At 40.0% G+C, this 843,984-nt stretch overlaps 1 protein-coding gene across 4 annotated transcripts; it reads right to left on the bottom strand.

The window, feature by feature from the left end:
- Positions 1-20,292: 20,292 nt before the first annotated feature.
- Positions 20,293-836,583, bottom strand: LOC134213570 (putative uncharacterized protein DDB_G0288537). Of its 4 annotated transcripts, none has more exons than XM_062692739.1 (10): positions 836,152-836,583; positions 835,375-835,983; positions 769,796-771,036; positions 278,633-278,785; positions 45,407-46,054; positions 32,992-33,502; positions 32,806-32,930; positions 32,078-32,744; positions 31,871-32,019; positions 20,293-31,737 (listed from the first exon to the last, which is right to left on the bottom strand). In XM_062692739.1, exons 3-10 carry the CDS (start codon positions 770,273-770,275, stop codon positions 31,546-31,548), a joined length of 2,925 nt encoding a protein of 974 aa, XP_062548723.1. In that variant the 5' UTR covers positions 770,276-771,036; positions 835,375-835,983; positions 836,152-836,583; the 3' UTR covers positions 20,293-31,545. The 4 variants fall into 4 exon arrangements, with proteins under 4 accessions (XP_062548723.1, XP_062548724.1, XP_062548725.1 ...); XM_062692740.1 differs by having other exon boundaries at positions 836,359-836,583; XM_062692741.1 differs by lacking the exons at positions 835,375-835,983; positions 836,152-836,583 and adding an exon at positions 779,760-779,960.
- Positions 836,584-843,984: the final 7,401 nt, after the last annotated feature.

The raw sequence follows: 843,984 nt of genomic DNA, 5'->3' as shown, positions 1-843,984 counted from the left end.
CTCCACTTCGTAACACTGACTTCAAAGCATCTAATGCGGTGTCGAACATTAGCCACCGCCACCGACACTGGAGTTTACAGTTTTTGGTGCCGTGCTCGTTCAAAGTACCGAAGCAGAGTGGTTAACAGAAAACACTCAGTGGCGTGCATGATGATTAATTTGCCACCAGTGCACAACGGTTCGGTGTTTCGCCCATGTCTGGCTGAAGTTGACTGGTTTCGAGACTAAACCCGCACTGTTCGAACGAATCATGTACATTTACATCAAATATCATGCACATTATTGGAGCATGATAAACGATAGAAATTGACATTTCGTTTTATTTTTACATCACTTATCATCTCAAATTTTTGTGTTGTTTTAAATTTACATGTTCTATTTTATGCTATATAAATAAAAAACGGTTAACATGAGAATCGAACTCAGGTCCGCAGAGTGATAGCCCGTTCTGATACCACTGTACCGTCTTCACTTCTTGAAACTAATGTTGCCCAAAGAGTAACAGGTTCTGAGTTATGGCGACTTGAATATGCATTATCGAACCCGTCGTGATTAGGGATCCTACATTCAGAGATATGCGAAAGCGGCCATCTTGAGCCAATCGAGCATTGAGAGCTGTCAGAATCTGAGCCAAATGAACATTGTTATTGTTGCGGATTGAAAGGTATTGCGATTGTAGTGAAAAAGATTTTACGAAAAGTTTTGTCGAATAAACAATTTGTTTCACATTGGCAACATGAAGTAGTCTAGTTTATGCATGGTACTGTATGTTCATTTGTATTGCACTTTTATTTTAGTGATAATGCACTGTTGGACGTAAGATAAAGAAATCTGAAAATGCCATTATATGCATAGTCATGTTCGAGCTCCAACATTTTGCGACACGGCAAGTGCTGGCAGCGTTTGTTTAAGAAAGTAACAGCGTTGCTAAATCGTCTGGAAAAGTATTCGCACATCTCTTAATATAGGATCCCTAGTTTGAACGTTTGTGAATAAGTTGTTCGACCTAGCAACCCTATAACCGGAGACCAGCGGAGTGAAAAACTCTCGAAATGGCAACGTATGAAAAGGTGTGATATCGTGGAAATAATACTGGCATCACTTGAACTTTTAGTTGACTTTTTTTTTTGTATCATTATTAAGGAGACTTTCAGCCCGAGGCTGGCTCGTCTCCGGTTTTTGCTTGACTCTTATGGGTGAAAAAAGTAAACAAGTCGATTTGGAACCGCTTTTGACGGTTCGATTGGAAACAAGATGGCGTCTTTGCCGATCTCTTATTCTAGTATTTCTAGTTCGACCAACCATTTGACAGTTGGCGGCTCGGTTGGAAAAAATTCAAACAGTTTGATTTTGGTTTGAGTTGTCGGGGGTGGAGTCAAGGTTCGCCGAACATGTTTAAGCATTTGTAGTGAAGTTGCTCAAACTCCCATATATTTTTTGATGGCTGGTGCTCAAGTTGGCGCTTCGGTCGTTCGTGTGTGATATTGTTGGTCGAATAAATTGATTGTTCGTGCCGCTGTTGGCAAAACTTGATGGATGTTTGAACAAACGAGAGGTGGAGTCAATGTTGGTCAAACTACTTGACCATTGTACAAATAGTTGTCCTTAGTCTTCAAACTTTGACTAATGAATATTAGCATATGGTCAGTGGTACGCCGTGCGGCGCAGCTTAGTCTTGCTGGTATGACATGACCGCTATACGGATCTGCCATTTCGATTTCCAGTTTTCTGCTTCTGATCCTGCTTATGAGCTAGGATAGGATGTGACAAGTAGTCATTAAAAATCGTACCGATTTTCTGTCACAATCGTACCGGTTGCTGATTGGATGAAAATGACAATCGATTACTTCGATCGGCGGCGGCGTGTTTTCCGTAGGGCAGTTTGTTGGTAGTTTGGCCGTGTTGCTGGTTTAATAAATTGATATTTTCCAACAAATCTAAATGTTCGTATTCAAGTTTATTGGTACAAAATCAATTTATATTGAACTAAAGACGTCATATAAATTATGTTCAAGAGTTATGAATATTAATAACTGTTGATTGTGAGCATGGTTATTCTTTTTATGGTCATTTTTGATCTAGATGTCATGGTTCGTTTGGCAAAAACTTATCTCTATTAGCGCTTCGATAAAAGAATCATAAATAATGCATAAACGGAAGAGAAAATATCAAGTTTAGATACACAATATTTGGAAGATTTCTCACCAAATAAATTTGGAAGCCCTGGCGACCACCTCGTCAGAGCAACCAACAAGAAAAACAACAAGGCAGTCACATTTGAATTGTCACATCCTATCCTAGCTTATGAGTTGCTTCGTGTCTTTGGCCTTACAATCACTTTTGTATATGTACAAGGAAGCTGAGTAGACCTAATAATGCTATGACAGTTTTCGAACATTTTCACGCTTAAAATGTTCGACCGTGTACTTTTCCCATGATCATTGTTTCCTCGTAAAATTTACAATGCGCGCCGCAGTACTTCTTGTTTTAACGGCATGTTGTAAGCTGAGACGAGACCTGCAAAGACGCTGCTTCTTTTCTCTTGTTTTGACACTTGTTCTTCTTTTCATCACAGTTGACCATCGAGTTTCAACTGTTTACTTGACTGTTTCACCTAAGCCCCAGGTGGACCCTTCTGAGCACAATAAAAGTGTATCCAATTCACGAAATAGTTAATTCATTTTCATAAGGATTTTTATACCGGGAACAAAACACAGGTTTACTACTGATTATTAACAAGCTAAACGGAAGGTTTGAAATACTCGTTAAAGTAAAAAAGTCTTAGTGAAACAAAAATGATGTGGAATATTTTATTTGGGATACCAATACTTTCCCTCAAAAAGCTGCTGGTTGCACCTGACAGTTCGTGACAGCAGTTGACTGGCAGCAGCTGAAGTTACATTTTTTCCTCTTTGCAGGTCTCGTCTCAGGTTGTAAGCAATGTTGGAGTGAAATTGTGTGTGCGACAATTCTAAGGATTCATTCACATAATGTAATATTTCTGTGAAAACATTATTATTCTGATAGAAAAGTATTGAAGTCATTCCAATTTTTTAGTTGCAACCCGTTAGTCAATGTGTTAATTATATATGAATAGTTCATAGGCCACCTCACGGAACGGTATTTCACAAAAGGGTCGATTTTCACAGTAATTTCCATACAAACTTTAAATGACGTGTGCACAATTAAATTACATCCAAATTTGCTAAAAAATTAGGAGGATTATTAAAAAGGAAAATGCGATCGTTTAAGCATCGGGGGTAAAAAAGTCAAAATTTGAATCACTCTATTGCCCAGGGAGTCGAGAATGTTTCCAACCCGAAAACATCCTAGACCGGACCGAGAATCGAACTCGCCATCTCCGAATTGACAATCCTACGCCTTCGCTCGCAAGGATACTGGAAACCCACACTAGTACTATGTAGTCGTTTTAAATTTTGAGGTAAATCATAAAAATAGTTTTTTTTGCAATTATAATACAACATCCGCCATTACGCATCTTTTTCTCAGGTACCCTTAGGGACCAGCAAAGGTACCCCAGGTTGAGAATCGCTGCTGTAGACAATAAATTAATTATAATTGAACTTTTAGTTTGATAGTTGTCCAGGTTTGTAAAATATCATCTGCATGTCATTTAACTAATTTGTTCATAACTTTTATCAGAAGCCAACTGTACTTCATAATTTTAGATGTACTCATAACGCTTGAGTAGGGCTATATTTTTGTCTAAGGGTACATTGCTCTAAATATAACATCTGAGGCTGGAGAGTGAAATCTCTCCAAAAAGTCACGTGTCATTTGACATAATGTCATTTGAATGACATTTTGCCTCCCACGCTCCAGATTACATATTTACAGCAATGTCTTGTTAGACAAAGTTGTAGGCACATTTCATCGCTATAAGTTCGCCATACCTCATGAGTTCCCAACTAACAATTTTGGTGCTAAAAGCTTCAACTTCTAGTCTTTGGCTGTATAATATTTCTAGACCAACATTTGAAAAGGGCGTAACAGCCACAATTTATTCCTTTCCTCAGTAGAAATAAATTTTGGCTGTTACGCCCTTTTCAAATGTTGGTCTTGATTTGAATTAAAGCAGCCAATGCTGAATAAAAGAAAAACCTCCGCAAATAATCCCTTAAACTTCAACTCGACTATTACCCAAATATCTATCAGCTAGTCAGTTTGTGCCGAATATATTTCATCTTTTATCGTTTATGCAGCTTTCATATAGTCATAAAACAGCTCTGTCTGAATTAGCAACAAAGCTTATCGGTTAAGAGCTCATGTATGTAATAAAGTTGCTTGTTAGTAACTTCCCATATTACGGTGAGCATTCATAATGAAAACGTTTTCGCTGTTGTTATAGCACTAACAGTATAGCGTAATGGCGCTATAAATGAACTAACGAAGCTTTTAGGCAACTTCTGTAGCTTTGAAGATTACACAACGTTTAAGTAAACCTTATACGGCTTCTTCTAATAGCTTATCAGTATGGAACGTCAAAACCGCAATGTTTACATTTGATTTTTGTTGCCGGAGCTGTGTATGAGCTATTGATTTCTGTAATGCAGCTACAAAGGTATTCACCTGCTCTTATAGTAACTGACAAAGCGCTGTCATTAATGCTAGCAGATAGTGTAAGAAAGCAAGCCATTTAGAAGCCATATTGCTGCTGACGGCTACTGTTAAACGATTAGCAGCAGAGTAGCATCTATACAGATCGAGAAAATGTTGCCTAAAAACAATTTCAGCGATTGATGATGCATAAAAGTTAGCCCACAAAACATGCTGACAGATGTTTGTATAATGGTTGAAATAATGCTGAATGCATAATTTTTAAGCTTCTGTGCTGAAAGCAGCATGTAGGCCTCTTTCTAACGTTTATACAGCATGAATCTGAAAATTGCGTTAGTAAAACAACCTGTAGGGTATGCGAAGAAGCACATCCATATTTTTCTTTGTGATTTACATATGTCAAAGTGACGGTGATGACAGAGCAGCGGCCATTGAATCAGGAGATCAGGAGTTCGAATCTAGGTAGCAACAAAATTGATATTTGAGTTTTCACAAAAAAAAACATTAAATACACTCCGAAATTTACTCTCCTCTCAAACAATATTTAATCAAATTGAATTCAGTGGCTGTATAAAACTTATTTAACAGATTTAAAAAATCTGAATAAGCGCCATTGAAGCGAATTATATTACTAAATGGTTTAGGGTAACCGTACCCTTAGTGGAGGTAGCACCAATAATGGAGGTAGTGGGGTTTTAATGAGATTTATCATATTTATAGACTTTACAATGGTTTCAGTTTATGCGACGTGCTTTAAATATCCTGTTAAATGCAACTTACCTTAAGATTTCGCTTGTAAAACTATTGAAAACAATGATTTTCCTTAACAAAATTGACTCCCTTGCACCTATAGTGGTGCAACTGTACCAATAGTGGTGAGTCTCATAAGAAACCAATGGATAGCACCACTACAGGAACCAAAATTATTTTTTACCGCCACTAAAGGAACAGTGTACCCATAGTGGTGCAAGCAATATTTGGTAATTGTTGATGTTGAATGACATCTATCTCATTTTTGTTAGCAAATTAATTAGTTTATCTATTGACTAAGATAATAAAGCAGTAAATTTCCCATAATTATCAATTTTTTAAAAATATTTTCTTTTGTGGATCTACTAATACCTCCACTATTGGTACCGTTAACCTAATAAAGATTGAGAAAAAATTGTGTAACATGCTGTAAAGTAGTTGTGCAGGCACGTCAAAAACAGCTGAATAGATTCGCCAGATTTGCTGGTAAAAGCATTGAATAGAAGTTCTTGATCATATGTATAGCACACATATTCAGCTTGAAGCCGTATAGACGAGTTGAAATAACATTTACATTGACATTAAATGTTAGTTGGGTTGATAGCTAACTTCTGGAAAAAGTTCTATGAAAATTATACAAACGAATGCAAATGACATTTTACAACACTAGCTGTATCTCAGAAACGGTAGCACTAAAAAAAATACTGTATACCTTGTACGTTGGAAATTTAACGCACTTTTATAAAATCGGGTCGATTAAAACGTAAAAAAATTATTTCGACCATTTTTGAAAAACCAACTAATTAAAAAAAAATACTGCTTTTTTGTCCATCATTTCTCTATTATGACTCAAATAGTGCAAAAAATACATATATTATCTGCTATAGCATATCAAAAAAAAATATTGAAAAACTCGTTTTTGAGAAAATCGATTTTTAAGTTTTATTTTCAATGTTAGAACATTTTTTTTCGGGCAAGTGAAGTGTGAGCATGCTTAAGGCTCTTCTTCTTCTTCTTCGTTGGCATTACGTCCCCACACTGGAACAGAGCCGCCTCGCAGCTTAGTGTTCTTTAAGCACTTCCACAGTTATTAACTACGAGGTTTATAAGCCAGGTTACCATTTTTGCATTCGTATATCATGAGGCTAACACGATGATACTTTTATGCCCAGGGAAGTCGAGACAATTTCCAATCCGAGAATTGCCTAGACCGGCACCGGAAATCGAACCCACACGGCTAAGGAGGGCCCCTAAGGATCTATAAACCGTAATCAATCCGTTTTTCCTAGGCCGACACTAACTCCGAACGTTCGGAGCAAACACATACGAACGCATTTGATTTTTCACTTGATCTTTTCCCACTGTTTCCTTGATTTTATCACTCCTAAAATATATTCACGAACAGAGTTTCACATTTTTCTTCAACCTTGACTACCAATTAATTCACTTCACGCCCAAAAACTATCGAAAAGTGCTTTCCAAAAATCGAAGTGAGAGACAAATTTGACGACCGTATTGTGAATGCAATAAGTGAAATGATGAGTACAAAATCTACGCGATGCAACTTCATTCAATCCGAACAATACAACGTATACGCCAGCCAACACGCAAACAAAGGTGTGCATTCACAAGAAAATAATCATCTCTTCATCGTTGCCACATTTATTTATTGGAAAAAATCATTGCTGTTCGTTGGGTTGAACAAATAAACCAGAAATAAATATTTAAACATGTCATGTAAGCTTCTGTTACATTCCAAGTGGTGTATAAAAAAATTTAAACCGATAAATACCCAAATATTTGATACATCGTGAACATGTGTTATGAAATAAAATGAACATTTCGTCACGTCTGGCAACATTATATTTTTAACATACCATTTCCACCCACTCCAGCTGTAAATAAAATTTATTTATCGCTGCTGCACTTTTCCGTACCAATTGCATCACTATTACAAACAAGCGATACAGTCATTAATTTTCAAAACATTGTGATGGAGTCTTGAGCTTTCACAAAGTTGATGTGCACAAATTTGAAATTCAATCGCAGTAGGTTGCGATGAGATGTCAGCATCGTATGTTACGTAGACAAAATAAAATTCAGTATTCGTTTCTGGAAGCGTATGCACGCTTCTCAATTTTCGGGTTCCAATGCGAGTATTTGTATGGCTACGACAACAGGGTCTTCTATTATATTATATTATATTATATTATATTGTGAATAGAATATCCGTATGTTTTGGTGTTCACCAGTATACGCTAATAGAAGCTGCAGATAATGACACTAGTTAGGTACTAGCTATCAGCATCGTAAAAAGCGATTAATAATAAGAAAAGATGTAATGGTTCGTCGATTCACGGCATTTAAGTCTCTTCACAGTTCACTACGCAATCACTTAGTTCGATGGAGACGCAAGGTCAATGTTGTAGTAGTAGCTTGCTATTAGGTGCGCATTGATCCTTATGTTCACTGTAACGTTGCATTCGGTCACGGTTCGTGTTGGCGGAAGTCGTAACAGGTTTATTATAGGTTTATTCACTACCCGTGTGGCTTTACTTGGATGTGGCGAAAAAGAACAACCTTCCAGGAGCAGAGAGCTAAGCTTTACGACTGATGATAATCTCAGATGGTTTGCATGAACTGTTTTGAAAGTTAAAAATTTGTTGATGGCGAACTAAAATATGGAATCTTCGGGGAAGTTGACTTTAAGCATTGGGAGAAAGTGATTAATTTAGGAAAAGTCAATAACATTATAGACTACGTATTGATTTAGCTAGTGGAATCGGTTTTAGTTGTGCGATATATAATATAAATGCGAATTATAAATAGTTTCTCGCCCTGTGTGTGGGTTCAGTAATTGAATTGAAGACGAAATGGTGATTCCTCTAAAAATTGATTCTTTGTTAGGACATTTCAAAGATCTCTAGCTCAAAACGGTGATTCTGTCTTCGAAAAGCCCATACAAAATAATGATTAATTTATGTGAGTGATATTATTCATCGACAAATGGTTAATAAGGAATGCTAATTTTTGAGAGCTTTTATTCTTAAAAAAATATTAGTAAGTTCTACTTTTAGCAAATATATACCTTTAATATATAATAATATTTCCCATTCTTATATCACTATCCCTATAAGGTTGATTTTTTCGCGTTAGTGAGTTTTGCTTCTTTTCATAATGGTATCGATCTCAGATAAGTTTTTTCTTCAATTTTAATCCTCATCTGTCACGCATTTTACATCCTAACCGATGATTTGCCATGTTTTATTTCTTGTAGCAAAAGTAGATTACTTGATCACATCAAGAACCTAAGTAAAATCAAATACGTTTGTGTTTTCAGCCCAATTCGATTGTGTTTTGTTTGTGTGTGTGTAATCAGAATTCACAGTTCAGAGCTCTAATCTAGGTTACGATACCTAATTTTCAATCCGGCAAAACCATTTCTTGTTCGTTTCCTTGTACTTGCGAGTATTATCATCAACAACAGTTTTTGTTTGTGGTTTCTACATCTGAACAGAAGCGACCCTAGTATTAATGCATTTAGTAACTTGTTTCTTGTTTTTTTTTGTCATTCAACCTGGCTATGATATAGAACGGCTATTATTGGGTAAACTGCTTGCTGTGAAATTCAAAAGCCTGAATAAAACTATAATTGAGAGTTTAATTTCCTTACATTTCTTCATCTATTGCTTTGGTGTTTTTTTCTCTTTTCCGGTTAAGATATAATTTGTTCATTCTATTTTTAAAATAGTTCCAACGTTCGAGTTTGCTTACCAGTTTTAAACTTTACTCTCTTACATCATCTCTGTTACAGTTCGGTTTTTGAATGATTTTTAAATTTTGTCACTATTTACATAAGGCATTCGTGCAAATTGAAGCAAATTTTCAAACGTTCCCTAAGGAAAGGTAGGGTTTTCCTTTTTTTTATTCGGTAGCAGTCACTAATTTCTATGATTTAATACTCTTAATGTGAGTGGATGTGTATAATAGAGTGGTAAATCTATGAACGCGTTATTTAATTCTCTTCGTAGAATAATAATATTTAAATGTGTTGAGTTGTTCAGTTTTCATACTGGATTATTACTTTCAGTTGGATTTTTTTCTCGTTAAATCTATTTATGTTTTAAAATATTGGGTATATACTATTTATGCGCTTTTACATCATTTTTCGATTTCATAATTACTAGTTGATTATTAAGTCGTTTCGCTTTCGTCGTTATAAGTAAGCGAATCACATTCTGGATGTCATGTTTTTTATTTTATTTATCATTGAGGCGAAATACTGTCGCGTTCTGTTGATTGATGATAACGTCCAAGGGCACCCTAGACAGGATGACATCGATTTTTTATATTGTTTCTCTTGGGAACTTTTTGAATGCAATCTTCACTTTCATTTTCTCAACTTATCTTGTTTTAATCATAGTAAAACCCTGATCTCGTTAACTAATGACGAACTGAAAAACTATCAAAATGATAACGGGATAATCATCAACATGCATAACAGCCTATTCAGACTACGATATTGAGGGAAAGGTGAGGAGACTGGGAGACTTGACGGGTAATTTTGTTCTAGCGTATTTTTTTTGTATAGATCTTCTAAGCAAATGATCATTATGTAGTGACTTAGTTTTCGGATTGACAACCGTACTAATTTTACAGGACGGTTTGGTTTGCATTTCTAAACTCTCCTTGAGACTTTTTTAGTTGCCACGCCAAATTTGAATAACTTCTCATACATTGACCAAATGCTGGAAATGTATTAAAGCCATAAATACAAAATGATCTGTCCTGATAAACATTCTTTCTCAATTTTAGGGTATTTATATTTCAAGTTTTTAACTCAACATGGGGACATTTGATCCCTCATTAGCGGGGATCGTACTTTTCGTTTCGGTGAGATGAAAACAAGCAATTTTCGAGTCGAAGAAGAATCTTTCTTCGAAGTCTGTGGCGAGAAACATTTTTCACTAGCTACTTTTTTCTCTAGAACAAGCCTGAAAGGATAAACGAAACTCCTGCCTACTTGATGAAATTCTTTTTTCGTTTCATCATTTTTACGCCTCAATCATTTTTCGCGAAAATTTTCAGCATGGATTTATAAAAAATTGGTTATTTGTTCCATAAAGGCTACTCTTGTTGGCATTGGTGAAGACACAAAAAAGATTAAAAAAGTGATAAAACGAGCAAATCAACTTTTCGCGGCAAAAAACAATTATCTCTCAGGGAAAAACAGTTATCTCTCATCAGACCTTTATTCTTTCCTGCAAAACGATTTCTCGACGAAAATCTACGTGAATGAGCATCCTCTGATCGTGAGAATGAGTGAGCATTACGATCTCTGAATTGCTCATTAGTCGCCCATACAAAAATTTGGCGAACAAATTAAAAAACAACATGTGATAGATTTAGTTCGGAAAAGGTATTGGAGGGTAACCGCCCCTTCGGTGGGGTTTGATCCCACGACCCCAGTTCGCATGACAGGTGCTTTCCCTACTAAGCTACGAAGGACCTCCGTCGTCCACCGCAGCTTAGCGGGTACTGAGTTAGTTCTGAAAATGTATTGCGAGAGATCGGCTGGTACCTGGTGCTGGGAATTTGGTTTCATCAGTACCCGCTAAGCTGCGGTGGACGACGGAGGTCCTTCGTAGCTTAGTAGGGAAAGCACCTGTCATGCGAACTGGGGTCGTGGGATCAAACCCCACCGAAGGGGCGGTTACCCTCCAATACCTTTTCCGAACTAAATCTATCACATGTTGTACATATGCATAATCAAGTTTCAGACATAGTAATAAAAAAAATGTTTTCAGGTCAGGTAAAAGTCGTATTTTGATCTTAACTTTTAATCCCTTAGTTCGATCTGGCCTATTTTCGATAGGAAACAATTCACCGACAAATGCAACTTATTGCAAGCAAATTCAAGAAAAGTGCCTAAAAATTAGTGAGCTGTGAGCTTGAGCTTGTTGAGTTAAGTGTACATACAAATAGCCTTTTCGTTACACCTTGATCAAGTCTCTCCAAATAATAAGAGTAATGCTCTGTCGAATTACATAACAAAAATCGTTCGTGAATACGCATAGCAAGTAGGAAATTCTAAAAAAATATTTGAAAAATCAGAGAGCGTTTATCAAACTATGTTCTTGGAGTGGAATCTAATATGGAATTCTAATATTCTGAAATTTGATATTTAACATACTGTCGCACATCAGAAAAGTTAAATTAAATGTTTTTCAGAGAGCTTGTACAAACACCGAGTAAATGTATTTATTTTTGGCTGTGATACATCGGAAAGGAGAAAAGGGGATCGAGTCTACCCAGTCTTCACTCTCACCTGAATATCTGGATATGGAACAACATATACATTATTCTCTGTAAGAATCAAATGTGTGATCTTTGACATCAAAAAAATCTATATCAATTGATTAAAGTCGTAATATAAATAGGCTATAACATGCAAAACCTACACATTTAGTTTTCATTCTATGTGTAGATCAATAAGAACAAAACCGTAGCGGACTGCTATCAATATTACGTCTGCAGATGGTTGCAGACGCCTTTTAAGGATAATCAAAGATAGAATATGAAATATTATCAATACTGCGGATGATCTAGCTTCTATAGGCTAATTATTGAGGTCGAAATATGTATCTATAAAGCTACAGTTAGCTTGGGCAGCAGGGACTATGTCCAAGGGCTTGACGATCCCTCCCCGGGCCATCTGCGAGTTGTGGGGCTTGCCTAGGATGTGGTGGGGTTTGACAGTGGGCCTTGTTAAACCTCTATAAAAAGCTGCATGTATCCGCAAGTAGGCCCCACCAAAGCGACCGTGTGCCGCTCAAAGCGCACAAGCCCAAGTCCTGGTGTTAGGTGGGACGCTAAACAGCCCTGACACGACGACCCTCCGACGAGACAGGAGCTTTACGCAGGTCCAATAAGCCGCCTGGAAAACCAATAATTACGAACAATATAAGAGACAATGCGACTCGATATAATCGGCAAAGACCTAGGCGACGAATACAGGACCACGATTGGAAGCTTGGAACATGGAACTGCAAGTCGCTAGGCTTCGCAGGTTGCGACAGGATAATATACGATGAATTACATCCCCACAACTTCGACGTCGTGGCGCTGCAGGAGATTTGCTGGCAGGACAGAAAGTGTGGAAGAGCGGGCATCGAGTGGCTACCTTCTACCAAAGCTGTGGCACCACCAATGAGCTGGGAACCGGCTTCATAGTGCTGGGAAAGATGCGCCAAAGCGTGATTTGGTGGCAGCCAATCAACGCAAGGATGTGCAAGCTGAGGATTAAAGGCCGTTTCTTTACCTATAGCATCATCAACGTGCACTGCCCACACGAAGGGAGACCCGACGACGAGAAAGAAGCGTTCTACGCACAGCTGGAGCAGACATACGATGGATGCCCACTGCGGGACGTCAAAATCGTCATCGGTGACATGAACGCACAGGTAGGAAGAGAGGAAATGTATAGACCGGTCATCGGACCGGATAGTCTGCACACCGTATCGAATGACGACGGCCAACGACGCATACACTTCGCAGCCTACCGCGGAATGGTAGTCCGAAGAACCTTCTTTCCCCGCAAAAATATCCACAAGGCCACATGGAGATCACCTAACCAAGAAATGGAAAACCAAATCGACCACGTTCTAATCGACGGTAAATTCTTCTCCGACATCACGAACGTCCGCATTTATCGCAGTGCGAATATTGCGCGGCTTAACATTGGGCGGGGGGTAGACTAGCCCAAGAATATGCGCAGCAGCTGGAAGTGGCACTCCCAACGGAAGAGCAGCTAGGCGCAGCGTCTCTTGAAGATGGCTGGAGAGATATTCGATCCGCCATTGGAAGCAACGCAACCGCTGCACTTGGCACGGTGCCCCCGGATCAGAGAAACGACTGGTATGACAGCGAATGTGAGCAGTTAGTAGAAGAGAATAATGCAGCATGGGCGAGATTGCTGCAGCACCGCACGAGGGTGAACGAGGCACGATATAAACGGGCGCGGAACAGACAAAACTCGATTTTCCGGAGGAAAAAGCGCCAGCACGAAGATCGAGACCGTGAAGAGACGGAGCAACTGTACCGCGCTAATAACACACGGAAGTTCTATGAGAAGTTAAACGGTTCACGTAAGGGCCACGTACCACAGCCTGATATGTGTAAGGACATAAACGGGAACCTTCTTACGATCGAGCGTGAGGTGATCCAAAGGTGGCGGCAGCACTACGAAGAGCACCTCAATGGCGATGTGGCAGACGAAGATGGCGGTATGGTGATGGACCTGGGGGAACGCGCGCAGGACATAATTCTACCGGCTCCGGATCTCCAGGAAATCCAGGAGGAAATTGGCCGGCTGAAGAACAACAAAGCCCCTGGGGTTGACCAACTACCAGGAAAGCTGTTTAAACACGGTGGTGGCTAGAGCTAGGGTCATTACCAAGATTTGGGAGGAGGAAGTTTTACCGCAGGAGTGAATGGAAGGTGTCGTGTGTCCCATCTACAAATGGGCGATAAGCTGGATTGTAGCAACTACCACGCAATCACATTGCTGAATGCCGCCTACAAGGTACTCTCCCAAATTTTATGCCGTCGACTAGCACCAATTGCAAGAGAGTTCGTGGGACAGTACCAGGCGGGATTTATGGGTGAACGCTCTACCACAGACCAGGTGTTCGCCATACGTCAGGTATTGCAGAAATGCCGCGAATACAACGTGCCCACACATCATCTATTTATCGACTTCAAAGCCGAATATGATACAATCGATCGGGACCAGCTATGGCAGCTTATGCACGAAAACGGATTTCTGGATAAACTGATACGGTTGATCAAGACGACGATGGATCGGGTGATGTGCGTAGTTCGAGTTTCAGGGGCATTCTCGAGTCCCTTCGAAACGCGTAGAGGGTTACGGCAAGGTGATGGTCTTTCGTGTCTGCTATTCAACATTACTTTGAAGAGAGTAATACGATGGGCAGGGATTGACACAAGTGGTACGATGTTCACGAAGTCCGTCCAGTTATTTGGTTTCGCCGACGACATTGATATCATGGCACGTAACTTTGAGAGGATGGAGGAAGCCTACATCAGACTGAAAAGCGAAGCTAAACGGATTGGACTAGTCATCAACACGTCGAAGACGAAGTACATGATAGGAAGAGGCTCAAGAGAGGTCAATGTGAGCCACCCACCACGAGTTTCTATCGGTGGTGACGAAATCGAGGTGGTTGAAGAATTCGTGTACTTGGGCTCACTGGTGACCGCCGATAACGATACCAGCAGAGAAATTCGGAGACGCATAGTGGCTGGAAATCGTACGTACTTTGGACTCCACAAGACGCTTCGATCGAATAGAGTTCGCCTCGTACCAAACTGACTATCTACAAAACGCTTATTAGACCGGTAGTTCTCTACGGACACGAGACCTGGACGATGCTCGTGGAGGACCAACGCGCACTGGGAGTTTTCGAAAGCAAAGTGTTGCGTATCATCTATGGTGGGGTGCAGATGGCGGACGGTACGTGAAGGAGGCGAATGAACCACGAGTTGCAACAGCTGTTGGGAGAACCATCCATCGTTCACACCGCGAAAATCGGACGACTGCGGTAGGCCGGGCACGTAGCCAGAATGTCGGACAGTAATCCGGTGAAAATGGTTCTCCATAACGATCCGACGGGAACAAGAAGGCGAGGTGCACAGCGGGCAAGGTGGATCGATCAGGTGGAGGACGATTTACGGACCCTCCGCAGACTGCGTGATTGGCAAAGTGCAGCCATGGACCGAGCTGAATGGAGAAGACTTTTATGTGCAGCACAGGCCACTCCGGCCTTAGTCTGATGATAATAACGTTCTTCAAGTAACAATTCAAAACCGCAATATGAACATTTGGATTGAAGACAAGCTTTCAAAATATTTATATCACACGCGGCAAGAACTTTCGCTGTTTCTCAACAATCTTCCGGGTGGCGCAACCCGAGCCACCGCTAACCGAAATGGTTTTAAGACGAGGTAAGAAACTCGCGTGAAAAAATCTACTCGTCATTATTCGCGCGCGGTCCTCAGAATCATCAGAATAAATTTCAGCATAATAATAATCACTAGGTAGTGATAAAATATAGTTAAGAACATAAAAAAAAGCAATGGGTAATTTTTTCAACATAACCGCGAGTAGACGTAGGACTTGTATAAACGCAACGTGTTTACACTTAACTTTTGGATGTATGGAGTTTGATTATAGTCATTGTTATTGGAAATGACAACTTCCATGCTGTGTAGAATTATTAGCAATTTGTTTATTCAAAACTTCTGGAAATAAAACTTATAATCGGCCTCTAGCCGTGAACTCCGAGCAATGCGATGGGCGATTGTATCCATCGCAACCTAAATTACTGCATCTGACCATCATCAAACACAGAATGACAAAACAATGCGCCCACTTCTTTCATGCATATTCGCAAACCCACCTGCAGTTCTACCGCTGGTGACTGCATGCTGTCGCTGTGTAGGTAAACACAGCGAACCATTGAACGAAACGAAAAATGTTCGAGCAAAAAGCACGTCAGTACGCGCTGCTGTCACAAATTGTAATGACTCGCACACTGCAGGCACTGCTTCTTTTATACACAAAGAAAATCTTCCGGTAGACCCGAAGGCCCGTAACATACCGCATTCTGATGTCCGTGTTAGGAATGCACGGGATTGGTTACATATGAAATTTTTACTGGCTTTGACAAGAATTGAAATTTTCAATAGCTTATTGTTAATAATCTTAAGTTTCAATGAAATAGGCAAAATGGTGGAGAGTGTCCAAGTCGATTGATATATAAATCTTAAAAATCCATCGAAAGATAAAGGCGCTAGTAACGTTCAAAATCTTCCCTTCCAGCGTAACGCTCTCGATTTCCAAAAATCTAAATGACACCCAGTATAGTAAAGAAAGACGTAAGTCCTACGTCAAAAGATCACAAAGTGATAGCTTGAAATTAGGGATCCTACACTCCAAATAATCTGAACGTTATTTCCACCTGAATTTTCAGGTACATTTTACGTGCACACGTAGCTGAAAATGCTTCAGAAAATTCAGGTGAAACTTACGTGTCCGGTGAATTCTATCCAAAACTCAGGTAGAACTTACCTGATTTTCACGTAGAATGAAATTTTTATCGGAAAATCAGGTAAAAGTTACGTGAATTTCAGGTGGAAAAAATCTACGTATTTTTTCAGGTGGAAAGAACGTGCAGATTTTTTTGGGTGTATAATGAGAGATATGCAAATACTTTTCCAGACGATTTAGCAACGCTGTTACTTTTGTTAGCAAACGCTTCCAGCACTTGCCGCAGCGCAAAATGTTGAAGCTTGTATATAACTTTGCATTTGATAACAATTTGGAATATGTTTGTCTGTCCACTAACAATGTTTAAGTAAGCATTATCACTAAAATAAAAGTGCAATGCAAATAGGCGAAACACGATACATAAACTAGATTACTTCTACTCGCGAAAGTAAAACAATTTGTTTATACGATGAAATTTTACTTAAAATCTATCTCAATACCTTTCAACCTCGTCTCAATCTCCAACAATAACAATGTTCATTTGGCTCACGTTTTGACAGTTCTCAATGCTCGATTGGCTTACAATGGCCGCTTTCGCATTTCTCTCATTATAGGATCCCTACTTGAAATTATTTTGGCAATGTTGTGAAAACAAGCCTCGGATAACAAGTCGATTTTTCAAGTGATCTTTATACCCTTCTTAAGGTGTAAGATGGGTAAAAAGTGATTTTTTACGAGAAAAGATGAATTCGGTAACTTGGGCTTGAAAAAAGAGACTTTTTATTGACAGACCCGAAAAGTCATTAAAATGTGACCCGCTAAAGGCGTGCCGGGACGGCAGTAGTGGGTATTTTAGAGATTCTGTTTTATGAAATAAAACATTTTTCCATTCAGAAAAATATATTAAGCTCGTTTAGTGGAATGTATTAAACCGTCTAAGACGAATTAAGTACTGTCCATTTAATTCCAACAGTTAATTTTCGTTATCTTTGCAGATACGTATTTCGACCAAGAGTCTCTCATGGAAACTCGATGTAGCTGAGAGTTTGGAAATCCACCGACAGGTACAAACAGCGCTGTTGAATAAGGATCAGGGAAATGGCAGCTCTTGGCTCTTCAAGTTTCTACCTAAACAATAAAGTAATTTACTGTATAGGTAAATAAAGTAGGCAAATAAGATTAGATTAGGTACCTAGCGTAGTATAAATAGTGTAAGTTGCGATTGTTTTCTTCAAGTCGAGTCAAGTACAAGACACTGAAGACGACCACACAGTTGTGGTCGAAATACGTATCTGCAAAGATAACGAAAATTAACTGGTGGAATTAAATGGACAGTACTTAATTCGTCTTAGACGATTTTTCCATTGTTGCTGTGGCTACTTGAACAGACTCCCTTCCGGTCAAACCCAAGAGACCAGATTTATTTCTCTATCGATAATCAGAGAGTATCAAATATGTAATAAAATTTACTGTGTTGAATGTACGATCGGAGAACGAAATAAAATAGTTATTTCCTAACCATGGAGCCGATTAGAATTGTTTTTTACTTTGTACCAGAAAAACATATCCCTTTTTCTATTGCCTATTTAACAAGTTTTCTCAAGATGTTACACCCATAGGAACAGTGCAATTACTTACACAAGGTTGGACAAGGACTTGCACTTGCTCGCTGACCAAAAATTAATTAAAAATTGAAGTAATTTCTTGAAGGAGGCTCTCACTTTTGAGCAAATTTCGTGAATAGCATTGGTTTTCATCATACTTCCACATAATGTTATAAAAAATGATAATTTGTTCGGAAATAAATGTAAAAAAAATACAAACCTAACCTTGGGGTCTCCAATAGTGAGCAAAGGCGTATGATTGCCAATCCGAAGATGGCGAGTTCGATTCACGGTCCAGTCTAGGACTTAGGTCTGGTTGGCAACATTCTCCATTGTACTTGTCACACAAGATACGAAAGCTTTCAATTAATAACTGAGGAAATGCTTATAGAATTCTAATTCGAAAAGCAGGCCAAGTTCCAGTGGGAATGTAGAGCCATTGAAGAAGAAGAACCTTGTCCCATACTGAAACAGTCCCACCAAAATTTGATTATTTTTTCATTGATCTAAATCCTATAACGTTAACTTATTAAATAAGGACCCACTTTGAAAAATTTCAACAAGATCGCAGAATGTTCTATTTTTTTATATTTTAGAAAGTTTTGTATGGAAAATGCAAATTGGAACTTCATCGTCTGTAATCTAAATTAGTATGCGAGAAAACAACATGGGATTGATATGCTGTGCACGTGCATTGATGGTTTTAAAAGGGAACATTCCACTCAACTAAGTTACCGTTAAAAAGCACTAAAGTTAGTACAGTGTTGAATCAGCGAACGTCAACAATTAATGGGTTCGTGATTCTTAAAGAGAAGTTGTTTTTCAAAAACGATAAAAAGGGTAGGTATGCGGTGTAATAAAGTTTTTTCGCTCACTTTCGATACCTTTGAGCTAACCGATGATGTACCTCGCGTCTCCATACGTCTTAACGCATTGTCTATACAAGAACGAGAAAAACGAACGTGGAACGTGTTATCAATCTGAAACAGGCTACAAAGGGGTCCTGGTCCTCATTACCATGGTTATCGATAGGACACTAATATTTTTCTTTAAAAAATTATGTATTAACAAAAATAAACATTATTAAATTAAATAAACTTGAGTAACGCTACACCAGGGCATGTTGCGTAGGATATCAGGGAAAGTCACAATTCACCTCGAGTTAGTAACGCGATCATGGTAGATCTTATATCTTACTCCGTGACACACCCCGTAAAGGTGTCTATCCAATTTTACGGGCGTATGGCGCTGGTTCTCCTGTCATTCGACAAATAGGCAATGATGCGGATCGACACAAAAGAATAAACATTGGCATTAGGTGGAAGATATTGATTTGAAAAATGTATTGGAGGTAACCACTTTCCCTTCGATGGGACTCGAACCCATGACCCTACAGTACGCTAGACTGGTGCTTTAACCAACTAAGCTACGAAGGACCTCCGTCGGCCTTCGCAACCTAGCGGCTACTGAACGAGCTGGAGATTCCCAAATTGGACGCATAGTCAAATCACTCGCAATCCATTTCTCAAGCCAATACTTCCACATGTGTATTGTACACGTCCACATTAGAGGAGCGTGAGTATTTAGAATGTCTGGCGGCTATACACATTCTTCATCAGCAACGGTACTGATCAAGTGAGGTTGTGTAAGCATTTGCCAGTCGGTCGTCAAGCTCAGACCCGACCGCATTGCGTAGGCAAGAGCACGCAACTCAGGTTCAGTTAAATCAAAGTTAATTGCCTATTCCCGGGGATTAAACCACCCGACTTGGACGTTAATTTACAATGTTATGGAAACTCATATGTGAATATGTACGTTATGTGGAAGATATTGATTTGAAAAATGTATTGGAGGTAACCACTTTCCTTTCGATGGGACTCGAACCCATGACCCTACAGTACGCTAGACTGGTGCTTTAACCAACTAAGCTACGAAGGACCTCCGTCGGCCTTCGCAACCTAGCGGCTTGCCGACGGAAGTCCAGCACCAGTCTAGCGTACTGTAGGGTCATGGGTTCGAGTCCCATCGAAGGGAAAGTGGTTACCTCCAATACATTTTTCAAATCAATATCTTCCACATAACGTACATATTCACATATGAGTTTCCATAACATTGTAAATTAACGTCAAAGTCGGGTGGTTTAATCCCCGGGAATAGGCAATTAACTTTGATTGAATTGGCATTAGGAGCAAATAGACTGAGTGGTAATACAGGATCAATACAAAACATACATAAATATAAATCAGGGAAACAGTGATAACAAAACAAAATAAACACAAGTAAGCGATATTTGGAGTATTTCAATTAAAAACATGTTTATATTTTGAAAAAAATACGGTTCCTTAATAAAAAAATTAATAAAATAATCATAATAGGGTATTGTTTTATCTTGTTACAATAATAATAATAATAATAATCGAATTTGTGTGTAGCGTGGTGTGGGTATCTCATCGTCACACGATCATTGTGAATGACCGTGGGTTTCTTTGTTCGCATTTTTTTGTTTTTGCTTCATGGATTTCACCAATAACTAATTCATTTTTGTAGAACAATTCAAATTCTACACACACAATAAAACGGTATGAGTATGATAGTAAATTGTCATATTTGCTTCTTTCAATAACGATTCTTCTTTTCATTTTAGTTTGAGTGTAAAGCTCTCTTCTTATTTCTTGGTCGCGCATTAAAACGCATTTCTCAATTAATTTAGAGGAATTGTGGCAAAGGAGATGGATAGAGAAAGGGTAGCGAATTCCTATACACAAATTACAATTGGTGAGAGATGGGTGGTGAATTTTCTTCACCACAACAGAAATGCCTACAAACTAACAAAGCTGCATTGTCCTTAGTTCTTTGTTTAAATAAGTTTCAGTGTAAAAAAGTTATTCGTTCTCATTTAAAATCTAGGCTAAATGGGGACATTGGGACGCATCTGGGGGAAGGATGTAGAAATCTTATTTGGTAATACAAAGGAAACGCCAATTATCGCGTGGATAAATCTTACAAAAGTCGCACTAGGATCAAGAGCTTGTCGAATCTCGCGCAATTGAAAATATCAATTTATATATTAAAAGAGAACGATCGCTTCCTCTAGCAAATATTTTAAAAACAACCATATACATATTCCTAAAATAGCTAAGCCTAAGTTTGCGATTTATTTAGATTTAAAAACCCTGTCGTAAAGTACTGGTATAACATTTCACATTCTTTTTTAAGTGCTTGTTTCACTACAACTTAGAGGAGGGGCGCGGGGTGAAGAAACATACATTTCCAAATAAGGGGGGGAAAGGGATGCAATAAATTAGTGTCGAGATGATTGTGAGAGCATACAAATAAAAGGAGATAAAGGGTCCGATCAAATGCGTTTTTGTGTTCCTAAAAACTAGTGTACATGTTTCGTGTGTTAAGTATAGTAGTGCTCGTTAGTGTGTGTGAGTGAGTTAATGCCGCCGTTCGTTCTCTTGTTAAGGGAGACACATGGTGATTCTTCCTTCCTAAGTAAGCCTAATTCAAAATGGTAGGTGGTAAAGCCTTAACGATTAAGTAGCTACACGAGATTTCAAGGGTGTTAGGTAGTTCCACTCCTAGTGAAGAGTACATTGGATGTATGTGTGCGTGCGCAAATGAGTGTGAGTTTCCTCCTATTTTTGTTAGGTTAGAAACCAAAAATGAAATAAATACAGAGATGCGTGCAGAAGTTTGGGTTTATGTATATGCGAAAAAAAAACTATAGAATCTAATCGTATAAATGTATAGTTAGGTTCCTAAACAATAAAAATCACGTTTTTCATTTTTGCTAACGAAATGAGCTTGCTATAAGTAAGGTCGTTAGTTGCGCACTTAAACTATTAGCTAAAACTTACGATTAGGTTTTTTGTTCTCGTTTATGTGTATGTAGAGTTTTTGTATAACGGTGTTTCAATCTGCTCTTCATGGGATTGACGAGAACAAAACATATACCTCTCTCACTCTGTCCATACAGACAAAGAAAAGTGTCGTTAAATGTAATTGGTAATAAAATGTGGTGAATTGACTAACATTCCGTGTGGGGGATTTGTTTCCTTCGTTTTTTCCTCTCTTTGCTATAAGCTCACAAAAATACTGCATTGTTTCGAATTATCTTATTTTGTTTTCATTGTTGCTTTGATTTGCGTGTAGGTGTGTGTGCTATGGGATTTCCAATATCTAATACATATACCCATTTTAAAATCGATAAATTTGATTAGTAGAGATCGCTTGTTTTTTTTTAATCCACTGCCTTTCGTTCAAATTGCTTCCAAAGAGTTCCCGAAGAGTTGCATCTGCGACGACGGGGGAATAAACTTGCTTTGCAATCCATCCGTTTCTGTTGTTTTTGAGTTTCATTTTGATTTTTGGACGTTTTTAACGTAAATTTAATTCCGAATATCAAGAAAATTGCGCACCAAAAGTTTGTTAAAATTTAATTAGCGGGGATTTTAAAACTTAACCGTGTAGAGATTTTTCTTCCATCTTGCAAATTAAAACTGATGGAATTTCTGCTGCTACGACTTTTTACACGTAGAACACTACGAACTAGATTCAGATGTTCCGGATACTTTGAATCAATTGAAACATTTCGGGAGTACATCGTGACCCTACGCCGGCATACGTTTGTTCGACGGCTTTCACTTAACTTACTTAACCTAGGTTAGGAATCAAAAATGGGAGCGGGAAGAGCCATACACGCGTACATTGCAGTTGCAATATGATTTTTTTGGGTCCGTCGAGTGTGAAACTAACTCTTTTCTATAATACAAATACTCAGCTCAGTTGGTGGAGTACAGGAATATTGGGGGAACATGCTTAAAAGTATCAATTGATTAGGGTTAGCGGGGTTCGGGAAGAACGGTGAGGAACTTAATTACTGATATTATGCTAGGAAAATAAAAACAGACAGAAAGGAAATTGGTATTTCATCTGATCTACAACTAAACTGGTAAACAACTGGTATACAATGCATTTTAGCTGCTGCTGTGCTTATCTTAGTCTGAAGTAGTAGGAGAAGAGTTGGACAAATATTAGGCAAGGGGAAAAGAAAAGAAATAGATTCGTTGTGTAATACACCCGATTCTGTTTTTACACGGATTTTTTTTTTTACACGGCCTTGTAAAAAAAAATCCCATACAAAATTTTTGCAAAGTTGCTCCATTTTGCATGATTCGTCGAGAAACCATAAAACTTTTTTTTATGCGGATTTTCAAATTTTGAAATGAAAACTTTTTTTACACGGAACGCATCCCCCGTGTAAAAAAAGAATCGGGTGTAGTAGAATATGTTGTAACATCGATAAAAACGTTTGCGGTAATGATGAAATAGTTTTTGAACAATTAATGCCAATAAATTAGCGAAATACTTAGTTGTATGCGAATGCGAGTGGGTTTTTTGCGCACATCCCCAGACCTGCATCACCTCAGCTCGTCGAGTCGATTGGTATAGAACACTATAAGGTTCCAAGCATAGATCAAATATTCTTTTTGAAGTGAACATACAGTCCTTTTGCTACACCTCGATGTACGAGAAACGCAAAACGGTTGGACTCAGTTATCATGGATCAACAATTAATAAAATTAATAAATAAAATCCACAATTACTGAAATCAGTAACACTCTGAATGTATTTGAATTCAAGGGCCTGAATCAGCAAAGTATTTTGTGGCTTGTAGCATGAATCACAACTTTTGTTATCGTTTTTCAAAGGCTCTCATAGATGTGTAAAATTTATCCGCAGTACAAAAAGCACGTGCTATCCAAGCATTCAGCACCTCAATCCACCACGTGGCTGCCAAATTTTCAATATTATCAAAGTAGCTTTTTTCTGAAGGTATGTTTTTCTTACTGACAAACTTTAAATATCCCAAAACGTACCTTGAAAAGTGGTCCATGATATTCTTTTACCGTTCTTCCGCATTCATCACTTTTGATCATAGCCTTTTTATTCTACCCAAAAATGATAACGTCGACAAATGGCACTGACAATTTGTTGCTTGATAGTTGAGGATTCCTCTTCGATTTTTGTTGTTTCAATTTCAAGGCCTACTTTACATATCAATGTTTAAGAGCGAGCCGGTGACAAGAGCGGTGCCATCATCAATAGACATAGCCCGCTGTCATCATTGAAACGCAGTATGAAAAAAAATTATGGCCTAGGACATCCTGGCTACGATCTGGCGATGGGCTAAACAATAGGATGTCAATAGCCTGTTTAAGAGCATTACATTAACGAGCCTGGATTAAAAACAAAGAGACGACCTTGTGCTCTATTGGATCAACCGATTTGACAGCAAATGCGCTGTTCCAATTTTGACACTTAATCTCTTTGTTATAAGTGCAGCCTCTTTACATTTCATCTAATAATATATTCTAGTAATATATTCATGAAATATGAATTGATGATCTTATTTATTAATTTACAAAATACGGGAAACCCCCAAATGTTAAACAGCGTGTCTCATCACCCTTTTCCGACCATGGTGTCTGTAGAGCACCTTCTAACCTTCATCGAATTATTAACGCATTTGCCCAAAAGTACACGCGGCGTTCCCCACAGGAAACGACGCACCGCGGTTTTTGCTGCCCGTATACTCGATTCTTATGGGAAGATAACATTGCGGCGTTTCCTAAGGTGCGGTTGTTCCTTTCGAATGTGGAACGCCGCGTGGAATCTTGTGCAAATGCGCTTTTGGAAACATTACAACAGCCGCGCGGTGTATCGTATTGACAGCACCCTACAATATTTCAACACCAAAAAGCAATATTAGGCCCGTCTTTAAAGTTAAACTATTGAAAACAATCATATAACTATTGATTTGCAATGAAAAACTTTTTTTTTCCTTTTTACACTAATTTGAGCAATGCCAAATAACTTTTGTTCTAGCATTTTTCTCAAAAACGATTCCTTCCTATTGAAATCTTTGAAAAAGTCTCCGAACAACTTAAGATCAGCGAGGACCTCTAGGACCGTGCCTTAGCGACGATTTGTCTGAGTATCGAAAGGTACAATCATAGTCTGGTCTAGAACGCCCGAACAGCCAAACAAGTTTGGACAAGTCTTCGGACCGTATTCCAGAACGACGTGAAGTACAGAAATAATAACCTACTGCGGAAGCTGATCAGATTGGAGCTTGAAGACTGTTCATTCGTTAAGGTGGTTATACAACAAAGCCACAAATCGGCCATCTTGGAAACCACGTGTTTTTTCTAGTGATTTTTCAAGAGCACGAATTGAGAGAACCACAACGCCCATGGGGATGAAACATTCGTTTGATCGTTTGCTTACTTATGCTAAACAATCGACTTTAATTTCAGCATTGTACGAAAATTATTACGCTAGATTTGAACTTTTTACAACAGGAGTAGAAAACCGTGTGGTGAATTAGAAATTCACCACATGGCTTAATTGTATAATCACCTTAAAAAGTATGTGGACAAAATTTTGATGAGAGGAGATTGGTTTTCTACTCGACAACGAGTGAATGTCATTGACCCTCATGATGGAGCTGCCGAACAGATACGAGCCAATGGTTATGGGAATGAACGCATCGGAAGTCAAGGGGACGGCAGGCTGATTTGGTCAAATCGAAGATTATTCAGGAAGCGACGATCGAGCATGGTTCCAAGTGGGGCACTGGCAAACAGTGGCAAACCATCAAGAAGCCAAACCATTCATGTTCGAGAAGCCACTACCCACAGAAACCGAGTTTCAAGAACAAACAAAATTTAGAAGCGTGAAGAAGAAGGCACTTCTGGCTTGTAAGAAGCAGAATGTACCAGAAGAAAGATGGATTAGATACTAGATGCTGGAGTGCCACAGTCAATTTATGTAGCAAACGCATCTGGGGTGGTGGCCGAAGACAACGTCAAGCTAGCCGTGTTCCAAAGCTGTTAGGGAACTTTCCTTTCGTGTGTCGTTTCAACCAGAAAAGCTATTGCATGAATTTCTGCAAGGATGCGTGTTAGGACAAGCACAAGTCTACAGGAGAAGTTATCGCTATGGGACACTAGAAGGATGGCTTATTCAGGCCTCTACCAACTGAATCAGGTTGGTCAACCGAGTGCATGTGTGTTGGCGCCTTCCACCAACAGATCTGTTGTGCCGCAAGGTAGCAATCTTTGACCGTTCTTTTTTTCTACTATGCTGCTTTGGGTCTTGGTGAATTTTCCAAACTAAAACATCGTTATTGGACGTGAGAAGGATGAATCAGGTTGGCCAACCGAGTGCATGCCTCCGATCTTCTATTCATGATGAGCTTCCGTGTACCGAAAAGATCACTGCGGAATACTTTACTACAACCACGCTACCATCGAACGGTGTTTGGATACAATGAACCGATCTCGGCATGTATTCGCGCATTTACGGTTGTCGAAGATTAGTTCAACGAGCTAAGAATACGTTATGTAAATCGGATTAAATGTTTGTTAAACCAATAAAAAATAAGTTTTTATTTCAATTAAGACTACTTGTAAGATAGACCATCAAAAAATATACAAATATCCAGCCAACAATTCTATACTATAGAATCTATAGCTTTGGCATCGACGGTTGGGCCACTCACACGTAACCAGCGTGAAGCATTGTCGGTTACCACTCAATTTCATCAACTCGAGGAGGGCGAGAGAGGTCCTCGACTCGGACTTGTGTGGAGCGATGGAGAAGCATCCACTTGATGGAAACAGATATATCGTCACCTTCATCGATGATGCCAGTCGAGTGATTTTCGGCTACTTCCTGAAGTCCAAGAAGCATGTATTTGAAGCGTTCAAGGAGTTCAAGATCTATTCCGAGCCCGGATCAGTAGAAAATTAAAGTACCTACGGACTGACAACGGCGGAGAATATGTCGATAAGCATTTCGTCACATTCTTCAAGGCTTACGGCATTCGTCACAACAGACAACAGTGCCGCACAATTCGGAACAAAGCGGGCTAGCTGAATGCATTAACTGGACCGGATGTTTCCTGTTCGACGGGCAAGTTTGGCAAATGGTTTTGGACAGAAGGACTGTCGTCAGTGGTCTATCTAATCAATCTATCGCCCTCGAAGGGTATTCCGATTCCCCCCTTTGAGAAATTCATCGGTATCGAATCTAAGTGTCCTCGGAGCAAGAGCAATGTCGTATTTTCCGAAGGTCAAGCGTGCGAATTGGCCTATCGAATGTACAACCCACAGGACAAGCAAGTCTTTGGGAGCCGATATGCAGTGATTCTCGATGAGCGTAGGAAAGCAACTAGACTCGGAACAGCTTACTTCGCAATTTATTCTACAACATACGATCAGGCTCAGCGAACAAGAGTGCAGATTGCCAGGAAAGTATGATGCTTTTAACGTTACGTTTACGTACAGTGTTTTGCCTCAAGAATTTGCAACTTCACAGCCACGAGGAAGATGATCGGAAGCTTGAGAGCTTGGACGGCATCGCGCTCTTGTTACACTCGAAAAAAGTAAGCTTATGGGAGATCCAAACCAAGGCTAGTTGATTTTTTCCATTGATAGCAGCAACCAACTCCCATTCCACATGTGACCAAGGGTTTGGAAAACCAAGCTGGACCAGAAACAATAAGCAATTGCAGCGTTCAAAGTTCGTCACATCATGGCTAATGGAAAAATCATCATCGTAGCGTAGTCGAAGTTGACGAGTTTTTTTTTTGTTCACCTACGACCAAAAGTTGGTCTATGATGTAAACCGGTAGTTGTGTGCCGAACTCCAGATTTTTTTATCATTGCAAAATTATGTACTTAGGGCAAACCAAGTCGATTCTGGAGCTGCGAGAAACCATAGCGCAATTTGGATCGATCACGAACGGTACATCATTAAGCTACACGAGGAGTATAACATGAGCGAATTCAACCCGGTATCGACTCCAATGCGAACCAGCGATTAATGAAGACGACGAGTTCTTGAAATGATGGCGATTGAGAAGATTAAGCAGATGCCATTTCATGAGCTGATTGGAGATCATCAACACATCGCACAGTGCACGAAGCCTTCCGTAATACGATACCGGGGTACCAAACAGGGCAAACTAACGTACATACGGAAGGCATATTCGGCGTTTTCCAGATACAGTGATGCTGAATGGGCAAATGATCCCGAAACGAGACGGCCTGTAATCGGATATGCCTTTCTCCAGATTGTCGGAGTTGTTTCAGGAGACAAGCCACGGTGGATCTATTGACCATTGCCGCAGAGTACTTGGCTTCTTCAACGATTATTCAAGAAGCCGTCTGATAAGTTTTCCTTCGTGAGCTATAGTACAACATCGACGATTCCTTGGTCATAAAGTGTAACAACAAAAGCTCGATCTGTCTTGTCGAGAAGGTAATGAATTGCTCGGTGAGAACGAATTACATTCATGTCACACATCATTTGAAAATGTTGAGATAAGGTAATTTATTGCTCAATGGATCCCGTAGTGAATTTCATATTCACCACATGTTTTCAACTCCCATATCTAAAAGCCCAAATCTGTCTTAATAATATTCGCATAGTGCTGAAATTCAAGTTGATTGTTCAGTATAAGTAAGCAAATGATCTACAAATTTCTTCAGCATGATGCGTGTTACGGTTCTCCCTGCTCGTACTCTTGAAAAATCACTGGAAAACGCACGTGTTTTCAAAGATGGCCGATTTCTGGATTTGTTGTACTAGAACATGTCAAATTAGAACATGTTGCTTTCAATCTCCAAACAGTGAATATCCTGACGAAAGCGTTACCAGGACCGGAGCTAAACAAAGACCAGTAAAGATTAGGTGTAATACAAATACCCTCCCTAAGAGGAGATATTAGCATTGTAAACGTTGCATTTGTATGCAATCAAATAAATTTGTTCGTTGCTCTGTACCTTTTTAGATCCTTCTTTTTCTATCAATTTCTTCACCTTTTAGTATGGGCTCATTTTACGAGTCGATTGAGATATGTAAAAAAATATTCAAAAGTTGTTCAAGCAACTTCCCCGTTTATAGATATTAATGCTGTCCATCGAGCAGCTCGAAGTTATTCCCATGCCTCTCATGCCCGTTTGTTGACAAAAAAGAACGAGCAGGGTGGGAACAACTTCGATCTACTTCGAGCTGCTAATTGGGCCTATATTGATATTGAAGGGCCTATCGCGATGATGAGAGATTGAGGAATGGGAGACATATTCCAATGGGTACTAGATCGAAAAAAGCTCGTTGCTATGAAAAATTCCATCAAAACAAATGCTATTGCTTGTTTTTGATGAGTTTCTTATTGCTCAAAGTTTATCTCGATTGAAATATGATCAGAATACATCGAAATGGGAAAAATATTGAGATGCAGAAAACAAAATTTTATGTAGATTGAACGGACCAAGAAAACCATCGACTTAGGGATATATAAAAAAATATCAAAATAAGATTTAAAAACAGACAGTCATCACCTCAAAAAATTACCCTTTCGGGCATCCTATCGAAAATTAATTTTTTGAAGTGAACATACAGACTTTTCGTTACACCTTGGTGTACGAAAAAGGCAAAAATGTTCAAAACCTCTCCCCTTAAAAGTTATTACAAACGCTTCATTCGATGTTACAATAAATGGTTCCGATTTGTTATTTGTTTAGGGTTGTTTAGTATGCTGTGCCGAAAACTTGTAAGAGGCAGTGCTTAAGCTAATTAAGGGATTTCAATTTTGAGAACTGGGATTGAAATGTACCATGGACATGCTGAATGGGAAACGGTAAACTGATTGCGATATTTCTTTTAGTTTTGAAATGACTAGACACTTTGATGAAAGAAATAAGAAAAAAAAGGTCCATCCTATCCGGATGGAGTCTGATGACGAATGGTGACTGTTTCTTTTTTTTTTTGGTTGTTGAACATTCCTTTTTCCTCCATTGTTTGATCGGTGAGATTCATCAGTTTTTCTCTTTTCCATTTTAAAATGAAATCTTGTTAAGTAGATAGGTAGAGCAGGAAATTTGCTGACAGGACGGACAAAAGGCATTTCATTTTGTTTCGGGCGATTTCAGCATTCTAATACTGTACAAATTGTATGTGTTTTTTTGGGATTCTAATATTACGAATCGAGCACTAAGTGTCTTGGGGGAGTTGGATGGATTTTGGTTCGGCTAGTAAGAGAGCGCTGAATTGGTTCGTACAAGTCTAAAACTTAAGTTCGGAAAATACTTACAAAAGAACGGGACTTATTAAATTAGTATCACTACCAGCGTGTCAATTAAGTATCGCGTTATAGTTTTTGCTGCTAAGCATGTGCCAATGGGATCACGTTTAACTGGGATTCGGAAACACAGGGAAGAAGGGTTTTCGAGTGACCGTGGGGTTAGATGTTAGAAACTAGTTATTAAAAGAAAAGCTTACCTTATGTACTTCCCAATATGAGTATTTAACAGTGTTTTACGTTACTTTTTTTCTGTTCGTGCGCACCTCTACCAATTAATTTTGATTTGTCTTTCTATATAAGTAACCATATATCTGCGGGACCAGTGGCCTCGGTAAAAATTTCAACTGTTCATTCGTCCTTGAAAGTTGCTTTCGCTACTTTCAACTATCACATTTTATTTTTTCGCTTGCCGGTTGCTGTATGTAATAAAATTGTTCGATTAAAATCAGATATCAGGCTGAGCTTCTCTTTGCAACGAACGTAAATTTAAAACAAACAAAAAATTGAAACCCTATGGCGTCCGGAACAAATCCTTGGCTAGCTTCTGAGAAGCGAACTCGTTTTTTTGCGTGAAAAATTCTGAGTAATACGCGTCGAGTGTTCAATATCTAATTAGTCAAATTTAATCAATTTTTCTTCCAGTCGTTTGCGTGATTTGTATTGCTTGTTTGTTCTCTTCTTGTGTGCTGTTTACTGATAATGTTTGTTCTCGCTTTCTAATAAAAATATCTTTCGATCTCAGATCTTTTTTTTAGTTGCATTAAGAGTATTTACTTTTCCGATTCGATTGAAACATTTGCTTCCTTTCCTGTTGTGAGTATTATCTTTCATTCCTAGACTACCTTTCTAAACTTTAGAATTTTAAAGATTTGTGTGCTTTTCTTCCGGTTGGTGATTGTTTGTGTCGTAGAGGTGCTTGCTGCCTCATCTGCCTAAACTGTCATGCATCTTACTATTCAGCGAAAAATTGATTGAGATTGCTAGAACTGCTCAAGTCTTCTTAAGTAGGGTAGTAGCGTAAAGCTAGTTGCTGCCCTTGGTCAGCACTTTTCTGTAGTTGTAGTTGTATTGGTAGTATTTGAAGAAGTTACAGTAATAGTTATGATAGTAGTAGCAGTAGTAGTAATAGTATTCAAAAGATTCGTAACCATCTGGCTCTCCTATTTCTTCTTAGCTTATCATCCTAGCTTACCAAAATCAGTGTCACAAAACACTCGTCAATTCCACCTGACCACCGGCGACGACGACGACGATTGTCGCGACTAGCGAGATCCTTGCGGCTTCCGCTTCTTACGACGACGACGACGCTTCTTGCGCTTTGGCGCAGGCGTCGTCACCTGTCGGCGCCGGCCCTAGCTGGTTTTGACGGGCTTCCGACGCAGTCAGTGTTGCGAGTTGTCACTACCACCGAGCTGGGTGGCAACCAGATTCAGCGGCAGGTTGCACGAGTCTATATCGTTTTCTGGTCCGCTGTCATCGCCACCGTCGAGGTCACCGCCACCGACGATGACCCCGCCGCTGGTAGCACCGCTAGGATCGAAGTTCTGCGTCACACGAAGATAGTGCTGGAAGGCCTGTCGAAACGTTAAATGTAAGAAAATGCATAACGCGGAATATACGTATGGAATCCGTTACACAGAATGTCAACATTCGGTGGAACGTATCATAATCTGGGTATAAAAAACTAAAGTGAAACATGAAACTTACAGGTGATATTGGGAAGTTGGGTGGCGTTGCACGGGCCGCATCCCGCAACGCAATCAGCAGATTGTGGTTCTGCAGGGCATGCAGGTCCGCAGCACCCTCCACAACGCCATTATCGACGACCTCCGCTCCTCCTTCCTGTTTGATGGATTCTGAAATTAAATCACAATTAAGCATCCTGTTCCCACATGCTCCCAACGGATAACTCACTCCTCCGGGTGGCCTTATCGCCCTTGGGACGACGTCGCCGCGTGTGGATCGTATCCCGCCGCATGGTGTGCGGTCGGTTGACACCGTGCAGCTTGAAGTACAGTCCACACGCGTTGCACACCATCTCGCCGCGGATGTTCCTCCGCCAGATGGTGGTCGTCGTCGTTCCGCAGTTCGTACACGACATATCCTTCTGCGATGAGTTGTTCTGCTGTTGATTCTGGCCTTGCGGTTGCTGCTGTTGTGGCGATGATTGCTGACTTTGTTGCTGCTGGGCTTGCGATTGCTGCGCCAGCTGCTGTGCAGCCAACTGGGCAGCAGCGTTCTTCACAGCCTGCAACTGAGGACTGACGGCACCGCTGTTCTGCTGTTCGATGACCCCGGGCAGCAGCACTCCCGGTGGGGAGCCGTCGGTTTTCGTTCGGAACAAGATATTGGATGAGTTGGCACGGTTCAGTTGACTGGCAGCTTCCAGAAGGTGAACAGGGCTGCTACTACTTCTATTGTTATTGGTAACTATCGTCGTTACTCCACTGGCTTTGTTCGAGGTGGTCAGCTTAAGTGCTTCCATCGTGGTGTTGGGCGAGTTGCCCTCTACTGGCGTTCTACTGGGACATGATTGTTTCCGGCGACCACTCTGGCCACTGTTGCGGTGCGAGTCGGGTTGCTAAATAGACGAATGGCATTGAAAATAAAATTGGGATTTGATGGATGCGTTTCGAACCTACCTTGATAAGTGACACTCCTGGTGTGAGCTGAATGGACGGTGAAAATTGAAGGCCTAATGTTCGAGCGTTGATCATCTTTCGGAGAAGCTGTGTAGCTTCGTTACCATTACCGTTGACAATAAGATCTACAATAATAGTAAAAAAAAATATTTTCACGCCTCAAAACGGTTAATAGAAGATTCGTACTTGTATTTTGCGCCAGAGCTTGCCACAGCTGTGTGGTAGCAGGATCCGCGCCATCGGCCAGCGCTCCAAACTGCTGACTCAGATGAATTTGCGCCTGCTGCAGGTGTTGCTGCTCTTCCAGCGAATTTAAGCTGTCCGGCGTTTCCCGCCCGATGTGGTGGTCCACCTGGTGCTGGTGATGATGATGGTGGTGGTGATTGTTGTTATTATTATTGTTGTTGGATCGTTTCAGCTCGTCCGTGGTGCACTCGGAGCCGGCGTCCTGCGAGGAGATGTCCATCTGAAGCCGTCCCGAGTCGCTGCTGTCGGCCGAGTCGCTGTGCTGGCTGGCCTGATCGTCCACGGCCATGTCGTCCATGTGTTCCCGCTTGATGACGTTCTTCTTGACCAGGGTGGTGGCCGGCAGGGTCGGCGACAGGATGTTTGGTTCGACTTTGACGCGTTTCATGGTAAGATCCATCTCTTCGCTGCTGGGTGATCGCTTTAGGCTGTTCAGGAGATACTCGTGAGGCTGGAAATGGGGTAGACGTTGAAAAGAGAACCTTATTGAGGTGGAAGGGGATTTTTAGGGATATATATTATTTAAATATGAATGATTTCTTCGAATTCTTCTTTCAATGTTTTGTGAATAAATGTGCTCAAATTATACCACTGGTCGATAGTAAATTTGTATTCGCGATGGAGATGAGCTGCATTTATAGTTCTCGATCTCTGAAATTCGCCGCTTCAACAGCGTTGAAGTTATCTTCATGTTTGCATCATCACATGTTCATATGAGTTATAATACTAAGTTATTATTATATTAATCTGTACACCACCATGAGTCTTTTTCAGGCAAAAATGGGCCTCGCAGGGGGAACGGTAGGTAGGGATATTGAAAACCAACTTAGCAGCATATTTAAGCATAACATCATATGGAGACGCATGATACATTTGTGCAATGAATCATCTTGTGACTAAGCTTTTTATGCGAATTTCATTGCATCCGTTTGATTAAATAGAGGGAAGAGGCCTCAAAACACGTAGTACATTGGAGACGCGTATTACATTGTAGGTTAGTCCCACTAGGGCGTTTTGCCTCGCCGAAATGATAGATGCACACTTAAAATAAATCGCAGATGTCTGTGAAATTTCATCGAAATCTCAACAGCAGAACTGTTCGGTAAACATTTTACAGATTTTTTGGTGGTTTTGACAGTTGAACAAAGGAAAATACCGCAGAAAATCGGTGAAACAATTACCGAACAAATCTGCTATTGAGATTTCGGTGAATTGAAGCAAAATTCACCGAAATCTGTGAAATGATTTAAGTGTGTGCTTCATCAAAATGTGAAAAATTTCGGTTTTCCCTACATTCCTATTTATTATGTTTAACTTTTTTTTCGCCTAACCTACATAATCTTAAAACGGTAAATATGAGTGAATACCCAAAAAGCGTTTTGCCTCAGGGCAGGGGCATTTTGGGGCCTCTTCCTCTACCAGATTCAATATAAATAAAATCTTCAGATTCAGAAGAACTCCATAACGCAAATCAACCTAGCATGTCCTTACAAGTACATAGATCCCTTGTGTATCAAATATATGTAGTTTAAATTAGATTGATGCAAATGTTCTAGGTTCTAGGTTCTCCAAATTGTTCTGAAGTTCAGATCAGGTCAACTACTCTTGGTTTCAAACCAAAATCAATCATCGTAATACATGTGTCGCTTTGTAAACTCTTTAGCTGGGTATCGGTCGCACATGGAAACTGCGTATACAATTTCCGATAAGAAATCGGTTTTTATTTAGTTTAAAACCGATGATGCTATGAAATATTTCTTAAAGAATAACAGCGAGATGCTTCTTCGCCAGTTAACCCATGGGAAGAAAGTTCTGGTGCGTATGTCTGCCGATCTGGAAATATCTAATTGGGATGTCTCTTCCATGCTAAGTTCGGAAGGGTTAAACGAACCGTACGCGAACGATTTCCAGCAGAGTAACAACTGGAAATGTTGACTGGAGTATCGTCGTCGGGGGCGACGAATGGGTGTGGAGGGTGAGAATGGTCCAGCGTCAGCGTCCTAACCGAAAATCTGGAGGTCGCATAACAAAATCGTTCAAAAAACGCGTCTTATAATTCGGTTGTCTTGTCCTCAGATACACTAAATACACTAGTCAACAATTTTATCCCAGAGATACTTTATTTTCATCATCGTAAGGAAAGTATGAATTGTTATAGAATGAAGATAAAATGTTTTGCTTGCAAATCAGGAACCTACGCCAAAAGGTTTGCCCAATGCTGCAAGAAAAACGCAGTATGAAGCAGAAGAAACCAATAACGGAGGTTGTACACGAATTTTTAACGAGAGTCAAACGCTCAGGTTGGCCAAAAGGTCAGGTTGGATGGCACTTGTCCGAAACAGTGACGGGAAATATCATTGGACTGTTGAACAAGGATGTTGTCGATCATTTAGTAGTTTCTCAATAGCACATTCCAGAGGCTAAATTTTAAAATGTGTTGTTAGGTGAAATTCTAGTAAGAAGGTTTTTCTACAACTCTAACAGTTCGTTCTTTGAATTTCACTAATAACGGAGCTGTAGCGCTAGTAGCAGTAACTTATATTAAATGATTGAAATTTTGCTATCATTTAGTTTGAGTTCCTGCAACTGGCTCCTCAACTCCGTTAATAGTGGAATTCAAACATCGACCTGTTAGGCAGAGTAGTAGAAAAATCTTCGCACTTGAATTTCTCCATACATCATCATTTAAAAATTTAGCCTCTGGAATGAATTATTGACGAACTACTAAATGATCGAACGCAGATTACTAAATGATCGATAACATCCTTGATGTTGAATTTTCTTAAAAGTTATGTTCAAACAAGTAGCCCTTAAAGGATCCATTTTTTTTTCTAATAGGTCTGGAATCAGCGGCGTGAGAGCCGAATTAGTGTTATATGACATTAATGTCATGACATTCCGTGATATTTTTTCAATTTCGTTCTCGTGCCTCACACTTTATATTTAGAACAATGACATGTTTGACAAAGTTCTAGGATACTTTTGGCATTTGGGGTTAATCAAAAAATTCGAATTGTAAATAACTTATGAAAAAAGTTATTAGCAAATAAGTAACAGCAATCCCATGAATTTGTTTTTCACATTTCCCATCACTGCTCCGACATTTTCGACGTCAGGACATATCGTGGCGTCAACATCGACTCTGACCACTGATGGTTAAACTGCGCCCAAAACTATCCATCATCAACTGGAGTTCTACAGGATTTTTTTTGCAAACTCCACAGGAATTTCTTCAGAAATTATTTCGGAATTTCCACAAAAAACTCCTTTGAAAAGTTAATAGAATATTTAATCTCATAAACAAATTCGCTGTAAATCTTCTCGGACATCCCAAGGAAGCGTTCGAAAATTCTGTTTTTAATTTCCTCTAGAATTATTTTTACGTAAATGTGTTCCGTATTTCGGATCGACACTAATGTGCTAAAATTAAATCCGACCACGACCTCGATAACAAAAGTTGGAAGTTGGTATGCTTAGCTATACTAAACGAATAATAATTAGTTATGCATTTGATATTGTAATAACCCAGTATTTTATACCTGAAGTATTTTGCATAATTATTTTTGGTATAACTCCTTTGATATTTTACCTCTTATACAAGGCAAGTTCATAACAGAGTAAGGTATCAATAACAGAATAAGTTATTATTCTAAGTCCTGCTCAGGAAGACACTTTATGCCGGAAGACACATTATAAGAATTAGCCACAACCGAATTCATTATTAAATGTAAAATTTTGAAACAGAATGTGTACCAGATCATAATTTTAAGTTTCTGTGATGTAAATGCTTTTAAAATCATTGATATTTGAATTCAATATGCTTGTTGAATTTTACAAAAAGTTGGTGTGCCAAAATTTTAAAAAAACAAACCACATTCCATTTTATGCAAAATGCAGCAATTTTATTCATATAAAGATTGGATTGGTATATAAAGATATGAAGATTGGAACGCGCAAAAATTGGTCGATTTAAATTAAGTGTACTTTTATCAATCGTGCACTTAAGAATCTTGAACACCTTTTATTTTGTAGGCGTCTGTGTACGGAATGTTGGCAGTATTTTGTTATTGCCATTTTCTAATCAGTTGTCAAAATAGCGTCACAACGACAGGAAGCGGGTGTCGAAGTTTTGTTCACGCATCATAAGCAAAATTCCTATCTAATTGCCCCAGCAAACTTGACAAAATTTCTGGAAGTAGCGTCATAATAACCCATGAAACCAATGGTAAGGTGCAGCCCCCGGCAAAAGATTTACATGGCTATTGCTGAATGGCCTGTTTGACAAAGATTAAGCAAAGGAAGTTGTTTGAAGTTCCCCAATTGGGTTTTTAGGGGTATTGATTTTATTACATATCCTAAATCTATAATAGAAACGTAGCCTAAATCCAAAATCTCATGAATTTTGGAGCACGGGAACTGGTTTAAATCAATTTAGAAAACTTAATAAATTCCGAACACCCCTTGATTTTACTATGCACCGAGCTGTCGACCTGTGAGCTAACTGATTTCCAAAATCTTAAAAAAATGAATTTTAAACCTCAAGTTTAGGGTCTACGAGAGTGGATTTCTTCCCTTATTGTGACACTGTCTGTTGGGTCAGTTGGGAAGGTTTTTGATAGCTGCCTAAAACATTTTCGAGGCCGTTGTAGCGTAGGTCTTACGAACTTCAGAACATTTCGCGCATTCTAGAATGTCATTACGGGGCACGCAGAAAAATTTCCAATAAGTCATTTGATTTCTTTGAACTGGGCAGGATGACTTGAGCTTGATTTGAAACAAGCATTGCGCTTCTACTTGATTGTAGATCTGACGACCTGAACTCAAGAACGCTTTGGATGACCTGCAGTGTACTGAAGTGCAGAATGATCGGTATAACGTTTCTTGGCAGGTATCCAAGGATCTGTTGGGAAGGGTTTTGATAACTGCCGAAAACATTTTCGAGGTAATTGTAGCGTAGGTCTTACGAGCTGAACTTCAGAACATTTCGCGCATTCTAGAATGCCATTATAGAGCACGCAGCAAAATTCCCAATAAGTTATTTGATTTCTTTGAACTGAGTAGGATGTACTTTGAGTATTCTTATGTGCACATTACCTTTCCCTTCTATGGTAGAATTCAAGACCTGAACTCACGGATATTTTGGATAAACTGGAATGTTTCAAAATAGTATCCTCAATACATAAAATTTATTACACATATGTCTACAGTTTTTTTGTGATATTTGATTTTTTTTACAGTTTTTTTTATTGTGATCGGTAATTACAGTAATCAGATAACTTGGAAACGTTCAAAATCACTTCTACTTGATATATTTCATGTATCTACTTTATTTTATGATGCCAGATCTTTATGGAACTAGATTATTGAAGAAATTTGGCCATCATAGCAAAAAATAAGGAAAAAACACAGACGCTCTAGCGGAGCGGAAAAGAAAGCGCTACTAATCCCTTTTGATAAAAGTCCGGGGTCATGAAATTTGCTCAACGCTTTACTGAGAACGAGCACTTTGAAGGATGTGACTGTCGTCCCGGCCTTTTAAGGGTTAATCCAAAATTCTTAATTTTGTTTCCTATTATAGCAAATCCCATTGTTTGCTTATGAGCAAGGATGTTATCGATCGTTTAGTGGTTTGCGTTCGATCATTTAGTGGTTTGTCAATAACTCATTCCAGAGGCTGAATTTCAAAATGTATGGTGGAATGTTGTATGGTGGACTTCTGGTAAGAAGGTTTTTCTACAACTCTGCCTAATGGTTCATTGTTATAATTTAGCTAATAACGGAGTTATAGCTATAGTTTCAGTAATTTAATCTAAAAGATAACAAAATTCTAATCATTTAAGCAAAGGAAGTTGTTTGAAGTTCCCCATTTGGAATTTTAGGGGTATTGATTTTATTACAAATCTTAAATCTAGAATAGAAACGTAGTTTAAATCCAAAATGTCATGAATTATGGTGCACGGGAAATGGTTTAAATCAATTTGGAAAACTTTAATAATTACGAAGACCCCTAACTTGATTTTACTATGAGCCGAGCTGTCGACCTGTGAGCTAACTGCCAAACAGTCGCATGAAGTAGTAATTCTGGCCATGCCCATCTTCACCATAACTAGGAAGAGGAAAGAATTGTTGATGTTAACAAGTTAACGAGAGGCCACTAACTTAGCGACACCCTCATAAGTACCACGGAGTTTGATATTGGGGAGGGTATTGTTGGATCAGGATTTGCCTGGAGCTAGCAATGCACAGTGGGCCACGTCGTGGAATTAGGAGGAAAAAAATATTTTCACCATAATGATAATTTTTAGGATCAAAGTGTCTTCAGCAAAGTCAAAGCTTATTATTTAAGCTTTATTTTGAAGTTTGTTGCAATAGGGTGGCCCACTACATTTTGAGATAAAATTTTTAACTTCTATATTTCTAATTTTAGCATTGTACGATGTTCTAGAAAGTTGTTCCTTATTTAATTTTGAGGCACTTTGCTGAAGAAACCATTTTTGTACGTCATTTGTATCATTTGTTATGATAATTTCAAATAATAATGTTAGGGTGACCCTAAAATATCAATATTTTGATTGTAACTTTTTAGTTTTACTTGTTATCTAAGAGACGTCTTCCACAAAATTCTAGAGCATAAAAAATGCACGTTTTGGTTACATAACTGAGTAAATACATTGGTGGATTGCATTTTTTTCGAAAAAATCTGGCATTTTCAAATGCCTGTATTTTTAAATGGGGGAAAAAGGGGGATCCATTTCTCCCTGGGTTAGACAGAGGAAAGGCTAAGGATTGCTTTGCAAATTTTGAAACTGAGGAATTTGAGGTTTTCCATCATTTTGAAAAATGGCTTTTTGTACGAGGAAATGAAAATGATCAGTTCTAGAAGTGTTGTAAAACCGAAAATTCCGCACAATTCATTAAAAACAAAATGTTTATAGTAACCATAACTTCCTTATATATTTCCAGCGCATCTTCACTCAATATACCGATTGGTAGGATAACATGTTCAATAATATCAACGCTTATCAACGTGACAACTTCACTGAACAGACCGTAATCGTAGGTTGTATACATCACTCGTTCAATCGATTTTACTTTTAAATCGCTAGGGTGGTACGGAAAATTAGGTTTTTTTAGTGTATTTTTTATTTATTTTTATCTAGATATATATATTAGGGTAGTTCAAAAATTCTATTTTTCTCCACACCGATCACTCAGTTCTGTCCCATGTTCTTAGTGTCCTCCGGGAATTGATTTAGCACGAGCCGTTTAAATTTGCTTGGGAATTAGTATGGGCAAAGTGAACTTTTCATCATACTGATTATGGCACTTTCCAATTAGGCACTGGCGAAAACAGAACCAATATAGCCAAAAGGAGCCCTAAAGAATTATCACTTGGATAATCGTTCGAATATTTAGTAATCGATTTTAATTTATGTTGTAGTTCTTTGGAGCTTATCGCGAAACTACTTCACAGGCAACATTGCTGCTCTTGGCGCGAAAGATAGCACTGACAAAAGAAGAAGTTCAATAATCATAACCAAAGATTCGCAAGCTGGATTAAACCGATAATTAATTATTGTGACGATTAATCAACATGCGATTTTGGCCATGTGGGTTCTTTTTTCGCTGTATGGGGAAGCGCCATAATCTTTATATTATATTATATATTTATATTATATATTTATACTTTCATGTTGTTATAATTTAATTTGCATATTTATATATTTCTATATTTTCAGGTTTCCGTTTTCATATTTTTGTATTTTTATATTTTTATGATTTAATTTTTTATACTTCCATATTTCCATATATATTTTTGTGTTTTAATATTTTTATATTATCTTATTTTCAGATCTTCTTATTGTCATATCTTCAAAGTTTTATGCTTTAACATCAATTACAAGATACAAAAATATGAGTGCATGGAAGCATGGAGGCGTGCGATTGTGGAAGTATTGAAAACTTTAAAATATAAAATTTTCAATATTTTCATATTCTCATGCTTTTATGTTTTTGTGTACTCATATTTTTGTATCTTCATTTTTTAATTTCATGTTTTCCTATTTTTATTTTTATATAGCAATTTTCATTCTTTTATTATATTATATTTTTATGTTTCTTATTTTCATATTATAAAATTTTCATAATTTCATGCTTTTTATTTTTATATTATAATATTATGTACCTTCATATTTTTATGATTTAACATTTTCATAGCCCACTACAAAATATCCCAGAAATGAAAGCTGCACAACCTGACATGTAACATTTATGCAGACGACGTCCTGGCACATAACCTATCTGATACTCATAACTAAAAAAATCTATATAATTTCCAGCTTCTTCTACAAGAGATGTACATCCTGAGTTAACTCCGGCTCCTAGTTGTTGTTATATTCTACAAATATATATAAAATTTGATATAACTTCTGATCTAAATGTTATTCATTTCACTACATATTTATATACAACTACCAAAATAAGAACTTAAAAAGAACGCGGTGCGTATGGTACGGTATGTCCACGCATCCTTCAACCCCTGTAGATTCGAGATATGTATCATGTTGAAGTGAATACTTGAACACGATACAACTCTAAGAATCATCTCTGCGGCAAACACAACGCAGTGGGCCTGGCCGCTTTGAAGTTTATGTCATACCACTGGTATGCTGTGAGCCTCAATATTGACAAGAAAAATTATTGGGCGTCATCTAACTCAATGATTTTCCAGGATGCTTTCTTTGAACTGGCTGCGTTTGTGTTCGATTAGATTAGATTAGATTGTATGGGGAAGCGCCATAATCAGTAGGATGAAAAATCCACTTCCCCATACTAATTCCCATGCACACTTGAAACGGCTCGTGCTAAATCAGTTGTTATCAAATTTCACTCAAATTCGCGGAGGACACTAAGAACATGGGACAGAATTGAGTGATCGTTGTGGAGAAAAATCGAATTTTTGAACCACCCTAATAATAGATAAATGTAAAATAAAAAAACTACGCTCGAAAAACCTAATTTTCCATACCACCCTAACGATTTTAAAGTAAAATCGATTGAACAAGTGATGTAAACAACTTACGATTACGGTCTGTACAGTGAAGTTGTCACGTTTATAAGCGTTGATATTATTGAACATGTTATTCTACCAATCGGTATATTGAGTGAAGATGCGCTGGAAATATATAAGGAAGCTATGATTACTATAAACATTTTGTTTTTGACGAATTGGGCGGAATTTTCGGTTTTATAAGACTTCTAGAACTGATGATTTTGATTTCCTCGTACATAAAGCCATTTTTTAAATGATGCAAAAACCTCAAATTCCCTCAAATTCCCCAATATCAAAATATGCAGAGCAATCCTTAGCCCTTCCTCTGTCTAACCCAGGAAAAATTGATCCCCTTTTTCCCCCAAAATACAAGCATTTGAAAACAACGTATTTTTTTCAAGTAAAACAGTGATATCTCTGCAATCCACCAAATTTACTTGGTTATGTAACCAAAACGTGCATTTTTTATGTTCTAAATTTTTGTAGAAGACATCACTTCGATAAAAATTAAAACTAAAAAGTTATGATCAAAATATTGATTTTTCAGGGTCACCCTAACATAATTATTTAAAATTATCATAACAAATGATACAAACGACAACATTAATGTTTTCTTCAGCAAAGTGCCTCAAAATTAAATAAGGAACAGCTTTTTAGAACATCGTACAATGCTAAAATTAGAAATATAGAAGTTAAAAAATTTATCTTAAAATGTAGTGGGGCCACCCTATTGCAACAAACTTCAAAATAAAGCTTAAATAATAAGCTTTGACTTTGCTGAAGACACTTTGATCCTAAAATATTATCATTATGGTGAAAATAGTTTTTTCCTCCTAATTTTACGACGTGGCCCAATGTGCAATGTGATCATAGTAAATCTTACTTCGTAACACATCACGTAAAAATATCTACCGGACGATACGGGTAATTTTTTTTTCGTAAATAACCACTACAATATTTTTTTTCCATTAGGGACTTTGGAGAATTTGAGATTAAATTTCAAAGAGAGTGCTGGTTTTCACAATGGATTTAACCCGAGTAAGACACAATTCAGAAAGATTTGGTTGTAGCAACTCAAATAAAGATTGTCCATGTTAACACTGTAACACTTTTCAACCAATGCGTTTTTTTATTTTCGAAAACCACTGAGATTTATTTATTTATGGTCATTACATTCAACTGACCTGCTGGTCTTATAGAACTACTTAAATTATATTACAATCATCAGTACATTCAATGCAACGATAATTGGATACACGACATGGACAAACGGACACAATGGACTCACGATAAGATGGACTGGCAACGACAACAATAAATGAGTAATGGAATATCTAAAAATAGATTCTGTGTGGATTCTGTACAGCAGAATACCACAGTAGATATCGGCACAGTAGCGGTTAAGTAACACAGAGTGCCTATCAAATAAATAAAGGAATAAAAAAAAGTACATTCAAGTTAGCACAGTAAAACTTTAAATTGAACAAAACGTTTTCACAAAGTACACAACACATTCTCAATTCTACAAATACAATACTAAAATACATAGAAAACAATATCTCATCAAAGCGGCACAAACATTTTCCTACAAATTATTCATTTATATGAGAGATGAATATCTACGATATATAAGATGATTTTAGCATGTTTAACTCTCGATCAAATTGATGAAATGGTGATAAATCCTATGGACAGTTTCTATGTGTTCGAAATTTACTATGTACAGGCTTTATGTAAGACTTGATTTGGGCGTATATAGCGCACCCGTCTATGACAAGTATGCTACACAAGAAAATTTATTGCTCAATTCCGTTAACAGTTTCATCAATCCTGCTTTCAAAATTCTGAAACTTTAGAATAATTTCTATATACGAACAGAAAATTATTAAAAGCTCGTTGTCGAGTCAAGTACGAGATTCTGAAGACGACCTTACTGTTGAAGTTGAAATACCTATCTGTAAAATCACAATCAAATGGTGGAACAAAATGCGAAAGTACATACATGAAAAGATACAAAGTAGAAGGAATGGAACGGGCCTGGGAGTGAACCCACGACCTCCTTCATATAAGACAGAGGCGGTTGCCATATGACCACCAAGCCCGTTTTCCGCTTCTTTTGGTTAAAGTTGCGAAAAAAAATCTTGAAAGACAAAAAAGTTACAACCAAAACTATTTTTATTTTCGCTTTCAATGACAATTGTCTTGTTGTCGTTTTTCAATCTAACGAACTTTTTTTCGATCTGGTACGAATTTCGTCAATTTCTCCCTGTCCGTACTTTCCCCATCTCGATGGTTTCCTCAATATCGAGCTGTGGAGATGCATCTCTGTCATAGTCCTCTATAAAAAAATGTCTCATTCGATTCTTTCACTTGATTAAAGCAAACTTCCCATACAACACCCATATTTGCCGATGCTTCTAATTATTTTCAAAACGAAAAGTGTGAAAGGTACCTAGCTTTAAATATGCGGAAAGATCGATTGAGACAATATGACGAAATAAAAATTTTGACAGGAAATGTTGATTCTGCAAATTCGGATTATGTAGATGCCAGAGTACATGCTGAAATCATATTGATAGCAAAAAGAAAACATGTTCTGAAGTTGCCATCCGGAATAGGAATAGCTATCATCATTATTGTCTTTGTTAAAAAGGCTTTCAGCTCAAGGCTGGCTTACCTCTAGCAGGAATAGTTTACAATGCGATGTCATAGATTTTTTTTCTTCTACTATACGTTTTGTTATTTTAACCGTGGTTGTTTTATCGAGAGGATAGTTCGGTAATCAAAGTCGACGACTACACAGCATCAGAGAAAATTTTCCAAACTCTCAAACTTGACCGTTGTTTGGCCGTTAAGAAAATTCCCAAAAAAAAAATCTTTAGGTTATTTTCTGAAAAATGCGGATTTTAGTCAATGTGCTACTCCTGCTGCAAAAAATCATTTTTTGGGGTCTGTTTCATAAATAACTATTTTGCTTTAATGTGATTTAGCAGTACTCGAAAACGTACACTGCCCATGATCGCATATTTGTAACATTTGCATTTTGGTTGATTTTGTAAATCGTTTGTCAATCCTCCCCACAAATTCAATTTTTTTCAGCTTACCATTTTGATGTTGGGGAATTAGATACAGTAAATTGAGCTTTTTGAACGATTCACAGGCTTTTTACAAAATGAACAAAAATGCGAGTACAGCTCGGGCTGGAGAAACGGATTGTGTTAACTATGTTAGTGAGCGGATTTTTTACAATAATTTAACGGAAAATGGAAGAAAACAATTGCTTTTTATAAGCGTCGAACTTACCTTTATCACAGAAGACTTAATACTTTGCAGTTGTGGTTGATTGTTGTTGTTATTAATAGTATGTTGATACTGTTGTTGCGATTGCTGTTGTTTCTGCTGTTGCTGCTGCTGCTGCTCGGCAATCAAACTGGGCGACTGTGGGTTCGAACTGGGTGGCGAGATTATCACTTTTTTACTAATGTCCATTAATACCGCTGCGGTTTCGAGATGTTCTTGCTGCAGCTGGGTCAAATTTTTGACCTGTATCAGCTGCTGCTGCTGTTGGTGCTGTTGCTGGTGGTGTTGGTGCTGTTTTGGTAGTTGCTGTATTTGCTGCTGTTGAGGCACCTGCTGCTGTTGCTGGGGATGGTGCAGGTGTATCGTTTGATGGATTATCGACGGATGCTGCTGCTGCTGATGTTGTTGATTGGAGGACGACGTAATTTTCATACTCTCAATCGGGATCACAGATACGGAATTCGCTTCCAGGTTTTGTAGATGCGTTTTACTAAGTACTGAGGTAACTGACTTTGCTGTATGATTGTTGTTGTTGCGTAGCGCTTGGAGGGCGGCTATCGCGTCCTGCTCGGCGGACGCTTTCGCTGCTAACGAGGCAGGTGAGGAGGCGATCAGGTGTTCCAGCTTCTCGGACGACTGCGAGAGGATTTCCTGCGAAGAAGGAGGAGAAAAAAGAAGTTTCCAAATTAGATTTCAATTTGATAGCGGCAGTGCAAGATGTTTCTTTTTCCCTTAACGAAGAGAACAAGTTCACAGTATGGGTATGATAATTCCTCAATCCTCCATATTATACCTAATGACTAAGCCAATTTCCTTTCCGAGCAACGGACGGATCGACTCATCCGTATCATTGCGTTTAGAAATACGACTTCTCCTTTCATCAATCTCATCAGAAATTCATTTCTGAGTTCCTTTTTTATCTCCGCTTCCAGGAATGGTTTTTATCATTCAACTTTTCCAATTGGTGCCTACCCGCCATGGCTGCACGATGGATGGGCCCCACTGAGAGTGATTCTTCATCCCATCAAAGCAAGACCCGTGCAGAAGCGTAGCACTGTGGGTAACCGATCGAAATTGTTCGACAAAAGTAGAACACTAAGAATATATTGAATATAAACAAATTAAAAATTTTCTCAGGATAATATTCTTGAAAAGGTGGTCCGAATTCATAATAACAGAATGTGAACATTTGTATTTCACAAATGTTATAGATTGAATACAACATTTGTTTTGTCAACTAAACTGAATTAAGCTGATTCATTCAATTACATCTTACTTATCTGGTGGCGTGTTGCGATTATTAATTTTCAATTGAAGAAAGTTCATTAAAATTCCAATTTGTGGCCCATAGCGGAAACATCATTGAAATAAACATTAATTTTCGGGATTCGAACAAAAGTGGTACGACAATAAGAAGAAGATCTCCGAAATCGGATTCAAAACCAAAACTGCTCTTCAAGCACACTCTAAAACCCATTCGACGATCAATATCATCAACATCGTCATGATCTCGATGCTCGTCGTTCAGAATGGGAAAAGGATGAGGCGGAAAAGACAAGAGAGCAATGAAATAATCGAGTGCCATTCGTCTTTTAACTATCTCACCCACACGCATTTCCATCCCGCACCACATGTAAAGAATGGGACTGGAGGTGGAAACATAGCTGACGAAAAAAAAATCGGCTCAGTTCTGACTCAGGCAAGGAGAGGAGCGGAGGAACATAATCGGTAATCATTGAGGCGGATAATTCAATACTTCACCCCGCATCATCCGTCGAAAAACGTCCCAGAAATGCTATCAGAGAGTCCCCCCCCCCCTCATCATATCCGCCCCTTGACAGAGCTCAGTTGATCTGCATACAGACAAAAAAAGACATCCTGTTCTGGCTGCCGGTTCTCCCCATCACCGACAGTCAGTGTTGTGGCTCTGATGATTCCGAACCGGAACAGATTGCACGCCTTGCTCGAGTTCGATTGGGGCGTTGTGTGCTCTGTGGTTTTGTTTCCCCGGAAAAAAAGCATTTCGTGATTGGATTAACTCCAGTGTGCTTTGGTATTTATGCTATTTCAATGGCTTTTGACTTTACATATTTATTGTTTCATGATGATTCGAAGGATATTTGGCGTAAGGGAGATATATTCAAAACGCCTTGTTGATCAAAACCGAAATAAAGAAAAACACATTAGAAAATGATTTTGCTTCGGTGAAATATTGAAGCTTCCTTAGCATAAATAAGACGCGAGGTTTGAAAGCAAAACTTTGTAAAAGCTCAATATGTACAGAATATTTTCAAATTTTTAATTCTCTTGGCGTCTTGATTCTGATTATAGAGAAAACGGATGTTCTTTTATTAGAAAAGGAAGATAATAATTTGCGAGTTTGTGCAGGTAGTTTTTAAGGATTGATTACTCACTGTAAGGGTAATGCCCGCTCAAGAGTTAAACAGAAGAGAAGAAATGGGCTCTAAGATTAGTGTACCAGATGATAACTACGAGCATTGTCATAAATTAGAATAAATCATTCAACATTTTCATATTTTTTTATATATATAGCCGAGCTGTCTTTTGTCTAATTATTTCACGTAACATTCGGGAGATGATCTCTGCCGAAACATACCTGCAACAATAAAAAATGTATAACAAAATAAAAAATGTATAAAGTATCATTTCGAACTTTCCCCTCAATTTTTAATTAAAATAAGGTGGAATTGAATTGAATTCAAACTAATTGAATTAAAAGAGGTTCTTACAATTTAGAAATATCGACTATGTCATATATACGCAAGCAGATTTGTATCCTAAATTACAATGTAAAGAATCATTTATAAAGCTCAGCACCAACCATAAATTCCACTACACTCATCGCAGCAATTATATTACAATTTTCGGCTTACCGACCATCACTTCATACATCAACGAATGATTAATTTGATATTTCTTCCCCTTTCGGTACTAAAATCGTAATCACCTTACTCATGACCGCAAGGCAGCCCAGAACCACAGAAAAGATAATACCCAAACCTCCACAACGAAATCCATCGCACTTTACCCCCTTCTTCCTCCATGTGTACGCGGGGAACGATACATTTGATGACCGCAATTCGTCATAATATTTTTATCATTTTGCCTTCTACGAATTCCGAGTTCTATGGCGACCGGCGGCGCGGCGGTGGAGGTTCGATTCGAACCGGGACCGGGCATTAATAACTCTCCGGCGAGTCGGGTTCCATAATCTGTTTCCATTTCCTCACTGGCTGGATGGCGACGCGACGACTTCCATCTTCCATCGAAACCCCCGAAACGTCGAACGATCCTTCTGCGTATTATCATCATTATCATCTCTGGGGCCGGCCGGACGATTGAAGATGCGGTTGTTTTCCTCGGGTATGAATATTGCTGTGGTCGGTCGGTATTCTGATGAAGCCGCGGAACCAACTGCTGCTCAAATTGAAGTCAACTCCAAAATAATGAAGAACGGAAAATTGAAACGAGGGGAGTAAACGGCAAATCTCGTAAAAAAAATGCTTTGTGGAGATTTGATTTCTTCTTAATTTCTGAGTCGTCATCGTTTCACCTTTTCGGTGGGATGGATGGATGGATGACTGTGCTGCTGGGATATACACACTCGCATTATGGGTCGAACCAGAGTGTGGGAGCACTCCGCGGTCTTCCTACACTGCACTGACTGATCGGGTCGGGAGGCAACATTTTTACATTCTCTTCGGAAATGGATTTGATTTTCGACGTTCGTGATGAATTATCAACGGTTCGAGCTATATGTATCTGTGGTTTTAACGTTCTTTAGCCGGAAAGCATTAAATCAAGGGCATTGTAGTTAGTCGAAGAAATGCCGAAGGGAGGAGTAGATTTCATGTTGTCGAATGATTACATTGTGGCATTTGGGTTCGTGCACGTGTTGCTTCGTAGTTGAAGGACTAAACGTGGGGTATTTATGAACTAAGTCATGCAGTGCGTGGTATTGTGAATGACGTGTTTTGCAATAATAAAATATATTTCAAAAATTCACTATCTTGTATCAATGAGATAAATTTAATGTTGCCTTACATTGTAACGCAACAATCAACATAATTAGTGAGTAAAAAATATATAATGATTGTACTGCATGTGGATAACATTATTTACATACATAAGGTCTAAATTGACAGATTAAAATAATTATTAACGTATATGTTCATAAGCTCGACGTAAGAATCGGAGGACACCCAACTGGAGAAAATTTGAACGCATTGTGGCAACAAATCCGGTCCATTCAATAGCCACATAGGTGATTGTTACCACAGATGGAAACCAAGGCTGGTTAGTGGTTTGATGTGGAATGCCAAAGCGCAGATAGAAGCAGAGAATTTTTTTTTTTAAACATGTAAAATTAGTGACTTTCGTAAAATAAAGAATATTAAAAACAGATATATAAATAAACGAATCGAATAGTTTCTAGTTGGTGAATAACAGGAAACTAACATTATTATAAAAAAAAGCATTCATGAACGAATATGACGAATTGATCGCATTGGGCACGATGTATACAAATTGTATGTATATAATGTATGCAAATTTAAACGGACATGATAATTGAAAATGGGTGGATTGCAGTAGGCGGTGAATATTTGAAAATTGTGTGAATTAACGGGTATAGAAAAGAAAAAGCAACTCGAATCGCAGCAGGCGTAGGATATTTTGTAAAATGGGATTTGAATAGGAATGGGCATGGTTTCAGAAAAATTGGTTTATCGCAGCAGGCGCGGAGATTTGAATCAGTTTGTTGGAAAATTTCAAGTGAAATAAACGTGTTTTCTAAGTAGTGCAAAAAAGTGTAATTTTATTTGAAAATCCCACAGAAGAAAATGGCGAGTCACGACACTAAGGACAGCTGAGAAAAAAAATACTCCACCGACATAAGAAACGGGGGCACGACGAAAAGGGATATACGAAAGATATGCAAGAAAAGCGAACCGGCGCCAGTCATGATCAATGGCAGCTCCGGATATCTGTTGACCGAGCGAGCAGGGTGGAAGGAGAACTTTGAGTTATTGTTGAATGGACAATCGGACAGAGAGGACACAAACAGAATCAGGATTAAGGATGATGGATAATCAATGGAGACACCAACGCTAGACGAAGTGAGAAAAGCTGTTCGAGAGCTGAAGAACGGCAATATGCCACCAAATGATTGAAATAATTTGGGAGGGTGAAGAAATGCCTTCGAACTGGCTTGATAGCCTCATATGTCCTATCTACAAGAAAGGGTACAGACTCGATTGTGATAACTATCGAGGTATAACACTCCTCAATACCGCAGACTACGTCCGTTTACGAAGACCTTTGTCGACGAATACCAAAGCGGTTTTCAAAAAGTACGACCAACAAAGGCTCAGGCCCTGCGACAAATCCTTGAAAATTCCGGGAATACAACTCGCTGACTCATCATCTGTTTTTGGATTTTAAGGCATTGTACGACTCAGTGAACCGGAACGAACTGTGGAATTTAATGCTAGAATATGGCTCTCCGGCAAAGCTTATTAGGCTGATTCGTGTGACGCTGCATAGATCCAAATGAAGCGTCAAAATATCCGATTCGTTCGTGACGTTAGATGGATTGAAGCACGGCAATGCGCTCTACAATATATGCAAATAGGTTTTTCAAAGGTTTTCGTAGCCAGCTAAAGTTTCACAGCCTACAGACACGAACCATGTACCTTATTATACGATCAGTCGAGAGGATGGCACAACAATAAATTTGCGAGTTGTGTTTTATGCGCCATGCAAGTCTGCCACGGGACCATTTCTGAACGTTTGTCAAATGGTCGGTCTTTATCATCCAAAAATACCTGAGATCAATTATTATCCTGCGTTTACAAAAACATGCCATTTTGCACGTCATCGTCGACATTCCACAAATTTATTGGCAGGTTTTGGAGGACACTGGATAGTATGTCGATCCTCCAATGATGCGCACTAATATGGCACCTTCATTTTTCGCTAAACGGGTTGGCTAAGGATAAAATACATAACTTTCGGGAGCCTGCACGAATTCTCTGCAAGGATTTCTATGTTGATGATTTGTTTTTCCGACAGATTTAGCGTTGCTGGAGCTGTACAACTACGTGAGAAATTAAATTAATTACTGGCGATGGGCAGATTTCGGTTGTGCCAATTAGTATCGAACGATGAAGTCGTTCTTGAATGTGGTGCTCTATAAAATCGCGCAATTTAGTCGTCTTCATCGGAATCACTCCTTCGTTGTAATTCACCCAAATACTGGGATCCTGATAGCTTAGTTTTAAACGTAATAATAGCAAAATAAACATACAGTATTCAGTACTTGATAGTTGATAAATATCCCGTTATTGATCAGAACGATTCGAAGTTGCACAAGGAATCGAAAGATAGATAGATCTAACTACTGAAGAGTCATTGAGCAAGGAAAGGAAGAGTTGTATGACATCCGTTGTTACTTAAGAACGAGTATACCTTTCCGTTTACGAACAAAGCATCACAAATATGTCGAAAAGGCGTTTGGTTCGGTTTCGCAGAACAAAAATGAAAAAAAAAAAATCAAAATAAGGAAGTTATCTCTAAACTATCAAACAATCTATGGGTAGATATCTAGTCTAAAAAAGTTAAAAATGAATATTTCGAACATATGTCGTAGATGTGACCATGTGAGAGTTCCGACAAAGGAGGTTGTTGGTCTCGGTAGCTTAGATTGGTTATCATTTAGATTGGGAATAGAGAGATATATTAACTGGCAGAACATTTGTGTGTAAGTATGACCCATAAAAAAAAATAAGACATTGTTTTCAACTTATTTTTGGGTAGAATTTTCACTAGTGTTATGATGTGTGAACTCGTTGGAATCTCTACTGTCAATTGACGTAAACAAAACAGTGAGTTTCTTTAAAAAAGTTCAAAAATGTTCGCAAAAGATTTAGTCACAAGTTTGCTTGTAGCCCAAAAGCCAATAAAAGAGGGTTGCCACCGGCCACTGTTCATTGGATTAAACGATTTCTGCTTGATGGACCACATCCACGGAAGCCAGGAAGTGGTCGTCCGCGCTTGACACGCACTCCAGGGGTCATTAAATCGGTCAAGAAGAAAATTGCAATGAATTCTTTTAGATCGATCCGGAAATTGGCAAAAGCAGCAAATATCTCCAAAACCTCGATGCAACGGTTGGTAAAAGATGACTTGAAGGCTTCGTCTAGGGCTAGGGTGAAGCGCTACCTACAAGAAGGTCGAGGAAGTTCCTGAGCACATAAAGGTTAAGTTTACCACCAAACAACCTGCAGGAGTTATGGTGTTCGGTTCCACTGGATTATCCAATATGGGCTAATATTCAGGCTAAGGCATGTGAAACCTCTCATCCCAGTGTGGATTCACTCAAATCATCCATTCGCAAGCCATGGGCCTCAATGTCAGCTTCGTATATTACGACCGTGTGTTCTAGATTCAAACCCCGCTTGGAGCAGGTTATTGAAAATCAGGGTGGACACATTGAATAAATGTATTCAAAACATGTCAAATAAACTTGGGAAATCATAAAACATATTTGCTTTCATAGTTATTTTTGCAGGAATCACACTTATTAAAAAACTGCCACATGTGGCATTTTTATTGGGTCTTAAAAAGATGTTAGTGGGTCGACCGAAAAATTGTGGAAAAGAAAGATTCTCATGGCAGAAGCCATCAACAGAAGAACAAAACATGATATGGAACAAGCAACAATATCATAAATTTGCACCAAAATATCATTTAAATATCAATTAATGCTATGAATAATAACAAACCAATAGCCTCATACGCAGGGGGTCGTAGGTGCCAGCCCAGTCCCGTTCCATTGTCCTACTTCATATCTTTCCTTGTACTTCTCATGTTCTAAGTAGCAATCGCTAGAACTGAAAATCTGGAGTTCATTCCGTTTCTTATATGCTATCCTATACCTTCTACTTAACTATTCCAGCCTTCTGTTAAAAATGGAAATGAACGGATATATCTTCTTCCTTGCATCAAACATGTAATCTTCCCTATCACATTGGCAACCCGTTAACCAAGTCGAATCTCTGCCATAAAGTCTATACCCATTTCCAGGCTCGTCCCTTTCCTACTTTGTATTTCTATCTTAGTTATTTCTGTTTTTCACGTTCTACCAAAAACGATTCCTACTGTTATAACCTTCCACACAAACCCAAAACCTCCCGTGGCATCTATGAGAGGTCGTAGAGTTCTCTACATCTTTCTTAAGTAGGTGTCCAACAAACCATCCTTCCCCTTCCTCAGCATTCGCAAGGACGTGGCCAGGACAGATCTCGACTATTGGAAAGTGCATTGCTTCCATCTAAGAGATAATGGTTAGTCCCAAATCAATATCTGTGTTAACGGATGAAAGTGATGCTACTCTCATACAATAGTCTTGGCTTGTACCACCTACGAATTTGTGCGAATTGCTCAATGCTAATGCTTCAGTAAGATGATTACGGGGGAGGATCGTTCGGCCTAAAGTCATTTGGCCGGAAAGTTTTGACCGCATATACCATATAACCGAACGAACCGTTAGGCCGAAATCCATGTGGTCAAAAGTGGTCGAAACGAAAAAAAAAACGTTTGACCGAATTGGTCATTTGGCCGAAAAAGTCGTTTTGCGATCAAATCTCGGGTACTTATTCAAAAGAATGTATGTGATTTTGTAAACAGATTCAAACGTCGATTTGTTTAATCTGATAGCCCTCTCATGCAAACCATCACAATAGACAGAAAGGGGAAGGCTTCGGCTAGCTGTTGGTGGTGTTGGTTTGCGTGGGACTGCCATCAGATTGGACAAATCGACGTTTGAAACTTTGTTTACAAAATCACATACGTCCTTTTGAATAAGTATCCGAGAAATAGATCATTATGTCGAAAATGTCGTTTGACCGAAATGATCATTTGACTTAAAAGGCCATTTGACCGAAAATGCCATGTAGTCATACGGGTGGTCAATGGTAATATACCCGAAAATGTTGTTTGGCCGAACAGATCATTTGGCCGAAAAAAATGTTTGGCCGAAATAATTATTTGACAGAAAGGTCTATGGGACCGAAAAAGTCCAATGGTCGGAAATGTCATTTTGCTGAAAAAGTGGTTAGGTCATTTGGCCGAAAATGCAGTTTGACAGAAATGGTCGCTTGGCAGAAAGCCCAAGCAGCACCATCTAAGCGAATTTGCTTGCTGCGACTTATTTGTGACTGAATCTGAAACATGTGTGCTACTATATGGTCTGTCGTACCCTAGCAAATCCGTCTTCCGATTTGCCTTTTACCAACGAAAACAAGCGCAGAACACCGAAGGATAATTCGCATGTTCACGCCTCAAAAAATAGAACACTGAATGATTATCATTTATTATCACCGTTCGAATAATCTAGAATTCCCTGTCAGCCTACTGAGATTGAATTTCAAATTTCTTCTCATTAGCTTCTTAGTATGCTGGCATTTCAAATGCCGACTACGATTGAATTTCAAGTTCGTTATCATTTTTTCTATTATTGTCATTTTTAAATATTTTAGTTTATTTCATTATTTTTATCACGAAATAAGAAATACTTTCCACTTTATCCATCAATGTAATTATCAAATGCAAATGTTTTTTTTCAGCCTCACTTTTCCTGGATTTACTGAGAATTCTTTAGAACCTCAAAATTAGTTTAAATTCCTAAAAATAAACATAGCAGATAAAAGAAGTTTCATAAACCGAAAAGCTTAAAAATATTCATCGAGAACCAAGTTCTGTCTGATTTAGGTACAAGTCGAAACGTTGCATGCAAAAGTTTTAAATAAGCTGCGCTTCAACTTTGTATGTCAATATTCGGAAAACAGATATAAAAAAATCCTGATTTTTCTTATAGAAAAATTATTTACTCCATGATGAAGACCTCAGTATTCAAAACAGCTGCTTATAGTAAAAAAATATATTCTTGGCAAAAAATGCATCTTCCTTTGATCCTGATCGTTGATTTAGCACCTTTGATGCTTTGGTTGACAACGGAAACAACGTGTTTTAGTCATTTTCGCAAAACCCTTGAGAACCAAATGAATTTTAACTGCTTTCAGAGATTGCTCCGCTGGATGGACGCTGTTCGATCACATTCAACTGCCTCAATGTTGAGGAGAAAGTGATTGCACTCCGAAACATGCTAATAACTGCTGCTTATGATATCAGCACCAACAATTGTTTTTCTAATAGAAAGAATGATACCGTGGGGCATCGAAATCCGTACACTTAAGTACTTCAGCATATGTTAATGCCTGTAGAAAATACTCATTGAATGCAAACGAAACCTTAACCGGTTCACAAGGGCCTCTATTTTTGAAGTGTTCCACTTTTACGCATTAAAAACTAGGAAAAACTTGATAAATAAATGAACAATCACCTCCTGAATTATGTTCACGTGGACGGATTTCGAATCAAAGGATCAAAATCTGTACAGCCTTTTTTCTGGATAAATATTCAAACTATAGCAGACCACTGCAAATAGTTCAATATTTCACTGATTCAACTATTTTTATTGTAAATTGGGTTTAAACACAGTCAATTTTAGTACGTGTTTACCATAAACGCGAGTAAATTGCGCCTTACAGCCGCGTTTGCCTTGAAGCAATGTGTTTTTGATTATTGTAGTGTTAATACCAAAGCCTACTTCCCATTCCAATGCTCGAAAAGCTTAGTGTGAAGAATAAGGACAGGATGAGATAAATTAATTACCTTAAGGACACTCCTCACGGAATCCAAGTTTCAAAGTGCTCGCGTTTTCGGGGACACACCACTCGATACGGAGGAGGCGCACAACTGTCATTTTTGTTGATTTAGCTTTGCTGCGTCGCAGCATGCGTGAAATAACAAAAATGACAGTTATGTGTTGCTTCCGTATCGAGGGGTGTGCCCCCGAAAACGCTAGCACTTTTAAACTTAGATTCCGTAAGGAGTGACCTTGATACCCCTTAAATTTATTGATATCTCATAAGGGCGAAGGATTTCGGTCCCCCACGGTACTTACTTTTATAAAAAGAGCGATTGGTAACTTAGATTAATGGACAATTTTACTTACGAATGCATAAATTATTAATTCAGATACGAGGCACTAAAGATCACCTTACTTTTGTGGTTTAAATATAATGAGAAAAAAAAATAAGAAAAAAGACGACATTGCACTGTGGGCCGTTTACTTAGAGCGGGTGCCAGAATAAAATAAAAATCAATTACAAGGAATAGTAGATGATTATTGCAATTACTTAAAAAGTTCGTTATTTACGGTAACATTGCTACAAACCTAGCTTCTCCAAGTTTGGTTTTGTCAAATTAATTTAGAGCTGGTTTTCTACAGGATGCATTAATAAAAAAGAATATTTCAGAATCGGATGAACAATCAACTCGTAATCTTCAATATAAAATCTAATAGCTAGGATTTTTGTCAACATGTTGATTTAATTTTCAGTGATTTGGAAATTAGCAATTCTCAACACTTACGGATAAACATTTTTTACGGCAATTGATAGACCGGTCTGGAAATAGTGATGACGCGGAAGAATTTAGATCGGTGATATTTACTTTTCGCTGATATTTGATTTTCGTTTCAAACGAAATCATAATGAAGTGATAATTTTGCTCCCGGATTACGGTACTTGCTGTCCACATCAATGAAGCTTATCGCCCATATGGCGGGTAACACCAAACAATCCAATCGATATCCGCTTCTATCATTGCGACAATATCAACGTTATCCAACGAGCGCTTTTACGTAAATCAATTTCCCGGAAATTACTCATCTCGCATCAGAACTACAGTTTGTTTGCAAAGCAATCTCCCGAGTTTCTCACACCTCGGCGACTCCGTCCGTGTGCCTAGCTCGCCAACTAGTGTGAATATGCAAATCAGCTCCAAGTCAGGGGTGATTTTCCTACCCTGTTATCCGTTTCAATTAACAGAGCCGCCGATTGCGTTATTGATCACCAGAACCATTCATCTCGCTGGCTGTGCAGTCACCGTCCAAACGCCCACCTGGTAATCGTCAGCCTCCCTTCTCCAAAAGCGCACTCTCGAGTGCGTGATCGACCTCCGAGGCCTAGTTAAACTACAGTTAAGTACGGGAAGTCTCTCCGGTACCCCGCATTAGATCTCTACCTCCGATCTAATATGTGGGTAGAGGGTAGATATGTTAGTTGAGGCTTAGTCATCACACAACGACCGACAGCGGGCGCACCGCTCTCAACTGGATCAACTGGATCGAGATACGGTAGGACCCCGTCGTCGTCGTCGTCGATCGTGTACTTCCCAGCGTGAGATCTTTTCTTCGACGACGACGACGATGACAGCGATTACAAGGAACGGTGCGGCAATTAAGCATTTAATTAATGCAAATATGATTGCCAATAAATATGTTTTCATTAATACTGCGAAACTGGGGGTATTGGTTGGTTCGCCCGTCCGGGAATTAGCGGGTAAGGTGGTATGGGAACGAGCAGGCATATAATAGAGTCGATTTCGAAACGGTAACGAAGACAGACCTGGAGCTGGAAATTGTTCGAACATTACACGTTTATTATTGGACATCAATAAGCACTGTCCGGACGGCATTCGCTCGTGGGATATACTTATCTACAAACAGTCGCATTTCACTTCGAGCTCAAATTCCGAATAGATTATCGCAACTAGCAGTGGAGGAACTTTGGGAAGAAGCTGAACAGAAGCTGCGAAGATGTTTTTGAATAGCAGGCCTACTATATTTAAAAATATTTGGAGACATCTCTTATATTTTTTTTTTCACAAAATTTCTATAACTTTTACTGATGTTCAAGGTATTTGAGCGAATAGGACCAATTAAAAGGTCACCGATCTCCAGGAGGTCTTCTGATGACTTAGAACAACTCCAACAGAGTAAGCTCTCCAGTATTAGGCAACAGATTAGATATTATCCGATTTTCTGTCAAACATACGCCACTGTACGCAAGGGGTTCCATGTTTTTGCGCACTCGCAATCGGAATCGAACTAACAATATCTATACTTTGAAACCAAGCTGTCTTTATTCAACTAATGATTTTAAATAGATTGTACAAACGCGCAGTGCTCAAACGAGTGAGGATTGATTTGCGCTTATTTTTTATTACATCTTCGACGACGACGATAGGAACGACGACAACGACGATGGGAAGCAATGGAGTATATGGGCAGCCTGTTGTTGGCGGCCATAATTTTGTTTTATGTGCAGAATTTTATATTCGCTTCGACGCAGCAGCAGAATTATACACGGACCGGCAAACCCGAAAGGGTTTGTGTTTATTTTATTGGAGTGATAGTAAAATATTAAATAAATGCTAACGCCTGGTTTTATTCCCTTTAATCGGAAACATGCAAGCTTGTTAGTCGAACCGGGCGGAACGGGTGGTTTAATTGGGAAATTTTTTTGCCGTATCGGTTCGGTCGATTTCAACGGCCGAGTGCTTCGCTAATGAAGGTATGACGTGAAACAATGTAATATGTGAATTATGGAGTCGATAAAAGTGTAACTAAGTATAGTATGCACCTGAAATAGTGTTTTGGGTTTGAAATATTTTGTAATTAAGCTTAGTAAGTGAGTTATGCACTGGCTACTAATGATCGGAATTGTTGCATGGTACTCATTGGTAATTATGAAATAAAGTTCAACAACGCATAAAGCGCTGAATTGGCATTGGATTATGCACAGCAAATAATTTTGAAAATTCAACGACGTGTAAAACTGCAGGTTACCCCATCAATCGAATTAACATTCGATATTCAATTAAATTTGATTGAATTTTACAAGCAAGCACCGTTTAAATTTATTTCGATTTAAACGAATAGTGAGATCGATTGAATGTTACGTTTATTTGCATGCTCCAAATATGTGCATGAAAATACACTTAAAATCACAACATATTTTTATCTGTGTGGAACATCTATTTAACGAATTGCAAATGCGACGAATTAATCTCGGGTAACTGCAAAATGAATTGAAGCCATTATTTCGCGCTTTGAATCAATTAGAATTTTTCTAAACAATCGTAATTCCGCTTCCCCGAAAATGTCATTTCCACGAGAATCATAATGCTTCGACATTAACGTTAGCCCGACAATAAAATTTTCCCAAATAATTGAAATTTTGCTGAAAAAACATTTCCTCGAAAATATAATTTCCCCCGAAAGAAGGGACTTCATGTCTTATGTCTTACACCGGGTAAGCTCTCAAATCAACTCTTGACTGCGACTAACATGCCACTAATATTTGCTATTCGGGGAATTATAATTGTCGGGGAAATGGTTTCCGGGGTTTGAACAATCTTTCTTTGGTTAATTTTACGCATAACGCCCGATCGAAAAACTTTGAAAGGCAATAAAAGGAGCCATATTTATTTAATGGATCTACTGAGTTATTTACCGAACAAAAGTACAACATTCAAGACTTTCAAGAGATTGTCTGAAGTAGTCCGAAGTATTTGAGGTCCATTCCGACTAGAATTCGAAGTGGAGTCCGAATGAAAATCAAAATGCATTCCGACTAGAATCCGGACTGCAAACCAGAGTAGATTCCGACTGGAATCCTGATTGAATTCCGTCTTCAGTCCGAAGTGGATTTCGCCTGCAATCCGAAATGCATTCCGACTGGGATTCGAAATGGTTTCTGACTAGAATCCAAAGTGTATTTCGACTGGAATCTGAAGTGTTATGCGACTGCTTTCCGACTCTTATTCGACTGGAACTCGGCTAAAATCCGAAGAGGAAGCCGAATGGAATCCGAAGAGAATTCTAACTGGAATCACAAGTGGATTCCGACAGAAATCCAAAGTGGATTTCGACTGGAATTCGAAGTGGATTCCGACTAGAATCCAAAGACGATTCCGACTGGAATCCAAAGTCGATTCCAACTAGAATCCAAAATCTATTCCGACTGGAATCCAAGGTGTATTTCGACTGGAAATCAGCTACAAGACTACAATTCGAAGAGGAATCCAAATGGAATTCGAAGTCAATTCTTAAGTGAATCCTGACTGGAATCCCAAGAGGATTCGGACAGAAATCTGAAGTGCATTCCGACAGAAACCTAAAGTAGATTCCGACTGAAATCAATGAGAATAGATAGAAGGTGAGGAAGAAGACCAAATGCAAGTGTATTAGTGGATGATGGAAAATCTAAACAGCAAATGGTGACGTACATATTTGCACGGCTTCTTATGGGAGCTCGTTCGAATGTAGAAAGCTTTTTCTTCATACACGAAAGGCACGCACACAGCATATGGATTCCCATACCTTAGTATTTATTTTCATTGGACTGAAATCCAAAGTTCGAAGATGAATCCGAATGGAATTCGAAATAAATTCCAACTGGAATACAAAGTAAATTCCGACAAAAATCTTAAGTGGATTTCGACAGAAATCTGAGATGGATTCCGTATAGAAAGTGGATTCCGACTGAAATCCAATGTGGATTGTTAAAATGAATTCCAACTGGACTCCAAAGTGGATTTCGACTGGACTCCAATATGGATTGTTACCGGAAACCAAAGTGGGTTCTGACTGGAATCCAAAATGGATTCCGACTGGATTCCAAAATGAGTTACGACTAGAATCCAAAGTCGATACCAACTGGAATCCTAGTTTATTTGGCTGGAATACAAAGTCGATTCCGAATGGAATCCAAAGTGGATTCCGTCTGGAATTCGAAATGAATTCCGACTGGAATCCAAATTGGGTTCTGACTGGAATCCAAAATATATTCATTTTGGAATCTTGGATGGATTCCAAATGGATTCCAAAAGGGATTCCGACTGCAAAGCAAAGTGGATTTTGACTGGAATCCGAAGCGGATACCGACTGGAATCCAAAATGGATTCCGAATGGAATCTGAAGTGGATTCGGACTGGAATCGAAAATAGATTCCAATTGGGTTCCAAAATGGATTACGACTAGAATCCAAAGTCGATACCAACTGGAATCCAAAGTCGAGTCCGACTGGAATTCAAAGTCGATTCCGAAAGGAATCCAAAGTGGATTTCGACTGGAATTCGAAATGAATTCCAACTGGAATTAAAATTGGATTCTGACTGGAATCCAAAATAGATTCCTTTTGGAATTTGAGATGGATTCCGACTGGAATCAAAAAAAGGGGTTGCGACTGGAGTCCAAAATGGATTCTGACTGCAATCCTAAGTGGATTTCGACTGGAATCCGAAGTGGATTCCGACTGGAATCTAAAGTGGATTCCAACTGGATTCCAAAATGGGTTACGACTAGAATGCAAAGTCGATACCAACTGGAATCCAAGTTTATTCGGCTGGAATCCAAAGTCGATTCCGAATGGAATCCAAAGTGGATTCTGACTGGAATCCAAAATAGATTCCTTTTGGAATCCGACTGGAATCGAAAATGGATTTCGACTGGAATCCAAAGTGGGTTTCGACTAAGTGGATTCCGACTGGAATCTAATGGATTTCAAAATGGGTTACGACTAGAATCCAAAAACGATACCAACTGGAGTCCAAGTTTATTCGACTGGAATCCAAAGTCGATTCCAAATGGAATCCAAAGTGGATTTCGACTGGAATTCGAAATGAATTCCGACTGGAATCCAAATTGGATTCTGACTGGAATCCAAAATAGATTCCTTTTGGAATCTTAGATGGATTCCAAATGGAATCCAAAATGGATTCCGACTGGTATTCAAAACGGATTCCGACTGGAATCTAAAATGGATTTAGACTAGAATCCAAAATGGATTTAGACTAAAATTTAAAATGGATTTAGACTAGAATCCAAAATGGATTCCGACTGCAATCCAAAGTGGATTTCGACTGGAATCCGAAGTGGATTCCGACTGGAATTTAAAGTGGATTCCAACTGGATTCCAAAATGGGTTACGACTAGAATCCAAAGTCGATACCAACTGGAATCCAAGTTTATTCGGCTGGAATTCAAAGTCGATTCCGAATGGAATCCAAAGTAGATTTCGACTGGACTCTAAAGTGGATTGTTACCGGAAACCAAAGTGGATTCTGACTGGAATCCAAAATGGATAAAATGAATTCCGACTGGATTCCAAAATGGGTTACGACTAGAATCCAAAGTCGATACCAACTGGAATCCAAGTTTATTCGGCTGGAATCCGAATTCGATTCCGACTGGAATCCAAAATAGATTTCTTTTGGAATCCTTTGGAGTCCGACTGTAATCCAAAATGGATTCCGACTGGAATCTAAAATGGATTTCGACTAAGTGGATTCCTACTGGATTCCAAAATGGGTTACGACTAGAATCCAAAGTCGATACCAACTGGACTCCAAGTTTATTCGACTGGAATCCAAAGTGGATTTCGACTGGAATTCGAAATGAATTCCGACTGGAATCCAAATTGGATTCTGACTGGAATCCAAAATAGATTCCTTTTGGAATCTTAGATGGATACCAAATGGAATCCAAAATGGATTCCGACTAGTATTCAAAAAGGGATTCCGACTGGAATCTAAAATGGATGTAGACTAGAATCCAAAATGGATTAAGACTACAATTTAAAATAAACTGCAATCCAAAGTGGATTTCGACTGGAATGCGAAGTGGATTCCGACTGGAATCTAAAATGGCTTCCGATTGGAATCTAAAATGGCTTCCGACTGGAATCCAAAATGGATTCGGACTGGAATCCAAAATGGAATCCGACTGGAATCCAAAGTCGATTCCAAATGGAATCCAAAGTGAATTCCTACTGGAATTTGAAGTCGAATCCGACTGGATTCCAAAATGGATTCCGACTAGAGCTCAGAATGGATTCCGTCTGGAATCAAAAATGGATTCCGACTGGATTCCAAAATGGGTTACGACTAGAATCCAAAATGGATTTCGACTGGAATTCAAAATGGTTGTAGGGCATTTGGCATAAAGTCGTTTGGTATAACGCCATTTGGCATAATATTTGTAATCATCAATTTCAGAGCGTATGCATAATATATTCAATTATTTATAATTATTATCGCTTGAACATTATCAGAGAAATGCTTTGAATTAAAAAATATATCAAATCACTGATCGTAGGATCATTGGTAGACTTCATGAAATCTTGATTAACTGCCTTTTCTACTTAACACCTTTTTAAATCTGGGTCTGGGATGACTAAGACTAACTACAAAAGACGTAAACTCGAATAGCAAAATTGTAAGTGCTTAAGAGCAAAAACTATTTTATTAGTTCTTTCTGCTGGAGATATAATCATCTCTAAAAAAGCACACTTTGCCGTGCACAACTCTAAAAAATATGCGCTTCCTTCTTCGAAGTATGAATTTTCCAGGCATATGACAAAGGAAGATACGATTCTTTTTTTCATGCATTTTCTCGGAATAACACAAGGGAGAATAAACATAGACATTTCTTCAGTACAAGGCAAAGGAAGATTTTATTCCTTCTTTCAAAGGATGCATTTGCCTGGCAGAAGGCAAGAGAGGATATGATTAATTTGTTCAAGTAAGGAAATCGCTCGGTTTAAGGCAAGGCTTTTTCTTCAAGGATGCATTTGACCGTCAGAAGGCAAAATACGATATGGTCAATTGCTCGGTTCAAGGCAAAGGAATATAATATGATCCCTTCTTTCAAAGGATGCTTTTTCCCGGCAGAAGGCAAGGGAACATATGAGTCCTTCTTTCAAATCAGGCATTTGATTTGATTAAGGCATAGAAAATATGATATGATTCCTTCTTGCAAAGGATACATTTGCCCGGCAGACGGCAAGAAACGATATGATTCATTTTGAGCATTTGTTCGGTTTAAGAAAAGGGAAGTAATGATCCCTTCTTTTGAGGAATGCATTTGTCCAGCAGAAGCCAGAGAGGCTACAACTCCTTCTCTCAAATAAATTTTTTTGCTCAATTCAATGCAAGAAGAGATATGATCCCTTTTTTAAAAGATGCATTTGCTACGTTTAAGGCAAGCAAAAATATAATCCATTTTTCAATATAAATCCTTTTCAAAAAATCATGCAATTTTCCTCTTTTTGATTTTTTATGTTAAAGCATGCGTCAATCCTGTCGAGGAAGAGAACATATGACATGATAGAAGGCCTGGGGTTCCATAATGCTATGCACCAATAGACTCAGCTTGGCAAATAGAAGTGATGTCTGTATGTATGAGCGTTTTGTGAGAGCGCGAAAATATGATTTCTTAAAAAAAAAACTTTTCATACGAATTCCTTTCAATTATGTACAATTATCATGAATTGCCCATATGGTGGAAACAACGTAACTGAATGGTTAGACAAATCTTACTTGATAAGAAAATTATTTTGAGCTTTTTAGTGGAATGTTTTCACCTGTCATAAGACGAGTTTATACCATCCCATTGAATTCCACCACTTAATTGTATCTTGACAGATACGTATTTCGACCTCAACAGTAAGGCCGTCTTCAGTGTCTCGTACTGTTGAGGTCGAAATACGTATCTGTCAAGGTACAATTAAGTGGTGGAATTCAATGGGATGGTATAAACTCGTCTTATGACAAATCTTACTTATTGATAACACGGCTCAAATAATAATTATGCCTAGTGACCTTATGTCAAACGACCATTAGGTCAAATAACCGTTATGCTAAACGGCCATTATGTCAAACTGGGTACAATCTCCAAAATGTATTCCGACTGGAATCTAAAATGGATCCAGCGGTTTCCCACTTGAATGCAAAGTGGATTCTGACTGGATTTCAAAGTGGATTCCGAGTGTTTTTTTATGTTATCGAGCAGCGATAGGTACAAATTACTGAAAGCGATTGAGGCAGAAATTTGCTGCTAGAAATTTTATAAAACCGTTGTTATAGTACTATTCTTTGGTTATAAATAGTTAACATAAAACCGTATACTAGAATATTTTTTTATTTCGTTATCTCAACTTTTGAGTATTGAAAAAAAATCATAATTAGCGGATTCTCAACAGTCGTAAATGATCGATTGCCAAATACTAGCTCGTCTTCGCGTGATCGCTACCAAATCGTCAACAACCAGAAACAACTCACCAGAATCGTGACCAACACGTGCCACAAACTACAGCAGCGACCACCCCTTCACTTTGCGCCACATTCCCCCCTCCCCTTCCCCGGGGAAAACGTCTTCAGCCGGCGCGGGGCGAAACATTGCATTCATTTTTCTGCACACGCTACTTCTTGGGAAGCTCCCACCGTGCACAGTCCGTCCGTTTTCGTTGCTTCTTCTTCGGGCTCGCTGATCAGAGTTATGGTGATCCCTCAAGCAGCAATTGCTCAACACCCGGTCCCGCCCGGTCGGGTGCGGCGGCGCCCGCCAATGAGCGGAAGATCCAACCATTGGAAGCTCTAATTCAATAAACGTTTTTTGCCACGTTCCACCTCGTCTTGGGTCGCTTCTGCTCGCCGCCCCCCGTTCACCATCATGCGGAGAATCATTTTCACACCGCCCGGCCGGGTTCTGCTGCAATGCAAGTGAAACAAACGAAACACCGCACCGGCAACTTAAAAACCGCCCCACGACAGTCAGTCCGCTTGGCGTGTGGAGCGGCGTTTGTGGAGAAAAATGTGCATCATGCACACGGTTTTCCTTCCCCGCCATTCTTCTTCTCGATCCACATTGTAGAGTATTTTGTTTTATAATCGTTGTCGTGGTCCTTTTTTTCGCCGCTCCGCCAAGAGGTGGTCTGCGGTGATGATGAGTGTTGATCCGAGTTCCCCATCGTGTATTGCTTTGATATGACGGACCGGACGGGCGGGAGCCAGAATCAGCTGATGACGTGACCTGACGCGAGAGTTTAAAAGTTGACTACCGATATGCCGCCCTGTCTTGTGGTTTCTTAATCGACCGAGTGATGATCCTTTCGCTCTTTGGGTGGAGCAGAATGGAAAGCTCTGAGCCTCACTTTGTATGCAACTGCTCGGTTCGGTACTTGCATAGCATTGAGTCAGTCTGCACCGCGAGAAAGCATAAGCATGATCCAGGAAGCCGGCGCTTGTCGCTTTGATCTTTCCTGCTGAGTGGGGCGTGTGTCTCGTGTGGCACGATGGTTTCGGAACTTTTTCCTGTGCGGCAGATCAGTGTTTCGGGTTTTGAGGTAACAATTCGAACAGAATGAAGTTCGCTGCAGTCCGATCACGTTTGTGAGAAACTCAAACCCAGAATGAAGGCGTTTTATGTTCACGGGATGCTTGTTAGTGCAACAAGTTTATTTTGTACATTTACATCAGAAACCGTAGGAAAAGCAGTTGCTGGTAACAACATTGATATTGAACAAATACATTCTGAGATGTTCTTCATTTGACAAAGGATCAATTGCAACGTAAAATGCTATGCGTTTAGTAACTTTAATTAAAAAATTCGTTTGTTAACTGAATTCCGGAATTCATCAACGAAATGTCACGTTTACTAAAAAAAAATAAACGAAAAATGTTTTCTATGCGAATCTCGATAAGCTACTTTATGGCATTCTCCAGAGCTTCACCCCAATCTGATACAAGAATGTTCAATGCCTACATTTCGCTCCGACCGTCACGCAACCCCGGCCCAACGGAAACCGCATATGCCCACCAAACCTTCGTCAAAGATCCTATCGCATTGGACTTTGATTGCGCCTAATCGCCTGTCTCCGCCAACGACGTCTTCTTCCACCCACAAAACTACACCGCATTTCACACATCTCCACCCGCAAAAAAGGCACATTCCAGTGCTAAGTCAGTCTCAATGTTTCGCATGCTTTTGACTGGGCTGTCGTTCTTCGGTTGGCTGCTGCCGGTTGATGCCCATTTGAATACTTCCAATGCAATTTCCACCCATCGAAACCACCGCGCTGAATAATGGTGTGTGTGGTGAACCGTTATCGTTCTCGACTTGATCCGTCGCTCGTCGTCGTAGTCCGTCGCTCGTCATCGCAGCCACATATGCACCTCTAAACCACGATATGGGGTGCATTACGCGGCGTAGCATCGCAATGCCGGTGCTACTGCAGCAGTTGCCGTCATTCAATGTGAGCGAGCAATGAATGCCGAGGTGTCACGCAGTCCTACCAGCTCTCTCTGATCATTATCACTTCGGTCGGTATTACGACTCTGGTGGGTGATCGAAAGAATGGTTGCTATTTTGACTTGCGACTGTCGCTTCAACCCCTCTCCCGTGGCAGCTTTCTCATCATCATCGGTACCCAACAAGAAGCTTGTTCAGGATAAGGTACCGATATATCTGCATAGGCAGCGTTTACATGCAGAACGGTGAGTTGGGCATTCGTTCGATTCGACTCGGTTAAATTGCCAACTGCACAAAGCTCTTTTCATTCGTTTTATGCACATGCGGATGAAATGCAGAATAAGGCTTCCCATGCCCCATGTTGCGATGATGTTGGTGCGTTGCTGCGCCGAGGGGAAAGGCGAAGCGGCGAACCGTACCCCCGTGGTGGTGCTCCTATCTGGTAATGAGTGGAAATGGGCTTTTACTATTCTGCGAGCGTAAGCCATTTGACATCTATATCTTGATGGCGTGGCAGGATTCCGGTAAATTACTGCAAAAATAGCTGATTTAGTGATATGGGAGGGAGGGACGAACATCAGCCAATTAGGGCTTTTTATAATCCAATAAAGAAATTGTAATTAGGATTTCTCGTGATAGTAACGGCACGCAATCCGTTATAGGAAATAAAAAAAGGTGTTTAGAGTTTTATTGAATTGAATAAAATGACGATGGCTGTATTATAAATTTTATTTTACGTATTGAGAAACTTTTTCCATTTAGAGAAGTACTATAATTGATACTAATGAAAGAAAACCGAGCTTTGTCTGTGATACATAAAACTTATTTGAACCCGTAAATCCAATTTTGTTTTTCGAAATGCTATGAACTATGGTGAAGAACCAGAATTCCCCTAGAAAGTCTCGAAATATCCAGGGAATTCGGTTTTTCGAGTGATATGAATTTCAAGCTTCGAAGCTTTGAAAGATTTCTCATAGAAATAAAGACCAATTTTGAAGAATTTTCCGAAGAACTTTCAAACAATTTATCGGAATTTCTTCTAAAAATTCTTCAAAATTTTCCAGAATTTCCTCGGAAAATTCTTCGCAATTTCCTCAGGAAATCCTTTTTAGATCTTTTCGGAAAACTCTCGGAATTTCTTCGGGAAGTTCTTCAGAATTTTCTAGGGAAATTCTTCGGAATTTCTTTGAAATTTCCTTTGGGAATTCTTCGGAATTTTATCGGAAAATTTTTCAGTACTTTCTCGGGAAGTTCTTCGGAACTTTTTCGGGAAATTCTTCGGATTTTCCTCCAGATGTTCTTCTGAATTTCCACTTAAAGTTAGTTCTTATAGAGAGTCCTCTGGAGATTTACAGCACCTTCCATCCGCGTCGGAAACCTAAAACCATGAAAAATATTACGATTCCGCTAGACGACTTTGATTTCTATAGGCTTAAGAAACTTCCCCTATTAGAGACGATAGACAAGCCATTTAAAAAAGGCCACTTCCAGCTAAGGCTCGGTTCCAGGACTTGATAAATAAAACATGGCGTGAAGTACCTTCTTGAAAGAATAGAGACAGAGTAACGGCCCCTCACGTGACGCTTCGAATATGCCCTGATCTCCTGTTCCGGCAAGGTCATGGAGAGATTGGTGATTCGCCGTCTACGGGAAAAGTAGTAAACTGACAAAATACTGGGCACCCGACAGCATGCGTTTCGGCCAGAATATGAAAAACGTACGTACTTTACGGGACGTGGGGATGTCCTTCAGGAATCCTGAACCAGGATGCCTTCGAGCATACCAAATTAGTCTCCCTAGACATCTCGAAGGCGTTCAATCCTCTAGTACTCAACCCTCTCGTCGAATGGAGACTTGCATGTAATAACCATGCATTTATATGCAATTTTCACACAGGGTGCATCTTCCGAGTTCTTATCGAGAATGAAGCCTCCTGCTGTCCTTCCGAGGAGAAACTGGCGTACACTTCTTGATCGCCATCAACGGGGTCTTCCGCTGCATCTACCTCTTCGTCTTCGAAGATATAGATATGACTCGAATAAGAACACAATCGGCAGTCAGTGCCGTATTCCGTTTGGTCGCCTCAATTAGGTTTACGATAACAGCCAGTAAGGGATTTCGTAAAGCTGTACTGCTGTTCTACGCATAATTATCCCATGTTACCTTTGATGAAAAATCTCAAACTCGAGTCAATTTGTCCTACTGAAAAAAAATAAGTTGTTGTTTGATTACAAAAGAGACTGAAAACCGTTTGAATAAGTAGTGATTCGTTTTATTCGTAAAAAATTAAACCTTCCATACAGAATGTGTCACGAGAATGAGGATGTGGCTCCAAAATCGCCATATTTAGGATTACATAAAGCCTGTCCACGTTAAATTTCGGACAGTTAGATAATGTTCAATTCATTTGTCGCCATTTCATCAATTTAAACGAGATCTAAAACATGCTGTCATGTAAATAGTTCATCTCAGTGGTTGGTAATTTTTTTTTAAAAATTGCGTTGGATGATGGCTGTCCGAAATTTAACGTGGACAGGCTTTAATTTGTGACGCCTGTTGAAGTCAAGTATTAAACTAGTCGACTGTACTATTCCCAACCGTAAGATGGTTCCGGTTCTAAGAGTGTCCATCGACAGGGAAAACTCTCAAAGCTTCACAGGACCAGCAACAGTAGTATCCGTTTTCCAGTCGGTCAAGCAATCATCGACAGCAGAATACTGTGTTCCCTGAGCTTACCTGTCTTGCCTACATGGAGGCTCTTGGAAGTTTGGTGGAAGAACTTTACAGGAATCTCAAACATCGCTTCACTGATAGGTCGTGTAGGATGTTTTTGCCAAAAACTAATGCAGTAGCCCTTGCTTTGGCCGCCACAAAGCGTTGCTCCAAACTAATCCTAGTCCTGACTGACTCTGCTAGTGCGATCATGGCTCTCCAAAGCGATCAATCGAAAGACCCCTGGATTTAGGCTATCCTCGCCAACGCATCAGTCGACAATATTCTGTCGATTATCCTTCTGAGTGGAGTTCCCATGCTTGACACCAAAACCTATTTAAATAAACCTATCACGAAAGATCCTAACCTAAAACTTATCAAAACCTTATCTTACCTTATCTTATCAAAACCTATCACGGAATAATTTGTAATGGAATTTCTATAGGAGTTTTTGGAGAAATTCTTGATTAGTGGGTTAGAAGTAGGATCAGATTAGAGGAATTTCTTGTGAATTTCGGATGGAAATGAGAGTGAATTTCTGGAGAAATCTCGAAGTAATTTGGGGAAAGTTTCAGGGGACATTTCTGAAGAAAGTCCAAAGAAAATATTAGGCGAATTTTTTAGAAACTACTGTTGGAATTTCTGAAGAGATACCGTAATAATTTCTGAAAAAATCCAAGGTAAATTTTGTAAAAAAAAATTCGAAGGGATTTCTTGAAAAAATCTGTGGTAATTTAAAGACATTTTAGGAGTGAGTTCCCGAAAAAGAAGAACCTCTGTAAGAAATAATGAAAGTACTCCTGGAGAAGTTTTCGAGAGAACTTCGGAGGAACTTCTTGAGGAATTTCTGGAGAAACTTTCGAATGTACTTCCGAAAGAACTTTCGGAGGAGCTTTCGACAGAATTCCTGGAGTAAATTTCCTGAAGGAACATTTGGCGGAATTCCCGGAGGGTACATATTTCACGAATTTACCCTGTTATTTTATGCTTCCAAGTGCATTGGAATTCATTTCGACCCAATCACACCAAGAACAACGTTGTACCTCTGTTACGATACGCGATAGCAATCTGAAAAATGGTGACTTTTCCTAATTTTGGGGAACCAATAATCCCTGAGAGAATCAGCTTCCAGCGAAGTGACATATTGTGCATTGGGGTCCATTTGGACCCAATATGTCATCACGATCACAAAAACAGAATTCAAATTTCAACCGATTTTCGATATTTAGTAGATTAAAAAATTGTCGGCGGCGGCGTGATAGATCATTTTCAGCCAGCGGCGGTGGCACGCCGTTGGTGATCGGCGGCGGCGGCGGGTAACGACGTGAGCTTATTTTATGCATTAAAATTATTCTGATTTTTGCAGGAGCTCTTCCAGGAAGACGAGCTTCGTCGGAAGATTTTCATAATGTTCCTCTAGGAATTCCTCCGGAAGTTTTTCCAGGAATTCCTCCGGAAGCTTCTTCAGAAATTCCTCCGGAGGTTCCTTCAAGCATTCCTCCGGAAGTTTCTCCAGGAATTCCTTCGGAAATTCCTCATTAAATTTCTTTGGTAGTTCCATCAGGCATTCCTCCGGAAGTTCCTTCAGGAATTCCTTGGAAAGTTTCTTCTGGAATTTCTCCGGCAGTTTCTCTAGGAATTCCTCCGAAAGTTCCTCAGCGAATTTCTCCGGTAGTACCATCAGGCATTCCTCCGGAAGTTCCTTCAGGAATTCCTCCGGAAGTTCAATTAAAATTTCCTCTGGAAGTTCCATCAGGAATATCTCCGGAAGTTTCTTCAGAAATTCTTCTGGAAGTTCCTTCAGGAATTCTTTTGGAAGTTCCTTCAGGAATTCTTTTGGAAGTTCCTTCAGGAATTCTTTTGGAAGTTCCTTTAGGAATTCCTTTGGAAGTTCCTTCAGGAATTCCTCCGCAAGTTCCTCCATGAATTTTCTCCGGGAGTTCCTCCAGGAATTCCCCCGGAAGTTCTTTCAGGAATACATCCGGAAGTTCCTCCAGTAATTCATCCGGAAGTTCCTCAAGAAATTCCTCCGGAAGTTCCTCCAGGAATTCCTCCGGAAGTTCTTCCAGGAATTCCTCCGGAAGATCCTCCAGGAACTCTTCCGGAAGTTCCTCCACGAATTCCTCATGAAGTTCCTCCAGGAATTCCTCCTGAAGCTCGTACAGGAATTCATCCGAAAGTTCCTCCAGGAATTTCTTCGAATAGAATCACGTCGCGATAGTTTCGTCGCATGTGTTTGTGGGAACCTTATTATGATGTGTGACAGTATGGTTTTGGCCTTCTCAACAAAATTGTAGAAGACGGCAGCTTTCTAAATCTTACGGATTCCGAAATATTTGAACCAACGAGTATTCTCATATACACTAGCGCCGCCAAGCGGACGAGTTCCGAAATAATATGATCTGTGACAGTATGGTGTTGGCCTCCTGAACAAAATTGTAGAAGACGCCAGCTTTCTAAATCTTACGGATTCCGAAATATCTTACTAATATTAGCATGAACATCAAGCTGGTGAGCACCAACCACGCAATTTGTATGAAAATCACGACTTTCTCCGACGTTTGGAGGTCCACAGAGGTAATTTTTGTTCCGATCAGAGGTCTCAACATCTCAGACAAATCTTGATGGGCGGGAAAATTTGTCAGTCCCAAAATCGTACAAATCGGTTCACCAACGGCTGAGATATAGCGATTTGAAAATAGCGTTCCGACTGTTTGGGAGGCACGGTTGGAGGAGTGTTAAGAGAATCGTCAGCCAGGATTGGGAAAACCAGTGCATTGGCTTCCAACTCAGCACAACTTCGCAGAGCAAACAAGTATAACAGCAACCTGGAATGAATGTCCAACTACAGTAATCAACAGATCGTTTCCCGTCTCCGTATCGGGCACAACCGTTTTTATTCACAATTTTAGCGGTGGTTCAACCCGGATCGTTTGTGAAATATGCGAGGTGTTGAACTCTGTAGAACACGTGATCTGTTTATGTCTGAAATACGACGTTCTTTGGTCAAACTATGAGACTGGAAGCGATCGAACAATGTATCATGGTCCCACTCCAGTCCCATGGTCAGCTGGAAAGGAAGTCGCAGTTTTCTGAAGGTCTGAAGTTCTGATTGTTCTACTGAACCACATGCAAGCGAAAGTTCATCCGAAGTATTTAGAACATCTCGATTACTCAATATGAGGGCTTCTAACACAAGGCAATTGAAGGTCAAGTTCCACCTAAATAGGTGTTACTCAAACCTCCGGAGAACAGCACACGAATAGCCGTCAGAGTCAATATAAATGTCACTGTTTGTAAGATTGCATGAAAAAATATCGAAATTTATATGCAAAAAAAAACGTTCTGTCGCAAATTTTTTTTCCTCGGAAAACCGCTGTTTTGCTCAGGCATAACATCCTATACAAAAAGTTTTAACAATGTTTCGCACAATGGATCTGGTCGTACAATCAACCGAATACAAGTACATCCTTCTGGTAAGGATCCGTCTTCTCGTTATAGATGGGAAGAGTTGTGTTTAACAAAGAAGAAACATGATGCGCTGAAGGAACTCACAGACAACGACGACGAGTTCGCATCCTATCTTCCAACGCTGCAGATGGCACCGAAGCATCATACCAACCGTCATATGCCAACCATCAGACGAACTATACAGTGAGGAATAGCTTCAATTGCATCTCCGAAGAACAATGCTTCGCTTGCACTGGACATCATCCTCTATTCCAGTGCGAAGTTTTTCAATGGATGCCAGTAAAACTTAAAAACTTGCTATACTTCAGACAAGGACACTTAGCGAAGACTCTCAGCCCAAGTATTCTTGAAAAACAATGTGGGACAATGAGGGACTTCATTGCACGTTGATCTGTTTCAAATTGGAAGGGAAAACCAAATCTAAGGTTCCAACAAGAAGCAGAGACGTGATCGAGCAAGCTCCAGAATCCAGACATACGCACATTAATCAACCTGCAAAAATTCTAGCTCCTCCTGGTAGCTATGAGGTTCCCATTATCATTCCAAATGCCAAGAAGAATTCCATCGATTTTCGGATGCGTCGGAAAGGGTGTAAGTCCAAAGACAAAACTGGAGCGGAACAGTCAAGATTCGAATACTATCTTTGATATCCAAGGTCGCACCTATCAAAACTCAATTCATACCTTAGGCTTAGAACTCAGCAGTGCGTTGGTTGCTGCTCAACTCTTCGAGCAGGAGCGTCAAGCAACTAACCTCAAGGTTCACACAGCATCAAGGCTCTTCCTTTAACTTGGTCAGTACTTGTCGCAAACAGGCGATCAAGGAAGGCTGCAACTGAAGACATGTAGCAGGAACTGACAATCCGGTTGATCTGATTCCGAGAGGTATAGGTCCAGGAGAGACCATCAACAATAGCTTTTGTGGTTTGCCATGGAATCAAGTTGGTAAAATCTTCTCTTCCCTGGTATCAGTGAGGGTGAATTCCCGAAAATTGGTGAACGTTATTTTCGTTTGCTTCATCGAATTTTCGTTTGCTTCATGCCGATCCACAAACAGATCTCACTTTGGAGGACTATGGGAAGTTGGGGTACGGTCAGCCAAACATCATATTTTTCGAGTTATTGCTTTCAATATTTACAGCCACGAACGAGGATATGTTAACGTTGTTAGTTCGAGTAAGCTTAAATTCCAGATCACTGACATAATTATCAGCGACCCCAACGCCAACGATCTTGAGGGACAGACTCACGCGTGATTTTAAATTGTCAGATTTTTACAATCGATTTCAGAACCGGACCTTCGTATGATCACTACACATCATTCAAAACACTACCAAGTGCATTGGAAATCTCCTGTCCTTTGATGGGAAATGTCATGGCATTGATATTACTAATTTCCTAATAACATTTTTGATTAACATGTAGTACTTAAAGGGTACTAAAATATTGTCGAACAGACCATTGTTCTAAATATAAAGTGCGAGCCATGAGAGCGAAAATAAAAATTTCACTGAATGTCATAACACTAATGTCATTTGACACTAATTCGGCTCTCACGCCGCCAGTATCATATTTAGAGAAATTACCCGTTAGAAAAAGTTGTCGGGTCCCTTAATGGTTACATGTTTATATGGAAAACATAATTTTAAATTACTTGTCAAATAGTTATTAGCAAATTAGTCCCATGACATCGAAATGACATTTCCCGGCAATGCTTCTGTCCCATATTAAATATTAACCCGTTTCGGTCTGACCCAGAAATGAAAATTGAATTAACCCGTGTAGACTCATTTTACGTCCGATTGCCATGGAATTTTAAGGGAAGAAGCGCTATCATGTCTATTTTTGGTACATAACTTGATTTGACCATGGTGCCAATCCGGATTTATTAAGGGGGGTCCTAGGTCAGGTGCGGGCAAAAACGGGTCATTTTTTTTTAAAAAACATTGATAAATGAACGAAAGTGCCTAGAATGTTGATGCAAACGTGGTCAATCATCATTGACCAGCATCAGAAGTTAGTTTTGATACAATTGATTCACCAGGACATGGTTCCGGATGTTCTGGAAACCTGGTTCACTGGGGTAGTGGACTGGACACTTTTCAAGTGGTTAAAACCCAGTCTTGCGACATATCAAATTTAATTTTTTTGGAAGACAGTCTCAATAGATGGGTTTTTGAGAGGTTTTGGACACATTGGCCCCATCCGGAAGTGTTCCCGAGAACCTGGTTCCCTCAAGGAAGTGGATAAATTTCGATTAGCACCGAAACCCATCTTGCGACACATCAAACTCCATGATTTTGAAAGACAAACTCAATAGATGAGTTTTTGAAAGGTTTTGGACACATTGCCCACGTCCGGAAGTGTTCCCAGCTGCCTGATTCCCTCAGGGAAACGGACAAATTACGATTGGCACCGAAAACCATCTTGCGACGGGCTAGTGACAAAAGGTCGAAAGGACAAAAGGTCGAAAGACAAAAGGTCGAAGGGACAAATGGTCGAAAAGCACAAAAGGTCGAAAGGGACAAAAGGTCGAAATGACAAAACGTCGAAGGTGACAAAAGGTCGAAAGAAACAAAAGGTCGAAAAGAACAAAAGGTCGAAAAGAACAAAAGGTTGAAAGGGACAAAACGTTGATCGTGACAAAAGGTCGAAGGAGACAAAACGTCGAAAAGAACAGAAGGTCGAAAGGGTCAAAAGGTTGAAATAGACAAGAAACTGAGACAGAGAGAATCAATCTAGCACAATACAAGTTTAATTTATTTCTTAAATCAATAATATTTTTATCTCTAACAGAACTATCGAGATATTCATAATATTGTTTATTTGTATTAATTACTCCTTCTTTGAAAATTGCTCATTCTTCAACTTTAATTGTTGAGATAAGTGTATTACTTCCGCTTGAAGTTGAAATGCATAAAAAATTCCTTTGGAATACACTCAACTAGTTATCAACTTGTTCTTGATCGATCTTTTGTACTTTTCGACCTTTTGTCCTTTTCGACCTTTTGTCCCTTTCGACCTTTTGTCTCTTTCGATCTTTTGTCCCTTTCGACCTTTTGTCCTTTCGACCTTCTGTCCCTTTCGACATTTTGTCTTTTCAACCTTTTGTCCTTTCGACCTTTTGTCATTTCGACCTTTTGTCATAAATTCTCTTGCGACATATCAAACTCCATCATTTTGAAAGACAAACTCAACAAATGAGTTTTTGAAAGGTTTTGGACACATTGGCCACGTCCGGAAGTGTTCCCAGCAGCCTGATTCCCTCAGGGAAACGGACAAATTTCGATTAGCACCGAAACCCATCTTGCGTCATATCAAACTCCATGATTTTGAAAGACAAGCTCAATAGATGAGTTTTTGAGAGGTTTTGGACATTTTTTCCTGGATGACAACCAGTCTTCCCAATTTGAATGGGACAGAAGCATTGCCGGGAAATGTTATTTCGATGTTATGGGACTAATTGGCTAACAACACATTATTGAGGTACGTCCAGGAAACGATGGAGTTGTAAGAGTAGCAACTTTAAAAATCTCAACTAGGGAGATGAAGCGAGCAGTAGAATATCTCTGCCCGTTATCTATTCCTGAATCAGACAAAAACGTTGCTTAAGTCGTTAAAAGTTATCAAAGCTTCAATATTTATCGATATATTGGAAAACATTCTAACATATAGGGGAACTGTTCCTGGACTTCATCTCATGGCTCCGATGTTCAAAAACAAAGCAATGGAAAGGAATTTGTTTTGTTTCTTATTTTTGTGATTTTTTCAGCAGTGAACGACAAAAAAAGCGACGAAATTGGTGCCGTATTTATTTGTTTAGCGATGAGATGAATATATATTCAGTGAGATGGAGAACGGGACATTTCCCCTACCATATAGAAGTCAATTTCCGCCACCAGAAAGTCACACCATGGCCACTATTTGATAACCATCTCACCAAGCATGTGATACCATGATTGTAAACCTAATAACAAAGCTCAAGCACTATCGGCTGATTTCTTGACTTAGCATTTAGATATGCTCAGCACACCCCCATCAAAGTAAAACGTGTCAGAAATCAGTACAAATCGCAACAAATATGAACCAAACAACTACCAATACATTGTTTCATCCAGCATGCACAAACATATGATTGTCGATTGTTTTTATCGATTAATTATTGTGATTGTGACTTATATCATCAACAATAGGCCTTTTCACGAGACGTTTAAAATCAGCTGATTTTATCGGTAATTGACATTCCTTCTATGAAAGTGACAGCTTCGGGTTTGCGCGGCCTGTTCAGCGGTCGTAAACAAGCTCAGTCTCGGCAGTGTCACATGAAAAGGCCTATACGACTTATGGAAGCGGAAATGAGAAAATGAGAAATAATACTTTGTTCGCCATATTTTAAAATATTCAGGTTTATTCTATTTTATATATCTATGTTTTCAATAATATTCAGCTTGAAAAAAAAGTAAAAAGTGAAGTATGAAAATATGAACGAACAAAAATTCAATCCACTAGCATAGTTTAACGCGAACTTTGAGTTCTATTATTAGCTCAACTCGGGAGCGATTTGACAAAACATTATTTACCATAAAGGTAACATGGCATAAGGGACATTTGGATTTCATGCATGATTTCAAGCTTGGGCCGATTGGCATAATTTTTAATTTTTTAATGCAATTTGCTGATACAGTCGTTTGGCAGAACGGGCCTTTTGGCTGAAAATGTTTGTTTTGTCAAATGAATTTATAATTAAAGTTTGCCACATTTTGCGTTTAATCAAAATTTCTTCTCATTTCTCACTTCTCACTTTTTCCTTTTTCAGACGACATATTCGGCCATACTTCTATTTCCGCCAAATGGCATTTTCGGCTAAAGAATTTTCGGTCAGATGGGTTTCTGCCTAATTGTTTGTTCGGCTTTTGACCTTTTGACGGCTTTGTAAGAGGTAAGCAAAATAAGATTTGCTTAGCGTTAAATGTTTATCGATTTGAATTTTATATCTTGTTTGTCTTGTACAAAAAAAAACAATATCAAGCTACTTATATCAAAATACAGAAAAAGGTGGAAATTTTAAAAATATTTATTAAATGGGCACCCTACATAGTGAACCACCTGCACCATGTCCCGGCTCACCGCATTGCTTACCAAGGACCCAACTAGCACTTTCCATACCTGAATTCCAACACTCTACAGAATGAGGTGCTGTTACTATTACTGCCCGACACCCAACACTTTTTTCCCGCCCGCCAAGAGCCTGCGGCTGCTTGCGGTGGAAAGCGTTTTTCCCTTGCATATTCTCACATGGTTCCAGCCAGTTTAGCGGTAAGGCACGGAAGGTGTTTCCCCGTGTAAAGTACCAAGTTAAAATGCGGATGGTTTTTGTCCCGGGTAATATGTGGCTCCCATCGCCACTGCACCGGGCGACTGTGCTTCAGCAGTTTCAGCCCGTGACATAGCACCTAATAAGACCACGAATGCGACGAAGACGACGACATTACAACAGTTGGAAGGCATTCAGCCTCGTCGCGTCGGTGGGTGGTATATGGTGATGATGGTTGTTTGTAATTAAGACTCCAAGTCCCCAACCTGCGGCACGGTGAAGTGACTTCTGTGTGTATGCTCTGACTGCCGTAGTGGAGCATTAAGCCTTCCGAGAGAAGGTGTTTTGTTGTGCCTATAAATGGGCCCCGTTTTTGCCGGTCGTAAACGGTTATCAATAAGGATCTTTTTGCACCGTCAGCGATATCCAGCTGAAAAGTGAGCCAAGCTAGTTGGTTAGGCACCAATGAAGACGGTTTTTCTTGCATTACTGACGGGTTCCATTGCTGCTAAACAGAATCGATTCGGTCGTACCTTGCTGCTCGCCGATTAATGAATTCTCTGTTGCGGATTTTATCGCAGAGCGTGGCAATTTAGGTCCCCCCTGTAATACAATCGGTACACATGGTAACTAATTGAACGATTTTAACGAACCAAAAGCTCAATCGCTGGTTGGTTGGTTTGTTGGATGATTGCATCACATTACAACTTCTGCGCTGCTGTTGCCCATAATGCCTTCCAATCGTGTATCATTTCGTTGATGCCGGGCATAAAAATGGATGAAAGGCACAAGTGAATAGGAGCATGATTTAATCTGCGCCCAGCCAAGGTAGCCGACCAGCGGCAGCTGATTGAGGATTGCCTGCCGCTGATGGAAAATTTGCCTGCGTAATTCATGGTGGTTTGAAGAGGTTCGAAATTTGTGTTGAATTTCAAATGACTCCGGCGGTGATGGAACGGGCCTGATTTTGTCCGTAATTACCGGGAGAATAGAAAAAATGGTAAATCTTGTTACAAGCTTAATATGCAGATTAATTTACAATTTTGATTTGATTTGATGCGATTCATGGTGAGTAATAAAAATACAAAGTAGCGGATTTGTTTTGAACAGAAATGTTTTAATCATATTGATTTGCATTCGACAAGTTAAATGAGAGGAATAATTATTGTCTCCACAAATTGATACTTTATACGAAAAAACCTTATGAGATACATAATAAATAAAGCTGTATCGGTTTTGTGATAAATTAGCATACGAAAACCCCCATGAAACAAAATAACTTTTCAAACTGAGTAATTATCACTCAATATCACACTTAAGCCCAATAATAAAATTGAAATTGTTCGGGTTGTTCAAAGTTTCGCTACCAAGCTTAAAATAGCACAACTAGGTGTCTAAATACATGTTATCAGACCAGAACACTACTTTCAAGTTAACCGCAAGACCAACTACCGCTAGAATCATAAAATCTCCATGGAGTAATGATCATATAATACCCCAAGAACAAACATTTTCTCCGAACAAAAGGCTGACAAATGGGATTTAATTTTCTACTTTTACGAGCTTTTGATAGGAGCCACACAAAAGCTCAGCAACACCGAACACAAAACCGTCGCACTGTTCCGCCTTTTCGGTCCTCGTCAGCCTTTTCCTTTTCCACCACGATTCACGCCAAGGCAACAGGAAGTGATGAATGACTACTACACTAGTCCCCTCGAACATTTTCCTAAAGGATCCACCGAGTGGCAAATTGGGAAATGAACTGATTGCTATACTCTACATTGTGTACCACACCAACCACCCGAAGTGGTGGTGCAAAGTGCGACGGTGAAGGGCCAGTTATTGTCGCTTACATCGCAAATAACGCGCCAACCATTAGATTGTTGTCAACTGTGCTTGGCTTCGAGACACCGCACAGTTCGGAAAGCGTTGCTGTTGCCAACAGGAAACGGCAGCCAGCCAACGCGAGATGTAATGCTTTGCGATATTAAAATTATCCATTCGGAAAACTTCTTGCAGTGGCTCGTTTAGTGCGTCGAGTGTAATACCGTTTTACGCTTAGGGGAGAATGATCCAATATTTACTTCTAGAAGTTTTAGTTAATTAAAATTTCACGTTAAAAAAAATGACAACAAAATGCAGGATTTAGTAAGCGCGCTGTATCTGAAAACCTTTTAATTTGTTTTTCATAAAGATCCAATTGGGCGTTGGGCGCCACATTTTGACTCCCCGGTGCATCTTAGACCGCCCTCATCTATAATGTTTTACTACTCACATTTGCTACGCTCGCTTTCGCTCCCCCCGGGGGATGAAATGTTGCAAAATTATTAACAACCATTTAAGATAAAGAGTCCGAACAATTTATGGAGTTCAAATGCCATAAACGATGTCATAAACAAACCGAATTTCGCTTATCATAAATCAAACAATCTCAACTCGACTAACCCGCACGCCATCGCAGACGTTTCTTGGCCCGCAAATGTAGTATCCGAAGCTCCGCTTCTCCATTATAATGGCAATATAATAAAGGCGCAAGTTTGTCGCAGCCAGCAGACAAATACAAGCACCAGATTGTATGTGCTATTTGCTGATGTAAATATTTGTGCCGAAAAAGCAGCGCATACACCATTAAGTCCGCCGAAGCCGCAGCAAAGAATAGGCGGTGGTAGTGCTCAAATATCTTTGTCATCAAAGTCGACGCAAAGTTGGGATTCCGACTGATAAGAATCCTTCTTTTCCCACGGTTCTGTTTGACTTTTGATAAACTCTTTCTGACTCTTTTTTTTCCCTGCTGTCTCCCCGCACTGGGAAGTCGGTTGATGTGATTTTTCCCTTCCTCATGCTGTCGTCATCGTCATTCATCCACTGACTGACTGTCTGCACTGTTTGCGTTCGGTCGGTGCTCTCTTATTGCAAGTTTGTGGTGGGGATCGAGATATTCGAGATTTGAATGAGTGGTTGCTCGCTTCCTTCGAGTCATTCGATGTCAATTTTCTTGGGAATGTTTATATTTGCCAATCGACGAGTTGAAGATATTTATTTTACAATGTCTTCCGAGTAAAATGGGGGAAATGATTCGTTTGAGCACAGGAAAAAATCGTGCAGAAATGCTACTATGATATGACGATATTGTGGAGAAATATTCAAATTGACTGCAAATTATGTTTTTTTCGATAGTACGATATCAGTTATTTTACGAACGCCCATGATCGCATATATATTATATTTAGATTTTTTGTTGGTTTTGTAAAGCGTCTGTAATCGTTCTAATTAGTGACATTTTTCCAATTAGTGACATTTGTGAATTCTTTTCCACGATCTCAGTTCTATGGATCCACAATTTCTCTAACATCGGATTTTCGAACATTGAAACATGTTTGAAAAATGATTTTTGTCGTATTTTGTTTGCATTTGCATTTGTCAGTAATTAGCTCAAGTGACGACGACGCATGATTTATCACATGCGGTGCTTATGACGAGTTGCCTCTTGCCATTCCACAGCATCTACTCTACAGTCTACCGAATTAAACTGTAATAACTGTAATAACTACCAGCTCATGAATAGCCCACAATCGAGCTACACTAACCTAAGCATTAGAGGTATCGAACGCCACATTGACAACGTCAAAACTATTTTAAAGCAGATACCTTACCACTTCTTCGCAACTACTGAGATAAAACTGAAAGCATCGTCCCCAATTGGGCAATCCGTATTCCAGGATACAATCTTTTAAAACACCTTTTATCTAGTGTTAGAGGACGCGGAGCACGAACTTATGGAGGAGTTGGACTCTACATACAAAAGGTGTAAAGTATAACGCAATAATTGAATCCACGCTTGATCCTGATGCCCCAATAGCTACTAGACTGGAATACAGCGTAATTCAAGTTGATGAGAACGATCTTTGTATTGGTTTCTTTGCTATTTACAATCCATCTTGCTCCAACCCACTGGCACTGTTTTCACATGTTAGATTCGAGACAGATTGTTTATCAACGGCAATTTTTACATCAACGTACGAGCTACATAGCTGTGCAATAATATTGCATTACTTTCAACTTATTCAATCTAACAGTTTTTCTAACTTCACCGCCACGGATAACCCAAACCAGTGCAGTGCTACAACGATCGATCTTCTCAGTTGCTCCACAGACTGTTATTGCGCCTAAAACATGTTCCAACAGTCTGTTAGACCACGAAATCATGTTTCTTATCAAGTGGTGGAATTAAATGGGATAGTACGAACTCGTCTTATGATAAGTGATCTCGCAACTGTTGATTTACTTTACGCAACTGCAAATTTACTGTCTCCCCTTTTTCCCAACCCCAAGAAAACTAAGGCGATAGAATTCCCTAAAAACAACATTATTCCTGTTTTGGGTGAACCGTTTGCACTCTCTGACTCGCTCACCAACCTAGGATTACGAATGGACATAAATTTGAGCTGGACTGGACAAGTGAATGACGTGACGATGAAAGTCTTCAGCACCTTTCGATCATTCAGACAGTTTGGATCAGTGCTGTCCAACACTACGCGCAAGAAGCTTGTAGAATAAGCCATCATACCATTCCTGACGTACTGTGACGCCGTCTATTACAACGGACTAACAGCATCGCTGAAGGAACAATTACATTGCTGTTTTAAGGCTTCATTAAGGTTTGTACAGAAGCTACATCGAAGGGAATCTACAGCAGCCTCACGCGAAATTATTATTGGACACAATCTCAGTTCGTCGTATGACGTTTAGTCGAATGACATTTAATCGAAAGTACACTTGGTCGAAGGGACATTTAGTCGAATGGACATTTGGTCGAAAGGAAATTTAGTCAAATGGACATTTAGTCGAGTGGACATTTATTCGAATGGATGTTTGGTCGAATGGACATTGAGTCGAAAGGTTATTTAGTCAAATGTAAAATTAGTCGAATGTTGAAAGTGTTTAGTCTAACCACCATTATCCATTTATCTAATTACCAAAAATGGTAATAGGTAATTAGTTAAAAGGATAACTCGACAATAGATTTTTGGTTAAATTTGAATAAATAATCCACAAGATACATGGATAAACTGATTAGAGGAATTCAGTGAAAGTTGAGAAGTTCAATTAGCAGCAGAAGAAATGAATACAGAAGCCAATGAGAATTTTCACTTGAGCTAACAGTAACTTCTGGAGACCCTGGACGGTTATAGAAAAATACAGAAATAGCAAAATATTAGGTGCTAATGGTCAAATATCATCTATTCTATTTTTCGGCACATGTTCAAAAACCAATGATATCAATGTTATTTTGCCAATACTTCATCGTAGTCGGCTTTGGAGCATTTAGTCTAATGACATTTGGTTAAATGACATTTTGGCGAAAGGACGTTTAGTCGAAGGGATATTTGGTCGAATGGAAATGGTTTTCTTATTCTTTTTATTGAAACTCTTTCTTTCACTCAATATTTATACAATAATTAGTTCAAAATAAAATTGTCTTCCAACCATAATTCGTCAATTATTGGACGAAAATTGATTTCATAGTCATAGGTCATCAATCAATTCGACGTCATGTCTAATGACAAAAATCATTCGACTGAATATCTTTTGACCAGGTGGTATAGATTCATCGTATCCAAAGTCAATAACCAGTCGGGAATATTTTCGAATTATTTATTCTTTTTATGAACCCATCATTCTTTGGGCGATATTGGAGCAATCATTAGGTGACTTTTAAAAACACCACAATAAATCATTTATTTTTTAATTGTTATTAACTAAAGTTCTTTTCTTTCAAATAGCCATTCGGCGGAACGTTATTCGACCAAATTTACGAAGATTCTAAACTATGATTTCGACTAAATGTCCATTCGACGTAATGTCCTTTCGACCAAATGTCATTCGACGATATGTTTTTCGACGACATGGTATAGATTCCTACAGGATATGTTACTTTATGAGAAACTGTTATTACGATGTACTGCTTGATTACATGCTTCAAGAATTTCAGAAAGTACAACAAGAACGGTCCCGAAGTTTCATCGTCCAAAATGTGTTTTAATAGCCGGAATGTTGACCTGTAATGAATTGCCATTAGCCTTAAAACAACTACCAACACTAGGACTTTTTAAGCACTCCCTAAATGCCACTTTTTAGTATCAAGAGTTAGAGATAGATAACTAAAATAAAACCCGAAGTTTTACTGGTATTAAGTAGTATTATACAAAACTGGAACCTTGTACCTTCCTCGACCTGACTAAAAGTTCTGTACTACAGATTAAGGTATCTCTTTATATAAAAATGAATTTGCTTTTTCTTTGAGGCACTATAACTCATGAACGGATGGACCAATTTGCATCAGCTGTGTTGGTACATACTAAGAGTTCTAATCAATTTGACGGGAATAGTAGAAAAATTGTCAAAATGCAATGAAACCGTTCATAAGTTCTGAAGAAAACAATCAAGCTCGAACTGAAATCGATCGAAATGATCAACTAAATGATTGACAGATCGTAAATAAAACTCAAGCGAGATCGGGCAGGTTCGCCTAGTTCTTTAATAAATATAAATATTTACAATTTCTTTATTAGAAGAGAAGTAAAATTTTGAAATAATGAAAGAAACTGTTCAAAGCAGTCAAGTACGAGACACTGAAGACGACCTTACTGTTGAGGTTGAAATACGTATCTGTCAAACTACAATTATGTGGTGGAATTAAATGGGATTGCACAAGCTCCTCTTTTGACAAGTACATGATGATGATTATTATTCATCTCTCAAGATAAGCACCCACACATGGATAAAATCCCAAATTACGGTCATGGGCAAAACATTTGAAACTAATATCCAATTCAAATGAAAATCTCTAAAAAACATTAGAAAAAACTATACAGACTCATCCTTACCAGAAGCCGGATTAGGTGTCTAGTAATATGTAACATGCACCCATGAGCAATAATTTGTCAAATACCTACAGACTGCATTCGATTTAGGTAACGAAACCATTAGATTTTGACAACAAAACCACTTGATTTTGGCACAGAAAAAAAAATTGTTCAGTTTTTCGAAATTCTTTTTGCACTGGGTTTACGTGATAATTATTGTAAAAATTGCTTAAATCCAAAAACAACTTAAACATCACCTAGAAACCGCGTAGCAGAGAAAAAAGAAAATCGGCTTTGGAACACTTCGTTGCATGACGTTTGGTCGAATACCTTTTTGCCTTTCTCGTACAACTAAGTTGTACCGAAAGGCTATCATTTCACTCCGAAAACTCTCCGAAAACTCTCTGAGATCCATAGTATTATATACCAATCGACTCAGCTCGACGAGCTGAGCACATGTCTGTATGTCCGTGTGTATGTATGTGTGTATGTGTGTGCATAAAAGCAATAAAAAAACATTAGACAAAAACATCGTATAGTAATCCTTAACCGATTTTCTCGCAACAAGATTCATTCGTCAGGGGACAAAGCCTTGACGATCGGTCATTGCGTTTAAAAGTATGAAGAAAATGGTACATCGAACTATAGAAGCGCTTTATAAGGTTGGTGTCTTAACTAAATGCGAGAAAGGCACCAACAACGCTAGGTGGATTAATTTGGGTTTTTTTTTAAAGTACGTTTAGTCGAAGAGACATTCAGTCAAATGGACATTTAGTCGAAAGTGAATTGCAGCAGAGCAAATCATGAATCAAACGTCAAACGTCACTTGGTCAATTATTGGAACATTATAGCGGATAGCTTTAAGGTCACTCCTCACGGAATCCAAGTTTCAAAGTGCTCGCGTTTTCGAGGGCACACAACTCGATACGGAAGCAACGCAGAATTGTATTTTTTTTTAATATTTCACGCATGCTGCGACGCAGCAAAGCTAAATCAACAAAAAAGACAGTTGTGCGTCGCCTCCGTATCGAGTCGTGTGCCCCCGAAAAGGCGAGGACTTTGAAACTTGGATTCCGCGAGGAGTGTCCTTAATTGAATTGGATAATGAACATTAGCTCGCTGAATAGCTTTTCTTATACTTTTTCTTGATACTCTTTGTTTTTCTTAACATGAACGCAATCCGGCATTTCGTTTCCGGTAATGGCGGCTTCTGTGGGTTTCAAAATGTGTCTGTCACTGTACTTCATTTTTGACACCTCGCTTGGGTTTGACATCCCGTTTTCCTTCCAGTCAACAAGATGTTGCATGCGAAAAGCTGGATGTGCACCGTAAAAGAGTTAGTTTTTTTTTGTAATAATCATTCAACACGAGTGAGGCCCCACTTCGTTTCGCTTCATATTCAATATTCTTCCCTCTCGACCATTTTCACGACCACTACCACATCCTTGATGTGACCCTTGATGACGCTTGGGATTTTTCGTCAAATGATGATTTGTAGAATTTATTATTAAGAAAATATTAACACAATAAGTAATAAGTAATATAAATTTGATTGAAAAATCACTTTCAATTAAAATTCGTTAATGGTTAACCGAAAACTTAATTTCAACCAAATGGCCATTCGACCACACACACAATTCGGTGTTCCGGAGATCCAGAATTTCAATTTGATCAGTCTGTTTAACGGAATATTACTTCGAAATACTTTCTAGATGCAGGAGAATAAGATAATTTTTGATGAAATTCGTGAAGGAATTTCTGAAAGAATTCGTGCATGAAGTTTTGAAGAAAACCTGAATACAAAAGATTATTACAAAAGATTTTTTTATGGAAATTTCGAATGGAATTCCTACAATAATTATCGAAGTAATTTCTAATTACCGAAGGAGTTCGATAAGGAATTCCCTAATGACAGGGCTTGGATGAGTGAAGCAATGAAGATGATGACCGATGCTTCAGCACCAGATATATTCCCGAGGAAGGTAGCTTCATGAGAGAGCAGTTTCAAAGTGCTTAGTGAAGAATGCTTCCTCGCTACATATGGAACTGCTGTACGAAACAGTTAGAGAGTCAAACCAAGCCCCAGCTAGTGCAGAGAATATTTAACTCTCTTGCCTCCTTTATACTGAGTTGCGCATTTCTGTTGGAATGAATGTGTAAAAGAGAGGTATATAAAGCAGGCTTCTCTTTCTCGCTAATATGGTTTTGTATTTACACAACACTCACTCGCATCTGAAACACTGCCGATGAACGAAGGAAGCATCCTCATTTCACGCTGCCTACTGAACGATGCCTCTTCGGCACTACCCGCTTTGTGAAGATGGCACGTTCAAAACTCCCCACTTTCAATGTATAACACGAATGCTTTGTATTTGCCTCTTCCCTGGTTCGTGCAGCAAGCAGCACGTCATAGAGCGAACATCAATCGGTGCACCGAAATTAAAACCTCGCTGTGGGCTAAAAACGAAGCATTCATTCGTTTTTGAACGAATTTTCCAAGGCCTGCTAATGAATTTCTTATTAGAATCCCGAAGGAATTCAGAGGGAAATTTCTGAAAGACTTCCCGAGCAGATTCTGAGCGAAATTCCAAAAAAAAGGAAAATTATTTCTAGAAATTTTGATGGAATACTGAAAGAAATATGCAAAAGAATACCTGGAGGAATCTCCTTTAGGATTTCATGAAATAATTTCTGAAGGTATCGCAGAAGGAATATTTGAAAAAATTGCCAAAGGAATTCCTAAATAAAATCCCAAAGGATTTTCAAAAGAAAATTTCGCTTATATTACTAAAGAAATTTCCGAAGGAATTCCCAAATAAATTTTCGAAGGAATTTCTAAAAGAATCTCCGAAGTAGTCTCTGAAGTAATTGGCAAAGGGACTTCCGAAGCAATTACTGCAGAAATTTGTGAGTAAAAGGGATTTCCAATGGAACTCGTTAGGGAATTCCCAAAGGCAGGATTTCTTGGAGGAATTTCATTGTGGAATTCATTCTTGAATAATTTCCATAATTCGATCGGAACTTCCTAATTCCAGATGGAAGTGCATAAATCCGCAATTTTTGCGACAGCATTTTAACGAACCGCGATAATCTGCGAAATCTGCGAAATTCGCGAAAAACGTTAGAATTGCGAAATCCGCGACTGTTGTAACAGCCCTGTAAATGAATTTCAACCAAAGATTCGAATCACGCTATGAGCTACACAAAAATTCAAATTCAACCAAATGTCCATTTGACTAAAAGTACCTTCGACGTATTGTTCTTTCGACCGTATGTCTTTCGACAAAACGTCATTCGCCTGATTGTCTTTCGGCCAAACAGTAGATTCTAAATAATCGCATATATCCCAATATTCGAGTAAATAAAAAACAGTGCAAATTCCAAAATTGTGGAGTATTGAGCTTGATTGACTGCTCGTAGTTGCTACTCCATTATGACCAGATCAGCTGTTCTTGCACAGGGAACCAACAGATGTTTGCTTGGGACTAGCACACATCTTCAATGTACAAGTACTGGTGATCTCATTTGTTAGGTCATACTGGCGCCTGCCACGTCAGAATGCAAGTCAATGTAGGGAAGGGAGATGAAATGATGATGCAATCACTCGCCCACTGCAAGCCGAATATACCTCTGCACTTGCCACGAGTTCATGCGGAATTTGTTGGAATTTTTGGGTTAGGTTTGAGAGGCAGAGGTCCGTCTTGGTAAACGAGCTGCCAATGTGATAGATAGGAGAAAGCAACTGATGGAATTTCTAATTGGATGTAGGAAACGAGCTTTATAGTTCATTTCCAATTCTAGCAGATTACTGTTAGAATACTCAAGTTGAGGTATAGGAATAGTAATGGAAACGGTATGGAAGTCCATTTCCAGTTCTAGCGATTGCTAGAACATGAGAAATATAGAGAAAGATACAAAGTAGGAAAATGGAACGGACCTGGGATTGAACCCACGACCTCCTGCGTATGAGGCAGAAGCAGTAGCCATATGACTACCAAGCCCGCTACAAATTCCAAAATTGTGGAGTATTATGAAAAAACAAAAATAATCGATTTTCAAAACATAAAAGTTTTAAATGTATTGCAAAATTGGAATGGGATCTGTAACAATTCACGGACATCTTTTTTTGTTGTTGACAAGCATTGGTCGAAATTAATGCATCTACGCGGTTTCTTTTTTTATGCATAAAGTTTTGAAAGTCAAAGCCACGAATTCGTCATTTTACATCAATAGTATTATATTTAAGTCATCTCCTGCCATTGAACGATAAACATTTAACCATTTATTCTAAATGTCATAATTCTGCTTGTTTTGTTCAACAATTAGATGAACTACTCTGAAATCGTTCACGACAGTCTTGAATTTGAAATCCGAGCAAATTTCACAAGAACGGTTGTAACAAAAACACATTTTGTGTCAAATATTAAATATCGAATCGAAACGACGAATCAAAAAAAATTGTGCCAAATTTTGTTTACAGGAAAGATTGTAATAAATCACAGAGGTGAGAAGAAACCAAGTACAACTACCGCTTACCTAAGTTAAATAAACTCGACCTAAATTTGAGTAAAGGGCTTGAACGATGCTTAAAGTAAATTACTTAGTGCTGAAAATGTCAGATTGTCAGATTGTGTTGGATGGGAGATAAGAGGTCTAATCTACTCTGCAGCAATGTAATCATTTTTTCTCAAGTTTGTTTTTTGATAGGATCAGGCGTGTATAATACTTTACGAAGCCACGATTCTTTGTGATGTTTACAGTCGATATAATCATATTATTATCATTGAGGTAAGATACAATCGTTGGCAAGAATATCACACGATCCAACTACAGACAGACCAACCAATCAACAAGACAGGTGTATTTGGCCTGCTCCCAAGAACGGTTGGTACTGGAACTAATACGCTCGCACTATCTTACCAATTTTATTCATATATTTTTTTTAAATATTATTTATTTACGACATATCGAAGAACCCTCGATACTGTACCCTTTAGGGCCAAAGTAAGGTTTTAGATACATACATACAAGATCCTCCGTGTGATCTTGAATCAAAGAATATAAAGTCAGAAACATTTGACTATTTGACTTGAACAAATCCAATAGAATTGGGAAATGACTCAAGACACCATCAATAACAATCTGAGTGAGAATCCTCAGACAATTACTTTGAACCGTAGTCAATGATAAGTGCCAGACAATTTCCTATAAAATACTCATGAGCAGATAAATCAACTAGTAACTGTCGTTTGATGAATTGCTGGGTGAATTCCGAGATAATTTGGTCACAACCAGTGTTAGTAGAATCATGCTCAAATCGGAATCATCAAAACCTCATGCGCGAGCTAATTTGCTTGCGATTCTCCAGGGACAGCACCGCTCTCGAGTTTTCACGCAGAATCACATCGTTTCGCTTATTCGCCGAAAAATGATTTCGCTGCAAAAAGCGTCTAAACCTAATCGGGGCATATTTCATGTTTACGTATGGATTTATTATCCATTGTTTTGAGCAAAGGAAGTTAATTCGATGAATTTAAAGAAAAAGAACACGTAGAAATCATGCAATGATGACAATCGTGAGTTGAATCATGAATGATTCTCTGGGCCATGTGAGTTGTACTCGCGTTGAGTTTGACTCGCGCTTGTATTGAATCGTGGATGAGATTTGAGAATTTGATTTTTCCCAACCACAACATAGGAATTTTTTGATCTGTGATTTGTGATTCTACTATGTATTTCGTGTTTTTGTCAACAAGACCAGTAGGATCAGTATCAGTATAAATAATATCCACATCTTATAAAAATACAAACATATGGAGACGCATGGTACATCGACTTTTTATTACGAAACTTCGTACCGTAAACGTTAAATCAAGGATGTTTTCGATCATATAGTGATCTGGGTTCGATCATTTGGAGGTCTGTCAATAACTTATTCCTGAGGCAGAATTTCTAAATGTATTGTATGGAGGGCTTCTACTGCCGTTCCACGCATAATTGTACCAAGTTACCTTTGCTAAAAAAAACAAACTCGAGTCGATTTGTTCCACTAATTTTAGAGTCGATTGGATTTTGAAATTTAATAAATATTTTTGGGGTGTTATAAGCGTAGGCAATACTATTCCAGGACACAAAACGAATCACTACTTAATTAAACGGTTTTCAGTCTCAAATATCATCAAAGAACAGCCTAATTTTTTCAGAACAAATTGACTCGAGTTTGAGATTTTTCATCAAAGGTAACAAGGTACAATTATTCGTAGAACAACAGTCTAGTTCGAAGGAGTTGTAGTGCTAGTTGTGGTGACTGGAACTACATGATTGACATTCATCATCATTTAGTATAAGTTGCTACAACTAGCACTATAGCTCCGTTGTTGGTGGAATTCAAGCAAACCAGTGTTAGATAGAGTTGAAGAAAATCCTTCACACTTCAAGTCCACCATGGAACATATTTTGAAATTCAGCCTCTAGAATGAGTTATTGACAATCTACTAAATGATCGAACCCAGATTGATAATTATATCAAAATGTTCAATAAAAACATAAATTTTGTCCTTCCAGTAAACCACACATCGTATATCTAAGTGCAAACAAAAAGGCACATGTCCAAAGAACAACTTTTTCATTACTGTTCGTGTATACCATCATGCCAGATAGCAATACTGTAAAACAAATTTTTCATATAAAGGTTCCCCCAAACACACGCGACGCGACAATCGCGTCGCGATTCTATCGCTTGGCGACTGCGATTTTGTCGCCATTGGTACGAAAGAGTAAATGAAACATTGTCTGCAGCGACCCAGCGATAGAATCGCGGCGACAAGTTGTCGCTGTCGCGGCGATGGAATCGCTTAGGTCTGGGGGAGCCTTAACCCTTTTTTTTCGCGCACACTTATACACATATAGTACTAGGTATCGTACTTAATGTACATTTAGTGTATATGCTTGCCGTAATCTGCCAAAGTGACTCATACGTCAATGATAGTGTTGATGTCAATATTTTGAAAGGAAACACTCTAATCGGATGTGCTGAAATTTGGCGCATCCTTCGCTCTCCAAGATATCGCCAGTTTAATCGGACAATCCAATAACTCATTCCAACTCAAATCCCCATTTACCATATGCGTACTTACTAGAATCCTATAGTGCTGTATCCATAATTTCCAATAGCAGTATAAACACATTGAAGTATCTCCGCCCGGAGCTAATCCTTCCCGCTACGCAAAACCGACTGTCGTCTGTTGGGTTCGATTCGATTCTGCGGCATCCGGCCACGGCAAGCCGCACAAATCCTTTCGCAAATCCTCGCATGCACAACGACGCACTCGCTACCGCTACGGAACCGAGCAGACCGCAACCATCGTAGATAACCGGAGATAACTGACGGCGACAGTAAAAACCTGAATCAGAACAAGACACAACAATATTCTCAATTCGACATCCTCGTCGTCGCCAGAAGCTTAGGGATGCGTTGGCGTTGGCTGCATACACTTCTCTAGGCAGTGCACTACACTTGCATTTCTTACACACACCCCCCCTTGCCGCACGCACCGTTCGATTGCCGGACTGACTTGTACCGTGGGGGTTTGGTTATTATTGGGATGCAGCGGCACCCATGTGCATCGTCGTCGTCGTCGTCTTCGCTCTCTTGCTCTCGATTGCAGTTAGGGAGGTCCTCCCCCGCACGCCGTCTCACACTTCCGTCACTTTACTACCACCACACGTAGATCGGCACACTACCGTAGCCCGCCGAACGGCGGACGGCGTTTGCTTTACGGCTTTTCCCCGGTAATCGTAATCACACTCGACACTACTCGCCGCCGAGAAAGACGACTCCCGGCCAATTCATATTTCTTGTATATCACACACAAAGAGGGTGCAGCAGTGCAATGATGCAGCTGCAGAGATCGTAAAACTGGCCTCTGTTTGTCTGCCTTCTGCTCCTCACACCAACCAACGCGGAGACAGCTTATCGGGGTGGAAAAGTCGAGGCCTTCGTCGGCACCGCGCGCACAACCGTCTGCAGGCACTCACTGTTGTTTATTTTTACTGCATCATCTACACGGTGCAATATCTACGGAAATGCACTCACACGCAAATCTCGAATGCGCTACTCCGGGAGAAAGATCTCCGATTCCCCGCCCCCTTCTCAAGTTTCCCGCGGCGGCTCCGGCACACACCTTCGCGCACTCTCACCCTCCCACACACGGGTCTTCGTTCTTTGGTCGGTTGGTTTGTTCGTTTCCAATTCGCTTTGTTTCCACCGATTTCTGCAATCTTTCACGGAAAGCACAATAACAAACAACACTCCACATTCGACGAATGCAACTCTGCTGATAATTGCATTTTATTGCACGATTAAGATTTTGCTCCGATTACCGGTCGGTAAACGTACGGCAGCAGGATCCACTTGAGCACGTACGAGAACTCTCAAACAACAAACAATCCGTGGATTAGATAGACGCTGTTCTTTACTGCACCGAACATCGAAGATATCGCATCACAGAACGTTGGACCGTACGAGAACACCGAGAAAGGATCAACGAACGATCTATCGATCGATCACATCACATGTGCAGAGAGGTGGTACGCTCTCGACAACGCGCGCGTCCGTTTCGGAGTCTAAAGTTTAACTGAGGGGTTTAAAGAGATCATACACACAAAACACATGGACGAGGACGGATTGGAACCAAATGCGAACGACGACACGAATGCGCGTTAGGCACCGCGTCTACCGAGACTGTGGTTCGAAGCGCACAGAGCGCAGATCGAAGCGAAGGTGGAGGCGCGGGTAACTCAAGCTCAACTGAAGCTGCTGCTAGCACGACTGGAACAGCTAGCAGATCATTTGGAGATCAAAACCTCCTAAAAACATAACAACACCATTCATCCATCTATCCATCCATCCATCCATAGGTAAACCATACCAACATACAGTCAAATTCACATAAAAAACCGACCGAAAACGAGAGTTTGTTGTCAGAGCATGGCAAACCGTACCATTACAGCATAGCATAGCCTGGCAGCGCATAGGTGGTGAGAAAATTTTGGGACCACCGCCGCCAGCCAGCTCAAGTCCAACATGCGCAGCGCATAGGAATAGAAAGAGTCGGAGAGAGAATCGATCGGCTCGGATGTGTGTCGGTTGATGGGACTGATAGTGCGCAACTGATGTGGTGGTGCGATGGAGGAGGAGGAGGGCGAGAATGAATATGATCGAGTTGCGCACGCTTGGTATTTTTCAGACAAAGTAACGATTTTTTCATTGAAGCAAAATGGCACTTGACTGAGATTGCGGTCGATAGTTTTCTAATTAAAATTTTAGATGATCGGTTAGTGCATTCCAGAATAATAGTGGGACAACTGATATTGTTAATGTTGCTTAAATTTATAACAATTACAATAACAGTGGGAGCTTTACGGGAAACTATATCGTTCAATTTATAGAAGCAGAGATCTTGTTTTGGCTTCCTTTTGCTGGCCAGTAGAAAAACAGTACGCAGAAAGAAAAATAATGAAAATTAACAGACACATAAAAAATAAACTGATATGATGTAATTTTCAACTATCCTGTGAATTTAAATAAATTATATAAATCAATATTCAATTAAAATTGCTTAATTTTTGCACAATCTTGTAATTTTTAATTTATTTTGTTCTTTACTCTCAGGGCGTTTATTTATTCTCGGGTTTACTTTTATGCTTCAAATATGTGCATCAAAGTGAACGAAAATTTACATAGAGAGAAATTTAGGGAAATTCTTCCTTCTAGAATTGCATATGAGAGAAGCCTTCTCATTCATGATTAGCATTGTTACGGTGTACTTCGTATAACGTTTGCATTTGAAAAAAAAAAAGATTTTTGAATTTTTCATGGGTTTACCATCACCCTGACTGACGAAACTACCCATGCAGCATCAATCATAGTAACCCATGACAGATTTGAAAGATTTGAGACAAAATTTGACAGCTCTATCAGTCGAACTCTAACCGAGATGGTAAAAACAGTGAAGCAACTCCGTTCAGAAGTGTACGCGTTCAAAGAACGGCACCATGCCGCCGCGTCGAAAACGGACATTGTGGACGCCGGATACACCCGTTCTGGCATCTACAACATCTTGGCATTATTAAACAACAATCAGAGCATCGGAAGAAAGCCCGGTTCCGGATGGCCGACTACCCTGAGCAGCAATAAGCTCCAAAGGAAGCTGAAGAGGAAGACCGATGGAAAAGTGGCTACATCGCTGAGTGAGCTTGGCCGGGAGGTAAAAAAAAAGTGGCAACCGACATGGGAAATTTATCAAAAGTAATTACCTTTCTTAGCTTTTTTTTATCACCATCCGAAAAAAGTCCAATTTTTTAATGTAATCGTTATTATTTATGTTATTTTATTATTTTATTTGAGTGATTTTTTAATGTAGATTAGGTACATGACTATAATTGCTTACTTCGTAGATTGGGAATTAGTGATACTAATGTCATTCTTTTGAAATTCCTATCTAGAAACCTTTAGATATTTAGAAAAAATATTTTAGGCTATTTTAGTGGAATGTATTCAACCGTCTGAGACGAGTTTAGTTCTTTCCATTTGATTCCACTAGGTTTTGTTATCTTTGCAGATACGTATTTCGACCTCAACTGTGAGGCGAGTCAAGTACGAGACGCTGAAGACGGCCTCACAGTTGAGGTCGAAATACGTATCTGCAAAGATAACAAAACGTAGTGGAATTAAATGGAAAGTACTAAACTCGTCTTAGATAGTTTAGATATTTGTTGGTGTGATACCTTCTTATGTATGATCTATCGACAGTATCACGGAGTTAAAAATTGAGGTAGGTAATTGTTGGTTCAAGATTTGCGACGCTGACAATATAATGGGTATAGCAAATGAAGAGTCAAACACGTTCTAACATACGAAAATGCTCTTCTAGCTTTTGGCAATTCCTTCTACAGAATTTCGTTCCTTCTTCAGAAATTTCGATGAATTCTCTTTTTTCTGAAATTTCAGGAAATTTCATCTCCCAGCATTTTAAGAATTGTGCAATAAGATAACACCAGAACTATTATATGGAGAGCTTCTGAAAGGAATTCATGAAGAAAATTCTTTAAAGAAATCATAAAGAAATGCCTGGACTTATTTCTGAAGAAATTTTACAAGTAGTTCTCCAAGGCTTCCCGGGCAAATGTTTAAAGAATTCCTGAAGAAGTTCCTAGATAAATCCGTGGAAAAGTTCGTGTACATGTTTTGGCGAAAGTCCTCTTCGATCTTTTCTATTAATAATAATCAGGTCTTCATAAAAAAAACTTCTTGTGAAATATAAAAAACCATCGGAGGTTTTTCATTAGTGCATTGGTGGGTGTCGGAGTAAGAAATTCTAATTGAATTTTCAAGGATACAAAGAGCAAATTTCTGATGAAGAAGTTTCTTTTACACGGAAACAAATGCATTCATGGTACTGTGGAATCCCCACCAGTCGACAAAATGCATAACCGGTTATACTTCCAACACTTCGTTCCCAAAAAGAAAGAACAGTTGAGAAGTAGCACGCCGGATTCTTAATTTTTTTCTTCTTTATCAAAGAGGCTTTCAGCCCTTAGCTGGTTCACCTCTGGAGGCTCTTAATCAATATACTCGAGTTCAAGGCTTGTGTTAATCTTGTTTTTTATTTTTTCTATCTCAACAACCAAATCGTAACGGATTGGATGTGTTACGCGAAAATAAATCATGAAACCATGAATTATATTCATGGTGTATTTTCATAACTTAAGAACACGATGGATTCACGAAATCTTTAATTACTTTATCATTTTGGGGAACGGATTTCTACCCGTGTATTAATGTAGAAGCATGTAGAAGTTCCTTTTATAAATTTTAGTGAATTTCTAGACAAATGTTTGAAATAAAAAACTTTGGAAAAAAGTTTGGGTAGCTTTTTAAAGATTTGTTTCAGCTTTTCTTGGTATCACACAGTTTTTCATAGGATTTTATTGTGCAAAAAGTTCTTATTTACTTCTAATAAAATGTGAAACTAACAATAATTCAGACATTCTCTTAAAAATGCTAGTGGCGGGATGTTGTCATTATAAAAACAGTTAACTTCTAAGTGCCAGTTTCTGGAATATTCATTAAATAATTTTATTGTTGAACGTTCAAGTTGTTTTAATTTAAAATATAAGCATTGAATTGTTTTACAATAAAAGTGCAATTCAAACTATTGTATTTTAAACATTTTAGTCTGTCATGTCTATAATATATTTATCTTATATTGTATCGTTCAAAGAAAAAAAATCTCAAATTCTATATTGTTACGATACTTAACAACTCGTATATTGTATTGCGGAAACTTAATTTACAGTTCAGTAAATAGTTCATAACAATACATTCTAATGCACCTACAATATATTATGTAGCAATATTGTTTTAAATGGAAGTGTTACAATAAAATGTATTGTTTTAGGTACCATATTTTTTATTCGGGAAGTCCTTAGGCTGGGTGCTCTCACAACCCAAAATCTAATGAGTTATCGATCTAACCACGAGTTCTAGGGACGGCTCCGAAAAAATGATCCATAAACCTGTAGCCAAGGTTCAACACAGGCCAACAGAAATTCACGTCGAGTCGGTCGGCTGTCGGTATTAAGTGAACTGAATCCCGCGCTGAAAGAAAGGTTCCACATTGAAAACCACAGCTGGTATGAGCCAAAACTTGAAGGCATATTACAGAGAAAGAAAGCTCCCTTACCATGCTACAAATCCGAAATTATTAGCACCAAAAGAACATATATAGATAAAGTTTGTTCGAAAAGTTTTAGCCTACGACAGTTTAGTTCATAGCCAACTTTCAAGGGGGTTTGCACAGTTTATTGAAAACTCAAACTAATTACGGAAGGGATTTTTCTGGGGCTTCTTCATGCAACAATTTTTCAAACACATAATTTTTTTCAAAGAAATATACAAAACATCCACTTCGTTCTCCTACATAAGGAACGGATAAGATAGGAAAAATTTGGGATTCCGACTCATCTACATCTTCACAAGAAATTGCTGGAATGTCGGATATAAGAGGTGGGGTGTAGAAGGGTTCATTTTGGTTAAGCAAAAGAATCAATTACGCATACAGCAGAACAAAATATTCCGGATGATCATGTAATCTTTCTGCGTGGCAATCGAAAACACAATAGAAGGCGTACTCGTAGTGTGAAACACGAGCAATTTGAATTTAAAAACTGGGACATATTATTTCTCGGAATATGAAGAACTCCTTTACATATGGATCGCGATCTTCTTTGAGGGCGAAGCATTCCATCCGGACAAAAGATTCTTTTCAAAACTTGAACAAGCTTGGATCATTTGAATTTCAGAATTTGGATGGTTTGCTTTTCGGTACTTGGACCGATTTTCTAGTCGGACAATTTTCATCTCGGAACATGGACAAATCATTTTTTCGAATTCAAAAAATGCCTTTTCATATCGTGGTCTACTCCCAACGCGTAGAATTATAATTCTCAAGCGTGGAGGAAATTCTTTTGAGCCTCATAACTCGGAGTATTTGTATTTTGGATAATTTGCATTGTGGAACGCGGCGAGTTTTTTTTTATCTACACCGACTATTTATATTGTGAAACACGAACAATTTGCAACTCGAAACCCATACAGTTAGCTTCTCATAACGCGAAGAGTTTCTAATCGGAGCGCGGAGAAAATTCTTCTCTCTTGAATAACATCACACTAGGATTTAGCCTCGGTTTATATTTCTTTGAAGTTCTTCTTGTGTAAAATAGCAATTGCTATTTGAAAATCATGACACATGACACAGTGAATGCAATTTTCTCCCATCTCTCATGTGCATTGGGATTACCTAATTAATCAAACGTTTGTTTAGCTTCAGTTTGCCCTTACAGTCCTACTTGCTCGTCGAAGTAACAAAAACAAAGTTTAGCGTCGTGGCCAAATAAGATGTGCAAGGACTTTGGAATTCTAGAAATATTCTATTCGGAATGACAAAAGGATTTCGTTCAGAAGCCCAAGACCCACGGTTCAGAAGTCAAAAGGATTCCGTACAGAAGTTCAAATAAAATCCATTCGAAAGCCCATACAGATTTCGCTCAAAAGCACAAAAGTATTCCATTCGAAAACCCAACATGATATCGTTCGGAAGCTCAAAAGTCTTAAAAAATTTCCTTCGGTAGCCTAAATAATTCTGTTCAGCCTAAAAGAATTCCATTCAAAGCACCAAAAGATTCCGTTTCAAAGCCCAAAGAGATCACGCCTGGAAGCTCAAAAGGATTCCGCTCGGAAGCCCAAATGATTCCGTTTGGAAACCCAAAGGATTCCGTTCGGAAGTTAAAAATAAATTCCCTCGGAAGCACAACAATATTCAACAAGAATTCCGTTCGAAAGCTCAAAATTATTCCATACGATAGGTTCAAATAATTTCATTTGGAAGCCCAAAAGTCCAAACGAATTCCGAAAGGAAGCCTAAATGATTCATTTCGGAAGCATAAAAATATCCCATTCGAAAGCCCGAAAAATTTTGCTCGGGAACCCAAAAAGAATTCCGTCCGTAAGTTCAAAATAATACCGTTTGGAGGTCTTTTTGGGTTTCTGAAACGAATCCTTCTGTAACTCCGAATTAAATTATTTCCGCTTCCTTCCGGCTTCCGAACATAATCCTTTTGGACCTCTGAACAGAACTAGTTTGGGCTTCTCAACGGAATTCTCTTGACATTCAGAAAGATTTTGTGCTAGGAATCCGAAAGTACCTAATTGGAAGAATTATGTTCGGAATCCAACCAGATTTTTTCCAGAACATAATAAGAAATCTAATCAATTTTGGACAATTGCTTAAGAATTTTGTCTGGATTTGTATGATTCAGGTTTCTGACATATAAAATTTTTGATAATTTTAATTCGGCTTGATTTTTTGTTAAATACCTTTCAGTGAATAATAATATCATAATTATTGTTTTAGTGGGTGGACTTCGACACACTTTCAAGCATGTTTAACGAAAATTCACATTGCTTCTTATCAAAATTACAAGTTGACTTTTTTTTTAAACTAGAAAGAAGACTGCGATTATCAATTTGTTTTATAGATGATCAAATATTACAAAAACTTGTCTGACTTCTCACAGTCTTAAGGCAAAGTACTTTAATGAAAAAATAATAATACTAAAACACTGACTGCAGGAATATGTTTTCCCAATATACCTATGCGATGGCAATTGAAGAAAGTTTTATCTTGAGTCATTTTCTCATACATTTTTAAAAAAATCCTTTTGTCTACTTTTTGAGATTTGTATTAAGTTTGCACTAAAATTACTGAAGGAGATGTTCGTTCAACCGTGACATGAAAGAAGAGAGTAAAAAAAGGCTTGGTGCTGAGAAACTGATTTAAAAAAAAATATTATTTTTCTATAAAACTCTGGGTTCTTATCTAAAATGTCATTTACGCGAGTACGAATAGAATAAAACAGAAGAATTAAAAGTTGCATGTCGAAATATTTGCGCCACAGCACCTAAGCGTGGATCGGGTACGAGAGACAACCAGTGCGCGCTGATTTGACTGCGAGAGGCAGAGAGAGTGCTTGAACGATTAAGATCAAACTATTAGTTTAGTGTTGGTGTATAATCAACATATAGTACACAGGCAGCGACTGACATTTGGATGACGAATGGGGTGCGAGACGGAACGCAGAATGAGATCGATGACTGTGATCGTATTTTTTCCTCTCTACATTACATCGGGACGGCCGGCGAAGGGGAGGAGCAGGATAAAAAATAGCATAGTAATAATAATAAGCATGGGGAAAAATCGAGTCATAGTGATCGGATCGGTTGCCAACTTGGCTACTAACTAATTGCAATAGGAGCTGGTTAGGGAATCCTCAGTTATTCATTTTTTATGGTAATAGTTATTTCGATTTTCTGCCTATTAATATATTACGGATCATTCTCAGATTCAATCTACATATGGCACTGTTGCTCAAAAGTCGACACAATTGTCTTGAAGGAAGGTCCTCTGATTCCTCTGAATCGAACTCATCATCTGCGAATTTATGCTGACTAAGCTTTTACTCAGGGTATAAGCAGCAGTTATACATTTCGTAGGGATAAAACCATAGATTTATGTAAAGCTAATTTACAAAAACTTTAGTACTAAAACTTGTGTACACAAACTCATAAAATTCTCAAATATATTTCTCATTCATCTTTGAAAATAGTAGTTCCAAGAAATTAATTCAAAAACTCAGCATCACTGCCCTGAGAAGAGATAGAAGGAAGGAGGGCCCACAAAGCGAGCAAACGATCAACCAGAAAACGCACGGCTAGCGTAAGAGCCGACGAAGAAGACGACGAACGCTAAGCCTTTACAACCAAAATCACTTTTGGTCGTTTCATTCATCCATTCATTGATCACGTTTCTTTGGTCGTCGTTACTTTGTTTGTGTTGTTCCTACATCCACTACATGCAGCCATCCGTCTTCTTTGGCTCCTTCTCCGAATTTAAATCGAATCTTATCATCTCGGTTCCAGAAGAAGAACATTTGGCGTTGCTTTGGTTGTTAAGACTTCCCGAAACGCTGCTGGCTGATGTAAGAAGACTCGTTGGGATGGCATCTGTTGCTTATGCTCCCACTCATCCATGGTTTGAGAAGAAGAAACAGCTGCTCCGAAACTTAGTCATGGAACACGCTGAATCAAGCATATTACTATAGCTGATTCAGACTTATTTCTTGATAATCCTTATCGAAACGAAATCAATCAGCCTCGGAGCGGAAGGCGTGGTCGAATATCCGGAAAGGCTCCTCACGAGTGGGAGTTTCCGATCGAGCTACGTAATCACTGTGGGAAGCATTTATAAAAACAGTTTTGGAAGAATGATAGGATAAGTCATTCGGCGTGGGGATAACTGCTCCCAAATGAGACACAAGATTGGAAAGATGAAGAAATGCATTTTTATGTTCGAATTTGATAATGTGACCGATAGAGTTTTGAAACTAATCGACCCAAATTGTCATGTCCCTCTATAAGGCATCTCCCTCGCGGAGAGAATCGACAAAATCAATCCATTATTGGGTAAACCAGCCTCTATAACAGGAAATCCGCCTGGTTCGCTCGCATCTGTTTGGGCTTCTGGATCTGGGTCACTTCCGCCAACGCCATTGCGGCACTACCGAGAGGCGATGTGGAAAGCTCATAAAGTTCGAGCCCTGCGGGGCTAAACGATCTCGTTGATCTTTTTCTCATCGCGTTTTCAAGCAGGGTGAGCGATTCTCACTCTGATGGGTGCGAACCATATTTTATTGGGTTTGTTGAGTTCCAGTTTATTTTGAAAAACTTATTTTTAACGCGTTGAAAATTTTATGGTGGAATATGTTCACACTAGGTTATTTAATTTTGTTGCATTATTGTATCCTGCCTGACAGGATCCCATTTTTGACCTCAACTGTGAAGTCGTGTTCAGTACATTGTACTTGAGTTGACTAAGTCGAGTAAAATAAACAACGAGACACTAGAGCTCGCATTTTGCGTTTCGTATTTGTATAGATTTTCAAATAGAGAAACACAGATTGGGAGCCTCTGCTCTATCGCACTCGCCCAGCCTGACTCTCGCCCAGTACACAGAAACGAAATTAATGCTTTCATGTTTCCAAACTCAATAATTACTATTTGCATGCACAGGCGGCCCTGATTAAACCATATTGTTTTCCCATAAAATCAAAGCCGGAGGAAAGCAAATCGGGCTAATCGCTTCCAAGTCTTAATGCAACTTTGTTCCCTCCAACCCAACCGCACCTATCCCACAGGTTGTTGACGATGCCTCTTTCTCCTGTGCAGCTTTCTTCGGTTGGTTGGCTGGCTGCCGCTGCTGTTGCAGGATGATTCGTCTAAAACGCTTAAGCCAACCTCCTCCAGTGTGGCAGGCAAGAAGTAATATCTAAGAGGATTATATCGCACCATGCGTTGTTCGGTTTGCTGTTCACGAGGTACTTACAGTTTTAAATTGAAATTTTCCAGAATCCCATAAAGAAGTGGTTATTTTACGATCATGTCCGATCGTTCCGCATGAATGGATGACTGAAAGTTTTCTCCCCAGCAATCCCCACTAGTGGCAGAAAGGATTATCGGTCCAGGTGGATAACGGGGGTTTGCGACTCGCAGATGCAGAGAGACATTACCGTTCATTTGTACGATTTCGAAACCATTCGGATGGGCACTTTATGCTCCACTGTTGTAAGTATGTTAATATCTTCTTCGACCATCAAATTCGTCCCAAGTTACGAACCTCAGCGTGTGTGGCTTTCCTGCATTAGGTCGCACCAAAAAACCGTACAAACGGGGATGGGATTTCATTCATAACCGGAGCAGCTAAGTGCCGACCCTCTTGATCGATCCGTACTACTATAGGCCTCTCGGTCAGTTCGATAGCCCTCTTCGCTGCAAAATGGAAACTAAATGAAACCATTATTGTAGCCGGCGGCGTCCGCTTCCCCGATGTAACCAAAAAACCCAATCTATGGAGCACTTCATGTCCGACGAGATACCCTCATGCATGATAATAGTTTTCAATTACTTTAATCGCTCGTTTTGTGTGTGTTTAGAGCGATATTAAAAATTATGAGCACTTTAAAAGGCTCGCAACTGGATTTCGAAAGGGTCCCGGTTGTGGTCGTTGCGAACTCGATCGATCGCAGACATCCTCGTGGGCTCGTGATGGATATCGATCGATCGGAAAAAGGTGATTGATATTTTTAGGTCCGATGATGATACTGTCGAGGAGCACTTAGCAGGGCTGTAGTTTAGGGTCATTGTTTAAGGATAATATTGGACAAAATGACGTCTAAAATTGATAATCGAAGTTCCTTTGACAAACAATCGTCCGAGTAAAAACATGCAACATTCATGGCGGAAAAGAATGCTGAACTGTCCTAATTTTTATCAACGACCTTATATTAGAAAATTGCAATACTCCTCATGCATACTTCCACTTCTTAAGAAAAGTCAAAATTCCATTGATCGCGGTCGGCGATCCTCACACACGTGAGACAATGTGGCTGCTAGTTCGGTCGCTCATCCCAAAACGGGGCATATCTTCCGGTCCTCTTCTGCAACACACCAATAACCGAAGGGCGAAACGACGACGACGACGACGATGACGGAGGTGATCGAAATCGGAATAGCTTTTCGATCGCACCCAAAGAGAAGGGTCGATTACGCGTCCGATTGATGATGTTTATATATGTATAGCAGCTAAGCACTCGTCCGAAAATGACCCCGGCCCGGCCGGGGACCAGCGGCGGTACACGAATGAACCGGCCACTACTACCCGGCTAATGCGATGATGCTTGTGATCGATGGCCGTAACGAGGAATATCCGGAGCACATTTTTGGGGTCCGATTGGGCGGATCGCATCATGCCCGGGCAGCTTTTTGGGAGACTTTTTATTGTTGGGGCTTTCGTGTGATCGATGAAGCGTTCGTTGCTGCGGCTGATGGAACCGACAAACTGTCGATTGGAAACACTGCAATTATCGACTGTGCTAAAATTGCATACGCGCGCATATCGACCAAGGGATTTTGCGCCAATGGGAAACCGATCGTTGTTTCACTTAGGCGATGAGAGGTTTTTTAGCTAAATGCTTCCGGTGTCTGGGTGGACTATGTTGCTGTTTTGAAAGAGGAAAGATGACCTTTTAATCTCGGGTAAGTTGAGGGATTTCGATCGTCTCACTTCCAATGAGGTGGGCGTAGGAGAAGTTCGGCACGTGTAGGAGAAATTTCTATCCGGTCATAATTGAAAGAAAATCTATGCTTTTTTTACCGCACAGTGGAGATTTAATGAGACATGGAAAATATCATCGAAATTTGAAACAGCATATAAGAGTATGTATTCGTAAACGTTTTTTTTGCTTTGTTTCGGAGGCTTAAGATCCGACTAACTTATTCCTCTCCAAATCGGTCTTACAGTTGAGATCGAAATACGTAGCTGTTAAAATAACAATCTGGTGGAATTAAATGGAATAGTATTAAACTTCTGTATTATTGTATTCCCTAACCTCGACCAAACCGCGAGTCGTTCGGTTCCCCAAAACTAACACTATGTATAAGAATCAAGAAAAGTATTGTAAAACTTGATTTCGGCTCCGTAACGCTTCACGGCAAATGAGCCTTTCAAATAAACGAAAGATAAAAAAAAGTATTAAACTTGCCTTATGACAGGTGAAAACATTCCACTGAAAGAGCTTGATAATTTTCTCATAATAATTTGATACCAAATCCATTCTAATCAATTCTTGTTTTCATCGTACATAAAAAGTCAGCATATTAAAAAATTGAGTGCAACAAGATCATGGCGATTGAAAAAGTCTGCATGAAAACTTCCACCGGTGAGCAGTTATTAGGGTTGTAGGACAAAGGGTCGAAAATCAAAAGGTCGAAGATCAAACGGTCGAAAGGTCGAAACAAAAAATTTTAGTCAAAAGGTCGAAGGACAAAATATCGAAAGAACGGTTGTAGGACAAAAGGTCGAGGGTCAAAAGGTTGAAGGACAAAATATCGAAGGTCAAAAGGTCAAAAGGACAAAAAGTTAAGGGTCAAATGGTCGTAGGGGCAAAAGGTCGAAACAAAAAAAATTAGCCAAAAGGTCGAAGGGTCAGAAGGTCGAAACAAAAAAATTGAGTCAAAAGGTCGAAAGGATGAAAGGTCGAAATAACGGTTGTAGGACAAATGTTCGAAGGTCAAAAGGTTGAAAGGACAAAATGCCGAAGGGTTAAAAGGTCGAAGGACAAAAGGTCGAAAGTCAAAGGTTAAATTGAGTGCAACAAGATCAAGGCGATTAAAAAAGTCTGCATGAAAACTTCCACCAGTGAGCAGTTATTAGGGTTGTAGGACAAAGGGTCGAAGGACAAAAGGTCGAAGGTCAAACGGTCGAAAGGTCAAAACAAAAAAATTGAGTCAAAAGGTCGAAGGACAAAAGGTCGGAAGAACGGTTGTAGGACAAAAGGTCGAGGGTCAAAATGTTGAAGGACAAAATGTCGAAGGTCAAAAGGTCGAAAGGACAAAAAGTTAAGGGTCAAATGGTCGTATGGACAAAAGGTCGAAACAAAAAATCTTAGTCAAAAAGTCGGAGGGTCAGAAGGTCGAAACAAAAAAATGAGTCAAAAGGTCGAAGGACAAAAGGTCGAAAAAACGGTTGAACGACAAATGTTCGAAGGTCAAAAGGTTGAAAGGACAAAAGGCCGAAGGGTTAAAAGGTCGAAAGTGAAAGGTCAGAGGGTCAAAAGGTTGAAAGATCGAAAAAACAAAAGATAGAAATAACGGTTGTACGACAAAAGGTCGAAAGTGAAACGGTTGCAAATCAAATGGTCGAAAGTCATAAGATCTAAGGTCAAAAGGTGAGATGGGATAAAGGGCCGTACACTAATTACGTAAGCATTTTCCTGGGTTTTTCAACCCCCCTACCCCCATGTAAGATTTTTCCCATACAAATCATTTTTTATTTATATGGAACGTAAGAAAATGGCAGACCAACCCTCCCCCCATAAGTGCTTACGTAATTAGTGTACGACCCCTAAGAGGCTGAAATTACAAAACATTAGGCAAAACGTCGAATGTTAACCAACCATTCTTCTGCACAATTATGTTTATTGGGCTTCATCTGATAATATTTCATTGTAGATTTTTTAATTCTTCTTTTTTTCGTACATTTATATTTATTTGTGTTTAACCTGATTTTCATTGTTGAATTTTTCCCTCTTTAAAGCAAAAGAGAAGAAAGCGATTTTAATCCATTGAAAAAGGATCAATTAAGGTACCGAAACGTCGGATCAGAATTAATATAGCGTTTTAGCTGGTCATCAGACTGCATAGCCGATAAACACTTCAACATCTTGTAATGATAATAATTTTATTTTAATGTTCAAGACGATACATTTGAACGAGAGTAAAATTTGTGTTGAAATATATATAAACAAATAGTGTAAGTTCATTTTTATTATTAGAAACCGTTACGTTACGCTGTAAAGCAGGGAGGGATACAGAATTGCCCAAATTTGCGTTACATAATTTGTGAACGGACCCTTATGAAGTATGAGTCAGCTAGTTACCCTCTAACGCTCAACAGAACCTTTAGACGGCGTACTTTGATATTTTTTTGGAATTTTTAATTGTCCAGATTTCAAAAAGTGTTTGATGTCGATTAATTCTAAACTACCCGAGCATCACACTTATGGTATAGAGGTTTCCGTAACCCATATACAACTGAATTCTATTACATTTAAGTTGTAAAAACCAAGTCGGCCTGATTTGTTTGATCGGTTTTAGAAAGCAAAATAGTGATTTTGAAGGAAAACAAAAATTTGGGTGTTTGAATTAACTCCAAGGAATGTAATTGTCGCTGAAAAATGCAGAAAACAAGCGACAAAAGAGAATAGTGATAACTCTTTGTCCCCATCTGCAGAGGATAAAGACATTGTTGCGTTCCATTTTATTTGCAACAAACATGGAGAGGTAATTGTTGTGAACTTTTCAAACTGCGATAACTTGTATATTTCAGAATTAAAAAGCAAATCATGTCAACAGATGGTTAAGTTTATGTCTAATCTATGATAACTGATACTAATTTAACCAAAAACATCATCGGAAACCGACTACTTCTCAAAATGCGTGGCAGGCGATCATTGTCCTATTCTGTTGCAGTTTGGGACAAACGCTTATTGCGAGTTGAGTTTGTCCCAACATTTACAACAGAGGATAATGTTGTTGTCATTGGCAATGTTGTTATTTTACATTCCTTGATTAACTCATAAGAACAGCCTATGGTTAATGGAACGAAACCTCCAATATCTGTCTAGGGTAAAACGACCTATTATGGAGAGCTTAAGCACCGCATCGAAACAAAATTAATTTCGAAAATTCTTTAAAAAATAACTATTTATCTTTTTTTTTATATTGCAGTAGTCGAATAGGATGCTGGTTAACTCTAGTTTCGTAAATATTACGTCAATTGTGCTAAACTTATGTTGTTTTTATTTTATCACAATAAAAACAAAATACTGCAATAATAGGACGCAGTTGCCTATTGTTGCAGTATTTTTTGGAGGTCAGTCCTATTGTTGCGGTATTGCCTGTATTTCTTATGGAGAGCGATACCACAACAATAGGACCTTAGCACTACCGCAATAATATGCTCAAAGGAAGCAATTTTTTAATGGAAAACGTTGATTTTACATCATTTTGAACGGAATTTTGTCAAACAAAAGGTGTTCTAGAGGTTGATTCGAAGAGTTTGAGCGGATCCATAATTGTTTTTGATGCTATTATATCCAGGATGGACTATTTAAACACTACCGCAACCCTATTCGATTTTTTTTGCGACCTTTTGTTTCTTCTAGCTTTCGTCCTTTCGACCTTCTTTTCCTCTGACCTTTTGTCCTTTCGACCTTTTGAACTTCGACCATTCATCCTTTCGACCTTTTGTCCTTCAACACTTTGACCTTCGACCTTTCGACCTTTTGTCCTTTCGACCTTTGTCCCTTCGACCTTTTGTCCTTTCGACCTTTTCTCCCTTAGACCAGCGGTTCTCAGCCTGGGGTACATGTACCCCTAGGGGTACATTCGCCGGGCTCAGGGGGTACCTCGGACAAAAATGCGCAATGGCGGATGAATTATTACAGGTCATTAAAACAAGTTTATCAAAAAAATATATTAAGCTCTTTTAGTGGAATGTATTCAACCATCTTTTTCAAGTCGAGTCAAGTACGAGACACTGAAGACGACCACACAGTTGTGGTCGAAATACGTATCTGCAAAGATAACGAAAATTAACTGGTGGAATTAAATGGACAGTATTTAATTCGTCTTAGACGGTTGAAGTTCATCAAACTGGTTTACAAGTGCGAATATAGGGGGAATGACGGCTTTGGCAGGTTTTGTTCTATTATTGGAAGGGGGTTTTTTATGACTGACTAGGCTCAAATTGGGCCTAAACATTCTTTGCATATCAAAGCCAAATGTGGCCAAATTTCATAAAATTTGGTCGACAAAAACCCCCCTGCCAATAATAGAACAAAACCTGCCAAAGCCGTCTTTCCCCCTACCAAAAATACCACCGAGAAGTGATGATAAAACGCTTTGTTCTCGCTCATTTTGTGTTGGGGACCGCACAGCTTTTTTTCAAGAGGCCCGAACGTCTTCTTTCAAGAGAGCCTTTTTTCAAGTTTTTTTCAAATTTTCTTCCTTTTTTTCTTTTCTTCTTCTTTTGAAAAGCTGGGAAGGCTAATTTCAAAAGGCTCGGAAGGCTCCTTTGAAGAGGCTCGGTGGCCTCATTTCAAGAGGCTCGAAAGCCTCCCTCTAACATGCTTGGAATTCTTCTTTTAAGAGGCTTGGAAGCGTACTTTCAAGAGACTTTGAAAAGCTGCCAACCAAGAGGCTCGTACACCTTCTTTCAAGAGCCCTGAAGCCTTATTTCAAGAGGCTTGGGAGCCTCTTTTCAAGAGATTCGAAAACAGCTCTCTCTTCAAGGGGCTCGGGATTCTTTTTTCAAGAGGCTTGGAAGCCTACTTTCAAGAGGCTCAAGACGACCTTTCAAGATGCTCTGAAGTCTCCTTTTAAGTAGCTTGAAAACCGCCTTTGAAGAGGCTCAGAGGCTTTAAATAGTCAAAAAGTCCTGTTGGGAGCTCGATGTATAAACTTAATTTGACTTGAGAAGTTTCATGGATTTTTGAAAATTTCAGCCAACTTTATGGAAAGCCATTCATCAGGTCCATCTTATGTTATGAGTTACGCTTATTTTCATTTACAGCAAAAAAAAACATAGGGGGTACCTCTCAAGAAAAAGGTTGAGAACCGCTGCCTTAGACCTTTTGTCCTTTCGACCTTTTGCCCTTCGACCTTTTGACACAGATTCGTTATTAGAGGTCTCAGTTGACTAACTAGACTACATTTGAGTATACATGGAAATTGATGCACCAGATTTCGATAACATTTTTAGCTTGAAAGAAAATCAAAAGCTAGAGTGGCCAGTCCTTCTATGCCTTTGCGATGAACGTCAATCATCGTCTCCAGCTTAACTACTTTGTTTTTTCCTAGAGCTCGGAGATACTCGTCCCTATTACGGAATTTTTGGAAGGAGCCTCCTGTCAACCTCCTTAAGGATTACCAAAGGAGCTCGAGGAACGACTTTAATTTCGTAGCAGTTGTTCAACCATTATCGACTTACTAATACATAGATTTGCTTGGCGTCGAGAATGCTCTCGGCCACAAAAAATCACCCAGTACCGCGTTATCATGACATCGTTATGAGTGGAGGAGTAGAAAGAATGCTGACTCAGTTATGTACATCGCTTATCATGACCGCTTATTAACTAAGATTTCTTCCAGTGTCTTTTATGGGGACTTATAGGTCATCTTAAATTCACTATATTCGAAAATACATTTTTTTTCTTTGTCTGCCATTGAGCTCGGACCTAGTTGATCCATCTCGCTACATTCGAAAATACATTACACATTTAGTAGTGTGTGCATGTGCGGGCGACAGTCATTTGGCCGAATAATACGTTAGGCCATAACGGTAATTAGGCCAATTGTTGTGTACCAGAGCGGATGGATCATTTGGCCGAAAATGCCATTTGCTAGAAATGGTCATTTCCCCGAAAATGTCATTTACTTGGCCGAACCGGTCATTTGACCGAATAAGTCACTTGGCCTAAAATCTTATTTGGAAAAAAGGGCCATTAGACCGAAAAAGTCATTTAGCAAAACGGGTTTTACGGCCGAAAATGTCGTTTAACTGAATAGACTTTTGGCCTGAAAATGCCATTTGACAGAAAGGACCATTTGACCGAAAAGGTCATTTAGCCGAATAGGTCTTATGGCTGAAAATGTCTTGGTTGAACAGGTTATATGGCCAACCGTGTGAAAGGCACATGTTTGCCAGATACTGTTGTCATGCGTAGATGACTTTTGCAGAAGCATGGGAATGCCCTTCCTCTACGTTTATTCGAAACAAAGTGCAGGTGAAGGTTGTATGTCATATCCCGGAAATCCGATCTCCAGAATGGCATTTACCAGCATTCCTTTATCCACAGTAACACATTCTAAAGAATGACACTTCCGAAAACGATCCATTCCCCACAATGACATTTTCCAGAATTCTACCATTCCCCTGAAAATAATCCACAATTTTCTACATTCTACATAGACTGTCCCTCTTTAAAAGCATGTGGACGTGCTAAAAGAAATTAGGAAAAGAAGCTAATATCACTTCTATAAAAACTTTTTTCTTTGAAGTAAGTCAATCTCTACAAGGCAAATGAATTCTACTAATGCATACATTTACCGGGTTTAGGGCAAAAGATAGTATGATTTTTGCCCGGAGTAACACAAAAGAGTGTATGATCTCTTCTTTGAAAGCACGCATTTGCTTTCATCGCATAAGGTACTGAACCGAAGCGATAAGCAAAATTCTTGGCCTGGACTAAAAGTGGCATACGAAACGAAGGTGCGCTGGCATCGACTACTTGCATGAAATAGAACATAAGGTAGGATCACAATAATTAGTTGCATCAATGTACAGTACTGCAGTCAATATAAACTAAGCCAAGCAAAGCTAAGAATAAAAATAGCTCTTTGAATCAACGAAAATAATGTTTATCCATACATTATTAGGGCTTGCAAAATATAGTTTTCTTCCTACTAATGTGTTATGAAATGCATTCCATTAATTCGGATACTTTCACAACTCAACTTACTTCATTTATTGGTTCAACTTGACTGCAAAGCTCAAACATCGCAATTACGGAAATCAAACACACAAAAAATCATATAAACAAATGAGAAACTCTTAGCCCGTAACCGTGGCCATTTAACTAGTCATATAACGAACAAAACAGGCTGCATGCAACCCATCGCCATACAACTATATCACTTTTTTGTAGTTTAATTAAAACTTTAATAGCACGTCGTTCACCTGATTTTCTCAATCTAAACTCAAATCAAACCAGTCTCGTTGCGCCGGCTACAATTGTTTAGTGAGCTTCTGTGGCGCTGGGTATGTGTGCTCGGTTGCGGTTTGGAAAATCTACGCGATTACTCGCTGACATAAACAGCTCATAAATGACCCTACAGCGCAGCGCAGGGGGGGGCTCAGTTGACTGGAAAGTGTGTGTATGTGCTCCGAGGTGGTTTCTAAATTTTTGGCTATTATTACCACCGTACCCGTAGCATACCGCTACTGATCTAGCTACCGAAATATGTACGGCGGTAATTTACGGGCCTGTCCTCGCCATCGCTGTCGTCGTCGTTGTTTCTACACTTTTTTTGTTGAATGGATTAATTCTCTTAAGTGTGATGTTTATTGAACGAACGAGCGAACGCATTTCACCAGTTTGATCCGGGGCGATTGCGCGATGTACCGAGTATGAGCATAATTTACACCAAACTCCGAGTACCGTTAATGGAAAACTAAATTCGTTTTCTAGGGGAGTCGCTTTCACTTTAGATTAAATTTTTAAGCATCCAATTTCGGTTGTAATGATCGGACATGAATGGGCATTTGTGCGTTGGGCAACTTTAGGGGCGAACAGTTTTAATGCAATCGAAAGTTTCCTTGTGTTTCAAATCACCACCGAATTGGCTTACCTCGATTTTGTTCCCATGGAGATCGCCTAACTGATTAGTTACTAACCTGGAAAGAAAAGAGAGAAAATGGAGACGTTAATACCATTCAGAAGCGAAAATATGGTTTTACCGGAGGGCAGAGCCGACCAGCAGCAGCGCGAGAAGCTTAACATTTAGGTTGACATTTTGTTCACTAAAACTTCCTACATCCATAAATCCCCTCCCCAGCCAGCGCGACGACGAGAACAATGCGACGACTGCCCTTATTTCTGTTGTCGCGTAACAAAATTAATGATGCTGCTACCATTTTGCATACGACTGAATGGACTGAACGAACAAACGTACCAAAGTCGGAAGACACCGTGAAAAAGGATTACACGTGAAAAAGGTTGTCGACGATCATCACTTTGCTAGGTGAGGAAAAATATACGACTTCGATTTTAGAGGATTTTTCTTTAAAAAATGTTACAAATCTGATGACGATGACTTCCAGTGAAAAGTTGTATAAAACTTTGCGAATTGTGATTTTTGTAAACAATTTGTATAAAAACCTTGAACAAGCGGTTTTTTTTCAATATTATTTCTCTGTTAACAAGAAGTTGGAAGGCCTGAAGAAACTACGCACGATTTCGATTTTTTTCTTCTTGAAAATTGTTATGTTAATTGCTATTATTTGATTGACAAAATTTCAAAAATAAATTCACTTTTTCAATGGTGTCGGTTATCCATCTGCCTCACGCTCAACCCTGTGTGTCTACCCAGTAGACCTACGATGCGTCGTTGTTGTCGCCTCCAAGCGGCGAGCACTTATCGATGATATTGCCTAATCCGGACTTGGAAGCGCTTCCAGCCCAAGAGCAAGTGTGCGCAGCCAACGAGCTCGAGCGGGCGCGCGTAGTATCGAGAAGAGCTTTGAATGAAACATGCGGGCATAATCGTGGGAAAAACAACTTTTTTTGCGCTCCAGGCACCTGGTTCGGCGTGAGCTTCGACATTGCTTCGATACAGCCGCAGCACATTGGGGTGCAAGTCGGGAGCTACCGGGCAGCTTCATGGTTCACTGGGTGATCGCGTGCAAAGCCCGTTGACAGCAAGGCACGAATGGAAATCTTCGCCGCTTGATCTATATATATTTCGAAAAGGCGACAGGTCTCTTTTGTTGGTCAATATAGGGGAGCAACCATCATGAGTATCAATGATGGAAGATAATTGGAAGTATTATGGAGACGCATGGTGCTTGCTTTCATATTTCAAAATTCGTTTATCTAAACGGCAATTCTGTAGGAAATCAAATTAACAAAAAGCAATTTTTTAATTTCTGATACAGACTGCGTGCATCTTAAAAGTCTTCGTTTTATAGTAATTCGCGACAATTAGGAGAAGCTGAGCTTTCTGAGAGAAAATAAAATTCTCCAGAAATCATTCAATTATTAATATTCATAGAACATAACCTTACTCGCAAAATTTTTGGAGATTATTATTCTGGAATGAGTTCTGAAGCAAACATCACACGAAGCTGTTGATCCGATAGTGTGTTTTTAAAGTAAGCATCAACTGGCGACGTGCATGAGACTCTTCGCTAGGACGCACCATAGATATGCGGGGCTCTTTACTCAGTCGCGTCTACGTTCATCGCTGTCGTCCTGGCCCTGAGTATAGAAACGGACTAAAGACCTCTCAACTTGGTATTCAAGGCAAGTACAATTTTCATCGTCAAAAGTCGTCGCCTGATGCAGATTCAATTTTCAACATTGTTGATCTACTCTCAAGCCCCGCTAGTTGAGCGCCATTGATTAACCAAAGCTATCGACTCGCGACAAGCCAACCGCAACTTCCAGCTCCAGCTGTTTAGCCACTGTTTAGTTGTCCATATACCACTTGGACAGGTTTTGATAATTTTCAGATACCCCCATCCTCCACCGTGGACAATTCTTCATATAAATTTTCAAACATTTGTAGTGCCCGTGGACAGTCGGCATACCATTATTCATCCACCAGGTCGCATATTTGACACCAGCTGTGGGGAGGCCACTCATCACAGTTGAGTCAATCCTGTCAACGATCAGCAGTCGTCCCGGCCCAGCGTTTGAGCTGAGAAACGGTGCCTCCCGACCTCCAACGTTTGGCAAGTATCCCTACTGCTTCGCATAAGTCGTAAATTCCAGTGTACAACTGTGTCGCGATGTGAACGCAACAGACATCATAATCTATTATCCAAACAAAGGTGGTCTGAGAACGAGCATCGACGACGGAGATATGGCTCGACTCCAGAACACTTTCCAGCCAAATGTTTAGCTACGATAACGAAGTATTTAGTTGCAATGGGATTCAATACAACAGAAGGAAATCTACCGGTGGCGATGTCTTGATGTGCATTCTGTGCTGTGCATTCCGGAATTAAAGCAAAACTAGTTAACTACTCCAGCGATTTTTGGAGTATCGGACAGGTCTGGGTATTAATCAAATGGGTGCCCGAAGGCTGATCCTGTTGTATATTTCTGGGCGATTTCAATCTAGCCGGTATCTCTTGGAAGCAGTGTTCCACAGCAGTTTCGTTTGTCCTGATTCAGAATATTCGATCCTGTATGTCTTTTCTACAGCACAGCTACATTCATCCAAATCAACAACATAGTGAACAGAACTGTCGTACTTTGAACCTATGTTTTTCAAGCAGACGGGACAATGCTCCACTCATCTTGCCAGCACCTTGCGTATTGGTCAAACACGCTGTTCATCACCCACCACTGCATGACACCTTTAAATGCAGTCACGTTAAGGACACAGTTGAAGGAGTACCACGATGACAGTCAGTATGGCACCCGTCGGCTAACGAGTCTCCCCCACTCCTCCCGCAGCCCTCGCACGCCAACATCCGAATGCCACGAATAGCATCGAACAAATGTTCAATATTCAAATTACTAACATGCCATTTGGCCGAGTTCCATTGGACCGAATGCCATTTAACCGAAAGCCGATTGATCGAATAATTCAAATTTGTTTTAAAACATTTCAATAAAATTTAAATTGTTTCCTTAGTAACTGTGTAAAGTGAGACATGTGAAGAGCTAAATGAGAAGTGGGAACTGAAAGGTAAGGAGTGAGAAATGAGAAGGGCGTAAAAAAAACTGGGAATAAATAGTGAGAAGTAAGTAGCAATAAGTGAGAAGTGAGTAGGGAGTGAGTAGTAAGTGCAGAGTAGTGAGAGGTGGGATCAATCATCTGAAGTGAAGAAGAATGGAAATGGAATAAGAAAGAAGAAAGAAAAAAGAAGAAAGAAGAAAGAAGAAAAAAAAGAAGAAATAAAAAGGAATGTTTGTTTGTTTGTTTGTTTGTTTATTATTGACATTTTACACCAGAAAGGTGCATTCGTGTCAGGCAGTGGGGTTTTGAAATACAATTTAGTTTCCAATGGCATTACGATCACATTTGTTCTTCTTTTTCTTTTTCTTCTCTCTTTCTCTCTCTCTCTCTCTCTCTCTCTTTCCACTTATGTTTATTATTTTGTTCACTTCGAAATGTCGGAGCGAGCCGGTGCGATGATGACGATGTGCTCTTCATCCAGGATTTGCTGTGGAAATAGTGTATCGCGGTAGTATCCGTATAGGAATGTTTAGGTGAAACTTGCCTGTGAGGTACTTTGCCCCACAGTACCGGCTGCTGTCGAAACCATCACACTAGTTATACCAATACCGACAACAGCCGGCACTGGGGATGCGCTTTGTGTGATATTTCTCCGGTGGGACGTCCGTTTTCCGGTCGGAGGATGGTTGAAGTTTGGTGGTGACCTGGAATTTTAAGCGAGACAGTATCTGCTTCCGGTTGGAGAATTCAAGTACTGACCTGTGGGGTGCCAGTGCCCCACAGTGCCAGCCGTTGTCGAAACTACTACACGATTCTTTCCAGATACACCGACAACAGCCGGCACTGGGGAAAGGCTTTGTGTAGTGTCGATGTCTTCGTTGCTTTCTCTTTACAGTTGCCTGAACAGCCCAGTTTGGTGCAGGAATGCCAGCAGCTTCGTCGAACTTTCTTCATCGTTTCCCAGGGCATCGGTCAGGCTGGTAGTGCTGATATTGTTTCTTTGTCGCTCTTGCTCGTATTTCCGGCAATGCAGGATGATGTGTCGTACGTTCACTTCAGAACCGCAGCATTCGCAAGTGGGCGGCGGGTCTTTTTTTAGTAAAAATGTGTGGGTAAGCCGAGTGTGGCCGATCCTAAGTCGCGTAAGCGCACGTTGGTCAGCTACATTACCTCGGTCTACCCATCTTTTTGTGTCGTACTTCACTTCCCTCAGTTTCGAGTCCCTTGTTTCGTGCCACTGGTGATCCCATCGGAGTCGAATTGCCTGCTTTACCGCTCTTAACGCGTCTTCACCCGGAATGGGCATATCTATGGCCGGTTGTCTCCTCGCCTCGTTCGCTAATCGATCAGCCTCGGTATTTCCATTCACGCCGGCATGTCCAGGGATCCAACAGAATCGAACACGTTTGTTGCGGATCTTCTCTTCGACTTCCTGGATCCATGGGTGTTTTGATTTCCCGGACTCTAGTGCCAACAGGCAACTGGCCGAGTCCGTGAGAACCACGATCTCACTACCGACGTTGGGGATTGATACCGCTTTCTTCAAGGCATACGCCTCCGCAGAGAAAATGCTGCATGCCTCTGGAAGGCTGAATATTCCTGCGAGGCCGGTCGAGTAAAATGCGGCTCCAACAGTATCTTCACATTTCGAGCCGTCGGTGTAGACTACTGACGACCTATGGAACCGGGTCGAAAGCAGCTGTTGAACAACTGGTCGGACTTTATCCGGCGGATCACCAGCTCGCACACTTCTCTTCACATCCCACACAATCGACGGTTTTCGTGCGTGCCACGCACGGTCGCTCTGCCTCACTAGTTGGCCGATAGCGGGAAATGGTGTTCTCGTAAGTTCGTGTGCCCGGTCCGACGCTCGTCGGATTAACGGTAGAGTGCTGTTGTTGCTGTTTTTAGATAAAATCCGGATGGCCATCCTAGCGATGATTTGAACTGCCAGTAGTTCGAATGGAAGGGTTCCAGCTTCGACCATGACCGAGATGATCGGGCTGGTCACGAACGCTCCGGAAGCGTAACGAACCATTTTATTGTATACAGGAGCGAGTGTCTGCAGTGTGTCTGGCCCTCCTCGGCTCACTAGTCCCACTCCGTACGTCAGCTTCGAAGTGACTAGCGCCGAGCCGACCTGCAGTAATTTTGAACGATTGCCGCGCGGCAGTTTTGTTCCGATCATCTGGAGAATCCGTAACCGGGAGTCGCATGCTTTCTTCACCGCTGTACAGTGCGGCTTGAAGGTTAATGTTCGGTCAAGGGTGACGCCCAGGATTCGCAGACGGTTGGTTTTCGGAATGGCAGTTCGATCAATGGTGATCTGCTTCTCTGGCTCTCGACGCGCGTTGGGGCTACAGTAAAACGTCTGCGATTTCGTCGCCGATATGGAGAAACCAACGCTCTTCGCCCACTTATCCACAGCTTTAACCGCAGTTTGCAGTTTTCGGTATAAGCCTTGTCCTTTTGGCCCTCGTACCACGAGGAGGATGTCGTCTGCGTACACAAGGATTTCAACGCCCACCGGAAGAACTCGAAAAATAGGCTGCATCGCAACGAGGAATAGTGTCACGGAAAGAACGGAACCCTGTGGTACTCCGTTCTCCAGCGGATATTCTCCGGACATGTGTTCTCCTATAGACACCTGGAAGGTGCGCTCCGAGAGGAAGCTCTGTAGTAGGTTAAGCATCCGACCACGTATCCGCCAAGACTTTAAGGTTCGCAGGATGCCGTGTCGCCAGGTGGTGTCGTAGGCCTTAGATAGGTCCAGGGAGGCTATCAGACAGTGCTCGTCGGTGGTAGGCAGCGACCTTTCAAGCTCGGCGAAATATGTGTCGGTGCCGCGTCCTGCCCGGAAAGCGTGCTGGCGCTTGTCGAGTCGTCCACTCGACTCGAGTTCGGTGATCAGTCGCCGGTTAATGATTCGCTCAAGAAGTTTCGCCATGCAGCTGGTGAGCGAGATAGGCCGAAAAGCATTCGGACCGGTATCGTGGCAGTTCGGCTTCCGGATGGGAACGACGATGGCATTCCGCCAGCTGGCGGGAAACTCGCCACTGCGCCAGGTGTCATTCAGCAGATCGAGGAGTGTCGTTTTCACGGAAATAGGAAGTCGTTGAAGCAGAGGGTACCCAATCGAATCTGGGCCTGTTGAGGTACCTCGCCCTTTGTCGAGGGCCCACAGAAGTTCGCTCAGGGTGATATCTATGTTATATACATCATCGTTGTTGTGCGAAACGTCTATGGACCTTCGTTCAGCTGCCGCTTTCGCCATCTGGAACGATGGAGGGTAGCTGGAAGTCGCCGATCTTTCGCAATAGACCTTTGCCAGTTCTTCTGCCACTTCTTCGGGGTCGTCCGTAAACCCGTCCGCTTGCTTGAGCACTACCGGACGCTGTTGTCGGTTGCCACGCAGGGTATTCACCGTCCGCCATAGTTCGGTCGCCGTGCTGCTTGGTGATATTTTCGCCACAAAATTTTCCCACGACTGCTCCTTCGCCTCACTAATCGCTTTTCGTGCCGCTGCTCGTGCCTCCTGGAATTTCGCCAACGCATCGGGTTGGTTCGGATCACCTTGCTGTAGGCGTCGGAGAGATCGAAGGCACTTTCGCCGCTGTCGGATCGCCGCTTTTGCTTCGGGGCACCACCACGGTACCGCTTTCGGTCCAATCCTCCCGCTGGTACGTGGAATAGCCTTCGTCGCTGCTGCTATAATACTCTCTGTGAAGCTCTGAATATCCCATTCGGTATCTGATCGGATGGCTTCTGCCGTAAGTCGCTCGTATAGCGACCAATCCGCGTGATCGTAGAGCCATTTGCGTCGTATCGTTCGTTGATTCGACCACCCGGGAATGGACACCGTGATCGGGAAGTGATCGCTGTTGTGCGTGTCCGACATAGTTCGCCAAATGAACCTGCGGGCCAGATTCTCTGAGCAGATGGTCACATCGATAGCCGAGGTATTCCCGGTGGCCGGGTCGATGCGGGTGTGTGAACCGTCATTTAATATGACTAGGTTGTGCGTCAATGTGTTTTCGGCGATGAATCGGCCGAGCGCGTTCGATTGGTGAGACCCCCACGCGAGATGGTGTGCGTTGAAGTCTCCCAGAAACAGCACTGGACCTTCCAGCTGTTCAAATAACTGACCCAATGCGGCCTGAATATGCGTAGAATTCGGCGGGATGTAGACAGACACTACCGTTACTTGGATCGGCGCGTGGATGCGTGCAGCGATGAGGTGCAGGGTGGTGTCAATCTGCACACGCTCGAACGGTATGCCTTCTCGGATGGCAAGGCCAACCCCGTGTTGCCAGTAATGTACACTGTTCCATTCCAGAAGCAACGTGTAGTGCCTGCCGACGAAATCTGGTGGGACGACCGTTTGGTTAACTTTCGTCTCCTGCAGTGCCACGACGCATGGCTCGAGATCGGCGATGAGGAGCTTCAATTCACTGATGTTGGCCCTGAGGCCACGCAGGTTCCACTGTAGGGCGAAAACGCCGCCAGAGCGGCTGTCTGTGACGGAACAAGTGACGGACGACGAAGTGGATGTTCTTCTTGTCGGCGGGTTGACTGTGGGAGAAAAGGATGGTGCGATAACCTCGGCAGAAACCTGAGCGATGCAGGAACTTGCCTGTGGGACGATTTGCCCCACAGTGCCAGCAGCTGTCGAAACCATTACACTAGTTCTACCAATACCGACAACTGCCGGCACTGGGGATGCGCTTTGTGTAATATTTCTTCGACGTGACGGGCCTTCTCCGGGTGAGGTAACTGCTGTGATGTGTTGTTGACCTGAAAGGGTTTTCGGGAGAGTATATGCACACGGGTGGGAAAAGCGAGTACTGACCTGTGGGACGTCTTGCCCCACAGTGCCAGCCGTTGCCGAAACTACTACACGATTGCTTCCAGATCTACCGGCAACAGCCGGCACTGGGGAAAGGCTTTGTGTAGTTATGTCTACTGCTTCGTTGTTGGGTATGCCGCTTTCATCGGATGTAGGTGCTGGATGCTCTATATTTGCTGGTGTAGGGCGGCGGCCAGGGCATAGGAGGGCTACCCCTCCTCCCTGCCGTCTATCCCGGAATGTCGATGTCGTGATGCTGTTTGTGGTTTCAGTTCTTGTGCTCGCTATGGTCGTTAGTGTAGGGCGGCGGCCAGGGCAAAGAAGGGCTACCCCTTCTCCCTGCCGTCTATCCCAAGTTTCCGGTATCGTGGTGTAATCAGTGTGTCCATCGGCTACGGAGGTAAATTTGCCATCAACGGGTTGGGGTAAGACGTCCCGGATGACTCCTTCAACCTGCCGTACTTGCGTCGGAAAAGGTACTACACTTTCCCTACTTCCGAACCGATTAGTCTCGTTGTCCGTGTTCGTGCCTTGGTCATCATTGGAGTTCATGCGATGTTGGGGAGTGGAGCTATCGAATACCTTGGCTAGGACAGGTCTCCGGTATCTCCGACTCCTCACTGGAGAAATCCATTTCCGTGGGGTTGTGAGTGATGGCGGTCTTTTTCGGCGGCGGACTCAGGTCTGGGGAAATGACCGGTTTGTTGAAATTATATTTCACAGGACGCCCGCGCTTGGATTCTTGAGCGGCTGGAGAATTGTTTCTCGATCGGGTGAAAGGGCCTGTTGTCGTGGGGACTGGTCGTTGCTGGTCACGTGATTTTTCCTGGCTGACGGTTGTTTCGCTAGTGTGGCTCTGTTTGGGTTGACTGGCTTGCTGCTTCGTTTGTTTAATGAATGCCATCATTTGGGCGATCTTTTCATCCTTCCGCTTGCTTTCTTCCAGCAGTCTGGCGATCTCCTTGTCCTTTTTAATCATGGCCATTTCTAGCTCCTTCAGCTTTTGTTCGATGGCGTTCTGTTGTGCTGCTGCCTGTGCGTAGCTTCCACTAGCTTGCTGGTTGACGCGCTTTCGGGCTTCCGGAAAAGTGATGTTGTCTCGCACTTTGATTTTTACCACCTCGATTTCTTTTTTATACACGGGACATTGGCGGTTGGTTGTTCGGTGTTCACCTTTGCAACTCAGGCAAGATGATGCCTTGTTACATTCTTCTCCGTGATACTCGTCGGAGCAGTTGAAGCAGCGTCGTTCGTAGGGGCATCGTAGGCGAGTATGACCGTAGCTGAAACATCCGTAGCAGAGCATCGGGTTTGGAAAGTACGGACGGGTGGCAACACGTAGAAGGCCAACTTTGATGTGCTCCGGGTACGTAGTTTTGGCAAAGGTAAGTATAAGGGCGGGAGTATTAACTTTCTGGCCGTTCTGGTTTTGGTGATCCGCTGAACACGGACAACTTTGTCATTTACCAGCTCCACCAGGATGTCCTTTTCCTCCATATCGATCAATTCGAAGCACGAGATGACACAACGGCTAACGTTCAAGTTTGGATGCGATACCACTTCTACCTCGGTTCCGTCGATGAGCTTTGTCAGTTTAAGTAACTTTTGTACTTGGGCCGGGTCACGGACACTCAGGGAGTATTTGGTTCCTTGCGCCTCAGTTTTCGCGTTCTCGATCGGTCCAGCACATGCCTCTACGGACTTTGAAATAATAAACGGGTTCTTTGGGAGTGGGGTTTCGCCTTTACCGATCAGCTGCAGGTACGTTAATTCACCGAATTTGTTCGTCGGGTCCATAAATATCGGAAGTCTACGTTTTGCTGATCCTCCCGGGTCGCCGCTACTAGCGGCCGCCATGTTGCTTACGTCGGTATTCCCAAGATTGGCAACGGTCACCCGTTACCTACCCCAAATAAACGGAAGAAAGATAAAAATGACGATCTTACCTTCTTCGTTCCTTCGACGTTATTTCTTAAGCGTACGCAAAATTTTGTGAACCACTGTGTTCACACACTTTCGGAAGACACTGTATAACTCCCAGTTTCCGATTGGGCACTTCTCAAATTTTCCCAAAACTTTTCGCCAAAATTTTTTTTTCTTCTTCGATAGTATTTCCTGCTCGGGTCACCCGACCGACAGCAGCAGAAAACGGAGCAATCAAACACACGAGCTGGGCGTAAACAATACGATGGCGGCTTATTGTAACCACGCGGTGGGATCACTTTTCACCACTTTTTCACTAATATAACGCACCGATATCAACCGAAATTGATTGCTAATTAGCAATTAGTGCCGGACACTATCCGGCGGGACACTTTTAGCGTATTTACGGTCGCAAAAACCACTGATACGAGGGTGTTTATTCGAGCGCGCACTCGACTGCAACAACGTACAGTGGTATCCCGAGCAAAAACTGATAAAAAGGAATATAGATCGAAGAAAGAAGAAAGAATGATAAAGGAAAAAATAGGAAGAAATAGAAGAAAAAGGAGGAATCGTCCGAAACGTTCCATTAAGCTCTTCATGGACATCTCAATACTGTTAGTCGGTTGTTGGTGTGTTGGTTTTTACGCGGCTCACTTGATTGGTTGTTTATTTCACAGTAACCATCTCGACCAATGACAGCCATTCGTCTTAAATGTGGAGGCTGTTTCATCTTGAACGAGATTGTTCCGATGCAAAAAATAACCAATCAAGTTAGCTGTTTTTTTAATTTTTTACGTAACAGTTGTACTGAAAAACGTACATTAAGGACTATTTAAAATTAATTCAAACTTATAGTGGAACAATGCGGAACATAACAAAACATTGTGCATTAGCTAGCTTAAAACCTTTCAGATGGTCGCTGTTTGGCTTGCTGCTTTTCATGGTGTGTTGATGTGAAAATTGACTATTTTTTCTAAAGATTCCATAATAACTTCGACAAGTGTTAAGAAAGATCAAAGCAGTCTTATAGACAAACATGTTTTTTGTCATTATGATCAAATTTCAAGAATAAACCATACGGCTAAAGTCATTTTCAAAAAAGTTATGCTCAAAATATGATTTTTGAGGGTCATTCATACTAAATGTGCTCTAACTCGTTACCAAACTGTTAATCGACTATCATGTCTACAGAAAAGATGTTCCAATTCACATTCTCTATAACATTGCAGAGGACTGGTTTTATACATCTGCGTAAAACTTTTATTCCATACCGCCCTTCAAGATGGATAGATCATTGATATGTTCTTATCAAAAGGCAGCTCAAGAAATATCCTTCAACTCTTCTTAAGACACCATGTCTTTAAAATGTGGTTTTCAGGTCGAACACTAAAGAAACGCACGTTTTGGGGACTTTTGAACAACTATGCAGTCCAAGCTACAAAATTGTCAGCATTGGAAAGATTGGAATTTCCTTAATAAGCTCTTTTCACGCATCATCAAGCATTTTTTTTTTGTTAATCATAATAATCAGCGTTTTGAACGCCTAAGCTCACATAAATTATGTTTCGCTTCCAAAGAAGAGTGAGACTTTGATGAACACGTGATCCTAGGGCAGTCCAAATTTCAAAAATGTTCGAAAATTCCAACTCCCATGTGTCCATTAGCATAATTTTGGTAATATAGGAGTCCTGGCAAATTTCAGGCAATTCGGTGGCCATTTAGGGGTGGCGCGAAGTCAATTTATGTTTATATGGAAATTTGTATGGGAAAAACTTAAAATTTATGTTATGAAAACTCATATGTGAATATGTACGTTATGTGGAAGATATTGATTTGGAAAATGTATTGGAGGTAACCACTTTCCCTTCGATGGGACTCGAACCCATGACCCTACAGTACGCTAGACTGGTGCTTTAACCAACTAAGCTACGAAGGACCTCCGTCGGCCTTCACTGGCAACTACTGAACGAGCTCGAGATTCCCAAATTGAACGCATAGTCAAATCACTCGCAATCCATTTCTCAAGCCAATGCTTCCACATGTGTATTGTACACGTCCACATTAGAGGAGCGTGATACACATGTGGAAGTATTGGCTTGAGAAATGGATTGCGAGTGATTTGACTATGCGTCCAATTTGGGAATCTCGAGCTCGTTCAGTAGCCGCTAGGTTGCGAAGGCCGACGCACATAGGGGTATTTCACCATTCTAGCCGGAATAAAGTTAAATTTTCAAAATTGTCCTAGAGCAGTCCAAATATGCCTCAAACTTCTCTGAATAGTAGACGAGCGACTCCTAGTACTAGGTTTTCTATTTAGATTTAAAGTTTTACCACTACACTTCTAGAAAGTTAGAGGTTTTTCGTTGAGGAAATTAATGATTTTCTCTGTTGAATTTGATTACGTTCGGTATGTTCTATTGTGGTCAAATATTTGTCACAGCAATCCACAGATCAGTACATACCATGAAAAAGTAGACAAAATAGTATCATGTAAACATATTTTTGACAAGAATGAATGGTTCTGTACAGAAATACAGAAGAGTAATTCGAAGTCCATTTTCGAGCTGAAACTAGATAATGTTACTCATATTTTCAATAAGCATAAAACACTTATTCGATGATATTCGGTAATATTTCAGTATAGAGAGGACGCATTTATGTCTATATTTTAGGATCCTGAAGAAAAATCTTGCGCAAATTTGCGCCATTTTGAAAGCGGATGTTTTTAGTTTGGTACTGTATTTAAGGCATTTATGGCCTATATCATACATTCAACCTCCCTATGAAAAGAGGAAGAGTCATAGAGCACTTTCCATGACACCATCTTTTAGCTCTATGTTTCTCCTTGCAAACACATAGAGTTGAGCTGATTTCGGTAAAAGCGTTGATGAGAATGAATTAAATGAAATTACCATTGTTTTTCAAGGTTTTAAAGGGTAAAGCACATGGGTCAAAAAGTGAAAATTAAGAAAACTGATATTTCAGCCAAATTATCATCACAGTATCATAAAATAAGGTGAAATATAGCAGTTTGAGAGATAAAATAATTTATTCCGGCTAGATTGCGAAAATACCCCTATGTGCGACGGAGGTCCTTCGTAGCTTAGTTGGTTAAAGCACCAGTCTAGCGTACTGTAGGGTCATGGGTTCGAGTCCCATCGAAGGGAAAGTGGTTACCTCCAATACATTTTCCAAATCAATATTATCCACATAACGTACATATTCACATATGAGTTTTCATAACATTGTAAATTAACGTCTAAGTCGGGTGGTTTAATCCCCGGAAATAGGCAATTACCTTTGATTGAACTTAAAATTTATTCAAGTCTCCCTACAACTGTCTATTTGTGATGAATTCAAATAAACCTCCATTTTTGGAATCTCAACCAATGGATAACTCATTAATTTTAATTTATATTTCCACTGCTACGTTGAGGCTAATTACACCATTCTAGCCATTTATATCATATTCACACTGTCAATAGAGCAGTTCAATCCACTCATAACTAATGTGTTATCTGGAGGTCACATTTATATAGATTCTAAAAAGGGATGTTGGGGATGTTTATTTGAATTCATCACAAATAGACAGTTGTAGGGAGACTTCAATAAATTTTAAGTTTTTCCCATGCGAATTTCCATATAAACATAAATTGACTTGGCGCCACTCCTAAATGGCCACCGAATTGCCTGAAATTTTGCCAGGACTCCTATATTACCAAAATTATGCTAATAGACACATGGGAGCTGGAATTTTCGAACATTTTTGAAATTTGAACTTCCCTAGTGATCCATAAAACCGCACGCATTTTTCGGATGTGAAAGGTTATTAACAAACAAAGCTATTGATTTGTATTTTGTATTCATTAGAACTGCTCAATTTGATATTACAAGACATTATCCGATGACATATTTTTATAGTCGAAGTAAACAAACGATGTTCATCTTTTCGGAAAATTCAGTAAGAAATAATCGCAGAATGAAAATAAACAGCGTTCTTGCCACAAGTGGTGCTCTATCAAATAACAATAACTGACGCCGCCAGTGGTCCTACTTTACTGCTAGATGAAAGTAAAGAGCATAACAAAACAAGCAAACAAAAAAATACACTTTGTTGTTTATATTGAACGCATTTACAAACGACAAAATGATATAGTTTTTATATTGCAAGGAGTACGCTCGGTTTAAAATTTTGGACCCTCTTACAGATCTTTTGAGCGGCTACGCAAAATTTAAATAACTTCTCATAACACTGACCAAACGCTACAACCAAAAAACAAATCTTCCAATTATTGTTTAAAATCTTGGCATATACTATTCGGCAAGGTTTCAATGTAAGCTTTTTATACAGGCACTGTATGAAAATAATGTCAAGTTGTAAGATTTAAATACAATGGTAGTATTAAAATTTACCGCACTTGTATACGCCAAAATTGTTATACAGTTTCTGTAAGGTTCTTATGCAGAACTGTATTAAAGTCTTCCATTCGCTGGTTGGGTGTATCATTGACAAGAGAGTGTGACTAGTGAAAAGTGAGTAAGAATAAGTGAGAGAGTGAATAGTCAGTAGTGAGTGAGTTGCTTGAAGTGAGCGGTGAAGTGAGTAGTGGAAAGCGAGAATTGAGTTATGGGAAATAAGAAGCAAGTGGCGAGAAGTCAGGCAGTAGGAAAAAAGAAAAAGAATGAAGGAATGTGGAAGAAGAATGGTCGAATGCCATTTGGAGAAGTCAGGCAGTAGGAAAAAAGAAAAAGAATGAAGGAATGTGGAAGAAGAATGGTCGAATGCCATTTGGCCGAATGTCGATTGTCCGAATAATTGAAGTTTTTTACCCTAGTAAGTCTGTGAAGTGAACCATTAAAAGGGCGAAATGAGAAGTGCGGAAAGAGAAATAAGAAGTGTGAATGAACGGTGGGAATTGAGTAACAACAAGTGAGAAGTGAGAAGTAAGTAGTGAGTAGTAAAAAGGAAAGTAGGGAGTAGGAAGACGGAAGCAGGAATAAGAGATAAGGAAAAAGAAATGAGGAAGAATGAAGAAAAGATACTGAAGAAGTAAGAAGGAATAAGAAAAAAGGACAAAGCACGATGGACGAAAAAATAAATAAAGACGGAGGACATAGGAAAAAAGACTGAAGAAATAAAAAGGATGAAGAAAGAAAACAGAACGGATGATGGAGGAAGCAAAAAAATGAATAAATAATTTAAAAAAAGATTAAAGTATAAATAATGTGAACTATGCGAAAAATGAGAAGAAAAGTGAGACATAATGAAAGAACTGGGAAAAAAGAAAGGATAAAAAAGAGAAGAAAAGTAAAAGAGTAGAAGGAAGAAAAAGGGATTATTTTCATACTTTTCATGAATTGGTTTCTCACTTCTCGTTTTTATTCCTCACTTTTTACTGACTACTCACACCCCGCTTTTCACTGCTCACTTATCACTTCTCTCTTCTCATTTATGTATTTTCAGTTTACACTATTCATTCTACACTACATTCTTCACCAGGGCTGGTAGCTCAACGGCAATATGGGGAAGAACGTTTAGTATAAAGACCGATTTTTTCCTTAAACTGTTTCTAGAAAACTTGGAAAGCCTAAATTCATTTTTGACTTTGGACAACGTCTCATCCGAAGGTACTGGGTGTGAAATCAGAATCTGAAATTGAGGACCGTCACGGAATCAAGTAAAATTTTAAGCATCAATAGCGCCTTTATTTTTCAATAAATTTAGGAGATTTTCATATCAATCGACTAGGAAACTATCGATAGTAAAATTTTAATTTTATGCTGGTTTTATAACACTCTTGAAGAGTACTTATGGTCTTCTAGAGCGTTATAAAACTTAAAATGTTACTTGAGTCCAATCATTTGTCAAATTAATTGAAACTCAAAGTTATTTACGATAAGCTATTGAAAATATCAATTCTTCTGGATCCCAGTAAAAAAATCAGAACCAATCAATCCCGTTTATGCATTCCCAACACGGACTTAAAAATAATGTAAGCCAACCGCTCTATTCTCTTTGGGCATAAAACGACCCGTGTTTCACGCTCGCGCTTCATATTTGTTCGATAATCCACGGTGAGTAGACACGGAGAGCGTGAACAACTGTGGCATCGGTAGCGGTCCCAGCATCGATGACGGTGGATCCTGCATTTGTAGCATTTCAACAGCAAACTATCGAGTGGCTGTCGTCGGCGTCATTGGCTTCCTAGTAACATTTTCTCGCATAGATCGCCAGCAGACAGTTGCCTTTGGCAGCTGAACAAGAAGCGCGCGACGCTGCAGGGATGGCGTCAGTAGCAGCCAAGTGAAATTTTCTGATTTGGTTTTGTTGTTCCTATACAAAAGAAAGCTGCTCCGAGATGAAATTTCTTCAAAGTACAAAACACAATCGCTTACTAGATCAAACGCAATGATAGCCTACGTTGCGCAACACAATCCTTCTGATTTTTAAATTCCTATTCCAGGACGATTTACCGATTTACCTGGGAATAGTGACTTTTTACGGAAAAAGTGACTTGAGCTCGAATTTTTAAGTGACTGGCACAAAAAAGTGACCAAGTCACGAAAAAATGACCCGCTACCAGGCCTGTTCATAGAGTATACTACGATAGGATAAAGCTAAAATGTTTTACTTGCATGTCGGACCAACACTTGAAAAGCTGTTGTCCTGTTGCTCGAACGCAGAATGAAAAGAACAAAACAGCGAACAACTTTTGTGCTTGATAGGGAAACCCTCCAGGAAATGGCAGAAGAAGGCGCTAGCGCGGTAGCAGAAATAAATATGAGAAAAACCAACCGAAAAAGAAGAGTAGGTGGATGCGAAACGACAACGATCAATGACCAACCAGATACGAACCATTTTCATAAGGATTTTTATACCGGGAATAAAACACAAGTTTATAACTAATTATTAATAAGTTAAACGGATGATTTGGAATACTCGTTTAAGTGAAAAAGTCTTCGTAAAACAAAATTCATGCGGAATATTTTATTTGGGATACCAATACTTTCACACAAAAAGCTGCTGGCTGCACCTGACAGTTCGTGACAGCAGTTGACTGGCAGCAGCTGAAGTTACATTTTTTCCTCTTTGCAAGTCCCGTCCCAGATATCTCGTTCACCCTCAGACTTGTTTATGTTGCATTCGCAGTGTACTTGTATTGTTGACTCGGAAAGGATGTGACAAAGATGGAGTAGCTTGTCATCCCCTTGCACGACGTGGCAGATTTTGAATAGCGGTGATCTAGTTCAACTTTAATACCTAAATACATCTCCATATTGTGTGTATACAAAAAGGGTCACTTTTTGAGGTGAATTTTCCGTAGAAGATTAAAAACCCTCTGGTGTCAAAAACAACCCCGCCCGACGCTACAAAAATATCAGAGACCTATGACCTAAGCGGAAAGTTTAATGAAAAATAAGGCATTAATGTTTTTATGGATTTTAATTTAATTTAAGCAAAATACAAAAATGTAGATAAACTGGGTAGTAATCATTGGGATATGGCGCGAAAGGTACTCTTTCAAATGCTTTACTAACGGCTGTTGCCAACAACAAAAGAGTTTGAATGGCAGTAGTAGTAACTTCCTTCAAGCTCCAATAACAGAGCTAATGCCTTTGAAATGCTTTGCACAATATCCAACAATGGTTGTTCTATCCACTTTTCTATTTAGCATTTATATTTCGAATGCATCAGTGTCCCCGGCGCTGACTGGTCCCAATCGGACCAGATCAAAGCACAAACAGAAGCGATATGCCTCTCCCTGACAATAATAACTTTCTCCTCCCCGCGCCCGTTACTCTGAATATTGAACCCATCGTCGTCGATGGAACATAAAAGTTGTTATTGCCGTGCTTAGTTTGTGCCTAGTTGACATTAAACTTCTTCGCGGAGCTTTCCCCTGGCGGTAGGTAGGGGGAAACTTCTTCCCACGTGCTGCTTTTGCTGAGTCTGTTTGGGGAATCATTGGCTGCTTTGCAGATCGCGAGGATCACGAGAAAGTTTATTAATTTCGAATCCGCGCTAGCGTCGCGGGGTGGTCATCCGAGCAAAGATCAAACACGGCAAGATGTTGGAAATGTTGGAAATTTTATACCCTACCATAGTTAACTATCCTATGTTTGGCGACTGCGAAATCGAGATCGAATTTACTGTGTGAGAGTTTTGCTGCGAGTAAGTGTCTTTTCGATCGAGATGGTCCTGATTCGGTGGGAGAACCTGGGCCACTGCTCACTCATAGGAACAGATGCTTCCAAGTGGGGAGAAAACTGATGAGGCGATAATTAATGGAATAACACCAGTTTTAATTTGAGTAAATGGATGGGATACGAGGCAACTCAACTGCTATGGAACAGTAGCTTTCGAAGAAAACTATGTCGGATTCATTCGCTCCTACCGATGACGAAGGTACAACAACTGATGTAATCGGATAAATGTGGTGATTGGATTAGTTTTGATTGGACGAGGTTTATTATTGCATTAGGAAGATTTTAGATATGTTAACCAATTGACGGACAGTTGGAAAAGCCGATGGAGTGCCAACGGTTGTGAAAGTATGAAACTTCTGCAACCAAACTTAAGCTGCTGGCAGTGGTAATTGTCGGATTGAGTAAAATATTAAGCTGGAACTGTGATGCTTCAATTTAATAATTAGGCATAGTTATCAGATTTTAAAGTGGCTTTGCCTTTCTCGTTCACTAAATGTACGATCTCTACAAAACCGAACCTTTTGATACAAGGTCCGTGAACCCATTTTGTTACAAACCAATTGGCTCAACTCGACAAATTGTTGTACATTTTTGAACTGACAAAAAATAATCTAAAAATAAAAAAATAATAATATTAGGTGGATGGATTACGGTCCCTCACGGTATTAAGTAATTATATTCATCATAAATCGATTACAAATTGTAAGCTTGATGCAATTCTTCGGAATTGGCTCGGATCTGGGCAAACAAGCATCGTTGCGGTAAAGCCATTTCGAGCTCGATTTCACATCACCATTTCACCATGCCAACAGAGGCACATGCAATAGTACATTCAGGCACATATCGAAAATAGCTGATAATATAATAAACATTTGAATGATATTGGATCTCGGTCTGGACCAATAATACGAGGAGGCGATGTGGCGCGGGAAAATTTCACACAAACCGATGTCCATATTCTTTCGCAAAGTGCACCCAAACTGGAGTGAAACCGGTGTTGCTCTGTTTCCCATAATGCAATTTAAATATATAGTTTATGTTACGGTATCTGGGCAGCAAAGTAAGCTCCCCCAAAAATCCCAGAGTCGGAGACGACCACCGCCGCAGCAGCAGCAAGCTGCTGCATCAACGTGTAACCCGAGTGCAACACTGCTGCTGGTGCTGCTACCGGAGGAGACGATATGCATATAGGAAAAACAGAAGCAGCATCAGCGTCAGAGTCAGCGCCGTCGTCAGCCAAAACAAAATCTACTCTAATGAAACCTTTTCCCACAGTTTGGGCCCACTCCGATCGCACAGGATTGAGGATATGGATATCTAACCAGAGCGGTTCTGTGCGATTCGTTCGTGTTGTTGCTGCTGCAGCCATGTATGATTTATGCGATGGACCAGTCACTATTGGACCAGATCGGCACCGAAGCCATCGGCTGTTAGACAGAAAGCTATCTTTTCTCGCTCGCCCGGTGAAATATTCAGATCTGGTCCAAAAATCTGTGCTTACTTCCACAGTTCACCCATCTCCTGGCCAGCAACTGGGTCCTTGCGTTTGCATTTGGTTCGGGCACCTGTCCAGCGGCCTATTGACTGCATGTGAAGTTGCTCAGCTCTGGGTGAGTGATTGGAAAACAATTACTTCGATTGAGTACGGTCTGGTGCCTAATCCGATTCGCTCGCTTCGTTACTCTCACCCTTCGCACAGGCACCTAATTCAATGCCGTTGTTCAATGAGGCAAACAAAACTCAAACATTATCTGGACCGACCTCATGCCTTCCCTGACTGGCATCTTCGATGCATGCATTAGCCGTATTACACAACAGAGCGCCCCTCAGCCTCCCAGGACCAATCGGCACGATGATTGTTGGAAAAGCTCATGAAAACTATCCAGATTTCCATCTAATAAATGGAATTGATTTAAAATCTCATTACGCTGTAATAAACAATCGATCATGAATTGCTCCGGGTGCGGCGCAGGCCGTCTGTGTTCGTCCGAATCAGATTATAGTTTCGTGGTGCTGCTGCTCTGTGGCTGATGCTGATGGGGCGAGGAAAGGGTATTCAAATTTCGGCCACCGCAAGCCGGCGATGCGATGTGAGGCAGGTGCGCGGTGGCTTGCCGGGCCCCGTCGAGGGTGAGAGTAGGTTGTTAAGTAATTGGTGCAATGTGAGTGAGTAAGTGAACGAAACTGCCCCGGTACCCGCAAGGTGAAGCGCGCGCGGACCAGGTCGGGGCAAAGCATGTACGGTGTGCACATATGCGTTGGCTTAATCCGATTGGGAATGATTTGCAGAAGTGTAATTACACTTTGTTATATAATCGAGATGATACGATTGCCACCGGACCGGTCGAGACGGGGCGCTGCAATTTGATCTGGTTAGGAAAGAATTGCGCTTATTGATTAATAGGAAGGTGAGAGAAGGCAATTTTGTAAATTGGCCGTAGAAAGGTTTTGGATTGCTTATTTTTTCTACACCGATTTCACGATGGCGCTATCTTCAAAGTATTGGATTCTCCAATGATTTACTGATTTGAATGGGACAGTTTCATTCAATATTTAACTTTCACTAGCAAATCTATAGTTTGATAATATCGATTAGGTATATCGAATATTTCATCAAACAAGTTTAAAAAAATGATGTTTTTTCTCTAGATGTGAGCCAGCATAGGGCTGAAAACCTCTAAAGTAAAGACAAAAAAAAGATCTTTTTCATACTACCCAAACTAACTTTAGAAAATAGAATCACAAAAATTGTAAAATAAATTGCACAAAAAAAAACAAAATACACTGGCCGGCAAAATAAAGTGCCCACTTGCCGTTTTTCATATAAAATGGTCAACTTTGAAGCTCTAGAGCTCGGTTTCCCGTGAACCGATTTGGCTGAAATTTTGACCAGAGCTCAGATATAACTTGAATTTTAACATATCTAAGTTTCGACCATATTGATTCACAGGTTAAAAAATTATTGCGGTATTACCAAAGTGAATTTTTTGGCAAAATTTATTTTTAAATATCTTGAATTCTATAGGTTGTAGACTGATGACATATTCAGCAAAAACGCGTATTTTGCCAATACAAAAAAGTTTGCTATATATATACCTGTACACTTAGAGATGTAGTTTTCGAGGTATTTGAAAAACAATTTTTGCCAAAAATTCACGTTGGTATTACTGCAATAATTTTAACCCTGTGAGTCAATATGCTCGAAACATAGATATGTTAAAATTCAAGTTATATCTGAGCTCTGGTAAAATTTTCAGCCAAATCGGTTCACGGGAACCCAAGATCTAGAGCTCCAAAGTTGACCATTTTGTATGAAAAACGGCAAGTGGGCACTTTATTATGCCGGCCAGTGTATATATATGTAGCTCCGTAGCCCCAAATCTATATACATAAAATGAATTTCTGTCTGTCTGAATCTTATAGGCTCCGAAGGTACTGAACCGATCGGCGTGAAAATTTGTATGCAGAGGTTTTTGGAGCCGGGGAGGGTTCTTAAGATGGTTCGAGACCCTTCCCTCCTTTGAAAAGGGGGACTCCCATACACATGAAACAGAAATTTTTGCATAACTCGAGAACTAAGCAGAGAAGAAATCAATTTTATGCGAAACGAAGTTCGTCGGGTATGCTAGTGGCAAATAAAAATAAACGATAGATAAAAAAAGACAATTATAATAATAAATTATACTTAGGGGCCGTACACATATTACGTAAGCACTTATGGGGGGAGGGGGGGTCGGTCAATATTTTACGGTCCATATAAATAAAAATTCATTTGTATGGAAAAAATCTTACATGGGGGGAGGGGGGGTCGAAAAACCCAGAAAAATTGCTTACGTAATAAGTGTACAACCCCTACATCTATTTTCTTATAGGCGAATTCTAATAATGCTTATCGATCATTTCCACATCTGATGGCCATCACAAGAACTACTAAAAAAGAGTCGTTGACGAAAAAAGTGCATGAACAGCATAGGGCAGTACGATTTTCATGTTTTCGCAAAATGCTAGACATTTTTTTTTTGGAATAGGTTATCATCCAGTAAGTGCTTATATAAGATTTTCCTGACTAAATTGCACATCTCTTGCAGTGTCACCACAGCATTATCTTAGGCTGACTGGATTATTTCGGTGAAAAACGGGGACATGACAACCTTGTGACAAAATGTTGGAGCCATGGAAATTTTAAAATTCTAGAACCTCATTTTCGTTTTCCGTGAACAAGGTAGAAAAATATATTAGAGTGAATCGTTCTCCACCATAACCTTTTATAGTTGTGGAAAAATACAATACTTCTAGTATTTCACTCTACTAATAAGTACACTACACAGAAAAAAACCCGAAGAAACATAAAATTACGCATTTTTCTATATTGAAAATAATGTTTGAAATTTCATTTTAATCAACTCTTAAACAATTTAGGGTGCCAATGAAATGTATGGGAAAAAATTTGACATTTCAAAAAACGACATTGCTCACAAGTTTTATTACCGTCATCGGGGTTGACAATTGGTCAAATGGGGGTGAGAAAAGGTCACTGGTAGAATAGATTGAATGTATCGGAGGGCAAGAAGACTAAAACATAAGAGACCTTTTTGAACGATTTTGTTTTACGACCTCCATAATGCCCGTGGGAGCGATGACCCATTCTCACCCCCCGGACCCATTGTCACCCCCGATGGCGGTACTCCAAAATATGACCCCATGATCTTAACGTTTCATGCATTTTACGATTTTTGACGTTTCCTTTGGTCTCTCCTTGGTAAAACTTTCATGGGTAAAAATTTCAAAACTTTGATGAATTTTAGGCACCCCTAAATCATGCCCGAATGAGCTCAAATTTTGCATGGGGTCATATTTTGGGGTAATGAAACTTGTGAGCAATGTCGTTTTTTGAAATTCAAAAATGTCATTTTCATTGGCACCCTATTAAACATGCATTAAAGAATAGAATCTTTCGAAAACTTATTCAATTCTGGAGTTCTAACTCCTAAAATCTAATTTTAGGAGTTTGTTCTCCTAAGACAAATAACAACAAACAAATAAGACAAATGCGAAACGAGTTACAGGGTGTGATTATTGATATCCCGTGCCAAAACTCTTTTCTTTGAATATAAGTGGGAAAAAATCTGTGGATAAGAATAACAAGAATCTGAAAAAGGAAAAAAAAATATTGAAAGCCATTTTATTTTTTTTCCGTGAATATTGTTGGGACATGAGAATAAACGTCAAATCTTATTAATTTACAGTCCATTTTATCAAAACTGATTTGATTTCTTTCACTTTCCGCGATGGCTCAGAAGTTTACAGCTTTACCGGATTTTAGTAATAATTTTACTAAACTTAAATTTTGTAAAATAAATTTGTTTTTTCCGCTTTTTGATAAAATTTAAGCTTCCGTTCCCTTCGAACTTTTACATTAATTGAGGTACCCCCTATTCTTCGCTCTAAACGAAAAAAAAGCGTAACTCATAATATGAAAAAATGGACCTAAAACCCAACGGGATTTATGTTGGCTGAAATTTTCATCACTCCGTAAGTTTATATATCAAGCTTCCTACAGAATTTTCATGACTATTGGAGCCTTCCGAGCCTCTTGAATGGAGGCTTCCGATCCTCTTAAATGGCGGCTTTCGAGCCACTTAAAAGAAGGCCTCTGAGCATCTTGATAGGTCACTTCAAAGCCTCTTGTAAGAAGAAATCCAAGCCATTTGAAGGGAGGCTTCCGGGCCTCTTGAAAGGAGCTTTTTGAGCATCTTAAAAGGGGGCATCCAAGCCTTTTGAAAGAAGGCTACCGAGCCTCTTGAAAGAACTTTCCGAGCATGTGGAAAGGAGGCTTTCGAACCTTTTGAAAGTAGGCTTACAAGGGTTTTGTAAGGAGGCTTCCGGGCCTCTTGAAAGGAGGCTTCCGGGCCTCTTGAGTAGGCTTCCGGGACTCTTGAAATGAGGCTTTCGGGCCTCTTGAAAGGAGGCTTCCGGGCCTCTTGAAAGGAGGCTTCCGGGCCTCTTGAAAGGAGGCTTCCGGGCCCCTCGAAAGGAGGCTTCCGGGCCTCTTGAAAGGAGGCTTCCGGGCCTCTTGAAAGGAGGCTTCCGGGCCTCTTGAAAGGAGGCTTCCGAGCTTCTTGAAAGGAGGCTTCCGAGCCTCTTGAAAGGAGGGTTCCGAGCCTCTTGAAAGAAGGCTTCCGAGCCTCTTGAAAGGAGGCCTCCTAGCCGCTTGAAAGGAGGCTTCCGAGCCTCTTGAAAGGAGGCTTCCGCGCCTCTTGAAAGGAGGCTTCCGAGCCTCTTGAAAAGAGGCTTCCGAGCCTCTTGAAAGGAGGCTTTCGAGCCTCTTGAAAGGAGGCTTCCGAGCCTCTTGAAAGGAGGCTTCCTAGCCTCTTGAAAGGAGGCTTCCGAGCCTCTTGAAAGGAGGCTTCCTAGCCTCTTGGAAGGAGGCTTCCTAGCCTCTTGAAAGGAGGCTTTCTAGCCTCTTGAAAGGAGGTTTCCGAGCCTCTTGAAAGGAGGCTTCCGAGCCTCTTGAAAGGAGGCTTTCTAGCCTCTTGAAAGGAGGCTTTCTAGCCTCTTGAAAGGAGGCTTCCGAGCCTATTGAAAGGAGGCTTCCGAGCCTATTGAAAGGAGGCTTCCGAGCCTCTTGAAAGGAGGCTTCCGAGCCTCTTGAAAGGAGGCTTCCGAGCCTCTTGAAAGGAGGCTTCCGAGCCACTTGAAAGGAGGCTTCCTAGCCGCTTGAAAGGAGGCTTCCTAGCCGCTTGAAAGGAGGCTTCCTAGCCGCTTGAAAGGAGGCTTCCGAGCCTTTTGGGAAAAGCTTCCGAGCCTCTTGAAAGGAGGCTTCCGAGCCTTATGGAAAAAGGCTTCCGAGCCTCTTGAAAAGAGGAGCTTTTCGAAGAAAAGCCTTCATGTCCCTCAAATACAGCTTTCCGAACCTTTAGATCCAAAATTTTAGTTCAGAAGCATATTCTTACCATATTATTCAATATGGTACATTTTTAAATTCATTTGACTTTTCGACCTTCTGACCTTCTGACCTTTTGTCCCATACATTGTGCCACCCCTTCATGTGGTGGTAGTGGTGGGCAGGATTTAGAAGTCTTTGCTTTACTAATCGCCATGCACATTATGCACAATATAATGTTAAAGAATAAAAATAATGAAAACTTTACCAATAAGTTTTGAATAAAACTGTAATACATCCGCCATTACGCATTTTTGTCCGTGGTACCCCTTGGGAACAGCGAAGGTACCCTCAGGGGTACATGTACCCCAGGTTGAGAACCGCTGCACTAGATAAAAACATTTTTTTAATAATCTTTGCACATGTCTGGAAAAACAAATTAGTAAAGATTGTACCAAGTTACTAAAAAGTTACTACCTTTTTCATAGAAAAACACACATTTTATTAAACCCTCTGCATGCAGGATAAAACGCGCCCATCTGATGTGCTTGACTATGGATCTAGGATAGGATGTGATAAGTAGTCATTAAAAATCGTACCGATTTTTTGTCACATACACATACACATTTTCTGCAAACGTCATATTAATTATGCTCAAGGGTTGTAAACGTTTAAAACGGTCGATTTTAAGCATTATCATTCATTTTTCTGTCATTTTCGATATCAAAGTCATTTTTTCATTAGCGAAAACGTCTCTCTGTTAATCTTCCGCTTCTCTTACACAAATATTGGATAAAACGGAAAGAAAAACATCAAGTTTTGATACATGATATTTGGAAGATTTTGTATCAAATTAATTTGGCTACCACCTCGTCAGAGCAACCGACTAGAAAACAACAAGGCAGTCTGAATTGAATTGTCACATCCTATCCTAGCTATGGATGTCACAGTTTGAGAAGGGCGTGTGCCAATAATAATTTATTTTCAAATATTATTATCAATTAAAAAGTAAAAAAGTAAGAATTGAAAAGTGAGAAAATAAAAGTGAAAAGTGATGAGTGAGATGTTATGAGTGATAAGAAGTGAGAAGCCCTCAATAGTTTTATAATCAATCGTGAATTGTTAGCTGAGATTTAGGGTATGAAAACTGAGGAGTAAGATGGAAGAAGCAATATAAAATAATGAGAATTGAAAAGTGAGAAGCGATAGGCAAGCAGTAAAAAGTGCGAAATAAGATGTGATCAGTGAAAAGCGAGAAGCAAGTAGTAGAAGGTGAGAAGTAATAAGCGAGATACTTTGTGTGAGAAATGAGCAGTAAAAAAGCATGAAGAGGAATATGACAATTGGTAAATGGGATGTGAGAAGTGAGAAACGAGACGTGAGAGGTGAACAAGCGTCGCTAAAGATCAATCGGACTGGCACATGTCCTTCTGGATGTGTAGAATAGAATGAGCCAACGTAAGAGATTCGAGGTCATTCAAGAAATTCCTGGAGTTGAGCCTTAAGATTTACACGCGTGAATAAAGATGTATCGAACTGTTTTAAATGTGGTACATGCCCTTTTGGATGTGTAGAATAGAATAAGTCAGCGAGAGAGGTTATCGGTTATCCGAAAAATCACTGGAGTTAGGTCCTCAGATCTACACGCGTAATCAAAGATCAATCGTACTGTTTTAAATGTGGTAAGAGCCCTTTTGTATGTGAAGAATAGAATAAGTCAACGGCAGATGTTTTCGGTCATCCAAGAAATCCCTGGAGTTAATCGGACTGTTTAAATTATGGCACATGTCTTTTTGGGTGGTTAGAATAAAATGAGCCATCGTAAGAGGTTTTGGGTCATTCAAGAAACCCTTGGAGTTAGGCCTTAAGACCTACACGCGTCACTAAAGATTTCTCGTACTGTTTTAAATGTGGTACATGCCCTTTTGGATGTGTAGAATAGAATAAATCAGCAAGAGAGGTTCTCGGTCATCCAAGAAATCCCTGGAGTTAGGTCCTAGATCTACACGCGTAACTAAAGATCAATCGTACTGTTTTCAATGTAGTACATGCCCTTTTGGATGTGAAGAATAGAATTAGTCAACGGCAGAGGTTTTCGGCCATCCAAGAAATCCCTGGAGTTAGGTCCTCAGATCTACACGCGTAACTAAAGTTCAGTCGGACTGTTTAAATTATGATACATGTCCTTTTGGATGGTTAAAATAGAAAGATCCATCGTAAGAGATTCTGGGTCATTCAAGAAACCCATGAAGTTAGGCCTTAAGATCTACACGCGTTAATTTAAGATTTATCGGACTATTTTAAATCTGGTACATGCCCTTTTGGATGTGTAGAATAGAATAAGTCAGCGGCAGAGCTTCATGATCATCCAAGAAATCCTTTGAGATTGGCACACAGGTCTGCACGAGTTAACGAAGATAAATCGATCGATTTTAAATGTGGTACATGCCCATTTTTGATTATTGAATATGTATCTACGGCAGAGGTTGTCGGTTATCCAAGACATACCTAGAGCAAGGCCTTAAGGTCTACTACAAAACAAAAGAGATCTGCCTTTTGTGGTGCATAGGCACAGGGCATGTATCATATTTGAAATAATCCAATTGCTCTATGGATACGCATGTAGACCTAAAGGGCTTATTCCAGGTTTTTTTTTTTGGAAAACCAAGAATACATACTTTGACACATTCTATTCTATGCATCACAAAGGGCATGTTCCATATTTGAAACAATCCAAGTTACCTTTGGTTACGCATGTAGACTTAAGGCCTTATTCCAGGAATTTATTAGTCGACCAAAACCTATGCTGGAACGCGTTATATTCTATGTATCATAAAGGGCATGTGTTAGTTTGAAACAATCCTTTTGATCTATGGTTACGCATGTAGACCTGAGGGATTATTTCAGGGATTTCTTGGACGGCAAAGAACATATTATGGGAACACTCTATTCTATGCATCACAAAGGGCATGCTCCATACTTGAAACAAGTAACCGTTGGTTACGCATTTCCAGGAATTTCTTGGCCGACTAAAAACCTATGCTGGGAACGCGTTCTATTCTTTGCATCATAAAGGGCATGTCCCAGTTTTGGAACAATTCATTTGATCTATAGTTACACATGTAGACTTAAAGGCTTATTCCAGGAATTTCTTGGGCGACCAAGAACCTATGCTTGGAACGCGTTCTATTCTATGCATCACAAAAGGCATGTACCATATTTGAATCAATCCAATTGATCTATGGTTACACATGTAGATCGAAAGGCCTTATCCCATAGATTTCTTGGACGGCCAAGAATCCATACTGTGAACACATTCCATTCTATGCATCACAAAGGGCATAAACCATATTTGAAAGAATCCAAGTAATCTTTGGTTCCACGTGTAGACCCAAAGGCCTATTCCAGGGATTTCTTGGATGACCAAGAACCTATGCTGGGTACGCATTCTATTATATGTGTTATAAAGGACATGTACCATGTTTAAAACCGTCCGATCAATTTTTTGTTGCTCCTGTAGACCTTATGGCCTTAATCCTGAGATTTCTTGGACTATCAAGAACCTATGATGTGAACACATTCTATTCTACGTATCACAAAGGGCATATATCACATTCGAAGCAGTCCGATAGATCGTTGGTTACTCATGTAGACCTTAAGGTCTCACCCCTTGGAAGCGTGATACATGTACCGTGCACAGAAAATCGTGATTTGGCTCCGTAATGCGCCCACCAAATAAATTAAAGAATAAACATATCTTGTATGACGTTTCATAAGCTTTCATTGCAGTGGGAACGAGAAGAGGACTTTTAATAAGTTGATACTTGATTCTTCTGTCAGTTCACTGTTGTTTGTTTACATTTTTAGGCTGGCGCGTTTTAGCGTCGGGGTGGCGCGTTTAAACCCGCATGGTTTGGATTTGCACGAAAATGTGCTTCAAAATAAAATCGTTTGCTCGGAATATAATTGGTTTTTCGTCCAAATTTTTATTCCGTATTATAGATGATAAGTTAAATTAGTGGTTAACACATTGGAAGTATATACTTTCGATTGTTATCATCGTTAAATTCGAAGATTCGCTTGTAGGGCGCATACTGACCGTGCTTCCCCTACTATTATTCGGAAAGGTGACATTTCTCTCAGACTGAATCAGCTGTCAAATTTACTTTGGTAATTTGATCGAATATTCCGTGAACCCTTTCCGTATGAGCAGCATACTAGGGTTTATTTAGAAAGACTTTGAATGATTCCTAATGTTTCGAAAAGAATGAAATGATTCAAAAATACTTGTTACTCAATTTTCCCTACTTGTTAGCTCCGTACTGCACACGAAATTTCAGTAGCGGAATCTTTCCGTGACCATTCCGTATCCTATCAATTTGCGCAGTACTTTTCAGAAGCGTACTAGCCTTTAAGAAATACTTGCCTACCAGTTCCGTTTAATCAACTGATGAAATTGGTCAAATATTAATTGGAATAAGCAGAAAAAAAAATCATTAAAATGAAACTGTATGCAATCTCCCGAAGAAACACCTGTTGTCATCAACTGTTAAAGATACTAAGAAAACTCGGAGAATTGAAAATATATAACGGCATAGATAGCATAGATATTTTAAGGGCACTGTAGTGGATAAGATTGGCATTAGATGTTATGATAAAATTATAATAGCAAAATGCCATTACCATCAATCCCTTGAAATCTGCATTTGACATATGTTCTAATGATATGCACTCATTTATTGAGTAACTCGAATCAACGTGTATTGAGCTAATTTGAGCTCCATGGTAACGCACAAATGTTTTTGGTTTTCTCGAGTTCGTGTCAGAACGAATCGACGACGGAAATCAGTTTGCTGAGTATTGTTGCGGCGAACGGTCGAGCTTAGAAACCTCGTCCGGTCACGACAGGCACTACTAATAACATAACCCAGTTTATAACATCTCACATTTTATTATGGGTTTCGTTTTCTTTGCTTTCCTATTCCTGCCTAAAACATTGAGTTATTTTGAATAACCCATTTTATGAGACAGATTCGATCACCTGATCGAAATTTTGAGTGGAAATTTGCATGCAAACAATCATCATTTCGTCATCGTCATCGTCATCATTTCATTCCATTTTCCCAAATGTTCCTTGTAAAATGTTAATATTAGTGTTAGGTCTCCTGTCATTTGAGCTTTCTATAAAATGGCTTATTAAATTTGTGTCATAATTCGTTCTGTATCCAAGCCATTACTGTACGAGTGTGGCCCCAAATAACTGGAGCGAAATGTGATGATAGCAGCCCTCTGTCGGTGTGTGTCATGCCACGGAGATCTGACAAGAAGAGGCCGAGTCATGGCTTGCTGCTCACGGAGGTTGAGTGTTAATATCCCAAGCAGCACAGCTCGACCAAAAATTATTGCAGTAACTTGAATCTGACTGGATCTGATCACATAAAAGTTACAGCAATCTTTGTGGAACATCTGTAGTCCTACGTCAACTTTGCGCGTTGTATTTTTTTTAAACTTACATTGAATGGCATGGAATGATTTTAAGGTCTTCTAAGTATTTCTCGCACTTTGGGTGAGACTGGGCGAAACTGCTTTGATCAATGCGATTTGATGTGACAAAAAATGGTTGCATCATACATTAGGTACAATAATCACTGTTGTACCGTTTAATCCTGTTAAGCTATTACCGAAAGAAAAAAATGACGAAGAGAAATTAATCAATGCATTATTATTCTTATGATTCTAAGCGCGAGATATCTGTCCTTGATTACGTTCATCGTACTAAAGAATGGAAGCATTTTTTCTCATAAAAAATTGCTGACATTTTTAGCTGCATAAAACACAAAGGCCAAAATTTATCACAGCTAAGAAATTCAAAATGAATTCAATATGTCACTTCTCATTCACCAGACCTACTTCTGTGACCGCTTGGCAGTCGGACGACAGCAGGCAAGTGAACATCAGAGCAAAAACAACCGTATCACATTATGCACAGCTGGTGTCCGCTGAACGCTGTCTGCTGCTGCCTCGCCGTTCTGCCTTGTTATCCTGTGTCCCACCCATCTCCCCAAGCTCCCCAACCGAAAACAAACTTACACGTGACTAATCATCTTTCCCCAGTTCAACTCGGGTGGTGCCGAAGCAGGTGCCACCCCTTCCTCTGCGTTTGAGAGCATTTTCTTGTGTTCATGTCCGTTTCCCAAAACATCGTCGCCGTCATCGCCATCGTCATCCCATAGTTAGCTCCAATGGTGCTGGCTCCAATTGTGTGCCGCTGTTGGTCTCGTTCGGCCAAGCGGTAGGTATCTGATTTCCGCGCTGTTTCCTTTTGTTTTTACAACTGCTCAACGACGACGACCGTGCACCGATTTCCACTCCGTCCTATTAGTGCGAACCGGGGGGACCATTCGCGTTTCGGGAAGAAATTGATCACAGAACAAAACAAAACGAAATCCGACCAGGTTGACTTGGGATAATCGGTGCTGTGATGATGTAGCGGAGCGGAGTGGTTACAAGGGATCGCTTGTAGGTCCCGAGGCGTAGAATATGCTTCACAATCGGCTATAGATTTGAGAATATCAGTTTCCTCATTATTTTGTTTAGCAGCGCACTGAAGAACAAGTCGTAGGCAAATATCAATCGAAATTTGCATTGGTAAAGCACATTAGAAAAAAAATGTGGATCGTCGATATCGTGAGTATTGTTTGACCAACTCGTAAACGTGTTCTACCATACGGGACACTAGGAAACAGCCCATCGCACAAGGTGCCGGACGTCCCACTGGAGCGAGCAGCACCCAAATAGAGACGGGAACAAAGCGATTCGATTGGCTCTCGGTCGGTCGTCAGCACAGCAGATGATAAACATTGTAGCGTACAAGCTCTTGCAACGTCGGCCATGTGCTTATACGCGTTCGCCTTGGCTGATTTATTCAAATGTGTTGTTGATGCTCAATTTTTTCAAATAACAAGCTTTTTTGCGATTTCCAAATAAAGTACGAAACTTACAATTAAGTTTTCGATTGAAACTAGTTAATCGTAAAGCATCATTTTACTGTAAAGCAGTATTGACTATACAGCTTGATTTATTTTAAATCGCCGAGGACATTCAATATCAATATCGATTTCAGGCGTTGAAAGATCATAATCCATTTATGAAATTACTTTGCCAAAGCTTTGTTCAAATTCTCCTGATAAGAAATCGACCATTTACGTCACAAACCCCTACATGGAAACACGTGTATGCAAAGGAAACACTGAGCAATATGCAGCAACAAAATATGCACTTAAAGAAAAAATCACTGAATCGTTTCACCCTGCCTTCTACCTCAGATGAATTCGGAACGATACATCCAAACAACGTTCTGGAGTTGGTGAGATTTGTAACCATTACCTCCGCCGCATACAACCCATCCCACACTGTGGCCGACTAACTGCATCGATGTTTGCTGGAAACATGCCCGCATTGCCCGAAGCAGCGAAAAACATGGATACAAGGGGGAGGCAGTCAGAATGCAACGTGCACCTTAACATAGCGGTTTGTCGGAATTCGAAGATGTGAACGGACCAAAACGGGGGGTTACTCCTCTGAAGGAACACCATTCGAACAGCTGTTCGATTTGCTCGAGGTCTAAATGCCCATTTGTACTGGACAAGAACAAGCGCAATTGAATCGGTTATAAGATCCGCAAGAGTTGAATGTTATGCGTTGAAAAAAGTGTGACGCGAGACTGGAAAGGTTTTTTTCGATTGAGCAGCATTAAATCATAAACTGATCCACAAAAAGGTAAACTATAGACATCTACTATTGATAACACTGATCGGCAGTTTAAAAATGTCGGGATGTTTATGTGCCGCACCGGTAGTTCACGACCACAGAAATCGACTGTTGACTGTTTTGACCCTTCCTTCGGAAGTGTCTATAATTTCACTTTGTATGCGTTACGCAGGCGTGTTATGTAGTAATCTATCAATAAACCTCTTAAATTATGAAATAAAATGTATGGCAATTGAAACAAATTCACTTTAATATTGAAAATATAATTACAACAAGTGATATTATATGAAAATATGCTTATTTTTCGGATTTGTTTCGAAGAAACAATTGATTTTAATTGAGGAACAGATAGAAGCATGTACCGCAAAACCTTCTCAGAAAAGCAAAAACGTAAAAATTTGAAGGAATTTCAAAAATTTCTTTAGTGAAAGCTAGATAACAAATGTGAGCATGTTTTGAGATACTAATAAACCACTTATATGCATGTATGTGTGCGTATGTGTGCAAATTCTAAAATTTACTACCATATAAATCTAGCTTATTTTTAAGGTATTAAACATCATTAGACAGCCATAAGGCAAAATATATGTTATTATTGAACGCTATTGAGTTTCGTTCAGATCAATGACTGATTAAGTTAGTTCTGGATTAATTAATATCAAGGTCTCTGGAAATTACGAGTATACATGCTGCCAGTGTTACGATAGTTTCTTACCAACCATGTTACCACATGTTACAATAGCTATTCAATCCGACGAGCGCCTGATAGATAGACAACCTGACGTACAGTGCAAAATCATTCATTTTGTTGTCACTCAACCCATGGAATCCGCCTTTTGGTAGGCAATTAATTTGTCATTTACACTTTCAATCGCCGTGGGAGGTTGAGTAGTTTTATCTCGTTTTAAATACTGGAGTCTGAAAATATTTCCCTTTATTAAGGAAAGGTCAAAATCTCACTGTAGGTGGATTAATCTGGGTTTTTAGTTGAATGATTGGAAAAAATCGATATTTTTGGACAAAAAAGGGATACTTCGATTGGGGAGTTGTCAAACCCCTTTCAGGCTTACGGGGTCATATATTTCCCCAACAGAAAAATGGATGTATAAAATTGTACGATGGATAAAAGGGTGGTAGGTCATTTGGCATAAAGGTAATTTGACATAAAGTTGTTTGGCATAATAATTGTATAATCATCATTTTCGGCATTAATGCAACATATGTTCAATTTTTTATAATTATTGTTGCTTTTACATCATAAGGGAGATGCTGTTTTTAAATAATTTTTGTATTAAAGAATGTATATGAAAATCACTTCTTGAAGATCGATCTTGGATGCCACAAAAGACAAATACTCAAGCAACAAAATTGTAAGAGTTTAAAAACAACAACAAAATTCAACGCAAAAAAGGCAATGAAAATAATTCTACAGGATTTATAATCATCTTTTTTAAAAGCACACTTTGTACTGTAAAAGTCAAAAAAATCTACGCTTCCTTCTTCAATATGATTCCATATATGATTCAAAAATGTTTCCTTTTTCAGTTAATGCATTTGTTCGGTTTAAAGCAAGAGAAGGTATGATTCCTTCTTTGAAGAGATGCACTTGCTCGATAGAAGGCAGGGAAGAATGTGATGCCTTCTTTCAATTTGGGCATTTGCATAGTTTAAGCTAAGGGAAGATAGATGTGATCCCACAGCTTAAGGCAAGTGAAGATATGACCCCTGCTTCAAAAGCATGCGTTGAGATGCCATCTTTCAGTTTGGGCATTTTCTTGGTTTAAGGCAATAATGGCAGATCTGACCCTTTTTTTGAAAGGATGCATTTACTCAGCAAAAGGCAAGAGGAGATATGATTCCTTCTTTCAATTCAGGCATTTGATCGATTTAAGGCAATCCAAGATATTTTCCTCTTTTCAAAATGGTTCTTTTGCTCGGTTTAAGGAAAGGGAAGATAAGATATATTTTTTTCAAGTCAGATTTGCTCGGTTGAGGGCGGGGAGGATATGATCCTTTATTTTACAAAATCTATTTGCCCGGCAGAAGACAAGAAAGAGGATATGATTCCTTCTTTCAGTTTGGGCATTTGCTCGATTTAAGAACACTCCTCACGGAATCCAAATTTCACGCATGCTGCGACGCAGCACCGCTGAAATAATCGAAATGACAGTTGTGCGTTGCTTCCGTATTGAGTGGTGTGACCTTGAAAACGCGAGTACTTAGAAATTAGGATTCCGTGTGAAGTGTCCTTAAGAAAAGGGCAGATATGATCCTATCTTTAAAAGAATGCATTTGTAAGGCAAAAGGCAAGAGGGAAATATGATTCCTTATTCATTTCGGGCAATTGCTCGGTTTAAGGCAAGGAAGATATGATTCCTTCTTTTAAATCAGAGATTTCTTCGGCTTAAGGCAAGGGAAGATATGATCCCTTCTTCAAAAGGATGAATTTGCCCGGTAGAAAGCAAGAGAGAATATGATGCCTTCTTCTAATTTGAGCATTTGCTTGGTTTAAGGCAAGGTGATCATTTCTTTAAAAGGATGCATTAATTCGGCAGAAGGCAAGAAGCAAATCATATCATTCTTTCATTTTGGCCATTGGCTCGATTTAAGGCAAGCGAAGATATTTTCCTTTTTCAAAATGGTTCATTTTCCTAGCAGCAGGAAAGGTGAGGATATAAATCCTCCTTTTAATTAAGACATTTATTCAGGAAGATATGTCCCTTCTTTGAAAGGACGCATTTACCCGGCAAGAAGGTAGTACAGGCATGATCCCTTCTTCAAGTCAGATATTTGCTCAGCTTAAGGCAGATATGATCCTTCATTTCAAATAATACATTCACCCGGCAGAAGGATTTCTGTATGTTTGACTATTTTAGAAGAGCGCTACAATGTAATTTTTCTTTAAAAAAAACCTTTCATAACGCATGTGAGAATAGGAATCCTTAAACCTAATAAAATGGGGAAACGCACGTGGGGAAAGTTTTCTTGCACACTCTTACATGATAAACAAAAAAAAATGCCAATAGGTTTGTCAACATTTGAAATGATTCCGTTTTCATTTTCTATCTTTATTTTACTACGTCGTACAATTATGTGTACAATTACCACGTATGCCCATACCATAGGAACAACGTAGCTGAATGGCTCGACAAATCTTATTAATCAATCACACAGCTCTTAAAAGAATTATGCCAAACGGGGTCAACCAGATAAAAGTGAGTGCGCGTTTTTTCATGTTACGAACAGCAGAACGATCATGCGATCTTCCGAAATATTGTGTTTTGCATAGTGCGGCCTGTATTAAAGTTAATCAGTGCGCGTTTTTTCATGTCGCTTACCAAGTTGGACTAATTTTCCTCCCCTAATCCTAAATTGACTGTGAGGACGTGGCAGGCACCATTATTGGTCTTGAATTATTGAAACTCCAAATTATGTACAGTGAGAATGGTTTTCTTATCCCAGGAAAGCTATTCATTTGGTGAGCTGTGCAAATTTGTTGTTTCTCGGCCAATCACGACTAGCAACTACGATGTGTACAGTCAATCACGCTAAGCTATGCTAACGGGATACAACCAGATAAAAGTGAACACTGTCTTCAGCAATACTACTTGAAATTAACTCCCTGATAGGGAGGCATGGGCGATCAAGGCCGTAAGAACACGGTGCAGTTAGGAAAAAGAATATATATTTAAAAAGATATATTGGCAGATTGTCCTGTTTTTATTCAAACGTATCCGTAGAGTTATATACAATAAACTATTTTTAATATTTCTTGGACGTAGGGTTTTCCAAACTATTCTTGAGTTTGGGACATGAGATCTACATCTGCGTAGAAGCTTTTCTCGGTACTCAAAGCTTCGATATGCATTCAATTGTATCCAATTGTATTTTAGAGGTCAACATATAGACGAATTTCGCGCCAACTCGACTCGACCAGCGGTTAGCAGCACCACCTCAGAATCGAATGAAACTTGGTGGGCATAAAGATGTGGTATTTCTAAGCCACTCTGCATACTTAGTTTTTCGAAAATTGTCAAGAGTAACATTTGATGAGGGCCAAATTTTTTTTCATTGATTTAAAAAAAATCGATGTAACTCTTAAATGACAAGACCTACAAAAAAGTGTTGTATGGCGGACTGTCGTGAAATTCCCGAAAGTTTTTTTGGAAAAATATCCAAAAAATAAAAAACCGATTTCTACACTGAAAAAAATTAGTTTTAAAAATTAAAATCGATATTACAAAAAAACCTCATCTCAGAAATCGATGAAATTTTTTCTGCGGATAGGTATTTCAATTATCTAACTTTTCTGGGAATAATGTTCCTGTGACATATTTAAGGAAAAAAAGTTTTTCTAACAAAAACTTTTTTCATGTCCATATTGAGTGAAAATTTATCAGCGTGTTTTATGCATACAGCGCCAAATATAGGTTCAGCAGCCTATCATCAACCAACGACATATTTTGAATGTTTAAAAAATTTGTTTAGGAAGCAATTTTCATGACATTAATGTAGACCAACATTTGAAAAGGGCGTATATTTTCCTAGATTTCTTATATCAATGTTACACACAAATTACCAAATTTACAAAATTGTGATGTTTGATGGACTATTGCAAATTTGTCTGAACTGTAAAATCTGAAACATAAAAGAGCGTTTCGTTCACCGAGAAAATAAATCAATGAATGTAAAGATTAAAATTGGTTTAGCAAAAAAAAACTCATTAATTTGTAAATTTACTCGAACAATTTGAAGACATTTGGGTCTTCATCTGAGTTGGAACATTTTTAGCCAGGATTTTATCATGAGCGATTAGTATTAAATAATGAAACTTTTGTGTGCCAGTTATAGTTTTTACTTTTTTGAATAGTTCATCAAACTCTTCTGCCATTGTTGAGTATTGCTCATTCGAGATATAACAGAAGTGTAATTTATAGAGATATTTTTGTCTGATTGTGTTACTGCCCATTCGTACAGCTCCCGAGGAGTCTTAATAGCATTTCCATAATCTTTGGTAAGACTTGCTCGTTTTGCCATTCGTTTGAGAGAGCCACCAATAGCTTCGCAAGGGCCTTTTCCGTGCGATGTTGCAAAAAAGTGCCATTCTGCTTCTAAGCCATGTTTTGAATTGAAATTACACACTAATTTCCATTTTCAACCCTATCCTTCAACCCTCCTTCAATCTTTTTATATCAATCATTTTAAAATTGTGTATTGATTGTCACACTTATGTAATTCATGGATGTTCATTTAAGTAAGCAGAGTTTAGATTTAGTTAACAACTTCAGCAAAACCAAATTGTTAGTAGTGACCATGGTGTTCTAGCTTTCAGAGGAAATCTCCCAAATTATCTTTAAATTTTTAACATTCAGATAATTTTAAATTTTTAACATTTTTAACATTATTGTAGATGGTTCGGAGATCCATAGTATTACATACCAACCGTCTATGATCGGCGAATTGAGATGATGTCTGTGTTTTTGAGTGCACAAAATCTAACCCATTTTGCGGTACTTATCCTTATCCTTATTTGCTTCCAACTAGTTGCATTTAGTGGGAAATCCTGATTCCTATTGAAGCATATTGTTTTGTACTGATAATTTCATTTATCGGACAATGGACTCAAAAATAGGCAAACATACTATTTCACATAAAAAATTTAAATAGTCTAGCTATTTTATTGGCACCTATTCTCAACCATCAAGTTGGAATGCATCAAGACTGAATCGGACTAAAGACTCAAAAGTTTTGGCAAAAATACTATTTTTCCATATTACACCAGAAAGTCACCGATACCGCTAGATGGATTAATCAATGTTTTTCTCCAATAAATTCTAACTACACCACTGAAAATAAAATAAAACATAAGTTTTTTGTTATTTGATTTTTTTTGTGCTGGTGATTCGATTATCCGGAGTGAAAATAAAATCGATACTCCAGATAATCGAGTCCGACCTGTATTACAATTAAATATCACTTCAATTTCGTTTCGGCAACATTTGCCCGTTTTCAAAGCAATTATTTGTTTTTTTGTAAACTCTATTGTTTTTAAGTTACTTCGATACAAAAAGTCAAAGAAAATATAAACCCTTTTCAAATGTTGGTCCACAAATATGTTAGATTATGCTAAATTGCTCCCTAAACAAATTTTTATACGTCCAAAATGTGTCGTTGGTTTATGATAGGCTGCTGAACCTATATTTGGCGCTGTAGGCATAAAACACGCTGATAAATTTTTACTCAATATGGACACGGAAAAAGTTTTTGTTAGAAAAACTTTTTTTCCTTAAATATGTCACAGGAACATTATTCCCAGAAAAGTTAGATAATTGAAATACCTATCTGCAGAAAAAATTTCATCGATTTCTGAGATGAGGTTTTTTTGTAATATCGATTTTAATTTTTAAAACTAATTTTTTTCAGTGTAGAAATCGGTTTATTATTTTTTGGATATTTTTCCAAAAAACTTCAGGGAATTTCACGACAGTCCGCCATACAACACTTTTTTGTAGGTCTTGTCATTTTAGAGTTACATCGATTTTTTCAAAATCAATGAAAAAAATTAGGCCCTTATCAAATGTTACTCTTGACAATTTTTGAAAAACTAAGTATGCAGAGTGGCTTAAAAATACCATATCTTTATGCCTACCAAGTTTCATTCTATTCTGAGATGGTGCTGCCAGCCCCATAGAAGAGTTGGCGCGAAATTCGTCTATATCGTAAGACCATTTTGGGCCATTCTGCGTCATCCAACCTGTCCTTGAGTTCGGGACTTGAGATCCACAGCTACAAGACAATTTTTTTAGTACTCAAAGCTTCAATGTGCTTTCATTTATATCCATCACACCTCCTGGGAGACCAACGCATATCATAAGATAGTTTTGAGATATTCTGGTTCATCCAAACTATCCCTGAGTTCTGGACTTAAGATCTACAGCTGCAAGAATATTTTTTCAATACTTAAAGCTTCAATATGCATGTTCTTGAGTTAATGACTTGCGATGAACAGTTGACAGGCTGCGAGGCGGCAATATCTCAATAGGGAATGTAATGCCAATAATACACTGTGACAGCGTTATATTTTTTTCAATGCTTTCTTGATCTTCAGGAACTGTGGATATGGTTGAATCCATATCCGAGCTTCTAGTGACGAAAAAAGCAAGTGTCGTGGCTGTAGTATCAAATTCTCAAAACTATAGTTTTTGTGAAAAATCCATTACTTTTACTGATACTTAGTTATGAGAATCTGCAGATGAAATCGACAGTTCTTTTAAATTTATAGTTTTTGCTGGGAAGTAATGGAAAGTTATGTAATTTATTATGTAATTTATATATATTTATACCAAATATCGTAAAGATAAATCACCTAGCTCAAACCTTTGTAGGAGTATCGTCATCATCATCATCACCATTAATTAACAAATTAACAAAATAATCTAAGACGACTAAATAATTATAAGAATTAAATTATTGACAAATTTAAAAAAAACAAATTTGAATTCGATAAAATTTACAAAATACATTATGTACGAATTGACGAATTGAACACTCAGCGAATCAACAAATTAACGAACCACCAAAATACCGAATTTCCGAAGTACATAATTTTTGGTATTTTTTTTTGGTATTTTACCTCTTATGCAAGGCTGATTCTTAACAGAGTTTGGTTTCAAGAACAGAATGAAGTATTATTGAGTTTATTTCTCCTACTCATACATACCTCAGGAAATGCTTGTATTATAGCAGGAGTTAGCCTTCCAATAATGTTTGTTTACAAAATAAGTTACGCCCAAATGGCGAATCAGTCCCAAAATATTTTTAGTCAATGACGGCGCCGGCCACGTCCTTACGGTCATATAGGAAGGGAAGGATTGTTGGTCCTACTCTCGTTGCTACTAGAGACCGAGTATACCTCTGCATCTCCACGATTGTCTTGGGATCGGATATCGTGTTAGCTATAAAGAATAATCTATCGGAATTCACTTCGATGCGATCTATGGGATGGAATATAAATACGCTTATTGAAAATACTCTACTCACGTTTCTACTTATCAAACGATTATACGCGCATTTATGGATTACACTCAGCCCTCTTTTTACGTCACTTATTGGGGGAAGTAAACCAAATGTGACGTAAAAAGAATTTTGGCTAAAATTTCTAGTATTTCACTTATTTTTTGGTCGTTGAATACTTTTAAATACATTCATTTGCGTCTTACATGAGGTATTGTAAGATCTATCCAAACCAGGCATATGAGATGTTATAGGATCTCCAAATTGTCCTGGAGTCTGAATCAAATGGTCTACCGAATCAACCAAGGCTTCTATAAAGTCCCCAGCCTCGGTGTCAAACCAATTTTGTCCTCCGAGTATTTGTCTTTCACTTGAGTCTTCAATTCTTCCATGTATGAAGTTGTAAGATCTCCAAATTGTCCTGGAGTTTGAATCAAATGGTCTACCGAACATACTGAGACTTGCAAGATGTCCTCAGCCGCGGTATCATCCCAATCATGATCTCCAAATTGACCTGGAGTTGATATCAAATGGTCTAAATGGCCGTGGTATCTACTCAATTATGTTCTCTGAGTATTTGTCTTTCACTTGCGTCTCAAAACAAGACATATGAGATGTTGCAAGATCTCCAAATTGTCCTGGAGTTTGAATCAAATGGTCTAATGAATCAACCATGGCTTCCATGATGTCCTCGGCCGCGGTATCATTGACATCATGCCCTTCGAGTATTTTTCTTTCACTTACGTCTCAAATCCAGGCATATGAGATGTTTCAAGATCTCTAAATTGCCCTGGAGTTTGAATCAAATGGTTTACCGAATCAAACAAGGCTTTCATAATGTCCCCAGCCGCGGTGTCAACCCAATTTTGTTTTCTAAGTATTAGTCTTTCATTTGCGTCTCAAATTTTGAGATGTTGATGTTGTAAAATCTCCAAATTGTCCTGGAGTTTGAATCAAATGGTCCACCAAATCAACCAAGGCTTCCATGATGTCTTCAGTCGCGGTATCAGCTCAATTATATTCCCCGAGCATTTGTCTTTCACTTGTCTCAAATCAAGGCATATGAAGTGTTGTAAGATCTGAAAGTTGTCCTGGAGTTTGGATAGCTTGCGAGTTGCGTCTCAAATTGTGGCATGTAGGATGTTGTAAAATCTCCCATTTTTTCTAGAAATTGAATCAAAGGGTCTACCGAATCAACTAAGGCTTCCATTATATCCTCAGCCACGATATCAACGAGACTATTTGATTCAAATTCCAGGACAATTTGGAGATCTTAGAACAACTCATATGCCTAAATTTGAGACGCAAGTGAAAGACAAATACTCGCGGCTGTGGAGTCTAAGGAAGTCTTGGGTGACCTGGAGAGAAACGGCTGCTTAAGGCATATTGATTTTGGTTTAATAGATCATATATGGCATGAACCATTTTTAAAAAGAAATAACAGCCCTTCGGTTTCGCGGGTAGACCTCAAGACCTATACTCCAGGGAATTCTTGGATGACCTGGAACGGAATTTGGTTTAATATTGGGATGAGTGTAATTCCATGGCCGCCATCGGAGCGTTACTGTCGGCAGCTATGTTTGCTCTTTCGCTGTCTTGACTGCTTTTCGTTTAATCCTTTGTCTCTCGTCGCGTAACCTGAATATTTCGTTATCCTACGGATTCTTTCAACACTTCTAGCTTTTTTCTGAAAGTCGTCTGGTTGTGCTGTTACTTTAGCATATTCACCTCCTGCGAGTACGGAAATATCTCATTCTTATTTAAAGTAACTCTATCTTATTTTTAGACAGGGCATTGACAGCTGGTAGGTGATTGCCAGCAAAAGTGATGCTTCATCGCCTTTCCACTCGCTCAACAGAAAAAAACAGATATTAGATAAAAATGAGAAGATTATTGCAGCCCATAATCATTTGATTCGCAGAATACTTTTCATTCTAGCCATTTACGGAACGGCTGTATACCGGAGATTTGTTTATTCCGATGAATCATAATTCAAGCATTCATCTGATGACAAAAGTAACAATTTTAAAATTTGGGAATCATTCCCGCTAACTTCGTCGTCAACCTAAAAGGCTGAATAAAAACCCGCGACAACGCAGCCAAAAGTCCCAAAGCAAACAGCTTCCGCTGGCAGCGAGGCTTCCATTTTCGCGGAATGGCTGAATATATGGCAAGGAATTAGGCCCAAATAAGAAAGCTTATCTCGGCACGTGACTGTGTTTCTCCCAAAAATACATTGACGCTAACTAACTCCGTTCCACGGGGAAACCTTCCCGGGGATAAGTTCATTAGCTACTAATTGAAATGGCGGTGCCGGTTGGATTTGACAACGACGACGACGACGACGATGATGATGATGATTACTGGCGTTTCCCATTTTGATAATACAAAGTAGCGAACAGGAGTTAGCTGCACAAGCCTGACTAACGGAAAGCAATGGGAGTGTTTGCTTTTGAGATTTGATGATATTAGGCTTGATAATGGCACTTGAAGTGGCATATTTATGAACGTGCTATTCGGTAGGTAGTATTTTATTATGATTTGGTTCGAGGGATACGAAAGATATTATTGGCGAATTGTTTAAAACATATTCTCTAATGTTTTGGCATTGTACAGATTTAAAATTATCCCGAAAAGATCATATCAGCTTCAATGTGTGTACAAAACAAAGGACAAAAAATATTAAGCTCTACCCGGTAAGGCGCATTGTCGCTTCAATAACGAAACCATGCGAAACATGTCGCCCGATTCCTCGCTCCGTTACCCGCCTGAGCAAATTTGTACTTTATCTGCAATGTAAGAAAGCTGTTGAATCAGTTTCGAATGAACATCACTTGGCACCTCCTCCTGGGACCGTAGTCGTGAGTTCGCGAACCTACGCGTGTCGTTGACTCGATCCGAGCGAGGCCACCATGTCACCAGCAGTCAGTAGCACGTCGGTCGACTACATTTAGGTACGATATTGTTCGTCGAAAAGTTATGAAATATGGAGAAGTACAACAATAAACGTCACCGTAATATCACACGGTCCGTGAAACAAAATTTCATCGCATTATTACGGCGAATGAACGCACTCTCCGCGTCTGCTCCTAATGAGCAGTGTGTTACTTTTAAAGTCAAACCCAGCTCCTTGGCATAGAGGACCACCGTCTCCGCAGTCATAGTGCGGTGAATTAATAATTTGTGGTCGGTTTTGCACTGCCACTATGGTAGTGAGTTGGTAGTTCGTTAATCATAATTTTACGTGGTCAGTTGACAAGTTTTAACAGATCGTTAAAACGCCCATAGCTCGGTGGATTACTGCAATCGGGTCGTCGCCACGAGAAGGTTCGCCATTTCGCGGTGCATCCATTTATCAAGCTATTAATTCGCATTGCACCTTCCGAGCGGTTTCCTCGGGTTCGACTGAGGAAATTTGGAGGGAAAATTATTGTTACGCTCTGATTGATATTTCCTTTGGTCGGTTGGGAGCATTTGGCCACGGTTTCGCCGTTTGGCCGGTCGGTGACGGGATCAACAGAATGCGGAATGTTAATCAGAAGCACATGTCCCGCCGACCGATCGTCCCCCTTTGATGACATTTGGCTTCGATTTGCTTGACAAGCTCGGTGCTTTTCCCACCCAAATGCGATAAAATCTAGCCAACGAACGAACGGCCGGCTCTATTTACAACCTGTATAATCAACGGTGGTTTTCGTCACCTTCTCCTGCATGGATCGGTGAAACCAACCGAGAGAACCAGTAAAATTGGTCATAAAAACTAGCCGGCGATGTGGTGCTAAAAATAACCGCAGAAAACGAGGTAAAAATTTTAAATTATCTCCTCCGCAACTCGACCGGGAGATGACCAGATAGGAGCCACATACATGTCTACATATCAGCGGGTGCAACAAGGTACGACACAGTTTGGCACGCAGAGATGCTCACCTGGGCAGAATCCAAGGCACAGGAATATCTCATCCATCGTCAGCTGACGGCGAATTTTGCTGATTGCGCGATTTCGAACGATTATGAAATGCGTTGTTCAGGGGAATGGCTTCACAAGTGTGGAAAACGAGATCACTGTTTTTTTTAGATAAAATCTTGCGACGAAACTTAACTGTCGAACTCCTTAATTTTAACCAAAATTCAATTGAATCGCTGTACCGATTTCTCACAACTCACAGTTACATGACTTTACATGAAAAGAGATAATCTGGAAGCATAATTTTGGAATTTTGAATTTTTGGATAAATAATTCATAACTATAAATCTTCCAGAAATTATATCATTTTGAGCTAGTTTTGAGCATTCTTTAGAGAAACAAACAACAGACCATCTGCAAAATAGAAATAAATTTGATCCCGAGACAAGTTAAATTCGATAACCTTTTTCCATCGCTGCTGTGGCGTGGGTGCTGATTTAAGCCAGATGTCACACCAGTCCGAAGCGAAGCTCACTGCAATCACGGCAGGAAGACGAGAAAAAAAATCTGGCAAAGTATTAAAGGATATCGAATGTTTCGCTCGCGGGGGACGACGTTCATTAAAATTGATTATTTTTTATCGCTGGCATCACGGATGGATGGCCTCCGCTGAGCTGAACTGGCCCCGAAACCGGTCACGTGATACTTCGGCTTCCGCAATTTCAAATAAAATGCCGTCACCTTGACATGGGACAGATCTCTTTTCGTAGCTGAATCGTGAATGATGTACGAGCGTAATTTATTATTGATAGATCTAATTGCCATGTACGAATTCAATCTTGTGGCCATCTGAAATTTATCAACGCTCATCTGGGTTTACTCGTGCGGCTCAAGCAACGAGATAGTTGGTAATTATGAAGAGTTACCTTTTTGCGGTAAACGCACACCTCTCCACCGGTACCGATCGAGTTGAACCAAAGTGCGAGGGCAGACACCATCCTCAGCAGTTGCATTGCTGCACCAGCGAAATGTCATAAAATTTATTGTCCCTGCAACGCCTCAGTTGACGGAGTCGCCATTGTCATTATTTTCCAGCTCAATTGTAAATGAAGTGCGTTGTATTTATCTCCAACTGGTGCTTAAAAATGCATTCGCGCTCTTGCATTGTATGTTTGATTTATTGCTACTTTTCTTGTATCCAAGATCAAATTAAAAATCAATGGTTTTATTATACGTATGTCATTAGTCTTTCTCTGGCATTTATGGTAATTCAACAATTTCTAAGCCGAAAATAATTATCTGACAATATTTTGTACTTAGATATTGATATCGTACCTATGGTCATTGCATTAATATAAATTTTATAGTGGAAGAACAGATGAGATCATAGTGAGATTCCATTGACAAGTTATTTATTAACCGTGGTGATGCAGTTATCTTATTTTCCAGTGTGTGTCATTTTTTAGGATCGCTGCGTGCTTGCAGAACCAGACCCAACAGCCGATGGACAACCATGACCGTGACGTCGTCGCCGGGTGATCACACAATCCTTTTATCGCCTGGCATGTTTGTTTGACTCCAACCAAACACAAACACCACAACTCCAGACAAACACAAACACCACACTGGCTGTGGGTGGTGTGTAGGGATTATTGCGGCGGGGAAAGTGCAAGAGCAAAGCTGAATCCGCGGCTTCAACTGCCGCAGAATTGCTGATGGATTTCTCGCTCATTTCGTTTGTGAAGTCAAACCGGGTTTGTTTGTTCTGTTGCATATGAAATGAGCGTTGGTTCCAGACCGGACAGGGGAGGGGGAGCTTTTTTTTTGGTGCGAAAAGCATTACTCAATCAGCGGCGCTAAATGTTGTTTATGTTTTCGAGTGTAGCGAATCGAAACAAAGGAGGTGATTAATTCAGGAATTGGTCATTCATTTGATGTAGATGCATTAACGAAATTTATTTTGCAAGGGTGGATTACCTCTCGAAGTTGTCAATCATAGACCCGTACTCCTTCTCAGAATGCATTTTAACAGCTAATTGGGATTAATTTAAAAGTTTGGATGTATTTTTAGAAGAATTCGAAAGAACTCCCTCTGTGAAATTCGAAGGAATTTCTTCTGTGAAATTGGAAGGAATTTCCTCAGGAAATTCGAAAGAATTTTCTCTGGGAAATTCGAATGAATTTTGTCTGGAAAATTCGAATGAATTTTGTCTGGAAAATTCGAATGGATTTACTCTGGGAAATTCGAATGAATTTCCTCTGGGAACTTCGACAAAATTTCCTTTGGCAATTTCGAACAAATTTCCTCTGAGAAGTTCGAATGAATTCCGCCTAAAAAATTCGAATGAACTTGCTCTAAGAAGGATTTCCTTTGGAAAATTCGAATTAACTTTCTTTGGGAATTAAAAATGAATATCCCCTGGATATTCTAATGAATATCCCCTGGAAATTCGAATGAATTTCCCCTGGATATTCGAATGAATTTTCTCTGTAAATTCGAATAAATTTCCTCTGGAAAATAAGAATGAATTTCCCCTGGGAATTCGAATGAATGCCCCCTGAAAATTCGAATGAATTTACCCTGTAAATTCGAATGAATTTCCTCTGGAAATTCGAAAGAATTTTGTCTGGAAAATTCGAATTGAGTTGCTTTGGGAAATTCGAATGAACTTCCGCTGGAAAATTCGAATAAATTTCCCCAGGAAATTCGAATGAATCTCCCTGGAAATTCGAATGAATTCCTCCTGGAAATTCGAATGAATTTCTCCTGGAAATTCGAATGAATTTCCTCTGGAAATAAGAATGAATTTCCCCTGGGAATTCGAATGAATGTCCCCTGGAAATTCGAATGAATGTCCCTTGCAAATTCGAATGAATTTTCCCTGGAAATTCGAATGAATTTCCTCTGGAAATTCGAATGAATTTCCTCTGGAAATTCGAATGAATTTCCTCTGGAAATTCGAATGAATTTCCTCTGGAAATTCGAATGAATTTCCTTTGGAAATTCGAATGAATTTCCTCTGGAAATTCGAATGCATATCCTCTGGAAATTCGAATGAATTTCCTCTGCATATTCGAATGAATTTTCTCTGGAAATTCGAATGAATTTCACAGATACAAATTTCATCCATTTGCTTCAAAAATATACATGTTTACTTCCAAAATGGTAAAATGTTTGAATCAAACATATTTATTTTTAAAACCAAATTAAATCCCTGTTTGTTTTATACGTACACTAGTGGGCAGCCCCTCGCTCGCTCTTGCAAAAGTAAACAAAAACTCGAGTTCGGATCGGATCCGATCGGAGGTCAACAGAGGAGCAGGAGCAAGCGTGAAATAATATGTTTTCATGCTTCCGAATTGATGATAAGGATGTTTTTCAGGTTCAGAAAGGTAAGAAAATGAAATATGAACGATTGGAATTGTGAAATCTGGTAGTCAAATGCTACCAGAATATGAAAATTGGTAGAGTTGATAAGAAAATATTATGAATGGCCGAACCAAAACAATAATATCCATGTTTGCTTCAAACATTTAGCTGGTTGAAACAACTTGAAACGCACATTTGATTCAAAAGAAAGTTTTCGTTCGCTTCAAATGCAACAATATGTTTGATCCAAACATATTTATTTTTGATGCCAGAACAAACTGAATTATTGTTTGGATTTACCTAGAATATGTTTGTTTTGAAAGTAGTTTTTTCTGCGTGTTCCTCTGGAAATGAATTTCATCTGGGAAGTTCGAATGAATTTCCTCTGGGAAATTCGAATGAATTTTCTCTGGCAAATTCGAATCAATTTTCGCTGGTAAATTCGAACGAATTTCCTCTGGGAAATTCGAATGAATTTCCTCTGGGAAATTCGAATGAATTTCCTCTGGGAAATTCGAATGAATTTTCTTTGGGAAATTCGAATGATTTTTTTCTGGTAAATTCGAATAAATTTTCGCTGGTAAATTCGAATGAATTTCCTCTGGGAAAATCGATCGAATTTTCTCTGGGAAATTCGAACGAATTTCCTCTGGGAAATTTGAATGAATTTTCTCTGGGAAATTTGAATGAATTTCCTCTGGGAAATTTGAATGAATTTCCTCTGGGAAATTTGAATGAATTTCCTCTGGGAAATTTGAATGAATTTCCTCTGGGAAATTTGAATGAATTTTTTCTGGGAAATTCGATTGAATTTCCTCTGGGAAATTTGATTGAATTTTCTTCGGGAATTTCGAATGAAATGAAGTTCGAATGAATTTCCTTCGGGAATTTCGAATGAAATGAAGTTCGAATGAATTTCCTTTAGAAAATGAATTTCCTTTGGGAAATTCGAATGAATTTCCTCTGGGATATTCGAATAAATTTCCTCTGGGAAATTCGAATGAATTTTCTCTGGGAAATTTGAATGAAATTCCTCTGGGAAATTTGAATGAATTTCCTCTGGGAAATTTGAATGAATTTTTTCTGGGAAATTCGATTGAATTTCCTCTGGGAAATTCGATTGAATTTTCTTCGGGAATTTCGAATGAATTTCCTTTAGGAAATGAATTTCCTCTGGGAAATTCGAATGAATTTCCTCTGGGAAATTCGAATGAATTTCCTCTGGGAAATTCGAATGAATTTCCTCTGGGAAATTCGAATGAATTTCCTCTGGGAAATTCGAATGAATTTCCTCTGGGAAATTCGAATGAATTTCCTCTGGGAAATTCGAATGAATTTCCTCTGGGAAATTCGAATGAATTTCCTCTGGAAATTCGAATGAATTTCCTCTGGAAATTCGAATGAATTTCCTCTGGAAATTCAGAATGAATTTCCTCTGAATTGGAATGAATTTCCTCTGAATTCGAATGAATTTCCTCTGGAATTCGAATGAATTTCCTCTGGAAATTCAGATGAATTTCCTCTGGAAATTGAATGAATTTCCTCTGGAATTGAATGAATTTCCTCTGGAAATTGAAATGAATTTCCTCTGGAAATTGGAATGAATTTCCTCTGGAAATTGAGATGAATTTCCTCTGGAAATTGACTGAATTTCCTCTGAAATTCGAATGAATTTCCTCTGAATTCGAATGAATTTCCTCTGGAAATTCGAATGAATTTCCTTCGAAATTCGAATGAATGTCCTCTGGAAATTCGAAAGAATTTCCTCTGAATTCGAATGAATTTCCTCTGAAATTGAATGAATTTCCTCTGAATTGAATGAATTTCCTCTGGAAATTCGAATGAATTTCCTCTGGAAATTCGAATGAATTTCCTCTGAATTGGAATGAATTTCCTCTGAATTGAATGAATTTCCTCTGGAATTCAAATGAATTTCCTCTGGAAATTCAAATGAATTTCCTCTGAATTCGAATGAATTTCCTCTGAATTGAATGAATTTCCTCTGGAAATTGAATGAATTTCCTCTGAAATTCGAATGAATTTCCTCTGAAATTCGAATGAATTTCCTCTGAATTCGAATGAATTTCCTCTGAATTCGAATGAATTTCCTCTGGAAATTGAATGAATTTTCTCTGGGAAATCGAATGAATTTCCTCTGGGAAATTGAATGAATTTTCTCTGGGAAATTGAATGAATTTTCTCTGGGAAATCGAATTGATTTTCTCTGGAAATTCGAATGGAATTTCTCTTGGAATTTGAATGAATTTCCTCTGGGAAATCGAATGAAATTTCTCTGGCAAATTGAAAGAATTTCCTCTGGGAAATCGAATGAATTTTCTCCTGGAAATTGAATGAATTTCCTCTGGGAAATTCAGAATGAATTTCCTCTGAATTGAATGAATTTCCTCTGGGAAGTCAGATGAATTTCCTCTGGGAAATTCGAATGAATTTCCTCTGGGAAATTCGAATGAATTTCCTCTGGGAAATTCGAATGAATTTTCTCTGGGAAATTCGAATGAATTTTCTCTGGGAAATTCGAATGAATTTTCTCTGGGAAATTCGAATGAATTTTCTCTGGGAAATTCGAATGAATTTTCTCTGGGAAATTCGAATAATTTTTTTCTGGGAAATTCTAATGAATTTTCTCTGGGAAATTCAAATGAATTTCCTCTGGGAAATTAGAATGAATTTCCTCTGGAAGATCAGAAAAAAAATCCTCTGGGAGATTCGCAAGAATTTCCTCCTCGAATGAATTTCCTCTGGAAATTCGAATGGATTTCCTATGGAAATGTATTTCATCTGGGAAATTCGAATGAATTTCCTCTGGGAAATTCGAATGAATTTTCTCTTTGAAAATCGAGTGAATTTCCTCTGGGAAATGCGAATGAATTTCCTCTGGGAAAGTCGAATGAATTTTCTTTGGGAAATTCGAATTAATTTTCTCTGGTAAATTCGAATAAATTTTCGCTGGGAAATTCGAATGAATTTTCTCTGGGAAAATCAATCGAATTTTCTCTGGGAAATTCGAATGAATTTTCTCTGGGAAATTTGAATGAATTTCCTCTGGGAAATTCGAATGAATTTTCTCTGCTAAATTCGAATGAATTTTCTCTGGGAATTTAGAATGAATTTCCTCTGGGAAATTCGAATGAATTTCCTCTGGGAAATTCGAATGAAATGAAGTTCGAATGAATTACCTTTAGGAAATAAATTTCCTCTGGGAAATTCGAATGAATTTCCTCTGGGAAATTCGAATGAATTTCCTCTGGGAAATTCGAATGAATTTCCTCTGAGAAATTCCAATGAATTTCCTCTGGAAATTCGAATGAATTTCCCCTGGAAATTCGAATTAATTTCCCCTGGAAATTCGAATAAATTTCCTCTGGGAAATTCGAATGAATTTCCTCTGGGAAATTCGAATGAATTTTCTCTGGGAAATTCGAATGAATTTTCTCTGGGAAATTCGAATGAATTTTCTCTGGGAAATTCGAATGAATTTTCTTTGGGAAATTCGAATGAATTTTTTCTGGGAAATTCTAATGAATTTTCTCTGGGAAATTCAAATGAATTTCCTCTGGGAAATTAGAATGAATTTCCTCTGGAAGATCAGAAAAAATTTCCTCTGGGAGATTCGCAAGAATTTCCTCTGGGAAATTCGAATGAGTTTTCTCTGCGAAATTCGAAAGAATTTTCTCTGGGAAATTCGAATGAATGTCTTTGGGAAATTGAGATGAATTTCCCCTGGAAAATTGGAATGAATTTCCCCTGGGAAATTCGGGCGCAGAGAAATTAGAATTATTTCCTCATAGAAGTCGAAGCGACGAATCCATTTTTTCAAAAAAGTGTCAAAAGTTTCAGTATGTTGAAAAACTCCGTGATTAAATTCGGTTTCAGGTTCCATACGATGTGATTAAAGACAATATTTCTCTATTTCGCGTTATGGGCCGAACCCAAAGTCTTCCCTCCAAGTGCAAAACCCTTCCATCACTCAGTGAGTGACAGCCAACTTCCATTAGCGCACACCGAAAACACATCCCCACAGGAAACGATTTATATTTCTCTCTCCTACGCCCCTGCCCGGGGACGCCACCTGGGTTGCATTGGTTAAGGCACGGTGCTGGGCGCCTCCGGAAAACCGCACAAGTTCATCGACTTGCCTGCTGCACCATAACTGCTACTGCCTTTGGGTGGCCAATTGTGCGATTCGATCCGGACTCCCAGATTCGCACAAACAAAGAAACCTTTTCCGGTTGGATCCGCGCGAACAGGAGGTGGGCCGTTCGTTGCGAGGAAATTATTTCAAACAATCCATCACTCATTGCAGATCGAGGATCATGGTTCGAATCGGAGATGCAGCTACATTAGGTAGATTGTGATCGTTTGGAAACAGAACCACAAACCTCGCTGCGGCGCTCTATTAGAGTCGAGATTTCTCCGCTGATTGATGCTAATTATAAATTCCCTATCCAAACACATGGTGGTGGCAACGACGACGACGACGGTGGTGGCAAACTGACGTTCCATCCAAGATTCCAAGTGTGCGATAGCGATCGGCTGGCGCGCGGAGATCAACCGGCAGGAGCGGAAAAGGTGGAAAAACATGCACTTTATTAAGGAAATTATTTCCAATTTGATTGATCCTAATCAATTAGCAATTTCTTGGAAGTTTTTCGATATTAATTAAATTTTTCGAAATTGCTCGACCGCCATCGGTGAGGCCAATGCCGGGCCGATGGGGAGAGATAAACAGATCGGAAAATGGGATGAGTGGAGGCCCCCCATCGTACTGATCTGATATCATCACGTAATGGCCGAGATGAGTCGGATAAAATGCTCCGCCAAATTGCGATAATTGAAAAATTGTTTATCAAATTCGAACAGCAGCAGCAACCGAGCAGTAGCCTCAAGAAAAAATCTCCTTCGGAGATTTGAAAGTGTTATTAACAAATCGTACCGCGAGCACGGGTATGGATTTCTTAACTTTTCTCCACGAATCGGAGAGAAAAATTGGATTACACCATATCGAGCATCTCGGCGGCCGTCGCAATCCGCGGAGGAGCATCTCTTGGTCAGATGTTTTTCTTTTTATTTTGTGGCGTTTCGTTGTCTAGGCCAATGATTCACATAGGAATAACTCAGTCGTATTCTTGGCCGAAAAGAATTAATTTAACTAAAAGTTAATCTAAAGAAAGAATATTTATAAAATTTCCCAAAAACGGGAGATTGTTCAAAAGTCTTTCATGTAGCCAAGCTTCCATCCTATGCAATCTTATAATCCAATGTTTCTGAATTTTCAAAAATAACTTTAAACTCTTCATAATAACAGTATTGGTGATATTTTGAAAATCTTGCAAAAATTCTATCAAACTTTACTTAAAGTTACCAAATTTTCAATCTTTGTGAAAATGAGGATTCTCTAAAAAGAAAAATTCAAGGATTATTGAAAACATGTGAAACAGTTTCAATAATCGCACTATGAATTCGTTCGTGCGTCGTAATGAGACGGGACGACATTATTACATTATCACCGAAAGGTCTTTTTTTCTGCTTCCTATTTGACAATTTAAGGTATTAAACAATTTCATCCACGGATTCGGGCAAGCAACCCATACGTGCGTTTCCTTGCCGGCGCGGGACGGTGAATTTCGATTGTTAATCGGAAAATTATTTTGGTCCAAATAATTATAAAGATATTTTTCTGATTGCCCTCCGCGTCTGCTGCGGGGCCTTATGCCCAACCACGCGCAACACCATTGACCGTGAGCAGCGCCACGGTTTAATCAAAAATCAATCTAATTTGGCCCAAGTGTTTGCATAACTCTCGAATTGAACACCTTCCTTGCCACCCCTTCCCCTACTTCCCGCATTCGGCATCGCAAAACCGCAGATGATTTTCGAACATTTTTTTTTCGGTTCATTATTGCCGTGATTTGCCTTCAATGCAATTATTTGCATCGGTGGTTTTCTTCTCGCGGTGCCACTGATTGTGTGCGCATTTTCGTCTGACAACACCTTCACGGCCTTGAAGTCCGTGGCGCGGCAGCACTACTGCGCTCATTGCCGTAATCGACGATGCGAAATTCCGATCCAGGCCATTCGAATTGGATACAGAAGTTCAATTGGTCAATATCAAAGAGATGATAATGATTTTTTTTTTCATTGCTGCGGCGTACGCAACTCATTACGTCTTGGAGTGCGAAGTTTTTGCCAGTTGTAACCGGTTCACTATTCACTATTGATTAAAACCGCCGTAATATGGAAAGGTTACGTATTCCACAACATTATGAAGGAAAAAAATGGTATGATGTATATTGTATATTAGCGATCATATTAGTTTTCCGGATTTCAGGATTCTACATTTTGATATTTTGAACAAAAACAATCATTATCATAAATTGTTCGTAACACAATATACTTTTTGTTGTGATTTCCATTTTTATCGTTTCGGCCTTTGTATTACTATTCCCAATAATCATTTAATGATAATTAGACCTCAAGATTCAGCCTCATGGTTTCAAGCACCGGAAAAAAAATTTCACGTCTACGCCTAGATCACCGGTCCTATAATTCCCAGTGAATCTGAGCATCGGACCAAACCAACATTAATCACAATTTGCTTTCAACAGTTCTTGTCAACGATTTCCTGGTGTAGCAACATTTGCCATATGAAATGGCTAAGGTTTCAGCATTTGTTCCTTCGCTTTCCACCTCATTCATCGCTTCCATTTATTGCAAATTTTTCATCCATGCCAAGGTGTAGTTTTTCGTCGTATGTTCTTCCGACTAAAACAGCGAGAACATATCCAGCAACAGCAACAACAACATCAACTTGTATGTTTCCATGCATAACATTATGCTTTGGCTGTTCTCCGGTCGTTCCGATGGCGGTTCCAGTGAGTCTGGAAGCATCAGCACTGGGAAAAAAGGGGCGCGGACATGACGTGTGTAACTAGTGTAATTAATTACTAATTAACACCTTATTTCCATTAAGGTACATAAATCTTGCACCTGGTTGAATCTTCATTCGCTGCGTCGTCGTCGTCGTCAGCGCAAAGACAACGGCGATGGTCGTCGTTCAACCGTCCACTACGGTGGCTACTGGTTGCTGCTGCTGCTGGCTGGTTTATGTTTATTGGAAAGGCGAAAAAGGGAGGACTAATTGATGACAAAAAGCTCCCGGGGTCTCTCGCGCACAGGAACAGGTTCCGCTTGGCTGTGCTTCGCTGATCCGAGTCGATGCGCTTCTTGGCAGGATTCATGCCTGAATCAGGTCTGAAGTTGAGTGTTGTTGATTGTTTTTCTGATGTTCTTCCATACTGATTGTTGCCCTTATCGTTCTTCGTCTGCATGGAGTCATATAACTTATGGGGGTTGAACTGTCTTTAACAAGTGGTCGGTGTTGAACACTGACTGAATTATTTTGTCATAAAGAAATGGCTGTTTTTTGGATTACAAGTTCTTCACAGTTACAGTCAGGATTACAGTGAGAACAGCCGCGCAAACAAATGTTTGATAGGACGCGATCAAATTCATGGACACAAATCCCAAGCTGCTTAGAAATTTGGGAGTTTTAAATATTATTTTCCGGAAAGAGAATTTTGAAGGTTCGTCACCGTTTCAATTTCTATCATATACCTTCAACTTGAGTATTCTAGCAGTACCTGTTATAATTGGAAATGAACGACAACAGATTGTGGGTCCGAGGTCTTTATTGAGGCTTTTCATCTACGTCGTCACTGGTACGGATCTGGTTTAAGTGGGTTAATATTTTTCATATTGAAGGTGAACACCAGTTGTTTTGACCAGTAGGTGGAAATTCCTCCAGTACTATTTTTTTTCGAAATTGTTTAAAGTAATTCTTGTGCAATTTTTCCAGAAATTCCTTGATAAGAAAATTATTTTGAGCTTTTTAGTGGAATGTCTTCACTTGTCATAAGACGAGTTTATACCATCCCATTGAATTCCACCACTTAATTGTATCTTGACAGATACGTATTTCGACCTCAACAGTAAGGCCGTCTTCAGTGTCTCGTACTTGACTCGACTTAACTTAAGTCGAGTCAAGTACGAGACACTGAAGACGGCCTTACTGTTGAGGTCGAAATACGTATCTGTCAAGATACAATTAAGTGGTGGAATTCAATGGGATGGTATAAACTCGTCTTATGACAAGAGAAATTCCTTCATAACCGTGTAGTTATAACACAAGGCCTTATAAAAGTAATACAGAATCCTAAAGATTCTGTATTACTGAGGAAGGACAGAAACGACTGTAAGATTGTAGACAAAATTGGGCATACTGACGTACTAGCCACGATGGAAAGAATGGTGTCAGCATTTGTCTCCAGTTAGCCTTGCCAGCAGAGGCGTAGGGTTGTCAAATCGGAGATGCTGAGTTCGATAATCGGCCTGGCCTAGGATGTTTTTGGATGGGAAACATTATCCCTACAAAATTTCAGTGAATAAATCAATATGGCAAATATAAAATTATAAAATAATATTTTTTACCACAAAAAAAAACAAAACTTTCCACAAATCCATAAACATCTATATACATAAAAAATAATTTATGTCTGTCTGAACCTTATAGACTAGGAAACTCCTGAGCAGATCAACAAAAAAAATGGTTAGTTTGGGGCCGGAGAAGATTTAAGGTATTCTTATAATAGTTTGAAACCCTTCCCCCCTCTGGAAGAGGAGGAGGGGCTCTCATACAAATGAAACTCAAATTTCTGCATAACTCAAGAACTAACCAAACAAATGGAACCAAATTTTGCAACAGCCCGCTTGCTGTCACGAAAACGAAAGGCTCTTCACCTCAATCCAACAACCAGAGGATGGAAACATCAACACTGCCGTGTCATCCACCAGCGGTCTTACTCCGCGAACCAACAACCAGAAGAGAAGCTTCATCGAACCATCCGTAAGCGATCTGGCAGGTAGTGTCATTACCGAAGCCTCTGCGGAAAATCAAAGCTATCTCGACGGGTTCGGCAACGATGGTCTGTCTGATGACTCTCTTGATTCTAATGCCAACCAGGACCCCACCCCTAGTGGTGAAAAATATCCCGCCCGATCGGCTTAAACAGGACACCAAGGCGATCGGAATCGATGCCCAGTTCAAGCTCACTCGAATTGGCATCAGAATCGTGGTCCACACCATGACAGCATTGGTAACAACCAAAGCGTACCTCAAACGCAAGAAAGCCAACAAACCATTCAGGGCTGTGGTCCGCGGTCTTCCAATCAAGGAAAAGGATGACATTAAAACTGAGCTCATCCAGCGGTACAACCTACAACCGGTGGCAATCCATGTCCATATCATCGCAAGTCGAGTCAAGTACAAGACACTGAAGACGGCCTTACTGTTGAGGTCGAAATACGTATCTGTCAGGATACAATTAAGTGGTGGAATTCAATGGGATTGTTTAAACTCGTCTTATGACAGGTGAAAACATTCCACTAAAAAGCTCAAAATAATTTTCTTATCGCAAGGAAGTTTAGCGAAGGGGACCATCGAGGCTGTCTGTACCTATAACAGTTCCGTAAGAGACACACCACGCTGCTGCACTAAAAGCAGTTTTTTCACTCAACGACATGATATGATCGTGACATGGGAAGCTTACCGAGGATTACTCCTAACTCAATGTATGCGCTGTTAGAACTTAGGCCTCGGAACCCGTAACATCTAACACACATCTGGACGGAATGCACCCACAGCGTTCAAGTGCGTAAACTTGGTGGTGCACACTAGGCATCGAATTAAATCTATCCCAAGCGCGAAGAATACGAATGGATGCAGCCATGAGGAACTCCCCGGAGGAAGATTCTGATGACAATCATCTGCTCATCGACACCAGCAGCAGTCAGCCCTTTCTGGCATGGGCCCCGAAGAGCAAGTGCCCCTCGGGATCCATCTTTCCAGCCAGTTGACCTACAGGTGAGTGAAGGTGATGAAAACGACAAACCCACCCCGCAAAATGCTCCGCTGTATTCGGAACATTTTGTTAGGATCTTCCTGGACAAGTCGGACAGGCTCAAACGTTGCCGTTCCCGGCATAAGCAAGTTGAAACGTTGGGATTTTTTTTTATCCAATATGGACACTAGTTCTACCCAAATTATCACCTGGAATGCTAGGTCTCTCCGATCTAAAGCGATTGAATTTGGACAATTCCTCACCAATCGGAATGTCCATGTGGCTTTAATTACGGAAACTCACTTGGCTCCTAACATCCAGCTGACTATTCCCAACTTCACTATAGTTCGTTGTGATCGTGAAAATTGCAAAGGCGGCGGAGTAGCCATTGCGATCAATAATTCCTTAAAATCTAGATCATTGCCCCACTTTGGCACTAAAATTATTGAAGCAATTCCATTGGAGTAGAAATTGAAACCAGTGTTGGAAATCATCCTTCTAGTCAGTGCATATTTTGGTCGACAAGCTAGAGGAACGGATGGCAGCAGACTTTTGTTCAGTCAGGCAGGATCTTAAAAAGTTAATAGTTGTAAATACATCATCGGCACTGATCTGAATGCTCGGCATCCCAGTTGGGGCAACCAGAGGTCTAACAGTAACGGAAAAATCCTATTCGACTATCTTCAACTTGGGCTCTACAGTATGCACCATTCACCTTTCACAACCTTCGTTCCCCCTATAGATGTCTTTCTATCCAATTTGTCTTCCGGAATCGGTGAACCAGAAGTAGTCAGGGATTTGGATTCTGATCACTTACCAGTAGTTGTTACAGTAGGAGTCACTGGTACGTCGCGACCAAAAACAACAGGAAGAAATTATCATCGCGTTGTGTGGAATCGTTTGCGTAGACGATTTGATAGCCAGAAAGATTCGAATGAGGTTATAAATACTAGCTTAGCTTAGACTGACTGTACATATCAATGGTTGCTACTCCATGATTGATCAGAGCTGGTGCAAATTGCACTACGATCCAAGTGAATAGTGGTTGGGAATTCGAATGAGGTTATAAATACTAGAAAGAAACAAAACAAATCGATGGGAATCCCCACCTACGATTTACTAATGGAATGCATTTCATACAACAATCTTATGAAAAATTTCAAGTTCGTTTAAAAAAAAGTATAACCTGGTTTCGAACCATGGACGTCGTGATTAGGAGGCATGTGATCACACCAGAAACTTTTTACGAGAAACTTTTTTCGATGATTCTGATTCGGGATGTTATACCCCATGATAAATTTCTTTTAGAAAGCTCCAAATGTGGAGAGCACTGGCTCTGATGATGCATTTCAACTTGTTCTACACAACTGTGCAGTAACCAACACGAAAGGAGCGAAAACAAAGCGAGAATCACCATTTTTCTGTGGGGGCTGCCTATCCGATTCTGTTTTTTCGCACTTGTATACAAGTTTGATAAATTTATTATCATGGCTTGTTATGATTCGGAACAATTTTTGCCTCTCTTTTATCGTTGATCGTTATCTATTGAGAGCAATTTCTGCAAACCCTGATTTAGATACACATTTTTCTTATATTTATGTTGTAAAAATATCTGAATTTTTCTCAAAATTGGGGCAAAAAATTTCGAAATAAAAAGTGGAACGGAACCCAATTTTAATCATCTTTGAGATGCATTGATGACATTTTGGCTAAAAAATCTTGTTTTATTTTTAAAAATCAAAATGTTTACTCAAGTGCATCGGCCAGTTTGGGTTCACCTTAAATTTAGGAAAAATATTTTGCCTATATTTTTCGAGGGTGAACCCAAACTTTTGACCGGGAGTGTATGTCATCAATGCACACTGGAAGTGGATTACCCGATTTGTATTATATCTCATCCTCACATTCCCCTTCTAGAAAAAGAAAAAAGGCTTGGGATTTTTAAAAACTATTTTTATAGATTTTATTATTCAAACTATATGGTCAAGCCTAATTTTATAATCCAATATCCGTACTTAATTTCCAAGTTCAAATTCTTTTTAATTCAAAGTTTAAATCAAATATTTTAGTCAAACATTTGATACAATTTCCAGATATATTCCATCTTTTTTGCAAATATATTCAGCATTGCAATCCAAGATAGCCAATACAATTCGATGGTATTCGAATGAGAAAGTCAAAACCATTTCGGTGGCTCTCCAAACATATTGGCTCTTCAAGCTTATGCGAAACTATCAGGCACTTTTCCACCGCACTTTTGCGATTCAAATTTGAATCGTTGCATTATGCTGGTTAACGTTTCCCCGACGCAAACAATTCGCCCTCTTCTACTGGATCTTCAACATCAAAAGCTGCAACAATTCAATACTCTCCCAGCGCACTTTCGACATTTTAAGTAGACATCGATAGGAACAACAAATCATTCAATCCGGCGCTCTTCCAGAACCCAGAAGTGTGCAACTCCGTTGGTTGCCCGACGAAGAAGAAGGCATAGTCATGGCCAGTTTCAGAAGAACTTTCCGTGAAAATTCTGCAAATTCTCTCTTTAGGATTAAAAAAATCATTGGAAATGAATCAATTTAGCATGAACGAAAATTCGGGAAGATACAGAAAAAATGACCGAAGAAAATCAGAAAGAGGTGGATGCGAATAAAAAAAAATTAATTCGCCACGCCGGTTCACAATAATATCTTTTTAGCCAAAAAGATCCCTATTTTTGTTCGGCAGATTTTTTAAATGGCGATTCTTTTTTTATTTTTTGTATTTTTGATTTGCGCTCTTTGTGACCAATTCGCATCATCGCAGACAATTCGCATCATAGAATCGATTTTAACACTCTCGCAAAAAAAATAAAATTCCCGATATAATTTTGAGGACTCAAGTTAAAAAAAAGATCATATTTTATTCTAAAAGTACTTTTAATTAAGGTTCACTGTCAAAATTTGTATCTACGTAGTTTTATTGTCTCAGTCAATTCATTGACTAATTTAAGTACATTTTTTTGAGGATTCTATGAGTAGAATCAGCAATGATTCCGTTTAGTAGAATAGAACAAACTCGCTTGTTTCCCCAGCAGTGTTCTATTCATGTTTGAAAAATTCTGAAAAGCGCCAAAATTGCAAAGTGCATTGATCTGGCAATCAAATGACGCATCTGAAACAATTGGAAAATATTTGAATCTCGTGATTTATTCGTAGTTCGAATCCGCAAAAAAAAGAACTGAGCGGTATTACAGTTTAAGCTTTTGAAAGTTAACTGTTATAAAAGATTAATCTAGAACTCAGCTGCTAGGAAAATAGATTTTTCAGAATCAAAATGACAGCCCCGAACAATTTGAATCATTGCCGATTTTGCTCTGACTAAAATTTATTCTTTCCAGTTCTTTGTTTATGTATGTAGACGAGGTACCGGGAAAACATTGTTTTGGCTGTTACACCCTTTTCAATTATTGGTCTTAAGTTTTTTGCTTCTGCCAATATTTAGGCATCCATCTTCTCCAACACACTTTCATGATTCAGATATGAGTCAGCCTAGGACTGCAAATCTCTTTGATTTAGATAATAATAACAATAATAACCTTTATTTTTTCCATTGCTTGTTTCCTATCTTTAATTTTTTCCTCAATCTATTTTCAGTTCTTGAGACTTGTTTTACATTGATCAGTAAATTATTATTGATTTGATTATTTCTACTATTGTTACGAATCCTGAACTTATTATGACATCATACTTTATTTTTTATACCAGTCTTTCCTTCATCCTTTTGCTGGTTTACGACCAAATATTGTTTATTAATCTAAAGCACTTCTCCTGTACAGCGTTACCATGTAACAACAAATGACCAGAGATTGTAGAGATGTTTGTCTGGAATCGAACATAATTGGATATACTCGACTTCGCCGACAAGTCTCCAAACAAAACTCGAGTCACTTTCGAGAGAATGTCGATTAAGCATCTTCTTCAGGAATTCACAAGCTGAAACGAAATGCTAATTAGCTTCTTCTAGGACTATCGAAGATATCCTTGGTCTCAAAAACCTTCGGAAGCGTAGGTGGCATGTTGATTTCCATTATCACAACCGAGATGAGATGTAGACTTGTCATTAAAGAAACCTGGTTTCATTATCATTTTCATTATACTTCTGACAAAGCCCAAAAACCAGAGGAGCCAAAGTCTTAGCCCGTCAACGATACTCGGCTCTTGAGAAGGAAGTAAAACGCTCATGTCGACGGGACAAGCGAGCGTGGGCAGACTCTCTGGCCGACGAAGGAGAGAGAGCTGCCGCAACCGGGGACATTCGCCTCCTCTACGATATCTCACGACGCTTAAGCGGAGCGAAGATGAATGCAACGATGCCTGTGAAAGACGCGAATGATCAGTTATTGACCGACCCAACTGACCAGCTGAAACGCTGGTTCGAGCACTTCGAACAACTTTTTCAAGTGCCAGCCAGGCAACCATCACCTTGGCATGGTCTGTCTAAAATCCGACGTATAACATGCGTCAATACCGACGCTCCATCACTGCTAGAGATTCAAACAGCCATTCAAAGCACGAATAAAGCCCCAAGGGTCGAACGCATATCAGCAGAGATGCTCAAAGCTGACCCCATGACATCCGCTCAACTACTGCATCGTTTATTTCGTAATATCTGGGACACCGCAACTTTCCCGGTCGACTGGATGCAAGGTATCTTAGTGAAGGTGCCCAAAAAGGGTGACCTTACTGTATGCGATAACTGGCGAGGCATTATGTTGCTGTGTACCGTTCTCAAAGTTCTGTGCAAAATTATCCTAGCCCGGATTCAGGAGAAGATCGATGCGACTCTCCGGCGGCAGCAAGCCGGATTCCGTGCCGGAAGATCCTGTGTGGACCATATTGTCACGCTCCGCATTTTGGAGCAGGTTAACGAATTCCAAGAGTCCCTTTACTTGGTATTCATTGACTACGAAAAAGCTTTCGACCGTCTCAATCACGAGAATATGTGGGGCGCCCTGAGACGCAAGGGGGTTCCTGAGAAAATCATCGGCCTCATCGAAGCACAGTACGAGGCCTTTTCGTGTAGAGTGCTGCACAATGGGGTCCTGTCCGACCCTATCCGGGTCGTAGCTGGTGTGAGGCAAGGATGTATTCTATCACCGTTACTGTTCCTCATCGTAATCGATGAGACTCTGGTAGATGCGATTGACCGTGAACCAAACCGCGGGCTGTTATGGCAGCCTATAACCATGGAGCACCTAAACGACTTCGAATTGGCGGATGACGTTGCACTCCTCGCGCAACGGCGCTCTGATATGCAGAGTAAGCTCAACGACCTTGCCGATCGCTCCTCCTCGGCAGGTTTAGTCATCAACGTCAACAAAACCAAATCGTTGGATGTAAACACGGTGACTCCTTCCAGTTTCACAGTAGCCGGGCAACCAGTGGAGAATGTTGAAAGCTTCCAATATCTTGGTAGCCAAATGGCGTCAGACGGCGGTACCAAGATCGACATAGGCGCACGGATCAAGAAAGCAAGGGCTCCCTTTGCGAGTTTAAGAAATATCTGGAAAAACAGGCAGATAAGTGAACGCACCAAAATACGAATTTTCAACTCTAACGTGAAATCTGTGCTGTTATACGCTAGCGAAACATGGTGTGTATCAGTGGAGAACACTCAACGGCTGCAGGTGTTCATTAACAGATGCCTGCGGTATCGATCTCAAACAACGAGCTCCATCGTCGTTGTCACCAGAGGCCGATAACAACAGAAATTCGGGATCGGAAGTGGGGCTGGGTCGGCCACACTCTACGTAGGGGCGGAAACGAAATCTGTAAGCAAGCATTAGACTGGAACCCAGCGGGACATCGCAGCAGAGGCAGACCCAGAGGCTCATGGCGGCGAAGCCTCAATAAAGAAATAAAAGAAGTCGACCGAAATCTAACCTGGCAACAGGTTAAAGCGATAGCCGGGCATCGCTCAGGATGGAGATCTTTCAAGTCGGCCCTTTGCACCACCGGAGGTGTACAGGATCCATAAGTTTAAGTCTGACAAAGCCGGATAGGTCCTCAAATAGTTTCAAACAGTACGTGGAAAAGCCTACGCATTTAACCCTTTCAGGACGGATGGGTCATATATATCCAGCGTTTTGAATTGGCTGTGTAAAATCCCACAAAAGAGATAGGTCACTACTTTTTTCAGCAAAATTGTTCAGCAGGATGTTGGCTTTGCAGAAAAATATCAGCGGTCAAGTTTGACTATACCCTGAAGAACCAGATATCCGAAACCTTGAGAAGATTTCGCATCTGAGAGCATGCAAATAAATCTGGCATGTGTGAATACTAAATCACATTGTTTGATAGTTCTGAATACTCAGACAAGTTCAGACATCCTGAACGTTATGCCTGTGATTAATTTTCAGGAAAACGAAATACGAGATGCTCAAGGTACTCTAAAACGTTCTGAAATTCAGCACATGGTATCTACCCGACCAACCAAGGTTTTTGGAATGTCCTTTTCGCCGATATACACTCAATCCGGTTCAATGGGCATATACGCATCATGCAAACTCAATTTTCTTAAATAGGAGATGCTCAAGGGGTACCGTTCAACGTTCGACCAACGGTCAACGTTCTGGAGTTACGACCACGGTATCTATCAGATCAATCAAGGCTTTTGCAATGTCGTCTAACGTCCATTATGCCTATCGTCCATTCTGCCTAACGTCCATTATGCCTAACGTACTTATGCCTAACGTCCTCATGCCTAACGTACCTAACGGACCCTAAGCATATGATTCTAATTTCCATGAACAAGAGATCCAATGTCCAAGGAGCTCCAAAATAATATTGAGTTAAGATGCACAATGACAATAAGGTTTACCTGCGATTTGATCTGTGTACACGGACTTGGATGATCAAGTACAGTCAAACCTCCATGAGTCGATGTTCTATGAGTCGATATCGACTCATGGAAGCAAATTATGCCATATTAAAAAATATGTTCTGGATTGCTGTGATGGTCCCTTCAAACAGCTCTCCAAGAATTTTCTCTTCCATATCTCGATATTTCCATCTTCCATGAGTCGATGGTCTCCTTCAAGGAGGTTTGACTGTAGTAGCTTGTATGAATAATGATTGAAGTCATACCAACTTAATGAACCTACTGGGATATCATATCATACACCATTCATAAGTTAATTCATTGGATAGATCACATAATCCGAGCTCTGAAAAGGGTCTATAATATAACCGATCCTCTATGAGTCGCTAACACGGATTGAATCCTAAAGAGAAAGAACCAGACTCTCACTTATCATCTCTGGATACATATACGATATGTAGGATACCGCGAGAGACTTTTTTCGCAAGCTGTCATGATAGAGAACTGATTCGGGAGGCTATACCTCATGATAAATTTCTTTTAGAAAGCTCCAAATGTGGGGAGCACTGGCTCTAATGATGCATTTCAACTTATTCTACACAGCTGTGCAGTAACCAACACGAAATGAGCGAAGACAGAGCGAGAATCACTATTTTTCTGTTTATTCACACTTGTATACAAGTTTGATAAATTTGTTACCATGGCTTGTTATGATTCGGAACAATTTTTGTCTCTCTTTTATCATTGTTCGTTATCTATTGAGAGCGATTTCTGCAAACCCTGGTCGCTAATGAAAGGACCATTGACTCAAGCATACATTGAGATGTGGAATAGAAGTTCCTTGGAAAATTGTTCGAAAGAACCATCAGAGTAACCGAGAAAATAATTTTAGTATGGCAATTTTAGTTAGTCGATATCGAGTCGAAGAACATCGAATCATGGAGGGCCTATTGTAGCTTGTGAAAATAATGAATGAAATCGTAAGACTGCGCTAAACAGATACGTCGTTAAGTACTTGGTTGATCGGGTAGATCGCAAGTTTTGAACTTCAGGACATTTTGGAGAACCATAAAGGCCTGTAGTAGCTTGTAAACATAATGAGTGAAATCTTATCGGCTCAATGGACCTACTAGAACGTTTAGCGATGCACGAATACTTCGTTCAGGCACTTTGGAGATACTGAAATATGTTAGGTTAATCCAAAACTCGTTAATTTCATGTGTTATGATCACATAGATGTTTTTGGGCATATTCTCAGTTTTGGACATTTTGTTTCTAGAGATATTTTCTGATGCATTCGAGGATATATACTCTAAAACAGTTTGGGCGGCCTGAGACAACCGAAAAAATATGTCAACACCTTTTTAGTTCTTTCTATACTAGTTTTGACAGGATCGAGTGGAAAAACTTAAATCGGTACGTTAAATCCGTGTAAAAAAAAGTCGCCTTGAAAAAGTTAAAATAGTAAACGATGTTTTTTTAAGACTATCATCTTACTCTGAAAGCGAACTTTTTATAGAAGGCTCGTAGACCTTTTATCGCAAAAAGTGGTAAAATCTTGTTGATCGCTATTGAATTTGATAACGATCGGTCACTGCGTTCAAAAGTTATAAAGAAAATGGTGACCAAACCGAAAAGGTTGGTGTATTGGATAAATGCGAGAAAGGCAGTACCACTACTAGGTGGTTTGATTTGAGTTTTGTTTTTTTTCTTCTAAATTATGCAGGCTCTGTTGCTTAGAAAGTTGGTCTAGAATCAAAACAGCAAACCAAAACAAAAAAATATGGAAAAATAAATCTCCAAATAGAATGGATTACAAACCATCGAAACAGTGGAAATTTTTAGTAGATTTGATTTTTTTCAATTGTACGTGTAAGAGCTGATTTTTCGCTTCAACTCAATTTTTGGTTTTATACTTTTATACAACTAATTGGAAAAATAAGAAAACAATTACAGTATCACAGAAATATTTACAGCAATTCAAGAACAGGTTATTAATAACAGAACCGTTGAGCACGAAAGTAAGATGCGAACCACCCGATAAATTAATACCACCTGACAAGCTGATGTTCTTAGGCAATATTAAAAAACGTAAAAAGTCTGAATCTCCTCAAAGGCGTTACATTCCCAAAAACATTTTAGTTTTATGCTGGTTTTATAGAAGTCATGTAGAGCAAATAATGATTTTCATGACCGTTATAAAGCTAAAAAGGTTACTTGTCATATTGTTCCAATAAGTAATTTGATTAATTTAAAGTAAATTTTTTTAAATAATTTCAGAAAGTCATTTTGTTAAGAAAATTATTTTGAGCTTTTTTGAAGTTCAGAAAGTCAACAAGGCAATATTTATAAGTATGTGCAACCTTATTACAGTTTGAAAGTCTTGGTTGGTCAAAATGAAGTTTTTTTTGTTAAATAAAATTTGGAAAATTTGGTTTACTTGGCTTATTTGGTTGTACTGTACTTACGAATAAGAGCTCATTTGATGCATGCGAAATTGATAAATACCTGTAAAAAGATAAGAAATAAGACTGCTGTAGATATGTTCATTATTAAAAAAATTAAGAAAATATTTGATGAATATATGTTAAGAATACAAAACGTCTCTGGTATTTTAAAAATCAAACGTCAAATCAAAAATCAAATTCATTAAAATTCCAGAAACAGTTATGAGTTTCCGCTTTGACAACTGCACCCATTTGTAGTTCCTTGCTTCGCGACAATCGCCCACGCATGCTACTAACTACGCAACCCGCGGCTGTGTCACCAATGATGGCGGGTAGTGCATTTTATTTATCACCAAGAGTGTAATAATAAAAAAAATCCAGGGTGAAGCGCAGATGCATCCGTCCTCGAATGTTGCACTGTCTGTGCCGTGCAGCTACAGAACCGTCGACGACAGCCATGCGTGAGTTGGTTGGTCCTCCCTCGTTTGTCGAGGTTATCAGTTTTCGTTATGGAAATATGGAAACCTGGCATTGTTCGGTATGTGGGAGACGCTCCGGTATCAGATTCGCTATATGGCTACGGCTACGTTTGCCTGGTCGGAGCGATTATCAACGGAGCCGTAACTTTATCTCAACGGTACAGAAAATGTGCAGACTGCAGCAAAAATGCATCACGTTGCCTTCGAATCCTGAATAACCTCACCAGGCACCATCATCCGAAGCAGAGTATGAGTGTTGGTGATGGTGGAAAAATTTGCATTTCACAACATGATTTCCCTCTTCGGTGGTGAGGTGGCCTGACGACGATGATGATAGCCAACCAAAGACGAAGACGACGACAACGACATGTGGAGGCGTATCCGGACGATCTCGGAGGAACGCTTGCTGCCTGTAGGGCTCGGTCGCGATGGGTACACAATGATGATGATGGTGATTGCATCTCACACTCTCGGTCTTGGTTTCCTCGGTTGGTGCATTCGTCGTCGGCGTCAGTTGAGCGAAATGCATTACGGACGCCTTATCTGATTTCTAGAACACATTTGTATAGTTTCAACATTTTGAGGTGTGCGCTGTCAGTTTCTATGGATGTTTGTTGTTTCTCATTTTCTCCCGGGCACTTGAGATTCCCCTGGATGAACTTTCGAGGAGATAAGTGCCCCCGTGTGGGTCCTCATATGTGAGATCGGATGATACGGTTGAGAATTGGCTTCTCGGTTGGTGGCAGAAATAGACGAACCCATTCAAATGGGCCCATATCGGTGCTCGGGTGACGATGGTGTCACCGCGTTGGGCGTGCGAATCTTCGAGCGAATGGGTGACTGAGGGTGCGGATAGCATTTTCGTTCTACATGGCACCACCTCCGCCGACACCACCATCGAACGGCGAAAGAGACATAAATATTCATTAATTTGCCTGGAAAAAAGACGATTATCATCATTTTCTCGGAACTTGTAGCGTCGATTTGTTTGCTTTGCACACTCCGAACTTCTCGACCGCCCCGAAGCCGTCAGTGGGAGAATCTCTACTCGGACCCAACGGCGACGATCGACGATGTGTGCGGTTCGAGGGTTGACCGAGAACCCGGGACGATAATTGCCCTCTGATATCATTTGCCGCGCGTCGGTGACTGGCACTGCCGGATTGCTGGCGGTGGCCGTCGTTGCTAGCGAGAATCGTAATCGCTGCCGTTAATTAAAATCGTAACTGCGCACACTCTTGGCGCGGGTTGTGGAGTTGATAGAAATGTGGCGATGACGAAAACCGTGCACTTTTGCTGGGGTTTAATATTGAAGGAAAATGATAACACTAGTTAGAAGCGATGATGTTTCAATCGAGCAATTGGTCATTTTCATTTTAAATATTTTTATTTAGATTCAATAGGTTTTTGTATTATTTTATTTACTTTAAAATTTCAGATTTTCTCTTTTTTTGCTAATTGTTTCGCGTTTAGTTAGCTTTTATCCGAAAACTGGTTCGCCTGTAGCAGTAACCCATGTAGTCCAGGTTGTTGAAACAGCGACCCTTTCTCAAAACCAAATAACCTGATGACGGTTCCGAACGAAATAATGATGTTGTGTCATCCACCAATTTGTTTTCTCAGCAATTGGAAAAAATCTTTCTTTGACCTACTCGCTTACAGAAAAAGCTAATCAAAGTAACTTCATGATTCCATCAAAAAAGTCTTTGGGCCGCAGGAATGGGAGTGGAAATGGCAAAAGTTTTCCGAAGGATCCATTTGTGCGCGAGCGGAAAATTGCCCGAAGGCCTGCTGGCGTGAAGAATGCTGCGTAATTAAGCGATAATGAAGCCGTTGAAGGTCGTTTTGCGAAATGAAGCGGTTCAGTGAGTCATTTAGAAAAATGTTGCAATGTTTCGCTTGAATGTCTTGGAGGTAACGTTTGAATACGGTTCAAAATTAGTTTCAATGAAGTTTACTTTTCCAAACAACTTTCCTAATTGATATTGATGAGTTGTGTTCATGCACATGAACCAAACTGAATTTGGCCGAATCATCCTCCATCAATGTCTACCATTAACCCAACACATTGATGCAGATAACTCAATTAATGGGAGCTGTGCGAGATAATGAAACCATTTAGCCGAACAGTCTCTGGCAAACTTTGCCCATCCTTTTTGATCACACGCACGAGAACACGCACTCCCGCCGCCGTAACGCTTCATTCATTATGTGCCACTTCTCGCACTTCATAAAAGTCCGGACAAGTTTTCCTTCGATCACCGCAGAAGCATCAGCACCGCCTGGCAAGACACATCATTATTCTTCACGGGACTGAAGTTACAGCATCGGAACCCCAAGGATCACCAGCCACAACCGGCCCAATCGGAGCAGAAAACAGGAGCATCGATTTTTCATTATGAGCACACGCCACAAGTCAGAGTCGCATGTGCGGTCTTTGCTCAGTTTTACTCAGTTTTTTATTCCACATCTGCCGGTGCCCGTGTAATATCCACCAAATGTCGACATGTGAGTTAATGTGCATGATTACCGCTAATAATTTGCATAATTAAAGCATGAAAATTATTGACGCATTTATGATAATTACATAATCTGTTCCACCTCTTCATTCGGTGGGCTGGTTTTTCTAAGCACCGCATCGCTCGCAGTGAACAAACATCGCATCAGTAACAATAACTGTGCCACACGGCGAAGACGATGACGACGACGACGTTGGATGATGAGCTTGAGAGCACTCTTCTGCACCGCGAACGACCTGTATTTACTTCGGCACTTTTGCTGTTTTTGCTTTTTATGCTTGCTTTTAAGATAAGACACACACCATCCTCGCCGTTGCCGTGATTGTCTACATGATGATCCTATATCGGGAAGCTACAAAGCAAGGAAGGTGAATCTTAAAAAAAAAACGCTTACCATAAAAAAGATCTTCTGACGATACGGATGTTTAATCGTGTTGAGATTAAAAGTTTTAACTGCAAAAAGGATTGCTCAAAATCAGATAATATTTCATGAAATTTCGAAATAAAATATAAACAAATACATAAATGAATTGAAAATTTAAAAAAGTTGGAAACAAAACTTTGGAAATATTTGTTAAAAATTGTACAAAATATGCAAAAATAGTGAAATTGCTTCTAATTAGCAAGCCACAAAACTACAAGAAAAATGTACAACTTTGTCCTATGAGAAAAACATAAAGTGCGGATTGGACAATAATGTATGCATGAAGAGAAGGCTTCTTAAATCTGCCCTCTTTGTGTTTGCTCTGTTCCTTGCCACAATCTAAGAGGAAATAAAGTTTGTTCTCCAGTTCGTTGTTACCGTCGATAAACATACGAACCATGTTTTGGGGCCGGACCTCTGGAAAGCACACCAAAGAGTCAGTTCGACTTCCAGGGAGTCACTACCCGAAAAAAACCTCCATCTACCGCAACCTCTTCCGCGCTTCCCTCGGACGCAACAGACGGAGATGTAAAACCCCGGAAAGCGTCCTCCCGTTCGTACATTCCTTTTACGACGTCTAGACGGTTTAAATTTTAGTTTGCCGATCTGTCTCTCCTCGAAGCAATCTGCCGCGCCGCCGGTAGCCGGGGAATCTGTTATTCCTGATGCAGCCAAAAATGGCTCTGTGGCTGCGAGGGTGGACCACGCGAAAGGTTTGTCGCCTCCAGTGTTGGCGTCGCCGTCGTCGTCCTCTCCTAGCGCACTTTTTCTTCTGCTTACCAATGCGGAAAAACAGAATCAGAACTTTTCGTGGCATCATGGAATTGCAATGGTGTGGGTGGGACGCCCGCCGGAGCTTGAAAAGCGCCGGGGGCAAAAACCGCGGACGACCGAACCCAATTGAAATGTATATTTTTGAGCGGCGGTCGCGCGGGGGCTGTCAACCAACTGTCGAGAGCAAGCTCCGATTCGAGAGAGAGAAAGAGTGAGTCCGCGGTTGGAAAAAAGTTAACATTTGTATTATAAAAGATAGCGTCATGAATTATTGATAAGACGTTTGTGGTGTGACGACGGCTGTGGAGCCGAACCCTTGCTTGCTTGCGTCGTGGATTCTAAAGTGCTCGGTGAAGCGAACTTATCGTCTCCGTGATCGTAAAATGACAATTTAATGATTATTGAATTATTGATCGGGCGTTTCCCGATGACGCGAGGGTGGTGAATATTTGCTGTTTGTCGACGTTTCAGAATAAATTCGATGCGTACATTCTCGTATCTGAGTGGCTGATGTCAATTGCAATTGGCTACAAAACTAAAAATAAAGAGATCAGTTCGTTCTACTTTTTATCCCATTGAGGTTTTCAGAGAACACTCTAGTTCCATTTTAGTATAAAGCATGTCTTTCTAGTTTCTCTTTAATCTCTTTAATTTAAAGGTACTTAAATTTATACAAACAATCAGTTTTTAACAAAAACCCTTTGATTTTTTCAAAGAATTTAGCATTGAGCAATTTGCACAAGTCGATCGAATCTGATTGCTTAGCTTTAGCTTGATTGACTGTACCCATCGTAATTGCTAGTCGTGATTGGCCGAGAAACAACAAATAATGCACAGCTCACCAATTGAATAGTTTTCTCGGGACTAGAAAGCTATTCTCACTGTACATGCTTCGGAGTTTCTTTAAATCAAGACCAATAAAGACGCCGCCCACGTCCTTACCGCCAATTAGGATAAGGGGAGGAAAATTAGTTGGACACCCATTGCTACAAGAGACCGAGGAATCCTCTGTATCTCCATGAGCGCACTGGAAAGGAATAGCATGTTAGTTGGGAAGGAAATATATTGGAAATCGCCTTGGTAAGCGACTAATTATTTCATTTGAACGACGCCATATTCATAATGATACAAAAACGGTACAATGTCTTACGTATTTTCCCGAAGACTGATTCGATATCTTAACTACTTCGCGACGACTGAAACACGCACTGCACAACGCTTGCTCGATAGCTACTCCGAAAAAACACGCACTGAACTGATTAACTTTATTACCGGCCGCACAATGCAGAACACAATATTTCGGCAGATCGCGCGATCGTTCTGCTGTCCGAAACAAGAGAAAACACGCACCGAACTCACAAGTCGAGCGAATCTGATTGCAGCAACTTAATTGTGACTGAATCTGGTCTTATATAAGTATCTGTGATCTGTGTGTGTAACATGTGTGCTGCTCGGGTAGACTATTGTAAGCATCATTTTCTTCTGTTATCACAGATATAGATTTTAGGACTAAACCCTATCTCTTAGATGGAGGCAGGCGAGGCACTTGGTTAGGACCTGTAATTTCTTAGAGAATGCCAATAACACTGACTGGCAATCAAGGCTCGCCCTAATGAGACGCTGGCACACTTAACAGTTAATCATCAGCGCTGTCGGAACTGGCTCGTACCCACAGCCTTGTTGTTATTTAGCTTGTCAAAGGCTTTTCTAATCTAGTGTTGTGTTGGTTGGCAGAAGGCAATCTAGGTCGTTCAACATGACGGCACTGTTTTTCTTCGCACGCCATTGACAGTCTCTTAAATCCTTCACGTATCCTTTTTCCATACTTTCTTGCACCTTGATAATCACTTTTTCTTTACCTGTTTCTTCCGCTTCCACCGTACATGATCTCTCTCCTTGCCGATGCTGATCGGATCCAGCGAAACGTGGCACGGGTCCACTGGCACAGAGCGAGAAGCTGACTGATATCTCCCGCCAGCATCGACAAAACCATTGTCACCCGTTTCAGAAGAGACGAATTGAGAAGGTGGGTTTTCTCTGGAACGTACCGCAACGCGCTTCTGGAACCATGAGATTCGATACACCGATGGCACCGTTTCCGACCGAGGTGTCGACTTTGGAGTTGTTTGAAAATTTATATGAGCAGTTGTCCACGCTGGGGGAGAGGGGTATCTTAAACCGACCAAAACCTGTCCACGTGGTATATGGACAGCCCCCAACACGTTCGCCTGGATCCCTAGCCACTGCGGCATCAGGGAAAACGCTGCTGCTAATGCGCTCGCTAGTGGCGAACATCAAGGGCTATGTTATGTCAACTCTGTCCCGATGGCCGGCGTGAAAAGCTGGATAACAAGTGTCGTTGGTACGAAATGAGCATTGCTGTGGAATACCGGTCCTTGCAGTGACCAAATTACAAAACAGGAACAAACAGTAACCTTTAGACTCCGGAACGGTCACACACAAGGGTCTCCCACAACTTAGGTGGAGGCCTTTCCCGGTCTGATTGCAATATATGTGGTATCGCGAACAGCGTAGAGCATTTCGTTTTCTTAAATTGAAGGATGCATGCAAATTCAAGCAGGTTTAGTTCCCTCACCTTGTCCAGTCAACACAAAATCGTATATAATGCAACATAAGATGCTAAAGTGGAGGCGATATACGTACATATTGTATGCAGAAGTACCTATACGACCTCCACTTTAGCATCTTATGTGACATAATCTTGTGTTGACTGCGTGTTCCCTCAATTAGTTTGAGCTTTTAGTGGAATGTCTTCACTTGTCATGAGACGGGCTCGTACTATTCCATTTAATTCCACCACTTAATTGTAACTTTAACAGATACGCATTTCGACTTCAACAGTAAGGCGTCTCGTACTTGACTGAGTCGATCCTGGTGAATACGTTGAGTTTTCTGGCCCCGAGAACGCCTTGGTTAAGTAATTCTCGAACTAAAACGTGACATTTTTCTTTCACTCGAATGAAGTGCAAAAAAAAATTTGTTTTACTTTTTAGGTGAGCATTAGAGTGATTCAAATTTTGACTTTTTTGCTCCCCTATGCTTAAACGATGGCATTTGCCATTTTAATAATCGTCGTAAATTTTTAGCTAATTTGGATGTAATTTGACTGAGCACAAGCAGTTTGAAGCTTGTATGAAAATTACTATAAAAACAGTAACTTTTGTGAAAAACCGTTCCCCATCATTGCCCATTAAACTCTAAAAATGTATGAATACGTTAGCAACATAGGAAATTTAACAAGGGAAAATATCGTCGTTGTTGCTAAACGATTTGATGCTGACAACAAAAGCTGGCAAATTCAATTTAACACGTAAAAGAATAACATCAATATCAATAATGAGCCTTTCTGTTTTCTTTATAATTTTGCTCACAAAAATCAGATTGCTTCGCAACAACAACTGGCTTTCGGCTTAGGATCTATTCTATGATTGCGATGCGTTAAATATATTCAAATAGATTCTGGGCTGCTTCAAGAAACGCTCCTTTACATAAGTGGCAATTCTCATAGTAATTTTCATATAACCTTCAAACGGCACGTGCACAACCAAATTATATCCAAATCAGCTAAAAATTTGGGAGGACTATTAAACTAACAAAAACAATCGTTTAAGCACAGGGGAGCGAAAAAGTCAAAATTTGAATCACTCTAGTGAGCATACTGAGCGAATCTTTTTTACACAGCCAATAGCTGGCGGAACACTATAAAACATCCCTTTTAGAAGTATGTGTTGAATACAACTTTTCTCGAACAAAAATTGTTATAAACAAAAATGACTGAAAAAGCTGAACCATACATATGACAAGATAGACTCGAAAGTAACACACAGTTTCAATTTTTAGGACAAGACGCCAGTTTCTAGAGCGAAGAAAATGATTCCTAATCATGAAATTTCAATCTGTAGAAACTATTGAATGACGATGACAGGAGAGTCAGGATAGTGATAGTGAATCAGTTAGGTCCCAAACCCGATGCGTCGAAGGGTGAAATACAGAAGCAGAAGAAGAATTCTGAGCGAAATTATCCGTTTTTCTAAAAACAGTGGATAGTGGCAGATAAAGAAATAGCGGGGAATCGGACAAATTTTCATATTTTTGTTTGTTTGGTGAGAAAGACGGTCACACAATAAAATGCTATCGGTTGAGAAGGAAAAGTCCGAAAAGAAGCGTGAAGTTCTACTTTGTAGGGCGTAAATCATGACATTTTCTGTAGATTTTTTGTCGATTATTCAAAAGGTATGCAGTTCAAAGACAATACATGTTCAATGCTTCCAGATCGCGTTTCGCTATTTAAAGGAATCACATTCTTTTAAAGAAAAAAGTAGAAGCCCTTGTATCCGAGACACGACTGCCAATAGTATAACGTAGATGTAGAGTATTCAATTTTGAAAAATTTCATGTGTTTACTAAAGATGATGGTAAGCAGGAGCGACCGATCCGATGCCATTAATACGATGAACTGCCGTTATCAGGTATTTTGGTTTCGAAAATAACCGCTTAATTTTCAATAATGCGTTTATCCAATCACTAACATCAACAAAACAAGAATCTGAATCTTAAGAGAAAAAGACGATGGACGCCATTTTTCAGCTTCTCCCAACGACAAATGCTTGCGTTGCTACGGACAGAAAATTTCTTCTATCAGCAGTCAATTATGATGTGATCTTTGAAAAACATTTGTCTCGGCTCAACCTTCTCTTGTGCTAAATGATGGATCTGATAAGAATTGATTTGTTTTCAATAATACGCCTTTCCAATCATAAACAGCAACAAACCTCAAATCAAAATCTTAAGAAAATTTCACTTCATTAACACTGACGCCAACGCCAACCACTCGGATGGTTTCGCAGAGTTTCCCTCCCCTCCGACGAGCGCTTGCGCTGCTACCATTTATGATTTGCATGCGCTGGCATCGAACTAATGAAAGGCGGAGCCATCGACTCTACACCAATGAGCCGAGGTGCGATTTTCATGACTAATCGGCAGAACGACCAGAACGAAGCAACGAACCACGTCGAAAGTAATGTGCATCATGATGAGCCCTCCCTGGCAGGGAACAAAGCTCCACGCGTCGGCGAATCAGCATTCTGGTATGGATAGTGGGTGGAGACGCGTTACTAGAGGCGCTAGCGAAGCTCGACGCAGTGCTAGTCAATGATGGTTCCGCTAGCACGTTCAGAAGGAACGGGGTCGAGTCATGGATTGACGTAACGTTTGTCAGTCCTGGTCTGGCACCAGACTTGGACTGGAGGGTGGACGAGGGTTACACCCATAGTGATCATCTAGCAATTCGCTTTAAGATCAACTATGGCGTGCAACATTCGAGGTCCGGGGATCCCTGTCAGGTCCGGGGGTGGAGAACCAATCACTTCGACAGCGAAGTTTTCACCGCGGCCCTGGGACTGGAAGCCAACGCTGAAGGTCTAAGCGAGGATGCGTTGGTTGCTGTCCTATCACGTGTGAGTGACGCCACCATGCCGAGGAAAGCCCTGCCGAAAAATGGCAGACGGCATGTATACTGGTGGAATACCGAGATTGCGGCCCTTCGATCAGCCTACCTCGAGGTTAGACGAAGTATGCAACGTGCGAAACTGGCCTTTAACAAGGCCATCAAGAGCAGTAAGTGAGCGTGTTTCGACAACCTATGCGAAGGAGCCAACGCGAATTCGTGAGGTGACGCCTGCAGGATAGTGATGGCCAAGAACCCCCTGAACGGTCCCCGGATAGGTTGGCGAGGATTATCGAGGTACTATTCCAGTCTCGAGTCACAAGTCCCTGGCCTCCTGCACCACAAGGCAATATGGGTGCGGCCGAAATGGTGGCTCCGGTGACGAACGAAGAGTTACTCGCGGTGCCCAAATCCCTAGTAACGAACAAAGCTCCAGGGCCTGATAGAGTTCCGAACTGCGCTCTCAAGGCAGCAATCATAGCGAACCCGTACATGTTCAGGCTAGCTATGCAAAGATGCCTAGATGAGTGTAGATTCCCCGAAAGATGGAAAAGACAGAAACTGGTGTTGTTGCCGAAGGCCGGGAAGCCGCCGGGCGACCCATCGGCGCATAGCCCAATCTGCCTTATAGACACGACGGGCAAGTTGCTAGAAAGGATCATACTCAACAGGCTAGACGAGGAGTGTTTCGAGCTACGTGGCACCAGGGGAGCCCGCGAACGTATCAGGGTGACTTCGGTTGCCAGATGGCAGCGCGAGTGGAATAACTCTTCTAAAGGTAGGTGGACCCACCGGCTGATACCTAACATATCGAGCTGGGTGGAGAGACCCCATGGGGAAGTTCACTTCCATCTGACACAATTCCTGTCAGGCCATGGCTGCTTCCTGCAGTACCTCCACAATGACGTGTGCACAGTCAAATTACATCCAAATTAGCTAAAAATTTAGGAGGACCATTAAAAAGGCAAATGCAATCGTTTAAGCATCGGGGGGCAAAAAAGTCAAAATTTGAATCACTCTAGTGAGCACTCAAGTCAGACTCGCATGGCATGTCAGAAGTGAGAACCTAAGTAAGTCCCAAATGGTGTGTCAGAGCGTGTGTCAGGAGGAGTGGCAGGGTGTGCTAGAGTGAGCACCCAAATAAGTCTCAGATTTGTATGCTAGAGCGTGAATCAGGTGGTAGGGTGAGCACCCAAGTTAGACTCATATGGTGCGTCAGAAATAGAGATGGGCAAAACGGATCACTTTGATGAACGGATCAGATCTGGATCATTCAGTCTATGGATCCGGATCATTCAACCGGATCGGATCCCTAGAACATAATGCAAGGAGAATGTGAAATAATGAAGCGTTAGTCATTCAGGCTAACACTTTTGAACCGTATTGAAAATATCTTCACCCTTTCTTGTTTACAAGCGTATGGAATACAAACAATGAACTTTTCATTTTGTCATTTACATATTGTACGTGGATTTCCCTATTGGAACCGACCGTTCGAAATAGTCGCTCCTTGAACAGTCGTTGAAATCGCCGTTTTCACCTTCACACCCGTTTTCATAGCAAAATCTGTCAAAAGTCACCAGTCTGCCACGTGCTTTTTGCTGTTTCCCTCGGACTTCTCTTTCTTTTTCCGATGTTTTGACATCGAGCAAAAAACAAGGTAATCTACCAAACATTTATTGAGATTGGCAAACCTTGCTGCAAAAGGGAACGTTTGAAACAGGCAAGTGAACCGACCTTCGAATCCATTGGTCAAGTAAATCCACTATACAAATGGTCAAATAATTTGCTGAACTGGTGAACCGGATCTTTAAAAAAATTATCCACGAATCATTCACTCACTTCAGAGATCCGGATCTTTTTAACGGTTCCAGATCTGAACGCCCATCTCTAGTCCAGAAAGAGTGTTAGGGTGTGTCAGAGGGTGTGTTAGAGAGAGCACCCAAGTAAGTCTCATACGGGATGAGTACCTGTGTGAGCGTGAATGAGCGAGTACATTAAGTATTGCCTATCCCCCAGAAGTAATGCTGTTTCTTCAAAATGTGCGTTTTGGGGCCTCTTCACCTATCGGCCTTATCCTGATAAGAATAATTTTAGTAGAGCCTCAAAACGCCCCCCGGGGCATGGGTATTCCATCATATTTACCGTATTTGTCATGGCCGTAATAAAACTAGACCAAAAATTATGAAGGTTTGGCAAAAAAAGTGTCAAAATAAAAGATAAGAAGGTTAGAAAAACCGAAATTTTTCACATTTTGATGAATCATCTAACATTTTGGCGAGATTTTTTACAATTTTAAAATGCCATCAGCTAGCTATATTATTTAACTGTTGCATGAGGTACAATACCTATGAAAATCGTTATATCTAAGACATTAAAGCAGTCTTTGCTTAGCTAGGGCATATTGCCCTTCCTTCCCCAAAAATTGCAAAAATGGGGGATAACATCCATAGATGGCGGCCCGTCGACGGCAATTAGTCCTGCTGGTGGTAGTCCCATCGTCCATAAAAATGTATAGAATTCGAAAATGTTTTGTGATTTTTCGAGTGATATTTTTTATTGAATAATAAAGCAGAACAAGAATTTCATCAGTTGGCATGGTTTTCGTTCATTTTCCAGATTCATTCTAGTGTTGTGGTGTGGTGTGTGAAAAATGCGGAAAAAGATTTTCTTTCGACTCGAAAACTGCATGTTTTCGTCTCATCGAAAGGAAAGGTACAAACCCTGTTGTATTTACAGAAAATAAACTGACATCGTTATCAGTTGATTTGCAGTTATAGCAGAACAATCAAGTTACTGCGCTCGATGAACTGTTCGTACTGCAAACTCCGCTCCGAAGCGAAGGAGTAGGATTTCGTTAAGCTAATGTGACCAGACGTCCGTTCAACTTCGTTTTACAAATTTATTACAATTCATACAGCTTTACAAACATTTTTCCAATTTTTTTGGGCCATGCACTTTTGAAGGATCCATTCATGAGCCAGAGGCGCAATCCAGATAGGCGTCCCGCGTTTCGCAGGACGCTTGCTGGTCACATTACGTTAGGCGCTTCATATCTCCCGAATATAGCCGATGCGGCATTAACCATATCCAGCCCCTTGGGCAGGGGGTCGGAAGAACCAGCCAAATGGCATGAAAAAACTTGGACAAGATGGATATTGGACCGCCTACCGAATGCAACTGGGATAGAATTTTGGGCCAGGAGCGTTTTCTGGGCTTTTGGTACACCTGTTCCACTACCCAGCTAAAATCATATGCATCAAGCTGAGTAGTTTCAAATGAAAGTTGTTTGGTAAAAAACCAGATTAATCCACCAAGCGGCAATGATGCCTTTCTCGTGCATCATAAAATGTATTGAAAAAAACCCATTAGAAAAGTTAAAAAAAACACTTTAGGAGAAGAGATCGATTTTTATCTATCATTTTGTATATTTTAGCATTAATTAAAATGCATTGCCACCATACTTATTTTATTTTTTTTTTAATTTGAATAATACCGAAGTGCAATGTCCGATCGGGCCAATTTTCAATTGCAAACAAATGGAACCGTATTCCCCGTCGAATACAATTTGTTGCGAGTAAATCGGGTAATGCAAAGTTTCAATAAGTGCGTCTACAAAATTTGTACACATACACACACACATACAGACATCACCTCAGTTTGTCTAGCTGAGTTCTTTTTTGGAGCTTTTCGGTACAACTTTGTTGCACTAGAAAATCAAAAACAATTTAAATAGAAAGGATTTACAAAACAATAAACAGCCAACTGATCTTTTTTGTTCAAAAATGTTTTGAATTGAGATGCATTTAAAATTAAAATTAAACCGTTTGTTTGAATCATCTTTTGTACTTTTTATCATCATCATCCATTATTTTCATGCATACCAAGCGCAAAAACAATTTGAAAATTCGATTGAATTTTACACATATTTTCATTAGTATGATGTGCAATAGGGTGGCTCAAATTAGTATGGGAAAAACTTTTTCAATTTTTTTGATGGGCCGCCCTCTTATTCGGTTCTATTTGATGCTCTGGACAAAATTTCAGCCAAATCGGTCAACGTTTGGGTTTAGCACCGCTCAAACGTTGACCGATTTGGCTGAAATTTTGTCCAGAGCATCAGGGTATTAAATAGAACCGAACAAGAGGGCGGCTCATCAAAAAACTCAAAAAACGTAAGAGCCACCCTAATGTGCAATGATTATAATCATGCTAAACCTACTTTTAGCTCTGCCAATGTCTGACCCCACTGAGTGTCCCTGAAAACAATGAATTGCGGCCACGTTTTTTTTCTTCAATTAATGAGTCAAAAAGATGATTTAAACAGGAAAATTAAAATGCAGATACCGAGATGAGTCAACAACTCAGCAACAATAGTCAAGTAACATTAAATAACGGTACCGTCGTGCGGGGCTACTTTGTACACTTAAGTTTTTCAATATTTTGAAACATAAATTCTGTTCATGAGCATATCATGACATTTTGCAACATAAAATATATAATTAGATTACCACTGTTTATCAAAACGAGAAAAACCTTCACGGGCCAATCTTAAACTTTTTTTTTTCAACTGCTGAAACTTTTACTTAGTAAAATGTTGTTTTCGATATCTATAAATCAAGGTCAGCCTTTGTTTTGCGGAGTTCAGTGCGTGATCTCTCATGTTTCGGACAGCAGAACGATCGCGCGGTCGGCCGAATTATTGTGTTCTGCATTGCGCGGCCGGTAATAAAATTAATCAGTTCAGTGCGTGGTCTCTCTTGTTTCGAAGCGGGCTTGGTAGTCATATGGCTACTGCTTCTGCCTCATACGCAGGAGGTCGTGAATTCAATCCCAGGTCCATTCTCCTACTTTGTATCTTTCTCTTTATTTCTCATGTTCTAGCAATCGCTAGAACTGGAAATGGACTTCCATACCGTTTCCATTACTATTCCTATACCTTCAATTTGAGTATTCTAACAGTAATCTGCTAGAATTGGAAATGAACTTATAGAGCTCGTTTCCTACATCCAATTAGAAATTCCATCAGTTACCTTCTCCTATCTATCACATTATTGGCAGCTCGTTAACCAAGACGGACCTCTGCCTATCCAACCTAACCCAGAAATTCAAACAAATTCCGCATGAACTCGTGGCAAGTGCAGAGGTATATTCGGCTTGCAGTGGGCGAGTGATTGCATCATCATTTCCTCCCCCTTCCCTACATTGACTTGCATTCTGACGTGGCAGGCGCCAGTATGACCTAACAAATGAGATCATCAGTACTTGTACATTGAAGATGTGTGCTAGTCCCAAGCAAACATCTGTTGGTTCCCTGTGCAAGAACAGCTGATCTGGTCATAATGGAGTAGCAACTACGAGCAGTCAATCAAGCTCAAGCTCAAGCTCAAGCTCTGTAAATCAAGGTCAGCCTTTGTTTTGCGCATGTATTTGCTTTGCTCTATCATCTGTGTAAGCCTCCAAAATTGGGAATTGGGTGAATGAAATGCAAACTTTGCAAAAGTAATTCATTGAATGAATATTTGTATAAAGTGTGTAAAACGTAGCAACTTATTTTAACCCGATATATGGAAAATATTTTTATTTTTCATTCAATCGCGGTAGTTTTTTGTACAAACCTTTTTTACATGTCCATATTCGACATATTCAATAATTACTGAAATCGGTAACCCTTACAGCTGTTACAGTCACTCAAAGTTGAAGAATCCGTCAAAAAAAAGTGTCAAAAGAAGCCCTGAACGACGCGACAGTATTCGTTTTTTTATTTCTGCATTTCTGCATTTTTGTGATTAAATTAATATTAAAATCTCTTTTATTACAATTTACTAAGCAGAAATCTACAGAAATCGGGCACCTTTTGGACGTATCCTTTATAACGACAGGTTGTTCAACGCTGCGTGCAAGTGACACTACGTGAGCATCGACCCCAAGGTGGTAGAGGGCAATTGCTCAGGATGGAAATATTTCAAAACGGTTCTAAGCACCACTCGAGGTCTGCATGACCGCTAAGTAAGTTGGCACCGATGGGGCTTGAATTTCGGAACTAGTCATGCTACCGTCAATATAAAATTATTAATATGACAAGACAAGGCATCTTGTCGCCGCAGTGATAAATCAGACAATAACAATAGTGTTTCGATATTCATTTCGTCCTAAAGAAAATAATTTGTCTATAACTGAATCTAGAAGCAAAGATCAAACAGGACGAAAAATTAGCACATAGTTCTAGAGCCATTCCACAATTTTGCCTATATTGGAGAATTTCAATATCAGTCATCTAATAAAAATTTGTCTTTCTTAACATTTTGTTTGTATTATGCTCCCAAATGCACTCTCTCTTATTAAATTTAAAGAATGCCCTCATTTCTTTGATTAAGCTCTTGTATCAGAATTTCCCCCGTGTTGTACCACATGCATTCTTAACAACGCTTCAGCATCGTCACCAGCACGGTTGTATCGAAATAAAATGAAATCCATTTATCTGACTTCAACAGAACTACGAAAAAACAGAAATATTCACTCATCGCCTCACTTTTTATCTTAATTATAATTAATGTTCGCTGAATGTTCCGTTCGTTGCTCCCACTCCCGCTCCCTGGCCACTTATCCAAGTCTGTGCAAAATATAGGCTAGTAAATTGGTATAATCCCGCTGTTGCTGCTGCTGCTGGTGGTGCTGCTGTCTTGCCGACTGACGTTATCAGCAGCGATCCCTACGTCGCCATTCCCTAGACAGCGTCTCGGCGCAAAAAAAGGAGATCACGCCGCGCCGCTGCCGCCGTCTCCGTCGTCGCCAGCGTGTCGTTGTCGGGTGTTTTTCTATAATTATCCACTCCCGACTCGTTAGTCATTTTTCGCCATATGACGGTGATGGGTGGTTGCGGTTGGGCCGCCTAGTCGGAGGGTTGCCGGGGCGATACAGTTTTTCGTATTTTTATCACATGACTTTCATTTAGTTTATGATGGGGCTCCGTGCCCTCCGTGCTCCTTGCTGTGGCTTTTTTGTTTCTGACTGGTTGCGCCGTGTGTTTCAATTTCAACGCTAGAGATTGGTACAATTAAGTACGGTGAACCTTTAACGATGGGCCGAATTTGAAGGGGTATATCAGGGCAGTGTTAGCGGAAATAGGCTCGCAAAATTTTACGACTGTTAAAAGGCAGTCGTTTACGTACGCTTAGGAATGGGCTTTTGTGAGTTGCTCACACGTGTAGCGGCAGTTTTTGATTTCTAATTCACTTTTACTTTGCTCTGAATAAATTTGGATGTCGGTTTCATTTCTTTTATTAGATTTTGTAAGCTTATGAATATTTTTGTTCACTTCTTAATTATCAAAGATTCTTCATGGAAATCAAGAAGTTGATTTCCGATAATTAAATTACAAATTTTCACGTTTTTGTCAATGGTTATTATGCACATCACCATCATTTGCAAAAAAAACTGAGGGCCAAATATCCAGACAAAGATTCATCTAATATTATAATATTGTGAAAACTGCGATATTTCACGCATCACATTTTGTACCGCTTCTAATTAAAACGCATGTGCAAGAGTGTCATTAACCGGAGTTTACGAAAGGTGCTACGACACTTCTGTTTGAGGTTGGTAATTAAGGCATCCTTGTCCGCGTTAGCACAAAGACCTTGTATGTGTGGTATGCTCCATTCCATCACGTTGTGCATGAAGAGGAAAAAATGATCTCACTGTAGGTATATGAGTGAGGGAATCACAAAGGCTCCATTTATCGACATGGCAAGTGTTTAGAACACATTCCTTTCACACCAGATAAAACTTACGAAAATTTTCCGGGGGGTAAACAGTCATATAAATCAAGACGCTTTTCCTCACGATGTCCTCCCAGTAAGGGCTACGTCCTTCTCGGCTACATTACATATGTGTCTAGCAACGGAGCAGTGATGAAAGAGCCAATGGATAGAGAAGACTGCAAACGATGTAGATAGAACACAATGATATGATGCCAACGATAACAGCATTATGGGATGAGTATGTAATATCACTTCGATTCAGTTTGGATGCAACCAAGCAAGGACAACGCTGCCGATGATTGTGATGTCGCTGGCTACGACGACAACAAGTAGACATATACAAAATGGTTTGCAGTTTGTTTATTCTGCTGTTGTTTGTGTACCAACGCGTCGACCCATGTCTGGTCGAATGGGTGAACAAGTACCAGCCGGGATATTATTTATACTGGACTATTTTCCTTCACCAAAACATACCGAAGAGCTTTAAGGTCACTCAAAAATTATCGGGTCGAATAACATGTACCAATTATCTCAGTAAGACGAACTTACATCGTAGGCGCACAAAAAGTATTGGAGACTCGCTATCTTAGACTTACATTCAGCCTATTTACTCGTAAAAACAATACTTTTTAACATGCAGTTGTTTTTTATCTGTACTTATTTATAACCCAGTCACGCTTATCGATTTTAAAGATAAAAAGGATACACAATACCAAACATATTAAGACATTCAACTTTATATTATATCTTTGCAACAACTATAAGTGCAAAATAAAAACATCATACTTTGATGAGGTTCTTATTCTTAATCTCGTTGCTTTCATATTTATCTTATCAAGAACAAAGGAATGAAAAGTTTTGAGCTTGTATTTTTTGTTATCCAGATTTTTATTTTATTTATATGAGTTTGATGGGAAAAAAGGCTTATATGAGAAACAAATGGTAAACTGATTTGCCGAATTTTCGAAGACATTTGGAAACCATTTTGCATAGACAGTTAGAGGCTTAATTTGATTGGAATAAGGCAACAAGTATTTATAAAAGCACTTTGTGACCAGTATCCAGAAAATTTAATCAAATAGAGCAGTCGTACCAATAATTAAAATCAATCTATTGGATCCGTCAGACTATTTTTCCAGAATAGCATCCTTTTCAATAAACTCTATGAAGCAATGAACAACTATATACAACACTTGAGCATTCCAATCTAGTAAGACATACGAAGATTATGTATTCAGAGACAACTCCGGTGCTCTTGTCTATCCGGATAAGGGACAATCCCCTCTGGAAATCATTATTGGAGCTTTAGCCTTTCACGCCCCTCGGCGTACAACAGACTCAAGCATCCTCAAACGCCCCGGGGAGCATCCCCAACCCTTCAAAAAATGGCGAAAATGGTCCGGATTACATCCCGGTAAAGTAATGGATAAAATATGAGAGACAAAAACTCTTCCTTGTAGAACGCCTACGACGACGCCAGTTCGTTTCCCATCCTTCTGCAGCGATAGAAACCATTCGAAGGCTCAGACAGCAACAGCCAATATGTTCCTCGCATGGCCTGTGTCTTGGGGCAACCTTTACTTCCTTCCTATTCCTCATCGGGACTCGGGAGACAGACACGCACGCACACACGCTAATACGACGGATGTCAGGCACCCTTTTTCATTGCGAAGCAGGAGCGCTCTTATCACCGTCACCGTCGTCGTCGTCGGGATCGTCGTCTGGGGGAATCATTTCTAGGAAAGGCGTGGAAACTCGGCGCTGCTGGCTGGTACAATCCGGCACTAAAAGCAGCAATCGAGGGAATTTCGCCTGGTTGTCTGAAGGTCGGATGGAAAGATGATATCATCGCTATTTTTAGAATCCTGTTGGTATGTTGAGGGACTTTTTGGGCTGAATCGTAAATGGTACGTGGAAACTGAAGTTGAAATTTATTTTCGGATAAATGCATTGATTAAGCGAATCGGAGTATTTTACATTGCATTCTCATGTAAAATAATAAATATATCCATTTGACAAGCGGCTACTATAAGACACCTCATAAATTTTATGTCGCTGTAAGTTCTAATATCGGATGGGTATTACATACTACACATCAAATAAAATAAATACTGTCGGTAGGCAACAAGAAAAAATAATCTTGAGATGAAGAGAAATTTTGCTGAAACTTTTGGGTATTTTGATGAAAATAATATTTTTTTCAAAAAAGTCTTTTTTTGTCTTTACTAGCGAGACTTTCAGCCCAAGGCAGGCTCTTCTCGTTTTTAAAAAGTTATAAAACATGCAAATTTTCTAACTAGGAAAAAGCTACAAAATGAATTTCATTTTCATGAATGAAGTAAAAACTTTTCCTATTACTGATTTAAAGTTCGACAAAATTTTGAATAATTTTACCAGATAAAAGTTCAGAAACTCGGCTTATGTGTAAAATGTGTAAAAAAGCCGCGTTAGGCCGTTTGGGGCCCTCCTTAGCCGTGCGGTAAGATGCGCGGCTACAAAGCAAGACCATGCTGAGGGTGGCTGTGTTAGATTCCCGGTGCCAGTCAAGACAATTTTCGGATTGGAAATTGCCTCGACTTCCCTGGGCATAAAAGTATCATCGTGTTAGCCTCATGATATACGAATGCAGAAATGGAAACTTGGCTTAAACACCTCGCAGTTAATAACTGTGGAAGTGCTTAATGAACACTAAGCTGCGAGGCGCAATATTCCAGTGGGGAATGTAATGCCAATGAATAAGAAGCCGCGTTAAGGAAAAATATATTTAATTCTAGTAGCTAATAATTATAAAAAAACGATAATATCTTCAAATTCACGGAAATCCACGTGTATTAAAAATATATATTTTCCAACACAACTTTTTAGACATTTATGACGTAGAACTATGTCTTTCGGGAAGATTCCGCAGATTTAAATTTGAGACCGCACAGAAAAAAAATAATGAAAAGTAAACAGCGCATAAAACTTGAGATGCGGAAATTTACATTATTCTACGCGAAAATGGACCTCTTCCTAACAAGTTTGCTTACAACTTGTAAGCAATATTAACGATTCACATCAAGTATTATATACATTTAGGCTATACCACGCGTGGAATTAAGCTAACAATGGCGTTCCATTTATGTGCATGATCTTTAGCGTAAATTTCATTGGATTCTTCTATCTGTGCGTCTCAAAAACTGGTCAGAAAGTAATAGATAATGTATCGGAGATTTTGGTATCAATCGATCGACGAACTCTTCAAGATTGTGCCCAACTATTAAAAACTAAGAGTTAAAAGCGCTAAAATGTAGCAAAATTGAATTTTGTCAGGCCCTGGTCGGAAAATCAGTAAACCTACCAATCCCGTATGTGCATCGCAAGCACAGACATCAAAATCGTGCAATAATACGGGCTGGCCTCTTACCCTTTAGTTCAATCAAGATTTCTCAGAGAGTGAACACTAGGGCCGCACAGTACTGTTGCAACGATGTCGCCTCTAGAAGCAGTCGGATCATAGAGAGGCCATCAACAACAGCGGCAGCACTCAAGAGAAATTTCCACGCAATGTTTGGAGCCACGTTTGGTTGCTGTTAGTGGCGCATTGTGAAAAGAAAATTTAACCATTTCAAAATCAACATTTTATTAGAAGCCGGTTGCGGTCCCGGGACATCAGTGGCTGTACTGAAAATGTATTCTAGATAGTGGCGACTCAGCAGAAAATCATGGAGTGACTGTCGGGCAGCAGCAGTCAAGGTTCGGACTAACGTTTGGTTGTTATGCATTGGCGTAAATAAGGGGGGGCCGGGGGGGCCTGGCCCCCTCCAGACCTACTTGTGCCCCCCCCCCAGAAAATTTTGAAAAGTAATTCCAACTTAGTCAGTTTTTATTTCATTTACATATTTCCTACATATTTCTTAATTTTGATTATGAATTCTATAAACATGTTTTTTGTTGCGTTATCACATCTATGACCATTTGTTCAACAAAGCATCGAAATATTTAAGTTGGACCCCCGGGAACATTTTCTCGATTTTTAAGCTAAAATCAATGCCGCTTCTAATTCAGTTGCTAGCTTAAAATAAATAAAAATTGTTCTGCATTTGTTTGACTAGTATCCTGGTCGCAGAAACATAAAAACATAATTGTATTAAGATATAAATATTTCTGTTCTATTAAACTACTACCATCCGCTTCAAAAAAGACTGAAGCAACTACATCAAAATGAGCACATGTACACAAATCCGGTCAATGAAATTTCGAACGACCATTCTTTCGAAAATCTTCGAGTTAATCGCAAGGTATGCCGCAAAACAGTTGATCAAATTCCTATGGAGCTTTTTGCTCTCGCTATATAATTCTGGCACAGAAAGATATAAAATTATAAAACTTAAGAATCTTTGTTACAATGACAGGAAAATCAACAACGGATTCCATTGAAAGTATTAGGACAAAACTTAGGCAACCTTCGCACTCACAACAGAGATTGCATTAAAGAAATATTTTTATAATCCTCAAAAGATCTTGTTCCATTTATTTTTTTGGCGATTTCATAAGGATCATCGGAAAACTCTTTTGTGCCTGCTTTAGTTAGAATTTGTTTTTAGGATAAAAAAAAATAGATTTAGAAACCAGTTCGTATCAGAAAACATTTCTTTTGCAGCACAATTCAGATCGATTTGGTTGCTTCTCAAGTCTCTTTGATTTTTGCAGAGAAATCTCTCACCTATTCAGAAAACCATAATAAATCCTTTTCCTGACGTCAGCAACAACAAAAACCCTATGATATTCTGGAATTGGATTTATGACTCATAATTTTATGACTCATGGAATTTATGACTAATAAAAATACTTTAGAATTCAAAATTTGTGTTCATCGGTACTTAACTATTTCAGCACATAGCATAGCATTTCATGGAATTTATTCCACATCTAAAGAGTTTCAAAAATTTCAAGTTTCAAAAAAATCGAGATATTTATGCATTAAGTAATCATGGAAATGCTTGAAAACTTTCAGAAATATACTCATATCGAATTTCATTTATAGATAGTTAGAAGAAGATTCTTGAATCTTAGATTACCCACTTATCCACATTTAGTAACATGGAGAAGGCAAGTTGACACAGACACAGCGTTTTGAAGCAATCACAGCATCATTGGAAATCAATTGTATTATTCGCGATTTTTTTATGTTAGTTCTAGGACGAATGAGCGATAAACTTAGTCAAACAATTTCTATTGCAATCCATGCGCACAGTGCTTTAAATCGCCTTTGAAAATTACATCCCAACAGCTGGTGCCATGGCCCCCCCTAGACCGAGACTCTAGTTACGCCTATGTTGTTATGAGTGATTGAAAAACCGATTCTTTTCAGATCTACCATTTTACACGAAAGAAGGTAGAGCCGAAACATTTTCTTCAAAGTGCAAATCATAACCGCTTTTCTCCAATGCTTTATTAAAGTGAGTCATTTTATAATAAAGATTTTATCACTGAACTCATAACCACTTAGTGGCGGCAGAAAGTTAGAGTTAGTAGTTGGCGCTCGTCGGAGAGAGACGCTCCAAAAATGTATTCGTATGGATGACGTCTCAAATTATCGAGTGACTAGCGTTGGCGTTAGTAGTTAGTAGCAAAATTGTGATTTTCTGCGTGCGCGGTACGAAAACCCATCTCTTCTGTGAGCGCGGCTAGAACTGGGCGCGGCGATATACATACTTCCCCATACAACTTGTACGTATATGGCCTCCACTTTAGCATCTTATGTGGCATCATATACGACTTTGTGTTGACTGGGGCATCCATTGTACTGTCACTTTGTTTACTTTCTTCCAATGAATACGTTTGATCGGTATGATGAACGCATCTGCCTGGTTTAAGCAAAGGGAAAAGATAAGGTTTTTTTTAAAAAAAACGCGTCTGCCCGGTATAAGGCGAAGTGAGGAGATTATGCATTCTTTAGATGACAGCATCGCCCGGTATTAGGGGAAAGGAAGTGATAATGCCTTCTTCAAATGAACATATTTGCCCGGCTTAAGGCAAAGAGGACATATGCCGCCTGAAATAAGTATAAAGACAAGCATGATTTTCATACATTTTCATCTTGATTGAGGATCGAAACCTCAATTCGTAGCGATTCAATTTGACTGAAATTTTACTAGGCACCTGTTTTTTACTTGAACTTTCGATTTTTGAGTAAATTATATACACCTCTGTTGGTTTTGTCCTCAAAATCTGGAAATAATTATAAAGGCACCACTTTTTTATATGGGGCTCCATACAACGGAACAGTCTTTATAATTATTACCAACAGAAACGCGTATAAGCAGAATATTTGCATAGTTGTAACCACCATTTATAAATAAAAATGAAATAATGAATCAACGTTTGTATACTATTTCGCAAAAAAACATTTCGCGGATTTTTTTTCGCGGCACGACATTCCGCTGAATGTGTCAACTCTCCGAAACACATTTCCGAAAAACATTTCGCGGAATGTACCTTTTCACCGAAAATCATTCCACAGAATGCCATTTGGCGGAATTAAGATAGAATAATAATTACTGAAATATTTCCCGATTTCTTTTGGATTGCGAATCAAATAATGAAAGAAGGTAATGCTTTCTTTGAATGGCCGCATCAGTCGGTATAACGCAAAGTGAGAAAACAATGCCTTCTTGAAATGGACACGTTTGCTCCCCTCTATGAATTAACGCATCTGCCCGGTAAAAGGAAAAGATAATGCCTACTTTGAATGGATTCGTCTACCCTAGAGATGGTCGGTTTTCACATTTTACAAACCTGAACCCGACCCGAACTCGATTTGTAAATTTCCTTCAAACCCGGACCCGACCTGAACACGGAATGATTTTTTTTATCAAACCCGAACCTGAACCGTACCCGTGAATTTTTGCATTCGTAAACCTGTACTCTCCCCAAACACGACATAATTTAATTATGTAAGCCCGCATTAAAGTTATGCCCGTTTTTTTTTATCGAAAAGAAAATTAAGCCCACATAACGAACTAGCCTCACAATTTACAAAGCTGAATAAAATAATATTCAGTATTTTATTTCGCAAGTTGGTGCCCGACCCGGACCCTATTTTTTTATCTCACAATCCCGTATTAGACCCGAACCCGATATTGTTCTAATTTTTCAAACCCGAATTCGTCGGGTTTAGGGTTTCAAAACCCGAAACCCGACCATCTCTAGTCTGCCCGGTAAAAGGCGAAAGGAGTGGATAATGTCTTTATTGAAAGACGGCGTATAACGGCGGTATAAAGCGAAGGGAGGAGTAACGCTTTCTTTCAATGCATCTGCCCGGTATAAGGCGTAAGGAGTTCATAATGCCTTCTTTAAAAGAAAGCGTCTTCCCGGTATAAGGCGAAGGAAGGAATAACGCCTTCTTTAAATGGATGCATCTGCCCGGAATAAGGCGAAAGGTGTTGATAAAACCTTCTTTTAAAAAACGAATATGCCTGGTATGAAGCCTTCTTTAGATGGTATCGTCTGCTCGGTACAAAGTGAAGGGATGATGTAATGCCATATTTAAATAAATATGATTTTTCGTATGAAGAAATAAAGGATTATTCATAAAAACGCTAATAACGCACGAAAGTTCTATGAGAAGTTGAACCTATCACGTAAGGGGCACGTGCCACAGCCTGATATGCGTAAGGACATAAACGGGAACCTTCTTACGAACGAGCGTGAGGTGATCCAAAGCTGGCGGCAGCACTACGAAGAACACCTGAATGGCGATGTGGCAGACTAAGATGGCGGTATGGTGATAGACCTGGGAGAACGCGCGCAGGACATAATTTTACCGGCTCCGGATCTCCAGGAAATCCAGGAGGAGATTGGCCAGCTGAAGAACAACAAAGCCCCTAGGGTTGACCAACTACCAGGAGAGCTGTTTAAACACGGTGGTGAGGCACTGACTAGAGCGCTGCACTGGGTCATTACCAAGATTTGGGAGGAGGAAGTTTTGCCGCAGGAGTGGATGGAAGGTGTCGTGACCCATCTACAAAAAGGGCGATAAGCTGGATTGTAGCAACTACCGCGCAATCACATTGCTGAACGTCGCCTACAAGGTACTCTCCCAAATTCTATGCCGTCGACTAGCACCAATTGCAAGGGAGTTCGGTGGGTAATACCAGGCGGGTTTTATGGGCGAACGCTCCACCATGGACTAGGTTTTCGCCATTCGCCAAGTACTGCAGAAATGTCGTGAATACAACGTGCCCACACATCATTTATTCGTCGACTTCAAAGCCGCATATGATACAATCGATCGAGACCAGCTATGGCAGCTAATGCACGAAAACGGATTTCCGAATAAACTGACACGGTTGTTCAAAGCGACGATGGATCGGGTGATGGGCGTAGTTCGAGTTTCAGGGGCATTCTCGAGTCCCTTCGAAACCCGCAGAGGGTTACGGCAAGGTGATGGCCTTTCGTGTCTGCTATCCAACATCGCTTTGGAAGGGGTAATACGAAGAGCAGGGATTAACACGAGTGGTACAATTTTCAATAAGCCCGTCCAGCTATTTGGCTTCGCCGACGACATAGATATTATGGCACGTAACTTTGAGAAGATGGAGGAAGCCTACATCAGACTGAAGAGGGAAGCTAAGCGGATCGGACTAGTCATCAACACATCGAAGACGAAGTACATGATAGGAAGGGGTCCAAGAGAAGACAATGTGAGCCACCCACCTCGAGTTTGCATCGGTGGTGACGAAATCGAGGTGGTAGAAGAATTTGTGTACTTGGGCTCACTAGTGACTGTCGAAAATGATACCAGCAGAGAAATTCGGAGACGCATAGTTGCGGGAAATCTTGGCGAAAATCGGACGACTGCGTAATCTGGGCCGGGCACGTAGCCAGAATGTCGGACAGTAACTCGGTGAAAATGGTTCTCGACAACGATCCGACGGGCACAAGAAGGCTAGGCGCGCAGCGGGCAAGGTGGATCCATCAGGTGGAAGATGACTGGCGGACCCTTCGCAGACTACGTGTTTGGCGACGTGCAGCCATGGACCGAGCCGAATGGAGAAGACTCTTATATACCGCACAGGCCACTTCGGCCTAAGTCTGAATAAATAATAATATTTTAAAGTTTTGTTTAGATTTTATCGACTTTCTTTTTTTAAATTATTGATGTTTTTTTAATTTGAACTAAGCTAGATGTACCAGTTGTGGCTATAGCACCAGTTGTCCCACTAGTGCTTTGTATGCCAAATGGCCAATCAACCCACTGCAAACCAAGTTCATATCGATAAAGCATATTCGTATGACACGATAACACCTTTGATCTCCTTCAAAACAAGCAAAGCATAATTGTAAAAATTGATTTTGCTTAGTTTTTGACGTCCTGTGCACCAGTTGTCGCACTAGTGGTCCCTATTTGGCCAATCCCATAAGAAAACAATGGGATTTGCCAAATAAAGAATTAAAATTAAGAATAGTGTCACAACTGGTGCATGCGTTCCTATTATGGATTAATTAATTTTGAGGATAATAACAAATTTTATTGTGGTTTTCACAGCTGTTCTAAGGGGCAGGAAGTAAAACCTTTCCCTTGATATATAAAGTTCACCCACATGCCTTTTACTTATTTAAAAAAAATAGTTGTTCTTATGTATGGCGACAATTGGTACACCCACCCTATTCATATTTTTTAGCTTTTTTAATATGTTGTTTCCAATGTGTTTCAACAATTTGTATTACGTATACGCAGGGCCCTCCTTAGCCGTGCGGTAAGATGCGCGGCTATAAAGCAAGACCATGCTGAGGGTGGCTGGGTTCGATTCCCGGTGGCGGTCTAGACAATTTTCGGATTGGAAATTGCCTCGACTTGCCTGGACATAAAAGTATCATCGTGTTAGCCTCATGATATACGAATGCAGAAATGGTAACTTGGCTTAGAAACCTCGCAGGTAATAACTGTGGAAGTGCTTAATGAACACTAAGCTGCGAGGCGGCAATGTCCCAGTGGGGGATGTAATGCCAATGAAGAAGAAGAATATGCAGAAGAATATATCAAATTCTAGTTAATGATTTAGGGGGGCGTTGGGCAGTAACTAATTTTGCAATGTGTTATTTTTAGTAATTTTCCCTTGAAAAAGGCAGAATACATCCTGCCGAAACGTCGGGCAATTCAAAATATAGCTGTTTTGATCAACCCAAAGACTGAGATAGCCAGATCCTTGATGCATTAATTTTTAATTTTATTAATAACTTGCACGCACCCAACTTTGCGCAGCTCCTAACTTTGCGTATTTTGCGGTTATTTTTGTAATAGAATGCGTTCAAATTAATTTTTGAAATATAATTATAACTTGTCAGCACAATATACATGTTATCATATCAGTGCATGCATTTTACCGCTGTTAAATGACACATTTTTCATTTTAATAGTCGAAACTTGTACTGAAAACAGTGAAAATTACCAAAATGGCGTGTTCTTAGCACAAATGACAAGTGACGGTCTACCCGAAAAACTGTATTTTTTTTGTAAATTTTTACATTCGATGACAACTGATTACACATGGATCCAATAATTATAATATTGTTGAAGCCATCTCATGATAATTTGGTTTGTTATTTATATTTTTCGTTGAAATATATTATGCGCAATGTTAGGAACCATTTTTCAATACAGTGTACCTAATTTTGCGCACAACTCGTATTTCTTCGATATTTTCAACATTTATGATATACCTCGTCGGAATAGGGTTTGCGCAAGAAAGAACTTTTGTTAGCTGTGGCCAATGTACATAAATGAGACTGTACATACACCAACAGTCGTGAAAGCATACTTCAAGACAAAATTTTCAAAACGACTTATCTGGTTTTGTAAACGAAGATTCAAACGACGATTTGACGAATCTCATAGCTCTCCCACGCAAATCAACAACATCAACAGTTAGCGGAAACCTTCACCTACCTATTGATGGTGTTAGTTTGCGTGGTAGAGCTATCAGATTCGTCAAATCGCTGTTCGAATCTTTGTTTACAAAAGCAGATAAGTCGTTTTGAAAATTTTGTCTTGACTTAGTATGTCGAATCATAAGAAAATAATAACGGGCATCCTCATATTCTCAAATATGCTCATATATGCCTACAAATGGAATGAACATGAATTGTAATAGTAGTATTAGCTGAAAAAATAAATTTTGGATGAAAAATTGTATGATAGACGCTTGCTTCGTGTTAGAAATTTTCCAAGTTATGTGCGCAAAATTAGGCATATCATAAGGGGTCTGCTTTGAAGTTCAATTTACTATATATTTCAAATTGTTGTATCAAAATTAGTTCTCAAACAATAACATGATAATAATACTACAGCATGGAAACTATTACAGGCAGATAGCTACTTTCTGTATGTTGTATGAGTTGATTCAATTTTGCATTTCCTTAACTGCGCAAAGTATGGTGCGTGCACGGTAATCTTCTCTCTACAAGATTTTGCGTACCACATTTTTGAATTTTTTTCTCAAATTCACACCGTGAGTGACCTGAAAGTAGCATAGCAGTGCCAAAACAAAACAATGGAGATGGCAATTTGCCAGACACATTTGCCCATTTTGAGCATTACCGCATGAGTGATTGGACAATTCGAGCACGTGGTGATGAGTTCTCTTGTTCACTTCTCCCCCGCTTCGAGAAGGTAAATTATATTGTAGGGATAAAAATTAGAAAAAAAATCATGGCAGCAACATATGGTGCCGGATAGTAACAAACCTGGCAATCAGCAGAGAATTTCTTGGAAATTTTCAAAATGTTTTCAAGTTTCATTGTTTTGAGAATATTATTTTACGATTATTCATCAATTATTTTTTTACATTTTTGTTGGATTTTCCAAACTCTCTCGTCGAAGTTTTTTCCTTGTTCGTTAATATCACAATAAAACTTTCATAAAAATTTGTAAATGTTTATAAAATATATTTAAAAAAAAATCTAATAACTTATGATGTAAAAAAGTTGTTAAAATTATGAAAATTTAAAAAAAACTTGAAACTTTCGTAAATTATTTCTCTGGGTTATTTCAAAAATTTAAATTAGCTTTCTTCGATCTTTAAAAATTTAAAAATTCAACAATTGTATCTCTTCCTAATATCTTGCTGCTCTGCACTCTTATAATTTTCATCTGACTCTCTAGTCATATTTTCAGCAAGTATATTATTTTCTACCTGTTCGTCTTATCTCGTTCTGATCTACAAAACTTGAACATTTTTGTGTCCTCTGAAATATTAAATAGTTTCTAGTGATTTGATTACATAACGATCTAATTAATCAAGCTATTTGGCGGAGTAATGAAAGTTGGCAACGAGAGTAGGAAGTGCTGGTCTTTCTCCAACTTCTATTATCAACATAAATATAACACTTCCTAAAAAAGAAACGCTTTGTGTTCAGGCTTTCAGACATTCAAGATAATTGTATTCGGGACCGTATTCTCCGAGTTTTCCTTTCGCACAAAATTGCTTCCACCATATTTCTAGCCCTTCAATACAACTCCTTGATCGAACCTAACCGCTATTACAGTTATGGGCGGCGGCAAGAAGCAAACACCGCCCAGACGGAGCGGAAATATGTGGCGTCGCCATGATTTCGGAGCTCCGCTATAGCTCCAACTCATAGCCCGAAAAAGCAACAGCGGAAGAAGACGATGCGTGCCGGAAGTGGTGTGATATCAACTTGATTGCGATCTCATTCCTTCTGCCGCGCGAAAAGACTCGAATCAAGTCGATATAACTCGAGGCTTTCACGGCCAACAAAAAGCTGCCACTTGGTTCGACTGGAGACGTTCGTTCTTTTTTTCTCGTGCGAATTGCCTAATAAAAAAAAGAATCTTGTTGGAGCAGGGTGGAGCGGGGGTTAAACGTACCGATTTTTTCCCCTTTTGTTGCGTCTGTAGTCAACCAGATGTTAAGTGGATTTATGTTTTGGAAGATTTTCTTACCTGCAAAGAAAGAGAAAAATGGAAAATTTTAATACGATTAGCGACTTGGAAAGAAACTGATTTTAATAAGACGATAAAAAAAAAGTATGACGAATGCACCTGCCGTCGAAACTTTGAGATTTTTTGCGGCCCCCGATGCACAAACTGAAAAACCGAAAATTCAAACGGATCAGAAGTCAATGATCTGGAAAATCCACACAAAGTGAGCCCCTGTTCGGAGGCAAACGTCTCCCCCACCGAAAACTTCTTTGTCGCAGACTGAGCACCATAAAATTAACCTTTGCGGGCTTATGAATAAGGCAACATTTGACTTGTTTTGCGTTGGATCATCGGGGAAGCGCGCGGTGAGACCTGGCGGGACGAAACGAGGTAGCTGTTTTGACAGTACGTGAGCTCCCCCTCTGGATCCGACGACAGAACGTTTCTCCTATCGCGGTCGGTGTCGGGGTGGGGGACAAGAATAACGTACAGTAGTTAGGTAAGATGTGAAAGGTAAATTTGCTCCAATACATTATTTATTGATGTAGCGCGATGGTATCGAGCACTTTCAGAACACATCTGCGTCGTTAGCTTCCGTATCGTTGCCGTGGTCGTCGTTTGGTTGTCGCGTTGCGGTAGGGTAGCATGTCTCGGAATTTGTTTTGCTGGAGGGTGGCTGCAGTGTTGGAAAAGTGGAAAACCGTGACAGCTTGAAAGCGACAATGATCGGGAGCATTTTCGATGTTATCCCGACTCAATTTGTAAAACGTCACTGTACTGAAGTTGAAAAGTCGCTTTCGATACACGAAACTTAATCCGAAAAGAACATTATCGAAGACAAGAGTTCGTCAGGATTAAACTACGTAAAGTGAGAAATGGTTGAATGGTATTGGTGAATCAAATACGAAATGTTATGTTTGGCTTGGTTTGAACCCTTGACATTTGGAAAAGATTTTTTTTTAATTCTACTCATTTTTGAAAATTCAAGCCAACTCAAGGATTTCGTTACAGGGTTGCGTGATTCAACCACAAGATATGTAGGTGACTCGAATGCATTCTTCCCACACAGATAGCACTCGCTGACTCGCATGTCTTAACTCAGATCTCATCATCATCATCCCAACGGTAGCGTCCCGTAGTATCGCCCTCCGCACGTTAATAAACGTTGTTACAGATAAACGCGATGGAACGGCGATGGAATATATAAAATGTTCTTTAAATAGATTTAAACCATCTGGATTGCAATTTATCAGTCGCCGCCGCCGCCGCCCGTGTGTTCCCATTTCGAGCCGAGCAGGGCCGTGTAGTGTCTTGTCTTGAGAGAAGCGTATCTATCTGTAGATACGCGTTCTTGGTTTATAACGAGATATATTCAACGGTAGCATCTTTCTTTGTCAGTGATTTAGTGGGCATATCGCTTTCGGTGGATATTCTAAAAGGAACGATGGGAAATGGGGGCGGCACACAACTGCATCTATCAACATGGCAGCTATCGCCGCCATCTTCGTTGGCTGATGAAAACAGTGAGAAGGTGTTGAATACGCAGATATTAGAAGCCATGAACGGTCTCTTTACATGCGTGTAGGATTTTGTGATGACGAAGTCGAAGAAAACTAGCGACAACATTCGCTTCGACGACGAGTTGGAGGATTTAGTAAATGCGCATTTCTTATCGCGCCACACTACTAACTTATTGCGAAGCTGCGCATAAGTGGCACCGCGCCGCCAGCAGAGTGACATTTGCAGCTCCCGCAAAGCCATTTATCAATTTTTGTCGCGGTTGGCCGATTTCTGCAACGGCTTTCTCACCCGGATTTGGTTGATTTTTTTTTGCATTTGCCACGGCGTTTCTTGCTGCCGGAGATTGTGTGGGATTGTTTCTTCTGCATGCCGGGGTTGCTATTGCACTGGTGACTTGGTGAGCCATTTCCAGCTGCAGCGCTTGGCCTCTTCGAATGTTCTACGAGTGAGCTGGCGAGCGTACATATGATTTACGACGTTTCTTAATCTTCATATCGTATGAGTAGGTATATGTTTGTGCAGACGCAGAATACTGCACTTTTGCACTGCTGGCAGGCTGACGCCGTAACCAACGCCGTATCCGTTGGATGGTTGGTTGCTTGACTGCGCCTTTGTACGCTGCGGGAGGATATGGGAACCATCATTTCAAAGTGCTCGTCTTTGCTTCTCCATTTAAGCGATTTCCAACTTTAGATTTCAGGGTCAGACATAGTCATTGAGTTAGGATAATGTCTTGAAACGATTTTATTTCAAACAATTCTACATTCAACGTAAATGAACGAAGCTCAACTTGGACTTTCCAAATTAAGTAACTTTTTGCTTGTTTTGCCATGTTCAGGTTCTGAAGATTTTCTCATAGAAATTTTCGTTAAATTTTCGTAGAATATCCAGAAGGGATTCTGAAGAATGTCCCGACGAAATTCCCAACAATTGCTAAAGGCATTTCAGAGCAATTAACCCATTAAACTCCAAACAACTTCCCGAACAAATGCCAAAGAATTTCATAAGGAATTTTCAAACAATAATGAAATATTAAATAATTCGAAAAAATTCTCGTAGAATTCCGAAGAGTTTCCTGTAGAAAAACATCCCCGTAGAGTAGCCTGTGGAAGTTCCAATTATTTTTTTTAGAAAATTCTTATGGACATTTAAAACAATTCCCTGTTCATATTTTAGAAAAGAAACTCTAAGGAACTTTGTTTGAATTTTCGATCGAAGTTATATGCATTTTCTAATAAAATTCAGAGGAATTTTTTTTTAAAATTCAGAAAAATATTCAGAAAAATTCAGAAATTCAGAAAATTCTCCTAGAAACCTTTTTAGAAGCTCCCTTGGGAACTTCTAAATTCCTCCGGAAAGTTATCCACAAATTCCTCTGAAAATCAAATCCTTCTCCTGTAATTGTAATTTGTCCTTATCTAGAAACCCCCAACTAATTTTTTTAGGAAATTCATGTGGAAGTTTCTTGAAGATTTCTTTTCTTCCCTTCAAGTTTTACTTCTAGACATTTCTTCGGCTATTCTTCCAGGAAAATCTGCGACATTTCCTTCAGGAATGCATTCTAGAGTTCCTCCAAGAATACATACGGAATTTCCTCCCAAAATTCCACTAGAAGATTCTTCAGTAATTTATGACGGAAATCCTCCATAATTTCACCTGCTAATCTATAAGAAACTGCTTCGGGCATTCCTCCAGGAACTCTTCCTTAAATTCCTCCGGGATAACTTCCAGGACTTCTATAAATTCAATAGCGAAATCCTCTAGAATTACATTTTGAAATTCTTTCCGCAATTATTTCAGAATATCCTTCAAGAATTCCTCTAGAAATTTCTTTAGGAATTTCTCCAAGAATTCGTCCAAGTATTTCCCCGAAAATTCTTCTCTTACTTCAGGAATTTCTCCGTGATTTTTTCCGCGAAATTGTCCTAGAATTCTTTCCGGCCTTCAGTCGGAATTTACTCCAGAATTTCATTCGGAAATTAATGTTAGAGTTCCTCCAGGATATGGAAGATATCCTCCAAGAGTTCTTCCAGGAATTCCTTCAGAACAAACAAAGAACAGCAATTCATGTGGGAATACTTTCTGGATTTCATCTGGTAATTTCTGCATTAATTCTTCCTGGTATTTTTTCGGGAATTCCTTCTGGTATTTCGCCAGAAATTCCTTCATGAACTTCTCCAATAATTATTTCAGTACTACCTTGTGAGAATTCCTCTGGAAGTGCTTGTGGGAGTGCCTCCGGGAGCTCCCCCAGGAGTTTTTCCAAAAGTTCCTCCAGGAACTTGACATGGGATTCTTTGAGGATATTTTGCAGGAACTTCAAGGGAAATGGGATTTCGGAAGTTCCTCTAGAAATTCAACTCCGGGAATTCCATCAGCTGTTCCTCTGAAAATTTCTCCGGGAGTTCCACTAGTAGTTCCTCCGGAAATTCATTCAGACTTTCTTTCAGGAGTTCATTAAGGCTTTCTTTGGGGGTTTATCTACAAATTCCTTCAGAAGTTCCTCGGAAAATTTCTCTGGGAGCTCCTCCGGGAGGTCCTTTAAGAATTCTTCCAGGAGTTTGCAGAGGCGACTCGTCCATACGTTCTACCTGTTCATGGAACACGAACAGGTAACCATTTTTAGGTCAGAAGTAGGAAATTAATGTCTTGACTCTTGGTAATTAATTATTAGGGCAAATAATTTACTCAGTAAATTTTTTAAACAAAGTTTCACGTAATATTTCCAATGATTTTAACATCTAAACATCTAAAGAAACAAAATATTTCGTAGGCAGATCAAGTTAACGCCACATGCTTGGCGTACAGTCAATTTGCAGCTAAATGTGTGTTTCCCCGACACACCACACCCCATCACAAAGAAAGCTTTTGCCAGTCGTACGATCCATAATGAAGAACCAACAGCAGCGCTGCCAAAAGACAAATTTTATGTTTTGCGCCATGACAAATGATTTGAAATAATTTCCTCCTTGGTATGCTCACTCGTTCTCCGCGCGCAGAGAACCAGCGTGAGCGTTACCCGCTTTCTCCGTTTCCTCACATCATTCGCTTTCGCATGCGAAGCAAGCATGTTTAGATGCAAGTTCTGCTATGCGCGCAGCAGGAGTCGAACCCGTTCGACGCGCTGCGAGAACAATCAACGACGCGACGCACCTTCGGTTAGACTCGATCGTAGTGTCGACTGTGCTGTGCTTTGCCGAAAGGCGCACCCAGGGCTGACAATAGTCATTCTCGTCGTATGAAGAAAGCGAAAAAAAATAGTCTTCGTCATAACATTGCACGACGCAACACCTACTCGTTTTCTTCGCGCCGCATGCGTACCACGACGATAGTCGCGCAGCCAAAAGTTATGACGATTTTCGTCGTCACTTCTTCACACAATTGATTGCACGTCATTATAGACGGACTGGTTAAAAACATAATAGCGTCTCAAATAAACAAATAGTAGGAAATTTGGTAACATAAATGTATCGATAACATTCATAACGCTTTCATACGTTGCTTCAAATTCATTATTACAAAGAATTAGTAAAAATCTTCGCATGGCAGCTGCCGCTTGAAGAATAACGGTATGAAGTCTTCGTTCTTCGATGTCGTCAGGACGATTTGGTTACACGACGAAAGCTAACGTCGTGCGCGTCATTGACGATGTGTAGAGTAGCAATGAAGACAATGCAACTCGTCGCTACTGTGGCATTTCGTGCTATGACGATGACGATTGTCAGCCCTGGGCGCACCGCCGTACGCTTTCGTTCATACTTCGATGATTAGAAAAAGTTTGTTTTTCTTTTTTTCTCCTGATGAATATGCAATGCATCAAGAACAATATTAAATTAATGTTTGCGTTTTCAAAAGAGACATTAAATAATGGTTTTTTAAGAATACTTAAAATCAATCAACATAGAGAAAAAGGTATAGTTTTCACTAAATTTGAAGAATTAAATAACTGGAACACATTTCAGCTTCTAAATATGACTAATTGGTCGTCACAATCTGGGGTCGCATCAAACAATAATTGTATACTAATTATATACTATAATTATTATACTAATAATAATTAATCACAAAATATGTGAGAGTTTAAATATTAGCGGCGATGGGACCCGTGTACCCCGATTGTGGAATGAGCCGATTTGAAAGATCTCTATTCTGAGCAATATCCAGTTATTGCCAACTGTTACTAAGTTAGATTTAAGACGATTTGTGAGAGTTAAAAATTTTAAGTGCATCTAAATTTAAAACATTTTTGTAACAAAAGAGATAAATAAGCTATTTACTGTTTTGTAAATCCTTTCTATTTAAATTTTTTTTCTAATATTTGGTTAAGTTGTACAAGAAAAGGTTGTAATATTAGATTAAATGCACAACTTTCATTCGAAACCACTCAGCTTGTTGAATATTTCTTATCAACATGGTAGGTGTAGCAAAAGTCCACGAGACGCCCCTGGGAGTTTGTCCTGGAATTCATCCAGAAGTTCTTACGAGAGTTCCTCCTGGATTTCCTCTGGAAATTCTTCCTGTAATTCTTCAATAAATTCATCTAGAAGTTCCTCTGGCAGTTCTTCCGAAAATTCCTCTGATACTTTCTCCGGGAAATCCTACAGAAATTCTTCTGGGAGTTCCTCCGGAAATTACTCCGGGAGTTCTCAAAGGAACTGCCAGTGAAACTCCCGGAGAAATGCTCATAAAAACTGCTGGTGGATCTCCCAGAGGAATTCACGTAGGAACTGCCGGAGGAGCTCCCATAAGAACTCCCGGAGGAATTTCAGGAGAAACTCCTAGAAGAATTCCTAGAGGACCTCCCGGAGGAACTCTCAGAAAAACTATCGGAAGAACTTCGGGAGGAATTTCTAGCTAATTTTCTGAAGAAAACCTCAATGTTTTCCTGATAAAAGCCTGAATGATCTCCTGGAAGAGCTACTGGTGGAACACCCGGAGGAATTTCTAAAGAAACTCCCGGGAGAATTTTCAAATGAACCTCCGGAGGAACTGCCAGTGAATCTACTAGAAGACTTCTCGGAAAAAATCTTGGAGAATTCATCTTATAGATAGACAAATCTCATCTAGCTGAAACCTTTTTAGGGGTATGTAGCAGGACCATCATCATCATCAGAGGATCTCCCGGAGAATCCCTTGAAGAGCTCCCAGAGGAATTCTCGGAGGAGCTTCTGGAGGAATTTCTGTATAATTCCCGGAGGAAATTCTGGAGAAATTCCCGGAAGAATTTTCAGAGAGCCCCCATAGGAGCTGCCGATAGAACTACCGGAATAATTCTCGGAGGAAATCCGGGAGGAATTCTTGGACGATCTGCCGGTTGAACTCCTGGAAGAATTCCCGGAGGAACTCTCGGAGGAATTTTCGAAGAAACTCCTGCAGGATGTCCAGTGGAAATCTTGATGTTTCCCACCGGAATTCTTTCTGGATTTCTTTGGGAATTAATCTAGGAACTCCTCCAAAATTTCCATTGTTGATTTTATTTTCGGTATAATTTCTGTATAAATTTTCGGTGGAATTCCTGGAGAAATTCTTTGAAATTTTCACAAGAAATTATTCGAAACTTTCACGGAAAAAAATATGGAATTTACACAGGAAGTTCGAAGATTTTTCGCGAAATTCTCAGGAATGTTTATTGGCAATTCTGCGGAATTTCCACGGAATATTCTTAGGAATTCCACGCTGCAATTTTTCAGATTTTTTTATGAAAATTATCTGAAGAATTCCCTGCAGAACTGGAGGATTTCTTGGAGTAAATAAAGGGTGGAATTTTCGGTCGATTCCCGGCGAAATTGATGGTGGAATTCCTGAAGACATTGCCGAAGAAATTGCTGGAGGCATTTCTGAAGAATCCGGGCGTGAATGCGTCACGTTTATTAGCATTACGTTTTAGTACAAAACGCTGACTTCAACGCTGACGCGCAACGCGCTGTTGAGATTCAGCCTTTACTGTTGGTTGTGGATTTGGTTTCAAAGTGTTTGGAGCTTAGAAGGAAAAAGTACCAAGCACTAATATTCATGTGTTTTTATAAAACTACTATAAAACTACGATTCAAAAGACCTAAAAAATTTGGTCCCCCCCTAATCGAAATCCTGGCTACGCCCATGCTCCCGCTTGCCTATCATCATCATAAACGCCACATTTGGAGATCCTGCTGGATTTTTTTCACATATTTAAAATAACTTTTTATAAAGCATGCAAGTATCCATGGTTGAATCGTATTGTTTTTCATTGATGATTATTACGCGAGTGAAAGTGAAGTGCAACTGAATAAAAATTTTATTGTGGAGTGCAAATTATCACATCATTAAGGTACAGTAAAACAAAAAAAAACTTTGTAACGTCAAGAAATGTTGATTTAGAATCCGATATCCGAATATATAGATCCGAAATTTTAGGGATCCAGAATTTGTGATAATATGCTTATAATATGTTTAGTGATGTTTTATGCAAGTTTTCTCCAAGAAACCATTTAAAAGCACGCCAAAACGTTGTGCCGGAATGTGTGTCCAGATGCAGATGTGGATCCAGATGCAGCTTTCTTTTCTATCGCTAAAGAGGAAGAGTTAGAATGTTTCCTACTAATGGGTGGAAAGCTTTAATTTATGTTTTTAAGCTCCTTTTTATGTGAAATATACATTTTTTATCAATTCAAAAAGTTTTTTTTTTAACTTTAATCATTGACCAGCTTCAATACGTGTATATCAGTCCGTAATCTTTTAGTGTTCATTCGATAAGGAACCCCTCAATATTCGACGTTCCTTTAATTTTGTAATAAGTGCTCAGTGCGACATAGTGTTGCTTAATTTTGTAACGAACGCGAGTGGTGCTCACACAAAGTGTCCAGCGGGGCTCAGTGCTGCTGAACCTTTGAATGATCTTTAACTACCTATGTTTAGTGCAGTTGAACCCATGATCTCCGGCTTATAAGGCAGAAGCAGTAGCCACTAGAACACCATCATCGTCCTTAATTACAAAACTTGGTTTGCTTCACAAAAAATGTAACAAAAAACTTGACGAAAGGGGGAATGTGTGGTAGTGGAATAGGACTTGGAAGAATTATGCAAAGACAATATACAATTGATTTGAATCTATCAAAGTAGGCCTTGTGTGGACCTCAACGGAGAGCCATCCCATTTGAATAGTAGTCGAAGCAAACGAAGCAAGTAGTCGTCAGTCATACGAGGTAAGTTATCGTAGCCAGGAGACTCCCGCTTGTCTTCAATCATTATAAACTCTACAAGTTCCACCAACTGTTTTTTCTGGTTCGATTTTACCACCTTAATCTCTGTGGCTCCAAGCATTCCCAGCACGTTGAAAAACGTCCGCAGCAAATCGCGTGAGTCAAATCGAAGCGACCACTACGAAAGGTAGAGCCATGTGTACTAGGAGAGGATTTTTTATTAAATACTTTATTAAAGTGTTTTTTCAACAGCTATAGCAAGTTCATCACTACCTGTGTAAAGGATGCTAACAACCCTGTTGACGATTTTTTTCAGTGGAATGGATACATTCGAACTTCTCAATAAAAAAACGGTTGTGGAATGGCCCGTCGTGTCAAAAACTTTCTGTAGATCAGTGGCCTGCCGGCTGATACCATCGGAAGCGACAAAGTTTATATTGTTGTCATGACCTCTGTACAACTATAGTTTAACACATTTAACATTATGGCTACGCAGTCTTGTTCAACGTTTCGATATGGGGATTATGTCTTCCTCAGGTAATTATTTGGTATTTCCCCCTATTAATAAAGACCCCCTAGCCTTAAAGTTATGCCTATATAAAATTTAAGTCGATCTTGCATGAATACTAGGGGAGGAGGTTCGGTTGTGGGTACCCTTTTGTGTTTGGTCCATAACTTTGGCCCTGGTTGATCTTATGTCGACATTCGCATAGCAATCGAAAGCTAAACTTATAACCTTACTACTAGCAAAGAAATTAATATGATTTCATCGATTTAGAAAAAAATATTGACAATTTAGAAAATTTGACACTTTTGGACATTTTCATTTCGTGGTTCGGTTGTGGGCACCCTTGAAAACTTAGCTAAAAATAAAGAAGCATGAATAAAAACCACCCAGATTTAAAGACAAGGAATAGTTTATTCTTTCTAAAAGCCAGGAGACGCTAAAAAACTCAAATTAATTCACCTAGCAGTGATGATGCACTCCCCGGTGCATTAAGGAGGATGTTGAAAAAAATCACATAAAAAGGTCTAAATAGCACTTTAGGTAAATGGGTTTTAATTTTTCATTGATTTACGTTTTATTGGTATGCATCACAGTCAAAAAATCCTGATTAATCACCCTAGCGGCAATAGTGCCTTTCTCGTTCATTTCAAAAAATAATATTTTGGCCATAAATTTTGATCCCATAGTCCGATCTGACCAATTTTCAATAGGAAACAATGGGAAAGCATTCCCCGTCGAATGCAACTTGTTGCTGCAAGCAAATCGGTCAACGCTTTGTTCCAAAAAGTGTGTGTATGATGACTAGACATGCCCAATAAACAAAAATATTAAATAAACTCATTATTTCGAACAATTATGTCAAACTAATTATAAAAACTGCCTTAAAACGTTATTAAAAATAAGTTAAAGGACAAGTAAAACGATATTGAATGATTTATCAATAAAATGAGGGTGCCCATAACCGAACCAATAAAGGTGCCCACAACCGAATTTCGCAGCCTTTTGGAACGAGAAGAAAAAAATTCACGCTAAAATTTTGTTGTCAATCGACATTTGGCCTCAAAATAGATTAAATTTACTGTGTAAATACGCATTAGAACTCACTTTTGAATTAAATCCTTTAATTTATGACACTTTGAAAAAGGCCAAAAAAACTTTCGTGTTGTTTTTCTTGTACGAAAAAATTTATATGTTTCTAGTTCAAAGTAGAGATGCCCATCCGGTTTGATATTGAGCACAAAACATCATGCTATTATAGCAAACAAATGACGGTTGTCAGAATGACAGCATCTCTTATCTGTCAAAAAAGATACATAGGTGTCCATAACCGAACCTCCTCCCCTATCGTTAAACGATGAGTTGATTTCCAGATACTCAAGTTTTTCGATACTTCGCCGTACTGTCGAATGGTCGCTGCGCTATTTCCAAGCCCTGTGTGACCACGCAATCGTTCACAGCTGTCATCTTGTGAAAATAAATAAACCTGCAATCTGCATCTGCTTGTACACCACTCAACTTCGACGAACTCCAATCCATTAATTTGTCGATTGGCACAGCAGGAGAGATTCATTGAAGAGCACAATGATCTCTCTTTTGGTAGACTTGCTTTCAAATCTAGTCCATTTAAGCGGCTGAAAGCTTACGTAGACGTAGACGAATTCAGGTTGATCTGCGTCGGTAGAATCCTCCTTAATGCTGATTTTTCAGTAGAGACGGTAAACTCTATTGTCCTTTGTGTCAAACATCAATCATCCAGTATCCTAATACACCCGATTCTTTTTTTACACGGGGGATGCGTGCCGTGTGAAAAAAATCCGTGTAAAAATAATCCGTGTTATTTCGAGAAACCGTGTAAAAATAATCCGTGTTATTTGGAGAATCCGTGCAAAAAAAATCCGTGTAAAAAAAGCCGTGTAAAAAAAATCCGTGTGAAAATAATCCGTGTAAAAAAAGAATCGGGTGTACGCTACTTCACGTTAGACCACAGTCAATGTTGGCAAGGCTACGTAAAAAAAACAGTATTCTGGGCGTCAAAAAAGTGCATAACTGCAACTTGGTAACGGATCGACAGGTTGCAGAGGCAGGTAAATGACGAATCAATGTGCCCGATAAGAGGACGCGAATCATGGTGATAGGTTAAGTGCGCGTTTGGATGTGTTTTCGTAAAGCAAGCAGAATGTTTGCGGAAGCCAGATTGCTTTTGTTCTGCCTTGTGCAATCAGTTGGAAACTGAATTAATTAGTGCGCACTAGAGTGTGCTTTCGTAAAGCAAGCAAAATAATCGCGGAAGCAGGATTGTTCTGTTCTACTTTGTAAAGTTAGCTGAAAAAAGGGAAACAGAAAGAATTAAATTACATTTTTGAAACAGCTAGACTAAACGGATACTCAACTAGAGCTATTCAAGCTATTATAAACAAACATAGAAAAACCCAGTACAGAAAATCATTAACTACATTATCACCAATAACAAATGAATTGCGACGAGTATCCGTTAATTTTGACCATAATATAACCAGACCATTACGCTCTAAATTTAGAAAAATTGGTATCGAATTAGTTTTCAGTAGCAGGAACAACCATCTGAAGACGCTACTTGGAAGCACAAAAGACCCCGTTGACGCATTAGGAAAATCTGGAGTTTATGAAATATCATGCCCACACTGTGACAAAATCTACATAGGACAGACAAAACGAACACTAGACACGAGGTTCAAAGAACATTTGGCAGAAGTAACTCAAGCAAACAAAGACACTGAAAAAGGTATACATTATCATTTCAAATCTAAAGTAGCCGAACATATATTTAACGAAGATCATCAATTAACCAAAGACAACATATCACTTCTCAGACAAATACAAAATCCTTGGAAACTTGACCTAGCGAAAAGCTTAGAAATTTACAAACAAAAACAAATAAACTTACTTAACAAAGATCAAGGAAACGGATATACCTGGCTGTTTAGATTACTACCCACGGGACGACGACGAATCGGTCATGCCCTAATTTTTACCTACAGCTCTACCTATACACCATATTTAAAGTTAATGTGCAATGTTTCTTTCAGTCGATAACAAACACTGAAGAAGTTTCCATGTAGGAAACGAAATACGTATCTGCTTGTTGATACATAAAAAAGTTAATAGTGGAAGTAAATGGAAGAATAATAGTCTTTTAACCTTGAAAAAAAAAGATGCGCGTTGGAAAGTTTAAATAAATTAATTTGTGCACACTTGAGTGTTTCGTAAAGCACGCAGAATTTTCGAGGAGTACGGATCGTTTTGTTTTGCTTTGTACAGTCGGACGGAAAATAAATTAGTTAGTGCGCGTTTGATCGTGTTTAGTGCACGTAGAACAGTGTTTCCCAACCGATGGTCCGCGACTCCCTGGGGGGCCGTGAAACCTTTGCAACTCTTTTTTTTGTGATTTGGAGTATCATGGACACGTTTTTTATGTAATTATATTATTTATCAAATTGATTTGAAAACCTGTCCACGCTAGTATATTTTTTTTGTCTATTTTATATCTTGTGTACATGTAACAATTTATGAGATTTGCTCAAAATCAGGATATTTTAAAAAAGAGTTTTTTTTTCTGTAGTGATTAAATAACTACAACCAAAAGCGACGATACGGCCACAATATGTGAATACATTTAATAAATACATTTTGGCTTGCAGTTTTGTTGCGTTTGTACTGTTAATGCACCAGCAATGCTTGGGAAAAAATCAGTATTTCATTGAAGAACAAAAGTGTTTATTGCATGTTTCAGCGATATGCCGTTACTTGTAAGACCCAAACCAAATTTGGAGCTCTCAACAGATGTTTGATCAAAGAACTCTGCAAAGAAATGCATGTAGATCACGAGGTCTTTCTCTTTTGCACATCCGTACGCTGGATAACAAAAGGCAATGTTTGACCCGTGTTTTTGAATTGAAATCAAGATTTTCTTGAACAGTCAGGGTAAAAATGATTTGCTAGCCAACCTCATTGTAGAAGGATGGCAGAAATGTCTCGCTCACCAATCAGACATTTTTGGCCAACTAAACTCGCTAAACTAGAAGGTACAGGGCAAGTAAACCAATCTAATTCAATTCGTAGCCTGGTGAAAAACTGACGACGCAAAGTAACAGTGGAAAATATTACAATGTTTGATAAACTGTGCAGTTTGATTGATGAAGTATCAACTGAATAAGATGCAGATATCTAGTTGGAACTCATGGCTCACCTTGATTCAGTTGAGCAACAGTTAGATCGCGGAATGGTTCATCATCTCGTAACATATTTGGTGAAACAAAACAAATTTAATATTGGAAAGAGTAGCACGTCTCCGGAAAAGACCAAAGCAAGAAATAGATTTAGCATTGTGGACGATTTGAGATTGGCTTTATCACACACGCAGTTTCGTGTGTCGATAGTGTTTTTTTATGCTTCGCTCAATCTGCCACACTTCCTACGTGTCAACTAAATCTCGTGAGCTTGCGTGAGCGTGAGTGAGTATTAGAATTAGGGAGTAAGAATAATTTATTTGTCAAGGAATTAATCTGTGCGACGTTGTCGAAGATGGAGTACTAATAATTAGATAAATTATATTGGAAAACTTCTAGCATTTCTCGGAACAGACAGCTGTCCATGATAACGGCAATTTTCGACATAAAATATCAAAATTGCCGTTAAATAATTTTTGTCTATCCCCGATTTTGGCAACACCCGTTTTTGGCAACATTTTCTTCCCGATTTTGGCAACAACCTCAAAAACATATTTTTTACTACTTTTTAGAGCTAAAACCTTGTTTTTAATATGTAATAGGATAAACAAAACCAAAAGTGGAACCATTAAGGTTCGTATGCGTATTATGGGCTTTGTACGAATAGTGGGCACTTTCACTGAAGTAATAAATCACCACTCGTATCACCACTAATTGTAAACAATTTCTTTTGAAACTTTATTGCTCTTTTTATTCACGTTTTCCATGCCCCTATTCACACTACCCTAATCTAACCAGCCCACCGTAGAATGTCGTATGTTTGGCATTCTCACTGATTTTGTCGTCGACAAGCTGACATAGTACAACACCTATTAAGCGAAGCCCGCTGTTTACATCACAATGCAACCGATGCTGCATAAGTGATCCAGGAGCAAGCAAGCCCCAGTAGATTTAATTGCTACTGCTATTTTCTAAATGCGCTATATAGCCATCAAGTCGTAATGCTCATTATGCGCCTCTTTTCTTATATCAGCCGAGATACTGTCATTTTATCATTTTACCCGTCTTTCTGTTGCATTCCCGTATAGACAATAAGCAATCATGTTATTTCAAAGAGTCTTATTGTTTTAAATTGATGCAAATTTGTCTAGCGATTAATATCAAAATACTATGAGCTTTTCCAGTTTCCTGATGTGTCAATTGCATAACGAGCCTTTTGATTCCAGCATGTTTGCCAACAGTTTAACAGTAATGGTAAGAGTTTGGTAACATATAACCGTAAGGCTCTCGACCAGGCATTGGAAACAATCAGATCATGCGAAAAAATCGGGTTAATCTGAGCTTGATGCTCTGCTGTGCGGCAAGTTATGAGCAGGTATTGAAAAAAAAAAAAATAGAAAAAAATATTTTAGGCTCTTTTTAGTGGAATGTATTTAACCGTCTAAGACGAGTTTAGTACTCTCCATTTAATTCCCCTACATTTTGTTGACCTCAACTGTGAGGCCGAAATACGTATCTGCAATTGAGGGTACTAAACTCGTCTTAGATGGTTGAAAAAAATTAGTTCATGATTTAAAATCGATAGCCTCTGCGTACATAACAGTCGTCTCCGTCCACTGCTGTACGTTACCAGTCACGCAGTCTACAGAGGGTCCGTAAATCGTCTTCCACCTGATCGATCCACCTTGGTCGCTGCACACCTCGCCTTATTGTGCCTGTCGGATCGTTGTAGAGAACCATTTTAACTCCAAGTGCGCGTTGGTCCTCCACAAGTATTGTCCAGATCTCGTATCCACGGAGGGCTATCGCCACCGGTTTAATAAGGGAGTCTGTTTGGTAAGGCACGGTACGTACGGTACGGTACGTCCAAAGTATGCACACTTTCCTGCCACGTAGCGTCTCCGAATTTGTCTGCTGGTAGCGTTATCGGAGGTCAAGTGAGCCCAAGTACACGAATTCTTCAACCACTTTGATTTTGTTGCCATTGATACAAGCTCGTAGTGAATGTCCGTTGTCTTCTCTTGAGCCTACTTCGTCTTCAACGATTTAATGACTAGTCCGATCTGCTTTGCTTCCCTCTTCGGTCTGATGTAGGATTCTTCCATCTTTTCAAAGTTATAATTAAAGTAGTGCATGGAGAACTGGAGTGCGATGACCTGCAGCGAGTACCAGTTTGTCCGTAGGTTGACTGCTGTCGAGTGTCAGAGGTGGCATGCCGCAAATGGTCTTCCAGCTTCCATTTGGCCACACTGTCACTCGTAGTGCGAGGTGCACATTGTGCTCATGGATCAATCATTGCCGCCTGAAATATTCCTGGGTTGAGTGCTAGGAAACCGACTAGTGCAAAGGGATTTGGTTTTAGTGAGTCGAGTGTAGTTAACCCATACTCACACTACATTGGATACTCTTGACCAATGTGCAGAATGCAGATTTCTATAACCATTTTCTAAAACAAAGGAATGTCTTATGCCTTGCGTTCATTTTTTCCATAATGTCAGCGAAAGTTGTGAAAGAACTTTACTCTTAATCACACCGACTACAAGAAAGTTTTCCTTCATCAAAATCTATTATATAAGAATTCGAAATTTGTAGCACATTTAGTCATCTTGTATCCGTCGTTGATTTATATAGTGGATTATGATAAAAACAAGCATTTTTGGTGGACTAAAATTTATATGAGATGTCAGATTGAAGTCAGCACTTCAATGAACTACAATAGAAACGCTTTTAAATCGCCACAATTTTTAGTAAGGACGTGGCCGACGCTATTGTTAATTTCTAATATTATTTATTATTAAATTTGTATTATGAAATTGGCTAATTAGTTACAGAGTTCAGTGCGAGATTTCTCTTGTTTCGGACTGCAGAACGATCGCGCGATCGGCCGAAATATTTGTTCTGCATTGCGCGGCCGGTAATAAGAGTAGTCGTCGGGAAAGAAATAAAATATGTATCTTGTGTTCAGTCAGGCTCATGCGCATGTCGCGCGCGGTCGAAAAAAGCGAGTTCTTCAATAGTTTGCTGTAGGCATCGAGCAAGTGAGTACAGAGTGCTGCGCTTCCCCGCGGTCGTCCAAAACGCGAATCTCCTTAGCTTTCATATACCACCGGGCGTGCATGTTTTTTAACTTTTAACTCGTATTAGTGATATTTCCCATCCCATAGATCGCATCGCTTACCAAAGTGAATCCAGATAAATTATCCTTTGTAACTAAAACGATATCCTATCCCAAGACAATCGTGGAGATGCAAAGGTATACTCGGTCTCTAGTAGCAACGAGAGTCGGACTAACAATCCTTCCATTCCTATATGACCGTAAGGACGTGGCCTGCGCCGTTATTGACTTTAAATATTTGAGCTCCCGAAACGTGTACATTGAGAATGGGTAGCTAATCCCAAGCCCCATTCATTGTGTTCTCTGTACAATTTCGCAAGTTCAGTCAATCACGGAGTAGCAACTACGAATTGTGCGGTCATAATGCTCATGCTCATGCTCATGAAATTGGCTAAATAGTTACATTATCGTTTGATTATCATTCTTGAATTTTTTTCAAATCTGTTTGAACTACATTCTACGAGTTATGGATAATATCGCAAAAATGTCGATTATGATGCACGTTCATCAGTTAAACACACTCCACATACTTTGTAGTACATATTCCAAGTATTTAAAATCAACCATGAAATAAAAAAAAAAATGAAATTTTGTATGAAATTTTTTTCCCGTTTTTGGCAACATCCCCATTTTGGCAACATTAAAATCCGGTCGTGTTGCCAAAATCGGGAAGGGACTGTAGAATACTAAATTGAAAAGCAGGCCAAGTTCTAGTTGGAATGCAGAGCCATTGAAGATGAAGAAGAAGCGAGATACATTAGCATTAGCATGTTAGGATTACTACTCCTGGCCACGCCCATCTTCATCGTAACTAGGGAGAGGAAGGAAGTGTTGATGTAGTACTTACTTAACGAGAGGCCACCGACTTAGCGACACCCTCATAAGTACCACGGAGTTGGATAATGAGGAAGGTATTCGTTGGGTCAGGATTTGCCTGTAGCTGGCAATGTAACCGTGGTCGATCTTACCCCGTAACACACCACGTAAAGGTGTCTACCCAGCATTACGGGTAGATGAAGAAGAAGCGAGATACATTGACAGAAAATTAAACTGATTACATATAACAAATACCCGATGACCCAGCCACCGGGGAGCACAGCAGAGAAGCAAGTAACGAGGGGAATATCCTCGACTTTCTTAGCTTAGCTTAGACGGACTGCACATGGCAATGGTTGCTACTGGTGTAAATTGCACTACGAACGTGAACAGAGTTTGAGATTTACCATCTATTCTCGGAGTACACGTTTCACCAACTCACAAATGTAGGCCAAGTCCTTGCAGTCAGTTAAAAAAGGGATGGAAATTTAGTGTGTGGTTATTGTGGCTACTAGAGACCGAGAATACCTCTGCATATCAACAATAACCACGGGAAGGGAATTTTGTTTATTATGTAGGGTAGATAAACTGAAGCGAAGATCGAGGATTCACCAAGGACAGTGATGTAGTCCCATGCCACATTTTTTAAATAAGAACGAGCCTGGGATTGAACCTACGACCTCCTGCTTGTAAGGCAAAAGCGGTAGTCATTTGGAGCGATTTCCTCGACATTCTGGTGATGAAAAAAATACAGGAACACCGTTTTCGATCGGAGGTCGTATGAACACTTAACGCCTAGCATGAGACAATGGACAGGACACATAACACCTAGTGGACCAGAAATGGAAATGGAAATAATCAGAATTATTTGAGGCTTTGTCAGAATCAGGAGCAGAAGTTCGAGAAACCCTGCCTCATATCACACAGCACAACTTAGATACCATCCTCAAGGCAACTGGTCCAAAAGATCCATCCAATGCTGTATCCTAGGACCTAATCATCCATTACCAAGGAAACCTAACTGCACCGCTGTACTCGAAGTACTCAGAATGACGACTACTGAAGACCCGAGCCTCGGAAAGTCAGTGGAACTGTGTGGTGTGCTGACGGGAAGCGCCACAAGCGTTGGAACGAACCGAAAAAGGGTTTCTCCAGTTTTTTCGTCTTTCGTCTTTGCTCTGCGCCGTATGCTGCTGCATCAGAGCCAAAAGCATCGCCGGCTGACTGCCTAGTGCCTGTTGTCGAGTTCAGTTTGCGGGGGTAATAAATGTGAAATTAGTCAATCTTATATTTATTTTTATTACCCCGAACAGAATCGAGGGCCCGGCCGGCCTGTGCAGAAATCCGATCCTATGTGGATGAAGCTGTTGCCTTTTTGGCTGGCATTACTAAGAGGATTGGATTATTGGATTGAATCTTTGTTTCGGAGTAGAAATGCAGCACAGTTCGTGTTCATTTTGAGATATATGGAGATCAAATTGTTTGATAGTGGATGTCGCTTTGGATGTACTTCAATTGAAGCTATTTTGGTTTTTCGAGGAAGGAGGTTTCATATCGTTTATGGAAGACACATTAAATTTAATATCATTCACAACTGTAATAAGCTGGTAACTATACACATTACTGAATGAAATAATGCAATGTTACTATAAACAAATTTGACTACAATTGTGTTTGTAAAATTTCAGATTTCCTTGGTTATCGGTGAATAACAGAAAAATTATAATATATACTACAGTACTCCTCTATGTCAGAAAAACGCGTTCATGAAACTGGAAATATTCGGTCCCTTTTCTTTCATCTACCAGATTAATTCAGCAAGACCGGTAGCATTCGTTCGCGCTCTTAGTACAACCACTAACCTCAAACGATGACACGGGCAGCAGTCAGTGGGAGCAGCAGCTGGCAAATGATCCAAACTTATGATGCTAATCCGCAGCACAACTTCATACCGCCTCCTCCGCAAGTGGAGAGATGGTCGTGGGGAAGATCGTTATGCTGCAATGGGTGTTTATTTTTCCTAAATACACTCTTCCGAGCAGTCAGTAGTGGGTCCATCGGTCATTCGCAGCCAGCATCCAGAGGAGGAAAAGGCCAGTTATCTGCGCGGTCAGCGCGCTGGTTCGGTCCCTTCCTTTGACCCGTTTTGTTGATGCTCATTGCGTGTGTATGCGCGGACGATGCCTACGTAGAAGGCAAGCGATTCGCCATTCAGCCGCCAAATGTTAAATGCATGTTGCTTTACTGCCCCCACATTCACTCGCTGACTCACGTGAATAGATTAGGGGGTAGTGGGCAATACTTGGACAGTGAATAACAGTGAGCCAAAAGTAGTTTCATGGTAAAACATAACGTCAGAATGAAGCTTAGTTTACCGCTATTTTTTGTCTTTTTAAGGAGACATTCAAACAGAAACGAGTCGTTTTCTTATATTTTTCTAACTGAATTATGAACAATTTGTAGTCAATCAGACAAACTTAAAAAAAAATCAGTTTAAAATGAAAGAAATCAAAAGGTAAGGTAAATATTAATTGGTCACATAAATCAAATATCTAAAACACATTGGTTGCTTAAAAAAAGTCGAAAGAATTATTGTTGATTAATTCAATTGTGCGGTGGCACAATTGACCGCGGTCCCCTATCTGCCCCATGTTTCGTCCGCGCGACCATCAGTCTTCGTCTCCATCCACCCGTGTGAATGTGTTTGTGCCTCTATATCTAATAATATATTCACATACGCTATAATCAATGATTTATGGGATCCGCTTCTGATTTAAATATAGATTAACTGTTAATGACGATATAGCCGAACGCTTTTTTTCTGCCCTCTCTCTCGTCTCGTCAGCCAGCCAGTGATGATGATGGGGAGGGCCTTCCTGTTTTACATTCCTTTCGACCGGCGGGTGCCTTTCAGGGCGAAGGCAAAAAACAAACCTTTGCTGTTTGGATTCGGACCGCCGATAAGGTTGTGAGCTGCTGGTGTAATATTATGCAAAAATATAGAGAGACGATATCGGTCTGTCGGGGGTACCTGTGATTCGGACCGAGTCGATGTTCGATATGAGGAAGATTTATGAATATGGAGCGATTCGATTGAATGCAGTGGCACTCAAGCGAAAATATTGAATAATGAAGTCCCACTCGTTTCAGATCAACTTTATTGGCAACAACGGTATGGGCCTTTTCCTAGGATCCTACAATTCTACAATTCTGTATACAATCTTGGCATATACAGATTTTGCCAAATATCATAACTTTTCAGCAAATGCGCCTTTGGCGTTAAAAAGGTTTGAATTTGATAGAATAAAATCTTCAATTTCATCGTTGAAAAAGGTGATGCAGCAAGGCAAAGGCAAGTTATTAATTTTTCATTTAAATTTTTTGTAGGTAATTCAATCGCATATTCTCGAAAAAAAGCAGCTTCAAACTTTTCCACAATTGTTATAAGTTCCACCAATGATTCTTAATTTTGGTGAGCGAATTATTCGGGATATCGTTGAAAGTATTTCTAAAGGATGGACAGTTGGCGTATAAGGCAAAACATGGCAAACAGGTAAAACAATCTACGAATACATGACAAACAACTTTTTCGGTTGGCAACTGAATGAGTGTTAGACAGATTTTCCAGTCAGGGATAGAATCCAAAAGAGAATGAAAAAATCTCTCACTTATCATCTCTGTATACAATTACGCACTTCCCCACCCAAAACAAAACTTGTATGCAAGAACTGCAAGGGCCTATATTATACAATCTCTGCATAAGAACTATACAATAAATGTCATCTTACCACCGCCAGCCCACTGTATCACGACCATCTGTAACGTGTGCGAGAGAACCGCCGGCGCATCGTGTCAAACACTGAATAATAATTATTAACGAGTGATAAACTCCAACTCTTTTATCTTGCTAGATTTTCTGAACAACAGTTTGAAAGATTTTTGGTATGGTCCCCTTAAAGAGCCTTCCAATTTTTGAAAGCTCATCAAGGGTAAAGCTTCCTACTGGGCACCCGACAAAGGTAGACGCATTAGAAAACTACTAGAGAAAAACTATTAGTCCCGAACGGTCACCCCAGACGCCAAAAGGAAGAAATTTCGAATTGATCCAAAGAAAGTTATCCTCCTGCACTCCATTAACACGGCGCAATCCGCCGCGGGACTGTAGGGGAAAATACGCTAAGTGGAACTTCAGAGTCCCGCCGGACTTGCTAGGTTCATCAATACACCAGCCCTTTCCGTCCGCAGAGCTTTCCTTCGTTCTTGCCAGAAGAAACGGGAAGTCTTATGACCCGGATGGAATAGGGTATTCTTGGCTGAAAAACGTTCCCCTACTGCAAAAATAGTATTCCCAGATCTGGTAAGTCTCAGTCAATCAAACTTTTCCTGACGATCATTTCGAACACGTCGATTTAGTTTCTCTATATATTTTGAAGGCGTTTAACCACACTTAGACCCGACTAGTCCCAAAGCAGCTGTTGGACCCCTTCACTGGTAACATTCTTGCTTTTTTCACAGCTTCCTCTCCCGCCGATCCTTTTGGGTATTTATCAGCAAGCCTCCTTTCAGAGTGGTCAAAGCCGGTCAGATCGAGGATTAACCTAGTTAAAACCGTATCAAGGCCTTATAGGACAAATAGCAGGGCCACTCGGTATCGTATCGGCCAAGCGTTCGCTGATTGACAATAGGCTGCGGTACGGACTGGAACTGACTTGCCTAGGTCGTCAGGAGCATGTTTTGGCGGGAGCAGCAGGACTATGTCCAAGGGCTTGACGATCTCTCCCCAGGCCATCTGCGAGTTGTGGGACTTGCCTAGGATGTGGTGGGGCTTGACAGTGGGCCCTGTTAAATTCCTATAAAAAGCTGCATGTATCCGCAAGTAGGCCCCACCAAAGCGACCGGCACTCAAAGCGCACAAGCCCAAGTCCTGGTGTCAGATGGAACACAAAACAGACCTGGCACGATGGCCCTCCGACAAGGCAGGAGGTTTGTGCAGGCCCAATTAGCCGCCTTTAAAACAACCATTACGAACGACATAGAAGATAATACGACTCGATATAATCGGCAAAGACCTAGGCGACGAATAAAGGATCACGATTGGAAGTTTGGAACATGGAACTGCAAGTCGCTATGTTTCGTAGGTTGCGACAGGATGATCTACGATGAATTACATTCAAGTAACTTCAACGCAAGGATGTGCAAGCTGAGGATAAAAGGCCGTTTCTTCAACTATAGCATCATCAACGTGCACAGCCCACACGAAAGGAGACCCGACAACGAGAAAGAAGCGTTGTACGCACAGCTGGAACAGACATACGATGTATTCCCACTGCGGGACGTCAAAATCGTCATCGTCAACATGAACGCTCGGGTAGGAAGGGAGGAAATGTATAGACCGGTCATCGGACCGGATAGTCTGCATACCATTTCGAATGACAACGGCCAAAGATGCATAAACTTTGCAGCCTCCCGCGGAATGGTAGTCCGAAGCACTTTCTTTTTCCGCAAGAATATCCACAAGGCCACATGGAAATCACCTAATCAAGTAACGGAAAACCAAATCGACCACGTTCTAATCGACGGTAAATTCTTCTCCGACATCACGAACGTCCGCACTTACCGCAGTGCGAATATTGAATCCGACCACTACCTCGTTGCAGTATGCTGTCGCTCAGATCTCTTGACGGTGTACAACACGCGTCGAAGTCGAACGCCGCGGCTTAACATTGGGCGGCTACAAGACGGTATACTAACCTAAGGATAAGCGGAGCAGCTGGAAGTGGCACTCCCAACGGAAGAGCAGCTAGGCGCAGCGTTAATTCTTGAAGATGGCTGGAGAGATATTCGATCCGCCATTGGAAGCACCGCAACCACTGCACTAGGCACGGTGCTCCCGGATCAGAGAAACGACTGGTATGACGGCGAATGTGAGCAGTTAGTGGAAGAGAAGAATGCAGCATGGGCGAGGTTTCTGCAACACCGCACGAGGGCGAACGAGGCACGATATAAACGGGCGCGGAACAAACAAAACTCGATTTTCCGGAGGAAAACGCGCCAGCAGGATCGAGACCGTGAAGAGACGGAGCAACTGTATCGCGCTTATATCACACGAAAGTTCTATGAGAGTTGAACCGTTCACGTAAGGGCTACGTGCCACAGCCTGATATTTGTAAGGACATAAACGGGAACCTTTTTACGAACGAGCGAGAGGTGATCCAAAGGTGGCGACAGGACTACGAAGAACACCTGAATAGCGATGTGGCAGACGAAAATTGACGACGAGGAGACGAGGAGATTGGCCGGTTGAAGAACAACAAAGCCCTTGTGGTTGACCAGAGAGCTGTTTAAAAACGGTGGTGAGGCACTGGCTAGAACGCTGCACTGGGCAATTACCAATATTTGACAGGAGGAGGTTCTGCCGCACGAGTGTATGGAATGTGTCGTGACCCATCTACAAAAAGGGCGATAAGCAATCACTTTGCTGAACGTCGCCTACAAGGTACTCTCCCAAATTATATGCCGTCAACTAGCACCAATTGCAAGGGAGTTCGTGGGGCAGTACCAAGCGGGTTTTGTGGGCAAACGCTCCACCACGGACCAGGTGTTCGCCATTCGCCAAGTACTGCAGAAATGCCGCGAATATAACGTGCCCACACATCATCTAGTCATCGACTTCAAAGCCGCATATGATACAATCGATCGGGACCAGCTATGGCTACTGCACGAACACGGATCTCCGGATAAACTGATACGGTTGATCAAGGCGACGATGGATCGGGTGATGTGCGTAGTTCGAGTTTCAGGGGCATTCCCGAGTCCCTTCGAAACCCGTAGATGGTTACGGCAAGGTGATGGTCTTTCGTGTGAGCTTTTCAACATGGCTTTGGAAGGGGAAATACGAAGAGCAGGGATTAACACGAGTGGTTCAATTTTCAATAAGTCCGTCCAACTATTTGGCTTCGCCGATGACATAGATATTATGGCACGTAACTTTGAGAAGATGGAGGAAGCCTACATCAGACTGAAGAGGAAAGCTAAGCAGATCGGACTAGTCATCAACACGTCGAAGACGAAGCACAAGATAGGAAGAGGTTCAACAAAAGACAATGTGAGCCGCCCACCTCGAGTTTGCATCGGTGGTGACGAAATCGAGGTGGTAGAAGAATTTGTGTACTTGGACTCACTGGTGACTACCGAAAATGATACCAGCAGAGAAATTTGGAGACGCATAGTAGCTGGAAATCGTACGTACTTTAGACTCCGCAAGACGCTCCGATCGAATAGAGTTCGCCGTCGTACCAAACTGACAATCTACTAAACGCTCATTAGACCGGTCGTCCTCTACGGACACGAGACCTGGACGATGCTCGTGGAGGACCAACGCGCACATTTATGGTATGGTTCAGATGGCGGTACGTGGAGGAGGCGAATGAACCACGAGTTGCATGAGCTGCTGGGAGAACCATCCATCGTTCACACCGCGCAAATCGGACGACTGCGGTGTGCCGTGCACGTAGCAAGAATGTCGGACTGTAACCCGGTGAAAATGGTTCTTGACAACGACCCGACGGGAACAAGAAGGCGAGGTGCACAGCGGGGAAGGTGGATCGATCAAGTGGAGGACGATTTGCGGACCCTCCGCAGACTGCGTGGTTGGCGAAGTGCAGTAATGGACCGAGCTGAATGGAGAATACTTTTATGTGCACTGTGCAGCACAGGCCACTCTGGCCTTAGTCTGGTAATAAATAAATAAATAGAAACTCGGAGACGCATAGTGACTGGAAATCGTACGTACTTTGGACTCCGCAAGACGCTCCGATCGAATAGAGTTCGCCGTCGTACCAAACTGACAATCTACTAAACGCTCATTAGACCGGTCGTCCTCTACGGACACGAGACCTGGACGATGCTCATGGAGGACCAACGCGCACATCTATGGTAAGGTGCAGATGGCGGAAGGTACGAACCACGATTTACATGAGTTGCAAGGTGGACCAGGACCAGGTGGAGGACGATTTGCGGACCCTCCGCAGATTGCGTGGTTGGCGAAGTGCAGCTATGAACCGAGCTGAATGGAGAAGACTTTTATGTATTGCACAGGCCACTCCGGCGCTAGCCTGGTAATAAATAATAAACATTGTTTGACTTAAATTACTTAATATTATAGAATATATCTTAATGGCCTATGCTAATGTGTGTTACTGTTGGAAGCTGAGAAGAGTGTAGTAAACCATTTCCGAAGAACACCCCGCGAAAGGTGAAAATCAAATGCGGTGGAACAGCCATTGAAGATGCGACACATACTAGTGAATGGCTCATTTTGCGCATAATTTGTGCGAGCACCTCTTTAGAAAATGAAAGATGTTGACCGAAGTGGACGAAAGGAGATGATAAAGTTCAATTGAGATACCAAGGCCGGGCAATCAATTCTAGATTGCAGAAGATCTGCAATGAAAAGCACCTTGGAAGTGTCACGACGCTCACTTAACAGATATAAACCAATAAGTTGGCAGCGTGCTTCATAAGTCGGTAAGTTATTTGGATCATTCCAAGGAAGACAGCGTAGAGCAAAACGAACGAATTTTCGCTGAATTGCTTCGATTCGTATTGTGCTGTTTTGTTGGAAAGGAGCCCATACAACTAATGAATATTCTAGTAATGACCTCACTAACGCGCACTAGAGCGATTTAAGACATTGAATATAATCGAAGTGCTTCGCTATGCGAAACATAAATCGAAGTGTTTTCGATGTGATAAAGGTGATGTGGTCTTTGAAAGTCAGCTTAGAGTCTATTAAAACGCCTAGATCCTTAACAGTAGATTCTCGTCTAATAGCTGTAGATCTGATTTTGTAACAAAAGTCAATAGTAGAGCACTTGCGGGAAAATGAAATTACAGAGCATTTATTGGCGTTGAGAACCATGCGATTAATCTCGCAATCAAACTTGGCAATTGTAATCCTGTGATTGATCTTATCGAAGGCAGCCGAAAAATCAGTGTAGATGGAGTCCACTTGATATCTTTTCTGCAAAGATTGGGCGATGAACGACGTGTAGAGAGTCAGATTCGTATTCGTTGAACGCCTTGGCATAAAACCATGTTGATGCTCGGAGATGAAATCTTGGCAATTGTGATCAAAGTGATTATACATTTTAACAAAAAATATGGCTACCACACTTCTGCAACAACATTTGATTTTCCGTTAGCATTCGACTAAATTTAATCGATTAATCGATTCACAAAATGATCAGCAGCCCATAGCCCGATCGGATCAATTTTCATTAGGAAACAATATGGCAAGATTTCGCGTCGAATGCAACCTGTTGCGAAAAAATTGGTTGTGAATTAGTGCAAAAAAGTGACCTAAAGTTTTTGCGCACTCATACACACACACAGACATCACATCAATTCGACGAACTGGGTCGATTTGTATTCTCAATCCAGTTGAAAACCGGAATTGGAGGATAGCGAAGTTGAATTTTTCTCACAATCCGTACGTTAACCTAACTTCGGAAGTGGTGCGCTGTTTTCATATCGCTATTCAGCGCAGCTTCCAAAGTTAGGTTCATCGTACGGATTGTGAGAAAAATCCAACTTCGCTATCCCCCGATTTCGGGTTTCCACTGGATTGATTATATATAACGCCATGGGTTTCCTCGGGCTTCCTATAAAAAGTTTGGTTTTGGAGCGAAAGCTTTTCGTATACTTTGTACAAGAGAAAGGCAAAAGGGGGATGTAGAGTGCGAGTTTATGCAAAAGTATGTTAAGCATGATAACGTTAGGTATAATTTAAAGTCTCCATTCTTTAGTTCATGCGAGGTTCTTTGAGATTGTGCCTGGATTACTCCAATTGCCAAAATTTTCCAAAAATAGCAAATACTCGACAATACTATTTTCCTGAAAATAACATTTCCCCGATTATGATATTTACCCGAAAATGACTATTTTTCTGAAAATAGCATTTACCGAAGATAAAATTTCCGAGAAACATTTTTTTTGAATATATTTTTTAAATGTCTATAAGAATTTGTTACGTGGAGTTATTTTTTTCAAGTATATAATTGACAAACCACAATTGCCCTGTTGATCCCATTTCCCGATTGTTGATAAACTGTTAATTCTGGGAAAGACCGAACACATACAGCTAGTTTAGTTATGAAATAAATAAGTACATTATTTCTTTTGCCAGATTATAACTGCTTGGTATAAATATCTTGGCTGTGCATATGCACAGCGAAGATATTTAACAAAAAAATGATTTTCGTGCGGCCGAGTTGCCGAATAATATGCAATTAATTGTGCTTGGTATAAGTTGATTCAATGAAGAAAATCTGTGAGCTTACCCTACAAAATGAGAAAAGGCCAATCGAAATGCTCGCAAACAGCTTTATACGAGATTTCTCTACAAATATTATGCACAAACATCGAAAAATATCCATGAAAATTTAACGACTTTCAAAACAAAATTAAACGGCTGTGAAATATGTTTCCCACGTTTCGTGCAAAAATAAATTTGCTTATTGTTATTGCGCCTATCAGAGTGAAATGGATCCTGTTTGGTGGACGAAGACGCCAATAAAACTCGCAACCGCAGGGCTGGTAGCGACCGAAGCCACTCAAAATAGTGACTTTAGTGACCAAAGCTGACGAAAAAAGGGACCAAATAGTGACATTCAGTTGCAGAAAAAGTGACCAAATAGTGACTTGCAAGTTCGATGAGACGAAATCCAGCGTTTTTGGGTCGAAGGAGAATCATTTTTCCGTAATTTGTGGCGAAAAACATCTTTCACTCACCACTATTTTCTCTTACAACAAACTCAGAATAGAAAAGAAAATCGTACACGCTAACTTTTATCTACTCAGTGATACTAAGTAAAATTGTATTTCCCTCTCTTTTAACCCCACAGAAATTTTACTCAATATCAGCCCAAAACAGGACTACTCAAAACTATGAGTAGTCTTGCAAGCAAATAATTTTTTAAGCCACTGGAAGTGAACGAAATATGGCTATCACTCATAACACCTGTTTTTCTTTCCCGAAAATTATTTTTCGGCGAAAATCTGCGTGAATGAGCACTCTTTTCTCTTGAGAATGAGTGAAAATTACGATCATTGGATTAACTGAACACCTACTTTAGAAAAACTGCAGAGAATTCTACGATTTGTCACTGGTGCCACGGAAGTTTTTGGAATTTTTGGTGCGACAGGAATAACAGTACGGATCGTTTTGGTAGAAAACGAAACAAAAATTATAAAGATTCATGCACAACGAGCCTGGGATTGAACGCTCGACCTCCTGCTTGTGAACCATGCTCTCTGAACTTCTAATTATTTTTCCTACAAAAAACGCAGATTTTCCGACTTGCTGTGCGTATTCATGACCGATTTTTGCTATGGAATTCGACAGCGCATGCAATCTTCAGAGACTTGATCTCCTTTCTATGATATCTACTCAATAAATATTTGTTTAGAGCAAACCCTTCATTACATCTGTCCAATTACAAAAAAATGAGAACAAATTATATTTTCTTGAATTGTTGAGACAAGTTTTTATATGGACGACTAATGAGGGATCAAGTCTCCTCAAATTGAGGCAACAACTCAAAATCCAAAAATCCTGAAATTGTGGTGGAATGTTGGCATTTTTATCAATGAAGATCATTCAGCATATTTATGGATTTGTGCTGTGAAATGATAGCATATGGTCATTATTGGGAGAAGTTGTTCAAATTTTGCGTGGCCAATAAAAACATCTTTAGGAGGAACAAAACACAGTAAATACCCAAGTAACCAACAGTTCCTTTAAGAGTACGTTTTTCGCTTAAGCAGCTCTGTGAAGCTGATTAAGCGAAAAGCGTACTCTTAAAGGAACTTTTGGTTACTTGGGTAAGGTTGTCACTTGTCAATCAAAAAATAACTTGCCATAAAACGAGCATCTGCCTAGAGGAGCTATTATAAACATACGGTATAACAATACTCAGGGTGTCTACTCATCTGTAAAAACAAAATTGAAAACTGATTTTTCCAGGTGTTTTACATTAATTTCCAGGTAAAAACAAACGTGCCATATATAGATTTTAGCAGCAAAATAATTAACTCAAAAAAGTAAATATTGCAAAAAATAGTTTTTTAAAGAATTTTTTGGCGGCCTCACAAAAACAATGTTGTAATTTACTTAAGAAATTTCTCCAGCAGTTCCTTTGCAAGTTTACTCAGAAATTGCTTCAGCCATTCAATCAAAATTCCTTCAGGAATCCCATAGGAAATTCCTCCAGGTATTCCTTTGAAAATTTCTCCATAGATTCCATCGGAAAATCCTCCGGATTTTGAGAATTGCTTCAGAACTTCCTCCGGGATTTAATTTCTTTGTTAAAACTCAAGATAACATCTCAAGGAATTGTTCCCGAAATTCCTGTAGAGATGCATTTGGCGATTCCTTTACATTTTTTTTATGAATTACTTTAGGTGTTTGGTAGGGTGGCTCAAATTAGTATGGGAAAAACTTTTTTCAATTTTTTAGATGGGCCGCCCTCTTATTCGGTTCTTTTTGATGCCCTGATGCTCTGGACAAAATTTCAGCCAAATCGGCCAACGTTTGGGCGGTGCTAAACTCGTTGGAAGTTTATATGGAAAAATGTATGCAGAAACATCCAAAAACAGTAAATTGCAGTTGGACGGCACAACTTACGATGAAGAACTATGATACTCATTCAGATCTTGAAGAATTTAATACAGAATGTTATGCAGAAAACCGCGAGAAGATTAAAGTTTGCCCGGCTAAGTTATTAGCATTTCTCTGAAGTGGGGTTTGAGCAAATTTCGTTTCTTTTACCTTTGAAAAGAAATAAATTCACCCCTACAACACTCCAGTAAAATGCTAATATCTTTGCCTAATAAACTCTAATCTTCTCGCGGTTTTCAGCATAACATTCTGTATTTAATTCTACAAGAACTGAATGAGTATCATGGTTCTTGATCGGAAATAGTGTCGTCTAACTGCAAATCACTGTTTTTGGATGTTTCTGCATACATTTTCCCATATTAAATTCCAACGAGTTTAGCACCGCCCAAACGTTGGCCGATTTGGCTGAAATTTTGTCCAGAGCATCAGGGCATCAAAAAGAACCGAATAAGAGGACGGCGCATCAAAAAATTTGAAAAAGTGTTTTTTGAGCCACCCTAAGTGTTTGGTCAAAAATGTCTTGTGAAAATCCCTCGGAAATGGGATTAACCCCACGGAAATTTTACTCAATATCAGTCCAAAACAGGACTACTCAAAACTGTGAATAGTCTTGCAAGCAAATAGTTTTTAAAGACACTGGAAGTGAACGAAATATGGCTATCACCCATATAATATATAAATACCTTTATAAAATACTTTGCAGATTTCTTCAGATATTCTTCTGAATTTTTTTTAGGAATTTCATTGGAAATTTGGTTAAGTTTTCTTTCGGAAATTTCTTAGAATTTTATTTCAGCTGTTTTTTTTTATAAAGAAACTTAAGAAAACTTCTTAAGGAAATGTTCCGGAAATATGTTTGGGAATTTCTTCAGGAAATCCTTCAGAACTTCTTATGAAAACTGCTTCAAGAAATGTGTTGATGCAAAAATATGAGATTGCTGGATCCTCAGGAACTCATTCAGAAGTACCTTTAGAAAAATGTAGTTTTTTTTTGATATTTTGCTTTTAAGAATTTTTTGGAAATCCTTCGAGAATACCTTTAGAAACTCCTTTGAAAATCCAATCGGGATTCCTTCGGCTATTCTTTCAAGAATTTCCTTTAAGCAAAAATCCTAATGTATACCAATTTATAAATTGTGACGTAAAACACCTTCAATTAGCTACTGGTGAAATGCCAATAAGAGCAGCGAGTTAAATGGCTGGAGAAGTTTCAGAACGATCATTTTTCCAAGATCTGTAATTTCATTTCTGCCATGAACAAAGCATCATCAGATGGTTACATAAAGCTTTATAAAAAAAATCTTGGTTTCAATAGTTTCAAAATAGTTGAAAATAGTGACTTTTTGCGAGAAAAAGTGACTTTAGTGACTTGAGGTCGAAAAAAGAGACTTTTTAGTGACTAGCCCGAAAAAAGTCACTAAAAAGTGACCCGCTACCAGGCCTGCAACCGTGATGGTTGGTCGGAAACAAAACACAGTCATGCATACATGCAATGCACCATATATGTTTGTATGTTCTTTTTGTTTGCTCTACCACTTACTCGCGAACAATGCACTCATGTTGCGAATATTTTCATCCCTGATTATGCCAAACAAGCGATCGTGTCACAATCAATTATACAGCAAATGTAATCAACAAACTTGTTCCGAGCATGTTCGTCACTCACTCGGTATCGAACCGACCATGGCATAAAAATATAACTTTTATTGACTTGCAAAAACGAAATTTCAATTAATATCAGCTGAAAAAATATCACCACTTGTTAACTACGGTAAGGTCAGAAAAAACATTACTCATCACTTCGCCTGCTTGCATGCCCATGTGAGAACGGTCATGGTACCAACACCGTGCCACGGATGAACCGGCTGGACATTGAGCAAACTTTGGCGACCCAGTTTCGCAGTTCCGCCACCGGGCTTTTCGCTTATTTGTAATTCGGGACGAAAACAACACGAGAATTAAGGGCCTTGCCCGGGTCTCGGCCGTTGTTGGTCGAATTGGCAAATTTTATAGCATTTTACAATTTTAATATTTTCCGAGCGTCATATCATGGTCGAGCGGGCGAGCGCGCACCGGCAAAAGTGCTCGTAAAATTCATTCGAACCGACGACGACCGGACCGGACCGGCCGGCGACCATATTTCATATTTTCCTACCGATAAAGTACCCTTGCGAGCTGAACAACAAGTTCAAGCGGCTGTAGTAGCGGGGATGTGGAGGATTGTGTTTGTTTGTGTGTTCTTTTTTGAATGACCGGGATGTTTATCGGAAGCCTGTGTCCAACCCTATCCAATTTTGTAAATATTCGTTACTGCTCTTTTCCGACCAGCAGCGCCAGCGGCATTAAGACGTGATTTGGCAAACTCAGCCCTCGGATGCTCGAAGCGGGTTCTCGCTCTGGCCAATAGTAAGGTGAGAAAAGTCCGCGCTTTGATATAAATAGCATTTTCATAAAAAGCAACCATAGCCGCTGCTGCTGATACCGACCGAGATTTTACTGTACTGATACTGTGGCTATGGCTTTCATGTGAGTTGTCACCATTTTACCGCAAACGGTTACACCGAACAGAATGCTCATGGAAATTTTGTGGATTGCAATTTATTACAGATAAAATATATGACAAAAAAAAACTTTACTAAATAGAAAGATGCAAAAATATTTACCAAATTATTTATTTCTTCTGACTTCAGTTGTAAACATTTCTGTTGCGTTTTGAGGCCAATGTATGTCAAATGTAATCAACCTCTAGGCGTGAGCAATTTCAATGATCAACAAGAATTGGTTGCACCCGACTCACTTTTATATGAAGCTGGTAAATATTTTTCTAAACTCTCATGAACACACATACGTCAGTGTTATTAACTCAATTCGTCGGAAATTTCTGCACAACAACTTTCGGTTAAACATCATACATCTTTTAAGTGCACAGGGCTCTGATACTAGCACGAGCCAGCAGCACTACTATAGTCAGAATGTATCAACACCGTGCATTGGGATGAGCAAATCCAATGATGAAGGTATAAATAAACTCTTTCTCTATGGCTTCAGTTAAGGCGGTACGTTGATAAATGTGATGCGATATAGCCAAACCAGGGCGGCAGTGATGCTGCTAGTGTTGTTTGCTGTTATCGATAAGCAAACGAGATGATCCGCCACAACTAGGGCAAACGATAAAAATAGTTGTACAGAGGAGATTTATTACCGCCAGGCAATAACAACCATACGAAAACACACACACGGGAAGCGTTTGCAGTTTGATCATTTATTTCATAGTCTATTAAACTTAGCCCGGATGAATGTTATCGATGGTATGACCTCATTCGATCTCCATGATCTATAGCCACGAAGCTATAAACGGTTCCTCACGCAACTGTTTCTTTGATCAGATTCACCTCGTTTTTTTTTCTTTCTTGGTGATCATAATCGATCGGATGCGCCATTTATCCATCAAGAAAAATGACGAAAACGGATGGCCAGCTGTGTCATCAGACCGGCTCATCAAACATCAAACGGTCCCCAAAACGGTCCAAGAATCGCTAATCTCCTGTAACGATAAAAAACCTTCGCAAATGTCGAACGGGGACGCGTCAGTCTGGCCCCGGTCGGAAATCTCCAAATCAGCTAAAAATAAATCCCACACGACACGGCACTTTGGCACGGGGGGGTTACCGTACAGCCAGCGACAGCATTATGGTCCATTCTCGGAGGACATGCAAGCACGCTCTTCGCTAATTAATCGATTTTTGAAATACTGTATTTATCACGCATCGCCGTGGACCCAAGTTTGGCATAGCAGCCGTCAATCAGTCTGTCTGGCAGAGCGTTCCACAACGGGCGTTTGTGTACGGTTCCAACATTTTCGGTCACACGCAGAACGTCAAACCGAAAAAGAGACCGACCGCCCAGTCCTTGACACCCACAGCATTTCGGGGCGCCAAAACAACGCACGTACAATGGAACGGGGGAGGGCCGTCTGCCGTCCAGCCGACAGCACTCACGCGCACTATTCGCAGATTACTTCAATTGCACGCTCGTTGCCGACTCTTCCAAGGTGCGTGGGTGGCGTTGTTCGATTGTGATTTGTGATTGTAGCACACTCGCCCAAGTCCAAGATTTGGTTGGGCGACATAAGTGTTACGAAAGAAGATGAAGAAGAGCCAAGAGAATAAGTTGGATTTCTATTATTAATCAATCATTTATATGGGATGGGAAGCATGCGAGAAGCCGGAGGAGGTGGCCTCTGGCAATGCACACGAATTCAAAGTATGTGATTTATTATAGAGTGCGCGTGAATTGTCTCGCACATTGCCTTGGATTAAGATGCGAGAGGATCACAAACTGAACGTTTCAACCGTATGTAGGTCAATTATATGCATGAAGAAGAATATTAATGGAAATACATCACAATTTTGAGATAAATTAATTTTTTCATCCAACTAGCGGATGTCAGATTTTATTACAGTTCTGTATAAGCATCTTGAAAAATCTGGGACGCTAATTTTTTTTTTTTATCTTGGTGGAATTACGAATGACAAGTGAAGACATTTCACTAAAAAGCTCTAAACCATTTTCGAGTTAAACTTAGCTGTCGAGAATAGTTGCCGCCGCATCTTTCGAACACTTGTTGATAGGAGATTTGATCAATTGATCAGCCTCAAAGTTGTAATTTGAAAACCCAACCAACGGATGGTGGATTTTAATATAGTTCTACATAAGATCCTTACTGAAACTGTACAATGATTTGACATATACAATTTCCGAAGATTTTAATAGAATCGTGGTATTGAAATTTTACAGATATGTACTATTTTAATAAAGTATATGTATAAGAAGCTTACATTTATTGTAATAAAACCATGCAGAATTGCATATGCCAAGATTTTATACAATAAATATAAGATTTGTTTTTTGGATAAATATTTATTTACTTCACAACTATTATCAATCATTTATGCATTAAATCTTTCATTCTAGACTCTGATGCCGAACGAACTATTCTCCCAACGAATTCACTGACTACCTTCCACTGGCGGAATTAGCTGGGACACGATGGGGACGTGACCCACCAAATCGAAAACTTTCCCTGAACTACGCAAAAATTGGTCTGAGAAAAAAAACTGATTCCCGCGTTTTTTTTATGGGAGTGGGTCATTTGGCATAACGATCATTTAGCATAACGGACATTTGGCATAATTATGAGCAGCGTCAAAAGTAAGGGTCATTTGGCATAACGAACATTTGGCATACATTTTTTTGGTGTTCATTTAATTAGTTGCTAGAATAAGTGGATGAGCTAAGTGGCTAAGTGGCTAAGTGGCTACCGCTTCCCGGGTAGACGATAATGACTCATTAACAGTAAAACGTGATATTGATAACAAAACATGCTATTAACTTATTTGAAATAAGAGTAAAAATAAGCGAAAATAACAAAAAACCGAAACTGCACCGAAATATCATAAAAATATCAGGTTTTGCCATTAACAATTGAGCTATTAGTTTGTTCTTCTTAATAGAAAACCCCGATATTTTTATGATATTTCGGTGCATTTTTTTGTTATTTTCGCTAGTTATTTTTACTCTTATTTCAAACAAGTTAATAACATGTTTTGTTATCAATATCAAGGTTTCTACTCGAGTTCTGCCTTATAAGCAGGGGGTCGTGGGTTCAATATAGGTTCTTTCCCTACCTACTTTGTATTTTTATCTTAGTTCTTCTTAGTTTAACCTTCTACCAAAACGATTCCTACTGTTAGAGCCATCCACACTAAAAATTCCAAAAAAAAATCTCCCGTGGCACCTATGAGATGTCGTAGAGTTCTCTGCATCTTTCTTAAGTAGGTGTCCAACTAACCATCCTTACACTTCCTAAACATTCATAAGGACGTGGCCAGGATAGATCTTGACTATTGGAGAGTACAGTGCTTCCATCTAAGAGATAATGATTAGTGCGAATTTGTGCGAATTGCTCAATGCTAATGCTAATTTAATTAGTTGCTTGAATAAGTGGCGCTGGAGAAAAAACGGAATGGTGAATATAACACCGGTCGATAATAGTATTAAAAAGACATAATCATTTCGTAGAAAGCTTGCATTGAACGAGTATAAAGCAATGATAGGAAGGATACTATTGGATTCATGGTTTGCCCAGTGAAAAGCAATGTTTATTAATCAAGACAATGGTGGATGTGATACCTTTTTTAAAGGTAGGCTCTTGCTCGGATTAAGGCAATGGCGGTTGTGAAGCTTTTTTTTTAAGTAGTGGATGTGGATGGTGGATGTGATCCCATCTTGAAAACAAGTTCTTTGTCCGGATTAAGGAAATGGCGGATGTGATACCTTTTCTAAAAGAAGGCGCTTGTCGGGTTAAGGCAATGGTTGATGTGATCTGTTCTTTAAAAAATGGCGTTTGCCCGGAAGGAAATGGCATTTAAGGCAATGGTGGATGTGATTTCTTCTTTAAAAGAAGGCACTTGCCGCATTAAGGCAATGGTAGATGTAATCCTTTCTTTAAAATTAGGAGTTTTCCCAAAATAAAACAATGGTGGATGTGATCAGTCCTGTAGTAAAGCTAATGGAGAATTTAATCGGAATAAGTCAAAGGTGGATGTAACTTCTTATTTGAAAGTTGGAGTTTACCCGGGTTGAGGCAATGGTGATCCCTTCTTCAATAAAATATGTTTGTCCGGCATCAAGCAACGGAAATTAAGATTATTGTTTACGGAAGGGGCCATTTGCTTGTAATAAGGCAATAATTAATGTGATCTCTTCCTCGGAATTAGTTTATCCGTCCTATCGAGAAATGTCTTCCATCAGTCAAAATTTATTAGAACGTATTCTCGATCTACTTATCTATATGAAAAAAAAACTTCGAATATCCCTTTCACAGTTCCAAATTATGCCAAATGTCCATTATGTCAAATGACCCACACTTTTCTTACAGTTCAAAATTATGCCAAATGACCGTTTTGCCAAAAAGTTTTTATGTCAAATCACCTTATGACAAATGGCGGAGATCAAGTGTGCATTTGCTAAAAACGGACGTGTTTTGTTTTTTGATCCGTCATATTTTCTACTTCTAGTTTTCAATACTTTTCTAGTCTGTTTTCTATTTTAATATTGAAGAGAAAGCAGTTTTATTTACGATGCCTGTGATGATGATCAGTGTTCATATTCTTCAACCCAAACCCAACGTTCACCCGACCTCTGCTGATACTGTTCCAGTGAAGCAAAATCTGAAAACTACCGACGATGCTCAAGTGTTTTGCGAAGATGACTCAAACAGTCAAACCTGCCCAATGATTGAAACGTTCTTCTTCCAAACGATGCATCCACGGTGCTCAAGAGTCATTCTAACGGAAGCAAAGCGAAACGGAAGCTGTGCAGCGAGGAGTCTAACGGAACTTCGGTGAGCTCTTTCCGATTTGTTTGATTCATGTTCGTTTTACATTTTACACACCCGCTTTTTTTTCAACTCCTCTGTTCCGAGCACTCATTAGATGATAGTTCTATTACAATTCAAAAGCATTCCCAAGGATGTGGCCAGGTGGGCAGAAAAAATTGTATTATTGTAAAATCTCCATTTGCGCCCAAAACGGGGAAACGCAAACCAAATCTAAGCGTTAAAAGAGAGAGCGTTACTTAGTTTACGCTTCATCTGGCTTCTGCAAAGTATAATATAAAGAAATCATGCTTGATATTTCCCATTTGATTTAATTGAACTTTCGGGAGTTTTCACGAATTTTTCTTGTTTGCCCAAAATTTCCGAAATAGATACCATTCTGTCTTATAAATCTTAAGGGAAAAAGTTTGTAGATATTGGTTAACCAAAGAAAATTATATAAACCAGCAAGTCGAGTTGTTATAAATAAGTTTCTGGGCAATAAAATTCAGAATTTTTCTGATTCGTGGTTGTTGTCAGATGATACAAAAAAAAGTGTATTTTTGGAATAGGTGTGGTGTGCAGTTTTCTTGTTTTTGTTTTGATAGATTGCAGATCGAGAAAATACGCAGCTGAGGTAAGTAAGTGTGATATGTTTTTATCATCTCACAGGTTTTTTTTTATCGTTTTAGATACCAGCTAGAGCTCCAAACAAGCATGGTCCAACCTCCTTCGGATCATCGAAAGGAAGCGGACCCGTCACCATCACCTCTCAAGTTTATAGGCGGTGAAGATAGCGGACGGTCTTTTTCTTTTTGAAATGCACACTTTTATTTTGTCAAAATCCTTTAATTTCGAACCATTTTTTGTCAAATCAAAATTACACTTTAAATATAAATTGAAAATATGAAGAATAAATATAAAATACGAGGGTTGATAATATAAAATAATATATAATAAATATAAAAAATAAATATTAGGTAGAGTTAAAATTAAAAATTTACATGAAAATTAAAAAAAAAACTAAGTAAAATGTGAAAAATATTCATTATCTTTATAATACATGTTAAGGTTTGTGTAGTCGACGACCCTAGAGGGATTATTTTGTGAGTGCAAGTTTTTTCGTGTTTTGTGTTGGACGCAGAACGATCGCGCGGTTATCGGAATGTCCGGTTCTGCTGTGCGGGCGATTAAATTAATTAGAAAGTGAAACAATCAGTGCTAGTTTGTTCGTGTATTGAATTGGACGTAGAAAGATCGGAGATCGCGTTCAGACATATTTTCTTCAGAAAGCAGAACGATCGGCTGGTCATCAAAATTTAATTTGGCTTTGTGCGGTAAGCGGAACGATCGGCCGGTTACCCGAATTTTGTTCTGCTTTGAACGGCCTTTGAATAAATTGATGAGTTTTATTTCCAAGTTTAAGTAAAATTTTAGATCACGTCCAGACATGTTTTCTTCGGTAAGCAGAACAATCGGCCGGTCCTCGAAATTTTGTTCTGCTTAGTGCGGTAAGCAGAACGATCGGCCGGTTACCGGAATTTTGTTCTGCTTTGTGCGGCCTTTAAATAAATTGATGAGTCTTATTTCCATCGACCAAACTACACGTTATACACGGCATACCGTTTACCAAAACGAACCCTGCCACACTCCCTACCCCATATATCCAACATCCCAGTGATTTCTCGTGGAAGTGCAGATGACTCGTCGGCTTCTATCAAAGCGAGAATCATGTCAACATTTTCCTACCCATTCCTTAATTGACCTGCATTCGGACACGGCCGGCGCTGGTATTGCTTATTTTTGGGTCACCAGTTCTTACACATTGAAGATGATGTTAGTCCCAAACATCATCTGTTGGTTCTCTGTGTAATTACAGCTGACCTGGCAATAACGGAGTAGCAACCGTGGGCGGTCAATCATGCTCATGCTCATGCTCATGCTCATGCTCATGCTCATGCTCATGCTCATGCTCAAATCACCTTATGACAAATGGCGTTATGCCAAATGACCCAGGCTCAATTTTTATAATCACTGTAATATCTATAAGAATATGCGAAGGTCTTAAGAAATTTCTTATTAAATTTCCGGACGAATGTCCGAAGGAATTCCTAAAGGATGATGCAGTTCTGAAGAAATTTTTCCAAGGGAAATTTTGTACGATTTGCAAGTATTTCTTCCTAGAGTTTTGGAAGGGATTTCTTAAGGTAAGGTATAACTGAAGGAATTTCTTTGAGCAAATCCCAAAATGCTGAAGAAATTCCTTGAAAATGGAAAGAGCTCTTAATTCAATTTCCTCAGCAATTTCCAAAGGCATTCATGAAAAAAAATACAAAAGGAATTTCTAAAAGTTTGTCAGAAACAATTTTCCGCAGTAATTCAAAACAAATTTCTAAAGGAACTTACAAAAAAGAATTCCTAAAGGATTTACCAATGGAATATCTAAAAAAAATCCTTGAATAATTCGTAAGAAAATTCTCAAAGGAATCCCTAGAGGAATCTCCGAAAAAATAGACTTTCCAAAGTAATTTTCTAAAGAATTTCTGCTAAAGGAATGTTCGAAGGCATTCCAAAAAAAATCCTTATGTACTCCTGAAAGAATTTCCAAAGAATTTTCCAAGAATTTTCCGAAGAAACTTCCAAAGGAATTTCTCGAAAAATGCGAAAAGGAATTTCCGAACGAATTTCCAAATAAAACACAGAAGAAATTTCCAACATTTTAAATTTCTGCAAGAATTTCTCTGGATATTCTTCCAAACATTTGTTTGGAATTTCCTCCAGGGATTAATTAAAAAAATCCCCCGGAAATTACTTCGGACATATATCCAGAAATTCCTCAAGATATTGCTTCGGAAATTCCTTAACGAATTCGTTTAGAAATTTCTTTACAAATTCTTTTAAAAAATCCTTCAGAAATTCCTTCATTAGGGATACCTTCGGAGATTCCATTAAGATAAATCCTTTTGGAATTTCTGTAGGCATTTCTTTGGAAAATGATTTGGTGATTCTTTCGAAATATAGTTTAGAAATTCTTTCAGTAATTTTTTAAGAAATCCCCTCAAATTTGGAATTTCTTCGGAATTACAATATTTCTACAGAAATTCCTTCGGAAATCACATAAGAAACTCCTGCAAAAATTACTTCAAGAACTTCTGAAGGAATTCCTTCGGGAATTTAAAAAAAAATCCCTGGGAGTTCCTTCAAAAATCCGGATCGGGATTCAGAACTCTGTTTTGAATGTGGAATTATGAGATCATGCCAAAAATACCTGAAAAAAATCTACATTACTGTTACTCGCAGTCAATCATCATTGTACTTCTGCTCAAGAATAACTAATTTTATTGAAGAGTTGCTTCGGTAATTTCTCCAGGAAGTTCTTAGTTTATTCATCCAGATGATGTTTCATGAATTTATCCAAAAGTTCGCTCCGAAAATCCTCCAAACATTTTTTCGAAAAAAATAATTTCAGGGATTAATTCAGTTAGTCATCCAGAAATTATTTTAGGCATACCTTCAAAAATTCCTTCAGGAATACCATCGTAAAATTCTCTAAGTAATCCATCGGAAATTACTCCAGTGATTCACTACAAAAAACCGCCGCAAATAAATCTAGAAATACCTTAAGAAATTGTTTCGAATATTCCTTCAATTTCCTTAATTTGTACAAGTTCATTTAAAAACCCCTCAGGAATTTCCTTCTGGAATTCCGTAAGCAATACTTTCAAAAATTCCTTCAGGTATTCCATCAGAAATTTCATTCCCTCGGCTCCCGTCCCGAGCAAAGTTTGAGATTGATGTTGAGGAATTGATATTGATTGCTTAGGTTGATATTTTTTGATCGTTTTAACGGCTAAAGTAACAAAATCTACAGCAGAAAAATCTTAAATACTGTGCCATCAAACATTTTGAAAACTAGTTCTGCTGTCAATGTAAGCAAATTGAAAACTGATTTTGATAACGGTTTTCGATAACGAAATAAGCAATTAGTTTAATACCCCGAGCAAAGTCTGACAACATAAACATATTTTGATATCAACATCAAATTGAAATCATAATCTGTTTCCAAATTTTGGTCTCTGTAATCAAAGTCAATTGATATCAGTTTGCTATTGATTATTAAATTATATGAACTGATATTAAACTAATTACTGAATTCGTTACCAAAAACCAACATCAAAATCAGTTTTCAATTCACATTCATATTCACAATTCATCGACAGCAGAAACAATTTTCAAGATTTTCCTACAGTGGATTTTGTTATTTTAACAGTTAAAACAACTAATAGGATTTCAACGTAAGTACATAATCACAATCAGCGATTCAACAACATCAAAACAAGTTATAGATTTGATTTCAAACAATGTTGTTGATCAGTTTTTATAATTTAGAAATCATCAGCAAACTGAAAACCAAAGAAGTAATCAATCATGGAGATCAAAATTTGTAAACAAATTATGAGTTCAATTTGATGTCGATATCAAAATATGTTTTCTATTTGCCCTTATTATGATGTCAGACTTTGCTCGGGGTAATTCCTCCAAACATTTGTCTAAAAAAAATTTGAAAAAATTTCTAAAATAATTCGTAAAGGAATTTCCAAAGAAATTTTCAAAATTTCTTATGTTCCATTTTTGAATTTTCAAAGACATGTCTTGATAAATTTCCAAAGGAATTTCTGGATTTTGTGGAGAAATTCTTGGAAGAAATTTCGGAAAAAAAATCAAAATTTCACCTTGAAATTGGCTTGTTCGATTTCATACACTTCGATATTTGATCGTTGTCACATAACATATGTGTAACTCGGGTAGCAAAAGTTGTACCCTTATAACACTTTTTATTTGTTATACGGAACATCGAAACGTCAGAAGATAGTATAATAGTATTTGATCTAACAAGGGGTCACGCGACTTATATTGTATATCTAAATACGATTCGCGTTGGAATTATACAAAAGATTTTCCCTAGTGGCGTTGGGTGTTTAGGAGCTGAAATTGTTTTTTTTTTAATTAATTGGAGATTGGGGTAAATAATATTAAAGTAGAAAAGAAAGGTGTTTAAGGTATGTAACTGATTTAATATTGTAATGATATTGATTCGACAAACTCGAACAAAATCCATTGGTGTGCCGCGCACGGCTGTTGACCAGTGAACGATAAATTTGTTTGGTGTTCGGTGGAAATATTATGTTTTTATTCGAAAAGCATATCAAATGCTCATTCATTTCCATGAGCTAAATATAACCGCATTTCTCAAACAATTCCTATATATTACGTCTCTCCCAGTGGTGTTGCATCGCATTCGAATTTGTCTTTTTATCTAACATGTATGTAACCGACTTTTTGCCTTTCAAAAGTCTTCTTCACTATGTTTCCTTAAACTATCAATAACAACAAGTAGAGTTTCATTTATCGGAATATTTTGAAGAAATGTCGATTTTTAAAAAGGTGGATTTACCCTCAGTTAAATGTTCAATGCACATTTTTGATGTTTTCTGTTTCCTTTTTACATGTCGTTGAAATTGCTCTACTTTTGGTAAAGAGTATTCGGAATACTCAACCCAAAAGCAATGTTCTAGTAATGAAAAGAATGCCATGAAAAGAGATAACATTAATATCGTACATCGTAAAATAACCTATTCAGATTACGTGCTTCATGGCATGATAAAGATTATCTTGATTTCAACGTTGAATCATCACATTTTCATTTTGTAATGATCTCCGAATTGGAAACACCTCACAGTTGCGATGCTCTCCTGCCAGGGTTTGCAGAAGTCGCTCTCAATAGATAACGAACAACGATAAAAGAGAGGCGAAAACTGTTCCGAATCATAACAAGCCATGATAATAAATTTATCAAACTTGTATACAAGTGCGAAAAAACAGAATCGGATAGGCAGCCCCCACAGAAAAATGGTGATTTTCGCTTTGTTTTCGCTCCTTTCGTGTTGGTTACTGCATAGCTGTGTAGAACAAGGTGAAATGCATCATCAGAGCCAGTGCTCCCCACATTTGGAGCTTTCTAAAAGAAATTTATCATGGGGTATAACATCCCGAATCAGTTCTCTATCATGACAGCTTGCGAAAAAAGTTTCTCGCGGTATGTTACATATCGTATATGTATACAGAGATGATAAGTGAGAGACTTGCTTTTTCTCTTTAGGATTCAATCCCTGTCTCCTGCATTATGATAAGCGAGTTTGCTTTCGTACGATTGTTAATTTATAATGTTGCATCCAATCTATCTATTTTGTGATTGTTGCACATCGTAGACAAACATTGGTGTATCCCTCGTCATCCTTTCGAAAAAAACGAAGACTGCGTATATAAAGATTCGTTCCCAATGTAGAACAGTTCTAAGGGATATACTTTTCTACATATGTTGAATAAAATCTAGATTTTTACCATGCTGACTCAAAAATATTATATCAATTTTAGAGGAATTTTAATCTCGTATGATAAATAAGTTAAAATGGATAAAAGACGAACATTTCATCAAAAACCGCCTGAAAATAGAAGTTTACCCTACAAATAAATCAAATTAGATTTCATATAATACCATTTGGTTAGTAACAGCATAGGAGAGACCTTCTTTTGGATGCAATCCGTCATTTTTAAAAACAATGCAAAAAATTGATGATAGAAAAATAAATATCATTATACTTCGGCTACAGATCTTGCTCTTTGTAGTCTTGGAAAAAAGTGTTATAATTTTCTGATCATATGGTATTTGTTTACACTTGAAAATGACAGAACGATGTTCCCGTTCCCAATTATAACAGTTTCGGCTCATCAAAAGGGGGTCAACTTTTGGATTGGATTTTGTTCGAAGATCCACTTATGTTATGTGCCGTTGTCGTTGGACCTTTAACTGCTGGGATAAACGATCTGTCATAAAACTGCATTCGGATCTGGAATCCATAAGAGCCCTATCTGGAATACAAACTCCATCTCCGCGTTCTACTAGAACTATGGCCGTTGCGAGAAGTACGATTCCCAGAAGCATTCGTTGACACCTGGTTTGTCATGGGGAGATCTTGTGCTTTCGTACTGAGAACAAGTACCCATTGCAGAAGTTCAAGCGCTCGGATATCCATATTCGTTTGAAGGTGTTTGGAAGCAAACCAATGTGTGGTGCTTGTCTTTGCAGAATCGAGAGGGGCATACCATCGCTCGATGTCCACGTTTGAAGCAGTTGCGGCTTCGTAACAACCTGTCACGATCGAAAACGGACATCTCTTGGAAGATCAGACACTGGCAAAGAGATGGTTCTCTCGACATGCTGCACAATCTCCACTTGACCTCTCAACGGTACCCGAGCAAAGTCGGATAACAAAATGAGAGCAAATTGATATTAAGCTCTGCTGTTAAGATTACATTAAAAACAAAATTTGATGTCAATTGTTAGTTAATACAAATTGATATCGCAACATGTTTTCAATGTGCATTTCTCAGTTATCATAATGATAGCAGTTTCACATCAAATTATGCTGTCGATTATCTAAAGTGTGTTTCATGGAAAATTAAAAGCAATCTGCAAACAAAATATGCTGTTGTTGTTATGAATGCTCATAAAAATAATATTTTTTTTTGTGTCTTTATTAAGGAGACTTTCAGCCCGAGGCTGGCTCGTCTCCGATAAAAATAATCTAATTGAATACTCATTTTGATATCAAATTAAAATTTTTATGATATCAAATTTAGTAATCATGTTGATTTCATTGACAGCAAAATTTGTTTTCAGAATGATTTCACAGTGTAAAAATATGCTCTCGTTTCTGCTGTGTTAACCGTTAATCCATACAAAACGAGATGAACTGGAGTAATCAAATAACTGACATCATAAAAGCAAATTCTGATTTCAAATTGATTTCAAAATTTGTTCGGGTATTGTAGCTTGAACGAGGATTTGGCGATCTCTTCTTAGTTTGAGAATATTCCACCTTGGAATCGGAGAGCTTGAATAGTAGGGAAGCCAACACTTTAACCTTTCGCTGCAGGAATTCGGTCAGGTCTTTTATAGAGTCTTGCTCCTTGATCGACGATAATTCTTCCCAACTTCTCTGTCTCGCTGGGTCTAAACGAGCGCACAAGATTTCCAGAAGCAGCAGATCTTTATAATCCGCAGGCAGAACTAGCTGGAATGCCTCCAGTAGGGGCTGCAAATCAGCCGCTGACTTCCTAGTCAGCTTTGGGAGTTTAAAGAGCCCCTGAACCTGGTGACGCTTCAGCTGCTTACTGTCAAAGTGCTTCATCAAAGTGTCCCAAGCAATTTGGTAGTTAGATCTAGTTGTTATTAACGGATCCATAAAGGCGTAGGTCTCGCCTGCCAAGCACCGTTTGAGGTAGTGAAACTTTTGAAACTTTTCTGCATGATGGCACTTCTTCCTTCCACACTTCTGTAGGGTTGAGCTCAGCTGTAAAGCCAGGGTTAGCTTGGTCCGAACCCTGTCTAAGCCCTAGCCCGGCCTCTCCCTATTGATGAGCATCGAAATAAGAGCACAATGGCTGGCGCCGGTCCGCAGTGGCTCAAGTCCTCTGGCATAGTAGCGAATATAGAAACCATGAACACAAGTTTACGGTTCGGTTTCAAGCCGCGGAGTTGGAATAGAGGTCACCGCTTCCAATTTCACCAACTCGAACAGCCTTCCCATCATTTGCAACATATTCTGTTGGTTTCATCGCTGCCACGTACCCACTGAAGATGCCGCATTTGGTTATGAGTTCTGACCGATTCAGCCCGTGTCATCTCGCGCAGCCCATGCTAGCAATTAAAGTACGCCTAGGTCCAGAGCATTTTCGCCAACCAGTGCCAGTGCACAATGTTTGCGGAGTTCCCGGTAAAACCACCTCCGAATTCCTTGTGTCACAGCTACGAACAATCAAAAGTTCCACCATCCTTAAAGACCCGCAGGTTATGCACAGAGCATACTCGGATATCCAATAGTTTTAGGGGGAGCCTCATACGCACAATTTTGCGATATTTGTGGAACCTTCAACACCGTCAAACATTTCCTTTGTCGATGCGTCAAGTACCAGGCCCTCAGAGTAGCTCACGAGATACAAACCAGCATCCCGGATGCCTTTAACTTTTTCCTCAACATTTCTCTGTCTTCCTCATAAACATTATACTAAGCATGCACTAAGATGCACTCACAACTAAATAATTTTATGACGTTTTCATAAACAGATGTTAGGCGCTCTAAGGATAGACAGATGTTATTTCACGATGTTTATAAATGAATGTTGTTCTAATGAAGTCCTGCCCCTTAATCTAGGAGGAAAATAGTGACACCACCGAAAAAGTTAATGAATATGCGGCAGAATGCCACGCTTATGCAACGAAAAAGAACCGGATTTGATCCAGAAAGTTTTAAAATTCGCTGAAGTAACGATTGCAAGCTATTTATATTTTAAATAACCTTTTCATTGTATTTTCCTGAACATCAAACATAAGCTCCGCTATTGTCTCATTACAGCATCTAAACATTACTGTCAAGAATACTCATTTGCGCCGCAACATACTTTCATCACATTCAAGTCGTCACGGTCACCCCGTCGCCATTATTAAAAATTACTCTGTTTACCGTGCTGAAATAGGACAATCTCGGCACAAACCAACCCGGGACAATGTTACAAACGATTGTTTACAATGAAGCACAAAGTAAACCTCCCGCAGCAGCACACAGTCAGTCAGGAGGAGTCGTCCCTTTTCCGTTTGATGTGTGTCGTCGTAGTTGGTAATCTTGCAACACGATAGCTGCTGACTAGCTTTTACTGCATTCGTCGACGAGCAGCAAGATTGAATCCTTCGTTTGGACCGGCCTTTGTAGAACGATAGCTAGGGAGCACATCCATTTGACATTAACGTAAACAGAGGAGTTATAAATTTAATACATTGCGCGTTACACAGGAAGTAATGTGCAGTGCACTCTTTGAATATTTATCGCATGACTCAGACCGAAGAACGAACCGATCTGCCCGATGCCGGAGTTGGATCCCCTTTTGCAAACGAAGCTGTGGTGTTTGCTGAGCTAGTGGATGTAAAGGTGCCGGCAATCAATTGGCCCTTTCTCCTGGACTTGGTTCGCTATGCCTGGGCGCTCCCCCGAAGGGCTTGCACACGAATAGATGATGGCGCTTTGATATAAATTTAAATTGACTCTAAAATGACGGTAATCAAAATCACTGACGATGCGACGGTGTGCTGTACGGGTTGATTCCCAAACCTTTCGAACACACTCATTCGCGCGCTCGCCTCGACATCTCAACAACCGTTGGTGCAGATCCAGCGAAAGAAATATCAGCTGGAATTATTTATTCAGTACACGAACCATTTATGGCGGAACAAGCGCACCTCGACGAACACGTTTTTGCGCGTGGGAACACGACGTAAAGTATATGAGTTATTGGTTATAAATTTTGCTCGACTCTGGCTGGTTCTTCGGCGCGATGTTGTCGATATCTTCAGACTCAAGAAGTTGGACTTTGGCCGCTTCAAATACGTTCCGAAGCTAGTTGGTCACAAAAGGCCTCCCATCTGCCCCGAGTTGGTGACGCATCTCAATCGGCTTTATTCAAACAAACCCGTGGAAATTTCACATTTTATCACGCAATCACCACTTATCACATCCTTCGCTTCGGTGTGCGGTGATGTGCTCATTAAAATAATTCCTAGCCCGGAGTGACTGCCGATAATGACGCAGGCGGCCCAGCACGGACCTTTCCAGCCGAAGCTTCTCGATAAGTGTTCAAGAAGAATGTATATGGATGGTTGGTGGTTCAATTCAACTAAGTGCGCGGGAGTCATTCACCGCGACGTCGACGATGGTCTATCCCGGACGGAGAAGAATAATAAGTTTGTGCTAATGCAATCGTAGAATAAAGTTCTATCAGTTATACATACAAGTCAAAGGTAAATTATGGAAATATTACAACAGTACAAGCATACCAATGTCGAATCGAGTCTATATTTTTGAGATATTGACTTAAAAATGAGCAACAAGAATTCTGCCTCATGGTCTATGATAAACAATATTGGAATTCGAACGAATTTTGATATCCCCAAGTTATTTTCCCTTGTTAGGGTCACCATCATATTTATAAACCCGGTGGAAGAACCCGCCACAGCTGTATCACGCGGCACACAATAACTCGCTACACACATGCACAGAATGAATGACAAGATGGATTTTTATTTGCGGTGATTGACCGATGGTATGCAAATCATGAGCCTACCACCCGTCCAGCCGCCCGCTCAAAGCTCCCGGTCAGGTCTCGAGGAAACGGTGCTTTAACAACAACTTTATATTTACAAATCATTAAAAGCGCGTCGTCGTCGCCTTCGTCATTGCTGTTGCGGTAGAGCATCGATTCGAAGGAAAATCTCCTGGAGTCGATCGAGGAGTGCACTCCTCCGCTGCGTTTTATGTGCATTTCGAAGCGAGTTGGAACAGCACGTCGCGTTGCGCCGCATCGGTTCTGATACGATGCCAGCCCGCCAGCCAGCCAGCGTCTAATTTTGTTTGTCGATTGGTGGTTTATTGGTGTGGGATTAGTTTTCTCGCACCCAGGTGCGAATGCTCGGTCATACCGGTGCGGTGCAGAGGAGTGAGTGCACTTTTAATTGAACGAATCCGATTGAACTCCGTCCAATCTAGGTGGACATTTGGTTATGCAGAATTAGAATCAATATGTGCACAGTTTAAGTGAATATGTAGGAGGGGAGCCTCTAATGAAGTTATTCCGATACAATGAATAATTGACAGAACGATTATTAGATCCAGTTTAGAATACCGATTGGGTCATGTCAACGTGATATTAGCGCAGTATGTTATGCTGATTCGAATGCTGATCGTATGGTTTATAAACCCAGCCAGCGGATTTCAGTTCCAGCGGTTGTGTGTATCACAACCTACCAAAATCTGAATAAGAACTGAGCAAATGCAAAAACTGTTGCTCTATTGTATTGCTATAGGTCTAATACAATATTTGTATGAGAATCAAGCAATTTCACATATGCCCAGATCTTATTCAGATATTACGTAGGTTCTTATACATAATCGTAGAAGAAAGCAAAAAATGGTGATTGTGGCTGACCTGAGAGATGCGAACATTTTACAGCATAAATAATAAATTAATTACTAAAATATTTCAATGTAAAACTTTCAGAATTCATTCATAATGAGCTCGTAAGTTATAGCCAAAATACTATATTTACAGAAAAAAAACGCGTGAAAAAGAGTCATTTATTCCTTGAAACTCATCCTAAACTGATTTGCTCATTCGACGCAGAACTCTGTCCCATTGTTTCTTATTTAAAATTGGTCAGATTGGTATGTTCGTGTATGTCTTAAACCTTAACCGATTTGCTTGAGACAGATTGGAATCCTGGGATATTGGGATAAAAAGTAGCCAGATATGACTATTGACTCAGAAGCTATGGCCAAAACGTAATTTTTATACGCTTTTACGCGCTTCTCAATACTTTTGAACGAACGAGAAAGGCATCATCTATGTGGCTTAATTAGGGGATTTAAAAATATGTTTGGAAAGAAATGTTTTTATTTGTTTTTCAACAAATAATGGTCAGCCCTCTTAATTTTTGTGAAAACTTGCTTCAAGAGGCTTCGGCAGATTTTGTTTTATTATTGTCAGGGGGTTTTTGTTGACCAAATTTTATGAAATTTGGCCACAATATTCTTTGATATGCAAAGAATGTTTAGGCCAAATTTGAGCATGATTTAATTAGTTATAGAAAACCCCCTGACAATAATTGAACAAAACCTGCCGAAGCCGTCATTTCCCCTATATATTTTTTAACAAAAAAATATGCAGTAATTGCTTTGTTTATATGATCGAATTCTTGCAAAAAATCATGCAGAAATTTATCACTCGGAATCTGTGTCAAAAGGTCGAAAGGTCAAAAGGTCGAAAGGACAAAAGGTCGAAAGACATAGGAAAAATGGTCAAGGGAACAAAATAAGAAAGGACAAACGGTCGAATTGAAAGAAAGTCGAAAAATTATAAAAGGTTGAAGGAAGAGAGGATTGAAAAAATAACTGGATCAAAAGGTCGAAAGGATAAAATATCGAAAAGACAAAAGGTTGACAGAGCAAAAAATAGTCGAATAGACAGATATTGGAGGTTTGATTCTATGTGGGCTGTTCTTACGAGTAATGCCTTATGTTTTAAATAGACGCTATTCTTTAGGGTTCACTTAACTCTCTAACATAAATTTTTTTGTTTTTGCTCAAAATCACTACTTTGCTTTCCATAACCGATTTGAACACTTATTAGGCAAAAAATTAAAATTCGCGGTGCATAGGTTTTTAAAATGATATATTCCAAATGATCATTTTAATGAAAATGAGTGAAGGACTAGTTTCAGGAATTAAAATTTAAGTACATAAAGCCTAGCAACACTGAAAATATTGATTTGACAATATACCTCTTAATAATACCCTATGTTTGAACAAGATGAAAATTCAACAACGAAATATTATCAGGTGAAATACAAATAAACATAAATGTTCAAAAGAATGGTTGATTAACACCTTGCAATTCGCTTCATTTTTGCAATTTCTTCCTTTTATCCCATCCCTTTTGACCGTTCCACCTTTTGACACTTCTAACTTTTGACCTTCGATTTGTTGACCTTCAAGCATTTGTCTTACAACCGTAATTTCTATCTTTTGTTCTTTGGACCTTTCGTCCTTTCGACCTTTTGTCCTTCAACCTTTTACCTAAGATTATTTGTTTCATCCTTTTGTCCCTTAGACCTTTTGACCTTCGACCTTTTATGCTGCAACCATCATTCTCTAACAAATTTTATATAGAAAATGGTACATCGAACTATATTCACCATATAAGGTTGGTGTCTTGGCTTAATGCGAGAAAGGCAGTATCACTACTCGGTGAATTAAGTTGGGTTTTAATCTTCATTTAAGAGATTTGGAGGTGGGCCTCATTGCCGTGCGATTAGCGACGTCAATCGTCTAGACCAGTGTTTCTCAACCTGGGGTACATGTACACCTGGGGATACCTACCTGATCTAAACAAAATGTTGAATAATATGTTTGGAATATGCTTTTGAACTGATATCTAGAATCAAAAGCCTTTTTTCAGAGAAGACTCCTTTCAAGAAAGTCGGAGCCTTCTTTCAAGAGGCTCAGAAGGTTCTTTTCAAAATACTCGGAAAGCTCCCTTCAAGAGGCTCGGAAGCCTACTTTCAAGAGGCTCGGAAGGTTCTTTTCAAAAGGCTCGGAAAGCTCCTTTCAAGAGCCTCGGAAGCCTACTTTCAATAGGCTCGAAAGACTACTTTCAAGAGGCTCAGCAGCCTCCTTTTAAGAGGCTCGGCAGCCTCCTTTCAAGAGGCTTGGAAGCCTCTTTTCAAGAAGTTCGGAAGCCTACTTGCAAGAGGCTTGAAAGCCTCTTATCAAGAAGCACGGAGCCTTCTTTCAAGAGCCTCGGAAGCCTCCTTCCAAGATGCTCGGAAGCCTCTTTTAAGAGGGTCGGAAGTCTTATTTTAAAACGCTCGGAAGGCTCCTTTCAAGAAAGTCGGAAGCCTTCTTACAAAAAGCTCGGAAGCCTCCTTTCAAGAAACTCGGAAGGTTCTTTTCAAAAAGCTCGGAAAACTCCTTTCAAGAGGCTCGGAAGCCTCCTTGCAAGAGGCTCGGAAGTTTCGTTTTAAGAGGCCCGGAAGCCTACTTTCAAGAGGCTTGGAAGCTCATTTGAAGAAGGCCGGAAACCTTCTTTCAAAAAGCCCGGTAGGCTCCTTGAGGCCTCCCTCCAAGAAGCTTGGAATTCTTCCTTCATAAGGCTCAGAGGTTTACATTCAAGAGGCTAAGAAGCGTGCTTTTAAGATGCAAAAGAAGCCTCCTTTTAAGGGGCTCGAAAGCCGCCATCCGAGAGGCTTGAAAGCCTCTCTACAAGACGCTCAGAAGTATTTTATCAAGAGGTGAGGAACCCTACTTTCAAGAGGTCCAGAAGCTCCTTTCAAGAGCCTCAACCTTCTTTTAAGAGGTACCGGAAGCCTACTTGCATAAAGCTCGAAAGGCTCCTTTTAAGAGGCTCGAAAACCTACTTTCAAGTGGAACGGAAGCCTCTTTTCAAAAGGCTCGGAAACCTCTCTTCAAGAAGCTCAGAATTCTTCTTTCAAGAGGCGTGGATGCAAAGGAAGCCTCCTTTTAGGTGGCTCGAAAACCGCTATTCAAGAGGCTCGGAAGCCTCTTGTCAAGATGTGCGGAAGCCTGCTTTCAAGAGTTTCAGAAGCTTCTTTCAAGAGGCTCGGAAGGCTCCATTCAAAGGGCTCGGAATTATTCTTTCAAAGGCTTGGAAGCCTATTTTCAGGAGGGGGTACCTCAATTCATGCGAAAGTTTGGAGGGGTACCTCTCAAGTACCTCGAAAGTTTGGAGGGGTACCGCATGTGCTGTGGTGTGTGGTTTCGATTCCCGCTTAAATAAGAAAAAAAAACTTTTCGTAAGGCGAAAAATACTCCACTGGTCCACTGGGTGTTGTGTAAATGTCCCATCTGTTGTTCCATGCTAGATGTTAAGTGTTCAGTCTGTGCGACCTCTGGTTGAAGACGGTGTTTCTGTCTTTAGATTTGCAGCTCGAGGCTCATCTCTGAATAGCAATTCGGGATCTTTTTCCGTAAACTCGAGTAAATTCCAGAAATTATTTGTGGAATATCTACAGATAATCTGCAATTCCATCTGCAACTATCTCCGGTTTACGAAAAAATGACGAGATAAAAAAAGGGAAAAGATGCCTTTCAATAGGAAATGTTTTTTATGTGCCAAGTTTCAATAGCAACAATAAGAACTTGGAAAAATCGGAAGTTATAAAAACATATTTATACTTCAAATATATACCAACAGCAGTTGGTATAGAAAATGTCAAACCAATTTCCACACAAAAATCCATGCCAGATATTGCGAAATTCGCATAGTCGAAACAACTCGGCTTTTTTCGATTATGATAGAAATTCTGTAGAAAAATCTTTCATTTGAGGAAAAGAAATTTAAATCACTTTCTTAAGAAAGGCAAAAAATCATTAGATTTTGACAAATTTATGAATATGAAACATACTTCGAACTATGGAGAAGTTCTTGGTCTTTTGAAGCTTTTCGTGAAGTTTATGAACTCTCATGCCAACAAAATCAAATTTTGTCATTTCTTCTCACATCTTCAAAATCAAATTTTGACATTTCTTATAACATTGTTTTTTAATTTTTTCACACATTTCTTCTCACAAAACACAATAATACAGTAGATAGGTTTAAGGCAGGCATTTTCGTCTTTTCGTTATAGTCTCGAAAACCAATAAAAGAGACACTTTTTTGCCATACTCATACGTATTAAATGGTAAACTCAGGCGAAACGTTCTGCTAAAGTGGAGTTCTAACAAATCTTCTTCTTCTTCTTCAATGGCTCTACATTCCAACTGGAACTTGGCCTAGCTTTTCAACTTAGTATTCTATTAGCATTTCCTCAGTTATTAATTGAAAGCTTTTCTATGCCCGCCATTGCATGAGTATGTATCTTGTGTGGCAAGTACAATGGATACACTATGCCCAGGGTGTCGAGAATGTTTCCAACCCGAAAACATTCTAGACCGGACCGAGAATCGAACTCGCCATCTCCGGATCCCACGCCTTTGCTCGCTAGGCTACTGGAGACCCCGACTTCTAACAAATGGACGTTGCTTTCTTTAGTTTTGGCCTTAGTTATTGCATACTTTCATTCCCTGCCATCGAATTGTGGCGTTTCTATAGAGAATGGAGGGGCAGATATGTAAATATCTCATGACATCTCACATTAAAATTGAGAAGTTTAGTCATACAAAGTTGATGCACCAATGCACAAATGTACCATGCATCTCCATTAGGGTGCCAATGGAATGTATGGGAAAAAAATTGTCATCGAATTTCAAAAAAACGACATTGCTCACAAGTTTCATTACCCCAAAATATGACCCCATGCAAAATTTGAGCTCAATCGGACATGATTTAGGGGTGCTCAAAATTAATCAAAATTTTATTTTTTTTCCATTCTAGGTTTTTCCATTTTCATTTCCAGTATTTATTTAAACTTTAGAAGTGAAAGCAGTCACACTTTTTATTATTATTATCTATATACATAATCTTCTATATATCTTCTTCTTCTATATACATAAAAATGAATTTCTGTCTGTCTGAAACTTATAGACTCGGAAACTACTGAACCAATTAGTGTGAAAATTTGTATACAGAAGATTTTTGGGGCCGGGGAAGGTTCCTAAGATGATTCGAGACCCCTCCCTCATTTGGAAAAGGGGGCTCCCATACAAATAATACATAAATTTCTTCATAACTCGAGAATTAATCAAGCAAATGGAACCAAATCTGGCAAGCGGAGGTTTTGGAAGGGAAGATATGTTTTTAGGGTGGTACACAACCCCCCCCCCCCTTCTGGAAAGGCGGCCTCCCATACAAATGTAACAGAAATTTCGACATAACTAAATAACTAATCAGAGTGTAAATCGATTTCAGGCGAAACGAAGTTCGTCGGGTCTGTTAGTTTTTCATACAATTCTGACGACTGAACTTCATTTCTGATTCGATGGGAGATTTATTCGACATCTGCAAGAAGTATAAACCAAAGAACCAGTTGGAGTCCTTTGGCATCAAAAAACAAAAAAAATATTTCCCCCTTGTGAGAAAAAAAAACTATCATGTCCGATTCAGCTCAAATGTTGCATAGAGGAATATTTTTAGCTACGAAAACGTTTGTGTATCTTACGGTGGTAAAATACGATTAAAAAAAACTTCATCATCTGAAAAAAAGTTCCAAAAATGTTCTAAGAGAAAAAATCGATTTTTTTTTTAATTTTTTTTTAAGTCACTTCAGATCTAGAAGTTTTATGCAATTTTAAGTCATTAGGCATCTAAAACAAAAATTCGTTTTTCGACTTTTCCTTTGGTCTCCCCTTGGGAAAACTTTCATTTGTAAAAATTTCAAAAATGTGATGAATTTTAGGCACCCCTAAATCATGTCCGATTTTACTAAAATTTTGCATAGGGGGATATTTTTGGTTACGAAAACGTTTGCGTATCGCCCGGTGTTAAAATTCGATGAAAACAATTTTCATCATCTGAAAAAAATTCAAAAGGTCCCAAAAATATTCTAAGAGAAAAAACCGATTTTATCAAAAAAAAAAAAAATTTTTTTTTAAATGACATCAGATCTTGACGTTTCATGCATTTTTAAGTCATTTGGCATCAAAAACAAAAATTCGATTTTCGACTTTTCCTTGGGAAAATTTTCATGGGTAAAAATTTCAAAACTTTGATGAATTTTAGGCACCCCTAAATCTTGTCCGATTGAGCGACTTCAACGTCCAAAAACCGACGAACAACCTCTATTTTGTGACCAAATAATCTCGGGCATTTTCCAATCAATCAACTATCGCCAGTCAATTTCCATAGTCCAAAGCAACTAATGCAATATATGAGCATCATGAATGCATTTTTTCTTCTCATTCTGCCATCCAATGTTATAAAAAACGGGATTTATTTTATCACAATATTCCACTAGAACAATTAATTGCATACTATTCGGCAACTCCGGTCGTAGGAAAATCATTTTAGTTTTGTTAAATGTCTTGGCTGGGCCCCAAGCAACTGTACATAATTTGGACCCGATTGATTACTTCCTCGCTTTCCGCATCGTGTTTGAAGTTTGTGTGGAAATTAGTATGAGTAAACGTATATTTTAGCATTTTTATTTCTAGAGGTTTCAGTTCATCGTAAACCGAGTGGCACATTGGGTTATATAACCCAAAAGATGCCGAAAAACTTTGCTGAAGAATGTTCATTGCTGAAACGTCCACGAAAAAAGTTATAATGCTAAGATTGGTTGTTCAAACCATACGCAAAAAACCGTTTATTCTGCCAGCACTGTCGAACAACGTAGACTAGTAATTTAACTGAGTGTTATTTTATTTTTTTTTTCTGACTTTCATTGATATTTTTTTACGATTTTCGTTGGGAAATTATTCCTTGGAAACTTTATCCGAATGTCCTAAGGAAATTCTTCCAATTTTTTTTCGGAATATACTTCCAATTTATTCCCAGAAATACTTTCAGAAACTCCATTGGAAATTCTTCTTCATTTCTTCGAGAAATTCACCGGAAATTCGAGAAATTTTTCCCCAATTCTTTCAAAAAAAATTCTAATTAATTTCCACGGGAAATTCTAATACATTTTCTTGAAATATTGTTCGGAATTTCCTAAGCAAAATGTTTCGAATTTTCCCGGGAAATGATTATGATTTTTATTCTCTGGAGATTTTTGCTTCACTTGTTTTCGGAAACCCCTCCGAGTGTCCTTTCCGAATTTTCGAGGGACATTATTTTGAATTTCCTCGGAAAACTTTTCCAAATTTTCTCGGAGCTCTAATCCCAATTTCAACGGAAAGTTCTTTTTATCTTTCTCGAGAAAATCTTTCGATCTTTTTCGAGAAAATCTTTTGATTTTCATAAAAGGGGATTCTTCCACTTTTTTACGGGGATAAACTTCGACTTTTACCGAAACATTCGCCCGATTTTCCGCAGAGATATTTTCCGAGTTTTCACGGAAAATTCTTCTGATTTTTTTTCCAAATTTCCTCGTGAAAATCTTCTAAATTTTCCAAGAATTATTATTCCTTATTTTCTGGGGGAATTCTTCCAAATTTCCTCGAGAAATTCTTCCAAATATTCTCAAAAAACTTGTCCAAATTTCCAAGGGGATATACTCCGAATTTTTTTCAAAACTTCCAGTGGAAATTCTTTGAAATTTCCTCGAGTTTTTTTTTTCAAAATTTCATTAAAAAATTCATCCAAATTTCCCCAAGAAATTCCTTTGATTTTGTTCTGATATATCTTCCGAATTTCCTCGAAAAAATCCAAATTTTCTAGGGAAATTCTTTTAAATTTCTTAGGAAAATTCTTCCAAATTTCTTCCAAGAAAAATATTCAATTTCTCATGGGAAATACTCCTGCAGAATTTTCACACCAAGCTATTTCATGGTTCAACACAACAACCACCTCTCACCAAGGGGGAAAAGACGGTAAAACCCCATACGCTCGGTAACGTGTCATATTCGAATGTCTGATTAGAATTACAAATAGGAAATTCCATAAACCAGTCAGTAAGGTAGGTGGAGGAGTATTTTTCCGCTTGGTTTGCTACCAGCTAATGAAATCAGACAGTCCGCAAGCCACATCCATTAGAAATTAAATTCTTCGGGTGGTTTGTGGTGGCGAACCAGAAATATTCTCTGGTGATTAGACGGTTCAAAAATATTCCATTATTCTTCACACAACAATTACGGTTGGCAAGGTATGCCGAGTATGGTTTAACGCTGGCTGATAGACTCTTACGAAGTAGATGAATGCCCTCCCACACAGAACGTTATCCCACACTGTCACCGCAAAGCATTCACAAACTAATTTTTCACAATTGAAAAAGTCCATTCACAGTGACTCAAAACGAACAGTTCATGGCACAGAGCACACCTGTATAGCATCACCGTCTAGCTGCTTTCTTTCAAAGCTCATTCTTTCCCCGCCTCGTGCCACCAACGGAACGACTTATGTTACCCTGCTGTACGGCAGCGAGACACGGTCGGATAGAATCAGCTCATCAGCTCCATCATTCCGCATTTAGGCATTACTCGTCGTCAGTTTTGCTCATTCAGAAATCAGAAAGAAGTGACTCCCGCACCGAGACTCTGCCCGGCTTGAACCACGTGAATACAAAAAAAAACTCAAAAAACCACAACAAACGACACAGCCACGGTAAGAACTCGGCATCATAGTCGAGTGAAATAATAATCCTTACCATGCACAACACAAGGTCCCACCATGACGATGAATGCTACTCCCGCCTGTGAACTGTTCTGGTTTTCTTGTGTGTATTTTCGGTTTCGACTCCGGGTTTTCTTCAACTCCCCCGTTGCAACACGTATACCAGAACCGCACCGCTCGAGCTCTGGGACGCGCGATATGTGTGGGTGGTGATGCAGCCTCGGAGGAAGCTCCCCCCCACACCATTTTGTAACCTCATGCAGCGAGCGAAATGACATTTTAACGTACGACTGATAATAAAAACACAACACGTCTTTCCTCATGTTTGTTTGGCTTTCGGTGAAGAAATGAGTTTGCCTGCAGGCGGGTTGTGTGAGCCGCCGAGAGTGCGAAATTGTGCTGGCGAAGAACGAAACGGTGCAGATGTGTGCGAGCAGCCAGCGAATGGTGATTTGTGGATTGTCATTTCTTGTTTCAGATTGTGTCACGAATGGAACATCATTTTTGTGAAGCTAAGTTTCTTTTTTTGTTTCGGGAAAATTGAAAGAACTTTAACCCTCTAGAGCGGTACTGTTTGATAGTTTAAAAAAACTCGAACGAGCTTCGAACGAAAAGTTTACACTTTGAGGAATAGCTTTATTTGAAAGAGACAATATAAATACAAAAAGACTAGAACTGACAAATTTGTGAAAGTTGTGCAAAGATGCCATGCGATAGAGTATATACTTAACAAAAATCCACAATAAAATAAATGCTAATACGAAGAGATTGTTGTAATGGTGAGCAAACTCCCAGTGTCACGTATAATAAAAGCCGCATCTGCACGAACCCCATAACTTTTATGATTTTCTTTATTATCGAGCCCACATCACTTACTTCAAAGTACGCCACATTTTTTTGGTTTTATCTCAATTTATTGACACTCTAATTGACATTAATTCATTTAGTTTTATCACTCGTTCAATTTGCCCGACTCACAAACCGGCAATTCAACGTTATGATATGAGTCGACGGAAACAATTCCCCCCTTGTTTATCTTAGCCACTTTCCTGTCACCTCTAACTTAGCAGATCGGCTATCATATTCGTTCAGCGCCTCAGACTGTGCAACCAAGCGCTAGATTTGCGGAATCATTCTGCAATGAAGGCATTAAGCCAGCACGCGTGGGTGATCCACTTCAAGTGCAACGAACGATCCCCCCGATCCATCGCAGCCTCTGCTCCTCCGTTGCCAATTCCCTTCCATATTGGATCTATTTTATCGCGTTATCATCGACTCAATTTAAAAAACCATATTTATGTTTCTCCTTACTGTTGGTGCTCGTTAAGAAGCCTACCACTACTGCGGATGGGGACCGGTCGGCGCAGTGGTCAGCGTGGGCGTCCTGTCTCTACTTGGTGGACGACCCATAGTCGTTAGTTTTAAGCTTCTCAGACAAACGGCGCACAGTACGGTGGTTGAGAGGCAAAAATCAAACGCATTTCTATAAATGCGTTTTGAAACTTTTAATAAGAATAAGTTTATTAAAAAATTAAAAAATAGAGCTTCGATTAGTTATTAGAATGAAATTTATCTCGTCAAACATGGAACAAATTTAAGACACTCCAGAAGAATTTTCTAAAGGAATTCGGAAAAAAAAATCTACAAAAATTCGGAAGAATTTTCCAAGAAAACTCAGAAAAGTTTTCCAACGAAATTCAGAAAAATATCTCAAGAAAATCCAAAAGAATTTCCTAAAGAATAATTTACCAAGGAAATTCGGAATAATTTCCAGAAGAATTCGGAAAAATTTCCCAATAAAATTCGAAATAATTTCAAAAAGAAGTTTCCAAGGATATTCGGAAAAAAATCCCAAGAAAATTCGAAAAAAAATTCCAAAGAAAATTCAGAAGAATTTCTCAAGGAAATTCGGAATAAGAATTTTCCAACTGAAGTCAAGAAAATTCAAAAGAATTTCCCAAGAAAATTCAGAAGAATTTTCCAAAAAATAATTTCCCAAGGAAATTTGGAAAAAGATTTCATGGAATATTTTCCAAGGAAATTCGGAAAAGTTTCCCAATAAAAGTCGAAACAATCTCCGAAAAGAATTTCCCAAGGAAATTCGGAATAATTTCCCAAGGAAAATCAGAATAATTTTCCAAGGATAATCAGAACATTTTTTTTTAATTTCCCAAGGAAATTTGGAATGAAATTCGAAATAATTTTCAAAAGAATTTTCCAAGAAAATTCGGAACAATTTTCCAACAAAATTCGAAACAATTTCCCAAGAAAATTCTGAAGAATTTCTCAAAGGAATTCGGAAGAATTTCCCAAGGAAATTCAGAATAATTTTCCAAAAATAAATCGGAATAATTTTCCAAGGAAATTCGAAATAATTTCCAAAAAAAATTTCTCAAGAAAATTCGAAAGAACTTCCCAAGGAAATTCGGAAGGATTTCCCAAGGAAATTTGGTAGCATTTTCCAAGCCGTTTCGGAAGAATTTCCCAAGGAAATTCTGAGGACTTTCCCAAGGAAATTCTGAGGACTTTCCCAAGGAAATTCGGAGGAATTTCCCAAGGAAATTCGGAGGAATTTCCCAAGGAAATTCGGAGGAATTTCCCAAGGAAATTCGGAGGAATTTCCCAAGGAAATTCGAAGGAATTTCTCAAGGAAATTCGAAGGAATTTCTCAAGGAAATTCGGAGGAATTTCCCAAGGAAATTCGGAGGAATTTCCCAAGGAAAATCGGAGGAATTTCCCAAGGAAAATCGGAGGAATTTCCCAAGGAAAATCGGAGGAATTTCCCAAGGAAAATCGGAGGAATTTCCCAAGGAAAATCGGAGGAATTTCCCAAGGAAAATCGGAGGAATTTCCCAAGGAAATTCGGAGGAATTTCCCAAGGAAATTCGGAGGAATTTCCCAAGGAAATTCGGAGGAATTTCCCAAGGAAATTCGGAGGAATTTCCCAAGGAAATTCGGAGGAATTTCCCAAGGAAATTCGAAGGAATTTCCCAAGGAAATTCGAAGGAATTTCCCAAGGAAATTCGAAGGAATTTCCCAAGGAAATTCGAAGGAATTTCCCAAGGAAATTCGAAGGAATTTCCCAAGGAAATTCGAAGGAATTTCCCAAGGAAATTCGAAGGAATTTCCCAAGGAAATTCGAAGGAATTTCCCAAGGAAATTTGAAGGAATTTCCCAAGGAAATTTGAAGGAATTTCCCAAGGAAATTCGAAGCAATTTCGAAGGCAATTCGAAGGAATTTCCCAAGGAAATTCGGAGGAATTTCCAAAGGGAAATTCAAGGAATTTCCAAAGGGAAATTCAAGGAATTTCCAAAGGGAAATTCAAGGAATTTCCAAAGGGAAATTCAAGGAATTTCCAAAGGGAAATTCAAGGAATTTCCAAAGGGAAATTCAAGGAATTTCCAAAGGGAAATTCAAGGAATTTCCAAAGGGAAATTCGACGGAATTTCCCAAGGAAATTCGAAGGAATTTTCAAGGAAATTCGAAGGAATTTTCAAGGAAATTCGAAGAATTTCCCGAAATTCGGAAGAATTTCCCAAGGAAATTCGAAGGAATTTCCCAAGGAATTCGAAGGAATTTCCCAAGGAAATTCGAAGGAATTTCCAAGGAAATTCGAAGGAATTTCCCAAGGAAATTCGAAGGAATTTCCCAAGGAAATTCGAAGAATTTCCCAAGGAAATTCGAAGGAATTTCCCAAGGAAATTCGAAGGAATTTCCCAAGAAAATTCGAAGAATTTCCCAAGGAAATTCGAAGGAATTTCCCAAGGAATTCGAAGGAATTTCCCAAGGAAATTCGAAGGAATTTCCCAAAGGAAATTCGAAGAATTTCCCAAGGAAATTCGAAGGAATTTCCCAAGGAAATTCGAAGAATTTCCCAAGGAAATTCGAAGGAATTTCCCGAAAAAAATCGATAGAATTTCCCAGGGAAATTCGAAGGAATTTTCCAAGGAAATTCGAAGGAATTTCCCAAGGAAATTCGAAGGAATATCCCAAGGAAATTCGAAGGAATTTCCCAAGGAAATTCGAAGAAAATTCGAAGGAATTTCCCAAGGAAATTCGAAGAAAATTCGAAGAAAATTCGAAGGAATTTCCCAAGGAAATTCGAAGAAAATTCGAAGGAATTTCCCGAGGAAATTCGAAGGAATTTCCCGAGGAAATTCGAAGGAATTTCCCGAGGAAATTCGAAGGAATTTCCCGAGGAAATTCGAAGGAATTTCCCAAGGAAATTCGAAGGAATTTCCCAAGGAAATTCGAAGGAATTTCCCAAGGAAATTCGAAGGAATTTCCCAAGGAAATTCGAAGGAATTTCCCAAGGAAATTCGAAGGAATTTCCCAAGGAAATTCGAAGCAATTTCCCAAGGAAATTCGAAGCAATTTCCCAAGGAAATTCGAAGCAATTTCCCAAGGAAATTCGAAGGAATTTCCCAAGGAAATTCGAAGGAATTTCCCAAGGAAATTCGAAGGAATTTCCCAAGGAAATTCGAAGGAATTTCCCAAGGAAATTCGAAGGAATTTCCCAAGGAAATTCGAAGGAATTTCCCAAGGAAATTCGAAGGAATTTCCCAAGGAAATTCGAAAGAATTTCTCAAGGAAATTCAAAGGAATTTCCCAAGGAAATTCGGAGGAATTTCCCAAGGAAATTCGGGGGAATTTCCCAAGGAAATTCGGGGGAATTTCCCAAGGAAATTCGGGGGAATTTCCCAAGGAAATTCGGGGGAATTTCCCAAGGAAATTCGGGGGAATTTCCCAAGGAAATTCGGGGGAATTTCCCAAGGAAATTCGGGGGAATTTCCCAAGGAAATTCGGGGGAATTTCCCAAGGAAATTCGGAGGAATTTCCCAAGGAAATTCGGAGGAATTTCCCAAGGAAATTCGGAGGAATTTCCCAAGGAAATTTGGAGGAATTTCCCAAGGAAATTCGGAGGAATTTTCCAAGGAAATTCGGAGAAATTTCCCAAGGAAATTCGGAGGAATTTCCCAAGGAAATTCGAAGGAATTTCCCAAGGAAATTCGGAGGAAATTCGGAGTAAACATGAATCGTGATTAAAACCAAATTAAAACCTTTTTATTAATCTCTACCGAAAATCAAATCATATTGATATATATGAATCATATGTACAGTTATTTGTTTTTCGTTGCATTCATAATTCAACATCCAACATTAGACATTTCTGTCACAGGTACCGCCTGATACAAATGGAGATACACCCAGGGGTACATGGACCCCAGGTTGAGAACCGTAGTGGATTCTGCCTTGACGGTGAGTTCGACTTTTACAGATACGAAACAGAGTATGACATTATATACATCAGTGTCCATTTTGAAGTGTAGTAAGTGGCAGACCTAATAAGTGTGTAACATAAAAATAGCATTTGTCCACCAACGCAACCGAATAAATGTTACGGTAATGTGTCAGCAGGTAGACTCAAGCTATATCAAAACTAATGTCAATGTTCTACATAGATACTTTGGAAGACAAAAATCGATAAACGACAAAAAATGCATGGCTTGTTGCACTTGCACTCCACGAAAGGCGGTACTCTCTTAAGTGAGGTTTAATGGAAAAATGGTAACTAGGAAGTTTCTATAAAAACATGTTTTTTTTTTAAATAAATTGTAGCTCCCTGAAGAAGGCCAAGACCACAGGCCGAAACGTTGGAAATTAAAAAAAAACTTAACGTCTCAATTCTTTCGCCAGACTGAAAAGACGTTAGTTCAAGAAAAACTGTGAAAAATGAGAAGTGAGACGTCTTGCACTACTCACTTTTCACAGTGAGAAGTGAGAAATGAGGAGTGAGAAGTGTTGTCTTACATTTCACACCCTATTTCTCACTTTTCAAATGTCCTAGTCGGCTAAATGTCCTAGTCGGCCAAATGTCCTATTCGGCCGGATGACTTTTTCGGTCAAATGACGTTCGACCGGATAGGCTTCAACCAAATGTCATATTCTGCCAAATGTCTTATTCGCCCAAATGTCCTATTCGGCCAGATGTCCTATTCGGCCAAATGCCCCAATCGGCCAAATGTACTTTTCGGCCAAATCTCCTATTCGGTCAAATGACTTATTCGGCCAAATGTCTTATTCGGTCAAATGTCCTACTCGGCCAAATGTTTTATTCGGCTAAATGACTTATTCGGCCAAATGTCTTATTCGGCCAAATGTCCTATTCGGCCAAATGTCCAAGTCGGCTAAATGTTATAAGCGGCCAAATGTCCTATTCGGCCGGATGACTTTTTCGGCCATGTGACGTTCGGTCGGATGGGCTTCAACCAGATGTCATATTCTGCCAAATGACTTATTCGGCCAAATGTCCTATTCGGCCAGATGTCCTATTTGGCCAAATGCCCTAATCGGCCAAATCTCCTATTCGGTCAAATAACTTATTCGGCCAAATTCTTATTCGGCCAAAAGTCCTATTCAACCAGATGTCCTATTCTGCCAAATGCCCTATTCGGTCAAATGTCCTATTCGGCCGGATGACTCTTTCGGCCAGATGGGTTTCGGCCTAATGGTTTGCTCGGCCTAGTGGCATTCTTCCAAATGGCTTTCGGCCAAACAACCCTGCCCCGAGAATAGGCTGCCTTGGTCTAGAGCTCATCATTTGTCTTCTGCCGAAATTTAAATAATTGATGCTGGCAAGATGATTCTCCATTTACTCTTCCGATCAACTGGAAAATGGTTAAAAATCAATCATTTTTATTATCTCTTCTCGGTATGGCCTTATGACGAATCCACATTTGCTTATTGAAACTAGACCATTTTTCAAACAGATATCAGATAAGAACAGGATTCATCACGTTCTCTTGCTGGACCAACTTTACAGCCTTATAAAAATGTAAAAAAGAGAAAATATTCAATGTTGCCTTTTTTACGTTATCTAGATTTGCCAGCATGTCTAATCTGTTGGCAACTATCTATTCAGTTCATCCCTAATTTGATTTAAACATTCTCAATAATTGGTCTACGTTTTCGGGTGCAGTCAATACACAGCCTTACGAACCTTTCCTCATAAAGCTTTGGTGAGTCTTATCAATTTATCTACATTGTCTTATTTCAGTTTTTTGTGGAAATTAAAGTTTTGTTGGCAAAGATTGGCCAGTCCATAACGTTTCCAGAAAACGGAGGTATTTTGGATTGACATTTCTGCTAGCACTCGGTAAATTTGGTTAGTTTTTAACCCAGAAATTCTACGAATAAAGTTTTAAAAAATTAGGCTCGGGTATTAATGCGTCTATACTTCATAGATTTTTTAACCTTTTGTACCGTAATCCGGTTTGTTACAGGAATACATCGCGATCGCGTTTTTTCGTGTAAAATCTCATCGTTTCACTCATTTAATGAATACTAATTTTATTTCGAAAGTCGTCTCCAATCAATTCATGCTTGACTATAGGAACTTGTTTTGCATCTCTGTAATTATCTAAAATAACTCGACACACAAATGAGTTAAAATCACAGGGGAACAATTTTGGTAGGCTTTTGCCATAAAAATTAACGCACTGTGCGTTGTCGTGTAGCGCTTCGGACAAGCACTGGGGTGACGGGATTAGATCCACAATTTGTCACAGCACACAAAACAAGCGCCCAGTCCGCAGCGGTACAGTTGGTCTGGCACAAAGTCAACAGTAGCGCGCCAAAACAAAGGGAATTTTGCCAACTCCCCCTTCCAATGCCGATTGTGCGACTGTGACTGACCAGGGGTGAATGGTACTAAGGGCCACACGCTAATAGGATGTTCATTAAATCAATACAAAAAAACAATTTAATGCTTTTTAAAATCCGCATTTTCACAGCAGTTTTAAAGAAGAAAATTCGTAAATCAATCCCAACATTTCACTTTCACCTCCATTATAACGCTCATCCGTTGATTTTTTTACGCAATCGTATGAAAGCATTATACATTTTTTATGATTTTTTACCAAATTGTATGTAAAACAAAAAATAATATAGTTCTGAGCCCAATATGTACAAAAATTCAAACATTCATATTAGTCCATCTTCCTTTAACTCGGAGCCGTGGTTCCAGTCGAATCAAATTCCCGCGGACAGAGCTGGACGGTCCGCCCGCGATTCCGCCTCTGTCTGTAGTCGGTGGACGCGCTTGACTGATTTGCGTTGCAAGTGGCACGCCGTTATCACCGTGGACATATCAAAGGCAGTGAATTTTTAATTAAAATGCAAATCAGCTTTTGTCACACACAAACACAGAACGCACTAACGGCGGCGGACGGACGGACGCACGGCTGGACAGTCGGTCGGTGGCGGCACGGTTGATAATCTTTCCAGCTGGACGGTTCTCCCTAACTCCGTGGGCTGGCGTAATTCCAGCTTAGCACTGGCGATGGCGATGGCGACGCTGCTGTGCAATAGAAGCGGCAAAGCGGAATCAGACTGGAACTATCTCCCAGTCAATGTTCTTTCCCCGTTGGCGATGGATTGCGTGGACAATTGAGTTGGAGAGAATCGTTTCTAAGAATCTATGCGCAATTTGTGGTGTGATGTTGATATGAAAATGAGCTTCGCAGTCCAATAGACGTCGAAGAGTATCCGCTAATAGCGTTCGTCCAAGAATGCAACCACAATAAAATTGATGTATGAGGAATGAGCAAGTGCAATATTTGCAAATTAGTATATCGGTATTTATTTACCGTTCACTATTCAAGTCTCATTATTCATAATATGAAATGAATCTGTGGGTTAACCAATCTTGAATCTCCAAATTGTCAAAATATGGAGAAATAATTGTAGAACAGCTCCCTACTTAGATGAAAACAATCTCGCATCTGAGAATTGCATTCACGTGGAACATGATATGCTTGTGAAATTGAAACCCCAACCAATTGACATTTTTATCAACCCCACTTGATCGAAATTGTTCGCCAAAAACCATACTGGGACACACCAGAGTCCCGTAATCTATCGCAAAATCGCCACATTCCAACCGTCAACTTCCAGTTAGCAAACTTATTACGGGTTTGATTCATGGGAAAACTGACAGCCGGACAGCGCGTGAATCCACCGAAATCGGTACTAATTCCGTCAATTATCGAATAATTTCCCTGCAGCATCCGTAGATCTGCCGTCTTCAATTTGCACCACCTGAATCCGAAAAGGTGTAAATTAGCCCACATCTGCCTGACGTCAGTTCGGCTAGTCGGTATATTATGGTACCGAGCGCCACCACCGGACCCGCCAGCTGGTAATGTGTGGCCTTCCTGCTAATTTTTCATCCAATTTGCACTGGAAATCGAGTAAAATTTCATTATCACCCACCACCAATCTATAAATGGTTGGCTCGGTCCGATCCGCTCGGGGAACTGAGTTCACTGCTCTCTCGTCTTATCACGCGAATGTGATCTCCCTGTTTGCTTCTACATACGGCGGCCATGAGGTTTCGATTGGACTTACCTGTGGACTTCCGCTCAGTTTGGCAGCGTAGCTGAGGAAGCTCTGCAGTGACTTTTGCGTTTTGTGCGCCACCCGTCGGAACCGGTGGCACGTTTCCAGCTGATCGCGGCAGGAACTACACACCACTGTTGGGAGACCATCTTTCGGTGTGATCTGTAAATGGAGCAGAAGAATGAGGAGAAAACCGTGAAGGAAGACTGCTATTAGAAGGGTGGTCGGTTGGAAAAGTATTGATAATTGATTCTGGAGTAGCGGCATGGGGGGCACATGAACAGGTGCGATTAACTACGCAGGGGGGAGCACATGGTGGTGCTCATTGTTCGGATCGTCGAAACGAGATATCGCTAAACTGTGGTAGAATTGGTTGAAAATCATTTTTTAACACACGCGTTGACCTTAAAATGATTCAACATTAGCTTAAAACGAAAAAAAAGCTGAATATGTCTAAAACACGATTTATAATTAGTTGCAGCTTGGATGATGAACAAAAATCGTGTCTGCTCATTTCAGATCTGTTTTCAGATCTATTATTTTTCGAGAAAATGATTTTTCTCAAACAAGTTTCATCAAGAAACTGTTATTTTGGGTGCCAAATTGACAGATGACGTTGAGCTGGTCAGCTCCATAACTATAAACGGGAACAAAGAGAGAATTATCTATAAGGGAATCGTGTATGTTGAAAAGTCCATAACTTGATGGAATGTAAATCGGTCAAACAAAAGTGTTGGGGAATCCTTGAATTTTGCTGCGGCCATTACTGCCCATGATCGCATATTTGTAACATTTGCATTTTGGTTGATTTTGTAAATCGTTTGTCAATCCTCCCGACAAACTTAATCATTTCAGGCTCACCACAGATAAGCAAGATAGTAAAGCCTATTTTACTGTTGTGGTATTAGATGCAGTAAATTGAGCTTTCTGAACGATTCACAGGCTTTTTACAAAATGAACAAAAATGCGAGTGTTACAAATAAGCGATCATGGGCAGATTACAACTTGAATAGCCTACCAAATTGGGATGTATCATGCGAAGCTATCATCAAGTATCGACGATGAAAGTAATTTAGGGGAGTATGGGAGAAATGCCACTTTTCCTTGCGTATTAATGGGAACTAATATTTCTACGCGGCTGATTGATATGAAGTAGCCATTCAAATAACAAAATCCAGTTATAAGGCGAAGGGATGGCAGAAGCATCCGGAATTCTGGGATGAAAAGATTATCGGAGAACGTAATCTGTTTTGAAGGACTTATTTCCATATCTCAAGAAAAACAGCGGTTTTGGGCTCAAATATTATTATTCAGCTCATTGCGTAGATGGTTCACAAGGTAAGTCTGTCTCTCTTTTAGATGAAGGCGTTAGCCCGAAATAAGGCAACGGTGGATGTGATTCCTTCTTCAAAATAGACCTGTGCGCCACCGCGCCACGCTGCCGCCGCCGTCAAAAATGAATCGGTACTGCCTCGGGCTGAAAGTCTCCCTAATAAAGACAAAAAAATGGAAATTTTCCACGCCGATGGAAACATATTTTCAGTCAAGTTCATATTGTATTTATCTACTTCCAAGTATGCAGAAATTATTGAATATCGAGCTACTCACAACTATTTATTATTATTTAATCAGACTAAGGCCGAAGTGGCCTGTGCGGTATATAAGAGTCTTCTCCATTCGGCTTGGTCCATGGCTACACGTCGCCAACCACGCAGTCTACGGAGGGTCCGCAAGTCATCTTCCACCTGATCGATCCACCTTGCCCGCTGCGCACCTCGCCTTCTTGTGCCCGTCGGATCGTTGTCGAGAACCATTTTCACCGGGTTACTGTCCGACATTCTGGCTACGTGCCCGGCCCATCGCAGTCGTCCGATTTTCGCGGTGTGAACGATGGATGGTTCTCCCAACAGCTGATGCAACTCGTGGTTCATTCGCCTCCTCCACGTACCGTCCGCCATCTGCACCCCACCATAGATGGTACGCAGCACTTTCCTTTCGAAAACTCCAAGTGCGCGTTGGTCCTCCACGAGCATCGTCCAGGTCTCGTGTCCGTAGAGGACTACCGGTCTAATTAGCGTTTTGTAGATTGTCAGTTTGGTACGGCGGCGAACTCTATTCGATTCGTTTCGAGTACGTACGATTTCCAGCCACTATGCGTCTCCGAATTTCTCTGCTGGTGTCATTTTCGGCAGTCACCAGTGAGCCCAAGTACACAAATTCTTCTACCATCTCGATTTCGTCACCACCGATGCAAACTCGCGGTGGGTGGCTCACATTGTCTTCTCTTGAACCTCTTCCTATCATGTACTTCGTCTTCGACGTGTTGATGACTAGTCCGATCCGCTTAGCTTCCCTCTTCAGTCTGATGTAGGATTCCTCCATCTTCTCAAATTTACGTGCCATAATATCTATGTCGTCGGCGAAACCAAATAGCTGGACGGACTTATTGAAAATTGTACCACTCGTGTTAATCCCTGCTCTTCGTATTACCCCTTCCAAAGCGATGTTGAATAGCAAACACGAAAGACCATCACCTTGCCGTAGCCCTCTGCGGGTTTCGAAGGGACTCGAGAATGCCCCTGAAACTCGAACTACGCACATCACCCGATCCATCGTCGCTTTGATCAACCGTGTCAGTTTATCCGGAAAACCGTGTTCGTGCATTAGCTGCCATAGCTGGTCCCGATCGATTGTATCATATGCGGCTTTGAAGTCGATGAATAGATGATGTGTGGGCACGTTGTATTCGCGGCATTTCTGCAGTACTTGGCGAATGGCGAACACCTGGTCCGTGGTGGAGCGTTCGCCCATAAAACCCGCCTGGTACTGCCCCACGAACTCCCTTGCAGTTGGTGCTAGTCGACGGCATAAAATTTGGGAGAGTACCTTGTAGGCGGCGTTCAGCAATGTGATTGCGCGGTAGTTGCTACAATCTAGCTTATCGCCCTTTTGTAGATGGGACACACGACACCTTCCATCCACTCCTGCGGCAAAACTTCCTCCTCCCAAATCTTGGTAATGACCCAGTGCAGCGCTCTAGCCAGTGCCTCACCACCGTGTTTAAATAGCTCTCCTGGTAGTTGGTCAACCCCAGGGGCTTTGTTGTTCTTCAGCCGGCCAATCTCCTCCTGGATTTCCTGGAGATCCGGAGCCGGTAGAATTATGTCCTGCGCGCGTTCTCCCAGGTCCATCACCATACCGCCATCTTCGTCTGCCACATCGCCATTCAGGTGTTCTTCGTAGTGCTGCCGCCACCTTTGGATCACCTCACGCTCGTTCGTAAGAAGGTTCCCGTTTATGTCCTTACACATATCAGGCTGTGGCACGTGGCCCTTACGTGAACGGTTTAACTTCTCATAGAACTTTCGTGTGTTATTAGCGCGGTACAGTTGCTCCGTCTCTTCACGGTCTCGAACTTCCTGCTGGTGCTTTTTCTCCGGAACATCGAGATTTGTCTGTTCCGCGCCCGTTTATATCGTTCGCCCTCGTGCGGTGTTGCAGCAATCTCGCCCATGCTGCATTCTTCTCTTCCACTAACTGCTCACATTCGCCGTCATACCAGTCGTTTCTCTGATCCGGGGGCACCGTGCCAAGTGCAGCGGTTGCGGTGCTACCAATGGCGGATCGAATATCTCTCCAGCCATCTTCAAGAGACGCTGCGCCTAGCTGCTCTTCCGTTGGAAGTGCCACTTCCAGCTGCTGCGCGTATTCTTGGGCTAGTCTACCATCTTGTAGCCGCCCAATGTTAAGCCGCGGCGTCCGACTTCGACGCGTGTTGTACACCGTCGAGAGTTTTGAGCGCAGGCATACTGCAACGAGGAAGTGGTCGGATTCAATATTCGCACTGCGGTAAGTGCGGATGTTCGTGATGTCGGAGAAGAATTTACCGTCGATTAGAACGTGGTCGATTTGGTTTTCCGTTTCTTGGTTAGGTGATCTCCATGTGGCCTTGTGGATATTTTTGCGGGGAAAGAAGCTTCGGACTACCATTCCGCGGGAGGCTGCGAAGTTTATGCATCGTTGGCCGTTGTCATTCGATACGGTGTGCAGACTATCCGGTCCGATGACCGGTCTATACATTTCCTCCCTTCCTACCTGTGCGTTCATGTCACCGATGACGATTTTAACGTCCCGCAGTGGGCATCCATCGTATGTCTGCTCCAGCTGTGCGTAGAACGCTTCTTTCTCGTCGTCAGGTCTCCCTTCGTGTGGGCAGTGCACGTTGATGATGCTATAGTTGAAGAAACGGCCTTTAATCCTCAGCTTGCACATCCTTGCGTTGATTGGCTGCCACCCAATCACGCGTTGTCGCATCTTACCCAGCACTATGAAGCCGGTTCCCAGCTCGTTGGTGGTGCCACAGCTTTGGTAGAAGGTAGCCGACCGATGCCCGCTTTTTCACACTTTCTGTCCTGTCCAGCAAATCTCCTGCAGCGCCACGACGTCGAAGTTGCGGGGATGTAATTCATCGTAGATCATCCTGTCGCAACCTGCGAAACCTAGCGACTTGCAATTCCATGTTCCAAGCTTCCAATCGTGATCCTGTATTCGTCGCCTAGGTCTTTGCCGATTATATCGAGTCGCATTATCTCTTATATTGTTCGTAATGATTGGTTTTCTAGGCGGCTTATTGGGCCAGCGCAAACCTCCTGTCTCGTCGGAGGGCCGTCGTGTCAGGGCTGTTTAGCGTCCCACCTAACACCAGGACTTGGGCTTGTGCGCTTTGAGCGGCACACGGTCGCTTTGGTGGGGCCTACTTGCGGATACATGCAGCTTTTTATAGAGGTTTAACAGGGCCCACTGTCAAACCCCACCACATCCTAGGCAAGCCCCACAACTCGCAGATGGCCTGGGGAGGGATCGTCAAGCCCTTGGACATAGTCCCTGCTGCCCCCGAGCTACTCACAACTGTAACTAGCATTAAGTTGATTTTGCTCAAGTATGCTCGGGCAAACATGAAAATATTTTTTCTAAGGGTGCATCTCATTTCCCGAATTAAACTCAAATCAAAATTTAAAAGTGACAGTTGAATAAATTCCGAATAACGCTGCTGTCGCAACAAGATTACTTTTGACAGATATCTATGATTTTCGAACTGTCACTTTCAAGTTTAATTTAATTTCAATGGAAGAGATAAAGAATGTGCACAGCAAAAAGTGGTCACCGTAATCATAATGTTACAGGAAGGAATTTAAAGAAAAATCAGCAACATAACGTTTATTTCATAGAGAATCAAAGTACAATTGTAATACTTAATTAATTCAGTGCATTTGATGCTTTGTATGCAAATACCCGTACCTTTCTCTTGAAACCATTCATGTGCTTTTGCACGGTAACACCCGACACTAATTTGGCAGCCTTTTGCCAGTTACGTCTGAAGGGTTTCCCATAATTTGTTAAGTTACTTGGTAGGGTTTGGGTCACCGTGAACTTTTATATCGTTAATTTGTTGATATTTTTCGGTGAAAACTAAACACACACTTTGCATAATTTTGCATAACGTTTCGGCCTACTGCTTTTCAGCCATCATCAGATCTAAAATTTATTGAAACATGGTTAACAATTTTCATTTAAAAATACAAAGTACAATTTTCTTCACCCACTTGCAATTGATCAAACGTTCACCACCAGTGTGGTTTTCAATCTAAAACCCCTTCTTAATGCCTGCATCCCACTCGATGGTATGCGTGACGTCACCCCTCTCCTCGTCGTGTTGTATGTGTTCTGAGTGATCGCATTTTGCACACTAGGCCATTGTGTGCAGAAACAATAACACCAAATTCACGCTGCATGTTGACGGTGCTCTTTCGTCGCCAATGAGCTTGATATGGAAAGCCTCTGCTATTAGTCTGCTCTCCTGGTTTTCGATCCTCTCTAGAATTTCGGTTTTGTTGAAGTTAAAGTTATGTCCTTCTTCCAGGAAATGTTGTGTTAGGCCCTTTTTCTTCATGTTGTTCTGGTGTTCGTTGCGTCTTGTGTCCAGCATTCTACCTGTCTGTCCCACATAGATTTTCCCATCATCGGTACCGCACGGAATGCCACACACAATATTTTTGGTTTTTCCTTTGGGGATAGGGTCCTTCAGACGGGAAAAAACGGTGTCTTTGATTTTGTTTCGTGGTTTGTGTGCTAGTGTTATGTTCTGTTTGTTGAGTATTTTTGCGAGTTTTTCACTCAAGCATGGTATGTAGGGTGTTGACAAAAATTTTGTTTCCTTTACTGTGTTATTGATTGTTTGTAGGGAGTTGTAATGTTGATGTGTTCGTTGTTTAAGCAATTGGTTAATAAACCATATTGGATAATGATTAATTAACAAAATGTGCTTTACAATGGTGATAGTGTTGTGTCTTTCATCGGCATCGGTGAGTTTAATTGCTCGATCGATTAATGCGATCGCCGTGTTGCGTTTATGCTGGAATGGGCTCTCTGAGTTGAAATCAAGATACCTTCCATTGGATTGTTTCGGTGTCCATGTTTTGTGAATTTTGTCTGTACTCGGTGTAGTGTCATATCGAGAAATTTCAGTTTGTGGTTCTCTTCTTTTCTACCGTGAATTTTAACTTTTCATGGAAGTCATTGAAGGTAGCCACAATCGTCTCTATGTGTCCTTCACTAGCAACACAGAAACAGTCGTCTACGTAACGGCGGTATATCTTCATGGGTATGCGTTCCTCCTCCAGTTTGTGTATGGTCTCCTGTTCCAGACGTTCCATAACTAGATTTGCAACTACTGGTGATAGAGCCCCATTGGGACTCCGAAGGTCTGCTTGTAGAAGATTCCCTTATACGTGAAGAAAGTGGAGTCTAATACTAGTTTGACTGCTGCTACGAAACTATCTTGGTCGATCGGTGTGTGTTTGTCGATCTCGTCCCAGCGTTGGTGTATACACTCTATTGCGTAGTCCACCGGTACGTTGGTATACAGCGATGTGACGTCAAGAGAGAACATTATTTCATCTTCATTTATCTGTGCTCCTGATATTTCCGTTGCAAAAGTGAAGCTGTTTCGTCCGTTTTTCCAACAATTTTCCCAAGGATGTTCGACAGAAATTGGGCCAATTTGTATGTTGTGGATCCTATAGTTGACCTTGTTATTTGCATATTTAAACGTTATGCAAAATTATGCAAAGTGTGTGTTTAGTTTTCACCGAAAAATATCAACAAATTAACGATATAAAAGTTCACGGTGACCCAAACCCTACCAAGTGAAAACGTTTGATCAAGGAAGGGAAATGAATCTAGAAAGGGAGATTCTAATGAAGTATGGCCGACACGTGAGAGAAGTGTTTCGACAGTTCCTAAAAACGTCCATCAAGTTGGCCAAAACTAGCAATCGCATCAAATTCCTTCTAAACTGCCGGAAGTGCAAAGTTATTCCAATGTGCTTGAATTACCAAGTGAAAGTGAACATGGAAAATGAAGAGTCTTTTCGCCAGCTTGATAAGATTCTGTTCAAACAAAAGATCAGAATAATCAGTGTCATGATAGCGGACGCCAAAAGGACGTTAGCAAGGATGAAGAAAACGAAAACCATTCTGAGAAACAAAATGGAATGTCTTTTAGAGCGAGAAGACTTCGAACAGGTGAGAGAAGCTGTGGAAGACAAAACTGCGAGAGTGTATATGACTACGAAGGTGAAAGAAATAAAGAAAATTGAGAACCTGAAGAAACGGAGAATAGCCGCCATTAGTCCCGAAGTGAGTTGGGTGGAAAATACAACCAATGTACCTATACCTGACTTTCTGGAACGGACACTAATGCTAGGACCGAACTACAACGTTCCACTGCGAGAGAAATTTCCCTACGTCGAAACAATTGCCGACATCGACAAATCGATCAGGTCCAAAGATAACGCTGATGAAATTCGAGCTGAAGTTGCAACCGCAATTTCAAACTTCATCAACTTCAACAATCAACCTCGCCATCACCAACAGGAGTGGATCGTGAAAGATGTAGGAAAGAGTAAGAAATTTCTCAAAGATCACCCCAACCTTCTGATTACCAAAGCCGACAAAGGTAACAAGACGGTCATTTTGTCATCCGATGAATACGTCGAAAAAATGGAGGAAATGCTACGAGACGCTAACACCTATGAGACAATTAGGTTTGACCCAACAGCGAGAGTGTCCAGAAAAATCAAGACAATCCTTGATGAATGGAAGAACAACAAATACATCGATTTTCGAACGCATAAGAAGCTAAACATGTCGAACTGCAACCCACCTCGGATATATGGACTTCCCAAAATCCATAAACAAGGTTGAGACCGGTTGTGTCAACTATAGGATCCACAACATACAAATTGGCCCAATTTCTGTCGAACATCCTTGGGAAAATTGTTGGAAAAACGGACGAAACAGCTTCACTTTTGCAACGGAAATATCAGGAGCACAGATAAATGAAGATGAAATAATGTTCTCTCTTGACGTCACATCGCTGTATACCAACGTACCGGTGGACTACGCAATAGAGTGTATACACCAACGCTGGGACGAGATCGACAAACACACACCGCTCGACCAAGATAGTTTCGTAGCAGCAGTCAAACTAGTATTAGACTCCACTTTCTTCACGTATAAGGGAATCTTCTACAAGCAGACCTTCGGAGTCCCAATGGGTTCCCCTCTATCACCAGTAGTTGCAAATCTAGTTATGGAACGTCTGGAACAGGAGACCATACACAAACTGGAGGAGGAACACATACCTATGAAGATATACCGCCGTTACGTAGACGACTGTTTCTGTGTTGCTAGTGAAGGACACATAGAGACGATTGTGGCTACCTTCAATGACTTCCATGAAAAGTTAAAATTCACGGTAGAAAAAGAAGAGAACCACAAACTGAAATTTCTCGATATGACACTACACCGAGTACAGACAAAAATTCACAAAACATGGACACCGAAACAATCCAATGGAAGGTATCTGGATTTCAACTCAGAGAGCCCATTCCAGCATAAACGCAACACGGCGATCGCATTAATCGATCGAGCAATTAAACTCACCGATGCCGATGAAAGACACAACACTATCACCATTGTAAAGCACATTTTGTTAATTAATCATTATCCAATGTGGTTTATTAACCAATTGCTTAAACAACGAACACATCAACATTACAACTCCCTACAAACAATCGATAACATGGGAAAGGAAACAAAATTTTTGTCACCACCCTACATACCATGCTTGAGTGAAAAACTCGCAAAAATACTCAACAAACAGAACATAACACTAGCACACAAACCACGAAACAAAATCAAAGACACCGTTTTTTCCCGTCTGAAGGACCCTATCCCCAAAGGAAAAACCAAAAATGTTGTGTATGGCATTCCGTGCGGTACCGATGATGGGAAAATCTATGTGGGACAGACAGGCAGAATGCTGGACACAAGACTCAACGAACACCAGAACAACATGAAGAAAAAAGAGGCAAAAACGGGTCTAACACAACATTTCATGGAAGAAGGACATAACATAACTTTAACTTCAACAAAACCGAAATTCTAGAGAGGATCGAAAACCAGGAGAGCAGACTAATAGCAGAGGCTTTCCATATCAAGCTAATTGGTGACGACAGAACCGTCAACATGCAGCGTGAATGTGGTGGAATTAATTCTGCATACAATGGCCTAGTGTGCAAAATACGATCACTCAGAACACATACAACACGAAGAGAAGATGGGTGACGTCACGCAGAACATCGTGTGGGATGCAGACATTTAGGGGGGTTTTTAGTTTGAAAACCACACTGGTGGTGAACGTTTGATCAATTGCAAGTGGGTGAAGAAAATTGTACTTTGTATTTTTTAAATGAAAATTGTTAACCATGTTTCAATAAATTTTAGATCTGATGATGGCTGAAAAGCAGTAGGCCGAAACGTTATGCAAAATTATGCAAAGTGTGTGTTTAGTTTTCACCGCAAAAATATCAACAAATTAACGATATATATTTGTTAAGTTAATCGTTTCTTAGAGATTCCTTTTAACCAATGAGCGGGCTTGGTAGTCATATGGCTACTGCTTCTGCCTCATACGCAGGAGGTCGTGGGTTCAATCCCAGGTCCGTTACATTCTCCTACTTTGTATCTTTCTCTTTATTTCTCATGTTCTAGCAATCGCTAGAAATGGAAATGAACTTCCATACCGTTTCCATTACTATTCCTATACCTTCAACTTGAGTATTCTAACAGTAATCTGCTAGAATTGGAAATGAACTATAGAGCTCGTTTCCTACATCCAATTAGAAATTCCATCAGTTACCTTCTCCTATCTATCACATTGGCAGCTCGTTAACCAAGACGGACCTCTGCCTCTCGACCCTAACCAAAAATTCCAACAAATTCCGCATGAACTCGTGGCAAGTGCAGAGGTATATTCGGCTTGCAGTGGGCGAGTGATTGCATCATCATTTCCTCCCCCTTCCCTACATTGACTTGCATTCTGACGTGGCAGGCGCCAGTGTGACCTAACAAATGAGATCACCAGTACTTGTACATTGAAGATGTGTGCTAATCCCAAGCAAACATCTGTTGGTTCCCTGTGCAAGAACAGCTGATCTGGTCATAATGGAGTAGCAACTACGAGCAGTCAATCAAGCTCAAGCTCTCAAGCTCAAGCTCAAGCTTAGAGATTCCTTTTAACCAGGGCCCAGTACTTTGCGATCGGATGTAGCTCCAGCGATTTTGGGGGGTTGGACTTCTTCGGGTCAATATTAACGCTATTAGCAGCGTACCTGTTTTGAGCCAGTTTTCCGTAGTGACAAGATGCTAGACCTGGCCAGAACAGCACTGTACCTTAATGTTTCCGAATAAATGGCAAGAGTCGTTTATTCAGACATTCATCAACGTACATTTGTGAATTTATTGTACCGATTGTGACGAAAATGTCGCTTCTGAGACCGCAGTCACATATTGCTTCCCATACGAGAATTTTTTTGGAGCTGCGACAGTTTTTTTCTGCCTAAAATGTTCTGCGAATCTTCCCCTTTGCATCGAGGTATAAAACAGTTATCCCGGATTTAACGATATTCAACGACTTTACAATTTCGCCGTGTGACATATCCGGATTTTCCACCTTCTGTGCAAAATGAGTTCGCGCATGTGTTATTGATTCGACGCCATTTTTCAGAACAACAAAGGCATGTTGGGATAGACATTTTTACCTTTTAACACAAACATTTATCTTCATATTGTGGTGTTGGTATTACCATTGTATGCACTCTCAAAACCAAGGATGTTAACGATCATTCAGTAATTTGCGTTCGATCATTTAGTAGTTTGTCAATAACACATTCCAGAAGCTGAATTTCAAAATATGTTGTATGGTGGACTTCTAGTGCGAAGGTTTTTCTACAACTTTGCCTAATGGTTCGTTATTAGAATTCAACTAATAACGGAGTTAGAGCGCTAGTTGCAGTAACTTAAACTAAACGATTGGAATTTTGTTATCATTTAGTCTAAGTAACTGAAACTAAAGCTATAACTCCGTTACTAGTGGAATTCAAACAACGAACCATTAGGCAGAGTTGTAGAAAAACCTTCGCACTAGAAGTCCACCATACAACATATTTTGAAATTCAGCTTCTGGAATGTGTTATTGGCAAACTACTAAATGATCGAACCCAAATTACTGAATGATCGTTAACATCCTTGCTCAAAACTGTGTTGAGCAATTTTCGGTGACTACTTTCTACTGTGCACATTCTTTAATACCCACCCTAAGAAGTTTTTTGATATTCGAAGTTCCTAAGAAGTTCGTTGTCATCGAAAATTCCCCCATGATTTTTTTCTTAAGTTTTCAAAATTTATAGGGATTTGAACCAGAAATTCCTTCCCGAATTTCTTCAGGTACTTCTTCAAGAAACCCTTTAGGACGGACTTGCTTCATGATATCTTTAAAGAACTCTTTCGAATGATCCCACTAAAAATCATCGTGAATTCCGTCTGAAGGAAAATACTTAAAAATAAATTTTCGAAGCATTTTTTTGGAGAATTTTTAGAAGTATTTTTGAAGTTATTCCCGCGGAAAATTCAGGGAGGAAAAGGCAGGAGTAGGGTAAATAATGTATTTTGGACATCTGAATATATTTTGGACTTTTGGCTATATTTTGCGTGTTTTTCTACGTATCTTCCTTTTAGTAAATAGGAATCATGTGTCTCTTAAATCTCTTTCATAATCACATTTCTGACCATATTTTCGTATTAAATAAGAGAAAATATCGTCAAAAGTCCAAAATATATTCAGATGTCCAAAATACCATCGTTACCCTATTTGTGGAAGAATTTACAGGGGGAAAGTTTGGGTGAAACGTTCGGAAGGAATTTCTGTAAATGTTTGAGTGGGGATTGCCGGGAGAACATCAAATATATAATTTCGTTTTTAAGAACCTTAAGTGTTGTGTCTAGTCTCGCGTCGCGTTTTGTGTGTGTGTGTGTGTGTGTGTGTGTGTGTGTGTGTGTGTGTGTGTGTGTGTGTGTGTGTGTGTGTGTGTGTGTGTGTGTGTGTGTGTGTGTGTGTGTGTGTGTGTGTGTGTGTGTGTGTGTGTGTGTGTGTGTGTGTGTGTGTGTGTGTGTGTGATACAGTTCTTACGTTAGCACAAATCTAAAAAAAAATGAGTGAATTTCTGAAGAATTTCATAACTATTCTCCTGGGGCTTCTTGAGAAACACCTGGAGGGATTTCCGGATTTATCTTTAGTCTTTATTAACGAGCGTTCATTCCGACTTATCACTAGATGGCAGTATCACTTTGTTTACGTAGTGTAAGCCAATGCAATCGCTTGATGAGATTGAGTTTGTCTGTCGGGCAGTCTGCGTTGGCGGCGCTTTACAAACGTTTTCAACAAAATTTTATATGAGCCTCCACGTCTGTTCTTTGTGATATAGTTGCCACTGCCTTACAAGCGCAGTTTCATCAACAAAAATTTAAAGTGACAGATTTAAAAAAAAAATAGGTTTTACGTCAAGGAAACAAAAACGAAATGCGTTGCACTTTTTAGTAGAGAGTCTTAGGGATTTATAAGGAACTACTTCAGTAACTTCCGGTAGAATACCTGCAAAAATCTATGGAGGAATTATCTGAGGGGCTTCCGGATGAACCTCCTGAAGAATTTTTGAAGGAATTTCGAAGAATATGAAGAATTTTTGGAGAAAATTCCGAGAAAGTTCTTAAAGGAGCTTTCTAGGGAAATATTTTTGGAAATTTTTGTAAGAATTCCGGAAAGAATTCTTAGAGGAACTTCCGGATGAATTTTCAGGGAAATTCCTGGAGGAACTTCCAGATGAGCTTTTGGACACAAGGTAAACCGGCCCAGGGCCGAAAACCTTACAAATAAAGATAATAATAACTTTCGGACACAATTTTGGAGGAACTTCCGGAAGAATTTCAGGAGGAACTTTCGGAACAAAACTTCGGGAGAAAATCTTGGAGGAACTTCCGGACGAAATCATAGAGAAACTAGTGGTGGAAATCCTAGCATAGCATAGTTACGGTGTACTTCGTAGATTGGACACTAGTGATACTCATGTTTTTCTTTTGAAATCCTTATCCAGATTGCTATCAGAAATCAAGGTGGGAGTGGTCCTTGATTTCAATCTAGGATAAAAATCACAAAAGCATGAGGATTACTACTCCTGGCTACGCCCATCTTCGCCGTAACTTGGGAGGGGAAGGAAGTGTTGATGTAGTACTTACTTAAGGTCACTCCTGACGGAATCCAAGATTAAAAGTGCTCGCGTTTTCGGGGGTACACCACTCGATACGGAAGCAACGCACAACTGTCATTTTTATTATTTCACGCATGCGACGCAGCAAAGCTAAATCAACAAAAATAACAGTTGTGCGCCGCCTCTGAATCGAGTGGTGTGCTCCCGAAAACGCGAGCACTTTTAATCTTGGATTCTGTCAGGAGTGACCTTAACGAGAGGCCCCCGACTCAGCGACACCCTCATAAGTACCACGGAGTTGGATATTGGGGAAGGTATTCGTTTAATTCGCAACTCCGATTGCGATATATTTGCACTCTGTGAAACATGGCTTTCTTCTGAAGATGAAATCAACTTCCACGATTTTAACATTATTCGCCAAGATCGGAATGATCATTATGGTGGCGTTCTTTTGGGAATCAAAATGTCACACTTTCTACAAAATTCCCATTCCGACTGTTAATGGTTTAGAAATCGTCGCTTGCCAAGTAAATGTAAAGAATAAAGACCTTTGCATAGCTTTAGTATACATTCCTCCAAATGCCTCACTTAATTGTTGACATATTTGGAGCGCAATCTTTCTTTTATCATCCCAATTTTAATACTGGGTGATATGAATGCACATGGTATTGCATGGGCGCCTATTTTCTGTGATTTGTGCGACGATTTCAACTTGAATATTTTGAACACAGGCGAAGTAACTCGAATAGGACCTCAAGGTCAACAAAGTCGAATAGATCTGTCTATATGCTCTAATTCACTATCATTAGAATGCACGTGGAAGGTAATCCAAGATCCCCATGGTAGTGATCACATGCCGATAGTCACCACAATCAAAAGCGGCTATCAACGATCAGTGCCAGTTAATGTTCCTTTCGACCTCACGAAAAACATTGACTGGCAAAATCATCGGCGGTAAACATTGGTATTGAATCAACTGATATTCTTCCTCCACTGGATGAGTATCGATTCCTTACCGAATTGATTCATAAAAGCGCACTAGAAGCTCAGAAACGACGCGTTCCAAGTACATCTGTCATAAGAAGACCAGCCACTCCTGGATGGGATGATGAATGTACTAAGTTGTATTCCGAGAAATCTGATGCCTTCAAGGCTTTCCGTAAACACGGAAGGTCTGAGCTTTTCGAAGAGTATTTGAGGCTTGAAAGAAAGCTCAAAAATCTTCTCAAGACTAAAAAACGTAGCTACTGGCGACGTTTTGTCGAGGACTATCACGAGAAACCTCAATGATAACACTTTGGAAAACGGCTCGCAACATGCGGAACCGCATTTCCACCAACGAGAGTGAAGAATACTCCAATCGATGGATATTCAACTTCGCAAAAAGGTCTGTCCAGATTCCGTACCAGCTGAACCGCTATTTCGAGAATCTACGCTTGATCCCGGTTCTTTGGGTGGACCATTCTCAATGCTGGAACTATCTATGTCTCTTCTTTCATCAAACAATTCTTCTCCGGGATGCGATAATATCAAATTCAATCTTCTAAAAACCTCCCAGATATCGCTAAAGACGATTACTTGACCTGTACAACTGTTTCATGGAGTACAACATCGTACCACCAGAATGGCGCCAGGTCAAAGTAATAGCTATTCAAAAGCCTGGGAAACCAGCGTCTAATCACAATTCACCACCGACCGATTGCCATGCTATCATGCATGAGAAAATTATTGGAGAAAATGATCCTTTCAAGAATTGACCATTGGGTCGAGCAAAATGCATTACTGTCAAATACTCAATTCGGGTTTCGAAAAGGTAAAGGAACAAATGACTGTCTAGCGTTGCTCTCTTCAGATATACAGCTGGCCTATGCGCACAAGGAGCAACTGGCTTCAGTTTTCTTGGATATTAAGGGCGCTTTTGATTCTGTTTCCATAGAAGTACTGTCGGAAAATCTGCACAGTAGTGGATTACCCGTTATTTTGAATAATTTCTTGTACAATTTGTTGTCAGTAAAACACATGAACTTTACTCTCGGCACTCTGACAACTTCCAGAAATAGCTACATGGGCCTTCCCCAAGGTTCATGTTTAAGTCCTGTGCTTTACAATTTCTATGTTAAAGATATTGACAATTGTTTGGAAGGACAATGCACGCTTAGACAACTTGCAGATGATGCCGTGATCTCCCTAAGAGGTTCATGTGCAGAAGTCCTGCAAAGACCATTGCAAAATTCCCTAAATAACCTGACTGTTTGGGCCAGACATTTAGGGATCGAGTTCTCTCCGCAAAAACTCAATTGGTTGTGTTTACTAAGAAGCGGTACCCTGCTCAACTGAAACTAAAGCTGTTGAAAGATGACATAAACCAATCTTTATCTTCTAAATACCTTGGTGTCTGGTTTGATTCTAAGTGTACCTGGAAGACCCATATTGATTATTTGTTAGAGAAATGCCGATCGAGATCCATTTTCTCCGTTCTATCTCCGGAACATGGTGGGGCGCTCACCCGGAAGACCTCATCAAACTATATAAAACGACTATTCTCTCTGTTTTAGAGTATGGCTCTTTCTGCTTCCTCTCAGCAGCTGAGTGCCACCTAATCAAATTGGAACGAATTCAATATCGTTGTTTGCGTATTGCCCTTGGCTGTATGCATTCAACGCATAACATGAGCCTGGAGGTGCTTGCTGGAGTCACTCCTTTAAAGCACCGTTACTGGGAGCTCTCACTTAGAATACTGATCAAATGTGGAACAAGTAACACACTTGTATTAGAAAACTTCGATAATATGCTTGAACTGGCTCATCATTCAAGATACCTGCGAGTCTATCTCAACTACATATCGACAGATCTCTGTCTTCCATGTTATAATCCACCTCGAGTTCACTTCGTCAACGACAGTTCCTCAATTGAATACGATCTGTCCATGAAACACGCTATTCAAGGAATACCAGATCATCTTCGACAAATATCTATCCCTTCCTTCTGGTTCTGACAAATATGAACATGTCAATTGCAATAACAGATATTTCACTGATGGTTCTCGCATTAACGGATCCACTGGCTTCGGTGTTTTCAACGTAAATTCAACCACCTTCCGAAAACTTCAAGAACCGTGTTCGGTTTATGTTGCTGAGCTGGCAGCAATTAATTTCGCTTTGGGGATAATTTCCGATCAGCCCGTAGACCATTATTTCATCTTCTCGGATAGTCTTAGTTCTATCGAGGCACTCCGGTCGATGAAACCTGTTAAGCACGCATCTTACTTTCTTACAACTGTAAGAGAGCAGATGCGTGATTTGATCGAAAGATCATTTAAGATTACCTTTGTATGGGTCCCATCCCATTGCCTAATCTATGGCAATGAGAAGGCGGACTCGCTAGCAAAGGTGGGCGCACAGGAAGGTGAAGTTTATGATAGACAAATCTCGAACAACGAGTTTTTCCCATTAGTCCGTCAGAGTACTCTTCAAAATTGGCAAATGATTTGGTCACACAATGAACTTGGACGGTGGCTCTTTTCCATAGTTCCTAAAGTTTCTGCGCGAGCGTGGTTCAGAGGTGAGGACTTAAGCCGAGGCTTCATTCGCACGATGTCGAGACTTATGTCCAATCACTATTCACTAAACGCACACCTCTATAGAATAAACCTGGTTGATAGCAACCTATGTAGGTGTGGAGCCGGTTACGATGACATCGATCACGTAGTTTGGTATTGCTCGGAAAACGACGCCTCCAGAGAGCAACTATTGGATACCCTTGTGGCCCGAGGTAAACAACCCTACAGGGAAGTAAGAGGTGTTTTGGGGGATCGCGATGTGGTTTATATACAGGCCATCTACGCCTTCATTTGCTCGTCTGACATAAAAGTCTAATTCCCCTATCTTTTTTCTTTCTCGTTTTGTTTATGTCTTATTGTTCTGTGTAATACGAAGCTATGGCCATCCGGAAGATGCTCCCTGACGAAACACAACTCGAGCCCGACGCTACGCTATACCGTTATTGACGTCAAATACCCGGATGAGCAGCTGAAATACCTCAAACCTAAATCCCAACCTAGTCCGTCCTGAAATTACGCAATCTAACCTTGAGTCGCCACGAGTATCTTGGTCTATACCCTTTCCCCTTACTAACTGTTGATAATAAGATGATATCGATTGTAAATATCATAAAGTCTCGGCTCCGTTAAGTGTTATACACGCCTGAGCCTGTCAAATAAACACAATAGATAAAAAAAAAAAAAAAGGTATTCGTTTGGTCAGGATTTGCCTGTAGCTGACAATATGACCGTGGTAGATCTTACACCGTAACACACCACGCAAAGGTGTCTACCCAGCGCTACGGGGCATAGAGAAACTAGTGGTCGAAATCCTGCACACTTAGTTTTTGTTTCTACAGCTCGGCAAAAATCCGCACAGCCGTGCGCCTGCAAAATAAAAAAAAACTGATATTCCGGCAAAAATGATGTTTATTAGCTGATTTTCGGCAAATTATTTGCTGATTTTCAGCAATTTTGACAGACTTCTCGGCAAAAACCATGTTTGCTGGGGTACGGCTGTGCGAATCTCGGTAAAAGTTGACCATTATGCTGAGATCCCGGTAAAAATTATTAAGTGTGTGGAGAAACTACTGGACGAAATCATGGAGAAACTACTGGACGACATTTTGGAGGAACTGCCGGACGACATCCTAGAGGAACTCTCGGGAGAAATCCTGGAGGAGCTTCCTGACGAAATCCTGGAAGATCTTCCGCATGAACGGACGAAATCTTGGAGGAACTTGCGGACGGAATCCGGGAGGAACCTCCGGACGAAATCCTGGAAGAAGCGCCGACCTAAATCCTGGAGGACGAGATCTTCGAGGGACTTCTGGATGAAATCCTGGAGGATCTTCCGGCCAAAATCCTGGTGGAACTTCCGGAAGACATCATGGAGAAACTTCCGCACGAAATCCTGCAGAAACATCTGGGAAAATTCCTGGAGAAACTACAAGAGGAGTTCTTGGAGAATCTTCCGGAAGAAATACTGGAAGATTTTCCGGATGTCATCCTGAAGGAACTTCCGGACAAAATCCTGGAGGAGTTTCTGGACGAAATCCTGGAGAAACTTCCGGTAGACATCCTGGAGGAACTTCCGGACGAAATTCTGGAGAAACTCCCAGATGAAATTTTGGAGAAATTTCCGAACGAAATCCTGAAGAGACTTTCGGAGGAATTCCTGGATGAACTTCCGGACGAAATCCTGAAGAACCTTCGGACGAAATCCTGGAGGAACTTCCAGACGACATCCTGGAGAAACTTTTGGAGAAATCCTAGAGCAACTTCTAGACGGAATCCTGGAGGAACTTCCGGACGACATCCTGAATGTACTTTCGGAAGAATTCCTGGAGATACTTCCGAAGAACTATCTGAAGGAATGTCCAGAGGAATTTTTTGATGAACTTCCCATCGAACTCGTGGAAAAAAAAGTAATTCTGAAGAAATTCCGCAGAACTTTTGGCGCTTGAAATTAGTCCACGCCGACACACGCCGCCACCGCAAATCATCAACGGCGTGACGCCGTCATGCCGCTGGGCTGCAAATTATCTATCACGCCGTCACCGGTAAAATTTCAATCGGCGCACAGGTGTACTTTAAAATAATAAATTTGTCCCCCCAAAACCGTGAGACGAGGGCAGTCATTGCGACAGCCATTTTTGTCCTAACCAGTCATTGCGGCGGTCGTCCCGAAACAACAATGCCCCAGCCCAGAACAAGACAATGGTGGATATGATTCTTTCTTTAGAAGTAGGTATTTATTGTTGACCTCTTCCTTCAAAGTAGTTTTGTCGATCGCAAATATCATTTAGCCAAATTCGAATTGGCCGATTTTAACTGTTTGGCCGAAACGTTATTGGGCCGAAAGGCACATTAGGTCGAAAATATTATTCAGTCTTTTTCGGTTCATTGCATAATGCAGAATGGCCAAGATGATCGTTTGGCAGAAAGGATCATTTGGGCGAAAATTCCGTTTGTCCGAACGGGTCTTACGAGACGACTCAGTTTTCACTTCTCCAACGATATTTTCGGTCAAATGGTCCTTCCGACCAAACAACCATTTCAGCCAAACGGCATTATCGGCCAAATGACCTATCCGGCATAACGGCTTCTTCGGCGAAACTACTTGTTCGGCCAAACAGCATCTTCGGCAAAATGACATTTTCCGCCAAATGACTTGATCAACCAAAAAGAAAAATGTAAATTATTCAGAACGCGATTGATCGTGTTTCTGCTCTATGTGCAAAAATGCTGTATTCAAAATAGCAAATACCACCTACTAATATTCCTTCTTTCTTCCTAACTGACTCATTTATCATTTGAGTCACTGAAACTTGCATACCGAGGATGCTTGAACAGTTAATCATTCAGTAATTTAGTTGATTCGTCGTGCAATTTTACTGGTTCTGATCAATTACGAAATAACAAACAGACCAGTACTCAGACAAAGCTAAGCTAGTAAATGACTTATTTAGCCAAACGAAGTTTTCAGCAAAATGACCTGTTCAGTCGAGCGATATTGTCGGCCGTATGTTAATTTCGGCTAAATGACTTTCGGTCAGATGGGTTTCGGTAAACATTCTTATGTTAAACGGCCTTTTGCCCGATCTGGGCAAACGTTAATAATAAAGTTAAGAAGAAAGAATTAAAAATAGTGAAAACAAAATAAATCCAATGAAATCATTGTTCTAAAAATCTATCATTGCAAACAACTTTATATGTAAGTCATATCCGAATCCCTCGACGATTTTTCCTGTCCTTCTGAACCATGTCAGGTCTTATCTTTCTGAGTCATGTAAAAAAAACTAAAGGAATATTAAAAAACTCTAAAACTAAAAAACTAATAAATAAAATCAAATTCTGAAGGTATCAAGTCGTCGGCGTCGAACGTATCAGACAAATCCAGCTTAAAATCTGATTGGTTCCTTCACTGAAAACCACCTAGCGGTGTTTGTGCCTTTCTCGTTGTTCAGATTACTAAAAAAAATTGAGTGAGAATTTCTTAGCGTGTTTTTTTTTTTTGTATATAAATCGTGTTTTGGCCATAACCATTTGGTCCCATAGTCCGATATGGTCAATTTTGAAATGGAAACAATGGGACAGGATTTCCCGACGAATGCAAACAAATCGGATCAAGATAAGTGCCTAACAGATGAGTGAGTTTTATTTTGCGCTCATACGCGCTCACACGCACACACATACACACAGACAGACATCATCTCAATTTGTCGAGCTGAGTCGATTGGTATATAACACTATGGGTCTCCGGACCTTCTATCACAAAATCGTCTTGGAAGTGAATGTATAGCCTTCTCGTTAAACTTTGGTGTACGAGAAAGGCACAAACGATTGAAAACTTTGGAAAAGAACAAAAAGCCAAGGAACTGGAAATCATGGATGAGCAACTACTAAGGATCGATTACTGAAAGAGAAAAAAATGCCTGTAGAGAGGGATCGAATCTATCCGATTTATATGGAAAATCATGTCTCAGCCAGCTACTAGCGCTGAAGCAAAATATAGAAGGGTAAACATCGAGTGCAGAAGAAGGTTGCTTATTGCAGCTCAGGAAAAAGTTGAATGTAGTGTTGCGCAATCAAGGAGTTCCAATTCGTATGGTTCAACCGAAAGCTTGTGCAAAAATTATTGCTTGATAAATCGGAAGGTGAGTATGGTTCTATCGACGAGATTAGCGATACGGGGAGTATTATTAGCAGCGACTCGATGCTTTTAGGGATGGAGATGTAACCAATGCAGTGAAATAGTAATTTGTAAAATTGTATTTATCTGGGGAAAAGCAACAACGGAAGCATGCTAAACCAGTTCCATTCGGGATGAAACAACAAAGCCGATATAAGCTCAATTGACAGCGTGAAATGATCTTTTTAAACGCTTTCTGCTTATTATTTATTATTATATATTATCGGCAGCTTCAAAGCCTGTGGATTCAACAGCGTGAAAAAAAAAACATCTTCGGGAGAGCCTGAAGGGGCTTGCTTTGGAGAGCGTTCGCGGACTGTTAATGCTAGTCAATGTCGAAAGGCATTAGTAAACTCCGTCAGCTCTATATACATCCAGAACAATTACTGCATTGTGATCTACTCTCAATCAGCGGATGGCAGATTTTCATACAGTTCTGCATAATAACTTTACACAAACTGTATAAAATTTTGGCATATACAATCTCGGAAAATTTCAACCTTACAAGTTTGTATTACTTTAATACAGTCTGTATAAGACGCTTACATATGTTGTATTAAAGTCTTGCACAATTGCATATGCCAAGATTTTAGTACGTTTAGTACGATAGTACGTACACCTCCGTAAATGAAAAGTTTTAAGGTTGTCCTGAACTGTCACTGTCGTTGCGATTCTATTGGCTCCATTGACGCTTCCTTACCAAAGCGATTTTAATTTTCTCATCTGTAGAACCGTTTATGCCTTTCTCGTACAACAATATGTAACGAAAAGGCTATAAGCTGCAAAAACGATTGTTTGATAGGAGGCCTGGAGGGCCGATTTTTATATACTTGATCGGTATCAGTTTGAAGAATTGAGGTACCACTGGTGTTTGTCGACAAAGTCTTTAAATCTAAATCTTTGGATGGCAATCTACGCACAAACTGCAACTAGCGTGGATCTCTGGCCAAAAAGTGCGGCGTGGGATGATTTTTTGCAACATGGTCACTATTCAACACATTCTCGGTCAAACATAAATATATTTTATTTCTAAAATGTGGGTTTGTTCTTCAGGAAACTAAGGAATTAATCTAAGAACACCTTCTGAAAATCTATTAGAATTTTCTTCGTATTTTAATTTGAAATTATTTCAAAACATTGTTTGAAATTTGTTTTGGCATTCATAAATATTTTCCTCTGAAAATTCCTTAGGAAATTCATTAAAAAACTTCTTATTTTCAATTTTTTCCTAGATTTGTTTCAGATATTCTTCTTTTTTTCCGAGATTTTTTGAAACTCAAACTCAAACCAAGAAATCTAACGTGATTTCTTTTTTCAAAAATTACTTCAGGAAATTCTTCAGAGAAAAGAGCTTCCCGGAGCAGTTCTTGAAGGAATTTTCTGCAGAATAATTTGAGAAAATTCTGTGGGAATTCCGAAACGAATTCCCGGATAATTCTTGAAGAACTTTTCGGGGGAACTTTAAAAGAGATTTCTGAAGAAGTTCTTCAAGTAATTTCCGGGGAAATTATTGGCGGATTTTTTGGGGAATACATGGAGGAATTTCTGGAATAAAAAGTGAGAGAGTTTCTCGAAGAATTTTCGGGGTTATTGTTTTAAGATATTGCTGCGAATTCCTGGAAAAAATTCTCGGAAAATACTGAAGGGCATTTTGGATGATTTTTTATAGAAATTTTAAGCAAAGTACCGTAGAAATTTTGAGAATGGCTGCAGGATCTTCCGGGAGAATCCCTTAAATAATTTCCAGAGGAATTTCTTGGGGAATTTTTGTAGGTAATAAAAAGTTTAGACCAGTGGTGGAAATCTGTGAACCTTGTTCATAAAACAAGAAGTAGGCCATGCAACATACTCGACAACACTTGTTTTGCTTTTTCTTGCCTACCTACCTACTACTACGCAGAGAAAACAGAAAAGCGAACAACGAAAAATGTTCGTGGAGCTTCGCGAGTCATTCGGGTTAATTTGCAAAATGTCATAAACCAACCAATTGTTAATTGTTTTTGTGTTTATGTTGAGTGAAATTCATCCATTTTAAGTAACCTCAAATACTCGCGATCGTGATTTTTACTCGTGAAAAAAATACTGCCCTGCTTTTTGTCTTTGCTCTGCCCGTACACGCGAACAAATCAAGCGCTAGAAAAAATGCAGGCAGTAGGTTCGCGCGAGTATGGCATTTCTGGTAAATTACACTCTTTTCTTACTTCAATTCTTAATTTAATTTTTGTAGCCAGATGAATTAAAATAGGGGCCCTCCTTAGCCGTGCGGTAAGACACGCGGCTACAAAACAAGACCATGCTGAGGGTGGCTGGGTTCGATTCCCGATGCATCGGATTGAAAATTGTATCGACTTCCCTTGGTATTTGTATTTGTATTTGTATTTGTTTTTTATTCATCGGACTGTGTTGTCTACATGAAATTCTCAAATCTAATGGTGGTCAAACAATAAAAACATTAAAGACGGCTCAGCAAGCGGCAGCGAAATCTGGATGTAGAGATGTTGAAATCAAATTCATCGGACACTTCGTTGAAGCGATGGATCATGGCGACAATGGAACTGTTTGCAGCATAGTTAGTAGCTTGTGGCTCCTCGTGTAGCAGCGCTCGCGCTCGAAGCGTCCGGGCGAGTGCGTATAAACTGATCCTCGACAGCAACTCAGGAGCATCGTATTCAGATAATAAAAGCTTGGCAATGAAGACACACTGAGCCACATTCCTCCGCTTGGCTAGAGTATCCAACCCGAGTAGACGACAGCGATCAGCGTAAGCAGGCAAGTTCAACGGGTCATTCCATGGAAGGTGGCGCAAGGCATATCTGACAAATCTTCTTTGGACAGCTTCGAACCGGTCACTCCATACAGCCTGGTAGGGATTCCAAACAACAGATGCAAACTCTAGTATTGAGCGTACCAGAGAGCAGTACAGTGCTTTGAAACACAACGGATCTTGGAACTCATTGGAGATTTTAAACATGAACCCAAGCTGGCGATTGGCTCTATCGATGGTATTTGAGAAGTGGCGGCTATAGGTAAGCTTTTCATCCAAAACAACTCCTAGGTCTTTAACGTGATCAACCCGTTGAAGTTGAGAACCAGCAATACTGTAGTCAAACTGGATGAAATTAGTCGTTCGTCGGAAACTTATGACACAGCACTTCGGAATGCTCAGAACCATCATATTCCGAGTACACCAGTCATGGAAGATTCCGCGAAAGCTCTGTTGCTCATAGCAGTCAGTGAGGTCTCGGACAACGACGTTTAAAACTAATGGCTTACATTTTAAGGTCATCGGCAAACAACAGCAGCATACCTCCACGTCGCAGAATAAGGGTTACATCGTTTATGAAAAGCGAGAATAGAAATGGTCCAAGGTTGCTACCATGAGGAACTCCAGAAAGGTTCGAGAAACAGTCGGACGAATTGTTTCCAATACTGACCGACATTTGGCGTCCAACCAGATATGATCTGAGCCAGGTGCATAAAGCAAAAGAACAGCCCTTTTTTCTAGTTTTGCAAGCAGCAAGTCATGACTAACTTTGTCGACGGCAGATTTTAGATCGGTGTAAACGACATCTATTTGGAATTTTTACCACATGTTCTCCATGCAAAACGAAGTAAAACTGGTAAGATTCGTTTCCACAGAGCGGCCGGGAAAGAAACCATGCTGATAGGGGCTGATGTAATTTTTGCAGGAAGCGAACATTCTATCGTTCATCAGCGACTCGAACACTTTCGACTCCACTCCGAGTGATGTAATGCCACGGTAGTTTTTCACATCACGTTTGTCGCCTTTCTTGAAAACTGGGAACATAGTAGAGCATTTCCACTGCACAGGAAATTTACTCTGCTGGAGTGATAGGTTGAATAGTAGACAAAGTGGAACAGCTAGAATATCAGAGCATTTCTTCAGCACGGCCGATGGAAGAACGCTAGGTCCAGGAGAAAAGGATGATTTGGTCTGACGTATCGCAGACAGAACCATTTGAACGTCTATATCAATTTAATATTATCACAGACATCCACATCCACTACATTGCTAGGTACTCCACTCACAGCTCTATCATACTGATTCAGTATCATCCTGAGAAGGCGAATAGCCGAGAATACACTTCAGAAGTGTTTAGCGAAAAGGCTGCATTTCTCCTCAGTATTCAGCCCAATGTCGTCCAGTTTCCTTCCTTTTAGAATTCACGAAAGACCAAAACTTCTTAGGGTGTCTTCGGAGATTTTGTTGCGTGAGATGAACATAATGTTTGTAACGAAGTTTATTATGACGTCGATAATCATTGTTGGCAATGTTGAAGTTCCGTTTAGTGAAGGCACACCGTCGATAGGTATAAGCGCGAAGAGCTCAAGCGCGTACTTTTTCAGGTTGCGTAATAGAGCATTAGTCCACGGTGGTTTCCTCAGAGGCTTTCGCTTCGGTACAGTGGCTGAAACGGAGTCACGTAGCAGACAGTTGAAGCGGTCTACAGCTGATTCGATGTCCAGGCGGTCTAAAACATTCCAGTCAATACGGGACAAGCATTGTCGGAGCTGTTGAAAATCGGTTTTGCGAAAATTGAGTCGGTCGTCACTCACAGGTCCATCGAAACGTAGATTAAATCCGTTGTCAATAGATATATCCAACGCAGGATGATAGTTGTCAAGTGGCACAACGGCGTCCGGAGCCTCAAGGACAGTGCATTCATGCAGTGAATAATCATTGATAAACACCAAGTCGAGCATGTTTGATTGAAAGTTGGAAATCCTATTGATTTGGCTGAGTCCAAGAAAAGCAATTCCATCGACTAGTTGGCGACTAGCAGGTGTAGTTGTAGACGAAAGCGGATCAGGAAACGTATATCCATGGTGCGAGAGAGACCAGACAAGTCCGGGTTGATTGAAGTCTCCAAGCAGAAGAACCACATCCGATGATAAGGCCAAAGCAGAGGCAAATTCTGTAGCACCAAGATGAAGTTGTATTACACTGCAATCATGTCGTCGGTCGGGAGGAATGTACGCGGCACCGATGAAAACGCTGCGTCTAGAGACTTATTTTGGCCCAAACAGTCTCAATTGAATTGAATTGTCCGACGGCGATCTGGCAGGAAATAAGCTCATTGGAAACAGCAACTAGAACACCGCCACCACGCACGCGAGAGCTATTAGATATACTGCGATCCACTCTATAAACGACGAAGTTGTCACCGAAAAGTTGGAGTGAGTTGATTCTCCCATCAAGCCAGGTTTCGGTGAACACATAAACATCATACTCGCCATCAAGCACAGCCAGATAAACGTCGTCCAATTTGGTAGAAAGTCCTCTAGTATTTTGGTAATACACTCGTAGACTCCTAGTGGGAGCGGTGTCCATGCCGGAAGTTGAAACCGAACTGAAAAGCGGTGAATTTTCAGGCAGCGACAGATCATTAACGTGATTATACTCGCCTAGTGAAGCAGATCGGAAGTCCCGTACACCATCACCGACCACAGGACCGGGACGACGACGATGGCGGGTGGCATTGGAAGGCACGACTGGGTCAGAAGGCTCAGGGACTTCCCTAGTACTTGTTATAGGGTGTCCCGGATCCAAAGTTGCAGTAAATGATGATAGAATGCTTGTTTCCGATGCAGGAGCACTAATAATACACTCGAATGGTATGGAGTAGCTGGAAGCCGGAGAAGCATCAGGTACCGAAAGTATATAATTATGAGGATACTCGCCTGAGGTTGGAGTGCGGAAACCCCCTACGCCACCTCCGACCACACGACCGGGACGATGATGAACGATGCTGCAGAGCTCGAATGGGTAAGGGGGGGGGGGGTTGTAGGAGGAATCCTCAATACTTGTCGAAGGTTGTCCCGGATCAACAACAGTAGATTGTATGTTTTTTTCAAAATCCAAAATTAGTTTTTTGAGAAATCAACAAACTCTCTTAGCCGGATTCCGGTGGGCCAAGACGATGGTTCGAGCGCCAATTCTTTGAGATCAGGATCCAATCCGATTTTGGTGTCAGGCCATTTGGCCGAATGCCGTCTGGCCGAATGCCGTTTGGCCGAACGCCATTTGGCCGAATGCCATTTGGCCGAACGGGTCGTTTGGCCGAATGCCGTTTGGCCGAATAGTTAAAAAATTTACCTCAAATTATTAAGATTGAGAAATGAAACGTGAGTAATGAGAAGTAAGAAGTGAGAAGTGAAATGTAAAAAGTAGGAAGAGAAAAGTGAACAGAGAACTTCTTCCTTCTTCCTTGTTTTTTCTTTCTTCTTCCTTCTTCCTTCTTCCTTCTTCCATCTTCCATCTTCCAACTTCCTTCTTCCATCTTCCATCTTCCATCTTCCTTCTTCCTCCTTCCTTCTTCCTTCTTCCTTCTTCCTTCTTCTTTCTTCCTTCTTCCTTCTTCCTTCTCCCTTCTTCCCTCTTCCTTCTTACTTCTTCCTTCTTCCTTCTTACTTCTTCCTTCTTCCTTCTTCCTTCTTCCTTCTTCATTCTTCCTTCTTCCTTCTTCCTTCTTCCTTCTACCTTCTTCCTTCTTCCTTCTTCCTTCTTCCTTCTTCCTTCTTCCTTCTTCCTTCTTCCTTCTTCCTTCTTCCTTCTTCCTTCTTCCTTCTACCTTCTTCCTTCTTGCTTCTTCCTTCTTCCTTCTTCCCTCTTCTTTCTTCCTTCTTCCTTCTTCCTTCTTCTTTCTTCATTCTTCTTACTACCTTCTTCCTTCTTCCTTCTTCCTTCTTCCTTCTTCCTTCTTCCTTCTTCCTTCTTCCTTCTTTCTTCTTCCTTCTTCCTTCTTCATTCTTCCTTCTTCCTTCTTCCTTCTTCCTTCTTCCTTCTTCCTTCTTCCTTCTTCCTTCTTCCTTCTTCCTTCTTCCTTCTTCCTTCTTCCTTCTTCCTTCTTCCTTCTTCCTTCTTCCTTCTTCCTTCTTCCTTCTTCTTCTTCCTTCTTCCTTCTTCCTTCTTCTTCTTCTTCCTTATTCCTTCTTCCTTTATTCTTATTCCTTCTTCCTTTATTCTTATTCCTTCTTCCTTCTTCGTTCTTCCTTCTTCCTTCTACCTTCTTCCTTCTTGCTTCTTCCTTCCTCCTCCTTCCTTCTTCCTTCTTCATTCTTCCTTCTTCCTTTTTCCTTTCTCCTTCTTCTTTCTTCCTTCTTCCTTCTTCCTTCTTCCTTCTTCCTTCTTCTTTCTTCCTTCATCCTTCTTCCTTCTTCCTTCTTCCTTCTTCCTTCTACCTTCTTCCTTCTTCCCTCTTCTTTCTTCCTTCTTCCTTCTTCCTCCTTCCTTCTTCCTTCTTCCTTCTTCCTTCTTCCGTCTTCCTTCTTCCTTCTTCCTTCTTCCTTCTTCCTTCTTCCTTCTTCCTTCTTCCTTCTTCCTTCTTCCTTCTTCCTTCTTCCTTCTTCCTTCTTCCTTCTTCCTTCTTCTGCTTCTTTTATCCTTCTTCCTTCTTCCTTCTTCCGTCTTCCATTTTCCTTCTTCCTTCTTCCTTCTTCATTCTTCCTTCTTCTGCTTCTTTTATCCTTCTTCCTTCTTCCTTCTACCGTCTTCCATTTTCCTTCTTCCTTCTTCCTTCTTCATTTTCCTTCTTCCTTCTTCCTTCTTTCCTCTTCCTTCTACCTTCTTCCTTCTTCCTTCTACCTTCTTCCTTCTTGCTTCTTCCGTCTTCCATTTTCCTTCTTCCTTCTTCCTTCTTCATTCTTCTTTCTTCCTTCTTCCTTCTTCCCTCTTCCTTCTACCTTCTTCCTTCTTCCTTCTTCCTTCTTCCTTCTTGCTTCTTCCTTCTTCCCTCTTCCCTCTTCTTTCTTCCTTCTTCCTTCTTCTTTCTTCCTTCTTCTTTCTTCATTCTTCCTACTACCTTCTTCCTTCTTCCTTCTTCCTTCATCCTTCTTCCTTCTTCCTTCTTCCTTCTCCGTTCTTCCTTTTTCCTTCTTCCTTCTTCCGTCTTCTATCTTCCTTCTTCCTTCTTTCTTCTTTATTCTTCCTACTTCTTTTGTCTTTCTTTTTTCCTTCTTCATTCTTTCTTCTTCTATGGTTTTTCTTCTTTCTCTTTCCTTCTTCTTCATTTATTCTTCATTTGGAGAATTTCAACTATTCGGCCAAACGGCATTCGGCCAGATGGCGTTCGGCCAAATGACCCTTTCGGCCAAATGGCATTCGGCCAAACGACATTCGGCCAAACGGCATTCGGCCAAATGACCCTAAACCCCGATTTTGTAGGATACGAAAGTCAAGGTGGTCACATCTGTGCCTCTGGGAACAAGACGAAACACCTCAGCAGCATCCGTAATATTCAAACAACGTGAGACTATTTTCTGCACGTCGCTATCATTAATTAGCGGATTCAATTCTGTCATGTACAGCCAAAACTTATCCGGTTTGGCGGGTTGCATAATAGACGGCACGAAAAGTTGAAATTCGATACTTTTTGTTCCGCTCATAGCAGCAGTGCATTCATCCAGCCTACGGTCATCTCGGCGGCGTTTAATACCAAACCTCGGCCATGCCGACGGCGAGGAAACATGAATTGATTTGAACGGTCTAATTGATTGCCGAGCAAAATTATCTATTTACTGGCTCAATTTTTCAACCACTGTGAACAGCTCCTGCACTTGCTTCGGTATTTCAGCAGGCTGTGGCATTTCATTGGGTTGGCTCCTGGGGTTGTCCGCCAGATATGCGCGAATGGAACGGCCGTTCAATTCAGTTCGACAAGGAGGACAAATAAACATTGCCTTCCCTGATGCGAATGCTTCTTTGATGGAGCGAGAATTAAAACCACAGCACTGCTGGTTGATGTGGAAAGAAGCCTCACAGAAGCCACAACAAATTGGCTCGAGATCGTTTATCTCCTGTTTGCACTCGCCGCATTGTTTTTTTGCCATATTGCACACGTACCCGCTTTCAACACAGCAGCAAACCAAAAGTTTTGACGACGTTGAAACAGTGGTAAATTATCGTTCTTCGCTATTCCACAATATACACGCACAATGAGCACAAATTTTTACAACTTAAAACACAAAAACTACGGTTTAAAAAGCTAATTAGCGTTCAAAATAACTGCTAGACAAAATAAACAACTTGCATCGGCATGGTATAAGTATCATCGTGTTAGTCTCATGATATACAAATGCAAAAATGGTAACCTGGCTAAGAAACCTCGCAGTTAATAACTGTGGAAGTGCTTAATGAACACTAAGCTGCGAGGTGATGAAAGTTCTTAGAAAGGGGATGTGGAAATTTCTAAGAGAATTCCTAAGTGAATTTCTGAAAAAAATACCGAGAAAATAATGGAATTTGGAGGGTATATTTGGAAGGATTAACGGAGAAATATTTGGCTATAATTTAAGATGGTTGTTCGGAGGAATTTCGTAAAAATTCGCGGAGAAATTCCTAGAGGAACTTCCGGAAGAATTTCTAAAGGAACTAAAAAAAGGAGAAGGAGAAAAAGGAAAAGGAGAAATTCCTGGAGGAACTAACTTTCAGAGAAATATCTGGAAAAACTCCCGTAGGAATTCCTGGAGAAACTTTCGGAGGAATTCCTAGAGGAACATCCAGATAAATTCCGGAAAACTTGTAATACACGAAATTGATTCACGCTGACTCACGCCGCCGCAAATCACCACCACGCCACTGCCACTAGGTGAAAATGATCTATCACGCCTCACCGTCGATAAAATTTCAATCGGCGCGCAGGTCTAGATAGAATATTGAGTTAAATCATGTATGGAATTTTCGACCAAACCATCAAGGTATCCCAGGGAGAACCATTGGGAGGAACTACTGTTCCAGGATAAACTTCTTCGGAAATCCCAGTAAGACGTCTCAGAGGAAATTTTCGACCCAAAACTTTCATAAGACGAGTTTGTACAATCCCATTTAGTTCCACCACTGAATTGTACCTTGACAGATACGTATTTCGACCTCAACCGTAAGGTCGTCTTCAGTGTCTCGTACTTGACTCGACTCGACTCGAGTATAGGAAAGACTTTGTTTTTTGGCGCAGAGAAGGGAGAGCGACTGGTTCTATAAAAAGTAAATAAATTGAAAACATTATTTGCCATTTGATTATTCCGCTTCACATCCAGGTGTACAAACGGTACTAACACTCGACAAACGATAATAGGTTTGGTATCGAAGTGTGAAACTGTTAGGTTAAGGACATTTTTAGCATCCTGGAATTCTCATTGGCTTGAATAACCTCCACACAAATGTTCCAATTGAGTCCAAGGTATGGATTATTGGAGAACCGATAGGCGTACGATTCAAACATGACTGGTCGGTTACCGGATCAATATCAACTCGAACTGGGGCAAAACGTGTGCTATCAGCACGGAGCAATGAAGATTTCCACAATCTAAAAGGAACAATTATCCCATTGAAGTATTCGTAGTGGCCGTAGTTAAGGATACAAAAGCGGAGATGCGAGCACGCAAAATTTTCAAGCAAACAACCAGTAGGTAATCGATTTGAAACCGGTTTGTTGTGGAGAACATAAACGTTCAGATGAAAACCGACAGCTCAATAACATTTTTCTCCTGAAAAGCTCCACCTCGGCTACTATTTACCTCACTCCCGCAGCGGAAATTTCCCGTGTTGTGGAAATGCTGTACTATGTTTTCAGTTTTCATTGAATGTGACAAACGAGATGTAAGAAACTACCGTGAAATTACTTCACTCGGAATAGAAACATGATAAACGATCAAATATTCGCTCCCTGCAATAATTACATCATCAGCTGTGAATATAATTTGATTCCCGGTCGCTCTTTGGAAACGAATTTCGGTTGTTTTGCATTGAAAACATTTTAAATGAAATTCTAAAGAAAATTATTTAGTCTTTTTTTTAGTGGAATGTTTTCACTGTCATAGGACGAGTTTAGCTAAATTCCCTCAGAATGGTCTTGCTTTGTAGCCGCGTATCTTACCGCACGGCTAAGGAGGGCCCTTGAAGACTGGCATGAACTACAAAAGAACCTTCTACAATTGACATATGAATAATGTTGTCCAGCTGGTTCTCTACTTAAACGGGTTGATCACTTCGAGGACCTCTGAGTTGTTTTGGACAATAAGCTAACCTAAAATCAGCACTTCTCCAATACCATCAATTGAGCCAATTGTCAGCGTGGCCTTAGGTTCAAAATATCCAAAGGGTACCTCGTTGTGTTTCAAACCACTAATGTTCTTGGATACTACTTCGTTTATTTAATACTTTATTAATTGCAATTAAATTTGGAAATGAAACAACTTTTGCAGGAATGTCCTAACAATTATAATAACTCAATCATTCTTTCCTTCAAGCTCCATAATTTCATCGCATACTCAATTATCGACGATTAGCCCAATATCATTATTTCACGACAGTGGCGTACTTCTAGAAATCAAAGACAAGGCAAAACTCTCAATTTGCAACGCAAACATGGCACATCGTGCCGCATCGATTTGTCTATTCCCAACAAAAGAGTGTGTCTTCAACCGCTTTTTCGATTAGCCTATTCGCGCGTCATCCGCGCCAAATGCCAATCACGACCACCACACCGACTGGCTGAAGCTGACGATAAGCACGGCTGCAGCAGATGATCATCATGATCGGTTTCTTGCGCAGTCCACGAAAGTCCACGCAGCAACATTCGAACTGCGCAATCGAATTTTTCGATTGCCAGTATGTCTAGGCCAAAATCGCAACAATCGAGATGGGAGTGATATCGAATCAAATTTCAATATCAGTTGGTCGTACGAATTACATACAGAAAACGGCATTCATTCTTTTGGCCAACGCGAGAGACAAAAAGAGGCCAATTGCAACGTATGATACCCGAGCGAACGTGTATAGACGTCAAGCGAAGTTCAATTGAATCTTGAGTTTCGAGAAAAACCTCGAAGCTAATTCGTCATCTTTCTTCTTCTTCGCGATCGTTCGTCATCAGATCAGGGGGGTTTCGTTGCAGTTTTGCCGGTCGTGATTTTGTTTTTCCTTGTAATCATATTTCAATTGTTTGTTTGTTTCGAAATGAGTTCGGGTGAGTACCAGCAGTGGATCACGAGTTGTGTGTTTATTTCGATTTTTTCGTCTTCGTTCGTTTCGTTTGATAGGAAAGCGCAGAGAAGCCGGTTGGCGGCGGGGAAATTGAAACAAGCAAAGCCAAATAAACTTGATAATATCTCTAATCGTGGATGATTGTATGATGAGTTAGTGGTTTTTTCGTTCAACGGGTTACGTCATGTCTGCGCGGTTCGAGAGCTTTTACAACAACGGATGGAAAATTATGATTTTGTTTTGATAAAAAGGTACAGAGATTTAGGTTACTTGGCTGAAAGCAAATTACGTCAGTTTGAATAATGTATTGGAAACAATCTGATTTAGTTCCAATCCACAATTTTCCATTGAAAATTGAGCATTTTTCTTGAAAACCGAAAGCATTTAACAACAACGCGTAATTGTGAGATATGGTTAATAGAAGGAATGACGTATGAGTGTATATGTTGCTATACTCATGCCATAGAGTGTGCAAATGTTACACAAGTGGTCTAGCTTTCAATTCCATATAAAATTATAGGTGCGATAAACGAGACCGATGTTGTTCTGAGCGATTCGATTCGAAATTTTGTATCTCTATTTCAAGTTAATATTCAGCTTTGGATAGCTAAAATAAACCGTATTTAGTTTTACTCAGTTGATTTTGAAACTTATTTCCAAATACCGCCATATGATGTTCGGAACAGAATCACCAATCACGACTTAGCCACGGTCATAATCATTTCCGGTAAGTGCTGAACAAAATTTGCTTTTCCAGTTCGTGTAACATCAGCGTAATTTCAACTTCCCAGCTTCAAATTTGCGATTATCGCTCAAACTAAACAAGAAGGAAAAAACATTTCGTAGTACAAAGCACCAACCAGCACAGAGTTTTACGAAAAACCTGGAAACGAAACTGAGCTCCGGAATCTGCTTGGAGCGAAGCATCAACCAACGGCCAACGACGACGACAGACGGTGGGGTCGGTGGTGGCTGCATTGTGGTCAACCAACGGAGCGAGTCCCCGTTCCGAAAAGCGAAGGAAACCAGGCGACGTCGACGACGTTGGGATGCCCGCAATTAACGATAAAAATGATAAAAATAAAGCAGAATTTACAGTCGGTAGCATCCTCATTTGAATGTGAGCATGGTTCTGGGTAACGTTTCTTGTCTTGCGACTGAAAGGGTGTACGATGTGGTGAAAATGGAAATTATGTTTTTGAAACTTTTTTAAAATAAAAAAAACAGTAAATTGAACGGAAATAGAACTGACATTTCCAATTATTTTTAAATTTTGTTTATTCATGAAGACAAGAAGACAGGAAGGCAAGATAACAAGGAGACAAGAAGACAATCATTTTGATTTCTTCTCAAATGAAATTTTTATTCAATAACATTTCTTTCAATCTGGTCGAGTATTCTATGTAACTTTTCGGTTTTTTTTTGTTTTTAATTTTAACAGTAAGGCCGATACAAATATTTAAAATCTATTTTGTCCCCCCCCCCCTCGGATTTTTTTGCCAAAAAATAATATTTTGAGGGGGCTACAAAATAAAATACGGATATTTTTAAGGATTTTCAAAACATTCTTCAACAAATCCGAGGAGTTTTTCGATTTTTTTCATTTAAATATTTATTTTTTATTATCCCCCCCCTCGGTGTTGAACTTAATCTAGAATTAAAAAAATACCTAAATAAAGATTAAAAAAAAATATATATTATCCCACCCCCCCTTGACCTTTCGGAGACAAGTAGGACAAAAAGTAAATTAAATATTTGTAACAGTCTAATCAAGTACTTCCAACAAATTTTTCAAGTGCCAGTCAGGCCACCAACACCTCGGCATGATCCGGCCTAGGATCCGACGTATAACACCCGTCAATACCGAAGCTCCATCACTGCTAAAGATTCAAACAGCCATCCAAAGCATGAAATTGAAAGCTCCAGGGGTCGATCGCATATCAGCCGAGATACTCAAAACTGACCCCATGACATCCGCTCAATTACTGCATCGTTTATTTTGTAATATCTGGGACACCGCAACTTTCCCGGTCGACTGGATACAAGGTATCTTAGTGAAGGTGCCCAAAAAGGGTGACTGCATGCGATAACTGAAGCGGCATTATGTTTCTGTGTTACCGTTCTCAAAGTTCTGTGCAAAGTTATCCTAGCCCAGATTCAGGAGAAGATCGACGCGACTCTCCGACTGCAGCAGGACGGATTTTGACTTTGCGGAGAAATTAAAAAAACATCTGATGAAATTCAGAAGAATTTTCCAACAATATTATAAAAAATCTTCCAAAGAACAGTAAAAATCATGTGAAAAAATCAAAGCAATTCGAAATAATTTTTTGAAGAAAATCAAACGAATTTCCCGAAGATGTCTCAGGAAATTCGAAAAAAAAATCGTGGAAATTTGGAAAAAATTCTTGTGGAAATGCGAAAGAACTTCACGTTAAATGTTGAAAGCATTTTCTGTAAAAACTCAAAAGAAATTTTTGCGAAAAATTTAATAGAATTTTCCGAGAATATTCAAAACTATCGATTCTAATAATAGCTACGTAGTCTTGAAGATTAAAACAAGATTATATTTGTCCGACGTTTCTATGGGTATGGTATCGAAACGTCGAACAAATATAAATCAAATATCTTCAAGACTGCGTAGCCGTTCTTAAAATCGAATTAAAAATATACAGTCGGTTTCTCAATAGTTCATCCAAAGAATTTCACGTTCAAAGTTCTTTTTTGCGAAAATTCCAAAGATTTTGTAATCATTTTAATATGGAAAACTTAGGAAGAGTTGAATGATTTATTCATAAAAGAACATGTCTGCCATTAATAAGGCATGAAATGATTTAATAATAATAAAAAGGGGTTGTATACAACTTCACCTACATTTCACGGAATGCACCTTTTCACCGAAAGTCATTCCGCGGAATGCTATTTGGCGGTTTACCCATGCTATTTGGAACATTCCCCAGAAAGTCATTCGCCCAGTCTTCTCCATTTTTTTTCGGCGATAGATCACTTAGAATACAGTTTGCCATAATATCGTTCTGAGTAATTTAGTGTGAAGGGTTGTATGATATTTAGAGGCAATTTATTCAAGATTTTTTTTAATCTTTAGTTTATTTTGGAGGCTCATATGCCGTGAAGCGTTACGGAGCCGAAATCAAATTTAACAATTCATTTCTTAAAGCTTAGTTTTGGTAGAACCGAAGTTTTGGTAGAACCGAAGTTTTGGTAGAACCGAAGTTTTGGTGAACCGAAAGACTCGCGGTTTAGTCGAGGTTAGGGAATACAATAATATAGTAGGGAAGGAAGGAATTTAGGGTGCTTAAGTAATTACGATGTTCATATAGTTGACATTCTTGGCGACAACGATTTCACATTTCATTTTTTCTTTGGGAGACAACAATGAGAGGAAGACATACGAAAGGGGTTAATGACAGACATTGGAATGGACAACAAGAGGAAGACATTCGATATGGGATATGACCGACAAGGGGATTGGCAGACTAAGATCACAATCTTACATCAGCAACTTTCACAAATTGGTGGACGAGGGACAGGTATTCAAAATCATGGCCCGCCAACACTTCTCTAATAGGCTTTGGTTGTTTTCCTCTGACCCGGAGATGTTCAGGCCGCGATTCTCCTCGCACGCTTACATGACATGATCAATGTCCTGATAATTCTCACCGCAAACACTGAGATTGGATTCCGAGAGCCTCACCCTGAAAAGATGTGCGTTTAAAGTGTAATGATTGGACATTAGACGACACATGGTTCGAATGAAGTCTCGTCCTATATTCAATTTTTGAACCATGGACGCTTCGACATCTGCGGGCGAATTGAATACAGCCATCTACCCAACTCCCGTATCCCGGTTAGAAGATACGCTGAGTGCTTTACAGGTTTAATTGACCGAACAGCCTCCAGGGTACGACTGTCAGTGAAAATAAAGAAGCGGACTGGACATAGAAACTACCGTATTCGAGGACCGACAAATAGATTGTTCGGTACAACGTGATAAGATCTTCGGGGAAATTCAACAATTTCGCGGTATTCCATTTCGCACTGTGTAAAAATTGGCGGTAATTCATTCCGTGGTTGGTAACATTCATCGGTACTTAACACACTCCCACCGCTTTTCTTCTCAATGCGCTCTCTACCTCTCGTTCCTTTTTAATCTTTCCCTCTCCCTCTTGCTATTTGCTTCATCTCTCTTGCTTCTTCTTTTTCTTCCTTTTCCTCTAGGTTTTGCTTCCTGGAAATGCACACATTTTCCCGGTGCAAGGCAAAGTACTGGCTTTTGCCTTCTTTGAATTGACACATTGGCCTGAACAATAAGAAAAAAATCTAGATTTTGCCTTCTTAGAACCTATTTATTTGCTCGACATAAAACAAAATACATAGCTTTGCCTTCTTTAAACTTACGCATTAACCATAACATAAAAGTGTGCAACAACCGCCAGTAGCGGTTGGTGTACAGAGTCAGAGTCATGCGAAAGTCTCATAATTTTTTTCGAATACTTAACTTTTGTTCAATATGATGATAGATGGACTGTAATTTCGATATTTTATGATTTTTTCTTGGCAAGCAGTCTTAATTTTACAGTCAAAACAGGGTTTTACTACTGTCCGACGTTTCGGTAATTGTATTTTGTCTTCTTCAATGGAAGAATAGTGGTCTGTTGTCAAAATTGTCTGTCTTTGGGTTTTCGGTTTCCTATCAGTGTCATTTAGGTAATTTAAAACCTGGAACTTCAGGAGGGTCGTCTCATGACCTTTGCGACTGAACCAAACCTTGCCAGATTGAATAAGTCGATGGTAGTAATACTTGATGGCACTTTTTCATCTACGCCGAGTGGATTTCGTCAAAATTTCACAATGCACGGGTTCCATTGGGAATGGACCTTCCAGTTTGTACCACTTATTCAGGTACATCTTCCATCGAAACGAGCGGTAGTTTACAAAAAAGCATTGAGCGCTACCAAAACAAACAATCCTCCTTTGATTCTTACTGACTTAGAACCGACAGAAATTAATGCAGTTAAGGCGTTTTTCCCTTAGGCCTAGGAAACAAGGAAAGGATGTTCATTTTGCCTAGCCAAAACTAGTGGAAAAAATTCAAAATTTGCGAAATTATCAAGAACTTAAACCTTCAAAAGCCTTTCCGACAAACAGAAGCGTTGGCTTTCTTGCCTCCCAAAGAGATACCAAAGGCATTCAGATTGGTCAGAAATTCAACTCCCAAGTCTATGCGTTCTTTCTTCGCATATTTGGCAACGAATTACGATTTATGCTTAAAGGAGAATAAGAGTGGACCTCGTTTCCGAGCTGATTTTTGGTATGTTCGGAAATCAACCATTGTTAATTTACCAGCACTACAAACTCGATTGAAGGATTTCATAATAGGTTCAATGCACTTTTCAAAAGTAGGTAACAATATAATTAGGAATAATTATAAGAAATTTAAAATAGAAATTTATGGGGCATGGTCTGTTCTGGTAAATTGCTTTCTGGCGAATGGTCCATTCTGGGAAATTACTTTCTGGCATTCGGTCCATTTTAACGGGGAAGGGTCGTTTGGCCGAAACCGATTCGAACGAAAGCCATTGGGCCGAATGCCACTAGGCCGAACAAACCATTAAGCCGCAACCCATCCGGCAGAAAGAGTCATTTGGCCGAAAAGTGAAAAGTGAGAAATGAGGAGTGGAAAATGAGACGTCTCACTACTCACTCCTCATTTCTCACTTCTCACTTTAAAAGACGTCTCACTACTCACTTCACACTTTTCATTTTTTGCAGTAAAAAGTGAGAAATGAGGACTGAGAAGTGACACGTTTCACTTCTCACTCCTTATTTCTCACTTCTCATTGTAAAAAGTGAGTAGTGCTAAGTGGGTAATGAGACGCCTCACTACTAACTTCGCGCTTCTCACTTTTAACAGCGAGAAGCGAAAAATGAGGAGTGAGAAGCGAGACGTCTCACTCCTCATTCCTCATTTCTCACTTCCCACTGTGTAAAGTTAGTGCAAAGTGGGTAGTGAGGCGTTTCACTACTCACTTCGCGCTACTCACTTTTAACAGTGAGAATTGAGAAATAAGGAGTGAGAATAGAGACGTCTCACTTCTCACTCCTAACTTCTTACTCCTCACTCTGAAAAATTAAAAGTGATAAGTGAGTAGTGATACGTAACACTTCTCACTTCACACTACTCACTTTTCACAGTGAGAAGTGGGAAATAAGTAATGAGACGTCTCACTTTTCACACCCTATTTCTCACTTTTCAAATGACCGATTCGGTCAAATGACCTTTTCGGCCAAATTTCCTAATCGGCCGAATGACCCTTCGGGCCAAATGATCCTTTCGGCCAAATGACCTATTCGGCTAAATGACCCTTTCGGCCAAATCACCCTTCTGGCCAAATGGCTTTCGGCCAAATGACTCTTTCGGTCAAATGACCCTTTCGGACTAATGGTCTGTTCTGCCAAATGGTATATTCGGCCAAACGGCATTCGGCCTAGTGGTCTTCGGCGAAATGGCATTCAGCCGAACGGTATTCGGTCAAACGGCCCTTTCCCCATTTTGGCAAGTGGGTTTCTGGCAAATGTCATACAATCCCCAAATCTATGAAAATGTTTTGGGTTGTATGACATTCGCCAGAAAGTCATTTGCCAGTAGGCTTTTTGCCAGAATCAATTTGCCAGAATAGACCATTGCCCAGAAAGCCGTTTGCCAGAATGCACGTTTGCCAGAATTGGTTATCTCCTATTTGCCATGCACGCGTTTGCTCGATTCGCGCAATAATTCATAACGTAATGAACTTTTGGCATAACTGTGAACAGCGTCAAAAGGGAAGGGAGTCATTCAGCAAGGGACATTTTCTATATTTTGTTGTTGTTTTGAAGATGTTTTCTAGTGAGGAATATAATATCGCGCCGGTCGATAATAGAATTGAAGAGACGTAATTCTTTCGAAGACAGCATGCCCGGATAAAGGCAATGGCGGGTGTGATTCTTTTCTTTCAAATAGGTGTTTGCCCGGATTAAAGCAATGGTGGATGTGATCTCTTTTTAAAAATAGGTTTTTGCCAGGATTAAAGCAATGGTGGATATAATTCCTTGCTCAAAAGAAGGCGCTTGCTCGGATTAAGGCAATGGTGGATGTTTTTTTTAAGTAGGTGCTTGCCCGGATTAAGGCAATGGTAGATGTGATCACATCTTTAAAAGAAGGCGCTTGCCTGGATTAAGGCAATGGTGGATGTGATCCCTTCTTCAAAAGTAGGCACTTGTCTGAATTAAAGCAATGGTGTATGTGATTCCTTCTTTAAAAATAGGCGTCAACCACGATTACATCAATGGTGGATATGATGCCTTCTTCAAAAGAAGGCGCTTGCCCAGATGAAGCCAATGCAATGGTGGATGTGATCCCTTCTTTGAAAATATGGTGAATAAGACCCATTTTTTAATAGAAGGCGATTGCTCCGATCAAGGCAAGAGTAGATGTTATTCCTTTTCTAGAAGTAGGTGTTTGCCCGCCTCCTTGTTCGTATATGGCAATTGTGGATATGATTCCTTCTATAACTTCTTCAATGAAAGCAAATAGCTGTTTAATATGACTTAAAGTGCTATTGTCGAATCGTAAAAATGATTCAATTTTTGAAATGAAGTCTGCGTCTGGCTTGAGGCAAAGAAATATGATATCCATTCTAAACAGTTTGTTTGGTATTAGGCAAATATGAATATATTTTTTGATTATGGAGTATTTGGCGCGCAAGTGACGCTGCAAAAGAAGTGTAGGAGGTAATTTTATATTTTTGAAATTTGAACTCGAAAAGACCGCCAACGCAAAACGGATTGGCATCACCGGTGACATTGACGAACGATTATGCTGAGGGCATTGATCAAACGAGGGAACGGAGTGTTTTCTATCCTTTGAAAAAGGCGCAATAAATGTGGCCGAAACGTCAGGTTTAGAAAGGATATCCTTTTATGATCCTATTAAGACTGAAAGCCGAGAACTGTCTACATCAGCGGTTCTCAACCTTTTTAATGAGAGGTACCCCTCCGAATTTGCGCATTAATTGAGGTACCCGCTATGTTTTGCTGTAAATGAAAATAAACGTAACTGAAAATGGACCTGAAAACTAACGGAATATAGCCCATAGTTAACTAACAGTGTATATCCCTAACGACTCTTCATTAATTGGCCTGAAATAAAAGAAAGAAAAAAGACAGAATCACCGTCTTCGACCAGAGGTCGGACAGACTGAACACTTAACGTCTAGCATGAGACAACGGACAGGACATTCACACAACTGCACACGCATCTAGACGATTGACGTTGCTAATCGCACGGCCACGAAGCCCACAGAAATGTTTATTATTCCGTGCAACTATCCAATTCACATAAAGTTTAACCATCAAGCTTCCTACAGGACTATTGGAGGCTTCTGAGCCCCGAACCACTTGAAAGTAGGCCTCTTGAAGGTAAGTTTCCAAGCCTCTTGAAATGAGGCTTGCGAACCACTTGAAAGAAGAATTCCGAGTTTCTGAAAAGGACGCTTCCGAGACTCTTGGAAGGAGGCTTCCGAGCCTTTTGAAAGGAGGCTTGAGAGCCTCTTGAATGGAGGCTTCCGAGCCCCTTAGAAGGAGGTTTCAGAGTCTCTTAAATGGAACCTCCAGAACCTCTTGAAAAGAGCCTTCTGAGGATTTTGTAAAATGGCTTTCAACCTCTTAAAAGAAGGCTTCCAAGCTTCTTGAAAGAAGGCGGCCATGCCACTTAAAACGAGGCTTTCGAGCCTCTCGATAAAAAGACTTCCGGGTTTCTGAAAGAAGGCATCCAGGTCACTTGAAGATCGCTTCCGAACCTCTTGAAGGGAGGATCCCAAGCCTCTTGAAGGAAGCCTTCCGAGCATCTTGAAAGGAGGCTTCTTCCGAACCTCTTGAAAAGCGGCTTCCAAGCCTCTTGAAAGGAGGCTTCCAAGCTTCTTGATAGGAGGCTTCCAAACCTCTTGATAGGAAGCTTCCAAGCCTCTTGATAGGAGGCGTCCTTGTCCCTTAAAACGAGGCTTCCGGACCTTTTTGAAAGAGGCGTCCGAAAGGAGGCTTCCTGTCCTCTTGAAAGGAGGCTCCCTGGCCTCTTGAAAGGAGGCTTCCTGGCCTCTTGAAAGGAGGCTTCCTGGCCTCTTGAAAGGAGGCTTCCTGGCCTCTTGAAAGGAGGCTTCCTGGCCTCTTGAAAGGAGGCTTTCTGGCCTCTTGAAAGGAGGCTTCCTGGCCTCTTGAAAGGAGGAGGGAATGGTACATTCTGGCAAACTGCTTTCTAACGAATGGTTTTCTGGCGATTGTCATTCTGACGGTTGGTTTTCTGGCGATTATAATACAATCAACAATCAACATTTTGAATGAAAATTCCAAACGAGAATATTTTTTGTGGGAAAATTTTTCGTGGAAATTCTAAAGTAATTTTTTCGAGAAAAAGACTTTGAATTTCAAAGAATTCCCCGAACAAAATCTGAAGAAAATTTTGAAATTTGAAAGAGATTCTTGTGAAAATAAAAAAAAAATGAAAGAATTTTTCGTGGAAAATCGAGTCACCGTCCCGTTAAAAATCGGAAAATGTCCCGTGGGAAATCAAAAGAATTTCCCGTGAAAAAAAAACCGTGTAAATTATAGAGAAATTACCAAAGGAATTCGAAACATTTGTTCGTGGAAATTCAAAGGAATTTCCCGTAGACAATTGAAAGAATTTTCCAAAGAAATCTAAAAGCATTTCCTGTGGTAAATCAAAGTGATTTTTTGTGGAAAATTTGAAAGGATAATCGGAATAATTTTCCTTAAAAAATAAAATAATGTCCATTGGGAAATCAAATTTTGGAAGATTCGCCATGAAAAATAGGACGAAAATTCGTAAAATTTCCCGTGCATCAAAAGACTTTGGAAAATTGTAAGAAAAAAACGTGGAAAATTGAAAGAGCTTCTTGTTGAAAATCGGGTAATTCACCCGTGGAAATGTTATAGAATTTTCGGTGGAAATTTGTCACAAATATTTGATTGGCTATATGCAAATAGAGTTGAATGAAATTTAGAGGGATCGAAAGATTGAAAGAAATGAGTTTAATCAGAAGAAATCGAATCTAATGAAATGAATCCAGTGACAACGAATAAAAACCAGTACAAGGATGAAATTAGGCCGAAGAGAATCGAAAAAAATATGAATACAATCAACTTGACCGTATGTTATGAAAAATGCAATAGTTTGAATTCAAGCGGAATCAAATAGAATCAATCGAGTGCAACCTAATCCATATGAATAAGAATTATTACGGGAAATCAAATGTCCAGTACCACACGTAATCGAATCCAATAGGAAGGACACATTTCGATGCAATTGAACGGAATCAAAGGGAATAGGATAGCCTAAAAAGAATGTATTTGTTTATATAAGAACGTTCACATAAGAAAGAAACAATCTCAATTAGGCGAATCCGTTCTTTTCTTACCAAGATACCAGCCCCACATGTGCGGAGATGCGAGCACAAAGGAACCCCGCTCAACTGACAACGGCAGCTCGTTCCATTCCAGCCGTGTGTACCCGTGTGTACAAGGTTGCCGAGATGCAGGAAGAGATCCCCCGATAGGAGACCATTCTTTCGGGAAGCAGGAAATTGAAGCGAAAGAGTTGTGTACGTGTACGCTTGTTATTTTCACAAACAGCCAACCAGCCAGCCAGTCCGTTGTATGTTGATCGGAGCAAAGGAAGAAAAAGGGAATGCCAAGGAAACGGTATCATCGAATGAGCTTTTGATAGCGACTGCTAACCTTGAATCTGGGGGAGATTGGAATTTCCTTCATCCGTTCGGGGATGACGTCGCCCGTACCGTAAGAGAAAGTGCGTCCGGGTTTCGGAAAGAAATATTTCGTAACGGTATGAAATGCTTCGCTGCCGCCTAAGTTCAATAGAAATCGTTCGGATTGCTCGAATTGCAACATGTTTCCTCGCTCGGAGGCATGATCCACGAGATGATATCGCGCCGCGCCCTAATCAATCTCCCCGACGGCGATGGTGCAAGCCGTGACTTATGGCATTCCGAAAAAGCATCAATTTACGTCATTCCGCCGGAGATATTGTTTTTGTATCATCGTTTGTGTGGCAAGAAAATTTGCTGATTCATATGTCTATGCTAGCTCACACAGATAAAGAGCATAAAATGGATACAAATTGGGCACATAATGGTTGAAGATCGATGTTGGAAACAAACGCGCGCTTTAATCATAGGACTATTTGAATCAATAGTGTCGCTTTAGAAGGGTCCGACGGTTGGATGAACCACGGTCGCGGAAATTAGAGAGAACAATGTTATCGTCTCAAAATCAGTTTCACTTTTTATTTTCGTGGTCGACGTCTTCGTCGTGCTCGAAAATTTCTTACATAACCATGAAATTGCAGCCCATAATGCTGAACATGAGTACGTTTTTCAAGCGCGCGGTAATTTCATGCCTAAACACACCTCAGCGCGCGTCATACGACGGAGCTGGAACCAGTAATCATATGAAACTGATTGTCGGCCCACGATGAAACCTTGGAAACATTGCGCTATCTACCTGTGATGCAGTGATCGATTGACAAGCCATATTTCAAACACTGAATCTAAATATGATGTTTAGAGTGAAAACAATAATTGAAAGCAGAACATACATCACATCTCGTAGCAATGGAAAAAAGAGCAGTCTTCAGCAAAAGATTTTATGAGCAGTCAACAATTTTCCTGCATTGCATTTTTAATCAGCAAAACGATTAAACGAGTATTAGAGAATGCATATTTGCAAACAAATCCGGTACGTAAGTTTCTCCTAAACGGTTCAGAGGAAATAATTTCTGGCACTGCTTCAAATATTACTGGAATTCGAAACCGCAATTCAAAGTGCCAATCAATTTCGTGTTTCCATAGCTAATCACTTCGGACAATTACCTTTGGAGCCTCCCACATATGCAACTATGCACGCTCACATTGAGTCGATTTTCGCAGCCATCAGCCTTTGATAGCGGAGCGGCGAGTGGCGGTATGGTGGTCAAAAGCGATTACTATAATATTGTGATTTGCTGATATTATTATAAAACACGCAGAAATGCCCCCGAAACTGGGTCACCCCTCGGCAAATGGGTCGGACGGCTGCTGAGCCGTTGGTGTCAATATCGATTCCCATTGTGCAGCGAAGCTGAAAGCCCTGCCCAACCGCGCCGGGCTGCGAACCGGTGCGGTCAGCAGTGAATGACGTCCGTCCGCATGAACAAGCATTCGTTTGCAATTGCAAATTCTGCACTAAATCGATTGACCTGAAACAGCAGCAGCTTTACCAAAGCGAGTGCTGTTAATCACCCATTCCACCCTGCCGCCTCCCCACCCACACCGCACGAACAAAAGAAGTGAAATCCATAAATATTGGGATCGGATGTGAACATTTATATGCCTTTTCGCCACCTTCTGCTAGCTGTGGAGCGGCCATCCGGTCCCCGGATGCTGGAAAGTTGGAGCGCAAAAAGGGCTAATCGAAAACCAGGCAATGATGTTGTTGTTGTTTGTTCCTGGCATCGGAAAATGTGTTTTCTTTACGTGCCTTCAATACCGGTACACCACCCTCACATTCACTCGGATGAATTAGTTTGTTTGTGCACGGGGTCTTCGAATTACCGCTGACCCTAATCTCAGCCCACCGACGACGGAGGGGTTGGGAAAGGTTGGTTGGATTAGCGGCGACGCGACGGGGCACTCAAGCACCATGTTGTGAAATGTTCCCACACGAGGAACAACACATGAACTGCCCTGCTACTGGAGAGTGTACATAAATTCGGCGGTTGAGCTGGGGGTTCAATTTTTATTGACCTCTCAACTTCCGCCCTGTGCGGCGATGGTCTGTCTGTGTACGTCCAACGAATAAAAATGATGATATTGCTACTGCGTCAGATTGCGAACGATAAAGAGGTTTTGCTTTTGGCACCGATTAGGCTCGTACGGCTCTGGGAAAGTGCAAAGGAGGAGAAAATCGATACGAAATAACAAAGCCCAGGCTATGGTTATGGGGTGGAAAACTCAAAAGGTCAAGATGATTCCTTGAGTGACGCTCTTGAATCGATTCCGAGAAAAGAAAGAAGTGGGATACGAATACTTTCGGATAAGTGTTATCACAATGTTTATGAGAGAGGTGATTAAAAGCTGTTCCATAGAATTCTTGATTCAGAGAAGGATTTGATGGAAGAAAAATATCGTGAGGAATGTTTATTCAGCAAAATTCAATGTATTGAAGAATTAAGTACACAGTATTCACGAAAGCTTATCAATCAAATGGTTAAAGTTGTAATATGCAATAACGAGAATTATTTTTTGAATTTTCAATAGACTATGTTAGAGTTCATTGAGGATTATATTCGGCAATCGGTTCGAAATTCGTGCTCAAAAGCTGTGCTCAGCATACTCCGAGGACTTTGTTCAGCATCCTCGAATCATTCTGGTGAGAAGCCTCCAAACATATTGTTCAATATCCTAATAGATTACATTTAGGTTTAGTAATTATTTGGTTCTTAATTTCTCAAGGTTTTTGCTCAGACTCTTCTATGATTCTGCATGAAATCACTTGATTCTGCCCAGAATCTACTCAAATTCTTCCAAGGATTCTCCTCAGAACTGTCAAAAAAATATTATGAGATCCCTTAAGGATTCCGCTCAGAATCCTCAATAGATTCTGCTGAGAACCCTTCAAGGAACCTGCTGACAATCCTTCAAGGATTCTGCTGAGAATGCTTTTAGGATTATGCTGAGAATTTACCTGGATTTCTGTAGAAAATCCTTCAGGGGTATTTTCAGGGGTTCTCCTAAAATCTTCCGAAAACTCTATTGAGCATCCTTCAAGAAATCTGCTGAGAGTGCTTCGCAAAAATCCTTCAAAGATTCAGCTCCGAATACGTTAAAAGTTCTCCGAGAATCCTCCAAGGATTCTTCCAAGAATCCTCCAAGGATTCTGCTGAGAATACTTCAATGATTCTGCTGAGAATCCTCCAAGGATTCTGCTGAGAATCCTCCAAGGATTCTGCTGAGAATCCTCCAAGGATTCTGCTGAGAATCCTCCAAGGATTCTGCTGAGAATCCTCCAAGGATTCTGCTGATAATCCTCCAAGGATTCTGTTGAGAAGCCTCCAAGGATTCTGCTGAGGATCCGCCAAGGATTCTGCTGAGCATCCTTCAAAGATTCTGCTGAGAATTCTCCAAGGATTCCGCTGAGAATCTTCCAAGGATTTCGCTGAGAATCCTCCAAGGATTCTGCTGAGAATCCTCCAAGGATTCTGCTGAGAATCCTCCAAGGATTTTGCTGAGAATCCTCCAAGGATTCTGCTGAGAATCCTCCAAGGATTCTGCTGAGAATCCTCCAAGGATTATGCTGAGAATCCTCCAAGGATTCTGCTGAGAATCCTCCAAGGATTCTGCTGAGAATCCTTCAAGGATTCTGCTGAGAATCCTTCAAGGATTCTGCTGAGAATCCTTCAAGGATTCTGCTGAGAATCCTTCAAGGATTCTGCTGAGAATCCTTCAAGGATTCTGCTGAGAATCCTTCAAGGATTCTGCTGAGAATCCTTCGAGGATTCTGCTGAGAATCCTTCGAGGATTCTGCTGAGAATCCTCCAAGGATTCTGCTGAGAATCCTCCAAGGATTCTGCTGAGAATCCTCCAAGGATTCTGCTGAGAATCCTCCAAGGATTCTGCTGAGAATCCTCCAAGGATTCTGCTGAGAATCCTCCAAGGATTCTGCTGAGAATCCTCCAAGGATTCTGCTGAGAATCCTCCAAGGATTCTGCTGAGAATCCTCCAAGGATTCTGCTGAGAATCCTCCAAGGATTCTGCTGAGAATCCCGCAAGGATTCTGCTGAGAATCCCGCAAGGATTCTGCTGAGAATCCCGCAAGGATTCTGCTGAGAATCCCGCAAGGATTCTGCTGAGAATCCCGCAAGGATTCTGCTGAGAATCCCGCAAGGATTCTGCTGAGAATCCCGCAAGGATTCTGCTTAGAATCCCGCAAGGATTCTGCTGAGAATCCCGCAAGGATTCTGCTGAGAATCCCTCAAAGATTCTGCTGAGAATCCCGCAAGGATCCTGCAAGGATTCTGCTGAGAATCCCGCAAGGATTCTGCTGAGAATCCCGCAAGGATTCTGCTGAGAATCCCGCAAGGATTCTGACGAGAATCCCGCAAGGATTCTGACGAGAATCCCGAAAGGATTCTGACGAGAATCCCGAAAGGATTCTGACGAGAATCCCGAAAGGATTCTGACGAGAATCCCGAAAGGATTCTGACGAGAATCCCGAAAGGATTCTGACGAGAATCCCGAAAGGATTCTGACGAGAATCCCGAAAGGATTCTGACGAGAATCCCGCAAGGATTCTGACGAGAATCCCGCAAGGATTCTGCCGAGAATCCCGCAAGGATTCTGCCGAGAATCCCGCAAGGATTCTGCCGAGAATCCCGCAAGGATCCTGCCGAGCATCCCGCAAAGATTCTGCCGAGAATCCCGATTCTGCCGAGAATCCCGCAAGGATTCTGCCGAGAATCCCGCAAGGATTCTGCCGAGAATCCCGCAAGGATTCTGCCGAGAATCCCGCAAGGATTCTGCCGAGAATCCCGCAAGGATTCTGCCGAGAATCCCGCAAGGATTCTGCCGAGAATCCCGCAAGGATTCTGCCGAGAATCCCGCAAGGTTCTGCGGAGAATCCCGCAAGGACTCTGCCGAGCATCCCGCAAGGATTCTGCCGAGAATCCCCCAACGATTCTGCCGAGAATCCCGCAAGGATTCTGCCGAGAATCCCGCAAGGATTCTGCCGAGAATCCCGCAAGGATTCTGCCGAGAATCCCAAGGATTCTGCCGAGAATCCCGCAAGGATTCTGCCGAGAATCCCGCAAGGATTCTGCCAAGAATCCCGAAAGGATTCTGCCAAGAATCCCGAAAGGATTCTGCCAAGAATCCCGAAAGGATTCTGCCAAGAATCCCGAAAGGATTCTGCCAAGAATCCCGAAAGGATTCTGCCAAGAATCCCGAAAGGATTCTGCCAAGAATCCCGCAAGGATTCTGCCGAGAATCCCGCAAGGATTCTGCCGAGAATCCCGCAAGGATTCTGCCGAGAATCCTTCAAGAGTTCTGCCGAGAATCCTTCAAGAATTCTGCCTTCTGCCTTGAAAGGAGGCTTCCGAGCCTCTTGAAAGGAGGCTTCCGAGCCTCTTGAAAGGAGGCTTCCGAGCCTCTTGAAAGGAGGCTTCCGAGCCTCTTGAAAGGAGGCTTCCGAGCCTCTTGAAAGGAGGCTTGAGCCTCTTGAAGGAGGCTTCTGAGCCTCTTGAAAGGAAGCTTCCGAGCCTCTTGAAAGGCTTCCTGAGCCTCTTGAAAGGAGGCTTCTGGAGCCTCTTGAAAGAAAGGAGGCTTCCAGGCCTCTTGAAAGAAAGGAGGCTTCTGAGCCTCTTGAAAGAAAGGAGGCTTCCAGCCTCTTGAAAGGAGGCTTCAGCCTCTTGAAAGGAGGCTTCAGGCCTCTTAAAAGGAGGCTTCCAGCCTCTTGAAAGGAGGCTTCTGAACCTCTTGAAAGGAGGCTTTCAGCCTCTTGAAAGGAGGCTTCGAGGCCTCTTGAAAGGAGGCTTCCAGAGCTCTTGAAGGAGGCCTGAGCCTCTTGAAAGGAGGCTTCTGAGCCTCTTGAAAGGAGGCTTCCGAGCCTCTTGAAAGGAGGCTTGAGCCTCTTGAAAGGAGGCTTCCAGGCCTCTTGAAAGGAGGCTTGAGCCTCTTGAAAGGAGGCTTCTGAGCCTCTTGAAAGGAGGCTTCCAGGCCTCTTGAAAGGAGGCTTCTGGGCCTCTTGAAAGAAAGGAGGCTTCGAGCCTCTTGAAAGAAAGGAGGCTTCTGAGCCTCTTGAAAGAAAGGAGGCTTCTGAGCCTCTTGAAGAAAGGAGGCTTGAGCCTCTTGAAAGGAGGCTTCCAGGCCTCTTGAAAGGAGGCTTCCTGAGCCTCTTGAAAGGAGGCTTCCGAGCCTCTTGAAAGGAGGCTCTGAGCCTCTTGAAAGGAGGCTTCCAAGCCTCTTGAAAGGAGGCTTGAGCCTCTTGAAAGGAGGCTTCCGAGCCTCTTGAAAGGAGGCTTCCGAGCCTCTTGAAAGGAGGCTTCCAGAGCCTCTTGAAAGGAGGCTTCCTGAGCCTCTTAAAAGGAGGCTTCCAGAGCCTCTTAAAAGGAGGCTTCCAGAGCCTCTTAAAAGGAGGCTTCCGAGCCTCTTGAAAGGAGGCTTCCGAGCCTCTTGAAAGGAGGCTTCCGAGCCTCTTGAAAGGAGGCTTCCGAGCCTCTTGAAAGGAGGCTTCCGAGCCTCTTGAAAGGAGGCTTCCGAGCCTCTTGGAAGGAGTGCGGGTGACATAATTCAGTACAAAATAATTATTCCGTCGCTCACCAAAGCGACTTCCTATAGATTACCTTCTAATACTAATTATCCCTTTCCAGTGGCACTCACGGTGATGCAGAGGATTTCTCGGTCCTTTGTAGTAATGACCGTCGAACTAAGGACGTGGCCGACATCTTTATCGGTCAATGTACAATGAGAATAGTTGTCTAATCCCAAGAGGCTGTCCAATTGGTGAGCTGTGCATATTTGTTGTTTCCCGACCAATCACGACTACCAACTATGAAGTGTACAGTCAATCAAGCTAAGCTAAGCTTATTGTTATTAACTAGTTGTTTAAACAGAAATTAGTAGAACTTTTTTTTGTCGCATTTGAAAAAATAACTATCGTAGTTTCGAGGAAGTTTGTCTCGAAATTGATTACTGAACATTTTTATAATAGACTCACAAAATAGTGATCTTCTCACGCCATGATAGCAACAGTAACCTGTGCTGGACCCGTTGTTTAATTACTACGATTAAATGCAAATGATAAACCATCGCAACTCCACCACCACAGCCTGTTCCACGATAATGGCAGCAGCAAGCAACGAGGGGAGACTTCTTTCTTTCAAACGACCCGTGTGAAATTGAATTAAATTGGTATCCTCTCACCAACAAAGTTATCGAGCTACCTATACTAAGCAGCGCGATACCCATCGTACCTCCCATCAAGGAGCGGTTCTCGTAACGACGACGACGACGACGACCAATGATCTTGTGAAAGGATCACAAGCGTATAATTGCAAAATAAAAGCACCCTACCCCTAACACATCGGTCCTACGCTTCGTCGCCACCCACGTCGCACCGTTGCCCGTCCCTCCCCACGCCACAACGTCACATATCACCCATATTAGCTCGTGATGTGTGATTATTAATTTAATATTTATTAACTTAATGACTACCTTCGGCATCATCATCATCGTCGTCGTCGTCGTCGGCGCGGTCCGTCTACTCTCATGTTGTGAGACCGCCGCGCAACATGACTGGACTGCGTCCCAGCGGACGGCGAAGAGGCGAATCGATAAAAAAACAGACGCAATCCCAAATCAATGAAGGCTCGCGCGCTGTCGTCGGACTTGTCCCATTGCTGCCGCTGCTGCTGCTGCTGCTGTCGCGAGGTCTGGAACGAACCAAAATAAGGAAGAAACGCGAACAGCAGCAGCACGATGATGGAGAGGTGAGGATCTTCCCGTGCAGGGAGGTCACACTGTTCTGTTCACACATAATAAGTGCTCGCAACAACGGCGGCTGCCGGCTGCTGGTTGAAGTGCAAGGCAGGGAGGGGTTTATGCTTTCGTTTTCGTTTGTCAAGTATGTTGGGGAAGGAGAGGTGCTTAGCGGATGATGCGCTGCTAAGGATCCGTGATGGAATTTCTCATTTTCATTCGGATGTGTGAACAAATTCTTCATAGATTTTAATGTCATGTTACTAAGCATTAAAGTAATGTAAGCAAAACGGTATCTGCTTAAATATTTCTGAATTACTTCTTAAAACATAAGAATTGTAAAATATGGATATTTTGTCGACTACATAGCCGTCGTTGTTTGCTCAATTTAGTTTTATTTAGTCCTATGGAGTATTTGCAAAACAATTTGTCTCGAATCACGAAACTGCCTTACTACATGATACATATTATGTAAATCATAAGTAAAACAGGCTTCAGAATGTAGCACACCTAACAAGTTCAGTAGTAATGTAACATGCGTTGGGGTCAACACAGTTTGTTTGGAAACCGGTAGGACGGAGTTCCTCGGAATTCCACAAACTGATAAGATGATTAAACTGTCCGTCGGAGAGGAGTTAAACCGCGGAAACTGTACGACTGAAAGGCAGTGCAATAGATGCATATCTTTACCGTGGATGCTAACACACGAAACCAGGCGCGTGTAATCTGAGGAAATGGGAGTGCGCGCACGAGCGACCACAAGCCAACAGATATGCAAAATACGCGAACTAACTAAACTATCCAACGAGCCGAACAACTATGGCTGAAGAGGGTTTTCAGCTCTCAGTTGGCGCTTATAAGGCCAAATAAAAAGATTAGATTTATCACGAAAATTGCATTTGCACAAAATGCGAATAAATACCATGCGGTGCCACCGACTCGGCAAGCAGTGGTGACGAGCACCACGGATTTGTGCAACCTTTAGATCTTAAGAGTGCTCACAAGTGGAGTGGGTGCATATGCAATTTGCGTTGTGCATCGAGACGTGAGCTTTGGTGTTGCTCCGTGTCCATGATCGGATTTATATTCATGGAGAAGAGAAGTGGTTTCGTTTAGATAGGATTGAAAGATTTAATTGCAATTGTGTTGAGATTGCCGTCACCAGGAAATAACTGTCGCACTTCCACAACTTTATATGGATTTTATTGAAAATCATTTATCCATACGATTTTCCAAACTCTCTTATGAGCTAATGAGATCAATTCGGGGCAATACGTGAACATGTCACTATGCACTATGGGGAAAGTGGTGGCCAAAAATCGAAAAATTGACTTGCTTTGAATGACGTGTCTTGTATACCATTTGAAAGAAGGATAATTCAAACACATGCATGTCTTGATTATCCCAAATAAATAATTTGCCACGTCAACATGTGTGTCAGTTTCAAGTGAAAACCTGATGGAATCAATTTTTTATTTGGTTTTCGGATAGTCATTTGGCCGAACGCAATTTGGACGACTTGGTGACTTTGGTGACAGGAGTAATATGAAGTGCAATACGAGAAAGAAAATCTGAATGTTTTGAGCGATCGAACAATCCTTTCAATAGGCGATCCGTGTTGAACTTAATGATACGTTACAAAAACACTAAAATAAAGTTTAAAAAAAACTTTCAAGAGGCCCGGAAGCCTCCTTTCAAGAGGCTCGGAAGCCTCCTTTCAAGAGGCTCGGAAGCCTCCTTTCAAGAGGCTCGGAAGCCTCCTTTCAAGAGGCCCGGAAGCCTCCTTTCAAGAGGCCCGGAAACCTCCTTTCAAGAGGCCCGGAAACCTCCTTTCCAGAGGCCCGGAAACCTCATTTCAAGAGGCCCGGAAACCTCCTTTCAAGAAGCTCTGAAGCCTCCTTTCAAGAGGCTCGGAAGCTTCCTTTCAAGAGGCTCGGAAGCCTCCTTTCAAGAGGCTCGGAAGCCTCCTTTCTAGAGGCCTCCTTTCAAGAGGCTTGGAAGCCTCCTTTCAAGCAGCTCGGAAGCCTCCTTTCAAAAGGCTCGGAAGCCTCCTTCAAAAGGCTCGGAAGCCTCCTTTAAGAGGCTCGGAAGCCTCCTTTCAAAAGGCTCGGAAGCCTCCTTTCAAAAGGCTCAAGCCTCCTTTCAAGAGGCCTGGAAGCTCAGGCCTCCTTTCAAGAGGCTCAGAAGCCTCCTTTCAAGAGGCTCAGAAGCCTCCTTTCAAGAGGCTCGGAAGCCTCCTTTCAAGAGGCTCAGAGCCTCCTTCAAGAGCTCAGAAGCCTCCTTTCAAGAGGCTCAGAAGCCTCCTTTCAAGAGGCTCAGAGCCTCCTTTCAAGAAGAGGCTCCAGAAGCCTCCTTTCAAGAGGCCCGGAAGCCTCCCTTCAAGAGGCTCAGGAAGCCTCCTTTCAAGAGGCTCAGCCTCCTTTCAAGAGGCTCCAGAGCCTCCTTTCAAGAGGCCTCGGAAGCCTCCTTTCAAGAGGCCTCAGGCCTCCTTTCAAGAGGCTCAGAAGCCTCCTTTCAAGAGGCTCAGGCCTCCTTTCAAGAGGCTCAGAGCCTCCTTTCAAGAGGCCTCAGAGCCTCCTTTCAAGAGGCTCAGGAAGCCTCCTTTCAAGAGGCTCAGGCCTCCCTTTCAAGAGGCTCAGAAGCCTCCTTCAAGAGGCTCAGAAGCCTCCCCTTCAAGAGGCTCAGAGCCTCCTTTCAAGAGGCTCAGAGCCTCCTTTCAAGAGGCTCAGAAGCCTCCTTTCAAGAGGCTCAGAAGCCTCCTTTCAAGAGGCTCAGAAGCCTCCTTTCAAGAGGCTCAAGCCTCCTTTCAAGAGGCCTCAGAAGCCTCCTTTCCAAGAGGCTCAAGCCTCCTTTCAAGAGCTCAGAAGCCTCCTTTCAAGAGGCTCAGAGCCTCCTTTCAAGAGGGCTCAGAAGCCTCCTTTCAAGAGGCTCAGAAGCCTCCTTTCAAGAGCTCAAGCCTCCTTCAAGAGGCCTCAGAAGCCTCCTTTCAAGAGGCCTCAAGCCTCCTTTCAAGAGGCTCAGCCTCCTTTCAAGAGGCCTGGAAGCCTCCTTTCAAGAGGCTCAAGCCTCCTTTCAAGAGGCTCCCAGCCTCCCTTTCAAGAGGCTCAGAAGCCTCCTTTCAAGAGGCCTCAAAGGCCTCCTTTCAAGAGGCTCCAGCCTCCTTCAAGAGGCCTCAGCCTCCCTTTCAAGAGGCTCAGAAGCCTCCTTCAAGAGGCCTGGAAGCCTCCCTTTCAAGAGGCTCAGAAGCCTCCTTTCAAGAGGCTCAGAAGCCTCCTTTCAAGAGCTCAGAGCCTCCTTTCAAGAGGCTCAGCCTCCCTTCAAGAGGCTCGGAAGCCTCCTTCAAGAGGCTCGGAAGCCTCCTTTCAAGAGGCCTCAGGCCTCCTTTCAAGAGGCTCAAGCCTCCTTTCAAGAGGCTCAGAGCCTCCCTTTCAAGAGGCTCAAGCCTCCTTTCAAGAGGCTCAAGCCTCCTTTCAAGAGGCCTCAAGCCTCTCCTTTCAAGAGCCCAGCCTCCCTTTCAAGAGGCTCAGAGCCTCCTTTCAAGAGGCTCAGCCTCCTTTCAAGAGGCCTCAAGCCTCCTTTCAAGAGGCTCAGAAGCCTCCTTCAAGAGGCTCAGCCTCCTTTCAAGAGGCCCGGAAGCCTCCTTTCAAGAGGCTCAGAAGCCTACTTTCAAGAGGCTCAGAAGCCTACTTTCAAGAGGGCTCAAGCCTCCTTTCAAGAGGCTCAAGCCTCCTTTCAAGAGGCTCAGAAGCCTCCTTTCAAGAGGCTCAAGCCTCCTTTCAAGAGGCTCAAGCCTCCTTTCAAGAGGCTCAAAGCCTCCTTCAAGAGGCTCAGAAGCCTCCTTTCAAGAGGCTCAGAAGCCTCCTTTCAAGAGGCCTCAAGCCTCCTTTCAAGAGGCCTCAGCCTCCTTTCAGAGGCTCAAAGCCTCCTTCAAGAGGCTCAGAAGCCTCCCTTTCAAGAGGCTCAGAGCCTCCTTTCAAGAGGCTCAAGCCTCCTTTCAAGAGGCTCAGAAGCCTGCTTTCAAGAGGCTCAGGCCTCCTTCCAAGAGGCTCAGAGCCTCCTTTCAAGAGGCCTCAGGCCTCCTTTCAAGAGGCCCAGAGCCTCCCTTTCAAGAGGCTCAAGTCTCCTTTTAAAGGATCAGGAAGCCTCCTTTCAAGAGGCTCAGCCTCCTTCAAGAGGCTCAGAAGCCTCCTTTCAAGAGGCTCGGAAGCCTCCTTTCAAGAGGCTCAGGAAGCCTCCTTTCAAGAGGCTCAGAAGCCTCCTTTCAAGAGGCTCAGAAGCCTCCTTTCAAGAGGCTCAGAAGCCTCCTTTCAAGAGGCTCAAGCCTCCTTTCAAGAGGCTCAGAAGCCTCCTTTCAAGAGGCTCAGAAGCCTCCTTTCAAGAGGCTCAGAAGCCTCCTTTCAAGAGGCTCCAGAAGCCTCCTTTCAAGAGGCTCAAGCCTCCTTTCAAGAGGCCTCAGAAGCCTCCTTTCAAGAGGCTCAGAGCCTCCTTTCAAGAGGCCCGGAAGCCTGCTTTCAAGAGGCTCAGGCCTCCTTCAAGAGGCTCAGGCCTCCTTTCAAGAGGCTCAGAAGCCTCCTTCAAGAGGCTCAGAAGCCTCCTTTCAAGAGGCTCGGAAGTCCCCTTGTTAAAGGATCGGAAGCCTCCTTTCAAGAGGCTCGAAGCCTCCTTTCAAGAGGCTCAGAGCCTCCATTCAAGAGAGGCTCAGAGCCTCCTTTCAAGAGGCTCAGAGCCTCCTTTCAAGAGGCTCAGAAGCCTCCTTTCAAGAGGCTCAGAGCCTCCTTTCAAGAGGCTCAGAAGCCTCCTTTCAAGAGGCTCAGAGCCTCCTTTCAAGAGGCCTCAGAAGCCTCCTTTCAAGAGGCTCAGAAGCCTCCTTCAAGAGGCTCAGAAGCCTCCTTTCAAGAGGCTCAGAAGCCTCCTTTCAAGAGGCTCAGAAGCCTCCTTTCAAGAGGCTCAAGCCTCCTTTCAAGAGGCTCAGAAGCCTCCTTTCAAGAGGCTCAGAAGCCTCCTTTCAAGAGGCTCAGAAGCCTCCTTTCAAGAGGCCTCAGAAGCCTCCTTTCAAGAGGCTCAGAAGCCTCCTTTCAAGAGGCTCAAGCCTCCTTTCAAGAGGCTCAGAAGCCTCCTTTCAAGAGGCCTCAGCCTCCTTTCAAGAGGCTCAAGCCTCCTTCAAGAGGCTCAAGCCTCCTTTCAAGAGGCTCAGAAGCCTCCTTTCAAGAGGCTCAAGAAGCCTCCTTTCAAGAGGCTCAGAAGCCTCCTTTCAAGAGGCTCGAAGCCTCCTTTCAAGAGGCTCGGAAGCCTCCTTTCAAGAGGCTCGGAAGCCTCCTTTCAAGAGGCTCGGAAGCCTGCTTTCAAGAGGCTCGGAAGCCTCCTTCCAAGAGGCTCGGAAGCCTCCTTTCAAGAGGCTCGGAAGCCTCCTTTCAAGAGGCTCGGAAGCCTCTTTTCATTTCAAGATGATCCGGTGTATGTTAAAGTCAATTATTTTCAATCACTAACAACAATGAAAACAAAGTCGGAATCTTGGGGGAATATTATTATCATTATGATTTACCGCTCAATTGCTACAGACGCCATTCCTGCGAATAAATTTACTGAACTCTACAGTCAACATAAGATGGTGCTTTGTACTGTGGAGAAAATTCTTCTCAATCTGAGTATCTTCTGCACAAATATAAGTGGTCCTCAAAAGGATCAATTAACTTCTCTATCCTTTCGTCAGCATTTTTTTTCGCCCAGGATCGATTAACATTTAATCATGCGTCTATACAATTAGTAACTTAACGATGATTTACCGTTAAACCGGATCAGACGTCATCGTTGATATTAAGTTCGGCGCGCTGCTGACGTTTACAGCAGAAATTAGTTTTCCGCAAGAACCATGGCGACTACCACCACCAATACTGATGCTAAGATGGCTCTTCGACCGCGATGGTAGGATCACAATCTCGAATAAAATGGTTCGCACGCACTCTAAACCAGTTATCCTGTATCGAATCTGTGTCAAAAGGTTGAAAATCAAATGGTCGAAGGACAAAAGGTCGAAGGGAAAAGGTCGAAAGGACAAAAGGTCGAAAGAACGAAAGGACAAAAGGTCAAAAGGACAAAAGGTTGAAAAGACAAAAGGTCGAAAGGACAGAAAGTCGAAGGAACAAAAAGTCAAAAGGACGATGGTTAAAAGGTCCAAGACAAAACGTCGAATGAACAAAATGTCGAAATGACAAGAGGTCGAAAGAAAAGAAGGTAGAAAAAATGACAGAAGGTTGAAGGAAAAGAAGGTTGGAAGAAATTACTGGGTCAAAAAGTCGTAAGGACGAAATGTTGAAGGTCAAAAGGTCGAAGACAAAACGTCGAAAGAACAAAAGGTCGAAATGACAAGAGGTCGAAAGAAAAGAAGGTAGAAAAAATGACAGAAGGATGAAAGAAAAGAAGGTTGGAAGAAATTACTGGGTCAAAAGGTCGAAAGTACGAAAGATCGAAGAGACAAAAGTTTGACAGAACAAATAGTCGACTAAACAGAGATTGGAGGTTTCATTCTATTAATCATTGACTTGTCATTCGACCTTTTGTCCTTCAACCTTTTGACTCAGATTTTTTGTTTCAGCCTATCCTCTTTTCGTCCTTTCAACCTTATCACTCAGATTTTTTGTTCCAACCTTTTGTCCCGTAGACCTTTGACCCTTCGACCTTTTGTCCTTTCGACGTTTTGTCTTTCGACCTTTTGACCTCCGACCTTTTGTCCTACAACCCTTGTATCCTATAAAGTAAGCCCGTTACCCTAGCAGCACATGTGTTCCATATAAACTTTTCCCTATTCGCAGTGTGAGGAAAAAATTCAACTCTACGACCAAACGGCATTCGGCAAAATGTCCCCATCGGTCAAATGATCTGACCCTCCCTTGATAATCAACTAAGAAGGAAGCCAAAAGAGGAAATAACTTCGCTTCCAAGCTTTCCTATTTTACCAATGGAAGCAAAGGAGAGTCAATTTTGTATCACAACATTCAATCCAGGATCACGAGACTTCGAGCGATTATTTTGGGATAATTAAAACAGTGATTGAATACATCCAACGTTGCGCTTTTTCAGGGCTTTTATTATGTTACATTATTGTGTCCTGTTTTAAAAAGTTTCAAATTTGTGAATCGTCAAGTTGTATACATCGACTTCAAATCCGCATATGATGCAGTCCATCAAGACCAATTGCGGTAGTTAATGCATGAACACGGATTTCCGGATATACGATATGTCAGGCGAGGATGGATCAGATAATGTGCGTTGTTTGAGTTTCAGGGTCGTTCTGGAATCCTCTTGCGTCGCGCAGATGATGGTTTTTTGTGCCTGCTATTAAATATTGTTTTAGAGGGGTATTACGAAAGGCAAGTTGACACGGGTGATACAATTTTCACGAAGTACATTCAGTTACTTTGGCTTTAGCTACTTTGGAATGAAACATATATTTAAATAATGTTTGACAGTGTGTGTGTGTGTGTGTCATCCTCTATCCCTCACCCAGCTAGGGGTGTTGGTCAAGTAGTACTACGAATAATTTGATCAGATCTCATGCTCCGTAATGGTGCCCTTTCTGTTACAAAGACTAGTACTACAAAAAGGATTCACTTCTGAAGTAAGAAAGGTTTTTTTTCAGAAAGTGTAGGGAATAGGATGTACTAGTTGTTCGTAACAGGTACAGCAAAACTTCACAAGGACGCCCTTATTCGTACTAACTACTCAGGGAGTAGAAGGTCGAGAAGAGCCACCGTTGCTAACTAAAGCGTGAACCGAATACCTGGGACTCCCACAATATCCGCGGCAATAGCAGCAAACGATGCCCTGTACGTATTTAGTGGTATATTTGAGAATTTAAAAGTTTATAAAGCAATTAAACAAATTAAGTAAAAAGTAATTAATTGGAACGTGCTCACCGGTTTAGTTCCTCCACTATCGAAAGAAAACTTCTGTTTTGAACAAGGGATATCCAAGAAGATTCATGCGTTTCACACTTCTCATTTTACTTTGTTTCCACCGGAATTGGGGCCGCAATGTTCAACTGTGGCCGAATCAGCGACTGCGAAGATGCTCGTAAGTTTCGTAGGTGTGGAAGATCGAGTCTATCAATTATTTCGCTCTTTGGTAAAAAAATCACCACCTTGAATAACGCTCTCTACAAGTGAATAAATTTTCAATAAGTCCGTCCAGCTATTTGGTTTCGCTGAACACATAGATATTATGGCACGTAACTTTGAGAAGATGGAGGAAGCCTACATCAGACTGAAGAGGGAAGCTAAGCGGATCGGACTAGTCATCAACACGTCGAAGACGAAGTACATGATAGGAAGAGGTTCAAGAGAAGACAATGTGAGCCACCCACCGCGAGTTTGCATCGGTGGTGACGAAATCGAGGTGGTAGAAGAATTTGTGTACTTGGGCTCACTGGTGACTGCCGAAAATGACACCAGCAGAGAAATTCGGAGACGCATAGTGGCTGGAAACCGTACGTACTTTGACTCCGCAAGACGCTCCGATCGAATAGAGTTCGCCGCCGTACCAAACTGACAATCTACAAAACGCTAATTAGACCGGTAGTCCTCTACGGACACGAGACCTGGACGATGCTCGTGGAGGACCAACGCGCACTTGGAGTTTTCGAAAGGAAAGTGCTGCGTACCATCTATGGGTGCAGATGGCGGACGGTACGTGGAGGAGGCGAATGAACCACGAGTTGCATCAGCTGTTGGGAGAACCATCCATCGTTCACACCGCGAAAATCGGACGACTGCGATGGGCCGGGCACGTAGCCAGAATGTCGGACAGTAACCCGGTGAAAATGGTTCTCGACAACGATCCGACGGGCACAAGAAGGCGAGGTGCGCAGCGGGCAAGGTGGATCGATCAGGTGGAAGATGACTTGCGGACCCTCCGTAGACTGCGTGGTTGGCGACGTGTAGCCATGGACCGAGCCGAATGGAGAAGACTCTTATATACCGCACAGGCCACTTCGGCCTTAGTCTGAATAAATAATAAATACAAGTGAATAAAATCATGTTACACTTTTTTGGCAGTAAAAGCAAAATTGAAAATAGAGCTTGGTACCAGTCTCGATTATGGAGTTCAACAGAGAATGTTCTAATTATACGATGCATGCAACGAAATCAGATAAAAGCATATTAGATTTATAGGAAAATTTATCAATTTATCGAAGAAATCACGTCGTTTTCTCAAACCTCTATTATTGATGCAGAAATAAAAATACAAACGACAAAATGGTACGATATCTGGCAATTTTGTTCTAAAAACGGGTTAATCCGCCTAGTTGATAACTGTTGCAGAAAATCTCATCGATACTTCTTCTAAATATATAACAGACAAAAAAGGGGGAATGTATACCGCAAATATAACTGTTGCATATTGGAATGGAATTCATATCAATGTGGGAGAGGTATCCTGGCGGATGCAGAATAAGTGATAATAGAACTTTACTAATAATTCAAATTCCATAAAGTTAGAGAGTATGTTGGTAGTTTGGGAATGATTGCTAAGAAATAACGATTGGAAACATCTCACGAAATTCTGGATCTGGCGTTTTAGGCACTGTTGCTTTAACACATCGTTTGGTTGTTTCGTTTCGGAACACAAGCTGCGGGGCCCCAACATTGTGTCGCTTGTCAGCAATAGCAGTCCGAGATATGATGTCCAGTCCATGCTCAGTGTCTTCTGATTGAAATTTCTTATAACATTTTTGGCACTTCACTAAGAACATTTTTGTTAGTCATCTAAAGTGTTGTATTCTAAAAGGCGGGTTATTGCTGAAAAAATCACCAGAAAAAAAATTGACACCTTTAATCACTCGCGGCACACTCTGATCAGTTCTGCGTACATAATCATTTAAATAATGTTTGACAGTCAGGTTAAAATATTTTAGGAGTATTTTTTCTGACAATTAGGGGAAATGTTCCGATCTCCATCTCAATGTACATATATCCATCTCATCGCTAAACAAAGAAATACGGCACCAAATTCGTCGCTTCTTTTTGTCAACATGCGTGCTCACTGCTAAAAAAAATCACAAAAATAATAAACAAACCAAATTCCTTTCCGTTGCTATGAGATGAACTGGCGAACCGTTCCCCTATATAAAAAAATAGTTAAATGCTGGACAAAACATTTCACAGGTTTCAGACACAAAATCAATGCCAATCTCCGACATGATTTGATGCAATAATTGCAAAAAAAAACCTTAGGAGATAACTAAATTTGTGGAAGTGTACTCCACCTATAACTTAAGGTCACTTTCACAACACCTTCTTACCACATTTTATCACACTACCACAATTCGAATAAAGATCAAAACATTGGTTCATGACAATTTACACTTGCTTTCGTGTGCCTACGGAAAACAAAAAAAAGGATGACCCCATTTTATCACGGCGTCATGAGTCATAATGGGGTGATGATGGCCACCATATAACTTCCCACGACCCAACTACGCCACATTTCTGTCCCCAGCGCCCCTCTGTGCCGTCATTATGACCCGCAACGGTCAGCCCAAAGCGTAACTTTTTTTTTATTACAACAATAACAATCTCGGTGGTCATTGTTCGGTCGTTTGCAAGAGGTAGGCAGCTAGCCGATAAGTGAGGTTCCGTTTCGAATTTTCGCCTTTCGGACTCGGCGAGCCTAAAATGGACTGCGGGGGCGTTTTGCTTTGTGAATTAAATGCACACACAGATGGTGATGGCATTGAGATAACCACGACGGTGAATAAAAAAATATATAAAAGTAAGTTGAGCTACTGCCAGTTTTATCAACTTTGGTATGTTTGGTTTAATAGATCCGGAGGTGTGCTTCTTTTGTTACTTTCGACTTATTGCTTTAGTAGGAAGAAATAGAAACAAATCTTATTGAACTGAATGTCCTATTAAATGTAAATATGAAAAACATTCTTGCACTCTTAAGCATACTTTTTATTGGCACGATGGCACACGCTCTATTTTCATCTCAATTACATTCCTCTTACGGAACCTTAATTGCTGCTAAAAGCTCTTTGTATGAAGTAAAACCACCTCCTGCCCCCTAAATCCCACCAAAAGCGTCTGTTTTACTTTAATTAACCACTTTTTCCCCATCTCCAAACAATCAATTTTATTTCGACATAACATGGAAACATTTCGCCTACAAAGCGAATGAAATGAAATCCAAGGCATCATCAATTTACCCTTTATCCCCTTTAATTCTCCTCTGGGAAGGCGCGGGGGAGGCAAACATCATCACGCGCCATCAATTCCACTAAACGTGAATACATTATCGATCATAATCTCTTCATCTCTCACACTCGAGTTTCGCTGCGATGGGATGAGCGAGCTGCGCTCAAATCAAAGTCTCCGTCGGCTTGGCAGCCAGTCAACTTTTCCCCCGGCTTTTGCTCTGGGCTATCAAACAACCCCGGGTTTCAGGGCAGAAAAAAGCTCCCTATCGTAAAGAGCCCAGCCGGTCGAGACTCATTAGAGGAGATCACTCTCCTACTTCATGACCCGCGATCATCCAGCCGTCAGAAAAAAATATAGGTTAAAAGCCTTGGTGCTCCGCACGCCCGCGCAGGCAAGGAGCAAAAACTTACCCAAGCGAGTAAATTTTAGTTAATAAAACTAATAATAAACCTTTTAAGATCAAATTAATCGATGTATGTTTATCGTCTGATGGTCGTGTTTTCCCCCTGACGACGCGCCGTACTTTCTCACCAGCTCCGAACCCCGCCGCTTCATCGAAGCCTTATTTGCAGAGAGAATAAACGGGTTTCCCAGTTTCTTGGGAGGCCTTTTGCAACCCATCTAGATCAAGATTCCTTCCGAACAACTGCCCATTACCCGTTTCGCTGTGTGGCAGAGACTTATATTGACATGGAGGTGGAGGCGGATCGTTTCAAACCGTTTACCCTCACAACACTGAACTGACTGGTGGATGGTAACAGAAGCAACAGCGCCCCACTTGGGGCCATGATCTGGTTTTTTGAACCTCACTGACGAGACGAGAGCACCACCTTCGCAATCCTTGCTCTGCTGTCCAACGCCGATGCTGTTGAACGATTCAATTTCGACCGTATCATCGTGTTGGGGGAGGGGGGAGAAGGGCTTAGGATACTTATCGATTTTTACGTGTACGCATCCCCTCTTTGAAGAGATAGAGCGATAGGCGGGAAGCTTTTACGGTAAACAATATCCATTCCGTATCGATAGTTTCACCTATATTGTGTAATGTGCCCTTTCGTTATCCGCCCGAAGCGAAGGTTTACCTAGTGCAGATACAATTGAAATGGGATGGAGCCCCCATATTTGATTTTATCACAAAGATAGATGCTGTATGGGCAGTTGGAAGGAAAGGGAATTATATATTTACGTTTGTTTAGACATCTCTGGGGCTTCGTAGGTTGAATTGAAATATTTACTTTGGTTTATTGAAAATATTTTTGAGTAATAGATTTTGATATTTAATTAATATTTACGAATGCTGCAGTCACATATCCCGATTGCTTTGCAATTCAAAATTTATGGAAATTTATAGAAATGCATTTCAAAGCTATCATTTATTCATTTCTGGTCTGTTTTATTTTTCACCAACAAAAATCTTTGTTCGTTCTCAAGTTATTGAAAATTAAAAGCTAACCCGTAGGAGATTCATTAGAACTGGGCGATCATTTTTTTTCATCCTTATACAGAAATAACTGATTTTTTAAGCATTTATATCGTGTATCATAATTACTTAAACTTTCTTTCTTTACTTTTGCATTATTATATTTAATGTAATACAAATTCATTTCTTTCAGGATGAAAAAACCCAATTCGATTTTCAAATTCAATTCAAACACGAACCATAATCAATCCACTTTTTTCTCAAAACTTGTTCATTTTGTTAGCCAAAATACAAATTCAAGATGTGCCGAGTAAGATTCACCTAGAATCTCGCCAATAAAGACATAAAAAAAGTTTAGATTCAAGAGCTTTATCATTGGCATATAGGTTTCGAAGTTATATTTGCCGCAGAAAAAGAGCATACTTTTACCTTATTCAAAGTCAAAAAACCTAACTTTTACCCACTGTAAACAGAATTAATTGATGCCTCGGGGTCCTACTCATTAGGGAAATATCGAAAATGTACCGGAGACTACGCTGATGATCAGATCTACCTTCTGTAGTAATAACAAAGCAATTTTGAAGATGAAAATCCATAAAATTCCGCGGGAGTTCACTAGCTGCAGCAAAAAAGTCTCGAAGCCTTTCTCACTTCGGACCAACTAAAATGGCTCGGAATTCTCAGCCTGGGTTTTTTAAAAAAGTTATAAAATTGCCATAGTCTTCTCTCGCTTTATCATGAGCTGCACATGTATCCAATGAGGCTTGTCGAATTAGATAAAAACTACGATAGCTGAAAAAAAGTTTTGCAGTGACTTGCACGCACTATTTTTTGAGAAGATGAATCGTTTGCCCGAAAGTCGTTTGGCCGATAGCCATTTGGTCCAAAAGTCATTTAGAGCCGAACAGGCTTTATGTCTGAACAAGTCTGACGGCCAAAAATGACGTTATGCCGAATGAGTCATTTTCCAGAGAAGGCATTTGGACGAAAGGGGCATATGGCATACAGGTCATTTGGCCAAAAATGTTTTTACTTAGGTTTTGCAACGAGTTGTAGACACTATTCCCTGCGGAAATAAGCCGTTTGGCCAAAAGTGATTCGGCCTGAAAGCCGTTTGGCCAATAATCACTCGACCGAAAGCCATTTGATCGAAGGACCACTATGCCAAAAGCTGTTTGGCCAAATATGTAATTTGGCATTTGAATTTTTTTTCACTTTGACCGAACCGACTTTATGGCTTGAAATGACGTTAAGCCGCACGGTTCATTGTCCCAAAAATGTTGGTTGGCCAGAAAGGACATATGGCCTAAAACTTCATCTAACAGAACAGGTCAATCGGCTAAAAATGAAGTTTGACCGAATATCGCAATGTCGTTTGACCGAAATGGTCGTGTGGTAGAATGGTTCATTTGGCCGAACGAGTCATAAATCTGATCGGCCATGCTGCCGAGATGTTCGGGGTAAATACTGAGTAGTGAGAAATGAGAAATAAGTAGTGAAAAGTGAAATGTGATAGTCGAAAGAAAAATGAGGGGTGAGAACTGAGAAATGAGTAGTGAGAAATAAGAAGCGAGTGGTGATAAGTGTGACTTAATAATTGAGAAGTGAGCAGCGATACTCGAGGACTATGATGTGAGTAACGAGAAATCAGACAGAAGGAAGAAACAAGAAAACAGGAAGGAAGTGAGAAATCAGTAGAAGGAAGAAATAAGTGGAAGCAGTAAGAAGAAAAAAAGAAGGGAAAAAAACAAGAGTTGATTTCAATTGTTTTAATTCTCACTATTCACTATTCATTTGTCACTCCTATTTTTCCCCTAATCTATTCTAACTTGCACGGTTAGAAAAAAGTACCTAATTTTAGGTACTTTTTTCTCTTGCAACTCCCTCCTTCTTCCCTTTGTTGTCATAAAAACCACTCAACAAGGGCAGTAAAGTGTGGGAACCCAACGTTAAATAATCTCATGTTCACAAAAGTTAAGTAAAATTTATCAAAATTTCATCAAAAATTTACTTAATTTTAGGTTCCTACACTAAACCTCCGATTTGAATGAAAAATACCTAATACTTATTATAGTACTTTTTTCCAACCGTGTATCACTTCTTAATTCTGATTTCTCATTTCTCACTTCTCACTCCCTAATTTTTATTTCTCGTTTCTCACTTCCATTTTTCACCCATCTCTCATGTTTTACACCTTATTTGTTACTTTCCACTTGTAACTTCTTTTTTCGTATGTGAAGTTAGAAGTAATGAATGCCTCGTTTCTCATTACTCACTTCTCATTTTTTACTTTTTACTACTAATAATCTAAGAAAAATGTTTCAACTATTCGGCCAAATGGCGTTCGAGGAAACAGCATTCGGAAAAGAAGAAATTTTAGGTTAGGTTTAATATGCCGGTGAAGAGTCATCCGGGTGAAAGACCTTCGGCCGATAGCCATTTGGTCGAAGATCAGGTAAAGATCGATAACATCGTTTAGCGAAACAGGCTGAGAATGAAGTTTGACTGAATAGGTCATTTAGCTGAAAATGTCGTTTAGCTAGAACGGGCGTTCAGTAGAACGGGCTCCGACAGCTGCAAATTAAATTGAAAAAAAAAAAAATTTGACAGAAAAGGCCAGATAGAGCCGAACATGTTTGGTTGAAAAAATAATTTAATCGATTAGATCCGACTAGAATAAAAACTCCCCCTAAAAAAAATGGAAATTGCAATAAATAGATATAAAATTCCCACAAAAAATTAGGAATTTTCCACAAGACAAAAATAAACCAGCAGTAGCAAAAATTGCAATCATAGAAGAAGAATTCTCCATCAAGAAATCAAAATGCTCCACGGAAAAAATATGAATATTATAAACAGAGATGCATCCTGAACAGAACATGAGCCAAGAGCGTGCCTTGGTGCTCTTAGTTTTGAACTCTGAACACAGTTCAGTGTGCACTGCCTTGGTACGCAAGCAAAACGATCATGGTAACTAAAATTTCTTAGATTTGGAACTATGCAAACACATAAGATTTCTATCCGTTAGATGCCCACGTGTTGCATTACTCGCCGAACAATGTGTAGCATGCCGACGATTGAATTTGTTTTTCTAGGATACAAGTTGCTAAATTAGGTCAGTTCTTTTGAACAGTGTGCAGTTTTCAGAACGTTTTGAACACGAACACGCGTGCTCGTGTTCAGATGCATCTCTGATTATAAATCAAAATCAATATTAGCAATAAAAAATACAAAAATTTTCCTCAAAATAATTTGGCTTGAAAGCTTAAAAGATCATGGAAAATTTGATCAATATTCTTGCTTCTTTGATTTTTTTATGGATATTTTCTTATTTTTATGAGGTATTGATTACTTGGTGGAGAATCGCAATTGCAATTTTCGCTTTCAAAAGTGCTAATTTTTTTTTATTTTGTGGAAAATTCTAAATTGTTTATGGAAATTTTGCATTATTTGTTGAAATTTTATATTTTTTATTGCTCATACCCTGATTTATTTATTGGCAATTTTCTTAATTTTTGGTTCTTCAGGGATATTTAATTTTGCTGCCATTAGATCCAGACCAGATAAAACAAACACATTGCAAAATACCAAAACAAATGATCCAAAAATCATGCTGCGTTTGATCAAATTACTTCTTTTTTCTCACTTCTTTACTTTTTCACTTTTTTCACAACTTAGAATGAGAAGTGCGAAGTGATTAGTGAGACGCCCTGCCTCTCATTTTCACTTCTCATTCTAACTTCTCAATGTGAGATGTTTGATATGAGAAGTGAGACTTCTGAGAAAATTAAAAGAGAGAAGTGTAACGTCAGAAATCGGAAATGTAGAATGAAAATGGATTCCTTTCTTGCAATGATAAGTATGAAAATTGAGAAGTGAAACACTTAATTCCCATCCTTCATTTCTCACCTCTTATTTCACGTTTCATCTCTCACTGTTGCTTTTTCATTCCTCGTTCCCTGCCCCCCTTTTGCATAATTTGTTTTGTAATGCGTTGGTTTTAATCTGGTCTGGTCTTATTCGGCCGAACAACCGAATCAGAAATAGTCTAATCTGGCTAACGACCTTTTTGGTCGAATGTTTATTCCTGATCATGCAATTTACTGTCCGGAACCAGGGGTGGCTCGACCCATAATAGAAATTTTTTAAGCATCTTCGCTACAGAAGTTTTATGAAAAAGAATAAACAATCTGCTTCGGAGTTCTACACGATCCAGCTATAAACAAAAGTATCGGAGTTCTTGTGAAATTGAGGGAAGGGTTTTTTGGCCGAAACCCATTCGGCCGAAAGCCATTTGGCTGAATGTCACTAGGCCGAACAAGCCATTAGGCCGAAACCCATCCGGCCGAAACGGTCATTTGGTCGAAAGGGTCGTTTGGCCGAATGGGTCATTTGGCCGAAAGGGTCATTAGGCCAAAAGGGTCGTTTGACTGAATTATCAAATCCATTTTTCCATTAGGCCGAAACCCATCTGGCCGAAAGGATCATTTGGCCGTCATTTGACTGAAAGGGTCGTTTGGCCGAATGGGTCATTTGGCCGAATGGGTCACTTAGCCGACAGGGTCGTTTGTTCGAAAGGGTCGTTCGGCTGAAAGGGGCATTTGGCCGAATAGGACATTTGGCCTAATAGGTCATTTAGCCGAATAGTTTATTAAAAAGTGACTCACTTTGCGCTCCTCTTTTTCAACAGTGAGAAGTGAGAAATTAGGAGTGAGTAGTGAGACGTCTCACTACTCATTTTTCACAGTGAGATGTGAGAAATGAGGAAAGAGAAATGAGACGTCTCACTTCTCACTCCTAATTTCTCACTTTTGACAGCGAGAAGTGAGAAATTAGAAGTGAGAATTGAGACGTCTTATTTCTCTTTCTTCATTTCTCACTTCTTACTGTGAAAAGCGAATAGTGCGGAGTAAGTAGTGAGACGTCTCACAACTCACTTCGCGCTTCTCTTCGTAAATTATAAATATTACAATGTGTTAAAATTGTGTTTAGTTTTTGTTACGCTCTTCTAGACAAGAATGCCTCCCATTTGATCCGGAAGGTAACAAATATGCTCTACCGTCTTTCTCGCTCCAGATAATCCGAACAAAATAGAAAAAAATCCTCAAAGTTTTACTTTGGCGTAACTTTTGCAAAAACCATACTGCATCGGTCCTGTGTGTGTGTATCTTCAATCTAACCCCCACTGTCCGGCAGTGGTATTATGGAAGAAAGCTGTCTTTAATAAAGTCAGCTTTAGCCCAGGGAGTTAGAAGGTGTTAGCTCTACTGCAGCTCCAGTAACCCTTTTTAGACTGCTTGGTAACTCACATCCAGTCCGAGGTTACTTTCACTTGCAATAAGCCTCGCCTGTTTATGCTACCATTATCAGTTGGATAAAGGATCCATAAACAAATTGCCTGATTTTTAAATCCAGCGCGTATTTAGTTTTGGAATCATATAAAAACATATTGAAACAATCTCACCAAATTGATCCAATTCCGTATAAATCAACTGAGGAACATAAGACCACTACTAGTGTCCACGAAAAAGTCACTACTCTTCCAGCGCTATTCCGAGCAATTCGTTATTGATCCATATTTTCCTGGTATTATTACACATTCAAACATATTTTCACCAAATACATCCGCGTACACAAACTACACAAACGTGCGCTCTAATAAGAATACACTTGAGTAAATGTCGCCAAACTCGTAAATCTCAAACTTCAGATAACTTAAACTTTTTTCTTCTAGTACATATGCAAAAAATATATATCAGCCGAATCTATTTCTTGCAGAAATGAACAAAAACGTGACAGCAAATTTAAAAGCCACCATCCGCGCGCCAAAACCATACTGCATCGGTACTACCGAGAAAAAAATTTCTGGATCTAATATAAATCAATAATACATCGGGTTTCTACTCGCTTTAACTTTAACAGTCGGAGTCCTTCTCACTCCAATAAATACATTAAAAAAACATATTCCACATGGTTTTACTTTCATTGGAATAAACTATCTGCTGCAGAACTATTAAAAAGTTGTGGCGGAGTTCTTTTTGTCATTGATTGTATAAACAAAAATCCTCAGAGGCCGACTCCCTTCTGGTCAAACAAAAGTACCAGCACGAGTCCTTCCGTCACGGGACATTCAAAACTGTATGAAAGATGCAACGGAGTTCTACTCACGATTGAAATTTGAAACAAATTTAGAACAAATGCTTCGGAGTTCTACTGGCTCTGAAATAAACAAAACCGCCTCGAAGTCGTACTCACGCTAGCATTAACTCTTTATAAGACAGTGGCAACTACATTTTTTGTTGTTGACGAAATTGCGCTTGCACGGCAGTGACAAATATATTGCCACCAATGTTGTCTCGCCTGCCAGGCTTTTGCAACTATATTGCCACCAATTTTTCAGTGTTTTTGAACTGTTTATAACTGAAATATTGAAAAATTGGTGGCAATATAGTTGCAAATGCATGGCAGGGGTTACATACAAACATACATTAGAGTGCGATACAATGTAAACAATGTGTCTTATTGTTATTTTTGTAAATTTATTGTTTAGACTCATCTTCCTAAAAAAGGGTTAACTTCGGGAGATGGAAAAAAAAATTATGGATTTTGTCGCCAAAATGTTATCCCCGAGTTGATTTTTAAATAGTATGTTTTTTGTAGTCCGTAGAGACTGTTATGAAGTGATGCAATTGAGTTGTCCCGCCCGAGTACCATCGCAGATCATAAGTTCCGAATATCTGAAGTATGGTAACAACAATCGCTTAACTGTTCAACAAGCCAACAAGAAAGCGATGATGACGCCGACTGCTGTGGAATTTGTCTAACAATAGCTGGATCTCAAATCATTATTCCAAAAGGTGAAAAAAGTCGGCATTCTGTAGCTCAACCAGAGTGCATAGCGTCGCAGATGAGTGCCGATGTTTTCGGACCCGGAATCACACCCGGCAATGCCTGCGAATCCCTTCTAGTTGATGTGGGTGGGTTGAAATCAGAAATGGAGGAAATGTGAAATTCAAGTATCACTTCTCTATTTATCCCGTGGATTCGCATAAGTGTCGTTGCTTATGGAACCACCCCTCCATTTTTGGCCCTTCATACAGGAGTACATACAATAGTATAATCATGATCATGATCAAATCGTTTGTTAGATATGGCCAGTGCTATCGGTGCCTTGCTACAATAGATGGTAGTATCATCATCATCATCAACAAAAAAAAAACTTCGGAATCCTGTCCTGACTCGAGAATAAACATAAATATGTTGCAGTTTCAGCAACAGTGCCAAAATCAAATTTCGAAGCTCTTCTTTCTCAAAAATAAACAAAAATGCGTCAGAAACACGCGCTCCAGAATAAACCAAATGTCTTGTAGACTTATTCACTCCAGCAATAAAAAGTTTTCCCCGTCCAGAAAGTATCATAAAAAAAGTTCCAGGGAGTCTAACTCGTTTCTGGACAGATTGTTTACAGTATTGTAGATTTCCTCGTTCAAGAATAAACAAAAATGCTTCAAAGGCCTGCTTAATCCTGAAAAAACAGGATGTCTTGAAGTTCTACTCTGTTTAATTTTTGGCTCAATTTTTTGCATTCCGAATAGGTCAATAACATTTCAAGATACTTTACAGGTCTTTTCAATTTAATCACCCATATTCTTGTTTGCGTACGAACGCGGTTTCGAACGAAAGTTGGTTCACATTCTCGTTTACGCCAGCGAAATCAAATAAAATAAAAATTCGTTATTTAAAAGTTTCGTTCGTCCGCAATTAAGGGTGAAATTTATAATCAATTATGTAAGCATTCATTTTTTCTATCTCAAAATGTTAAGTAAACTCGACGGTTTATCGTATGTTTAATTCGTGTCCATTTTAGATCTTTTTCACATACGTCAACTTCTAGTTAATTTTGATTCAAAATTTTGGGGATGTACTTGCATTTTGCCAGGGGTGAAGGGTTTCGAGAAGTGTGACAATCCACATGAAATTTATAGATGCCTTATTAAAAAAGTGGTGCAGCAGGGGCAGCAGGGACTATGTCCAAGGGCTTGACGATCCCTCCCCAGGCCATCTGCGAGTTGTGGCGCCTGCCTAGGATGTGGTGGGGTTTGACAGTGGGCCCTGTTAAACCTCTATAAAAAGCTGCATGAATCCGCAAGTAGGCTCCGCCAAAGCGACCGTGTGCCGCTCAAAGCGCACAAGCCCAAGTCCTGGTGTTAGGTGGGACGCTAAACAGCCCTGACACGACGGCCCTCCGACGAGACAGGAGGTTTGCAGGCCCAATAAGCCGCCTTTAAAAACAACCATTACGAACAACATAGAAGATAATACGACTCGATACAATCGGCAAACGACCTGGGCGACGAATAAAGGATCACGATTGGAAGCTTGGAACATGGAACTGCAAGTCAGCTTGGCTTCGCAGGTTGCGACAGGATAATCTACGATGAATTACATCCCCGCAACTTCGATGTCGTAGCGCTGCAGGAAATCTGCTGGACAGGACAGAAAGTGTGGAAAAGCGGGCATCGAGCGGCTACCTTCTACCAAAGCTGTGGCACCACCAACGAGCTGGGAACCGGCTTCATAGTGCTGGGAAAGATGCGCCAACGCGTGATTGGGTGGCAGCCAATCAACGCAAGGATGTACAAGCTGAGGATAAAAGGCCGTTTCTTCAACTATAGCATCATCAACGTGCACTGCCCACACGAAGAGAGATCCGACGACGAGAAAGAAGCGTTCTATGCGCAGCTGGAGCAGACATACGATGGATGCCCACTGCGGGACGTCAAAATCGTTATCGGTGACATGAACGCTCAGGTAGGAAGGGAGGAAATGTATAGACCGGTCATCGGACCGGATAGTCTGCATACCGTATCGAACGACAACGGCCAACGATGCATAAACTTTGCAGCCTCCGCGGAATGGTAGTCCGAAGCACTTTCTTCCCCGTAAGAATATCCACAAGGCCACATGGAAATCACCTAATCAAGTAACGGAAAACCAAATCGACCACGTTCTAATCGACGGTAAATTCTTCTCCGACATCACGAACGTACGCACTTACCGCAGTGCGAATATTGAATCCGACCACTCCCTCGTTGCAGTATGTCTGCGCTCATAACTCTCGACGGTGATCAACACGCGTCGGAGTCGTCCGCCGCAGCTAAACATTGGGCGGCTACAAGACGGTAGACTAGCCCAAGGATACGCGCAGCAGCTGAAAGTGGCACTCCCAACGTAAGAGCAGCTAGGCGCAGCATCTCTTGAAGATGGCTGGAGAGCTATTCGACCGGCCTTGGAAGCACCGCAACCGCTGCACTAGGCACGGTGGCTCCGGATCAGAGGAACGACTGGTATGACGGCGAATGTGAGCAGTTAGTTGAGGAGAAGAATGCAGCATGGGCGAGATTGCTGCAACACCGCACGAGGGCGAACGAGGCACGATACAAACGGGCGCGGAACAGACAAAACTCGATTTTCCGGAGGAAAAAGCGCCAGCAGGAAGATCGAGACCGTGAAGAGACGGAGGAACTGTACCGCGCTAATAACGCACGAAAGTTTTATGAGAAGTTGAACCGTTCACGTAAGGGCCACGTGCCACAGCCCGATATGTAAGGACATAAACGGGAACCTTCTTACGAACGAGCGTGAGGTGATCCAAAGGTGGCGGCAGCACTACGAAGAGCACCTGAATGGCGATATGGCAGACAACGGTGGCGGTATGGTAATGAACCTAGGAGCACGCGCGCAGGACATGCGACTTCCGGCTCCGAATCTCCAGGAAATCCAGGAGGAGATCGGCCGGCTGAAAAACAACAAAGCCGCTGGAGTTGACCAACTACCAGGAGAGCTGTTTTAACACGGTGGTGAGGCACTGGCTAGAGCGCTGCACTGGGTAATTACCAAGGATTGGGAAGATGAGGCTCTGCCGCAGGAGTGGATGGAAGGTGTCGTGTGTCCCATCTACAAAAAGGGCGATAAGCTGGATTGTAGCAACTACCGCGCAATCACATTGCTGAACGCCTCCTACAAGGTACTCTCCCAAATTTTATCCCTCTGACTAACACCAATTGTAAGAGAGTTCGTGAGGCAGTACCAGGCGGGATTTATGGGTGAATGCCTTACCACAGACACAGGTGTTCGCCGTACGTCAGGTATTGCAGAAATGCCGCGAATACAACGTGCCCACACATCATCTATTTATCGACTTCAAAGCCACATATGATACAATCGATCGGGACCAACTATGGCAGCTAATGCACGAAAAGGTATTTTCTGATAAACTGATACAGTTGATCAAGGCGACGATGGATCGGGTGATGAGCGTAGTTCGAGCTTTAAAGGCATTCTCGAGTCCCTTTGAAACCCGCAGAGGGTTACGGCAAGGTGATAGTCTTTCGTTCCTGCTATTCGACATCGCTTTGAAGAGAGTAATACGAAGGGCAGGGATTGACACGAGTGGTACGATTTTCACGAAGTCCGTCCAGTTATTTGGCTTCGCCGACGACATTGATATCATGGCACGTAACTTTGAGAGGATGGAGGAAGCCTACATCAGACTGAAAAGCGAAGCTAAACGGATTGGACTAGTCATCAACACGTCGAAGACGAAGTACATGATAGGAAGAGGCTCAAGAGAGGTCAATGTGAGCCACCCACCACGAGTTTCTATCGGTGGTGACGAAATCGAGGTGGTTGAAGAATTCGTGTACTTGGGCTCACTGGTGACCGCCGATAACGATACCAGCAGAGAAATTCGGAGACGCATAGTGGCTGGAAATCGTACGTACTTTGGACTCCGCAAGACGCTCCGATCGAATAGAGTTCGCCGCCGTACCAAACTGACTATCTACAAAACGCTTATAAGACCGGTAGTTCTCTACGGACACGAGACCTGGACGATGCTCGTGGAGGACCAACGCGCACTGGGAGTTTTCGAAAGGAAAGTGTTGCGTACCATCTATGGTGGGGTGCAGATGGCGGACGGTACGTGGAGGAGGCGAATGAACCACGAGTTGCATCAGCTGTTGGGAGAACCATCCATCGTTCACACCGCAAAAATCGGACGACTGCGGTGGGCCGGGCACGTAGCCAGAATATCGGACAGTAATCCGGTGAAAATGGTTCTCGACAACGATCCGACGGGAACAAGAAGGCGAGGTGCACAGCGGGCAAGGTGGATCGATCAGGTGGAGGACGACTTGCGGACCCTCCGCAGACTGCGTGGTTGGCGAAGTGCAGCCTTGAACCGAGCTGAATGGAGAAGTCTTTTATGTGCAGCACAGGCCACTCCGGCCTTAGTCTGATGATAAATAAATAAATAAATTATTAAAAAAGTGAGACATAGGAGATGTGGGAGAAAGTTTTCGAAAATATATTTCCGCGTTTGTCAATGGATGGAATCTTGACTCGAAAACAAACTCGAGTCAAGTCGAGTCAAGTACGAGACACTGAAGACGGCCCTACAGCTAAGGTCGAATTACGAATTGTCCCTCCAAGACACGTGGATTCTTTTTCGCAAATTTCATATCAATTTGTCCATTTCGAAACATATGCTGTGTTTATGCACAGCCAAGATATCTAACCAAAAATAAAATATTTTCGTACGGCTGAGTTGCCGAATAATATGCAATTAATTGTAGAAAAACATCCTTTCTATGTTGATTTTATGAAAAGTTGCCATACTAGCTTTACAATTAAGAAAAAACAGAACTTGATTCGTTCAAAGCTTATTCTACTACCTAGTTTAACTGTCTTTCCTTTTCCAACTAAATATGTACATAGCTATCTATATCGAAACCTCAAGTATTTATAAAGCTTCTTAAGAAGATTAAATTGATCTTTGAAAAACTGCTCACTTGGCTGATTAGAAACGAGCCACAATCTATACATTGATGCCCTTTCCCAAGCACTTATCAGTCTCCACTTCAATATCTCATCCCATTTCCTTCACTTAGTCTTATCTTCTCCACCCAATCAAACCACAAGAAGATATGCCAAATCTTTAGCCCCCTCACTGAACGATGGAGAGCTGTTCAATCTCAAGTACCGCCGAAGAACCGACTCACATCCCCTTTCGCATTTGCTCACCACCACAGCACCCGTCCAACCGATCACTATCCAAGCCTGGCGCTGCCAATCCAATCGACCGGCGGAGAGGTGATTTTGCAATTTAAATTTAATTAATACATTTCTCATCGTAAATTACAAAAATTAATTAATATCCATAACAACTCAACTGGCCATTTAACTACGGGCTGGCCGCAGCGCCACTTAAAGCTCTCCGTTTCGAATCAATCCGTACGTACTCACCCTAGCCGATACATGCGTCGTCGTCGTCGAAGATTAGGGGGAATGGAAACGTTCGGGGGTTGCCCTCAAACTGGATCCTTCCCCGATCCAAAGTGGACCCATTACTCAATTTCTGCATATACACAAACGCACATGGAGGTACCCAGCAGAGCACGGCGCTTGGACATCGATGGTGTGTATGAGCGCGTTTGTGTGCATGCTTAAAATTTGTGTATCTACATAAATGGTGAGAACTTAACGATATAATATGTCGTGGCGCTGCTGTGGCGGCGCTTTGGCGATCGACAACAACATCGACCATCCCGGGCGCGTGCAGCGCCATCGTCGGGCTCGTGGATTGTGAATGATCCACATGCGTTTGGATGGTGACGATTTAACTGAGGAATCAGATCGGTTGTCAACTGTAGAAGCACGTAGTACCAACTTCCGGTGGCTTTGCTTGTTGAGATTGAGCTAGCTTTAGATCTGTGTAACAACATCTGTTGTATTATTGAAGAGGTGTTCAAAATTTTCAAGATATTTTTTGGTTTTCTAATCATTTACAGAAGCGTTCATTTTATTTGGATCAAATTGCATATACCATTAAATATAAAATGATATTTATCATTGCATGAGGTAAATGTTCGATTGGATTTGAAACGGAATTTCCCAACAAGAGAATATACAGCAAATGCTTACCATTGAATGTTTCATGTTTTATCCCAATAAATGACCGAATAGTAAATGGTACGCAAGAATTATCTAACGACGAAGCATCGGTTATGTAAGAAAGCATCCGGCGTGTCGAAAGATAACCTAATTACACATCATATCGAGATCTATTTTTACGCGTATGATGTAAAAGTGTTTTACACACGCAGCAGGTGATTATTAGCGTTTTTACTTTCTAAGTTCAACAAACGCACTTGGTGCGCACTTCACTCATATGATTTATTGCGTACCTTCCAAACGATATTGATGAGTAACAACTATTTTTCCATTTCAATTTTAGGAGAAATTTCACATTATTTTATTTTGAACACATATTTTAAATCAAGTGCGTTAATTAGAGCACTTTGAAAAAAATGGCTACATTGCAAAAACAATGATTTTTTTTGTAGTAACATAGATTTAAAAATCGTGTTTGAGTAAATAAAAAAACGAGGATAACGAACCTACCAATTAGATCAGCCGTTCGTTGCTCGACTGCGTAACATAATTAGATACCACCACTACGGAAAACGCATTCAAAAACCATCAGGTTAACCAGCGCCGAACGGGCGGTGATGATGATTAGAGTGTAATCTGCTGGCCACCACCACCGCGTCACTCCGGGCGCAGTTGCTGGAGGTCGTTTTATTGGATTGTGTTTTGTTAGCGCACGCACGGACTGGGCTCTGCTGCTGGTATCAATTGCTAGCGTTGATGATTGGAACTGATTTGGGTGCAGTTGGTTATTTAGCACCATAGACCAACCTTGTACGGTTGATAATTTTCGTGAGTAATGTTCCGAGTGATATGTGATTAGGGCAACAAAGGGTGATTTAACTTTTTAGCGTGTGATTGGGATATGTTTTTTAAGGGTTTTGGGTTATGAGATTTATAAACAAGCAAATTACACGTCAATTGAAAAAAAAAATAATGACTACCGCATACATGAAATTATTTAACCAACCCAACAATTGAGTCTAGTAAAAGTTGGGATAAGAACCAAAATGACATAAACAATTTTTTTCATGATTCTGTAACAGTTTTTTTTTATGAAACTGCTTTTGATACGGTTGAAAAATCGAAACGAATCCAAAGCAATCTCAAGAATGATTTTTCAGAATAGACTATCATTTTTGCCTTTCTCGTACAACGAAGTTGTACCGAAAGGCTATCATTTCACTCCGAAAACGAGCTTTTTATAGAAGCCTCTGAGACCCATAGTGTTATATACCAATCGACTCAGCTCGACAAACTGAGCACATGTCTGTCTGTCCGTGTGTATGTGTGTATGTGTGTGTGTATGTGTGTGCACAAAAGTAAAACATTAGACAACTTTCGTGCCAGTAATCCTTAACTGATTTTCTCGCAACAAGTTTTATTCGACAGGGGACAAAGCCTTGTTGATCACTATTGAATTTGATAACGATCGGTCATTGCGTTTAAAAGTTATGAAGAAAATGGTACATCGGACCATATAAACCCTATATAAGGTTGGTGTCTTTTTTAAATGCGAGAAAGGCACCATCAACGCTAGGTGGATTAATCTGGGTTTTTTAAATGTAATTATATTTCTCAAAGATCCGACAGAATCTGATGAAATATGAAAAAAAAAACAAAAAATTAGAAATTCGTTAATAAAAAATTAAAAAAAACAAATAGATTCCCATGACAATTTCAAAAAATGAAACTTTAAGGACATAGAAATATTTTTTTCTAATTTCTAAAATGTAGAGATTTACAAATTAAAAGACTTGCAAATTGAAAAATTAAAAAGAAATAAATTCTAAAATCTCCAAGGATTTAAAATTTAAAAATAAAAAAAGAACACGCAAATTAAAAAAAAATAGTTTGAAAAAAAATTAAAAATTTGGGTATTCTTCAAAGATTTGCAAAGTTTAAAAATATATGAATTTAAAAATTCAATGAAGATTTAAAAATTTTATCAAATTAAATGACTAAAAATTTGCTAAAAATCAGGAATTTTAAAATTTAAAGATTCAGAAAATAGAAGAATTAGAAACGTAATTTATAAATTTTAAAACGCAAAAATTAGGAAAATTGGAATACTTAAAATTGAAAAATTCAAAAGTTTTTAAAACTGGACATTTGAAAATTTAAAATTACAAATAAAGAATAAAAATATTGAACAAAATTGAAAATTTAAAGGCCGCTACAAATATTTAATCAAATTTATGTCCTACTGGTTTTCTTGCACCCCAAAACAATTACTTTTGGGCAAAAAAAATGAGCAGAGGAGTAGACATAATATTTCTTTTTAATATTTGTATCGGACAAATAAGAAAAAAAAAATAAGTTTTTTCGAATTTGAATTTTTGTATTGAAAAATCTTTTAATTTCAAAATCTCTGGATAAAAAATTGTCAAATTTGAATTTGCTAATTTAAAAATTTATATACTAAAAATTTGAAGCTCCATAAATTAGTAATATAAAATTTACAGTACGTAAAATTTCCCAAAGTTTAAAAAATTAAAAATTTAGAAATTTAATTTTTAAAGTCTTGAAAAACTTCAAAAAAACTAGAGTGCCTAAAAACTAAAAATTCAAATATGTATAAGCCCAAAATTGTAAAGTTTGGAGATTTAAAAAATTTATAGCCTAAAGCATTTAAAAAAAGGAAATTTCTATTTTTTTTAGAAAAGAAATAATGAAAAAATTAAAAGTTCAAAACCTTACAAAATAGAAAAAAATCAGAAATTTCGGATTGAAGGAATAAAAAATTAGATTTGTTTTTAAATTTTAAGACTGGTTAAAAAATAATTTGCGATGCATAACAAGCTCAAAAAAAAATGTTTGAAAATAATACAGTGAACTCTCCCTAGCTTGATATTTTCGCTTACTTGATGAAATTCCCTTGAATCGAAGTAATTTTCCAATGTATTTTTACTTCGCTAACTTCGAAACAGTTACATACACGATATAATAAGAAGTTTGAAGTTAAAAGTGATAAGCGAAGAAATGAGAATAAGAAGTGGGAAGTGAGAAATAAGAAGTTAAAAGTGAGAAATGAGAAGTGAGATGTGAAAAGTGAGAAATGAGGAGTGAGAAGTGCGAAGTAAGAAGTGATTAGTGGCAATTGAAAAATGAAAAGGGAAAAGTTTAGAGAAAAGTGAGAAGTGAAAAGTAGAAAGGAAAACGTTAGAAGTTAGGAGTGAAAAGTGGTAAGTGAGAAATGAGAAGTCAGAAGTGAGATATAAGAATGTATAAGCGTGAAGTGAGAAATGAAAAGGTAAAAATGAGAAGTACGATGCGAGAAGTGAGATGTGTGAAGTGGGAAGCGAGAAATGAAAAGCGAGAAGTAAAAAGTTTATAGTGAAATTTTCCACATTTTGATGAAACATCTAACATTTCGGCGAGGCAAAACGCCCTAGTGGAACTATCCTACAATGTACTCGCGTCTCCACGCACTGTTCATACCAGAATGCTGATGTGCCGACGCATGGTAGGTTGTTCTCTAAGAGCTGCCTGCTAAAAGGCGTTTTGCCTCATGAGTTTTCCGGCAACGAAATATCACCACTTTTTTGAAATGTGAATATTATCAATATGATTGAGATTTTTTCTAATTTGAATATGGCATCAGCTAGCTATATTGTTTAACTGTTGCGTGAGGTAGAAACACCCATGAAAATCGTTATAGCTAAGACATATAAGCAGTCTATGCTTAGCTAGGGCATATTGCCCCTCCTTCCCCTACGTGAGAAATAAGGAGTGACAAGTGAAAAGCAAGAAGGGAAAATTATATGTTAGAAGAAAAAGTAATAAGTGAGAAATGAGAAGTCAGAAGTAGATATAAAGAGGTATAAATGAGAAGTGAGATGTGTGAAGTGAGAAGTGAGAAGTTAAAAATGAACAGTGAGAAATTCGAGATGAGAAATGTGTAGTGGTTAATTAATAGTGGGAAGTGAGAAGCGATAAGTTAGAAGTGCGACATATGTAGTGCGAAGTAGTACTGAAAAGTGAGATGTGCGAAGTGAGGAATGAATAGTGAAAAGAACGAAATGAGAAGTGAATAGTGGGAACAGGGAGGTGAGAAGAGAGAGGTAAGAAGTGAGTAATTGGAAATGAGGTGTGAGAAGGGAGCAGTAAGAAGTGAAAACTGAGAGCCTAGGAACGAGAAGTGAGAAACATTTTTTATGTTTCTTTCTTTTTATCATCTTCCTTCTTGTGTCTTCCTTCTTCTTTATGTCTTATGTCCCTCCACTCATTTCTCACTACTCAACTTCTCACTTCTCACTACCCAATTATCATCTTTCATTGCTCACCATTTGCTTCTGTTTAACTAACTACTCATATCACACTATCCTCACTTTGCAACTATAACTTCTCATTTCTCACTCCTCACGTCTCACTTCCTACTACTCACATGGTACTGCACAGATCACACTACTTAATACTCACTTCCGGTTCTCAGTCTTGACTTCTCACTAGTCTGTACTCATTTCGAACATCTCATTTCTCACTTCCCTATTCACTCTGAACAACTCACTTCTCAATTCACTTTATAATGAAACAACGTCCAATCTTGCACTCCCGCGCGATAGTTCTGCGCTGATTGCTACACTTTCTTATTAATTTAATGAAACTATATTAAAATGGAACAGTTTTTCTATAAAAATTAAAGAATTTGAAATTTTAAGAGTTTAAGAATCGAAAAAATGTAAAGAATAAAAAAATACAAAACGTTTTTTGAACGGTTATTTCTTTAAATCTAAATATATCTTTAAAATTTAATAAATTGAAAATTAAAAAAAAAATTAGAAACTAAAAAATTTAAATTTTAAAAATTCATTAGTTTTCAAAATAAAAAGATTAAACTATTTTAAATTTTAAAATTTAGGGCTGGGTAACGGTATCAATAGTGGAACTATTAGTAGATCCATAAAAAAATAAAAAAGGATTTTTGAGGGAGTTAGAATCAGAGGGATGTAAGTGACATTTTGGTCAAAACTGAATTGACCACAGCAAAAAATGCATTGGTTTAATAGTTTTGCGGCAATATGTTCATATAGTTTGTACGTTGCTAAAAAAATGTGAAAATTTACATAAAATTAGTAATTTGTCCAACCTCTATACAATTAGCATGAAACGAAAAAATATTGAAAAATGTTATACCTCTCAGTTATTCACAACTCCAATTTATGAATCAATAGACAAGCAAGTAAATTTGATAACGAAAATGAGAATAATGATAATTAACATCAACAACTGCCTAAAAACATAAAAATAAAAAAATACTTTAGAATATGAAAATTAATAATTCAAAAAATCAACTTTGCAATCCTTAAATGTCAATATTTTAAATAATTTATAAATTTAAAAACTAAGAATTTGAAGGTTTATCCGCTCAATAAACTCAGGCAGATACAAATATGTTAAAACTATTTTGTCTCCCCCTCCCTCGGATTTTTTTGCCAAAAAATAATTTTCTGAGGGGGCAACAAAATAAAATTCGGATAATTTAAAACATTGACAATTAAATATTAATATTTAAGATCTTAGAAAGTTGAAAATATAAAAATTTAAAAATTTAAAATAGTCTTTTGTAAAAAAAAATAAAAATAAAAAAAAACTGTTTAAAAAATGTAGAGATAAAAAAGTTCGAAGATTAAACAAAATGAGAAGTTTGGGAAACTTTTTAGATTTGAAAACTAAAAATAAAAACAAAATAAATTTAAAAAAATTAAGCAATAGATAAAGTATAAGGATTTAGAAACTGGGTGAATTTGAGAATATAAAGATTTTTTTTTGTGTTTTTATTGACGAGCCCTATGCTGGCTCATCTCGTATAATCAATTTTGAAATATATAATATTTAAGAGTGCAACATTGCAACATTTGCTTTGATCTACTTATTTTTCAAATCTTGAAAAGGCTATTTTTTATAAATTTTCAAATCTAATCTAAATTAAAAAATTCCATGTTAAAATTAGAAATTTAATAATTAAAAGAAAAGATGTTAAAAATTATCATTTTGTATATTTAAAATTGAATATTTTCTAAAACTAATTTCAACCTTAAGATATTCCAATATTTAAGAATTTAAAATTTTATGGGCTTAAAATAAAAATCAAATTTCAAGGTTTAAAAAGCTCGAACGCTTCATTTCAGAAGCCTCCTGTCAAGAGGCTCGGAAGCCTCCTGTCAAGAGGCTCGGAAGCCTCCTGTCAAGAGGCTCGGAAGCCTCCTGTCAAGAGGCTCGGAAGCCTCCTGTCAAGAGGCTCGGAAGCCTCCTGTCAAGAGGCTCGGAGCCTCCTGTCAAGAGGCTCAGAGCCTCCTGTCAAGAGGCTCAGAGCCTCCTGTCAAGAGGCTCAGAAGCCTCCTGTCAAGTGGCTCAGAAGCCTCCTGTCAAGAGGCTCAGAAGCCTCCTTTCAAGAGGCTCAGAGCCTCCTTTCAAGAGGCTTGGAAGCCTCCTTTCAAGAGCTCCAGAGCCTCCTTTCAAGAGAGCTCAAGCCTCCTTTCAAGAGGCTCAGAAGCCTCCTTTCAAGAGGCTCAGAAGCCTCCTTTCAAGAGGCTCAGGAAGCCTCCTGTCAAGAGGCTCAGAAGCCTCCTGTCAAGAGGCTCAGAGCCTCCTGTCAAGAAGGCTCAGAGCCTCCTGTCAAGAGGCTCAGAGCCTCCTGTCAAGAGGCTCAGAAGCCTCTTTTCAAGAGGCTCAGAAGCCTCCTTTCAAGAGGCTCAGAAGCCTCCTTTCAAGAGGCCTCAGAAGCCTCCTTTCAAGAGGCTCAGGAAGCCTCCTTTCAAGAGGCTCAGAGCCTCCTTTCAAGAGGCTCAGGAAGCCTCCTTTCAAGAGGCTCAAGCCTCCTTTCAAGAGGCCTCAAGCCTCCTTTCAAGAGGCTCAGAAGCCTCCTTTCAAGAGGCTCAGAAGCCTCCTTTCAAGAGCTCAGAGCCTCCTTTCAAGAGAGCTCAGAAGCCTCCTTTCAAGAGGCTCAGAAGCCTCCTTTCAAGAGTGGCTCAAAGCCTCCTTTCAAGAGGCTCAGGCCTCCTTTCAAGAGGCTCAGAGCCTCCTTTCAAGAGGCTCAGAAGCCTCCTTTCAAGAGGGCTCAGGCCTCCTTTCAAGAGGCTCAGAGCCTCCTTTCAAGAGGCTCAGGAAGCCTCCTTTCAAGAGGCTCAGAAGCCTCCTTTCCAAGAGGCTCAGAAGCCTCCTTTCAAGAGGCTCAGAGCCTCCCTTTCAAGAGGCTCAGAAGCCTCCTTTCAAGAGGCTCAGAAGCCTCCTTTCAAGAGGCCTCAGAAGCCTCCTTTCAAGAGAGCTCAGAAGCCTCCTTTCAAGAGGCTCAGGAAGCCTCCTTTCAAGAGCTCAAGCCTCCTTTCAAGAGGCTCGGAAGCCTCCTTTCAAGAGGCTCAGCCTCCCTTCAAGAGGCCTCGAAGCCTCCTTTCAAGAGGCTCAAGCCTCCTTTCAAGAGGCTCAGGAAGCCTCCTCCTTTCAAGAGGCTCCAGAAGCCTCCTTTCAAGAGCTCAGGCCTCCTTTGAAGAGGCTCGGAAGCCTCCTTCAAGAGGCCCCGAAGCCTCCCTTCAAGAGCAAGGCCTCAGGCCCAGCCTCCTTTCAAGAGGCTCAGAGCCTCCTTTCAAGAGGCTCAGAGCCTCCTTTCAAGAGGCCGGAAGCCTCCTTTCAAGAGGCCAGAAGCCTCCTTTCAAGAGGCCCAGGCCTCCTTTCAAGAGGCCAGAGCCTCCTTTCAAGAGGCTCAGGCCTCCTTTCAAGAGGCCCAGAAGCCTCCCTTTCAAGAGGCCAGAAGCCTCCTTTCAAGAGGCCAGGCCTCCTTTCAAGAGGCCGGAAGCCTCCTTTCAAGAGGCCAGAAGCCTCCTTTCAAGAGGCCAGAAGCCTCCTTTCAAGAGGCCAGAAGCCTCCTTTCAAGAGGCCCGGAAGCCTCCTTTCAAGAGGCCTGAAGCCTCCTTTCAAGAGGCCCAGAGCCTCCTTTCAAGAGGGCCCAGAAGCCTCCTTTCAAGAGGCCCGGAAGCCTCCTTTCAAGAGGCCAGAGCCTCCTTTCAAGAGGCCCAAGCCTCCTTTCAAGAGGCCAGAAGCCTCCTTTCAAGAGGCCCAGAAGCCTCCTTTCAAGAGGCTCAGGCCTCCTTTCAAGAGGCCAGAAGCCTCCTTTCAAGAGGCCCGAAGCCTCCTTTCAAGAGGCCCAGGCCTCCTTTCAAGAGGCCCGGAAGCCTCCTTTCAAGAGGCCCAGAAGCCTCCTTTCAAGAGGCCCAGAGCCTCCTTTCAAGAGGCCCGGAAGCCTCCTTTCAAGAGGCCCGAAAGCCTCCTTTCAAGAGGCCCGGAAGCCTCCTTTCAAGAGGCCCGGAAGCCTCCTTTCAAGAGGCCCGGAAGCCTCCTTTCAAGAGGCTCGGAAGCGCCTCCTTTCAAGAGGCCCGGAAGCCTCCTTTCAAGATACTCGGAAGCCTCCTTTCAAAACGCTCGGAAGCCTTCTTTCATGAGGCCCGGAAACCTCCTTTCAAGAGGCTCGGAAGCCTCCTTTCAAGAGGCTCGGAAGCCTCCTTTCATTCATCATATTGAAAATACTTTAGATACTTTCTACCTATCGAACCGGCGTGTAACCTAAAATACGACCATACGCGCACTAGTTATTTAATTTTACGCACAAAGCAGATTAAATTACATATTCAAGTTACATAATCGCGCAATCGCTCTGCGTATTTCTTGACAACACAAATACGCACTCTTTATTAATTAAGCAACGCACATAGCACAGCCCTGAATTTTTCGATTTTTCTGTGTCCTTACACAAACGCGTCCAATCTTGCACTCCCGCGCGATCGTTCTGCACTGATTGCTACACTTTTTTATTAATTTACTCGCCCACACAGCAAAAATGGACATTTCGATAACCACGCGATCGTTCTGCGGCCAACACAAAACACGAACAAACTTGCACTCACTAATAAAAATTTAATGAAATTACGAAGAATATACATTTTCAAAACTTAAAATATAAAAATTTAAAAATATAAGAATTCAAATAATTAAGAAATACCAAAACAAAATAATTTATAAATATAAAACAATTTGTCAATTCTTCAAAATTCAAAATTACAATGTTTCAGAATATAAAAATTGGAAAACTAAAAATTTAATTTGGAAAATTGAAGGGATATTCCGTGAAAATTTGAGAAAAAAATTCTGGTCGAAATTCATAAGGATTTTTCCCGAAGGTTTGTAAAAATTTTCCATGAAAATCCAAAGAAATTTCAAGTGAAAAACAGAAGGAATTTCCCGTGGAAAATCGAATGAATATCTCGTGGAAATTCGAAAAAAAAATGTACCGTGTAAACTTCAAGGAATTTCCTGTGGAAATTTCTAAAGAATTTTCCATGGAAATTCGGAAGGATTCACCTTGAAAATTCGGAGGTTTTTTTTATGTAAACTCGAAGGATATTCTTGTGGAAACTCAAAGAATTTTTCAAAGGAAATTCAAAAAAGTTTTTTTTTGTGATAGAGGATTGTCAGGGGGGTTTTTGTTGACCAAATTTTATGAAATTTGGCCACAATATTCTTTGATATGCAAAGAATGTTTAGGCCAAATTTGAGTATAATTACTTATAGAAAACACCCCCTGACAATAATAGAACAAAACCTGCAAAGCCGTCATCCCCCCTAATTTGAATTAATTTTCAATGATAATTGGCAGGAGTTTCTGAATAATTTTCCGTGGAAATTCGATGGAATTCGTCATGTAAACTATAAGTAAGTTTGCGTATTAGTTTCCCGTGGGAATGCGAAATAAATGGTCATGAAAATCCGAAGGATTCGAACAGAATTTCACAATAGATTTTTTTTCTCGATATTCCCAAAGGCAGTTCACACTTGCTTATGAGGATAGATCTCACGAGATCCCTAGAAATGGATTCAGAAAAAGAAAATTATGCTCATCTTCAACGCGTTCATACACCTTTCAAGTGACGACGAACAGGTGCGAACATCACTCCCGTCCCTTCGTCGTTTTTTTTTACCACGGGTCCCCGGAACATGAATGAAACAAAACAAGTCGGACTAGGTACATGCCCGCTTCATATCTAGGTCCCCGTGGATGTGTTAGCACGGCTGCTGCCCCCATGTCCGATGAGCAACATCGCGTGAGGCGGAAAGCAGAGAGAACGCAAAACTATTACAGCAGCAGTCGAGAGCTGTACAAATTGAATAATAGCAATCATTTTAATCAACTTAGAGAGCGAAATGAAACGAATCTTCACACTCCTTTTAGAAGTTTCTTTTCGCACCTCGCCCCGCGCACGGTAATGGATCGTGCGCTTGTGTTGTGTGTCCAGTTCCAGAGCATGGAAGCGTGCGCGGAGCATAACACGGCTCTTATGTTGATATTTCGCAGGCACGTTAGAATAAGTCTGATTGAGAGGAAAAAGAAGATGAACAATGTGCAGTGCGCAAGGTACAGAATGTGTGGAACGAGGAAAAAACACGGTGTCTGATAATTGCGTAATTTGTTGCAGCATGTAAAAAAGCGATGAATAATTCAACTAATGCAGGAAAGTAAATTTCTTATCTGATGATCAACTGGCTCTTGTAGGAAACATATCCACATGTACATATATCGTTCACTTGGTAAATCAAGCCCATTCGACAGGAAAAAACGTTAGAACATCATACAGAGGTATCCGGAGAGATGCATATAATGATGATGAAGATGATGATATGATTGGCGGTATGAAGATGTTGTCAGCCCAGATGAGATTACTGCCGATGACGGCCGGCCGGCAATTGGTAATAATTACACTGTGCGTAACAGCCTTACTCCTGTCACTCACTTACGGACTCCCGGTGGTCATAATTTGACAGCCAACTCATGTGTCGGATGGTTTATTCGTTCCTTGGCGATAAAAAGGGTAGTAAGCAATAAAATTCAATTTAGAACTGCCCGGATCCATAATTTTGTCCGAATTTACATTTCCCCTATCGGCGTGACAAAAAAAAACGTACCGTAATTGATCCAGTTTGGAGTTTTGATTGGGGGTTGTAATTTATATTGAACGACCGCCGCCGCCGGTCCGGTTTTTGCGGAGCTCAACGGAGTTCGTGAGACGGTGGAGGACACTCCGATTGGCTATCTACCAAGCAGCATCGAGAGACACGTCGGCAGGCGGCTCGGTTTCGCTTAATGATAGGACAACTGCGCTGCGGCAGTGTGGAGGCTGTGCCGTGTGCATGTGATAATAATTATGTGTGCACGCGGATAATTATTTACACTCGAGAGGTGCTATATGTAGTGCAATTTGTTTGGAGAGCAAGTTCGGTTTGGTGAAGGCAGAGCGAGAAATATTGCTACCCGTTGATTGCGATCATTTGTTGGATGGCTGTTGGGAAATGGTGGAAGCCTTGGAGGGACACCGCGCCGTGGAGGCTGTTTGCAATAAATCATGGTTCGCCGGTAGATGTGAGCGCTAGATAGAGTGCAGATGCGGTATCTATGGAGGAAAAATGTAACAGTAACAAAGATTGGTGACTGCTAGAGAAAAACCTTCATAAATAGTGACTATGGGACTGGATGGAACAGATATGATGAAGTGTTGAGCACTTGAAAATCGTGATGCTCACCAGGTGCCAGCAAATACGTGACGAACGAAGTTTTGAGAATACTTTTTCAAATACGGTGAATTTGAATTATAAATGACAAAGGGTTCTACGCAATCGGGAGATGAATTCAAATCCCGAGAAGGATTGAACAAAGCAGATAGATGGAATATCTTTGCAGCGTAGTACACGAAATAAATAGTCTGAATGAAAAAAGTGAAGAAAAATCATAATCCCGAAATGATTTCTACGGGATCTTTGGGAAAAAGTGATAAAGCATATTGTAAATCAACAAATGTCAATGAGATTCAAAAAACTATTCGTTTGGCCGAAAGTCCTTCGGCTAAAAGCCATTTGACCTAATGTCATGGCGAAACGGTTATCAGGACGAAAAAGTCATTCGACCGAAAGCAACATAGAGGCAAAAGGAACATATGGCCAAAAATAAATTATTCTACATATCTCCTTCTACATCAGTTCTCAAACTGGAAGAGCCTTTGCTGGCCCCAAGAATGCGTATTGGCGGATGTTTTACAGTTCCAATAAAAGCTTATTGATAAATTAATTCTGATTTTAAATTTGATTATTGTACATGATATGCATGACGATCAGAGAATAGTTGAATAATTTGTTTAGAATATGCTTTCTAACTAATATCTAGAGTCTGAAGGTTCTGAATCCCCCGTTTGAGAGGCATAAAGACTATGTTTTGCCGAAAAGCTAAGTAGCTCAGTTGAAAGGGGCTTGGAAAAACCTCTTCAAAGCGGCTCTTTATCCTCTTTTCAAGCGAATCCGAAGCCTCCTTTCAAGAGGCTCGAAAACCTTCTTTTAAAAGGCTTTAAAGATCAGATTCCTTTTTTAAAGAAGCTTGGAAGCCTTTTTTAGAGGCTTGGATACCTCCTCGTAAGCCTCCTTCCAAGAGGCCTGGAAGCCTCCTTCCAAGAGGCCTGGAAGCCTGTCAAAAGGCTCGGAAGCCTCCTTTCAAGAGGCTCGGAAGCCTCCTTTCAAGAGGCTCGGAAGCCTCCTTTCAAGAGGCTCGGAAGCCTCTTCTCAAGAGGCTCGGAAACCTCCTGTCAAGAGGCTCAGAAGCGTCCTTTCAAGAGGCTCAGAGCCTCCTGTCAAGAGGCCTGGAAGCCTCCTGTCAAGAGGCTCAGAAGCCTCCTGTCAAGAGGCTCAAGCCTCCTGTCAAGAGGCCTCAGGAAGCCTCCTGTCAAGAGGCCTCAGAAGCCTCCTTTAAAGAGGCTCGAAAGCCTCCCGTCAAGAGGCTCGAAAGCCTACTGTCAAGAGGCTCGGAAGCCTCCTGTCAAGAGGCTCGGAAACCTCCTGTCAAGAGGCTCGGAAGCCTCCTGTCAAGAGGCTCGGAAGCCTCCTGTCAAGAGGCTCGGAAGCCTCCTGTCAAGTGGCTCGGAAGCCTCCTGTCAAGTGGCTCGGAAGCCTCCTGTCAAGTGGCTCGGAAGCCTCCTGTCAAGAGGCTCGGAAGCCTCCTGTCAAGAGGCTCGGAAGCCTCCTGTCAAGAGGCTCGGAAGCCTCCTGTCAAGAGGCTCGGAAGCCTCCTGTCAAGAGGCTCGGAAGCCTCCTGTCAAGAGGCTCGGAAGCCTCCTTTCAAAAGGCTCGGAAGCCTCCTTTCAAAAGGCTCGGAAGCCTTCTTTTAAGAAGCTCGGAAGGCCTTCATTTGAGAGTCATAAGGTTCGTTTTTTTTAATACTGGGGAGCTCCGTTGACGAAGGCTTGGTATCATTCTTTGAAGCGGCTCGTAAGCATTCTTTGAGAGTCTTGGAACTCTTTTGTTCAAGAGACTTCGTATTCCTTTTATCAAAAGGCATTTATGGGGTTTGGATTCCTCCTTTCAAGAGGCTTGGAAGCCGCCTTTAAAGAGGCTTGACAGGCTCCCTTCAAGAGGCTCGTAAGTCTGCTTTCAAGATGCTCGGAAGCCTTCAAAAATCCTCAATGTATTGTATGGCCCTCCTTAACCGCGCGGTAAGATATGCGCGGCTGCGAAGCAAGACCATGCTGAGGGAGGCTGGGTTCGATTCCTGGTGCTGCCTGTACTGTCGTTGCGAAATTTCCATTCGAATTTGAATTTTAATTGTAATTTTTCACAATTCACTCAATTTTACTCGTGATTTTTGACCTGAACAACTATCTTATTGAAATCATACCAAAATATTTACATACCATTTATAAAAAAGAATTCAGACGAAGCATTTGATAATCACATACCTGGAAAGAGAAGAAAATATATTAGATTGACTGCCAACGTTTATGTTATTTAATTTGAGAATATAAAAATAATTAACCTCACTGTGAACCAAAACGCAGCCTATTTTAAATCCTCATTGACATTGCAAATATGCTTATCATGATCGCCATTCAGATACAGTACCTCAATAGCTCCTTCATGCATCCTATCGCTACTGTAATGACTATTCGCGACCAAGACCCTCCAAAAATGGACAGCCTATCGCAAAACCCTTGGCAAGATGATTCATAGAAACACGACTCCCGGTTTGGGCCCCGTGTCTCGAAAATCGTGCCCCATTGAAATTTATCATCCCAAAAGGCCCCCCCACTACCCTGGCTTGTCATTCTCCGCGGCGCGCTGATGGCAGTCCAATTGAAATCGACTCTACATCAAACATTTGCCAGCGGTTTCTCTGCCCGCCAGGTGCACAGCCCTACATCTACGAACGGCGATCGGGGGATCCTAATCAGTCAGTCCGGCACAATGAGCTCATTAGGTTCTGCGCTTTGTGGATCTGGTTTTGCGCGAAAAATTTGAATATGAGTGGAAAAATGAACGGCGCAAAGGCTCCGACTTCGAGGCGGCTCGCCAAGTCAGGAATAATTAAAGCCATATACGTAAGTCCCGGTACATGACGTCGGCAACGACGACGACGACGACGGTTCCCAATTTCCATAAATTTGCTCATAATCGAAATCGCCCGTGCCGCGCGCCGGTGAGTTCTGCCAGCGCAGCGCGCGCGCGGAATCGTGATAAAACTTCGCCGGAAAGCGTATAGAATCGCTGGAGGGAGATCTCATGCCGACTCGAGTTGCGGGGTCTCTAGATGATCATTAGCGATGTGAGCGCGTTGACCTTTTACGGTTGCGGACAATATGAAAAGTGGAATTGGAGCGAAAGGTCCGACCGCGGTGACACTGAACAACACCAGAGTTCGGCAAATTAAGCGTCGGTGCAGGTCGGTCGGTGGCGGGTTCTTTGAACCTGGTGTCGGTTGTTTCGAGTGACGACTGTTTCGGTCCAGAACTCGAGTAGTAGTGGCAATTAGCGGGAATCTTAGAACTCGGGTGAGAGGTCGTTAGATTTATGTTTGAGGTTCATTAGAACGATCCTTCTGGGGGTGGATTGGAACCTTGGAGCCAATTTGTAACGCTATTTTGGGAAATGAAGTGATTGTTCATAGTTGATTGATATAATGTGATTTGCCGATTTAGTTATCTACTGAGTTTCAAGTTTGGGATTTTTTTCTATTCTATTGGGTTGTTCCGATGATCGATTTCGATTTTCAAAAGATTAATCACCCATTTCAACATTTTAGACACTGCCCGCCATTCAAAATACAAGACAAATCGATTCATATCAATTCACATAGCATTGAATAGACTTTAACAACTCCTACACATCGACCGAATAGCTTCATCTATTTGCAACGACGACTATATCTCAAATTCAAAGCGAGACAAATCCTGTTGCTTCGTGTCAAAACTCGTTCGGCGAACGCATTATTATCTATGAACTCATGGGCCTTTGCTCTTGGCAATGTTCCATACCCGGGAGCAAAAGAGTCATACAACTATAATAATAACAACTCTCGTCATCATCGTTTCCATATCGATCATATCGCCCGAAATGGAACAACAACAACGCATCCCACACACATGGGCGTCCGTCCGCCCTCCCCCCCCCCATGTTGCTTATTGTGGCTGTACTTAGGCAATAGACAATACGGACCTCTCCGCGAACGAACGCGCCCGCAGTTGATCGACTCGATCTGACAAACATTGATAATGAATGTCTGCCTGATATTCTTCGCTCGCTGCGAAGTTGCGATCGCACGACGCATTTACAACGAGATCGCCTCCTACTCGATTATGTCGTCGTCGTCGTGGCATGAACGACAATGCGGAGAGGACCAACGAACCAAGCCTAAGCCTGCGAGTTTCTGATTGAGTAATCTTGCAACATTCCACCCGCCCCGGCACTCCGCTAAGAACCGCTCGCTCGCGTGTCCTACTGTTAAGGCTGATTGATTGTTATGAGCGATCTACCGGGTACAGAATCAAAGTGATGGTATGCGATACCTAAATTTCGTGAATTTCTTGACAGATCTGTTCAACATCCAAATGAAATGAAAAATTGAGCTTATTTTAAGGTCGGTGTTCTGCCACAGCATTGCTAATCATACTAAAGTTTCAATTACACGCTTATATGTCAACATACAAAAAAGGGGTAGTATTCAATGGAAATAGGGAGGATATGAAGTAAGTGAGATTCGAATTTTCAATTTCGTGGCGGTGGCGTGAATAGACGTGGCGATTTTTTATTGCGTTCGATATTGTATTATTTTTATCTAGATTATTTTTAGATATTTTAAAGACATTTACGGGAAAATCTTTTGAATTTCGCCATTTTTCGGGTCCCCAGAAAATTATTTGAGGGCTTTCCCAAAATATTCACTAAGAAGTTTTTTTTTATTTTCCACAGGAGATTACCGCGGGAAGTTCTTTGGAATTGCCAAGGGTTTTTTTTTGTAATTTTAGCGGAAAATTTTAAGGAATTTTGAGTTTTTTTTAGCAATTTTCAATGGACATGCTTCGGAATTTTTATAAGATAGTTCGAAAATTCCACAGAGTTCTCGGAGTTTCCTCGAGAATTTGTTCAAAAAGTGGATTTAAACAAGAATTTGGATTTCAAGAAAAAAAATTTCAGTTTTTTATGCAGTTTTTTCGGAAATAGCAAAGAAATTGTTTGGAAATTGCACGGCATTTGTTTAATTTCTTGAAAAAGTGCTCTGGAATTTCCACACTGAATTTTTGTGTCCGGGTGTTTAGTTCTATTGGAAAGAAAATCAATTGGAGAGAGATTGAACATTTTTCGTATCGGAACCGGATTCGGGTGTTTAGTTCTGTTTTGTACGGTCGGAAAGAAATTTAATTAGTTCGCGTTAGTACATATTTCTACTTGGCGTATACATTCAAAATCGATTTTCGGATTCTCGGTTTGCCCCGTTTGGAGGAACTGATACTTAAAACACCAGGAGGCTCGTAGATCGTTTAAGTACGAGTCAATCCCATTTTTGTCACAATTAGAATCAAAAAATTTAGAATCTACAAGAAGTTATTTCAATGGACCACCTTTGACAGGATTAATCTCAAATAATCTTCTAGAAATAACTTTTTAATCTATTGGAATTACTTCAGACATTTATTTGTAGGGGAAACTGGACACACATGATCCCCGGGGACACATGATCCCCCCATGTTTTCTCGAAAACTAATCACATTTTTATACCACTGATATGTGCAAACGGATCCGTTAGATAGATTATTGAATCTGAGTAACATTTGATATTAGTTACTTTATGTATATGGATTTTAGATAGGTTTTATTATTTAAGCATTCTCAATCCTTTTTTTCTTCAAAGAAGAAAAGTTTAATAACTTTGAATATGTCCAACCAAAACGTGTCAAATTTTTACTGGACAAAGTTTTATTATTGTAGAATTGAATAAATTCATTCAATTAAGTATTGCTTATTTTCTATTGAATACAAAAAACAAAAGAAGATAAATAATCAACATGGTCACACTTGATCCCTTACAGTTTGGACACACTTGATCCTGATATTGCATATATTCAGGCGTTTGTTGTATACCATCGCATATTATTGTATTGTATGTAACTAATTGATCCGTTAAAATTCTTTTCTAGTTAAAATGTAAAAATAAATTTAATTTCTCTTTAATTTTGTCAATCAGGCGATCACTTGGCTTGAAATTAGTATTGTTCGATCTAGTATTCAATTCTTTCCGTTTTAACTAGGAGAAGTTTGCTTACAATCACCATTACCATCACCATCACCATACAAATTGATGTATGAAATCATCATCCTGGTAAGATCACGGTTGTGGTATTGGTAGTAGTCTGGCGATCTCGATTTACCTTATGCGGGGTTCCTTTGACTCCGGGGGCTACTTTGGATTTTTGGTTTTCTAAAACAAACTAAAAGAAAAAAATACCAAATTTTAAACAAAAAGTCGCTATCCAACTATCAACAAGACACCCGAATGGTGATAATTGCAATTTAAGAGTAGTTATCTTTGTAATTCTTGTTTCAAAATGTCCAAAGTAGCCCCCGGTTTGTCAAAAGAAGCCCCGCACAACGGTATCACATACTTTTTTTCTTGGCCCCAAAACAAAGATATTTACCATTGACTTATGCAGGGGTTCATCGAATTCACTCACTCGATGAATTTTGACATTTGAGCGGGTCGTCTTCTCGAACAAAAATTCATTTTGCGTTCATTATGCGACCCGCTCAAACGTCATAATTTCTTGGGGGAGTTCATTTTGCGTTAGTCTATTGGCCATAGCATTTGCAGTGGGGCCAATTTTCAGAGATTTAATAGAATAATTAGATTTTAAAATTACAAAGATATATTTATGTATCGATTAACCATTTTTGGGAACATCATGGTTGTCGTGATATGACCACTGTTTTTTGGTGGAGTGAATGGTTTGCAGATAAATCTAGACCAACATTTGAAAAGGGCGTAACAGCCTAAATTTATTCTTTCTGATTCTTCGTCTACTTATAAAGCTATACATGTGGACGAAGAATCAGAAGGAATAAATTTTGGCTGTTACGCCCTTTTCAAATGTTGGTCTAGAAATCATCATCACCATGCCAACTTTGTTGCTATAGCAGACATTCTATCTGCCACAATTACTCTATTCGAGAACCAAAATACTTGCCTTGCTTAATACCAACAATATTTCATTTTTACACGACCTGCTATTACGACAGACTATGAAGAATTGTTAGGATATGAGAATAGACCAATTTTACCTTTTATTAGACTAGGAAGAACCTAAACATGTTCAGCTCATAAAGGGATCAATTTCCCCCTATATGGGGATCAAGTCTCCCACAAGTTTTGAAAATGCCAAATTTTCTATCTTTTGGCAAAATCGATTTTTTGGTAACTTTCATGAACAAATACTTGCTTCCAATGACGTTTTTGAATAACTAATTAAATTCTATATCAAGTCCATCAAAAAGCGTGCAAATCTGTGCATGTTACATCGAGAAATATCCTAAACAAAAAGTGGGGATCATGTGTGTCCAGTTTCCCCTAATGATCTTTAACCCTCTAAGACCCAAATTTTTGTTTCTACTTGCTTAAAAATGCTTTCGATCTTAGTATGTTTTGTATAAATAAATAACTTTTTGCACCTATTCATCACTGTTTATTTTTCACAATATTGAAACTTCAAAATCTCCACACAATATTGCATTATTAGAATTTCAAAGTTTTGGAGCTTGTTTTTCTATTTTCCATGTAAAAAGTTAGATTAATATTTTAGATATTTTTTTTTTTAATTTTCTCCTGATCATGCATCAAAAATTCTTTCGAAGCTCCAGATATCTTTGTTTAAGTTTTAGTTTGAAAGCTGTTCAAGTTCAACCACATTTTGTTATAAATACTTCTATTTATTCTTAGATTAATTGGGTTCCATTATGAACTCTTGAGAACTCCTTGCTTTTTGAGTTCCTCGAGAAATTTCCTCATTATTTCTAGCAACTGGATGGAGATCTTACATTTGATGGTGTTCACTTGTGTATGAGGGATTGAGCGTAGGGGTGGCGGCGGCGTTTGTCAGAATTTTGGTAGGTGGTGGCGGCGTGAATCAGCGTGGCATTTTTTCATTACGTTTCTTTAAGATTTTCTTTTGCTTTTTTTCGGGATATTTTCAAGACGGAAGAATCTTTTGAATTTCACCTGAAAAATCTGACTGAAACTACACTTTGATGTTTCGAGAATACTTTCGAATTACCAACAGAAACTCTTTTAAATTAAAAAAAAAATTCGGAATGTTAGCAGGCAATTCGTCAGAATTTACATGAGAAATTCTTCTGAAATCTCACAAGAAATTGTTCCAAATTTCCACAGAAAAATATTCGCGTTCGGAATATCCACGAAAAGTTCCTGTTGAGTATTTTTCTATATTTACATAGAAAAATTCTTCAAAAATGAAGAACAGTGCGGCTGGCAGAATGGGTGTTTTAATGTTGGCTTGCTTAGTCTAGAATAATTAGGACGGCTAGTTTGACCGTTTGACCGTCAGCTCGAGAATGCCGTTTGGCCGAAATGGTGGTTTGGCCCAATGGTCAAATGTCGGTTACTGAACGGATAATACGGTCAAAAATGTCCACCCGTTTGACCAAATGACATTTACGGCGGCCTTGTCAAACGACCATTGAACGAACTTTGGTAACCTCTCTACTTTTTAAGACGATACTGCCCTTTAAGCCAAAAGTCATCTAACCAAATCCTATTAAGCCTAATTGAACGCATATCCGAAACTGTTATCAGGTCGAAAATAGTTTGTCCGAAAATGTATTTGGGCCAAAAGCGACAAATAGCCGAAAGGGACGCTCGGCCAAACTGCCGGAAAGATCATTTAACCATAAATGCCGTTTGGCAGAAAGAACCATTTGGCCCGAAAATGTCCTTTCTGCAAAACAACCCTTTCGTCCAAACTGGCCAAATGATCAATTCAGTTGGTTGAAAATGGTTGTTTTTCAGAAAGGACATTTTTGGGCCAAGTGGCTCTTTCTGCCAAATGATCATTTTTACTAAATAGCATTTTTGGTCAAATAATCTATCTAGTCAAACGACTTTTTCAGCCGAACGTCATTTTCAGTCAAATGACCTGTTAAGGCAAACCAATGTTTCGATCAAATTGTTCCGAATGTTCCTTTTGGCTGTATATCGCTTTCGGCCAAACTACATTTTCGGACAAACCATTGTCGACCTGATAACAGTTTCAGATAAACGTTCAGTTCGGCTCGGCTATATGGAATTTGGCTAGATGACTTTTGGTTTAAAGGCCAGTATCGACTTAAAAAGTAAAGGTTACGGAATTTTGTTTAATTTTCATTTGCCAAAAAGGCCATTTCGCCAAACGAGTGGCCAGTTTTGACCATATGATCCGTTCAGTAAATTGGCCGTATACCAAATGACATTTTCGTCAAAATAACAAAATGGCATTTAGGGCCTAATGACTTCTTGACCAAACAATCGATTCGGCCAAACGACCTGTTAGGGCAAACCGCTTTTTCGTCCAAATTACTAGTTCGGCCGTCTGTCGCTTTCGACCAATATAATTTTCCAAGTATTTCTTATGGACAATACAAAGAACTTTCTGTAAAAAATCCAAAGAAATTCCCTAAAAACTCCGAGCATTTTCCGTAAAGAAATCAAGATTTCTTGGTTGAAATCTACATTTTGAACAATCTTCCGCTGTAAAGCTGAAACTTTGTAGAATTTTCTGTGGAAATTCCGAAAAAATTCTCATGGAAATTCCAAAGTCTCCCGCTGATATTCCGAAGAATTTTTTGTTTTAACGTTGACTCTAGTCTAGTCGTTTTAATTAATCTAGATTGAGAAAGTCAACGTTGAAGCATTCCTTCTACCAGCCAAATTCCAAACAATTTGCTTCAGGAAATCCAAATCTCCTCTTCGTTATTTCAAAGAATTCTCAAAACTTCAAAGTAGTTCCCGTGGAAAATCAGATTTTCAAATGAATATTCTAGAAAAACTTAAAGAATTTTCTGGAGAAGTTGATCAGATTTTTCCGGCAAAATTCAAAATATTCTTCCCTTGATGTCTTGAAAATAAACAAAATGACTCATTCAGCCGAACGACACTTTCGGCCGAATGTCCATTTCGGCCGAAGGGAATTTTCGGCCAATTGAGCTATTCGATCAACCGATTTTTCGACCAAATTACTGAAGCGGGCTTGGTAGTCATACGGCTACTGCTTCTGCCTCATACGCAGGAGGTCGTGGGTTGATTCCCAGGTCCGTTCCATTCTCCTACTTTGTATCTTTCTCTTTATTTCTCATGTTCTAGCAAACGCTAGAACTGGAAATGGACTTCCATACTCTTTCCATTACTATTCCTATACCTTCAATTTGAGTATTCTAACAGTAATCTGCTAGAATTGGAAATGAACTTATAGAACTCGTTTCCTACATCCAATTAGAAATTCCATCAGTTACCTTCTCCTATCTATTGGCAGCTCGTTACCCAGATGGACCTCTGCCTCTCCAACCTAACCCAGAAATTCCAACAAATTACGCGTGAACTCGTGGCAAGTGCAGAGGTATATTCGGCTTGCAGTGGGCGAGTGATTGCATCATCATTTCCTTCCCCTTCCCTATATTGACTTGCATTCTGACGTGGCAGGCGCCAGTATGACCTAACAAATGAGATCACCAGTACTTGTACATTGAAGATGTGTGCTAATCCCAAGCAAACATCTGTTGGTTCCCTGTGAAAGAACAGCTGATCTGGTCATAATGGAGTAGCAACTACGAGCAGTCAATCAAGCTCAGTTCAGATGAGCTGTTCGACCAAATTACAATGGCCAAATAAATTTAGGCTAGATAGTCCTTTACCAAATTGTCTATTCGGTCAAGCGACATATACGATCAAACAACTATCAGCCTTGTGGTCTTCGGCCAAAATGCTTACTGCCAAACGATCCTTTTCCGCAAAGTAAATATGGGAGGTAACTCTTTGGTCTTCAAACTTATTCAGTAATTCAATAATCTATATGTTGTAAACTAATATCATTGTTAATTAACTTTAAAAAAAACCTAAAGTGGGCTATTTTTTTTATATCCGTCAAAAATATTCTTGAACTTATAAGTTAGGAGTACTATCGTACCTCTTTAGTTCAGTTCACGAAAAAATGCAGAGCCTTTTAATTCTGAAGCTTTTAGAAATGCGATAAGGAAATCAAGTAAAGAGAATAGATTTCAAATATAACTAAATCATAATAAGTTTGTAACAACTTCAGAAACCATTTGATACGCATGATGCCCAAATAATTCTATACTATTGAATACAATTTTTGAAATTGCTAATTTTAGTAATCCGATTGTATCATATTTCCCGAATTTGAAAAAAATCATTAAAATGAATAATTCATTTTCCCAATTGGTTGCTTATTTTCCCGTTTTCATTTCCGGTTGGGTCCAATACCCGGTTTTTCCGGTTTTCCCGACTGGACCCTGGGACACATATCCGAGAGTTTATTTGCGGTTTGTGAAGTCGGAAAGAAAATAAATTAGTTCGCAATAGATCGTGTTTCGTATCGGACACGGTTCCGGGTGTTTATTTCTGTTTTGTACGATCAGAAAGAAAATCTATCAGAGAGTGACTGAACGTGTTTCGTATCGGAAGTGCAACCGAGTGTTTATTTCTGGTTTGTGCTGTTAAAAGAAAATCAATTAGTTCTCGATTGAATGTGCCTCGCATCTACCGCGGATCCGAGTGTTTAGTTCTGTTTTGTGCGGTCGAAAAGAAAATCAATTAGTGAGGGATTGAACATGCTTCGTATCGGACGCGTATCCAGGTGTTTATTTACAGTGCTGCCCAATGAGAGCTTGAAGTAGCTCGAAGTTTCTCCCTGTCCTGCTCATGCCCATTTGTTGACAAAAAAGCAGGACGGGAACAACTTCGAGCTACTTGGAGCTGCTCATTGAACAGCACTTACGTTTTGTGCGGTTGGTGAGAAAATCATTCAAAGAGTTTTGAACGTTTTCGTATCGGACTCGGATCCGAGTATTTAGTTCTGTTTAGTGCGGTCGGAAAGAAAATCAATCAGTTCGCATTAGAACACGGATCCGGATATTTATTTCTGGTGTGTGAAGTCAGAAAGAAAATCAATTAGTTCGCGATCGTGTTTCCTATCGGAGGCAAATTCGAGTGTTTATTTCTGTTCCGTGCAGTCGAAAAGAAAATATTGTTTTTTATTTAACCAACTATCATTTCCCTGTGGCGCCCACAGAGATGCAGAGGATTCCTTGGTCTCTTGTCGTAATTAGTGTTGAACTGTTGAACTAATGCTTATTCCTAATCCTTAATTGACTGTGAGGACGTGGCCGGCATCGTTATTGCTCTTGTTTTAATGAAACTCCAAAGCATGTACACTGTACAGTGAGGATTTTGTCTAATGCCAAGAAGGCTATTCATTTGATGAACTGTGCATATTTGTAGTTTTTGGGCCAATCACGACTTGCAACTACCAAGTGTTTAAATTTCCGGAATTTTGACGATTTTTTTTGGATTTTTATTTTTACGGGAAATGCTTTGTGTTGTGCTTAAGAATTTCTTCGGAAATTCCTCGGGAAATTATTCAAAAAGTGGTAGGGTCTAGGACATTTTTACAATGGTAATTTGGTCGAGAAAACCGTTCGCTCTAACTAGTTGTTTGGCCGAATATGTCATTTGAACTAAAATTCCATTTGACCGAAATGGTCGCTCTGCAGAAAGAGCTATCGAGCTCAGGCCAAAAATCTCGTTTGCTGATATTTTCAAAAATGTCGAACCTTCTGGCCAAATAGCCCTTTTTGCCGAACGCCCATTTCGACTTTTTTGGCCAAAGGACCAGTTCGACTGAGTGCGTTGGTATTATGACGCAGAATAGCCGCGAAATTCGGGTTAAACAGTCGCGAAATCCAGTTTTGTGCTTTGTGCGACCAGTGAGTGGATAAAGAGTGCGTTTTCATGTTTTCGAGAGGAAATCTAGTTTGTGTGGGACACGTATATTCACCCTGCGGCTCACTACCGGATATAAAAAAAAATCGTATTACATTATCAACAATTCCTCATCTCTTATTCTCGATTTGCGGGAACATGAACGCGCAGCATCCATCCTGGGGCGGTTCTAGATGGGCCCCCGAGGCATTGCCTTACTGGAACCGTTCGAGACGGCAAACCCGGTGCCTCTCAATAATGGTTCTCAAGCAAAACACACCGTCAACACTCCGCACTTCGTTGGTGGTCGAACGAAACGCTTCACTTTTGGGTGTCTAAGACTACAAAGAAGTCAGTGAAACGACGGCTACGTGAGAAACTAGAAACATGCGGCCTTCGAGGACGACAAATATGCGAACCTTGTGTCCCTGGACAAATCGTAAGCGTTCAACAGGACATGGACGGTTATCTGCCGCAAAGCTGGGACCACATCCGGTAATCGAAAGAGCCCTCTCCTTGTTCAATGAGACCGGATACCGCGAACTTACGGACGGGTCGGTTTAAGGTGATTATACAATCAAGCCAAGTGGTGAATTTCAAATTCACCACACGGCTTTCTACTCCTATTATCAAAAGATCAAATTTAGTGTAGTAATGTTTGCACAATGCTGAAATTAAAGTCGATTGTTCAGCATAAGTAACCAAACGATCTACGGATGTTTCATCCCCATGGGCGTTGTGGTTTTCTCAATTCGTGCTCTTGAAAAATCACTAGAAAAAAGCACGTGGTTTCCAAGATGGCCGATTTGTGGCTTTGTTGTATAACCACCTTAAGCCCGTGGAATTAGTTACTAGGAAAAACTCAATGATATCCAACAGCCTCCCAAATATTTACAAAATTTTCTCTGCAGCCTTTATCACCGCTATGTAACTATCCAGTGAACCAATCCGTATCCTGACTGTTTCTGCCAGCATTATTTTCTTCCTACAGAAGGAGCAGCACGCTTCGATCAAAAGTATTCTAGCAAGCAAGCGCTTGGCAACACCACAGTGGGCTTTCTAGGTGGCGTCGGATATTAGGGCTGACGCTTCCCTCTGATGGATACTAAAACGCGGATTAAGAAATCTTGTGTAAAGACTGGAACAGAATCTGATGAGCACCCACCGCCACGCATCACCGCCTTAAAATCAAGTGGATTAGATTCGATTGGGCTAACTCCGACCCGAGAATAAACCGCTTTGGCGCAATTCACCTTTTCCGTCAAAAATTTTTATTCGCTCAATCGATTCTTTGGCCTTTTTAAGGTCAACTTTCCCAAGGAATTCATATTTTTTACGCCTTAAGGTATTTTTAAAATTTAAAACAAAAATCGAAAAAGTGCTGTTTTTTTCAAATTGGTCCGATTTTGAACGAACATCGGTAGATTTTTTCAGGCCGGTTTACACGTGCAGCACTATTTCGGTTTTTGTTTTTGATTTTTAAAATAGTTAGAGGCTTAAAAAATGTGGATTCTTTGGGAAAGTTGACCTTAAATAAGCCAAACAATCGACTGAAACAATAAAACGAGATACAATTTTTGACGGAAAAGATCAATTTCGGTGAAAGCCCCTTTTAAAAACCGGCGAAGTCTGTAGTGTGCCCAATTCTGTTGAACAAATTTTGGAATCAATCGATAAACAACACAAAATTATCAATAAAATAAATCCTCATCAATTTCAGTTAAATGTAGAGAGGGTTCGTTTAATGTTCTGTGAATTGAGGAAAAAACAAATTCAATATGTGACGTCATTGTTTTAAATCGAGATACGAATATTAAATCAAACGATTCTTACTTTACTTACTTACTCACGTTTTTTTTTTTCAAATTGATAATTTAAGTTTGATGTCCCACTCCTGTTCCAGGAAAGTTTAATCTTCAAGAAAATAAATATATATATAGACTGCAAACGGATGTCCAACACATTTTCAAAACTTATCCATTTTAATGTGAAGGATCAATTTCAAATGTCTTTTTGATTTCAAAGCCTTTCAGCTCCTTGATTTGGAACTGTACAAAAAATCAATAGCGAGCCTTTTCGTAAACAACACCTTTTCGCCACGACGAAATTTTTTAGGAAGTTTCGTTGGAAATTCCCTGGAAATTCATTGGAAGATCCATCGGGTTTGCGATGGGAAATTCTACGAAGTTTCCGTGAATTTTACTCGGAAATGCAAAGCTTTAATATTGACGTGGCCAGATGACGGTTTTCTTACAATGAATTTCACTGTTTCAATTTTAGCATAACGTTTTGAGTTTGGTGCCTTATCAATCAGTTCAAATTACAAATCAATATCATCAATAACCCAACATCGCATACCCCGAGACAACTCGGTTCTTCGATGGAATGATGGTTTGAGGGGGCTCCCACGCGTATTTTTTTTTAGTAAACACTGAGCAACCAACGGGGCGTGCGCTCGCGATCACGGAAATCGAACCATTAGTCATGCCGCCTTATCCTCTGCTGCTGCTGTTGCTCGACTTGGCTCGGTTGGAGTGTCTCACGCGAGACAGGGACTGCATTATTATTGCCCGGTGCCCGCTGCTCGTGGCCTGGCGATGAGACGCGGCGCGACGCGGCGACGACGGTTCAGATATCGCCAAAGTAAAATGTGACTGACCCGTTTTTGTCCCGGTCGTCGTCCCCGCGCCGCCGAGAGTTGTGCAAAAACCTTGTACTCGGAGAAGTGCTGTCTTGGGAGTTATTATTTGGGTCGTTATCATTTGGCTGGGGCTTTTTTTTATCAAGAGCCCCATATTAATGCCCGCCAGTTTAAGCGGTGATTTATTTCCCGGGTGAAAGTCGAGAAGTGGAAGACCTTTTTCTGTGTGCTTAAGACTTTAATCTCGGCATAAGTGATGATTAGGTTGACGTCGCACTATTCGTCCCTTCAGCCGGTCACAAAGTTCCCGTATCTTTCCATGACGTCAATACGTGGAAGAGTCAAAATCACGTTAACGAGAATTCCTCCGGGACGGGGTTCTTACCTTATGCAACCGGACGGACGACAATCGTTCATAAATGTCAGATTTGAAGGAAATTTTCCACACTTTGTGTGGAGGATTTTCTCTCCCACGCCACCCACCAACGCAACCGTCGTCGCCGAGTACAAATTGGGAGTCTGAAGAAGTCCGATACCGTACCGACCACAGAATAGACCGAAACCCGCAAGAGGGGGGAAGGGTCGTATCTGCACAGATGGTCGTCCCACGTGACTTCCGATCTTTGTGCAGTATTTTCTTTGGAATTCCATGGGGCATGATTTTGTTGAGGAACGTTCTCGTAACATAGTGGCAGAAAGGACAGTAAGTTGAGTGAAATGTATTCCTAGGAAACGATTCAAATGGTATGATGCTTTTGAAGTACATACTGAGGTTGACCTCGAATGCAGCATGTCATTGAATTGAGTTGAGTACACTGCTAATGTACCGTGTAACGTGACTGATTTGCCGTAAACATTTAATTACGCTGCATTAAAGACAATCCTTTCAGAATACAAAACGTTGACTATATTAGTGTTTTCGATGGCTCTTCATTCTATTAATCGATAACTAATGAACCTGATTTTTTATTCAATTTGTACATTCTGCATTTGTACATTCTGCATTGCAATTTTGACATGAGTGGGAAAGCAAGAAGTGATTTAGCTTTCTATTCAAGCCAACTTTGCAAGATACCTTACAGACGATTTTTAACTTAGACGTCTAGATAAAATTTCATAGTCTTTCCTTGCCTTTAGAGAGCTTTCCTTGCCAATATAATTGAAATCAATCATTAGAAAAGGAATCGTTATACCATTCAGCCCGTGCACGATCCTTGGTCACGCATGATATTAGTGTTGCACAAAATAGTTAGAGTAAGTATCGTGCCGCCGGAGTATAAATTAATCCTTAATAGATGTTTCTATTAGACGGATGACGAAATTCCACAGAGAAATAGAGCCAAATGTATAGAGCTTGGGATTAGCTATCCATTCGCAATGTACACGTTTCGGAAGCTCAAATATTTTAAGTCAATAACGGCGCCAGCCACTCCATGGTTGTCTTGGGATAGGATATTGTGTTATAGTTACAAAGGATATTTTATTTGGATTTACTTCGTTAAGCGATGAGATCTATAGAATGGGATATAATTGCAAATATTCCACTCACCATCCTCCATATATAGAACCGGCGTGCTAACCTAACCAACCTGACCTAACCAAACGTGCACTAAATTAATTATTTACCGGCCACGCGATCGTTCTGCGTACTTCTCGAGAACACGAAAAAACAAGCACTTTTAGCGCCATAACAAGTGTTTCAGTATGTGTATTTATTGCTAAATGTAAATGTATAACAACTTTAGCCAAATAGACAATAGTTGACCTTAGGCAAGATGAATACAATACTAGGTGTCCCAATCTGCCAAATTTATGGAAGAGAAGATGGCCGGGGTGAAAAATTCAGAGCAAAACGTAAACAAACCCGCTGGCTGAATCAAACAAACAAACTAAAATCCAAGATGGTTGAATCGTGAATTTGGCAGATTGGAACACCTAGTAGTCATATTGGCCTTAGGTTTCGGAAACCAAGATTTTCCTGTGCAAATGGCCAACATAGAAGAACGAAATAAATCGGTTTTTGAAATCTTAAACATCTCAGAACCGCACGAGGAATCTAGAAAAGGCCACAGTTTCTTTATAGGGTAGCACTGATTATGGAATGACCACGGAGCAGGTAACCAGGTAACCGGTAACCTGGAAATATCGGTAGAAATAGCCAACAAAGAACCACGAAATCATGATCAATCTAGATTTTCATCCATTGTTCTATGAACTCCTCCGAATGACAAACTTGTCATACAACCAAAATCAGTCGTATTTGAGTTGGTGCAACCAAACCGGTATGAAATATATTGCTCGAATCTGTTTCCAGCTGTTCTTAACAATAGTAAACAAACAAAAATCCTGCAATAATTCAAACGGATGATCCAAGGAACTAAAAGATGAAACCTAAAAACTGATTTCTCATCATCAATGCACACAATGCGAGAATTTTATTCTTTGAAGGTTAAAACCCAAGCAGCACGCGCAACATCTTCCAAAAAGCAAGCAGCATTCAGTTTCATTATAGGCAGAGACAGAATATCACAGCACGAGAAAGTGTCTTCAAGATGTCAAAAATGTTCAAATTGTGACCATTACCATTGCAACGCAGCACGTGTTTGGCATTTGAAAACAAAAAACAGACAAAAGATACCTTGCATGTCGCATACATGAAACAAAACCGTAATAGCCTGTTCAGATTACGCCATTAATGACATAATAATTGGCGTTTCAGGGTAAATACGCTTTATGATGTCATTATTTACGTAATATTCCATACATTTTGCGCTGTCAAAAGATAACCGCTAAAAGAGTCATGGAGAATTTATTACGAACAATTATTACGAGAGAGCTTTCGTTCTAACTGGGATGCAGGAGAAATTCAACAAAACAAAACTGACAAGCGTCACGCTCTCTTTGCCAGAGAGAAAATTCTCTCTGTTTTCATTTCGTTTCAGTAGTTGACAGTTATGCTCTTTCTGTCGCAGCAGGGTCGAATGCATGTTAGATGGAAATCTTCTGAGCGCTGAAGAATAACTCGGATTGTGATGGTTTTGTGGAAAGCATTTTATATGATGAAAAATAATGATGATAATTATTTATTCTCCACTTATTCAACATGAATTGCTAATTTTAAAAAACAGATGCTCTCTAGAATTAACATGAAGTATTTAAGTTAAACCTAGATTTCGAATAAATTTTCAAAGTATAAATAAATAATAAATTTTCAAAGTTCAAGGGCTAATGCGGAAGACAATTTAAAACGTAGGAATGGTTGTAAAACGAATATATTTGATGAATAAACATGATTTCATAAATTGTATCAATTCTGCTCCTTGAATGGCTTAATATACTTTGGATTTCAACATTTTACATGTGGGACAACTGTACGATTTGAATGGGATGTATATATGAAGTAGAATAACCTTAAATAAAACATGGCATTAATTCATCCAAAATCCAGTTTAAATTATATCACATTCACACGATTCGATTTTGTTAGAAGCTGTATCATTGATTGTCGAGTAGAACGCAATGGTTCAGTTTCCATTTTTGAAAAAAAATTAAATTGCTGAGTTGCCCTTCATACATGGAGATACTGGTGGAAATACATTTTAGTTCGATAATATTTCTTGAAAATTGGTCCAATCGTCATTTTTTTATTTATTTGTGAGAATTCCCAAAAGTATCTAAATTTTTCTATCAAATCTCCGTTCGATCATAGTACAGAATCAAAATACTTTTTAAACTTAAAAATAAATTGAGGAATAGTCTGATTCCCCGAAGAACGGCGCACCCAACTAATGAATTATCATTATCCTTAATGAGAGCTTCAAATATTCTTCGAAAATCCCTTTTCATATTTTTTTTACATTTTTTTTTCGTAGAAACATTGTTCAGAAAAAAATGTTCGATTGTCGCCACACAAATGCTTGATTTCGCAAATTAAATTTTAAAACTCTCCTTGAATTCAACCCTGTATTAGCGTGCAAATGAGCAAACATGGAAACGTCAAGATATATTATCTTGCTGCAGTCTGAACACTTCGTAATAATTGGATACCCTCTCACTTAACAAAGTCATAAATAGCCCAATCTGAATAGGCTATAAGGTTGCATATTATTTACCATGTAACATCAATGCTTCTTCTTCAAAAATATGTTTGTTTCAATTAAGTTACAGATAAGTTGAGAGAATCTTTTTGTTTAATTCAACATCATTCGTTATCACATTTTTCTTGTTTAACTTTTTTCCGCTGTAGTATTTTGCAACAGTATTGCAATTTTATTACAAGGGAAGATCCATTAATTACGTAACGCAAAAATTTGACATTTTCAACCCTCCCTCCCCCCTATGTCACACTTTTTAGATGAAACGTCTGAAAATTTTGTATGGATCGTCATACTTAGGCCAACCCCCCTTCTCCCTCAAAGCGTTACGTAATTTGTGGACGCTCCCCAATTGAAGGATGTTTCCATAGGCTCCACCCCTTGCGCTTTTTAGATTGCAGAGAAATGTTCAGTAGTGAAACAAGTTGTGCTGCTTGGGAAACGGCGGTGGCCATGCCCTGACGGTTATATGGAAAGCGATGGATCAACTGTGTTACATTCGTATATTGATTATTATTATTATGCATCAACACGTTGGCAGCATTTTTTTTAATATGTCATGGTTATAGACTACCTGGTTTCAACAATCCAGCTCAAAACATCCAAAACAACTTGAACACGTGCATTTGATTTAAGAAAAAATGCGTCAAGCGGGTATAAGTGCTGTTTTTTTTTTGTTCTATACTTTCCTTTGAACCTATTTCATCGATATGGAATAACTTGTTAAAGCTGAACGATTTAAAGTTCATTATCACATGTGATATTCAGATTATAAACCTGATACGTTATAGGAATATTTGGGCCTATTATTTACAAAATCCCTTTCTTAAATACCGAGACCTTACGGTGCAAATCGGCGTTGTTAGGACCGTTTGAAACATCTGTGATAATTGCGGCCACATTTTTCATTCTCCTTTGGTCTCAAACTCTGATGGTTCGGCACCAACATTTCAAAAGGGCGAAACTGCTTTTGTAACTAAAGCTCACCCACGCAATCCAACACTACGAATGGAAGTAGCAAATTCTCTTCTTTCAATCAATGGCGCTGGTTTGCGTTGGTGGGCACAAATTAGACCACTAGCGATGGGAGAAGCTTTTGTTTACAAAAGCATTTACACCCTTTTGAAATGTTGGAGCCTAGTTGTGCATTGCGTCCGTATTGAGTGGTGTGCCTTTGAAAACGTCACATAGGAAAGATATATCGTATGCGTGATCATGTTTGCGCCATTGTGCAATAAATGGTCCTTTTTCACCTGTGCCTTGGATTTCTTTTCATGTCGTAAACTTTAATTCATATCATAACAGGCGAGTATAAGAAGCTGATTTCTAGATATTTTGACGTTGGCTTTCTCAGTCTAATTTAATTAGGACAGCTAGTTTGGCATAGCCCGACGTTTCGGTCCCGTGTATAGGACCTTTTTCAAGGGATAAGCTGTCGGGTCCGCAATACACTGGACCGAAACGTCGGGCTATGCCAAACTAGCCGTCTTAATTAAATTAGACTGAGAAAGCCAACGTCAAAATACTCATTCTATCAGTCACAATTTCCTACAATTGTCCAGCTGATTTCTAGTTTGACAGAAGCACCATGACAAAGAGGCAGCGTATTTGTGATTTGTCCCAGGAGGGAATGTCACAAGAAGACATTTCTAGCGTGGGAGTGTCCCGGTGGACCTTAAAAAGGGTCTTAGATCGAGAAAAGGAAAAAAATAACTATCCGCTAAGCTGGCTGGAGGAAAGCTTGGATTTCGAGAGTTATATGGACAAAGGACATGTGGCCGCCATCAAGCTCCGCTCTTAGTCCGCTGGATTACTCAGTATGGTGCGTCATCAAAGCCAATGTCTATTCTAAACGCCACCAGAAGAAATAATGGATCTAGGCTACATCATTAGGATCTGCCGTGCGTTTCTGAAACTTGTGCAGACCGTAATTGCAGCAAGTGGAAACTCGATCGACGATAAATATAGTTCACGGCTCTATGAAACATCTCCCATTTAAATATGTGAAAAAAAAAACAAAACTCTAATTTTTCAGATAGGGTTTCTTACCCCATTCCCGGCCTAACATGCATACGACTGCATTATTTAATTGATATTTATGACAGGAAGCAACTTTTCCTAAATTTCGTGTGCCGTGCAATACTGCAATGGGGTTCACTTCTGCTTAAAAATAGCTTTTCTTGGTAAACATCATTTGAAAAAGCTTTTATTTGATTTAAATTAAATAATTTCAGTCATAGAGATTTTATTTTCGGTCCACTTCCAAACCGGTTCCCGGCCTAAGCAAAATTTCGCTCAATCTCTCAACATCTTACTCTCATTCTCTCTCGCGACGGTACACGCTTAAAATGACTTACATATTTTTGTGTTCCGTTCACACAAAACGGGCCTCTCCTGGGACAACTCATATTATAAGTAACTACGATGTTACTCATTTTTGTGTAACCGATGGCCGATGATTTTCGGTGAGTTCATTTTACACAGCGAGAGAGCAGTCGGAAATCGAACCTAACCTCAATTGTATGTTTTCAAATTAATGTTTAAGTAAGCCAACTTTTCCATACTTATTCGGAGGCTTCTCCAATCGTTTCGATCAACAAAACAAAGTGCGATGATTGTATTCGCACTTTTTTTTGTTTCGCCATCAAAACAAAATGAAAAACCTCCGAAAAAGTACGATTACTTGCAGCACATTCTGCACACGTTCGCCATCATAGCGACCCGAAGGGACTTTGACAGTTCGAGGCAAACTCACTTACACATATCATGCACATGTGAGACAGTACACAGCGACTGCTTATGTTTCACACAAAATTTTCACTCATAGTGAGAGTTGGCCAAGGCGTCGCCATGATGTGTGAAAGCTATTCATGCGATGTGTACTTGACTTTAAGCGTGTAGAAAATGCGACGTAAACAAAAATATGCACGCCGACATGATGCCAGATGGTATTATTTATAATAATTTTTATTTGGTTGAAAAGATATATTCACTCATCCAAATTACTTCCAAACGCTTAAAAACTATATTTTTTTCACTTTTTGAAATCGAGAGAATTATAAATAACATGATAGCGTCAACGTATTAGATAGTTTTCCTATGAACGATGAAGGATTTTTTTCATACTAAAAAAGACTCCTGGCCTTTTGGCAGCACGGTGCGGCTAGAAGTTCTTATGCCGAGGTGAATTTTTGTTCGGTTTGAGGATACATTTTTAAATGTATTCTAATATGTTTATATTAGTTCTAGTGAAACGAACAAATAGAAAAGATTAAAGTGCGTGAGTTTAGAATTATTGTGTGGTGATTAACAGCTTCAAGCAATGATTGTATCGAGAACTGTGGCGATTTTCAGGTAGGTGTTTATATGAAAATACCGTTTTGTAAAAGTGGAAAGATTCACTCCGGCTCAGTTGTGTAGCAACGGAGAGCGATTGTTTGGAAAGTACATTTTTATTTTCCATAATTTGACCAATTAGAAGTAAAATAAATGGTTGAAAAATATTGAGTATTGTGCGAAATAAATGGGAGACTTTTTAAAAATTATCAATCATAAACCTACGGCTTCCAAAAAGTATAAATCCTTAGTTTATGTACAGTGAGCCGGGAATCGGGTCAATAGACCCAAGAAGTGATTTTCCCTAGGTATATTTTATTTAACTTGGAAACATTTACGGTAGTTTTTTTTTTCGCTGGCGTATAAATATTTTGTCTCGTTGACGACACTCTAGAAGTTAAGAAATATCCATTTGACGAAATATTTGATTGCTTTTTTTCGATATATTGCAGCAAAAGGGCGAAACTCTCGTCAATAACGGAATTTCCGGAAAAATATATAGAGCTCTTTTAGTGGAATGTATTCAACCGTCTAAGACGAATTAAGTACTGTCCATTTAATTCCACCAGTTAATTTTCGTTATCTTTGCAGATACGTATTTCAGCCACAACTGTGTGGTCGTCTTCAGTGTCTCGTACTTGACTCGACTTATTTCCGATTGAACATGTTTCGTATTGGACACTGATCCGGGTGTTTAGTTCTGCTATATGCGGTAGGAAAGTAAAACGTGTGCGTTTGCTCATGTTTTAATCGGACGCAGAACGCTCGCGCGATCATCGAAAAGCTTAGGTTTGAGTAAATAATTTTAAAATAAAAACGTACAAAATAATTATTTAGTCGCTTACCAAGATTTCCTATAGAGAACCTTCTCATCTAACCAACTATTTCTTTATCGTAGTGCTCACGGAGATGCAGAGGATTCTTCGGTTCCTTGTAGCAATGAATGTCGAACTCATTTTCCTCTTCTAACCTAAATTGACTTTGAGGACAGTGCCGGTTATTGGTCTCCAAAAGCATGTACCAAGAGAATAGTTTTTAATCCTAAAAGGCTATTCAATTGGTAAGCTGTACATATTTTTTGTTTCTCGGCCAATCACGACTAGCAACTACGAAGTGTAGTAGTTTGCCGGGATGATCACCATTCGGATTTAATTAACACCAATTGGCGACGGCGTCTAGTTGACATTAGAGAACAACGCAATCTGTGAATGAGCGAAAGATTTTGAGGTCGTCTGAATAGGACAACCGTGGACCTTCAATAGCACAATTCAATCTAGGTGACTGCCCTACAGAATGCTGGAGGTGCCAATTAATTTGGCCTAATAACATTCTTCTTAAGAAACCGTATGCTGCCGATCCGTAAAATAAATAGATCGCCGTAAATTCCAATCCTGTCAAGCTTAGCAATTGCAACCATATGGTTTACTTTTTCGAGAGCTGCGAAAAGATCGGCGTAAACAGGGGAAGAGCTGTTTGACCGACATTTGGCCGAAGGCCACTAGGCCGAAAGTTGTTTGGCCGAATATACCAGACTATTAGACCGAAAGTCATTTGGCTGAAAGGGTCACACCACCAAATAGTTAATTTGGCCGAAATGATCATATGGCCGAATAGATCGATCGGCCGAATATGTCATTTTATCAATTAGGTCATTTGACATCTCACTTCTCAATCATCATTTCTCACTTTTCACTGCGAAAAGTGAGAAATAAGAAGTTAGAAATGATGAGTGTGATGAGAGGCGTTTCTCTTCATACTTCGCTCTTCCCACTTTTCCCAGTGAGACATGATAAGAGAAAAATGAGGAGTGAAGAGTAAGACGCCTCACTTTTCACTGTGAAAAGCGAGTAGTGCGAAAAGCGAGTAGTGAGTTGTCTCACGACTAACAGTGAAAAATGAGAAATGAGTAGTACGAAGTGAGAAAAAAAACTTTTAACATCTCACTCCTCATTTCTCTTAACTTCTCACTCCTCACGTCACTTTTCTCATTTCGCATTACTCACTTTCACAGTGAGAAGTGAGACGTCTCACTTCTCACTTCTCATCCCTCATTTTTAACTTCTCACTGAAAAGTGAGTAGTGCGAAGAAAGAAGGAAGACGCCTCTCTTCTAACTCATCATTTCTAACTTCTCATTTCTCACTTATCGCAGTAAGAAATCAGAAATGCTCATTGAGAAGTGAGACGTGAGTCGTCAAATGTCTTATTTGGCCAAATGACATATTCGGCAGAATGTCTTGATTAGAAAAAAATACTTGTACACCCAAAAGACCTGTTCGGCCAAATGACCTATTCGGCAGTATGACCCATTCGGCCAATTGACTTTCGGCCAGATGGCTTTCGGCCTAGTGGCATTCGGCCAAATGTCTTTGGGCCAAACAACCCTTCCTCGCATAAATTACATCCGTTTGAGTTCGTTTTAATAACCTGTCGGTAACATACGAAGTTAGACACAACAAATTTGTCGTAGTGGATACTCAAACGTTTAACCGACTATTATGTACCATTTGGTCGAAAGACATTTAGTCGAATGAAATTTGGTCAAAAGGAAATTATGTTGAAAGGACATTAAATCGAACAGTTATTTGGTCGTAATCAAAATTTCTGTTAATCGTTAACGAATTATAATTGAAAGTGAAGTTCATACTGAACTGATTTCTTATTGTGTGAATTTGAATAGTATTAAGTAGAAAGAAAACAATATTAGGTTAAAGAAAAAGTTTCGATGAAAATAATAAGAAAACCTATTTTACAATTCACTTTCGATGAAATGTCATTTGATCAAACGTCATTCAACGAAATGTCCCAGCGCCTTTACGAATTTATGCCATTTTGTCAAAAAAACGTTTCGTCGAATGAAGTTTGGTCAAAGGGACATTACGCCGAAAAGACATTAGGTCTAATGACCATTTGGTCGAAATTAAGTTTTCGGTTAACTCATTTTTTTACTTATCTTGTGAATATTAAGTGAAGGAGAGAGTATCCACACACTCAGTTCAGCTCGGCATATTTTGATTCTTTTGCCGAGATCCGCACAGCCGAGCGCTCGGTTCGTGACTTACTGCCGATAACTCAACTGAAAAATTAGTTTGTTTACTGCGGCACCCAAAGGAGCCACCGTAAACATACGTTCATTCAGCCGATATTCCAGCAAACGAGCTTAAACCGAGATTTGCACAGCCGAGATCGGTGGAAAAATTTAAGTGTGCATGAGAATAAGGACTGTTCAGTTTATCGAGAGGACACTTTTACATAACGATATTAGGCAGATAAATTGGTCAATTTCGATGGAGTTTGCTTTATCGTATATTTTAATACACTGTCAATCAACTGTACTTTTTGAAAAGAGATAAAACATTTCAAATCCAACAAAATGGGGCCAAAAAGCTTCTCGAATTTCTCGTAAACATAAGCTTCCCAACAGATTTTTTTATAAGCAAAATTGACAGTTTGAAAGAAAATTGTAGATCGACATGTCAACAAAATCATCAAGAAGATCGGAAATAAACACACTGTCAATGATTTGTCGATATCTAAAAACAGTAGAGCCCGAAAACGGGATAAACGGTTGAAGCTGTTGAAAATCCAACAAATTTAGATTGTTATGAATATCCCAAATTTCTGAGTTAGAATTGTTTCGTTGATAATTGGATTTCATTTCTAGAAGGCCAGACAATATATTCAACGAAGAGAAAACAGATTTCGAAAAAGATTGATGGTTTAAAAGCATCGACAATACAAAGTGTCCTCTTTATAAACTGAACAGTCCTTAATAAGAAAATCTATGCTGAAATTCACTTTTGGCGAGATAACTCCTCGACAAAATATCCCTAAACGTCCTTTCGACGAAATGTCATTCGACTAAATAATGTCATTCAAAAAAATGTTCCAAATCCAGGGTAACGATTGAATGCAGGTTGTAATTGCCGATATTTAGACCGAGTTCGGAAGACCTCATCTTTCAACTCAGACACAGGACCGGGACAGCTGCTCGTCGCTGAGAGTTCGAGGCTTCCTTAGAGCTAGCGGCAAAATTGCTTCCCGGTGTCCGATTTGTAGTATCCAAGTCAGCTAGCTGAACTGAACAACTGAAACGAGTCAGAAAGCGGATTGCTCTGTGGTTCTGTGTAGTTGCCTGTACACGGAGATCGGAAGCCCTCAGCTCTAATGCAGGATCGGGACGACTGTTGTTTGCTGGCGAAATTGACTACTGTAGACTGCGATGCATGGAATAGAGGATTTCTCAGACCTGATGGTAATTATCGCAACCCGGAGTAGAAGTAGATCGAGAAAATTCTCAGGACCTCGTTCCCAGAGCTGAATGATGATAGAATTAAAGCGAGTTGAATGTTTGGGACAACTCCAGGCAGTCCAACGGCTGAATTTAGTGGCGCATCGGCAGTACTGAAGTTTGAACCGGTTTCAAGCGTTGAACATTGACGATAAAAATTTTACTGGCCTTGGTTAGCAAGTTGGGAGCGGAAACGGTCAACAAACTTTTTTACGGTAAATTCTGGTGAAGAGAACTTGAAAGTTGGTATGATTTGCATATTGGATCCGATGTGCAGGTGTTGCAATATAGGCGACTTCTCGTAGTCTATATTGCAACTTTGTAGGAGATAAAACTTATGCTGATTTGAGCTAAAGATTGAACCTTAAACAAACATCCGAATATGCACATAAAAATAAATCTAAATAGTTGGTTGTGATTATATCAGGTAAATCCTATTTATAAAGTAAACTGATAGAATACGCTTGAGTTTTAGTTTTGAATTTAATTTCCAATTGCAAATATTTGATGCATGATAGAATACCTTCGAGAATAATGTGAAAACATGGCCTCACTACATCATTTTACACGATACGTGATGACGAGGACGGCGGCGACGGCAACATTGTTTCATGTTAAGCTGCATCAGAGCCATGCCAGCTCTGTGAGACAGACAGGTACGATAGGACACCCATCTCCTGTAACAGATAGCGACAGCTGCTTTGACTGCTAGGGCTTATTCGTTAACGCGAAGATTAAGTAATCTCGTTACGAGTGGTATACAGTTTTCAATTTGCTCGGCTGTCGTTCTCGGCAGTTGTCCCCGCGGCCATCATCATCGCATTCCCACTGAGCTTGGGGAATATGTGACACATTCTGTTACCGTGACAGCGAAATGCTGCGAGAAGAGAGTTGTCTAATTTTGGGACCCCGTCGATTGACTGATGACATTTGTCTTGGGTAGGTTTTTTTTCTTGTGTGGGCAATTGATTATGCTTGGTATGTTGCTAAAAATCTGAGCACTATTGGATTCTCTTGATGGACAAGCTATCAATAACTGTGATGGAGATATGTCATCTGTTAGTGACAAAGTTCAAGATGATCATTGGTTTCATTATAGATTGTTCTCCTCCATAAAGTACTCGTGGTCCGTACAGTAAGCTTTATCCTCCACTAAAAACAGACTGAAATAAAGCTCTTTACATACTGCAAACCATCATATTGTATTCGAACTAATAGATGAAAAAAGATGTGTGAAAGACAGTTTTGGATTAATGAATTATGTGATCTGAAGGTTGTCTTTGGAAAAAAGTCTCACCAATAAATTTACGCACTGTTCCCTTTATGGAAACGAACAACGACAAAATTACGCAACTGTGCCAAAAGTGCGAAAATGAGCAACTACTTGCCAATCGGAAGGGTGCGAAACCGACCAGCGCCATGAATCGAAATATTTTTAAACGCAATTAATATTTATTGCCATACACAAAAGCAAATATAGCAGCCGTGTGGGCGCCCGGTCGGATGAAATTAAGCGAGTTATTAACATAAATAGCGGCCTTGGCACCCATCATTACCGTAGAGGCCGATTCTCGAATCGAACAATTTTATTGATGCCCGAATTCGAATCCGATCCAATTGGAATATTGTGTATCCTTGTGCAGTTCTAGCGGTGTGGTGGTTGAGAGAGAGAAAAAAACCGCAACACCCTCGCCCATGATAAATGAACTGCGTACAGCCCGCAATCCAATCACTCATTTTGACCATTATATAACTTGTGAATTGACTGGTTGGTTATTTGATCGGTTTCATTTTTCTCGCCCAATCAATTCGACAAAAAGCATCATATTGATGTGCGTTACCAACTTCAACGCAATTTATTATTAGTGAAACTGAGCGTAGTCGAATCGAGTGGGACAGGGTTTGTAAATTTCTCGGAAAAATATTTATAACCGTGATAAAAGCGTTTCCAGAAAATTTAATTGCCTATCGTTGAATTCATGGAATTACCTATCAATTATGCACAATCAAAATCAGAAGGACTTTTATCGACAAAATTGACGAAATATTATTTTTATCTTCATTTCGTATTCGTTTATGATTCCGAAAGTAAAAACTAATAAAGTTGTTGTTATTACAATCGCTTCCCAGGACCAAGCTTTTATACACTCATCCACCTGATGGCTTCAGCGTGAGTGAGCATAATGGGCTCCAGCCAGGCTCTCATTTACACCATTCAGTTCATCGATCGCCACATGGTTAAACAAAAAAAAAAAGACGGCAGTCTGGAGTCGTCGGGTAGGAGTAGGATCAAAGTACGATAAGTATAGTGTGCAATGTGATACACATTCGGGATGTGGCGGAAAGCAAAAGCTGGACGCGAAATAAGTGGATCGGGGTCAACCGCAACAACAGCATCGGAACCCAAACTCGGATGACGACGGTGGCGAGCAGCAAAACAAATGACATTCTACCGAACGCAGGCAGTCCCCCAGTCCCAACGCGGTCATTTGAGTGTACACATTTGTTATGTTTCGACAAATTGGTGCTGTTGCTGCTTCTGCTGCGGTTGCTGCTGGAGTGGGGGAGAAGGATCTGGCGTTAATGTTTCGGTTAGTTTTTCGCCTACATGGTACGACGGAACCGGAACTGTGACAAATTAATTTCTTTGAATTAGTAGTGGTATGGTACCTACTATGGAAATAAACTGGTATTAAACGTTTTGGATTAAATGAAATGTAACTGATGATATTGAATAAAATTGCCGGATATTTGTGCAATAAAAATATCAGATATATTATTTAGTGCCCATGTATTTGAGAATAAAGTTTCAATAAGGCCAATACAAATCTAGGGCGGAGTCGATTATTCGGAATGTTGGAAATAATTTTACTCCGGATAATCGAGCCTTTTTTAGGAAATATTCCGTTGGCTCGTGCATGGGTTATGAAGGTGACTTCCATTAGAGATGTGTGCCGATCCGAAATGCGTCGGCGGCGTTTTCGGCGTCAAACCGAATACCATTCAGCCAACGGCACAATGGTCGGATTCGTCGAATTTCCCCACATAATTCGGTAACTCGAAAACAATCAGCACTAGAGTTTTGACGTCTTCAGAAGAAATGGTCTACAAGAATAGATCTATTTTTGACAAGTTGACATTGGGGTGGTCCTTTTGTGACGAATTTTGTGAAATGTATTTTATTTAACTTTCAAATTAGAAAGTCGTACTGTTCTACAAAGTTGTAGAGATTTTAATTCTCAACATTTTTACTAAAAAATATTAATTTTTTTTCATATAGGGGTAATGACGGCTTTGGCAGGTTTTGTTCTATTATTGGCAGGGGTTTTTTTATGACTGATTATGCTCAAATTTGGCCCAAACATTCTTTGCATATCAAAGAATATTGTGGCCAAATTTCATAAAATTCGGTCGACAAAAACCCCCCTGCCAATAATAGAACAAAACCTGCCAAAGCCGTCTGTTCCCCTAAATAATGTTTTATGATAAAATTACTATATTTAGATAGGTTGGTCCCGAAAAAAATGGCTTCTACTTTTAGGGTGACCAATTTCGATATAGGGTGGCCGAAAAAATCAACGTTTTTGAAAAATTACTTTTTTTTTCAATGATAAATTTTGAACAACTGGACTGATTTTCAATGTTTATTGAGATTCATGGATACTCCATGATGTATGATGAATCGGATACTTTATATTTGAATGAAATGTATCTTTGGAACAGGTTGTCCAACATCTCTAACGTTTTCATATATTATGTAAAATGAAAAGAATAATTAAAAAAAAAATAAGCAAGGAGTCGTGAAAGACCCTCACTTAGAAATTTCGAAAATCATTTAGCCATATGAAATAAAATTCGATGCGTTCGTTTTTTCTCCACTAAAGTAGCGCTCGTAACACTTTATTTCGTAAGGATTTTTTCGATCATTCTATATTTATCTAGGTCATAACAATGGCAAAATAATTACACGGTTTTATTTATTTTAAGAAAGGAACGATTCTACCAAGTGTTGCAAAAATCCGAGGGGTAGTAGATGTGTTATGCAAGGAGTTGTGGAGTTTTTCATACAAAAATTAATACGGTCATCAAACAAAAGTGGACAAAGATGGACAAATGAGATATCATGGATTTGATGGGCCTGAATGTATAGTTTCAAAATATGATTGAATGTTTTGCTAATATTTGCTACTAACCGCAGTAGAATGATCACAAAAATAACAATTTTATAAAAAAAAAGCTTTCAAATGAAGCTAGCAACGACAACGTAAAGCGATGCTACGACAGTGTTTAAAAATAATTTGAATTGAAAAAAGTAGAAGCTAAAAATTGTTGGAACCACCCTATCAATTTAGTAATTTTGTCATATATTACCTATCTTTCTTTCTTTTATATATAAAAATGAGTTTGCATTTCGTTTGAGGCAATATAACTCACGAACGGGTGAACCGATTTGCAAGATTACCGCACTAATCGATTCGTCTTAGGATCTGCTGTGTTTACATGTACAAAAAGTCGATGCATTTTATGGGGAAAGTTAAAAAATAAAAAAATACAAGGTTTCATGAGTTCTGAAGAAGTTTATCCGCTCGAATTGAAATCGATCTAGAGTGCCACGCTCCAATCAAACTAACGATTAAAAGTTTTTTTTGTATCTTTATTAAGGAGACTTTCAGCCCTAGGCTGCACAGTGGTTCGCTCCAGAACAAAGGTTGGCCAAAACCTCAAAATGTCCCTAAAAATATCCCTTATGTTTGTATTATGGTATTTTGATGGTTTTTGCCACATACAGACTTGAACGTGAGTGTTGGAAGCACTACTTTGGCAATATACAGCCGTTTTAGGCATCTCTGTGAATAGTAAATACTTTCATTTTACTGCTAAATTCGGATTTTGAAAACAGATTGTTTCGCAACAAAGATGATCTCACTTGCCATAAAACTAGTTAATACTATTCCATTTAATTCCATTACCTGATTGCTACTTCACAGTTATGTATTTCGACTTCAACAGAAAGGCCGTTATTGGTTTTCTTACTTGACCTAAGTGGTGGGGTTAAATGGGATAGTACAAACTCGTCTTTTGAAAAGTGAAAAAAGCTATAAATAATGTGCGTATCAAAAGACTTGCTTGCTAAATACTGGCTGTGCTTGTGCTAAGGCAAATAATTTTATTAGGAACATCCACAATTATGGAATATTTTTGAAAAAAGTTGTATTTGGAAATAATCAATTAATTTGAATGACAAACGAACAACTTTTATTACAACTGTATACTTACATTTGTATTCTTCATAATCTTGACTTGCAACAGGCTTTTCCTTTTCCTTCCTTGAAGAAAGTTTTGAAAATAAGAAACCTTGTGTGTGATATCTTCTAGTCGCTTGGGAAGAAAACTATCCAATTATTTCCCTTAAAACAGCAATAAAAATATTCAAATAAATATAATAAATGATTACGTCATTGAATAATTATGCTACGAGATTATTTCATTTTTCAGCTTCATTTAATGCTTTAATTACATGTTTTAAATATTAAATAATTATATCGAACGTTTCAGCTTCAATCTAATAATTTAAAAAAGTGCATTTTTAAGGTTCTTGTGAACAAAAAATACGCATTTGTAAGGTTTCAGTTAGAAACAGATCAAAAATACTATGCACATTTCAAACTAAAACGTTTAAAAAAACAGCTTATCGCAACTTTTCGCAAAACAAAATAGTGATGAATAGAAACCTATTGCTTTAAGTTTTGTAATGAGCATAGAATTATTACGGGCACTCAACGGCGCCTATACTTTTGGAGCAGTTCAATCTAAAAATTGTGAGTATTTAAACTAATTTTGTATTAAAAGTTAACTAAAATTGAGTTCTGTCACCAATATTTGACATAGACATATTATTTAAGGTCCCGACAATGCAGCCTTGAAATAATATTGGGGTTAGCGATGTAACTGAAGCCGTACGATGCTGATCAAAACACCTTGTCAAACAGCGTTTTTATTCGAAAATCTACATTTATGTTCAACTAGCTTTATGTACCCGGCCTTGCTCGGAATTGCCAGTTTGATTCGCAGTTTTTTTTTCACAATCGGAAAATGAATAAACCAATTGGTCAACAGGATAATTGCGTTTTCTTATCGATACTTCATCATTTGATCAGAAGAAGGCAGATTTCATTTGAAAACATTGACTGGTTTTGAAGAAGGGAGCAAACCCATAATCGCCATATTCCGGGCAAACGTTTATTTCTAAAGAAGGAAAAACATCCACCGATGCCTTATTCCGGGCAAACGTCTATTTTTAAAGAAGGGATCACATTCACCATCCAGAAGGAAACACATTAATCATTGCTTGTCACTGGGCAACCATAATTTCGATAAATGGTTAAATTGATCGATAACTAAACAATACAATAATGGGTTCAGAAGTTAGGCTGGAGCATACACACAAACATACAAACATTGAGTTTTATATATCTCGGGTACTTATTCAAAAGGACGTATGTGATTTTGTAAACAAAGATGCATACGTCGATTTGTCAAATATGATGGCACTCCTACGCAAACCAACACAACGAACATGTAGCCGAAACCTCCCCCTACCTGTATGTGGCGATGGTTTGCGTGGGAGTGCTATCAGATTGCAGAAATCAACGTTTAAATTTTTGTTTACAAAATCACATACGTCACATACGTTGAATAAGTATCCGAGATATATAGATAATAATAACTATATGTATTCGGCTTTGCTAGGGACTGAAAAGTAAATTATTCAATTAAAATGTCCAATGCTGTAGCACAAAACCCACAGAGGTAGATCTACCGCTCATAGAATTGTTCCTTTGTATCAATCTATTTTTATATATTTGTTTGGCCCTTCTACCTTTTCAATAAACATCTTCCAAAAATAGAGAATAAGTGTACCAAATCTGGTTGTAATTTATCCTGGGAGTTACACTGAATTGCTCATTTTTTTTAAAGACAACCCCTTCCCCCATAACTTCCCTTTTTCCCCAATGACCCTCCACCTCCTTTGTTATCTTCTCCTTGGGATAGAAAATGTGTACACCAATTTTGGTTGAAATCGGTCCTGGGAGTTAGGTGTTACACTGAATTGCTCTTTTTCTAAATACAACCCTTCCCCCTTACCATCCCTTTTTCCCAATGATCATACCACCCTTTGTTATTTTCTCCTTAGGATAGAGAATGTGTGTACCAAATTTGGTTCAAATCGGTCCAGGGTTCAAAAGATACACTGAATTGCTTGTTTTCTGAACAATACCCCTCCCCAGCCCCCTCCCTCTTTACCAAATTACACTTCCATATGATCGACTACTCTTAGTGAATATGTGTACAAAATTTGGTTGATATGGGTACTGGGGTTGGGAGTTACACTGAATTGCTCGTTTTATAAAGACAACCCCTCCCCATACCTCCCTTTTTTACAATGACCGCCCCACCTGCTTTGTTATCTTTTGTTTAGGGTAGAGAATGTTTGTATCAAATTTGGTTGAAATCGGTGCAGGGGTTCAGAATTTACTCCTGAATTACCCTTTTTCTGTACCATACCCCTCCTCAGACCCCTCCCCTTTCAAAGATTACACTCTCATATGGTTGTCTCCTTATATTGAATATGTGTACAAAATTTGATTGAAATCGGCCCTAGGAGATGCAAGTTACACATAATTGTTCGTTTTCTAAACAAAACCCCTCCCCCTTTTCTAAATGACCCTCCCACCCCCTTTGTCAACTTCCCCTGAGGATAGAGAACGTGTGTACCAAATTTGGTTGAATTCGGCCAAGTGGTTCAGAAGTAGTTAGCGAACATACATACATAGATTGATTTTTATATATAAGAAGAAGAAGATTCAAAATGATGTAACAAAGTCAAAACTCAACAGAACTACTTCAAATTTTGAATTTGAATCACGTAAGTATTCTATAAAATGAGAGTCTGACGGAAACACGAATTTCGATTTTTGAGGTTTTGGCTGCTCTCGAACCATTGTGGGCTGGCTCGTCTCCCGGATTAACAGTTGTATAATAAAGTCACGAGCAAGATCGGGCCGGTTCACCTAGTACGAGATAAATTCGATATTTTTTAGCAAAAAGGCTTAGAATTAAATTCTTCACAACTTTGTAGAATAGTACGATCCTTCATTAAAAACCCAGATTAATCCACCTAGCGGTGATGATGCCTTTCTCGTGCGGTAAAAAAATAGTATTTTGGGCATTATTTCTGAGCCCATTGTCCAATTGAGCCAATTTTCAATAAGAAATAATGAGACAAGATTCTGCGTCGAATGCAACCTGTTGCGAGGGAATCCGTTTAGGGTAAGTGCATTAAAAGTGAGCTAGACTTTCTTATGCGTTTTTTTATGAGAAAAAAGTATTTTGGCCTTAACTTACAAGCCCATAGTCCGATCCGGTCAATTTTCAATAGGAAACAATGGGGCAGTATACTGCATCGAATGCAAGTAAATGCGAGTAAATTGGTTGAGGGTAAGTGTAAAAAAATTGAGCTAAACTGTTTGCTCTTTTGGTGCGCACATACACACACACACATTTTTGGAGCGAACATATAGCCTTTACGTATACTTAGAGACTACTAGATACTTAGAAATACTACGAGAAAGGCAAAAAATACTAAATTTGCCACAAAAGGGCCACCCTAATGACAATCTACACCAAAAACAGATTTTTTCACAACTCACAACTCTAGCGCTCCGAAATATCCGCAAAAAAGAAGTATTCTCAAGAAATTCTTTAAAAAATTTTACCAGAAATTCTTTAGAACTTCAAAGAAAAATCTATGAGAGCTCCAGAGGTATTGGCGACCTACCCACAACTGTAACTAGCACTGAGCTGATTTTGCTATACAAGTAAGATCGGGCAAACACTTACATACACACTTCGAAAAAGCCATGTAATTTTAGATGCTTCGAGACCGACACCCACGAGCATCATTATTGATGCGCAATTGCGTTATGATAAATGTGAAAAAACTAGGTCCACTTTTAAATTTACACGGCTGTATTATTGAAATAAAAATGATAAAGTACCAGACGGGAATCGAACATTGGTTCGCTGCCTGAGCGCCCCTCACGTTGCCACCCAGCCATCACCGCTTCATGAGTAAACAGAGATCAAAGCGAAACAAGTTTTACATTCTTCCGCGTACCGTTTTGCTTCGAATTGCCGGACGCTTCGAAAGCCGGACACTTCAATTGTTATTTGACTTTATTCACCATCTCAACAAGTATTTCTTGGGTTATTAATGCAGGGAACGATTCTTAGACTTGAAACCATTTTAACAAATGTAAGTATTCCGTGATCTGTGATAAAAACTTGAAAATTAGAGGTAAAAGTTGAAAGCATGTCATAATAAACGGTGAATTTCGTTTTTCTTAGAATGCAGCTTAAGTCTCAACATTAGAAAAACTAAGCTCATATTTTCTATATTCTATCATTTGCAAGGGGTTTTGGTAATTCATTAACATAGTATGATAGCACTCTTTGCCATGAATTAGAGTAATTGCTTGGGAATTCATAGCTTTATAATTTTTATTACATTTTCTGTATGTCCGGACTTCGAGGCAAGTTTTTACAATTGCTTCGATTTCCGGACATGCTGAGAAGATGTTAAATAACTGTTTATCAGTTAAGTTAATTGAAATCAAATGGTTCGTAATGATCAATCATAGTAACAATTTCATTAGATTTCAGTTGCTACACTCCAAAACGAACATTGCCTGCTCTCAGCTCGATATATACTTATACACATATTGTAAATAATATCACTTTATTAATCGTACACAAGTAGCAAAACTTGCCTCCAGTTTCTAGTAAAAGGTTGTCTTCAAATGTATTTTTTTCACCATTCACATTTTTTGTAGAAAAAAAACAAGTTCGTGAAACTAGCTTTTTAACAGAATTCTATAAAAAGACACGTTGTGAACGACTCCCGTAAAATAAAAAAAACTCAACATTTCTCGGACACGCCCGGATTTATCAATCCGCATGAATTCATTATTTCAATTGCTCCTTGCAATCCTTGATTTCTAAAAAGAAACTGAGACGGTTTTCAAAAGACACATAAATACCACTAATTGCAGCTTACCCTAGTTAAATTTGAGTGGTAGTATTGAAGAAAATATTTCATTACCCACAGACACGTCAAATGTCAAAAAAGCGTTCTACCTTGAAAAGGGAGAGGGGGAGATTGTATGAAATTATTAGATTCCGAATGTTGTATATTGCAGTTAAATGCTCCTGCTTGGTTTCTAATGCTGTTTTTTGGTAGTCCTGGTCAATCTCGGAGCAGAAACTTCGGATGGTACACACAACCGGGGGATGCCAGATTTCCATACAAATGTGTATAGAAACCTTACCTTACGGATTTATATTAATCGAGAAATATGAATGCTATATCCTAGTTGTCTTTGAACGGATTAAATTGGCTATTTGAGAATCAATATAGCCAAACTCGAAGTGTCCGGAAATTCGAAGCAAAATTGTCCGGTATTTGAAGCATCCCTTATACTGTGTCCGGATTTCGAAGCAAGCGATGTTCAATGTTTTCGATTATATTAGTTATTTCGTGCATACAAAATGTCATTTTCAGTACAGTACAGCAAATTTGATAAGTTAATCTTGACATGGTGTGTCACCCAGGTCACCCAGTGTCAAGTACTTATTCCGTTTGAAATATTGAACTAAAAATTCAGCAGTGCTTAGGTGTCCGGACTTCGAGTCAAAACGGTACGCTATGTTCATTGCATCAACCCGTCGGCTGCTTGGGTGTTGGGTGCGTGTATTGTCATTTCATACGTTCATCGCACCGGTTACTGAGCTTTGGGTTCGATGGATGTACCGTGCGGGACCGAAATCCGTACAGCACCGAAATCCTTCCACCTCATGAGATAACAATAAATTAATGGGAGTTAAAGGTAATTAATATAGACATAATTGATCTAATCCTGTGCAGATACTTGGCAGTAAGCTTTTAGGGCATAAAAATGGAAACAAGGCTACGAAATATAAACAACAAAAATAAAAAACAAATCGCCACCCACCGAACGCGAAGTTTTTGCCGCCATTTTGTTTTCGTGTAGAGCATAATTGCAACAAAAGTAACTGTGTTTTAATTGCTAATTGCGAATCATTACATAAGATAAGCGGAATACAAATCGAAGGAATCGCTTCTCAAGGTGCGTATCGAACTATTTACAGTGGTAGTTTAGTCAATAAGACTGCTTCAATTCAAATATTTAGCTACAAAATAGCTGTACGGATTTTGATTCTTTGATTCGAAATCCGCTCACGGTGGACGGATTTCGAGTCAGGAGTAGTTGATTTAATTCATTAGTTTATCATGTATTCCGTAATTTTTAATGAGTAAATGTGAAACACTTCAAAAGTACATGCCTTCATGCTTCTGTGTCAATGACAAACGTTTTATTTATATTCGATTCCTATTTTCTAATTACTTTTTCATATACTAAGGTGCTTAAGTGTACGGATTTCGATGCGCCACGGTAGTTTTCAGTTTGTTTTTCATTGAAACTCTGGCGATTGGGCTGAAACTTTCGTGTGTATCCAAATTGACTGAGAAATACATCTTAATTCATATTACGTCTTGCGTTATTGTGTCAGTTTTTTCAATCACGTCACCTGTAACTTTAATAATTTTTTGGTGTGTATTTCTAAAACTGTGTCTCATTTCCCGAATTAAACTCAAGTTAAATTTTATAGTGATATAGGGTAAAATGCCCAATAGTGGACCCCCTAGTAGCGAAATTTTGCTCTTCCTGTCATAAGGAGTAGAAATTTTCAACATATTAATTCTGCTTCATATCTAACAACAAGCTCTGTATCCCCTCTTCACGATACATACATAAAACACCCAAATACACGACGTTATTCGTTGAAATTAACATTTTAAAATCTAACTGAATTCGCCCTATAGTAGACCCCTTGAGGGGAGTCCATAATAGAAATTGCTTCCCTATAGTCGACACTTCATTTGATTTTCATGTCCCGTTTCAGGACGTTCTTCTTCCTATTATGGACCCCCAAAATATTCCTATAATGGACACTCTGGTGTTTATTTTTATAGAATTGTAAAACATCATCTAATTTTACTTTCCCTAGCATTTCCAATGCATGTAATCAAACCATAGGCCTGTAAGGTAGGTTCTCCCGATAGAATTTCATAGCAACATGTTGACATTGTGCTGTAATAATGCAAAAATGGCGGGAGGGTCCACTATTGGTTGGGGGTCCACTATTGGGCACTTTACCCTAGTTGAATAATTTTTGAATAATGTTCCCTTCACAACGAGACTGCTTTTTACAGACATTGAATTGTTGTTATCGGTCTTATTGGTGTCTTTGATAATTTGGTCTGAAATTATTGCAGAATTTCATTTAAAGTTTCAATTGATATAATTTGGAAACACAAATACTTTTTTAATTTCTCATATACTTCCTTTGAAAATACTTGAACTTTTAGTATTCCTCTTGAAATTTCTACAGAAATTATTTTATTAATTCCTTCGAGAACATCTTCTGGAAATCCACCCGAAATTATTTCATTTATTATATTCAAACTAGTTATTTATATTCGAACCTGGAATTCCTTAACGAACTTCTCTAGTAATTTCTTCAACAACTCTTTCCGGATTTTTTCGGAAGTTCCTCCAGGAAGTACATTAGAAAATGAATCAGAAATTTCATCAAAAACTCACACATCCAATTATCCTAAAATTTCTATAAGAAGGATTTCAACCAGAAATACTTCCCCAAATTTCTTCAGCAACTTCTTCAAGAAATCCGGTAGGTTTTGTTTCATGGTACATTTTAAAAATGGAGAAATTGCTTAACGAAATTGCGAAAAAAAAATCCTGCAGGAATTACCTGAGGAACTTCCGGACGAACTTCCTGAAGAACTTTCAATAGGAACCCCTGGAAAAAAAATTGAAGCAATTCACTTCCTGACGATTTGCGGAGTAATTTTGATTGAACTTTTGCAAGATTACAGGGAAGAATTCTTGAAGAAACTTTCCGAGGAAATCCTGGAGAAAATTCCCGAAGAATGTCTGGAGGAACTTCCCAACTAATTTCTGGTGGAACCTGCTGAAGAATTTCTGGAAAAACGTCCGGAATAGTTATTGCCGGAACCTGCTGAAGAAAAGCAAGTAGGAAACTTCTTGAGAAATTTGTGGAAAAATTTCCTGCGGAATTCATAATAAAACCAGAAAGCAAGAATCTCTGGAAGAACCTACAGAGTAATTCACGATGAATTCTTGGAGAAACTTTCGGAGGAATTCCTGGTGAAGCTTCCGTAGAAATTCCTGGAAGAACTTCCTGAGGAATTCCTGGAGGAACTTCCGGAGGAATTCCTGGAGGGAATTTTAGAGGAATTTCTGGAGGAACTTATGGAGGTGTTCTTGGAGGAACTTCCGGAGGAATTCTTGAAAGAACTTCCGGAGAAAATCCTGGACGAATTTCCGGATGAATTCCTGGATGAATTTCCGGAGAAATTCCTGGAGATACTTTTGAAGGAATTCCTGGAAAAACTTATGGAGTAATTCCTGAAGAAACTTTTGGAAGTATTCCTTGAGGAACTTCCGGAGGATTTCCTGGAGGAACTTGCGGAGGAATTCCTGGAAAACTGGCGGAGAAATTCGTGGATGAACTTTCGGAGAAATTCCTGTAGAAACTTGCGAAGGAATTCCTGGAGGAACTTGCGGAGGAATTCGCGGAGGAACTTGCGAAGGAATTCCTGGAGGAACTTATGTAGGTGTTCCTGGCGGAACTTTCAGACAAATTGTTGAAAGCACTTTCGGAGAAATTCCTCGACGAATTTCCGGAGGAATTCCTGAAAATCTGCTGAGGAATTCCTGGAGGAACTTCATGAAGGTACTTCCGAGGGAATATCTGATCGAATGTCCAGAAGAATTTCTTGATGAACTTCCCGACAAACTCGTTGAGGAACTTCCGAAGAAATTCCGGATAATTTTTGACGCTTGAAATCAGTTCACGCAGACCCACGCCGCCGCGAAAATCTTTGGGTTTCATCGGAAAATGTTCAGAATTTCCTTAAGAAACTTTTTCGGGAGTTTCACAGGAATCTCTTCGTAATTTTACAGATTTTTTTTTAATTTTTATGGGAAATTGCTCAGAATTTCAGCGAAGAGTTTTTCGCAAATTTTATCATAATTTCTTCGTGAAATGTTTAAGTTTCACGAAATCTGTTTCCAACGGAATTTCAACTGGATTTTTGTTTTGGAATTTTTATGGATTTTTTTTTATTTCTACGGAAAGTTCTTTTTAGTCTATAGGCCATTCATCAGAAATTCCACTATTTTTTTTAAAGACGAAGGAACGTTAAGCCGAAAGCCATCTAGCCGAACTACATTTGGCCGAAACTGTTTTTTTTTTGTTGAAAATGGTTTGGCAGTACGACTGAACTGGTAATATGGCTGGAGAAGATGTATGCCCTATCAGGTTGTTTGGACAAAAAAATCGTTTGGCCGATAGGTCGGTGATCGAAAATTTCATTTGGCTGAAATGTTAGTTTGACAGGAAGGGTTATTTGGCAGAAAATGTCATTTGCCAAATACGGCCAAAAATGTCGGCCTGATTGGGTTTGTGGCCATTCGGTTCATCTCGTCGTTTGACGAAAGTCAGTCGGTGGAAAGCTTTTTTTCAAATGCCACTTGGCCAAATAACATGTTAAGGCAAGAATTATCTAGCCGACTTCCATTTGGACGAAACGGTTATAAGGTTGAAAACGATTTGGCCGAATATGTCATTTGGCTGAAAGTGACATACGGGCGAAGTGGTCATACGATCAAACTGATAATTTGGCCGAAAAAGTTGTTTCATTTGTCCGAAAATTGCGTTTGGCCGAACGGTTGAAATGTCATTTGCTAAATAGGTCATATGGCCAAAAATGTCTCCTGTAAAATGGCCCAAAAATGTTCGGATAAATGGCCCTTCCTGCCAGACGAGCATTTTGTCCTTACGACATTTTCGGCTAAATGATCTTTTACACCAGACTACTTTTTCGGCCAACCCAATAAACAGTTTAGGCTGAATAAGCTAGTTTTTTTGGCTGTAGAAGACTGTTTTTGGTTGAATATGCTCACTATCAGTTTCCAATGTTGGTCTGTTCGGCCGAACAACACTATAGGGCGTATGGCTACTTCACCCACATGATTTGTTCGACCAAATGATATATTCGGACGCACAGCTTTGGGCTCTGTGACTAGAGGTGTGCGCCGCCGCGCCACGCCGCCGCCGCTGACTGTTTTTGGCACGACGCCGCCGCCGACATTTTTGCATCGGCGCGCCGCCGTTTAAAATTTGTCACGCCGCTGATCTATAATTTTCACGCCGATTCAAATTTGAAGAAGTCCACAAAATTTTGAGATTCGAAGATTCAGTGGAACTTCCGTATAATCCGTATAATCCTGATAGATCTTTACAACATCACGTTGAAACTAAGAATGTTTCGTGAAGATACCAATGATCTCCATGAAAATTCCATACAATTTCTTGTTAAAATTTCGAAAAGCTCTTAACTTTATTAAAGAATTTTTTTTTCAATCTACAGATTAAGTTCAACACCGCGAATAAGCTAGTTTTTTTTTGCTGAAGAAGACTGTTTTTGGTTGAATATGCTCACTATCAGTTTCCAATGTTTGAATAATATCTGATCCGCCGAACAACACTATTGGGCGTATGGCTATTCCACCCAAATGATTTGTTTGGCCAAATGATATATTCGGACGCACAGCTTTGGGCTCTGTGACCTTCGATCAAACGGCCCTTCCCAGTCAAAAATCTGAATTCAAAGTAAAATTCTTTGGATTTCAGTGGGAAATGTCTACTCGAAATCCGGGTTAAAAATTTCTGAGATTTGCAATAGTCGAGATCTGTCCTGGCCACGTCCTTGCGAATGCTGAGGAAGGGGAAGGATGGTTAGTTGGACACATACTTAAGAAAGATGCAGAGAACTCAACGACCTCTCATAGGTGCCACGGAAGGTTTTGGGATTGTGTGGAAGGTTATAACAGTAGGAATCGTTTTGGTAGAACGTGATAGAACTAAGATAGAAATACAAAGTAGGAAAGGGACGAGCCTGGAATTGAACCCATGATCTCCTGCTTAAAAGGCAGAAGCGGTAGCCAATAGACCACCGTGCTCGTTTTTTCCAGGTTCTAAAATCATATCCAATAATCGGTTTTGGCAAGTCAGAATATTACTTCCAATTTTTGTAATACTTGTTAGAATACAGAAAACTTAAAATAATTTTGATTGTTTCCGACTCTAACTAAGTTCATGCTTTTGCTCGATTCACTTAACATCTGATCACAAAATATCAGCTTTATCTCCGGATTGCTCGGTTAAGTTAAGTTAAACAGTCAAATTTGAGGTCTTTTGTTACACTTTCAGGAACAATATACTCCATGATAAATTCCTTTTCAAAAAGCTCCATTGCGAGGGCACTGCTGCTGATGATGCATTTTGACTTTTTTTACACAGGCTTTGCGAAACAATCTTTCTCTCCAACAACTAAACAAATGAGCTTATCTTTGTGGGCTGCTCCTCCGATTCTCTTTTCATCGTACTTGTATCAGGTCCTGATGAGCTTGTTTTCGTGGCTTGTAACAATTGTAAGAGAATGTTGTCTCCCTTATCGTCTATCGTCTTATTATATTATTTTCAACTGTAATTAGAACTAATGCTTCAAACAATGCGTTTACTTCTTTGGTTTTATGAGATGAGAAGTTTTTCGGCCATTGAGCGGCCATTTAATTTCACCATTTCTTGACCTCTACATCACCCGAATCACTTTTCAAGACTTTCTTTGTTTCGGATTAAGATTGGTCAAAATGTCTCGATAAGAGGAATATGCAGGCGATTCGATGGATAGAGGCCTTTTCAATTAAATTCACCCTGTTGTCAAGGTATCACTAAAGTGTCTCTCGATTTTAGTGGCGACTAGCCAAATTTAGTCAAAACTTTACAGAACCATTGTACGATGGGCAACGCCGGGAAATTATAAGGAAAAAGGAAAGGAAAAAAATCACCTTGAAGATGATATTTTAGGAACAAAGTGTCTTCCGCAAAGTCAAAGCTGATTATTGAAGCTTTATTTTGAAGTTTGATCCAATAGGTCCCACTGCATTTTGAGATAAATTTTTAACTTCTACATTTCTAATGTTAGCATTGTGCGGTGTTCTAGAAAGTTGTTCCTTATTCAGTTTTGAAGCATTTTGCTGAAAAAAAAACAAGTGTTGTACGTCGTTTGTATCATTTGTTATGATGATTTCAAATAATAATGTTAAAAAATCTATATTTTGATTTAACTTTCCTTGTTTTATTTGGAAATATCAGTCTGGCTAGTGTTCTGTTGTGCCAATCACGGCTAATATTTTTATCTTTGTGTTAATCAAGCCTTCGAATAATCGAGTCCGCCCTGTGTATATAAAAATGAAAAGGTATGTGTTTTTATCCGGATAACTCGAAAACGGCTGGATAGATTTTCTTCATTCCTTCAGCAATTATGTTCATTATCGTTTCCGATGGGTCAATGATATTTTCTCATGCGAAAATCATGAGTAAGGTTGAGTAACCCGTGGAAAACTAAAATTTTGCATGGACAGTTCATAACGCGCATTTTTGCCTTCTATGCAAGCAAACTTCTGCCGGGTCACCTAGTAGCTTAGCTTACCTTCGTGATTAATCAGAATCAGTGGAATTGCACAAAGAATCAACTGAATGATTGGCTGAGATTGTTCAAGCATTTTCAGTATGCAAGTTTTAGTGACTCAAATATTCCAATGATCAATAAAGGCACCAGCCACATCCTTTTACCGTTATGGCTCAAATCCCGAACATGACTCTAAAACTGAAAATTTCCTCAGTTTTCAGTTCTGAGGATCGAGATTACAAATGAATACAAAATCCTATGAGAAAAATTACACTAATAAAGCTAAAATAGCCATTTAAAAGCGTGTGTTCAAAATATGCGTCATATTCGGAATTAGAGTCAAAACTGTATTCAGTATGAAATAGGAAAGGAATATTAGTAGCTTATTTCTGGTATTTGAAGACTGTGTTTACCTCTGCGTCTCTGCAAAAAAACACAGGAAGGATTATCAGTTAGTCGGTAGGCATCGTTCACTCTGATACGCGATAAAATTAATGTCATCCCTATTTTAATTCTCGGAGATTTATTTTTGTCAAGGCGAAATCCAGGGGGGAGCCCTATTAGCTTCGACAACTTATTTCTACTACTACTTGGCTGGGCCATTCTAATAAATACTTATCAGGGATCCATTTTATACACAAATACTCAAAGTTGGATTACATCGGCTTCCATATCTGACTACAATTGTAGCGGGACTTTACTATGAAAGAACATATTTTCTACATTGGCATTCCCATCTTCTAGGCGATAATCTCCGTCTGCTTGATTATGCCCTCATTTATCCGAGAATCGCAGCACCGAAAAGAAGGAGAAAAATCCCTGCGTAAATCCTCGAATCACTCCAGTATGAAGGCGAGAATAATCGGATTATAACTACACGAACAATTCCCATCTTCGGTTGAATTGGAGACGCGCTGCCATCGTTGCCTGTTTCCGGGGGTTCCTTCATGTGTACTGTGATATAATATAGTGAAATAAATTACCTACTGTAGTATGACCAGTTCTCTTATCCGACAGACGGAATTGTGGCAGTAAGTTTGCTTCGAAATTCAGATACCACAGTGCGTCAAGAAAGTATCCAAACATAATTGTTTAATGTAACAATTATTTCGTTCAGTTTGAAATTAAATTACCCAGACTATCTACGTTTGAGATGCAGCCAGTTATCGCCTTCGACTTCATCGTTACTTACAGAGATTCTGCATTACTGACTCACCTTATACACACCTTCGAAATGTACAAACAATTCATATACCCCCTGTCCATATCCCCAAAGCGGTGTTGCTAAGCGGTTGGCCGGCTAGTGTCGGATAAAGTTGTGTTGATACCGCAAAAACCAGACCACCTAAAACTCGCTTAAAATCGGGTGCAACAGCAGCAACACTCTACTGACTGACTGACTGACTGGTCACCACCGGCACCGCGCCACGCCGCCACCGTTCGCCTCCGTGACCTGTTATTTGCGGAAAGTGGACTCCGGAAAAGCGAGGCCCCGGTCGGTCGGTCCGTCGGGAGAATGAATATCACTTCATTTAATTTCGAATTTCAGCGGCGATGTTGCTTAGTGGTTGACGCAGCAGCGCAGCGGCAACCAGACAGATAGTCGGACAGGGGCCAAAGAGCACACCGCAGTACCGACCGTCGCACACACATATCAACACTTGCTCATCTCGAGCTCTGGTTGGGTGGTTGCCTGTTTTGCAATCCGAGTTACTCGGTAGAGTATGGCGATATTCAACCGTTGAGTTCCGTCGCCACCCAATCCAACCCAGTCAGGTACCTTCCAGCTATTGTTGATGTTGTTGTTGTCTGGATGAAAAGCACGCCCTGTGGTCCCAATGCAAAACTTATGCACTAACACACTCCGAGACACCAGAGATGGAGAGTATGAGAGGTGCCATATCAGATTATTGCTGACACTTTACCTGTGTGTGCCTCGCCGTCAAGAAAGTGCAACTGCTGCTAGATTGCGGGGAAGTGATAGCACTGCCAGTTAACTTGATAATGGAGTTCGGGGGATTGTTGGCTTGGTTGGTGAATGGTGTGCGATATTTGTTGGTAGTACGGTTTTCAGAGGAGTTCAGAATATAGAGCAACGCATTTCCGCTCTCTGGGTTGGGTTGAGGTGGTATGAAATAACTGGAATTAGATTCCATTTCTGAGATGTTTTGCTATGTTGTACACAGCATTGCTGAGATGATATGCAAATAACTGCAAAATACTTATGGGGAAATATGTATCATTTTCCAATTACTGATTAGTTGTGAGTAGCAATAATTTTACTATTTGACTGACGTACATTGTGATTCAAGATTCAATTGTATCAATGTGAGTAAGCAATTACTTCTTCAATTGTTTCAGGTTTTGTTTATATACAGCTTGTACGTATACTTCAAGTTTGGATTGCTTAGAAATGATTTAGGGTATATAATCAAGTCTTCCATTCAGAAATAATGTGGTTGAATTCTAGAGAGTATTCAGAGGCAGAGGATCTTATATGTTGATTATAAGTACTTTTAAAACAAATTTTCTAGTGTTTAATATTTGATTAATATCTGACAACTTTGAGAAGGGTCAACGTTTTTTCAAAGCTTCTGAATTTATCGAACAACGTGTTTACAATATCGGGACTGCATTCAGAATCCTTAAAATTCTTCTGTGAATAACTTCAATCCAAGATTTACGGATTCCTCATATGATTCTTCTATTTAGAGTGTCCTCGACATTTCCATTTTTATTCTCTTTGAAATCTAAGCAAATTCTGCTTCTGCTTCTTATGTTTTTCAGTTACATTTGTCCAGAAAAAGATCTAAAAATTCAAAGTAAAGTAAGCACGCTATATTTAAAATAAGAGTAAACCGATTGATACTGATAGATACTGAATCCGAAATCACACGCTTGGTTGGGTGTCCTGCACTACAATGTACAATGTATAGGTATTTAGATATATTTCTTCGACACGTTACTTTTGTTGCATAAATCGATTCTACATCAGCAAACGCACTGGTCGTCTTCCTAAAAGCTGTGCTTTCTTCATTTGTAGTTCCGCCGGAAAATCACGTGTCTATCGTACTGGCATGGTGAGTTCAAATCCAGCTGATGGAAGAAGTTTATTCCAGTACAATTTTCGAATTAAATGTTTTATATGAGGGCAAACTTGTCGAATCGGTATATATACGAAACGATTACTTTTCAGTTTGATAGCCGCAGTAGAAAAAAAAACAAAAGTAGTACAATGGTCTACCCTCTTGCAACTGACAATCACGGAGATCTGTAAACGGTTCGTCCACCGACGAATCCTCCATATTTTCAAACATCATTTCTATCGAATGCTCTAATAAATCTAATAACAACTAAGCAACAACACAATGAGGCAAACCATCAGCAATCATCTCTGCATCGGATATTTGAATTCCCGAGTAATTGAACAACACATCAGCGATTCTCCACATAAAGTTCCAGAAGCTCACAGAAGCCTCATTTGAAGAGGCTCGGAAGCCTCCTTTCAAGAGGCTCGGAAGCCTCCTTTCAAGAGAAACGGAAGCCTCCTTTCAAGAGGCTCGGAAGCCTTCTTTCGAGAGGCTCGGAAGCCTTCTTTCGAGAGGCTCGGAAGCCTTCTTTCAAGAGGAACGGAAGCCTCCTTTCAAAAGGCCCGGAGGCCTTCTTTCAAAAGGCTCGGAAGCCTCCTTTCAAGAGGCTCGGAAGCCTCCTTTCAAGAGACTCGAGAGCCATCTTTCAAAACGCTCGGAAGCCTTATTTTAAGAAGCTCGGAAGTTTGCTTTGAAGAGGCTCGGAAGCCTCCTTTCAAGAGGCTCAAGCCTCCTTTCAAGAGGCTCAGAAGCCTCCTTTCAAGAGGCTCAGAAGCCTCCTTTCAAGAGGCTCAGAAGCCTCCTTTCAAGAGGCTCAGAAGCCTCCTTTCAAGAGGCTCAGAAGCCTCCTTTCAAGAGGCTCAGAAGCCTCCTTTCAAGAGGCTCAAGCCTCCTTTCAAGAGGCTCAGAAGCCTCCTTTCAAGAGGCTCCAGAAGCCTCCTTTCAAGAGGCTCAAGCCTCCTTTCAGGAGCTCAGAGTCTCCCTTTCAAGAGGCTCAGAGTCTCCTTTCAAGAGGCTCAGAAGTCTCCTTTCAAGAGGCTCAAGCCTCCTTCAAGAGGCCTGCCTCCTTTCAAGAGGCCTCAGAAGCCTCCTTTCAAGAGGCTCAGAGCCTCCCTTTCAAGAGGCTCCAGCCTCCTTTCAAGAGGCTCAAGCCTCCTTTCAAGAGGCCTCAGAGCCTCCTTTCAAGAGGCTCAAGCCTCCTTTCAAGAGGCTCAGAGCCTCCTTTCAAGAGGCTCAGAAGCCTCCTTTCAAGAGGCTCAGGAAGCCTCTTTTCAAGAGGCTCAGGCCTCCTTTCAAGAGGCTCAGAAGCCTCCTTTCAAGAGGCTCAGGCCTCCTTTCAAGAGGCTCAGAAGCCTCCTTTCAAGAGGCTCAGAAGCCTCCTTTCAAGAGGCTCAGAAGCCTCTTTCAAGAGACTCAGAAGCCTCCTTTCAAGAACTCAGAAGCCTCTTTCAAGAAGTTCGGAAGCCTCTCTTTAAAAGGCTCGGAAGCCTCCTTTCAAGAGGCTCGGAAGCCTCCTTTCAAGTGGCTCGTAAGCCTCCTTTCAAGAGGCTCGGAAGCCTCCTTTCAAGAGGCTCGGAAGCCACCTTTCAAGGGTCTCGGAAGCCACCTTTCAAGAGGCTCGGAAGCCTCCTTTCAAGAGGCTCTGAAGTCTCCTTTTCTTGGGAAATTCTTCGGAATTTCCTTGGGAAATTCTTCGGAATTTTCTTGGGAAATTCTTCGGAATTTCCTTGCGAAATTCTTCGGAATTTCCTTGGGAAATTCTTCGGAATTTCCTTGGGAAATTCTTCGGAATTTCCTTGGGAAATTCTTCGGAATTTCATTGGAAAATTCTTCGGAATTTCCTTGAGAAATTCTTCGGAATTTCCTTGAGAAATTCTTTTGAATTTTCTTAAGAATTTTTTTTCGGAATTTTTTGGGAAATTTTTCGGATTTTTTTTGGGAAATTCTTCGGAATTTCCTTGGAAAATTCTTCCGAATTTCCTTGGAAAATTCTTCCTAATTTCCTTGGTAATTTCTCCCGAATTTCCTTGGAAATTCTTCTGAATTTCCTTGGGAAATTCTTCTGAATTTCCTTGGGAAATTTTTCTGAATTTCCTTGGAAATTTTTTCTTTCAAGAGGCTCGTAAGCCTCCTTTCAAGTGGCTCGTAAGCCTCCTTTCAAGAGGCTCGGAAGCCACCTTTCAAGAGGCTCGGAAGCCTCCCTTCAAGAGGCTCTGAAGTCTCCTTTCCTTGGAAAATTCTTCAGAGTTTCCTTGGGAAATTCTTCGGAATTTCTGTGGGAAATTCTTCGGAATTTCCTTGGGAAATTCTTCGGAATTTCGTTGAGAAATTCTTCGGAATTTCCTTGGGAAATTCTTCGAAATTTCCTTGGGAAATTCTTCGGAATTTCCTTGGGAAATTCTTCGGAATTTCCTTGGGAAATTCTTCGGAATTTCCTTGGGAAATTCTTCGGAATTTCCTTGCGAAATTCTTCGGAATTTCCTTGGGAAATTCTTCGGAATTTCCTTGGGAAATTCTTCGGAATTTCCTTGGGAAATTCTTCGGAATTTCCTTGGGAAATTCTTCGGAATTTCCTTGAGAAATTCTTCGGAATTTCCTTGACAAATTCTTTTGAATTTTCTTAAGAAATTTTTTTCGGAATTTTTTAAGAAATTCTTCGGATTTTTTTTGGGAATTTCTTCGGTATTTCCTTGGGAAATTCTTAGGAATTTCCTTGGGAAATTCTTCGGAATTTCCTTGGAAATTTCTTCCGAATTTCCTTGGGAAATTCTTCCGAATTTCCTTGGAAATTCTTCTGAATTTCCTTGGGAAATTCTTCTGAATTTCCTTAGGAAACTTTTCTGAATTTCCTTGGAAAATTCTTCGGAGTTTCTTCGGAAAATTCTTCGGAATTTCTTCGAGAAATTCTTCGGAATTGCTTCGAGAAATTCTTCGGAATTTCTTCGGAATTTCCATGGAAATTTTTTTTTTGGAATTTCGTTCGGCTTTTCTTCGGAATTTTCTTGGGAAATTGTTCGGAATTTCCTTGGAAACATTTTCGGAATTTTCTGGGAATAATATCCTTCGGCATTTCCATGGGAAATTCTTCTGATTTTTTTAAAGAATTCTTCGGAATTTCATCGAAAAAAAAGGGATTTCTCAAGATTTTTTTTTATTTAACATGAGACACTACATAAGAACAACATAAATACAAGAAAAATGGCAGAACCTAAAAAATGTTTGAGTTTCGTTTTGGTTTTGTACCATTCTTAAAGATCAAATCATTGCCTTCAGAATCGACATTAAAGTAAAATTGCTCTTTCTTCTGCAACAAAAATCATGAAAAGAACATTTCGACGGATAATTTGGAACAGTTTGAAACGCTTGAATCAGATAAATCTGCCAATTGATGTGGAAAACAAGTGGAAACTCTTCTACCAGCGCCTGCGACGAACGGTAGACGGGAGGGAGAGCAGCCGATTGATAAATGAAGCATCGCCAGTGTCAAAGATCTTGACACGATTATTCTTCCCTTTTTCCGAACGTGCTAGACCCTTCGTCGTTGTTCGCCAACAGAAGCAGCAGAAGGAGGTCAAATATCGAGTTGACAGCCAGTGCGATGAAATTGATGACAACAGTGACGCGTGACGGGGGTGGAGAAGTGTCATTTGTTCCAATTTCGGAAGATTTGCTGCCCCAATGGGCTTCCCCATCCAAGTGTTTAATAAAGTTTTACTTGTTTTGCAGTAGGCTCAGCGTACTGAAAGGTCTTACAGTTAATCCAAATGTTGGTATTATTTAGTGCGAATCTAAGAAGATTTCCAAAAGTGTAACCAAAGTTCACAAGACCTAAAAATGATCAGTCTGAGTTACATTAAATTCTAACTAATCGCAATAGGTGGATTAATCCCAGACTTTTTCATTCGCTTTAACACAACTTTCTGTTCAGAAGCCGGAGGCTTGTTGACGCAAAATGTCGTAAATGTCTGTACAATCACTCGTCGTGAATCACCCTGAATCGTGTGCTGGGCCTAATAATGGCGGCACAAAGTGTTCCTAAAAACTGGAGTGATGACCATCAGACACTCTTCGATGACTGAATGCGATTACCCCGAGGATTCGAAACCAGCCTACAATCACCATTGAGTAGCACCACCTTGGCTCTAATGATGATTACCTACCATCTGAAGTCAATCTTAAGAGAGATGCTCCATGCTTACGGTTGTCGTCAACTCAAAGAAAGCGTCAGCTGGGTCCTCGCCAGTCGGTGATTAACCAATTCGGGAAGTATCTTAACGACAGCACTTCGGCATCGATGGACAACGCGTGGATTATCCATGCTTTTAGGGAAGAAATTGCCCATTTCTGTTTTCGGAACGACAGCAGGTGTTCACTGTGCTACGGTTTACTACAGACCACATCAAAAGGTACAAGACGGAAAGGTGTGCAGCAATAAACGTCAGGATTTATTTTTACTGAGGGACGACGCGACCACCCAGGTGTATGATAGTCGTTATCGATCAAACATTTTGCCGAGGACGATGAAGGTTGATTACTTCTTTGAGGAGGTACTGTCTTGTTTCTTTTATTTATCATACGGGAGAAATCATTTGTTTTGTGAGGTTCATTAACTCCATGTTCATGTTTACTAGAGAAATTATATGTTCCTTGCAAATATACAATTAATCATCATCCTTTTCCGGATAAATAAATTCATTTGTCAGTACAAACATACACCAAGGCAATTAATAATAAAAAACACTGCTTTTTGTTAGAATTGTTCGAGGGAACACTTATTGTTTAATTTGAATCGAACCAAACAACTACGTAACAAGTCTCGTTCTTTCCTATAACCTTTCTTTTTATGACAAGTCACCATCATAGTCTGCCTATGTTTTAAATGCTGTAGGTAAGATATTTTTAATTATACTTTTCAAATAAACTAATGAAAAAGGATTTTCTCAGTCACAAAATGTAGAACGATGATGCTACGCAAATCAGACCACACTCTGCATCGCAACACTGACTGTGTAAGTAGGTGGCACTAATCGTTTCACAATTCTGTTTACATTTTCCATTACCCATTCCATTTTGCGACAAATCATAAAAATCTCAAAATGTAACCTCGTTGTCGTCTAGCAAAAAAAACGACGAAGGCTTGCCCCTTGGCTTTATCAACGTTCAAACAACCGCAGTATTTTTTTGTCTCCTCCTATGAAGAAAGATAGGATTCGCCTGCCGTTGCGCCATTAGCGCAGCTCGGAGGACCCCGAGTAGGCAAATGGATGTTTCCCAGCGCCACTTGAGTCGTTTGATGTGGCCAGGCTGATGACTAGCGGCACATTTAGCAGCGCGCCGTCGTCGTCCTACCCCCGTTTCATGCCGTGCCGTGGGTGGAAACTATCAGAAAAAACGAAAACCTAACGAAGAGAGCACTTGGCCAACCCACCCACACTCCGGCGATGACGGAACGACAAGAAGAAGCAAGAATAGTGCGCGATCGAGTGCGACGTGATAGAGAATCCCATTAATGCTTATGTAAATGTGCGCTAATAAGCAGCGAAATCGAACTTTTGCCGCAATAGCTCCTCACCGCGCGCGCCAGGTCTCGTGAGTCACTCGGCGGATGATTGCAGCTCAGCAGCAGCAGCAACCACACGGCAATCGAAAAGCTCTAAATGACTTATTTTCCCCTAACGGAGCGTTCAGTATTGCTTGTATCGAGACACGAGAGCCTTCGACTCTATCTCCAAACCGAACAGTGGGTGGCGTTTGTGTTGCTGCAGAACAAGATGGGGAGGAACACTGGCGTAGTCGTCGCAGACGCTAACCGCCTCAGCAGCAGCAGCAACAGCTACAGAAAAATCAATTTAAATGGCAAAAGATTGAATGTCATGCAATTGGCGGTGACTTGACTCCCATCATTCCTTCCCAACTAGCCATGCAACCAACAACAGCCCAACCAGCCGTCTGGCTGTGAGTCAGAGCCAGCGTTTATTACCGCAGTCGTGAAGCCCTCCCCCAGAGCGTTTTGCCGCATCGAACGGTGATAAATTTTCCGTCGATTAATTGATAAATATGAGGTAAGATTTTCCCTCCAGATCATGCATCGTGTGCGCGAGTCTCACGGACCAGCCAGCTAGTCGATTGGGTCGATTGGGTCGCGCTGATAAGAAACTCTCCCCCCAAATAGACTCCGTCACGCCACACCGATGTTCAGGGATCGCTTGCGATATCTTGGGGAGCTCTTGGGGGTTGATCCCAGCGGGATAAGACTGTGCTTCGCTTGTTAGTGTCGTGCCCATCTGCTGGGGGAGAAAAAAAAAGTCGCAAAATGCTGAGACGACGCGGCAATAAATGAAGAAATTAAATCGAACAAACTACAAATGATCAATAAAAACGCAATCGATCGCTGATGGTGAAAGTCTAGTACATATAACTAGGGAGAGGCGATATCGTAGCCAGTAGTAGGGCGAGATGATGGATGCTGCTGGGAGGTCGCGTGATTGTGCGCCATGCTCCACCACACTCCTCGGAATAGGGAAGCTGTGGTTGTCGTGGCGATGATTAGCAGGCAAGGAACATGAGCAAATGCGTGGACTAATTACTGGGGAATCGGCAGGGGAGAATGTGGGCACGTGAGTTTTTTTTATAGGTTTGAGAGGAAAATGTCATTTATGGATAGCACTCGATAAAGTGGCTGTATGTGATATTCTGCAGGGGAAAGACGATTGAGTGGTATTCAGTGGAATTGATTGGAAGTTAATCGATAATTATTTTTTAATCATACGGATGAAAAAAAAGAACGTGTCACTGCCATTATAATGGATCGTCCCACGTACACGATACATGTAGATGGAACAAAGTTGTGGGCGGTTTCTAGCTACAGGCCATGATATGATGGGGCAACAATATTTAATTTACTGTCGACACAATCGCGCGAGCCATTATTTTTAAAATATTCTCGAGTATATCAGCTGGTATGGCTATTTTGACACAGAGAATCGATGCTTGATGCACTTTTATAATATGACTAAGCCCTAATACGGAAAAGAACAAAACAGATCAGCAAACCTACAATACTATTTTTTAAGATGTTTTTCGATTGAGCAAAAGGGTTAGATCTGTAATTGATTCTCAAAAAATTTAAAAAAAATTACCATCTAGAAATTATGTCGAAAATTGTTCACTAAAACACTCTTAGACTCCCTGAAAATAATACTCTGGAAAATTTCTCCTCGAACTACTGCGAAAACTACTCGAGGATTTTTTTCTGAAAATACTTTCAAAAATTCATCAAGAGCTCCCCCAAAATATAATTCGATAATTGCTGCAAAAATTCCCGCGGTAGTTTATTTCCGTGTTCATCTTGTCACAGAAAAAAATTTGGTCAATTAATCAGAAAATTTGTTTTGTATTGCTTCTTCCGGATACTTCTTCGTAACTTTTGCTGGGAATAAATTCAGTAAATGCTGCAATATATTATTAAGAAATTCTTTCAGAAAGTTCGTAAAAATTTTACCGGCATTCATGAGAAATTTCATTTGTTGTCCGAAGAAATACCGAGAGGATTTTCCGAGAGAATACCCGAAAAAATAATTCGGAGGAATTCCTAAACGAGTTGCCGGAGAAGCTTCCGGTGAAATTACTTTCCGAGACATTTATAAAGAATTTCCGGAGGAACTCCCATAGAGAATTGCATAAGAATTTCACGATGTATTTTAGGAGAAATTGCTGTTGGAACTTCCGGAAGAATTGCAGTTGGAACTTCCAGAAGAAATCCTGTTAGAACTTCTTGAAAAAAAAATCCCGAAGAAACTTTCGGAGGGATTTCCAAAGGAACTTTCGGAGAAATTTCCAAAGGAACTTCAGGGGGAATTTCCAAAGGAAAAACTTCCTGGGGAGTTCCCGGAGAAACTTCCGGAGGAACTCCCGGAAGAACTTCCGGAGGAATTCCCGGAGGAATTTCCGGTGGAACTTCCGAAGGAACTTCCGGAGGAACTTCTGCAGGAATTCCTGGAGCAACTTCCGGAGGAATTCCCGGAGGAACTTCCGGAGGAATTCACGGAGGAACTTCCGGAGGAATTCCCGGAGGAACTTTCGGAGGAATTTCCAAACGAACTTCCGGAGGAATTTCCAAACGAACTTCCGGAGAAATTTCCAAAGGAACTTCCGAAAGAATTTCCAAATGAACTTCCGGAGGAATTTCCAAACGAACTTCCGGAGGAATTTCCAAAGGAACTTCAGGAGGAATTTCCAAAGGAACTTCCAGAGGAATTCCCAAAGGAACTTCCGGAGAAATTCTCAAAGGAACTTCCGGAGGAATTCCCAAAGGAACTTCCGGAGGAATTCCCAAAGGAAATTCCGGAGGAATTCCCTAAGGAACTTCCGGAGGAATTCCCAAAGGAACTTCCGGAGGAATTCCCAAAGGAACTTCCGGAGGAATTCCCAAAAAAAAACTTTAGGAGGAATTCCCAAAGGACCTTCCGAAGGAATTCCTAAAGGAACTTCCGGAGGAATTCCTAAAAGAACTTCCGGAGGAATTCCAAAAGGAACTTTTGGAGGAATTCCTAAAGGAACTTCCGGAGGAATTCCTAAAAGGAACTTCCGGAAGAATTTCAAAGGAATTTCCGGAGGAATTCCCAAAGGAACTTCCGGAGGAATTCATCAAAGGAACTTCCGGAAGAATTTCCAAAGGAACTTCCGGAGGAATTCCCAAAGGAACTTCCGAGGAATTCCAAAGAACTTCCGGAGGAATTCCCAAAAGAAACTCCCGGAGAATTCCCAAAGGAAACTTCCGGGGAATTCCCAAAAGGAACTCCCGGAGAATTCCCAAAAACTTAAGGAGGAATTCCCAAAGGACCTTCCGAAGGAATTCCTAAAGGAACTTCCGGAGGAATTTCCAAAGGAACTTCCGGAGGAATTTCCAAAGGAACTTCCAGAGAAATTTTCAAAGGAACTTCCGGAGGAATTTCCAAAGGAACTTCCGGAGGAATTTCCAAAGGAACTTACGGAGGAATTTCCAGAGGAACTTCCGGAGGAATTTCCAAAGGAACTTACGGAGGAATTTCTAAAGGAACTTCCGGGAGAATTTCCAAAGGAATTTCCGGAAGAATTACCAAAGGAACTTCCGGAGGAATTTCCAAAGGAACTTCCAAAGGAATTTCCAAAGGAACTTCCGGAGGAGTTTCCAATGGAACTTCCGGAGGAATTTAGAAAGGAACTTCCGGAGGAATTTCCAAAGGAACTTCCGGAAGAATTTCCAAAAGGACTTCCGGAGGAATTTCCAAAGGAACTTCGGGGGGAATTTACAAAGGAACTTCCGGAGGAATACCCAAAGGAACTTCTGGAGGAATTCCCAAAGGATCTTCCGGAGGAATTCCAAAAGGAACTTCCAGAGGAATTCCTAAAGGAACTTCCAGAGGAATTCCTAAAGGAACTTCCGGATGAATTCCCAAAGGAACTTTTGGAGGAGTTCCAAAAGGAACTTCTGGAGAAGTTCCAAAAGGAACTTCCGGAGGAATTCCCAAAGGAACTTTCGGAGGAATTCCCAAAGTAACTTCCGGTGGCATTCCCAAAGGAACTTCCGGAAGAATTCTCAAAGGAACTTCCGGAGGAATTCTCAAAGGAACTTCCAGAGGAATTCTCAAAGGAACTTCCGGAGGAATTCTCAAAGGAACTTCCAGAGGAATTCTCAAAGGAACTTCCGGAGGAACTCCCAAAGGAACTTCCGGAAGAATTTCCAATGGAACTTCCTTAGGAATTTCCAAAGGAACTTCCGGAGGAATTTCCAAAGGAACTTCCGGAGGAATTTCCAAAGGAACTTCCGGAGGAATTTCCAAAGGAACTTCCGGAGGAATTTCTAAAGGAACTTCCGGAGGAATTTCCAAAGGAACTACCGGAGGAATTTCAAAGGAACTACCGGAGGAATTTCAAAGGAACTTCCGAAAGAATTTCCAAAGGAACTTCCGGAGGAATTTCCAAAGGAACTTCCGGAGGAATTTCCAAAGGAACTTCCGGAGGAATTCCCAAAGGAACTATCGGAGAAATTCCCAAAGCAACTTTCGGAGGAATCCCCAAAGGAACTTCCGGAGGCATTCCCAAAGGAACTTCCGGAGGAATTCCTAAAGGAACTTCCGGAGGAATTTTCAAACGAACTACCGGAGGAATTTCCTAACGAACTTCCGGAGGAATGTCCAAAGGAACTTCCGGAGGAATTCCCAAGGGAACTTCCGGAGGAATTCCCAAGGGAACTTCCGGAGGAAATCCTCAAGGGAACTTCCGGAGGAATTCCCAAGGGAACTTCCGGAGGAATTCCCAAGGGAACTTCCGGAGGAATTCCCAAGGGAACTTCCGGAGGAATTCCCAAGGGAACTTCCGGAGGAATTCCCAAGGAACTTCGGAGGAGAATTCCCAAGGAACTTCCGGAGGAATTCCCAAGGAACTTCCGGAGGAATTCCCAAGGAACTTCGGAGGAATTCTGAGGAACTTCCGGAGGAATTCCCAAGGAACTTCCGGAGAATTCCAGAGACTTCGGAGGAATTCCCAAGGGAACTTCGGAGGAATTCCCAAGGAACTTCGGAGGAATTCCCAAGGAACTTCAGGAGGAATTCCCAAGGAACTTCCGGAGGAATTCCCAAGGAACTTCCGGAGGAATTCCCAAGGAACTTCCGGAGGAATTCTGGAACTTGAACTTCGGAAGAATTCCCAAGGAACTTCCGGAGGAATTCTGGAACTTCCGGAGGAATTCAAGGGAACTTCGGAGGAATTCCCAAGGAACTTCGGAGGAATTCAAGGAACTTCGGAGGAATTCCCAAGGAACTTCCGGAGGAATTCCCAAGGGAACTTCGGAGGAATTCAAGGAACTTCGGAGGAATTCCCAAGGAACTTTCGGAGGAATTCCCAAGGAACTTCGGAGGAATTCCCAAGGAACTTCCGGAGGAATTCCCAAGGAACTTCGGAGGAATTCTGAGGAACTTCCGGAGGTTCCCAAGGAACTTCGGAGGAATTCCGGAACTTCCGGAGGAATTCCCAAGGAACTTCGGAGAGATTCCCAAGGAACTTCCGGAGGAATTCCCAAGGAACTTCCGGAGGAATTCCCAAGGGAACTTCCGATTCCAAGGAACTTGGGAATTCCCAAGGAACTTCGGAGGAATTCCCAAGGGAACTTCCGGAGGAATACCAAAGGGAACTTCCCGGCGAATTCCCAAGGGAACTTCCCGACGAATTCCTGAAGCAACTTCCGGAGGAATTCCCGGAGGAACTTCCGGAGGAATTCCCAAGGGAACTTCCGGAGGAATTCCCAAGGGAACTTCCGGAGGAATTCCCAAGGGAACTTCCGGAGGAATTCCCAAGGGAACTTCCGGAGGAATTCCCAAGGGAACTTCCGGAGGAATTCCCAAGGGAACTTCCGGAGGAATTCCCAAGGGAACTTCCGGAGGAATTCCCAAGGGAACTTCCGGAGGAATTCCCAAGGGAACTTCCGGAGGAATTCCCAAGGAACTTCCGGAGGAATTCCCAAGGAACTTCGGAGGAATTCCCAAGGGAACTTCCGGAGGAATTCCCAAGGGAACTTCCGGAGGAATTCCCAAGGGAACTTCCGGAGGAATTCCCAAGGGAACTTCCGGAGGAATTCCCAAGGGAACTTCCGGAGGAATTCCCAAGGGAACTTCCCGACGAATTCCCAAGGGAACTTCCCGACGAATTCCCAAGGGAACTTCCCGACGAATTCCTGAAGCAACTTCCGGAGGAATTCCCGGAGGAAGTTCCAGAGGCATTCCCGGAGGAATTCCCAAAGGAACTTTCGGAGGAATTCCCAAAGGAACTTTCGGAGGAATTCCCAAAGGAACTTCCGGAGGAATTCCCAAAGGAACTTCCGGAGGAATTCCCAAAGGAACTTCCGGAGGAATTCCCAAAGGAACTTCCGGAGGAATTCCCAGAAGAACTTCCGGAGGTATTCTCAAAGGAACTTCCGGAGGAATTCCCAAAGGAACTTCCAGAGGAATTCCCGGAGGAAGTTCCAGAGGCATTCCCGGAGGAACTTCCGGAGGAATTCCCGGAGGAACTTACAGATGAATTGCCGAAGGAACTTCCCCAGAAATTGTTTAAGGAAGTTTCGGGGTAATTTCATAAGAAATTACAAAAGGAACTTGCCACGCAAGTCTCGGAGGAATTCCAGAAGAAACTTTCGGAGAAATTGCTTCCCCTTCCGGAAGAATTTCCGCAGGAACTTTCAGAGGCAATCCCGAAGGAACTTCTATATGAATTCCTGATGAAGCTTCTGGAAGAATTCCCGAATGAACTTTCGGAGGAATACTTGAATTAACTTCCAGATGAATTCTCGGAGGAACTTTCGGAGGAATTCCAACAGGAGGAATTGGTCATGGAACTTTCGGAGGTATTGCTGAAGGAACTGGTGGATAAATTTCCGTAGGATCAATTTCCGAAGGACCTTTCGGGAAAATACCCAAAGTAACTTCCGAAGAATTCCCCGAAAAAAATTTCTAAAGGAATTACCGAATGAACTTCTGGATTTCCCACTGCGAACCTAAGCCTTGAGTTTGAATTATTTCCAATCATTTTACATTGTATCGATTGATCCTGTTCGCCATCAGCATGAGGCGAATAAGTCTTTGTTCTTGTGTGTTGGATGCCGTACTGATGGCAGTAATTCTGGAGCTCACTGCAAAAAATTGGGGACCATTATAAGATTTTATAGACTTGCTTCGGAGATGGCTTTTCAGTCTTGACAAAATCAAAACACTGTTATTTAATCTTGTCCAATGTTTTGGTCCGTTAGACTTTCCTCAGGGACTCAATTCTTACAGGTTTATTCTCAACTGTGGTTCTGCTGAACCACTGATTGTCACGAGGTCAATAGAAAGCAATGGTTATCGATCTTGTGGCAGTCACTGAATTCCAACGATAAGCGGAAAGGGTTTTACCATAAACGCGATGCTCGCACCGTTCTCGTTTATGTGGGAAAATCCTGACCTCGTGACAATCAATGGTTCAGCAGAACCACAGTTGAGGATAAACCTGTAAGAATTGAGTCCCTGAGGAAGGTCCCAAACGGACCGAAACGTTGAACAAGATTAAATAACAGTGTTTTGATTTTGTCAAGACTGAAAAGTCATCTCCGAAGCTTTAAACTACAGTCGAAATTAATAGTTTATAGACTTGGGCATTCCGAAACGGCAAAACGTCCCATGTGGTGCCTTCACGATGAATTGCGCTGTAATTTACTTCATAATTCTGTTTCTGAAATACGTTGGACGGCTTATAGATCAACTGCTTTCTCTGTCTCTTCAACTGATACGATACGAAGAAATCTATACAAGTCCAACTGTAGTACACAATGTTCATGCGAAAATTTGTAAGCCACCGGGTCACTGATGATCCCCATATAACAAATTTGGTTTCATGACGCTCTTGGAATCGGTGATTTACTTTTCTTGTTTGCTATAAAACCATAATAAATTCATCGATGTTCAGCTGTTTCAGTTCATATTCCAATTCAAAGTTGTACGTCTGGGCATAAATTGCTCTTTGGATAGAAACATTAGTGGCTTGCAAATTGCAATCAGATATCAGTTTAAGATTTTCCCCCTATTAGGTATAAACTGACTTCCGATTTAAAAATACCTTTTTTCAATTTCTGATACAGACTTGCTTGCAAAAAATATAATCCTCCGCTTCCATTCTGGGTCATTCTGGAGAAAAAATACTCAAACTTGCATGGGCTATTACAATATAGGGGTTCTTAGAATCTCAATTACCGAGAAAGTTCATTCACTTACGGCCATCTTTTATGAGAATCTTGGGAGTACTTTGATCGCCAATTTTTTTGTAGAACGAAGCTAGCTTCGGAGTGGTTGTGTTGTATTTCCCAAGGATTGTGGAAATCATCAAACATTTGTAATCAGCCTGAGGTAGCTGCGTAGCTGTAATACATTTTTTGTGTATCAAAATTCTACTTCCTTTAGACTGGATACCTGAGCCGGACTATTCGTGACATAGAAATATCAGCCTCAGCAACACCATACACACAAATCTCTTTATTCAGTAGAATTCATTCTTCTTGGAAACAGGTCAGGAGTGCCTTATCATGTTTTTTATTCTTTACTAGCAGACCCGACGAACTTCGTTTCGCCTAAAAAAATACGAGTTATGAAGAAACTGGTGTTTCATTTGTATAGAAGCCCCCCTTTCCAAAGGTGGGAGGGGTCTCGAACTATCATAAAAACCTTCCCCGGGCCCAAAACCCTTTGCATAAAAATTATGTATATATATTTTCTTGATTTTTTATCAATTATATATAAGTTCATCACGTACAGGCCTTATCATGGCTAAGATCATGTTATTCAGGACTTTGTCCCCTAATCAGATGATTGTCCACGTAGACGATCACATCATCTAACCAACAAACAATGACTCAATCTTCTTCTGAATAGATTCAGGAGCAAAGCTTATCCCGAACATCAGCCTTTTATATAAGTACAGAAATTTGTAAAAACACTCAATAAAACTCATTATAACTGTTTTTAGCGTTTTTTTCTGTTTCCGATGGAACATTAATAGTTCGTAGCCAGAGACCGGTGAACCACGAAAATACACGAAAACAACACTGACATCACCTACCTGCTCAGCTCTCTTCCCATGCATAATAAATGCTAACATTGTCGGACTGGAGTCGGCGTTGACGGTTTGATAAGAAACAGTTCTATTATTCCTAGATAATAACGTACTCTGAGAAAAATCGTCCATAACATCATCATGGCAACATACCAATTTGAATTCCCCAGTCGAATATGCTACTTCAATTGAATACACTTGCATCTCCGTATCTATTGATAAATAATTCAAATTTGGGATCAATAGCCCGTCTTGGAATGTCTTCCAACTACGACGCAGTTGCGTAAAAAGACGACAATGTCAACGATAGGGCGTACGTATTGACCCATTTGAAATTCTGAAAGAGGATCTTCTTCAAATCACTCAATGGATAAAAACAAATTTTCATTAGAAGCGTATCGTTAGAATTTCAAATAATCGAGTATTAAAATTCCAAGCCAACAACCTATCGCCCCCTGACAGAATGGAACCAGGATAACCCACCGCCTGTAAGTAAACAAGCAAACAACTCATGTCCCCTCCCCCTTCCCCATCCTCCGCCATCCTAATAAAATCTAAGCCCATCTCGCTCTATCTCGCTCTTCAATGGGGTCCATCACCTTGTGTCGATCCACAGTACATGTCCTCGAACTCTTCAACGACTGACTGTAAGGCAGCGCTGTCCCGCCACACCGCACCATCATCATCGTCACCCTATACAAAGCCAAGTAGTAGTGATGCATATGAGATAAATACTCGAATAAATATAGCTGAAATGCGTAGGTCGTCGCGCGTTCTGTACTCATGTACTTTTGTGCCCATTCGAGGTTTTTCCTCGCATTAATATCTCACTGAGTGGTGCTCCCCGCCCCGCCCGGCCCTTATCCTTCAACACAGCCCGGACTGCTATCTTCCCCAACTGGTTTCCAAAGTACCGTGTCTCAACATTACCATACGGTTTTGCAAGATTTTATTATTCACTCATTACACACTCAAAAACACTTCCCTCCGGCGTTGACGATGACGACGACGATGCTACGCTGCGTTGACGATATGACGACGGTGAGTTCAGAAGGATTGCGGTGGAGCGTCCCGCCCCGTACTCATCCTCATCCTCGTGTCGTACACCTCTAGTCGGCGGTCGACCGAACTAACCGAGCAGGGAAGCGCGAAAAGACATCAGAAAACGTTGCATACATTTATTGGAGAACAATAATCTCGGCTGAACTCTGTGCTTTGCATTATCCGAGCTGGCAAGGGGTTAATTGATTTCCATTTTCCTCAGTTTTGCTCGGATGCAGGATAATAAGGAATCGTGGAAATCTTTTGGATTGGGTTAATAGAGCTCTTAACAGGGAGACCTAACCCCTTCCTTGCCACGCCTATGCCCGGTTGATGCGGGTTTGCTCACTGGTTCAGCAACTCACTGTCTCGTTGTTGTCGTCGGGTTTAATACAGTCAGTTGGTAAGAATCTCAATGAAACGCGCTTTCGTTTCAATTTGCTGTTTACGTTTTTGCCCCCCGGAATCGTTCGTCGCCATCATATCGCCCCGGCTCCCCGGTAGGTTTGGTATGATCTCATTCTTCGCTCCGAAAACGGAACGGTTCGGAGACATTTGTGATAAATCTTCGCCCGGGTCGCTGGTGCCTTCTCACTATCAGATTAAATCCTGGAGGTACGCCGGCACGCGGAGTAAAGGATTGCGATCTACTTTGCATGAAATGCGAGTATATATGGCTACATAATCTCGGAGTCTGCACACTGACTGGAGGGGGTTTCCATTCCGGCCATGGTGTGTGGATGGAAGGAAACGCGACACAATGTTCAAGTGTGGATATTGCCTGTAAGGTAAAGTGATGCAGATTTGAAGGGCGCTCGCCCGTTGAGGGGTGGTAGGTATGGGAGGTAGGAGGCAATGAAAGATTGTCATCACGTAAACTTTTCAATTCAAATTGAGAAACTTTTGTTTGTTTGCACTTCTGAGGTTGAGTCAGATGACGTGCAATTTATCTGGAACCCCCTTCTAGACGGGATACGGGTGGACACACGTGCAAGTGACACGTTTATACGCTTGACTTCAGAATAGAGTTGGTCGAGAGTAATCTTGAGCCGTACCATTCTGGGGCTAGGGCTGGCTGAAGGCATCTGTCTTAGTTGTTTTTTGTTGAGAAATGGTGGGCAGTAGTAAGCTGCGGAATCGTTGAATATTTTTACCTTGTTTCGCAATCTTTAATCTCAGTCAGAGATTCTCAACCTGATTTGAATTTACGGAGAATTGAGAACAAATCTGCTTTTGAACAGGTAATAAACTGCCGTGGTGCTAATGAATTGCTTTGCAAGCCCCGTTAGCCATTTTTGTCGACAAAAAAGCGTTTGTCGCTTCGGGTATTTCAAAGACAGTCATAAGGCGAACTCATTTCATTGATTGTAAACTAAACATCCAACACCCAGATTTACTTGTCTTGTCTTAGAACATGCACAGTCCATATTACTGAATATTACGTTCCCGATAATTTTCTAGTCAACATTAAAATTTACAGCATATTCACGAAAGGTAGTCGACAGTCGTACAAACCGTTTCACATTCAAGAGATTATGAAAAATAATGTTATGAGAGTGACATTGCTAAGAAGATTAGTGTCCATCCTTGCTGAATCAACATTCACGGATGGAACTCAAATATTTTCCCAAAATTTCCAGGACTTTCATCAGCCATGGCCAAAGCGCGATTACTCGCTCTCTAAAATAAGATGAATCGCATTGAAATAAATCACACGAAATTTTACTAATTCCACTGAACTGAGAGTCCACGTCGATGCCTTAGTGGTTTGTTTTTTTATTCTTTCGAAAAAACAATCACAACTGCTCGTTCATGTTTTTTTGTCGCTTTTGCCACCCCTCTTCTCTTCTCCACTTCCGACGTCCTTTCTCTGCTTTTGTCGCCTTCTCACTGATGATTGAACATTTATTTATAAAACAACCGAATTTCACTTGAACTCGCTTTATTTTATATTATTTTTTAAAGGTTCAATTTAAATTGCGACAAGAGTTTTTTTTTTTCAACATCTTTCAAACACAGTCAATTATTCTTAGGTCAAACATATAACAAAAATATTGACTCTTCTGACTTTCAAAACAAAGCATTATATTTGCTTTCAGTGTTATCCTTAACAAAATGTTTCAGAGCTGTCTTCTTAATTAATAATACAATAGTTTAATTTACCACGAGTGTAGAAGACGCATTCTTTTTTTTGGAACTAGCTGTAGTGATACTGCAAATGAATTTTGGGTGAAAGTGTTTATTTTCCATGTAAAATGTTTTGCATGACCTTTATTCAACGAGGACTCTTTGGGGAGTATTCCAATATAGCAGGATAGGTTTCGATAATTGGAAACACTTTTATATCGCCTAGAAGAGACTACCTGAAATAGTTGAAAATTGATGTTCAACTGTGATGAGAAGAAGAATAAGATTCTAATAGAGAAAAAGATAAATCGTCTTTGCAAGCAGTTGTGGATGGATCACAATTCTAGTAAGTGGGACACCCACATTCAAGAGCTGCGTCCTCTGTATTGCTGGGACGCCCGCAAGAAGAATACTCGCTTAATTTTTCAAAGGGACCTAAGTAACATTTTTTTCATGAATTAATTTGAGTACTGCAATTAAAAGCTTTCATGTTTTTCTGTTGATTGCGCTATTCAAATTAATTCATGAAAAAATGTTACTTAGGTCCTTTTGAAAAGTTAAGCGAGAATAGTGTTATTGTGGATTGGACGGATCACAATTCTATGCGTTGGTACACCTGCATTCAGGAGTTTCTGCTTCTGCGTTGATGGCACGACTGCAAGATGCATTGTTTTATTGTAGATCGAAATAACCACAATTTTGCGTGCTGGGACACCCGGATGTAAAAATGTTTACGAGATTTTTTATAAATTCTCATGCACTATTTTTCGAACATTCTGAAAAATTATGCTGAAAGAAGAGATTTTTTTTCGAAATTTTTTTCTGGGCTTTCACAGAGAATTTCCATGACAGATTCTTAAGAATTCATTAGAAATCCCACGGAAATTTCTCCAGAATTCTTACATGGTTAATTTAGCTATTCTCTTTACAACATTGTTACCCAGATCTTGCAAAGAAACACACAAAACCCGTCCAACATCTGTCCGAGACTGGAAGTTTTCTACTCTCCGCAACTCAAGACATCCCGAAAAATATTTCCAATACTGGACCTAATCTAAGAGTTTCTAATGCTCTGAAAAAGAGCCTCACCGGCTGCTGGTCTAAGAGACAACAAGAACTCAATAAGAGTGGCGGATCTTCCACCAAGCCATAACTTAGTCTTCAATCCACACATTTGCCGAAAACGTGACAGAAAAAGCCACACTAATGACTCCACTGGGTTGCTTGATCCAGACAATCGGGTCGGAAGCTACAAATAAATCCGAACCTTCGGATCGACCAAGGCGGCTGGTGATAGTCGAAAATGAATATCTTATAAATTCCCTGAAATTTGAATAAATAAACCTACTTGTCCAGAATGCTTGAAAGATTAGTCATGTTCTATAATGTTTACCTTCACAATGTGTAGTCGTTTAACACATTTTTTCTCAAAATGACTTCAAAATATCCCTCAATATTTGTACTTTAACCTACATACCTTTAATTCTATCTAGTGTTTGTACTCATTTAACAAGCATTATAGATTTTGGAACTCATATAATTGCAAACGGACGAGGATCAGAACCATTTCAATTTCATAGCGGTTAGCTCCGAAAAACATAAAAAATGATTTCCAGCTCTCGTTTTTACTATCACGACCAGTTTATTGTTTATTTGAGCAAGGTGGCCTTTGTCATTAGTGTCCCGATCAAACACCAAGTTATATGGAAATTGTCTGCTTCTGAAGCCACTCACGTAGTGATGATGATTAAACATTTTTCGAAATAATCTTTAAGCTTAATATGAATTTTCTGGTCATTAAATTTGTTTTTAAACCAGACAAACATGTTTATGCGTTTGCATTGAAAATTATATTGATTCAACGGCTTTGGGACAGTTCGTCGAATGACATTTCGTCGAATGACGTTTAGTCGAAAGTACATTTGGTCGAAGGGACATTTAGTCGAATGGACATTTAGTCGAATGGAAATTTAGTCAAATAGACATTTAGTCGAATGGACATTTGATCGAATGGACATTTAGTCGAATGGAAAATAAGTCGAATGTTGAAAATGTTTAGTCGGTAATAAGGGTAATTAGTTAAATGGATAATTCGTCAATAGATTTGAATAAATAATCCACAAGATACATGAATAAACTGATTAGAGGAATTTAGTGGACGTGAGGAAGTTCAGTCAACAGCGGAAGAAATGAATACGGATGCCAATGAGGATTTTTCACCTAAGCTAAAAGAAACTTCTGGAGACCCTCGTGTATTATAGAAAAAACCTACTGAAATAGCAAACTAATAAGGACTGATGGTGAAATACCCTCTATTCTATTTTCCGGTACATGGTCAAAAACCAATACTTCATCGTAGTCGGCGTTGGAACACTTCGTTGATTGACATTTAGTCTAATGACGTTTCGTTGAAAGGAACATTTGGTCGAATAAAAATGGATTTCTTATTCTTTTCATTTATATTCTTTCTTTCACTCAATATTTATAAAAAAAATTAGCTCAGTATAAAATTGTCTGCCAACCATAATTCGTTACCCAGTTAACACAAGATCGTATATGATGCCATATATGATGCTAAAGAGGAGGCGATATAGGCAATTCCCCATACAACATGTACGTGTATCGCATCTTATGTTGCATCATATACGGTTTTGTGTTGACTGGGTAATTAATTCCAACCAAATAGTCATATAACATCATTCGACTAAAGTTATTTTGTCCAGGTGGTATAGATTCATTGTAGTCGATTAGAGGAGTTCACCAAAGTCAATATTCAGTCGGGAATATTCTCGGAATTATTCATTCTTTTTTATATTATTCATTATTTTAATGGACAATGGACAATGTTGGAGTAATAATTATGTGACTTATAGAAACACCGCAATAAACCATTTATTTTTTATTGTTATTGACTAAAGTTCTTTTTTTTTCAAATAGCCATTCGACTGAACATTATTAGACTAAATGTACCAAGATTTTTAATTGTTAACTCTAAAATCTGAGTTCGACTAAATGTCCATTCGACGTAGTGTCCTTTCGACTAAATGTCATTCGACCAAATGTCCTGCGTCTCTAAAGGATTATATAAAAACATTTTCGACTAAATAACCATTCGACCATATGTCCATTCGACGTAATGTCCTTTCGACCAGATGTCATTCGACTAAATGTCATTCGACGAAATGTCTTTCGACAAAATGGTATAGATTCGATTCAACAGTTACATGTTATTTTTATTAAAATTTTCCAAAACTTCCTTGGGCAGTTACTCCAGAAATCTTTTTGAAAATTTCTTTAGTAACACCATACACAGTACCGTAAAGAATTTATTCCATTTTGTTGCAGGAGTTCGCTCGAAATTTTATCAAAGAATAAAACAGTTTCCGATGAAATTCTTAAAGGACTTTCCTCAGGATATCTTGAAGAAATTTCCGAAGAAATCTCTGAAGGCACTCAGAAAGAACTCATGAAAGCATTTCCAATGGGATTCCTGAAAGAATTTTTCAAAGAAATATCCTTTAAGAATTCCTGAAATAATTTCCCAATAACCCCTGAAAAAATAATAATTTTCGAAAAAATTGCAGAAAAAAACTTCCGAAGAAATTTCCATAGGATCAAGTAAAGGAATTTCCAAAGGCACCCAAAGAAATTTTCAGAAGAATTCAATAAGGAATTTTCGAAAAAACCCCTAAAGCAATTGCTGAAGGAACTCTTGGATGAATGTCCGAAAACATTTTTGGAGAAATTTAAGAATTTCGGAATTTTAAGAGGTTCTTTGGAAATTCCTTGGAAAGATTTTTAAAGTTTCGTTCTAGAGTTTTGAATTTCCGAATTTCTTTTCGAATTTCTGAAATAATTCCTAAAGAAATTTCCAATGGAATTCATAACATAATTCCCGGAAGTATTTCTAATAGAATTCCTGAAAGAAATTCTGAAGAATTTCTTAAGGAAGTTCCGAAGAGATTATGAAAAAAGTTTCTAAAGATTTTCTAGGATTCCTAGATTTTTTAAAGAAATTTTCGCTTGAGTTTCTGGTTTTTCTGGAATTTCTGGTGGAGTTTTGGATGGAGCTCTTGAAGGAAATTTCCTGGAATTGCTAAGAATACCAAAAGAAGTATGACGATGGATCGACTGTAACTCCAATAAGTTTTTAGAGAAATATTTCGAGAAATTCTTAAAGACTGTTCCAATGAATTACGAAATAATTTACTTAATAAAATACAATTGACATTTCGTAACATTCGCAACTCCTGGCACAGGAATAATGGGCCAAATACACCTACACGGACCATTAGAAGAAGATGAAAGAGGAAGAGGAGAAAACGGAATTAGCGCAAGCGACGAGTCAGCGATGAGAAAGTTTTACTACCAAAGAAGACATCCTGCAGAGAAACTTCTGATACTTCTTCGGAAAAATTTGTAATATTATATCCAATGTTTTCGGCTCCGTAGAGTTTTTTGTTAAACAATTGAGCTAAATGAATAAACGAACTGGTAATAATAAGTCCTGGCACTCCAACCTGGGAAGTAAGTCCCGACAGTTTCCCAACTCTTCTTTTCTTCTTCATTCCGAACATCGAAGACATCCAGTTCCAGCGCCCAGTGGATTATCAACGGTTTCATGGGACTTCAAGCTCTCCGCCGAATCTTCTTCCAACATCCAACGCAGCTAACAGCAGTAGGTTCATCCCATCGTCTCACCAAATTTCCAACCAAGTTATCATCCCTGAAATTCAAGATTGAACAGAGAAGACTACCAGCTGTCACCTGAAGAACAAGCTTTGCCAACGATGGAATCCAGGGTCATAATGGTCCATGACTCCATCTGCATGTTGAGTAAATTATAAAAAGGCAACTCAACAAACCTTAGTCTGGTTTTTGATCTGACGAAAGAAATATCCAACCTGCAGAGCACTCATTAATTAGGAATGAGGCGAATACGAATATGGCAGATCCACTGAACACTTTGACTGAGCTTAAATAAAGCCTTCGAGCATGGACACTTTTTGATGACGATGGTTCTGCTACTTTCTTCAACAGGCTTCTCCCAATTTTGAAGTGGAAAGCAAATACTGACCTTCATGGGAGCAATCACGACCCATCCTTGCTTCCAATTATACCTCCCCTCCCACTTTCACCAAGCGTCCACGATGGCGCAATGACGGTTTTTGTTTGAAACTAACGTCCCGGCATCTTTTCCCGAGTTTTTCAACGATTTCACAAACCAGCTGCCTACCAATCCAAAGGCCTGGTGGTCTGAGTAGACTCGAAGAGCGGTTAAATCTAGGAGAAAGACTTCTCCCTAGCGCTCATGAGGCTTCTTCCTACTTATCCGTATCAATCCGTTTAAGATAAGTGCTTTGAACATTTACAGTAGGAAGTAGTTCCCCGCTTCGGTGAATTCCTCACAGACAGTTGTAGGACTGTGAGAGGAAGGTAAACTTACTTAGCAGGAATAGGAGTTTCTTCTCCATTCACCTCGACGTGGATAGTCGGACATTTTCGGATCCATTGGACGTCACCGACGCTCTCGGTGGATATTTTTCCACACTAGTCTCCCCACACGGACATTACCCGAAATTTAGAAGGCTTATCGATCGAGAAGCTTTATCTAAGGGAACTGCCGAATTCCCCAGCTCTTCTAAATCAGCCTTTTATAATAGATAGAATTAGGCACCCACTGCTTAAAGAGCTTTTCCGGGAGATTGAAGAAGGATTATGATCCTAAAAATCTATGATCCCGATCAGCATCTCTGCAGCTTCATACCGATTTCCCTAACATCGTGTGTGTCTATAAAGTGATTAAGCGGCTTGTTATCTATCGGCTATGGGAGAAACTGCTGGAGAACGGGAGGTTTGGATTCTTACAGTACGCATTTCGACCAAGGTGGGCAGCTAGTGGAATTGGATTTCTCTATGAACTTTTTGGCTTACGAACGGAGCATTCTTAAGAAGTACTGGACCCCATATAACGCTTTATTGATCATACAGAACAAGCTCTGAGCTCATGTATAGTTTTGAGTACCGTAGAAATACTAGAAATTCTATTACATGTTTAAAAATGTGAAGTAGAACGCTTTGATGACCATGCAGACCTTCAATATCTGAACTCAACAATAATCTGCTGTACGATATACATCTTGAGAATAATGCGGCAAGTTTATAACAACGAAAAGATGTCCCATGGTGTTATTCCAACTCAAAAGTAAGGCCAATATCTTGTAGATTGATTTGTTGATAAAACAAAACTTCAAGATATGAAGAATAGTTTGGAGTCCTGTTGATGTTTTGGGAATACTGTGACATGCTGACAATAGCTATATGATTACCAACGCAAAAATAAATCATTACCCAGTAGATCGCTTAATTGACCATACAGAACTTCAAAATATGAGCTCTTGAATATTTAGGAGTACCGTAGATGCTAAGACGAACGTTATTGGATCCTCTAAGGATTATTCCGGATTAACCGGACATTTTGTATTTGTCTATTAAGAACGCCATATGCCCATGAGTTTTTTTTTTTGACGTGGGAGCGGTGGTGCAATTTATCAACAATGCCTGCTGAGTGTGATTCTTTTGTTTTGTATTTTTCTCTGCTCCTCTTTGCCTATGACGGTGCCTTTCAATCAGAAAGACAAAGCAGGAGTAGCTTAGCCAACTCGGTTTGCCAACAGCGGGCTGAAGCTGATGATCATTCGGCTAAAATTTCCTGTCGTTTTCTTTCAAATGATAGTATTCAACCATGCATTTATATAGAGCCGTCACTATCACGAACCAGCGAGTGAACCGAATGGACTGTCACTGCGGGTTGCGTTTGCGATGAGGAAAGGGGTATTTTGTTTATTTTATCTTTGATTGTTGCTGCTAACCATTTTCAGTTTTCACTGCTACAAAGTGAGTGTGAACAAGCAATGGTATCAACATCCTACAAATCTTAGTCACTGATACTGAGAATTCGCACCACTGCGTGGGAGTACGTCTGTCTTGTCTATATAGGGGAACACTTTGCGATTGCGGAAATCGGAGACCGTCATGAAAATATGATAGACTTAGAATGTTAATATCTCAGTCGTTTCTCGATGGATTTCCAATTATTTTGGACCATTAGATCAAAGAAGAGTAAACGCTTCTTTGTATTGATCTGAAAATAGTGATTTTTAATTATTTATTGCCGATAATTGGTAAAAAGTTTAGAAATAGGTAAGTAAACCAATCACGTACATGCATCGCAAGCACAGACATCAAAATCAAGGAACTTGGGTTTAAACAAGATTTTACGCAAAGCGGACACAGCAGCATGAAGGCGCTGGAAGCATTCTCAACGGAAAACCATCGCATTGGCGGTGGTCGTAGGCGTGGTGGCTGCTGATCACTCAACCTCAACGAACTAGCATTGTATATAAACTACTTTTTCATTCAGGATATTTTTAGAACAACCGTTTAAGACCGTTTCGGCAAGTTTTTGTTGGCTTCATCAGAGGAACTGAGAGGACTAGCAGGACACCATCCACAAATGAAGAAATTGAAAGCATATCTACAGAATGGAACAATCAACGACATTAAAATCAGTGATCTAGGAGATAAAACTGCTTTATTGGAACACAGCATAGATTTCAAACATACATTCGACTTGGACAAAACTAAAATGGTTGATAGTATTAACAACACCAAAACATTACCCTTTCTAGAGATGTGTTGTACGTTTGTACGTTTTCAAACAATTTAAATATAAATTTCTCTCAGTTCCCCTGATGAAGGCAACACAAACTTGCCGAAACGTTGGGACAGATCTTAAACAGTTGTTTTAAAAATATCCTGACCGAAAAGCCGAAACCTCGCAAATAGTTTAACATAAACAGTCGAACTCTCAATCTATTGTATGTAAAGAAAAGGTTGATTACAAAAATGGCGTCTGTTGCGATCCCGCGCCACCAGTGGCGTCTTAGCGAAAAGTCATCCAGTGGCCGTCGACAATAACAGCACGAAGTGAAATTTCAACGCAAGGTTCCGACAAGCGTTTGGTTGCAGTTGGTTATTGGAAATGCGCATTGAAGAAAAAAATGGTTCTAAATGTACGTAAAATATTTCAGGTGCTATAAAAAAAGTCCTAAAGCAAAAACCTTTCTATCAACTCGAGCAACCTAGTTATTCGTGGATTGCAAAATATCTCAAGAGGTCCATTGAGCTGAAATATTTTTATTCATAACTTTTACGAGCTTTCGCAGACCTTCAAGGTTCTCCAAAACGTCCTAGAGTTTAGAACATTGAATCTAACCGATCAAAAAAATTCAAAACAATGAATCTGAGCATCGCTAAATATTTCAGCAGGTCCATTCAGATGATATGAATACACTCATGGAAGCAGGGCCAAATTAGAAAATATTTCGTTGTTTACTGTGATGGTAGCAGCTTTTCAAGGAATTTCCGTACCATATCTCGATTTATCTCTGAGTAAATGTTCCGTTCAAAATCGACTCGTGGAGGGCTGACTGCACTAGGGGTCTTCTTGGTTCTCCAAAATTCTCTGGAGCTCAAAGTATTCAGAACACACATCTACCAAATTAACCAAGTTCTGAATGATGTAACCGTCACTCAATACCCCAAGCCATTTGAGTTGAGTTGATAAGACTTCATTAATTACTTTACAAGCTCCTACAAACCTATTGACTTAGATCTGGTAAATACCATGGACTGAACTTGAGAGCATTTTGGAGATCTTTGAACATCTAATATTCGTGGAAATTGGGTTTGCACGATGCATATATACAAACAAATTGATCACGCACAGAATGGCTAAACTTAATTTTTAAATGCTCAGAATTATCAAACAATATGGTAAAGAATTCAAGCATTTCAGATTCATTTCCATGCTCTCAGTCACGGCATCTCCCCTAGGTCTTGGATATCTTGGTCTTTGGGTCAGACCTTCGATGTTTTCCCCGTAAAACGATGGCGTGGCGCGCCGCTACACATCTCTAGACACCTTTAGCTATTCCAAAGGTTAAGAATTTCAAAGAAGAACAATATGGAACATGCTTAGATTCGGTTCCTGATTTGGTAAAAGTTTTTAAATCAGAGAATTCGATGCCAGTAATGGTAAAAAAGCTAAATTCAATTTAATGACACCTTTTTGATTTATGGCGAAGGCTTCAACTTATTACCAACATATCGCTATGTTACATAACTTCCACACCAAAATGGCTCATATCTATTACATGCCCAGAAAGTCAAACCTTGCGTAACACCAATCCGCACCTAATCTTTCTTCTCCATCATCGACCCTAAAACAATCGACGATAATCGTCGCAGTTGTGTAATTTTACCAAGAAATCTGCTCATTTCTTCACCCTAGCAGACGCGATCAGCGGTTCCATTTCTAGATTTCCGACTTTACCTATGCATACTGGTAGGACGAACGTACCCACAGCTACAATTGTCATTCAAATTCCATTTTCCGCCTTCATCGGGGGCTTAATCAGTAGGTGCGCATGCGCGCCCGCGAGTACATTTGGTGCGCCGATCTGCAAGAAATGATAAATGAGTCAGTCGTTGCGCTCCGAGCACCAACAAACGCCAAATATCTGCCACGACGCGATCACTCAGTCAGCGCCCAATGGCAGTGGAGCTTAATCTTTGGGGAACGAACGCACCCGACCGCTTCAGCACACAGTGGCGTTAGGAGGGCAAAAGTTTGGAATTATGTTTGGTTTAGGGTACTTTTTTCGGGTAATTTCAAAACTGATCGATGGGTGATTGTTGACTGCTTTGCATCACCTATGAATCGCGTTTTATTAACCGGAAATTTAGCATGGACCCCTTTTTCGTAATGAGTAATGACAGATATGTACGTAATCGAATTTAAAATTGAAAGAAAAAATCATTTTTAACTGACACCGGCCTGTGCTATCACCATTGTGCATCATCACCTCCATCATGCGTCGCAAAGTGAACGTCTTTGGACGGAAATGTCGCCGTCAGCGAAATGGAAATTTATAATAATCATTCTTTTCGTCGAGTGCCATTCGATGGCGTGGAGTCAACCATGCGCGAGTCCCACGACCAGCGTAACCGTAGGTAAGAGGCAGGATTTGCTGTGGGCTTCACCACCGCTTTATCACTTCACTCATCAATCAAATTAAGTGAGTGAGCGGAAAAGAGGGGGCCCTGGGAAGTGGGTTCAGCGCGGTGGATTATGACAGAGCCATCAAATTTGTCAATTTTCGTGAAAGTCGCATAATTGCGCTCAATTACGACGAGATCGAACGAACTGAACGCCGCATTATCAATCATCACGAGAGGTGTACCAATTCCTAGCCGAACGTTACGTTATCGTACAGCAAATCACCCCACACTCGAAGCTGGCAGATGACGAAATAAGTGATTGCTCCAGTTGATTTTGGCACGTTATGGATCGCCGGAGTCTTCGGGGGGTCGGGAAGAGGATGTCTTAATTAGATTTAAATTAATCACGACAAATGTCAACGCGAAAGTGCAATTGGCAGCCTGTCAGAAGCGATCAAACATAGCAACGACGTTGCGGCAGCATCAACATGCTATCGATGCTCTATAACAAGCAATTAAATGACTTCTGACATCGGGAGTAGCACCGCACTCTGGGGATTTAATGAAGTGGGAAAAGGGCACGTGGCTTTCGTGGTGGGCCATGCGTGCAGGTTGTAGGTCAACTGTTCTGACGTAACTCAAGCGGGCGTAAATTTATGTCCCAGAATCGACCTGAGTCAGCTTTAATTCACTCAATTCGCTCAAGTTCGTTGAAGCATTATGTCATTCGTCAATTCCGTCATCACTTATCGTTGCTTGCTCCGAATGAAATCATTCCCCACTGGGTGTGTGATACCATCCGTCATCTTCCGGCTCTTCAGCAACGCGGGAAGTAAATTTATTCAAGCTCACAAAAACTGCGTTGATTTCTCATCCATCAAAGACCGCTCACACACGCACAGGCACTCCGAAACTGGTTACATACTTGACAGAATGCTTCAAAGCAGTAACCTTAGCCCAGTATAGGAAAGGATGAGACATTCGTTCGCCAGGGCGCGACAAACATGCTGTCGCAGACGATTGAGACCTGTCAGTCAAACCTTCGGTTTTCTTAGCGTAGGAAAGAATTGAAGTGAAAAAAGGTACTGCCTACCTATGCTCCATCAATATCCGTATATGATGACAAGACATGGAAGAGCACATTGTTTGATTTTTTTTTCTGGTCGCGTGCTCTATCGACTCGTAAACGATTGACGAGCACAGCGCGGTGTAAGGCAATGCGCGCGATGTTCACGCTGGGAGCGAAAGCATTTGAGATGATCCGATGATGTGTATGACAGACAGCAAACTCAGGACGAAAAAATAAGAAATGACTAATACCAACCTTGATCGAAAAAAGGATTTTTTAGAGCCTTTGAAAAAACAAAAATGTCCGAAATGTCATTGCAATGACTTTTTTCGTCAGAAATTGTATCTAATTTCATTAATGAAATCAATTCCCATAAATTTTCAAGGTCAGCCTTCCCGGAAAACAGAACCTAGAAATATTTATGATACACTCAACCCTCTTTTTACGGCACTTATTGAGGGGACATAAGAAGAATTTTTCTTAAATTACTAGTTTTCCACTTAAAATATTGATCTTAGGACAATTTTTAAAACGATACATAATCATAACAATCCAAATACCCAAATTGGATATGTTATTATCACATGTTCTAGGTCTTCAAAAGATTCCCTAGAGTTCAGGCCTCCATGCATAAACTAACATCTATAATAGGTATTTTTGATATGGTACATTAGAGTGATTCAAATTTTGACTTTTTTGCTCCCCTATGCTTAAACGACGGCATTTGCCATTTTAATAATTGTCCCAAATTTTTAGCTAATTTGGATGTTATTTGATTGTGCACAAGCAGTCTGAAGCTTGTATGAAAATTACTATGAAAACAGCAACTTTTGTTTAAAACCGTTCCCCATCAATGCCCATTAGGTTCTAGAAATGTATGAATACATTAACAACATAGGAAATTTAACAAGGGAAAATATCGTCGTTGTTGCTAAACGATTTGATGCTGGCAATAAAAGTTATTATGGAAATACTGAATTGTGGGAAATTCAATTTAACACGTAAAAGAATAACATCAATATCAATAATGAGCATTTCTGTTTTCTTTATAATTTTGCTTACAAAAGACAGATTGCCTCGAAACAACAACTGACTTTCAGCTTAGGATCTATTCTGTGATGACGATGCGTTAAATATTTTCAAATATATTCTGGGCTGCTTCACGAAACGATCCTTTACATAAGTGGCAATTCTCATAGTAATTTTCATACAACCTTCAAACGGCACGTGCACAACCAAATTACATCCAAATCAGCTAAAAATTTGGGAGGACTATTAAAATAGCAAAAACAATCGTTTAAGCACAGGGGAGCGAAAAAGTCAAAATTTGAATCACTCTAATAGTACATGCTCCCAGCTGTCTAAACATCAATATTCCTTGGGACCTTCAACATTTGTTGCATTCCAAGCCATCCAAGAATTCCAAGAATAGGAATACAGGCCTAAAGGTGAACACGCGTAACGAAAGATCTGTTTGTTCCTTTAAGAAATTAAAAATGCTCTGAGAGATCTTTTGAACCACACTTTTTCCACCCGGAGTGGAAATTAATTACTATGTCTGAAACTCGATTATGCATATGTACAACATGTGATAGATTTAGTTCGGAAAAGGTATTGGAGGGTGACCGCTCCCTTCGGTGGGGTTTGATCCCACGAAACCAGTACGCTAGACAGGTGCTTTCCCTACTAGTGGTGAAACATTCATTCATCGCCATCCATAAATTCCAAGAATTGAAATACAGGCCTTAATACGCATAACGAAAGATCTATTTACTTATTTTAGGAATTCAATGTGCTTTTAGTGATTATTCAAATTAAGTAGAACAATTTTTTAACGCTCATCCAATTCAATTCTATGGATCGCAATCAAAAAAGGCTAACAGCTCTCAAGCCAGAAGAACTAAAGAACTAAAACTAGCTGCAGAACTGAAGAATTTAAAAAAGAAAGAGCTTAAGAATTAATGAATTGAAGATCCAAAAAACTGTAGAATTCAAGATTTGAAGAATCCAGCAACTGAAGTGCTGAAGGATTGAAGAACTAAAGAACTGTTGATTTGAGAAAATGTAAAACTGAAGAACTAATGAAATGAAGAACCAATGAGCTGGGAATCTAAAGAACTGAAGATAAGTAAACAAAACTGTACAGCTGAATAATTAGAGAACTGAAGATACGAAAAATTAGAATGCTATAGAACTGAAGATTTGAAGAACATAAGACATAATGAACTGAAGAGCTAAAAAACTGGAGGACTTAAAACTACAGAATTGAAGGTTTGGAAAACTGCAGAACTGAATAACTAAAAAAAAACTTAAGAGTCGATGAAATGAAGAACTTGAGAGTTGAAAAACCGAAGAACAAAAACAACTTGAGATCTGAAGAACTGAGACACTGAATGTCTAAAAATCTGAAGAACTGAAGTAATAAAAAGCTCAAAATCTGGAGAAATTGATAACTAAAAAAAAACTGAAAAAAAAGAAAACCGATAAATTGAAGAGCTAGAGAACTAAAAAGCTGATGAAATGAAGAAAAAAGCGAGATGAAAACTGAACTGGATCTTCACCAAAAAACTGCGAAAACCAAAGAATTAAAGAACTGAACAACTGAAGAAATAAAGAAATGCTGAGCTGGGGAATTGAAGAACTAAAGAGCTGAATATCTGAAAAAAAAAATTAAAACAGAAGAACTACGAACTGAAGAGCTGAATATGAGAAAAGATAAATTATTGCTGAGATAAAAAGCTGAATAGCGAAAGATCTGAAGAATTGAAGAACTGGAGATATGGAAAATTTGAAACTAATGAACCGAACAACTAAAGAACTGAAGATTTGGAGAACTGAGGAACTGAAAAGCAAAAATGCTTAAAGACTGAAGTACTGAAGAACTGAAGATATAAAATAAACTGCAGAACTGAGGACCTGAAGGACCGTTGAACTGAAGAACTCAAAACCGGTAGAGCTTAAGAAAAAATTATCTGTATTACTGAACAACTAAAAAAACTGAAGAGCTGAAAAGTTTAGAACCGAAGATAGAAAATAACTGTAGCACTAAAAAAACTATAGAACTGAAGAACCGCAAAACCGAAAAGCTTTTGAATTGGAGAACTGACGATTAAAAACAGAATAGTTGAATATTAAAAGAACTCAAGATACGATAAATAAGAGCTGAAAAAGAAATAAAAATCCGAAAAAATGACGATGACGTGAATACTGTAGAAACGGTGAACTGAAAATTAAAAAAAAAATGCTGAACTGATAATTGAAGAATTAAAATGCTGAAAAACTACAGAGCTGAAGAACTGGATGTCTAAGAAACTGACGAACTGAAGAATTAAAGAGCTGATGAACTCAAAAAATGAAGAGCTGAAAAACTGCAAAAATGAAGAACAGAAAACAAAAAAAATAATAAGTACATATTCAGACTGAAGAACTGGAGGTTTGAAAATATGCAGAACTATGAAAAACGAACTGCAGAGGTGATGAAATAAATCAGAATCGCAAAATTAAAAAAACTGAGGTAGTAAGGATTCGATGATTTAAAGAACTGACAAACTGTAGAACTGAAAACTAAAGAATTGAGAAACTGAAGAGCTGAAAAGCTGATGAACTGAAAAACCAGAGCTGAAAACTCTTGAACCAAAGAACAGGCATACTGAAGAACTGAATAACAAAGGAGCTGATAACATAAAGAACTGAAGAATTGAAAAGCTGAAGAACAGGAGAGCTGAATGTTTAAAAACTGAAGAACTGTAACTTTGAAGAATTGAAGAACTGAGGAACTTAAGAACAAACAATCTGAAGAACTGAAGAACTAAAGAACTGAAGATGTCGACCAAACTTTATGAAATTTGGCCACAATATACTATGATGTGCAAAGAATGTTTAGGCCAAATTTGAGCATAATCAGTGATAAAAAAAACCTGACAATAATAGAACAAAACCTGCCAAAGCCGTCATTCCCCCTATTGATAATTGTTTAATTTTTTATTTCAATACATTGTACCTATTGTATATAGAATCTGTGTCAAAAGGTCGAAGGTCAAAACGTCGAAGGACAAAAGGTTGAAAGGACAAAAGGTCGAAAGGACAAAAAGTCGAAATGACAAAATATCGGAAGGATAAAAAATCAAAAGGATGTCGAAAGGACAAAATGCCGAAATGACAACAGGTCAAAGGTCAAAAGGTCGAAGGTCAAAAGGTCGAAAGTCAAAGGTTTGAAAGGACAAAAGGTCGACGGAAAAGAGGGTGGAAAAAATGAGAAAAACCAGGTTGAAAAAATAATTACCACCACAAAAATTTTGTTTTTACTCAAAATCAAAAAATGTTTTTTAAAACCGATCTGAACATATTTTAGGCAATACATTCAAACTGACGATTTCATCACTTTCACCTTTTTAAAAAAAAAAATTTTCTAGTTTAGAATTAATGTTTAACCAGATTTGAACAAGCATTGAAGTTTATATTATTGATCGACATCAAAACTTTTTGAAATTCAATTAATGAAAAATTACAAAAAATATATCAAAGTATCCCGTCTAAAGGCGGTCTTGGGCGTTACAGGGTCACTAGTTGTCTTCAAAATGAAACACAAACGTTCGCAAATTACGTAACGTAAAATTGGGCAATTCCATTCCATGCGTAACGTAATGGTTTCTAATAAGAATGAATTTATTTGATTCGTTTATAGTTACTTAAAAAAAAACTTTGTAAACCAAAATGTATCATATTTTGAGCACATAAAAATAAAATTACTGTCATTAGAAAATGGTATGTTAAGCTAAAATGATATAGGGGAAGTGCACCGGTTTTGGCCAACTTAGTGCCTAATTTGGCCAACCCTGAAAAATATATATTTTTCCAAAATAATCGATCAGTTGAAGCGTGAGAGATATATCTCTTGTTGGAATTAATTAAACCCTTGCGAATTGCTTTATTTTTGGAGTTATTCGCAAAATTGGCCAAATTAGGAACATGGCCAAAACCATGGCCAACAGTTCCTTTGGAATGATCATTTTGATGAAAATGAGTGAAAAACTATTTTCAGGAATTACAATTTAAGTAAATGAGGCCCTTTGATAAACCCTTTGATAAAAATATTTTTTTGACAATATACTTCAGATACTATGTTAGAACAAAGGGAAAAATCTAGAACGAAATGTAATCAGGTGAAATACCAATAACTATAATTATGCGGAACTCGAAAGAAAGGGTTATGAATAAAAGAAGGGGAAAAAATCAACAATGAAAATAAGAAAGCCTATGATCAAAAGAAGGAAAAAATCAACAATAAAATATAATCAGGTGAAACACAAATAAATATAAATCTCGGGTACTTATTCAAAAGGACGTATATGATTTTGTAAACAAAGATTCAAACGTGGATTTATCCAATCTAATAGCCTTCCCACGCAAACCATTACCATAGACAGAAAGGGGGAGGCTACGGCTACCTGTTGGTGGTGTTGGTTTGCGTGCCATCAGATTGGACAAATCGACGATTGAATCTTTGTTTACAAAATCACATACGTCCTTTTGAATAAGTACCCGAGAAATATGCGAAACCCGAAAGAACAGCCTATGACTAAAAGAAGGAAAAATCAACAATGAAATATTATCAGGTGAAACATAAATAAACATAAATGTTCAAAATAATGGTTATCGAATCTTAATAATCTTAATAATGGTTATCTTAATAACCTCGACGTTTTGCTTATTTTTTTCGACTTTCGACCTTTTGACCTTCGAGTTTTTGATCTTCGACTTTTTGACCTTCGACCTTTTGTCCTACAACCGTAATTTCTATCTTTTGATTTTTCGAACATTTGTCCTTTGACCTTTTTACTTTCAACCTTTTGTCCTTCGATCTTTTTACGTTCGACCTTTGTCCTTCGACGTTTCTACTTTCGACCTTTTGACTCAGATTTTTTATTTCGACCTTTCGACCTTTTGTCCTTCGACCTTTTGTCCTTCGACCTTTTGACTCATTTTTTTTGTTTCGAACTTTTGTCCTTTCGACCTTTTGACTTTCGACCTTTTGTCTTTCGACCTATGTCCTACAACCTATATATAATAGCCATGGTGATCAATATATCAAAACCCGTTGAATCCTGCACACTACACCAGCACAATGTATGGAGGACTGTGGGACAAAATTTCAAAAGGGCAATACGTCAAGTGACTTAAATGTAGAATAAAAGTGTTCGGAAGCCTTCGTTTAAGAGGTATGAATGCTTTTATTTTTTTAAAATCTCAGTAGCTTTGTTAAAAGAGGCTTGAAAGTATTCTGCTTAGCAAATCGTAAGATTCCTTTTGAAATGAACAGAAGCCTTTTTTTTTTGAGAGGCTCGAAAGCCGCTTTTCAAAAGGTTCGAAAACCTCCTGATAGAGGCTCGGAAGCCTCCTTTCAAGAGGATCGGCAACCTCTTTTCGAGAGGATCGGAAGCCTCCTTCCAAGAGGCTCGGAAGCTTTCCTTCGAGAGACTCTGAATTTCTCTTCCTGGAAGCCTGCTTTCAAAAGGCTCAGAAGCGTCCATTTTTCATCAGAAGCGTCCATCTCAGGATTTATTACTATGTCTGAAACTCGATTTGTGCAATTGCACAACATGTAAAAGATTTATTTCAAAAAATGTATTGGAGGGTAAAAACTTCCTTCGGTGGGGTTTGATCCCACCTCACCCACCTCAATGAATGTAAAAAATTGAAGGGGTACCTCTAGAGAAAAAGTTTGAAAACCACTGGTTTAACAGATTAAATAGACAATTTTCAAAAAGAGATAACAATCGTGTGTGGATTTCAAAGGCCTATTCTCCAGGGAATTCTTGAATGACCTGAAACGCAGGGTTATTGAAGGCGTATCCAATTTGATTTCATGGATGAAATAGAGCAGGTGCAATTTAAATATCTAATTACGTGTGGAGGGGTGATGTGCGTAGTTCGAGTTTCAGAGGTTAAAGATTTTGCTAACTTGGACTCACTGGTGACTTCCGATAACGATACCAGCAGATAAACTCGAAGACGCATCATGGCAGGAAATCGTACGTACTTTAAACTCCACAAAACGATCCAATCGAATAGAGTATGCCTCCGTACCAAACTGACTTATATATTGATTCTTTACTATCTACAAAACGTTCATTAGACCGGACTACTTACGGACAAGAGACCTGGACGATGCTCGTGGAGGACCAACGCTCACTGGGAGTTTTCGAAAGGAAATTCATCGTACGTAATTTATCGTAATTCATCGCAGATGGCGGTCGGTACGTGGAGTAGGCGAATGAACCACGAGTTGCATCAGCTGTTGGGAGAACCATCCATCGTTCACACCGCGAAAATCGGAAAACTGCGGTGAGCCGGGCACATAGCCAGTAGGTCGGACAGTAATCCGGTGAAAATGGTTCTCGACAACGATCCGACGGGAACAAGAAGGCGAGCAAGGTGGATCGATCAAGTGCAGGACGATTTGCGGACCCTCTGCAGACGGCGACGACGTGTAGCCATGGACCGAGTTGAAAGGAGAAGACTTCTATGCAATGCACAAGCCACTCCGGCCTTAGTCTAACAATAAAAAATACGTGTGTAGACCTCAAGGTCTATACTCCCGGAAATACTTGGTGAACCTGGGACAAAACATTTATTAAAGGCATATCCAATTTGATTCTACGGATTGAAAAGGGCATGGACAATTTTTTAAAAAGAGGTACAACCCAGAGATTGACCCAATTTTGTTTAGCGATCACGATTACGACCCGATTTTATCACCTCAAGAAAATTTGAAAATTTTAGTCGTTCTTTTTATTTTTGTAAATAATACCGTAAACAAAAATGATTTTCATGAAATAACTTTCATCGCCTGTGGTTTATTATGATTTATTTCTGAGTACCAGTCAAGAATTTTGTAAGTCTCTTCAACAAGAAATAACGGGTTCCGCTCACGAAAGGAAAGTAACAGCTATTGAAAGGGTATCCACTTGGGTTCACTAGATCGAATAGGACATGATCCATTAAAACAAATATATCAGCCCTAGGGTTACGCATGTGGACTTCAAGGCCTAAACTCCAGGGAATTCTTGGATGAACTGGAAAGAAACCGCTATGGAAGGTGTATCGAATTTGGTACAGTAGATCGAATAGAACATGAACCATTTTAAAAGAGAGAAAACAGCCCTTTGTATACGCGTGTAGACCTTAACGCCTATTCTCCAGGACATTTTTGGATGACCTGAAACTGAACAGTCATAGAAGACATATACAATTTAATTTTATGGATCAAATAGGAAATAAACCAGATTTTAAAAGATATACAACTTCGGTTATGTGTGTAGATCTTAAGGTCTTGGTTACGCGTGTAGACTCCAGGGAATTCTTGGATGACCTGGAATGGAACACTTGTTGAAGGCAAATGTTGAAGATGCAAAACAGCTACTTAGTTCTTTGGATTTCTAAGAGTGCCTTCTAATAGGTTTACTTTTGGATGACTATATTGGTTAAAATTCTCACGTGCCGTAAAAGAGGGCCGTAAAACGAAGTGACGTATAAAAAAGTGCCGTTTAAAAAGGGTTGAGTGTATCTCAATGAATATTATTGGAAACAATGACTTCTTACGATCTGCCTACATCAAACTGTTCTTGAAAAAGGGTGATTTTTCAGAAACTGATTCGAATATAGAAGAGAACAAAGTTCAAAAACTGTTAAAGCAGATAAGTTAAAATATTTATATTATTAAGAAAAAGGAAGGCGTCAAACTTACATCTACAAAACAGTCCACAAAGGTCAAGTGTGTCTTGTCTTACCTGTAAAGAGAAGAGAAACAAAACATTAATTTCCAGTGTCATAATTAGAATCTGCTCCAATGAGCTTCCGGCGCAGAAGGCAAGTGACATTATGAAGATTGATTGCATTACTACTACACCCTTTACTTCATTTTTCAATTCCATTGCAGAAACTCAAATGTCTTGAAAGAAAACACATCGCTGAACCCGGCACATCGGTGCCGGCAAGTTTTGCACAGAACACATGATGAAATACTTCTCCACGCTGTGTTCTTTCACCGGCATCGTCGTGACCACTTTTTCCGGAGTAGGGCGTCCACCTTTTCGCACTAAAAATAGCATTCTGTTTTTCCCTTGAAATATGGAACAAAACGAAACTCCATGATGGCGCACTTTGCGACTTTATCACACAGCAGTTTATTTTTCTTGAAAATGAAAAAAATAATACGAATGGCAGAAAATCTTTGATGATTTTTCGCCGAACCTGTTAGACAAACATTTCTGCGAAAATCGGAAATCATATGTTTGACAACATTGAAGCACTTCTCGGTAAAAGGAAATCGGCGAATTTGATCCAACATATGAGAGTACCAGCAACAATCGTTCATCGATTCCGCGAAATTCAGTAATCAAGCATCTTTCACGACCAGTGAAATATCTCGCTTCGCTCGGCTTATTCTGCATGTACACGAAAACCAATTAGTGCCGATGCAGAGAGAATGGTCACATTTCAGTAGTGGAAGGTACGAAACACCCACACTCGCGGCCCCTTCTAGGGGGAGTCAACACTTTTATTACGGACCGGCACCATATTACTTTCTCGGGAGCACACAGAATCAGCTCAGTCAACGATGCCTTGGACATGGAGCTGGTGCGAGGGAGCTATCATTCCACGATCTGTAGCCAACCATCTCTAAGCCAAGTCTATCAGCTGCCGACAGAAATATTTATATTCGAAATTAATTTCATTGGTGTGGCGAAGCCGCTGTTTAATTAGTGCTACTTTTCAGGAATGGGAATGGATCTCGGGGAAGGGACGCCTTGGATTGCTAAGAGTTAGGAAAATGTGACGGATATATTGGAATGCGAATATAAAACAGAAGGATAGATCAAGATCATGCTTCGGTTAAAGTTCGAAATGTGAAATAATGTTAAATATCAAAAAAGTTTTAGCAGAATAAGATACATGTATTAGCATTAGCATTAGCATTGAGCAATTCGCACAAATTCGTGGTGGTACAAACTCTCAGGTACAAACCAAGAATATTGTACGAGAAAAGCATCACTTTCATCCGTTACCACAGATAATGATTTGGGACTAACCACTAACTCTTAGATGGAAGCAATGCACTCTCCAATAGTCGCGATCTGTCCTGGCCAGGTCCTTGCGAATGCTGAGGAAGGGGAAGGATGGTTAGTTGGACACCTACTTAAGAAAGATGCAGAGAACTCTACGACCTCTCATAGGTGCCACGAGAGGTTTTGGGATTGTGTGGAAGGTTATAACAGTAGGAATCGTTTCGGTAGAACGTAAAGCACAGAAAGAACTAAGAAAGAAATACAAAGTAGGAAATGGACGAGCCAGGAATTGAACCCACGACCTCCTGCTTATAAGGCAGAGTAGTGGCGGTAGCCACTAGATAACCGAGCCAACTAGTCAAATCGTGTCTATGGAACTAATTAAAAAAATGGAAATACGAAGAGATTTACCGTGGAAATTGGAAGGAAATTTGCGTTGAAATTCGAAGGAATTTCCCGTGGAAATTCGAAGGAATTTCCCGTGGAAATTCGAAGGAATTTCCCGTGAAAATTCGAAGGAATTTCCCGTGGAAATTCTAAGGAATTTTCCATGGAAATTCGAAGGAATTTCCCATGGAAATTCGAAGGAATTTCCCATGGAAATTCAAAGGAATTTCCCATGGAAATTCGAAGGAATTTCCCATGGAAATTCGAAGGAATTTCCCATGGAAATTCGAAGGAATTTCCCGTGAAAATTCGAAGGAATTTCCCATGGAAATTCGAAGGAATTTCCCGCGGTAAAGGAATTTCCCGTGGAAATTCGAAAGAATTTCCCGAGGAAATTAAAAGGAATTTCCCGTGGAATTTCAAAGGAATTTCCCGAGGAAATACAAAGGAATTTTCCGAGGAAATTCAAAGGAATTTCCCGAGGAAATTCAAAGGAATTTCCCGAGGAAATTCAAAGGAATTTCCCGAAAAAATTCAAAGGAATTTCCTGATGAATTCAAAGGAATTTCCTGAGGAACATTCAAAGGAATTTCCCTGAGGAATTAAAGGAATTTCCGGAGGAATTCAAAGGAATTTCCCGAGGAAATTCGAAGGAATTTCCTGATGAAATTCAAAGGAATTTCCTGAGGAATTCAAAGGAATTTCCTGAGGAATTAAAGGAATTTCCCTGAGGAATTCAAAGGAATTTCCTGAGAGGAATTCAAAGGAATTTCCCGAGGAATTCAAAGGAATTTCCGAGGAAATTCAAATGAATTTCCCGAGGTAATTCAAAGGAATTTCCTGAGGAAATTTCAAGGAATTTCCTGAGGAAATTTCAAGGAATTTCCCGAGGAAATTTAAGGAATTTCCCGAGGAATTCAAAGGAATTTCCTCGAGGAAATTCAAAGGAATTTCCCGAGGAAATTCAAAGGAATTTCCTGAGGAATTCAAAGGAATTTCCTGAGGAATTCAAAGGAATTTCCTGAGGAATTCAAAGGAATTTCGAGGAATCAAAGGAATTTCCCGAGGAATTCAAAGGAATTTTCCGAGCAAATTCAAAAGAATTTTACGAGCAAATTCAAAGGAATTTCCCCGGGGAATTCAAAAGAATTTCCTGAGGAATTCAAAGGAATTTCCTGAGGAATTCAAAAGGAATTTCCCGAGGAAATTCAAAGGAATTTCCCGAGGAAATTCAAAGGAATTTCCCGAGGAAATTCAAAGGAATTTCCCGAGGAAATTCAAAGGAATTTCCCGAGGAAATTCAAAGGAATTTCCCGAGGAAATTCAAAGGAATTTCCCGAGGAAATTCAAAGAAATTTCCCGAGGAATTCAAAAAGAATTTCCTGAGGAATTCAAAAGAATTTCCCTGAGGAATTCAAGCAATTTCGAGGAAATTCAAAGGAATTTCCCGAGGAATTCAAAGGAATTTCCCGAGGAATTCAAAGGAATTTCCGAGGAATTCAAAGGAATTTCCTCGAGGAATTCAAAGGAATTTCCTCGAGGAATTCAAAGGAATTTCCCGAGGAATTCAAAGGAATTTCCGAGGAATTCAAAGGAATTTCCCGAGGAAATTCAAAGGAATTTCCCGAGGAAATTCAAAGGAATTTCCCGAGGAAATTCAAAGGAATTTCCCGAGGAAATTCAAAGGAATTTCCCGAGGAAATTCAAAGGAATTTCCCGAGGAAATTCAAAGGAATTTCCCGAGGAAATTCAAAGGAATTTCCCGAGGAAATTCAAAGGAATTTCCCGAGGAAATTCAAAGGAATTTCCCGAGGAAATTCAAAGGAATTTCCCGAGGAAATTCAAAGGAATTTCCCGAGGAAATTCAAAGGAATTTCCCGAGGAAATTCAAAGGAATTTCCCGAGGAAATTCAAAGGAATTTCCCGAGGAAATTCAAAGGAATTTCCCGAGGAAATTCAAAGGAATTTCCCGAGGAAATTCAAAGGAATTTCCCGAGGAAATTCAAAGAAATTTCACGAGGAAATTCAAAGAAATTTCCAGAGGAAATTCACAGGAAATTCAAAGGAATTTCCCGAGGAAATTCAAAGGAATTTCCCGAGGAAATTCAAAGGAATTTCCCGAGGAAATTCAAAGGAATTTCCCGAGGAAATTCAAAGGAATTTCCCGAGGAAATTTAAAGGAATTACCCGAGGAAATTCAAAAGAATTTCCCGAGGAAATTTAAAGGAATTACCCGAGGAAATTCAAAAGAATTTCCCGAGGAAATTCAAAAAAATTCCCCGAGAAAATTCAAAAGAATTTCCCGAGGAAATTCGAAGGAATTTCCCGAGAAAATTTGAAAGAAATTTCGTGGAAATTCGAAGGAATTTTCTGTGGAAATTTGAAGGGAATGCAAAGAAATGTATTAAGCAAATTTTATTAAAATTTGTTTGAAAATTTGAAGCAATTTCTGAGTTTGGATGTCCACCAAAAAATATATGCCGTGATTCTTCCATTTTCTGAATCGCGCTTAATTTCCAAAAACAACAATTTATAATGTTTCACTGCAGAATAACTAGATTTTATATCTGAACAAACTTTCTCGTAAATGCGTATACGATTAGAACGACTGAAATTTTCATGGGACACCCTAAAACCAGAATATGGCCCCAATAATCTCATCGTAGCCAATTCTGAAAAACTTTTACGGCCCCTTCATTTCCCTCTCTCATGAGCTTAATAATTTGCTGCGCTTTGGCCTCGTTGGTTCGTTGCAAGTGTACAGAAAAACAATTTCGCAAACGATTTCCATGTAGTGCCAAAAACAAAGTTGAAGACGTAAAATTTTGAAGCGAAAAACGAAATACAAAACTTCATAACAATAACGACCAGAAGACGATTCGCGTTCCCATTTCGGGGCGGCTCGGTAATCAGTTGTTCGCTCGTTTTCCCTCAACTGCATGCAGCAGACAGCACCGAACTCACTCTTTTCGGGGTGGTGGATGTTACTAAACTACGCTCTGCTGCCGGTCCGTTGTTGCTACTGACAGTAACACAGTCTCCTCGGCAGAAGAACAAACGGGCACGGGCCAAGAGGTTATGGGTTTCCCTGTTTTATGGTCGTTTCATGAGAGAAGACTGGTGTGGTGTCCCTCCTGGTGGCGGTGGTAGTGGAGGGCGGAAGGAAGTCAGTTCAGAATTACAAAATGAGTGGAGCTGTATCGTAAAAATCGTAAAATGTTTCATCCATTTTTGAAGCCGAACCAACAATCGCCGGAATTGGGTTGGGCGTGGGTACGAACTCAGGATGAGATTCGTTCGAAGCCGGATTTTGTGCGCTGAGCGAAGAATACACGGGCGGAAGGTTCGTATCCTTGGGGAAAATTTACGGATCATTTAGCCTCTGGGCGGAAGCTGGCCAATCCTGGGAAGTTATTAACCGAGAGAAGTTTTCGGGGGATTTGTTTGTGAACTTGTGCTTCGGTAGGTGCCAGATAAAGCCATGCGAAGGTTTCGTCATTATCATTTCATTCGTTCGTGGTTTCTCGCATTGCATTAGAAAGGTAGTTCCTTTGTGTATTATTGTTTGTTCTGCTTTCTGATAATAGCATTACTGATAAATAATTCATATTTCATTTCACTAAAACATTTTGTGCGACCTTGCTTCAACAATACCAGCTTCAAAGATACAGTAGACAAGAAAATCGTTTTTCTATTCAATTTTATTCAATTCTGGATCATGGAAAACAGATAAATATACTTCGATATCTTCGGTGCCTCATACTTGTAACGATATCTACTTGGAATAAGCTTTGAATTTTCCGATTTTTTTGTAATTCATCCATCTTTTTATGATGTTAGTGAAACTGTTTTACAAGAACTTTAGCAAGTTTAGTGTCCCTTCCTGTTAATCGAAGCTGAATAAACTTTGATTACTCCTGCTTCTGATGTGGTTTGTTGCAGGTTATTCTATAAAAACGTATTTGAACGTGAGCTCAGGCAACAAGTTTTCCCCCATTTTAAAAGGTTCGCTCAGTGTCAAATATACAAAACAAAATTGTCCCTGCAATTTACTAATTAGGAGCAAATTTAATTTCTGACGTCATCCTATCCAATGTATACTTTTTGCTGCCATTCAAAGTACCATTCGATGAAGCTCCCGCAACCCCACGAATCAGAATCCGATATCGCCCATCATCACATGCATTAAATGCAACCATCATCAGCAAACTTCCTCTTCCAAACAGCAACCGACAACTATTCTCGTGCCGCTCCCGCCCACCGATTTCTATTACAAAATATCAAAATGTAGTGCTAATAATCGCCTTCTGATACTTAAATCCCCCGGACCCTGTGTCAGACTGTGTGCCGGTCGCTAACCGAACCCAAAAGCAACCACTTCCCGGTAGTCGTATAAATTTATTTCCATTTTGCTTCTGACCTATTTCAAAATCGTCGGACCATCCGTTCGAGAATGGGAGAGTAAGTATGAGCTACGTCCAGTCAGTGAGCATTGCTGGTCTGCTGTTAGTTGGATCAGGGTTTGTTGTATAGTCCAGTGCCGATTTGCTCTTCTTTTGGGGTTTGGGTCGGTTCAAAGTTTGCCATTTTTCGTTTGCCTTCGAGGGCATAATGAAGCCCAAGGTGACCAAAAAACTTGATATAAATGTCCTATCCTTAAGTTGAAAATTCCTGGATTGTGACGAAAAATTTCGGAAGTATCTCAATCATTTAACCAACGACATTCACCTGTCACTTTATGTTATCTTGAGTTGCCATTGCGAGCCATCAGCATCTCTACCTTTTATTTACTGCTGACGTTTCGGTATTTGATACATAGTTTGGTCATTTCCTTGCATGGAAATGACCCACAGTGTGATCCATCCGTCTTTCAATCTGGTTAGGCTCGAAAAGTTTAGCTCTTTCTCCTCGGCCCTGGAGTCATCCACAATACTCCGCGCGAACGTCTGGGCCGCCCAAAAACCGCAACGACACAAAAACCCAAAACAATGGAACCAACCGACCGACCAACGAGGGCGAGTTCAGAACTTGCGAATAACGACCACGACGGGCGGTCAGCTGTGCAGATAGGTGGTTTGTTCACAATTCAGGAAAATAATCCTCCAGTGTTTATTACCTTCTTTTTTTGTTTTTGTGGCCGTCCAACGCCAATGAATGGGGGTTCCGTTCCGAGACCGTCTCGTCGTTCCATGGGTTCTTGATTACCGGCAATTTCCTCACCTTCCAACTGGCCAATTTTGCACGACCCAGACGTCTCCGCCGATTGTGGTGCGGTTGTGTAAAGTCATTAAATCGCGTGCGGCACTGCTCCCCTTTTGTCTCTTTTCGTTGTATTCAAATCTTTGTTTTGATGCCTCCTCACATTACCGTTGTTGTCGGAATGATGCCTTACTTTGTTGCCCACAGTATCGCGCTTCGATTGAACGAGTCTCCTTTTCCATTATCGGCAAGGTTCGTGGTTGCGAATGGAGGTGTTGTTTCTTCCGCAATAAACAAAACACCCTGGAGGACTGGTTGGCGATGGACAGACCACTTTCATAGCTCTGTAGAAGATCGAGGGTGGTGTCAATAGTTGCAGTGGCTACAGATAAGAACAACACTTCTATAAATACAACATCTTTTCACGGTGGTGAGAATGGAAGTGGCGATGCCGACAAAATCTTTTACTTTGCCAATGTATATTTCCCCCCGTCCAGTTCAATTTTGTAGGAGTCTGAATTATTCAAACCAGATATTATGAAGTCCGAAAAATTTGAATTCGCTTGAACCTGTGATTCAAATCCATCATCCGGTGATAATGATGGATATGTTACCCATTATTTATGAGCCATTATTAGATAAAGGAAACCATTTTATGAACAGTCAATTATTGTTGGTTTGAAAAAAAAAACTTGATTGATCCACTAAGCGGTTTTTGTGCCATTCTCATGCATTAGATACACTAAAAAAAAAGAAATTTTCTAAGCGCTGTTTTTGTATGAAAATCGTATTTTTACCATAGGTCTTGATCCCATAGTGCTATCTGGCCAATCTATATACATAAAAATGAATTTCTGTCTGTCTGAACCTTATAGACTCCGAAACTACTGGACCGATCGGCGTGAAAATTTGTGTGCAGAGATTTTTGGGGCCGGGGAAGGTTCTTAAGATGTTTCTAGACCCCTCCCTTTTTTGGAAAGGGGGGCTCCCATACAAATGAAACAGAAATTTCTGCATAACTCGAGAACTAACCAGAGAATAAATCAATTTTGGGCGAAACGAAGTTCGTCGGGTCTGCTAGTATTAAATAAACAAGATTCTGGTTTTGAACGATTTTTTTTCACTCGTATTTTTGATCGTGTGACCGGGACAGAAAAGGTCACTGCAACTAAACTCAAACAGTAGACATCCATCACACAATCAAGTCGCCAGTCCTTAACAAATTTGAATGTGCGAATGAATAGGACGGCATGTGCACTAACAGTACCAAGCGTCGACTCTCAGTGTCAGCATTATAGTGTGCCGTGTCAAAAGGGATCAACAACTCAGTGATATTCAATTTGAAATCTCCAAATTTGAATATTGTTTCATACTGCATTGCATAGATTTAACATTTTAAAGTCACATTTCTAAAAGATATGCATCGTTTAGTATATAGTAAAATAATCATCATTTATCGGTGCATATCAACCACAATTCAAAATAATCAATTCAGCCCCTGTAGATATTCATTTTTTACGCTCGATTATCAATGGCTTTTGAAGATCGGGTGGCAAATTTGGTATGGAAGTTTGACAGCATGCTGCTGATATTCATGCCTGAATTGCCGATCAAAACAGACACGAGTCAATGACGAAGCTGTCAACTGAGTGTCGATGCAAGTGATAATAAAACGAAGATTTAAGTCCTTGCGTGTGACTTCAATTTGCTACCAAAACCTTTGCAACAAGTTCCAAAAAATCCTAGATAATTCGAAGAAAAATCAAATGGTAATTAATATACGCATTGAACATTTGGAATGAGTGCAAAACTGAGAATATGTAAATCGTGTAAAAAAGAATCCAGTGTAATGGGAAACGGTTCCCCGTCGAATTAAACGTGTTGCAAGGCGAATCAGTTTAAAATAGACAAAAATATAAATTCAAATTTTATATTCAAATTTATTTCAAAATTATGAATTCAATTAAAATATAATTCATTTATTCAATTAATGTAATTATCAAATAAAGATTTTTTTCTTGAATGTAACAACATTTTTACGTAAAAATTGATAAACAAAAATATTATAATAAAATTTTACGCTAGAATTCGAAAGAATTTTCCGGAGAAAATGGAAGGACTTCTTGCGCGGAAATTGAAACATATTTATATTAACCCTCTACAACCCAAATTTATGTTCAAAATCACTATTTTGCTTTCTAAAATCGATCTAAACTCGATTTGGGCAAAAACCAATTGAAAATTCGCGATTTTATCAATTCCACACTTTGATTTTCTAGAGATTTTTTGAGTTTTTTTATCCATAAAAAACTCTTCGTAAATCTTTTCATCGTTTTTTTCTTTTTCAACATATTTAGAGTTAGAAAATTTCCATTCAATGATGACTTATTGCAATTTTTAAATTTTCAAGGTTATTTTTTTATTTTCCGTGTAAGGAGTTGGATAAATTTTGTAGAGTGTAACATTCACCACTATAGCCTTCTATTGTATAAGGTAAGTTGTAGAAAAATACTACACTACGAATATTTCACAAACGAGTGAAAACCCGAAAGAACACAATGTTACTCAATTTTATTTTTTTAAATAAATTTTGAAAAATTTGAAAAATAACTTTGAACCACATTTAAACATGCATGGAAGTTTATATTATTGATCGAAATCAAATACTTTTTGAAATCTGAACAATTGAAAATTATAAAAAAAAGTGGGAGTGATACCAAAACATATCCTGTGAAAAATTCAAAGAATTTTCCAAGGAAATTTTTGGAAATATTGCGAGAAATTTTGCCAAAATCTGCCAAAGAAATTTTTAAAAAAATTCCCAAAAAAATATGATTGGAAAAACCAAAGAATTTCCCGAGGATATTCTAAATGACTTAATCCACAAAAATAAGAAAAAAAATCCTGAAGATATTTTGAAGAATATTCCGTTGAAACCCAAAAAAATACCCAAGGAAATCCTGAACCCTTTTATAAGATATTTCGAAGAATTTCACGAAAAAACTCTGAAAAAATCCCGAGGATATTTTGAAGAATTACCCGGGAAAATTTCTAAAGATTTGCAATGAAATTACAAAAAAAAATCTGCCGAAGTACGAAGAATTTCCTGAAGAAATTCCCAAAAAAAATTATTGGAAAAAATTAAAGAATTTCCCGAGTAAATTCAAAACGAATTAACCCACGAAATAAAAAGAAAAAAACCAAAAAAAAAAGCTCAAGAACACGCCGAACACATTTTCGTTGAAACTCTAAGTTCCCGAAGAAAATTCCGAAGGACTTACCGAGGAAAATAAAAAAAATCCAGTGAAAATTTCGAAAAATTGCTTGACGAAATTACCAAAAAAAATCTTGAGGATCCGGAGAACTTCCCCAGCGAAATTTACAAACAATTTCTCAAAAAAATAATTTCTGAATAATTTTCCGATAAAATTCCGAGAAATTTTGTGAGAGAAATTACAAAGAAATCGGAGAGATTTCGAAAGAAAAATTCCTGTCGAAATACAAAAAAAAACTTCCCGATGATACTTCGAAAAGTTCTCTAAGGAAATTCCGAAAATTTTCGAGAAAATTTAATTTTTCAATTTTTCTAAAGGACATCTCAAGGAAATTTCAAAAGTTTCCGAGAAAACTCAGAAAAATTTTCCGATGAAATTCCAAAGATTTTTATGATGAAAATTTCTAAAAAAAAATCTCAACAATTATTTAAAGAATTTCCCGAGAAAATAAGTAAACCCATAATTCCAAAAAAAATCACTAGAAAATTTCAAAAAAATCCTCGAAAAAATATGGAGGTATTTCCTGAGGTAATATGGGAAAAAAATGATGCTGGGTCATTAGGCCGAAGGTCATTAGGCCGAAGGCCATTAGGCCGAATGGTCACTAGGCCGAACGGTCATTAGGCCGAATGGCCATTAGGCCGAATGAGAACTGGGGAGTGAGAAGTGAGTAGTGCGCAATGAGGAAGAAGTAGAAAGGAAGAAGGAAAATGGAGGAAGAAGTAAAAAGTAAGAAGGAAGAAGAAGAAAGAAGGAAAAAGGAAAAAGAAAGAAGAAAGAAGGAAGAAGGCAGAAGGAAGAAGAAATAAGAAAGAATGAGGCAGGAGGAAGAAGGAAGAGGGAAGAAAGAAGGAAGAAAGAAGAAAAACAGAAGAAAGAAGGGAGAAAGGAGAAAACGGAAGAAAGAAGGAATAATAAAGAAGAAGGAATTATAAAGAAGAAAGAAAGAAGAATAAAGAAAGAAGAATAAAGAAGGAAGGAGGAAGAAGAGAGAAGGAAGAAGGAAGAAGGTAGAAGGAAGAAGTAAGAAAGAAGAAGGAAGAAGGAAGAAGGAAGAAAGAAGAAGGAAGAAGGAAGAAGGAAGAATGAAGAAAGAAGAAGGAAGAAGAAAGAAAAAAGAATAAAAAAGGAAGGAGGAAGAAGGAAGGAGAAAGAAGGAAGGAGGAAGAAGGAAGGAGGAAGAAGGAAGAAGGAAGAAAGAAGAAGCAAGAAGGAAGAAGCAAGAAGGAAGAAGCAAGAAGTAAGAAGAAAGAAAGTAGAATAAAGAAGGAAGGAGGAAGAAGGAAGAAGAAAGAAAGAAGAAGGAAGAAGGAAGAAAGAAGAAAAAAGAAAGAAGGAGGAAGAAGGGAGGCTGGAAGGAAGAAGGAAGGAAGAAGAAAGAAGGAAGAAGGAAGAAGGCAGATGGAAGAAAAATAAGAAAGAATGAGGCAGGAGGAAGAAGGAAGAAGGAAGAAAACAGAAAAAAGAAGGAAGAAGGAAGAAAGAAGAAATAATAAAAAAGAAGGAATAATAAACAAGGTAGAAGGAAGAGGGAAGAAGAAAGAAGATAGAAGAAAGGAGATAATAGAAACAAGATAATAGAAAGAAGGAAGAAGGAATAAAGAAAAAGGAAGAAGGAAAAAGGAAGAACGAATAAGGAAGAAGGTAGAGAGAAGAATGAAGAAGGAAGAAAAAAGAAGCAAGAAAGAAGAAGCAAAGAAGAAGGAAGATGCAAGAAGGAAGAAGGAAGAAGGGTTAAGGTGAAGAAAGAACTTCTCATTTTTCACTTCTTTTTGCTAATTTGGCTTAATGACCGTTCGGCCTAATGACCTTCGGCCTAATGTCCTGACACCGAAAAAAATCAAGTGAATTTGGAAGAATTTTCCCACAAAATACCGAACAAATCCCCGAAAAAAACTAAAGTTTCCCAAGAAAATTTTGAAAAAATTTCCGAGGAAATTCCGAAGAATTTACCGAGATATTTACAAAAAAAAAACCAGATAATTTTTTTAAGAATTTATTTACGAAAATGAAAAAAAAACTGAGAAAGTCAGAAGAACTTCCCAAGTACAAAAAAAAATCCGAGGAAACACTTGCTCGAGAAAAGTCTAAACAGTTTTCCATGAAAATTCGGAATAATTTTCCAAAGAATTTTTCCGGGAAAGTTCAAATAAGTTCCCAAAAATATTTCCCGAGAAAATTTGAAAGATTTTTTTTAAAGAAATCCGATTAAAGGAAAATCCAAAGAATTTCTCGAGGAATCTTTGAAAAAATCGCCGAGGAAATTACTTTTAATTTCTGGATATTCTGAAGATCTTCTGAGAAGAACTTTCCAAGGAAATTCCAAGCAAGTTTCCGAGAAATTCTGAAGAACTTAGCGAGAAAATAAAATAAAAACCACCGGAAATCCGAAGAATTTGATGAGGAAATTTCTATCAATTTTCCGTGAAAATTCTAAAACACTCTTGAGAAAATTTCAAATTTTGAACCAAAGAAATTCCAAAGAATTCCTCGAGAAAATTTTCCTGTATAAATTCCGAAGATTTTTTCGAGGAAACACCATAGAATTTTAAAAGGAAAGTTCAAAAAAAAAATTCTTAAAGAAATTGCAAAGAATTTCCCGAGGAAGTTTGGAAGAATTTTTCATAAATTGTTGAATAACATCCGAAAAATTTCCGGAAAAAATCCGGGGAAACTCAAAGAATTTCCCGTGGAAATACAAAAGAATTCCTCTAGGAGACTCCGAAAAATTCGCTGAGGAAATTCCGATTAGTTTCATTAGGATATTCCGAAGACCTTTTCAAGAAAAATTACGAAGAATTTTCCGAGAAATTCCGAAGTAAAAAAAAATCCAAAGAAAATTTTGAAGAATTACCTAATAAAATTCCAAAATAAAACGCCACAAAACGAAAGAATTTGGGGCAAAAGTACAAAACCATTTTTTTTTAAATTACGAACACTTTCTAGAGAAAAATCAAAGAGTTTCCCATGAAAATTCCAAATAGAGGAAAAGAGGGAAATTCCAAAGAGTTTTTCGAGGAAATTCCGATGAATTTTTCGAGAGAAAATTTTCAAAAATTTCCTAAAGAAATTTTAAAAAATCCTGCGGGAAATCCGAAGAGCTTCCCGAGCAGATATACAAAAAGAATTTCTAGGAAATTAAAAAAAAAATCCAAATAAATTACGAAGTTACGTAAGTTACGAAGAGTTTCCCAAGAAAATTTCGAATAATTTGCTAAGAAAATTCAGAAAAATTTCCCGAGAAAATTCGGAAGAATTTTCCCGGAAATTAAAAAAAAAATGCGAGGAAAGTTCAAATAAAAAAATATTTCGAAGAATTTCTCCAAGAAATTTGAAAGAATTTTTCAAAACAGATTTTCAAAAAAATTCTAAAAAAAATTCCTGCAGAAATATCAAAAAAAAATCCGGGTAAAAATTCAAAGAATTTCCCAAAGAACTTCGGAAAATTCGCCGAGGAAATTCTCTACAAAATTCCGAATAATTTCTTTTTTTCTCTCTCTAAAGAAAATTTCAAAGTCTGTCCCAAAGAAATTCCAAAAAATTCCCCGGTGCTCTTTGAACCGGATCGGGTATATACCTAAGATGAGTACATTGCAGAAGTTCTGGTTTTGTAGAAGTCCTGTTTTATGTCCTGTTGCCTTCAGGCTCACAAGTTCTGTGACCACAACGATAGGAAGTTTTACCCTATTGGGGCTTTATTGCCACATTAAGGCCTCTTACGGTGTCATTCATAATGGCTACCTTGCGGCTCACCAAAACAAACTTACAATTACCCACCTTCTCACTCCGATTAGCACCAAACAGTTTATTTCCGTTACACCTAATTATCCTTTTACTAGAAAAAGTATCAGAACTAAGTTGGATTCTCAATCTACATATTGATAAATTATCGAATCATTCAGCGCTCATTTAGCGTCGATTCAATAAAAATAAAACTAAGTGAAAAAAAATCCTTCTCCCACCGCGCATGCGTTGTTGTCGCCGGCAGCGTCGTATGCAAGCAATCATTGATCATTGCCTATCGCAGCAAACAGTGCTGTCAACATGAAATACTGTAAAACCACAGTAAAAACATGAAAAATATCTAAAAAAAATATCAAATCTCCTTCCAATCTGTTAATATCTACTAATGTCGTAATTATATCATTATTATTTTACTTTGGAACGTCTTAAAAAATGAAAGAGAAAACGCAGTAAATTTAAATTATGCTATTTGTGTGTTTGAACAGCTGACAACAATGTCGCAAGATGTAAACATAAACAGCTATCGTAATGAAAACATAACACATAAATATCAACGTAAATCAAAGCAAATCTGTTGATTTTCGGACACATTTCGATAGTTTATGACATAGTTAAACCGTATTGCGTAATTCTGAGTTCAACTCAGACTGAAATCGATCACATTAATGCAATGTTTACGGTGATCGGATGTTAACAAAAAAGGGGTTATTTTTGTCTGCCTCAAGTTTGTCTGTGTCAAGTTTCTCACGACTACTAATATTGAGTTGATGATTTTTATGGTACAACTACAAAGAGATTGGAGTGCCACCGCAAGTCACCTTAAAAGAATTCGTGGTTTGAGTCACGCTGGAGAATCACGGTAGAATAAGTATTAGGCTAAGCTCCAGATGTTTTTTCGTTGAAAATTTATGAAAAAAAAGAATTGATGTAAATAAATTGAATTATCGACCAGCGCTTGCCACATTTTTTTCGTCTTTTCTGTTAGGGTTTGATCACCATTAAGATAGAACTGTTTGTTTTCACAAATCAAGCGATTTTGCTACATGTTTTCGAATAAGCGATCGTCTGATGTCACCAAACGGAACAAGTACTATTCGAATTTGAAAATGACCTGGCAGTTCCTATGATATTTTTTCTCTTCGGGGTAGTGTAATGAGCCTATTTTTCATTACCCATCACAGTGTGATGAAGAAAACCCCTACCTTTTTTCCGCTTCAACTTCTCGGCTTCAACTTGTGAGGAGCCATTGTTCCTCGCTTTTGAATCATCTTTAATGCATTGTTTTTACAATAGTCACGGATTTCGCGATTTTCGCTTTTTTTTGACGAATTTCGCGGATTTGTCGCGGATATGCTCCTCCAGTCGCGAAAATCGCGGATTTATATTGTTGCACTATTTGGAAAATCGCGATTTCCCAATTTTATGAAATTGATTGGATTGTGTTTAGAACTTAGTCTTCGTTTCCAATATTTTTTACAGTGGTTCCTATAAATGTTGTAGCGAAAATCGCGAATAATTATTATGTTTTACGGAATGACTCTTTCATTCTCCAAAGGTGATATCATCCGGATCAAATGCACCAGTCGTTGATCATTCTAACTAGTCGCTATTCAGTCATTTGTATTGACATAGCTCAATGCCCATCATAAATTGATCAACTATTTTTTCGGTTAAAAACGTTTCTGCCATTCTGGACACTATAACTTTCGTGAAAAGGCTGACAGCAGTGCCAGCACCGTCACCTTCATTTGTTTCTTAAAATGTGGGGGTCCATTGACAAACAAAAGTAACCCAAATGGCTTTACCGGAAGTTTTCACAACATGAAGCTTTCGGGCCCCAAGCCCGTAGTGACCAGGAAGCCCGGGGACCTTAACCCGGGTTCTAACTCCCATTCAACATTTCCGACGAACTTCAACAATGTAAGCGGAATGTGCGGGAGCTCGTACTTCCTTATTTCTATCACCATCGCCTAACTTACTTTGTCTGAATTCTTTGGTCTTTTACTGCAGCAATGTAAGATTGAAAATGCTGCTTTCCAACAGTGTTCTAAATGTAGTAGGGTTCTAAAGCTGATTACCAGCGTTCAGATATCTTTCTATTGATTCTACGACTTTCTGTACAGATGCACTACTGTCCAAACAGTCTCAGAATTCACTTCCGTTCGGAAATTTCATAACAAAAGAGAATATCAGGTTAGCTTGCGACTTCAGGGGTAAATTCTAAGCCGACCCAAACATCTATATGTTGTCAAACCCGTATCTTGGGCACCAAAGGATAGATAACTGGAATTAATTGTACTATGTTTCCTGGAATGGAATTACTTTATCAATGTTGTCTGTTTTGTTACGTCTTAGCTTTCATTCGTCAATCAGTTTTACCCATTAACTGTGTTTACTCAAATTTTTAAGTAAAAGTATTAAGTAGTAAAATGTTATTAATAATTTCAATTTTGGTAAATTTCGCCAATGGAAGGTACCACGGTTGGATCTGAGGTTACCTCTTCCCATTGCCAGGTGCTCCTGACCTTGGTACTATTGAAGAGAAAACAATTTATAAACTCTAAAAATCGTTGTGTTGACGAGTAAAGAAATTTCACACTCTAAAATCACGAAATAAAGAAAACAAAAGTTTATGGAAAATCACGGTTGATTGCAAATCCGACGATTCACTACTCACGACTGATGGGTGGTCAATAGACGATGCAATCTTTCCGACTTGCTACTTGTTTGTTCATCGGGAGCACTATCGCGCAACTCCTGCATACTTCTCTGCTCCAATATGCGCAGTAATGCTTCAAATCGTCGACAGCACACGACCAATTTGTTAGACAATCCGCAGACATTACCGTCATTTTTGTCCGCTTCTACACCCTTTTGACACATAGTTCTTCAAGTTTTGTTGGGTGAAATTTAAAAATCTGTTTCAGAATCAGTTTAGAAAAGTCGAGTTCTTAAAGAATTTGGTCCTCTTAGTTTCCAGTTTTTAATTAAAGCTCTTTGAATTTTTATAAAATGATGATAAAGAACAGAATAACATAACATAACGCGCAAGAAAGTATGCTTCATTAATCAAATTGTGATGTACGTGTGACTTAACGCCATCTGAACTACGTACTTACAACAAATCACTTCGATGTCAGTTCGAGTGTGTAAAATACAATCGGAAGAATGGTTCCACCATTGTTCGGAGTCGCTAACAGTTTTTATCACACTGGATACTTGATAGGGTTTTAATTAACTGTGAAATATCCATCATACACATTGGTTGAATTTGAAAGTTAGTTAAAGGATAGTTTGGGATATTCTGGGTCACCAAAACTGTCCTTGAGTTCGGGACTATAGCTGCCAAAAAGCTTTTTTGTTAGTCAAATTTTTGATATGTGAGTAATTCTCGCTGAAACCGGGCCACTATTTGCACGAGGTTCTTAAAAATGCCTAAATTCATATTCTTTCGGAAGCTTTCGGCGAGTATATTAAGGATGCGAGTTCAATCCTTCAGTAAGATGAACCCCTCGATAGTTATACACGAAATCATTTTAATGGACCCCTCGATTTTTGTCAATTCTTGACTCACCAAAATTATCATAACTCCAATATTTCTCAACCGATCGTAGAGATCAGCATATCGTTGGAAAGAGGAAGAGTGTATCCTCAATTTGCAATAGTAAAAATAAAAGCTGCCATATTGAATTCGGCCGCCATCTTGGATTTCTTTTTGAAAACTATTTTTCCGCCAGGTTCGCAACCACAGATTTTGAATATTAATACATCGATGGAAAGCTTAGCTTATATTGTGAATTTTGTCAAAAAATCTTAGGTGTATGTTTTTTCTATCAAAAGTTATGTACTATTTACCAATACCAAAATTCTTGAATTATTTAATACAATAACTTGAAAACGGCTCCGTCATGTTCCAAAATTTTTAGCCCTTCAAATGAAATACTGTAGTAGATATGCTTTTCATTTTTGAAACATATTTGGCTTAGAATAGTGTATGAAATCAAGGAACTGACGTCCTAGTATCAAATTAATTAAAAAAATAATGTTCTTTGGTCAGATGGGCCTTCAAAAAATAATTTGGTAAATCATACATAACTTTTGATAGAAAAAACATACACCTGAGATTTTTTGACACAATGCACAATATAAGCTAAGCTTTCCATCGATGTATTAATATTCGAAATCGGTGGTTGCGAACCTGGCGGAAAATTAGTTTTCAAAAAGAAATCCAAGATGGCGGCCGAATTCAATATGGCTGCTTCTATTTTTACTATTGCAAATTGAGGATACACTCTTCCTCTTTCCAACGATATGCTGATCTCTACGTTCGGTTGAGAAATGTTGGAGTTATGATACTTTTGGTGAGTCAAGAATTGACAAAAATCGAGGGGTCCATTAAAATGATTTCGTGGACAACTAACGAGGGGTTCATCTTTCTGAAAAATTTAACTCGGATGCTTAATATACTCGCCGAAAGCTTTCGAAAGAATATAAATTTAGGCATTTTTAAGAACCTCGTGCAAATAGTGGCCCGGTTTCAGCGAGAATTACTCATGTGTTTAATCATAAATATTACATCCCCTGAAAGGTAAACAGACCTCGCACGACAGTTTTGGAATATTTTAGATCATCCAAACTGTCTTTTAGCTCAAAATATAGCTCGAGATATAGATTTCATTTCCAAAACTAATTAATCCGTCTAAAATTTTAAACTCACGTACAAATTCAAGTGGTTCGCAAAGTTACTGCTCTGGGCAAACAAAGAAAAATCGACATGAAGTCCCCATCTCCGCCAGTCAAAGACAAAAAAACGCTGCTGCCGAGATGGAAAATTGCAATAATGAGATAAGTTCTGCAAACACGCTGCGCTGCCATTTTCGCCGTGCAGCAGCATCAGCAGCAGTTACACATATCGACATCTTGTAACGAGCGCAAAAACAGGCGGCGGCAGCTCAGCGAAAACGAAATCGCTTCGGAGGAAAAAAAACTGGGACACCACCACGACGACGAACTCCGCCAGCCGAGCCGGGGTCTATGTTCCAAGTTTCTTCACACAAAGATTCCCGGCTGCCGATATTTGATTTATGTTTCTCCACTCTGCTGCTGCGGACTCACTCTTGGATCGGCACGACGGCAGGGAGCGGAGGATGTGGGGGAGGGGGGCACCCATTTATGAAGTTGCGCCACACTTTGGGGCTCTTCGGGTTGCGGTGATTCATCTCGTGGACGGACCCCCCAAAAGCCTCCCCATCGCCGGTGCAGCACAGAACTAGGAGGCACCTTTTATGGTGCAACACGATGACGACGCTACAAACGAACGATGATGATCATCCCGGCTGATGTGTCGGTGTAATTAAATTTCTTCCACGTTATTTTTTTTTCGTTTTTTGTGTTATTCATCGTCAGTCAGTTAGTGGGCCTATGAGTGGCAGGAGAATGCGAAAAAAGGCTACCTATAAAATCTCGACCAAAACCGCCAAACCGTTCCTCTTGCTCGTTTTTTTTTTCGTGGGAAGTTACGCGGTGAGCCCCAAAATGGTCCATCGCGATGAAACTGTGCGTGTCCCGTCCCGGGCCCAGCTAGATGCTCATTTTCGAGTGTCCCACCGTGGGACATATCTGGGCAAAAAAGTTTAAAATGCTCTAATTTTGACATCATGGATTACTTTTTGTTTGTATATTTTATAACAGTTATATTAAATTGCTCTTAATTCATTCGAAAAAAAAGTTACGTTTTGTGATAATTTAAATCCACCAAATCAACACTACACTGGATCATAATCATGTCAAATTTATTAAAAAAAGGGTTTGAACCATTACATTAAAAATATATCCCTCTGTGCATACGCCCGCGCCTGCCATTCAAACGAGCCATCGCACAGTAGGGAATTATAAAAAATATATGCAAATATGGAGCGGTGGAGTCGTTGCCATTGGACGGTGGACGGCAATTGTTTTCCTGCAATTAGCGTAAATGATGAAGATGCGGCGGGTTTTTTTTGTTCGCTGCGTGGGAGGAAGATCACTGTGTCCCTGATGATGGTTTCTCACGCTTCTGAACCATTTTTGGAAACCCGCACGCGTGACCGTTTCCGATGGTCATGGTTTGCGATCATGTTGTTGTTGAAAAAATTGGTTCATCCACCTAGTGGTGATACTAACTTGCTCGTTACCTATTTGCGACAAAAAATGCTCTTCTGAATGCACATACTGTTACTGAACAAATTCAATAACACGCGCTGCTTATGGAACAATTTTTAATGTCGAATTCAGGTCGGTTTGCTAAGGTAAACTACATGAAAATAGACAAAGATCTAAATTTTGAAATCTAAGTACAATTTTGAAGTAAAAACAACATTTGAATCTCTACGAGAAATTCGAACGATTAGAAGAACGGAGAAGATACGATTCGTGGAACAAATTGACTGTAATCAATCACCGTTTAATGCCTGGAAGCTATTTTACATTTTGTTCTGCTACGTGATATTTTTGAACGTTGCGTGAGGTAGAAACGCACGTGCAATCGAAAAACCAAACAAAGCATTTTACTTAGAGCAAACGACCTTTCGTTCGACTCCCTTCTGGCCAACGCAAAAAACAATACAAAAAATTGGACCCGAAAATGTGATAAAACTTCTGATTAGAATCGATGATGCCCCGAACCATTCGGTGTGTCATCACAGTCACCGTCACCGAGGCCGAACGAGATGGAAATCTATCGATCGAACGTGCGCTGTCGAGATTTAGTGCGACTGATTTTCCCCCGGGATGTGCTTCCATTAGAGATGCTCGTCACATAGGCTCAATAAAACCCCGGTCCACAGAAGTGACAAAACATCGCGACGGGACGTGATTGTTTTCCTCTTTTTGCCAATGGCGATTCGAATGTGAGTTCAGGAAAAGCCTTGTTTCGCAGCTTCGGTACAAATATTTGACGCGGAACGTTGAATGAGGAGAAGCAACGGCAACTTGGTGACATTAATTAGGACGTTAATAGAAACATTTCCGTTCAATTTTAGACGCTGCGAAACATTACAACAGAAAGATTAACAATTGAAAGGTAGACAATCAGTTGATCCAATCAAATATTTTTGGCATTACACCCCTGATTAGGTCAGTGCTGCATCGCACGGTATCATTTATTAGGCACTTCCAACAGTTATTTGCGAAGTTTCTAACCAAAGTTGCCGTCTCTTCCTCACTAAGGTCTTGAAAAACTTGCTGTTGTCCTTTTTAATGATTATTAATCAATGCTTTTTAATGATTAAATGGACCATTTCTGAGATTTTAAATTACCCAGAGAACTATCAAGATTGCCGGCAATTTCCTGAAGTTTCGAAACAAATTCAACATTATTTTGAATAACGCTCAATTTGTAAAGATTTTCGGAATTACTTTTAGTAGAATAATTTTTTACTCTACCCATACAAAAGTAAACTCAAATATGCACATTCGCATATCGATGCCCTTTGATCGGAATCGAACCTTTTATCAGCAGCATCTGTTTACAACTTCCCCTGAATGTGTCTGGAAACTTTTGCAAAAGTTACTTTGTACGGAGCAGCTTTGTCCGAAATCATCCACAGGACGGTTATCGTCGGAATTATTCCATTTGCTAGCGCCCTCTGACACCAGATCCTTCATGTTGGCCCCATTTCACGCACTTTATTGCCGTCTCGCACGGTTTATCTAAATTTACGAGCTTGCCCTAACGAGAGACACTTTGGCCGCTTGCTTGCTTGCTTGCAGGATCCATCCATATCGTTCCGGGGTAGTAAAATGGAAACTTCGGCCACATTATTTATGATCCTCCGGTGTTGTTCGAGGGCCTGTGTATGTGCTTGTGAGTGTGTGACAAGTTATGTCCCATTTTGCAAACCTTGTTCGCCAGGTAAGTGGGATGCGTTGGTGGATGATGGTGACATCCATCATCGCGGATTAATCCGACAGGAAAAGTGAGGGGGGAGGCATAACGGGGGCCCGTCATTGTTGCCCTTGCCGTGCGGTTTATGGTCCAGTGGAATGTAAAACATTTTGGAAATCGATGAATCTGGTGCATGCAATACAAGCTGGTGATTTACAGCATCCTCGGTAAGTACTTCAGTAAAAGCTTAACTACGCGCCAACATGTTGCCAGGAGCGTAAATACATCCCGATTGTAGAAGTACTGGGAAATATTTCGTAAAGCTTTTCTCTATTTACAAGCACTTGCTCCCAAAGTAAGTGAAATGTAAGTTCCCTTTCATACTACGGATCCTGCGAAAGCCGTAGAAGTACTCTTTTCACGTATCTATATGCTTCGGTTTTTTAAATCATTGAAACCTCATTTTTATTTATTAATCTATTTTTTGGAATGATTTTGTTCCGGGTCTAGGTCAATTTGCCGTAAGGTCATTTATCAAAGAGCTGCTACAAAAGAGTGGGACATTTGCATAACGGTCATTTGGCATAATTAGGAACAGTGAAAGAGAAAGGGTTCTTTGATATATTTTCGCACAAATTAAGTAGATCGAGGATATGTTCTAAAAAATTTAGACTTATGGTAGGAGTTTTTTGGAATGACGGACAACCACCTACTTTTGAAGAAGGGATTGGATTTAACCTTGCCCCAATCCGGGAAAACACTAACTGTGAAAAAAAAGAATCACATCCACCAATGCCTTAATCCGGGCCAACGCCAATTTAAAAGAAGGGATTAAATTTGCCATTGCCTTATTCCAGGCAAATGCCTACATCCAAAGGACGAACCACATCCACCATTGCCTTATTCTAGACAATTGCCTACTTCTGAGAAAGGGTTCAAATCCACCATTGTCTTGATCCGGCCAAGCGCCTGCTTCTAAAGAAGGGATCACATCCACCATTGCTTTTCTCCAGGCAAAAGCCTACTTTTTAGGAACGGATCACATTCGCCATTGTCTTTATCCGGGCAAAGAACTACTTTTTAAGAAGGAATCAAATCCACCATTGCCAAAATCCGACCAAGTGTTTAATAAAACTTTTAATAAAAACCCAGATCAATACACCTAGCGTTGGTGGTGCCTTTCTCGCGCATTAAAAAAATAAGAAAAACACATAAGAGAGGTCGAAATAACACTTTAGGGGGATAGATTTTACTTTTTCTATCAATTCATATCCATTGGCGGTCATTTGAATGCATTGCTGCAATACCTGAAAATTTTTTTTTTTTCGTTTTTGATTTGCGTTTGCAACTTGTTATCGGATAATGCTGAGTACAAAAAAGTGTGTCTCACATTTTTGTACACACACACATACATACACACATACCGACATCACCTCAATTCGTCGAGCTTAGTCGATTGGTATATAACACTATGGGTCCACGAGCCTTCTATCAAAAGTTCGGTTTTGGAGTAATCCTACGTATACTTAGTATACGAGAAAGGCAAAAAAGGAATCACATCCACCATTGCCTTAGTCCGGGGAAACGCCTACTTTAAAAGAAAGGATCACATTCGCCATTGCCTTATTCCAGGCTAAGGCCTACTTTTTAAGAAGCGATCACATCCGCTATGGCCATAATTCGTAAAAGTGCCTACTTTTAAAGGAAGCATTACATTCATCATAGCATTAAGCCGGACAAGCGTTTACTTTAAAAATACGGATCAATTGTCATAATCCGGTTGAAGGACTACATTTTTTAAATAAATCACATCCATAATTGCTCAAATCCGACTTCTTTATTAGAGTGATTTTTTCAGTGTTATTCTTATTCCAGGCAAAGGCCTGCTTGAAAAGAAAGAATCACATCCACCATTGTCATAATCCGGACTAAGGGCTACTTTCCAAAAAGAGATCACATCCACCTGTAGCTAAACCAGGGCAAACGCATCCCGATAGATACGTTATTTTTGAAGAAGAAAACACATTCATCTTCGCTTTTCACTGGGCAAACAATGAACCTAATGGAGGGATAAGAGTTATCATTTTTTTAAACTCAACTCATCTAAGGCATGCTCAATACGAAAGGATTATGTCTTTTTAATATTATTATCGACCGGTATTATACTCACCATTCCGTTTTTTTTTTTATCAAAACCACTTATTATTATTGTCAAGCATCTAAATTAGTGAACACAAAAAAATATGCCAAATGACACACACTTCTGACGTTGTTCACAATAATGCGGGATGTCCGTTATGCTAATAGTCTTTATTCCAAATGGCCTGCTATTTCTAAAAGACATGTGCTGCCGCTAACAGCTAACAGTCCCATCAGTGTGCGCCAAGTGAAATATTATCTGCGGCGATGCGATAAATCATTTTCAGCACGCGACGGCAGCGTGGCGGCTTGCTCCGGAAGTTCCTCCGGGAATTCCTCCGGAAGTTCCTCCGGAAATTTCTCCGGAAGTTCCTCCGGGAATTCCTCCGGAAGTTCCTCCGGGAATTCCTCCAGAAGTTCCTCCGGGAATTCCTCCGGAAGTTCCTCCGGGAATTCCTCCGGAAATTCCGCCGGAAGTTCCTCCGGGAATTCCTCCGGAAGTTCCTCCGGGAATTCCTCCGGAAGTTCCTCCAGGAATTCCTCCAGAAGTTCCTCCGGGAATTCCTCCGGAAGTTCCTCCGGAAGTTCCTCCGGGAATTCCTCCGGAAGTTCCTCCGTGAATTCCTCCGGGAATTCCTCCGGAAGTTCCTCCGGGAATTCCTCCGGAAGTTCCTCCGGAAGTTCCTCCGGAGGTTCCTCCGTGAATTCCTCCCGAAGTTCCTCCGGGAATTCCTCCGGAAGTTCCTCCGGGAATTCCTCCGGAAGTTCCTCCGAATTCCTCCGGAAGTTCCTCCGAATTCCTCCGGAAGTTCCTCCGGAATTCCTCCGAAGTTCCTCCGAAATTCCTCCGGAAGTTCCTCCGAATTCCTCCGAAGTTCCTCCGAATTCCTCCGAAGTTCCTCCGAATTCCTCCGAAGTTCCTCCGAATTCCTCCGGAAGTTCCTCCGGGAATTCCTCCGAAGTTCCTCCGGGAATTCCTCCGGAAGTTCCTCCGGAATTCCTCCGAAGTTCCTCCGGGAATTCCTCCGGAAGTTCCTCCGAATTCCTCCGAAGTTCCTCCGAATTCCTCCGGAAGTTCCTCCTCCGGGAATTCCTCCGAAGTTCCTCCGAATTCCTCCGGAAGTTCCTCCAATTCCTCCGAAGTTCCTCCGGGAATTCCTCCGAAGTTCCTCCGAATTCCTCCGAAGTTCCTCCGAATTCCTCCGAAGTTCCTCCGGGAATTCCTCCGAAGTTCCTCCGAATTCCTCCGGAAGTTCCTCCGAATTCCTCCGGAAGTTCCTCCGAATTCCTCCGAAGTTCCTCCGGAAGTTCCTCCGAAGTTCCTCCGAAGTTCCTCCGAAGTTCCTCCGAATTCCTCCGGAAGTTCCTCCGGAATTCCTCCGAAGTTCCTCCGAAGTTCCTCCGAATTCCTCCGGAAGTTCCTCCGAATTCCTCCGAAGTTCCTCCGGGAATTCCTCCGAAGTTCCTCCGAACTTCCTCCGGGAATTCCTCCGGAAGTTCCTCCGCGAATTCCTCCGGAAGTTCCTCCGCGAATTCCTCCGAAGTTCCTCCGAATTCCTCCGAAGTTCCTCCGGGAATTCCTCCGGAAGTTCCTCCGAATTCCTCCGGAAGTTCCTCCGGGAATTCCTCCGGAAGTTCCTGGAATTCCTCCGAAGTTCCTCCAAATTCCTCCGGAAGTTCCTCCGGGAATTCCTCCGGAAGTTCCTCCGGAATTCCTCCGGAAGTTCTCCGAACTCCGGAAGTTCCTCCGGAAATTCCTCCGGAAGTTCCTCCGGAAGTTCCTCCGAAGTTCCTCCGGAAGTTCCTCCGGAAGTTCCTCCGAAGTTCCTCCGAAGTTCCTCCGGAAGTTCCTCCGAAGTTCCTCCGGAAGTTCCTCCGAAGTTCCTCCGGAAGTTCCTCCGGAAGTTCCTCCGGAAGTTCCTCCGAAGTTCCTCCGAAGTTCCTCCGGAAGTTCCTCCGGAAGTTCCTCCGGAAGTTCCTCCGAAGTTCCTCCGGAAGTTCCTCCGGAAGTTCCTCCGGAAGTTCCTCCGGAAGTTCCTCCGGAAGTTCCTCCGGAAGTTCCTCCGGAAGTTCCTCCGGAAGTTCCTCCTGAAGTTCCTCCGGAAGTTCCTCCGGAAGTTCCTCCGGAAGTTCCTCCGGAAGTTCCTCCGGAAGTTCCTCCGGAAGTTCCTCCGGAAGTTCCTCCGGAAGTTCCTCCGGAAGTTCCTCCAGCAGTTCCTCCGGGAATTCCTCCGGAAGTTCCTCCGGGAATTCCTCCGGAAGTTCCTAGGGGAATTCCTCCGGAAGTTCCTCCGGGAATTCCTCCAGAAATTCCTCCGGGAATTCCTCCAGAAATTCCTCCGGGAATTCCTCCAGAAATTCCTCCGGGAATTCCTCCAGAAATTCCTCCGGGAATTCCTCCGGGAATTCCTCCGGGAATTCCTCCGGGAATTCCTCCGGGAATTCCTCCGGGCATTCCTCCGGGAATTCCTCCGGGCATTCCTCCGGAAGCTCCTCCGGGAGCTCCTCCGGGAATTCCTCCGAGAATTCCTCCGGGAATTCCTCCGAGAGTTCCTCCGAGAGTTCCTCCGGGAATTCCTCCGAGAATTCCTCTGGGAATTCCTCCGAGAATTCCTCCGGGAATTCCTCCGAAAAATCCTCCGGGAATTCCTCTGGAAGTTGCTCCAAGAATTCCTCCGGAAGTTTCTCCAGGAATTCATCCGAAAGTACCTCTAGAAATTCTTTCGGAAATTCCTCTAGGAAGTTTCTCCGTGAATTCATCCAGGGAGTCCTCCGGAAGTTTCTCCAGGAATCCTTTCGGAAGTTCTTTTAGAAATTCTTTTGGAGGTTGCTCCAGGGAGTTTTTCGGAAATTCCTCAAGAAATTTCTCTGAAAGTTTCTTTAGGAATTCATCCAAAAGTTCATTTAGAAAGTCCTTCGGAAGTTAATCCAGGAAGTCCACCGGGAGTTCCTCCAGGATTTCCTCCGACTTGGCGAGCGTGGGGCGCATTCGTGGATAGAAAAATTCGGCATCAAACCGTGTATTGTGACGTCAAATTGTTGATTCAGTGTTATCTATTTAGATGTAAACTAAATAAATGAAATGTATCCTCCAGGAATCACTCCGAAAGCTCGTCCAGCAATTAGTTCTTTCAGGATTTCCTCCGGCAGCTCCTGCAGGAATTTTTGCATCTAGGAAATATGTCTGAACTTCGTCCAAGAAGTATTTCGGAAGTTCCTCCAGGTATTCCTCGAATACTTCCTTCGGATGTTCTTCTAAATAATTCCTCCAAAAGATTCTTGAAGAATTCCTCGGAAACTTCATTCAAGAATTCTTAAGATTTTTCTCTCTGATGCTTCTTTAGAAAGTCTTCCAGTAAATTGCTCCTGAAATTCTCTCGAGATGATAAACTTTTCACAAATTACTTTTAGACATTTCCTTTAAATTCATTTAGAAAATCTAGGAACTGCAGTTTGATTGTTTAATAAGTTCGTATAGATCATTGTGCAGATATGCCCCATGTACATATTCTGTATTAGTATTGGTGCCAGCATACGCTAAAGGGGACAATTTGATCGAATTCTTAGACAAAACGTTGCAAAAAAAGCTCCCCTGTGTGTGGTGCTATAAGACGTCGAAGATTAACGAATACAAGAAACGTTTGAAGCTTGTGAAGAAATTCAAAAAGAAACGTTGTAAACGGTTCTTATTAAGAAAGCTTTCAATAAAATGGACCAAGAAAAAGCAATAATTTAATCTATTTTTTTTTACAAATATTAAAAGTGTATCCAAACTTATCAAACACCCTGTAAGTATGAACTTTTAAAAAAGATTCCATCAACTAATATTTTGAAAATATCCTCGTGATGCTAAATAAAGTGAAAATGAGATAAATATATCCAAGCTTGAGCTTTAGCTTGAGCATGATTGACTGCTCGTAGTTGCTACTCCATTATGACCAGATCAGCTGTTCTTGCACAGGAACCAACAGAAGTTTGCTTGGTACTAGCACACATCTTCGATGTACAAGTACTGGTGTTCTCATTTGTTAGGTCATACTGGCGCCTGCCACGTCAGAATGCAAGTCAATATAGGGAAGGGGGAGGAAATGATGATGCAATCACTCGCCCACTGCAAGCCGAATATACCTCTGCACTTGCCACGAGTTCATGCGGAATTTGTTGGAATTTCTGGGTTAGGTTGGAGAGGCAGAGGTCCGTCTTGGTTAACGAGCTGCCAATGTGATAGATAGGAGAAGGTAACTGATGGAATTTCTGATTGGATGTAGGAAACGAGCTCTATAGTTCATTTCCAATTCTATCAGATTACTGATAGAATACTCAAGTTGAAGGTATAGGAATAGTAATGGAAACGGTATGGAAGTCCATTTCCAGTTCTAGCGATTGCTAGAACATGAGAAATAAAGAGAAAGATACAAAGTAGGAGAATGGAACGGACCTGGGATTGAAGAAGAAGACCTCCTGCGTATGAGGCAGAAGCAGTAGCCATATGACTACCAAGCCCGCTGAAAATGAGATAAATATATGTGTGAAGCTTGATATTTATGATTGTCAAGTACTGTTTACAAATAATGGTAAATATTTTTTTAAGAAGTGGCATTCTGATTTTATAAAACAGACCTACTGCAATATTTTTCAACTGGAAAAAACACCGCCCATTTATATATGTACCTACTATGCATCTATGGCGAAAGGAACCGTCCCTAATAGTGGAACGCCGTTGGTTGACGTAAGCGTGATGTTAACACCTCTGGCAAACCTCTCGACACTGCACTGCACAACGGCGTTCCGCGCCTTTTAGGGAAATGATGAAAATCGGTACGGTTCTCGATATCAGCTCTATGTTCGTCGTTCACCGGCCAACCGCTAAACGGAGATCAGACGCGGACTGTGTGTGATGAGTAATTTGATACTTTGTTATGGTGATTGGAGGTTTGCGGTGGAAAATCGCGTGTCCAGATTAGGAATTGTGAATGGATGACAGCGCGTTCGGGCCGGATTGTGTCAGCCGCGTTGTTTGATATTTATAACATTGTTTCGCATCTCACTGGCGCGTCCCGCGTAATGACTCTTTATCGGGCGATGATCAAACGAAATGTGTTTAATCTTGTTGCAACATTTTTCAGGGGCGATAGGGGGGTGTGTATTTATCGAGCTTATATGCGAAGATTCGAAACGGTGCGCAAAAGCCGAGGTAAACTGCGGGCTGCATAAAATAACATCCCACGCGTCTCGATTTAAACTCGCGAATTTCGTAGGCCTTTACCGACCTGTCATACAACCATAACGACGTGTGTCATTGTTCACGGCCAAACCAAACTCAGCTGCGGTGCTCCATAAACGAGCGTTGTGCAAGGCCCGGTAGCAAATAATTTGAATAACGACCAGTCCACTGTCCAAAATGAATGGAATGAAAAGTCCCAATTTCCCACCCGGACCGCTTCCAAGCACTCAAAAATTGGTTCTTCACCAGGTCTAGGCTGAGATCACCAGATTTTTTTTTACCACTTTTAACAAGTTCATTGAAAAGGAATAGAATCGTCAGCGAACTTCTTCTTTAGCTTCTTCTATGAACTAGACTACTTAAAAAAAAATCCTATTCAGCACTGAAAAGATGTCATTTGGCTTTTCAAATCTGGTTGAAATCGGTTTTATAAAATACTACTTCTCTCATATCCTCCCCCATATCCAAATGATTCTTCTGGATAGAGGTGTACAAAATTTGGTAGAAATCGGTCAAGAAGTTCTAAATTACCTTAATTTGTTCGATCTCTAAACAATATATACCAATAACATTTGACTGTCACTCCAAACATGTGGATTAATCTGGACACCCTGGGTCGCTAACGATAACCATCGGGCTCCGATGTTGAGCTTTATTATGTTTATGCAAATTAATTACTAAAGCGCAGACTACCATCGCATCGCGGGTGTTGTTGGTCAGAGAGGTGGGAATGTAAGCGTGAGAGATGCGTGTGGACGTTTTTTTTTCTATGCTTCGTTTTGTTTTGTTCGGTTGAGACTCTTTTCGGGAATCGGTGAACGGACACGCGGTTTTAGCAACTGAAAGGCGATGGAAGGAAGCGTTTAGAGTTATTCGGAATTGTTCGATGGACTCTCGCCGTTCTTTGTTGGTAGCGCGGTCATCAACACCCAGCGCGCGGCCAGCAGCAGTGCATACAATGAGTGCCATACGGCGGTGATCGTCATCCATCGTCATCCCGCCATTACCGCCGTGAATCGAGTGAATGTGGCGATAGAGTGAAAATTAAAATAATGGGATGCGGTAATAGTCCCGCCTTGCCCTGCCATTCACACCCACTCGTGCGGTTGTTGGCCGATAATGGTGGTGGCGATGTTGTCATCATCATAATGGGCGTTCTTTGTCATCTGTCATCCACTGTTGTGATGTAAACAGCTTTGGGAAGCTATTCACTTCATTATCAGCTAACAATTCCATTATAGGACGGTTGACGCTCACATGATTGTTTATTCAATGTGAATTTGATAAACGAAGAGCAGAATCGACGCCGAATGTGAACAAAATTTTCGATCGGTACGCACGCTACAAACCTTCTTACAGTGTTGTTCAACAATATACAAAATATTCTTTTGACATGCTTCTTCTAGGATGGGATATTTAACAGGGAGGTAAGCAGTTTAAAGTTAATTCCTCCTGAGCATTCCTACTCAGAAATGCATAATCTATAAGTTCCACATGATGAAGACATTCGACAGTAGGTGAATTACATTATTCTTGAAGTACATATTTGATTTTCATAATATTGGGGTTACAAATTAAGAGAAGTAAGTGTTTTCATATCAAAATAATTTTAAGCTATACTTCAAAGTTATATTGGCAAACTACGTGGATCTAGGGTAAAAAAATCGGTGCTGGTATTAGTTGAGTAGTCCATAATTCCAAGCTCTCATCATCACATTATTTTGCGAAACGCGGCCATAGAGCAATGATAGAGCAAACCACATAAAAAGACATACTTTGTACTTCATTCTCAGTTTTTTCGGTGTTTCAAATTCAACCAAAAAAAAATTACCATTATAATCTACCACAATAACACTTCCAAAACCTCCTGTGACAGTTATTAAAAGTCGTAGAGTTCTCTGCATCTTTCTGTACAGGCTGTACCAACTCTAATAGGGGGCAACAAATGTCGTGAATTTTACTAAAAAGCATCTTAAAATTGAGCCGATGTGTATAAGTTGTAATAAATGCATACCCTGAACTACTGTTAACATTTTGTTTCATTTCGTTTCGATAACTGTAGCCGATTTGCCAATCAATCAAAAAAGGGCACAATAATTAACAAATCACACTTCAGTGAGATCACGCAGAAACTACTTCTTACTTTTGAAAGGAATCGCATCGTATACCATCGTATACTATCTTAAAAATAGGCCTTTGAACAAATTGATCTCTTGAATTTGAGCTTGCAAAAATATTCTTCTACATTAAAATAGAAAAAAAATGTATAAGAATAGATAATTAGTAAGGGAGTGTCTCCGATTGTGAGTCTAGTTGCGTGTTTTGCTCACAACTTTTTTTTAAGACAACATTAATGCAGTGACAATATGGATATGGACAATATGGAATGAAATATTCTTACATGTGAAATAACTGATTCTCATGCCTGCGCACTTCAAATGTACGGAACGAACGGAACCATTGCAATGGTATGAAACTGCTGTGCTGATATATGAAGCCACTTTGCAGAAAATCGTATAATTTGGGGTTTTGTTCAGGGGATCCGTTATACGCACGTGGTCCATTATTAGCACTCACGACCTATGCACCGAAAAATTAAAAAAATGCAAAGACTGGAAATATTTTTCACCTTTTTTAAAATTAGAAAAAAAAGTCAGAGTTTGGTAGGAGGAAAATTTTAAAAAAGTTCAGAAATGTTTTAAATCTCAGAAAAATATATTTGAGGAATAACAAAAAATGACGCAAATGACTAAACTTTCTTTTAATGTATTTATTATCCAATAGTTAAGGCCGATACAAATATTTAAAAACAATTATGTCTCCCCCCCTCGGATTTTGTTGCCCAAAAATAATATTTTGAGGGGGCAACAAAAAAAAAATTCGGATAATTTTGAGGATTTTCAAAATATCGTGATATCTGAGCTGTTTTTTGTATTTTTTTTCTATAATTTTAATATTTATTTTTTAATATCCCCCCCCTTAAATTTCGAAAAGTTTAAGTTTAAGATTAAAATAAATCAACACTTCTTCTTTTTTGCCTGAAATTTATATCCTGGTATTGTTGGAAGTCCGTGGGACCTTCATTAATAGCTCGGAAATTTTCGAGGGTGTATTGTTTACAAAATTGAAAATTCAGTGTAGCTTTCGAATTCATTAATCGATTTCAACCAAATATGATTCGCATATTCTCTATATAAAGGAGACGATTACATGGAAGAGGATCATTTTGAAAAATGGGGAATGCAGTGAAGAGAAACAACACAATTAAGTGCAACTTTTAAATCTCTGGACCGATTTCAGCCAAATTTGGTGCACAAATTCTCTATCCGTGGAAACGATTATATAGAGTGGGAGTGTCTTTGGCAAAAGAGAAGGAGTATTTTTCAAAAAAAGAACAGTTGGCGCTACATGAAGGGAGGATGCAGGTAAATGATAAAGGGAAGAAAGTAGAACACTGTAGCAAAAAGGATGCAGGCAGAAAAAAGATGAAAGGAAAAAAGGAAAAGAAGAAGGTGTATGAAGGATGGAAGGAAGAAAAAAATTAAAATGAAGGAGAAAGAAGGAAATAAAAGGATAATAATATGAAGAAGATTGATAACAGAATGATATAGGCGAAAGACGGAAAAAAGAGAAAAAAAGTAAGAAAGAGAAGATGAAAAAAAGAAAGAAAAAGAATAAGAAAATTTAAATAAAGAAGAAAATTTAAATAAAAGAAGAAAAAACAGGAAGAAGTAAAAAAAGAGACTACAAAAATAAATTGTAATGGGAGTTCGGCAGATCGGGTTTATAATGTCACGTTTCGGCTATGCAGTTTTTGGTATCAAAAGATAATTTTGATTTTATCCCAACGTTTCGACCAACGAAGAAGACCTAAAAAGTGGTCAAACGTTGGGATAAAATAAAATAATCTTTTGATTACCAAGACTACATAGCTGAAACGTATAAACGCATAGCATAACCACAAAAAAAAAGAATAAAAAAGAAAGAAGAAAGTAGAAAAAGGAATAAATAAATAAAAATAAAAAATAAAAAAGAAAAGAAGAAAGAAGAAAAAGGAAGAAATAAGAAAATAGAGAGAAGGAAGTAGCAAAAAATAAAAATGGAAGGAAAATAAGAAAAAAGAAATCTAAAAGAAAAAAAAATGAAGTATATAAAAGAAAAAAGAAGAAAAAGAATAAAAACAAAAAGTAGAACGAAGAAAAAAATAATAATAGAAGAAAACGAAAAGAAGAAAAAGCCTCTATATTATACAGCCCAAGAATTGCTTTTTTAAACATTCATTCATTCATTTATTTAGTTTACATCTGAACAGATAACACTGAATCAACAATTTGACGCCACAATACACGGTTCGAGGCCGCATCTCTCCATCCTCGGATACGCCCCACGCTCGCCAAGTCGTTTTGCACCTGGTCTGCCCATCTCGCTCGCTGCGCTCCACGCCGTCTCGTACCTGCCGGATCGGAAGCGAGCCCCATCTTTGCAGGGTTGCTGTCCGGCATTCTTGCAACATGTCCTGCCCATCGTACCCTTCTGGCTTTAGCTACCTTCTGGATACTGGGTTCGCCGTAGAGTTGAGCTCATGGTTCATTCTACGCCGCCACACACCGTCTTCTTGCACACCGCCAAAGATGGTTCTAAGCACCCGTCTCTCGAATACTCCGAGTACTTGCAAGTCCTCCTCGAGCATTGTCCATGTTTCATGTCCGTAGAGGACAACTGTGGGGCAGCAGGGACAGCAGGGACAGCATGGACCATGTCCAAGGGCTTGACGACCCCTCCCCACAAGTGCCCGTAATCAGACTCTATCAAAGCGACTGTGTGCCGCTTCAAAAGCACAAGCCCAGGGAGTGCCAATTGGCTGGGGAGTGTCCCTACTTCGGTAGGGTAGCGCGTGAGCTGCTTCGGCAGGGAGTGAGTGATCTGTTTGTGCTGAGGCAGGAGTGTCATAGCGCGTCGCCGCTATTATCACCTCGAAGCGCAGCAGAAGTCTGAGTATGGACTGCACATGCTGAGGTAGGAGTGTCGTAGCGTAGTATCGTTGATTCGTCCCTACATACCGCTATCGACACCTCGAGGCATGGCAGTGGAGTGTTAGAGTGAGCTGGGGAGTGTCCCTACTTCGGTAGGGTAGCGCGTGAGCTGCTTCGGCAGGGAGTGAGTGATCTGTTTGTGTTGCTAGGCCGAATCAAACTTCGTGTACTGCGATTTGAAAGCTCTTTATTGATGCGCTTCAAAGCTATAAGAAGATAGTTTATAGGGTTAGGTTTCATATGTTAAACGAATGTTACTAATCACATACATTACAGTTCACCTTCACAGCAAAGTGGGCCTACAACAACATCGAATGTGACCTTATCGGACGTAATCACTAAGGATAGTATTATATTTCTAATTACTTGAAACATATGGTTATAAGATTTACCAACCTAATAAATTCGAGTCTAATTAATTTAACCTCAGACAGAATGCTGCGAGCTCTAGTGCGAGCTAGTAATTCGAGCTGCAATATCAGAACATGTAATTGGTCGTATATATGAGCATTAAATAATATAATTACCGCGCAATAATAACAAATTTGAGCTATTTTATAAAGTCTTAACTACTTCACAATCTAATTATCAGAATTTTACACCAAGTCCTCTCATCCACGTTTTCCTGACTTTGTTTTTTATCATACTGACGTTTCTCTGCTCGTTGACACTACATGACATATCTAAGCTGACCTCTCTGTTCTTATCTCTCTTATCAGTTTATTGCCAGGGCTGCCAGTTACGTGCCAACAGTTTGTGCTGAGGCAGGAGTGTCATAGCGCGTCGCCGCTATTGTCACCTCGAAGCGCAGCAGAAGTCTGAGTATGGACTGCACATGCTGAGGTAGGAGTGTCGTAGCGTAGTATCGTTGATTCGTCCCTACATACCGCTATCGACACCTCGAGGCATGGCAGTGGAGTGTTAGAGTGAGTTGGGGAGTGTCCCTACTTCGGTAGGGTAGCGCGTGAGCTGCTTCGGCAGGGAGTGAGTGATCTGGTTGTGCTGAGGCAGGAGTGTCATAGCGTGTCGCCGCTATTGTCACCTCGAAGCGCAGCAGAAGTCTGAGTATGGACTGCACATGCTGAGGTAGGAGTCGAGGTAGCTATCGACACCTCGAGGCATGGCAGTGGAGTGTTAGAGTGAGCACCTGAATAAGGGTCACATGGAGCGAATGGTCTTTGGAGAAGCTGCTTCGGCGGCAGGGTAGCAGTGGGTTGTACCCACACACCTACAGTTGTGCACATGTGGTGCATGGGGAGTGTCCCTGCTTCGGCAGGGTAGCGTGTGGTCTGCTTCGGCAGTGGTGTGATTGATCTGCTCGTGCTGAGGCAGGAGTGTCGTAGCGTAATATCTGTAGGCCCAGGCAGTTACCGCTATTGACACTTCGAGGCATGGCAGCGGAGCGCCCGGGAGAGCATCCAAGAAAGACTCAAATGGAGTGAATGGTGTGCGAGCAGCCAAGTCAGTCTCGCATGGGACGGGTGCCTGTGTGAGCGATAATGAGCGAGTACGTTTAGTACTGCCATCCCCCAGAATTAGTACTGGGAGGTAGTTCCTGGGGGAAACGATGGTGGAGCCCAAGGGAGTTTAGTCGGTATTACCGGTATGGTCGAGTCCGACACTCCAGTACACTTCCGTGTGGTAGTTTGGCAACTACAATGCACGTGTACTGGGTTAGTGTGTAAATGCATTCTCCATTGTAGAAAAAAAGAGGACAACCGGTCTTATAAGCGTCTTGTACATGACACATTTGGTGCGGTGGCGAATCTTCTTCGACCGCAGTTTCTTCTGGAGCCCGTAGTAGGCCCGACTTCCACAGATGATGCGCCTTCGTATTTCACGACTAACGTTGTTGTCAGCCGTTAGCAAGGATCCGAGGTAGACGAATTCCTCGACCACCTCGAAGGTATCCCCGTCTATCGTAACACTGTTTCCCAGGCGGGCCCTGTCGCGCTCGGTTCCGCCCACAAGCATGTACTTTGTCTTCGATGCATTCACCACCAGTCCAACTTTTGTTGCTTCACGTTTCAGGCGGGTGTACAGTTCTGCCACCTTTGCAAATGTTCTGCCGGCAATGTCCATGTCATCCGCGAAACAAATAAATTGACTGGATCTGTTGAAATTCGTACCCCGGCTGTTACACCCGGCTCTCCACATGACACCTTCTAGCGCAATGTTGAACAACAGGCACGAAAGTCCATCACCTTGTCTTAGTCCCCGGCGCGATTCGAACGAACTGGAGTGTTCGCCCGAAATCTTCACACAGTTTTGCACACCATCTACCGTTGCTTTGATCAGTCTGGTAAGCTTCCCAGGGAAGCTGTTCTCGTCCATAATTTTCCATAGCTCTACGCGGTCTATACTGTCGTACGCTGCCTTGAAATCAACGCACAGATGGTGCGTTGGGACCTGGTATTCACGGCATGTTTGAAGGATTTGCCGTACAGTAAAGATCTGGTCCGTTGTCGAGCGGCCGTCAACGAAGCCGGCTTGATAACTTCCCACGAACTCGTTCACTAATGGTGACAGACGACGGAAGATGATCTGGGATATCACTTTGTAGGCGGCATTAAGGATAGTGATCGCTCGAAAGTTCTCACACTCCAGTTTGTCGCCTTTCTTGTAGATGGGGCATATAACCCCTTCCTTCCACTCCTCCGGTAGCTGTTCGGTTTCCCAGATTCTGACTATCAGTTTGTGCAGGCAAGTGGACAGCTTTTCCGGGGCCATCTTGATTAGCTCAGCTCCGATACCATCCTTACCAGCTGCTTTATTGGTCTTAAGCTGTTGAATGGCATCCTTAACTTCCCTCAAGGTGGGGGCTGGTTGGCTTCCATCGTCCGCTGAACTGACGTAGTCATATCCTCCGCTGCCTTGACTTTCACTGCATGTACTCTCAGCGCCATTCAAATGTCCCTCGTAGTGCTGCTTCCACCTTTCGATCACCACACGTTCGTCCGTCAAGATGCTATCCCGGCACATTTCGGCTCGCGGCACGAAGCCTTTGCGGAATGCGTTGAGCTTCTGGTAGAACTTGCGTGTTTCTTGAGAACGGCACAGCTGTTCCATCTCCTCGCACTCCGCTTCTTCCAGGCGGCGTTTCTTCTCCTGAAAAAGGCGGGTCTGCTGTCTCCGCTTCCGTCTATAACGTTCCACGTTCTGCCGGGTACCTTGCTGCAGCGCGACCGCCTGCCCTGCGTCCTTCTCCTCCAGAATCTGTCTGCACTCTTCGTCGAACCAATCGTTCCGTCGACTTCGACCCATATACCCGATGTTGTTCTCCGCTGCGTCGTTAATGGCTGCTTTGACTGTATTCCAACAGTCCTCAAGAGGGGCCCCATCGAGCTCACCCTCTTCCGGCAACGCTGCCTCGAGATGCTGCGCGTATGCAGTGGCGACATCAGGTTGCTTCAGTCGCTCTAGGTCGTACCGCGGCGGTCGTCGGTACCGAATATTGTTGATGACGGATAGTTTTGGGCGCAGTTTAACCATCACCAGATAGCTTTTTTAAACATGTTTGTAGTATTTAGTCAAATGGCAGTCTGCCAAATCGCTTAACATCAGATCAGACACAACGCCAAAGCTGGTATAACTATTTTTGGGCTATAGCTAACCTTCGTTTTACGTCCTTCTTTCGGCACGTGACGTAAAAAGAATTTTAGGCATTATTGTCATCCAAACGTAAACCTATAAGAAAGCACTCTTAGAAACTCAAAGAACTAAGTAGCTGCTTTGCATCTTCAACATTTGCCTCCAACAAGTGTTTCATTCCAGGTCATCCAAGTATTCGCTGGTAAATACTGGTGCATGTCCTATTTGATTCATTAAACCAAATTGGATATGCCTTCAATAAATGTCATCCAAGAGTTTCCTGGAGTATAGGCCCTAAGATCTACACGCGTAACGCAAGGGAACCTCCTTTTAAAAATCGTACACCTTCAATAGCTGTTCTTTTCCAATTCATCCAAGAACTCCCTAGAATATAGGCCTTGAAATCTACACGCGTAACCAAGGATGTTATCGATCATTTAGTAATCTGCCTTCGATCATTTAGTAGTTTGTCCATAACTAATTCCAGAGGCTAAATTTCAAAATTTGTTTTATGATGGACTTCTATTGCAAAGGTTTATCTACAACTCTGCCTAACAGTTCGTTGTTTGAATTTTACAAATAACGGAGCTATAGCGCTAGTAGCAGTAACTTAGACTAAATGATTGCATATTTTGTTATCATTTAGTATAAGTATAGCAACTAGCACCGTAGCTCCTTTAATAGTGGAATTCGAACATCGACCTGTTAAGGAGAGTTGTAGAAAAACCTTCGCCCTAAAAGTCCACCATACAATACATTTTGAATTTAGGCCTCTGGAATGAGTTATTGACAAACTACTAAATGATCGAACGCAGATTACTAAATGATCGATAACATCCTTGCGCGTAACCAAAGGGTTGCCAATTCTTTTTAACAATGGTTCATGTCCTATTTGATCCACGAAACCAAATTGGAAACGCCTTCAATAACTGTTCCGTTTCAGGCCATCCAAGAATTCCCTGGAGTATATGCCTTGAGGTCTACACGCGTAACCAAAGCGCTATCATCCTTTTTTTTTCCAATGGTTCATAGCCTATTTGATCAGTAACACCAAAATTGACTCGAGGCATACACGCGTTACCAAAGGGTTGATATCTTTTTTTTAATCGTTCGTTCCCTATTTGACCCATGAAACCGTATTGAATATGCCATCAATAACTGTCCCGTTTTGAGTCATACAAAAATTGCTTGGAATATAGACATATGTGACCAAAGGGCTGTTATCTCTTATTGAAAATGGTTCATGCCCTATTTGATCTATTAAACCAAACTAAATATGCCTTTATTTGGTCCCCCCCCCCCCCCCCTTCCCCTTCCAAGGTTTTCTGAAATATAGGCCTCGGATTTACACGCATAAATAAACATTCATTTTTTAATGGTTCATGCTCTAGCTCATGCTGTTCGTTTCCAGTTCATCCAAGAATTCCCTGGAGTGTAGGTCTACACGCGCAATCAAAGTATTTGATTTCTTCAAATTTTCAATGGTTCGGGCCCTATCTGATACAGAAAATGACTTGATCTATCGATCTAAGAGACCAAATTGGATACGCATTCAATAGCTGGAGACCTACACGCATAGCCAAAGGGTTGATATATATCTATATATTTTTTAAATGGATAATTCCCTATTTGATCCAGAAAACCAAATTTGATACGCCTTCAATATCTGATCCTCTCCAGGTGATCCAAGAATTACTGGAATATAGGCCTCGGATCGACACGCGTAACTAAAGATCCGTTTTTAAATGGATCATGTTTTTTTTTAATCCGTACGCCTTGAGTCATTTTTAATAACTGTTACGGCCTGAACTCCAATTCTTGGAATTCTTGGATGGCCTGGAATGGAACACATGTTGAAGGCATGTCCAATTTGATTAAAGAATCGCTTGGAATATTGATCTTGGACCGCTGGGAACATGTACTATGTCAAAAATACCTGTAGATGTTAGTTTATGCGTGGAAGCCTGAAACTCTAAGCTCCATGGAACTTTTGGAATACCTAGAACATGTGATATTAACATATCCAATTTAGATCTATGGGTTGTTATGATTATGCATCGTGTTTCAAATTGTCCAAAGGTCAATTACTTAATTGGGAAAATAGTAATTCAAGCAAACATTTGTTTTACGTCCTCCCATTTCCCAATATTGACGTAAAAAGATTTAAATCAAGAAGTAACAAATATTTTTTAGATTTTGTACCCTAGACTCGTTTAACATGATGAATTATTTTAGAGCGTCTTAGGGGAATGTTACACAGTTATAAGACTTCCACTTCCATTTACTTCCATTTACTTCCACTATAATCAGCATTGTTTGCATCAACAGATACATTTTTGGTTTTCTACTCGAAAACTTTTGTTATTGACACTAAAGAAGATTTTAAGTTGAAAATGAAATACGGATTTTTTGGTAAAAACATAGTTGATTATAGTGGAAGTAAATGGAAGAATTGTAATGGCTTAAAATTGGGCTCGTTTCACAATGCGAAGCAATAAAAGAAATTTCATTGTATCTCCGTATCCAAATTTTGTTTTGAAAACGATTGTTTGCAATGTTCAGGAGTAAAATTCATATTTAGGCCAGATAGTACAGATTTCAAATTGAAACACAATTTAATTTTAATTTGAATCGATTCTTCCGAAATACGACTTTAAGAAGCAAATAATGCTTACGTTTTTATCCGAAAGTGGAGTGCACTTTTTGTAACAGATGTTCGTTGAATCCGGAAAAGACGCGTTCACTGTCGGTCAAAGTTGGCATGCTCGTATGCACTGTTTTAAATATGAATTGGATTTGGTTAGTTGCTGGGTTTGAAGCAACGTATTTTCCGTTTAAATTTCAAGTAGTATGAGACGCCACGCTGTAGATGGAATATGCGCAGTGGAAGCGTACTGGGCCGATAGGCTAGCGAAACCCCCTCGCAAGAAAACACATTACTAGAATTCTTTTTATTCCATGGCAGGCTATTGACTGATACTCTGATACTGATACTGAAATCACGTGGAGCCGGGGTATCGTGAATTTATCAAGAGGATGTAACGTTCTTTAGGTTGCTGACTTATCAGCAGGAGTCCAAAAGGAGCTTTGGACTTAAACGTTCAGAAGGAACGAGCAAAAGTCCAGCAGAAGCTTCGAATCAAAAAAATTCAAATGCTGTTCGGCAGAGCATCGAGATGCGCTGGGTAAGCATTGAAGGCGGGTTAATTGTACTGATGCAAGTACTGGAAAGTCGCGGACCAGGAAATGTTCTATAGACAAGGTGCTCAGGACAAGTGGCTCAGCGTAAGGACAAGTGAAGAGATTAGCACACCCTAACTTTTTCTTTTTCGAGCTCTGCAAAATCGAGCCCGCTGTAGGTCAGCAAATTTCAAAACTGAACTTCGGCAGAAAAGTTCGTTTATTACTGATTTTCGGCAAAAAAAGAGGATCAGCAGTAGCCCGCCAAGGATGAATGGGAACTTTAGTTCTGTGTTTTTCTTGTGAGGGTATATGACTGATGTGAGTTTAAAATGTCTGTCATAATAAATCCATAACAAGATGTTATGGGTTGTTTCCTAAGTTGACGTTGCACATTTAAAACAAATAAAATTTGTAAGCCTAAGCAATACAGTGTTAGTTAACCAGAAAAATATTTTTTGTCCAAAGTATCCCGGGATTCTTTGTCCCGGATTTCCCAGGATGGCCATTGCAGTCATAGCATCACGGATTTTTTGGAATAATTCAAAGAAAAATATTTGAAATACTGTTGGGATATTCTCCGGAATTTGCTTGGAAATTTCTCTGGTTTTGTATGGGAACTCCTTCAAGAAAAGCTTCGGAATTTTCATGGGAATTTCTTCGAACTTCGTTAGGATTGCTTTTTCACAATTTTCTTGGGAAATTATTCTCAGGAAATTCTTCAAAATTTCGTCGGAATTTTTTGACAAAAAACTACAGTTTTTTGGGAAACCCTTCAGAATTTCCTTGAAAAAAACCTCAGAACTCCCTTTGAAAATTATTTCAAATTTCCTTTGTAAATTGTTCCTTGTTTAGTTAAGAAAAAAAAAACAAAGATGAATAATATGTCGAAAGTTTGAGCTTAGAAGTATGTAGCAGTCAATACGTAATTCTGGCATCTGGAGATTAAGTCCAATCAAATCGAAAATCTGATATGGGATTTGAAGTCGTTTGAAGTGCAGTTAGTTGTTTACATCGTTTGTAAACGCTAAGGGCAGATCCCATAGCTAAACTTCCTTTTCCGGTCCACTTATCTTTAAATACCAATATCCAAGATTAATCATCGGTAACTATGCAGCAAAGCCATCAACAAACTGCATGTACCATCCTCATCTGAAACCGGCAATAACCATTTCCAGTAAAGTCATCCCGACGATTATTTGGAGATTACTCTTCCAGTGGCAGATGACTGCCGACCCCAACTTTCCGCTTCTCTGTGAAGTGTTTTTCATTCACATGCTCGTTGATGGTTCAATTTCCTGCTGGGGCCCGGCCCGGTCAGTGTTCCACCACCACTCAAACGGACCACAAAAGTCATGGAACGCATATCGATAAATTCAAAGTGGACGTCCATTGCACACCAACGGGCCCCGGCCAACAGGCGCGTTATCAAACTGGCCGGACCCATTACCTGCCCCCACTCGGCTCGGGCTGGTCGCAGAGTTTCCGAGAAGGAACTGCACAGCTCGAGGAATATTTGAAATACTCGTCGGTGGGTCGTCAGTGCGAAAGCCATGATCGCACTGCACAGATATTGCTCTGCTTGTTCAATGGAAGAAACCGCACTGATGGACAACGGGCGCAGAATGGAGCGGCCTGGCGCGGGAAGCTGGAGATTTATGCCAAGATGTAAGATTTTATTATTATTGCTTTCGAGAAAACATTTAACGATATTAACTCGATATGTACACCTCCAGGCTGTCGGACCTGGATGGGGAAATTGAGGTCGGTCCGCTGAGAGGCACCAGAAGGAAAAGATAAAGATATTCTGTGAGATGCTGTGGTCGGTCCGTTTAGCTCAGATGTGTGTACAGACAGCAGTCCATATCATCAAAAGGTGCTGCTCTGCACTCAGGAAAGTAGTTTAATTATTAACGAGAGTGATAGATAACGCTTTCAGGTAGTGGAGAGCTATTAAGGGCAATGGAGGCTCCTTCCAGGTGAGCAAATCCAGATAAACTTAGTTGAATGTTTAAAGACTTCAAGCCGACTCAAATCAACCGTTTCTCTTCGCAAGCAGAAAGTACTAAAATAAAATCAATCGGACAGCTTCCGTTACGGAACCCAAAGAATTGAGCCATTGCAATCCTGGATGAAATCGGGCATCCACCACAATCATTAAACCAGTTGATTTTTTCTCATCCAATAACAAGCAACCAGATTGAACCGAGACTTTTGGGGAAGCTTATCGCACTTCCCCATCTCCAGACAGCAGCAAAAGGCGCACTGATGGGAGCAACAAACAACATCCCCTCGTCATCCATTGGTATCAGACAGACGAGGTTTGACCCTGGCATCCGAAACCGTAAAATTGAATTGGATCAATCGAATTGGATCGGACCGAATCGAACTATATCGAGGGTTGAATAGATATTTTTTGTTCTTTTTTAAGGTTTTTTCTCGAATCCTTTTTGTTCTGTAGGTACAAGTTTGTCTGTGGCGCGGAATTCAACCTCGGCACTAATCAAATCTCCACTGCGGTGGAAGACCAGGAAAACAATGAATCACCGACCCGGTTGATATCGGTATTCGTATATTTCTGTGTTCAGTTTACAGAATGGTCATTTTCATCCAAGTAAATGTGTTTAGAATAAATTGAATCCCTATTTTATATATCTCTCTCTCAACACAAGTTACAAATTTTTGTCTTGGTCAAATTGAAAGTATCGACCCAAACAGCAAGAAACGTTCTTTCACCTGTCACCAGTGAGTGGATTGCTCAGAATATTGAAATCCAATCGTCTTCCGGCCTCGGTCGTCGTCTTCTCCGCACTAAACCCATTCAGCGAAGGTAGATAAAGCAATAATTTAAAGAATTCCTATCCCTCGTCACACCTCCTCATCTCCAATTCGCAGCTCATCTCGCTTCATCGGAATCTCGAGAGCCGTATCTGCCTTTTTCATGAACTCCACTTCGGCACGGCACAACTCCCAGGAGATTCTGCTTTGGTAAGCAAATATATTCCACAGCAGCTCGGTGTTACTCCTTGGACTTAATCTGCTCTCGCTCTGTTGTCCTGTTGACTGTTTCGGTCGGTAACGAAGCCATCCGAGTTCGTTCTACGAACGTCTTTACCTTGGCGGAAGGAGGTCTTGTTGTTTTAGGACGAAGCACATCGACTAAGGAGCTGAAGTAGCACCGTCCGAGGCAGCAGCTTTTTCTTATTTATCGCACAGGATGTGCGCGGATTTGTTTGCGTTTTGCTTGTTTCCTTCTCACCGCCTTCACCTTCCGATCGATCGAGTGAACTTCGGCCGTCTCCGATGTCCGGTCCCTTTTCTGTCCCTCACAGGGCGAACTCCGGAGACACTACCAAACAGTGTGTGTGTACACTCCTGCCGGTAAATATTTAAATTGGATCCCTTTTTTCGTTCACCGATTTACCGAGCAAGGCTTTGACAACCGACGTTTTCATTGCAGCAGCATCAGCATCAGCAGCCGGTTCTTTTGGTCGATCGGTGGTGGTCATCTTTGGGATAAGGCCAACAAGGTGCTTGGCAGCCGTAGCTTCTGAAGCGAGCTCAAATGATAAATGACCGAATGCGGATAAGTTTGTGTTTGCAATCAGTGCTTCTGCTTTCGTTTATTTTTTTTTTGCAGTCTTCATACTCAAGATTTGAGGCTTATTTTGTTTGCATCTCACGGGAGGAAACGGCAAGTTTAAAATGTGGAATGAATTATGATTATCAGAGGCCAGGTGCATGCAAGAGAAAAGTGGAAAGGCAAATGCGTCATCCTTTTTATATTTTAAACCAGTTTTAGTATCATCGTTTTGGTAATTTATCTTCGTAGGAGGACGTGATAGTCCAATGACTACTGTTTTGCCTTTCTCGTACACACAACTACGACAAAAGGCCGAAGGACAAAAGTTCGAAACACAAAAGGACGATAGAGCAAAATTTTAAAATCATGAATAAGACAAAATGACATCACAAAAAAAATCATTTTTCCCGATTTGCGAAGGGTAATTCTTTCGAATCATCCCAAATTTTGTTTGAATCTCACGCGATTTTTTTTAATTTCCCCAAGAATTTCTTCGGAATTTCCTTCGATTTTTTTGTTGGCAAGCTGTCTTCAAAATTTTCATTTTTGATCGTTAAATTCTTTCGAAATTCCTTGGAAAATTATATTAGATTTCCTTGGGCCTTTTTCGACTGCAAAACCCGTTCAGCCAGATGACATATTCGACCGTATAACCAAGTAACATTGTCGGTTCAATTTTAAGCCCGTTTAGCCAAATCATATTGTTGGCCAAATATTTTGTTTGGCAAAACGACATTTTCGATCAATTTCAGCCATATGATGTTTTCCGCCAAACCTCTCTTTCAACCAAATGACTTGTTCGGCAAATTGTTTTTTTCGACAGGACGTCTTAACCAGTCGATCCCTATCGAAATATTCGTCAAATTAGTTTTCAGCAAAGCAACATTTTCGGCCAAATATTCTGTTCCGCCAAATTTCTCATTTGAACCAAATTACTTGTTTGGCTAAATAGCTTCTTCGGCCGAACGTCTTATTCATCCGATCGCGTTATTCGACCAAACCATCTGGTCGGTCCGATTGAGCTTTTAAGGCAAACCTCTCTTTCGATCACCAACCGATCCCGACCGTTTTGGCCCAAAACATGGGCAAAGTCTCTCTTTCAACAAATGGCTTGTTCGGCTAAACCAGCCGTTCTCAACCTGGGGTACATGTACCCCTGAGTGTACCATCGCTGGCCCTAGGAGGTATTCCGGACAAAAATGCTTAATGGTGTCAATGAGAACTGTTTAAAAAAGTTCTGATAATTTTTGCTTCAAAAACTTTGTATTGTACATGATGTGCATGGCGATCAGTAAATCGAAGGCTTTTGAATCCTGCTTACTCCCACCAGCACAATGCTCGGAAGCATCTTTCGAGAGGCTCGGAATCCTCCTTTCAAGAGGCTCGAAAGCTTACATTCAATAGGCTCGGGAGCATCCTTCCAAAAAGGCTCGGAAGCCTCCTTGCAAAAGGCTCGGAAGCCTCCTTTCACGAGGCTCGGAAGCTTTTTTTCAAGAGGCTCGAAAACCACACTTCAAAAGGCGCGGAAGCATCCTTTCAAAAAGCTCGGAAGCTGCTTTCAAGAGTCTCGAAAGTCGCTTTTCAAGAGGCTCGGAAGCCGCTTTTCAAAAGACTGGAAAGACTAATTTCAAGAGGTCCGCAAGCCTCCTTCCAAGAGGCACAAAAGCCTCATTTCAAGAGGCCCACAAGCCTCCTGTCAAGAGGCCCGGAAGCTTCCTTTCAAGTAGCTCGGAAGCCTCCTTTCAAGAGGCCCGGAAGCCTCCTTTCAAGAGACCCGGAAGACCTCTTTCAAGAGGTTCGGAAGCCTCCTTTCAAGAGGCTCAGAGCATCCTTTCAAGAGACTCAGAAACCTCTTTTCAAGAAACGCGGAAGCTTCCTTTCAAGAGACTCAGAAACATCCTTTCAAGAGGCTCGGAAGCCTCTTTTCAAGAGGCTTGAACAAGAGGTTTGAAAGCCTCCTTCCAAGAGGCCTCAGGCCTCCTTTCAAGAGGCTCTGAAGCCTCCTTTCAAGAGGCTCAGAAACCTCCTTTCAAGAGGCTCAGAAGCCTCCTTTCAAAGGCTCAGAAGCCTCCTTTCAAGAGGCCCGGAAGCCTCCTTTCAAGAGGCCAGAAGCCTCCTTTCAAGAGGCCCGGAAGCCTCCTTTCAAGAGGCCCGGAAGCCTCCTTTCAAGACGCCCGAAAGCCTCCTTTCAAGAGGCCAGGAAGCCTCTTTTCAAGAGGCCCAGAAGCCTCCTTTCAAGAGGCCCAGAGCCTCCTTTCAAGAGGCCCAGGCCTCCTTTCAAGAGGCCCAGGAAGCCTCCTTTCAAGAGGCCCGGAAGCCTCCTTTCAAGAGGCCCGGAAGCCTCCTTTCAAGAGGCCCGGAAGCCTCCTTTCAAGAGGCCCGGAAGCCTCCTTTCAAGAGGCCCGGAAGCCTCCTTTCGAGAGGCCCACAAGCCTCCTTTCAAGAGGCCCACAAGCCTCCTTTCAAGAGGCCCACAAGCCTCCTTTCAAGAGGCCCACAAGCCTCCTTTCAAGAGGCCCGCAAGCCTCCTTTCAAAAGGCCCACAAGCCTCCTTTCAACAGGCCCACAAGCCTCCTTTCAAGAGGCCCACAAGCCTCCTGTCAAGAGGCCCACAAGCCTCCTGTCAAGAGGCCCACAAGCCTCCTGTCAAGAGGCCCGGAAGCTTCCTTTCAAGTAGCTCGGAAGCCTTCTTTCAAGAGGCCCGGAAGACCTCTTTCAAGAGACCCGGAAGACCTCTTTCAAGAGGCTCGGAAGCCTCCTTTCAAGAGGCTCGGAAGCCTCCTTTCAAGAGGCTCGGAAGCCTCCTTTCAAGAGGCTTGGAAGCCTCCTTTCAAGAGGCTCGGAAACATCCTTTCAAGAGGCTCGGAAGCCTCCTTTCAAGAAGCTTTGAAGCCTCCTTTCAAGAGGCCCGGAAGCCTCCTTTCAAGAGGCCCACAAGCCTCCTTTCAAGAGGCCCGCAAGCCTCCTTTCAAAAGGGCCACAAGCCTCCTGTCAAGAGGCCCGGAAGCTTCCTTTCAAGTAGCTCGGAAGCCTTCTTTCAAGAGGCCCGGAAGACCTCTTTCAAGAGGCTCGGGAGGCTCCTTTCAAGAGGCTCGGAAGCATCCTTTCAAGAGGCTTGGAAGCCTCCTTTAAAGAGGCTCAGAAGCCTCCTTTCAAGAGGCCCGGAAGCCTCCTTTAAAAAGGCCCGGTAGCCTCCTTTCAAGAGGCCCGGAAGCCTCCTTTCAAGAGGCCCGGAAGCCTCCTTTCCAGAGGCCCGGTAGCCTCCTTTCAAGAGGCCCGGAAGCCTCCTTTCAAGAGGCCCGGAAGGCTCCTTTCAAGAGGCCCGGAAGGCTCCTTTCAAGAGGCCCGGAAGGCTCCTTTCAAGAGGCCCGGAAGGCTCCTTTCAAGAGGCCCGGAAGCCTCCTTTCAAGAAGGCCGGAAGCCTCCTTTCAAGAGGCCGGGAAGCCTCCTTTCAAGAGGCCCGGAAGCCTCCTTTCAAGACCCTAGCAGCACGCGTGTTCCACGTGGGTTACGACAACTCAAATGTGACCAGACTTAGTCACTATAAAGTTGCTGCAACCATTTTTTCCTGACATGTGCTGCTCGGGGAGGCCCGGAAGCCTCCTTTCAAGAGGCCCGGAAGCCTCCTTTCAAGAGGCCCGGAAGCCTCCTTTCGAGAGGCCCGGAAGCCTCCTTTCAAGAGGCCCGTGCACCTCCTTTCAAGAGGCCCGGAAGCCTCCTTTCGCCTCGTAAGCCTCCTTTCAAGAGGCTCGGAAGCCTCCTTTCAAGAGGCTCGGAAGCCTCCTATCAAGAGGCTCGGAAGCCTTCTTTCAAGAGGCTCGGAAGCCTCCTTTCAAGAGGCTCGGAAGCCCAATTTCATTAGGCTCGGAAGCCACCTTTCAATAGGCCTGGAAGCCCCCTTTCAAGAGGCCTGGAACCCTCCTTTCAAGAGGCCCGGAAGCCTCCTTTCAAGAGGCCCGGAAGCCTCCTTTCAAGAGGCCCGGAAGCCTCCTTTCAAGAGGCCCGGAAGCCTCCTTTCAAGAAGACCGGAAGCCTCCTTTCAAGAAGACCGGAAGCCTTCTTTCAAGAGGCTCGGAAGCCTCCTTTCAAAAGGCTCGGAAGCCTCCTTACAAGAAGCTCGGAAGCCTCCTTCAAGAAGCTGGGAAGCCTCCTTTCAAGAGGCCCGGAAGGCCCTCCTGTCAAGAAGCCCACAAGCCTCCTGTCAAGAGGCCCACAAGCCTCCTGTCTAGAGGCCCGGAAGCTTCCTTTCAAGTAGCTCGGAAGCCTTCTTTCAAGAGGCCCGGAAGACCTCTTTAAAGAGACCCGGAAGACCTCTTTCAAGAGGCTCAGGCCTCCTTTCAAGAGGCTCAGGCCTCCTTTCAAGAGGCTCAGGAAGCCTCCTTTCAAGAGGCTCAAGCCTCCTTCAAGAGGCTCAGAGCCTCCTTTCAAGAGGCTCGGAAGCCTCCTTTCAAGAGGCTCAGAAGCCTCCTTTCAAGAGGCTTGGAAGCCTCCTTTCAAGAGGCTCCGAAACTTCCTTTAAAGAGGCTCGGAAGCCTCCTTTCAAGAGGCCCGGAAGCCTCCTTTCAAGAGGCCCACAAGCCTCCTTTCAAGAGGCCCACAAGCCTCCTTTTAAGAGGCCCACAAGCCTCCTTTCAAGAGGCCCGCAAGCCTCCTTTCAAAAGGGCCACAAGCCTCCTGTCAAGAGGCCCGCAAGCCTCCTTTCAAGAGGCTCGGAAGCTTCCTTTCAAGTAGCCCGGAAGACCTCTTCCAAGAGGCTCGGAAGCCTCCTTTCAAGAGGCTCGGAAGCATCCTTTCAAGAGGCTTGGAAGCCTCCTTTAAAGAGGTTCGGAAGCCTCCTTTCAAGCGGCCCGGAAGCCTCCTTTAAAAAGGCCCGGTGGCCTCCTTTCAAGAGGCCCGGAAGCCTCCTTTCAAGAGGCCCGGAAGCCTCCTTTCAAGAGGCCAGTAGCCTCCTTTCAAGAGGCCCGGAAGCCTCCTTTCAAGAGGCCCGGAAGCCTCCTTTCAAGAGGCCCGGTAGGCTCCATTCAAGAGGCCCGGAAGGCTCCTTTCAAGAGGCCCGGAAGCCTCCTTTAAAGAGGGCCGGAAGCCTCCTTTCAAGAGGCCCGGAAGCCTCCTTTCAAGACCCTAGCAGCACGCGTGTTCCACGTGGGTTACGACAACTCAAATGTGACCAGATTTAGTCACTATAAAGTTGCTGCAACCATTTTCTCCTGACATGTGCTGCTCGGGGAGGCCCGGAAGCCTCCTTTCAAGAGGCCCGGAAGCCTCCTTTCAAGAGGCCCGGAAGCCTCCTTTCAAGAGGCCCGGAAGCCTCCTTTCAAGAGGCCCGGAAGCCTCCTTTCAAGAGGCCCGGAAGCCTCCTTTCAAGAGGCCCGTAAGCCTCCTTTCAAGAGGCCCGGAAGCCTCCTTTCAAGAGGCCCAGAGCCTCCTTTCGAGAGGCCCGGAAGCCTCCTTTCAAGAGGCCCGGAAGCCTCCTTTCAAGAGGCCCGGAAGCCTCCTTTCGCCTCGTAAGCCTCCTTTCAAGAGGCTCAGGCCTCCTTTCAAGAGGCCTCAGGCCTCCTTTCAAGAGGCTCAGGCCTCCTTTCAAGAGGCTCAGGAAGCCTTCTTTCAAGAGGCTCCAGAAGCCCCATTTCAAGAGGCTCAAGCCCCATTTCAAGAGGCTCAGGCCTCCTTTCAAGAGGCCCAGGCCTCCTTTCAAGAGGCCCTTTCAAGTAGTTCAGGAAGCCTCCTTTCAAGAGGCCCGGAAGCCTCCTTTCAAGAGGCCCGGAAGCCTCCTTTCAAGAGGCCCGGAAGCCTCCTTTCAAGAGGCCCGGAAGCCTCCTTTCAAGAGGCCCGGAAGCCTCCTTTCAAGAAGCCCGGAAGACCTCTTTCAAGAGGCTCGGAAGCCTTCTTTCAAAAGGCTCGGAAGCCTCCTTACAAGAAGCTAGAAAGACCCTTTTCAAGAAGCTCGGAAGCCTCCTTTCAAGAGGCCCGGAAGCTTCCTTTCAAGTAGTTCGGAAGCCTCCTTCTAAGAGGCCCGGAAGCTTCCTTTCAAGTAGCTCGGAAGCCTCCTTTCAAGAGGCCCGGAAGCCTTTTTTTTCAAGAGGCCCGGAAGCCTTCTTTCAGAAGGCTCGAAAGCCTCCTTTCAAGAGGTTCGGAAGCCTCCTTTCAAGAGACTTGGAAGGCTTATTCCAAGAGGCTCGGGAGCCTTTTTCCAAGAAGCTTGGAAGCCTCTTTTCAAGAGGCTCAGGAGATTCGGAAGCCTTTTTTTTGTGTCTTTATTAAGGAGACTTTCAGCCCGAGGCTGGCTCGTCTCCGCCAGGTTCGGAAGCCTCCATTCAAGAGGCTCGGAACAATCGGAAACCTCCTTTCTAGAGGCTCGGAAGAATGGGAAGCCTCCTTTCAAGAGGCTCAGAAGCCTCCTTTCAAGAGGCTCGGAAGCCTCCTTTCAAAAGGCTCGGAAGCCTCCTTTCAAGAGGCTCGGAAGCGCCTTTTAAAGAGACTCAGAAGCCTTCCCAAGCAACACCTCTTGTTTCTCAGTGAGTAACAACAACTGTGGTGTGACTTACTAAAGGTCTGACTCTGCACAACGCGTCGTATTTGGAACTCCTTTGTGACACAAAAAGCGCAAGAGGTGGAGCCTATTTGCAACATCTTGCGGCTACAATGAAAATAAAAACACAAAAACCAACCGGGAATCGAACCACGGACCTTGAGATTTGCAACCTTCTACTATAACCATCACACTAACAATTCTATTTGGAGATTCTGCTACAAGTGCACTACATAAACAACAAAGTCATTTGTAACTTCATTGTACCTTATACGGAACATGCAGGGAACTGTCAAAAATAAAATACTGCTCAGCTGAGCTCAAAGTGTTTTGCAACATATCAGAAACATTGTCGTAACAGCAATGAACCGAAGTGTTATTAATTCCACAACTTATCTGTTTTGTTTCTGATATGAAACACATCGAATTTTAAACCACCCAAGAAGTTAGATGGGTAGAATATTGCGACGCCACTTAAACGGAAATGAAACATTGTGATTTTCTGAAACTGGGAAGTGGTTTTAAAGTGACTTGATGCATTGCCAGTGTCTTCATTTATTAGGAACAAACGCCTATTTGAAAGATGTTGCGGGTGCTGCTTGGGTTCTTTCAAGAAGCCCGGAAGCCTCCTTTCAAGAGGCCCGGAAGCCTCCTTTCAAGAGGCCCGGAAGCCTCCTTTCAAGAGGCCCGAAAGCCTTCATTTAAGAGGCCCGGAAGCTTCCTTTCAAGAGGCCCGGAAGCCTATTTTCAATAGGCCCGGAAGCCTCCTTTCGAGAGACCCGGAAGCCTCCTTTTGAGATACCCAGAAGGCTCCTTTCAAGAGGCCCGGAAGCCTCTTTTCAAAAGGTTAGGAAGATTCCTTTCAAGAGGCCCGGAAGCCTATTTTCAATAGGTCCGGAAGCTTCCTTTCAGAAGGCCCGGAAGCCTCCTTTCAAGTGGCCCGAAGCCTCCTTTCAAGAGGCTTGGAAGCCTCCTTTCAAGAGGCTCGGAAGCCTCCTTTCAAAGGCTCAGGAAGCCTCCTTTCAAGAGGTCCAGGCCTCCTTTCAAGAGGCTCAGAAGCCTCCTTTCAAGAGGCTCGAAGCCTCCTTTCAAGAGGCCCTGGAAGCCTTCTTTCAAGAGGCCCGGAAGCCTTCTTTCAAGAGGCCCGGAAGCCTCCTTTCAAGAGGGCCGAAAGCCTTCTTTCAAGAGGCCAGGCCTCCTTTCAAGAGGCCAAGCCTTCTTTCAAGAGGCCCAGGCGTCCTTTCAAGAAGCCCGGAAGCCTCCTTTCAAGAGACCCGGAAGCCTCCTTTCAAAAGGTCCGGAAGCCTTCTTTCAAGAGGCCCGGAAGCCCCCTTTCAAGAGGCTCGGAAGCCTTCTTTCAAGAGGCTCGGAAGCCTCCTTTCAAGAGGCTCGGAAGCCTTCTTTCAAGAGGCCCGGAAGCCTCCTTTCAAAAGGCTCGGAGTCTCCTTTCAAGAAGCTCGGAAGCCTCCTTTCAAGAGGCTCGGAACATTCTTTTCAAGAGGCTCGGAACATTCTTTTCAAAAGGCTATGAAGCATCCTTTTAAGAGGCTCGGAAGCCTATGCGGTTCTAATAACTTTCGCAATGCTATAGAATTTCTGTTTCTGGAAAGCCAGGTTACCATTTTTGCATGCATATATCGTGAGGTTAACACGATGATACTTTTATGCCCAGGGAAGTCGAGACAATTTCAAATCCGAAAACTGCCTAAACCGGCACCGGGAATCGAACCCAGCCACCCTCAGCATGGTCTTGCTTTGTAGCCACGCGTCTTACCGCACGGCTAAGGAGGGCCCACTGGTCTACAGAATTTATTTAGAAGAAACATTGAGTAACTAGGGGAAGTGCCAGCTTCGGCAGGTTTTGTTCTATTATTGTCAGGGGGTTTTCTATAACTAATATAACTAATTATGCTCAAATTTGGTTTAAACATACTTTGCATATCAACAAAAACCCCCTGACAATAATAGAACAAAACCTGCCAAAGCCGTCATTTCCCCTATTCAAAACAAAATACGATTAGAATGTAGAGTCTCAATGAAGCTTGAAGATACGTTGCCACATTACGCAATGTTGTGTTGTTCAACCGGAAGGAGAACCATAAAAAATAATCTTCCGTTTTAAAAGTTGCATGAGTCTTATTCTAAATAAGTGAAAATTTATTACAAGTCAGTACAACACAGGTCTGAACTATTTCAAGAACAATTGTACTTTATCTATTTATTCATTGGTCATCCATCGTAGCCCGTCAATTATAGACGCATCAGAAATCGAAAGTTTTCACAATGAACTCAATCAAAATAATATAAAAACATTATCTCACCATTCTCTCTCACATGTCATACAGAAAAAAATGGCTTCCAATCAATCACTCTTGATGGGCCAAGTAGAACAATCGTTTGACAATCGTCGCTGTCTACCACCGTATCGCATAGTGTGTGGACTTGAATGATGCTCCACCCTGCTGAAGTGATGCTCGAAAACTTATCTTGTTCAACGTCAACATGTGGCGCTCGTTTTAAGCTCCAAAACATCCGAAATTGACAGAAGTGAAAAAAAATGCACAATCGAGAGCAACGATACCATATATCATTTTCCAACTGTATTTTGTTTTTTCGATTGTTTTTCTTGAACTCTCTGATTCCACGATGGGTGAAGGATTTGGAAGCGAAACAACGACTCTGACTGGCTACCGGCGGTTGGTGTTTTCCCTGCTCGGTGACGACCAGCGCGCGGCGAAGGGTGTCTGGCACTTGCTCGTTGAGTTGGTTTTTGTTCTGATCCCGGTTCGTTTAGAAGGATGATGATACATCTTTTAGGGTTTGTCGACAAAGGACAAGAAAACAACATGTTTATTTTTGTTTCAAGCAATTTGCTTTTCCAATCAAAATTTATATTGAAGAAATCATGTTCGAAGATACCAACGGTTAAAGAATCCATCGACGTAAAATAGATGAATTGATCAAACCGATTCAACGGAATTTTATGTGCAAAGTGTGGATCAATGGCCTACGCAAAGCATCACAACTTATCAAGCTGTTTTCCAAACTCCATTTTCATTTCCAAGAATGGCGGAAAAACAAAATGCTCTTTTCCGGTCCCGAATCAGTTGACAACAATTCAATCAAACCAACTGAGCAATTCCGAAAGGAGCATAAAAAGAAATCCCATTAAATCGAGCCGGATTCACGGAAACTCTATTAAACAAATAATCGAACCAATTTCCCTTTGGAATTGAACCCGGTCGGGACTAGACGACGACAGCCAAGATTAATCAGCGCTCACGAATTTGACATTTTGCTTCTAATCATTTGGGCTCTGTAAAGCAGCCTTGCCTGCGCCGTCCCCCCACATGAATTCCAATATCAGCCCAACCTAGCACCGCAGTGGCCGAAATCCTCAAAGTCTTGAATTAATAACTTTGATATTTTGAATAATCTTGAACAAGAAAGAAGGTTTACAATTATGTAAATGTGTCTTAGGTTTTAACTCGATTTACATCCATAGACTCGCCACTGTTGGTCATATCAACGCAGCGGACGCCATCGACCATCAGCACCAAGACCACAGCCCGAACTCTATTAAAATGTCAATTTTAATCACTGCCGCGGCACGGTTGTGCCTATACAAAACTGCCGCTCTCTAACAAAGCCGCCGAACCCGGTTGTGATCGATTGCGACGTCGTCGCTCGATGACGGAAAAATTCGGATCAACCAGTCTGCGAAAAAATGACTCATAACGAGCTGCGACAACATATGCTCAAATAGTAATGCTGCTGCCGCTTCTCGAACCGGTTCGTGCCCGCTCCCGCAGTTTGATAACATATTCATGCTGCTCCATCACATAAAACGGCGCGCGAACTTTTGTTCAAAAATTGAAATGAGGTAGACGCGAGACCATCACGGCAGAGGTGGTGGCGGCGCGATGGTGCGAAGACCCGGCGGTTTATGTTGAGGGGGGTCGCGACTTATGATTCATTTTCATTTACCGCTTCGCGTGCGACTTTCGGCGTGGCGCAGCGCGGCACGGTGGGATTGCTCAATACTGTGGCGGAGCGTAGACAACACGCGGACGCGGACCAACAACAATAAATGGAGAGTGGACGGGACGGGACACAACAACGGCCGACGACCAGACATCCGCGCGCACGCACATACACATACACGGCGGGATTGGCCGAGAAATACATACAGTGTGAGAACGTGAGGAAAAAAACACAGTTTTGCGAGTTTTGTTTGTTTTCATTGACGCATCGAGTTGGGATCTAGTTTGGTCATGATGGATGTAGAATCTGAAACCGGTTTCAGCCTGAAGCTAATTTTGTTTATTGCTGCCTTTTTTATTCGTTATATTTTTTGATAAATGTGATTCGGTAAGCTTGATTGTTGAAGTTTTTAACTTTTTTGCATTTGATCTTTTTAGTTCATTTTTTATTCTTAGATTACGCTTATCACTTTTTAAATCTTGTCATATATTTTTTATAACATGAATTTCTGAGAGATGAGAAACTTACGGCACATCGTTTGGTCAAATGCTGCTTACCTGAAATAAGAAAAGAAAACAAAATCAGTATTGAAATATTATGAAACTGACAGTGTGAAAGTAAACAAAGTGATGGAAAACAATTCATCAGAAAAGTAGTATATAGAAAAGATAAGAATGGTAAATTTGTATAAATACAACCAAACCAGGCAAAAACTGTGCACATTGACTTTTGATTCTGCAATAAAACATTTTGAAGGCATGTTATACATTACATTGGAGTCGGTTTTAACGCTGGGTATAAGATCCGCGTAAACCAAAATAGCGTAAATCTAAAAAATCGAATTCTTTTAGGTTATACGTTTTTTCCCGAACTTTACAAAAAGCAGCGTAATTTTTTTTTTTGAAAAATCCGCGTAAATCAGCAGTTCTTAGCCTTTTTCTTGAAAGTAAGGAGGTTTCCAAGCCTCTTGAAAAAGGCTTCCAAGCCTCTAGGAAGGAGGCTTCCGAGTCTCTTGAAAGGAGGCTTCAGATCCTTTTGAAAAGAGGCTTCAGAGCCTCTTGAAAGGAGGCTTCAGAGCCTCTTTGCAAGGAGGCTTCCGAGCCTCTTTGCAAGGAGGCTTCCGAGCCTTTTGAAAGGAGGCTTCCGAGCCTGTTGAAAGGAGGCTTCCGAGCCTCTTGAAAGGAGGCTTCCGAGCCTCTTGAAAGGAGGTTTTCGAGCCTCTTGAAAGGAGGCTTCCGAGCCTCTTGAATGCAGGCTTCCGAGCCTCTTGTAAGGAGGCTTCCGAGCCTTTTAAGAGGAGGCTTCCGGGCCTCTTTAATGCAGGCTTCCGAGGCTCTTGAAATCAGATTTCCGAGCCTCTTGAAAGGAGGCTTCCGAGCCTCTTGAAAGGAGGCTTCCGAGCCTCTTGAAAGGAGGCTTCCGAGCCTTTTGAAAGGAGGCTTTCGAGCTACTTGAAAAGAGGCTTCCGAGCCTCTTGAAAGGAGGCTTCCGAGCCTCTTGAAAGGAGGCTTCCGAGCCTCTTGAAAGGAGGCTTTCGAGCCTCTTGAAAGGAGGCTTTCAGGCCCTCTTGAAAGGAGGCTTTCAGGCCTCTTGAAAGGAGGCTTTTGAGTCTCTTGTAAGGAGGCTTTGAGGCCTCTTGAAAGGAGGCTTTCGAGCCTCTTGAAAGGAGGCTTTCGAGCCTCTTGAAAGGAGGCTTGAGCCTCTTGAAAGAGGCTTCCATGCCTCTTGAAAGGAGGCTTGGTAGGCTCTTGAAATGAGGCTTTCAAGCCTCTTGGAAGGAAGCTTCCGAGACTCTTGAAAGGAGGCTTCCGAGCCTCTTGAAAGGAGGCTTCCGAGGCCTCTTGAAGGAGGCTTCTGAGCCTCTTGAAAGGAGGCTGAGCCTCTTGAAAGGAGGCTTCTGAGCCTCTTGAAAGGAGGCTCTGAGCCTCTTGAAAGGGAGGCTCTGAGCCTCTTGAAAGGAGGCTTCTGAGCCTCTTGAAAGGAGGCTGAGCCTCTTGAAAGGAGGCTTGAGGCCTCTTGAAAGGAGGCTTTCGAACCTCTTGAAGGAGGCTTTCGAGCCTCTTGAAGGAGGCTTTGAGGCCTCTTGAAAGGAGGCTTTCGAGCCTCTTGAAAGGAGGCTTTGAGCCTCTTGAAAGGAGGCTTTGAGGCCTCTTGAAAGGAGGCTTTCAGGCCTCTTGAAAGGAGGCTTTGAGCCTCTTGAAAGGAGGCTTTCGAGCCTCTTGAAAGGAGGCTTCCTGAGCCTCTTGAAAGGAGGCTTGAGCCTCTTGAAAGGAGGCTTCCAGGCCTCTTGAAAGGAGGCTTTGAGGCCTCTTGAAAGGAGGCTTCCAGGCCTCTTGAAAGGAGGCTTCCAGCTCTTTGAAAGGAGGCTTGAGCCTCTTGAAAGGAGGCTTGAGGCCTCTTGAAGGGAGGCTTTGAGCCTCTTGAAGGAGGCTTCTGAGCCTCTTGAAGGAGGCTTCCTGAGCCTCTTGAAAGGAGGCTTGAGCCTCTTGAAAGGAGGCTTCCGAGCCTCTTGAAAGGAGGCTTCCAGGCCTCTTGAAAGGGAGGCTCTGAGCCTCTTGAAAGGAGGCTTCCTGAGCCTCTTGAAAGGAGGCTTCCTGAGCCTCTTGAAAGGAGGCTTCTGAGCCTCTTGAAGGAGGCTTCCTGAGCCTCTTGAAAGGAGGCTTCCTGAGCCTCTTGAAAGGAGGCTTCCAGCCTCTTGAAAGGAGGCTTCTGAGCCTCTTGAAAGGAGGCTTCTGAGCCTCTTGAAAGGAGGCTTTGAGCCTCTTGAAAGGAGGCTTCCGAGGCCTCTTGAAAGGAGGCTTCTGAGCCTCTTGAAAGGAGGCTGAGCCTCTTGAAAGGAGGCTTTCGAGCATCTTGAAAGGAGGCTTTCAGAGCATCTTGAAAGGAGGCTTCCAGGCATCTTGAAAGGAGGCTTCCAGAGCCTCTTGAAAGGAGGCTGAGCCTCTTGAAAGGAGGCTTCGAGCCTCTTGAAAGGAGGCTTTCGAGCCTTGAAAGGAGGCTTTGAGCCTCTTGAAAGGAGGCTTTGAGCCTCTTGAAAGGAGGCTTTGAGCTCTTGAAAGGAGGCTTTGAGCCTCTTGAAAGGAGGCTTGAGCCTCTTGAAAGGAGGCTGGAGCCCCTTGAAAGGAGGCTTCCGAAGCCTCTTGAAAGGAGGCTTTCGAAGCCTCTTGAAAGGAGGCTTTCGAAGCCTCTTGAAAGGAGGCTTTCGAAGCCTCTTGAAAGGAGGCTTTCGAAGCCTCTTGAAAGGAGGCTTTCGAAGCCTCTTGAAAGGAGGCTTCCGAAGCCTCTTGAAAGGAGGCTTTCGAGCCTCTTGAAGGAGGCTTTGAGGCCTCTTGAAAGGAGGCTTTGAGGCCTCTTGAAGGAGGCTTTGAGCCTCTTGAAAGGAGGCTTTCGAGGCCTCTTGAAAGGAGGCTTGAGCCTCTTGAAAGGGAGGCTTTCAGGCCTCTTGAAAGGAGGCTTTCGAGGCCTCTTGAAAGGAGGCTTTCAGGCCTCTTGAAGGAGGCTTTCCAGGCCCTCTTGAAAGGAGGCTTTCAGGCCTCTTGAAAGGAGGCTTTCGAGCCTCTTGAAAGGAGGCTTTCGAGGCCTCTTGAAAGGAGGCTTGAGCCTCTTGAGGAGGCTTTCAGGCCTCTTGAAAGGAGGCTTTCGAGGCCTCTTGAAAGGAGGCTTTCAGGCCTCTTGAAAGGAGGGCTTTCAGGTCTCTTGAAGGAGGCTTTCAGGCCTCTTGAAAGGAGGCTTTCGAGCCTCTTGAAAGGAGGCTTTCGAGCCTCTTGAAAGGAGGCTTTCGAGCCTCTTGAAAGGAGGCTTTCGAGCCTCTTGAAAGGAGGCTTTCGAGCCTCTTGAAAGGAGGTTTTCGAGCCTCTTGAAAGGAGGCTTCCGAGCCTTTTGAGAGAAGATTTCCGAGCCTCTTGAGAGAAGGTTTCCGAGCCTTTGGAAAGGAGGCTTCCGAGCCTCTTGAAAGGAGGCTTCCGAGCCTCTTGAAAGGAGGCTTCCGAGCCTCTTGAAAGGAGGCTTCCGAGCCTCTTGAAAGGTGGCTTCCGAGCCTCTTGAAAGGAGGCTTCCGAGCCTCTTGAAAGGAGGCTTCGCGCCTCTTAAAGGAGGCTTCCGAGCCTCTTGAAAGGAGGCTTCCGAGCCTCTTGAAAGGAGGCTTCCGAGCCTCTTGAAAGGAGGCTTCCGAGCCTCTTGAAAGGAGGCTTCCGAGCCTCTTGAAAGGAGGCTTTCGAGTAGTTTGAATGGAGGCTTTTGAGCCTCTTGAAAGGAGGCTACCGAGCCATTTAAAAGGAGGCTTCCGAGCCTCTTGAAAGGAGGCTTTCGAGTAGTTTGAATGGAGGCTTTTGAGCCTCTTGAAAGGCGGCTACCGAGCCATTTAAAAGGAGGCTTCCGAGCCTCTTGAAATGAGGCTTCCGAACCTCTTCAAAGGAGGCCACCGAGCCTTTTGAAAGGAGGTTACCGAGCCTCTTGAGAGAAGGCTTCCGAGCCACTTGAAAGGAGACTTCCGAGCCTCTCGAAAAGAAATTTCCGAGCCTTTAGAAAGGAGGCTTCCGAACCTCTCGAAAGAAGGCTTCCGAGTCACTTGAAAGGTGGAATCCTCTGTCTCTGGAAAAGAGCAAATACAAATACAATACGAAGTTTTGTTAATTATAAAAGGTTTTGTTGTTTTGTTTGCCCTTTTCAAATGTTGGTCTAGAATATTTTCAATTTTTGAAATTTTAATTTCAAATTTTATTTTTAATTTTCGAGAGCGTGTTTTTTCGCATTTTTGCAGAAGGATAACACGAGCGCCCGAAATAATTTGTCCTGTATTGGAATGCTGGAAAAAAATATTATTAAGCTAGTGTTTATTTTTCGCGAAAATATTATTAAGCTAGTGTTTATTATCTTTGCGAAGATATCAAAATTCAATTTCATTCGATTTCGGCAACAAAACCATTTGATTTTGGTAACAAATGTTTTTTTTTTTTAATTTTTAAAATTGCTTGTGAACCGCGTAAATTTTACAATCCGGGTATAAAAACTTTTTAGACCCCTAAACCGACGTTAAAAGAATTCGTAACAAAAATCGTTTCAGGAGAAACGCTTAGAGTTTTAAATCGTAAACGTAAACAACTGGTTAGATACCGAAACAGGCGTAAAAAAAAGATTTCTTACGCGTACAAAAATTCCAGAAAAATCGCTTACATTTCCATATCCGCGTTTAAAAAGTGTACTCAAAATTAAAAAATAATAATTCAAAATTCAATAAAGTTTTAAATTAACAATCAAAAAAATTAAAACTAAAAATTCAAAACTAAAAAATGAAAATTGAAAATTAAAAATAATAACTTAAAGATTAAAAATGAAAAATTTAAAATCAGGTGTTGAAAATTAAAAATAAAAATTGAAAAGTCCGATACAAATATTAAAAAACTATTTTTTCTCCCACCCCCTCGGATTTTTTTGACAAAAAATAATATTTTGAAGGGCATTTTTTATTTAATTCGGATAATTTTGAGCATTTTCAAAACATTCTTTAACAAATCCAAGTAGTTTTTCGATTTTTTTTTCATTTTAATATTTATTTTTTATTATCCTCTTTTGACCTTTCGGAGATGTAGGACATAATGTTAATTAAATATTTGTAACGGCCAAATCAAAGATTAAAAATTAAAAAATTAAAATTTATTTGTTTTGATTTAGCTGTAAAAATTAGATCTACCCTCTAAAGTGCTATTTCGATCCTTCTATTGCGCTTTTCTCATCATATTTTATGGCTTTAGTTTCAAATTCTAAATCCACCCTTGTTTTTTTTACACCCTGTTTTTGAGATTTTAGTAGTTTTCACACTTCTTATAAACAAATTAATAAATTTAAAAAAATATATACAAATTAGTTATTAAAATTTAATGGGTCTGTAATTTCAAGATTCCTTGACGCTACATGCACAAAAAAGAAAAATTTCATAAAAAATTGTAGTAAGCAGGGATTGAATCCAAAAGAGAATTAAAAAGTCTCTCACCTATCATCTCTGTATACATATACGATGTGTAGCATTCAGCGAGAGAATTTTTTCGCAAGCTGTCATGATAGAGAATTTATTCGGGACGCTATATCTAATGATATTTTTTTAAACAGCTCCAACCGCGGGAGCAGTGGTTCTTATGATGCATTTCAACTTGTGCGGTCACCAACACAAAATGAGCGAAATCAAAGCGAGAATCACCATTTTTCTGTGGGGTTGCCTATCCAATTCTGTTTTTTCGCACTTGTGTACAAGTTTGATAAGTTTGTTATCATGGCTGTTATGATTCGGAACAGTTTTTGCCTCTCTTTCATCGTTGTTCGTTATTTATTGAGAGCGACTTCTGCAAACTCTGGTTGTAAGTGTAACTGTGTAACTCTGTAAAATAACAAACTAAAATAATTCGGGTGTATATCAGAAGCAAACGTGGCCCACCCAAGTATTCGATATGTACTCTGTAAAAATGTGGAAATGTAGGTTGTTTTGATTCTAAAAATCACTTTCAGACTAGTTAAATAAAGCCCCAAATCTATAAAAAAAAATCTCTTGAATATTGCTATTGCTTTTAGCCCCAGTTTACGACAGCAGATATACCCATCCGCTGACGTCACTTATTTAATTTTTAGGAAGGTCTCTAACCAGGTCATTACGATAAAACTTCCCCACGTCAAAATGCGACGAAAAAAATACAACGCCCCTTGCCTGTCGAGAAAGCTGAACGGGACGGAACCACTCGTATTAGTGATGATATCCGCAGCTGCCTCTTTCCGTATGTTGGTGCAAAATTTGAGATTTTTATGTCTCTTCCGGCCGCGCTCTCAGCGTAGTTCTTGTCTTGTTTTTCGACTATGATTGTGCACACTTACGGCCGTAGGTATGATGCACTTATGTTTTAGACTAGCGCAATCATTTCCATCGATCATTTAAAAGATTTTGAGAATTCCCTACTCAAGTTGGAGGATCTATGATCTAGTTGTTGTTTTTGTTGTCTTGTAGGAAATAGTAACTAATCCACGTATCAAAATGTACGACCAGGAAAAATATATTTGATGGCCATAAACGTATGGCCGGTAGTGTGAAAACACCTAACGCCGATTTTCCTCCCGACACCACCCCCCAGAAAACACCGAAACAGCATTTCACAGCTGTCGTGTCGTCTCGTCGCATCGGCTCGAAGATGGAACTGATTTCTATGTTTGACAGGGGGCGTCCCACCACCAAACGTCACGATGTTTTCCGGCCGTTCATCGGTGCCACCGCGCTCTGCTGCTATGCAGATAAAAACATTGTGCTGGCCTGGCACCAATAATAGTCCACACGTACAGCTACCGAATGCGGGTGGGTTCGGGAAACCAGTGCATATGGCGGGGGAGTGGGACAATTTTACTGCATCCGATTTGATTTCTTTTTCAGCCGGCATTCGTCTTGGGATTTGGATCTGAATATTTTCGAGACGGGGTCGGAAGCGGAACCCGTCTCGGGCGGTCAAATTTGGGTTTGCCACTGATGTTCTCGGGTGGGTGGTTCGGTTTGGGTCATACCTATCTACCTACCCAAAAAAGTGGCTTAATTTCTACCGAATGATGATCACTGTTTGCACTCCGATTTACGGTCTTCCGGTGAAGAGATGTTTGTTTGCGGAGGTCAACAAAGAAAGGAAATTTGATTAGCCCGAATAGATGGTCTTTGGGATGAAATAAAATAAAGAGCATAGTTTTATATTTGATTTGTGTGCTCTTTGATGAAGATTTTCCTCAGTATGCCGGTTTGCCAGATTTATCATGGATGCGTGCTGAGAACATTTCGTCAACAACACAGAATACAGAGTAGGTAGCAATTCTGGGAACAAACTGTGAGTTGCGGCTTAGGAAAATTTACAGATTGATTAGGTCCCCATCATACAAAAATAGGTAGTCTGTCAATGTTGTGATAGTTCGGTGCTATCTCGTATGTATCTTCGACGGGAAGTGCCCTAAAACTTTCCCCAGGAACACCAATGCTAATGCTATGTTAAGGGTTCAACAAGCAGCATAAACTACAGCACCAGAATGTTGAGCTGTGCGTTAGCTTTGTTTGGGTTTAGCAAGTCCACACCCGCAAAGTTTACGCACTGTGGAATCAATAAGTTCATAGTTCCGGCTTTCATCCGGTGGGATGTAAATCCCACATTCCAGAAAACGAGCACCTCGAGCACTTGGTGGTGACACAGACCTGCTCCAACCTGTTTCCGTTGCGCGTAATGATACGCGAATTGCAATACCGCTCGACAAACATTATACTGCTGGTTTCGCTTATGTGGATTTGAAAAACGGAGGTTGGGTTGTGAATTCGTTGTAGGAGAACATAAACACATATTAGGTTTTCCCATATAAACATAACAGGCCTTTGCGCCTCCCCTTAATTCCCCCACAAATTTGTTGAAATTTTTCCAGATTATTAAAGAGAAGCTGAAGCAGTTGAAAATTTTGATCAATTTTCGAAATTTGAACTGCCTTAAATCACAGTAACCACCTTTTTTCCTACTTGCTGAGAATCAATGTTTGATTTCCGGTAATCGCAACTGCCGATTGCTGATAGGGGTTTCATTTCTGTTTGCAGATTAGTGATGGCTGCCGTGAGCGGATAATTTTTCATCGATGCGAATATGCGAATTCAAAAAAAAAAACTGGCACAGCTGTCACACATCCAGAACAAATTTTCCCATTGGATTGTAAAATAGTTTAATATCAATATCAAGCATTTTTATTCCATTTTTATTGATCCAGCTTTACTGCGTCGCAGCATGCGTGTAATAACAAAAATGACAGTTGTGCGTTGCTTTCGTTTTGAATGGTGTACCCTTGAAAACGCGAGTGCATTTAGTTTTGGATTCCGGGAGGCTTGTCCTTAAACATCTCGGTTGTGAACTCACACCTAGTCGAATAAAACCATTTCAGTACTGATTACTGAAATGAATAATATTCAGACTTTTTCGGAGGCATTCATTCTGCTAACCTGACTTGTACTGAGACTATTGTCCATGCTTTCGCGATTAATAAGATCAAAGAGAAGAACACTCCAAATAATCTAAACGTTGTTTCCACCTGAATTTTCAGGTACATTTTACGTGCACACGTAACTGCAAATGCTTCAGAAAATTCAGGTGAAACTTACGTGTCCGGTGAATTCTATTCAAAACTCAGGTAGAACTTACCTGATTTTCACGTCGAATGAAAATTCTATCGAAAAATCAGGTAAAAGTTACGTTAATTTCAGGTGGAAAAAATCTACGTACTTTTTCAGGTGGAAACAACGTGCAGATTTTTTTAGGTGAATATATTAGAGCGCGCATTTGCCTGAAATAAGGTTAAATAGTAGATGACTCCTTCTTTGAGGATCGCTTTTGACCGGTATAAAGCACGCGTTTGTCTGGAATAAGTCAACAGAATAGATGACCTCCTCTTTTAGTGCACGCTACCTTTGATTTTATAGTACACAGATTAGGCGACTCCTTTTGAAGCACGCGTTTTCCTGCATTTTTTCAAAAAAAAAATGCATTCATAGTTCCCCGACGTGTACATGGGAATAGATTTATATCAAAACTTTTTATTATATTACTGCATTTTTTTTATAACAGAGGTTGTTATAAAACATGTACCATTAGTCGTTAAAATAACAAAAATTGTAACAAAAATTCTCCTTGTTTCAGCAAAAACGTTGCTAAATATGGTTTCAATTAAACATAAATACAACTCATTGTGAAAAGAATTTACCTAAAATAATTATAAATTATGTTGCTAAAGAACAAAGTTATCATAGGTTGTGTTATAAATATCGCTATTCATATTAATTATATGCCGCGCGTCTTACCTCACGACTAAGGAGGGTCCTGTTTCCTATAATATAATAATTTTCAATGATATAAGAAATAAGACAATTCCACATTCATTGAATTCCACCACTTTCTAACTAATATTTCTTCTGTCGCGTGTATCTCAAACTTCAGAAATTGATTGAACTAAAAGAAGAGAGAAGAACTACGATGATGTCTTATTAGGGATTGTGTTACATTCGAACTAGTGGCCGGAACAAGAAAATTGCCCTTGAGTATAGATACACTTTTCTTAGCAGTTTATCCGAAAGTCAAATTGCATCACTTAGAACTACTCGCCAAAAATAAGGCTATTAACTTTTCGAAAACATTCGCTGATTTATTTATTTACTGGCCGCACACGCTGAATAAATTTTGGATAACCGCGCGATCGATCTGCATACTTCTCGAAAAAAACGTACAAACAGGCATTCTAGATAATATCAAGACAAAATTTTCAAAACGACTTATCTGCTTTTGTAAACAAAGATTCAAACGTCGATTTGACGAATCTGATAGCACTTCGGCACAAACCAACGCCATCCACAGGTAGCCGAAAACTTTACCTACCTATTGGTAGTGTTGGTTTGCGTGGGAGGGCCTTGATATGTTAGGCCAAAGCCTTCTGGCCGAACAAGTCTTACGAACATATGGCCGCAAATGTCATTTCGCTTTGGTCGAAAAAGTCATTTGGCCGAAAATAGCGTTTTGCCTAAAGTTTAATTTGACCGAATGGGTCATACGGACGTGAACGTCATTTGCCGAGGGGGTCATATGAGCAAAAATGTAGTTTGGCCGAAAAAATAGATGACAAATTAAACATTCGACTATCTACAGTGAGAAACGGGATGTGAAAATTGCAGTCGCGATGCTCATTTATTGCATTCGTAGTTCTCGATTTCTCAAATTGACTGGCGTTTGGTATTTGATTGGAAAAATTTTGAGATTATTTGGTCACAAAGTAGGAAGGGGATCATCGCTTTAACGGCGTTGAAGTGACTTGCATGTTTGCATGATTGTATATTCAGATAACTTAAATACTAAGTTATTACGATATCTGAATATCCCCAAGAGTGTTTTCCAGGCAAAAATGGGCCTCCTAGAGGAAACGATAGATAGGAATTCCGAAAACTGTTCAGCAGAATATAAACATAAAAGCATATGGAAACGCGAGGTACATTTGTGTGATGTTTCATCTTGAGACTAAACTTTTTAAGCAAGTTTCTGTTTTATTAAATAAATGAACAAGTGTGCAAGTATTTGCTTGGATCTTGTATTATGGGAAACCTGAACCTTATTGCATGTTGGGAAGTACATCTTCTTGGTCAACATGTTAAAAACTGCGATCAAAAAATCATACTCCAGCTGATCTAGAATAAAAAAAATAGAATCCCTAGAAAAAGTAAAAAGTTTAGTCACAAAATGAATCATCGCACAAATGTGTCATGCGTCTCCATATGCTTTTATGGTTATATGCTGCGGAACAGTTTTCACAAACCCTACCTATCGTTCCCCATTATTTATTTATTTATTCAGACTAAGGCCGAAGTGGCCTGTGCGGTATATAAGAGTCTTCTCCATTCGGCTCGGTCCATGGCTACACGTCGCCAACGGTGTCAGGCCATTAGGCCGAAGGCCGTTAGGCCGAAGGCCGTTAGGCCGAAGGCCATTTGGCCGAAGGTCATAAGGCCGAATGGTCATTAGGCCGAACGGTCATTAGGCCGAATGGCCATTAGGCCGAATTAGCAAAAAGAAGCAAAAAATGAAAATGAAAAGTTCTTTCTTCAGCTTACCCCTTCTTCATTCTCCCTTTTTGCATCTTCCTTCTGCTACCTGTCTTCTTCCTTCTTCCTTCTTCAATCTTTCTTCTTCCATCTTCCTTCTTACTTCTTTACTACCTTCTTCCTTCTTACTTCTTCTTTCTTTCTTCTTCCTTCTTTCTTCTTCCTTCTTTTTTCTTCCTTCTTCCTCCTTCCTTCTTCTTTCTTCCTTCTTCCTTCTTACTTCTTTACTCCCTTCATCATTCTTTCTTCTTCCTTCTTACTTCGTTCTTCCTTCTTCCTTCTTTCTTCTTCATTCTTCATTCCTATTTCTTTCTTCCTTCTTACTTTGTTCGTCTTTCTTCCTTCTTGCTTTGTTCTTCCTTCTTCCTTATTTCTTAATTCTTCTTTCTTCTTCCCTCTTCCTTCTTCCTTCCTACTTCTTACTTCTTTACTTCATTCTTCCTTATTTCTCCTTTCTTCTTCCTTCTTTCTTTTTCCTTCTTCCTTCTTTTTTCTTCCTTCCTTTTTCCTTCTTCCTTCTTCCTTGTTCCTTCTTCTTTCTTCTTTCTTACTTCTTCCTCCTCCTTTCTTCCTTCTGTTTTCTTTCTTCTTCCTTCTTCTTTCTTCTTTCTTCCTTCTTCCTTCTTTCTTCTTCCATCTTTCTTCTTCTTTCTTCCTTCTTCCTTTTTCCTTCTTCCTTGCTCCTTGTCCTTGTTCCTTCTTCCTTCTTCCTTCTTTTTTCTTCCTTTTTCCTTCTTCCTTCTTCCTTCTTTCTTGTTCCTTCTTCTTTCTTCCTTCTTCCTTTTTCCTTCTTTCTTCTTCCATCTTTCTTCTTCTTTCTTCCTTCTTCCTTTTTCCTTGTTCCTTGTTCCTTCTTCCTTCTTTTTCCTTCTTTCTTCCTTCTTCTTTCTTCCTTCTTCCTTCTTTGTTTTTTCCCTCTTCCTTCTTCCTTCTTCTTTCTTCTTACTTCCTTCTTCCTTCTTTCTTCTTCCGTATTGCTTCTTTTTGTTTCCTTCTTCCTTTTTCTTCCTTCCTTCTTCCTTCTTCATTATTCCTTCTTCTCGGTTGCGGTGCTACCAATGGCGGATCGAATATCTCTCCAGCCATCTTCAAGAGACGCTGCGCCTAGCTGCCCTTCCGTTGGAAGTGCCACTTCCAGCTGCTGCGCGTATTCTTGGGCTAGTCTATCGTCTTGCAGCCGCCCAATGTTAAGCCGCGGCGTCCGACTTCGACGCGTGTTGTACACCGTCGAGAGTTTTGAGCGCAGGCATACTGCAACGAGGTAGTGGTCGGATTTAATATTCGCACTGCGGTAAGTGCGGACGTTCGTGATGTCGGAGAAAAATTTACCTTCGATTAGAACGTTGTCGATTTGGTTTTCCGTTCCTTGGTTAGGTGATATGCATGTGGCCTTGTGAATATTTTTGCGGGGAAAGAAGGTGCTTCGGACTACCATTCCGCGGGAGGCTGCGAAGTTTATGCATCGTTGGCCGTTGTCATTCGATACGGTGTGCAGACTATCCGGTTCGATGACCGGTTTATACATTTCCTCCCTTCCTACCTGCGCGTTCATGTCACCGATGACGATTTTGACGTCCCGCAGTGGGCATCCATTGTATGTCTGCTCCAGCTGTGCGTAGAACGCTTCTTTCTCGTCGTCGAGTCTCTCTTCGTGTGGGCAGTGCACAATGATGATGCTATAGTTGAAGAAATGGCCTCTAATCCTCAGCTTGCACATCCTTGCGTTGATTGGCTGCCACCCAATCACGCGTTGGCGCATCTTACCCAGCACTATGAAGCCGGTTCCCAGCTCGTTGGTGGTGCCACAGCTTTGGTAGAAGGTAGCCGCCCGATGCCCGCTTTTCCACACCTTCTGTCCTGCCCATCAAATCTCCTGCAGCGCCACGACGTCGAAATTGTGGGGAGGTAATTCATCGTAGATTATACTTTCGCAACCTGCGATACCTAGAAACTTACGGTTCCATGTTCCAAGCTTCCAATCGTTATCATTTATTCGTCGCCTAGGTCTTTGCCGATTATATCGAGTCGCATTATCTCTTATATTGTTCGTAATTATTGGTTTTTACAGGCGGCTTATTGAGCCTGCGCAAACCTCCTGTCTCGTCGGAGGGCCATCGTGTCAGGGCTGTTTAGCGTCCCACCTAACACCAGGACTTGGGCTTGTGCGCTTTGAGCGGCACACGGTCGCTTTGGCGGAGCCTACTTGCGGATACATGCAGCTTTTTATAGAGCTTTAACAGAGCCCACTGTCAAACCCCACCACATCCTAGGCAAGCGCCACAGCTCGCAGATGGCCTGGTGAGGGATCGTCAAGCCCTTGGACATAGTCCCTGCTGCCCCTAATCGTTCTCCCTAAGAAGCCCAGTTTTGCCTGAAAAACACTCACGGGGACGTTCAGATATCGTAATAACTTAGATTATTGTAATAACTTAGTGTTTTAACCTATCTCACATACAATCATGCAAACATGCAAGTGACTTCAACGCCATTAAAGCGATATCCTATTCATACTTTGTGACCAAGTAATCTTGGAATTTTCCCAATCAAACAACAAACGCCAGTAACCAGTCGATTTTAGAGGTCAAGAACTACAAATGCTACACATAGGCATTGCGAATGCAAACTTTTTTCTCTGATTTTGTCGTCAGTGATAGACTAATTTTCTACTTCTTGTTTCTCACTGATTGGAATTTTGTAATCATTTAGTCTAAGTTACTGTAACTAGCGCTATAACTCCGTTGTTAGTTGAATTCTAACACCGAACCATTAGGCCGAGTTGTAGAAAAAACTTCGCACTAGAAGTCCACCATACAACACATTTCGAAATTCAGCTTTTGGAATGAGTTATTGACAAACTACTAAATGATCGAACGCGAATTACTAAATGATCGATAACATCCTTGAACGTGATTTTTTTTAATCTCTAATGTAATTTAATTCGAATACTTAATATAAATGTATAAATTCCATACGTTTCCAAAATATGAATACATTCGAATCCTAAATGTGATTTAATTCGAATCTCAAATGTGATTCCATTCAAATCCCAAATGTAATTCAATTTGAATACGGAACGTGATTCCAATCCTGAATGCGATTCTATTCGAATCACAATTGTGATTCCATTCGAATCTCAAAAGTAATTCCATTCGAATCCCAAATGTGACTTCATTTGAATACAAAATGTGATTCCATTCTAATTCCAAATTGGACAAAATTGGAATCCCAAATAGTTCGTGGTTCTATTGAATCCCTAAGTTTTGTATCATTCAAATTATAAATGTAATATAATGCAACGATATGAAAATAAAAAATTGAATAATCTTCAAAATTCGACCTAAATCTATTTTAAATTTTGTTATTAAAAATTGACCTAATTTCCCACTCATTTCGAAATTTTGAAAGTTTCTGTACCTACTCTTGCACATTCGATATTACACTAATGGCGACCACGACCAAGCGTGCACTGGATTCATTTTCATTCACCGATCCATCCATCAGCTGAGCGTCGCTGACGACACGTCGCCGTGGACTCAAATCTGCGCACGTTTTCCATTCAACTCTTAAGTTAAGAGTCGTCAACACACATATTCGCCCAGGGTTTATAATTTATAGATCGTCGATTAATCTTCTTAATTCGAACTCATTAAATGGTTTCACTGCGATTCATGTTACCTCGTCACCACCGACCCGTGTGCTGCCGTGGACGATTGGCGGAGATCTACTTTGAACTCTTGGTCTTGGTCATGGCGGCGGTCGAGGAGCCATTCTAGCAGAGTCGTCGTCGCACTAATGAAAGCCAAACTCGATACCGTGGCTGGCTCGGCTCTTCCCTCCGGGGAGGCTGCTGCGCGTTGGTTCGCTGAGTAGCGACGGATGTTGACGTCCAAACGACGGATCACGAGCGAGCGTGATGAAATCATAATGAAATTAAGTCTAATATGAGTTTTTTCTTCTGCTCCGCTCTCGGTCCATTTTTGTGTGCCGTCGAATGGGATCAAGAAGTTGGGGTAATTACTGCGACGAACAAAGTGAAGCGGGTAATTGGAAGTTGGGTGAATAATCAGCTGACAAGATCGAGCATGACAATTTCTGAACGGTTGGAATCGCTTTTTATTCGAGCAGCTGTGTTTTCAATTGTAAATTTAGATCGGACATCTGTCGGAGGCATTTCGAGATGGAAAAGAGCAGTTTCTATAGGTTTCGATGTTGATGAATCTCAGTTAAAACCAATTTTTTTTAGCTATTTGTCTATAAGCATTTTTACACAATCAGTATTTGGTTAAGACTATTTTGGATTGACCAAAATTGCGGAGTTTCAAGTTAAACTTCAATTTCGTCAAATTCAATCAGCATTATTCTCTAAAACAGAAAAAGCGAATAAATTTGAAATCTACGACAGCGTAGTTCAACAATGAAAAGAAAATTGCATCCCGCCGAGGCGAGTGTAACTCACAACCATGGAGATCTCAATTTCAAAGAAGATTCATCTACTGTCAGGTACTATCACCAAAGACGTTTGTCTCACTGCCTGAAGTAGCAGTGCCTTCACACAGCGTCTGGATTTAATATAGATTCTATTTTTGTGCCATCTCTTCCCTTATGTTCCCGGATCGCGTTTCACTATCCACATCTCTGTCTCTCCAGGAAACGAATTACATTCTTGCAAGGCGCGCATCGTTCGTTGCACCATTCGCCCTGTGATTTAATTCCATCACCGCACAAAGACCCAAAATAACGCGGCGAAGACTCGGCGCGATACGCGATGCTTCCAGTTTTAGGCGTGCCTCCCCCTCACCCACCAGTTTTTCATAATTTAAGAACCGTATGTATGCTGCTTCCCGGCGGCCTCTCGAACAAGGGGCACGTGCACTTGAACGTTATTCTCCGAAATCATGGAACCGGGGGAAAATTGAAGATAACTGGGTAGCAGCTGCTCATTTGCCTATCAAATGCCTGTGTGTGCTCTCTCGACTGAATGCTTCTTCACAATCGGAGACGCCGAAACGCCAAAACGCGAGAAGAAGTTGAACGAACCGTATCGATTCCTTAGAATTTCGTTTTGCTTTATCCAGTCTTGTTATCCGAACGCAGCCCACGAATCAGCGCGCCGCGGAGGCACGCAGAGTAATAAGCATTTACAGCAATAACATAAAACTCTGTTAATCGGCCAAAAATTTAGCTTCAACGTACAAAAGCTTCCGCGGGTTGAATTTTAGCTTGTTGTGTGCGTGGCACAGTAATTCCGAGCACATTAAGTATTCAAATTCAACACTTATTGGATGATAGCTTAAATGGCGGGCTTTTGTGAAAAGTCCGCGCCATGAAGCGGAGAACAATGACGCACAATGACGAGGCGAAGAGCATTAACAATTTAATGTTGTATCCATATTTCATTCATATTTTCCCAGTAACAGGCAGAGCTTTACAGCAATTAATGAAACCTGTTTGAAATATGCAGAAATATAAAATCATAAAAAATCTGCAGAAATAAAACTTTACATGTCTTCCATTCACTGTTTGAAATAAAAAAATACCCTCAGTTTGCAACAGTAATTAAACTACATACAATTCTCAAAATAAGACATGAAACTGTACTAGATCCTAGTAGAGACGCTCAATCGGGCCAAATTGCCATTTGGCCGAACAATCCATTAGAACGAAAGTCATTTGGTAAAAAATGAGCAATAAACGCGTCATTTGAAATCTCTGAATTTTCCAAAACGACGTTTTAACATTTTTACTCAAGAAAGAAACTACAATATGCTCGTCCATAGAATTGTCAAATTTTGAAATACCGATTTGCGTCTTTGTCAGATGAAACTGACAAAATGAAAAAAAATGAGTTGTGCCGAAACAGTCGATATTATTTGCCTGAAAAGTATATATCGCCGAAAATGCCGTTCGACCAAATTGGTTATTTGGAAGAAAAGCCATTTGGCTCAAACTACCGTTTAGCCGAAATGGTCGTTGGGCAAAAAAAAACATTTGGCCGATCGTATGCCGCTTTGTACACTTCGTAGTTGCCGAAAAACAAGAAATATGCACAGCTCGCTTTGTCCATGTCATCGCAGTCAAGTTCTGATTAGGGGAGGAAAATTAGTTCGACAATCATTGCTACAAAAGACCGAAGAATCCTTTGCATCTCTGTGAGCGGCACAGGAAAGGGACAGTTGGTTAGATGAGAAGGTAATCCAAAGAAAGTCGCCTGAATAATTGTTTTGAACGAAATAATCTCAAAGGTAATTTACTCACCCGCACAAAACAGAATTATGTTTTTCGATAATCGTTTTGTGTCCGATAGAAAACGCGAGAAACGCGTACTCAAAACGCGACCGACACTTTAAGCAGAACTAATAAAATAATTCTGCGTCCGATACGAAACGCGTTTAATCGCGTTTCTGTTAATCGCAAACGATTAACTTTCCGACCGCACAAAACAGAACTAACTACCCGAATCTCGCGAAAGTACTGCGTCCGATACGGGTTTGATCGCGAACTCATTTGACCGAACGGTAAAAGGGCGGAAAATGTCGTTTGGCCTAACAGCCGAAACTGTCGGTGGACAAAACTGTCGTCTGGCCGAAAAAGTCATTTGATTGAAAATGTAGTAAGGCTGAACCTAACTACAATTATGAACTAAATGGTCGAAACTTTCATTTGGCCGAGAAAATTGTTTGACCGAAACATTGTTAGACTGAATAGGTCATAATGGCCGAAAAAATCATTGGGCAGAAAGAGCTATTTGGCCGAAAATGTCATATGAATGTAAATGTTATTAAAAAAATCGAAAATTGGTTGAGCAATAGTGAATGTGAAAAGTGTAAAGTGATTATTGGTAATTGAGATGTAAGAAGCAAGAAATGAGAAGTGAAAAGTAAATAAAAATAAATAAAAAGGTTACATTCCGATACTTACTCCTATTTTCTCACTTCTCACTGCAGAAAGTGAGAAGTACGAAGAGAGAGACATTTATTAGAATAGAAATTTGCTCGAATGGACTTTTTGTTGAATGAACATTTAGTCGAAAAATAATTTTAAGTCCACCAGAGGTGTAGGGCATTTGGCCGAATAATGTTTTGTTCGAAAGGACACTAAATACGTTGAAAGGATATTTGGTCGAACGGATTTTTAATCGAAAGTAGCTTTCTGTATGAATAAGTCAATAATAATTAAAAACTAAATGATTTATTGCGGTGTTGCAAAATCTATCATAATTATTGCTCCAATTTATCATGTTCTGAAACTCAGATGTGAATACATATGCACATTATGTGAAAGTTTTTGATTTGAAAAATGTATTGGAGGTAACCACTTTCCTTCGATGGGACTCGAACCCACGACTCTCATTACGCCAGACTGGTGCTTTTAACCAACTACCTACGCACCTACCTACCAACTACCTATTCACTTCTGAGTTTCAGAACATTGTAAATTAATGTCCGAGTTGGGTGGTCCATTATCCGGAAAATAGGCAATTAACTTTGATTGAACTCATTGCTTCAATATTGTCCAAAGAATGATGGGTTCAGAAAAAGAAAAAAAGAAAAAAACCGCAAAGGACACTTCCGACAGTATACTGACTTTTGCGAACCCCTCTAACTAACTACGAAGAATCTATACCACCTGGTCAAAACACATTTAGTTTAATGATGTTTCGTCCATTGACACTTGGTTGAAAATACATTACGACATTACGTTGAATAGACATTAGGTCGTACGGACATATGGTCAAAATTAAGTTGTCGGCCAACCATTAACGAATTATGTTTGGAAGTGAATTTCATACTCTACTAATTATTGTATAAATTGTAAGAAACCCTTAAAATGAGCTCCATTGATCTCATTTTAGAATGAATTTTGAAATTTCAAAACGAGCTCCATTGAAATCATTTTGCAATATCATGAAGTTTGAAATGTCGCAACCGCGGCTTCATAAATGATCAAAACTGGCAGTTTTCCTCCAGGGCACTATTCTGGAAGATCCCGGAACATGTCCAAGTTGTCCAGCAACCCCCAAAATGAGCTTCATTGATTTTGTTTTGCAACATCATGAAGTTTGAGATATCGCAAACGAGGCTTCATAAATGATTTTTTTTGTCTTTATTAGCGAGACTTTCAGCCAGGGGCTGGCTCGTCTCGGCATAAATGGCAATTTTTTCCCGGGGGCACCATTCCGGATGATTCCGGAACATGTCCAACTGGTCCAGAAACCCTCAAAATGTGCTTCATTGATTTTGTTGTGCAAAATCATAAAGTTTGAGATGTCGCAAACCAGGCTTCATAAATGATAAAAACTGGCCATTTTTCTCGGAGGCACTATTCCGTAAGATGCCGGAACATGTCCAACATTCAAAATGAGCTCCATTTCCATTTATCTTGTTTAACAAACTTAAGAAGTTTGAAATGTCGCAAGCGGGTGTCGGATGTATCACTGATAGAAAATGGCCATTTTAACCGGTGGACCAGGATTCCGGAACATCCCCGGACACGTCTCACTTGTCCAAAAACTATCAGGATGGTCTCAATTGAACTTATTTTGCAAAATTATGAAGTTTGACATGCCGCGTTGACTTATTGAAGTGCTAAACAAGTCTTCCCACCCACGGGTGCCAAAAAAAAACCTACTCCATTACACCCCGGAATATTTTCGTAACCAAGTGGTCAATCTAATGTCGAATTCGTTTTCAAACCTGGGTCAGTGCCAACCCGAACCCTGAATAAAAAAAATACGTTTTCAGTTCCATCTGTCATTGGATATGGTGGTGTGCCTGGCATCGTGTTTGTTTTGATTCGACACATATGATCACCATACCGGACTTTACCAGTGCACTGGCAGTTGGTGGGCCACAACGAATCAGATCATGATAAAATCGATCAAGTACGCGCTCTGATTTTCGCGAATTACGAAATTAACTTTTGGATGGATATATCTACCCCGGATTCTTTATTCCTTTCTGCTTCTTTAAGAATTCCTCTACTAGTTTATTCAGGCTTTTGCCCGAAATTTCCTTCTGGAAATACTTCACAAGTTCTTGCAGGCATTTACTGGAAGTTTCTTTCAGGAATTCCTCCGGAAGTTTCTTCAGATATTCCTTCGGAAATTTTTTCAGAAATTGCTCCGGAAGTTCTTTCAGGAGTCCATTCAGAAGTTCCCTTTCCTCCTGAAGTTACCTTCGGAGCTCGGGAGTTCGTTAGGAAAGTACCGAAGTTCCTTTGAAAATTCCTTCGGAAGTTCCTTTGAAAAGTTCTTCATGAATCCCTCCCAAAAATGCTTCAACAAATCTTCCGGAAGTTCCTTCCGTAAATCATTTGGAAATTCATTCACGAAATCCTACTCAAATTCCTTCAAGAAGTTCCTCCAGAAGAACCGTCAGAAATTCCTCCGGAAGTTCCTTCAAAAATTTCTTAGAAAATCCCCCCAGAAATACCTCAAGAAAAATTCCTGGAGAAACTTTCAGAGCAATTCCTGGAACAGCTTCCGAAAGAGCATCTGGAGAAATTCTTGGAGGAACAGCCGAAGGAATTTCGGGAGGAACTTCCGTAGGAATTCATGGACGAACTTCCGGAGGAATTCCTGGACGAACTTTCGGAAGAATTCATGGAGGAACTTCCGGAGGAATTTCAGGAAATTTTTTTGGAGGAACTTTAGGAGGAATTCTTGTAAGAATTTCGGGAGGAATTCCTACGAGATTTTCCGGAGGAATTCCTGGAGGAACTTCCGGAGAAATTTTTGGAGGGGCTTCGGGATCCATTCTTGAAAGGAATTTTGGAGGAATTTCTGGAGGGACTTTCTGAGAAATTCCGGAGAAACTTTCGGAGGAATTTCTGAAAGAATTTTCGAAGGAATTGTTGAAAGGACTTCCGGAGGAATTCCTGGAGGAATTTCCGGACGAATTATGAAGGAACTTCCGGAGGAATTCCTGGAGGAACTTCTGGAGTAATACCTGGAGGAATTTTCGAAGGGACTTCGGGATCAATTCTTAAAAGGAATTTCGGAGGAACTTCTGAAGGAACTTTCTAAAGGAACTTCTAGGAGGAAATTCCGAAGAAACTTTCGGAGGAATTTCCGAAGCAACTTTCGGAGGAATTCTTGACGGGATTTCCGGAGGAATTTCTTGAGAGACTTCCGGAACTCCGGTACTTCCGAAGGAATTTCTGGAAGAACTTTCAGAGGAATTCTAAAACGATCTTTCGTAGGAACTCTTGGAGGAGTTTCTAGATGAATTTCGGGAAAAAAAATTGAAAGAATGCCTGAAATATTGCTCTTATGCATTCCTGGAAGAATTCGCATTGGATTGCATACAAGACTTCAAGGAGGAATACCTGGAAGAATTATAATAAATCTTTGAAGAATTCTTGTATGATTCTTCTTCTTGTATGAACTTCTTAAATAAATAATAAATGAGGTAATTTTTGAACAAATTGCAAATCAATGATCGAAGGCGCATAATATTTCCGTTTAAAACAAATTCTCCTGGGATTACAAAAAAAATCCTAAGGGAATTTTAATATAATGCAAATGACAAGACAAATATCCTAGAGAATAAAAAAATCCCATAAAACAGATTTCGATGCGCATTCTTCATTAAATGCACAAACAGTTTCGTTTTTACTCTGGTTTGTATTTCCCTTCGGCTTGTTTATTCCACCCATATGGTTTTGACAGTTGAAGTGCAGTTGTATTGGTGAACCTGGTGCGAATGTGACTTTATGTCCTTTCGACCAACTGTCATTCGACTAAACGTGTTTTGATGAAATGTCATTCAACAAACTGTCCCGAAGCCAGCTTAGCCATATGTCTCTTTCACCAGTCACCAAATGTCATTTTTGGTAATATGACCTACCTATGACACTTTCGGCCATCATACCTGTTCTGCTAAACGACCTTTCGGCCATTCGACCTGAAGACCCGTTCTGCCAACCGAGCATGTCTTCCAAGCAGTATTTCGGCCATAATGGACCTTTCTGCCTTAGTGTATGCCTTGGCAGTTGTTGCTGCAATGTGTTGAGCAAAATTGAGATTTTCGTCCAGTAATACAACAAAATTCTTAACAGTGTAGGCTCGGGCGATGCTGACAGGATACCATCCTATAGTTTTTAAGACATGAATTTCTTGTCCGACAATTCGCTTTGAACTTCTTGACATTTACTTCCATTGCGTTTAACATACACCAGTTCAGTAACGCGTCAATGTCAGTTTGGACAGCATGCCAATCAAGAATTGATGACACCACGCGAAAGAACTCCAAGTCGTCGACGAACACAAGCTTTGGAGATTTATTTGCACTGCAGAGATCGCTGACAAACAACACGAAAGAAGTGGGCCCAGATGACTCCCTTGAGGCACAACCAAAGTGATGGCGGAAGAATCCGACTTTGTTTGGCCAATGTGTATGCAAGCGGTACGGACGTTTCGTAAGATAAAAAAGTATTCTGGAAGTCATCCAGGCCGGTAGACCCATTATGTCCATTTTAGCCACTGCCAAAGAGTGAGGCATTCTATCAAACGCTTTGGTGAAATCGATACAAATGTCATCGAATTGTGTCTTATAAAGTGATTTCACCAATGAAGTCGCGTATGTCATAAGGTTTGAAGTGATTGTGGAATGTTTTTATCATGAATCCATGCTGGAATTCCGAAATGATCTGGTGTACTTGGGATAAAGCACATCGTTGATAAGACTTTCAAAACCTTTGGTAGACAGCTCAAAATAGGGATTCTACGGTTGCGAAGACACTGTAGCACTTACCACTATTTCGGAAAAATTCATTTTAGTAATACTGAAGATCGTCATCCAAAATGTGGTAAGTCATAAAGAGATCATTATTGGCAGCAAGTGAAAAGTTTTCTCGATATTTGGACAATCATTTAGTTGCCGTAAGAGTAAAACGTCCTATCATTGTGCTATGGCTTAATGTTGCGGTTGTGTTAAAATAGTCTATTCTGGATATAATAGTATAAAAAAAATGGATAAACTAAATCTCTTCGAATTAACGACTATAACAGCTTTTGTTTGAAAATTCCGTTCAAAATGATGGAAAACCAACATTTTTGGTTAAAAAATTGCTTCCTTTGAGCCTATTATTGCTGTAGTTTTTCACAGTTGACGTACTATTTGAGAAACTGGAGTTATTGAGCATCCTATGAGATTACTACAATGTAAATAAATATAAACTGTTTAAATATAAACCAATTTTGATTTGATGCGGTGCTTAACCCCTCCATAATAGGTCGTTTTACCCTAGTTGTTGTAGATACTTTTCAGGGAAAAATTCATTTTTAAACTTTCGGTATACTATGTTCATTTTTAATTCAATGAATTCAATTTCCAACTGTTCTGGTGTTTGTTAAAACCAATTATTTTCCATAAAACATATTTCTAATCACTAACGGCAAACAGAACCAAGGTCGGATTCGTGTGGGAAAATTTCACTCGAGTTCTGCTGATGCCGAAATTTGGTGATTTACCGCAGAATTACTAAAAATGCCAGCCCTGCTAATAAATTTTCTGCAACAACCACCAGCCGATGACCGCCACTGGGACCGAAACCGGCTCCATCTATTTGTTTGCAGTCAATGATCCAGTCATTAACAGCAGCAAAACAAGTCAGAATTTGCGAGAAAGTTTCAAATTGAAATACGGCAAATCAAATCTTCTTCTGTTTAAAATGTTGGTCCTGGAAAGGGACGATTTACTTTAATTAAGCGCATTTGCAATCATCATGCGATGATTTTTTTTTTTCTTGAGTGCTGGTAATAAATAATTGAAAAATATATTTTAGAATCGTTAACGCTTCTTTGATCGTATGGTCCAGAAAAATCGGAAATCCATCAAGAAACGGTTGAGATATTAAAATTCAAAGGCTATCATATTTTCGTGACGTTCTTAGAATTTTGCAATCGCAAAGTGTAATAGAACAATAAACAGACGTAGTCCTACGTCAAACATAGGAAGAATTCGAAATGACTTGTAATCTAACGCAACTCAATCAACCTTGGGTAAATATGAGAGTCGAACGAAGTATCTTGAGAGAATCATCCTTGAGACTTTATTCCAATATGTATTATCAAATAGCAGAGCAATAACTCTCCACAGACTTTAAATGTAAATATCTCGAATTTTCAAGAACAATTTCAGGTTATGGCACCAAAAGCAGACCCTGTGGATTATTGCGACGATGGCTCAGCAAAGAAATGTTGAAAGTAGATTAGAATCTGACATGGACTCAAGTCAAGGACAAGAGGGATCTTTTACGTTGGCACTGCGTATGAGTAAGAAAAATTATAATTATTTCCTACTTTTCTTTATTGCCAATTTTCAAACTGTTTTAGATTTTTTTATTATTCATTTGTTTAATTTGTAGTTTTCCTAATTTGAGTCCCACATATTAACAATTTTGGGGCCCTCCTTAGCCGTGAGGTAAGACGATCGGCTACAAAGCAAGACCTTGCTGAGGGTGGCTGGGTTCGATTCCCGGTGCCAATCTAGGCAATTATCGGATTGGTAATTGTCTCGACTTCCCTGGCCATAAAAGTATCATCGTGCTAGCCTCATGATATACGAATGCAAAAATGGAAACTTGGCTTAGAAACCTCGCAGTTAATAACTGTGAAAGTGCTTAATGAACACTAAGCTGCGAAGCGGCTATGTCCCAGTGTGGGGATGTAATGTCAATAAGAAGAAGAGGAAGAAGAATTATCCATTTTCAATTATTTACAGCTGCAATTGAACTCACCAATCAAGCAAAAGTACACATTTGTTCAACGAAATTAAATATTACCTGAAAATAGATAAAAAGAAAGAAAAATCTATTAGATAACTGATATTTCCACGGGTACAACATTTCCCAATCTCCCCTAAACCAACTCATCGACACTCACAAGCGAGAAATCATTCCCTAATTGAAACGACTTGAAATCATTTGAATATCGGATAGCTACCGTGCCGAAACTCCAATCGGCTCGACAGCACAACGAAAGGGGTTCTTAATTCGTTTACCGATTTTGCGCTTCTATTTTACGCCTCACTGGTCGGTCGATCGAATCATGGCGATGTTGCGCCAAAACCTGAACTAGAATCTGGAATAGAAAGGACATAACGTCGACACGACGTAGATAACGAACTCTCCCCGCATGCCACTTTTCATCGGGGAAGGCAGCACAGGCAGGGCAGCGACGCGCAAAATGCCAAAAAGGCACTCACCAGTCAGTAGTTGGAAGCTATCCCATATCTGTCTGCGTTCTGTGTAAATTGCAGTGGAGCAAAGTGCTATCGCAGGAGATTTATGATAAGTACTTTCGGGGTTCTGTTTCTCCGTCTTTTAATGTGTAGGACCTACGACGACAAGAGGATCCGATCGCCCCATCCCCTGGGTCCAACACACGAACGAAACGACATGGATGGGGCTTCAGGTTCCAAATTTTGCGACGTCCGATTCGTAGTTCGGCACTGCACTGGCTGTTGTCATCAACGTCGTCATCGCGAAAAAAGGGATTCACTCGTCTGGAAGGGGAAGCCATCGAGCATCAGCATCACGTATCAAACCAGGATATGGGAGGACAAAGAATCATTCTGTTTGCCACCGTACCTTGTTCTACCCCAGTTGCTAGAACTGCGGAATAGGTACTTTGATAGCAAGGACTAAGGAGAGACGGCTGACGTTTGCAGCGTGCTGGGACTGTTGTTGTCGTCGTCCTTTCGTCGCGTCGTCGTAGCAAAGAAAATTGCGCACAATTGCGTCACGTTCGCGAAAGGCGCAAATAGTTTCTGCAGGGTGCAGCAGCTCGCAGTCGTCCGTCAGCACTGTCAGGATCATCGGTTAGTGGCTGTACCACGTGGCGGCGACGAATGATTGTCGTCGTCGTCGTCGCCTTTGACGACGTGGGGTGAACAACAATTGGACGAGTCAGCGCTTTGGAGCGTGAATCCAGAGCGGAAGAAAGTGATTTTAGATGACGTCGTTTTGGGAATTGTATTGACGTAGCAAGTTAATTGTTGAATTATCTCTTCAGTAATGCAAAAAAAAAACATAACACGAAGAATAATTACGTACTTTACAAAAATAAAATCTTCCAAACTTTTGGAAAAAAATTAAAGAGTTTCTGAAATAACTGAAAAAAAATAAATTTTTACAAAATGATTTGATCCTTTCACGGATGGGCGGACGGGTCATATATGCCCAGGGTTTTAGACTGGTTGTGTAAAATCACTTTCTTCAACTAAATTGTTCATCATTTATCGGAGGTCAAATTTGATTATACTCTAAAGACTGAGATATTCGAAACCTGGGGAAGATTTCGTTTCAGAGAGTATGCAAATGAATCTGTGAAAATGTGAAATTGATGAAATTGCGAATTAATTTTTTTTATTGCCCAAAACAAAGCAAAATAGCGATTTTGAGCGAATACAAAAATTCAGGTTGTGAGAGTTAAAAGCATTTGAAGTTTATGGAAAATTTTATCAATTTTATTGCTTTTTTATGGAAATTTCCTTATTTTTTTATTGCTCTTTATTGATTGTTTGGAGTATTTTTTTAATTTGTTTTTGGAAAAAAATATTATTTTTTTGGAATTTTTTTAATTGTTTATTGCTATTGCTAAATTTGGTATTTTCCGCAAAACATTTTGATTTCTTTATGGAAAATTATTATTTTATAATTGCAATTTTTGCTGTTACAAGTGTGGAATTAAATTTTTTCAATTGTTTATGGAAATTTTGCATTATTTGTGGACATTTTACATTTATTTATTGCTCATACCCTGATTTCTTTATTGTCAATTTCCTAATTTTTGTGGAAAATTGCTAATTCTTCATGAACATTTTATTTTGCTGCCATATATAAATAAAAAATGTCCTCGAAAAAAAAATGCAACACTTTCTTTTGTGCTTAACTTTCTATTACATGGGTAACATTGATGGAGTTTTGATTTAAACTAATTAAAGTGTAACGTTTGTGCAAAATTTTGTCACAATCTGTCAAGCGTAAGGATTCCAAACAAGAAGTGCCTGGACGAAAAAATATGAGCCCGCTTGAATGTTCCGGAAGAAGAAAATCAATATTTTCGTTAGGAAGAAATACTTCAGAAGCGTCTGCTGCCTTTCCTCCGATCCTACGAAGGTGCCACTATGTTATGGCAGGATCTGGCATCGTGTCATCACGCGGAACTGGTGATAGAGTGATACGAAGCCAATAACGTTGTTTTTGTGCTACAGGAGGTAAATTCTGCAGAACTTTGCCAAGTATAAATAAAATCAGAGCGATTAAGCTTCCCTTAAACACACGGGATGCGACTGTCGCAACGCGATTCTATCGCTGGGGAATTGAAGGAATAGTGGATGAAATGTTTCAAAACAGATGGCGCAAGTACACTGAGCGAAATAGAAATGGAACCACCATGTCTTGTTTACTAAATTATAAACAAATGATGGTAATTTTAGTTCAGAATGTAAGCAAATGCTTTTTAGCAACTCTTTAGGTTTAATGAAATCAGAGTTGGGATTCTTTATATTATCAAGCCGTGAAGTTAGTTATGGGCCCATAAATTACTCGCTAGTATTTAATCACTTAATCCTCGTCGATACCCACACCAATAAAAAATTTCCCCACATTAAAACCATCATTACTTCATCACTAAAGATTCGGCTAATGTACATCTCAACGAAACTGAGGCTATTATGTTTTTGTTGCCATATAAAATAAGGATTGCCGAGTCTTTGCGTCGCTTCAAGTTTTCGTTGCTCAGCAGAAGTAGGCTCACATATTTTGTAATCATTCAATATTGCAATTCTGCTCGGCTTTGGTATAATTTAATCTTATAATGATTTATTATTTTCTTCAAAATTTTTTCGCTAGTATTATGCCGCAAGCTGGCTTCTTTCTCCCTTGTTTGTCTTTGAGATGCCCATTATTGGAATTTTTTTTTTCTAAAATCGTTCGACCAGTCAATCGTGATCGGAAGCCTTTAGGACCGATTTATCTGAAAAACAAACATGCATCATTGTAGGATTTTTACCTACTATTTTTAAGGAAGTTGCTGCACTCGACCCATTTCTGATATAATACCGAAAACAAAGCTCTGCTTCATCCGTTTTGCCTTTCTCGTATACAAAGTATACGTAAAGGCTATAGGATCCAGAGTTATTAAAAAACATTGTTTTTTTTTGACAAAGGTCCTCCCTTGGGAAAAAAAAATCAAAATCGATAAAATTTTTTTTACAGAAACCGATGCAATGCACTCAAATGACCGCAAATAGACATACATTGAAGAAAAAAGTAAAATCTATCCCCCTAAAGTGCAAATTCGACCTCTCTTGTATGTTTTTCTCATTTTTATAAAGCGCGAGAAAGGCACCACCAACGCTAGGTGGATTAATTTGGGTTTTTGCATAAAACTTCACTTTCCTTGATAGTTATTAGCAACAGGCTCAAATTGTAAAAAAAATCGGTCAAAGTTATTATATTATACATAAGTGGTGCTATTTTTATTTCGAATCTTTATTCCATGAATTTTTAAGCCTAAATGTGAAGGGCCGCAATAATATCACTGAAAAGTTGCGAAACAGAATGTGTTTTCATTCTGAACTGATATTACCATCATCTGTTCATAATTTCAAAAAATATTTGTAATAAACATGGTAGTGCTAAGAAAATTATTTTGAGCTTTTCAGTGGAATGTCTTCACTTGTCATAAGGCGAGTTTGTACAATCCCATTGAATTCCACCACTTAATTGTATCTTGACAGATACGTATTTCGACCTCAACAGTAAGGCCGTCTTCAGTGTCTCGTACTTGACTCGACTTTCGAGTCGAAGTCAAGTACGAGACACTGAAGACGGCCTGACTGTTGAGGTCGAAATACGTATCTGTCAAGATACAATTAAGTGGTGGAATTCAATGGGATTGTACAAACTCGTCTTATGACAAATGGTAGTGCTATTTTTATTTTGCTCAGTGTATTGCAGCACACTTGTTGTAGAAATGTTCCCATTGTTCATATGTAACCAAGCTTATACTTATATGAGTTACTGCAACGGAATCGTTCTGAGTTGTGCTGCTAGGGATGGGTAGTGTTGCGGGCATTTAGCTTAGGAAAGAAGGTTGCATAAACCACTTTTCCAAAATTAAATTTTTGGAGATTTTTCGCTCATTTTTGCCTGTCGCATTTTTTTCGAGTGCAATCTATGAAAACTTCGTCAGTGTAGAAGGGTTTCACAAGAGTTAGAATTCAGTAGGAATTTGAGAAAATTTGCTTCTTCTCTTGTAATGCTTATACTTATCTAAAAATTAAAAGATCTTTTAGGAGGTTATCAAATTTGTTCAAAAAAGTTTTATGGCAAACCTCTTTGAAATATTTTTTTTTGTGGTTTAAAATTCAGTTTATTTTGTCAAATTCATGTTAGTTTTTATAATGTTGTTTCGAATTCAAAAATCTACAGTTAGTTCAAACACTAAAGCGTTTACTACAATTCTTCCATTACAAAGATTAACGTAGCAGATGTAATTAATTAGAAGTTTTAGAATTTATACACGAGCTGCTCTGGCAAAGCGGGCTTCGCGAGGTCTTCAAACGAAAGTCGTCTCCATCCATCCATTACTTCCGCCAGCTTCTGCTGCAGGACCGTCCATGCCGGGCCGACACGAGCACAGGAAGAAAACTTGTGTTGAAGTGTTTCGGGGTTGCCACAGTGCTGGCAGTTCTCGTCAGCTGCTAATTGCATCACGTGTAGCAGTTTACGGTGCTCAATTTTCCCGTTTACGAAAAAGATAGAGTTGTGTACGTTGTGCTGATGATAGCTCTTTCATGCGTATATTGCGCCACGCGCGTAATGATCAACTGCCGGACTGTTGCGTTCCACCTTTGGTAGTTCAGTTTGCAGTACGAAATGCTGGTGGATTTGATCGGCGGAGGGTTTTGTAAGATTTGGCGAGGAATGTGGGTAAGTTTGAAAGGATTGATTTGATGTCGGGATTGTCTATTGGAGTTGCTGGGCGAGGATTTGTGTGGAGAATAAAGGATTTATAGTGAGGAATGGATCCGATCTCTGTTATGTGTCTATTTATTGCAAGACTCTTTGCTTTCAGTGCTGGGACTTGTAAGCCTAAGCCACCATGGTCCTTCTTCCGAACAAGTTGCATAATGGGAACGCGGGCGAGTATTCCTCTCCATAGGAAATTTTTAAAACTCTGATCATTGCGCGTAAATTTGTTAGAAAAATGATCATCCCCAAATGAATTCCGTACTAAGATCGAGGAAGGTGTTACCCAGAACTCTGGAAGACCTTGCAGCTGATCGGTGTCATTGGAAGTCTCCTCCTCCTCACTTCGGCGATGTTCTCATTTACTTATTCGTAGAACTGCTGGTCTCTAGAAGGTGCAACTTCTGATTGAAACGGAGTTCAATCCGATTTAAACAGAAGTTGCACCTTATAGAGACCAGAGGTTCTACGAAGAAGTGAACTAGATGATCTTCAAAGTGTCAACGATATGTACATTCCTCAGGTATCCCGAAGGCATCCGGTGACACCACTACGCTGCAAGGTCTTCCAGAGTTCTGGTTGACACCGTTTAAAATGATTTTTGCAAGCGATGATTTGAGACTCCAACGATGAAGCCCTGAAGCGACTGATTAACACGTACGTCCCCAACCCCCATTTTACGACAAAACTCAAAATTCAAAACCACACAGCTCAGCCAATTTCTAACGGATTTTCAAGCAATCTTCTGGAATCGATCACAAAATTCCTATAGTTTTAGGAACCGAAGTCAATTTTTGTGCAATGGCCATGGTTCCGGATATATTCCGGGGAGTACTGGGGTTACCTCCCTCCCGGAAAAAATGGTCACTGGCAGATCGGCTTCGAAAACCATCGTGCGACATATCAAACTTCATGATTTTGCAAAACAAGTACACTGGAGTACATTTCGGCGATTTTCGATCGAATTGGCCACCCTCCGGGTACTTCCAGGGCCTGGTTCCCTTGGGGAAGTGGCCAATTTTCATTCAATCTTGGAACCCATCTTGCGACATATCAAACTTCATGATTTTGCAAAAAAAGTACACTGGAGTACATTTCGGCGATTTTCGATCGAATTGGCCACCCTCCAGGTACTTCCAGGGCCTGGTTCTCTTGGGGAAGTGGCCAATTTTCATTCGCTCTTGGAAACCATCTTGCGATATATCAAACTTCATGATTTTGCAAAACAAGTACACTGGAGTACATTTAGGCGATTTTCGATCGAATTGGCCACCCTCCGGGTACTTCCAGGACCTGGTTCCCTTGGGGAAGTGGCCAATTTTCGTTAAATCTTGGAACCCATCTTGCGACATATCAAACTTCATGATTTTGCAAAAAAAGTACACTGGAGTACATTTCAACGATTTACGATCGAATTGGCCACCCTCCAGGTACTTCCAGGGCCTGGTTCCCTTGGAGGGCCAATTTTCGTTCAATCTTGGAATCCATCTTGCGACATATCAAACTTCATGATTTTGCAAAACAAGTACACTGGAGTACATTTAGGCGATTTTCGATCGAATTGGCCACCCTCCGGGTACTTCCAGGCCCTGGTTCCCTTGGGGAAGTGGCCAATTTTCGTTAAATCTTGGAACCCATCTTGCGACATATCAAACTTCATGATTTTGCAAAAAAAGTACACTGGAGTACATTTCAACGATTTACGATCGAATTGGCCACCCTCCAGGTACTTCCAGGGCCTGGTTCCCTTGGAGGGCCAATTTTCGTTCAATCTTGGAATCCATCTTGCGACATATCAAACTTCATGATTTTGCAAAACAAGTACACTGGAGTACATTTAGGCGATTTTCGATCGAATTGGCCACCCTCCGGGTACTTCCAGGGCCTGGTTCCCTTGGGGAAGTGGCCAATTTTCGTTCAATTTTGGAACCCATCTTGCGACATATCAAACTTCATGATTTTGCAAAAAAAAAGTACACTGGAGTACATTTCGGCGATTTTTGATCGAATTGGCCACCCTCCAGGTACTTCCAGGGCCTGGTTCTCTTGGGGAAGTGGCCAATTTTCGTTCAATCTTGGAACCCATCTTGCGACATATCAAACTTCATAATTTTGCAAAACAAGTACACTGGAGTACATTTCGGTGATTTTCGATCGAATTGGCCACCCTCCGGGTACTTCCAGGCCCTGGTTCCCTTGGGGAAGTGGCCAATTTTCGTTCAATCTTGGAACCCATCTTGCGACATATCAAACTTCATGATTTTGCAAAAAAAAGTACACTGGAGTACATTTCGGCGATTTTCGATCGAATTGGCCACCCTCCAGGTACTTCCAGAGCCTGGTTCCCTTGGAGGGCCAATTTTCGTTCAATCTTGGAATCCATCTTGCGACATATCAAACTTCATGATTTTGCAAAACAAGTACACTGGGGTACATTTAGGCGATTTTCGATCGAATTGGCCACCTCCGGGTACTTCAGGAGCCTGGTTCCCTTGGGGAAGTGGTCAATTTTCGTTCAATTTGGAACCCATCTTGCGACATATCAAACTTCATGATTTTGCAAAAAAAAGTACACTGGAGTACATTTCGGCGATTTTCGATCGAATTGGCCACCCTCCGGGTACTTCCAGGGCCTGGTTCCCTTGGAGGGCCAATTTTCGTTCAATCTTGGAATCCATCTTGCGACATATCAAACTTCATGATTTTGCAAAACAAGTACACTGGAGTACATTTAGGCGATTTTCGATCGAATTGGCCACCCTCCGGGTACTTCCAGGGCCTGGTTCCCTTGGGGAAGTGGCCAATTTTCGTTCAATTTTGGAACCCATCTTGCGACATATCAAACTTCATGATTTTGCAAAACAAGTACACTGGAGTACATTTCGGCGATTTTCGATCGCCACCCTCCAGGTACTTCCAGGGCCTGGTTCCCTTGGAGGGCCAATTTTCATTCAATCTTGGAATCCATCTTGCGACATGTCAAACTTCATGATTTTGCAAAACAAGTACACTGGAGTACATTTCGGCGATTTTCAACCGAATTGGCCACCCTCCAGGTGCTTCCAGGGCCTGGTTCCCTTGGGGAAGTGGCCAATTTTCGTTCAATTTTGGAATCCATCTTGCGACATGTCAAACTTCATGATTTTGCAAAACAAGTACACTGGAGTACATTTCGGCGATTTTCGATCGAATTGGCCACCTTCCGGGTACTTCCAGGGCTTGGTTCCCTTGGGGAAGTGGCCAATTTTCGTTCAATTTTGGAACCCATCTTGCGACATGTCAAACTTCATGATTTTGCAAAACAAGTACACTGGAGTACATTTAGGCAATTTTCGATCGAATTGGCCACCCTCCGGGTACTTCCAGGGCCTAGTTCCCTTGGGAAGTGGCCAATTTTCGTTCAATTTTGGAACCCATCTTGCGACATATCAAACTTCATGATTTTGCCAAACAAGTACACTGGAGTACATTTCGGTGATTTTCGATCGAATTGGCCACCCTCTGGGTACTTCCAGGGCCTGATTCCCTTGGGGAAGTGGCCAATTTTCGTTCAATTTTGGAACCCATCTTGCGACATATCAAACTTCATGATTTTGCAAAACAAGTACACTGGAGTACATTTAGGCGATTTTCGATCGAATTGGCCACCCTCCGGGTACTTCCAGGGCCTGGTTCCCTTGGGGAAGTGGCCAATTTTCGTTCAATTTTGGAACCCATCTTGCGACATATTAAACTTCATGATTTTGCAAAACAAGTACACTGGAGTACATTTAGGCGATTTTCGATCGAATTGGCCACCCTCCGGGTACTTCCAGGGCCTGGTTCCCTTGGGGAAGTGGCCAATTTTCGTTCAATCTTGGAACTCATCTTGCGACATATCAAACTTCATGATTTTGCAAAACAAGTACACTGGAGTACATTTCGGCGATTTTCGATCGAATTAGCCACCCTCCGGGTACTTCCAGGGCCTGGTTCCCTTGGGGAAGTGGCCAATTTCGTTTAATCTTGGAACCCATCTTGCGACATATCAAATTTCATGATTTTGCAAAACAAGTACACTGGAGTACGTTTCGACGATTTTTGATCGATTTGACCACCCTCCGGGAAGTACCCGAAGGAAGCAGGGCCTGGTTTCCTTGGGGAAGTGGCCACCTTTCGGGTACTTCCAGGTAGACCTGTGCGCTGATTGAAATTTAACCGGCGGTGGCGTGATAGATCATTTTCAGCCAGCGGCGTCACGCTGTTGGTGATTGGCGGCGGCGTGAACCAGTTTCAAGCGCCAAAATTTATTCAGAAGTTCCTCCAGAAATTCATCCAGAAGTTCCTCCACGAGTTTTTTTAAAATATCGTCAAGAAATTCCTTTGAATATTCCTCCAGATATTCCTCTATAAGTGCCTCTGGGAAATTCTTCCAGATACTCCTCCCGGATATCGTCTGGAAGTTCCTTCAGGAATCTTCTCCAAGAATTACTCCAGGATTTTTTCCGGAAGTTCCTCCAGGAATTCCTCCGGAAATTCCTCCGGAAGTTCCTCCGAAAGTTCCTCTAGGAATTCCTCCGGAAGTTTCTCTAGGAATTCCTCCGGAAGTTCCTCTAGGAATTCCTCCGGAAGTTCCTCTAGGAATTCCTCCGGAAGTTCCTCTAGGAATTCCTCCGGAAGTTCCTCCAGGAATTCCTCCTGAAGTTTTTCTAGAAATTCCTCCGGAAGTTCCTCCAGGAATTCCTCCGGAAGATCCTCCGGAAAATCCTCCAGGAACTTCCGGAGGAATTCTTGGAGGAGCTTCCGGAGGAATTCCTGGAGGAGGAATCCTGGAGGAGGAATCCACGAATTCCTGAAGGAACTTTCGGAGGAATTCCTAGAGGAACTTCCGAAAAAATCCCTATAGGAACTTCCGGAGGAATTCCTAGAGGAACTTCCGGAGGAATTCCTAGAAGATAGGCACCCATAGGCACTTATAGAGGAATATCTGGAGGAATATCCAAAGGAATTTCTTGACGATCTTTTGAAAAAACTCGTGGAGGAACTTCTAGATGAATTTCTGGAGGAACTTCTGAATAAATTTTGGCGCTTGAAACTGGTTCACTCCGATCCACGCCGCCGCCAATCACCAACGGCGTGACGCCGCTGGCTGAAAATGTTCTATCACGCCACCGCCGGTTAAATTTCAATCAGCGCACAGGTCTACCTGGAAGTACCCGAAAGGTGGCCACTTCCCCAAGGAAACCAGGCCCTGCTTCCTTCGGGTACTTCCCGGAGGGTGGCCAAATCGATCGAAAATCACAAAATTTACTCCATTGTACTTGTTTTGCAAAATCATGAAGTTTGATATGTCGCAAGATGGGTTCCAAGAGCGAACGAAAATTGGCCACTTCCCCAAGGGAACCAGGCCCTGGAAGTACCCGGAGGGTGGCCAATTCGATCGAAAATCGCCGAAATGTACTCCAGTGTACTTTTTTTTGCAAAATCATGAAGTTTGATATGTCGCAAGATGGGTTCCAAGATTGAATGAAAATTGGCCACTTCCCCAAGGAACCAGGCCCTGAAGTACCGGAGGGTGGCCAATTCGATCGAAAATCGCCGAAATGTACCCAGTGTACTTGTTTGCAAAATCATGAAGTTTGACATGTCGCACGATGGTTTTCGAAGCCGATCTGCCAGTGACCATTTTTTCCGGGAGGAGGTAACCCCAGTACTCCCAGAATATATCCCGGAACCATGGCCATTGCACAAAAATTGACTTCGGTTCCTAAAACTATAGGAATTTTGTGATCGATTCCAGAAGATTGCTTGAAAATCCGTTAGAAATTGGCTGAGCTGTGTGGTTTTGAATTTTGAGTTTTGTCGTAAAATGGGGGTTGGGGACGTACGTGTTAATGTCAAAGTCCAAGCCCGGATCAAATCTCACTTGTTTTTCGTTCTACAGTTCAAATTTGGGTCCTACAACTATTGAAACGCGAGGGGAGCTACTGCCCCGATTTATATACTTGAAGGCTGGGATTCGGAAGACATGGAAACAACAGCTACTTGGACAGCTCACCATGCTCTCAGCTTCTCGGATAAGAAAAAAAACCGACGATCCGCCAAATCTCGAGTTAAGCCATACAGCATCGTTGTTTCTATCATGAAAAATTGGACGCAAAATTGTACGACGTAACAAAAAAAAAAATAAGGAAGGCTCCTGTAAAAACAAACATTTTTCCAATTTTGACACATCCACTATATAGCAAGATAAATCTTGTTTGAATTATGTTGACATCCAAAGCAGCCCAATTTGGACTTGTTTGGTTGCAGCAACTCATATGTGACTTGATTCAGTTACACAGAGGTTTTAATAACTGGTATATGAAAAGTCGAGACTGATCTGCGATTTGGGCGTAACTTATTTTGCAAACAAACGTTGTTTTATCGTAGAATGTAATCGTTTTTCGCCAAAACTATTCCCCTTATCTGACAGAGGAAAGTTCATTTCTCAGAAAATGCTTGCTCTAGCAGGAATTTTACATTGTTTACAAAATAAGTTACGCCCAAATCGCAAATCAGTCCCGAAGTGTGCTGCTATGGATTGGTGGCTAGTTTTATTTTCCATGTAAGGGTATGCACCTGCCCATTGTGCATTTCTCCTTTTTATTAATTAAAGAAATCTTATTCGCCCATACGTTCTGAAAAATATTTTGAAAAGGAATCTCATTCGCTTATACATGAAGACATTACTTCTATTTGTCGATCTTATTCACCATCGGCATCATATCATCAACAATGTATCATATCTTTTCTTTCCTTAAATCATTGCCTGAATTAAAAGAAGGAATCTTATTCTTTCTTGCCTTCTACCGGGCAAATGCATCCTTCAAAAAGAGATTATATCTCTCTTTGTCTTGAGCAAAGAAAATGCCTGAATTGAAAGAAGAAGTCAAGTATCTCTTGCCATCTGCCGGGCAAATGCATTCCTTGAAAGAAGGATCGTTTCTCTCTTGCATTGAAGCGAGCGAATGCATGCATTGATAGATGGCATCATATCTTCGCTTACCTTCTGCCGGGAAAATGCTTCTCTCAAAGAATAGATCATATCTCCCCTTGTTTTGAACAGAGCAAATGGCTAAATCGAAAGAAGGAGTCATATATTCTCTTGCCTTATGCCGGGCAAATGCATCCTTCGAAAAAAAGGTTAATGTCTTCCCTTGCCCCAGACGCAAATGCCGGGCAAATGCATCCTTCGAAAAAAAAGGTTAATGTCTCCCCTTGCCCCAGATGCAAATACCTAAATTGAAAGAAGTAGTCATATCCTCCTTTGCCTTTTGCCAGGCAAATGCATCGTAAGGAAAAATGAGATTACATCTTCCCTTGCCTTAAATCGAGAAAATGCCTGAATTGAGAGAAGGACTCATATTCTCTCTTGCCTTCAGCCGGGCAAATGGATCCTTTAAAGAAAGGGATCATGTCTCCAGTTGCCTAACACTGAGCAAACACCTGAATTGAATGAAACAACCACATCTTATTATAATCATACCATTCCGCGCCTTAAAGCAAATGCCCGAATTGGGTCCTAAAGCCCTACATCGTTTACGTTTGCAAACGATAGTGCATCTGGTAAATGTCTAAATAAGTAAAAATAATATTTTCATTTTTAAGACATTTTAAGGCAAATTTTGTGCTGTGCAACATTTCAGAACGAATCAACCATCAGCCTAAAATGTCAGGCCCATATATTAACTGTCAAAGGTTGAGTCAAGTGCCCTGCGGTGTGATTCTAGTGCGTTTGAATCATATTATTCCGGACGTCAAACGAGACCGAAAATGTCGAGGAAGTATTTTTAATCTATTTTTAAAATTCAAATTAAACAATCTTCGTTTTGATTTCTGAGTCAAAAGAAAAACTGACGCGTTCAGGATGATTAGCTTCATCGTTCCATAAAAGAAAATCGAATATCGATTCTTCATTTTAGGACCCAATTGAAAAATGAAATCATATCCTCCCTTGTCTATGGCCGGGTAAAAAAAAAGTGAAAAAGGTGGATATAAAACACAGAATCTCTCTTATGATTAAAAGCGACGATAATTATAAATAATTGAACATATTTTGCATTAGTTCCGAAATTGATGATTTCACAACTATTTTGCCAAACGACTTTATGCCGAATGACCTACCACCGTAGGTTCCCACGATCAAAGGTTTTTATTGTCAATCAATGACAACGCAAAGCTTCGTCTCGCCTTAAATTAATTAATTCTCTATTTTGTGAAATTCGCAAGTTATTTAGAATCGAGTCTGGCATGTGAAGAACATACATAGAAGCAGAGCTTAAAATATTCATCTTCATGAAGCAACTTCGGTGAAAAATGGACTTCACCAAAATTTTCGATTATTTTACACTCTGCATAGGAGAGTCAGAATAAGGATGTCATTGTCGAAACACAGCCTAGTGGAAAATAATCACGACGCGAATCAGGACACATTCGGACATGAAATAGAAGAAGCGATGTTATGATAAAAGCTGGTAACGAAAATAGACGAATCCAAGTAAAAGTAAGAAGAAAACACGACGATGTTAACTTTGACAGATCCTACAGCACAGCATAGAGAGATCATTTTAAAATGCTTATAATAAATTCTAGACAAATTGTAATTAAAATCTGATTGATGTAAGGTACGGAAAAAGTTCTGAATTACATATCTGGAGCTTATCTCTGTTTTTTTAATATTTTCCAAAAATGTATCTATCATACAGTTCAAACTTTTGCCGAATCATACATTAATCAGATTTTAATTACATTTCGTCTAGAATTTATTATAAGCACTTTAAAATGATCTCTCTATGCTGTGCTGTAGGATCTGTCAAAGTTAACACCGTCGTGTGTCTTCTTCTTATTTTTACTTGGATTCGTCTAATAATGAAAACATAAATTCTTGACATTGACATCATCAGCGTTTAGCGAAAACGTCATCATTGATCATTTGAATAATTAAGACTCACACCTCTTAATGAAATAATGAATAACATGTTAATGCAAAAATAATAATATCACGAGTTGGGTTGTGGGTTCTCTATAATGAAACTGAAATGAATTATTTCTCAAATAGTTTAAGAAAAATGTATAAATGAGAATAGCTAAAATGAGAATAAAATGCACTGTTGTTTCGATGCTATATAAATCCATAGGAAGAAAACTAAAAGCAACTTTTGTGACTAATAATTATAGTTATCAAAATTTGTTGAATGTGTATTTAGCGTAACAGAGGGAGCCCATTCTAACAAAACGCATGTATGGAAAACGCATGTATGGAAAACGCATGTATGGAAAACGCATCATAATGCTAGCTCTGACCGGATATTGATCGGGGAACTGGTTGAAAGCGTTGAAACAAGAGTGCAGAACCTCATTCTGTAAACGAATTTTGAGGAGTGACGCCGTTCCCGTGTGAATTTATTTTGGATAGTCTTTACGAGTGTACAATTTCTGCATAGCCGTTCCGCGAGCACTTTCGCTACGTACAAAAAATATAGTTTTGTATTGAAGCGAAGTACGAATACGACAGTCATGTTAATTGATGCTACTGTACTTGACCTCAATGAATTCTATTTTTTATTAGGTATTGTCGGAGTTCTCAATTGAATCACACATGTAGTTTAGCAAATCGTTCACCAGGACAATTCCTACTATAAACCTGGACCTATCCACACTCCCTATAATTACTAGTGTCATGAGAGGAGAGTGCAGAGGATTCCTCGGCTTTCCTCGAGTTTCATGTCATCAAATTCTTCCCAATCCCCAATTAACCTGCACTCGGACGCGGCCGGCGCCAATATTGCCTGGCGTATAATTTGGATTACCAGCATTTACGCAAAATCTTCCCAAATTCTGGTTCACTATCACTTCTTGGCCTAAAATTGGCTAAGATCAAAGTAAAGAATTCCGATTCACCGCTCAAAATAACCCAGGCTTTGTAACGCTGATTCAGGACGCAGAAAGAAAAGCGCTGCTGTGACTAGATGTTAAAGTCCAAGTTCGAATCAAACTTCAGTCTTATTTTGTTCTGCTGTTAAAATTAAAGTCCAACAAAAATTTTAACCAATTTTTTCGTGAGCGATTTCCTTCTTGAATCAGTCTACACGATTAAAAAAAAACATTTAGTGAAAAAGAGCGGACCCTCATCCATGGCCTTATTTTTAACGAACTTCATTCTATGAGTGTTATGTTTGTTGATTACACACCCTAATATCAAGAGGTTCAAATCGTGTATCAGATATGAATATTTTTTATCAGATGTAAGGATCTCCAGTTGGCCTTGGTCGTAAAAGCGTCGGATAGCCAATCCGGAGATGACGTGCGCGATTCTTGGTTCGGTAAAAGATGCAGTGAGCGTAGCCATTGTGCTTGGCAGAAACGATTCATATGCAATGACACATTTCCATAGAAGACTTTCCCGGGGAAATTCACAGAAATTCACCGAGAAAATTTGAAAGAATTTTACGTAGAAATTGGAAAGGTTATCCCATGTATTCCCCGTGAAATTCGGAAGATTTTTTAGTGAAAATTTAAAAAAAAAACTTCCATAGAAATTCGAAAAAAAAATCTCGTGGTTGAAAGAAAAAATCCTGTAGGAATCCAACTAATCTCTCATGAAAATTAGAAACATTTTCCGGTGGAAACTCGGAAGAAAAAAATTGAAAAAAAAACCTTGTGAAAATTCATAAGTTTTTCCCATAGAAATTTGAAAAAATGTCGCATGGAGTTCAGTGCGTGATCTCTCTTGTTTCGGACAGCAGAACGATCGCGCGGTCGGCCGAATTATAGTGTTCTGCATTGCGCGGCCGGTAATAAAAATAATCAGTTCAGTGCGTGATCTCTCATGTTTCGGACAGCAGAACGATCGCGCGGTCAGCCGAATTATTGTGTTCTGCATTGCGCGGCCGGTAATAAAAATAATCAGTTCAGTGCGTGATCTCTCTTGTTTCGGACAGCAGAACGATCGCGCGGTCGGCCGAATTATTGTGTTCTGCATTGCGCGGCCGGTAATAAAAATAATCAGTTCGTTCTGCATTGCGCGGCCGGTAATAAAAATAATCAGTTCAGTGCGTGATCTCTCATGTTTCGGACAGCAGAACGATCGCGCGGTCGGCCGAATTTTTGTGTTCTGCATTGCGCAGCCGGTAATAAAAATAATCAGTTCAGTGCGTGACCTCTCTTGTTTCGGACAGCAGAACGATCGCGCGGTCGGCCGAATTATTGTGTTCTGCATTGCGCGGCCGGTAATAAAAATAATCAGTTCAGTGCGTGATCTCTCTTGTTTCGGACAGCAGAACGATCGCGTGGTCGGACGAAATATTGTGTTCTGTATTGCGCGGCCGGTAATAAAAATAATCAGTTCAGTGCATGATCTCTCATGTTTCGGACAGCAGAACGATCGCGCGGTCGGCCGAATTATAGTGTTCTGCATTGCGCGGCCGGTAATAAAAATAATCAGTTCAGTGCGTGACCTCTCTTGTTTCGGACAGCAGAACGATCGCGCGGTCGGCCGAATTATTGTGTTCTGCATTGCGCGGCCGGTAATAAAAATAATCAGTTCAGTGCGTGATCTCTCTTGTTTCGGACAGCAGAACGATCGCGCGGTCGGCCGAATTATTGTGTTCTGCATTGCGCGGCCAGTAATAAAAATAATCAGTTCAGTGCGTGATCTCTCATGTTTCGGACAGCAGAACGATCGCGCGGTCGGCCGAATTATTGTGTTCTGCATTGCGCGGCCGGTAATAAAAATAATCAGTTCAGTGCGTGATCTCTCTTGTTTCGGACAGCAGAACGATCGCGTGGTCGGACGAAATATTGTGTTCTGTATTGCGCGGCCGGTAATAAAAATAATCAGTTCAGAGCATGATCTCTCATGTTTCGGACAGCAGAACGATCGCGCGGTCGGCGAATTATAGTGTTCTGCATTGCGTGGCCGGTAATAAAAATAATCAGTTCAGTGCGTGATCTCTCATGTTTCGGACAGCAGAACGATCGCGCGGTCGGCCGAATTAGTGTGTTCTGCATTGCGCGGCCGGTAATAAAATAATCAGTTCAGTGCGTGATCTCTCATGTTTCGGACAGCAGAACGATCACGCGGTCGGCCGAATTATTGTGTTCTGCATTGCGCGGCCGGTAATAAAATAATCAGTTCAGTGCGTGATCTCTCTTGTTTCCGGACAGCAGAACGATCGCGTGGTCGGACGAAATATTGTGTTCTGTATTGCGCGGCCGGTAATAAAATAATCAGTTCAGAGCATGATCTCTCATGTTTCCGGAGTGCAGAACGATCGCGCGGTCGGCCGAATTATTGTGTTCTGCATTGCGCGGCCGGTAATAAAAATAATCAGTTCAGTGCGTGATCCCTCATGTTTCGGACAGCAGAACGATCGCGCGGTCGGCCGAATTAGTGTGTTCTGCATCGCGCGGCCGGTAATAAAAATACTCGGTTCAGTGCGTGATCTCTCATGTTTCGGACAGCGGACCGATCGCGCGGTCGGCCGAATTATAGTGTTCTGCATTGCGCGGCCGGTAATAAAATAATCAGTTCGGGGCGTGTTCGCTCATGTTTCGGACAGCAGAACGATCGCGCGGTCGGCCGAATTAGTGTGTTCTGCATTGCGCGGCCGGTAATAAAAATAATCAGTTCAGTGCGTGATCTCTCATGTTTCGGACAGCAGAACGATCGCGCGGTCGGACGAATTATTGTGTTCTGCATTGCGCGGCCGGTAATAAAAATAATCAGTTCAGTGCGTGATCTCTCATGTTTCGGACAGCAGAACGATCGCGCGGTCGGCCGAATTATTGTGTTCTGCATTGCGCGGCCGGTAATAAAAATAATCAGTTCAGTGCATGATCTCTCATGTTTCGGACAGCAGAACGATCGCGCGGTCGGCCGAATTATTGTGTTCTGCATTGCGCGGCCGGTAATAAAAATAATCAGTTCAGTGCGTGATCTCTCATGTTTCGGACAGCAGAACGATCGCGCGGTCGGCCGAATTAGTGTGTTCTGCATTGCGCGGCCGGTAATAAAAATAATCAGTTCAGTGCGTGATCTCTCTTGTTTCGGACAGCAGAACGATCGCGTGGTCGGACGAAATATTGTGTTCTGTATTGCGCGGCCGGTAATAAAAATAATCAGTTCAGAGCATGATCTCTCATGTTTCGGACTGCAGAACGATCGCGCGGTCGGCCGAATTATAGTGTTCTGCATTGCGCGGCCGGTAATAAAAATAATCAGTTCAGTGCGTGATCTCTCATGTTTCGGACAGCAGAACGATCGCGCGGTCGGCCGAATTAGTGTGTTCTGCATTGCGCGGCCGGTAATAAAAATAATCAGTTCAGTGCGTGATCTCTCATGTTTCGGACAGCAGAACGATCGCGCGGTCAGCCAATTATTGTGTTCTGCATTGCGCGGCCGGTAATAAAATATTCAGTTCAGTGCGTGATCTCTCTTGTTTCGGTCAGCAGAACGATCGCGCGGTCGGACGAATTGTTGTGGTCTGTATTGCGCGGCCGGTAACAAAAGGAATCGGTTCAGTGCATGATGTCTCATATTTCGGGCTGCAGAACGATCGCGCGGTCGGCCGAATTATAGTGTTCTGCATTGCGCGGCCGGTAATAAAAATAATCAGTTCAGTGCGTGATCTCTCATGTTTCGGACAGCAGAACGATCGCGCGGTCGGCCGAATTATTGTGTTCTGCATTGCGCGGCCGGTAATAAAAATAATCAGTTCAGTGCGTGATCTCTCATGTTTCCGGACAGCAGAACGATCGCGCGGTCAGCCAGAATTAGTGTGTTCTGCATTGCGCGGCCGGTAATAAAAATAATCAGTTCAGTGCGTGATCTCTCATGTTTCGGACAGCAGAACGATCGCGCGGTCGGCCGAATTATTGTGTTCTGCATTGCGCGGCCGGTAATAAAAATAATCAGTTCAGTGCGTGATCTCTCTTGTTTCGGACAGCAGAACGATCACGCGGTCAGCCAGAATTATTGTGTTCTGCATTGCGCGGCCGGTAATAAAAATAATCAGTTCAGTGCATGAGCTCTCATGTTTCGGACAGCAGAACGATCGCGCGGTCGGCCGAATTATAGTGTTCTGCGTTGCGCGGCCGGTAATAAAAATAATCAGTTCAGTGCGTGACCTCTCTTGTTTCGGACGGCAGAACGATCGCGCGGCCGGCCGAATTATTGTGTTCTGCATTGCGCGGCCGGTAATAAAAATAATCAGTTCAGTGCGTGATCTCTCATGTTTCGGACAGCAGAACGATCGCGCGGTCAGCCGAATTATTGTGTTCTGCATTGCGCGGCCGGTAATAAAAATAATTAGTTCAGTGCGTTATCTCTCATATTTCGAAGCGGGCTTGGTAGTCATATGACTACTGCTTCTGCCTCATACGCAGGAGGTCGTGAATTCAATCCCAGGTCCGTTCCATTCTCCTACTTTGTATCTTTCTCTTTATTTCTCATGTTCTAGCAATCGCTAGAACTGGACATGGACTTCCATACCGTTTCCATTACTATTCCTATACATTCAATTTGAGTATTTTAACAGTAATCTGCTAGAATTGGAAATGAACTTATAGAGCTCGTTTCCTACATCCAATTAGAAATTCCATCAGTTACCTTCTCCTATCTATCACATTGGCAGCTCGTTAACCAAGACGGACCTCTGCCTCCCCAACCTAACCCAGAAATTCCAACAAATTCCGCATGAACTCGTGGCAAGTGCAGAGGTATATTCGGCTTGCAGTGGGCGAGTGATTGCATCATCATTTCCTCCCCCTTCCCTACATTGACTTGCATTCTGACGTGGCAGGCGCCAGTATGGCTTAACAAATGAGATCACCAGTACTTGTACATTGAAGATGTGTGCTAGTCCCAAACAAACATCTGTTGGTTCCCTGTGCAAGAACAGCTGATCTGGTCATAATGGAGTAGCAACTACGAGCAGTCAATCAAGCTCAAGCTCAAGCTAGAAATTTGAAAGGATGTCGCATGGAAATTTGAAACAATAATGAACCTGATTATTATCCTGAGCACACGAAGATAATAATTACGAGCAAGACAAGAAAACTCGCTTATTTTTTATCCCGAAATCTTCCCATGGTGAAATGAATGACGTTCTTCAGCAGTCGACACAGAAGAACTTTATGTCACATGAGAGATGAATTAGGAACCTGTCGACAACGATTGGCCATCAACGGCCGACGATGACAACGACAGACAGCCAACCGCAATAGATTTCCCTGTTCGCAGTTTGTAAAGAACCATATCCCGTGCGACCATTATAGATCCACTTAATACCTTCAACATTCGCGTTGCAAAGATTTTCCCGTTGTAGGAGTTGAGGCAAGGATTTCACTTTTTCGCACGACATCAAACCCGTACCGCATCGCAAACGACGCGACGCCATCATCGTGCAGACGTCAGTCAGGCGAGCGAGAGCCCGGTCTCCCACTGTTTCCCACAATCCTAACAACCACTCGCACTCGTGGGGACACCGACCGCCGTCGCCGTCGTCGTCAGGTTGCTGCTTCATCGTTTGCGCGCTCGAGTGAATTCATCACCACCGTGAAAGCCTTAAGAACCGGGCCTGTGAACCGGGATCTACCACTGCCATTTAGGATCATTTTCCAGCGAGCTCGATTACGGAAAGTCTGTCATGATATTTTGCAATTTGTATGAAAATGGACAATAATTCAAATCGAGATTAACGATTATGCTCGGTGCGGTTTGATATGTTTATCATTTCGTGTTTCAAAGCGGCGATGCTGAGTCGTTTGGACCCATCCATCCGGACGAAACGACGGCGATGATGGTTGATATTCCGGGAATATGCCTGGAAGAAACTTGGTTTCGCTTTCACCGAGGATTCCGCGAAACGGAGGCTAAGACGCCGAGGCGCTCAAGTTTCTTTATTGTTGCTCTTCCAGGGCTGCTAACGTTGGTGGGCAATAATGTGAAACGCCGCGGTGCATTTGCCAAGACGGTCGGTGGGGGTACACAGTCGGTGTTTTGCTGGTTCGGGAATTAGGCGAGGAAGCAACAAAGTTATCTGGTACGCGGAAAATGAGATAAGTTAAATTCGGTGGAAGATGTAATCTCTCGGAAAATGCTAATTAGAAACATTCCAGGTAACAAATCATTTGCTTCTCGGTTGTTATTAAATTGTTTGACAGGTTATAAGTGGCAGCAACGAACACCTTAAGTTTTGAAAAGTTGGTAATGTTTTAAAATAATTTCCAGCTTGGTTGAGCCCTGGTGTATCATTTGATAGCAAGAGTTGAAATTTTATTATGTGCCAGAGGGCATGAAGTTGAATTATCTCTTCAATAAAAACAGAATACCTAGTTCGATTGAATAAAATTATTTATGTGAAGGATTGAATGAAATTGTAGAAAGTTTACATTCAATTCCATTAATACGTGCCTTCTCTGCAGTGTTGTGTGTTATATGATGAACAATGTTGTGGCATAAAATTCTTTGGGAAGTAATGATGTAAGTATCAGCGAACGAGTTGATATGCGAGAAATGGACTACTCAATGCCATTTGAAAAAGAAAAAATGCGAAACATCTTTCTGCAATTATAAAACGGATGAAATATTATTTCGGTATTTAAGAAAAAGCTCGAATTAAAATATGTACCTAACTCCATTTATTTCGATTTGGATCAAGTACCTTGGTAGTGTGGATATTTCTGCCCACACACCATCCCATTTGCATTCCAGTTCAAGTAATCCTATTCAGAAAAGCGAAAACTGTTTACGTCATCCGTAACGCAACACTTATCCGCACGGATAGTGGTGTTCCGTCTACAAGAGCTACAAGTCTAAGCGCTACAGCTTGACGTTCACTCGAAAAACTCCAGCCGGAGCCTGAAACTTGTAGGTTGGCACTATCTCCAATCGGAATCAGATAAGCCCGTCTTTCCGACCAAAACCGACGGTGTTTCGAAGTTAACATTTACATTTTAAATCACTTAGAAAGAGAGCACTCTATCGGAATTGGATTGTATGGTAATGAGTCGGGACAGCGCGCAAAAAAAAAAGTTTTACCTCCGATTAAGAGCAGGCGCCTTGAACCTGATAGCTTATCTGTGTTTCTTCGAGCGAAATAATGGAAACTTGTTTCTTCGAGAGTTATCACCCGGCACCTTCGCCACCCAATCGGGACTATGACTGGGCGCTAGTGCGGCTAATCAACTTTCGGTTTCGGTTTGGTGCATGCAAATGAATATGGCGGCACATTCGGTGTGGATAGGACGCCATTAGATTCACCCAAACGGGAGTTCGCGCGAACCCCGTGCAAAGCTCAGTGCGCTCCAAAGGTGCTACTCCAAATATTAGCATAAAACATTGCTGAAGCATAAATACGGCAAACACACTCGCCGGGTTTCGCTAACTAATGTAACAGTGAGCGCGTGTATGGACCCACGGTGCGGACCAAAGCGCTCCTAATATTAGGGAGAGTGGTCCAATATGCGAGCCTGCAGTTTCGATCAAAAAGTCTGCAGTTTCGAAATGCGTTCTACCATGTAAACATTGAGGTTTCAGCCACGTTTCTAGATGATTTTATGATTGCTGCCGCAGCAAGTATATGATAAAGTCGTTCTCAAACCTAAAAAGAAAATAGGACACTAATAAAACTTAGAACAAAACGAAAAAAAATGTGGTGGTCCATAACGACAGAATGCTTACGTTCCAGGCTGCAGGAGCGCTTCGGACCAGTCCCTCCGACAGGAGAACGGATTTGGATTTCAACACACGGCTGCTGCCAACGGCAGCGGCGATATGCAAAAGGCACGTCACACTTGTTTGGAGACTACACATATTGGTATGAATGCATTGGCCTGGCGCAGCGGCCGGGGGATATAGCAACGAGCGGTGTGCAGAAGCCCCAAAGGGGGAGTATGCAAAACGCTCGATGGTACACTGCTGCTGCCTGCCGCAGACGACCTAGTCTAACAACATCGATGCAAAAAGCGCCGTTAAAATTATCGCACTCTAATAGAAGCGATGAAAAACCAAACGCGCCGAATAGTGAAAATGTGAGGTTTGCAGACAGAGGTTGTTAAACTGTTTCACGTGAAGTACCATACCTCCAGGATTACTTTCAGTGGTTTTTATTTGAACAAAACTAGCCAACTAATTTCAACAAACAACTTACTCTCGAATCCCAACTAATCTATAGAGTGGGTGACGATTTTTTTTTGCAGTAAATGAAATATTTAGCATATTTACACCAGTTAGTCAAATATCCAGTGTTGCCAGACAATTTACATATAACTAGTCATTAATCGAAATTAAGAATTCTTTCAAACGTAAAACCGCAGAAAATCCTTACAGAAGATTCGTCGTAATTTTCACGAAAAATCTTAAGAATCGGGATTATAAAGATAATCTTTTCGAAATTTCCAAAGCACATTATTTAGTATATCCATGCGAAATTATTTGAAAAGTGTTTCGTTATTCTTCGTTAGGTTGATTTGAACACAGTCAACATAAAGAGAGAAGTTTTTTAGTTTTATAATAATTATGACTACAGGCCCAACTAAAAAGCTTCAAGAATCTGATTGAAAAATTCTTAGACAGAAGGAAGCCATCGGCAAAAAGGAACTATTTTAAAGCCTATGAATTATTAAACAATTTGGACAGTTCTCAAGATGTGAAGAATAATTTCATCACTATATAGGAGATAACAGATGAGTATTGTAAAGCTATTTAGTCATTCCGTGCCGATGGTTCGAACGAGCCAGACGTGTGCTGTGTCTCATCGCGGGTTTTGTTCGGTAGTGCGAGTTTATTGTGTGGTGCCTACCTACGGATCCAAGGCGATCACTGTCGGCGAGCGAAGTAGCTGCTTCTGGCGACGCCAGTGAAGCAGGCTATTGTTTCTGCTGCTACCTACAGCAGCAGCGCAGATAAGTGGAAGGCATTGTTTTATTGTTCTCCCATATCTCTGATACAGAGTGGGATTAATTATAATAAATTAATTTAGTTTTTTTTTACTTTTTTTTTCTAATTTGCTATTAGTTCTAAGTTAGCATAAGAGTTAATTGTCCTTCCACCTTGCGAGGTGAGAATGGAGGCAGAGACTGTGGGGGGCGATAGTCCTCCAAAAGATGTCCGCACACGATTGTACCATGCGGCTTCGCCTGGGCCTTGGGTTGTTTACTTTCGGCAGAAAGTGAAAAGTCTAGACTTTCTCGGCATTAAGCGAGATTTGACGCGTCGTTTTACGAAGCTTGATTTTAATCAGATCAACAGGAACAAGCTACGAATCACCGCACCTACATATCAGGTGGCGAACGAAATTGCTAAAGACAAGGCCTACAATGTAGAATATTTAGTTTATGTCCCCGCGGGAGGTCGAAATCGAAGGTGTGATCAACGCAGCGAGCCTGACTTGCAAGGATGTACTTGCGGGAAAAGGCCGCTTAAAGAACGCAATGGAGTCTACCGTGGATATTCTGGATTGCAAGGAATTGCATTCAGCAACCATGGTAGATGGCAAAAAAGTATATTCTAAGTCAGGCTCGCTTCGGGTGACGTTCGCCGGTTCGATTATCCCAAAATATGTCGATTTAGAGAATATGTTGTTTCCGGTGCGTCTTTTTGTACCAAGGGTATTTAATTGTACCAATTGCAAACAACTTGGTCACACTGTCGAGTTTTGTGACAACAAACCACGTTGTGGTAAATGTTTCGAAAGACATCGGGAGGAATCCTGCCAGCAACAAGCCACAAAATGTGCTTATTGCGGTATGGCTCCTGCCCATGGTTTGCAAGATTGCCCGGTGTACAGAAAGCTCACCCAAAACGTGAAGCGCCCGTTGGTACAGCGTTCCAAGCAGACTTATGCGGAGATGGTTAAAGCGCAAGGCACATCCTCCGATACCACTGCAAAGGCTGCTATTTCAGCTACCGTTCAAGTAAGTGATTATTATGATTCCATATGCATTGACGAATTGGACTCTGACGCAGCTGATATGGATCATTCTACGGAGGTACACGTGCCCGAAAGAGGAAGCAACCGTCTTCCCAGGATCGCGCCGTAAGAAATCAAAGTCATCCATAAAGCTTGCCCAAATTTGAAGGCAATGGGGATTATTTAAAATCCGAAGCAACCTGTCTTCACTGCTCCTTTGGATCCATCTTGCAGCAAGACATTCCCGCCATTGCCCAAAACCGATGTTTCCAAGAAACATCCGGCTAGGAAGAATCAATGAAAGAAAAACTGCAATTCGTTCTTCCCAAAAAGTACTCCGTCCAAGCGAGGATTGATCTCCTTTAAGGACCTTGTGGACCGTTTTGAATTTATTCAATATTCCGAATTCATTGAGGCCAATCATTGACCTCTTTATACCAACAGTGGAAAGTTATCTGAAGCAATTGACTGTTTCATGGCCCCTTCTTGCAGGAATTGTATCTTTCGATGGATAATACGGCTATTACACAAGATACAATCACTGTGCTGCAGTGGAACTGTCATAGTCTTAAAATAAATTAGACGTGTTCAAGTTTTTGATTCGCAATTCCTGATTGCGACATATTTGCACTTTGTGAAACATGGCTTTCTTCCGAAGACGAAATCAACTTCCACGATTTTAATATTATTCGCCAAGATCGGAATGATCATTATGGTGGCGTTCTTTTGGGGATCAAAAAATGCTACTCCTTCTACAGAATTCCCATTCCGACTGTTAATGGCTTAGAAATCGTCGCATGCCAAGTAAATGTGAAGAATAAAGATCTTTGCATAGCTTCAGTGTACATTCCTCCAAATGCCTCTCTCAATCGTCGACATCTTTGGAGCGCAGTCTCCATTTTATCATCCCCAGTGTTGATATTGGGAGATATGAACGCACATGGTATTGGATGGGGCGAAACGTATGACGATTATAGAGCGCCTAGTTTCTATGATTTGTGTGACGATTTCAATTTGAATATTTTGAACACTGGTGAAGTAACTCGAATAGGACCAAATGGTCAACAAAGCCGTATTGATCTGTCTTTATGTTCAAATTCACTATCGTTAGATTGCACGTGGAAGGTTATCCAAGATCCCCACGGTAGTGACCATATGCCGATAGTTACTACAATTAAAAGTAGCTATCAACAATCTGAGCCAGTTAATGTTCCTTTCGACCTCACGAAGCACATTGACTGGCAAAAATATGCATCGGCGGTAAATATTGGTATTGAATCAACTGATGTTCTTCCACCACTGGATGAATATCGATTCCTTACCGAATTAATTAAAAAAAGCGCACTAGAAGCCCAGAAACGACGCGTTCCAAGTACATCTGTCATAAGAAGACCAGCCACTCCTGGATGGGATGATGAATGTACTAAGTTGTATTCTGAGAAATCTGATGCCTTCAAGGCTTTCCGTAAATACGGAAGGTCTGAGCTTTTCGAAGAGTATTTGAGGCTTGAAAGAAAGCTCAAAAATCTTCTCAAGGCTAAAAAACGTAGCTACTGGCGACGTTTTGTCGAGGGACTATCACGAGAAACCTCAATGACAACACTTTGGAAAACGGCCCGCAACATGCGGAACCGCACTGCCACCAACGAGAGTGAGGAATACTCCAATCGATGGATATTCAACTTCGCAAAAAAGGTCTGTCCAGATTCCGTACCAGCAGAACCGCTATTTCGAGAATCAGTCAATGATCCCGGTTCTTTGGGTGGACCATTCTCAATGCTGGAACTTTCTATGTCTCTTCTTTCATCGAATAACTCTGCTCCGGGATGCGATAACATCAAATTCAATCTTCTGAAAAACCTCCCAGATATCGCAAAAAGACGATTACTTGACCTGTACAACTGTTTCATGGAGTACAACATTGTGCCACCTGAATGGCGACAGGTCAAAGTAATAACTATTCAAAAGCCTGGGAAACCAGCGTCTAATCACAATTCATACCGACCGATTGCCATGCTATCATGCATGAGAAAATTATTGGAGAAAATGATCCTCTTAAAAAATCGACCATTGGGTCGAGCAAAATGCATTACTATCAAATACTCAGTTTGGATTTCGAAAAGGTAAAGGAACAAACGATTGTCTAGCGTTGCTCTCTTCAGATATACAACTGGCCTTTGCGCACAAGGAGCAATTGGCTTCAGTATTCTTGGATATTAAGGGCGCTTTTGATTCAGTTTCCATTGAAGTACTGTCAGACAATCTGCACAGTAATGGACTACCCGTATTTTTAAATAATTTCTTGTACAATTTGTTGTCAGAAAAACAAATGAACTTCACACTCGGCACTCTGACAACTTCCAGAAATAGCTACATGGGCCTTCCCCAAGGTTCGTGTTTAAGTCCCTTGCTTTATAATTTCTATGTTAAAGATATTGACAATTGTTTGGAAGGACAATGCACGCTCAGACAACTTGCAGATGATGCCGTGGTCTCTCTAAGAGGTCCATGTGCAGCTGTCTTGCAAGGACCATTACAAAGTACCCTGGATAGTCTGACTGTTTGGGGCCAGACATTTAGGGATCGAGTTTTCACCGCAAAAACTCAGTTGGTTGTGTTTACTAAGAAGCGGTATCCTGCTCAACTGAAACTCAAGCTGTTGAATGATGACATCAACCAATCTTTTATCTTCTAAATACCTGGGGGTCGTGTTTGATTCCAAATGTACCGGGAAACTCCACATTGAGTATTTGATACAAAATGCCGGAAAAGGATCCATTTTCTACGTTCTATCTCCGGAACATGGTGGGGTGCTCACCGTAAGACCTCATCAAACTCTATAGAACGACTATTCTCTCTGTTTTAGAGTATGGCTCCTTCTGCTTCCTCTCAGCAGCTGATTGCCACCTGATCAAATTGGAACGAATTCAGTATCGTTGTTTGCGTATTGCCCTTGGCTGCATGCATTCAACGCATAACATGAGCCTGGAGGTGCTTGCTGGAGTCACTCCTTTAAAGCACCGTTACTGGGAGCTCTCACTTAGAATACTCATCAAATGTGGAACAAGTAACACACTTGTTCTAGATAACTTCGATAATATGCTTGAACTAACTTGTCGTTCAAGATTCCTGAGAGTTTATCTCAACTACATATCATCAGATCTTTGTCTTCCGTGTTATAATCCCCCTCGAGTTCACTTCACCAAAGACAGTTCCTCAATTGTATACGATCTGTCCATGAAACATGCTATTCAAGGAATACCAGATCATCTTCGACAAATATCTATTCCCTCACTTTTTTCTGAAAAATATGAACATGTCAATTGCAATAACAGATATTTCACTGATGGTTCTCGCATCAACGGATCCACTGGCTTCGGTGTTTTTCAATGTAACTTCAACCACCTTCCGAAAACTTCAGGAACCGTGTTCGGTTTATGTTGCTGAGCTGGCAGCAATTAACTTCGCTTTGGGGATAATTTCAAATCAGCCCGTAGACCATTATTTCATCTTCTCGGATAGTCTTAGTTCTATCGAGGCACTCCGGTCGATGAAACCTGTTAAGCACGCATCTTACTTTCTTACAAAAATAAGAGAGCAGATGTGTGTTTTGGTCGAAAGATCATTCAAGATTACCTTTGTTTGGGTCCCTTCTCACTGCTCAATCTACGGCAATGAGAAGGCAGACTCGCTAGCAAAGGTGGGCGCACAGGAAGGTGAGGTTTATGATAGACAATTCTCGAGCAACGAGTTTTTCCCATTAGTCCGTCAGAGTACTCTTCAAAGTTGGCAAAGAAATTGGACACACAACGAACTTGGACGGTGGCTATTTTCTATAGTTCCAAAAGTTTCTGGGCGAGCGTGGTTCAGAGGTGAGGACTTAAGTCGAGGCTTCATTCGCGTGATGTCGAGACTTATGTCTAATCACTATTCACTAAACGCACATCTGTACAGAATAAACCTTGTCGATAGCAACTTATGTAGGTGCGGAGCCGGTTATGATGACATCGATCACGTAGTTTGGTCCTGCTCGGAAAACGACGCCTCCAGAGAGCAATTATTGGATACCCTAGTGGCCCGAGGTAAACAACCCTTCAGGGAAGTTCGAGATGTTTTGGGAGATCGTGATGTGGTCTATATGCAGGCCATTTATAGTTTTCTTTGTGCTTCTGATATCAAAATCTAATAGTTTTTTTTTTCTTTCTTCAAAGTTTTTTTTGTGATTAGTCTCTGCTTTCTGTTCCGTAGAGCACCATAGCTCTTGCCATCCGGAAGATGCTCCCAGTCGAACCATTCCTCGAGCACGACGACACGCCACATCGTCCCTGACGCCAAATACCCGGATGAGAAGCTGAAATTCCCTGATCCCAAATCCATAGCCCCGTCCATCCTTAAACATTGTAAACTAACCTCGAGTCACCACGAGTACGCTGGCTTCTACCCCTCTCTTACTAACTGAAAAATTAAATGATATTGATTGTATATATCATAAAGAACCATGGCTCCGTAAAGTGTTATACCCGCCTGAGCCTACCAAATAAACGAACTTGGAAAAAAAAAAAGCTATTTAGTCCGATTTTAATCACAAAAACAATCAATTTTAACCCTTTTGTTACCGACAAAAAAAACACCCTTACGTTACCGACAGGGTACCCGGGTACCCACGGACTTAAAATGATCATAACATAGTCAGTTTTTCACCGATTTCGACGATTTTGGTTGCTACGGATGCAGGAACTTACCCGCTATTCGATACATGTTACAGAGAACCGATTCGGATTACCTGGTAACCGGAATTCCGGAATCACTGGGCCAAGTCCCAAAGTATGTGTGAATTGAAGATATATATTCAACCAAATGAAGATTTCTTGCGTGATGACTAATAAACTTCGTTGGAAATTTAAAGAATATAACTTAACTACGTTACAGGACCATTTTATGAATTAATCCCGGAACGGTTATTCCGGAAACAGGTTCCCGTCGGGCCTAAAGTGGCCACAAACTTATTCTGAAGAAACCCTGGCAATATGAGTATCAAAATTCATGAAATTGTTTCGGAAGCATGATCCGATAAGTAATTGGACCATAGGATGGTTTGACAACGGACCGGTCATCCCGGAACAGGTTCCCGTGGGGCCTAAAGTGGCCACAAACTTATTCTGAAGAAACCCTGGCAATATGGGTATCAAAATTCATGAAATTGTTTCGGAAGCATGATCTGATAAGTAATTGAACCATTGGATGGTTTGACAACGGACCGGTCATCCTGGAACAGGTTCCCGTGGGGCCTAAAGTGGCCATAAACTCATTCTGAAGAAGCCCTGGCAATATGGGTATCAAAATTCATGAAATTGTTTCGGAAGCATGATCCGATAAGTAATTGGACCATAGGATGATTTGACGACGCACCGGTCATCCTGGAACAGGTTCCCGTGGGGCCTAAAGTGGCCACAAACTCATTCTGAAGAAACCCTGGCAATATGGGTATCAAATGTCATGAAATTGTTTCGGAAGCATGATCTGATAAGTAATTGAACCATTGGATGGTTTGACAACGGGCCGGTTATCCTGGAACAGGTTCCCGTGGGGCCTAAAGTGGCCACAAACTCATTTTGAAAAAACCCTGGCAATATGGGTATCAAAATTCATGAAATTGTCTCGGAAGCATGATCCGATAAGTAATTGGACCATTGGATGGTTTGAAAACGGGCCGGTCATCCTGGAACAGGTTCTCGTGGGGCCTAAAGTGGCCACAAACTCATTCTGAAGAAACCCTGGCAATATGGGTATCAAAATTCATGAAATTGTTTCGGAAGCATGATCTGATAAGTAATTGGACCATTGGATGGTTTGACAACGGACCGGTCATCCTGGAACAGGTTCCCGTGGGGCCTAAAGTGGCCACATTTTTAAGAAGCCCAGGCAATGTGGGTATCAAAATTCATGAAATTGTCTCGGAAGCATGATCTTTTGGGTTATTAGGCCATTAGATGGTTTGACAATGGACCGGTCATTCTCACACAGGTTTCCGAGGGGACCCTCATTTAGAAGAAACACTTGCTCTCTTCTTTTCCCGTTATTTCTTGTCAAAAAGACTTAAAAATTCTTGACAGGTACTCAGAAATGATTTATAATGAACCACAGACGCTGTAAGTATCATTGGTGTTTGCTGAATAATTTACAAAATATAAAAACGACTGAAATTTTCAAAAAATTTATGGATGCAAAATGGGTCAAAAACGTGACAAAAGCGGAACGTGATGAAATCGGGTCGAAAATGTGATAAAGTCGGAGGTAGATAAAATCGGGTAGTGACAAAATCGGGTCAACACTGTGTAACTTTTCACTTCTCTCTTCTCATTCCTCTCATTTCACTTTTCACTTTTTACTTTCAATTTCTCACTGCTCACTTCTCACTATTCACTCCTCACTTCTCATTCGACCCAACAACCATTCGGCCTAACAGCCATTCAGCCTGATGACCCAACATCAGTCCCATCTTCTTGGAAAAACATGTTTCCGAAAATATTTCAAGAACTTTGATGCCAGGGTGTCTTCTAAATGAGTTTTTGGCCCCTGCTGGCCTTCCGGGAACTTGTTCCAGAATGACCGTTCCGGTTGATATCCATCCTATGGTCTCAACTACATGGAAACGTGTTTCCGGAACAATTCCAAGAATTTTGATACCCATATTGCCAGGGATTCTCCCAAATGAATTTATGGTCACTGTAGGCCCTACGGGAACCTGTTCCAAAATGACCATTCCGGTTGATATCCATCCTATGGTCTCAACTACATGGAAAACATGTTTCCGGAACAATTCCAAGAATATTGATACCCGTATTGCCAAGGTTTATTCTAAATGAGTGTTTGGCCCTGCGGACCCTCAGGAACCTATTCCAGAATGACCGTTCCGGTTGATATCCATCCTATGGTCTTAACTACATGGAAAATATGTTTCCAGAACAATTCCAAGAATTTTGATACCCATATTGCCAGGGTTTATTCTAAACGAGTTTTTGGTCACTACGGGCCCTCCGGGAACCTGTTACAGAATGACCGTTCCGTTCATATCCATCCTATGGTCTCAACTACATGGAAATTATATTTGCGGAACAATTCCAAGAATTTTGATACCCATATTGCTAGGGTTTATTCTAAATGAGTTTTTGGCCCCTACGGACCCCCCAGGAACCTATTCTACGATGACGGTTCCGGTTCATATCCATCCTATGGTCTCAACTACATGGAAAATATGTTTCTAGAACAATTCCAAGAATTTTGATACCCATATTGCCAGGGTTTATTCTAAATGACTTTTTGGCCACTACGGGCCTTTCGGGCCCTCCGGGAACCTGTTCCAGAATGACCATTCCAGTTCATATCCATCCTATGGTCTCAACTACATGGAAAACATGTTTTCGGAACAATTCCAAGAATTTTGATACCCATATTGCTAGGGTTTATTCAAAATGAGTTTTTGGCCACTACGGGCCCTCCGGGAACCTGTTCCAGAATGACCGTTCCGGTTCATATCCATCCTATGGTTTCAACTATATGAATAACATGTTCCCGAAACAATTTCAAGAATTTTGATACCCATATTGCCAGGAATGAATTTGCGGCCACTATAGGGCCCACGGGAACCTATTCCGGGATGTCCGTTCCGAGTCCATATGATCACGTGGTCCTAATACGTTGGGAAGTCATAATCCTCGAATTTTCTGCGAAACTGGTAGCTCAGGTACAAGAAATCATCATTTGGATTCTATAAGATCAACTTCTCCATTTTTGAGACATGGTCTAGCAAATCCGGAACTCCGGTAACCAGGTAATCCGGATCGGTCCTATGTGACATGGAACGGATAGAGGATGAATTTCTTAATCCATAGCAAACGGAATCGTCCAAATCGGTTGAAAACTGACGAAGTTATGGTCATACCAAAACGTGGGTACCCAGGTACCCTGTCGGTACGTTACGGGGTAAAAATATTCAGAAGCCCCTCCCCAAGCCCCCCCTTACTGGATTTTCATTTTCGTACCACCCAAACCTTAATTTTGCCGAGTTTGAAGATGTCACGGAGTTTCAATTTCCTGCGATGTTCAGAACCCTAAAAAAATTTCACTTGAAAACGAAAAAGGTACCCGGGTACCCTGTCGGTAACAAAAGGGTTAATACAACAAAAAAGCTGTTTCTTTTTTTAATTAAAAATACAACCCTTGTATATCAAAACAGCATAAAAACCGTGCAAATCCAAAAACGTGTATAGTAAAAAATCACGCAAAAACGCGTGAACAGTTATTGTCGGAAACGGATAGTTTCCAAAATCCACGCAAAAAAACATGTAGATGCCAACATTCGCGTGATAAACGGCGTAAATTACATTAAAAGGGTTACCTTAAAAAGTACGGGTTATGAAAAACCATATAGGAAACGGCTCTTGTGTCGCAATAAGTAAAAAAAATATCACGAGAAACCAAAAAATATTCGATTTTGGCAGCATAATCGCTTTAAACGTGTAGTCAAATCGAATCTGTAAAATACGGCAAACTACAGTGGGCACGACACGTTGTTTGTATGCCGGAGAGCATCAAGAGAGAATAATATACAGTAGAGAAACCAGAAGAGGCCGTATGCTTCGTGGTAGACCACGTACAGCAGTTGAACTTTAAAGCGTTTGGAAACGATTGGCGTCTGAAAACGATCCAGTGGCAAAAATGTCACAACAAGATCTCAGCTGTTTGTGAACCGATTTGCACAATTTTAGACCCCTGGACCCCTAATTTTTTTTTTGCAATCGGATAATCGGTTTCAGAAAAATCTGTGAATTACGAACATGAGACATATTTTTAAAAAACTAATAAAATATTTCCACATCAATATCTCAGTCATCTATGATTCGATTTGAACTCTTTCGGGTTTCAACGGACGCTATAACATTATCATTGAGGCATGAGACATCTTTTTGCAATCGGACAAGATTTCACAGTCGATTTTTGGGTTCTTAAGATACCTCTGAAATACGAGCATTCCAGCATTCCGTCACAAATATCTTAGTAATTTATATCTGACCAAAGCTCTCTTGGTTGTAAATCAAATCTGCAGCCTTTGTGTAATTTTATTGATAGTTTATTAATTTTTCCAAAAATATACCTTTATTGAAATTGATAAAAAAAAGTATCACTACCGTTTCCTTTGCGACTAATTTTCGCTTTATGATTGATGGGATGCTTCCGACTGTTGTGCTCAACTTTGTTTGACTACTACTGGCTCTCTCAGTCTTATAAATGCGTATGTGTCTATCCTGTTCCTGTATGACGTAACGTATGACACAACAACTAATTATGAATTTAGAAATACATTGATTACGGAATTATTTTTTTTAAACAAACTACACTTACTTTATACGTCTCGTTATTTTTGCACTTCACTGTGGTTTTCGAAATGTTTCTGGGTGGTGTTTAAGCTTTATCCCACCTACACTTTTCTTTTCTTCAATTCTCGCGTGATTTTTGAAAACGTCGTAAGTCCAAAAGAGAGGCTCTCTTTGTTTACTTTCTCTTTCGAATATTACGGAGCCATACTAACATTTACATCGGGTTTTTTAATAGAGATCTGAAGAAAATTGCTTTGTCTAGCGTGTTGAAGTGGAAATATTGCAATAAATGCAAAACTAGTGGAAGTGGAAATATTGCAATAAATGCAAACAATTATTGTTTATTATTTTTACGTCGTTTGTTAGGTCGTTACGGTGGTAATACTATGTTCAAGTAGTGCTGTTTTGACGTAAGATTACGTTCTTTTGGAAGATATTCAAATTTGAAACCATCACCAAAAGTGGTCAGGCAGTATAAGTTAATATCTCAGCCGTCTTCCAAACGATTTAGGAGATTTTGGTATCAATCGATCCACGAACTCTCTAAGATTTTGCATATTTATTTAAAACAATAGGCCAGGCACTGTCAAAATTCGGTGAACCAACCAATCCCGTATGTGCATCACAAGCACAGGAGAGGAGAGCAAACAAGAGAATCGCACAGTACTGTCGCAACGATGACGCCGGTAGCAGCAGTTCCAGCCGAAAGCAGATAATCGAGAGGCCGTTGCACAGTGGGATGGTTTTGAAAAAAGTGGGACATTGGTATTATCGACGAAACTATTGATTGGAGACTTTTGACGTGTTCTGGAGGGTGTCTTTATTTTTTGAGCACTATATTTTGGGAGTAAGAAAAACTGACCTAAACGGGTGCACCCCGAGAAAAAAAATATTTTTTTTATTTTATTGATAAAATTGTTTATATTGTATGGAGACATTGTAGAAATGACAATTTCAAGACACTTTGTCGAAGACACCAACTTTTTATATCTGAAGTGGAAAAAGTTATGGGGGTGCGAAGTTAGTAACCCCTTAAAATTAATTTTTTAGCTCTAACTTTTTTATTTAAATTTTTACATTTTTACAATGTTCTACAAAGTTTTAGGTGCTTCAAAAAAACATTTTGTCGTAGAAGAGTGCAAATCGCTATCTCTTCATTTTAAGGAGCTATATCAGATTTGATAGTTTTTTAACACTATTTTTAATCGGGTATACCTATCAGGGTAGCAGGTTGTAGCAGCTGTTATTTATGTCATCAGCTACAGTAGCTCTTACTCTTTTGTTACATATATAAATCATAGGTGGATCTAAGTGGATTCATAAAAATATTCCGCAAAATGCACCTCAACTTTTTGATCCATTATTTTGTTTCTCCGTGCATAATTTAGTTATCATTATTTTTTCCTCGTTAATCTTTCCCTGTACGCTGTCTGCTGGTCCAGGTGCCATGCTGTTGTTTGGAAAATTTGAATTGTGATTCGAAAACGAGCCTTTTGATGTGATCTAGAGCGTGTATTTATATCTAGAGTACTTTATTTGACGGGAAAAAGAAACCTCACCAGCCAACTCTGGGATTTGTTAAAGAGTGTTTTGAAAACTCACATTTTTTTTCTAAAATGTTGTTGTTGCCCCTCAAGATGTTATTTTTCAAATCTGAGCTGGGTGGGGAGGAGTTGGGCATGGGGTGAAGTGGTAAACATTTTTTTTTATATTTTTATCGGCCTTATCGCTCAAGTTGTTTATCTTTTATGGAGACATCGTAAAAACGGCAACTTATTTTTTTCGAAAACACTAAATTTCTATTTCTTAAATGGCGAAGTTATAGTGATGCAAAATTACTCCCTCCTTGAAAACAATTTTTTTGTTGTAACTTTTTTGTTTTTTTTTTTGCATTTTGCAATGTTCTACAAAATAGTAGGTGCTTCGAAAAAACATATTGTCATGGAAGTGCCAACCGGAAAAACATGTCTTGAAAGAGCAAACTGATATCGCTCCTCATAATGAAAAGGTAGCGATTTACTCTCTTCTACGACAAAATGTTTTTCCACATTAAAAAGTTAAAAAAAATTAAATAAATGAGGTAAAAAGAAAAAAATAATTTTAAATGGTTGTCAACTTTGCACCATTATAAATTCCTTCACATGAGGATTCAAATTTTGTGTCTTCATTAAAGTATCTTAATATTTCCGTCTCTAAAATGTATCTGCACAAGATAAATAATTTAGAGAAATTTTTTTTTCTCGGGTGCACCCCTTAAATAAAGTGCCCTAGAAATAAATATACGCTCTGAATTATTTAAAAAGGCTCGTTTTCGAATCACAATTCAAATTTTCCAAACAACAGCGCGGCACCTAGACCAGCAAACAGCCCAGCGTACAGGGAAAAATTAACGAGTAAAAAATAACGATTACTATTATGCACCGAGAAACAAAATAATGGATCAAAAAGTTGAGGTGCATTTTGCGGAATATTTTTATGAATCCACTTAGATCCACCTACACACTTAAATCATTTCAGAAATTTCGGTGAATTTTGCTTCAATTCACCGAAATCTCCACAGCAGAACTTGAGGCAATTATTTCACCGATTTCCTGCGATTTTTCCTTTGTTCAACTGTCAAAACCACCGAAAATCTGTAAAATTATTCACCGAACAGTTCTGCTGTTGAGATTTCGGTGAAATTTCACAGAAATCTGCGATTTATTTTAAGTGTGTATGATTTATATATGTAACAAAAGAGTAAGAGCTACTGGAGCTAATGACATAAATAACAGCTGCTACAACCTGCTACCCTGAAAGGTATACCCGATTAAAAATAGTGTTAAAAAACTATAAAATCTGATATAGCTCCTTAAAATGAAGAGATAGCGATTTGCACTCTTCTACGACAAAATGTTTTTTTGAAGCACCTAAAACTTTGTAGAACATTGTAAAAATGTAAAAATTTAAATAAAAAAGTTAGAGCTAAAAAATTAATTTTAAGGGGTTACTAACTTCGCACCCCTATAACTTTTTCCACTTCAGAGATAAAAAGTTGGTGTCTTCGACAAAGTGTCTTGAAATTGTCATTTCTACAATGTCTCCATACAATATAAACAATTTTATCAATAAAATTTAAAAAAAAATTCTCGTGGTGCACCCTTTTAGGTCAGTTTTTCTTACTCCTAAAATATAGTGCTCTAAAAATAAAGACACCCTCCAGAACACGTCAAAAGTCTCCAATCAATAGTTTCGTCGATAATACCAATGTCCCACTTTTTTGAAAACCATCCCACTGTGCGTCGCTGACAGCAGCAGCAATCAGGAGAAATTTTCAGTTCGGACCGTCGCTTGATTGCTGTTAGTGATTAGAAAGGCGCATTATGAAGAAAAATTAGGTTAAAAAAATTATTTTGAGCTTTTTAGTGGAATGTCTTCACTTGTCCTAACACGATTTTGTACATTCCCATTTAATTCTCCCATTTAATTGTACCTTGACAGATACGTATTTCGACCTCAAAAGTAAAGGTCGTCTTCAGTGTCTCGTACTTGACTGGACTTTTCAGGATCAACATTTTATGAAAGAAAGAATTAATTGCATAATTGGCGTCGGTTACGGTTCCGGAACACCATTTTATACACAAGCCGAGGTAGAGCCGAGACAAATTTTCTTCAAAGTGCAAATCATAACCACTTGGCAACAGCAGCTGGAATTGGTAGCAATAAAAGCGCTCCTCGAAGGGAGACGGAGTAAAAATTTATTCGCATGGATGGCGTCTATCGTGTTTCAGCGGTAAATCATCGAGTGGCTGACGTTGGCGTCAGTAGCAGTGGAGTGGAATTTTCTTCAAAAATTATGATTTATGCGAGCGTTGTCCCTTTTTTGTGAAAGTGGCTGTAGCCCTAAAAAGGCCGTTTTGGGTGGAACTACATAATTGTTCTCGTTCACCTGGATCTGGTGTACTTGGTGGTGGCTTTGGTTCCCTCCGAGACGGCTTGCTTGGCCAGCTCGCCCTGTAGCAGAAGGCAGATGGTGCTCTGAATTTCGAGGCTGGTGATCGTTGAGTGTTTGTTGTAGTGCGCCAGACGAGGGACATCAGCAGCGATACGCTCGAAGATGTCGTTTATGAAGCTGTACACGATGGTTATCGCCTTTATGGAGACGCCAGTTTCCAGGTGGACCTGCTTCAACATCTTGTAAATGTAAATGGCGTAGATTTCTTTCCTCCGTGGCTTCCGCTTCGGTTGTTTGTCGTCCTTGACGATGTTTTTTCTGAGCCTAACTGTCGCTGCCCGTTACAGCCGCCCGTAGCAGCCATCCTCACTGCCGCCTTTTTCGCTTCCTTTTCGTTGCCGGCTTTTGGTGCCATTATGTTTGGTTGTTTGGTGCTTTGTTCCGGTTGATCTGCCGATTGGTCGCGAAACCCGGACATCGGCTTGCCAGTATCCGATTGCAATGGAGATCGAGGCTCCACCCCTTCGGCAACCGTAACCATCGGCGTCCGCTGGCTACGCCGTTTGTTCGTTCGATGCCAGTGCTCCCGATCAAAACCAGGGTCATGGCATTTTCTTCAAGGTGCAAATCATAATTGGTCGTCGTCGGTAGCAGCGCAAGTGCTTGTCGAACATTTATTTGCATGGATGGTATCTATCGCATTTCAGCAACAAATGTTCGACTGGCGTCAGAGGCAGTCAATTACGTAATCGGATCTTTGATGTTGCCGAATATTTGTTTTGCTGTTTTTATGTTGTAGTTGGCGAGTTTATTGTTTGTGTAGTCCTTTTTCAGCCATGCCATTCAGTATGCCATCGATCGGTAGGTATATCTCAGCTCTTCCTCATCTGAATTCCTAAAAATAATATAAATCCCTGAACAAGGTGAAATATACATCGAAACGTCGTAAAATATACGCCAAATCTTCTTAGCTGCTAATTACAAGGCTGTTGTTATCAGACAAAATCCAAAAAAAGTGCTTTATGTTTACTTCGCTTCCTATTAATAGACGACCTTCACACTTTTGTCTTGATGCTGTCTGAAAATTTTTTTTCAAACTAGATTTTTTTACCTTTTTACCGACGCATGAGCCTGCATACCTTTACACTTTTTTACCGAGATTCGCACAGCCGTGCCCCAGCAAACATGTTTTTTGCCGAGATTTCTGCCAAAAAAAATAATTTGCCGAAAATCAGCTAACAAACATCATTTTTGCCGGAATATCAGTTTTTTATTTTGCTGACGAACGGCTTTGTGGATTTTTGCCGAGCTGCAGAAATAAAAACTAGGTCTTAATCAACTCAGCTCAAAGAACTAGATTTAAAATGTGTATGTTACAAGATAGCGTCACTTCAAGAACTCAAAAGTTTGCTTACTGGTTTGTGCTCTCTTGACTATAAGCGGAAGCTAGAGCATTGTCATGGAATGCTTTTTTTCAATCGGATATAGGATCCAGCGGATATCTCTGAAATTCGAACAAAATGTACTGCCCACGATTTCATAGTTGACGATACGTTGCATGTTCCAAACCTCATTTAATTGTTTACGGGTTGAAATGTTTTAAATTTGCGATGTTTGTCCTCAAATCATTCGAAATACTTGCGAAAGTGCAATGGTTGTTACGTCAACTATGAAATCATGGGCAGTAAAGTTTCGAACTATTTTGGGCTTTTTTTTTTAAATAAAAGCAGCTTTTTTCGAAGGCGATTTTTTTGCATGAGAGCAATTTTTATAACAAGAAGGATGACTTTTTCCAACAATGGCATTTTTTTTTCGATTAAGGCGATATTTTTGTAATATGAAAGATTTTTTTGCAATAATGGTGATATTTCTGTTCGATAAGGGACATTTATTCCAATAAAGGCAATCTTTATCAAATATGGGCGCTTTTGTCTCAATGTAGGTGTTTTTTTTTTTTTCATTTTTTAATAAGATTTTTTTTAAACAAGGGCGATGTTCTTTCAAATAGTCGTTTTTTTCAATAAGAACAATTTTTCAAGTTTAATTTTAAAACCAAAAGTTTCTTTTTTTAAAAAAGGAAGATTTTTTGCCAAAAAAAAGGCGTTTTTCTCGATAACGGACACTTTTATCAATAAAGGAGAGTTTTTATTTTTATTTTTAAAGAAACAAACTTTTTTCCAAGAGTGATATTTTTCCAATAAGGGCATTTTTTTCAATAAAGGCGATTTTGTTTTAAATAAAGCCAATTTTTTCAATGAGGACATTTTTTTTTTCAAACATGATAATATTTCTTTTCGATAAGGGACATTTTTTTTTCCAATAAGGGCATTTTTTCTAAATTTGGGCGATTTTTTTTCAGTAAAAGTGATTTATTTTTTTAATGATATTTTTTTAAACATGATTTTTTTTTTCAAATAGTCGATATTTAACAAGAGCAATTTTTTTCAAGTGCGATTTTTCTTCCAAAAGGGTCATTTTTCAAAACAAGGAAGTTTTTTTGCCAACCAAGGCGTTTTTTCTCCTAATAACTAATAATAATAACTTTTGCCAATAAGGGTGATATTTTACCAATAAGGGCATTTTTTTCAATAAACGCGATTTGTTTCAAATAAAGACGATTTTTTTACTAAGGTCATATCAGGGATTTTTCAAATAGAGTGAAAGGTTTTTTTTTCAACAAAAGCGTTTTTCCATTCACTGTAGGTGGATTACCTCGGGGTTTTTTTTTAAATAAGAGCGACTTTTTTCAAAGACGATTTTTTCCAAGAGAGCAATTTTTATTTCAAGAAGAATGATAAATGCAATCGATTTTTTTCCAATAAGGGCGATATTTGTTTCGATAAGAGACATTTTTTCCAATAAATACAATTTTTCAAAAATGGATTTTGTTTCAATAAAGATCATTTATTTTTTCAATAAGGCAATTTTTTTAAACGATTTTTTTTCTCAAATGGTTGATTGTAATAAGAGCAATTTTGTTCAATGGCTATTTTTTTATGAGGGCTACTTTTTTACAATAAGGATGACTTTTTGCCAATAAAGGCTTTTTTTCTCGATAAGAGTCATTTTTTTCCAATTAAGGCTGTGAACCATTCCACCGATTCGTTTAACTATTAGTTAAAATTTGACAGTTCGATGGTTATTTCTCCGTGGTTAAAAATAACCCTGCTCCGGAGCATGGTTAGGTTGAGAGTTCGGTAGTTAAATTTTGTTCGCGAGAAAATTGGCGCCAAATCCATTTTGTTCTAAATAACTATCAATCTGTCAAATGCCGAATGGGTCGGCTTCGGGGTAAAATTTCAACCACGGAGGGAAAATAACCATCGAACTGTCAAGTTTTAACTGATAGTTAAACGAAACGGTGGAATGGTGATAAAGAGATGAAATTTAAAAAAATAAAGGTGATTTTTACAGTAAGAGTATTTTTTAATAAAGCTTTTTGTTTCAATAAAGACGTTTTTTTAACATGGCCTTTTATAAGCGTTATTTCTAAAAAGGCGGTTTTCTAAATAAAGACAACTTTTTTTCCTATAGGAGCGATTTTTTCAATAAAGGCGATTTTTTTTTCTAAAAAAAATGAATTTTTTTTTCAAGGGCGATATTTTTTCTAAAAGGATGATTATTTTCAAGCACGATTTTTTTTTTCAATAAGAGTACCTGCAATCTCTGCTACATATACCTGATCAGAAAGCCCTTAAATGCTTTAATTTTGTTTTCTTCAAAATACTCCTCTAATTCACAAAGTTCTTCAAACACTTCTACAGTTATTCACTGGGAGATTTCTTAGCCAAGTAACCATTTTTTGAATTCGTATATCATGAGGCTAACACAATGATACTTTTATGCCCAGATTTTATTCATGCTTCGTGTGGTTACTAGTTATAAGTGGTTATAAGTGCGCTTTTAAACACTATTGATAAAATACGATTTATAAAAAGTGCAGAATTTTAGTATTGATGACTAGGATTTGAGGCTCGCTATTCTAATAGGTTTAAGGAAATCACGAAAAAATGGTCATGCAAATAACTTCCTGGCTTTCATATTTCTCAATAATTAGAAGTTCCAGATATGCAACGGATATGCAAGGTTCTCACATGATTTCAGGATTTATTTCAAAAACGTTAGGAGATTTCCGTTCATTCATACATACCAAGGAATTGGGTGCTTGTTCTTCGCCATATATTTTTTGCTATTTAATGCATGTATACACTAAAATTTCCAATAAACAAAATGTTAATTTCGCTATTTACAGTCCGTTCACTAAACCAAAAATACTAAACAGAAATAAAAAAGGGACGGCTGATAAAGGACACACTGATGGATACAGCTCTGGATAGACGTGATCAGTTAGGAAAATGAAAGACGTGGTAAATTTGAAAAATAAAGATTAACAATTTGAAAAAAAATGACAAGAAAGATCAAATCTGTTGACAAAACATAAAACAAATTTAGTTCCATGGGCATTCTTGGATATATTCCGTAGCTTTGATTCCGGCTCTTTTCGCATTTTTTGGTTAAGTGTTACCTTGGATTTTCCACGGTACATTAATCGAAATATTTTCAAAATTTTAGTGAATTTTCAAAATAAAAATCCATGTATATTTTATTTAAAGTTTTCCCGAGAACTTCTTCTGCAAATTTGAAGGAAATGCATCAAATTGTTTGTGGAACACATTAGAAATCCACGGGAAACACCCAGGAATTCCCACGGGACATAATTCGGAACCTGCAATTGCAAATTCCTCGTATTTTTTACAGGAAATGCTTTGAAATTTCCAAGAGAAATAAAATTGAAACCAACAGAAAATCATTCGTAATTTCCAAGGGGAAATTCTTCAAACTTTGGAAGGTGAATTTTTAAAAAAATCCATGGAAGTTTTATCTAAAGTTTCACGAGGAATTCTTTTGCAAATTTGAGAGAAATTCATCAAAAAAATTTTTATTAATTTTAATGGAGGATTTCATGAAAACTTCTGAAGAATTTGCGTAAAATATTCTACGGAATTTCAATTAAAAATCAGCCGATCTTCCATGTGAAATTCTCCGGGTCCTAAGCATAATATGAAAATCATAAATCTAGGCTATTGAGCAAATAAATTCAAATATTATTTTCAATTGAAATTTTAATGATAAACTGAATTTTAATACTGGCACTGATAAACATGCTGAAGCTAATGCATGATTTAATCGTACTGTGAACTGCTAAAAACTATTCGAGAACTTCTGGTGCAAAGTGCTCCAACAGTCAGTCATCGCCGGTTGAATTGAACGCGCTGCCAACCAAGAAGATGGGAGACAACACGAACAGCAGCACAACATCGCGCCGCGAGACAGACACACAATGAATGAATGCGTTTGATTGAACAAAATGCTTAATTACAGGGAACTGGTATCCGTGTAGTTGTTGTTGGTAGCCCCTTTCGCGCGTCACCTCCTGATTGGCCTCGCGAATCTTGCTTGCCAATATGCTTTTGCTCTGGCCAAGAAAGTAAAAAGAAGTAAACCGAACAAACCGCGAATCAATTCGTATACACTAGACAAGGGCAACACGCAGCATGGGGAAAAACAAATTCTGCATTTCATTGCTTTTTATTAATATTCATACACATAAATTTATCCATGTTAAGGTGCTGCTGTTGCTGCGGTATAAGTCGCAGAGCGGTCAGGTTTTGCATGACTTTTCAAGCGCGCGCTTTTGTTTTTTTTATTAAAACGAACATAGGTTTTGTTTTAAGTCTCACCCTCCTGCCTGTACGCTACCCCTTCAGTTGCGCGGGTGACTAACTAACTGCAAACATGTTTAATCCTTTCTCCTCCCGCGCGCCATGTAATATTATTAGCCGGTGAGGCAAAGATAGAGCCATTGCATCGGGTTGTGATCCGTGATCAGATCAGAGACCAGAGCGCGCGTGGTTGATCTCAACCAGAAACTAGGTCGAGAAGCTGTCAGATAAACTGTTGTGAAATTTGCACAGCTATTGAGCAAGAGCGCGCTGGCAATCGCCAACTTAATCGTTGGACAGACTCTGGTGAGTCGGAAAGTGCACTCAAATTCAAATTACGAGACGCAATGTGTCATTTGAAGTAGTTTAAGTTGATTTCACTGATAAGAGGCGAATGCTAATATGGCGTCTTTCAACAATGGAAAGATGCATATCAGCAAGAGCTTCAATTTTTTACCAGAACCAGTGACGAAACACTTTTTAAATATTTCTGACTGTTGAAGATAATTTGCATGGCTATTTTTCCACCTCGAATCGCCTAACAAATTCGAATCGAAAGACATCGAGAAACAAATTTGACTATTAATGACTTCGACTGCTGATTGACATAAAATCGCAATAATTGGACAAACATCGGGTTCCTTCGTTGACAGCACAATTCATCTTCATTGCAATCTGCAGCTGCCCTCTGCCGGGTTCAACTGGACACTCCACCTGCCGTCCAGCAGCAGTAGCAGCTTGCAAGAATTACTAATGCCACCAATTCAGCGATCCAATCGACGCCATTTGATCTGTCAGCCTGCGCGCACAATTTTCCCACCAAATCCCAACATCATCGCCGCCACCGCCGCAAGCTTGCGCATAAATAATTTAAATTAATTTAATAAGAATACCTAATTCGAATCACCCTGGCAATCGCGTTCATCGGACGCTTATTGAAAATCCATCCAGTGCCGTCTAGTCTAGTCCCCCTAGCAAGCCACAGCAGTGGGAAATGGAAAGAATCTCGGTCTTCGTGGTTCACGGTTACTTAAGGCCTAGAGCGGCCCAAACGGGCGCTTATGAGATAAGGCTTTGCCACTGGAACCGAGATTGCACTCGTTCGGTTCGGTTCGGATGGTACGCTTTGCGACGATAATTGGGTAGATGTAGTTAAGCTCACTGAAACCAAGCAAGTACAAGTAGATCAATCTCGGCTTAGCGCTCGGCCTGGGGCTTCGGAGTTGCAATTTCGTTACTGTTTATGGTAATTTTTTCCTAATTCTATTGAATTGTGCTATCTGTATCTGCGCACCGTGGTTGGTTGTGCGACACGGTCGGTTCATTCCGTAGTTCGGTTTCCGAGATCTCGTTAGTTTCGTTCGTCTCCCAGCCTCCAAGCCAAGACCACCGAGCATCGCCCCATACAACTCCTGCAAGCAAGGGGTAATGTGCTGACAAGATCTGTTTGTGAAGAGCACCGAGCTCCCAAACAAACCGGGATGGATGGAACAAAAACCTGTGCAAGAAGCCGGGCCAGAAATCGACAGATGCAATGCGTACACACGTTGGGTAAGGTTAGGTCTGCTGGGCTTCGAGGTGTGCTTTTTTTTCCTGATGGTGCCTCTCCGCTACCGACATGTACGGCCGATTTGGTGTAAACACAAACATGCGAGACGCGTTGTTGTTCTCCCGCAACGACGCGCACATGTGTCCACACGCCGAGTAAGGAAGGATGGAAATAAGCTGAAAAGCAAATGAGGAGGTAAACACTTCATTGACTGAGTTCGAGAGGTGCACATATGTAGACATATGTGGCTGAGTGTACGAGATATACCGGCGGAGAAGAAGCAAGCACTACGTGCATGATTGGAAAACCCATCAAATCGTGCGTAGAAGGAGCACGTCTGTCCCTTTCGGTGAAGCAGTAGGAAGATGATTCATTGAAATTTAATTAAAAGACGCCGCCTAACTGCTCAGATAAAACTAATTGGATTACCAAAACTGTGAGGTGGATGAGGAATAATGTCAAAGATTATTTCCAAATGAACAGATGTATCCTCCAGTCGAAAACGTAAAATACATTTATTGTTAAACCGTATTGTAGCTTGATATTTCAGTCTACTCGAACTGTTTCAGACATCATCAAAAGTTTATTCTGATTAACAAAGGATCTCCATTGCCGTTCTGGATCGATTTATTCCATTTAGAAATTTTGATTTCAATATTTTTTCCATTGTTGACTGACTGAGCAAGTGACCACCCGTTGCGTGCGAATAAGTTTTTTTTATTTGACGTTGACGACAGGGCACGTGACCCACCAAATTGAATATTGACCCTAAAATTTGAATATACATACATATACGCAAAATTGGTTTGAAAACAAAGAGTTTTTCTGCCAACTTTGACAAACTCTTAAGAACCTGGGCGTATCTAATTTTGAACAATGGAGTCGTCAACGATCCATTAAATTTTGTCGATCGTACGCCCGGTGATGAATGAAACCTTCTCAAAAATGAAATGAATCCATAGCTTTGAATCTATGTACCAATAAAATCATACAATTGTATTGAACCGTTGTTGATCGTTGTTTCGATCTAACGGTTCGATCCGTTCGGGACCCTCCTCAAGGACCCAATGCTTACATTATTTTTATTTATTTTAATCTTTATTAACGTGTTTTTTAAATCTACAGATTAAGTTCAACACCGCCCAATGCTTACAGATTTATCATCATCTGTGGTGGATAAATCTGAAAGAATTGAGTCCCTGATATAGGTCCTGCATCAAAACGTTGGACAAAATTAAATAACAGTGTCTTGATTTTGTCAAGATTGAAAAGCCACCTTCGAAATATTAAATTAAAGTCGAAAAATAATAATGGCGATCTACCTGTTAAACAAATTCAAATTTACAAAATTTATCCGCGTAAATGACAGGAATAAGTAGATTTAAAATAGCTCAATCAATTCTGATAACTTTATTTCCTATTTGGGCTGTCAAAATAGTTAAATTTTCAATTTGTGTGTCGTTGAACAGGTAAAAAGTGAGGTTACGAAACGCCACTGAAAAAAAAAACGAAGGAAAATTTCGAAGGAATCGCTGGACAAAATTACGAACCAATTACTGGATAAATTCTCAAAGCAATTCCAGGGAAATGTAGGATTTTTTTTTCGGAAAATCCATTATGAACTAGGGGGAATGACGGCTTTGGCAGGTTTTGTTCTATTATTGTCAGGGGTGTTTTTATGACTGATTATGCTCAAATTTGGCCTAAACATTCTTTGCATATCAAAGAATATTGTGGCCAAATTTCATAAAATTTGGACGACAAAAAACCCCCCTGACAATAATAGAACAAAACCTGCCAAAGCCGTCTTTCCCCCTACTTGGAAATTCCTTTGAAATTTCGTTCAAAAGTTCTTCAGGAATGTATGCTTTTACTGAAAGTTTTTTCATAGGAATTCGTAGTGGAACTTCCGAAGGATTTTCTAAATAATTATTCTAATGCAGCGGTTCTCAACCTTTTTCTTGAGAGGTACCCCTTGCAAGTTTTGCATTAATTGAGGTACCCCCTCTCGAAATTAGGCTTCCAATCCTTTTGAAAGAATAATACCGAGCCCTTTGAAGGGAAGCTCCTTTAAGCTTTTGAATCCCTTTGAAGTAGACTTCCGCGCCTCTTCATTAGAGGCTTCTAAGCCTCTTCTAGAAAGGCTTCCGAGCCTCTTGAAGGCGGTTTTTGAGCCACTGAAAAGGAGGCTTCCTTTGCAGCTTAAAACGACGCTTCCAAGCTTCTTGAAAGAAGGCTTCCGAACCACTTGAAAGTAGACTTCTGAGCATCTTGAAAGAAGGATTCTGAGCCTCTTGAATGGGGGCTTCCGAGCCTCTTGAAAGAAGGTTTCCGAGCCTCTCGAAAGGAGCCTTCCGAGCCTCTTGAAAGGAGGAGGCCTAAACCTCTTGAAAGGACACTTCCGAGCCTCTTAAAGGAGGCTTTTGAGCCTCTTGAAAGCGTGCTTTTAAGTCTCTTGAAATGTGGCTTCCTACCCTCTTAAAAGGAACCTTCCGAGCCTCTTGGAAGGAGGCTTTTGAGCCTATTGAAAGGAGGCTTCTGAGCCTGGAAGGAGGTTTTTGAGTCTCTTGAAAGGATCTTGAAAGGAGACTTCTAAACCTCTTGAAAAGAGGCTTCCGAGCCTCTTGAAAGAAGGCTTCCGAGCATTTTGAAAGAAGGCTTCCCAGCCTCTTAAAATGATGTTGAAAGGAGTCTTCCGAGTCTCTTGATAGAAGGCTTCCGAGCCTTTTTAAAGAAGGCTTCCGAGCCTTTTGGAAGAAGGCTTCCCAGCCTCTTAAAATGATGTTGAAAGGAGTCTTCCGAGCCTCTTGATAGGAGCCTCTTGAAAGGAGGCTTTTAAGCCTTTTGAAAGGAGACTTCAGAGCTTCTTAAAAGGAGGCTTCTGAGCCTCTTGAAAAGAGCCTCTTGAAAGGATATCGAAAGGAGGCTTCTGAGCCTCTTGAAAAGAGGATTTTGAGACTCTAGAAAAGGAGGATTTTGAGCCTCTTGAAAGGAGGCTTCCAAGCCTCTTGTAAGGCTTCCGAGCATCTTGAAAGAAGGCTTCCGAGCCTCTTGAAAGGATGCTTTTGAGTGTCTTGAAAGGGATTTTTGAGCCTCTTGAAAGGAGGTTTCCGAGCCTCTTGTAAGGCTTCCGAGCCTCTTTAAATGACGCTTCCGAGCCTACTTTAAGGAAGCTTTTGAGCCTCTTGAAAGGGTGCTTTTGATCCTTTTGAAATAAGGCTTCCGAGCCTCTTGAAAGGAGCCTTCCGAGCCTCTTGGAGGGAGGCTTCTGAGCCTGGAAGGAGGTTTTTGAGCCTCTTGAAAGAAGACTTCTGAGCCTCTTGAAAGTAGACTTCTGAACCTCTTCAAAAGAGGCTTCCGAGCCTCTGGAAAAGATATTGAAAGGAGGCTTCCGAGCCTCTTGAAAAGAGGCTTTTGAGCCTTTAGAAAAGGAGGCTTTTGAGCCTCTAGAAAAAAAAGTTTTTTGAGCGGGAATCGAAGTGTGCCGCGCAAGACGGATGGACGTCAAAAATTTTCACAGTGCGATTTTTTTCCGTTTCGGCTTCCAATAACTACATAATCAGAAGAAAATTCTGAGTATGTTTTTGTGCGCGGAGTTGTTTCTATGCTGAGGCATAGCATCGCGAGTGGTGTTTTCGTGTGATTCTAAACTGGCCATGAATGCTCTTTCAAAAACTTTTGAGTTCGGCTGGTGGTGGTGGTTTCATTATTGTTTCCCAAGTGTTCCCAAAAGATTTGTGTCTCTATCGGTTCAGCGATTTATATATATGTGTTATAATAAGAAAAAGTAAAATACGGTGTGATTGAGAAGTGAATAAACAAAAGTATGTGTGTGTATCAAATTGGTGTACATTGGAAACAAATCGTTATTGAGAGATTGTGGAAAGCACTCAAACCAAATAATTGAACCGTTAACTAACTATTTAAGAAGATTCTGATGAATACGTCGATCACACATCATCATCGTAACTCCCCTCAAACCATTTGAACGTCCAGCATTCCCATGGATAGCGCGTGGTATTTAATTTATACAATTTTGGGTGAAGTCTGAAATCCGATAATGTAGTCTTCACACAAGCGATACCATTAGGTAGTACGGCTCCGGTTCCATTGGATGCACAGCGTAGGCACAACGCACATTTATTACATTCACATCGTGGAAGCGGAGATTGGTGAGAATTTTCCATTTATACCTTTCTATTATTGGTAATAATATGAAATTCGTCTAAATAATCGTACCTCGGTAAATCAGAATGCTTCTCGCTAATTTCTAACTGGTCGTTGCTGCTTAGCTTCTCGTAATCTAATAAAATAACATAGCCCGTCGGAGTCCTCGAAAAGCAAGCAGACATTTTTTGTTATCATTGTTATTATTTATCAAAAAAGGCATTAATGTTAGGATTTCTTATTCATTGATAGGCGTGTGTGCTATGTACATACAGTATCCCCCCGTTTGTCCGGACCTCGCTAATCCGACGACTCGTTAGTCCGGATCTCGCTGATTCGGAATTTTCCGGATTAAAAAGTATCAACACTTGTTTGAACACATTATACTGTCAGTTTTCAGATTTTGCTGTGATTTTGTTTTGGTTTTTTTGTATGGATTTGACGGTCGGATTAACCTCGATAGTCCGGCCATACATTTATCGGACCAGCGGGGTATATTGTATTAGATAGTGTTTATATAGGTGTGGAGTTGCATAGATCGTATCACATACCAAAGTGAATCCAGACCTATGTAACTGTTTTCCCCTACCCATCCCTACTCGCAAAATCCTTCCTGTGACAATCGTGGAGATGCAGAGGTATACACGGTCTCTAGAAACAACGATTGTCACACACTAATATTCCTTCCCATCCCCGATAGACCGTGAGGACGTGGCCGGCGCCGTTATTGATCATTTAATTTCTAGAGCCCTCGAATTGTGCACATTGAGGTTGGAAAGCAAATCCCATGCCCCACCCACTGGTTCCTTGTGCAATTTCGATTGCTCTGATCAATCACGGAGTAGCAACTACGAAGTGTACGGTCATCATGCTCATGCTCTAGAAAAAAAGTCTTTTGAGCTTCTTGAAAGGGAGGCTTCCGAGCCTCTTGAAAGGAGGCTTTTGGGCATCTTAAAAGGGATTTTTGGGCCTCTTGAAAAAAAGGCTTGCGATCCTCTAGAAAATAGGCTTCCGAGCTTCTTGAAAAGAGGCTTTTCAGCCACTTGAAAAGAGGCTTCTGAGCCTCTTGAAAAAGGCTTCCGAGCCTCTTGAAAAGAGGCTACCGCATCTCTTGAAAGGAGGTTTCCATGCCTCTTGAAAGGACGCTTCCGAGCCTCTTGAAAAAAGACTTACGAACCTCTTGAAAGGAGGCTTCTGAAGTGCCCAAGAGGCTTCCGAGCATCTTGTAAGAAGGCCTTCAAGCTGCTTGGAAGAAGGCTTCAGAGATGCGTAGAAGGATGCAACGAAGCAACCGAGCATTAGTGAAAAAATTAATTTTGTTCATTCGACGTTTTGCTCGTTCGAGCTTTTGTTCTGCAGTCCTTTATACATTGTGCTGGTTGTGGAAGGCAGAATTCAATTGGGATTTATTGATCGCATTGCATATTATGTACAATATAAATTTTTGAAATAAAAAAACACAATTATCAAAACTATATCAATGAGTTTTGATTGCAATTGTAATACGTCCGCCATTACGCATTTTTGTCCGAGGTACCCCCTAGAGCCAGCGAAGGTACCCCCAGGGGTACATGTACCCCAGGTTGAGAACCGCTGCCTTAGAACGAACTCAGAAAAGAAATGAAAATCGTACACGCTAACTTTTATCTACTCAGTGACTAAGTAAAATTGTATTGCCCTTCCTTTTAATCCCACGGAAATTTTATTAAATATCAGTCGAGTCATTAAGTCGAGTCAAGTACGAGACACTGAAGACGGCCTTACTGTTGAGGTCGAAATACGTATCTGTCAAGATACAATTAAGTGGTGGAATTCAATGGGATTGTATTAACTCGTCTTATGACAAGTGAAGACATTCCACTAAAAAGCTCAAATTAATTTTCTTATCATTAAATATCAGTCAGAAACAGTACTCAAAATTATGAGTAGTCTTCCGAGCAAATCAATTTTTTACGCCACTGGAAGTGAGCGAAACTTTTCTGAAAAATGATTTCTAGGCAAAAATCTGCGTGAATGAACATTTTCTTCACATAAGAATGAGTGAAAATTAAGTGCACCGGATTAGCTGAATACCTACTTAAGAAAGATGCACGATTTATCATAGGAGCCACGGAAGTTATTTGAATTTTCAGTGCAAAAAAAAACAACAGTACGGATCGTTTGGGTAGAAAACGAAACAAAAATTATGAAGATCAAGTACAACAAGCCTGGGATTGAACGCTCAACCTCCTGCTTATACTGCAGAACCATGCTCTCTGAACTTTTAAATATTTTTCTTCCAAAATACGCAGATTTCCCAACATGCTGTGCGTATTCATGAACGATTTTTGCTATGGAATTCGATGGCGCATGCAATCTTCGAAATTGGGGAGATTGATTCTCTCTCTATAACATCTACTCAATAAATATTTTTTAGAGCAAACCCTTCATCGCATCTGTCAAATCTACAAAAAAAATAGCCGCTTGAGCACAAATTTATATTTTCATGAATTTGTTTGCCAAACTTCTCAAGTCTCAGAATCAAGTCTTCTCATATTGTGACAACATCTCAAAATCCAATTACCCTGTAATTGTGGTGGAATGTTGGCATTTTTATCGGTGAAGATCATTTAGCATATTGACGGCTTGTGCTGTGAAAACATGATAGCATTTTGTCAATATTAGGGGAAGTTGTTCAAATTTTGCATGGTCACTAAAAACATCTATAGAAGGGACAAACACAGTAAGTAATAGAGTAAATAAGGTTGTCAATAAAAAAATACCACATAACACCACATAACGATCATTTGTCTAGAGGATCTATAATAAAAGTACGCTCTTACAATACTGCTCTATGTAGTTCTCGGTAAAACAGCGGAGAATTAAGTCTCCCAAGGGGTCAAGTCTCCCAAGGAATCAAATCTTCCCACCTTCTCCTACTGTATAAAGTTTGAGCTTTAAAACAAAATCGGAATCGGCAGGTCTCCTGCTTGCATGACTGTATACCAATTTATAAATTGTGACGTAAAACACCCTCAATTAGCTACTGGTGAAATGCCAGTAAAAGCAGCGAGTTAAACGGCTGACGAAGTTTCAGCGCGATCATTTGTTTAAGATCCGTAATTTTATTTCCGCCATGATCAAAGGATCATCCGATGGATACATAATGTTTTATTTAAAAAAAATCTTAGTCAATAGTTTTCAAATAGTTGAAAATAGTTACCTTTTGCGAGAGAAAAAATCGTTTTTTAATTATTTTTTCCCAAGGGGGGAGGTTTTGCGAAAAAAAACTAAGTTTTAATAGTACTCCGGAACGCATTCGGTAGCGAACAATTAGACATGTGTCAAATGCAATCTGTTGCGGGCGAATCGGATCATGATGAGTACCAAAAAATGTCTTACATTTTTTGTACACACACATACGAACATACATACATACAGACATCACCTTAATTCGTCAAGTTGAGTTGATTGATATATAAGTATACGAGAAAGCCAAAACGCATCGATTTGTTATTGCATTTTCTTTTGGTATTCGTTCTTGAATGAGCCCAGCAATTTCTTTTCATTTCATTTGATGAATTCATTTGAGAAATTACATTGAAACGATGATTCGGAGAATTTCCCAGTATCCATCAGTATTTCTCAAGAAACTTCTTTTAATCTTCTTCTATTGATTACAAAACTGAGCTTATTCTGTATGCTACTACGAGATTACTCTTGTGTTTTCTTTAGAGAATTCATCAAAAAGAACTTCTGGAGGATTTCCCAGTGGAACTCCATGAGGAATTCCGAGTTACTCAAATAGTGAAGTTTGAGAAGAAACATCTAAAATTCTTGGAACAATTTTACGAGGGCTTCCTGAATGAACTCAGACATGCACTCGCAAAGAACTCCTGGATGAAATTCCAAAAGGAACTACTGGGAGAATTGCACAAGGATCTTTTGGGGGATAGGAACATGCAATGTCTTCACCTGTCATAAGACGAGTTTAGTACTATTCCATTTAATTTTACCACGTTGTATTCTATACAGATACGTATTTCGACCTCAACTGTAACGTATTTCGACCCCAACTGTAAGATGGAGCTGCAGGAGCAATTCTAAGACAGGCAAAACATTTAAACTAATTCCAGGAGTAACTTTTGTAAGTTTTTGTGATGGAACTTCTGAAAGATTCCTGGTTTCTCGGTGGAGCTTTCAGGGGAAATAAGCAAAGAAATTCCCGGAATCTTCGAATATAATTTGCGGAGGAACTGCGTAGGTGATTACTAGAGATTTTTTTCAGTGTTGAACTTGAATTTATTTACATACTAGTTGACCCGGCAGACGTTGTCCTACATAGTAGGCGTTGTGAACGGCCCATGCAAAATTCCCATACAAACCTTTTTTTAGGTTTTCACGATTTACTCAACTTTACTAATTCGCATGAGGAAATATCATTTAAATTCGTAGGAAACTATTACAAACGTAACTGTTGAAGGAATGAAGAATATCCATCCAGCCGTTTTCTAGTTACGAACACTGCGGTTACGAACACAGACCAAGGATAAAATAGGTGATCAACCATACCCAATAAAGTCGAACCTCTATAAGTCGATATCAACACGTGTAAGTAAATAAATCCATATTAAAAAATATTTTACGGGCTACTAGCTTTTTTTTTTTAATTGGTTCCCCGGAGTACTGCTTCCATTTCTGCCATTATTGTAATACCTATAACCTATACGATACGACGATTTCAAGATCTATTTTAAAAATTACACAATAGCATTGATTTACAGACTTTTGTGCAGTTCGTTCTCGAACGATTATCAGTACACTTTTTGCAGTTCAACTATAAGTACACTTTTTGCAGTTCAACTATAAGATACAAACATTTGAAAACTCACAACCGAAACCGAATTAACAACTCTTGATAAATTTAACAGTCTTACCAATGTTTGCTAATCGATAACACATCAGAATTGGTCATACCTGTAATGAAACAGAAATAGAAGAAGAGTTAGTAAATTGTTACACTTATACCGTAAATTAAACACGTATCTTTCGTTAAGGAATTGAAGTATTCAAATGCACAGTAAAAAAAAGTGTCCTCAGGTAACAAAAGTCGAAAATAGTCAGTACGTGGGCGTCCGTCGTCTGGGCGCATATGCGTACAGGGGAATGTGGGTTCAATTCCCGCCTAGTAAGATTTTTTTTCGTAAAGCGGTAAATTCTCCACTGGTCCACTGGGTGTTATGTACATGTTCTGTCTATTGTCTTATGGTAGGAGATAAGTATTCAGCCTGTGCGACCTCTGGTCGAAGACGGTGATCATTTTTTTTTATAGATTGTGTGAATCGTAAGCACGAAACAATCAACAAAGGCAATTGGAATCGTTCACCAGGACGGAATAATTGAATGTAGAACATTATGCGCGATAAATTATTATGATTTGTGGGTTGGAATTTGTTAGAGGGGAGATCAGTAGAAAAGGTAATTTCGACTTCTGCAGAAATATAAACCTCTGGAACAGGGCGGGATTTAGGGGGGCGGGGGAGCGGGGCCCCGGGCCCCCACATTCCTTATGTACCAAAATCAACCTTTTTTGTACATTTTGGGGCCCCCACAAGCAGTTGGCCCCGGGGCCCCTTTCCGGCCAAATCTGGCCCTGCTCTGGAGAATACAATTTTCTATTTTTAATGTTTTTACCAACGAAAAGTCATCACACGTTATCCACTTGTAAGGTTTCAATAACATACACTTAAGAATCTAACAATTTCGTATATGGCCAGTTCTTCTAACGATGTTTCCGGGCAGAAGCCATGAATTGGATAACAAAACATTTTATTATTTATTATTATTGACTTTATTTCAGAGGCTTCCAGCCCTAGGTTACGCTATGGATAAAAACAAACTAATGGCTCGAGATATGGATATTTATCAGCTCGGATTGGTATATTCTTTAACAGAATTAAGAAAATGTATCGTGTATAGTTAGATATGTTTTCGCTTTGTAATTTACCGCCAAGACGCCCATAAAAGAGATTCAAATCTGGTGATATTGCAAAGCTGAAACAAAAGGCTCGGATATATTGCTAGGTACACACACAATGTATTCATAGAGGACTGTAATCACTGAGAAGCGTGAGCACAACTCATTATCTTGGCAGCAAATCGATTTTCCACCCACTTTACACAACGGGCGTAAATTTAAATGCCCCACATCACATCCCCCAGGAGGAGTAACCACTGTCCTTCCCATCAGCAGGGGGTCGGACGCGGAGGAAGGAAATACTAATTGCGATTCTCTTATCAACCGATTCATTACCTCCCAACTATCTGGCTACCATATCGGTAGGTAGGTGGGTAGCGACTATTGATGATGATTGTTTACTATGCAGCATTTCACTAACTGCTTGGCAGCGCGAACAAAGTGATAGTGCAGCTTGGATCTGCAGTTCGGTTCGTTCGCTAGCGCAGATAGCGAGCTGATAATGACGGTAAAGGTAATGAAATATTCAGCACCTCAATATTCACACGCCATTCGCAGCGACTTGCGATTTGCCATTCGCGGATTTGGGTTTGAATATTGGTTTCGGTTTGTGAGCGCATGGTTTGCTTTGAGTTGCGGTTGTGCAGAATGAATTATTTGCCAAAAGCGATACGTCAATCGATTACATTCGACGAAGGATTGGTGGACTTGGATGATTGGTAATTGGTGAATAAAAGGATTTGTTATTTTCCACGGGTAATTATTCGAATTTCCGACTTTCCGAATTTTCGTTTCTTTCTGAACATTTTTGGAATTCAAGCAGAAAAATCTTCGGAATTCTCGACCGAATGGGAAAATATAAAAAAAAATTATTTATGTCATCAAATCATTAGGATTGACCCGGTAGAGAGTTGACAAAATGTGCTCTGCAATGCAGAGTGCAAATACTCAAGAAAAATATGTCAATTCTAACCAAACGGTATTAGACCGGAATGAGACCATTCGGAACACAGAATGTTGAACACAAACATTAGTTTCAGATTTTCGATAAACGAATACAAAACTAGATCTCTGATTGTGTCTTGAATAAGGATCTCGCGAGCATTTCAAAAGATACCGTCGTGCGGGGCTTCTTTTGACTCCGGGGGCTACTTTGGATTTTTGTTTTTTTTTAAATAAATGGAAAAAATATCATATTTGAAACAGAAAGTGTCCATCCAACTATCAACAAGTCACCCGGTTGGTGATAATGACAATTTTATAGTAATTTTCATTATAATTATTGTTTTAAAATGTCCAAAGTGGCCCCTGATTTGTCAAAATAAGCCCCGCATGACGGTAATCAAAAAATATTTTTCTGAACTTTCGATGCATGAGAACTATTTATAATTTGCATTTTAAAGCTATACCTGTCTTGTTCCCACAATTGATTGTTTCTTATATTAACCTACAACTACAATATTCTTTGCTGACCAAGAATATGAATGTCAATTATGGGCATCATTCGAAACCCTTATGAATCCTTTCTTCCAAGAAATAAAAATAAACCTGCCGAAGCCCTCCTATCTACTTTTCATTCAAATTATCATATATGATATGTGCCAATTTTATTCAAACCCTTTGCTCGTCCCTCGTTGACTGTGTCCGATCTTTCCGTTCCAGATTCGACAGACACCTTGCAAAAGTGTGGCTGGAGTTTCACAACATAGCAGAAAAGGTCAAATGAGAGGCAACCGTTTTTTCTTTTTTTTTTCAATTCCGAAAAAAAAGATCCCTCCTTCCATTCTGCACCTCACACTGGCACACATACACTAAGTAAAGGTCATGTTACCTGCCTACAATTCTGTCCAGGTATTCCCTCCGGTTCCCCATTTTCGTTATCCCGGTCGGCGGTGGTGAGCCTGATACATCTTCCCGTTAGGATTACCTGCCACTCAGCAACACAGCCGGCACTTGGCACTTACAGGTCAACCTTCAACTTGTCTGCTCCTATCGTCGTTCAGGAGCAGCGGTGGTTGCAGCAACATTCTGGCCAAAGCCTATGCAGGTAGGTACGTGTGTTTGTGGCACGTTAGTTGGTGCTCCATTAACAGTTTGAAAGTCGAAAAAAAGGGCTGCCGGTGACGACAGGAAACATCTGCGCTTTGCTGACTTTGCGTTTTTTTTTCGTTATTTAGTTACAGGCTTTGGGCTCATAGTGGCATATAAGGAAACCTGAGAGCAGAGAAATTGCATCAAAGCACATCGGTTCTTGTTGGTGGGTACCAACAACACCTGTAAATAAAGCTACGGCAGGGATTGAAAGTATTGTCAAAGTCATATGTTGAATGTTTTCGAAAACGTTCTGAATTTGAGTAGGGTGTCAAGCCACATTCCCGGCATAACATACATTGTTTATTCATTATTTCTCGCAAGAAGCAGCTTTACCTATTAATTAGTAACTATAATAGTAACAAAATGCGAATTTATTTTGATTTATCTGTAAATAAAAAACATAAAATAAAAAAGCAAAAGAAAGTATTGAAAAAGTTCAAAAGTTCTTATTGAATTCTTTCGTTTACCAGTGATTTGTTTTCAATCTATAGCCGATGTTGTATATCAGATTACGAACATTTTACGAACATTGGCTTCCGGAATGAGATTTTGAGTAACCTTCAGGGGATCAAGGTTTCATTTCAGATTGCTAGGAAGGGTGACTGCTGCGTTTCGCCGGGATCCTTTGACGATCGCAAACATCTTCTTATTATTTAACTGAGAAGCGCCATAAATTCTTCACATACGACGACAAAACTGAGCGATTGTTCAAAGTCGTCTTGAAGGTCTCCCCAGTGATGACAAATCACTGGATGAGATTAAAATTGAAATTTCTCAATTACTTGGATTTTCACCAGTCCAAGTAATTAAGATGAAAAGAAATCCACTCTGGTACTTCCCAGAGGGCATTAAGAATTTTATTTAGTTTTCTTTAACATAAGTGAACTAAATAATATGAAAAGTTTGGAAAAGACCCGTATTATGTCGCATGTCCGTGTTACATGGGAACATTTCCGCAGGCCTGGGGGAAATTTCCCAAACCCTACCCAATGCCGTAAGTGCCAAAAGTGGGGTCATGGAACTAAACATTACCACATGGATGCTAAATGCATAATTTGTGGTGGAACCTCTCACGCCAAGGACGCATGTCCTGTGAGAGAAAATTCTAATAAATTTAAGTGCGCAAACTGTGGGGGCAATCATAAATCCAATTTCTGGGAATGCCCTTCACGCAAACAAGTTTTGAATTCCCGTGCAAAATTGATGACGGGAAATTCCAATCGGATCCCAGATTCGACGGGTAGAAATTTTTCAAACGCTCAAATTTCGAAACCGGTTACCGGTCCAGCAATTCATACCCACCACAATTCACAAACAAATTTAGCCGCTCGTCATCGGGTAGCAAGCACTTCAGTAAATTCCAATTTTTCCAATGTACCTACGTATGCAAACATCGCTGCTGGTAGACCAAATTACTCTTCTCAAAATGAGGTTTATACCCATGTCCCAACGGAAAATAACGGTCATGTTGCCGATTCAGGTAGCATGACTGCTTCCTGATTTTGATTTTTTAACTGAACAATTCCATCACAAGATTGATGCAATGTTCAAAGCAAATACCACTCCTGAAGCTGTTCAGGTTGGTATAAAGTACACACAAAAAATTGTTATCGGACTCCGTTTCAATGGATCCAAATAATTGTGTGAAAGTTCTAAATTGGAATGCCCGCTCTCTAAAGGGTAAGGAAGATGAATTATTCAACTTCCTTTCAGTTCATAATGTGCATATTGCCATTATAACTGAAACGTATTTAAAACCAGGACTCTCCATTAAAAGAGATCAAAACTATTTTATCTACAGAAATGATCGTCTTGACAGCGCCTGTGGTGGGGTCGCCATTGTCATTAATAGACGTATCAAACATAAATTATTTTCTTCGTTTGAAACCAAAGTTTTGAAACCTTGGGAGTTTCTGTTGAAACAAATTTTGGACAATTTTCCTTCATTGCAGCCTACTTGCCTTTTCAGTGCAATGGGCAGCAAAAGAAATTTGTTGAAAGCTGATCTTCAAATTCTAACTCGCAACAAATCCAAATTTTTCATAATTGGTGACTTCAATGCCAAACACCGTTCATGAAATAATGCTCAAAGCAATTCCAATGGTAAAATTTTATTTGAAGATTGTTCTGCGGGATATTATATTATTCAATATCCCAATGGACCAACTTGTTTTTCTTCCAGTCGACAACCTTCTACAATTGATTTAGTTTTTAACGGATTCAAGTCAGCTGTGTGGCCAATTGGTAACTCATGCTGACTTTGACTCTGATCACCTTCCTGTGACATTTGAAATCTCACAAGAAGCCATTTATAATCCAATCAGCTCTACTTTTAATTATCATAGAGCTGATTGGGATTTATATAACACGTATATCGATAGGAATTTTGATGTTGATATTCCTCTCGATACCAAAAGTGATATTGATAATGCTCTCGTATCATTGACAAATTTAATTGTCGAAGCCAGAGGCATTGCAATTCCGAAATGTGAAGTTAAATTCAACTCCATTATTATTGACGACGATCTTCAGCTACTGATCCGTCTTAAAAATGTGAGGCGAAGGCAATACCAAAGAACTCGCGATCCCGCGTTGAAAGTTTTTGGCGAGATTTGCAAAATGAAATTAAAAATGTTTCGCTATTCTGAGAAATACCAACTTTGAGAATAATGTCTCGAAGTTGGATCCCAGTTCGAAACCCTTTTGGAAATTTAAAAAAATTCTTAAAAAAAACCTCAAAATCCAATTCCAGCGCTTAAAGAGGGAAATAAAATTTTATTAACAAATGGCGAAAAGGCTCAAAAACTTGCTCAGCAGTTCGAGAGTGCCCATAATTTTAGTCTAGGTCTCACTAGTCCAATTGAGGATCAGGTTACACGGAGCTTCAACGACATTCTCAATCAAGAGAATGTTTTTGACCCTTCATTGGGAACCAATTTGGATGAAGTGAGATCTATTACTAGAAAATTTAAAAATATGAAAGCCCCGGGTGATGATGGTATTTTCTACATACTTATCAAAAAACTTCCTGAGAGCTCTTTATCCTTTTTGGTTAATTTATTTAACAAATGTTATCAATTGGCATACTTCCCAGATAAATGGAAAAACGCCAAAGTTGTTCCAATTTTGAAGCCGGACAAAAATCCAGCTGAGGCTTCTAGTTATCCTTAATCAGTTTGCTTTCTTCAATAAGCAAACTGTTTGAAAAGATTATTTTAAATAGAATGATGGTTCATATTAATGACAATTCTATTTTTGCTGATGAGCAATTTGGTTTTCGCCATGGGCATTCAACCACTCATCAGTTATTAAGAGTTACGAACTTAATTCGGCTCAACAAATCTGAAGGATATTCGACTGGAGTTGCTCTTCTTGATATAGAGAAAGCATTTGACAGTGTTTGGCATGAAGGTTTGATTGTAAAATTGATGAATTTTAATTTTCCTCTGTACATCATTAAACTGATCCAAAATTATTTATCAGATCGCTCGCTGCAGGTAAACTATCAGAATACTAAATCTGATAGATTACCTGTAAGGGCTAGTGTCCCCAAGGCAGCATACTGAGGCCCATATTGTATAACATTTTACTTCTGTCTTACCTGATTTACCACAAGGGTGTCAAAAATCTTTGTTTGCAGATGACACGGGCCTTTCAGCCAAAGGGCGAAGCCTTCGTGTCATTTGTAGTAGATTGCAAAAAAGTTTGGATATTTTCTCCACTTACTTGCAAAAATGGAAAATTTCCCCGAATGCTTCCAATTAAGTGCCTATATCCACTTATAAACAGAAAATCAAAACTTTGTCTTAAGAACAAACTTTTGATTTACAAACAAATTTTTAGACCTGCCATGTTGTATGCTGTGCCAATATGGACTAGTTGCTGCAATACCAGAAAGAAGGCACTCCAGAGGATTCAAAATAAAATTTTGAAAATGATTCTGAAGTTGCCTCCGTGGTATAGTACCAATGAACTTCATAGAATTTCTAATATTGAGACATTGCAACAAATGTCCAACAAAATAATTTCAATTTTAGACAAAAATCGTGGCAATCTTCTATTGCAACGATTAACTCCTTGTACGCTTAGGATAAAATAGGGTAAGTTTAGTAGAAGTTGAAAACATTGTAATTCCTACATGGTTCAATTCAACCAGAGGAAAAATTCTAACTGCCAGAGGCAATTGAAATGTATTAATAATAACTAAAAGCGTAACATAGCAAATAAGGATGATGGTGTTAAGAAAACACGGAACACCTAGGCTAAGAGATGGATGCAAGTATTAGATAATTAGCAAATAAAATTAGTCAAAAAAAAAAAAAAAAAAAAAAAAACGAACATTTAAGTCTTCTCAGGAACACTGGAAACGCGGTTTTGATAATTTAAAAGGTTTTTGTTTACGCGGATTTTTACTCAATTACACGAATTTTTACACGAATTAAAAAAAGGCATTTTACCCTCCTTCTCCATTGTCCATTTTTCAACTAAATTAATCTGAATTAATTTTTGCTTCAGTATATTAAATACTTATGCAAAGGTATATCGGTACCACAAAACGATAATTAAAATGGAATCAAAACAATACATAGCAAAAGAAAAACTGCATTGAAAATATGGCAATATGGGAATAGTAAAACATGCAAAACTGTAAATGGCGCAAATTAAGTGTTTATTCAGTCCATATGATATAAGACTTGTCTATTTCGTCGATCATTTTATTTTAAATCTTTTTGCAATATCAAGCTTGATAAGAAAATTATTTTGAGCTTTTTAGTGGAATGTTTTCACCTGTCATAAGACGAGTTTATACAATCCCATTGAATTCCACCACTTAATTGTATCTTGACAGATACGTATTTCGACCTCAACAGTAAGGCCGTCTTCAGTGTCTCATACTTGAGTCGAGTTGCAGAAATGTATTCCACCGCGCTGCTGCCACGACCGCAACAGACGCCATCGAAGCGAAACAGGCAACCGATAGTCCCATGGAGTACATTTCTGCTTGCGAATAAATTTTTGCAGCCTCTCGCTCTGACGCGCGTTTGTGATTCTGCTACCGACGGAAACTTTCTGCCGTCACCAAGCAATTATGATTTGCACTTTGAAGAAAATTTGTCTCGGTTCAACATAAAAATGTGGTTCTGGAAATTTTCTATAATCCGCCTTTTCAGTTTTTAACAGCAACAAAATCAAATTACACATTACTGATATAGATCAGCGGTTCTCAATCTTTTTCTTGAGAGGTACCCCTTCGAACTATTGCATTAATTGAGGTACCCCCTCTTGAAAGAATAATTCCGAGCCCTTTGAAGGGAGACTTCCGAGCCTCTTGAAAAGACCTTCTGAATCTCTTGAAAGTAGGCTTCCGCGCCTCTTGATAAGAGGTTTCTGTGCCTCATGTAGAGGCTTCCAAGCATCTTGAATGTAGAATACTTGAAAGGATCTTTCTGAGCCTTTTGAAAGAAACCTTTCGAACCCTTTGAAAGGTGCCTTCCGAGCTTTTTGAAGGCTTCCGAGCCTTTTAAAAGTAGGCATCCGGGCCTCTTAAAACGATGCTTTCGGATCCCTTGAAAGGAGGCTTCCGAAGCACTTAAAAGGAGGCTTCCAGGCCTTTTGTAAAGAGCTTTCTGATCCGTTTGAAAATAACCTTCCGAATCTCTTGAAAGGAGCCTTCTGAGCTTTTCGAAAGAAAGCTTCCAACCCTTTTAAAAGGAACCTTCTGGGCTTCTTGAAAGCAGGCTTCCGAGTGTCTTAAAAAGAGGCTTCTGGGTATCTTTAAATGAAGCTCTTTTTTAGAGAGGCTTTCTAACCTCTTCGATGGCAACTCTCGATCAACTTAAAAAGGAGGCTTCCATTGCATCTTGAAAGAACGCCTCTTGAAAATACGCTACCAAGCCCCTTGAAAGTAGAATTCCGAGCCTTTTGAAGGGAGGCTTCCAAGCCTCTTGAAAGTATGCTTCCTAGCCTTTCGAAAGGAACCTTCCGAGCTTTTTTAAAAGAAGGCTTCCGACTCTCTCTCTTCCGCGCCTTTTCTAAGGAAGCTTCCAGGCCTCTTGAAAGGAGGCTTCCGAGCCTCTTGAAAGGAGGCTTCCGAGCCTCTTGAAAGGAGGCTTCCGAGCCACTTGAAAGGAGGCTTTCGAGCCTCTTGAAAGGAGGCTTCCAAGCTTCTTGAAAGGAGGCTTTCGAGCCTCTTGAAAGGAGGCTTCCGAGCCTCTTGAAAGGAGGCTTCCGAGCCTCTTGAAAGGAGGCTTCCGAGCCTCTTGAAAGGAGGCTTCCAAGCCTCTTGATAGGAGGCTTCCGAGCCTCTTTCAAAGGAGGCTTCCGAGCCTCTTTCAAAGGAGGCTTCCGAGCCTCTTTCAAAGGAGGCTTCCGAGCCTCTTTCAAAGGAGGCTTCCGAACCTCTTGAAAGGAGGCTTCCGAGCCTCTTGAAGGAGGTTCCAGGCCTCTTGAAAGGAGACTTCCAGGCCTCTTGAAAGGAGACTTCCAGGCCTCTTGAAAGGAGACTTCCAAGCAACCGAACCTTTAAAAAAAGGCTTCTGAACATCCTGAAAGGAGTTCTTCAAGTATCTTGTAAGGAGGCCTTCGAGCTGCTTGGAAAAAGGCTGTGCTGGTTGTGGAGGGCAGTATTCTATTGGATTTACCAATAGGCATACATATTATGTACAAAACAAAGTTTGAAACAAAAAAAAATCCACGATTAGCAAAACTTTATCTATGAATTTCGATTGGAATTGTAATTCGTCCGCCATTACTAATTTTAGTTCGAGGTACCCCCTAGGGCTAGTGAGATGTTATCCATGCGAATAAATTTTTGCAGCTTTTTTCCTCCGACGCTCGCTTTTGATTCTGCTAAGGATGACAATTTTCTGCGATCGCCAAGCGATTGATTTTCACTTTGAACCAAATTCGTGTATGCTTAACCTTCTCTTGTGTAGAATATTGGAGCAGATTAAATTCCAATAATGCGTTATTATTCTAATTCCAATAAATTCGCGATGCTCATATTCTATGACAATATTGTTCAACTGATATCATGGAAACATGGTGACGAGTGAATAAGTTTGTTTTTATGAAAATACATTTTAATAGTTTCTAATTAATTAACAGTTGAGAACAATACCTATATGGGGAAGTACCTATATCTCCTCCACTACAGCATCATATACGATCTTTTGTTGACTGGGTACTGGTTAGCCCTTTTGAATTTAAAACAATTAGAAATAACAACATTACATCAACATATTAGGTGCTCATTTGAGGATTTAATTTCATATTGAAAATGCTTCAGGCAAATTAGGCAGTACGGTATGACTAGCAATGGATATGTAGCTTTTTATCTTGTTTGGACAAACAATTTTAAAATCATGACATTTTTAATGGAGTGAACGCATAAGAAAGAGGTGTGTTAGGATAAATTTGTGATGTGTTGTTTCAACCGTCTAAGACGAGTTTAGTACTCTCCATTTAATTCCACTAATTATATATAAATAATAAGTGGAATTAAATGGAGAGTACTAAACTCGTCTTAGACGGTTGAATACACTAAAAAGAGCTTAAAATATTTTTTTTTGATGTGTTGTTTGTTATAAACAATAATTGGATGGTTTACAGGTAGGCGATAATTTGAATACTGTGAATAATTGAAGTGAGAAGGTTTGGAAACAGATTTTCTTATTTCTAAAATTTGACAAATCAGGTGCAGAATGAACAATGGTTCAATATTTAGGATTGTGCAGATAGTTGGGAAACTTTCTGAAAATTATTGATCATAATCCTACGTCTCCGAAATAACACAAAACATTATTTTCTATACAGTGTGCCGGGAATAGGTCCATGTGTCCAAGAAGTGATTTACCCTATCTCAAACACTGTCCAGCAGAATGGACGAAACTCAGTGAACCTCGGTCCTGCCACACACGGTCTACAATTAAACCCGTTGGAAAGCAAATCGGGATATTTCGATTGCGAAATCTGGTGCTTATTTAATCCAGATGGGAATGAGTCTTCCTCACTGCTCACTGGCAGCTGCTCTTGTTTTCCGTTTTTCACTCGAAGGCATCTTTTAGATCTTCGTTGTCGGTCGCCGTTGTTGAAACAAGGTACATTTCTGTCGGTAAAGACAATTAAAACAAAATGCACACAGTGGGACGAAGCAAGAAAAGTGGAAATGTTCAAGTCTCACCACCTTCAATTTTTTAAAATTAAATATCCTTTTAGAGGTCACCGCCTTTGAATCTCGTTCTCTGATATTAGCTCCACTTTGCTCACCATCAAGTGTCGAAATACTAAGCGAACATGTGTATTTAAAACCGAGTAGTGGCAGCCCGCTGCCACGAACCTGCGGCACCGGGCTGCGAATGATTTAAATGAAAATTTATCGTACATTTTATGTTTTTGGATCTACCACCAGTGCGACCAGCATAAGCCGGTCGGTGTTTCGTTATCCACATTCGTGTGGTAGCGTAGACAGCTGGACGCATCCGAATGGCTCTCCCCGGTAGCTGCCCAAGTAGTGGAAAAAGTTGTAAACCGGTAACGGGAGTGAAAAATCGTTGCTATATTTAGCAATTACCTTTGCTGTGATTATTATAAAGAGTGTTCATTAATTTTAGCTTTTTGTTTTCCATCTCTCCGTGGCTCACAACGGGCATGCAGTATGAGGCGTTTATGTAACTCAAAACTCGGCGGAGCGGTGCGGTTGATTAGCTCCTGTGCCGTACCTCTTCATGTCTTATGGATAGTTGGCCGGATGGAATATTACACTCTCTCGAGGGGGATCATGTTTTATGTTTCACTTTCTATTTTTATTGCAAAGTAGTATTTTCACCCGAGCGTTATGAGCTGATGAGGTGTAACTTGAAAACTAATATGTATTGGGGTTTCTTTCCCCCCTCACGTTGAGTGAGAAAAACAATGAAGAAATCAGTTACATAATAAAATTCTGCTTACTTTTGGAAAGAACAACTAAATAAAAATTCCAGGGGCCTCAGGAATGTCTTCAAATATCTCCTGACCTAAGAAACAAGTTAAACTAAAACAATTATTAAGTTATCCTTATAGAAACACTAAATTTAAAGATAAACTTCTTCTTTTGTAATTCAATGCCAAGCAAAAGAATTATCTCTTCTCGTTTCAACAAAAAATAAAAGAATGAAAATCATCCAAAACAACTGAAAGAACAAATCCGACAGCCTTAAAAAAAAGTCCAACTAAAACCAAACTACAAAATCCTCTCCAACCTTTTCCAACGTAAGTTTACGGTTCCGCAAAGCCCTCGTTTGGAAAGGATTGTTGCTCTCCCCCACGAGGTCATCAAAAGCCAATTGATTGATCACAGCCCGAGGTACGCGTCAGTACTTCGCCGTTGTTTGAACTGCGCTGATAAATGACACTTGACATGTACGCCAACTCGCCAACTGTCCAAACAAACTTTCCCCGAAGGCTTCTCTCAGCGACGACACGCCGCGCCGCACAACAACATTGTTGTGGAGCACCGTCAACTAACAATCCACTCCATTCATCCGAGGCGAAGATTTGCGCAACGGCAATTTGATCGCTCGGTGTGCGGTGGCGGCGGCGGCTGTGGCACCAATCCGAAATCCCTTCAGGGATTTCGCAACCATCACCATCGTCGAGCGTACGCCGAATGCCGCAACATGGCTTTTATCACCATCAACGGCTCAAAATAAGCCGGCAGAAAAATTTTAATTAGCTCAAAATAGTACAAATACGGATACTTTCGTCACCACCACTGGCCAGAGATAACGCAGTCACGTTTTTGGTCAATTAGGCGACGCGGTGACGACGACGGAACCGTACTGAGTCGGATCGGTTGGTCTAGTTGGGACATAATTAACGCGTGGGACTTTGTAGACAGAACATTGTGTGGTTCTCCCGCCGTAATCAACTCTGCTGAGTGTGCTGGGTTAGGGGCTCTAATAGATAAACACTCCACCGGAGTCGCTCGCTCTTACCGCCGGCCAACCTCCAACGGCCACCAGCACTGGACCATATGTTACGAATCACGTACATGGTCGGTACACTTGGTTCTCGTTCGAGTGTGTGTGAGTGAGTGGATGTATGTGTGAGCAGCCGGTCGATCCGACGGACTTTGGCGTTCGATTGCGTGATTGATTGAATTATTTTCCTATAGCTTTGAGGAATTATCCAATTAATTGAGTTTGTTTTCGTTTCCTCTGTGTACGCCAGTTCGCATTTTTTGCCTCCATCGAACGCTAAAATGTACCGAAAGGATTTAGAATCTCGAAATATGAAACAATTTAACTAAACAAGATTCTGTTACTACGTGATTTATTTTTCATCGTATTTTGATCGTGCGACACCATTCTGCCAACGAAATCGAGGCAATGTGTTCCAAATTATAATAAATTATTTAAAAGAAATACAACAAAATTTTGATTATAAAGAGTAATATTGTCGATTTGTAAAAGAGCTAAATGAATGTAAATAAAAGCATCGTTCCGTCGATTAGTGATATTTTTACCATTCTTTTAGAAAATTAAATTGCAATGCATATGAGAAGCATTATCCCCAGTACTAGGTGCATTAATCTGTTTCTTTTTTTCTCATTTCATATGAGTGTTTGTTTTGCTGTAGATCTTCTTGGCGGCTTTTATTTCTCTGTGTCCCTCGGTGCTGGCGTCAGTAGGTTACTCGTGTAAAGTCCTTTATCAGACCTACCGAAACCGGCTTGTACGTACAGCAAGTCCGCCCGCCTCAGGGGGGTGGTACTGAGGAACGTGTTTGCGAGTTGTCTTCTTAGGAAACGCTGCTTTATATAAATGGTAATAATTAGGCGTATCACGGTGGTGCTCGGCACAAATTCCGTGAGCTGCCTCAAGTTAGGGAGTTTTGGAATGCTATTTGTGAAGCTACTTATTAATATCTAGGGCCTTTTATTGCTCAACGATAAGAAGCATGGCTTACAACAGACCACATAAAAGGAACCTGTATTCGACTCTTGGTCCGCATAAAAATTGGTTATATAAATGCATAAATAGTGCAGCTTGATCTGGAAACCTTAGAAACCGCTTTGCAGATGATTGTGACAGCGCAAAACAGTAAGGTGATAATTTTGGTGTTAACTTTCAACGTTTCACGACGACCTTGATAACAGAAGTTGGTATGAACATGGCTTGCATAAGTGGTAAAAACAATACCAAAAATTAATACACAAAATACTTTAGGCATAGCAAGCTCAGATATTTCAGTACCAACCGAAAAATAATTTGTTACGCGTTTGGTATTGTAATGGCAGAGTATGTTATGCACGAAGTAATTGTGCATATAATTATTGACATTTATTTGGAAATTTCTTTAGTAAAACGATACATTCATTGAGGAACTACTAAAGAAATTGCCAAAGGAATTTGTGATGGATTTCACGAATAAATTCCAAAATTTCTCCCAGAATTGCTTCGGAAATTGCTTCGAGAACTTTTTTATGAATTTCTTCTGATATTTCACCAGGACTCCGATGGCCTAGATCCGGAGAACGTGAATTCCGAGCCGTGGATCCCACGACCGTCACTGCATTCAAGTATAACATCTATCACAGTGGCGGCGGAAAAGCAGAACATGGAGTTGGTTTCGTAGTGATGGGCAAGCAGATGAAGCGAGTGATGCGGTGGAAACCCATTAGTGAACGAATCTGTGTGTTGAGGATACGAGGCAAATTCTTCAATTACGGCCTAATCAACGTTTACGCACCGACAAACGATATATCCGACGACGTGAAGGACACATTTTATGAATGTCTTGACAAGGCCTATGGGGAGTGCCCAAAGCATGATGTGAAAATGTGACTTTTTCCGTCCCATAATCGGTAGGGTGAGCCTTCACTCCGCTACCAATTACAACGGCCAGAGGGATGGCCACTAGTAGCAACGGTTGTAGGACAAAAGATCGAAGGGTCAAAAGGTCGAAGGGACAAAAAGTCGAAACAAAAAAACTGAGTCAAAAGGTCGAAAGGCCAAAACGTCGAAGGACAAAAGGTCGAAACTAAAAATCTGAGTCAAAAGGTCGAAAGGACCAAACGTTGAAAGAACAAAAAAAAAGAACTAATGGTTATAGGACAAAAGGTCGAAAGGACAAAAAGTCCAAGGTCAAAAGGTCGAAAGGACAAAAAGTCCAAGGTCAAAAGGTCGAAAGAACAAAATGTCGAAAGGTCGAAGGGACAAAAGGTCGAAAAAAAATCTGAGCCGAAGGTCAAAAGGTCGAAAGGACAATAGGTCGAAGGGTCAAAAGGTCGAAACTAAAAATCTGAGCCAAAAGGTCGAAGGACAAAAGGTCAAAAGGACGATACATCGAACGAACAAAAGATAGAACTTATGGTTGTAGGACAAAAGGTCAAAAGTCAAAAGATCGAAGGGTTAAAAGGTGAGATGGGATTACCGTGCGGGACCGAAATCCGTACAGCACCGAAATCCGTCCACCTCATGAGATATCAATAAATTAAAGGAGGTTAAAGGTAATTAATGTAGGAATAATTAATCTCATCCTGTTCAGATACTTGACAGTAAGCTTTTAGGGTATAGAATTGGAAAAAAGGCTTTGAAATTAAAACCACAAAAATCAAAAACAAATCTCCACCCACCAAACGCGAAGTTTGTGCCGCCATTTTGTTTTCGGGTAGAGCATAATTGCACCAAAAGCAACTGTGTTTTAATTGCAAATTGCAAATCATTACATAAGATAAGCGGAATACAAATCGAAGGGATCACTTTTCAAGGTGCATATCGAACTATTTACAGTTGTAGTTTAGTCAATCAGGCTGTTTCAATTTAAATATTTAGTAAAGAAAAAGCTGTACGGATTTTGATCCTTTGATTCGAAATCCGTCCACGGTGGACGGATTTCGAGTCAGGAGTAGTTGATTTAATTCATTATTTTATCACGTTTTTCGTAGTTTTTAATGAGTAAATGTGAAACACTTCAAAAGTAGAAGCCTTCATGCGCCTGTGTCAATGACAAACGTTTTATTTACATTCGATTCCTATTTTCTAATGACTTTTCATATACTTAGGTGCTTAAGTGTACGGATTTCGATGCCCCACGGTATATTTTTTTGTGTTTTATCCTATTTTCACTGTTGAATTTCTCCTCCTTTTAGCCATAGACTGTTCTTTCGAGTTTCGCATAATAATATTTATTTGTGTTTCACCTGTTCCTGTTTTTAACCATGTAATATTTGCATTTATTATCATCAAGTTATACCAAAGTGTTCAGCTTAAAGAGTAGTTCCTGGTTATATATGCCATTCTCACTTTATGTGCTAATATTGAATGTTACTACACCAAAACTGTTTGTGACTATTGACAATTGATTCTCTGCTCTGTCCATCGCCGTAAGGCGCCAGCATTTCGATCGCGATGACGTCGGTGTTATGCAGTGTGTGTGAACAAAGCATCGTTACTGAAAGCGACCCTGTGTACTGCTTTGGTGGATGCAGAAAAATTTTGCATGTTCGCTGTTCGGAACTGACTAAAGCTGGAGCTAATGCTATGAAAAACAACGTTGGACTGAAGTACATGTGTTTTGACTGTCGAAAAATGCAAATCAGTTTGAACCATATACAGCAAACATGTTATGAGATGAATGCTAAATTCGACATGCTGAACTGCCGCACCAATGACCTTATTTCTAATGTTGAGAGCATAATCCAGAAACAGTTCCAACTACTCGAGAATTCCATATCGTTGCGTATTGAATCCGTCATCAATAAACGTACTCAAGTCAGCAATTCTGCTTTGCTACCTGTGACACCCTGCAGTAAAAGCTCTAACTCAGCTGCCGTACGACCGTCATTTGCCACTGTTTGTCGTAGTGGAAATAAACGAAAACAATCATCTTCTGACAAGATGGGCAATGGTGAACCTCCTGCTACTGTATTCCATGAGGATAGCATCCAGTTGGAAAACTCTGAGACATCTTCTGGCTGTACAAATCTACATGAGTCTGGCTGGGTATTACGATCGGGCAGGCGCAAGAAAACTATTACATCTGATGTTAGTTCTCAAGCAGTGTCTACCGTTCCTGTGAAAGCTGGAATAATTTGTGATACAATACAATTGAAATCGCCGATAGTCAAAACAAAACGGATCGAAAATATTGAAAAAACGGTACTGTTACGTCCTAAAATTAGCCAGGAAATTGCGGTGCCGAAAACTGATTTGTGTGAAAAACTGGATCCTACTGCTTTTGCGGTTAAAGAAGTACGTTTTCAGGATTCGGGCAGCGTGTTGATCCAATGTGATACTAGCGAACAAGCATCCGGTCTTGCTTCTGCAGCATCCAGCTCACTATCGGATAAATACACTATAGAAATTATGAAACCACTACATCCTAGAATTAAGCTTGTCTTTCTCATTTCTGACTTCAACGAAGATGATCTGCTACGGAAAATAAAAGCTCAAAACCATCTTCCTTCAGACTTTAAATTCCGACTGGTGCGCGTCACCAAATCACAAAAACAGAACATCTAACGGTTTAGTGTATTACTTGAACTGGACGCTGTATCTTTCGATGCTATCATGAAGCTGCAGTACATAAATATTGGATGGGAACGCCATAGAGTCACTGAAGATATTAATGTTACGCGATGCTACAACTGTTCTGAATACGGTCATCTAGCTTTTTCGTGTGACAAGGCAACCTGTTGTCCTAGATGTGCAGAGGGTCATCCTATTGGTGAATGTATTTCAACCTATGAGAAGTGTATCAACTGCGACAAAACGAATCGCCTACGTACATCGAAATCTGATGCTTTGGTGGATATCGATCTTGGAGCCTGAAATGTCCGATCTTTATCAAAAGGCGTAATAAAGCAAGTCAAAAAATTGACTATTCTACATAGCAGTTAGCGCCTTCGTTGTATGCAGAACATTACACTGAACGAACTCGGCATCAGTCATCGGTGGATTTCCTTGCTTTCTCAGGTAACTATAAGAATGGTATATGTACCGCCGAACCAGGGATGACTACTGCACCTTGTCATAGCGATACCTCCATCTTGTAGACCCCTACTCAAGCCTGACCTCAACTGACCACTGTCGATCGCCGACTGACCTGCCGCACTCCCTGCAAATTTACCCACAATTAAACGATGTAGTACCTGATCAGCATATGAACACATCGATGGATACTCCGATACGTTATAGTTTAAGAATCTTCTACCAAAATGTGAGAGGGCTACGCACGAAGGTGGATGAGTTTTACCTCGCAACGTCTGATGCAGATTATGATGTGATTGTTCTCACCGAGACGTGGCTGAATGGTCAGATATTCTCGTCGCAGCTGTTTGGAGACCTGTATACCGTATATAGGAAGGATCGGAATGCTGAAATAACCGGAAAGAAACGAGGTGGCGGCGATATTGTCGCTGTTTCGAATCGCTTGAAATCTGTTGATGTTACGCTTCCTGCACATGACCAACTGGAGCAGTTATGGGTTCGTGTTTCTACTGCTTCGAACGATGTTTGTATTGGTGTGATATATATACCACCAGAATACGCTACTGATCCTCACTACATTGAGCAGCATATTGAGTGTACCAGTCATGTTGCGGGCTCACTTGGGCTGCATAATTCCCACCTTATACTTGGTGACTATAATGGACTCGTATGGAAAAATGTCCCCAACAATTTCCTATACCCCGACCCTTGTGAATCATCTTTCAATAGATCCAACTCAGCCCTGATTGACGGTATGTCGGTGCTTGATATGAACCAACTTAACCCAGTTATCAATCATAGTGATCGTATACTGGACCTGGTTTTTTGCTATGAGAAAGATGCTTGCCAGTGTAGCATTACTGAAGCCGATGAGCCACTGGTTGCTATGGATGCATTCCATCCTGCTCTCCTAGTATCACTTAACTGTCCGCAGAAGATACCCTTTATAGATACCATGGAACTTTCTCAGTTCAATTTTCGTAAAACTGATTTCTCCGCATTAAACCGTGCCATTTTAGAAAAAGACTGGACACCACTGTATACTGCTGAAAATGTGAACGATGCTGTGAGAATCCTCACTGATACGCTTCTCGTGTTGTTTCGGGTCTATGCTCCTGCAACTCGTCGTACTAAAGGTCAACCTTGTCGAACCAACGCCTGAGAATATTAAAACGTAAACGTGCTAAAGCCTTACGGCACTATTCTGCCAATCGGAATATAGTTACAAAACAAGAGTTTCAGGTCGCTAGTAATAGATATAAGAACTATAACCGACCACTATATTCATATTATGTGCGACGAAGACAAAATGATTTGAAGCGCTTCTGGACATTTGTGAATGAAAAGCGTAAAGTAAATGGTTTTCCCTCCGTTAGGTCCTATGGTACTGAAACAGCATCATCTTCTGCGGAGATATGCAATCTATTTGCAAGCCATTTCTCAAGCGTCTTCAAATCGGATGTGGCATCCGCGCAGCACATCGTAGCCGCTCTTCGTAATGTCCCAGAAGGACTACTAGGAATGCAGAACATCTTTTTCACTGAAGCGAATATTTGAACCATTTGTTTGAGAAACTGCATAAGTCCATTTTACACAATTTCGAGAAAACAACAAAAAACTGTTTTTGGACAAATTGGCACCGAACCTTTCAATTTCTTCGATACAGATCAATAGTTTTTGGCAAAACTCAACACCCTGAGGCACTTCCAGTGCAAAAACTGTAAACAGTACTCCATAATTGCTCTTCAAAGTGCGTGGACTTATGTAGTTTCTCAAACAAACGAAAAAAATTTCATACATTCCTGAACAAAAAATTTTTTTTCGTATTTTTTGCCAGAATACGTATTTTTGGAAGAGGATTCAGAATACATAAAAATCTCATTTTGGCCAAAAATGTTACATATGCAGTTTCTCAAACAAAAGGTTCATTTGTGATGCTATCACCAAACTGAAAACATCTTGCCAACCAGGACCAGATGGTATACCACCCATTGTTTTCAAAAAGTGTGCCTTGGCACTCTGCGCTCCTCTATCTGCTATTTGCAATCAATCTATGGCACAATCAGTATTCCCAGATGCATGGAAGAAATCCATCCTTATCCCAGTTTTCAAAAAATGCAACCGTGGCAATGTGAACAACTATCGCGGTATCACATCTTTATGTGCAGGATCAAAGTTACTAGAAATTCTGGTTCACAAAATACTATTTCATGAAGTAAGGAATTATATTTCAAATGACCAACATGGCTTCTTTGCTGGTCGATCAACAGTCACTAACCTCACAGAATTTACATCGTTCTGCTTACGTAATATGGAATACGGGTGTCAAGTAGACACTATATACACTGATCTGAAAGCTGCATTCGATCGTGTTGACCACAACCTTCTCCTTGCGAAGATCCAGCGGATGGGTGTTGCGCCAAAGTTTGTCAACTGGTTAAAATCATACCTAATTAATCGACGTCTGTCTGTGAAGATTGGTGGAGCTCAGTCCAATTCCTTCTCGATTTTTTCCGGTGTACCTCAGGGCAGCAACCTAGGCCCTTTGCTGTTTTCCTTGTTCATCAATGATGTTTGCGCTGTTTTCCCTAGAGGCTGCCGACTTCTGCATGCAGATGATCTTAAAATATATATCGTTATAAAGTCCCTCGAAGACTGTTTGAACCTCCAGAAACTTGTTAATGCCTTTGCAGAATGGTGTGGAATCAACGAGATGTTAATCAATACTAAAAAAGCTCGGTTATATCTTTCACCCGTAAAAAGAACCCAATCAAGTGGAACTATGACATTGAAGGTGAAATGGTCGCGAGAGGATCAGTAGTTAAGGATCTCGGTGTTCAACTAGACACAAAACTGTCTTTTCAAGAGCATTACCCGTATGTTATTGTTATTGCGAAAGCCAATCGAAATCTGGGATTTATCTTCAGAATATCAAATGAATTCAAGGATCCGTCATGCTTGCGAGCATTGTATTTCTCACTAGTGCGGTCTGTACTTGAATATGCTGCTGTCGTGTGCAGCCCTTATTCTGAAAGCTGGACTTCGAGAATAGAAGCCGTCCAATCTCGTTTTGTTCGTAATGCGTTGAGGTATCTTCCTTGGCGTGACCCTTTCAACTAACCATCCTACCGGAGTCGCTGCCGTTTGCTTGCAATGGACACATTAACTAGGAGACGTCAGGTGGAAAGAGTTCTGTTTATACAAAAGTGATAACCGGATATATTGATTCATCCAATTTGCTAGCTCAAATCAACATAAAAGCTATTCCTCGTAACTTAAGACAAACAAACTTTTTAAGATTGGACTATAGACGCACTGGCTATGGTCAGAACGAGCCAATACGTATAATGTGTAGTATGTTTAATAGTGTTTACAGTTTATTTGATTTTTCTATAAGCACAAGTAATTTCAGACTACGATTGTTACAATCTAATGCATTTGCCTAGCTTAAGTTTTATTCATGTAGACAATGATGTCAGATGAATGTACCAATTAATAATAAAAATATATTTAATTGTTGAATTCTTATTTATTCTAATCATATGGCTTTTTTTAGTTTCGCGTATTTATATTAACCTGTGTATAATATAAAATTTATTTAATGAATATATAATATATTTTTATTTTTATTGATAGCAACCCTTACATTACGCTGTTTCCCGTAATGCTGGGTAGACACCTTTACGTGGTGTGTTACGGGGTAAGATCTACCACGGCCACATGGCCAGCTACAGGCAAATCCTGACCCAACGAAAACCTTCCCCAATTTCCTGTAGTGCTTATGAAATTGTCGGTAAGTCATTAAGTAAATACTACACTAATGCTTCCCGACCGCTAATAGTAATACTCATGTCCCTGCGATGTGTTTTATAGATTGGAATCAAGGATTAAACCCCACTTGATTTCTGGTAGCAGCCTGGAAAAGCATTTCAAAAATAACATGAGAATAATTAAAGTGTACATCTTCTTATGTTGTGCTAGTGCTTCTTTTATTTTCATTCAATTGTCATCAAATCCGTCACCGAGGAAATAAGCTGACGTTACAGTCTACTAATGATGATTTCCTTCTTTTCTCATTTATAGTGAACGTAGTTATTCTGAACACGACGTCAACCATCACTTGCCGAATGGAGCATTTCATAACTTTAAAATAGCTTCGGTTCCAACGAAAAATTCATTAATATAATATTTAATTACTATTTATACTAACTGGAAGCATTTGGTACGAGAGGTCCACGCTATCTTCCTTTCCCTTCGATTTCATGGTATGGATCGATTTTAAGGGTTTACAAATTCTGAAGTCGCTTAGTATCTAGAAATCATCTCTGCGGTACATACTGCGTAGTTGGCCTGGCCGTATGAAAAGAAAAATGACGGAATTTATAAACCGTCATTTTCCAGGATGCTTTTAAGTATTGGCTGGGCAAGTATGAGATTAGATTAGATTAGATAGAAACCCTTACATTACGCTGTGAAGTAGGGAGGAGTATGGAATTTCCCAAATTTGTGTTACGTAATTTGTGAACGTGCCCTTTTCAATTTTTCATTTAATGAAGTCAACGAGTAACCCTTTAACGTCCAAGACCGCCTTTAGACGGGGTACTTTCATACATTTTTGCAATTTTTAATTGTGAAGATATTAAAAAAATTTTTGATGTCGACCAATAATATAAAGCTCAATACTTGTTCAAATCTGGTCAAAAAATAATTTCAAGCTAGAAGAACAAAATTCTAAAAAGATGAAATTGATGAAATCACGATTCTAAAATTTTTGCCTGAAATGTGTTCAGATCGGTTTTAAAAAGCAAAATAGTGATTTTGAGCGAAAATAGAAAATTTGGAGAGGGTTGAGTAAACTCTAAAGAATAGAGTCTGTTTAAAATGTAAATAAGGCATAATTCGTAAGAACAATCAATGATTTATAGAATGAAACCTTCAATCTCTGTCTATTCGACTATTTTTTCTGTCGACCTTTTCCTCTTTGATCTTTCGTCCTTTCGACCTTTCGACCCAATATTTTTTCCAACCTTCTTTTCCTTCAACTTACTGTCATTATTTTTACCCTCTTTTCCTTCGACCTTTTATCATTTCGACCTTTCGTCATTTCGACCTTTTGATCTTTGACCTTTCGACCTTTTGTCCTTTCGACCTTTCGTCCTTTTGATCTTTGATCTTTCGACCTTTTGTCCTTTCGACATTTGGTCCTTTCGACCTTTAGTCCTTTCGACCATTTGTCCTTTCGACCTTTTGTCCTTACGACGTTTTGTCCTTTCGACGTTTTGTCCTTTCGACCTTTTGTCCTTTCGACCTTTTGACACAGCACCTACTTTGCACGAAAGAATATCCGAAAGCACACCTGGAGACACCCAAATGGTGAAACTTGCAACCAGATAGACCATGTTCTGGTGGATGGGCGCCATTTCTCGGATGTTATCCATGTGCGGACATTCAGAGGTCCGAACATTGACTCTGATCACTACCTCGTTGTCAGCAAAATTCGATCGCGGTTGTCTACTGTATCGGACAAAAGATCACAGCGAACGATGCATTACAATACGGCGGAAGGAGTATCGGCTGAGTACCGCCAGAAGCTCGACGAACGGATAAGTGCAATCAACGTTAGCGACAACATCAACGATCTATGGGAGTCGATCCATAGAGCGGTGAGCACAACAGCACGAGAAGTGGTAGGCACTGCACAGAGGCAACCCAGGACGGGTTGGTTCGATTTGGAGTGTTAGAGAGTGACAGATGAGAAGAACGTTGCTAGAAGCCGGATGTTGGTGTCGAATAGAGATCGGTACAAGAAAACAAGAGCAGCCGAAAAACGAACCAACCGCAGGAAGAACAAAGAATATGAAGAACAAGTCTCGCTTAACTTTTCAAAAGTAACATTTTTTCCATGAAATTATTTGAGTACTGCAATCAAAAGCTTTCATGTTTTTCTGTTAATTTCGCTATTCAAATTAATTCATGAAAAAAAAAGTTACTTAGGTCCTTTTGAAAAGTTAAGCGAGAAGTGATTAGCGCAGCGCAGGAAAAAATGGAGCAGAACGATATGCGGAGGTTTTATGAGTCTGTCAATGGCGTGCGGAGGAAGACAGCGCCATCTCCCGTCATGTACAACGACTAAAAAGGGAATTTACTGACAGATAAAACCTAAGTGGCAGCCAGGTGGAAGCAACATTTTGACACCTTGGTGAATAGTGGAAGTGACGATGCATCGGTGAACAGAATAAACATTAGCGACGATGGATAATCTGTGGAGTCGCCTACACTAGATGAGGTTAAAAAGCTGTTAAAGAGTTGAAAACAATAAGGCTGCGGCAAAGGACCAACTCCCGGCTGAACTTCTCAAACATGGCAGTGAGCAGCTTTATGAAGTTCTGCACCATATTATGTCGAAAGTATGGTTGGCTGGTTGGACGGCCTCATTTGCCCTCTCTTTAAGAAAGGGCACAGACTGGAGTGCGCCAATTACCGATAAATAACTTATTTAATTCCTTAATTCAGCGTACAAAATTATGTCCCGTATTCTGTTCAACAGATTGAGACCGCTTGAAGAGTCCTTCGTCGGTGAATACCATGCAGTTTTTCGTGAGGGCCGATCAACGACGGATCAAATGTTTTTCCTGAGACAAATCCTTAATAAATTCCGGGAGTACAACTTGCAAACACATCATCTGTTTATTGATTTCAAGGCGGCATACCATTCAGTGAAACGGAATGAATTATGGCAAATTATGCTTGAACATGGTTTTCCGGCGAAACTGATACGGCTGATTCGTATAAAGTTGGACGGATCGAAATCAAGTGTAAGGGTTGCGGATGAAATATCGACGTCATTTGTTACCTTAGATGGATTAAAAGCAGGGTGATGCACTCTCGAACCTACTGTTCAATATAGCGCTCGAGGGAGCAATTAGGAGAGCTGGTGTGCAAAGAAGCGGTACCATTATCACAAGATCGCATATGCTCCTGGGATTTGCGGACGACATCGATATTATCGGGATTGATCGCCGTGCCGTGGAAGAGGCTGTTGCGCCTTTTAAGAGGGAGACAGCGTGGATTCTACTCACGATTAATACCAGCAAAACGAAGTACATGGTCGCTGGTAATCAACGTGGGTTCATTAGTGGTGCTGGTAGTGAAATGGTGCCGGATGCGATAATGTTACCCGCGAGGTGAAAAGGCGTATTGCAGCTGCAAATAGGGCTTATTACGGACTTCGTAACTAGCTTAGGTTCATCGAAGAGCTGTAGCCCATCAAGTAAGTAAGTTAGTAAGGTGAGGAATATTTGGTTAAGGTTCTGCTATATCGCACCAAGCGCTATTAAAAAATTACCCAAAAGATAAGAAAATACATATTTCCGTTTTCCTTCTACGAACAAAAAATGGTAGTGAGTCAAAAAAGCGTTTGATACGATTTCGTAGATCCCCGACAATTTTTCACGTGATCGATAATTGAATTTCCCGTTTGATTGAATGATTCCTGTGTGCTGAACTTGATTGTAGTTAACTGCAAGGACCGGCATTTAACATTCGCTAAAAAGAAAGTTTGAGTGAATTCATTTTCTTTATTTTGTATGAAATGAACTTGAAAAAGAAACAAGATTTGATCTTTTGATAAAAAGTTTGACCGATTTGTACAGATTTTGAGTAAATCGCAAATCAACCGGGGACATGGTCGAATAGATCATGACGCGTTAAGGTACCAGTTTTGTGTCGTGGTTCGTTGGGGCACCATCGAACCGGACGCTCTTTCAGCTGCATCCGGAATCTCTAGGCTGGATTCGACATTAGTCCAGTCATCCTCCGAAATGAGTAATCGCTTCGGATCTGCGTTGGTCTGCATAACGCAGGTTACGCCACAGCCTTCCACGGTAGCGGGAAAATCCCATTGCCGGGAAACTGTATGTCGGAGTAGAATAGATTTCCCACCCAATGATCATTTGAATAATCCGCGAGTAACCCAAGAACTAAGACGGGGAGATGGAGAACTTCTCGTCGGAGTAGATTAGTTCCATCGCTAGGGACTAGATCGAGTAGAATGTGGCGTATCAAAGAACCGGACGCTATGCTCGACCCGGAATCTCCCGACCGACGTTAGAATTCGACCTCGTGTTAATCTTTGCAAAAAATGTTCAGCACTAAGTAATAAACTTGAAATAAATTAAACCAATTGATGGAACTGTTCTTGGAATTGCAGTTGAGATTACTTACCATTCGCTTCGCATGGTATCTATCCGCCATAATAAACTTTCCTCTATCAGATAAGGGAATTAGTTGTGGAGAAAAACGCTTGCATTTTAAGGAATCCATGAAACAATGTTCGTTCACAAAATAAGTTACACCCAAAACGCAAATCTGCCCCGTCAAACTTTGTCACAAATGCTGAACACCCATAGAATAAAATTGAATGCACTAAAATGCAAAATTTCAACGTTATCTCATTGTAAGACAATTATAATGTCCTTGATCTGTATGCCTGCCGAGAAAATTCGTTTATTTATGCAATAATATCGGAATGTTTCATATGAATTTTCATGTAACGAGTGTTCGGAATATGAGTCTGTTCGAGATTGGTTTATTTAAATTCGATAAATTTATTTAAAAATTACTTGATCTCGATTTGACATATTAAAAAAATGAAATTCGTTCAATTTCTTAAACCGAACTTCCAAAATTCCAGATCAATTATTCGTTGGAATAAAAAGCAAATGCCTAGGAGTAATTTCAAAATCAAACTTGCCATATAATGTTTGTACGTAGCGCAAATCGTTGCATTTGATTGCCCTACGAAATTTGCAAACTTCATCCGCCGCAACCTTCAGTATCCACAAATAATGACATTACATTCCAATCGGCAAGTGTTCATGATCGTCATCAGCATCCAAATTGGGAGCCACAAGTGCCGCAAGAACTCTATTAAGCGACTCGAATCCTCAACTTACACAAAAACCCCCCTAGATCGGAAAATTTCCCACACTTCAGCTATCCGAACAGCAACAGCTCGGCGATAAACTGGGTACTGCCGCAGCTGCTCAGCCGCACCGCAGGCAGTGGCCTTCTTGAAGCAGCCATCGTGGCGTCATCGGCGTCCTCCGCTTGTGGCTTTCCATCGATCCACAAATTCGATCCGAACCGACACCTTGATAAATCTCTAACTCTCCGCGCGGGTATGTTGTTGACTTTTTATAGATATTTTGAGGCAATTAAAAGTCACCCAACATCAGCGCCGCAGAAGCTCGCTTGCCGCAGTCAGTCACTCAGTCAGTCAGTCACCCGACGCTCGATGGCTCAGTAGCGAGGAAAGACCAATCTCTGCAACCAACAACAACGTCGCGCCGTCTTTGGGGTTCGCTCGGTGGCTGGCTGTCGCTTTAGGGGAAAACTGAGGAAAATATCGGCTTGCTAACTGCCATCGTTGCTCTTTCCATCAGCAACGGGTCTCCGTTGTTGTCGAGTCTAATCTGATTGGATGTTTGAAATAGATCGACACAAAGCTTCCCTCCTCGCTCGCTTTCAGCGGCCACCTCTTCAGAAAGTTACATTGCCCGAGAGCTCTTCAACACGGCAGAGCGCGGTCGTGAAGTGGCAGGCGGATAGTGCGATAATAAAAATAAATTTCGTAATATGGCGAGTAGGTACATGTTGCCCGATCGCCGGGGAGATATACCGGAGGATAATCCGTTCGGTGGTGGTTGGATCCGCACAGTTCTCATGTTCCACGGCGACGGGCATAAAGGATTGAAATGTCATTAAAACGGTTCAACTTTGTTGCAACACTGACGGCAAATGGAAGGAGTGTAATGTGCAAACGAGCATCTAGCGGGCGCGCGTTGGTCTTTTTTTTCCTTCCGCGCGATTAAGTTATTGGTAGTTGTTCTAGTTAGCTAATAATGTCAATGTTGCGTTATACAATGTGCACTTCGTCGTGTTGAAAACAACTCACTTCTCAAGTAAGCAAGTACTCGATTAAAACATTATTTAAACTGTTGAAATACAAAGCTTAGTTAAGGAATAACTGCCACGAATTTTTTTGAATTTATTTGATACTGTAATACTCTGAGTTTCAGATACTTATATCTGTTTCGCATACAAGAAATTAAAGGTTCACCAAACCAAGACTTTTCTGATGATCTAACCATTAATGAGTATTCAAACAGATCATAATAAATCAATTTTCATATTTCTATCCGACTATTCCAAACATGAGGTAAGGAAATTATTCGTGATGATCAGGTCCACATCATAAGGGCACGGATTTCTTTGAAAAGTGCCAAAAGATCCCACAGACATCCAAAAGTCATACGACTAATAAGAGATCTAATATTCCAAGACCATTAAAAAGAAAGTGGGATTGAAATTTATGAAGGCGCCAATTCCTCCGGAAGTCCCTTCAGGAGCTCTTCCGGATGTTTCGGAAATTTCCGTCAGAAATTCCTCAGAAAGTTCCATTAGAAATTCCTTCGGTAGCTCCGTCAGGATTTCCTCCGGAAGTTCTTTCAGGAGTTCTTCGGATGTTCCGTCAGGAATTCCTCTAAAAGGTCCGTCAGGAACTACACCGGAAGCTCAGTCAGGAATTCGGTCAAAAATTCTTCTGGAAGTTCTGTCAGGAATTCCTCCACAAATTCCGACATGAAAACCTCTGCAAATTTTGTCAGGAAATGTTCCGGAATTTTCGTCGGAAGTCCCGACAGAAATTCCTTCGGACATTCCGACAGGAATTCCTTCGGAAATCCCGACAGGAATTCCTTCGGAAATTGCGATAGAAATTCCGACAGGTTAAGAATTCCTTCGGAAATTCCGTTAGGGATTCCTTCGGAAACTTCGTTAGGGATTCCTTCGGAAATTCCGTAAGGAATTCCTTCGGAAACTCCGTTAGGAATTATTTCGAAAATTCCGTTACGATTTCCTTCGAAAAGTCAATTAAAAATTACTTCCGACAGGAATTTTTCCGGAAGTTTCGTCAGGAATTCTTCTGGAAGATCCGTCGGGAATTCTTCTGGAAGTTCTAACGGAAATTTCTGCGGAAGTTCCGTAGGAAACTCCTCCGGAAATTCCATCAGGAATTTATCCAGAAGCTCCATCAGAAATTCCTCCGGAAGTTCCGTCAGGAATTCCTCCGGAAGATCCATTATGACTTCCTTCGGTAGCTCTGTCAGTTCTGTCGAGAATTCCTCCACAAATTCTGACATGAAATCCGTTTCGTCAGGAAATCCTCCGCGATTTTCGGCAGACATCTCTCGTGAAGTTCCTTAAGGCATAGTTTCCCAAAGTGATGGGTCGCGACCCCCAAGCCTGTGTAAATCTAAAGGCGTTCCTCTGTAACTGCAGCTTCCGTCAGGATTTTTTTTCTTGAAAATTCCGTCAGGAATCCATTTGAAAATTCTGTCAGGAATTCTTCCGGAAATACCGTCAGGAATTCCTTCGGAAATTCCGACAGGAATTCTTTCTGAAATTCCGACCGGAATTCTTTCGGAAATCCAGACAGAAATTCCTTCGGAAATTCCGACACGAACTATTCCGGAAATTCCGTAAAGAATTCCTTCGGAAATTCCGTTAGGAACTCCTTCGGAAATTCCGATATGAATTTCTTCGGAAATTTCGTTTGCAATTCCTTCTGAAATTCCGTTAGGAATTCCTTCGGAAATTCCGTAAGGATATTCTTCGGAGATTCGGTTGGGTTGGATTCGGTTCCGTTAGGAATTCCTTCGGGAATTCCGTTGGGAATTCCTTCGGGAATTCCTTCGGGAATTCCGTTAGGAATTCCTTCGGGAATTCCGTTGGGAATTCCTTCGGGAATTCCGTTGGGAATTTCTTCGGGAATTCCTTTGGGAATTCTTTCGGGCATTTCGTTGGGAATTCCTTTGGGAATTCTTTCGGGAATTCCGTTAGGAATTCCTTCGGGAATTCCGTTGGAAATTCCTTCGGAAATTCCGTTGGGAATTCCGTTGGGAATTCCTTCGGGAATTTCATTGGGAATTCAGTTGGGAATTCCTTCGGGAATTCCGTTGGGAATTTTTTCGGGAATTCCGTTGGGAATTCCGTTGGGAATTCCTTCGGGAATTCCGTTGGGAATTCCTTCGGGAATTCCGTTGGGAATTCCTTCGGGAATTCCGTTGGGAATTCCTTCCGGAATTCCTTCTGGAATTCCGTTGGGAATTCCTTCGGGAATTCCGTTGGAAATTCCGTTAGGAATTCTATCAGAAATTCCGTTAGGAATTCCTTCGGAAATTCCACTAGGAACTCTTTCAAAAATTCCGCAAGGAACTCCTTCGGAAATTCCGCTAGGAATTCCTTTGGAAATTCCGCTAGGAATTCCTTCGGAAATTTCGTAAGGAATTCCTTCGGAAATTCCGTAAGGAATTTCTTCGGAAATACCGCAAGGAATTTCTTCGGAAATTCCGTTAGGAATTCCATCGGAAATTCCGTAAGGAATTCATCCGGAAATTCCGTCAGGAATCCCTCTGATAGTTCCGTCAGGAATTCTTCCTGGAGTTCCGTTAGGAATTCTTCTGGAAGTTCCGTCAGGAATTCTTCCGGAAATTCCATCAAGAATTCCTCCGCAAGTTTTGTCAGGAATTCCTGCGGGAGTTCCATAAGAAATTCCATAATGAAAATTCCAGTTCCATAATTAAAATTCTGTCAGGAATTCTTCCGGAAATACCGTCAGGAATTCCTTCGGACATTCCGACAGGAATTCTTTCTGAAATTCCGACAGGAATTCTTTCGGAAATTACGACACGAACTCCTTCGGAAATTCCGTTAGGAACTCCTTCGGAAACTCCGTTATGAATTTCTTCGGAAATTCCGTTTGCAATTCCTTCTGAAATTCCGTTAGGAACTCCTTCGGAAATTCCGTTTAAAATTCCTTCGGAAATTCCGTTAGGATATTCTTCGGAGATTCGGTTGGGTTGGATTCGGTTCCGTTAGGAATTTCTTCGGGAATTCCGTTGGGAATTCCTTCGGGAATTCCGTTGGGAATTCCTTCGGGAATTCCGTTGGGAATTCCTTCGGGAATTCCATTGGGAATTCCGTTGGGAATTCCTTCGGGAATTCCGTTGAGAATTCCGTTGGGAATTCCGTTGGGAATTCCGTTGGGAATTCCTTCGGGAACTCCGTTGGGAATTCCTTCGGAAATTCCGTTGGGAATTCCATTGGGAATTTCTACGGGAATTTCTAGGGAATTCCGTTAGGAATTTCTTCGGGAATTCCGTTGGGAATTCCTTCGGGAATTCCGTTGGGAATTCCTTCGGGAATTCCGTTGGGAATTCCTTCGGGAATTCCGTTAGGAATTCCTTCGGGAATTCCGTTAGGAATTCCTTCGGGAATTCCGTTGGGAATTTCTTCGGGAATTCATTTGGGAATTCTTCCGGGCATTCCGTTGGGAATTCCTTCGGGAATTCCTTTGGGAATTCTTTCGGGAATTCCATTGGAAATTCCTTCGGGAATTCCGTTAGGAATTCGTTCGGAAATTCCGATGGGAATTCCGTTGGGAATTCCTTCGGGAATTCAGTTGGGAATTCAGTTGGGAATTCCTTCGGGAATTCAGTTGGGAATTCAGTTGGGAATTCCTTCGGGAATTCCGTTGGGAATTTTTTCGGGAATTCCGTTGGGAATTCCGTTGGGAATTCCGTTGGGAATTCCGTTGGGAATTCCTTCGGGAATTCCGTTGGAAATTCCGTTGGGAATTCTATCAGAAATTCCGTTAGGAATTCCTTCGGAAATTCCACTAGGAACTCTTTCAAAAATTCCGCAAGGAACTCTTTCGGAAATTCCGGTAGGAATTTCTTTGGAAATTCCGCTAGGAATTCCTTCGGAAATTCCGTAAGGAATTTCTTTGGAAATACAGCAAGGATTTTTTTCGGAAATTCCGTTAGGAATTCCATCGGAAATTCCGTAAGGAATTCATCCGGAAATTCCGTCAGGAATCCCTCTGATAGTTCCGTCAGGAATTCTTCCTGGAGTTCCGTTAGGAATTCTTCTGGAAGTTCCGTCAGGAATTCTTCCGGAAATTCCATCAAGAATTCCTCCGCAAGTTTTGTCAGGAATTCCTGCGGGAGTTCCATAAGAAATCCCTCAGAAGTTTCGTTAGGAAGCTCCGTCAGGAGTTCCTCCGTAAATTTCATCAGGAAGCTCTCCCAGAAGTTCCGTCAGGAATGTCTCCAGAAGTTTCTTCAAGAATTTCTTCGGAAGTCCCAAGAGGAATTTCTTCAAAAGCTCCGTCAAAAATTTCTTCAAATATTCCGTGCGGCATTTCTCCAGAAGTTTCGTAAGGAATTATTCAAGAAGTTCCTCCGGGATATCCTACATAAATTGCTCGAGAATTCCTACGAGAATTTCTTGGAAGAATCCTTCGGGAATTCGTCCAGAAATTTCATGGGGAATCCATTCGATAACGCTATAGGAATTCCTCTAAATATGCCTTCGGGAATTCTTGTGGAAGTTTCTTCTGGTATTCCTCCTTATTTTTTTTTAAGATCTTCCTCAAGAAGTCTCTTCAAGAATCCTTTTGGAAGTTCCCCACAAAATTTCTTCACAAATACTTTTGAAAAACTTCTTCCAGAAAAAAACATTTGGAATATGAAGTCTGACATCTGAAAGTACTACAAAAAATATCCCAAACTAAAAATTAAAAAAAAAAAGCCATTCACACACACCTTTTAATTTAACATTTCTTTACCAAGTTTCAAAATATTCATCGCTCTCGCAGTTAATAGTCTCACCAAATGGCTAATAAAAGAGAATCAACCACATTTTATCTTAATCTCGTATACACCATTATCATATGGAATCACTGATCTACAACTGATGGTGACAGTGCTCAAACTGAAAACAAAACCACACAATCGGTCAAACAAATACCTACCAGTCATGCTTTGCCATGCTCTTTACAAGCTGTTCAACAAAGCTCAAGTGATGAAGCCTTTCGTACCCGGTGGTGATTAATCTAACTTTCACCTGGACAATCGTTGGCACACGCCGTCAAGCTCAAGCCTCTCCTCACCTCACGATGACCAACAGCGACTGAAGCAGCCTCGCGACTATCTTGTCCGATCGAAACGCCAACAGTGTAGTTACCCGTCGTCGTGGTACGATATGATCAAATATCTAAAGACCAATCTCAGATGTGTCCCAAGGGTAGCAGTGTTTTGTTGTTGTCGTACACGCGGAAAGTGATCATAAACGATCATAACAGTCATAACCGGAAAGTTTTTCTCCGTTTTCACTGTGCTGTGACTCAGTGCGGCCGCGGCCCCGGCAGTCCGTCATTCAGTCGGTGGTCAATTGCAGTTTCCACTTGATTGGCTTCACCCGGTCCCAGCTATGGGCAACCATAAAGTAGCAACCGACGGTGTGGTCTGTTGTCTCAACTAAAAAGCCAAAAGCCCGCTCGGAATAGCAAATACCATTCCGATGCGATGTAATAGATAAGTGTTATCAATCATGCAATAAGTTTCGCCCGGGCTCCGTGGCGTGGAACAACTTCCGCGTGATTTGAGGTTTTTATCGCAGCGGCAGACCCTTCACACTCTGTCGTTGTAGTTGATGTGGTGGTCCAACGACGACACTTCAGCATCAATCAGGGAGTAATTTATATGGGCGAGTATAAGTTGTCACCAAGCGAAAGCCCGTAGGCGGAGAGTTGCAACTTGCAACAGAACTTAATTAAGATCGTATTTTAGCACCTTTGTTGCTAGATGGGGATTTGTGGTGCGGCGAAAGACACATTCTGAACGATGGTAAATAAGCTCGGGGACAGTGACAGATGAAGAGGTTGTCATTAATTTCCAAAGCTCGTTCCGACAGTTAGTTGGTCCTTGACGGCGCTGCTGCTGCTCGAAAACGAGTTGCCGGTGGATACGAACTTAATTAGCGCTTCGTCGATAGTTTTCTCACGTCTTTAGGATGTTGATTTTTTACGGATGGCAGTGAAAGAAAGGGTGCAAACCGTTGTGTCAATGATTCAAATTCAGTTTGAATGGGTAGAGGTACACATTAAACAAAATATGTCTAGACGTGAAGTGGAAGCAAAAACAATAAGAATCAGTCCAGTTATTAATATTTATCAAAATATTCCTCTGATAGATTACAACAAAAGCCCATTTAATTCCCAGCTGCAGATGACACATTTTTCCCACGACCCGCAGACAACTTGGCAGCCGTTTCTGTGTGTGACCCTCGCTTATCTTCTCGTCGAGAGCAGGGGGCTCGACAAAGCGTTCTGATAAGCGCTGCCAGCAGTACCCATCAAGCTCGTGCGAAACTTGTGCCAAGTCAGCCTGCCTACAGTGACTGCAAGCGCCACCCGGTCTGGGGTGAAATTCGAAACCTCGTCGGGCGTGGTGATAAGCGATGTCCTTATCTTAGCGCCACCGTGTCTGCGCTTGCTGCCGCGTGAAAGCAAATGCAAACACTCCACTCAACGATGATTGCTGGCTATTCTACTTATGAAGTATGGCCCACCCGGGCGGGCTTCCGTTATCAATTTGTACACAGAAGCGGGGCGCTTGAGGCGGACAGAAGCGCGCGCACTTTATGAATCGAAACATTGTTGAAATATTGAAGTCGTCGTCGGTTCGCCACTCCAGATAAGGAAGGTACAAACAGTTCTATGTTTGCTCCCAATGCCACGCGCCATGCCGCCACTTGCCCTCCCATGAAGCGAGCGTGGGAAAAATGTTCTTATCTATGTATGTTTTTTCCTCTTGTTTGCTTACCCAGACCCACTCTATACTGGACTCGCTGCGGACGAGTTCCATGTTTGGAGGGAAAAAACTGCACTAGACGCACGCGCCGTTTCGCAACGCTGCCGCTGCCACTACACAAACATATTTTCGACATTGCAACGCCATTCCAAAAACACAGAGCAACGTAACAGATTATGTTAGAATCGGCACAGAGCTCTAGCCTGCACTCGACTCGGCTCCGTGCGGCTATAATACGAGAATGAGAATGGACGGCCTCCGTGAAAAGGAACTTTTTTGTACCCCCGAGAACAGCAGAGCAGAACAGAATCGCAAGCAGCAAACTGCTATTTTACGCTGCCGCTGCAGTGTAGCAAAACTGGCCCAACTATGTGTGTAGTTCTTCTTCTAGCATGGCTCGGTGCGGCTCGGAGCCTATAAGATGAAGTGAAATTCCGTGTCCTCGGCCAAACACGACGGTCGATAAGACGACGATGCGAAGCAGGACGGACGTATGAAGGAGTCAGTTGGGGATAATTAAACTTTAGCATAATGCAGATAAAATCGTTTCATTGGGAGGGGTCAAGGCCGGCTCGGGATTGACGGTCGGGTTCCCGATTTTCCGGTCTAATTAGGACTCCTTTGTTGTGCGATTTCCGAAAATTAGATAAATGGGAATGTTTGTGAAATCAAATACACAGAAATTATGGGAAGCGAAAGGAGTGAGAAGAAAAGCTACAATTGTAGAATAATCCAGGAACCTAAACGGTAAGGAACGGTATTTACTAGTGTTAAGATACAAAAGACAACAAAAACAGAAGCAGAAGAACAAGAAATCGGAAAAGAATCTATTCAGACATCTCCACGGGTTTAACCGATTCAATACGGATGGGTAATATATGACCCAAGACGAAAATCAGCTGTCAAAAATCAGTTTTACGAGATAGAGCCTTGCTTTCTTCAGCAAAAATGTTTAATTATGATATGTTCCATCCAGGAAAAATATTGCACAGGTCAGGTTACGGGCACTAGGATGATCTAGAGCATCCAAACTATCCTGGAGTTGTAACTTTGATGTTCTTAGGAATCAACACCATACTTTAACATATTCTGGTTGGATAATTAAAAGTGAAATGCTTTATGATAAAATTCTGCATCTGTCCAGTGGTATAACAGATCTTTTTCAATATTTACGATACTCCAAACTGTCCTTGAGCTCAGATCTTAATATTCAAATCAATCAACATGAAGATCTTCGATGTCCCCACTAGTTTTATGATTTGGAATAGCTCCACGGTACGTCATTACAACATTACAAACACAATACAAAACTCTTTGAACATCTACAACACTCCAAACTGTCCTTGAGCTTAGATCTTAATATTCAAACCAATCAACATGAAGATCTTCGATGTCCCCACTAGTTTTATGTGTTGGAATAGCTCCACGGTACGCCATTACAACATAACAAATACAATACAGATTTCGTTGAACATTTACGACACTCCAAACTGTCCTTGAGCTCAGATCTTAATATTCAAATCAATCAACATGAAGATCTTCGATGTCCCCACTAGTTTTATGAGTTGGAATAGCTCCACGGTACATCATTACAACATTACAAACACAATACAAAACTCGTTGAACATCTACAACACTCCAAACTGTCCTTAAGCTCAGATCTTAATAATCAAATCAATCAACATGAAGATCTTCGATGTCCCCACTAGTTTTATGTGTTGGAATAGCTCCACGGTACGCCATTACAACATTACAAATACAATACAGAATTCGCTGGACATTTACGACACTCCAAACTGTCCTTGAGCTCAGATCTTAATATTCAAATCAATCAACATGAAGATCTTCGATGTCCCCACTAGTTTTATGAGTTGGAATAGCTCCACGGTACGTCATTACAACATTACAAACACAATACAAAACTCGTTGAACGTCTACAACACTCCAAACTGTCCTTGAGCTCAGATCTTTATAATCAAATCAATCAACATGAAGATCTTCGATGTCCCCACTAGTTTTATGTGTTGGAATAGCTCCACGGTACGCCATTACAACATTACAAATACAATACAGAATTCGTTGAACATCTACGACACTCCAAACTGTCTTTGAGCTCAGATCCTAATATTCAAATCAATCAACATGAAGATCATCGATGTCTCAAATATGTTTATGAGCTGGAATAGCTCCACGGGATTTCGTTGCACCATTGTAGACATATGACAGAATTCGTTGAACATCCACGACACTCCAAACTGTCCTTGAGCTCAAGATCCTTATATTCAAATATATCAACAAGAAGATCTTCGATGTCGCCACTATTTTAACGAGTTATACAACTTTCCAAGTTTATGCAAACATTGCGGATTTTATTCAAAATCCTTTTGTGGATTCTGTTTAGAATCCTTCGTAGATTCTGTTCAGAATCGTTCGTAAATTCTGTCCAAAATGCTCCTTCTATCCTATTCAGAATTATTTGTGGTATTTTTTCATACCCCTTGATAGATTCTATTCAGAATTCTTTATGGATTCTATTCAGAAACCTTTTGTGAATTCTATTCAGAATCCTTTTGTGGATTCTATTCAGAATCCTTTTGTGGATTCTATTCAGAATCCTTTTGTGGATTCTATTCAGAATCCTTTCGAGGATTCTATCCAGAATCCTTTTGTGGATTCTATTCAGAATCCTTTTGTGCATTCTATTCAAAATCCTTGATGGATTCTATTCAGAGTCGTTTATGGATTCTATTCAAAATCCTTTACGGATTCTATTCGAAATTCTTTATGAAAATCTGTTCAGAATCCTTGATGGATTCTGTTCAGAATCCTTGATGGATTCTGTTCAGAATCCTTGATGGATTCTGTTCAGAATCCTTGATGGATTCTGTTCAGAATCCTTGATGGATTCTGTTCAGAATCCTTGATGGATTCTGTTCAGAATCCTTGATGGATTCTGTTCAGAATCCTTGATGGATTCTGTTCAGAATCCTTGATGGATTCTATTCAGAATCCTTGATGGATTCTATTCACAATCCTTGATGGATTCTATTCAGAATCCTTGCTGGAATCTATTCAGAATCCTTGCTGGATTCTTTTCAGAATCCTTGATGGATTCTATTCAGAATCCTTGATGGATTCTATTCAGAATCCTTGATGGATTCTATTCAGAATCCTTGATGGATTTCATTCAGAATCCTTGATGGATTCTATTCAGAATCCTTGATGGATTCTATTCAGAATCCTTGATGGATTCTATTCAGAATCCTTGATGGATTCTATTCAGAATCCTTGATGGATTCTATTCAGAATCCTTGATGGATTCTATTCAGAATCCTTGATGGATTCTATTCAGAATCCTTGATGGATTCTATTCAGAATCCTTGATGGATTCTATTCAGAATCCTTGATGGATTCTATTCAGAATTCTTGATGGATTCTATTCAGAATCCTTGATAAATTCAATTCAGAATCCTTTATGGATTCTATTCAGAATCCTTGATGGATTCTATTCAGAATCCTTGATGGATTCTATTCAGAATCCTTGATGGATTCTATTCAGAATCCTTGATGGATCTCTATTCAGAATCCTTGATGGATTCTATTCAGAATCCTTGATGGATTCTATTCAGAATCCTTGATGGATTCTATTCAGAATCCTTGATGGATTCTATTCAGAATCCTTGATGGATTCTATTCAGAATCCTTGATGGATTCTATTCAGAATCCTTGATGGATTCTATTCAGAATCCTTGATGGATTCTATTCAGAATCCTTGATGGATTCTATTCAGAATCCTTGATGGATTCTATTCAGAATCCTTGATGGATTCTATTCAGAATCCTTGATGGATTCTATTCAGAATCCTTGATGGATTCTATTCAGAATCCTTGATGGATTCTATTCAGAATCCTTGATGCATTCTATTCAGAATCCTTGATGGATTCTATTCAGAATCCTTGATGGATTCTATTCAGAATCCTTGATGCATTCTATTCAGAATCCTTGATGGATTCTATTCAGAATCCTTGATGGATTCTATTCAGAATCCTTGGATGGATTCTATTCAGAACTTTGATGGATTCTATTCAGAATCCTTGATGGAATCTATTCAGAATCCTTGATGGATTCTATTCAGAATCCTTAATGGATTCTATTCAGAATCCTTGATGGATTCTATTCAGAATGCTTGATGGATTCTATTCAGAATCCCTTTGATGGATTCTATTCAGAATCTTTGATGGATTCTATTCAGAATCCTTGATGGATTCTATTCAGAATCCTTGATGGATTCTATTCAGAATCCTTGATGGATTCTATTCAGAATCCTTGATGGATTCTATTCAGAATCCTTGATGGATTCTATTCAGAATCCTTGATGGATTCTATTCAGAATCCTTGATGGATTCTATTCAGAATCCTTGATGGATTCTATTCAGAATCCTTGATGGATTCTATTCAGAATCCTTGATGGATTCTATTCAGAATCCTTGATGGATTCTATTCAGAATCCTTGATGGATTCTATTCAGAATCCTTGATGGATTCTATTCAGAATCCTTGATGGATTCTATTCAGAATCCTTGATGGATTCTATTCAGAATCCTTGATGGATCTTCTATTCAAAATCCTTGATGGATTCTATTCAGAATCCTTGATGGATTCTATTCAGAATCCTTGATGGATTCTATTCAGAATCCTTGATGGATTCTATTCAGAATCCTTGATGGATCTCTATTCAGAATCCTTGATGGATTCTATTCAGAATCCTTGATGGATTCTCTTCTATTCAAAATCCTTGATGGATTCTATTCAGAATCCTTGATGGATTCTATTCAGAATCCTTGATGGATTCTATTCAGAATCCTTGATGGATTCTATTCAGAATCCTTGATGGATTCTATTCAGAATCCTTGATGGATTCTATTCAGAATCCTTGATGTATTTTTATTCAGAATCCTTGATGGATTCTATTCAGAATCCTTGATGGATTCTATTCAGAATCCTTGATGTATTCTATTCAGAATCCTTGATGTATTTTTATTCAGAATCCTTGATGGATTCTATTCAGAATCCTTGATGGATTCTATTCAGAATCCTTGATGGATTCTATTCAGAATCCTTGATGGATTCTATTCAGAATCCTTGATGGATTCTATTCGGAATCCTTGATGGATTCTATTCAGAATCCTTGATGGATTCTATTCAGAATCCTTGATGGATTCTATTCAGAATCCTTGATGGATTCTATTCAGAATCCTTGATGGATTCTATTCAGAATCCTTGATGGATTCTATTCAGAATCCTTGATGGATTCTATTCAGAATCCTTGATGGATTCTATTCAGAATCCTTGATGGATTCTATTCAGAATCCTTGATGCATTCTATTCAGAATCCTTGATGGATTCTATTCAGAATTCTTGATGGATTCTATTCAGAATCCTTTATGGATTCTATCCAGAACCCTTGATGAATCTATTCATAATCCTTTATGGATTCTATTCAGAATACTTACTATTCAGAATCCTTGATGGATTCTATTCAGAATCCTTGATGGATTCTATTCAGAATCCTTGATGGATTCTATTCAGAATCCTTGATGGATTCTATTCAGAATCCTTGATGGATTCTATTCAGAATCCTTGATGGATTCTATTCAGAATCCTTGATGGATTCTATTCAGAATCCTTGATGGATTCTATTAAGAATCCTTGATGGATTCTATTCAGAATCCTTGATGGATTCTATTCAGAATCCTTGATGGATTCTATTCAGAATCCTTGATGGATTCTTTTCAGAATCCTTGATGGATTCTATTCAGAATCCTTGATGGATTCTTTTCAGAATCCTTGATGGATTCTATTCAGAATCCTTGATGGATTCTATTCAGAATCTTTGATGGATTCTATTCAGAATCCTTGATGGATTCTATTCAGAATCTTTGATGGATTCTATTCAGAATCCTTGATGGATTCTATTCAGAATCCTTGATGGATTCTATTCAGAATCCTTGATGGATTCTGTTCAGAATCCTTGATGGATTCTGTTCAGAATCCTTGATGGAATCTATTCAGAATCCTTGATGGATTCTATTCAGAATCCCTATTCAGAATACTTAATGGATTCTATTCAGAATCCTTGATGGATTCTATTCAGAATCCTTGATGGATTCTATTCAGAATCCTTGATGGATTCTATTCAGAATCCTTGATGGATTCTATTCAGAATCCTTGATGGATTCTATTCAGAATCCTTGATGGATTCTATTCAGAATCCTTGATGGATTCTATTCAGAATCCTTGATGGATTCTATTCAGAATCCTTGATGGATTCTATTCCGAATCCTTGATGGATTCTATTCAGAATCCTTGATGGATTCTATTCAGAATCCTTAATGGATTCTATTCAGAATCCTTGATGGATTCTATTCAGAATCCTTGATGGATTCTATTCAGAATCCTTGATGGATTCTATTCAGAATCCTTGATGCATTCTATTCAGAATCCTTGATGGATTCTATTCAGAATCCTTGATGGATTCTATTCAGAATCCTTGATGCATTCTATTCAGAATCCTTGATGGATTCTATTCAGAAACCTTGATGGATTCTATTCAGAATCCTTAATGGATTCTATTCAGAATCCTTAATGGATTCTATTCGGAATCCTTGATGGATTCTTTTCGGAATCCTTGATGGATTCTATTCAGAATCCTTGATGGATTCTATTCAGAATCCTTGATGGAATCTATTCAGAATCCTTGATGGATTCTATTCAGAATCCTTAATGGATTCTATTCAGAATCCTTGATGGATTCTATTCAGAATGCTTGATGGATTCTATTCAGAATCCTTGATGGATTCTATTCAGAATTCTTGATGGATTCTATTCAGAATCCTTGATGGAATCTATTCAGAATCCTTGATGGATTCTATTCAGAATCCTTGATGGATTCTTTTCAGAATCTTTGATGGATTCTATTCAGAATCCTTGATGGATTCTATTCAGAATCCTTGATGGATTCTATTCAGAATCCTTGATGGATTCTATTCAGAATCCTTGATGGATTCTATTCGGAATCCTTGATGGATTCTATTCAGAATCCTTGATGGAGGCAAGGCAAATTATTCTTGTCATATTTTGTTCTGACAAAGATCTGTTGCTATATGCGTTTGTCAATAACAAACTCAGTTTGAGACAAAGGGTATATTGTAAGACGCTGCTCTCTTTTTGCTCTCTGATTCTTAATCGTCTCTTTATTATGTTTTGATTTTGTTAATGATTATTGACTCTTAATTACCCTAAACGATGTTTCATTATCAACGTTTGTACTACAAGCATCATCCATCAATATGGAGGGTGTAAGAAATCTTCACAATACACACCAACCGCGTCAAAGTTTCAAACGAAACGCCCTCCGCTTGTCACCTGCACTGTCATTCTCAGACAAACGCACTCAAACTCGCACTTCTTGGGACGCGGCCGTCAACCCTTGATCCAAAGCGGACAACATAAATTATCATAAATCACCTCACCCGTCACAATAAAGTCTTAACCCGTCACACGCCAGTTAGGCAGTCGCACAGGCGAGTCCCAGTCAGAAAGTCTAAAACCGGGCACACCGCACCACCTCGCCGCGGGAGGAGACAGAAGAGTTCTGCGACTAACTTTCTCGCCATCGCACCGGCCCGCGCGTTCAACAGAACTGCCTGACTGCGGACGACGTGACAACCATCATAAATCAGCTTATCAATCCGATTCCCACCACACGGCTGCAGCTCGAAAGCTCGGGCAGCTGGCTGGACTGAGTGAATCAGAGCGTTCTTTGCCTATAGATAATCGAATCGGATTTAACACTTGCCGAGTCGTTTGACCGACTGACTATGCTTCCCAGAGGTTGGCAGGGAGGCACACATGAGCGCAAAGGTGACCACCATTTCCGGTATCAGCGACGTTCTAAGCTCTTTCTCATCGATTTGCATCGCACGTCTCGCGGGGAACAGCTCAGATGAAGATTAATTGATGAAATTGTCGTTTCTCTTTGGTACTAGGATGGAATAGAGGTTTGTCAGCAGATAGGGATAATACTTTTTGGCTTGACTTTTGTTGTCGCTTATGTATTCAAAAGTTTGAATTTCACAATAGGCTGCTACGGATATGTACGTAAGAAAACTTAGATCTCACTTCAAGTGACTTAATTTCATATTTTTCTTCAGCCCCTCTCCAATTCCGGAGGCGAACCCAAATTGGCGGCCCCAATTTTACGATACGGGCGGCGGCATCTGCGATTCACACGAAAACAAAAAAAAAATAACAAAGAACAGGTCACTAATGATGATAGCGCGCTGCATTACCGAAGGGAGAAGAACGCCGACACCTTCATCGATACCGACACCGGCCGTGGATTCTGTGCAGCTTTCCTCGCCGGGTCGAAAAATTCTAAAGTGACTGCCGGCGGCGGATTGCATCAATTGGTGGTGATAGCGAGATGATGGTGATGGTTCGAAGATGTGGTTTTTGCACCGATCTCGCCGCCACCGCACTTAGCGCACAGGCGATGATAAACAAACAACGACGACGACGGCTTCGACACCGCACCAACGAACGGTTATCGCCCAAGCGAAAACACGGGAATGGGGCGAAAGCATTGTTTGCCGACAATTAGCTTAATTTAATTATAACCTTTTTGAGGAAAGAATTGGTGTCTCTGTCGGGGCGGCGTTGTTAAAGGTCATTAGTGCGTGCCTGGAGATATTGGAGTTCCGCGGGATAGGCACCACCGCATGAGAGGTCAGCACCGTAATGGTTATTGAGCTGGAATGGGAGTTGATGACCACTGCCGCACCGGGCAACAGGTGTGCATCCATCAGCGAGCGGAAATTTACAATAATTGGAATGAACTTGATTAACGAGAGGAATTTTTGGTGCTCCGCTTGAACAGAGTTAGCCTAAATATGTGAAGGCAATGAAGGCGATATAACCATTAAAAAATGACAAGTCTTCACTGAAATTATATTTAACAACTGGACTATGCTGTTTTAAATCAAATTGTATGCATTTTACCGAGTGAATAAACAAAATATATATATATCATATACCTTCCCGGCCTTCCCCCCGTTGTTGGCTATTGTTTAGTTGTATTTTTGTATCTAATGAAAATTCTACCAATCTTTGATAAAAACCCGGTATCTTTAAAATCGACCGATGCATTACAGAGCGCGGGCATTTGAATAAGTTTGTAATAACAGTAATAATAAATAAATAAATAAGTAACTGCAGGGCCCCTTCAAAGGCAGGAAAATCAGTCGCCTTATTCAAAATGCTCTTTCTCATTGATGCACCTACCGAATTTCATGACCTAGGACTCATGGGGGTTAGTACGGCTTAACATTTAGGCCAAGTACGGTTAGTCCAAGAACATTTTGAAGGTAGTTCTGCGTAGTTCCTATGACCTAAACATCAGAACGTTTTGCATGTTCCAGAACGTCAATATGAATAAAGCCATAATGTGCAGATTTACAAAAATCTGCATCCGCATAAACCCTTTGATATCTTTGAATTGAGCAGAAAAAACCTAAGCTTGGTTCGAAACACGCATTACGCTTCTACATGATTGACGACCTGAACTCAAGAAGGTTTTGGATGGTCTTGCATGCGCTGTACTGTAGGATAACAGATGTTACATATCTTGGCAGGCGTCTAAGGGTCTGTTGAGAAGAATTTTGATTGAAGCCGAAGACATTTTGGATGCCGTTACTGCATAGGCCTTAAAATCTAAACTTGGATGGCCTTCGGTGTGTTGGAATTCAGCAAGATTGGTATAACATTTCTTCATAGAGATCTAAGGATTTGTTGGGAAGAGTTTTGATAGATGCCATAAACTTTTAGAAGGCCGTTACCGCATAGGCTTTACGACCTACACTTCAGAACGATTCGCGAATTCTAGAATATCACTTGGGGACAAGCCAAATTTTTCTACATAAATCATCTGACATCTTTAAAATGAGCAGAATGACTTAAGCTGGGTTTGACACACGCATCACGCTTCTACATGATTGTAAATCTGACGAACTGAATTTTCTCATGCATCATTTGATATATCTGTGAACTACGCAAGGTGTATTGAGCGTATTTTTATGTGCGTATTACCTTTCTCTTGTATGGTAGAATTCAAAACCTGAACTCATGAAAGTTTTGGATGAATTGAAATGTCCCCAATAGTATTCTCAACAAATAAACTTCATCTCTACATTTGTTTGTGATGTTTTACTCTCCTGTCTGACACGATTTGGTATATTACGTGACAAGATTTCAAGAAATATGATATACCTCTGGTCTGGTCTGGTCAATAAATGAAAAATATATGGCTTCCAATATCGGTAACTACAGTAATAAGATAAATGGGAAACGTTCAAACTCACTTCTACTTGATCTATTTCATGTATCCTCTTTGTTTTATGACGTTAGAGCTTGATGACACTTGATTATTGAAGGAATTTGGATATAGCAGCAATAAATATCGAAAAAACACAGACATTTTTTATTCCTTTGATCGCGGGGAAGGATCTAGCGGGGCAGTACTTAGGTCAAAAGAAAGCCGTACTAATCCGCTTTGAAAAAAGTTCGAGGTCATGAAAAGCCAGCCTAGGGCTAAAAGTCTACTTATTAAAGATGTCAAGGGCAATGTCGTTAAGCCAAACAATAGTGAATGCGAATAGTGTTCAGCAAACGACATTCACGTGATGAACTACTTAATACTTATAAAAAATCCCGAAAATAGCAAAAGCTAACGACATTTACACATTTTCCACAATATCACACGTTTGGTCAAAAGACATTTTTGGACGTTTGACCCGTTCGGTCAAATCACTTCTTTGGCCAAATGGCATTTTCGAACAAATGACCTGCCGTATGACTTCTTCGACCAAATGACCAGTTCGACCCAACGGGAAGAGTGAAGTCCCATTTTTCAGAGAGTGTACGTCCTATAGTGGTTTGTTAACACGCAAAATGATCGAGCGATCATTGAGATATTTTGTTTTATTTTATACGTTTGAACTGGTATTGCTAGACATGCTAGACACCCTGTTGAACAAATCACCATCAAGGGTTTTGATGTTTTTTATTGAACCGTTCAACAGATCTTCTTCTTCTTCTTCTTCTTCTTCTTCTTATTGGCATTACATCCCCACACTGGAACAAAACCGCCTCACAGCTTAGTGTTCATTCAGCACTTCCGCAGTTTTTAATCGCGTCAACACATCTAATGAGCATGAGCATGATTGACCGCCCACGGTTCTTCTTCTTCTTATTGGCATTACATACCCACACTGGGACAGAGCCGCCTCGCAGCTTAGTGTTCATTAGGCACTTCCACAATTATTAACTGCGAGGTTTCTAAGCCAGGTTACCATTTTTGCATTCGTATATCATGAGGCTAACACGATGATACTTTTATGCCCAGGGAAGTCGAGACAATTTCCAATCCGAAAATTGCCTAGACCGGCACCGGGAATCGAACCCAGCCACCCTCAGCATGGTTTTGCCTTGTAGTCGCGCGTCTTACCACACGGCTAAGGAGAGCCCCTACCGCCCACGGTTGCTACTCTGTTATTGCCAGGCCAGCTGTAATTACACAGAGAACCAACAGTTGAAGTTTGGGACTAACATCATCTTCAATGTGTAAGAACTGGTGACCCAAAAATAAGCAATACCAGCGCCGGCCGTGTCCGAATGCAGGTCAATTAAGGAATAGGTAGGAAAATGTTGACATGGTACTCGCTTTGATAGAAGCCGACGAGTCATCTGCACTTCCACGAGAAATCACTGGGATGTTGGATATATGGGGTAGGTATTGTGGCAGGGTTCGTTTTGGTAAACGGTATGCCGTGTATAGCGTGTAGTTTGATCAATTCAAAACATAATCGAACGAACACTAATTATTTTAACAACCGACCGCACTAAGCAGTATAAAATTGTCGATGACCAGCCGATCTCTCTGCTAACCGCACAAAGCAGAACAACATTTTCGATGACCGGCCGATCGTTCTGCTTACTGACGCGAACTGAATCTTCACTTTTTAATTGATTTACTCACCGCACAAAGCAGAACAACATTTCGATGACGGAGGTGAACTAGCCTTGGGCTAAAAACCTCTTTAATAAATATTTTAATAATAATAACATTTCGAGGATCGGGCGATCGTTCTGCTATCCACACAAAGCCGATACGATTCATTATAAAGAACCAACAGCACCGCTGCCAAAAGTCAAATTTAAAGTTTTGCGCCATGAAAAATGTTTTGAAATAATTTCCTCCTCCACTCGTTCTCCGCGTGCGGAGGGAGAACCAGCGTGAGCGTTGCCAACTTTCACTATTTCCTCACATCATCCACTTTCGCATGCGAAGCAGGCACGTTTAGATGCAAGTTCTGCTATGTTGCGCAGGAGTCCAACCCGCACGACGCGCTGCGAGAACAATCGACGACACGAACACGACGTACCTTTGGTTTGACTCGTTCGGAGTGTCGTGCTGTGCTTTGCAAAAGGCGCGCGCACGCTTTCGTTCATACTCCGATGATTGGGAACGATTTGTTTTTCTTTTTTCTCCTGATGAATATGCATCAAAAACAAATCAGCATAAAGAACAATATTAAATTAATATTTGAGTTTTCAAAAGAGACATCAAACAATGCTTTTTTACGAATACTAAAAATCAATCAACATAGAGAAAAGGTGTACCTTTTGGGGTACACTTAAGCACTTCAATATATGAAAAAGTATTTAGAAAATACAAATCGAACGCTTTGTCGTTTAAACATGTGCACAAAACTACGAAAATTATTATAAAATATGGAATTAAATCACCACCTTCTGAATCTAAGTCCGTCCACATGGGCGGATTTTGAATCATAGGATCAAAATCCGTACAGCTATTTTTTGTCATAATATAAAAATTAAGGCAGAGTGATAGACTAAACTACTACTGCAAACAATTAATAATTATTTTCGAGCGTCTTAGGGGAAAATGTTACACGGTTTAAAAAATAAATCTTCCTTTTACTTCCCCTAATTTGTTTTTTGTGTCTACACAAATACGTATTTCGTCCACTACTGAAGATGTCCACAAGTCAAGATCCCTTTGGTTTTTATTCCACTGATCTTACTTTTTTCATTGCGTTTTGTAATTTGAGCAAAAATACTTTTGGTGCAATCAAATGTAACTCTCTCGAAACCACTCCGCTTTTGATGTATATTTTTTAGCAGGATGGTAGAACAGGTGTACCAAAAGTCCACGAGGCGCCTCTGAGATCAAGAGAGAGATCAGATTTGTATAAAAATTGGAAATCTTATTGTTCAATCGAAAGCAATCACGTCATATGTACTCTCTGAGTATTTATGTTTGAGAACCGCTGTTCTAATTATACTGTGTAAGATTTCAAAATGCTCGTCCTACAGCACTTCGTGTTTGTCTGCTCATTTTATATTTGTATCCAAAAAAGATCTGCAGTTCATCTATAATTAATTATTCGCGTTCAATTTTGTATAAATAACTCCGATTTTATAACGATCGCACGAGAACACGATTTGTGTATCAAATATCAAAACATTGGACAGAAATACTATCCTAACTGGCTTTACCATCATCCTAACAAAAACAAAGTGTTAGGGAGGGAGTTATCATTAAGAAAAATAAAAAAAATATAAGCGTGAAATTATTCACAGCAAAAGGTTTGAAAAACATAATACCTTAAAGTTAACCCGAGCAGCACTAATCAGACTAAAATCAGGTTGCAAAAACAGTGGAACACGTGTGCTGCTAGGGAAGATATCATCAAATGGAAATGATCGCTTAACAATAATGCTACTGAAATGCAAACGCATAATAAAACAAGATTTTTATTGATTACCAATTGCATTAAACTTTACTTTTTCAAGTCAGATGGAACATTGAAGTAAGCCTAAGTGATGACTGATTTGATACCTGTTCTGTAACAAACATTTTCACAAATGTCTCGTAAAACTTACTCGTTGGTTTCTTCATCAAGCTTAACAAAAGGTGGAATTGAAGCATACCTGCAATGAAAAGAAGAAATAATATAATGTAGTGAATGAGTATATTTGTAGCAGTTAGTAATAAAAAAAATCAATGATAACTATTGAATAATGAGGTACTGCTTTATTATCATGAGCATGAATAGACCCGCCCACAGTTACTACTCCGGTGCCTACACAAATAAAAATATGTTGTGATTTTAAATGTATTTTCATGCACATATTTGGAGCATGCAAATATACGTAATATTCAATCGATCTCACTTTTATTTTAAATCCAAATAAATATAAACTGTGCTTGCTTGTAAAATTCAATCAAATTTAATTGAATATCGGATGTTAATTCGTTTGATGGGATAAGCTCCAATTCTACACGACGTTGAATTTTCAAAATTATTTGCTGTGTATGTATAAACGTGCCCATATACAGGTCGATTGAGGAATGGGTAGGAATATGGCGACGTGATACTCGCTTTAATGGAAGACGACGAGTCATCTGAGAAATCAGAACAAGATAACACGGATTTCGGGAATGTTCTGCGCTTCAAAAACACGTTCGATCGCGCACTAATTTTCTTTTTATTCGACCGCACAAAGCAGAACAAAACGACGTGGACCTCGAGATCGTTCTGCACTCCAAGAACACGATCGATAACGAACTAATTTTTTTCGTCCTAATTTTTTAGATTTTCAGCCCGGGACTGGAGCATCTCGTGAGATAATATTTCATAAAAATAAAATACATTACTTTCTGAATAAAATTAAATATTTTGTCTTGGGTCTTGTGTTATACACAGAATGACATTTTTTCTCACTATCGCCAATATCGTAAGCATTATCATCCGCTTGTGTCGGCTCGTATAGATGGAGGACAGCTATTGTGTTGTTTTTGGATGACGTTGAAGAATTTGAAACCGTCATTGGATTACTCGTTTCGGGTTGTTTTTGTTTTTGTCCGGTTATAAACGTCGTCGATAACGATACGAGATAGTATTGCTTTTTCTAGCATCATTCGCACCAGTCTTACACCATTTGGCACTCCCGGAAACAAACTTCTTCCATGTCTCGTTCTGTACGGTTTTCACATCAGCCATGTGAAGCTTGAGGAGTTCCTGGGCCAAAGAAAGCCGTCTTGGGATGACACTGAAATCCACGACAAGGGTATTCTTCCTGAAAGACATATAACGCAGAATGGCACTTTATTTTCGTCATTAGATACATAATGGACAAGCAGTGGAGCCACCCATGCTAGACGAAATGAGAAAAGCTGTTCGAGAGCTGAAGAACGGTAAGGACGCTGGGAAGGACGGAATCCCGGCCGAGCTTCTAAAAGTTGGGAGTGGCCGGCTGAACGAAAAAAATCCACCAAGTGATTGAAATGCTTTGGGAAGGAAAAAAATTCCTTCGAGCTGGCTTGATGGCATCATATGTCCTCCTCAATACCGTCTTCAAGGTAATCTCCCGAATTCTGTTTAGCAGACTGCGTTCGTTTGCGGAGACATTTGTCGGCGAATATCGAATATCATATCTAATCTGTTATTCAATATAGCTCTGGAAGATGTAATTCAAGAATCTAGTGTGCAAAGAAACGAAACCGTCATCAACAATTCTTACGTGCTCCTTGGTTTTGCGGATGACATCGACATCATTGGTGTAGATCGCAGAGCTGTGGAAGAGGCTTTCGTGCCTTTTAAACGGGTGACTGAAAGAATAGGACTGATCATAAACTCTATTAAAACTAAGTACCTGGTGGATGGCAGAGAACGTGGCAGTCTAAACGGTGTTGGTCCCAAGGTGGAAATGGATTGTCGACGAATTCATATATGTTGGAACACATATGTGATAATGACGTTAGCCGCGAGGTGAAAAGACGTGTAGGGGGTTGCAAAAAGGACTTTCTACGGTTTGCGTAGCCAGCTGAAGTCTCGCAGCTAACATGCACGGACAAAATTCGTCCAGTCGTTCTGCACGGCTATGAAGCATGGACGTTAAAAGATGCAGACTATCGAATTCTCGGAGTGTTTGAGCGGAAAATACTACGCTCAATACTTGGCACGCTGATGGAAAATGGTGAATGGCGCAGACGTAGGCTGACAAAATACGACAGATTAAAGTGGGCTGGACAAAACATGATCGATCGCGAGCCTATTAATTTGCTTTTTAGTCGAAAAGCAAAGCAGAACAAAATGACGTGGATCTCGAGATCGTTCTGCGCTCCAAAAACACGTTCGATCGCGCATTATTGAATATATATTTAAAATTACACGCTATTCAGACCCATTCAGACCAAACCCCCTTCCCCCAGCGTCACACGAACCGCAGCAACGTCTAACAAGGAATAGTATTATTAAAAACAGGGTGTCTACTCATCTGTAACAACAAAATTCCCTGATTTTTCCAGGTGCTTTACATTAATTTCCAGGTAAAAACAAACGTGCCATATATAGATTTTTGCAGCAAAATAATCAATTCAAACAAGTAAATAAATATTGCAAAAAAAAACGATTCTCAAAAGAAATTATTGCTGGCCTTTAGGAATTCCTTCGAAAATTATTCCAGGGATCAAATCGAAAAGGATGAATTCAGAAATTTCTTCAAAAGGGGAATTTACTTTGATATTTCCTTTGAAACTTCCTCCAGAATTTTATTCGGAAATATCTTTACAAAAACTTTAGAAAACACGGAATTACTCCGGGAATTTCTTGGAAAATTTCTTTAGAGATACCATTGGCAATTCCTTTATAAGTTTCTTTGGAAGTTCCGGGATCTGAGAAAATCCCTCGGAAATACCTCCTTCTAATTTTTACAAGAATTCCTTTAGAAATTTATTTTAGAATTCTTTTGCAAAATTTGTTTAGGAATTCCTTTGGATTTAAACTCGATAATTTCATTAGAGAAACTTTTGAAAACTTGAGGAATTGTTCCAAAAATTTGTTTGGGAGTGTCTTCTGGAATTTCTTCGGAACTTGTTACGAAAATTCCTTTAAAAAATCATTTGGAAATTCCTTCACGAGTTCCTTTAGAAATACATTAACAATTTCCTCGGAAATGTTTTAAGGAATTTGTTTGGAAGGTCCTTCAGAAGTTCCTTTGAAAATTCCTTTAGATATACAGTTGATGCGAAAGTATGAGATTGCTCATGTTGCATCGTTCCCGTTCGCGTGGTCAACATTTAGTTTTTGTGGACCAAAGTACCGGTACCGGTTGTGTCAAACCAATCTTCGTGATGAAACCCAAGCATGCTCTACAACATGATGGATAATAAACGGCTCTAAAAGCTAAGCTTTTAGAAGCATATTTTGGCTAAATAATTTCAATGGTTATAGCACCACTAGAGTATAAGCACCAGACGCCTCATCTGGAAGTATCTACGGAAAATGCTTTCGAAATTATTTGGAATTCTTTTCGATTTTGTTAGGATTCCTTGGAAAATATGTATACGAATTGCTTTAGAAATTTTAATAAATTACTTCTTTGAAAACTCCTTCGGATATTACTAGACAATTTATTTTAGCAAATCTTCTAGAAATTCCCTTGTACCTTTAGAAGTTTTTTTTTTAATTCCCATAGAAATCTATCAGAAATTTATTAGGACATTTATTTTGGAATCCCTCTGAGGCATTCTTTAGAAATTTATTTAGGATTTTTTCTAGAATACCTTTGAAATTTACTTTTGGAATTCCGAAATCTTTAGAAAATCTCTTTAGTCAAAATCCTTCACATCTTTCAAATCTTTCAGGTTCTCTTCCTGAAATTGCTTTCGAATCCCCAGTAACATTTTGGTTTTATGCTGGTTTTATGGAAATCATGAAGAGCACTTTATGGTTTTGAAGACCGTTATAAAACCAAAAATGTTACTTGGGTTGGTAATTCTTCCAGGAATAATTTTGAAAATTACCCTCATAATTTCTATGGACACTCCTTCAGTGATTCCTTTGGAAAATCCTTCGAAAATCCCTTTGAAAATTTATTCAGAAATTTCCTCATTTCTTAGAAAGCTCGTCCAGGAACTGCTTTGAAAAATCTCTATTATTTTTTTTTGCCAATACGTTCCTGAAGAGTTTTTGAGGTAATTCTCAAAAGAATTCACAAAGTAATCACTAATTGATTTCCCGAACCTAGATTTCTCCAGGAATTCCTTTGAATATGGCAAAACCTTTTTTTTTGCTAATAGATCAAAACAACGATCCATAAATGTTCAATACATTTATAATTGTATGATTAAAAATTTGTAAATTTGGTAAAATTGTTGTAAATTTCGAAAAGATAGAGGGAATAACGGCTTTAGCAGGTTTTACTAATTATGCTCAAATTCATAAAATTTGGTCAAGAAAAACCCCCCTGACAATAATAGAACAAAACCTGCCAAAGCCGTCATTTCCCCTATATGAGATTGGTTGGAAGTATTCCGAGCTAACATTTTTTATGTGACGCATCAAGAAAACCTAGGTTTTTTTCAAAGAGCATGTAGGATACAAAAAAAAATTGTGGTTTATATTGAAAATACAAAATCTAATTTTAAGTAAAGAAATCTTGGATGCAGAATCGAAACCTGTTTGTAATTATCCTGACTTTAGTCGCGTTCACGGTTTGGTATATCTCAGCAGTTCTACTTCGGACAGCAGGAATAACAAATTACATTCAATTTTTTTACACGGGAAATGCGTTCCGTGTTTTCAGTTCAAAACTCAAACATCCGTGTCAAATTTTTTACGATTTCTCGCCGATTATGCAAAATGCAGCAACCTAGCAAAAAAATTGATTTAGATTTGGATTGGATTAGCGTCGCATAGCCCATCATGCATATATGTATCAACATTCTATAGTTCCTATTGAAATTATGGAAAAAAAAATCCTGGTCTGATAAATAGAATTTGCAATTCTGAATAGAATTTTGGATTCCGCAAAAATTCTAAAAATATGGCATTTGTGATTCTGAAAAAAAAAAATCGACTAGACTTTTGTAGCATTAATTAATCCTTTCATTTCGCGTTCGAATGGAAACGACTTTTGTTAGTGTGAGATCAATGTGCAGTAAATTAGAGATAAAAAACAACATTCAGAAGATTCATTTCTGAAGTCACCACTAGGATTCATTGATGTTACTGATGATGTCTAAAAAGGAAACAGATAACAAAACAAAACGTCATGAAGCGTTCTGAAGGAACGTCCTCAAAAACATCTTCGATTGTATTTGAATCATAGTTAAATTCTTGTATTTTCTTCTGTAGTTTAATTTTTTTTATATTTGGATTTAGATTCAGATTAGGTTAACATTTTAAAACACTAAAAAATCAGATTTTGGACAATACTTACACTAAAGAACTTCAAAAATAGCTGAAATATTAATACAGTAACTTGACTTAGAAACCTTTAGTTATCAATAACTGTGTAAGTGAAACATAATGAATTCCATGCTGCGTGTCGGCAATGTTCCAGTTGATGGCAATGGTAATGAAGAAGAGTAAAAATAAATGTTCAGATGGTTGACATTCCTCAAATATCACTATCAAAACCAACATCTACAACAACATACTGTCCCATAACCATCAAGTACCACCACACAAACTCACATACATCAGTCAAAGTTCACGTCGAAACAACAAACGTCTCCACTGGCAAAAATTATAGTCCTACTCAGAAAACACAACAACGATGACGACGGTGCGCTGCGGCGGTGATAAAAACCTGGGGTGCCCTTCTTACGTAAGCCTCTCTTCTGGTATAATTGCAGGTAATTGTATTTATTTTTATTGTCACCGTCTTAGCAACTCTACGACATGACGATAAAGTCGACGATGACGACGACGACGGCGGTAATTTGGGCGACAAAAAATCGTGATTTCGGTTCACACAAACTCGCATGCCGCAGTTCCTCCACGGCGACGAACTACCGCAGCTGGACAAAGGAATGACCGCTTCCGGTTGCCGGTTGTGAGCTTTTTGTTCCGTTCCTTTCAGTCTGCTGCGGGTGCCCTCCATTTGGAACGACAATAAGATTAAGACACACGTCTGTAATGATGACGACGACAACGACGACAAGCCCGGTATGGTATCGTAAACGACAACATCTTACAGGACCAATGTCATGTGCTTCGTTCTGAAGCTACTACAGCTCGGGTCGTCCCCACCCGAAAGCCGAGTAAATCGAGTGTAATCAGGCGGAGATTGGTGCTTCATTCAGAGCATTTCAAGCGGAAAAGTCCTACAGTTCGGAATTTGAGTCTTCACAACTGATGGGGCTAATCGATTGTGAACAATGCGGTGGATTCAGGTGATATTGATTGGAATTTGAGTGTCATAATTGAACCGTTCTCCGGAATGTGAAGCAGGACTGTCCACAGTAGAACTTTATTTCGGGAATGATATGAATAATGAAGATTTGGGATTTGCTTGATTGCTTGAATGAATGTTTGAACCCGTGAACGTAGAATATCATAATAAAGGAAAGATCGAAGTACGACATTAAAGTCAATAAAATCAACTACCATTGCTCTCGATTTGAACGGTCGCAAAATATCAATCCCGATGATCGAAGCATGAAACGAAACCTAAATGGTTATGGCAGTCCCCACATATTGTCGCCCATGTCGAAATCTACTCGTGTAGGTAGACGCCAGGAGCAGAGCACTTATTGCCCATTCCTTTGGCGATAATCTGAATAATTGTGCTTGAGTGCTTCGGTGACATGTATGCGACAAAGAAAATCCCATTTGATTGCGTAATTTTCGGAGGATTAAGGTAATTGGGTCGTTATTTTTGTGGAAATAGGCAGCAAAGTTTGCACTAAGTACTCGTATTTCTGTTGCTTTAATTATTTTGGAGCCACTACCAGCAGAGTGAATCGATTAACATTTATTACGTGGTAAGCTTGGACAGATGAATCAATTCCGAACGATTATGGAATTGCAGATACTGATTGTGTCGGAAGCTGCTTCCGGATTGCCAGTGCAAAGCTGTTCTTCTATCTTCTAAATCCTTGTAGACCTTTTTATCCTACCTATCGGTTCCAGATTTCTGTGAAAACCTTTTCTCATATGAGCAACCCCTAGATCCATCAATCATACGAAGGAAATCTATCTCAGCAAAAGTCTCAAAATTTAAGACGATCTAATGTGAGATTTTCGTGGAAGACTCGTAAAAAAGTGAAACAAATAAACCCAAACTAACGCACCGAGCACATTCATTGTTACACACATTCTCCCACATAAGTGCCGGCCGGTCGAGCCGGGTACGGTTCTTTGTCCGGCGGTTGCCAGATTTTATCAGGCGAATAATACCTTCCCACACATCGTCAGCGGAGCTCGATTTTATGCCTCGGCAGTTACTCACACCGAACAGCAAAAATAACGAAGACGATGGGCTTTAAAAAGAGGAGAGAATTTGATCAATCTCTCTAGTAGTGCAATAAGAAAAAATATATCATAATAGAAATCTTCTAAATGCAGAGCAATTACCAACATTTTAATATACTTATTAGAATAAAAGCATACACATTATAATAGCCATTATCCAAAGCATGGAGCGGAGGAGTGTTTTTTTCTGCATTTTTTAAACAATATTTTGTATTATCAAAACTTTATTATGTCTACGGAGAAGCTTTCACCTTGCAGTGTATGAAAAAGATAACAAAAAATCATGCATCATCGTCGCCGCTACCCAATCCGTCATCTGCGCTGTAAACTATCGTTCATCTCGCACCATCTAATCATTACCAAAAAAAAACAGTGACTTTAAGATCTTTTGAAAACCAACACATAGACGCGGGTACCTCAATAATCTTATCCTATTCACAAACGCAATTCGAAAGCATCATAACTTAACGATCGTACTCGTTGCTGAGCCTAGCCTCAAACACAATCTCCAGTTAGGGCCCCGTGCCGTAATGATAAGTAATTTATTTTTCCCACAAGTCCCGCGGGGTCGTTGTCGTCGATGTATTCAACTGCCTGAGACCCCCCTTTTTCAATTGCTTCATTTTGGAATTTTTAGACATCAACGCACCATATCTCGTAGCGGTGCGTAGATAATCGGGAAAAAGAGAACGCGAAGGGAGCAACGCACAACGCAATCAACTTCCAGCGTTTGGTAGTCAGACCAAAAATAGATACGCATTTCCGTACCGCGCCGCACCGCACGCAGGAAGACATTTGGCTGTTCGGCTTTGAGTAGCTGCGTTACGACGACCTGAGTCAGACCTGAGTGTCATGGTTGAGTAGTCGATCGACTTTGCACCTGCTGGAAACAAATTCACGGTGAAGGTCTTCGGTTGATTGGTTTTTGATTCATGTGGGTCGAAATATGCCCAAATACGGCTTATTTGTTGTTGGTAGTCTCTGTTTGCAAATTTTTGGTTCGTTTTAAGACTACGTATCTTTATTCTTGAACCCAGTAGAGCTTGAAGGCTCAATTTATTGTTTTTGATTAGTGACGAGAAGAGGGCACGTTGAAGGCTAATTTAGGCAGTGCAATAGTAGCGGTAGCAGTCTCTAGAAGGCTGAAGTACCGTAACTGAGCAACAGATAATGGCTTTTGCTGATGTATTAAAAACATTTATAGGACATTAAAATATAAAAATTTAAGAATCAAAAGGGAAATAAGCGATTTAGTAATGAACTTTTTTTGTAATATTTATACAAAATATGGAGGCTTAAAAATTTCAAATTCTTTAGCCTAAATCTTCCACTTATGTATGGAATTATTTTTAAATCGATCGATCTCAAAATTCATAACATAACATCGGCACTTGAGGAATTTGAAATTTAAGAATACGGTGATTGGATTTCTATTGGATTTGGATTGGATTTGGAATGGATTTGGATTAGATTTGGATTGGATTTGGATTGGATTTGGATTGGACTGGACCGATCTTGGACCTGATTGACTGACCTTGGACCTGGACTGGAATTGGACTCGACTGGACCTGGACTGGATTGATTTGAATTGGATTTAGATTGATTGGACTGGATTTGATTTGGATTGGATTTGAATTGATCTTGAATCTGGATTTAGATCTGGATCGGACTGATTTGATCTGACCGATTTGGACTGGACCTGGACTCGGGATCTGGACTGACTCAGAATTGGACTGATCTGACCTGACTGGACCTGGACCGATCTGGAACTGGATCTTGGACTGACTGATTCGACTGGATCTGACCTGACTGACTGGATCTGGACTGATCTGGACTGACTGACCTGACTGACCTGACTGGATCTGACTTCTGACTGGACTGACTTGATCTGGACTGGATCTGACCTGACCTGATCTGGACTGGATCCTGACTGGATCTGGACTGATCTGGACTGACCTGACTGGATCTGGACCGACCTGGACTGGACCTGACTGGATCTGGACTGGATCTGGACTGACCTGACTGGATCTGGACTGACCTGGATCTTGGACCTGACTGGATCTGGACTGACTTGACCGACCTGGACTGACCTGGACTGATTCTGACTGGATTGATTTGACTGACTTGGACTGGATCTGACTGACCTGACTGGATCTGGACTGATTGACTGATCTGGATCTTGACTGATCTGGACTGATCTGACTGGATCTGATCTGACTGGATTTGGACTGGATTTGGATTGATTTGGACCTGACCTGATCTGACTGGACTCTGGATCGACTTGACCGATCTGGACTGACTTGGACTGGACCTGACTGACTCGACCTGACCGATCTGGACTGGACCTGACCGACCTGGACTGATCTGGACCGACCTGGACTGGATCTGGACTGGATCTTGACCTGGATCGATCGGACTGAATTCGACTGACTGGATCTGACTGGATCTTGACCTGGATCTGGACTGATCTGGACCGACCTGGACTGGATCTGGACTGACCTGGACTGGATCTGGACTGGATTTGGACTGGATCTGGACCGACCTGACTGATCTGGACTGGATCGACTGACCTGGACTGGATCTGGACTGGACTGGATCTGAACGGGACTGGACTGATTGATCTGGACTGGACCTGGGACTGGATCTGACTGGATCTGGATCTGACTGGACCTTGATCTGGACTTGGACTGGATCTGACTGACCTGACTGGATCTGGACTGGATCGATCTGGACTGACCTGATCTGACTCTGGATCTGGACTTGACTCTGACTTGGACTGGATCGGACTGACCTGACTGACTTGATCTGACTTGACTGGATCTGGACTGGATCTTGGACTGGACCTGGACTGGATCTGGACTGGATCTGGACTGGATCTGGACTGGATCTGGACTGGATCTGGACTGACCTGGACTGGATCTGGACTGACCTGATTCGACCTGACCGATCGACTGACCGGACTCGACCGATCTGGACTGACTGGACTGACCTGGACTGGACCTCCTGACCGGATCGATCTGACCTGGAATCTTGACTGGACCGGACCTGGACCTGGACCTGAATCGACCGATCTGGACTGATCTGGACTCGGATCTGGACTGGACCTGACTGAACCGACCTGGATCTGTACTGAACCTGGGACCTGAACTGACCTGACTGATCTGACCGACCTGACCGAACCTGACCGACTGACTGGACCTGACCTGGACTGATCTGACTGGATCTTGGACTAGATCTGGACCGGACCTGACTGACTCCGACTGAATCTGACTGAACCTGATCTGACCTGAACTGACTCTGGACTGGATCTGGACTGGACCTGGACTGACCTGACCTGAACTGAACCGACTCAGACTGGATCTTGGACTGGACTGGACCGGATCTGACCTGGATCTGGACTGGATCTGGACTAGATCTGATTGATCTGGACTGAACCTGGGACTGCATCTGAACTGGATTTGACTGACCTGGACTGACTTGGACTGGATCTGGACTGGATCTGGACTGACCTGGACTGGATTGGACTGGATCTGACTGGATCTGGACTGGATCTGGACCGACCGACTTGGACTGGATCTGGATCGATCTGACCTGGAACCCGGACTGGATCTGGACTGACCTGACCGATCTGGACTGACCTGGACTGACCTGGACTGGATCTGGACTGACCTGAACTGGATCTTGGACTGGATCTGGACAGATCTGGACTGAACCTGACTGAACTCCTGACTAAACCTGGATCAAACCTGGACTGAACCTGACTGTACCTGGAACCGACCTGGACTGGATCTTGACCGATCTGGACTGGATCTGGGACTGGATCTGGACTAGATCTGGACTGAACCTGACCGTACCTGGAACCGGATCTGGACTGATCTGGATCTGGACTGGATCTGACCTGACTGATCTGAACTGGACTCCAGACTGGATCTGGTACTGATCTGACTGACCTGGACTGGACCTGGACTATATCTGACTTCAGATCTTGGAACTGGATCTGGACTGGATCTGACTGGATCTGGATGACCGACCTGGAACTGGATCTGACCGGACATGGACTGGATCTGAACCTGACTGACCCTGACTGGATCTGGACCTGAACTGACTCCAGACTGGATCTAGACTGGACCTGACTGGACCTGACCGACTTGGCCTGGATCTGGACTGACCTGACTGACCTGGACTGGATTTGACTGGACCTTGGACTGACCCGACTGACCTGGACTGACTGACTGGATCTGGACTGGATCTGGACTGACTGGATCGATCTGACCTGACCGACCTGACTGGATCTGATTGGACTGACCTGGACTGGACTTGACTGGATCTGACCTGGACTGATCTGGACTGGATCTGGACTGGATCTGGACTGGATCTGGACTGACCTGGACTGGAATCTGGACTGGATCTGGACTGGATCTGACTGATCTGACTGACCTGGACTGGATCTGGACCGATCTGGATCTGACTGACTGGACTGACCTGGACTGACCTGACTGGATCTGGACTGGATCTGGACTGGATCTGGACTGGATCTGGACTGACCTGGACTGGATCTGGACTGGACCTGGACTGGATCTGACTGACCTTGACTGGATCTGGACCGATCGGACTGACCTGACTGGACCTGGACTGACCTGGACTGATCTGGACCGATCTGGACTGGATCTGACTGATCTGGATCGATCTGGACCGATCTTGACTGGATCTGGACCGACCTGACTGACCTGGACTGACTCTGACTGGACCTGGATCTGGACTGGACCTGGACTGGATCTGACTGACCTGGACTGATCTGACTGGATCTGGACTGGATCTGGACTGACCTGACTGGATCTGACCGACGTGACTGGATCTGACTGGATCTGGACTGGACTGAACCTGACTGGATCTGGACCTGGACTGGAACCTGACTGGACTGGACCTGGACTGACTCTTGGACTGATCTGACTGGATCTGGACTGATCTGGACCTGGATCTGGATTGGACTGACCTGGACTGATCTGGACTCGATCTTGACCTGGACTGGATCTGACCTGGATCTGGACTGACCTGGACTGACCTGACCTGACTGGATCTGACTGGATCTGACCTGACTGACTCGACTGGACCTGGACTGATCTGGATCGACCGACCTGGATCTGGGACTGACTTGGACTGGATCTGGACTGACCTTGACTGGATCTGGACTGGATCTGACTGGATCTGACTGGATCTGGACTGGATCTGACTGATCTGGACTGGATCTGATCGACTTGGATTTGGACTGACCTGATTGACCTGGACTGGATCTGGATTGGATCTGGACTGGATCTGACTTGGATCTGGACTGACCTGGACTGATCTGGACTGACCTGGACTGGATCTGGACTGACCTGGACTGACCTGGACTGACCTGGACTGGATCTGGACCGACCTGGACTGACCTGGACTGACCTGGACTGGATCTTGACTGGATCTTGACTGACCTGGACTGGACTCTGGACTGATTGACTGGATCTGGACTGACTCGTTGACCGATCTGGACTGGATCTTGGATCGACTCTGACCTGGATCTGGACCTGACCTGGACTTGACCTGACTGGATCTGGACTGATCTGACCTGACTGACCTGGACTGGATCTGGACTGATTTGGACTGGATCTGGACCGATCTGGACTGACCTGGACTGGACCTGGACTGGATCTGGACTGGATCTGGACTGACCTGACTGGATCTGGACTGACCTGGACTGATCGGACTCGATCTGGACCGATCTGACTGACCTGGATCTCGACTGGACTCTGGAATCTGGACTGAACCTGGGACTGGAACTAACCTGGATCAAACCTGACTGAACCTGGACTGGTATCTGGAACCGATCTGGACTGGATCTGGACTGGATCTGGACTGGATCTGGACTGACCTGGACTAGATCTGGACTGAACCTGGACTGTACCTGAACCGATCTGGACTGATCTGGACCTGACCTGACTGGACTGACCTGGACTCCAACTGGACTCAGACTGGATCTGGTACTGACCTGGACTGGATCTGACTGGATCTGGACCATATCTGGACTAGATCTGGAACTGATCTGGACCGGACCTGACTGACCTGGACTGGATCTTGGACTGACCTGACTGGACATGGACTGGATCTTGAACCTGACTGGATCTGGACTGATCTTGACCCTGAACTGACTCTAGACTGACTCAGACTGGATCTGGACTGGACCTGGACTGGATCTTGGCCTGGACCTGGACTGGATCTGACCGATCTGACTGACCTGACTGACTGGACTCTGACCGATCTGACTGGACTTGACTGGATCTGGACTGGATCTGGATTGATCTGGACTGGATCTGGACTGACTTGACTGGATCTGACTGGATCTGGACTGGACTTGGACTGACTTGACTTGGATCTGGACTGGATCTGGACCTGGACTGGATCTGGACTGACCTGACCGACCTGGACCGGATCTGGACTGACTGGACTGACCTGGACTGACCTGGACTGACCTGGATCGGATTTGGACTGACTGGACTGGATCTGGACTGGATCTGACTGGACTTGGACCTGGACTGGACCTGACTTGGACTGACCTGACCGATTGGATTGACTGGATCTTGGACTGACTCGACCTGGACTGACCTGACTGGATCTGGACTGACTTGACTGGATCTGGACTGGATCTTGGACTGGATCTGGACTGGATCTGACTGACCTGACTGACCTGGACCGACCTGGACTGACCTTGACTGGATCTGGACTGGATCTGGACTGGATCTGGACTGACCTGACTGGACTTGGATCTGGACTGACCTGACTGGATCTGGACTGGATCTGACTGGATCTGACTGGACCTGGACTGGACCTGGACTGATCTGGACCTGGATCTGACCTGACTGACTGACTGGATCTGGACTGGATCTGGACTGGATCTGGACTGGATCTGGACTGGACTTGACTGACCTGGACTGGATGGACTGGATCTTGGACTGGATCTGGACTGACTGAACCTGACTGGATCTGGACCTGACTGAACCTGGACTGGACTGAACCTGACTGGATCGACCTGGACTGGACCTGACTGGATCTGGACTGGATCTGGACTGACCTGACTGGATCTGGACCGATCTGGACTGACCTGGACTGGATCTGAACCGATCTGGACTGACTGACCTGGACTGACTGGACTGGACCTGACCTGACTGACTGACCTGACTGGATCTGACCTGGACTGACCTGACTTGACTCTGGACTGACTGGATCTGGACTGGATCTGACTGACCTGATCGATCTGGACTGGATCTGGACTGACCTGGACTGACTGGACTGATCTGGACCGACCTGACTGGATCTGGACTGACCTTGACTGATCTGGACTGGACCTGGACTGATCTGGACTGGATTTGGACTGGATCTGGACTGATCTGACTGACCTGGACTGACTGATCTTGATTGGATTTGGACTTGGACTGGATTGACTGGACTCTTGACTGGATCTGGACTGGATTTGGACTTGACTTGGACTGGACTGACTGGATCTGACTGGATCTGGACTGGACCTTGACTGGATTTGACTGATTTGGACTGACCTGGATTGGATCTGATTTGGACGTGACTGGATCTGGATCTGGACTTGACTGGATTGATTGGACTGACCTGGATTGATCTGATTGACTTGACTTGATTTGGACTGGATCTGGATTGGACTGATTGATTGACTGACTGGATTTGATTGACCGATTGGATTGATTGGATTTGGATTGATTTGACTGGATTTGGATTGATTTGACTGGATTGGATTTGGATTGATTTGGATTGATTTGACTGGATTTGGATTGGATTTGGATTGGATTTGGATTGGATTTGGATTGGATTTGGATTGGATTTGGATTGGATTTGGATTGGATTTGGATTGGATTTGGATTGGATTTGGATTGAATTTGGATTGAATTTGGTTTTGATTGGATTTGGATTTTATTTGGATTGGAATGGAATGGAATGGATTGGATTTGGATTACATTTTGACTGGATTTGAATTGGTTTGGGTATGGAATGGATTGGACTGGATTTTGATTCAATTGGAATTGATTTATATTTGAATTGGTTTTCTATTGGATTTGGGTTGGATTGAATCAGTTTTGGATTTGGATTGAATTTAGATTATCGGCACATAAATAGTGGATTCAATTTTTGTTACTCAAATACTTTGTAAGCTTATGAGCGATAGTAAGCGAAAACAAACCAATTATTATGCCTTCGGCTAGAATCAGAATCAAGTCTGAGATGGTTACGAAGTAGTAAAACTCCTCGCCAATTTTCCGCCGTCTTGGGTTTACCACCCATGTGCACAATAAATCTCAAACGCCAAACTTACCGCATCCACATTTTGGCCCAAATTCACAGAAGGGTTGCTCTCGTCTATGCAAAGCGCAAAATATTCGAGCCGAACGTGCCAATTTGTGCGATTGAAAGCATTTTGGCAGTTGGAAACAACGATCGCGCGCTGCGCCAATCAACCGCACTGCGATTGCATCACCACACCACACTGCACTGTCTGACTGGGCGCTTACCGAGGATAAGAAAATTCCACTCTCCATAAATCGTAAGAAAAACGAACCAAATCACTAACCACCGGTGCCTCAGACGTCCAACATTTTTTTCTTCCACACGTCTCAAGCCGGCCGCCCATTTGAACTCACCTCGCCACCTCCCCCCGTCCAACATTCGTCCGGTGTTTCCTCGCACAAGACTCTCCATTATCAGACACTATTGAATGAACCAATCGTCCAGCTTCGGCAACGTTGACCGTAATCAGTGCCGAAACGAATCGCAATTAGTTTCGAGAGTGTGATGTAATTTATTAAATGGAGTCTCTCTCTCTCTGCTCTGCTGGCGGCGCTGAACCTTGGGATCGTTATCTCCTGTGGACCTCAGTGCAGCCCAACGACGACGGCGACGTCCGAATCAATCTTGATTTTTTTTTTGCGTGGGACACCCGCAATAGGAGAGCCAACGTCCAACGAACGCCAACTCGAATAACTTACACTGCGGTTGAACTTCGAGTTTTACATACAGACGTGGCCAAGGATCTGACTCCGGATGGGGTGATACCAAGGTGCGGGAGTTCAATAGCCGTAAATCACCGGTTACTTACTATATGGGACGTCATTACTTGCATCTGGGCTAGAGTGTTCAATATTGGAAAATAGATGAAGAATAGATCGTTTTACCGAATAAATCGAAATTAGTTCCCAAGCATCCGTTTTTGATTGATGTGCTTTTTTGTTCAAAATTGTTCCATATACATTTTGATGTGGCCTAATTGATCTTTTTCAAGTTTTTTTTATATCACCTCCTTAGCTTTTAGCCCTTGGCTGGCTCACCTCCGGTCGAATTTTCAAGTTTTGATTATTGACCTATTAAATTTCAACTAACTTTAACATACTAAGTAATCGGATTCTGAAACACCCTAAGGCTGGCAGTTACTTGCACCACAGAAAGATATACTACGGAAGCAAATAGTAGCGAACGGTAATAGATATTATTGAACCGTTCAAGTGAATGTGCGTCGAACGGCCAGCAGTATCTTGGTGCGCTTGCATTGCCGGCTGGGACTGATAAAGCCAAAGGGGCAAAGAGGCAAACCACAGACAACTCACATACGGAAATGGTCTCTCATTAGGTGCGTCTGATGCAAGGGGGAAATGACCATCGTCGCCATCATCATCATCATGATCATAATCATTGTGGGCGCCATAATCGTTATTGGGCGATGGATATTGTGTTACACAGTCGTGTTTTGCCGCCTAGTGAAGAAATGGTTTGGAAAGTGAAACCCAACTCAAACCGTGCTTAGTTGGACGGAAGGTTTGTTGTACAATTTCCATCCGTCCTCCGAGCCGAACCGTTCCAGCAACCCATCTATCTATTTTCCTACACAATGATACACGGTTGGTCAGTTTTTGCCTTCTTGATGGATGCGGCACTTAACCAAACTTGGTCGTTGGACCCATTTTGGATAACTGCTCCGGGTGGTGATATTATTACTTTCAAGTTGTGGGTTGTGCTTTTTTATCACTGCTGCCCGTCCCGGGGGGACCCGAAAATGTTTTACTAAAAGGAAGGAAGGTTCACTCTGTGTCTGTCTGTGTACTTTGGAGAATGTTAATAACTGCCATCTGTCGTGTTCAACATCTGAATTCCATTCAAAGTCCAATTTGCCATGTAATAATCACTTGTGCGAAGCTCTTCAACTCATTCATATCACTCTGGGCACACAGGCGTGTCTAGCGAGGGGGAAAATGTGTATTTGTAAGCTGATGTTTTGGTCCGAAAGCAAATGTTCATTCTCGACTTGCCGACTTAAGTACCAGACACTTACACTAAGTCAAGTGATGGAACTAACTTATTAACTAACTCTCTTATGACAAGAGGGAACCAACATCCAGTGACTGTGGTTGTGTTGACGCTGAAATCAGCAGAAACAACCAAGAGGCAGGGATGCCAGATACTATTTTTTTAAGTTTTTAAGTTTTTTAGAAAATTATTCAAAAATCATGCACTTCTGACAACGTAGAATATAGAGGTTTCAAGACTGTAAGACGATGTAAGACTTAGTCGAGTCAAGTACGAGATACTGAAAACAAGTAAGGTTGCTGTTGAGGTCGAAATACATATTCTTGAAGTTACAATCAAGTGATGGAATCAAATGGTATATTACTATGACTATCTCGTCGTATGACAAGTGAAGATATTCCACTAAGAAGCTTTAAATAATGTTTGTATCAATATGCATATTGTTACATTAGCATAAATTGATAATATTTACGAAATTTCCTAACTGAAAATCCTTTGGGAAGTTCGAAGGAGCGGCACAGAAGTAATAAATCCGTTTGGAAACCCAAAGAATGGAACGGACATCTTTTGGGTTTACAAACGGAGAACCTTGAGTCTTTCAAAATTTGTTGGGCTTCTGAGCGGAACTCTTTTTGCGCTTACGAATCTATTAAGACTTCGGAATTCCAAATAGAATAACCCTTGTACAGAATGAGAAAAAAACTCGACTCCACTCAGGATTCCAAAAATATTCCTTTGGAAAGTCTAGAAGGAATCCGTTCGAAAGTAAAGTCCAAAATAATTTCGTTCAGCAGCCCAACAAGGTTCCATTAGAAAACCCAAAGGAATTCTGTTTTGGAAACCTATAAGAATTTTGTTCAGAAATATAGAAGAATTTCTTCCAGAATCCCAAATAATTTCGTTCGGAAACCCAGAGAAAGGACTTATTTGGATTTACGAATCGAGATTTTTTGGTTTTCTTGGCTTTTCTTGGCTTTCGGAAGGAACTCTTCTGTGTTTTCTAATCGATTCCGAACTGCAGTTCCGAACAAAATCCTGTCAGGGCTCCGGTAGGAAATCCCTTCTGTATTCTTATGGGAATCCTTTGTCCAGAAGCAGAAAAAGATTCCGTTCAGAAGCCCAGAACGCTCCAATCGAAATCGAAATATTTCTTTGGTAAGTCCAAAAGTATTCCGTTCGGGATTCTAGAATGATTATGTTCAGAATCCCACCAGAATTCCTTTCGAAAGCCCAAAAGAATTTCGTTCAAAAACTCGAAGGGATTCCGGTAGTAAACCCAGTAGGATTACGTTCGAAAGTTCACATAATTCTGTACAGAAATCCGCACGAACGGTTATCTTTTGGGCACCCTTATGTAATTCTTTTGGGCATTTGAACGGGATCATTTTGGGTTTTAGAATGAACGAATTTTGGACTTCTGAGTAAAATCTTTTTAGGTTTCGGAAAGGAATCAAAGAAATCTATCAGTTTAAAATTCTAAAAGGATTCTGTTTGAAATTCAAAAGGACTCCCGTTCAGAAGCATAAAAGGCTCAGCTCCGTTTGGAAACTTTATAGGAATTCTTACGAAATCCACATAGCAATTTTTTTGAAAACCAAAAGTGTTTTAATTGGAATACCCAACAGAATTTTGTTTGGCGGTCCAAAGTTTTCGAAAACTGAATTGTGAATGACATGAGTACAAGAACAAATTAAGAAAATGCTAATACTGCTGTGTAGAAGATGCATAGATCACATCACTTTCCATGGTGAATCCCGACGTATGTTACTGGTTACCCCACCCAACTAACAAAACTTCCTTCCCGTGGTAATTGTGGAGATTCAGAGGTATTCTCGGTCTCTAGTAGCAACAATAACCACACACTAACATTCTATCGCTTTCCAAACTGACTATTTTCGTTATTTTGTTTTGTTACGAATCTTCCCGAAAATTGTTCGTGCGGTAGGGCTAATTCGTACGTCACTGAATTTAAGTTAGCCCTCTGCACGTTTACAAAAAACACACCAAAACAGAGCATAGCATTTTTGCAAATTATAAAAGAATTATGACAACAAACATTTCCGGGCAAGTTTTTTATTTTTTCTTGTACTCATGTCATTCTCCACATGAATGTCTGTAAAAGTCTGTAACTTCAATCAAAAGTCTGTATAATGTCTGTAATCTGTATGATATCTGTATGCAAGACCAAATGTCTGTATAAATACTGTATAGAGGAAGAAGAAGGTTTGTCGATAATTTCGACCATCGACCATGACTTCAACGATCAATTTGAATTTGATTGATTGTGCGTTTCACAACTAGAAGCACTATTGTCGTAATCCATCGAGTTTGACATTTCACTCCAGCGCCTTCTGGTGACAATGTCATACGAACATTGTATAACATGCTCAAAAGATGGTGTTAGAGGAGGTGGGCCATAGATTTATCAGAAAAATGTTATTCGTCTGTTTGTATGTGTAACAACCTCCTAAAATCTGTATAAGAACTGGGCATATGCGAAATTCGAAGATTCTTATAAAACATTGCAATTTTGCAAGCTTTTCACAATATCTGCTTCAGAAGCTTAGATTATTTGTATAAGAATCTAACAATCTTACATACGCCCTCCTTAGCCGGGGGCCCTCCTTAGCCGTGCGGTAAGACGCGCGGCTACAAAGCAAGACCATGCTGAGGGTGGCTGGGTTCGATTCCCGGTGCCGGTCTAGGCAATTTTCGGATAGGAAATTGTCTCGACTTCCCTGGGCATAAAAGTATCATCGTGCTAGCCTCATGATATACGAATGCAAAAATGGTAACCTGGCTTAGAAACCTCGCAGTTAATAACTGTGTAAGTGCTTAATGGACACTAAGCTGCGAGGCGGCTCTGTTCCAGTGTGGGGATGTAATGCCAATAAGAAGAAGAAGAAGAAGAAGAAGAAGAAGAACATACGCCCTATTTTGGTGATTTATAATGCAGCTTACATCCGCTGTGGTTGGGTGTAAGTTTAATTAAATAATTAGTTCTAAACTGGCAACAATTGTCAATTTGGCATTTTTCATGCAAAATCTTGAAAATCACTCAGTCTCTGAGTAATTTGAAACGGGCGTGTACATTTTGTCTCTATAATATTGAATTTGGCACACAAGCACAATTTTCTACGCGAATAATATAAAAAAATTATAATCAACTCTTTAAAAATTCTAGCAAGAACCATTTGCTTTATAGGCATAAATTTTCTATCTCCATCTACTCACTATATGTCAAAATTCCGCTTTTTACCTCACTGCTACTACCGGCAACGTTGCAATCGTCATTGATAATGATTAAATGATACTTGATGATTAATTGATAACGTGAAGCTTTGCATATTGTGTCGCTGATTGATCTTCCGCTGTTTATTTCCTGATGATCTGGAGGAAAACTGGACAGAAACTGGACTCACGCGAAGCATGATTTATTCATTACAATACATCAACTCTAGTCGAAGCTCCGCCCCTTTGATGAATAATACCATAATTCATCACTTTTACCTCGACCAAACAAGCGAAAATAATTGGTTCGCATAATCCATGTTTTGAATTCCAAATTATGTCTTTTTTCTGAATGTTAGCGTCATTTGCCGCTATTTTACAACACCTTTTAATCGACCGATACAGAAAATCGTGTTAACCAAGAATGAAAAACTTCACCAATCTTTTAGAAATAACTCTACCTATGAATAAATCAACACGACTCTGTGATTGATAGCTCTCCCTTTTCTGAACATGTTTTCAGTTGCTGGCAAAAAAAAGTCTGCTAATTAATTTCAGAATCCTAATTCACGGAAACTCAGCCAGAAGCGGGTGGAAGTCATTTGGGACTGTATCAAAAATAAGTTAGCCACATTTTCATTTTTGAATACCATTAGATAAATTTCAAAATTAATGAAAAATAGATCAGCAATATACACAGAATTCTATTTTAACAGGATTTTTCTCTCTCGTATTTTTGATCGTGTGACTTCAATTTACCACCAAAAACTTTGCAACATGTTTCGAAAAATCTTGAATAAATCAAAGAAAAATCACATGATAATTAATGCGTTAATAAACGTTTAGGATGAAGGCAAAATTGAGAAAATGTAAATCGTGTGAAAACAGAATCCAGTGTATGTTAAGTCTGTTTGTTTAGTTTTATGAAAAAGTACAATATTAAATAAATATTGTACCATTTCAACATGTATTCGCCTTTCTCGTATAGTCACAAATCGACATACAATTGCTTCGTTTTATAAAATTGATTTTTTTTTGTCAAATATCTTGTTGGCTGCATAGCACATAATTTGAAATCGACAAATTGATATGAAATTTGCGAAAAAGAATCCACGTGTCTTGGAGGGACTCGAACCCTCCACCTTCTACTCTCTAGATAGGCGTGATAACCCCTTCATAAAAAGACCACTTAAAGGTCCCGTTTACGGAAAAGCCATCAGAATCCGAGTACCAACCTCCAGCACGGTTAGCTCTTTTTTTGCAAATTGAGTATCTTTCGGAAGATTGATTTGCCATTTCATCAAATGTGCTTTACTGCTGTATATCCACAGTCAAGCGAGTCCACATTAGAGTGATTCAAATTTTGACTTTTTTGCCCCCCGATGTTAAACTATTGCATTTGCCATTTTAATAATCCTCCGAAATTCTTAGCTAATTTGGATGTAATTTGAGTGAGCACGCGCGGTTTGAAGTATGTTTGAAAATTACTACGAAAACATTAACTTTCACGAAAAACTGTTTCCCAACGCTTCCCTTTAAGCTCTAAAAACATATGCGTACATTAGCAACATAGAAAATTTTACAAGGAAACAGGCCGTCTTTGTTGCGAAACGATTTGATGCTCGCAAGAAAATTTATTAAGGAAATGTTGAATCGATGAAAATTCAATTTAACACGTAAAAGAATAACATCAATATCAATAATGAGCATTTTTGTTTTCTTCATAACTTTGCTTCCAAACGAGAAATCCTTTCGCAACAACAACTGCCTTTCAGCTTGAGAAGTATTCTGTGAAGTAATTGTGTTGATTATATTTAAATAGCTCATGGGCCACCTCACGGAACGGTCTTTCACATAAGGGTCAGTTTTCACAGTAATTTCCATACAACATACATCGGAAACAAGAAATTATCAACAAACCAACAAAATCTGATTGGAAACTCAACAAAAGAATACATCGAATGCAACAATGCTGCTATTGCTTTGCTTATTCCGGTCTGAACAAAAAGAAAATGGTCATGAAATTCTTTTTTATTCGCGGCCAGACGGTGGACTTCAAAAATGTATGTCCTGGGAGGAGTGTTAAGGATCATCCTGAAGTTTCAGATGATAAGTTTTAGCAAAGATCTCCCAGATCGGCATACTATATTCCAGGGCTGCCCCACGTACGCCCGCGGGCCGGATGCGGCACTTTCCGGGCAGAAGCCATGAACAGAATATCAAAACATGATATGGACTTGATTGATATAAGAGATAAAGTAACATTTTAAGTTTTATTCCGCTCTAAAAATGGTTTTTAAGATCGAATTACAAGAACTGACAATAAAACCCATTACTACAGGATTACCTTCTGATGACCACTATAAGAGTAAGATATGTCCAAATGGCCCTCTCTAGATTACCACTATAAACCTTTTATAAGAGTATATAAAAATCCGTTTCAAGCCGCCCGCAAAAAAGGGAATTTGGCTGCGGCAGCTGTCAAAAACGTTGCTTTGAAAAAAGAGAAACAAAATCTTGCAAACAAGTAATAACAAACTAAAGTGTTGATGAAAATCATGATGAGGATGACTACAAAATAATATTTTTTCAAGTTTTTTTCCAAAGTACTTTCATGGAAATGAGGTGCGCGCTAGATTTCATGGTGAAAGTTAGTGCAAAAATGAGATTAAGTACTACGCGCCCGCAAAATAATATAGTTTTGGGCAATGAATTTAAAATTATTATTACATCAATAACGTAAATCTTCACTAAACTAATTGAAATTACACCCAAATATGTTTGTTTTTTATATCTTTCACCAAAAACGTGTCTTTTGCGGCGAAAACACCATCTAATAATAAATTCCAGTAATAAATTTTACTGACTTGAAGATGGTTCTTCATTTCCAATATGGCCATAATAGATTTCGATCAGAAAAATGTTGCTCTTATTAAACACCGTTATAAACCCTTTGCAATGTAAATATTCTTATTGGGGTTATTCATTTGACCACATTACGACCCAAAATTATGGCTTTGATCAAGCTTTGAAAATTGGACTTATCATGCTCTTCGTTACAACTGTAGAGCTGCTAACAAGACCAGTCGGCATTTGACGTTTGAAGCTTTTCGAGCAGATTTATTAGAGGTTTATTGACAGCAATAAGATCGCCAATAAATCTGAGCAACTAGCCATGGTGACTGCCGTCATAAATCCGCTATAAGAATTAAATAAATCTAACAAGCATGAAAATTGTTACTTGAGAAAAGAACAGGCAACAATATCAAAAATTTGCACCGAAATCTTATATATAAAAATGAAATGGTCTGTGTTCGTATCCGCATAACTCGAAAACGGCTGGATGGATTTTTTACATTTCTTCAGCAGAAACATTCGTTATAGTTTCCGACGGGTTTATATGATATTTCCTAATGCGAAAATTACGAGTAAAGTTGAGCAAATCGTGAAAAACTAAAATTGTGATTCCTATGCAAACTTTGCATGGGTAGTTCGGAACGCACATTCTCGCCTACTATGCAGGACAACGTCTGCCGGGTCAACTAGTATCATTTAAACAATGATGTTTAATGGATAAGAACAAACTAATGGCACATGATATTGATCACTTATTACAAATAGCATAACTTGATCTTCTCATGATATTTTAGTGCAAAATATTAATATTATCGTCTGATCTTTTATCTCTTATATCAATCATGTCCATATCTTATTTTGCTATCTTATCAACATTTGATATTAATAAGCTATTTTCGTCTACTCGGGTTAGCTGCATTTTTTGTGGCCCGCGGTGTGTAAGCAAAAATACTTCATAACCGGCCCGAAAACTTTTCTATAACCTGGCTCCTTCTTATTCTTTATTAATAAATACTTTAGGTAATTACTGATTGAAATATTAAATGTGGGTAAGCACGGTGTCAAATAATGCAGCACGGCCAGTTTTGATGTTAATGAAATTTTAGCAATACGGGTGAAACCTTTCCAGGACGAAAAACTTGTTAGGGAATCGGATGTTGGTGATATCGTCCGCTCTAAAGAAAAATCCTCATTCAGTAGTATAAGTTTCTCGTAAAACATGGTGAAGAGTTGAAGATTTGAAAACTACGATACGTGAAAAAACACCTGCTTATGATTTTACCTGCTCGCAATCGATGAAAATATGTATTTAATGTAAAAAAAACAAGGAATATGTAGCTTTTTTCCCAATGAAGCAAACGACTACCGAGATAGACCTGGGGAAAGCTGTTAAGTCCTGTAGGAAGGAAGTTGAACTCTTTTTTGAAAATTTAAGTCCTAACAACTAATGGAGCTCCGGCAATGATGGGAAAGAAGACGAGCGTTGTGACACTTGAAAATTAAGGCAATTTGTTTATTTGTTATTCGATTGTTAATCAGCCACAAAAGTTAATTTGCGATAAAAAGCTGCAAGTCAGGGATCAACACGCTGAACTTTTATTATCCAACATGCAAACTATTGAAAGAAAATTGAAACAATTTGTCGAAAACTGATACATTATGCTGGTAAACTGGAAGCTTTCCGAAGGAAATTTTCTATTCACTAATTTTTGAGAACACCGTTTACTGATGTAATTGACCTACAATGCAACAACGAGCTCAAATCTAAATTTCCGAAAGACACGTAAAAAGAAAAAGAAAATAAGCACAAAAAAAAGATTGTTCAAATGTAATAATATTGTATTTAGTTTTTCTTTAAAAAATTCAGCCATTCTGTGAAACTAAATGCCATTCTAAAAAAATGTATTTTAATTTGGTTATTTTGAAAATGTATAAAAAAATATGTACTAAATATTTCCTGGCCCGCCAACCATTCTGAAAATTGGCTTGTGGCTTGAAAAGGTTGGGTAGGCCTGCTGTATTTGATCACGGCGTTTTTGATTTGCTTGAAGTTTGTAGCAAGCTTATTCTTCAGGGACAATGGCGACCGGCAGTTGATCAGAGAGTACAGCAGTTTCAACAAATCGTTCCACTTTATCACCGACTTGTCAACCTGTTGCAGAAAAATAAGTTTGCTGTCGAGGATCAAGCCAAGGTCATGCCATACATTGTCGAATGCCTTCTTGACATCGAGTAAGGCCAAGCCGTAGGTTTTTAAGACAAACCTGTTCCGCCTGAGAACGGTGGTAACTAGAACGGCCGTGTCAGGAACCAAACTGCTTCTCGAGCAAGACTTTGTGATGTTCAACAAACTACAGTAGGACTAATTCCTCCCAGGTTTCCGGGTGGAGATGACTTTGGCAGAGACACTTATTACAGGTCAGCGAAAGGTGCTCGAAAACGGAGCACTCGTGTGTGTGTAAACTGTAAAAGGGCAGATGGAAAGACGAATATTTTCGGCATCCTTCTCTGCACGAGTTATCAAGCCATTCTTAGAGCCTTTGTTCTCTAATCTGGAATCAAAGGTCGAATGGGCCGAGGATTTGATTTCAGTATTCTGGTCAATTTTCGGAATGGCTTAGCACAGTCTGGGAGAGTGCCGATCTAATTGGAGAAGTCACAATTTCTGCAGTATCTTAAGTGCAGGCAGCTCAGTACGTTGGTACTGTCCGCGAGCGACATTCCGTAGACGGATCAAATCTTCGGTAACTGTATCAATGGTTAGGGTGTTGCTCATCTGTCGAGCCGTTGGCACACGTCATTGGCTCCTGGTAGACAACGGTCTGGAAGATGTGGTCGTACATGTTTATTATATGCAGGTCGATTATTGCATGGACTCCGGACGGAGTCAATCGAGTGGAGGAATTTGAGCTCAGGATCGTGTAGTGATCTTCCTCCATATCGTTTCTCCAGATGGTGCCGTTTCGATCGCCGCGACTACTGCTCCAGGGTGAATGCTTGGCATTCAGGTCGCCGGCAACGATGTACTGACCTTGCCTCCGCGATAGCTTGTCGATATTCCTCTGAAGGGCACACGATGATCCATCGCCGGCTTTTGCTCGTGCTGGGCAGTATCGAGTGAATATTCTTCTGGTTGGACAGTAACGTTCTCCAGCTGTCAACAGAATCCAGGAAAAGGGAGCGGACACCATTCGCTGGAGGATAGAGCAGGTGTTGTTGGAGCTTGAACCGACGCAGCTTTCGCTATCAGTCGCTTATGCGGTTGTAACGATGCGATGGAAGGATTAGAATCGTTCGACGGGGAGCAGGAATGGCCGGATAGTTCACTTCGTTGATTGCAGGAACTCGGTTCATCTTCGGCAGAGTCCTTCTTCTTCCGAATTTCTAAGAATTCCGCCCACTTCGGACAGCTCTTGGTGGTGGCCCGATGTACGTCGCCGAGGTTGGCACACTTGGGATAGGCCACATCCATCTTGTCACTGATCTCTGATGTTGGGGTCGCCACACTTGTTGCTGCGCGACTTCATGCCTATGTTCCGGGTGCCGTGCCCAAAGTTGAAACAGTTAGTGCACTGCGTGACGACGCAATGTCGGTAGTGCTCCCAGTCGACGACCGTGTAGTTTATGACGCCAATGAGCTTCAAATCCTTCCAAACGATGGAACGATGCTTGAGGTGGACCAGGTACTGCTGGTCCAAATACTTTCTCTTCTTGTCGTGACGAGCGACTTTGTGGATGGCGACAAGCTTAAGGCCACTACCCAGGAGCTTGACCACAAACTCCTTCACATCCATATTATGGAGTCCAGGCAGCAAAGCCTTGAGCAGCTTCGTGCTGTGGAGGTTGTGGAGCTTATCATGCAAATTAGCAAGCGGGAATCTGCTGGAAAACTGTCACTCTAGTTTGCGATGTCATGAGTCTTAGTACTCATGAAGGAACTCCATGACAGGCTTCTAGTGACCCTTATTTGCTGACATCACCTTCACTCCAAAGCCGGAATGGCCGGAATTTAGAAAAATCAATAAAAAACAAAGTTTTATTTATAACGCTATGGCCAACCAGGTCAATTTTCAATAGCAAAAAAGTAGACCACATTTCCCGTCGAACTATTTGCGATCAAATTGGACAATGCTAAGTACCCAAAAGTGTGTATCACATTTTTGTACACACAAACAGATATCACCTTAATTCGTCGAACTGAGCCGATTGGCTTCGAGCTTTCTATCAAAAAAATCGATTATGGAGTGATCCTATAGCGTTTACGTGAAGATAAAAATATAAAATGGCGCTAAAGAGCCAAATCAATAAAATTGCAAGAATGGAATTCATTATGGTCAAGGTGTTATGCTGCGGTCTTGAAGGTTATTACGAGAAAGGAGTGCCCGAAGGGCGTTCATCTACCACTCCAATAAGCGACAAGTGCTACGAACAAAAGTTATTTAAGTGCAAAGGAACAGCGCGACACCAAGCACAAGATCCTTCATGAAGTTAACTAACTAGTCAAATGGCCGAAGATATAATACTGCATTTATCCGTTTATCCGACACCACGATAATAAACGCACAATGTCGGCATGAAGTGCACAGCAATCGGTGCACAGCAAGTTGATTTAACAACACGATAAATTTTCATTGGTGAACGGCATAAGTAGATTACAAACGTCGTTGATCATTATGTCAAAATTAGAGGATCTAATTGACTCCTTTGGGAAACGCCAGACGTAATCTCGAGTTCATCGGATGTGACATCACGAATCTTAACGAAGGCTTTCGGAGGTGAGCCAGCCAAGGGCTGAAAGCCTCCTTAATAAAGATATATTAAAAAAAAGGCTTTCTTTGAGTTTAATTTTTTTTTCATGCCTTTATTTATCTGATTTTTTACGAAGTATAAGTTCACCTCACAGAGGTCAAACACGTTTCAATCCAGTTGACGGTCCACGATGGCAGACCAAGATGGCTCATATTAAAGATAAAAAGATCGTGCAAAACTTCATCAAGTGCCTTCGAAAAGTCAATGTACACAGTATTGGAGAAGCAAATGAACTTCTAACAACGAAACAAGCTTCAAATCCTTGAAAAAGCCACTCTGTGAATGTTACCGGATTTGAAGATCGGTGTAATTGATGCGAGCTTCTAGTATTCATGGAACACGCCAGCTACGAATGAGCGGTTGAATATTGTCAGGCCAGGAGCAATCAACGAATCTGCACAGTTCGAACGATTGTGGAATATGATCCGAACCAATCCCCTGCGAAACGCTTACTGGATAAAGAGTGTTGTAAACAGTGTCGTAACTTAAGTTTAACTGAAAAAAAAAAGTTTACGGGCCTTTTTTTTTCCTGTTCGGGTGTGCCACTGCGACCAATTATTAGATCTATTGTAGCGTTACCGTATCTTTAGTGTTTAAGTGCATGTCGAATTACTCCAGTGCTATTGAGAAGCAATGCAGTATCGGTTTCGATACAGTTGTTGTTTTGTTTTCTCAAGACCACCATGACAAGGTCCCGCTATTTAGACCCTTCATAGAGAGCAATCCCATTGAAGGCGCGCCCCTTATCAATAGGAAATCAATCCTTTCTTGAGAAAACAGAACAGTGATACTGTTTTTGGCCATGCATCGGAGCCCTAGCCACATCCTTGTCTTGCTTCTAGAATATCACCAGTAAACAATGAAAACCCGGGATTTAGCTCTGTCTACAAGACCATTTCAAGCAAGAGAATTTGTTCAGTAATAAGAACTTCCGTGTGTTCCTCTCACTACCATTGTTCACCAGTTCAAGAAGAGTTAGTACGTATTTAAACCCAGCAGTATTTTTTCCAGCAGTCAGTTCAGCCTAGGACCGGGTACCGAGGTTTTTTTAACTAATTGCTTGAAAAGTTGTTTCCGCTGCATACAGTTTAGCCTCAAACAAGAGGAATTCGAGTCTTTCAACTGTCTGCAAGGTAACATTAATTATGTTTTATTTCTGAGACTGCTGTTGGTAGCGAGGACTAAATACGATGAATCCTTAATTACCACAACTTATTGCCCTAGCTAGAAAAATGGATTAGGCTAGGGCTCTGTTTGGTAGATCTTACACCGCAACACACTACGTCAAAGTGATCTACCGTGTTACGGGCCTTACTTATCGTAGTTGGCAGCAGGTGTTACAAACAGTTTGATACGTTCAGAATCACTGATTTGCTTTTACTAAATCATGGATTTGCTGAAGTCTTATGGCCAGTTAAGACTCGAATACTCCAAATTCCCATTCCAACGAGGCGTTGAAAAGTAGAAATCCCTGCACATCGTCATCGAATTCTCAGGCAAAATGCTCTGATGCTCTTAATAGTTAATACATGTGTTTGACAAACAGATGGCGTCACCAGTTCAAGACGATGGCGAGTCAATTCATCGATGTGATATTCATTTGCGCTTTGGCTGATCAATCTATTCGAGATGGAGAGTAACTGAGTGCTATCCTTCCAGTGATCATCGAGCAATCGGTTTCAAAAGTCGAGCACACTCAGTTTTTATTTTTGCAACTCGGCAAAATCCGCACAGCCGTGTGCCCAGCAAACTAAAAAACTAATATCCTGTCAAAAATGAGGTTTGTTGGCTGGGTTTCGGCAAATAGTTTGCTGATTTTCAGCTACTTTGACAGATATCTCGGCGAAAAACATGTTTGCTGGGGCTCGGATGTGCGGATCTCGGTAAAAGTTGAACAAATTGCTGAGATCCCGGTAAAAAAAAATTAAGTTTGAGTATAGATCGAAAGATGGCGAGAGGAGGGTGGATCCTGCTACTACAAAGTGGAAAATCTCGCCTTTCGCCTGAGACTGAGCTGCTTGCCGAGGTTCAGAAATGAAGCTGAAAACAAAAGATCTGAGTGGAGACGTGACGTGCGTGCGGTGCAGACGGTGCCCAGAAAGGAGCAACCGGCAAGAGGCAATTGCAGATCTCAGGGCAAGTTGATGAAAGAACGCGCTCGCTTATCATTAGATAGAAATGAGGAGCAAATGGTATTCACAGTACCTACTCAGGGAGATCCTGAACTTCGCAACCAAACAAACGCAATTGATTTGAAACCCTATATAGACTGGCACACGAATCATACACTGGATGCAGCTCATGAGTTTGAGAACGGCTTAAACTGAACAAATGACGATTTCTAGGTTAGGTAGGGACCAGATCCACAGTCGACCATTAGTCACAAGGACGGAAATCGGGGCTGCACTTTGGTAATCATGGATGTTAAAATGCGTTTAATGCCAGCTAGGATGCAATAGCAAGTCCTCTCCATCGACTAAAAGTACTGGAGCATCTGCAAGATTCCGAAATGTTTTTTTAATTGGATATTTCGAAAAGCTATTTTTAGAATAGAAGATAACAGTGCGTATTCGACAGTGATCAATCCTTTTTCCGGCACTTTATATAGAACATTAGTCCCCATATTTTAAATCGTAACATGCGCAAAAAATGATTCCCTTCTAGAGACCTTCTCTCTGCTTGATAATAATCAAAACAAAGTGTCTGTGTAATCTTCAAATCCACAGTGGGGCAGTTATACGGTTCTGAAACCGCCTGTGAGCATTACCTTGGAAGACGCCTTCAACGTTGACCCTACATGCCAAACATTCAACCATCATCGTTTCAGCCACAGCCACATTCATTCACATCATCCTCAGCGCCTGTACCGGCATCTGTCCCCTCGCAGCAGTAGAGCGCGTACGTTTCATCCTCTTGGCTGGCAGCTCAGCTAAACGACAAATTCATTCATTCCTGCTCTGCGACCGGAGAGCAGACAGCAGTCCAGCACAGCAGCAACAGCACCTCAAGCCGGTAGTCCTCAAAACCACCAACTCATTGAGGAAAGTTCCGCCACACAACGACCAAGCAAGCATGGAAGAGCGATGAAAAAAGTTCCAAGCTGTATCGATTAAGAATTGCATTCCTTCGGTCCTCTTGTTCCCGTTTAATATGCGATACAAATTCTTCTCGTTCTACTCGGGAGTTCTCCGTCTCATTGCGATCCATCCATCCATTCAGGCAGCATCAATCAATTCTACGGCATATCGATCGTTCGTGCTTGATCCGTTCCAGAGAGCGGACTCTTTCCACCAGCGAACCCCCGTACAACAACACACTTAGTTAGCATACATTGTAGTCCCCACATAGTATGGAGGAGTACTTTGATGCAACGAATCCCCTCAAGCTTTACAATCTCTTCTGGTGGTGCTTGTCCACGGTAATTATTCAATTTCTGCTTTGAAAGCAGAATTATCTCCACTGCTTTGTGGGCTTCTTTCGAGCACTGCCGACCGAACCGACCGACCAACGACGGCAATGGGCTGGGCGCTGTGTGGTGGCACTTTGCGTTTCCCGAACCAGGAGCGGCGCGGCGCGTCGCACCACACCAGGCGATGGGAGAGGTCCATAACACAGAGTAAGGTACTTCAAAGAGGGCGACCGGCGCTACAACACGACGTTGTCGCCGTCGCTTCAGTTTCAGTGAAGGGGCCCCTCTATTCTCTGTCTCGCTAGATCCAACGTTTTATTCTTGAAAAAGGGCGGAAATGGTTGGTGAGAACTGCAATTTCCTCCCCGGCTGTCGAGCGACACCCGAAGCGATGCGGCAGTGTGGAGCAATGGTGGTGTGCGGTCTCTGTGCGGCCATCGGGTGTTAACTGGAATGGTTAACTTTGTAACAAGCTTCGAAGAGCTTTGGAAGCATCCTTAAACATTCCAGTTGGCACCAGAGTAAATGACACTAGATTTGGAATGTTCATTTGAAGCTTATCACGAGCACAGACAAATTGAAATTTCATCAACCAGTGTAATTGGTTCTGAATAGAACCTTCCCCTAGTAGGATTTAATAAATGTTCTTAGAAAGAACAACTCGAGATTGGATATAAAGTAATAAAAATTAATAAGGTACGGAACATCAGTTTTGAGTTTTGATCAAATTGTGGTGAACCTTAGGGGCCGTACACTAATTACGTAAGCAATTTTTCTGGATTTTCAACACCCCCTACCCCCTTTAATATGGAGCGTAAGAATATGGCCGACCCCCCCTCCCCCCATAAGTGCTTACGTAATTAGTGTACGGCCCCTTATACATATTCTGGAAATGGTATTTTTGTGTTAAACTTTCAATAATTATCATTGAAGTACATTCATACTTGTATGCTATGAATGACGTGGTCTAAGTTATAATGCATGAAAATGATTTCACAGGAAAGCAGAAATTTATAAAATTGGTATTTTGAACGAGTGCATAGCTCTTTATTTAACCTACAGCCAATTGAAAACAAACTTTCAACTGTCCTCTTCAAAACAACCAACTGCACTCACCAAAAAAGTGTCTGATTCGATAAACAAGCGCATCGAGGCCTCTAATTGCTAGTTATTACGCTAATTCTCACTCTACTCTCACTTTCCCCACAATTTCCACCAGCATCCCGGTGCTAATATTTGCACAAACAACAATATCAACAACTTTGAACTCTGGTCCGAGGAATCGCCAATCCGTACACAAACTAGATGTGTTTTAGCGCTGACTAAAAGCCGATAATTATTGGTGCTGCATTTATACGCCCCACGTTTCGCTTTGAGTTCAGATATTGGGAAAGGGTATTTGATCGATTGTTTACAACAATTTGTTTTGCGAACATATTTTTCTTCCATCCCACTGTTATTAACTGGCCGGCAGAGAAAGCATCCGGAGCGGATGGAACACCGAAAGAGCATCTTGAAAGGGCCTTTTCCTGGATGATCTTACTTTACCCGAACCCACAAGATGAATCGGTGGTGGGTTGATGTTTGACAGCCATCATTGGGAATAGGATTCTCCTCTGGGTGGCATGTCCATCGCGTGCTGCAAGATGAAAGTGATTATGATGGGTACCTAATTGATGGAACAGGCTGTGATTTACGGCGGAGGCACGAAAAGGGGCCGATTGATCTATTGGCGGGTTTTGATGCTAATGACAATAAATTGCTTGCAATGTTACATAAACAGTGATTATTTACTTTTGTTACTGGTAACCTACGTTTTCAACAGTAATGTTTAAAATTATTTGGTGACGTAATTAAAAGCACCAACGAAACTCAGAGTTTCTGAATAACCATTATTTCTGATAAATATTTATCATTCTGAAATTTATTATCGTGCACGACCAACTTGCAAGCGACAGGAATTAGTAGTAGTGAACTCCTTCAATGTTGGCTGTTTTGCGCGCATTCAAATTTATTTCTGTCACGATCGATTCTTTCAAAACAACCCAAACCTTCCCTTCCAGCGAGAAAAGAACGGCTGCGACCAGCAAGAGTCACCGGTTTCACCCGGCCGTGTGATATGTTGTCGTCGTGCCCGGATTCTAAGCTGGGACCGGCCACCGACCGGCCAACCTTACATTGCCAGCCATCACTATCAGCAATCGATCGGAGTGGAATAACCCGCACGCCCAAACTAAAAACAAACTCCGAAAATAAAACACATCAACAAATCTGACTGACTCACGATTTTGGCGCACCGGCCGGAATATCAATGAACGCGGGCCCAACGTGATTCGTATATAGGGGAACGATGGCCTGATATGCGCTTGTTCAATTCGATTAGTGGATGTCAGATTTTTGCTCAATTTTGCATATGAGTAATGCAAGATCTGTACCATTTTGTAAAATTTGTTCAGATTTTTTTTTTCAAAAGTTGTGCAAAATAATTTCCAGAAATATATCCTAATCGATGCCGTGAAATATTATAAACCCACCAGTAGCATTTTGGACCACTGTCGCAGTCAGTCAGTCGACGACCGAGCGACACACGAAAAATGATATAATACTGATAAAACACAGGCGCGCAGCACACCGGGACATCGACACCGTCGATTCCGGTATCACGAAATTCTTGCCATGGATCAGCGCGGCGAAACATTTAGCATGGTGGATAAAAAAATACCAAATTTTGACGTCAGCGAATTTTTGGTGCCGGCGCGACGGCGATGGTACGCTGAGGGAAAGGCGAGCAGGATTGATGGAAAGTGTCCGGACTTGAACCAAGTAACAGGCTGATTAAAATGAATATGTTAGTTCTTTAGATTTTTTAAATATAAAAATTATTTTAACTTGTATGCAATGTGACATATATAGGGAGCGGGACCATTTGGGCAGCACCCCCTATTCCCGTCCGTAACGTTAATAACTCGACCGCATTCCAACCAAATGGCTTGATTTTTTGTACATCACTAGATATCGACAGAAACTAACCATGTACTAAAAAACAAGTAATTCGGTTGTAATGCGCTCGAGTAATGAACGTTGCTGACGGAAATAGAGGGTGCCAAATGGTTCTCTACCCTAATAGGAAGTTGCAAATTCCGGTAAAAATGCATTTAAAATGTGCAATCAAAGTTAATTGCCTATTTTCCAGATATTGGACATTAATTTACAATATCCTGAAAACTCAGATGTGAATTTGTACATTATGTGGATGCGACTCGAACTTACGACCCTCAGTAGGTCAGTGGATCGTAGGACCCATCGATGGAAAGTGGTGACCTCCCTCCAATACATTTTTCAAATAATTTTTTTTCCCACATAATGTACATACTTACATCGGAGTTTTTCAGAACATTGTGAAAGCATTGAAATGTTATTATGTTTTCGAAATAGGTAAACCCAATTAATAATACATAATAACAGTTGTAAAATCTTGTTCGATTCTATTAAATTTAACAAACAACCATGTCTCTGCATGATACGATAATAACTGTGATGCCACTGATGATTTAGAGCTCAAATTTATTCTCAAATTCTTAGCGCCGCAAAAGATTTCAGCCATAGCGTGAATAATATTAATATGTCAAGATTAATTGAAATCATTATAACCAGCTACGCAATTTTTTTTTTTAATTCTTTCGTCTTTGAAGTTTGTCTTGGCTTTCCTCCGAGTATTTCTCGGGGAATTCCTCTAGTAGTCTATTGTAGGTAGGTTGGTATCGACGCAAAAAAATACATAGTAGAAGTGTCGGTAAAGCGTAAAACATTTAAAAAGACAAATTTCCTTAAACCATGCAAAATTTCTATAAACAATAACATATTTTCCACGAAATAATTAGCACTTTTAAAAGAACAACAATGAATTTTCCGTAAGGAAATTTAAATTTTCCATTGAAAAAAAAATATATATAATTTCCGTAGGTAAATCAATATTAGCGAAAAACGATTACAAAATACTCCACAAAATAAATATTTTTTTTATCATTAGCATTAAGCAATTCGCACAAATTCATAGATGGTACAAGCCTGGACTGGATCACTTTCGTCCGTTACCACAGATATTGACGGTCGAAATTTGTCCTGGCCCCGTCCCTGCGAATGCTGAGAAAGGGATAAAATGGTTAGTTGGATATCTATTTTGAGAAAGATGCAGAGAACTCTAAGGCTGCTCTTAAGTGTCACGGGAAGTTTTTGGAATGGTTAGTGTGGAAGTAGGAATCGTTTTGGTAGAAACACAGAAAGAACTAAGAAATACAAAGTAGGAAAGGGACGAGCCTGGAATTGAACCCACGACCTTTAGCTTGTAAAGCAGAAGCGGTAGCCACAAGACCACAATAAGAGATTTTTTTTTAAACTAAGGCCGATACAAATATTTAAAATCTATTTTGTCTCCCCCACCCCTCGGATTATTTTTGCCAAAAAATAATATTTTGAGGGGGCAACAAAATAAAATTCGGATAATTTTGAGGATTTTCAAAACATTCTTTTAAAATCCGAGGATTTTTTTTTATTTTTTTCATTTTAATATTTATTTTTATTACCCTCTCCCTCCCCCTCCCCACCTTGACCTTTCGGAGACCAGTAGGACAAAAAGTTAATTAAATATTTGTAACGGCCTAAAGGGCAATAAAATTGTATAAAATTTCTATGAACTTAGAACGCTTTCAAAGAAGAAAGAAATGCTTAGTTTTATTGTTTTTTTTTTTAATATTTTTACATGAACTATTTTTTTTTGTGTAAAATATTTTCAATTTTTTGTGAAAAAAATATTTATTTTGAGGAACATTGCTAATATTGATTGGTAATTGTCTCGACTTCCCTGGGCATAAAAGTATCATCGTGTTAGCCTCATGATATACGAATGCAAGAATGGTAACCTGGCTAAAAACCCTTGCAGTTAATAACTGTGGAAGTGCTTAATAAACACTAAGCTGCGAGGCGGCTCTGTCCCAGTGTGGGGATGTAAAGCCAATAAGATGAAAAAGAAGAAGAATATTTATGTATTGATGGAATTTTTGTATTTTTTTTTTCAATGTAAAATCTTGATTTCTTTATGGAAAATTATGTTTAAATTATTATTAACCGCTTTTTTTATTACTTTTAACAGTGCTAAAATATTTTTGTTTCGTGGAAATTTTTTATGGTTTATGGTTCAGCATAATTTAGGAAAATTTAATATTTATTCATTGCTTCTACCCTGATTTCTTTATTAGCAATTTCTCATTTTTTTAGCGGAAGTTTTTCTTTTGGTCATTTTATGTCGTCCCATTATCCCGACGAAATTTAAATGAATTTCCGTTGGATATTCGAATGAATTTCCGTTGGAAATTCGAATGAATTTCCTTTGGAAATTCGAATGAATTTCCGTTGGAAATTCGAATGAATTTCCGTTGGAAATCGAAATTCGAATGAATTTCCGTTGAAAATTGGAATGAATTTCCGTTGGAAATTCGAATGAATTTCCGTTAGAAATTCTAATGAATTTCCGTTGGAAATTCCAATGAATTTCCGTTGCAAAATCAAATGAATTTCCGTTGGAAATTCGAATGAATTTCCGTTGAAAATTCGAATGAATTTCCGTCGAAAATTCGAATGAATTTCCGTTGGAAATTCGAATGAATTTCCATTGAAAATTCGAATGAATTTCCATTGAAAATTCGAATGAATTTCCATTGAAAATTCGAATGAATTTCCGTTGGAAATTCGAATGAATTTCCGTAGAAAATTCGAATGAATTTCCGTAGAAAATTCGAATGAATTTCCGTTGAAAATTCGAATGAATTTCCGTTGGAAATTTGAATGAATTTCCGTTGGAAACTCGAATGAATTTTCGTTGGAAATTTGAATCAATTTCCGTTGGACATTTCAATGAATTTCCATTGGAAATTCGAATGAATTTCCGTTGGAAATTCGAATGAATTTCCGTAGGAAATTCGAATGAATTTCCGTTGGAAATTTGAATGAATTTCCGTTGGAAATTCGAATGAATTTCCGTTGGAAATTCGAATGAATTTCCGTTGGAAATTCGAATGAATTTCCGTTGGAAATTCGAATGAATTTCCGTTGGAAATTCGAATGAATTTCCGTTGGAAATTCGGATGAAATTTCATTGGAAATTCGGATAAAATTCCTTTGGAAATTCGGATGAATATCTGTTGATAATTGGATGAATTTCCGTTGGAAATTCGGATGAATTTCCGTTGGAAATTCGGATGAATTTCCGTTGGAAATTCGGATGAATTTCCGTTGGAAATTCGGATGAATTTCCGTTGGAAATTCGGATGAATTTCCGTTGGAAATTCGGATGAATTTCCGTTGGAAATTCGAATGAATTTCCGTTGATAATTGGATGAATTTCCGTTGGAAATTGGATGAATTTCCGTTGGAAATTCGGATGAATTTCCGTTGATAATTGGATGAATTTCCGTTGAAAATTGGATGAATTTCCGTTGGAAATTTGTATGAATTTCCGTTGGAAATTCGAATGAATTTTCGCTGGAACTTCAAATGAATTTCCGATTGAAATTCGGATGAATTTCCGTTGGAAATTCGGATGAATTTCCGTTGAAATTCGAATAAATTTCCGTTGGAAATTCGAATGAATTTCCGTTGGAAATTCGAATGAATTTCCGTTGAATTCGAATGAATTTCCGTTGGAAATTCGGATGAATGTCCGTTGGAAATTCGAATGAATTTCCGTTGAATTGAAATGAATTTCCGTTGGAAATTCGAATGAATTTCCGTTGAAATTCGAATGAATTTCCGTTGGAAATTCGAATGAATTTCCGTTGAAATTGAATGAATTTCCGTTGAAATTCGAATGAATTTCCGTTGGAAATTGAATGAATTTCCGTTGGAAATTGAATGAATTTCCGTTGGAAATTCGAATGAATTTCCGTTGGAATGAATTTCCATTGAAAATGAATGAATTTCCGTTGAAAATTCGAATGAATTTCAGTTGAAAATTCGAATGAATTTCCGTTGGAAATTCGAATGAATTTCCGTTGGAAATTCGAATGAATTTCCGTTGGAAATTCGAATGAATTTCCGTTGGAAATTCGAATGAATTTCCGTTGGAAATTCGAATGAATTTCCGTTGGAAATTCGAATGAATTTCCGTTGGAAACTCGGATGAATTTCTGTAAAAAACTCGGATGAATTTCCGTTGGAAATTCGAATGAATTTGGTGATTCGAATAAATTTCCGTTGGTAAATCAAATGAATTTCTGTTGGAAATTCGAATTAATTTCCGTTGGTAATTTGAATGAATTCCCGTTGGAAATTGTGATGAATTTCCGTTGGAGATTCGAATGAATTTCCGTTGGAAATTCGAATGAATTTCCTTTGGGAATTCAAATGAATTTCTGTTTGGAACTCATCTGAATTTCGTTTGGGAATTCGAACGAAAATGAAAGAATTTTCGTTGGAAATTTGGATGCATCTTCGTTGGAAATTCGGATTCATTCCACTGGAAATTCGGATTCATTCCGCTGGAAATTTGAATGAATTTCCGCTGGAAATTTGAATGAATTTCCGCTGGAAATTCGAATGAATTTCCGCTGGAAATTCGAATGGATTTCTGCTGGAAATTCGAATAAATTTCCGCTGGAAATTTGAATGAATTTCTGCTGGAAATTCGAATAAATTTCCGCTGGAAATTTGATTGAATTTCCGTTGGAAATTCAAATAAATTTCCGCTGGAAATTCGAATGAATTTCCGCTGGAAATTCGAATGAATTTCCGCTGGAAATTAAAATGAATTTTCGCTGGAAATTCGAATGATTTTCCACTGGAAATTCGAATGAATTTTGGCTGGAAATTCGAATGAATTTCCGCTGGAAATTCGAATGCATTTTCGTTGGAAATTCGAATGCATTTCCGTTGGAAATTCGGATAAATTTGATAGATTTTCATTGGAGATTCGGATGAATTTCCGTTGGAAATTTGGATGCATCTTCGTTGAAAATTCGGATTAATTACCCTTGCAATGAACTTTCGTTTGAAATTCAAATAAATTTCCGTTGGAAATTCGAATGAATTTGTGTTGGAAGTTCGAATGAATTTCGGTTGGAAATTCAAATGAATTTTGGTCAGAAAATCGAATGAATTTCTGTTGGGAATTCAAATCAAGACAAAATTTTCAAAACGACTTATCTGCTTTTGTAAACAAAGATTCAAACGACGATTTGACGAATCTGATAGCTATCCCACGCAAACCAACACCACCGGACGGTAGGTGAAGGTTTCCGTTACCTGTTGATGGTGTTGGTTTGCATGGGAGAGCTATCAGATTCGTCAAATCGTCGTTTGAATCTTTGTTTACAAAAGCAGATAAGTCGTTTTGAAAATTTTGTCTTGAAATAAACTTTCGCTGGAATTTCGAATAAATTTTCACCAGAAATTCGAATGAATTTCTGCTGAACTCTTGAAAGAATTTCTGCTGGGAATTCAAATGAACGTTCGTTGGACTTCCAAAAGAATGTACCTTCGAATGAATTCGCCCAGGGATTTCAAATAAATTTCGAATGCTGCTGGAATTTTTAATTGGAAATCCGAATGAACAAACTAATTCAAATTAACAAAAAGTTAATTATCAAAACATGAAAAAAAAAACCAAAACGAGAAAAAGATTACGAAAACGACCCGCACTCTTATCGAATGTTTCACAATCTCCTGCTCCGCCGCGGAGATAATGGCCCCGTGTCGGCCGGCAGATCGCACGAGATCAATCTGGATCCTCACGCGCGATTTGTCCATAATGGCAGAGCTCCACCAAGCAATTATAATAATCACCGCCACGTCCAACCTTCGGTGCACGCGGGACGCCGCTTATGACGTGAACTACATTCCCTGTATTAGTGCCTGGTTGTGGACCGCTCAAAAAAAAAAACTCTTATCAAAGTACCCCACGAATCATGGCCCTCAAAGTGGAGCGTTCGAACACGACTAGCGCTCGTCTTGCGTCTTGCTTGAGTTTGAACCGCACCGTATGTACCTTTTTTTTCTTCAAACTCGCACCACCGCGACTTCGTCCGTGATTGAAGGAAACAAAACAATGGAATCGATTCAGCTCCAAAGATCGACGACGACGTAACGCGTTCCGAAGCGCGATTTCTGCTTTTTCATTTGGTTGCCATTTGGTTCAGTTCAATGTTGATGATGACGACGACGACGACCAAACTACTTCAGACTTTCGGAGAATCAGACAGACAATCAGATACGGAGATATGCACTGCCACGATGCGGTGCGATTCCAAAACTCCGTAACCGTTTTGCTCCAGTCAACTTCCCACCATGTCCCGCAGTATTAGGCCATCAGGCAGCGATCCATTATTATATCTGTGTGTGTTATCTTTTTTTCTTCATTATTCCATTTAATGTAAATCATTCATTTCGGTCTTTTGTTCTCTTTGAAGTCGCGCGTTTATTTCTTTGACTGCATGGTTGTGAATCCGTATTCGCGATATTGTTGCTATTATTGCTTCGGTTGATAGCCGCTTCGTTTTTATCTTTTTATTTTTAAATGTGGACTATGAAAAGTTGCGAAGTTTTCTGAGCGGTCTTTATATCCAACCCTTGTTCTCCGTTAGATATTAAGCAGATTTTGATGCTGGATGTACAAGATTTAAAAAACATACACAGGCAAAAACATAATGTTTCTATCGCGAGAGGAACATTCAACTCTGTCGTTGTCGCCAACTGTCAACTCTCATTTTTGAGACTATACGCGAATTTGATGACAGTTTCTCAAGTACTAGTATTTTTTTTAGAAAAAGTTATAAATTGTTAAATTTTCTAAATTATTCTGCTATTAATTTTATTTCGACTGTGTCTCGCCTAACCCTTAATTATCACTAATAGTAACTAAATTCCAAGAAACAACTCGAAGTAGAATGTTTTTTTTATTTGCACATTGCATCACATGATGTAAGCTTGCGGTATATTCACTGTTTCTCTGCTTAATTACATTCCCTAGTTATCACAAGATCACAAGCACTTCTAGTAAATGACTTTCACGCTTACGCTCGTGACCCCGAGTAGAAACCAAGAAACAATGTACAACTACTTACAACAGTGTGACACAAATTTACTACTGCGCACAGTCTGCAATAAGCATTTATCTCTTTTTCGGTGTTCATACATTCGTTAATGCGACTACAGCAACGAGGCGACCATGGCAAGATATACCGAATTCCGAACCCCACGTGGACACCAGAAGAAAAGTCGGATGCACGTGTCTTGAGATCGGAGCTGATAAGTTCAATCATCATATCTTCCCCAGTTTTCTGCTTAACAAAAAGACTGATCTCAAATTCTGGCATACTACAAATTCCGGTAGCCCATATCAGTTTCAATTGCCTTTCTTTTTTAATCATCACGCGAGAGAAACGATTTATGAATTTCTTCGGCTTTCAGTAATTTCGGAGCTGCCTTCGTCACCACGGTTTTCGAATTGGACAGAAAGGGCCACGAATTTTCAGAGTGCGCACTGCGTGTCGTGCCAGACCTGAGTAGACACACACCGAGTGAGGCTAATGGATATCCGCAATTTAACTTTCCAGCCCGCAACCTCTACCGAATCGGTCAGCGGTAGGTACTTACTTGGTGCGCAGTGAGATGAAACACGTCGTCGTCGTCGTGTACGGAATCCTCCCGCTGCTGGTAGGCAGCCATCCGAAAATTGCTTGCTACTTAATTTTGGGATTTTGCATGCCATTGTGTGTGACCATCAGAGACCAGACTCGGCCGGGTTGGTGGTAATTATAGCTTATGGAGCATAGGGGTCGTTGAGCTTCGCACGGATCGTAGTTTTTGGGAAGTGGCACTTCCCAAGTCTCTGATGCTGTTACCCATTGGATAATAGCGAAACGTTTAGCCGTGTGGGCGTTTTTCCGTAGCCACAAGTGGTGATAATAGGTGAGAAAGTGAAAGTATGATTACCGGTGGTGCGGTCGGGCGAGAAAGGGAGTTTAGTTTTTGGTGAAACTTAGACAACGAACTTTATACTGCGTCGCAAACAATGACAATTGATCACTATCAAATGCCACAGATCTTCTTGAACATAAGTACTAACAGAAGAAAAATTAGCCAATTAACTACAAGATTCGTGATAATGTCAAGCAAATCTTGTTGTCATCTTACTTTTAAAATTAAAAAGTCACAATTCACCGAGATTACAGAAAGTTTTAACAACAACACTGAGTTCCAGTCAATTTATGACTGAAATACGGTGAATATTTTGCTCAAAATTGTTTATTCAAAGTAATATTTTGTCAAAATGAATTTAAAGAAAAATTAGGAAGTAATTTGAATTATGTTATACTGCCGGGATGATCTCTCTTTAAGAATTAATATGACAGAATTGCGGCATTGCGTTGAGGGTTGTGCTGCAGGGTTGTTAACTGTCGTGCAGTATACTGTGAATTAAGAATTGAAATGTTAAAGAATGGAATGTTTCAATGAATATCACAAAGACTTCATAAAACACGACAAAGTATATTGAAAGAAAAAATATGTACATATGTGAAAATGTGGGAGCCCAAGACTATAAACCAACCGATCTGGTGAATAGACAGTTTCAATTTCTTTTTGCATCGGCGCACCGCCGTTTATAGTTTATCACGCCGCTGATCTATAATTTTCAACCAAATATGTTGGTAGACCGAACAAACCATTTGGCTAAAGCCCATCTAGCATAAAGTTATTTGGCCAAAAATGTCATTTGGTCGAACAGTTCCTTTGGCTGGAAAAGTCGGTTGCCGACTAGCTCAATTGGCCGAAAATGCCCTTTGACCCAAATGGACATTGGACATTCGGTCGAAAGTGTCATTTGGCTAAATTGTTCACTTAACCAACAAACAAAATATTTTTTATTTCTTTATTTTCGTGATGTTTAACACCCAATCAGGAGAGAATAACAAATTTATATCATATTGTGTTAGTGAGTTCAACAGTTTTTCTAACATAGGCTGTTATAAACTTTGTTCAGGATGTTGTAAAAATAACTAAATTTGGTAACAAAACAATGAAACATAACTAATTCTGTTATAATTTTGTTAAATAAACTGCCAAACGACCATTTCTACCAAACGGTATTTACGACCAAATAATCTATTTGGTTAAACGACTTTTTAGGAGAAATTTTGACCATTTTGACCTTCCTCCTGTATGTCGCTTTCGGTCAAATTACGTTTTCGGTCAAATCATTTTCGACCTAATGATCGTTTCAGACAAACGGTCAATTCGGCCAAATGGAATTTGACTAAATGACTTTCAGCTTAAAGTATTATTGGGCCAAGTGGCATTCTAACAAATGGTTTCATGACTATCGACCAAATATGCTATCTAACCGAAAATAGACATGCGATGATAAAAATGTCGTTCATCCAAACCGGTCATTTGGCCGAAAAACTGTGATTTCTTATGGAACGAAGAATTTCTCATTGACAATACAAAGAATTTCCCGTTGAAATCCAAAGAAACTCCTTTGAAATTTTCCGTTTTTCGTAGAAACTTAAATTCCGCCAGCTAAAATGACGTTCGGCGTGACGCCGATTTTCGGAGCGGAGCACATTTTTACAATAACGTGCCCCCCGCAAATCTAAAATTTTTCCTGAAATCCAATTATATGCCAAAACCAGAGCGTTAATGAATAAAGCTTCCAATGAATGATTTAGTTGGTAATGATTGATGAATGATTATGATTGATGAATTATTCATTTTTGACAATGATTAAAGATTATGATTAAAGAATAAAATATTTTTTTTACGATGATTAACCATTATGATTAATGAATGAAATGTTTGAAGTAAGATTAACGATTACCGATCGTGATTAAATGTTGACAGAATATGTGTATGATTAATGATTAACGATCGATATGATTAATGAATAGTGATAATGATTAATCAAATTGAATGATTTGCATAGTGATCAATAGTCAAGAAACCTTTCTTTCAAATTGGGTTACTGAAAGGTATAACATTATATGATAATGATTAAAGATTAATGAATAAAAGCAATGTATGCAATGATTAAAATTGATTATTGATGAATAAACTCAAAACAATTATGAATATGATTAGTGATTAATGATTTAAGGCTCTATAAACCGTAATCAATCCGATAATGACCATGATTTTATTCGAATTCGCACTAATACTAATAAAGTTTTGAACTAAATTCAATATTTTAGGGCTGTTTACGGACTTACCTCTATCGTAATATATTCATGGCATTTTCATATTAATTTTTCACTTATCAAAACTAGCAATTACTGAGGAATTGCTGGAAAAATGCTGAAAACTGCGTTTTTCCTAGGTCGATATTTGTTTGTTCATCGAACGCATACTAACGTTCGAACGTTCGGATCGAACACATACACACTCACTTGATTTTTCACTGGATCTTTTCCCATTGTTTCTTTGATTTTATCACTCTTAAAACATATTCACTAACTGAGTTTCACATTTTTCGTCAACCTTGACTACAAATTAATTCAATTCACGCCCAAAAACTGTTGAAAACTGCTTTCCAAAATTCGAAGTGAGAGACAAATTTGTCGACGTATTGTGAATGCAATAAAATGCGGAAGACTCAAATTCACTAGCGCAATAAGTGAAATGGTGAGTACAAAGTCTAAGCGATGCAACTTCATTCAATCCGAACAATACAACGTATACGCCAGCCAACACGCAAACAAAGATGTGTATACACAAGAAAATAATCATCTCTTCGCCGTTGCCAGATTTATTTATTGGAAAAAATCATTGCTGTTTGTCGGATTGAACAATAAAACCCAAAATGAATATTTAAACATGTTACGTAAGCTTCTATTACATTCCAAGTGGTGTATAAAAAAAATTAAACCGATAAATACCCATATATTTGATACACCATGAACATGTCTTATGATATAAAATAAACAATTCGTCAAGTCTGGCAACATTATGCATCAGCTGGTATATTTTTACCACCCCATTTCCACCCACCCCAGTTGTAAACAACATTTTATTTATCGCTGCTGCAATTTTGCGTACCAATTGCATCACTATTACAAACAAGTGATACAGTCATCAATTTTCAAAACATTGTGATGGAGTCTTGGGCCTTAATGTAGAATAATATGATTGACGATTAGTGACTAATGATTAAATCATATTTTGATTAATGATTAATGAATAATGATTAAAAAATGATTAATCTATGATTAATCTATAATTAATCTATGATTAATCATTAATGCTCTGGCCAAAACTGCTCTGAAAACTGAAATTCGGCATCAACATTTCAAAAGGGCGAAACTGCTTTGGTAAACAAGAGGTTCTCACGTCGCTGGTGGGCTAATTTGAGCCCACTCGCGCAATCCAACACCACTGATGGAAGCAGCGAATCCTCTTCTATCAATCAATGGATGGATCTCTTCTCTTCTATCAATCAATGGATGGCTGGATGTTGTGGGTGGGCTCAAATAAAGCCACCAGCGACGTGAGAGGTTGTCCACTCCATGAATTCCCTCCAGGAATAATTTAGAAAATTACGCCAATAATTCCTTTTGTCATTCCTCCAGGGATTCCTTCGAAACATACTCTGAAGAGTAGAGGTGTGCGCCGCCACCGTTAAAAATTTGCCATGCTGCTTATCTATAGTTTTCCACGCCGATTCAAATTTGAAGAAGTCTGCAGAATTTTCAGTGGAAATTCCGGAGATTCAGTGGAATTTCCGTAGAATTTCCTGATTGATCCCTACAACATCACGTTGAAACTCCAGAGAATTTTTCTTGAGGATACCAATGGTTTTCCTAAAAATTCTGAACAATTTCTTGTTGAAATTTTGAAAAACCTTCCGTAAAAACTAAAAGAAAAACTCGTGCAGAAAATTTCTCGTCGAATGTTTGTTAGGAAAAGGATCGTTCGGCAGAAAGCCATTTGGCCGAAGACCACAAGGCTGATAGTTGTTTGGTCGAATATGTCGTTTGACCGAATAGACCATTTGGTAAAAGACTATCTAGCCTAAAGTTATTTGGCCTTTGTCATTTGGTCGAACAGTTCATTTGGCTGAAAAAATCGGTTGGCCGAAATGACATTCGGCTGCAGCCTATTTTGGTTATTTTTAAGACATTAACGGAAGAATATTTTGAATTTCGCCGGAAAAATAAGTTAAACTTCCCCAGAAAATTCTTTAAGTTTTTCCGGGGTATTCATTTGAAAATTATTTTCACATTTTCCACGGGAAGTACTTTGAAGGTTTAAGAATTGCTCTTTGGCTTTCCTAATGAAAATTGTTTGAAATTTAGGCGGAAAATTATTCGGCTTTTACATGAGAATCTCTTCAGAATTTTCACGGGAAGTTGTTACAAATTTCTATAGGAAAATATTCTTCGAATTTACACAGAAAATCCTTTATAATTGTAGGAGCTTGTGACTGGTAGAAGGGATGCTTCTACGTTGACTTTCTCAATCTAGATTAATTAAGACGACTAGACTAGAGCCAGCGTTAAAACAGAAAATTCTTTGGAATATCCGCGGGAGAATCTATCGTTTGGCCGAAGAAGTCATTAGGCCAAAAATACCGTTTGGCCGAAAATGTCATTTGGCATACGGTCAATTGAAAACTACTGAACGGATCATATTATCAAAACTGGCCACTCGTTTAGTTAAATGACCTTTTTGACAAATTACCATTAAACAAAATTCCGTAACCGCTACTCTACCTCTAGCCGAGCCGAACTGAACGTTTATCTGAAACTGTTATCAGGTTAACAATGGTTTGGCCGAAAGCCAAATACAGACAAAAGGAACATTCGGCCGAACTGGTAATTTGGCCGAAAAATTTGTTTGCCCTATCAAGACATTTGACTGAAAATGCCGTTCGGAAAAGTCGTTTGACCAGATAGATCATTTGACCAGAAATGTAATTTGATAAGAATGGTCATTTGGCAGAAAGAGCCATTTGGCCCAAAACATCCTTTTAAAAAACAACCATTTCGACCAAATGGCATTTTCTGCGAAAAGTGTCGTTCGGCTGAATTGATCATTTGGCCAAAAAGTCGTTTAGCCGATTAGGTCATGTGGCAAAAAATGCCGTTTGGCCGAAAGGGTTGTTTTGCAGAAAGGACATTTTCGGGCCAAATGGTTCTTTCTGTCAAATGGCCATTCCTACCAAACGGCATTTTCGGTCAAATGATCTATTCGGTCTAACGATTTTTAACGGCCAAATTACCAGTTCAGCCGAATGTCCCTTTCGGCTATATGTCGCTTTTGGCCAAACTACATTCCAGACAAACCATTTTCGACCTAATAACAGTTTCGGATGTGCGTGGATCGGCTTAATAGAATTTGGTTAGATGATTTCTGGCTTAAACGCCAGTAATGACTGTAAAAGTAGAAAGGTTATAAAATTTCGTTCAATGGTTATTTGATAAAAAGGCTTATTCGCCGTAAATATCATTTGGTCAAACGGTTGAACATTTTTGGCCATATTATCCGATCAGTAATTGACAATTGGCCGTATAACCCGTTTGGCCAAACGACCTTTTCGGCCAAATGGACCATTCTGTCAAACGACCAATTCGGGCAAACGGCATTTTCGGGTTGATGACATATTTGGCCAGCGAACCTGAAGCAAATTACTAGTTCGGACGTATTTTGCTTTTACCCAATGTAATTTCTCACGAATTTCTTATGAACAATACATTAGTCGGTAAATAACTGCAACAAATGCACCGTTCGATAAGTGCAACGCATACTAGACGTCAAAAGGTTGTCAGTCAACGTCAGAGGCAATAGAAGTGTAATGGCATTGCAGTTAAATTACTTGCAGTTATCAAACGTCTACTGTACCAAGAATTTCTCGTAGAAATCCAAAGAAATTCCTTTGAAAATCTGAGCAATTTTCCATTGAAATCTACATTTTGAGCAATCTTCCTCGGAAATTCTAAAGAATTTGCTGATGGAATTCCGGAGATTTTTTTTTTTAAACTCCTCCTCTCTGTGCTATGCCAGGCCAGACTAGCCGTCCTAATGATTCTAGACTGAGCAAAACACACATTCTACCAGTAGCACTCTTCTACAATTATGAAGAATCTTCTATGTAAACTTCGAAAAATATTCAACAGGAATTATGCGTGGATATACCAAACATTTTCCTGTAGAAAATTTGATCATTTTTCTACAACAAAATTCTGAAGAACTTCTCATGTAAATTCCAACGAATTTCCTGCTAAACGTTTTTTTTTTAATTTCAAAGAGCTTCTATTTGTAATTCCAAAGAATTCTCGAAACATCAAAGTATAGTTCTCGTGGAAAATCTGAAAATAATTTCCAAATGAATATTTTGGAAAACTTGAAGAATTTTTTAGAGAAGTTCATCAGATTTTCAGGCGAAATTCAAAAGATTCTTCATCAGATTCTGCATCAGAAAATCTAAAAAAAACGTAATAAAAAATCGCCACACCGCCGCCGCTTTCGGTGATGCCGAAAACACCACCGCCGCCAAATTTTGGACCGGCGCATACCTCTACTGAAGAGGCATTTGTAAATTCATCCGGATATTCCTTCAGAAAAGCTTTTAGTAAAACCATTCAAAATTCCATCAATTACAGATGGAATTACAATAATTATTCCAGAAATTTTGTTGGAAGATTTTTTTTTCCGGAAAATTATTATTTATTCTAACGGAAATGTCAAAGTAATTTCCAGATTAATTTTCCTACGGAACTCTTGAAGTAATTTCTGAATGATTCCTAAAAGAATATTGTCTGAATGAATTTCTGATTTCTAGAAGAATTTCTAAAGGAATCTCCGAAAAACTTGAGAAATTCATAATTAAATTTCCAGAGAGATGTCCGACGGTTTTTTTCGCAAGAATTCCTGGATAAAGTTTTGAAGATATTCCTAAGGGGGATTTCGAAAAAAAAGGATAAAGAAATCCTTTTTTTTTAAATTCTCCAATTAAAATTCAAAAATACTCCAAAAGAAATTTTGGAAGGTTTTCCTGAAACAATTTCCGTAAGTATTCTTCAAAGAATTTCCGAAGGGTTTTCCGTAGAAATTACAAACAAATTTCCAATGGAATTTACAAAGGAATTCCTAAAAGTTTTTCCGAAGGAATTTTGGAAGAAACTCGTGAAATTTTTTTTAAAGCAATTCTCGAAGGATTCTCTAGGAGCATTTCCGAGAGAATTTCTGCAAGAATTTCTGTGAACACTCCTCCACGAATTCTTTCGGAATCTCTAGGGATTTCTCCAGAAAATCCTCCGGAAATTGCTTCGGAGATAAATCCAAACATTTCTTTGGATAATCCTCATGATTGGGTTTCTTACCCCATTCCCGGCCTAACATGCGTACGACTGCATTATTCAATTGATATTTATGACAGGAAGCAACTTTTCCTGGAATTTTTGTTTAGTGTTTTATACAGAGATTCCTTTAGACATTCCTTCGAAATTGCCTTCTGAAAATCCTTTAGAATTTCTATTTCCATTACGAAAGATTCCGTAAATTTCATTTGTAAATTATTTTGGGAATCAATTCGAGAATTTAGTAGAAATTCCTTACGAAATTTCTTCAGGAAATCCTTTAAAATTTCCTTCTTTGGGATATTTCCTATCCCATTCTTCCATAATTTTCCAGAAGATTTTTTTGGAAGGAATTTTACAGTGGAATTGAAATTTGCAAAGGCCCTTCGGGAGGTTTAACGAAATAATCTCCGGAAGAATATTCATTCAAATGAACTACAGGAGGAATTTTATAAATTATTTCTGGAGGAGTTCTCGAAAGAATTTCTGGAGAATTTTCTGGAGAAATTTTGGAAGAAAATTTGGCGAGTAGTGAAACCCTGCTGGAATTAAGACTTGACAAAAAAAAAACAAAAATATCGGGATTGCAGTCAATCCATTTTCGGATATTTCGAGAATTCATTTGGAATTTACTTTACGGGAGTTAGATCGGATATTTCCTCAATAATCATTCAGGTGATATTTCATGAATTTATTGAAAAATTCGTATGGAAAATCCTGCCCCAGGAATTATTTCGGTTAGCCAGAAATTCTTTCAGGCATTCTTTCTTCGAAAATTCGTTCAGGAATGAATATCTTTTCTCTTCAAGGAAATTTCTAAAAATCTTCCGCAAATAAATCTAGAAATACCTTCGAAAATTCCTTGAGGAGTTCTTTCGAAAATTCCATTAGAAATTTGCATTTGATTTTTTTAGAAACCTCTCAGGAAATTCCATCAGGACTTTCCTTAGCAATACTTTCAGAAACCTTCCAGATATTCCATCGAAAATTTCATACCATCGGCTCCCGTAATTTAACCGAATTTCCTTTCAATAATTTCCGAAGAAACTTCTGAAGGAATTTTCGAAATTCTTGAATTTTTCTGTGAATTCCTCCAAAAATTTCGTCGGAATTTCCTCCAGGGATTCTTTCGGAAAATTCTCAGGAAATTAATTTAGAGATAGATTTAGATTTTTTTTTGGAAATGCATCAAGAATTCCCTTAAAAAATCTTTTAAAATAAATGCTTGCGTCTTGAGAATTTCTTCAGAAATTCCTTCCGAGATTTCTTCGAAAATTCTTTTAGAAATAACATCGGAAAATGCTTTGGAAATTTGGTCGGAATTCCTACGGATTTTTTTTCGGAAATACCTACGAAAATTGCTTCAGAAAAACCTTCCGAAATTCTCTTAGGGAAGGTCCATTAATTGGGTTAGGGACAGAAGGTCGAAAGACAAAAGGTCGCGAAATACAAGTATATTCATTTCTTATCAACAATCTTTTTTATCTCTATCAGAACTATCTAGATATTCATAATATTGTTTTACAGTTATTACTCCTTCTTTGAGAATTGCTCATTCTTCAACTTTGATTGATTAGATGAGTGAATTATTTCTGCCTGAAGGTAAATAGATTTCATAAATTCTTTTGGAATACACCCATTTTGTTATCAACTTGTTCTGGATACCTTCTGTGCCTTTCGACCTTCTGTCTCTTTCGACCTTTTGTCCTTTCGACCTTTTGTCTTTTCGACCTTTTGTCTTTTCGACCTTTTGTCCTTCGACCTTTTGTCCTTTCGACCTTTTGTCTTTCGACCTTTTGTCATAGATTCCCATTAATTACGTAACGCGAAAAATTGACTTTTTCAACCCCCCCCCCTCCCCTCTATGTCACACTTTTTGTATGAATCATTGAAAAATTTTGTATGGATTATCACACTTCGGCTTCCCCCTCTGAGCGTTACGTAATTTATGGATGTTCCCTTAGGAGAATTCCTTCGCAAATTTCTTGATGGTATCTTTTGGAAATGGCTTTGAAAAATATCTGCGGAAATTGGTTTAGGAATTCCTTAGAACTTTTCTTTAAGAAATTGCTTCAGCAATTATTTCAGGAATTTCTTAAATAAATTCTTCACTTCGGATACTGTAGGAAGAAATTGTTGGAGTTCTTACGAAATTTATTCAGAACTTCATCTAGGAATTTTAACGAAATTTTATAATGTTCCTTCGGATGTTCCTTCAAGACTTTTTTTCAGAAATCTCTTCTGAAATTCATTCACAAATTCTTTTAGGATCATTCGGACATTACTTTAACAGTTCTTTCGTAAATTTCATCTGGAAATTCCTTCAAAATTTCCGAAAATTCCTTTTATATTCCCTATTTCATTCTTTAATAAATTCTTGGAAAAATTCTTCCAACAAAATTTCCGGGATATAAGGTTTTACTAAAAGAATTTCCGAATTTCCTGGAAGAAGTTTCAAACCTTAGAAACCGAAGAAATTTTCAGAGGAAAAAGGAATTTCTAAAAGAATTCGTAAAGGAATTTCCGAAGTAATTTTCGATGTTTTCTTAGAATTAAAAAAAAATGATGAATCTCTTAAGGAATATTTATGAAAAATGTAAAAATTCATAGAATTTTTTTGTAACTTTCATACAATTTGTATGAAGCGTATGAAACTTTGTACCCATTTTTCTCAAAACTAACTTTTTGTCACTTACACCCCTCTGCGTTTGACCCCCTCAAATATAAAAAAATGAATGGAAAAATATGAAATGTTTATTTGACAACCCTATCAGACCACGCATGAAACAACAAAATGTTATTTTCCGCAGCCATTTTTATCCCTGGGCCCGCATAAACTTCTTTATCTTCATGTCGGTCATGAAATGACAGCACCGTCGCTCCAACTGATGCGATGACCGATTGTGTGTGAGTGTGTGCCTCAAAGCTTATCCATTGTGAAGGTACCCTCAATTTATGACCACAAAGGACTGGTTGCTATCGCGATCGTAAAACCCGACTCCACTTCGCCCAAATCGCATCAAAATAGTTATTTTTATCTTTATCTCCTACGCGCGGGAAATACCATCGCTCCGAACTCCGAACACACATTCGGCCCCTCGGTTCGTTTCATTTCGAACAAAACAAATTCTTCCATTTCGATGTCTTCGAGCACTCGTCTGAGGAGTTGCGAGGTGGAGGCCAGCTTCCCCTGCACGACGCCCCGTGAGGCACAATCAGACGCACATACCACACAACACCCCCGATGAGGTCATAGAAATATTATGTATTTGGTGAGCGACCACTTCTCATGATAGGCAAAAAAGCCTTGAAATTATCTCAATTAAATCTTAAAAATTTATTACACATTTTTCAACCACCACATGAAGAACTACTTCGCCGGAAGAGTTGTATGAGTGGTCGAGACAAAGTGAGTTCAACTCTCGCTTTTTTTTCGAGTTGGCTCGCTGTAATCACCTCCTTCTCACGGTTCGACTACGTCTGTAAAAAAAAATGCGGGCTCGCTGATTACCTCCGAACTCCGACCATCATGACGATGATGGCGCGACGACGACGACGACGGCCTGAGGACGAGACCCCGGTCAGCGACGGTGCTATTCGACGCTGCGCGGGTGGGGTCGGATGCTTGTTTTGAAGAAGGAGATGGACGAAAGGGGCAGCAAACATGACGCCTCGAGGTAGCTCAAATTGAAGGGACGTGCTTTGATTACGGTCACGGTTTGGTCTCGATTCTTGGACTTCACAGTCCGAGCCGGCAGATAGTGAAACTTGAAACTGGAATCAAATTGTTGAACGTACAGATTGAAAATGTGTTCAGCAGAGGCAGCGTTCTGTTCGTAATTGAATTATGCTGGGGCTTCCTATTCGTTTTGCGCCGTAAGTTGGGGCAGTTGTTGGTTAACTCGATTCTTACCTGAAAGTAAAAGAAACAAAAGAACAGTTGTTAGTGTTGTTATTAATAATAGATTTCAAATTCAAAATAGGTGAAAGGTAGACCAAAATCCCTTTTGTAGATTATTGATTCGTGATATCCTGTTCAGTATTAAACGAAATGAATAAACCTATTATGCTGAAGATCTGCAATTCAAATCAAGAAAACAAACAAACGTTATCTCGAACCCCCTTGATACAATCTATCTGAACTGAATATCGCAACTCAAACGGCATCCTACCACCCTCTAATAGTTGCAATCCATCAATATTTATTTATAAATCACTCCCCATCGTTCATCGATTTATCTCTGACCAATCACCTCTCGACTGCAGCCCGATGCAGCCGATGAGTTGAAGGCATTGTACGAGACCGGACCCGATATGCATATTGCATATGCACTGCAGAAAATAATACTCTGCCACGCCGTATCTCGACTCGAAATCACTCGAAAGGCTATTTGCGAAAAAAAAAAATCTCCCTCGCTTGCAAGTTGTGCACCACTGGCACCGGGTGTGTGTCATAAATCATCAACGACGTCTTCGACGATGATTAGAAGTAGCTGCCGCGTTTGACGGGAACGGACGAGAAACTGCAGTGCAACTGGTATTTCTATTAAATATAAATCTTACAACTTTCTTAACCTACCATACCGTGGCATTGTGGATATTAATACAAAACGGCGGTCAAAAATATGTTTTTATCTTCGTCAAATGTTTTTGCTGAGATTCAGTAAAGTATCATTGGAATGTTTGGTGTCACAGAAATTTAACGTGGATTACATACCTGACGTTTGAAGTGTTCAAACTTTGTAAATATGGATCAATACGTTAGAATATTTTTTTTTTAATGTATAAATTGAACAGATTTTTTTCTTTTGATTGTTGACCACCTGGAATCCCATGGTAGGAAAATCTAATATTGCGTTTGCTTTTCTGTTTCAACGTCGCGATCAGGCGGATGACGGTAGCAATGATCCATTCATTACTTCCTGTTGCTTTCGGCGACCGGTATATTCATTAGAATTACCTTCAATCGGTTTTCAAGACAAACGAAGGTCTGCCCTGAAGGCAAAGTATGCATTTGCATGCCTCATCTCAGAAAGATAATCGTAGGTGCACGTAGCACGTTCTCGTGACACAAGAAGCTCAATGCGTAATATGCTGACTGCATACACATCGATCATTAATCACATACGATCAGAACTGGCCACAGCGTCCCACTTTTCGACAGATTGATCGATCGATCCAATACGCCATATGCATTTGCCATTATATGAGAGATATGAACTGATGATAATGCGGATATAGGAAATACAAATCCTAATCGCTTTCAGCAGATTTGAATCTCCAGTCAAATGCAGCATAATAATCCAACCAGTAATTCCGAAAAAAAGGTGTTTAGTTAAATTAGCTTGACATAAAAAAGCAAAAAAAAAGGAGATCGTGATTGTGAGATTGTTTTAAATAGGCCTAAAATAGAAGATACCGTATCCGTCACAATATGTGCATCAAAGAGCTACGTTCCAGGTTGTGAAAATCATCTAATTTGAGTATGTAGTCTCTTTTGAAGTAAAATGATCAGTGAAGTTTGTTACATAAATGAGCAAATTATCATCTTTTCGTATTATGTATGAGCTGAAGAACCAGAACCGCCACCCTATTTTCGCAAGTGTGAGAAACACAAATCATTGAGTTATGTCCTCTCAACAGTTGTTCGCCAAAAACGTGCACATCGACTATTTTTACGACTTTTTCCGAACAATGATTCATTAGTAGATACATCGGTCCGTCAGTAACTGACTGAAACCGCTTTCAGCAGTCCGTACAGCACTCCATTCAGGGTGTGTAGAGCTACCCATTCGGCAGCTTTTAAAATCCCTGCCTAAAATGACGCATACTAAATCCTTTGCTTTGACTACTGGCTGCATCAGTCGACCTTTGTAAATCCGCGAAACGACGACGACGCACAGAGCACAGAGCCTCCTGTAGAGGCCAAACCCGCATCTATTCATCGTATCAGGGTGCCGGTCGACCTTTTATCTGCTGCGCGTGTACCCACACTACCATTTGGGCAGTGGGCACTAATGGCGTTCTCCAGTTAACCAAGTGTGTAATGGGCTGGAATCGTTCAATCAGAAGACTACACCTCAATCAGTTTTTGACCTCATAAATATCCCAACTTCCTGTGAAAATTCATTTAAATGCAATCAGCCTAGAAATAAGTTGAAAAACAGAACACAACCCTGTTGGTACGTAGTGTAGCGAAGAAAACAGATACAGACAGAACAAATTCCCTGTCACGCCGGTATCCATTCACAAAGTTGATACGCAGCTACACCGCTCGGCGGACGCGGAGGAACGATTTCATAACTGATATTTTTTCGCGGTTGTGCCTTTGGGGAACTGCTGCAGCAACGACGGACGGAGATTGAAACCGAAATCGACTTCAAACGCGAACTTCAAAGCACCAATGGTCCAATAGGCGGCAGCAGCAGCAGCATCAGTACATGGCCCCGTTTATTGCAGCCTCAGCAACAGCAGCGGTAGCAACACGCGGCAAGTAGTAACTGGCAGGGTGCAGGAGGTTGCTACTTTGCCATTAACTGTGATTAGCTTATGCGGGCTTGCCGCCTGGATTATGGATGGCGATAAACCTTGAGCTCTGATCGAGATCTATCTCCTATCTCTACCTTAACCGCACGGTTGGCGGTTGTGGTGTCTTGCACCGGCGCGGGGCCTCCTAATGCGGTGTTCGCATTATGGGACCACGAATTGCGTACTTCGCGCGCAGATATGGTGCTGTCTTGGATTCTGATGCGTGTGAATGATGACTGGAATGATAACGCACCATGTAAATTTGGAAATTTGTCATGGAATGATTACAAATTTGAATATTTAAAAAATCAAAGGTTTATTTCTACTTTTATCAAAGCAAGTTCTTGGAGAGAGATCAATTCACCCGAATATTTTTAAATACGCACACCAGTAAAGATAAATTATATATTTGGATCATGGAAATTTCATACTTCATAAACACTTTCCGTGTAAAACTATCAATTCATTACGGAGACACAATTTTGCTGCCGTGAATGACGCAGTTTGAACTGTTTGACGTTTGAATCTGCAATCTGTTTCGATAAAGTTATGACGGGATGATGAAATTACGCTGGTTTTCAAATATGCATAAAAAGAAATGTTTTTATTCGAGATTAATCAAGGGTCAACGATTCATTACAAGCAAAGTCAGCAATTGTTTCAGAGGTTAATATGGCGTGATTGATGCCGAGAAAAGATGCGTGTCTTTAACTCAGAAACTAACGCCAGTCAAATCGAAGCTGTTTAATATCTTGATTACATCACTATTCATTAGACCGATTTTGCATAAGTGTTTCTAGCCCACCATCCATTGTTAGGATTTTATGCAAAGATTTTAAGCTGGGAATTTTAAGAATTATTGTTCCTTTTGCTCTTCCCCTGATAGAAAGGGAGATGTGCGCCGTTCAAAAAATCGTCGGCGTCAGCGTTTGTGGCGATCTCCAGAGGAAAAAAATATCAAAGGAAATTGTTTTACACATTGGGTAGAGAGAAAGGGTGTAACATGTTGCCAAAACAAATTCGAAGGATACGGGGAATTGACTGATATCCCATCGCTATTTGCTGGTTATGAAACAATTTCTCTCAAGGGCAGTTGTTGTATAATTGGTAATACGTCCGTGTACTTAATGGAATATTGTGAGTTCAAGTCCTAGCCGCAACCGAATCCTTTTTCGCAATATCTCATAAAAACACCTTAAAATGTGCAAACTTAACTATTTGTATCATTTTTATAAATTGAACATCTTTTCAAAAAAAAAGTAAAACCCTGACTTCCCTTACAGGTCATCAATCAAGAAAAAATATTGGGAAATAATTCTGAATTTAATCTTTAATAAAAGGACGAAAGGCAAAAGGCCGAAAGACATAAGGTCGAGAGGACAAAACGTCGAAAAAAGCTGAAGAAAGGGACTAAACGACGAAAAAAAACATTTCTTATTCATACTTCTTTTGCATTCTGTTTTTTTTTTTTACATTTTATCCTTTTCGACCTTTAGTTCCTTTCGACATTTTGTCCTTCCGGCCTATTGACCTTTTCGACCTACTATCCGATTCATAGACTCATCTCAAATCCATGAGAAATTCCTCCATACTTTGATAGGAAATTTTTCCAAATTTCAAATTTCCATTAGAATTTTCAATTCTAAGAAAAATTGCGCCAAAATTCCACAGGTTCTGAATTCAGACAAAAATTTTCTCCGATATTTTACTGAAATCTTTTCATCTTGTTTCACGGAAATTTCTATCCATTGGGTTTTTCTGCATATCGATGGAAAATTATTCTGAAGTTCCGGAAAGGAAAATTCATTTCAGTACCAGGAAAAATTAATTTGAATTTCCACGGAAAATTCATTCGAATTTGCGCACGAAATTCATTGGAATTTCAACTAGACATTTATTCGAATATCCACAAAAAATTAGAATCTCGAAATTTCACACAAAACTCATTAAAATTTTCACAAACAAAAATGAATATCCACAGGAAATTCTTTCGATTTTGCAAGCGAAATTCATTCGAATTTCCACAAAAAAAAAATTGGAATATCCATAGGAAACTTTTTTGCACACGATAATTCATAATTAATTACAATTACCTCAGGAAATTCATTCAAAATTTCACATGACATTATTTCGAATTTGCACAAAAAAAAATCATTCGAATACCCACAGAAAATTCCTTCGAATTTGCACACGAAGTTTATTCGAATTACTACAGGAAATACATTTGAATTTCAACAAAAAAAATCATTCGAATTTCCACAAAAAAAATTGTTAGACTATCCACAGAAAATTCATTAAAATTTGCATTCGATTTTTTATGAATTTGCACACAAAATTTATTCAACGACATTTAAATTTCCTTACGAAATTCATTCGAATTTCCACAGGACATTCATTCGAATCTCCACAGAAAATTTATTAGAATTTTTTCAAAAAAAATCATTCGGATTTCAACATAAAATTCATTCGAATATCCACAGAAAATTCATTCAAATTTCCACAGAAAATTCATTCAATTTTTCACAGAAAATTCATTCAAATTTGCACACGAAATTCATTCTAATTACCACAGGACAATCATTCGAATTTCTACACAACATTCTCTCGAATTTGCATAAAATTTTCATTCGAATACCCACAGGAAATTCATTTAGATTTCCATACAATATTCATTCAATTCTACACAGCAAATTTATTAAATTTTCTACAGGAAATACATTCGAATTTCCACAAAAAAATTGTTTGAATATCCAAAGGAAATTCATTCGAAATTCCACCAAAAAAATATTCGATTTTTAACAAAAAATTCATTCGCATATCCACCGAAAATTCATTTGATTTTCCACAGAAAATTCATTCAAATTTGTACACGCAATTCATTCGAATTAATAATTAGATTATCCACAGGAAATTTTTCAAATTTGCACACGAAATTCATTCGAATTACCACAGTAAATTCATTTGAATTTCCATTCGAAGTTCATTCGAATCTCCACAGAAAATTCATTTAATTCAATTAAATTAAATCATTCGGATTTCAACAGAAAATTCATTTGAATATCCACAGAAAATTCATTCGAATTTGAACACGCAATTCATTTAAAATTCCACAAAAAAATCCTTCTAATATCCACAGGGAATTCATTCGAGTTTCCATAGAAAAATCATTCGAATTTCCACGAGAAATTCATCACAATTTCGAATGGAAATTCTTTCAAATTTCCACGGAAAACTCATCCGAATCTTCAAGAAAAAATGTTCCCATATTTAACTAGAAATTATTTAGAATTTAGAGGAGAAATTCTGCCAAATTTCCACTGGACATTTTTTATAACTTCAACATGAAATTATTTAAAGTTTATAAATTCATCTAAATTTCCACGATAGAGTAGAGAACCATTTGGGTAGCACCCCCTATTTCCGTCAGCAACGTTCATTACTCGAGCGCATTACAATCGCATTGCTTGGTTTTTAGTACATAGTTAGTTTCTGTCGACATCTAGTGATGTACAAAAAGTCAAGCCATTTGGTTGGAACGCGGTCGAGTTATTAACATTGCGGACGGGAATAGGGGGTGCGGCCCAAATAGTCCCTCTCCCTGTTTTGTTTCTATTTTTCACGGGAAATTGTTCCGGTGGAAAAGAAACTGGTCATTCTAGCGGGTATACCCCGTTAGGCATAATGGACGTTAGGCATAATGGACGTTAGAAATAAAATGACCTAAAGAACAGACTATAACATTAAGAAGGCAAAATTATGCCTAATGTCCGTTATGCCTATCATACTTATTGCCTAACGTCACGAACCCCATACTAGCTGACCAAGTGACAAAGAACATGAGCCATAGGGGCATATGTAGCCACGACATCATCTGGACGACATCATCGATGGATACAAATAGGGGAATATTCCACCAAAACGGCGACGTACAGCACGTGTTGGTTCACAATTTTCTTTCCAATTAGTGACAAGACGAAAAATGATTCCGTTATTCCACTTGAATTTAATTCGAATTTCCACAAGAAATCGTTTCTAATTTTCGAGGAAAATTGTTTCCGAGTTTTCACAACAAAATCTTTTGAATTTCTTCAAATAAGCAAAGGTATTTTTTTTACAAATTGTAAGGGAAATAGTTCTGATTTTTCACGGAGAAGTGTTTCGAAATTTCACAGGCAATAGTTTCGAATTTCCATGAAAAACTATTCCGAAAACATGGCCTTCGCCTGACACTTATATGATTCGATGTCAAAATGCAATATAATTTCTTTAATTTACGGCTACAAATCATTCGATTTTACGCTGCTTTTAGCTATACATTAATTGTCGTGTAAGTGTAAGTCAACATTTTCTGGCTGTGATTTTAGAAAAATCAAGTTAGTTCGTAGGAAAAAGAGGATGTAATCCCCAAATAAAATGCATCGTTCAAGTATCATATATATGAGGCAACTCAAATTTTCAATACTGCCGCTATTTTAAACCATTTTGTTTTATATATAAAATTAAAATTTGCTATCAATGCCGCTATAAAAGTGACTTAAGGTGATTATAGAATGAAGCCGGAAATCGGCCATTTTGTAAACCACGTGCTTTTCCAATATTTTTTTCAAGAGCACGAGATGATAGAACCATAACGCGTAATGGGGCTAAAATAATGGTAGATCGTTTGCTTAGTTATGCTGAACAATCATAATTTGAGTTTCGGCACTGTACGAAAACTATTACGCCAGATTTGGGGTTTTGGAAATGTATGTAGGTAAATGTGTGGTGAATTTAAAAATTCATCACGGGCTCCATTCTATGATCACCTTAAGTAACCAAAACTGGTGAAAAAAGGACCAATAGTTACTCTGACTGGCAGGAAAAGTTACCTTACAGTGACTTTGCGTTGTGACGCACTATTTCGTAGGTTGCATACTGATAGCTGTCATGTATATTTTTTAACTTTCTTACCCCAATTGCTTATGGATTACTATCTGGGATTTAATATGGGACAATAATCTCAGAAAACAAATAACTCCTAAAGCATACAAAATAAACAAAACTAGTAAAACTCTTGCAACTTATCTTGCTATCAGTGATCAACTTAATTGAAATTGAAATGAAAAAAACAAATGAAAAACACAATGCGCTGATAGAAAATAATATTAGGGCAGACCCGAAGCGCTTTTTTAATTATGTTAAAGATAAGCAAAAGACTTTGTAACTCTGCATCAAAAATGTGTTTGGATGATAGAACAGGAAACACACCAAAGGAAATTAGCAACCTATTTGCTGATTTCTTTCAAAACAATAATTTACTCTGAGCGGGATTTTTTTTTTCAAAACATGATTACTTTGAGCGGGATTTACAATACTTTTCGAACCTAACCGAACATGATATAGACATTACTATTCCAAACATTAGCATTAACATTGAGCAATTCGCACAAATTCGTAGGTGGTACAAGCCAAGACTGTCGTATGAGAGTAGCATCACTTTCATCCGTTACCACAGATATTGAATTGAGACTAATCAGTATCTCTTAGATGGAAGCAATGCACTCTCCAATAGTCGAGATCTGTCCTGGCCACGTCCTTGCGAATGCTGAGACAGGGGAAGGATGGTTACCCAAGCAACACCTCTTGTTTCTCGGTGAGTAACAACAACTGTGGTGTGACTTACTAAAGGTCTGACTTATGCACAACGCGTCGTATTTGGAACTTCTTTGTGACACAAAAAGCGCAAGAGGTGGAGCCAATTTGCAACATCTTGCGGCTACAATGAAAATAAAAACACAAAAACCAACCAGGAATCGAACCATGGACCTTGAGATTTGCAACCTTCTACTATAACCATCACACCATCAATTCTATTTGGAGATTCTGCTACAAGTGCACTACATAAACAATAAAGTCATTTGTAACTTCTTTGTACCTTATACGGAACATGCAGGGACTGTCAAAAATAAAATACTGCTCAGCTGAGCTCAAAGTGTTTTGCAACATATCAGAAACATTGTCGTAACAGCAATGAACCGAAGTGTTATTAATTCTGCAACTTATCTGGTTTGTTTCTGATATGAAACACATCGAATTTTAAACCACCCAAGAAGTCAGATGGGTAGAATATTGCGACGCCACCTAAACGGAATTGAAACATTGTGATTTTCTGAAACTGGGAAGGGGCTTTAATGTGACTCGATGTATTGCCAGTGTCTTCAATGCAATTTATTAGGAACAAACACCTATTTGAAATATGTTGCGCGTGCTGCTTGGGTAAATGGACACCTACTTAAGAAAGATGCAGAGAACTCTACGACCTCTCATAGGTGCCACGGGAGGTTTTGGGATTGTATGCGAGGTTATAACAGTAGGAATTGTTTTGGTAGAGCGTGAAACACTCTAAGCTTGGATATGTATTCAACCATGTCCATTACATAATCCTAAAGATCAAAAGACATGGTCAGATAGTTTTGGGATTTCCTGGGTCATCCAAACTGTCCTTGAGTACTGTGAACTTGCGATCTACAGCCACGAAACTTTCTGAAAGTCTCCTTAATAAAGACACACAAAAAAAAGCCACGAAACTAGTTTTTTTTCGTCACTAGAAGCTTGGATATGTATTCAACCATGTCCATAACATACTCCAGAAGACCATGAGACATGGTAAGATGGTTTTGGGATGTCCCGGGTCATCCAAACAGTTCATGAGTTCAGAACTTGCGATCTACAGCCACCACTCTAGCTTTTTTTTGTCACTTCAAGCTTGGATATGTATTCAACTATGTCCATAACATATTCCAGAAGACCAGAAGACAAAGTAAGATGATTTTGGAACATCCTGGGTCATCAAAACCGTCTTTGAGTTCAGAACATGCGATCTACAAGCACAGCAGTACATTTTCCAGCTAACCGTAAGCGACTATAACGGTGTCACAGTGCAAACATGCTTTATATTGGCTTATAGAGTCTGGCTTATATAGCTTTATATTGCCAAAAAGGCAAAATATAGTGCTAATGAATACTTTGGGTTTCCGTCGCTCAAAGCTCCAATGGTGGTGCCGATACCATATCAATTTTTTTTTTCACAGTTATTATATGTATGTGATTATTACAGTTGAATATACCACCACCAACATTTCAAAAGATTCTTTTGCAGCTGTAGATCTCAAAGACAGTTTGGATTGTCCAGAATATTTCAAAACTATTTTACGATATCCGTTGACCTCCCGCGAAGTGTAATGGATTTAATGGAGTTCATATTGAAGCTTTGAATAACGAAAAAAAATTCTAAGCAGCTGTTGATCTGAAGTCCCGGTCATGTATGATCCCGTGGGCCTGAAAGGGTTAAATCCAAAATTAACGTCAATTTATCACAGGTCAAGTAATTGATTACCAGAATCTGATATCCCGGCAAAAATGACGTTTGTTAGCTGGTTTTCGGCTAATTATTTGCTCATTTTCAGCTATTTTGACAGAAATCTCGACAAAAAACACGTTTGCTGGGGCTCAGCTGTGCGAATCTTGGTAAAAGTTCAACAAATTGCTGAGATCCCGGTAAAAAATAACTTTGTAGGCCCATACTCGCCCGCTCTCTGAAACGGGAGAGAGAAAATAATAAAATGGAACCTCTCTCAAGTCCCAAGAAGTGACTATTGTCATAGGAGATACTTCTCATAGTGACTTCTCGCATTAGGAGAACCATCATTGGAGAATCACAGAAACAACATTTGCGAAGGCAGAAACCATCTCTTTCATTAACAAAAAATACAGAATGGAACATTATTTTTGAACTAGTATCAACAAGATAAAGGCGATGGTTTTTTGCTAATGAGACTAGAGGGGAACAGTTAAATGTGCACCCCTTAAGCTTTTTCGATGTTTTCACCAATATAAACAAGCAAGAATATCGAACCACTTCAACTAGCTATATTTCACTATAATCTCCTATACAAAAAACAAGGTTTTTGTGACTTTCGAAAAGTAATAAAAATATGTTTCGAAAATCTTACAGGTGAGGTGAAAGAATCGCAATCGTTGAATTTAAGTGAACATGAAGTGATTTTGCTCAATCTTCTCATTGCAGCCCGCACGATGATGAATAACTAGGCTGACCATACGTACCGTATTTAACGGGACAGTCCCGTTTTTTAGACCTTATTGTGCTGTCCCGTCGTAATCTAAAGAATCCACAATTTGTCCCGTTTTTTCATGGATTCTTCCAAAAAGCTCCAAAATATTATTCAAGCAAATTCAATATTTTAGACAGGAATCTAAAATCAAATAAATAGAAAGTGCTTTTTGTGTCTTAATTAGTGAGATTTGCAGCCTTGCAGCTGGCTCATCTCTCATCAAAGAGGGTGGACGGAACCCATAAAAAAGTGTCAGATGTTATGTTAATAGTGTTGCTTTTAAAAGAATGCTGTTTTGCATTTTCCATTGTTCTACTTTTCCTAAGGTTTTAAACAGTTAATGACAACAGGTGGTTCTCCGGGAGATTTTTCATACAGTTTCATTTCAATTTTTTTTCTGCTTATTCCGGACTTTCCTATGAAATGCAGGTCACATTCTAACTTTCAGATTAAGTTATTTATAAATCAACTGAACAAAATCGAGTTTAATGCAGTTTTAAGCAGAGGGAACATTTGGTTGGATCAAAGACTAGATTTAAGGTCCTCACGTACTTTAAGGCTAGCTTATACATCAGGAGCTTGTCTACACATTTCGCTCCTATGTGTGTGGACGGGATTTATGGGATTCCGTTTTGAACAATTTGAAACTCGGCCCGGTTTAAAATACAAGCATGTGCCATCACAAATATTGCCCTTCGCTCGCTTTCAAATCGACTTCTATAAAAAACATTCTTCATGCCTGCCGTATCCTAACGGAACTATCAATTCTATACTTTTGCCTTTAATTCTATCATGAACATGTACGTCTAAGTTTGAAAGATGATATTAGCATTTCCATATCATTGCAAAAAGGACTTAATTGAACAAATTTGACATTTATTCTCATGCTCCAACCATATTCATAGAAATAATTTAAATTACATTTAATCAATGTTCTTTTATTGTTGAGATTTTTGTTATTCTTATCCGCAGATGATGTTTTCTCACTTGTACTCATGAAAAGGGGCTGTCCATAAACCACGTAGACTCTTGAGGGGGGGGAGGGGTTTCGTAAAAGTCTACGATAGTCTACGAAGGGGGACGGGGGGTATACCAAAAGTCTACGTCGACTTTTTGATTTTATGTTTTTTAAAAGCGATTTATACAGCAGCTTCGTGCGAAGTTCACTTGTTTGATTTTTCTGGATGTTCCGGTTTTTTTTGCAAGACTTTACCGATATAATCTCTTGCATTTCTCCTAAAAATTTATTAAATTTCATTAAAGTAAAAGTCTGAGCTACGGCTCAAAACTATCATGGATTTCGCCAGGAAACTCTTCTGTGTTGGGCAGGAAAATTCTCCAAAGTATTCTATGAAAACTTTCGATTTTTTTTTTCAAAATCTTCACTTGGATTGTACTGCAGATTCTACTAGAATTTCGTTTGATTTTCGGCAGGAACTTGTTTGCAAACTATGGAAATTATGTCGTACTTCAGATTTTTTTTGGAATTTACAAAGGAAGCATTTTGGAATATCCAAGTAAAAGTAATTGGAATGCCCGAAGGATATTCTTTGGAACTTGTAAAGAGAATTCTCCGAAATTTCCGCGAGAAACCCTTCAGAATATTCACTGGAGATTGTCTGGGAAGTTCCCGAAATTTTTTTGCTTAATTTCGGAAATTCTTCGGAATTTTCGCGAGGAATTCTTTGAATTATTTGCATATTTATAAGCAAAATTATTCGAAATGCCCGAAATCCCCAGTTCTAATGTTAATTCTTTACAATTATCGATGGAAAATTTTCGAAATTTCTAAATAAATTGTTGAAAACTTCCACAAGAAATTATTTGAATTTCCCACCAAAAACAGTTTGAGCATAAAAAAAAATATTTGCAATTTCTGTAAAAAAATCTTTCTAATTTTCATGAATCGATTTTTTTACGAGAAGATCACAAAAAGTTCAACTGAAAATTCTCCATAATTTCCACCAAAAATTATTCAGAAAATATTTTTTGGAATGTCCATAAGATTTATTTGAATTTTCTCAAGAAATTGCTCCAAATTTGCAAGAGAAATTAAAAAATATTGTAGGAAACCATTCTGAATTTCCACGGGAAATATTTCGGAATGTCCATTTAAACTAAAAATTATCTCGGGAAATAATCAGACCGCATCGTGCTTTCGTGCTGTGCGGTTCTTTCTCTCTTTGCGGAAGGAAGTTTTTAATACTACCCGAAGCTATTTTAATTTCAACGGTGCTTCTTAGCGCTATTTGTACCCACTGATCCCGTTACGATCTTTGCAAGGACCCGTGCCTTCGTTTTACGTTGGACCCGTTTGCGGAAGTAAAATTCCGACAAGCGGTGGTAATCCTGCAGGGACACCGTTCTGGGAAAAAACCTCTTAGAAGGTCACGTCTCCACGCTCAGCAATGAGTATTAACAAAAACAAGAGGAAGGGAGTCTCTGAATTCTCCACTTCCTTCAAAGAAACAAGGTTTCAAGACCGTCCTGCCCAAGCGCGGAAAAAATAGAAGGAAGCTGGAGAATTCAGATATTCCTTCTAACTCTAATATCGGAAATAATTCTTCTCCAATCGAACTGAGCAATCAGTTCGATTTGATTAATGATGACATTGAGCAAATCGAATATACCTCTAGCCCAGGTGATTCGATTCATGCGAAAAAGCAAAGGATTCCGCCAATTGTGGTATCTGTTGCCGAGTTTTCTGGCTTCCGGAATGAGATTTTGAGTAACCTTCAGGGGATCAAGGTTTCATTTCAGATTGCTAGGAAGGGTGACTGCCGCGTTTTGCCGGGATCCTTTGACGATCGCAAACGTCTTCTTCACTATTTAACTGAGAAGCGCCATAAATTCTTCACATACGACGACAAAACTGAGCAATTGTTCAAAGTCGTCTTGAAGGTCTCCCCAGTGATCACAAATCACTGGATGAGATTAAAATTGAAATTTCTCAATTACTTGGATTTTCACCAGTCCAAGTAATTAAGATGAAAAAAGAAATCCCATTCTGGTACTTCCCAGAGGGCATTTCTCAAGAATTTTATTTAGTTCATTTTAACAAAAGTGAACTAAATAATATGAAAAAGTTGGAAAAGGCCTGTATTATGTCCCATGTCCGTGTTACATGGGAACATTTCCACCAGGCCTGGGGAAATTTCAAAACCCTACCCAGTGCCGTAAGTGCCAAAAGTGGGGTCATGGAACCAAACATTGTCACATGGATGCTAAATGCATGATTTGTGGTGGAACCTCTCACGCCAAGGACGCATGTCCTGTGAGAGAAGATTCCAATAAATTTAAGTGCGCAAACTGTGGGGGCAAACATAAATCCAATTTCTGGGAATGCCCTTCACGCAAAAAAGTTTTGAATTCCCGTGCAAAATTGATGACGGGAAATTCCAATCGGATCCCAGATTCGACGGGTAGAAATTTTTCAAACGCTCAAATTTCGAAACCGGTTACCGGTCAAGCAATTCATACCCACCACAATTCACAAACAAATTTTGCCGCTCGTCAACGGGTAGCAAGCACTTCAGTAAATTCCAATTTTTCCAATGTACCTACGTATGCAAACATCGCTGCTGGTAGACAAAATTTCTCTTCTCAAAATGAGGTTTATACCCATGTCCCAACTGAAAATAATGGTCATGTTGCCGATTCAGGTAGCATGACTGCTTCCGATTTTGATTTTTTAACTGAACAATTGCATCACATGATTGATGCAATGTTCAAAGCAAATACCATTCCTGAAGCTGTTCAGGTTGGTATAAAGTACACACAAAAAATTGTTATCGGACTCCGTTTCAATGGATCCAAATAATTGTGTGAAAGTTCTAAATTGGAATGCCCGCTCTCTAAAGGGTAAGGAAGATGAATTATTCAACTTCCTTTCAGTTCATAATGTGCATATTGCCATTATAACTGAAACGTATTTAAAACCAGGACTCTCCATTAAAAGAGATCCAAACTATTTTATCTACAGAAATGATCGTCTTGACAGCGCCTGTGGTGGGGTCGCCATTGTCATTAATAGACGTATCAAACATAAATTATTTTCTTCGTTTGAAACCAAAGTTTTTGAAACCTTGGGAGTTTCTGTTGAAACAAATTTTGGACAATTTTCCTTCATTGCAGCCTACTTGCCTTTTCAATGCAATGGGCAGCAAAAGAATTTATTGAAAGCTGATCTTCAAATTCTGACTCGCAACAAATCAAAATTCTTCGTAATTGGTGACTTCAATGCCAAACACCGTTCATGGAATAATGCTCAAAGCAATTCCAATGGTAAAATTTTATTTGAAGATTGTTCTGCGGGATATTATACTATTCAATATCCCAATGGACCAACTTGTTTTTCTTCCAGTCGAAATCCTTCTACAATTGATTTAGTTTTAACGGATTCAAGTCAGCTGTGTGGCCAATTGGTAACTCATGCTGACTTTGACTCAATCACCTTCCTGTGACATTTGAAATCTCGCAAGAAGCCATTTATAATCCAATCAGCTCTACTTTTAATTATCATAGAGCTGATTGGGATTCTCTCAAAACGTATATCGATAGGAATTTTGATGTTGATATTCCTCTCGATACCAAAAGTGATATTGATAATGCTCTCGTATCTTTGACAAATTTAATTGTCGAAGCCAGAGGCATTGCAGTTCCGAAATGTGAAGTTAAATTCAACTCCATTATTATTGACGACGATCTTCAGCTACTGATCCGTCTTAAAAATGTGAGAAGAATGCAATACCAAAGAACTCGCGATCCCGCGTTGAAAGTTATTTGGCGAGATTTGCAAAATGAAATTAAAAAACGTTTCGCTATTCTGAGAAATACCAACTTTGAGAATAATGTCTCCAAGTTGGATCCCAGTTCGAAACCCTTTTGAAATTAACGAAAATTCTTAAAAACCTCAAAAGCCAATTCCAGCGCTTAAAGGGGAAATAAAATTTTATTAACAAATGGGGAAAAGGCTCAAAAACTTGCTCAGCAGTTCGAGAGTGCCCATAATTTTAGTCTAGGTCTCACTAGTCCAATTGAGGATCAGGTTACACAAAGCTTCGAAGACATTCTCAACCAAGATAATGTTTTTGACCCTTCGTTGGGAACTAATTTGGATGAAGTGAGATCTATTACTAGAAAATTTAAAAATATGAAAGCCCCGGGTGATGATGGTATTTTCTACATACTTATCAAAAAACTTCCTGAGAGCTCTTTATCCTTTTTGGTTAATTTATTTAACAAATGTTTTCAATTGGCATACTTCCCAGATAAATGGAAAAACGCCAAAGTTGTTCCAATTTTGAAGCCGGACAAAATCCAGCTGAGGCTTCTAGTTATCGCTTAATCAGTTTGCTTTCTTCAATAAGCAAACTGTTTGAAAAGATTATTTTAAATAGAATGATGGTTCATATTAATAACAATTCTATTTTTGCTGATGAGCAATTTGGTTTTCGCCATGGGCATTCAACCACTCATCAGTTATTAAGAGTTACGAACTTAATTCGGCTCAACAAATCTGAAGGATATTCGACTGGAGTTGCTCTTCTTGATATAGAGAAAGCATTTGACAGTGTTTGGCATGAAGGTTTGATTGTAAAATTGATGAATTTTAATTTTCCTCTGTACATCATTAAACTGATCCAAAATTATTTATCAGATCGCTCGCTGCAGGTAAACTATCAGAATACTAAATCTGATAGATTACCTGTAAGGGCTAGTGTCCCCAAGGCAGCATACTGGGGCCCATATTGTATAACATTTTACTTCTGACTTACCTGATTTACCACCAGGGTGTCAAAAATCTTTGTTTGCAGGTGACACGGACCTTTAAGCCAAAGGGCGAAGCCTTCGTGTCATTTGTAGTAGATTGCAAAAAAGTTTGGATATTTTCTCCACTTACTAGCAAAAATGGAAAATTTCCCCTTGCTTCCAAAACTCAGCTTATAATTTTTCCTCATAAGCCGAGAGCTTCTTATTTGAAACCTTCTAGCAGGCATATTGTCACTATGAATGGGGTTCCAATTAATTTGTCTAGCGAAGCTAAATACTTAGGACTTCTGCTCGATCAAAAATTAAATTTTAAAAATCACATTGAAGGCAATCAAGCCAAATGTAATAACAATATTTAGTGTCTATATCCACTTATAAACAGAAAATCAAGACTTTGTCTTAAGAACAAATTTTTGATTTACAAACAATTTTTGGACCAGCCATGTTGTATGCTGTGCCAATATGGGCTAGTTGGAGCAATATCAGATAGAAGGCACTTCACAGGATTCAAAATAAAATTTTGAAAATGATTCTGAAGTTGCGTTCGTGGTATAGTACCAATGAACTCCATAGAATTTCTAATATTGAGACATTGCAACAAATGTCCAACAAAATAATTTCAATTTTAGACATAAATCGTTGCAATCTTCTATTGCAACGATTAACTCCTTGTACCCTTAGTTTTAAATAGGTTAAGTTTAGTTTAAGTTGAAAACATTGTAATTCCTACATGGTTCATTTCAACCAGAGGAAAAAATTCTAACTGCCAGAGGCAATTGAAATGTATTAATAATAACTAAAAGCGTAACATAGCAAATAAGGATGATAGTGTTAAGAAAACACGGAACACCTAGTTTAAGAGATGAATGCATGTATTAGATAATTAGCAAATAAAATTAGTTAAAAAAAAAAAAAAAAAAAGAAAAAAAAATCTCGGGAAATAATTCTAAATTGTCACGGAAAATTACTAAGGTTTTTATTTAACGGGGAAACTTTTGGAATTTAGAAGAAAAATCTTGGGATTTCCACAGATGATTATTCAGCGGGATATTGCATGGAATTTTCAAGAAAAGCATCGGAATTATCACGGAGAGTTCTTTGGAGTATTTCAAGGTTATCAATAGGGAAATTTTACGAAATTTCCACGCAAAACTTATTGGAATGTAGACTTGACATTCTCGAAATTTCAACTCGAAAATTTTCTAAATTCTGAAAATTCACGATTTTCACAATTTTGAACCGGCGTTGAGAATTATATGTCAGATGTGTGACAGATTTTATCAGTGGCGCGCCGATGCAAAAATGTCGGCGATGGTGGTGCACTCCTCTAGGAGGAATTGAATTCAACAGTAATTAAACTAATTCGCTTTGAGATTTGATTTCAGGAGTTATGGACAGAGGATTAAATTAGATTTCGTTTCAATTTGATTTTTGATTTGTTGGATTTTGTTCAGTGTGATTTTGTTAAGTTTGAAATTCGAATTTTGTTGTAATGTTTACATGGAAATGGAATTGAATAGCTGAATTGCCTAAAACGTGGTTGATTTCCATATTTTTCCTATCACATATGATGTTTTTTTTTTAAATTTGGTAAAGTCTACGTAGACATCATAGGGGGGAGGGAGGGGTTTTGAAAAAGTCTACGAAAGTCTACTAGGGGGGACGGGGGGGTTTGAAAAAGTGAAATTTCGGTCTACGTGGTTTGTGGACAGCCCCAAAAAGGATTTGGCATAGGAAATCAATAAACCCACCCTATTGCGTTTTTCGCATTTGTCTTTTGACATTTATCGCGGGATTTTTGAAAACGTCGTATGCCCGAAGGAGAGACTCTCTTTCATTGCGCTCTTTTTCACTAATATCTAAGTTAGTTTTGCATTTATTGCAATATTTCCACCTCAACACGCTAGACAAAGCAATTTTCTTCAGATCTCTGTTAAAAAATTCGATGTAAATGTTAGTATGGTTTCGTAATAATCGAAAGAGAAAGTAAACCAAGAGAGCCTCTCTTTTGGACTTAAGACGTTTTCAAAAATCAAGCCAGATTTTTTCTTGAAACTATTTTTTCTTAGCCTTCTAATGCTCAAAAACGGCCTTATGCAAGGCACTTGTTATTCTCAATTGTTTTGAAATGTGAAAGGTTATGATATTGGTCAATAATAAAATCCTTCATGTATATCTAAGAGAAGATCCAAATAAAATCTCATATTTCATTCCATATATTTTTTAAATATTGATAGAAATGAATATTTTTAATTTCATACAAGGAAAATGAAAATTAAGCCTATGAATTTTGAAATATCTCCAGCTCTTGAATTTTATCATAAAGTTTTTCTACATACCCCGTTTTGCAAGCGTATTTGTCCCGTTTTTTCATCGAAATGATCTGGTCCAGTACTGAGATTTTCATTTTCATTGAGAGCGGTCACGCGATATTTACACTTTATTCTCTCCCGCTTTCATAGAAAACATAAACAATGAAAGGAATTCTACCAAATTTTCACAGATTTTTATTTCATGAAAGCGCATCAAACTAGTGTAAACAAGCTGTTTCTTCTTCAATAATGTTGCTTCTGACTCGAAAATCAAAAACAATACAATCATTGTATCGATTAGTCATCCTTATTTGCACAAATCCATTGAAACTATTTAGAAATTTATATTTCAAAACAAAACACATTCCCATCATGACTGCTTGTAATGTGACAGGTGACCGGGAGAAGGCTACATTTTCATTTGGTCTCTTGAAAATGAAAATGCAACTGCTTTCGCTTTTACATGACAGTCACGAAAACTAGCAGTACTGATCTGGTCAGCCTATGAATAACTAATATTGCAGTTTAATGGCATAACTCAGATAGATCTGACCAAATCAGGATCGTAAAAACGATTCGAAGATACCTCCTGGTTTCAAAAGCTGGTGTGTATGCATGCTTAGTATGGTGTTATCGTGAATTTCGACCGAACAAAACTTTTAGAGGCACACGCAAACAACACTTGGTTTTCAAATTATATAAAATTATTCAGAAAAATATATAAAGCTCTTTTAGTGGAATGTATTCAACCGTCTAAGACGAATTAAGTACTCTTCATTTAATTCCACCAATTAATTTTCGATATCTTTGCAGATACGTATTTCGACCACACAGTTGTGGTCGAAATACGTATCTGCAAAGCTATCGAAAATTAATTGGTGGAATTAAATGGAGAGTACTTAATTCGTCTTAGACGGTTAAAATTATTCAATAATTAGAAAATTCAGAATATGAACTACATTTTATTAGATTTCTGGGGAAACCAAACATCAATCTTCAATACACCAATCCGGGGATGGCCCTCTAGCTTTGAATTATTTTTTGCTATTTCTTAACCAAGAGGATGTGCAAGAGGACTAGATTCTTCAAAAACTGTAAAATGTTTCAAATCAAATCAAATGTTCTACCAAAACTCCGAAAAACCTAACCTAGAAAGCTAGAAGAGTCTGCTTGAAGCATTCCATGACAAAATGATGCCAGAGACGGACAGAAACGACTGTAAGACCTGCGGACAGCCGAACAAACTGGACACTATGAGGTATTTCAATGATGTGACGAATGGTTTTGCAGGAGTCCATATCGCGGAGAAGTCGGGTGTGTAGAATTTATTCGATTGTGCAATTTCTGAACGACATGCCATTATGGAGAAATTGCATCATCTGACGACCACCTTTCTATCGCGTGCAATGGTTTGTCGGATGTGCTCATGAAGTCTTGATTGTAATTCTGTCTCCTTTTTACTTGATATTTACAACACAGAAAAAGGAAAAACTTTTATTTATGCTTCCTCAAAACACTTGTAATATAGGTACCTGATTTCGATTTTAGTTCAGTACAGTATAAGTTTTACCATATTTTGTATAAGATATAATTGGTCCGATTGATCGATTGTTCACTTAAATTGGCTAGAAGATGTTTGATCAATTACTTTAGTGTACTGAAGCGAAATTTCACACCTTTTGTCTTTTAAATCTATAGAAACTTGTACACTTTAATTGATGACAGAAATGGAAGAATACTTTGTATTTTCCGCTCATAAACATAATTGCCAAACCTTGAGAATCCACGCGAATAACCCATTGAAACCATTTACCATTCAATTCTTATCAGTTTGATTTTTATGCTAACCCCCTCCAAAGACATTCATCCTCTCGAAAGGAACGAGAACAAAGGCGAAAACAACTCTGAACGAGGAGGCTAGTGTCGGTCTCTGGTTGTTCAATTTCAAGACTGAGCTGACGAAACCTGATCCTTGAGTGTGTCGAGCTTCGACCCCTACCAGGGGCGACCAGCACAGAAAGTGCCAATACGTACTTGACTGAGAGGTTACTCGCTGTGATGCCGGACCACCTACACTTTATTTTATTTTGGTTTGTTTTTTGCTTTTGCGTTACATCAAGGTGTACCGAAAGGCGTCAAAATCGCATCAAAATACTAATTTTATATATTATATCTGTTTGTGTGTATGCGTAAATGAGAGATATAACTGACTAGATTGAATATCTGATCGTAAAAAGTGGTAATCTGGTAATAGATTTGTATATTCATTTGTATTCAAAAAGTTTCAATGTAAATAGAACCATCATCTAATAATGTTTTCGTTTGCTTCTATAATGCTCTCATTTTCACAAGAAAGGCACCATCACCGGTAGTAGAATTAATATGATTTCGTTCAACTAACCGAAAATAATATCGGTCATACTACCGAGGGAGATCCGAAAAAGGAGCAAAACTCAAGTGGAAGGTCTAGTTTCCGATGTTTGGACTGCGGTGGCCGGCGAATATGCAAATCGGCTACCTATCTGGCTACTTCTGGAGGAGTTTCTTTTTCTTCAAGTTGATGTTGCCTCAAGAGAAAAATAAACATCCTTTTTCGGGTGCTTGAAGAGACATGGCCGCAAAACAGAAAAAAGAGGGTTTCGGAGTGATAGTTCGCCTCCTTTCTTGTGGTCTTGTACTGTTTCAGATGAGGACAATACTGTCTTTTATGAACTATGGTTGGAACCATAAACTTTGTGATGACTGAGTTTATGTTAAAGCCTACCATCATGACATAATTTTGAAAGATGCACAATTCTCTTCTACTCCTTAAGAAAAATATTATCCACAAAACCAAGAAGAAATGTCCTGCTTTAGTTCCTTCTAAGGCTTCATGACATCGTTCACAAACCATCTTCTTAATTAAATTCGCTAGAAAATCATTTTTATGCTCTATCCTTAAAAAATCCACAGTTTTGCTTCACTTTTGACAACAATAAACAAACGATGAGCTTTCAGCTTGTAAAACATCTATCTCTTCATTACACAATCTTAAATCAAACAATTGTGTAGGATTCATACAACAGGTCATCATCATCCTACGATTGTTATTAACATAGCACAGTGGAATTCTATTGTAAAAACGAACTTCAACGATTAAGAAGTTAAGTATTTAATCAACATTTGAAAGAAAAGATTTCTTTTCAACAATTTTTGAATCTCTAACCTTCTGTACTCAAATGTGAAACATATCTCAAAATGATCAATATGAGACCCATCACCCTTCGACGGGGCTGTAAACAGATCTTGATTTATGAACCCACCACCCTGCAACCACTCAACGGTGAGTGATTTTTCTCCTTGCAATTAGTCGGTAGCAAACTGCCATCAATCGCAATCGAGGTGCAGTTCTTTGGCCCCCGGGGGGACCACACTGCAGCAGTAATAGGAACCAACCAGTCCGTCCGTATATATCCAGTCTAACACACAATTAAGTCGAACATAAATCCAACTCGTGTTATAAATTAACCGATGCAACAACAACAATCTTGCACGGAGCATAAAATTACAATCCTACTGCACGCTCATGTTCGTGGTGGGGAACGGGGGGAAGGTTTCGAGTCGCTATCGGTAGGTACTTGTACTAATGGGGTAATGGCACTACCCTTAGAGCGGTGCGGTAGTAGGAGTTAAGTGCATTTATTTGTATCAACTTTTTCCCCGCACACAGGTCGCGGATCCCCCTTGATTCTGTGTCGGTATTGCTCCGAATGTTCGCATTTCGTAATGAACTTTACAGCCACGGGACGGAAAGGAAGATACATACATCCGACACCACATACTTCGGTACGACAACACGGTGCGGTGGCAACGCCAACGGGGACAGACGGGCGATGTGGAGGGTAGGAATCGTGTAACGCTATTGATTTCGAAATGGAACTTTGCGGAAATCGAATAAGAGTAAGTGTGCACTACCGGCTGCTCATTCAAAACAGCTTCCGCTAATTCGATCCTCTTTGTTTGCGAGATGTTTGCCAGGGGGCAGGACTTAATGAGAGCTGCTTGGTAAGGAAGGTTTAAAGTGAGTGCAGAATCGTCGTCGCCTTGAAAATTCAACTTTTCCTGGTGGGTGTTGCCTTTTATGTTATCTGGAAGAGTGTAAGGCGTTCAACATTTAGCAGTTTCCACTTTGGGTGGTACATGGCTTGAAAGTTGTGGCATATTATGCGAAATATATTTCAGCATTGTAAATGTTACGTATTCCTAAGAAGTTGACATTTATGCCTCATGGGCACTATTAGCAATATGTTTGAAGAAAAATATACACAAATTAATAAATTCGGGTAGATATTGAAGGCTCTGATACCTAATTAAAACAGTTGAATTGCCGATAATTACTTCCCAGGTCAAGAATATCTCGAACCGAGTATGGACTGTAGACAGCAATGGGAAATTGGAAGAGTTAAGAAGTTTATGTTTGAGTCGAGAGTTAAAACATTTTACCAAAGTTTAATTTAGCATACGGCTGGCTTTCGAAACTCTGAATAAATTACTTATTTCATTATATTAATACAATATGGATAAAATATACATAGACAAAAAAATTCTACAAATAAATCTGATTTTATTTGATGAGCAACTAAACCACATCACACCAACAAATGAGCACTAATATCTTCCAAATTTTTTATTTATGTTTTGTAGGGCTCGTTCCCCAGTGAGCATCATGACCTTACAATTTGTAGTTGCTACTCCACGATTGACTACTACACACTAATTGTACATCTACACATAACCAATAGAATGGACCTTGGAATTAATTATCCATTCTCAATATACAATATGTTTTGAAAGCTCATGCATTTCAATGCAATAACGGCGCCGGTCACAAAGGAAAACCCTGATTAATCCACCTAGCGGTGACGGTGCCTTTCTCGTGCATTATAAAAATAGTATTTTGGCCATTACTTTTGAGCCCATAGTCCGATCTACCCAATTTTGAATAGGAAACAATGGAAGAGTATTTTGCGTCGAATGCAACTTGTTGCGAGTAAATCGGTTAAGGATAAGTACCTGAAAAATGAGTGACATTTTTTTTTGGGTGGGGTGCGCACAGACACACACACATACACACACACACACACACACACACACACACACACACACACACACACACACACACACACACACACACACACACACACATACACACAGACATCACCTCAATTCGTCGAGCTGAGTCGATCGGTATATAACACTATGGATCTCCGCGCCTTCTATAAAAAGTTTGTTTTTGGAGCGATCATATAGCCTTTACCGTATACTTAGTATACGAGAAAGGCAAAAATATTTTGGCCATAACTTCTGAGCCCGTAGTCCGATCCGGCTAATTTTTAATAGGAAACAATGGGACATGATTCTGCGTCGAATGTTGCGAGCAAATTAGGTTAGGCAATTTTTTAAATTTTTTAAAATTTTTTAATCAATTTTTCTATAAAAGAGGGGTATTTTGGCCATAACTTCCGATCCCATAGTCCGATCTGACCAATTTTCAATAGGAAACAATGGTAGAGTATCCTGCGTCGAATGCAACTTGTTGCGAGTAAATCGGTTAAGGATAAGTACCTAAAAAATGAGTGACATTTTTTTTGGGTTGGTGCGCACAGACACACACACATACACACACACACACATACACACAGACATCACCTCAATTCGTCGAGCTGAGTCGATCGGTATATAACACTATGGGTCTCCGGGCCTTCTATAAAAAGTTTGTTTTTGGAGCGATCATATAGCCTTTACGTATACTTAGTATACGAGAAAGGCAAAAAGGTTTGTTGGATCGACTCCCGTAGCTACTAGAGACCGGGAGCGCCTCTCCATCTCCACGATTGTCTTGGAATATGACCCACAATGTTCGCTTTCCTCCCGATACAACTGACATGCTGACCAATAGCACGACCCGACGCGCATTACTTCTTTTTTTTACTAGTCGAGACAGAGTATGCTTTCTTAGCACTCGCGAGTAATCCGATCCAAAGTTAGGTTCGAATAAGTACTAGTATGTAGATATACTAATTTGAGTGTTTGACGCCTTGTTGGTGGTTAGATGAGTTCTGGATACAATTCGTAATCTTAGATATATGCTGCACTAAAATGCAACAAATAGAGTTTCAATTTCACGGCCATTTTCGTTGTCCCGGGATTCAGAATGAAATTTTTCGTATATCCCAGGATATCCCGGGATCCTGATGTTTAGTTTCTAATTTGATTATATTCAACGTTCATTGATAAAAATTCATATTTTCAAAAGGCCAGATAATGCAGAGTTCAAATTGAAAAGAGCAAATAATATTCACATTTTTATCGGACATCAGAATACGACTTTTGACAAATGGATGTTCGCCGAGTCCGAAAATGCGCATTTGCTTTCGTTCGAAGTCGTTTTGATTGATTTCTGAACATCAAACAAGATTTTCAGATTTGCATTGTTTTGAATATTAGTAGATATAATAGATTTGGAAAGTTTCCGGGTTTGTATTCAATGACGCAATGTATTTCTTGTTGGGACTTCAGATAGTGTTCGACGTTTCACTGTAGACGAAAGATGCGCAGTGGAAGCTTTCCGGGGCCATATCCTATTGAAAATAAGAGAACAAAGCGAACACAATATGTACAAGAGTTCCCCTTACTCCATGACAGGCTACTGACTGATATTTCTGCCACCAGGTTATGGGCCCAGCAACGGTTCCGGATCTACAATTTAGTGTCGATGAATTAGCTACAAAGGCGTAACCTCAACAGTAAGGTCGTCTTCAGTGTCTCGTACTTGACTCGACTTGAAGAAAATGATCGCAGCTTACACTAGTTATACTATGCGTAGGTACAATAACTTATCTAGGTACATTTACTTACATTACCATGACTTTTGAGCCCATAGTGCGATAGTGGGACAGGATTCCTCGTGTAATGCAAATTGTTGCGAGCAAATCGGATAAGGATAAGTGTCTCAAAAATGAGTGTGTTTTTTGGCGCACAAACATATACACACATACACTCACACACGCACAGACAGACATCATCTGGGGGCAGCAGGGACAGCATGGACCATGTCCAAGGGCTTGACGACCCCTCCCTAGCTGTCTGTGAGTCAGGGAGAACTGCCTAGGGCGTGGTGGGATTTAGCAGTGGGCTCTGCTAAAATCCCTCCCAAAAAACCACAAGTGCCCGTAATCAGACTCTATCAAAGCGACTGTGTGCCGCTTCAAAAGCACAAACCCAAGGAGTGCCAATTGGCATGGGGAGTGTCCCTACTTCGGTAGGATAGCGCGTGAGCTGCTTCGGCAGGGAGTGAGTGATCTGTTTGTGCTGAGGCAGGAGTGTCATAGCGCGTCGCCGCTATTGTCACCTCGAAGCGCAGCAGAAGTCTGAGTATGGACTGCACATGCTGAGGTAGGAGTCGAGGTAGCTATCGACACCTCGAGGCATGGCAGTGGAGTGTTAGAGTGAGCACCCGAAAAAGGGTCACATGGAGCGAATGGTCTTTGGAGAAGCTGCTTCGGCGGCAGGGTAGCAGTGGGTTGTACCCACACACCTACAGTTGTGCACATGTGGTGCATGGAGAGTGTCCCTGCTTCGGCAGGGTAGCGTGTGGTCTGCTTCGGCAGTGGTGTGATTGATCTGCTCGTGCTGAGGCAGAAGTGTCGTAGTGTAATATCTGTAGGCCCAGGCAGTTACCGCTATTGACACCTCGAGGCATGGCAGCGGAGCGCCCGGGAGAGCATCCAAGTAAGACTCAAATGGAGTGAATGATGTGCGAGCACCCAAGTCAGTCTCGCATGGGACGGGTGCCTGTGTGAGCGATAATGAGCGAGTACGTTTAGTACTGCCATCCCCCAGAAGTAGTACTGGGAGGGGAGTTTAGTCGGTATTACCGGTATGGTCGAGTCCGACACTCCAGTACACTTCCGTGTGGTAGTTTGGCAACTACAATGCACGTGTACTGGGTTAGTGTGTAAATGCATTCTCCCTTGTAAAAAAAAAATACAAAATAAAAAAAAAATAAAAAAAAATAAATAAAAAAAAATAAAAAAAAGACAGACATCATCTGCTGCGGAGCTGCGAAATGGTGAGTTGACATCTGGGAAGGAGCGACCTTCACACTGCCGTAATCTGAAAAAGTGACGTATGCGCCAAATTACAACATACTAGTTTTCCATTTTTCTGTTAAAGAGCATGATGAGTACTACTCGTTAACACTATTTTCGGAAAATGGTTAAAACGTCACTTTTTCAGATTACGGCAGCACAGCTCTGGTCCTCACAAGTTCCGGGCCTTCCGATGACAATCGACCGCCAGCTAAGGGGTTTGTACTTAGCTGGTAGTGCAGCTTGGACACTGTTGTCCTTCTGACATCAGCTAGAGTGAGCGAGTGCGACCAAGGAGACCATCGTCCCTAACCCCTAATCCCAAGGCGTTAAGCAACCCGTACCGAGGGGATGCATGGCCAGGGGGGTGAAATAATGAGCTAGGCCTTTAACGGAGCCTGTAGGGTACTTGGGCACCCTCCACAGTAATTGTCCCTTACCGCGTCATGCTGGGCTCTGGCGTGGTGGACCTCTTTTCTCGAGTAACTCGTGGGATCAAAATGGAAAACCAAGTCAATTCTTCTTCGCGGATTCGCGGACTCGAGCAAGGTCGAATCGACCGAGGGCGTGCCAGCGAAGACGGTGGTGCCAAAGTCTACCCAGACTGAGGCTCAAGTATTCGCGGGCACGTCGGGGGTGACTGCTCCAACGGAGCAGACACAAAAACGGGGGAGACAGTTTCCAGGGGATGAGCTCCCTGGGGGCCGCTCCACAACGCGGAGGGTTACTACCCCGGACAAGGGTAGTGGGGCTGGGAAGCTGAACCTCGGCCAGGTACCTCCAAAACCGGGGGAGCAAATACCTGGAAAGGTCCGTCCACCCAGGAAAGACGGTGGTAAGGGGTTACGGCAGGCTGAGAGCTCTCAGCCGCCCCAGACCAGGGAAATAGAGGGGGATGACGCCTCATGGACCCTGGTCAAGAACAAGAGGAAACCGAAGACGACAAGGGCAGAAAAGAAGGCAATGAGGAGTGACGTCAAGCTCGGTGAACTCGGCGCCGACGTACGTCGAATAAGACGCACCCAGACGGGCGAGATGATCCTCGAGCTGAAGCGGAGCGTCTCGCAAAAAGGTGCCGCCTACAAGAAGTTGGCGAAGGAAGCCCTAGGCGAGACGGTCAATGTAAGGGCACTCACGACGGAGGTGAATCTAAGGGTTAAAGACCTGGACGAGATCACCGAAGTCGAAGAGCTCGTCACGGCACTGCGGCGACAGTGTGAAGTGGAGACGCCCACCGCAGCCGTTCGGCTACGGAAAGGTCTGGCAGGAACACAGGTAGCATTGGTTCGGCTATCTGCTGCGGATGCCTCCAAGGCAGTCAAGTTTGGGAGCGTCAAGGTAGAATGGTCGGTGTGCCCTGTGGGCATATACGAGCAACCCGAAGTTTGCTTCAAGTGCCTGGAACCGGGGCACAAGCAATGGGACTGCAAAGGCCCTGACAGAAGCAAGCTCTGTCGACGCTGCGGATTGGAGGGACATAAAGCACAATGCTGCACGAACCCTCCCAACTGTTTGATGTGTTCCTGCAAAGCTGCGAACAGCAAGCACCCCATGGGGGGTTCGAAGTGCCCGGCGTTTAAGCGTGTTGCAAAATCACAGTGCAGGTAACGCAGCTAAACCTGAATCACTGTGATGCAGCCCAGCAACTGCTGTGTCAGACAGTTGCTGAATGGGGGACGGATATCGCCATCATAGCAGATCCTCACCGGGTACCCGCCAGGAACGGTAATTGGGTCACCGATGGGTCTAAAATGGCGGCGATAAGGACAACGGGTAAATACCCAGTCCAAGAGTTGGTGTCTTCGACACACGAGGGCTTCGTCATTGCCAAAATCAACGGGGTCTTCTTCTGCAGCTGCTATGCGCCTCCTCGATGGTCGATCGAGCAGTTCGGTCGAATGCTAGATTGTTTGACGGCTAACTTGATGATGCGTAGGCCGGTGGTGATAGCGGGGGATTTCAACGCTTGGGCCGTGGAATGGGAAAGCCGATCCACGAATCAACGGGGGCAGATCCTGCTGGAATCACTGGCCATATTGGATGTGGACTTGGCTAATGTCGGTACCAAAAGTACCTACAGCTGGAACGGTGCCGAGTCGATTATCGACGTTACGTTCTGGAGCCCTGGCCAAACGAGTAGTTCGAACTGGAGGGTAGATGATGGCTACACTCACAGCGACCACCTGGCGGTTCGCTACAGTATCGACTATACGACCAGCATTCAGCGGACGGAAGAAGGGCGAGGCCTAGTCCTCGTATGTGGAAGACATCATACTTCGACGACGAGGTGTTTAAGGAAGCGCTCCGCCGCGAGCACAATACTCTCGGTCTGAGCGGCGAGCAGCTGGTAACAGTACTCTCGCGTGCATGCGATGCCACCATGCCTAGGAAAGTCCACCCTAGGAATGGGAGACCACCGGCTTACTGGTGGACTCAAGTAATTGCGAACCTGCACCGCGCCTGCCTACGGGCATGAAGGCGGATGCAGCGAGCACGCACAGAAGAGGAGCATGTTGAACGACGGGTGGCGTTCGTGGCTGCTAGAGCCGCTCTAAAGACTGAGATTAGATCAAGCAAAAAAGCCTGCTTCGAGGGCCTGTGTCTAAGTGCTGACGCGAATCCACGGGGTGACGCCTATAGGGTCGTAATGGCCAAGACACGTAGGGCGATGGCCCCTACAGAGCGGTCTCCAGAGATGCTGGAGAGGATCATCGCGGGGCTCTTCCCACGTCATGACCCAAGTTCCTTGTCTCACTTTGTGGGTCTGCCAGGAGCCAGGGTGGCCGACGAGGGAAGAGTAACTGTGGCGGAACTTGCGGGGATTGCACAGTCCCTTAGTGTAGGTAAGGCGCCAGGACCGGATGGTATTCCAAACCTGGCCTTCAAAGCGGCCATTGCTGAGGCTCCCGAGATGTTCAGATCTGTCATGCAGAGATGCCTGGACGAGGGAGTCTTCTCTGAAGCATGGAAAAGACAGAGGTCCTATTGCCAAAGGCGGAAAAACCACCGGGGGATCCGTCGGCATATAGACCAATATGCCTACTTGATACGGCGGGGAAAGTGCTCGAGATGATCATCCTCAACAGGTTGTTGATACGCACGGAGGGTGCGGATGGTCTATCGAGTAACCAGTTTGGCTTCCGAAAGGGTAAGTCGACCGTAGACGCTATCTTATCGGTTACCAAGTTCGCTATTGTGCAGTAGTGACTCTCGACGTGAGGAATGCTTTCAATAGTGCCAGTTGGGCAGCTATTGCAGATGCGCTCCTGCGTCTTGGAATTCCCGAGTACCTGTACAAGATTCTCGGAAGCTACTTCCAGAACCGAGTACTGGTATACGACACGGAGACGGGTCGGAAGTGCGTTGACATAACCTCAGGGGTTCCGCAAGGTTCCATACTGGGTCCGGTGTTATGGAACGTCATGTACGACGGTGTCTTGAGGTTGAAGTTTCCGGTGGGCGTGGTAATCATCGGTTTCGCTGACGATATTACGCTGTAGGTCTACGGCGAGTCGATCGAAGAGGTGGAGTTGGCTACAGCCCATTCGATCGCAATTGTGGAGGAGTGGATGAGTTCCAGGAAGTTAGAACTGGCTCATCACAAGACTGAGGTGGTTGTTGTTAACAACCGAAAGTCGGAGCATCAAACGGTGATAAGGGTAGGCAACTGCGCGGTCATCTCTGATTGCTCCATCAAACTCTTGGGGGTAATGATCGACGATAAGCTCACCTTTGGTAGCCACGTCAATTACGCCTGCAAGCGTGCCTCCACAGCTATAGTGGCATTGTCCCGGATGATGTCCAATAGCTCTGCGGTTTATGCGAGCAAGCCCAAGCTTCTGGCTAGTGTCGCTCTGTCCATACTGAGGTATGGGGGGCAAGCTTGAGGCACGGCCCTGCGTATTAACTGCTACAGAACGAAATTAGAAAGTACGTATGTATAGGCTCATGTGCCTAAAAGTTGCGAGCGCGTACCGTACCGTGTCGCACGATGCACTTTGTGTCATCACCGCTATGATGCCTATTGACATCGTTATCGGTGAAGACATAGAGTGCTTCGAAATGCGCGGCACTAGAGGCACGGTAGGACTGTCAGGCTGGGCTCAATGGTCAAATGGCAGCGTGCGTGGGACAGTTCCACTAAGGGTAGATGGACACATAGGTTGATACCGGATATAGGTACGTGGGTCAAGAGGCGTCATGGGGAAATCACTTTCCACCTGACCCAGGTCCTTACAGGCCATGGCTGCTTCAGACAGTATCTACACTGGTTTGGACACTCGGCCTCGACCGTGGCGCGTGGAATCGAGGAATGTCTAGTTCAAGCGCAAATAAGAGATGGTCCAAGGGTCCGGAGTCTGCTTCATGGGTCATACCGGTGGTCATGCCCTGTGGTCGAACTCGATCCTTTTATCAAACAAGTGGCCGCGCGAAAAACAACATGGTATCGTCGCTTTCGCGGCGTCGGTCAACCGGGCGGGTTCCGAGCCCGATGACGGAAAGGGGTCCTCGTCAAGGCTGGGGCAGGCGTAGGCACCGCGTCGGCAAGTCCCTCTGTGTGTTGGCGAATAGACCCTATCGCAGAGAGGTCAATTTGGGATGCACGCGGCATCATAATTTTTGAACACAGTCGTGCAGAGGGAAGCAGTCGACCCTTCCCACCTTCCGAGGACATAGGGTGTGGTAAGGCCACCTGGAAAGCCGGCAATGCGCTGGCACGATACCATGGTGTTCTTCTAAAAAAGCGAGTCACGATGTTCGATGCTGCAAGGACTCGCAGCTAACCTCGTGGCCCCCCTTTGAAGCATTACTTTCTGGTTGTACCGAATGGACGATGGGCTTGGCGGCAATGGAAACGGTTTAGCGGGTCAGGGATGTAGTCCCGCCTCCCTCGTTTGCTGTTGGAGGTGGCCCCTAACCCCTCACTTCCTGGACAACCCAGGCAATCTGTTGACCAAATTCTCCCTCCATTGCTTAGGAAGAAAAAATGACATTATCTTAATTCGTCGAGCTGAGTCGATGGAGCAAAGTCTGAAAACATAATGAGAGCATATAGAAAACATATTTTGATATTGATATTAAATTGAAATCAAAGTTTTCAAATATGAATCATCATGACTGATTACATATTTTGATCTTTGTTATCGGAACCAACATCAAAATTAGCTTTCGATTTGCTCTCATCGATAGCAGGAATAGTTTTCGATTTGATGTCACAGTAAGATTTTTCTGCTATAGATTTTGATCTTTTAATCGTTCAAACGACCAAAAGGATATCAACCTGAGTTATCAAAATTAGGCGATTTCACATCAACAAAACATGTTATCGATTTGCTCTCAAGCTCTGCTCGGGATATACCACTATGGGTCTCCGGGCCTCATATAAAAAGTTTTGGAGCGAACGTACAAGCCTGTAAGTATACTAAGTACTGGAAGGTCTGAACTGATTTTTTCTACCAGAATTGAATGATGAATAGGAATCGCAAGTATAATTTGCTTAAGTTCCGTGAGTGCCCCATACTTTTATTTATTTTATTAATATAAAAAAGACAGGAACACCGTCTTCGACCAGAGGTCGTACAGACTGAACACTAACACCTAGCATTAGACAACGGACACATAACACCCAGTGGAGGATTTTTCGACCACGAAAAGTTTCCTCCTTACCGGGGCGGGAATCGAACCCACACTCCATAGCGCATGCGTCTAGACGACTGACGTTGCTAACCGCACGGCTACGAAGCCCACTGATATGAATCATTTTCAATACCTAACAATGAAACTTATCAAATGGATCAATTTCTTATGATGTCTTAGCCTTTCGAGTTTTCAGCCTTATGTAAGATTTCCCTTTTTGGCGTTTTGAGTTCAGCATTATGAGAAGGTAGCTTTATTTAATTAAGTTTTACCTAGTTAAGCTTTATATAATTAAGCTTAGGTCATTTTAAACATCTCAGAATCAAGTTTGGTAATATAAATTAGCGCTTTTACTACCCTTAAATATGTATTGCCTCGAATGAATGAGTACTCAAGCCACTGTAAATGCTTCAATGCAATAATTTCGAACTCAAATTTGGTACTTTTGCTTGCGTCTAGATAGATAGACTAGGTTAGACTCGTATTAGATAATAGTGCCACTATAAACGTCTCAAAGTAACAAAGTCTTTCTGCAACTTGCACTTTTGACGTCCTTATAGGACTTACAATGGCATTCAAATCACCGCAAACGTTTTTGCCGTTATTGTGCAACTTCCTTCACCTATATGAATAACATATAAGAGTTCGTTCAAGTCAGTACTCGATCACCTCGGAGCAATTAATTCGTATTGCTAAATGATACATTAGCCAAAACATCTAGCACATTACCTACAACTATTTATTATTGATGAAATGCCCAAATATCAGTGAATCACCAACCTGAAAAGAGAAGAGAAGATTATGGTATTAGAATAGAAATTGGTCATTAAAAAAAAACAAAAAGCAGCTTTGTGTGTAGAAAGACATATCTAACTCACATACGATGCCAATTAAGAAGATGATGTCAATAATGCAAACTAGCATTGATTACAATTTAAAAGCGGAATAGTTTGGCAAGGTGTGAGTAAAATATTTCTAGTCTGTCATCTGAAAGATAATGTGTTCGCCAATATTCGATCATAGGATCCATTTTAAAAGAATTTGACTTAAAAAAGTACACCAGAATCGATATATAGTTATATTCAAAAAGCCGTACTTCTCCCCTTATAAATCAAGGGTGTGACTAGCTATATGATATTAGTGATTTGTTTTGATTTTGTTTATTCTACTTTACAAAAACCAAATAATGGATAACCGTCAATTTTAAGACAATTTAGGGGAACTGCTCCTGGAAGTCATCTCATGGCTTCGATATTCATCCCATCAAAAACAAAGCAATGGAAAGCAATTTGATTTGTTTCTTATTTTTATGATTTTTTTTTCAGCAGTGAGCACGCATGTTGACAAGAAGAAGCGACAAACTTGGTGCTGTTTTTCTTTGTTTCGCGATGAGGTGAATATATGTTTAGTGAGATGGAGATCGGGACAGTTTCCTTATTTGACAAGAAAAAAATTTAATCAATAGGAAAGAAAAGGCATATCTCTAATCCAAATAAACCCAATCATCACACCCTCATGCCAAGAACCAAGTCAAATCACTGTCAACTCACGACTGTCACTCTCCGCATGCGGTCCAATCCAAAGACCTAGGGTAAAGTGCCCAATAGTGGACCCCCAACCAATAGTGGACCCTCCAGCCGTTTTTGCATTATTACAGCACAATGTAAATATTTTGCTATGAAATTCCATCGGGAGAACCTACCTTACAGTCCTATGATTTGATAACATACATTGGAAATTCTTTGCAAAGTAAAATTAGATGATTTTTTACAATTCTATAAAAAATAAACACAAAAGTGTCCATTATAGGAATATTTTGGGAGGTCCATAATAGGGAAGAAGAACGTCCCGAAACGAAACATGAAAATCAAATGAAGTGTCGACTATAGGGAAGTAATTTCCTATCATGGAACCCCAGGGGGTCTACTATAGGGCGAATTCAGTCAGACTTTAAAATATTAATTTTAACGAAAAACGTCATGTATTTGAATGTTTTATGTATGTATCGTGAAGAGGAGATTCAGAACTTGGTATTAGATGACAAGCAGAATTAATATGTTGAAAATTTCTACTCTTCATGACAGGAAGAGCAAAATTCCGCTACTAGGGGGTCCACTATTGGGCATTTTACCCTACTTGCCAACAAACCAGATAACATTTGCCAACTGGCGTACATAAACAAAGTTACACAAACACGACGAATCGGCGGCTCCAATTTCCCACAACCAAAGGAGCGAACGAAATCGCGATGCAGTAAGTTCGTGCATGTTACGACCGAAAACTGTTCTATATGGCGGGCAGCAGCAGCAGCAGGAGTGTGTGGAAAATGGCAATTTTCCCGTCGCGTTCCCAACTGCAGCAATTTTCGCAACAACGGCAAAAAAACATGCACCCACTCCTGCTTGGTCGGGGGCTGCAGTTTCTGTGCGGCTGTGACATTTTGCAATGAGAGAGTGCAGCCATCCGGCCCCGGCTCAAGTTGGCGTCGTCGGCGGTGGGTAGCTTTTTCCGCTAACTGGTGTTCAAAGGACCGTTAATTCTGTGGCAAAGTGAGCGTACTCTTAGGATAATGTTAATCTCAGAGGTAGCGGGTTCGATGATATTTTAATGGGAAATCTTTTTTAAAATATTACACATACAAGTCGAAAGAATATTAATTTGAAAACAAAATAAATTCCGGATGCAATGAAATGCAATGGAGAAGTAATTTCAGAGCACAGTAGGAGCTATTTTTAAAATACGCTTCTGAGCTGTTTTTCATGGTTTCCCAATCGACGACGACGATGGTCCCTGGATTTGCTACGCTATCGTAGAGCGGTTCTGCTTCAAAAGGCGATACATAGTAACCGGAAGCCGGTTCAAAATTCGATTTTTTTTCTCATGCGTGGAAAAACTTTTTTTGTTATAAACCAACGATAAACACACATTGTTCTTGAAAATTTTATTTTTGCCTTTCTCGTACAACTAAGTTGCACCGAAAGGCTATCATTTCACTCCAAATTCGAACTTTTGATAGAAGTCCCGGAGACCCATAGTGTTATATACCATTCGACTCAGCTCGATGAGCTGAACAAATGTCTGTCTGTCCGTGTGTGCGTGTGTGTGTGTGTATGTGTGTGCGTGTGTGTGTGCACAAATGCCATAAAAACATTAGCCAAATTTTCACATAGGAACTCTTAACTGATTTTCTTGCAACAAGTTGCATCCGACAGAGACTAAAACGTTGTTGATCACTATTGAATTTCATAATAATTGCAAATTGCAAATAGTGATGAGACATAGTCACATAGAACAATAATGTGTTATGAAAAATGCCTTGCATCTATGAATCTTTTTAAAGTTTATCCGTGGCTTGCTCCCATTAAGAGTTTCATCGTACTATAAAGATGCTCGTGTTGCACGCATTTAGGCGTAAGTATGCTCTTCGTTCAGTTTCATAGTACTATGAAATTGTCCGAAAGTCAAAATTCGAGCATAGGAAGTTCGAGAAACTTTTGGCAGCGCCATCTATCGTCTACTAGTGTAAATTTTCTATCATAACATTAGACGGTGTAACTGTTTTGCCTTTCTTGTACATCATCCAGGTGTAAGCGTAAAGGCTACATTGATTACCTTTTTGCGCGAGAAAGGCGCCATCACCGCTGGGTTGATTAATCTGGGTTTTTTTATTTAGATTCTTTCCACTCATTTAATTTTAAACTATTGAGTTTTCTAAAGTGCCGATCATTTTAAATTATCTTTCTAAAAGATTGACTTCGGTTCGGAGACTGTGCAACTGTGCGATGAAACAGCAACGGCTTGAGTGGATGGATGCGCAAACGGTGGCAGCAGGTGCACCTTAGTGCAGTTCTCGGCCGCTGCTGCACTGCACTTGTTCGTTTGACTGAAGGTAGCAAACCTAACCTGCACTAGCTGTTGGAAGAAATAAGTTTCCAATCAATCATCTATTTCTGCTAGTCTGTCAATTAACGCGGTGCAGCGCGCGGGTTCGACGTTCAAAGGGGTCACCGTTTTCTTAGAGCTGAGCTGCTGTATCTCGCCGGTACATATACCGTGTTCCGGGTTTTGCATCGACGATGCATATAGGCCGGCACAATGACGAGAGGAGTTACGTAAAGTTGCGAAAGCAGCTGCCGATCGACCTGGATTAGTCGGTAGGTCATTCCGAACTAGCGTGGGAGAGTCCAGGCTAGCAGCGACGTACTAATCACGATGATTGATAAGAATTATTCAGCTCCGGATTCGTTCACTCACGAACGCCATCGGTCGGTATTAGATGAGATTGGAAGTGTCTGGGCTGGTTTGTCATTTGCGTTAATAAGTCATTTCGTCGTCCGGTGGGGGAAGCTAGAGAAGATTGATTACAAAATTGCGGTCCTTGGATGCCGGTAATGAGTCGGATTCGGGTGCGGATTAGCAATTTAATTACATTCTCGGTGCCAGCAATAAACTGATTGGTGGATGAATAATTTTGTGCATGTATCAGATGTCGAGGGTTTGAAGCTTAGATGATGAAAAAGCTTACGATTAAATCGAATAATCTATGAACTAGTTGTTGTCTTGCTTAACAACTTTAAAATTCATAATTAAAACCTATTATAACTAAATTAAGAAGTAAACGAAGCGAGGCTAAATAAGCACTGAAATGTTTAGTTTGCAGTGAAACCAAATAGTGTTTGAATATTTAAATACGCTTTTCTATTTAGAAAATTCAAAAATACCAAGAACAACATACTGCAGTTCTTCCTACACTCAACATAATAGACCCAATCAAAAAATCAAACTTGAAGACGTCCATAAATTTTACGATACAAAAGACCCATGCAGCAAAAATCAATTTCGTTCAACCAAAGATCAATCAGTAAATTTAAACCACACATTGCCGTTCCGTACCGATGGTTGTTTTCGCGAACCACGCACAAATTGGCACGTGCACACTTCCTCCACTGGCTTCCAATCATCTGAGCGTCTGCCAGTGAACGAGTTTGCCTTCGGACAAACCAATCCAACACAATAAACCAATCAATAAACCACCAACCAATCAACGCAATGTACCGTACATGCAGAACAGATAGTCAGTCAGTAACCCCGAAAAAAAAAATGGTGTTGAAAATTCCACTTATTCTACCAATTTGCCAGCATATACCTGCAAGCACCGATGCGCATATTTCAAATATTTTACAAACCCTCCTACATCGTTTCAAACAATACCCAGAAACGCGCTACTGACTGCCGGAGACTGATCCTGGATGACGGTTATAAGGCTCGACAATGAGAGCTGGGGTCTACTCACCCAAAATGGAAAAAGGCGTTTCATGTTTCAGACCGAGAACGCGCACATCGGGATTTGATCGAATCAAAACAATATCTGTTTTTCAAATCGAATGTTGATCTTTTTACGGTACGCAGCGAAACGAAATTGTCTCGCGGAACCCATCCCGCTGGTTGTTGGTGAAGATGTTTGTTGTTGAACAGTGCGTAATTCGATAGACGAACGATTGATTGGTTGGGTGAAAATGTGTCGTGCGTCGAGTGACTACTACTGCTACGGATGCCGGTGATTTGTGGATAAAAGGTTCCACGGAAGTATTTGGATTCCGAGAAGTTTGTTTCTGAGAGCTTGTTTTTCAGATCTTACACAACAAAGGCATACTTAACTTTAAGTAATTGCACATTTGGGTCAATTGTCTTAAAGTGAATCTCCAGGATGATAGACCGTTCACATTGTGTACAATTTTTTAACAACAATTAATTTTTATGCTGCAGACTGTCAACAAAGCAAACCCTTCGGCTCAGTCAATCCACTTTTCACTCCATCGATCACATGAAAACGATGATTGTGCCGTTTTTAATTTGTTTAATTAACTGCGAATTTATTTTTAGAAACAAAGTGCAGCATCTGGACGGGAAGCAAACCTTTTCAAGGGGAAGCGTAGTTTGAATTCTTCCCAGCCGGTGCAAAGTTTCATTTTATTTTTGAAAAATATGTATGAAGATTGGAAATTTAAAATTAAAAGTTGAATATTGAAAATAAAATGTATTACCTAATATAGATGAAAAAAATGAAAACAAATCTTAAATTAAAATTAAAAAAATTAAAATTCAAATCAAACAATTAAAACTCAAAATTCAAAATTCAGATTGAAAATTTAAAATTAGGAACTCAAAATTAAATAAGAATTACAAAATTGAGCATTGAACATTAAAAAAAATATCGAAAAAAGACTATTTTTTTTTTAATCTTTGTTAAGGAGACTTTCAGAAAGACTCACTGAAATAAAAAATTAAAAATGAAAAAAAAAATCGCTGTCATAAGACAAGTAGTACTACAGTATTATCCCGATTTTATCATCCCGGGTGAAGTTTTAGGTGATAAAATAGGAGAAAAAATCGGAAAAATTCTCATTTTCTTTTTTCTAAATTTATTTCGAATGCATGAATCGGTTTATGCCTTGGAAAAGAAAAATACGTGAATGGTACTCGTAATTTCTTGTCGAAAAAGCTTATGAAACTCTTGACAGGTACTCAGAAATGATTCATTACAAATAGCAGGCGGCGAAAGCTGTTTCGTGGAAATCGTTGATGTTTAAGGTATTATTTACAAAAATTGAAATAACAAATCAAAATTTCTAAAACATTGAGGGTGACAAAATCGGGTCAAAAACGTGATTAAATCGGGGGTAGACAAAATCGCGGAGTGACAAAATCAGGGCCGTATTATATTCTGTTTAATTCCGCCACCTTGTAACCTTTACAGATACGTATTTCGACCTCAAGAAAAATTAAAAAATAAAATTAAAAATTAAAAATTAAAAATTAAAAATTAAAAATTAAAAATTAAAAATTAAAAATTAAAAATTAAAAATTAAAAATTAAAAATTAAAAATTAAAAATTAAAAATTTAAATTTAAATATAAAAAATTAAAAATTTAATAATAAAAATTTAAAAAATAAAAATTTAAATTTTAAAATAAAAATTTAAAATTTAAAATAAAAAGTTGAAATTTAAAAGTTAAAAATTGAAAATTAAAATTAAAAATTAAGAATTAAAAATTAAAAATTAAAAATTAAAAATTAAAAATTAAAAATTAAAAATTAAAAATTAAAAATTGAAAATTGAAAATTGAAAATTGAAAATTGAAAATTGAAAATTAAAAATTAAAAATTAAAAATTAAAAATTAAAAATTAAAAATTAAAAATTAAAAATTGAAAATTGAAAATTGGAAATTAAAAACTAAAAATTAAAAATTAATAATTAAAAATTAAAAATTAAAAATTAAAAATTAAAAATCAAAAATTGAAAATTGGAAATTGAAAATTGAAAATTGAAAATTGAAAATTGAAAATTGAAAATTGACAATTGACAATTGAAAATTGAAAATTGAAAATTGAATATTGAATATTGAATATTGAATATTAAATATTGAAAATTGAGAACTAAAAATTAAAAATTAAAAATTAAAAATTAAAAATTAAAAATTTATAATTAAAAATTAAAAATTAATAATTAAAAATTAAAAATTAAAAATTTAAATTTAAATATAAAAAAATAAAAATTTAATAATAAAAATTAAAAAAATAAAAATTTAAATTTTAAAATAAAAATTTAAAATTTAAAATAAAAAGTTGAAATTTAAAAGTTAAAAATTGAAAATTAAAAATTAAAATTTAAAAGTTAAAACTTGAAAATTAAAAATTAAAAATTAAAAGTTAAAAGCTAAAAGTTAAAATTAAAAATTAAAAATTAAGAATTAAAAATTAAAAATTTAAAATTTAAAATTCAAAATTCAAAATTCAAAATTCAAAATTTAAAATTAAAAATTAAAAATTTAAAATTAAAAATTTAAAATTTGAAATTAAAAATTAAAAATTTAAAATTAAAAATTAAAAATTAAAAATTAAAAATTGAAAATTAAAAATTTAAAATTAAAAATTAAAAATTAGAAATTAAAAATTATAAATTAAAAATTAAAAATCAAATTAAAAATTAAAAATTAAAAATTAGAAATTAAAAATTATAAATTAAAAATTAAAAATCAAATTAAAAATTAAAAATTAAAAATTAGCAATTAAAAATTAAATAAAATGAAAATGAAAATTAAAAATTAAAATCAAAAATAAACCTAGACTTTCATTCCTTATAACAGATATTGATTTGGTATTCATCACTTTCTCTTAGATGGAAGCAATGCACTCTCCAATGGTCGAGATCTGTCCTGGCCACGTTCTTACGAAAGCCACGGGAGGTTTTGGAATTATTAGTGTTAGTGTGTGAAAGGTTATAACAGTAGGAATCGTTTCCGTAGAACGTGAAACACATAAAGGAGTAAGATAGAAATACAAAGCAAGAAAGGGACGAGCCTGAAGTCGAACCCACGATTTCCTGCCTACAATACAGAAGGGGTAGCCACGACCAAGCTCGTATAAGAATTAAGAAATATAATTCAATATATAAAAGTAAAAATAAAAAAAAACTGGGAGAGAGAGAGAGAGAGAGAGAGAGAGAGAGAGAGAGAGAGAGAGAGAGAGAGAGAGAGAGAGAGAGAGAGAGAGAGAGAGAGAGAGAGAGAGAGAGAGAGAGAGAGAGAGAGAGAGAGAGAGAGAGAGAGAGAGAGAGAGAGAGAGAGAGAGAGAGAGAAAGAGAGAGAGAGAGAAAGAGAGAGAGAGAGAAAGAGAGAGAGAGAGAGAAAGAGGTTATGTTATTATTTAACAAATTAATTAAAAATTTAATATAATAATTAAAAAAACAAACCAAAATTGAAAATAAAAACAATAATTTAAAATGCAAAACCAGGAATTAAAAAAAAAATAGAAAATAAAATCTGAATAAAAAAATTTAAAACTAAGAATAAAAAATAAAATATTAAAAATTATATGTAAATCGAAAATTCTAAATTAAAAATTCAATATTAGAAATAGAGAATAATGCATTAAAAATTAAATATTTAAAATTAAAAGTTAAAACTAAAAATAATAAAAACTAAAAATAATAATTTAAAAATTGAAATTGAAAACAAAAAAATAAAAATTTAAAAATAAAACCTTAACATTAAAAAAATAAATAATAAATAAAAAATTAATAATTTTTTTTAGAAAAGATATTAATTAGGTATAAAAATTGAGAATAAAACTAAAAATTCTTCTCAAAACTCAGGCGCTTTACTAGCTGGGAAATCGCCAAATGTTCGATTATTTTTTCGCCTAATGTCAAACACCCATAAGAAATGCACGTGCGTTCAACAATAATCGAAAAAAAAGTTCAATATTTGGCGAATTACCCTACTCGGAGCATGGAAAATTTTCATGTCGATGCTCGGGCAATGTGCAACCTTAGCAATCCGGTCAATGTTGCTTTCGAAACTTGGACAATTTGCTTGTCGGGTTTCAGACAGTTGGCGAATTTTCTTATGAAATCCTTATTTAAAACACGAAAAATGTTTTACTACTCGGAATTCTGATAATTAGCATCTTGTAAGGCGAAGGATTCCTCATTGGAACGCAAAAAAAATTGTCTCGGAACTCGGGTAATTTTTAACTCGAAACTTGGACAATTTGCTTTTCGATACTTAACTACATACTTTGCTTTCGAAAATCGGACAATTCGCTTTCAGAATACAGAGAATTCCTCATCGCAACGCAGAGAAAGTTCTACAAAGGACATTTTGTAACTGGCGCTCAGGCAGTTTGGTTCTCAGAAGTCAGACAATTTTCTTGTCGGAACTTGGATAATTTACTTCTTACAACGCGGAGAAATATTTTTATCAGTCCGCGGATAAAATTAATCAAGGAACAATGACGATTGCTTCTCGGATCTCAGACAATTTTATTTACTTCTTGCATCTTCAAAGATAAATATCTCTTGGGAACTCGGAAAAGAACTTATCGAAAAGCGAAAAATACCTTATCAAATCAAGTCGATAATTCTTTCGCAAAACACGGAAAATTCCTTATCGAAAAGCGTATAAAATCTTTCAATGAGCTCTGACAATTAGCTTCTCGAACTGAGAACAATTTGCTTCTCGGAACGCGAAGAAGTACTGCTCGGATTGCGGAAAATATGTCATTGGATCGCGAAGAAAATTCTTATTGAAATTATTTTAAAAATATTACAAGAGATTCAAAAAAGTTATTAAATCAGAAGATTCATGCCGTCAGTTCCTATGCTATTTACAGCGACATCTACATAGCTATCAGGACTGGAAAAACGTTTGTTGAGATTCTTCAAGCAATGAAACGGTATGAAGTAACAACATCCAGGTTGTGTCTAAGGACATGAACTTCCCACTATAGCAGAGCTTCGCCCAATGAAATTTTTTTGGAATATTGATGATTTTTTTTAATTTTGTGTAAATAAATAAAAAAAAAAGATTTTTTTTCATGTGTAAGGGGTGTTGTACGTGTAAAACCATTTATATTATCTAACACCAATAATGTAAAGGCTTTTTGGCATAGAAAGCTAATAATGCACAGTATCTTTTGACCTTAAACCTTCAATAAACGGTTCCAAAGAAGCATCTGCTAGAATCTCGTTGAAAGTTTTCAACAGCGATTGCTTCCCAACATGGGCTTCAAAATATAAAGAACCAACAACAACGGATTCAAAGCGCAAAGGCCGACCGAAACTGGCCATCTGATGCCATCGGCACGCGATTTGGAGACAATTACGTCCGTTTACCACCCCACACACCATCCAAGCAAATGAACGCCACACCGAGCGCGGCGATGGCTTCTTTCGCTCGAAAGAAGAAATCCCAACGCCAGAACGCAAAACTCGATAGAGAACAGTTTGCCCAAGTTTCGGAATAGTTGATATCGCATCTCGACCAGAAACAGACTGCAAACAGTCGACACAGACATGCCTGCCTGGCTGGCAACAGCCCGGCAACAAACTTCGCCACTTCCCATAGGTACTACTACGTTCAAGTTTGTTAAAAGAGAGTTGAACTTTCCGTGCACTTTCAGATGCTCTTGGGAAAACTGTGCTTCGGTATGGCTGCGGAGTTCTATGTTTCGGATTCTATAGAGCACTAGCAGCAAGTTTTGGACTTCCATTCCATTCATTCTGACGGGGATGATTGAGTGGCGAATGGTTGAGTACGGGAGTTGAGAAAGTTTCCGAAGAAACTACAATTCGATGTAGTTGTTTTGCATTTTCAAAAGCGATAAATCTTGTTGTGGCGGTATATTGATATACATTGAAAAGTAGCTTATTGATTAACTGGTAACAAAGAGGATTAAAAACACTTCGATTATTTCACTCGTTGAAAGTTTCCTGTAAATAAATCATAAAATCAAAAAGCATATAAAATTAATTATTTGAAACGCCTATATTGACTATGGTCTAACTGTTTGGGGAAACTACTTCGCCTGAACCGAGATCTGACGCAGACCTAACGATTCTGTATAATCAATACATCCCAACGCGCTAACAACAGCCGCATCGAAAATGTACCATTTTCAGAATCGATTTTCATATCGCTGCTCATTCTTACGAAGTTGGACTATTGTTGATTAAATCGTACTCCGATTCCGGTTAGGTCCGATCGTTACTGGAAAGCTTGTCATGCTGCTACGAATAGACCATCATTGCATGACTCCCCGTAGTCTGAACGTACTTCCTTGCACAGCTCACAAACAACGCTCGCACGCTCAGTACACACCTCATTGGGTACTGCCATAATTCCGTTATTATTTATCACACCACACCATCATGATCAGCGCCTTTACTATCGACTACGACGATGCCGGTACCAGCTATGGCCTCGTTGGCCCCACCTTTTGTAACGACGATATCCCATATCGAGAGGCATTACAATGATGCAGACACTATGAACTTCCAACGTCGCTCCCCCAACGCTAGTCGCAACCTAGTCGTGACGCACATTGCCACCCCCGGGGCAATCATTCGGCGCAAAACAAAAAACAGTAAACAAGAACACTGGCGAAAATCAAAATACGAAAAATCCGGAGGCAATCACCAGACCAGAAAGCGAACCAGGCACGGCCAACAGCTGGATTCGGCTGGATCGTCGCGCTACGCGCCCCGTTCAATATCCCAACGACAGCGACGTCGGACGTCGAGAAGAGGGGTCCCATCCATTCCATTCAGCAAACGAGAACGACAGTCAAGACCGGCAGACAATTCAATAATGCCACTTCCCCGCGTGGATGTCTGCCCTTTGTTCCCCGTTCCGATCCGACCGGGCAGGGACAAATGGGCCAAACAGCAGGGCAGGTCGTCGCATCGTACTCTCTCTGTCTGTGTCCCGTGCTCTCAATATAAATGCGTAGCAATTTTACACGTTCATCGATAGCGAACGATATTCGATTATTACTGGCGTGTTGTTGCGTGCGTTGCAGCTCGGCTGGCTTGGCTGATGCTTCCGCCGCCGCGCCGTTGAATCGTGGGGGTCCTGATTTGTAGTGCGGATTGATTTAGGGTGGATCATGTTCTGTATAGTTGCGTAGGTTGCGTGGAAGGATGTTTTACGAGGGGAGTTTTGCTTTGAATAAATAAACCATCAACCCTTAGACAGTCGTTAAGCAGTATGCATCACTACCTCAACTGTTTATACATTACAACTGCAGAAAAATGAAGAATCTGGTATATAAGATATATGTTCTGTATTGAAGAATATTGCAGCCAAGTTTCTAAATTTTTTATCCTAAAAAAACTTAGATTGATAAAATATAGCACCGACCGAAGCTGCAATTTTCCCAAAATTTCACAGCCGGCAATGAAGCGACAAAGAACTCTGTTGAGCTAAATATAAAACACAAAACCAAATCAAAATCTGCAGTTTACTAAATAATCTCGATTGTCTCGGATGATTCTCGACCTGAAATATTTCAAAAACTGAAGTCTAGGACATTTGATAGAATATGGAAACATGATGCAAATGTCGCAATATGACCAATTCCGCAATTTTCAATAAAACTTCCGTCGAATCTGCATAACTTAATATATAAATATATTTTTGAAGAACAATTTTAGCAAGTGATAAAAAATTCTTTTTCATCGTGTTCATTTGTCACAGAAGGAATCGTGCATCATATTAAACTTTTATAGTATTTCCCTATTCTATTGGTAAATGCATGTGAAACGCGTCAGCCTAAAAAGGTAAACGAACAGTACTGAAACTGATAGCGTGATTTCTATGAAATAGTGAATAGTGAGAAGTGAGAGAGAAACGAGAAATCAGAAGCCAGAGGTGATAAGCGAGAGATGATAAGATAAGACAAAACAAGCAAACAGGAAGGAGGGTACAAAACATGGAAGAAGGAAAAAGAATCAAGAAAAATTAAAAAAGGAAATAGGAAAAAAGAATAAATAAAAATGAAGGAAGAAAAAAAAGGAGAAAGAAAAATGAATATAAAGGAAAATGTATTAAATTCTCATATAACTTCTAATATCTCACATCCTTAATTCTAACTTCTCGCTCTGCTCTTATCACTTCTCACTTTTTATTTATCATGTTCACACTTCACATTTCTCACTTCAATTTTTTTTTTCCTCTTCATCCTCAACTGTCACTTTCGTCCTCTCACTTCGAAAATCCGAAACATCCCCTTCCTGATTCCTCCCTTCACGATTCGTAATTCTCAATACTTTCTCATTTCTCACTTTTCACTACTTGCAATCGGAGAACAAAAATTATCTATTCGGCTAAACGATCCATCCAGCTAAACGGTAATCGTTTAAACCTCTGTATCAAAGCGTACGTTCCAGAAAAACGGTCTACTTTAGTGGAGTTAAGGTAAATAGACCTTTAATTGGTTTTAGAGTCTGTCACAAGCATTAGACTGAAACTACTTTCTCTGAATCGTCAACAATCAGTACCTAGGCCAGACCAGAACACAAGAGACTGTCTGGTAATCCTAGGGTCGGCTAACTACTGGGTAATCAAGGGTTCCTCGTGGTTAGCAAAAACTAAAAACACAGGAACTTTCACTTTTCTAATATAATTTATTGTTTCCTAATTATGGCGTGTGCGTGTTGTTCTGCGTAATAAATTTGTGTTAATTTGTTAAGTGTACCACTGCTACTTTCGTTGTTGAGGCCGGAATAGCCGGCACAGCGACTGCAATCCAGCTGTGCGGCCAGAAATCTCGCTGGAATAGCGAAGCGAGCGTCTATGCGGACAATCGTCGTCCGACAGGACCAGCGGGCGTTGCTGGACGATGTTGACGCAATCGACCGGCCGTGGCTTAGCCACCTTGGACGGTCGAAAGGGGAATTCTTGACGGTTAGGACCTGCAGCCCGAGGAATCGTCCGATGAAGGACGTCACAATCCTTGACGGATTAGGCGCGGAAGCCTGGAGGATTCGCGGGCCGAGCCGTGTGCTGGACGGAAAAGCAGTCCGAAAAAGACGTACAAAAAGAGATCCTAAAGGACACAAAGGAATTAATTCCAAGATCCATCGTACAGGATTGGGAATTACCTGAACACTTTTTCCCCGGAGCTCACACTAGCTCCCACTAGAAACAGCGGAAGGGGGGGGGGGTTTACTTGGAATACTGCACTTTACTTCACTTCACAGCACACGGACGCCTGATTTACTAAGAGGCCAAATTTGGGCAATGGCTACTCTTTTATACCAAATTCCCTCCATATATTCCTGGTAATTTTAATTGCATTTTTCATCCAACATGACAATTGGAGAATCATGATGCATTGTTAGATATTTGAAGGCACTCTCATGTCTTTACAGCGGTACCAAACCCTAACGCTTCTGTGGCAGTTCTAATGGTATCACACGAGAAACGTGAAGGCTCCGACAAAACAACATGACAACAAAACAAAAATCAACAATTTGTAATCAAACGGTTACAAGACTATGGAAGGAAATACATGGCGCCTCTCTAGAAGATTAGGAAAAAAATTTCAATTAAGTACTCAATCAAGGAAAAGTTTTATTCTCGTACCTACCCATATGGAAACCAAACATTATATAAAAATTTGCAACTTTGACATCTAACAAGCGAGCGTGTGATTAGAAGATAGTATTATTCCGCAATTTATTTTGTTATCGCAGGTAATATTGAAGTAATACGAAGCCAAATCATGTTTCTTTAGCGTATGTTGAATTAACTCCAATGAAAACTCGATTGTTTTATATTCTTTCTGGATAAATTTGACTCGCAACAAACATTCGTCTCAATTCGAAAATAATAAGACAAGGATCATCTGCCAAGCATCTAGCGAAGTAGCCAGGTTTTCGATCAAATTTTTGATAATAACCAATGGAGAATAAAAATTTAAACAGAAAGATAGCCTTCGGTTAACATAATTTTAGTTTTGATTTATATAAATATCTCTTCTTCTTATTTCTGTTTTGAGTGGTGCTTTCTTTTGTGCACACACCCACCTAATTGGACCGGCATCGCAGGCCATATGTCCACCTATCTCTACTTTATACTCCGGTGGAGTTTACAATCATTGCATGAGCTCTTCTTTATCGACATGACAACATGTTACTTAAATGTGTCTTACGGTGGTAAGTATTTGTTTGATTTTACGTCCGAAGACTTTTTCTATTCGTTTATAGTCATATAGACTTTAATCCCTTTATATTAAAGGGTGTGGAGGGGGTGGGAATCGAACCCATGACCATCTGATTTAGAGTCAGACGTGTAGACAACTACTCTACGGACCCCCCTATATATAAATATCCGCAGTTTGTAAAATTTGAAACAAACATTTCGGGACCGATTTGCGATGTGGCCATAACTTATTTTGTAAACAAACATGGTTTGAATGGATTCCGTAAAATGCAAGCGTTTATCTCCAAAACTTATTCCCAAACCAGATAGAGGAGGAGTTTTCTCAGGAAATGCTTGCTTTTACACAAATTCGCCTTCCAAGGTTTGTTTTCAAAATAAGTTAGACCCAAATTGCAAATCGGTCCCGATTTCTTCATTTTGTTCCAGATGAAAACAAGGACGATATCACTAGCTATCATATTACTCATTCATTTATATCGATGGTTAGGCTCAGGCGAGTATAACACTTTACGGAGCCGCATTTTAACATAATATTTCCAACGTTATCATTTTAATACAGTAAACTCACCCTTACTCGATATTGAACAGACCATCGAGTTAGGGAGGTATTGAGATAGAGAACACATTTACATATTTCTTCCAAAATATCGAACACTTTTCATAACATTACAAAATATGGTTTAAGGTCATTTGACAGAATGCCATTTGACCGAATGCCGTTTGGTCGAATAATTAAAATTGATTTCCTTGTAAAGTGAAAGCAGAAAAGAAAGAGAAGGAATGATGAGAAGGAATAAAGATTAAGTTAAAAAAATCCAATTTTCACCTCGCTTTTATCTTCTCACTACTTGGTCTTACTTATCAGTTCTTACTTCACTTTTCTCCTTTCTCACCACTCACATTGTAGTTGTCATCTCATTTCTCGCTCCTCACTTCTCACTTCGTATTTCGCACTTCTCACTTTTCTTTTCTCCTTTCACTTCTCACTTTTTACCTCTCACTTCTCAAACTTTTCACCTTCAAATTTTGACCTCTCACTTTTCACTAATCAATTCTTACTTCTCACCTCTTACTCCTCTTACTTCTCACTTTTCGTTTCCTCACATCTCAGTTCACAATACTCACTTCAAATTAGTCATTTCTCACTTCTTATCTTCTCACTTCTGACTTCTTACTTTTCACTTCTCAATTCTTACTTCTCACTTCACTTTTTACTTCTCACTTCTCATTTTTCACCATTTACTTTTCCATTTTTACTTTTCTTTTCTCACTTTGCATTTCTCACTTCACACTTCTCACTTCGAATTTGTCACTTCTCACTACGTGCTTCTTATTTTTCACTTCTCATTTATTACTTTTCACTTCTCACTTTTCACTTCTCAATTCTTACTTCTCACTCTTCACTTTTCACTTATCACTTTGTACTATTTACTTCGTATTTCCTATCATGAGATGTGCGAAATGTCTTATTCCCACTTCTCGTTCATACTACTCATTACTCACGATATAAGATTTTAAGCTTTTCGGTCAAACGGCATTCGACCAAATGTCTCGACATCGTATATATTGTGCATGTGAACTGATGCTGACAACATCGAGTTAGCGAGGTGAAAATGGTTTGGGCCAATCACCAAATTACATAACGCTTTAGGGAGAGGGAGGGTGTCAGTCCGAGCGTTACGGCCATACAAATTTTAGAACCATTGGGGGTGGGGGTTGAAAATGCTCCATAGCGTTATGTAATTTGTGAATGAACCCTTTGGGAAATTACTTCGACTTAGATAATATCGAGTAAGGGAGGTATCGACTAACGGAGATAACGCAGTATGCAAAATTCAAGGGACTTTGAACTTCATCGAGTAACAGAAAATATCGAGTTACAGAGCATCGAGTTAGAGAGAGTTCACTGTATAACATTTTGTTGGACATACATCTGAGTTTACTGTGATTCCTGTACCATGATGCCCTTTTTTAGATATGCGTTTTGACAGTTGGCACTGTGCGTACCACAGTGGAATCACACTCTATGTCCTAAGTATAAGAGGATAGGGACAAGGGCCAACGCTCCAACGCTCACTCGTGGTTGATTTTTACAATTTAGATTTTTATAAAGACGGGCGAGGTTGGTTTATGCGTTATAGGTATCTCAACTGGTTATCCAAGTATTTGACGTCATGACCGGGTTGGTGCAAGGAACAATAAAACACAGACGAGAAAAATATAAAAACTGGACTTTGATGTCAGGAGAACGAAAAGAAACATAGATAGCTAACATATAGAACGCATCTCAATCTTCTGACTTATTCATTCTTAAATCAGATTACCCATTTCTCACTATTTCTCGGGTACTTATTCAAAAGGACGTATGTGATTTTGTTAACAAAGATTCGAACGTCGATTTGTCCGATCTGATGGCACTCCCACGCAAACCAACACCACCACCAGGTAGCCGAAGCCTCCCCCTATCTGTCTATGGTAATGGTTTGCGTGGGAGTGCCATCAGATCGGACAAATCGACGTTTGAATCTTTGTTTACAAAATCACATACGTCCTTTTGAATAAGTACCCGAGATTTCTCGTTTCACACATTTCACGTCTAGCTTCTCCCTTGTCACACATATCTTTTTGTTTGTCATCTTAACTCTATTTGTTAAATTCACTTATTTCTTACTTCGCATTTTTCGCGTCTCGCTTTTCACATCAGACATCTCATTTCTGACTTATGGCGACTAATTTTTAGATGCTCACTTCTCCTTATGTTTTTCTCTCTTCACTTCTTACTTCATACTCGTTCATTCTTACACAAAACAGATATGCATCATAGAAAAGTGGACCCCACTTTTATCAACAGTCGATGAACTGCACTTTCGTATATCCGAGGTGAAGAAAAAAGAAAAAAAGTATGCGGCACTGTTCTGCCTTATGCTCGCTGTCCAGTAAAGCTTGACTTCCACCGCTAGGTATGCTAGCATTTCAAAACCATGGAAGGACCACATTCCACAGCAAATATGCTCATATGTTATGCGCTTCTCATCTCTTCTTGCTTTACACTTTCCACTTCCTTCATTTCTTATCTAATTTATCACGTCTCACTTCTAGCATCACATTCCTTACTTCCTAATTCACAGATCGACAGATATTTTCTTGCTTTTCACTTCTCGCACCGTATTTCTCACTTCTCAAGTCTCTCGTGTCTATTCTCAATTTTGACATTCGTCTTCTTGTTCCTCACTTTGTACTTCTCACATATCACATTTCGTTTTCCACTTCTTACTGCTCCCTTCTCGCCACTCACTTATCACTTCTCATTTCTTACTTCTGACTTCTCAGTTCTTACTGCATACTTTCCATCTCGCTTCTTATTTCTCGTTCACCATCTACTTCTCGCTTATCCTTCATCATCTTTAATCTCATTTTAACTTCTCGATTCTCCCATGCAATAGAAAGAAATGTCATAGATCGGTTCGGTGGTAAATCAGTTTCTAACTCTTCCAGTATATCTCTGCTTCTATTTTGAATGTTGTTAGGCTTAGACTCTTGAATTTTGATGCAAAAATTGCTAGTCTTTGGTTCATCAGGAATCTGAGGTTGGGTATGCCAACTTCAGCTTGTATATTGTCGATAGGACTGGTTCGAAAAGCTTCCGGAGATTGATCGTAGCCCTTGGTTATGTTCATTTTCTAGTTGTTTGATTGTAGTTTCGCTTATGGAATGTAGTAATGGTGCTGCGTATAATATTTTCTTCAGTATGGTGGCTTTGTAAATTTTTATTAGAGATTTCCTGTCGCCACCTCACGTTTGTGTGGCGATAGTTTTAAGGGGCAGATTCCTTTGTGTACAAAAAATAAAAATAAAAATTTAAAGTCCGCGCGTTTTCCCTATATTCCTGTGGATCTAAGGGCTGATTGTAGTTTTTTGTTAAGCCTTTTCATGTTACCATCACTGCATATTAAGACAACATCATCAGCGAATAGGAGCACTTTGACTTCAGATGGAAGCTCTGAGCGAATTGTTTTGAATGCTATTAGAAATAGTGTAACACTTATTTCTGATCCTTGGCATAGGCCGTTTTCCATTTTTGTTTCTTGGGACAGGGTTCCATTTGCTTTTACTCAGAAAGTGCGGTGTTGCAGCATCTGATATCCATCTATATCCTTAAACATCACTGTTTTTCAACATGGTGAAGTATAGGAAGTATATTTTAAAATGTTATTAACAGTGATATATTGAAAACTTTTAAATACGTAGGGTTAGAATTTTGAAAAACTACATGTTAGGCTCCTCATCTATACATGTTTTTTTAATCAAAATAATTCAACTTTCGTGTTACCTATATGAAAGTAAATTAAATTTCTAACCCAAAAAAGTGAACAATTTTAGGCTAAAATGTGTTTTTACCCTTTAATAAGCAAAAATGCAAAAAAATTGACGTCCTATGTCCCTTGCTGGGTGAAATAAAAATGCATCAGCCGGCCCCCATTTTGTTTTCTCGCTTTCGTCAGGGCCAATAGTTTCTGCTTTTATGGAAATACTCGAGAATCGAACAATGATTACAAAATTAGCATCGTATTTTCGGAAATATCAGAGCATGCAAGGCAAATGATTCTTGTCATATTCTGTTCGGTTTCTGATAAAGGTTTGTCGCTAGGTGCGTTTGTCAGTAACAAACTCTGTTGATGACAAAGAGTATATTGTTAGGCGTTGCTCGAATATTGATTCCCTGGTTTTAGGAGATTTCCTCCAATTTTCCAGTCTTTGATTTTATTTAATACCATCCTTCGCCAAGTGGTATCTTAGGCCTTTTTTATACCAAGAAAAACTGCTTGAGTAAGTATTTTTTGTGCATTGCTTCTCTTGTGATAGTATCGAAGAGTGCTAAATAGTCAGTCGTGGATTTGCCTTTGCGGAATGCAAATTGGTGTTCGTTGAGCAGTTTACGTGTTTCAATTATGTGGATGTAGATGAGAATTTTCCCAAGGCAGCTATTTAAGTAGATAGGTCTGCAGTTTTCCGGGTTGTTTCTTACTCCTTTTCCTTTGTATATGACAATAGATTTAGTAGATAGTAGTAGTCAGATATTGGTTCAAATTATATAATTTACTAAATTACCCAATTCACTCGATTACTTTCGTTTGTACAATACACCACTTCATTTGACCATTTTTTTCCCATATCTGAAAATTTACCTAACATCGCAAATTTGCAATTTATAATTTATCAATACTGATTAAGCACAATATTTCTGATCGGTCTGAAATGCCTATTTCAATTATTATTGTGTAAGAGATATGTAACTAAAGCAATTTTTCTTTTATAAATAGTTTGAAATTTTTTGAATGTTTTTCAGCTTATATTTCCAATAATGATTAACCTTACACACAGAATCATAATAGATTAGACCCATCAACGTGAGTGGATAGACCCCGTCACAGTATTGGTAATTCCCATCGGCTACGAACTTATCTCGGCCCTCCCGATTCCGAAGATCCACGCTGATTACCTCACCTGATGATGGAGGCACCGAGCGAATCGATCACGACGAGGAAGGAAATCAAGGTCGGTCACACGCAGATTAAGAAAACCGAAAGCCAACGCGGGCAGACGCCATCATTGCCGCAATGATGACGGTGCGGTGGTAAACTAAGTCATCGCATCGCGAAGGTTGAGATGGCCTCCAGGCTGCTACAACAACGCTGTTTCCCGCGATTGAACACACGGCTGGGCCACGATGATGGAGAGATGAGGCGAACGTCACCGACGACGATGAAGGTTTCCCGTCAAAAAGTCGATGCTGGCGACTTAAGCAACTAAAGCATAACGAGAATAAGACACGCTCGATGTGATTTATGGAATAATTCATCGGAAACGGAAAACTGATTAGTCAGGGCTTGACAGATGGCTGCTGCGGACCGTCGGTGGCGATGGCATACGAAGCCGTGGAAATCCCAAACCCGTCACGTTTGGATTGAGATTTGTTCCACCTACGCGGCGCGCGTTGCCGCAAGGCATTAGAAAGCGACGACGCGTCGCGTCGCCGCCATCGCTCAAAGCAGGACCATTTCCGCAATCCTTCAACTCATGCTCTCGACACTATCGAGCACATAACGTATGTAACATACGACAGTGATCAAAACGCCAGCAGCAAACCACTCATTATGTGACCACGCAACTCCTATCCCAGTTCGCAGATACTCAGTATCTATGGATGCGAAAACTCCGGGTTAACCCCTGGAAGGGAGATCAGCGCGCCAGTTGCGGGGGTGCGCAACGTCAACTTTAATACGTTTCACGATGTCAGTCTGGACCACCACCACAGAATCGCTCCCACCCGCCACAACCACCACCGGCGGCGTCGGTTGGTGTCCCTTGAGCTCTGTGTGGCTTGTTATAAATATTAGAGAAAATAAAATTAAAAGATTTATACTCCTATTTGCCCGCGAAAGTTGTTTGCAGTAAGATAACTTTTTTTCTCGCCCTTCATGTTGTCGTGTTTTTGCTGCCCTGGCCTGGCGCTGTTGCTGCGCCAGAGAAGCGGAGAAGTTCAAACCCAACCAGGGGCCCCGAGTGGGTGGCGGTTATTTGATCGTAATTGATTAGAAAAGTTGGCTTTGTTGCGAGGTTTTTCCTCATGTGCACGCGTTCCGCCTCCTGTCGGCTGGCTGGGGCCCGATGTTCGGTAAGTATAAGTACTTGTGTACATAGCACTCTGAGTGTGCACGGAAATGATGGAACGAGGAGCGAATGAATGCGATGGTCGGAATTAAGGAGAAGTTGAACGGGATCGTTTTATTTGGAGATAAAGTTTGTGATATCGTTTGGATTTTTTTTTCACAAGTGGCCAGTTAACATAAAAGTTGCGCTGAAAGATGATTACAAAGTGCTTTTAGTTCTGGACAGTTCCTAAGCTCTTGAAAAATATCAATGCGATAGCATTTTTTTCGGCGAACTTTGATGTTTATTGCAAAAGCCGAAGCACCTATCTAAAGCGAAAGTGACTCACCTCAAAAACAGCTGTAAGCTAGAGCAATGTAATAATCCTATAGGATGACTGATGGTATATAAACCACAAAACAGAATGAGATATTGTCCAAATGGAACTTTAATTTGAAGATTTTGAAATTGTTGAGGGTGAGCAGAGCTACTTATCAGTGTTTAAAGAAAAATTATTGATTAATTATTTGCGAGCGGCTTAGGGGAAATGTTACACGGTTAAAAGACTATTATTCTTCCATTTACTTCCACTAATTAATTTTAATGTATCAAACAGATACGTATTTCGTTTTCTACTTGAAAACTTCTTCAGTGTTTTGTTATCGACGATAACAACAGTCGATAACTAAACACTGAAGAAGTATCCAAGTAGAAAACGAAATACGTATCTGCTTGATACATAAAAATTTATTAGTGGAAGTAAAAAGAAGAATAATAGTCTTTTAACCGTGAAAAATTCTTCCGAGTATTCAATGGTAATTCATCAAAATTTCCATTTCCAAATTCCATATGAATTGTTTAGTTTGATCCACACCTTCGCTAGCCCGAATTCAAGACATTGCCATTTTCTGGTGCATACTTCTTCTGATGCCTCTGTATAATATGCAATAGAATATTTATCCGAAGCATTAGAAAATGCTCTCAAATTTTAAGAGGCGATCAATATCTGCCCTCCAGTCCGTTAAATCCAGTAGATCAGGATGCTCTGCGTTTTGATAAATATAATTATCTTAATCGGCGCTTCCTTACTTCCGAATAATATGTCTTCAGCCCGAGTTAACGTTCCGGCCATAGGAGAGCTACCCGAGTAGCACAATTTCGTCCAATTTGGTTCCACTTATATATGACAGGTCCAGGGTTGTTACGGAAATCCTGAAATATTTTCCGCGCAAAACCCGCGCCATTTCCACGCGAAATGAAATTCATTGCGCGCTAAATCCGCGTGACCCAAAACTAGACAATTTAATTTATTTAGTTTACATCTAAACAGATAACACTGAATCAACAATTTGACGCCACAATACACGGTTCGAGGCCGCATCTCTCCATCCTCGAATACGCCCCTCGCTCGCCAAGTCGTTTTGCACCTGGTCTGCCCATCTCGCTCGCTGCGCTCCACGCCGTCTCGTACCTGCCGGATCGGAAGCGAACACCATCTTTGCAGGGTTGCTGTCCGGCATTCTTGCAACATGTCCTGCCTATCGTACCCTTCCGGCTTTAGCTACCTTCTGGATACTGGGTTCGCCGTAGAGTTTGGCGAGCTCATGGTTCATTCTTCGCCGTCACACACCGTCTTCTTGCACACCGCCAAAGATGGTCCTAAGCACCCGTCTCTCGAATACTCCGAGTGCTTGCAAGTCCTCCTCGAGCATTGTCCATGTTTCATGTCCGTAGAGGACAACCGGTCTTATAAGCGTCTTGTACATGACACATTTGGAGCGGTGGCGAATCTTTTTCGACCGCAGTTTCTTCTGGAGCCCGTAGTAGGCCCGACTTCCACAGATGATGCGTCTTCGTATTTCACGACTAAAATGATTTTATTATAATATTATAATAATAATATTATTATTAATTTTAATTAAATAAATTTAATTTTCAACGTTGTTGTCAGCCGTTAGCAAGGATCCGAGGTAGACGAATTCCTCGACCACCTCGAAGGTATCCCCGTCTATCGTAACACTGCTTCCCAGGCAGGCCCTGTCGCGCTCGGTTCCGCCCACAAGCATGTACTTTGTCTTTGACGCATTCACCACCAGTCCAACTTTTGGTGCTTCACGTTTCAGGCGGGTGTACAGTTCTGTCACCTTTGCAAATGTTCGGCCGACAAAGTCCATGTCATCCGCGAAGCAAATAAATTGACTGGATCTGTTGAAAATCGTACCCCGGCTGTTACACCCGGCTCTCCGCATGACACCTTCTAGCGCAATGTTGAACAACAGGCACGAAAGTCCATCACCTTGTCTTAGTCCCCGGCGCGATTCGAACGAACTGGAGTGTTCGCCCGAAATCTTCACACAGTTTTGCACACCATCCACCGTTGCTTTGATCAGTCTGGTAAGCTTTCCAGGGAAGCTGTTCTCGTCCATAATTTTCCATAGCTCTACGCCAGCGATTCTCAACCTTTTTCCTGAGAGGTACCCCTTCGAACTTTTGCATTAACGGAGGTACCCCCTATGTAAATGACAATAAGCGTAACTCGTAAGAAAAATGGACTTAAAAACTAACGAGATATATGGCTCTCCATAAAAGTGGCTGAAATTTTAATTATTCTGTGAAACTTTCCTATTCAAAATAAGATTATACATCAAGCTTCCTGCAGATCTTTTATAACTATCGAAGGCTTCCGAGCGTCTTGAAAGGAGGCTGCCTAGCCTCTTAAAGTGGGATTCCGCGTCCTTGAAACGAACTTTCCGAGGGAAGGCTTCCGAGTCTCTAGAAAGGCAATTTTCGAAACACTTAAAAGAGGATTCTAATCGAAAGGATCGTAGTGCGCCGCACGCGACGGATGTCATTTTTTTGCCTGCTTTTTTTTCGTTTTGGCTGATGCTTAGAAACTATTTAAAAATGAAAGCCAAATTGTATACGCTTTATGTTTTTCAATAGTCGTAGTAGGTATGTTGTTTAAGTGAAAAAAACGAGGACCATACATCCACTTCGGCTGATGATTGGTGCATGTTCGTCATAATGCGTCGAATTTTAATTCAAGATTTGCAGGCACAGCACGTGCACAGTTCTACGAGAGTGGACTCCCGGAATAAATTTGACTGTTAAATCATGTAATACAGACAACATCACTGTCAGACAGTGGGGGAGGATTCTGATCATATTGAGAGGACTCCTCTAAGCCTCTTAAAAGTTGGCTTCCCAGACTATTGAAAAAAAAAATCCGAGCCACTTGAAGAGAGGCGTCCGAGCCACTTGAAAGGAGGCTTCCGAGCCTATGGAAAGAAGGCTTCCGAGCCTCTTGAAAAAAGTCTTCCGAGCATTTTGAAGAAAGGCTTTGGAGCATCTTGAAAGGAGGCATCCGAACCTCTTGAAAGGGGGCTTCCGAGTCTTTTGAAAGGAGGCTTCCGAGCGTTTTGAAAGAAGAATTCCGAGCCTTTTAAAGGGAGGGTTTTGAGCGTCTTGAAAATTAGACATCCAAGCCTCTTGAAAGGGAGCTGAGTCAATTAAAAGAAGGCTTCTGAGTATCTTGAAAGCCTTTTAAGCCTTTTGAAAGAATAATTCCGAGCTACTTGAAGAAAAGTCTCTGAGCCTCTTGAGAGGAGCCTCCCAAGCCTCTTAAAAAACATACTTGCGAGCCTTTTGAAAGAAGGAGGAAAGAAAGAAGAAAGAAAATTTGAAGAAAGCAGCATAAAAGAAGGCTTCCGGGAGCCTTGAAAAAAAAATTTCAAACCTCTTAAAAGGAGACCTCCGGGCCTCTTGAAATAAGGATTCCGATTTCGGATTTTGAGCTTCCAAGCCTCTTGAAACCAGTTCTCCGAGCTGCTTGGAAGGAGGCTTCCGAGAAGCGTAAAAGGATGCTTCCAATAATCTTGCAACGAAGCATCTGAGCTTTTGGAAAAAAAAACCTTCAAAATGGCTTCGGAACTCTAGATTTTAGCTCAGAAGATTATTCAAAATTTTGTTTCAATTAGGTAGATTGCACAGAAGATTTTTTTAAATATCTCATTCGACGTTTTGTCCTTTTGATTTTTTGTACCACAGCCAATCATGCACCGTGCTGGTTAAGGAGGGCATAATTGAATAGGCCTTGATTTACTGATTGTCATGCATATTATGTACAGGACAAAATTTTGAAATAGCTAAAATTACACAATTATTAAAACTTAATTTATTAGTTTTGTAATTTATCCGCCATTACTCTTTTTTGTCCGAGGTACCCCCTGGGCCCGGCGAAGGTACCCCCAGGGGTACATGTACCCCAGGTTGAGAACCGCTGCTTTACGCGGTCTATACTGTCGTATGCCGCCTTGAAATCAACGAACAGATGCTGCGTTGGGACCTGGTATTCACGGCATTTTTGAAGGATTTGCCGTACAGTAAAGATCTGGTCCGTTGTCGAGCGGCCGTCAACGAAGCCGGCTTGATAACTTCCCATGAACTCGTTCACTAATTGTGACAGACGACGGAAGATGATCTGGGATATCACTTTGTAGGCGGCATTAAGGATGGTGATCGCTCGAAAGTTCTCACACTCCAACTTGTCGCCTTTCTTGTAGATGGGGCATATAACCTCTTCCTTCCACTCCTCCGGTAGCTGTTCGGTTTCCCAGATTCTGACCATCCTTACCAGCTGCTTTATTGGTCTTTAGCTGTTGAATGGCATCCTTAACTTCCCTCAAGGTGGGAGCTGGTTGGCTTCCATCGTCCGCTGAATTGACGTAGTCATCTCCTCCGCTGCCTTGACTTTCACTGCCTGTACTCTCAGCGCCATTCAGATGTTCCTCGTAGTGCTGCTTCCACCCTTCGATCACCACACGTTCGTCCGTCAAGATGCTCCCATCCTTATCCCGGCACATTTCGGCTCGCGGCACGAAGCCTTTGCGGGATGCGTTGAGCTTCTGATAGAACTTGCGTGTATTTTGAGAACGGCACAGCTGTTTTATCTCCTCGCACTCCGCTTCTTCCAGGCGGCGTTTCTTCTCCTGAAAAAGGCGGGTCTGCTGTCTCCGCTTCCGTCTATAACGTTCCACGTTCTGCCGGGTACCTTGCTGCAGCGCGACCGCCCGCGCTGCGTCCTTCTCCTCCAGAATCTGTCTGCACTCTTCGTCGAACCAATCGTTCCGTCGACTTCGACCCATATACCCGACGTTGTTCTCCGCTGCGTCGTTAATGGCTGCTTTGACTGTATTCCAGCAGTCCTCAAGAGGGGACCCATCGAGCTCACCCTCTTCCGGCAACGCTGCCTCGAGATGCTGCGCGTATGCAGTGGCGACATCAGGTTGCTTCAGTCGCTCTAGGTCGTACCGCGGCGGTCGTCGGTACCGAACATTGTTGATGACGGATAGTCTTGGGCGCAGCTTAACCATCACCAGATAGTGGTCAGAGTCGATGTTAGCGCCACGGTATGTCCTGACGTCGATAATGTCGGAGAATTGCCGTTCATCAATCAGAACGTGGTCGATTTGTGATTCTGTCTGCAGTGGTGATCTCCAGGTGTACCGATACGGGATGCTGTGTTGGAAGTAGGTGCTGCGAATGGCCATATTCTTGGAGGCGGCGAAATCAATTAGTCGTAGGCCGTTTTCGTTCGTCAGCCGGTGAGCGCTGAACTTTCCAATAGTCGGTCTAAACTCCTCCTCTTGGCCAACCTGAGCGTTCAAATCTCCTATGATGATTTTGACGTCACGGCTTGGGCGGCTGTCGTACTCACGTTCCAGCTGCGCGTAGAATGCGTCCTTATCATCATCAGTGCTTCCGGAGTGTGGGCTATGGACGTTGATTATGCTGAAGTTGAAGAACCGGCCTTTGATCCTCAACCTGCACATTCTTTCATTGATCAGCCACCACCCGATCACGCGCCTTTGGATGACGCCCATCACTATGAAAGTTGTCCCCAGCTCGTGTGTGTCGCCGCAGTTCTGGTAGATGGTATGATTACCTCTGAACGTTCGCAGCATTGATCCCTTCCAACAAACCCCCTGCAGCGCTACGATGCCGAATCCACGGTCCTTGAGCACATCGGCGAGTATGCGTGTGCTCCCGATGAAGTTGAGAGATTTGCAGTTCCACGAACCGAGTTTCCAATCGCTAGTCCCTTTTCGTCGCAGTGGTCTTCGCCGATGGTTCCGGTCCGTACTCTCTTGTTAATTGTTCGTTGCTAATGATTTTTTAAAGGCTGGCTTGCAGGGCCTGACACCAAACCCCCTAAATTTCCGGAGGACCAGTCCTGTTTATTTCCAGTGGACCATGGGGCATAGTTTCACTTAGAGTCCCTCGCTGACACGCGGACGATGATCAGCCGCCCCAAACATGGAGAACAGACGCTGTTGTGAGCCGATCCTGACATGGAGAATAGCCCAAGTAACAATCTCAATGCTTCGAAGATTTATGCTAGTTTTATAGAGGTTTTATACAGCATGTAGAAATGCTTAAAGTTTTATTTTGGTTTTATTCAGTTGTCATTTAATTAGATCCGCAAGAGTACTTGAGAACTACGTTTAGAATTCCAATATAAAACCACAGCTCTTTAGGTTTTATAATGCTCCTGTGTTCCTCCTCAGAGCTAAAAAATGGAACTGACATAAAGCCAGCAGTTAAGTTAAATGTTGGTTTTGATCAAGACTTATAAAAGCTGCCAAGCTTCGTAGAGTCCTGTATAAAACCTACATATAACCTTTACTCCTGAAGAAGACCTGCATAGGAATACGAAGCTTGAAACTACTACTATGGATAGAAGCTAAATTTTCAGCACAAATTGTTTGACCCACGGGAATTTTTTCGTTTCGCTTTCAATCGAAAATGAAAAAAAAAACATTAGCAGTTTTTTCTATGTCGTGAATTATGTAGGGGAACTGTTCCGATCTCCATCTCACTCACTGAAAATACATTCATCTTATCGGGAGGTAAAGAAATACGGCACCAATTTCTTGGTTTCTTTTTGTCAACATGCGAACTCCTGCTGAAAAAAATCACAAATCAAATACCTTTCCATTGCTCTGCTTTCAATGGGATGAACATCGGAGCCATGAGTTGAAATCCAGGAGCAGTTCTCTTATATATTTAAGTCGTTGAAAAAACTGTTCAAACAGCATTTGCCCATGAGGGGTATGAAAATATGTATTTAATCCATACATGCTTTGCCAATTTAATACGAGTAAAACACTTTTATGGTACAAAATATACTATTTAACAATTGCCACTATATGCTTTTTAAATTGAAATACTCATTTTTAAAAGTACTTGCATTCGATGCCGAGGGCAGAAAAAGTTTGTTTATGATTTTTTTATATCTGTCTACATTGTCATGTTGTCATTATAAATAAAACTACCAAGCTTTAGGTTTGACCAAGATAAAACTTGCTAGTCGTAACATGGTCTTGAAAAAGGCCAAGATACAACCTCTAGGTGTTTGAACTGCCCAGATAAGGCCAGTTCAGGAGTGATGGTTATATAGAGGCATTTTTTATGCAATCAAAGTTTTATTCGAAAAAATGTCGCCGATATGTAAAAAAATAATGAATTTCATAATCGAAATATCATGCAAATTTCTGTTTCACCTTTTAAACGGGAAAATTGGTCATCCTAATAAGTTTTAGGAACAATGCTTTGATTATTTGATCAACCAAAGTGGTTATTCATTGAAACTATTTTTAAAGTAATTAACTAAGGCAATTAATTAAACTTGAAAAATTCTAAATACTAACCAGTTAACGAAGCGCATTGTTAAAATACTGATTATTTATCATGGTTTCACCATGAAAAATCCCTGGCATGCCTTCCAACATGCATAGAACACTCAAAGCCAGATATGAACTTTTATTGAACTGGCTGATTTTATCATAGTCATGAAGTGGTTGTATCATGGTTATATAGTGGTTCTCAAAACCACCAAGTCTAGAGGAGGTTTTATGTTGCATGTTTTATGTGAGACTTTAAGTGTATTTTAAAACCGTTGGTTCTGAACTGGAACGCATATTAGGTTTTAATGTTTGCAATAAAACTGGACCAACTGGCTGTAACATGGTTTTATAGAAATCTACAGGAGGTTGTGGAAACTGCGAGGACTGCATGGAAGGTTTTGAGATTAGGTTTTGAAGAACGCTATAAAACTCTGATACAACCTTAATTGTTACTTGGGAGATGCTCAATAAGATTTGCACTTCCGGAGACTAGACAAATACACATGAAATATCAATTTCTGTGAACACAATTTACTGAATGTTTCTCTTCAAATTCGTTTTTATAATACTAAATACTACTAATTTCAAATATGATTTAACTGAAACTGTACAGATATAGCAAATTGAAAATAGGACTAAGAAAATCGCAGTTACAATGACCGGCATAATAAAAAGCCTACTAGCCGTTATTCATACAAAATGGTCAACTTTGGAGATCTAGATCTCGATTGCGTGTGAACCAATTTTGCTGAAAATTTGGCCAGAGCTCAGATATAACTTGAATTGTACCATACCTGAGTTTCGACCATATTGATTCAAAAGCTTCTAGCTTGAATTGCTTCTACAAAATTAAATGATTATTTTAAATTTTTGTTAGATAAATCCATCTATAAACAAATTTCAAGGAAAATGCAAAAATATTACCTCCTTAGTCGTGCGGTAAGATGCGCGGCTACAAAGCAAAACCATGCTTAGGGTGGCTGGGTTCAATTCCCGGTCCGGTCTGGAAAATTTTAGGGTTGGAAATTGTCTCAACTTCCCTGGACATAAAAGTATCATCGTGTTAGCCTCATGATATACGAATGCTAAAATGGTAACTTGGCTTAGAAACCTCGCAGTTAATAACTGTGGAAGTGCTGAATGAACACTAAGCTGCGAGGCGGCAATATCCCAGTGGGGGGTGTAATGCCAACGAAGAAGAAGAAATAATATAGCAGTGAGTTTCCATGGAGACGTAATGTCACTAAAAAGAAAGGCCATCAATTTATTGAATAACAAACAGATATTTCAGCTGAATGTCATACGTGGTAAAACCCTTTCTCATTCCTTGTATATCTAACCATATCGGTTAATGTTATCAAGTTTAATCGATTACTTCGAGAAACTTGATTCCCCGACACATGCAAAATAATTTTACCGAGTAAAGTTATGCCGTTCCGATACAACTATGTAGAAGTTGTTACGATTGCGCTAAACAAATGACGACGACGATTCTGATTAATCGATTTCGATAGTAAGCGAACGAACAGCTGATGGTTGCAAAACTTTATCATCGCCAAGCTATCGTCGATTGGCGGCACAGAAAAATATATTTAAAACAAAACACAAAAAGCTGGATCGCTTCCCAAACCGCAAAATGTGAATGTCGCAATTTGGCATTCGTGGTACCAAGTTCCACGCTCTGCTACCTTCCTTGCTACCCACTTAACGGTAGGAAGGCTGCACTATAGTAAATGAACCAGCCAAGATCTGGGGGACGATAACAGAAACGCAAAGCGGCGCATATTTTTGCTGCTAGGTGGTTTTACACAGTGGGTATGATTTTTTTGTAAACATCACCAGACCGGAATCGGACCGAAATGGAACTACGACGGCAAGTGATCACTATCAAGGTTTTTATCAGCGGAAAAAAACCTCCGAAAATCGGATTTTATCCGGATTTTTATATATAAAGCAAGTTTCGGGCCGTTGTTGTCATTCTCTTTTTGAGTAATATACGATTTCGGCAGACCATGGGAATCGGATCACTGCAGCACTCTCAAACTGTGATAGTGGAATGAATATAGCTGGATAATGACGGGAAAGGGATTGTCATTTGTAAAAAGCACAAGTATGCTAGAATAAGGTGTAAATTCAAGATAAATATCGAAGTTTCATAGGTTTTTTGTAATTTAAACAACCATAAAAATATAATCTTAAGCTATTCAACAAGAGATTTGAAAAAAAGTTTTTCTTTAGATACAATTTACTCAGCTCCTTCCTTAAATCAGTCAATTATCATAAATTTTGCATTTTATTTAAGCATTTCAATCATTTGAAAAACGCTTACACAATCCCTGAGCTCAACGAAAAAACGCGAAACAGATAATCCCTGACAGACACACGCACGCAAACCGTGAAGAAAGACACTCCGCTTGGTGGCAACTATCGATTTTCGTTCCGGCTGATAGTTTTGCTTTTTTCCCTTCCAGCGGGTTCTTTTCTTTCTTTCCGATCGTCGTCTCTTGTCATTTCCTCCGCCTATTCATTGGACCATCCGCCGCCGCGCATCGAACAACAACGATAATGGTGCGGGGAGACGCGACCCTTCTTCATAAGCCAGGAGAAAAAAAGCCAGCCGGGAATAGGAAGGAAGAGATAAATCTCGCGCGTTTCGAAGAGCACGTTTATTTTTGCCTGGATCTCTGAAATCATCGGTAATTTATTTGATGCGAGTCACACAAATTCTACTACGTGTTTCGATTTTTTCAACTTCTTCAGCTCGCTCGGTCGGTGGTGGTGTTCGTTCCCCCCGCCTTATTGCGACTTATCGCGTCGCAACGCGTGGAATGTTTTGGCGTTTCGGGATAAATACTTTAATCGTTTCCAAATTCCACACAATGGGAATGAAATTTCCGCCTTTTAGTTTGGAAGGGCCTTTTAAGCAGAGTGAGTGTTTTGGCCGGGATTTGATTTAATGCTCGAAGAGTACTCATGGAATTTGCATTAGGATCGATTTTTTGTCACAGTGTCTGTATAACACTGGATTATGTAGATTTTTGCATTCTCCTTTTTTTAGAATCGTTGAGTAATTTGGAATAACTCTGTAACATCATGGAAGCATAAAAACAATGTTTTATTAATGAATATTTTGAAATACTGAACAGACTTTGCTAAAGCATCCAATTCTGGGAATAATTGAAACTAATTAGTTAATGGAAGTTTGCTTTCAAGAAAATTACTAAAGTTGCTTATAGTATCAATCTTTGAACAAACTAAAACTTTTTTGTTTGTGCCACAAATCTATTGTAGTCAGACAACAAATTCACACATTTTCTAAATGTGTTTTCCGAGAATGAAGATGTAGAAACTTTGAATCGAAAGACAAACGAGAAAACAAAGCATCCGGCCCCAAGAGCTAATCGATTAACATGATTTTAAAGCAGCAACTGCTGGGCGAACCAACGCAGGCCATCAGCTGGGTGGCAGAGCTTCCTTGAGCTGCCTATTCGACAACTCCGGTCCATTGGGGTTTTCTGGTCAGAATGGAACACAAAGTTTGCAGCAGACTAGCAAGAGTTTAGACTCGAAACGCAAGGACTAACCAAGAGCCGACCCTTGGGCCATCTGCTTGCACCAATTGCGATGGGTCGCTGTGGACCACCACTGATAGTGGGTGTGAGTGTGTGGCACCATCAGGCGTTCTCTACATAAACTCAACATAGAACATTTTGCACTTGCTTCGAAACAATTGATATCGCACCTCGCCATAATTTACAGGCTGTGAGTAGACATAGTTCCCCTTGTAACGAACAGAAGTTTTCATGATTGCCAATTTATATGGCTGCGTGGTAGACGGACTGAGAAGAAATGCATTTGTCAGACCACGACGAAGGTTAGAAGTGTTAAATGGTTTCCCAGTAAATTTCTCCCAGGAAGAGTTGTACACCCAAAAAACAAATCTGACAATTATTGTATACAATCTGGGCATATACAATTCTGTAAGCTTTTTATACAAATATTGTATTAAAATAATACAAATCTGTATTATTTTAATACAATATTTGTATAAAAAGCTTACAGAATTGTATATGCCCAATTATTATACAGTTTCTGTAAGGTTCTTATGCAGAACTGTATTAAAATCTGCCATCCCCTGGTTGGGTGACCTACTTCGGATACAAAAGTTAAATCAGTTGCATAACGCTAGACCCTTTGCAAACTTATTGCTTTTCCTAAAGGTCGCACAGTCAAGCATAGCCTTTTTTGTCGAAATAAAAAAAATCGGTTTATCCACTCACAATTAAGCCATATGACGATAATTGCTCCAAGCGACATTGAAACTGAAACATTTAAGTTCTTGTAGCGGAAAAACTCGTATTATTCAACGTTCGTGAAGACTTTTTTTTACAAATCGATGGGCTCCTCGAAACTAAAGGATCGCGGTTTAGCAAAACATGCCATGATTTTCAGACACGGATTTCAGATAGAACTTCAAGTCATTGCGTAAAAAAATCAGTTTGAATCCAAATTCAACGACGCATAAACCTACTAACTAAAGTACCTTCGTGTGATACTTGTGGATGCACAGAGGTAAAAATGGTTTTCGGGATTATTCAGGGCATATCTTCGGATTTTCCACAGAAAATTCTCCGGAACTTCCAAGAAAAATTCTTGACAATTTCCACGGATTTTTTTTTTTCAGAATTTCCAGGGATCTTTCTTTTGATCTTTCACGGGAAATTCTTCAAAATTTTCACGGGAAATTCTTTAGAATTTTTACGGGAAATTCTTCTCGGGATTTTTTTTTGGAATCTTCCTTGCAGTGAAGATAATCTTCAGATTTTCCACGGAAAATTGTTTGGAATTTTCACAGTAAATTCGTTGGAATTTTCATGGGAAATTCTTTGGAATTTCCGCTGCAAAAGATTCAGATTTTTTCGGAATCTGCACTGAAATTTTCCCAAATTCTCCGGAAATTCGGGGAACATTTTTCGGAAAATAATTTGAAATTTGTACTGCGAGATATTCGGATTTTCCCTTGGAAATTCTTCAGATTTTTTCCTAGGATTTCCAAAGAAAATTCCTCAGAATTTCCACAATAAATTCCTCGGAATTTTCACCAAAAATTCTTCGTAATTTCCAATGAAAGTTTTTCGGAATTTTCACGGGAGATTCTTTGAAATATCCATGATAAAATGTTTTCACTACAAGATATTAAAATATTCCATCTTTCGAATTTTCTCGGGAGATTATTAGGAATTTCCATTCGGAATTTTCCTTCTCTTCAGATTTTTCTCCGGAAATTTTTTGAAACCAACAGGACAATAACTTCAGAATTTCAACGAAAAATTCTTCGAAATTTTCAATTGAAATTTTAAGGAATTTCGAGGGAAAATGCTTCGGAATTTCCACGAGTATTTTTTCAATTTCCGCAGGAAATTCTTTAGAATTTTCACAGGAAATTATTTGTAAATTTCACTGCAAGATATTTGGATTTTCCCTAGAAAATTTTCGGAAATATCTATACATGAGAATATCTTCAAAATTTCCAAGAAAATATTTTCAGATTTTCCACGGAAAAACCTTTGGAATTTACATGGGAAACTCTGGGGGGAATTTTCACGAGAAATTCTTTGGAATTTCTACTGCAAGAGATTCAATTTTTTTTTCGGAGCCTCCACGGAAATGTTCCGAAATTCTCCGGAATTACTTGGAATTTTTTTTCAGAATTTTCGCGAAAAATTCTTTTTGGGATTTTCTTGGAAATTTGTACTGCAAGATATTCAGATTTTCGATAGGACATAGGACGGCAAAACTTCCGAAACCAGGAGAATATGTTCGAAATTTTCACAAAAAAATTCTCGAAATTTCCACCAAAAATTTTTCGCAATTTCCAATGAAAGTTCTTCAAAGTTTTCACGGGAAATTCTTTGAAATATCCATGAAAAATTATTTGAAATTTTCACTACAAGATATTCGAATATTTCATCATTTGAAATTACTTTGGCATTTGGTATATGTTGTGGTTCATTAAGAATCCTAGTCATAAGCCAACCGCAATTACCAAAAGTTCCTTTAAGGTGAGTTACGGCGGCGTCCAAAAATGGCAGCCACAATGGCCGTGCTATCCCTCACCTCGCGTTTTTGCTCGCACAAATGTGAATATTTAGGCGGTTAGCACATCTGGAAACCATTTTTTCGTGTATGCTGCAAGTGAGCAAAGGTGAAAAACTACTTTCCGTTTATGTCTGTCGTTTACTTTTCGAGTTATGTGCCCTTCAAAGCGCTATGTAGAATTTTAATTGGACTCCAACGCGATTCACCTTAAGGTCTGAGGGAAGCTCTCTCGCGGTAATAGCAAATAGCGCTTTTCATACTAAAATGTTTATAACTCGGAATTGGGAACGAATTTCGCTTATCACAACTGACAATCTCTTTGGAATTTATCAAGGGATGTTCCTAGAAAATTTTGTGGACCAACTATTTCCCAAATTTGAATCTAAATACTAAACTATTGTACAACTAAAATTTTCGCTTCTCAGTACCTCTCTCCGATGATTTGACGCATAAAGAAACCGAATTTCGCAAAACCCAACTGACAAAACTTTTCAACGATCATTTTGATTTAATAAAAAATATATATATGACCGCAATAAATTTTGCAGGAAGCTCTTTTAACTTCAACCAAGTTTTCCAAATTCCATACAAAAATTAACATTTTGGGAGAGTAGTCAACACCATATTTTCTTGTGGCGCACGGCAGGAAAGGAGCGATGAGAACGATAGAAAGTCCGTCAACTTTGTATGTAGCATGACACTTGACAAAAGCGTATTCCCATTTGTAAACACGGAGATACCAAATAAATAAATAGAAATCAAATGTAGGAATGGGACGAGATCAATAATTGATGGTAAATAAGGCCGTTACAAATATTTAATTGACTTTTTGTCCTACTAGTCTCCGAAAGGTCAAGGGGGGGGGGGATAATAAAAAATAAATATTAAAATGAAAAAAATCAAAAAACTCCTCGGATTTGTTAAAGAATGTTTTGAAAATCCCCAAAATTATCCGAATTTTATTTTGTTGCCCCCTAAAATTATCATTTTTTGGCAAAAAAAATCCGAGGGGGGGGAGACAAAATGGATTTTAAATATTTGTATCGGCCTAAGATAAGAAGATACTCCAAGAATTCCTCCGGCAGTTACTCCAGGAATTCCGTCGGAAGTTCGTACAGGAATTTCTCCAAAAGTTCCCATAGGAATTCCTCCGGAAGTTCCTTCAGGAAATTCTGCGAAATCCCGGAGGAACTTCCGGAGGAATTCCCGGAGCAACTTCCGGAGGAACTTACTTCATTTTTCTTCTTTGTCTTATCTATTTTATTTGTGTCTTATTGGTCTTATTTGTCTTATATGTCTTATTTGTCTTATTTGTCTTATTTGTCTTATTTGTCTTATTTGTCTTATTTGTCTTATTTGTCTTATTTGTCTTATTTGTCTTATTTGTCTTATTTGTCTTATTTGTCTTATTTGTCTTATTTGTCTTATTTGTCTTATTTGTCTTATTTGTCTTATTTGTCTTATTTGTCTTATTTGTCTTATTTGTCTTATTTGTCTTATTTGTCTTATTTGTCTTATTTGTCTTATTTGTCTTTTTTTTGTCTTATTTGTCGTATTTGTCTTATTTGTCTTATTTGTCTTATTTGTCTTATTTGTCTTATTTGTCTTATTTGTCTTATTTGTCTTATTTGTCTTATTTGTCTTATTTGTCTTATTTGTCTTATTTGTCTTATTTGTCTTATTTGTCTTATTTGTCTTATTTGTCTTACAGTGAAACCTCCATGAGTCGATATTGAAGGGACCATCGACTCAAGGAAATATCGAGATGTGGAATATACAAACCTTGTGATGCTGTTTGAAGGGACCATCGTAGTAACCCAGAAAATATTCTTTAACGTGGAATAATTTGCTTCTATGAGTCGATATCGAGTCATAGAACATCGACTCATGGAGGTTTAACTGTATTTGTCTTATTTGTCTTATTTGTCTTATTTGTCTTATTTGTCTTATTTGTCTTATTTGTCTTATTTGTCTTATTTGTCTTATTTGTCTTATTTGTCTTATTTGTCTTATTTGTCTTATTTGTCTTATTTGTCTTATTTGTCTTATTTGTCTTATTTGTCTTATTTGTCTTATTTGTCTTATTTGTCTTATTTGTCTTATTTGTCTTATTTGTCTTATTTGTCTTATTTGTCTTATTTGTCTTATTTGTCTTATTTGTCTTATTTGTCTTATTTGTCTTATTTGTCTTATTTGTCTTATTTATACCAGCACCACTGTTATCACCCAAATACTTTTCAAAGCTTGTGTGGAAACCTTGTATAGGAATCCTCTTACGATATTTTCTAATGTTGTTCTAGAAACTGCTCATGTTTTCATTTTCCAAAACCAGCAGGAGTTTGTTTATTTTCATTTCCTCATTGCGTGATTGGTCGGCTCTGCTGCTGTTCTCTCGCCGAACCACTCCATGAGTGATAAATTTCTTCCCCATTGTTGTCAATTCCTTTGTTCTTTGTTTACGGCAAAATTCTCAAGCAATTGTAAAATGCATAATGATGAAATAATTTTGGCGACACTGACAGCGTCATTCTGGCGGACTGAATTGGGCAATTTTCTCTCTCAGAGAGTGCTACCACGTGCTTTTTTAACGGAAAACCCTTCCCTCAGACCTGAAGGGTACGTTTTTCGCTTAATCAGCTTCACTGAGCTGCTTAAGCGAAAAACGTACTCTTAAAGGAACTTTTGGTTACTTGGGACACTACTTAAAACAAGCAAAATACATGCTAAATAAGTGAAAACGAGGGGTCGACATTTATTTGACGATTTTCGGAGCGGCTTCCGTGAATTTCAAATGTCTCTAATTCTTATGTCAGGAGATGTCAGGAATGCGTGCTAGTGAAATAAAGACCACTTGGTGCCAAGACGGTTTGGTTTGTTGGTTTTGACATTTTATCTATTGACAAAATTGCTACAAAATTTCTAATAATCAAAGAAATAATTGTTGAAATTCAAATCAACGATGTGATTAGAGCAAGAGCAAGCAAGCAAGAGTACAGACGAGTATTTCCCTGGAGAGAAAATAAATGGCAAGTTAAAATTTTTTGCTGGATACAGATATCATCAAAAAATGTAATGGGCTGTCTGCATGAATCATCGAATCTATGACGAAAGGTCGAAAAGGCAAAAAGTCGAAAGACAAAAGGTGGAAAGATTAAAGGGCCGAAAGTACTAATAGTCGAAACGACAAAACGTCGAAAGGAACAAAAGGTCGAAAAGATAAAAGATCGAAACGGACAAAAGGTTGTAAGGAAAATGGAAGAAGAAAGAAAGATGAAGGTAGATGGAAAAAAGAAGAAGAAGGAAAGAAGGAAGAAGCAAGTAGAATGATAAAATAATAAGGAAAAAAGAAGAAGGAAGGATAGAAGAAAAAGAGTAAGAAAGAAGAAAAAAAGAGGGAGTAAGTAGGATAAAAGAAGAATGAAGAAGAAAGTAATTTTTGACCTCTTGTCCTTTTCCTCCTTATGCCCCTTTCAACTATTTCCTTCCCTTGTCCCTTCTGTCCTTTTCCACCTTTTGTCCCTTTCGACCTTTTTCCGCTTCAACCTTCTGTCCCTTTCAACGATTTTTCTTTCTGACTTCATGTCCCTTTTGTCCTTTTGTCAGTTTCGATCATTTGTCTTTCGACCTTCTATTCGTTCGACCTTTTGTCTTTCGACCTTTTGTTCTTAACCCTAAATAAGCGTATCATCAACTACTACTGTCCGCAAAATCACATGAATTCACAACGTTCATAACCAAATATGTACTGATGCCACCAGATATCGCTTCAGGACTTACACAAGAAACATGATGTATTAGAGTAGACGTGGCCTCCAACATACTCCAGACAGTGACATTCATAGGGTTCAGGTCCAGCAAACTCGCTGGCCGCTTTTAGCTCGAAATGAACCCTGAAAACCCTTAGTTGGGTTTTCTTCACTTTTTGAGCCGGGTGGCTTCTAGTCCTAACGTAAAACTCAACCCCTGGTACCAAAATAACGACGTGCCCTGTTCGACGACGCTTTGTAGAGCTAATTCCCAATACGAATTTTGTATATTATTTTTACTCACTAATGTATGCATTTGACAGTAACCAAGAAAATTTACGATTGAAAGTTTTTTTTATGTAACCCGTTGGCAGTCTCTCGACTCAAACTCTACTCCGGGTCCATCCCTGTTATTCTCCACGGTAGCTAAATTTGCTTCAATAACAGACGTTCCTAAGCCACTTTGCTCAAATGGTCACTGTTTTAGGCTTGATCTACATAGTTTTCTATAAAATAATCCCTTCAAGTAGCCTCACTTATTATCGATTTCTCTACCTTCTTCTTCTTCTTCATTGGCATTACATCCCCCACTGGGACATTACCGCCTCGCAGCTTAGTGTTCAATTAGCACTTCCACAGTTATTAACTGCGAGGTTTCTAAGCCAAGTTACCATTTCTGCATTCGTATATCATGAGGCTAACACGATGATACTTTTATGCCCAAGGAAGTCGAGACAATTTCCAATCCGAAAATTGTCTAGACTGGCACCGGGAATCGAACCCAGCCACCCTCAGCATGGTCTTGCTTTGTAGCCGCGCATCTTACCGCACGGCTAAGGAGAGCCCTAATTTCTCTACCTTCTTCTTCTTCAATGGCTCTACATTCCAACTAGAACTTGGCCTGCTTTTCAACTTATGCAACTTATTCTATTAGCATTTCCTTCTAGTTCCAGAATCGAACTCGCCATCTCCGGATTGGCAATCCTACGCCTTTTTTTTATTTATGGCTCTTTCAAGTGAGGCATTACAAAATAAAAAGGTGCCACGTTCCTAGTTTCGATAAAACTTCTACTCAAATGTTTTGATCATATTTTTGCAACTGGTTAATTCCTACCTAGCTAGATTTAAGCGTGACTACGACTCATCATCATTAGGGAACGCCTCAGAAAAGTATTGCCGCAGAGAAGAGATCTCACATCATTATCACTGATGAAAAAGACCTCCGGGACACGATGTCCGTTGGATCAAATGCGTAAAATCCGAGCGTCAATGTTAGATTATATGTGACGCGGCACTGAACAAAAATAGTCAACATGTGACACCACCACGACAGGATATGTCTTTAGTTTAGTTTTGTTAGATATGTCTTTAGCTCCATCAGTTGCCACCACAAGATAACATATCCGAGGGGAGGGTGAATGCATCAAATAAATGAAGTAATCATAACAATACGGGGTTCTTCTTATATTAAACAAAGTTTTTTTTAGAGTGGACAAATTGAAATTCTACGATCATGATCTTTCACACGCAAAAAAAGCGTTCATGAATTCGTGAACTAACAAGTTCACGGTGTATTTTTTCGTGAACAACAGCCACGGATTCGGGAACACAGTCACGTTTTCTGGAACGTTCTGGAAAACGTGACTGGTGTTCCCGAATCCATAAATTAAATCACGGTGTATTTTTGCTGGTTCACGAATTCGGGAACGCTTTTTTTGCATGTACGAAGCAGAGTTTTGGCGCTTCCGCAATGCTGTGAACCGGCCAATGCAGCAGAGCCAAGAAGTCTTCTCAGATTAGTTAAAAATGTAGGCAGAATTTGGCTGCAAAAACTGATCTACTTCGTATTCTGCTAATTTCTGCAGAAATTGGTATTCTCGAGTATTAATCACCTTGGTTTTTTTTTCTTTTTTCAAATAATCACCTTGATATTTAGTAAGGACAGTCGATCGCTTCAGTTTATATCTTCGAGGGACACGTTTCAAGTTGAAAACTAACTGAACACCTCTTCCACTCTTATTCAGTCCTCGGTTGAATTATGTGAAAAGGTCTTAACATCTGTTGCTATCCAACATGAAGACATTCAGAAAAAGTCCAGAGCAGATGAAACCATCATTGGTAAGGTGGTTCGTGTACTAGACGGAAAATTTTTGAACGCTATGAATTATTGTCAGTGGCTGATTTTTTACCCGCCGCTTCCATATCCAGGCGCTATTGTATATGCGCAAATAGCATGAGTTAACCGCCAGAAATTTGTATGGCGAAAGACATCTAACGCGGGTTTTCTCAAAATTAGAACTAACTGATTTCAGAAAGTTAACTCCTAGTGTGCCGCTGTAAGCACGCTCAAAGCAGGCGATTCATTAGCATTGCCTTTTAAACCGTACGCTACTGAGCTATGTGTACTAGATCTTCTGCTTCGGGGAGAACGAATCGTCATTCTAAAGTCGTTACAGAGCCACGTTTTAGCTTGTCCATGAAGGACATCGTAGGATGATGGTGCAGGCTGTCTACTCATCCATAAAATTAAAATTTCCTGATTTTTCCAGGTTTATTTTTCAGGTGCTTTACATTGATTTCCACGTGAAGCAAAATAATCAATTCAAACAAGTGAATATTGCGAAAAACGTTTCTCAAGAGACATTTTTGACATTTGACACAATTTAGAAATTCTTTAGGAAATACTTCTAGGAATTACTTCAGCCATTCAATTAAAAATTCCTCCAAGTATTCCTTCAAAATTTCTCCAGGGATTCCTTAGGAAAAAAAATCCGAAAATGAATTCAGGAATTCCTTCAGAGAAAGAATTTTAAGAATTGCTTCGTAATTTCTCTATGGAATTCCTACGGAACTTCCTCCATGATTTAATTCAAGAATTTTCAAGAATTCAAGTATTTCTTGAGAAAATCCCTCAGAAACCCCCTTGAAGATTTAATCAGATATTCTTTTAAAATTTCTTTTAAAGTTTGTTTTAAAGAACTCTTTTGGATTTAAGTTCATTAATTTCTTCAGTGAAACTTTAGAAAACTTCTTATGAAATTGTTCAGGAAATTTGTTTGGAAATTTCTTCGGGATTTTTAACAATTTTCTCGGAAATGTTTTAAAGAATTCCTTTGGAAACACCTTCAGGAGTTCCTTTGAAAATTCCTTTAGAATCTCAATTGTTCTCAAAGCAATTGTTCCTACATGGTTTGCAGAAATCGCTCTCAATAGATAACGAACAACGATAAAAGAGAGGCAAAAACCACTTCGAATCATAACAAGCCATGAAAACTAAACTACCTATCGCACTTGTATACAAGTTAGAAAAAAATTGATTCGGATAGACGGCCCGATGGGGTTTGATAAAACGCTTTGTTCTCGCTCATTTCATGTTGATTGCACAGCTGTGTAAAACAAGTTGAACTGCATCATCAGAGCCGGTGCCCCCCGCAATTGGGTTTTATTGAAAGAAATTTATCATGGGTTGTAGCCCCCCGAATCAGTTCATTATCGTAACAGCTACCGAAAAACGTCTCTCACGGTATGCTACCTATCGAGAGTGTATACAGACATGATAAGTGAGAGATTTTCTCAATCTCCTTTGGATTCAAACCCTGTGTTTCTACGAAAAAAATTCTCCAGTAACTTCTTCCGAAATTCGTTCGGATATTCCTAGAGAATTTCTTCCAGCAACTCTTCCAGAAATTTATTTGAACCTTCGGAAATTCCTTTAGTATACCACCTAGTATTCCCTTTTATATACCTTCAGTACTTCATTTGAAAATTCCTCTAGGAATTCCTTTGAAAAATCCATTCGGAATTCCTTCGGAAGTTGTTTCAAAAACTCCTTTAGCAGAAATCCTTCCAAAATTCTTTTTTTTTTCGAAAAGTCCATCAGGTTCTTCTTCAAAAATTCCTTAAAGAGTAGAAATTGAGCTAACGAGTAGATCTTTTAATAATCGTTCAAAAATAGGCCAGGAAACACCACACTCAGATTGGAAGTACGATTTGCGAATGTATAACTTCTTCTTCTTCTTCTGCGAGGTTTCTAAGCCAAGTTACCATTTTTGCATTCATATATTATGAGGCTAACACGATGATACTTTTATGCCCAGAGAAGTCGAGACAATTTCCAAACCGAAAAGTGTCTGCGACCGGCACCAGGAATCGAACCCAGCCACCCTCAGCAAGGTTTTGCTTTATAGCCGCGCATCTTACCGCTAGGCTAAGGAAGTCTTCTATAATGTATAAATCAATACTCTACAACAGGAGTAGCCCGGTCCACCTTAATGTCTGAAAGAGTAGGAAGGAATCTGAAAGGAAACTAGAAGGTTCAGAATATATTTATCATCGCTGCTCGTATACTCGTCTTATGACAGTTCATAAATGTTGTTAAAGTGGAACTCGTCAGCATTCAATTTCAAATCTAGCTCAAATCTAGTGATGGTGTCTCCAAGTCGGTGTACTGACGAACATTATCTTGGTTAATGAATAGGTTGCTTGATTAGTTTAAGATTTTTAATGAGGTTTTGTCTAGTAAAATAATACATACATTGTTTAACCGATCTTTGGAATTCGTCTAAGCCAGGGCACCTAAACTTGTAGGTGACTCGCAATATGTTTGCTGTGGTACATAAGCTTTTGAGAGGCCCTCCCCTTACATATAGGATCTGGCATCATTGCAAATCAGGAATTTAGTTAGTCTCGAAGTTGTTTTATACTTTATTGTGAAATTCCTGGAATTTCTGAGAATATTCGTTTATTAGAAGTATCGTTTAGACATTCATTCAAGAGTTCCTCCATTTACTTCGGAAATAAATTAAGAAATTTGTTTGGAAATCCTTCCAGATATTCCTCCGAAAAGTTTTCTTTAAAATTACGTTAGGAATTCTTCCGGAAATTTCTTTGGGTATTTCTTTGGAAGGTTTCAAATTAAAAAAAAAACTTGAGGAGTTCTCAAACGAATTTTTGGAAGAGTTTTTGAAGAAATTCGTAGAGCGTTTTGAGCATTAGTGAACATGAAATAAAACATGATCTTTTGAAGGCATATCCAAAAGAGAGATTTTCGAGAATAATTCCAGAAAGAACTACTAAAAGAGTTTTTGAAGGTATTTCTTAAATACGTAACAAAAGAATTCCTAATGGAATTTCCAGAAAATCCATAAAGGAATTTCTGAAAAATTTTTTGATAGACCGGAGGGATTCTCAAAGGAATTTACGAAGAAATTCTTTATAGAATTTCAGAGGAAATGCCTACTGGTATTTCTGCAGTAATTCTAGACCTTTTTCCGGAAATTGAAGGAATTTTCAAAGCAACTCCTGAAGAAACTTCCAACAGTCTTAGATTTCTCCAAGAATTCTTTTGGACATTCCGTCAAGCCTTCATTCAGAAATTTCTTTAGGGATATCTTCAGAAAATCTTCCGAAAATTGCTTAGGAACTAAATCAAGAAAATAAATATTTTTTTTGAAATTCCTCAAGATATTCTTCCAAAAATTTAAAAAAGTGATTCTAAGAACTATTTCAGAAATAGTATCCGTGAAAATCGTGTCTAAAAATCGAGATTTTGTCAAATTTTCAGTCAAAATATAAAAACCGTAGTTAAATTTTTAGTTACATTAAAATTTTATGTTTTCTCGTTCATTTACTTTACATTCTCTCCTTTTTGTGAAATTAATATGAAAGCGAAAAGATACCGAAACAATTACCCCATCATACAGTTACTGTAGTTACAAATCTAAACATTTTTTGAAACTTACCTTAATAGCCAGACACGCCCGTATCCGCTTGGCCAGATCCACATTGGACCCATCGTCGGCCCCGTCGAAGAAATTATCATCGTCGTCATCGTTGTCGTAATCGTCGTCGCTGCTACTGCTGCTACCACTGCTACTGCTACTGCTCGAGCTGGAGCTCGAAGAGCTAGTGTTGCTCGAACTGCTACTACTGGCCACTACGGCTCCCGGGCCACGGCCACCTCTACCGCTACCGCCACCACCACCACCACCACCACCATCACCAACACTGGTGGCGGAGTCCTGGTCCATGAGCACGACCTGGTCACTGGCTGTGCCATTCTGGTGCCGTTTTCTCTGTGGCAGTTGTGACTGCTGGAACACTATCGTGGACTCGCCCAGCTCACAGTCACCGACGTTGCCCAGGCAGAGGCGACACAGCTTGTATAGCTTGGCCGGCACGTTGCCGGTGCCGCACGCGGCGGACGATCGTGGATGCATCATCTCACGGAGCGTTAACACGAAATAAAAGGTTAAAAAGGGAAAGAAGGCGAGCTCAACCCTTTGCAGCAAAGGGCGAGTGGGGGGTCACTGAATCCTAATTCGATGCCGAACCAGGCAAACAAAATGTAATCACACTTCACGGCACCGCACCAGCCGGCTTACAGCACAAACCCAAAATAATCAAACGGAAGAAAGACTTTCCAGAGCCTCGTTTCAGTCGACGGCATTGGGCACTGTTGTTATCGTGTTGTTGGATCGATTTCTTCTCCGACCGGCGGGCATGCAAAATCATCAGAACCACACTCGCTCACTTTCACATTTCCTTGAGTAGGATTTCCGATTGCTTCCGAGCGGGGGTGGTGGTTCGGTTTTCTATTCGGACTCTTCTTATTTCTTTTCCATCAGAACGCCTGAATGGGGGGGGAGGGTGGTTCTAGAACACTTTCAGTTGTGACGCACGCAAACACAAATCACACCTCTCGGCCCACGAGAAATCAACAGCAACGTAAGATATAAAAGGTGAAACAACAAAACATCAATACACACTGGCTATGGAACAACTACACAACGAGAAACCACCGCGTGATATATGAAAGAACTGGCCCGGCAGGGGATTGTTAGGCAACTTCAAACTTATGCAGCTCGCGCACTAGATAATAACTTCTTCTTCGGAAAGTGTCTTCATGCGGTATAGAACTTGATGACGGCAGCACTCTCTCGGAAACGTCTCAACAAGTTGTCAGTGGTTTACTGGAATATTCCTAAAACGAAGCGAAAGAGAAGCAGGAAAATTTCGGAATTAGAAGAACGCTCAGTGCGGTAAAGTAGTTTGCAATAAATAGACATATGGGTCATTAACAACTGTTTTGCGTGGTTCCGTCGAGGGTAGTCGAGTCACGGGATAATCTGCGGATGATAACCTTGAAATCAGTTCAACGAACACATGCTAATGGGTTGCGGAAATGGCTTTGTAACTACTGACGCAAAGACGTGTGACCTTCTTTTGCAGAGGTGGAAATGTTTGAATGAGGGAAAATTTGCTAAAAGTATAATAGGGGATAAAAATAATTCATAGTTTCATTTGCAAACGTTTTTATAATAATGAGTCATTCTCAATCATCTTACACCTTTTTTTTGCCTGCAACCTTAGTGATCAAGAATCGTTGTACAGTGTACACACATATTCTAATTCGTTTCAATTGATTTAATTTTGCACGCGTATACGAAAATATGTATCAAACTTCATTCGAAAACGTAAATAAGAATACTGATCGTTGGTTGAAAATCCGCTACTAGCCTCAAAGGACACATAAGCAAAATAGTCCTAGAATTCCTTCTTATCAATCAATACAAAACATCCGAACCCGTAATTTTTCCCATAGGTAATGAAAGCATTCTGATTTGAAAACGAATTTGCCAGTTTTTAGGGTTAACCTTAATTTGCGAAACACGCTCAGACAGAAGGCGAAACCCATCGTCGCAGTGCGGAAATATCTAAACCGCGCTTATGACAGTCTTTTTGTAGTAATCAGAGAAATGCGATGGGTGGAGTAGCTTATTCAGAGTCAGTGTTGTAGTCGAAAGGAACCTCATTAGAAACAACAGACGACATTAAACTTTCGTGGATGCTACAAATAAGGTTTCTTTTATTGGTTTTTGAGCAAATAGATATCAATCACGCTATTTTCTATGTTTATTTTATAGAAGACGCAGAGAACTCTCTGATTCTTGTATTATAAAATGGACATGCCAATAAGTCATGTTCCTAGTTTCGATATTCACATGACTCGATGGTCCCTTCAATATCTACTCATGACAGTATAGAATTTTTTTTACGTTTCCGTTCGGTAGCATGATGCTACAACTAGACCTGTGCGTCGGTCACATCATTGGCGGCGGCGCACATAGGAGTAAATGAGGTACAATCCTGGCCAGAATTATTTAGTGCTTTCATTGATGTTACTTCGTGTTCGTGGTGTACAGATGGAAGTTGGAAAAAGTATTCCACCATCCATAGATGTCTCCGGTTTAAAAGGAAGATTGTTTTACGACGGACTGAAGGATAGGTACATGCTTTAGGCGTCAAGCAGTTGGTCACCGACGGGATTCCTGTCCTCAACAAGCGCGGAACAAGCCAGAAAAGCGAAGCAGATTAATCCACCTAGCGGTGATGGAGACTTTCCCGTGTGTTATAAAAATAGTATTTTGGCCATAACTTCTGAGCCCATAGTCCGATCTGACCAATTTTAAGAAATATATATTTCAATAGGAAACAATGGGACAGGATTCTGCGTCGAATGCAACTTATTGCGAGCAAATCGATTAAGGATAAGTGCCTGAAAAATGAGTGAGAAATTTTGCGCACACACATACACACATACACACACACAGACATCACCTCAATTCGTCGAGCTGAGTCGATCGGTATACAACACTATGGGTTTCCGGGCCTCCTACAAAAAGTTCGTTTTTGGAGAGAACATATAGCCTTTACGTATACTTTGTATACGAGAAAGGCAAAAACCCTTCTCCCCTATATCACACTTTTTGTATTAATCATATGAAAACTTAGTATGGATCATCACACTTCAGGCAAATTTTCCTTGAAAGAAATTAAAAATTGTTCACAAAAGATTATTAATTTTTGGATTTAGAATTGATCAAAACTTGGTTTTATGATATTTTTTTGTTACATTAATTGAGTAACTGTCCAAATTGGAACACTTCCTTAATTATTGAACTGACGGAAGTAATCGACTGTCCTAAACAGCCATCCGGCAAAATTTGTTAACTATTGATTAAAATTAAAAGGCGCTGAATTAGACAATGTAACGGTTATGTAATCTAGCGGAAATAGCTAAGTTAGCTGATAGAATTCGACAATTGACTGACAAAACGAATTTGAAAGATGATCGTGGTCGTATTAGTGAACTGCATACCTAAATAGGCCCATGTGGTTAGTCCTCTGACCGAATTGATTACCAAAATCAGAAATTCATCGGACATAATAATGAATTTTATGACGAGGTTAACGAAACGACAGAAAATTAGCTTTCTGAAAGATCATTTGTTATACCTATATAGAAAATGTGTTGGTTATATTGCTATGAGAAAAACATTTAAAAAAATCAGTATATGTTGATACAGAACATACAAAAAAGCGTTCACCAATTTGTGAAATAGTAAAAATATACCGCGATATAAAATAACGGTTTATGGATCATCAGTCACGTTTCCTGAAACGTTCTGGAGAGCGTGACTGATGTTCCCGAATCTGTGATTTAAAACGAATTTTACGTTCAAATAAGTTTTTTCAGACTTAGGGTAATTGTTTGTTTGGATTTTGGGTAGTTTTCCTTTAAAACAATTCAAACTTAAATTCTTTCCTACAAAATCAACTTTTAATTGCATGATCACGAAAATTTAAATAATTGTGGTTTAAATTTAGGGTTATGATTTAATTTCTTTTTTTTTTCGTTTTATAAACGTATAATTATTTTTTTTATTAAACAGGTTTTCAGCCTTTGACTGGTTCACCCCTTTACGTATAATTATAAAAAAAAATCATAGCTGTGCAGTAGGGTGCCAATGGAATGGAATGTATGGAAAAAAATTGACCCTCGAATTTCAAAAACGGGCAGTGCTCGAATTTCTCCTGAAATACGTTTAGGAACTTTTTGAAATTAGTTTTCGATGCTGAAGAAATTCCTTAATGAAGAAAGGAGTTGCAGATGGACTAAACGAATTTCCCGAGGAAGTTCTGAAAGAATTTCCGGAGCATGTTTTCAAGAAGCTGTAGAGGAAATTCTGAAACAAAGTTTCCTAAAGAAAATTTCGAATCAATTCTAAGAAATCCTTCCCAGAGTTTACGCAGTAATTACTGGAGAAAGTTCAAAACGAATACCTGGAGGAATTTCTTTCATGAATTGTTGAAATAATTTCCAAAATATTTCCTTATGGAATTCTTTAAAAAAAATATCCAAATGAATTCCCGGTGGATTTTCTCAAGGAATTTCCGAAGGAGTTTTTATTAAATTTCCCGAGAAATTCGTTCAAAAACATCGAAAAACTTTCTAAAATAATTTTTGAAGAAATTCCTGAAACATTATCCGAAGATATGTTCGAAAAAAATTTCTAAATGAATTTCCGAAGGAATTTCTGAAAGAATTTCCGGAGAATGTTTTCAAGCAAAGTTTCCTAAGGAAAATTTCGTAAGAATTCCAAGAACCAGGCTTGTAAAATGTCATCTGCATGTCATTTGACTAATTTGTTCATAACTTTCTTCAGAAGCCCAATTTACTTCAAAATTTTAGATGTACGCATAACGCTTGAGTAGCGCTATATTTTTGTCCAAGGGTACATTGTTCTAAACATAACATCTGAGGCTAGAGAGTGAAATCTCTCCAAAATGTCACGTGTCATTTGACATAATGTCATTTGAATGACATTTTGCCTCCCACACCCCAGATTACATATTTACAGCAATGTCTTGTTAGACAAAGTTGTAGCCACATTTAGGCGCTATAAGTTCGTCATACTTGATAGTTGATAGCTAACTACTGAAAAAAGTTCTGGGAAAATTATACAAACAAATGCAAATGACATTTTACAACATTGCCAAGAACTACTTTCCAGAATTTGCGCAGAAATCACTGGAGAAGTTTCAAAGCGAATACCTGGAGGAATTTCTTTCATTAATTGTTTAAATAATTTCCAAAACATTTCCTTATGGAATATTTAAAAAAAAAACATCCAAATAAATTCTCACTGGAACTCCTCAAGGAATTTACGAAGGACTTCTCAGTAAATTTCCCGAGAAATTTGTTCAAAAACATCGAAATGATTTCTAAATCTATTTTCAAAGAAATTCCTGAAACAATTTCCGTAGGTGTTCTTAACGAAATTTCCGAAAGATTATCCGAAGATATGTTCGAAAAAAAACCTCTAAACGTATTTCCAGGGGAATTCCTAGAAGAATTCTAAGAGGAATGTTTGAAGAAATACTCGTTTTCTCGAATTTTCTAAGGTTTTCCTTGCGCAATTTCCCAAGGAATTCGTGGAGGAAGTTCCGAACTCCTGAGGGTAACTGAATTTTCGAAGGAATTTCTGGATTCACTTCCAAAGGATCGTTTTGAAAAATCTCCGGGAGTTATTTCCGAAAGAATTCCTGGAGATAGAACCAACGAAATTTCTGGAGGAATTGTAGAAACAATTACTGAAGGAATGTTCGAAGGAATACATGGAGGATTTTTTTAAGGTATGCTTGAAGGAATTGCTGAACATTTGTCATAATAAATTGCTTTGACTGGCGGGAATCTAAGTCCTGTTCCAGTTATTCTTTATTTTTACTTTCTTGTGATTCCTGATTTCCATTTTGAGAACACAAAGTAATGGTTCGGATTCAATGAGCTTCGTGTTTAATTCATATTTTGCTTGGATTAGAATTCCTGTAGTTGAGGCACTGTGGAAGGGCCTTATTACTAAAATTATAACAAATTGGCTGTTCAACCTGGACTATCTAAATTGTTCAGATCTTCATAGACGGATGCCAAAGATCTGCTTGGCATTTTACCAGATAAAGCTTAAAAAGTTGAAACCCAAACCGACGAACTAAACCAATTATTATTTGTATGTCGCCACGCCGACACCGACTAACAGCAGTTTCAAATTTACGACTATTTATTTCTTACAACAAAAAACATTTTTTGCAATTCCTGATCATAATACCTGGTTTACAGTTGACGTTTGAGTGATAAAACGGCCTACTTTTCCATACCAATGACATTGGTGTTTTAATGAACATTATGCAACTCAAATGGGTTGCATAAAATCCATTAAAGCACTCATTTTGGGTGCTATAATGGAAAACCAGAATTAGAACAATAGTTACATGACCACATTTGGCTAAATTGGTTCGGGTGAGTGTTCAAATAGTGTGTCACGTAATAAATGAAATAATTTGTTGGACATGACATCAAATTCTCCAAATGCAGGTTTATCTACCGCTTTATGATCTGTCGAGTACACAATGGAGCACGATAACATGGAATCTGTTTGTTTTCTGCAGCAACATGATTTTTTGGCAAAATTGGTCATGTTAAGCGATTAAAATTGTACCATTTTGGTACAGATTTATCAATTTAAGCCCATTTTTCGTCATTGCAAAAAATAGCGTGTTCAACTCGTTGCAAAACTCGATTTTTTCAGCACTCGTAGTATTTATCCAACTCGGCAAGCCTCGTTGGATAAATGTACAACTCGTGCTGAAAAAATCATCTTTTTGCAACTAGTTGCACAAACTACTATTTACATTTAGGGAAGTTTATTGAAATCGTTGAGAAAATTATAAAATGCAAATTTTGGTTAATTGACTTGATTGAAAAACAGTTTCCATTACAATTAGTTGTCAACGTGATGAAATTCTGATCAGCGTCGTGCCAACCCAAAATAAGTGGCGGCGGCGCGGCGCGGTGGCACACAGCACTAGATACAACACTGTCTCATATAGTATATCGGGATGCGTAACAAAGGCGACGAGATTCCTCGTGGAATGCATCGTTTCTAATAAGCTGAAAACTCTCACGTTCTGTATTTGCTTTTATTGTTATTACGGTTACACTTCCCAAGTAACGAGCTTTTTCTTTCTTTCTTCGGCTTCTATCAGCAGGCAGTTGGGTAGTTGGGCTTTCCTAACGAGCCCGCCCGGTGGAGTGAGCTAACTAAGAAATTTGTTTCTTATTTGAGCTGGCCGAAAGCGACGAGAGAACGAAACTAGAGAAAAAGGAACCACGTATGGTTTGGGTTGCTGCCAACCGGGCGGGGTGTGATTTCCTCGAGGGCTTCTGCTTTTCGGGATGGTTCGTGGTTTTGGTTGTTATCTAAGCGCTTGAACTCTTGCTTTAGAGTGTTGTGGTTCGGCAGGGAGGGGAAATAACCAGCGGCATTTGTGTGATTAGAATGTTTATTTGAATGGAGTTGGAAAAAGAGTGGTGCTCCCTTTGGGTTGCTTTTATAAACGAACAAAAGAGCAGTACTACCTGTAAGGAATTCGGAACTGTGGTTATAACTGATGGGTAAAGAAACAAATTTCTGACTTCTTAGTATCAATACACACAGACGAAAATTCAAGGAATACTAAATTGAGGATGGATGCCACCGAGACCATATCTTCAATTCAAACACAAAAGAACCGAACATTTTCTTGAGAGACGTGGAATTCATGTGAATGGTATCCACCGGTCACATCGGGACATTGACATGTAGCGATAAGCGTGACAAAATTAATTTCTGGTACGAAGGAAGCATGAACATTGACATCACGCAATATGTGATATGATAATAAATTAGAAGCGGACGGAAAGCAGACAGTTGCTTGATACTTTATATGTGTAGATTTAATATTCGTGGCAGTAAGCGGGAGCAGAATTAGAGTGTTGTTGAATCGTAAATTTTGTGCGATATTGAAATATATCAAGTCCTGAAGCAAATAAAAAAATGAACATGGTTTTCAAAACCACAACGATAGAAGAAGAATTCTCTAAAATAACAGCATTTTGCATAATTATTAATTTAATCAATGTTTGAAGAATTGTTTTGAGGATGATAAACCACTAGTATTAACAAAAATAATACAACGACATATAAAAAACTATTTAAAATCTTTAAACATTCGGTAAATCAGTTCAACAATTTGATAATCTATTTTCACTTATCATGAATTGAAACAAAGTTAAAACGATTTAGTACTTGCTGAAAAGGATTGCCAATCATGCTAATACTAACGTAACTTATCAACCAAACAAATTCGACCTTCAGCAGCAAGCAAAATTCTTGGTATCATTCTCTTTCCATACAAGCCCGACTTCACAAACGATGATGACTGTCAAAACAGCGTTACCCTACTTGTCCAAAGAAACAACCGCAAAAAAATGAGACCACACCATCTTCCAACTCGTTCGAGGAATCTGAAGAAAAAAAAAACTTCGTCTGAATCCGTTCCCGTCTCGCTTGGCTGCCCATTGGCTATTGTCACTGCTGACGGCCTGACGACGACGACGTCGAGGTAGTGCGTCTACTGAGGCTGTTATCATATCACGCCAATCAACGACACGAATCGACTCACAACAAGCTGGAGGGACTACCAAACGGGGACCGACCGGAGTCCCCATTTTGGTATTACGAGCACAACGGGCAAGGTGTAGAAGCAAATCCACACGCAGAGAGAGAGCGAGGTCAAAACAGGCGCGCAGGTAGAACGCAAAGAACCTTCTTCAACATCGAGCGCGTTTGCTTTGCTTGTCATCCTTTCCCATTGCCATGAATGGAAGAATCTAGGAACGACGATGCGTCGTTCAACCAAGGGCAGGGTTAAAAAGAATAAAGCTATTCTGTACCACTACAGAGATAATGATGGTCGAACAAGAACGGATGCGAAGTGGTAACAGGGATAGTGACGTTCATTTCTTGTAAAAAATACCTTTATATGTAAATATTTCAGTGATTCGATTTCAATAAAATTATATAGTAACAAGCAATAGACAAAAATTCCTCTCATAATCTTATTTATTAGGTATCAGAAATATCTCAGACAGAAATCCAATTATAAATTTGTACATATTGATTAGTAGGAAACATAAGATGGTCGGACCCCCCATTAGAATAAAATAGTAAAACAAAATTGAGATCAAACCCATGGTCTTATAAACAAAAACAGTAATCACTACACCATTTACAATAAAATGAATGTAATTAACTTGAAGTGAAAAATGGTTCGATACCAGCCCTGTGATAAGGTACAGACACAGTAATTGCGCCGTGCAATGTGATTTAAAATACCTTGATTTTAATCTCTTGCCCAACTATGTTTTTAATCTATTGCCTTGTATGCTTCAAATCTATCGTCCAATCCTATATTTAAGGATAAGTTTGCTATACGTTGACCAACAAAAGACTGAAGATGCTGTAGAACTTGTAATCCCTTGCGGCTATTACGACAGTGACATTTAATGCAGTGAAAATAATAATTCAATTCGCATCCGTTATAAATAACTGACGTCACCGTTGTCATGGTTACAACTTTGTAGCAAAACGTTATCGCATCGCATTTGTTAATTTATAGTGTGCAAAGCTGCCGTACAGAAAAAGGGTGGTCGTTTTCTAGGATTCGCCATCGACCAACCCTACCCGGATTCCGGATAAGAAACTACACAATGTTCTACATTCCCCAGTTATATTGCCGCTTCTCACGAAAAACAGATGATAATAATACACATAGCAGCGCGCTGCTGCAGTTTGCTTCTTGCACGCACACACATACGTACATAAACACTGGTATAGAGCCGTGCCTCAACATCCCTCGGTCTAGGAGGCGAGCGAGAGTGAATCAAAGCAAGCGCGAGGCGCGCGGAGGTAGATGGATCACCGTCGCCAACTGATGCGGCGACGATGGGGCTAAACCAGCGGCGGTTGGGGGACGACGACTCACCGATTTGATGGAGCTGCGGCGGGGCAGCAGGATAGTCTCCTCTCTACACACAACACAGCACACCGTCCGACCGCGTCCGTATAGCAGCAATACAGAATCACACTTCAAAACAGAGAATAACGCACCGCAGCGCATGGAGCAGGACCCGGAACGGAACGCCAAAGAGAAGACTGGATAAAAACACACGGCGGCAAACCGAACCGACGAATCGGCAGAACGTGGTGTACTGACGAAATACACAACACCGTGCGCACCTAGAAGGTGCCAATACGAACGACGACGACCAAACCAAACCAAACGGCTATCACAGAAGAGCAGCGATACAAAGAGCGAGAGCGGTGGAGAGAATGTATAAAATGCATCAACATCAACACCGGCGGCGAGCGAGCGACCAGAGCACTATTCGGAGAACTTTATCCTACGAGGCGCGCGTAATATCGGGATGGAGATGGTCTGATAGCTGATAGTGGATATGCGACTGATTCAAGCAACCGCGAGCAGTGTTTTCCAACCAACACCGTTCGGTGATCGCATCAGCGTTTTTTGTATGAAATACAGAAGTAGTATTTCGCAGTATTGCGAAATGTCATTTCGTAGTCGTGAGACTAATTTGTTAATAGGGAAACGGTTCGGCACTTCATCCCATAGTTCCTATTTCCATCCCATCAAAAACAAAGCATTGAAAAGGAATTTGGTTTGTTTATTTTTGTGATTTTTTTCAGCAGTAAGCACGCGGGTTAGCAAAAAGAAGCAACGAGATTGGTGCTGTATTTCTTTGTTTTGCGATGAGATGAATACATGTTCAGTGAGATGTAAAATGGAACAGTTCCCCTATGTATAGAGAGGTTTGACAAGACAGAGACAATTTTGTCGAAATTCAAATCAGCAAAACGTTGCGTAGAATAATCCGATTTCAATAAAAACAAAAACATCAGACGTGGAAACTCTTCTAGTATTCTATCCCCAACTAAAACCCCAGATTGACCTTTTGCCAACCAAGCCAGTTTTTTATCTATCAGGTATACGCAGAAATATGGCTATTTCCGTGAAAACGGTCCGGAATTAGCCATACACGAACAGATACCACTTTCGCAGAACACTCGGAACCTGTTCCAAATTGGCCAGTGAGTCTCACAGTCCTCAAAATGTACCTTTAATATATGAACCGGTGCCAGCGAAAGTGGTATATGTCACATTGAGTAAATTTTTCAGGAGACGCATTTTTCCAAAAACTTCGAAAATAAAATTCAAATTAGCAATTTTCTGCATCTCAACTGTACCAACGTGTTATGACTAATGTGCCTAAAGGTTATAAAGAGAAATATGCAGAGTTTCTTGACAAATTTCAAGTTTGCTGGAACAAAATGCACATGTACCACTATTAATGGGAACAAAATGCAACAGAAACTGAAAATCGTTGCCAGTAAAAGTGGTACATGTACATTTATAAAATTATTTTTTGCAATTCCTGATCATAATACATGGTTTACAGTTGGCATTTGAGTGATAAAACGGCCTACTTTTCCATACCAATAGAGTTGGTGCTTTAATGATCATTATGTAACCCAAATGGGTTGCATAAAGTCCATTATAGCACTCATTTGGGTGCTATAATGGAAAACCAGCATTGGAACAATAGTTACATGACCAAATTTTGCTCAATTAGCTTGGGTGAGTGTTCAAATTGTGTATACTCTGTGTCGCGTAATAAATGAAATAGATTAATGGACATGACATCAAAATTCCCCAAAGACAGATTTATCTATCGCTATATGGTCTGTCGAGCATTCAATATGTCACGATAACATGAAATCTGTTTTTACCCTTCTTACACCCTAAGAAGGGTATAAAGATCGCTTGAAAACCGACTTTTATCCGAGGCTCGGAGACCCAAGTCGTATATACCAATCAACTCAGCTCGACGAACTGAGCACATGTATGTATGTGTGTGTGTGTGTGTGTGCGTGTGTGCGTATGTGTGTGCGTTACAAAAATCTCACATCAAGATCTCAGCCGTCCGTGGACCGATTTGCACGATTTTAACACTAAACGAAAGCTATGACTTTGTCATTGTACGAGTTCAATTTTTTCAGTCAGTTTTTTCAATCAATCGGACATTTGGTTCCAGAGATATGTGAGAAATACGAACATGAAGTGCATTTTCAGAAAACTAACAAAATAATGTCACATGAATATCTCAGCCGTCTGTAAACCAATTTGCATGATTTTATCTTTAAACGAAAGCTATGACTTTGCCATTGAACCCATTGTATTTTGTTTTTGCAATTAGACATTGGGTTCCGGAGATATCTCTGAAATACGAGCATAAAGCATTAGACGTATCAACTTTACACATTGGTAAAATATGTCCCAACAAGATCTCAGTCGTCCTTGGACCGATTTGTGCGATTTTATCTTTAAACGAAAGCTATGTTTTTGTCATTGGACTCATTAATCTTTTTCTGCAATCGGAAATTCGGTTTCAGAGATATCTGTGAAATACGAATATGAGACATATTTTCAGACTACTAATGAAGAATTGTCACACCAATATCTCAGCCGTCTATGACCTGATTTGAACTCTTTTGGGCTTAAACAGAAGCTGTAATATTGCCATTTAAGGCGGCAAATCAAATCTGTAGTCTTTTATATTTTTTAAAATTGTTAAATTTCCAGAAATATCCTTTTACCCTTCTTACACCCTAAGAAGGGTATAAAGATCGCTTGAAAAACCGACTTTTTATCCGAGGCTCGGAGACCCAAGTCGTATATACCAATCAACTCAGCTCGACGAACTGAGCACATGTATGTATGTGTGTGTGTGCGTGTGTGCGTATGTGTGTGCGTTACAAAAATCTCACATCAAGATCTCAGCCGTCCGTGGAACGATTTGCACGATTTTAACACTAAACGAAAGCTATGACTTTGTCATTGTACGAGTTCAATTTTTTTTGCAATCGGACATTTGGTTCCAGAGATATGTGAGAAATACGAACATGAAGTGCATTTTCAGAAAACTAACAAAATAATGTCACATGAATATCTCAGCCGTCTGTAAACCAATTTGCATGACTTTATCTTTAAACGAAAGCTATGACTTTGCCATTGAACCCATTGTATTTTGTTTTTGCAATTAGACATTGGGTTCCGGAGATATCTCTGAAATACGATCATAAAGCATTAGACGTATCAACTTCACACATTGGTAAAATATGTCCCAACAAGATCTCAGTCGTCCTTGGACCGATTTGTGCGATTTTATCTTTAAACGAAAGCTATGTTTTTGTCATTGGACCCATTGATTTTTTTCTGCAATCGGAAATTCGGTTTCAGAGATATCTGTGAAATACGAACATGAGACATATTTTCAGACTACTAATGAAGAATTGTCACACCAATATCTCAGCCGTCTATGACCCGATTTGAACTCTTTTGGGCTTAAACAGAAGCTGTAATATTGCCATTTGAGGCGGCAAATCAAATCTGCAGTCTTTTTGTATTTTTAAAAAATTGTTAAATTTCCAGAAATATCCCTTTTACCCTTCTTACACCCTAAGAAGGGTATAAAGATCGCTTGAAAACCGACTTTTATCCGAGGCTCGAGACCCAAGTCGTATATACCAATCAACTCAGCTCGACGAACTGAGCACATGTATGTATGTGTGTGTGTGTGCGTGTGTGCGTGTGTGCGTATGTGTGTGCGTTACAAAATCTCACATCAAGATCTCAGACGTCCGTGGACCGATTTGCACGATTTTAACACTAAACGAAAGCTATGACTTTGTCATTGTACGAGTTCAATTTTTTTTGCAATCGGACATTTGGTTCCAGAGATATGTGAGAAATACGAACATGAAGTGCATTTTCAGAAAACTAACAAAATAATGTCACATGAATATTTCAGCCGTCTGTAAACCAATTTGCATGATTTTATATTTAAACGAAAGCTATGACTTTTTCATTGAACCCATTGTATTTTGTTTTTGCAATTAGACATTGGGTTCCGGAGATATCTCTGAAATACGAACATAAAGCATTAGACGTATCAACTCCACACATTGGTAAAATATGTCCCATCAAGATCTCAGTCGTCCTTGGACCAATTTGTGCGATTTTATCTTTAAACGAAAGCTATGTTTTTGTCATTGGACCCATTAATTTTTTTCTGCAATCGGAAATTCGGTTTCAGAGATATCTGTGAAATACGAATATGAGACATATTTTCAGACTACTAATGAAGAATTGTCACACCAATATCTCAGCCGTCTATGACCCGATTTGAACTCTTTTGGGCTTAAACAGAAGCTGTAATATTGCCATTTAAGGCGGCAAATCAAATCTGTAGTCTTTTTGTATTTTTTCAAAATTGTTAAATCTCCAGAAATATCCTTTTTACCCTTCTTACACCCTAAGAAGGGTATAAAGATCGCTTGAAAAACCGACTTTTTATCCGAGGCTCGGAGACCCAAGTCGTATATACCAATCAACTCAGCTCGACGAACTGAGCACATGTATGTATGTGTGTGTGTGTGTGCGTGTGTGCGTGTGTGCGTATGTGTGTGCGTTACAAAAATCTCACATCAAGATCTCAGCCGTCCGTGGACCGATTTGCACGATTTTAACACTAAACGAAAGCTATGACTTTGTCATTGTACGAGTTCAATTTTTTGCAATCGGACATTTGGTTCCAGAGATATGTGAGAAATACGAACATGAAGTGCATTTTCAGAAAACTAACAAAATAATGTCACATGAATATCTCAGCCGTCTGTAAACCAATTTGCATGACTTTATCTTTAAACGAAAGCTATGACTTTGCCATTGAACCCATTGTATTTTGTTTTTGCAATTAGACATTGGGTTCCGGAGATATCTCTGAAATACGAACATAAAGCATTAGACGTATCAACTCCACACATTGGTAAAATATGTCCCATCAAGATCTCAGTCGTCCTTGGACCAATTTGTGCGATTTTATCTTTAAACGAAAGCTATGTTTTTGTCATTGGACCCATTAATTTTTTCTGCAATCGGAAATTCGGTTTCAGAGATATCTGTGAAATACGAATATGAGACATATTTTCAGACTACTAATGAAGAATTGTCACACCAATATCTCAGCCGTCTATGACCCGATTTGAACTCTTTTGGGCTTAAACAGAAGCTGTAATATTGCCATTTAAGGCGGCAAATCAAATCTGCAGTCTTTTTGTATTTTTTAAAATTTGTTAAATTTCCAGAAATATCCCTTTTTACCCTTCTTACACCCTAAGAAGGGTATTAAGATCGCTTGAAAAACCGACTTTTTATCCGAGGCTCGGAGACCCAAGTCGTATATACCAATCAACTCAGCTCGACGAACTGAGCACATGTATGTATGTGTGTGCGTGTGTGCGTATGTGTGTGCGTTACAAAAATCTCACATCAAGATCTCAGCCGTCCGTGGACCGATTTGCACGATTTTAACACTAAACGAAAGCTATGACTTCGTCATTGTACAAGTTCAATTTTTTTTGCAATCGGACACTTGGTTCCAGAGATATGTGAGATACGAACATGAAGTGTATTTTCAGAAAACTAACAAAATAATGTCACATGAATATTTCAGCCGTCTGTAAACCAATTTGCATGATTTTATCTTTAAACGAAAGCTATGACTTTTTCATTGAACCCATTGTATTTTGTTTTTGCAATTAGACATTGGGTTCCGGAGATATCTCTGAAATACGAACATAAAGCATTAGACGTATCAACTCCACACATTGGTAAAATATGTCCCATCAAGATCTCAGTCGTCCTTGGATCAATTTGTGCGATTTTATCTTTAAACGAAAGCTATGTTTTTGTCATTGGACCCATTAATTTTTTTCTGCAATCGGAAATTCGGTTTCAGAGATATCTGTGAAATACGAATATGAGACATATTTTCAGACTACTAATGAAGAATTGTCACACCAATAACTCAGCCGTCTATGACCCGATTTGAACTCTTTGGGCTTAAACAGAAGCTGTAATATTGCCATTTAAGGCGGCAAATCAAATCTGTAGTCTTTTGTATTTTTCAAAATTGTTAAATCTCCAGAAATATCCTTTTTTTATTTTGAAATCGATAAAAGCATGATAATATCAGTTATTTTATATTCAATTGAAGGTCATATGCATAGAAATTGTTATATGCACTGGGCACACGCAACCATTCAAAAGTGTAAGAAGGGTTGCGTTCACTGTAGGTGGATTAAGTCGGGTTTTTTTTTCTGCAGCAACATGATTTTTTGGCCAGATTTATCATATAACGTAAATCAGACAGTACCATTTTGGTCCAGATTTATCATATCAAAGCCCATTTTCGTCATTGCAAAAATAGCGTGTGTAACTCGTTGCAAAACTCGATTTTTTCAGCACTCGTAGATTTATCCAACTCGGCAAGCCTCGTCGGATAAACGTACAACTCGTGCTGAAAAATCATCGTTTTGCAACTTGTTGCACAAACTACTATTTTGCAATTCCTGATCATAATACCTGGTTTACAGTTGTCATTTGAGTGATAAAACGGCCTACTTTTCCATACCAACAAAATGGGTGCTTTAATGACCATTATGCAACTCAAATGGGTTGCATAATATTCATTATAGCACTCATTTGGGTGCTATAATGAAAAACCTACATTGGGACAGTAGTTACTTGACTACATTTAGCTGAATTAGTTTGGGTGAGTGTTTAAATAGTGTACTCTAAGAGTCTCGTAATAAATGAAATGGTTTGTTGGACATAACATCACATTTTTCAAAGGCAATTGCATCCATCGTTTCATAGCTTTTCAAGCTATGCAATTTGGCACGATAAGATGGAATCTTATTGTTCTCTGCCGAAACATAATTTATTGGCATGAATGATCATGTGGAGTAAATTCGATTGTACAATTTTGGTATAGATTTATCATATTAAAGCCCATTTTTCGTCATTGCAAAAAATAGCGTGTGCAACTCGTTGCAAAACTCGATTTTTTCAGCACTCGGCAAGCCTCGTTGGATAAACGTACAACTCGTGCTGAAAAAATCATCTTTTTGCAACTAGTTGCACAAACTACTATTTCGTTATTTTTTTTTTTTTTCATTTCTTTATTTGGTAGGCACTCTGTGTTTCTTAACCGCTACTGTGCCGTCATCTACTGTGGTATTCTGCTGTACAGAATCCACACAGAATCTATTTTTAGACATTCGTTGTTGTTATCATTGCCGGGTCCATCTCATCGTGAGTCCATTGTGTCCTTTTGTCCGTATCGTGTATCCAATTGCTCGTTGCATTGTTCGGTTGCCGCTTATCCGGGTACGTTGGAGGTATGCCTCCGAGAAGAACAATTTGTCAGTCGTCATTGGGCAGCCGTGTCGGTAAGACGGGCACCCAAAAACGCCACCGTTTGGGCTGCACCTCAGGCGACTGACAAGGGGCTGGGAATCGAACCCATGACCGTCCGCTTATAAGGCGAAAGTGTAGCCAACTACGCTACGGGACCCCCCTACTATTTCGTTATTCCCTTACTAGACCTTTGCTCACAGAAGCAGTTGGTGTAATAAACACAAAATCGACAAAAATGGTTTATGTACCACTTTCGCTGGCACCGGTTCATATGTAGATTCTATACTCATCGTCTTGTAAAAACATGATCTTTGACACCCATATATGCACGGTTCCAGATGGTTTCAAAACCGGCCCTTCCTCAAAGGCCCCAGGAAGCTGCTAGAAGGGTGGAAGTGGACACTATCATCCTGGAAATGTTCCTGTAATCAACGTCTCGCGAAGCCATGAAGTTAGACACCCACATTTCGTTTCTTATTTAGCAAATCCCATTGTTTACTTATGAGATTGGCCGAATAGGGACCACTAGTGCGAAAACTGGTGCAAAGAACGTTAAAAATTAAGCAAAATCAATTTTTACAATTATGCTTTGCATGTTTTTGAAGAGATCAAAGGTGTTATCGTATCATATGAATATGCTTTATCGATATGAACGTGGTTTGCGGTTATTTAGTTGGCCATTTAGCACTAGTGCGACAACTGGTGCTATAGCCACGACTGGTACATCTAGCCTAGTTCTAGTTTCTGGAGAAATCATAAAACATGATGAAAGTAATCGTCATATAAAATGACAAGACAAGCAATAGAAAAAATGCATTTGAACATACCAATTTGAGCAGTCAGAAAACTAGATAAATTTTTCGCTCAATTTGAATTGAGTTCTCTAAAGTCAGAATTACCAACATTAATATCACTGTGTAGGATTAAGGTGGAGCAATCGTATATGAAAAAAATCATTTTTCGAGACGTATATACCCCCTGAAAATGAAGTTTTTTGCTCCCAGAAGCTACTGTAAAAATTTCAGCCAGATCCGTCAAATCTAAGTGGATGCTCAACGAGCATGGAGTTTATATGGGAAAAATTGGCTAAATATAATGGGAAAATGTATACTTTCACTTTTTAATCTCTACACATTCATTTTTATTTCTGCCGTTTAGCAAAAATCCGCACAGCCAGTTGCAACAAAAACATCACACACACTGCGAGAGGATCACCGCTGATTCACGCAACCTTCTACCACAGATTCTCTGGGGCAACACAGAGATCATGCAGGCAGTTAGAATGTCATCAAATAGTCCATTTTGAACTTATAATGTCCTTTCTGTTGGAGAACCATGAAATCGTTGGATGGCTGTTATTGACGCTAAAACGCAATTACCCCCTTCCTCTATAGGCAACTCAGTGATACCAGAATCGGTCAAATCGCTTGGTTTCTCATTTCTGAGTTATGAGAAAATTTAGCTTGAGCTTGATCTTGATTGACTGCCCGTAGTTGCTACTCCATTATGACTAGGTCAGCTGGGCTTGCACAGAGAACCAACAGATATTTGCTTGGGACTAGCACTCATCTTCAATGTACAAGTAGGTGATCTCATTTATTAGGTCACACTGGCACATGCCACGTCAGAATACAAGTCAATGTAAGGAAGGGGAAAAATTGATGATGCAATCACTCGCCCACTGCAAGCCGAATATACCTCTGCACTTGCCACGAGTTCATGCGGAATTTTATTGGATTTTTGTTTTGGGTTAGGTTCGAGAGGCAGAGGTTTGTCTTGATTACCGAGCTGCCAATGTTATAGATAGGAGCAAGCAACTGATAAAATTTCTAGTTGGATGTAGGAAACGAGTTTTTAAATTCATTTCCAATTCCAGTTACTGCTAGAATGGTCAAGTTGAAGATATAGGATGAAAACGGAAACGGTATGAAAGTCCATTTCCAGTTCTAGCGATTGCTAGAACATGAGAAATATAAAGAAAGATATAAAGTAGGAGAACGGAACGCACTTGGGTTTAAACCCACGACCTCCTGCGTATGAGGCAGAAGCAGTAGCCATATGACCCATTCAATTTCTGAGTTATGAAAAAAAATATTGAAAAAAGTCATATTTGTCAACCGGGTTTTTTTTCGAGTGAATGTCCGTAACATGTTCCCTATTGAAATCATTGTAGATCGTAAAAAAAATTCCAAATCTCACTTGCTTCTGGTCCACATTCTGGTTTAAATTCGGAACGCTTCATTCAAAACCCCTTACCTCATACGAGACGCAAAATGAGCCTTAAAAAAGTAAATTTGCAATATAAAAAAATGGGATTCGATTTTGTAAAAGCTGTTGTTGCAAATTATAGTGCATTGATTGCTCATATTAATAGTACCATGCAAAACATATGATTAGAAACGAAAACCTTTATGAGTTATGTCCAGGGCAGGCATTGAAAGCGTGAGTGAAGTGGACGAGCATTGATCTAATTGAATCATAGCATCCTATGCCAGTGAGTGAACAGCCTTGCTCAGATAGATACCAAACAATGATTATGAGCGATCGTTGCTGCGTAAACAACGAACAACAGAGTTCGCCAAGCCAAACTTGGTATGGTATCCAGGGAAGCTACGATTGGAGCATTTGTGTTACGCTCGCTCTACTAGAATAAAACCAAAACACATCAGGTGTTCTGCTTTATTCACTCTGCTTTCAAGTAGCTGGGATGGAGGAGAGAAAGTATCAAAGCCTCCCATGCAGTGTATTAGAGTTCCATTCTTATAGCGGACTTAATTTTCCTAATGTCTGAAAAGATTTTTCTAACAGCGTGTGGTACCAACACTCATTGTTAGGTTACCAAGTGATTTGCCTCACTCAGTTGTCTCCCATTGGTGAGCGATGAAGATCTTTAAACATTGAATCAACGAACGCCAAATTTCAACGATCTAGAAAGCATCAGCGATTAGGCCGCAGTAGAGCATCAAGTTGGCATGAATTTAGCCGATTTTTACTCATGATTTGATTTTTTCAATGCCTGGTCCAGGGATTGCAGAAATCGCTCTCGATAGATAACGAGCAACTATAAAAGAGAGGCAAAAACCTCTTCGAATCATAACAAGCCATGAAAACAAAACTATCGCTCTTGTATACAAGTTGGAAAAAAACTGATTCGGATAGACCGCCCCCACCGAGGGGGTTTAATAAAATGCGTTGTTCTCGCTCATTTTATGTTGGGGACCATATTTTTTTCGCACAACTGTGTAAAACAAGTTGAAATGCATCATCAGAACCGGTGCCCCCACAATTGGGGCTCATTGAAAGAAATTTATCATGAGTTGTAGCCCCCCGAACCAGTTCATTATCGTAACAGCTACCGAAAAAACCCTGGTGAAGTCCAATATTGAATACCTTGATTGTATCCATCGTACGTTATCACTCACTCGTCACAATGCGAAAATTAAAAGAGTTTTAGACAGCTCATCTGGAATGGCTTGATTGCTAGGGTAGTACGAAATTGATTACACTTAGACTACCTTTAGGGGTCGAACACTAATTAAGTAAGAGGGGGACTTAGAGAGGGAGGCATGTATGTCATTTTCTTACGCTCCATATAAAAAAAAATGATTTGTATGGGAAAAATCTTACATGGGGGAGGGGGTTGAAAAACCCCAAAAAAATGCTTACGTAATTAGTGTACGGCCCCTTAAAGGAGGCTTACGCCTAGCCTAACTGACTCAGAGATTATTTTATTTATCTCCTTACATGAAAAAGCTGCTTTATAATGAAAATGTCAATGGATAAATTATTGAAGGAGTATAGAATACTGCAATGACTTACAAAAAAGCAGAGAATGAATATCAGAAGCCTTGAGCACCAAAACACGGTTACAGTTAAATTCCCCAAAATTGTTGTCTAAACACTTTGTGGCCACAACGCGTATTTGTGTAATTGATTTCCAAGATACTGTTACACGGAAAATATATATTTAGGGTCACAAAAACAGAGACCTGCATTATGGTTGACAGTTTAACAGATTTCGTACGATTCGATCCAAGAACTAAGCCTTTGTTTCTAACAAAGATACTGAGGAATAATCGAAACGTTTTTGTAAAAAATGGCAATAATTAAAACATTTGTTGAAAGGGCTCTAGATGCAGTCAAAATTCGCAGTTATTTTTTTACCCTTGGTATATTTTAATATAAAAGAAAGTACGCTTATTATACAGATATCGATAGAAAATAATTGTATACGAATCTAGCAATTTTGTTTAAACCTTGTTTTTAAATAGAACAGTACAAATCTTATCACTTCAAAAGATTGGGTCAAAATTAAAAATAAATGTTTGAACGCTAACAGCCTTTTATTTTTGCTATTAAATCAAAATTAAATAAATTTCTGGTTGCTTGATGGAGTGAAGGGGTGGGTAGTAATAAGCTTGTGTTGGTGAGCCGCAAGGCATCCATTATGAATGACTTATCAAGAGATCTTGAATTCCTCTCATATTCAGTCGGTCATTGTGACTGTTACATTTTGGTACTTTTTCAACCATCTGTTTCTGTATCTGTATCAATTTACAATTTCCAGATTAAAAAATATTACATTTTACATATTTCATCAGATAGATTACATTTTTCAATCCTCAATTGATTTTTTTCGTAGATCTCAATAAATAAACTCGTAGTCAGATCAGTGGTAGAAATCATAGAACCAACCCCCAAAACAAGAAGTGGTTCAATCTAAAGAGGGAAATACGTCCCCATAAGGCAATACTTAAATAACTTTATACTTTTCAACAAAATTTATGCAAACTTTGTGTTATTTGGTAGTCCAAAAATTCGCAAATGCATTGCTTGTCATATGAAAATATTACAGAAAACACGTAAAAAAACACATTAAAAAAACAATGATATGGAAATGCTAATATCATTTTCCAAACTTGGACGTACATGTTCATGATAGAATTAGAGGCGAAAGTATAGAATTGATAGTTCCGTTAGGATACGACAGGCATGAAGAATGTTTTTATAGAAGTCGATTCGAAAGCGAGCGGAGGGCAATATTTGTGATGGCACATATCGCACGACCTTCCTTCTGCCAAACTCATGTATGAAGGGGGAGGGAAGAATATCATTGTGGAAGCTGATATATCTCCACTGGCAAAAGGAAGGTGGTTTGATTTGCTCATAAGCCATCGCGTGTGGAAGGATTTTCTATCGACGAGTACTGTCTCCAAATATCTAATATGACGTTAAAAAAAGTTATTTTTAAAAAAAATTACCGTCACTTTATACCGTCTTATGCTACGTTTAGACAAGGCAAGTGAAATGAGCAAGTCGCTTGAATCGAACGCGAACTGACCGTGTAAACACCTTAATTCAAATCACTTGAACGAAAAGAAAGTTGAACATGTTCAACTTTCGGCAAGTCAATTGAATTCAACTGAGTTGTTCAATTCACTTGCCCTGTCAAAACGTAGCATTATTGTACACGCAAACATCTCTAACGGAAGTCGTTTGCAACTGCAGTGACCATTTTTCTTCATTATCATTATCAAAGAACGAGTTTGTAATTGCCTTTGGAAAAAAAGAAAATGAAAAAGGTTTAATATCGAGCTTCTGCATCAAACTACTCTATCCCGATTCCATCCCTCTCTTGGTATTCAATGCTCGGAAAAGTGTTTTGACTGTCAGTCGAAACCACCAAGTCCGAAGTTCGTGGGCATGGAGTTCCACGTGCGACCAATTATAGACTAGTTCTAAAAAGCTCAAGTGCAAAATCCCCAGTGTCAAAAGATTGATTCGCTTTGTATGAATTTCATATTTCATGACCTCCCATACTCACAAATAGAGTACCAGGATGCATTCGGCGTCTGATCTTATTTTCATTCTAAATGATATCACGTAAGAAAGCTTGTGATCTGAACAAATTGAGCAATGCATTATTTTCTGGATTTATTATTTCAACTGATGCAATAACCAAAAAGATGAAAAAATTTGCTGAATTTGTTTCGCATTTCAACCATCAAGAGTGTTAAAATTTCTTCTTCGTAACATTCACCCCGATATATAAATTTTCACGTCAGTAAATAATGACGGGGAGTCAGTATCTCTCCTGAATAGTTTAGTGATGAATTGCACTGCCTATGATCGCATATCAGTCCCAATTCGTCGTTTTCGAGTTAGCACCTGTAACGGTCATTTTCATCATAGTATTATGGAATGCAACTGTTAAATAGGGATGTTCGTTCAAGAAAAGTCGAAAAAAATATCAAGCCAGTTTGTCCCAGGTGGAAAATGACCGCATATGAGTCCCTTTTTCTTTGATAATGGGACTCATATGCGGTCATTTTTAAGATAGGACAAGTAGGCTTGATGTTTGTTCCTCATTTTCTCCATTTGATTTTTTTTATATGGGACTGATATGTGATCATAGGCAGTGCACTTGTTATACATTTCGCTTGTTCTTTAAGGTCTCAAGTCCAAGTAAGGTTTAGTGGACCGTGACGAACGAACTTTTTTTTGACATACTCTGAACGTGTGATCGACATGGTTTGGAAAGGGCACCATACTACAACAGTAAACTCCAGAATGGAGCGCACAAGAGCGCAATACAAGCACTTCAAGCATGCAAGGTCTTCGATAATAATCAGAACAAAGCTGTCTCTATCCGCTACACATGACGTTGTTATAATGAAGGGAGAAAATGAGCTCTTCATTCAAGAAGACACCCAAGCCACGAATTTGTTAAGGTGTATAAACATTATATAGGTCTTCGTTTCTTACTAAACGGACTTATCTGGCATTTATCGATCCTTAACGTCCAATCGTCCAAGGGATTCAGGAATTTACTATGACATAGATTCAGTATTGTCGGCGTTGAGCAGTCTGGTCCCAGGAGGTAAAATCAAAGCTACGACATTTATAAACAAAGTGATTAGCCAATTCGTGTGAATGAATGTGCCGATTCGTGAGAGCCAATATTCACACGACATGATAGGTTTGCCGTGTAAGACTTGAACTATTCAACAGAGGCAGGTAAAACACCGTTTCCGAAGAAAGGTTCGATGTTCAACGCGGTCGAATGCAGCCTTTAAGTCTTAATAAACTGTGTCTACTTGTACTATAGTGAGAATATAGTGAGCAGAAAACTTCAAAAGATTGGTAGCAACAGATCTTTTGGGGAAAGGCCCCTACTGGTCACTAGATATGAACTGCTCGCAATTGCTTAACAATAAGGTATTGAAATTAGATTAAAAAAACTTTTCAAAGTTTTTTTTAATAAGCAAACAGAGAAGTATTCTACGATAGAAGCTAATAATATCGCATATTACTTTTCTTGTATATCAGAAATAGTACTAGTATAATATCAGGAACTTAGTGAACTTTTCCAGCTTGTAGGAATTACATATTGACGACGTAAGTGATTGAAAAGCTTCGTCAGAACACAACAGTGCCGATGTACATATTTTCAGTAATGCTGGTAGAATACTATCCGAGCCAGAACTTTACGGACACTTCAGGCTTTGTTCAAGTATGAATGTCATTTCAAAATTGAAGACCGTGACGAACGAACTTTCTTTGGAAAGACTCTGAACGTGTGATCGAACTGGTATGGAAAGGTACAGCTTTATCGAATAATGTTGAGTGTATAAAATACTTTTTTCCTGGCAAATTAAAAATTTTAAAGATGTTGTGTATCATATCATGTATTTTGTCCTTCTGCGGAAAAAACAAGTCCATTCAACTTTAATGGTAATCGATATAAAAAACGTTATTCTCACTTAACTCTATGTCACTCAATGTTTGAGCACCACTGACTGCCTGAACCCTAGACCTACGGACATGATGCTATACGACAGTGATCTCGGCATCATACAAACTTTCACAATGGTATGAGGGGATAGTCATAAAAACATTAGCCAGACTCTCGGATATCGCAGAGCGCAGCAGAGGTTACATCTCCTATACAGTTCATACCATTCAAAATTCGTAGTCGCGGAGTCGGCATCGCACTTTGTTTGGTATTGGTGCAATGCAAAGAACAACTCTGTCGGTCGCTCACATGGATGGCCGCGGTCGTTCGTGCGACCACCAAGAGAGAACGAACGACGGCCGACCGCAGCGCGATGGCTCTCGCGGACCTGATAACTGGGGGTTTGATAAACACTCTCGCTATCGTCGTCGCGAAGGAACGAACGGCAGTGGCGGCGGTGACGTTCACCTACGCGACGAGATTTTGTCTACATACATTCACTCTCCTGATAGTTTTATTACTTTTTACATTAAGGTACCCCACTCACGTAGGCCACACTATTCTTGAATCATTCAACGTAAACAGCACAGTACTTTATCATGTACCTCACTTCAAGAAAAATAAAACGAACAAAATAACAAAAAACGAGTTTTGGCTCGAGAACTCTTAACCCACACATACGCCATCTGTTTCTCGCCCTTATCGATGAAACTCACGAGAAACAAAAATATCCATTTTTAGTTTCATCACCTCTTTTATTGCTCCCACACGGACGGCCGCTTGCTCGCTCGTTTGCCGCATCATATGTGCTTCAGTTACGCTACTGACTGGTGCACGGCACGAGATATGATCATCAAAACCCGCACGATCCCCCCATAGCCTTTGAGGCCCCCTCGCCCTAACTATTTTAACCATCAGTCCTTTTATTACACTACCAAACGCGCACTGCGATGACATAACAGCCCTCCCGCATACACGCCACTGGTTTCAATTTAATCCAAAGCGTGCCCCAAAGCCCCTTTTTCACAGCCAAACAGAGTCGAAGTGATTTTTTTCTGGGGCCTGACATATTATGTGGGGCATTCATTTCTTAAAATTACAAGCTTCAATCTTGTAAATCTGTTTTCAATGGTTTTTATTGAACGACCATTTCCAACCCATAGATACGAACATTTTATACCTGTGCCGGCCCCCCATAAATCCGATCCTGTTCCTCACCGAACCCTACGGAACACAGACATTACACAGGAAAAGCGGATACCCTCTTCCATGTGCTTCCATGTGGTGGGGAGAAAGAAAAATCGTTGCGCCAGCCAGCAGCTCCCGCCAGCCAACAAAGAAAAAGGGAACGAACGACCTATCATGTGAATGTTTGTCGATATGACGATATGCTTGGGACTGCAGCAACAACACCACCAGCCGCACTCAGTGGGGGAGGCCAGGGCCTACAACAATCCGGGTGCAATATTTACATTTCCCAGAGTTTGGTCGGTCCACCGGTCGGAGCCGAACTCGGAAAGTTGTGCATGCAAAATGTTTCGCAAGCGGGATCGAGTGCGGTGCGTTTTGTGTTTCACTCGGATTTTGAGTCTTGAGTTTGAACATGTGATTATATGCGGGTGCAATGCAGCTTAGTTACAATCGGTGAGAAGGTGTGATTTTAATGCCAAATCTGGGCCGGTCATGTATGAAAATAGTTTTGGATTGGATAGGAATGCTTTGGTGGAAAAGCGGTTCGTCGGAACATAGCGTTTGGAACTTGTTTCTAGAATGAGTCATAAGCCCTAGTTAGCAAATCCGCTTTAACTGCTTTAGATTTGCCTGATAAATGGGAATTAATGACAAATATTATTTATTTGACATATTTATTTGTGTTTTTATATACAAATTTTATTGAAAAGAAGCTTCTGAGGCAACATTTTAAGTGAATGCTAAGGATTATTCGAAAAACCCAGAATAATCCAGCTAGCGGTGATGGTGCCTTTCTCGTGTATTATAAATCAAGAAAACACATCAGAGTAACAAGAAAAGCACATAAGAGGGGTCAAAATCGCTCTTTAGGAAGATGGATTCTGTTGTTTCCATCAATTCATATTTATTCATATAGTCCTTGAAAAAAAAATTCCATTTTGAAATCTTTTTTCCAAAGGGGGACCCTTGAGAAAATAAAAATAACTCCGGAACGCAATAGTCGATTAGGCCAATTTTCAATAGCGAAAATTAGAATTCCGCGTCGAATGCAACCTGTTGCAAGCAAATCGGATAAGGCTAAGTAAAAAAGTGTGTCTCACTTTTTTTTTGTACACACACATACACTGCCGCTAACCGCAAGTCAGACTTATCTGGATATGGCGTCCATATACAGATAAGTCTGACTTACGGTTAGCGGCAGTACACACATCACCTCAAGTCGTCGAGCTGAGTCGAGTGTTATAACCACTATGGGTCTCCGAGCCTTCTATCAAAAGTTCGGTTTTGGAGTTATCATATGGCCTTGACGTGTTCTTAGTATACGCAAAAGGCAAAAAAAACATAGCAAATGTTAATTCGATAATTCACGTTTTCCTAAATGAGATATGTAGAGAAATTGTTTAAGTTTTAATTTCAAAGAATAACATATAAAACTACTAAATTGTAAATATTTAGTGTTAATCATGTATTTGTTGATTACAAAGAAAATCCCTTGAATTATTGGAAGGATTTCTGAGTACTTATAATCAATTAGAATATTAATTCAATAATAAATTAATACTTAAAAATCCAGAGATTTTTGTGAATTTCAAGATATTGGTCCGGACACGGTAAACAAATAATTTAAGAAATTCTCTTTAACAGGACAACTATTACATTTCCAAGATAAATTAGGTATTTCTATAGAAGCATGACATGCTTCCAGTATTCTTATGTGTACGTCACGCTTTTAGGAGGCAGGGGGGATTTCCGAGCAACGTAGCGATTAATAAAAATTAGCAGCGAACCAACATGACCTTGTATCATCGTCGAAAAATCTTCTGAGGTATTCAGAACTCCTAACTGACATGATTTCTTTAAGGCTTCTAGACAATTTTTCCCCTTAAACTTTTAATATTCTACACGTTTATTAGAACCAACAAAAAAATTCACTTAACCTCATTTGCAGTTTTCGACGGCTAGGGGCCCTTTTAGTCCTTAAAAAAAATGCGGCGCTTGGCTAATTCATCTGCCGGTTTGTAGGGTCACTGCTCCTGGACTTCACCTCATAGCTGCGTTATTCATCCCACGAAAAACAAAGCAATGAAAAGGTATTTGATTTGCTTCTTATTTTTGTGATTTATTTTCAGCAGTGAGCACTCATGTTAGCAAAAAGAAGCGACGAAATTGGGGCCCTTTTTTATTTGTTTCGCGATGAGATGAATATATTATCAGTGAGATGGAAAACGGAGCAGTTCCCCTAAATTATTACCAACAACAATTCTTTTCAGCTTCTAGGTCTGTTTCTGATCTCCTAGGAATTATGACGTATTTCCAGAAAAAAATTGTGCAATTTTAAGAAATAGGATAGAACGACGCTGGAAGAGTTGAGCACCGTGTATATGTAGGTATATGGAGAGTCTTTCTACAAATTCAAACAGTTAAATGGAACACCCTTCAACTCATTTTATTTCTTAACTAGCAGATCACAACCTACCACAGAAGCACTACAATCTAAACATATTCATGGAAGATCGTTTAGAATTACTTCACAACTTACTAATTTTGGGCATTTTTTTTTTAAATTTGTGAACAGTCAAATCGGCTAATCCGTTCATAAGTTAAATCGTGAAGAAAGAAACATCAACTCAGCTTTATTTACATAGATGTTTCAACTTTAATAAATATTGGAAATGTATTGTTTCAGATAATAAACTTCATTTCCAAAAAAAATCGGAGTGAGCACCACGATATAAATATCGTGAAATATTTAATTTGAGAAAGGAGTAAACATTCCTTCCTTAGAGCATTAAACTGGTATCAGATGTGGCTGCTAACAACAAAACAGGCTCTCGAAAACGTTGATCGTGCATTCAGCACAGTTTATATGGTCGTGTTCCGTGGCGAGGAGCAAATGCATTCCAAATCTAACCCAAATCTAATCCATTCCAATCCAAATGTAATTCAAAATCAAATCCAAATGAATACAAATTCATTTCAAATCAAATACAAGTAGAATCCAAACCCATTTCAATTCAAATCCAATCTTATTCCAATCTAAATCCTAATCCAATTCAAATCCAATCTGAGTCGAATAAAAACCAATCTGAACAAAAATTGATTTAATTGATCAAATCGCATCCAAATCAAATTAAAATCCAATCCGTACACATTCAATACAAATCCAATCCAATCCTAAATCCGAATCAAATCAAATCCAAACCTAACCAAATTCGAACCAAATAATTTCCAAATCCAACCCAAGTTTAATCCATATCTAACCCAAATCCAATCTAAACCCATTCTGAGTCAAATCCAAATCAAATCTAAGCCCAATTTAAGTTCTATTTAAATCCAATTCCAATCCAATCCAAACTCAATTTGAAGCCAATCCAATTCAAATGCATTAAATACCAAATCCAAAACAAACCCAAACTAAATCCACATCCACTCCAAAACTAAACCCAATCAAAATCCAACCTGAGTCTAATACTAATGCAATCAAAATCAAATCCAATCCAATCCAAACCTATCGAATTACAAATCCAATTCAAACCCAACCAAAATCTAAACGAATTCTAATTCAAATCCAATTCAAATAAAATCCAAATCCAATCTAAATCCGATTCTATACCAACCCAAATCCAAATCAATCCAAATCTTAACCAAATCCAATCAAAATCCAATACAAATCCAAACAGAATCCTATCAAAATATTGTCTTAATTCAGATAGAATTAAATCCAAAATCAGCGAAATGTAAACCAAACCTAAACCAAAACCAATTGAAATCCAGTCCAAATTCAATCCAAATCCAATCCATATCTGATCCAAACCCAAATCAAATCCAAACCCAAACCGAATCAAATCCAAATTAAATCAAAATCCAATCTAAATCCAACCAATGCAAAGTCAATTTAAATTCAAATTCAATCAAAAATCAAATCCAGATCAAATTAAATCCTAAATCAACGAAATGTAGTCCAAACGGGTATACCCCGTTAGGCATAAGTACGTTAGGCACAAAATGATCCAAATAACAGCCCATGACATGAAGAAGGCAGAATTGTGCCAAACGTCCATCGTGTCTAACCAACGTACATTATGTCTAACGTCTGTTACGCCTAACGTCCATTATGCCTAACGTACTTATGCCTAACGGGATATACCCGTTTGGATTACATGTCGTTGATTTTGGATTTAATTTGATCTGGGTTTGGTTTTGGATTGGATTTGAATTTGAATTGACTTTGCATTTGTAGTGGATTTGGATTTGGATGGGTTTGGTTTGCATTTGTATAAGATTTGAGTTGGATTTGAATGGAATTTGGATCTGGATTTGGATTGGAGTTAGATTATCCGCTAGGCTAAGGAGGGCCCCTATAACTAAAATTGTGCTTTGGTATGGCTGAAAGTTGTTTGGCCTAATATGTCGTTTGATCAAACAAACCATTTGGCTGAAGCCCATCTAGTTTAAAATTATTTTGCCAAAAATGTCATTTGGACGAACAGTTCCTATAGTTCCTATAATGATCATGTGGCAGAAACGGTCATTTGGCAGAAACGGGCATTCGGCCGAACGTGACGTTCTGCTAAATTGGTCATTTTGTCGAAAAAGCCGTATAGTTCATTTGGCAGAAAATGTCGTTTGGCCAAAATGGTCAAATGGACAAACGTCCACTTTTTCGGTTCAGTTCGGCCGAATGTGGAGTAGCCATCGGGAAAGTAAGTACAGTGCGTGTGTTATTCGTCGCGGACGGAAGAAAAAAAAATCTATCTAATATTCGGTGGATCATGCGCTTGTATTGCGCTTTGCTCCGGTCAAGTAAGGGCAAGTAAGTACAGAATACTGCACGTCGGTTCGGTCGTCCAAAACGCGATCCTCCACAGTTTGCATATGCCATCGGGCATGCATGGTGACTATTGTCCATGCTCGGTTCATAGACACGTCGAACGATCTGGTATCGTTGTACTTTGTGCGGTCGAGAAGTAAATCAATTGATATGCGTTTGATCGTGTTCCTGCTCGGTGTGCAGGTAGTTAGTTTGTTCTGCTTTGTGCGGCCGAATCGTTAGTTAAAATCATTGTGTATAAAGAATGGCGCTGTCGTATCGCTTATCAGAGTGAATCCAGATCCAACGATGCCTACCTGATAATCCTTCCTGTGGTTTTTGTGGAGACGCAGAGGTAAACACGGTCTTCTTCCTACTCATATTGGTCGACATGGGTCGAGATTGCCGGTTTTGTAAAACAGTTGGACACTAATGTCTAACTTTTGGAAACTGTGTACAAAACGGCTTATTCGTTAAATTCACCTCATCGGGAGCCACGCAGGAAGCATTACGGAAGAATCGAGAAGCACGAAAAATTTGTTATTCGAGCGGGAAGACTGTGGAAGTGCGGATGATTGCTGCAGGAAGCAACATTCGATATGTTAGAGTCTTTGACCTTCCACCAGAAATACTGGATGAGGATCTATCTTTGTTACTCGGTCAATACGGTAAAGTGGAGGATTCAATTCGAGAAAAAATTCCAATGAATTTGGGTTTCGCTCACCTATACACGGGTGTACGAGGTGTCTTTATCGATGTTAAACGGGAAATACCGCAGTCGCTGGAAATCGCAAATCATAAGGCAAGGATTTTCTATGATGACCTTAAGAATAAGTGTTTCGAGTGCCAACGGGAAGGACATCGCAGAGATTCAGAAGCAACTCAAGAAATCGACATTTACGTACGCTGGAGTAGTATCGGAAACCTGGAGCATGAAGAAGGTATAAATGAGGAAGTCATCGAAGAAGTAGCTTTCGAAATTTTGGATGAGGAGATGCAGCAATATGTGGAAGAAGAAGAAAAATAGGAACCAACGAAACTAGTATTTAAAAACAAAACGGATCAGTTGTGGTTTGAGCGAAAAGATATTTTGAATTATACAGAGAAGAATGAAAAAATGTTGCGGGAGTATGCCGAGGAGCAACGGAAGAAGAAAGAGGAGGATCTACGAGAACAAACAATGTACGCAGCTCGCAAAAAAGTGCGAAAAACAGCAAATAATTAGAATAAGTTTGTTATTCAATAAGCAAATCGGCTCCGTAGAGTTTTTTGTAAAACAAATGAGCCTCAAATAAATAAATTTAAAAAAAATATAAAAAAAGAAAATTTGATTTAATCGAAATGAGCATACGTCTGAAAATGTCTTTCGGTCAACTGGTCATTTGGTCAAAAAAGGTGTTTGGCCGAAAGGGTTATTTAGCCTAAATGGTAGTTTGGCAGAAAGGCCATTTGGCGGAAAATGTTATTTGGCCAAACGGGTGGATATTTTCGACCATATCACCCATTCAGTAATCAACATTTGGCCGGTGGACCAAACGACATTCTTGATCTTGACCAAATAGAGAATGGGCCATCAACCATTTCAGCCAAACGACATTTTCGGCCTTATAACCTATTCGGCCAAACCAGCATTTCAAAAATCTCGTGCATACTCCAATGAATTTCCTAGGAAAATTTCGAACAATTTGACGTTTCAATCCACTTTTTTGTTAGTGTCCACAATACTGACAAATGCCGGCGCCGCCGCTTTCCGGACCGGCGCACAACTATAATCTCAACAAAGACTTTCCTTGAAGTCCAATACAATTTAATCCAGTTGACGATCCACGAAGCCAGATCAAGGCGGCTCTGCTTCAAGATAACAAAGCCGTGCCGAACTTATCAAAAGTCAATGTACACGGCATCTTCTTGCTGCCGCTTCTCGGTACTTTTAATAAAATAGTTCTGATGATGAAATCTGATCCAGAACACGACTCTTTGAAACGTCAACTGATTAACGAGAGTTGTAAACAGTGTCGTAACTGAAGTTTAATTAAGAAGTCTTTCGAAAGTTGAAATTCCAGAACTGAAATTTCAATAACCCGCGAACATTCTGAAGAACTTTCAATCAGGTCTAGTTTCGGGAAGCGATCAAAGCCGCTCGAAATAGTGACTAAATTACCAACGTTGATGAAAAAGAATAGTAACTTTCAATAAGACATAAGACAAAGGTGCTGTTTGAAACAACATTTAAACTAAAATGAATTTCCTTGTATGGAAAAATCATCCGTTCTCATCAACTACGCATCGCATCAATAACAAAGCTAAGTCAAAAAGCAACAAATAATTTTTAGATTTTTTGTACCCACGACTTATTTTACAGTTTTAAACAATAAAAGAGATTGATAATGGAAATATTACAATTATACCATCAGGTGTAGTAGCTGTTGTTAAAATGTTTTGAAAGTGCCTCAAGCGGAATTCTGTCCTATAGCAGTGACTTTTATTCAATGTTAGAGCAACAAAAAATCTCAATTCTAAGTACAATTTAAACCAAACGCGAAATTTTACATCAAATCATCCAATTGACTCACCGTAAGGTTTATATTATAAATTTGAAGCGAGATCAATGGCATTGTGGTGAATAATGTTTAGTATGACTACAAAGTTTTAGCAGCACCCTTTGTATGTCAAAATTAATATAGCGCCAGTGCTGATTTTCATACAATCAAGATTTTGATCCTTAAACATGAATTATTTATCACAGAATTAAGCAATTTTGTTTTTTCTTGGCTTTAATCCTACACCCCAAACTTTAAAAAAATGGAAATCCCGATTATTCTTCAACCTAATTACTATATGAGTGGCAGATGAATGCTGAACAGTAACCAACTAAAACAACAAGCAATCTAGAGTACATACACAGCCAAACTGCCCGGAGGATTTTTGCACGACTATAATATTGTTGTTCACCTCTTTTCTGCATCCACACGCTACGGCACTCTCGACTCAGGCAGCCATCAGAACGATAGGCATATGGAAATGCAAAAGATAGTTGACCCCGCGCGACCGTTGTTGTTGTTGTTCGCCGAACGAATGGAAACAGCTCTCGAAGTTAATGCCGCCGCCGCCGCCGCCGCACCGCAATGCTCGGTGGTACGTAGGTGTTGCAGCGAGCTCATCCTATGACAGTGAGTATAAATACTGTAGTGTGCCGCTGTGTTGTGATACGTGTTGGATTGGATCGCCGTAGCGGGTGATATCTGCAAGGGAACAAGTTTCACACCCTACCACCCACGCGCACATTATGGCGTGGAGTGGAGTGCAGTGCAAGCAAGCGAGGGAGCATTGACAGTGATGGCGACGCCGCCGATGAGGACAGTATTTTTCTTCGAACGAGCCAATTACACGGCCTGGCCATGCAGAAATGGGTGCGATGCTCCCCGAGTCGTCGAGCGAAGCGAATTTCGCATAATCGCGACAGGAGAGACACGTTCGCGACAAAACGGTTATGCGATTGTTGATGTTGTATGTTGACTGTGTGTGAGGTTAAATGCCGGACGCTCAAAAGGCGTAGTGAACGAAAAGTTCTGTCTGAAACTGAATGATGAAAGAGCACTCGCAGAAACGGAGTCCTAAGTGATGACGAAATGCTTTGACTCATCGAGATTTCCCCCCGGCGCGACGGCGGAGAACGTGGATGACTATTTGTCAAAGCAAGAACCGGATTTTCGAGCAGGCTGACGGCATATTCACTTGGCGAATGATAATATTAGCATCACCATCCTAAACAAATTTCTCATTCACTATATAAAGTAAATGCTTTCTTTAACTCGCTGCCACCCATATCAATAATCCGGCATGCGATGGCGAAGCATTCTTTGTTCATTAATGTAGCTAGGAGTTGTTCAGGGATCTAACATTTAAGTATTTTATCTGTAAGATCGCCTTTAGTGGTGAACAAAATTAGGTACTTGAGTTCAAAAGCACAAATCTCAACAAATAAGAACCAGATAATAGCAAAAAATCAATTCTACGTTGCAGTCTGTGTAAACATATTTTCAGTTGGGATATAAAAACATTTTCAGTTGTTATGATACGAGTTAAGGCAAAATCGGCTTTTTGGTTGCTATTCCAACAACTGATAACGCATGACAATTCCAGAGAAATTGAAAGTTATACAATAAGCACTTGTTTTCATGGCCTGTGAAAACATGTCACTTAGTATGTTCCCAAGTGGATTTCTAATCATCGGTCTGGATGTCTTAAGTAGGTATTACAACATTGGAATTTATCATCAATTTACGGCCTGGTGCGCCAAATTTTGAGAGCAAACGCTTAACCCCCCTGTTCCTAGCTATGCCAATGCCTTTCCATTCATTCTGTTCTGTCGATTCAGTAAAGATGCACGTCTTATTAGTTATTTTTACCAGCACCAGCACGTCGTCATCATCGTCGAAGGCTAATATTGCTGGCGAAAGAAAATCCGCATTTTATCGGATTATCTCCTCCGGTTTGGGGGGGGGCTCACCCCCGAGTCGACAGAAGGCGCGGCCCCTCGCGGCTGCTTCCCTATATCGATGATAATAATTCTCGCGGTATTGGTGCGTTGCTGGCGATTGGACCATCGGAACACATTTAAACATTTTGCGATTCGAGGAGCGGCCCCGCGCGCACTGTGCGGCAAGTCACGCGTCAATGATTCCGATGACGACCGTCAGTCATTCGGTCGGTCGTCGCAATATATGAGTGCCTGCCTACGTACATTCTGACTAGAAGCAGCAGCAGGGAGAGGCCTCGGAGCGGTTCCGGGACATTGACAGTGAAGTCGCTCCATCCATCGATGAGTGTGTGTTCGCTGAACTGGTGGTGGAGACTTTGGTTGCTGCCCCGGCCCCGGATTGTGCGGAGGGGGAAGGAAGGACGCCCGGGCCCGAGGCTAAAGCTGGTCGGTGAGATATAGTCATTTAATGGATGCTTCAGCAAACGGAGGGATTTACACACAACGTCAACGACGGCGATGAGGACCGTTAAGGTATTAAACTTTCCTGTCACTTGGTCCTGCTTCTTTATGAAAGTGCGTCTTTTATCGGGAGAATTCTCTAGAAGGAGTTGTTTGCAGCGTTACAAAAATTGTAAATTAATTTAATATTGTTTAATCTGTTTCGTTACCGAGCCGGATAATTAATTGAAATCTGATTGAGGTTCCCTGCGGAAAAATACGTCCTAAAATAGTATTTTAAGTGGATGATCCTCCCAGGTCAGCCTGTAGCGTACGCTCGCTTAGCCTATGCTTTCGTTGAATCTAAATCACTAATAGGATTTAATTAAATTATATGCCCTAAGCCTTTTCATTATTTCATTATACGGATTCTGATTTTTGCAGAACCTTTAGAGCTTTATTCCTTATATAGCGAAGCTATTTTCATATAATAAACCAGAATAACACCACTTCAATACTTTCATGTACCGTTTTGATTCAAATTCCGAACAGACTCATATTCCAAACACTTATCCGAAAGACTTATCAGAGACATTTCGTAATAATGACATAATTAGGCGAATTTTCTCGACAGGCGTACAGATCAAGGGCATTATAGTTGCCCAACAAGATAACGTTAAAATTTTGGAATTTAGGCCTTTAAAGGTGGTGCTCTTCTTCCCATCTGTTGGGTCAATCTGGAAAACGAGGGCTAGATTATAATATTGTATGTACGAACTTTCTTCTGGAAGGAGATTCTCTATTCATTCCGTGGATTCGCACAATTCACGTTGTTCTGGTTGCAGTGACTCATATATGACCAAATTTGGTTACGTATCAGTATCAGAAACTGATTAACAACATGTGTGTTGCTCGGGGTCTTTGCTTATGAAACCACCCCACCCGTTTTTGGCCCTTCAAACAGGAGTCTGATGAAATACAAACCATGATGCAAATCGCGATTCGAATCATGAATGATTCTCTGGGCCATGAGTTCTGATGAGTTTAGATACACGCATGATTTGAATCGCCGATGAGATTTGAGAATTTGAGATTTTACCAACACTGATTCCTAGGCTAACATTATCACCCGTTACCCCAATATGAAAATAAATAGATGTTATCCCTTGTCATAAGTCGAGTTAGTATACTACCCATTTAATTCCACCACTAAATATTCCAGGCGAAAATTATTATTCGCTCAATCCATTATATAACTTTCAAAGAACCGACCAAAAACCATAAAAAAATGTTTTTTTTACGGAAAAACGTCAGCTTTATAATGTTTTACTATCAAGTATTTTGTTGTAAACAATACATGTTAGGACGTGGTTGAAAAAATACCCCATCACCAATTGATGGGCCCCTCGTTTGTTAAGCAAGAAATCAATTTTATGGACCGCTCGATTTTTGACAATTCTTGACTCACTATAACTGTCATCTGCATTGATAAAAAATGGAGGCGGCCATATTGAATTCGGTCTATTAAAAACTGTTAAAAACTATATTTTCGCAGGGCTTGCAACCACCGATACTGAAAGTTAGATGCATCGTTTAGAAAGTTTAGCCTATGATGTGCTGGGTGTCCGAAAATCTCCTATGTTTTTCCTATCGAAAGTATGTACGGTTTACCAAAACAATTTTTGTTGCTCATGTGCTCTACGAACATGATGTCTAAGGCTCATAAGCTACGAAACCAGTCCCATGTTTTCATAAACCATTTTTGCCAAGTATGATTGTAGAGTATGTCAAAAACAGCATTTTGTTTGAGAGGCTCAAGATTTTTGAGCTTAACGGAGCTCTATTATTTTTATCAATGCAAATTGAGGTCCTCTTTCCAACGATTTGCTGATTTATAAGATCGGTTGACAGAAATGTCAGAAAAGAGTGATGGCAGTTTTAGTGAGTCGAAAATTGTCAAAAATCGAGGGATCCATAAAATTATTTCATAAAAAAACTAACGTGAGAAATATAACTCGGATCCTTCGTATATTTGTCAAAAGCTTTCATATGAACATACATTTAGGCACTTTTAAGAGTCTCGTGCAAATTATGGTCCGGTCTCAGCGAGAATCACTCATATTTTAATTTAACTCTCATCGACTCAAATTTGAGAATACAATTCCCTGACTCTCCCTGACTTTCCAGACCATTCCTCGAAAAATTCCAGGTATGAAAAAAGTTTTTTTTCAATTCCTAGAAGCGCATGAAAATCTCTGCATGTATAAACCGTTGAAGTCCATTATGAGTTCCTGAGCTACTGGAAGCCTAATCACCACTAGAAACAGAACATTTAGGATTTGGACAATATCGTAGGCAATTCTGGTCGTTCATAAAGATTCAATTTAATGCACAGAACTCCTGAAAATTTGTCATAATTCACATCTTTCCTAAATTGGCCAATTAATGTTTTCTAGTGCCTTCATCCACCATTGGGAATTCTCGCGGACTCCCTGGTGTCGCAATAGACCTCCAATACTACTGACGGACTTCTTCACATCGTTTTCATTATCTTTCTGGAACTTTGTGTGAAATCTTGTATCTTTTGACACGACTTTTGAACTTTTTCCAAACCATCGTGGAAACTTTGAGAAATCCTTCTAATGCCGTTAAAAAATCTTACGGATTAGGTGAACATCGAGAAACCTCCATGGCTCTCAAGTATACTTACAAAAGGAAATGTACTATATTAGATTTTTCATTAGAGTTAGTAGAGTTCATTAGAGAATTAAATGAAATTTCGCTATATCATTCATTCATTTTCATCATTTTCATTTATTTAGTCTACATCTATACAGATAACACTGAATCAACAATTTGACGCCACAATACACGGTTCGAGGCCGCATCTCTCCATCCTCGAATACGCCCCACGCTCGCCAAGTCGTTCTGCACCTGGTCTGCCCATCTCGCTCGCTGCGCTCCACGTCGTCTCGTACCTGCCGGATCGGAAGCGAACACCATCTTTGCAGGGTTGCTGTCCGGCATTCTTGCAACATGCCCTGCCCATCGTACCCTTCCGGCTTTAGCTACCTTCTGGATACTGGGTTCGCCGTAGAGCTGGGCGAGCTCATGGTTCATTCTTCGCCGCCACACACCGTCTTCTTGTACACCGCCAAAGATGGTCCTAAGCACCCGTCTCTCGAATACTCCGAGTGCTTGCAAGTCCTCCTCGAGCATTGTCCATGTTTCATGTCCGTAGAGGACTACCGGTCTTATTAACGTCTTGTACATGACACATTTGGTGCGGTGGCGAATCTTTTCGACCGCAGTTTCTTCTGGAGCCCGTAAGTAGGCCCGACTTCCACAGATGATGCGCCTTCGTATTTCACGACTAACGTTGTTGTCAGCCGTCAGCAAGGATCCGAGGTAGACGAATTCCTCGACCACCTCGAAGGTATCCCCGTCTATCGTAACACTGCTTCCCAGGCGGACCCTGTCGCGCTCGGTTCCACCCACAAGCATGTACTTTGTCTTTGACGCATTCACCACCAGTCCAACTTTTGTTGCTTCACGTTTCAGGCGGGTGTACAGTTCGGCCACCTTTGCAAATGTTCGGCCGACAATGTCCATGTCATCCGCGAAGCAAATAAATTGACTGGATCTGTTGAAAATCGTACCCCGGCTGTTACACCCGGCTCTCCGCATGACACCTTCTAGCGCAATGTTGAACAACAGGCACGAAAGTCCATCACCTTGTCTTAGTCCCCGGCGCGATTCGAACGAACTGGAGTGTTCGCCCGAGATCTTCAGATCTTCGCTATATCATAGGTACATCAAATTATTTCATAAGGAATGACTCTTGCGATTGATAATCATATCAAAGTATTTGAACGAACTTTCAGAACTTCTTTTGTTTGATGGGAACATGATTGAGTCGCTAATAATAAGGAAACTGCAAAAAAAATCAAATTGACTTTGATACAAAACCATTCCAACTAAATAATCTAAAATATTAAAGGGGACTTTAAAAAACTATTTGGATCAGGTCTCAACAGTGACCATTTGAGCAACATGGCTTTGAAACCTCTGCTATTGTTTAGTGATTAGTAGAAACAAACTCGATTACCATGGGGAACATGAAAAGGGCCCAGAGTAAACTTTTAGTTTAGAGACTGCCTACGGCCACACAAAAAAAAGCTTTATAGCTTGATAGTAGAGGTAGTTGTCGACTGTAACTGCCTCGGAGTATTGTTTATCGGCTATGCAGTCTGATGACCAGCAGTTATATTAATTCCGATCCGACGTTTATGTACCTTTATTGGTCCTTTTTCAATGGATTAAAATTGGTTCAGAATTTCATTGTCATATATGTCCTTAGTTTAGTATATTGCTCGAATTTTAAAAAAATCACTATAAATTTGCAATATTGGCTTTTGTGATTTTTTTCCCTGACCTCAATCTAATATCCCTGATTTTCCCTGACATTCCAGGTCCAATATGAAATTCCCTGACTTTTCAGGTTTTTTCAGGTAGTCGACACCCTCTACAACCCAAATTTTTGTTTTCGCTCAAAATTACTACTTTGGTTTCTAAAATCGACTTGATAGCGCTGTGGACAGTGAAAAATATTTATTCGCAATACCATCAATTTAACATTTTGATTTTTTTAGAATTTTTTCTTAGTTTTTCATCCAATGAAATAATTTCATGAATCTATTCATTTTATTTTATTTTTCAACGTATTTAGAGTTTGAAAATTCTCATTCAAAGTCAACTTATTAATTTTTTTTAATTTTCAAGGTTATTTTTTAATTTTCCGTGTATGAAGTTGGATAAGTATTTTAGAGTGTATCATTCACTCTTATAGCATTCTATTGAATAAGGTTAGTTGAGGAAAAATACTAAACTACAAATATTCCAATCTTCAAAGGTATACGAGCAAAAACGCGGAGGAACAAAAATTGCTCATTTTTCAATTATTTTTTAATATTGTGTAGAATTTTCAAAATTGACTTTTTGAAATCTGAACAATTGAAAATTACACAAAAACAATCAAAGTACCCTGTCTAAAGGCGGTCTTGGGCGGTAGAGGATTAATTTATTCATAAATCTAACGATTGTTTTACTACCTTAGCAGTTTCAAAATAGCCTACCTACTATTTTATCCACTGGAAAACTTCCTCAATTCTCCCTCCCATACCCAGAGGTAGATTGAAGAGGGACGCTGTAGCTCTTCCCCCTACAAGCTATGAGTCGGTATGGTATGGCAAGGTATGAAGTCAATGTTTCTCCGAAAGACGCCGAAGGAGGCAAGCGATTTCTTGACGGATCGCACTTCTTTATCCCGACGTGTAACACAAGTTAGCAAACACAGTCAACTCAACACTACTGTTCAACTTACTACCATCTTTCAATCACCGAAATCACCAACGTCCTGAATACTCCTCACAATTCTGAGCACTACGGATCTTCTATGCCGAGCGACACTTTATCCATGAGTCATGACCGCTTTTCGGGCACCCCGGAAACATCATTCCGGGTTATATTTCCAACCGTTTCAGCGTCTAGGGCATTCCGGGCACTTCATCTTGGTAAATAAGTCCCACCTCTTACTTCGCTCGGAGACCTTGCTCCGAATTTCTTTATCCGCTCCTCCTACTTCCCTGGGACTACTCTCCCAGAAAACATAAATCACCCAAGTAACTACTAACTATTCTCGACTTCTCCTGGTACAATCTGAGTGCTCCAACTTTACCAACAAAAGTAGTTTCTTTCCCATGACCCACCGCAGCTTCACTAAATCGTCATCAGAGTTATCTTCTCTTCAATTTGCTAATCAAACAGCCTCCAAGCAGCCCATGCCATACAATCCCCACGCTCACGCCGGAGATCAAGTTTTATTTTCAAAGGAACATCGATGGTTTCTGGAACAACTTGCCTGACCTCGAGCTGGTCACCAAAGGCAGCTCTCCTTGGGTAACATGTCTCCGATAAGTAAATCGCACAACTACGGCCTCTATGGACCGGACACTGCGAAGAAAATACAAATGGATCGTCAAGATTGGTACAAATATCTGGCACTCAATGGCAATTCCGACTTCTCGGCCGGCAGTATACCAGTCACATTTATTTTACAATGTGCTCTATCCCACGAATAAAATAGCAGTTGATTGGGGACAAAAATACCCACCATCCAGCCGCGCTCAGTCTAGATTGGGTAGTCGTGGTGTTGTCTTCCTCAAATCATTCCTTGATACTGACTTGGTACCCCTCCACGGTGCTTTCGCCACTTTCTTCAATGGCCCTTACGCAACAGCTGGCTCAGTTTCAGCAGATGCATCTCCCCCTCTCCCCCTCCAAGAGATTCCGCTGGCCCAACGATGACGCTAATCATCCTTCGCGGGTAGTCGGAGAAGACTAAACGTGTAGTTAAAGCCAGAAGGAAGGCCCTCCTTTCGCTAAGAAGAGTGTTTTCCCTGGACACTATGAATGTCGGACGATCATGCAGGACGCCAAGAAGAAACAATGGGAGACTTTTTTCGTCTCTATTAGCTCCTTCTATACTGCAGCGAAAATGTGGGGTAAAGTAAACTCACTTGGTGGTTAGAGACAGTCCGCTCTTATCCATTAGGAACTTCAGGGAAATATTGTTTCCAGTCCTCCAGGGCACACCGATACCCTCGGGGTGTATTTTGCTTGTGTGTGGAAGGCACCAGTTATCAGGCCCCAGCACCAAGTTAGGAGAAAACCCCATCACAAACCGTTAGAATATAACAGTTCTAGGAGTATCCAGCAGTTCACGTTCCTCACACACTTTCAATCCGTAAAAGTCAGCTGGCGGACCAAGCTTTACTTTACTTATGGATCCTGTACACCTCCGGTGGTGCAAAGGGCCGACTTGAAACATCTCCATCCTGTGCGTTGCCCGGCTATCGCTTTAACCTGTTTCCAGGTTAGATTTCGGTCGACTTCTTTTATTTCTTTATTGAGGCTTCGCCGCCATGAGCCTCTGGGTCTGCCTCTGCTGCGATGTCCCGCTGGGTTCCAGTCTAATGATTGTTTACAGATTTCGTTTCCGCCCCTACGTAGAGTGTGGCCGACCCAGCCCCACTTCCGATCCCGAATTTCTGTTGCAATCGGCCTCTGGTGACAACGATGATGGAGCTCGTTGTTTGAGATCCAGTTGTGAGGCCACCAGGCCCGAATTATATACCGCAGGCATGTGTTAATGAACAACTGCAGCCGTTGAGTGTTCTCCACTGATACACACCATGTTTCGCTAGCGTATAACAGAACAGATTTCACGTTAGAGTTGAAAATTCGTATTTTGGTGCGTTCACTTATCTGCCTGTTTTTCCAGATATTTCTTAAACTCGCAAAGGTCTTGCTTTCTTGGTCCGTGCGCCTATGTCGATGTTGGTACCGCCGTCTGACGCCATTTGGCTACCAAGATATTGGAAGCTTTCAACATTCTCCACTGGTTGCCCAGCTACTGTGAAACTGGGAGGAGTCACCGTGTTTACATCCAACGATTTGGTTTTGTTGACGTTGATGACTAAACCTGCCGAGGAGGAGCGCTCGGCAAGGTCGTTGAGCTTACTCTGCATATCAGAGCGCCGTTGCGCGAGGAGTGCAACATCATCCACCAATTCGAAGTCGTTACGTTTCATCGTCGATTACGATGAGGAACAGTAACGGTGATAGAATACATCCTTGCCTCACACCAGCTACGACCCGGATAGGGTCGGACAGGACCCCATTGTGCAGCACTCTATACGAAAAGGCCTCGTACTGTGCTTCGATGAGGCCGATGATTTTCTCAGGAACCTCCTTGCGTCTCAGGGCGCCCCACATATTCTCGTGATTGAGACGATCGAAAGCTTTTTCGTAGTCAATGAATACCAAGTAAAGGGACTCTTGGAATTCGTTGACCTGCTCCAGAATAATGCGGAGCGTGACAATATGGTCCACACAGGATCTTCCGGCTCGCTGCCGCCTGAGAGTCGCATCGATCTTCTCCTGAATCCGGGCTAGGTTAATTTTGCACAGAACTTTGAGAACGGTACGCAGCAGCATAATGCCTCGCCAGTTATCGCATACAGTCAGGTCACCCTTTTTGGGCACCTTCACTAAGATACCTTGCATCCAGTCGACCAGGAAAGTTGCGGTGTCCCAGATATTACGAAATAAACGATGCAGTAGTTGAGCGGATGTCATGGGGTCAACTTTGACCACTGGGGCTTTATTCGATTTCATGCTTTGGATGGCTGTTTGAATCTCTAGCAGTGATGGAGCTTCGGTATTGACGCGTGTTATACGTCGGATCCTAAGCAGATCATGCCGAGGTGGTGATGGCCTGGCTGGCACTTGAAAAAGTTGTTCGAAGTGCTCGAACCAGCGTTTCAGCTGGTCAGTTGGGTCGGTCAATAACTGATCATTCGCGTCTTTCACAGGCATCGTTGCATTCATCTTCGCCCCGCTTGAGCGTCGTGAGATATCGTAGAGGAGGCGAATGTCCCCGGTTGCGGCGGTTCTCTCTCCTTCGTCGGCCAGAGAGTCTGCCCACGCTCGCTTGTCCCGTCTCATCGGTGATCCATTGTTTTCTCTGGGAGCGTAGTTCGCCCAGATTGTTCTCGCTGGTGGCGATGAAGGCATTCTTGATGGCGGTCCATTGGTCTTCCACGCTGCCACCTTCCGGAATATCTGCAGCACGCGTCTCCAGTTCTTCAACGAAGGACCGTTTCACCGTGGCATCTTCCAGTCGGCGTGTGTTGAATCGTCGTCCAACTCTTTCCTCCTGCCGACGAATCTGCGCATTGCGCAGGCGTATTTCGCCGATGAGGAGGTGATGATCAGACGCGATATCGGCACTACGTTTATTCCGTACATCAAGAAGGCTCCGTTTCAATTTTCGGGTGATGCAGATGTGGTCTATTTGATTTTCTGTCAAGCTGTCACGGGAGACCCACGTGACCTTGTGAACCGGTCGATGAGGGAAGAGCGATTCCCCGATCACCATTTGAACATTTTTCTGAAAAATCCATCGCTCAACTCCTCTACCACCATCTTGCGAGCATGTTACACGAAACAATGTTTCGTATGACATTGTCACCAGAAGGCGCTAGAGTGAAATATCAAACTCGAAGGATTATGACGCTAGCGCCCCTTGTTGTGAAACGCACAAACAATCGAATTCAAATTGGTCGTTGAAGTTATGCACGATGGTATTTTCTCTAGTGTTACGTCTGTTTGTTTGTGGCTCAGTGGTTTTATTTCCCACAACGAGATGGCGCGTCTGCATGTTGATGAAAGTTTATTCGAATTTAGGAAATTTCTCCAGGTATTCCTCAGGAAATACCTGTAGCAATTCATTTGTATATTCCATTCGGAATTTTTTTCCAGTACTTTCTAAGAAATTTCCTACTGAAATCCCTTCAAAAATTACGAATATTTAATAATTACGTTAGGACTTCATTTAGAAATTCTTTCAGGAAATCCTGTTTAAATTATTCCAGAAAAAATTCTAAGGAAATTCCTAATTATAATTAAACGAAATTTAGAATGAATTTCCAAAGAAATTCCTGAAGGAACTTTAGAAAGATAGGATATGAGGAAATATTCAAAGAAGACAAGGATTCAGATTAGCAGGATTAGCCGATTATTTTCCAGCTGCGAAACGGACACAGCCGGTTCTAACATAACTTTGGCGGGAACCTCTTCCGGATATCATGACAATGTCCCTGGGGAAGCCTACGGAATCCCTACCAGCCAGCGTTAGGAACAAATACAGCCAGTTAGGAATGATACAGCCAGCCTTGAAGCCATTATCTGATACCTTAAAGATGGGGCCCGTATTATTGGTTTTTGATGGATACGTCCTATTGTTTAACTCTTCTCTTATGTAGTGGTTTAATGGTGTCGTCGAAAAATTGTGTTCAAAGGATATACAGATCCCGGAAAGTCACCTAAGCTGGCAGAAAGGTAGGGTGTGAGTAAGAAAGCCGTGTGAATAGCGATCAGAAAGTTCGGTGAGAATAAAACTTGTTGCGAGGAAATCGGTTAAGGATTACTTTGCGAAAAGTTGTCTAATACTATTTTAAGCTTTTGTGCACACACATACACACATACGTACACACGGACAGACGGACATTTGCTCAGTTCGTTTAGCTGAGTCGATTGGTATATAACACTATTGGTCTCAGAGGCTTCTATAAAAAGTTCGTTTTCCGCGTGAAATGATAGCCTTTGGGTACAACTTCGTTGTACGGGAAAGGCAAAAAAGGTTTGGATAAAAGTATACAGAAGGCGTTCGAGCAAAACAAAATAAGGTTTTAGTGTGGGATGTGGTTAAAATATGTAGCACTTCGAACCCAAACGTGTATCGTGCAAATTTTCCAAGTCCAAATTTTCGAATATATAAAAAGTAAGAGCAGTCGAAACGCAGTCAAAAACAAGAATCAAACAGAGCCAGAGTGAGCAACTATAACGACATGTTGCTGGCTGGGAGTTCGAACTGCATAATTATGCATGACGAAACCTACGTAAAATTCGATTACAAATCATTGCCGGAGGCACAATATAATTCGGTAGAAAGGCAAATATTGGATAGTGAGGCTAACACGATCAGTACTGCAAAAGGTTGTGATCGTCATAAGACAGCAAAGCGTGGGTTCTTTGATCAATTTCGCATTATGAAACGATGTTATGCTATGTTTTAAAATTTAAGTTTCTAAATTATTATTTCTAAATTATTATATACAAAGATTAATGATGAATAATGAATATAATATTCCTTTAATTCATTTGAAAGTGGTAATAAACACTAAAATAAAGCAGATATTGCAAACTTATATGCCCTGTCACGGAATAAATATTGTTTTAGATTTTTGTAGCATAGCTTTCATCCTTCGCGTTTCTTCTATAGATATTGAAAGGGGCTGACTAAACACTGAACACGATGATACCTTTATGCCCAGGGAAGTCAAGCCCAAAAATTCCAATTCCAGCCCGAAAATTTCCTAGACCGGACCGGGAATCGAACTCAGCCACCTTCACCATGGTAATGCTTTGTTGCTGCGCATCTTACCGCACGGTTAAGGATGGTCACTTTACCGTGTCGTTCCGTGGTATAACTGTTATAAACTATATTTTTTCGACAAAATTTGCAATCTAAGACTACTGTACAAAGAATAATATTTATTATCTTTATGAATACTTTCATAAAATGAAGTACCTACTAAGTATTAAGCAAGATTGAATAAGAAGTACTAAGTATTCCAAATCAATTCGTAAATATTTAAATAAATCACACATTCGCAATTTGAGTATTAATTTTACAGCCAGCGAATGCTTCCTCAATCTCGATGCAAACTAATCCCATCGACCAGATGCGGCATTGCGGTTTCATGCCATTATAGGAAATACGTAGCGAAGCCAACAGCCCTTCACTCGGCTAATGCCGGCCATTTGTCCGTCTGTGTGTTTCCTATTCATCATTTTTTCCCGTCGATTGTCCACCACCAACCGCAACCGGCCAGCTACATATGACCAACAACCGTCCTGCACTGCAGGCAGTTCAAACAAAGTGAGAGAGAAAGTAAACTTGATCAATACCAGGCCCTGCGCACCAAACCGATCGCCGATGATCGCAAACCGTGCGCGAGGGAAGCAATTGATAAAACAAACAATGAGCTCTCCGTACACAATAAACATTGGCCGCTATACGGGGAAACTAAAACCAACAGAAAAACCAATCAAATGTCGTTGCTCCACATGCACCGGTGCCGTGTAGATGTGCGTGAGTTCGCGGGTGATCGCGCCCGTTTGGACAAAATATCGCAACATCACAATCGCGGCTCAAGCATTCGAATATGGATTTGGTGTGTGGGATGATGATCGCGCATCGGTGGTGGTGGGCAACTCTATACTCGATCGTAATGTTTTGATGTCGATGTTGATCTTTTCACGATATCCGCGTCGCTTTACCGTACTAAGTTGCGTTCCGGGCTGATTGATTTTATTTAATCTAAAATGATTTAAAATTAATTATATATCAACCTGAATTAAAACAACACCAGCAGTACACAGTATATGTGACATACTATCAAATCTGTATGTTGACGAAGTTCGACCCATTAACCTTACCAAGCCCAACGAGTTTGCGCGGTGCGGAGGAGATTTTCGTGATTTATCTCGGCGGCACGATCGCGAGATCTGCTGTGCTGCTGGCGAAAAATGCGCAAAATCGTATACCAAGTCGCAACGCATACAGACAGCGCGATTAGCGATATGCTATCGCGCTGGTATTGCGTGGTATTATTGCGCGACCAATCCTCTCGACTTGATCTCACACACAAAGAGCCCTCGCGCGGGGTTAATGAGAGTAGAGTGATTGTTTGATATTTTCCTCCGTTCGTCCGCGTGCCACCACACACCGGTCGGGCGATCGTCCGGCGTAGTGCGTTGTTTAATCTTATTTATCTTACTTTCGATGACGACGGCGGCAGCGGCGACCGGTGAAGGCATTCGGTCGAGGCCGGATCGCGAGGGAAAGATAAGCAGCTTCGCGCGCCCGATCGGAAACGGGGGAATGGCCGTCAAAGGCCTCGATCTCTGCGCTCGCTCGTTGGTCGAGATATAACTGATGACTCATCGTACCCGAGCTTGTGATTACGAAAACCAACCAAATCTCGCGTGTTGTGTTTGATAACTTTTTTGAATTCTTGATCGTTTCCAGATGCGGCTGGGCTGTGAGTTTGAAACACGTCAGACTTTCAGCGGTCAATGGCGTGATAGGAGTCTACAATTCATGAACATCATAGACCTAAAAGTCGATCGCCACTAATTGCACGGCCACGTAATTCACAAATTTGACCATACTTTTCGATTTTCCTGAAGTTCCCAAATCGAAAAAATCGCTCCAAATCTAGTTTCGATCAATTTCACTGCCATTGTTCCCTTTTTGGGTCGATTCGTGAGAATTTCGTAAGCCCATCGGCGCGAAACAAGCTAAAACGTCGTCAGCTGGTGAGCGGACGCGAAATCGGTTCGAATCTTTCGACTTCACCGTCATCATCGTCGCCGACGTCGTCGTCCCCTTCTCGGTACAAAGTAGAACAATGTAGCGGCTTAAGCTGTCCGCCCGATGGCGGTATTATCCGTGGTAGCGCACATGCTTTTCGATGCAACAAGCGGCCAATCAAGCCAACGATGAGAAGAAGAAGGAGCGGTTGCAAATCTCCTCTGTCCGAATGCAGGCAATAATGGGTTCTCCCGTCTTGGTCTTGCACGCCACGTCCGAAGACGACGACGATGGGACCATGTGGCGTCCAATGGATGGAACACTATTTAGTATCGGGGTCTATTCAGCCGTGCCTAATGGGTGTGTGGTGTGTTTTATGTAGGTTGATACGCAATCGTGATTATTTTTGCGCTTCGGGTAAGAAGGCTGGAAACGGCTCCGTTGTAGCTCCGGACGGCAGACAGATATCAAATATCACCCATATGGGACATTATGCTTTATACACGATGGAACAAATCCATATGTTATGATTTTTTTTATCATAATGTTCATGATAAACATCACAACTAGACGCTGGTAGATAACAGAATGTTTACTATAGAAACATGAGAAAATTATCAAGCTTTTTTAGTGGAAAGTCTTCACCTGTCATAAGACGAGTTTAGTATGTATTCCATTTAATTTCACCACGTTGTAATCTTTACAGATACTTGGATGCAAGAAAAATAAATTATAAGAGACTTTTTGAATCATTTTGTTATCCGACCTCCATACTGTCGGTAAGAGCGATGACCCATTCTCACCCCCTAGACCCATGATCACCCCCGATGGCGGTACGTTTGATAAAACACGAATAGAACTCCATTTTTGGAGTAATGGGAATTATGTAGACGTAGAAGTAATTGATGAAACAGCTTTTCTTGTGAACAATTCCTACAAACTAGATCGTTACTAAGAAAAATTACCCGAAGAATTGAATTCCTCATTTCTTCTTCTTCTTCTTCTTCTTCTTCTTCTTCTTCTTCTTCTTCTTCAATGGCTCTACATTCCAACTGGAACTTGGCTACCTTTTCAATTCTATTAGCATTTCTTCTTTTATTTATTGAAAGCTTTTCTATGCCCGCCATTGCACGAGTATATATTTTGTGTGGCAACTTTATGACCAGGGAGTCGAGAATGGTTCCCATCCGAAAACATCCTGGTCCGGACCGAGAATCGAACTCGCCATCTCCAGATTGGTAATCCTACGCCTTTGCTTGCAAGGCTACTGGAGACCCCAATTCCTCATTTATTATCTATATAAAGCACAGGAAACAATTTGTGTACACAAGGCTTGCTTTTCGTTACATCGTTTGCATGAATATTGATTACATATCCGCGATCTTAAGCAGATTTAAACTAGGGCTTGATGGGGCATGTGGCTCATCAAATTGAATTTTTGTCTCTGGAATTTTATTATATACGCCAACATTATTCTGAAAAATAAATCTGATATCTCGATTGATCAATCTTGGCGAAATTTCCGAAGTAATTTCTAGAGAAATTTCTGCAGAAAAGTAGGATTTTTTCATAGGAAATTCTTTTTATGTTTTCTTTCCTTAGTAAAACCGATATTTTGATGGAAGTATTCTTCCAGAATTTCAATACTTCATTAAAGAAATTTCCAATGGAAAGAAGAAATTTTTGATAGAATTTTTAACGAACTAGTCAAAGATTTTTGAAAGGGATTTCCCAAGAAATTCCGAATGGTATTTCCAAATTATTTCCCAAAGGAATTTTTAAAAAATCGAAAAAAATATCTTAAGGATTTTCCATTGATATTACCGAAAAACATTCTAATGGAATTTCATCAGAGGAATTTACAAAGAAATTTCTGAAAGAGTTGCTGAAAAACTGAGGAATGTCCTAGTCAATTCCTTAATGGATTTCCTATAGGAAGTTTTGAAAGATTTGCCGGATGATATTCTAAAGAAATTTCTTTATAATCTTTATTTGCGTGCTTTTTTGTTAATTTTGAAATTAAGTTCAACACGAACAGGAATTCCTGAATGAATTTCTAAAGATATTCCTCAAGGTTTTTCTGATGGTATCTCCATAGAAATTTCCGGTGGAAATGAATTCAAAAAAAATCTAAAGTATCTTCCGAAGAAATTCCTACGTGAATTTTCAAAGCCTAAAAATTTGTTTTAGGAATCTGTGAAGGAATTTCCTAACGAGTCCCCTAAGGCAGCAATACTCAAACTGGGATACATGTACCTCTGGGGGTACCTTCGCTGGCCCCAGGGGGTACCTCGGACAAAAATGCCTAATAGCGGATGTATTACAATTCCAATAAAAACTTATTGGGATAGTTTTGATATTTGTTTAACTTTTGATTCTAAAACTTTGTGTTGTACATAATATGCATGGCGATCAGCCATTCAAAGTCAAGTTAATCTTGCCTACCACAACCAGCACAGTTTTTGACAAGGATGTTGTCGATCATTTAGTAATCTGCTTTCGATCATTTAGTACTTTGTCAATAACTCATTTCAGAGGCCTAATTTCAAAATGTATTGTATGGTGGACTCTTAGTGCGAAGGTTTTTCTACAACTCTCTTTAACAGGTCGATGTTCGAATTCCACTATTAAAGGAGTTACGGTGCTAGTTGCTATACTTATACTAAATGATAATAAAATATGCAATCATTTAGTCTAAGTTACTGCTACTAGCGCTATAGCTCCGTTATTAGTGAAATTCAAACAACGAACTGTTAGGCAGAGTTGTAGATAAACCTTTGCACTAGAAGTACACCATACAACACATTTTGAAATTTAGTTTCTGGAATGAGTTATTGACAAACTACTAAATGATCGAAGGCAAAATCATAAATGATCGATAACATCCTTGGTTTTTGATTGACTGTAGGACAAAATGGCAAAAGAACAACACAACGAAGCTACAAAATTTAAAAATCTTTAATGTAATCTATTTGATCGAGAAAAGAAAATGTATAAGCATCCGAACCAAAATCTAGAATCTGAACGTTAATAAGCCTCTATTTAAATGGCTTAAAAATCGAAAGCCTTCTTCCAAGAGGCTCGAAAGCCTTCTTTCAAAAGACTCGGCAACCTTCTTTCAATAGGCTCGAAAGCCTCCTTTCAAGAGCCTTAGAGACCTCCTTTCAAGAGTATCAGAAGCTTTCTTTCTAGAAGCTCGGGAGCTCCTTTCAAGACGCTCGGGAGTCTCATTTTAAGGGACTCGTACGCCTTTTCTTAAAAGGCTTGGAAGCCTCCATTCAAGATTCTTAGAAGCCTTCTTTAAGAGGATCAAAAGCCTCCTTTCAAAAGGCTACGAAGCCTCCTTTTAAGAATATAAAAGGCTTCTTTCAAGAGGCTCGGATGCTTCTCATTATTAAGGATCAAAGGTCTCCTTTCAAGATCCTTAGAGGCCCCTTCAGAGACCTCCTTTCAAGAAACTTGGAAGCCTTCTTTCCAGAGTTTCAGAATCCTTCTTTCAAAAGGCTCGTAAGCCCCTTTCAAGAAGCGCGGAAGCATCCTTCCAAAAAAGACGAAAAAGGAGGCTTTCAAGAGACTCAGAAGCCTTCTTCAAGAGCCTTAGAGGCCCACTCCAAATGGTTCAGATGCCTCCTTGGAAGCCTTCTTTTAAGATTCTCAGAAGCCTTTTTTCGAGAGGCTTGGAAACATCCTTTCAAGAGGGTAGAAAGCCTTCTTTCAGGAGGGTAGAAAGCCTACTTTAAGGAGGTTCGAAAGCCTCGTTTCAAGATAATCGAAAGCCTCTTTCCCAAGCAGCACAAGTTGGACAGAAATGGTTGCAGCAACTTGATTATGACTAAATCTGGTCACATATGAGTTGCAATGGCCTATGTGCAATATTTTTGTTGCTAGGGTTTCAGAGGCCTTCACAAGGAACAATTTCAAAAATACTTTTTTTCGATAGAAACCATGTGAATGATGGAGAGCCATTTATCACTTTAGTTCTCGGGTCCGTCTTTTCATATAGCTACGCTTATTTTCATTACGACGATAAAAATAGGGGGTACCTCAATGAATCCAAAAGTTCAAAGGAGTACCTCTTAAGAAAAATTTTGAGAACCGCTGCCCTAAGGAATTTTCTAATGAATATCCGAAAGAATTACCAAATATAGGTGTTTCAAAAGTTATTTCCAGAGAAATTTTTAAAGGAATTCGTAAATGTTTTTCTAAATAAATGTTTCAGAGAAAATCCGAAAGAAATCCAGGAGGAATCCCGAAGGAACTCCTGAGGTAGACGGAGGATTTTTCAAAGAAATCCATTGAGGAATTTCTGGAGGAAATCTTGAAGTAATGCCCAAAGAAATTCTTGGAAAAATCTGAGCATGTCGGAAATTCCTTCAGGAGTTCCTTTTAAAAATCCATCAGGAGTACAGAAATTCCCCATGAGTTTCTTTGAATTTTATTCTATAATGTTGGGAGGAATTCCTCGGCTAACTTATGAAATTATTACTCAAGGATTTGCCGAAGGAATTTTTTAGGATGCTTTTGAAAGAAATTTACCTAATGTGTTATGGAAATTCTGAAGAAATTCCCGAAAGATTTTTTGAAGGAATTACTGGATTCGTTTCAGGAGGATGTTTTGGAGAAATCCTTACGGGAATTTTTGAAGTTATCTTCAAAAATTTTTTTGGAGAGATTTCACAATAAATTACTGGTGAATTTATCGAAAAAACAATTACCTGGGGCTATTTTCGAATGAAATCCAAGAGAAATTCCAGATGGAACAATTCCAGAAGGAATTCTGGAAGGAATTCCTGAAGGAATTTCCAAAGGAATTCCTGAAGAAATCTAGATATTTCTTCAGAAATTATGTTTGGTGATTCTCCCCAAAATTTTCCAGAAATTACTTTGTGAATTCGTTTCGAAAATTTTTTTTATTCCTTAATGAGTTCAATCAGATTTTCTGCAATTAATTGCATATTATTCGGCAACTCGGCCGTACGAAAACCATTTTTTTGTTAAATATCTTGGCTATGCATATGCACAGCATATGTTTCGAAATGGACAAATTGATATGAAATTTGCGAAAAAGAATCCACGTGTCTTGGAGGGGTGGGGGGGGGGGTTGTTAAATATCTTGGCTGTGCATATGCCCATATGAGTCCCTCCAAGACACGTGGTTTCTTTTTCGCAAATTTCATATCAATTTGTCCATTTCGAAACATATGCTGTGCATATGCACAGCCAAGATATTTAACAAAAAAACAGATTTTTTGTTCAATTGATTCGGAAATTCTTTCTGGAACTCATTTAGAATTTCCTACAGGAATTCCTCCACAAAATTCGTCAGAAATTCTTCTGGGAGCTCCTCCAGAAATTTTCCCTAGGATTAATTTAAAACACATTTCAAGCTTGAATCTACAATACCAATACTCGAATGACTGAGACCGGGAAGCAACCGGACATCAGTTCTGACTTTGACAGAACTTTTGCCCAATATCAACTAGACATTCGTCCATATAATATGCTTGAAACATCATTATTATCAATATTATCCGAAGTATTGGAAGAGTTCTGAGGATCGTGTGAACTGAAGAAAACAATAACAATAATGCCTCTAGATGATAAAATTAGACCCCATAAGATGATGTCATCCCCACATGAATGATCATAACAATTTCGTAAATTATTTCGAAATAACTACCCAAATTAAAATTATTTTCCGAAGTAGACGAGCTCGGTGGTCTAGTGGCTATCGCTTCTGCCTTATAAGCAGGAGGTCGTGGGTTCAATTCCAGGCTCGTCCCTTTCCTACTTTGTATTTCTATCTTAGTTCTTTCTGTGTTTCACGTTATACCAAAACGATTCCTACTGTTATAACCTTCCACACAATCCCAAAACCTCCCGTGGCACCTATGAGAGGTCGTAGAGTTCTTTGCATCTTTCTTAAGTAGGTGTCCAACAAACCATCCTTCCCCATCCTCAGCATTCGCAAGGACGTGGCCAGGACAGATCTCGACTATTGGAGAGTGCATTGCTTCCATGTAAGAGTTAGTGATTAGACTATTAGTTACAATAGTCTTGGCTTGTACCACCTACGAATTTGTGCGAACTGCTAAATGCTGATGCTAAATTAAAATTATTTTCCGCTATATCGAGAGACTGATCGCATATGTTTTATCGATTCCTATTCTGTCGGATACACACGGTGGTTTTCTCAGAAAATGCTTGCTTTAACAGGAATTTACCTTCCAATGTTTGTTTACAAAATAAGTTACGCCCAAATCGCAAATCATTCCCGATTTGTAACATGTGCATTTTGGTTGATTTTGTAAATCGTTTGTCAATCCTACCCACAAACTCAATCATTTCCAGCTTACCACAGACCACAGGGACCAACGAGATAAGGAGAAATCGAGGTTTGGAAGGATAATTCGAATGGGTACTAGATCGAAAAAAGCTCATTGCTATGAAAAACCATGAAAAACGACAATAAAACAAATGTCATCTCTTGTTTTTGATTTGTTTGTTATTGTTCAAAGATGGTCTAGTAGCTTAGAAATATGAATATATCGACATAGAGGGAGAGAATGCTGAACAAAATATGACCAGAACACATCGAGATATGGAGGTTATCGAGATGTAAAAACCTCAAATGTATGTATGTAGATTGAAATTGGAATGTCAATGCGATCAAACGCCTTGCTAAAGTCAGTGTATAGAGCTTCCAGCAGTTGCCATTATCTATCGCATTAAGAGAATAATCAATGAATTCTATTAAATTTGTAGCGGTAGAGCGAACTTTGAAAAATCCGTGGTGCTTATTCGTAATACTGTTTTAAGTTGTGAACATAAAGTTTGGGAATGGAATGCAAGAGATAATGGCTATTCCACGGTAATTACTTTTTATTTTTTTTTTCTTTTGCGATTCTTTAATTTTTTATCTGCCTATTGTACCAAATTGGATATTTTGAATAAATTTTTGAAATAATAATATCAAAAAATGATGTTATAAAGACATCAACGGAAGATTCAATATTACCTTCATTATCTAAAATTTGCTTCACAGTTAAAACTACTTAGCTTATGTTCACCCAATCAGACTGTAAGATCTCACCAAAATTTCCTCAGCATTTAATTAAGTATTTAATTTCAAGAAGTATCAGCCCTGAATAGATTTTAGGTTTTTTCGTATAACTGTGGTTCACTTTATACTGGAACGTTGCGATAAGTTGTGCGGCTACAAAACATGGCCATGCTGAAGGAGGCTGGGTTTGATTTTTGGTCCTGGTCTAGGCAAGTTTCTCGTTTTCCCCGGGCATAAAAGTGTCTTCGTCTTAGCCTAATGAATTCAAGATATACATATGCAAAAATGGTAACTTGGCTTAAAGTCCTCGCAGTTAATAACTGTGGAAGTGATGAATGAACACTAAGCTGCAAGGCAGTATTGACCCAGTGGGGATGTTGTGCCAATTAGAAGAAGGTTCCTGAGCTCAACTTAAAGGAGATAGAAATGTTATTATGAAGCTCCGAGATAGCAGAAGCTGGTATCATTTTACTGATGTCCCAAAATTATATTAAAATTGTCATGTTTCTTGGAATACCAACGATAGCAATCTTCATAAATTCACGATAATTTAATTTCAAGCTCTAGCTATTTCGCGATTTTGCCCAACGAATATCGCTATCAAGTTCCCACCAGTGAACTATAATATCCTTAATGGTTATCAAACTGCAGATAGCAAAAAAAGAGAACCGGCTGGCATCGTTGAGATCACACACACTTACATACCCACTACGAACCGAACCCCAACTGTATTGTGATTATTTTTGGATTAAATTGATAATGGAAGTAAAGCGGTTCCCTTCCCGATATAGACACCACGACGTAGATACGACGACTGCTGATGGTGCTGTTTTACCTGCTGGTTCAAGTTCGGTCCTGCTATTTCGATGGGTATTGTTCGTTCTTCGAGGATAAAGCAAAACCGAAACGGACAAGCAAGAAGAGGAAACCGCGCCACGTTGGAGAGGGGACCAAAGGGAACACAAGCATTATCATGCAAGTTTGATACGAACTTAGAGCGGAAAGGAAAGATCTCAACCCCAGACGAAACAGCCACTACTATCAACTGGCACTGGCTGCGAGCGACGGACCAACCGGTCACCTTTTCCAATCTAAAGGCGAGATCACGTATGAGGCGTCCGTCCCCAGTGGGTATCGAAATAAAAGGTTAGCGCATGCAAGAAGTCGAGATAGAGAGAGGGTCTTCTTCTACTGCCTAGTGGATACACAGACCTACGACCACTTGACGAGGAATTCTACGAAACGGAAAGCGATGTTTGGGGACGAATGGACACACATCGTTGAACCCTTTTTGGTTCTACAGCATTGTTCACTGTTGCCTCCTATCGAGTCCATAATAGCTTCCGATACAGTGATAGTGTCCTGTTCCCAAGCCAATCAAACACTCGTGGCTGAAGGAAACATTATTTGCTATGTTTCGCCACCAAAAACAGTATTGCGACAGCAAAAAAAGACGAAACTTTCTGACATAGTTCTGCCCCGGTCATAGAGGTAACTAGGAACTTCCACCCGTATATAAAAATTCGATCGCTTTGTATTGATTTTTCTAATTTTCTAGGACAAACCAACAATATATCTTGTGAGAAAATCATGCCACCTGACCCAAGACCCCCACCTCCATCTTTTATTAATGCCAATGATTTTTTATTAGTAAGTGGGTTTATTCCTAGCAGAGCCACAATCCACAGTACTGAAACTACCGCACTGCTTCATGTCTCTTGAACTTACACGCGGAGAAGAAGGGCCAACAAAGATCCAGAGGTGGTATAAAAAGACAAGAAAATGAGGAAAACTCCGTCTGTCTGCCACTACCACAGAGCGGTGCCAGAACAGGCAGAACAGAAGCGGCAGATGTCAAATATAGTGGAAAAGAAGCCTCTTTTATTGCCCCTGTGTATGTCCGTCCGTTCGTTTAATGTTGGTTCAACAGCACTCTCTTTTGGAAGCAAGACCTCGGCACAAACTGCTGTTGTGACTACCGGAGTATACGGTGTCCAGTCCAGTCCAGTCTGTCACAGTATGCAACATCTTGGATTTACCTCAGCGTCGTACTTGCTCTCTATATCTCTTCACCCGCTCGTGTGAAGAAGTTTTGAATTACCATTTCCCCACGGTTGAGCAGTTCAAACATTGTGAATTATGCTAAGCTCCGAACCGCTGTTAGTCTTGTCGTCACTTGGCTGTCATCGAGAAAGTTGCGCAACTTTGCGCCCTTAACAAATGTAGCCACATTTACAAATATACAAACATTACTCTCCGGGAGAAAACTTCTAAGTAGATTACACTAATCACGGTTGTGTATCATTTGCGACAACAATCCCGAATTGGTTGCTGCTGCTGCTGTAATCTGTTCCTGTTTCCTCCCCGTTGAAGTTGGGGGAAGGCACTGTTTTAGGAGGGGAGTGCAACATATTTAGACGAGAGGCAGGCAGGCAGGAAGCTGCTTTGCTTTTGTTTCGGAACTCTTTATTTGCTTATCCCAGATTCCCTCACGGTAGCTCTCCCGAGTATCTGGCGGGTGGAACTCTAGCCAAGGCAGACGGCAATCGAGATGCGTCGTCGTCGTCGTTGTTGTTCGGTCTGAACAAAGCTCTTTATAATGGGGAGTCGACTCTGGACTGGATATGAAACTCTGGGGAGCAGTGGCAAAACAAAAGACCACCTCCAGGCAAGCTGTCTGCAGGGTTTGGATGTGAAAGGAAAATGTATGTAGAACTTTGTTTTATTTCAGCAACTGGATCTTGGGAATGTGAATCAGGAAAAATAAACTAACGCTTTTTTAGTGTTCGTTTATGTTTTGGAACAATAATTGGGTATGCTGGTTTGTTGCAGTGTTTGTGTCTGTTGTAAGCTACGTTTGATTTAGTGATACTGTTGAGGTCCAAATACGTATCTGATCTGTAAAAAGTTACTAAATGGTGGAATCAAATATACCTAATCGTTCTACTTCATTGATTTATAGGATCTGCTCTTCACTCTTCATTCATTAGCAATGTTAATGTTTACCTTTACGACCCTCGTACTTAAGGAACAGCAATGTCGAAATGTTCTAAATAAGGGTATGCAGAATTCACTTTCAATTGATATTGATAGACGATAAAAGAGAGGCATGAAGCAAGTTTGTTGCAACTTGATACAATAGAATCGAATAAACCCACACCGAAAAGCTACGATAAAGCGCTTAGTTCTCGCCGTTAGGGACAATGGGGCTTTAGCACAGCAATCAAAAGTTAGTTAAAATGAATCACCATTAATTAATTTTCAATAAGAAAATCAGGATACGAAGAATGAATGATTTCCAAAATTAGAGAATAAGGAAAAACTTAGGGATTTTTTTTTCGGAATTTATGAATTAATCAATTTCCAAATTTCTGAATTTCCCAATTTCTGAATTTCCAAATTTCTAAATTGCCGGATTTCCAAATTTCGAAGTTTCTAACTTTCAAATTTTGGAATTTTAGAATTTTTATTTCTAAAATTTTGAATTTTGAATCAAATTTCTGAATTTTAGAATTACTGAGTTTAAGAATTTTTAAATCTAAATTTCTGTATTTTGGAAATTTGGAATTTCAGAATTTCAGGACTGCGTAATTTCTAAATTTCAAAATTTCTGAAATTATAAATTTCTAAATTTTATAATTTCTAAATTTATTAATTTACGAATTAATTAAGAAAGAGTAAAGCAATAAAAGAATAAAAAATGGAGAAACTACAAAAAAAGTACAAAAGTAAAAGAAAGTACAAAAGAAAAAGGAGCAAAGGTAGAAAGTTTAGAAATCAAGAATAATTTATAAATTTAGAAATTAAGGAATAAAGAATTTAAGAATTAAGAAACTAATAAATCAACGAATTGAAGAATTAAGAAATCAAAGGATTTATTAATCAAGTAATTATGGTAATGAGGAAATAAAGAATTAAAGTATAAATACATAATTTTAAAATTTTAGAGTTTTAGAATTTTAGAATTTTAGAATTTTAGAATTTTAGAATTTTAGAATTTTAGAATTTTAGAATTTTAGAATTTTAGAATTTTAGAATTTTAGAATTTTAGAATTTTAGAATTTTAGAATTTTAGAATTTTAGAATTTTAGAATTTTAGAATTTTAGAATTTTAGAATTTTAGAATTTTAGAATTTTAGAATTTTAGAATTTTAGAATTTTAGAATTTTAGAATTTTAAAATTTTAAAATTTTAGAATTTTAGAATTTTAGAATTTTAGAATTTTAGAATTTTAAAATTTCAGAATTTTAGAATTTTAGAACTTTAGAATTTTAAAATTTTAGAATTTTAGAATTTTAGAATTTTAGAATTTTAGAATTTTAGAATTTTAGAATTTTAGAATTTTAGAATTTTAGAATTTTAGAATTTTAGAATTTTAGAATTTTAGAATTTTAGAATTTTAGAATTTTAGAATTTTAGAATTTTAGAATTTTAGAATTTTAGAATTTTAGAATTTTAGAATTTTAGAATTTTAGAATTTTAGAATTTTAGAATTTTAGAATTTTAGAATTTTAGAATTTTAGAATTTTAGAATTTTAGAATTTTAGAATTTTAGAATTTTAGAATTTTAGAATTTTAGAATTTTAGAATTTTAGAATTTTAGAATTTTAGAATTTTAGAATTTTAAAATTTTAAAATTTTAGAATTTTAGAATTTTAGAATTTTAGAATTTTAGAATTTTAGAATTTTAGAATTTTAGAATTTTAGAATTTTAGAATTTTAGAATTTTAGAATTTTAGAATTTTAGAATTTTAGAATTTTAAAATTTTAGAATTTTAGAATTTTTAAATTTTAAAATTTTTAAATCTTCAAATTTATAAATTTTACAATCTTTTAATTTTAAAATTTTTAAGTTTTTAAATTTTAAATTATAAATTTTTCAAATTTTTAAATTTTTAAATTTTTGAATTTTTAAAATTAAAATTTTAAATTTTTTAATTTTTTAATTTTTCAATTTTAAAATATTCAAATTAAACCTTTAAAACCTTTAAATTTCAAATTTTTCAATTTTTCAATTTTTTCAATTTTTCAATTTTTCAATTTTTCAATTTTTCAATTTTTCAATTTTTCAATTTTTCAATTTTTCAATTTTTCAATTTTTCAATTTTTCAATTTTTCAATTTTTCAATTTTTCAATTTTTCAATTTTTCAATTTTTCAATTTTTTAATTTTTCAATTTTTCAATTTTTCAATTTTTCAATTTTTCAATTTTTCAATTTTTCAATTTTTTAATTTTTCAATTTTTCAATTTTTCAATTTTTCAATTTTTCAATTTTTCAATTTTTCAATTTTTCAATTTTTCAATTTTTTTAATTTTTCAATTTTTCAATTTTTCAATTTTTTAATTTTTCAATTTTTCAATTATTCGATTTTTCAATTTTTCAATTTTTCAATTTTTCAATTTTTAATTTTCAATTTTCAATTTTCAATTTTCAATTTTCTCAATTTTTTATTTTTTCAATTTTTCAATTTTTCAACTTTTCAATTTTTCAATTTTTCAATTTTTCAATTTTTTATTTTTCAATTTTTCAATTTTTCAATTTTTCAATTTTTCAATTTTTCAATTTTTCAATTTTTCAATTTTTCAATTTTTCAATTTTTCAATTTTCAAAATTTCAATTCTTCAATTTCAATTCAATTTTGCAATTTTTCAATTTTTCAGTTTTTCAATTTTTTAATTTTTCAATTTTTCAATTTTTCAACTCTTTAATTTTTCAATTTTTCAATTTTTCAATTTTTCCATTTTTCAATTTTTCAATTTTTTAATTTTCTAATTTTTCAATGTTTCAATGTTTCAATTCTTCAATTTTTCAATTTTTCATTCAAAATTTTTCAATTTTTCAATTTTTCAATTTTTCAATATTTCAATTTTTTAATTTTTCAATTTTCCAATTTTTCAATTTTTCAATTTTCAATTTTCAATTTTCAATTTTTCAATTTCTCAATTTTTCAATTTTTCAATTTTTCAATTTTTCAATTTTTCAATTTTTCAATTTTTCAATTCTTCAATTTTTCAATTTTTCAATTTTTCAATTTTTCAATTTTTCAATTTTTCAATTTTAAATTTTTCATTTTAATTTTTGAATTTTTGAATTTTTAAATTTTTCAATTTTCAATTTTTCAATTTTTTTTAATTTTCAATTTTTCAATTTTTCAATTTTTCAATTTTTCAATTTTTCAATTTTTCAATTTTTTAATTTTCTAATTTTTTAATTTTTAATTCTTCAATTCTTCAATTTTTCAATTTTTCAATTTTTCAATTTTTTAATTTTTCAATTTTTCAATTTTTCAATTTTTCAATTTTTCAATTTTTTAATTTTTTAATTTTTCCAGAGGCGTCGCATCCGCATGTGCAACCTGTGCACTGCACATGTTGCAATTTTATCCACAACATTTAAACTCTAGATAGATTTCTTGTCTTTCTAATCCAAGCATGTATTTGAATTATGTGCTTTTGAAAGATGCTTCATGCAAATTTGACTATTAGATACATAAACGATACATACATAAACAGATTATAGTGGAAGTAAATGGAAGTTTAAAATTTTTTAACCTTGTAACATTTTCCCCTAAGACGCTCAATATTATTTCGGAAAATATGCATTTTCTTTATAAGCGGTATGTGATGTGAGGCAACCAAATGCTGCGATGGAGATGCGTTATATTTTTCTCTACAATACCGAACCGACCCACCGACACCATATGTTGAATCAACACGGAACTTTCAGCCGAGAACGTTTTGTCACGCACGACGCCTCTGAATCTTTAAATTTTATATTTTTTAAGTTTTTAAGTTTTTAAGTTTTTTAGTTTTGAAGTTTTGAAGTTTTGAAGTTTTGAAGTTTTGAAGTTTTGAAGTTTTGAAGTTTTGAAGTTTTGAAGTTTTGAAGTTTTGAAGTTTTGAAGTTTTGAAGTTTTGAAGTTTTGAAGTTTTGAAGTTTTGAAGTTTTGAAGTTTTGAAGTCCCAGCCCCAGCCCCAGCCCCAGCCCCAGCCCTGGTGCCCCAGCCCCAGCCCCAGCCCCAGCCCTGAAGCCCCCAGCCCCAGCCCCAGCCCCAGCCCCAGCCCCAGCCCTGGCCCCAGCCCCAGCCCCAGCCCCAGCCCTGGAAGCCCCAGCCCCAGCCCCAGTCCTGGGCCCCAGCCCTGGCCCCAGCTCCCAGCCCCAGCCCTGGTGGCCCCAGCCCCAGCCCCAGCCCCAGCCCCAGCCCCAGCCCCAGCCCCAGCCCCAGCCCCAGCCCCAGCCCCAGCCCTGGCCCCCAGCCCCAGCCCCAGCCCCAGCCCCAGCCCCAGCCCTGGTGCCCCAGCCCCAGCCCCAGCCCCAGCCCCAGCCCCAGCCCCAGCCCCAGCCCCAGCCCCAGCCCCAGCCCCAGCCCCAGCCCCAGCCCCAGCCCCAGTCTCCCCAGCCCCAGCCCCAGCCCCAGCCCTGTGCCCCAGCCCCAGCCCTGGGAAGCCCCAGCTCCCAGCCCCAGCCCCAGCCCCAGCCCCAGCCCCTGTCTAGCCCTGAAGTTTTAAAGTTTTGAAGTTCTGAAGTTTTGAAGTTTTGAAGTTTTGAAGTTTTCAGTTTTGAAGTTTTGAGTTTTAAGTTTTGAAGTTTTAAAGTTTTGAAGTTTGAAGTTTTAAGTTTTAAGTTTTGAAGTTTTAAGTTTTGAAGTTTTAAGTTTTAAGTTTCAAGTTTAAGCTTTGTTTTAAGTTTTAAATTTTTAAGTTTTTAAGTTTTAAGTTTTTTTTAAGTTTTTAAGTTTTTAAGTTTTTGAGTTTTTAAGTTTTTAAGTTTTTATGTTTTTAATTTTTTAACTTTTTAAATTAATTTTAAAATTTTGAGGTTTTTAAATTGAATTAAACTTTGAAATTTTGAAATTTTGAAGTTTTGAAATTTTAAAATTAAAAAAAAATGTACATGAATAAAGGAATAAAAAATATGTAAAGGAATTAAGGAACTAAAAAATTAGAAAAAGGGAATTAAAGACTTTCAACGCTCGGCTGTAATTTAAAAAAATAAGAAATTTAAAAAGGTTTTGAGAAAATGATGCTGAAAGGAATTCAGAAATAAGGTTTAAATTCCTAATAAAAAAAATTATGAATAAAGGAATCAAGCAATTAAGGAATAAGTAAAATAAGAAAAAAGGGGATTGAGAAAATAAGGCATTTAAGAATAAAATAGTTTAAAAAATGAGGAATTAGGGATTTGAGAATAAAGGAATAAAAGAATGAAGGAACTAAGGAATTTAGAAATTAAGGGATTACGGAATTGAGGAATTAAGGCATTAAGGAATTAAGGAATCAAGAAATTAAAGAACTGATAAATTAAGGAATCAAGAAAATAAGGCGTGAAGGAAAATAGGAATTGAGGAATTAAGAAGTTAAGGAGCCAAGGAATTAAGGATTGAGATAAGAAATCAAGAATAAAGGAACGGACACAATCATAATACTTTTAAAAATCAAAGGTTAAGGGGATAGAAGAATTAATGAATAAAGCAATAAAAGAATATGTGAAAGAATCAAGAAATCAAAAAAATCAAGGAATTAAGGATTAAGAAATCAAGAATTAAGAATTAATGAATAAAGAAATAAAAGAATATGTAAAATTAATTATTGATAAGGATTTAAGGAAGGAGTTGAAGAATCAAACAAATAAGAAATTAAGGAGATATCGAATTGAGGATTTTATGAATGGATGCATTGAGGAATTTACAAATTAGGGAGTAAAGAATTTATGAAATTTACAAAAAGGAGTCAATGAATTGAGAAATAATGGAGTTATTGAATAAAATAATGAAAGAATCAGTGGTTGAAGAAATTAGTGAATAAAGGAATAAAAGAATAAAGGAATAAATGAGTAAGGAAGAAAATCGCATAACAGAAGGGAAAATAGAAGAAAAAAAATAATAAAGGAATAAAAGACCAAAGGAACGAAAAAATGAAATAAGCAAGCAATAAGAAAATTAAGTAATTGCAAAATATTAAGGAACTACTGAAATGATAAATAAGGAATCAAAGGATCAAAGGATTGAGAAATTAAGGTATTCAAGAATTGAGGAGTTAAAGAATCAAAGCATGTAAGTAATTTGTATTTTTATTGATGGCAACTTGTTGTTAAGGCGGATTGATCAGTTTATGCACCTTTTAAAAAACAATATGGCAAAATTTGAACATGTTTGTTTGAACGTGCATAACATTTTATTTATGACGGTACATCCCCCATTTTTTTTAGAAAGGTCCTCTCTTGGTGGACAGCAGAAATGCGACTCAATCGAGATATCCCACTCATGTGCTTCCGAGAAGCGAATAAGATTTTCACATGACTCATTATCATAACTATGGACACCGAGCCAGCGTCAGTTTCCACATCACTACCGGCGCTCTGATGGCCGATAATGTGTTTGATTAGTGTTGGATGCAGCCAATATAAACAAAACTATAGACACAAACACAATAGCCCATATGCGGCGGACGATGATGATGATGGTGATGAGTGCCTATTGTTATGACTCAACCGTTATCAGAGAAAGCATCCGCATCGAATCATAAACATACTCACATGTGTCACTCCTGGGGAACCGCCAGCCACCGCCACGTTATCGCTGTTTTGTTATCCAAAGGGGGTTCGTTATCTACACCCTAGCAAAAAGTGCATTTGGGCTGGGGTTGCAACTTTTGCACAGAAATGCTGAGCCAGTCTATAAACAATGATCGTGTTTTTTTTTCAACGCAACGTGCGCTGTTATTGTTGCCGCTGTTGCTGGTGCGCTAATTGTTATCGACTTGATGTTTAATCCAAATCCAATTTATCCAATAATATCCAACCGAGCGAACTCTGCCCAACGTATAGCTTGTACATGTGCGTCTATATTGCTATTATTTTTATGGTACAGGTAAGCACTAAACAGCCCTATCGCTATCTCTTTCCCACGTGCACGATTCGATTGGATCGTCGTTAAGTACACTTTTGCTTTCGATTGATTTGCACTAATTTTCGGCTGCACAAATTTTTGCTGCTACACTTTTCCACTCTCTTCACTTCGCCTTCTTTTCACATAATTCGTATTAATTTCCTCTCTCTCTTGCTTCACATACACCTTCGCTTCTCGTACACACGCGGCGCGTATGCGGATAGGTCACTTCGATCGTTCCACCAAACCAAACGTAGCTGCAAGAGAAACGCCAAAACCAGACTCGCTAAGCCTGAGCCTGAGCCGAGAGTTGTTGTTCTTTTTTCTTTTCCCCCGAATGCACTTTTCTTCAGCCAGGAAAAGTGTTTTCCCTTTTATTTTGGTCTGCTTCGTGCAGTTATTTATGATTTTGTAACTATTTTTACATTCACGTCAGCCGATTAATTATGGTTGGCGACGAGTCGCGCATTCAGCCCTCAGAGACTGGTGCACTCTCACTCCGCACTGCACACTGTGCTAAGTCACCGTTCACCGAAGTTCTTCCAAAACAAACGATCTCCGTGATGGAACAGCACTCAAGCGCCGGGATAGTCATGTGCAGGAAGAACTCGATCCAGATAAAAAGAACCAACCGCAGAACTGATAACTAAACCACAAGGAGCACTTTGTGTATAATGTGCTCTTTCCTCCGCTGGGCACCACACAATCCTATTTTTACAGTATCCTAATGCGGTATATACGTGGATAGATCTATATCTAGAGGTTGAGAAGAGACACACAGAAAGTACACACTACAGGTCAGTGATAAAATTGATATCATTAGGGAGGCAACGAGACAAAAACGCGTGCTAGCTGCCCGAAAGTATGCAATGTACTGATTGTGATTGTGTTTCTTCTTCGTGCGCTATCGTTCGTCGTTCATATCCGTATCGTCGTCGCCGTCCCTGTGGTGGTGCAATCACATCCATCCGCACACTCGGTGTATGTGTTTTGGATAAACGACACAAAAGAGGCACGCGGAAGATATTATCATCAAGAGCAAAACACTACTGAACGATCTCACCACAGAACAGAGTGGTGTCTCTCACCAACACACACCCACCGGAAACGCATAGATATGCAGCGGGCAGCGCAACATAACATAGGAAGCAGTCAGACTGAATTCGGTTCAATTGAAAAAGGGCTGATTTCTGATAGTGAGATGAGAGCGACAGGGTTTGCAGGCTGATATTATGTTCATTTCAGATTCAACATCCAGAACCAGGACTTATACTAGCATTTTTTCGGAAACATAAATCTTATGGTATTGAGAGTCGCTCGTAGCCCTGGGTATGGACGAAATTCGTATTTCATGTGTGGTAAGCAACATGTTTCTCAAGATTCTATCTATCTCGATTAAAATTTTATTTATTTTTGAATTTTTTGCCTTTCGCGTATACTAAGTATACGTAAAGGCTATAGGATCACTCCAAAACCGAACTTTTGATAGAAGGCTCGGAGACCCATAGTGTTATATACCAATCGACTTAGCTCGACGAATTGAGCTGATGTCTGTATGTGTGTATGTATGTATGTATGTATGTATGTGTGTGAGTACAAAAAAATGTGTGACACATTTTTTTTAACTTAGCCTTATCCGATTTATTTGCATTCGACGCAGAATCCTTCCTAATTTTTCGCTATTGAAAATTGGCCCAATCGGACATTGCGTTCCGGAGTTATTAAAAAAATATTGATTTTTTCCCCATTTTTCCCAAGGGTCCCCTTGGATTTTTTTTTTCAAAAACGAAAAAAAAAAATTTCAAAGGCTACTGCAATGCATTCAAATGAACGCAAATATCAGTAAATTGATGGAAATAACTGAATCTATCTCCTTAAAGTGCAATTTTGACCTCTCTTATGTGCTTTTTTTTGTTACTCTTCTGTGTTTTCTTGTTTTATAACACACGAGAAAGGCACCATATCGCCGCTAGGTGGATTCTGTTTTTTTTTACTATTAAGTCTGAACAGAGGCGCGGCCACGTTCCCAGACGTGGGTAGGACAAACACTGGATTTTTGAATCTATAGAATACTTTTTATGGAATTTCTGCGACTTTCCGGAGATCCTCTCGGATTTCAAAAGATTTTTTTCGGACATCCTCATTTCTAGTGTTTGTAGAACATTTCCAAAAAGCATGTCTTCGAACTTCTTTACGAATTTCTAGAAGTGATTATGTATTCCTGTAAATTTATTAAAATTTCGGAATTTTTAAGCAATTTCACTAACTTCTAGGAATTCGAACCTTTAGATCTACCAGTAAAGCTTATGATCGTTCAAGATTCTTTAAGGGTATTTAGTACTGTTTACGGATTTTCAGAAATCTCAAGAAGAATGCTACTCCGAATTTCAGACTTTGTTCTTTCTGACTTCTAAGATTTCATGCAATTGTGATTCCTACACTGCCTGTAACCGCATATTTGTTCCATCTTTGCTAGGTTTCCTATTCATATGAAACAGATATGCGATTATAGGCAGTACAGATTCCAATAAACTCTTAGAAACTTAGAGTTTTTCTTCTCATAGGTGTGCTACCAGATATCCGATTGCATAGACTACATCACTTTTCTAAGCGAATCATCGGTCAATACTTCATCTACCTTAGCGAGTTAACGAAATTACCTTTCCGTGGTATTGTGGGGATGCAGAGGTTTTCTTAGTCTCTAGTAGCAACTACACACTAGCATTCCTCTCCTTTCCCAACTGACTGTAGGTAGTAAGTACAAACCTTTAGTCACTTGGATCGTAGCGCAATTTATACCAGTTCACGGAGAAGTAACCATTGACAAGTACAGCCAGTCTTAGCTAAGTTAAGCTGCTAAGCTATATCCTTGTTTAGATATTCAACTTTTAATTAATTCACCTGTCAATCTATCAATTCTTATAAAATTTCAGAAATTCTCTGAGCCTCCCTGAACTAGCAAAAATAATTACAAACTTCCAGAAAAATTTCAAACATTTTATGGAAGAGCAGAAACTATTAGAAACTTCAAAACTTCTTGGAAAATCTCAATACATCATTGAAAACTTTTTGGAATGAAAAGAATTCCTCATAGACTCTGAGAAGGAGAAGCCTTTATACAATCCCGGAAACCTCCACGATTGTCAGTGAATCTCTAATTCACTTTGAAACGTTTTAATAATATTTTTTAGATCGAGAAATTGAAACATTATTGATAACATTAGATCTTTTAGTTATTTATATGGTATGTTCTTACCATAATCATGGGTAGGACAATGCTTCGACTGTCCTACCCAGGTATTTTCATGCGTAGGACATGTCCTACTTGTCCCACCCACTCCCGGCGCCACTGAGTCTGAAGCCGAAAAAGCCTGTGTAGTTTAGAAAGTTGCCTCCATTCTGCTCGGTCCAAAGCTACCGTGGAGCTCCGAGATCAGTACACCGAAATACACATTACATACTGCGGTACCTACTTGTATAGTCTCGCAAAAATTATGTACCGCAGGCATCTGTTGATGAACACCTGTAGCCGTTGAGTGTCCTGCACTGATACAATATGTTTCGCTAGCGTATAGCAGCATAAATTTCACGTTAGAGTTGAAACAGTGAACTCGCAAATGCAGAGTTCGGGATTGAACGTGATTCGCACGGGACGCGGTCGAAAAGTGAAGCAATTAGTTCGTAATATAACGTGCTACGTATAGGACGCAGATTCGTGTATTTGTTTTATTCTGTGCGGTCTGATAGTGAATCGTACGCATAACTTTCGCGGGATCCGAGAATTTAGTTCTGTGCTGATTACGCGATTGATCGTATTTCGATTAGCAAGCAAAACGGTCGCGCGATCCTAGATATTTAGTTTTACTCTGTACATTTCAGAAAGTAAATCAATTAAGGGCGTTTTTATTTGCTTGTTATTTAATCCCCTCCCATTTCATTTTTCATTTTTTTCATTTATTTAGTTTACATCTAAACAGATAACACTGAATCAACAATTTGACGCCACAATACACGGTTCGAGGCCGCATCTCTCCATCCTCGGATACGCCCCACGCTCGCCAAGTCGTTTTGCACCTTGTCTGCCCATCTCGCTCGCTGCGCTCCACGCCGTCTCGTACCTGCCGGATCGGAAGCGAACACCATCTTTGCAGGGTTGCTGTCCGGCATTCTTGCAACATGTCCTGCCCATCGTACCCTTCCGGCTTTAGTTACATTCTGGATACTGGGTTCGCCGTTGAGTTGGGCGAGCTCATGGTTCATTCTTCGCCGCCACACACCGTCTTCTTGGGGGCAGCAGGGACCATGTCCAAGGGCTTGACGACCCCTCACAAGCTGTCTGTGAGTCAGGGAGAACTGCCTAGGGCGTGGTGGGATTTAGCAGTGGGCTCTGCTAAAATCCCTCCCAAAAAACCACAAGTGCCCGTAATCAGACTCTATCAAAGCGATTGTGTGCCGCTTCAAAAGCACAAGCCCAGGGAGTGCTACTGGCACATCAGGGTTGATACCAGTAAGACCCTGATTATGGCATACTGGTTGCGTGTATTGGTCTTGTATTTGGATATTGTTACTCGAAACGGCGAGTGGGCTAATGGCTAGGCTGTCTTCCGTCCCATAAAACCGTGGCGGGCCTTGTAGCACGCTGCCCAATCCTGCCATCCAGTTTTGCCTACTGGGTGGGATTAGGCTCAGATGCCCTTTCCTGACTTGCGCTGATCTGGCTCTGAACACGCAAGTGTCAACCCTCGCATGGCCTCCCCGCTTGCCGTAAGGCAAGCATAGATAACCATGGGATCACTAAAGGTGACTACTCCAGTAGGATTCGGCGGCAGCCGCAAGGGGGACCCATACAGCAATGAGCATTGAACGTAATCAATCTTTGGAGTTGGAGGTGACGGACCCCTTTGCCAAAAGGGGTCTAGCGAGGTCCCCTATTAAAGAGCTATTGGCAGTACCGAAGAGTCTCCAGTGGTGGTAGGGAGTAGCCCTGCCTGCACGCCTGACGAGCCACTACCAGGGATACGGGTCGTGGCCGAGCAACTCGACGAGATCATCGAGTTCGTAAGCGGCAGGCAGAACACCAACATGGAGCTTAAGCAGAGCCTGTTGGTGCTCCGGCAAGCTGTTCGTGTCGCAAGACAAGAACAGGACGCTTATATCAGGCGTGTAGCGGCAGCAGAGAAGGTAGCCAAAGGTACGCAGACCAAGGCCCTCTCCTCCCCTAGCGGTGTTACTGCGGTGAAAGAGGCGACCGCCCTTACGGCCAGTGAGGGCAAGAAAACGCCAAGTTCGAAGCGACCCAAACGCGCTACCATTAAGGCGAAGCGTCGCCTGGATGGTGCACCGGAGCCTGAAGGGCGTGTGCCCAAGAAGGCAAAAGGCACTAGACAGGCACAAGTTGCTGAGCCACAAGCTGGCCCCAGCCAGCCATCGGTACTCGCCGAAGGGGATGCGAATCCTTGGCAACTGGTCAGTAGGGTGCGGAAGTCGAACACCCCTCGACCTACGAAGAAGGTGAGAGACAGAGGCGAGGCCTTGTTGGTGAAAACCGACAAGGACAAATACGTCGATGTCCTGAAATCGCTGCGAGCGGCCGATAGCCTATCGGCCCTGGGCCAGGATGTGCGCAGCGTTAGACGCACCAAGAACGGTGAAATGATCTTGGTACTGAAGCGTGGCGCGCAATCTAGCGGGTGGCTTACAAAAAGCTTGCCCAGGAGGTCTTGGGTGACGGCGCTCAGGTCAGGTCGTTGGGTGCGGAAGTGACCCTCCAGTGTAAGCAGCTGGATGAGGTCACGACCGCGGAAGACGTCGTCTCTGCCGTCAAAGAGCAGTGCGGCACAGAGGTTGAGCGGTCCTCTGTACGTCTAAGAGGGGGATTTTTTGGTACGCAGGTAGCCTATCTCAGACTACCGGTAGCTGACGCCAAAAAGGTCACTGAGAAAGGGAAGCTGAAGATCGGCTGGTCAGTATGCCCAATAAGCGTGCTCCAGCCACCTTCAGTGGACAGGTGCTACCGGTGCCTTGAGTCCGGGCACAAGTCTTATGACTGCAAGGGCCCAGACCGAAGCAAGATGTGTCGCTGCGGCGAGGAGGGACACAAGGCGCAGAAATGCGACAAGGCACCTAGGTACCTTATCTGCGCCAGTAAGAAGCAGGCCCGGAACCATGCTATGGGCGGGCCTGCGTGTCCCTTCGGAGAAGCCAATCGGAAAAAGCCGTGCAAGTAACACAGCTGAATCTGAATCACTGTGCACCTGCCCAGCAACTGCTGTGGCAGGCGGTTTCGGAGTCGAGGATCGATGTCGCCCTCCTGTCCGACCCGTACAACGTCCCTGCCGACAATGGCAACTGGGTGGCGAACGGGTCTAGGTCGGCGGCAATCTGCACAACGGGAAGGTACCCCGTTAAAGAGGTTGTACACTCCTCCGCGGAGGGTGTCGCGATAGCCAAGATCAATGGGGTGTTCTATTGTAGCTGCTACGCCCCACCAAGGTGGTCAATGGAACAGTTCAACCAGATGATCGACAGGCTATCGGCCGACCTAGTAGGTCGGAGCCCGTTCGTTATAGCGGGAGACTTTAATGCTTGGGCAGTGGAATGGGGCAGCCGCTGCACCAAGCAGAGGGGACAAGCGTTACTCGAGGCACTTGCAAAACTCGACGCAGTGCTTGTCAATGACGGAGCCAGTAGCACTTTCCGTAGGAATGGGGCCGAGTCATGGATAGATGTAACGTTTGTCAGCCCCAGTCTGGTCTCGGACGAGGGTAGACGAGGGCTACACCCATAGTGATCACCTAGCAATTCGCTTGAAGATCAAATATGGCATGCAACATCTGAGGGCGGGGGATCCCTGTCAGGCCCTTGGATGCAAGACCAATCACTTCGACAGCGAAGTTTTCACCGCGGCCCTGGGACTGGAGGCCAACACCGACAGTCTAAGCGGGGATGCGCTGGTAGCTGTCCTATCACGCGCGTGCGATGCTACTATGCCGAGGAAAGCCCTGCCAAGAAATGGCAGACGCCCGGTATACTGGTGGAGTGCCGAAATTGCAGCCCTACGATCAGCCTGCCTCAAGGCTAGACGTAGGACGCAACGAGCCCGCACCGAGGAGGAAAGAGCGGTCCGCCGGGAAGTGTTTCAAGCTGCGAGACTGGCCCTTAACAAGGCCATTAAGAGCAGCAAAGAGGGCGTGCTTCGACAACCTGTGCGAGGGTGCCAATGCGAATCCGTGGGGTGACGCCTATAGGATCGTGATGGCCAAGACCAAAGGGGGCTCTTCACCCCCCGAACGGTCACCGGACCGGTTGGCGAGGATTATCGAAGTACTCTTCCCGTCCCGAGCCACAAGTCCCTGGCCTCCTCCTGCGCTGCAAGGCGCTGGGAGTGTGGCCGAAATGGCGGCTCCGGTGACGAACGAAGAGTTACTCGCAGTGGCTAACACCCTTGCGATGAACAAAGCTCCAGGCCCCGATGGAGTTCCAAACAGTTCACTCAAGGCAGCGATCATAGCGAACCCGAACATGTTCAGGCTAGCTATGCAGAGATGCCTGGATGAGTGTTGTTTCTCTGAGAGATGGAAAAGGCAGAAATTGGTACTGCTGCCGAAGGCCGGCAAGCCTCCGGGTGACCCATCGGCGTACAGACCAATTTGCCTGATCGACACGACGGGTAAACTGCTCGAGAGGATCATCCTCAACAGGCTCACCCCGTACGCAGAGGGTACGGATGGCCTGTCGAGTAACCAGTTTGGTTTTCGGAAGGGTAAGTCCACGGTGGATGCTATCAATTCAGTCCTCAAGACAGCAGAGGTAGCGATCCAACGGAAAAGGCGAGGAATTCGATACTGTGCGTTGGTGACACTGGACGTGAAGAATGCATTCAACAGCGCAAGCTTGGATGCCATCGCGCTCTCGTTACACCGGCTTAGTCTGCCGGTGGGACTGTACCGGATCTTGGAAAGCTACTTCCAGAACCGTGTGCTGCTATACGAGACCGATGCAAGTCAGAAAAGTGTTCCTATTACCGCAGGAGTCCCGCAAGGGTCAATCCTGGGCCCGGTACTATGGAACCTGATGTATGACGGGGTTCTGAAGCTAAAGTTCCCTCCTGGTGTGAAGATCGTCGGCTTTGCTGACGATGTAACTCTAGAGGTCTACGGGAAGTCAATCCCCGAAGTAGAGCTAACCGCAGAACACGCGATCAGCACTGTGGCGGACTGGATGAGTGCGAGAGGGCTTGAGCTCGCTCAACATAAGAC

The sequence above is a fragment of the Armigeres subalbatus genome, chromosome 2 (genome assembly GCF_024139115.2).
Source record: "Armigeres subalbatus isolate Guangzhou_Male chromosome 2, GZ_Asu_2, whole genome shotgun sequence".
NCBI classification, from domain to species: domain Eukaryota; kingdom Metazoa; phylum Arthropoda; class Insecta; order Diptera; family Culicidae; genus Armigeres; species Armigeres subalbatus.
This window is presented reverse-complemented; position numbering and strand designations above follow the sequence as displayed.

Excerpts from the sequence above, each read along its gene's own strand:
- LOC134213570 (XM_062692739.1), bottom strand. The coding sequence starts at position 770,275 with ATGATGCATCCACGATCGTCCGCCGCGTGCGGCACCGGCAACGTGCCG. Across the intron at positions 46,055-278,632 it reads AACTGAGCGGAAGTCCACAG|GAAATCCTCTCGCAGTCGTC; the intron begins GTAAGTCCAATC and ends CCTTCTTCGCAG. Across the intron at positions 31,738-31,870 it reads CCAACTTCCCAATATCACCT|GCCTTCCAGCACTATCTTCG; the intron begins GTAAGTTTCATG and ends ACGTTTCGACAG.